General features: G+C 37.3%; 6 protein-coding genes, 1 long non-coding RNA gene and 1 pseudogene across 17 annotated transcripts; 7 read left to right on the forward strand and 1 right to left on the reverse strand.

Annotated features, from left to right (window-relative positions):
- Positions 1–22356: 22356 nt before the first annotated feature.
- CADPS2 (calcium dependent secretion activator 2) lies at positions 22357–670228 on the forward strand. Of its 8 annotated transcripts, XM_037836277.1 has the most exons (30): positions 22358–23054; positions 183223–183336; positions 266426–266758; positions 294788–294868; positions 303096–303332; positions 309141–309262; positions 364795–364906; positions 412099–412238; positions 457538–457604; positions 477094–477202; positions 478236–478436; positions 495386–495522; positions 497791–497978; positions 543217–543318; positions 552429–552492; positions 555551–555674; positions 557574–557594; positions 578158–578261; positions 586102–586258; positions 601005–601146; positions 601272–601391; positions 605771–605926; positions 607378–607525; positions 608229–608243; positions 614164–614238; positions 626824–626907; positions 627014–627046; positions 644027–644134; positions 662582–662686; positions 668741–670228. In XM_037836277.1, exons 1-30 carry the CDS (start codon positions 22707–22709, stop codon positions 668909–668911), a joined length of 3918 nt encoding a protein of 1305 aa, XP_037692205.1. In that variant the 5' UTR covers positions 22358–22706; the 3' UTR covers positions 668912–670228. The 8 variants fall into 8 exon arrangements, with proteins under 8 accessions (XP_037692204.1, XP_037692203.1, XP_037692205.1 ...); XM_037836271.1 differs by lacking the exon at positions 601272–601391 and having other exon boundaries at positions 22359–23054; positions 644027–644125; XM_037836270.1 differs by lacking the exon at positions 601272–601391 and having other exon boundaries at positions 22360–23054.
- On the forward strand, positions 29717–88567 carry LOC119534181. The gene is made up of 4 exons (XR_005216975.1): positions 29717–29752; positions 62674–62728; positions 68069–68155; positions 88230–88567. It is a non-coding gene; the product is annotated as an uncharacterized LOC119534181 (long non-coding RNA).
- Positions 223391–224378, forward strand: RNF148 (ring finger protein 148). The gene has a single exon (XM_037836279.1). The coding sequence runs from the start codon at positions 223400–223402 to the stop codon at positions 224315–224317; it is 918 nt and encodes a 305-aa protein (XP_037692207.1). The 5' UTR covers positions 223391–223399; the 3' UTR covers positions 224318–224378.
- Positions 234808–236034, forward strand: RNF133 (ring finger protein 133). The gene has a single exon (XM_037836278.1). It carries the CDS (start codon positions 234808–234810, stop codon positions 235930–235932), a length of 1125 nt encoding a protein of 374 aa, XP_037692206.1. The 3' UTR covers positions 235933–236034.
- LOC119534178 lies at positions 408962–409976 on the forward strand (annotated as a pseudogene).
- LOC119534180 (activated RNA polymerase II transcriptional coactivator p15) lies at positions 631287–632581 on the reverse strand. The gene has a single exon (XM_037836281.1). It carries the CDS (start codon positions 632530–632532, stop codon positions 632149–632151), a length of 384 nt encoding a protein of 127 aa, XP_037692209.1. The 5' UTR covers positions 632533–632581; the 3' UTR covers positions 631287–632148.
- A 14179-nt stretch (positions 670229–684407) lies between the features above and the next one.
- FEZF1 (FEZ family zinc finger 1) lies at positions 684408–686758 on the forward strand. Of its 2 annotated transcripts, XM_037837616.1 has the most exons (5): positions 684408–684836; positions 684987–685208; positions 685434–685568; positions 685812–685944; positions 686412–686758. In XM_037837616.1, the coding sequence occupies exons 1-5, from the start codon at positions 684408–684410 to the stop codon at positions 686756–686758; spliced, it is 1266 nt and encodes a 421-aa protein (XP_037693544.1). The 2 variants fall into 2 exon arrangements, with proteins under 2 accessions (XP_037693544.1, XP_037693543.1); XM_037837615.1 differs by having other exon boundaries at positions 684408–685208.
- A 184233-nt stretch (positions 686759–870991) lies between these two features.
- On the forward strand, positions 870992–959108 carry AASS (aminoadipate-semialdehyde synthase). 3 transcript variants are annotated; one of them, XM_037836282.1, is made up of 24 exons: positions 870992–871125; positions 884183–884482; positions 891551–891727; positions 894703–894787; positions 899570–899637; positions 899746–899892; positions 900692–900770; positions 900900–901027; positions 902435–902583; positions 903879–904001; positions 904411–904522; positions 921529–921588; positions 921775–921842; positions 924252–924373; positions 924530–924656; positions 930165–930275; positions 930377–930485; positions 931157–931297; positions 945856–946023; positions 951433–951528; positions 953177–953292; positions 953899–953987; positions 954537–954713; positions 956630–959108. In XM_037836282.1, the coding sequence occupies exons 2-24, from the start codon at positions 884273–884275 to the stop codon at positions 956746–956748; spliced, it is 2781 nt and encodes a 926-aa protein (XP_037692210.1). In that variant the 5' UTR covers positions 870992–871125; positions 884183–884272; the 3' UTR covers positions 956749–959108. The 3 variants fall into 3 exon arrangements, with proteins under 3 accessions (XP_037692210.1, XP_037692212.1, XP_037692211.1); XM_037836284.1 differs by having other exon boundaries at positions 870994–871125; positions 884258–884482; XM_037836283.1 differs by having other exon boundaries at positions 870998–871125; positions 884186–884482.
- The last annotated feature ends 14609 nt before the right edge of the window (positions 959109–973717 follow it).

The raw sequence follows: 973717 nt of genomic DNA on the forward strand, positions 1-973717 counted from the left end.
AAAACAAGGAGTCCTTTTTATTTTGACTTTAGCATGAGAGCTCACTGTTCCCATGTTCAATGGCATAGTGCTTTTTGTTTCTGTTTGTTTAAATCAACAACTTTACACAATCAAGTTCTCATTTCTATTTACTCTTTCTATTCTCAATTTTGCATCCCACCTCTTAATATGCTGGCATATCCTTAATCAGAACAGCATGTCCTTAGAATATTAACTTTTCTCCATACTATATATAACCCAAACTATGGATATAACCTCACCTAGCTACATGCAGGCTGGATACCTAATCTGCTTAACAAGAGATTTATCTTCATTTGAAGTTTGGGGTACCTGGTTTAAATTCTAGATTATCCTATTCTTCAGCTTTTCAAATACTGTTTGTATACTTAAAACACTTTTGGTTTTTTTTCAAGCTAGTTCTTGGCTAGCTTGAATTTGGGTTATGACAAATTTGGTGGTGTGCCTGGACTAAATTTTATTGTTCAAACTTGTTATTCATCTCAACCTCATCCAGAAACTGAAAATCTTAATACATATAGTCCCTGGTTACATATTAGTCTTAATCCTAGTTTCCATGCTTTGCAAGAAAAAGGCTACTAACCTCAAAAGCTCACCCCAACTTTCAAAAATGCATAAAAACATACAGTCATTTTCAGTCATATTCATAAAGGATAGAAAAATAACAAATGTAGAAAAAAATGAACATTCAATAACAGGAAGCATCCTATAAGAATAATTAGCTTGCAGACTTTCTTCAAAGATACACACACACACACACACACACACACACACACACACATTTTAATGGGAATTAGGCAGGTAGAAAAGAGAGTAAAAGAGAATATCAAATGTTAAAATTTTATATATATATATATGTTTTAAGAACCAACTAAACAGTACTTCTGAAATAAATCACAACTATATGTATGATTTCTCCTTTTCTAATTCTTCATAATGTTTTATACCTCTCTTATGACTGTAATGTATTCATATTTGAAGTTTGATTCTTGCATTTTTTTCTAAGTTCTGACTAATCTGTTTTTAACATTATAAAACATCCTATTTCTCCTAGGATGAACTATTACATAGTTAGTACTAAGTTGGCTTTTTGCTATAAAAGTTCACCAACCTCATTTAAAATAAAGCATTTAAGTATTCCTATCTCCATTTCCAAATAAACCCTCCTGATATTTAGTTAATCCTTAATTGTAAAAACTTTTACTATTAACCTTAATGATGTATCTTCTGTCTTATCCTTTCCAGTGCTAATCAAACAAATCATCTATGGAGAACATAGCTCTTCTAATCAAAATATGAGCTTTACATTTTTACATCATAAAGAAAGTGTATTTTTCCAAATAAGTGTGCTGGTTTGTATATATTATGTCCCCCAGAAAAGCCATATTCTTTAATGCAATCTTGTGGGGCAAATGTATTAGTGTTGATTAGATTGGAATTCTTTGATTGAGTGTTTCCGTGGAGATGTGACTCAATCAACTGTGAGTGAAATGTTTGATTGGATAATTTCCATGGCAGTGTTACCCCACCCATTCAGCGTGGGTGTTAATTGGATCACTGGAGTTATATAAAGGAGTTCACATACAGAAGGCTCTGAGAACAACTGAGAGTAGTATTTTGAAGAGGAGCTGCAGCTGAGAGACACATTTTGAAGATGGCCATTGTAAGCTGACACTGATATTTTTGGAGAAAGCCATTTTGATATTTTGGAGAAAGCCATTTTGAAACCAGAACTCCAGAGGAGACTCCAGCCATGTGCCTTCCCAGCTAACAGGTTTTCCAGACACCAGTGGCCATCCTCCAGTGAAGGTACCTGATTGTTGATGTCTTACCTTGGATACTTTATGGCCTTAAGACTGTAACTGTATAACCAAATAAACCCCCTTTATAAAAACCAATCCATCTCTGGTGTTTTGCAAACGGCAGCATTAGCAAACCGGAACAGTAAGTAAAATAAAATTTTATGATTTTAATAATTAACTTATATTTATCATCTAAAATGTCATTTAATGTCATGTTATTCTAAAGAGTGTTGAAAAATGCTATACTCAATCATCAAGACAAGAGGATTAATTTGGAATTAATTTGAACTCTAATAAATAGCAAGATTCATTGGCAGTTAGTAGTACCTGAGGTGCCATGAAAAGTAAAAGATCAAATCACTTTCCTGTTTTATGTTAATATACCTGGGGCTTAGTTGCAAAGAATTGAAATAATCATGTCTGATCACTTCAGTTCTTTTCTGTGCTGGCTGAGCAATGTTAGAAAAAGTTCACTGACATAAACTGGAGCATTGATACTTTTCTCAGGGCTGGGGCATACAGTTGCAGATGCCCAGCTCTAGGAGGCACCATTTGCAATCATGGTTGCCCTGGACTCATGTATTCATTATCATAATTTTCTGTTAAGTCTTTATAAGCATCTTGAGGAGAGGAGGTTTCCTCCTTGTCATCACAAAAGCACCAGTCAGGCTTCAGTAGGATTAGACACTCTGTAGATACATACTAAAAGATGGTAATATAATAAGCCAGAATCTCTACCAGATTTGATTACTGCATTGACTAAACTTGTATCCCTTGTGAAATTATGTGGAAATTCAAGTGTAATATTTTCTCAAAAAAAACCAATGACTTTAATGAGAAAACCATATTCTGGAATGAAATAAAAATTAATGATTAGCTTTTACAGTAGAATATAAATAGAAGTCTAATGAACTTACTATTGGTTCTTCCCTGTTGCAGTCAATAGTTATAATTTATTTCAGTTGATATATAGCTAAGAACTTTGGACATCATGAGGGTCAATGGAATACAGTTAGACAAAATACTGAAAATTTCTAAATGAGCTAAAAACAAAAATTCAAAACCAGAAAGAAATGCTACGTTAAAAGTACTTGATGTCACAAAGATTGAGAAAAAAGTAGCTACCTGTTAAGTGTTGCTTAAAAGAATTGTATAAAAAATTGCAATGTACTCAAAAAAACTATATTAATACAAAGCTATGAAGGAAGGCAAGTCCATACATTAAACTTATGATGTGATTTAGAAAATGTAAGGGTAAACATTTCTAATAAAGAGAAAAAACAGGAGAGCAAAAAATAAATATGGAAGAACAGGTATAGGAGCTTATAACAGGCAAAATTGAACTGGTGAGGTAAGAGATCTTGAATAACAAGAGAAGGGAAGCAAGAGAAGAGGAAAACTTGTCCTATGGTCAAGAGATGTTTAGGGGTTTCAGTGCAAGAGGAAAATGATGACGGCATCAGAATAAACCACAGAAGTAAGACAAAAAGAAAGATGATTAAGACTAATATTAAAAGTTCTTACAATGAAAATTAACTAAAAATCAGTTGGGTTTATTTGGAGACGGAGAAGGAATACTTATATGCTTCATTTTAAATGAGATTGATGAACTTTCATAGCAAAGAGCAAAAAGCCAACTTAGTAACCAATTATGTGTAACATAGGATGAAATAGGAGGTTTTTTAATGCTAAAAACTGATTAGTAAGGACTTAGAAAAACATGTAAGAAAAAAAAAGAGTATCCCCCAAGTTGGGGAGGAAAGCAATTCAAGAGGGAGTAGACATACCCCAGAATGAATAAGAGCATGACCTCCAGAGTAGGATGGCAGAGGTTTGCCTCTCAGCTCTGCTCCTCAAACAGCTGTGTGACCAGGCATTGGCCTAATTGCTCTAAAATGAAGGTAAATTCCAGTGATTGGTTCAGGGATTAAGGTCTAAGCCAATAAACATATGGCATGTCTTTGGATACAAAATTCAGCCAGAAATGGGTATGTGATCAAATACTGGTCAATTAGATGGGGTTTACAGAAGGCATCCTCAGTCTTATAAGATGGTTCCCCGAAACCTCTCTCTCTCTGGTGTGGTGATGGGTGATATGCTATAGCATTTTCACCACCATGTGGGGAGCAGCCTGAGGAAAACCCCAACACTCAGAGGGAGGCACAGACAGGAAACTATGGAGAAACAGAACCAGAATTGATGAATTAAATTGGCATAGAGCCTACTGTGCCTCTAGACTTCTAGACACATAAGCCAATACATTTTCTTAATGTTTAAAACAGTTTGATTTGGGTTGTGAGGTACCTGTGTGTTACTTGGACTTATCAAATGAGCTTTGGTTTCTCCTCTGATCAGAAAGCCTTACATCCAGTTTGGTTGATCCTATAAAATATTTTATTTTAGCCAGGGGGATAATTGGTCTAAAATCTTGATGGATCTAGGGTTTAATCAATGTCCTTCCATGGTGGGGCTAGAGAATGGGCCAAAGGATTAAATGCTTCTTAGGGTGTCACTCTCTGGAAATTTTTCCATTTTTGTGCACTAATTTGTCCTTTTCTTCCAAATTAACAAATAGACAGATTTATTTTTCTTATTTTCTTTTGCAGATGTAAGTAGAGCCTGAATGTGACGCAAGTCCTAGAGAGGTTCCCAATGGTTTCCTTGGGTCCTTTTGTCTTCTAGGTTACTGTATTGCTAACAAAGAGTTTCTATACTCAGAACTGTCATTTGTAGAAAGCAAACTTCTGGAAGAGAGATATCAGATGATTCTAACCTAAGAAAGTTGTGCTTAAATTTAAAAATAAACATATTAAAATGAATATATTATGAATTCTATGCTATATTTAAAATAAATAGGTGATACACTTTGTATATTATATTCAATTTTCTGTAAATCTTACCATATTAATAATTCAGAATAATACAAAAATTAAAGAAATATATACAAGAGGAAAAAATAATTCAGAATTAATCTGTCTCTTTTCAAGAGTCGAAGATATTTTTGCGGGGAATTTGATCTTCAAATTACTATCCTTTCAGAATCCATTTGATTTCTGGTTCATGTAAACAGAAACTTATTTAATTTATTTTAGTGTTTTCCTAAAAATTCATTCACCAATATTCAGTTAATTTTCTCTCCAGCAATAAGCTTTAGGAAAGAACATTAAATTTCAGGCTATTAAGCATTTATTTAGTCACCATTCCACTGAACTATGGGCTTGCTATTAGTACCACAGGCCCTGCTACTGGTACTCTTTTGCATCTTATCTCTTGCTCCACAGGTGTCTGGTCACATTTTAAAAATTATTTGCCAAGAAAATTATTCATTGATGAGTGCTGGGCTCAGATATTACTTCCTCTGGGAAGCATGAGTGGATTCTCCTTCCTAAAACCATTCAATTCTCTCCTCTGTGCTTGCCTAGCAATCTCTTCATACCTCTATATTATAGCATTTACATTATTTTTTATATGATTGACACCTTCACCAGTCTATGACATCCTCAACAGTAAACTCCCAATCTTAAAGATTTTTGGACCCCAGTGCCAAGCACAAACCTGTACACAGGGGCAATCAACATATATTTGTTGTACTCCTGGTTAAAGTACCTTCTTCTAAGGAACATGCCTAGTTTCTGCCATTGTTTACCTAAGAGTTAGAGATGGCTACCTTTTACCTCCTCTCTATATTGCAAATATTTGCAATCCATAGTGATTAGGAAACTACATTCTGGAATTAGATGATCCGCATTTATGTTCCAGCTCAGCCACTTATTAGCTGAGAGAACCTGAAGAAGTTACTTCTCCAAGTCTCAATGTCTTCAGCTGTAAAGCTGGTATAATAATAGAACCTACTTTATGGGGGTTTTGGGAGGAGCAAATGAAAAAAAATATGTAAAGCTCCTACTAGAGTGTCTGGTATTCAATTTTACCTTAATGTTCTAGGTTTAACATTAGTTGTTGTTATTACTGCCATTATTATTAGCTTCTGAAATATTTTACTTTTAGTGAAATTAGATACTAAAGTTCAAATAATAATGAAATTTGGTTACAAGAATGAAGGCAGCATGCCAGGAGTGTGCTTTTATTGTGCATAGGCCATCTTGTTGCAGAAAAGCAAGTTTTTATTTCCAGTCAGTCTTCGAACCATCATTTGAATTCATTAGTGGCTCTCTCCAGGGTACTAGCATGTGGGTATCTTATGCTTAAACTCAAGAATTGAAATAAACTGTTGATAGCGACGGGAAAGAATGTTATTAGTATTTTACTGCATATTCAAAATGCTGCAAACATTACCATATTCCCATGCATAATATATCTTTATAGGTAAGACAGGATTTGGAAAGATTTGGATAATGGATCATTGAATATAATGCTGATTACTTTTCTACCAACACCTCTCTCCTCTCCTTTTAGCTCTTGAATTCCAGCTCTTGAAAATTTGTAGATGTGGGCAAATGTGTAAGTATATGTGTATCAGAGGAAAAATTATTTATATATATGGCAGTGCTTCTAGATGAAAAATCCCTAAATGTACAGATTCTATTTGAATCCCAAAGAATCTCACGTGGCTGTGTTTACAGACAGTTTTTTCAATATTAGTCTTTTGAAACAGCCAAGTTGAAAAATTAAATTAGCTGGAGCTAATAGAGACTGTCCTATTAAAAGCATAACTATGACTTTTGGTTGGACTGCAGAAAAATTGTTTATTTCTGAAATGGACCCTTAAATTTCCTTTCTGTTTCTTTGTAAACTTCATGCATAGAGAGAAAAAAAACAGACAAATGTAAAATCAACTTGCAGCTTCAAATGTGCCAATTGTGAGCAGAAAGTAACTAGAAACCAGCAACAACCTCCTCAGAGATGCACTAAAGGAGGTCTGAATTTCATGAGGTTTTGTAAGCACTTATATCATTACTGTGACCTTGGGAGTACATTTTCTGAATTTTGGAGACTGCATGTGAAATGTTTAATTCATTTTTGTCAGTACTTTCAATTGCTTTAATGGGAATACATGCAGTATTTTAATTTTACACCTGAAAATTCATCCCCAAATTAAAAAAAAAATCAATTCTTGCATAATCAGCAGTCTTTTTTCAATGCATAGAGTAAAGAGGGATAAGGAGTGGGGGAAAGGAGGAAGAGAAAGCAAAGTTCATTTATCAGTTTGAGGAAGTGGTGGGAGAGGCAAGACAGGAGTAAGAATTTCATAGAAGAGGGAGTAAAGATGGAGGAACTTTTTTGTATTTGATTATGCTACCCTCCATGTTCTGTACAATGTTGACTTTTAAAAGCACTAACCAAAGTTTGTTGTTTATAAGTGTTTAGCAATAGCTCTTTATTTTTATTCTGCAATATATATCACTACGTGCCTTTTGGGAATCTTTTGTTGTTGTTAAGCCAACTTTATTGAGGTATAATTTCCACAGAGTGAACTGCATTCAGATTCGGTATACAATTAGTTGAGTTTTGAAATACCTGTGAAACTAACACCATAAACAACAGATAGAACTCTCCATAACCCCCAAATATTCCTGAGGGTCTCTTGCAGTCCATCTCTGCCTCTGCCCCTGGCCCCAGGCAAACAACAGTCTGCATTTTCTAACATTTTATATAAATGGAAAAGTTTTTACTTTTGCACTTAAGTCAATCATCATTTTCATGCTAATTTTCATGTATAGTCAAAGCTCAGTTTTTTTGTATGGATATCCAGGACCATTTATTGAAAACACTATCTTTTCACACTATTCTCCATATTCTCTAAATGATGATTTTTTTAGTACTAACCAAAGTTTATTTTTTAAAGTGTTTAGCTATATTATTTTATATTCATTTTATAATAAATATAATTATCTGCCAGTAAAATGTTAATATTCAATAGGGCATTTCATCCCTTGCCTAAAATTCCTAAAGAATGTTTAGAAACTGGAGAGAGGTGATAGCTGACCATCTTTGGCTAGGTTTCATTTCTGTCCTATCCCTAATTCTATCCAATGAATATTATAGATCACCTACCTTGTGCCATGTATTGTGATAGGAAAGAAATGAAAATAAGAAACTATTTGTCAAAAGTTCTCACTCTGAGATCAAGATGTGTCACCTAACAGAAGCTTTGAACAATGAGCAAGAATTGTCAGAAACATCTTTCTCAAAGCCCCAGAAAACAGTTATAGGACTGCAGTAACAGGACATGTGCCAAAGCAAGATAAAGGATACTTAAAATTGGTAAGATCTCATGTATCCCTGACTAGGACTGGCTCAAGGACAGTGCAGAAGATGTGCCTTAAATGAAAAGGGGAAAGAAACCTGTCTGACTTGTCAGAATGACTTTTGCTATAGATGAATCATTTTATTAATATGGTCACTAGATCTAGCCTCATCTAAACATAAACTGTTTATCTTGTGCCAACAAACTTGCTTCTTAGAAAAAAGTAGATGGATATGAGAAAAAAGAGATGGATTTGAGAGACCTGGAGGTGGGATTCCATTAAATGAGAAGAGGCAATAGTACTACTGTCTACCTAGCACTTGGCACATGACAAGCAACCTAAGTGCTTTGCTGAATTCTCACAGCAACTTTATAAAGGTATTACAGAGAAGAGAGGAAACTGAGGCAAGAAATGTTAAGGCTACCATGGTAGATTAGACTATTGTTCAAAAATATTCATTCCTCTCTTCCATTGAGTCTTGGTTTGGTCATATTACTTGCTTTGGCCTCTTGGTGGACAAGGCATACTTCCTTGTCATTTACTACGAAAGACTTTGGGGGTGGCCATGGGATTTACTTTGGCCAATGGAATGTCAGCAGAGATGATAGGAGCAGAGGTTTGACATATGCATGTAGGCATGGGTTCTCCTCTTATGCCTCTGAGTAGCCTGCCTAATGGTCCAATCAGAATGAAAGACACGTGGAGTACATCCAGAGCACACCCCAGCCTGGATCAGGTAACACACAGACTGCTGAGTTTTGGGGTGATTTATTATTCAGCCACCTAATTAAGTGGCAGAAAGGATATGAATGTTTGCAATATGGCTGCAGAATCTGTACCACACCACTACTCATACAGAAGATAATGAGTTATTTTCAGACATCCAGGCAAAGATTATCAGTTGACAGATGGAATTAAAGGTCTAAAATGCAGGAAAAATTATGGGTCTGGTATTAAGAACATACTTTATGAATTATTGCTCTCAACCTTGACAAACCATTTACTCTCTCTGTGCTTTCCTTGTAAGAATATTGTAAAAATAAAATATTAAGTGATAGCTGTCAAAGCACTTTGAAAATATTTAAAGCATTAAAAAATGCAAGTTATTTTTTGTTTGTTTGTTTGTTTTTTTAAGAATGTTTTGTTTCCTGCTGGATCCTCTTTGCCTAGAACATGGTTTAAGAGGTGCCCAGTAAATATACGTTAAATTAAATTGAATTATTTTCAAACAGAATCCTCAGTTGATTGATAATACAAAGTATGTTTGTCCTTAGGGAACTAACTAATTTCTATTTTGACAAGGATGAGGAAAGAATCAGTCACTGCTTCTTAGAGCATTAGACACTTGTATTACATGAAGGAGTGTGTTTGTTTCCAATCTCTTATCACCCAACTAATCCCACCAAAACTAATGCTCTGTAAATCCTAACAGTAAGTGAGAATGTTGTTGCAGTCTTGTATTAGGATACTTGATTGCCCAAAGAGTGGGCAACTATTCAAACTTATTATTTGTTCTGCAGTTAAAGATATTTTTTTGAACTTTATTTATAAAATATAGGTGACTTGATAAAGAGCTAAATGAAAATCTGGATTTGAGAGTTAGTTCACTGTGATGGCAAGAAAATGTCCATTTATGCTTTTTTTCCTTCTCTATTTACCATAAAGAAAGATATACCCAAATGAGATGTCTCACCTTTAAGGTACTTGAATTTCTTTCACTTAAGAGTCAGGTTAGAGCTATGGTTATTGTTTGAGTTGGGTTATGTGGGCAGTTGTTCTTGCCCATCATTCTCCTCTGGGTCCTTATATTAAACCACAGTCAAATTTAAGGGCTAGAGATGTTCAACTTGTTCTGCTTTCTATTATGATATAGGCTATAGGCTGACTTTTTATCCCAATAGTTTATCTGAGGATACCCTGAGAAATATTTTAGTAGAGCAGATAAAGAGTTACTTCAGCTCCAAACTTTCCTGTTAAAATATTCAACAGGAATATTTGAACAGCATTGCATCACTAACTTGAAATTGATGAACAATCTGGAAGCATTAAATTTCACTCAAGCATCTTTCATTGTAGTAAGCACATCATTCTGTGACAGATATTCTCCAGTAAGGACTTTGGGTGAAGCTCCTTCTCTCTCAGCGATAATCTTTTAATACCTACCCCTAATCCTGAACCATTTCTGGCCTCCAATTAATATGCATTAGCAACTTAATTAAGTTTATCAATGTCCTTAGTATACTAAGAATTATAAACTAATCATAGATTTTAAAGGAAGAGGCCGATCTAATTATTTTTGCTATGGGTTTTCATTATAGTGATTTCCTTATTTTATTTCTTGTGTATGTATTATATCTCCAAAGACCATAATTTTGCAAGTCTTGATTTGTGAACTCTGTAGGTAATGTAAGGGAAACACAGAGCAGGAATACACATATAATTAACATCCTGGATTCAGGGTGTCAAAGGTGGTTTTTTCCCTGCTCACCACCCAAACTCCAGAAGATATGAGTTAAATGGGAAGAATTTAGCACCACAATGAGGACTTCTTAAATCTTCTTTTAAAACAGGAATGAAATGTTAAAGATTTCGCAGTATGAAGAAGCATTTAAGACTAATGTGCTATTTTTGAAATCTGGTAAAAACAAAATGTTTTAATTAAAAGGAAAATTTGAAGCCCAAAGTTGCACAAACTTAAAATTTGGGAAAGATTCTTTCTCTCATTGTATCCAGTTCCCATTTCTTCATCAAGTTATTTTGAATGTATCTCCTATGTATCTTTCAAATTATCTCCTTTTCCCCATCACTATTACCTTCACGAACTCTCTTTTCCTGTTCTAATCACCTCAGCACAATTCAGGTATTTTTATTGTAAAAACTGAAGCATATGAGTATAACTAATGCCTAACACCCCAAATTGCTCTTAGGATAAAGGACAAAGCCTTGAATATGGCCAAGGGCTCTACATTATCTGTTTCCAGTTCTCTATGTTCCAGCTATTCTGGCTTCCTTTCAGGAACTTAGGAAAAACCAAGGTTCTTCTTGCATCAGGGCCTTCAAACATGCTCCATCTTCTGCTGAAAATACTTTATTTAAAAAGTATTTATTACTGAAATTCTCATACATGTTCAACAGTGGAAAGAATAACATCCTAGACAAAGTCCTCATCACCTGTCCTCCATATAAACAATGCATGTCCATCCAATATTTCTTCTGTAGCAACATCCTTCTTACCTTACCCCAGGTAATTTCAATGCAAATCCCAGACATTTTATGATACTCCTTCTAACTCACCCCTATCCTTAAAGTTTCTGCTCATGCACTGCTTGCTTTCCTCATTCTCTGCCAGACTAGGTTTCATACTTCCATTATATTCTTGCACTGTATCCAGAGTATCTATTTCATAACTATTATTTCAGTGTAATCATATACTTATTTGTGTGATTCTTGAATTAATGTCTATCTTCACCCCTAAATTTTATGTTCTATGAGGGAGAAACTGTATCTATTTTTCTCATCATTCTATCCCCTCCACCTATCACAGTGTCTGGCTTACAGTGAACTCTTAATAAATGTCAGTTGAATGAAGGCACAAGGATTTTCTGTTTGTTACTGATTTCTTAGAATTCTGTGTGGTCTTTTGACTGATATTGGAAGGTTTCCTGTACACAGCCCCTGCCCTTAGTTTCTCCAACTAGAGACTTTTATTTTCTTTTTGATTTCTTCAGCGCACCTAATAAGGTACTGCTTTCCAAAGAAGCAGTGTGTCCTATTTTCAAAGTGAGTGAACAAACTAAGTAAAGTTTATTTTCTCTATCTCTTTAAATTTTGTTGGCTATTTCTTATATATCATAGAACAATTTTTCCCTCCTGAATCTAGAAGAGCATTGTCATAGAAAGCGTTCTGTGGGATGCTACCATTGATATAAATGTTTATTATGTATCATTGCATAATCAACACAATAATCAAGTGAGTCAGAAAATAATTAGTGGGAAAGTTTGAAGCACTGTCTTCAATGGGTGCCAACAATATTGCTTCATTTTAGTTTCATTTTCATTTTTAAAATTCTAAATCGAACCAATCTTTTACTGTATCATTTTGTTTAAGTAAACCCCAATCTTACTTAGACTTTCTATTTCAGTATAGTAAGAAAATTTACACTATGAAAAATTTAAGAAAGTTAAAATAAATTCTGGGCAACTTTCACAAATCTGGTATCACACGTTTCTTAGAATTATTTCATAGTTATTTTAAGAGATCAGTATATTTTGCTAACAGAAAATTTAGTCTGAACATATAAACTCTTAACAACATTCATTAGGTTTTGCTGTGTTTTAATATAATGCTATACAGGATTCTCCATTCACTTGCACTTCATAAAGACCATTAATTTATTCAGTGTTTTCTGCAAAATTGTGACATCATATCAAATTAAGGGATGTAATGATGGTGTTATTCAGAAAGTGGTACTGTTCAAAGGAGAAAGAATTCTGAGTAATTAAAAGAAAATCAAATCCATAAATTTAAATAGTCCCCCAAATCATAGCAGTAAAAATTTTACTTGAGGTTTTCATGTGGTTATGTGATGGGATTTGGATTCCTGCCTTGGATACACCTATTAAAAATAGGAATTTATTGCTCAGCATGGTTCCAAAGGTTTCCTTTCATGAACACACTTTCCCTTGTCACTTTGTCACCTCACTACAATAGTTTCTATTCCTTTGACATAAAATTGTTCATTTTACAAACAAAGGATCATATAACCCACTTTTAAGCACTGTTTATTAAATCTGTTTATGAGTGATAATTAAAAGGGAAATGAAATATTACTTCTGTGACTGCATTACCCTAAATCAGAAATACATTATGCAATTAGCATATCTTAAAGTACCATTCCCTAACCAGATAAACAATTGCACTAGGCACAGCAAATTATTGAGTTAATTCTGCTACAGTTATTCTTAATTTGAATGGAGTGCTTGCGTGCAATGTCATTTTTAATTTTCATCAAATTGGATGTTTCAAAGGATGTTTAAAGACTGCTATTGACCTTAGTAGAAATTGATATTATATATAATTCAACTGCTTTATTTGTTTAATATGGTGCATGCAAAGTGGGTATTCTTCAGAAAATACCCATTGAAATGAAAATTTCAAGTATCTTTTCACCTATAGTTGGCAACTAAGTCTTGAACAAAGATACATTCACAATTGTATGATATGTTAAAAATAAGTTACTGTAAAGATTCTGATTACTTACACGGCTAGCTATTCATCATAAGACTTATTAAAGATTAATCTCTAACCCACTCTATAAATCACATTTGGAAGACATATATTTTAGTCTTCAAGTATCTGACCAAATTAAAGATATAGCACCATCTTATGGATATTTCTATATTTGTAAAATTTAGAAATACAAAAATCTTTTTGAGTTTGGTAATAGAAAAGTTTTACCAGTAAAACAAATATTGTAGGAAGAGAATATTCTAATATAACAAGGTAAAAATGATATAGTGTTGAATAACTAGATGCATGTGCATGCATGCATGTGTGTGATGGCACGGTAAAAAAAAAAGGCACAGACTGAGAGTTGTAATTCTTTTTTCTTTTCAACATTATAATTCTACTAAGAAGGAAAAGGCACAGCTAGTATTACAGCATAAATTCATAACTTGGTGAAACCAGACATGTGGCTCAAGAAAAAAGTTAAGTCTCTCAAGAACACTGGGACATCACCAAGGATTACCTCGAATGGATGCTTTAAAACTAGAGAACTGCTGAGAAGTGTTCTCAGTGGCTATGAGACATACTTCTTTAAGAGTGCTGAGAAATTTAGATAATAAACCTATGTAACTATCTTCTAAAAGAATATAGTTGGTAATAAAGCTTCCTTATATGTATCTGGAACATAAGTTTTTTCATGTTTTATGTCCTTTATTATTCATAGTTTAGATGTAGATTTTTCAAAAGAAACACTTCCTAATAACCCTTCCTATTATTTCAATATAGATCACATAGAGAGTTTAAGGAAGTGATAAAGAAATTGGTGAAGAAAAATTCCCAATGGATTATGAAGGCATGGTTAAGTATATATGGCTCATATCCTGATTCTTTTGTTTACCTTAGTTATCAAATATGGACCTGAGGAATTACATGATTTACTGATGTCATGTCGTGTTAGAACTACCTCCACTCTAATCAAAACACAGATACAGTGTTCTTAGGTTTTTGATGTTTTGGACACCACTATGAAGTTTGGATCCTCTCTTTAGAAAAAATGTCCATGGATATAGCACATTGTGCATATGATTTTAGGGGTTTCTGGACTACCTGTAGCTCATACATGCTCTATATTTAAATAGTCATTCTCCTTGTTTTAGGATTTATTTCTTTTTAGTCGTAATTTTCACAAGAGTGAAAGCCAGGGGTGTATGTATCACGATATAAACAATCTAATTATGGTGGACTGGATCTGTTATTTTTACACAAACACATAAAAACACATGCACACACACACACATTCCTATTTGGTTTTGACTCATTTCCCCTCACAACTAAGTTATACAAAAGGAGAAGTGTCAACAAAGGGTTTATTTTTACATAGATAACCTTTCCATATTATTTACTTTAGAGTGCAACATAAAAATATATTCACTACAAACACTATAGAATTTTTGACTTATCCTCACAGAACATTACAGATTCTAATAATGTACAGTAAGGAATAATTTTTGATGTAATGTAGACTTGACTATAAATTATATTTCAAATATAAACTTGGCAGTAATTTAATGCAATTTTGTTATTCCTAGATGTCATGCAGTAGTAAGGTTTAAGACATAACCTTGAAGAATAGGTGTTCTTAAAATGTGGACCTCAAACCCTTCCCTGAAACCCCTCCACGGGTTGGGGAAGTATATGTGGTCAAAACTATTTTCATAATAATATTGAGATGTTGTCTTTTTTACTGTATTGACATTTGCATAGGAGGTACAGAAGCAATCACAGTGTGGTATGTTGAATTATGTACCCCCAAAACACATGTTCTTAATTTGCTTTCCTGTGGGTGTGAACCCATTGTAAATAGGACCTCTTGAAAATATTATTTTTAGTTAGGATGTGGCCCAATGGAATGAAGGAGGGCCTTAATGGAATGATTGGAGTCCTTTATAAGCAGAAGGAATTCAGGCATGTTTAGAGAAAGCTACTAGGAAGAGCCAGAAGCTGGAAGTAAACAGAACCTGGGAGAAAAAAAAAAAGGAGAGGACATCCCTAAGTGAAGGGAAAACCAAGGACCCAAGATTGCCAGCCAGCCAGAACTTTACCAACCCCAGAAGGAAGCAAAGCTGTTGGCCTCTGAAACAATGAGACAACAAATTCTCATTGTTTAAGCCAACCCATTGTGTGGTATTTGTCACAGCAGCCTGGGAAACTAAGATGTGGTAATACTGCTGGTGCTTTAGTATGAATCAAGGCAGTGGCACCAAGATGTACTAGTAATTGCTGTGTTCTTCACCACCATGCATTCAGAAATAAAAAAGCCAGGTTCATTTAAGAATATTCCTGTTAGAGTATAAATTAATTTTATTAAATCTTGTCCCTTAGGGATGTGTTTTTTTTTAATGTTCTGTATGACAAAAATGGGAATCATGCATAAAGCATTTCTATGTCTATTGACGTACAGTGATTATCTTGAGGAACACAGCTGAACTACTTGAGAGAACAATTGACAAATTATAATTATTCAGCCTTGGATATTTGGCAGACATTTTCTCAAAAGTGAATGAAGTAAGCTTTTCACTTTAAGAAAAACAACTGATAGTATTTGTTAACAATGATAAAATTCAAGCTTTTAATTGAAAATTAGTGTTTTATAAAATATGCGTCTGCTGCTGTGGGCTCGATAGTTTTTCAGTAATTAAAGATTTTTCTAATGAAATTGGTGGTTATTGACAAATGTTGTTTTCTTGATACAATACAATGAAACTCAGTCAGCATTTGGAAGATCTACATAACTCAATGAACCATTGTTTTCCAAATGAACAGTGAGTGATGTTACACAATCAGGCATGGGTAAATGATCCATGCAAAGGGCAAGCTCAGTTATGGATTTTTTAATATCATAGAGTTAGAAAATTTTATTTTTATGGTTTCAGATTCTGCATTGCCACTAACCTTTTAGAAACTACTACTACTGTCAAGTTTTGGTGTAATATCAAAGAAGAATATCTGCAAATATATGAAAAGGTAATTAAAATACTCCTTTTTTCAACTACGTATCTATATGAGGTTGGATTTTTTTCATTTACTTCAACCTAAACAACACCTTGCAACAGATTGAATACAGAAGCAAATATGAGAATCCAGATGAATTCTATTAAGCCAGACATTAAAGATATGTGTAAAGTGTAAAATAATGCCACTCTTTTCCCCTGTGAAGTTGGAATGGTAAATAGCTTTACTAATACTTAAGCTCGCATTTTACTTAGGAAGCTATAAAGAAGAAACAGAAAGCAAATGAGGCAGGCTGAGGTGCCAAAGATCCCTTGTGGTGCTAATTAAGACCTCTGCCTCTATGGGAAAGGAGGAACTGTGATACACTTGTCATGCTGACACCAGCAAGTCTGCTTACCTTCACCAAATAGGCCCATTCCTACACAAATTCTTCCTGGGCAGCTTTTGCAGATTTATTGTACCCAAGGACACCCAGCCCCAGACAATGCACATAGTTCATGTCCTCCTTGCCTCCCCTCCCCAATCCCCCATACCCTTTCTTTATTCTAAACAGGTATACAAACTGTTTGTATACCTGCCACTTTGCTTTGAGTGGTAACTTTCTTTTAGTTCTGTTCCCACCTGTGCCACTTAGCTCAGTAAACTTATTCCACACCTTGGTTTTCAGAGTCTGTTTTCAACTTAACACTCCCAACTTTTTATTTTGAAAATATAGCTTTTCTTTCCCGTAAAATATGCTGTTTATATTATGTAACAGGTTTATTATTTTATTTTTAAATGGATTAATAGCTAGCTCTAAAGTGCTTAGTTTTATTTTTTCTAATCTGAGAAATACTGATAAATATAAGCCACATCAGCAAGTTATTTGGGTGTCCTCAGTAACTTTTTAGAGTATAAACGAGTCTTGAGATAAAACAGTTTGATAACCATTGATGTAGACTAGAGTGATAGTAGATAGTAAATGAAAATATATCCCTTATTTTTTCCCACTAGATTCTTTTGAGTATCTTTTACAATTTTCTCTAATAAAAACTCTAACTACAGTTTAACTTTCTTGAGCATTATTGTTGAAAAGTTTTTACAGTAGTGGAATTCTCATCTTATGTGAGACATTGGTTGAATTCCCAGTCAATGAATGCAAGTATTTAATGAAGAACAGGCATTCATAAATGTTACTGTCTGGCAGAGAATGTGTTTAACAACAAAGTCAATATAAGTGAGGGGGAGGTGTTTCTGGATATCCATCGCTTTATCATTTATGAGGACAATTCCTAGATTTTATCAATTCCTACAAAAGTCTCACATCATTTGGGTCTCAATTAGAATGACAGTATTAACATTTAAAACACAAACATCTAGGCTAAATATCTGCTTCTCCAGGAGACTACAATAATAATTACATACAAATATATCTTGAATTAATGCAGCACTTTTCCTTGTGAAGCTCTGAGCACATAGTTGACAATGTGCTTCCACCTTTTCCTTCCTCCTATACTTCAAAACCCTTCTCACTTCCATCCTCTTTCCCAAATATCTCACAGCATGGGAAACTAAAGAACAGCAAAACTGTAATCAGTCACTAATAAATGCCCATGGATGGATTAGGAGCAGAAGGATAATAGCTTCTTGTTGCAGGGTCAAATCTTATAAAATTATGAAATCTTAATAAAACACCATAACCCTGATTGGGAGTTCCTTTATTCTGTTTAAAGGCTAATAACTTAGAAATACAAATTCTGAGTTGTTCAAAATCCCATAAATAAAAGCATAAAATCATTCACCACTTTATCTCCACCTTGTTCAATAGTTCTATAGTTAAAAATGAGTTTAAGAATAAAGTGATTCTAACAGTAAAATAACTGGCATTTACCATGAACTTAGTATATGTCAGTCTTTCAAGCATTTTTATGCATTATGTTATTTAATCTTCACAACCCTTTGAGTGTATCTTGTGTGTGTGTGTGTGTGTGTGCGTAAGTGCACACTACTCATTTACTGGTCAATTGTGTTAACCAACTGCATATATTTTCACCCAGTATCTGTAACAAATGTGGTTCCAGAACAGTACTCTGCTAGGACTAAGATTATAACTGGACTAGGGAAAAGAAAAAAAAGATGAGCAAAGAGAGTAAAGGGATTTAAATGAGGTTGCTGGGGGATTGTTGCCCCGTAAGATATAAATACTCATCTTGAAGTTTCAAAAGATTTATTGTTTTTGTCTTATTTTTGTAAATGCATACTCCTCTTATTAGCTGGGTTTGTGAGTTGACAGTTTCTTTGTAGGTATTTGCAGAACTGTCACTTCCATTTGACCTGTAAAAGATTCCTTCTCTCTGTTGTAAAATAATTTTAGATGTAACCTTCCTACAAAAGATAATAGACTGTCCAGTTTCAAAACACATAAGGGATGTTGTGAGAATTTTTTTTTTACCTTCACGAGAGCATATATTATTGTAGTTGTTTATTTCATACTTGTGTCTGTTTCCTATGGGTCCCCTCAGGGACTAAAGTTTATTGTTTTTATCCACTCAGAATAGTTCATTGTCTAGAATGGGTACCCAACGCATATCTGTTTAATGAAAGAATGCCCCTATCAGGGACTTGAAAGAATTAATACTTTCCTTTCAGGTCAAACGCAAAATCAATTCTCACCCAGAAAACACCCACCTATAGGTATTCAGGTCACACACCTGTTTCCTTAACTATCATTGCCCAAAGCACATTTTCTTATATATTTTAATTCTGTGCATCTATCTTTGCTTAGCATTAGAGGTGTTTCATTAGAAAGCAGTATAACTTCAATTTGTTTTATGTTCACCTTGACGAAGTAAAAATGAGTTATTGAACAAGTTCAAGTGTATTCTGTATATTTACGAAATGGTACAAACCAATCATAGTCTCATGTTCAGCATCACTTATTCAACTATCCCATTAAAATCAAAGTTTTAATGGCCTGAAAGAATTAATATTTAAGGTATAAATCTGTAAGAACATTATGTAAACACAAAATTGAAATTTTTAATCAAAAATTATTAAGGCACAATTAGTCTTCAATGATCAGGTATTCTTTTCAGATTCCTTTTCTTCCAGCCATCCTTGATTGGAGGAAAGGTGGGGTTGGTTCCCCAGGGATTCATCATTGGCCTTCCTCTCACCCAGAATACACAATTTCTGGATCACGTCATCCACATCCATAGCTTTAACTACCGCTAGTGTGCCAATGAATTCCTTACCCAGATTTGAGTAACCGCTTTGCATTTCCAACTGCTTCTAGGATCTCTCTGACACGTTCCACAAGCTGCTCAAATCGTGATGTGCCTCCAAACATGCTTCCCTTCTAAAATTCCATATTTCCTCTACACCAGCCATTTCTTTCTAACCTGGGAATCACCCTTGACCCAGTTCCTCAGCCCTTCACATATATTCCATTAATTCTTTTGTCCATTTCTTAAGTTTTCCTCTTCCTTTTGTCTCTTCTCTTAAATTCAAGCCCTCATTGTTTCTCTCTCAAGTTTCTTCATTAATCTCTTTTTTAGTCTCACTGTCTTTACAGTGCTCCAGACTGACACTTAAGATTTACAAATTGTATTACTTTACTCAAAATCCTCTGGGTACTCCCATTTTCTTCAGGATATGACTTAAATTCCGAAGCATGCCATTTATAATGCCATTCCTCAATTGCTCCTGCCTCTTCTCTAGTGCCGTCTTCACATGTGTCCTTCACTTCAGGCATGCCAATTTACTTGCAATTCCCCAAAGTTGGCAACTCATGCTTTAGCAAATGCTGTTCCTGTTGTGTACAGTGTCCTCACTTCAGTAGCCCTGAATCATACTTCAGGATGTAAGTCAAGCATATAGGAAGCTTACCTGTACTCCAACTCTTTCTCTCCCTCAAGTGAGCTGTCTCTTCTCTGTATTACCATAACCTCCTGTGTTATTGAACTGATCTTCAGAGTGCAATACCAATATTGATTTTTTTCAAAAATTGATTTTCTCATTTTTCGTTCCTTAACCTGTAAGCTTCTTCAGGTCAGGGACTATATCTTGTTCTTCTTAATATACCTAGATAGTTTTTCACATATGTTAGTTTCTTAACCATTGTGTATTTAATTAATGAAATCCTTAAACATTCTCTTTGTTGTCTTTTGGACGTTTAAGGCTCTTAAACTATTACCATCTGCATAGATGTGTGTTATCCTGAAAAAATTAGATATTTTCAAGAGGGATCCCCAAGGCTTGAAGCATCTTTGATATTTTAATAGGGAGAGAATAGTAAACTATCACATCAAATAGTAATAAATAATAATTAATAAAAGAAACTGAAAAATGTCCCTTCGGCAAGGAAAGGAAGGGCAATAAAGCTGCTATCTTTAAATTGAACTTTTATGTCTTCAGGAATTAAATTCTCTTATTTTAGTTATCAAATTAATGCAAGCCATAAATTTAGTTTACTGATTTATTATCAAGGTATATTACAGTAGATAAAGCAACTATTTGGAATTAGAAAACTGTCTTGAGTCCTTGTTCCATTAGTTGCTTGTTCTGTATCCTTAGGAAAGAGAATTCTCTAATTCTCAAGTTCCTTATCTGTAAAATGGGGCTAATAACAAATGAGATAATGTATGTTAAGGGCTTAGTGCAATACCTGATACAAATGATGTAAATGGCAATAATGATAATGATGATAATAATATATTACCTGCCCCAGAAGGTAACTGTATTGACTGTATTTGATAAGTACTTCCACAGAGTCTTGCAAAATGTGAAGTGCTATATAAATAAATATTAGATATCATGTCTTAAATGAGTAAGATTGTCATACAATTAAATGTCTTTAAATAATCCATTTTTTGAGATTTAGTATCCGTTGGCAGTTGGCAATCAGCCTGCAGTTATGACCAACATGAACACCTTGCATATACAAGGGATGTCTGCACTGTGGCCACCAAGCAAGGAGTGAGAAAGAGACAAGGCTCTCCAGGTGCAAATGCTTCCTCTATTACCCTATCTAGGGAGAATGCCAGTAAATGCAGAAGAAAAGCTCTGTCTGGTGAACTTAACTGTGCAAATGGCCTGGAAAAGCTGAAACTGTTATTTGGACACGGAGTAGACGAGGCAGGAATTCTGTTTGCCCAATGTTACTTCCACTGAGCTTCATCACCTCCTTGCCATCCTCACCGCTGCACACTCCACCTTGCTTTGAGTGCATTGTTTTGCCTATTTCTCCTTCGGTCAGATCTAAGGACAAGAGACAAATGATCGCAAAAAGGAAACTCCTGGGTGGTTCTTGAATTAGGGCTGAGAAATGTGCGCGGGTAAGGCAGGCTTCGGCTGCAGTCACTAGACACCCATTTGAAGCCGGAACCAACCGGTGACCAAGTGCTGTATGCCCCAGTCCACCGCAGGCTCGACCAAACGCTAACAGTGCCGGACACCGCGCTGGCACTCAAATATTTGCTGAATAAATGTCTACACTACATGACCTGTTTTCAAGCAACCACATCCCAGCCCAGAAGATAATCAAGTTATGTTTGAGCTGAATCAGAGTGCCATTTCGCAAATATAAAACATTCTCACTCATCTTTATGTATAAAATTGTTTTAAAGAAAACCTTGCTTTTTTTTTTTTTAAACATGCCCTTGACTTATAAGGCTTCAGCACGACTTTTTAAAGTCTTCTTCCAGGGTCATTTAGCGTCGAAAGGCTCTGGCCCCACTTCTCCGTGCTCTGGTTCATCCCCTGAAATCAGGTTCGGGTCCGAGGGACCTTCGGCTGCGCCCCTCATCCCTTGCCCTCGCCCCCCTCACCGCCAGGAAGCTTGCGGGAGAGAGGGTGAATGGTGGGTTCACAGCAGTCCAAGTAGCCCCAGATATGTGGTCACGGGTCCACCACCGTCATCCTCTCTTCGCCTTTACAATCTGCGCACCGGGCCCCCCGGATCCCCCGGACCCCCCAGCACCCGGGACCCAGCGGTGGCAGCAGCAGCGCGCGCAGGCGCAGTCCGCGGCCCCGCGCCAGCTCCTCAACATTCCATTCCACGTGTTGCTTGTTGTAAGCGCCACAGGTTCCCCACCTGCTCTCAGGCCGCTCCGCCCCTGCTGGCCGGCGCTGGGGGCACGCTGGGCTGGTGGGTCCCGGACTGGCCGAGCAACTCCTGAGACGCTCAGGCTCACCACAACGCTAACTCCGCCTATTCATTCCTGGAGGCTCCCCCTCTTCCCCTCTCCTCGTCCTCCTCCCGGCTCCTGCCCGCCCCTTTCGTCCTGGTGGTAGGAAACACTCCGGTGTCTAACTCGACGTGTCCGGAAAGCCCTGGCCAGTTTCCCTTTCGGTCTGCGGCTGCTGCTGCCAGCCCCGCGGCTCCCTCGGACCCGAGGGCGCAGCCGCCAGGGGTGAGGCGCTTGGGGGCCGCGAGCCGAGCGGCGGGGCCCCGGGAGCACCATGCTGGACCCATCTTCTAGCGAAGAGGAGTCGGACGAGGGGCTAGAAGAGGAGAGCCGCGATGTGCTGGTGGCAGCCGGAGGCTCGCAGCGAGCGCTGCCGGCCCCGGCTCGGGAAGGGCGGCGGGACGCGCCGGGGCGCGCTGGCGGTGGTGGCGGCGGCAGCGCAGCCAGACCTGGGAGTCCGAGCCCCTCGGTGCTCAGCGAGGGACGAGAGGAGCTCGAGCGGCAACTGGACGAGGAGCAGGATCGCAAGATCCGCTTGCAGCTGTACGTCTTCGTGGTGAGGTGTATCGCGTATCCCTTCAACGCCAAGCAGCCCACCGACATGGCCCGGAGGCAGCAGAAGGTGAGTTACAGGTCCGGGCGCCTCCTGCCGCTACCTGTTCCTCCCCAGGATTTTCTCCAGGGAGAGCTCTGGGGCGCCTGCCCACTGTCCTTCCGAGAAACACAGGACATTGTATTTTTGTTAGTCTTTAAGGATAAAGAAATCCTTGGGTGAAGACGGTGCCTTCGTCCGTCCGTAGCTTGTTGCAGCGGACACATTTCCCCCCCTTGGTTAGCCGGAGCAGTCAGCTCGCCATCCGCGAGCCAGAGACCGACCGAGAGTGCCCGCCCTGCGGTGGTTGCACCCGGCCGGGTCGGCTCTGGCCGTATTAGAATGCAACTGCCAGCAACTTTAATTTCTAATATCAGTGGTGCCCTCCTGTCCACCTAGTCAGGCTTGTTATTGCTGGAGCTGAGCTTTGCCGCGGGTTGGAATGAAGTGTAGCTAGGTGAAACAGGTGTACTCTGAACACTTTCTCTTAACTAGAGAGAAGTCCTCACCAGAGGGGTAGAATAAAAACAAAGTTAAATTGACAAGTTTCTTATGCTGCCATGCAACCAGGACGTCATATCGAAACACTGAAGAGGGTGTGCAGCTTTGTAGAGTTGCTGTGGGTAAGTAATTCCTGGTCCGAGTAGGCCTAGTGACACACAGCTCTAGATGAAAAATAAAAAAATGGTACATAGCCTCTTCATAACAAATGCGTTTGTTTGTTTTTCTCCAAAGAGACAGGGAATTTGTTTCAGCTGAAATGTTTGCCACCTTTAGTTTTAAAACAAGACCCCAGGGGTCCATGTTCTGTAGCACACACCTAAAAATTCGAATTGCTATAATTTGGTAAATGATTACAATGGAGATGGTCTAGAAAATCTTTTCAGTAGAATAATGAACCTGGAGGCTTGTGTAGACATCTTTAATGGTCCCTTCAATTTGCAACAAGACTTGGAGACCCAGAGATATTGTAATTTGCCCCAGGCATACCTAGATGCTCAATGCTCGGACCTTTATTAGTTTTCTGAAATATTATCTTTGGCCTGTGAGCATTTTTTTAGAAAATTGGAGAGCTTTTGAATTGACTTTTGAAATACAGCTTTAGTTATGAGTAAATGCAGTTCTCCCCTACTTCCCTATCCCCTTCTCCCCTAATTAATTAATTAACACAACCATTTAAAGCAGGCCCAAACTGAGCAGCTGTTTTGGAATCATTCATTCTCTGGGAGTGCTTTTGAGATGCTTCCCTTCAGCTGACAGCTTAGGTAACCTAACCCTCCAGATAGGTCATTGAGTCACAGAATGCTAGAGCTGGCAGAGACCTTCAGATCTTCTTGATAGACTTCTCATTTCCGGGGAGAGAAGAAATGTCACGAATAGCATTTTAGATCCCAAACCAGTTGACATGCTTGAAGCCATCATTCTTCAGGTCAGTTGTGAGTTCCCTGTGGAGGTGATGTGAGCCTTCTCCTCCACACTTAGATGAGTGCCATACTTCCTAATCCCCTAGGCAGTTATCAGTTACATCTGTTTAAGCAACTTTCAACCTCAGTAGTCATTCTTAAACTAAATTTAAGTTTTGACATGTATCTTGTGGTATGTGGCCATATGAAATTTATGAATATCATCCAGTCTCCAGTTTAATCATCTAATAGCATTTAAGCTTACTTTTAGTGTATTAAAGTGTAACAATGCACAGTGAAATTAGGTGGTGCTTTCTATTTGGAATGTTATCCTTGAAAATGCTTTTGCAAAAAGCCATTTACTGATAGCTTATTTACGGTGTTGTGACTACTTCTGCATTTTGTTAATGAAACAAACTCTCCCTTGGTTGTTCAAATAGTGCAGGATCTCTGTGACTTTTCCTGTTTAAACAGAGTGTGTGTTTCTCCAGAAATTATTTGAATTGGCAAACAGGTGCCTTCACAATACTCCCTGGGAGACTATTATTATAACCTTTTCTAGGCATTACCGAAAATAATTCCAAACAAAAAGAAGCAAAACAAATCTCATATTATTATATGCAAAAATATTGGAACTGCTGGGAAATTTCTATTTTCTAAAAGTTGCGTGCACTGAGAGCTCGCAGACTAACTTTTGTGAATTATTTTTATTTTTATTTTTTTAACGTGTTGCTTGCTAATGGGAGCTGGAGCAATTCTTGGCAGTTGTTTCCTCGTAACATTAAACGAGATTGGAGTTTAAGCATGTTCACATGAATTTGATGCACAATCCAATAATTAATGCCAAAAAAGCTTACTTTGAATCTTGCATTATACAGTTGGGTTACATAAAAGAAGTAACAGGATAATTACAAAATTACTAATCCATTGTATATTTTTATTCTGTAACTTCAAGTACTCAGACTTCTAGTAAAAGGATTTAATAGCTTAAATTGTTGTCATTGAAATGCATATTACTTCTCCCTCTCACTCACTTCTCTCAACTTTGAGAATTTAGAAACGCAAAAATTTAGATTTGAAAGAGGCCCCAGTGAAGGAAACTAATCACATAGAGAGCCAGGACTCAGGTCTCTCACCAGTTCAAGCCATCTCACTGTCAGAGCTAGCAAGTTCTATGAACCATGAAGCAGCATGTTTATTTTATTTTATTTTTCGCTTGGCTAAAACAGTTCACAAAGCTAGGAAGGGGTGGTGTTCATGAGCTGTTTGATAAAGCTTAACAGCATTAAACTTAACTAAAACAGTATTTCTTTGCTTTTGGCTGGGATGTTTCAACTCAGGCATAACAGTGGTCAGCTATGTCAGTTGGACCCTCTGATTGACTATTGATGGCTTTACAGAAAATTCTGGGGTGACTCTGGATCACGCATCATGACCAAAGCTCTGTGCCAGTTGGTCACACCACCTAAGTAAACATATCCAGGAGTTTGCACATGATATGAGATTGAAGCAACAAACAGCCATCACACAGTGACTTAAGTAATGTATGGTGTTGAGCCTCGAATGCTTACCTTGATTACCTTTGCACCATCACAGCACTATCACAACTTGTATGATTCTAGATCACTGGTTAAAGATGAGGTCAGTGTTGAAGCTAGGAAGGAATAACACAAACAAAGCTAATCAGTTATTACCGAATAAAGCTAATGTGTTTGCCAGATCTGTGGAAAACACTGAGACCCTGAAGGAAAAAGTAGTAATTAGGGTCCTTGGAGATTACAAGGCAGGGAGACTCTGACAAGCGTAATGACCTACATAGAGGAGATAAGTGTATTCACTCATACAATCTGCAGGTCTAAATTCCTAACTATATTTCAGGTGTGTCTCATGTACAGTGCTAATAGTTTGGGTTAGTAAGTTGCTCTGTTCATTATTTTTGTCTTTATTAAATTCATTGGAAGTCAGTTAAGATATTAAGTGACCAACTATTAGTTTTTAACTAGAAATAATGAAATGGGAATTATAGAGATGAAAATGGTATCAATAACTTTCCGTATAGATTCATATATCCACTTTCTTTTGTTTCCATGTGCATTGCCAACTGTAATCACTCTAAATCATGCCTTATTAAGCCTTTTTTATATAATAATGACTCCAGCCACTTTGCATAATTTTTCCCACTAAATCTGTTAGAAAAATTTATGCAGACAATACTGTGGAATTGCAAAAGGTGGGGAAGTGAGCTTCTTAGGAAAAAAAATGATCTGGAGGAGAGCATTGTGGGAAAATAGTATTGGGTAAAATAATATATATGTGCTCTTGCCTGCCACTCTTCCATCTGAATGTTCTACAATAAAGAGGTCACTTTTATCTCTTTTTTTGGAAATGGTAGTCCTTTCTGTGGTAATTTTAATTTTAATTTTTAATTTCTAACTGCTTAGGTAATCCCCAAGCTCAGGAAAAGAGCCAATTTTATAAAAATTGAGCTATAGATTTATAAAGGCAGAGAGTCACCTTTTTTTAGTGCTTGGAGTCACTGTACCTTAATGCTTTGTTGCTCTGTGCCAGGTGACCTGATGTATTCTCAGCACAATTCATGCGATATTAAGAACTTAGTAAAAGTCTGTTGGATATATGGAAGTGTCTGATTTAGTTGGATGTCTCAAAGAATTAGTGAGGGTGGAGGAAAGATAATATGAATGCAAAGTGTGAGAATCTTCTGCTCTGTGGAAACTAGTGTTCCTAAACATGTTTTGAGACGTCCAGGACTTACCCCAGCATTATAAAGAAAGCCATAAAAATGGTAATACCTGTTGGTGTAGAACTAATGACTTTGAAGTGACACCTTCCCAGTGCCATTACCAAACCCAAGAGACAAGTAAGCATCATTAAAAACTCACAGTATGCCTTGCTTTCTTGTCTGCAGGTTTCCAGCAAGCCTGCTGTTAGTCTAAAAGGCTGTCCTCATCCAGTGTTAGGATAATTTATGCCTTGTGCTCCTTGGGCTTTGGTACATTATGGTGCAAATACGGAAGGGATGGGTTATATTATTTGCTGCTTTTAATAATAGGAAATACATTGTCCTGTGGGGAGTGAGTTGGAAACTACACATTACAGTAAAACCTCAGACTGGACTTAAAAAGTATCTCAGAGAAAAATGCATGTTGTTTCAACTGATTCATCTAACCCTCCACAGGGTATCCTGAGACCACAGCACTTTGATGAAATGAGTTGTGCTAATGAGAACTCGAAAGGATTAAGTGATACTGGCGTTTGCGTCTTTCTTTCAAAAATGAAATGAGCTGTAATTTTTATACACAATGATTGCTTTAAAAGTGAAATAAAATATTGTCATTGTGTGTTTTCTCTCTTCAATTTCTTTTTGTTGTTGTTAATGGAAAAACAGCTCCTTTTATCTGCACACTCAACAAGGTAAACATCACAGTTCGTAAGGTCTTTAAAAACCTTCATACCAAAATTAAGAAAGCCAACTGCCAAGTTACCAAGTATGGGAATCCTGAATGGAAAATCCTATGGGTTATCATTAGCTAGAGAGGCAGACCTCTTTTGAGTAATTACTTTACTCAATACTACTTTACAGGTATTTTCAAATAATTTAGCTCTTTCTTATATTGGGAAGGAGGGGATGGGTTGCATAGTCATGTGGTATTTGCACATGACTAGTTCGGTTTCCAGGCTAGGAAAGACCTAGTAATTGTAAGTAGTGGACATATGGGGGGACAAATGACATCTTTCCTTGAGTTTTAAAAGTATTCAAGAATAAAATTATGGAATTTTTATCCAAAATCGACATTCATTTCATTCAGTGACCACTTTATGTTACCTAAGGATTTTGACTATGATTTCTTTAAAAATCAGTAAGTAAGTAAGTAAATAAATAAATAAAGCAAGCCAGCAAACAAGCAAGCGGCGGTTCTTATCCTCGGCTGCACATTTAGCATCACCTGGAGAGATTTTAAAAATCCCATTACCCAGACTGAACTCAGACCAATTAAATCAGTCTCTGGGTGTGTAGTGTTTAAGCTTCCTAGGTGATTCTAACTTACAGCCAAAGTTTAGAACCACTGTTTGGAAAGGAAGCTACAGGGATATGGCCTATTTTCACCTAGGTAAGGTGAAAGTATTTGCAATAATGAGTGACATTACAGAGTAATTAAACCTGTATTCCACATTCAGGAAGAGGCAGTAGGGATGTTCTAAGCAAGTAACAAACACAACTATAAGAAATAAGAAATATTCTCGAGTTTGTTGAGTAAGTTCAGTGGGGAGGCCAGTGCATATTTATTTAGACTTTTAAGTGATCTTTAATTAGGTGATATGCTGAAAGCTTTTAAATTACATTAGCAATTAAGTAATTTATTCATCATAAAATCACAGATAGATCATCAGATTAGCAACAGAAGACAAATACAGGATACTTAGGGCAAGTAGGAATGTTGCTTTCCAGTCCCAAAATGGGGAGGGAGGGAATACAGTGAAATCTTAAAGTTGGAGCTCACACTGGGTTATTCACAATTGATGACTGAATTTCACAAAGGTCTTACAGGATTGCTTCTGGGTGGAATGCTCTCTCTGAATGCAGTTGTAATGCATAAAGGTTTTTTCCAAAGGTAAGCTTGGTATTCTCAAGTTACTGTTTTATTAAATAAACTAATCGTAATTATTTAAACAAGAATTTATCCAAGAGTGTTCTGATATTTTTCTGTCTCCAAAATGCTAACATTAAGTGGACAATACGGTAAATTCTCTGTTTTCCTCGAACTGCGTCAGTTGGTTAAGTTGTTGGTTTGCATTTGGAACCCTTCTACTTTGTAACACATCATTGATGCTCAGCTTTGCTTCTTGAAACTGTCCCGTCACTTCATAAACTTTATGTTTGAGTATTTTTGTTTTATAACCCTTCAAGTTAGTGATGAACTTTTATAATGGAAATGTTACTGGGACACACGGTATGAGCAATTTAAAGTCTGTCTTTGCCATTCTGATAGCTGAGATGATGGCTGATAGATTTAAATTGCTCCTTTTGGATTGCTTGTGAGGGGTGTGTGTGTGTGAGAGAGAGAGAGGTTTAATATCCCATTTTTTCTATTGAGATTTTGGTTTTATTTAATTGAAGTGAATCCCTTATCAATATATTGAAGCTATTGTTCTTTTTGTGGAGGATGTACTATCTATCGTCTGGTAGCCTTTATTTTTTCATTTTATTTTGCTTTTGCACATACTTTTATTCATCTTTTCCTTAATAATTTATTTCTCATTTATGCCCTTAGACAATTAACTTTCCATCTGGAATTGACCTTTGAGGTGAGGACTTGCCTTGTTTTTCTATTTTTTTTTAATATGCTCTACTTTCATTACCGATATTTCATTAGTCATATTCTTCCCTTCATTAATTCATTTGTCAAATATTAATTGAGTTATGTGTATTTAAAACTTACCAATGTTAAATATTCTGGAGATATAATAGAGAATAAAACAAACAGAAGTCTTTTCATGGGCTAAATTTCAATAATTTATATGTATAGATTGCATGCACATATATTTTTCTTTATAGCTGTTTCTGAGTTACCTATTATAATACATTGCTCTAGTTATTTTTTATTATTGTCAGTATCATATAATTTTAACTTACTGTAATATGATTGCATATTTTAATATTTGGTGGGTTTAGTCCCGTCTTTTATGTCAAAAATTCCTTACTTTCATCATCCTCTTCTCCCTCCCTTTTTAAAAAATATTGAACCAATATAGCATATTGGATAGGAAATCACTGTTTGACTTCATAGGGCCTGAGCTTATTCCTTCTGTAGTACTCATTAATTATGTGGGAGTGGTATTTCACCTCTCTGTACGTTGGTTTCCTCATTTTTAAAATGGGGGTAATGACCTTATAGAATTCTTTTTATGATTAAATGAGATGATGCATGTAAAGTTCTTTAGGGAGCCTGCTGCTTGCTAGTGCTCCAAATCAGATGCTGTTATTTTTAATTGGCAATTTAATTAAGGATAGATATTTGGGAAAAAAATTTTTTACTGTATTCAGACTTGTAGGAACATAGAATATATCTTCATTTAGGCAAGCTTGTTTGTGTCTTTGTGATGTTTTGTAGTTTTCATTATATAGATTCCTTACATATATAATCAAGGTCATTGTTAAGTATTTTATACTTATTTTGTAAGTATTTTTTACTTATTGTGACTTATTTTTATTCTATTATCTTCTCATTATTGGTAAATAGGAAAAAAATTTTATTTTTTTAATGTTACCACTGATCATATTGCTGTACACTGTTGATGGTTTTAGTACTCGTTTACCTGATCCTTCTGGATTTTCTAGGTAGATGGTTGAGTCAGCTGCTGCTGCCGATGATTTTTGTCCTATCTAGTAGCTGTACCTCTTTCTCTGATCCCATCTAATAGTAATTGTACCTCTTTTGTTTCACCTGTTACGGAACCTATTAGAAGGTCCAGAAGAGTGTTTGTACTTGTTGCCAGTACCCTTGTCTTGTTCCACATTTTGAAGGGAATGCTTTTGGTACTTCGTCAGTAAATATAATGCTGGTTAATATTTCAGGATAGATATTCTTTATTTAAATAATAATTATATTTTATTACAGTAAGATGAAAATATCAGAAATGAATGTTGAATTTCATTTAAATTCCTTTTTCATGTCAATTGAGCTGATTGGCTAGTTAAACTATTAAGCCAGATTTACATTTCCAGGTAATTCCTACCTGTTCTTGGTAGTGTTTTTTATACCTTCGAATTTGAGTTCCCCATGCTTTTAATTTTTGATTTACGCACGTAAATTCATAAGACAAATCTCTATCATTTTCTGTTTTGAACGGTCATTGTCAAAAGTATTGGTGATAAGGAAAAATAGTGTTATGTGAGAAACGTTTTACTTTTGGGATCTGAAATAGTTTTTGTTGTTAGTATGTGAAGTATCTGATACTCAGACTTTTGAAAGAATTCATTTCTGAAATTATCTACATGTAAAACCTATTTTAGATATTTTTCTTTCTTTGGTTTATATTCCAGATTCAAATATGATAATTACTTGATTTCAGAAAATTGGCCATTTCTAGATTTCCAGATCTATTGTCATGGTGTTGAACGTTTTTTTTTTTGTTTTTTTTTTTTTTTACTTTTTCTCAATATCTTTTATGGTAGTGTTAAATCCTACATTATTTCAGATTTTATCCTCCTTTTAAAAATATTTGTTAGATTTAACAGATAATCTTGTTTTTTTTACAAGTATACACTTTAAATTTATTTATCAGTTATCTTGTTTTGTAAATCAGTAGTTTCTCTTTTTATTTTATTCCTTTCTTCTTGTTTCCCTTAGGGATTTTTAAAGGAGTCTGGGAGGAGGGGAGACATAAGGGAGTAGTTTTACAATCTGGCTTATTGATTGGGTTGCTTATGTTTTTTTCTGCTTTTAATAGATAATGAAAGTGTATAAGTTATAAACTTATTTCTAGGTACAGTTTGGCATAAGTCCGCAATGTTACGTTATGAAACTTATTTTTATTTTCTCCTAAATAATCTATTTCAGATTGTATTCTTTTCCTTCCATTGCTATTTAAATGATTAATCAGAAGAGTAATTTAAAATTTTTCAAGTATTGAAGGAGTTTCTATTTTCTCTTTATTAATAAATTTCTAATTTTATTATTTTGACAGAGAATGTGGTTTACTGAACTATTCTTGGCATTTTTAGTGTATAATTAGATTTGTTACATTTTTCATCACAAATGAGTGCATGTTCTGACTTTGGGATTAAAAGTTTGCTAAATATCTAATAAGTAGCATTGTTATAGTAATTATTCCTATCTTATTTTTGTCTTCTTGATCTGTCACTAAATTATCCTACTGTATAATTTACATATATTTTTATTTTATCTTGTATTTTTAGCAGTATTTGATTCATACGTTGTAATGCCAGATCTTAGGAGTATAAACGTTCATAACTATATACTTATAATCAGTGAAAAGTAATTCTCTTTGATCCAATTAGTATGTGAATGTTGTACAGGATCTCCCCTTTGTGAATTTTAACACGGAAACAACTTGCTTTTGGGAGAATTCATCAGAGATAGTGATAAGTATCCAGAAGACATACATGTACACATTGACAGATATACCTACATATAAAAACGTGTGTGTATGGTATTACACACACACACACACACACACACACACACACACACACACACACACGGTTTTCTGGGTATATTGTATTGAGAAAAACTGTTTAGAACAATCATTTTTTTCACAATCTTTAATAAGAGAGTTTGAAATATTTTATTAGTAATACTGATATGTTTAATCTTTTTCTATCTTGCATTTTATTCAGTGTTTTATGTTTCCTTTGGTTATTTTGTTTTCTGCTTTTACTATATGGATTCTCCTTTTTTTGTTTTTGAATATATCTGGAAAAAAGAGGAACTGCCAGGTATGGTGGGTAAGTTCTGCTTTCTCCAAGATCATTCTTTGTGGGGCATTTCAGCCCTTCCATCCTGGAACCAGGGACAGGGAGAGTGGCATGACATCAATCTTCCTCAGCCTTCCATATGGTTGTGTTTACTGTTTTGATTCAAAGGACATGATTTTTAAGAGGCCATTCCTCATGGATTATGAAGTTAATGGGCATTCCTCTGGAAATCGGGTTACAGTTTTATCTTTAGTCTACAGTGTTGTTACCATTTGTTTTTTTTTTTTTTTTTTGGTATTTTTATGGACCTGCCTGAATATTTTTATTGTACGATGGGAAAAATTAAATTCCACTAACATGCAAACCTGTATTCTTACTGCTTCGAAAAATTTAGGGAAATATATTTCAAATTTTATTTAAAGAGATGAGTGTCATATCTTAATTTGGTTCCCTAGAAAAATACGCTGAATATTATCAGAAACAGTTATGAAATGCAACAGGATGACTCTAGCCTACATTTTTGTGAAGTTCTGGTTTTCTTAGCCAGCAGAATTGCGTATGTTCTGGAGCATTGGTAGGTAGAGATGTTGAGATAGAACCCATTCTCATTCTTCCATTCTTGCTTCAACTGTGTCCACCCTTCTTTTACAAGTTTTATGTAATAGTCTTCTATGGAAGGCTTTCTTTTAAGAAGGAAATGGTTCTTGGCCTATAATAAGTTTGAAGGTCATGGCTTTAGAACAGTACAGCTGAAATGACAGAAGTGGAAGCCAAAATGTCCAAACAATTAGAAGAATTAAAGTTATTCAAGTGTGCAGTAATCAGAGAATTTGCATAGAGGGAGCTGGATCACCAAATCATAGAATCCTGAGCTTTAGACCTTTTTTTCTTTTTTTTCTTTTTTTTTTTTTAACCCTCTAACACATAGTTAAGAGATAAGTGAAGTGGGGGTACACAATTTAAACCAACACAGAACTTGCTATAAGAAGCTGGAATCTAATAGGTGAGAAGTTAAGTTTATGCGCTCCTTCAAATAGGCAGAAAATAGACAATTGTATGGACCTTAGGGGAGAGACTTGGCATAGGAGGTAAAATTGAGAGGTTTTGTATGGATGGTAATTGAAGCCTTGGTCTTGAGTTGAGATGGTCTGAGGAAAGAGAGTATAATATGGCAGAAGAAGTTTTTAATGACTTAGCCTTAATTTCAGGATTTAAAAGACCGGAGAGAAGGCTGAGCTGGCAAAGAAGAAGGAGAAAGAACAGCCAGATGTATAGGAAGAAAACCAAGATGGTTCTGTGTCACAGAAACTAAACTAATAGAAGAGCTGTTTAGCAGAGGAAGTGAAAAACAATGTCAAGTAAGATGAAGATTGAACAACATTAACTAGATTTAGGAATGTGGAGAGGACTCCAACATTGGTGACCCTAGCAACTCATTTTAGGTTTAATTTCATATACTCCACTTATTCATACATTGCCATTCCTAAGCTGTATTTTGTATGCTGGATTCAGCCTTTCTTACATTAGCTGATCAACAGCTTGAATCATTATTTGGTGGCTTTGCCACCCAACAATTAAGTTTCAGCAGCACTGTTCTTTATATATATAGACTTTTTTGGGGGAAACTGTATAAATATATGTGTATGTATGTACATATATATTTATTTTGCTTTTGTTTTATATAAATACAACTTATTCATGATAAGCATAAGTTTCAAATGTGTTGCAATTTAGACATGGGTCACTAAGTGTACTACAAATACTAATCTTTGGCATTAATCAGGTACTTATTATGTTTAACTTGTTTTTCATTTCAATTGTGAATAAAAAAGCAAACTCAAAGAATTTGTGCAAATGCTGGAATAATAAGATTAGCAGAAGGTGAGATGAAACTAGGTGGTTTGTAGTAATTTTGACTCAATGGTGAATTATCTCTTTTTTCCTCCCTTGTCCCCCTTCCCCTCTTTTGTTTGCCTTTCTCACTTTTTTCTGTCTTGTGTATTGGAACCCAATCTGTATAAAAGTAGGGGTTGGCCCTTCCTTGTTTCCTCATCTGTAAAATGGCCAGTACTTCAGAGTTGCTGTGAAGCTTGATAAAAATGATTTCTGTACAGATGAATGGATAAACAAAATATGGTATATATATATATATATATATATATATATATATACACACATACACAGTGGAATATTATTCGGCCATTAAAAGGAATGAAGTTCTGATATATATATGACAGCATGAATGAACCTTGAAGACATCATGCTGAGGAAAATAAGCCAGACACAAAAGAACAAATATTATATGATCTCATTGATATGAATTAATTAGAATAAGCAAATTCATAGAGTCTGAAATTAAAATAACAGGGGCTGAGGTAGAGGAATGAATGAGGTGTTAATGCAAAGTTTCTTTTTTGGATGATGGAAAAGTTTTGGTAATGGCTGATGGTGATGGTAGCACATCATTGTGATTGTAATAAACACTACTGAATTACATATTTGAGTGTGGTTAAAAGGGGGAAATTGTGGGTTGTATATATATTGAATTAAATTTTTTTAAAAATAGGACTGAACAACATGGTGAACCCTAATGTATAAACTATGGACTATAATTAATAGTGTAATTGTAATAATATTGTTTCATCAGCTGTAACAAAGGTACTGCACTAATGCAAACTGTTAATAATGGAGAAGACTGTGCAAAGGAGGATATATGGGAACTCTGTATTTTCTGCATGATATTTCTGTAAAGCTACAACTTAGCTAATTAAAATATATACGAAAAAATAGTTTCTGCACAGCACTTAGCCCACTGCTGGGCATGGAATGGCTTTTTGAAGAGGTCCTTTTATTTATGTTCTCAGAAGTTTAATGAGAGAAGAGAATGTTTCATGCTACAAAGCATATTGCATTTAGTCAACAAATATTTTGAGGCATTATTTGAATTGATTTTGTGTTCCAGGCACTATTTTAGACACTGGGGGTATAGATGTGTACAAAACAGCTCTCATGAGCTTATATGGTAGTAGAGGGAGATGGATGATCATTACACGTATGTATACATGCAGATTAAGGGAAAGTTTGTGACGGTAAGAGGTTTGGTGTGACTAGTTATTTCAGTTATGGTGCTAAGGAAAGCTGTGAGGAACTAGTAGCTGTGGAGCAGGGCTTGAATTAAGTGAAGGATTCAACCTTGTGAAGATGGGGGATGGGGGGGTGTGAAAAAAGCATCTCAGATGGCATTAACAGCAAATGCAAAAAGCCCTGAGGTAGTAAAAAAATAAGCTTTTGTTATGAAAAACAGCAAAGAGGTTTAGGGTGGCTAGACAGGAATGAATAGAGGGGAGTGGGAAGGAATGAGTTTGAGGAGCTGGCAGCCTTGAGAATAAAATGTAGGGGGCAAGAATGGAAGCAGGGAGACCAGTTAGCAGCCTGTGGCAGGAGTTCAGACTTGAGTAGGGTGGCAGCCTAGGAGGGAATATGGAATATAGACAAAAGGTATTTACTGAACATTATGTAACTACATTCATAAATTCATTATGGTAAAACTGCTATTTTGAAACTATAACATGACTGAAAATATTTTAAGCAATTTTATTAAAATACTGCATTATTGTGGCTAAAAGCCAAGCCTTGCAGAACTTGCAATTAGAAAAAAAAGGCCACTGCCCCTTTCTTCCCCATTCCCAATACATTCCCATAGGGAAACCCTTTTAACTCTTAACTATTAATGTTTTTGTTTCTTCTGGCAAATACTTCGTAAATAAAATGTCTGTATTACCTTTTCTGGATTCATCTATTTTAGACTTTAGCCATTACTTTCTGCGAAGATGGGGGCAGTGAGGGGCATTTAGTTCAATCACATAAGTACCCAGCTCCCCTTTCCTAAACTTGGAATGTGGTTATTTGTCATTATTGGTTATTTCTAGTTAATTTCCAATATGTTCTCACCTGCCTACATGGAAATAGAAATTTTGGGCACATGGCTTCCCGGTTGAAGATTACGTTATCCTGCCCCCCCCCCCCCCCGACCCTTTTGTTAACCACAGAACTGACAGTGATTGTTCTTAGAGAGTTTGAACATGAGAACAGGAACACATTCCATGAGACCATCAGTCTTCATGAGGAGTTGCAGTCAGTGCCTCTGTTTTTATGGGACTAAGGAAGACCGGCCAGAGACAGCTGAGATTTCTCCGAGGAGAAGGGAAAGCATGCCAGAATAGTAGCAAGTGTGAGGCTTATAAATTGTCCCGAAGATGTGTCAGTAGGTGTCTGGGGAAGACACAGTATCTGAAATTTGTCCCAGGTTCTCTTGCAGCTGCATATGTAGCCAAAGGATTAAGTTCAGGCTAATGAGGTATGAATGGAAGTACAAAACATATGAATCATGTCCTGAAAGGGGAGGAACATGTCTTCCCTGTTCTCTTTCACCTTCCCACTGGCAGGAATGTCAGTGTCAGTGTGATGGGCTTGGCAGGAGTTAGAGCAGTGGTTTGGACCAGGAGATGGGAGCTGCTTGCCAAGAAAATCAAAGCAACATGTTAGAAGGAAACTGTGGTTCTGACAACTTTGCAGAGGGTGGCCACACCAGCTCAGACTTCTGTGTGAGAGAGAAGTGAATTTTTATTGTGTTTAATCTAATTTGTTTAAGTTAATGAATTAATTTTATATATCCTTGTTATAGCAGTTTTCTGTTAAATGCATATGCTAACTACAATTGGCTCTGTAATTTAAGTAATATACTGACCTCTTTATTTTTTGTTCCTGCGGCTACAGATGTCATGCTGCTGACAGTAACTGCTAACTCAATATTCATTTCCTTTCTTTCTTCCTAAAATGTTCCCAGCCTAGGTGAGATATTTGCTTTCCTAGATTCCCTTACAGCTAGGTGTGGCCACGTGATATAAGTTCTGGTTTAGAGAGAGGAGATGCATTCTTCCTTTCCTTCTTTCTCTCTTCCTCCCCTGTAATGTCTGGAGCTGTAGCAGTCATCTTGTCACTATGAGGAAAATACCAAGAGAATTTCAGAGGTGCTGGCTGGTTCAGACATGATTGACTACAAAACCATTGCCAACAGCACCTACATCCTGATTTTTTATGGTGGGGAAAAATGCCCTCCCAAGGTGGATAATTCATGCTGTCTTCTGTAACCATCATTAAGATCTCTGTGCTTTGTTTAGTTGTAGATTTACAGATTGAAAATTACTTAACAGAATTTACCTAATCAAGACTTTCTAACTACTCTACACTGTAGATCCACATAGTATGCTTTGGTTGCATTTTTTTTTCTTATAAGACTTTCAAATTTTTCTTGGAGTTTTAACTTGGTTTTTCTTCCCTATGCACTTGTCTGTCTTCATGGTCTCCTTAGATTGTTCCAAATTGTAAACCAGTAATTCTCAATTGGCATGGTACTGCTACCTAACCGACATTTTGGACATTTGTGGGAAGTTTTTGGTTTTCTCAATGATTGAGGGTTGCTACTGGTATTTAGTGGGTGGGGTCTAGGCCTTCGAGAAATCCTGAAATGCCTGATGAAGAATTGCCCTTCATCCTACATGACATTTGTGACCCCGTTGGACATTTATGTAGGTAAAAACCTGTATATAATTATTTGAGCCCAGAGAATAATTTTTTTAAGAATGCAAAGTATCTTTTGTATAGTTTTAATGGACAGCGATCTTTCTAGAAATGGAGACAGTTCCTGGGTAAATTGAGGGAAGATTGAACATTGCTTTTGTTCGGAACTTCCCCGAGAATTGCTCACTGTTTTGGAAAATAGTGTCATGAAGAGCAGTGACACTTATGGTATTTGTATCACCATTACAGCATGCTTGTGTCAGTTTCATTTTCAGTTGTCACACCCCCTTGAATATACGAAAACCATTTAACTCTTATTTAAAATGTCAAAAACAAAGAATAGCATTGGCAATATTCAGTTAAATATTGTCTACCTTATCTTAAAATCCAGACTTCTTTCTTATAAGGGGGTACATGTGTCTAGTTCATTTTGTCTTTTAGACCAGTTATACCTAAGCATTTACATGCTGAAATAGCTATTTCAATTATTTTATATTTTATTATTTATTTTATTTTATTGCTTATTTTGATTCTAGTTAGGATATTTTAAATTAATTATTTATTAGTTGAATTTGTAGAGATACAAATTTAGTTATAAATTTCATTTCTGGATAGCAAAAGGGTTATTATTTACCTTTTTTTTTTCTTCTTTTTTTTTTTTAATAAAGGCCTTATCAATTAGGGCCCAGCAGGAAATAGCTGTCCAAGGGACACTTCACAAATTACAGAGGGTTGGGCAGGACTAAAGGAACCCCTGAGGGATGGTGAGTTACTCAGGGATTAGGTGGGGCAGGAAGCCTTTACTGTTCCCAGGCCTGCTTGGGCAAAGGGAGGACTTGTGACCTGAACTGGGCTGGAGCTGTAACCATGGGAGAGGGGCCATCTTACAGAAGCTGTGGTCTCCAGTCGAAGAATCCAGTCACTGTCAAACTGTGAGTGCAGAGAGAGCTGAGGGGGGGAGAAAACTTCCATCTTCTCTCTTTTTCCTCATTCTGATTTTGCTCTGGTGCATCACCAGAGAACCGAAATTGAAGCTGAAGGGGAAGACGACCTGAAGAGGAAGATGACCGGGTTTTGTGGTTCATCCAAATTCACTTCCCAAGGCACAGGACAGGATAGAGGATGGGAGAGAGTGGATTTGGAGGGCAAACGGAATATTCAGCACATAGCTAGTTTTGAGAATCACAATTCTAGAGGACGTTAATCTCTCTGTTCTTGCCTTTTCCTCAGACATGCCTGTCCTGCAGCCTCTCTCTGGCTTGCTCTAATCCGATCTGGTGTTTGAAAAGCAGGCCGAGTCAGCATTCTCTCCTCATTTCTCTTTGGGGTTGGAGCCACTGTTTTCTGACTCCCTCATTTTGTTTGATCCTTTTCACAAGCAACTTGCTAAGAAAGAGTGTGTGTGAACTTTTCTAATTCTCTGTTGGTCTGAAATTTTCTTTCTTTAGATGGAGAATTTGGCAAGGCATAGAATTCTGGGTTGAAATCATCCTCTCTCAGAGCTCCTAAGGCTTGCTCCACGACCTTCTAGCACAGTGCTGCTAATGAAAAATTTGATGCAAGTCTGGTATCAGTCATCTTTAAGTCACCATTTTTTTCCCATCTCAAATGCTTTTAATGTTGTTTTTATCCTTGGAGGTTCTAAAATGTGACAGTAATCCTTTTAGTAGTAATTTTTTTAAAAGTAAATTCTGCTGTGCATCTGTTAGTTACATTCAATCTGGAGATAGAAGCATGTCCCTTAACTCTTGGGAATGCTCTTATTTTTTTGTAAATTTGGAATGGGCAAAGGTTGGAAAATAAAGGGCAGGGTTTGCTGTTCCTTGTGGGGAGAAAGCTCTGTGAAGTCATCCTACTGTCTTTATTTGCACACTTAGAAATTCTAGGAAGTTCTATTTCTATGAATTTTCTCAGCATGCTCTACAGATTAGGTGAGGCTGTTAACAAACCAAATGTTTATCTTCACCTGTCTTTTGGTTTTACTTTAGTACACAGGGTAGTATAAAGTTCTCTTTGGAGAATTAAAGAACATTATTACAGTGTATTCATATTTTATATTTAATTAAAATATTCCCTATTTTTCTTATGTTTCAATTTTCTGTTCCACTTAGTGATTTTATATTTGACTCCCCTGGGTATTAATGGGGCTTTAAACTGGAATAAGGCCCATAGAATCTAAAATAATATTAATTTGAGGAAATACTACATTTGGCTGGAGAAACATCTGATTGGAGAAATTTGAAAGAAACTTGTTGCTCATTCAGAATTATGTGTTTGCCTAGAAACACTAACCAGGTATTGTATACATTAGTTAAGATAAGGATAAAAATAAAAATCTTCACATATAATTAATTATCGAACTATTTTCAGTAGATGTACGTATGGCTCTCATGTTCAGTCAATATTTATGAATTTTAGAGGAATTTTACTTTAAAATGTAAACTTTCAATTAACCAAAACTTTTAAGCAGTTTCAGTAGTAAACCTATAAAGGCAGGGTAGGGAATCAGGAATATATTCTGAAAAGCAGTTTGTGAGGTATGTGCTGGGGTCAAGGAGCGACGTCAGTTCCATTAGATACATTTTGGCAGAAGTTCCTTGGCTCTTTTTATGGTGTGTGGCCCTCAGGCTCTGCTCCCTGACCATATCAATATGTAATGGTTTCAGTTTCCCCAAGAGTGAGGTACGTGACATTGAGATTATTTAAACCTTTTATGAAGCAACTTCTCTTATTCTCATCAAAGACAGCTCTCTTCAGCATTTTTGCTTAAATTCTGCACTTTTTTACTTGGATTTTTCTCACCAGGGACCTCACTAGGCTCTTAATGTTTTGATGAATTTTAGAATTACATATTGCTGCTCAGAGACAGCAAAATATTCTCAATTTTGTCACGAAAATATGTGGTATAAAATGTCAACTATACATAGTATGCTTGAAGTATTAATGTTTACCAGTTTCTGCAGTGTTATTCTTCAGAGCATGAAGGTTAAAAAGCAAGTATAAAACACATATGGCTTTTAAAGATATGAGTAAGGTTTAAGTGAAGTTTTTAAGTCATGGAAGTTTGAGTTCATCTTGTTTCTATTTCTGTACTTGCTCAGAGAAAGTAGGCAGTCTGCCCAAGGTCCTGCAGTTTGTAAGTGATGGTGTTTGAATTTGAACTCAGATCTCTCTCTGCATTCAAGCCTTGGCTCTGTGTCTGAGGTGCTTCCTCAGGGTGGTTTTCTTTTTTCTTGCAAAATGAGAATTACTTCATTCCTGTCATAAGCGCTTTTGTTTAAAATCGTTTTTATTAGATTGCACTGAACTCGGGAGTGATTATATTGCAGGACAAATCATAGGTACCTAAAGCATTTCTACATATGGTTAGAGACCATCATAAGATTACTTGAGTAATTTCCTGATTGTCAGCAGTGGCTTCATAAAGGGAGTTGGTTAGAATTGTAAACTGTTTGCGTAGAAGAATCTAAAGTGCCAGGACCTCGTAATTGAAATGCTGAATTCTCATAAACCGTAATAGAGTCTGTCTAAATGCTAAGGAGATTATTGATCTTTATTGAGTGCCTGTCCTTGGGACATCTGAACTCAGGGCTTCCCATTCCCTTTCCCAAAGCAGCATTGATTCTGGTTATTGAAAGTTGTCATCGTTTAACAAATAATACAACTGGAGGCTCTCTTTATCTTACTATCTTTTCTTTCTTTCTTATCCGTAAATCTCCAGAGTTGTCTTATGTATTTTTTTCTGATTATAGAAATAATATATGCTCATAATAAAAGTATATGGAAAGTACAGAAACATATAGAGAAATAGAGGACAAAACACTAATAATCTGACCCTTGATAGCAACAGGGAATGCCGAGCAACACATACTTACTGTCTGTTTCCATGCCAAGTTTCACTGATCAGGCTGTAAACACAATTTTATATCACTTTTTTCCACTTAGCATTATATCCTGAATATTTTCCTATTCTAAAAAAACTCTTCCTAGTACTTTTTTAATGGTTGCATACTCTTCCCTCTTAGGCATATCATAATTTACTTAAGATTCATGTCATGGTGACCATCTTAGTATACCTAGTGGAGGTTGGTTGGGGGGGGATTTGACAATATTTCTAGACTGGGAATAACCAAGTTAAAGAACGTGCACATTATGAGGCTTGCAATCTGTATTACATAATTCTTCTCTAGAACAAGGAGTACTGATATACTTTTATGACTAGTTTGTAAGTTTATTTTATTTATTAACAAAACCTCTATTGTACTTACTATACTCCATAAAGACTTTGCTAGACGTCTTTGTATATCTAACACAAATGGTACCTTGTTGTTTTACTTGATGTTTGTTTTTCCTGTATCAGTTGAAATGCCCACTTTTCACATATTAGCCATCCTTGGGTCCTCTTATTACGGGGGCTCTGTGAGGTGCGCGGAGAGCTGAGACTTCATGTTAGTGTGTCTGCCAAGGCCCGGAAAGTGGAGAAGGAACCTGTATCCAGGAAGACTGGTCTGTCCTCACTTTGAAGGTTGGTGGCTGGGTGGATTACTGATTATTCTCAGTAATCTAGAGAATAATAGCATGAATGAAGGTAGTAACAGTGAAAATGGAGAAAGCGAGAGGTTGTAGGAGCTGTTTAGGAAACAGAATGAGAAACAAACAGAAACTGATGTGAACAAGAATTTAGAGACTGTTCTTAGGATGTTGCTGGTGCCACTTGTGGAATAGGGATACCATTACCAAGATTTGAAACACAGGAGGAGAAAGATTTGGGGATATTTTAGGGAGAGTTCAGGGAGAGTACCTAAAAGTAGTTTAAACCATTGGGCTTTATTTACCTTACTTTATAAGAACTCATGGGCTGGGAGAGTGGCTCAGTTAGGTCATTGCAAAGCAGATTTCTAATGCTTTCCTGCTTCTCTATTCCTAGGACAAGGCTTTTGCCTTCGTGATTGCAACTACTTGCAGATGGGGTGTCTGTGTTCCAGGTAAAAGGAAAGGGAATGGGCCATGGACTGTATCCTGGAGGGACTTTATTCTGGAAAGAACCCCCCCCCCCCCATACATACACCTCAACTTCATTCTACAAACTTAAATCTGTTAGGAAGTCAAGGAATGTTAGTATTTTGCTTATCAGTTTCTGCACTAGAGTAATCAGAGAAGAGGGGATTTGGAATGGGAGGTAAGCCATTGACAGGATGCCAACAAGGGGGAAGATAAATTCAATTTTGGACATGCTCTTGGAGGATATGCATATGCAATGGAAAATAGTGCATGAGAAGTTATGAGGACTTGAAAGATAGATGTGGATGTGTTCTGCCTTTGCTTCATATTCACTCTTATATTTAAAGGACTTCAAGTCCTTGTTTATGAAGTGAAGCTCTCTAGAGTGTTCGTTATGCTTCCATGACTTCTTTTGGTTCCTAAATTCCATTTATTAGGCTTCATGTCCCTCTGTTGTACCAGGACCACACTCTGAAATGTCCAGCCACAAGATCTGACTACCCATGGCATCCTGTTATTCTCCAAGTTGCAATTATTTCATTAATTGACCTCAGAATTTTCTAGTGTGTGCTAATAGTGTGAAGGAGAGGGTCCTCATGAATGAGAGGCTGGAATTTGAATTCCGTTCTTCAATTTATTAGAAGTTTGACAAAGGCTAAGTTTTTTTATCCACCCCACCCCACCCCATGTATATACCTTTTTGTGTCTGTGGAATGGAATGTTGTGAGGATTATATAAAATAATGTATGTTTAGGAACTCTTAACTCTCCATGATTGTTCCCTTCTTTTCTCCTCTATGATTTGGATATTGGGAAAATTAGCTTCTAGGCAGAGTACTACTAAAGAATACAATTAATATTACTAAGGAAACGATTTCTCCAGGGCCATTTCTCTGGGGTCTTGCTTGTTTCTCCCTATCAGTCTTCCTCTTCTGTTCTGACTACAGTAGATGGGGATCAAAGTCACACTTAAAAAGCTTTCCGAGTCCGTCATAAACTACTTACTCTTCAGAGAGAAAGGCTTTTAAGTAATTTGAAACCTTTTTATGGGTTATTTTTGTATGGGTTACATTTTCATATATAACGAATCAGTACACATTTTTTTTTTAGATGTATGCAAACATAGTGATGTGCCTTTATACTACGATTTTCAAGGATATGATTCCTTTGTGAATTAAACTAAGTGGTCTCTGGCAGCTGAAGTGCTGAAGCAGTGTTTTCAAGTCACTGTCTTCCAGGGGTATCCATCATCAGGGTGGTCAATCCAGTATTCCCTTTATACCGAACACTTATGCAACACAGTATACCCATAAGTGCTTTTGTATAGATCTTCTTGCTCTCTGTTTGTATTTGAAACTAAATTTTCTATCATTGTTTTTGCATACTGTTTATCGGCAACAGTAATAAGCGTTAGCCCCTAGGTTACTCGTGGACTGCTGTCACAGCACACCCTGTTCCAGAACAGGTAAGCAGAATCATGTGTGATGCCTTGTTTGTTGATGTTTATAGTAAAGGTGGCTGGTATCTTTAAAGGTATTGACTCATTAATGGCTGAAGTTTCTCTCTACTGACTTTCCTGTTCATACTCTTCCTCCCCTCTGACTTTTAAATTATAAAGTGCTGTGAGAAGAGGACAGGTGAAAGGGAGGTCCCCATTTTTGGCAACTCTTAGGACATTGCCACAGGAGTTGGCATGGCCTGGAGCCTTATTGGTGTTAAATGATTACAGCAGTTACACAGAAGAGATGGTGCTGGGGTTTTCTACTGGAGTCTCTTGGCTACACCAGGAGCCTCTGGGGTTTTGCTTTGGGCTCCAGATAAGCGAATGTTTGCAAAGTACTGAAACAGTGGCATATAGGACATGTCTCCTCCACCCTCTTCTCTCACCTCCCCTCTCTTCTCCCATCTCTGCTCTTCTCCTGCCTGGTTCCCCTGGAAAGGATTTGATAGGAATATTATGAGTCTTAAAAAAAGATATATGCATACCTTCAAGATTTTCATTTAGCACAATATTTACATGTATATTTATTTGTGAATCTTTTGATGTAGGGGCACATCAGTTAGGAGCTGCTCAGGAAAACAACCTTTGCCAAGTGATTCAGTAGAGGGAATTTAATATAGGAAACTAATAGCAGTTGGAAAAGCTGGAAGAGCAAACAGGGAACTGTGACTCAATGCAGAGACTGCAACAGCAGGAAGCTCCTACCGCCCCTTGGGCTATAGGGACAAAGGCAGGAGTGGGTATTATCAGAGCCAAGGAGGGGAGTTGTTTGGTGGAAACTGAGTGGTAATCAAGGGGCTGCTTGGTGAGAGCAGGATCCAGGATCCAACGCTGCCCAGTGGTAACTGGAACTGTGAAGGGGGCTGCTCACTGGGAGCTGGAGCAATGGAGGAGATGTGGCCACTGCTGGAGATGAAGCAGAGAGAGAGGAGAAGAAATACCTGGACTTGTCCACTGCTCATGTGCTCCAGTCTCTTGCTAGTGTCTCTTATCAGCCTAATGAAACCGGAAGCCAGCTCACTAAGGAAGGCTGCAAAATGTAATTTGCAGGGGTCAGTCATCTGAAGGCAAAGGCCGGGGAGTAGATCAGGGAGCAAACAGGTGATGAACTGGCACAAAGGGCCAAGAGTTTTCCTTAAGTATGTTACTAATGGTTGGAGTCATGCATCCTGTATGCACCTTCCATCATTTCCATTTTCGATTCTTAAAGTTGAGATATGGGAGTGGAGATTGCGAAGGAATCTGTATGCAGGATTTTTCAGTAGACTCCTGAATTTGTTTTCCTGCTTCTACCTTTACCACCCCCAACCCCAAGCTGTTTTCTACATGCAAAGTAATTCCTTTATAACGTGAGACTGCTTCTCTGCTCCAGACCTTCCAGTGGCTTCCATCTCATTCCCAGTAAGAGCTAAAGTCTTCACAGTGGCCTTCAAGCCTATATGATCAGACAAGATGGAATTAACAAAGGATGATGAATACTGAATCTCTATATAATTTTCTTTTTCTTAGTTGCTAGGTGGGCTGGTTTGGATGTATTATGTCCCCCAACACACCATTATCTTTGGTGCAGTCTTGTGTGGGCAGGATACATTTTGGTGTTGATTGGGTTGGAGAATTTTGATTGGATGTTTCTGTGCAGTTGTGATCACTCAACTGTGGGCAAGATCTTTCATTGGATAATTTCCATGGAGGTGTGGCCCTGCCCATTCAGCATGGCCCTTGATTAGTTTACTGGAGCACTGTGTAAGCTCAGACAGAAGGAGCGAGCTTGCTGCAGCCAAGAGGGACACTTTGAAGAATGCACAGAAACTGAGAGAGGAGCTGCAGATGGGAGACAGTTTGAGGATGGCCGTTGAAAGCAGACTTTTGCTCTGGAGAAGCTAAGAGAGAACAAACGCCCCAAGAGCAACTGAGAGAGACATTTTGAAGAGAAGCTGAAGCCTAGAGAGGAATGTCTTGGGAGAAAGCCATTTTGAAACCAGAACTCCAGACAGACACCAGCTATGTTCCTTCCCACATAACAGAGGTTTTCTGGACACCATTAGCCATCCTCCAGAGAAGGTCACCGGTTGTCGATGCATTACCTTGGACACTTTATGGCCTTAAGACTATAACTGTGTAACAAAATAAACCCCTTTATAAAAGCCTATCCATTTCTGGTGTTTTGCATCCTGGCAGCATTAGCAAAGCAGAACACTAGGGTATTAGAATAGCTAGAAGAAAAGAATTGAAATGATGGAACTGTAACCTATGGTATCTTTTAAAATTTGTTCTATAGCTAATTGTTAAATTGTAATTTGAGAGCTATCACCTTTTTGTATATATGTTGTATTTCACAATAAGGAAATAACTGAAACTATGGTACTGTAACTCATAACAACTTTGGAAATTTCCTATATAGCTACTTGTTAAATCATAATTTGAAAGATATTTTTTGTATATATGTTATATTTTACAATAAGAAAATAACTGAAACTCTGGAACTGTAACCCATATTATTATTTGAAATTTGCTCTCTAACTACTTGTTAAAGTGCATTTGGTAAGTTATCACTTCTGTGTATATATGTTATATATTACAATAAAAAATAATTAAAAAACAAAGAAAGCATATTCATATATCCCCCATACCCAGGAGAATATAAGTAGAAAAAATAACTACTTTTTAGCTCAAAATTTTTGAGGTAGTAAAAACATCTGGATTCAGATTACAGCTCTGTCATATACTTACTGTTGATCATGGACAACTACCTGTGCCTCAGTTTCCCTGTCTGTATTATAGGGATAATAATATTATCTACCTCAACATGGTTGACGGAATTAAATAATGCACAAAAAACACTTTAATAGTCTATACATTGTGCTCATAAAACCTCACCTATTATTATTAGTATCAGCTTACATGCTGAAGAGGCCATGAAAATGCGCAGCTCAGATCTCCCCCTGTGGAATGCATAATTGACTGGCAGCCCCAGCCGCTGCCCCTCTGCACTCAACTTCACTCTGAAGCCAAGCTTCCAGGAGCTTGAGCTTCTCCCACCAGGGAATGGGCATGGAAGGGGTGGTAAGGCAGGCCCATCCCGCCGAGTTGCCGGACATCTCTAACAGGTGACTTTGGCTTGAGAACTCCCCATCAGCCTGGTTGAACCTTTCTTGGAATTGTGCTTTAATCCAAGACTCTTCCTGTCTAATCCTCTTCTTTCCCTCTTTCCTTCCATAGGCATCAGACCTGCATTTTGTTTTGAGGACTCCTTGCCTTCTCCTTCTCTCTACCCCAATATGTTTTTCCAAGTTTAATCCTGTTTTGGTGTCTGCTACTTGGTGTACTCAAACCAATGCACAAGCTATTTAAATTGTGATAATTAATTACAATATGAGCAACACTGACATGACTAAGCTGAGAAACAGACATAACTAACTCATTGTAAGCGTGCAACTTAACTGGTCCTGGTAGATGCTAAAGTGCTTGGGCAGCCAGCGAGAAGCCCGCTAGCTGCAGCATGCCTTGGACTGAGTAGGAATGTTGCCAGGGTGAATGGAGATCCTTGACTAAGCTAGTGAGTCTCTTCACTGGACATTGCTGGAGCTTCTAAGAAATATTATTAGATTTTTGAGTTGAAAGCCTCTGGAAGGCAAAGACCCCATCAAATGCTTCTTTTACATCAGCCACACCAGTTACTTACTGGTAAGTAATAAATGTATAAAGGCTTAACAAAAGTTCATTAAATTGACTAGACATTCCTAAATTTACAGATTTTAGTTTACTTTTCTTGGGAAGCACAAGTAGCTGGGAAGACTTTGCTAAAAGCTGGGGAGGGCGGGGACCTGAGGTGCTGTAGAGTTCATGAGATCTGTAACTTAACCAGAGAAATGGCCTTGGAAATTTAAGCAAGTGTCATTTCTGATGCCCTGAGTAGAAATTGCTGCCAGAATCCATCTATGCTGTAAGTACACTTTAAAAGAGGCTTGGAACTGTTGAATTGCCACCCAGTAGCCTTGATTCTTGAAGACGATTGCATAACTATGTAGCTTACATGGTGTGACTGTGTGATTGTGAAAACTTTGTGGCTCGCACTCCCTTTATCCAGTGTATGGACAGATGAGTAGAAAAATGGGGACAAAAACTTAATGAAAAATAAGGGGAGATGGAATGCTTTGGGTGTTCTTTTTTACTTTTATTTTTATTCTTATTTTTGTTCTTTTTGGAGTACAGAAAATGTTCAGAATTTGATTGGGGTGATGAATGCACAACTATATGATAGTACTGTAAACAGTTGATTGTACACCGTGGATTGGATGATTGTATGGTATGTGAATATATTCAATAAAACTGAATTTAAAAAAAAAGAGGCTTGGTAGAATGCAAATTGAAGTTGTTTTTCGATTTTTGTCTAAGCAGATTAAATATAGTGAAATGGTAACAATTTTCCCCAGATATTTTAAAGATAGAGGAGAACTTGAGTAGGCTCTAAAATTATTTGTAAATCTTTTAAAACCTTTGATAAACATGAGTAAATTAGGTATGTGTTTATGAAAAACAGTAGACAACTAACATGTTTATTAAATTAATCACCGGTAGAAATGTAAATGTCTTGTGTTGTCTCCAGATAGTTTAGTAAGGGGGCTATACTTGGACAGTTTCTTTTTTAGGCTTCAAATGAAAGCTGTCTATGCAGAAGGCTGAAAGATTTAGCAATTATTAGTTAACCTCCCGTATGCTTTGGAAAGCAGGTTCCATGCTTTTGCATTGAAATTTCCAATAGGACATGTACAGCTGTTGCAAGATACTTCAGAAGTAATTTTTTTTTCTTTGTAAAGTCTTCAGAAAGAGCTATTATGTGTAAATCTCCATGCCTTGCAGTTGCAATTTCTCTCCCTTTCCTACCATCCACTGCATCTGCTGATTGCCTTGGTGTCTGAAATTCTTGAGGGAGAAATCAGATAGATCTTTGCATTTTACATATAGATGGAAAGTATTAATACCTTCTGCAAACTTGGAAATACTTGTTTTAACCAGCAGTAACCTCTGAATGAGAGAATGAAACAGAATGTAGTGGGGAGAAAAATATGGGCATTGGAGGCCACAGCATCTGTTTGAGTCTCAGCTCTGCCACTTTCTAGAACAAATTATAGCCTTTGTGAGTCCTAGCTCCTCATCTGTGAGGAAAATACTTAGCATAGACCTGGCACTTGGTTCCCTCTTATTTCCATACAAATTGAAAAGAAATTTAGATTCTCTTGCCTTGGTGACGTGGTGTGGAATAGCTCTGTCTCTGAGGAAACACTTATAGCACACAACCTCTGAGCGTATCTTGGTTGTGCTAGTTACTGGGCTTGAGAGTGAGGACATTGTTTTTATCAGCAACATTATAAAACTACAAGAATTGAGTGATAGTAAAGGTGTTGAGTATTCTAATGAGCTCATCTCATTAGATAGCATGTTCAGACCTGTAACAATAGTGATCTTCTTTTCCCACCTAGTAGTCTAGTAGTGCCTCTTTCACTAGGCATGACTTTTTTTTGTTTTGTTTTGTTTTGCTAGGTTGCTTTCAATTGTTTGCATTAACTAGTGCCTTGATACCTTTACCTCTCCTGCCACTATTTCTATTCTGTGCCAGGCAAACTCTCTCCTGCTTTCTTCCCATTTTGTGAAAGAAAATTTGCTTCAAGGAGATTAAAGTCTAAGTAAGTAATAGTTAAGAGTTACAACTAATATGACTATCTGGGTTTGAATTGTAATTTTATTAAAGTTGTGAGCTGAAGCAAATTTACTTTCAAAAAAACCTCAGTTTTCCCATGTATTTAATGGGTACAATAAAAGTAATATCCTTCCCATATTTCTATTGTAATGATTAAATTTAAAAAAAATCTGAGCTAAGTAGTGAAGGTTTAGTATGTGTTAGCTATTTTTATTCAGTAATCAAGAGGAATGATATAAAAGCATTAAAAATAAAATGGATAAGGATACGGAACTGTACACATTGAAGAAGGTAAAAGGGAGTTTATTTCAGAAGACTTTGGATGGGGGTGAGTGTTGAACTAGATTAGAAGTGATGAATGAGGAATAATGGAAAGAAGAGATTTCAAGTTTTGTTTGTTTTCTTTTTAGCTCTTGTTCTAAAAACTATTAGGGATTAAAATCTGCTGGGATGTCATTTAAAATGTATATTCCTGAGCCTGCTGCCATACATTCTGGGTCAGAAGGTATGGGATGGGGCCCAGGAATATGCATTTTAACAAGTATGCCAATTATCGCTACTGGCCATGCTGAGAAACTTTTGTAGAGGTTTACTGCAAGGTTGTATCTGGCACTGCATACTGCTCTAAAGGGAATGAGTGCCAAGCTGAGGGTTGTCTTAGAAAATGAGAGATTTGATTGTCTTGATCACATGATAATCTTTAATATTTTTATATTTTGTTTGCTGGAACCTCATTTTTGACTTTGTGTTCAGCCTATTCACACTTTCTTGCTCCTTATCAGGATGTAAACAACTCATCTACCTCTTCCACAAAATTTTTGGTTTCTATACTTGGAGAATTATCAACATATTCATAGCTTATATCAAAATTATTTTATTTCTGCATCAGCCTCCATACTGAAACTTTGAAAATATGTAGTTCATGAAAAACTTCTATGAAAGCATTTCAAACATATTATTATTGGCATTAGATTTTCTGTTTTATGCCACTTTTGCATCTAACTAGACTCAACCTAAAGTTTACTTTTGAGTTTACAAGGCATATACATCAAGATTCACAACACTTAAAAACATTTACAATGATTTTCTTGGTATTTGCGGAATTTATACCTTTTGCTTTGGGTTGCAATTTAGTATACAATCTTTCTAGCATATTAAGTAATTTCTCTTGCAAAGGGTTTTTGAATCACTTTTTACATCTATTTATTCTTTATAGTAGAGATGAATGAACTTTGCTTATAAGATTTTATAGTACCTTTATCACTTACTGTTTGAAAATCCTGAGCACTTTAATTTTAATATAGCTAAATGGAATATGTAAGATGCAGTGCTTGTCATTTAGTACTTTGCATTACAATCAATGTTTCAAAAATTTGTTACATAAATTTAACTGTGAAATCCCTACAGATGCCCAGCTAGAATTCATCATATTTCTGTATTCCTGAATGCTTAGAATATGTAGATGCTCCAGTTTTCTCTTTCAATACTATTTTAATCATTGTGAAGAATTGAGGGAAACTATTACATTGATGTGCAGTCATAATGCAACTTTGTGTTTTCCTCTTTGTCCCTTCAAACACTTTTTGATGACTTTCTAAACCTTTCTTCTTGAATGGCATCTCAAATAGGTGCCATAATATTTCTTGGATAACTTGGATAAGTTTTCCCATGGCATATAGTCAAAAACTTATCTCAGTGATTAATGTCTAGTCCTGTGTTACAGTCAAGACTTCTAATTTCATTTAAAGTTGAAGATTCTCCCCTCTCCGTGTGGGCCTGCCTGAGATAAGTAGCATGGTAGGCTTCTCTCTCCCAGCTTTGTAGCCTGGGTGTCTGACTCATGATGGGGATTGAGGTGGGGAGAGCCACCTTGTGACAGTGGTATACTCTGGGCTTGGGGAGAGTTTAAAGTTAACTCCCTTGTAAATGTTTATTTGCTTATTTTGAATATTTCCTCTTGGGCGCTTCTATCTTTGGCTCCTGTGTTGCCATCAGAGCTTCTCTTCTGGCTGGTTTTCTCTCCGACATTATACCTCTACCCCTTTCTCTTGAGGTCATCTCGTGTTGGGGAAGAAGCTGCCTTGTGTGAGGTCACTTTTAAAATGAGCCCAGCCCGGCTCTCTCCTTCAAGGTGCACGTCTAGTTCTTAGCAGACACACACTTTTGCTCCACTCTGGGGTGGAAGCAAGCTGTGTCCAGGGCAGCCAACCCTCTGTGCTCTAGCACCAGGTAGCAGCTCCAATCTCAGGTCTTCACCTTTCAGGTTCTCAGACTGGGATCTAACTGTAGTCCTTGGGATTCCCCCTAAATCCATGTGGTACGTGTCAGTCTATTTTAATGGTCCTCTTCAAGTTCTTCTCATTTGTCCTGAGATGGAGGGTGATGGTAGAGGAAAAAAAAAAGCCCGAAGAGTTCGGCAACTTGGTCTCTTCAGCTCGACCATATTGTATCTTCCAGGTGGGTATTTGACTGAAGGCCTCAAATTTTTTGTTGTTGTTTTGTTTTTTTTTTGCCACCTCCTTTTTTTTTTTTTTTTTAATTAAATTCAGTTTTATTGAAATACATTCACACACCATACAATCATCCATGGTATACAGTCCACTGTCCACAGTATGTTAACATAGTTATGCGTTCATCACCACAATCTATCTCTGAACATTTTCCTTACATCAGAAAGAACCAGAGCAAGAATAAAACATAAAAGTGAAAAAAGAACACCCAAATCATCCCCCCATCCCACCCCATTTGTCCTTTAATTTTTATCGCCATTTTTCTACTCATCCATACACTAGCTAAAGGGGGTGTGATCCACAAGGTCTTCACAATCACACTATCACCCCTTGTAATCTACATTATTATATAATTGTCTTCAGGAGTCCAGACTGCTGGGTTGGAGTTTGGTAGTTTCAGGTATTTACTTCTAGCTATTCCAATACATTAAAACCTAAGAGGTATTATCTATATAGTGCATAAGAATGTCCACCAGAGTGACCTCTCGACTCCATTTGTTGCCAGCTCCTTTTAAATCATGTATCTTTCTTTTTTGTCACTGTTCTTTCATCACAGGCCCACCCCCATGCCCTCCTGCTATGTAAGAATTAGACTTGATACCTTTTTCTCTGGACTGAGTGCCAACCCAGGCTCGCAGTGCTCCTGGGGAGTAAAACCTCTATGGATTTCAGCTCCTACTGCTCCTTTTGTTGGGCACCTTTGTGCAAAACATAACCTCCACAGCCCCACATGATGGTGCAGATTGTTTTGGTTTCAGTCTTCTGGTCTTTTGATTAAAATTGGTACACAGAGTGACCCTCTTTTAATATCCTGTAGTTTTATGCTGGGCCAGACGAGCAAAGTTAAAATCAGTCAGTGGTAGCTGAGTGCCTACTATGCTAGCTACTAGGAAAATCCAGACTGCAGTTGGCACTCTCCTTGTCCTGAGGGCCCAGCAGACAACTAGCTAACTTTTGGTTAAGTTGATTTGGATGAGCTTATATCATGATGGAGACAAATTTATATATAAATAAATATAATGTGAGGCATACTAAGCAAAACATGAAAAATAATAAGAAAGCATAGTAGCTACACAAGAGGAATTTGTTTTAAATGGGGCTGTTGGAAAAGACATCAAGGAGATGGAGGTATTTGAAATGGGTCTTGAATAAATAACTTTTAACAAAGGAGATCGGTTCAAAGGAGAATGAAGTAACAGCAGGAGTCAACTTGGACGTAGGAGAGGGACAGGTATGTTGGGAGGACTTTGTATGTCATTTGGAGTATAGTGTATATTGTGGGAAGCATAAAGCAAAGCTGGAAAGGTCAAGTTGTGAATGTCCCTGAGTGCCCTGCAAAGAAGTGTGAAAGTAATTCTTGAGTTATAAGCTAACACAAATCAAACACAGCTACCAGGTTTAAGATCGAGCATGATGATCTTTTAAGATGATGATGATATCTACAGTGGTGTCAAACAGCCACCAATCCAAGAACACATGAGAAAGATGGTTATCAGCTCAAGCCATTTTTGGGGTATTCTACTTCTTAATTGTGGCAGTAACCTCTCTTCTTCCTCATTCCTGGGATTTGTGGTAGAGAATTTAAAACATTTATTTGACTCAGTATGTGGGGGAAGCAGTGATTGAAAATCTTTAAAATTTTAAATCTCTTAGAAGCCCCTACCAAGGGAGGGAAGGAGGGAGACAGGGAGGGTAGGTAGGTTTGGCAATAAATAAACAAGCATTAGAATAAAGTTATTTTGTTACATTGTTTCATTTTGATGTTGCTGCTTTGGATAATGTTTATCTTTATGTCTGAGCTTTGTTGAATCTCTTAAGTGTTGTTATGGGTTAAGATGTGCTGAATTCCCCAGTACCTCAGAATGTGACCTTATTTGGAAATAGGGTCATCGTAGTTGTAATTAGTTAAAATGAGGTCAACGTGGAGTAGAATGAGCCCTTAATCCGGTATGACTGGAGTCCTCTTAAGAAGAGTAAAAGAGGAGAAGAAATACATGCACCCAGGGGAGAAGGCCTCATGAAGGCAGAGAGATGGGAACGATTGCCTAAAATCCCAGGAATACTAGGAGCTACCAGAAGCGGATGACGCAAGGGAGACTCCTCCCCTTCAGGTTTCAGAGGAAGCATAGCCTTGCTGACACCCTGTTTTTAGATGTCTCTGCTCCAGAACTGTGAGAGTAAAGTTCTGTTGTTTCAAGCCACCCACTTTGTGATACTTTGTTACCGCAGTTCTAGAAAAACTGATGAAAACCTTCTGTGAATCCTGCCCCCTTTTGTCTCTTGAACTTGAATATCCGTCTGGTCTTTCTCACTACATCCGACTTCCCAGTTGTTAATCCTTTACCTGATGTGACTTTGGATATACAGCTGATTGCATCCATCATACCTTAGTCCCTGGCCACAAATTATGTAACTTAGGATACATTACCGTAGATATATACAAAAAAAAAATCTTTTCTATATAATTTGTTAATTGATATTGCTTTCCATCTGAATATTTGAGTACCAGTCTTCCAAAATATTTCCTGTGCATTAATGTGATAATACAGGCTATCCAAAGATATTTTTAATCCCTTTTATAGTATTGAGTATGGCCGTGACTGTTTCTGTATTATTATGACATGTTTTTTTAGGAGGAACTTCCTTGAACTAAAGTGATTGAAAGTGTATGTCCTTCTGGAGACTCACCCATTAGAAATAAGGGATTTGTTCAGTTCATAAAGAATCCTGATTTTCAGCATGTCATCGAGTATCCATTTTGGAGACAAGGGCAAGCAGGGTGTTTGTTTTAATTTTAAAACTATGAAAGAAAATGTTTACCACTTATATTAGAGGATGAATTTAAGTGTGACAGTGGAATCCATCTTAGCCATGCCTGTATTGTGTTCCTGCTCCTCTAGTTCTCTGTCTTTTTCATATGTGACACCTACAACTTGGTTCAGCCTCCGAACCAGTCCCTAGTGGAGCCCTTAGGTGGAGCTGGAAGCCGAAGTCCACAGATTCGGCTTTGGGGAGGACTTGTGTTCAGGTTTGTTCTCATCTTGGTGACCTGGTTGTCTGGAAACTGGATTCTTGCCTTTCTCATCTGTGATCACTCCTCTGCTGTGGATCCCAGTTTCCTTTCAGACTCAGTGTACTCATCTTGAATTGCTTGCTTACTTTTTAGTCAGTTCTCTCTGCACATAATACCCGCTAAGTTTGCTGGACCTCTGAGTGGATCCTGTTTTCACTTTGAACTTTTGGTTCCAATGATCCCTCCCTTGCTCTTTCATCATGTGGATTCAGTGTCCTGTTTCAGGTATGATGTTGGACCCAAGGATCTCCTTAGCATCTCTTCATTAATGTGCCAGTTTGGATGTATTGTATCCCCCAAAATACCATGTTCTTTGATACAGTCTTGTGAGGGCAGACGTGTTAGTGTTGATTAGGTTGGAATCTTTGGATTAGGTTGTTTCTATCGAGGTATGACCCACCCAACTGTGGGTAATACCTTTGATTAGATTATTTTCATGGAAGTGTGGCCCCGCCCATTCAGCATGGGTCTTGATTAGTTTACTGGAGCCCTGTAAAAGTTCACAAACAAAAGGACTTCAGAGCAGCTACAGCCAAGAGAGATATTTTGGAGATTGTCATCGAAAGCAGACTTTTGCTGACACTTTGCTCCGGAGAAGGTAAGAGAGGACAGAACACCCCAAGAGCAACATTTTGAAGAACCCAGGAGCTGAGAGAGGAGCTGGAACACAACCTTGGATCAGCAGATGCCAGCCATGTGCCTTCCCAGCTAACAGAGGTTTTCCAGATGCCATTGGCCTTCCTTTGGTGAAGGTATACTTGTGTTGATGCCTTCATTTGGACATTTTCATGGCCTTCAGACTCTAAATTTGTGACCAAATAACCCCCTTTTATAATAGTCGATTCATTTCTGGTATTTTGTATAATGGCAGCATTAGAAAACCGCAATAATTAATGAACTCTTTTTTTCCTTGTTCTTGTGTTCTGGTCCATGTGAATTTCAAGTCACGCCTTCCTTAGACTGTCTTGTCAAACTGCTCAATTTTATAGTAAAATTATCTTTTCTTTGTCAGCTGTCACAGTCTGGCATGATAACAAAATAGTTACCCAAGGAACTGGATTATTTGTTAGACAAATCATGTGTACATTGTTTGTTCATTTAAAAATATTGTCTCTTTTGTTAAAGCACCATTTTAGTGTCTCCTTCATTCTGTTTCCTTCTCCAAAGAGGATCACTTTTTATTGTCTCATGATGTCAGGTTAAGGTGTATATTCACATACCAAGCTTGCAGCTCAAGAATTTAAAGCTTTTACATGTTTCTAACCTAAAAGGACAAATTGGAAAGCCAGGGAAGAAAGCAAGACTCTAAGCCATCTCTCCTGCTAACCTCTGATTCATGTAGCTCTCCCGAGGATGAATTTGAAACAAAAACAAAACCAGATTTTTTTGAAACAACTTCTGGTTATTTGATGCTAGTGGAATAATCCATTAATGTGAAGGGTGGTTAAGCTGACCTTCTTGGTTCCCTGTCCCTTCATCTCTTGCCTTACAGGAAGCTGTAACTGGAGCTGCATAAGCTGTGACTGGATTCTCATGCTAGTTTTTTTCTTTCTAAGGTTGGAAGTGACTTCATTTGCCACTGGGTTGGTATAATTTCTTTCTGAAGGTGTAGGGACCCTGGGATGCAGGGCAATGATGACGAATTCTTCTTGGGCCATGTGAATAGAAGGAAATATATAAATGATTAAAACTTAAATTACCAAGTAAAATAATTATAAAATGTAACATTGAGGAAGTAGTGAGCAAACTTAACTATTTTTTAAATACTTCAACTTACAATCAGATAGTGGTGTCTCTAAATCATTTGTCAATTCTATCAGGACCAATGCTCCCTTCTTTTATCACAAATAATTTATACCAACACTTTTTCTATCTTGAAACTTAATTTATAATTAAATAAATCAATACAATACCCTGTCTGTAACAAAAGAAGTAAAAAAATTTAATATGTATATCAGCATATAAATTCTTGGGCACAACTACATTAGAAGACATAATTTAAGATACTTGCTGCCATATTAATATAAAATCACTGAGTATGACAATCATCAATGCAGAATGATACAAATGTATTCTAGTGGTGATTCAAATATAATGGCCAGCAACATGGTTTTCCAAACTGGCAAATAACCTTGGGTAAACTTCCTAGTAAGGAAACAAAAAACAAAAACAATTTTCCCTCAATTTGCACAGTCATCATATTTTTGAAAGCACATAGAAATACTTTGTGTTTATGTAAACTTGAGTTGCTGTTAGGCTCAAACATTGATAAATGGGGTTTCCACTTTTGTGGATATCCAGCAGGATGTTTGAAACCTCAACACTGTCCTTCATGTAGTATATCATCTAGCTAACGTCTTTGGTTTCTGCTCCCTTAATGCCAACTCTCCCCTCTCAGTTATTGTGACAAACACAAATAACCTCACAGATTTTCAAAAGGCTGCTAAACAAGGGAGGGGTTTGGCCTTCTTCAAGATCCTCTGTTCTAGTCCTCTGGCTGGTGGTAAAGTCCCCAGCTCACCCCTGAGGCAGGAAAGAGAGGAGCCATTCCTTCCTTACTGTTGTGCAGGAAGTGGGGGGAGGGTGGGGGAGGATAGGTATGAGGGTGGGCCCCTAAATCCCACCAGTGAGAGCTTCCCTGAATCGAATGACTCCACCACCTGGCACTAACACAGATTTCTATTTCTCCAAAGGAAGCATGCACATTCTTTGAAATGGTAGCAAATTTTTCTCTCATATATTGAGTTCTATTGTAGAAACTTAAAACTGACCTTTTGTCTTTGACATTTGAGTGAAAATGTAGATAAACTCGGTTATAATTGCTATTTAATTACATTGGAAGTGTTGCTATCTAGGCCTAAACATTTGTGTGGCAAGTTTGTGATTTCTAGAAAAGAGGAAGTGGTTAATATTGTCAGGGCGGTTTTATGTGCATGTGTAAGTATGTGTGTATGTGTGTGTTAGTTCATAGACACAGATTGACTTCTTATGTGTCCATTGTAAACTGTTGTCAAAATGCCCTCAGTAATAACCTCTGTGTACCGGTGTCCTTGGGAAGTTCCCTCTCCAGCTGACTCTGGGCCATGTGATTTGCTTTATTCATTGGGATGTTAGCAAATATGACACAAGCAGAGTCTAAAAAGGTCCTTTTGCATTGGAGGTTATTATTATTATCATTATTATATTATTATTATTATTATTTTGGCTGCTCTTTAGAATCTGAGGCTCTGTGTAAAGAAATTTGGGCGAGTCTATCGAAGAATGATATTTCATTTGGAACATAGATGAGCTATCCCATCTGAGCTTCCCCATACTAAATAGCTTGCCACCTGCCAGAAATGTGAGTGAGCTTCTCTTAGCACATCCATCTCCGACTGAGTTCGTCCAGAACAGAAAACCTGACAAGCTGATCCATAGAAATATGAGAAATAATATATATTTCTAGTTCAAATCCCCTAAGTCTTGAGGTGGTTTGCAATATTGTAAGATCAAACTAACATCAGCCAACCTAGGCAAGATCAGCAGAAGAATCTCTAAGCTGCCCAAATTGCCAATCCACAGAATTATGAACTAATACATGATTTTTGTTTTCAACTATTAAGTTTTGGTGTGATTTATTACACAGCAGAGCTAATTGGTACATGTCTGTGTACAGTAGAAGCGTCATTCTTATTTCTGTTATGTTCCTATTCTCACTGGTTGTCAAAAATATAGCCATCTCCCCAATCGCTGTCCCTTGAGTTCCACAACTTTATTAATTCCTTCTTTCTCTTCTCTTGCTGTGTGTTAAGCTATTAGTAATGTCTTTATTTATCGTTTGTTTGCTTCTTTCAGTCTTCATAAACAGTAGAACCTTGTTAGAATCGTGGCTGGCCAAGGATAATAACTCTTTGCTGCAGCTCACTCTGTGACTCCATAATCATATGTATTAGAATAACTTCACAGTGGGGTTTCACTGTGAAGTAGACAGAGTGAGTATTAAATTTGGAGTCAGAATACTAGAGTATAAACTCTAGCTATGCTATTTATTAGCTGTGTGATCTTAAGAAAGCTTCTTTAACCTCTCCAAAATCAGTTTCTACTGCTGTATTCTTGTCTTTTCACATTTGAACTCATTCTCTATTTCAATCTTCGATTCTATTCTCTTCATTTCCAAAATGCTCCTAAATTTAATAGCCCTGGCTCTTTCTGTTTCTATTTCCGTTTAACTTTCAACCTCGGATTCAGAGTTAGAGTTTGCATTTTAGATTAGGGTACTCCCTAATATGCCCTAGGCTTGTGTCCATTCATAATCGCTCTTTCTCCTTTATTCTGCCAATACTGCCTTTCTCAGATAATCAGTTGGATTAAACATATCCCAGCCAGAGTCTTTCTGTTGTGAGTAATAAAGAGAGTTGAAGAGCAAACAGGATTTTATTACAAGGGAAGCTCTCAAGGGTAGGGCGGGCAGCCAGGCCTCACAAGGGGCTTGACTTGGGAACTGGAAACTCTTAGAAAGAAAGGCAGTAAGACTTAATTTTTCTGTCTGATGCCTCATGGACTCTTCCTTCTGTTTCTTTCTGGCTGTCTCATTCTTGGACCTGTACTTTGGTGTACTGTGCTTTTTCATGCATGTCACTACTCTAAACCTCAGAGTTCTCATGCTGTTATTTTAGCTACCAACAGACTGCCTAAAATTAGTGTTCTCAGTCCTGAGGAGAGAGGGTCTCTGATTGGCCCTCCTTGAGGCAGGTGTACTGAGAGGTGGGAGCAGAGTCATATGCACAAATGGTGTTGCTTCCTCCTGGGAAAGAGAAGTTCTCAGAATGGGCTGTTGTGACTGGGGCAGGACATCTTCCCCGCCCCCCCCAACCATGTGCCTTGATTTTTTTTAATGATTAGCCCTGATTTGGCCTCTCTTGCCCTTAATTTACAAAACCAAAATTAGCAGTGGGTGAGGAGGTTTTCACAGTATCTTCCCTCAGCCTTGGTTTATATCTGACAGCAAACAGTGGAACTCTGTGTTGAATACCTGCACTGTTTCAACTTGTTTTATTGGTCCTGTAGAGCAGCTGGGACTGGGAACGGTGAGATGATGATGGTCATTCTTGTAGCTGAACTGGGAAAAGTGGTATCCAAAGCACTTCTAGTAGGGAAGGGTATGAAATAACCTCCTCTTTTTACGAGCCCTGAGCCCCTTTAGTTTAAGTTGGTACTTGTAGTTTATATCCTGATAGAGTCAAAATACAAAATGGGTGAGAGTGGAGAAGAGACAGTTAGGCTTTTTCTCTTGCCCCATGATTGCACATAAGAATCACTCAGAGAGCCTGTTCTAGTTTGCTAATGCTGCTGCACTGCAAAACACCAGAGACGGATTGGCTTTTATAAAAGGGGGTTTATTTGGTCACACAGTTACAGTCTTAAGGCCATAAAGTATACAAGGTAACACATCAGCAATCAGGTACCTTCACTAGAGGGTGGCCAATGGTGTCCGGAAAACCTCTGTTAGCTGGGAAGGCACGTGGCTGGCGTCAGCTCCAAAGTTCTGTTTCAAAATGGCTTTCTCCCAGGATGTCCCTCTTTAGGCTGCAGTTCTCAAAAATGTCACTCTGAGTTGCACTTGGGATATTTGTCCTCTCTCAGCTTCTCCAGAGCAAGAGTCTGCTTTCAACAGCCATCTTCAAACTCTCATCTGCAGCTCCTGTGCTTTCTTCAAAGTGTTCCTCTTGGCTGTAGCTCCTCTTTGAAAGTTCACTCTCAGTTGCACTGAACTCCTTCTGTTATGTTAGCTCATTTATATGGCTCCACTGATCAACTTAGACCCACCCTGAATGGGTGGAGCAACACCTCCATGGAAATTACCCAATCAGAGTCATCACCTACAGCTGGGTGGGGCGCATTCCAAAGAAACACTCAAAGAATTACAGTCTAATCGACACTGATAACGTCTGCCCACACAAGATTACATCAAAGATAATTTCGTTTGGGGGACACAATATATTCAAACTGGCACAGAGCCCTTAAGAAAAGCCCCATCTCAGACCAAGTGAATCACGGCCCTGAGTATGGAGCCAGGTTGTTGATTTTTATTTTTTCAAAGCTGTCCAAAGATAGGGACCACTGCTCTATCCCTTTATGTTGCACTCACTAGATTGGTTCATTGTCCAGTCTAGGCTTTCATGTTCTGGTAAGTTTTTTGGCCAATCCATGTATCTAAAAATGAGCTGGTTTATAGACAAGGAAGTTTTATTCATTTGTTAAGCAAATACTATGAACCCAGAACATGAGGATTCAAGCCTTGAAAGAGTGAGCTGTCCTGAAGGAGCTAAAGTGCTAAGACTGGAATATAAACAAATGCAATTAAAAGATGACATAGATGTGGATTTTTAGTATATAGGGAATATAGAGGAACACAAGGAAGGGAGTGATCAGTTCTTTGTTCTCTAGGTATCATCAGGAAAGGCTTCATGAAGATAGTGAAACTACAACAACCCCTTGAAAGGTGAGATGATCAATCCTGTAAATAAGTGGTGTGGAATAAGGGATGGGTTGGATTCAAAGGGGAGGGAACCAGATGTGTAAAGTCACTAGGATATGAACTAGTGGGTTTGGGGGCAGGCTTTGGGGAGGGGCGCACAGGAGATGAACCTTGGCTGAGAGGCAGGAGCTGGATGTGTAGACCCTTTGCAGCTTGCCAAGGAGTTTGAGCTTTACTCTGTGGAGTGAAACCTAATGAAGTGTTTTTTAGAGGGAAGTAGCAGGATCAAATGAGTGCTTTTAGAGAGACTGTTTTGGGCAAGGAGGATAAGTTAGAGGAATGCAAGGTGAGTGGCAGGAAAAAGTCCTGGTAAAACATGACAATCCGAACTAAAGTAGTATCTGAGTAGGAGGACAGAGAAATTCTATTTTGGCTTTGAGTGACTGAGTGGATGATGGTGGGTTTGACTTTGGGACAACAGCGTTGAGTTTGAGATGACTATGATCCAGACACTTTGATGGGACTACTCGTTCTGAGGTTTCTGGCTGATTCCGGCTAATCTGCTAGGTAGGGTCAGAGATCTGATAATGTTGCATGCCACAGGTTTTTGTTCAGGATTCCAAAGTCAGTTGATAAAATCGATTTTTCTTGAAGGGGATCCTATCCAGTTAGTTGGAGGACACATCTCACTATGTCTGAATCACCTTGCCTTGCAACCTAAATGTCTTTGGAGGTCTTCACCTCATGGAATCAGACACTGTCATTAGGTATTGATACATATCAAGTTGTGATGTCTCCATTTGTGTCATCACCTATTCCTCATTCCAGAGTTCACATGTAGCATTTTGACATCAGGCAGTGACACGTTGACATTAGGCAAAATCAGAGGAGTAGTAGGATCAGACAAGTTACATTCCTTCTAAACTTATCATGTCTGTGCCATTTGATAGACTTTTCCTCCACTGTGGCAGGTGTGTAACTAAATTCTGTAGCTTTCTTTCTCTCTGTAATTACCCTTATACATTGAGAGGAAATTTCTTCTATGTGCTTGTGGCAGGAAAGAAAAATTACGCATGTAGGAAATGTGTATGTTTTGTCTAATACTCATCAGAAATGAGAGTTACTGGTTTTCACTGAAAACATTGCTCGTTTAATGAAGGTTTCTCTTTTTCCAACTCAGGTACTATTATCTAATTCCTAAAATCAACATAGTCTCTTCAGTACCTTAATCATATGAGATTAAAGCATTGTTTTCTCTTGTGCTTTCTTCCACATTCAAATATGAGAGTTGTGTCTTTGATTTCTTCTCCTAATTATAGTTCCGTTTTTAAATCACTTCCCTAGTACTGGTTCCTGAAAAGCTTAGCAGCCTCTCCAGCTTATTTCCTTTAATTGTTCTCAGAGCAAAAACATGGTTGTTCTTAACCTAAGCATCCCCTGGGTCCTTATTGGATAGTGTGGACTCCTTTTCCTTTCTCACTTTCTTTCCCCTGCTTTATGCTTGTGGTTTAATGATCTTTGAATTTCTACAATATATTAAAATATACCTTCTTTAGCACATCAACTTTCCATTTACCATCTTAATCCTTACATTTTCATATATTCATCATATGCACATGACTTTGTATAAAAAGTGTATGCTTTGTTTTTCACAAACTGTAATGTAAGCACTTTCTACATTGGACCATAATGATCAATTCCGTATTGTCCTGTTGTTGGTCAATTTTATTATTTGGAATTTTCATTTTTTAATATTAAGGATCAGAGTCATGGTTAAAGGGAAGATAGGGGCCGGCTTCAGATTGTCAAGGCCCTTTCTCTTGGTTTCAGGGCAGGTCCTGAAACTGACGAGAACAAATATGCAAACGTGAAGCCCAAGTCTTGAGAATGGCCACACACTGGGCTTCCTCTGCTGTACTGGATTCTTTTGTTTGCTCCTCCGCACCCACTTTCCTTCCATCCTTCTCCATTCTGCTTTATGCCCCCAGAGGCTGACCTCTGTGGTCTCTTGCCCTTTGGCTTCTGGTTGGGTTTGACCATTGGGATATCTGGCAGAAACTAGAGGAAGGGAAGAATGGCAAGTCAGGTTATTCATTCCACCCTTCCCCACCTGCAGCCCAACCATGTTTCCCCTTACAGGGTCATCTGGAGTGGGCTGTGTTTCTTGGCTGAAGTTCACTGCCTCCCACAAAGCTAAGACTCTCCCCCTTGGGGTATCAGCAGCTGCTCCTTGACCTCTTCCTTTCCAGCCTGGATGTGTTAACAGCATAAATGGTACCAGCCCTTACATTCACACCTGATAGATCGTCCTTTTGTAAATACACCGTTTTCATAATATTCCATTCTGAATGTGCCATCTCATTACTCTTGGGACCCTTACTGATATACTAGTCATACTGGATGATTTGTTCAGAGTGGAAAATATATTTTGGATTCTGTACCTCATAGGAATTAGGATCTTAAATGTACTATTATGTTCGGATTATAGCGACTCAGACTGAAGGTCCTTAGTTTTTTCTTCTTAGAATGGTTTTGGAAGGCATAGCTGACAATCTGTAACTGCTTTTCTTTTCTTTGGTTATTTTATGCTGTGCAGAGAAGTTGTGCTTTTTTGCATAGTCACACCTTTGATTTCTTTTTTTCAACCTTGTGTTATCTCCTACTCTTGCAGCAAAGCTTAGGGGAAATTAACATCCATACAGAAACCTAATAAACACTCCATTCACATTTTCATTTCTATTTGATAATTGGTTTTAAAATTCATTTTTTTGAGACTGTAACATTTTATGCTATAACGTACAGATTTAAATTGAATTTTTTCTGTGGTGATAAGTGATGTTATCTGGTTATTTTATCAAGTAATTCTTCCCAGTCTTTTGGTTTGGTGATATCCAGTTTATCATATATTAAATTCTGATACAGATGTGTTATATATTACATACAATTCTGTCTTTTCTGGGACCTCTAATTTTTTTATATTGATCTGCTTTTCTAATTTATTGGTAGTATCATGGTTTTAACAATTGCTACTTTGTAATTAATGTATCAAGTAGGGCTAAACTGCCTTTTCTCTCCATGTTTCTCTTTTAGGGTTTTTACAGCATATTTTATTCTTTCAGATATTTATTTTGTCAATTAATTTCTGTTGATGCTTTTACTAATATTCCAGAAAATACAGGAATTAACTACAAGAGAATTGACATTTTTCCAACAGTTAGCTTTTTTTTTTTGTGAAGGAACATGCTGTCTTATCACCATTTATTTCTTACATTTTCTAGTAATATAACATAATTCTGTTTTATTGGCTACATAGATTTTTGCTCAGTTTGTTCAGTATTTTATGATTATTGTTGGTCTTGGCTTTCTTCTTGTGTCATTTTTTACCTACTTGCTGGTATGTGAGAATGCAATTTTACTTTATTGTATATATGGCTTCTTTATTAAATATTGTTAATTTTAACAGATTTTACTGTTTTCTGTAGATATCATGACTACAAATCATACAGTCATTCAAGTATTTATTCCTCTAATGTCTGTTTCACATGACAGCTTTAGAAATTTCCAAAGGAATATTAATGGTGGTAGTGGTCTTCTTTTTGGTTAAGAGTCTCTGATTTTTCTTAATCAAGCATATGTTGGCTTTTTGTTTAGAATGATATATTTGATCATGCCTATAAAGTTCTTTCTATTCTAATTTTAAAATGTTTTCATTTCGAAAAATAATGGAAAATTGCTTTTCATTTGCAGATTGTTAATACAGTAACAAAACCCTTTTGTAAGTTGAAGGTTGCCACTGTTTGTCTTAATTTGTGGTGTGTGGCTAGTTGGGTAATTCATTTATCTTGGGCAGTCTAGCATTAGGCTCTCAGGCTGGCCGTGTTGTGCATAAATGCTTTCTGTTTACCAGTATCTCCTTTAATGGAATTAGAAGTGACTCTGGCATCCTTGAACCCTCTCTCTGCTCTGATATACAGTGGCACAGAAGAGAGGAGCAAGGAAACCAAAATGAATCTGGAAGTTGGTGAGGGTGGATTTCTTCTGTTCTTTAATCACTATTGTTCTTTTCAGTGCTGTGTTGTAGAATTCCATGCTGCATGTTATATAGAGAAGTACAAGGTCATCATTTAGCTGTCTCTTACCCAAGATAAAAAAATATGAGATTCCTTTTAATGTTTGTGCTGGTGTTATGTTAAACTGGGTTTATTTTTAGTGATGATAGGGCTGTATGTGTGATGGTGGTGATGGTCAGTATTATGATTGGAAAATAGATCTACAGTTATCATATAGTATAAGAAAAATTGTATACTTCATATAACTGTTTATATGAAGTTATAATTCCGAGAACAAGATCAGTGATCATGATGTTGGCATGAGTTTTTATGCACTTGTAATATTAGTAATGCTCCAAGAGAAATTTGATGACATTGAAGTAGGTGTAGTATGAACCAAATATGATTTTTATATTGGAACTTTTTTCTTTCATTAATAAAGTAGAGAGTGATTGCTTTTTAGATTTCATCATCTAGAAACCTTTTTAAATGTCAGTATATATAGATTTTTTAATACGGTTATTGATTTTATACCTTTGTAAAAATATTTTTCTGAATTTATCTGTTACAATTCAGTAACAATTTTAATTGTTTAATTCAATTTTGTGCAAGCTGTTATATTGAGGCATTTTTAGCTTTCATTCATGAATATAGTGTACTCACATGGTAAATTTTTATTTATTCTTGATTACCCTTAGAAACAATGCTCTGGTGATAATTTTTAAATTATAGATTTTCTTGTAAAGTATTTTTATCAAATTGATAATCATTCATTAGATAAACTGTGGCAAAATTGGCTGTAAATTATAATGTTGATTATAATCAAGAACACTACAAACATTGAAATTATTATGGTGATTGAGTTCTATACATCTGCATACACACAAATAAGACATGCATGGTATACAGATATACTATGTATACATGTAATAAATATTTGTAATCTCTTGTCTGACAAAGGTAGTAAAGTGTTATAATCTTTATTATGAAATAATTTATAAAACCAAATATGAGTGCTAATAAATTAAAATTTATTGGTACTGTTACAAGCTGCTGATTGCTTTGAATCATTTTTACCTACAGTTGAATTTAGCATTTGAATAAATTTGAAAATAGAATGACCTACAATATTCCATAGAAACTAAATTGTATTATATAAATATGTATATGTACATATTATCTGTTATATATAAATTTTATATATATAGTTTGTTTTCAGGTATAATATTTACATTTTAAATTTGACTTTACTGGAGGCTAAAATTGTCGAACAGATAAGGAAATAAATGCAACAAGAAATTATCACTTCTTATAGTTACAGATGGAGCTGAATAAAGGGCTGTAGTCTTCTAATTGATTGTCTTCATCTTGACTTCCTGTTTGGCTAAAATGTAAAATAAAGGTAAGCTGAAGCCCAACACAGAGATTTGCTTTTCTATAAACAATCTGATTTATGAAAATGAGATAGTTTCTTTATAAATGTATCAGTTCCTTTTCTTATAGAATTTTAACTACTTTGCTAATACTGTAATTAAGGCTTGTCAACCTATGGAAAAGTGCTTCCTAATATTTTCCATGTCATGGCACACTTAGAGGAATTATGATATTTATTTGGCATTTCGGCATAACCAGAGAGGCTACCCTCATTTGGAGTTGACCATCCAGGTAATTTGTGCTGCCTTGAGCCCAGCCCTGTGGCTGGCTGGTTCTTAGCCCCTGTGCCGTGGAGACTCCAGCATAGAGCTCTGAGAATCTAGCCAGCACAGTTGATACTGGTTCTTCTACCCTGTTTTCAGGTCATTGAATTATGTTCCTCTTTGGTGGCTAAAGACCCTAACCTAGTTGATTTTTCACTCTACTGTACAAAACCTTCCAGTGGCCCCCCATTTCACTCAGCACAAAAACCACAGTACTTCCATTGTCCCACGTGGTTTGTCCTGTCAGCCCTCTGTCTTCATCTCTTACTTCTTCCTGCCTTCCTTGTTCTTTTCCAGCCACCCAGTGACCTCTTTGCTCTTTCTCAGCCATTTCAGGCATGTTCCTCTCAATGTACTGGCAGCTCCTCCTGCTTGGAACTCTTCCCCAGCTATGTGCATGGCTCACTCCTTGACTCCTTGTCTTCATGTTCTGCCTCAGGTGTGACCTCTGTAAGACCCCTAACCTGCAGATCCTGTGAAAATTGACACACTGACACATTGATTTGCAATTTGCCTGTACATTTTCAAGCTAGCTAATAAGGGGAACTGGGTTTGTGCTTTTTTTTTTTTTTTTGAAAAGGTAAACTCAAATTCTGCATGCTATCTCACCCTGTCCTTCCTATTGAAACTGAAGTCTTGAATGTCTTTCCCACCAAATCCATTGGCCTCTTAGTTGATGCTTTCCTGCCCTTATATAGCATGGCTTGTTGAAACTGTTTCCTCATTAAATTTTGATAATCCCACCCTACCCTGTGTGATTTTCTTACTGCTTTGAAGACTCTTTCTGTTTTCTTTTTTAGCTCCTCAAGATTCTTCAATTCGTTATTTAAGATTCTACTCCTTATTTAAGGTATTTTCCCACAATTCAGGTCTTGATTTTTAGTTCTTTTCTATTTAGCCTTTCTACATATAACAATCATTTTACCTGTTACCTCTGCTCTTCCAGGTCTGTCTCTGTCATTATCTTCAAAGGCATACCTTTTTGTACAGTTTATAAGTTTACTTTAGTCAATCCTGTTTGAAAAGCTGTTCTCTGGTTCCTGGACGTCTGTCTGTCTTCCACACCAGTTCAAACCTTACTTGTTTATTAAGTACCAGTTCACATCCATTTTCCCTGCGAAACCTTCCCAGAGCATTCCAATCTGGTATATCTCTTGAATACTTCAAGCAATTGTTTTAATTCATGTCCTGATTAATCAAGGACTTTTATATTGTTGAGATATTCTTTAAAATCCCTTACTGCTGTGGAAATAAATTTTTTAAGGGAACTGGTTTTGCTACAGGTTGAACATTGAGAAATGGAAAGATATTGTTTGGCTTGCTAAAGCTGCCAGAATGCAGTATACCTGAAATGGGTTGCCTTTTTCAATGCGGATTTATTAGATTGCAAATTTACAGTTCTAAGTCCATGAAAATGTCCAAATTAAGGCATCAAGAGTAGATACCTTCTCTGTGGAAAGGCTGAGGGCATCTGGGCTTCCTCTGTCACATGGGAAGGCAATGTCTGCTTGTGATTCTTCTCCTGGGTTCTGGTTTTAAAATGGCTGTCTCCAAAATGTCTCTGAGCTTCTGTCTAAGCATCTCTGAGCCCTCTCAGTTGCATCTGTCTTTTATCCTCTCATAGAGGACTTCAGCAAGGGTATTAAGACTCACCTTGAATGGGCTAGGTTATATCTTCGTGGAAACAGCCTAATCAAAATGTCCCATCCAACAGTAGGCCCCCTCAAGATTTGATTAAAAGGATATGGCTTTTCTGAGGTACATAACAGACTCAGACCAGCACAGATACTTTAATCCGTTAACCTTTAAGAAAACTTTGTTACTTAACTGTTTTTTTTTTTTCTGCTTAGTATTTTACCATAACACATGTTTTATGTGAATTCCTTAATTATTTCTTGAATTGATTCACATTGACATTTTAATTTTAGTATCATCGAAAAATGGTACACTTCAGTAGTAATGCAATGCAAACAACTGTACCATTTTCTTCTATTATATTTGTAAAGATTTAAATCCTGTAGTGACCTATCATGTTGCCAATTAAAATGATCACAGTCATATGATCTCATGATCACAATTAGGTAAAACAAAAATAAACATGTTATGGATAGAACAAAGGCTGTAAGGAAGTATAAAAATACTACTAGTAGTTGTGCATGAATATTGAGGCTATCCCTGCCCCCCCCTCCCAATTTTTTTCCGTAAGAAGTTGGTGTCAAGGCACCATATTGCCATGCTGCAGTTAAAGAAGAGGAATGCATTCACATAGTCTGGGAAGGTACAGAAGTGAAGAGAAGTACATTATTTCATTATCATTGAACTTCCCTTTTTAAAAGTCAGCAGTCTCTTGCTCTATGTCAAAATTGCTTAGTTTCATGGCAAAGGGGAATTTGGGTGGTACCTATGTGACTCTCACTATGTTATGACAGTTTGCATACTGTACTATGATTTCTTGGATACTGTGATTTTTCTAGCTATGCTTTTGAATTAATTCAGTTTATATTTTATACTAGCATTTTAGGATCTGTGATGTTTACTTCTGTTGCCATGATAGAATCTGACAATAACAACTGCTGTCCACTCCCATGGATAGGCTGGTGGATCTCAAGTAACACAGTCATACATATGTTCCATTCCCCCTTTAATGTAGATGTAAGAGCAGAGCCAAGGAAATATGGCTATACGTCTCCAAATGACTACTCGGTAGGTATGGCTAGATAAATTTATGAATGAATGGGCCTTGATAATCAGTGTGTCAACACGTTTTTCTTTCTACATTTTCTTGAACATGATATAGGCAGAGAGCCCCCTACAGGAACAGGTTTATAAATGCTGATGATTCAGAATTATTTTGTAACTCCACACATTTTAGAATTTTTATTTACTACTACATGTGCACACGTGTGTGCATGTGTGATTGTTTTACACACACTTTTTATATTCGTCTATAGTTAGTTTTTTTTCCTAACTCTCTATTTTACTTAAGACATTGATCCTTTAAACCATGACTTTGCTAGTCAGGGTACTTTTAGGAAATTACTGTGCTGATCTTTTTGAGAGAATTACATTATTTGTTTAAATGTCATTTTCCACCACTAGACTTAGAATTTCCTTAAGGACAAAATGATTTTCCACCACTCTTAACAGTGCTTGGCACATAATAGGTACTCAGGTATTTTTGAGGGATTTTAGAGTGATTGAAATAAGCATATGCATATAAACATACATGTACAGGTAAAGCGAGTGTTTTATAGCAGAATTTAGGTTATGTTTACATTATCAAGAATCATTCCCCTCTTCTTTTTTCGGAATATTGGAATACATTGTTCTTTTCACTCAATATTGGCATTTTCTTTTTCTCTAGTTTTTATTAGTTTTTAAAGGCTAAGGGTGTCATAATTTATTACATACTTCAGGCCTTTGTTTTTATATTTGAGAGTAGAATTATGGTGGCAATCACAATGTATGCTTTTCTTCTGTAGGTTACCCTCTTATCACCTTTTTCCTCCAGCACTCACAGTAGAAAGGATCTCTAATCTTCAGCAAAATTGCTTTAGTGTGAGAATGATGAGTTTCTTCACAAGTTTAGCCTTTGCTGAGATGGAAATTTAGGAGTGAGGTTCATGTGATTGAAATTTTTTTGGCAGCAATTCCAGGGACTTAATATAAAACAAATCCTCCTGCTCCCAGCCCTCAAGAACAGTTGTTCAAGTACTTCTCTATTTGGGCATATAACTCCCAGATCTCAAGCCCTTTTCTTTTAAAGACTAGTTTTATCTAAATATCTACCATTGAAAATAAATATGTTCATAAATTCTGGTGGAAATCTCCTTAGTGGAAGATACTGATTGTTTTTTGAAGACTAGAATATTTCTCTTTTCCTGATACAAATGACACGAGATTACTTTTTCATCTGTTAGGAGAGGAAAAAAAAACCCACCACAACCAGTGATGACCGATCACATTTTATCTTTTGAGGTTGTGGTGCAATATAGGTCTGAGTTGCTTAAATGTTAATTAATGTCTGATGTTGAACTCAGTTTACCTTTTGCAATAAGGAGAGGAGCTGAATAATAATAGCCTTAGTTGATCATATTTCAAGGGAATGAAGGAAAAAGAGGTTGCAAACTTTCTAGTAGGTCTTTGAGTTTTACATGGTAGTACTTCATCCAGCACAGATTCTAAATTGTTCTGTGAATAGCCTAATAGTAGGGCCCTTGAATGTTAATCTCCATAAAAACAACAACAAGAAGAACAGAAGAGCCTTCCTGATGTTGGAATTTTTCTTCCCATTTCCACTTAAATCCTCTGGTTTTTCTGTTAATTTTTTCTATTGTAAGTTTTGCTCAGTGAAAGTCCTGATTGCTTTCTTTTAGTGATAACATTTTGTTAGTACCTTCTTTGGAGTTTTGTGGTTTTGTAGGAGGGATTTACAAAAGGAAAGTGCCAAATGAGGTTTTTTAAAAAATTAAATAGAATAAGTTTATTTTAAAGCCCAAGGAAATAATTACTGGATTTGAAACTATCTTCAACCTGCTGTTGCTTTTACATCCTACAGATTGTTTGCTTTATGATGAGTCTGTTTGCTTTTATCATTTGTTTTCTGAATAACCTACTAGTTAGAAAATTGGGTACTGCAGTTTCTGAATGCAATTTTTTTTCAATTGTTACAAATTGAAAATTGCAAATTATTGAAAAATAGATATTGAGATTGTCTTTTCTGTTTATCCTCTACTAATGCACTGTATATGGGAGCAGTTAAATTTCTTTTTAGTTTATTTTGGTAATTTTGCTTATTTTAAAATTGTTGCACATTATTATTCAGAATTGTGGGATTTGAATCCTTTGATTTTAGCAGGATAAGAATAAGAAGGTTTAATTGATTTCATGCTATTTCTGTGGCAGTGTCAATGATTGCAGTCTCATTTATTTGTCCTTATTTCACTTAAGATAGAATCCTTATTTTATGAATTTTACATGTGTCTTCCCTTTTTATCTCACAACAGAAGCATGTTCCTTCAGTGATAATCCTAGGGATCGAGTCTCTCCTCATTGTAGTAAAGGGTCCAGGCTCTGGAGACAGACTGGGTTTGAATGCTGGTTCTGCTTATTAGTTGTGTGACTGTAGTTAGGCAGACTAGGTAACCTCTCTGTGATTTTCTGACCTTGAACTGGGGAGAATAGTTCCACTTGTGCTATCCTTTTTTAATAGTATGATCGTTGCTATGAGGTATAATGGATAGTTGTATAGTTCACCTCATTTTATAAATTTGGAAGTATTCATTTTGTCTGTTCTTTTCTTACTGCATGTCACAGTGTTTGAACAGGTAGGTGCTCTTGTGCTATCTTGAGTGGGCTTGGCCTAAAAGGATTATAAGTATTTGATTGGTAACTTTTGAGATATTAACCACCTTTGAGACCTCATAGAAGAAGACTGTTGGAATTGAAGACTTAAAAGCAAATTTTTAAAAATATGGGTTTCATTCTTTCTGCTAGGCTCATTGTTTTCTTAAATGAATCCTTTCAAGGTATATATTTAAATGATTCTTAAATATATTTTATACCTGAAATGATGGATGCTCTTGGTTTAAGATTACTTAAGAGTGAAGTAGGCTATTTATGTAACTATTGAACTATGTTACAAGCGTTTCCCACAGAACTTTTAGGTAATGCCTCCTTCATATGATATGAAAGGAAGATAACTGAATGTATTACCATTTTTTCTGTTCTGTAAGATAATTTAGAAGTAATTTTGTTAAGAGTGTGGTTTTTGCATGGAAGGATATGAATTTAAGAGATTGGTTGTCTAATGCTGTGTGCAAGATTTTAATTTCTTCATAAAATGCTTTTATTAACAAAGTTGATTTAGTCTGTCTTCCTCTGAAGTGTGAAAGGAAGAAAATCTCTAAATTGTTCTTTTGGATTCTTTGTTTCATCCGTGTTGTGAAGGGAAAATATAGCATGTTAGAATTGATTACTGCAAGTAGTATAAGTTTGAAATACCACTTTAAAACGTGGTAGGTAGAATTGACCAGGGTGTAGTCAGTGGAGGATGGAGCTCTCTGATGACCAGGAGAATACCTAGGTGCTTCTTTTACTGGCGTCAGGCTGAGTACACCCATCTGGGAATAGAGGTTATAGTTCTACTGCAGGATAATGGACCTGGGCCGCCTTGTAGAAGAACAGAATACCACCATCATCATATTTTTGGTGTTTGATGTTATTTTCTGGAACATGGGTTTAGAGATGAAGAGACATGTTTTAATCTGATGTTTGCCTTTTATATCTGCATTCTTTAGGTGCAAACAAGATGGTATAGACCTCTTCTTTCTTGCTTTCTCTCGCTAACCGTACATACCAGCCCTGGAAATGGCATAAGTATTAACCAAAGGAGAATTCTGAAAGGTGGTAAGAAACGGAGCTGGTTTGAGACAGTACAATGGCAAGGTGTCTTTCATCCCTCCAACCAACAGAAGACCACCCAGTTATGGCATTTTCTCAACCCCTGTCCTACCATATTTATCAAGTGGTAAAAGAACAGAACTGTTCAACTGCAAATTTTTGTAACTAGTGAAATTATCATTCTGGAGAGGAGAAATAAAACATTCTCAGGTGAAGGAGAACTAAAATAATTTGTTGCTAGCAGATTTAAGCTCAAAGATTGGCTAAAGGAAGTTCTTTAAGTAGAAAGGAAATGATAGAAGAAATCTTAGAGTATCAGGAAGGATGAAGGAATAAAGGAAAGAGCAGAAATAAGGGTATTGCAATAGAATTCCTTTTCTTCATGACTGTTATAAATCATATTTGATGAGTGAAACAAAAATTATAAGACCGTATAATACTCAAGATAATGATATTTAAAAGTAGTGATGGTAAAGGGAACTAAACAAAAGTGTAGATTTCCACAAGGTGAAGTGTTATCAGTAGACTGTTGTAAGTAACATGCATATATTCTAATAACCAGAGCAAACACTACTAAAAACTATACAAAGACATACATTGAAACTTTAAATAGCTCAAGATGGAATTCTGAAAAATTTTCAAGTAACTGATTGAAGGCCAAGAGAAGAGGAACAGGTATCTTAAAGCTAAAGGAAACAAATGGAAAACACATAATGATGTGACAGAATTAAGCACTAACATATCTATAATTACCTTAAATGAAATGGTCTAAATGCACCAATCAAAAGACAGAAGTTGGCAGAGTAGATAAAAGCAACACCCACCTATATGATGCTTGCAAGCAACTCATTTCAAATTCAATGGCAAAAGTACATTGAAGGTAAAAGGAAGGAAAAAGATGCACCATGCAAACATGAACCAAAAATATTAGGAGTGGCTATATTGATATCTAATAATTTAGACTTCATAGCAAAGATACTAAAGACAAAGAGGGACACTACATAATAATAAAGGAATCACCCCACCAGAAAGATATAATGATCCTAAATGTGTATATACCAAGCAACAGTGGCTCAAAATATATGAAGCAAAAATTGATATAATTGAAAGGAGAAAGAGACTAACCCATAATTATAGCTGGGGACACCCTGCTCTAAGCAGTTGATGGAACTGTTAAACAGAATATCAGCAATTATGTAGACGATCTGAACCATACACTCTCCCATTGAATATTGAACCACTATTATATCCTTGGAATAAACTTCAATTGGTCGTGGTATATGATTGTTTTTATGTATTATTGAAGTCTATATTCATAAGAGATCTTGGTCTATAGTTATTTTTCTGTACTTTCTTCATGTGACTTTCATATTAGGGTAGTACCAATTTCATGGGATGAATTGGGTACGGCTCCCTCCTCTTCTGTTTCTGGAAAAGATTGTGTGGAATTGGTCTTATCTCTTTAGACATTTGGTAAAATTCACCAGTAGAGTGATCTAGGCCTGGAGATTGCTCTTTGGGATGTTTAAAAAAAAAAATACAGATTCAATTGCCTTAACAGTTATAGGGCCACTCAAATCATCTATTTCATTTTGGTAGGTGGTACATTTTTTGGTAAGCAGTTGAATTTAAAACCATAAAATTGTACAGAGTGTTTCATTTTTTAAGTTGCTGCAGGATCTATAGTGAGAATGCCTATTTGATTCCTGATACTAGCAATTTGTGTCTTCTCTCTTTGTATTTTTGCTATCATTCCCAGAGGTTTTTCAATTTTAATTGTTTTTTTCCTCAGTGCTAGCTTTTTGTTTCATTTTTTTCTCCATTGTTTTCTTATTTTCAATTTTATTGATTTCTGATTTTATCTTTAGTATTTCCTTTCTTCCTCATGCTTTGGGTTTAATTTATTCTTTTTCTAGGTTCTTGTTGTGGGAGCTTAGATTATTGATCCAAGACTTCTCTTCTTTTCTAATGCCTGTTTTTCATGCTATAATTTTTCCTGTCAGCAATGCCTTGGCTGTATCCCATCAATTTTGGTATGTTATATATTCATTTTTATTAATATCAATATTTTTATTTCTCTTGAAACTTCCTCTTTAGCTCACTGATTATTTAGAAATGTGTAGCTTAATTTTCAAGAGTTTGACAATTTTCCTGTTATTTTTCTGTGTTTGATTTCTAGATTGATTCCATTGGTTAGAGAAAAAACTCTGTATGATTTCAATTTGTTTAAATTTGTCAACATTTGTTTTAAGGGCTAGGGTGTAGTCTGTCTTCATCTGTGTTCCATGGGCATTTGAAATGAATGTGTATTTCACTGTGGGTGGAGGGTTCTCATTAGATACTGTTGGTTAATAGTGTTGCTGAGTTCTTCTGTCTTGCTGATTTTCTCTTGTTCTATTAATTGTTGAGAGGGATGATCAAGTCTCCAACTATAATTATGTATTTGTATATTTATTTTTTCAGTTCTACAAGTCTTGATTCACATATTTTATAGCTCTGTTATTTAGTGCATACACATTTAGGTTGGCTACATTTTCCTTGTAGGGTGACTCTTTTATCATTTTATAATGTCCCTTTCTGTCTCTGGTAATTTTCTTTGCTCAGAAATCTAATTTATCTGATATTATTATGGTTACTCCTGCTTTCCTTTGATTCATGTTTGTATAAGTTTTTTTTCCTTATATTTACTTTCAACCTGTCTATATTGTTATATTTCAAGTGAGTTTCTTGTAAGCAACATATAATTTTGTCATGGTGTTTAATGAACTCTTCTAATCTGTCTTTTAATTGGTGTATTTAGACAATTTACATTTAATATAATTTTTATATGTTAGGACTTGTATTATTCAAGGTTCTCCAGAGAAACAGAACTGACAGGATACAGATATGTGTGTATGTGTAAGTATTAAGATTATAGGATTTGGTTCTTGGGACCACGAGGATTGGAAAGTCCAAATTCCATAGAGTAGGCCTCAAGTTGGGAACTTGATGATGATGAATTCCCCAGAAGAAGCTGTACATTGGGAACTCTGATTAAAGTGATGATAAATTCCTCAGGAGAAGCTGGCTGACTGAAGTATAGATAGAAATTCTTCTTTCTGACTGCTGAAATCATCAGTTCTTCCTTTAAGACCTCCAACCGATTGGATGAGGTGATTGCTCTCACTGCTGAAGGCAATCTCCTTTGTTGGTTATAAACGTAATCAGCCATAGATCTAATCAACTGATCAATGATTTAAATCCACAAAAGATCTCACAGTAACAGGTGCTTGCTTAACCAAACAACTGGACACCACACCTAGTCAAGTTTATGAAATTAACCATCACAGGGCTTAAGTCTGCATTTCAGCTTTTCTTTTCTGTTTATTTTCTTTTTTTCCTTTTTTTTTTTTTTTTTCCCATTTTTTTTTCTGTCTTCCTATGGGTTACTTTAACATATTTGAGAATTCCATTTTGGTTTGTCTCCATAGTATTTTTGACTGTATCTCTTTGTATAATGTTTTTAGGGGTTGCTTCTAGGTATTACTTTACATATACATAACTTATCATCGTTCCCTGGTACATTTTTTACCAGTTCCAGTGAAGTATAGACATCTCACCTCCCTATAGGTCCCTTATTTATAATGTAATAGTTTAAAATTTTTCCTCTGCATACCTTTACAGCCACATCAGACAGTGTTGTAATTTTTACTTTAACCTTCAAACATAATTTAGAAAACTCAAGGAGAGGATGAAAACCGATTATAGTTATCCATGTTTTTGTTGACTGTGTTATTCCTTCCAGTTGTCCCAGGGTTCCTTTTTGAACCATTTCCTTTCTGTTTAGAAAACTTAACTTTAACTGTTGTTTTAGGTTGGAGCTGCTGACAACAGATTCTCCTAGTTTTTCTGTATGTGAAAATGTCTTGATTTCCCCTTTATTCTTGATAGATAAAGATATAGAATTATGAGTAGATAGTTCCCTTTATTTTAACACTTGAAAAATATTGTGCAGCTGACTTCTGGCCTTCATGGTTTCTGATGAAAATCCACTGTCATTCTAATTATATTTCCTCTAGAGGTAAGGGGTCATTTATTTCTTGGCTTCTTTAGAGATTTTTTTCTTTGACCTTAGATTTCCGAAGTTTAATTGTGATGTGTCTTGGTGTGGAGTTCCTTCAGTTATCCTGTTAGGAGTTCACTCGGCTTCTTTAATCTGTTGGTTTATGTAACTTGAAAAATTTGGGTAGTTTTCAACGAATATTTTTTGAGTAGTTTTTTAGACTCCATCCTGTTTCCATCTTTTTCCATGACTCCAATAACATGAAAGTTGGATCATGTGTTTTAGTCCCACAGTTTCTTGAGCCTGTGTTCATTTTCTCTCTGTTGTTCGGACTGGGTAATTTTTATTGTCCTGTTTTCCAGTTCACTGATTATTTCTTCTTTGCCCTCTATTCTGCTGTTGAACCCATTTATTGAATTTTTTACTTTATTGCATTCATTTCTGAAATTCCATTTGGTTCTTTATATGTTCTATTTTTTTTGCAAACACTTTCTATTTCTTTGAGGCTTTCTATTTTTGTATTTGTTTCAAGCAGGTTCATATTTATTTGTTTAAGCAATTTCATGACGACTGCTTTAAAATCTTTGTCATATAATTCTACTGTCTCTGTCATCTCAGCATTGGCATCTATTGACTGTCTCTTTTCCTGGTTCTTGATTATGATGAATGATTTTCTGTTGAAACCTGAATATTTTTGTATTGTGTTTGAAACTTGGGAGGTTATTTAAAAGGCTGGTTTTCTCTGCACTGCTTCTGCAGGGTAGAGGAACACTGCTTCGTTACTGCTGGGTTGGGTGGGAGTTCTGTCTCCCCCTCCCACTGATGCCATTGTAGGGTTGGCCTTGTTCTGCTTGGTGGTTGTAAAAGTCATTATTTTACACTAGGTGTCCTCTGCCACCACCTTATTAGAGAGGAAAAGGGGTACTGCATTACTGTGTAGGGGTTGAACTACAGGTTCCGATGTTGTCTCCACTGACACAGGATGTGAAGGGAGAATGTATGGGGAAATGAGAGGGCTTATTAATGTCTAGTGGGCATGATAGTTGTGCTGGTTTGAATATATTATGTCCCCCAGAAAAGCCATAAACCCTAATGCAATCTTGTGGGTGCAGACTTATTAGTCTGTTGATTAGGGTGGAGTCTCTGATTGAATTATTTCCATGTGGGTGTGGACCCTGCCCATTTAGAATGGGTCTTAATTAGATCACTGGAGTCCTTTAAAGGGAGCTCACACAGAGAGCAGGGAGGACAAAATGCCCCTAAAGAAGCTGAGAGAGACATTTTGGAGAGAAGCTAAAGTATGCAATCCAGAGTTTTCCCTAGATGAAGCTAAGAGCTGACACAGATGTTGACGATTGCTGATGCTTGGAGATGTTTGGAGATGCTAGCCCAGAGTTTGCTCTGGAGAAGGTATGAGAGGACCCCCAGATGCTTGGATGCACAGGAGCTGAAGAAGCTAAGAGAGACAAACACAGAGTCATTTTGGAGAAAGCCACTTTGAAACCAGAACTCAGGAGCAAAGGATCAGCAGACACCAGCCATGTGCCTTCCCAGCTAACAGAGGTGTTCTGGATGCCATTAGTCTTCCTTCAGTGAAGCTATCGTCTTGTTGATGCCTAAGTTTGGACACTTTTATGGCCACAGAACTGTAAATTTGTAAACTAATAAATGCCATTTATAAAAGCCGGTCCATTTCTGGTATTTTGCTTAACAGCAACATTAGCAAACTGGAATAATAGTCATGGTTCTCTACTTGGTCTTCTCTAGCACCACCTAGGCAGGGGTGTTTGGGGCACCTCATTACAACCTTGAGAGGATAGAATTATAGGCTCCCACTTGGCCTTTGCTGGTGTGGGTGTGGTGGTTGGCTGAAGTAGAGTGGTTACTCTCTAAAATTTTTCTGTCCTGTGAGACTGTCTCTCTCTTGGTTCCTTGGCTAGAGAGTGCAGGCTTTCCTTGGGGCTTTTCATTTGTTCCCATTCATGTTTCCAGATTCCTGACTTCTTCAGCTCAAAATCTGGGATATATAAAATAAAAATAAACCCCAAGTTTATGTATCTTGTCCGTAGTTTTTAGTTGTATTTAATGAGAAGGAAGGGGGAAGTACATCTATTCATTCTTCCCAGAAGTAAAGTTTTATATAACATTTTTGAAATGACAACATTTTAGAAACAGAGGTACAATTTATAGCTGTGGCTGTCAAAATTGAATACAAATTATTACACACACACACACACACATGAATACAGATGAAGCTGCGAAAGTTTTAATAAGATGGGTAGATTGTATTAATGTCAGTATATTGCTGGTAGTGTATCGATATTGTATCCATTGTATGCCCCATTTGGGCAAACTGGCAAAGTACATAGTGCTATTTCATACAACTGCATGGAATTCTACAATTATCTCAGTTAAAATTTTAATTAAAATTAATAAACTGAAGAATTTAAATATAAAATATAAGAAAAAAGATTGTTTCTAAAGTCAAAACCATATAATAAGGTATATTCACAGAAATCTTTTCAACCTTGTCCTCTCTACCTTGTTCCCTCCCTGCTTTTCTAGGTGACTTTAAATTTTAAATGTTTTTTTTTTTTAATTTATCTTTCTATTGTTTTTTATAAATAAAGTTTCTATCCATTTAAATTTTATCCCCAATTGTTCCTACTCACAAAGAAAGTATCATATAGAAACATTACTCTGCACCCTGCTTTTTCATTTAAGTTTTCCAGGTGATTATGGTGATCCTCCTCATTTTATTGTATGGATTAACCACAGTTATTTGCTCTTATGAATAATAATTCAATGTCCTCAATCTTGGGTCACTTTGTATTTTCAACAATGTATTTTGGTTTACACTAGAGCTGGGATTTCTGGACCAAAAGTGAACACATTTGCAATCTTGCCAGAATTTTTAATTGTAGAGACTTTATAACATATATAATACATGTAATATCTGTTAGGGTAGAAAACACTCCCTGCCTTGTAACTTTACTTTTTCTGATTATTAATGCTATTTTTTTTTCCACTTGAACATCTAAACAACTGTTAAAGGACATCTGGATTGTTTACAGTTTTTGGTTATTGGATTATATCTGAATTATTTCTTGTTTAATTGGTCAAAAATTTAGCATGTGGGGAAGAAGATGGTGGAATAGAGAGGAGTGGAAGTTAGTCCCCCTGGAGCAACTAATAAACAACCATGAAAAACTAGTAAATGATCTGGAATAACTGCTGGGGGATAAGTGTGACTGTTCAGACATCGTGCACCAACCTGGATTGGGAGAAATGCCTGAGATCGCAGTGTGGAATCTGTGAGTAGAAACTGTGGATACAAGCTGGGAGCCACCTCTCCCACAGGAACCTGAGCTGCAAAGCCTCGCTGTGATAGAGAGCAGCACTCTCTGAACAAGCGAATATACCTCAGTCAAGCTCCAAATCAATGCAGGTGCAAATCCCCAACAAGCAGACAGAGGCTTTTAGTGATGATTCACTTTGAGGAGCCAGGGGACTTCTCTGTCCTAGGAAGGGGAGCCCAGAGGACCAGGTGCTATCTCTGGCTGACGGGTGAAACTGGGGGCCATGGACTGACCTGAAGGGGGCTTTCTGTCCCTTTTTCTCTCAACCTGAGTGGCTCAGTAGAGAAAGCCTCCGCCGTTTTCAGCTTGCAGCTCTCTGACCCAGACAAGGGTGGAGATAGCAGAGTCAGAGAGACAAAGAACCTATTTATATGCAAATGAAAACTCCCTAGGGGTCATATCTTCCCTAAGAGGAAAGCAGTGGAGCCCAGATCTACTACTTGACTTCCATTCAGAACCAGACCCCAGAGCCTGGGGGAGAACAGCCACGGGCCACACCTCCTTACAGCAGTCAGGAGTGACAGGCTGACAGGCACCACCTGCTGGGCAGAAAAGCACAACAGCTTGAGGCCTCACAGGGTGTGTCAATCCTCTAAGACACATCCTCAGGGAAACCAGATACTGAATATTTCCTCCTTCTGGGACTTGAGCCTGTTCTGGTCTGGGAAAACCTGATTGGAGTAACCAAGGAAACCAGATGCCTAGACAACAGAAAAGTACAACCTACACTAAGAATAGTGAAGTTATGGCCCAAAGGAACAAACTTACACTTCAACTGAGATACAGGAATTGAAACAAGTAATGCTAAATCAATTCAAGAAGTTTAGGGAAGATATGGCAAAAGAGATGAAGGCTATGAAGAAAACACTGGGTGTACATAAGGTAGAAATTGGAAGTTTGAAAAAACAACTGGCAGAATCTATGGAAATGAAAGGCACAATAGAAGAGATGAAAGACACAATGGAAAGATACAACAGCAGATCTCAAGAGGCAGAAAAAAACACTCAGGAACTGGAGAACAAGACACCTGAAAGCCTGTACACACACACACACACACACACACACAACAGGGAAAATAATGGAAAAATATGAGCAATGTCTCAGAGAATTGAATGACAATACAAAACGCATGAATGTGTGTGTCTTGGTGTCCCAGAAGTAGAAGAGAAGGGAAAAGGGGCAGAAGCAATAATAGAGGAAATAATCAAGGAAAATTTCCCATCTCTTATGAAAGACATAAAATTACAGATCCAAGAAATGCAACTTACCCCAAATAGAATAGATCTGGATAGGCCTGCCCCAAGACACTTAGTAATCAGATTATCAAACGTCAAAGACAGAGAGAATCCTGAAAGCAGCAAGAGAAAAGTGATCCATCACATACAAAGGAAGCTTGATAAGACTATGTGTGGATTTCTCAACAGAAACCATGGAGGCAAAAAGGAAGTGGTGTGATACATTTAAGATAACAAAAGAGAAAAACTGCCAACAAAGAATCCTATATCTGGCAAAACTGTCCTTCAAATATGAGGGAGAGTTCAAAATATTCTCTGACAAACAGATAATTACAGAGTTTGTGAACAAGATACCTCTTCTACAGGAAATATTAAAGGGAGCACTGCAGACAGATAGGAAAAGACAGGAGTGAGAGGTTTGGAACACAATTTTGGGTGATGGTAGCACAGCAATGTAAGTACACTGAATAAAGGTAACTGTGAATATGGTTGAAAGAGGAAGGTTAGGAGCATGTGGGACACCAGAAGGAAAGAGGAAAGATAAAGACTGGGATTGTATAACTTAGGAAAACCTAGAGTGTTCAACAATTGTGATAAAATGTACAAATATGTTTTTACATGAGGGAGAAAAATGAATGTCAACCTTGCAAGGTGTTAAAATAGGGAGGTATTGGGGGAAAAGTGTAAACTAAAGACTGTAACATAAACATTGTATCATGGTTCCTTTAATGTAACAAAGGCAATATACCAAGGCTAAATGAATATAAGAGGGGGGCATAAGGGAGGGGTGTGGCACTCTTGGCATTGGTAATGTTGTCTGACTCTTTATTCTGCTTTAGTTTAATGTTATCTTTCCTTTTGTTGCTTCCAGTTGTCATGATTTTTTTTTCCTCTTTCTTTGACTCTTCCTCCTTCTTTGTGGAAGAAATGGAGATGTCCTTATATAGATAGTGGTGAGGGTGGTGAATATATAAATATGTAATTATACAGGGAACCATTGATTGTTTACTTAGGATGGAATGTATGGTGTATGAACAAAACCATCTTTAAAAAAAAGGGTTGATGAAGAAACCTTGAGGGCACTGTATTGAGTGAAATAAGTCAGACACATAAGGACAAATATTGCAGGGTCTCACTGATACGAACTAATTATAATGTGTAAACCCATAGATGTGAAATATAAGTTACCAGGATATAGAATGAGGCTCAAGAATCGGGAGCAGTTGCTTATTATGAGCAGAATGTTCAACTAGGGTGAACTTAAATGTTTGGAAATGAACATAGGTGATGGTAGCACGTTATTGTGAGAATAACAGTGCTGAATGGTGTGTGAAGGTGGTGGAAAGGGGACGCTCAGAGTTACATATGTCACCAGAGGGAAATTTGGAGATTGAAAAATGGGAATGTATAAAACAGTGAACCTCATGGTGGGCATTGTCCATGACTAACTGAACAAATATTAGAAATCTCTCTCATGAACCAGAACAAATGTATGACACTATAGCTAAAAGTTAATAATAGAGGGGCATATAGGGAAAAAATATACCTATTGCAAACTATATACTACAGTTAGTAGTATTTTAACATTTTTTCATCAACAGTAACAAATGTACTATACCAATACTATGAGTTAACAATGGAGGGGTGTAGTTAGGGATATGGGAGGATTAGAGTTTCCTTTTTTTGTCTTTATTTTCTTCTGAAATAATGAAAATGTTCTAAAAATTGAAAAAAAAACTAATTATGGTGATGGATGCACAGCTGTATGATGTTACTGGGGGCAACTGATTGTACACTTTGGATCTTTGGATAATCGTATGGTATGTGAACAATCACAGTAAAAAAAAATTTAGCATTGTCATCTTGAATCAGTGAAGAAAAGATGGACTTTTTAATAAATAGTGTTGGAACAGCTGGATAACCATATGGAAAAAGATTAATTTAGATTTGTTCCTCACATGATATACCAGAACAAATGCCAAATTCAGAATAAAATCTAAATATAAAATAATGAAATAGTACAAGTGTTTCAGAGTGGGGAAAATTTTCCTATATGATTCAAAATCCAGAAGCAATTAAAAGAAGATATCAGTAAATTTGCATGACAAAAAAAATAAAAAATTTAAAATACTCAGACACACTGGGAACATTTTTGTAACCTGTCACAGATTAAGGACTAATAACTGATGTGTAAAGGGATCCCCAAAACTTAAAAGTGAAAGAGTAATAACCCAATAGGACAAAAGGGACAAAAGAGATGAACAAACAGTTCAAAGAAAAATAAATAGAAATGACCCTTAAACAGATGAAATAAGCCCAGTCTTCACTGAAATTAACCTACAATGAGAAATCATTTCTCCCCATCAGTTGACTAAAATCCAAAAGTTTAATACAATTCTTTGCTGGCCAGAGAAACAAGCATTTCCAGATTCATGGTGCCTGTAGGAGTTTTGTCAGAGTGTAATGGTTGAGATCATGAACATTATAATTAGATGTGCCTTAGCTCCTGTTAGCCATGTGACTACTTGCACTGGTTTCTTAACCTTCTAAATTTTAGTCTCATCAGTGAAATGGGGATGATTTTCACTGATGAAATCATTTGCCTTGGTTGATTGTTATGAGAATTAAATGGTATATTACCTGTAAACACTCAGTGGGTTGTATCAATATCATCATTTTTATTATAGTTTTCTAATCTCTAAGTTAAATACCGGGTGTTAAGAAACTCAAGAGTAAGCCATTTAGCTGCTGCTTTTTCCAAGTTCAAGTTATTAGGGCTTGGAAAATCAGAGTGTAGAACTGGGGCTCTCTAATGAGGTTGGGGCAGCAGAACCCCTTAGGAGCTTTGTTAAAGACACATATCCATACCCTCTCCCCCATCTTTGGTCTAATATCTGATACTCACTCACAGGAGTAGATGGTGAGGAACCTGGTCAGAAGAGAGCAAAGAGGATGGAGCAGATGCAGATCAGGAAACAGTGACGCTCAGAAATCCAGCTCAGAGTTAGGCGTGTTCAGGACATGTATTTTCTTAAATTTTCTGAGGAAACTAATTGTAGTCATCACTATCCATAGCTAAAGATAGAGCATTGCTACTCAAAGTCTGGACAGGCAAGGTGGCATCAACGTCTTTGTCACCAGAGCTGGTTAGAAATGATCTGATGGACTGAATTAAAATTTGTGTTTTGGCAAGATCTGCAGGGGATCTGTATGCATATTTAAGTCTCTGAAGCACTGACTGCCTAGAGGATCCCCTTACAGTAAGAAAGAAGGAGGGAGAGATTTTCATTTTCGGTATTGAGACTTTTGGGATATACCTTAAAACTAATTAATTACTTATATGCTAAACTTTTGTTAAACACTACATATACGCATATCTCAAATTTAAGAAGTAGGTTCTAGTCTATCTGTTGTATAGAAGGGGAGACTGAGGCACAGGGAAGTCTGTTTTTTTGTTTTTTTTTTAACTAAAATTGAATGGCACTGTGCAATTAAGAAGTTACTGATGTGACCATCACATGCTTTTCTAAGGATTGGACTTTTTGGAGCCTGCTACTTGATATGAAATAATTTCTTTAAAATTTAAATAATACTTAACCTTTGAGAAAATAGAACTTTATCTTTTCTCTCTGCTAACAGTAACTCAGTTCTTTAGTAAAATGATTTCAATTGGGGCTGCTTTCTGAGAGTAAAAATTAGGAAAATTGCCCTATTTTTCTGTCAGTGACTACTAGTTTAAAGGTAATAATTAATGTGATTTTGTAATCATGTGGTAATTCATAAGGCTTTATTATGTATTAGCCTTGTCAAGGTCAAATGATGCTCCAGAATATGCTATAATTTTGGATTTTTCAGTTAGCCATGGCTGTTCCTTTTTTTTTTTTTTTCCTTGAGGTCTGCTTCTGTTGTTTCTCTGTGCTTCCAGCCTTTTGGAGCACCCCTTTCTTGTAAGCAAAACAAGGGATAACTTTTACAATTACATGTTTTCACTGACTTCTATTTTAGTTTCCTGGGCTGCTCAAGCAAATACCATGAAATGGTTTGGCTTAAACAACAGGAATTTATTCACTCATAGTTTTGAGGCCAGGAAAATGTCCAAATCAAGGTGGTACTTTCTCCTCAAAGTCTGTGGTGTTCTGGGGCTGGCTGCTGGTGATCCCTGGCTCCTCTGTCACATGGCAAGGCACGTGGCGGCATCTTCTGGTCTCTTCCTTCTCTTCTGGGTTCTGTTCAGCTTCTTGCTTCCTGTGGTTTTCTCTCTCTCTTTCAGAATGTCATTCTGTTTATAAAGGGCTCCAATAATAGTATTAAGATCCATCTTGTTTGAGTTCACACCTCAGCTGAAGTAGCCTCATCAAAATGCCCTACTTACAATGGGTCCATACCCATGGGATTGAATTAAAGTTAAGAACGTGTTTTTCTGGGGTACATGCATCTTTAAATCACCACAACTTCTAAATGCGGGTTAATGTTTTGATCTTTTGTTCCAAGTTGTGGATGAACTTTTCTGAGGGTACTTTCTGGGTCTGGGGGGTCAACTTTTTTGAATTTTTTTCTGAATATTTTGTGGAATGAGCTGTTAACTATGTTTCCAGGTGTGGGGGGAAATAATTATTTGAATAAATTTATTAACTCTTGAGCATTGTGTGGGACCCTGAGCACATTTCTTGCCAGAGGCAAATATTTTTGATTAGTTTAGGTTTGAACTTCTAATATAATTGTTGTTTCTATTAACTTTTAGACTTTGTGGACTGCATGCTCTTTGTCTCAACAACTCAACTCGACTGCTGTAAGGTTAATGCGGCCATAGACAGTATACAAACAAATGGGCATGGCTGTGTTCCAATAAAACTTTATTTATTGACACTGAAATTTTAATTTCATATAATTTTCACATGTCACGAATATTATTCTTTTGATTTTTCCTGAACATTTAGACATGTAAAAACCGTTCATAGCTTGCAGGCCATAAAAATGTTTGCTGGCCAGATTTTTTTGGTTTTTACTGACTGAAACTCTTACGGTTATAGTGGTATAATTAAGATGCTGCTTATATTATTGCCACCAAAAATGCTCTCTAATTGTTTTTTCCCCTATTTTTCAAAATTCTTATTAAGGTGTCAGGTGGGAGGCAGAATAGTTGGGTGTAGCTGCAGAATTTGATGTCAGACAGATTCCACATGCCCCTTGTGTGGCCTGGGCCAAGTTACTCACTGTTCATCAGCCGCAGAGTTCTCGACTGTGAAATGGGAACAGCGTGACTAGCTTTCCTCCCAGGCCCTTATATACATATTGATGAAGTCATTAAAAAAAAAAAAAACTAATACAGATAGAAAGCATTACCTTTAAATCTTTCATTCAGACCTCACTTCTGTCTGTTTACATTTTTATAGTAAATATTCGTTTTTATTCAGCGTTAATTTAAGGAAAGATGTTTGAAAATGGGAAGCTAGTATATCCGTAGTTTAAAATAAAACACCTTCTATTCATTGAGAAGTGTTTACCAGTGTTTGTTCTTTTTTCTATGCCAAACTAAAAAGGGTGTTAACAAATAAAGCCTTGAAAGTAATTGTGACAACAGGGCTGTTCTTCAGAATTGTACAGTTTGTATTCAGTGACATTGTCATAATGTCCCTTTGCAGCCTTCTGAGGACTGTTCCTCCTTGCATTTCCAGGCATTTACTGAAGTCCAAATTGATGATAAAGTTCAGTTTTTTAAGAACATTTCTGCACTTGAAATGCTCTTAACATAAATAAGCAAGTTAATTTACAAGTGAAGTGACTGTGTTTTTGAATGATTTTGACTAGGAAACTATAAATACTCCATTTATGGTAATAAACAGTTTGAAATGATGAGCTATATAATTTCACAATAGCATTTTAGCAGAAGACGTAAATGTAATTATTACAAATTAGCATAATTAAGCAATATAATTAGTGAGGGGTTGTTCATATAATTAAATCTAAAAATTGAACTTGCATAGAAAATTAAAAGTGTTTGTTCTTTTTCATGATTTTGCTTTAAGTACTATTTTTTAAAATTGGGAGTGGGAAGAGAAGAAAAAGATACAAATGCAAGGTATTGATTTACATTGGCAGTAAGGGTCAAAAGAGGCTGAGTATTGATAAAGCCATAATTAGCTTGCACTTTTCTCTGAGATAATAACGTTGATTTTTTTTTTTTTTTTTCTTTTTACATTCTCCCTGGCTGTGCTGCTTTAAAATCTGATTGGTTGGAGGAAGAAGAATGGAAAATGATGGGGCCTTGGTCCTTTTATTGTAGTTTTTCTTAATGTGTTCCATATTGGATATAGCACACAAAGAAACAGATTCTTAGCTTTTTCTCAAGGTACAAAAAACTGTTGACAAACAGCACATTGAGAGTCTATCAAAAATGTCCAATATTATTTCAGTGTAAATTAACTAATAATAGTGTTGGTTCTGTATATTAAGTTCATAGTAGAAGACTATACTTGTTGTAAACATGCCTATATCATTAATAATAGGACTAGATTTTATCTCTATCTTCTAGTCTACTGTAATGCCTGGAATATAGTAGGACTAAAATATTTTTGGAATGGACGCTATGTGCTGGACACTATGGAGGGGGTCTGAAGATAAGTAAGACATTGACCCTATCATGACACCTCCCCCCACCCCCATGTGTTTCTGCTGGTTGTAATGCCCATATTAAAGAGTTCTTTTTATACTAGTTCTCTATTTTGTGATCTACAATATTTATTACTTAATAGACTTTTTAGCTTTTAGTATGTTAGGTCAAAGTTTTACAACATCTATATTTAAATCCAAATGCTACATCAGTTTTTGAGTTCTATTTTTAATTAATGTGTAGTTAAAATCCTTTAGAATCATTTTATATCTATACCTGTATCATCTATATCTTATCTATCAACATATGTATTCTCCATGGATAGACTATTATTTCCATCTTTTAGATGGGATTGATCTTTTTCAGAAATCACTGAGCAAAATATTGGTACAGACATAATTTCTAATTCTCTGAGACTTCAGTCCACTAGGTTCCATGAAAGGGAGGAAAAGAAATAAGTGAAATCTCTGTTTAACTGATTACCTGGAATACTGGAATCTTAAAAGTAAAAGAGGAAAAGGTAACAATATACAATTGAGTAGAGAATTAAATGATAGATGAGTTTCTTCAGCTTATAAAATTATCTGTGTAATCATTAGTACTGTTTAGCATAGTGAAATGTTATAAAATGTCCTTGAAAAAAATTGTGATTCTTTTGTCTCCATATATAAAAAGGCACATTAATATGGTGACGATAACAAAAGAAACATAAGGTGACCTTCTTAGATAACTATGACAAAATAGAACCCCATAATTTTATCTAGGGTGCACCAAAAGACATCGTTTGATTTTTAAAAGTAAAAAAAGTAGCAGAGATTTTTTTAACCATTATAAATTTATCTGATACCCCTTTTCTTAATTTCTTATACAATGTTGAGACCTAATTGCTGTGTTATGGATAAGTGGAGTTTCAAAAAAATGAGTGATTGAAATAAACTTTCTTTTGGCCAATTTATTGTCTTAGACTTTAAAGTTAAATCCCAAAATGCAAATAGTTTAATTTCCTTTAAAAATAAATAACATGATATGGAAAAGCATAACAAAAACTTATTTTGGAAGTTCGAAATTATCCAGGTAAACAATTTATTAGTGGTAACTACACTGTTGACTCTAGAAAATCATCATAGATGTGATATTTTTATCAGTATATTCAAAAATGATTTTATAGCCCAGCTATTTGCTGATGAAGAACCAGAAGCAGAAGAGGTTCAGTATCTTGGAAGACAGCAGTATCCTACTTACTAGCTAAATAGTCTTATATGACTTATTTATCCTTTTCCTCATCAGTCAAATGAGAGAAATCTTCACAGTGTTACTGGGAGAATGAATGAAATTATATAGGTAGCATATGGCCTGCATACAGCATGCACCCAGAAGATGGTGGTTCACTTGCCTATCTTGTCAATTAGAAAATGCTTTCATTCCATGTGTTTATCAGAACACGACATAGATTATGGAGTCTTCCTAGTTTACTGCTGGGGCCTTGCTTTCACATGTAATTGATATGGCACATGTACTAATTGCTAACATCTAGTGCATTAAGAGAAGTTAGATGCAAGGTGGAGCAGAAGAGCCAAGTTAGTCTAAAACAGTATTTTCCAAAACATATCCAGTGGACCACCTGTTAACAATCTTCTATAATGCTGTCCCCACCCAAGACCTACTACCTAGTACCGTAACTCTACATACAGATGATTAACTGTTTTAGCTTACTCTCTGTCAAATCAAATACCATGTAGTTGGTTGGCTTAAACAACAGGCAATTATTGGTTCATGGTTCTGAAGTCAGGAGAAGTCCAAAATTGAAGCATCAGTAAGGAGATGCTTTCTCCTGGAAGATTGGCTTCTATCTTCTCTTCTAGGTTCTGTTGACATCAGCTTCTGGCTGCTCTCTGTGACTTTTTGTCTGATGTTCACTCTGCTTATAAAGGACTGTAGTAATACAGATTAAAGCCCAATCTGATTTATTTAGGCCACATTAACTGAAGGAACATCTTGAAGAGATCTTACTTCCAGTGGGTCCTCACCCACAGGAAATGGATTAAGTATAAGAGTAGTTTTTTTTTTTTTCTGGAGTATGTAGCTTCAACCCATCACATTAATTTACTTTGTTATGATTACAGATACTGTTGGGAATCAGCTCCTGTAATCTCCATTTTAAACATATGATTCTTTTTACTTTAAAGTTTGAGAATCCTTAGCTACTGTGATCTTTGAATCTCCTCAGTATTTTAAGAAGAACCAGTTTATCAAGTGTTCCTTAGAGAAAAGACAAACTGCTATGGACAATATGAAAATTATGTATACGTGACTTCCAAGGCATATACCCAGTTCATCTTCTGGTCTGAAATCAGAACAAATGCTGTATGAACTAAAATGCAAATAGATCTTCTCAGAGAGGAGGTAAATGAACAGGAACAGCATGCCTCTCTTTTTCCACTTATTATGGAGTATGAGGAGCTCCTAGACACAGTGAAGGAAATCATTTCACTTCTTCCTAAATTATTTCTAGAAGTGAAGCAAAGTTGTTGGTTAGAACATTTTCCAAACTTAGTTCCATGTAAAGAGGGGTTCCAGTTTTGGGCAAAACTAGACTAAACAAATTTAACCAGGTTTCTCTACTGTGAGGCATCACAAGTGAAATACAGCATGCAATATTTCCAAGCTCATTTGACATAGAACTCATGCATATGTGTGTGTGTATATGGGTGCACGTGTGTTTAATACCTGTTAACATGTGGCATTAGTATGTTTTGACAAGTATAATTTTGGAGATGCTGGCTTAGAGTTTGACAAGTGGAAGAACAAAGCAAAAGCAGAAAATCTGTTGATCTCTAGAGTTGTATTTATGAGTAAAAAGCTCATCCCATGTGAGGGTGAATTTGGACATTTTCATGAAGTATGCATTCCAGGTTCCATAAATCTTAAGAATAATGAGGTAGAGGGAATCTTGTTATTCTCCTCAGAAGGACTTGTTAGGGCCAAGTTTCCTACCATGGTCTTTTTTTGGACCATTATAATTGCCAAATTAAATCAAGATGTTTTGTTGGTGAGTATCAACTTGAACTTCTAATATAAGGCAATCTTTTATGTGATGTTTGTGGATTTTTAGAAATAGATCATATAAAACTTTCAGACTAAGGGGTGAACATGCATATTCTTGTTTGTCTTAGAACCTTGCCATCTTTTTAACTTTGTAATTTTAGTTGTTTTTGAACTTCTTTATTGTATTAAATAATACATATATGATGTGCATACAGAAAACCAGATGAAACAATTATACAGCTTAAAGAGTTATTAAACACTAACACCCTTGTTTTGGTGACAAGGCAATAGAGCCTTGCCAAGTACCCCAAAACTCTGCCAGTTCCCCCTCCCACTATGAAGAAGATAAATAACCCGTAGTCTTACATTTAAATTTGAAGTATTAGTATGAACTTTTAATTTATATTTAATATAAATATATATAATAAAAGATAAATAAGGGCATGTTTTACCTTTTTCCTCTTTTTATTGGAAATATGTAGGCACTATAATGAATCTAGTAATAATGAGTGCCAAGATTGAGGTCTTACAATACTGTTTTCCCTAAATGCATTGAATGTCTTAGATTTATTGAAGCAGAACATTGTTATGGCAAATGTCAGGACTTCAGAAAATGTCAGAGGCGTAATATGCCCATGTTCAGAGCTATTGGGATTTGGTTTGCTTTACATTATAATGATAACTTCAGTTTAGATCTAAGAAGTAGACAGTTTGATGTCTAAACATTTCGTATACCCCAAAGCAATACTTTTAAGTGTCTGCATGGGTCTTCTTTCATATCAAAGTGGTATCTGCATGTGTGTGTGTGTGTATATGTGTATTTATTTACATATTTATTTAGGGTCAGTTTAGCAGTATGTAAAGCTGCTGTTAACCAGTTTCTTAATGTTATACCCACAGGTATTCAGGCCCTTGGTCATTAAAGTTGTTGTGGTTGAGAGTAGTAATGGCAGAGAATTACACAGAGCTGCTATGGTTCTGTAAAATCGTATTTTACTTATAAATCAAACAGGTAAAGGACTGCTGACATTATAAAAACATGAACCTGGAACATGAGGATCCCCAGCACATACAACATGACTGCATCATTGATGTGTGTCAGTAAGGGTCCAGTCAGAAGACAGAAAGCATTTAGTAATTTGAACAGGAAAAGTTTAATTAAAAAATTATTAACTATAACAGGAGATTAACCGTAAAGGAGTAAAACAGAACGAAACTGTAAGCAGTGTAGGCTGAGGAGAGCACCCAAGGAAGAAACAAATGTGGAAGGGAAGCCCCTTCCCCAAGGCCAGAATTCAGACCTCACAGGAGAAGGGGTGGTTGCTGCCCATTGGCTGTCAGAGAGGTTTGCTGAGTTGTCCAGGCCAGAGCTGTGCCACAGTTACACGTAGGACAGTCTCCTCCAGGTTGAACCTGGCAGGTGGGGAACACCCCTTCGTAGGTCAGGTGGATCAGGCTGGTGGATAAGTGCGCAGAGGGATTTGGGCAATGGAACATGCCTGTTGGCCAAGTGGTGTGAAACAGCATCCAGATTGGGAGGGTCATGGAGAGCTGTTCTCTGGGCCGTGGTGGGGCTGCCAGTGCACTGAGGGACCATGCTTGTGGGGCATGCAGGTGGGTGGGGCAGCACTGTACTTCCTCCACATGTGCTTCTTTCAGCTCTGTGGTAGGAGCAAGAAGAAACAAATGCAAGCACACTGGAACCAGGAAAGAACATCCCTACTCCTGCAAAGTCTCTCTAACGTCTTTTACTGATAAAGGTGACATCATTTTCAAGCAAAGGAAAAATTGTTACAGCACTGGACTCCATTATTTAAGAACAGGCAACGAAGTATGAATTTGGCATTGAGAGGCAATAGATTGATACACATTGTTAAATTTTCTCCCTTCCAGTAAGTTATCACAAGCAGTTTTAAGACTTGTTTTGGAATCATCAAAAAAGGGGGTGGGGGGACTCCAGTGGTTTTGGTTGGTTTTAATATCTCCTATCCTTAGATAATAGGCCAAATAACAGATTTCTAGCCTTGAATACAGTTATAGTAGTCACAGAGGAAGTGATTACAGAAGTGATAGTTCTGGCAAAGAAAATCTTAATACTAACCTAAGGAACTCATGCTTTAAATCTATATTATACTGATGACTGAGATTGTTATATTAGAATATTTCATAGACTATGGTAAGCTGGAGAGGGATAAAATGAGGTCTGCTGTTAATAGATGATGGGGACTGCAGATGATCAATTTGTTTATCTAGACACATTAAGATATTTAACTCAGCATTAAAGCCACATTCGTGTTGGAAATCCATAAACTATCCTTGCCAATATATTGAAGTTAAGAGAGAGGGAATTAATTGGGCAATAAATCCCAGATTCTAGTCTTTATTTTCCAGTCAGAACATTTTGTTAGATGTCTTTTCTTTCAGTTTTGCGAGTGCAGTAGTAGGAAAAAAATGACATTGGTCAAATTATTTTTTATTGCCAGTTCTAAGCACTTTTATTTCAGTGTGGAATTGAGATCATCACAAAACTGATTTACTCGTTCAAAAGAGAACAGTAATCTTATACATCCTTAGAAATAAAACATTTATGTGGAATCAATTTTTGTAACCTTAATTGACAATTTTGTAAATTACCTACGTTATGAAAAGCTTGTGAGTGCAAGGTTTCATCCTATCTGGTAGCTGTCACAGTAAGAATATCCAAAAACTTGAAATAATAAATAGGATTAAGAAATTATCATGCAAAAAAAAAAAAAAAAAAAAAAAGACTTGCGCTTTGTTATAAATGTTGATACAGGTGAAAAGGCATGGCTCCTACTTAAAAGAGGAAGTACTATTTCATTGGAGAGTTCAATTTCAAACAAAAGATCTAAAACACCCATAAAGAGCTACTGTTGAATGTCAATGTGCCTCTTTTTTTCCCCACCCTATTTCAGTTTAAATGTGCAGAGGGCAGTAGGGATTTGTAGTATTCATGTGCATTTCTTTTTCTTTTTTTTTTGTTGTGGGGAGCAGTGTCTTTTGTGAGTAATAGGGTACATATTTCTTGGTTATTGGTGCATGAATAATGATACCACTGTCAGTGCTGGCCTTTTACCAGCCCTTTGCAGGTCTGAGACCCCCTGTTGTGGCATCTCCTGATCCCTGGCCTGGCTCTCAGTACAGTTGCTTTAATCACAATTGGGAAAGGTGGTTATGGGAAGATGATTTGTAAGGGCTACATATTGGGTTGTAAGCTAATATGTATGGATTAGTTTTTATCTTTGGTTTCATTATTAAAAATTAGTAAACCATTACTCTTCTGGACCTAAACCATCTAAAATATAATTAGGAAAAAAATAAAGAATCAGAATATTTGAGAATTTTTTCAGCATTGATCCAGGCCCTCTGCTGGGTATTAGCTATGGGAATATAGAGAGGTATCATGTGAGTTTTGCCCTCAAGAAACTGAAACTTAATAAAGGAACTCAACACACATATGCAAATATTATTAAACAGATAACATATTACTAAATAACTGTAAGAAGATCTTTACACTGAAGTACTAAAACATGAGGTTGATAAGAACATTTCCCACCAATCCTTGGGCCTTAGTCATTGTTTCACGTATGGTTCTAACAAACTTATTTATCTGGTTCTCAAGCATATGTTATTAGAAATAGCAATTGGTAGGGATAAGGGTATTTGTAGGCAGGTGTGTGAGACTGAAAAATAATAGCTGGTTTCAAGTCAGGACCCAAAAAAATACTATAAAGCAGATAAGAATTTGAAAAGTATAGCAACCTGGAGTCACTTCATACAGGGAAAATGACTTTTTTTTTGATGCACTGTGGCCTGAGGGCCTCTCTCTATTACAGAGCGATAATTGCCATTCATAATAACAATACAGAGGTTTAAGAAAGGTATAAAAATTTCCTGCTTCCTTGCCTTAATACCACATACTCCAGTTGTAACAAAGTACTTGGCATTTCCTTAAAATGCCATTGAAGAAACATTCTATAAAAGGGTAAATTAAGTGAATTTTTGTCTTTAAACCAAACTATCAGTGATTCTGAAATTATCAGCCATTCATTTCCACAGGATTTCAGAATTGCAGATATTTTATTATATTGAAGTTATTTTCCCAAAAGGAGAAACAGATCACTGTAATGTACAGTTTATACCTGTGGCTGTCAAAATGCAATATGATAGTCTTTAGCAATTGTGAATATTTATATTCTAAACCATGATTTATAGCTGTTCCTTGTTTTGGCTTGTCAGAAGCCATTTTAAAACCAATTCACCTGTTATTCCCTTCTGGAGAAATGCCTGTTATGAATGATGTTTTGGCATTGATGTGGCGAAAGGAAACAACAGGGATCGGGATTAAAGCTTAGTCCACAGACTCCTCCAAACAAACTAGAGTTTAGCTCCAGCCTGCTCCTCAGTCGGGGACCAGAGTGACTGCAGAGCAGGCAGCGAGGAGTGAGTGGCCATGGCAGATGCCGCTCTCCCAGCAATTAGCCAAAGTGTAACGTGCCAGGTACTTTAAGCAGAAGCCTCAGTTCAAGCCTTGTAGTGATCTTTCCATTCAGAAGTGGCTAAAAACTGTAATACAGGTGGGAGGCCAAAACCAGGAATTCTAAGTACAGGAAGTCTCATTTTTTTAAGTAATACATCCCCCAACTCAGATAAATTTTCTAATATATATGTATATAAGAAAAAATGTTTTTTTAAATGTTTTGATGGTTATGTTGTGTTTGAACTGCATGATTAGTCACAAAGTACTTGTTTTCTTAATTAGAACATTAAATTTTTAAGATGAGTTGAGTATGTCTGATTTCTCAACCTTTTTTCAAGGGAGGGAAGAGACCAGTGATCGCAGCGGTATTATCTGCCAAGCCACAATATCACCATCTAGTGGTAAAATGTTACTACGATTTAGATTTGTGTCACATTTTCATACATGATTTGAAAAAAAAAAAATCCCTTAGGAAATGACAAGCTCTATGTCACAGTGATAGCAATCTAACATTCTTTCAGACCCTAAAATGAGGTTCCATAATAACAATACATTCTCTTCCTTGCTCTTTCTCATCTATTACCAGAGCAAGAATTTAAGAGGTTTGGTTGTCCTAATTTGAAAAGGAAGAAATACGTTCTCCTGAATTGTGATTACATGGTATATAGAACAATTACTACCAATATTTACATTTTTTCACCTAAGATTTGCATTTTTTTAGAGCAGCAGGGTATGAGATTGAGTTTCTACAAACAGCACTGAACTGAATTTCCTGAATGTGATTTGCTGAGTTCAATGGTATATTTTTTCTTTTTTTTTTATTGGAGAAATTAAAGGTTTGCAGAAAAAATCATGCATAAAATACGGAGTTCCCACATACCACCCTATTATTAACACCTTGCATTAATGTGTCACATTTGTTACAATTGATGAAAGAACATTATTATAACTGTACTATTAACTAGAGTTCATGGTGTACTGATTAATATCTATACTAGTTACTGGTTTGTTGAGATCTCCTATTTCTTCTTGAGTCAGTTTATATAGTTTGTGTGTTTATAGGAATTTGTCCATTTTAACTAGGTTATCTAATTTGTTGGTGCACAGTTGTTCATAGTATCATCTTATTGTCTTTTCATTTCTGTATGGTTGGTAGGAATGTCCCCCCTTTTCATTTCTGATTCTAGTTATTTGTGTCCTCTTTTTTTCTTTGTCAGTCTAGCTAAATATTTGTCAATTTTATTGATATTTTCAAAGAAACAATTTTTGTTTTTGTTGATTGTATTTTTTTTTTTCTTTTCAGTTTATCTCTGCTCTAATTTTTGTTATTTCCTTCTGCTTACTTTGGTTTTAGTTTACTCTTTTTTTCTTGATCCTCCAGTTTGTCGTTAGGTCTCTGAGTTGAGCCCTTCTTTTTAATGTAAGCTTCAGTACTGCCTTTGTTGCATCCCATAAACGTTAGTGTGTTATGTTTTCATTTTCATTTGCTTAAAGGTATTTCCTCATTTCCGTTCTGATTTCTTTTTTGACCTAATTGTTGCTTGAGAATACATTTAATAGCCAGATATTCATGAATTTTCCATTTTCCCCTCAGTTCTTCATTTCTAGCTTCATTTGAAGAAGATACATTGCATGATTTCAATATTTTTGACTTTTTGAGACTTGTTATGTGATTTACTGTACAATCTGTCCTGGAGAATAATCCATGTGCATTAGAGAAGAAAGTGTCTTCTGCTGTTGTTTGGTGCAGTGTTTTATATATGTCTGTTACATCTAGTTGGTTTAGGGTATTGTTCAAAAGCCTTCTTTTGCTTATCTTGTATCTAGATGTTCTATCCATTATTGAAAGTTGGGCATTACAGTCTCCTACTATTCATGTAGGACCATCTATGTCTCCCTTCAAATCTGTAAATATTTGCTTCATATATTTTTCATCTCTGTGGTTAGGTGATATGTATTTATAATTGTTTTATCTCTTGCTGAATTGACCTCTTTATTGGTATGTGAAGACCGTCTTTATCCCTGGTAACAGTTATTGCCTTAAAGTCTATTTTATCTGATATTTGTATAGCTACCTCAGCTTTCTTTTGGGTACTACTTGTGTGGTGTACTTTTCCGCCCTTTTACTTTCATCATGCTTATATTTTTGAATTTAAGGTGGCCATCTTGTAAACAGCATATAGTCAGGACTTGCTTTTTTATCTATTCTGGCAATCTCTGCCTTTTAACAGAGAGTTTAATCCGTCTATATTTAAAGTAGCTACTAATAATGCAGGACTTTCTTCTGCCATTTTTCTATTTAGTCCTTTTAAGACATAACTTTTTTGACCCTCAGTTCTTCCTGTAATGCATACTATCAAATTTATTTTATCTTTTTGCATTGTACTGTTTTGAGTATCTTGTCATTTATTTCTGGATATATTTTTTTATATATTTTCTTTGTTGTTATCATGGGGTTAAAATTTAAAATCCTAAATATAGAATAGTCATATTTGATTTGATACCAACTGTGCTGGTTTGGATATATTATCTCCTCCCAAAAGCCATATTCTTTAACGCAGTCTTGTGAGGGCAGACATTAATCTTATGATTGAGTATTTCCGTGGAGATGTGACTCAATCAACTGTAGGCTAGACCTTTGATTAAATTATTTCCATGGAGATATGGACCCCACCCATTCAGGGTGGGTCTTGATTAAATCACTGGAGGGTCTGATAAGAGAAAGACTTTTTGGAGAGCAGCTAAGAGAGACATTTTGGAGAAGGCCACTGAAAGCTGATGCTTGGAGATGTGGACAGAAGTATGTTTGGAGATGCTAAGCTAAGAGATGCTAGCCCAGGGTTTGCTCTGGAGAAACTGAGAGAACTCCCAGGTGGTTAGATCCACAGGAGCTGAAGAGGCCAAGAGAGATAAGCCCAGAGACATTTTGGAGAATGCTGTTTTGAAACACAGCCTGGGAACAGCAGATGCCAGCCACTTGCCTTCCCAGCTGACAGAAGTGTTCCAGATGCCATTGGCCATTCTTCAGTGAAGGTATCTTCTTGTTGATGCCTTAGTTTGGATACTTTTATGGCCTTAAGACTGTAAATCTGTAACCAAATAAACCCCCTTTATAAAAGCCAATCCATTTCTGGTATTTTGCATAATGGCAGCGTTAGCAAACTGGAACACCAACTTAATTTTCAATACCCTACATATATACTGTTGCTATACTTCTCTGCCCCCTCACCTCTTTTTGTACTTGTTATAGATCTTTGTATGTTGCATGCCCAAAACCATAGATTTATCATTACATTTTATACGTTTTAAACAACTGAAGGAAATAAGTACTGGAGTAATATAGCAAGGAAATACAATACAATAGTACTGGCATTTATAATCACTGGTAAGGTTAATTTTACCAAAGTTCTTTATTTCTTTATGTCACTTTGAGCTACTGTCTAGTGTCCTTTCCTTTCTGTTTGAAGAACTCTCTTTAGCATTGCCTGTAGGGCAGGTGTAAAGATAATGAACTCCCTCAGCTTTTGTTCATATGAGAATTTCTTATTCTCAACTTCATTTATGAAAGAAAGCCTTGCTGGATATAAAATTTGTGTTTAGCAGTTGTTTTCTCTTAGCTTTTTAAGTACTTCATCCCTCTGCCTGCTTGCCTCCATAACTTCTGATGAGAAATCAGCATTTACTTTAATTAGCACTTCTTTATAGATAACCCATTGCTTTTGTCTTGCAGCTTTCAGAACTCTTTCTTTATCCTTTGCATTTGACAATTTGATCAGTCTGTGATGGGGCAATTTTTTTCTTCAGGTTTGGTGTTCTCTGGGCTTCTTAGATATGTATATTCACTTTTATTTTTTTTGCTAAGTTTAGGAAGTTTTCTGTTATTATTTCTTTGAATATTCCTTCTGCCCCATTTTTTCTTTCTTCTCTTTTTGGGACTTCTATAACATGTATATTGATAGGCTTGATGGTGTCCCACAGTTCAAGGCTTCATTTGCTTTTTCAAATCCTATTTTCTTTCTGTTTCTTAACCTGACTCATTTCCTTTATCTTGTCTTCAAGTTCTCTGATTCTTCTGCCAGCTTCAATTAACTGTTGAAACACCTCTGGGAAAATTTTTGTTTCAGTTATTGTGGTCTTTAACTCCAGTAGTTCTGTTTGCTTCCTTTTAAAAATTTCTCTCTAAAGAGGGTCTCATATTGTGCATCAGTTGTTTTCCTGATATTCTTTAGTTCCTTCTCTGTGTTTTCCTTCATCTCCTTGAACATATTGAATATCATTTATTTAAAGTCATTGGGATATCCACAGTCTGCTCTGTGTGTTTTCTGGATAGTTTCCCTCTTTCTTTAGATGAGCAATATTTCTTAGTTTAATCTTGTTGTTGTTTGTTGCACACAACAAACATTTTAATATTTCAAAATTTAACTCTGGGAAACATTTGAACTGGGTGACCTGGGGCAGAGGGTTATCTGCTTTAAGTCCTTTGGTAGACATGGAAAGAAAGAAGATATGTTTCCTAGGGAATAGAGGAGGAAATAAATTTCTTTAAGGCCACTGGCAAGCACAAGCCCAAGACAAGGCACAGGCTCAGAAAGACAGGGAGGACCCTGCACTTGGCTTTCACCTTAGGCTGACCTACTTAATAGGAGGGCTAAACTCTGAAGGAGAGAACCAACCAATGCAGAGCCAACTTGCAAAGACTGCGAAAGGGGTTTTTTGCATTGATTTGTTGGGTTGTTAGCTCCTGGTGCTCAAGAAAATCGAGGTCATAACATTAGCTGGATGCAAATTCAAGAAATAGCTCAGGGAATAAATCTGAAGCCTTTGTGGGTCCACTCTTAGCTTCTTGGGGGCTTCTCTTAAATTCATCTCTTAGCTTCTGTATGTGTTTTATCCTCTTATAAAGGACTCCAGTAAATGGATTAAGACCCACCTTGAGTGGAGTGGATCACATTTCATTTGAAATAACCTAATCAAAAGGTCTCACCCACAATATATCTACACCCACAGGAATGGATTAAAAGAACATGGTCTTTTCTGGGGTACATAACAGCTTCAAACCACCAAACTTTTTAAATGAGATTATTTTAGTTGTTCATATGTTTATATTTGAATCCTTACTGAAGTCGTCTTATTAATTCTAAAAATTTTTAATTGATTCTCTTGGCTTTTACATTTAGACAGTTATATGATTTCCTGTAAAGGCAGTTTTCAAATTTTTCCATTCTTATGTATACCTCTTTTTGGTTAGCATTTTCTTTTCTCATTGCATTGACTGAAAACTCCTGTATATTGCTACTCAGTGATAATTGGTATCTCTGTCTTCTTTCTGATCTCATGGGAGCACTTCAAATATTTTGATTAACTATTATGTTAATGATGGACCAATTGAATTCTGTTCCTACCTTGCCAATACATTTTATTAGTAAAGAGTGATGAATTATATACGTCATACATTTTCAATCATCTGTTGTGGTGATCACATGGCTTTTGTCTTTTAATCTATAAATATAACAGATATCCTTAGGTTTGAGAATGACTGCTTTAAATCTTGATCAGTTTTTGTAATGGTTAAGCAGGTGTTTGAAAAATTTATAATCTCTGAGGTGAAATTTTCTAGTAATTTATTTTGATAAGGTTCTTGTGCTAGACACTCCATATGTTTATTTGTGAGATTTTTCAGAAAGGTGCATTAAATTCTTCATGCGACTACATTTATCAAAATATTTCTCATCAATAATATATTGTGAATCAATAATTGTTTAGTAGAGATAAAACTAGTATTGCACTAGATATATTTGCTTCTTTATTGAATGATAGTACTGAACTAGACAATAGATAGTGAAATGATCTCTTTTTTAAGTGCCACTTTGTAAATACCATTTACAGAGTGCTGTTTGCACATGGCATTGTTTAATTCCCATGATAACCCTGAGTAGTAAGGGTCACACATCCTGTTTCTGATGAGGAGCCTGAGAGGCAGCCTTTCTAAAATCACATAACTTGTAACTGGCTGAGCCAGGATGTGAATCTGCATCTCTTGACTTGAGGTTCAATGATTTTTCCCCTTAAGCTAATTAACGTGTTTACTGAAAGAAGTACAGATAGGAGGCATAGTACTAAATCCTTGGTAAAAGAATGTGAACAACTGAATATTAAAAAATTATTTTTAATTGTTAAATACATAGAATAATTTGAATAGTGCTAGTGTTGACTTTAGAAAAATACTTTGGCAATATTTTAATCTCCTTGTTTAAGTTCTTTTTGACACATATGTAGATATTAGTCTTACATTTGGTTCCTTTTAAATTCTTTAGTTGAATTATATATTGTATATTAAAAATAGATATTAAAGGGGCGTGGCAAGATGGCCGACTGGTGAGCTGTATGTTTTAGTTACTCCTCCAGGAGAGTAGGTAGAAAGCCAGGAACTGTGTGGACTGAAAACCACAGAGCAATCTGACTTTGGGCATACTTCATACAATACTCATGAAAACGTGGAACTGCTGAGATCAGCGAAATCTGTAAGTTTTTGTGGCCAGGGGACCCGTACCCCTCCCTGCCAGGCTCAGTCCCATGGGAGGAGGGGCTGTCAGCTCCAGGAAGGAGAAGGGAGAACTGCAGTGGCAGCCCTTATCAGAAACTCATTCTACTGATACAAACTCCAACCACAGATAGACTGAGACCAGACACCAGAGAATCTGAGAGCAACCAGCCCAGCAGAAAGGAGACAGGCATAGAAAAAAACAGCACAAAAAACTCCAAAATAAAAGTGGAGGATTTTTGGAGTTCTGGTGAACATAGAAAGGGGAAGGGCAGAGCTCAGGCCCTGAGGCTCATATGCAAATCCCGAAGAAAAGCTGATCTCTCTGCCCTGTGGACCTTCCCTTAATGGCCCTAAATTGCTTTGTCTCTTAGCATTTCAATAACCCATTAGATCTGTGAGGAGGGCCCTTTTTTTTTTTTTTTTTAATCCTTTTTTCTTTTTCTAAAACAATTACTCTAAGAAGCCCAATACAGAAAGCTTCAAAGACTTGCAATTTGGGCAGGTCAAGACAAGAGCAGAACTAAGAGAGCTCTGAGACAAAAGGCAATAATCCAGTGACTGAGAAAATTCACTAAACACCGCAACTTCCCAAGAAAAGGGGGGTGTCCGCTTACAGCCATCATTCTGGTGGACAGGAAACACTCCTGCCCATCGCCAGCCCCATAGCCCAGAGCTGCCCCAGACAACCCAGTGTGACGGAAGTGCTTCAAATAACAGGCACACACCACAAAACTGGGCGTGGTCATTAGCCTTCCCTGCAACCTCAAGTGATTGTCTCAGAGTTGGGAAGGTGGAGCAGTGTGAATTAACAAAGCCCCATTCAGCCATCATTTCAGCAGACTAGGAGCCTCCCTACACAGCCCAGGAGCCCAGAACCGCCCTGGGGGGACGGCACTCACCTGTGACATAGCACAGTCATCCCTCAACAGAGGACCAGGGGGTGCACGGCCTGGAAGAGGGACCCACTCGCAAGTCTCAGGAGCCATACGCCAATACCAAGGACTTGTGGGTCAGTGGCAGAGACAAACTGTGGCAGGACTGAACTGAAGGATTAGACTATTGCAGCAGCTTTAAAACTCCAGGATCACCAGGGAGATTTGATTGTTAGAGCCACTCCCACTCCCTGACCACCCAGAAACACGTCCCATATACAGGGTGGGCAACACCAACTACACACGCAAGCTTGGTACAGCAATTGGACCCCACAAGACCCACTCCCCCACTCACCACAAAGGCAAAGCAGGGGAGAACTGGCTTGTGGAGAACAGGTGGCTCATGGACGCCACCTGCTGGTTAGTTAGAGAAAGTGTACTCCTGAAGCTGTAGATCTGATAAATTAGAGATAAGGACTTCAGTTGGTCTACACATCCTAAAAGAACTCGTTTAACAAGTTCAGCAAATGCCAAGAGGCCAAAAACAACAGAAAATTTTAAAGCATATGAAAAAACCAGACGATATGGATAACCCAAGCCCAAGCACCCAAATGAAAAGATCAGAAGAGACACAGCACCTAGAGCAGCTACTCAAAGAACTAAAGATGAACAATGAGACCATAGTACGGGATACAAAGGATATCAAGAAGACCCTAGAAGAGCATAAAGAAGACATTGCAAGACTAAATAAAAAAATAGATGATCTTATGGAAATTAAAGAAACTGTTGACAAAATTAAAAAGATTCTGGACACTCATAGTACAAGACTAGATGAAGTTGAACAACCAATCAGTGACCTGGAAGATGACAGAATGGAAAATGAAAGCATAAAAGAAAGAATGGGGAAATAATTGAAAAAATCAAAACGGACCTCAGGGATATGATAGATAGAATAAACCGTCCGAATATAAGACTCATTGGTGTTCCAGATGGGGAAGAAAAGGGTAAAGGTCTAGGAAGAGTATTCAAAGAAATTGTTGGGGAAAACTTCCCAAATCTTCTAAACAACATAAATACACAAATCATAAATGCTCAGCGAACTCCAAATAGAATAAATCCAAATAAACCCACCCCGAGACATATTCTGATCACACTGTCAAACACGGAAGAGAAGGAGCAAGTTCTGAAAGCAGCAAGAGAAAAGCAATTCACCACATACAAAGGAAACAGCATAAGACTAAGTAGTGACTACTTAGCAGCCACCATGGAGGAGAGAAGGCAGTGGCACAATATATTTAAAATTCTGAGTGAGAAAAATTTCCAACCAAGGATACTTTATCCAGCAAAGCTCTCCTTCAAATTTGAGGGAGAGCTTAAATTTTTCATAAACAAATGCTGAGAGAATTTGCTAACAAGAGCCCTGCCCTACTGGAGATACTAAAGGGAGCCCTACAGACAGAGAAACAAAGAAAGGACAGAGAGACTTGGAGAAAGGTTCAGTACTAAAGAGATTTTGGTATGGGTACAATAAAGGATATTAATAGAGAGAGGGGAAAAATGTATATGACAAACATAAACCAAAGGAAGATGGCTGATTCAAGAAATGCCTTCACGGTTATAACATTGAACGTAAATGGATTAAACTCCCCAATTAAAAGATACAGATTCGCAGAATGGATCAAAAAAAATGAACCATCAATATGTTGCATACAAGAGACTCATCTTAGACACAGGGACACAAAGAAATTGAAAGTGAAAGGATGGAAAAAAATATTTCATGCAAGCTACAGCCAAAAGAAAGCAGGTGTAGCAATATTAATCTCAGATAAAATAGACTTTAAATGCAGAGATGTTTTGAGAGACAAAGAAAGACACTACATACTAATAAAAGGGGCAATTCAGCAAGAAGAAATAACAATCGTAAATGTCTATGCACCCAATAAAGGTGCCACAAAATACATGAGAGAAACATTGGCAAAACTAAAGGAAGCGATTGATGTTTCCACTATAATTGTGGGAGACTTCAACACATCACTCTCTCCTATAGATAGATCAACCAGACAGAAGACCAGTAAGGAAATTGAAAACCTAAACAATCTGATAATTGAATTAGATTTAACAGACATCTACAGGACATTACATCCCAAATCACCAGGATACACATACTTTTCTAGTGCTCACGGAACTTTCTCCAGCATAGATCATATGCTGGGACATAAAACAAGCCTCAATAAATTTAAAAAGATTGAAATTATTCAAAGTACATTCTCTGACCACAATGGAATACAATTAGAAGTCAATAACCATCAGAGACTTAGAAAATTCACAAATACCTGGAGGTTAAACAACACACTCCTAAACAATCAGTGGGTTAAAGAAATAACAAGAGAAATTGCCAAATATATAGAGATGAATGGAAATGAGAACACAACATACCAAAACCTATGGGATGCAGCAAAAGCAGTACTGAGGGGGAAATTTATAGCATTAAACGCATATATTAAAAAGGAAGAAAGAGCCAAAATCAAAAAACTAATGGACCAACTGAAGAAGCTAGAAAATGAACAGCAAACCAATCCTAAACCAAGTAGAAGAAAAGAAATAACAAGGATTAAAGCAGAAATAAATGACATAGAGAACAAAAAAACAATAGAGAGGATAAATATCACAAAAAATTGGTTCTTTGAGAAGATCAACAAGATTGACAAGCCCCTAGCTAGACTGACAAAATCAAAATGAGAGAAGACCCATATAAACAAATTAATGAATGAAAAAGGTGACATAATTGCAGATCCCGAAGAAATTTAAAAAAATTATAAGAGGATACTATGAACAACTGTATGGCAACAAACTGGATAATGTAGAGGAAATGGACAATTTCCTGGAGACATATGAACAACCTAGACTGACCAGAGAAGAAATAGAAGACCGCAATCAACCCATCACAAGCAAAGAGACCCAATCAGTCATCAGAAATCTTCCCACAAATAAATGCCCAGGGCCACATGGCTTCACAGGGGAATTCTACCAAACTTTCCAGAAAGAACTGACACCAGTCTTACTCAAACTCTTTCAAAACATTGAAGAAAATGGAACACTACCTAACTCATTTTATGAAGCTAACATCAATCTAATACCGAAACCAGGCAAAGATGCTACAAAAAAGGAACACTACCAGCCAATCTCCCTAATGAATATAGATGCAAAAATCCTCCACAAAATACTTGCAAATCAAATCCAAAGACACATTAAAAAAATCTTACACCATGACCAAGTGGGGTTCATTCCAGGCATGAAAGGATGGTTCAACATAAGAAAATCAATCAATGTATTACAACACATTAACAATTCAAAAGGGAAAAATCAAATGATCATCTCAATAGATGCTGAAAAAGCATTTGACAAAATCCAACATCCATTTTTAATAAAAACACTTCAAAAGGTAGGAATTGAAGGAAACCTCCTCAATATGATAAACAGTATAAATGAAAAACCCACAGGCAGCATAGTACTCAATGGTGAGAGACTGAAAGCCTTCCCTCTAAGATCAGGAACAAGACAAGGATGCCCGCTGTCACCACTGTTATTCAACATTGTGCTGGAAGTGCTAGCCAGGGCAATCCGGCAAGACAAAGAAGTAAAAGGCATCCAAATTGGAAAAGAAGAAGTAAAACTGTCATTGTTTGCAGACGATATGATCTTATATCTAGAAAACCCTGAGGAATCGACGATACAGCTACTAGAGCTAATAAACAAATTTAGCAAAGTAGCGGGATACAAGATTAATGCACCTAAGTCAGTAATGTTTCTATATGCTAGAAATGAACAAACTGAAGAGATAATCAAGAAAAAGATACCATTTTCAATAGAAACTAAAAAAATCAAGTACCTAGGAATAAACTTAACCAAAGATGTAAAAGACCTATACATAGAAAACTACATAACTCTACTAAAAGAAATAGAAGGGGACCTTAAAAGATGGAAAATTATTCCATGTTCATGGATAGGAAGGCTAAATGTCATTAAGATGTCAATTCTACCCAAACTCATCTACAGATTCAATGCAATCCCAATCAAAATTCCAACAACCTACTTTGCAGACTTGGAAAAGCTAGTTATCAAATTTATTTGGAAAGGGAAGATGCCTCGAATTGCTAAAGACACTCTGAAAAAGAAAAACGAAGTGGGAGGACTTACACTCCCTGACTTTGAAGCTTATTATAAGGCCACAGTTGTCAAAACAGCATGGTACTGGCACAAAGATAGACATATAGATCAATGGAATCGAATTGAGAATTCGGAGATAGACCCTCAGATCTATGGCCGACTGATCTTTGATAAGGCCCCCAAAGTCACTGAAGTGAGTCATAATGGTCTTTTCAACAAATGGGGCTGGGAGAGTTGGATATCCATATCCAAAAGAATGAAAGAGGACCCCTACCTCACACCCTACACAAAAATTAACTCAAAATGGACCAAAGATCTCAATATGAAAGAAAGTACCATAAAACTCCTAGAAGATAATGTAGGAAAACATCTTCAAGACCTTGTATTAGGTGGCCACTTCCTAGACTTTACACCCAAAGCACAAGCAACAAAAGAAAAAATAGATAAATGGGAACTCCTCAAGCTTAGAAGTTTCTGCACCTCAAAGGAATTTCTCAAAAAGGTAAAGAGGCAGCCAACTCAATGGGAAAAAATTTTTGGAAACCATGTATCTGACAAAAGACTGATATCTTGCATATATAAAGAAATCCTACAACTCAATGACAGTAGTACAGACAGCCCAATTATAAAATGGGCAAAAGATATGAAAAGACAGTTCTCTGAAGAGGAAATACAAATGGCCAAGAAACACATGAAAAAATGTTCAGCTTTACTAGCTGTTAGAGAGATGCAAATTAAGACCACGATGAGATACCATCCAATACCGATTAGAATGGCTGCCATTAAACAAACAGGAAACTACAAATGCTGGAGGGGATGTGGAGAAATTGGAGCTCTTATTCATTGTTGGTGGGACTGTATAATGGTTCAGCCACTCTGGAAGTCAGTCTGGCAGTTCCTTAGAAAACTAGATATAGAGTTACCATTCGATCCAGCAATTGCACTTCTCGGTATATACCCGGAAGATCGGAGAGCAGTGACACGAACAGATATCTGCATGCCAATGTTCATAGCAGCATTATTCACAATTGCCAAGAGATGGAAACAATCCAAATGTCCTTCAACAGATGAGTGGATAAATAAAATGTGGTATATACACACGATGGAATACGTCAGTAAGAAGGAACGATCTCGTGAAACATATGACAATATGGATGAACCTTGAAGACATAATGGTGAGCGAAATAAGCCAGGCACAAAAAGAGAAATATTATATGCTACCACTAATGTGAACTTTGAAAAATGTAAAACAAATGGTTTATAATGTAGAATGTAGGGGAACTAGCAATAGAGAGCAATTAAGGAAGGGGGAACAATAATACCAGAGGAACAGATAAGCTATTTAATGTTCTGGGGATGCCCAGGAATGACTATGGTCTGTTAATTTCTGATGGATATAGTTGGAGGAAGTTCACAGAAATGGTGCTATATTAGGTAACTTTCTTGGGGTAAAGTAGGAACATGTTGGAAGTAAAGCAGTTATCTTAGGTTAGTTGTCTTTTTCTTACTCCCTTGTTATGGTCTCTTTGAAATGTTCTTGTATAGTACTTTTTTTTTAATTTTTTTTTTCATACAGTTGATTTAAAAAAAAAAAAAAAAGGAAAAAATATGTAGAGCCCCCTTGAGGAGCTGGTGGAGAATGCAGGGGTATTGGCCTACCCCACCTTGATGGTTGCTAACATGACCACAGACATAGGGGACTGGTGGTTTTATGGGTTGAGCCCTCTACCATAGGTTTGACCCTTGGGAAGACGGTTGCTGCAAAGGAGAGGCTAGGCCTCCCTATAATTGTGCCTAAGAGCCTCCTCCCGAATGCCTCTTTGTTGCTCAGATGTGGCCCTCTCTCTCTAGCTAAGCCAACTTGAAAGGTGAAATCACTGTCCTCCCCCCTACGTGGGATCAGACACCCAGGGGAGTGAATCTCCCTGGCAACGTGGAATATGATTCCCGGGGAGGAATGTCCGGGGAGGAATGTAGAGCTGGCATCGTGGGACGGAGAACATCTTCTTGACCAAAAGGGGGATGTGAAAGGAAATGAAATAAGCTTCAGTGGCAGAGAGATTCCAAAAGGAGCCGAGAGGTCACTCTGGTGGGCAGTCTTACGCACAATTTAGACAACCCTTTTTAGGTTCTAAAGAATTGAGGTAGGTGGTGGTGGATACCTGAGACTATCAAACTACAACCCAGAACCCATGAATCTTGAAGACAATTGTATAAAAATGTAGCTTATGAGGGGTGACAATGGGATTGGGAAAGCCATAAGGACCACACTCCACTTTGTCTAGTTTATGGATGGATGAGTAGAAAAATAGGGGAAGGAAAGAAACAGACAAAGGCACCCAGTGTTCTTTTTTACTTCAATTCGTCTTTTTCACTCTAATTATTATTCTTGTTATTTTTGTGTGTGTGCTAATGAAGGTGTCAGGAATTGATTTAGGTGATGAATGTACAACTATGTAGTGGTACTGTGAACAATCGAATGTACGATTTGTTTTGTATGACTGTTTGGTATGTGAATATATCTCAATAAAATGAAGGTAAGAAAAAAATAGATATTAAAATGCTTCACTCTTTGCTTAATATGAAATGAAAAGAATAATAATGTGTTTGTGTTCTACTTTTCCTTGCACTATTTAGTCAACATATTTTTAGGCCATATTTTCAAGTAAATTGGCAATATTTTAGAACTGATATTTAAAGGAAATTTCATTGTACGTTTATGGTAGAAAGACTACAAACTTGAATCTATTTAAGATTTTGTTCGTATGTAATTGGGAATTTATTTATTCTGCGACTCTGAAAATGTTAAAACATTTTTAGAATGGGAAGATCATTTTTCTAAATGTGAGGGACATCTGAACAGATCATTGCACTTGTTCTCCTTGCCACAGGGGTAAGGCTGTTGTTTCATTCGGTGGTCACTTAGCTGTCCAAAGTTAACCGTGTTGATAATTGCCTTCTGCAAAGAAGTTCCACCCCTCTTCCCCTACCTTGTCTTGGAAAAGTTAGGCAAGTTTGTGAATTATCTTCTGTGAGCTCAGGGAACCTCAAACAAACATTGCTTTCATAGTGTTGGTCTTTTATTTTCCTACTGGACCAGTACTTTATTAAGTTGAGTTTAGAATGAAGCAGAGGTTTCTCTAGAGCTCCAATATGATTGGGTCCACACACACACACACACACACACACACACACACACAAAACTTGCTATGGAGGCAATGGTAGAATTTTCTATACTGATTTATTTTTATTAGAGAAGTTTTAGGTTTACAGAAAAATCATGCATAAGTACAGAGTTCACATATACTATTCTGTTAGTGTGGTACATTTGTTTCAATTCATGAAAGAATATTTTTATAATTGTGCTATTAATCATAGTCCCTTGTTTACAGTTGGGTTCACTGTGTTGCACAGGCCTATGTTTAGTTTGTTTTCATAAGATTTTTATTGTCCAAGCATATATAACAGAAAATTCCTCATTTAAACAACATTCACATATATAATGTAGGGCAGTTAATTACATTCAGAATGTTGTACTACCATCACCACCATCCATTACCAAAATTTCACAATCAAACCAAATAAAAACTGCATTCAATTAAAGCATTAAATCCCCCTTTCCTACCCTCACTCCATCCCCCTGGTGTCCTATGTTCTAGGTTCTGACTCTGTGAGTTTGCTTATCCTAATTATTTCATATCAGGAGCATCATAGAATATTTGTCCTTTTGTCTCTGGCTTATGTCACTCAACATGATTTCTTCAAGTTTCATTCATTTCGTCACATGTCAAAAATTCATTCCATTTTACTGCTGAATAATATACCACTGAAATGTATGTACAACATTTTGTTTATATTTATGTATCAGTTGATGATGCTTGGGTTGCTTCCACCTTTTGGCACTTGTGAATAATGACACCATGAACATTCATGTGGAAATATCTGTTTGAGTCCATACTTTCAAATTTTGGGTGTATATACCTAGAAGTGAGATTGCTGGATCATATGATAAATTTTATACCTTACTTTCCGAGGAACCATGAAAGTGTCTTCCACCGTGTCTGCGGCATTTTACATTCCAAGCAACAATGAATGAATGTTCCTATTTTTCCACATCCTCTCCAACACTTACAGTTCTCTGGGTTTTTTTTAAAAGCAGCCATTGTAGTGAGTGAGAAGTAGTATCTTCATGTGGTTTTGGTTTCCATTTCCCTGATAGCTAGTGATGTTGAGAATTTTTTCATGTGCTTTTTGTCCATTTGTATATCTTCTTTGGAGAAATGTGTATTCAAGTCTTTTGCCCATATATTTAAACAACCATCTTTTTTTTGTTCAGTTATCAGATTTCAGGATATTAAACTCTTATTGTATATGAGGTTTCCAAATGTTTTTCCCATTGAGCAGTTTGTCTTTTCACTTTCATGATAAAGTCCTTCAATGAATAATTTTTTTTTAATTTTGATATGGTCTCATTTATATATTTTCTCTTTTGTTGCTTGTGCTTTCAGTATAAAATCTAAGAAACCATTGCCTAACACAATGGTTCCCTGTGTTTTCTTCTAGGCATTTCATAGTCCTGCTTCTTATATTTAGGTTTTTTATCCATTTTGAGTTAATTTCTGTATATGGTGTGAGATAGGGGACCCTTTCATTCTTTTGCATATGGAAATCCAGTTCTCCCAAATATCACATATTGAAGAAATTATTCTTTACAAATTGGGTGGATATGGCAGCCTTGTCAAAAATCAATTGGCAATAGATGTGAGGGTCTATTTCTGAATTCTCAATGCAATTCCATTGGTCTATATATCTATTTTTGTGCCATTGCCATGCTATTTTGATCACTGTAGCTTTGTAATAGTCTTTAAAGTCAGGAAATGTGACTCCTTTAACCTCATTCTTTTTCAAGGTGGTTTTGGCTCTTCAGGGCTCCTTACCTCTCCAAATAAATTTGATGATTGGCTTTTCCATCTTGCAGAATGCCGAGATATCCCAGAGCTGCGGGCGCCTCTCTGGTGGGTCCTGCGGAGACAAAGCCTGATCCTCACTGTGGAAGTAGCCCCAGGGTCTGAGGAACTGAACCCCGAGATGTTTCCTGGGTGGTCTGATTCATCATGGGTCACAAAAGAAGGGTCTGGGTGCCCACTGGAGGGTATACCCCTTCATGTCCCTCTGGCTGAGAATTATAGTGATTTTAATAAGAGTCCCTCATTAACTCTTTTCTCAGAAAGATTTTCCGATAATAGTACACATTCAAAATAAAATAAAAGTAAGCCTTATGAAGACTAAACTTTGTTTGACTTTGCAGTATTTGGGATAATATAGGACATTTATTATCATAAACCACTGACATAAACACGGAGGCTATAAATATATATCTTTGGGTAGCAGTGGTTCCAGTTTAATAGAGAGTTTAACAGCGTTTCAGCTAATACTTCACAACTTAGATAACCTCATCTCTGGGGACATTTATACTCGTTATTTTGGCTTTCCATCTGGGGCTGACTGATCTGCATCCCTGGGCAAGCCTTGATGTTTGGGCCAGGAATGAGGCTGGTATGTTTTGGGAGGGACATAGTATCATTTTCTCTCCTGTTTCTTCCTCTTGTTGGGTACAATATAGGGGTTAAGAAAACAAAGAGAAAAAATCATTGGGTTAGGGCTTTGCCGTGCTGTTGCAGGGCTTCTGTAGATATTCTTGAAGGTATTGTGGGTCTGAGCATCAGTTAAAGAATAAGGTTCAGAGGTAGTTGTTGGAGCCATGGGCCAAGGAGTTTTGATGAGCTGAAGTGCAAAGAGAAATGAGGGTAATTTTGTGAAATCATAAAGTAAAGAAGGTCCTGCGTGGTCTTCTCACACATTAGGTGTAAAGAATCAGGTTTCTTTAGGCAGGCGTTCAGAGCATGCGATTCTTCTTTTGCATTCAGTACTTTTTGAACAGAAATCCGAATTAAATGCTGTAGCTTGTACATATACCTGATTTGTGTTGTATTAAATTAGAAGTGTACAAATACTATTCGTGGTGTATTGAATTAAAGTTGACAGAAGCATGGTTAGCAGTTGATCTTGAGACACTAGATGCTTTGCTGCTGCTAGTGGTTTCTTCGCCTGGGGTGAGTCATCTACCTTTATTTGTTGACTTTATTCATGTTCAAAACTGAGCATCCAGCTTTGGTTCCCCATCTCACTAATTGCTTTGCTTTACTTTAAAAAAGAAAATAGGCTGTTTGAATGACTACCAAATCTAATTTACTTGAAATCCATAATTCCATACTACTAAATACTTTATTGATGGACTTTTGCACTTTTTGATAGTTAATGGTAGTTTAAAATGGTTTATTTTCCAGGTGAGTTTTTCTCAAATACAGTATGTTACCAGAATAATGGTGATCCCCTCTGTTCACCAAAGGGTACGCGTTGTAATACATTTTGCTTGGTACAGTGTTGTGGTTTGGTTGGTAGACATTAAGTCTGCCTTTTGTTCTGTAGTTCTTCCTTTTTAGTATTCAGCACCTGAAAGCAAATGTGATATGTAGGAATTGGTCTGTTTACAGACTGAGTTAGCCATTTGATTTCATTCCCTTAAGGCATCAAACATTAACATAAAATGTATTTTCTTTAACAGTGATGATTATGTGAAATAATTAGATGCATATAAATCAAACTAGTTTTAGTGTTTATGTAAATTACACAATTGAGATAAAAATGTATTTGTTTCTGTGATTTAGCCAACCCTTTTGATTAGTAATTTTTAATACTTATGTCTTCAATTCTGAACAAACATTTTAGATTGTGGTTTATAATTAGACTGATTTTTTTTTTTTAATTTTAAAAGTTACTCTGCAATTGAAAAACTTCCAAGATAGGCGTCTGTTTTTGTAAAAATGTTTCATCCTATCTTGCTATGCTTAAAATAATTAAATAGCAGTGACATAAGTATGCTGATAAAGTTGGTAAATCACAATGTACTTGTTAATGTGCCTTGTGTAGTATTTCTCCAGAATGTATTTGAAAAACTGTTGGAAATACTTGGTTTGTTGTTACAGCTTATAATGTGCTTGACTGTCTTATCCTTTGCCCAATTCTGGAAAAACTCAAGAAAAAGTACAGGTTGGTGAGAGACAGATAAAATGACCCAAGGAAGATTAGAATGTTTGAAAGAAGAATGAAGAATTAGCAAGGTTTAAGAATTAATTTTTTCTTTGCTTTTATATCTGAAAAGAACCCCACCTCATCCCATCTCTATTTTCCCCAGTTTTTCTTTCTGTAGTATAACACTATTATTTTATACCTAAGAGGAAAAATAATTTCTTATATGAAACTGATGTTAAAATAGAAACTACAGCATCTGAACCTCATACATTACAAATTGGTCTTTTGTACTCTCTCACCCCCTCAATCTCAAACTATTAATTTTATTTTATTATATTTTCTGCTCATCATCATAGTTTACAGTGTGTAAAAAAAGCTGTTCAGACAGCTTCAGGAATTGATATACCTGGACATACACTATAATTACCTATTGAATTCTGATTTAAAAGTAAATTGTACCTTTACCCTTCCGTTTCCTGTTTGTGCACTCCCATTTCCTTATGTGCCTGTTCATAATTAGTATTCCTAAATCCTTTAATGTTAAGATTTGATGCTAAGAAAAAGTTATAAAGATGAGCTCTTAGGAGAGCTTGGGTCTACAAAATGCTTGCATTTTATGCCTCTGAATTTTCAAGTGGTGGATCAACCAGGCAGAACTAGTCATGCATTGGTGTACCTTTAAGAGCTCTCTTGAAACAAATTTCAGGCTTGGATGGTATTCATGAGCTATAATTTTAGTAATAACTGGGGGATATGAGTACTAGATTTATGTACTTTCTTAAAAACAATTTCATATGGATAAGGTGCATGTTATATATAAGGACAGCTACTTTGATCTTTATAGACCTTGACACTTGTAAGTTCTGTGGTTTCTGTGTTTTGAATTCATTACTATACAGAGTTTTTATTTTCAAAAATTAAATTTCATCTCTTTATATGTCTTAAGCCTATCTTTTGATTTAAGTTCAGTCCTTATATTCTATTAATTTTGGGGGTGGGGGTGGGGAGAGGAGAGTGGGGTGCATTTTCTTGGGTTTGATAAGAACTGTAATAAAATCCAATTTGAGGAAAAAGCTCATATACCGTGAAACTGATTTGTTTTCTATTTTTAGTCTACAACCTTATCTTTGCAAACTTTGGTACATGAACCTGTAGTTTTTCCTGAAAAGCCCTGCCCAATATTTGATTCCTTATTTTCATGTGAACATGTGAAATTTCTTATATTTCTTTCCTTAAACACTCTGCATTTACCTATATTTTAACTAAGAAAATTGATGTCATTTTAATTTCATTTTCCATGAACTGCTTATTCATCACCCTGATTAGTATTTTTGCATGTTAATGATAATTTCCGACTCATATTTTTGCCTTTCTAAATGGTGTTTTATGTTTTGTTTTATGTTTTCATGCACAAATTTTAAAGTTTTATGTTGTCAAATTATCATTATTTTCCTTTGTAGCCTCTGGGTTTTATGTGCATGTGACTTTTGAAAGCATTTGTTAAAAATAGACATTTTATCTGTAAACTTCTTAAAGAATATTGTGATTATTTTGCTATGTTGCTATGTGAAGTGGGAAGAATTTGTTTTGATGTCCTCTAGGTATGGGGACTAAAGATGTTTGGGGTTAGGATATAATGTATATAGTAAATGGTTGAGCTTTATATATTAAAAAGCAGATACCTCCTGTGGCAGATTGAATTATGTACCCAAATTAGACATGTTCATAATATTAATCCACATTCCTGTGGGTGTGAACCCATTGTAAATAGGACCTCTTAGATGTTATTTTTAGTTAAGGGGTGGTGCAGCTGAATGGAGGTGGGTCTTAATCTGGTTTACTGAGGCTTTGTAAAGAGCCAAAAGCAAGAAATCCGGAAGAAACCAGAAGAATAGACATCAGAAAGGACAGGTCATTGCCATGTGACCTGAGGCAGAGATGCAAGTCAGGGAACCCCAAGGGATGCAGCAAGCCAGAACCAGAATGCTACAGTCTTCAGGGAGAAAGCAAGCCTTGCCAGTATCTTAATGTTGGACTTGTGGCCTCTGAAACCATGACACGCCAATATATGTGTGTTGTTTAAGTCAACCCACTGTGTGGTATTTGTGAATAGTAGCTCAGGAAAACTAAGACATCCCCTGAAACTAAGACATCTTTTCCATTTTCGTGCTTTCCAAAGCAAGATAAAGGGGTTGAGGCAATTAAATAGGAGCTTTCACTATTGCTTGCTGTGCTTAGTAGTAAACGAACCAAACAGATTTTGACCCCTCCTTGAAATGTGGCAGCCTTGGGGGAAATGGGATCCTAAAAAGCAGTAAGCCTTTATTTCTGGCAGATCAGAAAGGGGTTATTCAACACTAACAAAGGGCTGGTCCTTGTGGACCCTGCTTTCTGGTGGAGAGAAGGCTTGGGGCTGGGAGGATGGGATCACAAGCAAACAGCTACACCCACCACTGCTTCTGCCAGAGCAGTTCTTTCATTTGTTTTCTTGCATAAGCTTTTATATAATTTCTTTTGTAAGAAAGGGTGGCCAAAGCAAGTTTTGTAGAAAAGCAATAGGAAGTCAGCAAAACCCTCTTGCCCCTTACTTAATTCTTACGGAATAGAGAATGCTCTGAAAATCGTAGTTGCACTTGTCTTAAACATGAAGCTCACAACATTTCCATCTCAAAATTGTCCACAAAAGGTGTGCCATTTCTTTATCTCATACTCACTGGTACCTTATAAATATCAAAATTCTTTATAAATTCTTACAGAATTTTGCAACAGTGAAAATCACTAGCGAGAATAGGTAAAAGAATGTCACTTCCTATTCACCTGCCTTGTTTTGTGAATCTGATAATCCATAAATGTACTACTTACCTCTTTGTCTATACCTCAAAATAATTTTGACTTATTCAGGCATTATCTCATCTGTCCTTTCTCTTAATCTATGGACTGCTTGGTCCTCACCCTTCCCTTTGAAATTTGCTTTTAGCATTGTAATGCTTGTTATTTGCAGACCTACTGTTCTCCCTGGCTTCTCACCCTTCTCCTTGGTGAATTCTAACTTGCCACTTACAGGAGCAAAACTGTAATTAGATGTTGACTACAACATTGAGAAAAAGTAAAGGTTCATAGGATCCTTTCTAAGAGTTATAATTTGAAGATCTATATGTGGTTTCTTTCTCCATTTAGCATCATGCATGTGGCTCACCTGAGCTAGAAAAGCCTATGGTCCTACTGATTCAAGGGGGTCCTTGTGCTCAGTGGAGCTCTGGGAAAGGAAAATGGTGGAGAATTTTCTGTGTGTGGTCTGGCATTCCTGCGAGAACAGTGTGAGAACCCCATGATAAAGAGCTTCAAAGAGGCAGGTCCTGGAAAGAACTTGGTCTTCAGAGACCCTAGGATTCCCAGGGGGAGGGGTATGAGAGTGTGCTGGGTGTCCCTAACCTCCCACCCCCCCAAAATGAAGAGGGAACTGAATGGGTCAACCAGGTCGTCCATACCCCTGAGCCTGGAATAGTGCATGGAGGTCTGAGAGCAGATTTCCCCTGCTGCCTTGGCAGAGGGCTGACAGCCTCCCTTCTTTACATACCTTACAGGGATAGGTACTCCTTTCCCTTCCACTGGTGAAATTCAGAATCTTTATGGCTCTGGTTCTCAACCCTGACATTTGCCAGGGAAATGTACAGAAGCCTGAATACCTCCTCCAGAGATACTCATTTAATTTGTCCCTAGGATAGTCAAAACAAATTCCCCAGGTGAATGTAATACAGAGCCAGATTAGAGAGCCAACATCAGACTGGCACCTACAAAGACATCAGTCCACATAAGAAAGATGACCTGCATCCAGAGAGAAGAAAATCTGATCAGTCAGAACAAATGTGAAATAGAAATGTTAAAAGAGACATGTAAACATATGAAGAAAGAAAAGAGTAAGAATACTTAGAGATATTCTGTTGCAGCATCCAAAAAAACTTAAGCATGGTTCCCAAATGAACAGTCCAGTTCATGAATAAAAGGGAAGACGGGTGGTTACTGTTGAGACCTGATTTAGTGTCCTGGAAGATCAATTGTAAAATATCCCAGTTTGCAGAGAAAAACATGAAAGGATGGACATGAAGGGAAAAATAAGAGATTTGAAGAGTGGATCCTGGAGAACTGAAATGAAAATAATTGGAGTTCAAGGAGGTGAAAAAAGGAACAGCTATAGAAAAGGTGATAATGTTATAGGCAATCTCCCTGTGCTAAAGAAAGAGCTGTGTTTACTAATTGAAACGTCTCAGTAAGGTCTAGGCTCACCTGATGAGGAAAGACCCACATCTAGCAATTTCTGGTAAAATTCTCAAGTCCTCTGAAGAAATAGGTATTTCCAGGAAAAAAAAATTGTTACCTTAAGAAAAAGGTGGAGAGGGTAGGAATCAGCTTGGCATTGGCCTTCTCACCTGCAAATCTGGAAGAGAGAAGATGGGGCCTTCTCATACTGAGAGAAATGGACCACATCCCAAGACTCCTACTTCAGCTTAGATCACTTCCCTGCCTAGGTGAAAGAGAGATGTTTGAGGATTTGGAAGAATTTACCCATATACTCCATCTAAGGAAGGGTGCTAACCAAACAATAAATGAACCAGAACAGGTACTTCAAGATGGGAAAAGATGAAGAGGAAATATTCACAGTAAACCTACCGATTGGTGTGTAGATATTTAAAAATTAAACCTAAATGGATGGAAATAGCTGTCTGAAGATTTGTAACTGAAGTGCTAAGGACACATAAAACTTCTCCAAGAAACCTAAAAGTTGTGGACAGAGTGATGGGCAGAGAAGCAGAAGCATTCCAAAAAGATCTTCCAGAGGGAGAAGGGTGAAAAAGGGGAAGTAAACATATTTCACAGCATCAAATTTATTAGGGTGGTAGAGGGCACTTAATGGGTGAAGAGAGGGTCATGGCAAAAAAAATAAGTTTTTCTTAATAGGCGTATTGTAATCTTGTTTTCAAATATAGGTTAATACCATCTGATTATGTGAACTGGGAAAAGGAAAGTAACTGCTAATGGAATGTCAGAGTACAGCAGAATTTCCAAATTAATGAGAGCAAAAAAGAGAAAAAATAGCAATTTGATCAGACCATCAAAGATAAAGAAAAAGAACAAGAAGAACAATATAAAATGACTAATAAACACAAAGTAACATGGGAGGAATAAAACCAGCCACATTAATCATTGTATATTAAATATGAACAGACTGAATTATGAAATTAAAAGCCAGGTATCAGACTGGGTTAGAAAAGTAAGCCCAGCTATATGTTATTAATTGCTTTGCTTTTACTGTGTTTATAAGAAATTTTGAAATACAGGGCTACATGAAAATACTAGGAAGTACAAAATAAATAAGTCAATAGAGGAACATTAATATTAGAAAGGGAGGATAGGTTAAAGAGAGATAATGGGTAAAAATAAAAGGTAAATTTATTTCGAATGAGTTAAATGTATGGGTGCACCAAACAACATAGAAGCTAAAATGTAAAGAAAAAAATTAAAAGTAAGCTTAGAACTTGATAGGAATACTAGCATATTTCAGTAGACTACTCATAGAACCAGACAGATCTTATACTCAAAAACTAAGTGAAGGTTTGGGAAAGTGAATAATGTAATAAATACAATGATTTTATATGACCTTTTATCTCTTGAATAAAAACAAACATTTGTGTATACCCAAGGATTACTTATAAACATTAATCATATTCTTAGTATCAGTTAGTCCAGAGGTCAGTTGGTGGGCATTCATATGCACTATATAGATAACTCTCTTCAGGTATTAATGTACTGGAATAGCTAGAAGTAAATACCTGAAACTATCAAACTGCAATCCAGTAGCCTTGACTCTTGAAGACGATTGTATAGCATTGTAGTTTACAAGGGGTGAAAGTGTGATTGTGAAAGCCTGTGGATCTCATTCCCTTTATCCAGTGTATGGATGGCTGAGTAGAAAAATGGGGACAAAAACTAAATGAAAAATAGGGTGGGAGGGGGAGGCTGATTTGGGTGTTCTTTTTTACTTTCATTTTTTATTCTCATTTTTACTTTTTCTGGTATAAGGAAAATGTTCAAAAAATAGATTGGGGTGATGAATGCACAAGTATATGATGGTACTGTGAACAGTTGATTGTATACCACGGATGATTGTATGATATATGAATATATCTCAATAAAACTGAATTTAAAAAATAAAAGTAAATCATTTGTATGGCAGAAGAGGTCATAAACAAGGTCAGAATTAAAAAAGATAGACCCCTCCCCAAATGTGGTACAGATGACAAATTGTTTAAAACAATAATATAGGAAAAGCTCTTAACTAACAGTCAAGAAAAAAGAGAATTCAGTAGAATAAAGGATAAAGAAATGAATAGACAGTTCACAGAAGTGAAAATTAAAATAATCAAAACATTTATAAAAAGAAATAAAAGTGGCAATAAAATATTTTATACTCATCAAACGAATAACAATTTTAAATTGACTGCAACACTTTCGCATGGTTAGAGGGGGAAGATATATGTAACTTTTTACAAAATAGTCTGTGAAAATCTATTAAAATTAAATACATCTACTCTTTGAACCCAGTATTTTCATACCTGAGACTATCCCATAGAATAAAAGCACCCTTAATTAAGGACATATAGACAAGGATGGTTTAGGGTACATTATTTGTAGTGGCATAAAACTGAAAACAATATAAATGCCATCAGAAGGGGAATGGCTAGATAAATTGTGTTCCAGCCACACTGTGGACTATTATATGCAGCCCTTGAAAGAATGACTTAGAAACAGATAACTGGGAGGGATTTCTTGGACGTATGGTTGAGTGAAAAATGCAGGTTGCCAAAAACTGTGTAATTTCCCAATTTTGAAAAATAAACAAAATAGCAGTAATTAAAAATTCCTCTATATGTATGTGATTTTGTAGTTATCTGCCTCTTTGTAGCTTTAGAATTAAGGGTATGGAGAAAAAGATTCAAAGTTGCATTATTGGTTGTTAGCACTGGTGGGTGAGGAGGGAGGATTTGTGGGGATATAATTTCTAGTATAGAGGGAGAAGGTCCATGAGGGATAGTGGGGAATCAAGCAGAAAAGTTGGAAAAAAAAAAAAGCACTTTAAAAAATAAGAAATAAATCGTGATTGTGATTATATTTATGTATTTATGTAAAATTGACCAGTAAACACATAAAAATTAGAAAGCTTGGCAACAATGCTAGAAAACATGAAAGGATGCTTTCCATGAAAGGAAAACGTGGAGGAAAAATCAAAGGAATTTGTTAAGAATGGAAGAAAAGAGTCATGATCTAATCCAAAAGTGGGACGAGAAGTCAAGGGAATTCGTTGACATGATGGAGCATGGAAGCAGGTGTTCCAGGTGAGGACTAGCCAGATGCTGCAGGCCTTGTCTCCTAGCAGAGCCCTATGAACAGCCCAACCTGATAAGCCAGCAGCAGAAGCAGCTGTTCCCTGCACCTGCTACTTCAGGTAACATAAGGGCCCCTGTATGTTGCCTGCCACTACCCAAGCTCTTCCAGAATATAGGTATTTCCAATAGGAAAAAAAAAAAAGGAATTTCTCAAAGTTCTGCAGCAGTCAGGATCAGGTACAGAAAAAAGCCCATCATTTCTGGTTGGCGTTGATTTAATACAGGTAATGGATGGACCTAACAAGTACCCTGGGAAGTCAGTAATCGATTTCACCCAAAAGGCTTCAGTAAGACTTTAGACTCAGGCTAGCAGGATGGTGAGGGCCATGGGGTGGTACATAGGTTGAGAAAATGAGGGTCCTTGGGACATGCATCACGGAATTCCTGGCTTTCATCTGTAAAGACTGTTCACAAAATCAAGTAGATTTGCTATAGTGGGCTTTGCTGTGACACTCCAGTCTAGAAGACCTTGAGTGAGTATTTACAGAGTGAAAAACATTATAAACCAAGAACATTGTACTCAATTGTATGTTACAGATGAGCTTGATAGTATGGATTATTGTGCAGCAAATATTCACTCTCCTTTTTTGTCCACTCAGGACAGAGTTTACTTTCTTGCCCCTAAGGTCTAAGAAAGTATTTGCTCATGTAACTTTATTAGAGAAGTAATTTTTTTTTAACTTGAAAAAGTACTCTGGCCAAATGAAAAGTGGATCTATAATAAGGAATATAAGAAAGAAAGAAATGGAATGGAAGAATTAGCAGTGAACTTTGAAATCATAGTAAAATTTAGGTTTATGTTTAAATAATGGTACATAAAATGGTGTGAAGCTTAATGCAACTGTTAGGCAAGGATTTTAAAAATTAAAGCACTGTACTGTTGAAAATATTGAAAATCTTAAGTCAGTAAAATTCAAGAAGTTGGCAGGAAAGGGAAATTAAAACCATATTTGAAGTCATATTTTGTTATGGGAAAAGATCACATAGAGTGTTAATTCTTCATGGTAATAAGTAAATATAGGTTCAAATATGCTAAATTAAAGGTAACTACTAGTAAAAAAGGAAAAAAAAAGATAGTCTCTTCTTCTGGGACAGAGGGCAGATTACTTTCCTAACGAAAGCAAAGATTGGGTAGAGTTATCAGCAGCTCTTTTAAAAGATTGGGATTTCCTAAGCTCAGGGTTGCTCAGCTGCGATGAAAACCCACCATGTATGCCGCATCTCTTGAGCCACTTTGTATTGCCCCTGTGGGACCTGGGGGCAAGGAGAACACAAGCAAACTCAAAACTCATGCTGCTTTTTGTACTACTAATAGCAACATCCTCTGTCTTTGAGGCAAGAGCCTTGAGTCTTAAGCCAGCAACTATGAAACTGTGGAAGGCTAATTCATTACTTGGAAATAGAGTAAAACCTTGGTTTCTTCTTTGACACTCTGCTGTACTGTTGATTAAATATTTTAATATCATCCCTGGAAACAGAACACAGTATACCAAAAACAAGTATAATTGTCATAAACCTTTTATAATACAAAACAACATAACCATGAATATATAAAACTAAAATTACTCCAAGTTCATTATTTCGTATTTAAGAACGTCATACTTGAGAGAGACTTTAACACAGTTCTTTCAGAATTTGACAGATCACATAGGAAAATATAAAAAATTTTAGGAGATTTAAATGTCACCCTCAAAAAGCTTTAGTGGGTATGTACTGAATATTTGTGGATATTTATATACACATGGGCTCATACTGTCTTATTAAAAAATAATATAAATTAAATGCCCATCAAACAGTTTAAAACTTTAATTATATTGTGAGCCACAAGGAAAAGTTCAATAAATACTAAAGAGTAGAAACCATTCAGTCTTTATTTTCTTACCTAAATCCATTTAAACTAGAAATTAACAGAACAACCCAAAATCCTAACCTAACAGAAATTAAACATGTTTCTTAATCATTTGGGGCTCAGAGAGGATATCAAATGTGAAATTGGACTGCAGGATTGATAAGAAACATACTCTATATCAAAACTATGGTAAGAGAATGAACTCATAGTTGGTAGAATATTTATAATCTTATATTTGTATATATAAAAAAAGGTCTGTATATAAATGAACAAAGATTTCAGGCCTAGAAACTAGAGATTCTTAACTAACTTTTCTTTGGAAATGGTTCTGGTTCTTATGACTAAATATAACCAATGTTAACACATTGTTCCAATTTTAGAAAAGAAAAAAATATAACTCTTTACACTTTAAAGGAAATAAATTGGCTGATATAGCTCTTTTTTCAGTTATTATATATTTTCAGAGTCTGTATTTTTTGTAGGAAATATTTAAGTTTTAGAAAATTAAGTTTTTAACTTCAAAAACACCTTTCTATAAATTTAGACCTACTTTTACAGATTAATAAATATGGCAATATGCAGTGCTTGAAATTGAAAACTTATTTTGGTTCTTTTTATTTTAAAATCTAAAATGCTTGTAAGACTTTAATTCCTAATCTCTGAATTATATTGATTTTTCTGACTTTTTTTGATATTTTGCAGCCTGCTAATAACAAATAAATTTGACCTATAATTTACAAGATTTGCACAAGACAGAAAACTAAGCATACATACATTTATAATCTGTCTAGCCAGCAGAAAAAAACAGGGTAAAGGGAACTGTGAATGCCAAACACTGGAGAACAAGACTAACTGTCTTGATTCCTTTAAAATGTGAAAGGTGACTTAAGGAAAGCTTCACAAAAAAAGTGGAATGAGAATTTGAAGTACAATCATGGCAAAGTCGTTTGCTACAAGTAGAAAAGAAGGTTAAAGAAAAGTATTTTGTAGACCAGTCTTTTTCTAATATAGAAGTCAGACTTGCTCATTATACATTTGGCATGTGTGTAAACGTATGAAAATAATCAATACTAATTCTACATTTATTTTAGGATGCCTTTTCTGAACCTCTGGTCTGGGTTGTCTTCCTTCCTTTTATATCCAAGAAACCCTCTTCATTTTTCTTTCAGAGCGTTTAACAAAATACTGAGTCACACCATTCAAATTGTATCTATATTTGTCTTTCCTGTTAACCCAGATACCCTTAAGATTTAAACATTTTTATATTATAAACAATTTCATGCTGATAATTTGGTGCTTTCTCTAATAGCACTCAATAAATGAACATTGACTGTTGAATTGATAATTTTATTAGGACTGATTTATTATAGAAGGAGAATAACTTGTTTAACTATATTAACATTCTTTAGGCTTTAGGCCAATTAGCATTTCAGAAATGATATACCAGTTTTCCGCCTCACCAATGATGTTTGAAAGTTCCTGTATCACTATGTCCTTTCCACCATTCAGCATTAAACTTGTGAATCTTTGTTAATTTAATTGATAAGAATACTGTATTGTTTTAGCGTGCTTTCTTTTCTTTATTAGAAAAATTGGATGTTTAAAAATGTGTAGCTGATATGAATTGTTCAGCTCTTATGCCCTTTGTTTTCTCGAGACTTAATTTTAATAAATTTATTAACTCTTTGCCCATTTCTTATGGTGTAATTTTTTTTTCCAGTTTGTTTTTGCTTTTTAATTTTCCTTGGGATCTATTCTGACATGCAAAATTTCGCATATGTAAAATAATTGATTCTTTGTTCTTTTGCCTAGAAAGTCTTTTGCTGTCAAGAGCCCAGGCCTTTACCTTCATTTTCTTATAATTTGAATGGCTTAAAATCTTGTCCAGGTGTAAAACAGTTCATTGTAGTTACTGGATTTGTATTAACTATGCAGGTGAATTGATAACCCAGAAGAAGTTATATCCAGAAACATATGGTATGTTTGTCCAATTATTTAAACCTTCCTTTAAATCTCTCAGTAAAGATTTGTTTTCCTTATACGGGGTCTTTTAGCCATATTTTTTCATATTTTATTTTGTAGTTGCTTGTGCCATTGGATTTTTCTATTACCTTCAACAATTAATTTTAGTATACAAGAAAGGTCTTGATTTTTGGCAAATTTAGCATTATTCATTAACTTTACTAAACTCCCTTATTAAAACTCTGTTAATTTGGGTTTTTAAAAGAGAAAACAGCATCTAAAAGTAAAGTGCATTCTTGTTTTGTTTAAGCGTTTAATGGATCTGCTGTTAATTCCTTCACCATTAAGGAATGCTGTTTGTTGTTATTTTGAGATATTTGTCATAATGTCAAAGACATATACTTTTATTTCCAGTATTTATTTAATTTTTAAAAATCAAGAATGGGTATTGAATGTTCAGTACCTTTTAAACATGTATTAAGCTCATTATATGGTTTGCAAGAGGTTGACCTGTTAAAGTGAAGTATTAATGGAATTTGTATTTTAAACTAGTCTTGAAGAAATGTAACCTGATCTGATGAATTATTATTTTCATATTACCACTGAATTTGATTCACATTTATTTTCCCAAATATTTGGTATAATCAAATTTTTCAGTTTTCTGGACTGCTCATATCCGTAACTGTAATATAATCCATAACCATAACTGTGGTTGCAGGCTGAATTATGTGTCACAGATAAACATGTTCTTAATCTTAATCTATTACTGTGGGTGTGGAGCCATTGTAAACAGGACCTTTTGGAAATTTTATTTTCAGTTAAATGTGGTTCATTGAATCACGATGGATCTTAATCCTATTACTGGAGGCCTTATAGAGAAGGCCACAGGGAGAAAGCCACTAAGCAGGAGTAGAAGCTGGAAGCCAATAGAACCTGGAAGAGAAAGGTGAAGACATTGCTGTGTGCATCGTTGCCATGTGACAGAAAAGCCAGGGACCCAAGGATCATAGGCAGCCAGCTCCAAAACACCACAGTCTTCAGGGAGAAAGCATTACCTTGCTTATGACTTGATTTGGATTTCTCCTAGCCTCAAAACCATGAGCCAATAAATTCTAATTGTTTAAGCCAATTCATTTTATAGTGTTTGTGATCGTAGCTGGGCAACTAAGACACCCACATTCTTCCTCTGTTCTTATCTTTGTTAGTGATTTCATCTTCTCACCCTAATTTAATTCTAAACTCTCTTCCTTCTTTAGCTCCTCCATATCAAGTGAATCAGCTCAGGAACAGCTCTACAGATACATATATGAATTCTCTTCCCCTATCCATCCCTACCACAGTCCCTCACTATTCTTCACTTGGTTTTTTGGAATGACTTCCTAAGTAATTTCCCTACCTGCCTCTTTTGTCCTTCCTGTGATGCCAGATGACTCTCTCCCCACTCCCTAAACACAAATCTAATCATGTTGGTTCCAATTTTTTAAGTTAATCAGTGGTGTCCCATTGCCTTCACTGTGAAGTTGAAACCCTTTAGGTGAGTTTTTTCCAGTTGACCACCTTTGAGTCCCCATAATTATACTTGTTCCAGCTTATTACATCACTTAAGTTTACAGAAGCAAGACATGAGCTTCTTATAGGCTAGAATGATCTGCTGCCTTGTTTTCCTGGAGACTCCTGTAGCTTCTGTGTCTTCAGCTTAGAATCCTCTTCATCTTGCAAGTGTTTTACTATACCTCATGTGGCTTTCACACTAATTTTAGATATTTTTCCTCTGTCACTCCTATTTTATCATTCAGATGTATATTCTATTGCACAGTATTTTAATTGCTAATTTTCTTGCCTGTCTTCTCCACTGGGAACTTCTTTATGGCAAGTTTTGTGCCTTATTCATTCTGTTCACTATGTCTCCTAAATAATAGGTGTTCAATAAGTATTTATTGGGTAAGTGGATGGATAGAGGGATAAACATAGTATGTCTTGCATAAATGGTAGTAGATTATGGTCTTTTCCTCTTACTCCTTACTGCTACCAGGGTGTTCTTTCTAAAAGATAAATCTAATCCTTTTGCAGGATGGTTGTGAATCCTTTAATGACTCTCAATATCCACATGATAAAGTACTTTAAGCAAGGTTTCCCCAGACCTTCACAGCCCAAGGCTGCAGTTCTCAACCAGGACTGCAAGTTAGAATTCCCTTGGGCAGCTTTGAGTAATGCTGGTGCGTAAGCTCTGCCCAGACCAATTAAGTCAACCCAGTGGTGGTCCTCTGCATGGGTATTTTCAGAAGTTCCCTGGAAATTCTAATGTGCAGCAAGATAAAACCTGCTCCACGCAGAGCTTCAGAATTTCCAGCAGCTTTCAGCTATTCACTGTGTCTGGAAGTCCCTGAATAGAGGCTCATGGGAGCACTGAGGAGTGTACTCAGCTGTTGTCCTCTCTGCAGAGACCTGCTTCATTGCTCTGGGTGAGCTCCTCAACACTTTTGTTGCTCTAATTGTTTCTGATGCAGCACACTTTGGCAGCTCCTGCTGCTCCTGCTGCCTGTTCTGCTTTGTGCTCTCGCTGGGTTACTGCCTGAGACTTCTTGAGCTTTACCCCCACACACCCGCACCCTCAGCATCTTCAGCATTCTCAGCATGCAGAAGATGGGTCATGTGCTACGGAATCCTCCAGGTATTTGATCTTTGCATGTGCTATGCCAAAGCCAAAGTGTTGAGTTGAAGAGGGAAGAGTTATCTTTCTCTTCTCTGTTAAATAGTCACCAAGCAAAATCGTGCTGCCTTATGCCCCAATATGTACTGAGTTTGGGGCAACTGGGCCAGCGACCTCTCTGAGTTGCAGGTACTGTGTTCTGTGTAGAATCACCTCTGAGAAGGTTACACTTTGTCACTAGGCTTTTGTGGTCTGCCTCCCTGACTCTCTTCCTTTAGAGTGAGATTTTTTATTTTTATTTTTTTAAAATCTAGGGGTTCCTCTTGGACCCTCATTTTTTAAACACCCTTTCACTCTAACAGTGTTATATACCTTCCCCACTAATGTTATTAAATGGATTTTTATGACCTACATGAGGTTGGGTCAGAGGAGATGGTGTGGGAAAGAAGGAAAAGAAATTAGCATTTATTTGTGTAGCTGGCACTGGGTAAGCAGGTTCTTTTCACACAATAATCTCATGTATGTGAGGCAGTGCGTCCTGAATTCCAATTCTCATCCCATCAGTTATACCTGGTGTCCTGGGCAGTTGCTTCTCCTCTCTGTGTCTCAGTTTCCTTATATTTAAAATGGAGATACTAGTTCCCATTTCACAGGGTGGTTTGGAGGATTAAACGAGTTAATACAGGTAATGGACATGCCACATAGAACGTGCTCAAAAACGTTAGTTATGATGATGACAATTATAATAATTTAATCCTCACAGCAGCCATTTGGGGTTCATATCACTATCCCCATTTTAGAGGGGAGAAAACTAAGCCTTAGACAAGTTAACATCACTTGCCTAAGGTTACACAGTTAACAGTTGGTGTATTCAAGTCAAGGTCTGTCTCACCCTGAAGCCTAGTCATTTTATGCTATACCATATTATTCCTGAAAAAGAGAGAAGGTATTAAACCACTAATAAATATTTTAAAGCCTATAATTAGAGTTTTTTTTTTTTATTTAATGTGAGAGGCAGTAGAGACTATTGATTTTTGACAAATGGATTAAATGCCATTTCAAGAAAATTATGTTCCGTGCATAGAATGATTTAGAGGAGGGTGAAGAATTTGGGATGGGAGGTGATGAATTTAGAATGAACAAAAAGAGGGGAAATCAGGGAATAGTCCAAATACGTTGGCGTGGAGTTCTCAACGCGTACTCTGGTTTGTACCCATGAGAACTGTGAGACTAAGTGCTGCGTTCCCCAAGGTGGAAATCACTATGACATGCTATGACTTCGGAGTCATCAAAAATGCTGCCAAAATCCCATCCTAAGGGAGGAAATGAGACTTCGACACTAATTTTTTGCTGGGAATTTTAAAAACATGTGCCGGCAGAAGAATAAGAACTAAATGTCTTCTTATCCAACAATCAAAAATCTAAGCTGACTTGTCTTGAAAGCAGCAGTAATTAAAAAGCAGAAAGTCAAATTCGTTATAGTTGTCTCACTCTGTTACTTTTTAGATTCTCTCGAAGCTGTTGTGGTGTGCATCTCACATTAAACATAGAATTTGACAGTGCAATTTAAATGGCCGTCTTGCCGTGATCTAGAAATGTATGCCATGGCAGTTGTGACTCTTTTTGGTGGTGGCACTTGGCAGCATCTGCTGTATTTCAGGTTACCCACATTTTCCATCATAAAAGCTCTGTGCTTTGCAGCTTGATTGCCATTCCTCATTTGGGTTTTCTTTTTTGGAATAAAACATCTTCTGTGCTCTCTTGTGACATTATATGAATGGGATCTTTGGGCTATTCAGGACTGAAATACAAGGCATGAAAGGGAAAATATTTGTATGTGTCTAAACATATGGCTTCTGAAGGAACTGTTATTACTTGTATAATTATGTGCAATATGATTTCCTTCACATCCAAGATGAAACTTTAAAAATAGCATACATTTTATTCCTCTCTAAAAAAGTTGAAAAGAATTTTGTATCCTTTTTGGCCATTTTGTTTTTAAGTATTTTTTCTTAAAATAAGAATCCTCTATTACTGATACTGTTTTAAAGATTGCCATTGAATGAAAAGTGGCTAGGGTAATGTGGCATTTCTAAAACTTTTCAGGTTTCTGTTTACCTTGACAATAGGACTAAGTAGTCATCTATTTGTCTCCAGTCTTTGGTTTAAATGTCTTAATTTATTTTTGGAACAAGGTAGGAATATTTTAAAAATTTGTTTTTCTAACAGGATGATCTGACTTATATTTATATATGACTTTATTATATATTTTTGATATGGGTAACTAAAACTATGTTGTTTCCACTCTTGCTCCTTAAGAACTCTAGAGTATTAAGTAGGCAATGAAGATTATAAACCTGGATTTGCACTTAAAAATAATCAACTATTTTTCTATGATTAATATGTGTCAGGTCCTTATCACACTCAGCCAAGTCAGTGATTACAGAAACTTGAAAATGTCTGCTTTAAACTCTACTTTATTAAGTGACAGGTTCGCCTTTAATTATCATGTTTCTCTTTGTTAATTTGTGATTGACACCTGGCTACAGACTACAATAAAAGCTGTATATAAAACCAAAAACTCATTTTAGCCATCACTGCCACCTGATCTTTACTTACTTTTCTAGAATTGTGAACAAAAAGGAACACAAGCTTTTTGTCTCCCTTGTGAAATAACATGAGAGGCAGCAGGTTACAGCAAGGATTCTGGAATTATAGAAGCTTGATTTTTCAATAGTGTATTATCTAAATTCTAGGAAATGCTTTCTTCACCCTTTTTAAACTACAGTCTAATGAATAGACTGAAAATCTGGGAGTTCTTCACATCAGAGGTAGCTTCCACTATCATATTTTACTAAAGGTACTTGGAGTGAGATTATTTGGAATCTCAGTGAGTGACTAATTTACAGTTACTAAAATTATTTACACACATCTAGGGCTCAGGCAAGGGGAATAAGAGAAAGGCACAGTGGTTATGCCAACTGTGCAGAATTAAAGTCTTTGTTGGTGTAACTGCATGCTTCTGAATCTCTCTCAACTATTGACTTTTCCCTTTAGAAATAATAATACAGTAATCCCTCTCCAACTGGGAAGCTTAACTTAACAGAAAAGCACTGTGGTTGGCATAACCATGGTCTCCTGGAAATAAGGGGTTAGGGTAGCATAATATTTAAAAGCAAGCCGACCTGGGTTTTGAATCCCAGCTCTATCATTTCTCTGTTGTAGTTTCTTTTACTTCTGAGTTTCAGTTTTGTTACCTGTGAAATGGGGATAATAATATCTACTTCACTGAGTTGAGGATTAGATGAGAAAATTATTTTTTTCAGTTTAGTGTCTAACACCCAGAAAATATTGAATAAATAAAGATCTCTTAACTGTCAAAATATAAATTAAAATGACATTAAATATATATTTGAAAACCCATTAAATAAATTTCTAAAAGGATTTTCTTTGAAACAATCTAGATTTGGTTGCACTGAAAATCTGCATTGGTAGGTACCCTTCTCCTGAGTCTTGTCTTAAACTGTTTAGGAAACAGTGATTTCCAATTAAGTATTTAATAAGTGCCAGGCATTTGTGTTTTATTTTGTCTTTTGTTCTTTATATGTATTAGTTCACTTCATTTTTAGATCAGTCATGTGAATTAGATTCTATTATTGTCCCCATTTTATATATAAGAAACCCAGCCATAGAGAGTATGAGTTACCTTTCTAAGGCCACAGCTAGTTGGTGGTAGAGCCGGGATTTCCGCTCTGTCAGCAGGGCCTGAGATGTTACTTGTCATACCTTTTCGTGCAAGCTAGGATGTCGAGATTTGCTGATGCATATTCTTCCACATGTCTGTGTCTGCAAAGTCTGCTTAACAGCCTATAAATACCCCTTACTTATTTGAGATTTATTGCCTCTTGTGTTGGCATATATATACCCTCGCTCATACCTTTTCTTAGGCGTTAGAAAGATGGCTTTTCAAAAGTATCTTGGTGTTTAAAGGCATGCTTTCTGAGCTAAATCTGTCCTTATTTGGAGGGAAGAGAATGAACAGGTCTTCTGTAACGTCCCTACCAGATAGTCCCACGAGCATGGATTTTAGGCCTGGGTAGTGGCAATTATTAGGTTTCTTTGAGGGGAGAGGACTAAATGGCACATTGGTAAAATGATAACAGATGTAAAAATATTCTTAAATAATATAAAATTACCTTGTTTCTAAATTATGGCTGGCTGACAGTCATTCTATATTGAATTCATATGACTGTGGGTCAAATAATGTACAACTTTATGTATGTATGCACTCTCACACACACACACAATCTGTTTACCTTTGCACAAATAGGGCTGTTGAGTCCAGAAATCAAGCAGCCCTGGGATTTGCACCTAGCTTTGCCACCTGCCAGCTATGTGTGACCTGGGAATATCACCTAACTGAAATGTGTCTCCTCAACCCTAAATAATAGGGATAATAGTAATTACCACATAGGTTTATGTTAGTAATTCAATGAGTTTACATGTAAACCAACTAGCATAGCACACAGTAGGCTTTTAATTATTGATAGGTGCTATCTCAAACTATAATTTAATACGTTTCTCCACGCAGGGGTACATGTTATATCCCTAACAGATGGAGTGGATTTTCATTAAAGAAATATTATATGCAACTTTATTTTAAATAGGCATTGCTGGAGTTAGTGAAGTGCATACTGTAGGAAGTTCTGGAGCTCATAAAAAGTTGGTGCAGTGGTCCTTCAGCTGTAGAGAGTTTGGGCACTTGTGATTCAGTGACTCATGATTTCCTAACTGCTCTCTGCCGTTTTCTCTCGATGACTGGTCATTCATCCATGTATTCATCAAACATTTATTTAGATTTCTAAATTCTGGACACTATTCTGAGTGCTGGCTTTCTACTCTTAGTTTCTATGGTTTATTTATTTGCCATTTTTTAAATATAGCTTTGCAGTAAGCCATCTATGTTGGCTGGATATCTCAATTCCCATTTTAATCACTGTCTTCAATTAAGAGAGACTATATAGAATTGTATATACTTTCAGGCTTGAATTTAAAAATCCTTGAATTAGAGATATTGAGGTCCTACTTGATGTAATTGTAATTTGAGCCTTGATTTTTTTTTTTTAGTGGAGTCAAATACAACTGTGAGCCTTCTAATCCTGATCTGGCCAACACGTTGTTTAGAACACCCGAACTCAGTTACATGCCAGAATGTGCAGTTCAAGTAGTATAATCCGTCATAGTGTCAGATAAGTCCCTCTGTTTGGATTAAATCCATGAGAGAGCAAGTCAGGGAGTGACTGTCTACGTCTCCGTGAGTGCAGCCTATTTGGCGAAATATCTGAGTGTGCCGAAGCCCAGTTGTGGTAGGGGGGTGCGGACACAGTGAACCAGATAGTAAGATGCCTGGTTTTTGGATTAATAGACTCCAGGTTTTGTTGATGGGGAAAACGAGGCTTAGAGAAGTGACTTGATTTAGTGGAAATTATTCAACCAGATAGTGGCCTGCCTGCCTGCCTTGAATGCACTCACTATTCCCTTCTCTGCTTTGGCGTTTGGTTGTTTTCTCTACCTGGGATATTCTTCCTGTTGACATTTGCATGACTTATTCTCTCACATCATTAAAGAGTTCTTCCCTCCTTCACCATCCTATCTAAAATAGCACCCCTGCCTGTCCCTCTCTATCCCATTACTTTGCTGTATAATATTCAGCACCATCTCATATTATGTAATATATTGACTTATTTGCTTATGTCCTTCTGTCTCTCCCTCTGGAACGTAAGGAGTGTAAGCTTATGAGGGTAGAACGTTTGTTCTCTTTACAATTCTATTCTTCAGTGCCTAGAAAAATGCCTGGCAGATGGTAGGTGCTTCATAAATATTACATGAAATAATGGATAAATAATTAACTTAGACATTTATATGCCTGTGATTACTGGGAATTATTCTGTTTGTTGAGCATGCTATTATAAAATAGAATGCAGTCACTCTAATCAAGATTATTTTCTAGTGGAAGAGAGACAAGTGAAACAGGAAATTTAGTGTGTGTAATATTCTGTGATGGAAGCATGAATAGAGTGATATCAGAACCCATAGGAGGGTCCCAGCCTTAGGGGTCAGAGAATGTGATGTCTAAGCTGAGTCTTAAAAAGCTGCATCTTAAAAATACAAGAAGAAGCTTTAGTGAAGCACAGGTTTGTGTGTGGCGTGATGGGGGTGGGATGGAGGCAGGGTGGAGTAGATGGAAGGCAAACCAGGCAGAGGGAACTGCCAGATATAAATGCCTAGAGGAGCAAGAGAGCTGGGAGCATTTTAGAATGTAGGACTATGTGCCTGAATGAGAGATCTTAAAAAAGTTTTTTTGGCTAAGGTGAATACGTACACTTTTAGATATGTTAATGGAATAATCAAATATATAAGAATAATATTTAGTTGGCTACACATATTGAAGTATAAAATATATTGAAAATATTGGGGATTTTTGGCTTTAATCAATTTACAAAACATCTTAAAACTTTATGTGTATCTTCCATGTGAGCATTTTGTCATAAATAGAATCTCTTTTGGGTTATCTAACGAAGTTTTACAGAGTTTATATTTACTTTCCTAGGGTCATTTATTCATTCAGAAAGCATTATAGAGTAACTCCTTTTTTCTAGGCAGGGTTAAAGATGGACTAACCCTTGCCCTGAGGGATGGAGCTTACATTTGGAATATTTGTGATACAGTATTTTTGAACATGGAGATGATGGTGTTACAATGTTCTCTCCACATTAGGAAAACCATTTTTGCTATTTTGTCTGTTTCTTCTAACAATTACACATGTGCATATTTCTAAATAATGTTTACATACTGTTGTAATTTAATTTGTTAATTTTAACCTTCATCCACTGGTCTTCTGTTATCTTGGATTAGAATTTAGCACTATCCCCTTTGCTTCCTTTCTTTCATTGGAGTTGTATTAAATATTTTGCTTAAAGTACTAGTCATTGTTTATATTATGCATATGCAAATATTATTTGAAACTGAGAATTGTTGTGCAATATGAATATATTTTCTTCCTTTCTTTTGTTTTCCCTAGAATGACCCTTGTCCATTCATTTGCTTAGTTTCCTTTGTACCATTTGCTAATTTTCCCATCCATCCAAAAGCCTCTCATAAGCTTGGTTGTGTTCAGGAACTTATCTTTTCTGTATTGTTTTGTGTTACATCTCTCTGCATAGCTCCATCTACGATCTGGACTCCTTGATCTCTAGTCCCTTTCTAGGTCTTTCTGGTTCTTCTCTTTGCTGTTATCTTGGGTATTACTTTGCCTTTCCTCTTGAGTAATTTTCCGTTACCTGCCTATCTTTCTTGTTCTTTCTCTTTTCCTTGTTTGGGTGGAGCACATTCTCTAATATCGTCATTGGGTTAAAAAGAAGGTACAGCACCACTGTAATGACACCCTCAACAAATCAGCCTCTTGAGTAACAGTGCTCCAGTCTGGACTATTTGCCTTCTGTGGTTGGTGCATGGCTGTCTTCCTAGGATCCCTGCTATCATCTTGAGAATTCCCTTCCCGTCTCTCCTTGGAGGAAGCTTCTGGTTCCTATGACCTTGTCTTTTTCTTTCTTGGGAGAGTATCTCATCTTGATGAAGCACATCCTCCAATAAATAGCATCCTGAGAAAGAGTGCATGGAAGGAATATTTTTTAAATTCTTGAATTTCTGAAAAATATTTTTATTCAACCACTCAACTGATAGTTTGGTCAGGGATTGAATTTTAAGGTGGAGTCAGTTTCCTTCAAATTCATGAAGCCTTTACTCCATCATCTCAGTTTGCACTGAAGAGTCTGAAGCCATTCTGATTCATGATCTTCTCTGTATTATAATGATGTGAATTGATGTGTGCTTATTTTCATTCTTTGTTTTAGGACCTAAGCCTTTTTAATCTGGAAATTCATGTCATGGAAGGTTTTCTTGAATTATTTCTCAGTGATTGTTTGCAGTTTTCTCTGCTCTCTTTCTAGAATTCTAATTAGCCTTGTGTTGGCCTGGCAGGCTGGTCTTCTAATTTATTTATCTTTACACTTTTATTTTCTATATCTTGTCTTTTTTTTTTTTTTATCTTCTTGAGGATTTCTTAAACCTTATCTTCTGACCCCTCTATTGAGCACTTCATTTCTGCTATCGTTGTTTTAATTTTCAAGAACTTTTTTGGTTCTCTGAATATTCTGTTTGATAACTTCATATTCTTGTTTCATGTTGTATTTTTGTTTTTCAGATGATATTAAAGATAGGTTTTGTTTTCTTCCTGCATAGTCTGTTTTCTTCCAAGTTGCCTTTTTCAGTTTGTTTTGATTGTTTATTTCTGAGGCTTTTTTCACCTCTCTGGCAAGGCTTGGTTGTCTGCATATTTTTAATCAGTAACTGGATCCAAAAACTTTGGAAATTCTCAGCACCATAGGTAATGCTTATTGATGTATCATCTGGCTGAGTTATTTTGAGGGGAACCCCTGGCCATGAGCCATATTTAGGTCTTTTCATCTTATCCTGGTTGGATTGCTCAGAGATGAGTCTTCCGATATCATATGCCCCAGATGTCACTGTTCCAGGAATAAGTGAGGGAAGAAACTTGGTGCTCAACGTTGCTTATGGCAACATTCACTTAATTCTGTTTTCATAATAGCATTCTGCTTTCAGTTGCATCTGGGACTTCCAGGCCAGAGAGTCTCTGTTTCCCAGAGAAGAAATCTTCAGCCTTTTGGTAGAATGGCAAGGGGAAGTTGCCCAGCATTGTAGAGTTGGGCAGGAGATACCAGGATGTTTCCTGAACAACTTTTGACCAGACCTCCTTGTTTTAATAACCACCACCTTCACTCCTGCCGTTACTCACAGTGCCAGAAGTATTTGATACTGACAATTTCTGAAGCTTTCAGGGATCCTTCAGAATAGATCAGGGTTGGTACTTAGTTATTTCAATTATTAGGTTATGATTTGACTTTCTTGGGTTTGCTAATTCACTTAAGAGTTGCTCATCTGTTTCCCAGCTTCCAAAATTTGTTGCTTTTGACTCTTTTCTTATGGCTCTTATTTTTGTAGTTTTTATTAAAAAAAAAATCTGTTTTCTTTTAGTGAGATTTGTTGGGAACAAATGCAATATAATGCCATATATATGGCTACTAAACGTGAAAAATGAGGTAGTAATTGAATATATCTATATATAATTACAAATTTTGTAAATATATATACATATACAAATGTTCACAACTGAAGATTGTGCAGTATGATTATATTTCATTCCTTTCTTTTGTTTTTCCTAAAGCTGATGATTCACTTACTTGTTTACTTAGCTAATTATACAGTGCTTAATTATACATTTTGGATATGCAGTTAATTATACAATTTGTTTAGTAATTATACTGATATATATACCTGTATATGATATGTATATCTATATTCTATATATAATATTTTTCATTGTACATATAAACCTGTATACATATATATCCCATAAATATGTGCATACATATATGTATATATGTATAAATACAAACTTGTTACTGAGATTCCGAATTATGTTTAGTGAAGATTCGTATAGCTGTGATTATCTCTGTTTCATAGGCTCACATAAGGAATTAATCTTATTTAGATATGATTCTTCATTTGCTAGCTAGCTTTAAAAACACTTACCAAAAGATTTGAAGAGAATTAGGCAATGTACTATTAAAATCAAATTTCAAAAATAAGCAACTTTCCTTCAGAAATGGTGGCAATTGGAGTAATAGCAAAAGGTCTGGTTAAGAAGGAATTCTGCATTCTTAACAATCTCATTTCTGAATACTATTCAGTTAATCCATTAAAGTTATGAAGATCCTCTATGAATCAATTTAATGACTGTAGATTAATGAAATTCAGCTCTTCCACATAATTTCAGAAGTTTTCAAAGCCCTTTTCCAGTGAAACTCCAAATAATTTTTGAGAATTAAGAAACATGACCTGTACCATATCCCTTTATTTAGAACATGATTTGTATAATAATATTTACTAAGCGGCTGGTAATGTTTTTCTCTTTGTATTCAAGAAAAATTAGAAAACAAGTGTAACTTTAGTAAAATGGTAACATGATTTCTTCTCTAACCATTGCATTTTAATGTACCTTTTGTTTTGTGTCTTTAATCGGGCTTTTTGTTGACTGCATCTGCCTTATTATTCTTCAAAGGATATACCTTTTTATATAAAATAACTGGTACTCAGGACCATAATTTTTTTTTGTTTTAAATTCAATTTTTTTGAGATTGTTCACATACCATACAGTCATCCAATGTGCATAATCAGTTGCCCATGGTACCATCATACAGCTGTGCATCCATCACCACAATTAATTTTTTTTCAGTTTTTAGAACATTTTCATTACTCCAGAAAAGAAATAAAAACAAAAAGAAAAGTCAAATCCTCCCATTCCCTTAACCATCCCCCCTCCATTATTGACTCAGTATTGGTATAATACATTTGTTACTGTTGATGAAAGAATGTTAAGATACTACTAAATGTAGTACATAGTTTGCAATAGGTGTATTTTTTCCCTATATACCCCTCTATTATTAACTTCTAGTTATAGTGTCATACATTTGTTCATGAAATAAATTTCTAATATTTGTACAGTTAATCACAGACATTGTCTATCACAAGAGTCACAGTTTTATTCATGCCCATATTTTGAACTCCAGCTTTCCTTCTGGTAGCATACGTGACTCTAAGCTTCCCCTTTCCACCACATTTACACACCATTCCTTGCTGTTACTCTCACAATAACATGCTACTGTCACCTCTGTCCATTTCCAAACACTGAAGTTCAACCTAGTTAAACATTCTGCTCATAATAAGCAACCACTCCCCATTCTTTAGTCTCTTTCTATGTCCTGGTAACTTATATTTCATGTCTATGAGTTTACATACTATAATTAGTTCATATCAGTGAGACAAGCAGTATTTGTCCTTTTGTGTCTCACTTATTTCACTCAACATAGTGTCCTCAAGGCTTCTTCATCAACCCGTTATTTTTTTTTTAACAGTTTTGTTCATCTACCATACATTCTGTCCTAAGTGAACAATCGATGGTTCCCTGTATAATCATGTATTTATGCATTCACCACCATCACCACTGTCTATATAAGGACATCTCCATTTCTTCCACATAGAATGAGGGAGAGTCAAAGAAGGTAGAGAGAAAAAAAAAGAAAAAGAAAGAAAAAAATAGCTAAAAAGCAACAAAAGGAAAGAGAAAATTGAACTAAAGTACAGTAAAAAACTCAGACATCACCAATGCCAAGAATCCCCTACCCCTCCCTTATATCCCCCTCTTATAGACATTTACCTTTGGTATATTGCCTTTGTTACATTAAAGGAAGCGTAATACAATGTTTCTGCTAATTATAGTCTCTAGTTTGCATTGATTTTATTTTTTCCACAATACCACCCCATTTTTAACAGCTTGCAAGATTGACATTCATTTGTTCTCCCTCATGTAAAAACATATTTGCACATTTTATCACAATTGTGAGCACTCTAGATTTCACTGAGTTATACAGTCCCAGTCTTTATATTTCCTCTTTCCTTTTGGTATCCCACATGCTCCTAACCTTCCTCTTTCAACAATACTCACAGTCATCTTTGTTCAGTGTACTTACATTGCTGTGCTACCATCACCCAAAATTGTGTTCCAAACCTCTCACTCCTGTCTTTTCCTATCATAGTCTGTAGTGCTCCCTTTAGTATTTCCTGTAGCACAGGTATCTTGTTCACAAACTCTCTCATCTTTTGTTGGAGAATATTTTAAACTCTCCCTCATATTTGAAGGACAGTTTTGCCAGATATAGGATTCTTGGTTGGCGGTTTTTCTCTTTCAGTGTCTTAAATATATCACACCACTTCCTTTTTGCCTCCATGGTTTCTACTGAGAATCTGTTCATAATCTTACCAAGCTTCGTTTGTATGTGATGGATCGCTTTTCTCTTGCTGCCTTCAGGACTCTGATGTTTGATTATCTGATGATTAAGTGTCTTGGCGTAGGCCTATTCAGATATATTCTGTTTGGGGTATGCTGTGCTTCTTGAATCTGTAATTTTATGTCTTTCATAAGAGATGGGGAATTTTCACTGATTATTTCCTCTTATTGCTTCTGCCCCTTTTCCCTTCTCTTCTTCTGGGACACCATGACATGTACATTCATGTGCTTTATGTTGTCATTCAGTTCCCTGAGATGTTGCTCATATTTTTCCATTCTTTCCTATATCTGTTCTTTGGTGTGTAGGATTTCAGGTGTCTTGTTCTCCAGTTCCTGAGTTTTTTTTCTGCCTCTTGATATCTGCTGTTGTATGTCTACATTGTGTTTTTCATCCCTTCTATTGTGCCTTTCATTCCCATAAGTTCTGCCAGTTGTTTTTCCAAACTTTCGATTTCTACCTTATGTTCACCTGGTGTTTTCTTTATAGCCTCCATCTCTTCTGCCATATCTTCACTGAACTTGTTGATTTGGTTTTTAATTGATTTAGCATATTTCTTTGAAATTCTTTAATTGATTGTTTCATTAAAGTGAAACAATATCTCAACTGTATCTTAATGAAGTGTAAGTTTGTTTCTTTGGGCCATATCTTTGTTTTTCTAGTGTAATTTGTAGTTTTCTGTTTTCTAGGCTTCTGGTTTCTTGGTTACCCCAGTCAGCTTTTCCCAGACCAGAACAGGTTCAGGTCTTAGAACAGAGCTATATTCAGTGTCAAGTTTCCCTGAGGGTTTGTCTTAGAAGATTGACAGACTTTCCTGTGAGGTCTCTCGCTGTGCTTTTCCTAACCTGCTGAGTAGGTGGTGCCTGTCAGCCTGTTGCTTTCAGCTGGTGAAAGGAGATGTGACCCCTTTGATTCTCCACTTAGATTGTTTCTGTTTTGACTATTTTCCCCCAGGCCCTGGGGTCTTAATTTTGAAGGGAGGGCCAACACTAGAGCTGGGCCCCACCTCCTTCCTCTTAGGGAAGATACATCTCTAGGGAGCTATCTTCTGCATTTGAATTACTCTTTTGTCTCTCTGACTCTGTTAACTCCACCCCTGTCTGGGTCAGAGCGCTGCAAACTGAAAATGACTGAGGCTCTCTCCATTGAGCCACTCAGGTTGAGAGCGCGAAAAAGAGAAAGAAAACCCCTTTTCAGAGCCAGTCCACGGCCTCCAGTTTTGCCTTTCAGTCAGAGAGAGCACCCAGTCTTCTGGGTTCCCTATCCTGGGGCACAGGCCTTTTCGGCTCTCTAAGGTCAGTCGTCTTTAAAAGTCTCTCTATTTTTCCTTTTTTTTTTTTTAAATTAATTTTGTTCTTCCCCTAAGCCCCACCTCCTCTCCACTGGGAGTGACTTCAGGGTACTTTGCTGTTTGTTAGGGGTTTGTCTGTGTTTGTAGCTTGTGTTCAGCAGTCCATGTTTGTTAATTAAAACCCCAGTTGGAGCTGGGCTGAGCTACATTTGCTTGCTCTGGGGATGCTGCTTTCTCCCACAGCAAGGTCTTGCAGCTCAGACTGCTGTGGGGGGAGGGATTTCCTGGTGCAGTTCCGCAGTTTTTACTTACAGATTTTATGCTGCAATCTCAGCCATTCCACCCAATCCGGGTTGGTGTACAATGTGTGGACAATCACGGTTGCCCCCCAGAAGTTGTTCCAGATTATTTACTAGTTATTCCTGGTTGTTTATTAGTTGCTCCAGGGGACTAACTAAATTTCACATCTCTATGCCGCCATCTTGCCCCTCCCATAATAATTTTGTAACATCACTGGATCCTGATTTTCAGACAGGTGCCTAAGGTATCAGATAGTTAAGCAAATCCAAATAAGTCAAGCTCCAAGTTGGTTTGGGCAGTGGCTCCTGAGATTATAAACCCATGGCTCTCCATTTAGAGTGAAAATAGAGAAATCTTTGTCTTAACTTCATAGAAACTTAATTTCCTGTTCTGCTTCAGAAGTTACCTAAAGATACCTTGGCCTGTTGTTTTTCCTTTAAGGACTGCTAGGTGTTTTGTTTTGTTTTGTTTTTTCTTAAATTGAGAAAGTCCTTGCACACTATTTTTGGCTTGTGATAAGTAAAAATTTCCCTTCTAAACAAATGTAGTTTTTTAGAATGTTAAATACGACCATAGTCCCTTTTTTTCCCCCTTCACTTTTTATTTTCCTGAACTGTGTTGAGAAAGATTGACTTAAGAAACATTGGTGGTTTGCAGCTGTCCAGTTTGTTCTTTAATCCCAAAGCCTTTCTTGGTGGAAAGAGAAACTCAATTCTTTCTAATTTTGAAAGTTTGCATATTATCAGCTCTGAGGATTATTTAGGAAAAGGTCAGTAAACATATGCAAATCACATCCTCATTCTAGTTTAAGAAGCTTTTGCCCCATGTCCTCATGTGTCTAACTTCATAAACTATTTTAAGAGGATTGGATATTATTTGATATGATGTGCTTCTTTACAAACTGACACCAATTTATTTTCATTTTTAAGTAGGAAATCCTCTTTCAGGAGGCACAGATACTCAGGTTTATGTAGTTTACTCCTAAACCAGGTTCTTAATTTCAGTATTTAGATTACATCTCAAAAATAATGATTTATACAAAGATGGTGCTTTCCATCAAGCAGAAGAGGCAGCTGTTACGCTTTCAAAATGTGAGATTGTCTTTGCTTTGCTTCACCTCTGTGGTCATGAGACTGTGTACAAAAATGTTTATAAGACTCATAATATGAATGATTGCAAATAATCTATTATATTTTAGTTCAACTTCTAAACAGTTTGCTTTATTTTCAGCCTGACACATTCCTTATGCTGCCAAGATGGGTCCACAACACCAAAAGAAGTGAAAAATGCATTTATTTGAGAACCTACAGGCAATACAAAAATGAATAAGGCTTGACTCATGTCAGTTAAAAGGAACTTATAATGCTATGGGCAGGGAATGGCAAGGAATTTATATAAATAACTGAAATTATGAGATAGTATCAAAAAATTACAAGGAAGTTATTAACAAAGTATGAAGGGAAGCAAACAACTTCTTTCTATTTGTTTCTAATAATAGATTTGATGTTTCTGTTAGGGAAATATTAGACTGTGAATGTCATTTGGTCAAATGATGTTGATTTTTAATCTTAAATTGAATTTTCTAGATATAAAAAGTAGAATCACATTGGGAAAACGTAGCTCTACTTGTATATTTATCTAGTTCTTCTACCGAACTTAATTTTTTCTCTCTGAGAATCTACTCAGGAAGGCAGCTAGTGTAACTGGGTGAGGTCTGGCCTGGATCAGCCTTTCATTAACCTTCTGTTTATTTCTAAATGGGTTATGTCCTGTGCAAGTGATACTCTTGTGGGTAATGACTACCTACTGTTTTTTTCAATTAACAAAATGAAAATCTCTATTTGCCTAATCTGATAGTTTGTAATAGTTGATTGTCAGTTGTTTAAAATGATTAGAGATTGAATATCTAAACGACAGTACTACTACATTTCATTCCCTAATTTTTCAAGCTTTGACCAATTTTTCAGGATATTTGTGTCAGGTATGCCTAGCATTGTAACACAATCTACTACAAAGCATCTAGACCAGGAACTGGAGTTCTGAATTTGGCCCAGTGAATCTCAACTAGAGAAGGGCATTACCATTCCCTGTGTTGTCACAGAAGTGCTAAACTTACAGTTGCAGAGTATATGTTGAAAATTATGCCTTCTGTTAACAGAAGCTAGTGTTTCAAAACATTGCCTTTTGGCCTGTTTCAGAGCTTTCAAAACTGTGTGCTGGAACACACTTTGAAAATGATAATATAAAGAAGGGGTGACCTTGTAGCACAACTCTGGGAAGAACTATTCACATTTATTAAATGTAAAAAGTGGTCCCTGGAGTTGTGCTGTGTGGCAGCTCTATGCTGTGTTCTGGGGCGTAAACTGGAGGTGATTGGGACATCTTGATGAAAGAATCCATGGCATTTTCTTTATAATATACAGTTATAATACGGAAAAAAAATCAAAGTATTATGGAAATTCAGTTATATCAAGTGTACAAATATTCTTTAAATCTGGTAGCTTTTCCTTTCTTTTAATAATATAACTGGGTTTCAAATCTGGCTGAAATTTTTCCTAAGAATTTCAAAATAATGAATCTATTCTTTAAGCATGCATGGATGTTGCTCTACAGTGTTAGGATATTAGATGACACCAATTAAACAGCACTGGTGACTTGTTTTAACCTCAGTTTTCCTAAGCTGAATTTTGGTTCTGAATTCCTAAACTTTGTCAGTATGCAGTAACATATATTCATGCAGTCCTTGTAGTTTTCAAATAGTTTGTTCTGGATCTCAAAAATGTCTGTTAAGTTAGCCACCTTTGAAGTCAGTAACTATCCTTCAAAAAATCTGCAAAGTGAGAATAAAGTACTTACAGTTTTTTTTTAATTTTTTAATTCACCTTTTTGCTTGTAAACTCTTGACTAAACTCTTTTCCTCACCATCAGTGTGCTATGGTAGGAAATAATAACAAGTGATGTTCCAATCCCATTTCATCACATAAAAGCTGAAAACATATGGGACAGTAGCAGCTTGGGTTTTATTATACTCACTGTTTTGTTAACATAATTTAATATGGAATTCCAGATAAACTTCTACATGGGAAAGCTTTTTTGGAAGAAAACGATATGTTACTTGAATTGCCGTGTTTTCAGGATAAACTCTTGATGTCAAAGCCTTTACATATTCCTGTCAGTGTAGAACATAACCTTTGGCTCTGTTTATATAATGTCTTCTTTGTTTCGTGGTTTTCTTTTACCACTCAGTATTTCATCCCCAGTAGTTTGTTTAGGTATTTCTTGACAAAACAAATACTGTTCTTCCAAGTATTACTTTTTATGGATTTTAATTTTTGTTAAAAATAGAGTACAGTTTTTAATGTCTGAGGATTTCTTAATATGTAAGGGAAATCTTTTGATTTAATAATATTTCAATTAGTGTTGTCTCTGTCATCTGACATCTTTGTCTCTACTAAAATTTTTAACTGACATCTTTTCAATATTCTTTGCTTCGTTGGACTCCCAAACCATATAATGTTGATAATTTCATGCAGCTGATAAAATAAGTGATTTTGCAGTTTGTATGAATAATTTGCCTTTAGTGGTTAAATGTATAACCTTGTAAGTAGTTTCTTGAGTTTAGTCTGATACTCTTTTAACCTATCTCAAAAGAATCTTGAGGATTGTAAACTTAACGGGTTTTTAGGCTTATGATGGATGATGGGTTTGTTATGGGAAGATATCAGCATGGTTTGCTTGGTATCTTTGCTTAACTTGATAAGGTTTACATATAAATAAGACATTTAGATGGCAGAGAAGAATTACTGGAGTGTACAAATCCAAATTTGATATAATCCTCATCACACTAATTAGTGGCAAACTTTTTTGTTTGTGACTATTATCTGAAGATACTCTAGATTTTAAGAAATGTTGACTGTTTTAGTGGAAAAAGAGATTTGTAGGAATTAAATCTATTTTGATATAAAGTTCTGAAAGGGGCTGTGAACCATTATGAATGCAGAAACCTGATTAAAAAAATTTAAGGTTAGTAGTTTAAAAAGTATCCATTAGAGAGGTGGGGCAAGATGGTGGCATAGGGAGGTGTGGAATTTAGTTAGTCCGCTAGAGCAACTAGTAAATAGTCTGGAACAACTGTTTGGGGGACATCCGTGACTGGACACACATCACACACCAGTTCGGGATGGGTGGAATGGCTGAGATCACAGCATAGAACTGTAAGTTAAGCCTCCAAACTAAGGAGCTGGTGCCCCTCTCCACTGGTGCTGCAGGCTGAGTTAGAACACTCCCCTGTGGGTAAAAGAAGTGATCTCTGCTGTGAGCAAAGGAAGGCAGCTCAACCAAGCTCCAGTTGTGATTTTAATTAACAAACTGGACTACTGAATATAAGCTACCAGCAGATAAACACAGAGGAAGCAGGAAAGGAACCCTGAGGGCTCTCCCAGCACAGAGGAGGCAGGGCTGATGGAAAAAATATAATAAATAAATAAGACAGAGGCTTCTGGAGTCACCTGAACTCAGAATACTGGATAAGGGCTGTGTTCCAAGGAAAGGAGCGCATAGAACTCGGTACCAACTCTGGTTAACCAGCAAAACTAGGGGGCTGGGGATTGGCTCTGGAAAGGGGATTTCTTTCTTTCTTTCTTCTTTCTTTTTTTTTTTTTTTAATCTATTCTAAGTAGTTCATTAGAGAAAACTTCGGGCATTTTCAATTGTCAGTGCTGCCCCAGGCAAGGGTGGAGTTATGATAGAGAGACAAAGGAAGAAATCAAGTGAAGAAGATAATTCCCTAAAGGGTATCTCTTTCCTAAGAATTTGGGTTGGGGGTCAGGGCCCAGCTCAAGTGGCTGCCCTCCCTCAGAGAATTCAGATCCCAGGGCCTCAGGAAAAATAAAAGAAAGAAAAAAAAAAAAACCCCAGTAACAGCTTAAGCTTGGCTTCTGACTCACCCGCAGCCCCTGGCAGGCACAGGGACTGCTGACCAGTAAAGGCAGCTCACCTCTTTACACTGGTGGGGAGCTGTGGGCTGACAGGCACCACATGCAGGGCTGGATAGGAAAAGCACAGAGTCTAGAGGCCTCACAGGAAAGTCGGACAATCTTCTGGGTCCTCACCTTCCTCCTGAGACCTGGACCCATCTCTTCTGGGAAAATATGATTGGAATAATCCAGGAAAACAGCTGCCTAGACAACAAAAAATTACAAGTCACACTAAGAAAGAGAAAGATATGGCCCAGTCAAAGGAAGAAACTTATGCTTCAAATGAGGTATAGGAATTGAAACAACTAATTAAAGATGCCCAAACAAATATGCTAAATCAACTAAAAAAATCAAATCAACTACTTGAGGGAAGATATGGCAAAAGAGATAAAGAATATAAAGAACACATTGGGCGAACATAAGGAAGAACTGAAAAGTTTGAAAAGACAATTGGCAGAACTTATAGGAATGAGAGACAAAGTAGAAGAGATGAAAAACACAATAGAGACACATAACAGCAGATATAAAGAGGCAAAAGAAAGGCTTAATGAGCTAGAGTACAGAACATCTGAAATCCTATGAAACAGCAGACGTAGAAGAGAATAGAAAAATATGAGCAGGGTCTCAGGGAATTGAATGACACATGAAGTGCACAAATGTGCATGTCATGAGTGTCCCAGAAGGAGAAGAGAAGAGAAAGGGGACACAAAAAATAATGGAGGCTATAATCACTGAAATTTTCCCATCTCTTATGAAAGACATAAAATTATAGATCCAAGAAGCACAGCATACCCTAAACAGAATAGATCCAAATAAACCTACTCCAACACACTTAATCATCAGATTACCAAATGTAAAAGACAAAGAGAGAATTCTGAAAGCGGCAAGAGAAAAGTGATCCATCACATACAAAGGAAGCTCGATAAGACTACGTGCAGATTTCTCAATAGAAACCATGGAAGCCAGGAGGCAGTGGTATGATATATTCAAGATACTGAAAGAGAGAAACTACCAACCAAGAATTCTATATCCAGCAAAACCATCCTTTGAAAATGAGGGACAGTTTAAAATATTTTCAGACAGACAGACACTGAGAGAGTTTGTTTACAAGATACGTGCTCTACAAGAAATACTAAAGGGAGCACTAGAGACAGATAGGAAAACACAGGAGAGAGATGTTTGGAGAAGAGTATAGAAATGAAGACTATCAGTAAGGGTAAAAAGAAAGCGGAAAAAAATGACATATAAAATCCAAAAGACAAAATGGTAGACAGTAGACATTACATTGGGTGAAATTAGCCAGAAACAAAAGGACAGATACTGTGTGGTCTCACTAATATGAACTAACATTGATGAGCAATCTTTGAAAGTTGAGAAAACAGTTTATGAGGAGACAGAAACAGATTAGAGATTGGGCATTTGGTGCTGATGGCATACAGAAGATTTAACAGGATTGATTGTACAGATCCAGAAATGGATAGCACAATATTGTGTGTTGGTAGCACAATATTATAAGTACTCTGAACAAAGAAGAGTGTAGCATGTTTGAAAGAGGAAGGCTAGGGACATGTATGACACCAGAAGGAAACATAGAAGATAAAGACTGAGACTGTATAACTTAGTGGAACCTAGAGTGGTCACTGATGGTGATTAAATGTACTAATATAATAATGTTTACACTTGAGACAGAACAAATGAATGTCAGCATTGCAAGGTGTTGAAAATACATCAATGCGAACTAGAGTCTATAGTTAGCAGTAACATTGTAATATGCTTCCATTTATTGTAACAAAGGCAATATACCAAAACTAAGTGTCCTTAAGAGTGGGATATAAGGGAGGGGTATAGAATTCTTGGTGGTGGTGGTGTTCTCTGACCTTTTGATTGTATTTTTTTTTTCCTTCTATATTTTTTATTTTTCGTTTTTTTCCTCTGCTTCCTCTTTCTTTGTGGAAGAAATGGAAATATCCTCATATAGATTTTGAAGGTGAATGCATAACTGTGGTTATACTGGGAATCATTGATTGTTTACTTAGGATGGATTGTATGGTGTGTGAATAAAACTGTTTAAAAAATAAATGAGAGATGCAATTGCTGGAGAAAATGTGGAGAGAGGGATGCACCTAATTCCGTGTTGGTGGGGAAGTAGAATGTTGCTACCCATCTGGAAGGCCATTTGGTGGTTCCACAGGAAGCTAAGAATGGGTTCCCATATGATCTTGCAACCCTATTATTGGATATATACTTGGAAGAACTGAGAGCAGGGACATGAGTGGACATTTGTACACTGGTGTTTGTGGCAGCAGTATTCAGGATTTTAAATGCCTGGAGGTGGCCTAAAAATACATGGACTAATAAACAGAATGGTGAACTGTGCTATATACTTACAATGGAATGTTGAGCATTTCAGGGAGTGTAGTTGTGAGGTATGCAACTAGGTGAATGAATCCTGAGGACATTATGTTGAGTGAAATAAGCCAGAATTGAAAAGACAAGCATTATAATGCCTTACTAATATGGACTAACTATAATGTGAAAACTCTGGGAATTGAATTTGAGAGCATAGGTTATCAGGGGAAGGCTAATTGTAAAGGCTCCTAGATTTTAAGCTCTTACAGCAGTCACATCTATTCATGAGTTGTAACAGTTATTTCTAAATTCCAAAATGCTGAACTGTTGTGTACAACTTGGAACTTCCGGTATCTACCTGATACCTGAGACTCAGAGCCAGAGTTCAGCAGCCATAAATGTGTGCATTACCCCATACAGCAAATGTAAAAGAAGCAGAAAAAGAGATAAGACTTCAGTTAAAGATATGAACAAAATGGACTTGGTTGGGACTATGGTAAATCAGACTAAAGGGTAAAGGTTGATATTGACTGTGTTTTAAAACTTCAACTTCTATGTGAGACCAAAGGAAGAGATGTTTATCTGGTGCAAAATCTATAATGTAGCATACTATATAATTTAACTTGTGTGGTCACTTATTCAAACACCATAATTATATGGAACCCTGAATAGGGGTGATATCTGGTTGGTTTGTACAGGTTAGCATTACATACATCCCAGAGTAATTTGGGCAGAGAATAAAACATATTTGCAAAGCTTTTTTGTAGTTGTTAAGAAATCCCTTCAGGGTGCTTCTGGAAGATGGCGGTTAGGAGAGACAGGGCAAAAAAACACCTCCATGAAAAATACTAGATAAAAGCCAGAAAGTGACCTGGAACACCAGTGCCAGTGATGCACCAGCTGGACAAGGTCAGCTAAATCCACAGGGGCTGTGCACTAGGTGAAACTGGGAGTCTGCGTTCTGAAAGGAGTGAGAAAGCCTACTGAATATCCGGCAGCCACGCTGCAGTGTGGGGAAACCATGGGTTGGTGTTTGGAGTTGGACTAACTTGTTTTTTTTTTTTTTTAAACCCAAAAGCATCTGCAGATACAGCAGTGAGAACCACACAGTGATGCATGGCAGGAATGGCGTCCCCACAACCTGTGGGCACACCTCATTACCTGGTGTGGATGGTAGCCTTTTGCACACCTGCTGCTAATTGTCTCAGAGTGAGGGAGGCAGAGGTTAGCCAAAAGGGGAAAGAAACCACGCCCCTTACTCCCATCATCCTGGCAGGCTGGGAATGCTCCTGCCTGGTGCCAGCACCACAGCCGAGACCTGCACCAAACAACCCAGTGTGATGGGAAGTGTTTCCAGCAATGTGCGCATACACTGCAATATCAGGCGTGGACAATAGCCTTTCGCTCACTCGCAGCTAATTGTCCCAGAGCTGGGAAGGTGGAGCTGTGCAAAAAGGGGGAAATTAACACACCCCATACAGCCATCCTTTCAGCAGGCTGCGAATGCACCTACACAGCCCTGCAGCCCAGAACTTCCCTTGAGGGACAGCATGCACTTATGACGTAGCAGTCCTCCCTGAGCAGAGGCCCTAGGAGGGCATTGCTTGCAAGAGGGAACCACTCGGAAATCCCAGGGATCATATGCCAATACCGAGGACTTGTGGGTCAGTGGCAGAGACAAACTGTGGCGAGACAGAACTGAAGGTTTAGACTCTTGCAACAGCCTTAAATCACCAGGTACACTTGGGAGGTTTTATTATTAAAGCCACCCTCCCTCCCTAACCACTCAGCCCCATGCCCCACATTCAGGGCGGACAGCAGCAAATACACATGCAAACTTGTTGCACCAATTGGACCCCCACAACAATCAGCCCCACACACACCACAAAGTTGGGGAGAACTGGCTTGAGGAGAATAGGTGGCTCGTGGACGCCATATGATGGTTAGTTAGAGAAAGTGTATGCCACCAAGTTGTAGATCTGACAAATTAGAGATAAGTTTATGAATTAGCCCACATATCCTAAAAGAACCCTATCAAGTTAAGCAATTGCCAAGAGGCCAAAAACAACAGAAAATTTTAAAGCATATGAACAAAACAGATGATACGGATAACCCAAACCCAAACACCCAAATCAAAAGATCAGAGGAGATGCAGTATTTGGAGCAATTAATTGAAGAACTAAAGAGAAACAACAAGAGCATCGCACAGGATATAAAGGACATAAAGAAGACCCTAGAAGAGAACAAAGAAGAAATTGCGAGAGTAAATAAAAAAATAGATGATCTTATGGAAATAAAAGAAACTGTCGACCAAATTAAAAAGATTATGGATACAATCATAATACAAGACTAGAGGAAGCTGAACAATGAATCAGTGACTTCGAGGATGACAGAATGGAAAAATGAAAGCACAAAAGAAAGAATGGGGAAAAAACTGAAAAAATCGAAATAGACCTCAGGGATATGATATATAATATAAAACGTCCAAATATAAGATTCATTGGTGTTCCAGAAGGAGAAGAGAAGGGTAAAGCTCTAGAAAGAGTATTCAAAGAAATTGTTGGGGAAAACTTCCCGAACCTTCTACACAACATAAATACACAAACCATAAATGCCCAGCAAACTCCAAATAGAATAAATCCAAATAAATTCACTCCGAGATGTATTCTGATCAGACTGTCAAATACTGAAGAAAAGGAGCAAGTTCTGAAAGAAGCAAGAGAAAAGCAGTTCACCACTTAAAAAGGAAACAGCATAAGACTAAGTAGTGATTACTCAGTGGCCACCATGGAGGCAAGAAGGCAGTGGCTTGACATCTTTAAAATTCTGGGAGGGAAAAATTGCTAACCAAGAATTCTTTATCCAGCAAAGTTCTCCAAATTTGAGGAAGAGATTAAATTTTTCGCAGACAAACAAATGCTGGGAGATTTTGCTAACAAGAGACCTGCCCTACTTGAGATACTAAAGGGATCCCTGCCAACAGAGAAACAAAGAAAGGAGAGAGAGATATAGGGAAAGGTCCAGTACTAAAGAGATTCAGTACTGGTTCATTAAAGGACAATAAGAGAGAGAGGAAAAATATATCTGACAAATATAAACCAAAGCATAGGATGGCTGATTCAAGAAATGCCTTCACATTAATAATGTTGAATGTAAATGGATTAAACTCTCCAATTAAAAGATATAGATTGGCAGAATGGATCAAATAATATGAACCATCAAGATGTTGCATAGAAGAGACTCAACTTAGACACAGGGACACAAACAAATTGAAAAAATATTTCATTCAAGCTACAGCCAAAGGAAAGCAGGAGTAGCAATATTAATTTCAGATAAAATAGACTTTAAATGCAAGGATGTAATGAGAGACAAAGAAGGCCACTACATACTAATAAAAGGTGTGCAATTTAACAAGAAGAAATAGCAATCATTAATGTTTATGCATCCAGTCAAGGTGCCACAAAATACATGAGAGAAACACTGGCAAAGCTAAAGGAGGCAGTTGATGTTTCCACAATAATTTTGGGAGACTTCAACAGATCACTCTCTCCTATAGATAGATCAACTAAACAGAAGACCAATAAGGAAATTGAAAACCTAAACAATCTGGTAAATGAATTTGATTTAACAGACATATATAGAACATTACATCCCAAATCACAAGGGTACACATTCTTCTCTAGTGCTCATGGAACTTTCTTGAGAATAGACCATATGCTGGGACATGAAACAAGTCTCAATAAATTTTAAAAAATTCAAATTGTTTAAATCACATTTTCTGACCACAATGCAATACAATTAGAAGTCAGTAACCATTAGAGAATTAGAAAATTCACAATTACCTGGAGGATAAACAACACACTCCTAAACAATCAGTGTGTTAAAGAAGAAATAGCAAGAGAAATTGCTAAATATATAGAAACAAATGAAAATGAGAACAAAACATATCAAAACCTATGGGATGCAGCAAAAGTGGTATTGAGGGGGGAAATTATAGTACTAAAAGCATACATCAAAAAGGAAGAAAGAGCTAAAATCAGAGAACTAATGGAGCAACTGAAGGAGCTAGAAAATGAATAGCAAAGTAGTACTAAACCAAGTAGAAGAAAAGAAATGACAAGGATTAAAGCAGAAGTAAATGACATAGAGAACAAAAAAGAATAGAGAGAATAAATAACACCAAAAGTTGGTTCTTTGAGATGATCAACAAGATTGGCAAGCTCCTTGCTAGACTGACAAAATCAAAGAGAGAGAAGACCCATATAAACAAAATAATGAATGAGAAAGGTAACATTACTGCAGATCCCAAAGAAATTAACAAAATTGTAAGAGGATGCTATGAAAAACTGTATGCCAACAGTTAATGTAGAGGAGAGACAATTTCCTGGAAACATATGAACAACCTAGACTGACCAGAGAAGAAATAGAAGACCTCAGCCAGCCAATCTCAAGCAAAGAGATCCAATCAGTCATCAAAAAGCTTCCCGCAAATAAATGCCCAGGGCCAGATGGCTTCACAGGGGAATTCTGCCAAACTTTCTAAAAAGAAATGACACCAATCTTACTTAAAGTCTTTCAAAACATTGAAGAAAATGGAACACTACCTAACATATTTTATGAAGCGAACATCAGTCTAATACCAAAACCAGGCAAAGATGCCACAAATAAGGAAAACTATAGCCAATCTCCCTAACCAATACAGATGCAAAAAGTCTCAACAAAATACTTGCAAATCGAATCCAAAGACACATTAAAAAAATCAAACACCATGACCAAGTGGGGTTCATTCTAGGCATGCAAGGATGGTTCAACATAAGAAAATCAATAAATCTATTACAACACATTAACAAATCAAAAGAGAAAAATCAAATGATCATCTCAGTAGATGCTGAAAAAGCATTCAACAAAATCCAACATCCTTTTTTGATAAAAAATCTTTAAAAGGCAGGAATTGAAGGAAACTTCCTCAATATGTTAAAGAACAGATGTGAAAAACCCACAGCCAGCATAGTACTCAATGATGAGAGACTGAAAGCCTTCCCCCTAAGATCAGGAACAAGACAAGGATGCCCGCTGTCACCATTGTTATTCACATTGTGCTAGAGGTGCTAGCCAGGGTAGTCCAGCAAGACAAAGAAATAAAAAGCATCCAAATAGGAAAGGAAGAAGTAAAACTATCATTATTTGCAGATGATATGATCTTATATCTGGAAATCCCTGAGAAATCAATGATACAGCTATTAGAGCTAATAAACAAATTGAGCAAAGTAGTGGGATACAAGATTAATGCACATAAGTCAGTAATGTTTCTGTTTCCTACAAATGAATGAAGTGAAGAGACACTCAAGAAAAAGATTCCATTTTCAATAGCAACTAAAAAAATCAAGTATCTAGGAATAAACTTAACCAAAGATGTAAAAGACCTATACAAAGAAAACTACATAATTCTACTAAAAGAAGTAGAAGGGGACCTTAAAAGATGGAAAAATATTCCTTGTTCATGGATAGGAAGGCTAAATGTCATTAAGATGTCAATTCTACCCAAACTCATCTATAGATTCAATGCAATCCCAATCAAAATTCCAACAACCTACTTTTCAGACTTGGAAAAGCTAGTTATCAAATTTATTTGGAAAGGGAAGATGCCTCCAATTGCTAAAAGCACTCTAAAAAAGAAAAATGAAGTGGGGGGCTTACCCTCCCTGACTTTGAAGCTTATTATAAAGCCACAGTAGTCAAAACAGCGTGGTAATGGCACAAAGACAGATATATTGATCAATGGAATCAAATTGAGAATTTGGAGATAGACCCCCAGATCTATGGCTGACTGATCTTTGATAAGGCCCTCAAAACCACTGAACTTGGACATAACAATCTTTTCAACAAATGGGACTGGGAGAGTTGGATATCCATATCCAAAAGAATGAAAGAGGACCCCTACCTCACACCCTACACAAAAATTAACTCAAAGTGGATCAAAGATCTCAATATAAAAGGCAGTACATAAAACTACTTGAAGATAATGTAGGGAGACATCTTCAAGACCTTGTATTAGGTGGCCACTTCCTAGACTTTACACCCAAAGCACAAGCAACAAAGGAAAAAATAGATAAATGGGAACTCCTCAAACTTAGATGTTTCTGTATCTCAAAGGAATTTGTCAAATAGGTGAGGAGGCAGCCAAATCAATGGGAAAACATTTTTGGAAACCATGTATCTGATAAAAAAAATTGGTATCTTGCATGTATAAAGAAATCCTACAACTCAATGACAGTAGTACAGACAGCCCAATTATACAATGGACAAAAGTTATGAAGAGACAGTTCTCTGAAGGGGAGATACAAATGGCCAAGAAACACATGAAAAAATGTTCAGCTTCACTAGGTATTAGAGCAATGCAAATTAAGACCACAACGAGATACCGTCTCACACCAAGGAGAATGGCTACCATTAAACCAACAGGAAACTACAAATACTAGAGAGGATGTGGAGAAATTGAAACTCTAATTTGTTGTTGGTGGGACTGTATAATGGTTTAGTCACTCTGGAAGACAGGCAGTTCCTTAGAAAACTAGATACGGAGTTATCCTTTGATCTAGCAATTGCACTTCTTAGTATATACACAGAAGATCTGAAAGCATTGACATGAACAGATATCTGCACGCCATTGTTCATAGCAGCATTATTCACAATTGCCAAGAGATGGAAACAACCCAAATTTCCTTCAACAGATGAGTGGATAAATAAAATGTGGTATATACACACAATGGAGTACTATACAGCAGTAAGAAGGAACAGTGTCGTGAAACATGACAACCTGGATGAACCTTGAAGACATAATTCTGAGCGAAATAACCAGGCACAAAAACAGAAATATTATATGCTACCACTAATGTGAACAGTGAAAAATGGGAAATAAATGGTTTATAATGTAGGATGTAGGGGACCTAGCGATAGAGAGCAATTAAGGAAGGGGGAATGATAATCCAGTAAGAACCGATAAGCTATCATGGGTAAATTTAACATTCTGGGAATTCCCAGGAATGACTGGTTTGTTAATTTCCGGTGGGTATGGTCGGTACAAGTTCACAGAAATGTTGCTATATTAGGCTACTTTCTTAGGGTAGAATAGGAACATGTAGGAAGTAAAGTAGTTATTTTAGGTTAGTTGTCTTTTTCTTATTCCCTTGTTTTGGTTGTTTGAAATGTTTAATTATTTTTAATTTTTTTTTACATAGTTAAATCGTTAATTTAAAATAAAAACAATGAAAAAACTGTGCAGAGCCCCCTTGAGCTGGTGGAGAATGCAGGGGTGTTGGGCTTCCCTACCTCGATGGTTGCTTATGTGCTCACCAATATTGGGGACTGGTGGTTTGATGGGCTGAGCCCTCAATCACAGGACTGCCCTTGGGAAGACTGTTATTGCAAAGGAGAGGCTAGGCCTGCTTATAATTGTGTCTGTGTCTCCTCCTGAATGCCTCTTTGTTGCTCAGATGTGGCCCTCTCTCTATAGCCAAGCCAACTTGGCATGTGAAATCACTGTCCCCCCCCAACGTGGGAATTGACACCCAGGGGTGTAAATCCCCCTCTCAACGTGGAATATGACTTCCGGGGAGGAATCTAGACCCGGCATTATGGGATGGAGAACATCTTCTTGACGAAAAGGAGGATGTGAAATGAAATGAAATAAGTTTCAATGGCTGAGAGATTCCAAAAAGAGCCGAGAGGTCACTCTGGTGGGCACTCTTACGTACAATATAGACAACACTTTTTAGGTTCTAATGAATTGGAATAGCTAGCAGTAAATACCTGAAACTGTCTAACTACAGCCCAGAACCCTTGAATCTTGAAGACGATTGTATAACAGTGTAGCCTATGAGGGGTGACAGTGTGATTGGGAAAGCCATGTGGATCACACTCCCCTTTGTGTATGGATGGATGAGTAGAAAAACGGGGGCAAAAAAAAAAAAGGCACCCAGTGTTCTTTTTTACTTTGTTCTTTTTCACTTTATTTTTTATTCTTACTACATTTGTGTGTGTGGTAATGAAAATGTTCAAAAATTAATTTTGATGATGAACGCACAACTATATAATGGTACTGTGAACAATTGTACGCTTTGTATGACTGCATGGTATGTGAACATATCTAAATTGAATTTTAAAAAAAGAAGTGTTGAATAAATGCAGATTGAGGAGCATTCTATAAAATGATTCCCCAGTTCTCTTTTCAGTGTATCAAGATCAAGGATAAAATGTATATATTCGGAATAATAAGAGTAAATATACGTGACAACACAGTGCAATATATGATATGAGACTGGACCTGTAATGTTTTTTTTTCTTTTTTCCTTCATTTCTGTCATCATTATTATTATTAAGGTTTTGCTCCTTAGAAAGGACATCATTGTTGTAATTGGTGAGATATGGATAAAGCTTAAAAATGAGATACTAGTAATAAACCAGTTATTTTCCTGAAAAAAAAAAAGGAAATCCCTTCAAGAACCAGAGTTTGGTTAACCAGTGAAACACAAGACAGTAGTCAATATGAAAAAATAACAATTGATAAGAGTCACAAAGTCACTTAAATTCAATTTAGGAATACAAATATGAGAAGCTAACATAACATCATCAACAAGAACATAATAGTGGTAGCCATAATGATAAGCAGCACCACTTTCTTTGTCAGTAGGAAAAACTGAAAACCAAAACCAAATTAAATGGAATCAAAAACACTTTTTTAAAAAAATGCATTTTTATTGAGATATATTCACATACCATATAGTCATCCAGAGTGTACAATCAGTGGTTCATGGTATCATCATATAGTTGTGCATTCACCACCACAATCAATTTTTGAACATTTTCATTACTCAAAAAAAGAAATAAAAATAAAAATGTAAAAGAACACCCTAAACATCCCATACTTCTTATCCCCACCCCCATTATTTATTTATTTATTTATTTTCTTCCTTCCTTCCCTTTCTTCCCTTTCTTCCCTTTCTTCCCTTTCTTCCCTTCCTTCCCTTCCTTCCTTCCTTCCTTCCTTTACACTAGATAGAAGGGAGTGTCAGTAGCAAGGTTTTCATGATTACACAGTCACACCGCAAAAGCTGTATATTTATACAATCATCTTGAAGAATCAAGGCTACTGGGTTACAGTTCATCAGTTTCAGGTATTTCCTTCTAGCTCTTCTAATGCACTCAAAACTAAAAAGGGATGTCTATATAATGCATAAGAATAATCTCCAGATTGACCTCTCAACTCTGTTTGAAATCTCTCAGCCACTGACACTTTATTTTGTTTCAGTTCTCGTCCCCGTTTTGGTACAAGATTGCTTTCTCAATCCCACAAGGCCAGAGAGATTTACAGCCCTGGGTGTCATATCCCACATAGAGGGGAGGGCAGTGAGTTTACTTGCAGAGATGGCTTAGAGAGAGAGGCTACATTTGAGCAACAAATGAAGTTCTCTGGGGGTGATTCTTAGTCATAATTATAATAGGCTTAGCTTTTCCTTTGCAGGAGGAAGTTTCATAAGGGCAAGCCCCAAATCAAGGGTGTGGCCTATGAAACTGGTAGTCCCTAATGCTTGTGAGAGTATCAGGAGCTTCCCAAATAGGGAAGTTTAATATTTCCACATTTTTCCCCAGTCCCTCAAGGGGGCTTTGCAGATACATTTTTATTCTCTGGCCAAATACCTCTGGGACATATTAGGGTATCACACTAACCTGTACAAACCAATAAGCTCTCACTCCCTATTCAAGGTTCCATGTAATTGTGGTATATGAATAAACTGACCATACAAATTAAATTAGATAGTGTGCTATAGAAGATATAAATTTTGCACCAAATAAACATCTCTTCTTTGGTCTTACTCAGAAGTTGAAGTTTTAAAACACCATCAATATCATCCTTTACCCTTTAGTCTGATTTGCCTTAGTCCTAACCAAATCAGCTTCATTCATATGCTAAGTAAAGTCTGATCTCTTTTCCAGCTTTTTTAACAGTTGCTGTATGGAGTAATGCTGACTTGCATAGCTGTAGAATTCTAGTTCTGACACTCAGGTGTTATCAGATACCTGAAGTTCCAGGGACTGACCAGGTTATACACAAAGAGTTCAGCATCTCAGAATTTAGAGATAACCACTACAACTCAGGAATGGATGTGTCTGCTATAAGAGCTTACAATCTAGGGACCTTTGCTATAAGCCTTCCCCTGATAATCTATGCTCTCAAATTCAGTTCTCAATTTACACATTATTTTAGTCCATATTATTGAGACATTATATTTGTCTTTTCGTTTCTGGCTTATTTCACTCAAGATACTGTCCTCAAGGTTCATTCATCTAGTTGCAAAACAAGCCTTTTTGATGATAAATTGTGGCTTAACTAATCCTACTAACTTGATGATTTAGCTGGGAGGTGAATTTATGTAGGACTGTGTAGCCAAGTCTTATTGCATAGTCTTATTTGCCAAAATAGTTGTTTTGGCGGGAGCCATTTAAATAATGTTCAAATATGATTCGATGGTTTAAAATTTTTGAATGGTTGTTAGAAAGGGCAAAAAAATTTTCTGTTAGTTACCTGCAGTATATTGGTTGGAAAGTGCTGCCGTATAACACATGCAGCCCTGGAGTGGGTGGGTAGGGGAGTGTGTCTGCATGTGCAAGCAAGCATTTGTATGTTTGTATATATACAACTGAGCTTGCTTTATATTACTCATCTAATTTTTGGCAGCCCTGGCAGGTAGCTGAAGTATTCTGTTTTACAAACCAAGATCATAGGAAGAGAAAAATTGGCTTTCCTGAATTATAATTGTACTTGAACACTTATTTCAAGGTATCATATTTATTTTTCCCAATGTGTTGTGAAAAAGATGCAAATATCACAAAACTGTTTTCTAAGGTTAGGCTTTTCTCTTTTATATTTCATCAAGTATCACTAAATTTTTATTTGAGGTTAGGCTTATCTTTTTCTCTTGCATCCCTATCACAATAAAGAATTGTTGAATTACTGACTTACTGAATATTTGAATAAATATTGAACAGTAACATAGCTCTGAAATAAAAGTTGAGCAGTTATTGCTTTAAAGTTTAAAGATTCCTGTGTGCATGCATTTAGAAAACCATAGTGTGATGTAGTATTAGAGAAGTCACGTGCAAGGCTTTAGGCTTAGATGACAAATGATGTAAGAATGAATTTTTGTGCTTCATATGTATGTACCATAAAATACATCTCTTTTTTCCAGAAAAATTATCTTTAAATTAATTACATCTTTTCAGATTTTGGTTTAAAAACATGCTATTAAGATGTATTATTAGGAAACTAATCTATATGTACGGGTTACCTTCAGTGATAAGTAATTTTTTTTTATCCCAGGACTGTTGAGTAACTTGATCTACTTCCAGAATATCCTTTGCTCACTTCTTCAGGATATCTCCCTTCGGAGAGTGGAAGCTGCAGCCTTATGCCCTCTCACTCGTCTCCACCCATCCATACCCCCCTTGTTTCTTTCCTGTCCTCGGCAGTCTGCCTGTCCTTTCACCTTGTCATCCTCTTCTGGCTTCCTCAACTCCTGACCAAGGAGGGAAATTATTATTTGATGTGCCCTATTCTTTTAGCAGCAGGTTATCAGCTTAGTGACTCCATTGTTAAGCTGCCGTACCTTTTCAGGGACTAATGGGTTTGCATATTAACCTACTGCAAGAATTTTAACCAGGTGGAGGCCCTGGAAACAATGGCATAACTCAAAGAGTTTCTGTCGTAGAATGCCAGCCAATTTGGTAAGCCGAGGTAGGATGTGTGACTTAAATTTGAGATGTGACTAATCACAAAAGTATCACATGGAAATCTGAAGTGTATAAAATTTTCCCTAAGTTTTGACATTTTAGCTATTTCATGAAATTCCTTATAGTATACAAACTATTTTGGTACTAAATTAATATTTTGTAATTGTTAATTTGTTACTTTGATTTCTGTACAGATGTCATAAATATTTCTCCACCTTAACTTATAGCCACATCTCAGTGATATCCAGGTACATTTCAGGAATTTATAATACTTAGGGCTTCAGAAAGCTCTTTCAGAAAGTACAGGATGCTCTTTATCTATTCTTTGCTCCAAAAATAACTTGAGGCAGTTCTGTAATTTAGAATGTAAACAGGGTAAGCTGGGGTTTACTAGCAAAATTTTACATGAGAGACTAAAAGCTAACATTAGAATAATGCCTTCCAGTATTAAAAAAAAAAAATAAGATTTTCTTCACAAAATATTTAAGTTTTTCAGTTCTGTATATTTACATCCTGGGTTATCTTTCAGTTTTTAGCATCCTGAATCCCTTTTGAGTTTTCTTTGGACATCTGTTTTGTGAATTTAAGTTCTTTCTCCTATAAAATAGAGCTAATAATACTTCCAAATGCCAATGAAGTGTTATAAGGAGTCTCCCCTCTTCAAGGTGACTTGGCTCTGTTTGTCATGGGTGAGCAGCACATGGGGGAGAGCCAGACTCATGCCTTTTACCAACAGGCAGAGGCGGACCAAAATGCATACGCCATCGCACGAGTTACCCAGCAGTTCACTGTTTACCAGCCTTTATATATATGTGTTTAGTGTAGTGTAGGTTGTCTCTTTATACAAATGTATCATCTGTTGGGGTGTAGAATACTTGCTCACCAATGAATGGCAGTGTGCAGTGACCCTTCTACATCCCTGTGGTTTCTATTTTCTTTGGAGGCTTGTCTGTGTTTTGCATTTGCCAAGAGCCATTCCTTGTTTACTTGTATTTCCTTGATTTCTTATGATGGCCCAGTATTCTGTTAAATAGCTTTCCTTGTAAGTTTAATATAAAGATACCATGAAGGTCATTACCTAACTTCTGTAAAGTTCAGCAGGTTAAGGTTAGGTTTTAGGTAGTGTTAATTCCCCTAGATGTGAGGTGAGAGAGGGCACACTTTTAATTTCTACCACACTATGCTCAGATTTCTCTGAAGCATTCAACAGAAGGATGAGGTTCGTGGGCTCCTTATTTTGGTTCCCCATGCCCTGGAAATATAAAGTCCTTTATCATTAGTGCTAATGAAAAATTGTTCTAGATGTAAGCATTTTTTAAGTTGCAGGATACTAAGCAGACAAAATTTAAGACTCGTGTGAAGTCTTTAAACCTTATGTCTTAAAATATGATTCATAATTCTCCAAACCAGAAAATAAATCTGCTTATATTTCTTTGTCATGAGTAAAAGCTTGATTTAAAATTTGGTTTTATTCCCAGCCTGTGCACCATGTGTATCTGTCGTGACATAAAATGTCAATTTTTGCACTATAGCTATACATTATGCTGTGTAAATAAGTCAAAATCTGTTAACTGATCTCTTCCCTACCTTTGATTTAGTTTAGTTACATTTCTTAACTCCTCACTACCATTTGCAGCAAATTCCAAACCTAGCTGAATATCAGACTCCTTCAGGAACTTTAACAATGTGTAGTATTCCAAGACACTGTTCAAAATTTTGAAATAGATCTGGGGTCAGTCTTCAGGATAGGTTTAAAAAGCTTATTGAGGAATCTTATTAGCCAGGTTTGGAAGACTAACCTGTTGTTCGTTCTTTAAAACTTATCATGGATCAGGGAGGCAGAAGATGGTGGCATAGAGAGGAATGGAAGCTAGTTAGTCCCCCTGGAACAACTAATAAACAGCCATGAACAGCTAGTAAATAATCTGGAATAACTGCAGGGGGACTCGTCATACACCAACATGAACTGGGAGGAACATCCAGAATCGCAGCATAAAATCTGTAAGTAAAAACTGCAGATCCACGCCGAGAGCCCCCTCCCCTCACTGGCAGCCCAAACTGTAAAGCCTCACTGTGCTAGAGAGCAGCACTCTCCAAGCAAGCAAATATAGCTCAGCCCAGCTCTAACTGAGGTTTTAATTAATAAACGTGGACTGCTCAATACAAGCTATGAATCCCCAACAAGCAGACAGAGGCTTTTGTTGATGACTGACCTTGGAGAGCCAGAGGACCTCTCTGGGAGGGAGGGGGAGTCCAGAGGATCAGGTGCTATCTCTGATCAATGGGTGAAACTGAGGGTGGCTGTGGACTGGCCCTCAAGGGGGCTTTCTGTCCCTTTTTCAGCTCAGTGGAGAAAACCTCAGCCATTTTCAGTTCCCAGTGTTCTTACCCAGACAAGGGTGGAGATAGCAGAGTCAGAGAGACTATTCAAATGCAAATTATATCTCCCCAGGGTGTATATCTTCCCTAAGAGGAAAGAGGTGGCACCCAGCTCTACTACCTGCCTTCCATTCAGTATCAGACCTCAGAGCCTGGGGGAAAACAGCCATGGGCCACACCTCCTTACACCAGTCTGCAGCTACAGGCTGACCTGCTGGGCAGAAAACCACAGTGACTTGAGTCCTCACAGGGTGTAACAATCTTCTAAGACACCCTCAGGGAAACCAGATACTGTTGCCTCCTTCTAAGACCTGAGTCCGTTCTGGTCTGCGGAAACCTGATTGGGGTAACCAAGGAAACCAGATGTCTAGGCAACAGAAAACTACAACATACACTAAGAAAAACGAAGTTATGGCCCAATCAAAGGAACAAACTTACACTTCAACTGAGATACAGGAATTTAAACAACTAATGCTAAATTCATTCAAAAAGTTTAGGGAAGATGCGGCAAAAGAGATGAAAAAATAATGAAACACTGGGCATACATAAGGTAGAAATCGAAAGTTCGAAAAAACAACAGGCAGAATCTATGGAAATGAAAGGCACAAGACAAGAGGAAAGACTCAGTGGAGACGTACAACAGCGGATCTTGAAAGGCAGAAGAAAATACTCAGGAACTGGAGAACAAGACACCTGAAAGCCTACACACAAAAGAAGAGATAGAGAAAAGAATGGAAAAATATGAGCAACGCCTCCAGGAATTGAATGACAACACGAAACACAGGAATGTGTGTGTCATGGGTTTCCCAGAAGTAGAAGAGAAGGGAAAAGGGGCAGAAGCAATAATAGAGGAAATAGTCCATGAAAATTTCCCATCTCTTACTAAAGACCTAAAATTACGGATCCAAGAAGCACAGCATACCCCAAACAGAATAGATCTGAATAAGCCTATGGCAAGACAATTAATAACCAGATTATCAAACATCAAAGAGAGAATGCTGAAAGCAGCAAGAGAAAAGCAATCCATCACATACAAAGGAAGCTTGATAAGACTGTGTGCACATTTCTCAATAGAAACGATGGAGGCAAGAAGGTAGTGGTGTGATATATTTAAGATACTGGAAGAGGAAAACCACCAACCAAGAATCCTGTATCTGGCAAAATTATCCTTCAAATATGAGGGAAAGCTTAAAATATTCTCTGACGGAATTTGTGAACAAGATACCTGCTCTACAGGAAAAACTAAAGGGAGCACTGCAGACAGATAGGAAAAGACAGAAGTGAGAGGTTTGGAAAACAATTTTGGGAGATAGTAGCACAGCAATGTGAGTACACTGAACAAATATGACTGTGCTTGAGGTTGAAAGAGGAAGGTTAGGAGCATGTGGGACACCAGAAGGAATGAGGAAGGATAAAGACTGGGAATATATAACTCAGTAAAACCGAGGGTGCTCAATGATTGTGATAAAAAGTACAAATATGTTTTTACATGAGGTAGAGCAAATGAATGTCAACATTGCAAGGTGTTAAAAATAGGGTGGGATTGGGGGGAAGATACAATTAGTGCCAACTAGATACTATAATTAACAGAAACATTGTATTATGCTTCCTTTAATATAACAAAGACAATATACCAAAGCTAAATGTATATGGGGGGGGGAGAGTACATAGGGGAAGGTATGGGACTCTTGGCATTGGTGATGTTGTCCTCTTTATTCTACTTTAGTTTAATGCTATCTTTCCTTTTGTTGCTTCCTGGCTGTCATGTTTTGTTTTGTTTTGTTTTGTTTCTTCTCTCTTTCTTTTTTCTTTTTCTTTTGTCTCTCTACCATCTTTGACTCTTCCTCCTGCTTTGTGGAAGAAATGGAAATGTCCTTATATGTAAATGTCCTTATAGTGGTGATGGTACTGAATACATAAATACGTGACTATATAGGGAACCATTGATTGTTTACTTGGGATGGAATGTATGGTGTGTGAACAAAACTGTCTTTAAAAAAATGGGTTGATGAAGAAATCTTGAGGCCACTATATTGAGTGAAATAAGACACATAAGGACAAATATTGCAGGGTCTCACTGATATGAACTAATTATACTATGTAAACTCATAGACATGAAATATAAGTTACCAGGAACTAGAACAAGGCTAAAGAATGGGGAGCAGTTGCTTATTATGAGCAGAATGTTCAACTAGGGTGAATTTAAATATTTGGAAATGGACAGGGGTGATGGTAGCATGTTGTGAGAATAACAGTGCTAAAACATGTGTGCAGATGGTGGAAAGGGTAACCTCAGAGTCACATATGTCACCAGAAGAAAAGTTGGAGGTTAAAAGATGGGAATGTATAAAACATGTGGTGGACAATGTCTGTGATTAACTGTACAAATATTAGAAATCTCTCTCATGAACCAGAACAAATGTAGAAACTATAACTAGAAGTTAATAATAGTGGGGCATACAGGGAAAAAATATACCTATTGCAAACTATATATTGCAGTTAGTAGTATTTTAACATTCTTTCATCAACAGTAACAAATTTACTCTATCAAAACTATGAATCAATAATGGAGAGGGGGTGGTTAGGGTTATGGGAGGATTTGAGTTTCCTTTTTTTTGTCTTTCTTTTCTGGAGTAATGAAAATATTCTAAAAATTGAAAATTAAATTAATTGTGGTAATGGATGCAAAAATAAAATTATCCTGTATGCCTCTAATTGGCATCCTGTTGTTTGTCTGGTTTTAGTCTTGCACTGCATTTTGAGTTCTGCTGTGGAACTATCCTTTGAGCTGGATTAAACAGTACACAGTAGTAAATTGATTGTGGTTAAAATTGAAAGGTGACACTTTCAAGTTCTAAAAGGTACTTGGGAAGAGAAACATAACACAATCCAAAGAACAAAAGGAAGATGTTGGTAAAGGCCTAAAGAGAGTGAGGGCCATAAGGTGAACCGAGAGATGGTTACTTTAATTTACCCGAGTCATACATTAACTTACCTATAATACTGGGATTAAAATAACCAGGTAGAGTTGTCAGATAGAGCAAATAAAAATACGCAATGCACAGTTAAATTTGAATTTCAGATAATAGATAATTTTAGTCTAAGTATATACAAAATATTCCATGGTACGTACTTATATTAAAAATTACTTCATATAAGTACCAATGAAATATGTATATTAACAGTTATCCATTGTTTATCCGAAATTTAGATTACCCTGGGCATCCTGAATTAATTTGGCAACACTACCTGGAAGCCTGCTGTTATACTGCTTAACTCACCCTTGAAGCATAAAACAGCCATTCAGCTAAACTAGCCCTACAAGCAGACTTTATTTTAAAATACCTTATTTTTGGATTGTTTATTGTTTCCTTATTAATTTCTTGAGATTCAGCTTTGTAACTGATAGAATGAACTCTCATTTGCTTTTCTTCTTATTGGGAAAATCATTATATAATGCCTTTTGTCCCCTCTTGATGAATAAAGGTGCTCAGCATTTGCCTTAAGCTATCAGAAATACTCTGGACATAAATTCAGAATTGCTTTTAGAATCATAAAATTTAAAGCGAATATTTATATCACCCTAGACCAGGTGTTCAGTTCTTTTAACGTTAATCTTAAAGGGGGCTTTGGTCTATTGAATCATCACAAATCTTCAAATTTGCTAATATAAATATGTTTGCAGTGAGTTCTTATAGGTAGCTTGGTGTTTTTGCAAGGTTAAATTTTGTAAGGTGAAGAAGGAAATAAATATGAAATAATTTTCATTGTTAAGGGAATAATGTGATCCTTGTATTTTATGCCCCTTACTATATGGATACAAATGCAGTAACTGATCATTGTACTTACATTTATTTAAAATAAAATATATTTTTTAAAGCTCTGTAGCTAAGATTTCTGTTTTAGGTCCAGAACTAGAATTTCATTTTCTGTTAGGGAAATATTAAGTTGGTATTAGAAGATAACAGTCTTGACCCTTTGTATGCAGTTTACCAGTTCAGGCCTCCTTACTGAAAAGGTTAGCTGCTGACCCAGTAGTCATTTTCTAGCTGCCTTTCTTCCTTAACGGATCCTCGATTTTATTCAGGTATCAGGTCCCCATTATTAGGCAAGGATGGCTGGCTTTCTGTAGAGTCCCAGGGGTGAATCATAATTGGTCAATTATGATATTTCATTTTCCTTACCTTGGTGATTGCCTTAGGAGTCAGAACATGAATCAACTAGACAGTGACGTGGTCAGAAATATGCTGGAAAGGGGGCTGATTTGGGGAAGGTTTTCTCTTCACTATACCCCCTTTTCAGAAAAAAAATATTTTCTCCTTCAGTCTTTTGTTACTGCTGCATGAGGATTCTTTGCTTAGTAGTATTGTGGTTTTCTTGTGAGGCAATAGACCTGGGGATAGAAGACAGGACATTAAAAGTATAGACAGATGGACAAAGCCTGGGTCCTTGGTGACTTCACTGAGTCACTTGAATTAACTGACTCTGGACCTCTTTTACTTTTGGACATCTTGATGTATGTGATAATAAATCTCCTTATTGTTGAAGCTATTTTGAGTTGGGGCTTCTGCTACTTTCAGTTCAAAGCACCGTAATAAAAGTATAGGATTAATATCTCTGAGATTCTGCTGCTGATGATATCAGAAAGATGGGTTAACAAAGATGGCAGGCTGAAAGTCCCTTACTTCCCTGTTTCCTGTCTTCCTTCACAGAAAACCATTTTCCACATATGATATATACCTATTTTAGAAAGAAAGCAAAAATTTCAAATCTTTCTGAGGAAAGTAAATGTATGTCATCTTCTTTCAAAAGCAACTATTTCAAATCACTTATTACCTACTGGGAGAGGGCATTTTGTGGCTTTGAGTTGGTCAGCATATTTAAGGTATTACACTGGCATGTGGTTGTCTAAGTCTTTCCAAATACTTTGTGATGAACATGAAATCATTGCTTCTTGTAAACATGGCTTCAGCATACGGAACTTAGTACCAGATGGTACTAAGCCATAAAGTTCTTCCTGCCTGAGAATAATATCATCTGCGAAACAGAACTAGTCACACTGCAATTAGACAAAAATATCCTTTGCTTGTTTCTTCAGGCTGCACAGAGTCTGGCCATAAATTTATTACTTGGACAATTCACAAGCTATCTTGGAATTCTTTTCTAAGAGGGTGTCTACTCCCTGCTTCCTACTCAGTTGTGTCACTGCTAGAGTCTTTCTCAGTGATTATGACAGGATACATGCCTAGCAATAGAGAATGGTGATAGCCTCTATTTTCTTCCACCCCCAATGAATCCAAGTCAGCAAACATTGCACTTAGTGCCTGGAATATGTAGATGACTCACATCCTTGTTTAAAGAATCTGTAGCTTAGTAAGCAGAAAACCACATAAGCAAATGATAGATGTGTGCACAAAGTGCAGAATGTAGCACAGAGAGGGTGGGATGATTTAATTTGGGGGAAGCAGGAAGAGGGATACTTCTTAGAGGTTTCATCTGTTAGGTTCTGAAGGATGAAAGGGCAGTCCAGGCAGAGAGAACAAACTGCGTCAAAGGCATAGTGGTGTGAAAGCATGATGATGGGATGTTGTTTTGAAGGTAAAAGGAAAGAAGAGGTTTTTTTTTGTTTGTTTGTTTGTTTTTTGATATTTAAAAAAATTTTTTCTATTTCCCAACTTTTATTCAGAAAAAGTACAAACCTACAGAAAAATTGAAAGCCTAATAGAATAAGCCCCCATTTACTTTTTTTTTTTTTTTTTTGGTGCCACGTTTTTGTTTTTTTTTTTTAAATTGTCTTTCCCTATAATTTTTTTTTTAATCGAGATTGTTCGGATACCATACAACTATCCAAAGATCAAAGTGTATAATTAATTGCCGACAGCACCACCATATACTATGCATCCATCAACACAATTTTTTTTTTCAATTTTTAGAACAATTTCACTACTACAGAAAAGAAACAAAGACAAAAAAAAAAGGAAACTCACATCCTCCCATACCCCTAACCACGCCCCCCCTCCATTATTGATTCATAGTTTTGGTATAGTACATTTGTTACTGTTGATGAAAGAATGTTAAAATACTACTAACTGTAGTTTATAGTTTGCAATATATATATATTTTTTCTCTATATGCCTATTATTAACCTCTAGTTATAGTGACATACATTTGTTCTAGTTCGTGAGAGAGATTTCTAATATTTGTATAGTTAATCATGGACATTGCCCACCACAAGATTCACTGTTTTATACATTCCCATCTTTTAACCTCCAATTTTCCTTCTGGTGATATGAATGACTCTGAGCTTACCCTTTCCAACACCTTCACACACCTTTTAGCACTGTTAGCTATTCTCATTACATGCTACCATCACCCCTGTCCATTTCCAAATATTTAAGTTCACCCTAGTTGAACATTCTGCTCATAATAAGCAACTGCTCCCCATTCTTTAGCCTCATTCTATATCCTGGTAACTTATATTTCATGTCTATGAGTTTACATATTATAATTAGTTCATATCAGTGAGACCCTGCAATATTTGCCTTTATGTGTCTGTCTTATTTCACTCAGTATAGTGCCCTCAAGATTTCTTCATCAACCCATTTCTTTTAAGATGGTTTTGTTCAACCACTATACATTCCGTCCTAAGTAAACATTGGTTCCCTGTATAGTCATATATTTATGTATTGAGCACCATGGCCACTCTCTATATAAGGACATTTCTTCCACAAAGACAGAGGAAGAGTCAAAGAAGGCAGAGAGGCAAAAGAAAAAGGCAAGAGAAAGAGAGAAAAACAAACAAACAAACAAAGAAACTTGATAGCTAGAAGGTGACAAAAGGAAAGATAGCATTAACCTAAAGTAGAATAAAGAGTCAGACAACATCACCAATGCCAGGAGTCCCATACCCTTCCCCTATTCCCCACCCCCCCCCCATATACATTTAGCTTTGGTATGTTGCTTTTGTTACATTAAAGGAAGCATAATACAATGTTTTTGTTAATTCTAGCCTCTAGTTTGCATTGATTGTATTTTCCCCCCAATCCCACCCTATTTTTAACACGTTGCAATGTTGACATGCATTTGTTCTACGTCATGTGAAAACATATTTGTACCTTTTATTACAATTGTTGAGCACCCGAGGTTTCCCTGAGTTACACAGTCCCAGTCTTTATCGTTTGTCTTTTGTTCTTGTATCCCACATGATCCCAGCCTTCCTCTTTCAATCATATTCACAGTCATCTTTGTTCAGTGTACTTACATTGCTGTGCTATTATCTCCCAAAATTGTTTTCCAAATCTCTCACTCTTGTCTTTTCCTTTCTGTCTGCAGTGCTTCCTTTAGTGTTTCCTGTAGAGCAGGTTTCTTGTTCACAAACTCGGTCATTGTCTGTTTGTCAGAGAATATTTTAAGCTTTCCCTCACATCTGAAGGATAGTTTTGCCGGATATAGGATTCTTCGTTGGTGGCTTTTCTCTTTTAGTATCTTAAATATATCACACCCCTTCCTTCTTGCCTCCATGGTTTCTATTGAGAAATCCACACATAGTCTTATCAAGCTTTCTTTGTATGTGATAGATCGTTTCTCTCCTGCTGCTTTCAGGATTCTCTCTTTATCTTTGATGTTTGATAATCTGATTATTAAGTGTCTTGGCGTAGGCCTGCTCAGATCTATTCTGTTTGGGGTATGCTGCGCTTCTTGGGTCTGTAATTTTATGTCTTTCATAAGAGATGGGAAATTTTCATTGATTATTTCCTCTATTATTGCTTCTGCCCCTTTTCCCTTCTCTTCTCCTTCTGGGACACCAATGACACATAAATTCTTGCTTTTCATTCATCTTTAAGTTCCTGGAGACATTGCTCATATTTTTCCATTCTTTTCTCTATCTGTTCTGTTGTGTGTAGGCTTTCAGGTGCCTTGTTCTCCAGTTCCTGAGTGTTTTCTTCTGTCTCTTGAGGTCTGCTATTGTATGTTTCCAGTGTGTCTTTCATCTCTTGTGTTGTGCCTTTCATTTCCATAGATCCTGCCAGTTGGTTTTTTGAACTTTCAATTTCTACCTTATGTATGTCCTGTGTTTTCATTATACAGTTCAACTGTTTCACCATATCTTCCCTCAACTTTTTGAATTGACTTATTATTAGTTGTTTCAATTCCTGCATCACATTTGAAGTGCAAGTTTATTCCCCTGACCAGGCCATAACCTCATTTTCTTGGTGTAGGTTGTAGTTTTCTGTTGTCTAGGCATGGTTTCTTTGGTTACCCCCAGTCAGGCCTCCCCAGACCAGAATGGGCTAAGGTCCCAGAAGGAAGAAATATTCAGTACCCGGTTTCTCTGAGGGTGTGTCTTAGAAAATTGGTACACCCTCTGATGCCTCCAGTCACTGTGCTTTTCTGCCCAGCAGGTGGCGCCTGTTATCCTATAATTCTTGACTGGTGTTAAGGAGGTGTGGCTCTTTTACCCCAAGTTCTGAATGAAAGGCAGGTTGTAGAGCTGGGCCCCACCCCTTTCCTCTTAGAGAAGATAGACCCCCACCTAGGGGGAGGTCATTACCATTTCAGTGGTCTCTCTCTGCCTGTGGTATACCCTTGTCTGGGTCACAGGACTGGGAACTGAAAATGGCTGAGGCTTTCTCCACTGAGTGGAAAAAGGAACAGAGCTAGTCCAAGGTGACCCTCTGGCTCTCCAAGGTCAGTCGTCACCAAAAGCCTCTGTCTGCTTGTTGGGGATTTGTACCTCCTAGTCAGCAGTTCTCACTCACTAATTAAAACCCCAGTTGGAGCTCAGCTGAGCTGTATTTGCTTGCTGGGAGAAAGCTTCTCTCTGGCACCACGAGGCTTTATAGCTTGGGCTGTGGGGGAGGGGTGTCCTGATGTGGATCCGAGGTTTTTACTTACAGATTTTATGCTGTGGTCTCAGGCATTCCTCCCAATTCAGGTTGGTGTATGATAAGTGGATGGTTGGACGGTCATGTTTGTCCCCCTGCAGTTATTCCGGATTATTTACTAGTTGTTTCTGTTTTTTTTCAGTTGTTCCAGGGGGGACTACTTAACTTCCACTCCTCTCCATGCCACCATCTTAGATCTCCTGGAAAGAAGAGTTTTGACTCACCTTTTCAGGCTGATGAAATCGCATGATTGTTTCTGCTAGGCTCTAGTCTTCCTGTATCTTGACCTGGGTGTGGAGAATGTGATTTGAGATGTTCAACAAGAAACCTCAAAGGTAGCCAGTGGCTAAGAGTATGACCAGTTGGACTATCTGAGGATTTACCTGACTCTGCCCCTTAATTAAGTGAAACTGGCCACTTTCTTATCTTCTCTAGGTCTCAGCTTTCACATCTGTAAAACAAGGAACCTACCTCATAGGGAGTTATGGATGTTAAATAATAAACGTTTTATAAAGAGATTAGAAATGTACTTAGCATGTAGTAAGTGGTCACTAAATGTTAACTGTTATTACTACTTGTTAACTTAACCGGTTACCTATTAAGGATATGCTCATGGGGAAGACATATTATCTCCAAAGGGGAGTCCCTTCATTATCTATTAGATGTAATCCACTTAGTAGATCCTAGAATTATTTTTAGGAAAGCATTGGCTAGAAACTTTAATAGCTAGTGACAGACTTTTCATGTGCTTGACTGCTTCTCATTTCCTGCCTTTTTTTCTCATAGGAAATATCCAGGAAGCTTTGTTTTGGAAGCCTTATTGATATTGTCAGATCTTAACTCTGGTCTGTACTGCTCATTGCGACAAGTTCATTGGATAAAGTGTTTTTTATATGAAATAACATATGTAAAGAATATTTTGTTTTGGAATACATCAGGATAAATCTTAGCAGCAAGAGACATTTTCCCCTGTTTGAGGACCTCATCGGGATTTGTAACAGTTAGCATTTGATTCAGCTACATATTACCAGTGGACCCAAAATAAAAGTGATTTGCATATCAAGGAGTTTATTTCTTCCTCCTATAAAGGAAGTTGGTAGACCAGTTGTCCAGGGTTGCAATGGTTGCTCTATCCTTTGGGGACTCAGATTCCTTTTGTCTTGCTGTTCTACCAGCCTCAGGGTGAAAAATAGCATGTGGTTCCAGCAGGAAAATTCCAGCCATCAGGAAAAGAGGACAGAGAGAAAGGAGCAAAAAGTTTTAAGTAGGTTATGCTTTCTCCTGCTTCATTCTTACTGGCCTTAACTTAGTCACTAACTATGTCCAGTGCCGAGTGAAGCTGGTATTTGTAGTCTTGATGGGCGTATTCATTGTCCCAAATAAAACTGAGTATCTGTGATTATGGAAGAGGGCAAGAAAGGTTATTTGGATGGGAAACTATTAATAGCAACCCCTCCCACATGATTTATAATGTATGAGACGTGGCCAGAGCCCCTGTGTTGTTCTGTTCTGACCTGCAGTTTGTGGAGGTGTGATTTTTCAGAAATGTTTTGCCCCAGTAACTTGTGCAGATCTTTTTTTTTTTTTTGATATAAGACACATTTATTTAATTAAACAAACAAAAAACGTAACATGGCATGTATAATTTCTCACAGGGCATCAGATACTAATATGTATGTATCATCTTACTAAAATAACAAAAATTATATGAAAATCAGCACAATACTTCATTTATTTATTGTATAAGTTTGGCAAACAGCACAAAAATCCAGCGACATTTTAAACGTAAAAAATTCAAATGCCTAACAGTACTTTTTTTTTTTACACAATTAGAAACAATAAGTACACACTTAAGATTTCTGCAAAGCTAGCAAAATAAGAGTGCTTGACTTCTGAACATATACCATGAAAACACACACAAAAAACAATACAATTTATCTTTACAAAATTACAGCCAAGCAATAGAAAAGGTTAATAATGAATATGCTAATACATACTGTTTACTACATATCTCTTATACATTGAAATGCTATATCTCGTACCCTGAAATGCCATGTGTAAAGAGCCAAGCAGAGTAAATTCAGGCTCGTCACTGAGGTTAAGAATTATTTTAGAGGAATTTTAATTCTTATATGTAACATAATCAAAAATTTTTATATAGCAATTCCTAGATCATAACAATGTATTCCACTACATATCTGAGTTGAGTCTTCTTTGTTGGCAGTATAAAATTTTTGACCAGTATCAAAATTCCGGCAAAACACAAATTGAAGGCATTTTCTAGTGTATGTAAATGTTACAGAGGGTATCAATGAATGTGGGAGAAAATCTTAGATTTCACACTAAGTATCTGCTGAGCATTGTCAAACCAAATGGCTCAAGTATAAGGCAAGAAAAAATAACCCTCTATAACAGATTAGTGGGTCTTACCAGGTAAAGACAGGAATTCAATCTTAGGAAAAAACTCCCTGCATTACAGATCTGAAACAGTTGGTGTTGAAAGGAGCATCTAGAAATTACCTAACACCTTGACATTTAGTCATTGGTTCAGAAGCCTGACAATATGTTGGTAAATATTATCAAATTAACTTTTTGGAATCAGCACCAGTCCCCAAAACCTCAATTAGTATATGTAATTGTCACTAAAATATATAATTTTTGTGCTGTATTAACACAACTACAATCAGGTTAAAGAAAGTTGAATTTACTCAATATATTTTTGTGTATACTGGGTAGCAACTTAAATTTCCTTTATTTACTTGTGCTTTTGTTTTGGGGTACTTTGATTGAAGAGAAATTCATTTCACAGGATTACATCTTGCTAAAGCGTTCCTTAGCATTGGTCCAAACTTTAATATCCTTTTTGCACATACTGATCTGCATGACTGCGTAGCTTATGGGGGCCTCTTTTAAATCATGGTTCTTTTGTTTGTGCAGATCTTTTTAACAGAGTGGTGCTAGGTAAGAAGAGAAAATAATACCACCTATCCTTTAGTCTTTTCTTAACTTTTATGATATCTAATTAACAGGCACTGAAGCTATACATGTGTGCTTTTCAGAGGCTCTGTGTGTCTTGAAGTAGCGCCTTTTACCATCTGGAAAAATCTTTGACTTTGTGCCTCTCTTTGAGAGGAAGATGCACATACCATCCCTATTGTGCAATCTTGGCAATACCCGCTGGTCACCCATCACTTTGCTGTGGTACTGAACGTGGCTGCCTTTCCTTGCCCGGGTGTTGCGCAGCCCTCACTGTGAGCATCAAGACTGCTGAAGGTGAGGAGAACAGGTCAGGGCAGGTTCCCCACAGCCGTGGGTAGCTACTGGCTGATCTCCTGATATAGTAACGATCCCAGCATAAGTCCACTCTTCAGCCTGATTTAGAGTGAAGAGGCTAGACTCTAATTTGAACGTATTAAAAGAACAAGAAACAAAACAAAACAAAACTAAAAAAATAAGACATCTCTGAACTATGGAAGCTAAGCATTTTTTCCTGTGGCAACTATTATAATGGATAAATTCTTACAGGCAGCCAAGATTTATACAAGTTAGCTTTTACTGTTCAGTAGTTAAAGTACTCTTTTTATAAGGTGAATCCATAAGTTGTATTTAGATATTTGTAAGGCGATTTAGGTTCTTGCAATTTAGTTTCCTATGAAGAGTTCTTTTTAAATTTCCCTTAGATAATTTCTGGTTGTCAAATTTTTCTTTATATTCAAAGAACATTTTATTCATTCATTGGTAAACATGACTGAAGACAAAATATGGCAAAACTAATATATAGGCTGAAGAATAATAAAAATCAGCCCTCCCCAAAGAATATTAATTGATAGATTGTGTCAAACTGGAGGAGTATATGTAAAGCCATGTTTTAGGATTTTTTCCTTAATACTGAATTAATACATATGTTTATAATGACCTGGATGAAGATTATAGATAAAACTTTTATTACATTAGTGGATATAACAAAGCTAGCAGAGCTATTTGATCATTGGGTGAAGTAATCAGGGTTCTAAAAACATCCTAATTGGCTGGAACAATGGACCAGATTAATCTAGAAAGATGAAACAATACTTAATCAAGAATGTATAAGAATGCTGTATCAATTTTCATTGACTATAAGCACAATATAAGTCAATAATTCAGTGTGACTGACCAAAAGAATTCATTTGATTTTGGATAGATTAATAAATGTAGTGCTTGGAATATGGGAAGTGGTCCTCCTACCTGCCTCCATAGGACACACTAAGAGAATTATGATCAATTAATTCAGTACATTCTAAGAGGGATATTGCTGTTGTGAATTTCATTTGCTTAATCTTAAAGGTTTCAAAAGGGCTTTCACATATTAGTTTTATTTACTATTCTTACTTTATGGACAAACTGGAGAGTATTCTTAAAGAGTACCCAGGATGTTGGGGAACTGGAAAAGTTCATCTTGGAAAAGGAAAGACTTATAAATTACCCGATATCTGTCTTCAAGTTAGTGTACTGTTCTGTTGAAGAAGGAGAGTAATATTTAGTCTGTTTGGTCTTAGAGAACAGCATAGAAGTAGGATTGTGAGAAAGTCATAGGGAAGCAGATTTCAATTCATTGTAAGCTATCCAAAATCAGAATAAGCTCATTGTGAGATAAGAAATGGGCAGGGTATGTGTGTGTATGTGTATATCTCTATGATAAAATAGGCTCCAATGGAGGCTGAGCAAACACTTGATATGGATTTTGTGAAGATCTATGCATTGATTAGAATGTTGAATAGGATGATGACTGTGGTTCTTTTCTAACTCCTTTAGTCTAGGTTTCTTTGAAATCTTCATGCTTAAACTGTTAAAAAAGTTGTACAGTCAGATTCAAATACACCTGGAAGGAGAATTGAAAAGGCAATTGGTCATTGTTCAATCTCCATATAGAATCACATCTAAAGAATGTGTGATGGATCATACTCATTCTGACTTTAAAGATGTGCAAAGTTGCTATTATAATTTTTAAAGTCCAAGTTAGTTAAATATTCTGGATAATAAAGTACTCTGATTTTAAAACCAAAATCAATAAATTGGTGTGCATTGAAAACTCTCCATTTCACCCTTGTTTTCCATCTGCCCCGTTCCCATGGCTATCCTCTTTCCATAGTTTCTGTCTGCATATAAAAGCAAATGCATATACGTATTACTTTGCCCTTTTTCTATAAAAATAGTGGCTATAATTGTTTTACTCCCCAACATATTTTGAAGATTTTTCATATCAGCATATAGAGAACTTTCTCATTCTTTTTTATACAGTTCATAGTATTCCACTTCTTGGATGTAGCATAATTTAATGAGTCCCCCTACTTATGGACATTTGGGTTGTTTCCATTTTTTTGCTATTAAAGACTATGCTATGATAAAGAACCTTGTACACATCTCATTTTGCATGTGTGCAAGTATATCTGTAGTATTTCCAGAGGGAAATTGATTCCAAGGATATAGCCATTTATTACCAAATTGTACTATTTTCGTTGTACCAATTTATATTCTTCCAAATATGAAAAATGGTCTTTGAATGCAGTTTTAATTTGCATTTTTCTTATGAAAGAAGTTAGACATGGTTCCATAAGCTTAAATGTAATTTCCCTGAAAATTTCCATTTGGTCCATTTTTCTATTGACTTATTGGTCGTGTTCTTAGCAATTTCTTGGAGCTCTCTCTATGTTTGGAAATTAGCCCTTTGGAATATAAGTTGCAAGTGTTTTTTCTGGTTAGTCTTTTTTCCCTAATAATTTTACTTATTGTATTTTTGCCATGAAAAATGTATTTTTAATTTTTATGGAGTTAAATTAATCATCTGAGGATTTTGAGTCATGGTTAGAAAAGTCTTTCTCACACACCATTGTTTAAAGGAATTCTCCCATATTTTCTTCTAGTACCTTTATGGTATCATTTTTTACATTTAAATTTTTTATTCATTTTTTTTCCATATGGATACCCAGGTAATCTAACACCATTTATTCAGTTTGCTGTTGTTTACTAATTTGATTGCTATAAAGGCATTTTAGAGTACATTTCTGATTGTGTGTATATTTATTTCTTGTGTCAGTTCCATTAGTGTCTCTGTCTGTTGTATAATAAAGATTAATTTGATAATGCAAATAGCTTTGGGGAAACCTTGCTGTTTGACAGGTATCACCAGTGCTAGATTTTAAGTTTAACTTCCTTTTTTCTATGCAGAAATGTTAGATCTTATCTTTATACTAATATAGTATCCGTTTGTTGATTGTTTGCATATCCCTATATTATTTTCTGTCACTGTATGTCTTAAATGTAACTGTGCTAATTTTAATGCATAAAAAAATTGAAGTCTTATATTTAGCCAGGTGACCCTGCCATGTTTTGTGACAGTTTTGTTGGAGCAAGCCATCTTCTTGCTCAAATCTCCTTTCCTTTATTCACATCCATGACTTTTCTAAACCGTAATTACCAAAAAGTAACTTATTGTTACAACAGCTAAGCTTAAACACTGATGAAGAAGAAATTGAAAAGATGGTATTATAGATGTAATTTTTAAAGAACAAAATGCCTTTGATATAAGAAATTTGAAGAAGTCCATAGGTTCTGGTTTTTCAATGATTATTTATTTTATGCATCAAGTGAAGGAGTTGGGCTAAATGATCTTTAAGGTCCCTTCCAGTTCATTGTCATTCCCACTTACCTTTCCGCTGTCATCTTACCTGGACACTTGGGTTGCAAGTTGAAGCCCTTCTTGGTTATTTGGGGTTGGCAACTAAAGTTCTCTCAAGTGCCTCACTCAGCAATTACTGTCCAATTTTCATCTAGTCCCTTTTGTGAACTGTGCTTGCAGAAATAAAGTCATGCACTTAATTTGCCATGCTAGCACACACATAGTCTCTGCTTTCTTTTTCTTCATATTATGGAAAAAAAGAATGTATGTAATAGTGATGTTCCTGGGTTTCAGGGTGGTTTAACATCTCCTAAAATGAAGGCGATTATGTTGGTAAAGAAATGGTCTTCTCTCTTCACTGCTCAGGGGAAGAGTTTTATTTATTTATTTTTAACCTGGGCATAATAGGGAATTTCTTTATCAGTATGTTACCACCAGTAATAGTTTCTTTTCAAAACTGTCTTGTTTGTTAAATTCCTAAATAAAACCCATTTTTTGAAAGAGCATGTCTGTCTTATGTTTGAATGGCATTTAAATAAGGCTTTTCAACAGATTTAAATGTATTTCACAGTCAGCTTCTTTTTGAAGCAAAATCCTACCAGTTTGTTTAGTCTTTCTAATCCTTTAATCATTTTATCCTCAGTATGTTTCCAAATGCTTCACATCTTTCTACAGAATCCATAAATGTACTGAGTTATTTAATAGAGTCTGATCAGGATAGAATAAAAATGGAAGGATCCACCCCATTGCTATTCCTTATGTATCTCAGGATTTGTTGTTTTATCCCCAAGACTACATGTCCTTTCTCTAGTTAAATATTTTTAAAAAAATGTTTCAGCATAACCTAATATGCACTACCTCTTGTAAAGTTAGGGCTGCCTTCATGGACATAATTGCTTGATTTAATGCTCTACTGTTGTATCTTGCAGGTTTTAATACTTTTTTAACAAGGGGCTCTGCATTTTCATTTTGTACTAGGCCCCACAAATTAAGTAGACAACCCTGCTTGTAGCTGATAACTGGAGGATCTATTGCTGAGCCATAGCCCCCGCCTAACCTACTCTCTCGTATTAATTATGGTAAAAGTAGACTCGGTAAAGAAATCTAGTTGTAAACTTGCACTCCTTTCCCAGGTGCACTACTCTTCCCCCAGTGTGCTTGAAGATGCACTCACTGCCCAGCTCCTGCTTCTTTCTTCTTTGTAGTATCTTTCGTATTTGTCTCCTTATCATATCTTCATTTATCTCAGCTCAGGCACTGAGGTATATTTGTTTGTGGAACCCAAACTTTTGGCATCCAACAGATGTTCTTTCCCAAAGATTCTTTCACAGGGTGTTCTGGTTTGCAAAATACCAGAATTGGATTGGCTTTAATAAAGGGGATTTATTAGTTTACAAATTTACAGTTCTATGTCCTAAAATGTCTCCAAACTGAGGCATCAACAAGAGGATACCTTTACTGAAGAAAGGCCAATGGCATCTGGAACACCTCTGTCAGCTGGAAAGGCATGTGGTTGGTGTCTGCTGGTCCTTTGCTTCCGGGTCTGGTTTCAAAATGGCTTTCTCCAAAATGTCTCTGGGTTTTGGTCCCTCTTAGCTTCTCTCTCTCACCTCCTGTGCATCCTTGCTTGTTCTCCCAGGGCATTCTCTCTAAGCCTCTTGGAGTCCTCTCATAGCTTCTCTGGGGTAAACTCTGGGCTTCTTCCCTTAGCTTAGCATCTCCAAACATCTTTCTCTCTGCTTCTCCAAGAACCTGGTTTTGTATCCTCCCCTGAGCTCTCTTAAGAACTCCAGTAAACTAATCAATGAAATAATCTAATCAAAAGGACCTAATTAACCTAATTAACCTAATCAAAAGATCCCACCCACAATAGGTCTGCCTCCACAAGATTGCATTAAAGAGCATGGTTTTTTCTGGGGCCACATAATAGATTCACACCAGCACACAGGGTCTCTTCTGTTCTTTGTCGTCTTCCTTCCCATGACCTGTTGTCAAAGGCTGACTACCTGCTCATCACCAAGAATGTTTGTCCTCTCTGTTTTCTCTGTTCAGGACGGCTGGCATTTTTGCACAACAGTTAGTTTGTCATCCAAATTTTAAATTTTTTTTCCTGTCCGTGCAAAAAGGCTGGGGTGATAATCACAGAAATTCCATCTGTGGGTAGGAATTTGGATTCTGTTATAATATCAGGATTCCAGAGTACAGTGACTTGGAAACATTTTAACATTGAGTAATAAGTAAAAGTAGTAGGAATTTTTAACTTTTATTTTTCTTTACCATAAGGTTAATTCTAAGTGTCAAATATGATCTACATTATAGAGAATATAACTTTTAAGAATCATTGCATTTTATGAATTATCTAATTTATCAGCTAATTTCCTGTTTTTCTTACAGCTTAACAAGCAACAATTGCAGTTACTGAAAGAACGGTTCCAAGCCTTCCTCAATGGGGAAACCCAAATTGTAGCTGATGAAGCATTTTGTAATGCAGTTCGGAGTTACTATGAGGTAAGTTTAAAGAGTATTGTTTTTGTCATTCTGATGTTTTTTAAAGGTTTTTTTTTTTAAAAATGGCTTTCTCATTTTTAGAAACTCACCAGTATGGTAGGGAAGCTGTGAGTTTGCAACCTTCCTGAGAGAATTGGCAATTCTATTTTGCAATTTAAAACTTTAATTCCACAGCCAGGTTTTGAGAGATAAACAGGACTGGAAATTATTCACATCTTTTGAGAGAAGTAAAGTGTTTAGAAAAAATCTTCTGGGAATGACTGATATAACTGAGTAGTATAGCTATCTTTGGGTTCATATGTCTCAATTATTCGTTTTTAATCAGGATTTCAATAGTAAATTGCTATCTTATGCCATTTGTCCCGTAGCTTTGTAACAATTAAGGCCAATAAGTAATTTCAATAGGATAAATTGAATTCTCTTTTATTCCTAAAGGAATAATGCTACCATTACCACCTTGCTATTCTGATTTTAGCTTGTAACTCATCAGGAATTCTCTGGATTTCCTGTGAGCACCAGTTTTCACACATGGTCATTAACTGCTTCAGTGAGTTGCGAGTAGATGCTAAGTTTAGAGAGTTCCCTTTTATTTTCTAAGCATTTCAGAATCATTTGAGGGAATATATTTCTTCAATTGTGCAGGTACTGTAAACCTGCCAGCTGAAGAACCACAACATGCAAATATATACAACTAGCAAAAAAAAAAAAGGAAAATTTGGAGATGTAGACAATGTCTTTGTATGAAAAATAGAATAACCAAATGTATAGGTAATTGGTTAGATTTGTATTTCATTGATGGTATGTATCAGAGGCTACTTAACGCAACTTGGAGGAGGTTTACATTACCCTAAGCCTTGGCCTGTATAACTAGATGAAATATAGAAGCTCTGCTTACCAAATATGTATATGACATGTATCTAATGGCAATAAAGGTTATGCTGAATAACTAGATCTTAACAAACATAGGACCTTACCTTTCATCTAGTAAGATTCAGGGCTTACATTTCAAAACCTCAGGCTTTGAATCTTAGGGGATAAAATGTAAGGTCCTATGCTTTACATCATGTCATAAAACCAAAGAAAAACCAAAAGTCTGTGTTTGGGATGAATGAAATATGGCTCAGGAAAATAATTTGTGCAAAAAGGTGTAATATTTTAAATAAAAAAGTAGATGTAGTTTTGGTTTTGATAAATGTATCATGGTACTGATAAGATGATAACATTAGGGAAACTGAAACTGGGTGAGGGATATGTAGGAACTCTCTGTCCTATCTTTGCAATTTTTGTGTAAATCTAATCTTATTCCAAAAAGTAAAAAAAAGAAAGCATGTGATGTGGCCACAGTTTAGTAAAGGACACACTTAAGTTGTGTTAATAAAAATATTGTAACTCTAATAATGGAGAGTGTATCCCCATTGTATTCCAAGTGAGCATTGTGTTCTCTTTGGGGCACCATACATAAATTAAAATGTGTGGAAAAACTTAAGGTTATCCAGTTTGAAACATGTCATATGTAGGTTAATTGAAGGAACTGGAAATGATTAGCCTGGAGACAGAATAGGCTTGTGTTGCATGTGGTCCCAAGAGTAACACTAGGATTAAGATGGAAACTGAAGTGGGGAAGATTTCAACCTAATATCTCCAGAATTTGGTTGCACTGCCCAAACAGAAAGAACTGGTTAGTTCAGCATCAGTGGAGGCGAGCTTCTGGCTCTGTATCACAATCACTTGGGAGGCATAGTGCACAAACAGGTCCCAGTATTCTGTCCCAGAATTACTTAATCAAAATGTCAGGATCTATACTTTTAAAAGCTCCTGCAGATGATTCTGCTACAACTGATGAATTGCTAATCAGTGGAATTAGATTTGCTAGCATTGTTGCATAAAAAGATACAAGCTTTGAAGATGTGGTTCGACTAGCTGACCAAGGATTTTCTACTTTTTTGGTAGTATTTCCAGCCAGTTTCGTCACACTATATCCAGATTGTCTTTGTGCAACCCTCAAAGTGGTGTTCAGATTTGTGATACTAAGTAATGTGTCTGTGGAGGCTGCATTCCTGATTTGCATTTGGGGAGTTATTATTTTCCAGGTAACACATAGTTGATTCTAAATAAATTCTTGAATGAATAAATAAATATGTTTTGTGGGAAAAATAAAAAAGTAAAAAAGCCGCTCCTCGTTTTTTTCATGTAAGTCATTTCCATTTTTGTACACTTTGTTATGGTTGACAATGAGTAATACTCTCTACTATTAATTATTTCTTTTGTATAGTATTTTTCATCGCTTCAAGAAAAATATCCACCACTAATTTTTTCTCCAATATTTCTTTGTGGGAGATGGTGTAAGTATTTTTAATCACAAATTTTAATATGAATGTTCTCAATTTCATGGTTTTGTTTTTTTCATAAATGTGCCAGATATATCAGAAGCATGGTTAGGCTTTCATGTTTCTTCTAACTTGAGATTCCGTGATTCTGTGATCATTTTTGGCTTTATAAGTCTTTTGAAATACATTTTTTAAGAGATGTTATATATTGTTTGCTGAGTATGGCTGTTTTCAACTATTGATCTATCAAAGATTTTTTGCTCATTTATTAGGTTTTAGTAACCTTTAGCTGGGATGATCATTCCTGATTGTATATGAAAAATACAAATAAATATGTTTTACAATTTAATTGAAAACGTATCTTCCTATTCTTAGGATACAAGTTCTTCCAAAGTCTGTTTGCTATTAATTTTTTTCTCTCACATCCATAAATGCTATTTTTTGAATGATTTTATGAGTAGCCCTTTTTCATCTTAGTTGCAGGAATATATTTTCTGTGGAAAACTAAGTTTTGTCTATTCTTATATCACATCTTCTGTAATTGGTTTACTTTATTTCTCCTTAATACCTGGGATCTTTGTATGAGACTCAAATATATTTTTTTCGTCTCTGGATTATTTGACCAAAAACATTTCTTCAGAGTATATTCATTTTTTTTAAAGGGAAAATAATTTCTTTCAACTGGATCATGACAGGATTAGATCTTTCTGGATGTTAATATGTGATGCTCTTTTGGGTGTGTATGTCTTTGTGTGCCTCTGTGCCAGTTTTAATGAGGATTTACTGGTCAGTGTGTTACGTAGAAGCATATACTGTGAAGGTTATAATTAATGATTTTTCCCTGATAATGTAATTTCTGTGGTATTCTTTGGATTAAATTCTGACTAATAAAGTAGTAATAAATAATAAAGAAGAAATCCATTTTTGAAATTGTATCACTCTTTTTCCAGTAAAATTGGCATGATTAGAGAAAATAATGGACCCATGTATCTAAACCACTTAACTAGGCAGAAATGATGGATGAGAACAGGGAAAGAAGAAATGGCAGGTGGCATACATAGCTACTTAATAAAAGTTAGCAGGTATAATCATGGTGATTTTATGGTTGCTATTTGTTGTTAGATTCTGTTAGACGTTCATCTTTTTATTTTCAGTTGAATTTTATTATAATTATTTTTCTTCCAAGCACCTCACTGTCTGGAGAGAAGCATAAAATGGATGCTAATTCTACAAGTGTTTGTTTTTTCCTTCAGTCCATATCCTTTTTGTTTGGTTTCAGTTTCTTGTTTTTCAATTCAGAAAACTTTAGCTGACTGGGTTTTTTTGCAACATGTTCTTTCCAACTTGATCTTCCCATTAGGTATTTGCTTCTGTTTCATAGCACTCAGGTGGACTTCATCCTCATAAAACGAACACAGTGTGATTTGTAACTGATCTGTGGGCAAGTAAATAACCTTTCTTTTGAAGATATCCAAAAGATATTACATAACTGCTAACCATCTGCTTTTAGCATAACATACACTTTCAAGTTTTGTTACTGTGCAAAAATTGGATGTTTGAATGTTTTTTCTTTTTGGTGGATTACTTTTGTTCATAACTTCTCAGAAAGACTGTGTAGTTTTCCTAATACTTCTATTTGTTTACAACATCTTCTTGCTTTCAAATAGTGGGTGAGAATTACAGAAGCATTTAATCCTTAAATAAATTACCAAAGAAGCATTGAACTAAATCTTGGCCCCACCATCACCACTACCACCATTTACTGTTTAAATTCCCTACCTGTATAATGAGAAAATAAGAATTCCTTCAATGAATTTTAAATAATTGTTTTCATTGTTTATTTTACAAATTTCATATAGAAAGGAAAATCACTCATTTTCATCTCAAAAGCAGACCTTTCACATTTTTGGCCCTTTTAATTTTGCATACTTTAAAAAACACATCCTTAAATTTTGGGGTTCAGAAGTTTTCTAGTCTGGTATTACTTTAGGAACACTTTTTAGTGGCAATAATATATGTTTAGTTAGAGGAAAAAGAAAGAAAGAAAGGAAAAGAAATAAATAGCACTATAATTCCAACACCTATAGATAGCTCCTTTTAAAAAGTTTGATCTTTCTCTGTTATGTATACAAAAATGGAATAATTTTAATTTTTTTCATAATGTTATGTCATGAATATTCTTTAATATCGAATATTCTCCAAAAACATGGTTTTAATTGGCTGCATAATACACCATTGTGTAGCTATATCTAAATTTTATTTAATTTCTGTCTTATAACAGACTTTGTTTTCTCTATTTTTAACTAATAAAATTAATAAATGTGAATTTCATTCATATCCCTAAATTGGTTCATGTTTGATAAATTTCTGCAAGTGGAATTCCTAGATTACGGGATGTGAGCATTATTCAAGCTCTTTATACAAATTACCAATTTGCCCTCCAGAAAACTAGTAACATACTAATATGAGAGTGCTTTTTTTTTCCTGTACACTTGGAATTATTATAAAATGCATGCCAACTGTTAGGTTCAGTTGCTTTTATTCTACTGTTAGTGAAGTTGAAAGTTTCCATATGGTCATTGATATTTCTTTGCTTGTGTATTATTTATGTCTTTGTCCATTTTTCCATTTCAATGTTCATCTTTTAAATCTTTATTTATAAGTGTTTTTTGTATACTAAGAAGACAAAGAATCTATTAATTCTTTTGTATACTGTAATTAATTTCTTCAATTATATTTTGCCTTTTATATTCTTTTTGTTTGTTTCCTTATCTCTTAAATTCTTGTTTGTTTTGGTAAATGAAAAACATGTTCATATTCCAAGGAGAGACGAAACCCCTTTTAATTTCCTTTGAATTCTGTTTTCTTTTTCATAAATCATTGGTGACAGTGTTTTGCATCACGCTCTTTTCTCCACCTGCTCAGTCCAGCTCCCAGCCATATTAGATTAGTAGTGATGTGACTTACTTTCCATTCAGGAGTGTAATATAATCATGAAACTCATGTCATTGCCGTAGCCACTGTCTCCTCATCTGTGGAAAGGGGAGATGATCTTTAAAGCTTCCTCCAATGGTATGAATCTCCTAGTGTTAATTTTTTATATATTTCCCTGTTCCCTGTCTCTTGTTTCCATGTGCTCCTGCATCCCCAAAATGTAAAGAATAATAAAAGGAGTTTGGCTTGAGACTGTACCTTCAGGAAAAGTCTCCAGACCATGATTTGAGAACCTTTATATGTAATTGTGTTTTAAAAAAATGCATATATTGCTCTTATATTGTAGTTCAGAATACCAAGGAACTTGGCTTGAGGAGTCAGATCTTCCTAGGGAAATTGGAAATATCTGCTCCAGTTTCCCCCACCAGCAATCATTTTGGTATTATTCCTTGTCGTAACTACCTTCTTCCTCTGACATTGGACCCCAACTCTTTTTTTTTAATGCAGTTTTATTGAGATACATTTACACATCATATAATCCATCTAAGTATACAGTCATTGGCTTACAGTATCATCATATAGTTGTGTATTCATTGCCACAATCAATTTTAGAACATTTTCATTATTCTAAAGTAAAGAAAAAAAGAAAAAGAATATCCCAAACATTCCATATCCCTTATCCCTCCTATTATTTATATATATTTTTGTCTTTATTTTATTACTCATCTGCCCATACACTGGATAAAGGGAGTGTCAGTCACAAGATATTCACAATCACACAGTCCCATGATAAAAGCTATATAGTTATATAATCATCATCAAGAATCAATTCTACTGGATTACAGTTCGGCAGATTCAGATATTACCTTCTAGCTACTCTAATACACTAGAAACTAAAAAGGAATATCTATATAATGCGTAAGAATAACCTGCAGAATGACCTCGTGGCTCTATTTGAAATCTCTTAGCCACTGAAGCTATTTTGTTTTATTTATTTTCCCCTTTTTGGTCAAGAAGGCATTCACAATCCCACGATTCCAGGGCCAGGCTCTTTCCTGGGAGTTATGTCCCATGTTGCCAGGGAGACTTACACCCCTGGGAATCATGTCCCACATAGGGGAGAGGGTAGTGAGTTTATTTGCAGAGTTGGTTTAGAGAGCGTGAGAGGCCACATCTGAGCAACAAAAGAGTTTCTCTGGGGGTGACCCTTAGGCAAAATTGTAAGTAGGCTTAGCTTCTCCTTTGCAGGAATAAGTTTCATAAGGGCAAGTCCCAAGATCGAGTGCTTGACTTATTAAATTGGGAGTGCCCAATGCTTGCAAGAATATCAGGAATTCCCCAGGTGGGGAAGTTTAATATTTCCACATTTTTCCCCAGTTCCTCAAGGGGACTTTGCAAATACTTTTTTATTTTCTGCCCAAGATACTCTGGAATGTGTCAGTATATTACATTCAACCTGTACAGAATAACAAGATCTCATTCTCTATTCTAGGTCCCATGTCGTTATGTTGTTTAAATAAGCTTACCATACAGGTTAAATTAGATAGTGTGCTACAGAGAATATAAATTTTGTACCAAATAAACATCTCTTAAATAACAGTTAGGAGAGGCGGGGCAAGATGGCAGACTGGTGAGCTGTATGTTTTAGTTACTCCTCCAGGAAAGTAGGTAAAAAGCCAGGAACTGCGTGGACTGGACACCACAGAGCAATCTGTCTTTGGGCATACTTCATACAACACTCATGAAAACGTGGAACTGCTGAGATCAGCGAAATCTGTAAGTTTTTGCGGCCAGGGGACCCGCGCCCCTCCCTGCCAGGCTCAGTCCCGGGGGAGGAGGGGCTGTCAGCTCCAGGAAGGAGAAGGGAGAATTGCAGTGGCTGCTCTCAACGGAAACTCATTCTACTGATTCAAACTCCAACCATAGATAGACTGAGGCCAGACACCAGAGACTCTGAGAGCAGCCAGCCCAGCAGAGAGGAGACGGGCATAGAAGGAAAACAACACGAGAAGCTCCAAAGTAAAAGCAGAGGATTTTTGGAGTTCTGGTGAACACAGAAAGGGGAAGGGCGGAGATCAGGCCTTGAGGCGCATATGCAAATCCCGAAGCAAGGCTGATCTCTCTGCCCAGGGCACCTTTCCTTAATGGCCCTGGTTGCTTTGTCTATTAGCATTTCAATAACCCATTAGATCTCTGAGGAGGGCCGTTTTTTTTTTTGTTTTTTTTTTTTTTTTTAAATCCTTTTTGCTTTTTCTAAAACAATTACTCTAAGAAGCTCAATACAGAAAGCTTCAAAGAATTGAAATTTGGGCACGTCAAGTCAAGAGCAGAAATAAGAGAGCTCTGAGACAAAAGGCAATAATCCAGTGGCTGAGAAAATTCACTAAACAACACAACTTCCCAAGAAAAGGGGGGTGTCCGCTCACAGCCACCATCCTGGTGGACAGGAAACACTCCTGCCCATCGCCAGCCCCATAGCCCAGAGCTGCCCCAGACAACCCAGTGTGACGGAAGTGCTTCAAATAACAGGCACACACCACAAAACTGGGCGTGGACATTAGCCTTCCCTGCAACCTCAGCTGAATGTCCCAGAGCTGGGAAGGGGGAGCAGTGTGAATTAACAGAGCCCCATTCAGCCATCATTTGAGCAGACTGGGAGCCTCCCAACACAGCCCAGCAGCCCAGAACTGCCCTGGGGGGACGGCACTCACCTGTGACATAGCACAGTCATCCCTCAACAGAGGACCCGGGGTGCACAGCCTGGAAGAGGGGCCCACTTGCAAGTCTCAGGAGCCATACGCCAATACCAAAGACTTGTGGGTCAGTGGCAGAGACAAACTGTGGCAGGACTGAACTGAAGGATTAGACTATTGCAGTAGCTTTAAAACTCTAGGATCATCAGGGAGATTTGATTGTTAGGGCCACCCCCCCTCCCCGACTGCCCAGAAACACGCCCCACATACAGGGCAGGCAACACCAACTACACACGCAAGCTTGGGACACCAATTGGGCCCCACAAGACTCACTCCCCCACTCACCAAAAAGGCTAAGCAGGGGAGATCTGGCTTGTGGAGAACAGGTGGCTCGTGGACGCCACCTGCTGGTTAGTTAGAGAAAGTGTACTCCACGAAGCTGTAGATCTGATAAATTAGAGATAAGGACTTCAACTGGTCTACAAACCCTAAAAGAACCCTATCAAGGACAGCAAATGCCACGAGGCCAAAAACAACAGAAAATTATAAAGCATATGAAAAAACCAGACGATATGGATAACCCAAGCCCAAGCACCCAAATCAAAAGACCAGAAGAGACACACCTAGAGCAGCTACTCAAAGAACTAAAGATGAACAATGAGACCCTAGTACGGGATATGAAGGAAATCAAGAAGACCCTAGAAGAGCATAAAGAAGACATTGCAAGACTAAATAAAAAAATGGATGATCTTATGGAAATTAAAGAAACTGTTGACCAAATTAAAAAGATTCTGGACACTCATAGTACAAGACTAGAGGAAGTTGAACAACGAATCAGTGACCTGGAAGATGACAGAATGGAAAATGAAAGCATAAAAGAAAGAATGGGGAAAAAAATTGAAAAACTCGAAATGGACCTCAGGGATATGATAGATAATATGAAGCGTCCGAATATAAGACTCATTGGTGTCCCAGAAGGGGAAGAAAAGGGTAAAGGTCTAGGAAGAGTATTCAAAGAAATTGTTGGGGAAAACTTCCCAAATCTTCTAAACAACATAAATACACAAATCATAAATGCTCAGCGAACTCCAAATAGAATAAATCCAAAAAAACCCACTCCGAGACATATACTGATCACACTGTCAAACATAGAAGAGAAGGAGCAAGTTCTGAAAGCAGCAAGAGAAAAGCAATTCACCACATACAAAGGAAACAGCATAAGACTAAGTAGTGACTACTCAGCAGCCACCATGGAGGCGAGAAGGCAATGGCACGATATATTTAAAATTCTGAGAGAGAGGAATTTCCAGCCAAGAATACTTTATCCAGCAAAGCTCTCCTTCAAATTTGAGGGAGAGCTTAAATTTTTCACAGACAAAGAAATGCTGAGAGAATTTGCTAACAAGAGACCTGCCCTACTGGAGATACTAAAGGGAGCCCTACAGACAGAGAAACAAAGACAGGACAGAGAGACTTGGAGAAAGGTTCAGTACTAAAGAGATTCGGTATGGGTACAATAAAGGATATTAATAGAGAGAGGGAAAAATATGGCAAACATAATCCAAAGGATAAGATGGCCGATTCAAGAAATGCCTTCACGGTTTTAACGTTGAATGTAAATGGATTAAACTCCCCAATTAAAAGATATAGATTCGCAGAATGGATCAAAAAAAATGAACCATCAATATGTTGCATACAAGAGACTCATCTTAGACACAGGGACACAAAGAATTTGAAAGTGAAAGGATGGAAAAAAATATTTCATGCAAGCTACAGCCAAAAGAAAGCAGGTGTAGCAATATTAATCTCAGATAAAATAGACTTCAAATGCAGGGATGTTTTGAGAGACAAAGAAGGCCACTACATACTAATAAAAGGGGCAATTCAGCAAGAAGAAATAACAATCGTAAATGTCTATGCACCCAATCAAGGTGCCACAAAATACATGAGAGAAACATTGGCAAAACTAAAGGAAGCAATTGATGTTTCCACAATAATTGTGGGAGACTTCAACACATCACTCTCTCCTATAGATAGATCAACCAGACAGAAGACCAATAAGGAAATTGAAAACCTAAACAATCTGATAAATGAATTAGATTTAACAGACATCTACAGGACATTACATCCCAAATCACCCGGATACACATACTTTTCTAGTGCTCACGGAACTTTCTCCAGAATAGATCATATGCTGGGACATAAAACAAGCCTCAATAAATTTAAAAAGATTGAAATTATTCAAAGCACATTCTCTGACCACAATGGAATACAATTAGAAGTCAATAACCATCAGAGACTTAGAAAATTCACAAATACCTGGAGGTTAAACAACACACTCCTAAACAATCAGTGGGTTAAAGAAGAAATAGCAAGAGAAATTGCTAAATATATAGAGACGAATGAAAATGAGAACACAACATACCAAAACCTATGGGATGCAGCAAAAGCAGTGCTAAGGGGGAAATTTATAGCACTAAACGCATATATTAAAAAGGAAGAAAGAGCCAAAATCAAAGAACTAATGGATCAACTGAAGAAGCTAGAAAATGAACAGCAAACCAATCCTAAACCAAGTAGAAGAAAAGAAATAACAAGGATTAAAGCAGAAATAAATGACATAGAGAACAAAAAAACAATAGAAAGGATAAATATCACCAAAAGTTGGTTCTTTGAGAAGATCAACAAGATTGACAAGCCCCTAGCTAGACTGACAAAATCAAAAAGAGAGAAGACCCATATAAACAAAATAATGAATGAAAAAGGTGACATAACTGCAGATCCTGAAGAAATTAAAAAAATTATAAGAGGATATTATGAACAACTGTATGGCAACAAACTGGATAATGTAGAAGAAATGGACAATTTCCTGGAAACATATGAACAACCTAGACTGACCAGAGAAGAAATAGAAGACCTCAACCAACCCATCACAAGCAAAGAGATCCAATCAGTCATCAAAAATCTTCCCACAAATAAATGCCCAGGGCCAGATGGCTTCACAGGGGAATTCTACCAAACTTTCCAGAAAGAACTGACACCAATCTTACTCAAACTCTTTCAAAACATTGAAAAAAATGGAACACTACCTAACTCATTTTATGAAGCTAACATCAATCTAATACCAAAACCAGGCAAAGATGCTACAAAAAAGGAAAACTACCGGCCAATCTCCCTAATGAATATAGATGCAAAAATCCTCAACAAAATACTTGCAAATCGAATCCAAAGACACATTAAAAAAATCATACACCATGACCAAGTGGGGTTCATTCCAGGCATGCAAGGATGGTTCAACATCAGAAAAACAATCAATGTATTACAACACATTAAAAACTCGAAAGGAAAAAATCAATTGATCATCTCAATAGATGCTGAAAAAGCATTTGACAAAATCCAACATCCCTTTTTGATAAAAACACTTCAAAAGGTAGGAATTGAAGGAAACTTCCTCAACATGATAAAGAGCATATATGAAAAACCCACAGCCAGCATAGTACTCAATGGTGAGAGACTGAAAGCCCTCCCTCTAAGATCAGGAACAAGACAAGGATGCCCGCTGTCACCACTGTTATTCAACATTGTGCTGGAAGTGCTAGCCAGGGCAATCCGGCAAGACAAAGAAATAAAAGGCATCCAAATTGGAAAAGAAGAAGTAAAACTGTCATTGTTTGCAGATGATATGATCTTATATCTAGAAAACCCTGAGAAATCAACGATACAGCTACTAGAGCTAATAAACAAATTTAGCAAAGTAGCGGGATACAAGATTAATGCACATAAGTCAGTAATGTTTCTATATGCTAGAAATGAACAAACTGAAGAGACACTCAAGAAAAAGATACCATTTTCAATAGCAACTAAAAAAATCAAGTACCTAGGAATAAACTTAACCAAAGATGTAAAAGACCTATACAAAGAAAACTACATAACTCTACTAAAAGAAATAGAAGGGGACCTTAAAAGATGGAAAAATATTCCATGTTCATGGATAGGAAGGCTAAATGTCATTAAGATGTCAATTCTACCCAAACTCATCTACAGATTCAATGCAATCCCAATCAAAATTCCAACAACCTACTTTGCAGACTTGGAAAAGCTAGTTATCAAATTTATTTGGAAAGGGAAGATGCCTCGAATTGCTAAAGACACTCTAAAAAAGAAAAACGAAGTGGGAGGACTTACACTCCCTGACTTTGAAGCTTATTATAAAGCCACAGTTGCCAAGACAGCATGGTACTGGCACAAAGATAGACATATAGATCAATGGAATCGAATTGAGAATTCAGAGATAGACCCTCAGATCTATGGCCGACTGATCTTTGATAAGGCCCCCAAAGTTACCGAACTGAGCCATAATGGTCTTTTCAACAAATGGGGCTGGGAGAGTTGGATATCCATATCCAAAAGAATGAAAGAGGACCCCTACCTCACCCCCTACACAAAAATTAACTCAAAATGGACCAAAGATCTCAATATAAAAGAAAGTACCATAAAACTCCTAGAAGATAATGTAGGAAAACATCTTCAAGACCTTGTATTAGGAGGCCACTTCCTAGACTTTACACCCAAAGCACAAGCAACAAAAGAGAAAATAGATAAATGGGAACTCCTCAAGCTTAGAAGTTTCTGCACCTCAAAGGAATTTCTCAAAAAGGTAAAGAGGCAGCCAACTCAATGGGAAAAAATTTTTGGAAACCATGTATCTGACAAAAGACTGATATCTTGCATATACAAAGAAATCCTACAACTCAATGACAATAGTACAGACAGCCCAATTATAAAATGGGCAAAAGATATGAAAACACAGTTCTCTGAAGAGGAAATACAAATGACCAAGAAACACATGAAAAAATGTTCAGCTTCACTAGCTATTAGAGAGATGCAAATTAAGACCACAATGAGATACCATCTAACACCGGTTAGAATGGCTGCCATTAAACAAACAGGAAACTACAAATGCTGGAGGGGATGTGGAGAAATTGGAACTCTTATTCATTGTTGGTGGGACTGTATAATGGTTCAGCCACTCTGGAAGTCAGTCTGGCAGTTCCTTAGAAAACTAGATATAGAGCTACCATTCGATCCAGCGATTGCACTCCTCGGTATATACCCGGAAGATCGGAAAGCAGTGACACGAACAGATATCTGCACGCCAATGTTCATAGCAGCATTATTCACAATTGCCAAGAGATGGAAACAACCCAAATGTCCTTCAACAGATGAGTGGATAAATAAAATGTGGTATATACACACGATGGAATACTACGCGGCAGTAAGAAGGAACGATCTGGTGAAACATATGACAACATGGATGAACCTTGAAGACATAATGCTGAGCGAAATAAGCCAGGCACAAAAAGAGAAATATTATATGCTGCCACTAATGTGAACTTTGAAAAATGTAAAACAAATGGTTTATAATGTAGAATGTAGGGGAACTAGCAGTAGAGAGCAATTAAGGAAGGGGGAACAATAATCCAGGAAGAACAGATAAGCTATTTAACGTTCTGGGGATGCCCAGAAATGACTATTGTCTGTTAATTTCTGATGGTTGTAGTAGGAACAAGTTCACTGAAATGTTGCTATATTATGTAACTTTCTTGGGGTAAAGTAGGAACATGTTGGAAGTTAAGCAGTTATCTTAGGTTAGTTGTCTTTTTCTTACTCCCTTGCTATGGTCTCTTTGAAATGCTCTTTTATTGTATGTTTGTTTTCTTTTTAACTTTTTTTTTCATACAGGTGATTTGAAAAAAGAAGGGAAAGTTAAAAAAAAAAAAAAAAAAAAAAAAAGATGTAGTGCCCCCTTGAGGAGCCTGTGGAGAATGCAGGGGTATTCGCCTACCCCACCTCCATGGTTGCTAACATGACCACAGACATGGGGGACTGGTGGTTTGATGGGTTGAGCCCTCTACCATAAGTTTTACCCTTGGGAAGACGGTTGCTGCAAAGGAGAGGCTAGGCCTCCCTGTATTTGTGCCTAAGAGTCTCCTCCTGAATGCCTCTTTGTTGCTCAGATGTGGCCCTCTCTCTCTGGCTAAGCCAACTTGAAAGGTGAAATCACTGCCCTCCCCCCTACGTGGGATCAGACACCCAGGGAAGTGAATCTCCCTGGCAACGTGGAATATGACTCCCAGGGAGGAATGTAGACCTGGCACCGTGGGACGGAGAACATCTTCTTGACCAAAAGGGGGATGTGAAAGGAAATGAAATAAGCTTCAGTGGCAGAGAGATTCCAAAAGGAGCCGAGAGGTCACTCTGGTGGGCACTCTTATGCACACTTTAGACAACCCTTTTTAGGTTCTAAAGAATTGGGGTAGCTGGTGGTGGATACCTGAAACTATCAAACTACAACCCAGAACCCATGAATCTCGAAGACAGTTGTATAAAAATGTAGCTTATGAGGGGTGACAATGGGATTGGGAAAGCCATAAGGACCAAACACCACTTTGTCTAGTTTATGGATGGATGTGTAGAAAAGTAGGGGAAGGAAACAAACAGACAAAGGTACCCAGTGTTCTTTTTTACTTCAATTGCTCTTTTTCACTCTAATTATTATTCTTGTTATTTTTGTGTGTGTGCTAATGAAGGTGTCAGGGATTGATTTAGGTGATGAATGTACAACTATGTAATGGTACTGTAAACAATCGAAACTACAATTTGTTTTGTATGACTGCGTGGTATGTGAATATATCTCAATAAAATGATGATTAAAAAAAAAAAAAAAAAAAATAACAGTTAAACTCAGAATAGATACAACTGCTGTTAAGAGCTTATAATATGGGAACCTTTGTAATAAGCTTTATTGATCATTCTGTACTTCTGCATTGTCGATTGCCTAATCTCTGCCCATGTTCCATCCCCTGATAACCTATGCCCTTGAATTCTCAGCATTTGCTCATTATAGTAATTTTATATTAGTGAGACCCTACAATATTTGTCCTTTCGTTTCTGGCTTATTTCACTCAATATAATGTCCTCAAGTTTCATTCACCTAGTTGCATGCCTCACAATTTCATTCCTTGCAGCTGCTCAATACTCTGTTGTATGCATACACCACTGTTCACCCTTCCGTTCACCCATCGATGTTCTCTGGCCACCTCCATCCATTGCAAATCATGAATATTGCCACCATAAACACCAGTGTGCAAATGCCTGTTCTTGTTCCTGCTTTCAGTTCTTCTAAGTATGTACCAAATAACGGGGTTGCAGGGTGGTATGGCAACACTATATTTAAGTTCCTGTGGATCCACCACACTGCCCTCTAAAGGGGCTGCATCATTCTACTTCCCTACCAACAGTAAATAGTTATCTTTCTCTCCATATACCCCAAATCTTAATATTTATTTTAAAAATTAAGTGCAGTTACTTAAGATTGGTTTATGAAAATCAAGAGCCCTTTATGGCACTTTTTTTTGCTTTATTTAATTACCTTTCTTTTTTAGAATTGGTAAGATACAATGTGAGTGTTACTTAGTCTTGTGTATGCTAGATGATGAAGGGCTGAGAAGATCTCCATTTAAATATTTTGATGAATATTTCTTGGTATCATTTTATTTTGGAATAGAAAGATACTTTTTTTATTCCAAAAGCTGTTTGGCCTGCCAGATCTCTTTTAAAGTTTGAAATAATGTCATGGAAAGGCCTGTTTTTTCACAGTGAATTGATGCTTGCTAAGTAAACCAAGATTGGCAGCCTGTGGTAGGTGGAGAGCAAAAAGGTCAACAATTCGTAGCTGAAATCCAGTAACCAGTAATGAGAAATGAGGTTTAAATTTACACTGTGCTCTGCAGATCACATGGTATTTGTTATTTTTGCTATTAGCCGTTTTAGTTCACATCGTATTTTCTTATATGCTAAGAATGACATTTTAAATTAAGTATACTTATAAGAATCTGGAAAATGTGTTTTCATATCTGGGGTTCCTATTTCTATTTAGAGTAACTTGTTTATACTCCTTGTCCGTGAATTTTGTAGAACCACCTGTATTCTTGACATCACCATTTGTTAAGAATACTGGGTAATCCATAGGTTGTAGAATTTTTTTACATGGTGATAGTTGAGGAAATTGTCTTGTTTGAGAATTTTCCTCCTCTTTCTTTACTTGTTTTCTGAAGAAACTGAGGTTGTAACTTTTTCAAGCCTACTCAGCAACTTGTGGCAGAGGGCAGGACTAGATCTCGAGCTGTTAGTGCTTAATCTTCTCTTTCCTTCTGCTTCTGCATTCTTATAAATGGATATTACATCTTTATAGGAAGGCTGGCAGTGAGTAGACCTAGTGCCAGTTCCTGATTTATTTGACCAACGCTAAGGACATGTAACCGAAGCCAGGTAGCCACACAGAGCAGAACCAGCTGCCTTACCTCAGTGTAGCATTCTCTAGTTCCAGACCCAACCAAGGAGCGCTCAGTTTAGGGTTATCACAGCTTGAGGGTAAGGACCTTGACAGAGCTGAGATGCCTATTTTTCTTCTGTGTCATAGTCTTTTTATACTTAGGCCTGACACCACAATTCAGAAAGGGTCTACACAGATAATATCTGTTTATAATCTTTATTTCTAAGGGAATGTTTATATGTATTAGACTACCAAACACTCTTGGTTAAATTCAGCATCAGCATTGCCATATCCCCCCTAAGGGAAAAAGCCAAGTTAGTGCTTAGAGGATTTCCGAGCAGTAGCACTGCCTGCAGCTTTCTGAGGTCTTGGAAAGCCCATGTGGTCACAGATTACATTTATAAGATTGCTACTTCATTAATCAGGGAGGTGCCGTTTAACTTTAAATGTTTTAGTCCTTAAGAAGTTTTTTAGTTCATTTATTTTACCTTAAATTAATTGTCTTCAGCTTTAGGTTAGGTAGCCTTTCCTTGAACATCTGTAGTTTGTTATCTACCTCATTAGGCAAGCTATACCTTATGTGGATACTTTTTGTACCAGAAAGTTCATCCTAAATTTAGAGTTGAAATTTTTCTTCATTATCTTGATCGTTTTTCATTTCTTAAAGATTTCAGGGGTAAACAATCCCATTTCCCTAACTCTTTTTATGATCTTGAAAGAGTCATGAAATGTTGTGCTTGCTTACATGCCACTTTCCTCGTTCATTTTCTGTCAGATTTGCTCAGTTTCCTTTTATCATTAATCTTCTGTTTTTTAAACTTTCTCTCTTTTCTTTGGCTTCGGGGCTAAGATCTTGAGAGGAAACATATGTACCCTTGTTAGCAGACATTGCAGTGGGTTCTGTCTCACCTTGGAATATTTCAGTCTTTTCTCTCCCATCGTCATAAAAATAAGTAGAAAAAGCTGTTAGAAAGCATAAAGCATTAAACAAATAAATTATTTAAGACTGTGACCAGCTAGGATAGTAATTGGTCATCTGTTTTTCTATTACATTATTGAATTCGCTTATATAATTTAATTACCTTTACATTGATTGTCATTTAAAATAGTTATTGAAAGGCCTGTTTTCATTTGGTACCACATAAACACACTAAAGACATCACCCCTACCATTTAACACTTTTCAATTAAAAAAAAATTTTATTTTTGCCACTGAAATTACTTCTAGAGAATAATTAGAAAATGTCTTCATAAGGATATTGGGAGGAGTATCCTTTTGCATTTGAATCCTGGTTTGTGATGGGGGATTTATTTAAAAGTGGTTAAGCCTGGTGAGTTAAAAAGATTTGGTGTCTTGAAGAAAGATATTCTGGTGGAGCTGTATGTGCCTCAGAAAGAAAAAAAAAGCATGTTCTTAAATGTAATCCTTTTCTGTAGATGTGAACCTGTGGTAAGTAGGACTTTTGATGAGGTTACTTCAGTTCAGGTGTGGCACAGGATGGTCTTAATCCTCTTACTGGAGTCCTTTACAAGTGAAATGAAATTCAGACACAGGCAGAGAAACCCACAGGGAGCAGCCAGAAGCTGAACTTCCACGAAACCGGAAAAGAAGGGTGAGACCAGGAGAAGCCACCATGTGCCTTGTCATTTGACAGGCTAAGGCCAAGGATCACCAGCAGCCAGCCTCAGAATGCCACATTCTTTAGGGAGAAAGCATCGCCTTGATGATGCCTTGATTTGAACTTGCTTTTAGCCTCAAAACTGTGAGCAAATAAATTCCCATTCTTTAAGCCAATCTATTGCATGGTATTTGCTAGAGCAGCCTAGGAAGCTAAAACAGATACCTAATTGAAAACAATTTCAAGCTATTTAGGAAATGCCTATTTATTTTAGGGGCCAAGGGGATAATATCCTATTCCTGTGCATTTATTCCATTAATCTTCAGGTGCCACTCAGTTTGCATGGGTTCTAACATCTTGCTGTCAATGACTGGGTATTCTGGTAAGGGTTAAAGCATGTTCCCAGCCATGGCTGAGGGAGGACTGCGGTGCATGCTAGAAGAGAAAAAGAGAAGGTTTCAGAGAGAAACTGATGAGTTGCCTTTTACTGCTGGGGTTCTTAATCTGCATAGAATTCAGAGAGTTTGTGAACTCAGATGGACAAATATTACATCTTTATTTTCACTGACTTCTCATTGAAATTGCATTCACTTACATGAAGAATGTGGGCCACAAACAAACCGCAGTATGACTGGCAGTACCTGTGACTTAATCACCAATGGGAATACATATACTTTCATATCACATTGCATTTATTAAAGCTATCTCAAAATATTGTTTATGTTCCTGAACTACACTGGAATTATGGTACTTTCAAACCCCTCATTACATCTTGCTATTTAATGAGTTATTAAAGAAGCTCATAAACGACTGTAGCACAAATTTATTTTTAAACGTATTTTATAACCGTATTTCAATATAACTGTTTTCCTTTGTAATCCTATGGATTTGTTTTTGCTTTTTGCATTTAAAAGCATTATCTTGAAAAGGGATTCATAGGCTTCACCAGAATGCGAAAAGATTCATGCTGCAAAATAGTTAGGAATGTCTGACTTAGAAGACCTGTGAAGCCTTCACCAGGAAGAAAATAGGTTTAAGCAGAGGTAAACAAAAATAGAGGGCAAAAATGCACCTTTTGTTTCTATCTGGGTTGCAATTCCAGTTTTAACATCTCTCAGCTATGTGACTCCTAAAAATTACTTAACCTTTCTGTATACTTCAGTTTCTTAATCTTTAAAACAGAGATAATAATGTGCCAGTTTCCCAGGATTGTTGATGATTAAACCAGTTTATGCATTTCAGTTGCTAAGCACCTTGCCTGTACTAAATGCAAGTTGCTGTTATTATTACCTGAAGCATTGCTTCCCCAAAAGTGTCTACTATTGCTTTACACAGTTCAACATTTAATTTAAATTGTCATGTGGACTGCATTCTAGTAATTATAAGCTCTTTCAGGGCAGGCTTCTGTGACTTATGCAGTACTGAATATGTAATAGATACGAAGTTAAGCAAGCAGTTTAATTTATTAATTCGGTGGACATGTATCTAAGTGCCTGGTCAGGTTCTGTATCATATCCTGGAAATATAAAGATGAATAAGGCAAAGTCCCTGCACTCAAAGAGCCCACAGGTTTCTGTGAGAAGCAGATGTATAAACAGTTATTTCTTAAAATTGCCCCGGCCCGCTTTGCCATCCTGGAGTGGGGTACTGACTGAGGCCACAGGCCTCTTTTAAGGTGGAGGTGTGTTGAGCAAACCTAGAAGGCTTGACTCTGCTGGCCCCTCTGTTGGCCCCTGCCCCCTTACCGCACAGCCCTCCTTGTAGAGCCTTAGAGAGCTCTTCTGCCTACTACAGGAGCACCCATTTCCCGGCATGTGAGTCTGAGCAGGTGGCTCCTTCCTTCTCCCCCTCCCAGCTCACACACTCTCTCCCCTGTTCATGTGCCTCGTTCACATCTCTCAGACACAAAAGTCCATGCTTTTTCCATTTGGCTGCTGACCCTAAGAATTCAAAGTAGAGACATTTTATGATAAATTCCTCAGCTGCATCAAGTTAGAGTTGATGTTGCATATAGAGCTAATTTTTCTTATAATAACAATGTAATCTTATTTATAATAAACCACTTGTGTACTGCTGATGTTGCATATAGAGCTAATTTTTCTTATAATAACAATGTAATCTTATTTATAATAAACCACTTGTGTACTGCTTGCTGTGTGGCAGGCCCTGACTTAAATGATTTCCATTTACTTTTCTCAAAACTCCATGGGATGAATCTTATTATTATCCCAATTTCACATATGAAGAAATTTAGGCACTTAAAAATTAAGTGACTTGCTCAGGATCATGTAGCCAGTAAGTGGCAAATCCAAACATAAGCCGTCTGACTTCAGAGCTCAGGCTTTTAACTCCTGTGCTTTCCTACCTCTCACTCTCTATCCTGCTGTCTCAGTATCTTATTCCTTTCAAGAGGTATAATAAGTATGTGAAGAACCAGGTAGCCCCTGAGATACGAGCAGATGTTTTGCCTGTTACAGTTTAATGATTCTTGAAAGGAAACATATATATTATACATTTTTTCTGCAACCATGTTTGAATATGAGGGGTTAAAAAATTTTATTAAAATGTTTAGTAGCTTTAATGTCTTAAAAAGTGTGATTTCGATCTTTTAAGATTACTTTTAATAGCAAGTAATTTAGTCTCGGTTTAAAATACTTGGAAAACACAGAAAAGCATAAGGTTGATCATTTAGAATGCCACCATTCAGGAATAACTACTGTCAGTATGTCATAAATTCTTTGTCCTTTCTTTGTGGTGTTTTTATTTTTGAAATTACTGTTTCCTTTACAGCCTGTTTCTTTCACAAAGACTTAAAACGTCATTTCCCTTTCTCTGTGGTAAACCATTTATAAATATAACACACAGACACAAACATATGAAGTACAGTAGAGCTTTTTAATGCTTTGGAGGTGGAAGAGGACTCCATATTGTTGGATGTAGGTGTAATTATGCATAAATGCATCTAAGTTAGGACAAACTGTTGATGTGCTCATTCAGCAGTCTGCTATTCTGTAGGATCGCACCTTCCTAGCGCAATTTGTTGTACTCATTTCTCTAACCTCTAGAATAAATGGAAGCCATAGCATTGTATCTTGACCAACTAGCAGATCCTTTGCCAAACAATTCCCAGAGAAACTTAAGTAATCTTCATTTCATTGGCTGCTGAAAGAGCAAGGATTTTTATAGCAAAATTTATGTTCACAAGAATTTGAGTTACTTTCCAACAGTACAAGATTGATTTTGTTGGCTCCCTATCTCAAAATGGAAATATTATTTCACATAGACTTTGATATTATGTGGTTCTCTGATGAAGCTTACAAATTAAGTAAGATTAAGCATGTAAATTTGCCACAGTAGCTGGCACACAATAAGTTTCAAATGGTAACTTTTAGGTTGACCCATATGAAAATGCCAATGTTTGACCATTTTTGACCTACCAAAAAGGAAAGCTTTACATGGATAAACTTAATAGCATTCATAACAATAATAATGAATTCTATTTGATATCTCTCATGAGTAGTTTTATGTGTAGGCAGTGATCTTAACATCTAGTTATCACTTAGACTCTGGGCAGTTCACTTTTAGGATCATCCTAGAAGGTGAATTATTTTTAAGATGTGTGCTCGATGACCCCCAAAGTTCTTCATGTATATTCTACTAAGAAGTGTCATCTTATAGACCTTATAATACCTTGGAGTTTATTTACTGTTAAGATATGTTTAAGAATATTCATTTTAATACATTTATAATATTTTTATGTGTTTTTAACTTTGTTTTCAAATGTTAGACGTCCCCTCAAATCAGATTTAGAAATTATAACTAACAGTGTTATTTAATTTAATGATGTTATTATGTTTTCACTATGGTATGCATTTATTGTCTTTAAAACAGTTTACTCTCGAATAATCCATAATGACACTTCCAGTCTGATAGTTGTATTTGTTTTATTTCCACTCAGCACCATTTGATTGCCCACTGATTACGTGCAATTGGGGTAGTCCCAGTATTCCAAAATTAGGAGGAGACACAGATGTTTAATTGAAGGAGAATGTTTAGAAAATGTTATTTTAGTAGTTGGCAGCCTCTGATTGCAAGAACTTTTTCCTTTTTGAGCATGTCCTTTTTTCTTCTGAAGGTTTTATGTGCTTTTATTTTTTTAATTACAACAAATGGTTGCAGGAGGTAAATTTTCTTCCCCCAATGGCCTTTAATTTCTGCAATATTTTGATGAAACAGTAAGTTATGATTTTCTACTTCTATGATTTTTTTCCAATCACCTTGGAATACGTTTAATTCCTTAATAGTGCTGAGATTTTAGCTTGACTACTGAGTTCTCTGTTCTAAAAATGCCTATATGACATAGAGGAATTTAATTCCCATTCTAGCTTAGCTTCCACTTTTCTTGTAAAATTGTATGACCATCTGATGGTGTAGCATAGATAGGTGTTAAACCAGTGATGATTGTAGATCGATATGAAGGATCCTTCAAGAATGAAGGCATTAAATATTCTTAGTCTCTGTGCCATGAATGTTGTGACAAAAAAAAAAAAAAAATGAGACCATCCTTTGCTTTCCCTCTCTGCCCAGCCTATCTTTATTTTCTAAATTGTTCTCATTATATGCCCTAGTGATGCACTATAGTTAGTAGGTGTGATGTGAACTAGCCCCCAACCCACATCCAACTTTCCTTTGCAGAAGGGTAGTCAGAGGAAATAGACTGGGTGAGCTAAGGAGCAGAGAGAAGAGGCTGTGTGTGGGGACTTCCAGCTTCATCTCCTCCTTACAGAGCCCCCTGCATCAGGAAGGCTGGTCCCCAGGCCCACCAAGGTGACTCAGAGGCTGTGGTCTCTCATGCACATCTGCAGACCATGGCCTGCCTATGCTTATGAGCAAGTGCAAAGGGGGTCAATTCCATATAATTAACATAATTTTACTTCTTCAAAATTACAACACTTGTAATGACATAGAATGACAGTCCGTGCATGTTTTATTAATGAAACAATAAGTGGCAAGTGGTTATTATCATAAATGCAGCAGTAGCAGTACAAAAGTGGGGTTGGACGAGAAAGTAATATGGCATCCACCATGATCAAAGATGGTTGGGAAGATTCTTTCTGACTGAGAAACAGGTCATTTCACTGTTTCTTTTACTATCATCCCAAATCAGTGGACAGCTGGGTCCACGGCCCATGCACAGTGGCCTTCCAGAGATGATCAGTAGTCAGTGCTTCAGCTTCTCTGCTTCTCAGGGTTTTGTTCTTCCTTCCTTTAAGTGCTGTGTTGTTATGCTCTGATTACAGTTCCCTGCCAACTTTTATATCTTCATTTCACTAAACTCATACATACTTGACTGTTTAGCAATGGAAAAAAAACTGTGCTTACCTAAATATGCCACCTGCAGCTTTCTTTTCATTATTATGTCCCCTCTTTTGAAGGCTCTGGCCACCTTTATCTCCTCAGAGAACTATGGCTCCTCTTTAGGACTGAGCTCAGGGGTCACATCCCTAGATAACTTGCCCTAACCTCCCTCCTTCCTCCTCATCTCCCTCCATCTTCCCCCATTTCTCTCCCTCCTTCTGCCTTCTCCTATTTTATTCTTCCTCTCTCATCTTCTTAATCTCTGTTCATTCCCCTGATTTTTTCCATGTTAAAAGATTTCCATATATTTAGGGCTATAATAAAAAAGTGTTAAGTTCTTTGTAGTCAGATTAAGATGCAGTGGTTGAATTGTATAATGACCATCAAATAAACTACATATATAACATTTCAACCTTAGTAAACTCTAAAATATTAATATTTTTATGTAAAGAATGTAGGGTATACTGCTATTGTGCTAAGATGATTAAGTAGTATTTCCATATTTTTTGCCTGGTAATTTTACTATAATGGGAAAAATGATTATGCGTTCCCCAAGGTGGAGTCTAAAATTTAGATGACGTTAATTTAAAGATGGAAGGGATGAAAAGATTTGTTACTTAACTGTTTTATAAGAAGATTTTCTACAGTAGAGTGTTATTCGTTCTTCCTAATCTTGAAGCTGCTTTATTTTTACTATTTCCTTTAAATGTGAAAGTTGTTTGTAACCTTTTCAGTTCCAAAGGAACTTCCAGGTAGGAAATCTTAACATTTGCAAGTCATTTGTAGCCAATATTCACTGTGAAAAATGTTTTCATTTTTTAATGCCAGTGTGCCTTACAGTTTTTGTAAATTTTTCTACATAATCCTATCCATTTAATGTTTTTATTTGTTCAAGGTTAAAAAAACACTTAACAAGAATTATTTATAGTCTGTTTTTTATGTCTTCCCACCCTCAATTTACACATTTTTGAGGTTGCCAGACTGTTCAGGCATGGTTACTAATTATCTGTCATCTTTGCTTGTTTGGTGGAACCAAATTGAGAAGAGAAAAAAACTTCTTAATTGGTTTCTGAAACACCTATTTGAGAAATTAACTCAAAATGATAAAAAAATATGAGAGAGAATGCCAAATATGTTGAAAATAAGCTGGAGGATCAGTATCCCCTGAATTCAAAAGCTTAAGTGTACAGAATAGATACATTAGAGAAGATTACATACACACCAAAAAGAGCTGTTGTTTTGCATTTAGTTCATTATAAAGTCACCTTAAGTGGGAGTTTTGATGGTACATTAAAGATTAGCTGTACTTCACATCACATGCAACAGAAATTGTCAACATTTGGAACTTTAAAATAATCTTTGGTATGTAGAGAGAATTTATAACAAACAGTTTTAGAACTGGAAAGCTACTTTAGAGATTATGTAAGCTTGTCCTGCGATCTGCCACCTATCAACCCAACCTTCTAGATGCAGAGACCAAGGCCCTGAGTGGTTAAGGGATATTGTTAAAAGCTACAGTTAATTAGAGGCAGAGTTGAGGGAGGATATACTAAGGAGTATTTCCTGTTTGTCTTTACTTTTATTATAAAACTAGTACATGCTCATTGTAACAAATCCAAACACCAGAATATGACTTAAATAAGAAACTTTCTTTTTTAAAAATTTAAATTTAAAATTAGCCCTCAGTCCTACTTTTTACAAGTATTTAAAGCACCATAGCAGTTTTTTGGTTGGGTTAATATACTGAACAAATGGTTTAAGGAATAAAATATTATGTAAAAATATTATGTAAAGGTGGTTATGAAATTAATGACAAGTATCCAAATCAACTGAACAGTAGTATATTAGGAGTTATAGACACAAATAATTGGATTGGAGCTAACAGCCAAGCATGTATATATAGAATTAACCGTAATTCACAGCCATGGAGGAACAGCCATTAAAACTACTGGGTTTATCAACTGAGGCATCATTGATATCTGGGCCGGATGATTCTTTGTTTAGGGGGCAGGGGTGGGCTGAGGAGGGGTGCTGTCCTGTGCGTTGTTGGACATTTAGCAGCATCTCTGGCTTCCATCTTCTAGATTCCAGTATCATTCCACTAGTTTTGACAACCAAAAATATTTCCTGTTATGGACAAATGCCCACCACATTAGAACAATCCATGCCCCTGAGCCCTTTCTACCTTTGACGCACTCCACCAGTGATTTGTCTGGCAGATGAAACTGGAAGGAGAAACCAGGCATGACTACCTTTCTCTTTGGAGGTCGCTGCCTCCTTGAAGCCCCTTTACCCTGGCTTTTCTGGGCTGTAAGCTTTATAAGGGAGTTTTCTCTGGGAATTGAAAGTGTAGATAGGATTTGCCTACAGTTTTAGAAGTGCTGGTGGGAGAGGGGGCTGGGCTGCCATGTGAAGGGTGGACTGCCCCTTTGTGGGGTGCTCTGCATATTGGGGTGTGTTAGCCAGAACATTGAGGATAAGGAGTACAGGAGTAAGGTTGTCAAGTTGTGTCGGAACTCCAACATTTTCAGATTTTAGGAAAGTAATAGTGTATTAAATGCCATATATTAGGTAATACCCCACAAATGGCAGGTTCTGGTCATAAAACAAATATTTATATAGCAACATGTATGAATAGTCACATTGAATGAATAAATAACCTACAAATAGGCTCATATTGGTTCAGATCTGGTTTTGCCCTCAAGGAGTTTGCTGCAAATTTACGATAAATTTTTTTAAAAAGCTTTATGTATAGGATTGTGAATAGAAGATTATGGATCTTTAGTAAAATCTAGGGCAGCAAGCCAAATATAATGATTAATGTTTCTGTTAAAGTGAGGATAAATGGCTATAAGCTCTGATAGTACCTTACTAAGAGCAGACCATGTTGGGTTTTACTTTTGAGTTTTTCAGTGTACTTGATTTTTATAGTTTTGCGCTTTGCTTTTTTTCTGCTGTGGATTGTATGAGAAATTTTCTGCCTTATGCCACAGATAATTTTTACTATAGCAGATGAGTACAGCTGACTTTGTCCACAGAAAAGCAGCTCTTTCTTCAAAGGCAGGACTAGACACTACAGACCTTTCTCAGAGGAGAAGGAGCCTCTTTTTACATATGATAAAAGGGATCAAAAACCACAAATAAAACCTAAGAGCAAGGGTAGTCACCATTGCAAGGAAGGAAGCAGTGTCTCACATGCCATTCACGAAGAGGAGACTATGTACATAGAAGGAGTGCCACTACCACCCAGATGTGATAACTTCTTAGTGCTAAAGGTAGCCCCATGGTGGGAGTATTTAGGTTCAAAGGACATAGATACAGGATAATTGGCATAGATTGACTAGCATCTTGGCAAGGCCAAAAGCAAGTTTTTGTTTTTCTGTCTACCCTTTTATATTTCTATTTCTGACTCTCTGCATCTCTGCTTTGATCTTTGCTGGGTGTAATTTTATCTGGGATAACTGACGTGATGCTGTGTGAGTCTGGATATTTAATTCTGCAAGTAATAGCCTTATAGACTAAACCTATGAGAAGTGGACAGAAGAGAATGTGATAAAAATAAAAATTAATGAAATAGCAAATTAAAAAGTAGTAAAGAAATAAAATGAAAATCTGCTTATATGAGGCAAATGCTACTAAGACTGATGAGAAAAAAGGCACAAATAAACACAACTAAGAATATAAAAGAGTGAAAAAAATTAAAAATATATAAAAATTCATTGTACAATAAACCAGTATGTTTGGAAACTTAAGTACAATGGATACTTTTGTTGTAAAACAAACAACTCAAGAAGAAATAGAAATCATGAATGAACTGTTGTAATTAAGATATTTAAGTGATAATCAAGTCTCCTCTACGCAAAGAGTCTAGGGTCAAATAGTTTTATAGTGTGTGTTTTTTTTTTTTCCTCCAAAAAATATCTTTTTATGAAAACACTCATCTCTGCTGACAAAATATAAAGCAGTTTTACAAGGATTAATATACATTTCACATATTGCTTTTGTAATACAATAAGGATAAGTTGGTAGTCACCTGATTTATTATGCTGTTTTTTTCTTTAGAGAATAAGAGAAAATATTCTGATTATCATAAAAATATGACAAAATCCTGACATCTGGAGCACTGACAATAAATAAAACACACAAATATCTCTCTGAACCCCACCTCATTATCTTCACCCACTTTTATTGATACTTTCACTAAGATTTAAGTGTTGGTCAGAGTTCAGTTTTTTTCTTTTCCCCAACTTCTTCATTACTGATGAAACTTTCTGGTCTCTTGCATTGTACTTTTTGTAATGGGGCTTCATTGTGCAATTTGTTTTTTTCTTTTTTTGCTTTGAGGATTTCTGGGATCTTTCAACAGGATGAGAAGTCGCAAAGAGATCATGACTGCTCTCTACTATAGTGTGTTTTATCAAATCTTCAAAAAAGAAAGAACTAATTTATAATTGTTTCAGAAATTAGAAAAAGAGGAAAGGTGTGTTTAATGATGCTCATATGTCTGAGCACAAACAAATCAGGAAAATATAGGAATAGAAAACTGAAAACCAGTCTTTTATATAGATGCAGATATCTCTAATAAAATTTTAGCACTTCTCCGATATACATCATAATGAAGTATGGTTTATCCCATGAGTCTGTGAATGATTCAGTATTAGAAAATCAGTTTATATAATCTACCTCATTAAAAGATTAAAGAGAAAAAACATGTTATTATCTTAATGTAGGCAAAAAAAGGCATTCAGTAAAATTCAACATCTATACAGAATAAAAACTCATCAAACTATCACTAGAAAGGAATTTTTTTAATATCCCTCAAAAATTTACAAAAAGTTCAAGGTAAGGATTTGGATATCTTCTGAAGAAAAGCAGGAATAAGAAAAGGTTACTGCCATCACCCCTATTATTCAATGTGTAATAGAGGCCAGTGTAATGAGGGGGGGGGAACCCATTCAGGTTGTAAAGGAAAGGATAAGCTATCCATATTTGCAGATGGTATGGTTTTCTACCTAAACAATTTCAAGAGGATCTTTAGATAAACTATTAATACTAATACAATTTTGGCAAGTTTTCTGGATAAAAGCTAAACATATAAGAATCTATACTTCTGTTAAACAGCAATGACTTGTTAGAAATTGGCAATAGAAATTGGTTGATTCTTCTATAATTAATCTCTAAGTTTTTTGATGGAGCTGAAGAATAAAATAGATATGTTTGTACTTGTCAGAATGAACAGTGCTCCAAATATTACAGATGGAATCATAGCTGGAAAACTGCAACAGTGCAACTCCTGTATTCAGTCAAGGGTTTTAAATCCTACCCCACACCACCATAAAGAGAATTAACTCAGCATTGAAAAGTTTGCTTCTTGTCCAGTTACGGAGAGGATTATATGGACCTAGTTAAAGTGAACAAAGGAAATTGGCTACGAGATATTCAGATAGACATTGTGTTCAAAATCTGGTTCAGCCACTTAACCAACTGTATGATGTTTAACAAATTACTTTCTCGCTTCAGTTTTTTTATAAAATGGAGATTCTAATAATATCTACCACATTGCCTTGTGAAAATTAAATGAGAAAATACATAAAGTGCTAAGTACCAAGCTTGTGGTAAAGATTGAAATTGAATCTGATATTATTGCTATAATTAATAGCTATAGCAGAAGTTACTGTTATTAAAAACAATCAAAAACATTACTATATTATTAATATAGTTGAAATATTAGCTAGTACAGTTTATAAGAACACTATACTAATCACCTTGAATGTAAATAGATTTATTCCTGTGTGTGGTGCTGGGCTTTGTTCTAGTTTGCACTTAATCTGTGCCTCACACTTAGTAAACCAACTTGCAAATATGTGCCTTTGTTGAGATATAAACATAAAAAAGCAAATTTGGGGTAGCTCAGCTTCGGCAGTTTACCAGGGATTCTTTTTTTTTTTTTTTAATCTTCATTTTATTGAGATATATTCACATACCACGCAGTCATACAAAACAAATCGTACTTTCGATTGTTTACAGTACCATTACATAGTGGTACATTCATCACCCAAATCAATCCCTGATACCTTCATTAGCACACACACAAAAATAACAAGAATAATAATTAGAGTGAAAAAGAGCAATTGAAGTAAAAAAGAACACTGGGTACCTTTGTCTGTTTGTTTCCTTCCCCTATTTTTCTACTCATCCATCCATAAACTAGACAAAGTGGAGTGTGGTCCTTATGGCTTTCCCAATCCCATTGTCACTCCTCATAAGCTACATTTTTATACAACTGTCTTCCAGATTCATGGGTTCTGGGTTGTAGTTTGATAGTTTCAGGTATCCACCACCAGCTACCCCAATTCTTTAGAACCTAAAAAGGGTTGTCTAAAGTGTGCGTAAGAGTGCCCACCAGAGTGACCTCTCGGCTCGTTTTGGAATCTCTCTGCCACTGAAGCTTATTTCATTTCCTTTCACATCCCCCTTTTCGTCAAGAAGATGTTCTCCGTCCCACGATGCCAGGTCTACATTCCTCCCCGGGAGTCATATTCCACGTTGCCAGGGAGATTCACTCCCCTGGGTGTCTGATCCCACGTAGGGGGGAGGGCAGTGATTTCACCTTTCAAGTTGGCTTAGCTAGAGAGACAGGGCCACATCTGAGCAACAAAGAGGCATTCGGGAGGAGGCTCTTAGGCACAACCATAGGGAGGCCTAGCCTCTCCTTTGCAGCAACCGTCTTCCCAAGGGTAAAACCTGTGGTGGAGGGCTCAACCCATCAAACCACCAGTCTACCAGGGATTCTTTCTACAGTTATTTCACCTATTGCCCCACTACTTATTTGATGTTATTAAATAATAGATGAGAGTAAAGTATTAGAAGAAAGACGAAAGTTATTAAAGAATTTCAAACTCAGGAGTATGTAAAGGAGATGCAAAAAATCAAGCTAATTTAAATTTTTTAATGGAAGCGATTCAGCATTTGGGGAGAGGTTAGAAACAGTGAATACTGTATCCAGTTTATATACTTTTAGATAAAGAGACTCACATGTCTGTGTATATTTTTGGAATAACCATATCACTTTTTCTCTTGATTTTTATGGAACATCAATCATTGATTTAGTTTTCCCACATTCATAATCTCTATTGGCAGAATCTTTTAAATTAAATAGATAACCAACTAGAACAAGAGTCACTTACCTCTGGGTCTTGGCTCAAAAGTTATATATGTGAATTATACACTTTTTCTTTCTGACCTAACCATAGCATCCCTATTCCCTAAAATTCGAATTAAATGTTGAGTCTTTAATGACATGAATCTTCTTTTTGCAGTTTGACATGGATTGATAATATAACAATTAGTTGGTGAAATAAGGCTCTTTAACATGTTGAAAATTATCATTCCAAAGCTTTTCTTTGTTTTACTCTTGCTTCTTTTTATGGGAAGTCTGTGGATGTAGGAGAATGAAAAAGATCGTTGGTTTGATTTTAGAATATACTCAGGAACAATCACTATAAAATTCATAATAAGCAAGCTTTGTAACTGTGTGTGTATATGCATCCTTTATTTTGTCCCTAACGGGCAATCACATTTTAGCTGTCCATCTGGAGTTGTTAACAAGCAGATATGTATGTAATAGATCACTAGTCTTCAAGATTGAATGTTGATATGTGGAAAAGTGATCCCAAATCTTCTGCCTCAACAGAAACTTCCTTAGAATTATGAGATTAAGAAAGTTCCTTAAAGATCTTGGTGTCAATCTTATCTGGTAAAATAAGGGAGTAAGACTCTGATTTAAAGATAATAAAGATAATGATGGTATTGTTGGCTGTTGCTTATTAGTCTGTGTCTGAGGCAGGCACTGGTGTAAATACCTTAAATGCTGTACATTGTACATTTGATCCTCATAACAACCCTAAGAAACTGTGTTTTACAGGTAGGGAAACTGAAGAATATAGGAATATTAAGCAACCTGCCCAAGGTTGCAGAGCTAGTAAATGGTAGATACATGACTCAAATCTAGGCAGTTTGGCTTCAGAATGAGTTAAATCTGTGAAATTTAACTTTCCTATTCCTGGTAAAACTAAGAAGACTAACTGCACATGAAAAATAATATAAAGCAAAGATTAGTTTTTAAATATCAAATTTAATGGTACCATTGGAGTCTGAATCGAAGCTTTGAGTGTAAATGGATGGGCCGTATGGGCATATTTAAGATATTGTATGAAATATAAAAGGGACAGTGGTGCCTTAGGATGCAAAGTTGTATGTATGAATTATTGCCCCAGCTTGAGGCAAGGTATATTGCTTCACCATCTATACTTTTCTGGAAGGTTTCAGGGGACTATGGGATTTGGAGTGGGAATAGAAGACATTTGAGTTTGGAGAGAAGGTTGGTTTCCATCATAACGTTCTGTTTTAATCATTAGTGCTGATACAAGGCTAGGTCTTTCTTTGGCATATTGAAGTTTACATAATTATTCTAATATTTTCTCTTGATAATGAGCATGTTGGGCTTATATATATATATTATATATAATTTAATATATTGAAGATAATTTAAATAAGGATTTATAGACCAGTGTAGCTTGCTTATATATTAGAAATAGTTATGACTTGATGACTGCATAGTATTCCATTTATCAGATACAGAGATGAAGATGGAATTTGTTCTTGACTTTTGGAGAGAGAATGTAGACAGATGGCCTCTGATCCTGTAATATTAAATAAGCCTTTTTCTGGACAACTGTTGTCAAATTAATTCTTAGCTGAGGGAAGACTTGACAAATCATTGCCTATTCTATTTTTTAAAAAATGAGATCTCTATAAAGTAGAGGTTGCAAAGCTTCTGATGTATCTTAATAATTTGGAGAAGAAGTATATGGAAAATCCAGACATTTATAGGGAACCTGAAGCAAGTTTATTCTGCTAGATAGGGCAAGAGGGAAGAAGTAGGATTAAAAAAAAATGAGTAAGACGAAACCTTACCTCACAAGACCTTCAAAACTGTGAAATATATAGACAAGCATATTAAGTATCTAACTATATATAATGGAAGGCAAAATTAAATGACTGTTAAATAAGAGCAAAAATTACATGTCAGAAAACCAAGTTGTTTTGGTTGGGGACACTATGAAAGGGATCTTGAAATTAGTCTTAAAGGACAAGAACAATTTTAATAGGTGGAAAATGGAAGATAGAAGCTTTACAGAGTTGGGAAGTGAAGGGAAGGCTCATTTATTGAACATCTACCACACTAGCAGTAAGTGTGGTGATTTACAGATATGTCATCTAATACTACCCTGGCTGTGAGAGCTAGGCATTATTACTCCCTTTTCTTCCAGATGAGAAAACTGACACTGGATGGTTAACCTTACACAGCTAGTGGGGTGCAGATCCTGGATTTCATAGCAGGTCTGTCACAAAGTTGGATGCTTCAGTGCACTGTTTCGGCTATTGTGATGACTACCTATTCATGCTTTCCTTCTCTGCAAACTTCCAGGAGGTATTAAGCTACCTAATAAATGAGAAAGGTTTTTGTGATCTGTGAATTGGAAAAAGTTAAGGGATATAGGTGGGTAAATCTCCTTAATCTCCTCTGACCTGTTACTTCTAACTGCTCACTGTGTTCACCGAGATCCATGGGACTGGCCTTAGGAAGACAAAGCACATGCATACCTTCAGTGACTGCTTGTGGCTTAGGAAGATCTAAGATCGATTTAGGTTTTAGTGCAATTTTGAAATGACAAGGCTCTGAAAGTGGCTTCCACATCCGTTTTATCCTTATCCTCGGCTCTTACAAGAGCAGAATAGCATGTTAAGAGAAGTAAACAAGTTCTTGGATTATTCAGAGGATTTTGTATGTATATATTTTTTCTTTATTCTTTTTTGAATATGTTGCCCACTCTTACTTCAAACATAAATGCAGTCTAAATGGTCAGGTTCAATATTAAAATATATTTAATTCTAGGCTCAAACAAAGATAATGATACCACCAAGTACTGTCCATGATCTTGTGTTCGCTTAAGGATGTGTAGCTCCTCATTCTGTCCCTCTTATATTGAAATGGAAAGGCTATAGTGGGATTTTTCTGTTTCTTCACAGGCCGGTAGTAATGAGTTTCTACTCTGTTGATTACCATTCTATCTTTAAACTTAGTAGATTAAATAAAAGGAAGAATTTTTTTTTCAATTTAATGTTCATTTGTATAGACTTTGTCTTGAATTCAGAATGCAGAAGCAAGTATAATTTATGAAGTTTGATTTATACCCATTAAAATTTAAAGACATTTAGTCATGTTACAAATGCTCTTTTATCTTTCCATTCTGGTATGGCTTTAATAAATTAAATTGTATATGTATTAAATCTCTAGAAGAAGTAAAGGTTGGTCTCAACAATGCACTCACTAACTGTTCTATAATCTTATGAAATGATCACCCTTATGAAAACAAAACTAAGTAGGTACATTATTTCATGAGGAATATTACAGGTTAGATTATAGAGAATAATGACATTGTTAATTTAATCAGCATTCATTGAGAACATATGATGTGCCAAATACTGTGCTAGAAACTGGGTATTTAAAAAAATGAGTGATTTAATCCCACCCCTCAGGGAGAATAATGGAGAAAGTAGTTTTGTTGAGGGGCCTTTATCAGCTGCTCTTGCATGATAAAACACCCTAAAACCCAGTGGGTTTTAAGTGATATTATTCAGGTATCTGTGGATCAGCTGAATAGTTCTTCAGGGCCTGACTAGACTCACTTTTGTGTCTGTGGTTACCTTTGTGTGCTGTAGGCAGCTCTTACCTACTTTTACTGGGCTGTCTCACATGTTTGCAGGTTGCCAATCTGTAGGATAGCTGGGCTGTCCCCCAAGTAGTTCCTTCATCCTCTGTCAGGCAAGCCTTGTTCACTTGGTAGTGGCAGGACTCCAAGTGAGTGAGGGAAGAATGCAAGGTAACTGAGACTTAGGCTTGGAATTGGCACACCATCACTTCTTCTGTAGTCTGTTGGCCAATGTAGGTCACCAAGTCATCTAGATTCAAGAGATGTGGAAATAAATTCCACTTCTTTTTGGAAGGAACTGCTAAATCACATTGCAAGGGTGCATAGATAAAGGGAGGGAAGTAGATGGGATCATTTTGCAATCATTGTACCATAGGAACAATTTTGTAGAAGGGACAAAGTCTTTGTTAGTTCGTATGTACTGACTGCTAGAATGGGAGTGCAGGAAACCACATGCTCTTTAAATTAAAGAAGCACACATTTCAGGACTGATAATAGTAGAAAATAAGGCTGGATTGGTGAAAAGACAACCAGACTGGAGAAGTTTATATTCCATTCCTAGGAGCTTGGGTGTTAACATTTATATAGAGGGAGCTATGTAAGGTTGTAAGTAACCAGGAATGCAAGTGTAAAATTCATTAATTTTTTCTGTAGGTTGATGTGGCAACAGAATGAATTTGAGGAGAGCAAAACTGGGGTGGGGAGATGAGATAAAATACTATTGTGAAATTCTAGACACTACAGGAATTATTACGAAGACCAGAACCAAAGCACTGGAAAGTATTCATCCAAGTGTGATAAACCTGACCATGTTAAGCATGCATTCAAGCCAATCCTTTTGATCCAGGCACTTGGTTAGGTGCTTTGAAACATCAATGAGTATTCCCTTTCTTTAGGACCATAAAGGCCTCATGGAGTGTAGAACCTCTTACGCAAGTGTGTAGTGTAGCAAAAATTTCCATAGCAACTGGAATGCAGTAACTTAATCCAATTCTGACTCTGACAACCCAGAGTTAGGCCAGGCTCTGCAGGTTATAGGCAGTCTTCTAGAAGATTACAAGTTTGACAACCCAGGCTACCTGTACTTCTGACCAAGTACCTACAGATTTTGGGCTTTCCACCAGCCCTGCGGATTTGATAATTTGCTAGAATGACCCCCAGAGCTCGCTTAAAGTGCCATACTTATGATTATAGATTTATTATAGTAAAAGAGTACAGATAAAAAGCCCAGAGATGCATTGGGTGAGGACTGAGAGGTTCTCAAACTCAAGCTTCCATGTCTTTTCATAACAGAAATGTATTTTCTCGATCATGGAAGCTCACTGGGACTTCAAGTGTCCCAAGTTTGTATGAAGTCGCAGTACGTGGGCATGATTGACAGAATCAGTATCCACATAGTTGAGCTCAATCTGCAGCTCTCCTCCCTTCCCAGAGGTTGAGGATGTGGACTGATAGGACATGGCTCAAAGCCCCAACTCTGAGGTCTCAAATGGTTGGCCTCTCTGGTGTGGGCAGCCCCCACCCTAAGGCTGCAGGTTTCTCTGCCCTCTCCTTGTCATTCTTAGCATATGAGCCATCAAATGTGATTCTGTGCCCACCATGAGGAGCAAAAGATACTCCTTCCATAGGAAGTTCCAAAGATCCAGAGGTGTTGCTTCCTCAGGCACTGAAAATAAAGACCAGCTGGGGTGGGGAGATTAGATAAGATGCTATTGTAAAATTCTAGACAATGGGAATGATTATGAAGGCCAGAATTAAAGCAGTAGAAAGTATTCCTCCAAGTGTCATAAACCTGACCATGTTGAGCTTCCATTCAGACACTTTTGAGCCAGGCACTGTTACATATTTCCTTTCTTTAACACCAAAAGGCTTCACTGGAGGTTAGAAATTCTTACACAAGTTAAATTTTCCTCATAGGTCCCAGCGTTTCCTAAGGTACCTCGGTGAAAGGATAGGAATAATAATCCTGGTTTATGTAGCTAAGAAATCATGGTCAGTGAGACAGTGATTTAAAATGTACTCTCTCTCTTATGGCTGTTTTGTTACCCCTAATATACTTAATTTCGAGAGTTTTAAATAATTATAAAATTTATTATACTGGATGACATAAATAATAGTAAGTGAAGATCTTGAGTAAATTTCATGATTTTCTGTCTACATAATGGCCTACCTGGAACCCATTCCCATTCTTCCTTCCTATCTTGGCAGCTGAACTGCCTTTCCTGAATCCTAAATTCAGACCCACCTTGGCCTGGTAGCAGAGTCCACACCTAGGCAGGGGAAATATTCAGAAACCTAAAAGCTTCTGGGTTCAGTTATCATCTAGACTTGTCTCTAGTTCTACCTACTCTTTGCCTCAGCTCCCTGTTAGGGAGGTTTCCGCCTTGAAACTCAGGCTTTGTGAGACCCCACACTCCGTAACTGCTGCCTCTGCCTGTGTGAATCTCTCCATGAGCTGCTGGACCTCTAAGGATCTAGACCTCAGTTAAGAGCTTTCTGATGATACCTGATCTGATCGACTTTCTCTTCTCCTATCCCCCATCACCTTCCTCAAGCAGATATTATCTCTTGGTTGGAATATAGTTTAAACACTCTGATTCATTTGTACTTGCTGCCACGTTAACAGGCCTCTTACCATGCTCCTATATTCCCATGTTTTTACTCCCACCTTTGTCAGTCAAATGCACCTGCCTGATTATTTTATGTGACTGTAGAGTTAATTCAGAGGCTATTTTATCTTTAAATTTACTGTAGTCTATGGATTCATAAATACTAAGAGGGAGAAGTGTATTTGTATTAAAAAAAAGGAATTTGTTTTTTCCTGGAATTGTTGCATCTATGTCTGAGAGAATATGTGGGGGCAGTGATTAACTTATTTTGGGAGAAATTACTACATCAATGTTCGTGAGAATTTACCAATTTGTAATCAAAGATAATAAATTTTAAAGTAAAATTTTATTGAGAAATATTCTGCTTCCAAAAAATATTTGTTAGCATTATTTGCTTTTTTGTTGTTCTCAGTAAACCACTAACAGTCAGTATTCTGTTTCCCGCAGATCTCATTATGATATATTTAATTCCTTCCCCAAAATCTATACAATTGTCCTTTCAAGCTCAAATGCAAATTAAGTGTGTTTTGTGTTTTTCCCTAGAGATCTCTCATAATATGATAGACCTGGATACTGTGACTTAGGAGATAATTTATTGATGTTCCTTCAGTATTCCCTGCATCTTAGAGTTGCTATCTCTGTATTGCTTTGTGAATGTATTTAGTTATTTTTCCTGTCAGAGTAGAGATTTCTGGGAATTTTAACATTCTCAACAGTAAAGGTCAGTGGATAGCAGAGGAATAGAGGTCGGTAGTTCTAGTTTTTTCCTCCTAAACTAATGAATATTATAATCTTCTTGAAATTTTCATTTGGAACCTAGGAGTTACAGGATACAGATCTACATCTAATTTGTACATAGGTCTTTTCTCCTAACCTAGATGATGCCCTTCTTAAGGGCCTTGAAATGTCCTCTTTAACATACACTGTGGCTCATACCAGTACCTTGTGTGTAGTGAGTATTACACATTTGTTGTGGTTGCTTATTAAAACATTATTCCTTTGGGTAAGCCTCAGTAATTTAGAGCCTGCAGCTGCCATTTTTGTTTCCCTACTTACCTTCCAGTTCATACCTTTTTCCCTAGGTAGCAGAGAATTATTATCTTCACTTTCCTTCTGACTGTATGCTCAGCCAGGAAAGGAATTCTCTACAACAGAATAAGTATTTTTTAGCCTAAGCCAGTCATGATGTTTTCATTTCAGTTTTCAGGGATTCCATTTAGTGTGAGTTTGTGAGGCAGTTCTAGCCGAAGAGATGCTGAGAGGAGTCAGGTAGGTTTCTGGAAAAAAATTTTTTTTTCTATGTTTTTAGAAAGAGGTTTGGTAGAACAAAAGTCCCTTTCTGCTCTGAATGTTGCTTGCTTATGATATCTGGAACTACAATAACCACCAGGGAACACAGGGAACACGAGGGAACACGAGGGAAGCCAACATAAGAGGACAAACAACACACTAAAGAAACAGAATGAAAGCATGGAAAGAGCAGGGATTTTTGAGTAACTGGGTCAACCAAACCTAGTAGCATGCTTCAGTCTCCTTAGTCTTTTAAAAGTAAATACTAACTAAATTATTATGGGCCAGATAGTATAATAAATGCTTTTGTCAAATGATACTACTTAATTCCCTCAACATGTCTAGGATTTAAATGTTCCTGTCCATTTTGCAAATTAAGAAATAGTGTCTTTCTCCACTTTTTGTGTTCCCAGAGCTCTGCATGGGACCCTGTACATAGACTGTGACCTGTACATAGTAGATAATAAATGTTTGAGTGAGTGTTGCCAATTTTATTGGCTCCCTGAAACAGACTTCAGGTGAAGATTTAAAATAAATGCAAACATACTTTAAAGCATCTCTCAAGCAGTGAAGATACTGTAGTGTGCAGCAATACAGTAATTTAGTGATTCATGATAGTTGTGATCATCCTTTCCTACACCTACTACTATCCTCCCAACTACCAAGGCTGTTAATTCAACTTCTAAAACAATGCTTGATCTTTACATCTTTACCAATAGTTTGAGTCCAAGCCACTGTTTTATTCTAACTTAAGCTCATCTCACCACTTTATTTTTCCCCTCCTCCAATCCATTTTCCACATTAACCAATCAAAGTGCACCTTTTTAAAAGAGGGAACATATTTAACATGTTTAAATCAATACCGCACCCCATCCCACTACTTGGAACTCACTGGTGTGTTTTTCTTGTACTAGGAACATAATCCAAAATACTTAGCCCAACATTTATGATCCTGAATGCTCTGATTTCTGTTTGTCTTTCCTCACTCATCATCCTTAGCTCTCCCTCTGTTTGATATAGCCAAACTCATGTTCTTGACATCTTAGGGTCTTGAAACTGCTGTTTCCTCTGCCTGAAATTTTCTTACCCCATTTTTTGCTTGGATGATCCTGATTTGTCTTTCAAGTGTGAGACTAAATACCACTTTCTCTGAGAGGTGTCTCTGGTTCTGTAATCTAAGTTCAGCCCCTTTTCACATTTATTTTTTCTCTTGGTATTCTGTGCTTTTCCTTCATGGCCCTTTTCATGATTTGCAGTCATATGATGAGGGTGTTTGTTCAATATTTGTTCTCACTGGATAATAAACTTCATAAGAATGAGGTTATGTCTGTTTTTCTCCTCTAATATATGCCCCATGCTTAGCATTTGCCTTTTACATAATGGGTTCCCAGTAGCTGTTTCAGTGAACAACGTTGAATTTACCTTGTAAGATAGCAATATATCAGGGCAAAATGCTTCATTTTCCTTGTGTTGAATTGTTAAGTCTGGGATAAGCATTTAGTGTTTGAAAAGATTAGCATGACTTGCTCCTACTTTCAACAGAATGGCAATTGGGTAGCGTGAAATCTTACAAGAGAGCTGGTGACTCGCTAGGTATATGCACTAATTCATGAATGATTTCTATCTTTGCCTTCCGAATAGGAAAACAAATCATATGAAGTGGTTAGGTGATGCTTTCAATCTGTTGACTACTAGGAAAGAAACTCGTGGCTTTAAAAAAATTCTTTTCTGTTTATTTTTTGCTTTTAGAGTTTATTCAAATTGTTACATACCATGAGTCAGTGCTTAGTAGCTTTTTAGCCAATAGGATTTCAGTATTCAGTGCACTAATATAAACTCTTGGATTGGCTTAACTACCTCTGATGTCACAATTTCCCCATTAGGAAGTCATAATTTTTATGAAATCACATTGTACTAACAACAACTCTTGCTGTTTTGTCTCATTATAAGAAAGATAAACTACCAAAAATAAAAATGCTGGACAGAGCAAGACATCTTTGATCCACGTAGACCTTTTCCATGTATGCGCTTTAATTTTCTGCAGCCAGCAATTGAAGTCAGCTTCTTTACTTTCTTTTACAATTGATGTTGTTTTGTTTTTCATGTTTGTTAGTTAGTAGGCAAATGGAAATGAGCCTACTTACAATTTCTCCTTCAACTCATAGTTCTGTTTCATCTGGACTGTTGAAGCTTAGCATCTTTCTACTACTTAGCCTTCCTGACTCAAAAGGAAAAGCCATTTGGACAGCCCACCTAAATGTAACATTTCAGGTGGGGAATCGGATTATATCAGAATTGGGAGAAAGTGGAGTGTTCGGGAATCATTCTCCTCTGGAAAGGGTGTCTGGTGTGGTGGTACTTCCTGAAGGATGGAATCAGAACGCTTGTAATCCTATGACCAATTTCAGCAGGCCTGAGCAGACAGACTCTTGGCTGGCCCTCATTGAACGGGGAGGCTGTACCTTTACACATAAGATCAATGTGGCCGCAGAGAAGGGAGCAAATGGGGTGATCATCTATAATTATCCAGGTACGGGCAACAAAGTATTTCCCATGTCTCATCAGGGAACAGAAAATATAGTCGCAGTGATGATAGGCAACTTGAAAGGCATGGAACTTTTGCACTTAATTCAGAAAGGAGTCTGTGTAACGATCATAATTGAAGTAGGGAGAATGCACATGCCATGGCTGAGCCATTATGTCATGTCTTTGTTTACCTTCCTGGCTGCCACAGTTGCCTACCTCTTCTTGTACTGTGCCTGGAGACCGAGAGTGCCTAATTCTTCCACCAGGAGACGAAGACTGATAAAGGCAGATGTGAAGAAAGCTATTGGTCAGCTTCAACTGCGAGTACTCAAAGAAGGGGATAAGGAACTAGATCCAAATGAAGACAACTGTGTTGTTTGTTTTGACATATACAAACCCCAAGATGTAGTGCGCATTTTAACTTGCAAACATTTTTTCCATAAGGCTTGCATTGACCCCTGGCTTTTAGCACATAGGACATGCCCCATGTGCAAGTATGACATTCTGAAGACTTAAGAGACTCAGAGAATCTTCTGAAGATGTAACTGAGTCTTTCCAAAGGTTAAAATTAGATGAATTCTTATAGCACTTGATGTAGAGAGAAAATTCAACTTCAGCTTCTCTACCCAAGCAAAGAGGGTGAAATTCATGTGTTTTAAAAATAAAACTCCGTATCATGCCCAGATATTTGAACTTGTTGTTTTTTAATCATTTTTGATTGTTATACATTTTTTGCCCTTATTCAAATAAGAACATTAGTGTATGCTAAAAAGTAAGTCTTTATCTTCAAATTACAATGGTATGCCATTGTTGCTACAAAGAATTAGTCATATTTTATTTTCCTTTATAAAAATACTAATTTTTCTACTTTGCTTCCATATTGTTTAAGTTTTTGATATCTAATAATTTATGTGCTTGATCAATAAACTTTATTCTAGGATTAGATATTGATTTGGTTCTCTGTGGTTAATTAGTTTTATTAATGCCCATAATTTCCAGGAAATATAATTTCCAGAACTAGTGACTAGGTGGGGATAATGTGTCCTAAATAATTATTTTAGATAGTAGCAGTTTGGGTACTTTATTGAAAATATTTTAAAGTATTATGAACCTCATTTAGGTTAACATTGCAAAAATTCACCTTTGTTTGCTGGGGCCCTTTAAATCCTAGTATGGTGAATCAGCTACGGTGGCAGATTTTTTTCTGGAAATGTCTATTGTAAAATCTTCTCAAAGTGGTGGTGAATGTTTTTCTGTGTCATTGTTATAACAGTGAAAGAGCAGAGCTGAAATTTTGTTCAATCACCCTTCCAAATTTTGTCTTTTTTTTTAATTAACAATTTTTACTGCTTTGTCAAGGACATTCTTATGTGAAACTGACTTTTTTTAAAACTTTTTCATTGTGAAATATATGTACAAAAAGTGATAACTTTCAAAGTATGATTTAAGTAGTTATCGAACAAATTTCAAAGAATGTTATGGGTTATTGTTTCACATTTTCCATTATTTCTTTATTGTGAAATATACAGAAAAGTGATAAGTTTCAAAGTACGATTAAACAAGTAGTTATAGACCAAATTTCAAAGAATGTTATGGGTTACAGTTCTACCATTTCAGTTATTTCCTTCTAGCTGTTCTAATACACTAGAGACTATATATATATATATATATTAAGATTCAGTATTTGTAATCCTTTGTTAAATAACCTATTTTGTCTGTTGCTACTCATCCCTCTCATGTGATTACTGTCTCAATCTTCAGGGGTATCTAGGCAGTGACCACCTTAATTTGTTCATATTAAAAGGGGTGTTGACATTATGGGAAAGGGGGATACATTTGTTTGATGTTCTTGAAGAGGCTGTTGCCTCTGGATTTTGGGATTTATCTGGCATAGGAATACTCTGGAGGATTTAAGTTTCTGAGAAATAAACTTAGTGTGTAAAACTTTTATAGAATTTCAGATAGGGACCTGGGTATTCTTTAGGATTTTCAGGACTACTGTTGATTTGTGCTTAGCATACTATGGCCAATTGAAATATCTAGCTGAAGCTTGCACAAGAGTCACCTCCAGGATAGCCTCTCAACTCTATTTTAAATCTCATAGCCACTGAAACCCTTTTTTGTTACCTTTCTTTTCCCCCTTTGGGACAAGAAGGCATTCTCAATCCCTCAATGCCCATGCCAGGCTCATTCCTGGGAGTCGTGTCCCATGTCGCTGGGGAGACTCACTCCCCTAGGGATCATGTCCCATGTAGGGGGGAGGGTAATGAATTTATTTGTGGAGTTGGGTTAGAGAGAGAGAGGCCACATCTGAGCAGCAAAAGAAATTCTCTCTTAGTCATAATTATAGGTAGGCTTAGCCTTCCCTTTACAACCATAAGTTTTCACAAGAGCAAGCCCTGAAATTGAGGACCTGACTTACTAAATTGGGGTTTCCTATTTTCACATAGTATATATTCTGTTCAAGGTAAACAATGAATGTCTCACACCATCTCCACTTAATTGGACAATTACCATCACTCTCAATTTTAAACAATTTTCATAACCCAAAACACCCCAAATTTATCACCCCCTAATTATTTATCCCTAATATTAGTGTGGTACTAGTAAGGTATTCCTCTTAAATATAGTCCATAGTATGCAATAGGTAGTTTTCCCATATACCACTCTGTTGTTAATTCTTTGTACCAGTTTTATACCTTAGAAGTAGATCATACAAGCACTTGTTTATATTTGTAGTGCAAATCTGGGGGATACATGCCTTTAAACAACCCCTTTCAATCATGTTTGCCTTTAATACGGTACTGATATTTATAATACCATTAATGAACCATCATCACCCATGTCCATTCCCATACCCTAAAGTTCAATCTTGTTAACAGGTCTGTACAAATTAGGTAATCATTCCCCATTCTCTACTTTCTGTCTATCTCTAGGTCCCCCTACATTCTATGTTTTAAGATACTGATTTTACATTATTCACAGAGTTCATATTAGTGATAATATACAATATCTCTCCTTTTGTGTTTGACTTATTTTACTCAGCATTATGTCCTCAAGGTTCATCCATTTTGTCATGTGTTTCAAGACCTCATTCATTCTTATTGCTGCATAGTATTCCGTCATATGTATATACTACATTTTGTTTGTCCACTCGTCTGTTGAAAGACACTTGGATTGTTTCCACTTCTTGGCAATTGTGAACAATGCCGCTATGAACTTCAGTGTGCAAATGTCTGTTTGTGTCACTGCCTTCAGATCTTCTGGGTGTATACCAAGTAATGGAATTGCTGGATTGTAGGGTAATTCGATATTTAGTTATCTGAGGAACCACCAAAATGTCTTCCACAATGGCTGTACTATTATACATTCCCACCAGCAATGAATAAGAGTTCGAATTTCTCTACATCCTCTCCGGCATTTGCAGTTCCTATTTGTTTAATGGCAGCCATTTTTATTGGCGTGAGATGATATCTCATTGAGGTTTTGATTTGCATTTCCCTAATAGCTAGTGAAGACGAACATTTTTTCATATGTTTTTTAGCCATTTGTATTTCCTCTTCAGAAAAATGTCTTTCATATCTTTTGTCCATTTTATAATTGGGCTGTTTGTACTATTGTCATTGAGTTGTAGGATTTCTTTATATATGCTGGATATCAGTCTCTTAGCAGATACATGTTTTCCAAATATTTTCTCCCATTGAGTTGGCTGCCTCTTCACCTTTTTCACAGAAGCTTTTGATTTTTGAGGAGTTCCCATTTATCTGTTTTTTCTTTCATTGTTTGTGCTTTGGGTGTAAGGTCTAAGAAGTTACCTTCTATTCCTAAGTCGTGGAGATGTTTCCGTATATTGTCTTCTAGTAGTTTTATGGTACTGGCTGTTATGTTTAGGTCTTTGATCCATTTTGGTTAATTTTTATACAGTATAAGGTGTTAGGTAGGGGTCCTCTTTCATTCTTTTGGATATGGATATCCAGTTCTCCCAGCCCCATTTGTTGAAGAGACTATTCTGTTCCAGTTCAGCATATTTGGGAGCCTTGTCAAAAATCAGTTGACCATAGATCCTGGGGTCTTTTTCCAAACTGTTGATTTGATTCCATTGATCAATATGTCTATCTTTGTGCGAGTACCATGTTGTTTTGACTACTGTGGCTTTAAAGTCTGGAAGTGTAAATCCTCCCACTTTGTTTTTTTTAGAATGTTTTTGGGAATTCGAGGCCTGTTTTCTCCCAAATAAACTTGATAAGTAGCTTTTTCAAGTCTACAAAGTAGGCTGTTGGAATTTTGATTGGAATTGCATTGAATCTGTAGATCAGTTTGGGTAGAATTGACATCTTAATGAGATTTAGCCTTCCTATCCATGAACACAGAGTATCTTTTCACCTATTTAAATCTTCTTTGATTTCTTTTACTAAAGTTTTGTAATTTTCTGTGTGGAGGTCTTTTCCATCCTTGGTTAAGTTTATTCCTGGATACTTGATTCTTTTAGTTGCTATTGTAAATGGAATATTTTTCTTTATTTCCTCTTCAGTTAGGTCATTATAGTGTATGGGACCATTACTGTTGTGCATTAATCTTGTATCCCACCACTTTACTGAATTTGTTTATTTGCTGTAGTAGCTTTGTCATAGATTTGTCAGGATTTTCCAAATACAGGATCATACCATGTGCAGATAATGACAGTTTTACTTCTTCCTTTCCTGTTTGGATGCGTTTTATTCCTTTTTCTTGCCTAATTGCTCTGGCTAAAACTTTTAGCACAATGTTGACTAATAGTGGTGACAGTGGGCATCTTTGTCTTGTTCCCGATCTTAAGTACTGTGGTGGCTGTGGGTTTTTCATATATGCTCTTTATCATGTTGAGGGAGTTTCCTTCAAATTCTACTTTTTGAAGTGTTTTTATCAAAAAAGGATGCTAAATTTTGTACAGTGCTTTTTCAGTGTCTATTGAGATGATCGTTTGATTTTTCCCTTTTTATTTGTTAACGTGTTGTTTTATATTGGTTGATTTTCTTATGTTGAACCTCTGGAATGAACCTCACTTGGTCATGGTGTATGATTCTTTCAATGTGCCTTTGGATTTTATTTGCAGGTATTTTGTTGAGAATTTTTGCATCTGTATTCATTAGAGAGATTGGTCTGTAGTTTTCTTATAGTATCTTTTATCTGGTTTTAGTATTAGAGTGATGTTAGCATCATAAAATGAATTAAGTAGTGTTTCTTTTTCTTCATTTTTTTGAAACTGAGCAGGAATGGTGTGAAAGTTTGGTAAAATTCCCCTGTTAAGCCATCTGGCCATGGGGTTTTCTTTTTAGGAAGATTTTTGAAGACCGAGTGGATCTCTTTACTTGTGATTTGTTTGTTGGGGTCTTCAAGTTTTCTCTCCACTCAGCGTAGGTTGTTCATGTGTTTCCAGGAAATTGTTCATTTCCTCTAAGTTGTCTAGTTAGTTGGTATACATTTGTTCGTAGCATTCTCATGATTTTTTTTAATTTCTTTGGGATCCATAGTAGTGACCCCCCTCTCATTTCTGCTTATTTGCGTCTTCTTTCTTTTTCATTTTGTCTGTCTTGCTAAGGGTTTGTCCATCTTGTTGATCTTCTCAAAGAACCAACTTTTGGTTTTATTTATTCTATTTTTTTTGTTCTCCAGATCATTTATTTCTGCTTTAATCTTTGTTATTTCTTTTTATTCTATTTGCTTTAGGGTTAGTTTGCTGTTCATTCTTCAGCTTCTTCAGTTGTTCAGTTAGAGCTTTGATTTTTGATCTTTCTTCCTTTTTGATGTATGCATTTAGAGCTATACATTTCCTTCTTAGCACCACCTTTGCTGCATCCCATAGGTTTTTTTTAATTCAATTTTATTGAGATATATTCACATACCCTGCTCATCCACAGTGTACAGTCAGTTGTTCACAGTACCATTATATAATTGTGCATTTATCACCAAAATCAATTTTTGAACATTTTCATTACTAAAAAAATAAATAAGTAAAAATAAGAGTAAAAATACAGGTAAAGAAAAACAGCCAAAACCTCCTCTCCCCCTCATCCCCACTATTATTCATTTAATTTTTGTTCCCATTTTTTGGCTCATCTGTCCACGTACTCGCAAAGGGAGTGTGAGCCACAATCCCATAGGTTTTGATAGGTTGTGTTCTCATTTTCTCTCGTCTCTAGATACTTTCCAATTTTTTTTGCAGTTTCTCCTTTGACCCACTGATTGTTTAGAAATGTCTTAATTTCCATATATTTGTGAAAGTTCTAGTTCTTTGGTGGTTATTGATTTCCAGCTGCATTCCATTTTGGCCAAAGAATGTGCTTTCAGTCTTTTTAAATTTGTTGAGGCTTGTTTTGTGCCCCAGCATATGATCTATCCTGGAGACTGTTCCATGAGCACTAGAGAAGCTTATGTATCCTGGTAATTTGGGATGCAATATTCTATATATTTCTGTTAAGTCTAATTCATTTATCATATTGTTTAGGTTCTCAGTTTCCTTATTGGTCCTCTGTCTTCTTGTTTCTATAGAACAGAATGATGTATTGCATTCTCCTGCTGTTATTGTAGAAACATCTATTGCTCCCTTCAGTTTTGCCAGTGTTTGTCTAATGTACTTTGGAGATCCTTGATTGGGTGCATAAACATTTATCGTTGTTATTTCTTCTTGGTGAATTGTCCCTTTAATTAATATATAGTGTCTTTCTTTGTCTCTTATTATATCTTTGCATTTAAAGTCTATTTTGTCTGGTATTAGTATAGGTACCCTTCTTTCTTTTGGTTACAGCTTGCTTGGAATAGTTTTTTCCATCTTTTCACTTTCAATCTCTTTGTGTTGCTGGATCTAAGATGAGTCTCTTGTAAAGAACGTATCAGTGGATCATACTTTTTAATCCAATTGTCCAGTCTGTATCTTTTAATTGGGGAGTTTAATCCATTGACATTCAAAGTTGTTACTGTGTAGGCAGTTCTTGAATCAGCCTTTGGTTTTTAGTTGTCAGATCTATTTTTTTCCCTTGCTCTCTGTCTTTACCTTTAAATTATCCTTACTAATATCTTCAGTTCTGTGCCCTTCTCCAGACCTCTCTCTCCTTTTTTTTTTTTAAGCTGGTAGAACTCCTTTAGTATTTCTTGCAGGACAAGTCTCTTGTTAACAAATTCTCTCAGCATTTGTTTGTCTCAGAAAATTTTAAACTCTCCCTCACTTTTGAAGGAGAACTTTGCTGGATAAAGAACTCTTGACTGGTAATTTTTTTCTTTCAGGATCTTAAATATGTTATACCACTGCCTTCTCACATCTGTGGTATCCATTGAGCAGTCAGTAATTAGTGTTATGTGGTTTCCCTTATATGTGGTGAATTGCTTTTTTCTTGCTGCTCTCAGGACTTTCTCCTCTTTGGCATTTGACAATATAATTAATATATGTCTAAGAATGGGTCTATTTGGGTTTATTCTATCTGATGTTTGTTGGGCTTCTCTGATTTGCATATTTGTGTTTTTTATAAGGGTTGGGAAGTTTTCCCCAACTATTTCTTCAAATACTCTTCTTAGCCCTTTTCTGCCTCCAGGACACCAGTGATTCTTATATTTGCGTGTTTCATGTCACCCACCATTTCCCTGAGCTCCACTTCAAATTTTTTTTTTCCATTTGTTCTTTTTTTCATTTGCATTCAATTGCCTTTTCCTCTAGTTCATGTATTCTTTCTTCTTCCTCTTTGAATTTCCTGTTGTCTGTCTCTAGTATATTTTTAATTTGATCTACAGTCTCTTTTATTTCCATAAGAGCTACTATTTTTCTATTTACTCTTTCAGATTCTTCTTTATGCTCTTCTACAGTCTTCTTGATGTCCTTTATGTCTTTAGCCAACCCATTGAAGTTGTTTAGGAGTTGTGTATATCATTTTTTGATTAAATGCTCCAAGTTCTGTGTCTCTTCCGGCTTTTTTAATTCGGTCATTTCATTTGTCCATATTTTCTTGGATCTTCATATGCTTTGAGATTTTTTGTTGACTTCAGGGCATTTGCTTATCTTGATAAGGTTATTTTGGGAAATGCAGTATTATTTGGATATTTATATAAAATTTAGCAGAACCACAGCTTTCTAGAGTGCACTTTCCCTGTCTTCCCAGCAGATGGTGCTCTTGTACCACCTCTTTCTGTCAAACCTGCTTTTCCCTGACTGCATATCACTGGGTGGGGTCCAAACCAGGTGGAAATCCAATCAAGGCAGCAGTTCTCCATGTGTAACTTGGACTGCCAGCTCTGGGGGTGGTGGTGGGCCCTGTGCCGTTCAGCAGAGAGTCTGCTTAAGGGCACAGTGGGTCTGGTGATTCCCAGGCCTCTGAGTGGACCACTCTCAGGGGTTGTGAGTTTCACCCTTTGCAGCCCTCACCCTGCTCAAAAGTGCCCCACCTCTTAGTTGGCCCCCAGGGTCCCTGCCTACTTTGCACCCATGAGCCCCTGGGGTGGGGGTGGAGCTACCAGTGCTTCTGTATGGCACTCTCACTTATCCCCGCCTCTTGCCCATGCGTCTCTGTGGAGGAAGAGTAAATACACCAAGTTTTCTTTGTGCATTCAACACAGCTCTGCTAGTTCCTGATTTCCCTCATGGGACCTCACAGCCAGGAGACTGAGAAGGGTTATCTTCCCAGCTAATTGCTGAGATGGGTGCAGGGGTGGAGAGTTGCTCCTTCCCCTTGTTGGCCAGCTGGCTTGCTGGTTCCCAGTTGAATAAACTCACCCAGTACTTTCAGACGTAATTTCTCCACTCTTTCAGCCAAGTCCCCCCTATATATTGTAGAGATCCTTCTCTGGCTGCTCATACTCTGGAACTGCTGTCCCAGTCATTTTCTGCCTTTTCTCTAGTTATTCCACAGGGGAGAAGTTTGCTCTGCCTCTCCTATTCCGCCATCTTCCTGGAAGTCTGAAACTGGCATTTTTATCTTTTATTTTGAAATGTGCTTTGGATTCAAAACCATGCTGTCTAGTGATCTGGCTTGCAGTGCCAGCCCAGGTTTGAGACTGCTCTCTGACTTGTAATGTGGTCTGTTCGCGGATGTCTTTTCTCTCAGAGTTGCAATTCACTCCCTCTCTTTGCACCCTAAAGCACCAGATCTGGTACCCCTAAAGTGGTTTTTCCCCTTCTCACCTGCTTTTTACAGAGGAGTTTGCTCCTGAAGCTTTACCCTTGACTTAATTTAAACTTTCCCGAAAACATGTCACCCCTCTTAGTGTGCTCTACTTCCTGGGTCACCTCAAATTTTATCTTTTGCCTTATTTTGTCACATTCTCTTTTCTAGTAGAGGAACAAATGTGTACCAATGAGAAGATGAAAGAACTGGGCTTTGTTGTTTTGTGGAAAATCTTTTTATGGATAATGTGCTAAATGTTGAATTCCAACTTGGATAGCACTTAGTGAGTCTACACACTTATTTATTATACTTTAAAGAAAAAAATAAAAGGGGAATGTATGGGAAAGAAATCAGATTAAAGGCCTTTGGAAGCTCTCTTTGTGAGCTGAAGGTTTCACATAATTGTCTTTTCTTTTTATGCCACTTTGTGTTGGATCCATAAGGTCATTTTCTTCTTTCCCTCCCTCAGTTATCATGCTCTAGCCCTAAAATTGTTGACTCACATTTCATAAGTAGTACCAGCCCTCTTAGCACCCTATACATAAGATGCCAGAGACATTTATGTTCAAAGTCAAACTGCTGGTGAAACAAAAAACACCAAGCTATGCTACCAGGAAAGCATATGGTAGCAGCAACTAGTTAATCACATTTGTTAGGAATTTACAGGTCATTCTTTGGCTTTGAAGTCACATTGTGCTATTGACATCAGCATAGTGAAGATGTATGCAGAGTCAACAGTGTATGTAGGGGTTTTCCCCCCGGGGTTTTTGAGTTTGGTAAAAATTTTGTTAAAAGCATCAATTTGTGACCTTTAACAGTTGGTGCTGTTAATAGTTAACTTTAAGTTGGCCCTTACAGTTTTCCTTTTCAAAAATCAGTAACTGCATTTTTGTTTAGAATTGTGCTAAACTAATATTGCAATATTTAATATTTTCCCCTCTACCCTTCTTCCACTTCCCTCAAAATATTGTTTGATTAGTAACAGATGTCAGGGTCTCCAGAGAAATGAGCTTCTCTGGATAATAGTTTTTTTTTTCCTTTACTTTTGTTACTTGTATATAGTCAATTTAAGAATGAGAAAATGAGGCTGCAGTAAATGAATAGGATACCATACTTTTAAAAATAAAAACAAAGCAAAACAAACAAACTTCTCAGCACATTTGTATTAAATAACTTATTATGATGGATTAAATGATAAATTAAAAACTAGCAGTATGACCAAATGTGAGGTAAAAATGGTGTTACCAAGTTCACCATTTTTAACCACACATTTAGTCATAGTATTAATTTTAATTATCATTTGCTTTAAAAACCTTGCCATTTTGTTGAAAACATTTCTTTCACTCATAGGACGGAAAAAAAAACAAAAAACAATTGTTTGGCTTCCTTGCCTGTTTTCAGGTTTTAAAAAGCATACATTTTTTGATTGTCTATTTAACTTTTAGTTTAGTGTGATATCTGCTAACATGATACGTAGCCTAGTGATTGAATCCATATTAAAACACCATAGAAATCTGCCATAACAACATTTGAAACATTCAAGCCGGTAAACTTACAGCATGCTCTGAGCTCTTATCTAATTGGCTATCTTGTCTTTTATGTCATAATCCTATCACCCAACACTCAGCTGTATCTAGAGATACAGTAGTGAGACAGGGACTTTTTTTCAACCTAAAGTTTTTCTCTTTCTCTCTCTGATAAAACATCTGAAACTGCTAAGCTGTATTTAAGAATTTCTTACCAAAACATGTTGGAGGACAATGGAAATTGTTTTCACCTCGATTTTTTTCTCTATATTATTTTAAATTGATTGTCAACAGATGTGGAAGCCACATCTTTTTGTTGGGTTGGTTCTTAAGTCACTAAGCGAAGAGAGAGATGAATCTACTCAAGATGGGCACTTCAAGAAATAATGCTTCGTCTTTCTGGCTTATGATATTCAGTTTTCTTTGGCTTCTTACTCAGAACTGTTGCAAAGCCAGTGCTGTTTGGACTGCTTACATGAATATATCATTTCATGTTGGGAATCGCATGTTGTCAGAATTGGGAGAGACTGGAGTATTTGGAAGAAGCTCCACTTTGAAGAGGGTGGCAGGAGTTTTAGTGCCACCAGAGGGAAAAACACAAAATGCATGTAATCCCAGCACAAGTTTCAGCCAACTAAAGGACTCAGAGACGTGGCTTGCACTTATTGAACGGGGAGGTTGTACCTTCACACAGAAAATTAAGGTGGCGGCCCAGAAAGGAGCCAGTGGAGTGATCATCTATAACTTTCCAGGAACTGGGAATCAGGTTTTTCCCATGTCTCACCAGGCATTTGAAGACATCGTTGTAGTGATGATTGGCAACCTAAAAGGCACAGAAATCTTGCATTTAATTCAGAAAGGAGTTCACATTACTGTTGTGGTTGATGTGGGAAGAAAACGTATCATCTGGATGAATCACTATTTTGTCTCTCTTGTTATTGTCACCACTGTTACTTTAGCCTATTTCATCTTTTATCATATTCGAAGACTTTGGGTAGCAAGGATTCAGGACAGGAGATGGCAGCAATTAACAACAGATCTCAAGAAAGCATTTGGCCAGCTCCAACTTCGGGTGTTAAAAGAAGGAGATGAGGAAATATCTCCAAATGGTGATAGCTGCGTAGTGTGTTTTGAGCCCTATAAACCTAATGATACAGTTCGTGTTCTGACTTGTAAACATTTTTTCCACAAGAACTGCATTGACCCCTGGATTCTAGCCCATGGGACATGCCCCATGTGCAAATGTGACATTCTTAAAGCTTTGGGGATTCAAGTGGATGTTGAAAACGGAGCAGAATCTTTGCAAGTTCTCATGTCCAGTGAATTGTCTGGAACCCTATCACCTAATGAAGAGGGGACCAATAATGAACTTCCTTCTGCAAGCAGGTCGGATAAAGTGACCCTCGTAGAGGAGCACCCATCTTCTCAGAATGACAGCCAGCCTAATTCAGTAGCAGAATTTCATCCTTCACCTTGACAGCATGATCTTTGAAGAAGTGGATTAAACCTGTTTGTCAAATCAAGCCCTAATACTGACAAGCAGTTTGTCTGTTTGAAATGTGTTTTTTGTGTCTGTTTTAGCTACTTTGGTAATTTTCTAGATTCATTATCAAGTCTTAGAGACAGAAAAAAAAAAAGGCCTAGCAGGAATTTAATTTTTGACTTTTGCTAAATTAATTTTTGACAATGTATATTACACTTGAGTGTATATATGTTTATTTTTATGTATTTTATGTATTTTATGTATTTTTATGTATTTTATTTTTATTTTTACATGTATGTAAAAATCAAGGACAAACTTTTTTCCCTAAATGTTTTTTGTACATACATTGGGCTCTATTTTGGTAAGAATTAATATAGTTGCAGGTTGGCTATGATATATCTAATCATGAATTATGTTTGAAAAACATAAATTATCCTTTATGTGAGCTGAAGAGTAAACTTTATGCTTTGATATTATATTTATAGTACAATATATTAATTGTGAAGTCATTGTCCATTGTTTTCATCACAGCATAAAAATTTTGCTGTAAAGAATTGCATTGCTCTTATTCCTGATAAACAGTTCTAAGCCATTAGTACATTTGATGTGATCTGCATCTGCATAATGATAGCAATTTTAAAAGTAAAATACTAGCATTCTTTAAGAGAACAGCAAATATTTCAATTCTCAGTACTGTTTATCATAATTGTTAAATGTTTATACATAGAAAGATTTAAATGATTAAGGATTCCTATGATATTTAGCACTGGTATATTTACTTCCCATGTATCTGTGTCCCTCCCAAATTTATTTTTTGCCATTAAAAAAATATTTAAAATATGTCAGATTATTTTAGAAATAAGTAACAAAATGTAGAAATTACTATTACAACAGTTTGGGATTATATTTGATATATTCCCTGTATTCCCAGGGCCTAGCACAGCAACCAGCACTCAAATATTTGCTGAATGAAAGAGTGAATGAATGAACTGATGAGTGGATAGTGATACCTTTTACATAATGTGTCATGTGTTGATCTGAAAGACTAGGCAGTTTATCCCAGTCATAAAAAATAATGGAAAATAAGTGCTGAAAAATATCACCCTAAAATAATTGATAAAATATGAAATTATGATTTTAGCCCAGAATTAGTTAATACAGCTTAGCATGCGTAATTTTAATGAGGAGCATTGAACTCTTCAGGGCTGACACCGGCATTTGGATTTTTGGTCAACCCTGGAGAGAGACCCTAGTGAAGAGAAATTTTGTGAGTTGCTCAGGGGAAAAGACGGGAATTTGGAGACAGGTAAAGGCAGTGCTTGGCTAACTGCAACCCCAAGGAAGACTATTTAGAGGAAGATGAACCCTCACCTGAGGCCAGGGAGAGTCAGGGCACAGCAGAAAATAGGCAGATGACCAGGTGGGAGAGATGCTGTGCTTGGTACACACAGGAGAGGTTTTGACTATGTTAATCACAAGAGGTGTTCTTGAAAGAATTGCATAGCATCAAGCCTACTGGAAGATGGAAGATTTAGCTACTATTTTGAATTTTCCTGGGGAAAGTAACTTCCCTGAGAGATGAAGGACCACAATAAAGAGGCAGGACACTGAGGACCATGGGAGGGTCACCTCCTAAGCCAGAATAAGATGCCTATCTTAGACTGGCAACTATCGGCATCTCTGCCACGAAGAGTTAGCTGACAGGGGTGGCTAGAGTGGTTTCCCCTGGTTGTCCAAGGGAATCACTGGAGCCATGGAAACAGATTCACCTGGTAGTGTTGGCAGTCCTAAACCCAGGGTTCTAGGATCATTTCAGCTCTGTGCATTCCTCAAGTTCATGAATGATCAATATTCCATGGTAGAACTGGCACTTGAGGCATCTGTTGGTTGCTCTTTAAACTCAGTCATTGTATTCTCTTTCCTCTGCACCCTCATTGGGTTTCTTCTTTCCTTTCTTTCACTCCTTTTCCTTTCTTTGACTCATCGTTGTCAATTATAGGCCCAGTTTACCAGTCCTGGGTAATAAATCAGCATGGACATACTTTTATAATGAAATGCCTATTGTTAATATGGACATTTAATATTTAACACACTGCACTTGTCTTGATTTGAGAATTTTCAAAGGGCATTCATTAAGGGGATGTTAGAATATATGTTTGAAGTGAGGAAGGAAGGCTTGAGTCAGTGAATTTGGCAACTTTCACTGTTGGGTGCTTGCCATGTGCCAGGCAATGTACTAAATGCTTTTCATAGCTGTTTCTTATATGTCAGAACAAAACAGCAGTTTTAATCCTTGTCTTCGGAGTGTTGTAAACAGATCAATAAACTCTGACTTTAATAAACAGGATCTGGAAGTAGCACTGCTATGTCCCATGTTAAGTAATATTCATTGTAGTGGATTGTTAACTATTCTGTAGGCTACATCATTTTCTCTTTGTACCTAAGGATGAAAATGTATTTTGCCACAATAACATGGGACTGTAATGTGCGTTATTTTGCCCTGATACCAGTTTTTTTTTTTTTTTTTTTAAATCATCATTTTATTGAGATATATTCACATACCACGCAGTCATACAAAACAAATTGTACTTTCGATTGTTTACAGTACCATTACATAGTTGTACATTCATCACCTAAATCAATCCCTGACACCTTCATTAGCACACACACAAAAATAACAAGAATAATAATTAGAGTGAAAAAGAGCAATTGAAGTAAAAAAGAACACTGGGTACCTTTGTCTGTCTGTTTCCCTCCCCTACTTTTCTACACATCCATCCATAAACTAGACAAAGTGGTGTTTGGTCCTTATGGCTTTCCCAATCCCATTGTCACCCCTCATAAGCTACATTTTTATACAACTGTCTTTGAGATTCATGGGTTCTGGGTTGTAGTTTGATAGTTTCAGGTATCCACCACCAGCTACCCCAATTCTTTAGAACCTAAAAAGGGTTGTCTAAAGTGTGCATAAGAGTGCCCACCAGAGTGACCTCTCGGCTCCTTTTGGAATCTCTCTGCCACTGAAGCTTATTTCATTTCCTTTCACATCCCCCTTTTGGTCAAGAAGATGTTCTCCGTCCCACGGTGCCAGGTCTACATTCCTCCCTGGGAGTCATATTCCACGTTGCCAGGGAGATTCACTTCCCTGGGTGTCTGATCCCACGTAGGGGGGAGGGCAGTGATTTCACCTTTCAAGTTGGCTTAGCCAGAGAGAGAGGGCCACATCTGAGCAACAAAGAGGCATTCAGGAGGACACTCTTAGGCACAAATACAGGGAGGCCTAGCCTCTCCTTTGCAGCAACCGTCTTCCCAAGGGTAAAACTTATGGTAGAGGGCTCAACCCATCAAACCACCAGTCCCCTATGTCTGTGGTCATGTTAGCAACCATGGAGGTGGGGTAGGCGAATACCCCTGCATTCTCCACAGGCTCCTCAAGGGGGCACTACATCTTTTTTTTTTTTTTTTTTTTCCCCTTTTTTTTCTTTTTTCTTTTTTTTTTTTTTTTTTTTTTTTTTTTTTTTAACTTTCCCTTCTTTTTTCAAATCACCTGTATGAAAAAAAAAGTTAAAAAGAAAACAAAGATACAATAAAAGAGCATTTCAAAGAGACCATAGCAAGGGAGTAAGAAAAAGACAACTAACCTAAGATAACTGCTTAACTTCCAACATGTTCCTACTTTACCCCAAGAAAGTTACATAATATAGCAACATTTCAGTGAACTTGTTCCTACTACAACCATCAGAAATTAACAGACCATAGTCATTTCTGGGCATCCCCAGAACGTTAAATAGCTTATCTGTTCTTCCTGGATTATTGTTCCCCCTTCCTTAATTGCTCTCTACTGCTAGTTCCCCTACATTCTACATTATAAACCATTTGTTTTACATTTTTCAAAGTTCACATTAGTGGTAGCATATAATATTTATCTTTTTGTGCCTGGCTTATTTCGCTCAGCATTATGTCTTCAAGGTTCATCCATGTTGTCATATGTTTCACCAGATCGTTCCTTCTTACTGCCGCGTAGTATTCCATCGTGTGTATATACCACATTTTATTTATCCACTCATCTGTTGAAGGACATTTGGGTTGTTTCCATCTCTTGGCAATTGTGAATAATGCTGCTATGAACATTGGCGTGCAGATATCTGTTCGTGTCACTGCTTTCCGATCTTCCGGGTATATACCGAGGACTGCAATCGCTGGATCGAATGGTAGCTCTATATCTAGTTTTCTAAGGAACTGCCAGACTGACTTCCAGAGTGGCTGAACCATTATACAGTCCCACCAACAATGAATAAGAGTTCCAATTTCTCCACATCCCCTCCAGCATTTGTAGTTTCCTGTTTGTTTAATGGCAGCCATTCTAACCGGTGTTAGATGGTATCTCATTGTGGTCTTAATTTGCATCTCTCTAATAGCTAGTGAAGCTGAACATTTTTTCATGTGTTTCTTGGTCATTTGTATTTCCTCTTCAGAGAACTGTCTTTTCATATCTTTTGCCCATTTTATAATTGGGCTGTCTGTACTATTGTCATTGAGTTGTAGGATTTCTTTGTATATGCAAGATATCAGTCTTTTGTCAGATACATGGTTTCCAAAAATTTTTTCCCATTGAGTTGGCTGCCTCTTTACCTTTTTGAGAAATTCCTTTGAGGTGCAGAAACTTCTAAGCTTGAGGAGTTCCCATTTATCTATTTTCTCTTTTGTTGCTTGTGCTTTGGGTGTAAAGTCTAGGAAGTGGCCTCCTAATACAAGGTCTTGAAGATGTTTTCCTACATTATCTTCTAGGAGTTTTATGGTACTTTCTTTTATATTGAGATCTTTGGTCCATTTTGAGTTAATTTTTGTGTAGGGGGTGAGGTAGGGGTCCTCTTTCATTCTTTTGGATATGGATATCCAACTCTCCCAGCCCCATTTGTTGAAAAGACCATTATGGCTCAGTTCGGTGACTTTGGGGGCCTTATCAAAGATCAGTCGGCCATAGATCTGAGGGTCTATCTCTGAATTCTCAATTCGATTCCATTGATCTATATGTCTATCTTTGTGCCAGTACCATGCTGTCTTGGCAACTGTGGCTTTATAATAAGCTTCAAAGTCAGGTAGTGTAAGTCCTCCCACTTCGTTTTTCTTTTTTAGAGTGTCTTTAGCAATTCGGGGCATCTTCCCTTTCCAAATAAATTTGATAACTAGCTTTTCCAAGTCTGCAAAGTAGGTTGTTGGAATTTTGATTGGGATTGCATTGAATCTGTAGATGAGTTTGGGTAGAATTGACATCTTAATGACATTTAGCCTTCCTATCCATGAACATGGAATATTTTTCCATCTTTTAAGGTCCCCTTCTATTTCTTTTAGTAGAGTTATGTAGTTTTCTTTGTATAGGTCTTTTACATCTTTGGTTAAGTTGATTCCTAGGTACTTGATTTTTTTAGTTGCTATTGAAAATGGTATCTTTTTCTTGAGTGTCTCTTCAGTTTGTTCATTTCTAGCATATAGAAACATTACTGACTTATGTGCATTAATCTTGTATCCCGCTACTTTGCTAAATTTGTTTATTAGCTCTAGTAGGTGTATCGTTGATTTCTCAGGGTTTTCTAGATATAAGATCATATCATCTGCAAACAATGACAGTTTTACTTCTTCTTTTCCAATTTGGATGCCTTTTATTTCTTTGTCTTGCCGGATTGCCCTGGCTAGCACTTCCAGCACAATGTTGAATAACAGTGGTGACAGCGGGCATCCTTGTCTTGTTCCTGATCTTAGAGGGAAGGCTTTCAGTCTCTCACCATTGAGTACTATGCTGGCTGTGGGTTTTTCATATATGCTCTTTATCATGTTGAGGAAGTTTCCTTCAATTCCTACCTTTTGAAGTGTTTTTATCAAAAAGGGATGTTGGATTTTGTCAAATGCTTTTTCAGCATCTATTGAGATGATCAATTGATTTTTCCCTTTCGAGTTTTTAATGTGTTGTAATACATTGATTGTTTTTCTGATGTTGAACCATCCTTGCATGCCTGGAATGAACCCCACTTGGTCATGGTGTATGATTTTTTTAATGTGTCTTTGGATTCGATTTGCAAGTATTTTGTTGAGGATTTTTGCATCTATATTCATTAGGGAGATTGACCGGTAGTTTTCCTTTTTTGTAGCATCTTTGCCTGGTTTTGGTATTAGATTGATGTTAGCTTCATAAAATGAGTTAGGTAGTGTTCCATTTTTTTCAATGTTTTGAAAGAGTTTGAGTAAGATTGGTGTCAGTTCTTTCTGGAAAGTTTGGTAGAATTCCCCTGTGAAGCCATCTGGCCCTGGGCCTTTATTTGTGGGAAGATTTTTGATGACTGATTGGATCTCTTTGCTTGTGATGGGTTGGTTGAGGTCTTCTATTTCTTCTCTGGTCAGTCTAGGTTGTTCATATGTTTCCAGGAAATTGTCCATTTCTTCTACATTATCCAGTTTGTTGCCATACAGTTGTTCATAATATCCTCTTATAATTTTTTTAATTTCTTCAGGATCTGCAGTTATGTCACCTTTTTCATTCATTATTTTGTTTATATGGGTCTTCTCTCTTTTTGATTTTGTCAGTCTAGCTAGGGGCTTGTCAATCTTGTTGATCTTCTCAAAGAACCAACTTTTGGTGATATTTATCCTTTCTATTGTTTTTTTGTTCTCTATGTCATTTATTTCTGCTTTAATCCTTGTTATTTCTTTTCTTCTACTTGGTTTAGGATTGGTTTGCTGTTCATTTTCTAGCTTCTTCAGTTGATCCATTAGTTCTTTGATTTTGGCTCTTTCTTCCTTTTTAATATATGCGTTTAGTGCTATAAATTTCCCCCTTAGCACTGCTTTTGCTGCATCCCATAGGTTTTGGTATGTTGTGTTCTCATTTTCATTCGTCTCTATATATTTAGCAATTTCTCTTGCTATTTCTTCTTTAACCCACTGATTGTTTAGGAGTGTGTTGTTTAACCTCCAGGTATTTGTGAATTTTCTAAGTCTCTGATGGTTATTGACTTCTAATTCTATTCCATTGTGGTCAGAGAATGTGCTTTGAATGATTTCAATCTTTTTAAATTTATTGAGGCTTGTTTTATGTCCCAGCATATGATCTATTCTGGAGAAAGTTCCGTGAGCACTAGAAAAGTATGTGTATCCTGGTGATTTGGGATGTAATGTCCTGTAGATGTCTGTTAAATCTAATTCATTTATCAGATTGTTTAGGTTTTCAATTTCCTTATTGGTCTTCTGTCTGGTTGATCTATCTATAGGAGAGAGTGATGTGTTGAAGTCTCCCACAATTATTGTGGAAACATCAATTGCTTCCTTTAGTTTTGCCAGTGTTTCTCTCATGTATTTTGTGGCACCTTGATTGGGTGCATAGACATTTACGATTGTTATTTCTTCTTGCTGAATTGCCCCTTTTATTAGTATGTAGTGGCCTTCTTTGTCTCTCAAAACATCCCTGCATTTGAAGTCTATTTTATCTGAGATTAATATTGCTACACCTGCTTTCTTTTGGCTGTAGCTTGCATGAAATATTTTTTTCCATCCTTTCACTTTCAATTTCTTTGTGTCCCTGTGTCTAAGATGAGTCTCTTGTATGCAACATATTGATGGTTCATTTTTTTTGATCCATTCTGCGAATCTATATCTTTTAATTGGGGAGTTTAATCCATTTACATTCAACGTTAAAACCGTGAAGGCATTTCTTGAATCGGCCATCTTATCCTTTGGATTATGTTTGCCATATTTTTCCCTCTCTCTATTAATATCCTTTATTGTACCCATACCGAATCTCTTTAGTACTGAACCTTTCTCCAAGTCTCTCTGTCCTGTCTTTGTTTCTCTGTCTGTACGGCTCCCTTTAGTATCTCCAGTAGGGCAGGTCTCTTGTTAGCAAATTCTCTCAGCATTTCTTTGTCTGTGAAAAATTTAAGCTCTCCCTCAAATTTGAAGGAGAGCTTTGCTGGATAAAGTATTCTTGGCTGGAAATTCCTCTCTCTCAGAATTTTAAATATATCGTGCCATTGCCTTCTCGCCTCCATGGTGGCTGCTGAGTAGTCACTACTTAGTCTTATGCTGTTTCCTTTGTATGTGGTGAATTGCTTTTCTCTTGCTGCTTTCAGAACTTGCTCCTTCTCTTCTATGTTTGACAGTGTGATCAGTATATGTCTCGGAGTGGGTTTTTTTGGATTTATTCTATTTGGAGTTCGCTGAGCATTTATGATTTGTGTATTTATGTTGTTTAGAAGATTTGGGAAGTTTTCCCCAACAATTTCTTTGAATACTCTTCCTAGACCTTTACCCTTTTCTTCCCCTTCTGGGACACCAATGAGTCTTATATTCGGACGCTTCATATTATCTATCATATCCCTGAGGTCCATTTCGAGTTTTTCAATTTTTTTCCCCATTCTTTCTTTTATGCTTTCATTTTCCATTCTGTCATCTTCCAGGTCACTGATTCGTTGTTCAACTTCCTCTAGTCTTGTACTATGAGTGTCCAGAATCTTTTTAATTTGGTCAACAGTTTCTTTAATTTCCATAAGATCATCCATTTTTTTATTTAGTCTTGCAATGTCTTCTTTATGCTCTTCTAGGGTCTTCTTGATTTCCTTCATATCCCGTACTAGGGTCTCATTGTTCATCTTTAGTTCTTTGAGTAGCTGCTCTAGGTGTGTCTCTTCTGGTCTTTTGATTTGGGTGCTTGGGCTTGGGTTATCCATATCGTCTGGTTTTTTCATATGCTTTATAATTTTCTGTTGTTTTTGGCCTCGTGGCATTTGCTGTCCTTGATAGGGTTCTTTTAGGGTTTGTAGACCAGTTGAAGTCCTTATCTCTAATTTATCAGATCTACAGCTTCGTGGAGTACACTTTCTCTAACTAACCAGCAGGTGGCGTCCACGAGCCACCTGTTCTCCACAAGCCAGATCTCCCCTGCTTAGCCTTTTTGGTGAGTGGGGGAGTGAGTCTTGTGGGGCCCAATTGGTGTCCCAAGCTTGCGTGTGTAGTTGGTGTTGCCTGCCCTGTATGTGGGGCGTGTTTCTGGGCAGTCGGGGAGGGGGGGTGGCCCTAACAATCAAATCTCCCTGATGATCCTAGAGTTTTAAAGCTACTGCAATAGTCTAATCCTTCAGTTCAGTCCTGCCACAGTTTGTCTCTGCCACTGACCCACAAGTCTTTGGTATTGGCGTATGGCTCCTGAGACTTGCAAGTGGGCCCCTCTTCCAGGCTGTGCACCCCGGGTCCTCTGTTGAGGGATGACTGTGCTATGTCACAGGTGAGTGCCGTCCCCCCAGGGCAGTTCTGGGCTGCTGGGCTGTGTTGGGAGGCTCCCAGTCTGCTCAAATGATGGCTGAATGGGGCTCTGTTAATTCACACTGCTCCCCCTTCCCAGCTCTGGGACATTCAGCTGAGGTTGCAGGGAAGGCTAATGTCCACGCCCAGTTTTGTGGTGTGTGCCTGTTATTTGAAGCACTTCCGTCACACTGGGTTGTCTGGGGCAGCTCTGGGCTATGGGGCTGGCGATGGGCAGGAGTGTTTCCTGTCCACCAGGATGGTGGCTGTGAGCGGACACCCCCCTTTTCTTGGGAAGTTGTGTTGTTTAGTGAATTTTCTCAGCCACTGGATTATTGCCTTTTGTCTCAGAGCTCTCTTATTTCTGCTCTTGACTTGACGTGCCCAAATTTCAATTCTTTGAAGCTTTCTGTATTGAGCTTCTTAGAGTAATTGTTTTAGAAAAAGCAAAAAGGATTTAAAAAAAAAAAAAAACGGCCCTCCTCAGAGATCTAATGGGTTATTGAAATGCTAATAGACAAAGCAACCAGGGCCATTAAGGAAAGGTGCCCTGGGCAGAGAGATCAGCCTTGCTTCGGGATTTGCATATGCGCCTCAAGGCCTGATCTCCGCCCTTCCCCTTTCTGTGTTCACCAGAAGTCCAAAAATCCTCTGCTTTTACTTTGGAGCTTCTCGTGTTGTTTTCCTTCTATGCCCGTCTCCTCTCTGCTGGGCTGGCTGCTCTCAGAGTCTCTGGTGTCTGGCCTCAGTCTATCTATGGTTGGAGTTTGAATCAGTAGAATGAGTTTCCGATGAGAGCAGCCACTGCAATTCTCCCTTCTCCTTCCTGGAGGTGACAGCCCCTCCTCCCCCGGGACTGAGCCTGGCAGGGAGGGGCGCGGGTCCCCTGGCCGCAAAAACTTACAGATTTCGGTGATCTCAGCAGTTCCACGTTTTCATGAGTGTTGTATGAAGTATGCCCAAAGACAGATTGCTCTGTGGTGTCCAGTCCACGCAGTTCCTGGCTTTTTACCTACTTTCCTGGAGGAGTAACTAAAACATACAGCTCACCAGTCTGCCATCTTGCCCCGCCAGCTGATACCAGTTTTTTAATGGCTTTCCCTTGTATTTCTTTGTTGTGTGTATTTTTGCAATCCCTGGTAATGAAAATTTGATTTTGCCTACCTGTCTTCTCAGTAGGGGTTGATGTTCTTATCAGAATTACTTCTGTTTTCGTTATTACTAGGCTAAATTAGGTTTACTATTTATTGGAGTGAAAGCTATTCTAAAGGACTTTACCACTGATTGAGTGATGCACAGGTGAAATTTTCTACCTTATTTATAAAGTAACTTTTATTACAAGAAACCAACACTGACAGCAATGTCGCTATTATTTGCCATAGAATTATTATAATGCAATTGTCCTATAGAGAGGCATTGGTCAGCCATTATTTGCAGTAGCACTAACACTTCCAAGACTTAGTGACCCAGGGATCTGTTTTTTTCTGATGGGATTTAAGCCTAATATGCACTTTGTGTGGGTTTTCTCTTTCTACACACTTAACTGGTTTTTGAAGCTGCCCACAGGAATGATGTTGGGGAAAGGATCAGAGTTTGGGAAGCATTGAGGCCCAAAGAGGCAGACTTAACGTTAGTACTGTGAAGGGGTCCTTTAGAGTTGTGACTTCATGCTCCCACTCCTTTGTTTACTATGAGCACCTGTTTTTGTATTTTAAAATAAGTGTGTTTGATTTTGCACTAACTGTATTTTCCCTTCAGTTTTAGTGCTTAGTGATGAGAAATAAGGATTACTGGTTTATTAAGATTACCAGTGCAAAATATCTTAAGATACATACCTGCTTTTCTAAAAGGCAAGAACTTTTTTTCAATATGCTTTTTAACTTGGAGGGAAGAGTAAGCAACTCCCTACTCAAAGCGTTTTCTCACGCAATCTTCCACAAAAACTTGCTCTTTTGAAAGCTACACCACTGCTTATGGCACCTCTCTCCACAGTTATGTTGTCATCTTTGCCAGACCTCCAAGATGCTGCGTTCCTTCTTCAGGCTTGCTTTTTGTTCTTATTTCAAGCAGAGTATCTCTTAACTACCCATCTCTTAACAGGCCATTTCTTCTTTTACAGCTTCAGCCTAGAACCAGTTTAAGCCATTTTAGTTTCGCTCTACCAAGTGCCACTGAATTCCCTACTTCACAGACTTTCTACAATACCATTTTTCTACCTGAGTCATGCCCACTATCTGCTTCCAATACTTCCTTTCCAGAGAAGCCACTTATCACTAGAGTTGTAAAACATGATGACTGAGTTAATTGAAAACATTTATTATCCAATTTCAACCAGACCTTTATTTCTGTTTAAAAGTCCTTTATTGGTCTCTGAACTCCCTTTTATATTTCCCATAGAGCAATGGTTTTCAACCTTGGCTGCACACCAGAATCAACTGAAATGCTTTTTTAAAAGCTCTATGCCCAGGCTGCACCCAAGATCTCTGGGGGTAGGACCCAGTCATAAGTATTTTTTAAAGTTGCCCAGGTGATTCCAATGTGCAGACAGGATTAAGAACCACTATTAAAGGTAGTGGAACTGTTCCAAAAGATCATCTACATTAATCGAGTTCCAAGTTTCACCCTCTGCTTCCTTCAATTTAGTTTTCACTTTACTGAATTATTTAGGTCATAGTTGTTCTCTTCTTCTCATGTCTGTTAAATCTTACCACATTGCCTCAATTTATCTTCCAACATTTATTCTTCTTCTGCATTTAAGGAAGTAGAGTACCCTCTATTTTCAGGGTTTTCCATCCTGTTTATCATTCTTGGTATCCTCTAAGACCTTGTTCTCTTATATCCCATTTGCATGCATTTCTGGATTGGTGACAGTAGCAAATATTTATTGCTCACTTGTGTATAAGACAATATTTGATAGAGAATTAGAGTTGAACTACAGCAGCTTATGTTCTTCTGAGTTGAGGTGATACAGATTCTTCCAATGCAAGGTGGAAATTCAAGGAGAGAAATTGATATAGGTTTCTGGGAGAACCAGATTTCGAAAGAAATAGCATTCGAAATGGGTCTACGGCCTTGGGAAGGGCATTCCAGTGGAGGGAACAGTAATGAACAATGGTGTTTTAAAAGATACTTTGAGTATCATGTAGAATTTTGGATAGAGAACTGTTCTTGGTAGGCTGTTGCAGTAATCTAGGCCAAATGAGATGAATATAAGCTGGGCCACTTCCATGATGTTCTTTGATGACTTCATGTGCTGATAGAAAGTTTCTTATTTTGGATGGCCAGGGTAACACTGATTTCAAAACTTCTCTGCACCCATAACCTTCGTCTCCAGTTCATCTTCAATTTGGCAACACATTGTGAATATAGAAAAAGTAAGTTTACATCAGGAGAAGTTGAGGAAGAGGCTGGATCCAATGATGACTCTGCTTTCTGACTTGGGCTTCCTGGGTGATGATGCCTTTCAGTGAGATAGAAAATACAATTAGGAGAAGCAAATTTAATGTAAAAGAGGAATTAAAATTTTGAGTATGCTGAATTTGAGGAATGCATAGAACTTCTAGGTTGATAATGTAGGTCTATACTAGAGAGACACTAGAACTGGAAATAGTGCCTTAGCAATTGTCAGCATTTCCTGTATGCTGAAGGGGCCTTGGCTTGCCTAGAGTAGTGGTTAATTGGATGAACAGATGATTGTCACTTAGTAAGTGTGCAATAAATATTTGTTGAATATATTGAATTTAACTTATAGATGATACCTTGGGAATGTATGATACCTCTTGGGAAGAATTGTATAAGGTGAGAAGAGCAGAAGTTTGAACTACACCTCTGGTAGCAACCATTAAATGCCTGATATCATGTAGATAAGATGGAACCCAAGAAGGACAGTGGAGGAAAACCAAAAGAGAACAGAATATTAGAGGACAAGGGAGGAAAAAGTTGCAAAAATTCCAATAGTAAAAGTTAGGAAAAGTCAAGTTGTATTTATCCGAGATCTATGTGAAATATGCTAGAGCGCTTAATTCGTAACCCTTTATGGACTGCCAGATACAGTGCAGCCATGAGCGCAAGTGTATCTGAATCCCTCTAGTCTCAACCTCTACCTTTACGGAGCACACCATTCTCTGCCTGCAAGGGTTAGGTTCCTGAAGATCCTTATAATAGTTTAAAAAAGCAAATAGACTTTGGGACTCAAGGTTGAAATGGTTCAATCTGTATTAGGCACCTACTATATATTCTTCACTATGTTAGCTATTAGTTAGGGATCTAGTGCTGGGCATTAAAAAATGTGGGATTTCTGACAGAGTTTGCAGTCTAGTTTGGAGGAGAAATAGCGAATTAATTCTTCGTTGTTGGGGATTGAGAATAGGAAATTCAGGGTGCGTGGACTAATTTCATTTCTGGGCCATGAGATGCTCCATGAAGAGGAAAACTCACATATAATTGAATGTCATATAGTTAATTTCGCATGCTCCTTTTCCTGATTTCTTGAGGATGTAATGGTATAACTTCTCAAGAAGACCTTACTTAGGGTCTTAGGTACTTAGGTGAGGTACTTAGTATATTTGGGTAATGAGCATTAGGGCATATTACCTAAATTGTCTCAACTTTACTTTTTATGTTTATGGTTTTTATGGATTAAATGAGATAAATATAAAGTTGTTAGCAAAAGCCTTGATACATAGTAGATAACTCAGTGAGTGGTGATTTACTATTATGTAAATTTTAGTATTGCTATTTGGAGGCCCCTGAATTTGTAGTAAGCCCACTTACGGTGGTGTATGATTTTTTTCTTTTCTAAACAGTACTTAGCTGCCCAAGTAAAGCTTTGAATTGTGATGGAAATTGTGGAGGTGGTAGTGATAATAATAGTTACAATAGGCCTAGGTGCTGGTATATACACTTAACAGGTATAAACTCAATCCTGACAGTAACTTCATGAGGTAGACATTATTAAATGAGGAAACAGACCCAGAGAAGCTAAATAACTTGCCCAAAGTTAAACAAGCAATATGTGGCAGAGCCTGGATTTGAATTTAGTTTCGTTCCACAGCCCATGGTCTTAACCCTACACTACCCCTACTTGAGACACTCGTTTTTAAGTAAAGGAGAAAGCATTAAGATTAATCCCATTTTATGGATTTAAAGGATTGGGCACTGGGTGGAAAATCCCAGTTTATGGCATTTGAATGTGCTAACAAGAGGGAGGTTGAAGTGATACCTCTTGAGATCTCAACATAATTAGGAAAGATAAAGGAGTGTGCATAGGTGTGTGTGGGATGTATCTGACTGAGTGTAAAAGAAAATACAGCTGTAGGAATGGATGCTTCCACTTAGGAAGTACTGATTCTGGAATCGGCAACTCCCTAAAAAGGATTAATGAGGGGTTTTAACGTAGGCTTTCTTTTCCTTCCTCCTGAAGTTTGAAAGGGGTGAAAAGTGATCTCTGTAATTACCCTAATAATTGACATTAGTCTTTTTTTAAGTGTTCAGGCATAAGAAGCACAGTTGCCCTTTGAAAAGAACATGTGCTTTTGTAACAGATTACTTGGATTTGAATCCTGCCTCCTGGGCAAACTTTCTTATGTCTCAGAGTTGTGGTCCTCAAAGTGTGGTCCTTAGGCCAGCACCATGAGCATCAGTTGGGAAACTTGTTAGAAATGCGAATTCTCAGTCCACACTTCAGACCTACTGAGTCAGTAATTCCGGGGCTTTCAGAGATCTGCTTTAAAAAGTCCCCCAGCTGATTCTAATGCACACTTAAGTTTTAAGGACCCTACTGTCTTAGAGGGTCGGTTCATTTTCAGCCAGGGATCTGTCACACAGTTAGAATCAAATAGAATAAATGAAAGTGATTATTACTATTAAAGCTCTACACAAATAATAATTGTGTACAGCTTTAATAGTAATAACTTAGTTATCTCTAACTAAGTTATTAAGAGATACATTCAGGCATATTTGTTGTGTACGACTGATCCCTGATTGATATATGACTATGCATAGGAATCTTGTTCGTCTCCCACAGCTGACTCTTCTATCTACCACCACTATTTTAACTGCCAAGGAAGTTGTAAGAAAACTAATAGATTTCAGACAATTTGTAAGTTCCTGAGAAGGACAGAAAAGAAAAAAAAATCTGTGAAAAGCAAAAACAGCTTAAGGCAGACAGTCCAGTCAAAACTGGAAGAGGATAAATTTTCATTCGACTTATTCACTGTAAGTCTGGTAAGATCCCAACAGGCTGAAAGAGTAGGCCAGAGATGAAATTCAGAAGGGAATCATGTAAATTCTTAGGCTTGGATTCCAAGGGAGATTCAGTTTAACTTCCACACACACACACACACACACACACACACACACACACACACACACACAAAAACTGAAAATAAGTGCATGGTGGACCACTGGGCATGTAAGCAAGCCATCTGAAAGTAAATAGCCTCTTCTGCATTAATAGCAGCATTGCTTCCAGAACTAGAATTAATTTCTGCCCTTCCTCTTGATGGTGAGCCCTTACCCATAAGGTTGATACATTTATTCATTAATTCATTCATTCAGCAAACATTGATTGCCCTGAAAATACAGTGGCAAATCATACAAAACTCCTTGCCTTCATGGAGCTTACTTTCTAGTGGAAGGAAAAGATAATAAACTAAGTAAGTGTAAAGTTTGTTAAATAATGTTAAGTGCTATGGAGAAAAATAAAGGAAATAGGATAAGGAGCTGTGGGAGGAAAGGTTACATTTTCAGTAGAGGAGGCTTTACTATGAGTCATGCCTACTCTAGAACCCATACAAGGGAAGTGGAGTATGTGCACAGGAGAGCCAGCAGAGTAGTAAAGGGATCTGGTCATCTGAGGAATGTCTGGGGAAATGTTAAACCTGAAAGACAGAAGACAGTGTTAGCTGCCATCCAACACTTGAAGAATGGCCTTGAGAAGAATTTAGATTTTCTTTGTTATTGCAGGGATTCAAATGAGGTGGGAGAATAACAGCTCAAGAGAGAGGATTGCCACTTGGACACAAAGAACATTCTAGTAGGTGGCCCTTCTTGTAGACAGATTATAGCCTCAGAGGGCAGAGAGTCTCTCTTACCTGAAAGATGTCATTTTAATGGTGATGGTGGTGAGGAGTTCAAGCTTTGGAAGGATGATTAGATTTATATCTTTGAGGTCCCTCACAATCCTGAAAATCAGATTCTGGGATTAAAAAAATATTGTTATTCCATGCATAGTTGCCATCTGGTGGAAAAGTGAGTAACTACAAGGTATAAACTAAAAAGTGATTCAACAAATATTTATTGAGAGCCACTTTATGGCAAGAAAATTTAGTCAGCAGATTGTGGGTTCATTTTTCTTCAATTTAAAAGAATGTTTGCTTTTAAGTTTGATTTACTTTTCAGGTATTTTCTTTTTTTCTTTTTCATTTTGGGGCCTCATTCCTCTGTTGTAGGGTCTTGGCTTATCAAGAACAAATGACCTGCTCTCCTTAAGACTCATGTTTTATAAACCTAGGATTTGACAGGTAATAGCTCATTCTCTGGTGTCCTGGTAATATTGTGGAAAATAAAATAGTTGGATTTTTTATATGTCTTTTCTTCCATCATCTGTGTCAACCATGGTATCGCATCCATTTATCCAAGGAAGGTTTGTTGAGACTTAATATCTATGGTAAAGGACCAGTATTTATTGTTTTTCAATATATTGTGGAATGATATTGTAATGATTTTGTAAAATATAACATCATGAGTTTGATTCAATCTGAAGTACATAACCAAAACAAGTTGTATTGATGGAGGAGGGTTGGCTAGATATGAGAAAGAACAAATGGAGTGAAGATAGTTGTAGAATCTATGTAGTAGGTATACATGTGTTCACTATGAAATTTTTCAATTTGTATGTTGAAACATTTTCATAGTAAAATATTGTGGAAAAATCATGCTTTTGGATGTCATGCAATGTCAAATAACTTCAAAAGTTTTTGAAAGCTTACTCTCTCTACACTTCACTTGTTGAGGGACATTTAACAGTTTGGGGCCTGGCATTGGTCCACAGCTCATACTTTGAGTAGCAGTGATTTAAAAACTTATTTCACATATATTATCTAGTAGTCAAGAAATTGCATGGAAAAAAAGCGATACTGCCCCTATTCCACAAATGAGGAAACTGACACAGAAAGCTTCAGAGTTGCTCAGCTTATGTCATACGTGGAATTCTCTTTTTCTGATTCCCCTCTGTGCCAGTTTAGATATATTATGTTCCCCACAAAAGCCATGTTTTAATCCAATCTTGTGGGCAATACCTTTGATTAGATTCATTTCCATGGAGGTGTAGACTCTGCCCATTCTGGGTGGTTCTTGATTAGTTCACTGGAGTATGTAAGAGAGAAGCTAAGAGCAGGCACAGACCCAGACCCAGACACTGACACTGACACTGACATTAGGAGACGCTTGGAGATGCAGCCAGAAGGACATTTAGACATTTGGAGATGCTAAGCTAAGAGATGAAGCCCAGAGTTTGTTCTGGAGAAGCTAAGAGAGGACTTGCAGATGTTTAGAGAGAAAGCTGCTGGAATCAGAAGCTGAAAGCAGAGTAACCCGGCAGCAAAGGACCAGCAGGTGCCAGCCACATGCCTCCCCAGCTGACAGAGGTGTTCTGGATGCTATCGGCTGTTCTTCAGTGAAGATATCCTCTTATTGATGCCTTAGTTTAGATGCTTTTATGGCCTTAGGACTGTAAATTTGTAACCAAAGAAACCCCCTTTATAAAAGCCAGTCCATTTCTGGTATTTTGCATAACATCAGCATTAGTAAACCAGAACAACCTCCAATGTTTCTTACATTATTTCCCAGCTGAACTTGTAAGAGCTCAGACTTCACATGTGATAAAAATGAGAAACGATGAGAGAAGGTAGTTAAAGGAAGAGAGTAGCACAGAAGTAAAAGGGAGGGTGATGTGAACAGGATTACACAATTTGAGTTGAAATATTGTAAAGCAGTAAGCCAAAGGGAATATATTTTGTTTGTTGCATATAATAGAAAGAGATCATTTTATGGGTTTATTGAACATTAGATATTTTGAGAGTCCAAAAGTATGCACTAATTTTTTAAAATTTGTTTTCTGTTTCACTACAATGAGGGCAAAGAAAATCTTCATAAAATAGGCAGAAGAAGGTAGCTCAAGTCAGGAACTTTTAGTCTGTCATACCATAAAACATTGAATGAAATAGGGGAAGGGCTGAGGGATGGATTGGGAGAGGTAGTATTTTCTTTGAGTTTGTAAATGCATGTATAGCTTCTCTTTGGAAATTCACACTTAACCGTGTCATCACTTCCTTTCCATTGTGAACAACATTATCTTTCTTCAACTTCAGGATCTTGGTCTCTGTGTTAAACAGTGTTATGCAGATAGGAAGCCCAGCTAACATCCGGTGATCTTGACTTTTCCTTTTTGTGTCCATAGTGAGTGTTTTTATAAATTCTTTGGTTTCAGGCTATGTAGTTACTGGGTTAAAGAGAATTTGCTATGGGCTTTGGGAGATTTAAGCTAATCAGTGAGTTGGAAACACTATGAAGAAGTTTAAAGTATCTGCTGTTAGCTGATGTTAGAACTAAAAAGCCTTAGAACAACTTGATAATATTAATTAGATAATATGTATTTTCAAAGAATAGTTTTATACTTTTAAGATCACATTTATGTTCATTTCGGTATAGATTCATCACAAATCTTACTGCATGGACAAAGTAAGACTGACAGATTGGGATTTTAGATTTTCTCTATAGGCTTTATACTTGATATATGGGATAATTTAGATTAGTTATAAGCAAGGCCTTTTCAGAGCACCTGCTTCAGGTTACAGAAAAGGTCTAGGAGTATCTTTTATTTGCACTTATTTTAAAAATAACAGCAATTGTTTGCTGTCAGTTCACCATTGTGATTTCTTCACATTTGATGAGTCAAGCAATGGAATTGGTTAAATCAGTGGTTTCTGAACCTCTGGAATTCATGGATCATCAGTTTAAAAAAACGGCAAGGAATAGCCTTTTTTACGTTTTGCCAAGAAAGATCATTAAAAACTGCAACAAAGAAAATAAATCCCCCATTTATTATTACTAATATTGTATTACAAATGGAGTGGTTTGTTGCACATATAATTTATAATATTGAAATAGTGAATAAATTTTGCTTTAAGAAAATGTACTTTGTAGTCCTGTATTCTTTTTTCACTTTAAATCAGTGACTAGCCTTTGTATGAAATAACTTGCCAAAATCTATTACTAGTATTTGGATCTAGTGTTTTCCTTTAAAATTTGAGTTTCTAATGGTACCAGACACTACAGAGGCTTTGAAAGTATAGCCGATATTTCCTGGCTCCCCTGAAGTTCACAGTCTCGGCAGAGGGAGATACGACAGTGCTGTACTCTGTATTATGACGTGAGGTCAAGTACGTTTAGCATCTTTGGAGAGTATGGGGAAGTTCTAAGAGTAGCTCATAACAAAATTGAAATGTGATGACTACAACAGGAAATGGTATATGCAAATGGTAAGTCTGCTCAGAGGTACAGTAAGACTTCAAATACACTTTTCCATAGAGGCAGTTAATTTTTTAGAGTTAAAAAAAAAAAGGAAAAAAATGCATCAAGCAGTAGGATGTGTCTCAAAGAAGGTAAAGAATAACAGGAACACATTCTACCTCCTAAAACCTCTCCAACCCATCTACTCATTGTCCTCTCCAGCTCAGTTGAGTGAGCCGTAAGTTGACACATCACCAAATTTGATTACTTGATGGTGCAGAGGGTGGCTCTGGAGCAAGACCTTCTGGGTTTAAATCTCGTCTTCACACACTGTAACCTTAGGTATGGGTCTTTACCTCTCTGTGCTTTTTCTGTTTGTTTTATTTTACTTTTAAAATGAAGATAATAGTAGTATGTACTTGATGTGTTTGTGAGGATTATTGAGTACATGTGAAGTCTCTGGAATACATTTCAGCTATTTTTAAAATGCAATTTTTATCATGTGACTCCCTGACTTAAATGCTTTGATGGCATTCCATACTCCTGGAATAAAGACCAGATTCCTTTCCAGGGCTTACAAAGCCTGCCCCTTTTCTCTAAACAACTCCTGTATCATTAAGCCCTAGGTTCTTTTTCTGTAGCCCAAGGAATCTTGTTCAGGCCCCCTTAGACTGCTCACATTCCCTCTTCCTGCTGTGCCTGCTGCCTTCCCTCATTACCAAGCTAATTCCCTTGGTATTAGCTTCAGATCTCGACTTACCTCCTTAGAGAAACCTCTGTAACCTTCCCAACTAGAATTCAAAACCTCATTACAAATTCTCATGGCACCAGAAATGCTCAGTCGCATTTATCAAGCTGCAGTTTTATCAGTTTGTGTAATTATTTGATTGTCTCCTCCACTCCACGCTCATTGAAGGGAACAAACCCATGTCTTTGCTCAACAGTATATTCACTTCTCTTAGCACTTTGCCCAGCACCTAATTTGCCTTGATATTTTTCAAATGAATGGATGAGGGTTGGGAAAGGAAGCATATGGAGAGTGTTCAGGGCTAAGCAAGTGTTCCCCTTTGGTACAGCAGGTGTGCTCCTGGGAGCAATGGAAGGGAAGGCTGGAAAGGTAGGTTGAGGGAGATTTGGATGGATGAAGAGACTGGCATATTGCAGAGCCATTGATGGGCTTTGGGCATGCAAAATGACTTGATGAGAAAAACTGGGTTAAGGATAGGAAAACTATGAATTATTTTATATCCAGTGAGACCTGCGTCACTGCTATATGACCTCATGAATTGATAACACCTGAAAAATAGTGTTTTTAAAAACACTGTATCATTATTTCTCCAAAGACAGCACAGATTATGGGCATTGTTCGACAGTATTATATTCAACATTATTAAGGAGAAAAATGTGTCTCATAAGTGGAACTCTTGAATTCTCCGAACATTTTCCTGGCTGAACACATGCTGGCAGCCTTCCTGGGAACTATCTCATAGATAGCCACAGTGATTTGGCAAGCAGATAGTTGGTTTCTTTTCCCCCCATCGTTAGAAACTTTTTTGAATCAAAGAGGCACTGCACTTTTTTTCCAGATCAACAGCAATGTGTGAACAGTAACTGCTTCTATGGAAAAGTGTTTTTGAAGTCTTACTGTACCTTTGAGCAGACTTAACCGTTTGCATACACAGTTTCCTGTTGTAGTCATCACATTTCAATTTTGTTATGCGTTACCATGACTTTGTCATGACATTCAGTGACTTCTTTGGTTTATGAATTGGGCAGGCAAATGGAAAAGGTTGCAGTTGGTGGGGCTTAGCTGGAAGGCGCATATTCAGGATAAAACTCCCTGCAATGTGGAGAAATGGAACATACCTAGTATGCTTTTGTTTCCTGATGTTAGCTTACTAACCCTCATGCTGAATCGATTGTGTGCTCAGTGGTATTTTCACAAGAAGGTCACTAATTGGTAACTCTGCAGGTTTTGACCAGCACCGAGCAGGATATTTGGATGCCAGAGATGAATCCTGGGAGGGGGAAATGAGGGATTCAGAAGAGTAAGTGAAGCAGTGTTGCTTTTGGAGTTCAAAGGCCAGGAGTCAAGTCTCTACTCTCCTACCACTCTGTGACCTTGGGCCAGTCACTTAACTTCTCAGCCTACACGACTCGATAAGAAAGAATGATAATTGAGAAGGCACAAGGTAGTTGTGAAGATTAAAGGAGATAACATGTGAGGAATTCTAAACACCGAAGCTCTGGGAGAGTGTGAGGTCCTATTGTGGGGAACAGGATATTGCTCATTGGTGGGTCTGTTGATACACTCATTTCCCATGGCAGTTTCGACAGCAGCAAGACCCCCTATGGGTAATCAATACAGAATTTCAAGGAGGGTCTGGGAACCTGGAGCAGAAAGCTGGTGTGTGTGCTCCCCAGGCCTGGAGACTAGGTCTTGGACCAGTCTGTACATGTGGCCACACTGTCATTACTTTGTAATAAAGGATGCTGGAGTAAGATAGTTGTTATGTAGTGAGACTCAGTTCTTCACTGTTATATAGTTTCATGAACTGATAAGACCTGAAAAAGTTTTTTAAAAACTTCATCATTATTTCTCCAAGGACAATAAAGATTAAGAGAATTAGTGGGCAGTATTATATTTATTAGACAATATTTATTTTATTCTCACAAAAGTGGGTTTATTCTTTCCTCTGTGATCTCACCATTGTGCTTCTTTCCTTCTTGAATATGCTTCTCTGTACCATTCACATAGAGAAGATCCATGTCTTTCTTGTTTAAGCAATAATAGAAAATTATTAAAGTTTATTGGTTATTAAATATTTAAATTGTGCAAATGTGTGGCTGGGCTTTACAACTTTACTGGGAAATTAAGTCATTAGTTTAAATAATCCAAACCATTCATTCATTCCTCCTTCAGCCATTCAGCAGATATTTTCTAAGTGCTTACTATGTTCTTGGCCTGGTGTAGGTACTACACATATGGTGGTGAATGGAACAGTCATTGGCTTCATGGAATTTACTGTCTGAGTAAAACAGACATTAGTCAAATTAGCAATTATTGTAGATACTAAGTGATAAGTACCCTAAAGGAAAAACAAGGACTGCTTCAAATGATTGGAGGCTTTCCTTTCTACTGTACTCCCAGAGCCAGGAAAACTGTTGCTCCTTCCTGTTCTCAGATCACTGCTCTTCTCTCATTGCAAAATCCCTTTTTTACTTCTGGAATTGATGCCTTTCAGCTATACAACTTTCTATATTTTCATTTACTAAGTATTTATCAGTCTCCTGGTTCCTCTCCCACAGTCATCCATATCTTAGGAAATCTGTGAGCTAGATGCCTATCCAATCTTCTTCTTTTAGCCTTGGGAATTTCAGTGACTTTGTATAGCCACTACTTTTTTCAACAAATTACCATGGGCCAGGCTCTATACTGGCACTGGGTTGACTAGCAAACAAAGTCCTGCTCTAGTGGTGCTTATATTCTGTTTTGGGGAAACTGACCACAAATACACGTCACATGGTGATATGGTCTAAAAAGGAAAACAGAGCAAGATAAAAGGGTAAGAACGATGGTATGGGGTTAGGTGGGTGGGATGCAAGACTTCTCTTAACTGTACTGGGACCCAAATGAAATAAGAGAGTTAACTGTTTGGGTATATGAGTATATTTGTTATCTATTGCTATGTAACAAATTATCCCAAAACTTAGCATCTAAAGCAGCAAACATATATTACCTTACAGTTTCTCAGAATTAGTACTTTGGGAGAAACATGGCTGGGTGTTTCTGTCCTAGAGTTCTCGTGAGGTTGCAGTCAAGCTATCTTCTGTGGCAACAGTAATCTCAAAGCTCAACTGGGGCTAAAGAGTTTGCTTTCAAGCTCATTTACAAGGTTCTTGGCAGGCCTCAGATCCTTGAGGCCTATTAGACCAAGGACCTCAGTTTCTCACCTCATGGCAGCTTACTTCTCTCAGGGCAAGTGATGAAAGAGAAAGGGAGGGGGAACAGGAGGGACAGCACCGCAGTCTGTTATAGCCTACTATCAGAAGTGACATACCATCGCTTCTTCCTTATGCTCTTTTTCACGCAGCCAACCTTGGTCCGATAAGGGGACTCTTCAAGGATGTGAATACCAGGAATAGCAGAAATTCAGGACCATCTTGGAGGTGGAGGGGCCAGAAAGTGCACAGGTTTTGATGAGGGTGTTAGCTGGTGTGGTAGAGGAACAATGAAGGAAGATTGTGGTTGGAATAGGGTCTGAGATGCTGGAGGATGGCCAGAAATGATGGAGGACTTAAAGGCCAAGAGAAGACTTTGGGTTCTATTCTATGTGAGGAGGGAAGCTATTGGAGGGTTTTGAGCAAAGTGGTAACTTAGGGTTTAAAGGATCACTCTTAACTGCTATGTAGGGATTAGATTGTAAGAAGATGTTTTAGTTTTTCAGCTACTAAAACAAATACTGTGACTTGGGTTGGCTTAAATAAATTCCCATTGAAATTTATTGACTCACAGTTTCAGACATTAGAAGACTTGCTTCTTCCTGGGGTATCTTTTGGCTGGCCAGCAACCTTTGGGTTCCTTGCCTTTCCATTATATGGCAATGCACATGGCAGTATCTTCTCCTTTCTCTTCCAGGTCCATTGATTTTCAGCTTCTGGTCACTCCCAATGGCATCTCTGCTTGCCTGAATTTCATTCTGTTAATAAAGGACAATCTGTTATAATCCAGATTAAGCCTGACCTGATTCAGTTGTGCTGTACCTTAACTGAAGTAGCATTTTGAAGAGGTCATATTTACAATGGGTCTGTACCCCTAAGAATGCAGACCAAGACCAATAACATGTCCAACTGGGGTATACACTTAAGCCCACTGCAGAAGGAATCAGTAAAAGCAGCGAAACCAGGCTTTTGAGACATTACAGGCAAGAGAAGATGGTAACTTGAACCAGAATAGTGTCAGTGAAGGTAGTGAAAAGATTGGCTTCTGAATACATTCCAAAGGGAATACTGATAGGATTCACTGATGAAATGCATGTAGAATATGAGACCAAAAAAAAAAAAAAAGAGGGGTCAGAGATGACTGCGTAATATTTTATTGAGCAACTGTGTGAATGGAGTTGCCATTTATTGAGCTAGGAAAACTAAAGAAGTAGGTTTAGGAAGGAAATCAAAGTTGTATTTTAGACATGTTAGTGGCTGGGTGTGAGAGGCCTATTATACAATCAGAAATTCTTGCCAAGTAGGCTATTTGATAAACTATCTGGAGCTCAGGGAAGAGTTGAAAGCTATAATTTGGGGAGTTATCAGTTCATAGATGGTATTTAAATCCAAGGTTCTGGGCATGATTACCAAGGGAGTAGTGTAGATAAGAGGCCCAAGGACTGAGTCCTGGTGACTCCACCCTTTAAAGAGAAGAAAAGGAGAACCCAGCAAGAGAGACTTACGCAGCAGCAAATGAGGTAGGAGAAGAAACAAGAACCAGTGGTTTCATGGGGATCGAGTGAAGAAACTATTTGAAGAAGGAAGAATCAATTATGTCAAATACTGCTGATAAGTTGAGAAAGATACTGATAAAGAAGTGAACTTTGGATTTGGTGGTATGGGAGTCATTGGTGACCTTGACAAGCTCTTTCAGTGGAATGGTAGCCTTAATCAGATTGGGTTCCAGGGAAAACTGTAGAAAAAGAAGTGGATATAGGACATAGAGAGTTCTTTGGATCACTTTTTAGTAAGAGAGAGCAGAAACATGGGGTAGTAGCTCAAGGGCAAAGCAGGGATGGGAAGGTTTTTTGTTTGTTTGTTTATGATGGGAAATATTTCAGCAGGTTAGTAGGCAGATATAAATGATAGAGTAGAAAGAGGGAAAATTGATGCTACAGGAGAGAGGGGACAATGTTAGGGGTAAAGTCCATGAAGGTGTGTGACATGATGGATCTGGCACAAAATGGAGGGGTTGATCTTAGAACAGTATAGCCATTTCAGCAGGAGCCACAGCAGTGCGTATGGAAAAAGATGCAGGTATATGGGTAGACTTAGTGATGGCAGCATGTAGAAGTTCTTTAATGGCTTCTCTTTTCTCAGTGGACAAAGATCAAGGTCATCATTCAAGAGTAAGGATGGGACAAGAGGTATTGAAGTTTTTAGGAAAGTAAAAATAGTTGTCTTCATCTAGGAAAATTAAGGAGCAAATTGACTAGGGAAATGCAATAGGATTTCAGGCAGCCCTAGGAACCAACCTGAAGTTTGTGGTTTTGGATTTAAAATGAGGCTGATCATCAGGGATTTGAGTTTCTTCAACTACATTTAGCTTGATAGGTGCAACTCATAGTAGAACTAGGGTTGGGGTATGATCAAGAGAAAAGAATGCATTTCCCTAGTCAAAATGGCTTTCTCCAAAATGTCTTAGCTGCTCTTGGAGTGTTTTGTCCTCTCTTAGCTTCTCTGGAGCAAACTCTGGGCTAGCATCTCAAAGCATTAGCAAGCGTCTGGGCCTGGAGCTCTCTTAATCAGTCCAGTGAACTAATCAAGACCTACCCTGAATGGGCAGGGTCAAATCTCCATGGAAACATTCAGTCACGAGGTCACACCCTAATCAAAAAGATTAATCAATCTGCCCCCACAAGGTTGCATTGAAGAAAATGGCTTTTTCTGGGGGACATAATATATCCAAACTGGCAGAGGGCTGTTACATGTTCACTGTGCCAGATACCATCCACAGCCGTCACAGCACCCACCAGCATATACAAAAACTAGACATAAAAACACACGTTCTTCCACCTATATTCTTTATTTTAGTTAGTTGTGCCCTGGCACCCATTTAAAGACCTGGGAGTCATCATGTTTTTCCCCTGGCTTAATTGCCACATTCTGTAAATCACCAAGATATGTTAATTCTATCTCCCACCTCTCTCTTGACTCTGCCTTTCTCTCTAGCCCCAGTGCTCCTCGCCCTAGTTCAGGCCCTTAGCATTTTGCATCAGTTCTTTCTTCCTTGTCTGATAATTGGTATTCTGGTCTCTGCTCTCATCCCGTGTCATCCACCCTTGATGCTGTTACCAGAGTTGTTTATCTAAATGATGCTTTTCATCTTAGTTCCAGCCCTCAGTCCTCCTCCTCATCGGATAGATCTCGTGTCCTTCCCTTGGCACATGGAGCATTTTCTACTCTGGTCTCTGTTGGTCTGCCTACCACAACTTTTGCTGCCCCCTGTCATATATGTAGTGCTTCTGCAGTGTGCAGATTCTTACTGTTTCCTCAAAAGGCCACGTTTCATACTTCCATTCTTTTTGTCCATGTTCTTTTCCCTACCTGAAATGTCTTTTATTCTCCCTTTTCTCCTTACCTAACCATAGGTCACTCAGAACACAGTTCTCTTATCTCTGAACTGAACTTTCCTCTTCCCTAGCCCTTACCCCTCAGTTTTTCTCAGCTTTCCTTTGCTTTCCCTCCTCCTTGTGTGGGTTTTCATTAGTGCCCTTACCCTATGTTCTGGTTTGCTAATGCTGCCAGAATGCAAAACACCAGAAATGGATTGGTTTTTATAAAGGGGGCTTATTTTGTTACAAAGTTACAGTATGAAGGCCATGAAAATGTCCAAATGAAGGCATTAACAGAAGTATACCTTAACCAAGGAAGGCCAATGGCATCCAGAAAACCTCTGTTAGCTGGGAAGGCACATGGCTGGCATCTTCTGATCCCAGGTTATGTTCCGTCTCCACTCTCAGCTCCTGTGCATTCTTCAAAGTGTCTCTCTTGATTGCAGCAGCGAGCTCCTTCTGTCTGAGCTCTTATAGGGCTCACTAAACTAATCAAGACCACACTGAATGGGTGGGGCCACACTGCCATGGAAATAATCCCATCAACAGGTCATGCCCTAATCAAAGGTGTTACTAGTTATATCTCCATGGAAACAACCTAATTCAAAGATTCCAACCCAGTCAACGCTGATATGTCTGCCCCCACAAAACTGCATTAAAGAACATGGCATTTTTGGGGACATAGCACATCCAAACTGGCACAGGAAGGATCTTTGGCTAATTCAACTTTATGTCCCCAACACTTAGAATGCCTGGTATATTGTTTCCACTTGGTAATGTCAGTTAAATCATGCATGACTGGTCTGAATTAGTATGACTTTAAATGTGGTCTCCTAGGAAATTAAGAGTCCAAAGACATAAATTCATTAGTGTCTTTGCTTCAGAATTGTGGTTTGGTTAGTTGGTGGAATATATCACTGACTATTTAGGCAGAAAAAGTTGAAAAAAAAAAACTCTGCCAATTTAGAGTATTAAAAATCAAATAATTAAAAGTTTTTCTGAAGCTCTTCTTAAAGTGTTTGTAATGCATTTAAAAAAATATCTTGCTATTCCAGCTTTAAACACGGTTACCAAATTTCTAAAAGTTTGTTGCTTCAACTTCAATTATTTTCCTCTGGAAACTCGTCATATACAGTACAGTATTGTTTCAGTATTTCTGTATCAGTCTGGGTGCAATCAGGAGACAGAAATCACCTGATAATTTGAACAGAGAAAGCCAACATAAACAATGAGGGATTGGTTACTAAGGGGTAAAGAAAATTCTAAAGAATTTTAGAGTAGCAAATATGGGGAGCAGCCACTACCCATAGGCCTGTGAAGGGAACACATGCAAGAAAGGAACAAATCTGGGAGAGGGTCCCACCATCCCCCAGGGTGGAGATCCAGGCGTCGTTGGAGAGGGTACAGCTGTATGTGTGCAGCAGTGCCTTACTGGATGGCAGAGAAGTTTGCTGAAGTGTTGCACCAGTGGGACTCATAAGGAATGTGCCATCTGGTGCTGAGGTAAGGTCGGCCAGGAGGTGCTGAGCTGCAGAACGTGCTGGGAATCTACCAGTGCAGATGCTGAGCTGACATGCCACCCTCAGGTCCAGAGAGGAGCTGCCCAGGGGTTGGTGCCATGTGCCTTCAGTTAAGAAGAGAACCAGGAACAAGTGCCCTTCTGTCTCCGGTGTCCCTCTAGCACAGCAGGGCAATGAAAAGGTGGATTTGCAGTTGAAGGCAGTAGGCCCAACCTTTGGCTACTCAGCCTCCATATGTTCCTGCCTAAAAAGTTGGAGCTATCCCAGAAATCAGAAAAACATATAGAGAGAGAGAGAGAAAAGAAAATTGATCTTTGGTGCCAGTGGCCAAGGAGAGTAGTGTAACTAGATGAGGATGAGAAGGGAGATGGAGTCACCCCTATGAGTTCTGAAGTAATTAATGACATTCTTAGCAAAGTATATTGTTAAATATCTTAATTTCACTTTCCTTGTCTAGACATGTATCATCAGAATTATTCTTATAGCTGTTACCCAAGAATTAATTTTGGCTTAAAAACATGAAAAAATGACAGACTTCCCTATAGTAAGTAATTGAACCAAAGCTGATAAAGAGGGAGCAAGGGCTTTGTGTATACATGTTACACATATTTGCTTAATTACAATTTACTAAACCCTAGCTTATTACATTAGTCAGTCAATCAAAATATTTGAGTGTCAGGAATCTTCTTGCTATTGAGCATAAATAGGAAACAAGGAGAATGTGTTCTGTAAGTGACCCTAAAAGGAGAGAAATAAAATGGTGGGTCAGGTAGCTCAGTGTGCTTTCTTTGACTTTATGGAACTTGTGCATCTCCACACACAAAACACACATGACCCTTCCAAAAAGTGTTGTCCTAACTTGGCAGTACTTCAGTATTATTAGTTAGCTCTTACGATAAAAACAAATGTGTATAAATTAAGGGGGCTGCATTTAATAGTCCTATAGGCTTTTCTGGAAGAATCTTTTGCAATTACAGGAAGAAAGCAGGAATAAAAACTGTCTCATATAATTCATTGGAAGTTTTTTATGATATGATGATAGGTGCTTAATAATCTTGACTGACATGTGGAACCATAATTTAGAAGAAAGGAGAGATTTAAGGGCAAGCCTGAAGTCTCTTGGAACATATGACCTTATTACTGATTACACCCGTCTCTTGCCTACCTGTTTCACAAGCATTTCTCTCTATGGTAGTCATTGTTTTTTATTTCACTCCTTGTGTGGTGTTAATGGGTAGGTAGAAGTGTCTTAGAGGTTTTGCTTTTCGAGTATCCATTCTCCCCAACTAGAGCAAATGTATGAGAAGTGGCAGGGGTGGGAAGATGGAAAGGAAGAATAAAATCAGGAATGGGGACAGGTGTACCCAGCACTGGAGCTATTTTGATTAATGGTCATACATGATGGATACTGACTTGGATACTAGACATAACACAGTACTGGTCTTCAGATCTTCACTCAAACAGTAGGGGACCCTGTGCCCACTGGAGAACTAGCCAGAACTCTAAAATACACATAGGAATTTGGATTCACATCTCCTGTCACCTTCTTAACCAACTCCTGAACTATTCAGTTGCAAAAATGCTGAAGATACTCAGGTGATAGGCATGTAGGTCAAAGTGGGATCATCTTACATGTCCCTCAACACTGTATACTGCTTCTCTTTTCTACATTTTAGAGGAGATTTGGAGCTTCCATTATGCCATTGACTAACATGTATTATAAAACATTTTGAATAATTATAGACTATTTGGTGACATTAACTCTGGTTAAAATGCTGAAAGCAAGTGATGTTGGTGCCCATGCTTAATTGCAAATGGCTGTTGTTTTTTTTTTTTTTCTTCCTTTAGGTTTTTCTGAAGAGTGACCGAGTGGCCAGAATGGTTCAGAGTGGAGGATGTTCTGCCAGTGACTTCAGAGAGGTGTTTAAGAAAAACATAGAAAAACGTGTGCGGAGTTTGCCAGAAATTGATGGCTTGAGCAAGGAGACAGTACTGAGCTCATGGATAGCCAAATATGATGCCATTTATAGGGGCGAAGAGGACTTGTGCAAACAGCCCAATAGAATGACCCTCAGTGCTGTGTCTGAACTTATTCTGAGCAAGGAACAACTCTATGAAATGTTTCAGCAGATTCTGGGGATTAAAAAACTAGAACACCAGCTCCTCTATAATGCATGTCAAGTAAGTGGTCCATAAGTTTTCTTATTCCCCCGCCTGACACACAGTACAGACATCAAGTGTTTACCAGTCTCTGAAGGTATACTTTACTTTCTATAACTTTGCTTGAAAAGTTGAGAGAAATTTAATTAGTAAAATAGTAATATTTGAAAAGAACCTTTGAAAGAATTGATAGGAGAATAATATCAGAGCTTTTTCTTCACTAAGTAAGTGTTCCCATATGCCTTATTTTATGACTTCAGATTTGTGCCTTTTGGGTCTTTGAGAGGCATGTCCCAAATAATAAATTGAAAATCATTTGTTATCTGAAGAAGCTTTGCAATTTATAATAAACAGGTATTCCTCAGCACAAAGTAATTTTTCATAAAGATATAATGCTGGTCTCTCAAGTTTTATGGAAATAACTGAAATTTTAAATTTTGTTCTCTAGCCCAGCCAGATAGAAATGAATTAAAGATGACTATTAAACTGTAATTTAAAGAGAGGACAGAGTGAATAAGATATTTTCTCTTCAGTTGTTATTCTAGTCAGGCATATGAAAAATTGAATAAAATCTCATGTTCCATATCTTTCATCTTTAGACACTATGATTTGTTTAGTAATGTATTCTTTCTATATTTACATTTTGTTTACTTATTTTGGAGGCATAAATCATGACATCATATACAATTTAAATTGACAAAGTTCTGGCACTTAAAAATTCTCGTGTTCATTAAGAGTTACAGTTCTATAATGTTCGTACACTTAGTTTTAATCTTTCCACAAATCTGTTTCTCTTTATTTTTATACTCTATCCATATCATTCACTTTGCATTACTAATTTGTGTACCAAACAGTAGCACACTTCTACAATTAAAAGTTGATGAACATAATTTAGTAGTACAATTCAGATTCAGACATTTAATAGATAGTTCCTGAGTGCTTATTTCAAATAAAAAAACCTCACTAGGTGTTGGGAATACCGAACTCAGAAAACTTAAATATCTGTTCTCCATATGCCAAAGTCTTCTAGAGTAGATAGACCTCTAAATTAGTAATTAGACATGCATTGGAGTTTGTTCTGCGTGTTACAAAATCATAAAATTTATTCCTGTGTACCTTTGGGCTTATGTTATTAACTCAAAATGTTTTTAAATTTATTGCTTGCCTGATTTTTAAGATCACTCCTCCAGCCAGGGTGGGCCCCCCTTAATGTCTGTCCTCTGTGTCTCGGAATATACTTCTAATTCAAAGCTCCAACTATAATAAAGAGGATTTATCTATTTTTCCTGTCGTTTCTGTCAGGTTTTGCCTCATGTATTTTGAAGTTCTGTTGTTAGATGCATATACGTTTAGAATTGTTATGTCTTACAGAATTGTCCCTTTTATCATCATGTAATGTCTGTCTTTATACTTGATAATCAGCTTTGTTTTAAATTAATATAACTATTCCAGCTTTCTTTTAATTAGTGTTAGCATGGTGTATCTTTTTCAGTACCTACCTTAGAATTTAGATTTAAAGTTGGTTTCTCATAGAAAGCATATAACTGGTTCTTGTTTTTTTTAAATCCAATTTGACAACCTTTGTCTTTTAACAAGTGTGTTTCAGTCATTCATATTTAAAGTGATTATTCATATAGTTGATTAAATTCTACAATCTTTGTAAATGTTGTCTATTGCTTGTATTTGGTTGTTGTTTCTCCATACCCCCACCCTTTTTCTGCCTTTTCTAGTATTAGTTGAGCATTTTATAGATTCCATCTTATATCTTCTTTTGATGCATCATTTATATTTAGTTTTTTAACTTATTTGGTGGTTGCCTTAAGGCTTACAATATACATTTTAAAATAATCTAAGTCGTCCCACAAGTAACACTATACTGCTTTATGTGTAGTGCAAGTACCATGTAACAGAGTATTCCCAGTTCCTCTCTCCCATCCCTTGTGACATTGTTGTTCATTTTATTTAAAATATGCTGTATTCACCCAATGCAATTACTATTATTGCTTTAAAAAGTTATTTTTAGATCAATTAAGAATAAGAACAAATAGGATTATATTTTAACTTCATTTATTTTTTCTCATATGCTTTTCTCTTACTTTATAAAGATCCATATCATTTTCATTTTCATTTTATATCATTTTTCTTTTACCTGAGTAACTTCTTATAACATTTATTGCAGGGCAGGTCTGTTGGTGACGAATGCCCTCAGTTTTTGTCTGTCTTGAGAAAGTCTACTATGAAGTCCACCGAAGGCATTCTTCATTTTTTTTATAGTGTTTATGATTTCTAGCATTTCCTTTTTGAGTTTCTGTATTTCTGCTTACATTACCCATCTGTTCTAGCATGTTGTCTAATTTTTCCATTAAAGCTCTTAACATAATAATAGTTATTTTAAATTTCTTATTTGATAATTCCAACATCTGTGTCATATCTGAGGCTACTTTTGATGCTTGTTTTGTCTCTTCAGACTGGTTTTGTTTATTTGGTTTCTTTTTGCCTTTTGTAATGACTTGCAGTGTTTGAAAGCTGGACGTGTTGTATCAAGTAATAAGAACTGAGGCATATAGGCCTTTAGTGTGAGGATTTTTGTTACTGTGGCTAGGAGTTGGGCTTTGACTAATGTCTTTTGTAGCTATAGGTGCCAGAGGCTTCAAATTCCTCTTGACTTGGACTTCCCCAGGAACCGTATTCAGAGAGAGTCTGTCTCACAGTTCTTCCGGTTGTAATCCACTGTGATTATACGGGAGCCATGTTGGTATTTCGGTCAATTGTCAGAGAGATGGAGCATTCTATAATCTGATTAAGTCTGTCTTTCAGTGAGCCTATATCTTGGGGCCATAGCCTTCAGAAGTGTTTCTGTCCCTCATCAAAGAGTGTAGCCTTTTATTTACTATGTCCCTTATTCCCTTTCATGGCTGCAGCATTCCCAGTTAGTTTCTTTGCAGTTCTGTCCCCTGTTGACTCTGTTTTTATTTCTTATTTTTTGGTATTATTTTTACCCCTGATGGGTGAGACAGGAAGGTTTCAGTGGGCTGCAGTGAGGTGGAATTTTCTTCCTCCAACTGGGATAAGATTTCATGACTGCCCTCTGGCAAAGTCCTTTGGTAGGGAGAAGAGTCTGGAAGGTTGCAGAATCCTTACTGATAAAAGCCTTTACTTCCCCTCTTCTGACCAGGGCCACTTGGGGATCTTGCTTGGATTCTCACCATGAGAACTTGTTGGAGTTGCTGGAAAGAAAGCCCAGGGAGATATGGGGGCCCTTTATGATTTGCAGTCTCAGGAGTTTCTCACTTTCTGCACTCAGCCTCCAGCAATTTGTTAAGATTTTTAGGTTAGTGAGTGGTCCTACCGTTGAAGACATCCAGCAGCTTCTGCTCTGACTGCTGTATCTGTCTGGATTTGTCTCTCTCCAGATTCCGGGTTAGCAGTTTGCACTTCCAAAAACAAAAAGTCATTGGTTTTCAGTTTGTACAATTTTTTCTTCTTGTAGGGATAGTTCTTTACAGGTCTGAGCTGAAACTGTAATTCCTCTAATTCAATTCTGGGATTTGAAAGAAAGACTTAAGGATTGTTAAAAATTTTGATTGATTTAAAAATGAAAATAAATTACAGAAATACTTCTAAAAATAAGGGAAGAGTTGTCTTTTGAAATAAGCATTTTACAGCCTTCTGAAAAAAAGAAACAGCTGAGATTCTTTGTTTTTTTTTTTGTGCCTTTTTTTTTTTCCTGAAGTGTTTATGTATCTTATTTTGTTCTTTTGTTTCATTCCAACACAGGTTAAAAAAAAAAAAAGGTAATCGAAATCACAGAAAATAACCTGCCCTTTATAGAAAAGGAATAGTCTGAGAATAGTAGAGCAGGGCCCAGGTAAGCATAGAAAGCAACCAAAGCTAGTTGAGCTGTTGGGAACCTGGCTCCAGGTACATATCAATGTAATTTACTCCACCTTCCCTGCCTTTCAAGAAAGTCTTTGCAACCCTAATGTTCTTTCTTCTGTATTTGTTTACCCTTGTCTGGCCCATTGTTTTAGCCAACAGTGGTCCTCTAGGAAATCTCAGACATGTCACTTGCTTGAGGGTCAGGAACTCAGGCTAGAGTGCTGTTCTGGAGATGCGCCGGATGGCAGAAGCTGGGTGGCAGCAGCTAGGCAGTCCCTGGGTATTTGAGAAGGGAAGGACATCCTGCCACAGGGTGCCAGCGGGAGCCTTGTGTTATCATATCCTTTGTCCCAGAGCTGTAGGATTAGCATCTGGAATGGAAAAACAGGAGGCTGTTTTCTGAAGAAGCACAGGTTACTTCTGGTCAAATAACTTACTAGTCATCAAAGCCAGTAACTTATTAATCATCAAAATTAAGGCTTTAAGGAAACTTATAAAACACTAATTTAGATGGTATCATATATCACAATTAAGATATGAAGTCAGGGATGATTGAAAGAAAAATTATTTGTTACCAGAAATCTTTAGAAAAAGGAAAAAAGAAGCATGTAATAGATTAGCTATTGTGCTATTAAAATTACCCATCCAACTTTGGATTCCTTGGTTTGAGAATAATGTGACTGAAGTGGTGTACATTCAGAGAACAAATTATATTTAAAAGATAGAAAAAAAGGTCAAAGTGTACAGTGGAAAATGAGCAGCATAAAATGCAAAATTTTGAAATCTTTAGCAGTAATTTAGTTGAAGTAGAATATTGAAAATGCAGCAAAGAAACGAGTGAAGGAAGAACAGTGGAAAACCCAGTCTCAGAAAAATTTTAAAGTAATGCAGCGATTTCAAGTACTTATAGCTTCACTTTTAGAGGAACAAAGTTAGATGTTAAAGCTATGTATTTTTTAGTCTTAAATAAGTCAAATATATTCACTTCTTAAGTCAAATAAGTTAACAAAATTATTTTTTATGAAAATGCTATCATTTAAGTGGTTTAACTAATAAATCAGCTGCCTTTCCTTGAACAGAAATTAAATATGTTTATCAAAGCTTATTTTTAAACAGGGCAAAGGTGATACAGCATGTTCAAATTGGTTGGTTAACCCATCATCCATTATCATGTAGGGAATCATGTAGGGAATATGGTGCCAAGTACTGTGTTAAATGATAGGAATACAGAGAAAAATGAGGCGTAGTTCTTTGCCTAAAAGAATACTCAATCTGGTACAAGAGCTACTTTTGTTAAAAAAAAAAAAAAGAAAGAAAAAAATTAGTGATGTGGTAAATGCCGCAATGCTATGGGAAGTCCCTGCCTCTACCTTCTTGAAGCTGGGGAGAACACGGTATTGGGGAAGACTGTAATCTTTAGTTGTGTTGTAAAGAAGTTCACCAGAATACAAAATGGGAAGCCATTCTAAGTAGGCAGAGAGATGAGCAGGTGAAGAGTATGGAAACAGCAGAAGTTTTTTTGGGAATTGCAAGTTCTTGGTACTGCTGTAATCTAAGGAGGAGATGGGACTGTGGTTTCAGATGACATTAGCAGAGGTAGTAGGTAAGGGTCTTACAGCCAGTAAGAGACATATAATCCTAAATGAGCACAGAATCTGAATAGTGGAGTCCAAATTACCAAATGTATTCTTACAATTCTCCTCCTTTACTCTGATATTTGTATTTTAAGATTATTAAACAAGTCTGAACTTACAGCTATCTAGGTCCTGATCTTTTCCACCAAAAGCAACCTTCATTAATCTTTCATAATTTCATTCCATTAAGTGAAGAAAGTGACTCATCCAGATTTATCCACCATTCAAAGGAGAGTTAGCTGAAAACTTGCTCTGTTAACATTCCCCACCCCAAACATTTTATATTCTGAAGACAAGGACTGTCTTAAATAATACCATAGAACATTTTGTGTATTTATATGGGACACACAGTAATATTTGTCAGTGATTAGAAAGTAGCATTTGGGTTTATCATCCCCTTTCTTTTGAAGTTTCAGTTTTGGAGATTAAGCACTGTAGGTCTAGGAATTTAAATAAATTAGGAAATAATATTCAGTTCCTGTGTTTCTTGTCCCTGTCACTGTGCAGAGGATTGTGGGGAAGCTTCCTGGGTAAAACTTTCTGGAGGTCCAGAAAGTTCAAGAATTCCAGGCAAGGCATTAACTTTTCTGTACACCTCCATTCAAGATGTGTAAAAGGAAAATAGAGATGGGGAGAAATGTCACCCCTCAGAGGAGATTGTGACCTACCTCCTACCACTGTCTTCTTTCTGCTCATCTAGAGGCATGTGATTGAGAATACATTTTGTTTAACATAAAGTAATTTGTCTACTTTGACAGAAATAAAGGCACATTCTACAGAGAGAGTTACCTTTGATAATAGTGACTTTCAAAACTTAAAAATAAATGCTGTAGAAATGACAGCTAGGCAGGGTATATTTCCATATATATATTATTTTTAAATGTCAAGATACTTGGAGAAAATCTTCAGGTAAATTTTAGTAAATGGAAGTCTTTTTGTTTTGATTAAATTTATAATATCTGATTTGTAAAATTCTGGAATTGATCATTAAAATGACCGTAATATTTACATACATTGCCATTTGTTTGTTTTTTTAAAAAAATATATTGTCATATAAATGGGATATTTGGGTTTCAGTTAAATTAATCTGAATCTTTTTAGCATTGAAAAAATGTCCTATAAAAATTACATTTTTATAATAGTGAATGCAATTTTAATATATTCTCAAAGGTAATTATAATCAGTGCTATTTCATTTGACTGTGCATTAATTTGGTTTTTACCTTTAGCCTGTGTGTGGAAGAACTACGTAAGAATATTCCTAAATGAGATAGTTCTTCTAAAATCATTTGTTGAACTCATTTTAACTTTCTTCCCCTTATCAGATCACTAATAGAAGCTACCCTCAGATGTTCCTTACATTTATTTTTAAATTTTTCTTCTTTGCCCTGATCTAGCCTAAGGACATTATATATTATCAATTTGCTCTCCAACTCTTCCCATCTTTTTTGAAATAAGAGAACACAAACCTATGAAGAGATCAGGTAACTTTATAGTACTAAAAGTCAGAAAAAAAATAATCTTCTTAATGTAATTCATGGCCTGGTCTCAATTACTGATGAATAAAAAGGGATTATATGATAAAACTTTTAACTGTCATAAGCACGTACATCCTTTGTTATTTTTCATGGTGGTTTGTTAGTGAAAATATTCTATCAAAATTAGTATATGCATGTAGACGTATGTGTGTGTATTTCTTTCATTCTTTAATAGGTGTTTGTTTACCTACTAAAAGTATCAGGCACTGAGCCAGGCAATGAAAATACAAAAATGACCGTATTTGGTTCTTTTCCACAAGTCATTTGCATATGGTTAGGAGACACATATATGTAAACAGAATGTAGTGGCAAAGTTAGTTTGTTGAAAATATGTGGATGATATGATCTTTTATTTGGAAAATCCTGAGACATCAACAAAAAAGCTCCAATTCAGTAGAGTAGTGGGATACAAGGTTAATGAATGTAATTCAGTAATATTCCTATACACTAGTAATGATCTAATGGAAGAGGTAATCAAAAGAGAAAATTCCATTCACAATAGCATCTAAAAAAATTAAGTACCCAGGAATAAAATTAACCAAAGATGTAAAAGAGCTGTATATATAAAATTACAAATTGTTGCTAAAAGAAATCAAAGGGGACCTAAAGAAGTAGAAAGATAGTCTGTGTTCATGGATAGGAAGGCTAAATGTCATTAAGTTGTCAGTTCTACCCAAACTGATCTACAGATTCAATACAATTCCAATCAAAATTCCAACAACCTACTTTGTAGACTTGGAAAAGCTACTTATCAAATTTATTTGGAAGGGAAAGGGGCCTCAAATTGCCTAAAACATCCTAAAAAAGAACAAAGTGGGAGGACTTACTCTTCCAGACTTTGGAGCCTATTATGTCACAGTGGTGAAAACAGCATGGTGTTGGGCACAAAGATAGATATATTGATCAGTGGAATCGAACTGAGAGTTCAGAAATAGACCCCCAGATGTATGGTCGACTGATTTTTGATAAGACCCCAAATCCACTGAACTGGAACGGAGCAGTTTCTTCAACAAATGGAGAACTGTATATCCATAACCAAAAGAATAGAAGAGGACCCCTACCTCACACCCTTACAAAAATTAACTCAAAGTGGATCAAAGACCTAAATATAAGAGCCAGTACCATGAAACTGCCAGAAGATAATATAGGGAAACATCTTCAAAACCTAGTAGTAGGAGGTAGTTTCTTAGATCTTACACCCAAAGCACAAGCAGCGAAAGAAAAAATAGATAAAAGGGAACTCCTCAAAATCAAAAGTTTCTGTGCCTGCAAAGACTTTTTCAGAAAGGTGAAGAGGCAGCCAACTCAATGGGAGAAAATATTTGGAAACCATTTATCTGATAAGACACTGATACCCTGCATATATAAAGAAATCCTACAACTCAACAACAGTAGTTCAAAGAGCCCAATTATAAAATGGACAAAGATATGAAAAGACATTTTTCTTTGGAGGAAATACAAATGGCTAAAAATACACATGAAAAAATGTTCTTTTTCACTAGCTGTTAGGGAAATGCAAATCAAAACCACAATGAGTTACCATCTCACACCAATAAGAATGGCTGCCATTAAGCAAACAGGAAACAAGTGCTGGAGAAGATGCAGAGAAATCGGAACTTGCTGTTGGGAACATATAATGGTACAGCTGCTGTGGAAGAAAGTTTGGTGATGTCTCAGAAAACTAGATATTGTATTACCCTACTATTTGGCAATTCCACTTCTCAGTATATACACAGAAGTGCAGAAGATTTGAAAGCAGTGACATGAACAGACATTTGTAAACTGATGCTCATAGAAGCATTGTTCACATTTGCCAAGAAGTGGAAACAATCCACGTGTCCTCCAACAGATAAGTGGATAAACAAAATGTGGTGTATACATACAACAGAATGCTATGCATCTATAAGAAAGAACAAGGTCCTGAAACATATGGCAACATGGATGAACCTTGAAGATACAATGCTGAATGAAATAAGTCAGACACAAAAGGAGAGATACTGTATGTTACCACTACTGTGAACTCCCTGAACAATGTAAAATCAGTATCTTATAATGTAGAGTATTGGGGACCAAGAGATAGACAGAAGCTAGTGAAGGGGGAATGATAACCTAATATGTTCAGATATGTTAATGAGGGTGAATTTAAAGGTATGGTAATAGATAGAGGTGGTGATTGCTAATGGGATTTTAAGTATCAGAGCTGCATTGAAGACAAACAGGATTGAAAGGGGATGTTTAAAGGCATGTATCCCACAGATCAGCACTACAAATAAAGATAGTTGCTTGCATGATACACTTCTAAGGTATAGCAGTGGTACATAGCGTTCACAACGCAGTGGTATATGGGGAAAATCTACCTATTGCATACTAGAGACTATAATTAATAGGATTACCTTACTAGTACCACACAAATACTAGGGACAAATAATTAAGGGCTGAAAAGAGCTATGGGGTATTTTGAGTGATGAGAATTGTTTAAAATGGAGAGTGATGAGGATTGTATAGTTAAGTGATGATAATGTGAGATATTGATTGATTATTGTGGACAGAACATAGGCTGTGTGAAATTAGGAATCCTTTACTTTGTAAGTCAGGGCTTGCTCTTGTGAAACTTATAGTTGTAAAGGGGAGGCTAAGCCCACCTATAATTAGACCTAGGAGTTACCTCCAGAGAACCTATTTTGTTGGCTGAAATGTGGACTTTCTTCAAGCCCAATTCTGCAAATAAATTCATCACTCTCCCCACAACATGGGACAGGACCCACTAGGTGAGTGACTCTCCTTGGTGACGTGGGACATGGATTCTAGAAATGAGCCTGACCCTGGCATCGAGTGGTTGAGAATGCCTTTTGATCAAAGTGGGGGAAAGAAAGGAAACAAAATAAGGTTTTAGTGGCTAAGAGATTTCAAATAAAGTTGAGAGGCTGTCCTGGAGGTTACTCCTATGAAAGCTTCAGCTGGATATCCCAAATGGCCACCGTATGATAGGCCCAAGTCAACAGGAGCCCTGAAAACCCTAAATAATACCTGGGTCCCTATCTGAGACTCTATAAAAGTTTCACTCACTAAGTATATTCTTAGAAACTTAAATCCTCCAGAGAGCTCCTGTGCCAGCTAAGTCCCCAAACCCAGAGGCAACAACCTTTCCAAGAACATAACCAGTTGAGTCCCCTTTTCCCACAGTGTTGACACCCCTTTTCAACATGAACAGTTTAGGATGGTCACTGCCTAGACATCCCTGAAGATCAGGAAAGTGATTAAACTAGAGGAAGAGGTAGCAACAGACAAGATAGAATTTAACGTAGGATTATGAGTACTGAATCTCTATATAATTCTCCTTTTCTTAGTTGCTAGGGTATTAGAATAGCTAGAAGGAAAGAACTGAAATAGTAGAACTGTAACCTAAACATTCTTTGAAATTTGCTATATAAATCCTTGATTGTAATTTGAGAGTTATCACCTTTTTGTATATATGTGATATTTCACAATAAGGAAATAACTGAAACTATGGAAATGTAACCCATAACATTCTTTGAAATTTTCTAAGTACTTGTTAAATTGTTCTTTGAAAGTTATTACATTTCTGTATATACCTTGTGTGCTGATTTGGATGTATTATGTCCCCCAAAACACGATTATCTTTGATGCAGTCTTGTGTAGGGCAGGAAACGTATTGGTGTTGATTGGGCTGGAGACTTTTGATTGGATGTTTCCATGGAGATGTGATCACTCAACTGTGGGCGATATCTTTCATTGGATAATTTCCATGGAAGTGTGGCCACGCCCATTCAGCATTGGTCTTGAGCTCTATAAAAGCTCAGACAGAAGAAGCAAGCTTCCTACAGCCAAGAGGGACACTTTGAAGAATGCACAGAAGCTGAGAGGAGCTGCAGATAAGAGACAGTTTGAAGACAGCTGTTGAAAGCAGACTCTTGCTCTGGAGAAGCTAAGAGAGGACAAACGCCCCAAGAGCAACCGTGAGTGACATTTTGAAGAGGAGCTGCAGCCTAGAGAGGAACGTCCTGGGAGAAAGCCATTTTGGAATCAGAACTTGGAGCAGACGCCAGCCACATGCCTTCACAGCTAACAGAGGTTTTCCGGAAGCCATTGACCATCCTCCAGTGAAGGTACCCTTGGTTGATGGACACTTTATGGCCTTCAGACTGTAACTGTGTAACCAAATAAACCCCCTTTTATAAAAGCCAATCCATTTCTGATGTTTTGCATTCTGGCAGCATTAGCAAACTGGAACACCTTGTATTTCACAATAAGGAAATAACTGAAACTGTGGATCTGTAACCCATAACATTCTTTGAAATTTGCTCTCTACTTGTTAAATTGTACTTAGAAAGTTATCATTTCTATGTAAATATGTTATATTCCACAATTGAAAAAAAAGAAAAAGAATGGATTGCAGCTGGCCTCCTCCTACCTTACCCTACCTCTGAGCATGGCCCATAATTGTTAAAGATTTGGGCCAGGTCCTACATATTAATGTATCAGAGAAGTTCCTTATGATCTGCTCATTGTTCTTCTCTGGATCTTTGGATTGTGGTCCTGTTTTCACTTCTCTGTTGCCCATGAAGTTCCTAGGCTCCGTTATGGGCTTTAATATTGTTGAAGACCCATCCTAAGATGTCACCTAGGAGTCTGTTTTCACATCCCTGTGGTTTCATGCTTTGTCCTGTGCTTCTGAATTCCACTCTGCTCCACTCTCAGAAAGTTTGGCCTGGGTCAGAACACTGAACCACCTGTTTGCCTGGGAAGGGACAAGATGAAAATCCAGGAATCCTAGCAGAAGCTGTAGATCGTCTTGGGTCTTTAGCTTACAGTGAAACATTTTCTAAAAATATGAGTACCATTAACCTGATCTCCCTCAGATTTTATAGGAAGGGAAGTATGCCTAAATGTCCCTCTCTTTAATTTGTCAGTGTTTATCTGGGTGGAGCTTTTATATTAGCCTTGATGTGATGGAGTATCTCTGATTAGGGTGTTCTTTTAACATTATACCTACTCTTTGTCAGACACTGTTCTAAGCTCTTAGAACAAGGCAGTCCCTCTTTTCATAGAGCTATTTCAGGAAGGGAGGCATAGTCAAGAATTCTCTTTTGGACATGCTGAAATTGAAATATTAGATGTGATGGGTTGGCAGTTGTTGGTTGAATATCCAACTCTGAAATTCCAGTCCGCTATCAGGGCTGGAGGGATAGATTTGGGATTCATTTAGATAAAGTTAGTATTGTAAGCCATAGAACGTTATGAACTCACTTCGGGAGTAAGAAGAAAAGGGTCCAGGACAGAGTCCTGCACACACCAGGATTTATAGGCTGCTTGAAGGGGAAAGATCCAGTGAGGTAGGAGGCAAACCAGGGTGTGGTCTCAGGGACATCAAGGGAAGACAGTATTTCAAGGAGGAGGGAGTAGTTGTTTGTGCCATGTGCTGCCTAGAGGTCAGGTAAGAGGACAGTGAAGTGACTCCTGAATTTGTCAATGTAGAAGACACTGTTGACTTTGATAGGGCAGACTCCATGGAATAGAACACTGATTGAAGTGGATTAAGAGAAACCAGGAGTTAGGGAAATAGAATTAAAAGGAAAAGTTTCAGGGATTTAGCCAATAACCAAGAACATTATGTATTCAAGAAATTCCTTCAGTATAAGGACATTGAATCATTTTATTAAAACAAAATATTGGACACTTACTTTTTTCCAGGCTCACAACATCAGACTTTGTGCTTAATTGTTATTTTGGAGTTTTGGAAGTGTATGTCCCACAAAACATAACATCTGTTTCTTCTAGTAGATAGTCAGAACATTTATCTCTCTCTTTCTTTCCTCCCTCCCTCCCTCTTTTCCTCCTTCCCTTCCTTCCTTCCTAGCAGTTTGAAAGAACTATGGAAAAGGGATTGTTGTATACTCAGGAAGAGTACCCAGTAATATTTAATGATTTCAACTGATTATTAAGACCATAATATCCTAAATCCCCTTTGCTTAAGACTAAAAACAAATAATTGGTTACTTTTCTAGTAATATCTTTGGATAGGGCAGGGCCAATTGATCATTATCTTAGTAAGATCTTACGTGTATAATGGATGGCAGTGATTAATTTTAGCTATTTAGTACAAACTGCTGGAAGGCTGCTATTATTTTTAAACATTTAAAATGATGGCATTTTTTATTTGTGAACTGCTTTCATGATTCTGATATGAAGATCTTCGGATGAACAGTGCTCACCTTTAGGTCTGTGGATCATCGCTAGAAACTTGTGAACTAATATATGGTACCAAGAACAGGAGGATTTGAAAAATATAGTTTGCGTACACTGTTTAGATTGAGAAATTCGATACTATTTGGATTGATGCTGGCATTGATTTAGATCCACTGAAAAATACTGTGGTAATGAAAAGACAAACTGCTGTGCTTTCTTTGAATATCACTGCCTCCCCTTTCCAAGTTGGGCTGCTCCTCATCCCATATTGTATCACTATAGCCCATGGTAAACTTCAAATTGATGAATCTGAAACTCCTCAAGTTCAGTAGGTTCAAAATGTCCCTTGCATTAATATCTTGCTCAGTCTTCTGACTCATTTATTGGCTTCATAACCCAAATAATTACCTGGTACTGCTGTTTCTACTGTAATATTGCCTTTTGTATGCATATAAGGCTATCACCATAGCTGGGGAAACTTCATTACCTCGCACAGGGAGCATGGCTGTGGCCTGTTACCTGCTTCCCCCTTTCAATCCTGCTTATTTTTTGTTGTCAGATTAATGTTATTGAAGCACCATCGTAATCTCATCACCCTCTACTTTGAATGGGAAAAAAAAAGACAATGGCTCTTCTTGTCAAAAATAATGTCTACACCTCTTGGATACACTTTCAACAGCTATGGTGTTCACAGTCTGGCCCTACCTCCCTTTCTAATGCTCCTTCCTGTCGTAACAATTCTTTATACACTCTGTGTTCCAGGTAAACTGAGTCACTATTCCTCACTCATACTCGGTGTTTTCTATTTTGAGTTTTAATTTTCCCTCACAGTCTTCTCCTCACCTGGAATTCCTCCTTCTCTATTCTTTAGGACCCAAGAAAAATCACACTTCTTAATCCTGCTCCTACTCATTTTCTTAGATATTGGTTGGGGCGGGGGTGGATTTCTGTGAGGAGTTTTCTATTCCCCATCATAACACAAAAGCCTGTGATATTCTGCTTTATATTATATATGTATTTATATACACCTCTTTCTCCTACTGCACTTTTGCAACTTGTGCATGGGATAATTAATCTTTGTATCTTTAATTTTACAGTATATTTGTGTTTCCTATTGTAGGACTCATATTATGTTGAATGATTGAAAAAATGAAAAGTGGAGTGTGAGGCATTGTCAAGGATGTGAGGTGGTTAATTTGAACCCTAAAATCAGACTGTAGACCCTGGCCCCGCCACTTACTTACTGCATGATTCTGGGAAAGTTACTTAAACCTCTCTGTGCATCATAATTTTTATCACTAAAATGGAATAATGGTAACACTGATCTATAGGGTTCTCTGAGGTTTAAAGGAGATATTGTTAATAAAAGTTAGAAAAGTACCTGGCGTATTTTCAGGGCTGTATAAATTAAGCCCTTATTAGCTCTGATGAGGCTGGGGTCCTAATCTGCTCTGGAAAATTTCTGCAATATAACTTATAGTATCTGTGTTATTTTACTTAGGGCTGTCTTCTCAAACCCAGCATTATTCCATTGTTAATGTGTGTCGCATGCCAGTCCAAAAGCCAAAGAAGACGAGCATTTTCTGATACGTGAACTTTTATTCAGGGCTTACTTACAGGGTGAGAAGCCATGGAGAGATCATGACAGCTCTCTCAGGCCAGGCAGGCATCACATTCGCAGTGAAGACGACTGAGCGATGCAAAAAGGGCAGAAAGCTTTTCATAAGGGTTTAGGACAAAGGCCCTCCCAAGGGTGGGGGGAGCCTAGACGCAGGAACAGGTTACTTTGACCTGGGGGGTGGTGCAGGAAGGACTAGAATAACACTTGAACAATTACATTTTGCTCTTTTTGTGAGAGTAAGAGCCTCTCACTTCCTGCCTGGTTGCATAAAGTTACATTTTAAGGTCAATTTACCCTTTTTTTCTTTACTGGCTTAGAAAGACAATAGGTTAAACATTTAGCTGCCTGGGTCATGCAGACTGCTGTGCACCAAAGATCTGCAGGCCTGTTTTGCTTAGGCCATGGGTTGCCACAATGTGAATATAGATTCAACTGTTTTTTTTCAGATAAATATAATTAGTAAGCAGTTGCCTGAAAATATAAGTTTGTTACTTTTGTCAAAAAGATGAAATGTTAATATTAAATGAAATGCTAAAGCAACTCTCACGATGTGTAAAAATGTGCCAAGTTATGTCTATCATTTTAAGTTTATATATATGTGTATCTCTAGGTTTTTGAAGTCCCATGGATTTTTGCTTTTTAGGTTAAATTTTTTCCATTTCTGCTTTGAACATTTTGATCCATTATTTAATATAGTTTAGTTCAGTTCACAGAGGGTAATTTTGTACCTAATTAACTCGTTCATCTTTTCCCTACATTAAAATATTCAAAGGAAAGTGTGGTTTGGGAAATGCATTTTTAAGATTCTTAGAACTGTTCTACAAGTATCCATGGCAGAACTCTTATTTCTGAGTCAGGTTTTATACATAATTTAAAAAGTAGACATAAGGTAATTCTTTAAAAGCTTTGAATCTAGCAAACAGAATGGTACCCAATTCTTTCATACGTAGTATTTTACCAGCAATGCGCTGCTACGCTTGTGAGTTTGAGAGTAACTTCATTTCCTTATGTTCTTTCTGTGGTATGAAATTACAAAAAGAGCATTAATTACTTTGTAGTTCTTAGCTAATTCTCAATAATCAATAAAAAGAGAGGAAGGGTTTAATTTGGAAGGGGGAGGGTACTTCACAAAATATGGATCAGCTTGAAAGAAAGGTTAGAGTCCAAGAACCTTTCAAATCCAAGTTGAATTATTATTTTGTATTTGCATTAAAATTGTGTCTTGGTTGTTTGAGTCCCACCATTGGATATGGATTTGTTTTACTCTTATTGTTAGGATAGGGTGAGCACAACCAAAGAGCATATTTTGAAGGTGGAAGTCATAAGTATCTGAGATATTCAGCAATAATAAGACAAATATGAAAGATATGTCATCATATAGTACCTGCTTTGATTTTGATAGTATTTTCAGAAGACTTGGAGATTGAATGGGCATTGAAGGCAGGGAAGAAGAGCACCCAGGCAGGAGAACATAAGCAAAATACGTGACTGGGAAATGTAGCATGTTTGGTAAACAGTGAGTAAGCCACTTGTATAGATAATGGTATTACTCAAGAGGTAAGAAAGATAGATTGATGCAAAATATAGAAGGATCTGAATACTGGGCTGAAGTGTTTCCACATCATTCTCGTTCATGTTAATTTACTCTCATTCATTCTTTCATTCATATCTATTCCTCTCTCTTTCCTTCTTCCTCCATTTCCCTCCCTTTCCCTCCAGTTTTCCCACCCTTCTCCCTCCCTCTCCCTCTTTCCATCCCTCTCCAGTTCCCCTTTTCTCAACCAGTTTTTTATATGAACCATGGAACACAGAAAATGAGTAACTATGTTCTCTGTTTTCCCAAGGATAATACATACTTAGAGCCATTCAGGAAGCAGAGGAGAGAAATTAATTGATTATATACAATTAGGTCCTTTTTTTTTTTTTTAATCTTCATTTTATTGAGATATATTCACATACCACGCAGTCATACAAAACAAATCGTACATTCGATTGTTCACAGTACCATTACATAGTTGTACTTTCATCACCTAAATCAATCCCTGACACCTTCATTAGCACACACACAAAAATAAGAAGAATAATAATTAAAGTGAAAAAGAGCAATTGAAGTAAAAAAGAACACTGGGTACCTTTGTCTATTTGTTTGTTTGTTTCCTTCCCCTATTTTTCTATTCATCCATCCATAAACTAGACAAAGTGGAGTGTGGTCCATATGGCTTTCCCAATCCCATTGTCACCCCTCATAAGCTACATTTTTATACAACTGTCTTCAAGATTCATGGGTTCTGGGTTGTAGTTTGATAGTTTCAGGTATCCACCACCAGCTACCCCAATTCTTTAGAACCTAAAAAGGGTTGTCTAAAGTGTGCGTAAGAGTGCCCACCAGAGTGACCTCTCGGCTCCTTTTGGAATCTCTCTGCCACTGAAGCTTATTTCATTTCCTTTCACATCCCCCTTTTGGTCAAGAAGATGTTCTCCGTCCCATGATGCCGGGTCTGCATTCCTCCCCGGGAGTTATATTCCACATTGCCAGGGAGATTCACTCCCCTGGGTGTCTGATCTCACATAGGGGGGAGGGCAGTGATTTCACCTTTCAAGTTGGCTTAGCTAGAGAGAGAGGGCCACATCTGAGCAACAAAGAGGCATTCGGGAGGAGGCTCTTAGGCACAATTATAGGGAGGCCTAGCCTCTCCTTTACAGCAACCGTCTTCCCAAGGGTAAAACCTATGGTAGAGGGCTCAACCCATCAAACCACCAGTCCCCTATGTCTGTGGTCATGTTAGCAACCATGGAGGTGGGGTAGGCCAATACCCCTGCATTCTCCACAGGCTCCTCAAGGGGGCTCTACATATTTTTTTCCTTTTTTTTTTTTTTTTTTTTTAACTTTTTTCCTCCCTTTTAAATCAACTGTATGAAAAAAAAATACAATAAAAGAACATTTCAAAGAGACCATAACAAGGGAGTAAGAAAAAGATAACTAACCTAAGATAACTGCTTTACTTCCAACCTGTTCCTACTTTACCCCAAGAAAGTTACCTAATATAGCAACATTTCTGTGAACTTGTTCCTACTATATCCATCGGAAATTAACAGACCATAGTCATTCCTGGGCATCCCGAGAACGTTAAATAGCTTATCTGTTCTTGGATTACTGTTCCCCCTTCCTTAATTGCTCTCTATTGCTAGTTCCCCTACATTCTACATTATAAACCATTTGTTTTACATTTTTCAAAGTTCACATTAGTGGTAGCATATAATATTTCTCTTTTTGTGCCTGGCTTATTTCGCTCAGCATTATGTCTTCAAGGTTCATCCATGTTGTCATATGTTTCACGAAATCGTTCCTTCTTACTGCCGTGTAGTATTCCATTGTGTGTATATACCACTTTTTATTTATCCACTCATATCCACTCATCTGTTGAAGGGCATTTGGGTTGTTTCCATCTCTTGGCAATTGTGAATAATGCTGCTATGAACATTGGCGTGCAGATATCTGTTCGTGTCACTGCTTTCCGATCTTCTGGGTATATACCGAGAAGTGCAATCACTGGATCGAACGGTAACTCTATATCTAGTTTTCTAAGGAACTGCCAGACTGACTTCCAGAGTGGCTGAACCATTATACAGTCCCACCAACAATGAATAAGAGTTCCAATTTCTCCACATCTCCTCCAGCATTTGTACTTTCCTGTTTGTTTAATGGCAGCCATTCTAATTGGTGTGAGATGGTATCTCATTGTGGTCTTAATTTGCATCTCTCTAATAGCTAGTGAAGCTGAACATTTTTCATGTGTTTCTTGGCCATTTGTACTTCCTCTTCAGAGAACTGTGTTTTCATATCTTTTGCCCATTTTATAATTGGGCTGTCTGTACTATTGTCATTGAGTTGTAGAATTTCTTTATATATGCAAGATATCAGTCTTTTGTCAGATACATGGTTTCCAAAAGTTTTTTCCCATTGAGTTGGCTGCCTCTTTACCTTTTTGAGAAATTCCTTTGAGGTGCAGAAACTTCTAAGCTTGAGTAGTTCCCATTTATCTATTTTTTCTTTTGTTGCTTGTGCTTTGGGTGTAAAGTCTAGGAAGTGTCCGCCTAATACAAGGTCTTGAAGATGTTTTCCTACATTATCTTCTAGGAGTTTTATGGTACTTTCTTTTATATTGAGATCTTTGATCCACTTTGAATTAATTTTTGTGTAGGGTGTGAGGTAGGGGTCCTCTTTCATTCTTTTGGATATGGATATCCAACTCTCCCAGCGCCATTTGTTGAAAAGACCATTATGACACAGTTCAGTGACTTTGGGGGCCTTATCAAAGATCAATCGGCCATAGATCTGGGGGTCTATCTCTGAATTCTCAATCTGATTCCATTGATCTATATGTCTATCTTTGTGCCAGTACCATGCTGTTTTGACAACTGTGGCTTTATAATAAGCTTCAAAGTCAGGGAGTGTAAGTCCTCCCACTTTGTTTTTCTTTTTTAGAGTGTCTTTAGCAATTCGAGGCACCTTCCCTTTCCAAATAAATTTGGTAACTAGCTTTTCCAAGTCTGCAAAGTAGGTTGTTGGAATTTTGATTGGGATTGCATTGAATCTGTAGATGAGTTTGGGTAGAATTGACATCTTAATGACATTTAGCCTTCCTATCCATGAACATGGAATATTTTTCCATTTTTTAAGGTCCCTTTCTATTTCTTTTAGTAGAGTTATGTAGTTTTCTTTGTATAGGTCTTTTACGTCTTTGGTTAAGTTTATTCCTAGGTACTTGATTTTTTTAGTTGCTATTGAAAATGGTATCTTTTTCTTGAGTGTCTCTTCAGTTTGTTCATTTCTAGCATATAGAAACATTACTGACTTATGTGCATTAATCTTGTATCCCGCTACTTTGCTAAATTTGTTTATTAGCTCTGGTAGCTGTATCGTCGATTTCTCAGGGTTTTCCAGATATAAGATCATATCGTCTGCAAACAATGACAGTTTTACTTCTTCTTTTCCAATTTGGATGCCTTTTATTTCTTTGTCTTGCCGGATTGCCCTGGCTAGCACTTCCAGCACAATGTTGAATAACAGTGGTGACAGCGGGCATCCTTGTCTTATTCCTGATCTTAGAGGGAAGGCTTTCAGTCTCTCACCATTGAGTACTGCTGGCTGTGGGTTTTTCATATATGCTATTTATCATATTGAGGAAGTTTCCTTCAATTCCTACCTTTTGAAGTGTTTTTATCAAAAACGGATGTTGGATTTTGTCAAATGCTTTTTCAGCATCTATTGAGATGATCATTTGGTTTTTCCCTTTCGAATTGTTAATGTGTTGTAATACATTGATTGATTTTCTTATGCTGAACCATCCTTGCATGCCTGGAAAGAATCCCACTTGGTCATGGTGTATGATTTTTTTAATGTGTCTTTGGATTTGATTTGCAAGTATTTTGTTGAGGATTTTTGCATCTGTATTCATTAGGGAGATTGGCCAGTAGTTTTCCTTTTTTGTAGCACCTGTGCCTGGTTTTGGTTACAATTAGGTCTTAATTCTGGCCGGCAGTTAGGATCCTTAGGAAATTTGGAGCAAGAAGATAACATGATAAAAAAACATATTGGGGTAAAATGAATAATCTGATGCCAGTATAAGGAAAGAGACAGATTTTGGAGACAGAAAACAAAAAACAAAACAAAAATTAACAGGGTAAAGCAATAACCCAGTAATAAAGTCTCAATTTATAATACAGTTATGAGAAATGGCAATGATAGGCAGTTGCTCAAGATTTTGGAAAGGAAGGGGAGACTTTAGTTGATAACTAGATATGGGAGGTAAAGGAGCTGAAGAAATAATGAAGACTCTTAAGATTATCAGCCTGATCTAGGGTGATGGGATCACAACCATGTTGAGAAGTGGGTGGATCTGTTCAGTTTTAGTTTGAGGTCAGTGCAGGATACCTGAAAGAAGGCCTTGTGTTCCACTGAAGATGGAGAGGTGGAGCTCAGGAGAGAAGCCAGAGCTATGTGCTGACTTGTGGCCTTCCATAGAGAGAGACTACAGGAACTCTGAGGTCTGGAACAGCCAAGGACCGAGCGCATGCATTACTGGGCTGAGAGAATGGACAGCCAGCAAAGAAGACAGAACAGGGAACAGTCAGTCAATCGTGTGTAAGGACTATCTTTATGACAAATAATTTATGATAGTGGAGAATTAACATATTTATCAATGCAATTAATTTTCTAATAATAAAACCTTTGATCAGTGTTTTGAAGTCATGTTGCAAAATTCATGCATATTTGGCACTGTCAAATAAATTGAATGCTGTGTTGCTAGAAAAGTATATGATAAACAATAGCAGGTTTGACAGAATGCATTTTTGTTATCAGTGTTAGGTTGATGCCAATTATTGGCACAATTGTCTAGTGATTTACAGATAATATAGTTAGAAGGGACAAGTATATGAATTAATCTCAGGGGAAACACCAAACTGAAATGACATTGCAAATCCCAATCTACCTGTGTTTTTCATACTAGAGGATAAAGAAAAGTATTAGAAGAAAATACCATAGTGAAATTTCATTTGAAAAGAGTACATGTATTAGTAAGGGTTCTCTAAGGAAACAAAACCAACAGGAGATATATGAGATTCTACAAAAGTGTCTCACGCAACTGTGGGAATGCAAAAGTTCAAAACCTATAGAGCAGGATGCACAAGTCCAAATTCCACAGAATAGGATGTACGAGTCCAAACTCTGCAGGGCAGGCAGCGAGGCAGCAAGCTGGCAACTCCGATGAAGGTGTTCAGTGAACTCCCCAGGAGAGGCTGGCTGGCTGAAGATTAAAAAGGTTCTCTTTCCTCCCTTAAAAGTCTTCAACTGATTGGATTAAAGCCAGCTGATTAAATTATCTCATTGTGGGAGACATGCCCTTTGTTGATGTAATCAGCCACAGATTCAATCAATTGACTGATGATTTAATAAACCAGCCTTCTGGTTTATTAAGCAGTCACAAATGTCCTTGCAGTAATGGTTAGGCCAGTTCTTGCTTGACCAGACACCTGGACACCATCACCTGGCCAAGTTGACACATGAACCCAACCATCACAGTATGCCATGATTAGAGTTGAAGTTTGGGGGGAAAAAGAATTGGTTAGGGTTAGCATGTACAAAGGCATCATTATGGGAAAGCATAGTTACGAATCTCCCTTTTTAGTGATCGACAATATTTATATAAGGGCAAGCACCCTGACTCTATAAAAGAGACTAATCAGAGGGGACACTGATGCTAATAAGTGCTGTGAAGAGCACTTTTTAGATCTTTGTTTAAAAAAAGAAATAATTTTAATGAATTCAGTTATTTTAAGGCTATAGTTTTTAAAGCATTGAAAATGTGATATTGCAAGGCATAAAATAGCGCCATTGGGTAAAACTTAAAGTTATTTTTATACAGTATTTCAAATTTTCTCAACAGTAAGATAGTTGGCCACCAACACAGGCTTCCATGTTCTCACTAGGGCTTCTGAGAAGGGTGATTTGACTCCTTTTTCTACAGCTGCTTTCATGGAATGAGAAAGAAAGAGGGCAAGAGGAGTCCAAAACTTGAGATTTGTGATTCATGACTGATAGATAGCAACATCAGGTCAGCATTTCTCTCCTCAAAGTCCATTTTTTTATATTGTGGTTTTTACAAATCCATCCTGATACCATCAACCCTGAAAAATGTCACTTTTGTCTCTGTTTTCACACAGTACTTGATCAGTACCTTTCTTTTGGCAGTTAGATTCTGTTTTACATACTATTTTTACTACTTCCTATATTAAGTATGAACTCCTTGAGGGCCACCTTTATAGCTACTAAAGAGTCCACAACGCTGCTTGCTGTACAGTAGGTATAGGAAACAAAATGTGTATGGAGTTATTAAATAAATTATGGACCATTCAGTTGACATTGTTAAGGGCTTATATTTTGGTGTGCTTTTACAAAGAATTTGTTAAAGAATTTAACAAATCTCTGTAGGCATAAGGTTGATGATATGTTAGTCTGAGGGGGCCATTTTCCATGGTTTACATTCCAAAAGCCATAGAGCCTTTGTGAGAACAAAAAATAGAAGCTTCAATGCAGGAGAGTCCCCCAGAGTCATGGTTCTTTACCTCTTTTGAGTTACCTTGAGATAAGAGTCTTGGGTAAACTATGAAATTCAAAAAATTCCCTAGGGGAAAAAATGTCCATCTCTACAAAATTTTGCTCACAACTTGAGCCAGATGCACAGAATCCCTAAGGTCCAGGCTAAGAGCTCCCTAGCCTAGGAAATTTTGATATGGAAACAGTAATCCATGTCTAATAAATAAGAGGAAAAGAAAAATACATTTGTCACGACGATGAAATATTTTGATAATTAAAGTAGCAAACACTCGGAGTGATAGAGACTAGAAGCATCCCAGAGAATAAAGATACATTTGGGCATCTGTTATGGTCAGGGTAGAATGACCCTCTTTAAATGACCTGGAAAATATTCTGTGCCAGCAAAGGATATATGTGAGGTGTGTAATATATTGCCACCTAAAATGATGAAATCCAGAATTAAAACTAAAAGAAAATGAAGTTAAAAGAGGAAGCTGTCCTCATGGGGTGAGGACTTGCCCCTGCCTCTTCTCCCACAAACATCAGGGTGGACATATCCCCATTTTCTTTATCTCATGGCCAAATCCGGCCCTAGAGTCAGGTATGACTCCAACATTTTGATGCCTAATGCACCATATCTATAATACATCCATTCAGGCTCTTCATTTTCTTTGTGCAAAACCAGTTAAGCATTATAGAGAGTTCAGAAAAGTAAGAGAATTGTTTTCATGATAACAGTACTTGAACTGTATTGGCAAAATGAGATGCAATTGAAGTGTGTTTAGAAACATTCCACCACAAAAACGTAGAGAGAATCCTTTCGAGGACTCACAGTCCTTGGATTGGTGTGCTCAGCCCTCAGCTACATGATTCTCGGTTATACTATGCATGACTCCGGGTGGGGCTAGATGTGGGCTGTGAGGGAAACAGGGTGGTCAAAGATGACACCTACATTTTGGCCTTGAGCAACTGGCTGAGTAGGGGAATCATTTATATGAAATGGGATTCCTCATGGAAGGAGTGAGTGGAGGTAGGGAGCTGGAAACCAACAGTCTGTTTTGGGTTTGTTAAGTTTGAGGTGCCTTTCCTTCATGAAAGTTGGAATGTAAGTAGGCAGTTGGAAATGTAAGCCTGGAAACTGGTGAACTGTGAGTGAGCAGATGGTGTTTACAGTCACATGCTTGGAAGGGAGTGCCCACGCAGCAATCATATAAATTGGGAAGGAGTCCAAGGCCCCAGTCCTGAATATTTGAATGTTTACAAGTATTTACCTCTCATGAAGTCCATCTCCAGTTTTGTAATGGAAATAGTTCAATTTATCTTATTACAATTTATTTTTAAACATTGCATAAAATGAGAGGCATTGTTAAAAATAGCCAACTGGGAGTGATTGGTCAGGGGAAAAAAAGGGCAGCATGAGGAATCCTTATGGTGTTGGAATTGTTCAGTGTCTTGACTGTGGTGGATACACGGACCTACTTGGGTGAAAAATTGTATAGAACTTTGTGCCGGTTTGAATGTATTATGTCCCCCAAAACGCGATTATGTTTGATGTAATCTTTTGTGGGCAGACGTAAGTGTTAACTAGATTGTAATTCTTTGAGTGTTTGCATGGAGATGCGCCCCACCCAGCTGTGGATGATGACTCTGATTGGATAATTTCCATGGAGGTGTTGGCCTGCCCATTCAGTGTGGGTCTGAGTTAAATTATTGGTACAGTATATAAGATCAGGCAGAAGGAGCAAGTTGCTACAGCCAAGAGGGACGCTTTGAAGAAAGCACAGAAGCTACAGATGAGAGACATTTTGAAGATGGCCGTGGGAAGCAGACTTACTCCGGAGAAGCTAAGAGAGGACAAATACCCCAAGTGCAATTAAGAGTGACATTTTTGAGGAACCGCAGCCTAGAGAGGAACATCCTGGGAGAAAGCCATCTTGAAACCAGAACTCTGGAGCAGATGCCAGCCACATACCTTCCCAGCTAACAGAGGTTTTCCAGACACCATTGCCCATCCTCCAGTTAAGGTACCCGATTGCTAACTTGGACACTTTATGGCCTTAAGACTGTAACTGTGTAACCAAGTAAACCCCCTTTTATAAAAGCCAATCCATTTCTGGTGTTTTGCATTCTGGCAACATTAGCAAAATAGAACAAACTTAATACACAAACACACACACACAAATAAGTACAAGTAAAGCTGGGCAATCTGAGTAAGATTGGTGATTATATCAAAGTCAGTATCCTGGATATGCTATTTACTGTTGTTTTGCAAATTGTATTTGGGGGAAACTAGAAAAAATGTATAATGGATCTCTTGGTATTTCTTAACAACTGCTTGTTTATCTACAGTTATTACAATAAAAAGTCTACCTTTAATAAAATTTTCATAAAAATGAATTCTTTAAACTTTCAATGACGTAAGTTATTTTAAAACAAAAATAATAAATACTGAAAACTCAAAATTCATAAGAAGAAAAAACTTGGCTTATTATGCAAAGAATCTTACCTATTTAAAAAAAATTAACCAACTGATTTACCTCCTTCAGTTTTTTTTAGCAGTACATAAAACAATGGATAAAGAATTAAATATTTATTTGTTTTCTTTGTTGCAATAGCTTTTCCTTCTTTTAAAAAACATGTGTGGAAGTATGCACTTCCAGTTGCAAAAAATGACATCATTAGTCCCTGAAGTTACTAACCTTACAATCTCTAAAAACTTAGCCTTATTAAGAGGAGCCTATTAAAAAACAGTTTAGTAAAGCAATTCTCTGCTGTTCTTTGTCTACATTTTTTCCAGACAAACGCAATTAAGGTATTAATATTTTAGGAACTCATAGGAAACTGTCTCCTACAATGAAAACACTTGCAGAACTCAGAAATGGGACACACAGTCCCACTTAAATTAAGTAAGAGCTGCTAATTTGAAGTTATAAACATTTAAAGATGTCAAGTAGTGTTTTGAGGTGACATTTGAAGGGAGGCTATTGCCTTTTAATATATTTAATGCTATTTCTTGGTGGAGCTGGAAGGGAAACTATGACTCCTTCAGATGCAAATAACCTTTTTTATTATTTTTTCTGTAGAAAAATAAATACCAGAATTTAAGCAAAGATCAGAAGATGTTCTATATACGTTTAAGTTATTGTAGTTACAGTGTTCTAATGCATCCTTTTTGCTTTTAGGAGCTTATACTAAGTGATTTCAGTTACCTTGAATAAGTACTTGTCATATATTCTTTTCCTTCATAGTCTTTATTTTTAATTTAAATCATTTGGCTTTAGAGTCAGTGAAGAGAAACTTGTTCCTGTTTGATTTTGAGCCATATATTTGTTCAATGAAAATAAAAAGTATCTTAGTTTTTTGACATGCCGTAGAAACTCCTTCACAGAAAAGGTTTACTTTAAAAAAAGCTTGCCTACTTTTGTAATTTGTTTTAAAATGAACTTGATTTTTTTTTATTAACTTGGAAAGATATTTTTTTAGAAAGGTAACCAGAAGCTTTTTGTTCCTTTTTTACAAAATGGCTATCTTGTATCCCTCTACCCTGTTGTTTATGCTGGAGACACACTTTCTTTTCTGGAGCTCATATGTGATTCTGTTGTGCCCCAGCTTTAAACCTCTCAGTGAGTTCCCATTGCTGTAGGAACCAACTCCAAATTCCTTAATATGGCTCTGAGGGGGAGGAGCAGCTTATGAAGTAGCCCTGTCTCTCTCTCCAGTCCATCACTGTCCTCCTCTTTTTGCATACCATTTCTCAAAACACTGCCTGTGTCTGTCTCACTGCCAGATCTTTGGTATCCTCTTACGGAAACATCCTCCCTTCTTGACTTTCCACTTAGTCTTCCAGTCCCACCATTTTGTTTACCTGGTTTCCTCCTACTTATCTTTCTTCTGGCCTTTTCTTTTTGAGGCTGCTTTTTAAAATGTAGCATGATCAATATGTAATCCTTCAGCAAGTGGACAAAACTTATCTGTATTCTCCTTGGTGTTTAATGTTGTACTCAGTATTAATCCAATCTTTAGACCTCTACTAAAGAGTATGGTTATATTGTCTTGTCCAGGCTTCATAATCATGGAGTGGGAAGGGGGAAAGAAAGCCAAGAGAAATCTCTGTCTTGTCGTATCTGTATCCCCAGGCAGGACTTAAACTATGTATAGCTCATGGGAAGTCTTCAGTTTTACACTTTTTTTTAAGGAACTCATGAAAGAAGACTGACTAAGTAATTGGGGAAAAAGGAATCATTGAGTTAAAGGAAGTTATAGAAAAAAATTAAAGGATTATTTCAGTGGAGAAGCAAAAGTAATTTTCTGTGTGAATGGAGGATACTAAGAAAAATGATGATAGCATGCTTTTCTTCCTTGCAATCAAACTCAGAACAAGAGAATGGAATTCTAATGTTGTGCTAGTCTGTAAAGAATGACAGGATTTCTTGGCAGTAGGAGTCTTATTTGTACTAGAGTGAGTAGATGAAGACTTAAATGGTAGAGATATATTAACAGATCAATCAAACAGTACTTGCAGTTTAGCATTAATATAAGTAATACTAGGGTAGTTTAGCACTAATATAAACTATTATAAAAAATCACAGAACTATAAAATAAGTACAAAGAAGCAAGCTAAACATTACTCAGTATCTCACCATCCAGAAATGCATGATAAGAATTTGAAAGAATATAAGAGATTCATCCGTCTGGAACTATTTAGGACTGACCTGCATGAAGACAGAAAAAGGGACTAAATGAACTCAGTGCAACTTAATGTAACCTCAAGGAAACAACAACTTCTTGGTTTAAAGTTGTTGTGGACAGGTTGGGGAAAGAATTATTATAAACTTGGTAAACTGAGCTATTGAACCCTAGAGGTTAAGTTTTTCTGAACAAAACCACAATGAATAAGTGCCAAATGAATTTAATTGGGTTTCCAACCCAATTAAACATCTTTCTGCATTCTTTTCCCAATAGGTAGCTGAGAGAACTTATTAAAATCTATTTTTTGAGTCATTAATCCTTGTTAAAATTTATAGACACTGACATTAAGTACTCACATATGTATAATTTTGGTTTTCTTTTTAAGCTGGATAATGCAGATGAACAAGCAGCCCAGATCAGAAGGGAACTTGATGGGCGGCTGCAATTGGCAGAGAAAATGGCAAAGGTAAGTTATTAACTTTGACATACTCCACCTCGTTTCTTTCTACACATCGACTTCTGAGAGCTGAAACTGAAGTAATAGTTTCTTAAAGGTTAAGAAAGCCAGCATAATTTTTTATCATATTTTTAATTATACATGTTTACCTCTTAAACTGAAATATCTAAATTCATGTTTATCCACATAGAGCGTGTTATCCATTTCACGTATCCATCCTTATATTTGATATAGATAAGTAAAATAATAAATTTTGTGGATTTTTCTCAAACTCCAGATTTAGAAGAATTTTAGTTTTGCACTAAGCAAAACAATCAGAGAGAAAACTTGACTATAAAACCACAATGTGCCTCAAAGTTCCCAGCATGACACTTGACACGTAATGGTGTCCAATTAATATCGGATTGAATGATTGAATGAATGAATAAAAATATAATTTGAAATATCTAGTCCAAAGTCTGACAAAGTGTGTTCAATGCAGTTTTGTAGTTATTTTTATTTGTGCAATCACGCTATGTCTATGAATAGAAATTTACTTCAAACAACAACCATGAATTTCTTTTCAATACTTAAGGCTTTTTCGAGAGAATTGAATGTAATTGTCTAAATCATTCTTCAGTGACTTGGTGGATTAATTACTTCAATGGTATAAAATTTTTGTCTTTCCCAATAGAATTGTGGTTATGGTGTTGATCTGGGAATAAGATATTCTCCCTTTCCCTTCTGCCAGGCAAAAATTGAGTATTTGATGGCTAGGCCCTCTCTCCAAAATTGTCCAGATTTTTTTTTTCATTTTTTAATTGAAGTATAATGTATATAATAAAATTCACAAATCTTTAGTTTACAGTAAGCTCAATGAATTTTAACAATTGAATGTTTTGTGTTTCTGCAAAGAAAATATGTATTTATGAATAAATACGATGGAAGTTTTAAGAATGCTAATGTTGCATTTATCTAAATGCTTTTTAAACTAAAAAGCCAAGAAAAAGGGGGTAGCAGGAACACATAAATTGGAAAGCAGGGATGATAGTAATTTGTGAGAACCAAACCAAAGATGTCTGAAGAAGAATTTCCAGACAAGAGGAGACAAGATGATGTGAATTAGGAACGAAAGAGTTGTATTCTCACAAAGGGTAACAGTTGAAGGACAAAATGCCATGTTACTATCCTCTGGATCTCTAGAGAGACACTGCATCATTCTGGAAATTCAAATAGGAATTCACAAGATGGAAATCAGACAGTTTTAAGCAATTGGAAGCTTTAAAGAGAAAAACGCATTACCTGAAACACTATAAACAGTATTGGCACCTGGCTGGAAGGGGATTTATTTTTTCTTAAGGACCTGAGACTAATCCAGTGAGATGTGCATGCACAGTGGAGCAGGGATACTGACCCATGCTCAGAATGTCTGGCGCCCTACTTGTAGATTGCTTCTGAGATAAAATTGTGCACGTTGTTGCAAATTAGACAGGATGTGAGATGCTTTGGGGTAAAGTTTAGCTAATTTGCTGAAGGCTGTGGAACGGGGGAGGGGGGGGGACAAGGTTTGTTCTCAAATTCATGTCTGGGGAGGAGAATGCCTGTTAATAACCTCTTGGCCAAGTCAGAGGAGAGGATCAGTAATGAACACAGGGAGGCATCCCCTTGAGAGGCCCTGATGGCTTCATCAGAAATGTTGATAAAGTGGAGAAGTGAAGCTGATGAAGTTGGAAGGAAAGAAAAAAACCAATAATAAGATACCTTTCAGTAAAAATATTGATGTAACAGAGCAGGTTTTAATTTCCTTCTACTTCAATTTCACCAAATGTAAGCCATTTTAATAAAATATTTAAAAGGCTAGTTATAATTTACTGACCTTGTTCCATTTATCCCTCCAATAATCTTAGGAACCTATAGAGCAGATCGTATTGTGAATTTAATAATTTTGTGGACAAGGAAATTGAGGCTTGGGGAAGATTACTGACTTCACCAAGATCACGTAACTAGTAAGTGGTGGAGGCAGGACTCAAACCCTGGCCTTTGGACTCGAGAGCCTGGTTCTCTCTCTGCAGCCCTGCTGCCTCTTCCACCTCAAGCGCTCAGAAGTGTCGTTTATTAATAGGTAATGGTTGGCAGTCAGGAGCACCCCCTACCACATTTCACAAAACAGCAAGATACAACAATGAAAACCTTGGGACAAAAATTTCTGTTTTACAGACTAGAAATATGACTTTAGCATTTTAGCCAAATGTTAATTAGGAAGTGGTGGAAAGAATGTGGACTAGGCCAAAAAGACCCGCGGTCAGATCCATGATTGCTGTTTCCCATATAGAAAACATTAGGCAAGTTACCTAACCTTTTTTACCCTCAATATTTCTACCCACAAATTCACTGAACAAATTTTTATTGAACACCTACTATGTGCTCGGCATGATTTTAGGCACTTGGAATACATCCTTGAACCAGAAACAGACTAAATTGTTCCTGCCATGTCTGGTGGGGCTTATAGTTGGGAGAGATCCACAGTATTTGCTGTTTAGAAACTTGAACAGAGAAAGTGGGACCAGGAGTGGGAGAGAGGCGGGGAGGTGGTTACAATTTTCAGTCAGGCTGTTAGGGAAGGCTATTTTAAGAAGATGGCATTCAGTGAAGATGAGAACATGGTGTGCTGTTAGTCTTGCAGAGGTCTGCGGGAAGAGTCCCAGGCTGAGGGAAAAGCAAGGGCAAAAGCCCCGAAGCAAAAGCAGCCTGATATGTTCACAGAGCAGCAAGGAGCCATTATGGTTGTAACGGAATAGGCATGGGCAGGTGGAGGCGGTGGCGATTAGATGGGTGGTAGAGGCCAGATTATGAACAGCCTCAAAAGTCTTTGGAAGGACTTGTGGTTTTCCTCTACATGAAATGGAAGGTAGCCTTTGGAGGATTTGGAGCACAGGAGTGAAACAATTAAATTTATGTGTACTTGTCTGGTTGGAGAAAGTCATCCAGATGTGAGATGTTACTGACTTGCTCCAGATGGTAGCAGAGGAGTGGTGAGAAGTGGTCAGATTCTAGACAGAGTTTGAAGGTAGAGAAAGGAAGATGGGACATGGAGTGCAAGAGAGTAATGTCAAGGGTGACTCCAAGGTTTGGGGCCTGAGAGAGCAAGGGGTTGCCATCAACTGAGATGAGAAAGTTAGTGGGAGGAGCAGATTGTGAGAGGAAAGATTCTGAGCCCAGTTTTGGATATGTAAAATTAAAGAGCTCTGACACAGACATCCAGGTGGACATGCTGAGGAGACAATTGGATAAGAGAGATACAACTGTAGTTCAGGAGAAATACCTGGGCCGGAGATAATTTGAAAGTCATCAAGATAGAGAAGGTAACTGAGGTTGTGAGACTGGATGAGATCCCTGAGGGAGTGAGTGCAGGGAGCGAAGACAAGGGGTCCAGGAACTGCAGCCTGGGTACTTCCTTGTGCAGGGCCCTCGGGGTTCGAGTCCTTGAGTCTGAGCCTTTCGGGGAGTCTGATGACAAGGCAGAAAGGACTGGTCAATGTTATTGCAAGACTACGCCGTTGTTTTAATGCCTGTTCCTACAGGACATAACTGCAAATATGTAAACGGAAATGGCATTACCTCACAGCACTGGTATAAAGATCATGTGAAAACAGTGAAGAGACCATACCGAGGGATGCGTCACACTAAAGTTTAGATCCCAGTCCCCGACTCCCAGCTGTGATCTCTTTGGTACAAAAGTACCTGTAATCACTGTTTTTCATTAGGCCCCAGTCTCCCCCTACTTCAGTTCTGGGCAATCCTATCTTTCTGTTTGCTTGGGTGAAGAAACTTGGAGTCATCTATAACTCCTTTCTTTTTCTCATACCTTATCAAAATCTATCAGGAAATCTTTTTGATCTCTACCTTCAGAATATTTCTAGAATCCAGCAGCTGCCACTGTCATACCCCTACCCCTCTGGTGCAGTTAGCATTATCTCTCCCTGAGTAGTTTTTCCTTCCTCCCAGTTAATCTCCCAGCTTCCATGCTGCTCCTCCTACCCCCATCAACGTAGCAACCAGCTATTCTTTGCACAAAATCTTGTGATGGTTCCACCTCTCACTAAGAGTAAAATTGGCAGTTCCTATAATAGCCTTCCAAGTCCTGCATGGCCTGGCCTTGGTTACCTCTCTGACCGTACCGACCACTAAACTCTCTCTTACTCAGTCCACTTCGGCTACAGTGGCTTCCTTGCTGGTCCCGCCACACAGTTCCCCCTGATTGCAGTGGTCTTTCCCCAACATCCACATGGCTTTCTGCCTCATCTCCTTTGGTGCTCAGTGAAGAGCTGACCCTGATCACCCTATTTAAAGTTGCAAGCCCTTCTCACCAGCCATCGCATATCCCCTTCCTGAGTTTTTTTCCATTGCACTTTCTCATATAAAATGAATTCCTTATTTATTTTATCTATCCCCTTACAGTAAAAATGTAGCAGAGGGTTTTGTCCATTGTGTTCACGGATGTGTTCCAAGGGCCTGGAGCAGAATTATAGTGGACATTCAGTGAATGTCTTGTGAATGAAACTGAGTCTTCATGTGCTGACATATTGTCATGGGAAAGCCAGGGTCTTGCAGAATTCCTGAATGGTTTGTAGGACTTGCTCCCTTTTCTCCCTCTCAAAGGGGATATTGGCATTGAACAAAAGAAAACATGTCAGCATCATAAGACTGACCTTGAATCTGCTCTAATTTATAACAAAAAATTCAAACAACTTCGGAATTTTGGTTGGTATTGTGACTGGTGTTAAAACCAGTAGTTCAGTTGGTGCAATGACCCTGAAATTAGAACCTAAAATTAATGTGGGCCTGAGCAACAGGGCAGAGATCAGCATGAAGAAACCCTCCAGTAGAATGAACCCCTGGACTTCATCTAGTGAAAGCATAAGGGCACTCGAGAAAAAGTGACTTAGAAAGTTTCCCATTATTCAAACTTTATATAAGGCAAACATTAGTGGATATATACACACACACTGAAATATGATCAGTAAACTTCAAAGCTATACAACAGAGTTGTGACTTTTTTAGAACGAAAAAAGATACCTGTATATAGGCTATTCCCCAAAAAGTCTGACAATGCTGATAAAAAAGTCTATTTTGGCATTGTCTCCCAGTCTCTTCCTTGACAGATGACAGTGAATGAGGTGTTTTTAGTTGAAGTAAAGTTAAGAATAGGTTGGGGCTCCCCCCCCCCCCCCGCCGCTAATTCTAGGGTTTCTATAAAATAGTACATTGGAAATTTGGAAAAAAAAAAATTTTGATGCCATGGAATTTTCAAAGATGTATATATTTGCTTTCTTATATTTATTTATACTTTCTTTGTTTATGTATTTTTGTTAAAATATTTTCAAAAGGCAAAATCATGACTCATAGAAATATAAAATGAATACACATTAAAGATTTTATTCAATTCATATTAGTGAACGAACCAGTTAGATGTTAAAACTAGTCCAAAGAGCATTTGAGAAACCAGGTGTTTTTAGCAATGTTAAGATAAGATTCCTGGATTTGATACAAAAGTGGTTCATTTCCTAAAAAGCTTTAAACTGTAATCTTTGGGTTATTTTACTCACCAGACACATTGTTTGCATCTTTTCCAGACAAAATTCTACAATGTAACATGCAACTTCACTGTCTGGGGCCTTTAATGGATAGTAAACAATAAATTGAACTAAATACATTTCTCCCAATAATCCTTGGTTAACTTTTGCCTCCATCCCCACCTTCCCCCCCCCCCCACCCATATGACATTGACCGGACCTTTCCCTCTCACCTTTTTACCTTATTTCTAATTTTTGGATGACTTTTCTGACAGGTTTTTAAATTAGCTCACAACTGTAAAAATAAGTTTTAATGGCTTATTTTACTTTTTTTAATTGAAAATCCATTCTAAAACAATGTATATATTAACCAAAGAAAACGAAGGTATTCTGTAGTTGGATAGTTGTGTTTTTTTCCTAAGGTTGCAAAATTACTGTTTTAGAATGTTGATTGCAACTATAAAGGGGTGTTAAAAAGGATAATTGAGAATCCTCCTTGGGAAGGCTAATAACTAATATAGATATCATGTTTAATGTTCCTATGCTAATAAATATGTAATTTTGAGATTATTTTATGTAAATTATATTTAAAGAAACATATAAAAATTATATTGGGGGAAAAGAAAACAGGTGGCCTGGGATTCTGGGACTGATTCATCAAGTGTTGCCAGATGTTCCTTTTTATCCCATGAACAAACTGATGCAACTAGTCAGAGACGAGGTGCAGGTTTGACTGGAGCATTCTGGATGTGTTCCAGTCATGCCAGACAAGTAGATTTCTTAGATTATCTTTTGAGTGATGCAAAGGGAGACAACAGTTGAGGTATTGATTTTCTGGAGCGTTAGGGACTCATTTGAAAGATGGCTGCTGTAGGGTTTTATGGGACACTCAATTTTGTATATAATAGTCATTTTACACTGCCCTTGACAAAGCTATATATTCCCTACCTTAAGAAAAAAACCTAAGTGCCAAGTTGACAGAATTAAAGAAAGAGGCAAGAGTATGAGAAAATTAGTACACTCATTTTCTGTTTGTGGGAATATAAATTGGTTATAATCTTTCTGAGGGCAATTTGGCAATATCTGTCACTGTCTATCTAAATATCAATATTTGGAATATTCTTTTAATTGAGTGAAAGAAACAGAAATCTGATTGTAGACAAGAAGAACTAAGTGACAGTACTCATGTAATTCCAGAAGAAAGAGAATTTTCCAAATTTATATTGTTACACTTTTTCACTTACAGCTTTTATCATAAATTGACCTTAAGCTTTATATTTAAATTTTTCCTAAACCTTTTATAAAAAGCTGAATGAATGGCCATAAAGGATCTTGGCACATTTCTGTGAAGTGAAAATGGACTAATTTAAGAAATATGGCCATATTATTATTATTTAATAATGTGGGGCTTTTAAATTTGAATGCTTGCTTATAAAAAGGTATACTTTCCCGACAATGCATATCTGTAGTAAAAGAGAGTGATATTGTTAAAATGTTTGTTTCCTAACAGTCAAAGAAGTATATCCTGAACATTTTTCTTATAGACCAGTTACCCTAAGCATTTCAAAGCTCACAGTGGCTAGTTAAGAGGCATCTCTATCCCTGTACACTAAAGCATCTTACATGCATGTTTTCAGGGTGTCTTTTTCCTTTAAGCAAATACTTTTTCAAAAATAAAGTTAATGGATATAGAATGAGGCTAAAGAAGCGGGAGTGTTTGATTATTATGAGCAGAATATTCAACTAGGGTGAACTTAAACCTTTGGAAATGGACAGGGGTGATGGTAACACGTTGTGAGAATAGCTAACAGTGCTGAATGGTGTGTGAATGTGGTGGAAAGGGTAAACTCAGAGTCATGCATGTCACCATAAGTAAAGTTGAAGGTTAAAAGATGGGAATGTATGAAACAGTGAATCTTGTGGTGAACAATGTCTGTGATTAACTGCACAAATATTAGAAATCTCTTTCATGAACTAGAACAAATGTTTGACACTATAACTAGAAGTTTATAATAGGCATATAGGAAAAAAATGTATACCTATTGCAAACTATATACTACACTTAGTTGTATGTTAACATTCTTTCATCAACAGTAACAAATGTACTATATCAAAACTATGAATCAATAATGGGGTGGGGGGTGGTTAGGGATATGGGAGGATTTGAGTCTCCTTTTTTTGTCTTTATTTCTTTTCTGGAGTAATGAAAATGTTCTCAAACTTGGAAAAAAAGATTAATTGTGTTGATGGATGCACAGCTGTATGATGGTTTCATGGACAATTGATAGTACATTTTGGATCTTTGGATAGTTGTATCGTATGTGAACAATCTCAATAAAAAATATATATTAAAAAAACAAAACAAAAAAATGAAGAGCATACAGTCTATGACTTTAAAGACTCATATCCTAATAAAAATGTAACAACAGGTAACTATCAGAAAAAAAAAATAAAGTTAATGTGAAAATGTGTATAGTGTTTATTTCATACCACATCAGTCCTCAACAATAATCTAAATTGCCAGAGCCTGAGGCTTTTAAATCCTAGAGACTAAATTATAGAGTAGATACATTATATTGAGAGTGTCACAATTTCTAAGGCAGTCAGGTAAATACATCATATAATATTTTATGATAAAATTGACTTTTGTTAGTAACATTGTTGTTTTTTAAATTATTTTCAAGGAAAGAAAATTCCCTAGGTTTATAGCAAAAGAAATGGAGAGTATGTATATAGAAGAGTTGCGGTCTTCAGTGAATTTGCTAATGGCCAATTTGGAAAGTCTTCCAGTATCGAAAGGTGGTCCAGAATTTAAATTGCAAAAGTTAAAGCGTTCACAGAATTCTGCATTTTTGGACATAGGAGATGAGAATGAGATTCAGCTGTCAAAGTCCGATGTGGTACTGTCATTCACCTTAGAGGTAAGTGGCTTTAGTCTGTGCTCACCTCTGACAGCATAAATGAAGCTGCAAAATCATTTCTGTTGACTTTTGTGCAATATGTATTGAAGAAGTGAAATTATTCATTTGTTAGACAACCAGGTTATTTGTGCAAATGAATGCAAATTGTCCTTTAAACATAACAACAGTATTAGGGTTTAATGATAAAATAAAAGTTTTCAGACAAGTCTTCTTTATACCAACTTGAGTAGTGTTAAGTTCCTTGCTAAAGTAAACATCAAACATATTTGTGGTGTAATATTACGTAAAGACGTAATTGAGTATTTGTCATTTGGGACCTCCTTTAAAGCTTTTTTGTTAACCTTGTTTTCAGTCTATTTCATCTTTCTAGAATCAAATGAATTAAACGAGCTGTAATGCACAATATTGAGTACTGTAGATGATGAAAAGTAGAGTAAAGAATTCTTCCTTTCAAAGACTTCAGGTTTTATTATAGGCTCAGTAAATATTGCAAAGAACAAGAACAAATGTCATGCATTTTAAATTATGCTCCCCCAAACTCCACGGTTTCTTACCTTTATATGCAGCTCAATGGAAATCAAAGATACTGGTGCTGAATCTTGCTATAGCTACCTGTTGATCTTTTTCATGACTGTATTTCTTCATTATTAATCTATGTATATATGTCTTTCGGTTTATACACAACACATATACACAGCACAAACATATTTAATTCCTGGAAGAAAATATTTGAAACAAGAGATAAAAGATTACATCATTATACTTAGGAATGTCCAGACCCCTCTATGCTTTAACTCTAGAATTTTTTCTTTCATAATTTCCATTCTATATGTAAATATTAGCAATTAGACAGTCTAGCTTAACTTCATAGCTTTCTCAGAGATTATTTGAAGCTTGTAGCTCCCTCCTTGCATTCTCGTATTTTGTCTCTCTGCTGGTTCCTGATGCTACTGTTTGAGTTTATTCATTGACAAAGGAAAGTACAGGCAGTCTTAGGAGGTACAGTTTTAAATTTCTTTGTTAATGCTACTTACACTTGATTGGTTTTATTTTATGGCAGAAAAAGCAAATCTCCACTTTTTTTTCTTTTTCCTTCTATCTGTCCAACTCTAAGATAAATTTAAGCATGGGAATTAGATAACCACTTCTCACTTTCTGTTTGTAGATTAATAGATTAAATAATGTGAGAGTAGAAATATGAGGCTTCTTCAGACTCGAGACTGTTCTGCATTTGCCTAATGACTTTGCTCTGGGTTTCTCCTCAATCTCTTCAGTCTCAAAACTTCTTCCAGCCTCAGGTCTCCTACTGACTGAAATGTAAAGCACCAAATATTTTCTTTCTTTCTTTCTTTTTTTTTTTTTTTTTAATTTTAGTACAAAACAAAGTCAGTTGTTTAATTATGTTATAACTTTTTGTGACAAGAGTTTGGCATTTAAATACATTAATTGTAAAAAAAAATTGTAAAGCAAATTATTTTTGTAATGTGTAAATCTGCTATCTATATTTAAACATTCAGAACTAACAACAGTTCAAAATATTTTCTCTTTTCTCTCTTGTTTAGAACTCTTAAACCATTGTAAATAATTAGCTTCTTATGAATTCTGTTTTCTCTTTTAAAAACAAATCATGCTGGTTAGTGTTCAAGTGAAACTATTACTTGTTATTCTGTACTTTATTGTCAGTATTTTAAAGGTGAGCTGTTCAGTTAACAATAAAATAGTCTTAGGAGGAGAATATGAGCTAAAATTTCAGTTTTCATGGTCAGAGGAGCTTGTAAATTTATAAAGTTGTTTTGGCATCCTCTGTTGCTCTGCATATATAAGATATTTTCCCAACATAGTATACTGTGGATCTATTTCCTGGTGCCCAAAGTATTTTAAGTAGGAATTGTGTGTCCAGCAACAAAATTAAATCATGTTAAGTGCAGATTGCACAGTGCTTGTCTGTAGGACACCTGAAAATAGACTAGGTGCCCCTCTAGCACAGGGCGGCTGCATCAGCCTAGCTAAGCTGAGTAATTATCCCAGCCCGTAAACCTAACCTTGCTCCACAGACCTCTGGTTTCAGTGTGGGGAAACCCCAAAAGGCAAGCAGTTACTCTAACCTAAAGCTCACACATTTTATCATTCAGGCTTAGAGTTGGTCCAGTGGAGAAGGAATCTTTTCTCAGAACTGAAGACTCCAACTGAAGAATGAAGTTGAAAACCTTTGCTCAAATTTCATCCTCTTTTTTAAATTACTACACACCTCCACCCCTCCCACCAGACCTCATCCCCTAATCAAACTATTTTTGCCCCAGCATTCATCAACTAACATATAATAAAGGTTTTTATTGTTCATCATTTATTTATCTGCCTTTCTCTACTAGAATATGCACTAAGGAGAGTAGGGTCTTTTTTTTTAATTCCTTCTTTCCCCCTTTTTTTGTTTACTGATGTATCACAAGGGCCTAAAACAGTGCCTGGCACACAGTTGACTCAATATTTATTGAATTAGAAACTTTGATGGCATTGAAAAACAGCTGTTAGTCATACATTACTTTTAGGTCTCCCCACTCATGATGCCTTCAGAAAGGGTAATAAGAGGCAAGCTAATCTGCAATACACTAAACTTTAAAATCATATGTTAGAAAGTAAATATTCAAGTAAAAATAGAAAAACAAATATTCATCTGTGAAGTTATGAGCCTGTGTCCTGTAAGGGGAATGATGTCATTGGTGTGAATTGTTATTTTTCACGCTGAGTTCTTTCATTGACATATGGTCCCCGTTTTCACCATACTGCCCAGCATCATTTTCTCACAGCATACATACACATTATCTAAGTGTTTATAAAAGGAAAACTTGTCATGTAGCTTAGGATCTCACAGCTTTATTAAGGGATTCATGAATCCTGCAGCATCCCGTTCAGAAAGTAGAAGGGAGTTCTGCTGATGGAGTGCAAAAGGAAAGCTCATTTGCGAAAATCTGGAAGCAAGTGGAGAAATGCTCTGATTGGCTGACATTATGTTTCCATCTTACTTAGAGTCTTTCTAGGTGGGGAGCAGATGTACACTGATGAACATGGTAGGCTTGTCCAGTCTGATGATCTATCTCTACTGGACTGAAACTAGTTTTATCACGTGATATTGCTTATCAGAAGCCCTATAGGGTGTGTTTCATTTTCTCAGAAAACCCCTGCAGGTCAATTTTTATCTTCTAGAAAAGCCCTTCTCAGAAAGTAGTCTTCTCCCGACAATGCCCAATACAGGTGGCTGTTTTATTTTACTTAATAGTGTTACAGAACTTTGTGTTCAGTGCTTGGTCAGGACACATATCATCTAGTTTTATATTTTGTACGTCTCCCTTCTTTTTGCTCCTTAGATAATTGTCTATTTTTTCCATTATTACTTCAATAACAAAGAAATCAGGAAAGAAGATGAAACATAAATTAATTTTATTTTCTGTCGTTCCATTAGCATGTTTTGGTGGAAATTGCTTGAAACAGTTACCTGAAATTAATTTGGTTGGTGGGTCATGGAATTCATGGCAGTCTTTATCAATAATGAATGAGACTGGTTGTTTTCTCCTCCTTTTGGAAATCAGATCTGTAAAATTATGTTGTTTTATTTATACATATGGATTCATAACAGAAGTTTCATCTTTTGAAAGTGGCAATTCTGCAGAATAAAACATTCCTGGCACAGATGGGAGTATTGTTTTGAGGAGCAAAATGAGGTTTCACAGGTTGCAGCAGGAGGTCCTGTTGACAGTAGCTATGAGTAGAGGTGACAGGAGTAGTGTGAAGCAGATGCCAGCTTTCTTCTCTCTTGGACTTTGGCACTTAAACATTGCAAAAGAGATGCAGTAGAGTCTCTTCTGAAATAGGAACCAATGGCACCACAATTTCTAGACTTAGACTGTGGTATACAATTCTGTTGTTTCAAGTGACCTTCAAAACTTACATTATCAAATTAAGAAAGAAGTCATCAGAGTCATGGTAGTCAGTTTTACTACTACTAACAACACACTAGATTCATTAAAAATGCCTAAATTCTTTGGCTTATTTTACTTATTCAAGATTTTCTAATTCACCCCAGTTTCCCTAAGTATTAGAGCAGCTGTGAAACGTTATCTTTATCTTTAATTCTCCATTTAATTCCCTTTGTCTCTTTTCGGTTAAGCCCCTATTTTTATTCATATGTTTGTGTTTGCATTTGCATTTCACTGGGACAAAATGACGAAAGCCCTGGTTGAGGAAGAGAAATGGTTCCAAGTTTGACCTTCTCTATTTTGGTGATCAGTTTCCCATATATTTTGATGAGAGAGAGAGAAAAAAAAACTTGCACTCATGTTTACAAACAACCCTACTGTTGTACCATAACAGAAAGGAAGAACAGCTCTTTTAAAACAGTTTGTTTTTTGAGACTTCTTGCCTCAAGATTCATAACATGACTCTATGAAAAGTGTGATGTATTAAATGATCAGTAAGTGATACTGATGCTATTTGTGGTACAGATTTTGATAGCTACATACTGTGGATGCTATTAACCTTGTTTGTACAAATACAGTATGAAATCAGTAAAGAAATTCACGTACATATATAAAAATGCCATCAAATCCATTTTATCAATTAAAGTTTAAGAACTTAAAGAAGTTCACGATATAAGTTTTGATTGGAGAAAAACTTTACAGAAAATAATATTCACACTCAATGAGAATGTTAGGACTTCATGCAATATTAAGATTGGCAGCCTGGTATGCAAACATAAAGAGCACACATTAAAAATGTTTCCCTTTCCCCCAGAAATTACATTTACATAAGACAATATCAGTCTTCCCACTTTTTCTCAGTGTACTGAATTACATTAGACATAACTTTAATGGTTGGAAAAATTATTTTTGATTATCAAGTTAGTATCAAGATGTTTTGTGGCAAATTATATGTTCCATATTATTTTGATAATAAGATATACAGGGGCAAAAGAGTTGTAAAAATCCTCTATAAATAGTAATAATCATCTAAAATAAGTAGAGAAAGTTTCTGATGATATAGCATATTGATAGCAATGAATTGGTGTGATGGTGATAATAGCTACAGTAATAAAAATTGTATCATATTTTATGGAACTCAGTATATGTTCCTCTTATCACATTCACTGAGCTTTCATTTATGGTTCTGACTTACTTCAGGCTTTCAGTCATTTTTTAAGGATTTGAGTTTAAATTTCACTTAATTCACTACCACTTATTTAGTTACTTTAGCCTTAACTTTCATTTAATAGCTGGCAGGAAATATTTGAGAGACCAAACTTCCTCAAAATGTTATCTGCTATATCTTCAATGAATAGAGATGGATTATAAAGAAGATAAAAGAAATCTTTGATGTTACCAGATAATTTTATCAGTTGATTTTCCTTGTTGCAGTTCATGCTGCTACTTCTATATATTGCTAAATATTACTTGACACATCATTTTTTTATTTGAAAAGTTGTAGGTTTACAGAAAAATTTTTCAGAAAATATAGAGTTCCCATAATACCAGCCACCTACACACACACAGTTTTCCCTATTAACACTTTGCGTTAGTGTGATAACTTTGTTGCAATTGATTAAACAATACTCCTTGAATTATACTACTAACTATAGACCATAGTTTACATTAAGGTTCACTGCGTTTACAGTCCTATGTTTATTTTGTTTAGTTTTTTATTCTGATAGCATCTATACAGCCTAAAATTTCAAACTCTTAACTTCATTCAAATATATAATTCAGAGGTGTAAACTGTATTCACAATGTTTACATATTTTTAAAATCATTTTATCTTCAGATTGTCATAATGGAAGTGCAAGGTTTGAAGTCAGTTGCTCCCAATCGAATTGTTTACTGTACAATGGAAGTGGAAGGAGGAGAAAAACTGCAAACGGACCAGGCTGAAGCTTCAAGACCACAGTAAGCCAACGGAAAAAAAAAAATTTTTTTTTACTCCCAAGGAAACATGTTTTGCATATATGTGGAATTGTATAGTTTTACATTCTTCAATTACTGTTTGGCTAGCTTTGTCTCAGCTGTGTCAGTGTATGCCTTTCTGGATAATGATGTTATAATTAGAACCATAGCAGAATCCCTGTTGTAGTCAAACAGCAAGTCCAGCATGCAGATGTGAAGTTCATTATTAGGCAACAAGACGTTTAGAAGTAATATCTAAGAAAAGCTTGTGTTATCATCACAAAGTATTATTTCCAAGATAGTGTATGGTCCGTTTCAATTGTAATTGTTACCCATTCTGGGTCTCATATATTTTTGTTCTGTGATGACGTAGAGTAGATGCCACAATTCTGCATCATGACACAGAATGCTTTAGTGAGTAGGCTGTAGTTAGAGAGCCAGTTAATGACCACAACACAGTAATCAAAATAATAAAGCTGTTTTGCTGGCATTTTTATGTTTCAATTCTGGGAATGAGTTTATTTATTTTGGAAAAGTTTACCTTCAACTGATTCAAAGTTGGGAAACCTCAGTCTCTGGTAGAAAAAACCAGGCTGGCCTGGGGAATTCAAATGAAGCTTGCCTGGCCTTCAGCTGAACCCCCTTAAAAGCATCTTTTTCTACCATTTAAGCTTTATTCAAAATATCTCACAGGTCTTAGGTTTTTTGCCTTACCACAGCATCAAGTATGTGGCCTGTTCATTTGGGAAGCCTCTGTTGCGAGCTCAAGTAGGTACTGGTTAGGAGCAGAGGATAGATGAACAAGACACTGTCATTTTCTTTAGGGCAGGCACAGTCCAGGGGGCTACAATAATGGGACCGAGAGGGTTAAGTGCAATAAGCGTTGAGATTTTCACTGCCAAGGATCCAGCTATACAGAATAAGAGGGGAAAAGAATTCAGTCAGTGGGAAAGCAAGTGCAGCGATAAGGAACTACGTGCAATCCAGGATGGCTGAATAGAAGTGGACCCAGGAAGAGAGGGACAAGATGAGGTCACAGAGGTGGAGAGAGGCTGCTCAGGGGCAGAACTGTAAAGCTTCGTAAGGCAGGGTGAGAAGTTTGGTCTTGATTTTTCTCAATCCCATACCCACAATAATCCCCAAAACATCAATCCTCAGAGCAAATCTTCCCTTTAGATAATCCAATCTAAAGTAGATACTTTTTATCACATCACTTTTAATTTGTAGACTGACGTGTTTCTCATTTGCTTATTTTGTGTTGTGTCTCCCCCTTGAGAAAAGGATGGATATCTTCTCCTATTTATGCTTATAACCAAGTACCTAGAAGGCACTCAATCAGAATTTATTAATTTATTGTTTGAAATTATTTTATGACTTAGTCACAGAGCATATTGAGGATGGAATATTTATTCCTGCAGGCAAATAGAGGTGAGTTAGAGTGTGATGAAAGTGGCACAATGAGGGTAAACAGTTCTTTTAAGAGGTTCCTCTATGAGAGGGAGCAGGACAATGGGGCCATTTCTGGCGGGGCACATGGAGTCTAGAGAGAGGTTTGGTTTGGTTTGTTTGTTTGAAAGATGGGCTGTATTGGAAATGTTTGTATGCTGGTAAAATGCTCCAGTAGAAAGTGAGAGGCAGTGTGACTGGAAGTAACTGCAGAGAGAGGGAATGAGTGATACTGTTCTTGACCTGAGAGAATTAATAGAATACATCGGAGAAATAAGAAATGAACATCAATCAGATATATTTGAAAAATCTTATATTTTCAATTGCTGATTGCTTTTATGTGTTTGCTTCCACAGTCACCAAGAATCAGGAAAATAACACACATTCAGGCAATACAAGCAAAGCAAAGCAGTCTTACCTTCTTTTGAAACACATAAATGGAAATGAAAAATTGCTATACACTTGATATGAAATTCACCTTTGGAAGCAATAGTTGATATTTTGGGGGAGGTACATGCTGACCTATCACAGGTATCCATAGACATTAAATAATAGATATTATCAAATGAATAAACTTAAAATAATTACATAAATCAGAAGTTGATGTTAGTGGTATATTTATACAGGAGGGTGAGGGCATATTCAAGAGAGAGCAAGTTAAGAAAAATAGAGACCACAGAAGCCAATGGTTAGATGGGGGGAGGAAGTTTCAGCCTATTGCTTCTGTTTTATTTTTTGGGGTAACAAATTTACTGAGATATAATTCACATACCATAAAATTCACCCATTTAAATTGGGCAGGGTTTTTAGTATATTCACAGAGTCGTAAAACCATCACCAGATTAAATTTTTTAAAAATTTCATCACCTCATAAAGAAAGTCCTTTAGCTGTCATCCCCAATCCCTTCATCCCCCAGTCCTAGGAAATCACTATAGTTTTGCCTATTTGGGACATTTCATATAAATGGAATCATGCTATATGGTCTATTGTGATTAGATTCTTTCACCTAGCATAATGTTTTCAAGATTCATCCCTGATGTAGCATGTGTCAATACTTAATTCCTTTTTATGGCCAGATAATAGATGTACCACATTTTCTTTATTCATAAGTTGATGGACATCTGAGTTGTTTCCACCTTCTGGGTATTATGAATAATGCTGCCATCAACATGTGTTTACAATTTTTTGTGTGGACATATGTTTTCATTTCTCTTGGGTATGTACCTAGGAGTAGAATTGCTGGGTTTAACTTTTTGAGGAACTGCTAGTCTGTTTCCAGAGTGCTTACACCATTGTACATTGTATGACAGTTCAATCTTCTTCACATCTTTGTCAACACTTACCCAACTTTTTGATTATAGACATAGACTAGATGTGAAGTGGCATCTCATTGTGGTTTTGGTTTATATTTCTCTAACAACTAGTATTATAGAGCATCTTTTCATGTGCTTATTAGCCATCTGTACATCTTCTTTGGAGACTATATCTGTTGCCTATTTTTTAATTGGGTTGTTTGTTTTTATATTATTGCATTGTAAGAATTCTTTATGTAGTCTAGGTACAAGTCCCTTATCAGATATATGATTTGCAAATATTTTCTCCCATTCCACAGGTTATCTTTTTACCTTCTTGATAGTGGTTTCTGAAGCATAAAAGTTTTTAATTTTGATGAAATCCAATTTTTCTTATTTTTTCTTTTCTTGCTTGTGCTTTTGGCGTCATATCTAAGAATGCATGAAGATTTATCCCTATGTTTTCTTCTAAGGGTTTCATAGTTTTAGCTCTTACATCTAGGTCTTTTGGAGTTAATTTTTGTGTATGGTGTCAGGAAAGGTCCAACTTCATTCTTTTACATGTGCTATCCAATTGCCCCAGCAGATTTCACCGAATGGTCTTTGACACTCTTGTCAGAAAGCAATTAATCATAGACGTAGGGTTAATTTCTGGACTCTCAATTCTAATCCATTGATCTAAATGTTGGTCCTTATGCCAGTAGTACACTATCTTTTTACTGTTTTACTTTTTACCTGTTTATTGCTACTTTGTAGTAAGTTTTGAAGTTGGGAAGCATGTATTATCTATCATTATTCTTCTTTTTCAAGATTGTTTTGGATGTTCTGGGTCCCCTGGTCAATTTCTACAGAGAAACCAACCGTGAATAGAGGTTGCATTGAATCTGTGGATCAGTTTGAGGAGTGTTGGCATCCAACAGTATTAAATCCTCTAGTCCATGAACACAGAGTTTTTCCATTTATTTAGATTTTTAATTTCTTTTAACAGTATTTTTTAGTTTTCGGAGTGTAAGTTTTGCACTCCTTTTGTTGATTTTATTCCTAAGTATTATCTTCTTTTCTTGCTATTATAAATGGAATTCTTTCCTGACTTTCATTTTCAAATTGTTCATTGCAGGTACATAGAACTACAATTGATTTTTGTTTATCTTGTATCTTGCAACCTTGCCAGACTTGTTCTAATAGTTTTTAGTGGATTCCTTGGGTTTGTTCAATATAACATCATGCCATCAGTGAATAGAGAGTTTTCCTTGTCCTTTTTCAATCTGGATGCCTTTTATTTCTTTTTCTTGCCTAATTTCTGTGTCTAGCACCTCCAAGACCAATGTTGAATAGAAGTGACAAGAGAGGACATCCTTGTCTTCTTGCTGATACCACAGAGAAAGCATCCAGTCTTTCATCTTAAGTATGATGTTACTTTGGGGTTTTTGTAGATGCCCTTTACCAGGTTGAGGAAATGCCCTTCTATTCCCAGTTTGTTGAGTGTTTTTATCATGAACATATGTTAGATTTTATTGAATGCCTTTTTCTGTGTCCATTGAGATGACCCTGTCAATTTTTTATTTTATTTTATTGACTGGTATATTACATAAATTGATTTTCAGATGTTAAACGAACTCCCACTTGGCCAGGCTGTATAATTCTTTTTACATGTTACTGCATGTCGTTTGCTAACACTTTGTTAAGGATGTTTGCAATTATATTCAGAAAAGGTATTGGCCTGTAATTTCATTTTTTTGTGTAATTTCTTTGTCTGGTTTTGGTATCAGGGTTATACTGGCCTCATAGAATGACTTGAGAAATATTCCCTCTTCTTGTCTTGACTCAGTTCAGTACTTTGTGTCTTTCTAGGAATTTATTTCATCTAAGATATCTAATTTATGGACACGCAATTTTTCATAGTGTTCCTTTATAATTTTTTTATTTCTGTAAGGTTAGTAGTGATATCCCATCTTTCATTTCTGATTCTTGTCACTTGAGTCTTCTTTCTTTTTTTCTTGGCCAGTTTAGCTAAAGTTCTGTCACTTTTGTTGGTACTCTCCAAAATTCTACTTTTGGTTTCATTGATTTTCTCTAGTGTTTTTCTGTTTTTTATTTCCTTAGTTTCCATGTTAATATTCCTTTTGCCCTCCTTCTGTTTGCTTTAGGTCTAGTTTGCTTTTCTTTTTCTAGTGCCTTAAGGTAGAAGCTTAGGTTGATTTGATATCTTATTTTTTTTTTTAATTTGGGTATCTATAGCTATAAATTTCCATCTAACCACTGCTTTCGCTGAATCCCTTAAGCATTGGTATGTTCTGTCTTCATTTTTATTCAAGATGCCTTTAATTCAGTGAAATGTGATGTCTGTATATCAAGTGGGGTCAATGGAAGAAACATCTCGGCTACAGGAAAATACAAGCTCCATTCCTGCCATGCCACTCCAGTGCCTGAGGGAATTGATGTCTTGGCACTCCTGAAACTCAGCGGAGGCACCCCAATATGCCACCACTCACCACCCACTTGTTGGGAAGCTCTTTTATGGAACTGTCTTAGTTTACCAGGGCTGCGGTTACAGTACAACAGACTAATTAATTTAAACAACAGAAATTTATTGTCTTATGGTCCTGGAGGCGAGAAGTCTGAACTCAAGGTATCAGCAGGGCCAGGTTTCAATCTCTGCCTCATCACCTGCCATGTGTCTTTCTTACTGCCAATGTCTAAATTTCCTTTCCTTATGAGAACTGCAATCATATTAGATTAGGGCCCACCCTCATCTTGTTTGGCTTCATTGTAACTAATATTATCTTCTAAGATCCTATTTACAAATAATTTCACATTCATGGGACCAGGGGTGAGGACTTTAACATCTCTTTTTGGGGGGGTGCGATTCAGTCCAAACAGAGGCACATATCAAAGTTTATTTAATCTCCTGTGTTAGTCCATGAGATCTTGAGGGAGTGCAATTGTGCTGAGAATCTCAGTGCTGTGTTATTTAATAACATAATCTTTTTTAGTAGCTTTAAAGAGATACAGTGTACACACCATAAAATTCATCCATTGTAAGTGTATAAGATGATTTTTATCATATTTATACGATTATGCAGCTGTCCTCACAGCTTTTTTTTTTTTTTTTACCACTTCCATTGCACCAAAAGGTTCCTTCATGATCATTGTGGTTTATTCCTGCTCCCACTGCCAGCCCTAGGCAACCACTAATCGGCTTTCTATCTCTGTAGTTTTACTTTAATTGACATTTCATATAAATGGTTTCATACAATATATAATCTTTTGTGTATGGCCTTTTTCAATTGGTATAATTTCTACAAAATTGTGAACTTAGTTGATACATAAATATTTGATCAATGAAATGAATGAACTTTTATCCAAGTATATTGTTTTAACACTACTTTTTTCACAGGTGGTAAACTTTTTCATGAGATGTTACTCATTTAATTTTTTTTTTTGAATCTTGCTAGCAGCTTTATTTGTAATATCCCCAAATTGGAGACAACCCAAACATCCATCAACAGGTGAATACATAAACAAATTGTGGTATATCCATACAATGGAATACTATTCAGCAACAAAAGGCATTACTGATAACACACAAGAGCAAGGATGAATCTCAAAATAATTATGCTGAGTGAAAAAGCCACGCCAAAAAAAAGTACTTTTCATATATTAGAATAACATTTCATATACATTGGAAAATTTAAGTTATAAATTCTGTCTTGTTTTCCCTTCTCAGTCTCTAGTCCATCTCCAAAACACCCCAAGTCTTCTATTCCTCAGTTTAAATAACCTCACCTATTTCTTTTTTTTTTTAATTGAGATTGTTCAGATACCTTACAACTATCCAAAGATCCAAAGTATACAATCATTTGCCCATGGTACCACCATACAGCTGTGCATGCATCAACAATTTTTTTTTTCAATTTTTAGAACATTTTCACTACTCCAGGAAAGAAACAAAGACAAAAAAAGAGGAAACTCACATCCTCCCATACCCCTAACCACACCCCCCCCTCCATTATTGATTCATAATTTTGGTATAGTACATTTATTATTGTTGATGAAACAATGTTAAAATACTACTAACTGTAGTATATAGTTTGCAATAGGTATATATTTTTTCCCTATATGCCTCTCTATTAAAGACCTCTAGTTATAGTGATACACATTTGTTCTAGTTTGTGAGAAAGATTTCTAATATTTGTGTAGGTAATCACGGACATTGTCTACCACAAGATTCACCGTTTTATACATTCCCATCTTTTAACCTCCAACTTTCCTTCTGGTGACATACATGACTCTGAGCTTACCCTTTCCACCACTTTCACACACCTTTTAGCACTGTTAATTATTCTCATTACATGCTACCATAACCCCTGTCCATTTCTAGTTATTTAAGTTCACCCTAGTTGAACATTCTGCTCATAATAAGCAACTGCTCCCCATTCTTTAGCCTTGTTCTATATCCTGGTAACTTATATTTCATGTCTATGAGTTTACATATTATAATTAGTTCATATCAGTGAGACCCTGCAATATTTGCCTTTATGTGTCTGTCTTATTTCACTCAATATAGTGCCCTCAAGATTTCTTCATCAACCCATTTCTTTTAAGATGGTTTTGTTCAAACACTATACATTCCGTCCTAAGTAAACAATCATTGGTTCCCTGTAGAGTCATATATTTATGTATTGAGCACCATGGCCACTCTCTATATAAGGACATTTCTTCCACAAAGACAGAGGAAAGTCAGAGAAGGCAGAGAGCCAAAAGAAAAAGGCAAGAGAAAGAGAGAAAAACAAACAAACAAAAAAACTTGATAGCTAGAAGGTGACAAAAGGAAAGATAGCATTAGCCTAAAGTAGAATAAAGAGTCAGACAACATCACCAATGCCAGGAGTCCCATACCCTTCCCCTATTCCCGACCCCCCCCATATGTATTTAGCTTTGGTGTATTGCTTTTGTTACATTAAAGGAAGCCTAATACAATGTTTCTGTTAATTCTTGCCTCTAGTTTTCATTGATTGTATTTTCCCCCCAATCCCACCCTATTTTTAACACGTTGCAATGTTGACATGCATTTGTTCTACCTCATGTAAAAACATATTTGTACCTTTTATTACAATCATTGAGCATCCTAGGTTTCCCTGAGTTAACACAGTCCCAGTCTTTATCGTTTGTCTTTTGTTCTGGTGTCCCACATAATCCCAGCCTTCCTCTTTCAACCATATTTACAGTCATCTTTGTTCAGTGTACTTACATTGTTGTGCTACTATCTCCCAAAATTGTTTTCCAGACCTCTCACTCCTGTCTTTTCCTTTCTGTTTGCAGTGCTTCCTTTAGTGTTTCCTGTAGAGCAGGTTTCTTGTTGACAAACTCGGTCATTGTCTGTTTGTCAGAAAATATTTTAAGCTTTCCCTCATATCTGAAGGATAGTTTTACCGGATATAAGATTCTTGGTTGGTGGTTTTTCTGTTTCAGTATCTTAAATATATCACCCCACTTCCTTCCTGCCTCCATGGATTTCTATTAAGAAATCCACACATAGTCTTATCAAGCTTCCTTTGTATGTGATGGATCGTTTCTCTCTTGCTGCTTTCAGGATTCTCTCTTTATCTTTGATGTTTGATCTGATTATTAAGTGTCTTGGTGTAGGCCTATTCAGATCTATTCTGTTTGGGGTACACTGCACTTCTTGGATCCGTAATTTTATGTCTTTCATAAGAGATGGGAAATTTTCATTGATTATTTCCTCTATTATTGCTTCTGCCCCTTTTCCCTTCTCTTCTCCTTCTGGGACACCAGTGACACATAAATTCTTGCTTTTCATTTTGTCTTTAAGTTCCCGGAGACGTTGCTCGTATTTTTCCATTCTTTTCTCTATCTGTTCTTTTGTGTGTAGGCTTTCAGGTGCCTTATTCTCCAGTTCCTGAGTGTTTTCTTCTGCCTCTTGAGATCTGCTATTGTATGTTTCCAGTGTGTCTTTCATCTCTTGTGTTGTGCCTTTCATTTCCATAGATTCTGCCAGTTGGTTTTTTGAATTTTCAATTTCTACCTTATGTACACCCAGTGTTTTCATTATATGGTTCATCTCTTTTGCCATATCTTCCCTAAACTTTTTGAATTGACTTATTATTAGTTGTTTCAATTCCTGCATCACAGTTGAAGTGCAAGTTTGAACCCCAGACCAGGCCATAACCTCATTTTTCTTGGTATAGGTTGTAGTTTTCTGAATTTTATTGCTTAAACATGGTTTCCTTGGTTACCCCAATCAGGCCTCCCCAGACCAGAAAGGGCTAAGGTCCCAGAAGGAAGAAATACTCAGTATCTGGTTTCCCTGAGGGTGTGTCTTAGAAAATTGGTACACCCTCTGATGCCTCCAGTCACTGTGCTTTTCTGCCCAGCACGTGGCACCTGTTATCCTGTAATTCTTGACTGGTGTAAGGAGGTGTGGCTCTTTTTCCCCAAGTTCTGAATGAAAGGCAGGTAGTAGATCTGGGCCCCACCCCTTTCCTCTTAGAGAAGATAGAGGCCCTAGGGGGAGGTCATTAGCATTTCAATGGCTCTCTCTGCCTGTGCTATACCCTTGTCTGGGTCACAGAACTGGGAACTGAAAATGGCTGAGGCTTTCTCCACTGAGTCAAAAAAAAAAGGAACAGAGCTAGTCTGCGGTGACCCTCCGGCTCTCCAAGGCCAGTCATCACCCAAAGCCTCTGTCTACTTGTTGGGGATTCGTACCTCCTAGTGAGAAGTTCACACTCGCTAATTAAAACCCCAGTTGGAGCTCAGCTGAGCTATATTTGCTTGCTGGGAGAAAGCTTCTCTCTGGCACCATGAGGCTTTGTAGCTTGGGCTGTGGGGGAGGGGTCTTCCGATTTGGATCTGCAGTTTTTACTTACAGATTTTATGCTGAGATCTCGGGCATTCCTCCCAATTCAGGTTGGTCTGTGGTGAGTGGACAGTCACATTTGTCCCCCTGCAGTTATTCTGGGTTATTTACTAGTTGTTTCTGGTTTTTTTCAGTTGTTCCAGGGGGACTACTTAGCTTCCACTCTTCTCTATGCTGCCATCTTAGTTCCCATCTCCTACTCACTTAATTTTTAGTGTATTGGTAATATAAGAGATTTGGAGAATATGGAGCATGTAAGTGAAAATTTAAATGGATTAAAATACATGGAAGTTTTAGAGAAAATACTAGACATACCTCCAGTAGTGTCAGAAAAATAGCTTATTTCCTTTACCAAAAGGAAATTTGGCTAAAATAGCCTTTCTGTGTTTCCTCATGAACACTTGAGTTAATTCAAATGAAGTAAATGATTTGTATTTATCATTGTATCCAAGGGGCAGACTACTTTTAAAATGTATCTTCTAAAACCTGACCAAGTCCAGGTTTTCATCTCTATAGTTCCTTTCACCTGTAATTCATCCTGCACAACAGGAAAGTGATTCATCTCCTCCATCATCGTAGTGAATTATGCCTCGGGCACGTTTTCTAAATTTTATTGCTTAAACAGTTTGCACTTTGTTGGAGATCATTTTACCCTTCTGTTTGGTACTAATTAAATTGCCTTATTTAGTCCTTATTTCCAATAAACTTAACCAAGATTTCTAGCCATTGCCTAATTCCATTCCTGTAGTTTAGATTTCCTGCCAGCAATTAGGCAGAAACAGCATGAGAGATTGGTGCATAGCTTAGAATATAGGACCTGGGGTCTAATAAAAGTGATGTTTTAGATAAGTTTGATTTATAAAGAGTGGTAACCAGGCAATCTTTATTTGTTAGAGTTTTGTTTTATTTTATTTTGCAATACAGGAGAGGGATTATAGATAAACTGTACTTTTAGTTATGGAGAAAACTCTATTATTCATGGATTTTTAAGTTACACTTTCATAGATTGTCAGTGAACTAGGAAAAGCTTTACCCTCTTTGTATGAGTACTAAAGCATCCTTGCACGTTGCAATCTCGACACATTGCAATATTTCATATTTAGCCTATAGCCTTAATGATACAACCTGAAAGGAAATGAAGATTTAATAAAAGGAATACTAGCTAAAGGGGGAGGAGAGAGGATCCGCCCTGGTCATGTAGTTGTCACAAATGTCCTGACATGTAGTGATATTTAAAACACATTCTCTACAATTGGTAAGTATCGTTTGAGTTCCTAAAGATATGCAAGAGCTAATGATACCCTATGGAGGGTCCAATAGACCTGCGTGCTGAGGAAATAAAAGCAAGCAAGTTGATTGTTAAAACAAACCTGAAAGTAGCGCTGTGTATTTGCCATGCCCTCTGCTCTCCACCCCACTGTGTTCCATGATGCTAATTGACTGAAGGCATTTTAAGGTTAATAGGTCTCTGTCCCTACCCGTTTGAAGTAATAAAGAAGCAATATGCAATAAGAGAAACTGAGAATTTGAATCATTAGAGAAATATATTTACAGATGTTAGGACAAAACATTCTCTGACTCCATGAAAATGCATTAAAATTGTGGCTGCAGTACCTGTTTCTAGAAACTTAAAATTCTGAAACAGAGCTGTAATAATGTCAAACTGTTGAAAGAATATTGCAGCTATAAATGGAAAGCTAATTATAATGACAAGGTGGTGGGACAAGTGCTTGAGAAAGAATAAATACAGGCTGTATATAAACCAAGAGAAGCGAACCATGCATTTTAAAAGCATATTAGTTTTCATTTTAGTTTAGTAATGTCAGAATAGTTTTTGAAGTATAATTCATTGTTCAGCTACTCTTGCAGACTAGAGATAGAATATACTACTTTTTAAGTATGATCTATCAAAAAGTGTGCCTTTTTTAATGAATCAAAAGGAAAACACTCAAACTGCACAAATTTTTGTCTGTCCTCATTTCTGTCCTTAAACACATGACAATTCTCTTCCACTTCTACAAATAAATTCGCTAGAAGAAACATTTCTCTAAAAGCGATACTGCTGGTACAGGCCAAAATGAAACCTAAAAAGACAAACAAACATTGGCCAAATACAGAAATTATATTCATTAAGAATTTATTTTCAAGTAAAGGATTTAAGTTCATTTAGTGGAAGCTAATCTGTGGATCCACGTAATTAGTGGTATCTGAGCTAAAAGGAAAATAGATGGGTCTAGGATTCCAGATGCTAGCTGAAGAGCAGTAGTGAGCTCCATTGAGAAATAGCAGTGACAGGAGGTTGAGAGAAAGCTTATATAATTATGATTTTTAACATCTCTGTTTTAACAGCTTCAGGGCAGTCTTTTGTGGGTGTTTTCATTATTATTCCATTTGATTTATATAGCCAGTTTATTGAAGGGGCTACTTTGACAGGGTATACATAACAAACAACTTAACTCTTACCCACCATTACCCTCTGATACACGCCAGGATATCCCTTCCATACTCTTGAGGAGTACTCAGCAGATACCGTAAGTTTTCTGGTTACTTTCAGGTATTAACATTTTTAGGTATTAAAATTTTCAGTCCAGTTTAAATAAAAACTTACACATTTCAAAATGTTTTCCTTTACTTCAAGCTGATCCAGAAACCTATTGTGGGGAAAAGGGTACTGTAGTCTGTTATTTCCACTCTTCTTGTTTTGCCGTCTCATCTACTCTTTTACCACTTTTGGGTAGAAAGTTGGCAAGAAGGAGGAAGAGATGAGGGGGGAAAATGTCCTTGTATATAGATGCTCTTTGTAGTTCTTTCTTGGTTAGCTAATGTCATTCTATCATGGCAAATATCCAAATATAACTTTTTTCTGGTGTGGTTCCTTGTAGACCCCTTCACTACCAGCAACTTCTGCCATTACACCATCACCTCACTGGATGATGAATTCTTTGGCTGTCCTCTTGCCTCTTCTCCTGAGCTACTGATCTAAAAATGTAACCCATATATTCTCTTTCTGCCTGAATTTCATTGCCCTAGCCTATTGCTTAAGTAAATTGGAAGCTCCTTGAAGATAAGGGCTATATATTATGCCTCACAGTTCTCACTTAGCACCAGCCACAGTAATATGGCTCAGCTGGTGCTCAGCGAGCTAGTTAAAAGTCAATTCTCTACAATTTAGGGAGTGGAAAAAAAAGACCTCTCATTGGGTCTCAAGGTATGAGACTTGAGCTAGCACCTGCCCAGATTAGCAGGATGTCCAGTCTTGGTTTTCCTATCCCAAGCGCCCATTTTTCCAGAAATTCCATGGAAAACACACAAACATTCAAGGGCCAGTTCTTTGCTTGTGCGTGCTTGAGGCCGGAGTTCCACGACCTCTTCCAGATGGTGCCACCCTGACTGGAACATTTTTCAAACTGAGATATGAGACCATATGGGTGAAAAAGACAGCTTTCTAAGGGATACATATACAGAAGTGTAGTTTTAATGAAATCAATATATGAATTCTCACCTTCCATAAGTACTCTTTTCTAAAACTCTTTTGTCTAGGAAAGAACTTGCTACATATGCAATTTCTCTTTCTCCCTTTTCATAGTCATCCATCTCCCACTTTACTAAAGAAAGACACGTATTTCACCTAACTTGAGTCTTACTTTGGTTCTTGTCCCAGAGTAGAAAAACATCCAGGGCGTCATTCAAAAGGAAAATTTATAATATTGGTGTTCAATTTGAGAAACTGATTGATTGGTGATGTAATAAATCCTTCTGCAAATTAGGTGACTTCTACTTCTTTGCTTTCAATAAAGTTGATGAAGAATTTATTCATGTTTTCAACTGCTAAATGATTGAATTATAGCTTTTGCTTATCAATAAATGTATGGTTTGGGGATATTTAAGTAGAAATGAATTTAATAAAGCTCCCATCTTCTTATTTTCTTAGCACTTACAACAGAAAGAAAGAAAGAAAACAACCCTGAATTAGAGTTGAACCTAAACTATGTCTCAGTCTAGCATTAAGTAATATTTACCTTTGAATGCCTGAACTAATTGGAAAAAATAGTGCTATTGGTTTCATTGAGATGCAGGCCCAATAAGCTTTTTAAATTTTATATTTATTAGTATAAATTCATGATATATTTATCTTTTGGATCAGTGGAGTACTAGTAATTATATAAAAACACAGTACAGGAGAAATTTTAGTATTTGTAGACTTATGGTCAGCGGAAATAAAAATTAAATATGTATATAAATTTAGTACAGTTGATTATAATACAGTCATCAATAAAACATGTTCAAGCTTTAAAATATAGTACAGTAGGGTAAAATTCTAAGTTTCTGTGGGATGCATGGAATGGAAGTAGAAATTCAAGGAACAAAGGAATAATGGCAAATTTCCATTAAAGAAGAATTCTACATGTGTTTTTTTTTTTAATGAATAGTGGTGGAATCGTATTGTTATCATATTTAGAGCCCATTTGATCCATTTAAGAGTGACATCACAGATTTACATTCAAAGTCAGTATTTACAGTGCATCAAAAATTATACCCTTTTGTAACTCTTTTATGTTAAAAATTTCCAGATGTTAACATAAAAACATTTGAAGAGAGTCTGGAATTTTAAAAAATTGTTTTAGGAAGTACATGAGAAAAAGTTTGAAGGCCACCTCTCTAGGATATGCTATGTGTGGAGCCAGAACTAAGCCCTGAGGTTGGAAAAACTCTACTAATTTCTCCCTGTGGTAGATTAAATTATGTACCCCTGGAAAAAAAAACATGTTCTTAATCCATTCCTGTGGGTTTCAACCCATTGCAAATAGAACCTTTTGAAGATGTCATTTTTAGTTGAGATATGGCTCAATTGAATGAGGTTGAGCCAGAGACTTTATGAAGAGAATGTGCAGTGGAGGAGAAGCAGCTGGAAGTTAGTGGAACTCAATAGAGAAAGAGAGGACATTGCCATGTTACAGAAAAGCCAAGGAACCTAAGGATTGTCAGCCAACCAGAACTCCACCAACCCCAGGAGGAAGCAAACCTTCTAGCCTGTGAACTATGATAATGAATTCCTGTTTTTAAGCCAACCTATTGTGTGGTACTTGTCATAGCAGCCAAGAAATTAAGACACTTCTGGACCAGTTGCCTGCTTCTGTTGATGCAAATTGCTTAACCCACACAGTCAGAAAAGATGCTTTCATTCTTACTTGCTGCTACCTTTCAGTCTAGAGTTCAGTCTGGTAGTCCAGGAGATATTCCTGTGGCACACCTCTACTGCTGTTCATACAGGTCTTTACCATGCCAGAACGCTTCCTCATGGGGCAGTGAAAGTTGAATCTTCTTTCAGAATCTATTCAGTCATGACCACACTGCACAAAAATGAGCCTGGATGGTTGAAATCATAGCTCTTTAGTTTTATTCAGAAGTACCTCTCTAGAGCACAGAACAATCCCCAGCATGGCTAAGGATCTGCTGCCTCAGAAACCTGAAATATCATTTCTAGATTGATGTAGGAGCCACCCCTTTCTACTCTGATGGAGATTTTATCTCATGAGCTGTGTTGTTCTCCCCTTTGACTTTTATCAGGACAACATTTGTTAACCCTCACAGGTCTTCTTGATGGAGAGAGAATTGAAATCCAATCTAGATCCATACTCCAGACTTCTCCCAATACCAGTCCCATTTCAGCAATCTTCAAATAGCACAAGTAGAAAATAATCAAATTAGCTTTGTGAATATGTAAGGGAAGTTAAGTTCTGCCTCATCAGACACATCCACAGTAACAACTACTTCAGAGTACTGCCATAAAGAAAAAGTGGAGGTAGCACATGTAAAGGACTTGCTAGGATCCTTGGAACAACCAGTGAATGAAGAAGAATGGTGACATCAATAATGGGAAAGACATCTTAAGAAACCTAGTTGAGTAACATTCGATGTGAATTGGTAAATGATTTCGTGTTTTAAAAAAATGACCAGAACCCATAGCATTTAAAAAGAGAAAGCAGTATTTTGGAAGTGAAGATTAAGAAATAGAATTTTTCAACATTTTGAAATGTTAAACTCAGGGTGATTATAGCATATATTTATCTGGATAACATGATTTGAAGAGAAACATTATGAAACAGACAAGAGCATAAATCCCAGCTTTGCCATAGATCAACTGAGTTATCATGGCCAGTTACTTAAATCTCTTTGAATCTCTTTGCTTGTTGGTAAAATGGAGATAGGTAATACCTACTCAAAGGATTATTTTATGAATTAATTGAGATAATGCATATAGGAACACTCAACCATGTTCTGCTTTTACATTTTCCCATATGCTCACAACTTTTCTTTTAGCCTTCACTTGGTGTGCTTGCTTTTTTATTTCATTACTACTGTGTTCATTTATCTACTTTCTTTAAAAAGTTTCTCTAAGCATTGTGTTTTTTTAAGCCTGGAGAATATCTAGGAGGGGACCCATGGTTTGTGAGAGATTGAGTACTATTGACAACTTGAAAGAACATGATTTTATGACATGAAATGTGCTTTTGTCTCTTGAGTCCTGCATAAGATTTTTGGCTTGGGTGTTTGTATTGTCATTTAGTATTTATTTGGTGCATACCCCATAACCATTTTTTAAAGATTTGAGAGTTAGTTTCAATCAAAAGGATGTAGTCTTCAACATGAAAAATGTCCTAGTGTCAATTAAGATGGGAAAGCATTCTTTGGTTGTCATATATTTACTATCAACATTGGTTTGGCTTCTCAGTTCATGTCACTGGTGATTTATATTTGCTTTGGTAAAATGTAGCTGTCAAAGGGTCACAAACACCATTTAGAGCATTCTACAATTGTTGACGTAACTTAGCAGCCGTGTCTTCAGTGTTGGCACCGTATAAATACATTATGTGCTGGGCACTCAGCCATGACCTGTTTTGGGGCTGTGGAATTGCATTGCAGTAGGGACACCCACTAAAATTGACATGTGGATCAGCAGAAGACAGAATATTCCTAAATATAATGCAACCTTATATTGGTGTTCTTTCACATATAGGGAAATCTGAAAGAGTTCATAAAAATATCTTGGAACCCTTTGCAGGTCCTCTGCGGAGAGAACGGAATACAGAAGGTGGTTTCTGTAAATCAGAGTACTCAAATGGCCTTTCTGAATTAGAGTTCCAGTCAGAGTGGGAGCCAAAAATGCCGTACTCTTTCATGCCTCTGTATGTATGCACATGGCACTTCCCCTGCCCTATCTTTGCCCAAGAACTGTAATTAATGATTCAAGACCCAGTTCCTCTTGATGAAGGTTTTGCACTCAAGTTGATGTAAGCACATTCTCTTCTTTACTAGTACTGTTTTACTTAAAGATAGTGCAATATTGCTACATGTATTGTGACATATCTCAATTTTTAGAGTCATTTTAATGAATGGTTAAACAGATTCATAGAAAAAATGTTTACTTGTAGCTATCAAAGGATCACTTACACTCTGCTGCAGAGAATAGTGTAAATATAAAAATATATATTATTATACAAAATTTTTTTCAAATGGGTAACTATGAAATATAATTGTAATGGTTGTGCTAAAATGAAGATTGACATTCTTTGGAGCTAAAATACATTTCCAATGTATGCTACATGCCTCCTAACTAATATATTTAAATGCAGTAATTCCCATTGATAAGAAATGAATTGTCTTTTTTCTTGCTTTGGTCCTTGTGGTGGTTTGGAGATTAAGTACAGAAAAACATGTTCTTAATCTTAATCTATTCCTCTGGGTGGGAACTCATTGTAAATAGAACCTTTTGATGAGGTTACTTCAGTTAAGGTGTGGCTCAGTTCAATCAGGATGGGTCTTAATCCTATTACTGGAGTCCTTTGTAAGTGGAATGAAATTCAGACAGAGAGAGAGAGAAAGCCATGGGAAGGAAGGAGTTGAAGGTCAAGGAACCCAGAAGGGAAGGCAGAGGACAGGAGAGGCTGCTACGTGACAGAGGAGCCAAGGGACAAGAATTGCCGGTAGCCAGCCCCCGAACGCCACAGTCTTCGGGATGACAGCATCGCCTTCATAAAGTCTTGATTTTGTATTACTCCTAACCTCAAGACCATGAGCTAATAAATTCCTAAAGCAGCCATGCTTCTGATTTATATATTGTATAACAATACAGTATCAGTTACAACTCTCTTATTTTAAAATGAACTTTCAACACAAACCACCTAAGTGACATTTTCCCCTACTAAGGCAATTTTAATATATCCGTGACAGTGGCGTTCCTCCTTATATTTTTTTTATAACATTTTCTGTTTGTAGGTTTCTTAGTAAGCCAAATCCCAAGCTGATTGTTTTTAAGTTAATACGGTTTTTTTAAAGTCTTCATTTCTAAGACTTCTTGTTTAGAAAAGAGTGGAGCTGTAAATAAATCTTCTAAAGTATTGACAATTATGAGATTACTTTTGAAGAATGATTCACATTGTTCATAGTAATTTTTCCTTTCTCTATGAGGTTTGAAGAAAGCTCTTTAAAGATTGAAACCCTTTTACATAGAAGATATACTGCAATATTTTTCCTTAAGTTTTGTGTTGTTTTCTTTTAAAGAATAAGTCTTATGTAAACTTCAGGAGTTTTTTTGCATTTAAACATCATCCAAATTAAAACTGTAGGTTCTGGAAATATTACTGCAAAAATATTGGCATAACATTATTTAAAGAATTTTTGAAAGATGGGGAGACAAACCTATTTTTAATTTCTTTTGGTTTTAAAAGGAACTTCATTGACTTAAGACCACCAAAAGAAACCACACTGGTGTTAAGTATGGCAAAAGAAGTAAAAGTGAAGAATTAGTCAATTGTGAGAAAAATAACATATTTGTGTTCCTGGCTCAGATTTCCTTATTACATAAAATGCAAGATGGATTTGGTTGGCAAAGATGTGAAGTCTTTTGGCTTATAAAATAGCACAATTTTACCTGGAGCAAGTTTAGGAAATTCTCACTGTGTTCTAATGTTTAATTTTCCTCTTTTTGCCATAATATAGCTTTGCTGGCAGATGGCAGCTTTTGGATTATATTGAATTTGGCAAAATCTCATAAGAATTTTTAAAATTTTTAATATTTGCTGAGAAAAAAATCACAAAGTTCACATTGCTTTGCCAAAATGGTAAAGACAAAATCTTCTGCATTTTTCTTACTTTTTTTGCCCTGTGTTACTTCACATTTAGGAAGAATAGATGTCTAGGAAAAAAGTGAAACAATATTCACTCACTATTAATATAATTTTAAGAAGGATTTAAAAACTTACCCTATCATCTACCACATTTAAAAACTGTGTTCCTAAAGGAGCATCTTGTGTTTTTGTTGAAATGAAATCAATATATACATGAAAGGTTAACATTTACTTAAACATATGTGGACCGAGAAATAACAAAGTGAACTGCAGAGCAACAAAAAGCATTTATTTGGGTCATAGAATTGCAATTTGGGGAACACAGACTCAGGTCCAAATTGTGTCCTGAATTGGTGGTGGTGGTCACGCAAGGGTATTTAAAGGGAAAAGGAGGAAGGGAAAAAGAGAAGTTAGTTAGGGTGGGGGTCTTTAGAAATAAATTCTGCTTCCCCAGAAAGGGAGGTGTTCTTTAAGTTATTATGTTTCACTTACACTTAAGGGCCCTTCTGTATGCACAGCTCTCCGACTCCATCTTGAGTCTCTTAGCCTGAGTTACTACATTTTTTTTTTTTTTCACACGTCAAACAGCTTTACCTGTTGGTTCTCTCTCAAAACACATACCTTTATTTTTGACATGTTTCACATTGCTGCGTTCTCACATTCTCTCAGCAAAGACAGTATTTAGGTGAAGACCACAGGTCCAATTTCTAGGGGGAGAGGCTCATTAGTTCTTTAATAAATGAGAGCCTTGGTAAATGGGACCAAAATAGACATATATTATTGTAAGTTCAGCTCTGAAAGAATTCATGCCATAGCAAGGTGTTGATGGACTTTGGTATTTATTTAAGCTCCATGCTAAACACTCACCCTACTGACAGTAGGACTAGAATTATCAATGGCTTGGAGTAAGGGTCCCGATTTCTGCTGCAAGCTCATTAAAATTGCAGAAGTAACAGAATTTCTGGAAGGCTCAGAGCAGGTTTGTGGACTTATGTGATTAGACACTTGTGGTGAGATTTAGTGACAGATGGACTTGTTTCTCCCATAATCAGACAGATCGGAGATTACATTAAGAATTCATCATTAATATTTTCTTGGGTTTATCTGTGAATCTTTAATGGTTCAGTTTTTCAGAGAAGGTCCCCAACCTAGCTAGTGACCTTTTCTGTTTTCCCTCAGTTGGTGGGATCTTTAGAAAGAAAAAACGTGTTTACACCAAGCCGAGCTTGGCTTTGTTGCTTTGACTCCATGAGGCTGCTCTTTCTGTTTGTAAAAAGGCTAATTCTTTTACTTAGTTACTGCATGTGTTGTTTTGCTTTGTTGTCTTTCCATCAGTTAGCTTGTGGTGACCCAGATGAAGGTATCTATCCATTTTATAATCATCCTTTTCTTAAAATCAGTCCAAAGATACAATAACCAAACAGCATGTTCTTATAAACTGATAAGAATTGTTCATAACTTTGTAGCATCACTTATGTAAATTAAGATATATTACAAGGAGGGTAATTAATCTGATCAAGGAATATTTATCCATATGGCATGGATGAGCAAGAATTTCACAATAAAACATAATCGCTCCCTTCCATTTGATAGGAGACAGATATAATTTATGCTATATTATTTTAATATGTAATTCATATTATATAGTATTGTCTATGCTAAAAGAAACTTTTACAATGGGCCAATACTTGCAAAAGAATAGAAGGAAATAGTTTTCAGTTTCAAAAGGCTGTTATTAAAAGAAATTCTACAATTGAGTTATCCAGATGGATACCAGACAACATAATATTCTCTGTCTGGATATCTTCATTTGGATATCTTATAGACTCTTCAGATTCAGCACATTCAAATGAGAAATGCTTATTTTTCACATTTAAACAACTCTTTTTCTGTTTACTTTCTCAGTATATGGTGCCTCTCTCCACAGAGTTGTCTAAGCCAGCACCTGGGTACTTGTAATCCCTTTCTGTCTCTGACCCTCCACATCCAATTCCTGTTGATTCTGCCTACATAATACCCAACAAGCTATTTCCTTTTACGGATCTTTGTTGTTGGCACCATAGTTTGGGCCCTTGCTAGGTTTATTTCAGGAGCCATTATATGATCCATCTGCCTCCATTCTTTCCTCCACTTCTGTCCGATTTCCCTCCTTAACTTCAGGATGACTTGAGGATGAATTGCTACATAGAAGTCTGCATTACCTGACCCCCACTTACTTCACCTTACCACTTGCATCTCTCCATCTTAGGTTCTACACCCTACAGTTTTTCCAAGCAGGAGTACCATTGGGGTTTTAGTGAGAGTGGTTTTCATTGGCAGAACTGTCCCTGCATTGCAGGTCATTTAGCTTCCTGGCCTCTTCCCACACACATTTCCAAACACCCCTAGTAGGATGAGGTACCATCCCTAGGGAGAACTGCTGTCTGCCCACCCAAACCTCACATGTGTGGTCTGCCTTCCTTTCATTTTGTACCTAGCTACCCTTTCCTTTTTTTTTGGAGGCTCAGTTTAAGGTGCCCTCCTCTGTCAAGCCTTCACTGAGCCCTACCCCACCTTCTCCCCCAGAGGGCTTCCTGAAGGTCCTGTGTACACTTCTTCCACGGAACTTCTCACTCTGTGTTGACTCTCTCTTTGTCTGCCATCCCCATAGATTGTGAATTCTCTGAAGGTTTGTTCAGCATTGCATCCCAGTACCTGCTGGATCAGTAATTGACCTCTGTTTGAAGGAAGCATTTGACCCCTATTAACTAACAACAGTATTCTCTTGAGTCTGTTAATGAAGCATCAGTAAGAATAATTCATGTAAAGTGAAAATACTGATCACCAAAAACTAGACATGCACAAAAAACTAGATATGCATTGATTAGCCATCTAGTATTCATGCATGAGAAAGTTAAACATGGCCCTGAATGGACTTAATAGCACTGGGAGTAGTTGTCACCCTAATTTCCACCCACCACACAGTTAAATACACTCTGCTAAGTCTCACTGTAGAAATCACTTCTGTGACCCAACTCTTCCTTTACAAATTGAGAATAATACAACACTTATATCTCATCTTACACATCCGGAACTATTTGTGCAGCAACAAAAACATTATATATTATTAAAATCTCCATTGTAAATCATATAGAGTTGCTTGGAGAGAGTGCCAGTTATATTTAAGTTGGTATTTTAATGTTCCTAAAGCTCCTTTAATATTCTAATTTTAAAAGCTTGGGGGATATTTTTTTAAAACATATCTTTGTGGCAAAGGTAAAATATTCTTACTTAACCAAATACTCATCTGTGCTTATTTTCACTTAAATTTTTTCTACCTTCATTGCTTAATTTCTAACTTCGGATATGTAAATAAGGACTAACAAAGCAGTGGTATATGTATATCATACATCATATATATATATGTATGCATATATATATGTAATCTGAGAAACAAAAGTTGTAGTTTTAACATAATTAAATATCTGCCTAAGCAACAAAATTCTGTCCGTTTTATGATTGTTTTAGTTTCCTTGGCTGCTCAAGCAAACACTATGCTTAAAGAATGGGAATTTATTAGCTCACAGTTTTGAGGCTAGGAAAGGTCCCAGTCAAGGTGTCATTAAGGTGATGTTTTCTTCCCAAAGACACATTCTGGGACTGGCTGCCAGTGATCCTTGGTTTGTTTCCTCTGTCTCCTGGCCTCTCCCTTCTCTTCCTGTTTCTGTGACCTTCAGTTTCTTGCTTCCTATGGCTTTCTCTCTAGCTATCTGAATCTCATTCTGCTTACAAAGGACTCCAGTGATAGGATTAAGACCCATCCTGATTGAATCAGGTCACACCTTAACTGACAGAACCTCATCAGAAGGTCCTAACTGCAATGGGTTCACATTCATAGGAATCGGTTGAGTTTTAGAACATGTTTTTCTATGGTGCATAGCTCCAAACTACCACAGTAAATAAATGTGACTTTTGTGGCAAGGACCCAGATTATGTTTCATCTTCTAAAACTGTGTTACTACCTTTTAAAAAAATTTTTTTGAAATGCTTAGTTTACCTTTGTTGCAAGTTTTGTATACTTCTGTTGAATGTGTTTAACCTGATTAAATTGGAATACAAATCCACAGTTACATTTTGTGATTCTTTCCATGTTATACACATTGTCAGACATTATTTTAATTAATAACTTAATGTTTGTGAGACATTAAAAGGGACGTTGGAGGTAAACTGCTGTCTAACCTTTAAAGGTTAACATTTTGATTTTAAACTATAGACTCTCAGTATTTTTTTTTTTTTTTTTTTATTTCAGGAAAGAGGTTTTAGTGAATAGAAGAACTATCAGAGAGTCATTTCCGGATAAAATTATTATTACTACTTAAGAAGCCATGTAGCATTTAATTCTTGTGAAGTATTTTATAATCATTCACTACTTAAGCAAGGTGCAGTTGTAATGACATGTACAGATGATAGGGCAATAAAAGTGCAAAATTATAAGTGGGAAAAAAAAAAAGTGTAAGCACCAAAATACTTAAACAGAAATAAAGTTCTCAAAAAAATTGAAGTCTTTATTGAACCATTTTAAAAAGACACATTGAAGAATCTTGCCTAAAGAATGTTCACTTCTTCACATTAGAACAGAGAAATTGGTAAGAAATTAGCAGTATTCTCAGGTAAACATACTTAAAATAAATGCATGTGTTGTTTATCAGCCGTGAAAATCTGAGAGACAGATATTCACTTGAGTTATAGAATCTTTCTAAATCACTTTAAATATGCTAAAATCACTGATGATATTATTTTAGTTAAATGTAATGTCATATTTTAAAATACAGAAGTGGTTTTTAGCATCAGGTGATTGTAATATAACCTTTGAGTTGGTTATATTATTCCTAAAAACTGTTAGCTGAAACTGTTGAACTACCTGGCATACTTTTTGTATATCATTGGCATTCTGGCCTAGAACTGTCGTGGATACAACTTGTCCATTGTCCAATGTGGTGATCATTTCATGAGCACAGTCCCCAGTCTGTCACAGTTCCCCTCCTATGTTTAATGCAGTAAATATACTGTCAACACTTGGTAATCCACCTATTGTGGCTCTCCTCACAGTCCCTTAAGAAGTAATTAGAATGAAGTATATGACATCATTCATTCATTCATTCATCCATTTATTCAGCAAACACCTATGAGCACTGCTCTGTGCCAAGCACTGCACAGGTGCTAGCGCTGAGCTCAACAGCAGGCATGGCTCTGGCAAATAGGGCTAGAAGTCTAAAGGGGGGAGACAGACATTAACAACTAAACACTCCAGAAGCTTATAACTACAAACTGAGTAACTGCTCTGAAAGAAAGGAATGTGATTCTGTGCAAATATGTAACAAAAAGAAATCTAACTTATTTGAGGAAGCATCCAGTGGAGCAGGTAGAGATGGCTTGGAAGACTTTCTGAGAAAAATAACACTCGAGTTAGCAATAGAAAGAGGAGTTATAGTTAACCAGGCAATGGCAGGGGATGGTGGGGCAGTGGAAAATGAGTATTACTGATGGAGGAACAGGCCATTGCAAATGTCCTGTGGTAGGAGCCTCTTGGATGGGAGTGGATTAGGGGTGGGAATGGTTTGATGACACTTGAAGTGTAGCAAAGGGATAAGGTCAGCCTTGAGGGCCATATAAAGGATATTAATCTTCATCCCATCATCTTGTTCTCTTGTCTTATGTTTTCTCTTTGAACCTTTGCATCTTCTATGGTAGCAACTACAGTGTATGTAGAGTTTTTGCTTTTGTTTATTGACATAGAAATTTTTAGTGCTTCTCAGAGCTATAAAATCTTTCTAGAGAAGAGAAAAAGGAATTGCTTTCATATTCTGGAATTTGGTGGGAAGGAGATGTGTTAGATTGAATTATGTACCCCAATTTAGACACATTCTTATTCTTATTCTACATCCATGTTGGTGTGAACCCATTGTCAGTTGGTGTGAACCTATTGTCAGTAGGATCTCTTGAAGATATTTTAGTTATGCTGTGGCCAAGCTCAATGAGGATGGACCTTAATGCAGAATACTGGAGTTCTTTATAAACAGAAGAAATTCAGGCATAGGGAGAGAAAGCCATAGGGAAAAGCCAGAAGTCACCAAGAATCATAAGTGAAAGGAGAGGAAATCTCCATGTAACAAGAAAGCCAAGGAACCCCAAGGATTGTGGCAAGCCAACATTGTGATGCTGCTGACCCCAGGAGGAAGCAAGCCCTCTAGGCTTGGAAACCATGAGATAAATTCCTGTTGTTTAAGCCAACCATTGTGTCGTATTTGTCATGGCAGCCTGACACACTGAGACAGGAGCATTAATGAAGATGGCTTGTGTATATAACACCAGCCGTGCTCCTCTCCTCCTGTCATTGCAGGAAGCTACTTAATCATTCATCACTGGTTACCCTGGCTCTGTAGCTAGATGAAACATCCTACAGCTTTCTTAATCTTGCTCCTTAGATTACTTTAGTCTTTTCTCCTGTACCTCTTTTTACTGGTTTATCATTTTCTGATCTTACCACCCTGAAATGACTTTTTTTGGATTATACCCAATGTAGATTATCTGCCTGTTTTTTCCAGCACTGCTGCTCTACATACACTATCACATCCCTACTATTAGCCTATTCTTGGCCCTGGTCATTTTAGTCAACTCCATTTGGCAGCTGTTCTTTACATTTCAAGGTAATCTCCACCTTGTTAAAATAATCCTCTGTTGATAATCATGGTAATTTAAGGGCACAGTGAATGAAGGAAAAAGGAATAGTCAACCTCTGCTCTGCATATAACAATCAAAGCAAAGGAAGAGATTTGCAAAACGAGTCTTGAATCTTAAGAGAGCCAAATTTATCTCTAGGATAGCTTTACCGGGAGTCTAAGTTTCTTGACTGACCAAGATAAGCACTAGCTTTGTAGCACTACAAAGTAATATGAGGACTGGGGTTTCAATTTTCTTTAGTTCCAAAATTCCTTTAATGCAGAACCTGTATGGAAATATTAAAACTTCCTCACCTGGGGAATTCCTGATATTCCTCCAAATATTAGGGAATCCCAATTTAGTAAGTCAAGCCCTCAGTCTTGGGACTTGCCCTTATGAAACTTAGTCCTGCAAAGGAGAAGTCAAGACTACTGATAATTATACCTAAGAGTCACCCCCAGAGAACCTCTTTTGTTACTTAGATGTGGCTTCTTTCTCTCAGCCAACTCTGCAAATAAACTCACTACCCTCCCTACTATGTGGAACATGACTCCCAGGGGTGTAAGTCTCCCTAGCAAAGAGGGAGAGAACTCCCAGGGATGAGCCTGGCCCTGGCATCATGGGATTGGGAGTGCTGTCTTGACCAAAAGGGGGAAAAGAAATGAAACAAAAGAAAGCTACAGTGGCTGAGAGAGCTCAAATAAAGTTGAAAGGTTAATCTGGAGGTTATTCTTACGCATTATATAGATACTTCTTTTTAGTTTCCAGTGTATTGGAATACAAGAGGGAAATATCTGAATCTGTTGAATGGTAATCCAGAAGACTTGATTCTTGACGATTGCGTAACTGTATAACTTTTATCGTGTGACTGTGTGATTGTTAAAACCTTGTGACGGGCACTCCCTTTAACCAGTGTATAGGCAGATGAGTAATAAAACAATGATGAAAATATATAAATAGTAGTGGGGAGGGGTATGGGATGGTTTGGGTGTTCTTATTTTTTTTTTTTTTTTAACTTTTTAGTATTTTTTCTTTATTTTGAAATAATGAAAATGTTTGAAAGTTAATTGTAGAGGACTTCTGGAAGATGGTGGTTAGGAGAGACAGGGCAAAAAAATACCTCCATGAAAAATACTAGATAAAAGCCAGAAAGTGACCCAGAACACCAGTTCCAGCAATGCACCAGCTGGACAAGGTCTGCTAAATCCACAGGGGCTGTGCACTTGGTGAAACTGGGAGTCTGCGTTCTGAAACGAGTGAGTAAGCCTGCTGAATATCTGGCAGCCACATTGCGGCGTGGGGAAACCATGGGTTGGCGTTTGGAGTTGGACTAGTTCTTTTAAAAAAAAAACTAAAAGTGGCTACAGATATGGCAGCGAGAATCGCACAGTGAAGCACAGCAAGAATGGGCTGTGGATATGCCTCAGTATCTGGTGTGGACAAGAGCCTTTTGTGCACCCGCTGCTAATGGTCTCAGAGCGAGGAAGGCAAAGGTTAGCCAAAAGGGGAAAAAGCCACGCCCCTTACACCCATCTTCCTGGTGAGCTGGGAACACTCCTGCCTGGCACCAGCACCACAACCCAGAGCTGCCCCAAACAACCCAGTGTGACAGGAAGTGTTTCCAGCAACACACACACACACCACAATATCTGGCATGGACAATAGCCTTTAGTGCACCCACAGCTAATTGTCCCGGAGCTAGGAAGGCGGAGCTTTGGCAAAAGGGGGAAATTAACATGCCCCATACAGCCATCCTTTCAGCAGGCTGGGAACGCCCCTACACGGCCTGGCGGCTCAGAACTTCCCTTGAGAGATGACATGCACTTGTGATGTAGCACAGCCTTCTCTCAGCAGAGTCCCTAGTAGGGCACGGCTCGAAGAGGGACCCACTCGGAAATCTCATGGACCCTACACCAATACCAAGGACTTGTGGGTCAGCAGCAGAGACAATCTGTGGCAAGATTGAACTGAAGGATTAGAGTCTTGTAACAGCCTTAAATCTCCAGGAACACCTGGGAGGTTTGACTGTTAAAAACTGCCCTCCCTCCCTAACCACTCAGACACATGCCCCACATTCAGGGCGGACAGCACCAACAACACACCCAAACTTGGTGTACCAATTGTACCCCCACAAGAATCAAACCCCCACACACCACAAAGACAAAGTTGGGGAGAACTGGCTTGAGGGGAGTAGGTGGCTCACAGATGCCACCTGCTGGTTAGTTTGAGAAAGTATACGCCACCAAGCTATGGATCTGACAAATTAGAGATTAGTCTTTGAATTAGCCTACCTATCCTAAAAGAACACTATCAAGTTAAACAAATGCCAAGAGACCAAAAACAACAGAAAATTTTAAAGCAAATGATAAAACCAGATGATATGGATAACCAAACCCAAACACCCAAATCAGAAAATCAGAGGAGATGCAATACTTGGAGCAATTAATCAAAGACCTAAAGAGAAACAACAAGAGCATGCCACAGGATATAAAGGACATGAAGAAGACCCTAGAAGAGCATTAAGAAGAAATTGCAAGAGTAAATAAAAAAATAGAAGATCTTATGGAAATAAAAGAAACTGTCAACCAAATTAAAAAGATTCTGGATACTCTAGTACAAGACTAGAGGAAGCTGAACAATGTCTCAGTGTCCTAGAAGTCCACAGAACAGAAAATGAAAGAACAGAAGAAAGAATGGAGAAAAAAATTGAAAAAAATCGAAATGGATCTCAGGGATATGATAGATAAAATAAAACGTCCAAACTTAAGACTCACGGGTGTCCCAGAAGGGGAAGAGAAGGGTAAAGGTCTAGAAAGAGTATTCAAAGAAATCTGGGGGGAAAACTTCCCAAACCTTCTACACAATATAAACACACAAAGCATAAATGCCCACCGAACTCCAAATAGAATAAATCCAAATAAACCCACTCCAAGACATATTCTGATCCAACTGAGATACTGAAGAGAAGGAGCAAGTTCTTAAAGCAGCAAGAGAAAGGGAATTCACCACAAAGAAAGGAAACAACATAAGACTAAGTAGTGACTACTCAGTGGCCACCATGGAGATGAGAAGGCAGTGGCATGACATATTTAAAATTCTGAGACAGAAAATTTTCCAACCAAGAATACTTTATCCAGCAAGTCTCTCCTTCAAATTTGAGGGAGAGCTTAAATTTTTCACAGACAAACAAATGTTGAGACATTTTGCTAATAAAAGACCTGCCCTACTTGAGATACTAAAGGGAGCCCTACTGGCAGAGAAACAAAGAAAGGAGAGAGAGATATGGAGACAGGTTCAGTACTAAAGAGATTCAGTATGGATTCATTAAAGGGCACTATGAGAGAGAGGGAAAAAATATATCTGACAAACATAAACCAAAGAATAGGATGGCTGATTCAAGAAATGCCTTCATAGTACTAACATTGAATATAAATGGATTAAGCTCCCCAATTAAAAGATGGAAATTGGCAGAATGGAGCAAACAATATGAACCATCAATATGTTGCATACAAGAGACTCATCTTAGACACAGGGACACAAAGAAATTGAAAGTGAAAGGATGGAAAAAAATATTTCATGTAATCTACATCCAAAAGAAAGCAGGAGTAGCAATATTAATCTCAGATAAAATAGACTTTCAGTGCAAGGATGTTATGAGAGACAAAGAAGGCCACTACATACTAATAAAAGGAACAATTCAACAAGAAGAAATATCAGAAATCTTTATGCACCCAATCATGGTGCCACAAAATATATGAGACAGACACTGGCAAAGCTAAAGGGAGCAACTGATGTTTACACAATAATTGTGGGAGACTTCAACACATCACTCTCTCCTATAGATAGATCAACCAGACAGAAGACCAATAAGGAAATTGAAAACTTAAACAATCTGATAAGTGAATTTGATTTAACAGACATATATAGAACATTACATCCCAAATCACCAGGATACACATTCTTTTCTAGTGCTCACAGAACTTTCTCCAGAATAGACCATATGCTGGGACATAAAACAAGCCTCAATAAATTTTAAAAAATTGAAATTATTCGAAGCACATTCTCTGACCACAATGGAATACAATTAGAAGTCAATAACCATCAAAGACTTAGAAAATTCACAAATACCTGGAGGTTAAACAACACGCTCCTGAACAATCAGTGAGTTAAAGAACAAATAGCAAGAGAAGTTGCTAAATATATAGAAACGAATGAAAATGAGAACACAACATATCAAAACCTATGGGATGCAGCAAAAGTGGTTCTGAGGGGAAAGTTGATAGCACTAAATGCATACATCAAAAAGGAAGAAAGAGCTAAAATCATAGAACTAATGAAGCAACTGAAGAAGCTAGAAAATGAACAGCATACTAATCCTAAATCATTAGAAGAAAAGAGATAACAAGGACTAAAGCAGAAATAAATGACATGAAGAACAACAACAACAAAAAAAAAAAACAATAGAGAGAATAAATAACACCAAGAGTTGGTTCTTTGAGAAGATCAACAAGATTCACAAGCCCCTAGCTGTACTGACAAAACAAAAAAGAGAGAAGACCCACATAAACAAAATAATGAATGAGAAAGATGATGTTACTGCGGATAGATGATGTTACTGCAGATCCTGAAGAAATTTAAAAAATTTTAAGAGGACACTATGAACAGCTGTATGCCAACAAACTAGATAATGTAGAGGAAATGGACAATTTCCTGGAAACATATGAACAACCTAGACTGACCAGAGAAGAAATAGGAAACTTCAACCAAGCAGTCACAAGCAAAGAGATCCAATCAGTCATCAAAAAAATTCCCACAAATAAATGCCCAGGGCCAAATTGCTTCACAGGGGAATTCTACCAAACTTTCCAAAAAGAACTGACACCAATCTTACTTAAACTCTTCCAAAATATTGAAGAAAATGGAACACTGCCTAACACATTTTATGAAGCTAACATCAACCAGGCAAATACGCCACAAAAAAGGAAAACTACAGGCCAATCTCCCTAATGAATATAGACGTAAAAATTCTCAACAAAATACTTGCAAATCGAATCCAAAGACACATTAAAAAAACCATACACCATAACCAAGTGGGGTTCATTCCAGTCATGCAAGGATGGTTCAACATGAGAAAATCAATCAATGTAATACAACACATTAACAAATCAAAAGAGAAAAATCAAGTGATCATCTCAATAGATGCCCGCAGTCATACGATTAACCCAAATTAATACTTACCGGCGTAAAACATGTTTGAGGTAATTAAATGATAAAGTTAAACCAAAGCAGTCAACAAAATCCAACATTGCTGTTTGATAAAAACACTTCGAAAGGTAGGAATTGAAGGAAACTTCCTCAATATGATAAAGAGCATATATGAAAAACCCACAGCCAGCATAGTATTCAATGGTGAGAGGCTGAAAGCCTTCCCTCTAAGATCAGGAACGAGACAAGGGTGTCCGCTGTCACCACCGTTATTCAACATTGTGCTAGAAGTGCTAGCCAGGGCAATGCGACAAGACAAAGAAATAAAAGGCACCCAAATTGGAAAGGAAGAAGTAAAACTGTCATTGTTTGCAGATGTTATGACCTTATATCTGGAAAACCCTGAGAAATTGATGATACAGCTAGTGGAGCTAATAAACAAATTAAGCAAAATAGTGGGATACAAGATTAATGCACAAAAGTCAGTAGTGTTTCTATGCACTAGAAATGAAAGAAGTGAAGAGACACTCAAGAAAAAGATACCATTTTCAATAGCAACTAAAAAAATCAAGTACCTAGGAATAAACTTAACCAAAGATGTAAAAGACCTATACAAAGAAAACTACATAACTCTACTGAAAGAAATAGAAAGGGACCTTAAAAGATGGAAAAATATTCCATGTTCATGGATAGGAAGGCTTAATATTATTAAGATGTCAATTCTACCCAAACTCATCTACAGATTCAATGCAATCCCAATCAAAATTCCAACAACCTACTTTGCAGACTTGGAAAAGCTAGTTATCAAATTTATTTGGAAAGGGAAGATGCCTTGTATTGCTAAAAAGAGTCTAAAAAAGAAAAACGAAGTGGGAGGACTTACACTCCCTGACTTTGACACTTACTATAAAGCCACAGTAGTCAAAATAGCCTGGTACTGGCACAAAGATAGATATATCAATCAATGGAATCAAATTGAGAATTTGGAGATAGACCCCCAGATCTATGGCCAACTGATCTTTGATGAGGCCCCCAAAGCCACTGAACTGGCATATAAGTCTGTTCAACAAATGGGGCTGGGAGAGTTGGATATCCATATCCAAAAGAATGAAAGAGGACCCCTACCTCACACCCTACACAAAAATTAACTCAAAGTAGATTAAATACCTCAGTATAAAAGTACCACAAAACTCCTAGAAGATAATGTAGTGACCTTGTATTAGCAGTTCACTTCCTAGACCTTATACCCAAAGCACAGGCAACAAAGGAAAAAATAGATAAATGGGAACTCCTCAAGCTTAGAAGTTTCTGTACCTCAAAGGAGTTTGTCAGAAAGGTGAAGAGGCAGCGAACTCAATGGGAAAAAAATTTTGGAAACCGTGTATCTGACAAAAGACTAGTATCTTGCATATGTAAAGAAATCCTATAACTCGATGACAATAGTACAGAAGGCCCAATTATAAAATGGGCAAAAGATATGAAAAGACAGTTCTCTGAAGGGGAAATACAAATGGCCAAGAAACACATGAAAAAATGTTCAGATTCACTAGCTATTAGAGAGATGCAAATTAAGACTACAATGAGATACTATCGCACACCAATTAGAATGGCTGCCATTAAGCAAACAGGAAACTACAAATGCTGGAGGGGATATGGAGAAATTGGAGCTCCTATTCATTGTTGGTGGGACTGTATAATGGTTCAGCCACTCTGGGAGACAGTCTTGAAGTTCCTTAGAAAACTAGGTATAGAGTTACCCTTTGATCCAGTGATTGCACTTCTCTGTATATACCCGGAAGATCTGAAGGCAGTGACGCAAACAGGTATCTACAAGCCAATGTTTGTAGCAGCATTATTTACAATTGCCAAGAGATGGAAACAACCCAAGGGTCCTTCAACAGATGATTGGATAAATAAAATATAGTATATACACACAATGGAATACTATGCAGCAGTAAGAAGGAACCATGTCATGAAACATATGACAACTTGGATGAACCTTGAAGACAATGCTGAGCAAAATAAGCCAGGCACAAAAAGAGAAATATTATTTGCTACCACTAGTGAGAACATTGCTGGGGGAGAATGCATGGGGTGTTGGGCTTCCCCACCTCGATGGTTGCTGATGTGCTCACAGATATTGGGGACTGGTGGTTTGATGGGCTGAGCCCTCAGTCACAGGACTTGGCCTTGAAAAGACTGTTATTGCAATGGAGAGGCTAGGACTGCTTTAATTGTGCCTAAGTGTCTCCTCCTGAATGCCTCTTTGTTGCTTGGTTGTGGCCCTCTCTCTCTAGCTAAGCCAACTCGGCAGATGAAATCACTGCCCTCCCTCCTACATGGGATCTGACACCCTGGGGTGTAAATACCCCTGGCAAAGTGGAATATGGCTCCCGGGGAGGAATCTGGACCCGGCATCATGGGATGGAGAACATCTTCTTGACCAGAAGGGGGATGTGAAGTGAAATGAAATAAGTTGCAGTGGCTGAGAGATTCCAAAAAGAGCTGAGAGGTCACTCTGGAGGGCACTCTTACGCACAACATAGATAACCCTTTTTAGGTTCTAATGAATTGGAATAGCTAGCAGTAAATACCTGAAACTATCAAATTTCAACCCAGAACCCTTGAATCGTGAAGATGAGTATATAAAAATGTAGCTTATGAGGGGTGACAATGTGATTGGGAAAGCCATGTGGATCACGCTCCCTTTTGTCCAGTGTATGGATGGATGAGTAGAAAAACGGGAGTTAAAAAGAAGAACCAAAAAAACACCCAGTGGTCTTTTTCACTTTAATTGTTCTTTTTCACCTTAATTTTTATTCTTATTTTTTTGTGTGTGGTAATGAAAATGTTAAAAAATTAACTTTGGTGGTCGACATACAACTATATGGTGGTACTGTGAACAATTGATTGTACACTTTGTGTGACTGCATGGTATGTGAATATAGCTCAATAAAATTGAATATTTTAAGAAAAAGTAAATTGTAGCAATGATTGCACAAACTATACAATGATACTGTGAGCCATTGATTGTATACTTTAGATGGATTATATGTTTGAGTATATCTCAATAAAATTGCATTAAAAAAAAGCAGAACCTGTAAAGATTTAATAAAGATTTTAGAACTTCTGAATTTCTTGAATGATATATTAGCATTGATACATTCCCCCAAATGTTTCCTTCTTCAAGATTGGTTACCATGATTACATGAAAGTAATTGTGCCTTACATGCAAAAATGGGAGAGTACATGAAGCCAAAGCATGCATTAGCCATGTTTTTGGAGCTAATGGACCATGGATGGATTTCCCCCAAACCAAAAAAAACTACAAACAAAAGCTGAATTGCCAACTAATATGGATAAAACCTAGATTGTTTTAGCACGTCTTCTACATTTTCTGCCCCTTTATAACAAAATAAGATGTAGGATCATTCACAGGTCCTCTTTCACTTCTGAGAAGGTGCTGTGTGAATGCAGCGAGGGACTGGCCATTTGTACCTCTTTTAACAACAGAGAATTGGGGAGCTAAGGTGAATTGAGAAAAAGCATTTATTTCATATGCCTTGTAAACTGCCAGACATTGTCAGTTGTTTTACTTATTGGTCTCACTTATTCTTCTGAGTAATTATGTGAGGTAGAACTTATTAGTATTCCAATTTTCTCAATAAAAAAACAGATCTTCAAAAAATTTGACATACCTATAGTAACTCAGTAGTTGAGCAGTGAAAATGGTTTTCTATCCCAGTCCTCTTAGATTCGTAAGTCAGTATTCTTTCTACTACATCATAGTCTTCTCTCTTGACTATTTAATGTGTGCCTGTTATAGTCAAAGCTTACTGGTGGTTGCAACTGTAGTTTTTAAGACAAATCAAAAACGTAGAAAGGTAATGCAATAGCTGTCTGCCTTAATATGAACGCATCGTGTAAGTTTTTTCGGTGCTGTCCTGTTAATTTACATGACTCACTCTTCTGCCTTTGCCACAAGCCTGAGTTCCTAGAGACCAGAGTCTGTATTCCTTCATATTTGTATTCTTAGCATCTAGCCTGTGCTGGGCACATACTAGATGCTTATTAAATATTATTCTAGAGATTCTACAAATTAGAATGGAATTTCAGGAAGTGTTTTTATTTAAATGTTTTCCAGGTGCCAGCTAAGTAAATGTTGGCGCACATAGATCATGCCAGTGATTTCCAGCCCTTTGCAACCTTAAGGGAGCTCCCATTATCTAATGAATATCAAAAAATTTTTCCATATCAAAAAATTTTTCCAAACAATCATTTTAAAGTCCTTAAATTTTAAAAGCATGTCTGTGTAGCATTTATGTTCCAAGGTGATTCATAATTAGCTACTAGCCATTTGAAATCCCTAACAAGTGGGGGTTTCTTTTCTGAATAACATAGGGGTGGGTCCCTAAGAGCCAGGAGTAGTGAGATGCCAGCAGTGACCATCTGGTCTGGGAAGATTACCAGACCCTGCTACCTGACCAGATTTCTTCTGTGGCTGTCTGTGACAGTGGCAGCTCTACGCTGTACACCATGGTGCTAGTACTCCACCAGATCCTCTCAGGGCTGGTTCAAGGTCCCCTGCTATGTTTTGCATATTTTAGTGTTTGCTTGCCTCTGTTCCATGCCTCTTGCCCTTGTCAAATGACTGAATGCTTCACAACCCCTCAGAAATGGTGTCAGGTAACTCTGTCCTCTCTGGCATCCAGGAGGCTTGTGCATTTCATTGACTTCTGTTGCTTCCATACTGTTTCTGTGTGGTTGGAAAGTTTCTTTATTTAGTCTAAAGAAACTGTTATTTTGGAAAGAAAAAAGTTTTATCTGCAAGGAGACCCCAGTAGAACAATTCCCAGGAGAAATGAAAATAAACCTGCCTAGTTTGCATCCTGAAAAATCCCTATGAGAGATCAAGAGTCTTTTTTCCTCTGGAGTAGCCCTGAACAACTGAGGAGCATTTGTTTTTAAGTGTTGCCCATTAAGACCAGGATGCACTGACATTATAGTAAATCAGCAATCCAAGGCCTTCAAATTAAGAAAATAGAAAGCAAAACATTTTCTCATCCATATGACTGGTCCCAAAGAATATTAATCCTCTTAAAGTTCTATTAAAGTAAAGATTAATTGTTGGAAGGTATCTGATAAAGCTAATAGTTATTGATTATCAATATGTACTCCAAATTATTAGTAGTAATATACTGCTCTGTCACATCTGGTAATAATTATAACCTGTATTTTGAATCTTTGTCATACTTTTTATCCTTAAAGGGCAATATATTGTTCTAGTTTCCCTACCTGCTAAAACAAATACCCTATGGTAATTTGATTTAGCAACGGGAATTTATTGGCTTATGGTTTCAAAGACTAGACGGCCTGCTGCCTCCTGGGATCAGTATTTTCTGGCTGGCTGGCAACTTTGTGGTTCCTTGACTTTGCTGTCACGTGGCAATGAACGTGGCAGTGTCTTGTCCTTTCTCTTCTGGGTTCTGTTGACTTCTGGCCTCTGGCAGCTGCCTCTGGCTTCTCCATCTGTGGCCTTCTCTATAAAGCCTCTGTTAATAGAATTAAGATCCGTCTTGTCTCGGTTGGGCCACAATGTAACTAAATTGACCTCATAAAAAGGTCCTTTTTTCAGTGGGTTCACACCCACAGGAATGGTTTAAGATTAAGAACCTGTTTTTCTGGGGTACATAACTTCAAACCACGTTATTACTATTACATTTGAAAGGAGTTTTCCAGTTCATAGAACACATCCAACTGTTATTTTTCTGTCAGAAAATGGGGGCAAATCAGGCTAATGTTGGAACTAATGTATAGAAGTTTCATGACCATCATAACACTTCCCATCATAATAAAAAGTTCCAGTGCAGTGTTTTTGAAAGATCCTCTCAAAAGCCTAAAATGATACCATTTAGTTACTGAAAAGGATATTGTTTAATTCTTCTATTACAGTGTACATCATATCAGCATTTTAGAATGTAAATTATTTAAAAGGAATTTTACGGAGATAACATGCAAAAATACATTAACATTACTCGGTATATAAATCCCTCCATTTATTCCAAGTTGTTCTTTTACTTATCTCTGACTCTCCTGTCTTTCCCCTCTCTCCCTTCTCTCTCCACCCTTTGCCTCCTTCTCCCGCGTTCCCCTTTTCCCTCCCTCTCTCCTTTTTTTTTCCTTTGTCCTGTTTTGCTATTTGTTGATGTCACTCTTTCTTGTTTCTGATGTCTGAATTTTAGGATGGCCATTTTTATGAAACTGAGTAAAGCTTTAGTGTTCGGAACTATCAGCTTTTTTTCAGGTAGGTATCATTTTGCTTAGAAAGTGAAATTAAGGTAATTCTACTATGGATATTAATAATAGCTAACATTTATTGAGCACCTTCTGTGTGACGGGCACTGTGCTCTTATGGGCTTTAACATGACTTGTCTCCATTTATGCCTCAACAGTCTTATGAGGAGAGTATTATTAAATTATGAATGAGTTACTTGTCCAGAGTCCCTTTGCTAGTACATGTTGGAGTTGAGATTCAAGAACAGAAATTCTGTCTCTGGGGTCTGCACTCTAGCCCTATCCTCACTGTAACTGTACCACTGTATGTGAGGTGTGTGCACTAAGAGACTGGTTCTTACTTTTTTTTAATGAATCTGACTTTTTCTACGTATCTATTTAGGACAGTGTTGTGATGCTTGCTTCATTAATTTTATTAATGTTGTCTTTGAAATATAGCCATGCAGAGTAATTCCTTTAGTGGTGTTGAAAGTATTGAGTGCTATAACATGATGTCTCAAATGACAATGTGATTTGTGAGATAAAAAATAATCCTTGTGGCCCAGAAAGTCATGCCATAATTTTATTCACTGCCACAGCTATATTGCTTTTAGTATGTCTTGAACCACTCTGTGGTTCTATTTAAATATCTCAGATTGAAATTTCAAATACAACAACAGTAATGGTGATATGTAAGGCAATTTTTATAAAGACTATTGATTATCCAAGCTAACTGAATAATGCATTTAGGTACCATACACACTCAAGCATATAGATATGTGTATCCGTCTGGACTTGTACAATAAAAGTCCCGAATGTCATCAAGTTTTAATGGGTACCCTTCACAGCCCTTTCATTCTCAAAGCTTCTCCTACGGTCTTTATTTAAATCACTCCCCAAACTGTATCTTCCTCACAGCCTCTTAGCAGTAATGAGTTTCCAGCAGCCTGTTGCAATGAGATACTTGAATATCACAGAATAAGTTCCTTCCCCTCCAGTAGTTTTGGCCATTTTAAATGATGTGTCGCCAGCCACCCACATTCTCATCAAAACTTAGTTATTTCCACCATTCTTCCCTTAACTTTTGACTTAAGTCCATCAGTATTGGATAAAATGTCGATACATTTCAGCCCTGTCAAATAACTTAGAAATGTTGAACTTTTTAAGTAGCGAAAGCTGCTCCTCCAAAAATGTCTTTTCCTTCTTAGAATGAGCTGTCCATGAAACTGTCTTAATTGCTTATATTAATCAGGAATGCTATATTAAAATCATCTTTACAGTGTTTAACATTGTTTTATAAATGCTTTCAGTGTTTTATTTAATTGCTAATAATATAATTTATAATAAGGCTCTGATTCTTTTTAGACGTATCCCAGTTTTCAAAGATTATTAAGTTATTCAATTAAAAAGAGATAGCCCTATATATTTGTAATATCACATATTATAACTACTTGGTATATTTTACAAGTCCTGTTGTTGGCTTTAGAGTACACGTGGCCATCGTGAGCAGGACAAGCACTTATAGAAAGATAACAGATACAAGCAAGGAATATAGGAATTTGGAAGGATGGTTGCATTATAAACAAAAACATTTATTTAGGCAAATATTATTGGATGAATCTGTGATATTTTTGTTTTAAATGTCTTAATTACTAAAATGATAATTTATCTGTAGTTGCATTGTTTAAAAAATTGCAGTGTGAGAAATCTTAAGAGTTATATGCAATTCTTTCTAGACCTTTCATTTTGACCCCTGTATTGGGTCCTTATTTAATGTTTTCTATTATAAAATTAGTGATGGCTTTGGAATTTTATGTGATTATTTTAATGACTCTGTAAGAGAATTAATGGTAATTTAGTAAAGAAGACATCATTTTAAAAAGCAGTAATTAGATTAAAAATGAAAAGACAAAATTATCATTTGAACAAAGAAGAGTGTTTAGTATTGTATTTGGTTACATATTGTTCTAGTTTGCTAATGCTGCCGGAATGCAATAATATCAGAAATGGATTGGCTTTTATAAAGGGGGTTTATTTGGTTACACAGTTACAGTCTTAAGGCCATAAAGTGTCCAGGGTAACACATCAACAATTGGGTACCTTCACTGGAGGATGGCCAATGGCATCCGGAAAACCTGTTAGCTGGGAAGGCATGTGGCTGCTGTCTGCTCCAAGTTCTGGTTTCAAAATGGCTTTCTCCCAGGACATTCCTCTCTAGGCCACAGCTCCTCTTCAAAATGTCACTCTCAGTTGCTCTTGGGGGTTTGTCCTCTCTTAACTTCTCTGGAGCAAAAGTCTGCTTTCAACAGCCATCTTCAAACTGTCTCTCATCTGCAGCTACTGTCTCAGCTTTTGTGCAGTCTTCAAAGTGTCCCTCTTGGCTGTAGCAAGCTTGCTCTTTCTGTGTGAGCTTATATAGTGCTCCAGTAATTTAATTCACACCCACCCTGAATGGGTGGGGCAACACCTCCATGGAAATTATGCAATCGGAGTTATCACCCACAGTTGGGTGGGGCGTGTTTCCATGGAAACAAATAAATCCACACATTCCAACTTAATCCCCACTAATATGTTTGCCCTCACAAGATTATATCAAAGATAGTGTCATTTTGGGAGACATAATATATCAAACTGGCACACATATAAATATACAGAAAGCTTTCTTATATACCAGCAGTAGACAACATAAGAGAAATAGATTCCTTAGGACCCTCAAGTATCAAATATGTCAAAATAAATTTAACAAGAAATGTGGAGCACCTACAAGAAGAAAAAAGGTTTGACTTCAAGCAATATTTCATCAAGAACAGACAGGAATAAATGAATAAACTTTCTATTTTCTTGATTATAAATATAATATATTAAAAAAAAACTCAACACCAATTTGTTCTAAGAAATATAACATTTTATAAAGCCATAGTAATTATTAGAGTATAGCACAGCTTAGGAGACGTATCTGTGGAACAGAAAGTTAAAAACCAAACCCAACTATATATAATAATGCCATAGTGTAATAAAGATGACTTCTTCATCAAATGAGATTGGAACAACTGGAAGATTAAGCAAGACTCCCATTCATAACACTATTAAATTTCACACATCTTGAAAATTTAAACAGTGAAAGCATTAGAAAGAAATATAGGTTAATATTCATATAATATTTTGTTAAGGGGAGACTTTTATATAGAATGTCAAAAATCAGAATCTGTGAATCAATTTTAAAAATTATTTCATCCATCCACCTATCTCTCCATCCTTTCATTCATCCTACTGCAAGAGTGGCACTGGGCAAGGCAGCAGGCATTCAAAAAATCAAGGAAAGACCTTGTACTTAATGAGCTCAGGCTAGTTGAGGAGGCAGACAGAGAAATGGATAAATGTAATAAATAAGTCATACAGAATTCAGCAGGGTTCTAAATTGCATATTTTTTTATTATTTAAGGTGGAGCACTTTTTTGAAATTTTTGGAATTAATGTATACCTTCTTTAATTCTGTAGTGCTGGTCATACATCAGGAGTATAGATTCAGCCTACTTTTAAGTTCTTAGCTTCTCTAATCATGTATATGTTCCTATTGAAAATGTTGATTCAAGGGAAGTGAATGGTTTTAAAATCACACTTAGTTTCATGATTTTTAACATACTTTAAAACATGAATGCTAACATGTAATTTTTGAGTCATAAATCTAGTTCTCTAGCTACTATAAAAGGCCATGTCAGGTCCCCAGCTATTAATATTGCAGGGCATGTGTCAGGAGGAATGTATGTTACAGTATATAGTAATAAAATTTTTATTCTTTTTAATCTATTAGAATATGTTTCAAGAGGGGCACATACAATATGCTCAGTATATTTTTTGAATGACTAAAAGTCTCTCATTCAGTTTTCGTATCCTTTTTTTCCCATTTTACATCACACATGTTCTTATAAACACCACTATAAATAGCAGCAAAATATTTCATTGTATGCCCCATAGTTTACATAACCATCCTTCTAGTCGTAGAGACTTAAGTTGTTGAAATTATTTTTTTTGTTATGATGCATAACACTGTTGTGAATATGTATCTGCTTGTAGTCTTTTCCATAATTATGATTATTTTGTTAGGATTAATGCCTAGAAATTACCTTACTGGATGAGAAGACATGACCATATGTTTTGTCTCCTAATACAAATTTCCAGTGTATTTTATTTGACAGTGAATACATAACTAATCTCAATTATTTCAGCCAGTATATGAACTGCCTTGTGTTTTTATGGCAAGGAAGTCCTGCTGTCCTTGTAAATGTGCTTTGTAGGTATTTTATTCATTTGAAGATTTACGTTAGAAGTCTGAATTCTCATAAATAATACAATCATGGAAGCAGAGGAAGGCATTGTACCTTTTGAGTCAAAGCAAATTAACAGCAAGGGTAATTATTCTTTTATCACATAATACAGAGAAAATAGTAGGGAGATAATGACTGTATTAATTCTTGAAAATGTTTAAACATGTCAATTCAATAGGAAGCAAGGAAACATCTTGATGAATATTGAAGATAGACCTATTATCTTCTTCCTTCCCTTGCCTTTTTTTTTGGCTTAGGTTTTTAAGTTATTCATTATCGAACTCATAAGATTTTCTAATTGTGTATATCTTTTTCACTTTTATTTTTCACCATTTTATGTTTGCATCCTGGAATATTAGGACCATTAAATGGCACCATATTTATATTTATGCATACCTTTTAAATTGTACATTTTTTGCCAGAATATTAATAAAATCTTAGTCCTCTGGCATACAGTCAAGATATGTGAGTACCCTTATGCCTCAGCCTTTCCCTGCCTGCCTGAAAATACATTATTTAAGCCTTCCTCATTTCACAGGAATTGGCCTTTAGGATTCTCTACTCTTGACCCTGAGGTCCCAGATATTCTACATAGATATTTTCTTGTGGACAGCCTCCTGGGCCCTGTAATATTCTACCTACCCTGCCTTTATTGATATATTGGTTTCAGGAGTAGATATCCCAGATTCCATTCCGAGTTCTAGATTATTAATACCATTTAACGTATTTTTAGCTAACTCTTTGTTTTAACAAATAACTGTGTTTGCAGTGTACTGATTAGATACTTTGACTTCTCTAAGCTTGTCTGTTTCATTATCACCATTCCTAGCAAAGTATGTGTTCTCTTAGTTTACCCAAGTTTAATGATTGAACAGTAATCATGATTTGGGGATTGTAAAAGGTAATTAACAGTGCACAGTCAAGGAGTATGGTCAGTACTGAATATTTTTACATTACCAAATGGGAGATTTTAAAACATTTGGAGATAAAAATATTTTATATTGAATAAAAATTGTAAGAAATAATAGTCCGTTTTATTGCTAGTTCTAAAAATTTAATTTCTCTTTTGCTCTACTCTGTCTTGTGTACATTATACACTAGGTAATAAGAGACGAATTTAGGTTGACTTCCTTATTTCCAGCTTTTATGATTGTATATATGGTGACATCATCTGGAGAAATGGAGAATATAGGAAGTAGAACGATTGGTGCTGAGTGATTATTCTAGTTCTGGGCATGGGGAGTTCACGAATATGTGAAATGTTTGGACACATTTCCATCCAGTAGGCAATACAATAAATAACTTTAATCCAATCAGAGAGCTATGGAGTTGATGGAAATCTGAGTCATATGTAGTGGTTGTAATCACGGAGTAGAATGTTTTTGTCAGAGAAAATGCGTAAAGTTAAACCAACCAACAAAAACAACAGAGGGATGAAAGACCCAGGGGAAGAAATTCCGACATTTGCAGGATGAGATAAAGAAGCGGAGCCTATAGAAACCAGATGATCTTCAAGGTTCATCCGTGTTGTCACATGAACCTTGAAGTTATTATGTTGAGTGAAATCAGCCAGACACAAAAGGACAAATACCGTATGGTCTCATTGAAATGCAATAATTAGAATAAGCCAACTCATAGAGTTAGAATCCGGAATATATGTTACAAGGGCCTGGGTTGGGAGTAGGGAATGGGGAGTTAATGCTTAATTTGTAAGAAATTTTTATTTGGGTTGATTACAGAGTTTTGGAAACGGATGCTGGTGATAGTAGCACAACATTGTGAGTATAATTAACAGCACTGATTTATATATGTGAATGTGGTTAAAAGGGGAAATTTTAGGTGGTATATATGTTACTAGAATAAAAAATAAAAGATAAAACATAAGACTGTACAATACAGTGAACCCTATTATAAACGATATAAACGATGGACTATAGTTAATCATACAATTATAAAATTGTTCTTTCAGGAATTATAACAGGTATACCACACTATTGCAAGTTGTTAATAAAAGGGTTGTATATGGGGATAGAATACATAACATAACATAAACTATGGATTATAGTTAGTAGTACAATTATAACATTATTTCAGCAACTGTAACAAAGGTACCACACTAATGCAAAGTGTTAATAATGGGGGTGGAGGGTGGGGAGTAATCTGGGGATGCTATATTTTTTACGTGATTTTTCTGTAAACCTGCAACTTTCCTAATTAAGAAATAAAATAAAATGTATACATGTATTTGAAAAAAGCAAATGACCTTGCCTCACACCATATACAAAAATTAACTTAAAGTGGATCAAAGACCCAAATATAAGAAAAAAACTGTAAAACTCCTAGAAGAAAATATAGGGAAGCATCTTCAGAACCTTGTGTCAGGCATGGGCAACAAAAGAAAAAAATAGATAAATGAACCAAAGCATGGGCAACAAAAGAAAAAAAATAGATAAATGAACTTCATCAAAATAAAAAACTTCTTTGCATTAGAGGGCTTTATCATGAAAGTAAAAAGACAAACTGTAGAATGGGAGAAAATATTTGGAAATAAGAGTTTAATAACCAAAATCTATAAAGAATCCTACAGCTGAACAATAGAGAGAAAAACAACACAATTAAAAGATGGGCAAAAGACTTAAATACACATTTCTCCAGAGAAGCTCTACAAATGGCCAATAAGCACATGGTGCCCTTTAGCTGTTAGGGAAATGCAAATGAAAACCACAGTGAGGTACTGTTTCTCAACCACTGTAATATATACTATTGAAAAGACAGAAAATTGCAGGAGTTGGAGAGGATGCAGAGAAATAGGAACACTCCTTCATGAGAAAAATAGAGTAATGAAAGGGGGGAAAGTGGTGGAAAAATGGAACAACAAAATAGGCACATAAATGGATCAAGAAATAGCAAGCATATAATAAAAGTTAGAAATAAAAAATTTACCAGTAATCACAGTGTATGTTAATAGACGAAGCTCCAGTGAAAAGACAAAGATTCTCTGGATTTTAAAATCCTACTATGTGCTGTTTACAAGAGACACATGCAAGGGCACAAAAACTATGAAAATGAGATGATGGGAAAAGATATTAGCATATTCTAACTCAGAAGAAGTTAATATCAGACTATATAGACTTTAAAGCAAAAAGTGAAGAGTACGTATTTATTCCTCATGAGGATATGTCAATCCTGAACTCATTTGAACCAAATAGCGTGACCTCAAAGTATAATAAGCAAAAAGTTGTCAAAAATAAAGGAGAAACTGATGAAATCTCAGTCATGGTAGAAGATCTTAATACTTCTACCTTTATGGATAAAGGAGACCAAAAATCAATAAGGATAAAACAGATTTAAACAAGCTTTAAATTATGGCAGTATTTAGAACATTATACCCAACAATGGAGAATAGTTTTTCTATTCAAGCAGTCATGGAAAAGTTAAATACATACACATATAGGTATTACAGAATATAAAGCTAGTTCTAATAATTCCAAAGGATTGGTATCATATATGTTATATTATATAATCGAATGCGGTAAGAATAGAACTTAATAAAAAGGAAAAAATTCATACTTTGAGAAATTCTAAAAACACACTCCAAAGAGCTGGATAAAAATAAAAATACAACATAGTTCATGGGATACTGTAAAGTGGTACATATGGGAAATTTATAGCCTTACAGACTTACAACAGGAGAAAGACTTAAAATTAATCAGCTATGCATTCAACTTAAAATTTTAGAAGAACAGCAGAATTAACACAGATAAATTGGAGTGAAATAAAGAGATAATTTAATGAAATAGAAAACAAGTGTGCAATTGGGAGGATCATAAAAGTGAGAAGATGGTAGTTTGAAAAAAATAATAAAAGAGACAAAATTAAGTATACAAAAAAGAAAAACAGTATTTGGAATGAAAAAAAGAGAGATTGCTACAGATGCTGTAGAGATTCAGCAGATAAAGGGATATTTAGAACTTTGTACAAATGTTGAAGAATTTTGTGCCAGTTTGAATGTATTGTGTCCCCCAAATACCATTATCTTTGTGGTCTTTTGGGACAGACGTTTTGGTGCTGGTTAGATTTGCTTGGAATGTGCCCCACCCAGCTGTGGGTGGTGACTTTGGTGGGATACTCCCATGGAGGTGTGGCCCCACCCATTCGGGGTGGGCCTTGATCAGTGGAGCCATATAAAACATGCTGACTCAAAGAGACTGAACGGAGTGCAGCTGGGAGTGATGTTTTGAAGAAGAGCAAGCTTGCTAGAGAGGAATGTCCTGGGAGAAAGCCATTTTGAAACCAGAACTTTGGAGCAGACACCAGCCATGTGCCTTCCCAGCTAAGAGAGGTTTTCCGGACGCCATTGGCCATCTCCAGTGAAGGTACCCGATTACTGATGTGTTACCTTGGACGTTTTGTGGCCTTAAGACTAACTGTGTAGTGAAATAAACCCCCATTTTATAAAAGCCTATCCGAGAGGCGGGGCAAGATGGCAGACTGGTGAGCTGTATGTTTTAGTTACTGCTCCAGGAAAGTAGGTAGAAAGCCAGGAACTGCGTGGACTGGACACCACAGAGCAATCTGACTTTGGGCATACTTCATACAACACTCATGAAAACATGGAACTGCTGAGATCACCGAAATCTGTAAGTTTTTGCGGCCAGGGGACCCGCGCCCCTCCCTGCCAGGCTCAGTCCCGGGGGAGGAGGGGCTGTCAGCTCCGGGAAGGAGAAGGGAGAACTGCAGTGGCTGCTCTTATCGGAAACTCATTCTACTGATTCAAACTCCAACCATAGATAGACTGAGACCAGACACCAGAGAATCTGAGAGCAGCCAGCCCAGCAGAGAGGAGACAGGCATAGAAAAAAAACAACACGAAAAACTCCAAAATAAAAGCAGAGGATTTTTGGAGTTCTGGTGAACACAGAAAGGGGAAAGGCCCTGAGGCGCATATGCAAATCCCGAAGAAAAGCTGATCTCTCTGCCCTGTGGACCTTTCCTTAATGGCCCTGGTTGCTTTGTCTCTTAGCATTTCAATAACCCATTAGATCTCTGAGGAGGGCCCGTTTTTTTGTTTTTTTTTTTTTTTTTTAATCCTTTTTTCTTTTTCTAAAACAATTACTCTAAGAAGCCCAATACAGAAAGCTTCAAAGACTTGCTATTTGGGCAGGTCAAGTCAAGAGCAGAACTAGGAGAGCTCTGAGACAAAAGGCAATAATCCAGTGGCTGAGAAAATTCACTAAACACCACAAATTCCCAAGAAAAGGGGGGTGTCCGCTCACAGCCATCATCCTGGTGGACAGGAAACACTCCTGCCCATCGCCAGCCCCATAGCCCAGAACTGCCCCAGACAACCCAGTGTGACGGAAGTGCTTCAAATAACAGGCACACACCACAAAACTGGGCTTGGACATTAGCCTTCCCTGCAACCTCAGCTGATTGTCCCAGACTTGGGAAGGTAGAGCAGTGTGAATTAACAAAGCCCCATTCAGCCATCATTTGAGCAGACTGGGAGCCTCCCTACACAGCCCAGCAGCCCAGAACTGCCCTGGGGGGACGGCACTCACCTGTGACATAGCACAGTCATCCCTCAACAGAGGACCCGGGGTGCACGGCCTGGAAGAGGGGCCCACTTGCAAGTCTCAGGAGCCATACACCAATACCAAGGACTTGTGGGTCAGTGGCAGAGACAAACTGTGGCAGGACTGAACTGAAGGATTAGACTATTGCAGCAGCTTTAAAACTCTAGGATCACCAGGGAGATTTGATTGTTAGAGCCACCCCCCCCTCCCTGACTGCCCAGAAACACGCCCCATATACAGGGCAGGCAACACCAACTACACACGCAAGCTTGGTACACCAATTGGACCCCACAAGACTCACTCCCCCACTCACCAAAAAGGCTAAGCAGGGGAGAACTGGCTTGTGGAGAACAGGTGGCTCGTGGACGCCACCTGCTGGTTAGTTAGAGAAAGTGTACTCCACGAAGCTGTAGATCTGATAAATTAGAGACAAGGACTTCAATTGGTCTTCAAATCCTAAAAGAACCCTATCAAGTTCAGCAAATGCCACGAGGCCAAAAACAACAGAAAATTATAAAGCATATGAAAAAACCAGACGATATGGATAACCCAAGCCCAAGCACCCAAATCAAAAGATCAGAAGAGACACAGCACCTAGAGCAGCTACTCAAAGAACTAAAGATGAACAATGAGAGCATAGTACAGGAGACAAAGGAAATCAAGAAGACCCTAGAAGAGCATAAAGAAGACATTGCAAGACTAAATAAAAAACTGGATGATCTTATGGAAATTAAAGAAACTGTTGACCAAATTAAAAAGATTCTGGACACTCATAGTACAAGACTAGAGGAAGTTGAACAACGAATCAGTGACCTGGAAGATGACAGAATGGAAAATGAAAGCATAAAAGAAAGAATGGGGAAAAAAATTGAAAAAATTGAAATGGACCTCAGGGATATGATAGATAATATGAAACGTCCAAATATAAGACTCATTGGTGTCCCAGAAGGGGAAGAAAAGGGTAAAGGTCTAGGAAGAGTATTCAAAGAAATTGTTGGGGAAAACTTCCCAAATCTTCTAAACAACATAAATACACAAATCATAAATGCTCAGCGAACTCCAAATAGAATAAATCCAAATAAACCCACTCCGAGACATATACTGATCACACTGTCAAACACAGAAGAGAAGGAGCAAGTTCTGAAAGCAGCAAGAGAAAAGCAATTCACCACATACAAAGGAAACAGCATAAGACTAAGTAGTGACTACTCAGCAGCCACCATGGAGGCAAGAAGGCAGTGGCACGATATATTTAAAATTCTGAGTGAGAAAAATTTCCAGCCGAGAATACTTTATCCAGCAAAGCTCTCCTTCAAATTTGAGGGAGACCTTAAATTTTTCACAGACAAACAAATGCTGAGAGAATTTGCTAACAAGAGACCTGCCCTACTGGAGATACTAAAGGGAGCCCTACAGACAGAGAAACAAAGAAAGGACAGAGAGACTTGGAGAAAGGTTCAGTACTAAAGAGATTCGGTATGGGTACAATAAAGGATATTAATAGACAGAGGGGAAAAATATGACAAACATAAACCAAAGGATAAGATGGCTGATTCAAGAAATGCCTTCACAGTTATAACGTTGCATATAAATGGATTAAACTCCCCAATTAAAAGATATAGATTCGCAGAATGGATCAAAAAAAATGAACCATCAATATGTTGCATACAAGAGACTCATCTTAGACACAGGGACACAAAGAAACTGAAAGTGAAAGGATGGAAAAAAATATTTCATGCAAGCTACAGCCAAAAGAAAGCGGGTGTAGCAATATTAATCTCAGATAAAATAGGCTTCAAATGCAGGGATGTTTTGAGAGACAAGGAAGGCCACTACATACTAATAAAAGGGGCAATTCAGCAAGAAAAAATAACAATCGTAAATGTCTATGCACCCAATCAAGGTGCCACAAAATACATGAGAGAAACACTGGCAAAACTAAAGGAAGCAATTGATGTTTCCACAATAATTGTGGGAGACTTCAACACATCACTCTCTCCTATAGATAGATCAACCAGACAGAAGACCAATAAGGAAATTGAAAACCTAAACAATCTGATAAATGAATTAGATTTAACAGACATATACAGGACATTACATCCCAAATCACCAGGATACACATATTTTCTAGTGCTCATGGAACTTTCTCCAGAATAGATCATATGCTTGGACATAAAACAAGCCTCAATAAATTTAAAAAGATTGAAATCATTCAAAGCACATTCTCTGACCACAATGGAATACAATTAGAAGTCAATAACCATCAGAGACTTAGAAAATTCACAAATACCTGGAGGTTAAACAACACACTCCTAAACAATCAGTGGGTTAAAGAAGAAATAGCAAGAGAAATTGCTAAATATATAGAGACGAATGAAAATGAGAACACAACATACCAAAACCTATGGGATGCAGCAAAAGCAGTGCTAAGGGGGAAATTTATAGCGCTAAACGCATATATTAAAAAGGAAGAAAGAGCCAAAATCAAAGAACTAATGGATCAACTGAAGAAGCTAGAAAATGAACAGCAAACCAATCCTAAACCAAGTACAAGAAAAGAAATAACAAGGATTAAAGCAGAAATAAATGACATAGAGAACAAAAAAACAATAGAGAGGATAAATATCACCAAAAGTTGGTTCTTTGAGAAGATCAACAAGATTGACAAGCCCCTAGCTAGACTGACAAAATCAAAAAGAGAGAAGACCCATATAAACAAAATAATGAATGAAAAAGGTGACATAACTGCAGATCCTGAAGAAATTAAAAAAATTATAAGAGGATACTATGAACAACTGTATGGCAACAAACTGGATAATGTAGAGGAAATGGACAATTTCCTGGAAACATATGAACAACCTAGACTGACCAGAGAAGAAATAGAAGACCTCAACCAACCCATCAGAAGCAAAGAGATCCAATCAGTCATCAAAAATCTTCCCACAAATAAATGCCCAGGGCCAGATGGCTTCACAGGGGAATTCTACCAAACTTTCCAGAAAGAACTGACACCAATCTTACTCAAACTCTTTCAGAACATTGAAGAAAATGGAACACTACCTAACTCATTTTATGAAGCTAACATCAATCTAATACCAAAACCAGGCAAAGATGCTATAAAAAAGGAAAACTACCGGCCAATCTCCCTAATGAATATAGATGCAAAAATCCTCAACAAAATACTTGCAAATCGAATCCAAAGACACGTTAAAAAAATCATACACCATGACCAAGTGGGGTTCATTCCAGGCATGCAAGGATGGTTCAACATAAGAAAATCAATCAATGTATTACAACACATTAACAAGTCAAAAGGGAAAAATCAATTGATCATCTCAATAGATGCTGAAAAAGCATTTGACAAAATCCAACATCCCTTTTTGATAAAAACACTTCAAAAGGTAGGAATTGAAGGAAACTTCCTCAACATGATAAAGAGCATATATGAAAAACCCACAGCCAGCATAGTACTCAATGGTGAGAGACTGAAAGCCTTCCCTCTAAGATCAGGAACAAGACAAGGATGCCCGCTATCACCACTGTTATTCAACATTGTGCTGGAAGTGCTAGCCAGGGCAATCCGGCAAGACAAAGAAATAAAAGGCATCCAAATTGGAAAAGAAGAAGTAAAACTGTCATTGTTTGCAGATGATATGATCTTATATCTAGAAAACCCTGAGAAATCGACGATACAGCTACTAGAGCTAATAAACAAATTTAGCAAAGTAGCGGGATACAAGGTTAATGCACATAAGTCAGTAATGTTTCTATATGCTAGAAATGAACAAAATGAAGAGACACCCAAGAAAAAGATACCATTTTCAATAGCAACTAAAAAAATCAAGTACCTAGGAATAAACTTAACCAAAGATGTGAAAGACCTATGCAAAGAAAACTACATAACTCTACTAAAAGAAATAGAAGGGGACCTTAAAAGATGGAAAAATATTCCATGTTCATGGATAGGAAGACTAAATGTCATTAAGATGTCAATTCTACCCAAACTCATCTACAGATTCAATGCAATCCCAATCAAAATTCCAACAACCTACTTTGCAGACTTGGAAAAGCTAGTTATCAAATTTATTTGGAAAGGGAAGATGCCTCGAATTGCTAAAGACACTCTAAAAAAGAAAAACGAAGTGGGAGGACTTACACTCCCTGACTCTGAAGCTTATTATAAAGCCACAGTTGCCAAAACAGCATGGTACTGGCACAAAGATAGACGTATAGATCAATGGAATCGAATTGAGAATTCGGAGATAGACCCTCAGATCTATGGCCGACTGATCTTTGATAAGGCCCCCAAAGTCACTGAACTGAGTCATAATGGTCTTTTCAACAAATGGGGCTGGGAGAGTTGGATATCCATATCCAAAAGAATGAAAGAGGACCCCTACCTCACCCCCTACACAAAAATTAACTCAAAATGGACCAAAGATCTCAATATAAAAGAAAGTACCATAAAACTCCTAGAAGATAATGTAGGAAAACATCTTCAAGACCTTGTATTAGGCGGCCACTTCCTAGACTTTACACCCAAAGCACAAGCAGCAAAAGAGAAAATAGATAAATGGGAACTCCTCAAGCTTAGAAGTTTCTGCACCTCAAAGGAATTTCTCAAAAAGGTAAAGAGGCAGCCAACTCAATGGGAAAAAAATTTTGGAAACCATGTATCTGACAAAAGACTGATGTCTTGCATATGTGGAGAGGTCCTGCAACTCAGTGACAATAGTACAGTCGGCCCAGTTGTAAGATGGGCAAAAGATATGAAGGGACAGTTCTCTGAGGAGGAAGTACAAATGGCCAAGAAACACATGAAGGAATGTTCAGCTTCACTAGCTATTAGAGAGATGCAAATTAAGACCACAATGAGATATTGTAACTCATTGTGGTTTTTTTTTTTATTTCCATTTCCCTGATGGCTAAGTGATGTTGAACATCTTTTAATGTGCTTTCTGCCCATTTGTATATTTTCTTTGAGGGATGTTTGTTCAGGTCTTTTGCCCATTTTTGAATTTGGTTGTTTGTCTTTTTGTCATTGGGTTGGGGGATTTCTTTATATATTCTAGATATTAAAACCTTATTGGATATATGGTTTCCAAAAAAAAAAAAAAAAAGCCTATCCATCTCTGGTGTTTTGCATTCTGCAGCATTAGCAAACTAGAACAAATTTAGATGAGATAAATATATTTCTAGAAAACCAGTACTCATCAAAATTGGCTCAAGGGGAAAGAGAAAACCTGAATAGTCTTATAACTATTAAAGAAATAGAAGCAGTAGTATGTATCTTTTTGCAAAGAAGCACTAGACCCAAACAGCTTAATAGATGAATTCTAAGAATAGATAATTCCACCCACCCACCTTTTTTTTTTTTTTTTTTTTTTTTACAAATTCTTCCTGAATTAAAATGTAACACTTTCCAACTCATTCAGTAAGGGTGGCATGACCAAAACCAGGGAAGAAAAGTACAAGAAAATAAAATGATAGGCCAGTTTTAAATCATGACCTTTGGTGCAAAACTTTTAAAAAAAATATTTAGCATACTATATCTAGTATTATATGTTTAAAAGAAAAGAAAGGGAAACTTTAGGTTTATCTTTAGAAAGCATGAAAATAGGTTAATGTAATCTATAATAACTGATCATCTGAATAGATGCAGGAAAAAGTTCTTTAAAATAGAGCATCCATTTCTGACTATACATATATGACTTATTTACATACATGCTGGGCTGGTTTGGATGTATTACATCCCCCAAAACGCCATTATCTTTGATGCAGTCTTGTGTGGGCAGAAAACTATTGGTGTTGATTGGGTTGGAGACTTCTGATTGGATATTTCTGTGGAGATGTGATCACTCAACTGTGGGCGAGATCTTTCATTGGATAATTTCCATGGAGCTGTGGCCCACCCATTCAGTGCGGGCCTTGATTATTTTACTGGAGCATTATAGAAACTCAGACAGAAGGAGCAAGCTTGTGACAGCCTAGAGGGACACTTTGAAGAATGCATAGAAGCTGAGAGAGGAGCTGCAGATGAGAGAGAGTTTGAAGACAGCTGTTGAAAGCAGACTTTTGCTCTGGAGAAGTTAAGAGAGGACAAACACCCCAAGAGCGACTAAGAGTGACATTTTTGAGGAACTGCAGCCTAGAGAGGAACGTCCTGAGAGAAAGCCATTTTGAAACCAGAACTCTGGAGCAGACGCCAGCCACATGCCTTCCCAGCTAACAGAGGTTTTCCGGACACCATTGGCCATCCTCCAGTGAAGGTAACCGATTGTTGATGACTTTCCTTGGATACTTTATGGCCTTAGGACTGTAACTATGTAACCAAATAAACCCCCTTTATAAAAGTCAATCCATTTCTGGTGTTTTGCATTCTGGCCGCATTAGCAAACTAGAACACATACTTATAAATATATGTGTGTGTGTGTATCCGATTTATTTACATACATACCTATTTATGTGTATTTATATGTATATATAATAAATTAGGAACAGAAGGGAATTTCCTTTACCTGTTAAAACCATCTACACTTAAGGAACATATTTATTTACTTCAAGAAGAAATTCAAGGAAGTGATTAATATAAAATTTGGGATCCTAGCTGCCTTGGGGCCAGTGTGCGGACGGCAGAGGGGCTGTGGAATGTGACCAAGATGCCAAGGGGCTCTTCTAATCTGCTGGTAACATTCTCCCTCTTAACCTGAGTGGTAAGAATGTAGATTTCATTCCACTATTATTTAAAATGTATCTTATTTTATAGACACTTTTTTGCATTTATGATATCAGTCACAATAAAAACAAATAAATGAAGATGGGCTATAGTGATAAAAATTGCGGAATAGTCTTTGAAGATGCTTGTCTGTGAAGAATCAAAGCTAAAAGGCAGTTTTCCAGAAGTGCTAGGGATCGTAAGTGAGCACATCCGTTTACATATGAAATGACCTTTGTCTTATTCTGTCAAACAAAGTGACATTGGCAACACATTTCCCTTCATGTAGAATGGTAGGAGGGAGAGATTAAAAAGTAAGACCCAGCAGGTCCTTCAGTGATATATTGGAGTAGACTGGAAATTTGAAAAAAACTTAGAAAGAGATAGAAAAAATACTTTTAAAGGATTTTGAAATAAGAGGCGAGAAATATCAATTTAATACAAATATAATTTTTATAAAGATAATTTAGTTTAGATAACCAGGAAATTCCATGGAAACAGGCTATGCATACATGACTACCAGAAACCTATGATTTCAATTATAAAATATGTCTCCAAATTTTACTGCATGATGCCAAATAAAGAAGGGTATGTTGTTTGAATCTACTCTAGAATTTTCAGCCAGATTGCCTGACTGTACTCAAGGCTTAAGCTTCCACACTCTAATTTGAGAATTTTTCACAACTCCCTTATTTTTGATTCTGAATCTATTTTTATTTTTATTCCTATCTTAGGTTTGCTTTATCTCAGAGCATCTTAATTTTATGAAATGACAAAAAAAGATTCTTTGTTAACCCCTATCTAGAAATGTATAATAGAAACTAAGCTGCTTTTCCATCCTAATTGAATCCCTTCCCTCTGGCATATGACTTTAGTTTCAAAACAACAGACTACATCTAGATTCTAGTTTCTTTAGTCATCGAAACGGCCTCTTTGCTCTCATGTACATATGTTATGATATTATAACTGTTGCAACAGAAAAGGAAGATATAATCACAGTTACATGTTCAATTTTTATTATACTTACATTCCTGCTTTCTGTATTTCCCAAGCTTTCTGAATAAGGTTTACAAAATAAAATAAAGGTTTAACAGCCACATGACAATGATGAATTATTTTTTTTAAGAAAAACAACATAAGAAAATTGGTATTTTCTGTTTGGTGGCTTATTTTTAACATAAATTCTAATTTTGTTAAATCTCATATTTTCTTCCTCTTTTGTGGTATTTTGTGCAATAGCATTTTCTTCATGCCACGATGAGACGTGTTGCCTGTGATCTCTCATAGGAGAAATACTGATAAGATTTCTTAATATCATGTGTGTGTCAGTTAACTTTTTAAGTAAGCTACAATGACTTGGTGTGTGGTAAAGACGAGATGCTATTAATTAAAGAATAAGCCAGGAAAACATGTATTTTATTATGATGATTTAAAAAGCCAGATGTCGACGGATTTATTCCATTCCTGAGAGACAGTATTGGGAAATTAACTGCAAAACATTCATATATCAATGTTGCGTATTTCTTTTTTTCAAAGGAATTGTAAAAAATCATACAAAGTAATAGACCTGAAATAATTTCCCCCACTTAAAAAAAAAAAAGAAAGAAAATATCTTATCAAGACTTTCTAAGAGATAGGATAAAGTCTACAACATGCAAAAAATAGTTTTGAGAAACTACCCCTTACATAAGTGTACCCTTCAACAACATTCCCCTGCTGTCTGTAAAAATGTTGTAATTTGACTAAATTCTTGCAGCATCCTCTCTATTTTGTACTCCAACACACTAAATTTTTGAACAGATGAATATTACAAGCTGTGATGAATATGGCTTGTTATTTTCCTCCTTGACTGTGCATCTGTCAGAAACCAAAGCAAAGATAAAAAAATCTCATTGAGCCATAAAAAAATCTGTATTGTTTAATGTACCTTTGATGGAGACACATCTATCAGGAAAAACTTGTGTTTTAAAGGAAATCTTTGCTACTTTATTGTAGATGGGGAACCCAAGGAGATTTCACCACAACTCATCCCCGGCCTGTGGTCAAAGTAAAACTCTTCACGGAAAGCACTGGGGTCCTGGCCCTTGAAGATAAAGAACTGGGAAGGGTGAGTTATGGTTGGCTCTGTGTATCTAAGGTAGCACAATTTTAACTTCTTTGGATTTAGAAGAACTTCTTTGGATCCAGTATGCAACATGTGAACTTTCTGTTCATAATTATATAAAATCATTTATTTGTAATTTCCCATGAATCCAGCTTATAGCTCTCTTATAATAAACATAATTATCCGTAATACAGAAATTATTGTGGTAGTACTCATAATATCATAGTCCCTGACCCAGTCATCCTTCTCACACATGCTCCATTGGTCATTGAGTGTGGAATGACACTGGCCAACTTGTCCTAATTGGTACAAGGTAATTCTCTTTCAGTCACTTCTATCCATGATATCCTTTATCTTTGAAGTCATCCTTCTCTTTATGTTCATTGTGATTAGACTAATTATAGAATATCTCTTAAGTACATTTGTCTCTTACCTCTTCCCATTTCCCTTAGAGATGGTCTTCCTCGCATACGTTTTAACATTGAAAATGTTTTTCGTGTATTCACTTCTTCATACCTAGATTATGTTTCTCCTCTATTCCCAGTATACCCCCACTATACTCAGCCTCTGCTAGCAGTAAAAGTGTTGACATTATTAGCGTCAGTTTGTGATCTTTACACCTCTCTGTGTGAAAAGTTATCTGCAGTCTTTTTATAAAACAGATGTGATCCAAAGAGTAGACATTCATCTGTAATGTGAATCTGAATTACCCAGACCTTCAGACAGCATTCATAGATATTTTTCAGAGAATAAGCTCTTCAAAAATATTACATGAAATTTTGTGGGGAGAAAGATTTATGATGATGGACAACTTGTGCTGTGCTGGATGTTGAAAGATAGAATGAGTTCTTACATTGGATTTTTTCCCCTGAAACTGGGATTTCTAGTCACTTCAAATTATCCTTTTCTTGTGCTTCTTTTACATTATTGGAATTTTTCCATTACTAGGGATTTAGTTTGTCCACACCTACACTCACTCTTGGAGAAGTCAAGGACACACTCAGCACCCATCTCCAAACCCTTGCCTACCCGCCTCCTTTCGCCCTTCGTGCTTGTTTGTGTGAAGGTGTTGGCTATGTTTCTGTTTCTCAGGAGATGCAGGTAGCTGGAGGAAGATGTTAAATCTTAATGAGCCCCAGCTACTTGCCAGGGCACAAAGATTGCTCGTTAGCAGAGCCTCCTCCCCCTGGAGTGTATAAAAGGCCAGTATTCAGTCAGTGCATGTGTCCTTATTTCCATCGGAGCTGCCATCCACTGCCATCCACTACCATCCACTGCCATCCACCAGCACTCACTGGGGCATTGACCAAAGTGGAATCCCTTTCACCTGCTCTTTTGGACCCTTTGTGCTGTGCAGGCAATAAAGTAGTCATTTGCTGGGAGCCTCTGTTGTCCCTTAGCCTGTCTTCCTACAATACACCGTATGGCAACTAGCTCCAGACTCATATTCCAGATTTCCTTTTATGCTTTATTGTACATGTATTTGTTAATGTCTAACAAAGCTAAGCCATACTGTTAATTCATTCAGGTGCTCACATATTTATGCATTTATTCATTCAGCAAAGGTGTACAGATAGTGTAGTCTAACAGAATAGCAGTAGAGACTACATATGGTCTTTATGGATTTACAAGTCAGGTTTCTTTTATTTAGACTAGTATAGAAATTTTACCTTATCTCCTTCTAGAAAGAAATGTCTATATGTAATCACTTTATAAACCAATTTATAATAATTAGTTTAGTTTTTCTTTGTTATAAATATGTTTCAGTATCTAACAGCAACCATTTTAAGTTTAATGCTATTTTGTAATTCTTGAGCTATTTTTAATCCATTTCTCAGTTGGTAAATAATACATGTAAGCAAGTTTTTAATTGGGTACACAAGTGGTATATTTTCCAAGCAATTGTATATCTGAGAAAGGTCTTTTGCTTCCCATTCCCTTCAGACAAGAAAGACAACTTCTCTATCTATACCAGGTATTCTGGTTTATGGTCCTTCTGTCCATAACTCCAAGCATCTCTAAGCATCTCTAAGTGTCAGCAAGCATCTATGTCTGTGTCATCTCTTCGCTTCTTTCTTAAATACTCTAGTAAACTGATCAAGACCCGTCCTAAATGGGTATGGCCACACCTCCATGGAAATAGTCTAATCAAAATTATCACCCACAGTTGGGTGAGTCACATCTCCACGGAAACACTCAATTGAAAGGTTCCACCCTAATCAAAAGACTAGAAACTCTGCCCCCACAAGACTGAATCAAAGAACATGCCTTTTGAGGGATATAATATATCCAAACCAGCACACCAGGGTTTCTCAACTTTGGCACTAATGACATTTTGAGCAGATTAATTATTTGTTGTTGGGAACTGTCCTCTGCCTTTTATGATGTTTAACATACCTGGTCTCCAGCCATAGATGTTATTAGCATGCCTCACACCCCTCTCTACTACATTCCTGACAGTTAAAGCTATCCTCAAACACTGTCAAATTTTCCCTGGAGGGCAAAGTCTCCTGCATTAGGGTTCTCTAGGGAAACAGAATCAACAGGAGATAGCTATAATAAATATGATTCATAAAAGTCTCTCATGCAGCTGTGGGTATGCATGAGTCCAAATTCCATAGGGCAGGCAGCAGACTGGCAACTCCAATGAAGATGTTCAATAAACTCATCAGGAAACACTTCGCTGGGCGGCTGAAGAGGTAGTGAAGATCCTCTATCTGTCTCACTTAAAAGTCTTCAACTGATTGGATTAAATCCAGCTCATTGCCTTCTCTCATTGTGGAAGACATGCGCTTTGTTGATATAATCAGTCACAGCTGCAGCCAACTGACTGATGATTTAATAAACCAACCTTCTGATTTATTAACCAGCCACAAATGTCCTTGCAGTAATGGTTAGGCCAGGGCTTGCTTGACCAGACACCTGGGTACCATCACCTGGCCAAGTTGACACATGAACCTAATCATCATATCACCCCTGGTTGGAACCACTGATCTGTACTAAAAACCTCAGTAGGATCTATGATTATAAATACCATTTATATGCTAATGACTTCCAGATTTTATTTTCCTTCGAGCTTCAGATTTGGATATCCAACTGCATATTTAGTTTTTCCAATAATAAATTAATAGACATCTCAAACAGTATTTTTGAAACAGAAATTTGATTCCCACCCTCAGAGAGGCTTCCATAGAACCCGTTGTTAAGCCAGTGTCTTAGACATCCTCCTTTTTTCTCCCTTCTTTTCCCTTACACTCAATCTATTTACAAGTTTTGAGAGCTTTTCCCTAAATTTATCCTGAATCTCTCCACATTGTAACATCTCCGGAGTTAATACCCTAATTCAGGGCACCATCATTTCTCACATATACTATCGGCTGGTTTCCTGTTTATCATTGTGTCTCTCTCTGATACTTCCTTCATTCCTCAGCCACAATTATCTACTTAAAATTCAAACCAAATCATATCATTCTGTACTTAAAATCCTCCAATGACTTCCCATTTATTTGGAATAAAAACCAGACTCCTCATCATGGTTTAGAATGCCCAGCAGCTGTTCTCTAAGTGTGGGTTCCTGGCCAGTAGCATCAGCAGCACTTGGAAGCTTGTTAGAAATGAAAACACTTAGGCCCTACTCTGTATCTGCTGAATCAGAAACTGGGAGGGTTGGGCCCTTCAATCTGTTTTAACAAACCTTCTTGGGGGCTTCAACCCACTCAAAAGTTGAAGAACCACTGATGTTCATGAACTGGCCTCTTTCTCCCTAAATTTGGCTCCTGTTAGGGTCTTCTTGCTTGCTGTCAACCTTCCTTCACACCTGGCTTGCTTTCTGTTCACCAAACATGTCAGACTTATTCCTACTTTAGACTTTAGGTCTTGACTTATTATAGTCTGAGCACATGTGTGCACATGAACAATTAGTAGAAACTGGTGATCATCTCTGGATGATGTCTCCTTTATGTATTTATCTATTGGTAATGTCTCCTTTGTATATTTATTTACTTTTATAATTAGAAACAATAACAACTTTTTTAAAAAAAAATTGGGGAAACAACCACATATAATCTGAAATCTACAGTCTAAACTTTTGTGAATATGTAACTGGAGAGCTTGGTTTCTAAAGTGATTTTTTAATTAAAAGTTTGTATTTTAGCACAAATGTAGCATTTGAATTTGAACTTCGAGCACCAAAGCACTTAAAACTAGGTTCATACCACAATGAGATACTGCTGTACACTTATTAGAATAAAAAAAAACTAACAGTAACAAATGCTGACAAGACTGCAGTGCAGCAGATTCTCTCATTCATTGCTGATGGGAATGCAAAATGGTACAGCTACTTTGGAAGACACCATGCCAGTTTCTTGTAAAGTTAAACATAGACTAACCATAAGACCCAACAATTGCTCTATGAGGTATTTACCCAAGTGTTTTTAAAGTTTATTTCCACACAGAAACCCATGTGTTTTTAACAGCTTTATTCAGAATCACTAAAAACTAGGAACAACAAAGATCCTCTTCCATAAGGGAATGGGTAAACTGTGGTACATCCCAGCAATGGAATACTCTTCAGTGATAAAAAGGAACATGTTAATTGATTTATGCAACAACATGGATGAAACTTAAATGCAAGTGAAAGAAGTCAGACCCAAAACTACATTTTGTATGATTCTGTTCATTCTAGAAAAAGCAAAGCCATAGGGAAACAATACAGATGAGTATTTTTCCAAGGATTAAGTGGGGGTGGGGTGGGGGGTTGACTACAAAGTTGTGCAAACAGAACTTTTAGGGTGAAGGAACTATTATGTATGATACTGGGGTGGTAGGTACATGACTATATGCATTTGCCAAAACCCATAGAACTGTATGTCACAAAGAGTGAACGTTAATGTATGCAAACTAAAACACACCCACACACATGCATACAACACATATCAACCCGGGTGTCAGGGAATACCAGCATGACCTGCAAACTCTGACAAATGAATCTAACTCAATTACAAATATATGACAAACCTACATTGAAGGGGTTGGTAGGAAAAGGAATAGACCTTTGTAATCTAAGGAAAAGTAGTAACCTGGAAAACACAACTTCAACCAAGACATGAAGGTTGCATTTGTTTTCAAGAGCTGCCATAACCAAGTGCCTCAAATTGGGTGGCTTAAAACTAAGAATATTTATTGTCTCACAATTGTGGAGGCTAGAGGTCTAAAATTCAGGTTGTCAGCTGGGCCAGGTCCATGCTCTCTCTGAAACCTTTAGGGGTGAACTTTCCTTTCCTTTTCTAGCTTCTGGTATTTGCTGACCATCTTTGACATCCCTTGGCTTGTAGGTGTATCACTCCAGTCTTTGCCTTCTTCATGTTCATATTACCTTCTCTCCAGTATCTTGGTCTGTTCCCAAAATTCCCTCTCCTTATAAGTCATACTGGATTAGGGCCCATCTTAATCCAGTTTGGCTCACCTTAATGAATCACATCTTCAAAGACTCAATTTCCAAAGAAGTTCACATTCATGGGACCTGAGATTAGTACTTGAACATGCCTTTTGGGCAGACACAATCCAACCCTTAGTAAAGGTTCACATCATCAGTATTGTCTTGCGGCCCTCATGTACCCCCTAATATGCTATGATGGGAAGGGCACACTTACCCCTCTATGGTAGTCTACAAAAGCTCATAACATAACTCTAGCCTGATCATGAGAAAAACATCAAGCAAACCCAGATTGGGGGGGACCTTCTACAGGGTACTTGGCCAGTATGCTTCAGCCTGTCAGGTCAAGAAAAACAATACTAGAAAAGTGTCACAGACCAAAAGAGACTGGAGAGACATGACACCTAAATGCAAAGTGGTACCCTAGATTGGATCCTGGGGCAGAAAGGGGACATTAATGGAAAAACTAGTGAAATCCAAATAAAACCCAAAGTTTAGTTAATAGTAATGTGCCAGATGTACCATGGTAATTTATGCTGTTAATTATGGGGGAAAATGGATTAGAGGTGTACAGGAACTTTACACTGTCTTAACAACCTTTTCTGTAAATCTTAAATCATTCCAAAATATAAAGTTTATTTTTTGAAAAGGTTTATAATAAACAAGTCATTTAAATAACTTTTTTGCTTTAGTATATAATTTCTAAAAAAAAAGAAAATTTTATATCACTCCAATTTTATTATCCTATCTAGGAATTTAATATTTATTCAATGTCTGATATACAGTTAGTATTCAGAGTTCACTAATTACCCAAAAAATGTCCATGAAAGCTGTTATTTTGGTTTTTTTCCCCAATGCAGATTCCTATCAAAGATCATGCATTGCATTTGACTGTCATCACTCTTTAGCCTTCTTTATTTTAAAATGCCTCCCTTACCTTTTTTTTTTTTTTTTCCTTTAATGATACTGGCATTTTTGAAGAGTGCAGATGAGTTGGTTTGTAGAATGTTAGAATGTTCCTCATTCTAGATTTTTCTTATTTTGTCATGATGGGATTCACGTAAACATTTTCAACAAGAATACCACCTAGGTGATGTTTTATCCTTCCCATTGCATCATATCAGGAGTCATAATATGACAGTTTTCCCAATATTGGTAATATTAATACGATCACTTGCTTAAGGTGACATCTGCCAATTCTCTCCATTGTAAAGATGCTTTTTTTCCTATTGAATTTAATATATAACCTGTGGGGTATTACTTTCGAAATGTTCTCTCATTACCTCTTGATGAGTGGTTTTTCCCTATGGACTCAGATTTTTTTTTTAACTTGATACATTATAGTCAATTTTTATCATTAATCTTTTCTAAGGATCATATTGTCCCAAATGCTCTTGTACATGTATACCTGTATGTCTCCTTTCCCTTCCTTTCCTTTTCCTTTTCCTTTATGAACCCATCACACTTTGGGCTTCCCTTGTTCTCTCCCTGCCCGAGACCTGTAGTCAGCCCTGGCTCCTTTTAGTGTTAATGGAATTTGGAAACCAAGACCCCAGGAATCATCATTTTCTAGTTAAGGAATACATATTCAAAAGGAATTGAGTTTACTTGCTCCCTTACAGCATCAGTGTATTTACTCATTTCTGTCTTATAATATGCACAAAATCATCTCAGAAATACTGTACCAGTACCACTACCTTCAAAAAAAAAAAAAAAAAAAAAAACAAACAAACTTAAAAAGTATTTATTTGCAGTTCTTTTTGCCACTAGAATATATCCCAGTAAGGGTATATGCCTGATTACTGTGTTCAAAAGTAACTCAGTTCAATAGAAGATAAAAGTCCCTTTTATTTTCTAATAGTGCAAATCACTGAAGAAACAAGTTCAGTCATTACAGAGATTTTTGTCAATGACTCTATCAGTTAATAGCTCTCACCTAAGCAACTAACTGAAGGGCTTATTTGATCCCAGTTTTGCCAACTGAGTAAGGTTGACTCCTTTGACTTTTTTCTAAGTGACTGTGTGGTATGGAGATATTTACTTCCTGAATCTCAAAGCTCTTATCTATATATAAATCGACAAGATAAAATAAAAGATCTCTTTCTATTATCTTTTCTAGTTCTGTCATTTTATTGATTTACTAGTTACTGCTACTGTTTACTTCTCAAACATAATCCCATTTAATCCTCATAACTCTTCTATGAAAATCCCAGTAACATTCCATTTTAGATAAGGAAACAGGGTCAGAGAGGTTAAGACCACTCAGCAGGTAGCCAAGTCAAAATTTGAACTCCAGCTTTCTAACCCTGAAGTTCATTCCCTAAACCAAACATTAAATGACTACACTGATAACATGAGGAAATTTGGAAGTATTTTATAGATCATGGTGTTGGCCAATTTAATTTTATGACTTAAAATGTGAACCTAATGTTATTTCGGCTAAAATCATTTTATACATAGTCATTTTAAATATTTTATAATTTTATACAGTGATTTTAATCTTATTAGGGTAAGATTAATTTTCCCTCTGGCTGCCAATTATTCTTTTGGTGTCAATACTTCTCAAACCAGTGTGCACATAAAGACTGCCTAAGGGAGATTTTTAAAAATCTCAAGCTCTGAGCCACACGTTTCTTTTGGCTGGTCTGGAGTGGTCCCAGGAAGGGGTGTTTTTTTAAACACTTCCCAGATGATACTGTTGTGCATATGGGGTTAAGAACCACTAATACAAACAGTATTACTGATACTAATGTTGAGCCTAACGTGCACGTAGGGTTGACAACTACTTATGGATAAGAAACAATATATATCATAGTATATAAATTTGTGGAATGCATAGTGCAAACTTAAGTAGGCATTGGGCAGTTAAAGGTTATATTCTTTGGCAAGTCCTTGGCATATAGTTTTTATTTGTGGATGGCAGGTGCAAATGCCTATTTATGGAAATGGAAGTAGCATATGGAGATTTTTCATCTGAATTGGTGGCCAGCCTTCCACCAGGTGCTAAGGGAATACCTGGAGACAGATCAGGGATTTTTCTCAGGAAACAATTATGGATATGTCCTAGTAGGTGAGTAGCCGACCAGTCAAGACCCAAAATTATAAAGTTCTTCCTAGTCAAGATGATTTTGGTCTTTAAAACCTTAAAACTTTAAAAAAAACAATGCTTACCTAACATAGCCATATGAAAATCTATCATAATAGTCCTAAGGGTCATCTATTTGTGGGCAATGAGGTTTCCATTAGTCTTTCAGAGTGAATTATTGCATATCATACTCCTGCATAGCTAATCTACTTGCTGAATAGAGTTCCTGAATACAAAGTCAATTTGGGAGGCTTTCTACAGAAATATTTTTGGCTGTTTGTTTTACAGGTGTTACCATAAAGACATTCTTTCTTACAGTTGTTAGAATAAGAACCTGTTGTCTGTTCATACACTGAGTTCCTGGCCTTGGCACCACATCATCAATATACGTAAGAGGATGTTGATTCTTCTGCCTCTTTGGGGATAGCAGAAGCATACAAATCAGAGAATCTATTTTCCCTCACCATGCAATAGAGCCAGGACATCTTTTTTTTTTTCTAATTTGATTTAATAATATTTCAAGATATCAAAAAAGGATGAAATTTTGCTTACCCCTTAGATATACATTTTGATAGTGTAGTAGTGATATTTTTGAATTTAAGGTAATCATCTTATTTATGTCTCATTTTTTTCTTCCTGTTTAAATATCGGTACTTCTCTTCTACATTTCTTAATATGGAGATGTTCAAACCTAATACTTCAAAGTTGTTATCATTATGCATGTTTTACGTATGTAAGTACTGCATGGAAACAGCTGGCAGTGGTTAATTTAAGATACATTTTAAATATGAAGATAAACTAGCTCTTTTGAACTGATATTCTATTCAAATGAACTATTATCTTTAAAGCTGCTTGAAATGTAGGAAGTAAAAATTAGCTTGTGTATTTGTCATTTTCATTGAGACAGTTTTCTCTGTTTGCTTTAAGCATCAAAGGTGGCCCATGTTAGGAGTTACCAGAATATGCATAATTTTTATTTGTTTCTGAAATTTGACAAGATATAAGCGATAATAGTGTGTCCAAACAATCATCTTCTTGAGAGAGAAATACTGTCACCTTTAGGAACTAATTCACTCGTCATTCTCACTTTTTCTTTCTTGCCTTTCTTGTTGACCTAAAGTATATCCTTTTTATTCTTTCTCGTTTTTGTAGTTTTAAGTTGAATTCTAAGTTCCTCATTAATGTTAACATTTTTTTGATCTATGTTAATTTGTTTATCCAAAAACAGCATATTTAGCTGTTTTTAGCTGAATAACCCATTATATATGATTCGTTAAGACCCACAAGAGTTTAAAATGTGTCTAAATGCTTAGTTTATAGGCAATTATCATAGAGCTTCTCCTCATTTCACCTTACAAAGTAATCGGTCAGGTCTACAGATGTTTTATTGGATAATTAACTATCCTTATTTTTCCAAACTAATCATCCAGTGAAATTCATAGAAATCACTTCAGGTTTTTTCTTCATAGAAGCAGACAAAGTTTATATTTTAGGATTTAAAAGAATTGCCAGCATTATATGTCCACATATGAATCCAGAAAGCATTGGAGAAGTTGCGGGTGAAATCATAATCATAGGTATTTTTCTTCCGTTTGAAAGCAAAATTTAAAATACAGTTTTACTGAAGTAGCCAGCACTGGATGACTTCTACTTTAGCCAGGGAATTAATATTACTTGATGAAACGCGGAGTAGAAATACAGGTGCATTTCATGAATATCTAATTCAACTCACCACACACAAGTGACTTTTCTTTTTGTTGTTCTAGCAAAAGCGATAGCTTTTCTGAAACTAAAAATCATAGAAACATTCTTCCTCCTTTATTCTTTTCATAGCAGTTTTCTCAGAAGACTGTAATTAAATTTTTATAGCCATGCCAGTGACAAAAAATAGGATCACGCACAGAAATAATTCATATATGATTTAAAAATTCTTTCTAAATGTGTTTCCATCAGACTAATTATAACTGACTTATAAATCACATTCTGTGAAGTGTTAGCAGGAGAGGGTATTTGGAAGCTGACTTCTAAGGGAAAGGAAGCTTGAGGGCACGCATCAGTTGTTGCAGTCAGGGTCCCTTAGACCTTCTCTGGGAGCTGGCTGAAATCCTCACAGTAGAGAGAGAGGAAAGCATTTTCTTGTTTTCTCACCACTAAAAGGGGGAGATCAAGTTATAATTAGCATCCTCTCTAGTGGTTCCATGTGGGTGATGATAGTAGCAGAAGTTAGCATTTCATTGTTTCCTCAGAACCATAGAGGCTTTCCTCTGTTTGGATAGAACAAATATTAGACACTTCCACCATGCTAATCCCTCTCTTCTGGGTGATTGCTTCAAAACTACATTGCAGTTAGAGCAAAATGTTTGTTTTTAGGGCCGACTGAAAAATGTTTGTTTTTAGGGCCGACTGAAAGAATGTAATGGATAGATCTGAGATCTGTTATGTAATTTGAGTTGAAGGCAGACACACAGATTCACCTGACCCCTGTTTCAACAGGTTCACACACCTTAGTTTCTGTACCATACTCCCTCCCACCCTGATGGCTGTCTGAGGATGTTTCTTATTAGTGGCAGAAGAAACTTCAAATGCAAACTTCTTCTGTGGTTTAGAGGGCCCTCGTAACCTGGCCACTGCCTGATTTTCCAGACTCTCCACATAACTATTTCCCCAAATATGACCTGCCTGAAAGCCATATTAAAATATGTCAATTTTCTGTGCCAATCAAGCCTTTTATTGTTCTGTGATTTTGGACATAGTAATTTCCTGAGTCCCAAATCTACTTAATCTGCCTATCAAATTTCTGTTCCCTTTTAAAGATAGTTCAGGGATTTCTTCTGTAAAGTCTCCAAGGTAGAGATTTCACCTCCATTTCACTCTGGTATGATCTTAGCTCATTGAATTTCAATCATTTTATGTGTCTTTTCCTCACCTTTCTGTGAATGTGAATTCCTTGAGGTCAAGACTGCGTCATTCACTTTGTGGATGCCTAGCACAGTATTCAGAGCATAGGAAATGCTTAGTAAACCACATAATCTAAGCAGTAAATTCAGTATTTGCAGTGTGAAGTGCTTAAACCTTGAATCCAGGTCAAGAAGCAAACTCAAAGCAGTGTGGAGCAAAAGATTCGAATGTATGCACTACATGTTTTACCTTGATAAAAAGGTAAAAGTGTGTATGTGTGCGCGTGTATATATGCATTACCTATTTATTGTTCTACTTGTTGGTGATTTTTTTTTTTCACTCCAAAGAGATTACTAACAGGATTTGTTGAGTTTATAGAAACAGGCTCCACTTAAGGCACCATTAAGACTCAGATGGTGACTGTCATTAAAAGTCTTCGCAAAACCAGTGAAGAAGAGAAAGTGTGGGAATTAAGAATGATCATGGACTGTTTCATGGAGGAGAGGATGCACACCTGGGGTGGCGGCCTCATGAAGGGGTACATACTGATGGTATACAATCATCACGTCATTGGATTTCCAGTAGTAAAACGTTTGTTGGAGATATGTCAACCACAGTCTCCTCCCAGTTTGTGTGTTCACATTTACATTGAGTGCTTTACCTTCTGCTTGCCAACAATAGGAAGAGCTTAGTTTACTCCAGTTATAACCACATGCAATTCTTGGTAGTTTAATGACATTTCCCATTTTCTAAAATTATCTTTCTACCTGAAAAGGAGCTTATACACTAAGGCTAAGCTTAATAGCTGTTAAGTCTCATCTTGGCTGTTAAGTCTCATCTTTTTCAAATATCAGACTGGTCTGTTTTCCTTTCTCTTAATCTTTAAGCAGGTGAGAATCCAGATAGCTTTTACATATCAAAGGAAATATATTTGGTTATAAAGAAGAGCTACTGGAAAGAATTATGTTCAACTTGCCAGAAAAAAATCTTGGAAAAAATAGGTAAAGAAGAATCCTGGAACAGTTAAGACTGGTGATTTAATACTTAACCAGTTGGTCCTAAACCTTGTTTTACAAGACTGACCCAGGGAATGTGTTAACAGCACATGTGCCTGATTCCACTTCAGGTCTTGTGAACCAGATCTACCCTGGTTGTGATTGCTCCCTCAGTGATTCTAATGCATACCAAATGTTGCTGCTTTCATTCAGTATTAGGCCTTTGAGATTCATCCATGTTTATAAGCACGTATCAATAATTCATTCCTTTTTATCTCTGAGTAGCATTGTGTGGATATACCAGTTATCCATTCACCTATTGATGGGTTCTTTCCAATTTTTGGCTATCACACATAAAGTTGTCATGTACAGGTCTTTGTAGGGACATGGATTTTCATTTCATCTTAGGAGGAAATGACCAGATTAAGTGTATATTAAGAAAGTGCCTAACTGCTTTCCAACATGGTTTTACCACTTTACATTCCCACTCTAGCAGTGTATGGAAGTTCCATTTGTTCAACTTTCTCACCATCACTTGGTTTGGACAGTCCTTGTGATTTTAGACAATCTAATATGTGTGTAGTGGTATCTCATTATGTTTTAATTTGCATTTCTCTAATGACTAATGATGTTGAGGGTTATCGTGTGTGCTTACTTGCCATCTGTCTGCATTCTTTGGTAAAAAATCTGTTCAAGACTTTTCCCCATTTTTAATGGAGTTGCTTGTTTTCCAATTATTGAATTTGGGGAGATGATATATTGTTTATTCATCCTTTAGCAGATATATGATTTGTAAATATTTTCCCAGTTCGTGACTTGTATTTTCATTTTCTTAATAGTGTCTTTCAAAGAGCAAAAGTTTTTAATTTTGATGAACTCCAGTGTATCATTTTTTTCTTTTTGGTTCATGTATTTGATATAGTATCTAAGGAATCTTTGCCAAACCCAGGGTCAGAATTTATCCTGCTTTCTTCTAGAAATTTTGTAGTTTTAGGCTTTTTACACTTAGCTCTATTATCCATTTTTAGTTAAATTTTGTATCTAGGACTAGACTTAGATCAAACTTCATTTTTTTGCACATTGATATCCAATTGTTCTAGTACCATTTGTTGAAAAGTATATCGTTTGTCCTCTGAATTGCCTTAGCACCTTTGTGGAAAATAAATTGTCCATATATTTGTGGGACTGCATTCAGACTTGCTATTCTATCCCATTGATCTGTTTTTCTCTCTTGTTGCCAGTACTACACTGTCATTATTATTTTAGCTTTAAAATCAGGTAGTGATAGTCCTCCAACTTTTTCAAAATTATTTTGGTTATTCTTGGTCCGCTGTATTGCCCTTTGAATTTCTGAATCAGTTTTTCAGTTCCTACCAAGAAGAAAAAATCTGAGTGGGATTTTGATTGAGATTGCATTGAATCTGTAGATCAATTTGGGGTGGATAGACATCTCAAAAATATTGTGTCCTCTGACCCATTAGCATAGTATAGCTCTTCATTTATCTGGGTCTTATTTCATTTCTCTCAGGAGTATCTTACAATTTTTAGTGTACAGATCTTGCTCTACTTTTGTCAGATTTATCTCTGTTTCATATTTGATGCTATTTTAAATGGTATTATTTTGTTAATTTTAAATTTTTAACTTATGCATTGCTAATATAGAAATACTGTATAGAAATACAGTTGATTTTTGAGTATTGTCCTTCTGTCCTGAAACCTTGCTAAGCTCAATAATGCTAGCTGCCTTTTTATAGATTCCGTCACATTTTTCTCTATAGACAATCCTGTTGACTGCAAATAAAGTCAATTTTGCTTTTTCCTTTCCAGTCTAGATAACTTTTATTTCTTTTTGTCACCTTTTTGCACTGGCTAGACTCTCTAGTACAACATTGAATAGAAGTGGTGACAGTGAACATCTTTGTCTTTTCTTTAGGAATAACATTTAGCCTTTCATTATTAGTATGATGTTAGCTGTGGGGTTTTGGTAGATGCTTTTCATCAGGTTCATGAAGTTCACTTCTGATTTCTGTTTAATTAATTTTGGCACTGATCTTCATTATTTCCTTTATTCTACTTACTTTGGGTTTAATTTGCAATTCTTTTTCTATTTCCTTCAGGTAGAAGATTAAGTCATTGATTTTAGTGCTTTCTTCCTCCCTGAAATACTGCCTTAGTGGCATCCCATATATTTTGATACCTTTGTTCTCATTTTCATTCCATTCAAAGTACTTTCTTTTATTTTGATTTCTTCTTTGCCCCATAGAAATGTGTGATTAGTTTCCAGTTATTGGGGAATTACCAGAGTGCCTTGTGTTTTTTTATTTCCAATGGAATTCTATTGCAGTTAGAGAACACACTTTATATAACTTGAATCTTCTTTAAATTTACTGAGACTAGCTTTATAGCCCAAAATATGGTCAGTTTTGATAAATGTTCCATGTGCTCCTGAAAAGGCTGTATTCCTCTGTTATTGGATACAGTGTAAATGTCAAATACTTCACGTTGATTGATAGTGCTCAAATCTTCTATATTCTTAATGATTTTCTGTCTATTTCTTCTGTAAGTTATTGAGAGAATGGTAATGGAATCCCTGACTATAACTGTGAATTTGTTCTATCAGTTTTTTTTAAAGTAGTTTTTTTGACATATGTTCACATACCATGCAGTTAATCCATAGTGTACAATCTGTGGCTTTTAGTATAATCACAGATTTGGGCATTCATCACCACAGTCAATTTTAGAGCATTTTCATTGCTCCAAAGAGAAAAACCCTCTTACCCCTTAGCAATCACCTCTCAATCTATCTATCCTTCCCCAGCACTACCACCAATCTAATTGTGTCTCTATAAATTTATTTATATTTGCATTCTGTATAAATGGAAACATACGCTATGTAGTACTTCCTGTCTGATTTATTTCACTTAGCATAATTTTTTTAAAAATTATTATTTTTTTAATTAGAGAAGTTGTAGGTCTACAGAAAGGTTGTAAAAAATACAACATTCCCATATACACCCCTATTGTTGACACTTTGCATTAGTGTGGTTGGTGAAAGAATATTAACATATTACTGTTAACTACAGTTGTATTAGTAAGGGTTCTCTAGGGCAACAGAATCAATGAGAGGTGTCTCTGCCTATCAAATTTGTAAAAGTGACTCACGCAACTGTGGGTATGCACGAGTCCAAATTCTGTAGAGCAGTCAGCAAACTGTCAACTCCAAAAAAGATGTCCGATGAACTCCTCAGGAAACGAACCAGCAACTTCGATGAACTCCTCAGGAAATGAACTGGGATCTTCGATGAACATGTTCGATGAACTCCTCAGGAAATGAACCGGCAACTTCGACGAACTCCTCAGGAAACGCTTCACTGGGCAGCCGAAGAAGAAGTGACGGTCCTCGTCTGTCTCACTTATAAGTCTTCAACTGATTAATTGGATTAAATCCAGCCAGTTGCATTCTCTCATTGTAGAAGACACGCCCTTTGGTGAGTCATCAGTCACAGCTGCAGTCAATTGACTGATGATTTAATAAACCAGCCTGTTGGTTTATTAACCAGCCACAAACATCCTCACAGCAATTGTTAGGCCAGTGTTTGCTTGACCAGACAGCTGGGTACTATCACCTGGCCAAGTTGATACATGAACCTAACCATCACAACAGTCCACAGTATACAACTGTTTTTTTTTCCCAGATAACGCCCTGTTATTAACACCTTGTAATAGTGTTGTACATTTGTTATAATTCATAAAAGAACATTCTTACATTTTTTACTGCATTCTATCATCCGCAACAAGGTTCACTATATTATATAGTCCCATGTTTTATCTTCTAACTTTCCATCTAATAACACAGACAACCCAAACTTCTGCTTTCAACCACATTCACAAACATTTCAGTGCTGTATATTACACTCACATTAATAACACTCACTATCCATTTCCAAATATTTATGATCAATCTAAATAGAAATTCTGCACAAAATAATCATCAGCTCCCCATTCTCTACCCTCATTCTATCCCCTGGTAATCTATTTCTAGCTTCTGAGTAAATGAATTTGCTTATTCTAATTATTTCATGTCAGTGAGATCATACACTATTTGTCCTTTTGTGTGTGTGTGTCTGGCTTATTTCACTCAACATGATGTCTTCAAGGTTCATCCATGTTGGTGCATGCATCAGGACTTCATTCCTTCTAACAGCTGAGTAATAGTCCATTATATGTATTTTGTTTATTTATTCATTGGTTGGGTCAACTTGGTTTGCTTGCATCTTTTGGCAATTGTGAATAATGCTGCTATGAAAATGGGTGGGCAAGTGTCTCCTCGAGTCCCTGCTTTCAGTTCTTTTGAGTATAAACCTAGTAGCTGGATAGCCGGATCATTTGGTGTTTCTATACTCAGCTTCCTGAGGAACTGCCAAACTGTCTTCCACAGGGACTGCACCATTTTACATTCCACCAGCAGTGAATGAGTGTTCCTATTTCTCCATATCCTCTCCAAAACTTGTTGTTTTCTGTTTTTAAATAGTGGCCATTCTAGTAGGTATAGAATTATATCTCATTGTGGTTTTTATTTGCATTTTCCTAATAGCTAGTGATATTGACCATCCTTTCATGTGCTTTTTAGCCATTCGTATTTCCTCTTTGGAGAAATTCCTATTCAAGTGTTTTGCCCATTTTTTAATTGGGTTGTTTGCCTTTTTATTGTTGAGTTGTAGGATTTCTTTATATATTCTGGATATTAAACCCTTATTGGGTATGTGGTTTCCAAATATTTTCTCCCAGTAGGTTATCTTTTCTCTTTCTTGACAAAGTCCTTGAGGCACAAAAGTTTTTAATTTTTAGGAAGTCCCATTCATCTATTTTTTTTCCTTCATTGCTTGTGTTTTGGGTGTAAAGTCTAAGAAACCATTGCCTACCACAATTTCTTGAAGATGCTTCCCTACATCTCCTACCAGGAGTTTTATGGTCCTAGATCTTGTATTTAGTTATTTTATCTATTTTGAGTTAATTTTTGTATAAGATGTGAGATAGGGTTCCTCTTTAATTCTTCTGTGTATGGATAGCGAGTTCCCTCAGCATCACTTATTGAAGAGACTCTTCTGTCCCAGTTAAGTAGACTTGGCAGCCTTGTCAAGTATCAGTTAGCCATAGATGCAAGGGTCTTTTTCGGAGCTCTCAATAAAATTCCATTGGTGAATATATCTGTCTTTATGCCACTACAATGCTGTTTTGAATGCTGTATCTTTGTAATATACTTTAAATTCCGAAAGTGTGAGTACTCCAACTTCGTTCTTGTTTTTCAAGATGTTTTTGTCTGTTAAGGGCCCCTTACCCTTCCAAATAATTTAATAATTGGTTTTTCCATTTCTGCTAAGTAGGCTGTTGGAATTTTGATTGGGATTGCCTTGAAAATAAATTTGGGTAGAATTGACATCTAAATAATATTTAGTCTTCTAAATCCATGAACATGGAATGTCCTTCCTCTTATTTAGGTTTTCTTTTATTTCTTTTAGCAATGTTTTACAGTTTTCTGTGTACAAGTCCTTTACATCTTGATTAAATTTATTCCTAGGTATTTGATTTTTTTATTTGCTGTCATAGATGGAATTTTTTCTTGATTACCTCCTCAGATTGCTCATTACTATTATATAAAAACACTATTGAATTTTTGTGTGTTTATTTTTTATCCCACCACTTAGCTTTAGTAGTTTTGTTATTAATTTTTCAGGACTTTCTGTACATAGGATCATGTCATCTTCAAATACTGAACATTTTACTTCTTCCTTTCCAATTTGGATGCTGTTCTGGTTTGCTAGCTGCCATCATGCAAAATACCAGAAATGGATTGGTTTTTATAAAGGGGATATATTGGGTTACAAATTTTCAGTTCTAAGGCCATAAAAGTGTCCAAACCAAGGCATCAACAAAAGTTTGCCTTCACAAAAGGAAGGCCAGTGGCATCCAGAACACCTCTGTCAGCTGGAAAGGCTTGTGGCTGGCATCTGCTGGTCCTTTGCTCCTGGATTGTGTTTTCAAAATGCCTTTCTCCAAAATGTCTCTGGGCTTCTGTCTCTCTTATCTTCTCTCAGCTCTCTGCTTGTTTCTCCTGGGGTGTTTCTCTCTAAGCATCTGCAAGTCCTTTCTTAGATTCTCTGGGGCAAACTCTGGGATTCATCTCTTAACTCAGCATCTCCAAATGTCTTTCTGTCTGCATCTCCAAGTGTCTGGGTCTGTGTCAGCTCTTAGCTTCTCCTGGGGCAAACTCTGGATTACATATCCTAGCTTCTCTCCAAAATGTCTCTCTCAGCTTCTCTGAGCTCCTTCTGTCCCTGAGCTCTCTTAAAGAACTCCAGTGATCTAATTAAGACCCACCTGGATTGGGCAGGGTCACATCTCCATGGAAATAATTTAATCAAAAGTCTCACCAACAGTTGGTGAGTCACATCTCCAGATTGTGACTCCATCAATCTTCTGAGTTACAAGATTGGATTAAAAGATCATGGCTCTTCTGGGGTCCGTAACAGTTTCAAACTGACACAGATGCCTTTTTTTTCTTGCCTAACTGCTCTACCTAGAACTTCTAGCACAATGCTTAATAACAGTAGTGACAGTGGGCTTCCTTGTCTTGTTCCAGATCTCAGAAGGAAAGCTTTCTGTCTTTCACCATTGAGTGCAATATTAGCTCTGGATTTTTTAAAAAATGCACTTTATCATGTTGAGGAACTTTCCTTCTATTCCTATCTTTCGAAGTGTTTTTATCAAGAAAGGATGCTGAATTTGGCATGTGCCTTTTCTTTGTCAATTGAAATGTTCATGTGTTTTTTTCCCTTTGATTTGTTAATGTGTTATATTACATTAACTGATTTTCTTGTTTTGAACCACTCTTGCATCCTGGAATAAACCCACTTGATCATGGTGTTAACAAGTCTCTTAATGTGCTGTTGAATTCGATCTGCAAGTATTTTTTGAGGATTTTTGCATCTGTTTTCATTTGAAAATTTGGTCTGTAATTTTCTTTTCTTGTAGTACCTTGATCTGGCTTTGGTATTAAGGTGATGTTGGCCTCATAGAATGATTTAGGTACTGTTCCCTCCTCTTCAATTTTCTGGAAGAGTTTGAGCAGGATTGGTATTAATTCTTCTTGGAATGATTAGTAGAATTTACCTGTAAAGCCATCTGGTCCTGGGCATTTCTTGGGAGGTTTTTGTTGACTGATTGAATCTCTTTACTTATATTTGGTCTGTTGAGGTCTTCTATTTCTCCTAGAGTCAGTGTAGGTTGTTCACGTGTTTCCAGTTTTCCATCTGTTACTGATTTCCAGCTTCATTCCATTATAATCGGAGAAAGTGCTTTGTATAATTTCAGTCTTTTAAAATTTACTGTTTTGTGACCCCACATGTGGTCTATCCTGGAGAATGATCAGTGAGCACTTAAGAAGAATGTATTTCTTGCTGTTTGGGGGTAAAATGTTCTGTCTGTTAGGTCGAATTAATTTATCATATTATTCAAGTTCCATGTTTCCTTATTGATCCTGTCTAGATGTTCTGTCTATTGATGAGAGTGGTATATTGATGTCTCCAACTATTATTGTAGATATGTCTATTTCTCCCTTTATTTTTGCCAGTGTTTGCCTCATGTATTTTGGCACACTATTGTTAGGTGCAGAAATATTTATGATTGTTATTTCTTCTGGGTGGATTGCCCATTTTATTAATATATAGTGTCCTTCTTTGTCTCATATATCAGTTTTGCATTTAAAGACTATTTTATCTAATATTAGTATAGGTACCCCAGCTCTTTTTTTGGTTACTGTGTACATGGAATATCTTTTTCAACCTATTTGTGTCTGGGTCTAGGTTGAATCTCTTGTAAGTAGCATATAGTTGGATTATATTTTTTATCCATTCTGCCAATGTGTGTCTTTTGATTGAGGAGTTTAATCCATTAACATTCAGTGTTTTTACTGTAAAGGCAGTACTTACTTCAGCCATTTTGTCCCTTGGTTTTTATATGTCACATCTTATTTTTGTTTCTCTTTTTACCCTCTTTGTTACCTTTAATAATAGTCTTCATTTCTACACTCTACTCCAAGTCTCTTTCTCCTGCCTGTCCCTTTAGCCTGTAGAACTTCTGTTAGTGTGTTTGCATGGCAGGTGTCTTACTGACAAACTCTCAGTTTCTGTTTATTTGTGAATATTTTAAACTCAGCCTCATTTTTGAAGGACAGTTTCACTGGATAAAGACTTTTTGGTTGGTGTTTTTCCTCTTGTAGTACCTTAAATATATCATATCACTGCCTTCTCACCTCAATGATTTCTGCTGAGAAATTGGAACTTAATCTTACTGTGGTTCCCTTGTATGTGACAAATTGCTTTTCTCTTGCTGCTTTCAGGATTCTTTCTTTATTTTTAGCATTTAATATTCTGGTTAGGATGTGTCTTGGAGTAGGTCTGTTAGGATTTATTCTGTTTTGAATACATTGCACTTCTTGAACATGTATATTTATGTCTTTCGTAAGAGTTGGGAAATTTGGGGCCATTGTTTCCTCAAATAGTCTTTCTGCTCCTTTTTTCTTCTCTTCTCCTTCTGAGATACCCATGATGCATGTTTGTGCACTTCATGTTGTTGTTCATATTTCTGAGACCCTGCACAATGTTTTCCATTATTTCTTCTATCTGTTCTCCTATCTGTAAGATTTCAATTATCCTGTCTTCTAGTTCACTGATTCCTTCTTATCCCTATTCAAATATGCTGTTGACTGCCCTTAGTGTATTTTACTCTCTTCTAATGTACCTTTTATTCCCATAATTTCTATTTTGTTTCTTTTTATACTTTTAATTTTGGTTTTATGCTCACCCATTGTTTCTAATATACTTTATCTCTTTAGCCACATTTTCCTTCATCTTGTTAGATTGTTTTAGGAGATTTATTTGAACATCTTTTATTAGTTGTCCCAAATTCTGTGTCTCCTCCAAAATTTTATTTTTTTCCTTTAACTGGGCCTTTTCTTCCTGTTTCTTAGTATGGCTTGTAATTTTTGCTGATGTCTATGCATCTGATTATCTTGACGAGTTTACTCTGAAAATCAGTTTGTCTCTCTTGCCCAGGGTTTTATCATTGATTGGGTTTGTGTTAATGGTTGTCTTTGTCACTTGGTTATACTTTTTCTAAACCTTTAGAATTGCCCATGTTTAACTAGTCAGATTTTTTTTTCAACTCTTCTTTATCTGATTCTTGCCTTGTATATGCAGACAGTTTGTAAGATTGGATTATTTGTGCAATTTTTTCACCCCCAGGAGAAAGCTTCCTTTCCTCTGTTCCTTCTCCAAGAATCTTGATCTAGTCTGTTGTTTTTGTTTTGCCTCTGTAGCTTTTTGTACACTCCTTTCATTGCCTTTAGCTGTTTTTGCCTGGAGGGCAAATTCTGGGAGGAGGGTCCCCACAGAGAGGACTTTTCCAAGTCAGTATTTCCCATTGCAAACAGTGCCAGGAACCCACAGATGAGCCACAGACCAGCTCTAAAAAGCCCTGAGGAGAGGGTCAGGAGAGATACCAAAAGCCTTTTTGATGACTCCCTGAAGCTCTGCTTTCCTGGCCTGCCCAGCAGATGGCACCCTTCAACCTCCACCTCCTCCACCCCTGTCAGGGGCCTGGTTGAAACAGTGGCTGTACCCATGTCTGACCAGGGAGGGACAGCTCAGAAGTGGGGCCCTGCAATCTGAATTTGCCAATCAAAAGCTGTGATCAGTGGGAAAGAGGACTTCCATGTCCCTCTCCTTCTGCAGCAGCCAGCCAGGGATCAGATGCCTTGAGAGTGGGGGGTGGGCACCAGCAGCCACCATGGAGCAAGCTACTCATAGTTCTTTACTGCAGTTTCTCAGCCTCTTTCTCCCGCTCTTCCCTGGATATTGCATAGTACTACCCTGGCCCTGAGCAGTTGTTTTCAGACAGTTCCTGCCTTTCCACTACCTGTTTGGGAGGAGGAATGAGTCCTAGAGCTCCCTACTCTGCCATCTTCCCAGAAGTTCCTCCTGTTCCATTAGTTTTTATTACTGATATTTTGAAGATCTCTTATTAGGTGGATAAGTATTACAATCACTATGTCCTCTTCATGATTTGACTACTTTATCATTGTGAAATGACTTTTTTTTACTAGTGGTAATATTCTTTGCTTTAAAACTATTTCGTTTTATGGCTTCTTGATCAAAAGTGGAATAAGAAATGAAAAAATAAAGAGATTTCAAATAGAGTTGAGATGTCATTCTGGAGGTTATTCCTGTACATTATATGGATGGTCTTTTTTGATTTCTGGTATATTAGAATACCTAGAAGGATGTACCTGAATCTGTTGAACTATAATACAGTAGACTTGATTCTTTTTCTTTTTAATTTTTAAATTTAATTTCATTGAGATTGTTCACATACCATACAATCATCCAAAGATCCAAAGTGCACAGTCAGTTGCCCATGGTACCATCATACAGCTATGCATCCATCACCACAATTTTTTTTTTCAATTTTTAGAACATTTTAATTACTCCAGAAAATAAATAAAGACAAAAAAAGAAAACTCAAATCCTCCCATACCCCAAACCACCCCCCCTCCATTATTGACTCTTGGTATTGGTATAGTAAATTTGTTACCACTGATGAAAGAATGTTAAAATACCACTAATTGTAGTACATAGTTTGCAATAGGTATATTTTTCCCTATATATCCTATATAACTTCTAGTTATAGTGTCATACATTTATCCTAGTTCATGAAAGAGATTTCTAATATTTGTTCAGTTAATCACAGACATTGTCCACCGCAAGATTCACTGTTTTATATATTCCCATCTTTTAACCTCTATCTTTCCTTCTTGTAACATATGTGACTCTAAGCTTCCCCTTTCCACCACATTCACATACCATTCAGCACTGTTAGTTGTTCTCACAATAACATGCTACCATAACCTCTGTCCAATTCCAAACACTTAAGTTCAACCTAGTTGAACATTCTGCTCATCAAAAGCAACTGCTCCCCATTCTTTAACCTCATTCTATATCCTGGTAACTTATATTTCATGTCTGTGAGTTTACATATTATAATTAGTTCATATCAGTAAGACCATGCAATATTTGTCCTTATGTGTTGGATTTATTTCACTCAGTGTAGTGCCCTCAAGGTTTCTTCATCAGTCCGTTTTTTTTTAAAGATGGTTTTGTTCACCCACCATACTTTCTAACCTAAATAAACAACTGATGGTTCCCTGTATAATCATATATTTATGTATTCACCACCATCACTACTATCTATATAAGGACATCTCCATTTCTTCCACAAAGAAGGAGGAAGAGTCAAAAATGGCAGAGAGACAAAAGAAAAAGAAAGAAAAGAAGAACATGACAGTTAAAAGCAACAAAAGGAAAGATAGAGTTAACTTAAAGTAGAATAAAAGTCAGAAAATATCACCAATTCCAAGAGTCCCATACTGCTCCCTTATGTCCCCCTCTTAAAGGCATTTGGCTTTGGTATATTGCCTTCATTACATTAAAGGAAGCATAATACAATGTTTCTGTTAACTATAGTCTCTAGTTTGCTTTGACTGTATTTTTTTCCCAGTACCACCCTATTTTTAACACCTTGCAATATTGACATTCATTTGTTCTACCTCATGTAAAAACATACATATTTGTACGTTTTATCACAGTTGTTGAGCACTCTAGATTTCACTGAGTTATACAGTCCCAGTCTTTATCTTTCCTCTTTCCTTCTGGTGTCCCATATGCTCCTAACCTTCCTCTTTCAACCATACTCACAGTCATCTTTGTTCAGTGTACATTGCTGTGCTACCATCACCCAAAACTGTGTTCCAAACCTCTCACTCCTGTCTTGCTATCTGTCTATAGTGCTCCCTTTAGTATTTCCTGTAGCGCAGGTATCTTGTTCACAAACTCTCTCCTTGTCTGTTTGTCTGAGAATATTTTAAGCTCCCCCTCATATTTGAAGGACAATTTTGCCAGGTATAGTATTCTTGGTTGGCAGTTTTTCTCTTTCAGTATCTTATATATATGACACCACTTCTTTATTGCCTCCATGGTTTCTACTGAGAAATCCTCACATAGTCTTATCAAGCTTCCTTTGTATGTGATGGATCACTTTTCTCTTGCTGCTTTCAAGATTTTCTCCTTGTCTTTGACATTTGGTAATTGATTATTATGTGTCCTGGCATAGGTCTATTCAGATCTGTTCTGTTTGGTGTACGCTGTGCTTCTTGGATCTGTAACATTATGTCTTTCATAAGAGATGGGAAATTTTCATTGATTATTTCCTCTAGTATTGCTTCTGCCCCTTTTCCTTTCTCTTCTCCTTCTAGGACACCCATGATGTGTACATTCATGTGTTTCATGTTGTCATTCAATTCCCTGAGACATTGCTCATGTTTTTCCATTCTTTTTCCTATCTGTTCTTTTGTGTGTAGGATTTCAGGTGTCTTGTTCTCCAGTTCCTTAATGTTTTCTTCTGCCTCTTGAGATCTGCTGTTGTATGTCTCCATTGTGTTTTTCATCTCTTGTGTTGTGCATTTCATTTCCATAGAGTCTGCCAGTTGTTTTTTCAAACTTTCGATTTCTATCTTATGTTTTCCCAGTGCTTCTTTATAGCCTTCATCTCTTTTGTTATATATTCCCTGAACTCATTGATTTGGTTTTTCATTTGATTTAGCCTATTGCTTTGAAAATCTTGAGTACATTGTTTCATTGAACTGAAACAATATCTTAACTGTATCTTGATTGAGGTGTAAGTTTATTCCTTTGACTGGGCCATATCTTTGTTTTTCCTAGTATAGATTGTAGTTTTCTGTTCTCTAGGCCTCTGGTTTCTTTGGTTACCCCAGTCAGGTTTTCTCAGAGCAGAACGGGTTCAGGTCTCAGAATGAGTTTATGTTCAGGGTGTATCTTAGAGGAATGAGAGGCTTTCCTTTGAGTTCTCCAGTTGTTGTGTTTTTCCTAACCTGCCCAGCAGGTGGCACCTGTCATTCCCCAATGGTATTTTGCCCCTTCAGTTTCTGTGTTGGCTGTTTTCCTCTGGGCTCTGGTTCTGAAGGGAAAGCTGGGCCCCACCTCCTTACTCTTAAGGAAGATACACCCCCTAGGGAGTTATCTGCATTTAAATTGACTCTCTGACTCTGTTATCTCCACCTGTCTGGATCACAGGGCTGTGAACTGAAAATGGCTGTGGCTCTCCCCTCTGAGTCCCTCAGGTTGAGAGAGAGAAAAAGGGACAGAGAGCCCCCTTTTATAGCAAGTACATGACCCCCTAGCTTCACTCATTGGCCAAAGGTAGCATCTGGTCTTCTGGGCTCCCCCTACCAGGACAGATGAGTCTTCTGGTTCTTTAAGGTCAGACATCACTAAAAGCCTCTATCTGGTTGGTGGGGGGGTTGTAGCTTGTATTCAGCAGGCCACGTATGTTAATTAAAACCCCAGTTGGAGATCTAAGATGGCAGCATAGAGAGCAGTCGAAGCTAGTTATTCCCCCTGGAACAACTAATGTACAACCAGGAACAACTAGTAAATAACCCAAATAACTGTGGAGGAACAAATGTGACCGTCCACTCATCATACATCAACCTGAATTGGGAGGAATGCCCAAAATCACAGCATAAAATCTGTAAGTAAAAACTGGATCCAAGCTGGGAGTCCCCTTCCCCCACAGCCCAAGCAGAAAAGCCTCGTGTTGCTAGAGAGAAGCTCTCTCCCAGCAAGTGAATATAGCTCAGCTGAGCTCCAATTGGGGTTTTAATTAACAAGTGTGGACTGCTCAATACAAGCTATGAATCCCCAACAAGTAGACAGAGGCTTTGGGTGACAACTGACCTTGGAGAGCCGGAGGGTGGCCACAGACTGGCCCTGAAGGGGGCTTTCTGTCCCTGTTTTCGGCTCATTGGAGAAAGCCTCAGCCATTTTCAGTTCCCAGTGCTCTGACCCAGACAAGGGTGGAAATAGTACAGGCAGAGAGAAACAATTGAAATGCTAATGACCTCTCCCTAGGGGGTCTATCTTCCCTAAGAGGAAAGAGGTGGGGCCCAGCTCTAGTACCCACCTTCCATTCAGAACCAGACCCCAGAGCCTGGGGGAAAACAGCCATGGGCCACACCTCCTTACACCAGTCTGGAGTTACAGGCTGACAGGCACCGCCTGCTGGGCATAAAAGCACAGTGACCTGAGGCATTACAGGGTGTTCCAATTTTCTAAGACACACCCTCAGGGAAACTGGATATTGAATAGTGCTTCCTTCTGGGACCAGAGGCTGTTTTGGTCTGGGAAAACCTGATTGGGATAACCAAGGAAACCATGCCTAGACAACAGAAAACTACAACCTACACTAAGAAAAATGAATTTATGGCCCAGTCAGAGGAACAAACTTACACTTCAACTGAGATACAGGAATTTAAACAATTAATACTAAATTAAATCAAAAAGTTTAGGGAATATATGGCAAAAGAGATGAACCATATAATGAAAAGACTGGGAGGACATAAGGTAGAAATTGAAGGTTTGAAGAAATGACTGGCAGAATCTATGGAAATGAAAGGCACAACATAAGAGATGAAAGACACAATGGAAACATACAACAGCAGATGTCAAGAGGGAGAAGAAAACAGTCAGAAACTGGAGAACAAAGTACCTGAAAGCCTACACACAAAAGAAAAGATAGAGAAAAGAATGGAAAAATCTGAACAACATTTCCAGGAACTTAAGGACAAAATGGAAAGCAGGAATGTATGTGTCTTGGGTGTCCCAGAAGGAGAAGAGAAGGCAAAAGAGGCAGAAGTAATAATAGAGGAAATAATCAATGAAAATTTCCCATCTCTTATGAAAGATATAAAATTACGGATCCAAGAACTGCAGGGACCCCAAACAGATCTGAATTGACCTGCACCAAGACACTTAATAATCAGATTATCAAATTTCAAAGATAAAGAGAGAATCCTGAAAGCAGCAAGAGAAAAGCGATCCATCACATACAAAGGAAGCTTGATAAGACTATGTGCGGATTTCTCAATGGAAACCATGGAGACAAGAAGGAAGTGGGGTGATATATTTAAGATATTGGAAGAGAAAAACTGCCAACCAAGAATCCTATATCTGGCAAAACTGTCCTTCAAATCTGAGGGAGAGCTTAAAATATTCTCAGACAAACGGACAATGACAACATTTGTGAACAAGATAACTGCTCTACAGAAAACACTAAAGGAAGCACTGCAGACAGAAAGGAAAAGACAGGAGTGAGAGATTTGGAACACCGTTTTGGGAGATAGTAGCACAGCAATATACGTATACTGTACAAAGGTGACTGTGAGTATGGTTGAAAGAGGAAGGTTGGAACCATGTGGGACACCAGAACAAAAGATGAAGGATAAAGACTGGGATTGTGTAACTCAGGGAAACCTAGGGTGCTCAGTGATTGTAATAAAAGGTACAAATATGTTTTCACGTGAGGTAGAACAAATGAATGTCAGCATTGCAAGGTGTTAAAAATAGGGTGGGATTGGGGGGAAAATACAATGCAAACTAGAGACTATAATTAATGGAAACATTGTATTATGCTTCCTTTAATATAGCAAAGGCAGTGTACCAAAGCTAAATGCATATGGGGGGTGGAGGTGGATAGGGGAAGGGTATGGGACTCCTGGTATTGGTGATGTTGTCTGACTCTTTATTCTACTTTAGGTTCATGCTATCTTTCCTTTTGTTGCTTTGTAACTGTCATAATTTTTTTTCTCTCTCTCTCCCTCTCACTCTCTCTCTCACTTTCTCTGGCTCTCTTTCTCTTTTCTTTTTCTTTTGTCTCTCTGCCATCTTTGACTCTTCCTCCTTCTTTGTGGAAGAAATGGAGATGTACTTATATAGATAGTGGCAGTAGTGCTGAATACATAAATACATGACTGTACAGGGAATCAATGATTGTTTACTTAGGACTGAATGTATGGTGTGTGAACAAAACCATCTTAAAAGAAATGGGTTGATGAAGAAAGCTTGAGGGCACTATATTGAGTGAAATAAGACAGACACGTAAAGGCAAATATTGCAGGGCCTCACTGATATGAACTAACTATAATATGTAAACTCATAAATATGAAATGTAAGTTACCAGGATATAAAATGAGGCTAAAAAATGGGAAGCGGTTGCTTATTATGAGCAGAATGTTCAACTAGGGTTAACTTAAACCTTTGGAAATGGACAGGGGTGATGGTAGCATGTTGTGAGAATAACTAACAGTGCTGAAAGGTGTCTGAAGGTGGTGGAAAGGGTAAGCTCAGGGTCACGTATTTCACCAGAAGGAAAGTTAGAGGTTAAAAGATGGAAATGTATAAAATGGTGAATCTTGTGGTAGACAATGTCCATGTTAACTATACAAGTATTAGAAATATCTCTTACAAACTCAAACAAATGTATGATGCTATAACTAGAAGTTAATAATAGAGAGGCATATAGGAAAAAAATATATACCTATTGAAAATTATATAATACACTTAGTAGTATTTTAACATTCTTTCATCAGTAGTAACAAATGTACTATACCAAAACTATGAATCAGTAATGGAGGGAGACGGTGGTTTGGGGTATGGGAGGATTTGAGTTTCCTTTTTTTGTCTTTATTTCTTTTCTGGAGTAGTGAAAATGTTCTAAAAATTGAAAAAATAATTAATTGTGGTGATGGATGCACAGCTGTATGATGGCACCATGGGCAGTTGATTGTACATTTTGGATCTTTGGATAGTTGTAGGGTTTGTGAACAATCTCAATAATGTATATATATATTTTAAAAAATCCCAGTTGGAGGTCAGCTGAGTATATTCGCTCACTTGGGGAGTGCTGGTATTTTCTACCACAGGAATGTTTTGCATCTAAGTCTGCCATTGGGGAGGGGACTCCTGGCACAGGTCGGCAGTTTTTACTTACAGATTTTATGCTGCAATCTCAGGCATTCCTCCCAATCTAGGTTGGTGTACGATGTGTGGAGAGTCACGATTGTCCCCCAGCAGTTATTCCAAATTATTTGCTAGTTGTTCCTGGTTGTTCGTTACTTGTTCCAGGGGACTAACTAAATTCCACTCCTCTCTATGCTGCCATCTTGCCCCCTCCTCCAACAGACTTGATTTTTGATGCTGATTGTTTAACCATATAGCTTTTATCATGTGACCATGTGATAGTGAAAACTTTATGACTGACATTTCCTTTATCCATTGTATAGGCAGATAAGTAATACAATAAAGACAAAAATATATAAATAAGAGTGGGGAATAAGGACTATAGGATGTTTTAGATGTTCTTTTCTATTTTTATTTTTATTTTTTTCTTTATTTTGGACTAATGAAAGTGTTGTAAAATTGATTGTGTCAATGAATGCACAACTATATGATGAAACTATGAGCCATTGATTGTATACTTTGGTTAGATTATATGATGTGTGAATATATCTCAATAAAATTGCATTTTGAAAAATGATAATAGGAATAATAGGGTGTATATATGTTACCAGAATAAAAATTTTAAAGCATAGGACTGTACAAAAATAATGAACCCTATTGTAAACAATGGACTATAGTTGATAGTATAATTATAAAAACATTCTTTCGTGAATTGTAACAGAAGTGCCACACTAATACAAGGTGTTAATAGTAGGGGGTTATATGGGAACTCTGTGTTTTACGCATGATTTTTCTGTAAGCCTATAATTTCTGTAATTAAAAAAAATAATCAAAAGGATTAACACAATTTTCATTTTTTTCATGATTATTTATAAAATATTTTATTTTATAATATAAAATTATATCAAAAATATTATTTATAATTCAGTATAATTAATATTATTTTTACAAAATAAATTATATGAATGATTACTTTTTTATGAAAAAGACTATTTCCTCATAGCAGCTCCATCCTTTTAATTAGTTTTAGATTATTATATCTTTTTTCCATCCTTTTACTTTAACCTATTTGTTTCTTTATATTTAAAATGTGTTTCTTAAAGCAGTATTTAATTGGGTCTTTCTTTTTTATCCAATAGGACAATTTCTGTCTTTTAATTAGGGTATTTAGACTATTTACATTTAACATGGTTATTGATATGATTAAGATTAAATTTGTCATTTATTTTTGTCTTTGTCCCATCTATTCTTTATTCCCTTTTTCCTCTTTTTCTGCTTTCTTTTCAATTAATTGAATATCTTCATGAATCCATTTTTTTCTTTGGTGTTTTATCCTCAATTAATCTCTTATTATATGTGTTGGTTTAATCAAGTCTATCTTCAAGTCATATTATAATACTTCAAGTATAAGTAACGTATATCATACCCCCATTTCTTCCCTACTGACATTTGTGTTATTGTTATCTAACCTTTTACTTTTACCTATGCTATAAATCCACACTCTAGTATTTGGTATTTGTTTAAGCAAATCTTTTTTTTAAAAGATTGACATATCTTAAACCATGAAGTTAATATTTCCTATGTTCTTCATTCCCTTATACACGTGTCTGTTCCCATCAATTATTGTTTTCCTTCCGATTTTAACATTTCTTTTTCTTCAGATCTGTTAAAGTGGAATTCTTTCAGCTTTTGTATGTCTGAAAAACATCTTTATTTCACTCATTTTTGAAAGATATTTTCACTGGGTAAAGAATTATAGGTGTACAATATTTGTATTTTTAGTGTTATAAAGATGTCCCACAAATGTGTCTTTTTTTCCTGTCTTCTCTTTAGATGTTCTTTTTATCACTGGTTTTGAGAATTTCATTATGATGGATATCTTTGTAGTTTTATTCAATTACCTTGTACTTGTATTTCACTGAGCATCATGAATATGTATTCATGGATGGGTGGAATTTTGGAAAATTCCAGCCATTACTTTTTAAAATTTTTTGCCTCCCTCCTCAAACCTTACCTCCTTCAGAACTCTGATTAGATACACATTAGACCACTTGAAGTTGTCCCATAACTCACCAGTGCTCTACCTATTTATTTTTAGTGTCACTTCTGTGTTTCATTTTGAATAGTTTTTCTTGCTCTGTGTTCAAGTTCACAGATCTTCTCTTCTACAGATGTCTCATCTGCCAGTAATCCCATCCAGATAATTTTTATCTCACATGTTATAGTTTTCATCTCTGAAAGTTCAGTTAGGGTCAATTTTATAGGTACCACAGCTCTTTATCACTTTTTAAACATGAAATACTGTTATAATAACTGTCTTGAATGTCCTCATCTGCTAATTCTAACATCTGTTTTACTTCTGGGTTGGTTTCAATTGGTTGATCTGTCTCCTCATTATGGTTCATATTTTCATACTTTTTGGCTTGCCTGATAATTTTTTATTGGATGCCAGATGTAATTTTACATACATATGTGATCTAATTTTCATTTTGCAACTGTTCCAGTTTATCACTTGATTAGGGAACTCAGACATTCAAACAAACAATTCATTGTACTTTCTACTACAACTTTACACAGGAGAAATGAAACTGAATCAGGCAGGCATGAGCAGATTTGTTCTTTTGTTCCTCATCCTTTGGACATTAATTGGACATCTGCTGTGAGTCAGAAATGGCTAGATGCTGTTACTAAAATGATAATGTGACCTGGGCCTTACCCTCAAAGAGATAGCAATGCAGTAGATGACACTATGAATTACAAGAATTTACTTTCCCTCGTTGTGCATCCCACAGTTTCTTTACCTGGAAATGAAGAGATTGAACTAAGTGAGCTCTAAAATTCTTCATAATACCAAATTTCAATAACCAGCAAACCAGGAATGGCCTGAAGCAACAACTGGTTCTTTTACTTAATTAACTATAGGTGAAATGGCTTATCAGTTATATCAAAACTAAAGTAAGGCACTTGGTAGATTTTCCAGCTCTCTCTGCCTTGGTTTCCCTGCATTCTCATTTCTGTTTTCTCAACTCAAGAGAGACTGTCCTCCATGCTCTGCCTTGGTTTCCTCACCTGGATCATGCCTTGGAAAATCTCTCATAGATGTAAATGGGCATAGAGCACACCTAGTGTTTTTCCTGTTTCTTGGGGATGAGGTGTCTTTCATTGTCTGAAATCTAATGTCTTGAAAATTGTCATTTCATACATTTTGTCCGTTATTTGGTTGCTCAAGTGGGAGGTAAACCCAGTCCCTGTTTCTCTACACTGGCTGGAATTGGCAGTCTCAAGACTTATTGAATGTCTTTGTCTAACAATGGAGAAGGAATATCACTGGCCTTAACAGTGTCACATGGTCATCTCCAAATGCAGGAAAGGCTAAGGAAAGCTAGTATCTTATTTTATATCATTGTTGCTTTGAACAAAATCAGGGTTCTGTTAGGAAGGAAAAGGGAAATGGATATTGAGTAAGCATGTTGGAATGTCTTCTATATGTAAATAAGAGCAAGGTCAGTGCTTTCTTAACCTTTAAGACCACGAATAAAACTAATAATCTAGCCAAAATAGACGATGGCTTTCTTCATGGATATATCAGAAGCCAAGATGTTAGAAGTGGGATAGTAGACAATGTGAGATTATTTACCTCTCAGCGTACTTATGAGCCTAAATTAGCTACAAATTGTTCTTCCTAAGTAAGTGAAACTCGGAATTTGTTTGCCAGCTAAATTTTGAAGAAAATCTAATAGAAGGAGGTCAGAGTATCCTCAAGTATATTATTAAGCTCTTCTGTTAGTTACTGCTTTAAAAAAAAAAATTCCCCGTGCTTTGGAACTACCAAAGACACTGAGAATATCCAGTTCTTACATCTGTAGCCTCAGTGCTGCAAATGTAAATATTTTTTATCCTCTCATTAAATACATTGTATAAATAATAAAAAGAAAGCCCCTAAGTAAAAGCTGTAGGCATCAAAATATTTGGCTGTTCAGCATGATAAACTGAAAAAATTGAAATCTGCTTTCAGGAAACATCTATTCTGGTATTGGCTCTGCCGTAGTAGCCATGAGGTTATGAACAAGTTATTTAATCTCTCCTCCTCTGCCCACAAGTCTCTCTCCTACCCTGAACTTTTTCTCCTTCACCCTCCCATGTATCACATACTTTCCAGAATTCATTCAGTTCTTTGGAGTATATAAAAATGTATCACAAGGATTTCTCAACCTCATAATCCCCGATCTTCCTTTCCTGCTAAAGTGTCTTCTGACTGGTTTATATACATTTAAAATGACAATTTCGGAAGGTTTTCAACAGTGTTATGATTTTGGCAAATAGTAGACTGTGATTGGTTAGACCTTGCTTAGATTTCTTACTCAAATAAAATAAAAAGAATTCACCTCAGCTCTGCAGAGTGGAGTTGTTTTTTAATATAAATAGCAGCAGTTACCTGTAATCTATAAATCAGCTAGTCAGTCCCCAAACATTTTGCTATAATTGTATGTTCCATTCCCTTCAATTTAAGGATACAGCTGAAGTTATCTAAGTTTAGACATTATCTGTAACTCCTTACTTTCCATTCTAACATCATGTTATAGATTGACAGGAATAAAATTAACTTGGCATTTAAGGATTCTTATAGTACTTAATCAAAAGCTAAATTAGTTATTTTAATGTTTGTAAAATAATTAAGGGAATAATGTGTTGGATTGAGGGAGAGGGGTGTAAAGTTCAAAGTGTTCAAAGTTATCTTGAAGTCATTTTCCTTAGATATTCATTTAACTTCAGGGTCAAGTTATTTACATAACAAGAATAATGCCTACCTTTTAAAGGTGGTGTGAGAATTAATTTAAATTTCACAAAGGCTTTGAGATGCTCCCTTGAAAGGTTCTCCGTAAATGCCAGGCATTATTATAACCAGACTAGTAAAAAGAAATGCAAAAAAGCTACTCATGCAGTGTCCTCTAATAGAAACTGTATTCATAAAGAAATATAAAGGTTACTGCTATTCATTATTTATGGTGGAGGGAAGTAGATCAAAATAATAATGATGCCTTCTTGTTATAGGTCAAAGTCTAAAAAACATAGATATAGCTATGATGGATTATATTGCTCCATCCAAGGAAAAGTATGGTATCAATGCCTTACGAATACTACAAGTGATATACAAAGATGAATAAAGGCTAATATCTTAAATTGAACCATGAAGAATGTAGTGACAAAAAAACAGGTTTTTCAAAACCTTCATGAAAAGCTTTGAAATAGAATCATTGATAATTTGAGTATATGGGACTTGAAATTGGTTAGAAATATATATATATATATATATATATATATATGAGATAGTCTTTTTCTTGTAACCGAAATAATCGGCTTCAGTATCAACCTTTTTAACAAAAATTTTGAAAAGAAAATCAAAACTTTCTACTATTTGTTTTAAATAAGTGAATTAGCACAGAGAGAGAGACAATTATATATTTCCAAAAAATTGCACACAAGAGAATGCTTCAGGAATCCGAGGGAAATGATAAGCACAACTAAAAATACTTGTTAAAACAATCAGACAGAGCTTAGTGATAGAAATCTGAATGGAAAGATGCCTTTGGATCACACACTTAGCAGAAGACATTTAAAGGTAAATCTGTATTTTATGGTCAAATCTCAGGTTTTATTTTCTATGTATTAGTTTCCTACTAGTGCTGTAATAAATTACAAAAAAACGTAGTGGCTTAAAACAACACAGATTTAACACGTTACAGTTCTGGAGTCCTGAAGTGCAAAATGGATCTCAGTGGGCTAGTGTCTGGGCATCAGCAAGGTTGCCTGCCTTTCCAGAGATTTTAGGGGAGAGTTGGGTTGATATGGGCTCTTTTTGTTTTGTGGTGTTTTGGCTTTGGTTTTGGTTTTGGTTTTGGTCTTGGTCTTTCCAGCTTCTAGAGACAGCTCGCATTCCTTGGCTCATTGCCCACTCCCATCTTCACAGAGAGCAATGGCTAGTAGAATCTTTCTTCCATCGCATACTCTAACACCGACTCTTTTGACTGCCTTTTCCACATTGAAGGATCCTTGTGATTCTCTTAGGCCTATGTGGATAATCCATGATGATCTCCCTATTTTAAGGTCAGCTGATTAGCAACGTTAATTCCCCTTTGCCATGTAACTTATCATTTTCACAGGTTCTGGGGATTAGTAATGTGGGCATCTTTGAGAGGCCACTATTCTGCCTACTACAGTCTAGAAATGGAAAGATGCAAGTCTCATAGATTTTTGGAGCCTGGCAAGTAAATGGCATACAAATTCTAGCATTTACTACTCTCATTTTTCTGTTTTCAAATTTTGGCAATATTTCAGTTGATGAGCTTTATTCTCTTTTCACGTCAATAGGTTTTTGGTTTGTAGGTCCATTTCTAGTTTCTCTAAGCATCCATTCATCCAACCAAAAACTGCTTACTTAGTGTGACCTATAGGATGTCATGGGAATCCTGATTAAGAATGGCTCAGTTAAATTGCCCTATGTACAAAAGATGGCTAAGATGCAAGAGCTCCTGCCCTCAAGGAGCATACTCTTAAGTGCATTCCACATGCCCCTTTGTATGCTGGCTTATTAAGAATAACTCATACACTTTGCCTTTCTTTTCCTCTCCCTCTTCCCAATCCCCCATGATGCCAAAATAACAAAGTTTTAATCTTGATCTTTAACAAGCTCATGTCAGGAAAAACTATACAATTAAGCAATCCTTTGCTGCTATTATTCATTTACTCTCTTTTTTTTTTTTTTTTTCAAAAAAAAAAAGGGCCTTCCTTATCAAGAATGTATGGTATAGAAGGAAGTAAAAGCATGACTCGCTGTCAAGCCAAGTACAGATTTGGTAAAAGTTGGGAGTTTTATCATTTCAATATTGTAAATTCCAGAGGTTTTTTTAGCTTTGAAAATAAAGGAAATTGGATTTAGCCTACGAACAATAAGGTTGACTGACGATTTAATGCTAATCTTTCAGTATACAAAAGAGCTTTCTGTTAGTGAGAGTGAGCAGGTGTTCTCTGTTTTGACTAAGAAAGGACAGGAGCAGTGATATTAAATCAAAGGAAAAATAATTTAGACTAAGCAACCTCAAATGTATTAAAACACTGGAAAATGTTACTAAGAAAGGATGTAGATTTGTCTTAGAAAAATGAAAATCATCAGCTTCATCTATTCCTCACAGTGGAAATTCAGGGACTCATATTTTGGAGGAATTGTGTTCTAGTTCTTACCATGTGCTAAAGAAGTATTTATTGTAATGAAGTAAATTCAATTAGTCCTTTCATGGTACATACTACCTCAAGGTCCTAAGCTCTCAAGAAGGAACTTGAAAGGTTTATGTATGAACCATGAATCTTTGCTACTCTATAAAATCTCTGTCACTTGAATGAGAAAGAGAGAGAAGATGTCAGCTGAACCCCAAAAGTCAAGGTTTCTCTTAGAGATAGGCTCTACTTATCTGGAGAGATGTTCCCTCAGACATTTGCTTTAAAATACCACGTCTGAAGGGCATCTGTTTGTCGGCATAAGGGAATTATAATTAAAAATTGAAACATGATTCCAACTAATAGCATCTTCAAATCTATTCTTACACTGCTTTAAAGATGTGTTTTAAAGGCCAGTTCATCTCATAGTGGGATGTAAGGACAAAGACTCCTCCTGTGTCTCCTCTGCAGGGTGTATTCAGCTGGAGAGAAGGGGATTATTCTTTATTCAAGATTATGAAAATTTGATTATGTCATTGCCTGCCATAAAACATCTTTTGACTACATTACCTGTAGGATAAAATACAGACTCCTTAGCAAGACAGCCATCTTTTACAGTCTATCCCTGGTCTTCATATCTGATCTGGTCCCTTAGCACCCTGACCTTCCTCTTTCTTTGCCTTCTTCACCTTCTGATGATAGCCTCAGCCTTCCTGCTTTTTGTCCATTGTCCTTTCCAGCTGAAGTTTTCTTCCCGAACATTCCTAGTCTTGCTCATTTAAGGCTTAAATGAAGTCTTCCACATTCCTCAAGCAGAATTTGTCCCTGAAACCATTGTGGTCTGGCCTCAGCTAAACTTCTCTTGCCAGGGTCTCTGGTGACCTCCCAATGGTTAAGCCATGTGATAACCTTTCAGTCTTTACCATGATAGGCTTCTCTAATCAGCATTTGGCCCTGCTGGCCACTTCCTACTCCCTGAAGCACGCCCCTGTCCTTGGTTTTAGCACATCACACTTGGAAGGTTTTTCTTCTACCTGTCTAGCGTCTGGTCACAATTACAACTTGCTCATTCTTTATCTAACTCTTAAAAGCCAGTGTTCCACAGGGCTCTGTCCTTAGCTTTTGAGAAGATAAAGAGAATTGACAGGGAAGAAAATATAATGAGCCTTGGTATGATGAAATTCTTTTTGTGGCAAGCAATAAAAACCGACTAAGGGTTGGTGCAAGAGACAAAGAAAGAGTTGAACACCCGAACCTAGGAAAGGATGAAAACCTGGGGCAGCGGTAAAAACGTCAGCATCAGAATCGTATGCTCCTGTCGAGAGTGCTGCTGTGAAAAGTAGTTTAGTACTAACAGCTGCCATGTATTTATCTCTCCATTCCTTCCCTGTGTGTTTTGCCTTGTAAATCTTGCATGTTGTTTTCCTCTCTGAAAGCTGCCCTTATTCCTTCAAGAATTGCACCCATTTTTGAGCTAGCATTGTTCCAATTATTTTACCACCAAACTACAGTGTAATTATTGTGACCATATATGTTTGGTAATTTTTTTTCCCTTCATCTAGGCAAAGAAGTCTTTATGGGGAAAGGTTGTGAATTGTTTATCTAACCCTAGGGCCTATTTATATATGGTACCTCTCAGTTTTCTAGCTCATAGTAGGAATCCAAGTATTCGTTGAAATAGAGTTTAGAAAGTCATGGATTGACAGGTCACAAGGTTCAATTAATGTGAAGTTAACACAAGTGCACATGCCTTGACTTTAATCAAGGCATCTCAATAGAGAGAAAGCAGTATAGAGATACCAACTTATACCAGTATATTTCAAGAGAAAGATCCTGAACCTCATATTACTCTAAACATAAGTGTGTGTGTATATATATATTTTTATTTCATTTTTGTTTTATTTCTTCTTCAGTATGTTAAATTCGAGAGTTTTAAACAAAGTCTAAAAAGTCATTTTGTGTTTTTATTACACCTTACCAAAATTAACAAGTGATATTGACATTTTATCATGAAGAAAATGTATTAGAATTATTTGTAAGATAAGAAAATATGGGATTTGTTGAGTGTTATATTAAATGGCGAGATTTAAAATATTGGGGGCAAAAATAAACTAGAAGCAGCAAAAATGAGTATAGAAAGGTTACAAGAAATGAAGAGCAAAAACAAAATACTGAATAATATGAGAATGATACTAAATAATATAAGAAGCTGGCTATTTTGTACAGAGCTGTAATTTAATTGATATGAGTCTAAAATACAAAAGGATCCTTTGTAAATTTTTATTTTTGTAAAATATTTTAATTGTGACCATCAATATCAGGCATACTTCTCTGAACATAAAGTAAATCCTATTGAAGTGGAACTGCTTATCATGAAAATATTTTTCTTTAAGCACGTATTTGCTTGTGATATATTTGTGAAACAAAACACTGTATTAATCTATTAGTTACAGTACTATTAAATGCTGTAACAAACAAGTCACAGCTTTTCAGTAGTTTAACACAGTAGCACCCATGTAACAGTTTACCATGGATGTTCCTGAGAGACAGGTGGCTTTCTTCCAGGTGGTGATTACATTTTATGGGTCTGATAATATCACTTCTTCCTATTGTCATTCTAACCCTTGGGTATGCAGCAGTTTCCTGCTTTTGTTAACTCTGGGTTTCTGATAATTTCTTCCATGTTATGATTCTATGATTTCCTTAAGCATTGGGCTTCTCTGCATTCAACTGACAGATGGGGGAAGAGAGGGTAGAAAAGGCATACCTCTTTTTTAAATAATCTTTGCCCAAAGTGTCATGCATCACTTTTCTTCACATTCCATTGGCTGCTTCCTAGCAGCAGTTCCATTCTGGTGGAAGTATGAATCCTTGTGGACAGTTCAATGAGCTGTCATAGTTCACCCCTATAGCTACCAAGTAATCATGTTACCCTTCTTCCTACATATAGAACATATTCACTTCTTAAGGGAAACAACCCAAAGTCCAGTCATTCAAAGTCCATCATCTCCATCTGGTCCAGCTGTGGCTCTCTGTGGTCTGGTGACTTTGTAACTAAAATGCATGTTAATGGCCATCCATTCTAGCCCCTCTCCCCACTCTGCCCAGCACAAACCCAATATATAGCAGTAGATTAGGGACAAGCAAGCAACATTAAATTTCCCATTTGAAAGAAGGAAAAATGGGAAACATACAGTACTAACAGGCCAATATTATTATGACGACACCTGCCCTGTCAGTGTTCACGGTCTTTTTATTCTGTCTATGAAAAGAACTTTTTCCATTATTCTCCATGATTTTTCTATATCACCATTTAGTGCTCTATACATAGGGAGCATCATCCTTATGTATTATCATCCTTGGCTAAATCACTAAGGAGTATTACCATTTCCTGTTTTTGCACTTTGGAAGCCTAAAATCTGTGTGTGTGTGTGTGTGTGTGTGTGTGTGTGTGTGTCTATGTTTGTATGTATATCTATTACAGTTCATTTGAATCAGAATCCCAATAAGCTCTATACATTGAAATTGATTTTTCTCAAGTCTTTTTAATCCTCAGGTTTATTTCCATCTCTCTGTCTCTCTCCTTCCCTTCCTCTCTCATCCCTCCATTTCTTCCTATCTCTCTCACTCTATCACTGTCTCTCATTCTCTCTCACTTTCTCTTTTCCCTGGAAATTTATTTGTTGAAGATATTTGTTCATTTGCCTTGTAGAGTTTCCCATAAACTATATTTTGCTGATAACTTTCCCATGGGGTTAATTAATATGTTCCTCTGTTCATTGTGTTTCCTGTTAGTAGGTAGATTGATCAAAAGGCTTGTCCAGAGTGTTTTGGGAAGGCTCCTATGGTGATTTGGAGCTATGTACTCCAAAAAAACATGCTCTTACACTTACTACATTCCTGTGGATGTGAACCCGTTGTAGGTAGGGTCTTTTGATGATATTATTTCAGTTAAGATATGGCCCAACTCAATCAGGATAGGTCGTAATCGTATTACTGGAGACCTGTATAAGCAGAATAAAATTCAGAAAGACAAAAAGCCATAGAGTGAGCAACCAGAAGCTGAACAAACCCAAAGGAGAAGGGAGAGACCAGGACAGACCACCATGTGCATTGCCATGTGACAGAAGTGCCAAGGATCACCAGCAGCCAGCCTCAGAATGCCAGTCTTCAGAACTAAAGCATCACCTTGATGATGCCTTGATTTGGACTTCTCCGAGCCTCAAACCCATGAGCCAATAAATCCCCATTGTTTATGCCAAACTATTGCATGGTATTTGCTTTAGCAACAAGGAAGCTAAAACAGTTTTTGTACCAGGAGTGGGGTGCTGCTATTGCAAAAAACAAAAATGTGGAAACTATTTGGAATTGGGTAATGAGTAGATGCTGGAAGATTGTGGGGTGTTTGTTTAAAACAAACCAAAATTTCTTTGAGGTGCTTGTTTAAGACAAACCCAAATTCTGTCCTGTTGGTAGAAATATGGATGCTAAAGGTATTTCCAATGAGGCCTTAGAAGGAAATGATGTATGTATTATTGAAGACTGGAGGAAAGGCAAACCATATTATAAAGTGGCAGAAGACTTGGCAAAATTCGGTATTGCTGTTATATGGAAGACAGAACTTAAAAGTGATGAGCTTGGATTTTTAACTGAAGAGATTCCCAAGCTAAGTGTGAAAGGTACAGCTTGGTTTCTCCTTGCATCTTAGAGTAAAATGCAAGAGGAAAGGAATAAGCTGAAAAATGAGCTCTTAAACACATAGAAACCAAAAATTGGTTGTTTGGAAAATTCTGAGCTTCTCGAGATACAAATTCTCTTAGACACATACTACACCTCAGACCTCTGAATTTCCATTTGTTGTATGTGTGCATGTTCATACCTTTATCAGTAAATCTCTGAACAGGAAAACAGAAACAATTCCAGATCTTTCAGATGGAGGGAATTTAGTACAGGAATTAGCTACTCGAGTAATAGGAGAGGCCAAACATGATGAAAAAACCTAGCCCAGGTATGGATCAAAGATACCTCCTCAAGCCAAGAGAGCAGACCCACCCATGTGTGTGGAAAGTGTGGGTCTACCTTAGGGCTTGGAAAGGACAGGTCATCATCCAGTACAATGTTGAATAACAGTGGTGACAGTGGGCATCCTTGCCTTTTTCCTGATCTTAGAAAGCTTTCAGTCTTTTGCCATTGAATATGATGTTAGCAGTGGGTTTTTCATATATGCATTTTATGCTGTTGAGGAAGTTACCCTCCATTCCTAGTTTTCCAGGTGTTTTCATCAAGAAGGGATGCCTTTTCTGCTTTAATTGATATGATCATGTTTTTTTTTTTCCCCCTTCATTCTGTTAATGTGGTATAGTACATTAATTGATTTTCTTATGTTGAACCACCCTTGCATACCTGGGTCAATTCCCACTTGATCCTGGTATAAAATTCTTTTAATGTGCTGTTGGATTCAGTTTGCTAGTATTTTCTTGAGGATTTTTGCATCTGTATTCATAAGGGATGTTAGTGTGTAATTTTCTGTTCTTATGGTATCTTCATTTGGTATTGGTATGAGGGTGATATTGGCCTCATAGAATGAGTCAGGATGTGTTCTCTCTTTTCAGTTTTTGGTGAAGTTTGAGCAGGTGTGCTGTTAATTCTTCTTGGAAAGTTTGGTACAATTAACCTGTGAAGCCATCTGGCCCTGGGCTTTTCTTTATTGGGAGTTTTTTAATTTACTAGTTATTGGTCTGTTGAGAAGTTCTATTTCTTCTTGACTCAGTGTAGGTAGTTGTGTGTTTCTAGGAATTCGTCCTTTTCGTCTAGGTTATCTAATTTGTTGGTGTAAACAGGCTGTTTTTAAAACTACATTGAGAGTCTCTTTGCCAATATAAATTCTCTTAGAAACGTACTAGACCTCAGACCTCTGAATTTCCATTTGTTGTATGTGTGCATGTTCACACCTTTATCAGTCATACTCTGAACAGAAAAACAGAAACAATTCCAGATCTTTCAGATGGAGGGAATTTAGTACAGAAATTAGGTACTCAAGTGATAGGAGAGGCTAAACAGATGATAATGGAAAATCCTAAAGATCAGCAAAACCTGGAAACTGCTGCACACTCAAGGGATAGAATGACAGTAGGAAGGGTTGATACTATCAGAGCTCTGATAATAAGAGACTGTGAACTCTTTGAGAGGTCCAGACTATCCATATTCTTTCATCTTTATATGTCTTGTAATTGTCACATGGTGAATGCTCAAATATTTATTTAATTGGACAGATCTAAAGAGTAAATCTATCCACTGACCTCAGTTAGAAATACCCATGAGGAAAATAAAATGTGGCAGAAATAGTGACATTCAAAACTTGGATGAACCTTAATTTTCCAGTCCCCTGCAATTAGTTATTTTAGTATGTCATTTAGTAACCCAGCATTGACATTTAGACAATGAGAAATTGTTAGAGGTTTTTATTTAAATATTCTCTTCCTCTGTGAGAATTTTAAACATTAGAAATATGCCAATTTTTATAGAAATATGGAAGATTTAAAGAGGAATAAAGTCTGTAGGTGGCTCCTGCAAAAAAAAAAAAAAAAAAAAAAAAAAAAGGAGGGGTTGGAGAAAGAGGGAGAAAAAGATTTCCAGACTTGCTAGGAAAATAGCAGCTATAACTACAGAGAATATGTAGCTCTTAGTTTTCGATTCTTTTTTTGGAATTACCTTGTAAATAGATAATGACATTTCTTTTCCTATGGTGTGAGCCAAAAACTATCAAATTATTTTTCTTTACTGTCATTTAGGAAAGAATCTGTAAAATACTCTGCTGGATGTTTTTTTCAAAGGGAAGTAACTCTAGAGTATGATATATTTCAAAATATCACAAATGCCATTTAATCTGTTCTCGATTGTGCCTTTATGTGCTTGAGTATATAGATATGCTGGATTTAACATAGCTATGACTCTTAGGGTAGGCTTGAGAAAAGTCTCAAAATAACAGCTACATTTAGTAACTTGCAAGATGAGAATTGTTGGAGAATCTTTTTTGACTATGCTGTCCTTCCTAGAGAGAAAGAGAACCTTGCTTGAAGAAAATTTTTCCATGAACGTTTTCACTCCTACATAAAAATGAAGATTTGCAGAGGAGTGGGGGTGGGGTGGATCAGAGCATGCCAGATTTAATTACCATATATGCTTTCAAAACATTTTAGCTCACCTGAGCATGTTTATACTTCTTCCAATTACAACTTCAGGCTTACTTACTTTTCATGTTGGTTTAAAATAAGAGCAGCTTAGAATTTAGTGCATGACATTTCCCATCTTTCTTTGTTTTGCCCTTCTTATGATAGTATATCTCATTTTAAAATATCCATTAAGGTGCAGAGGCAGTAAGTAGTAGGCGGAAGACCGGGGTGGGGTGGGCAGGTGTGCATTTCGATGGCCCAAAAGGGACCCTGTGTGTGGAGGTGACCCAGGACCGAGCATTTCAGATCTGCTTGGTAAACCTGGTGCAACATCATGCTGGCTGCAAGGCTGGTGTGTCTTCAGACACTGCCTTCCAGGATCTTCCATCCAGCTTTCACCAGGACTCCTCTGGTCTGAGGAATTCCATCACAAAAAATCAGTGCTCTTAACACCCAGTAGGGAATTTGCCAGCAAGACAAGAATTGGGATCTGGCATGGGAAAACTGGCCAGGAACTCAAAGATGCAGCATTGGAGCCATCGATAGAAAAAACATTTCAGATGGGAAGATGGTTTGTGGCTGGAGGAGCTGCTATTGGTCTTGGAGCCTTGTGCTACTATGGCTTGGGAATGTCTAATGAGATTGGAGCTATTGAAAAGGCTGTAATTTGGGCTCAGTATGTGAAGGATAGAATTCATTCTACCTATATGTACTTAGCAGGAACTATTGGTTTAACAGCTTTGTCTGCCTTGGTGGTAAGCATTCTCATGAACTTCATGATGAGAGGTTCTTGGGTGACAACTGTTGCAACCTTTGTAGCCATGATTGGAGCTGGAATGGTGGTACGATTGATACCCATGACCAGAGTCCTGGCCCAAAGCATCTGGCTTGGTTGCTGCCTTCTAGTGTGATGGGTGCAGTGGTGGTTCCTCTGGCAATTCTCGGGGGCCCTCTTCTCGTCTGAGCTGCTTGGTACACAGCCAGCATTGTGGGCAGTCTCTCCACTGTGGCCATGTGTGCACCCAGCAAGAAGTTTATGAACATGGGCACACCCCTGGGAGTGGGCCTGGGTCTTGTCTTTGTGTCCTCTGGGATCTATGTTTCTTCCACCTACCACAGTGGCTAGTGCCACCCTGTACTCAGTGGCGATTTATAGTGGATTGGTTCTTTTCAGCATGTTCCTCCTATATGACACCCAGAAAGTAGTCAGGCATGCCAAAATAGCACCGTTACATGGAGGTCACAAATACGATCCCAGCAATTGGATGATGGCAATCTACATGGATACGTTGAATATATTTATGCGAGTTGCCAGTATGCTAGCGACTGGAGGCAACAGAAGGAAATGAAGGGACTTCACTTCTGGCTTCTCTAATACATCAGATATCTTGCTTGTTTAATAGAGGCAGATATTCATTAAATAGTTTGTTCAAGCAGCATACGTTGAAGTTTAGAAGATAAGAGCATGTCAACATGTTTAAAATGTTCCAGTATAATGTGAAGCTTTAGGTCTTTTTTTTTTTCTGGAGAATAAATTCGGTAGTTCTCTTCCAAGTAAGCACACATATTTCCAGTTCTCATGTTTGAGTTATTAAAAATGTTTCAATGAATATGAAAACTAAAGTTGTGTTATCAAAATTCAAGTATTTTATCTATTTTTAAATTTATTTGGCTAAGTAAAAATTAGCAAACTTGTGTTAACCTGCCTATTTTGGGATTACAGAATAATATAAGTAATGTCATAAGTGACATAGAGGTTTGGTAAAGGGATAAGAAGGGAAGGGTCACCGCAGTTTCTCTTTGAATACTTAGGACTTAGAACTTGTGAAAATGGTGGCAAGCCAGTGAGAGATGTCTGGCTCTTTGGAAACAAACAAGTGACCACTGTTTATCATCTGCTGGACTTGGCAGAAGGAGAGAGCATAAGACAGAGAAGGGTGTTGCAGTCTCCCCCACTCCTCAGCGCCCTCTTTACAAGGGAGAAGTGGTCATGTCTGGCCTCTTAATTATTGTTACAGGAATCCAGAATGTTAATCATGGAGAGCCCCTAATATATATGTAAATTTTTACTTTTGGACTTCTAGAATAAAATATTCTTAAAATTATCAAGATCATACATGCAAAGCATGAAGTTTGTTGCATATTCAGGTATACCGTAATGTGTTCATAACTGTTGATTTTTTTTGCCTGTTTATTGAAATGTGTGATAGAATACATGCTTACCTTTCTCATCTCTTCAAGACTGATCACAAAACATTTATTACAAGCCTTCATTACAAAAGCCTGTTTGTGGGCTTACGCTTGCAAACATGGAAGCAGTTTTTCTCCTAAGACTATTGATTTCCTGGTTTCCTTTCCGATTAAGCACTAAAAAGCAAGGCAAAACTAGTTCCGTCTTTCTGAACTCTATCAGTAAAAAGTCAAAAGGGGAAACTGCTTCCTTAGGGTTTCTCCTAGCAACAGTTTCCTTCTGCATAGACCATTATTTAACTCTCTTGTGACATTAGTAAATTTTTTGATACAGAGGAGTTATTTTTGGAAGTCTTTAATGAGTGAAATAAGTCTGTGTGATTATTGAGATGATTCCTATTTTTGACAAATATTTATTACAGTAATCCAGAAATAACTATTCTAACCATGTCAAATTATATAGGATGCTTATTTTTGAAATAAAGTTCTAGCCAGATGGTGAAAAAAAAATATCCATTAAGGTTTAGAAATGGGATATGTCTAAATGGTGTCATGACTGACTGAAAAGAGGAAAATTCATTGTTTTATCTAAATGGAACCTAACATCCAAAGAGTAGCCCTTTCTTTCCTATATTGCCTTGTGGAGCTTTAGCGTTGTAATCACTTGGTAATTTGACAGTTTTATTTAAAATAATTACTTTGTTTCAGTTGTTATAATATAATCTTTATTGTTTTGAAAACATGTAGTCAGGAAGAAAAAATCCTTCTGTGGTATTGATCTAGAGCAGAAAATGTGCTATGATCAATCCTTTCCATCTCTGATTTGATTTCCATTGGTACTATTATATATTTTACAGTGAAAATATTAAAATACAAGGCATTTTTGTGCTGTTTTCAAATAATCGGTTCTGCTTTTTAAGCATGTTATCTATAAGTTCAAGGAATATTTCTTTCTGAACTTTTTTGCCCTGAGGAGTTAAGAATATTCTTATTATAGGTACCTCTTAAGTATTTTTCAACTGTCAATTCAACTGTAGCTTGTCATGCTATTAATTCATTATGAAGTCACACAGGAAGAAAATTTATTATGCAATAATATGAAAACAAATATTTGTCCAAAAGTAAATGGGTCTGTATTGAAAACCCATCTGCTGTGGTGGGAGGGAGTTAAATGGTTTATTAGACACATTTGGGCATTGGCATTTTCTTTTCAAACAGCTCAGTCACAATCCATGAATACTGTATTGTGCCCTGAGATGTTTTCTTCTTTGTCCCTTTCAGGTGGTACTATACCCAACTTCTAATAGCTCCAAGTCAGCTGAATTGCACCGAATGATAGTTCCAAAAAGTAGTCAGGACTCTGACTTAAAAATAAAACTGGCGGTACGAATGGATAAACCACCACATATGAAACATAGTGGGTAAGTGTGTGCTTAAGGATGTTTTCTGCTGAATTATGGGGTTTCATTTCAATGTAGTACTCTTGTCAATACAGTAGAGAGCCAGTTTATCAGAATTTCACTTTTTAGAGTCTTCTCTAAAAAGAAATTACATAGGTTGCTTTCATTAATTTTTTTAAACCTATATGTGTCTTTATAGCTAAATATATGTGCATTTAGTTCATATAACTATCTGCATGCTAACAAAATATCTGTAGTTGGTTCCACTGGTACTACAGATTACTTGTATTGATTAAGAATAGTGATATATCAGGATAACTTCTAAGAAACATTCTTCAGTGTACAGTAACAGTTCAAAGAAGCCTAACATTCAAGTCACCAGAAATAAGCATACCTAAAATATAAAAAAGCTAAAAGGCAGTTCAGATATAATGCAGAAAGCTGTGTGAGTTTTGACAGGAAGGGTATAAATGTTCATCCAACGTGTGAGTGAAAATTCAATCAATACTGGACTAAACTGATGCTGACAGATAAGCCAGAAGTGCATGGACCATCCTTTGGGGATTACCACGGGTCAGTCTACTTTCATCTCCTCCAAGCTTCTTTTTTTTCTTATAGCAAGTGAGAAAAGGAAAGAGTCTAAACTCTTGAACACAATAAAATGAGTTTTCAAAAATCCAGGCCTGTCTCAGATTAATAGTTAAGGACTGGCTGCTGCCAAATTCCAGAATAGAGGTGCTTGCTAGTAGAAAAAAATGTGACCATTTTTTGTTACTGTGGAGAGAAGCACCTGCTAGAGAAGTGCTACCCGCTCTGAGTTTAGCATAACAAACATGACAATCCAAGACAGTATGTTCTTGTACAGAAAGGAGTCTTCTGGCTTTGGGGCAAATCAGTAACATTGGGATAGAGTTAAGTGATGATTCAGCCATTTGGGAAGATTCTCGGAGGATCATTGGGGAAAACAAAATTAGGCTCTGACCAGGGGTCAGCCAAAATGTATCTACTACAGTTGGGATGGGTCTAAGGACCATATCACTTCCTTCATTTGAGTGGTAGGATGTGCAACTACCTACCTCTTACCCCGAGCCTGCCAGGACAAACATCAATGAAATACCATCACAAGCCTTAAGTAACTGGTTATAGGGGAGTCAGACATAAATGCAAATAAGTATATTGAGTGGTAAGTGCAGCAATAGAGGAATTGGAGCTGGTGAAATAACATCTGCTTCTAACTGGAGATAGTCAATGAAAGCCTCACAAGACACATGACTTTTCAGATGAAACTTGAAGGTTGAACTCAGCGGAAGGGCAGTGGGGAAGAAAGGAATTTTGGTCCCATAACATAGCATTTATAAAGGCATAAGTCCTGGAAGGGCTGCTAACCAGTGATGGGAAGTTCAATGCAGCTGATGTTAAGGTGGTTTGATACTAAAGAGGTATGTTAGAATTAGGTACAACAGAGCATGGTATGTTCCAGGAAATGCAGTTATTTCTCTTTTTCTTTTGATGAATGTTAGAATAAGAAATGGGAGTCTATAGATGAAGATATAAGATGGCTCCAATGTACCCATGGCCAGCACCATGGTGAACACCCTGGAGCCTTCAGCCTGCCCAGGAATGAAGACTGAGCATGAAGTTGGATACAGGGCAAGTTCTACAGTCTTTAGTATCTGTCCAAACAAACAAACAAACAAACAAAAAAGCCTTGCCCTAATCCTTGGCATCTCCTTGGTTCAGAATATTCCAGGGCAAGTGAGACAGTCCAGTCCCCTTCCAAGACTTGAAAGTTTTGTTTTGTCATTACCCCTTTGGACTTAAGGAGAATTGGTTTTTATCACATCTCAGAGACTTTCAACTAAATCAGAACACCCAGAATAGCTCTGGAATTGACTTCTGCCCAAGACTACAGGCACAGGGCAAGACTATGGAGGATAAATCATGTTCTCTCAATCTAATCCATAAAACTCAGGAACTTACCTTGGATTCAGATTAGAAAGGCTTAATATCCCATCCACATCAATTATTATCTGCTGTTGCTAAGAGATATAATGGGTACTTCTAGTCTTGCAGATATTTTTAAAATTTAAGGTATAGAAAGTAAAGGAATTCTAGAACTGAAAATATCTGATACTCTTCTGCTGAGTTTGTGTATTATGAAGCATAATTAAATTAAGAATATCATAGTTGATATTCAGTGGTTCACTGTTTTGCCACCAGTACTGGAGGTAATAAATAAAAATCTGCCAGAATTAAAAGTTATCAACATTGCTTTAAGAGCAATTTATTCCTATGGGTAGGGGCTGAGCAGGTGCTTTACAACAGCATCTAGTCTGGTTTCTCAGTGCCTGTTTTAGTATCAGTTAAATATTTTGGATATCACCCCTGTATGTAGATATATATATTGGAAAACATGATTTGGCACAGTATAACTATATTGAACTTTTACCAAGTTGCTTCATAAATGGATTTTACTATACTTAGTTACATTTAAGAAAAGAATAAAAGTCAACTTACCTATTTCTTTTAGGTAGTCTGTCACACACCCAAGTAGTAATATAACAGGAATAGTAGATTAATAGCATTTTGATTTGGGGCTAGATTGTATTCTGTCAATAATTCATCCTATAATGAACAATTAATAGATGAATAGTGAATAATTGAAAGAGACAAGCCATGTTTTAAAAAGATTAATTTATCTTTAAAATATGACAAATCCCTGACAGAGTTGCTAAGTGGATTAAACAATAAATTTGTAAGGTTATGGATTTTTATCTTGAGAATACTTTTCAGAAATAGACTTAGAAATGCTTTGGGGCTTTAGTTATAAAATCTATTCTCTGTTTTAATAAATTAGACAACAGATATCTCTTTTATGTGAAATATTTTAATATGTTTTTGTTTTATTTATTTATCACTTATGTATGGCCCTTGTATTGCCCCTAAATATAAATATTTTTATCAATCTTATTTATATTTTTGTATCTGTTCCCCTACCACCCTGTAAGTCTCTTAGACTTACTTGAATCATCAGTGCCTACCGCAGTGTATAATCAAGGATAGATAGTAATATGAACAATGGTGATAAAAATGATAATCTCAGGGTTTTAAGGAACAATAATAAAAATGAGAACAAGGTGCATTCATAAGGTGCAAACACAATTTGTAGGGGATAGAGTGTAATTTTTGTGTAAAAAAATTCCTAAAATAAATGAAATAAATGTTTGCCTCTCAATTGTTGCATTTTAAAATGATCTTTTTTTTAAGTAAAAAGTAAAATATATCTGATCTAAAGCTTATTTTTCTGATGAACTTATCAGTCTATGACTACACATCACAATGTATTTAACAGGACTAACTACATGCAAATGAAAATTAGATATTTGATTTGGAGAAAATAAGCATAATGATTATTTAATCCTTTTAAATCAGAATTGGTTATCACTGTATGACATGTTGTTGGCAAAAAACTGAGTACATTTATGCTTTGGGGTGTGTCATGTAAGCTAATTATATAAACTAACCTTTAGATAAATCTGTTAAATGAATTAACAGCTAAATTTTAAGTAGTTAAATGATTCACATCCAGTTTTCAAATTTATTTTCCCATTTTTTGAGGGGTAGCTTGAAGACAAACGTATTCTTGAACAAATGGATTATCCTTTAGCATAGCCTAGTGGCTGAGTAATAGTATTGACCTAGAGCTCAAAAATACTATCCCAGTTTTTATTAAACATTATTCTCCTAATTCAAAGTTTATTTTTTCAACCAAAAGAAAGGCAAAATAAGATGGAACTAACAAAACAAACAACTATTGCTACAATTAAAACAATGACTGAAAAAGAGAAAGAAGAAAATTCAGTTGGTTGCCACAAATATGTGGGAGCATTATGACCAGGCTCTATAAAGAGTCTGATTATTTATTGTTTATAGTGAAAAATGAATAAAATCCCCAAAAATATATAACTAAAGAAGGGTTTTATCATAATTAAGAATTGGTAAGGTACAAACTTGGCAAAATCACTTCCACATAAATCTCATATATCTTTTTGTGCAGTCATGCTTGGCTGTTTAAATATTTTGTTGAACAAATGGGTATATGTAAGTATTTTGGATTTGTCACAGATAAAACTCTCCAGCCTTATTTACATTAATGAAGATAGGAAAGGCTCTGGGTCCACTTCTTGCTGCTGGTTGGAGACAACAGTTTAACCTCTAGCAGGATGAACAGGCCTTAGTCCACGTCGGCTGCAGGGCTGCACTGCTGCCTTGTCACGTTGGCCCCTGCTCCCCAGAGGGGACCAGCTGGGTATGCGGGGTCTGGGCTCTCATGCCTATGGATCCTTACAGTCCTACACTTAAAATTCAGAGTATTTTCTCCTAAAGTGAAGCTATCCCATGCTAATAAAGTTGTGTTATTTTGCTTATAATGTAAGGCATATGATCTTCAACTATTTTAGGGGACAGTCTGATGTCATGTCCAAAGTTAGGAAGATCTTATGTCAAGATGGCATTTGCTGGGAGGGTCGAGGCCTTACATACAAAAGGGGCAAGAAGCTTCTTTCCCAGGGGAAAAAAAATCGAACTCTCATTTTACACCCACCTTTTAGAATCACTTCTCCCTGTGTGATCCCCTTTCTGAAATAATCATGCTTTGTTATCTGACCTTCACCTGTGTCTATATATAGATTTATTCACACTCCCGATTTGAACTCTCCTCAGTCTGGCATAAGCTGATATTTTTGAAATCACATTTCTTATAGCCCCACCAAACATTTGGCAAAGTATTTACCAGGTTCTTAATAAATGACTTATCCTTTTTCCAAACGCAGCTTTCAGAAGCCTATCTGTGGTAGTTTATAGACAGTTAATATACAGAGTTTTATAATAGAACAGTTTCACTTTATTAACTGAAGCCTTACTATAAAATCTTTGTACTATGTGCAGGCTCAGTAGTTTTTATTCCTTTGCATACATCCAAAAGTTTTGAAATCTTAATACAAAGTTAATAAGGCAAAACTCTTGAGTTTGTTTAAGGCCTGAGCTTTGAGGGAGGTCAAGGAAAGTTTGTGACATTAGTTTAAAATGTCTTCATTTAGACCCTTTCTCTGATATATGTGGTTGAATTGTAGGGGCAAATGGAAGAAAATTCAATAGTAGTAAAATAAGCATTAGCTGGAGAGCCAAGAGACTTGTGTTTTTGTTCCCAGTTCTGATACTCACTTGGGCAAGTCACTGCATCTTTCTTGCCCTCAGTTTCATAGTTGCAAAAGAAAATCATGGACTAGAAAATTTGAAAGTTGTCCTTAGATCCCCAAGAATTTATGTTTCAGTGAATCATTTCCTCCTCCTGCCTCTCTAGTCACCTCCTCCACACATTCCATAGCCAAACCATTCATAGAGAGGATGTACAGAGTTTGGGAAAATAGAAGTGGTATGAGAAGAATCTGATGGCAGCATGGAGAGAGATGAAAGATACAAGAGTTTATTTGCATCCTCTCCAGGCAAGGAAAGGAGTTTAGAAGACTAAAACTTCAGGCTAAAAAAGTCTTCTATATAAGATTATTTTGAAAAGTGCAGGCTATAGGATTGTGTTTACTATGAGTTTGAGTATTAAAAAATGTGTGCATACAAATATTTGAAAAAGAAATATGCTAAACATGTACAATAGAATAATGATACTATGGGTGAAATTTTCTTTCCTTTCTCTGTTTTTCTTATTTTTTGAGATGTTATACCACTTTATGATGAAAAAATGCAGTTATCATGCTTAAAAGCAAATAGATTTTCTTTTTAATTAAAAAACGGAAAATTTCCTTTATAATAACAAAAAAAAATGATTATTAGAGAAATTCATTAGAGAGGATTCCTTAAGGTGAGTTTGATGGACACCTGTCCCTCCAATATTTGACCAGGCATCATGGATTGAGAGTATGAATTCTGGAGCCAGAGTGTCTCCAACACTTGTAGCTCTGGAATCTTGAGTACATTATGGAACCTCTCTGTGCCTCAGTTTTCTCATCCACAAAATAAAAATCTTAGTAGAACCTACTCATTGAATTGTTTGGAGGAGTAATATTTTAATACATGTAATGTGCTCAGGAGAGTGGCTGGCTGACTCTCGGTAGCATTCAGTATGTTTTAGCTCTTCGGAAAAACCGTAAAGAAATATTTTTGGGTTGACATACTAGTAAAAGAAGGAAAATAAACATTACAAAATTAAACTGAAACAGAACCAAAAAAAAATCACCATTTCCATCACACACCCCACCTTTCATACACTCCCACCCACTCCTCCTTCATGTCCCCCTTCTCAGGCACCTGTTATGGATGCTGCTGAGCACTGGGGGGACACCTGGATCTGGAGACCTGGGCTCCAACCAGCTCTGCCTTCAGGTTGCTCTGGGTCTTCAGTCTTAAAAGAAACTCTTAGTTTCTTCATCTGTAAAGCAATGTATTGGGCTTACTAGTTGATCTTTAAGTTCACTTCTAGCTCTAAAATCTATTTCAGAGCTAAATTAGGTCTAAGACTAAATTTAGACCTATCTTAAGGAAAATTAGATGGAAATATTAATACTCTTGGGCAGAATGGGAAGAGTTAAGTGATTTTCAAGCCATGTTGTTCTCTTTAAGGACATCTCCATAAATAGGAAGCAGAGGACAGAGTGATTAAGAACATAGGCTTTGGAGTTAGACATAGGTTTAAATTCTAGCCCTGTCACTTATTGTGTAAACATGGTCAAGTTATTTACTTCTCATAGCCTCGCTTTTCTCATCTGTAAAATTGTCTAGTTCTGAGCACGGAATGAGATATACCCAAAAATTATGACTCAATTAACTAGTAACAATCATTATTAAAATAAATTTTTCTTTTTTAAAATTGTTATCCCTTGAACTATAATAAAATATTCCTCTAGTTTTAACATCATTTGACTTTGTTCAGAAGGAAATGGCCAACGACAGATGGGAAAACAGACATATACAAATCATCACTAATTCCTTGAAAGTATAAAAGTTATATCCCCCATTTGGGCCCTCTGGTTAATTGTTAGGCTTTAATTTATGTTTTTATTAAGACAGAAATTATGGGTGTCTGTTTCTCATTGTTTGTTTTTCTTCTGTGTCCAAAGAGAGATACACGAAAATCTGACATAAAAGCTTTCAACTGTATTTGAGCAATTGACTTGCATGATTTAGCTAAAAAGTAAACTCAGGATCTAAAAAAGAACACTTGGAAATTATCTCATGGCAAATTAGAGGAATAAGATACTCTGTTTCAGTCCAATGCAATCTAACATTTTTAAATTTTGAAACACCTCCAAAGCACAATTTTTAAAATAACTACTGGTGTCTTTTGTAGGTCTTAGTGCCATTATTATTTTTATTTTTATTTTCTTGCTTAAATCATTAAACAGCTATTGTTTGATCCACACAATTCTAAATATGTCTATCAGGTCTTGCTAGTTGTGTTATTAACATGTATCCAGTTTTATGATAAGTTGTTGACCCCAATAATTTTTACATACCAAATAAGTTACTTTCAATTTCATCTTGGGTATTTTCTGTGTATTTTAAATTAGTGTATGTGCTTCATTTAAGAGGGATTATGTAAGCCTGAACAGCCTACTCAGTACTTGCTGCCTAAATGACTTTCAGCTTGTAGTTACCTGAGCACCCATGATATTTCATGTAGTTGAATAATTGGTCTAATTATGTATGTTAATGTCTTATGAAAATACTCTTTGGGAGAGATTGGTGTCATTGAGGTTGGAGTTCTGAAGCTGCTTCTTGAACATTCTCAGCTGGTTCCTGGTATAGGACTTTGCAGTTGCCAACTCTACTGCCTGAATACCCTTTCCCCCACATCTTTGAAAGCTTTACTCCCCTCACTTCTACCAGTTTCTCATCAGATGTTGTGATGGTTAGGTTCATGTGTCAACTTGGACAGATAATGGTGCTCATTTGTCTGGTCAGGCAAGCACTGGCCTAACTGCTTCTGCAAGGACATTTCATAGACTTAATTCATCAGTAACTTGATGGTATCTGTAACTGATTACATCTACAATCAACTAAGGAGAGAGTGCTCAGCACTGAGAGACATTTAATCCAACCATTTGAAGGTCTTAAAAGGAGAAGTGCTGACTTCAGCCATCCAAAGAGAGAATTTTCATCTCTGCTTCAGCCAGCCAGCTTCTCCTGGGGAGTTCATTGAAAACATTCATCAGGGTTGCCAGCTTGCAGCTTTCCTCTGGAATTTGAATTTGTGTATCCCCAAGTTGCATGTATCTTATATTTACAGATATCTCCTGGTGGTTCTGTTTCCCTAGAGAACCCTGATTAATACAGCCTTGCTACTGAGAATAGGGTGGTTCTTGAGAAACAGAATCTTTAAACTCAGTATTTGCAATTGGTTTTCTACTCTGATTAGATTCAAAGGCACTAATGACCTTACTTCTAATAATCAAGATGGCATTGACAGTCCATGGCATCGGTTGGCAATAGAGATACACAAAATATCACCAATGGCTACTGCTACTCATATGCTTATATGAGGCAAGGCTCTGGGTGAGAGTGTTTTTAATACTGTAACAGAGTTTTGTGGAATTAAAAGGTATAATGATGTTGGCTGGATACGCTGGATACAGTTATAAAAGAAAGGGATGAACTGAAGGGTTCAAATTTGAAACTTAAGTGCCACATGAAAGACATGAAAGTTTCTATATGTGCTCTGAAAGAAAATCTTATTTCCTGTGGCCACAGACTTGAGATCTCTGAAAACCAGACCCAGAGTCTCATTGTGCCAGTAGCAGAGTTATAACATAAACTAAATTCTCAACCTTGCAAGGTGTCTGCTGTTAATGTGAGGGCATTGATTGGAAAGGAATGGGATCCTGAAAATTGTAATGAGGACAATGGGTTAATAATGATGGCACTGGGAACACTGAAGTCCTAGATTCTACTGAGTCTGCTAGATAACCTTTAATGGTCTGCCTTGAGGAAACACCTTCCAGACCTCCAGTATGCCATCCTACTACCTCCACCTGAAGAGATTAACACAACAGTGTCTACTAAACCTGTAACTGTGTTCCCTGAGGAAACAGCCCTCACTTCTCTGCCTGGAGAGATAAATCCTGTTCAACAGATGAAACTGCAGTGGCTTGCCAAACACTTCTGATTATTCTCATGACCTACTCCCCCCACCCCTCTTTTCGTCCACACCTATATAACTAGACTAAGTCCCAACAGGCCCTGAAAGGTGAGGTACAAAGTGTCATGCATGAGGAGGTAGGCTATATTCCAAAAGAACTGCATGAATTTTCCAATTTATATAGACAGAAATCAGGGGAATGCTTGTGGGAATGAATATTAAGGGTGGGGAATAATGGTGGAAGTAATATAAAGTTGGATCAAGCTGAATTTATTGATATGGGCTCACTAAGGAGAGATTCTGGATTCAGTGTTGTAACTCGAGGGTTAGAAAGGATGTTAACAGTTTGGTTGGTTGGCTAAAACGTGGATCAAAAGGTGGCTGACATTACCTGAGGTCAAAGTACCAGAACTACCATGGTATAATGTAGAAGGAGGGGATCCAAAGGCTTAGAGAGATTGGAATTTTAAAGAGGGTTTATCCTGGAGGACATTCTCACCCACCCCAGGAATGTCCAGAGGATACACCTTTAACCAGGACTGTAAGGAATAAATTTGTGAGACTAGCTCTGTCATCTCTGAAGAGCTCTGTAGTCACCCTTCTCTGTAGGTCAGATACTACTGTGGGACCTGCTGTCACTGAGCTGGATTCCCTAATCACATGGGGAATGGTTGGATCCCGAGTTGGCAGAAGCCACATGGCAGCAGTTAATCACCAAAGACAAGGTGGGTGTGGCTAACATGATGAACAGCAGGCTCAAAGCAGCAGTCAAAATAATCTGACTCATAGAGACTTAACGGCATTGGCTAGTAGATCAAGAGGTATCTAGAAGTAAGAGAGATGGGCAGCCTACAAATTCCTAGTTGATCTGTACAAGCAGAATAGTTTTAGGTCAAGTGAAAAAAGTCTAACTTGAATTACAAAAACAGAGAGTCACGGCTCCTTAATCAATTCCCAGACTTGAGACAGTTTACAGACCCAGAGTCCCTTGAATAAGGGGACGGCTGGATCCCCTTGGGGAAGGGCCCTGTTACACTGCCAAAAATTTACACTGTTAATCTTCCTTCCACCCTTCCCCAAAGAGACTTATGGCCTTTTACCAGGGTAACTGTACGTTGGGGAATAGGAAATGATCAGATAATTTGGGGGATTATTAGACACTAGCTCAGAAGTGACATTAATTCCAGGAAACCCAAAATATCACTCTGGTCCACCAGTCAAAGTAGGGGCCATGGAGTTCAGGTAATCAATGGAGTTTTAGCTCTGGTCCATCTCACAGTAGGTCTAGTGGGTCCCCGGACCCATTCTGTGGTTATTTCCCCTGTTCTGGAATGCATAATTGGAATAGACATACTCTGCAACTGGCAGAATCCTCATGTTGGTTCCCTGACTTGTGGAGTGAGGCTTATTATGGTAGGAAAGGCCAAGTGGAAGCCTTGTGAAAGGTCAAGGAACTGCCCCTGCCTAGCAAAATAGTAAATCAGAAGCAATACCAGATTCCAACAAGGACTTGAGGGATGCAGGGATGGTGATTCCCACCACATCCCCATTCAACTGTCCCATTTGGCCTGTGCAGAAAACAGATGGGTCTTGGAGGATGACAGTGGATTATCTGTAAACTTAACCAGGTGGTGTCTCCAATTGCAGCTGCTGTTCCAGATGTGGTAACATTCCTTGAGCAAATCAACACATCCTCTGGTACCTGCCATGCAGCTATTGATCTGGCAAATGCTTTTTTCTCAATTGCTGTTGGTAAGGACCTCCAGAAACAGTTTGTATTCAGCTCACAAGGCCAGCAGTATTCCTTCACTATCCTACCTCAGAGTTGTAACAACTCTCCAGCCCTATGTCATAATATTGTCTGCAGGGACCATGATTGTTTCTCCCTCCCAGAAGACATTACACTGGTTCATTATATTGATGATATCATGTTGATAGGACCTACTGAGCAAGAAGTAGCAACTACTCTAGACTTATTGGTGAGACATTTGTGTGATGGGAGATAAATCCAACAAAAATACAGTGGCCTTTCACCTCAGTAAAATTTCTAGGTGCCCAGTGGTATGGAGCATGTCAAGATATCCCTTCTAAGGTGAAGGATAGGCTGTTGCACCTGGCCCCTCCTATGACCGAAAAAGAGGCACAATGCCTGGTTGACCTCTTTTGCATGTGCTACGCCAGCCCATTTACTGAGTGACTAGAAAAACTAGTAGTTTTGAGTGGGGACTGGAACAAGAAGAGGCTTTGCAACAGGTCCAGGCTGCTGTGCAAACTGCTCTGTCACTTGGACCGTGTGATCCAGCAGATCCAATGATGCTGGAAGTGACAGTGTCAAATAGAGATGCTGTCTGGAGCCTTTTGCAGGCCCCTGTAGTAGAATCATAATGAAGGCCCTGGGGATTTTGGAGTAAAGTCTTGCCATCCTCTGCAGATACCTACTCTCCTTTTGAGAAGTAGCTTTTGACCTGCTACTGGGCCTTAGCAGAGACTGAATGCTTAACCATGTGCCACCAAGTCACCATGAGACCGGAGTTGCCTATCATGAGCTGGGTGTTGTCTGACCCACCAAGCCATAAAGTTGGGCGTGCGCAGCAGCACTCCATCATAAAATGGAAATGATATATACGAGATCGGGTTTGAGCAGGTCCTGAAGGCACAAGTTAGTTACACGAGGAAACGGCGCAAATGCCCATGGCCCCCACCCCTGCCACATTACCTTCTCTTTCCCAGCCCAGAGCTATGGCCTCTTGAGGAGTTCCTTAAAATCAGTTGATGAGGAAGAGAAAACTAGGGCCTCTTTTACATATGGTTCTGCACAGCGTGCAGGTACCACCCCAAAGTGGACAGTTGCAACACTGTAGTCCCTTTCTGAGATGTCCCTGAAGGACCATGATGAGGGGAAATCCTCCAGTGGGCAGAACTTTAAGCAGTGCACCTTGTTGTTCATTTCGCTTGGAAGGAGAATGAGCCGGAGATGCATTTGTGTACTGATTCATGTGCTGTTGCTAATGGTTGCCTTGATGGTCAGGGACTTAGAAGGAGCATGATTGGAAAATTGGCAACAAAGAGGTCAGGGGAAGAGGTATGTGGATTGATCTTTCTTAGTGGGCAAAAAAATGAAGATATTTGTGTCCCATGTGAATGCTCACCAGAGGGTGACTTCAGAAGAAGGAGGTTTTAATAATCAAGTGGTTAAGATGACTCGTTCTGTGGATACCAGTCACCTTCCTTCCCAGGTCACTCCTGTCATTGCCCAATGGGCTCATGAACAAAGTGGTCATGGCAGTAGGGGTGGAGGTTATGCATGGGCTCAGCAACATGGACTTCCACTTATCAAGGCAGACTTAGCCACAGCCACTGCTGAGTGCCCAATCTCTCAGCAGCAGAGACCCACACTCAGTCCTGGATATGGCTCCATTCCCCGGAATGATCAGCCTGTTACTTGGTGGCAGGTTAATTACATTGGACCACTTCCATCATGGAAGGGGCAGCAATTTGTTCTAACTGGAATAGACACATACTCCAGATATGGGTTTGCCTTCCCTGCATGAAATGCTTCTGCCGAAACTACTATCCGTGCATGAACTTAGAGAATGCCTTATCCACTGTAATGGTATTCCACCCAGTATTGCTTCAAATGAAGGAACCACTTCACAGCAAATGAAATGTGGGAATAGGAGCATGCTCATGGAATTCTCTGGTCTTAACGATGTTCTCCATCATCCTGAAGCAGCTGGATTGATAGAACAGTGGAATGGCCTTTAGAAGACTCAATTACAGCACCAACTAGGTGGTAATACATTGCAGGGCTGGAGCAGTGTTCTCCAGGAGGCTGTTTGTGTCCTGAATCAGCATCCACTCTGTGGTACTATTTCTCTCATAGCCAAGATTCACGGGTCCAGGAATCAAGGGGTGGGAATAAGAATGGATCTACTAGAAAAATTTTTGTTTCCTGTTCCTGCACCCTTAAGCTCTGCTAGTCTATGGGTCTTAGTTCCAAAAGGGGGAGTGATTCCACCAGGAGACACAACAAAGATTCAGTTGAATGGAAATTAAGACTACCACCTGGCACTTTGGGCTTCTCATGCCTGTGAATCAACTGGCAAAGAAGGGGGTTACTGTATTAGTTGGGGTGATTGATCCTGACTATCAAGGGGAAATAGGACTGCAACTACACAGTAGAGGTAAAAAAAAAAAGTTTTCCTGGAATACAGGAGATCCCCTAGGGCATCTCTTAGTACTACCATGCCCTGTGATTAAAGTCAATGGAAATTGCAACAACCCAATCCAGGCAGGACTATCAATGGCCCAGAAACTTCAGGAATGAAGGTTTGGGTCACCCCATCAGGGAAAGAACCACAGCTAGCGGAGGTGCCTGCTGAGAGTAAAGGGAACATGGAATGAGTATTGGAAGAAGGTAGTGATAAATATTGACTACGACCACATGACCAGTTACAAAAGTGAAGACTGTAATGGTATAAATATTTCTTCCTTGTTTTGTTATAAGTATTTTTGTATTTGGACATAAAGCAAATATCTTTGTTTTTTATTCTCTCTTATTCCTCTATCATATGACATAAGTTGTGTTCATGTTGTTAAGTTATAGGATATCAACTTTAAGAGTGACTGTTACCCAAGCACTTGCACCCTATTCTGGAGAGATTTAGTGCATTTCCAGTTGTATGCAGGACAGTTGAGTATTGTTAGGCAAAAAAATGTCTGTTGTTTTTTTTTATTTAGAGTATGTTTTCCTAGAGAACCCTGACTGATACAGATGTCATCTCTACAGAGAGGCCCATCTTGACTACCATACATGGAGAAGTACCCTTCTCTCCTTGCTGCCACCTCTCTCTACTTTTAACTGGCTTCATTCCTTTTTTAAGCTCTTAATATTAGCTGTTATTGTATTTATTGACTATCATTTATTGACTCTTTCCACAATAGAATGTCATCTACCTTGGATGATTTGCTTATTGACCAGCTCCCTCCGTAAATGTAATCTCCGTAGGGTAGGATCCTTGTCTTATTCATTGCTGCATTTTAAACCCAATTTTTAGAATACTGCCTAGCACTGAGTAAAAGCTAAAAATACTTGTTGAGTGAATTAATGAATATGTTCTTTTCCCAAGAAAGGATAGAATGCAGAACTTATGTTCACAAGCTTTTATATTCAAATAAAGTGTTGGATTGATTGATTGGATATAACCTTCAAATTATGGTATTATATGTCTAATTGGTGTCACTGTAATGTAAATTTTTGGAGTGTGTTTGAAAATATTAGTGCCCTAGAATTCCAGAAAGTTTTATTATTCCACAAATTTCTGTATGAATAGATATTTAATGACCATATTATGAAAAAATATTTGCTTTCCCCGAAAATAATTGCAAAGTTTTCATTATTCTCTACAGTGAGGGTTGCTTTTTTTTTTTTAATGGCTTATTGCCTAACTATGATGCAGAAAGTACATTTCTAATATTATCCATTATCTGTCAGCATTTATATCTAGACCATTCCTGTGATATGTGTTTGGACTGTGAAAGGAAGTTTTAGTGACATTTCCTGTGGGTAGGAGTGTACTCCATGGTCCATAAAAAATACTTGTCAAAGTTTAAATAAAAACCCAGATGCAAGCTTTGTTCATACTATTTTTGTGAAATTAATATGAGTTGTTTGTTACCTTTCTACTACAGTGAGTCCCTGAATTTGAAAAAATCACACTGTATATTTTGGAATTTATTCTGTCAATTCTATTTGGTGAACAATTTTATTCCATTTAAAGATAGGCTCAAAAATACTTAACAAAATAATTCTCCCCAGCAATTGACAAAAAAAAAAAAAAAAAGTATAATGAAGAGAAATAAAAAGGAGCCAGTGCCTGGATCACCAGTCAGAGACAGGTGGAGGCATTGAGCTACAAATGAGAGAGGAGTGGAGGGAGCAAGCAAGAGAATACACTGACTGCCATGAAGATTTGCAAGTTTCGAAGGATCAGCATGGCAGTGGGTCATAATAAGGAAGAAATTTAAGATCCCAAAGGTTACATAAACTGTAAAGCAGGATGAAGCAGAGGTATTTAGTGAAGAGCAGCGAAAGAATTTGATCAACATATATTGCAACAAAGCTGACCTTATTTGAAAGCCCCTGACAATAAAAGGGAGCAAAATAGCTTAGGTGGGTATATGACAAGTCAAAAGGGAAGAAAATGAGGGTTAGCAGGAAGCAGTGATAGATAGCATGGTCTCTGATAATATGGAAATGATTAAAAGAAATCCTTCCAGAAGTGTCCCACTTGTCTAATAATGTATTTAATTCTGGCATTCTTTCCATCAATGATAACATATGGTCATAAGAAATACCTTCTATTCCTCTCTATACAACTAGCACTAGAGTTTAGCAGATTGGGGCATTGGAAATAGGATATAACATGGCCACTGTTCCATATGTAGCCCATGCTTGAAATGCCTGACAATCTAAGTTATAATAAATGAATTTGTTTTAGCCAGATGCATATGTGTTCTGATTATGAAAAGAAATGCCACCATAATTTTAATACTAATTGATACCAGTGTTAATATGAGCAAAGAGAATCAAGTTTTTGCAAATATTAAAATTTCTAATCATTTATCCTGGAATCCTTAAGGATAGTACATTAATATTCAAATCAGAGTGGAAAAACACATCGTCCATTCATGGTTTTAAAAAAGAAACTGTTATTTTAAAAAAAATATGAATATATTATTAACTTTTCATATTTCATATATCTGTGGCTTACCTTCCCTATCTTTGTCTCTCTTTTTACTATAGTCTCCAGGACCCCCCACCCTACTTCTTTGTGTAGGACGTTCCTTATGTAAAACTCTTTAATCAAGTCTGCCAAACCTGCCCTTGGCTACAGTGAAGGAGGAAATAACTGAAATTAGTTTTTCTTGGTACATAGAGAAGGTTGATTGCTTAAAGGGACCATATAAATGGCCCTATATTAGTCCAGATTCTTTAGGGAAACAGAACTGACAGGAGATATCTGTAAATATTATGAGATTTTATAAAAATGTCTCATGCAACCGTAGAGATGCACAAGTCCAAATTCCATAAGAAAGCCTGCAAGCTGGGAACTCCCATGAAGGTTTTCGACGAATTTCCCAGGAGAATCTGGCTGGCTGAGTAGAGATGAAAATTCTCTCTTCTCACTGCTGAAGTCATCACTTCTTTTAAAGCCTTCAACTGATGGAATTGAACATATCTTGTCTGAAGGCAGTCTTCTCAGTTGATGGTATCTGTAATCAACTATAAATGCAATCAACTTACTGATGATTTAATTCCACGAAATGTCCTCACGGTAGCAGGCCAGTTCTTACGTGACCAGACAACTGGGTACCATTAACTGGCCAAGTTGACACAAGATCCTAACCATCACTGGTCCAGTGAATCCATGTCCTTTCCCTTATCTTTGTGTTCTTCCCTCCTGCTTTGGACTTGACCATGTGACTTGCTTTGGACCCTGGATTGGTAGCAAACATGGCACAAGCAGAGGCTTAATAAAGCACTTGTGCATTTCTACTTCCTGTCTTGCTCTCTGCCTTTGCCATGAGGACACATCTGGGTTAGCTTACTAGAGAATCTTACATTTGGACCAGAGTTGAATCAGCCCACTTGTCCTGGCCACAGTCCCAGACAAGATCAGAGAGCTAAGACAAGATGAACAAAGCCATCTAACCCACCTGTAGCAGGCCACAGATCCATGAGAGAAGTCATGCTTGGCCCAGCTCAGATTATTAGAACTGCTCGTCCAAAGTTAGGCTCATAAAAAATAAAAAACGATTGTTGTTTTAAGCCACTAAGTTTTAGAGTGGTTTGTTACATACACAACAAAGGCTATCTGATACAATGCACTATTGTTTTGCTGCAGAATCTAAGTCACTTTTTTCCCTCTTGTGTAATATAGCAGATGTACAGAATTCAGTTAAGCATAATCCTTGGCCCATAGTATATTGTCATGTTGATCTATACATCAAATTATTTTTATAATCTTTGCTATAGAATATGCTTTGTATAAGTATACTATTAATTTAATTATCCATTTTTCTCTTGATGGATATTTGGATCATGGCCATTTTTTTTTTTTTTTTTTTTTGCTATTTCAGACAGTTCCACTATGAACAGTTTTGTACATGTCTCCTGGTATATATGTGCAGAATTTCTCATGAGTGGATATCTAGGAGTGTAACTGCTGAGTTAGTGGGGATGTAAATATTTATCTTTACAACATTTATCTTTATTCAGCATTTATCTTTACAATGTCATGCTAAACTTTTTCAAAGCAATTATACTAATATACATTTCCTCCAGCTATGCATGAGAGATCCTTTTGTAATTTCCCCCTTTTTGGCTCTTACCATATACTCTTTTGTTTGAATATTTGAATTTTCACAGGTTTATATCTTATATCTATAGCTATATTGTTGTCTCTTGAGGGCAAGGAACCTGACTCTTCTTTACTTTGTCCACAGGCTTCAGAACATAGTGGTACAAATTAAATATTGGTTAATTTGTTGATTTTTGTGTACTTTCAAATTAAGAGAATATATGAAACATTTCTTTATCGCCTCAACTCTCAACTTCAGGCTCATTCAGGTATCCAAATATGTGCTCCAAGATACCCATTACAGTCTCTATTATGGCCCTATCATCTCAAATTATAAGTATCCACATTCTTGTCTGTCTTCCCAACTAAAACTAAACTCCTTATAGACTGGGGCTCATTGTTCACCTTTGTTTGCTCTAACACTGAATGCATGTCTGGTTTCAACAAATCAATCATCTACTATATGCTTATTGATTACTATGTGTCAGGTACAAAGTATGGATGGGCGACTGAATGGATGGATGCATGCTATTTGTGATAAAGATAGTGATACTTAAAAAGAGACATTCAACAGCAAAAGAAATCTGTTAGATACAGAAGAGCTAATTACTTCCCCCACTGAAATGTAACAGCTGTTAACCTAGGAGCATAGGTTAGAAAATGAAGAAAACTGTAAAATGTAAAACAATTTAGGCTGGCAAAACGTAATCCATACAGAGAATATAATGGACTTTCAGGTATCTATTGCTTCTTCCATGATAAAAAAAAAAAAAAAAAAAAAAAAAGCCCTTAGACCAGAATTGACAGCTATTAAAAGAAAAATAGTAATTTCTTTGATTTACTTTATTGTGCTTTGATTGAAAGTGTTAATACACCCACACACAAGGGTCTGTGCCTAAGTCAGCTAGTATATTTCCATTGGTCACTCTGATCAGTAAAATAACTAGATACAGTGATTATTTAAAAATAGCATCTGCTAAGTGAAAAATAGTGTTCCTGTAGGCAGTGATTGTGAGAACTGTATATGTTTGAGTGTTTATTAAACTAAACAAATATGGAAAATGTTTAAGAAGAAGAAAAAGGACTCCACCTCTCACAAATTATGACAAACTATAGAGGGAAAGCTGATCAAAGCTGAGTGATCAGGTAGATTTCTAGACTGAAATAGCCGATGAGGGCAAAGGCAGAAGAAACCACTGAATAAAGTGAATAAAGATTGGACCTGGGATGAGTAAAAATCTGTAGTACGAATCAAACAGCTACAATAAGTGTTGTTATAGTTGCAAATACTGCAGGGAATCTGGATAAGGTGATCATGTCAGGTTCCCATGTGTTTAGCCTGTGTCATGACTACAGGCACAGCTTAGTTATGGACATTCAACAGAATCAGCTCGCATGTCCCACAGCATGCATTTAGTTATAGATGTTGTCCATGCGAAGGTTTAACCATTAGACTTAGGAATTATAAATCTTGAAAAAATGAGAGTGTTACGTGTGTTTTAGTGCAATATGTGAATAACTGATAAAATGTGTTAAGGCACAGTTAAAATTTATTAAAGGACATTGTAATACTATAGCAGTAGAACTTATTGGAGTGGCTGGAGTTCCTGTCACTGTGTGATCTTGACGCAAGTTATTTAAACTCCTGTACCTCCATAGTTCATCTGTAAAATGGGATAATGATACCTGCCTACTGCAAAAGGTTGCTCTGAGGGTGAAATGAGTTAATTTAGCTGAAGTGCCTAGAATTTTGCCTGGCACATAATTAGCATTCAGTACATTTTAGCTATTATCAATATATAATAAATAGTTAAAACTATGATTTACAAAGAAATGATAGTATAATATGATATATATTATATATTATATGTAATTTTTGAGGTATTTTCCTATTACAGTAGTAGTATATATTCATTGTAGAGAAACTGGAATCATAAGAGAAGCATCAAAATGAGCATAAAAATCACCTCATAATACTACTCTTTAAAAGTTTTGAAGCATATAGAAGTTAAACATAAAAGAGCTTTGCTTTCTTCTCTCAACCCAATCCACAGTATTAACAATTTGGTGCATATGCTTCTGATCCTTGCTTCCTGGCATATATCTTTCTTATATTAATATATTTAATTATAGTAATTTTAGACATCTCCTATTTCCAGTATTGATATTTTCTGCCAGCCTTAAGTAAGTCTGTGTATTTAAAGTTGTAGAATGAATAAAAGGGTTAAAAATTTATTTCTTAATTAAATTTTTTGTTAATTAAAATTATCCCTACAAGTTGCATTTATGCAAAGGCAATTGGTTGTAATAAATTATATAAAATGAAAATTGGACTTGGTGATACAAAGCTTTAATATGATTAATGCATTAATGATTGATAGGTAATATGAGTGAAATGGAAAATTACTAGATAAGAAGGAAAATGTGTTTATCCTGCTACCAAATATTCAGTGAATGGATTATATCTACTATCTTGCCTTTAATGTTTCTTGTGGTAATCATCAGGAAGAGGTATGAAGAAATCATGGGACTTTAATAATCTGCCTTGCCTCTCTACTTGCTGGGAGAAGCAAGAGAATCTTAATTTCCAGGAGATGCAGTACTAATTAAAGTGTCATTCTACATTCATTCTGAAATAATTAGTTTGAATATTTGTAGGAGCTAAGATATAAATTTAGTTCCAAATTCAGGTGTATACCCACAACAGACTTTGTTAAAATGATCTATAGTTTAAAAAGGTTAACAATCAAAAAATTTTAAATTGTTTCTTTAATTTGGTACAATTTAATTTTTTATTGGATTATTGAACTTGAAAGAATTGAGTTCATATATTTTAAAACTTAGTATGATTTTTAAATAGCTGTAACACTAAGTTGAATTCCTAAATTTCTTTCAGATTTGTGAGGTATTGCATTTATTGCAATTTAGGGGAAATATACTTCTTATAAATAATGATGTAAACATGGTTACAGTATGCTATACAAATTCTAAGTTCCGTTGACAACATGGCCACTTGTAAATGTAGTCATGCTTAATGGACTTTTAAAATTCTACGTTGTACCTCAAAAATATGTTTTTGAAAGGAATTTAAACAATAATTTTATGATCACAAAAATTAAAGATATCAAATATCAAATGTGTCTTTAAACCTTTTGGACGCATAGTTACCTAACTCATCATTTGAAGTCAAACCAAAATTAAGGCTATGCTAGGAAGTTTTTAAAATGAAAAAAAAAAAGTTCCTATAAAAAAGTTACAAAAATTAAAAACACTCATGTTTTTCTCCTTTGTGATTTGTACACAATTGTACTTGTAACAGAGGCTACTGATAGATTTAGCTGGACTGCCTTATTTGTTTCTTTGGGATGTGGGGGTACAGAAAATTGAGTTCTTGTATTCCTCATTTCATGGCATAACACCTGAACAACTCCTTTGTTTGACTTTTTAACCCTTTCACCCAGATCCTATCTTTTATTCTGCTCCTGCCCACATAGATATCCACTCTGTGTTTGCTAATGTAACCTTGAATATTATGTATTTTTGTAAAATATGTAGGGTTTTATCTGCATATGTGTTTTAAGTTTAGATAAATAGATATTCTATTTCTTAATATTTTACCATAAGAATTAAGTATTTAAGACCAGTGTACATTGTTATATGTTATATGTCATTGCTTCTTGGTACTGTATGGAATACCATAGTATCTACCACATTTTACCTGTCCAGTCCTCTAATGATGCCTGCATTTTCAACCATAAATGGTGCTCAGTAATCATCCTTATTCGTGTCTGCTCATGGACCTCTGTAAGAATTTCTCTACCATTAATAACCAGGAATCGGGCATACACATACTTAATATCACTAAGCATTTCCAGACTGCTTTCCAGATTAGCTCTTCCTGCTTAGAATTCTAATTCCCTATATTCTTTTTCGAAGTTAATCTTTCTTACCTTTCTAAGTTTGGGTTTTCTGATGAGTGGGAAGTAAAATGTTTCATTTTGTTTAATAATATCAATTATTTATTCCTGTGCTTTTTAGCTAGTTAGGCTGCTTCTGTGAGTCCTGTATTCATATCTTCTGCCAATTTTGCTTATTTGTTTTCTACCTTTTTTCATTGTTTTGGAGCTCTTCCTTCTTCTAGATCAGCACTGTTCAATAGAACTGTGATGATGGAAATGTTCTACATCTGGGCTGTCCATTAGGGTAGCCACAGCCACATGTGGCTTGTGAGCACATAAAGTGTGGTTAGTGTGACTAAGGAACCAGATTTTTAATTCTGTTTCATTTTAACTAATTTAAATTTAAATAACCACATAATTTAAATGTAGCTACCGTGTTGAATAGAGAAGTCCTAGACAGAAATCCTTTTGTTAGTTTCATCTGTTACAAGTATCCTCTCAATCTGTTAATCTGCCAGATAACCTTATTGAACAGAAGTGCTTAATTAGCAGTCAGCCCATCACTCTCTTGATTTGTATTTGTGCTTTTGGACTCATGTCATTTTAAAAGCTACTTCCATTGCTAAATCATAAAGATACTCTCCTTCATTTTCTTTTTTTTTAGTTTTATAATTTTACCTTCCACTTTTAGGTGTTTAACCCATCTAAGCTTACTTTTGTATGTGGTATAAGGAAGGTATCCAACTTTATATTCTTTGACAAACCAGATGTCTATAGTGCAGGCAACAGTCCCAATTTTTACCTTTGCTTTGTGGTGTGTAAGCACAGTATTGATTTTCCGAAGCCGACTTACTCAATTCCTTATTCTAATAGTGTTTTTTTTTTTAGTTTTGTTGTATATTTTATGTGGGTGATCATATATGCAAATAATGGCAGTTTTTTTCTCTTCTTTACTATCCTTACCATTCCTAGTTCTTTTTCTTAATGTTAATCAACGGGTCAGGACCTCTAGTGCTATGTTATTTACAAATGATAACAGACTTGCCTTTTCCCAGTCTTAGAAGAACTGTATCTAAAGTTCCTTATGTAGCATAATATTTGCCTTATGTTTGCGGTACACAGCTTTACTAAATAAATTGTTTTAAACCATAAATTGTTGAATTTTATCAAATGCTTTCTCTGCATTTATTAAGGTAATAATATTATTTTCCTCTGTAAAACCATCAATATAGTAAATTGCATTGTTGAGTTTTCTGATGTTAAACCAACCTTACATTCCTGGGATAAACCCTATTTGAACACAGTGTCTATGATTTTAAATATTCTCTTCAGTTTATCCGATGGCTAATAAATTTGCGTAAATTTTTATTTGCTAATTAAATAATTGGGCAACTTCTGTTATTCAGTAGTCATTACTACTACCAACTTTTGCATCTCTGTGAAATTAGCCTACATTTTTTTCCTTTCAATGTTCTTATCCAGCTTTCAGTTTGGGAATCAAGGTTATATTATATTAGTCTCATTAAACAAGTTGGGCAGTTTTGTCTCATTTTTTGGTTTCTTTTTTGCTAAAAAACTTGTATACAAAGTATGTTCTGCCATTGGAAGTTTGTTAAAAGCTTATCTATAATGTTATCTGGTATGGAAGCTTGGGTTGGAGGTGTGGGAGACCCTTGATTACCATTTGATATATTTTAGTGATTATTGATCTATTACTTTTATCATTCAGTATCATTTTTTTCAAACATCTTAGATATCACTATTAATATTTTAGTTTTAAAATTCTCTATTGCATTTATAGCTCTCTTTTATTCTTTTTATTTCATTTGTTTCATTTCATATATTTTTACATATTTCTCTCCTTAATTTTCATTATTCCTGGTGAAGTTTGTATGTCTTACCAATATTTTCAAAAGACCAAACCAATACTTAATTGTATTAATATTCTCTATTTTTATCTCTATTACACTGTTATCTGCCCAAATCTTTATTTATTATTTCCTTTCTTCTTGTTTCTCTAGATTAGCCGAGTTGTGCTTTTTCCAACTTCTTGAGTTCAGTGCTTCAGCTCATTTTTCCTGTATTTCTTCCACTCCATGAAACTTGACTTTTTAATGTGTAATTTTTGTTTGTTTGTTTTGGCTTTACATGCTTTCTTTTGTTATGTTACTTAAGTAAAAGTTTTTTTCTTATTTCTTCAGGAGATTGTTTCACATCAGAGGAGCTTTTTTTATATTGGTCCTTTAATTTTCCACCTAGTTTTATATTTATTTCCTTTCTGTATTGGCATAAATCTGAATATTCTTTGTCATAGCACTGCACTTTACTATCTTTTTTTTTTTTTTTTTTTGGAATTTTTCCTCTATGTGGTACTTCTTTACTCTTAAAAGCATCACTTTTCATTTTCCTTTCTTTTACTACCATTTTTAGATACTTATCTAAACTATCTAGAACAAATAGTTGGATATATACTTCTTAGTAAAATAGTCATATACAAACTTCTTTAAAGTTTTCTCAGATATTCAGTTACCCTTACTGTCTCATCCATTTCAACTTTTCATTACTCTTATAGATGAATTACTTGGTCTAAACAGTACTGACCAACTCTGACCCAGGGGTAGCTTGGGATGCTTGGGACCCCTTTCCCTTAATCCAGGTGAGCACCCCTTCCACAAACCCCCAGCACCATTCCAGTTGTCTGTGATGTGACAATTGAATCTTAAAATGCTGTGCAAACTCAGCTAATAAAAAAGTCCTCTAGGTCTCCTCCTCTCCCTACCACCTCATTCGTCTAGTAAGATTGACCCATAAGACCTACATGAGTAGAAAGTTCAGGCTATCATTTCTGACTCTTATCAGTAAATTGTCTCATCTGATAAAGTAGGTTTATTTTCTCTCCCAGCAATCTTCTAATTCAGAAATGTGATGAATTGGGTACTTTTTCATTTTATTGCTTCTCACAGATGTAATTTCTACTTAAACTAGGAAGTAACCTTTTTTCCTTGATTTTTGACACGCTCAATGGATGGAGGACATTAAGTTTTCATCCTCAAGATCCTATAGCACTTTCTGCTGTTTATTTTAATTATTTCTGAAGATGGATTAACACTCATACTTGTAAGTTCCCCATAGACATGGTCTGTGTCCATTTAAACTTTAATTCCTCAACTTTAATCCCTCTAGCACATTGTTTTACAAAGGATAGGTATCTAATTAACCATTAAAATAAGTAACCACAAATATTTCTGTGTTCATTATTCTGTAACTATAATCTCTAACTTTTCTATAAATATATATTATTTTTAAATGCACAAGGATATCATATGTCTCATGATTATTTCTGCCATATGCTATTAAGATTAATTTATATTATGGTAAAAATTGGGTTTGGAGAAATGCAATTACAGAGATGATTTCTGTGACAATGCTTTGTCCTGCTACAGGATCTATCCCTTTTCCCCAATAGTGAGATCTAATGTAGGGTTTCCTCTAAAGTCTTGTTATCCTTCTTTATCCTCTAGTGTGATTAGAAAAGTGAGAGAAAGACTTACAATTGAATTTTTTTAAATAAGTTCCGAGAGGCTCCAAGAAGCATGGAAGTCTTGTCCACTGATATTGGACACAATATTGCGTTTCATTTACCTGCAAGTCTTATCACTAGATTTTAAAATAAGTTCTGTTTGCCAGTCTTCTTTTCAGGGTTTCAAATACATGTAAGTGTTTTCATCAGTGATATTCTCCATCAGTCCTTAGTATGTGAATGTACTAAAAAGAGGCCTTAATAATAAACAATTTTGAAATAAATGGTTGTATCCATACTCTGGTAGACTGTTATCCTTTCAGAGTACTCATCTATTAAACTAAGAACTAACAAGCTGAAGCTATGCAGGATTTATTATACCTGTGGCATCAAAATAAAGCAGCTAGCATTCACTGAGTGATTACTTTAAATGTATTTAAAGTACTTAGCACTTTAAATACATATTTTTATTTAGTTCTCATAGTCTATGTGGTATTATTATATAAATTTACAGGTGAGATTATTGAGGCATAAAGAAGTTAAGGAATTTGCCCAAAGTCATACAGCTAGTAAGTAGCCAGGATTTATAACCATGTTTGTCTGATTCCAGAGCTCATTCTCTGAGTAGTCAATGCTGCTTAATAACAAGTGATACTTTTCTCAAGCAACCACAGTAGGAGTTCACAAAATTCTAATGCCACCAAAGGCCAGGCAAGCCTAATAAATGTATGAAGTGATTAGGTATAAGGTCATGGGAGTGGAATGGTCAGGATTATGGAATTCAAGGGAACATGCTCTGCAAAAGGAAATCCAAAATTAAAACAAAAAAGAAAGTCATGCTTTCAGGACACATCTGTAGGCCAGGCCATATTTTGCATCTGCTGGTTTACAGAAACTACAACCTCTCCCCAGCCCCACATTGTTACCTTTGAATACTTTTTACGCTCTGCTAGTTGTCACATACACAGAAATAGCATTTATTTATTTTCTTAATGAATAAAGGATCTTAGTCATACATTTTGAAATTCATTTCACTGAAATAAGGGAATGTAAGGAATTAAAATTTAAAGTAACTTGTCTTTAAAAATAAAATAAAACCTGCTTGTGTGTGTTCTTGTAAAATAAAGAAATCCCCATTGATGTGCACTGCTGTTAATTACTCTGCCAACAATCAAGTGACCCTTTTTATAGTCTCCTCCAAGGTTATCTGACACTGAAGTTTTACAGGCAATAACTAATTTGCAAACTCTAAATATTAGGATCTTTATTTGGGACATATGATTTGGCATCAGTCTGATATTTATATATCCTCTTGGAATTGTAAGTGTCTCCAGGCTTAGTGTGGTGAATATCTTAATTCCTATGTTTTATGCCTGTGCCTTGGTAGTAAATTATATAAAAATCAAATCTGCATAGTATTTTAGCCAAGTGAATTCACTTGACCTCTCTGTGTAGTTACTGTGCCAAAATAATATTTAAATACTATATTGGGTGGCATTGTTGAAGTAGGTTTTATATGTTAAAAGTTAAGAATATCTTGACGTAACTGGTTCAAGGAATTTACCTAACTACAAAAGCAAAAGTAAATTGTTTCTATTCTTTAAACGTAAGATTAGGAAACAAATTTAAATTATTAAAGTGTTCCAGAGTTTAGATAAAAATCAAAATCGTCCTTTTGAAAGATTCAGGTACAAGGAATAGAATTTGGACCACCAAATATTCAAACTCCTAAATCACTGGCAAATTAGGTGACACAGGGCTGAAGATGTGAATATTATATAATGAGGATAATAAAGGAGTTGAATGTGCTGTGCCTTGGGTGCATGTTAGTAGCTAATTCCAACGTGAATGCTTTGCACTCATTTGTCGGTTAAGATGAATGTGTTCAGCTAAATGGAAATCTTGGACTTTCTCTCATACACCCCATTATTTGTAATTGAACACCTGATTTCTATCATGCAACAAATTAACATCTGCACTGGATCTGTCTTTTATGCATATGGATACACTTATTAGAATTTTTCAGATAGGCAGATACTTGAAAACAAAAAGACAACATTGTGAAACACTTCCAGCCATAATTTTTGATTACATATTGAGAATCGTTTAATTATCTTACTCCATTTAATTAATCCTTCTACTTAGGTCAATTGCTTTTTTTATTAACATGACATGTTAGCAATTTGTTAATTGGCATGAAATAACTTGAGACTTTTCTGGGTATTTTGTATGAGGAATACATATGCTTAAAGAATCTAAGGAAAACACAAAGAGGTAAATTTATTCATTAGCCCCTTTACAGCATTTACCAGTGCCATTCCTTGGTGCCACTGAAACATGTTTCTGCCCTTTGAATTCTGTTCCATTGCACACAGTGAGTTTGTCGATTTGAATGGTTACAAAAATTTGAGATCTTGGGTATACTTTTGAAATAAAAGATGTTTTTTAAATTTCAAGAGAATGATGAAAAGTGAAGGAGAATTGAATGTGTATAAATGTTAGTGAGTGGGAGAGAGATAACTACATGCAGATGAGAAAATAATAATTAAGAAAATGATTTAGTCAATATCAAGCCTTTAAGCTCCAAGCCGATTTACCAATAGTATGTATTACATGTAATTTTTCCATATTAGTAGAATCCCTTTAGTGGCATTGCCTAAGGCCCCCTTAGTTTATTGATTCCTTATACACAGGTCGAAGTACAAAATATATTCAGCTGATACGTCTCTTAAATGAACTCTAATACTACAAAATAATACACACATTTCTATGGAGTGTATTGTAAAGACATTGACTATACCTAGAAAGAAAAAATTATTTTCCTCCAATAGAATTCCTCTAGTATCTGGCACAAATAGATAACCACCAGTACCCTACATCAAAGGGAAGGATGTTTACCAAGAGCATATTTAATCATTGGGCGTTGTATTCATTCATTTAAGTAAGAATCATTTTCTTTTTAAACTGTACATGAATTATTAGTACAACACCATCACAGTTTTGAGGAACTGTTGATTTGTTGTTTATTTCTTTGTATTCCATTTTATTCTAAGAAGGATTTGTGGTTACTTCATACTAGCATAGAATTTAAAAGTTAGAAGACATTGTGGGATTACTTGGTCCAACATTAGTGTTTGATAGATTAAACATTGAATGCATCAGTGGTATGTGTTTGTATTTATTTATCTTACCTGTCCTAAATATATCCTGGACGAAGCACCACGTTGGGCATTCTGGCAAATAAAGTAAAATTTTGCATAACCCTATCCCAGTGAGAATTGTTGTTTTCTTTCTTGATAGTAATGTTTTCATCCACTTGGGGGCACTATAATCAAGTTTAAGGAGATAAAAGGAAAGTAATGTTTTAGTTTATTTCAGTAGAAAAATTGTTTGCTCATTGTACTTTGGGGAAGCTAACTAATTATGTACTTTTAGATGAAATGCCTTTTAAAATATATAGATATGCTGGTTTGGGTTTGTTTTTATTTGTTTTTTAAGTTTCAAAATAGGTATAGTTTAAAACAGTGGTTCTCAAAATGTGGTCCCAGGAATAGGAGCATCAACATCACAGGAGAAATTGTTAAAAATTCAAATTCTCAGGCCCGACCTACTGAATCAGAAACTCTGAGAGTGGAGCCCAGTCCATCTCCATGTGATTCTGATGCTTACTAAAGTTTGAGAACCACCAGATTAAAATAAGTGAATTTTGAAATAATTATGTTTTGTATTTCCAACTGTTAAAAAATTATTAGTGTAGCAATTAGCTTATCAAAACAATTTAATCAAGTGAAAATTTGAGATAAATCATTTGTTTTGTGTTGTATAGATAAATCAGCCAGTTAATAGAATTTCTCAAGTATAACTCCTTGTAATTATGTCAGAAACAGGCCTCAATTTCTAGATAATGCTGATAATATTTCTTCACATCGTCATGGTATCTTTACACTTGTTAAAAAGGCTATCATATATATTGGGTCATTTGATTCTCAGGGTAATCCTATGAGTTAGAAAAACCCGAGACTTGAGACCACGTTTAGAATTCTTACCTAAGTGCAATGTAAATAAGGGACTATCTTTAGAATATTTTCTTTTTAATAAGTACTGGATTTTGCCCCTCTGTTCCTGAGAGTTAGTGGAAACTACTAGAAGAGAATACTGCTGCCCTTAAGGAAAGACCTTGAAACCTGAAATGTTTAGTTGGGAAGGAGAATCTCCTGGAGATGCAGGTGACAGAACGGTGAGGCTGGAACTTGATTTCCTGAGTTTTCCCTTCCTGGAGGGATTCTCTCACATCCTTCCCTAGTGCTGGGCTGGACTTCAGGTGTGTCCTGCCTCCACCTCATTTTTTTCTCTTCCACTGTGCATAGACTCTCTTTCCCTTGATTCTCTTTTGGTAGTAAAGGTAGTGTAGAACTTCTGAAAGTTATTATGCTGAGGTAAGACAAATAAGAAGGTAACTACAGAAGGTATAAGTAACTGCCAATAAAGCTTGCTGTCATTCTGGTGGATTCTGACCTGTTTTTCCACTGTCGTGTGATTGATACATTGTGCTCTACTGCAGTTGCTCGACCTGATTTAGAGGCATCTCGTGAGGGCGCCCTCCTACTTTCCGCTTAGTCTTTTCTCCAAGTGAAGACTCCAACATTAAACCCCACCTGGGAAAGGCCCCATTCAAACAGAGAACCCTTTCCCATTCAAACCTAGAAAGATGTTTTTATCCAGCATCTCATACAGGATGCAACTCATTCCAATATACAAGGAGTGTTTTGACCCCACATTAGTTCCCATTGTGAAATCAACTCCGTATGTAAGAGGTAAAAGCTTACATAAGTGTTATATGTTTTTATATGTACACAATAGCTGGAGACCATTTCTTCACAATTAACTATAACACTAAATTGAATGTAGCAAAGCCAGAAAATATAAGTATTCAGTGAATATTGCTAATCAATATTTAAAGGTAGTTCTTAACATAGTTTTGTAGTATTAAAAGTATCATGTATTAAAAGTATGTTAATTTTAAAAGTATGTATACTCTGTGGCAATAATCATACCTGCATTATAGGATTGTTCTCCATATTAACTGAGATAATAGGTGTTAAGTACTAAGCACTTAACTTAATAAATCTCAAAAATAAACGTGGGGGGAGCTGTTACAAGGAAAATGATGATGAAATGCATTTGGAATAGTTATTCTAAGAATATTGTTGTATACTACTTATGCTATGACACAGAATATATCATAATGTAACAGTGTAGTCTCTCATTTTCTTCAGAATTTAAAAAAAAATTTCAGATAGAGTAAAAAGTTCAACCTGAATGCTAAGGAAATAGAAGAAAATAGAATTAACTTAAATCTAGCCAGAAACCTGTTTTTACTTCAAACCTTTGTTGAACAGTCTCTTAAAATTTATTAGAATTCTGTATTGCTTTTTAGAGTATTTGATCATTTAGGATCATTTACTCACCTATGGCTGGACACCTGTCTGAAACATTCTGCCTAATACATGGTAGTTTATCTATACTATTTTAAATATTTCTACCTTACGTTTTCTTCTGTCCTAAAGTGCATATTGTAAATACTAATGATTTGCTCATGAATATTAAATGAGTCACTTGCCACTAGAGTACTAACTCCAGGATATGTCTTGCAGTCTCTGAAATAAGCTTGTTTTCTTGCCTTCTTTTCCTCTAACTTTAGAGCAAAGAAAAAATAAACTCTGATGAGTTGCAGATTATTTGGTTCCAGTCAATTAGGATTATAGTGGAATTCAGGGTAACTTTCATAATTCATACATCCCACTGAAAAGCAGGTAATAATGTGCCAGCAACCTAATCAAATGCCACACCCATGCTATTATGATATGGAACCTTGAGCAAGATTCCTGTTTTATTGTCCATGAAAAAAATAATAATTTCAAATGTTCTTTCAAAAAGAACAGATTTCAGATTGCTTTTCAGTTCTTAGATGGTGCCAACATGAACAGGGTGCAACATAATCTGGAGGTCATTGTCTTCCTTGCACTGATTTTTATTGCACCCTATTTTATCATTGTTATATATATTAAGAAAATTCCAGAGATACCTTCAGTTTGGGTTTAATTCTTTAATTATTTTCTATGAAACAATCATGATAATTTACAAATTCATTTAACAGAGTTCTATCTATATTCCTATCTTTATGATGAAATAGGGGTGGACCTTTACTTATTTTTGATTTAAAATTAGGGACTGGTATCCTTTTTTTAATAAACCTCCTTTTCCCTATCTACCTCTTTCATACCTACTTTAGCTTGTGAATGTATGATTCTGTCAAATGATTTCATTGAGGTGGGAATATTGATTTGTTTGAACTGATGTAGATTAGTGTTGCTTTGGAGAAGAGGTGCTGATTTTCTGTACTGACAAGTTTCAACAACAACAAAAAGAAAAAGAAAGAAAGAAAGAAAGCAAAGGGCCGAATTTGTTCCCAAATGGCATTTTAAAGGGAATTACTTCTCAAGTATCTTTGGAAGTGTTGTTGTTTGACAAAAGTAGTACTGTATTTTTCCAGTAGATGGTGCTAGCATTCCCCCCAAAATAGAAAATAATCTATTGAACAAAGTAGAGAACATAGTAATAAAGGTGGCACTATTTAAGTAGTACTAAATAAACTTCAAGACATTTTCTTTAAAAAAGAAAGGGTTAAAATAAGATGAAGTGGTAGTTCATTTTGGACATGTCAAACTTGTCAAGATACTTTATCAAATTAATATAGAAAAACTTTAATGTTGAATAGTATATGAATTATCAAAGATATCACTGAGGTCAATTTTAATCAGAAATATCTGAAACTTGAAATTCTGAATATGTTGTGTAAATGTCAAAGGTTTTATCTCTTGACTATCATTTTTCTTTGTATCCTGCATTCATAGGACAGAAGCAACTACACAGTTGTGTAGGCAAATAAATAAGTTAATTAAAAGAGTAAGAGGAGAAAGTGTAGCATCATACACACCCAGCCCAATGAATCTCATCCTTTTTGTGCATGGAATTATTATTACTATTGACTATATTCTGTGATACTTTCCTCTCTAAATAAATGTTTGGGAGTAAGAAATTACACATTATACTTTTCTGTAGTGGTCTAGAATTTTTAGTTGGTTGGTAAGTAGCAATTTCCCTAAGAACCTAAAGAATTTAGTAGCTGGGAAACATAATACAGGTGCTACATAGATATACTGCTTTTACCTAACAAATATGATGAGCTCGTTGTTTTTGTCTTTGACATTGTTAACTTGAGTGATGTCACAGATAATGCTTCATTTTAGAAAAAGTATACCTTTTTCTGTTCCACTATTTGAAAGCTGTTTTTCCTAAAACAGAAAAAGTTGAGAAGTTCATTGCTTGCACTACCCCATCCCCATCCCCATCCCCAATTCCCAAAGATTCCTTGAAAATAGTCAAGTTGAAGTATTTTTCTGGGTATTATACTGTTATTACTATTTCTAATGATAATGCCTTCAATTATATTGTGCTTTATGATTACAAAGGCCCTTTTACACACATCACTTCACTAGATATTATAATGACTGTCTAGTATAGTCAGGGCAAATATTACTATTCCTGTTTTATAGATCAGAAAAGTAAAATTCATACCTGAGACACAATAGTTGAAAGTTAAAGGGACAGGAAACAAGGGAGTCATTCCCTTGTGCCCTCCCTCCCTTCCTTCTTCTCTCTCTCTGACTCCCTCTCCCATCATTTTAACTCTGTTGGAGGGAACACTTATTTTGCACCCCTGATATCTACTGGCACAGGGAGGGACATACACTACAGTAATACTCCTGGCCATTTTGCATCCCCTTTTTCGACTTATCTGATTGGTTAGTTTGAGAGTAGAAACTGGGCATGCCCAGACCAGACCTTTCCACTCTGCCTCCCTTGATGGTGAGTTGTCCAGAGGGAGTACCTGTTCTCTGCTTCCCCCTGCATAAGTCTTCCCAGACAAGAGCTCCCCATGGAGAGGCATTTCCTGTCCAGCACTGTCTGTACTGGATTGGACTAAGTATATCTGATAATAATAAGGTATAATAAGCCCACTTCTTACAGAAGGAAGCCACGTCCTTAAGTATTATCTTTAATACTCTGTCTGTCAACTATTTTGTGTCAAGTAAACTTGTTCAGAACTCAGGTGAATAAAAGGGGCACTAAGTTATTGGGCCTCCCTCCTCAAAGACTTCAGCAGTTCTCATGTATGAAAAGGTTAAAAAAAAAGGCATATGAATGGGAGTTAGAAAACCAGTGGCATTTTGAGACATTTAGATATAGAACCTATTCTATTCCATTTTGTTTAAAAGGCGCTGGTGATACTGTGATGTTTCAAACTGTTTCCCCTAAATCTCTGAGAGTTCCTTATGGGATAAATGAGTATTAGGTGGACTGAATTCCTAAGCCTCAGACCTACTTTCACAGCAGCTAATTCATGTTTTCTTTTGCTTTTTATATTTTAATCATCCATGTCAATTTAAACCTTTAACATTCTGCTGCTAAAGCAATTTGAATACTCTTGATCCAAATAAATGTAAGAATGCAAATTTTTTGCAAAATCCAAAGGCTTAGACAATTTTTTTACTTTGAGATTTATTATATAAATTTTTGCTAGAGATTTACTTCCTTCGTTATGTTTTTATTGTAATCATCCTGACACAACTAGCTACAGCCATTCAGTCATTCCAAAAACGTTTATGGAGTGTCTGGTGTCTGCCATATGAAGGCTGGGCAGTGGGTGTGGAGTGGCGAGTCATAACTGACATGGTCCTTGCTCCATGGAGCATGCATCTTGTGCTGGAATTAGACAATCATATAATCCTAAAACAGTGACAGGGCTATGAAAGGAATGTCCATGTCTGATACATGTAACAAGGGAATATGACATTATAAGAGATGTCAGGGAAGACTTTTCTGAGAAAGTGACAGTTGGGCTGAGGGGATGGGAAGAAATAGGAAGTGTGAGACTCAAGAAGTAAATTAATTTATTAAAGGTTTTGGGAATGGATAAAATCGTAAGATGGGTGGGACTGATGGGAGTGGCAGACAACATACAGACAATTGGAAGAGATCAAATTGGGCATAAGAGAGTATTTGTGCAAAGGAGTACCTGGTGTCAAAGTGAGCCAAGGAAGGTATCAAAGGATCTCGGCCTAGGCAGTGTTTAGAGAAGACAGCCATCTCAGAGGAGCCTGTGACCAACTAATATGCACAGAATTCAAGACCAGGATACCAAAGAAAAGTTAATCAGAGCAAAAGCAAAGCTGGTCCTCAGCCTTGGGTATCTGGAAGTTTATCAGAACACTTAAGTACAGGGGAACAGAGCAGGGATTGAGATCCAACGCCAAGGTATAGCCTCCGAACTGGAATAGTTAGCAAGAGTATCTTACTGCTTAGTCCCTTGAATTGTGAACCAGAACTTTAAAGTCCTCTTTGACTACAGATCAGATGGGTCACAAAGCATAAAACTGAAGTTCAACTGACATAGTTAAGACAGAACAAGGCTGTTCAGGCAGAGAAACAGGCAAGTCCTGAGGAAAGGAATCTGTGAAACGTGAGTGTCAGGAGGAATTTAAATACCTTTGTAATTAAGTCACAAGAAAATAATTTCCTCTAAGTTGGAAGTAGACGGTTTGCTTCCTGAATTTCAGAGCCCTCCAAAGATGTTCTGGTTAGCTAAGACCAGAAAGCAACATTACTGGACAAGAGACTTTGGAAACAAACATAGTCCATGGAGAATGTGATCCAAATTTTAAAGAAAATTGTCTTTTTTCAAACATAAATCTTTATATAGATGCCTAGTAGCATTAAGTTAGAAGTGAAAATGTTATTTTAATTATAACTAGGATAGTAGGTAATTCCTAAAAGATGGTAAAAACTCACGTAATTTTATTACTTAAAGATTCTTTAGCAATATCTAATTTCCTGAAGTGTGTGTTGGAGAGCATTATTGCTACAAGACATTCTCTAAAAATGTTCTCTAATTTTGGAGTCACTATGTGCTCCATCTTCCCCTAATCTTTCCCACCCTTCAACATCTCATTGCCTGTGTCTGTTACAGGCTCTTAGAAGTCTTGACATACAGAACATGTTTAACTTTGTTTAGCTCATTTTTTTCTCTCTTTTATTTGCCCAAACCCATTTTTTCCTATATAGTATCTCTTGTATCCAAGTGTCACAGGACACACACCATGGAAAACAGAGTCCCACACTTAAATCATTTGCCTTTAGAGTATATACAGTTTACACAGTGGGCATTTCAAGTGCATATTTCTCTTGAATTTATCATAAATATGAGGAAGGTAGAACAGATATCACCATTTACAGAAGAGAAAACTGATGTCTAAAATATTTGTATTAAATCAGGATTGCCTATATTGTGTATAAAATCTGATCTTTTAACTTTGCCTTGGCAATATTGTGCCCAAATAGAGAGGCTATTTTCAATAGTCAATAAGATATAGTTTGCTAGAACTTTGTTTCATTATTGCCAAGCTATTTGCATTTTCAGGCAGAGCTGAACTTAATGGAGTATCTCACAAAACTATCTAGGATGGCATGCATTGAGTTAATTGTCAGGTGCCCTGGAGCTTTTTTGCCAGGTGGTGCACAGTGCCTGACTCCCAGGGATCCAGATCTTTCCAGCCCCTACCTTTTTCCTAGGGGACCAAGACAAAGACTTGAACTCTCTGCAAGTTTTCTTGAGTGAGAATAGGGGAGGCTGCTCAGAACATTCTTTGAATTATTTTTCCTTCTCTTCCTGTTCTGAGACATTTTATAATCATCTTGAAAAACCAACTAATTTTCCTTAAGTTTTAACAAAGCAGTGAAACTTCAGCAGATGCAGAAAAGTGTTACTATATTTTGAAGGATGTTTGACTTGAGGAAAAACAAGAGATCACTTTACAAAGTTTGCTCATTCTGGTAGATGTTAGAATGCGACCTTATCATATCTATAAAATTTTATAAATATCAACATTGGGGAGATCAAGAACCATTTAAAAACAAATATTAGGGCACTTTTTTTCCCTGCTAATTGATAGGCTGATGACTATCTAAAGATCAACATAGGAAGAACTGCCTTTTTAATAGAAGGTTTCCCCATATGACTTGATTTAGTTGGGTTGTTTGGCTTATATTTAGATTTTAAAATTTCTTTTCATATAACTACTGGTATGTTTCCCCAATTCACTTATCTAGTTCTAAGATGACAGTGCATTTGTTTTGGAACACTCTCTTTAAGAAGGTAGTTCTTGATGTCTTATCTCAGGGCAGAATGGGGTTTTATGGTTTTTCTCATCTTGGCAGTCTTCCTCTATTCATAGTCTAGATTGTGCTAGGGCAAGCCATTTTTTAAAGATAGTTTTATTCTTTAGATGGCTATACCTATCTAATAATACTAATATGAACTCAGCTTTAACTCCAGTTTAACTGAGATTTAACTTAGCAGAAGGTGGAACTTCTCAGTAAAGGGAGGAGACAATTTTTATGTTCCCTATTCTAGAAAATGTGACACAGAAAATAAGTGTAGAACTCTACCTTTTACTCATATTGTGTTTTTTTAACTCTCTTTTTTATAGGAGTTGATCTATTTGGATTTTCATCAGTCAAATATTACTCTGAAAATTTTATGTAATTTTGGTCAGAGTCCTTTCCTTGCTTCTCCACTTCCTGTACTCTTTTCCCTAAGAATTCAGGAAGTATAAAAACCAACTGGATAGTATTTACTTGTAGATTTCTTAATGACCAGGTCACACTGCTGTCTTGAGTCAGTTTCTTTTCTCTTCTTGAGCTAAAAACAAAACTGAAAAAAAAAAAAAAAGACTTGTGGGGTTAAATAAAAGAAAGAATGTAGTGAAAGAAAGATTCTTTTATGCAAGCAGCAGAGAACATGCAGGGATGACTGAAAATGCCTGAGGGCATTTGTTCTCTATTGGTTTTCACATCAAATGCAGTGGTACCCACAGATAGCCTGTATTGTTGTCAGTTAAATGGGATCATGAGTGTCTGAAAGGTGTTTGAGAATGAACCGAAAATCATTTTCACAAGTGGATGATTACTTCTGCCACATGTTAACCGAACTCTATCAGAATGGCCCAGATTTTTGAGCCTGTATTAATTGCTCTTTCAACCTTGACTGGGGTTTCTCTTTAAGAAAGCCCTTTCCAGGACTAAACTATTCTATATATTGATTTTTTTCCCCTGTATTTTTCTTTGAAAAATGAACGCTTGCAGAAAAAAGCAGCTTTCCTCATTCAACATGTGGATTGTTTAATTTCTTAGCATAAAAAGCTAAATTCATAGGTGATCTGCCAAAAGTAATAGCCCTTTCTTTCAAGCACTGAATAATTCCCATATTCTGTATACAATTATGTTTTTCAAATATTCATTAGTGGTGATTTTTTATCATAAAGTAAAACCATGAACTCTCACAGCATGGACTCAGTACAAATAAATTGTCATATTCTCCTTTCCATTAGAACTGTATGCAGCCACTCTAATTGAAACTAAACTACAATATTTAGTAACCTGTTTGGAGAATTTCTGTATGTTGAAGTATTCAAAGTACTTAAAGTAATCTTTAAATTAAAAAGGTTTTATCAAGTACTTTCAAAGTGTTTGAATGAATGAGTTCTTTATTTCTTGTTACCATTTTCTATTTCAGATATAGTAATTTCTTTCCATTTGTGAAGCTTAGCTAATTAGTCCTTGAAATGTCAATAACATTTGTGGCTATATATATATTGGCAAAGAATGTGTCGAATCTATAAGAAAAAAATGACTTGATTCATTTGTCAAACTCATTTCTGAGGTTTTTTGACTTAAAAGGGAAACAAATCACAGAACTTTGTCATCTATTTTTAAAAAACAAATATTCAAAAGGATACTTTGTAGAAGCAAGCATGTAAAATAATTTTATTCTATAAGCATTGAAATGTTAGCATGATGAAATGTGATCATCTTTATTTGAAAATTCAACAAAATAAGCATAGTAATTATGCTTACTTTTGTTCTATTTGAAGTTTTCTTTCTACCAAACTTCATTTTTCTCAAGAAATTCTATTATGGAGCACCACTTTATTGGTACTAGAATGATACATATTGCTAGTGATCATATATACTTAAAGAAAAGTTTTTCTTCCTTTTGTCACAGAACATTCTGATGGATTTCATTACTCTATGGGCTTTTTATTTCTGCCCAGAAATGAAAACTTTTAGAAATGTCTGTGGTATATCTTGTAGTCAACAGATAACTCTTTTAAATTTCTTGTTGATTCCACAGAGGTTGTACATTTTTTAGTGTAAGTGTTGAGAAACTCTAATGACGTCATAATAACTATTGATACAAAAGATGAAAAAAGAAATCCCCAACTTGTATTTTGCTTTTTTTTCCCTAATAGAATAGTACACATTCTACACATCCACCTCATATTTTAAATATATAATCAAAAATCTTAAAATATAGTTTCTTATCTCTCTGATATTTGAGGATATAACATGACCTAAGAATAGTTAAACTTAACCTAAAAAATGAATCGGCACAGGCAAATGAAACATTGATACACTTTTAGTTGGTGTTGTGTCTTTCTTCCTAGCAATGATTTGTATGCTTCTTCGAAACAAATAATGCTATCCATTATAAACAACTCTAGAAGAGGGCTTAATACCTTAAGATTATTGCTATGTTTATACTGATTTATAAAACCAAATGCTTCAAGGCTTTACTCATATGTATTAAATCCGAGCTTTGTGTCAAGGCTGCTAATTTCTTTGTTATCTAATCCCATGTAAGAAGAGAAGATTTTAAAGTTAAGCAGGCAATTTTTGGTTCAAAGGAAATAGCTTCTTAATACCTTACTCCATTGCATGTATTGACAGAAGCAAACACTTTTAAATAGTATCTAAGAAGTTATTTTTAAATAATGTAAAATACTCTAGTTAAATGAGTATTGTGGTACATTGGAAATATTTCAATGGAGTGTTATATTTAGAGTAAATCAGCATTGGAAATGTGTGCTTGTGAAATATGTTATGCACAATAGAGTATCTTTTTATCTTCATTGAAATAATAATTATTGGATCAAACTTAACTTTGCTTAGTGAATTTTTTTTCCTAGAGCCAAACACTACTAGAATGTTGGAACATGTTGGATGGCCATGAACTCTGCTCATATTTCTGTTCCTTATTTTCTGTCCATCTGTGACTGAACTGAAAAAAATTTAACAAGAATAAGAATATAAGTTTTATGTAAAACCAAATTTTGTAGGTTCATGAAAATGAATATTGTTGAAAGTCCCACCAAAAAAAATTCCAGCTTTTCTCTTTAAAATATGCTGAAAAAAAATTTACAGTACCCAATAGAGAATGTTTCTCTCATGCTGTGGTAAATACCATTTAAAATTGTCACATAAAACCCAGTTAAATATATGTTCCCGGTTTGACTAGTACTTGGCAGGTCTGATTTAAATATCCTTAATTTTTTTTATTTTTGAGTTAATTATACAATCACAAAGAAGCTAGTAATGACTTAGCAGGTTACAAATATTCAGGGAGAATTCATCTATAGAGCAGACCCACCAATGGATCCATAGTGCATTAGCCAAGATACTCCCTCTCCATGATGACAGACACATTTCTTAGATGATATTCTTATGTACCTTTATTTGGTAGAATCAGATTTCATAAAATAGTAAAAAACCCAAATTGTCCAGAATTCAAATAAGAAAGCATTAAAACTAGGTTTTTTAGTATTCTAGATTGTTTCATAAATGAAACAGAAATAAGTGACAAGCAAATAGTGAGGATCAGTTTAATTAATGTTATTGCCATTGTATGTCATATAGTTAGATGTATCCCTATTGGCTGCACCTTCTCCTTTTACAGAATTATGCAATTATAATTGATGTTGCTAATGATGAACCCAAGATGCCATAGAGTCCTTTCTAAATCATTAAAGAAAAATCAAATTATATTTTATGACTGTTTGGAGTCAAGGCAATCTGTCATACACAAATTCTTTGAAAATTGGTTATAGATAGATATAGATACAGTCTGGTAATAGAGTAACTCATTTCTCAGTAATTAAGGATATTCAAACATCGCTATGAACAGAATCTAATGTCCAGTAGAAAATAATAACAGATTAAATACAGTGTGTTTATATTTTTCTGAAATCAAAAAAATCTTCTTGGGGCTTATCTACCATAATAAAGATCATTTATAGCCTAGCACTGAACAGTATTTAAAAAAAAAAAAAAAAAAAAACAGCGATTCAACAGCTATGCATGCTAGGCATAAATATGCGTTAGGAGAGAATGTATTTTGATTTTTATAGATACTTTATAAATAAAGGGATTATCTGATGGTGACCAAATATTCAAATTATTTTGGCTCCTTTTTCCTTATTCCCTCCCCAACCCAAACCTCCCTAAGTTCATAGGACTGCCCACCCACAGGGAATTCAAACTGCCTAAAATTCCAAAATGTGAGAGTAGCCTTGAAAACTGGAAAACTCTTTTAAGCATGAAACCTCATGCAAGTTCTCCACTGTAGTCAGAATAAAGAGACAAGGGTCCTTACTTTTGTCTCCAGGTATATCCTTAGTGATGCCAGAGAATATTATTTCTCAAGTCTTCAGGATCACATTCTGAAAATCTATAGCAATAGTATTTTTGCATTACAAAACATAAGATGTACTCTCATACATTGCCGGTGGTAATGCAAAATGGCACAGCCACTGTGGAAAACAGTTTGGCAGGTTCTTAAAAAGTTAAACACACACTTTCCATATGACCCAGCAATCCCACTCCTAGATATTTACCCAGGAGAAAGGAAAACATATACCCACACGAAAACTTGTACACAAATGCTTAATAGCAGCTTTATTCATATTAGGCAGAAGTGGAAACAACCCAAGTGCCCTTCAGTTGTTGAATGGATAAAAACACTGAGGTAGATTTATTCAATGAAAAATATTACTCAGTGATAAAAAGGAATGAATTCCTGAAATATACAACAGCATGGATGAAAGAAGCCAGACACAAAAGGCTATATACTATATAATTCTACTTACATTCTGGATAACAAACAAACAAACAAAACTATAAGGTCAGAAATCAGGTCAGTGGTTGCCTTGATTTTGGTGTGAGGAAGGCAATTTTGATCCTAAAAGAGCATAAGGGAACTTTTAAGGTGACTGAAATATTCTATAAGTTGACTGTGCTGGTGATTACATGACTGAATATGTTAAAAATCGTCAAACTGTACACCAAAAACGGGTGAATTTTCTTGACTTAAATCATACCAATAAATCATTTTTTTGAAAAGGAAGACATGCTCATATAAAAATTGTGGAAATGCAGAACAGCCTAAAGAAGAATTTAAAACTCATCTTTACTCTCACCAGCCAGAGATTAGCTACACGTTTAACATTTTGATGTATGTCTTTCTGGTTTTTTTTCTATGCATATAATATGGGCTCATATAATTACTGCTTTTTTAACTTAACATTATATTGTAAGGATTTTTCCATAGCATTACTCAATCTTTTCAGGCGTTACTTTTAGTTGCAACCTTATTACATCTTACTTTTTGATTCTTAGATTATTTTTGAGTTTTCACTATTATAAACAATATTGAGTTTTTACTATTATAAACACTATTGAGGAACTTCTTTTTCATCAGTCTTCCCTCATTTTTAAATGTGTCTCTTATGCCAAGAATCTGCTTTTACACTAGTAAAAAAAAAAAAAAAAGCTAGATAATGATAGCTAATACTTAATCCCAGAACTCATCCTTATGGTGAAAAAACTCAAATGTTGAAGTTAATTTTAATTCTTATTTTATAATAGTTAACTTTTCTGATGTATTTTGCACGTCTTTTTTTTTTTTTTGCATCAGATTTTTGTCCAGCTAATATGAAATTTTTAGGATGACAGAAACTATCATGCTTTTTCTGCCTAGCATTTGTAACATTTTCTTGTAGGTAGTAAATCTTGTTGAAATTTCAATTTCTTTTTCTTATTCGGATTCTTAATAAAACTCTTATGACTAGTTTCTTTCTAGATGTTTGGTCAGTTGTCATTTCTTTTGCATGTGTATGGCTGAATCCTTTCTTACGGTGCAACAGCGCAAATACCTTAGAGGCCCAACATTCAAACCCTTGTCTTTGTTCTAGTTCCAAATTCTACTTTGTTCTCTTACGCCATTTTCTACCAATCCCGAGTTATACACATGTATCCACCCACACGCCCCTCTGCTTTCTGTCTTCAGAGAAACTGTAATTTTCATTCCCAATTTGTTGACTCATCATTTTGAATGACATTGCAGCAGACAGTATTATTCCTTATGCAGGACTTTTCACTTGTCAGCAGATTGACTCTTGACTTGTTTCTGGTGTTGCTGGTTTGCATATCACTATTTACTTTTATTTGCATGGGACCCAGTTGCTTAGCCGTCTGCAGAGTGAGACACTGTGAAGGAGCTGAAAAACAGGCAAAGACTACTCCAATTTCCCCATCGTGGCTCCTGGCCACCTTTTATAGAAGGCATGGGTCATGTCCACAGAATCTAGCTCCTGTGTTCATTGTTGCTAACCCTGTAATAGGAGCTTGGGTGTGTGCATTTCAAGAGAGGGAAATTACACAGGAAAGATAGAGAATAACTACACACCTACTACTAGAACCACAGAAGAGAAAGTAGATGCTAGAACAAAGGTCGGATAAGGTTCCATTTAACCTTGAGAAGAGACAGTGAACAAGTGATAACCGTAGCAATAGATGCCTCTGTCAGTCATTAAATGAATTCACCATTACATCCACAAGCACAGATGGTATCACATCAAGGTTATCATGAGGGCAGAATAGAATTTACCAAACACTTCTGCTAGCTGATGAGTCTGGAAGAAATTAAATAATTGATTTGGACAGTTTGGGTGATACTTGCCGACCCAAGAGCCTACTAGTTTTTATTTTACTAACTTCATGGGTTTTTTTTTATTTCTGATTCTGAAAATGTGGAATATTACAGGGAAAAAAGGAAACAAATCTGCCATAATCACACCCCTCAAAGAGCCTATGATTAATATTTTGCAATATTTATTTCATGAATTTTTACAAATTTCAAATGAGTATCTGGTTTTGAATCCTGCTCCTTTTTAAAAAAATAAAATAAACCTTATTTCTAGAGCAATTTAGGTTTACAGAAAAATTGTGCAGAAAGTTTAGAATTTCCCTTCCCCTGCCTTTCCCTGCCTCCCCCCCCCCCCACAGTTTCCCCTACTATTAACATCCTGCATTAGTGCAGTGCATTTGTTAAAATCGAAGAACCAGTGTTGGTATATTATTAGTAACTGAAGTCTGTAGTTTACATTAGAGTTCACTCTGTATGGACAATTCCATGGGTTTTTACAAATGCATATTGTCGTATATCCACCATTACGGTATCATACAGATTAGTTTCCCCGCCCTAAAAATGCCTTGTGCTCCACCTATTCATCCCCCCTTCTCACCCCACCCTTCCTGAAACCCATCGCAGTTACAGATCTTTTTACCATCTCTATAATTTTTCCTTTTCCATCATGTCATATAGTTGGAATAATAAAGTATTGCAGCCTTTTCAGACTTACTTCTTTCAATTAGCATATCTTTTTAAGGTTCTCCTATGTCCTTTCATGGCTTGAAAGTTCATTTCTTTTTATCTCTTAATATTCCACTGTGTGGATGTGCCACCGTTTGTTTCTCCACACACCTGTGGAAGGCCATCTTGATTCCTTCCAATTTGGGGCAGTTATAAATAAGGCTGCTGTAAATATTCATGTGCAGGTTTTTGTGTGGACATAAGTTTTCTACTCCTTTGGGTAAATTCTTAGGAGCAAGATTGCTGGATAGTATGGTAAGTCTATGTTTGCTTTGTCAGAAGCTGCCAAACTGTCTTTCAAAGTGGCTGTATATTTTGCATACCCACCAGCAATGAATGACAGTTTCTAATGATCCGTATCCTTGCCAGCATTTGGTATAAATTCATGATAACAAGATAGAACTCTTTCTATGAATTGCCAAGTCATCCTACAGAAAGGTAGCCTCATGTTACACTCCCACCAGTAGTGAATAAAAGTACCCATTTATTTCACTGTCCCTTAGCTAACATCCTATATTACTTTTTTTAAAAAGGAGGCAAAACGTATGGTTCTGGATTTTTTTGCAAAAGAGATTGATTTTAAGAAAACTGAAACTAAAAATTCAAGCTAAAATTTTGGTTTTAAAAATTGTGAGAGATATCTAGAGATTTAAACCCCTAAGTTAACCATACTAGCTATTAATTCTCTTCTTTATCACTGAGAATTGTACATAAATTGTTAGTTTGACTAGCCTATACGATGTTAAACCTTCATTTCAGAAAACTGGTAACTTAAAATATTGGAAAATCATTAACTTTAAAATTAAGCTTCTACTTTGTATATTTTAAACTTCTAACAATGTATTCCACTTTTGTAGGAAGGTGTGTGTATGTATAGTTTCCTGGCATAATTTTAAAATATCTCTTCATGACAAGCTCGCAGTTAATTACGTTTTAATTTCTTCTTTTTCCTTTCTGATTTTTAAGGCTATCATCTGTATATTCAGTAAGAATAAAAGTTCTAGTCTCAAATGATTGACTACCTTAATCGTTTCAATTCAGGTTACTAATGGCAATGCAAAGTTAAACAAAAACCGTGGTTGAAACTATGTTAAGTTACATAATGTCATCTTCATTATTATCTGAATTTCATAGTCAGAAAAGTTTACAGCAAGATGCTTCCACAAGTCAAGTGAATTATAGAGCCAGGAGGAACCTTAGAAATCAGGAAATTCAGTCCTTTTGTTTGATAGTTAAGAAAATGGAAACTGAGACTGGTACAGGCACATCTTGGGGTCACCCTGCTGGACAGTGACCCTTTACTCTGGGTTCTTGACTCTAAAGCAGCTCCGTTTCAGGCCACACTACCCTGCCCTGGTCATCTGAGAACCGAAGCTGTCACTACTATATCCTCAATTCATAGCCTTTGTCTCTCCCAAGGAGTGTATGTAAGAATAAAATTCCTACTGCTTCCTTGATTATTCTTTCTAACTCCAGCTTCGCTCAATTTGTGGTTAGAACTGACAAATTGATAAACCACATAAATCAATTTCCTTTCAGAAACCTAGAATAAGCTCAGTCACTTTGTAACAAAGAAGCTGCGTGTTGTATCCAGATTCCAGATGAACTAAATTTTGCCTTTAGCAGGCTAGTCTCAAAAATAAATACCTATGGAAGAAATATGTTTACCTAGAACCATAACACTATTCATGTAAAGTATTTGTTTGTTTGTTTTTCTTACCAGATATCTGTATGCCCTTGGTCAGAAGGTTTGGAAAAGATGGAAAAAACGTTACTTTGTTCTTGTTCAGGTTAGTAATTTTTTTCCTATTAAATAATTACCCTAGGACTTTTTGGTCTTAGGACCCCTTTATTCTCTTGATAATTATTGAGGACCTGAAAGAGCTTTTGTTTATATGGGTTATATCTATCAATATTTACCATATTATAAATTAAAATTTAGAATTTTAAAGATATTTAATTCTTTGAAAAATAAAAATAGTTAATGCGTTATGTTAACATAAATAATGTTTTTATATAAAATAACTATTTCCATAACCAAACAATTTAAGGAAGTACATGGCATTATTTTATACTTTTGTACATCTCTTTAATGTCTGGATTAATGCAGTGTAGCTGGATACTCATATCTGCTTATACATTCAATCTGTTGCTATATCACATGAAATATAGCCTCTGAAAAACTCCACTGTACACTCGTGAGCTAATAAGGGTGGAAAAGGCAAAGGATGCTAAGTATTGTTATGAAAATAGTTTTGACTTTGCTGACCCTTTGAAAGGGTCTTGAAGACCTCTGAGGTCCCCAGACCAAACTTAGAGAACTGCTGCATCATTCTGATGTTTCATAGACATGTCGTAATATATATAATCACATACATATATAAATATTCCATATGTATTATTCTCATAAATATATCATCAAATCACCCAAATTGTTAGATTTATTTCCAATAAGATTCTGAACATTGATAGAATATTGGACTATGCAGTTTGGCTGATTTTCCTTTGCTTTCTTAATTTTTTTTTTTTTTTTTTTGAATTGTGGATCACCTTTGCTCATAGATTGCACTCATTAAGTTAAATTTACAAAGGAAAACTTTCAAAGTAATACTCATTCCATCCTATGATAAATCAAAACAGTTTTGTTCCCAAAGGAAATACATAAAATGAGAATTACTCCTGAAATTCTTAACATAAGGCAATCTGTAAAATCTCATTGATTCCTACCACACATTAGTCAAGCTTAAGTCGACTAGATCAGAATGACTTGGTGAAATGTTGAGGAAGGAAAATTGTCACTTGCTGTCTCCAGCAGCAAGTTTAGCCATCTGTCAATTGCTGGGTAAGATTACTTTATTGATGTCCCATGAAGGCATGGTAACTTCATGAAAAGTGTAAAAATTCAGTCAAAAATAGTTTTATCTTCATGGTAAACAGCCAGAATATTTTTTTTTCCTGGCTACAATATAACCTTATCTTATATAATTAGAACCAATATTTTGTCAACTAATTTAAAAAAAGATGCATATGCATACCCGAAACATTTATGTCTCAACTAAAATATATAAGGATGCATCTGTTTTACAGTCTTTTGATGTAGAGCCCATATATTTGCCCCCATTTGGATTTCTGGGCAATCTGTCCCTCCAAAAAAATATACGCCTATTAAGGCACCTTTTCCAGTTTCCAAGGTTTAGTTCTTTAGAGTGAAGAAAGAATTTAACAATATTTACTAAGAAATTTGTATATATGTCTTTCTAGACATTTTGGTTTTATTCCCATCTTTTATAGATGTGTCACCCACATCTAATAAGACAAATGTTTGTTTATGATTTGCCTCTATCAAGTCTTTCCAAAGTATTCAATTAATTTTTCATAAATATGACAGCCTTTTTTTCAGTCATATTTTATGTATTTATAGAGAATCCAACATAATTCCATAATTTCAATAACTGGTGTTATTTGTATAAACTAGTTTGGAAACAGACCCAGCTGAATCTTGGTAAGCATAAAGTTTAACCAGTGAAAACACATGGGAACACATGAGAGTGTAACCCTGTAACCACAAATGTTCAACAAGTCGTATGTATTAGTCATTGTGTTTTAAAAAATGAATGGAAAATGTTAGCTAATCAGGAGACCTGGTTAAGTGATAGTTGGCTAAAAGAGCTTCTAATATATTTATTATTTTAATGTAAAATTAAGCTTTGTTAGATAAGTCTTGAGGAGTCAAATGACCACCTCATGCTTTTGGCCAGTCCGGGTTCGAGGTAATCCCTTGCCCTTTACCTTATTTTCTACTGTATGATCACAAGGTCAGAAATTATAGGACAAACATGCATATTTTGGTTGTCACTCCATGAGAGGGTTTAGAAATCAAAGAAATAATTGGAATACTTTGAGATTGTTAATTGGTTTGGCTTTGGGGCAGATTAATCATGTTTGGGGTAAGCTAGAACATTCTCCCAACAAACAAAATATAAGTTTAATGTTTTAAAAGGCAAAATCCAATTTAACCTAAAGTAGATAAACCCATATACTCCATAATTGAAATGTATTAAAAATACCACTAAACTATAATGAATCAGATTTATTATACCTGAGGTATCATAGCTTAAAATTGAGTCATGTTTAAGCATTACATCTTTACACACACACATATACATAGTCATGTTTAAGCATTACATCTTTACACACACACATATACATATACACATGCACTCACACACAAAGTATGGATAATACCAGTACTCTGACAACTTTTTGAAGCTTTATTCACAATTGACTCTTCTTTCATTTCGAAATGTAATAAGAAGACGAATTGAATGCACACAATTCAAAATCAAGATGGATATGTATGGAGATTCAATGAGACTGACCCATTGGGAGGAACTGGGTAGTTTTTATTAGTATCTTTAAAGACAGCTCTCATTCTGTCTGCACACAGCTGGTAGGTGCATACCTGCAGGCTGCATTATTGAAAGGTGAAGGAGTCGGTTTTCTTAGAGAGGACAGTGTACCCCTGCTGTGTCTGCTGCTGCCATCGGCAGGATGGTGCTCTGGTGATAATGTGAATCTCATCACCACTTGTGAGTGTGTATTATATGAGTGATATAGCTGGAGATTTAGCCCATCAGCCCCAGAATTTGTACTCATAAAAATTGATTGAGAGTCAGGCTTGGGCAGCTGCAAAGTCATTGTTCAAAGTGAAAAGTTGAGGAGCCGCTGAGGTGAAAAGCCTTTTCAAAGACTTGTTTATGTAAACATATAAAGCAGAACCAGAAATGTGAATTTAAATTTATTTGTTAATGTGGGCTGTTTTTTTTAGCTTCTGAGTAAGAATAGTTTGGTTCCAGTTTAGATTCTGAAGCTGATACAGTGGTAGTATTAAATAAATTTTAATATTTTCCAGGAATCTGAATTTTTTTTTTTAAATGAAGAAGGTAAACTTTGGTTCAAGCCTAATTGAAAGAACAGTGATTTCGAAGATAACACTTGAAATCTTACCAATATGAAATTTATGTTGGCTTGTTCGTTTTCATTTTTTTGTGCTTGTTCAGTACTGTAATATTAGATTTGGAGGATATCATTGGTGTAAAATACTTATGACAACTTTAATATATTTTAGTTCATTATAATAAAACCACTAAATAGCCTTAAAACTCGCTCTTTGTATTTGTCATTTAACCAAACTGAATTATTTCTTAATTCTATATTCTGCTAACACCTATTCAAATAACCATATGCTCACAGTTGTTACATATTCTGTGGAAAATCTAAAAGTTCCTGAATCACTTACCTATTAACATAATTATCACTATATTGCTATATTTAACCTAATATTTATTAAGCACTTATTTGGGGGCAGACATAAGCACTTTTTTAAAATGAGCTTTATTTTTTAGAGCAGTTTTAGCTTTACAGAAAAAATGTGTATAAAGTACAGAGTTTTCATTTAGCCCTTCTTCCCCCTTTGTTAAGCATTTTTAATGTATTATCTTATTTACTTCTCAGAATTAGCATATGAGGGTGGTAGGTATTATTGTTACCCCCATTGTACAGATAAAATATTGATAAACATTAGGGTGATATAATTTACCCAGGACTAATGCAGTTTGTGGTAGCCTCAAGAAATCAAATCCTGTTTTGTCAGATTCTAGAGACTAAGCTTGCATTTCCTCTGCCATACTACTATGATTAAATTGATGCACACAACTACAGTTTACCTGTAGACAAACAGATGTATGAGTCATCACTGTGGATCATAAATGTCATGAGGTACAAAAGGGTGTTACTACATGAAAGGGCTGGCCAGTTAGTGATGGTCTAAAGAGTCCTGAGCTCACTGAGGCCACTTACTGAGTGGCACCTCTGGAAACTGAAGTAGACATCTATGTTGTTTTGGCCCTGTATCAAAGTGTTCCCTGCTTGTTGTCGATGTGTCAACATCATGACTTGAAGTTGTTGCAAACAACAGCAGGCTATCAAGACATAATGTTAATTAAATATCAGCTGACTTGGCACAGGATGTAAACACTCAGCCATGCCACTGAGTGATCCATACATGCTGCAAACAAATGAGAAGCACTCTGTTGGTGAGATGCCATCAAAATCTGCTTTAAACTTAAAGAAATGAGTCCTCCAAACGTATGGATTTCCGAAATACTCAGCACACATGGAGATCCGCTGCAGCAGATTCCTCTCACATATTTGAGAATGCTGCAGCCTAGAATTCAGGTACCTGGTCTAGGTCTACCCTAGGACATCAGCTTATGTTTGCTTATAGTACTAAGATAATGTGAAGTGGACAAACATACTACTGTCAGACCAAGAAAGCCATGGGTAGAGACTCTCTCACTTTACTTTTTAAATTGGTTTAAAATTTACACACTCGGGACATGCTCAGTGTAGGATAAAATCAAACCGTACAGAAGTATTTATGTTAGAAAAGGAGAGGCCTCTATGAACACCACTTATACCTTATTCTATTCTCCTTCCTAATTTAGCCAAGTAACCATTGTTAACAGTTTGTGCTGCCTTCTAAACGTGTATCTGTGTGGAAATGTGTGTGTACATGCACATCCATTCATAATGGAATTATTCAATATATTTGTGTTCTCAGATTTGTTTTTGCCCTTTAAAAATATATCGGAGACAAGTTACTATGTCAGTATATAAAGGTCCGCTTTACTCTTTTAAATGGCTGATTAGATTCCATAATATAGATTAACAATTTATGTGAAGTATCCTGTATTTTGGACATTTAAGTTGTTTCTTCTTTTAATCAAACATTCCTGGAATCAGTATATGTACAATACTTGTACATTAATTGTTGTATATGTGTTGAAGTATCCCTATAGAAATGAAATTGCTGGGTCAAAGGGCACAGATACCTGTAATACGGAGTAAGATTATAAATCTTCAGATGAATCATGAGTACTTAAGTATTCACCAAAACTTTGGCTCTTTTTGTTTTTACTTAAGTCACTTTTACATAGTGAATAAATACTCATTATGCCCCATGTTGCATGCATTATTTTATCTTACCTTTCAAAAGGCACATCTTCATTAGGAAAGAAAATTGAAAATTCTTTTGGTTGTGAGGTTCGTTTGGATGTAGAGTTTATTTGGAAAATGTCAGAGGGGTAAAATCCTTATTTTTAAGTTTCATTTTTAAGATAACTTTTGCTTTGTGGTAATTGGATTTCCATAGTGAAAAAAAGATGACAATATTAATTTTTATGATTTACCCTTAGAAAATTAACAATTTAATGTGTTTGCTCTTCAAAATAGCTCTAAAACATTGTTAAATACACACTTACATGTATTTCAAGAGCTTAGATTGTAAAACAGACAGAGAAAGTAGAGTGAGAATAGGATCATATTTGGTAAGTAGAATCTCATATGGATCAGGCAGTGATCCCAATGCAAAACTTCCTCTTTTTATATATATATCTTGTATTGCCTATAAAATTTTTTGGGTGGTGTTATTTTCATGTTTAGATTCCAGAAAATATCTGATTTGTATTATTTTATAGCTTATAGCTGCATGAAAGAGCAGAGGACCTATGAATAAGAATTGTACAATATTATGAAGTTTGAATAAAATTGTTCTAAGATTAAGGTTTTTTTGGAAATTGTTTTATAAGACTCCTTTTTAATAATGCTATAGTAAAAATATGTATGTATATATTTATATGTGTGTACATGTATATATACCTCTCTTCAGGTATAAGTATGGACTCATATGCATATGTCTTTATACATATATATTTTATACATATGTATGTATAGAACCCTCAGCGTGGATAATGTGTCTGCTACATAATGTAGACTCAGTACATATATATTAAACAAATGAATATCGCTCCTTTAATTTGAGTTCCTTCTCAAACTCTACATGGAACATAAAATTGACTTCTATTTGAGCATTCTTGAGCCAATATCTAGTTGTCATCTTTGATCCCTCTCTTTTCCTTATCCCATGACAATCAGAAAATATAATTTGTTCTACAGCCAAAACAGTATCCCAAATTCATCCAGATCTTTCCATCTTCTCTGCTGCTAAACTAGTTGAACCACCATCATCTTCTCCTGCATTCCTATAATACCATCCTAGCTCTTCTCTCTGTTTCTGCTGTCTCCATTCTCCCTACAATCTACTCTTCAGATGGTCAGAATAATCTGAAGCATATTGGCTTCCCATTGCACTTAAGACCCAAACCCCTGACCATGACCTAGGGAAGGTCCTACATGTTCTAACCGTTGCCTTCCTATTCAATCAGTCCTTTCCTCACTGAGCAGCACCTTAACTTCTAATACTTCTAATTATCTATAGTGCCAAGACTAGGAGTTTAGCACTTCCCCAAAGATATTGCAAATGAATTTATAATATGGCATTTTTTACATGTGATTTCTATGCAAATTCATATTTGCATAGATAATTCCACCTGGATTGTTATTGGCCATTCCAATGCCTTTATTGTCCCCATGGCTACCTCGTTCTACCTACTTGTGTAGGTATCAGTTCACTTGTCACATTCTCAAATAGTCCTTTTCTGTCCTCCCAATCTAAAGTACCCCACAACTCACTCTCTCACACATTATCTGGTTTTATATTTTTCAGAGCATTTATCTCTAACTAAACTTACCTTGCTTATTTATATGTTTAATTTTGTATCTCTTTACCTCTTCTACAATATAGGGGTCCATGAAAATAAAGACCTTTCTTTTACTCTTTCTTTTAATCTACTGTAGCCATGGAACCTTAAACACTGCTTGTTACATTGAGTAGAAACAATAAATATTTGTTGAATAAATGAGTATATGCAGATCACTCTCAGCATTGTTATTAAAAGGCTGTCTTTTCTTTCTCTGATTTACACACTGATTGTTAAATCTTTTTTTATGCTATTTGGTGCGGACAGTTAATAAATATATATTCCCCTCAAATCTATCATGAACTTGAAGACATATCCATTTTCCTTGATTAAATTAAGCTCTGGGATTTTTTTTAAAAAAAATAATACCTCTAACACCACCTTTGGCCTTCGTCAAGAACGTTTCCAGCTAAGGATTTGTTTTAAGCCTTAATCTTTGCTGAAATTAGATGGTGGCAGTTGCTAAGCTGCCAGCTGTTAACATGATCCCTACAGTAGGAATACAACATACAAACCTGAATGCTGTAGTCTTTAAAAACTCATCGTTAGCGCTTACAAGTATGGACACAGACAGGTGCTGAACAGGTTGACAATTGAGAACAAAATGGGAGGTTTCCCATACCAGATGCAGATACCTCATGAGACCACAGCAACCTAAGTTAAGGTGCCAGTCAAGAATAGTGATAGCCGAAACTGGATTTAATGTTTTCATACAGATTAAAATCTAGTTACATCTCTCAGTTCTCCACAAATCCATTCTTTATGGAGTTTTAAATTAAGAGTATATTTGGTTATAGATATTGAATATTTATCATTGCCATATCTTTCCACTGAAGAGATTTTCAATTGCAGTATAGTAAATTATTTAAGCTTTGCTCAATAGTGCATGGGTAAGCTTGTAGGTAAAAACAAAGCCAGAGTTTTCAGAGTAGGTCATACCAACTCTTTCTATCTAATTCTAGTCCCAAGAATCGGGCACACGGTAGTGTGGCCAAGTGGAGGCTGCAGGATTGCCTCAGGCTGGGAGCACAGGGAGCCGGGTGATACCCTGACCCCTGAGCTGGTCCACAGTATATTTTAATTGTGAGCACTGGCTGATGTGACAGTTCTTTCAGAGTGCAACTTCTCCAGGTTACCCTTAATCTCGTTACTGGCTAGCAAACCTGTAGCTACAAGGTTTTTAACACTGCTCAGAAGGATTCATCTGAATTTACACTACAAATTCGTTGTAGGATTGGCCTCGGGAATGTGATTTAGGATGACCTTACAAGAAAAATGGGTAAATGGAAGAGCTGTGGTGGGTGTTAGAGGAATCTGGAAAAAAAATAATAATAATAATGAAATGTGGCATCATTTTATGAAAACAGAACCAGGAATCGGTGAGTCAAAAGGATAATATTAAATAGTTGTTTCTGGAACCAATGTATGCCAAATTGCACTTTTTTCAGTTGTCACCTGGGTCAGATTTCCTAATTGTCAGAGACAGCTTAGTCGTTGGTATTTTGTTACTCTCCATCTGTACTCTTCCTTACATCTCTCTGCTCAATTATCTGTGACAGATTCTGAGTCTGTTGGGTGATTTTTGAGATATTAGAATAAACAAAATACTAAAATAGGTCCAAAATAAAATTCAACGAGTCTTTTTAATACTTTATTATTTATATAGCCATGACTCTGGAATGCCTCTAAAGCTTGAGTTTTTTTTTTAAAGAACTTTTAAATTTGTACTTAAAATTTTATATACTCAGCATGTTGAAAAATAATCTTATCTTTTAAAGCTAGCTAGAAATAACTTTAAAAATAAAGCACAAAACAGGAACTTGCACCAAACTTCAAGTTTTATAAAGAAAAAAGCAATATTAGTGTAAGCAGTTGGTATGCATGTAAAAAAACATATACCCTTTTGACAGGTAATTTCTAAGGCTAGATCTTAAATTGCAGGTAAACTTTTAGCATTTTATGTGGGTTACACATATGAAGTATTTTTAACACGACACCACAAATGTATACTAATAATTTATGTAAAGGTCTTTAGAGAAAATTTTATTTCTTGTTTTGAAGAGAAAATTTTTGAAATTTTACACTGAAATAAATTTGTAAGATAATTTTCGTAATAAAGACAGGACAGTTTCTAAAACTGCATTTCAAGACCACTCTGCTTTTTCTTCACTTCCTCAGTTTCTTGTTCATGTATGTGTTCATGCAACAGATACCATCAACAGCACAGTCGTTTTTTGCCAATAAAATATGGAAAAGACACAGCCCATGAGAGAGGGAGAAAGGGGGCGGGGGGTAGGGAGGAAGCCACATGAACCTAGGAGAAAGAGGATAGAGACATGGAGAGTCAAGAGTCCTCAGTTCATTTGCTGCTTATCACCATATGGTTGTTCCAAGAGCAGTTCTATCCCAGAGTCAGCCAGGTACTGCACTTGTTGCAGTCACAAACTGCATCTCTAACCCTAAATGAAATGACTCTTCTAAGACACATAAAAGAGAGTGAGAGAAGCATGACGATTTCCTGTCAACCAGGTTAGATTTATTGGGAGACTACTCCACTACAGGCAGGAATTGTGCTAGGTGCTCTACATCAATTATCTCTAATTCTCTCAAAACCCTGTTAGGCACATTATTATTGTTTGTATTTTAAAGAAAATCGAATTGGTCATAAAAAGGTTAAAGTGATTTGCCCAAGGCCTTGTCAAAGTGGAAAGAATAAGGATAAGTAAGTAATTGGGGGGGGGGGGTGAAAGTGTGACTTACATTTGAAATGGTGGGTTCATTTATGGAGGCTGACCTACCCTCTCTTTTCTTTTTCCAACTGAAATACCTCAGTATGATTGTCTTTAGAGGGTCCTTTTCTGACCACTCTATGCAAAAGAGACTCCGTTCTATATTCTCTTTACTCTGATTTGTTTTCCTTCAAAACAATTCACCACCCAAAATTACTTGAGATAGATCTTCTGTTTATTTGCAATTTATCTCTCTCCACTTTCTCATTCTATGAAATGGATCTTGTTTTTTTCTTATTTATTTTTCTATCCCCAAAGCCTATAAAGTTCACTGTAGATGCCCAATAAATATTTGTTGAATGAATGAGAAGAGGGTTAGAAAATACCCATAAGAGCACAGAGGAAGATGCAAAAGTTATAAATGCGCCTGACCAAGGTCAGTAATTTTACCAACCTGACTAATAAGCAATAAAAGATTAGTTCCGAGGTCTCTAAAAGACATCAAGAAGATCAGATAGGGAGGCATGCTCACATTAGTCTTAAAACTATTTTGCTAATATATCCCTTAAAATAATTTTGTACAATTATTAATCCCCCGAGATTTTCATCAAACTTAAATAACTGCAAGGGATGCAATTTCTAAAATAAGACCTTTAAGTCACTTGTAAATTTATCCAATACAATCTAAATACTGTTGTGATTTTTTATCCACCTGTAACCATTTTTGCAAATTCTATATAATTTCATTTTTCTCCCTGAACTCTTATTTCCATTACTCTTCCCCAGTAGAATTTTATCCTTATGAAATAAATGTTATGCTTCAAAGACTTCTCGATCACTCCAGCAAGTGTCTCTGCAATTTAAAAAATCTACAAAACTGGAGTTAAAAAATAATTCCCTGTAATCAGAAGGCTTTGAGTATTAAAATGTTCTTTTAAATTGAAGTATAATTGCAATTATGAGTAATGCACAACTGATAAAAATACAAATATATGACAGATTTTAACAAATAATTATTAAACTTAAAAGTTAAAAATTTTATTGGAAATACCTTTCTTAATGGGCTGAATAGGGCTTCCTTAATCCTCCCAATTTATCTGTGAATGAATATTATTTATTCTAGAAAGATAAATAGTTTCACATTAATTCTTCTCTTGTTTGTTTGCCTTATTTTTTTGTAATCTTATTTTTTATTTAATTTTATTGAGATATATTCACATATCGTGCAGTCATGCAAAGTGTACAATCATTTGTTCACAGGACCATTATATAGTTGTGGATTTATCACCACAGTTGATTTTTGAACATTTTCATTACCACACACAAAAAAATAAGAATAAGAATAAAAATTAAAGTAAAAAAGAACACCCAAAGCATCCTGTCCCCTCCATCCCTCCCTGTTATTCATTTACTTTTTGTCCCCATTTTTCTACTCACCTGTCCATACACTGTATAAAGGGAATGTGAGCCACAGGTTTTCACATTCACACAGTCATACAGTGTAAGCTATATAGTCATACAATCATCTTTAAGAATTAAGGCTACTGCGTTGCAGTTCAACAGTTTCAGGTATTTCTTCTAGCTATTCCAATGCACTAAAAACTAAAAAGGGATATCTATATAATGTACAAGAATAACCTCCAGATTGACCTCTCAACTCCATTTGAGGTCTCTCAGCCACAGAAACTTTATTTTGTTTCATTTTGCTTCCCCCTTTTGGGGGAATTAGATATTTCCCAAGATAGTTTTGGTTCATTGTTTTGGTTCATTGTTTTGTTTTTCCTGAATTTCCATGGCCCATCATATAGCGAGTGCTCAAGACACAGTAGCTGGTTGAAGGAATGAGTTCAACCTCGTGTTTATTGTTTTCTGAACATCTGAAGTAGAGTATTTGGTAATAGAAAAGTTAAATATGACTTGTTAAGGCCAATGGAAGAGTTTTAATTAACAGAAGTTTGGTGTATTTGAGCTGTGAAGTTAGTGTGATTTGGGGGGAACCATGTAAGTATGTAGTTTGTACTTCCCAAAATAATAAATTTTCAAACATGGGAGAATATTTATTGAGTTGAAATAAAAGTGAATTTCATTGAAAAATAGAGAGGGAACTATGTGCTATGCACTGTGTGCAACAATTTAAATGTATTATGGAGAAACTGAATTTACAAAAGAAAAAAGAAATGTGTTATGGAAAAAACTAAATAGTTAGCAGCTGATGAGAGCTCTGTGATGTCTTATGTTGTGATAATTGTTTAACATTGAGAGTGATGATGATTGTACAACTAAGTGAAGATAATGTAAGAAACTGACCATTTTAAGTGTGATTAGGAACCCACTACTTAATAAATCAAGTCCTCAATTTGAGGCTTGCTCTGGTGAAAATTAGGGTTGTAAATGGGAGGCTGGGAGGCACCTCCTGGGAACCTCTTTTGTTGCTCAGATGTTGCCTTTCTCTCTCTAAGCCCAACTGGGCAAATAAATTATTTAACCTTCCGCCTGTGAGGGACATGACTCCAGGGGAATGAATCTCTCTGGTGACATGGGACATGAGCCTGACCCTGGCAGCGAGGGATTTAAAATGCATACTTGACCAAAAGGGGTAAAAATGAAAGGTAACAAGCTGAGGTCACAGTGGCTGAGAGATCACAAATAGAGTTGAGAGGTTACCCTGGAGGTTTTTCTTATACAAGGTCCAGCTAGACATCCCAAATGGCCGCATTATGCCATGCCCTTATCAAAAGTAGTCCCCAAATACCTAGGTCCCTACCTGAGAGTCTAAATACCTAGGTCCCTACCTGAGAGTCTATAAAAGATTCACTCACTTGAGTTTTATCTTTCAGAAACATAAATCCACCAGACTGTTCCTATGCCAGACTAATCCGAAAACCCAAAGGCAACAGCTTCTTTATAAACAACAATCAGATGCAGCCTCCTTCCCCTACTGTCGACAGCCCCTTTTCATGTGAATGAGTTAGGGTGCTCACTGCCTAGACCCCCCTGAAGATGGAGAACGATATTGAGAGGAAAGGGTAGCAACAAACAAGATAAGATTTAACAAAGGTCAATGAATACTGAAACTTTATATAAGTATATATATTTATATGTTTACATTTAGATGCTGGGGTGTTGGAATAGCTGGAAGGAGGTAGATGACATGGTGGAACTGTAGCCTGCAGCATCCTTTGAAGTTTGCTCTGTGCTTACTCATTGAATTGTGCTTTGAAAGTCTTCACCTTTCTGTGTATACCATATATTGCATAATGAAAGAACTGAAACTGTGGAACTGTAACCCATAAAAATTTTTGAAATTGCCTGTATAACTGCTTATTGAGCTGTACATTGAAAGTTAACACCTTTCTGTGTGTATGTTATATTTTACAATAATGGAAATAGCTGAAGTTGTGGAACTGTGATCTGTGACATTCTTTAAAGTTTGTTCTCTAGCTACTTGTTAAATTGTACCTTAAAGTTGTCACTGTTATGTATATATGTTAAAGTTCACAATTAAAAAATCATTAAAAAAAAGAAAGATCAAACAAGGACTCACAGCTGAAAGGGTAAAGAGGACAAGTTTGTAATGATCGTGGAAGAAAGGTGGGGTTTCACTAGATTAAGAAATAGGTCGAAAAAAATGAATTTTAAAGATGAAAGTGGTATTTTCATGCTTGGGGTTTTAGAAGAAGAAATGAATAAAAGTGGGTGAGCCTTGCAGGCTTATAGACTACCTAATGCAATAGTAGTTATATGGAGCTATATATTCCTACTGATAATCTCTGGAAACTTCTGCAACCCGTGCAGAGAAGGGAGACCTTCTCATGCTCTTCATCTCTCTCTCAGCGGATTCCAGATTGTTCATGTGGTGATGTGTCAGGAGACTGCCTTTCAGTTTTTAAGACTCTTCCAAATGAAAGAAGTAGATATAAAACTTATGAATTATTTCTCCGGTATATTTTCTGTTTTACTGATAACAGAAGTATTACTTTGTAACAGTCCCCTCATGTCTAATAATTGTAATTTAATTAACATAAGACATATTTGACACGTATTTGGTTTTATATACTAACCCCATCAAGCACAAGTGTTTTTTCTGTAATATACTGAAATGGACATGTACAGTCTCTCTAATACATATAAAAGTTGGAGCTATTGTTTAAGAAGTCTATAAAACAAAATTAAAATTGAAGAATTGACCAAAGGATTTAAATTAGTAGGCTTGTCCACTCCTAAAGGTAATACTGAGAATTCTTTTAGGCAAACACCTATAAATGCTGGATAAAATATAATAAAATATAATACACATCTTATTAAATGCATAGCTGAACTGCATGCGAGGGAAACCTCAAGGATGAAGCAAACCAGAAAATATTTCTGATAGAATTTTGAGAAAGATTAAAGGAAAAGGGGGGAAAAGGCAACATTTGAAAAGATAATGACAGGCATAATTCTAAAATTAGTAAAAGTTAGGAATTTTTAGATATAATAAATAGGACACATATAAAATGGGATAAATGTAAAACTCCTAGGAACTTCTCAATGAAGGTACAGGAAAACCAAGATAAAGAGAACATCTTAAGAGCAACCAGAGAAAAGGCAGATTAATTACAGGGAACCACAATTGGATTCTTATCAGACTGCTCAATATGATTACATCAACCTTATGACAACTGTATGATATCTTCAAAGTGCTGATAGGGTTGCCATCCTAAAATACTATGACCAACTTATCTCTAATTCTGAGTAAGAGCAAATTAAAGGCATATTTTCTAAAGACTACTATAGGAAGAAAGAAATCGAACTCAGAATGAAGGGTTGTAATTCAAGAAACAGTGGTCAGCAAAAAATGGGTAAACACAGGGCAAATATAAATAAACATTGACTTTATAAAATAAAATTTTAATTATTAATTTATATTACTAAATGTTATTATACTAAAGGGTATTAAAATATGGTAGAGCTACTGTAATGAGCACCAATTTATAAGATGGAAGTGGGTTATGGGGGTAAAGCATTAAAAATGTTCCTGTATTCAGTAGTAGACAGTTTCCACACTAAAGAGGAATGAGGGAATTTTGTTAATATTCAATTCAATAGAGACAGGGAATGAGAGAAAAAAAGGCATGATAAGCAGAAATACAAAAGATAATAGAAATAAGTCCAAATCTATCAGCAAAAATAATAAATATAAATGATTGTTATTTGCCCATTAAATGATTAGATTTTCAGAACTTTAAAGAATCCAATTACATGTTGTTTATAGAGATCTAAAATAAAACATATAGTGTTTGGGACTGAAGGGGTGGAAAAACTTCTGCCAGGCAGATGCTAACCAAAAGGAAGGTTATATAGCTATGTAAATATCTAACAAGATGGACTTCAGGGCAAAAAGCTGTATGAGGAAAAAGGAAGGCCACTATATAAATATAAAAGGAAATATTTACCGGAAAGATAGAACATCCTAGAGAGTTATAACAATCCCATTCATATGTATGTGCGATTATGTATCTTCAAATTACATAAAGTAACAGTTGAGAGAATTGCATGGAGAATTCACAAAGGGACAATCGTGGTGGGAAATTTTAACATACTTCTCAATAAATGGCACATCAGAAGAAATACTAGAAAGATGTAGAATATTTTACTGTACAGTTAGAATCTTTGATCTAATGGATGTAAATAATCACTGAACAATAACTGCAAGAGATAGTCTTTCTAAGCATTAAAGGAAATTGGTCATGGCCCTGGGCAACAGAGTAGGTCTCAAAAAATACCAAGATTCAGAATCATTCTGATCACAGTACAGTTCATTTAGAACTCAATAACAAAAATATAACTGCAAATCCAATTTTAAAAGCATATTTCTAATTAGGTCATGTATAAAAGAGAAATAATGAAAATTTGATACATTAGAACTAAACTAATAAAATGATCCAGATGAAAATTTGAGATTAAGCTAATTGAACATAGAAGGAACTTAGGCACTTATATTAGAAATGAATAAAAACTGTAAATGAATTAGCCTAGAAAAATAAAAAATTTCATGAAAAAATAGTTACCACCACCCCCCTCCCAAAATGAAGAGGAAAATAATAAAGATAGGGGAAATTAACACAATAGAAAACAGAGACAGTAAAGAGTATCAGCAAAATGAAAAGATGTTCCTTGAAAGCACTGAAAAAGTGAAAAAACCTTTGGCAAAATTGATTATGAAAAAAGGTATGAATGATTAAACAATACATTGGAACATGAGCACACTATTTTATCAGGAAATTCACAAAAGAGGAAGTTCCAAGGGCTAGCAAATCTAAGGGGAAATGCTCAGCCCTATGGGTAATGAGAATCGTAAGCTACAATGACAGATAACATTTCCCACCCATCAAATTGGCAAAAATAGAAAGGTTCAAAATACCAAGCTTGGCAAAGATGTATAATATCAGGAACCCTCATATACCACAGGTATGTGTGTAACTGGAAAGCAGTTTGGCAGTATCTAGTAAAGATGATAAGTACTCCCTACAACTGAGCAATTCCACTCGTAGGGATAGTGCTACAGTAGCTCTCAAACACAAGGGCAGGAAGACACACACAAGAATGTCCATTGTGACCTTGTTAAAAGCCATCAAGTGAAAGAAACTGAAGGCCATCACTTAAGACATTGGGATAATGTGATAATTCAAGTAATGGAATTCATATCAAGGTGGTTAAACATCAGAAACACTGAACATTTAGGAAAAAAAAAGTTGCAGAAGAATGTTTATGGTCCATTTATATAAAATTATAAAACGTGTAAAAAATACTTTTTCATTTATTCATTTACTTATTGTAATAAAAATTTAAATCATGCATAGAAATAATAAACGCAAAATTCAGCATGACGTTGTCTCCTGGGGAGAAAAGAAAGGAAATGGGTTTGGGTAGGTATACATAGGCATCAACTATATCTGTCCTTAAAAAAAAAAAAAAAAAAAAAAACTTAAAAGTGTGTGTATATATATATTTAAAAATATATGTATATGAATTTTTATATGTGTAAAAAAAAAAAAAAAAACTTAAAAGTGTGTGTATATATATATTTAAAAATATATGTATATGAATTTTTATATGTGTATATACATATATATATACATGCACACACACACAATTTGACAACGCTAGGTTGTAGGGTATATACATGTGTTTCAGTTTATAAAGCTGCTGGAATGCAGTATACCGGGAATGAGTTGGCCATTTCAAATAGGGATTTATTAGGTTACAAATTTACGGTTCTAAGGCCATGGAAATGTCCAAATTAAGGCATCAAGAGGAACATGCCTTCTCTGAGGAAAGGTTGCTGGCATCCAGGTTTCCTCTGTCATGTGGGAAGGCACATGGCAACATCTGCTGGTCCTTCTCTCCTGGTTCTGGTTTCAATGGCTGTCTCCAAATGTCTCTGGACATTTCTCTGTATCCTCTCCTGCTTTGCCTGCCTTTTATCCTCTCATAAAGGACTCCAGTGAAGGTTAAGACTTACCTTGAATGGGTTGGGTCACATCTCAATTGAAGTAGCCAAAAAGTCCCACCGACAATAGGTCTGCTTCCACAAGAATGGGCTAAAAGAACGTGTTCTTTTCTAGGGTACATAGATTCAAACCAGCACAACATATTATTCTACTTTTCTTTATGTTTGAAATATTTTATAATACTTTACAAATAACACTATGTTAAATAGCTTTATAGAAGATTAGTGGGATTTGGACTAAGTTATTGTCTTTAAGTAAGTGAATGGGCTTCTTTTTAGAGCACTTAGTAGAAGAGTACTGTTATTGTTTACCACTCACCACCCTTCACCTCCCCCTCCCCGCCCAAAATAAAGTTTTTACACAAGAAAACTGAAGCCGCCTTTAAATGGTAATTGACAAACATGTATGGGCGTCACTCAGTTGCATCTGTTGGCCTTAGGCACAGGCAGTTGTAAAATTAAATTCATTGATGGTCTGTAAGATGAGGAAAGAGGAAAATGGAAAACTTAAGTGTAGCAGGAACAACAAGTATCACAAGATGTTGGCCCCAACCTACCCAAACAAGGCTTAACTTTTTTTTCAAAATGGAAATAGCTGCATTATTTTTTCTTATCAAAAAGTAATTCATATACTGTGAAAACAGTTCAAAGAATACAACTAAATGAAATAGCCTATCATTGCACCCCTGCAATAATAATCACTGTAAATATTTTAAATGTATCCTTCTGTTCATATGTATATGTAATATTTATCCCCCAAAAATCATACTCTACCATTTATTTTTAACCTGCTTTTTAATGATATATTTCATAAGTATTCCATATCAGGAAAAATAAATCTCTCACGTCTCTTTAATGACTGCATAGTAATTTTGTATAGCTGCGCCATAATGTATTTAACCATACCACACTGCAGTGAATGCACGTACGTCTTTGAGTACTTGAGCATTTGTTTCCTTGGGATAAGTTCCTAGAAAGAGATTTGCCTGATCAAAGGGAGTACACAGGATAGTAAGACTTTTGGTACCTATTGCTGGATGGCCTTCCAAAAATCACCAGTTTCCATGCTCACCACAAGTCTACAAGAATGTGTATTTCTCCACCAACACTATGTATTAGCAGCCATTTTTATTTTTGCCAATCTAATAAGTAAAAATGGTATTTTATTGTCATGTTAATCTTATTTTTTTAGTTAATACTGAGATTTTTGTTTATTGGTCATCTGTTACTTGAGTAGGCTTACATGTAGAGATTTTACATGTTGTTCTCTCTCATATATATGCATTCTTTTCCAATGAGTTATTCTTCATGAGTCTATATGGAATCATTCTACCTCTATTCTTAAAAATAATGAAATTAGAGTATCCTGTAATCACCAAAGATTAGTAATTCCAAAACAAAGATTCTTTAAAGAAGTAAGCTAGACACGTTGATCCTTGGAATAAGTTTCTTTCTTTGTTTTTAACTTAGTTAACTTAGGGAAACTAAGAGAGGGGAGTGGTAAGTGGCAATGTGTGTATTTTGAGATACCTCTGTATGAGCCATAGCTGGTGGCAGTGGACTGATAGGAAGCTGAAGTGCATTCTTTTATTCTAAACAACTGTTATGAGTAATTGGTAGGTCAAGTTACTAAGCTCAAGAATCAGGTGGTAAAAAGGGATCAAAGGTGACTAAATGCAGTAAAACTCTGGTAGTATCCAAAAGCTGTTGTGCAGTTCAGTAGGCTCTTACGTAGTAATTTTCACGAAAATCTGTGCCTTTTACTTTGTAGAAGAGTAGGGCCAGCCACTTGCTTCTAGAAGCGGAGCATATGTTTCTTCATTTTAACTGTAATAATAATGATGTCTACACCTTTTACACAACACTACCCCAACCTCTCTTTCTGTCCTGGGGTACAGCAAGTGGATATGAAAGATACACAAGTGAACAGGACGTCTTTTGCCCATTTTTCTAATGGGTTTTCCCTTATTGCATAGGTCTTTATAGATTCCAGATACGAGTCCTTTGTAGAAAATACATATTACATAATATACATGTTAGCATAGAATAGGCCATAAGAAACCCTGCAGTAAAAGAAACCTGTTTCTCTTTCTTTAACCCAATGATGCCCAAACCTGTTTTTAATGAGAATACGTTTTCATGGTGCTTCCATTAATATCTCATAGAATATTGGGCAACGGATTATTGATTTGAGAAATGCTGAATTTTAGGCTTAGAAAACCTACCAGCTGACAAATGAAAGGTGCTTTAAACTGAGCAAGGTTTTGAAAAAGGTGAAAGATGCTAAAATATAAATGTTTTGGGGGGCTCAGGGGAGAGGTTTTCTTAAAAAGAAAAAGCCAAAAGCTAAATTTGATAAATTTAATGCCAACAATCTGCATACTTTTTTCTTGAGCAGGTTAGCCAGTACACCTTTGCTATGTGCAGTTATAGAGAAAAAAAGTCTGAGCCACAAGAATTAATGCAGCTTGAAGGATACACTGTGGATTATACAGATCCCCACCCAGGTAATTCTAAATTGAAGCATTTTCCCTGCCATGCATGTTTACATGTAATTCTTATAATTATCCTGTGTCTCTTCTGCATTCCACTAAATGAATAGAGTGCATATTTCACTTACATAGCTGGACAAGAATTCATGAGATTCACATTCTGTCCCTTTGAATGCTGTTTAATTTTAGCCATAACTCATTATTTCTGTTATCTTAGTATAAGAAATAAATATATGAGAGTTATTCTATTAGAAAAGTTATATGAGAATTATTATCAATGCTTACAGATGCTTCATCACGGAAAAGCAAAAAGTACAATAGTCAGAAATAAGGAAAGAAATAGCAATTATATTTATATTGTACTAATTTTCTCCACCACCAGTACATTGTATTCCTCTCTTTCCCTCCACCTTAATATTCAGTATAGTACTTACTGGGCACCTGGTAGCTAAAAATAGTGTGAATGAATTATGGATAGATAGAGATTAATGCAATTACTATAAAGTTATTAAGAAATATATAAAGATCAAGAATTATGGAGATTAAGAAATTAATATAGAGAGATTAAGAATAGAAATCTTTGACCACATTCACTAAGTGATCACTTAAAGATGCAAAATTTTATCCTTTCTGTGAAAGAATTTTGCAAAAGATAAATCCCATGCACTATAAGGTACCATTTTTACCTTACCTGTATCTTTTTCAGCTAAACTCAGTTATATGGTTCTCCTGAGAATAGAATGGGAAATGTGCTAACAGAAAAGGCCTCCTTCTCTGGCATGAAATATCAGATCATAATATACATTTCTGTGGGGTGTGTTTGTGTCTTTCCTGAAGTTATTTTTAATTTCTAAAGTGATGTGCAAGCTTAAACCTTTTTGTTCTTGTTTCTCTTCACATCTTGGATTGTGGATTTGATCCTCAACTAAAAAATTCTTTAAAGGGTTGAATTCTTAATACCAAGTCCATTCTTTTCCATGAGCTTAGTGAATGAGTTTAAAACCTGTCAGTTGTACAAGTTTTTAATGATATCTTTCTTCTTCTACAGGCCTTCAAGGTGGTCAGATGTTCTTTAATGCTGTTAAAGAAGGAGACACTGTAATATTTGCCAGTGATGATGAGCAGGATAGAATATTATGGGTTCAAGCCATGTATAGAGCCACAGGTCAATCATATAAACCCATTCCTGCTGTTCAAACCCAGAAGTTGAATCCTAAAGGAGGAACTCTCCATGCAGATACTCAGCTTTGTAAGTTTTGTTAAAAAATAATTTGATTATCAGTTAATAGCTTTAATAAGATATGAAATTATCTGAAGCAGATGTATTTAGTATTATAGTTTACATCATTAGCTGATTCCTAATTGAATAAAAATAGTTCATATTAATAGTTATATAAAGGTATCTAATTTTTTCACACAAATCTGAGGTGAGTGGTGCTTGTGGTTTCCAGTCACGGATTTGCCAAGTGTTGGAGTATCCCTGGGAATCTCAAGAGCATCTAAGAATAGGCGCCAAAACTTTTCAAAAGAAAATTCATTTTAACTTATGTGTCCTATAGAAATGGGAAAAATATTGCAAAATCAAATTGGCTTTGATAGGATTCCAGAATACGAAAATGATGGAGCATCACTTTATGGAACAGTTCTTAATACCCCACAAGGGTAATAGAGATTTTTTTCTCTTGGTGAATAATATAAAGAATAAATCATAAAATCAAGTTTCTTTTTCAGAATACCTTAATATTCATTTTCTATATGCTAATTTAAATCAATAAGAACTATGATTTTCATTTTAATTCATTAGTCATTAATAATGAAATTTTATACAGAGGGTAGAAACATTTCCAAACATAGCTTTAATAATCATCAAATAAAATGTTTTAACACATCCTACTCCTCTGCAAACTTTTCTGGTTTCTCCTGTAATAAAGTAGTTTGTCCTTAACTTTAAACTCAAATTGCAGCTTTTCATTTAACATCCTTTGCTCTCAAGATTCTTCTTCAGCGGTCTGACACTTTGACATGCATTATTTTCTTCTACTTTTTATGCATCAAGTAACTGCTTTCCTTTCTTTTTAGACACCGTTTGGTATCATATCTGGGCACCTTAAGTTAGGGTACTTTAGGCCAAGTAAGTAAAGGTAGAATATGAGCTCATCTCTTTTCTCTGTTTTCTTTTAGAAACCACAGGCCATATTTATAGGGTATCTTAATTAATTTTAGACACCTTTTTAAAATATAATGAAAATTATTTAGGAATACCATATCTTAAAAGAATTGCTTTAAATTTTTCTCATTTATTTTACTGTAAAGTAGTAGCATATCGTCTTGAAATTTAAAAAGCAATTTATGGCATGTATTTTTTCTTTATCTGAGATTTTAATTCCTTTCCTCTGCCTTTTCCCTTCCACCCACATATACATGCAGAGTTTTGTACAGCAGATATGAATTTTCCATCAGAACTCACATGTGCAAAAATGTAACTCCCTTTCTCTACAACTGTACATATCTTGAACTCCCATTTCTAATATTGCCAAATAACTTAAACTCACAGAATCAAGTAACTCAGTCACTTATAGATTTAAATTCAGTCCATTCAAGACTCTTCCCCATATCTTCCAGAAGAATTACATGTATCTGTGACATCATTTAACATCTGGTCCAACAGTGTTCTCTGTCCAATGGCTTGAGCTTAACTCATCCCATGGGTCCCCTTCATTGTGTGCTAGTGTACATGACTCTTAACCATGGACCTGCATGACATCTGGTAATGAGTTCCATATACTCTCTGTCATCTTTGTCTTAACTCTAGATACCTTTGAATCCCTCTTACCACATGTGGCCAGTTCTTGTCACAGTCTGGCCATAGGAACTTATTGGATATTCTCCTACAATATACTGGGGTGCCAGAAACTCTAGGAGACCATTTCTGTCTTGGGCCTTCTGTCTTGGTACAACCCATATGCATTGCTTCTCTGCTGCTAAAGTCCCTTGTTGGATGTGGCCCTATCTCCCTCCCCCCACCTCCCACCACCACGTCCTTGATGGTATATCCAGACATACGTCCCCGTTGTGTATGCCCCCAGAGGCTTTTATTGTCCACCCCCATCACAGGATAACTCTAATCAGACCTCTTCCCAGTGCCCATTTCCTCCCCCTGGCTGACCTATACTTTTTCCTTATGATTTGGGCTCTTGATTGCAAAACCAAGTTTTTAGAACTTTGTTTCCTTTTGCCTCCATGGGCCAGTCTCTGTCCCACCCATTCTGCAGCATTTATTGTGAGCCTCTTTTGTTTGGTTTCTTACAAAATTGTATTTTGCATGTGTGCATTTAGTTTCCATCTATATAAATGGTATTATCTTACTCAGTTTTACTTTTTTTACCTAGCTCTGTGTTTTTTAAAATCATCCATGTTTTCTGGGCATACATCTAATCTCATTCTTCATATTGCTGCATAACAGGTTATGGAGTATATGTGCCTAATTTTCCCTAGTCACTGTCATCTTGTGTCTCTTCCTGGTCACTCTGCCAGTGATGTAAACGTAAAATGCCTCCAGCTCCCTGTCTACGTAATGTTTAGGTGATCCAACTATGAGTATGAAATGTCTCTCCATTTTTTCAAATCTTCTAAGTCCTTTATATTTTAATCTTTTTTCCATGGGGTTCTTTTGTTTTTAGTTAATTTCTAAACATTTCATAGTTTTGTCGCTATTGTATCTTAGTTTTTATTATATTTTCTAACTGACTGTTACTCATATAGAGAAATGCAATTTTCATATGCCAATTTTCTACCCATACATCTTCTTTGGTTAGGTGTCCATTCAGTACTTTGCCTATTTTTAATTGGATGATTATCTAATTATTGAGCTTTGAGAGTTCTTTATATGTTCTGGATACAAGTCATTTTATCAAACATGAGATATGCAAGTATTTTCTCCCAGTCTGGCTTATCTTTTCATATCTTTTAATTGTGTCTTTCAAAGAGCAAAAATCCTTAATTTTGATGAAATCCATTTTATCAATTACGTTCTTTTATGGATTGTGCTTTATTTTATCTAATTTGCCTAACACAAGGCCATAAAAATTTTTCTACTTTGTTTTCTTCTAGAAATTTTAGTTTTGGCTCTTTCATTTTGCATTTGCATGCATTTTGAGGTGATTTTTGTATTTGCTCTTAGATATACATCAGTGTTGATAGATATCATATGGATATCAAGTTGAGCTGAAAAGACTATCCCCATGAATTATTTTTGTACCTTTGACAAAAGTCATTTAACTTTATATGTATGAGTTATTTCTTGGCTGGCTTTTTTTTCTTTTGATCAATTTGTCTGTACTGGTGTTACTGTTACACTGTCTTAATACTATAGCTTTATAAGTCTTGCAGTAGGGTAGTGTAAGTCCTCCAAATTGGTTCCTCATTTTTTAAATATATTTTAGGTTTGTATATCTTTTGCGTATTCTTACAAATTTTAGAGTCATCTGCTAGGATTTTGATAGGAATTGCTTTGATTCTGTAGACAAGTTTGTAAAAAATTAACATCTTAACAATATTTAATCTTCCAATCCATGAATACAACATATCTTTCCACTTATTGAGGTTGTTTATAATTTCTCTTGGGAGTGTTTACAGTTCTCAGTATACAGGTCTTATTCCTGTTTTGTTAGATTCATCCTTAGTATTTCATATTCTCCTGTTCTTGAGTGAAGTGTTCTGTATATGTCTGTCGGGTTTAGTTGGTTTAGGGTATCATTCGGGTCTTCTATTTATCTTATGTCTGGATGTTCTATCCATTATCAAAAGAGATATATTGAAGTCTCCTACTATTATTGTAGAATTATCTATTACTCCCTTCAAATCTGTCAATATCTGCTTTATATATATTTGGGCTCTGCCATCAGGTGCATATATATTTATAATTGTTATGTCTTCTTGTTGATTTGACCCCTTTATCAGTATACAGCTACCTTCTTTGTCCTTGTAACGTTTTTTTTTTTTTTTTTTTTTTTTTAATCATCATTTTATTGAGATATATTCACATACCACGCAGTCATACAAAACAAATTGTACTTTCGATTGTTTACAGTACCATTACATAGTTGTACATTCATCACCTAAATCAATCCCTGACACCTTCATTAGCACACACACAAAAATAACAAGAATAATAATTAGAGTGAAAAAGAGCAATTGAAGTAAAAAAGAACACTGGGTACCTTTGTCTGTTTGTTTCCTTCCCCTACTTTTCTACACATCCATCCATAAACTAGACAAAGTGGTGTTTGGTCCTTATGGCTTTCCCAATCCCATTGTCACCCCTCATAAGCTACATTTTTATACAACTGTCTTCGAGATTCATGGGTTCTGGGTTGTAGTTTGATAGTTTCAGGTATCCACCACCAGCTACCCCAATTCTTTAGAACCTAAAAAGGGTTGTCTAAAGTGTGCATAAGAGTGCCCACCAGAGTGACCTCTCGGCTCCTTTTGGAATCTCTCTGCCACTGAAGCTTATTTCATTTCCTTTCACATCCCCCTTTTGGTCAAGAAGATGTTCTCCGTCCCACGGTGCCAGGTCTACATTCCTCCCTGGGAGTCATATTCCACGTTGCCAGGGAGATTCACTTCCCTGGGTGTCTGATCCCACGTAGGGGGGAGGGCAGTGATTTCACCTTTCAAGTTGGCTTAGCCAGAGAGAGAGGGCCACATCTGAGCAACAAAGAGGCATTCAGGAGGAGACTCTTAGGCACAAATACAGGGAGGCCTAGCCTCTCCTTTGCAGCAACCGTCTTCCCAAGGGTAAAACTTATGGTAGAGGGCTCAACCCATCAAACCACCAGTCCCCTATGTCTGTGGTCATGTTAGCAACCATGGAGGTGGGGTAGGCGAATACCCCTGCATTCTCCACAGGCTCCTCAAGGGGGCACTACATCTTTTTTTTTTTTTTTTTTTCCCCTTGTTTGTCTTTTTTCTTTTTTTTTTTTTTTTTTTTTTTAACTTTCCCTTCTTTTTTCAAATCACCTGTATGAAAAAAAAAGTTAAAAAGAAAACAAACATACAATAAAAGAGCATTTCAAAGAGACCATAGCAAGGGGGTAAGAAAAAGACAACTAACCTAAGATAACTGCTTAACTTCCAACATGTTCCTACTTTACCCCAAGAAAGTTACATAATATAGCAACATTTCAGTGAACTTGTTCCTACTACAACCATCAGAAATTAACAGACCATAGTCATTTCTGGGCATCCCCAGAACGTTAAATAGCTTATCTGTTCTTCCTGGATTATTGTTCCCCCTTCCTTAATTGCTCTCTACTGCTAGTTCCCCTACATTCTACATTATAAACCATTTGTTTTACATTTTTCAAAGTTCACATTAGTGGTAGCATATAATATTTCTCTTTTTGTGCCTGGCTTATTTCGCTCAGCATTATGTCTTCAAGGTTCATCCATGTTGTCATATGTTTCACCAGATCGTTCCTTCTTACTGCCGCGTAGTATTCCATCGTGTGTATATACCACATTTTATTTATCCACTCATCTGTTGAAGGACATTTGGGTTGTTTCCATCTCTTGGCAATTGTGAATAATGCTGCTATGAACATTGGCGTGCAGATATCTGTTCGTGTCACTGCTTTCCGATCTTCCGGGTATATACCGAGGAGTGCAATCGCTGGATCGAATGGTAGCTCTATATCTAGTTTTCTAAGGAACTGCCAGACTGACTTCCAGAGTGGCTGAACCATTATACAGTCCCACCAACAATGAATAAGAGTTCCAATTTCTCCACATCCCCTCCAGCATTTATAGTTTCCTGTTTGTTTAATGGCAGCTATTCTAACCGGTGTTAGATGGTATCTCATTGTGGTCTTAATTTGCATCTCTCTAATAGCTAGTGAAGCTGAACATTTTTTCATGTGTTTCTTGGTCATTTGTATTTCCTCTTCAGAGAACTGTCTTTTCATATCTTTTGCCCATTTTATAATTGGGCTGTCTGTACTATTGTCATTGAGTTGTAGGATTTCTTTGTATATGCAAGATATCAGTCTTTTGTCAGATACATGGTTTCCAAAAATTTTTTCCCATTGAGTTGGCTGCCTCTTTACCTTTTTGAGAAATTCCTTTGAGGTGCAGAAACTTCTAAGCTTGAGGAGTTCCCATTTATCTATTTTCTCTTTTGTTGCTTGTGCTTTGGGTGTAAAGTCTAGGAAGTGGCCTCCTAATACAAGGTCTTGAAGATGTTTTCCTACATTATCTTCTAGGAGTTTTATGGTACTTTCTTTTATATTGAGATCTTTGGTCCATTTTGAGTTAATTTTTGTGTAGGGGGTGAGGTAGGGGTCCTCTTTCATTCTTTTGGATATGGATATCCAACTCTCCCAGCCCCATTTGTTGAAAAGACCATTATGGCTCAGTTCGGTGACTTTGGGGGCCTTATCAAAGATCAGTCGGCCATAGATCTGAGGGTCTATCTCTGAATTCTCCATTCGATTCCATTGATCTATATGTCTATCTTTGTGCCAGTACCATGCTGTCTTGGCAACTGTGGCTTTATAATAAGCTTCAAAGTCAGGGAGTGTAAGTCCTCCCACTTCGTTTTTCTTTTTTAGAGTGTCTTTAGCAATTCGAGGCATCTTCCCTTTCCAAATAAATTTGATAACTAGCTTTTCCAAGTCTGCAAAGTAGGTTGTTGGAATTTTGATTGGGATTGCATTGAATCTGTAGATGAGTTTGGGTAGAATTGACATCTTAATGACATTTAGCCTTCCTATCCATGAACATGGAATATTTTTCCATCTTTTAAGGTCCCCTTCTATTTCTTTTAGTAGAGTTATGTAGTTTTCTTTGTATAGGTCTTTTACATCTTTGGTTAAGTTTATTCCTAGGTACTTGATTTTTTTAGTTGCTATTGAAAATGGTATCTTTTTCTTGAGTGTCTCTTCAGTTTGTTCATTTCTAGCATATAGAAACATTACTGACTTATGTGCATTAATCTTGTATCCCGCTACTTTGCTAAATTTGTTTATTAGCTCTAGTAGCTGTATCGTTGATTTCTCAGGGTTTTCTAGATATAAGATCATATCATCTGCAAACAATGACAGTTTTACTTCTTCTTTTCCAATTTGGATGCCTTTTATTTCTTTGTCTTGCCGGATTGCCCTGGCTAGCACTTCCAGCACAATGTTGAATAACAGTGGTGACAGCGGGCATCCTTGTCTTGTTCCTGATCTTAGAGGGAAGGCTTTCAGTCTCTCACCATTGAGTACTATGCTGGCTGTGGGTTTTTCATATATGCTCTTTATCATGTTGAGGAAGTTTCCTTCAATTCCTACCTTTTGAAGTGTTTTTATCAAAAAGGGATGTTGGATTTTGTCAAATGCTTTTTCAGCATCTATTGAGATGATCAATTGATTTTTCCCTTTCGAGTTTTTAATGTGTTGTAATACATTGATTGTTTTTCTGATGTTGAACCATCCTTGCATGCCTGGAATGAACCCCACTTGGTCATGGTGTATGATTTTTTTAATGTGTCTTTGGATTCGATTTGCAAGTATTTTGTTGAGGATTTTTGCATCTATATTCATTAGGGAGATTGGCCGGTAGTTTTCCTTTTTTGTAGCATCTTTGCCTGGTTTTGGTATTAGATTGATGTTAGCTTCATAAAATGAGTTAGGTAGTGTTCCATTTTTTTCAATGTTTTGAAAGAGTTTGAGTAAGATTGGTGTCAGTTCTTTCTGGAAAGTTTGGTAGAATTCCCCTGTGAAGCCATCTGGCCCTGGGCATTTATTTGTGGGAAGATTTTTGATGACTGATTGGATCTCTTTGCTTGTGATGGGTTGGTTGAGGTCTTCTATTTCTTCTCTGGTCAGTCTAGGTTGTTCATATGTTTCCAGGAAATTGTCCATTTCTTCTACATTATCCAGTTTGTTGCCATACAGTTGTTCATAATATCCTCTTATAATTTTTTTAATTTCTTCAGGATCTGCAGTTATGTCACCTTTTTCATTCATTATTTTGTTTATATGGGTCTTCTCTCTTTTTGATTTTGTCAGTCTAGCTAGGGGCTTGTCAATCTTGTTGATCTTCTCAAAGAACCAACTTTTGGTGATATTTATCCTTTCTATTGTTTTTTGTTCTCTATGTCATTTATTTCTGCTTTAATCCTTGTTATTTCTTTTCTTCTACTTGGTTTAGGATTGGTTTGCTGTTCATTTTCTAGCTTCTTCAGTTGATCCATTAGTTCTTTGATTTTGGCTCTTTCTTCCTTTTTAATATATGCGTTTAGTGCTATAAATTTCCCCCTTAGCACTGCTTTTGCTGCATCCCATAGGTTTTGGTATGTTGTGTTCTCATTTTCATTCGTCTCTATATATTTAGCAATTTCTCTTGCTATTTCTTCTTTAACCCACTGATTGTTTAGGAGTGTGTTGTTTAACCTCCAGGTATTTGTGAATTTTCTAAGTCTCTGATGGTTATTGACTTCTAATTGTATTCCATTGTGGTCAGAGAATGTGCTTTGAATAATTTCAATCTTTTTAAATTTATTGAGGCTTGTTTTATGTCCCAGCATATGATCTATTCTGGAGAAAGTTCCGTGAGCACTAGAAAAGTATGTGTATCCTGGTGATTTGGGATGTAATGTCCTGTAGATGTCTGTTAAATCTAATTCATTTATCAGATTGTTTAGGTTTTCAATTTCCTTATTGGTCTTCTGTCTGGTTGATCTATCTATAGGAGAGAGTGATGTGTTGAAGTCTCCCACAATTATTGTGGAAACATCAATTGCTTCCTTTAGTTTTGCCAATGTTTCTCTCATGTATTTTGTGGCACCTTGATTGGGTGCATAGACATTTACGATTGTTATTTCTTCTTGCTGAATTGCCCCTTTTATTAGTATGTAGTGGCCTTCTTTGTCTCTCAAAACATCCCTGCATTTGAAGTCTATTTTATCTGAGATTAATATTGCTACACCTGCTTTCTTTTGGCTGTAGCTTGCATGAAATATTTTTTTCCATCCTTTCACTTTCAATTTCTTTGTGTCCCTGTGTCTAAGATGAGTCTCTTGTATGCAACATATTGATGGTTCATTTTTTTTGATCCATTCTGCGAATCTATATCTTTTAATTGGGGAGTTTAATCCATTTCCATTCAACGTTAAAACCGTGAAGGCATTTCTTGAATCGGCCATCTTATCCTTTGGATTATGTTTGCCATATTTTTCCCTCTCTCTATTAATATCCTTTATTGTACCCATACCGAATCTCTTTAGTACTGAACCTTTCTCCAAGTCTCTCTGTCCTGTCTTTGTTTCTCTGTCTGTAGGGCTCCCTTTAGTATCTCCAGTAGGGCAGGTCTCTTGTTAGCAAATTCTCTCAGCATTTCTTTGTCTGTGAAAAATTTAAGCTCTCCCTCAAATTTGAAGGAGAGCTTTGCTGGATAAAGTATTCTTGGCTGGAAATTCCTCTCTCTCAGAATTTTAAATATATCGTGCCATTGCCTTCTCGCCTCCATGGTGGCTGCTGAGTAGTCACTACTTAGTCTTATGCTGTTTCCTTTGTATGTGGTGAATTGCTTTTCTCTTGCTGCTTTCAGAACTTGCTCCTTCTCTTCTATGTTTGACAGTGTGATCAGTATATGTCTCGGAGTGGGTTTTTTTTGGATTTATTCTATTTGGAGTTCGCTGAGCATTTATGATTTGTGTATTTATGTTGTTTAGAAGATTTGGGAAGTTTTCCCCAACAATTTCTTTGAATACTCTTCCTAGACCTTTACCCTTTTCTTCCCCTTCTGGGACACCAATGAGTCTTATATTCGGACGCTTCATATTATCTATCATATTCCTGAGGTCCATTTCGAGTTTTTCAATTTTTTTCCCCATTCTTTCTTTTATGCTTTCATTTTCCATTCTGTCATCTTCCAGGTCACTGATTCGTTGTTCAACTTCCTCTAGTCTTGTACTATGAGTGTCCAGAATCTTTTTAATTTGGTCAACAGTTTCTTTAATTTCCATAAGATCATCCATTTTTTTATTTAGTCTTGCAATGTCTTCTTTATGCTCTTCTAGGGTCTTCTTGATTTCCTTCATATCCCGTACTAGGGTCTCATTGTTCATCTTTAGTTCTTTGAGTAGCTGCTCTAGGTGTGTCTCTTCTGGTCTTTTGATTTGGGTGCTTGGGCTTGGGTTATCCATATCGTCTGGTTTTTTCATATGCTTTATAATTTTCTGTTGTTTTTGGCCTCGTGGCATTTGCTGTCCTTGATAGGGTTCTTTTAGGGTTTGTAGACCAGTTGAAGTCCTTATCTCTAATTTATCAGATCTACAGCTTCGTGGAGTACACTTTCTCTAACTAACCAGCAGGTGGCGTCCACGAGCCACCTGTTCTCCACAAGCCAGATCTCCCCTGCTTAGCCTTTTTGGTGAGTGGGGGAGTGAGTCTTGTGGGGCCCAATTGGTGTCCCAAGCTTGCGTGTGTAGTTGGTGTTGCCTGCCCTGTATGTGGGGCGTGTTTCTGGGCAGTCGGGGAGGGGGGGTGGCCCCAACAATCAAATCTCCCTGATGATCCTAGAGTTTTAAAGCTACTGCAATAGTCTAATCCTTCAGTTCAGTCCTGCCACAGTTTGTCTCTGCCACTGACCCACAAGTCTTTGGTATTGGCGTATGGCTCCTGAGACTTGCAAGTGGGCCCCTCTTCCAGGCTGTGCACCCCGGGTCCTCTGTTGAGGGATGACTGTGCTATGTCACAGGTGAGTGCCGTCCCCCCAGGGCAGTTCTGGGCTGCTGGGCTGTGTTGGGAGGCTCCCAGTCTGCTCAAATGATGGCTGAATGGGGCTCTGTTAATTCACACTGCTCCCCCTTCCCAGCTCTGGGACATTCAGCTGAGGTTGCAGGGAAGGCTAATGTCCACGCCCAGTTTTGTGGTGTGTGCCTGTTATTTGAAGCACTTCCGTCACACTGGGTTGTCTGGGGCAGCTCTGGGCTATGGGGCTGGCGATGGGCAGGAGTGTTTCCTGTCCACCAGGATGGTGGCTGTGAGCGGACACCCCCCTTTTCTTGGGAAGTTGTGTTGTTTAGTGAATTTTCTCAGCCACTGGATTATTGCCTTTTGTCTCAGAGCTCTCTTATTTCTGCTCTTGACTTGACGTGCCCAAATTTCAATTCTTTGAAGCTTTCTGTATTGAGCTTCTTAGAGTAATTGTTTTAGAAAAAGCAAAAAGGATTTAAAAAAAAAAAAAAACAAAAAAAACGGCCCTCCTCAGAGATCTAATGGGTTATTGAAATGCTAATAGACAAAGCAACCAGGGCCATTAAGGAAAGGTGCCCTGGGCAGAGAGATCAGCCTTGCTTCGGGATTTGCATATGCGCCTCAAGGCCTGATCTCCGCCCTTCCCCTTTCTGTGTTCACCAGAACTCCAAAAATCCTCTGCTTTTACTTTGGAGCTTCTCGTGTTGTTTTCCTTCTATGCCCGTCTCCTCTCTGCTGGGCTGGCTGCTCTCAGAGTCTCTGGTGTCTGGCCTCAGTCTATCTATGGTTGGAGTTTGAATCAGTAGAATGAGTTTCCGATGAGAGCAGCCACTGCAATTCTCCCTTCTCCTTCCTGGAGCTGACAGCCCCTCCTCCCCCGGGACTGAGCCTGGCAGGGAGGGGCGCGGGTCCCCTGGCCGCAAAAACTTACAGATTTCGCTGATCTCAGCAGTTCCACGTTTTCATGAGTGTTGTATGAAGTATGCCCAAAGACAGATTGCTCTGTGGTGTCCAGTCCACGCAGTTCCTGGCTTTTTATCTACTTTCCTGGAGGAGTAACTAAAACATACAGCTCACCAGTCTGCCATCTTGCCCCGCCTCCTCCCAATATCCCTTGTAACGTTTTTGATTTCGACTCTATTTTATCTGATATTAGTATAGCCACCCCAGCCTTCTTTAGGTTACTATTTTCATGGTATATTTTTTCATCCTTTCAATTTCAACATATTTGTGTCTATGAATTTAGGGTTCATCTTGTGTAAACAGCATATAGTTGATCATGTTTTTTTATCCATTCTTTCTTTTTCTGCCATTTGATATTAGAGTTTAATCCATTTACATTTAAAGAAAATACTGATAATGCAGGACATTTCTTTGCAATTTTGCTATTTGGTCTTTGTAAGTCTTATACCCTTTTTTTCCCTCAATTTTTCCTTTAATGCCTACTTTCATATTTATTTGATATTTTTGTAGGGTACCATTTTCAGTCCCTTCTCATTTCTTTGAGTATATTTTACATGTTTTCTTTGTGGTTACCATGGTGCTTAAATTTAACATCCTAAATCTATGTCGTGTTTGATTTGATACCAACTGAACTTCAATAGATATACATACACTATTCCCGTACCCTTTTGTCCCCCTACCTTTTTGTTGTACTTGTTACAAATCATATCTTGATACATTGTATGTTCCAAACCATAGACTTAGTGTTACTTTCTATGCATATGAATTTTAGAACCTGTGAAGAGTAAGAAGTAGAATTACATACAAAAAAACACAATACAGTAGTACTGGCATTTATAATTACCCATATAGTTACCATAAGGGTTACTCTGCTCCCTCCGGCACAGGGCTAGGGACCCACAAAGAGAGTGCAGGCTGCCTGCATGCCACCTTTGGGAAGGGTTCGGGGAATGGCCAGCACAGGGCCATGAGCCTCTTTTACTGTTTTAAAGCAACATTTTCTTGATCTGGTCCTCACCAATCTACTGCAGCCCTTTAACTGTTTTCTGGAGTTTCCAAGAAGGTGGTTCTGCCAGTTTTTGTGAGTTGTTCGAAGGTTCTGCGGGGTATGTCACCCCGTAGCATTATACACTGCCCTCTTGACAGTCTTCTCCTCCTATTCAATTTTAGGCCAAATATTTAAAAATCCTTTAAGCAGGGTATTAACTTAAATTTCATTTTATAAAGTAATTTTACTAATCAAGCTAATAAATTAAATGTTTCACACTTCAAAGAGAAAGTATTTGTCTTATTTTACAATAAAATAATTTTGATAAAATTTGAAGATTGGTTTACTCTAGTTCGTCGTGAATCTCAGTCCCTATGTGTTGACTAAAATTGGCATCATGTGAATATATTACTTACATTTTATTATTTCTGCATAAAGCAAGATGTATAAATCCATACATCTGTTTTTAATAAATTTAACAAATACTTGCAAAGAGGTTATTTGGATCAATAATATAGGTGGAACAAACTCCTAATTAATATTTCTATGAAATATTACTCTTTGTTCTTCAGCATAAAACATGAGTATATAAAATATGAATATACCAACCTGGTTGATTTACACAAAATTTTTAAACATTTAACTCCTGTTAAAGACTACATGGGTGGTATAAAAAGAAAGATGGTAAGTACTTTTCTGTGGCAATTTTTAACTTTCTGTAAGTTTTCATTTCAGTAAGAATTTGAGCTAGAAGCAAAGTATCGTTAGATGTGGTAGTGGTAAATGCAGCTACAGGCAAACTTTTAAACACAAGCAGTTTTAAATCAAATTATTTTATTTCAAAAGGTTCGTTTGCTGCTTAGTTCAGCTTAGTGCTTTGCAGAGGAGGAAACAGGCTTTTAGGTAGCAGCACCCCCTTCTTACCCTTTGATGTTTGAGTCACAGGGTTACACACCTCAGTGGTCTGAGCACCAATAAATGGCTTCATCTTCTCATTGTCCTCCCTGCCCGTTCCTGCCTCTTCTCCCCACCCCCCCTTTCCCTCTTGTGTCCCCACTCTCTCACAACACCCAGGGCAGCAAAAGAGCAGCAAAGTTAGATTTCCTTGCAAAGGAAGGAGAGGCTTTTCAGTTGAGTTTTTCCCCCATTTCACATTCTGAAATCTCTCGTAAATGCCTTTCTTGGAACTTGGACTCTTGAGCACCTGTGGGCTGGCCATGGTCAGTGCCCACCAAATAGCTCCCTACCCCAGCAGAGCCCACTAGCTTACTAATAGCCCTCACAGTGTTCTCAGCGTTAGTTATTTTCAAGTCGGTGGTAACTATTAAAATTGATGCTGTCAGCCCACTTACTCTTTTGTCTACCAATACCTGTTACCGTAATGAAAAATTGGAATTTTCAGGTTCCATTTGAATAAATCCTCTATAACTTCTTAAATCTATAGGCAAATAATAATCTTTCTCAATTTGCGTTTTATTCTGTCCACTGTCACCATACCTGGTGACAGTTCCACCTAAAGATGCTGGAACATTTATCCAACCGTTACCATAGAAACGCCATCAGAATTCTCAATTACTGTTTCCCACATATGTAGTCAGTCCATAGGTTAATCATCACAATTTATGACGGTTTTACAGTACATTGTTTAAGTGAATATCTTGTTGATTTGTTTTGATAGTATCCTTATATCATTTTTTAAGACAAGCTGAACTGAAAATTGCCATATCAGTGAATTTTTGAAGATTACCATGAATAATTTTCCATTTAAAAATAGTCACAAAAATTTTGTGTTGCAATAAACGTTAATTGAAGGTAACCCAGTGTAACCCAATTTTAAAACGATTCTGCAGGCCTTGGATTTGGTTATGCTTTTAATTTAAAGCTTTTTTTCGTATTTGATCCAGATGATTCTCTCTCTGTCCCCTAAGAATTAAACATAGATATGTATGTCAAGAGGAATCTATAAGAAAATAAGAAATGAGACAATATTTTAATGATAGCTGATTTCTTATTTTACTTTATTTCACGAGAGAATTTAAAATGAAAGTTTTCTCACAAATGGAGCTCAAACCTGTTGTTTCTTTGGTTTATTTTCATTTCTTCATAAATTCATGAAATCTAATGACCTACTGACACATGATGAAGTATTTTTGCATAAAATATTTTTAATTTCTATCTGAAATGATTAGTCTTTACAGTCTATATTTTTAAAGAGAAGGTTAATACCTCAGAGTACATATCCCCTTCTGTAGGATTAGAGCTCTGGAGGGATTGCAGCTTGTTTATTTTTTATAAACTTTGTAGTGGGTTGTTTTTTTTTTACAGTGTCAATGTAGAATCTGTATTTTGTGACTTAAACTGCTATCAGGACTATTATTTTTATCATTAATAGCAATTGTTAGAAAAGTAATTTTCCATTCATGTGTGTGAATTGAAAAGGCTTGCCACATTAGTAAATATAATTATTTGGAGTTATATTTCATAAAGAAAATACTTCATAAAGTAAATTCATTTTTGACAATATTATTTAAATATAAGTCAACTATATGCATTTTTAAGGGGCTCATATACTTTATTTTTAAAGATACATGAGTACATTATTTTTAATGAAAAATTTGCTTCTAGAAGCCTTTATAGTAAAAATGGAAGTATGTATTTTTTCTATGAATTTTATTATATATCCTTTTCTCCACAGATAAGCCATTAACAGGCATTATTTTTAACTTCTTGTATGACCTTCTCTGGTGAAAGAAATAATGAATAAAATTCAGCAGACAGTTTATAAAACTAGTAATTTACTCTCACAAAGGTGATACTAAAAGATTTTTTTTACTCAGATAAGTGGAGGAAGGATGATTCTAAGGTAAATTCTTTAAAATCCAAAATAATATTCAGATTTTATAATGTATTTGCATTTTTCAGTACTTTGCCTCATACTCGTTTGTGATTATACTACATTTTCATGTATCTAACTTTGTATTAAATGACTGTCAGGCAAAAGAATAAAATGCAAGAGAACTCAAGTTGTCTCATTTCTTAATTCAGGAAAAGCAGTTTAGTTTTGTGTTCATGCAATTAATATTAATTTACCACATGTATTTAACCATTCGGATAAGTAATTATTAAATGTAAAGGAATATATGTGCTACTTTTTACAAAGATTATTATCTTATACCTTACACCATCAGTGAACTGCCATTCATTGCTTACTTGCTACCTTCACCTTTTGATATTTGCCATCAACGTGAGATATAAATTAGTTCGTGATCCCTTTTAAAAATGTGATACTGAGGACCCTTCAACTTGAATTATATGGTTCTTCCATTCTCAGATATGGCTGAAAGTTGAATTTGACATGGATCAATATGATCTGAGGCTAAATATCTAAATGTGACTGATTATGTTAGCATCATGTCCACAGATCAATATTGAGTTTTATTATGAGCCTGACTCTATAATTGGGTTTAATCAATAAACTTTTGTCTCTTTTCCTTTACAATTTTAAAATTGTGCCATGTAGGTTTTAAAAACTATATTTAGCTTACATTTAGGACTCTGCTTTTCTTGTCATGATCAGAAAGAGGTCTATCTGTGAATTTAAAGGAACAATGGAGCCTCAGCTCCACCATTGTCAGGAGAAACCACTTTTATCTTGATAACTGATTGCTTGTCCCAATATGCGCTATATTCCTAGCAGAGCTAATGTAGTAACACCCCAGCAGTCTTTTGGGGGTACTGCATGGCTTTTTCTGTCTATACTTAGTAAATAACTCACTTTGAAGACTTTGACAAAGCATACCATTAATGAAAGCCATCGTAAAAGCTTGTCTTTTGATAAACCCGCAGGGTCTATAGGCGTTGAAAGATGCAATCTATAAAAGAACAATAAATTTGGGCCTTTGATTGAAGTGCCATTTGGGACGTTAGGCTTTGTCTGTGTATTTGCACAAACATGATGCTCCCTTTTTCAATTCTCTTAAACTTGAAGCTTGAGAGCGTTCAATGCCATTTCTACATTAATGTTGGTCCCATTAAAAGCTCCGTACAAAAAGAAGACTGGAAATGATTCAGCTGAAGCTTGTGTGTTCATTTGTGCCCTAGTTTGCCATTTGGAAAGCAGGCTTCTAGCCATCGTTGCTGTTTTTTATGAATAGACCTGGATTCTTTTCCAGTCAGTTCCTTCTGAAAATACTTACTTAAAATGCATCGACTTTCCTTAAGATTGGAAAATAAGATTATTTCTTTGATGGATATTTGAAGTAACTTTGAGTGAAATATAATTTCTTCATTCCAAATGATCTGTGGCTTTTTTCCCTATCTGTTTTTAGGCTTCAAAATTTTGCAATTTATATTAATCTGCTGAATTCTTGGCATCATATTCCATGTAATAGAATGTAGTCCTCTGTTACCATGAGACGTGAATTTTGTATTCTACAGAAATTGTATTTTTTCATCATTAATCCAGAAAAAATATATAATATACATACTTTTCTGAATTTACAGATGCAGATCGTTTTCAGAAACATGGTATGGATGAGTTTATTTCTGCTAATCCGTGCAAGCTTGACCATGCCTTCCTTTTTAGAATACTCCAGAGGCAGACTTTGGATCACAGACTAAATGATTCCTATTCTTGCTTGGTGAGTACAAGTCTATCTATCTAGTCCCCAGTAGGTTGGAATAAAAGATTTTTTTTAAAAGTGAGAAATGCTTGTTATGAAGTGGCATTTTATTCTTGACTCATTTAATAACTGTAGTTGGAGTTAGGGATAAAGGTTTCCAATCGATAGCTTCCCAATTTGAAAATTATACACTTGAAGACCACTGCTGTGCCACTCAATAAACAGGAGAATAGACTCAGATGCTGAACTGTGGTTTATCAATGCTTCGAGAGAAGGCTGAATGAAAACAGAAGGCTTTAATGAAGATTAAAAAAAATGAAAAAAAGCCTCTGTGAAAGGATTTACTAACACCTGTACAGACATTTTAAGGTTTAAATTCTGCTCACCAGATGTTACCTTGCATTTCTCTCTTTTGTTCATAGAAGGACAACTTAAATGACAGGGGAAAGGAACAGTGGGGAAAACAATATGGCAGGGGCTGTATGTAACAGAGGCAAGCTTTAGTTTCATCTAGCCCTTAGAAGATAATTTAAATTCCTTAAAAAAAAAAAAAGAATTAAATAGAGTTGCTGAACTGCAATCTGGTATGAAACTGTAGCCAAATCTTGGCATAAAAGTATAACATATTAGAAGAAATGCTTGACACCTCAGTCTGTGGTGATTAAACTTCATAGCCAAGGAATTTTGTATGTCTTTCCAAGGTCTTATACTGCCAAGGGCAGTTCCTCTGTAAAATTTCCGGCCAGGATATGCCTATTTCTATCACCAGTTTAGTCTCTCTGCCACTGAGCATGCTAGGGAGTGCAATAGTTGCATTTTCTTTAAAGTAAGATTATGGGCAGGATGTTATCCCAAATCATCAGAAATATTTCTATGGAAGGAAGAAATGAAACAACTTAGAACACCTTTACCACACTAATGATTAATAAATTCACTTGTAAATTATTTCCTAAGTACCTTATTCTAAATGTAATTGAATACTTTGAACTATACAGTCTAGCTCAAACTTTACAATTACATAGAGAGTAAATCAACTGATCACAAAACCTTATGATACCTTTTCATGGACAGGCACACGTAGAGTGAGCATCAGTAAAGGGACAGTTTCCTCTGGGATTCCACTCAGTGGGATTAGTTACTAAATAATCAAAAAAAAGTTATTTTGACTTTGTGGATGTCCCCACATGTAATATAGAGTCTGAGGAGAACACTGCACTGTATCTTCACCTGCTTAGAGGAGAGTGAGCTTGGTGTAATTAGAGAGAGTATTTGGGGGCAGGATGGCCTTAGATGTAAATCATGGCTCACAGCTGATTTGCAGTGTGGGTTTTGGTAAGTCACTTAGCATTTTTGAACTTCAGCTTCTCTCTCTGTAAAATGGAAGTCATAATAACTACTTTGCATGATGGTTCTAAATATTAAGATAATGTATGTGATGTATCTAGTACCACCACCATAGTAAGTAAGCTAGTGTTCTTTTTTTACTTCTTCCTTTCTTTTTCTTTCTTCTTTCCTTCTTATTCTACCTTTCTTACCATTCTTTTCCTTCTGTTGCATGATTATCCTGTTCGTTTTTAAGACTCTCGATTCTCCTTTCTCTATTATCTTAAATTGATAGGTAATTCCATATAATCCATCTAAATATTTTATAGGACCTAATCCTGTCCTCCAGTGTTTAGCCAGCTAGTCTCCCCACTATTTCAATTGGGCATGCCCACATACACTTCATAACATCTCATTTCAGAAAGACCAGAAACTGCTACTGTAAAATATTAACTCTTTTAAACCGGTCATAGAAAGACAAATGAAATGAGAAAAATATCCCCAATATTTAAGGATCCAACTAGTACATCTATACTACTGCTAGACTTACTGAAATTTTCTTTTAGTTTACTTTATAAAATTCTTTCAGTAACTAGGCAATTTCAATTGTAGTGTCTGCTTTACCATTCACTTTTTAATTGATTCATAATTTGAAATGCCACTCTATATCACTGACAATTTAGGTAATGTGAAAGTTGGACTAATTTTGAGTGACAAGGGAAGAATAAGTTGCCCATGCCTTGGTGGCAATAAAAAGAGAATAGCATTAAATTGCCAGGGTCCCAAATCAGTTCCAAAATTCATGACATGAGCTTTTCTGAAAATAACATGGAACATAGCACTAATAAAATAAATGTCAAAAGACACTTTCACGTAACCTACGCTTGCACTACCTAAAAGTGGCTACAGATAAGAAAATCTTAATACAGAAAGAAAAAACCTTTTTTTTTTTCCCTTTTGCAGGGGTGGTTTAGCCCTGGCCAAGTCTTTGTGTTAGATGAGTACTGTGCCCGTTATGGTGTGAGAGGCTGTCACAGACATCTCTGCTACCTTACAGAACTGATGGAACATTCAGAAAATGGTGCTGTCATTGATCCAACCCTGCTCCATTACAGCTTTGCATTCTGTGCCTCTCATGTGCATGGCAACAGGTATTTTTACTTGCAAACACAGTGAAATTTGTAGAGTTGAGTTGGAAAGGGAGAGAAAAATGTGCTTTGCCATTATCACCTAGTAACAAATTTTAAATAGCAAACACTTCTCACAAGAAAGAAAAATTCCACAAAGGAAAAATGTACATCAATGTGCTGTTGATTTATGTCACTTACACTTTAGGTTCTTTTTGCCATTAAAGACACTTGAAAGGGAGAAAGAGAGGTAGACAATATGTATGTAGAAGCTGCCTTTTAGTTCACATGTACTGCTTATTACTGGGATCTTTACAGCTTAAGGGTCAATATGTATTACTGTTGTGAATCGTGTATGCCCGATGCGGTTTGTTGATAGGTTTGCATATACCTAATAATTCTTGCTTTTCCACTGTGGAATAAACTTTCATTGATAATGCAAGATCAGTAGTGGGATTTATGTCATCTCCACCCAACCCCTTCCATAATCTACACTTTCAGAACACCTATCCCCTTTTCTCAAACCCTGCTCTGGCATTCTCAGCTAGTGACCTCACCTCCTGCTTTACCAAGATGGCAAAATATCATCTGATGTAGGCTCCCACAACCAAGTACCTTTGAACTGAAAACTTCTTGCCATTCTCCCTCTCTTCTCGTAATCATGTCTCCAAGGAACCTTTGCTATGGCTCCTCCCATATAAAGGAGATACCCCTGATTCCATATCTTTTTGACCTGGATTCAACCATTACTCCATCTCACCCTCCTTGTGCTACCTTTCTTTCTTCCCACAAACCTATCTGAGCTTCACTTAGCCTTAAAATGTAGCATAGTGGTCAAGGGATTCTGAAGTCAGACCACCTACTTTCAAATTATTCTTGTGTGACATTGGGCAATTTTCTTAATCTATTGTGTGTCAACTTCCTCATCTATAATGAAGATGTAAAATTGCATCTCTATCATAAATCATAAATCATAAATTATGGTGGGGATTAAATGGGTTAATATGTGTCAAGCATTTAGAACAGTGCCTGGCATATGAGTGTTCAAAATAATGTTAGTTAGCTTATATTTTCTTCAGTATTGTTTCTTCAGCACCCAGTATTGTTAATAATTGTTCAGCAATTATAAAATTGCTAGCATTTTATCATTCTCTTTATCTTCCCAACCAAACTTCTCTACTATTTCTCCAATCTGGCTTCTAGCTCCTCACTTGCTGATGGGCCTTCTTGAGATGAATTTTCTAATGACCTAATCTAGTAGCCTTTTTTCAGGCTTCACTCTCCTCACTCTGAAAAATTAATGGTATGGAATAGCCAAGACCTGGTACTTGTTAAAGTGCTGCTTATCTTCCCAGAACCAGCACTACCTAGACTCTCCTGTTTTCTTTGACTATCTCTTTGCTTCTAGTTCCATTAAGTCCTAGCTCCTGAGTACAGTATAGTGCTTTTCCCACATCCATTCTTGAATTTATCTTTTCTTTCTGGGTATTTTTCTACTTTAGTGATCTTCCACAGCTTCAATTTAACCTCTCTATTTACAAATAATTCCAACGTAGTTTTCTCCTCAGCTGCAAATCTGTATTTACAATTGGCATCTTGATTGTTCTGCTGGCACTTTAAACTCTGCACTTATGCAGTCTTCTGCATGTGTAAAATCAAATTCATCATCTCAGTAAACCAGATCCTATACCTCTTTTAGCATCTAGCAGAGTGCCTGGAACAAAGTAATAATCCTGTCACAAAGCAAGTATTCAATAAGTTCATTATGAATGAGTGGATTACTTCGTTATTCCTGTTACTATCACTTCCATTGTTGCCCTGTTCATTTTTTTCTTTGTTAGAGAAATTCTGGCTTAACAGAGCAATCATGCATAAAATACCATAGTCCCATATATCACCCTATTACTAACAACTTGCATTGGTGTGGAATATTTGCTACAATCAATGAAAGTACATTTTCAAAATTGTACTATTAATTATAGTCCAGATATAACTTAGGGTTCATGCTTTGTATAGTGCAGTTACATGGATTTCCTTTAAATTTTTATTGTTACCATAAATGCAACCTAACATTTCCCTTTTTGAACAGATTCAGATATGTATTTTAGTGCTGTTAATTGCATTCAAAATGTTGTGCTACTATCACCAACATCCTTTAACAAAACATTTCCGTTATTCCAAAAAGGAATGTTGTACATTTTAAGCCTTAAATTCCCATTCTTCATCCCCACCCTGTGCCTAGATTCTGACTCTATGGATTTGCTTATTCTAATTATTGCATATCAGTGAGATTATACAATATTTACCCTTTTTTGTCTGGCTTATTTCACTCAACATGATGTCTTCAAGGTTCATCCATGTTTTCACATGGATCAGAACTTCATTCCTTTTTATTGCTGAATAGTATTTCATTCTATTTATATACCACATTTGTTTATCTCTTGATCAGTTGATGGATACTTGGGTCCTTCCAATGTTGGCAATTGTGAAAATGCCTGGTTTTAGGATCTTAGGCTGCTCAAAGCAAATACCATGAAATGTTTCAGATTTAACAATGGGAATGGTTTCTAGGCTGGGGAAAATATCCAAATCAAGACTTCATCAAGGTGGTACTTTCAAAGACTGTCTACCACTGATCCTTGGATCTTCTGTCACATGGCAAGGCAGATGGCAGTGTCTCCTGGTCTCTCCTTTCTCTTTCAGTTTCATTGAATTCAGTCCTTCTTTGGCTTTTTCTTTCTTTGTCTAGATTTAATTCTCTTATACAGGACTCCAGTAATAAGATTTAGACCCATCCTGATAGAGGTGGGTCATACCTTAACTGAAGTAGTCTCACCAGAAGGTCATACTTACAATGGGTTCACACCCATAGGAATGGATTAACTTTAAGAACATGTTTTTTGGGGGTACATATAGTTCCAAACCATCATATGCCTCTATGAGCATTCATTTGCAAATACCTCTTCCAGTCTCTTCTTTCAACTCTTTTCAGTACATATTTAGTAGTCAGATTGCTGGGTCATTTGGTAATTCTATACTTAACTTTCTGAGGAACTGCCAAACTGTATTTCATAGCAGCTGTACCATTTTACATTCCCACCAGCAATGAATGAGTGTTCCTATTTCTCCAACTCCTCTCCAGCCCTTATAATTTTCCATTTTTTAATAGCAGCCATGCAGATGGGTATGAAATGGTATCTTGTGGTTTTGATTTGTATTACCCTGATTACCAGTGATGTTGAGAATCACCCAGTTTTTAGAGAGGGTGGAGCATATTCCTTAGGGGTTGTGAAGAGTCTGGCCACCACCCCACTCTTCCAAGGGGGTTGAGTCTGTGTCCGGAGATTGCAGAGTGTAAGGACACCAACCCAGTTTTCTCAGAAGGTGGTGTCAGGACACCAACCTAGTATTCCCCACAGATTGCAGAGAGTCAGGCTATGCTTGAAGAGGGTAGCAACTTCACCTCAGTGTTCAGAGAAAGCAGGGCTGCTATGCAAGCACTTGGAAGCATTGGGGTTCCCATTCCATCAGGCCTGGAGAACAAAATATCATTCTATAGATGACTCTCAGACCTTGAAATCTAATGGGGCATGTCCTGCAGAGTTTTGGAATTGTTTGGGACTTGTGACCCTGTTTTCCTTCCAATACATTCCCTATGGGAATAGGAATGTTTATCCTGTGACTGCCCCTCTAATGTATATTGGAAGCAGGTACCTTTTCTAGGTTTCACAGATCCACAGATGGAGGGAAATTGTGCCCCAACATTGATGAGACTTTGTACTAAACATTGTTTCTGAAATGATTTAAGGCTTTTAAGATATTATGATGGAATTAATGAATTTTGCATATGAAAGAATATGTCTTTTGGCAGTCCAGAGGGTGGAGTATAGTGGTATGGAAGTGTATATACCTCAGAACATCATGTTCTTAAAGATAATCCATTTCTGTGGTGTGGACCCATTGTAAGTAGGACTTTTGACAAAGCCACTTCAGGATGGGTCTTAATCCTCTCATTGGAGTCTTTTATAAATGGAATGAATGCAAAGAGAGAGAGATGAGGGGGAGGGGAGCCATGGAAGCAAGAAGCAGAAATCAGTGAAACCCAGAAAGAAGGAAAAGACAATGTGCCTTGCCATGTAGCAGAGGAGCCAAGGATCACTGGCAGCTGGTCTTCAGGAAGAAAGCATTGCCTCGATGATGCCTTGATTTGGACATTTTCTCAGCCTCGAACTATAAGCTGATAAATTCCCATTGTTTAAGCTAATGCATTTCATGGTATCTCCTTTTTAAGCAGTCTAGGAAACGAAAACAGGTGATAAACTGAAAAACTGAGCTAGAAAGTACATCTTGGACTCACCCTTCCAGAACTTGCCCTGGAGGCAGAAGCAGCTCACAGACAGCTAAAGCAATATAAAAAACAATGAAATCAAAGCAGCCTAAGGCAAAGGATTACCTACTTTAAGACATACAATAGAACACCCAGGAAGGGCATAAAGTCTATTTCATAGGCAGTAAAGGAAGCATTCAAATTCCTGTAAATAGGGGAATTCCTAAGGCAATAAGCAAGCCTAAGCCCAGATCAAGATGCAAACTCATTCACCTTTGTCTGATTTTCTTGTTTGGAGGGCTAAACTCTGAAACAGAGCACCAGCCAATGCAGAGCCAATTTCCAAAGACTGAAAAAGGTGTTTTATGTATTGGTTAGTTTGTTTTTATTAGCCCCTGACACTTAAGGAAATTCTTGACATATCACTAGATAGATACAAACCTAAGCAACAGACTACTCAGAGACTAAATCCCCAAATATTAAATGTACAGTGTGCAACAAAAGATTACAAGAGAAACAATAAACAGATGGCCCTTCCAAGGAAACAGAATAAAATCTAGAAACAGTCCACAATTAAGACCACACATTGGACATACCAGACCAAGACTTAGAAAAGGATCCTCATTATTCTCAAGAAGATAAAGGAAAACACAGAGAAAGAACAAAATGGAATAATGAAAAATAATGAAAGAACAATATGAGTATCCCAATAGATAGAAATTTTTAAAAGAAATTATTTTGGTTTGTTAATGCTGCCATTAAGCAAAATACCAGAAATGAATTGGCTTTTATAAAGGGGGCTTATTTGGTTACAAAGTTACAGTCTTAAGGCCATAAAGTGTCTAAGATAAGGCATCAACAATAGGGTACCTTCACGAAGGATGGCCAGTGGCATCCAGAAAACCTCTGTTAGCTCAGAAGGCACGTGGCTGGCATCCTTTTGCTCCCAGGTTGCATTTCAAAATGGCATTCTCCAAAGTGCTGCTGTTGGGGCGTTTTGTCCTCTCTTAGCTGCAGCTGCCCTTCAAAATGTCACTCTCAGTTGCTCTCAGATTATGTTTCAAAATGGCATTCTCTAAAATGTCTCTGCGTCAGCTTCTCAGGGCAAACTCTGGGCTAGTACCTCCAAATGTCAGCAAAACTCTGCTTTCAGTGGCCATCTTCAAAATGTCTCTGTTAATTTGCAGCTAACATCAGGGGTCCACAACTCCAACCATGTCTAAGCATCAGTGGCAGCGAGTTCCTTCTGTCTGAGCTTATATAGGGTGCTGGTAAACTAATCAAGGCCCATGCTGAATGGGCAGGGCCACACCTCCATGGAAATTATCTAATCGCAGTTATCACCTACAGTTGGGTGGATCACATCTCCATGGAAACAACCTAATCCAAATGTTCCAACCTAATCAACGCTAATACAATCTGCCTTCACAAGATTGCATCAAAGATAATGGTGTTTTGAGGGCCATAATACATCCAAACCAGCACAGGTACCAAGCATAAAAAATGGAGTAGAAGATGATGATAACTGAAATGAAGAATTCCCTGGAGGGTTTCAAAAGCAGATAGGAGTTGATAGAAAAAGGATCAATGAACTCAAAGACAAGGCAGTTGACGTGATTTAGGCTGCGGGAGAGAAAGAAAAAGAATTACGAAAAAAAAGCTATCAGAGCCTAAAAAATCTATGGAAGACCCTCAAGCATACGAATATGTGCATTACTGGAGCCCAAGAAGGAGAAGAGAGAAAAAGGCAGAAGGAATATTCAAAGATATAATGGCAGAAACTTCCCAAATTTAACAAAAGGCATGGACATAAACACTCAAGGAGACCAAACCCCGGGATAAACTTGAAGAGACCCACTCCCAGACACACAGTTGTCAAACCGTTGAATGCCAATGACAAAGAGAGAGTTCTGAAACTTGCATGAGAAAAATATATTATTTAAAAAGGGGTCCCAATAAGATGAATTATAAATTTCTCATGAGAAACCACAATGGTAAAAAGGAAATGGGACAAAATGTTTAATGTGCTAAACAAAAGCAATTGCCTCCTAGGAATGTTGTCTTCTGCAAGACTGTCTTTCAAAAATAAGAGAGATTAAGATATTTCCAATAAGCAAAAGCTGAGGGAGTTCTTCACACTAGACTTCCCCTATAAACAATGCTAAAAAGAGTTCTTCAGACTGAAAGGAAAGGGTACTGTTATAGTTTGTTAAAGCTGACAGAGTGCAGTATACCAGAAATGGGTTGGCTTTTACCATGAGGATTTATTACCTTATCCATGAAAAATGTCCGAATTAAGGCATCAGCAGGCAGTACTTTCTGCCCAAAGACCAGCTACAGGCAGTCCTCAGCAACTTTGTCACATGGCCGGGCACCTGGTGACGTCTGCTGGTCTCTCCCTTCTCTCCCAGGTTTCATTGCTTCCAGCTTCTGGCTTTAATGGCTTCCCCTCTGACTCCTGTGTGTCCTCTCTCAGCTTCCCTGAGGCTTTTTTGGCTGTGTCTTTTATACTTTTATAAAGGACTCCAGTAAGAGGATTAAGACCCACCTGAAGCACTCCCCAACTGAAATAACTTAATCAAAATTCCCACCCACAAAAGGTCTGTACCCACAGGAATAGATTAAAAGAATGTGATCTTTTCTGGGGTACATACATCTTCAAACCACCACAGGCACTGACAGTGGATCAAAGTGGCATAAAGAAATAAAGCATAGGGAAATTGGAGGAGTAGGAAGCTCCAGGAATTAGTCCCTCCACCAAAACAACTATTAAACTAGCAGGAAATGTCTGAATCAACTGTTTTGAAACTCCAGAATCTAGTGGAACACTGTGCAGCATCAAGAGTAGAGCAGAGGAAGAAACTGGTAAATTTTGAGTTTCACCCTTCCTACAGCAGCTACCATTCCCCTTCCCCCAGCCTCTTGGCAGGCAGCAGTGGGGACTGAAGCTCAGGCTCCTAGTACAGCTTACTCATGTTAGGTGTGTTCTAGTTTGCTAATGCTGCTGGGATGCAAAACACCAGAAATGGACTGTCTTTTATTAAAAGGGGTTTATTTGGTCACACAGTTACAGTCTTAAGACCATAAAGTGTCCGAGGTAATGCATCAATAATTGGGTACCTTCACTGGAGGATGGCCTAAGTTGTCCGGAAAACCTCTGTTAGCTGGGAAGGCACATGGCTGGCATCTGCTCCGTTCCTCTCTAGGCTGCAGTTCCTCAAAAATGTCATTCTTAGTTGCTCTTGGGTTGTTTGTCCTCTCCAGAGCAAGAGTCAGCTTTCAGTGGCCGTCTTCAAACTGTCTCTTATCTGCAGCTCCTGTGCTTTCTTCAAAGTGTCCCTCTTGGCTGTACCTTCTGGGGATCCACCCCCTGGAAGCCTGGAATTTTCCAAATCATCAGTTTCTGGTTTCTTTGAAGCCAAGAGTTCAGTTTTAAGTTTATCTCTCTCCACTCGCATTTTACTATAAGCTGCAAGGAGAAGCCAGGCTACATCCTCCACATGTAGTCTGGAGATCTCCTCAGCTAAGTATTGAAGGTTGTCGCTTTCAAATTCTTCCTTCCATCTGACACCAGGACTCAATTTTGCCAAATTCTCTGACACTTTAAAACAAGGATTGCCTTTCTTCCAGTTTGCAACAACACATTCATCGTTTCTGTTCAAGACCTCATCAGAAGTATCTTTAGAGTCCATATTTCCACAAACAGTCTTTTCAAAGCAGTTTAGGCCTTTTCTATCAAGCTCTTCACAGTTCTTCCATAATCTTCCCCTTGTCCATTTAAAAAGCCATTCCAGCATGTTTGGTATTTGCAAACTCAGCAGCAAGAGCACCCCACTTCCGGTACCAAAATCTGTTCTAGTTTGCTAATGCTGCTGGAATGCAAAACACCAGAGATGGATTGGCTTTTATAAAGTAGGTTTATTTGGTTACACAGTTACAGTCTTAAGGCCATAAAGTGTCCAAGGTAACACATCAGCAATCAGGTACCTTCACTGGAGGATGGCCAAAGGTGTCCGGAAAACCTCTGTCAGCTGGCAAGGCACGTGGCTGGCATCTGCTCCAAAGTTCTGGTTTCAAAATGGCTTTCTCCCAGGATGTTCCTCTCTAGGCTGCAGTTCCTCAAAAATGTCACTCTTAGTTGCACTTGGGGTATTTGTCCTCTTTTAGCTTCTCCAGAGCAAGAGTCTGCTTTCAGTGGCCGTCTTCAAACTGTCTCTCATCTGCAGCTCCTGTGCTTTCTTCAAAGTGTCCCTCTTGACTGTAGCAGCTTGCTCCTTCTGTCTGATCTTATATAGTGCTCCAGTAATTTAATTCAGACCCATGCTGAATGGGCGGGCCAACACCTCCATGGAAATTATCCAATCAGAGTCATAACCCACAGTTGGGTGGGGCACATCTGCATGGAAACACTCAAAGAATTACAGTCTAATTAACACTGATAGGTCTGCCCACACAAGATTACATCAAAGATAATGGTGTTTGGGAGGATGCAACACATCCCAACTGGCACAGGGTGGGACATAAAGACCTAGTCCTCATAACACTGCTTTTGATCAGTTATTTCAGATCACTGGGGGCCAGCTCTGAGGGTAGCTTTTGTTCCAACTCCTCTTGAGTAAAGGTGGCAGAGGATTCTGAAAGACAGTAACCTTCTGCAATACTACAGAAAACAGTTCATTAAAGGGCATGTGCTAAATCAAGAAAGTACAGCTTCAGAAGCTATAAAAGAAGCTTCTGGTATCCCTGCTGGCCCCTCTCACACCCTGTCCCCAATACTGGGTGTAGCCAGCTTGCACTCTAACTGTGGGTCCCTGTCCCAGAACCAGAGGGAGCAGAAGAGCCCCTGTATGCATACTGGAGTGCGTATATGTGAGTGCCAGTCAATGTGGTGGAAGTCTGAGAGACTGAGCCAAGGAACTTGTACTCGTCCTCTGAGAGTTGGTCCTGAGGGCAAAGAAGCTGCATGCAGACAGCTTGGACAATGTGAGAAGCAATTAAGGTGAAGTGGCTAGGAGAAAAGGACTATTGAATTGGGTGATTTAAGAGAACACCCAGAAGGGAGTGAAAGTCTATTTCAAAGGGAGTATAGTGGGCATTGACTCACACTCCCATAAACTGTAAATGAGGAATTACTAAGGTCTCGACAAAGCATAAGCCCAGGAAAAGAAGCAGACCATGATTCCATGGATGCTCAGATAAGACAGGGAAGACCCTGTACTTTGAATTTGCCTTGATAGGAGGACTAAACTCTGACGGAGACCACCAGCCAAAGCAGAGCTGATCTTCAGACAGTGAAAGGTATTCTTTGCTTTGGATTGTTTGTTTTAATTAGCTCCTGGCAAGAAAATCTCTCATATCATTAGCTAGAAACAAATGTAAGGAACAGAAGCTCAAGGACTCATCACTTTCAGTGACACTGTCCGATATTAAATTGTACAGTGTGCAGCAAAAGATTACAAGACAAAAAAAGAGGAAACGATGGCCCATCCAAAGGAACAAGATAAAAATCCAAAACCATCAAGGAAGAAGACCAGACTTTGGACTTGCCTGGGAGATTTTAAAAAAATGATCCTCAACACGCTCAGGGAGATAAAGGAAAACACAGAGAAAGAACTAAAGGATATGAGAAAAACAATGGATGAGTAATATGGGAATCTCTTAGAATCTCAATAGAAACCAAACAGAAATACCAGACTTGAAACAAAATAACTGATATGAAAAATTATCTAGATGGTTTCAACAACAGATAGGAGGGGGGAAAGAAAGAATTAGTGCTATCAAAGACAACACAGTTGAAACGATTCTGACTGAGGAGCAGAAAGAAAAGAAAAATAAAAAGAACAAACAGAGCCTAACAGAGCTGTTGGATACCATCAAGGGCAACAATATTCACATTATGGGAGTCCCAGAAGGAGAAGAAAGAAAGAAAGAGGCAGAAGGAATATTCAAAAAAATAATGGCAAGAAAACGTCCCAAATTTAATGAAGGATGTGAATATGCATATTCAAGTAGCCCAGCAAACCCCAAACAGGATAAATGCAAAAAGAAAATCACATCCAGACAAGTAGTACTCAAATTGTGTAGCGCCAAGGACAGGGAGAGAATTCTGAAAATTGCAAGAGAAAAGCAGTGAGTTGCAAACAAGGGACTCCCAATAATATTGAGGGCCTATTTCTCATCAGAAACCATGGAGTCCAGAAGGCCATGGGATGAAACGTTTAAGGTGCTGAAAGAAAACAGCTGCCAACCAAATATCTATAACTGGCAAGACTTTCTTTCAAAAACAAGGAAGAGATTAAGTCATTCCCAGATAAACAGAAGCTTAGGGAGTTCATTACCACTAGACCTACCTGACAAGCAATGCTAAAGGGATTTCTTCAGACTGAAAGGAAAGGACACTACACAGAGGTTCAAAGCAGCGTAAGGAAATAAAGATTCTGGTCAAGGTTACCATATGCGTTATTATAAATGTCAGTACTATTGTATTGTATTTTTTGGTATGTAACTCCACTTCTTACTTCTTAGAGGTGACAAAGGCATGACAAGTCGTGATAAATCTATGGTTTTGGATAGACAACATAAAGGATATAATTTGTAACAAGTACAAAACAAAAGTTTGAGGCGGGGGTATGGGAACAGTGTATGTTTATGCTATTGAAGCTCAGCCAGTATCAAATCAAACACGATTGTTATAGATTAAGAAAACTAAAATTTAACCCTATGGTCACCACAAAGAAAATACATGGGAAATATATTCAGAAAAAAAATGAGAAGAGACTCAAAATGGTACAATACAAAAAATCAAATAGATACATATTAATATATTAATGGAAGAATTGGCTGTCAATAAAGGTATATTATTTTTATGTTATTTTTAATATTCATTTTAAATGTCTGTTTAAAAGTTTAATTTTATTAAGTAAAGTTTAGTTTATTAACCAAAGTCTCAATAATAGGGAAAACTGCATGTGTGAGAGAGGATATATGCAAACTTTATATTTTTTGCATGATTTTTCTGTAAACACACAGCTTCTCTATTAAAATCACCTAGAATGCATTTTAACAAAATACTTCATAATAATATTTGTAAACGTAGTAGTATTTAATGGAAAATTCATAGCCTCAAATGCTTATATTATTATATTAGAAAAGAAGAAAGGTTGATTAACAATGAGTTAAACATCTAACTTCCAAGTTAGAAAAAAAAAAATAACAAACCGAAGAAAGTAGAAGGAAGGAATTAAAGACAAAAATTAATAATGTGGTTGACTTTAAAGAAGGCACATGGGAACTTGAGGATGATAAAACTGTTTTGTATGCTAGTAGGTGGTGGATATATTACTCTACAAATTTGTCAAAGCTCTAGAACTGTATATCCAAATAAATGAACTTAACTGCGTGAAAGTTTTAAAAAGAAAAAATAAAGCAATACAAAATCTTTCAACCAGGGGCTTCCTAGGAGGGAATGCAGATTGTGACAAATGACTCTTACTGTACTATATGACATAACCTCATTGAAGTGGATGGGCAAATAAAAAAGAAGTTGACCTATTCAACTTTGTATAACTGTTTTGTTTGGAAACTGTAAACCTAAAAACTAAAGGAACTATACACAAATGCTGTACTCTAGTTGGCAAATTCTGGAACTGCTTTACATGTATATTGGGGTTGAACAAATAAGTAAATGGATGGTAGAAGTTGGGGCCAGGTTTCTCACTACTGAAAAAAAGGAAGTTATAAATAAGCAAAAAAGGAAGACTAAAATGAAATATACTGTACTGGAATAGAGTCAGAGATGTCAGTGTGAACTCATGGGTTATTATCTACACATATATTACCTAGTTATGTCCACTGAGAGCCCTAGAAGCAATCACTCCCCAGAGCAATATGCATATCCATTGTCTGTATCTTGGTTTCAAATTCTATTCATTCTCTAGCCAGGGCACCTCAGAGAACTGACTGATTCTAGGTCTAGGACTGGGAAAACACAAGATGAGCCTGGAGCGTCTTGTAGTGACAAAAAGTGACAGTTTGAAGCTGTATATACTGCAGAAAAACATGTTCTTAAATCTGATCCATTCCTGTGGGTGCAAACCCATTTTAAGTGGGATATTTTGATGAGGCTACTTCTGTTAAGGTGTGACCCACCTCATTCAGGATGGGTCTTAATCCTATTACTGGAGTACTTTATAAATGGAATGAATATGGAGAGAGAGAGAGAAAGCCACAAAAACAAGAAGCTAAAATCAACGAAACCCAGAAGAGAAGGCAGAGATAACAGATGCTGCCTTGTGGCAGAGGAGCCAAGGATCGCCAACAGCTGGTCTTCAGGAAGAAAGCATTGCCTTGATGACACCTTGGTTTGGACATTGTCTCAGCCTCAGATGTAAGCTAATAAATTCCAATTGTTTAAGCCAACCCATTTCATGGTATCTGATTTAAGCAGCCTAGGAAACTAAAACTCTAAGGAAGTACTAAAAAAAAAAAAATCCACAATCATTTTGTGTATATGAAAAGGAAATAGAAATGAACTGAAAGAGCTCCCAATGCTCAAAACTAGAACAATTTTGAGCAAAAAAAATAAATAAGGTAGTACTGGATTCTAACCCAAAGTATAAAATAACTATTCATCACTCCATACTAATATAAATGAATGGTTGAATGAATAGATAAACCAACTAAATAAATAAGGGAGAAGAAACCAAACTTCCTTACAGAAGAATTCCAAATAATATATGTGGATAGTCCTCCCTACAGGAGGTGGACCTTAACCCATCCTTCCCCTTGAGCGGACTTAGTTACCCACTTCATCTAAAGAATAAAGTATGGAAAAGAAAAATGTCTTTATAATGGAGAAACCTGTCAAGTACTACCTTAACTAAGTGGTCAAGGTTTACATGGCCAGGGATGTCATGTGGATATCATACTCTCTGATATGATGTGATGGAAAAGGCACTTCAACTCTTTAAAAACCCATAACCCCAGTCTAATCATGAAGACGTCAAACAAACCCAAATAGAGGGCTATCTGACGAAACACCTGACTCGTACTCCTCAAAACTGTCAAAGTCATAGGAAAGACTAAGAAATTGCGATGGATCAGAGGAAACAGAGACATGACAACTAAATGTAATATGCTCTCCTGACTTGGATCTTAGAACAGACAAGGGACATTGGTGGAAAAATTTGTGAAATCCAAATAAAGATGGAAAAGTAGTTAATACCAATTTGCCAATGTTGGTTTCTTAGTTTAATAAATGTACTATGGTAACATATCATGGGAACATTAAAGGAAACCGAAACAGGGTAAGAGATATATGAAAACTTATACTACTTATAAATCTAAAAATATTCTAAAACAAAAAGTTTATTTTAAAAATTAATGAAATGTAAAACAAAGAAACAGTAGAGGAATTAAGCATAGCCAAAAGTTATTTCTTTGAAAAGACCAACAAGGTTGATAAATTTCTAGTTGGATAGATTGAGAGAAGGCTGAAATAAAAAAAATTTCAATAAAAAAGGGGAGATATTTGCAGATAAAAGCAAGAAATATGTAAATGGAATGACTTGGATGGCTTAACATCAGTACATTTGAAAATTGAGATGAAATGCCCCAATTCCTAGAAAATTATAACTAAAAAATTCACTCAAGAATAAACAGGAAGTCTGAATAGCTATCTAAATACAAAATAAATTTTTGTAATACTTAAAAAATCTTTCCACAAAGAAATCTCCAAGCCCAGATGCTTTTAAACGAAAGAAAAAGGAAAGCTCCCCCACTCATTTTACATTGCTAGAAAAACCTGGATATGAAATCCTGACAAGCACTGTGTGCTAGAAAGTTTGAAGAAAGTCTGATTAAGGCAGATTTGGGTTGTTCTGTAGTTTCTTATAGAATCAAAAAAGATCTCTCAGGGCATGTTTAAAACACACCTACTGATACTCGCCCCCTTCTGTCTTTGCACACGTAGTATGTGGGATGAAATCTGTCAGATCAGTCACATTATATGAGGATAACCTTGCTTAAGACATTTCACGTGATTGCCAATTTGCCCCCAGTAATGAGTCTCTAAACTTACAATTTGTTTGGTATTTATATACTTAATTTCTCTGGTTCGCATATTCAAGACTAGAATTACGTGGTAGTGCAGTATTTTGATGATCCTATTTGATATGTTATCTATGATTTCACTCAAAAATGCATCCTCGTCTCTAAAAACTAGAGGAAGGATGCTGAGGCATAATTTCTGACATGACAGGCAAGGGGAAATGCTAGCAGCTGTGAAGACAGAGGTATCGTGATATGACCATTTGACTGATGCCCATTAAGATTGCCTACCACTCTCATGTGATCTGGAAACCAAAGAAAATAAGGATTATCTTATATATAAACTGCAATCATGTCTGTACTCCTGTACCCTGCACTTGAAAGCTAGCACATCTGAGCTGGCCTTTGTCAATGTGTAGCAGCTCTAAGATGGCCCTACTAAACCATAGAAGAGTCGGTGAAATACTGTGTATTTTACATTAAATTGGGACATAAAAGGCATTCTGTGTTGCTGCTTTAGTTTTCTGCCCTCAGCCTGACTTACAAAACCAGGATGTATAACCGCGCATATCAGCCTAGAACTTTGCCCTATAATGCATTGTCTGTGAAAGTCTCTTTTCTCCTTCCTGTCAGTCCTTAGCAGCACAGTTGTTGAGTGAGTGGCTGTGTTATTCAGGGATGTGTGTGGCGATCATCCTGTATGAGTGTGTCTGTTTCTGTCCTTGACTTACTTTTTTTCTGCTTGCTTTCTTTTTCTATTCCTCATTCTTAATACCAGCTAGATATTTTCTCTGTAACCCTAATCTTTTATTCCTGAAACATTCAAAGTACTATTCAGAGAAGATGTATCTGTACAGAAAGAACACATCTAGAGAGCTCAACATTGTGCAATAGGATGTGCTCCCTGAAAAATTTCCCATCCAGACAGCACTGTTGTCCTTCACTTAAGTCAGTAACAAAGCACAATCTTTTTTTTTTTCCTTTTGAATTTCTGACAGAGGTAGCTCAGTTAATGAGCAAAACCACTCTCTGAATGTGTGTCTTGACAGATGTAAAAAATGATCACAATAAAAGACTATGGAAAACCCTGTAAAAAGCCAGACTTGACATTGACAGTATTTTTAACTAGTCTATAAATATCAGATGCCACAGAAATGGATAAGAGAAGCACGTTTTCCACAAGGAGAAGTTATAAAAACCTGAATATGCTATTAACAAGAAATTAAGAGTGTAATTGTATACATATTGAAATATTTCTACTTAACATGAGGTATTTTAGCCCTAATTCTCTTTCCTACTTTTTCCCGTCTCCCAATTTATATCCTTGTGGTGTGAGACAAAGGAAAGAACATTAGAATTATAATGTTAATCAATACTGATACAGTAGTTTGTAATCACCTAGTACCTTTACATTAATATTTCCCCATTTTACAGATAAGGACTCTGAGTTTCAGAAAGGGTAAGTGATTTGTCCAACATGGTTCAGTTACCAAATCTCACAGCTGGGATTCAAGTAGAAATCTTCTGCCTCTCTCTAATCTCTCATCATGACAGCATAATATTTCTGAGTAACATCTGTTAAACTCTAAACATTACAAGAACCATCATCATTTTCAGCTTATCTTCAATAATTTTCTACCCTAAACTGGGGCTCAAATTTCTGTAAAAACCTGCACATTTCCTTTCTTCTTCTTAAGCTGCATGTGACCTAAATGTTGAATCACAAACTGACTCAAATTTCCACTCTAAACACCACCCAGAGATACCTGAATAGGAACATATTTTAACCTTCTGGAAAATGGATTTAATGTGTAATGTTAATAATATATGCATGAACATATAAACATATCTTAAATTACACTTTACAGCGTACCATTATAGAGAAAACAATAGTGTTACAGAATAAAAGTAACTATGGCAACCTATAGATTCAAATCAAGCTGTCTACCAGATGGTGGCAGGAGCTCCCAGTTGCCTCAGTAACTTTCCATTAAAACATATCTTAAACACATAATTTTGTGGGGTGCATTTGCTGAATTTCCTACTTAATGTTCTCAATTTAATTTTACCTTTCTGTGATGATGACTAAAATAATCTGATCATACAGTATTCTTTGGGTTTGTCTGTTTCACTGCAGCCTTCTTGCCCATTTCAGAGTACTACCTCACATAGGGATGCTATCTTTTGATATCCATTGATCAGGAGGAATTAAGACAGAAGCAGAAAATATGAGACAGTTTTAATAAAACAGCCCCTGAAATTGTCTATCAAAAATTAGTCATCCTAACCATGCCCTTCCCCCCACCACAATTGCTAAAAGCAAAGGATTTCATTTGGGAAAATGGGAAAAACTTCTATAATCTGCACCATTCACCTAATTTCCAAGCAAGGCTGCTCTCCATAAAGAGGTGAAAACTTAATAGATCCTGAAACTGTCATCTAGTCTTTTTTTAATTGTGAGCTGGAAAATGGCAGCATTGAGGACTTCAACAAATATTTATTGTATACCTACAATATGCAAAGCACTACATTAAGGTCTGCAGAGAATACTGGGTGAATGAAAACTAGTTTTTGACTTGCAACTTGTAATCTAGTATAAAATAGATGTGTGTGTGGGTGTATGTGGTGACCCTCGCATACAACTGTACATGACAAAGGTCATGAGGTGACTACGGATAAAATGACTTTAGTATATGAATTAGTTAACAGTATTCTTGAGGGAGTTTTGGGATATTTGATTGATAAAAGGTGGGGAAGAGAGAAACATCCCAAAGAGAATGAGCAGATTGCCTTGGGTAAAGATTATGTGAGGAGAATTTTGGGGGGTAAGACTGGTTAGATAGACAAGGATGATATTAGGGAAACTCAGGTACTATAGCTTGGAATATATATTTTCAATACTTTTTTATTACAGAAGTAGTAGTTTTATAGAAAAAAATCATGCAGAAAATAGAGTTCCCATAAACTCCCCTTTTATTAACACTTTGCATTAGTGTGGTACCTTTGTTACAACTGATAAAAGAATATTATGATAATTGTACTATTTACTATAGTTTATTGTTTGCATTAGGGTTCACGGTGTTGTACAGTCCTATTTTTTTATTTTTATTCTAATAATATATGTACTTCATTCCTTTTTACACAACTAATATTCTACTGTATGCATATTCCACATTTTTCTTATCCATTCGTCTATTGGTGGACATTTGGGTTGCTTTAATCTTTTGGCAATTACAAATAATGCCACAGTGAACTTCAGTGTGCAAATATCTGTTCAGGCCCCTGCTTTTAATTCTTCTGTGTATATACCTAGAAGTGGAATTGCAGGGTCATACAGTAATTCTGTGTTTAACTTTTTGAGAAACTGCCAAACTGCTTTGTACAGTGGCTGCAATATTTCACATTCTTACCAACAATGAACCAGTGTTCCTATTTCTCCACATCCTTTCTAACACTTATAATTTTCTGCTTTTTAATAGAAGCCATTCCAGTGGATGTGGAATGGCACAACATTAGCCATTAGGCAAAAGCCATTAAAAAAAAAAAAAAAAAGTGAGATAACATTCCACATCCACTGGAATGGCTTTTTGGCAATTTGTATCAGTTCCTTGGAGAAATGTCTCGTCAAGCCTTTTGCTCATTTTTAAACAGGTTGTTTATCTTTTTGTTGTTGGGCTGGGCTGTAGGATTTCTTTAAATATCCTTGGTATTAATCGTTTATCGGTTATGAGGTTTCCAAATATTTTCTCCCATTCTGTAAGGTTGTCTTTTTACTTCGATGATGAAGTCCTTTGAAGCACAAAAGCTTTTAATTTTGATGATGTCCCATTTATCTATCTTTTCTTTCATTGCTTGTGCATTTGGTGTAAAATCTAAGAAACCACTGGCTAACAACAAGATCCTGAAGATGCTTCCTTTTGTTTTCAGCTAGTGGTTTTATGGTTAAAATTATTATATTTAAGTCCTTGATTTATTTGGAGTTAATTTTTGTGAATAGTGTGAGATAGAGGTCCACCTTCAATATTTTACATACGAATATCCAGTTTTCCTAGCACCATTTGTTGAAGAGACTATTTTTTCCCATTTAAGGGACTTGGCACCTTTGTCAAGAATCCATTGGCCATAGAAGTGAGGATGTATTCTTGTACTCTCAGTTCTATTCCATTGATCTATATGTTTGTCTTTGAGCCAGAACCATGCTGTTTTGATTACTGTAGCTTTGTAATAAGTTTTTTAATCATATTTTTTATTGTAGAATATAACATGTATACATAGAATTAATAACTTTCCAATGCAATTTAACAAGTAGAGAGCAGATTTCAAAGAATATTAGGGGTTACAGTTCCACAGATTCAGTTATTTCCTTATTGTAAAATCTAGCATATGCAAAAAGTTAATATCTTTCAAAGTACGATTTAACAAGTAGTTATATAGTAAATTTCCAAAAATGTTATGAGTTACAATACCATAGTTTCAGTTATTTCCTTATTGTGAAATATAACATATATACAAAAAAAGATAACTTTCAAATTACAATTTAACAAGTAGCTATTGAACAAATTTCAAAGGATTCTATAGGTTACAGTTCCACCATTTCTCTTCTTTCCTTCTAGCTATTCTAATACTCTAGCACCTAAGAAGAAGAATATTATATAGAGATTCAGTATTCATAATCCTTTGTTAAATTCCATTTTGAGTGTTGCTACCCCTTCCTCTAGTTTCATCACTTTTCCAATCTTCAGGGATGTCTAGACAGTGAGTACCCTAACTTGTTCATGTTGAAAAGGTGTGTCAACATTATGGGAAAAGGGGACACATCTGATTGATGTTCTTATAAAGGCTTTTGCCTCTGGGTTTGGGGACTTAGCTGGCATAGGAGTTCTATGAAGGATTTAAGTTTCTGAAGAATAAACTCAGTGAGTGAAACTTTTATAGAGTTTCAGATAGGGATCCGGTTATTCTTTAGCATTTTTGGGACTATTGTTGACTTGAGCTTGTCGTACTGTGGACATTTGGCGTATCTAGCTAAAGCTTGCAGAGTAAACCTCCAGGACAGCCTCTCGACTCCATTTGAAATCTCTTAGCCACTGAAACCTTATTTTATTGCCTTTCTTTTCTACCTTTTGATCAAAAGGCATTCTCAACCCCTCAATGCCAGGGTCAGGCCCATTTCTGGAATCCATTCCCCACATCACCAGGGAGACTCACTCACCTGGGGGTTCCTGTACCACCTTTGAGGGACGGTGATGAATTTATTTGCAGAGTTGGGTTTAGAGAGAGAAAGTCCACATTTGAGCAACGGAAGAGGTTCTCTGGGGGTAACTCCTAGGCATAGTATAGGTGGGCTTAGACTCTCCTTTACAACCATAAGTTTCACAAGAGCAAGCCTCAAGATCAAGGGCTTGACTTATAAAGTAAGAGGTTCCTAATTTTACATAGCATATGTTCTGTCCATGATAATCAGTATCTCACATTATCATCACTTAGTTGTACAATCCTCATCACTCTCCATTTTAACCAATTCTCATGACCCAACATACCGTGTAGCTCTTTTCAGCCCTTAAATATTTGTCCCTAGTATTTGTGTGATACTAGTATGATACTCCTATTAATTACCGTCCCTAGTATACAGTAGGTAGATTTTCCCCATACACCGCTCTGTTGTCAACTCTCTGTACTAATGTCATACCTTAGAAGTATATCATGCAAGCACCTATCTATGTTTGTAGTGCTGATCTGTGGGATGCATGCATTTAAACAACCCCTTTCAATCCTATTTGCCTTCAGTACAGCTCTGATACTTATAATCCCATTAACAATCATCACCCCTATCCATTCCATATCTTTGATTTCACTATCATTAACATATCTGAACATATCAGATTATCATTCCCTGTCACTATCTTCTGTCTATCATTAGGTCCCCAATATTCTACATTATAAAACATTGATTTTACATTGTTCAAGGCGTTCATAGAAATGGTAACGTACAATATCTCTCCTTTTGTATATCTTCAAGGTTCATCCTTGTTGCCATATGTTTCAGGACCTTGTTCCTTCTCATTGCACAGTATTCCATCGTATGTATATACCACATTTTGTTTATCCACTACTCTGTTGAAGGACATTTGGATTGTTTCCATCTCTTGGCAATTGTGAACAGCGCTGCTGTGAACATCAGTGTACAAATGTCTGTTTGTGTCACTGCTTTCAAATCTTCTGGGTATATACCAAGAAGTGGAATTGCTGGATCGTAGGGTAAATCAATATCTAGTTTTTGGGGAAACTGCCAAACTATCTTCCACAGCGGCTATACCATTATACATTCCCACCAGTAAAGAATAAGAATTCCAGTTTCTCCACATCCTCTCTAGCATTTATTGTTTCCTGTTTATTTAATAGCAGCCATTCTTATTGGTTTGAGATGGTATTTCATTGTGGTTTTGATTTGCATTTTGCTAATAGCTAGTGAAGATGAGCATTTTTTCATGTGTTTTTTGGCCATTTGTATTTCCTCTTCAGAAAAACGCCTTTTGGTATCTTTTGCCCATTTTATAATTGGGCTATTTCTACTATTGTTGAGTTGTAGGATTTCTTTATGTATGCAGGATATCAATGTCTTATCAGATATATGGTTTCCACATATTTTCTCCCATTGAGTTGGTTGCTTCTTCACCTTTCTGACAAAGTCTTTGAGGCACAGAAGCTTTTGATTTTGAGGATTTCCCATTTATCTTTTTTTTTTTCTTTTGTTGCCTGTGTTTGAGGTGTAAGGTCTAAGAAGCTATCTCCTATTACTAGGTCCTGAAGATATTTCCCTACATTATCTTCTAAGAGTTTTATTGTGCTGTCTCTTATATTGAGATCTCTGATCCACTTTGAGTTCATTTTTGTATAGCGAGTGAGGTGTAGGGGTCCTTGTTCATTGTTTTGGTTATGGATATCCAGTAGTCCCAGCCCCATTTGTTGAAGAGACTGTTCTGTACTAGTTCTGTGGACTTGGGGGCCTTATCAAAAATCAGTCAACCATAGATCTAAGGATCTATTTCTGAACTCCCAATTCAATTCCATTGATCAATATGGAATCTTTGTACCAATAACATGCTGTTTTGACCACTGTGGCTTTATAGCAGGTTTCAAAGCCTAGAAGTATAAATACTCCCCACTTTCTTCTTCTTTTTTAGGATGTTTTTGGCAATTTGAGTCCCCTTTCCCTTCCAAATAAACTTGATAACTAGTTTTTCCAAGTCTGCAAAGTAGGTTGTTGGAATTTTGATTGAATTGTGTTGAATCTGTAAATCAGTTTGGGTAGAATTGACATGTTAACAACATTTGGTCTTCCTATCCATGAGCATGGAATATTTTGCCACCTATTTAGGTCCTTTTTTATTTCTTTTAGTAAAGTTTTGTAATTTTCTGTGTAGAGGTCTTTTACGTCCTTGGTTAAGTTTATTCCTAGGTACTTGATTTTTTTAGTTGCTATTGTGAATGGAATTTTTTTTATTGAGTCTTCAGTTAGGTCATTACTAGTGTGTTGTAACATTACTGACTTATATTCATTAATCTTATATCACACTATTCTGTTGTATTTTTTTTATTAGCTCAAGTAGCTTTGTCATTGAACTTTCAGGATTTTCTAAATATAAGATCATATCATCTTGAGAGAGGAAGATGGCTGATTGGAAAAGACAGGGTTAAAAACAACATCCCCGTGAAAAACCAGATAAAAGACAAAAAGTGCTCCAGAATACAAGTTCCATCGATGCACCGGCTAGACAATGTCTGCTAAATCCACCGGGACCGTGTACTTGGTGAAACCGAGAGTCTGCATTCTGAAACAAGTGAGCCTGCTGGAAAATCAGCAGCCATGCTGCAGTCAGGAGAAACCGGGGATGGTGTTTGGAAGCGGATTAGTTTAAAAAACCAAAAGCAGCTGCAGATCGGGCAGCAAGAGCTGTGCAGTACAGTGCAGCAGGAAGGGCTTTCCATAACCCATGCACACGCCTGAGTATCTGGCGTGGGCAATAGCCTTTTGCACTCCTGCAGCTAATTGTCCAGGAGCTAGGAATGTGGAGGTCTGCAAAAAGGGGGAAATTACCACACCCCATACAGCTGTCTTTTCAGCGGGCTGGGAACACCCGAGTGAGGCAGCGGGCCAGAGCTTCCGCTGGGAACTATACTCACGTGTGACATAGGGCAGTCTTCCCTCAGTGAAGGCCCTAGGAGGGCAAGGCTTGGAAGAGGGACCCACCCGGAAGTCCCAGGGACCATCCGCCAATACCAGGGACTTGTGGGTCAGCAGCAGAGACAGACTATGGGGAGACTGAACCAAAGGTTTGGACCCCTACAACAGCTTTCAGTCTCCAAGAATACATGGGAAATTTGATTATTAAAGCCACCCTCCCTTCCTTACCGCTCAGACACACCCCCTACATTCAGGGTGGGCAGCACAAAATACACACAGTAATTTGGTGCCCCAGTTGGACACCCACAAGATTCAGATCCCCACTCACCACAAAGACAAAGTTGAGGAGAACTGGCTTGAGGGGAATAGGTGGCTCGTGGGCGCCACCTGCTGGTTAGTCAGAGAAAGTGCACTCCACCAAGTTGCAACTCTGACAGATTAGAGGTAATTGTACAAATAAGTCTGCATATCCTAAAAGAACACTAACAAGATAAGCAGATGCCAAGAGGCCAATAACAACAAAATTTGAAGAAACCAGAAGATATCGGTAACCCAAACCGAAACACCCACATCAGAAGATCAGAGGAGATACAGTACTTGGAGCAATTAATCAAAGAACTAATGATAAACAATGAGATCATGGCACAGGATATAAAGGACATGAATAAGTCCCTAAAAGATCATAAAGAAGAATTCTCAAGAGTAAATTAAAGAAATAGATGGTATTATGGAAATCAAAGAAACTGTCAATCAAATTCAAAAGATTCTGGATACTCACCGTACTAGATTAGAGGAAGCTAAGCAGCGAATTAGGAAGCTTGAATTGGACAGAATGGAAAGTGAAAGAACAAAAGAAAGAATGGGGAAAAAATCAAAAAATGGAAATAGATCTCAGGGATATTATGGACAACATAAAACGCACAATATAAGAATAATTGGTGTTCCAGAACGGGAAGAGAAAGGTAAAGGTCTAGGAAGGGTACTCAAAGAAATTGTTGGGGAAAACTTCCCAAACCTTCTACACAATATAAATACACAAAGCATAAATGCTCAGCGAACTCCAAATAGAATAAATCCAAATAAACCCACTCCAAGACATATTCTGATCAGACTGTCAAATACTGAAGAGAAGGAACAAGTACTGAAAGCAGCAAGAGAAAAGCAATTCACCACATACAAAGGAAACAACATAAGACTAAGTAGTGACTACTCAGAAGCCACCATGGAAGCGAGAAGGCAGTGGCATGACATATTTAAAATTCTGAGAGAGGAAATTTCCAACCAAGAATATTTTATCCAGCAAAACTCTCCTTCAAATTTGAGGGGGAGCCTAAATTTTTCACAGACAAACAAATGCTGAGAGATTTTGCTAATAAAACACCTGCTCTACTTGAGATACTAAAGGGAGCCCTACCGACAGAGAAACAAAGAAAGGAGAGAGAGAAGTGGAGAAATTTAACAGACATATATATAACATTACATCCCAGATCACCAGGATACACATTCTTCTCTAGTGATCACAGAACTTTCTCCAGAATAGACCATAGGCGGGGACATAAAACAAGCCTCGATGAATTTTTAAAAAATTGAAATTATTCAAAGCACATTCTCTGATGACAATGGAATACAAATAGACGTCCATAACCATCAGAGACTTAGAAAATTCAGAAACACCTGGAGGTTAAAAATAAGGGGGAGATGAAAACATTCCCAGATAATTGAAAGCTAAGGGACTTCATCACCAGTAAATCAGTCTTATAAGAAATGCTAAAGGGAATTTTGCGGGCTGAAAGGAGGGGACACTAAATAATTGACTGAAACCACATGAAGACATAAAGATTTCCAGTAAAGATCACATGGTAAATAAAAATACCAATACTACTGTGTTTTTTATTTGTAACTCCACTATTTACTTCCTACAAAATCTAAAATATGTAAAGTGTAATGACAAATCAGTGGTTTTGGACTCAATGTAAAATATGTAATTTTTGGCAAGAACTACATAAAGGTGGGGGAATGGAGGAGTATAGGAACATAGTTTATGTGTCCTATTGAAGTTAAGTTGGTATCAAAGAAGACAAGATTGTTATAGACCTAAGATGTTAAATTTAAGTTCCACATAAACACAAAGAAAGTATCAGAGAATATGATCATAGAGATGAAAAGTAGAGTATGGGTTACGAGAAGTGGGGGAAGGGGCAATTTGGAGTTAATAAGAAATGAGTGTAGGGTTTCTGTTTGGGGTGAAGTGACATTTCTCATAATGGATGGTGGGAAGGTGATGGCATTGCAACATTGTGAATGTGATTAATCCCACTAAATGGAATGCTTGGGAGGGGTTGGAATGGGAAGATTTATGCTGTATATATGTTTCCACAATTGAAAAAAAAGACAGTCTAAATAGATAATGACAATTAAATGCCATAGATGATCCTAGATGAGATCCAGGAATAGAGGAGAAAAGGCTCAAAAGGACACAATTGGGACATAAGTAAAAATGAAATGTAGAATGTAAGCTTTATATCAATGTTAAATTTATTGAACTTCTTAACTACACTTAATGTGATTACATAAATGAATATTCTTATTCATAGGAAATGTATATGTGAATTATAGTATTTGTTCAAGGATGTTTGGAACTTGCTCTCATATGTTTAGAAGACAGAGCAGTAGATGACGGATGATAGACAGGGAGGGACGGAAAGAAAGAAATGGTACAGTGACAAAATATTAAAGTTGGTAGATTGGGGTATCAGTGGAGGGTGGTTGGGGTATGCTGGAATTCTGTGTATGGGGTTTGTATTATTTTTGCAACTGTTACTGTAAGTTTGAATTTATTGCAAATTAAAAAAATTAATAAATAAATAAAATGGGCAAAAGATATGAAAAGACAGTTCTCTGAAGAGGAAATACAAATGGCCAAAAAACACATGAAAAAATGTTCAGCCTCACTAGCTATTAGGGAGATGCAAATTAAGACCACAATGAGAAACCATCTCACACCAATTAGAGTGGCTGCCATTAAACAAACAGAAAACTACAAATGTGGAGAGGATATGGAGAAATTGGAACTCTTATTCATTGTCGGTGGGACTGCATAATGGTTCAGACACTCTGGAAGTCAGTCTGGCAGTTCCTTAGAAAACTAGATATAGAGTTACCATTCGATCCAGCAATCACACTTCTTGGTATATACCAGTAAGATCTGAAAACAGACATGAACAGATATCTGCATGCCAGTGTTCATAGCAGCATTATTCACAATTGCCAAGAGATGGAAACAATCCAAATGTCCTTCAACAGATGTGTGGATAAACAAAATGTGTTATATACACACTATGGAATACTACGCGGCAGTAAGAAAGAACAATGTCGTTAAACATACGGCAACATGGATGAACCTTGAAGACATAATGCTGAGCAAAATAAGCCAGGCACAAAAAGAGAAATATTATATGTTACCACTAATGTGAACACTGAAAAATGTAAAATCAATGGATTATAATGTAGAATGTAAGGGACCTACTGACAGATAGCAATAGTGAAGGGGGAAAGATAATCTAATAACAGATAAGTTATCATGGGTAAATTTAAACTTCTGGGAATGCTCAGGAATGACTAATGTTTGTTAATTTCTGGTGAGTATGGTAGAAACAAGTTCACAGAAATGTAGTTATCTTAGGGTTATCTGTTTGTCTTATTCCCTTACTGGGTTATAGTCTGTGTATTTTTCTTGGAGTAGAGTAGGAACATCTTGGAAGTAATGTAGTTGTTTTAGGTTGTTTTTTCTTATTCCTTTGTTTTGGTTTTGTTTGAAGTGGGTTTTTTTTTTTTGTCTGGTTTTTTTTCAATTTTTTGATAAAGTTAATTAAAAAGAGAAAAAAGATCATATCATCTGCAAATAATGACAGTTTTACTTCTTCCTTTCCAATTTGGATACCTTTTATTTCTTTGTCTTGGCAAATTGCTCTGGCCAGAACTTTCAGCACAATGTTGAATAATAGAGGTGACAGTCGGCATCCTTGTCTTGTTTCCAATCTTAGGGGGAAGGTTTTCACCTCTCACCGTTGACTACTATGCTGGCTGTGGGTTTTTCATATTTGCCCTTTATCATATTGAGGAAGTTTTCCTCAATTCCTACCTTTGGAAGTGTTTTTTATCAAAAAGGCATGTTCACTTTTGTCAGATGCTTTTTCAGCATCTATTGAGATGATCATTTGATTTTTCCCTTTCAATTTGTTAATCTGTTGAATTACATTAATTGATTTTCTTATGTTGAACCACCCTTGCATGCCAGGAATTAACCCCTGTTGGGTGTGGTGTATAATTCTTTTAATGTGCCTTTTGATTCAGTTTTCAAGTATTTTGTTTAGGATTTTTGCATCTGTATTCATTAGGGAGATTGGCCTATAATTTTCCTTTTTTGTGGTATCTTTATCTGATCTTGGTATCAGAGTGATATTAGCTTCATAAAATGAGTTATGTAGTGTTCCTTTTTTTTTTTCAATTTTTTTAAAAGACTTTGAGCAGAAATGGTGTCAATTCTTTTTGGAAAGTTTGGTAAAATTCCCCCGTGAAGCCATCTGGCCCTGGGCTTTTATTTGTAAGTAGATTATTGATGACTGATTGGATTCCTTTACTTGTGATGGGTTTGTTGAGGTCTTCTGTTTCTTCTCGGGTCCATCTAGGTTGTGCATGTGTTTCCAGGAAACTGTCCATTTCCTGTAAATTAGGTAGCTTGTTGGCATACGGTTGTTCATATTATTCTCTTATGATTTTTTTATTTCTTCACAATTCATAGTAATTATCCCCTTCTCATTTCTGATTCTGTTTATTTGGGTCATCTGTGTTTTTTGACTTTGTTAGTCTAGCTAAGGATCTGTCAATCTTGTTGATCTTCTCAAAGAACCAACTTTTGGTTATATTTATTATCTCTATTACTTTTTTGTTCTCCAGATCATTTATTTCTCCTTTAATCTTTGTTATCTCTTTTCTTCTACTTGCTTTAGGGTTATTTTGCTGATCATTCTCTAGACTCTTCAGTTGTTCAGTTAGGTCTTTTGTTTTAGCTCGTTCTTGCTTTTTGATAAATGCATTTAGATCTATAAATTTTTCTCTCAGCACTGCCTTCACTGCATCCCCAAAATTTTGATATGTTGTGTTCTTGTTTACATTCATCTCTAGATGTTTACCTATTTCACTTGCAATTTCTTCTTTGACCCAATGGTTTTTTATGAGTTTGATGTTTAACCTTCATATATTTGTGAAACATCTGGTTCTTTCGTGGCTATTGATTTCTAGTTGCCTACAATTATGATCAGAGAATGTGCTTTGAATAATTTCAATCTTTTTAAATTTATTAAGAATTGTTTTGTGCTCCAGCATATGATCTATCCTGGAGAATATTCCATGGGCCCTAGAGAAGAATGCGTATCTTGGTACTTTGGGATGTAATGATCTATACATGTCTGTTAAGTCTAATTCATTTATCATATGTTTAGGTTCTCAATTTCCTTATTGGTCCTCTTTCCAGTTGTTCTATTTATAGAAGAGAGTGGTGTATTGAAGTTTCCCACTATTATTGTAGATGTCTTTGTTGTTCCCATTATTTTAGCCAATGTTTTGTCTCTTGTATTTTGGAGCTCCTTGATTGGTTGCATAAACAATCTTTATTCTTATTTCTTCTTGGTGAATTGTCCCTTTTATTAATATTTAGTGTCCTTCTTTGTCTCTTATGACATCTTTGTTTAATCTAGGTTATCTAATTTTTTGAGTACACAAGCAAAGTATCTTCTTATAATGTTTTTTATTTCTGTGGGGTTGATAGTATTGTTCCTGCTTTCATTTTTAATTTTAGTTATTCACATCCTCTTTTTTTTTTTTTTTCCTTTGTTAGTCTAGCTAAAGGATTGTCAATTTTATTGATCTTTTCAGAGAACCAACTTTTGGTTTTGTCGATCCTCTCTTTTTTTTAATTCTCTGTTTTATTTATCTCTGCTGTAATCTTTGTTATTTTCTTCCTTCACTTGCTTTGGGTTAGTTTATTCTTACTTTTCTAGATCCTCCAGTTGTGAGGTTAGGTCTCTGATTTCAGATCTTTCTTCTTTTAAATGGAAGCATTTACAGCTATACCTTTCCCTCCCAGCATTGCCTTTACTGCATTCCAAAAGTTTTGATATGTTATATTTTTGTTTTCATTTGCCTCAAGATATTTCCTAATTTCCTTTGTGATTTCTTCTTTATCCATTGGTTGTTTAAGATTGTGTTGTTTAATTTCCACATATTTGTGAATTTTCCAGTTCTCCCTCTGTTGTTGATCTGGCTTCATTCCATTGTCATCAGAGACGATACATTTTATGACTTCAGTAGTTTTAAATATATCGTGACTTGTTTTGTGACCTAACATATGGTCTTTCCTGGAGAAAGATCCATTTGCACTAGAAAAGAATATTCTTCTGCTGTTGGGTGAAGTGTTTAAATTTACATATATATATATTTAGAAATAATTGGTTTTTAGTATCGTTCAAGTCTTCTATATTGTTGAGCTTTGTGATGGTTTGAAGATGTATGTACCCCAGGAAAGATCGTGTTCTTTTAATCCATTCCTGTGGGCACAGACCTATTGTAGATGGGACTTTTGGGTTAGGTTTTTTTCAATTGAGATGTGACCTACCTCATTCAAAGTGGGTCCATATCCTCTTACTGGAGTCCTTTATAAGAGGATAAAAGACAGAATAAAAGCCCCAGAGAAGCTGAGAGAGGAAGCCACTGAAGCCAGAAGCAAAACCCAGGAGACAAGGACCAGCAGATGCCAGTCATGTGCATTACCATGTAACAGAGGAGCCCAGATATTATCTGATGATATCTTGAGTTGGATATTTTTCATGGCCTTAGAACTGTAAACTTGTAAGTTAATAAATCCGCATTGTAAAAGCCAGTCCATTTCTGGTATATTGCATTCCATCAACTTTACCAAACCAAAACAATCTTCTGTCTAGATGTTCTATCCATTAGTGAAGATGGTGTATTGAAATCTCCTACTATTAATATAGAACTTTCTGTTACTCCCTTCAAATCTGTCAATATTTGCTTCTTATATTTTCAGACTCTGCCATTAAGGTATATTTATATTGTTATGTTTTCTTGTTGAATTGAAACCTTTATCAGTATATAATGACCTTCTTTGTCCCTTGTAACAGTTTTTTACTTAAAGTGTGTTTTATCTGATACTAGTGTAGCTACCCTGCTTTCTTTTGGTTACTATTTTCATGATAAATTTTTTTCCATCCTCCTTCTTTCATCATACTTACATGGTTAAATTTAAGGTGAGTCTCTCTTAAACAGCATATGATTGAGTCGTGCTTTTCTATCCGTTCTTCTAATCTTTGCCTTTGACTGGTAAGTTTAATCCATTTACATTTAAAATTACTCAAAATTACCATTTTGAGTCCTGTCTTATGTCTTTCTGTTTATATTTTTCATTTATTTTTTTGTGGTGACCAAATCTTAAATCTATAACAATCACATTTGATTTGATACCAACTTAATTGCAATACCCCTCCATCTCCCTACCTTTTTGTTGTAGTTGGTACAATTGTATCTTTATACATTATATGTCCCAAGTCATAAATTTATCATTACATTTTATGCATCTTCATTCTAGAATATTTAAGGAAAAAAAAATGAAGTTACATACAAAAAACACCATATAATAGTACTGGCATTTATAATTACCCAAATGATTACTTTTACCAGAGGCCTTTATTCTTTTTTGCTGGTTTGATTCACTGTCTAGTTTCCTTTCCTTTTAATCTGTTGAACTACCATTAGCATTGCTTATAAGGCAGGTCTAGTGGTGATGAACTCCCTCAGCTTTTGTTTATATAGGAATGTCTTAATCTCTCTCTCAGTTTTGAAAGACATTCTCACCAGATATAGAATTCTTGGTTGGCAGTTGTTTTCTTTCAGCACTTTAAATATTCCACCCTTCTGCCTTCTTGCCTCCATAGTTTTTGATTAGAAATTTGCCCTTAAGATTATTGGTACTCTGTTGTACATAACACATTGCTTTTCTCTTGCAGCTTTCAGAGCTCTCTCCTTGTCCTTGGCATTCAGCGGTTTAACTACTGTGTCTGTGCATGGTTCTCTTCAAGTTTAGCCTGTCTGGGGTTTGTTTGGCTTCTTGAATGTGAATATTCATGTCCATCATTAAACTTGGGAAGTTTTGTGCCATTATTTTTTTAATATTCCTTCTACCCCTTTCTCTTTTCCTTCTGGAATTCCCATAATGCATATATCCTAGACTCTGTCTTTTTCATTCCTTTCTCTTTTTGCTCCTCAGCCTGAATCATTTCAGTTTTCTTGTCATCTTGAGTTCACTGATTCTTCCTTCTGCCAGCTCCAATATGCTGTTGAAACCCTCCAGAAAATTTTTCATTTCAGTTATTATGGTCTTTAACGCCAATATTTCTGTTTGGTTCCTTTCTGAAATTTCTGTCTCTTTATTGGGATTCTCATATTGTTCATTCATTGTTTTCCTGATATACTTAAGTTCTTTCTTTGTGTTTCCCTTTATCTTCTTAAGTATATTAAGGGTCATTTTTTAGTTTTTTTCTGGTATATACAAAGTTTGCCCTTCTGTGTTGATGGTTTCTGGATTTTTATCTTGTTCTTTGAATGGACCATCGTTCCCTGTTTCTTTGTTTGTCTGGTAATCTTTTGTTACAGAGTTTATGTATTAATATTTTTAAGTGTTAACTCTGGTTACTCTCCTCATTCCAGAAAAGGGCTAGGGACCCATAGTGGAAGCCAGATTGGCTCCACACTGCACTGCAGAGGGGGTGAGGAAGGGCCAGCAAGGGCAACAGGAGCTTCTTCATTGATTTTTTTTTTAATTCTATTTTATTGAGATATATTTACATATCATACAGTCGTCCAAAGTGGACAATTACTTGTTCACAGTACCATTATATAGTTGTGCATTCATCACGACAATTAAATTTTGAACATTTTAACTACCACAAAAAAAAATAGGAATAAAAATTAATTTGAAAAAAGAACACCCAAAAACATCCAATATCCTGCACCCCCCCCCATTATTCATTTACTTTTTGTCCCTGTTTTTCTTCTCATCTGTCCATACGCTGGATAAAGGAATGGTGAGCAACAAGGTTTTCACAATCACATGGTCACACAGTGTAAGCTATATAGTTATACAATCATCTTCAAGAATCAGGGCTACTGGGTTGCAGTTCATCAGTTTCATGTTTCCTGCTAGCTATTCCAATACACTAAAAACTCAAAAGGGATATCTATATAACACATAAGAATAACCTCCAGAATGTCCTCTCAACTCCATTTGAAATCTCTCAGCCACTAAAACTTTATTTTGTTTCATTTCTCTTCCCCCTTTTGATCAAGAAGCCTTTCTCAGTCCCTCGCTGCTGGGTCCAGGTCCATCCGTGGGAGTCATGTCCCACATAGGGGAGAGGGCAATGAGTTTACCTGCAGAGTTAGCTTAGAGAGAGAGGCTACATCTGAGCAACAAAAGAGGTTCTCTGGGGGTGACTCTTAGGCACAATTATAAGTAGGCATAGCTTCTCCTTTGTAGTAACAAATTTCATAAGGGCAAGTCCCAAGATTGAGGGCTTGGCCTTCTAAATTGGTAGCCCCAATGCTTGTGAGAATATCAGTAATTCCCCAAGTGGGGAAATTTAGTATTTCTACATTTTTCCCCAGTCCCTCAAAGGGGCTTTGCAAATATGTTTTTATTCTCTGGCCAAATTACTCTGGGATGTATCAGGGCTTCACACTAACCTGTACAAGTCCCTCAGATCTCACTCCCTATTCAAAGTTCTAAGTAATTATGGTATTTGACTAAACTGACCATACAAGTTCAGTTATATAGTCTGCTACAAAAAATAGAGATTTTGCACAAAATAAACATATCTTCCTTTGGTCTCACTCAGAAGTTGAATTTTTAAAACACCGTTCCCGGTATAATCACAGTTATGCATTCACCACCGCAATCTACATGAGGACATTTCTATTTCTTCTGCAACGATAGAGGAAGTGGAGAAAAAGCAAAATAGAAAAAGAATGATGACAAAAAGAAATAGGAGAAAAAATAAATGAAAATGAAATACAATAGAACGTTCAGACAACAACACCAGCACTGCGAGTCCCATACATCTCGCTTATATCCCCCTTTTATAGACATTAGTGTTGGTATATTGCCTTTGTTACAATTGATGGAAGCATATTACAATGTTGCTGTTAACTGTAGGCTGTGGTTTGCATTGATTGTATTCTTCCCCAATACCATCCCATTTTCAATACCTAGCAAAGTTGACATTCATTTGTTCTCTCTCATGTAAAAACATTCTTATATTTTTACGTTTAATCACTTCACTGACCACTCTAGGTTTCACTAAGTTATACAGTTCCAGTCTTTATCTTCTATCTTTCCTTCTGGTGTCATGCCTACTCCTAACCTTCCACTTTCAACCATATTCACAGTCATTTTTGTTCAGTGTACTTACAATATTGTGCTACCATCACACAGTGTTGTACTATCCATTTCTGGATCTATACAATCAGTTCTCTTGAATATTCTATACTTCTTCAGCATTAAATGCCCAATCTCTACCCTCTTTCTGTCTCCTGATATCTTCATTTCTACACTCTTCTCCAAACCTCTCTCTCATGTCTTTTCATATCTCTCTGTAGCACTCCCTTTAGTATTTCTTGCAGGTAGGTCTCCTGTTCACAGATTCTCTCAGTGTCTGTTTATCTGTATTTTAAACTCTCCCTCATTTTTGAAGGACAGTTTTGCCAGTTATAACATTCTTGGTTGGCAGTTTTTGTCTTTCATTATGTTGAATATATCATACCAGTGCCTTCTTGTCTCCATGGTTTCTGCTGAGAGATCCGCACTTAACTTATCAAGCTACCTTTGTATGTGGTGGATTGCTTTTCTCTTGCTGCTTTCAGAATTCTCCATTTGTCTTTGGTATTTGAAAATCTGGTTAATAAGTGTCTTGGAGTAGGTCTGTTTGGATCAGTTGTGTTTGGGGTATGGTGAACTTCTTGAACCTGTAATTTTATGTCTTTCATAAAAGTTGGGAAATTTTCAGTGATTATTTCCTCTATTATTCTTTCCGCCCCTTTTCCCTTCTCTTCTCCTTTTGGGACACCTATCACATGTATATTTGTGCACTTTATGTTGTCATTCAGGTCCCTGAGACCCTGCTCATATTTTTCCCTTCTTTTCCCTGTCTGTTCTTTTATGTGTAGGATTTCAGATGTCCTTTCTTCTTGTTCACTGATCCTTTCTTCTGCCTCTCCAAGTCTGCTGTTTTATGTCTCCATTGTGTTTTTCATCTCTTCTGTTGTGCCTTTCATTCCCATAAGTTCCACCATTTGTTTTTTTCAAGTTTATGAATTCTTCCTTATGGTCACCCAGTGTCTTCTTTATATCTTTCATCTCTTTTGTCACATTTTCTTTCAACTCATTGATTTGGTTTAGATTTGTTTGAACACCTTTAATTATTTTTTTCAACTCTGGAATCTCAGCTGAGGTGTTAGTTTATTCCTTTAACTGGGCCATATCTTCGTGTTTCCTGGTGTGTCTCATCATTTTTTCCTGTCTAGAAATCTGATTTTCTTGATTAGTTTATTCTGGAGGTTTTTTTTCTCTCTTTTACTAGGGGTTTCTTGTTGGTTTTCTTTGATCTCTGCCTTTTCTTTGTTTCTCTTCCTGGCCAGTTGTCACATTGGCTCTGTCCCCCAGTCTTCCCCACAGAATCAGGCACAGGGATGGGAGGTAGGCACTGGACACCCCAGCAAGTTCACTGTGTGTGGTAATACAGATCTACAGATCTGCTGGTTTTCAGTGGTGTGCTCCTTTCCACTGGCCAGCAAGATCTGAGTTTGTTTTAGAGCCTGGATTTAACAGTTGGTTCTTCCATATTTCTCAGCCAAAACAGGGCCGGGTTTCCATACAGGACACATAGGCCAGCACCTAGGAAAGAATCTGAAGCATCTTTTTAAAAGTTTTTCAAGTCCTTTGCTCCTTCTGTACTGTCTAGCAGATGGCAATATTCAATGACTTAGCTGACCTCAAAAGCAGCGTTGTCTGAGCACAGGCTGTGTCTACACAGGTTAGCTGAAACTGTGGAATTCCTATGCCCTCACTTTGCTGGCCAAAATCTGGCTTGATGGGGGCCTCCACCTGTGGCAAAGCTCCACCTCAGCTGACCCACTACTCCAACTGTCCCCAGACAAGGAAATGACTGCTAGCTGCCCCTTCCTTTAAGCTTTCAGACCCAGGGCTGGATACACAGTCTCTGTCCACATTTGCTCAATCGCTTTGTCCCTCACTGACTTTGGACTTGAAATGTCCTCCTGTGTTCCCTGGTCTTCAAATAGTGGGGATATGTCTCACTGCTGTGAGAGATTTTGTAGTCTGTGTCCATGGTGGGAGGCGTCCCATTTGCTGGTTCTGTGCCTTTCCCAGACTGAGTGAGGGGGAGGGGAGAGGACTGGCTGGTCCAGGACAGAAGATTCCTACATGATATTCTTCTCTTTCTTCAATTTGGCATTTGCAGGGTCCTTCTCCAGTCTATGTCCTCTTCCAGAGTTTCAGACAATTCAAAATTGTCCTCTTTGTCATTGAATCTCTGGAGAGAACTTTTCAGTACCTGTTTACTTCGCCATGTTGATGACGTCACAAGAGGCCATTCATTTTTTTAAAACTGCATTTTCTTGATTCGGCACTCACCCAGTTACAGCAACCCTTTAACTGTTTTCCAGAGTTCTGAGGAAGATGGCTCTGCCAGTTTTTACTAGTTTTTCAGAGATTCTGTGGAGGAATGACATCCTGGAGCTTTTTAGTACATCATCATGTTCATTAACTAGAAGTTATAATTTTACATTTTGATGCAGTAATTATTTAGAACTACATCTTAAAATTCCCACACGTGAGGCTTTTTGGGGTTTTTTTTTGTGTTTTTTTTTCCCCCTTGAAAACTGATTTCAAACCTAATTTCATTGTGTTCAGAGAATGTGATCTGTATGATACTGATTATTTGTAACTTGTCAAAACTTTCTTTTTAGCAAAGAATGTGTCAAATTTTGTAAACATTTTATGTTGCTTGGAAAAGGGTATATTCTGCAGCTTGTTAATGCAAGCACAATTTGTATGATTCAAATTTTCTAAAGTCTTACTGTGTATTTTTTGTCTGTTTGATCTGTGATGCTATGACAAAGGACAGTGGGAAACTGCTAAATGTCCCAGGTGAATGGAAGTTTTTATCATCGTTTAGTGACTCTTGATAACTGAAAATGCTTTTTTCATTGAAGCTTATTTAGTTTGTTATTAAGTTCTTTTGACAATTTGTTTTACATACTTTTATTCTTTCTGTATTATTGTATTTTAGTGTGTCTTATAAATAACAAAATAAATTTGTATTTAATTGTCCAACCTGATCAATTCTGTTGGTAATTAATTTAGGCTATTTACATTTATCACAGTATTCATTTAAGTAGATTTATTTCTCCAATCTTATTTTGGGGTTTCTTTCAGCTCATATCTTGTAAAAGCTTTTTGTTTTCTCCTTTCTTGCCTCCTTTTTGTTTTCTTGAGATTATTTTTTCTTTAATTTTTTCCTTAACAGTTTACATTCTCCAACAGTTACATTTGAGAATTTATATCTTGCATATTGCTGAAATTTTAAAGTCTTTTGCTAGCTAGCAAGCTTCTCCTCTTTCTACGTAATGCAAAGAGCTTAGAACATTTCACTCAGCCACCCCTCTCCTGGCTTACATGCTTGTATTATTTGGTATTGTTTACATGTCTAAAAGGCCTAGGTTGAGAATGCTTTCTTCAAAAGAGGCTTCATACTTACTTGCTTTTACTTAGCACTAAGGGGTGCTGTGGAAGCTATTTTATTTTCTCATCTTGGAGGTTCCTTGATTTCACAGCTGGTATGCAGCTTCCTGAGAATAGCCTATAGTCCCTTTCTTTGGACACAGCTGTAAAGCTTCCCTGGTATCAACATTTGCCCCAGGGCAGCCCTAGAATTCACATTCACCTACAGATTGGTTTCATCTCCTGATTCATTTTTCATTTTGCTCCCCTAAGGGGAATTTTCTTACTTTCTTCTAGGCACAGCAGAATATTCAAAAGTAAGTTTGTTGTATTTTATGCAGCCTTTAGGTGTTTTGTAGCGGAGGACTTTTTGGAGCATTGAGTCAGTCCACTTTACTGCTGGAAGCAGAAGTACATTTATCAGTTTGCATTTGGGGAAAAAACTATTTGGGCATCTCTAAGGAGAATGAATTGAAGGCTCATTAAAAGTCCAAGTGATACATCACATCCTGAATCAAGGCAGTAGGGATGAAGAAGAGGGAACAGATAAAGGAGATACTTAAGATATAGAGTAAAAAAGATTTGGTGAATTATGGGGTGTAGGAGTAATTGAGAGGGAAAAGAGTAAAGGGATTTTGGCATTCTGCAATACAAGAAACGTAAGCAGAAGAACATATCTGAGACAGAAGCAAGGTTGCAAGATGATTAGTTCAATTCAGTTTTAGATGTGTTGTCTTTAAGCTCCTTGCAGAAGACTTCTGGAAGTTGGGTACACAGACCTGCAGCTTGGGAAGTGGATTCAGCCATGTAGGGAGGGAGAGAATGTAGCGTGAGATGAATAAGATACTGGGGAGCATTAACATTTCATGGATGAGCAGAGCAAAATAAACACTAAAACAGGACTCAGATAGAAGAGCAAGAGAAATAAACAAAAACCAGAGGAGTGGCTCTTGGCAAGATAAGAGAGTTTTTGGGCACAAAGGAACGGTCAGAAATGGCTCAGTGATGAGAAAGCCAGCTTAGCTAAGACTGGCAAGTGTCCACTAGCTTTAGCAGTTTAGAGGTAAGAGCAGGTGGGTTAGTTGAGAAACTAGATTACTGTGAGTGAAGAAGAGGATGGTGAGGATGTGGCAATTCTCTGGTATTAACCCGTTTCAGGTGGTTAGAGCATTGATTGTGAAAGGAGGACAGGAGGCAGAGTGATAACTAGAAGGGAGGGTAAAGGCTTGGGGGAGCCTTTTTGTTTATAAGTTGAGAGAGAGTTGAGCATTCTCAGATGTGAGGAGGTCGTGCAGGTAGAGAGGGAAAGGCCAAAGGTGTGAACAGTTTGAAGGAAGGGAGGTCCCTGTGGACAGTACAAGACGGAAATGTGCTTTAAATTGCTCCTTGGAACATACTAAAGTGTAATGACATTCAGCCTGGCTCCCAGGAGGCATGTACTTAGAAATCCTCCTGTTACCTTAAACTATACAAATTGGAAGATGTCGGGATGAATTTTCTCTCCTACATTTAGTTTGAGAGTCCATATGGATCACTGGTCTCATCAACCCCTGCCCTTCTCCCTCATAACCTAAGCCCAGGACGTAATTAGTAATTTTACCAGCAGTCATTGCTCAGAAATTTTATTTTCACAAAAATGAATTCATGATCTTGTGGAAAAGGCAGTTATGAAAGCAGATTGTAAGAGTATAATGAAAGAAATCCAATAAGATCCATTATCAGTTCTGTGAAGGTGCAAAGGAAGGAGGGAATATCAATTGCTGTTATTACTGTTAGCTAGCAAGCGTTCTGTCTAAACCTTTTTTATCCTTTAAGGTTATAAGGATTTTCATCTGATTTTGTTGGAAACATCGCATCTTCTTACTTCTCCAGCCTGTCTTATGCCATTGCCTTTGTCATAATCTCTGTTCCAGCCAACTGGTCTGCTTCTCAGTTCCTTAGGTGTCCCCCAGGGTTCCCTCTGCCTCAGTGTCTTTGTACATTGGGTGCTTTTCCTGGAACCTTCTCCCTCCCTTCCCTTTGCTTCAGGTTCCACCTAATTACCTCCTGCTCATCCATCTCAGTATTATTCCCCAACTGAATTTTTCACTGACATGTCGAACTAAGTCAGATTCTTGTACTTTTTCCCTTCTTAGAGCTTATTGCTGTAATTGTGCACTTGTCTGATTTTTCTTTTTTATACCTTTCCCTGTTGTAGCCTCTATTAGGGCAGGCACAATTTTTGTTTTGCTTACATTGTATCCCCAGGACCTGGCCAGGTGCTCAATAAATATCTGTTCAGTAAGTGATTGAATGGCATTAGACCATTGGTTTACTAATTTAAGTGGATTTCACAATTAAACATTCTTAATGAATCAAATGCAATGATTTTCATGGCCCATAGGAAGGCCCTGCCTAACCAGCATCATTATACAGCATAGAAATTAACATATTAAAACAATGAGATACCATTTTTATGTTTAAAATTGAAATTATTGTAACAAGTGATAAAGATCACAGTTGATGAGGTTGCAAGAAAATTAATAATTTCATGCACCACAGGTTGGAATGTAAATTAAGTGCTTGCTAAAAAAGCAATTTTGCATTATGTATTAGATTCCTGAAAATATCATACCATGTAATGTAGCAATTCCACTTTCAGGAATTTGACCTAAGGAAACAATCAAAGACAGTTTAACAATATATAGTACAAGATTAGTTATTGCAGCACCATTTATGGTAAGAAAAAATAGAGAAAAAAGTCTTCATTTCTACCAGTGAATAAATTATAGAATGTCCATTAAAAAGCATATATTAGACTATTTAAATAATGTGAGAAAATGTTTATACTTCAATGAATGAAAAAAGAAAATTATGAATTGGAATGTACAGTGTGTCTATAAATTTATAAAAAGAAGGCTAAAATGATATATGCAAAACGGTATTACCAGTTATTTCTGGATGAGACATTTATAGCAAATTTTTTTTTATCTTTGTGTTTTCTGAATTCTCCCTCCTAGATTATGATGTATATATACATTTTCTTTTTATTACACTGTATGTGTTTTTTTAAATAATAACATTAAATATGGGACCGAGGATGTTCTACACCAACCTTAATGCTCTTTATTTTTATTTTGAATTCTTCTTGGTGTTTTGTTTCTCTTAAATTCTAGAGTTGTGCGCAACAGTGATTTTAGTTTGTATTTGTCCAAGAAAGTTTTTTTGTTTGTTTGACCCCAGAAGCCAGTTATCAACACCACTTTTGTCCTTGACCCACTGTTCTTCCCTACTATGATACGAAAACTAAGTCACCAAGATCTTGTGTCTTCAGTGTTAGATTGCTGTTTTCTCTGTAAAAGTATCTACTCTTTTTAAAAACCTCCAAAGTTAAATAGAATCTAGTAAGAAATTCAAATAAGGAAAGGATTAGGAGGTAGGAGTATTTGGGAAAGGAGAAGAATATGATTTTAAAATTTCATGTTCAAAATATTTTCTCATAGAAAATCTGTTTCTTCCATCTTGATGAAATTATGAGGATAGAATTAATTTCTTCTTCTAAGTATTTAAAATTTCAGAGGAAGTTAAAGGGTACTCTTCTGTAACCTGTGACTGTCCAAACAGTGTATCTTTTTGATTGAAACAATAGAGGAGGTATTATAGGTTGGGAAACAAAAATAAGAAGGGAGTATTGTTTTCTCCCTCATTTCTTATTCTCATGCTGTGACTTCCTCTCCTTTCCATTCTGTTCACAAATGGATATTGGTGGGAAATGCATGAAGTGCAAAGTGACTTTTACCTGCTGTGCTACAGGCAGAATAGACAATTCAGAAATACCACCCTCTAGGTGTCTTTCCCCTTCACACTCTCCAGAGAAAGCTACATTCCTCATAGGAAATAACAGGTGAAAAGAAGCCTTTAAGAAACTCAAAAGCACCATGAACTTTGTCATTTGCCCATTTATTGCTTGCAAAATATCTTTAAAACAGCCCACCAAACGCCAAGACAAACAAATTTGCCTGATGAGTTGAAAGAAAAAGAAAAAAGAAAAAAAAAAACTGATTTTTTTTTTTGATAAGAAAGAAATCTATCTTATCATCTTAGCCAGAGCCAAATTTTTCTACACAATGTTAACCCCTGGTGTATTTAGTCAATCCACAAGCTTCCTGAGCACTGTGTACCGGGCAGTATGCTGCTCCTAGAAATTATAAAGCTGAGGACATATTTATCTCTCAAGTATCTAGAAGCTGTCCAGCTGATGAAAGTGGTTGAGAAAATAGTCATAGATGATGTTATAGTTTTCTTTAAAGGAATAGAGAAAAAAATTCAGTATGTATAATTCTTAAGATTTTAGATATAGTGATTATTCTAGATCAATGGAGTACTGCTTTTTCTAGTGTTCACAGGGGATGCTCAGCAGCTCTAAATGCTGCTATGGAAATGGGAATGTTGGGGAGATTCCATGACTAAATAATTTTGGGAAATACTGGTTAAACAAAGTTAAACTGATTCTTTACTCCTGGACTTCTCAGAGTCCTTAAAGTGTCATGAGTGCCCAATAAAATTCCAGGAGAGTCACATGTTTCTTATTGAATACAAAAAAAAAACAAAACAAAAACAAAACTGGACTGTGTGACCCTTTTTCTTGGAGCCTATCACAGGATCACTGTTTCTCAAAACATATTTTGGAAAATGTTGACAGCTAGTAAGTCTTCTTGACTCAAATTTTTTCAGATATAATTTATAGTAAACTTGCCAAAATTCATTTTTATTGGTTTTATAGGACATTGAAATTTTGGATCACACTGGGAAAAAAAGAATGTAAAATGCATGAACTGCAAGCAGTTCATACAAGAGAAGTGAAGCAACCAGAATGGCCCATAGCTGAACATTTAGTCAATTCCCTCACAGATAATTATTTTCTCTCTTACTCACATGCCTGATTCTGCAACCCATTTATGACCCTTTTTCCCTTAGATTTTTCTTGATAAACTATAGTGTAATTGCCATTTACTTTCATAGAAACTAATTTCTGGTCTGACCTATCCCAAAACCATAAGAAATGATAGAAAATGGATTAGTAATGCTGTTTATCCATCTTTTTCTTGTCTTGTCTTTAAAAAACATCTTTCTCAATTTAGAGCTTTTGTCATGCTTGTTACATAAGGAATTGGTAATCATAAGATATCCAGTAGATATAAAGGATTTTGTTTGTTTATTTTTAAATGCCTTAATCTGATGCATAGCCCAGATTATAAAATCTCTTAGTCCATGGAGAAATATAATGAAATTAACATGTACAGGTTGCATGAACTATTTTTGGGATGAATCTGCTATTCAGAAAAGGTATTGTCTGTGTGTGCATGTGAGGGCTTCCCTGAGAACAGAATGTGACCCATCAGCAGATGTGAGTTCAGGCTATTAAGCATCAGCGGCAGAAGGTTCTTTTGTATGAATTCAATTTTTTAAGAATCTTTGAAGAATAACTAACAAAGACACAACTGCACTTGGTGTTCAATTGCCTTTTATTTAATACCAGAAGGAATTTCCATGTCATAACTTGTTTGATTGTATCTATAATTAAAAGAATTATATCTACTCTTAAACCGTGTTTTACAATTTGTCCATATCTTAAACTTCTTAAACAGAGCACTCTAATTTTAATAAGATCATGTAACCTCAGCAACCATAAGCCCAAGGAAAATATTAAACCTTGGTACATGAAAACACCTTCTCTTCTCATTAGAACCACTTTAATATTTAATTATCAGTCATAGAGTCTAAACCCCAACTAATATTCGAATAAGAAAATTGGTCTTTTATGTTAGTTTTAAATAACTGCATTTTAACATTATCTTTTTACCAATGTCAAAGATGCCTATTCTTTTTATTTGTAGTATCTCAGGAAAAAATTCTAGATATATCATTTAAATTGCAAAATTATTCTAATAATAAATTTATTTTAAATTACTTAAAATTAGTTATTTCACTAATTTAAATAAATGGTAGCTAAACACTAAAAATTTTCTGCTAAGCATAAATACATGCTAACTTTTGTCAGTTTTTAATATAGACTATTTAACTACAATTCCTGCTTCTCTTTGCTTTTCACAAAATTTCCTATTTTTCCTACTGTCAGATGATACTTTGCAATGTAAGAGACTTGGGTTCAAGTCCAGACTATTGCACTTACCAGCTGTGTGACCTTGGGGAAGTAACTTAACGTCCCCTAAGCCTCAGTAGTCTTCTCTCTGGACAATGATGATAGAATTGCTGTGAGCATTCTCTGTTAGTTTGCATATTACACAGCTAGCAGAATGCTAGGTGCATATTTAGAATTCAGTAATTGATAGCTGCTATTTTTGTTTTAATGACAAGGAAGATGGTGATGACACAGGAAGTATTTACATTTATTGGAAAGAATTATTGCAGAGGTACCTGTTGCCTTTAGGCTTGACTGCAGTTTCCAATAATTTAAATATAGAAGGCCATTTTATATATCTAATATTCATATACACTAAAATAAGGGCAAATCCAAAATGTTAAATGTTTTATGTAACCTATCAGATTTGTACCTAATATAGTAATTAATGCAGTAAAATGACAGCCCTTCACTATGTATGACAGTTTTTATCTTAGTGAGGGTTGATATGAGTGAAGTTCCCCTGACTTATCTTTCTCACTTGTCTTTACCTAAAACCCTGGCTCCATTCTGTCAGATATGTGATGTGCCCCAGTGAAATTTACTATGATGGAACTACTTAACTGTATTACTATGGATCATGATTTTGAATCAAACATTAGGATTCACTCAAATATAACCATGTGGCATCCGTCAGAGAGCTAAGCCAAAGGATCATGCCAATCAATAGAACAATAAAGAAAAGTTATTTACTCTTTGTCAGGTTTGCATAAGCATACTTAGTGAAGTATTGACTGAAACTTTAAGGTATGAGTTTTTATTTTAATCTCTATAATAAAATAATTTAGGTATGCACTTCGTCTGACTGCCCAAATTCCCAAATTAATGACTAATACAGAAATCCTTAAACTTTTGTGGTTACTGTTAGTGCTTGTCCGTATTATTTATATGAGGTAGCAGTCTGGGTTTTATGCTAGCATTTGCTCAATTGCAATTGACTCTGAAGCAATATGTAAAAGATTCATTGCTAAGTTATTACAAACTATTGGGATTAGCTCATAGTTCCTGGCTCTATCATCTATAGGTCTTGTTTTCTTTCCTCTTTCCTAACAAAATTTGGAAGGCCAATATTTTGCCCTTTGTTTTTCTGTAGTTAATATTCCACATTCATTCCAATGGAATAAATGTGATTGATGTTTTATTCTGAATATGAAGTTAAATAAGCAGTGTTTCCCAATTTTGGAATGTAATATAATCATGGGAAATATTTTCAAGGCATTAATTCTAGAAGCTTGTATGCTGTAACAAATTATTTACTGTGCATTGTTAAAACTCCTCAGACTCAAATGATGCTTTGATATGAAAAAAAGGTATTTATGTCAGTGTGATTCAGGTATACCTTTAAAATTAATTGCTTCGATTCTAATTGACAAGTTTACAAGCATTAAGGATATATGCATACACATGCACACATACAAACATATATATATATATATATATATATATATATATATATATATATATGAACAGTGGGAGAATCAAATAAAAATCCTGTTGGCAAAGTTATTTTAATCATTAATTTTTTTTGTCATAATACCTGTTGCTACCTGTTTTGTACATAAACATCAAAAATTACTAAGTTGGAATAAAAAATACATGAGTCTTTGGGAATTAAAATGTAATATTAGAGAAATAAGCTAAGAAGGGAAGAAATGATTGTTATTAAGTATCATCCAGTGCAAAAAGACCCATTTTGTGGTTGAAATATATAAGCAGGTTTTGAAATGAATGAAGATTAATGTCTTTTTTCCTGTGTTAACTGAGGTAGTTTAAAATTCATATGTTCAAAATTTTAGATGCTTGCTATACAACCCAGTACTTTAAGTGGTACAGCATAAATTCTCAGTCCCTGCTATTAATATCATTTATATTTTTTATTCTAATCTTAGTAAAAGAAGATTTCTGTTCAGGCTTCATAACTACTTTTTAAAATCCTCATGGAAACTTGCACTGATTCCATGGAATATTTGGTTAAGCATAAAAATCTTAACTAGTTAAGAAAAAATAGTCTTTCTTCTCTTTATGTATTTTTATTCAAATATTTATTTTGATTTATATATCCACATAGTTAAACAAATAAGGCAAACAAATAAGCTCAATAAACCTACAAGTTTATCCAAAATTTCTGTTTCTTGCAACAATTAAAGTTGTCTCAAATTTGTGTTAGCTTTATTTTTATTTGGAAGAGAAAAGGGTAAGATCTTTTAGCTTGCATTCAATATATTTTTATAATATTTCTCTTCAGAGGATATTCATTTAATTGGTTAAATGTTGGTGCCACTATAAAACACTTTTTCACAGCCATTTTCAAGGACTAGCCATTGTTTTCTGTAGATCTGGAACATATTTATTGTAAGCCTTTACCTTGAAGGCTGTCTAAAAGAGAATAATTCCATTCCATTCATTCCAGGTCAAAATACAAAGTAAATGGCTACAAACAGCTCCAATAAACTTCCACTATTCTGGACCAATATCCTTTTTAATTAATTGGGTTTTTCAGGGTGAAGCAGATCTGATTCTGATTAATATGTATTATTGTAGCTGCATAAACTTGCCATTAAATAGTTTAAAATTTTGCCATCATTGTGCTCCATGGTATAGAAAAGTAAATGTTTTATCAATATAAATTACCAATTCTGACTTTTTTTTCAGGCCCGATGGAATCGGAACTGTTTCAATGGAAGAAAAAGAGAGATTTGAGGAGATAAAAGAGAGACTCTCTTCCCTTTTAGAAAATCAGATAAGTCATTTCAGGTATATACTCTATGCCTTAATACTAGTGTTTTGCTACTTCACTCAACTCTCCAATTGCCCTACAAATTATTCATGATGTCTTTCTGCTACTACTCAACAACTATCATTAGCTTCCCCATTGCTGCCGAGCAGGGTTCAAATTCCTGATGCTTACATTCAAGGTTTTCTGCGGTCTACTTTTCAATTTCTACCACTCATTTGGGTAAACTTCTCCCCCTACAATATCCATTCCACAGTACTTCTTTGCTTGCCTTTTGCATTTCTCATCCTTACTTAGCCTCTTCCCCATACCTCTGGTGACTGTTCTCCCCGCTCTGTATATCTAAATCCTACCCCCCAGGCAAGGAGACTCTCAGATCCCACCCCACAGTAGAACCTTTCTTAATTATTCCAGCAAAGAGTAGTCTGAAGTATTTTAGCATTTATTGCCTGTACTCTTCACTTGTCACTTGTGACATATGATATACATTGCTTAAGTCATGACTTATTGGTCTGTTTACATTCTGGAAGAACAAGGTCGCAGTGCCCAGCAGAGTTCCCAGTTCAATGAATTTTGACTGATGGCCCTAAGAAACATTTGCACAGTGAAAAATAAAGATCTTGATATTTCTTTTGTGGTTATGAGTCAACAGATTATAATGGTTAAAAACAGAAATATCATAATACATTTTCTTTTTCTATCACTCTTACTAGATCTTATAAAATGTCTCCATGTTAGTGTGTCTTGTCGTACATCTCTGCTATGTGGTTTGTATGCAATTTGGAATCATATTTATATGAATGTGAACTTATTGAAAAAATAAACTCAGTAAATCCCCTCCCCCCATAAAAGCTGTTATTTAACTGTTTGAGCACTGTATAGATTCTCTGAGCCTTGGTTTCCTTATCTGTAATATGAAGGGCTTAGACTCTGATTTTAAAATTATATTGTAGGAATAAATTCTCAGAGAATATACTATTCAAATATTCCCCTGCATTACTGATTTTCAAATAGGGCTCGTATCATCATCTTAGGGTAAGTGAATGAGGGAGAGTTTCGTTGTCACAGTGACTGGTGGTGGGGTCATTTTATGCTGGGTTTAGACATGCAATACATGGGACAATAGAGAATTGTTCACACACAAGACTGATAGCGCTCGCATGAGGAAGCCCTACTCTAGATAGTTAAGCAGAATTCAGTTTACAGAGTTAAGATTGAATTCTCTGTCTAAAATTTTTCTGAAAGTTTATGAACAAAATGAAGCCACAGAAGTGGCTTTTGCATTTACAGAGACATGTTTTGCACTTGTGGTTGTCGCAAGTATTGTCTTTTAGATTGTTTAGAGCCCCTTAAATTTATTTTATATGTCTCTCAATAAAGACCCATATGATTTTTCCCTTTTTGTCATTATTAAGGTGAAGCTAACCATTAAATTTAATATATCACTAATTGTGTAAGTCTCCGTGGTTTTTGTATCAGTGCTTTCAGTGACAAGTAACAGAAATTCTACCTCAAGCTGGGTTAAACAATAAATTAATTCATATGCTCACTTACCTGCATAAGACAGGATTAGTGCAGTAGCCCTAGCTCTATTTTTTTGTGATTCTTACATCACTATCCTCTTTTATGGGATGGCTTCGTACCAGCTGGCAGCAAGACCACCACAGAATTTCTGGGCTTCACATCCATACCTGACAGACAGAAAGTAGAGGCTTGTCACCTTCTGTGACTGCTCTGTTAAGATCATGAAAAATTTCCTTAGAAGATCCCGTCAAACTGTCCCTCTTATCTCATTGGCCCTAACTAGTCCATGTACCCCTTATGAAACAGTGGCCAGGGGAAACCCATGCACTGGGTTCTTTAATCAGTCACTGACGAGGAGGTTGATTGAGTTAGACCAGTCAGATCCATCTCACCAGGGGAGGTTAGTCCTCACACTGCCTGGAAGCTGTGCAGTGGTAGGCAGGGAAGGACAGGGGTCCACAACAGTTATTCTTTAAGTTTCCTATTTTTCTTTTATGTTTTATGTTTTTTTTTCCTCTATTTTTCTTTTATGCATATCGTCTTTGGATAATTTCTCTAAGTATGTACTTTACAATCCTTTCTAGCTTTTATCTCTTTGATGTACTGAGGAAAATAATTGAAATTCATTGGTCTGAATGTTTGGGTCAAATTTGATATTCCCTTTTGACGTTGGTAGACTTTATATATATTGTATTAGTTTTGTTTTTCCCGAGTCTATAGAAGAATGGATAAAATAAAATGGGCTTATGTATTAGGGTTCTCTAGGGAAACAGAACCAACAGGAGATAGCTGTAATATGAGATTTTATAAAAGTGTCTCATGCAACTGGGGGGGATGCACAAGTCCAGATTCTGTAGGGCAAGCTGCAAGCTAACAACTCCGATGAAGGTTTTCGATGAAATCCCCAGGGGAGGCTGGCTGGCTGAAGTAAAGATAAAAATTCTCTCTTCTGACTGCTGAAGTCATCACAAACCCTTTTAAAGCCTTCAACTGATTGGATTCAACATCTCTGATTGCAGAAGACATTCCCATTAGTTGATGTAGATGTAATCAGCCACAGATGAATTCAACTTACTGATGATTTAAGTCCACAAAATGTCCTCACAGTAGCAGTTAGGACAGTGCTTGCTTGACTGGACAACTGGGCACCATTACCTGGCCACGTTGACACATGAACCTAACCATCACAGCTTAAAATGAAATACAAGAAATTTCTGGTGGCCATAAGGATAAATTTAAAAAGCTAAGATATTAAAATTGTCATCAAGTCTCTCCTAAGTCTCCTCTAGCAAATCATTCTTAGAAAGAACATAAATTGCTCTCAGGTAACACTAAAGAAGTAAAAACAGTGCTATGAATAACTCTTCTCGAGGAATAAATTTATTTATGCCCCACTGTATTCCAGAAATGGATTTCAAAATGACCAACAGTATAATAAATTAAAATAAATGAAATATAAATTATTTATATTATTTATAATATAATTTATATTTAATTTATTTATATTATTTATAAATATAAATAAACTAAATTAAACATAAATGCGGAAGTTGTGGTTAAAGATGGTAGATTGAGTACATGTCCTTGACCCAGCCTCCTCCCTGAACCTAACTAAAACAACAGAAAAGTGTTTTTAAGAAGGCATAATCCCACAAGGATAAACAGAGCAAGAGAGGGAAAAAAAAAGGCAAAAAATTTTTGGAATAAAGTTTTGAAAGTCAATTTTTGGAAGCCATCCTGGGAAAACTAAATATTAATCTGGCAGTCGGGAAAGCAGAGAAATGATCTGATATACATCATATAATCCCCCAAACGTTTAGGAATTACCAGTGTCAAGTACTTTTAGAAATTGAGAATGAAGAAGGGTTGCTTTAAAATAAATTTAAGAAACAGATAGATTCCTAGATCTCTTTTCCAACTCAGCATCCAGGCTGCTGCTCCTCCCCAGTTCTGGCAGGAGATTGCAGATGTATTCCCTAGAGAAGATAAAATAAGGTGGTGTCCAGACTGGGTTGGACAAGGTTAGAAACATCAAGTACAATTGAATGAGAGGTTATATGCAGAAACTGGGAGATTAAACAAATGTTCATTCTGAAATTTGAGCATCACAGACTTCCCCCAACACACACACGTGATCCCCAAAATGCTGGTAACCAGGCTTATACCTTATATAAGCTTATATAACTTGTTATATAAGTTATACTTATATAACAAGTGTCTTTCCCTGGGATTCTGACTCTCCTTAGAGAAGAGACCTAAAGAACTGGACGATAAGGACTTCCCACTGAAATATTCCAGCCATATTCTCCTTCAGAGAAGACCATAGTCTATAAATACCATACATCTGCACATAACTTCCATTCGGCTTTTAAATGCACCAGTTTTGAATATGATCAGACAGCCAATTATTATCACAGACATTTAAGGGAAGCATTTAATATGAAAGAGCCCAAAACAAGTACAAAAAAAAAAAAAGTGGAAGAAACCAAGATTACACAGGGAGAAGAAAACGGGGGAGAAAAGTATATCACTGATATCCTTAAAAGGTTAGAGAAGATACTACATGTATAAAATAAAAACAAGATTTTATATAAAAAAGCAACATACAAAAAACAAAGAACTCCTAGCAATTTATATATATATAAATATATTTTAAAGAAATATATTATTTTAATTATTAATTATATTTATATTTGTTAATTATAATTAGTTAACATTTGTTATTAATTTATTAATAATTGACTTATTGATTATATTTATAATTAATGTATTAATTATAAATATATTGTATTATATATATTAATATATATATTAAAGAAATTTATTGTGTAGTTAAAACCAAATCTACATGAATTCTTCCAGAAAATCGGAGGTGAGTGAATTCTTCCCAACTCATTCTATGAAGCCAGCATTACCCCAATACCAAAACCAGACATACACATTACAAAAAAAGAAACCTAAATAACAAAATCCCTCTAGAACATAATTGTAAAAATCTATAACAAATATTTAGCAAATTGAGTCAAAAAAATATAGAAAATGATATATCATGACCAATGGGGTATAGACCATGAGAGGGCAAAGTTAAACATTTAAAAATCAATAATGTAATTCACCATGTTAACAAAATAAAATATAAAACTATACAGTCATCTTAATAGATAAAGAAAAGCACATGACAATATCCAACACTCTTCTTGATTGAAAAAACAAACAAGGAGTAGAGGAGAACTTCCTCAACCTGTTAAAGGTATCTATAGAAAATGTACAGCTAACATCACCCTCATGGTAAAAGATTGAATGTTTTCCATCTAAGATCAGGCATAAGGCATAGATATCTGTTCTCACTACTTCTATTCAAAATTGTACTGGATGTTCTAGCCGATGCAGTAAGACAGGAAAACGAAATCAAAGGCATACAGATTGAAAAGGAAGAAGTGAAACTGTCTTTATTCACAGATGACATGATCTTCCTGTAGAAAATCCCATGGGATCTGAAAAAAAAAGAAAAGCTATTATAATTAATCAATTTAGGAAAGTTGCAAGATACTAAATCAATATGCAAAAATCAATTTATTTGTATATTCTAGCAATAAACAATCAGAAATTGAAATTAAAAGACAATACCATCTACAATAGCAAAAATAATTACGAAATACTTCGGGATAAATCTGACCAAAGATGTCCAAAACTTGTACACTGAAAAGTATAAAGCATTGCTGAGACATATTAAAGAAAGTATAAATAAAGGAAAAGATATGCTATATTCATGGGTCAGAAGACTCAATATTGTTAAGATGTCAATTGCCCCAAAATTGAATTATAGATCCAATTTAATCTCAATCAAATCCCAGTAGAATTTTGTAATCGATGAGCTGGTTCTAAAATTCACGTGGAAAATGCAAAGGATTTGCCATAACAAAAATAACTTTTAGAAAGAAGAACAACACTGAAAATCTAGGACTACCTAAATGCAAGACGTGCTATAAAGCTATAGTAATCAAGACAGTGTGGTATTGAGAACCCAGAGATAAACCCATGCACATATAGTCAACCAATTTTCAACAAATGTGCGAAAGCAACTTGCAGAGTATATTTGTTTCGACACATGGTGCTAGAACTATTGGATATCCAAATGCAAAAAATTAACCTCAATCCATTTCTCACACCTGATACAAAAAATTAACTCAAAATGCATCATAAACCTCAAAAACATAGGAGAAAAACTCTCTGTCCTTGGGTTAGGCAAAGATTATTAGAACACCAAAATCATTATTTATGAAAGAAAAATTAACTTGAACTCCATCATAATTCAGAGCTTTTGATCTTTGAAAGACATTATTAAGGAAATAAAAAAATAGTCACAGAGTGCGAGAAAATATTTACACAACATACAAATTGCAAAGGAATTTTATCCTGAGTATATAAAGAACTCTCAAAAGGAATGAAACAACCCAATAAAAAATGGGCAACAAATTTTAACAGACTTTTTACCAAAGTTCATTTTGATGGCAAAATGCCTATGAAAACATGCTCATTAGTCATTAGGAAAATGCAAATTAAAACCACAATACCACTACACACCTATTAGTATGGCTACATTTAAAAGAACCCGAACATACCAAATATTGGCAAAATATAGAGAAACTGGGAATCTCATATTCTATGGCTAAGAATGTAAAAATTATTTCCCAATTTGGAAAATAATGTGGCGCTTTCTTAAATATTTAAATGACAACCATATTAATTAGGCATTCCACTCCTAGAGTTCCCCAAGATAAATGAAAGTGTTTGTCTGCACAAAGGAATGTACATAACATCCTTCTTCTTCATAGCCAAAATCTGAAAACAGAACAATGCTAATCAACAAGGCAATGGATAAATAATTTATTCCATACCATGGAATACTACTCAGCAATAGAAATGAATGAACTGGTAAATGCAATAGCATAAATGAATATAAAGATAATTACGTGGAGTGAAAAAAATCAGACAGAAAAAGTATGTACTGTATGAGCCCACTTTTATATAAAAATCTAGAAAATATATTCTGTATGACAAAAAGTAAATCAGTGGTTGCTCTGGGCCCTGGAGATGAGGGATACAGAGGAAACATTTGGGGGTCATGAGTATGTACATTACCTTGTGATGATGGTTTCACACGTGTAGACCTAAGTCAAAAGTTATCAAATTGTATACTTTAAATATGTGTAGTTTGTTGTATGTCACTTAATCTCTCAATAAATTTTTTTCTTTAAAAAAAGAAAAAGAAAAAAAAAGCTAAATGCTTCTCTTCCATAGTGGGAAGTTAGTAGGATAGTATCTAAAACTGAAAAATCAAGAAGTAGAAATATTAACATGCAATTTAGAGATATGAGGTTTAAATACCAAAAGATTCAGCTAAAAATTGAAACCATTTTTTCTGGAAAGCAGCAAATTACTTGGGGTGGGGAAGTGGGGGCATGGAACTGGCATAGGGGCCTTTTGTTTTTCATAAAAAGCGTTTTAGAAAAGTTTTTCTTTTTAGACTATGTGCATGCATAACTGATTAAAAATTAAAACTAAAAATGGGTGAGGAAAAGGAAGAGCTTACTCTCAGCATTGGTCTTTACAGGCTCCTGTATCTGTGTGATTAATTTTTCAAAGTGGGAATAAGGCTGACTTCATTTATTCAGATTAGGTATTAAACTTGGCTCAATTTTATTTGATAATTGAGTGTTTTCCACTTAGCTTTGCTATTGTAGTGCTGTCAAAGTTGTAAAAATCCAAAATATTTATCCTGAAAGACAGAACAAAATGATTCCATTCTTGTAAAACTTGTTTTGTAAAGATTAATTAAGGTTCTATGTAGTTACTTTCTGTACTTTATTGATTCAGGATTACTTGCACTCTGTAAATGTGCTGAATTATTTACACATCATGGGCAGTTAATGCTAATTCAGAACATACCCGGTGGGACCTCAGAGCCCTGAAATGCTAAATGTAATCGGGGGATCAGTAACATTCCATTCATAAAATGTTTCACCCACAGGTTAATGGAAATAAACAATAGGAAAGACAATGGGCGGATTATGCAAATACACTGAAAAGATTTGAGCAGGGGGAGAGGGCTACAAGAACCGAATTTGTGTTTTATTTAAACATGAATTAAGGTTAATGGTATACAAGATGATGAAAGCTACTTTGCTAATTTGTTAATTCTCTAAAAGCACCATTGCACAGGAAAAACTCTAGCAAAATAAATTGATTGTGAATTTTTTTAGGGGGTGGGGAAGTGATGGAGTGCATGGTGGCAAGATTAAGTGAAGGAAATTATGAACTATAAATAAAATGATAAACTGTATTCTGAAAAAAATTTTGAGTGACTAGATTTATGACACTTATTTGGCATTCATCGGAGACTAAAGTTGCATGAACCTAAATCCCACTCCTAATTCAAATTCAACTACTACTTTGTTTTAAAAGGAGGTGAGAAATCAATCTTTTTTTTTTTCTGTAAAACTTGATCCTATAAAACAAGTTGAACTTAAAATATATGTTGTTTTAAGGGAAACCTGTTCAAATTACCATGTGAAAAAAGTAATTTACTTTCAATTAAGTCTGAGAAAGTATATCTACTAAATCCCTGAATAATGGAGAAGGACATGGAGATAAGGATACTTCTTTCCAAGTTATTGTTTTGAAGATGTGTAAGTCAGAGCAAGATGGCACTGTAAGGACAGCCCAGCTGCCTGTAGCATTTGTTCATGGAGTGGGGGAGGCAGGATGGGGAATGGAGGAAGTATGGGGGTGGGGAGGAGGGGAAACCAGTTCAACATAGCAAGGAGCTCCAGTAAGAAGAAATGGCCCTGACAGTTCTGTGCAATTTAAGTGGAAAGTAACCCAAAGAGTAATCCCCTTGTAAAAGAAACGAACCTGTTACCACCATGTAGCAACTGACTTATGAGGCACCCACTCACTTCCAGCCTCATCTGACCCTGATATCAGAACATCTGTGTAACCTACCCTCCAGTTATTGGTGTATTTAGGAATACATGGGATTAGAAAAATACTTGGGATAAAGGACTCTATGGATAAAGAACTGCAGAGAGTTATTGTGTGTTTTGTGGGATGCTGAATAGCTTGACACCAGAGTAGATGGGCAAATGTCAGGAAGGGGTAGCTGGAAACGTGTGTCCTACAAGTTATGTTTGTAGCATGTGTTTCCACCTTAAACCACACATAAATATAGGAGGAAATGGAGAAAATCATTTCATTTTATTTTAGAGCTTAAATAACAACAAACAGCAAATTATTAGGCAAGGCATTTTAATTACCTTTTTACTGATGCACCACCTTGAGGCTCTTTTTTGTTTACTGTATTCTTTTAACATATGTATCTTCAAAACATTCGAACATTTTTCATCACAGTTTACACCTTTATGCTTAGGACAGTTTTATCACAGGGCTAGGTAAACTTCAGCAGTTAAAATTTTCCCAGTTGAGCTGATGCTATTTTAACCTCTTCTCTGTTCTCGAATAATGCCAAGCAATAATAAGAGGGAATTAGTTAGCAGTTTTGGATATTAAATGTTTGACCTTTTTGTTCCTTCTTTTGTTTTTAAAGATATTGTTTTCCCTTTGGACGACCTGAAGGTGCTCTAAAAGCTACACTTTCATTACTTGAAAGGGTATGTTTGAACATTACTTTATAAAAACTATTTGTGTTCTCAATTGCTGTGTATTTGTTTTTGAACTAGGCAGACAGTCCCATTCCTCACAATTAGTGTGTACTCTTTACGGACTCCATTGCCCTTCTTTAATTTCTCACCTTTTCTTACTATATTCAAACTTTCCCTAAATCTTGCTTCCTCCTCCCCATTTTCCAAAGCCTACCACTGCCTTCCAACCCTGGGAATATGGGATCTTTTGAGTGGTATCCATCTTTCCCACATCTTTTTTTTTTTTTTCCTCTCATGAAATGTCTTCTTTTTTTTTTCAGTAAAATCTCTGTTTTTCAGACTTCCTAGTGGGTTGTGGTTTTTTTTTTATCACCCCCTGACTTCATTTCTTGCTGTCATCATACTCCTCATGCCTACAAGAGTTTATCATTTAATATTCATAGACATATAATTCCTTTCATTGAAATTTATCTCAGAATTTATTTCAGTTCCTCTAATTTGTGTTACCTTAAATTAATTGAGTTGTAGAAATTATACACCCCCCAACAAAAAAATTAGAAAACAAGATCTTATGTTCATGCTTAAAGTCTTTTTGTGATGAAAGTATATTCTTCACTTCTGTTTTTGTGACAGGTAAGGTTTGAAAGAGAAATATCTATTTCATCTATCTATAAAACAATTTGTATGCTAGATGAATGCTAATGGTTAAGTAATTTGGCAAGTCCTATTCCTTACCAGAATTTAAAAGAATTTCTGGGGATCATCTATAGTTAATGATTTTGATTATCCTGATTTATTGATTTAAAGCATTTGTTCTTGTCCTTTGTTCTGCCAAATAGATTTTAGATACCACATTGTTTACTAGACTTCTATTAAAAGCAAAAAGAAAAAAGATTATTCAACCTTACATATCTGTTTCAGTGATTTGAGTATTTGGGAGATGAGAGCAAGAGCTGATGACTAAAATGAGATCCTTGGATTATATGTGGATTCCATCTATATCTATCCCTGTTGATCCCCAATTACTGTGCGTCATGTGATAGAAATATTATTGTAGTGATTATGTTTTATTAGAATTTTATAATATTAAAAGTTGCATGGGACACAAGCTTTTCAAGATATACATTTTGTCCTATTCATTAAGGTCCTATGGATAAAATAAAATCCTTAAAGATCGCTTTACTTTTTGGGACCACATCCCATTGTGGCTACCTAGTGCAACCTCTCTGAGCTCTGGTTTCCATTGTAGAACCTCCTTCCCACCGCAGGGAAGAGTTAGTAATAGCAGAGACGCCCTCTTGCCCTGCACTGACCTTTATTAGTGACCTTTATTCCAGTTATAGTTAGTAATCATATTTCTTGCCGAACTGAGAGACAAATGTTAAGTAATATTTTCTTCATTTTTATGTCTCTTCACTTACTGACATCTTAGAAAAATAACAAAATAAAATCTACCATTCTTGATACCTATAATGCCTTGGAAGAATGTTTTGTCTCCCTCTTTGCACTTGCCAGCCCTTTATCGGCCCTTTGCCAGAAAAGAGAGTCTAATTCCCCCCAACACCAGCATAAGTGCCCAGCTCCTAGATAATTGTAATATTGTCTGATTTAAGCACTGGACTCACCTCTATGGCAAATACATACATTCTAATTTTAACAGCTCTTTCTATTATTTAAAAGTTTGTCACCAAGAGAAGGCCTATTATTAAGTACATGCTTCTGCATATGGAATAGAATTAACCTTAAATTTAAATTTCGGTGATAATCAAATTTAAAACAATAGTACACATCTAATGCTTGTATGTATTTTACTCTGAATAAAAGTATTTTTCTGGCAACAAAGAGTCTAATGCGCAATTCTAATTAAGGTGCCAAATATATGTCAAAGTGTTAAAGTTTTTTTTTTAATTGAATATGAAGAATAATTGAATTTTATAGGGGAGGAAGTTTTTTAAATGATAAATTTTGCTGTTTTCAAAAATGGAAACCTTGCTTAACAAAAATTGAAATATGTTGTTAAGGATCACAAATGCTTGGGTGATTAAATAAATTAGAGATTATAAAATCCTTAGTGCTGAGGCTAACCATAAATAGAAAGAAATGATAAAGCATGAGATAAAATAAAAGACTCGTAGAATAGTAAAAGTACTTAACAAAAGCAATGTCTTCTCTATATTAATTTTGTGCCATATATATTATAATTTGAATGTAAGCAAGGCAAGAAAAACTGTGTTAAATATATGGAAAAATGGAGTTTGTTTTGTAGTATAATCAAAACTTATTGTGAGCAGTTTTATCACTAAGGAAGTTTTAAGAAAAATTACCACTAAGTCATTATAAAAGTATTTAGATAAATTATATTTTGAATTCTGGATATAACTGTATTTCCTCTTGCCAGTAGTAAAAATTTATAAAGAAAAATCCAAAAACTCATTTTAGGAACCCAACAAAGAAAAATCAGTAATTTTTTTTTTTATTTTCAGAACATTTCATGTATGATAATATTTGATATTCCATAAGCATTAATTTCTCTGAGACAAAGAAGGTTTCCTTCTTTTTATAGCTTGCTGCAGTATTTTCAGCAGATCACAATAAAGTTTAATTAGGGAGAGTAGGGGTCTTGATTTTTTTAAAGCTTAAAATGATGCTTCTTCTTAATGGGATTTTTGTCATTGTTTTCAAATATATTGCTCAAAAGATTTAAGGCTTTTAAATTAGGGATGTGCAAGACAAACTTTGTTTATTACTTTTCCCATGGACTGTAATCCTCATCTGAAACAGCTGCTCGAATGGTGTCGTGGGTCCCTGGAGGAAAAGTGACAGTCACACTGAATGGTGGCTTGGCCTATGGGAGGTTTTGATGTGCATAAATGAGGTTTAGACTGGAGGAGCCAAGACTTGAGGATTACATTCCCGGTTGTGAAGTGCCGACTTATTACTTCCCCCTGATGTTACCCAGGACCCCTTACTAATGGCAGTAAGGTCCAGGACTATTTGTCTAATTTGCTAATTTGTAGTCTTCATTTTATGCTATTTCTTTCTCTCTCTCTATTTATTTTTTTGGTAGGTTTTAATGAAAGATATTGCCACCCCCATACCAGCTGAAGAGGTGAAGAAGGTGGTCAGAAAATGTCTCGAGAAAGCTGCCTTGATCAATTACACTAGACTCACAGAATATGCCAAAATAGAAGGTCAGTGCAGTGAGCAATTGCCAAAGTGGCAGTGAGAGCCAACAATGCCCATTAACTGCATTTTCTGTGAGAGTCCTTTCCTTTCCTGAACAAACCTGTACCGTGGCAAAGGGAAATGTCTCATTAAAATCTCAGCTGGTGAACTGAAGAGCTTTTTCCTATTCATTGCTTTAATATGCCTCCTGGGACTCTGCTTGAATGAAAGACCCAGGATTCGTGCTTAAGTTGTCCTTTGTTCTTATTCTGAGTTTTCAAGAAACCAAAAGGTGTTTTCATGGGTTGTATTTTTTGACATTACTCTAAGTATGTCTAACATTTAAACTATGGGCGTTGTATTCTTTCCTGGTTAGTAACAGTGTAGTATTATGTAATTTTATTTTCTGTTCTCCAGTGTCTCCCAAAGAAGGAGGGAACTTGTTGATTATCGTGAGGGCTGAAATAAACTGATAGAACTTCCTGAAGCTTTTAATTGCTTGCAATATATTGATGCATTTGAAAGACTGGATCTCTTGAGAGAACTGTGCATTTTTTCCTCTTTCTTCAGGTTTTATTCATTTAGGATAACAATATTTAAGATGCTTAGAAATAAGTAGATTGAAATTTTTGACAAAGCCACAAAACCGGCTTTTATCCAACAATACTTTGATTTGAAAAGGGTTCAAATGCTGTACTCTTGATATCATAAAACCAGCTTATGCAATACATGTGGCATTAACTTAGGGAGGGAAAAAGTTTGCAGTTCCTCTTAAATACATTTAAAATTAAATCATCAATGAAAAAGGATTGATTATAATTGGCTGTGTTATCATTCCCTTTTTTTTCCTACAAATCTAGTCAAGCTCTCTAACAAGCATGCGATAACCAACCTCCTGAGTGATTAACAAAAAAGCCATCTCATCACTATAGCAACCAATATTATATCACGAGAGTAACAACATGAAACCTCCTTAGTTACCAGTTTAACATCATTAATTATGATATCACGTTGTGTTAAAGCAAAAGCAATGAATATTAGATCATCTGGGTAAAGTAGATGATAAACAGCTTTGTTTTCATGTTTCAAATACTCATTCAGATAATGTTCATGTTTTGGGAATATTGGATGTTCTGAACACAGATAGAAAGAATTGATAAAAAGAGATACTAAAACCTTTCAAACCCGGCCAAAGGAAAAAAAAAAAAGTTTCTGGAAACAATAAACATAGTATTGTTTTATACAAATGTTATGAGCCCTATCCAAAAAACTGTAAGAACCTTTTTTGTTCTTAACTGTCTATTTTAGTTCGTATTTTCAATCATTATCTTCTCAAAGAATTACTGAAAAAACATGTAAGTACACTTCTTTGGAAACTGATCTTTGTACTTGCTAATCACAGAGTCCATTTTAATATGGAGACATAGAGAACCTACTTTTATTTGTGTACAGCCTTGGGGCTCCTTTCATTAATTAGCTAGACAAACATGTTAACACTAGTGATTAAAAAGGTAGAGTCATTCCTCTGTATCATGTAAAAACAAACCTGTGTAGAAGAGAAATCTGTAGTAGGGCCAACTCTACTCTCCCTCCCTCTCCCTTTCTGGAGTCACCCATCTTTTATCTCCAGTCTAGAGTAGGAATGTTCTGGAAGACGGCTCCTAGAATCACAGTCTGGTAGTAGTGCTGAGCAGTCCCTTTTCAGAAAAACAAGATTCTTGCCCATTAGGTGAGAAGAGCTTCTATGCTTTTCATAATCTCCCTTCCTTTTTTATATTGTTTTATGCCCAGGTCAAACCCAAGAACAAAATCAAATTTAAGTTAGCAATAGGAAGTGGTTACTTTGATTGATTGGCCTTCTACATTATATGAGCAACATGAGTAGTGTTTGGTTTTCTCCTAAACCCTTTTTTCTTGTGTTTTAGGACCAGCAGAAAAGGAAACAGGTAATTAATGTTTGTGCATGCACGTGCCATAATTTCTTTAATGTGGTGGTGTGATGTGTTAATACTGATGAATAGCCTTCTCCTTTTCCAGGCTCCTATTGGTTACAGAATTTTGACTGTGATCCTGAAAATACTTTTTTTAGTCAAAAAACTATTACTAATGCTTTGTGGGGAAAACATAGGCCATTTATCTCTGCAAAAATTCAGCAATATTTGTTTGATATGAATTCAAAGCTAATAACCTAAGGCTATATTAATGTTATACATTATGTTTTAAGCATGGACACTAATCTTATATGGAAGCTGTTGCCAATATCTGAAGGGCTCTTACACCTAAGAGGGCTGTCTTCCTTTATCACTCCTGAAAAATAACATGAGAGTAAAAAGCATAAATGTTATCAAATAAAAACGTAAGCAGTTCTTAACTTTGAACATTGTTAATCCCAGGAATGAGCAGAGGTTAGGAAATCCCATTCCCAAGAAATTGCTGGAAAACAGTTCTCCTTAGGGTCTCTGAATTTTTAAAGACTGTATTACTTTTTCTTGTACCGTTTGTCACAGTTGTATTAATTAAACTGCATGTGCCATTATCTATTTATCCTGTCTGTCTCCGCCCTTATCCCCTTGCATTCAGAGTCTTACTGACTTGTTCACCATTGCATCCCAGGCACCCAGTCCTGAGCCTGCTGACACAAGGTAGATAATCAGTAGTTTGGAGAGAAGGAACAGGTTGGTTGCTTGCTTAGTTAGTTCTGAAAAACAATAGGGCAAGAGACAAATGAAGATCCTTTCTAATGCTAGTTTTCTCATGTGAGTCAAATTTTGCATGTAATTATATAGACAGGTTTGCTTGGGTTTTCTTTAACTGAGGTCTTCTGTTACAAGTTCTATTTCTTTCTTTTTTTTCTAATTATTTTCCAGTATTTGACCCCAAAATTGTCAGGAACAAAAACACTCAGAGCCAGGAAAAGGGGAGAGATGATTGCTAAGTACACTTTAGAAAAAACGAATTAAGAAAAAATATGAGACTATTACCATCCCCTCTTATGACAGCCCAATATAATAGTAATAGTCCCATGCACTTTAACAAAATTTACAAGTGTCTCATGGCATTTTTATCCCTGTAATATTCTGTTGTGAAAATGTTTTTTATCCTAGTTTACAGACAAGAAGTCCAAGGTTTTTAGTGGCTTTCCCACTGTCTTAGGGTAAATAAATAAGTCAGCCAGCTGGGACTAGAATCAGGTGTCCTGATCCCTAACCCATAGAGAGTTTGCTTCTTCCCTTGTGCAAAGGGGTCACACTGTGCTTTCAGGAGGCATGGATCGACCTGCTGTGCAGTGTTGTCCCGTTTCCATTAGAGAAGGGGAGAGGAAAGGAGTTGTCCCAGATACCTGGCTTCCACCAGGCAGAAGCCTTCCCTTCACATATATGTAGCATCCATACATATATGTGTTGGATGCTACATATATCCATATGCATACATATATCCATACATATATGTGTTGCTGCTCAACACCAAAGGCCAGCAACTCTAGGAAAAATGCTTTTATTAAAATTAAGTGCTTGTGTAGAAAAGAGAAAAATCAGTGTCATCTCAGCAATTTAGGTAGATTGAAGGGAAAACTAATCTCAACCGAAGAGTGTTCTGAAGTAACAGAAGAGGGATTTTTAAGAAATGTAGTGGTAATCCATTAGTTGCATTTAGTAACTAGTTAATTGGTTAACAAAGTAATGGAACCAGTGTTCTTGGGGGTGCTTTTAAAAGTGGGTAAAAATGAGAATATCAGTTGTATGTGTAAGAGCTCAAATACTTGATAATACTTTCAGTAGTAGTCTATTGTGCATTATCATTTTCCTCATTTTGTATGTTCCATCCAGGAAAGAGTAAAATTCTGCCTAACACTTGTCTAGATAATGTAGTCTATTGACTTCTTATGTGCCCAAGGGTTTTTTAGAGGCGTTTTGGTTTTTTGTTTTGTGTTTATTTACACTGCTTCATTGGTTTCTTAAACAACTCTCCAAAATACATATTTTACAGAAGAGGTAACTGAGACTTCAGAAAAAAATCAGTAACTTGCACAAGTTGTGCTGTTGCCGTTAAAATTCGGCGGAGCTGGGATCTGCTCCCAGGTATCTCAGACACCAGAGCCCCCTTCGTGCACATTCCCCTGGCTGCCCTGCCTCCAATCATGTTCAGTTAAAGTAATGGCATCTTATGAAAAAATCTCAGCCATATCACAAAAGACAAGAGTTAATATTTATAGTCTACTTTTTCCAAAAATAATGCTGGCGATAGTGATAGTAAACACTTATGTGCCCGACACGATTCTAAGCACTATACAAATATCAACTCATTCATTCCTCACAAGCCTTTGTAATAAATACTATTATTATTATTCCTTTTTCAGGAAACTGAAGTAGAAAGGTTATGCAACTTGTCTGTGGTCACATAGCTAGTGAGTGGGAGACTAGAACCCACCATCTACCGTTCTACCTTCTTACCTTCCTCTGTCTTCCTCCCTTTTGTGGGCAAGCTTGAATAGTAAAATTTGCACTCATTTAAAATGCACAGGATCCAACTCCACTGCAGTCATATATAGGCAGTGCGTTATGCCACTGTCCGTAGAAACAAGCAAGTCACAAAAACAAGGCATAAATGTAATTTTTAATTTTCTGGTAGCCATATTAAAGAGATAAAAAGAAATAGGTGAAGTTAATTTTAATAATACATTTTGTTTTATCTAATGTATCCAAAATATGATTGTTTTAACATGTAATCAGTATTCAAAATTAGTAATGAAATATTTTACATTCTTTTTTCATACTATATCATTGAAATATGGTTGTATTTTGCTCTCAAAGTACATCCCTATTAAGAGAAGTCACTGTCAAAATATATAGTAACCACTTGTAGCTAGTGACTACTGTCAGGCAGCACAGATCTAATAAAGGGCAGATATTTGGTAATCAATAATTATTTATCAAACACATGAATAAGTTTATGTTACTGGCACAGAGTTATCAGGCTATTAATAGCAGAGGGACCCTCTATAAACTGGTAAGCGGACTTTGCAAACGGTCATTCAAATCAATCACTGAATAATTAACAATATAGGGTTAAAAATAACAATATGGGGATAAAAATAACAAGATTGGAAGAATTAAACCAGAACCTCATGATTATCACAGGGAGAAGTTGAGGGCACTGCACTAGCTCTGTATCAGAGAAGCCTGAGGTGTTATAGATAGCAATTGCCTTAACAATGTCTAATCGAAAGTGTTTTAGTTGCTTCTGTAATTCAGCATACTGCCCAGTTTTGACTTATAGTTCTTTTCATGAGAATTCTTGGGAATTCTTCAAATTCTCTATTGGCAGAACAAATTTGCTAAATAGAGATTTAAAAAAATTTTAATAGATGAAATAAAACAAAATACCTCTCTCTAAATGTCTTCTTTTCTGCTTGGGAATTAACTTGCAGGGGTTTCATGAGAACAGGTAGCTCATTTAGAGAACTTGAAATTTCTAGAAAGCCATTTGGGGGGAAGGGGTGTTATAAAATGCCACAATTTGGTTGAATTCACTTGTTTTCTTCTGAGCTCTAATTAAGAAATGTTTGATTTACACAGTTGCAAAATCAACTAGTTTTCTCCTCATTTAATTTCATCACTAATTATATTATTTATGTAACAGTGAGGTCCTCTGTATTTAGAATCTAGGATCTAAAATGACACTAAAATCTCTTTTCTTAAAAATAACTTAATCTTATAGATGCAAATCAACAATTTAAAGAAGAAACTATTTGTTCTTTAATTCAAAGAATTTCTTACCAACAAGAAGGGCAATAATACATCTAGTAACATTCCCTACTTTCCCCTGAAAACTACAGATCATATTGGGACTTTAAGATAAAAGGAGGGGGACTGCTCCTTATGGCTTGCCATTGACCTGTGCTCTGATGCAAGGATTTGGTACATAGGCTTATTGTGAATCTACAATTGTGAAGGTACCCTAGACAAAAGGTAGCGTGGAATGAACAGGCAAAGTCTTTGTGCAATGAGGATCTTCCTCAGCCCTCTGGTTGCCAGGTTCCCAGGTCTAACCCCCAGTGCTCTCATTTTCACAGCCTCAGTTGAACGGAGTACAGATGCTTTCCCAGCGGACCACAGTGCTTACTTTCTTTAAGGGGAGAAGTTGCACTGTGACCCTCCTTACGTCATTAGGATGTGTTTGCCATCTGGGTGGCATTTTAATTTAGCACTTCATTGTCAGTGTTGCAATAAATAATAAAGGAATAAAATCTGTTCTGCCTAAAGAGTCTGTATATTAGCAAACACGGAAATGCATATATAAAAAACTGCATTAACTATGAAAATGATTTTTGTTAGTGAATAATTTACCAATATTTCTAAGATAACATAATTTTCTATCATAAAAACTTTGTTTCCTTATAAATTTGATTTAATTTTTTTAAGAATTACGTTACCACATATTGAGTTTTTTCTAAAATCTAATTAATAGACCTTAAATTTTGCATTCCCATAAATACTGACACTTTACAGAAGGTAATTTATGTGTTAAAAGAAACAGAATCCTCACCCTGAAAAGAATCCAACAAGTAATTAAGGAATTTCCTTCTGGTTTTTGGGGGCAGTATAGCTTGAATGATGGGAACTTGGCCTGAAAATATTACCTCTGACCAATTCTGCTTCTGAGTCATCTGATGTTTAGGGACAAATCAGTAGATACAATTTCTGGCTTGAAAACAAAGAAAATGACTTACTGTCTTTTCTTTAGAATAGTTGAGAAAATTGTATAAACCCGTTAGAGTTTTTAGTCCATAGGGTATGTGTATGTGTAGTAAAAGTCCATTGTTTGAACTATACCAATTTAGTATTTGTGTTCATCTGGTTAAGGACTAGATTGAAATTTATTTTGTACTATATTTAAAGAAAAACTTTGAATATTGAGTATTTTTTAGATGGTCAGTGGACTGTTTAAATTACCTAAGGAGACAATTTTTTTCTGTTAGCCATAAATTACTTTGATTCCACCATCTAATATAATACAGTTGACATGTTAATTTTTAAGTATTCGTATATCAATATGTTCTTATCCATATACTGAATTTTCTATCTTTAAGGCACTTTTTGGCCACACAATTAGCCTAATTCTATTTAATGTATGCGCAAGAAAGTATTAAGTATACACAATAAAGTGTACAAAAGAAAGTATTTCTTCTTAAGTACTATGTAAATAATATAATTCACTTGGCCTTTTCTGCATATAATCTGGAATGAGTGAGAATTTCTAAAATGTTTGAGTCCATCTTTCTCCCTCCACTTTGGCTAGCCACACAAGAAAACAACCTGATACAATATAATGTGGGTTCACACTGCTTATGACACTGTTGAAATCAATCCCTATGTATATCAAGAGATATTTAGGGGCATAATAAAAAGGTCACAAAAGATTATTGACTAGGATAGGCAAATGAAGGCATTATTTGCTAATATCTAATGAGATGTTCCATATGTTTGAAAGCTTTGTGTGTACCTTCATTTCGTGTAATAAAGAAGAAAAGTCTGTTGTGCACTTACACGGTAGCCCCTTGTATATTCAGGCAGCTAAGCAAGTGAAAAGTCAAATGAGGACACAAAAAGCACCCTGTACACCGTTAACAGCATGATGACAATGCTTGCAACACTCAGCACCTCTGCACTCACTACCCACAGCTGTACTGACCAATAGAAAGGGCTGGGTCTCTGCCAACCCTACACAAATCATGGAGACATTGAAGGGTGTGTGCTCTATCCTGTAAAATTGGTTCTGAATTTGCATTCCTTGACCATACTCCCTGATTTATGTGAGTTCAACTCTAGGAAATCAATTGTTACCCCATTTAAAACAGTTGTTGACTAAGCACTGTTCTGCTGCCCTTGGCCTTTGGTTTTCCACCTCTTAAACTGAAATTAATCTCGCCAGCACTGGGTGATTTGTCAAGCCTCTGCTGAGGTGTTCTGTGACGAAATGAGTAGCATATTTCCTTGATCCACAGACTCTGTGTCAGTGAGTCATCCATCCTTCCTCTCCCTCCCTCCCTCTCTCTCTCTCTCTCTCTCTCTCTCTCTCTCTCTCTCTCTCTCTCTCTGTGTGTGTGCATATGTTAGTAGTAAAAGCGTTAAATCTCAGTGAGGATGGTTAGTAGTAAAAGGAGTAAAATCTCAATCAGTATGGTTAAAGCTAATCCCATATATGAAAATTTAAACTTTATCTGATCTTGAACAGTGTTCGCTTTTCAAGTCAGGTTGTCATAGGAACTTAAGTTTAAATGATACATGTGTTAGGGTATTTGAAGCCAGTCACTTTTTTTCAACCTTGTAAGCAAGCCAGGCCTCAGCTTTCAAGCTCTGTTCCTACAAGCTTACCTACATCCACACCTACCCATATCTCCAGTTCTCCAGTATCAAGTTATGAAGATTTCTTCCTTTTCAAGGCCAACTCTCCCACCTGTGATATTGATCCCAATTCCACCCACCTCTTCCTGGACAGATCTTGCTTCCTTATGTATCATTTCTTTTTCCTGTGACTTGTACCTCGTTCTCCTTTCTAGATACACTATGGTATCACCTTTAAAAATGTTTTTCCCTGAACTGTATACCTCCTTCCGGCTGCCATCCAAAGAATAGTGAATAAACTCACCTTCACCTTCACAATCCCCTGAAGTTTGGCTTCTAATCCTACTAATCTATCTGTTGGGGGGTTATAGTAGCCTGAGGTATGGCACAGCGAGAGGAAAAGTGGAAGGAAACTTTTTTTTTGAAGATATAACTTCTTTATAGTCAGGTACAAAATAAGCATAACCAAAATAATATTAAAACATATTAGCAATAATCAGAAGAAAATATTTAAGAAATTTATGGTGCATGATAATTTTTTTAATTTTAAACAGCAGGATAGCAGAGGCAAATAACATCATAGTTCACTATTTAGTCTTAAAAAAGAAAAGAATTTGGGAAGAGGCTGCAGTGTTTAAAATTTGAATTAAATATGCTTAACATATAAAAGGATGTTTCAAAGTGATAAGAAAAACTACCTCTATAGATAAGTAGATAAAAGACATGAACAAACTGTTTACATTATGATAAGCAAATACATGAAAAAAAAATGTTTAGCTTCACTTACAAAGATGCAAACTCATATTCCACAGGACAACTGGCCTACTTTTCTTCAATAAGTCATTGTTATGAGAAAAAAAATATTAAGAATGGGTTCTGTTCTAGATGAAAAGAAATTTTGGGGACATAACAATTAAATGCAATATTTGGTCTTTGGATGCTAGTTTGACAAACTTGCAATAAAAGACCTTGTGGGAGCATTTGAGGGTATATGAATATGTATAGGGTATTAGATGATTCGGGGGGATTTTTATTTATTAGGTTGTAATGGTATCGTAGTTATGACAAAAAAATCCTTATTTAAAAAAAATCATGCTGCAATATTTATGGATGAAATGTGAAATCTGGAATACTCTTTAAAATATTTAGCCAAAATAATCAGATGAAGCAAATATGGCAAAATACAATATGGCCTATTGTATTCCTCTCTCTCCTTTCTGTATGCTTTAAATTATCATAATAAAAGGAAAAAAATAAGGAAAATGATAAATTCCAAAGAACCGGGTGATCTTACTGATTGTAAGGTGATCTTTCCAAAATCTATTTAAATTTTAAATGTTACCTGCAGTCTAGATCAACATATCATAATGACAGAACAATGAATTAATCAAGCTAAAGGTAAAAAGGACATAACTTCTGGAAAAGTCTACATGTCTCATAAGTAAACTCTATGTGAACAGCAAGGATTTATAGACTCAAAAGTAGGCTTTTAAAATAGGCTAATGGGGTTTTGACAAATGTGTAATTTCATATATCCACAATTACAGTATCATACAAAATAGTTGCACTGCCCTAAAAATCCCGTTCCACCTATTCTTCCCTCTCTCCCTACCCCTCCCCTGTACCCTCTATACCCCCTATACTGAACCTCTGGCAACTAGTGATTTTTTTTGCTGCCTCTAAACTTTTGCCTTTTTTCTGGAATGGCATACAGTTGGAATCAAACAGAATGTAGCCTTTTCAGACTGGCCTCTTCTGCTGGGAGGAAACTTGTTAAATTCAGCTCTTGCCTTTCCCTTGCCTTGCCTTGCCTTGGGAAAATCAATTCCTTACCTTCTGCCATTGGAATTGATAGCAGCAGTATTTGGGATTATATGAGGACAGGCCCCACCTCTGCTACGGTGAGTTGAAAACAGCAGTGGGCTCTGCCATACTCCAGCTGTCACTCCTTCACCCCTCTGTATGCAAAGACCAGGCCTAGTGGATTTCAGACCAGAGAGGCTGTTGTCCCAGTGCTGCTACTTTAAATCCAACAGGTGAAAGGTGAATTCCTATCCAAAGGAGTTGCTTAACAGACTCGTAGTAAAAGGAAATTTTCAGTGTTGGTTCTGTATTGCCTGGGGCCCTCAGCCCTGAAGCTTAAGTTCCTGTCCCCTCAAACTCCCTGCAAGGTACATAGACAAGGGCCTGCCCATTATCCCTTTCTCAGTATTTAATTCCAAGCAAGATAACTGATACCTCCAAAAGATCATGAGCTTACAAGCCAAGGTAACTAGACAGCCGGAGAGTACAACCCCTATAAAAGACAACAAACGAAATAGTAGGTAGCATCTGAAACCGATGGAGCAAACATTTAAGTTGGGCATAATAAATTTCTCAAGAAGATATAGGAAGTTACTAAGGGTATGATACAGAAACAAGTCATAAAAACCAAGTGGAAATATTGGGTTTGAATATAAGATGGTGGGTAATACATTAGAAGGAATCCAGGGTGAATAGAGGTGAGGAAATTTTCAGAGACCTGGGTGATCAGAATAAGAACAGCAGAGGAAGAGTAATAAGTAGATAATATAAAAGGAAAGCTAAGTGATATGGAAAATAGAAATAGAATTGAATAAAAATAAAGTAAGAGACTTCTGTCAGACTGATTAAGGAAAAATGCAAATAGAGTATGAAAGAGAAAAATAACTAGAGACATGACATAAGAAAGAGGCGTGTCATCAACAAGTATACATAAAATTGAAAACCAAGATGAAATTGCTAACATCTAGAAAAAAAAAAAATCAATGCATCTAGAAAAACCATGTATGGAGACTTGCTTTACCAGATACTAAGACAAATTACATAGCCATCACCAAAGCCCATGATCAGTCTGAAGAGAAATTCAGAGACAAACCCATGTATATATGGAAACCTGATGTGCTTCATACATAGTAAAGGAAAGACCACAGATCAGTGGAGAAAGGAGAGGCTCTTTGGGAGGTGATGTTTAAAGGATAAGCTTACTAAACGGTTAAGAACAAAACCAGATTAGAAAACATGGTCTCTGGAAAGATTAGAGACCTTAATGCAATGAAGAAAACATATTTGTGACATAGAGGAGAGCAGTAGCTCTTGAACAAAATTTGAAAACACAAAACATGAGGCAAAAATTTAATAAATTTCATTACCACAGAATTAATTATTTCTAGCTGATGAAGGCCAGTGTCAACAAAGTTAGCAGATAGATTCATTGGGAGTTGATATTCTTAATATCTAAAATGAACCAAAATTAATATCAAGGAACTTGTACATATTTATGGAAAAGATAGAGCCTTCAGTAGAAAAACGGGCAAGGGATCTGAACAGGCCATTAACAAGTATATGAAAATATGCTCAGACTTAATAATTATATTGAGAGAAATGAAAATTTAAACAAGGAGATAATCACTTTTGATCCATGAGATTGTGAAATATCAAGTATTGGTGAGATATAGGTGGCTTCATGTGCTCCTCATAGGAATGGAGACAGGTGCTTCCCTTCTGAAGAACAACCTGGCAGTATTTAGTCAAAATAAGTATATAGTACACCCTATGACCCTGCAACTTCGCTCCTTGTTATATATTCTCAGGACCATAAATAAGTACATTCATCACAGAATTAGTGATGATAGGGAATTGGAGGCCATCTGAATGTCCCTCACTATACAGGAGTAGGTAGGTAATGTGGTGCCTACATCCTGTCATGTATAGTGCAGTTGTTAGAAACAGTACATTAAGTGTACAAATAGCAACAGTGCTAAGTGAAAGAAATAGAATGAGATCTGTATTACAGTGCCATTTGTGCATAATACATTTGTGTAAAAATACATCTACACAAGCATACATCTTATCAGGAATGTATACAAAATGAAAGATGTACATGAAATACATTAGATGATTGCCTGCCGAAGAGAGGGCAAGTAAAAGTAAGAGAAGGAACTTCCATGAACAAAATAATAATAGTGTGCTTACCTAAGGAGTATGATTAACTCAGTTCTCTGCATTTGAATTCTTAACACACACACCTTAGTCCTCAGTCTTACAGAACCATTCTGCTTTTGACACAATTGATCGTTCCCTCTGTGAAATGCTCTACTCCTTTGGATTCCATTGCACCTCTTTCACCTAGTTTTTCTCCCTTTTCTTTGACTATCCTTTTCAGTCTCTTCTGCTGCCTCCTCTTGTACTCTGTACAGTCTCTGAGTGATTTCCTCCACTTCATCATCATTTCAGCTCTGACCTCCGATCGTTATTGGCTCAGTCCTGTGTCTTAGACATCAGACTCATGTCTAGTTTCTTACTTTCCATCTGGACATTTCATGGCCAGTGACCCAAGAGGAAATCATCTTCCTCCTTCCCATCACCATCTACCATTTTACCCATTTTAGAAATCTCCAAATCATTGTAGACTCCTCTTTCACCCTCTTCTGCATCCAGTCAGCCATCCAAACCTGCCAGTACTGCCACTTGTCTTTTTTAAAAATTTCTCACCTCCTGCCCTTTCCTACTGCTATTGTCCCTCATCACCTCTTGTCTGAACTATATCAATAGCTTCCTAACTGGTCTCCCTGTCTCCACTCTTATCCCCTCCCAATCCATCCAGCACACTGCGATCAGATTGCTATCTAACATACTATTTAGTCCAAGGCTAATTCTGAGGGCACCTCAGTAGCTCTCTACCTCCCATGCTGGGTATGTCCGAACTCTTTCTACTTATCCTCCCATCCTTATCTCTTGAAAAGTCCTCAGATCGGCTTTTTACCAATACCGAACTGCGTGTTTTACTCTACAAACTTCATTCCATTCCTGCTTCCTGGGTTTCTCCCCAGTTGCTGATGTCTCCTTATCTTAGACTTAATTCAGTGTCACCACTTCCAGGTGACCATACCTGATAGTACTATTTTACAGCCATCAGTTAATTTCTATGTCCCATATGCTGATGTTAGCTTCTTGCAGAAAATCACTCTTACTCTTCTTTTTATCCCTGATACCTTGTATGGAGACTTACACTTGACTGTCATTCCTAAATATTTGTTAAATGAATGAAAATATCAGTGTTTACAAAATACCCAAAAGAGTGATATCATTTAATTTTTCATGGCATATGTTCTCTCAGAAAACAAATTTTAACATTTTATCTAAATGTATACCACTATAAATTTATCATTTCTCTTTATCTCCAACTGATATTTTTACCTTCTCACTTCCTAGATTATCTTCCAAGTTCGTCTAAGTTGAGTTGAATTATAATTTTTAATTTTCTTATAAAAATAGCATGTTCCATTTAGTTACTTCATTGTCTACCTAGAATTGTCAGCCAAAAATTTATACATGGAAAAAATACTTCACTCACTCTGAAGCAATGCCTTGAAAGTTCCATGCATAATCTTGATTCACAAGGCATGTTTCAAAAGAGAGGAAAAGATTCATAAAATAATAACATGAGGTAACTGCACAAGGTAATGCAGGAAGAATACTTAAATTGAATATGTCCCAGGGTTCTTAGGATCTTGAAAAATGATCCTGCATTCTTCAGAAATCTTCTCTCTGGTGAATATGTGTCTTCTGAACAAATTCTTCATATGTGGAGATTTAGAGAGAACATAAGAATCTCCTGAGAAAGCAAAACGTTTGTATAATGCCTCCTTCATTGTGCACCATGCCAGGGACTATTCCCTAGGCCATGATCTGTAGCACTCTGAACTGCTCTTGCTGTAATCTTACCTCCTTCCTCTGAAGATGCACGGAAATCTCGTTACAGGTGTTCAACACTTATTCCCTACAAGGTCTCAAACAAGATGTCGGTTTGCTCAGCTCACTTGACAGTGTATCTTGTTGTTTTTTGTTTTGTTTTTTTTTAACTTTCATATGGAATGTGATTCACAGATAAATTCAGTTTTGAGATAACAAGGTTTCTTCCTTTCCTGAGCAATTTTGTAGAATCTGTCATTCTTCAAAGCCAGTTTGAAAGCAACTGATTGGTGACCCCCTCGTTTATTTACTAACATGTGTCAACAGGTAAACCAAGTGACATATAGCAGTGTGTCTCCTGCATCACCTTGTTAATCTGAGTAGTTGAGATGTATTAAAAAGTCTTTTCCAATAGGACAAAACCAGAGTAATGCAAACTGACAGATTCCCACCTCTTTATTTCTCAACAGGGATTGTGAACAGTCGAAGCCTGCACTGTTGAAATAGTTTTGGAAATTAGGGAGGGTTCATTACTTGTAGGCCATAGGTAAGTGGCCATACAGCGTCAAACACTAAATTTAAAAGCCTAATTGCAGCTTTTGGAATGCCTGATTTTTTTATTTCAAAGGGGAAACCTATACATACACATTTGGTGTAGCTGGTAGACCCAGGACACAAAAGCTATAGAAAGATTCAGATGGCACTAAGCCCACCATTACTCTCTACACCTGGGCTTTATACATATCTGACAAGGAGACTCCCTCCAAATCTTAGCATCAAATCTATTATCACTACTAATGCATGACTTGGCTGCCTCAGCAGATCTTAATTATGTGCCAAATCAAACACTGACTGCATACACACATCAAGATCTTTTGGCTAATTTTTTTTTAGCACCCAAGGCTGCAAATCTTTTCGAACACTATCTTTCATATTGTGGTCACTGTTTCCAGGAAACGTCTCTCTACTTCTCCCTCAGCTTGCCACCCCACAAACTTCTAGAGTTCCTTTCACATTTCCCATTGCCCACTCCTGAACACACCAGCTTCACCCCACTGCCTTATGGGACCCTGCTTTGCCTGTATCCCCCATTGCTGATAGGCATGTTTTCTCCTTGAAAATGGGAAAAGTTAAAGGGCAGGGAGGATATGATTGTGTAGGCATGATGGTGCTGCTTTTCTGCATGAATGTTAATAGAAAACTGACATTGGAAAGGCTGTTTTAGTTAATAGTAATTAGGAGACAAAAAAGAATAGGCATGAAATTGATGGTAGCGTACATAATTGAGTATTGGCATGGTAGTCACTATTATTGAAACTATTCTGATGGTTCAGAATCCATATTATTCTGAGGAGAAATGAATAGGATGTAAACATAAAGAACAACAAAACCTGGAAGAGGAATATCAGTTTCAGCTATTGAATATGTTTGTGTATGTGTGTGTATGTGTGTATGTGTGTTTACATGCATATATACATATATACATGGCATGGCTAAATGCCCGTCTTTAGAAGAACCCCTATTATACAATTAGCTGGAAAAATTACCAGTGGCAAAATGTTTGCTGTCCTTAGAAACCTACAACATAGTTCTACCCAGAGTTACCCAAAACAGTCTAAGCGTGCATTATAGAAAACCTCTCAAGCCTTCATAGTCCTTTCAGTTAGCAACACTATGGAGACAGTTTCTTCCCCCTCAGACCTCAGTTTTCCCTGTTTCCCAAACTTGGGGAGAGCCAGGGTCTCAGAACTTAAAAAACAACTTTAATAAAACTCAAATTGGAGTATGTGTTTCTCAGCTATTGTAAGCCACATAACTATAAAAGTGACAAGTGGTAAAACAAATACTAAATTTTGTATGGCTCCTGGTAATTTTTCTTTGTAATTCCATCACAGTCATCCCTTATTTTAAGAGGAAAACGTGCATCCATTATCCTCCTAAAGAAAGTCTCACCGGCACTGCCATTTATCTCACATACGTATTTGACTTTTTGGCCCACCACTTAGAGGTCATCACTTACTTTTGGCTTATGGAGATTGCTCAGTTTGGATCCAATCCAGCTGCCACAGAACTGTACTCCAGTGGCCAATTCTTCTTTGTTCTACAGCTGGCCATTGGCTTAAAAATGAAATTTATTGATGTGAAAGATAATCCAGGTAAAGTAGCTAATGTGACTGTGACCACAGGACAATTACTCCAAAACACTATATCATTAGCATGATTAATTCCAAGGAGGTATTAACTGGAACTGTTGCTTTAAATGACAGGGTCATTAAATGTGTTGGTCCCAAAGGGAGTCAGGGAATTAGAAGGCCACAGACCTATTGTTTTCAAACAAGAGTGCATTAGTATTCTTAGGGATTCTAAACAATTGTAGTGAGGCCATGCCATCCTAAATTATTTTCATTTACATACAGAATTGTCCAAATGTGTATACTATCCTATATGGGATGACATTACAAAAATGTAAAATGCGTTCAGATGCTATAGAAAAATTCATATCACAGATGTGGTTTATATAAATATATAGCTTGATTTCAGGTAAAGGAGGAGATAATCAACATTTACACAGATCTCATTTGTTTTTAACTCTGTTTTTCATATATTGATAGTTCTCAAAGTGCATTCCCCAGATCACGGGTATCACCATTTCCTGGGAACTTGTTAGAAATGCAGATTCTTGGGCCCTGCCATGGACCTACTGAATCAGAATCTCTACTAGTGTTGCCAGGCAATCTATGTTTTAACAAGCCCTCCAGCTGATTCTGATGCATACTGAAGTTGAACTCCACTGAAGATACTCCATGCATTAATGAAAGAAATATATATTCCAGCACTCATAGAACTGTCATATCATTTTGACTGCAGTCAGATGATGAATCTGGAGATAGACAATGATGCATCATTCTCTTGCATTAGTTGACAGTGCCAGGTCTTGGGAATGTCACAGATATTAAATGGGCAAGTGTAAGATCTCGGTTGACCCTAAAGGAGTTGGGAAAGTGAGGTTGAATTTTAGAAACTACCTCTTCCCAGATTCTGAGACAGTCTTTTTAGTCAGAAAGTTATTTACTATTCCCTCTAGGCTACTATGCCCAGAGAGTTACCCAGAATCATCTAACATAGTCACAAGTTCTAAAGAAAGTGGCAGGTTTGGGGGGAGGATTGTTTTGTTTAATAGGGGAGCAGGTATCTAATTTGCCATCCCCCCTTCCCTCCTGGGATGAGAATGCCCATGAGTATTAAGATCTGGCTAGAATTAAGACTACTTGGGGCCTACTTGTCCAAGGCTCCAGCAACATGTCACTTACCATAGTTTGCTATGTCTGGAACTGGAGGATGGATCAGAAAATCTGTAAAAATTTAGACTCTCCTACCAAGTCGTCAGTCTGAATGGGTTATGCAGAGGGAGAACACTGACACCTGACCAGAGTTAAAGTTCAAATTAGGACAGACTAGGGGTCCAGTAGAAATTCCCTGAGTTAACTGTGGTGGCTTAAAGAGTTTATGAGTGGACAGAAGGCATCTAACACTTTTCATGGGGGAGGTAGATCAGATGGAGCCTTTCTGACCAGCCTAATTAGAACAAATCGTTTATGTGCCCCCATAGCATTGTGTGTTTGTGTGTGTGTGTATAAGTGATGTAGTTTTGCCTTACATTTCTTGGGTGTGGAGGGGGTCACGACCTAATTTGGGGAGGGGGAAGGGAGATGGAAAGATTAATTCCATCATTTCTTCAACCAGGTCTGAGCATAGATAACTTTTGACAGTCAGCAGTCTACATAGAGAAGGATAACAGTCCTTACTGCTGGATAACCTTTGGGGTTTCCAGAGCTAAAAATCAGATATTGTGTCCTTGACCTAACTTCCAACTTTCTTGTTCTTTTAAACCTTGCAAGGTGACTCCTCATTGCTTCCTCCTCCAGAGAGTGGCCCCATGTGAATGTTTCCATGTTGCTAATTTCCCTCCTCCTTCCATACAGTAGTTCTTTTAATTTCTTTCCCTAGACAGGGCTGTTTTTCCCATTCTCTCCCCCTTTTTCCACATATTTTTCCCAGAACCTGCAGTTATCCCTCCAGTTCCTTCTTAAATCTTTCAGATTTCTCACCTCACTTATCTCCTGAGTGTCATGGCTTTCTGCTCATCTATCTCATTTATGTACTTTAGAGGGAGGGAGAAGCAACAGAAGAAAGAGTGAGTTATTTTCTCTTTGGATGAAAGGAGGAAAAGGTGGGAGACTTCCATGTTAATCTGCTGCTAGCTTTCTCCAAACTAAAGTTTCTAAACTCAAACACACACTAACAAAAAGAATTATTCCATTATGAAGAAACACATATGATATATATGAACAATTTAAAGCCTTCCATCTTTGATCCTCCTTCTTGCAAGCTATTAACCCCATTCATGCATGCTGATTGCATTTCATTTACTCCCTCTCCTGGCTTTATTACAGAACTTCCTCATATTGAACAAAAATGGATAGCATGTGGCCATACCCTACTTTATAATTTGGTTGGGGAGAGAGATACATAAATTATTTAAAGGATGAAATATTATCTTGCCCATCATTGTATCCCTTCAGTCACTAATGTGGTGCTTTACATGCAATAATGGTTTGCTGAATCAAATTCAGGGCCACAAAATCTGGGGTTGTTGAATAATGAAGCAGGAAACCTGAGTGCACATGCAGGAATTACTTTCGATGCACCCTTACACTCATCATGGCCTAGTTGCAAGGGAAGGAAGAAGACAAGGCATTGGTACGGAATTACTGCCATAGTCCTTCATCCAACACCATCTTGAACTCTGTTTCTTGTTTCACTGCAAGTATAGATATGATCAGACCACGTATAGATATGATCAGTTAAGGTCAAATGTGTCTTCTACATATTGTATATGGAGAAAAGGGAACTGACATGATCATACTGGCCTTCTCCTCATGTCCCCTTACAACTGTCACCATCAGCATCATTGTGCATTCACCACTAGATGCTGACAGCAAATGGCAAGAGAAACAGCAGAGGAGGGTGTGCTGGGAATAGGCATCCTCTCTAAAGTGGCAGGGTGGGGGGCAAAAGAGCAGAATTAAAGCCTGCCAAAGCAAAACAGCCATGCAGCCTTCTTAGATCTTCCCACCTTCCTACCCTCTCCCCTGTGGGATCTCTTCCTATGTGTACAGAAGCGTAAGTAAGTAGAGTTGCTTTGGGGAGCCAAAGATTGTTTTCATAGAAAAGGAGAAATGTTCCAAACTGAAGAAGGATCATAGCCAAGAGAAACACATTGAAATTCTCGAAGAAACCTTGCTACTTTTGGCATATTTGTTTTAAATGTCACTGTTTGAAATGTATTGCAACAATCAGCAACTTGGTGTGAAGCTTGAAGAATGTAGAGACATCTGTAATGCAGTGGAAATGTTATCCCAAAAAAAGAGAGTGAATTAAAAGGTTCTAAGGAAGAATTCTCAAATTTTTAGTATTTAAATTTCCAATGAGCTATTGATAACCTTGTTATGTAATCGAATTTTGACTACAGAATGCATTAAACTTCTTGGCTGCAGTCAAATGGGTGACAACCAGAGATGGCATACACAGTGTACTTGATAAAAATGCTATTTATTTAAAGTATTAGAGTGGTCATTATGTTCAAGTACAGTACAAAATTTCAGTCCTCTAAGTAGATTTAATCTAGGAAGAATAAAATGTTTTAGACTGTTCATAAGTTTCAGTGACACACAGTTCTCTCTCAGAACTTTCACATAAGATAGTATCAAAATGTAAAAGCTGGTTTTAACACATTCACACTTAAACAGAAATAAGTTCTGGTAGCATTAAAGTTGGGCCTTCAGTGATGAGTAGGGATTTGCCAGGCAGAAGATCCAGGTATCTTGGGAACCTAACTTTGTGTGCAAGCAGATTTTACAATACACAATTATGATCTTTTTAAGTTTAGAATAATTAACTTTAAATTATGCTTATATGGTAATTAATCCTAAAAGATATGGGATGGCCCATCAAAGTCTCATTCCTAGTTTCATCAACTATGCATCGTCATCCTCTGATCTGTGCAGCCTCCAAACCTCAGGCCCTCCTCCTCTCTGGCCTGCCATGTCCAATCACTCACAGAGGCTTGCAGATTCTTCCTTCAAAGTATCTCAAGCACCTTTCTATTTCCTATTCCCACCACCATCTTCCCATAATTCATACCACTAGACTAAGACTTAGAGATCCATGTCACACCTACACTAATCCTTATTGCACACAACCACCAAATATATTTGCCTAAACTTAATTTATTCCGAGCCCCTTCTAAGAAACATTAGCCCCAAGTTGTCTTTGGAAGATGCTGATCTAGTCTACTTATTATCTCACTTAAAGCCTGCCATGATCTGACCTTGGTATCACCATCATTCCCCAGCATGATCATGCTCCAGCCAAGCAAGGACTTGCTGTTGCAAAAAGTGAAATGTGAAGAACACGTGTTAAGTTTAAGTCTCACCTTCACCACTTAGCTGTTTCATATCATCTTTCTGAGCTTTTTTCCTTATTTACAAGTTACAGGACTAACAAAACTGAACAACCTGAAGTTGTTACCAAAAGTAGTGTAACACATGCGAGATGCCTAGGGTTGTGCCTGAAACATAATTGGCCCTCAAGTCATAACATTTGTAACCATAATTATCATCTCCCTCTGCAAATGCACAGTACATCCCTGCAGCAGCCACTCTGCCATGCAATTCCTCTTCTCTAGAAACCCATTCTCCTTTTACCTGGGTAATTTACTATTCTTTAAGAATGATTTCTTCAGGCTTACTTTCCCCCTGATTCTCCCCTAAACCTGCTGCTTTCCACAGTTTCTCCTTAGACTGTTTGCATCACTGTTATATGTCCTTTACATTGTTTCCAAACTTTTCTTAAGGGTCTTGGCTTTCTGACTAGACTGTAGTAGATAGAACTGCCCCCAAATGGAATGGGCTGTGTGCAAAATCAAGGGCCACCTTGAATTTACCCTGTTTGAGGATGTTGAAGGGATTCATGAAACAAATGGAAAATTTGACAGTTGATATCTAAGGATCCTTTTGGTAGTGATTTTTGGATTCTGAGTTGTTTGAGATCAGGGGCATGTCCTATACTTCTTCCTACTTCCCACAGCTAAGAACTTGGTAGGCACCCTCAACTATTTGGTGTTCGATAGGCTGATTTTCCTAAGAACCATTTGTACTCTTTGATCCCTGTCACAGATGAGCAAGGACTTCCTATCTGGCGGAGGGAGTTTAATAGGATATATATTTGGTTGGTGGCTGGGAGATGTAAACCCCCACTTTCATCACACTGTATCTTATCTTTAGTAAACATTTAATAAATGTTTGGTGAGCCAGCACCTACCATAAGCAGAGTGTTTCACTGCCTCGTTGCATGTCCCTTGGGAACAAATTAGGACAGGGCAAATGAAGGAAGCTCCTGCCAATTTAAGACAGATTTCAGAGAGAAGTAAGTTGAAGGAAAAGATCTGTTGCAGAAAAAAAAAAAAAAAAAAAGGTTCCTTAGAACATCTTTTTCTGAAAATGTTATTTCCCTTCCTTACAGCCTCCTTACAGAGAGAGAACAAGACCATGAATCTAAGGCAATATTTATCTTTAATTTCCTTATTGGAAATTCTTTTCTTCAAATTCAGTTTTGAAAGTTTTGTTACAAAGGCCATCTCTAATTTCTAGCCAGTTTATTGTCTTGGAAATCAACTGCTTTGCCTCTTGTGTTGCATTTCAGGTAGCTGCATTTGTTTTTATTGTGGCCTGGCCTTCTTACACCAGTTTAGCCTAATGCTCAAAGAACCTTCAGCTTCAAAGAGTTCTGTGTTATTTTGTATTTCCTTTTGGGAGGAGTGAGGTGGTGGTAGGCAGGGAAGGTGGGGAGGAAATCAGTTAATTGCAGACTGTTAGAGTTGTTTTAGGTGACTTTCTACTTTTTGAATTTAAGATCTACATGAACTATAGACATTTCAGACTAGGAATTTAAATAACAACAAAAAAGCAAGGGTTTTGCTAATGTCAGGTATGACTCATCTGGTGAGAATGGTATTCTATTGATAGTACAATACAGGGAGAATGAAATGGCTGTGGTGTCTGCTCTCTTTGTGTTTTTGACCTTGAGGAGAATTATAACTTGTTTGTTGCCGAAGTTGAGCATCTAATGTACTGATGCACCTGTTAGTTCTTATCTATTAAATAGCAAAGCACTTGCAGTTGCCTGTATTGCATTATGGGTGAAATATTTTCTGCAATCTGGTGAACTTTTTTTTTTTAATAATGTATTCATTTGTATTTCTTTATCTCTAATTTCCAAAAAATATGCTTTCTCATTCTATTTCAACACCCTGGTTTCATCATTACATCTTAGAATATGTTTGCCTTTTTATTTCCAAGGTAACATTTTCATGACTTTTTTTTTAATATAGAGACCATGAGCCAAGCAACTCCTGCTAGAAAGCTGGAAGAGGTCCTTCATCTAGCAGAGCTTTGCATTGAAGTCTTACAGCAGAATGAAGAACATCATGCAGAGGTGATGACTTGTTTTAACCGTGGGATAAAGCTATATATAATGCTTTGTTATAGTGGGAGCAATACTGAAGAAGTGGCTGCCCATATTCTTTGATATACATCTGGCCATTAACCCAGGGAAAACTGAGAACATATGTGTATTTCCTAGAAATCTAGCTCACATATATTACAAAGCAGTCATATAGATATTAAATATACATATTTAATATTTTTTCCTAATAATGGTCATCTTGTAAGGAACATACAAGAGCTGATTGGGTCTGCCAAGGATATACAACTAGTAAGAAGCTAAGCTGAAACACAGACCCCCACTTTGTGATTCTGAATCCCTTGCTTTCTCCCCTGTGCCATACTGACTTAGTTTAGAAGTGTTTAATCCACATGAAAAAGGGAAATCAGTGATAAAACCATAAGATAACAAAATTGAAAATAAGGCATTTGTAACTGTACAGTTGAAAACTCTAGTCTTCCATTTTTACCTTCATACCTCCTTTCTTTAAATTGTCACTGAACTTGCACTGTTTATAATTTAAAAGTTCCTAAAGATTTGGAATGTTTTTTCCCCAGGAAAATTGCTTATTCTAATACCTGAAAGTCTCATTCTTTCAAATAGCCATGCATTTATTTACAAAAACAAAAGAGCTTTTGTACTTTCAATTGGGTAAGGGTAATGTATAGAATTAAATAAATATGATAAATTTCAATGCCTTAACAGCACTTTTATTCTCAAGGAAGCACATGAAATAATGAAAAATAAAAAAGACCAGATACATATGAATTTTTAGAATATTTATACTTAATGAAGACTAGTTCTCAAAAATACAAGAAACCACAAGCAGTACATTTTAAACAAATTCTTGGAAAAGAGTATTCATGAAACCTTACTATAGGTAACTAAGATTTATTGTATCTGGTTGTAAATATGATCATTCAAAACATCTGCTTTTAGCTCACACTGTGGAATCTAGTTTTTACCTTACATCTGTCATGTGTGAACTTGTTATGGATATTTTATTTTAAACTGAAGAAACAGCTGCTTCAATAATCTGAAATGAATTCCCATGAGGTTCTTTTCTAGGCCAGTACCACTGCTGTGTTACAATGAAAATGATTATATGATAAAATATATGTATATTTTGTCTTTGTCTTTTGTTAAAAGGCATTATCATCAGAAAATTAGTCCTTTTTCAATTAAAAAATGGATTGGATATTAAATTGAAGTATATATTTCTGCTAAACAGATACATCCAATATTCCCATACATTTTAAAAAATAGCATTTCAGTTTCCTGCATTAATAAAGAAAATAGTATCTCCTGTCTTTAAAGTGTAATTAAGTGTTAGATGCTCCATGCAGCCACTAAAATGCTTGTTAAAATATAGTGTATCCAAAAATAATAATAATGTAAACATTATTTCTTATCCAGAAAAATAGTTGATTTTTTTGAACAGAGACAACCATAACTCATAAAAATCACTTGATGCTTAAATATATAACTATTATAATGACCTCTTTTTAAAATACTTTGTAACAGTATGGCATTTTTCCACTCCACAATGCTTCCAAATTCTTGGAATTCCTCAGGGAAGAGAGGTAGGTAAAATTGTTTCCATTATTCTTCTAGGATGGGTAACTTGTATGTGATGATAAGATAATACCCACCCTGATTATAGTTAATTTTAAAGCCAGTTTAGTTCCTCTCCTTGGACTTAATGACTAGCAGTATTTCTTTGGATGAGCTAGTCTTTGTTACAGTGTTTAGGCAAAAGTGTCTTCTTAAACATTACATTCATAATTACTGGCCATCTAAGTAAAGCCCAACTGAGGGATTATAGTATTGGGTTTGATGTGTGTCTTTATTCTTTGCTTTTTTTTTTTTTTTTAACAACAACAAAAAAGAATAGAAGATCAAACTTTTTCTCTGAGCAGTACTGGAAAGTGAATTGTTCAGATTGCGATGTCATTTCCACATTTCCAGAATAAATTGGTGGGCTGAACTCTACACTGATACTTATGCAGCTGGATTCAAGCTCGAGCTTCTTTACTCCATGAAACAGCGCCTGGCTTAGCTCCCTCGTTGGAGGTGAATGTATCTGCTCGTGTGTCAGCTCCTTTTATTTTCATTCTGCTTCTCTCCAGTAGCAGTTTAGTTTACAGGGCTGCAAGGTTGTTTCTATCCTTCAGCAGTTCCTCAGTTAAGCAGGTTTATGTCTTTCAGATCTTGGAGAGTAACTTACTTAGAAGACAGTCCTCGCTTCTCTCAGAGGCCTCTTGACCTCTCTGCTCAGGCTGTTCTTTAGAATTCCTACATTTTCTCCCTCAAAAGATAATTGAAGCTCCTTTCCAGAAAATCTTTCAGGCTGTCTCCACAGTTAGTGATGTGATTGTGCCTTCCTAGAAATTTTAGGCAAATTTTGGATAGATCTGACAACTGTCCATCCAAAGACCACTCGCTTGGCGGAAGCTGGGGAGCAACAGTTCTGCCTGACGGAAAGCCACAGGCTCTCCACAGCACACCTCCCACACACTCACTCACCGTTTTACTAATAAGATCTGTAATGTACAGATTTACAAAGGTGAAGCAACTTGCCAATGATGCACAGCTAGTTAGTAACTGAGTGAAGACTCAGGCTAGACTCCAGAACAGGGCACTTTCCAGTCAACCACAGTGTTATACTGTTTAAGTAAGGAGTGGCTGGAATGGTTCTCCTACCCTAGTTCTGCTGCCAGGTTCACCACTTAGCAGAGCTGTAAATGGGGGTGGGAGGTGGAGGAGGGATCATAACGCAAGCATGGAGATGTCCCTTTGCATCCTATCATTCTTTTCCTTTCCTTGCACTCTGGCATATCCTAGGACTCTGCCTAAGGAGATGTAGTACTGAGAATATCAGTAGAGGAGCTGAGGCAGGGAATAAGATGGATATGATCACTATGTAAGTCGTTACTTTGTTTCTTATTATTACAGCAAAGTCTTGACTTAAGGTCCCTAAAATATTTTAAATATGAGGTTGTTCACCATATCAATGACACTATAGGCCAGAAAGATGTTTGGCACTAATTTGGTATTTGTGGTGTAGACAGCTGTCAATTCACTACAGATGTTTGACTCATCCTGCACTTCAGCTGGCTCCCTCGCAGGCTGCCCCTACCACAGAATAGTTCAGCATGGACACACATACTTGTGCATGTGCATGTACACACAGGCATCAGTATTTGAACCAGATTATGGTTCTGGATGGATTCTAATGTAAAGAGAGAGGGTATTTGATTTTTCCCCATTGTTTTTGCTTTGTGCCCTTATTTTCTCCACTGGCATGCATATCTAAGAAGCATCTTAATGGGTGCTTTTACAAAAGAATTGTCCATGAACAAGTTCTTTTTACTATCTACCGCTAATTAAATTGTAATAATCTCAACAGTTGAACCACTTTCGATTTAATTATTTATATCTGGTTAACCAGATAAATAAAGCTACAGTTTTTGGCCTTTAAATAACATGGGTTTAGAATTGGGGTTAGGTTAGCCTCTGGGCCAATAAGTGCCCCTCATTTTAGAGAAGGATGACTAGCCAGTGGCTTCCATATGACCAAGTAATCAAGGTGGAAGTGCAGCAGTGACTCAGAGAAACTGCATGGCTATAAGTTCCCTTCCTAGAATGTCTGTTAATCATTTACTAATTTTTAAATATTTAAGAAGAGTAGTAGTACTTTACACTGACATGTTCTCAAGCCATCTCATGAACCTGATTCAGGAGAGATTTTGGTTAATCAAGAGTCATAAAATAAACTTATGGTTAGTTTGACAGTGGAGCAGAGTTGTCACCATGAAGATTCTAGTCTATTCTACTGGCCTCTCAAAGGAGCTTAAATATTCCTCAAATATGGCCCTTTAGCATTGATTGCTGTATACGTGAGTACATGTGTGTGTTTGTGGTTGGGTGGGGGCAGAGGATACTCTAAACACTAGCCTGTCTCCAGATCATCTATAAATTACAGCATTGCAAACTAGTCTTGTCTTGGGGGAAAAAATAAGCACATAACACATTCCTAAGTCAGGATCACCGTTTTTGCTCGTTTATGCAGTCACTTCCATTCTTTGTTGAAATTTTTACTACTATATCTTGAGGGTAAAAGTAACCAAAAGCCTAAGGCCCCAACACAATTAGCAAAGACATAAAGAAAAACACCACGATGGGTGCTTCTAGCAAGAACTCAAAGGATATTAATAGTGGTTTAAGTCTGCAAAGCAATAGCAAGATAGATTAGTTAGCTAATTAGCTAGGGAAGGCAGGGAAGGCAGGAAGGAAGGAAGGAAGGCAGGAAAGAAGGCAGGAAGGCAGGAAGGAAGGCAGGAAGGAAGGAAGGAAGGAAGGAAGGAAGGAAGGAAGGAAGGTTGGTTACACGTGCAGTCCTGTAAGAGCCAGATCTCTAGACTCCAGCTGACCTGAATTCAAATTATTGTTCTGTTACCTGCTTCTGTAAGACTTTGGGCAATTTATTTAAACTGAGTTTGCTGATGTGTAAAATAAGGAAAATAATACCATCTACTTCAAAGAGTTATTTGTAGGGTTAAGTAAGCCTTCATAAAAGTACTTAGCACACAGAAACTATTCAGTTCACATTGGACATTATTATTTTTAAAACCTGCAAACTCAATCTGTAGGACCTGTGCGAATTTCAGCGTATCTTTGTAATTACTGATGTTAGTTGATTACATCTTTACAACAAGAAATTTTCATATTCACTTCATTCTCCCAGCAACCCTGGGGGAGGTTAGAGCAAATATTATTGCTAATTTGCAGATGAGGAAGTGAAAATTCACCGAGGGAACTGATTTGCCCATGGTTACCCAAGTCTCACCACTAAGAACAAAAGCTCAGTACTCTGCTCCAGGTCCGATATTCTTTCTTATCTGCTTCTGTTTCCAGCTACACTCAGTAAACAACCCAGACTTTCAAAGTATTGTCAGCCTGCCACATACATTATTTTTACTGTACAAGATTTATTTACAGTGAGACTTTTGATACAAATGGGATGGCTGAAGGACTTACAATCAAGGTTTGTTTTGTATTGCCCTTTTCAGCAAATTAAACATTGCCTTCTGCCTCTGCAGTCTCACTTACACTAATTAGAGCAAAGATAACTTTAACCCAATAATCATGACTTTTGATTGCTACCCTACAGATGGATGTATTTCTGAGAAGGGTTTTCTCCTTGTTACTGTTGAACCCCAGCTATCTCCCATAAAGTGGTACCCTAGGGAGGAAATTATACAGCCCTTCTTCTAACTACCAAGCCAGGAAAGAAGGAGGAAGAGATAGGTGGTAGAATTGACCCTGTGTTGTCAAGATAATGGGCTGGGACCCCTTACTTGCATTTTCAAAGACAGTAATTGCCTAAAGTTTTCTCTAGCCGGCATTAAAACAAGACTGTCATCACAGATTGGCTTACACTTATCAGGAATTATTTCATCAGGAGGGCAATTTCACACATAAATATGTACTTCTGCGAAAAGTATTGAAAATTTAGAGTTTATGGCAATATCTTGCCAAACTGAAAATTATTATTATTGTTATTATTATATTCCATTTTATTTCTTTCTCCACCATGGCTTTGTCTTCCAAGGTAACTTTAAAAAGAGCTTTAGGACTTTCTCACAGTGTCCTGAGACAATCCTGACCTGACATGACTGTTACATTCTTAATTTTAACCTTTGCAAGGGTATTGACTGTGTACTGGAAGTGAGACTTTAAAAATGTTTCTTTTTGCAGTACCGTATTCTAACTTGGATTTCTATCCTCCTCTGCTCAGAGTGGGAAATCTCAGATTCTTCTTATCTTTATCACCACTACAGCTCCAAAGACAGTAGCAAAAATACATCTAAGGAAATCATGTATTTCTTTATTTTTATATTATTTGTTCGATACTCACTCTAGTAGATATTTGACCAAGAAGTATTCGTTAATAATAATATTGATGAAGGGGAATATGCTCAGTTTATACAGAGCATACCATTTCCAACAGGTTTTCACATTCATGTAATTGCCACAGAAAACCTGAGGTTATAACCATTGAACCCAAGCCTCAAAATGTCCCCAACTCTCAACTCTATTATTTGTACTACACCACTGTTCCTTCTATATTTTTTTTTGCTTCTATTTACTATCTGCTAATTACATGGTAATGCTTTTTATTAATATATCAATCTTAATTCTTTTGATTATCCATTTTTTACTCTATGTTTTTAAGAAAATACTCAGTGTCAGAATTTTACAATCTACTTTTTTTGTTGTGTGATTTGACTGTCCTATTATAATCTAATTCATATGTGAAGAAATCAAATGAAGCTTTACAAAATAAGTCTCATATACTCTTAGAAAGTTCTTGAAAGTAGATGCAAACTTCTCTGCTATAGTGTAATCAGTCTTTTTGTTAAACTAATAGTTTTAATTGGAAGAATAACAAAAATAACCATAAGCACAGAAATGTGTATATTATGTAGTCGTTTGTTTATAGACTGTTACACTACCAAAAACTCCATAGCAAAAAGGGAAAAAGGCATGGAAGACAATTTACCAAAACAGTATAAAAAGGACCCTTATGCATGTGAAAAAATGTTCAAACTCATTTGTAATCAGAGAAATGCAAATTAAAACAAAAATAAGTATTGTAGCCAGAGATGTCCACATTGCTTTCAAGAACTTTCTATGAAGTAAATATTATTTTCACCAAGTAAAACAGAGATTTCTAAAAGTGATTATTTCCTTACCTGAAAGACATTTTAAAGTGTCTAGCTGAGTATAAAGTAATAAACAGAACATACCCAGACTTGTCCTTGGGGTGTTTACAGTCTAATTTAAGAGGCAGTCATTAAAATAGTCATATATATAACCATGTAAACAATGCTAAGTCCTGTGAAATTTAACAAAAACAAAAAAACCGTACCAGAGAGACTCTCCAGGGGGACCTAATTTACCCAAAGGGTCAGGAATTGCCTCTCTATGGAAGTATATTTTAGCTTGAGACCTGGAGCAGGGAGATGATACAGGGCTTTGCAACCTATTTAAGGGTTTTGGGTTTTATCGTAAGTACACTGGTAAGCTGCAGAAAAATTAGTTTAAGCAGGGAAATGGTGTGAACAATTTTTGCTTGAAAATGATCACCAGTTGCTAGATGGAGAATGGATGGGAGCAAATATTTTTTCCGGAGAGCGTTTTGAAATTTGTAAAGAGTAATTTCTAGCTGTTTATCCTGAGCAAATAATGAGTATTGTGTTCAAAGATGTATGTGTAAATATATTTATCACATTATCATTGGGAGTAGCAAAAATATGGAAACAGCCATTTTAACACAGGAATGTTTAAATAAATAATTTTATATCCATAGGAATACTATGCAGTCATTAAAAGTAAAGTCTTAGGAGAATTTTTTGCTTAATGTTTTAATGTTTTCACAGAAAAATACATATTGGAAATAAATACACCAAAATATTCAAAGTAGTTACCTGTAGATTTCAAGACACAAGTAAATTTTCTTTTTCTTTTATTTTATGTATATCCCAAATGTTCAAGGATTAAATATGTATTTCTTTTATAAAACAATAAATGCTGTTTTGCATTTAGTTATATTTTAGATTTTGTATTTTATTCTTCAACCCCAAATTTTTTTGATTTAACTTGGCATATCTGTAAGATTTTTTCTTATCATCTAAAAATACAACCTTTTATTTGTAGTACTTTTTTAGTACTTACAACATGTTATAAAATGTTTGAATATAGAACAAGATTTGTGTATGTTTCTAAAAAGTAATTTATTTCTACTCTATTTCTTATCCTTCTGCAGGCATTTGCCTGGTGGCCTGACTTACTGGCTGAACACGCAGAGAAATTTTGGGCTTTATTCACAGTGGATATGGACACTGCACTGGAGGCACAACCACAAGACTCCTGGGATAGTTTTCCTCTTTTCCAGCTGCTTAATAATTTCCTCAGAAATGACTGTGAGCACTTGCCTTTGCTTTAGTATGTGAAATGGAGAGGTGGGTGGAGTTGTGTGTGGACGAGTATTTACAGAACCATAGCACTGGCCCAACAAGAGTCAACATGTGACACAAATGTTTGGTGTCGTCTCAAACAGACCAAATTGCCTGAGTAAGCTCAGCCTCCTTGATTCTATCCAGCCAGGGTCTGGGACACCACCCTTGCTCCTGTATTGATCCACTGGCATCTGCAGTTCCTCTTATTCCGACCCTCCCACCTTCATTGATAACATGGGCACTTTTCTCATTGTACTGCAACATCCTTGAATCAGAAAATCCTCAAAGGTTAGCCTTTCTAGAGTACTTCAGAATACTTACCTCTGGAAGATTCCTTAGAAATGTATCATCATTCCAGAAATCATGCTAAGACTATGACTATTATGCATTGTAGGGATATTGTTTCCCTTGGAGGAGGTTCATTTTTTCAGAGGAACATAGTAAAATAGTGTTACACAGTATCTAGAAATTAAAGGAAATATAAAATTACCTATTGTGACATTTGTCCAATAATACCTTTCATAACTATTCTAGTAGATAGTTTTCTAGCAGCTAGTACATACCTAGTTTTTCATCAGGATTATAAGAGGGCTTTCTTTCTTTTTTTTTTTTTTTAATTTCTTTAACATTATCAAAAAACTAAAAAACAAACAATAAAACATTTCAAATGAAACCAAAACAAAGGAGTAAGAAAAAACAATTAACCTAAAATAACTACATTGCTTCCTACCATACTCCAAGAAAATTAACAAACCATAACCGAACAAAGGAGTAAGAAAAACAACTAACCTAAAAAAACTACTTTGCTTCCGACATGTTCCTATAAATAAACAAACCATAATCAAGAAAATAAACAAACCATAATCAAACAAAGGAAAAAGAAGAACAATTAGCCTAAAATAACTACATTGCTACCAACTTGTTCCTACCATACCCCCCAAAAGTTAACAAACCATAGTCATTCATGAGCATTCTAAGGGGTCTTTCTTTTTTTGTTTGTTTGTTTGTTTTGTTTGTTTGTTTTTTTGTTTTTTTATTAAATTCAGTTTTAGTGAAATACATTCACACACCATACAATCATCCATGGTATACAATCCACTGTCCACAGTATGATAACACAGTTATGCGTTCATCACCACAATCTATCTCTGAACATTTTCCTTACATCAGAAAGAACCAGAACAAGAATAAAAAATAAAAGTGAAAAAAGAACACCCAAATCATCCCCCCATCCCACCCCATTTGTCCTTTCGTTTTTATCCCCATTTTTCTACTCATCCATACACTAGATAAAGAGGGTGTGATCCACAAGGTCTTCACAATCACACTGTCACCCCTTCTAATCTACATTATTATATAATTGTCTTCAGGAGTCCGGACTGCTGGGTTGGAGTTTGGTAGTTTCAGGTATTTACTTCTAGCTATTCCAATACATTAAAACCTAAGAGGTGTTATCTATATAGTGCATAAGAATGTCCACCAGAGTGACCTCTCGACTCCATTTGAAATCTCTCAGCCACTGAAACTATTTCGTCTCATTTTGCATCCCCCTTTTGGTCAAGAAGATACTCTCAGTCCCACAATGCCAGGTCCACATTCATCCCCGGGAGTCATATTCTGCATTGCCAGGGAGATTTACAACCCTGGGAATCGGGTCCCACGTAGGGGGGAGGGCAGCGAGTTCACCTGTCAAGATGGCTCAGTTAGAGAGAGAGAGGGCCACATCTGAGCAACAAAGAGGTACTCAGGGGGAGACTCTTAGGCACCATTACATACAAGTTTGGACTCTCCTTTGTGGTAATGAGCTTCATAAGGGCAAGTCCCATGCTCGAGGGCTCAATACATCAAACCGCCGGTCCCAATGTTTGTGACAACATCAACACCAGTCCAGGTGAGGATGTCCAACACATCCGCACCTTCCCCCAGATCCTCGGGGCTGGGGAGGGGGAGGCTGTAAATATATTTTTTATTATCTGCCCAAATTACTCTGGGATGTGTCACTGTTTCACTCCAGCCTATACTAACCTACCTTATCTCACTTCCTATTCAGAGTTCCATGCAATTGTGGTGTTTGAACAAGTTGACTGTAGAGTTGTACCATTTAGAAAATTTAGATCCTGTACCAAATAGATATCTCTTCCCTTGGTCTCATATGGAAGTTGAAGTTTTAAAACAATCAGTTTCAACCTTTACCCTTTGGCCCGGCTTGCCCTGGTCTTAACCAGACCTGCTTCATTCATATCACTAATTGAAGTCTGGGCTCTTTTTCAGCTTTTTTTTTTTTTTTTTTTTTGACAGTGGCTGTATGTACTAATACTGACATTCATATCTGCCGAGCTCTAGCTCTGAGTTTCAGGTGTCTCAGAGATATGCATTGTTCCAGAGACCAATCAGGTTATACGCTAGAGGATCAGCATCTCAAAGTTTAGAGATAGGCATTACAATTCAGGGATAGAGTTAACTGCTGTAAGAGCTTACAATCTAGGGACTATTACAATTATTATGTCCACGTTAGGCTATGTTCTAGGATTCAATTCTGAGTTTACACATTGTAGTTAGTCCATATTGATGAGGCATCATCCCTCTCACCATGTTTTCTCCAACACTTTTACTCTTATATATATATTTTTCTACAATTTTATGGTTATATTCACATACCATAACTTTATCCACAGTGTACAATCAGTTGTTCATGGTATCATCATAAAGTTGTACATTTATCACCACAATCAGCATCTGAACATACTGATTACTGCAAGAAAAATTGTTTTTTTTTTTAGCAATAAGAAAAAATGATAAAAAGAAAAATAACATGTCATACAATACAATATACTACTAAGGACAGCAAATAACACCACTACCAAGAATCCCATATTCCTCCCCTATATCCCCCTCTCATATACATCTAGCATTGGCATATTGCCTTTGTTACATTTAATGGAGGTATATTACAATGTTACTGTTGACTGTAGACTCCAGTTTGCTTTGATTATGTTTTTTCCTGAATACCATCTAAGGGGTCTTTCTTAACATACAGATTCCTAGACCTTTCCTGTGATGATTCTTTCTAACGTTTCCCTTAGACCCAAGTTTGTTTACCATTTTTAGCCTTTGCTTCAATACTTGCAGTCATCATAGGGTCATTAATTACCTCTTCTATAAAATTCTTCCTGTAATAGAGCAAGTTGAACTCGGCCTCCTCCTAAACTCTGATTCTAACTCTCCTTGATCAATGCAACAGGCTTCTTCTGTCTTGTATTTTCTTCTCCAGCCCATTATTCCCGGATCTTTCAACTCTTCCTCATATGGTAGGGTTTTCATGCGCAGTAGCTTTCTTACCACGTTCCTCTGAAGACTTCCCTCCATGTCTCAGTGTTGCTCTGGACATGTGGTGCTGAGAACGCAGAGCTCCAGGTGTGACCTGACTCACCTGGAGCCCAAGGAGAGGAGCTTTCCTTCTGCCTTGTCTTCCTGCAGCCCGAGGCTGCTCTGGCTCTCCAAGGAAATTCCTCACACTCTTGATACATTTCAAACTGGCTCTGTGTTAAAACTCCAAATCTCTTTGCTCCTTTCTTTGCAAGATGCCGCTACTTTTGTCTTTCCAGTTTTAAACCTAAGTCCATATTTTTGCTATTCATCTTTGTTTAAAGAATCAGTTACTGTATTGGTTTTGATCCACTATGTATTAACTTTGATTGTTCTTCCCTTTGAGTCTCTGATAAAAAGTACAGCCATTTTACTAGAAAAACCACATAAATATGAAATTCTGTGTAATATTGGTACTCCTTGTGACTGTTCCATGAACATCCCAGAATTAGGACACTAGGTTAAGAATCTCTGTTCTAGTGAGAGAGGCATTATGTTATAGTAATTAATGACATGGATTTGGGTGCCAGACAGATTTATATTCATGTTTGCCACTGACTGCTTGACCTTTGACAAACAGCTTAACCTCTCTATACTTTAGGTTCTTCATCTACAAAAGAAGGAAAATGATATTACCCACAGTTTTTTTTGGCAGTGAGGATTAACAAGATAACTCTTCGCAAACAATAGGTGCTAAATAAATATTTCCAGTATTATTAGTATGTTGAGATTTTCATCTTGATTCTTTTAGCCACCTTATTCATTCTCCCATCCAATTTCACTTCATTCCAAAAGATGCTGTTATAAAGCCAAAGAAATAAGCTATATAATTTGTACATCCAGTTCAACCACCATGTTGCTCTCAGGGTTGCTAACCCAACATTCAGCTATTCATATGTGAATCACTTATTCTGCAAATTGTCGTCAGCCAGATTTAGATGTCCAATCAACTCCCTACTGCCAGACTTTGAATGACTCTCTTCCTTTCCCAGTTTCCTATTATCACTGATATTCTGGCTATGAAATTACAAATCAGTTTTAATATTATCTTAGGAAAAATGTAGAATAATAAACCTGCCTTCAAAAATAAATTTATATCTTATGCATTTTCTCCAAATAAAACTAAGTCAGTGGAGGATTATTTCTTAACACTGCTTTCTCTCTTTGCATGAAAACTCAATAATTGGCCCTATTTAGATTTATTTGGGGGGTTATCCAAAAATGAGGCATTTATTAATGTTCATAGTCAAGCAGTTAGTAAAGATGCATCATTTAACTTATGTTAAATAACTTAACTTATATTAGCATTTACTTTATAGAAATTTAACTTACGTTAGAATTTACAGAATACAAAATCGTTTTATAGATTTCTTAGAAATTTTCTTGGAGAGCCTCTATTACACCTCCAATGAATTAATACCTTTTTATATTTACTTTTTAAGAAGAGTTCTTGCATTTTAAATGTAACTTTGAAAGTTATAGCTAAAAAATACTTTTCGATGTTAGAACAGCATAAATTTAATTTTCAAAGTTGCAAATACTTAATTCAAAAGTTTCATATATTCCTCTCCTGTTTTATGCCATTTTTTTAAACACTGACTACTATTAAATGTGTAAAGTATTGTTTTATGCTGTTTTGTTATGCAGCACTGAAAAACACAGAAGCATTTATTACTAATCTCTTTTGAGTGCTGTCAATTTGGGGGCTAAGTCTAGATTTGAGCTTTAACTTTGCAGTGATTAACAGATTTTAGAAAACATCAATTATTTCAGAGAAAAACAGCTCCTCCATATAGTGAGGTAAATAGAAAAGTTCCCCAGTGCCACAATTTTCTTTTGGTGTTGGGAGTTCGGTGTGGTCTGGGGATTTGAAAGAGAATGCAGAGACTAGCCCAAACTCACAAGTTGCTACCCAAAGCCAAGACCATTGAGTATTATCTCGGTAGTTGGTAAAACAATTTTTTCCCAGTTATTAATATCACCCTTGATGATAATGAAGAATATTGTTAACAGTTATATGTTTGTTTTATTAAATTCCTTAAATATTCAGATGGTGATTTGGTGAATTCAGTTCAAATGTTAAATGTCAACCTGTAGTTGCCCCCAATTTTTTTTCTTTTGGAAAGCTTATGGGTAAAAACAGAATTGCTACCATAAGCTCCCCTTAAAAGAAACATCTTAAATCATTGCAAAGTAGGCATGGCAATTTTTATGGTATTGACCCAAATATAGTTATAGTTCAAATTCCAATTAAGTACAACTTTAACTGACCAGGGGTAGGAGAAACAGAGAGCTCTGAAATGTCCACTCTTGGAAAAGGAGATAATTTGCTAAATAAAAGTGCTTATTTACATCAGTACATACATAGTGTACTACTAATAATATACAGATTTTAAATGGTTGTAATTTGTAGAGAATAATGTTGCAAACTTATGTTTGCTTTTCCAAAATTTAAATTTCATACCTCTCGAACTAATAGAGATATTAGAATTTGTTCTTTGTCTGTGACTGAATTTTTTTAATGTTCCCACTGGTTGTTTACCATCTCTGTAAGTGTTAAAACTTTTATGTTTTAAATTTTAAAATAGGTATTTATCTTTTGGATGGTGGAAGTTACCTTAGACAAACCTCTTAATCTTCCAGCTGAGGAAGCTAAGTCCCTGAGAGGTTATGAGCCTGGTCAGAAGCTTGCCTACGGAGACTTAGTGACAGAGGTGAACTGGAACCTGGCTGCTTGGCTTCCAGTTCAGTCTTGTTCCACAGTAACAGAAGCAGATTCTGGGACCATTTGTCAGCTAATACAATCTTTTTAAGGAAGATATGAGAGTTCCTGAACTTTTCATTTTATGTCAGAGAAAGAAGGGCATCGTGTTTTGGGGACAGAGGAAGAGAACTGGTTAAAGCATTCAGAAAAGACCAGCTAAAGACATATGTTGTCTTGGTGTGTATGTTACGAAATGTCCATGGCAAGACTTCCAGGTTCTGAACTAATTAGTGGGGAAAGGGATTCAAGGTATTTGGTTTCTATTTTAAAAGAAAAAAAAATACTCAGTCTGAGGTGTGTGTCTTTGCTTGTAGTTAGCCATGATTAGGAAAAGTCTTAGCATTAAGAGCCCTTGGAGATGAAATGTGGTTTTCCTCAAGGGAAAAGTACCAGCTGCACCACAATTTTAGCAACTGTCCCCATTCTCCCGCCCCTCACAGACTCACCCACTGATTCCCAGAGCAAGACTGATGATGAAAACAAACTCTGGCTCCTTCATTTCTGTCCAAAAAAGACTGCCGTTGAACTCTTGCTTGCCTCTCCACCCTGCTTCCTTCAATGCGACCCACTCCCCCCAACTAAGGAGGTCATCAGATAGGCAGTCATTTTAAATGGTATCTAAGGAAACCTTTTTGAAAAGGGGATGTATTAAAATTAAGGGGAAATAAATGTTTTCATAATGAAGCAATTTGCATGATGGTTAAATGGTACCAAAAGACTCTAAAGCTAGGACAAATAGATCGTACCCTTGCATGCTATTTTGCACGACTGTCCTATCAATAATAGATACTGCAAGTGACCGCATCTGACAAATGAAAGACATCTGCAAATGGCACAAATCATTTCTTTCAGCACCATTGAAAGGCAAACCCTTGGAGCTAGTCACCTTTTAATCTGTGGATATGCTAGCAAGTGGCAAATGACCATTCTATTGGGAACAGATTCCCAAGTGAAAAATACCACGGTGCTTCTTCTTTAATTAACAGCCTTTTCACATTGCTAGCACATTAAAGCCATCCCAAAGAACACCCATGCTTGTATAATCAATGTCACAGCATCTCTGCCTAAACAAATAATAAATGTTCAGGCTCTACACTAAGTGAAAACCTATTCTCCAAGACTTTCACCTTCATAAAGATGGGCTCATAAAAATCGAAAAAGGAAAAAATTGGAATGTGGTCTCGTGAGGATAAAAAGGCTAGTGTTAATAATTAACAAGGAGAGTGAAGTGGAGTCAAATTAGCCATAATAGAGCCCGGAGTGACTGGCAAAGTCACCTCTCATTATCAAAAAACTCATTAAGAAATGAAGAGGTGGAAATCCCGCTGGGTTATTCTCACACTTAGGCTGTATCAGAGATTATTTTTCAGATTTCTTTCAAATGAAGAACTGTTAGGTCACCATATTGTATATTAGGTTAATCTTCAAGCTTTGAAATACGGAGGGCTGACACCTGCGTGTTATTCTACCTCAAGTGCTTAAATGAGCCGTGCATCGGAAATCCACGAATTGGTGTTTATAGATATATCTGTATATATGTCTACTAGGAACAATGTAGAAAAGATATAGTTTCCAGATTATAGTAAGGCTGTGTGCCAGGTATAGATCGGCATTTAGCAAATGATGAAATGACCACTAAAATGGGAAAATCTATTTAACTCTATTCCCTTGAGTTGATTAAATTTAAAATTGCATGTCAGAATTTGTTTCACAGACCAGTGTGGTAAAAGATATTTAAAAGCAGGGTGTCATCAGCCTTTATTCTCAACTGAATTCCACAGTGCTGCTCTAATTTCTTTTCTCCATAAAGGCATTTTTAAAATTTTAATCTCCTTTTTTATATTTTCTTAGGATTTAGTGACTTAAAGAAAATAATCTGCTCCAAAATACCTATGTGTCCTTCACAGCAGATTTGCAGAAATACCTGCAGGGCCTGAAGGCCTTGAGCAACAGGGGCCCCCCACCAAAGGGCTGTTGATCACGTTGCTGCCACGCTCAATTGTTCCCACTAATGTGGGCAAATTTTGCGACACATAACCCCAAAGAGAAGGATGTGTGTAACTGGAGTAAAATTACAATCCTTTCCGTTTGGCTTTAGTATCAGATAATCTCATAAAGACTCCTGGACCACAGCTTTCTTTGTTTATCCTTGCCCTAAACCTTGGTTATGTTTATATTGATTTTTTTCCTGAATAAATTCCACAAGAAACAGGTGTTGAATGCCTATAATTTACAAATCCCAGACACCTTGCAGATACATGGATAAATGAGAAACAATTCCTGCCCTTGAAAAGCATATATTCTAATAGAGGATAAAGAGATACATATACACACACACATACATATATTACTAATGATAATGCAATTGATTGTAGAAGTATAAATCAATTATGTGTACTATACTATGAAGTTTTTAGTTATAGTTTTAAATTTAGACTTGTTGGTTTGGGATTTGTTGCCTAAAAAGTAAGGAACATTATAACATCAGTGCTCTCTCACTCCTTCTCACTTTCTCTCTATGTAGATATACAGATATATATATGTATATATGTGTATATACCTAACAAGTTCCCCCAGTGGAAAGGGAGAGCTTGATGAGGTTTTAGAAGGTTATTATGCTGATGAAGGAATAATTTGAATATTACCAAGCTACATAAAATTATAAATTTTTTAATTAAAAGGAAAATAATATCCAATGAGTTTTCTATTCTACTTAAATGTCAGTGGGATACTTTCAGAGTTTCCATTAAAGGATGGGTTTTTACTGATACTCATTCAATAAGCAGACATTTATTGAGTGCCTACCTAATGTGCCAGATTCTTGGCTGGGTGCTATTCTTTGATCTCCAGGGTTTTGTTTTTTTTTTAATTGGTTGGTTAGTTATGTTTTTTTGTTTTTTTGTTTTTTTCCTTTTACCTAAAGCTGTTCGAAGCTGCAGTCCTCCTGACTTTTCTCCTGAAGCCCATATCCATGTTTCCTTGTGATGACAAGCCTCATTGTATGCACTGGTCAACATGAGAAGTGACCTATTAATTTTGTAACTTACTGTGTTTGCATTGTTCGGGATTAATACAATTTGTAATCCCTTGTTTAATTGTTGTTGTATGGCAAAGTCTGGTGTTTTTTATTGTTACTGTTGTTGGTTTTGTTTGTTTTGCTGGTCATGAGTTACTCATTTTCTTCTAAAATGCCTCATTGGAATTTTAGGGAGAAAAATCATTCTTCCTAGTAAGCCACTAATGCTTACTAATTGGAAGGGGCAGGACAGTATAAAATTTGATTACAGGGGCTCAGGAGTCAGCACCATATTTTTATCCTAAAAACAATAGATGACCTCTTTATTTTCTGCTGCTTCTCATTTTACCCCATGATTATTGTCTCTATAATTGTTATTAATTGGATAATAGTTTAATTCTCAGTTGAAATCATACTGTTAAAAGCCTATGACGAGTACTTTGTAAATGTAAGAATCTTTTTGGTATGTAAATAATCAACCCTAATTTATTAATTATTGGAATGCTCAAAATAATTGGGCACATCTGCATTGCTAGTTTAGCTTTTATTTAAGTCTTTTGCTTTCTTTTCCAGTTCTGATTGTATCAAAGGACTTGATATCATTGATGCTACATTATTTTCTGACAAACTGATATTTGGAAACATGGAATCTTTAGGGAAAGACTATTATTTTTATGAGCAAAGTAGGAGCTGGTCCTCCACTTATGTTCTTGTAAACCACTTTTGAGACTCATTCTGAGCAGTCCTTCTTATTTCTACACCAAGTAAAGTATCAGAAGCATTTTTGGATGAGGCCACATTGAGAGCTTGCCTCTTCCAATAAGCCATTGAAATGGGTGCCTTGTAAAGGCTTGATTTGGACAGGTGGCAGCCCCAAATCATAACCTATCCTTGTTAAACCATATGGAGAAAACAGAAGCACTCATTCTGATGCCTGCAGCTACATTTGAAGAGAGTTTTTGATGGTATCTTATAAGAATAGGATGCAAACTGGCATATGGGCAACTGAGAAAAGGAGCATACATTTACATAGACAAGTATAGTAAAGCATGCTTTTCTGTAGTCTTGCCTTTTGACACCAAATGTTCTCTTTCCTTTCTTACCCCCTCTCTGTGTATTTTCCCTTCCTTTCTCCTCTTCATATTTTTCTTTCTTGCTAATCCATTTTTCCTTCCTCTCTCCTCCCTTTCTCTCTTCTTGTCTCAAATTACCAAATAAATAATACTGTCAATTTTCTAAAACTGGACACTGTGTTTATAATTTGATTTTTAAAATAAAAAGAAACTCTTCGCTGAAATATGAGGAAACTTTTGGCCAGAACTCAAGATTTGGGGCAGCTGTCAGGAAGTATAGGAAATTACAATTTTCTCTAAATTCTGCAGGTTGAGGTGTTTTCTATCAAGAGTAATGACCGACCAGAGAAAATCCTCATTTTTTCGCATTCATTAAATTAAGAGAAATAAAATATACAATCTTTATATCCAATAGAATGCTTAGCAGTCTGATCTTGGTCATAGATGTCAAAAATAGGGTTTCTTATAACAATATTATTTAATAGAATTTATTTAAATAAAGTATGAGGGTATATGCAAGCCTCAATAGTTATATAGCTGCCATTTAATATAGTCTCCTGAGTAATAATGTAATAATCTTAGTACTGTATCCAAATATGCCTTCATTCATTCACTCTTTCATTCATTCAACACACATATGAACACCTGCTCTGAACTTCACTGTATACTCAGAATACATACCTGATCTCTGCCTCAAGAAACTTGCATCCCCATAAGGACAGGGAGAAAGCTATGTCAACAAGTGCAGTAGAATGTAACAAAGATTATGGTGGAAGCTTGTATAGGGGTAGAGAATAAAGGGCAATCAGCAACTGAGCAAGAGGACAGCAGAAAGAAGCATTTCAGGAAAGGATCTGAAGAGTAAGTGCATCCTTGAACTGAATCATGGCTGGACCATAGGAAATAAAGGAGTCAGGCAACAGAAATGAGCCCGAGAAGTAATTTTAAGAGTAATGAATGGCTTTCATGTCATGCTAAGGCAATTGGAGTTTGTTGTGATATTCACTAAAAGACCATACACTCTAGGAGTGACATTTTGTTAATTTTATAGTTTAGCAAGCCCCTGTACTTGCAGTTTTGAGAAGACTGATTGGTAGAGGGTGAATTAGGGGCCTAAAAGCTGGTTAGGAGATTATAGCAATTATTGAGGAACACAGTGAGAGGACTGGAACTCAGGCATCAGCAGTGGTGAGGAAGAGGACATATTAGAAACATATTAAGGATAAATAATTTGCAAGTCTTGGTTACTAATTGGATATGGGAAATGAGAGAAAGGCCTGTGGTTCTTACAGGTTGCTAGTGTAATGTTCAGGTGGACAATTTCTATTTTCAATATGAGATGGGACTACAAGAAGAGAACAGGTTCATTTAATAGGATCAAGAATTTGCTACTTAGCAAATGTGTCAAAAAAGTTTTTGTTAGCAAAACATATAAGTCAACTGCTGTTTTATCTTAGAATCATTATAACATGTAATAACAAAATTGAATGATTCTCCTTATATACCTCTTGATTTTAACAAACTAAGTATGATTTAATAGCCAACACATTCGTTCTCTAAATTTATAATAAAAGTAGCATCTGAATTGATGAGGTAGATTGCTCATTTGTAGATGTAATAATTTGTTACACTGGCATTTGTTTTGGTCTTGGTGAACCTAAAAATAAGGGCAATGCTTAACAACATCTATTAAGATGAAGAAACTAAGGTTCTATATATATTTTATTAATAGGATGTATAAAAGCTTAGGCATACAGTCTAGATACATAGCAATGTTGAAACTGTCCATCTTTCAATAGAGGTTGCATTTAATAAGCACTCTGAATATTTTCACAGTATTAATTCATTTTTCCATTCTTTGCATGTAATAGTTTTTCTCAACCTCTTGACTTTTTCATATTCCTAGTTTACCAAATTTCTGCTTCTGAAAACATAATTTATCTAAGATATGGTGTAATGCATTCGTCTTTTGCAAGATTTGTTTTCACATAAAACAAACTACTCCATTTCTTAGGTCTTAAAATATGCTAATGTGCTAATGATAGGATAGATGGATGGATTGATGGATGGATGGCTAGATGGATAGGTGGATTGTTGGTTATGGTAACCTAAATTGAGGGATGCTAAATTGAGGGTCATAACTATGGAAGTTAAGACAGGGCCCTGATATGAGACTGCCTGATATCAAACTTGGTTCGACTACCTAATGACTAAATGACCTTAGGCAACTGTCCTAAATTCTCTGTGCCTCAGTTTTCTTATTGGCAAAATTGATAAAATAATAGTAAATAGAGTTATTGTGATGATTAAACGCAGGAATGCATATAAAGGAATTAGCACAGTGCTTGATGCTCCAAAAATGCTAATGATGAGAAAGAGGAGAAAAAGAAGTGTTCTTAAAAGAGACCCAATAAATTTAGATTTTGGTATATATTTTTGAATTTACCTACCACAATCATTTAGATGGTTTGAGTGAGAATATTTCATCCTTAATGTTTAGCATCCTTATTTAGATGGCATTTGGTAAAAAGAACTGAATTACATGACCTATTGTACCTTCTAACTCAATGATCGAGTCTCCGGGAATAAATAAAGCTCCTTTCAGTGCACTAATGAAAATATCATTAAGATAACATTAGTCTTTTAAATAAGATATTTCTCTTTAAACATGATTATCATTCTCAATTTAATAGGAAATCCTTTAGCATTTAGACAAGCCAGAAAAGATTATTTAACCACAAAAAATACTAAAGCACATCAGAGATAGAAAAAATCAGTACCGTATTTCCTTATGTATTTAGAATTACTTCCTACACCATTTTCATTTGTCTATAATTGTCCAGCCTTTGAAAAATTTTGGAATCATTATTAAAGTTATGAGTCATGGACATCTTCATATACACACCACTGTGGTAAGCATTGCATACTTTACCCAAGTATTAAGACAGTAGGTTTTTGCCTAAATTCTTTTGTCCTAAAGAAGATAAAGTGGAAATTTAGCATATTTAAGTATCTGAATATTTTATGAAACAATACTACTGGAGTTGCTATAAATTAGCTTTAGAAACTATAAGCATGTAGGGCTATTAAAATCCACAAAACTGAATGAGATTCCTAAGAGACTGTTCTCCATCTTCACCTCTTCCATCCAAGTCCAAGTCACCATCATCCTTTACCTGGTCTATTGCAGTAAAGGCCACAACTAACTGAGCACTAATTTTCCTCTCTGCTTCTACCCTGGGCCACACACTCCATTTTCCACACAGCAGCCAGAGCGATCATTTCATGTCATTTGTCTACTTAAAAATAATAAATTTAGTAACGCCCCCCTATAGCTCCCAATAAAGCGGACACTCCTCACCATGTCCTCACCTTGGACTGCTCTTTCCCTTCCCTCACTCTATTCCAGCCACGCTGGCCTCCTCTTACTTCTTCATGCACGCAGGATTATCCCTCCCTGGAGTCTTAGTGCTAACTGTTCCCTCCAAATCTTCCATGGATGGCCCTTCTGTCGTTTAAGTTCAACTGAAATACCAGCTCTTCAGAAATACCTTCCCTGACCATGTTTTCATTTTGGGGTCTACAAAAGGTCAGAAGTAGGTTCAGGATATGATCCCTTGAGAAATATTTACAAGTTAAAGAACTACCATCCAAAAAACTTTACTTACAAATTCTTTATTGAATATTACTTTGCATCCACTTACTATTTTCCTGCACACTCTGTATTCTTTCATGGTGCAACTTAGGCACATGGTCACCTATGTGCTGATGAAATTGTTTCCTGTGCATGGAAAGCATCCCTCTCCTGGTGAGACTAGTGCAACCTACCTAGCAGTCCTGTCCCAGTAGCACACAAATTCTCAGACACTGCTTTGAGTAGGATGTTCAATACTAGAATTCATTAAGGACATTTGGAAAACTGAAAAACACGTGAGATATGCTGGCTGTTTTTAATACAGATCTGGAAAACTGGATGACTAAAGAGAAAATCTGCAACTAACTGAAGAGCTGATGAATCAGACATTCCTAAAGCCATAGTCACCATCTTGGTAAATTAGATAAGAGTAGCTCTTAGAAGTAATCCAGCTTAGCTCTTAGAATTTAATAGGTCTAGCGCTTACGTGATTCCTAGCATAGCACAAAGATTATAACTGTGCTTAATTGTTGCATTTGCATTTGTTGGGACCTTCAGGGTAACTGGCAGCTCCCTTAAATCTCCTTTTATGTTATACCTCAGAAAGTGAAAGCATACTACCTGCGAGGAACATTTCACAGAGATGTCATCTATTTGTGTTTCTGACAGCCACATATAGAGGGCCAATTATTTTTTAGATCAGTTTCCATATGATATTCAATATGGGAAGCAAGATCCATTCTCATCTATATTTTATCCGTTCTATGAATTTTTCAGGAAACGTTTTTTTCACCCGTGTTTTCCAAATGCCTGCTATTATCCCTCTGACACACACTGTTTCTGCTTGGCTATTTCAGCACTTTTGTGTAATGGAAAATTTCACAAACACTTGCAAGAAACCTTTGTGCCCTTGGTTGTCCGCTACGTGGATCTCATGGAGTCCTCCATCGCCCAGTCAATTCACAGAGGTTTTGAGCAAGAGACGTGGCAGCCCGTCAAGTAGGTATCTTGCCTAGTGTCCATAGAGCATCTACCTCTTCAATCCTGACCTTATAACTTTACACATGGCCATCTTTAGTTATTGCTTATGGTGGTCCCTTCCCTCGTTGTTTGTTTCTTTACAGGAATATCGCCAACAGTCTTCCTAATGTAGCTCTTCCAAAAGTTCCAAGTCTGCCTCTTAATCTTCCACAGATTCCTAGCTTTTCTACTCCTTCATGGATGGCTTCTTTATATGAGTCCACGTGTGTATCCCTCACTTATTTCCTGGTGCTGTGTTAGCTAGTGCATGGCCTGGGCTGTGTTCTGTGCAGATGTGTTTAGATTGCATGGCATTTATCATCATTGGTTGAGGAATACTATGTTTTGGTTTTATTTGTTTGAGTTTTTTATGCAATTAAGCTAAGCTTAGCATATTGGTAATGAAATATGTAGCTTTAAAAACAAAAGGCAGTGTTATGATGTGGTTCGTATGCAATCAGAAGGGCAGGGATCACTTTTTGACTCATGTTGTAGACTTTACCATAAGTAGCATGACAAGAGTTCTCTATATTTAGCCAGTAAGTGTGGAAAACAATATTTCTAGGCTTCATAGGCCCCTTAGGCTTTGTTACTTCCACAAGACTAATCTTGTGCGTGTAGAACACCATTGTAAGAACAGTTTGAACAATATAATTTTTTCTGTTTTTATGGTAGTGATAGTCTCAGCTTTCAAGAAATATTACAGCTTGTGAGGAAGGGGTTTTTGTTTATTTGACAACATTAGGAGTTTCTTTTGTTCCTTTCATATATCAGTTGTCATACCTTATTATTTTTATATAATCTTTATCATTAAAAGCCTCAGTTATTAACTCCAGATCAGCCTGCCTATTGCAGATTGAGTAAATAACAGTTATTAAAGTGAGAAAAAAATGGTCTTTGGAGTTGATCAGATGTGAATTTAGATCCTAGCTTATTAAAGATCAGTATCCCTTAGCCTCAGTTTCCTCAATTCTAAAATAGTTAATGGTTATAATACTTAATTTCATGTCTTTTTTGGGGGGGGGGGGTGGTTAAAAGTAACACTATAGAAAGTTCCTGGCACATCCTAGGTTCTCAGCAAATGATTATTGCTACTACTCTCTATATTACTATTATTATTATTACTGTTGTCATCATCATCATTTATAACTGTATAGTTTCCAAAACTATGAGCCCCACAGTAATCAAATAAACTCAGTAATAATCCTAATTTACAAATGAGAGAACTCAGACAGGCAGTTGCATACTTTTCCCATACAAAGTCAGCTAAAAAGAATGATAATTAGGAAAAGAAGAAAAACAGTAACCATTTATTAAGAATTTACTATAGTGCAAGCATAGTGCCAAGTCCTTTATCTCATTTAATCCTTTTAACAATCCTGTGAGGTAAATGTCCTTATCCCCATTTTACAGTTAAGGAAACTAAGGCACAAAGAATGTTTGAAACTTGTCCATTGTCTCACAGCAAGTAAGTGAAAGGGTTTAGATTTTACCCCAGATTCGCTTGACTACAAAGCCCTCGCTCCCATCACTGATTTCTTCTTCAAGAAGAATATACTGGTTAAGAACTTGTCCAGCACTCTTTCTGCCTATCCTTCCACCAACTGTCAAATCTAATCCTGGTCATGGATGCAGACAATTGAGAAAAGAGAGGAAGGAAAAGATCAAGAAAGAGAACGATACCTTGCGAAATAGTTGGCAATATTTGCCCAAGTTGCACATGATTTGTACTCATAATGATTACTAAGATGTTATGCTACATGTGAATCTTATTTCTTAGAAGTGAATGCTTTGGGCCATCATGGTATGTAGAGTGGGGTTTGTGTATGTGCAGAAATCACCTAGGAAGTATAATGAACCTTTCTAAGTTTATGATTTTTATTTGTACTTCTTTACACGGTTTTACAATTTAATCCTCTTCTTCCTCATTCCTCATCTATTTACTTGCTTGATTTTAACCAAAAACACTACTGTGAACGTTATTCTGTGAAATTTAGTTTTTTGTCACTGCTGTTTCATTAGCCTTGGGCTATGTGTGAGCCCTGAATCCCTTATTATCCTGGGCCCCTTTTTAAAATGATCTGTATCTCAGAACAGGAGTCATGACAAATTGTGGCTTGGTAAATAAAGTGCTTGTACTTTTACTATTCTGGGATTTAAAAAAAAAAATGTTTTACAAGTTAGTCACTATTATCTTTCCATGCCAGGCTCTTTGTCGCATGCCCAGATTCACTCATTGCTACAATGTTACTGCAATTTTTTTTTTTTTGAAGGAAGTTTTGTTACAAAACATTCAATAGCAAGTATTTTTTCCATTTCATGTATAAGGAATTAAAAGTACAACTACTGATTAAGTAAAAAAGAAGTAATATCAAAGTACCCATGGGTTTGAAGATACATCCCTGCCTCCTAACATGTAAATTATGTTACAAGGCACTCCTCCCTGTGTGTAGGATCTTCATTCTGTGATTTTCAGCTCTAAAAATGAATGGCAGTAGTGTAAATTTCCCGCTGGCATTTTTAGGGAATTATCCCAGAGTCCACTAATCACATTGGAATTCTTTGATCTGTTAATAATGTCTTTAGAAATAAGTCACTGATTAGAAATAATTTTTAAATGAAAAGGTTGTAAATAAATTTCAGGTTATATGCACTGGCTCCAGAGAAAACCTCTTTACATTTTCTCACCTATTTAATTATAGCAAACACTTATTATCTTAATTATATTCCCAATAAGTACATTTATTCTTCAGAATCTTACCATAGCATCAAAAAAAAGGAAGAAAAATATATCCAAATTCTATATAAAGGTTTAACTGCCACATATTTTGAGAAAGTCCATTTTTACTAGAATTCTACCTTTACAATGTGGGATTTTGTTTTCATGAGGGTTTTTGTTGTTGCTGTTTTGTTGTGTTGTTAAAGACTATATGTGTGATTCAAAAGTTACCTAACTTCTGAAGTAAAAAATTGTAATAAGTAGTAGATATACTTCTCTGCCAATTATATTCAACTACTCTTAAAACATATGTCCTCTAATCTACCTATACACTATAGATGTAGAGGGGGATTTTGCTTGGCATTTTTTCTCTTTTATTTATCATACGTATGGCAAAAAGGAGAAGTAAACATAGTATTTTTTCAAACATTTTCCACAGGAACGTCAGCATGGTGTTGTCTGTTTCTTTTGTTTAATGGTACATTTGGGGCATTGACTATTAGGGTTGGGAAATATTAAGTGAGTAACATGCTATATGTAGTGTTCAGTGCTTTGCTGTGATTGGTCCCTTGAGAGCTTAACTCTAAGGACAACTTGGCTAGACAAGGAGATCACGAGGAATTGTTGGCAGAATGGGAGGAGGAAAGCAAGTTGGTGATAGAGCTGAGATGCTGAGGCAGGGTGGGAGGTGGAAATAAGCTTTTAATTAGCCAGAGCAAGAGGTGACTTTTTTTGGCTACCTAACAAAGACATGTTTTGCTAAACAATTTTATTTTTTATAAATTTTCAACCATGCCTTTGTGATAAATTTGAGTTCATTTGATTTTTTTAATTTTCTTTTGGAGACTAAAACTATAAATTTTAAGTTAGTAGTGTTAAATAATTATTGGAAAGCTGAGGGCAAATAAATCTTATAGCAGCTTTTTGTTTGTTTGCTGTTACTTTTTTTGTTCACTTTTACAACTAAATTTCAATATGTTTTAATGGAATATTTTACTTTCAAAACTTCTGTTTCCAAATTTGATTGTATACTTGCAGAATGGAAAATAATAACAGTATCCTTTTGCCCAAATATTATGTGTTGTTGTACAAATTACCTTCATCGATGGTGTGAAAATGCAGTCCCCTAGAGTAAGTTTACCATGGTAGTGAATGCAAGGCAAACCTTGGTCCCACAGTTAGATGTAAGGACCAGAAATGCATGATTTTGCTCCAGCTTCAGAATACCGAGTGTCATTTTTATGTTAGGCCATACCTTGTAATAAATTGGGTTTTAATTATGAGCGAGAACAGACAAAGCATTTCAAAATAGAAATTAGATTTGCTTCCCTACCCAGCCTCTGTTATTACATTTCTCTCCATTACCTATTTCATCTTTACCTATTATAGAGAAGTTTAAAGGCCCTATAAGCTACATACCTGTAGACAGACAGAAAACATCTTGGTGACAGAGGCACGTATGCATGAGTAGAACAATAAAACTACTAGTTGTTTTCATATGGATTATCTTGCATAAGACATACTATCTGAATTGAATTTTAAGGAGGAAATATCTATGTGTTTATCTTTATCCTGGAGATTAGTAAGGAACATTTAAAATATTTGCTCTTACATACAGAATTTGATTTTTTTTTCCTCAGTAAAGAGCCTTTATCCATTTCCTCCTTTTTTAAAGCCTGTTTTGTTCTCCTTGTCTTGCCTTATTACTTAAGAAGAAGTAAAAAGGAAGAATTAGCAGGCTGAACAAAGTAACTATTGGATCATTAGGGATTTTATGTGGTATTTTTTTATCGATGGCAATTGATATGGAAAAAAACAATGCATTGGTGACCCCCATAGGTAACAGTGGAAGTTCATGATATTCTTCGTTTCCTTTTTTTCTAGCAATGGCTCAGCAACATCAGAAGACCTTTTTTGGAAACTTGATGCGCTTCAAATGTTTGTCTTTGATCTACACTGGCCAGAACAAGAATTTGCCCACCACTTAGAGCAAAGACTTAAGCTAATGGCCAGTGATATGATAGAGGCCTGTGTCAAAAGGTAGACATGTATTTTCCAGTTGCTGCTTAATATGCCAGCACCCAAAATACCACTTTTCACCAAGTACCTATTGTATAATTGTCCCAGGACAGATTTCAATATATAAAACTATTCCAAAATTTAATGGGCAGTAGGTTCCCGGATGTAACTTCTAGGGACTCATGTAGTTGATTAAATGTTCAGAAATGGCTTGATGCTTTTTTCAGGTCCCCCAACCCCTGCCCTCATCAGTAGCACCCATACCATATTAATCATTCCTGTTGTGCTTATTATCTCTCTGGGAATTCTATGCTCTAAATTCCCAAGGTAATACTCCTGAGGCATATGGAAGAGGTCTGTTAAGTTCTTTATGCATTATGTACTGTGTCTGTGTGCTGTGAAATGGCATGGCAAATTCAAAATATATGATCAGTACCATCAATTGTTCAGGGACTACTCACTGTTTTCTGGTATTTTCTATCCAACGTCAGATGAGTTTCAAGTACCCATCTGCACTTTTTTTAGAACTTAACCAGAAAGACATCATGAGACTTTGGGTCCTTCCAAATGTGCTTTCTTTTTTTTTTTTTCAATAGTTCTTACACATCAGTGTTCCATTCTAATTGGATAATCATTGTTTTTTCCATTGGCTGTGCTTATATGTCAAGAGCAATGTGGGGCCACATATTGGAATAACAGTCAAATACTGGTTGGAGCAATAGAATAAATCCCAAATTCTTTAAACCAAGAAAAATCCTATCTCTAGAAAAATATTTAATTGTCCTGTAAGGTGAAGCTATAAATTAGATTCTTTATTGTTAAAAAAAAATGATGCTGACTGAAATTCTGATGTCTCAAGTTTGTAGATATTCTTTGACTATGTTAGCAAAAATTATTTCCAAATTGGCTGTCATGCAATTTTTTTTTTTTTTTTTTTTTTTTTTTTTTTTTTTTTTTTTTTTTCCCAAAAGCCAAACTGCAACTTTGGGTATCTGAAAGAGAACCTAAGTGACATAAAAAAATTACACATTCTCTATTGCACATTAATTATGATGCTTTGGAGTTTCCATACTCCTATTTTTTTTTATTATTATTTGTTCTGCTTTAATGCAGAAAAGCATGTTATTTTTCTGTTTGAAAATTAATTCTGACAGTTATATAAAATTATGAGGTTTTCCATTAAATGTGATACACTGGTTAAACAATTAACTTATTTGTGTAGAGCTATGGTCTCAGTGACAATGTAAAGCTATGTTTAATATTAAAATATCACAATCTGGTCTTTCATATGATACATCTGAAGAGAAGAGCATCACACACACACACACACACACCGATCCCAAGCACTGCCACACAGCTCACTCCTTATTTGCATGTTTTAAATTAGCATGTGTAGTGTTGTTTTCACTTTTACAAATCAGGTGGGACATATGTCATAATGTCTTACTCAGAATTCATGTTTTAATGAATAGAACAAGAACTGCATTTGAACTCAAGCTGCAAAAGGCAAACAAAACAACTGACTTGCGCATTCCAGCTTCAGTGTGTACTATGTTTAATGTGTTAGTCGATGCCAAAAAGCAAAGCACCAAACTCTGTGCCCTGGATGGAGGACAAGAGGTAAGTGAAGTGTCATGGGTTGAAATGAAGTACAGGGTACCCTGGCAGAGGAGGATGCTATTTCCAGAAGGCACCCACTTGACTGGATTAAAAAAGATCAAGTTCTCCAACACCAAGTGTTTGTTTTTTCTTTTCTAGAACAATTTAGTGTCCACTATACTTTGCTCATGTCAGTTTCATCTTTTTTATTATGAAGACTGCCTAAAATTTTACATGCAGCCAGTGAATTTCAGATTTACCTTTAGCAGCTGAGGTGTTGTGTATTTACATAAACCTTGCTTTTTACAAGCAAATTAGAAAGCTAGAAAGCTACCCGCTTTGTTTATACAAATCTGAAGTATCCAGAGTTTGCATCCATAAAAGCAGGTCACAAAAACTACCATATGAAATACAAGTTTTCCATCTCTTAAAGATCAAGTAGAAATACACCTGAAAACTAGGCCTAGTTCTAATCAACAAATATCCCATTATTTTAATTTGATTTATGTTTTGTTTGGTTTTAAATCCAGAAACACAATTCTATTTTATTCCATGTTTTATTTTTGTAAAGAGTGGTGGATGGGCGAAAATTGATCCATTTTTCTCAGATTATCTGTTTAAGTTGACACTGTGTTGCATTTTTACCATCGTAATTACTTTTTCATCATTTCTTTGTTTTTCCCTTATGTTTCATTGTCTATTTTCACTCCATGGCATGATCCAGTTTGATAGTCAATGGGTAAGTCTCATTTTTTTGTAAAAGCACATTTTCATTGGAATTACTTTTGCAAATATACATCTTTATTTTCATCTGTTCAAACTAAAATTATATAGGTAATTCCATTTTCTGTTTGTGTATATAAGGCTAACAGCTTACCATAGCATAACAGTAGACCAAAGAAGCAATAAACATATGTAAATACCATACTTAACACCTTAAATAATGTCAAGGGGAATGTTTCTTCCCTGTTAGGCTACACAATCTGAAAACTACCCTTACATTTTTAAAGATAAAGCTATTAAAAATCAAATTAATTCAGCTTCCTTTAAATTAAATTCTAAATAAATTTAGAAGCAACGTAATTATTAGCATTTTCTAGATGTTCCTGTGTATAGTATTATATGCTTTAATATCAGAAGAATTTAGTTTGCCACTTTAGGTGACATATTTCAGAGTACTCCTAAATACTTGGACCAGGAGGCCCCACTCAAAGTTGCTTCACACAGAAGAACCCAGTTCTGGATTTCAGTGAGATATAAGCCCCAGTGATGCAGTCTTTCCTCCCACAAGTAGCCTGTGAATAACCATCATCCGAGACAACAAACAGCCTGGGTCAGGAGCTCTTCTTCCTCTCCCCACATCATCCTGGGACCTCCAAGGAGCAGAGTTTGAAAACCTTTATGCATAACAGATTGGCTAGATTATCCTCTTGTTTTTGTAAGTCAAAATGACTTTGTGCTCTACAGTTCCTACAAGTCTTGCAGTTGACACCTGGAAGTCAAACTCAGGGCAACTCTGCCAGGCTAACAATTCTCATTCTAGCACAAGAACTTGGAGAACTGTGAACATGGACAAAGAGGTCCAGAATGTGTGAATTCCATAAGTATGAATGGATCATAGTGGTATGATCCAGATATAGCCACTAGATAGTTCTCTCTGTTTATGTGCATCTATACTTAGATAATTCTTTGAGCATTTCAGAGAAAATATGTATTTCTAGTACCATGGCAAATATCCTCACAAATACATTAAGTAACTGATATGCAAGTGTTGTAGAATGTTCAGTAATTACTATTCTCTGATCGCTTACAACATGATTTATTATCTCTAATTATCTGAGTAGGCAGCAGGCTTGGATACCAATGACTTCTATCCACCTCCTCATGTTTCTCAGTACCCAGATGTAAGCCTTTAATTGTCTGCTTGAGAATATTATCTTAAATCCCTTCATAAGCCCATCCATTTTTCATCTGGTTTATAGAATCATCTTGCCTCCTCTCATTAATACTGGGTTTATCCATTTGTTCTCATTTTAACATACATTGAGATACCTGACACAATAGGCACTTATGTTAAATATTTGTTGAATGAATGTATGTAAAATATTTGTTGAATGGTTTATTGTCACTGCTTTAAAAATCCTCCCCTGTAAGAAACATCTTTGTCTAGAACTTCTAAAGAAAAACAGCCACACACACAAGTGACAAAACATTGTTACATTTTCAAATTATTCTTTACTTTAATAGGTGGATGGTTTTGAAGAGAAATCTTCTGTGTTCATTATGGCTGCACCTGTACCTTCTCACTAGAGACAATTAGTTCCCCACAACTTTCACACAATTAATGTAGTTCAAAATGTGCAGGTGTAAAACCTATTAGCAACCCTGAAAAGTGATAAACAAGAATTTCAATGCAAAAGAAAGATTTTATACATTGCTTTTTTTCTGTAGTAAACATATCCACATAGCTGCACAGGCTTTTCCTATCTTTCCCTCTCACTATGTATATAAGTTAAGTTTTAAAATTGTTCCAAATTAACAAATAGCATTAAATGCACAGATGACCTAGTGGACCCCAGTATATAGAAAGCAACAGATAAAGTTGTTGAGAGGACTGGATCCTTAGACAATTTGGAACCATGGAAGATATACATACTTAATAGGTATATCTAGCAGGGCTTTTTCCTAAAATACATAGAAATGACCTTTCAGGAATCTCTTAATAAATTTGTTTTATTGTCATTGCTGTAATTGAACCTTTCCAATTCCTTATCCACAACAATACCACCCCGATGCGCTCCTAAATTATGATTTTGTTTCCTTACGTGGCCATGATGATGCAAACACATTCTGCTACAGCCCACAATAGTGTCTAACAGAGTGACTAGGGAGCAAATGACCTGTTCATGAGACAGATGTGTGTAATGAGTCAGCAATCTCAGGCCAGTTCCTCAGGGACAGATGCTGAGATCACAAAATCAACATAGTGTTTAGAATCCTCATCCATCGCCACAGAAAAGCAGATGACACAGGAGCATTCATCTGCCCTCAAAGGCACCTTGTCCTGTGGTCCTGTACATGGAGGATTAAAGCACACTGACAGGGCAACTCAGGAGCCCGTACTTGTGCAGGGTTTGTTCTCAAAGTAAAATGCCTCCATTTCCAGAACATTCTAATATCTTTAAAATTCTTCCCAATAAAGCGACTGAGAATGTAGAACTGTAATCCAAAACAGTTTTTGAAATTACCTATATTACTGCTTGTTGAGCTGTGCATTGAGAGTTGACACCTTTCTGTACATATGTTATATTTTACAATAATGGAAATGGCTGAAGTTTTGGAATCTGACCCATGATATTCTTTGACAGTTGCTCTCTACTTATGAAATCGTACTTTGCAAGTTATCACTATTATGTATATATGTTAAAGTTCACAATTAAAAACAAAAATCCCAACAAAAGGACCAAAGTTTTTAAGAATGCTGGATTGTGCTGGCATTTTATTAGACTTCATTTCTTGCATGTTTGCCTGAGAACAGTGAGGTGAAATGATCATGTTAACCTGGGTGTAGAAAACCAGGGCTTCACACCTGTGTCTGATCTCTGACTTCCCTGGTCCCTGTGAAGTAAGGAAGTACAATTCCTGAAGGGTTATCTGAATGTAAGCTCAGAGCCATGGGCTAGAGAAGCAGTGTAAAAAGAGTTTGCTTTTGAGGGCAGATGTGGAGAGAATTAGCCTCAAGCACTGGTGTGTAGGATTATAGGCCCAACTTGAAACTATTCTGATAAGAATTTTATACATGTTTATTGGTGAGAACAAAATAAACTTCCCAAACTTTTATCAAAAATGCAGTCTCAGTCTAAAAGAGAAGAATCTACCAACTTTGGTTTAGGTAATGTAAACATGTATTCAGATCAAGTCTGTTCTTACCTGGTTGTGATCTCTTTGTGTGTATTTGTGTTTGTGTTTGAAAGCTATCTGGATCCCCTGATTAATATCTTTTTTCTAGCAAACTTTCTGTTACTCATATGTAGCAAACGTGATTATTGTCTTTGAGAATATATGTAAAATGAATTCTCAGGCCACCTTCCCACTCCTACCTACAATGTTCCCAGCTCCCCACCTGTGCAACTAGCGCAGATTTTAGAAGTTCCTGACAGTTCTAATATTGGCATTAGATCTAATCAGATAAATTTATAATAGCAGAATCCCATGTTATAAAAACATAATAAATCTCAAAGTGTTTGGGTTTGCCCCCTGGGTGATACATTTAAAATATGTACTTGTCTTTCTGTATCTCTTCCTTTTTAACTTTTTTGTTGTTGTTTTCTTCATTTCTTCATCCCTCACCCTCTTATCTTCCATCCCTCTCTCCCTTTCTTTCTCTCCTCATGGCGAGGTCAGGTATCAAAGAAGACAGTGGTCTAAGGGTTTTGTACTATGGGAGAATTTGATGGCTTCTAGAGTCCATTGGCTTTCTCTTTCAATAAAATGGTATAAAGGACTTCTTTAGTCATTTTAGTCATCACTTGATTTCAAGAATTGCCAGAATCGATCCAACCCAAAAGTTGAAAATGTAAATATGCTACTATTTTATCTTCAGTAGTCTTCTGAGAACATCTGAATGCTTTTGAGTTAAAAAAGAAAATTTATGACAAATGGAGATCAACATTGAGAATAAGACACATTTATTAAAACCTTGGAACCATTTGGAGTTCTGAGCACCTCAGTCCCTAGATATTCTGGAGCACCTTCCACTTATATATAAGAAGGAGGTGAGAAGTTTGAAGCTCATCTCCTGAATCCCTTTCCTGATCTACCTCAGACAGGAGCCTCAGTCTGCTATTTAATTTCCTCTTCTGCATAGACATCAAGTCTGGCCAGAGGAGGGTATGAAAAGGGAATAACAAAGCTCAAGTACCACATCAGAGCTCATTTGCATAAGCTCTTCCACCACCCAGTCAGCTGTACAGCTTTCAGCCAGAGCTGGGGGTGGGGTGGGGAAAGGGCTTTTTTTTTTTTTTTTAAGTGTGTCTGTGGGGTACTTACCCAGCAGACCAGTCTATGTGCCGAACTCTTCAGTTGGCCTCAGAGACATGTTCGTTTGAGGGTCTGCCTGGCCCAGAAAGTTACTGATAATTTAGACTGTATCAGAAACTCAACTACCAGCCAGCTTTTTCAGGCTCTTTTTCTTTATTTTTCCCCCTTTTCTTTTTCTTCAAGCTATTGCAAAAGCAAAAGTGTCAACACTGCAGCAATAGAAACCTTACCCTCTGTGTTTTCTTTCTACTTGTCCTTTGGGGAGCACAAGTTGGGAATTGGTAATATTTCAAGTGAGACACACAAACGTCACTGGGTGAAATGTGCCCGGAAAGCTTCGCGTATATGTTTGGTTAATTTCAGACCACTTATCATTTCACACACAGACAGAGACCAAAGAAAGAAAAAAAAAATTCACATGCCCCCAAATTTTGCTTCCTTTCTTTATTATTTATGCAGGTAGATGATGACCACTTGTAACTGTTAGAGACCACGGGGCGGCGGGTTGGAATCAGCCCTCTGATCCAAAGCACATCTAAGCTTATGTTTTTGTTCTGTGTGAAAACTTTGAGACATGTTTTCAAAAGAAGGAAAAAATAGCTTTCAAAAACTTACATCTTAGGAAACTATTCAGCCAGCAGCTGTTAAGTTGGTCTAATGTTTATACTGACCCGAGTACTTTTACTCTCTGCATTATGTTAGCTATTCCAAGAAGCCTTGAACCATCAAGATAGGGTTAGTCTTTACAAGTTACATTTTCTGTGAAGTGGTTATTGGGGACAATCTGCTGTCAGATAAATGCTTCTAAAGGAAGAATTACTGTTTAAATGGATGTGCCTTCACACTCTGTAGAAGCCCAAGCTCCTGCTAATTTAAGAATGGAACACTCTAGGATTCTCTAAAGAAAGCAAAAAGAGAGTCTTTCACGTTTATTTTAAATACATCTTTTTTGTGTTTATTTAAAGGCGCCTTTTTCATGAGGAAGCAGGAATAAAACTATGGGGAGTGAGTGCCGTTTCATTATACCTTTTATGGCCTATTAATTTGTTACCATCTATTCACCTTTGTTGATGAAATTTTAATTTTGCCCTTGCTTGAGCATATTGTAAGAATTGTATAAACTGCTGCTCCCTGTGCTGACAAAAAGGTCCTTTTAGAATGAACAATTGGGAGCTCATTTTATTTCTAGAGCACATTTAAAATAACTTATGAATGAGAGTTGTCAGACATGAAATGCTGTATTAATTAAATCTTTTTCTAGTCTTTTTGCTTCTCCAGCTAAACCAACCCTTTAGAAAAATACACGGCCACCTTAATTATAGAGAAGACAAAAAGTATCCTTCACATTCCTCTGCCTGAATAAGAATAAGAACTCAATTCATCTAAATAATAACCCCATTAGCTGCTTAACTCAACAGTGTACATGGGAAAATTTTCAAATCACAATGTAAAAAGTGTTGATTGGTGGATTGTTTTCAAGGTTTTGTTTTTCTAATGTTCAAAATAACTATTTTGAGTTAATCTGATATGTCATAACTAGCAGCTTTAAAGCATTTATGAGTTGAGACAAAAGTTTTGTGTCCATATCAACTAATGCATCTTTGTCTTTTAATGTCTAGCAACAGTACCATTCAAAAATAGATGATTTGATTGACAATACTGTAAAAGAAATCATTTCACAGCTAGTTTCAAAGGTAATGTATGATATTTTCACCTTTTAAAGTCAAATTTTAAAATTTTTAAATAATTTTTACTTGAGAATTTTTGGAAACATGTCTGTTATATTTCTAAATATCTACTTGAGAAAGTAGTTTTGAAAATAAATGCAAGAAAATCTGAGATTTTAAGAAAAGTTGTGAGCAAAATGGAATATGAGCACTCTTTGTCAATAACTTTTGATTTGTGGTTTGTAATGAATTTTAGCTTTTCTTGTAATTGTTGCCCTTTTAAAAATAACTCTATCTTCCAGTAATGCCTTATTAGTTCATATCCGCATTGTTTATTTGTTTTAATTCCAAGGCTGATTTCAGTAGTCGTCGGTCCTTTAAGTTAGCCCACTTGTTGGGGAGACAGGACTGGGCCTCAGAACTGGTCTCATAGGCAGACAGGGAAAGCTGACAGGTTCTGAGGTTCTCCACGCCCAGGAGTCTCCCACCATCTCCCATGTGATGCTTGGAATATATTTCACAAAAGCTATGGTCTTTAATTCTGCAAATAGAGATGAAGCTGAAATCGGTGTGCCCTTTGGGAGGGTTAATATAATTAGGATCCCAAGAAGGTGTAACTGGCTATGATGGGTGGTATTTGAGATCAAGAATTGAGGGGAGAAGGAGAGAGGCCTTTAGAACACCAGGAGCTTTAACTGGAGTGAGGAGAGAGAATGTATGTGCTCTAAGGGGCGCTTTCATATGAGCAGATATATCCCTTCCTCTCACATGCTTGCTCAAAGAACCCCAAGTCAGACTTCAAAAAACAACTGGAAGAATGTGTAAGAAGCAAAGAAAAAACCACCCCAATTTGATAAACAAAGAATTTGAATGAATTGCTTAGAAAAATCAGAGATGGCCAGTAAACATAAAAATAAAGTTAAATGTCATTAATAATTTAAGGAATGCAAAGTAAAACTACAGTAATATATCATTTTGTCTGTCAAATTAGCATGCCTGTTTTTAAGCTAACACTCTGTTTCTGTAAAGGTGAGTGAGATGCATATTTTCCATATATGGGAGGATAAATTGTGACACCCTTTCTGGAAGATAAGTTTGGTAATATATTGAGGACATTAATACCCTTTTGTCTAATAATTCTTTTTTTGCATTTCTCTTACTACTTAGAGAGATGTGCAAAATACATTGGTATTTGTCACATTATTTCTAATAATGAGAAATCGGAAACAACTTTAATCTAATAGGAGGGAAATGATAAAGTAAATTATGGGACATCTATTGTTTAAAACCATGCTTTCAAAGATTTTTCATGGTATAGGAAAGATTTCAAAATATAGTATAAAAAGAAAAAAGCTGAGTATTTAAAAGTGTAAAGTATGATATGAATTTGCAATGCAGAGAGAAAATTCTATTAGAATAAATACCAAAATATTAACAGAGCTTTTCTCTAGATGGCAGGATTATAAGTGGTTTTTGTTTTATTCTTCAGTTTTGTGTGTATGTGTGTGTTTTCCACATTCTCTGGTGACTGGTCAAAGTGGAAAACAACCACCAAAAAAAAGATGACTTTGGAGTAGCACCTCCTTCCTTACCAGCCTGTGCTTGTTCTGGTAATGGCCTCCACCACCACCCAAAAACCCCACCCACACATACAAGAGCACATTCACAAACACATGGAAAGGAAAAGGGATAGTAAGAGCATTATCTAGGAGATGGGGTAAAAGGTAAACCACCGGATCCTTCATTCCTTAAAGAAGAATGGTGAGATTTCAGCCCTCTGAGGAGCTCAGAGCATCAGCCTGCAGCACAACATGGTCAACCTACCAAAGTAAAATCAAGTCCAACGCTGCACCTTCCTTCTCAGTGAGGCAACTGGGGACATTTTATCCAGACTGTAACTTTCCCATAAGCACAATTCTGCCATCGAAGTTGCCTTTTGTATGACGTTTGCCTAATGGAATCACTTGGGCCACAAAGGAAAAAGTCTATCTGGTTTTTCGCAGGTGAAGGGTACAAAGGAGGCAGGCAGGGCTGCATGTCATCTCTGCATTCGTTTCTGGCAAAATAAGAAATTTGAATTTTTCTATATCAAATGTATCTGGTGAATTGGAGAAAAAAATGTGTATCTGAGTTAAGTAAGGAAAAGATGGTCTCAAGATCAGCTCTATCCAGTAGAACTGCCTGTGATAATGGAATGTTCCTTCTGCAGTGACCAATGCAGTAGCTAGTAGCCATGTGTGGCTGTGAAGCCCTTGAAATGTGACTAGTGTAACTGGGCAATTGGGTTTTTCATTTTATTTCATTTTAATTAATCTTCCTTTAAATAGCCACACATAGTTATTATATTTGGAGCACAGGTCTAGATTATAGTTTTTCTGTATGGATACATTTCTCCTGCTATCAAAGAGCTCTTACGTAAAAGCTTTAATTCTTTGGTTGAAAAGCATAAATTAATTTAACAAGTTGAGCCATCCATCTTAAGCTTCCACAGAAGATGACAGTAAATGATGATTTTTATTTTCCTTAAAAAAGCATCCTGTAATACAATGATTCTTTAATTTTAATAAGCCTAAAAGATGACCTAGGGCTTCTTAAAATGCAGATTCCTGAGTCCCACTGCCCAGAGATTCTGAATCAGACATTTGGAGAAGAGAAAGGGCAGAGAGATGCATGTTTAACCAGCCATCAGGATGATGTTGATGTAGTCATCCATGAGCCCCACTTTGTGGAACACTACTGCGATGAATCTCCATCCAGGCTGACCTTTAATCTTCAGGCCATTTCAAACAAACAACCTAGAAAATAGCTTTTTTCACATTTGTTTAGAAAAGAAATTATTTTTTTAAAAGGGGGTATATTTACGAAGTACCTGCTGTGAAACAGCCATGTGCCTGTTTTCTTTCATTTAAACCTCACAATGCCTGTGAAATGGATGGCCGTATCCCTGTTTTACAGATAGGAAGATAAACTTCAAAGTAGTTCAGTAAAATGACCAGGGTCACACACCTAAATAGTGAGAGAGTCAGGATTCAAACTTCTGAGCTTTGGATTCCTGTAAAACACTTACTGACTCCAGATCACCAGAAATCAGTAATAAGGTTGAATAAATTAAAAATATGCCACTTCCATGATAAGTGTCTTAACCCTGTCAAATTCCAAGAGTGATGTCCCAGACATTTCTATAGCACAGCAATTAACTTTTTATAACATAGATAAATAGAATAGGGAATTTCTTGTGTTGTATCTCAACAGTTTCTTCCTATATTTTAATTGTTCGGTGTGTTTTGATAAACATGTTTGCTACATTTAGATAAATAAGAAGCTAAACTTCCTTCTTTTTACCTCTTCTCTTCAATTCCACTTCAGATCCTCTCCTTATCCTCCTGCTTTTCTTCTCAAATAATATGAGAGTGGCCCAGGCTCTCCGTCTCCCACTGCATTTAACAGCATCTGCCCCTACTATACACACATTTTGCATGCCTAGAAAAGGTCTTGGCCTTCCTTCCCTGTGTTTTTCTCTCTTCACCTAGCAGCTAAATGCTAGTGTTCCTTGGGCTTCCACCTTCAGTCTTCTTTTGCTCTCATTCTACAAATTTTTGTGACTTTTATGCTTCCAGCTTGAACTATTTGCTGATGATTCCCAATTCTATACCTAACAGGCAGTGTGAAATCATGGTTCAAAGCCCCACTGAAGACCACATTCCCTGGGTCCAAATCCTGACTCCACCACTTATGGCTGACCTGTGGCAAATTACTGTCTGTGCCTCAGTTTCCTCACCTATAAAATAGGGGTAATAGTATATTTACTAGTCTTAGTAAGTTAATATTGTTAAGGTGCTTAGAACAGTGGCCAGCACATTGTAAGTACTACTTAGGTTTTAGCTAATGTTTGTTATTATTGTTGGTCTGGTTTTCATTGTTTTCACCTACAACCCCATATTTCCAGTGGCCTCCTCCACATCTCCATGTGCTCAGTGTCTGTAAAGATGCCCCCATCACTTCCACCCTAAGCCCGCTTTTTGTTTTGTATTTACTGTTTCCATTAGCAGTACTGCTTTCCCAGCTGTGAATCCTCTTTATCCTGGGATTGCCATCATCCTAAAGTCCACTCAAGTTTTACACACAAGAGGCCACTAGGACTTACTAAGTCAATCATCTACATACGGCCTTCTAGCTCCCACTCGATTCTCACTAGCACCTCTTTCAGGCCCTGGTCGCTTTTCCAGTTTTTGGGGATTGAATCATGACCCCCACAAAAGACATACTCAAGTCTTCATCCACATTCTGTGGGTGCAAGCCCATTTGTGCACAGGACCTTTGAAGTTGTTACTAGTTAAGGTGTGGACTCATTTGTGGATGGGAACTTCAAAGATCCAGTTTAGATGAAGCTAAATTGAATCAGGGTCGTCCTTAATCCATGACTGGAGTCCTTAGAAGGCAGAGAACATTCTGATGTACTCAGTAGAAGCCAGAAGTCAGAAGAAACCACAGTTAGAAGCCAGAGACAGAGATCACATGGGACAGAGAATACCAGAAAGCTATCCCCAGAACATTTTGGAGAAAGCATGGCCTTGCTGACTCCTTGATTTTGGGCTTCTAGCCTTCAAAACCATGAGACAATAAATTCCAGTTGTTTAAGCCACCCATTCTGTGATACTTGTTACAGCAGCCCTGGCAAACTAAGACATCTGTTTAAATTCTTGTCCTATTGGTCTCCACCATATCCCCCACTTCCTCCAGTCAGCTGTCCACATACCTGCCAGAGGGACCTTTCCAAAATGCAAATTTGGTCATGTCTTGCCATTGCTTTCTACTTTACAGAAGTTTCCTACTGCCTGTGCCATCGTTTCCTAAATTGTGCCTTCAATGACCCTTGCCCCTTGCCTCCTGAATGTGGTTGATGTCCCACAAGAAGAAGCTGCTGATGCATTTGGGGAATGCTGGGTTCCTTAAGTTACATGGGTGTTTAAGAATGCAGTGTCCCCATATATAGCCCACCCTGGGACCCTAGAATTCCTAATAATAACTTGCAAGAGATTATTGTTCCTTAGAAGTATCTGCGAAAGGTTGGCCCAGAAAGAAAAACATTTTAGCAGCACCTCCCAGTCCCTTCACAGTCTAATTACTCTTGTCTCTCCAGTGCACTCACCCTATGCTCTGCCTCTTCCAGAATTCTAGTGGTTTCACGAAGAGTCACACTTCTGTGCCTTTTCACAAACCTGCCCCTGCCTGGAGAGCCCTTTCCTCTATTCCTTTTATCATTCACCTGGAAAACTCTTGTTATCCTCTCCTTCAGCTCTCTCCATGCCCAGAGCCTTGTGTGTGCGTTTCCCCTGGCATTCCCATGTAGTTACATGTCTGTCTCTCCTCCTATACCCTGAACCTCTTGAGAACAGGAGTCTTACTCTATTTACCCCTTGTGCTTAGTTCAAGGCTCATCATATAACAAATACTTGGCAAGTGCTTTCTGAATGAGTGGTATTAAGAAAAGAAGGAAGCACATCAGGAAAATGTTAAAGAAACTTGCTTTGGCCTCAGTACTCTGGTTCTGTTCTAACCATAACTTGGAACATAGAATAAAATATTTTGCACAAGATTATATTCTGCAACTGGGTCCTTAATGATAAAAGACAATAATCATATTTAAGAAAGGATGGACATTCATGGCTGTGAGGCACTGTAGAGTTGTAGAATGCAGTTGTGTGCCAGAAACTGTGCCAACCAACACAGACAAGGTCCCTGCCCGCAGGGGGCCTGTTGACCCCTGGGAGAGTTGCACTAACAAATGCATAATGACTCTGACAAATTTGCTATGTAGGAGAGCCTAAAAAAAAGTGGTTGGTCTAGTCAAGGACAGCAGGGAAAGCTTTCTACAGCAGTGAATCTTGAGCAGAGTTCCAAAGGGTGAAAAGTTAACTATGAGAAGAGGGGCAAGGGTGATTAGGTAGGAGAAGCTGAAAGATTTGATGCAAGAGGAGGTTGCAGATGTGAGCAGGGGCTTGTAAGGCCCTGTTAGAGAGTTTAAAGTCTTCATCCTGAGGGCAATGGGAAGTCACTGAATGGTTGGGGGCTGTGGAGTAGAAAGGCTGGAAATTAATCCAATCTGTGGCAAGCAGATTGGAGGGAAGCCCAAGGTCGATGCAGAGAAATGAGTTAGGAGACTGTTACATTGGTCTCTTTGAGAGATGATGCTATTTTAATGGACTAATTCAAGGCATTTAAGATGTTCAGTGGATGGGGTTAGCAATGGGAAGGGAAAGGCACGATATTAAGGATTACTTCTACATCTATGGCTTGAGGCACAGGATGGATATTGGTGCCATTCACTGATGTAGGGAACTCGGGAACAGGAGCAGATTTGGAGGGAATTACTGTGATGTCTGTACTGGAGATGTTGAGTTTGTGACATCCAAGGGAAGAGATGTCAAGGAGGCATTCAGTTATTTGGGTCTAGGGTTCAGAGGAGGGATATGGGCTCAAAATATTAATGTAATTATAAGGCTTCAACAATTAAAATGATTGTATTTCAGTGGCTGTTCTCAGGCGGATATACCGTAACTGGAATCCCTATGGAAGAAATGGAAAGCAACCTTAAAGGAAGGATTAAAAAGAATAATAATAATGATGATGCTTCTGGCCTGAAAGGGACTTAGTTCATTTCTGCTGAGAGGAAAAAAAAAATTGATGAGAGGAACTTTAAGTTTTGCCAGGAAAGCATACAGGAAATATCAGATTTATTGCCATCTTATATGAAAAATAATTAAATTGGCCAAACTGTGAGACAGTCAGAAAAGCTGGGCTCTTCTCATTAAATGCTAGGTCCCCTTGCACAACTCAATTTCCTCATCACAAAAGCAGGGGTATTGGATAAAAAAAAAAAAAAATCCACAGCCTTTCCCCAGTCTGAAACTAAAATCCTGGCATGTATTTCTGTATGGAGCTTGCTGGGAGTTAGCATCTTTTGTCCCCAGGTTCTAAAGTCCCATTGCACACAGAATGCTAGAGCTGGAAGAGGACCCTGAAGTCATCAAACAGGGGCTTTTCAAATATTTTTAGAATTTCAACAAATATATCTCAGGTGACACCCCAAATGAAACACCAGTCACAGAAAAGCTGCTGTGACTGAGGAGGGTTAGGAGACTTAAAGCCCTACCTGCATCTCCCAGGGCAGGCCTAATGGCCAGAATCCACCCCAGGACCCAGTCCTCTTGTGCACAGAGGAGGAAACAGAGGCCCAAAGTCACACAGCAGAGAGCAACAGGACCAAGATTTGGAATCCTGTGAATCTGTGATCTTTCCACTACACCACACAGAACTCAGAAAGATCAGAGAGGAAGAGAGTGGCAGCTTCAGCCTCCAGTCTTCCCGCATCCCAGTTGTATCCAGGTTTTACTCCCCAGCCTTGCGTCCCACCTTTGATATCTGTTCCATGCGCCTGTACACACTGTGGGACCAGCTGGGGCAGGCAGGCAGGTACAGCACCTGGTAAGTCAGATAGATGAGAATGGAATTCATTGTATGTTGTGATGAGGATGCTGAAGAAAAACTAGGAGGACTGAGAGAGTAAGAACCGGTCAGGGGAAAGGGTCAGCAGAGCAAAGAATGAGGAAAATGTCAACTCTCATAATGAAGGCACTCTTATAACAGGGGCTCAGAGTAAAGGTCATAGCAATAATAATCAACTTCTTAGGTCCTCAGTTATTGCAAAAGGAATTTCAGAAGAATGCACACTTTCTCTCTGATATACACTCACATTCATTTTGATGACCTGGAATATTTTTCCCTGAATCTCTCTTAAGAATAAGATGGACAGAGCCTACATGTATCTGTCTGCTTATATGATGTCATTAGAATGTCTCCACAGTCAGCCTGGTGAAATTAATGTGATAAAATTTATTTAGTAAGATCAAGACCATATATTCACATAGAATCAGAAGGCCCTTGTTCAAATCCAAGTACATGCTCAAAAGAAATCACACAGACTGTCAGAGAAGAAATATAAAATAAGGTCAGTTTATTTGTGAGATCAAGGGGGAAAGGAAAATGAGATAAGAAAGCATGGAGAATTCCCCATCACCTGGGCTAGGTGTGCTGTTTTGGAAGTTATCTCAAATGCCTTGTAAAACAAGATATGGTATGAATAAATATGTGCTGTCAAATACTATCCATCTTTTGCTATAGATGTGTACAATCTGGAAGGACCTTTTAGGAATCAGTTGGAACAAAGCTTCAAAGAAGACATGGATTCATAGTTTGGGAACAGAGGCTGGAAGACGAGACAACTGCACTTTATCATAACATTAATATTATGATTCAGGGAAGGAAATCTATTTTCTTCCAGTCCATGACATTCTGGTTCTGTGTGGATTGTTAGCAATACTAATTAGTCCTGATGTTACCTAACAAAAATAAAATATCTGCTAATAGATATCCTCACTCCACCCCCCATCCACCCTACCCCCCCACCCCCCCACACACACAAACCCTACTTTTTTCAGTGGACTTTGTTTTAAACAAAAAAACAGGTCCCTAAACACACTTTCGTGATCAGTCTTACTTATGGATGAAATCTGTTCTGTGCCGTCTTACTTGTGGATGAAATGTTTTCTGTGGAAGTTGAAAATCTATAATATAAATGATGCAAATATCCCTTGTTTATTTCATGAAATGTCACAGCCAAAAAAGTAAGAACCGTGTAGTTTGGCCCTATTATTCAACAGCTGGAACACTCCCCATCACTTCTTAGAATTTGTGCTTCTATCTCCCATATGTGTAGGAAAATGCATCTTATATCCTATTAAAATTCAGCAGGAAACTTAAACCCAACATGCCTTGTGGCATCACTTCATATTTCAGTCTACGAGTCATTTTAAAGTGCTTTCATCTTTAATTTCCTTGAGAGTAGGCATCGTGAGGTAAAGTCGGTAATTACCCAAACAGACATTAGGTGTTAAATATTATTCAAACAAACGCAGTAAATGGCATCTGCGATAAAGACCAGGGAAACAAAGAAATTACAGTGTTCATTCCAACTTGACACCCTCAGGAGAACAGAGAGCACAAGGCAAACCCATAAGTATTTATGTACTCCCTGAGCTGTACAGAGAAAGTTCACAGGAAGCAGTTAAAGACACAACTAAACACAGCATTTAACTGGATTTCTGTGGAATCTTGCTGTTTTGTGCAATTACAACCAAATGGAAAGTATATTATTAGTAGTCAGTCTTGGTGTTAATTGAGTTTGGTTTTTAATGTAGCTCTTCTACTACATGTGCTTCAACAAAAACCTTAAAAAGAAAATCTTCTTGTAGGAACCGTGTGGCTCGGCTGGTTGATCCCAGAGATGTGGCCGTTGTTCGCTGTAAGCAGTTAGAGTCCCTGCTGTATTGTACCACCCCAGAGACCATCTGGGTTAGGAAGGAACACAAGCAGCTCTCCACTCTTGTTAAAATGGAAGCGAAGAATGCTGTGATATGGTTGCAGTAAGCACAGGCCCATGCATAGCACTTATTCTATGTAATTCAATGCTGCATCATATTTTCAAGAGAAGATGAGGCTGCCAGGCCAGACATGATGGTAGGGAAACTACTGACTGGAATTCACTGGCCAATAGGCTTCCCCAAATGCCATTTTATCCACTCCAGTTCTGCTATCCTGTGGCTCAGCTCACGTGCCACCTCGTAAATGAAACTTACCCAGCATTACGGGTTGGATTGTAACCCCAAAAAAGGTATGTTGAAATCCTAACCTCCAGTACCCACATATGTGACCTTCATTTAGGCACAGGGTATTTGCAGACATACTCAAGTTAAGAAAAGGTGGCTGATGGCCTTATAAGAAAAGCAGGAGACCCAAGGAGAGAAGGACCATGTGAAAACAGGGGCAGACACTGGCAACATGCAGCTATAAGCCATGGTACACCAAGGATGGCCAGCCACCCCCAGAAGCCAGGAAGAAGCAAAGACAGAGTCTCCTCTAGAGTCTTGATTTTAGACTTCTGGCCTCCAGAACTATGAGAAAATAAATCTCTGTTGTTTTAAGCCCCTGGTTTGTAGAACTTTGTTATGGCAGCCTGGGAAGCTACTGTAATACACCCAGTCTCCTCCAACCAAAGTTGTTAATTCCTCCTGCAGTTCCAGTTACCTTGTTTGCCCATCTACACTTGTCCTTAACACATTCTGCCTTGTTCCATGTCATTTTTATATATGTCTGTCTCTCCCACTAGTTTGTATGTTCCTTGAGGGAAGAGTCTAAGAAAGACACTTGTATTTTTGTATTTCCCATAGTAGGCCCCTGATAATAATAATTATTTTTTAAATGGTGTTTATTGAGCATTTATTATATGCTGTGTATATTACATATATCCTCTCATTTCATCCTTACAACAACTCTGTAGCATAGTAGAGAAGAACAGGGGCTCTGGGGCCAGATCACCTGTGTTCAAATCCTTCCACGATTCCAACACTGGTCTTCTAACTTACAGCCTGAACTCTGTTCTAACTCAGTAAATATTACTTGATTAAAATAGACCCCTGTGTTAACCAAATGCACTATTATTCCTTTATCACTAAAAAATCCTAAGGGTACCACCCATTAACTTCTGACTTAAGGTATTTAGGTTTTTAGGCTTATATAATAGAGACTGGATCTAGCAAATCATACCAATAATATTCATTCTTTACATTTCTTGAGTATATTGCCATTTTCAAAGGCCATTCACATAAAACAGCTCCAGGGATGGTCACACTCTCCTTGTAAGGTGAGAAGGACAGCTGTCATTTTCCCCATTTTACTGTTGTCTCACAACCAGGAAGTAACAGAGCCATGAGTTCCAACTCAGGTGTTCTAAGTCCACCTGCCGAGTTCTTGCTTCAACCCTGCCTTGACCCTCGGCATCACTTCTCTGGGTGCACATATACTCACCAGACAGCACCAAGAACTGGGTGCTGTGCTAAGCCTTGTATGGTTGAGGTTGTCTGGTAACCATAGAGATTGTCGCTCTCCTCCTAGCAAATGAGATCACCCAGCACACACTTGCTCTCAAGATTTGAGTTACAAGAGAGGAGGCATTTTCCACAGAGGGCCATTAAGTTTGGAATTCCCTTCCCCGGTCCAGCATTGCCCTCGGGTATTGGTCTTCTGAGTCTTGGCAAACCACATCGAGTCAAGTTAGCCAGCTGTGATCAGCAAGAAATCCTAATGGGCAGGAAGAAAGTGTTAAATTGACTTTCAGCTGTGAGCGATTTGTATTTTGTGGTTTTTTGCTGTTTGTATCCCTTAGGATAACTACACAAGTCGCACATTATCCTCATTCTTTAAAAATAAAATTTTAGTCAGCAGTTTGCAGGACTTTGTTTCTCTGTTCTTACATCATGTCGCAAATGATGTGATGAAGAAACCTATAGGGAAGTTTTTGTTTCTTTGGCATAAACTATTTTGCAGTAATTGATCAGCCATAGAGAACAGATTATCTCCTGTGCACTTGCAGTGAGTTCTGTGGTCACCAGAGACCAATAAGCTGTGTCCCTAGAACTATTATCACTTTGTTGAAGAAGCTGCTATGTGAACAAAAACCAGCCTTCGTTAATTTCCCTTTTTGTATTTAAAAAACCTGTCAGTATTTTCCCTTTGGGAGTGTATAATTTGTCAATAAAGTGCATATTATTTTAGTTCTAAAGAGGAAAGATACAGGGCGGTATGTCTTTATTAACAGCTCTTATTCATTTAACCTCATGCCAGACCTTAGTTCGCTTCTACTCCATGAACTAAAATTCTCCATATTTTTGTATTATATTATAGTGTGCTTGTCTTTCATTTCATAGAAATATAGAATTTTAGAAATGAGAAACACTTTTGAGACTAATTTGAGTTCCCTTGCTTCCCCCACTTCCCCACCCCACCCCCTGATTTAGCCCATGGTGGAACTGAGGCCTTTGAGGTGCAGTGGTCTGTCTGAGCCCACACACTAGTGACAGACAGAGTCAGGATATATATTCTCAGTCTGGTGCTCTTTCCATTGTACCATGTGGTGTGTGTATCTTTTTGAGCTCCTCAACTACTTTGTGAGCTTCTGAAAACAGTGCCTCCATCTTTATATGTCCCAGTTAGAAAGGCTTGGTAAATGCTGGTTAACTAAGGTAGGACTTTGTTTCAATGTTAGAAGAACTTGGAATTTTACATCTCCCTTCTATTATCTCTTCATTTTTATTCAGCATCCTGTGTAGATGTAGGAAAAAATTGGGGACAAACTACCATTATATGACAGAAAGGAATTTGATTAAGCTTGACGATTATTGTTTCTATACATGTATATTGAAGTTGAAAATTATTTTGAGAAATAGTCTCTTGAACTGAAAGCTGTTTATTAATGGTTTAAATTATCTCACATGTATAGTGACTAGACTTCTACTACACATTATTTTTTATTTTAAAATTCTTGTGTATTGTTTATAGGAGTAAGAGGGACCTAAAAGTTCATCTTAAAAATGAAATAGTAAGTCATTACTGGTGAACCCCTCAGCTGTCAGTTTAATCGTTGTGGATTGTTTGCCCTGTTATTAGTTTACATGCACAGTAATACTCTAAATTCTCACTATCAATTGTGTTATATAGTTTATTTCAGTGTTGGAAGGGGTGCTGTCTAAGCTGTCACGATATGATGAAGGCACTTTCTTTTCTTCCATTCTGTCATTCACTGTAAGTATTTGAATGAGTTCTCTTCTGCTGTATTTTAACTGTTGTCATAGTACTTATGTAACAGTTAAATAATTCTTATAATTATCTCTTTCTTTCCCACATAAAGGTGAAAGCAGCTGCAAAATATGTTGATGTGCCAGTAAGTATTTTTTTATCTGCTTTTTAAAAGTATATATAATTCTTTTTTTAATAATTACAGTTCACCACAGGTTTATTTGAAATCTTTAAACCAGTGCCATTCCCTGAGGGAGAAGTTTATTTTCCTTAAGCAAACACTAACCCTCATAACAAGGCTTGGCAAGGTTATTTCAGTGTACTTTTTCAGTCGTAACTTGCGAACTTTCCTTCATGGAGGTCATTTTATCATGAGAACATGTCAGTTGCAGAGGATAGTTGTGGTACTCTAGGACAGAGTAGAAAATGCCTCATACTGTTTATAAAAAAATACTCACCCTCTCTTCTCTTTATATGAGAGCTGTAAAAGGTTTCTTATGGGCATTAAAATAACAATAAAGATGAACAAGTTAAATCAAAGAATAATTTTCTAAATGCAAAAATGTTATAAATCAATGCTCTTCACTTATTTTATCGTTTGGTTTTCACAGAATTCTTTGAAAACAATTCATAATTTGTATATTTGTTCAAAAATTAAGAAACCATGAGAGGAAATTATGAAACTTACTTAGCTACAATTGTTTAACTTCACATGGTAAATATGATCAATGAGTTAGTGTGGCATTTTTTTAGCTAATCACTTTAGCAAATTAGTTTTTGCCATAAATTCTACTGTCACATATATAATCAAGGCATAATAAGTAAGGTGTTCTGTTTAATCATATATTCTGACATGTGTATCAGTTGTCAAAGCATGGAAGCACAATGAAAAAGATCTTAAAATTTAAAAATGAAATATTGCCTACCTTGTCTTTGGTTATGAACACACTTGAGGAGTGTTAACAGCTCCAAATCACCATTATGTAAATTAGTTACTTCAGTACTGGCAAGTTTTTTGTATCAGTTGTAGATGGCTGTTGTGTTTAAATTACATAACCACATTCTGGACTAGTTGGCCTTCAAATTTATTGCTGCTGTAGTTAGAAATGGGCATTTAAAATGAAAAGGTTGTAGACTTTCTGCCGGTTCATAGGGTTTCTATGGAACAGGTTTTTAATTTTACAGTCGACTCTCAAAGAAGTCTTGGCATGCTTCTTGTCTTGTACCTAGACTCTGAGAATCAGTGCTTGGCAATAGGCAGAACTTCTCACAAATGTAGACTCCTGCAAAGCAGCAGCACAAAAGAGAAAGAGAAGATTTTATATTTGATATTTTCAAAAGAAAGAGACAAGTAGTCAGGTGGACATCTGAACTTTGTTGGACCTCATAACACTTATTTTATATTATAGTTTTTTCTTTATTTCAAATAACAAATGAACTGGGACACATAATTACACCTCTTTTTAGGTTTTTAAGGATTTTAATTTTACCCTGTACTAGATCTGAGACTCATAAATTTCGAAGTTAAAAGAGACAGAGAGTGGTCTGTGTGCTCTCCTTCTCAGCAGAAAATCCCCTCCTCTGACAATCTTCAGAAAGATTTATTCGGGCTCTGTTTAGTTTTTTCAGTGATTACAGACTCACCATAGGGCAACCCCCTCTTAAGTAAAGTGAGTTGAAAATCTGTATCTCTCTGAATTCTACCATTAATCCTGGTTCTAATTCTTCTTTTCCATGATATCCCTTCAAATGTTTGATAATAATTATCATGCCTCCTCTTTCCAGAGTTTTGATGGCTACTCACAGGGGTATATCTTCTGAATAATTCTTTTTTTCTAGATTAAACATCTTTAGTTTATTCACTAAACCCACTTATGAAGTATTTTTAACACATCCTCCATGCTAGACAGAGCATACATGATGAAAATGTACAATTTCTGCCTTCAAGCGATTCACATAGTAGGGATGAAAGAGATAAATAGGTGTCATCATGAAAAGTGCTGTAGTAAAGATATGAACAAAGTGAAATGGGAACATAAAAGAAAGTGTTGTAAGTCATATCCAGACATGTCAACATTGCCAGTCACTCTCCTAGATGAATTCCAGTTAATCAGTGCCACTATTAGATAAAGATGCCCCCCAGAGTGGAGGACACTATAGCAAAGATGTGGTCTGGCCATAGCAGGTTACTAAGAGACAAGTTCCTCCCTTGGAACTGAACACTACCCTGCTATTATTGAAGCCTGTGAATTTTAGCTTCAAAAGGTATAAGGTGCTGTTGGCTTTTTTTTTTTTTTTTTTTTTTTTTTTTTTTTCAGATTCCTTATTTTTATTTCAACATTTAAAATATTCACAGATGGGAGTATTATATTCATCGACATCTCCATGGAAGATGTACTAAACAGAGCATACAGGCATTCCACAATTACAGAATTACATTTTGTGACTATGTAAATGTTTATCCCTAGAATTTATCTGGAAAAACACCACTTAAAAAAAAAAACAAAAAAAAAAAAAAAACTTAGCTTTTCACTGCATTGATTTCCATAGAAAGTGAGCTGCAAAGAATTTCAGGAGAAATACCTAAGTTTATTCAGCACTTTTTAAAAATTTCCATCTTTTATAGTACTCTAACACCATACCTCTGTCAGAAACACTTAATTCTTTCTCTTTTCCCCCCAATAGCCAAGCCAGGATGTACTTTCTTTTGGTTTTTTTCCTAACTCTTTTTCTAAACAAATTTTTGTAGAATAGGTTTATCATCACAGCACCTTGCCTAGCTAATGAGGTAGGAGGTATTCTTCAAGTTCTTAGTCATTTTATGAAGCAGAGCAACAAGACAATAATCAATTTTTAAAGAGCTTTTCTTTTTTAGTGGTTGTTCTTTAAACAAAATTCAAGAGAAATAGAAATTGGTCAAATGTTGCTCATACTTTAAAAGACAAAGAAGGAAAACCCATTAGAAACCCCTGCTACTGAGTATATATATATCTGTAAGGACAAAACCTGAGTAGTGGCATAATTAAATTCATTCAGGCAATACAAGGTAAGTATGATACCGATTTCAAAATGCTGAGCTTTCCTTCTGGGAGAAATCTTACCAACAAGATAAAGTTTAAACAGAAAACAAAAGTGCCTCATACTTTCTTTTCAGTACAAGTTCATTCATTTTTTCTTTTAACCCAGTTCTCATATCCTTTCCTACACTCAAAAAAGACTAACAATTTTCCAAATCTACCAGAGAAACACTCCATATATGAAGGTTTCACTGGTACAATGCTAAACAGAAAATGCCTACGTAATAAACTCCAGCATCACCTCTGAATTAGCAGATTGTTTTAAAATGCATACATCCCTGAATTTATATAAACCTAGGAAATATACTCATTATTTCCTCTTCATCTACACCAAACTCAAATTTCTATGTTCTAACTGCCATTCCTATACGACTAAAATAGGGAATGCTTAACAAATCTACCCAATTAAGTCAACAGAACACACATATATTCCCAAGTAAGGGAAAGAAGGTAATCGAGCTGGAGTTGTCTAAAATACTTATTTTCAACACTTTGGTACCTATTATTTGAAGAAGGCTAAAATACCAGAAAAAAGGATTTATTTCCCTAATTAGGCACCTATTAGGGGGACTGCTAAAAATACTAAAAAGTCATCTAAAACATATAAAACATCATATTTAAACAGAATAGCTGCCAGAAAAAACTGGTAATTACATGTGGTCTGGCAGATGCTTTTGAAATCAAGTCCCTGACAAGCCTACTACAAAATGTTTTAGACACAGGAATCAAATTTGGTAGCAGAATAGTGCAACTCTCTCATATGGCAGCCTTTAACAGCAGTAACCTTTTGAGACTTGCTATCAAAACTACTTTATCGACAAGAATTTTTTACGTCTTTAAAATTTTCTTTCTGCTATTCTATCTAGAATTGTGTCCTAACAATAGGATCAAAATTTCAAAATATTTATAAAGTATCACTTTGTGTATATCATTTAGTTTGAAGAGAACTCTTTTCACTGCCACCTTCTTTAAATTATAGTTTCCTTTACATTCTTTCCCAAAGGCATACCACGCCCTATTTATTGCTTCAAAGCCCCTGAAATCTGTGCATCAATCTGTGTCTGCTTCATCACTATGAAAAATCATTTAAGAATGTATGCTAAAACTTAGTAACATTAAATCTAGAATGCCATGGTCCAGTAGATTAACTGCAAAATAACCAAGTCTACTGAAGGAAAGGCCAAAAAAACACAAGTATATGCTCCTTCCCCTAAAAACTGGCATTCCCTACTGTATCAGTAAAGCTCAGTGATATCTCTGGCTATATATAATCCATACTCAATGCTATAAAATAAAATGTTAGGCCAGTAAAGCTTTCACAATTTTTATTAAATCCTAGTCTAATTTAACAATATCTGATTTTATAGACATCATCCCATGGTGAACATATTTAGTAAGTGAAAGCAAATCAGACATCTAAGCCATTATTTTCTGCAGACTAAACAATAAGGTAACAACTACACAGAACACTATACACTTGCTCAGTTTTCATACAAGCCATATTGTTAATCAAACTATATCTCCTAATATTTAATACAGTAAAATTAGTGATTGTAGTTCCCATATAATATTTTAATTACAAGTGCTTTACTAAGATAACTAACATTCTGACAGTTTCACTGATGTTTCTAAATTAGCATAACATATTCAAGGAAAAGAGTGAAAACTGAACATGAAAAGATAAGTTAATAAGGGAAACTGAAGAAAAAAGGGCAAGTGAAATATCATTGGGGTGGAAAAGTCAAACAAGTCTAGACATTTGGTTGGAAGACAACAGATCAACTATTGATTTTCACAAATCAAGAATAAATTCAGTGCTATGCAAATCCTTCTTAATGTTGAAACTGAAAGGTCTATAAACTGTTCTTTTTGGCCTCAAACAGTTATCACCTCTTCTGATCAAAAAAGGCCACAACCATTAAGATTGTATTACTTGATTTTATTTTACACTAGGTGGTGGGCACGAAGCAATCCTCCTTAATAAAGCTGACAATTAGCTTCACTCAGAACATTTTTAATAATGCACATTAAAAAAAAAGTATTCACCTTACAAATTGTTCTGCAATCCAAATATACATTAGCTTGGAAAACAACGTTTAGAAAACAAAAGCCAATGTAAAAAGACAGATTAAAACAACTAGAACAGTACAGGTTTTATATGGCTCTGACTTTACAGTTTTCTTACTGCATCATCAATATCAGAAATCTGTTCCTTCAGCTGGCTCCACTGCTCGGGATTTAAGGAAATACCTTTTCTTCCTGGTTTCATTTCACCTTCTGGATCCATCCAATATTCTCTAATGTCAATTAGGACTTTCCCTTTAAAGTCCCGAACACTGACATACCTCATTTTTCCAATCTGAAACATGTTATCATCTCTGCTGCTGCTGCTCTGCTTGGAAGATGATAGTGCTCTTGAGGTTTCCCCAGTCTTTTGCTTCTTTACAGGTTTTTCTGGAGTAACTTGCTTTTTCCTCTTTAACTTTTTGTCAACTTCACTATCAGAATCACTGCCAGATGAGCTTGAAGAAACAAGTTCCTTTGATTTAGGCATTGCTCCGCTCCTGCAGCCAAGCTGCCGCCTGCTAGCTCGCTCTCTCGAGACTCGGCTTTATTGTTTTTTATACCCAAACCCCAGCAAATAAGCCTGTCTGAAGCAGTCTGAGTCCTCCAATCTCAGAGGAAAAGAGAGCACTGACTCACTTTTCACAAAAATGAGCTCGGAATGGATCATAGACCTACTGTAAAATGTAAAATTAAAATATCTGGAAGAAAACATAAGAGAAGACCTATGTGACCTTGGGTTTGGTGATGAGTATTTAGATAGGACACCAAAAGCATGGTCCATTAAAGAAAAATATGATGTTGGACTTCATTAAAATTAGATTCCTTTTCTGCAAAAACTGTTGTTAAAAGTGTGAAAAGACAAGCCACAAACTGGAAGAAAATATTTGCAAAGCACAAATCTGATAAAGAATTTCTATCCAAAATATACAAAGAACTCTTTAGCAAGAAAGCAAACAACCCAGTTTAAAAATGGACAAAAGATCTAAACAGATACCACACCAAAGAAGAGGCAAAGATGTAAAATAAGTATATGAAAAGATGCTCGACATCATTTATAATCGGGGACATGCAAATTAAAACAGTAAGATACCACCATGTAGCTACTAGAATGGCTAAAATCCAAAAATGGCTATAACAAAATGCTGACAAGGATGCAGAGCAATAGGAACTCTCATTCATTGAGGGTACAAAATGGTACAGCCTCTTTAGAAGACAGTTTGGCAAATCTTACCACAACCCAGCAACCATGCTCCAAGATATTTATCTAACTGATTTGAAAACACACAAATGTTAATAGCAACTTGTTCATAATCACGAAAAAATAGAAACCTATATTTCAGTAGGTGAATGAATAAACAAAAGAGTGTAATATCCGTACAACAGAGTATTAGTCAGGAAAAAAAAAGAATCTTAAATGCATATTGCTAAGTGAAAGAAGCCAGTCTGAAAAGACTACATACTGTATGATTCCATTTATATCACATTCTGGAAAAGGTAAAACTATAGAGGTGGTTAGCGGATTAGTGTTGCCAGCTTAAGGTCGGGGTGAGTTGAATAGGTGAAGCACAGGGGATCATGAAACTAATTATAGCACATGACACTAAAAACCCATAGAACTTTACATCACAAAGGGGTGAACTTTAGTGTATGCAAAATTTTAAAAATCAATGATAGGGTCATGGAACTCAAAGGTGAAAAGGAGACAGTGAGAAAAGAATCTAAGTCTATTGCAAATATTTGAAATAACCTCGCTGAAGGGAGTGAAGGGAAACAGTGTTCATCTAAGTAACTTTGGAAGTGGCATCTGTTAGACTAAAGCAAATGGAACTGTAAATAAGTACTGCATTCTAGTTTGTAAACGTCTTTCCCATGGATTAACATTTCTGAAACTGCTATACATGTGTACTAGAATTGAACAGTTGAGTAAAGGGGTGGTGGCTTGTTGGAGTGGGAGGTTAGAGATAAGCAAGGGGAGGAGGCTAGATTAATGGATTAGACTTGGATATATCAGGGTGAACTCACCTTTAGCTTAATATTGATGGAGATGGTGACATATGGAAATACACACACACACACACACACACACACACATACACACAGGTTAGTATAACACATACTGCCTTGCTCTTTTAGCAGAGAGGGCCTAGAAGCAACAACATCCCAGTGGCAACAAGCACAGCTACCACCCAGATCTTGGTTTCCAATCTCCAATAAAAGGAACCAGAGGTCTGGGAGAAATGGTTAATTCTGGGACTGGGGCAGGAAATATACAAGATGAGCCTGGAATATCTTGTAGTGACAGAAAGTTAGGAAGCGCTCATAAAACCTACATTGAAGGGGGTGGGGGGAGTCAAAGGGACATAGGAGTCAACTGAAAGTTCTCAATGGCCAAAGCTGGAACATTTAAAGTACAATTGGATCATAACTCAGTATAAAATAAATATCCTTGAGTCCATACTGATTTAAATAATTGAGTAAATAGATAAATGGGGAAGAAGAGACAAATCTCCCATAGAAAAGTATTACAATAAATTTATGTAGATAATTCACCCTTAAGGAGGTGGAACATAACTACCTACTCCATAAGGGTGGGCTGCACATAGTGATTTCCTTCCAAAGAGTACAGTATGAAGGGGAGGGTAGCTTTACAGTGGAGAAATCTGACAAACACAGCCAGTTATCACAATCAACATCAACAGTGACATGTCATGTTGATAGTATCTACCCTTGATATGATGTAATGAGTATGGTACTTTATCTCTATGGTCTTCCTGAAGAAAACCCATAACTTCAGTCTAATCATAACAGAAATATCAGGCACATCCTAATAGAGGGGCAAAATATCTGCCCAGTCAATGTCATCAAAAACAGGAAAATCTGAGAAACTGTCACAGCCAATAGGAGCCTAAGGAGACACAACTAAATGTACTGTGCTATCCTGGATGGGATTCTGGGACAGAAAGAAGACATTGGGTAAAGACAAAGAAAATCTAAATAAAGCATGGACTTTCATTAATAATAATGTACCATTATATGTTCATTAATTGTAACAAACATACCACAGTAATATAAGACATTAATAAGGGAGACTGAGTGTAGGGCATATGGATATGGGTGCTTTCTGTACAATCTTCACAGTTTTTCTGCAAATCTAAAACTATCTTTAAATAACACATTTGTTTTAAAAATGGCTCAAAACTTATAATACTTTAGTTTTAATTCATCTATGCCACTGTATGAACTTGGGCTAATTGTATGACCTTGAACATCACTTTATTTAAGTGGCCTCAGTTTAGACATCTGCAAAATGTGTCAAGAAGCTGTGTGAACTGTTAAGTCCTTATAACTGTAGAATTCCATCATTCTGTTAGTTCTAATATCTATCTGGTTCCATGCAAGAGACTAGAAACCCAAAAATGTCATCCAAAAATGAAGAGAAGATGAGAAGATAGAAAAAGAATTCTGTGGAGAAAGGATTGATACCTTCTAGCAGTACTCTCAGTCCTTGGAATATAATAAAAGTGAAAAAAATAGAAAACATTGTTTCTTTAATGTGAAGCATTAGAAAATAAAGTTGTCTATGAAATTGACATCCCAAATGCAGAAAAGAAGAAGGAATCCATGTTCCTAGAACATACTAGATTGTCAGACATTACTTATAAGTATAGCACAGTTGAAGATGTGTAAAAGTTAATAATAGAAAATAGCTTATGTATCAAGCCATTTAAATACAGTGCATTATGAACATAGTGTTATGTGTCTTTGTAATATATAGTTTCCATGACACTTCTTTATAGAAGAAAAAACATCATACATAATATTTAAAATATCAACATATTCCTGAACAGAAATGAATTCCAATGTCTCATGCATCTTAGCAAAGAAGCTTGTAGGATCGTCTATGATATCTTTCTGATCAAGGTGATGAATTGTGACCCTCAGGATGGTTTGTTAGATTTGCTCTTTAAAGTTACACAGTTTGTGGCCTCATTATAAAACCTTGGAATGTTCACTTTGGCGAAAAATGTTAGACATATGACAAAAGCAAGACCTAGAAGGGGTGAGTCTGTCCTGTTCAACAGTAACATAGAGTAAGGTAATTCAGACCTGAGTGGGCAGCTGGTATATCAAGTGCAAGACCAGGATGAAAATATTCACATTAGCTTTATACATAGCAACACTAGACCACACACACAAAAAATGTAGCTGGGTTAAAATCTTAAAGCTAACAACAACCAAAAAAATCTATTGGCTACCTATGAGATAGGAAAGATACAACTGATGAACAAGATATCTTGAAAAATTGTGTGAAAATCATGTGAGAGGATAGTGTGTGGTAGCTGTGGAAAATATAAATAAAAATAAGGCAGTGTGGACTTGTGGAATCAGCACAACACACAGAATGCCTGTGTTTAAACCCTTGTTCCATCATTTCATTTAATATCTTTGTGACCTTGGCCATCAGTTTCTTCAGCTATAAAAATGGAGATATAATTATACTTCTTATTTTGAATATGTTAAGCACTTTTATACACAATGGAATTAGTGTACAATAGATGTTAGGTATCATATATTATTAATAATAATATTAAAATCTAATGTCCAGATTCTAGAAAATATTCAACTCTCTACTGTATTGAGCACATCTGTATCATTGTGGACAAATCAAATCTGTATTCTTTTAAGAACAACACATTCGGTTTACTTGACTTCCTCCTGTAAAAAACAGTCAGGATAGTTAAGGGGATCTGGAAATATTAACTTAACAAAGGAAAAAAGGAAATGGGAACATTATCCTGAAAAAGAGGAAAAATCTAAGACAAAAGCTAGCCGTCTTCAATATGTAAAGAGTTCCCATTTAGAAGAAGGAGCTACCACAATCTACCAGTCAAGAAGGAGCTACCACAATCTACCACTGGGAGACAGAACTGAAATCAATGAGAGGAAAAAACTTTTGTTTACAGAGTTGATATATTATAGCAGAGACTACACCATTGTTTGGCAGATGTGATCCTGGAGATTTCTGCCTTGTGCAGGAAATATAACCAGATTGCATTTAAGGTCCTTTCCAACTCAGATTTTGGAATTTTGTTCTATTCTGTTCTATAGATCATATTAGTTATTGAGTTTTTTGGAGTGTGTGTGTGTGTGTGTGTGTGTGTGTGTGTGTGTAAAATGCCTATTAAAACTACTCTTGATAACATCACCACACACGCTGCATATGATCTCTGTGCTGGACACAGATAACACAGCTAAGGAGACCTGTAGGACATGACGAGGATATAACTATGACCAAAAAAGACAAGGAAGCCAGGGAGACACTGTCCCCATTGAAGGGCTTCATAGTCCTGATGCCTGATCCTGGTTTTCTGCCCTAAGAGGAAGTGGAGATGGCTTATCTTCCTCGTGTCTTCATTAGTAATTCCCTCAAATGCTCTCTCTTTAAAATGATAACTTGCCAAAAATTTCTAGTCCTCCAACTCTCCAAATGTGGCTTGAACGAAGCTCTGTACTCTACAGACTTGATCTGGTGTCCAAGATCTGAGTAAAAGTTCCACCTTTGCCCCTTACTAGCTGTCTGGCCTGTGGACTTCTGTTTTCCCACCTGTGTAATGAGGATGACAATAAAATCCCTGTGATGTTCCCCTCATGAGGTTCTTTAGAGGATTCAATGAGCATATTAATGTGAAAGTGCTTTGCACAACATAAATGAGATTGTTAATGCTTCTAACTGTAATGATCCTTCTTGCTTCCATACATTCCTCTGCAATTTCCACCCCTGCTTCAGAATGTCACCATTTCCAAAAGAAAAACCACTTGCTTTCTACAGAGCGAAAATTGTTAATATATTTTTTCATTAATTTTCCTTTTTATTTTAGAATATTAAGCAATATTAATGGTTGCTTTAAAAGGCACAATCAGCTACATGACAGTGGTATTTTCCCTCCTTGTTTCTCTGCTTACTTGCTTCTGATATTGTTTGTTACTTAGATCAAGTCACCTGAATGCTCAGCGCTTTACTTCAGGAGAGCCAGGCAGAACGTGGGGAATGGAGCACGTGCCCATGGGGACACGCTCACCTGGAGACAGGGAGATGCACACCACGTCCAGATTAAGAATCTAACTGGTGTAGGGGCAGTGGGGTTGGGCATTGTGCTTCTCAGATGAGTGATTTGCTTCTTTGTCTATTCCATTGCTTTTTCCCTGTCTGGCTCTTTTCTCTTGTATAAGACAAAGCCATGGACTGCCTCCAGGAATTGACATTCTAGCATCCTTGGGCCTCCTTAAGTCAATTCTGAAAGCCTCTAAATTCAGATAAGTAAATCAGTTGCAAACTGACCTTAATTTTTAAAGCTAAATGAAATAATTGCTCACAGCATTTTAATTTCATTTATTCACATTCTCGTACTCTACCCGTACTCTACATCATTACCACTGTACGTAGATTAGGAAAGGGTTAGTGAACATTGTTGTAAACTGAGAGATTTATTACCTGCATCATTTTAATCATTACTCATGAAATTAATAATGTAAATCTCATGTGAAACCCATGTTAACACAGATCTTGTTCAGTACTACTGTAGCAGCAGCTATTCCTCTAAACTCAGAGATGCTGGTGAACCTTATTATAGATTAGAAATAGCAAGAAAAGATACTAGATGCTCGTCGTCTCAAGTGGTCAAAGCATAGTAAATCAAAATTGAGCCTGCCTCTTTTCCTTGAATATTTCAGGCAAATATCTTAAACTATCATTCAGTATTCCTTTTAATATTTAAAATAACCTCCCCTTTAGAAGGATTTTTCCCAGTGATACAACAATGCTTAAACATATTAAAGCTTTAATCAACTGTTTCTAGACATTTGAATACAGAGTTCTGTCACGACTTATAGGAAATAGTATGAAACATTCATGTAAATTTTAAGAATGAAAAAATGTGACTAACTTACAGGAGCATTAATCATAGCAGATTCTGATATCAGATGGTCGTATAGGATTATAGTAGGAAACAGCCCTTTACCAACTATATTCATGGGAAGCAGATAGAAGACCCTCAGCCAGGGCGAGACCTCTGGAGTGATGGGTACTCTCCCTTAAAAATGTGGACTGAACAGAACATGCACACTTAAGGCCATTATCTTTAATTTAGAATTCTCCACTTCCCAATTTGGGGTCAAAATATGTAATAATGTTAACTAATAGAATTTTGAATACTGTTAAACTTGACAAAGATGACTCCATGGCCATTTCACTGCTTGAAATAATACTTTGGAATTTTTCTAAAGAACAATGAGAATTTCCTCATTCATTGCTTTAAAAAATTAGATTATTACATAATCTTGAAAATTCATATTCTTGATAACTGTTTTTCTGTTGTTTGTATTTCTTTCCCCTTTTTTATGAATTACGCCTCTTCCTGTCAGGCTTGTATAGTATTTAGATTAGCATAAATATAGTTTGAGGCTTCAGTCTATGTATTTCCCTGGTTTTCTGTGTAAATACAATATAATTTTTCTGTTTTGCAGAAAACCTTGTAAACTAATTTTTTTTGTACAACATACCAAATAGATGAACTGAAAGGCAACATAATCATCATAGGTAAACTCAAAACTTCTATTTTTTAAGGATTTGAGAGTATTTGGTTTAAACATCAAAGCTTTTGAAACGTTTAAGAACATTTTTACCCAAATATAAAACCTTACAAATAGATTCATGAAGATATTAAACAGTGAAAGAAATAAATTGTTTTAACAGTACCTGGGATAAATTATTTGTAGGACTATGTCTTATGTTCCCTGATTATCAGTTGTAAACTATTATGGAATCATAAATGCTAGAGATAAGATATAAATTGTTTCTACTACAATTTCAAGTGCAGAAGATAGGCTATTATTTTAAATCTTACAAGATCCACTTTTTTTCCTCAAATGGTAACGAATGACTAGATTCAGGTATTTCATTCACAAAGCATGTAGATGATCGTAAATCAGGATATCACATTTCCACTCGTGATTGTTTTCTTCAAGGCAAGCTTTTCTGTTTTTCTAGGTTATAAGAAGTGCACTTTTAAATTAAGTCAGTTATGTTGTAGCTTCTAGTTAATCTTTGAGACTGGAACAGTATATTTGAAAATCTGTCCCCTTGTTAAATAGGCACTATGACAGTGTTTTCCTGGTATATTGTTAACCTCCCGTGGAAGGTTAAGCGGCTTCTTCTGTATCTAAATCTGTTGCTGTGAAAAATGACTGCAGCGTTGCACCCACCTATCCATGAATGGTGAAAGGGAAGACTTGCACCTGTGGGATTAGGTGTAGCAGCAGGAAGTAAGAGCATTTACAGCATATAATTAACAAGGAATTTTTTTTCTTTTTTTAAACAGCATGTTCATCTCACTAGGTTAACTAGTGATTAACCCTTGAAAAAATTTGTTGGGGTTTGCACTGTTACTTAAACTCATTCATTCACTGATGTATTTGATTACTTATGCATCAAATACCAGAATTTCATTTCCTGGTGTATTTATTGATTTCTTCATGCTCATGAGGAAAGTTTACAGATTTTTTTGTGTGTTTTTACTATGACTTTGGCAGTCAAATTCTGTTATTTTCTGAATCAAATTAGAAATCATTCAAGAACTCCTATTTTGTTTTAGGGTTTGCTACGTTAATAAACAAAATGGAAAAGTTAGTGAACTGAAGATCTCAGAGGTTTTAATGGATGTATGAAAAAAAATCAGTTTAGTCTCTCTAAATGCTATTTAATATATAGTGTGGTTGCAATGTGATTTTTTATGGCTATTTTCTTATACTCATTAAGAAAACTATAATTTAATCACCAATTGTAAAAATATTTCTAAATATAGCTCTCTAGATGCCATATTCCTGATAAAAAAAAAACTCATCAAAATCCACAGCTGTTTAAGTTGCACAGGCCACTCCTTTGATAAGGTTGATAAGAACCTACTTGCACCAGAAATTGTAGCAATATTCTCTGTGTAATGCAATTACCTGCATTCTTTTCATTTACATGCAAAAAACACAAAAACCTAACAGAGCTTACTTAGTTTTTTTTTAAACTAAACTTCATTTCCTAATAAGATAACGTTTAATAATGGAATTAGATGCAGTGACTTTCTGAGTGTATAAATTTTACTGCCTTAAGACAGCCTTCGTACAAAGGAGCACTGAACCAGCGATAATGTCTTCTATCCAAACACATTCATACTGGAAGTAGAAACTGTTTAAAAGGAAAATTACATCTTTTTCAGCAATTTATCTGAGATAATTACCCTTCATACACTAAAGGAAGAATAAATTGTTTTAAAAAACTATAATTCTAATTGGTAAATGTCACCAGCTGTTGCAGTTACTCTTACTTGTGTATATTCTTTTAATGATTATAGTCTCATGCCACAAGCTACATGAAAATATATTCACTAGGTGTGAAATTCCCATATGTCACAGTTTCAAGAATAGGTAAACAGCTCAAAGATAAAGGAAGAAATAATGCTAATGAGGAATGTAAGAATTCTAGGTTTTGTTTTCCAGGCAAGTGGGCCTTAATTTGCCAAAAGGGGAGAAAATGTATTTTTCACAAAAAAAGAGAGGAGAAAATGACAGGAAGAAAGAGAAAGAGAAAAGGACTTAATTTATTTAAAAAAAAAAACAAAAAAACAAAAAAAACAAAAACTTTTAAACGAATTTTACCTCTTACCCCCATCCAGAGATTCTTAATTCCTTAGAAAGTTATAGAACTGTCTCAGCTTACAAATTTCAGTACTAAATCCCTTAAGTAGCCAATAGGGAACAGCATTTTGTTTTCTTTTAGGCTTAAACTGAAAAGTGTTTGTTAGCCCTGGACAATGTTTCATGATGTTTAATGTTATCTTGAAAGTGATCAATGAAACAGAAAAGAAATTACCTAACCATCTATGACAAATATGTAAAGTCATTATTTGCCAGTCCTCCTGGCCAAAATTTAGTTTCCACTGAGTCTGATGGGTTAAGGGATTGGATTAAACCTCTAAGCGTAGTTTTCCTTTGAAAGATGGAAATAAAAATGGGGTTGGGTTGGAAAAAGTGATGGAGAAGGCAAGCTTCTCCTCTGTCTAGTCTACCCAACTGCCTTGGTTTCATGTATATCAGAGCGTCTTGTTCCAGCACCTGACTGAAACTCAGATGCTGAGCTAACTAGTTGTTATGCATAGAAAATTGTTCTCGTGTCATTTTCATTCCATGGCAGAGTGTTTTCTGAATGTTCTCATTTTCATTGTTTTGACAAAGTTTGAGAAGCATGGAGAGAAATACTTATCCTATGGGATAGTTATCAAGTATTAATCCTTGTGCAATTTACCATGGCTCTTCACTGGAAAACAGATGTATAAACCCCTCCCCCAAAAAAGGACACAACCTAGATTTCTATTGAATAAATGCAAGGATTAACTTTGAATTAACTTTCAAATACTGCTTATGAGAATTGTGCAGAAAAATAATGAAGAAATGAGTTTAGTAAGGTGCCTCCATTAAGTTTGGAATATATTACCTGTATTGTGTATGGATACTCTTGGAGGGAAGACCAGTGAATATAAACAAAATTTACATAAATAGTTGTTTCAAAGTATAACTAATTCTTGTTATATCAGGGTTATGTTTGAAAGGATCTTTGAATTTATAGTATACAGTAATGCACTGAGATATACATAATTTCATTATGGTATACAAAATATGCCCGCAACAACAACAAAATAGTGGCAACAACTTTCTGTCCTTCATTTAAAGAAAACATTCTACCACTTCCAGCATCACTCAGATGTGTGCCTTCTTTTTCTAGCAGTAGTAAAAGTTAAATGATCCATATCCTTTTTCACCTAATTTTCTTGCAATATTTGCTTTTGCAAAATGAGTCTACTGGCCAAGACTATGAGTGCAGTCTATGGATATGTAATAATGCAAGTATAATTTGGCTTCTTTGGGCATCGCTTCTACCATTTTGTTCTTATTAATGCCAAACTCTAATTAAATTAGTATCTCAGTACACATTATGAAACAAACCCAGGTGTAGATAATGTAGGTAAGTATTTTCATTGACTAGTACAGGTATATGAAATTCAAGAAAGAGCTTAAGATAAGTCTAGAAGAAAAGCTATTTAGGAGCCATTCAGTGAAAGGTTGTTTCCCTTCCTAGTACTGATTTTGTAGAGTCTATAGCAAGAAGATTTACAATATTAACTATCCTATCTCTAACATTAGAAAACACTAAGTGCTAGATAACTTTTGAAAGTTATCTAATCCATACCTTTGGCTCTTCATAGGAGAATAGTAAAATGATATTCGTATGTTTCTAAAATAAAATAAATCCTTGAGATAATATTGATGAATACTAATAAGTAGAATCAATGGATAATCCATAAAATATTTCCATTTTACTTAAAATACATTAAATGTTTTATGCCTAATATTTTCCTAATGATGTTTTATTCAGGTTAATGTGAAAATTAGTTTGTATTCCTTAAGTACCCATAGTGCTAGAGAGAGACAAACCAGGGAAAACTAACATTGTCTGTTTGTTTTTAATATTACGGATAAACCAGCCAGAGATGATAAAAAATAAATTTTATTTGCAATTAGGAAGTAATAATGGCATGTAGGGAAATTTTGAAAAAATCCATTCACTTATTCTGCTTGGCATAATGATCTTTCAAGATAGGCTTTTAAAAAAAAGATAGCCATTGATTTATATCCACCTGTTTCTGGTAATTTTAATAATGATGAATTACTATGACCTCAAGTTATTGACAATAATAAACTTATTTTTTAACTATGAAATTTACTGAAGGTAGTCATTAATCGATTTGGTCTTAAGCATGTTTTGCTAGTATAATTTTGAAAATGATATAGTGAATAATTTTCCAGAGTCATGATTAAATAATACTTTCACAAACAAGGCCTGATATTTTATTCCCAATGCTTCTCTCTCACCATAGAAACCAGGAATGGATCTGGCAGATACCTACATTATGTTTGTTCGACAAAACCAGGATATTCTTCGAGAAAAAGTCAATGAGGAAATGTATATAGAAAAGGTATTTGATGTAAGTAACTACCCTTGCAAGGCATGATGGCATTACAGATATACCGCAAAAGGAGAAGTGGCATTTTGATGGCAAGGCAGACCTTTTTTTTTTTTTTATCGTATTTGTTGTATGCAGCCTCTAATATAGATCATATATCTTTGACTGATGAGGGAAACTTTATTTGGCTTCCTTTTCTACATGAAAAGTGTCACTGTTAGAATAAGAGTCTCAAAACCCTCTAAGGTTAATTTTAACAAGCAAGATAATAATCATTTTCCCGTCATGTACAGAATCATTTCTCTTGCTTTTGCAGTATTATGTAAACAGCATCATATTGCAATGGATTTGGCCCCTGCTATAAAAGTTTTCTTTTTAAGAATATCAATATACTAGTCTTCACTTAAGCAAATAAATAAGCTGTAATAGAGCCAAATATCTGCCACTCTGCTGTTCTTGAACATTTTTATCTTGATTTATAGTACTGTTGTATGGTAAGAGATAAAATATGACAGTTTTATCAGTACTGAAGTCTTCACATAAGCATGGCGACTCCTAAACATGGAGGGTTGTGGTTTTTGGTACCGTGATTATGAAGTTTCATTTATTGAATATCTGTAAAGGAGATTAAGAGAGCAGTCAATTTAAATATCAGTGTGTCATTCATTTGTAATTATTAAACAGTCAGTTCAAAGGAAATGGTACTTTGCTAATGACATAACTTTGCATAATTCAGCCCAATGCTGATTCTGAAATGTAATATTTGCTTTGAAGCATATTTATTTGTGTACATCTTCTCTGCATTTTAGAAATGCTTTTCTGGCAGTTTCATTTAATTATGCGAGTTACTGCAAATGTTTTCATAACAGCAATTCACGGGCTTCATGGTGACACTTCAGCTGTGGCAGTTACAGAAGGTCCCACTACGTCATCTCCGCCATGGTCTGTGTCAGTGTTCACCGTTTGTCAGACTGGGTGCTCAAAACGAGTCTTACTTTCATACTTTATGTTTCTAGCCTCCATCCAGGCTCTTCTACAATAAAAGTATCATCTGTTTTAATAAGCTAAGTGTTAATATGTGTGAAAAGAATGATTTCCTAAAAGCTTTGATGCCCTGCAGGGGTAAAAAAATTATCATCCATCCAGCTGGCTCTCCTACAAAATACTGAAACCGTATTAGCAACTTCTGCTTCCATTTGGTATTGCTCTGAGTTTACAAGCATATGTTTCATTTCCAAGTTCGCTTCTACTGTTTTTGCTTATGTGGTGATTTTCAAAAACGTTGAACAGAAAAAGAAAGTTGTTGATCTTATTCTCATTATAATTCTTCTTAGTATAGCTAAGCACATATTCTGTGGTTAAAAACAAACAAACAAAAAAAACAGTAGAGCCATTCCGGAAATAGAAATTTGTAGCCAAATTTGTTGGGGTGTTTGTGTGTGTTTGTGTGAATTTTCTTAATATCTGTTTTTTTTTTCCTCTTGGTGACCCATTCGCTGTAAAGCTTAACCATTCTTGCCATCAGTTCATAACAAAGCTGGAATTTATTCTTCTCACAGGTATTCCACATTTGAACTCCTCCCCTTCATTCGTAAAACTTTCCTTTGAAGACTTTTGTATGTGGCAACAGTAGCAAATGAAGTAACTAAAGCGATCCAAGGAGGCCAACATTAAAATGATGCGCTAGTTTAATTGTCCTAGCTATGCATACTTTCCGTTTGGTAACTGTCAGCCATGGCTATGGGTTTCCTTCTAAAAGGAGCCCTTGACAAGGCCCCATTCTGTTTTGGTCATATCCACACTCACACTAGACTTCTTATTTGTAAAATAGTTTTAATGCCCTTAAACATTCTAATTTTTAAAGTTGCATGTTATTACTATAATTAAAAATAAAGAGTAGACCCTAATCCTATGGATATGTCATGAAGATTAACATGTATAAGGGGGTACTAAGAGTCCCTAATTAGTCAAGACTCAATTTGCCTCAATTATAGTAAGTAAATGAGAGGTTATCAAAAAAGTACATGTGTCTTAAGCAACAGATCATTACTGAGAAACATTATATAATTATTGGAAATCCACTTGACTAGAGCTTAAAATAATATTGTTAGGTGTCAAGAAACAGTTGAAAATAGTGAACCTATAAATATTGTTAGTGTGTTGTAGATAACAGATTGAAGAGAATGATTTTATTCATGCATCATGACAAACTTTTGCTATGCCAATTAGAGTATTTCTTGAGTAAGTGAATAAATGGATGCTTCTAACTTCAAATGCAGAAGAGGATACAAATACACACACATACACACACAGACATATTACAGTGAGTTAACCCTTAGTGGTTCTCACCAACCCAGATAAGGGGAAAGGAGCTACAGCTTCTGGTCATGTAATATGAGGGTTCAGCTACTTAAGAATTAATATGCTTTTTACCCAGGCAGAAGTCACTTAATTTTGGAAATACAACATATCACAATACCTGTACATAAAACAATTAGACCACAAGACAGATATTCATCCTACCAACACTTTGGAGAAAAAAAGCCTACGTATTTTACTAAATAATCCTCTTTCAGAATGATGTCCTACCCATGGGAAAGGTTATTGAGGAGTCCGTGGAACTTTCCCAGAGAGAAGTATCCAAGTACCTGTGGTGTCCCTGGCCTCTAAAACTTTTTGAACAGTTAAACATCTTAATGGTTCCTGATTTTTGTGGTGAAATACCCTATAGTTCAGTTTAAATAATTGTACAAATGACTCAGGCAAAAGAAATGACCATTGCCCTGGAGCAGTGCCCACTGTTTTGGGGTGCATCTGGGAGTGAGAATTGTCTTCCCTAGAGTTGTCAGTGTCCAGCCTACATAGCCGCGTGCCATGACCCTGCTTCCTGAGATTCTGGCACTGCTGCTATTGTTGTTCCACCCTCCACAGAGAAGTTATTTTGTTTTTTAACCTCAAAGTCTTAGAAGAGGATGATTCAAATCTGTATTATCTTAAAGGATATAAATAGGATCACCTTTGACTTTTGTACCAAATCTTAAAATATTAAAATCAAAAGTAATTTTTGAAAATCAAAGAAGTTAGTATTAGGACAAATACCATGACTTTCTACTTCACTTCGTAAGTGGATAAACTTATGAAGTATTTTACCCCAAGGGACATTATTGACTGAAAACAGAAACAATTTCAAAAAAGTATAAATTAATGAATGGAAGGTCCATGCTCTTAACAGAGGGAACTGAATGGTTTAAGGCACATCCCTAATCTAAAATTGTAATAATAATAATAATAATGGTGATAATCATGATAATGATGGTATAATATTTAATAGCCACAGTTGCCACTACTACCATTCCATGCCCCCTCCACATGCCAGGAACTATGGTGGATACATCATTTTCAGCCTTCTGGGATAGATGCATTATCCCCATTTTGTCCTTATTTTCCAAAAAAGGAATCTCCATTCAGACAAGATAAGTGACTTGTTAAGTGTCAAATCCAACTTTGAAACTGTGTCTCTCTAGTTTGAAAGTCCATACCATGGGTTTAACAAAACTTGAAATCGTAATCTGAAATCTCTTCCAGATTTAAAACCAATGATCTTTTAGTTTTACTTTTAGCAGTGAAGACAGAAATGACTGGGTTTGTTGCAAGGTGAATCTTGCACCCCCAAATACCAATTCTTCAATTCTTTTGTGATGACCAGGTAAAAGCAGGGTGTCCCACCCAAGAAGCAATAGCAAGTGCAGTAGATAAGAAAGTTAAAAAGAATAGCTGTGCCATATGACATTCTGTGCATCTACCACCAAGGTTCTGAACCCCACATTTAGAAAAACAGTTGGAATTCCTATATTCCTATATTCTGAATTACTGTTAAGGGTTTCCAGGAGACCAGAGGATATTTTAAACAGACTATTCCTGTCTCTTCAGTGATCACTGGATACTTTCTGAGTGTATCACCTACCTGTTACATTTACTTGCTCTCTAAGAAAATAGTGTCTTAAATGGGTTAGAAGAATTTAAAGGAAGTTCTCCTATAGTAGGAGAGATCATGGATTCGCCAAAAGGATTTTTGGCTTTGTAGACAATCTCTCTTTTCTCAGTGTCCTTTTTCTTACAAATATAACATCATTGCTAGCAGCCTTTTAAAGTTTGCTATCAAACAAAAACCGTCTTCAACTTGCTTAGTCCCAATATTAAAAGTCCCAAAGATTTGCTAATTCTTAAGTTCCGTTTTTAATACTTACACTGATGTTCCTTCCCAGGGAGAGTGGCTGTCCACACTTCCAGGTTTCACGACAGGGTACGTAGTGTGGAGCCCAGGTTCAAAAGAGAGGCTGGGCACATTCCTGCAGAGCTTGGATCTCTGGACTGGAAAATGGTGATGTTTCAGAAGTCAGAACTGACAGCCACATAATTGTTATAAGAGCACCTTCTGCAGTAATAACCTAATGTCCAAGAATGTTACAATGCTGAGGAAATGGTGTTGACTGAATCACATCTTAAACTCTGGGGTGGACCCTAAACCTACCTAACTCTCTAAGCCTTTGTACATTTATTGGGCATTGCCCATCTTGTGTCCCTTTGAAAACATCTCATTTTAGCTCTGATGTTGCCAAAGACACATCAGGTGCAGTATTTAATTGGTAAATCATACAGATTAAACATTCTCTTGCGTTAAAACTGATTAAATATTTAATTGTTGAAGAGTTTCATCTCAGCGAGATTTTTTTTAAATATTGTTATGATGTCTTGTGAAATTAAAAGTAATTCTTTAAGTGATAGTTAATCAGTTATATTCATCCAAACAGTGCTTTATAAAGGATTAATTTCTCAGGGCTTTCAATGAAAAGAATTCTTTCTTTCCAGTAAAGAAACTCTAAATTAAACATATTAAGTAAAATTGACCTAGAACTATCTAAATGGGTTCAGTAGCCATTTAAAGATATGCTAAGATAAAAAGAAAAAAAATGAAAATATTGCAAGTGAACATGCTTCTCAAAATGAAACTTATTTTACACTTACATGCTCTTCTTTGTCTTTGAACTCTCAATTAAGGAAGGAGGGAGGTGCTCAACATTTTAAAGTTTGGTGTTTCATACCAATACCAAACTTTTTGATGCAAGAGTTTATTCAACCTTGGTAAGATCAACACTACCATTCTTAACTTATTTGACTATTCAGTTTATCATGTTGGTTTCCCAAAAATATTTGGAATTAACAAAATATGAATAAGAATGACTGCTAGAGAAAACTTTCCTTGCATGTTATGAACTTTATAAAGTTAAATGAATAAATACTTGCTTGATGATAATGTTCAATCTAAATAATTTGAGACAACATTTAAAATGTAATTGGAGAAAAATACATGACTCAGGAAGAGTCACCAATAGGTCTGTCACAGAGGCCTTCTAAGAAATAGGAAGGTTTTCAAACTTTTCATCTCCTAGGCAGAAGCCCTTTTCCTCCCAAGTCTGCTTCGGAAGTCTTCACTCTTCTTTCACAGTTGATATATGAATACCCATTCATCAAATAGGGCTTTTTCATAAGATCCTGGAATGTCACTAGAGTCTTTGGGATTTGTTTTTTATTCCCAAAGTTGAAGTTCTTTAATGTTTCTTCATCCAGTGTACAATTTGTTATGTGGAATAGCTCTAATAACTATAATTAGTAGCAACATTTAACACTGAAAATTTCCACCAAGATTTCTGTTCTTCTTTCTTTTTTTTTTTAAATAGTAAATTATTTCCCTGTACAGATACTTCAAATGACATTGCTCTGGCAGGTTGAATGTAGCTTACTATATATGTCTGTTGTGTCTATTTAGAGCTGACCATCTACTTTTTCAGTCATATTCTTTGGGTGAGTTTCTTTGTGTATATAATCAGCCTTCTTATTATTAGGAATATACACTGGAACCCATTAAGATGGAAACTGCACAGACTGTCTTTGCCTTTTTGCATCTCTTATAAATGATATTATAGGTATATTCCCTTGTATGTGGATGTCATTTTAAAAATAGCAACTTTCCTCTTTTCATTGATTTCACTTTCAAATGACTGGAAAGTTGTTTATAGACCACATAAATTATTGTACATTCCCATTTCAAAGTATTTTCTGTCTTTTTGGTTTTGCTTCTATAGAAAAAGTATTCAAATATAAAACATTTACTGTTGGCCCATTATACTCAAGTATGATTTTCCTGTCAACACTCAAAATTAAATGCTAATATCATCCCCATGCCATTACCATCATTTTCCTCTTCCATTGATTGAAAAGGATGGATGATATAAGTTCAATGATATATTTGAGCCTGTTTGAGGTCATTTATTTCTAAACATTGTTACTTTGTATACCCTGGTACCTCATTGTATACTAAAGGCAGATAAAAAGTTTGACTAATCTGTTGGTTGTATGTGTTATAGAAGCAGCTTTCGTTCATCTCACATGTTTTAACACTGTTCTTTAGCGGCATTAACACGGTGTTTTCTCAGATATCTTTTTTTAATTGTATATATTCCTGATTAGTAAATAGAAAACACTTTGTTTTATCTACGGTGTTTGTACTCACGTTGAAGTTGTTCGACCTCTTTATTCATAGGCAAGCCTGTTCTCTATATTGTCTTGTCTGTCTCAGTAAATACAATACAGAGCTTGCTCTTTAGTTATTTTTTTCCTCAGACTTTAATGTTTCTCTTTAAAATCTCTGCTCTCAAATTACAGCTGTCTGGTTCATTTTGGTTAATCCTTATTTTAATGTTAAGTTATTATTTGTAAGTATAAGAATTTACAAAAGGATCTACTTTTGATGTATGGTGTGTGCCAAAATAGCTCTGGCAAGTCAAGACGTGGTTCGGAGAGGCCAAAGGCCCTCATTTGAATCTAAGCTGTTGGTGAATTAAAACCTGGGAAACTTGAGATAAGCGTGCCTAATTACCTAAAAGAAATTCAACAAGAAAGTGTATTGTAGCTTGTTGATCTTATTTCTTTGATAATTCAAAAGAATCTTCAAGAAATATGTGAACTTCTTACTTAGATTTTTGAAATGTGATCATGCAACACAATTGTCATTTGGCACATTCCCAGAAATACACATCTTTGCATGAGGCACCTGGACATATGTGGCAGGTCTGGTAGAATCAGCTAATTAACAACACAGGCTTAAACAGGCACCTCATCTGGCAGTGCAGTTAGTTGCCTGATGGTGCTCAGCAGGATTTGGTAGTGCTTTTTATTTTTCTATCCTAATGGTCTGCTGCCCACCTAATTTTGCCTTATTGTCAGTCACTACTTACCGCAGCTTGGGGCCCTCCCAGGAGGCTAAATTATTATCAAAGGATTAGGGAGATGTAGCCTTACAGCTCTGACATTTCTGATTACTTGTCTATGCCAGAACACTAATTAGCTGTGACTAATTAAGAAAAATGTTCCTGCCATAGAAAACCATTTAAAAGAACTGAGAAGTAGAAAAGCAATTCAAAAGCTGAGCAGTGCTCAGATTTGCTGATGCTCTTTAGATTTCCACCAGAGCCTTAACTCACCTTTAATTGTGCTCAGAATTAAAAAAAAAAAAAAAAAAAAAAAAAAAAAAAAAATCCCACATGCAAAATGATCTGAAGTTTTTGCTTGAATAGGAAAAAAAATTGTTGGCCACCTAAGCTCAGTTAGCAATGGTAGAATTGTCTTTCATGAATCGAGGGTAACAAAACCTTAATGAAAAGTGAGAAATTTTTCTAAACACCAGATGCATAAGTGAGCATTTGCATTTCGTCCACCCAAGTTAGTAACGATGACATGATAGTCACTGAAAAAATTAGAACACTCTCTCTGGTGAAGGCTATGTAAAAGAGAGTTACAATTATTATAAGCAACATGTTGAGCATTTCAAAAGTTAGTTAGTATTGATTCCATGCCTCTGTCACTTTTAAGATGGTTTGGAAATTCTGACTCCTCTGTGCAGAGCCTGAGGTTTCCACAGTGAATTTGCATGCCTGCACTGCAACTGGCCACTAGTGACTGATTAATGGAAAAGCCCCAGAGAAAGGGAGGACGGCCTCCCCTGAGAGCAGCATCTCTGACTATCAACTGACCAATGCAATGTTGTCTTAGATCTGATAGCTACTGTTCTCCTCCTGTTCAACCCTACCTTCATAAACGAATGGCACACACAGATTTAAAACCGTTTTCTGTGTTGGTTTTGTGTACTCCCCCTTTGCAAGGCTCCCCCTCTGCAAACCTTCCCCGCAGTCCCCTTTATATCATCAGCAGCATTCACAAGTGAGTACAGCAGTGGCAGCCATGTCACCACAATTGACAAAGTCCAACTAAAAAAAAAGATAATCTGTGCAAGGAAGCAGCTATTGTGGCAAAACCATCATTAGATGCATTTATTAAGTGCATTGGGAAATAAGTTTATAAAAGAGCTCTTTTCAAAGCTACTTAACTAAAACCTAGACTCTAGAGAGGACCCTCAAATTCCTGATTTCAAACCAACCTTAGGTAAGAGACCATCTAAATATTGCTGTTTTAATATAGGCAAAATATTTTATTTGAAAGAGTTCTAACCCCTACCTCACCTAAATTCTTCCTGCTGTTTTTTAAAGCCATTTCCTCTTTTCCACTCAGTGGAGAACAAAAAACAGGTAGTCAGCATCCTCTAAGGAATAATCCTTCCTATATATGAAGACTGTTATTAAGGCACCTGTCATACTTGTCTACCCCAGGATAAATAATCCCTATTTGTTTAACTTTCTCTTCATGGGCCTCTCTTCTAGCCCTGTAATCATCTTCGTGGCTGTCCTTTGAAACTTCTCAAAGTGTACTTCGTCATGCTTAGGGTTTAGAGTCAGGAATAGGATGCAGCATTTGAATGTGGCTGAACAAGATTCTTTCAAATCATGTTCCTGTTTATGCATTCTAATACATCATTTTCCCATACTTTTGCTCTACTGATCCCCATAAATTTGGTTCCACATATCCTGAGGAATATATTTCTTTTCCTTGAATTTCCTCTCAGTTACTGTCTATCTTACACTCATACAATATGTATGTTTTATTGATGCAGACTGTCCAATTCAAGTGATGTTTTGGATACACAATATTTTGAAAACAAATCCAATTCACCATTCAGTTGCTATGTGTAAGGAATGATGGTGCATGTTAGGGTTAAAAGGTTGGACATTGGTTTTGTCCCACACAGATATGTCTGTCATGATGACTCAGTAGGATTCTAATTAGAATAGGAAATTGAAACTCCTCTTATTAATCATATATTCATCCAATCAATAGTTACTGAACATTTTCTGAAGGCCATGAACTGTGCTTAGAGGTTGGGAATACAGTGTTAAACAAAGTAGACAAAGTCCCTGCCCTCAGGGAGCTTACCTTCTGACAGCTGAATGGGTGTCTTTGAGAAAGTTGTTGATTTCCACATAAAGTGTCTCATTTCTTTCATCTGCAGCATGGCTATCAACAGACTTTTTTTCAAGTGGAAACACTGGAAAATTAAAATTCAATACCCTCTCAAAATATGACATTTGTTGTTTTATTTATCCCTCCTTTGTTTCAAATGGATGATTAGAAACTTGCCAAAAGTTGCAGCCAATGCCAAGTGTGCAACTAGCTCTAGAGCTTGTGATGTCAAATGCTATGACTGGGAGATAAGAGCACACTCTCCCTCTCCACCCTTCCTGGGTTCTTGGCTCAAAAGCTGGGCTTATATCAGCTTCCAGGAGAGCTCCCATGTTCCAGGATAAAAGTCAACATTGTTGAAACAGTATGTTGCTGCTTTTCTTTAAAAACAAGTCAAAAGCTCACAAGAGCCAGCAAGTATAGAAGGTACCCAAGACATGGTGCTTAGTGGTAAAAATGCACAGGCAGCACTGCCCAGACATACCTCCACATATGCCACAAAGCCTCAGAAAACTCCCAGGGATGGATCCCCTTCCACCTGAGGATTTGCTGGTGAGGCAGTTTACTGTTTGGGTGACAGCCCATGGAGAACTAATCCAATTGCTGAGCGAATCAGAATCTGAATACAGTTTTATCACATCTTTGTGTGTGAATGTATCTGTGGACATTCCTATATGTACATAGACATGGGGGTTTGTTTTACAGTACTTTCTTCTTTATTTCATTCATCACCTAAGTGAAATTAGACTGTCACTATTTTTGTATTTTAACATAACTATTTTATTGCACTTTTTATGTAATTTTAACCCACACAGGACTCAGAACAACTTAGAGACTATCATCTTTTAAGCTCCATTTTAGTCCTGTGCTAAATTTCTTTAGCCAAATGCATTGTTTATTTTTTTATGATTCCTGTAACTTTAACACCTGTTAAAGTATTTTTCTACAAATGAAATATGTGATTCAAGTCAACAATTAATCTGGTTTCTGCTCTTCATCTATTCCTTTTCTGTTAAAAATCTGTCCTGCTACTATTATTGTATTTCCAAATATTTAAAAGCACTCAGTCCTTAATCATGTTATGTGCCAGGCATTCTGCTAAGAACTGGATTGTCAAAAAATAAAAATAAGACTCGGTTACTGCCTTTTGGCACTGCCTATTAAGGCAGACACCTAGTCTAGTTTGCAATATTTTTATAGTCACTGTAAAAGGTCTCTTGAGTAGAGAATATGGGAGTACCTAATTCTACCTAGTTGGATATAGTATTGGCTTCATAATAGATGTAAGCTGAGTTTATTCTTAAACACTGATGTGAATCTGGCCAGGGAGACGAAGCTGGGAATCAAAGTCTGGACAGAGGAACGGGCATGCCCAGAAACCAAAGGTATAGAGAAACCCAACACCTGGTGGAACTGCAGGTCAATTTAGTTTGCTGAAAATGGTTCCTAAAGTAGCTACTTATTCCAGTCCTTGCAGTACTGTCAAGAAGTAAGTCTCTAATTTTCCATGAGGAAACTGAAGCAAAAAGACCTGCTAATAGCTAATTCCCGGGCCTAGATTTTATCTCGAAAATAACTTGTGCCATTCCATAGCAGTTTCATGAGTCCTTAAAATTCCATTTATTTTTATCCAGATCCTAGATTATTGATTTAGAATGCAGTGTTGACCAGAGATTTTATATATGATATTCAAAATGAATCATCTGACCAGGTAAGTAGGTCATACTGCCCAAATAAAACATTCTCAGGCTATGTATGTCTGTGCCCCAAACAAGAACATATACCATTGTAACTGGATTGACCACTGAGTGCAGCCAAACCATTGATTGATTATTTAAAGTCAAAAGATTAGTCAAACCAAGTGGCATCCCATTGTTTGTCATTGATTAGGGGAGGAGGAACAACTGATTACCTGAGATTTTCACTTTGTAATCACTAGTGTTTTTAGCACCAGAAATAGAGTCACAGAATAAACTTAAAGTAGAGTCACAGAATAAACTTAACAAATGCACTGGAATACTTGATAATAATGAATAATAGAGAACAGTATTGATTTTAATGCCCTCTGTGTAGTGTGAAGGAAGATAGGCTAGTTTAAAATTACTTTCAAGACGTTTGTGGAATGAAAGAAGTTTGGGATCAATGAAACAGCAGTGAACAGAAAAGAGCTTGTGCAGTTCCCAGTTAACATGTAGCTTTTCCTGTTAGGTAGCTTATTCTGATGTACAATAGAAGAGGACGTAATTATCTGGAAAGCTCTTGGTTATTATGTTCATATATTTTTTTAAAAAGAAAAAATATTCAAATCCAAAGAATAGGAAAGTTCTTCAGCATTCAGAAAGCATTTATTAGATATCTACTATATACTAACTCTCCCATGTTACAACTTTTTATTTTTTTCTCTACTTACCAAACACTATGGTGCCCATGAACTGTCATTTGTGGATTTCCTGATAGAGTTAAAAAATGAAAATTGACCCTGAATATGAGTTTGTTTAACATGCAAAGAAATAGCATGCCTCAAATGCTTCTCTTTTTAATGTGTGTGTTTTTTTTTTAATTGTGAAGAAAGCTGTGTATGTAGATTGAATTCCCATATGGGATGAAATAGGGATCTTTTTTCCACATTATATTGTTTTGCTTCAGTGACCTCCTTTCCAATATTCCTACACATTAGGGTGCAAGGCTCTGTAAAACAAGTCTTAAAAAAGGAGACCAAGGAGATACATGGCACAGTAGCTGTTTGTCTGGTTATCCTAACAGGAGTGGTTTTCTTCAAAGAACTTATCCATGAGTTAAAAAATATATTTGGTCTTTGGAAATGTGGGTTGCTTCAACTGGCAAGAAAATTTGATGGTCTTCTTTGAAAGAATGAATAGACATCTCCTGTATTACTGACAACCGAGTGCTACAATGACTCATAACCACCAGGAATGGTAGAGGTAGCTGACAGCTGGACATATCAAACTACCCTCAGAGAACCAGAGGTGTTATTAAGGGAATAGAAACCCAAGCTCTGTTTTGTAAAGAGAAATGAAATAACCTAATAATTTTGAGCGCACACACTGGAGCTCAGATATAAGATATGTATCTCACCCCTGCCACTTATATTTGTTGTGTAAACTGGAGTATATAAATGGCTTAATCTAAACTCACTTTTCAGCATATATAAACTCAACTTCCACATTTACAAAATGGGAATAATAATACCCACCTCAGCAAGGTTGTAAAAATCAAACAAACTTTTCACTGACACATTCTAACCTCCCAAGGAGGAAAAAGAAATTATCAGATACCTTTATAAACAATTCATAAGAAGGAGGAAAAGGATAGTACTTCACAAATGTCATTTATTCATTTTTATAATGTGAGTACTTTATTAAGAGGCCAGAATGAATCAGTTAATGGCAAAACAGACAAAAAAAAAGCTCTAGAACTCTAGACTTGCATTTTTCCTTATTTTGGAAGAATAAAGCTGTGTTTAAGCAACACATAAAAAGGAAAAGAGTGATAATTTGGCCCTTCAGTTCATTTTTATAAAAATCACGAGCTATATTGTTTCTAGTCATTCCCTTTCCTCCAACAGTCAAATTGAACACACAGTATTTCTGTAGAGTACAAGATTCTTACTCTTTTAAAGCTGGACTTATATAATCTGTCCCTCATATTACAGATGAGAAGACTGAGGTATAGAGAAAACAAGTGACAGGCTCAATGAGAATTAAGTAATATGAGAGGGGCTAATCCCACCTACCCTTTACCTCCTCCTTTATGTTCTTCTCAGGTGTATTGACAGCCAGCCCCCAGCAGCCATGTCCAGTAGCAAGTCTCGTTCCCCATGAACATCGGTTGGTCTAGCTAGGAAAGTTGATGGGTGTAGGATGCATTGATTACTTCCTGTAGTTTTAACCCTAGAAGACTGTTTTCAGAATATCCTCAAATATAGAGCCCTTAATGCTGTTCCAGGCCAACAAAAAATTCACATTTAAGTCTTTTTAAAATGTGTGGTTTGGAGATCTATTTTTGGAACCAGGTATTATGGTTTCTGTGGAATTCTTTGAAAAGAGGGGCAAAAAGATTGATTTTATTAAATCAAATTTAAAGTTAGTATAAAATTTTGGAGTTTAAAAAATGGGAAATGAGTGCAATAGATGCTTTGTATTTGATTATATTAAATAGATGTACTGTCAACAAAAGGAACAAAAGATACAAAGAAGCATTTATATTTACTTTTTAATATAATGGCAAAATTGTAGGGCGATATTTCTAAATAGTTCCTCTCCAAAGCTATTAAACAGTCCTAAAGGATGGCTTTGGTTTATCAAACTTATCAAAACACTCTGCATGTCAAAAATATTACTTGTTCTTTTATTTATTCCAACTTAATGTTTAAAAGGCACATATGACCTCAGGTGAAATTTTCTATAAGTTATTTCAACACAGTGACTCAGTGTTTGTAAGATAGATGGCATCTATTGAAAGTAATGAAGAAATAAGTTACCACACATACTGTAGAAATTCAGCCATTCCATGTCTTTAGTGCACTAAAAAGTGTTGGGGTGTTTTCCTGTTAACCTACTGAGGCAACCCTAGCTGGAAAAGAATGAAAATATACCACTAGTTCTATCAATTCATAATCAATAAAAGCTGAACACTTAAGCAGAAAATATATCACAGATTTGTTCCCTAGCAAAGCAGTTATTTTACCTTGCCATCATCATCAGAAGCCACATTCTGACAGAAATCATTTGCTTGAAGCAGCCACGATGTATAAACCCTATGTGGTCCTGTGATTCAGATGTAGGAGTATCAACCATACGGTGTCTAGAGGCATTGTGCATTAGTATGTATTGAGACCTCATTCCAGGTGGCAAGCAGCTGGACTTTTTTTTAAATAAAACTTCCAGAATAAACGTGAAGTGCTTGTTTTCAGGTGATAAGTGTTATATTTAATTGAATCATCTTCAAAATGTTATAAATTAGGCAAAAACCGGAACTGTGAATATTTGATTTATGTGTTTTGTATTTCCACTATTCCAAAACAGAATAATGGAATTCCTTAACTATTTCTCTTTAACTTGCATGAAGAAAGCTCTCGGTATGTTGCTAAATCTCTTTTCACCAGCACTGTGGAGAAACAACTTTAATCCTTGTTAGAAAATTGCTGAGTCTGGGACTGACAAAGAGCTCATGCTTGTTCTATTGTTAGTGCTCCCCAGTCCCAAGAGCAGAGCCCTTTACAGCTGCGCGGATCCCGCCCGGCTCAGCTGCACTATTTAGGAGAGGAGGTTTGTCAATTTCTATTGACAATGGAGAGAGTTTTTCAGGGCCTGTAGCAGTGCTGACACAGTTGGGGATCAATGCTAGCCATTCAGACTGCACCCTTTTTCGTTGCTTTGGTTTGTTAATTCAAGACTAAAGGTCCGCTGAGGGGGTTCGGGGTGTTTAAGAAAGCTGATGAACTGTTTAAGAAAGCTGATGAACTGCAAGCGTTTATAGCCCTGGTGTGGCAATTTCCATAGTCAGTGGCAACTCCTGGCACTGAGGGAGCTGTGTCCTTGTTGACCCTCTTGTTATTAAAAATGCACAAGTGCTGCGCTTCTCAATATTTCAACACTCTTTCATTGTCAATACCACCTTCTGAGCCCTTCAGCTTGTTGCTTGCTCTAAAGATCTTCTTAGATTGGGTTTGAAAACTTCACCTTAAACACTAGATTAGACTGATGTTCTGTTTTCCGTGCTCCTGTTGATTTGTTGAACCTTCCCAGGGCTGGAAAGCAAGTAGCAGCTTGATGGGGAGACGGGCTGCTAATATGATTTACCAGTCTACAGTCATGCACAATAAGTGTGAATAAATACAGGGGTCTCACAGAGTCAACCCTAGCCTTTCCTTTTCTTTTCTTTTTGCTTTAAAAGAGATATCTCAAGAAAATGAAGTGAGTAATGCATGCCCTTACAGGAGTTGAATGAACCACAAAAAGAAAAAAAAAACATTTTTTGCTCAAGTACTAGGCTGCTGTCATGGATTGATGTAGAAAAAAATGTATATAATATGTACTTACTGCTTTATTCCTATGTAGACCAGAGCAAAAAATAAGGCAGTAATTCCATACCCTTGACTTCAGTGCAAGCTACAGTGCCCCTTCCTCATCATCCCCTCAAGGGAAAAGTGTACAGTCAACCAAACTGTTTCATCAAATGAACTTTGCCAAAATGAAAAGACATTTGCTGAACATTCAGACTTTAATTCACATTCACCCTTTCCAAATGTTTTTTTTTTTTCCTTTGTTTTGGGGTTTGGTTTGGTTTGGGGGGTGGGGGTTGAAGCTAGCCTACCTGTGACTTTTTCTCATAATGAAAACATGAGACCTTTACCATACTCCCCTGCCAAAAGTGGTACATATCAATTCCAACACCAGAAATAGGAAAGGGCTGGGCTTCTGTTTGGTGGTTTTATTTGTTTGGAGTGTGTGTGCATGTGTATGTGTGTGTGTATTTCACCATATACAAGAAAAAAGCAGTCCTAGCAGGGTTAGTTTTTTCTGTTGTTTTTTGTTGTTGTTGTTAGCCCCTTCTTGGTGGCAGCTTAAACTGAGCTAAACTGCTGCGTTACCTAATTAATTGCTTGATGTAGCTGAGATTCTTTTTTAAAATGCTAAGGTTTGAAAACCTAAACATATACATTCTTATCTTATAGAATAATTTTTCTTTTAGAACTTTTCTTACAGAATAATTTGTTTGCATTCAAAGTAAGATAATGGTAATGTTGCTTAAGCATTTTACTTAACGACAGTTGTGTTTCTTCTCTATTTTTATAGTTGACTTTAGATTTTATTCCCAAATCATTTTTCTCTAAAATTGTAATTTTGTTATTGTGTTAAAGAAGTTACCATATTAATGATTTCTGTGTTACTTTAGATGTCCTTTTGATTATTATTTAATCATAAGTATCATATATAATAGAAAAATGAAGTTAAATTAATTTAAAATTGTCTAAGAATTTTTTTAAAACATGAAGATGAATATGGAGTAATTTTATAAAAGTATTATAATTTCCCTCAAATTCATACAACTTACTGTATTTAGAGAGTAACTGTACAATCGAACAAACTGATTAATATGTTATGCTAGACTTCATACAATATATAGTATTTTATCCACCACCACCCCAACTCCCCCTCCCAAAATAAGAAAAATCCATTATTCCCTGCAAAAGGACTATAATTTTCAAGAAGCACAGCCATTATGATTACATTTTGGCTTTCAAATTATCTGGGGAGCAGTATGGTGTATGGGTCTTGATTCACTGTTTTCATATTTAATATCACCAATGCCTATGAGTTTTTTTACCTGCATTAAAATAGAAGTCAAGAAGCTGAGCTATAAATAATTTGAAATAAGGAAGTATAGAATTTAAATGAGGTCAGAAACCAAAATGAGTATAAAGGATTTTGATACTTAACATGTCAGCTGAAGTGCTGAATTCACTAGCAGTTTGTTTTTTTAAGGATTTAAGAATACGGTTGCCTCATTTTATGACTTGTTATTTCTGATATTTTCACATGTCTTGAAAATTAAGAAAGTAATCATTATAATCATAAAACCTAAGCAGGTTTAGGTACATGAATAACATTTTTTTAAAATCATGGTCTTTTTTTAAAAGCCTGGAATTTTCATTCATCCATTTGATATCATAATATTTAGTAAATCAGCTATTCATTTTAATTATTTTATTCATGTATGTTCAGTATACTAATAAATTAATAGAAATACATGTGATAAAATGTGAAACTAAATTTTAAACATACTTAAAATTACTGTTTCTTATCTTAAATTTTATTAGAACATTAATAAGTACAAGTCAAAATGAATTTCAGACTTGTATCACTGGAGTTTTCTCTTAGAAGTTGAATTTACTGTTTTATTATGTGGAGAAAGGTGTTTTTAAAATTTTTTTTCTGTGGTCCAGTACCTAAGAAGATACACATACACACGTGATCTGTAGTGTTACTATGCCTATGTAAACAAACAAGATACAAAATCCCTTCTCTTTCAAAAACTCTTTTGTCATTTCCTAAGGGCTGCCTGGACTTTGATATTTCTCGCTGTTACCTAAACAAGTAACATTATTCTTACAGTATTTCCTAAGTACGGATCAGGCACATAGTCACTGAATCCCTGAAATGTCTCCATTCATGACAGATTGCCTTTTTTGAATATAGAAACAGTTTCTTCTTTTACTATGTTCAGAGATATAATAGAGAAAAGATTTCCGTTGTTCCCTCATTAGAGTTGTATAAACAGAGCAAAACTATGAACCCTCTGAAAACACTTGCAAAATCAAACATATCCTTTCCTTTCGTAATTTGGTCAACTGACATGTTTTGTGATTCTTATAAGACACAAGAATTCCATCTTGATAATGTTCCTTCCTAAGATTTCAATAAATATTTTAGATTGTTTTAAAACACCTTGGCAAATACTTAACAACTTATATAGTAGATAAAGGTGCAATTGAGGATTACTCTTTTGTGAACCATGTGTATATTTTGACATGGCTCTTTTAAAACGTTACTTCTGGGTATTGACTATACACCTGATGGCATAAAGCATCTACTCTTTGATTTTTATATAATTGGAAATTTTCCTTTGAAAATGATTTACTGTTTGTTCCTGATGTTTGGCAGTCTATTCAGTATCATAAACATGTATTTAGTACCTATTGTTACCTACAAATTACAAAGCAGGCCACTAGGCTTTCAGAGTGCAAAAACACTATTTCCTATTAATATGTTACAGCTGAAAGACTGTAATGTTAATTCATGTAAAGAACAGTCTAGGTCAATTTAGCAGATTTTCTAACAAAACATACAATTTTGTTAACAGGAAATTATAGCATTATTGACTTCAAGTGCTGATCTGTGGTCATTTCTGAGTGTTTCATTACCCTATCATTACTGAATCTGTTAAATGAATACTGCAGAGGATGTTTTCTCTTTTTTTTTTTTTTTGTTCTGTTTTTGTTCTCCTCCCCTCTGTCCCCATCCTTCTTTCCAGCAATGGTACAGCAGTTCCATGAAAGTCATTTGCGTGTGGTTGGCTGATAGATTAGACCTTCAGCTTCATATTTACCAACTGAAGACGCTCATCAAGATTGTGAAGGTAAATAAAATGTGTTTAGATGTGAATTGCCCACCAAGCTCTAAAGAATAATTGAAAAATAGTAAGATACAAGAAAAATGTATTTGCTATAACTGAGTGAATACTTAAAAAGCATCACTTATTAGCAATGGTTAACTGCTGTTTATTTCTAATTTTAGTTAGATCACTAAATAACCATACATTTATCTTTTCTGCACTAATAAAAAGTATTTTGTTAGAAAATAATATTTTGAGATAATGTACATGCAGTCCTGAGCACATTTACATACATATAGTAGGCCTACAATGATTTTGTGTTAATTTTTTTAAGTGTAAAAAGGGCTTTTCAAACTGTTTTTGCTGATAGAATAAGGAAAGTCTCAGTTATTTTATTATATCCTGAATCCTTTGGAAGCAAGTCCCCTCTTATAAATAGTAGATTATCAGTTTGAGTGTTGGAGACCATCTGAAACTACTCACAGAGGTGACAAAGCAGTTCAGCAAGTCCGTTTTGACTTTTGCTCTTCAAGAGAAAAGGCAATAACCTACATGTTATATTTAGTGAGTAGGGGCCTTAAAATAATATATAATATATTGAGAGAGATTTTTCACACTTTGTAAATTCTCGTGAGAGCACAAATTTACCGTAAGAATAACATTTTCTTAAAATTAAAGAGAGAAATCCCACATTATGGCTCTAAGCTATTGAGAATCAACTGTTCTTTTTAACAAAATGACGTTTATTTCCATTTCAGTATTATTTGCCAAGTAACAGTATGTATGTGTGTGTGTGTGTATGTATGTATGTGTGCATATGTATACATGCATATATGTATGTGTATGTATGTGTGTATGTAGACACACAAATTGTTTCTCAAAGCGTCATTCCTGGCCTAGTATTATCTATGTGTGGAAACTTGTTAGAAATGAAAATTTCAGGGCCCCTCTCCAGATCTACTACATCAGAAACTCTAAAGATGGGGCCCAGCAATCTACATATTCACAAGCCCTCTAGACGATTCTGATACATGCTAAAGTTTAAGAAGAGCCACTGTATTCTGTCACTATAAGATTGATTCTCTTTACATTAAAATATTTTCCTGCCATCAAACTAGCATACAAGTTATTCTGTGCCATAGACACACAGGTTAGAAAGACCCACAAATTGGAAAGTTCTGTCCTAAATTCAGAAATTAGCAAATTTACCGGAGTGTAGAACTAGACCTATAATGTCACAATAATAGCGATCATGATTAGTCATAAATAACAAGTAAAATTAGAGTCACCCACTAATTTTTAATACTATAACTACACATAACATTTCAATGAGCAAAATACCTTTGATCCAGGACACTTCAGTGTTAATTATTTCACAAAGAAACTGAAACCACACATCTGACACTTTCATATTTGGCTTAGTTTCTCCGATGTTTCTTCCTTGTTTCCATAAATATTACTTGGAGAGCTGTCAGAGTAAGTTTGTGTTTCATAAAAGAGAATCAGCATAATCTGTGTTTATCTTCCAAATACATATGCATGTTAAGTTTGCAGTCTATACTGTGACTAATATTGGGATTAACTGGCAATCCTAAGAGTTGGCCATTATTTTCAAGCTAATTTCCACTGTTGAGAATGTCAGAAGCTATATATTCAGTCAACTAGTATTACTTGATAGATTAAGTTCTTTACTTAGCTTTTAGAATAAAAATCTCCAGTGTTTAAAATATTGGTCCATTATTTGTTTCTTTTCAAAGTTACTCCTTTTCTCATATTCACGTTACTAATAGTAAATACCAAGTACCAATGACTGTTTTAGCAGAAAAGAACAATTCATAATTTCATGAATTATACAGTGACATTTCCATTGTACTCTAATTCCAATCCGTCTTTCTTATTTTAATGAGTTCTTCATTATGGCTATCTACCAAAACTGATAAATATGAAATTAAGTTTCATAAATATTTTTGTCTTTCCATGTTTTGCTTTTCACAAACAGGTCCCCAGGCTCAGCCAATGCTTTCTTGGACTGACATAATTAATCAAGTCATAGGGCTTTTTTAATAATTAAAAATTATTAAAATTATTTTTACAATGAAAAATCTAGGTAAATTAATAATTTAGTGTTCTAATTGTTTCTTCCTACTTTGAATATAAAGACTTTAACCAGTTTCATACTTTCACTCATCATTTTCTGAACCTATATGGTTTTGTTCACAATGATCATTTTCCAAGGAATTTAAGAAGGTATTAAATAATAACTTTATAGAATTGTAAAGGCTCCTAAATAGGCTTTCCTTCCATCCAAATCATTTATGCTTTGCCTGCATGTCTCCAGCAGATTAGTACATCCTACTCCGGAGCCAGGTTACTCAACTCTAACAGTCCAATCCTTACTACCCACAAGGCATTGTCATTCTTCTATGCCTGTGGAGATACAGACACCATCAAGATTTATATGATTGCCAACTTTGTCCCACAGAGATACCAGTTGGTTCATTCATATTGCTCATTAAGGAAAAAAACATTCCAGTAAGAGTGCCACAAAATATTTAGGAGTATGAAATTACGAAATTTTAACATCAGAATGATTAATTTGAGGATAAGAAATTAGAATTTTCAAATAATCAAATGGCTGATGGATTTGTGTTTCCCCTGCTGGCTATATGACTTTAAAAGCAGTAAACATAAATCAGTTGCCTCTAGGAAACAGGGAAGGCAAGTGAGCAGCACCCGGTAGCAGGCACTTGGATTAAATAAGAGCCAAAACAGAATTACCATTTGACCTGGCTATTTCACTCCTAGGTGTATACTCAAAAGGAATGAAAACAGGGAGTCAAACAGATACTTTTACGCCAATGTCCATAGCAGCATCATTCACAATAGCTAAAACATGGAAACAATCCAAGTGTTCATTAACAGATGAATGGATAAACAAAATGTGGTATAAACATACAAAGAAATATTATTCAGATGTAAAAGGAGTGAAATTCTGGTACTTGCGACAGTGTGGATGAACCTTGAAAACTTTATGCTGAATGAAATAAACCAGACAAAAAAAGAACTCGTATGATTCCACTTACATGAAATATCTAGAATAAGCAAATTCATAGAGACAAAAAGTATATCGGAGGTTAACAAGGACTGGGGAAGTGGGGAGTTGTTGCTTAAAGGGTACAGAGTTTCTATTTGGGATGGTGGTAGCACAACCTTGTAATTGTAGTTAATGCCACTGCATTGTACACTTAAAAATGTACAATGAAATTTTAAAAGAAAAAAGAGCCAAGCAGACCTTTCTAGCAGTCACAGAGGTGTCCAAGTGTCAATAACATTTTTTGAATTCTATCAGAAAAAGATTACAAGGATACCTGTCCTGTAGCTTACCTAATTATTGAAAATAAGTTATTGCAAATAAATTAGAAAGCCTTCAGGACTGAAAAGCCACCTCTGCCCTGGTGGACTTACTGATAATTAAGCTAACAAAGTATGACTCACAAACTCAGTATATAATTGTAAATGGGCCAGTAATACTTTAAATCAGATATGTATCTGTAATCATCTGTAGGTAAATATTTTGTGTGCTTGATATATTTTTAATCTAAATTCAAACTGTTATAAGATTGAACACAAATTTCTATGGTAATAACACCATGTATATCAGTTAACAGATTCTCTAAACAAAATTCACCTTTCAGAGTTATTTCACAGGTTCTGATGCAAATGGTGTAAGAATGTACCACCTTTATCAAAATAAGCTTAACGGTTTAGAAAGAGAATGTGAGGGTGATGGGTTGTACATGTTGTACATATGTGCCTTAAACTATTAAAATTTAAGTGAAATCTAGATTTGATCATTTGTTAAGGAAAGAAACACTCTCTGAATCTGAATTTTACTTGCAGTTGAGATACTCACAGCAGCTATTTTCCATCATTCCTCAGAGTTGAGTTGATTTGGGGGCATGTGTTGGGCAAAACCCTTAATATTATAGCTTTTTAAATATGAATTTATTACATGAAATGATATTTCAAGTGGAAAATTATTACCCATCCTCCATCCTTATTACTGACATATTACGTCTGACACTTGGAGTGGAACCGTGGTTCCACTACCTTGTAATGTTTCTACTCCTTCTCAACAGGCTCTTAGTAGAAACCAGGTGTGTATATTGAGGGGATTAAGATGCTGTCTGTTAGCCCTTCCTGCTTCATGTGAATAGCACCTTCAGCTCAAATGTCTGAATGTGATAATGTTTTTCTTCTACTGTGTTCAGTGTTCATTCTTTAATGTTGATTTCCAGTTATTGGAATTATGATATTGGGCCATGAAGTACAATATTCCTTTCTTCTTCTTTGACTTTTTTTTTTTATGTATTAAGTGCAAACCAAAGAAAAGCATGGTTAGTAGCAATAATTTAGAACAGAACCATGGCACATTGGTATGTACTGATGCTTTGGGGCCAATCCATTGAAACCAGGTTGCTTAATATACTGAATCTAGCATAAGACCACAGAAAAATCTTGAAAGGTATTTAGCATTTAACATGGCTTTAGAAGTGCCTCCATAGAATAGGATATCTTCTTTTGTTCTTTGTTTCCAAATTTAACTAATTCTGGATTTTTTCTCCAAGTTTAAATATCAAATGTAAAAGTATCAGTCTTGTCAGTCATGGAAAATTGTGTATAAAGAATATTGCACTTTAAAGAGTGAGCATAAAGTAATTTATAGGTTATATATCAAGTTCCATGGAACTCTGGAATTTTGTGGGTTTTTTTTCAAAGAAACGATATAGTAAACATGGTATTCTACTTTTGACATAATAATACATAATTGTTTTTTTCTGTCTCACAAATACAAATACATGTTGCATTATCCCATCTATGGAAACTTTATGCCAGAGTTTGGCAATTCTCATTACAAGGAATTTTCAAAAGGAAAAGGTAAAATTCATATAGACTTTAAGTGTGCACGGATTTTACCCAAGATACATGTAAATAAATTTTAGAATTCACAAATGCTGAAACTGTGAACTTCTGTTATTGATAATAGGATTAATCCTCTCTCCCCCGTACACCTCCCCCAAAAAACTAATACATTTTATAAAATGTAATGTATTTTTCAGTATTAAAGGAAAGTTTCCTGAGTTGAAAATCTGAGAATTCCTTCATATTGAAAATGTACCTAAGCACATTTCGTTTTATCTTTACTACAGGTTATTCAAATTTCATGCAATTAGTAATACTTGGGGGAAAAGCTCATTTGCCAGCTGATATAATCACAATGTTTTGATCTATTAATAGTGATTGTGGTTTGAATAGCACTATCAGAATTTCTTGGCCCATTTTATCCCTATTAAATACACTATCAATATGACTGACATGTAGGATTTAGAAAGCCTCCTGGACCAAAAGGAGGAAGAGAAGTGAAACAAAATAAAGGTTCAGTGGCTGAGAGATTTCAAATGGAGTTGAGAGGTCACTCTGGAGGTTACTCTTATGCATTAGATAAATATCCCTTTTTAGTTTTCAGTTTATTGGAATAGCTAGAAGGAAATACCTGAAACTGTTGAACTGCAATCCAGTATCCTTGATTTGAGTATATAACTATATAGCTTACACAGTGTGACTGTGTGATTGTGAAAACCTATGGCTCACACTCCCTTTTTCCAGTGTATGGACAGATGAGTAGAAAAATGGGAACAGAAATTAATACTAGGTGGGGAAGAGGGATATGAGATGTTTGGGGTGTTCTTTTTTACTTTCATTTTTATTATTTTTACTTTTTTTGGAGTAATTAAAATGTTCAAAAATTGATTGTGGTGATGAATGCACAACTATATGATGATACTGTGAACAAATACACACTTTGGATGATTGTATGATATGTAAATATATTTCAGTAAAATCACATTTAAAAAAAAATAAGATGATTGGCATGGGCAGCCACAGTGTGAATCCATTAGTGGATTATCTCAGTAAATATACCAAGGTCATTTTTGAAATGCACATATATGTGTACATGCATACAATCTAAGTAATATAAGCAACTCCTTCCTTCTTCCTCTCTCTTCTTTCCTCCAGAAAACCTATAGGGATTTCCGATTACAGGGTGTGTTGGAAGGAACACTGAACAGTAAGACGTATGATACTCTGCACAGGCGTTTAACAGTAGAGGAGGCCACAGCCTCTGTTTCGGAAGGAGGAGGACTTCAGGGCATTACTATGAAAGACAGTGATGAAGAAGAAGGCTGATAACACGCAGCTTGTAGGAGGACCTTGATGTCGTTTATTTTGTATCTTGTCCTTGTAATTACATTTATTGTTTTGACCAAATATAAACGCTTGTATTCCACTCCATTCTTTAAAAAGTAACCTGGGAGTAGAGGTAAAGGGCAAAATGCCAAGCATTTTTTTGAACAACATCAACCTCTTTTGTGTAGCTTGACCTAAAATGAGTTTGGCTATGTTTGTGATCAGAACATGAAGGGGTTTTTGTTTGTTTGTTTGGGGAAGATTTGAAATTTTTTTTCTGTAATCACATCAAAGAAATGTCCATGTGTATTTCTCATAATACAACATTATGAGAAGAAGTCACTTTGGAACACTGTGCCAATTGTATTGTACCCTTGTTAAAATGGTGTGTACCTTCTGGTTTATATTTTATGTACAAGCTTTGTTTTGTAGTTAATTTGCCACTGTTGTGATGTGCATCAAGACTTTAACCTTGGTTCTTATACTCTGAATTAGTCTACAGGTGTATTCCTGGGCAAAAACAACTGCCAAAACCCAATTATAGACTAGAATATCCAGTGGACTTGTGTCTTATTCCAGTCAGAACATTTCTTCTCTCAAGTGTAAATCTCAAGGTGTAGTGGTAGTAAGTATGCTGCCATCAACATACCACATTCTCCTACTTCTAAGTGTAAAACAGCTTGCAGGCAATAAAAGTCCATGTAGTTATAACCATTTCTGTATTTACTAGACTTGTATAGATTAAATGCAGTAAAAGATGTTTGCTGTATTTCAGACATTCCAACTATCTGGCTCTTTGTTTTTGTTTGTTACATTTTATTTTCCATCAAGTGAAGAGAATATATTAACACCACATTTTGTATCTAGTATGCACACACATTTGTTAAAAGAATTAGACAGTATGACAGCATATCTTCATAGCAATGGAAATAATGACTACATACTCATATATTGTATATTTGTAGTTAATATTAGTAATTAATGTTACCACACAATCAGTAATGTTAGTTTCTTTTCCCAAAGTATTTTCTGGTAGAATTTTGCAAGATAAACAGTAGTATTATGCTTTGTAATTTCTCTATGAATTTTTATTTTTGTATTTTTTCCTAAACTATGCTGGCATATTGTACTACTACATTCATTCAGAAGTAATTTTTAAATGAAGTAAGTTAATGCAAAGTAAGTGGAGCTATCCCTGAATTTATGGAACTTATGTTCTGAAAGTTTAGAAGTGAAACGTCTTGGACCTCCACATTCATTTCCCTGTGGTGTGACTAAGTAACCAGGCTAGCCAATAAAAATCTGTTTAATCCACAATTATTATATAGTATTAATTTTGAATAGGTTAATTTCTATGACCCCTAGGTCATAGGAGACTTGTGGTACAAGATAAAGAAGGAAGATCTCTTCCCCTTTCCTGGACTAAGGACTGACTACCAACTCAGTATTTTTGAAAGACAGTTTGTCTCAGAATAATCTCCCTCCCTTTCGTTTCCAGTCTCACATCCAGTACCCCTTTTGTTAATCCCTTAAGTGTCCAGTCATGCCACCCTAAACTCCCCGGTGGCACCCTCCCCAAGCCTGCTGCTCCACAGCTTAAATTGCTCTGTACTTAGAAATTACCCACCCTTCTTTTCCTTTTCAATAAGCTGTCCATTTCCTTGATACAGCTCATTTCCACATAATTGGCCCAATTTATTCTAAAATGTGAGTGACTGATGAAACACACTCCCTTCCTTAACCCTTCTGGAACTCTGTCACAGACACACACACACACACACACACACACACACACACACACACACACACACGGAGATATGGAGGGAGAAGGGGGAGGGAGGAAGGGAAAGGAAGAATGCTTATTTACTCAAAGAAATGTCTAGTTGATGGAATTCAGGAAAAAAGGGGGGAAAGCAGGTGGTGCAGCGGAAAGTATTTGGGGCATGGAAGGTCTTGCTGCTGGCCTAGCGTGTTAACCTGCTTAGTGACCCTTTGCTGCCTCTTGCAGCTTCTTTCCAGATTTTGGTGTTCTCTACCTTCCAAACCCAGGAGATTTCTATAAACTCCATCCTAACCCCCAACCCTCAGTGGCTTCCACAGCAAGGACAGTGATAGTTAAAGGTAGGTAGTGGAGATGATCACATTTTTATGACGACTACCTGGACAAACCTTTGAGCCACAGAAATGTGTGAAGAAAAATTTATGAAGCAACTCTGAAAAAGGATGAAAAATAGTTTTGGGGTTTTGACCAGAAGTTCTCTTCAACCTAATTGTAAACTGCCTGAATAATTTAATAATTGCTCATTGCTGTGTGTAACTGTTAAGGATGAATGCCCGAGCATCTTAATATAAGCATCTATTAAAGGAAGCCAGATTTTAGGTTGAGAGTCTTTAGAAGTATTACCTTTAAAATAATGAATAAAATTGAAAACCAAAACATTTTTGCAAAATTTATGAAGTGGAAATCGTTTTTAACTCAATAGAAAACAGCTCTGTCCTCCTAAATGGTTTTAAGTAAGGGCAAACACACACACACACAACATTCTTTGGACAGTTTTTTGAGTGTTGCAGAAGAAACTAACTAATACCGTTTAATATCAAATTGAAACGGGTTTACAACGACCAAAATGGTAACCCACTTTTTGGAGAAAAATAATAAGGCCTTTTCCCGGAAAGAGAAAGAACCACACAGAGCTTAATGTAAACCGCTCGGCTCCAGCTGTGGGTCGTTTTTTGCTTTCACGGATTTTTCCACTTGAATTCCCTTTAGTTCGTGTTCATTGTCCCTCGCTCAAGAGAAGGGATTTCCTGCTATTTTTGCAATAAACTCCAGTTCAACGTGTCTCGGGGCTCCCAACCCCCCCCCCCCCCCCCAGGGTCAGAGCCTGGCCTAGCCCCGACCACTGCCGAAGTTCAGCTCCGCCTTTCTTCTCCCCCGGTGACTGCGGGCAAAAGGATCCGCGAGCTTCTGGAAGGTGCCCGTGAGTGAGAAGGAGGTGACGGCCGTCGCAGCTCAGGGAGCCCCGAAACTCCTTCCCGCTGCCGTGGCCCGAGCAGAACGCACCTCCCGCGGAAAGGCTGGGGTAACCGGCCGAGTCGGGGACATCGAGTGCGGAAGACCCAGCGCGCCTGGCGTTCGCCGGGTCCCCGCACTCCCACACTCAGGCCAGGCCTTCCGAGCCCCGCTGCCCGGCGTTTGGCAGAAGGACCCGGGGGAGGCGATTCGAACAAGAGCTTGATCGTTTTATTTCTTACTCCCAAAACAGAAAATGGAAATTTCCCGGTCCGGGTCCCTAAAGGGAGGTGATAGATCCATGTTTCTGAGAGATGTTCACGCACGGTTGGCGACCGGGCATCTAGGCGCAGAGAGTGGAACCAAAGAGGCCCCCGCGCGCTCTGCGCCGCTCCCGTCACAGCAGTCCCAAGCCCCCACCGACAGTCCTCCACCCATCCCACCCCTTTTGGTTTGTGCGAAATTTGTGCGAATTTGGTTTGTGGGGTTTCGGGAGGATTGTGTTCATCCTCTTTTCACCTTGAGTCCCTCCTTGCCCCGCGCACCAGTGCTCTGAAGGGAGACAAGGTGGGGAGAGAGACTCCTTTTCCCTTCAAATCCTGCTCCCTGGACAGGCAGGAACCGCCGGTACTTTACTGCACTGGAGTCGAACCCACAGGCCTGGGCGGCGAGGGCGATGGCAAAGCGAGGCCGGGATTCGCGAGCAGCGACGGCCTCGGAGCGCACGACTGGTGTCCCCGCGGGGAGCTCCGGGCAAAGGCTTTCCCTAGGCTAACGAACAGGCTAACTGGAAGATAGGGCGCAGAGCTGCCTTAAACTGCTCTCCTGTATGACGTTCAGTAAGATATTTGAGAACACAGGCGAATACACGCTGTGAGCTCAAAGTCCGGTTCCAGAAGTCACACGAGGCAATCAATCAGGGACTTGACCCACGTCCAGTATGTGTTCGTTTTCCAGAAGTAAACCCTAGAGTATGAGCGTGTACCACCGAGAGAAAAGGAGATGAGAGCAGAAGGATTCGGTTTAAAGGACTACCCAGACCCCGTGCGCCTGATGGCAGCCTGGGGGACCGCAAAGAGCAACGGCCTTGGAATCGGAAAAACCTGGGTCCAACTGCCACGCCTCTTCCTCACTTAGGAGCTTTATGGCCTTGGGCAAGTTACGTAACCTCTCTGTAAAATGGGCATTTAATAAGGAAGGTTTTCCTAAGGATTAGAGACAATATGTAATAATGGCCGTTAGTAGCTTTTTCTTTGCGGATTCAAAAGAAATAGTGGGCAGCTTCCCTCTGTCAACATGCACCCCTACTCTCACCGGCTATTCTCCTTGGGGTTGGCACTGGATCCATCTAGACCACAGTGATCTCCGCGGATCCTCAGCCCTGACCCTAGCCTAGCGCTCCGGGGACTGGCTAGAAATGTCCAGTTGTAGGGTTATATATACGGCCTGCCTGGTGGGAGGAGAGGAGGAGACGGGGAGGGACAAGCCGTCTCCAGAAAGAGCCACCCCCTGGAGTTGTAGCTGGGAGGGGAGGCAGCTGGAGAAGTATCATTGGGTCCACCCGGGGATGAGGTTGACCAGAGGCTCTGAAAAGTGTCTGGGTTGATCGAAGGGGCGCCAGACCACAAGCGAGGAATCCCAGGCCTCAGCCTGCGGCCAGTGGGCTGAGTTTAAGGCAACATTATTGACGTGTTCATTAATATTTTCCAAATTTTAAGGGGACCTAGGACGGCATTTTGAGTCCCAGACAAGGGACGGACACTCACAAAAAGGCACTTGGAAAACGAGAAGCGTAACCCACGGAAAGGCAGAAGAGGCCACAGCCTCCCCCAGCTTGCCCCAAGGTGGCCCCTGATGCGACCGCGAACCAAAAACGGGTAGCAGGAGCTCAGGACGACAGCTAAACTGAGCCCTGCCGCCCCCGGGGTGCTGAGCTGGGAGCACTTCCAGGCTGCCAGGGAACCTCAAGCATCGCGGAGACCCAGCGTGGGGCCACGTTCACCGTGAGGGAGACATGCGCCCTGGCTGTGCCTAGGTCCCGCTCGGTGTGGCCTTGGGGAGGCAGCAACTGAGCACCTGCGAAAGGGGAAGATACTGCTCCCCACATTTGACTGGAACTGGGCCACTTTTTTTTTAACCTGAGTCATTCCTTTAAAATAGCCGGCGGTAAGGCTCTAGGCCCCAGGTGCAGAGAATAGGACGCCTTTAATTTCGCTGTATTTTTGAACTTTATAATGAGGATGGTCGTTTCTTGTTAATTTATGTATTTGTGATTTATTTGTCAGGCGATAGAGAAAAAATCAACAAATAAATATATTCTAGAAGTGTCTCCAGTCTCCTTCCACATTATCTTTCCTTAGGACCAGTGGTTCTTACATCTGAAACAAAATGAAGAGTTGATTTCAAACTCAAGAACTATCAGACACGGCGTCATTCCTTTTGGAGGACTGGCCCAGGCCTGTTTCCAGAGCCCCTACGCAAAGATGGCATCAGTATTTTCCTGCGCAAAAATTGAAGGTGGTGTGTCAAATCATTATTTTGGCTTCTAATACTACCCCCCTCCCCTCACCCTACAAGTGATATCTCTCTTGGGTGTGACTGAAAGAAGGAAACCTTGATTAAATGCTGGAGCTTTTTCTTTAGGGCATTTCCTTAAAATGCCAAGGAAGTAAAACTAATTACAACTTAGGAAGGAAATTTTGGTAGGGAGGCAGAAAAGTTTAATTTTAAAGGGGAAGTCACATAGTAAAGGGTCAGAATCCAACAGGATTGGGTCCCCAACAGTGGAAAGTGAAACATGGAAAGGCCAGCTGAGAGCAGATCGAGAAAAGGCAATGTTTTGTTAGGTCCTTTGGCCAACCAGGCAATAATTTTTTAAAATGCACTTCAAAGTTGCAGGATAGAAGCTGATTCATTGTCATTCATTCAACGCCACAGGTTTTTGTTACATTGTGATTGCTTGGTGTGTTTTTTCATAAAATTAGAATAGTCAATCAAAAAGCTGATTAATTTTAGAAATGTATAACTGCTTCTTAGAGATGAAATCTGCTTTAACCAAACTGGGAGTTTTGAAAAGCTTTTGTAAAAGGTTAATTCGTGAGTCTGCAGAAGAAAGTGTCCCCTGGGGAACTCAGGACTGAATGTGGGAGAGCAATTCCCCAAGGACAAAGAAAGTCCTCGAGGTTGTGAAAAATAATTTAGCAAATGTGATTCCTATGTGTATTTTAATATTCCATGTTTAAATCTGAACTCGAGCAAAGGGGTTGTTTTAAATACAGTTGTCTGTATTTAAATATTTTGGAAAAGTTGATAGCTAACTTTTTAACAAGATGATTGTTTTTCTTAAGTGAAGGGATTTATTTTAAATTTTCATTTCAATTTCAAGGCCTCCCAATAAGGAAAAGAGCTTTGATGTAGTCCCATTTTGCTGAAAAACAATTCAAGGCAAAGGGGGACTGCCATTATCCATCCGTGTTAACAAGTAGGCCCTGGGTAGTCTTCCCAAAGCCGAGGAACTTGAGCTGGCAGGCCAAAGCAGAACGGGAACTGGCATCGTTTATTCCGGCCTTAAAATGCCCAGGACAAATCGGTCATGGAAATATTTATGAAGAACTTTCTGAGAAAGGAGGAAAGATTGTTCTTGATTCCAGAAGAAAATGGAAGGATCCAGCTTTAAAAGGATAGTGAGACACAGGGAGGAGAAAGGGGAATTATATTTTACCTTTTATGGGGTAGCCGTTCACAGTGAGGTGGCAGCAGAATTCATTGCTTAAGTTTGAAAAAGTGGTGTTTTAGGTTCCCGCTTATATGGTCTAGAAATTAATGTAAAATACTACAAACTACAAACTACTGATGCATTGGACCGAATGTTAGAGAACAGGGACAACTCCGCAGGGATTTTGCAGAGAAAAGGGAAGAGAGTAAAATGCAGAAGACAGAGGGTAAGAAAAGCCTTTCCCATTTCCGATCTCCAGTGACCACCATCGTCCCCATCTAAACCATAAGTGGGGAAGAGGAAGGGTCCTTGCGTACCCACCGACTTTCCAGGCGACTGTGGACGCAAGCGGCATTTGGCGGGAGGCGCTGCACGCGACCAAAGGGCACCTGCGCCTCTGCTGCCCTCTCTGCTGAAATAAGGGGGTGCTGAGGTTCCACAAGCCCTGTCCCTGGCTTTCCAACTGCCCTACGTGCCACAGGGAATCATTAAGAAAGCAAGACGGGTGGAGATCCAGAATTTGAGTTTAATCATAGCATCTGAGTTCAATAAATAAATAAATAAATAAATCTAATTCGAAAGGCAAGGACAGCAATCATGTGTATTTTATAGCTGCCACGTTTCACTTTTCCATCTTATATTTGACTTGGCAAATTGGACCCCGGTTGACAGCGGGGTCTCTCTTTAAGTTGATGTTGTGGCCTTCACTTATTTAAGGAAATAATAAGTTGGAATTTTCTATTAATATTAAAGGATAATGACTGCTTTTAAAAGAAAACGTTGATATCAGTCAAATAAAAGAGGGAACAGATCTTTTGGAAGATGAGGGACTCCAATCATTGGCATGTCTGCTGCCATTTGAACACAGCATATGCTCTTAGTTTTTCAAAATCTTTAAATCAGTATCATTAAAGCTAATTTCTCTTTCCCTTTTTTCTCCTCTTTCCCTGTCCTTTCACCAGTGGTGTGAAAGTTCAAACGTTTTCTGTCATGAATAAAAAGCTCTGGAAATCAGATAATGTGCCAACACCGGGAACAAATCCAGCCCCACGGTGCGAAAATGGAATATGTGCTGTTGAGTTATTATTTTTGTCCTTTAGGTTTACCTTTACGCTCTTATATTATGTAAATTTCGGAGAAGCTGTGAATCACAAGGTTAGACAGAGGAGGGTTTTTCCCCTTCACAAGCACCGGGGACTGACCCCATTCAGTCTTTGAGTGATTCCCAGCTTCACCTGTTCTACCGGCTTTCCCCCCAGACCCAGCTTCTCTCCTCACCCTGGACCTTGAGAGCCGACGGGGGCGCCGGGTGGTCGCCGCGGGCCGCGTTCGTGACGTCAGCCGACCCCTTGAGGTCCACGCGGGCCGCGGGATGCTTTTCCCCTGAAGTCAGCTTCAACACCGACGCGGGGCGCTTAACGCATACCGGCGTTCCAGTACCCTCTTCCTTTGTGGGATTAATGGGAAACTACAAGGATAGACCCACTGCTGGTGAAATTCAAAGAATTAACCGAATTTGAATAAAGCGGAGAGAGAGTGAATTGAGTTCCAAATCAATTCAAAGAAGGGAATAATTTAACTTATTTTAAAGTTAGATTCCTTAACAAGAAATCAAGCGTCTTTCTTCTCGGGATTTTCCGAGTGGATGTTGTAGCTCAACTCTTGAAACATTTCCAAAGCGTGTAGATCTTGGTCTGGGAGAGGCCTAAAGGTGTAAGGGTAGCGTCGCAGAAGAGCATCCACCCGCACCAAGAAAAGGGGACCGGCCAGAGGCTGAAGGTTTCCTCCCTTTCCGGACTGTGGAAGTCAGCTGGAGGTGGCCGGTTTCGGGAGTGGGGGGTGTTGAAGGCGGTGATTGTCCTCTCTGGACCTCCATCCCATTTCTTCTTTTAGAAGGGAAGCAGGGCTTCACCGGGATTGCTCAAGAGCCGGAATGAAAGGTCAATTTGGACGGTGGGGTCAAGAGGGGGAGGAAGGTGAAGGAAAGGGTCGTAAGCAGAAGCATCTAGTTAGGAAATTGTCTCATTTTCCCCCCAGACGGTCAGTAGACACCAACTACTTCTAAGCACAGGCCAAAAGGGCTTCTAAGGAAGGATTCCTGGAGGGCTCAAGAAAACATTATGTGACAATGGGTATAAAAGGTTTTAGGAGAAGATACTCAGGGCACCCTCCCTCCCCCCACCCCCGGGTTTAAATCGACGTAAGAAGCTGTTTTCCGGAAAATTAAAAAAGGCAAAACTAATACAAAGATGCGCTAGTTCATTTTAGGCCCTCCACAGCAACAGGTCTGGTTTTATTCACCTGATATCTAGATTAAATGGTCCTTAAATTACACCCTGAGTAGTCAAAGCAAATCTACTAGTGAATATTCTGTTCAAAAAACTTTTCAAACACGAGCTCTTCGCCATCTCTTACTAGGGCCCTTAAAACCCGATCCGGCGCCCCCTCTCGAAACTCTTTGGATCTCCCCCATTCTACTAACCTTGGGGGGATGGAGTCCCTCCAGGACCCAAGGGGGTGCAATGGGGTGGGGGTGACGGAGCGCGATCTCACCACCAGAGGGGCGGCGGGGCTCGCGTGGGACGGTGGCAGCCCTGAGGTCCGAGGTCAAGAGACCTGGTCGCTACTGCGCCGCGCTGGCCGACCCCGGGCGTCAGGACGCCCAGGCAGCCCCGCCAGGGCCACAGAGTCCAGCTTGCAGCGCACGGCGCAACCGGCGGGCGGGGAGTTCAGAGGGGCGGCTCGCCGGCGGAGACGCGCGGGGTCTCCCCAGCCCTCTCCAAGTCTCTCTAGCTACCGCCCCCGTCCCCTCCAAGGCAGTCTCTCGGATTCCCGCCGTCTTCGGCCTTGCCAAAGTCATTTTAAACTGTTTGGGACTCGTGAGCAGGAACCAAGAAGTGACGAGCCCATCCGGAGAGTTACCAGCTTTTCCGTCTCACTTCGGGCTTCGGTTAAATGGCTCTGCTTGAACAGCCGAATTGCGAGTAAGGCGGGCGCCTCTGCTCCTAAGCCAGCAATAGGAACGCAGTTCAGCTCCAAGGCCAGGGCCCCCGCGCCCGGGCCGCGCGGTAATGGAGGCTCGGGCCGCCGAGGGCAGCGAGTCTGCGCCGGGCGCTCCCGGGCGAGAGCCGCCGACAGCTGGTGATCAGGAGGTAACTGAATTTATAAACGTCTCAAGGATTTTGATTTAGCTTTTGCTTTTCCATTTCTCTACGCTAATTCTTTGTGTTATTTGAATTTGTACTATCGACTTTGATTTCATGTTATCACTTAAGGAATAAAGTTTGAAAATAGCGTCAAAATTGCCTTAAACTTTGCAGCTAGTGCCAAAAGAAAGAGTCGCGTTGTGTGTTGTTGAATATGGTTTTTATTTTGACCACAAAATGACTTTTAAAAATTTTCCGGAGACTGATGCAAAAAACGCTAATCGGTCAATTGCACTAACCTGCTTCTATCATTGCAGAGTTGGCGGGGGGCAAGAGACGGTACTTGGGGTATAGTCTTCTAGTTGTCTGCCTCCCAGTTTTCAATGCCACCGTTGAGAATTGCAAGCAAAACTTTGCTGGGTTTTGTTATGTGACTTCGAAGCAGCTGCACGAGTAATTTGGAGAAATTTGGTTGGTTGTTTATAAACTTTTCCACCAAGTCCAGCCCTGAGTCGTAGTCTCGCAGTCTGAAGGTGACACACTTCACAGGCCGGTGGGAACGCGTGAGAAAATCCCAGCGTTAGTATACTGTCAGAAACAAACGGTGCCCAGGTGATCGGTATCTGTAATGCCTGCCGGCTCATTTACAGCTCTCACGTTTGGGCCCTTCATTTTCTTTCACCAATTGATTTAATATGTAAATGCTGTTTTGAGAGGAATAATTTCACTGGGTTCAAACGAAACCCTAACATAAAAGAAACGGTAACAAGAAAGGTCTCTAGAAAAACAAACTGCCCTCCCATCCTTCCTCCCCACAAAATAGAGGGCTCTGTGAGTTAATGGACCCCTCCCATACTCCTAACTTGTGATATTGTCCTTCATATGCTATGCAAAATTGCAAGAATTCTTTATTTGCTACCAAGTCCCAAATTAACTAAAAACACACTACTAGTAGCTTTTAATCTGAACTTGTCACCCATACATTTGTTAATATGCTGGAAAGTTAGTTCCCACTGTGTATTCATTAACTAATCTGAAGTACTCAATGAGATTCTCTCCTTGAACCTTGCCGGCCCTTCCTATTTGTGCCCTATTCCAGCATCCCGCCTCCATCACACATCAAAAGAAATAACAAAAGGCCAGTCAGAGATAAAGACTATAAGCAAAACTGTAGAGGAATTTAGGAATGTTTTTTCTCCTCTAGAAGAAAAGTGCATTGCCTTTGGTGCTATTAAACAGGAAAAAGTGTGGATGAACTGGAATGCTCTGGGGTAGGGTGGGGTGGTCAGAATAATAATGCTTTCTTCTCCTTCTTTAGCTCCACAGCAGCTAAAAAGAAGCAAAGAGAAAGCAGACTGTTGTTCTTGATGAAAGGGCTGGGGTCAGGGATGTTGGAAAGGCCTGAAAACCCTAAAAACACAACCAGGGATGAAGTAATACACTAGACAGAAGGTTGGATGTTATGTTTCTCAATCCATTTTTTTTATGTTTAAAAAATTTAACAGTATTTTGCTTTTCTTAGGAAAGAAAAGATTAAATGTTATGAATTATGTGGTAATGTATGGTTATGTAACTTTGCCTTTTATTTCAGACTGCAGTAAGCTTGACCTGAAACTGAATTTGTGTGTAATTTTTGGAAACTCTTGTTTCTATTTTGCCCTTAATAACAAATCAAGCAAGGTTCCCTTACATTAAATTAAAAGCCTTTGAAATTTTTGCAAGTTCTTAGTATTGTCAAGAACACAGTTGTTTAGGATGCACTGAAATGAAAATTAGATTCCATCCAAAAAGAGAATAGAAATTTTCCTGAAAGAATTTTAAAGTATTTTTAAATTATTTTAGAAGAAAAGAACTTTTTTCTTATTTCTTCATTAGGTCTTAAACCAGAGACCTGGTCTCTTAATAAAAAGGGCTGCTCTGGTTTCCTCAGAATGTTTTGTGCATGAGAAACTACACACTTAAAACTCATCTTCCATTACGATTTAAACTGGGAGGTTAGGGCAAATAAACACTGCTTTTCCATGGTTGGGAAGGGGAAGAGAAGGGGAGGGAAATAACCATAAGTTCTGACCAAAAAAATAAGGGCGGGGGGGGCGGGGGGTGGGGAGGATTATTGGATTCTCCAAGAGAACACTAGGAAACTGAGTTTCTATTTTGCCCTTAACAAATAAAACAAGGTTCCTTTGCATTCTTTTTTAGCAAATGAAACTATTTTTAAGTGTTGAGCATTTTAGAAGCTTCTAAATTGCTCTGCTTTTACTGTTTTTATTTTTCAAATGTCTTTGGAGAAAAAGCACTTATCTGACAATAAGCTGGAAACCCTAAATACATTTTGAGTTCTGTTAAAGATAATCCTTACCTAATGGAGATTTTTTTAATCAATACGTTTTTGGTAAGGGTCTGTATGGTACATATTCATTAAAAATGTAATGAGACCTGGATTTATAAAGCACCTCTTCAGTCTTTAGGATTAGGGAGCTCCGGGCTATCTTAATGGAAGGGGCATAATTGCTGCTTTGCTATATTTGTGTTTCTCAAATGACACTATACTTTCAAACATTTGCCAAAAAGGCAAACCCTGAAAAGACCAGTGAAAAGCAAGCTGTTGAGATGTACAGAGCAAATGCAACCCCTTAGAATATTTTCTTTTTTAGTTTAGTGTCCGCCGAAGGAGAAATTTACCAGGGTCAAATAAAGGCTCTTTTGCCGTTAAGGAAGAGGAGTGGGAGTGGGGGGGGGGGACAAGGAGAGGGAGGGACACGCGACAAACGTGAGACAAACTGGTGGCATTCAGTCAAGAAGGTAGGTAATGCTCCGGAGGCGGGTGAGTCGTGCAAGTCAGCTGGGCGTTCCAAAGCTTTCCAGAGCCGGGGTGTGTGGTGCTTCTTTGCTTTTCCCTATAAGCCTGGCCCTTGTGTCGGAGGAGTCCCTCAGGAAAGGGATTTTTCGATACTGGGAAGCGGCAGGTAGGAAAGAGAACCTGATCCTCCCCCAAAAGGCAGCAATTAAAGTCTTAACCGCGACCCATCTGTCGTGGGACCGGGATCCCCCTTCCCCCAGCAAAGCCCGTCCTTTGTCTGAGCAAGGAAGAAGAGGAGACAGGTTCTGCGGCTCCAGCAGCAAAAGGAAAGAAAATTTCCAGCCTGGGCGAGCCCCGAGTGGCTGCACCGGGCCAAGGACTGCTCCGAAGCGCCGCCCGGGGCTGTGGCGCCTTCTTTCCGGATCGGCCTCTGTGGCCTCTGTGCTCTGCGCTCACCTTCGGCCCTTCTCCACAGCTGCACTCTGTCCTTCCCGTCCGAAGCCACCCCCAGACCTGAAACGAAGCACTCCCAGGCCTGGCTACTTTGTTGGTCGCATCCAGACTTTTCTCCCACCTGGCACTTGGCCCGCCCTCAACTTCCAGCAGGACTCACGCCCCCTCCCCCATTTCCTCAGCAAGTGGGTTCCACGCCATCCACCCAGCTGCCCGCTTCGCCGTTGGGCATCAAGCGCGCTCCCAGCCCAGCTCGCTCAATTTCCACCTCTTTGGCTCGCGGTGAGAGGGCGGGGCGGACGCCTCGCTGCTTTTCCACCTCTCTTGTGGGGCTGAGGGGCCGGAGTCCCTGAGCAGGAATGTGCCGGGCTATGGGGGTAGGCTGGAGGGAATACTTTGGGGCCAATTTCTTCGCTTGGGGTCAAAGTTTGCCTCGTTGGGTACATTTTGTCAGGCGCGCAACAATCCCAGGATTTCCAGTCCGTGTGCATCCCGCTTCTCACTGCCGACCCTTCCTAGGGCCCTTGCAGAACAGGACACCGCCTAGCACCCCGCCACCTCCTCCTCCAAACGCAGCCACTCTGGGTAACTCACCAGGCAGATGACACCCTGGGATGTTGCGACGGCCACCCACCCGAAGGGGTAGGCCGTAGGGAACTCGGCTAACAGCTACGCGCACTCCCTTGGCCTCCCGGCAGGAGCTCGCGGCCTCCAACCCGCGCAGTCTTTCGTGCGCCCCGGGGCTCAGTTCCGCGCTATTGTAGCCTAGCACAGGCTACGCCGCGGAAGGTGCAATCTGCCTCTCCCTGCGATCTCCCCGCCGCATCCGTCCAAGCGGCGGGAACCCGCGCAATCCCATCCGCTGCCACTGGCCTGTTCCCGGAACACTCGGTGCGCCGGACAGCTCCGCCTGGGGTGGGGGGTGGGGGTTGTCTAAGATTGAGGTACCGCGCCTTGAGGGTGCCAGGATGTCGGGCGCAGCAGGATCACCGACTCCGCGCGCTCTTTCGGAGGCGGAACTGCGGCTGTGGCTACCATTCCCGAGCCGCGGGTTAGCGGTGCTCGCCGCCCTGCTGCGCACGGGCACTGTGGCCACCCCGGCGCTGCTCAGCCGGCGCGCGGACACCTGCAGCCAAGGGGTGGGGGTGGAATCAAGTTCTGTTTCCCGTCTCAATTCAACATTCGGTGTTTAAAATACTCGGAGAGAGCGCTAGCTGAGCGCACATTCTTAAGAAATACTTTCTTGCGGGGCTCTGGATGGAAATGCATAGAAGCGCGCGCGCGCCTGTGTCTTGGGGCTGGGGTCCCGTCGGAGGCGAGGTTTCTCTTATTCCTTGCAACTCCTCCTCAGTTTTGTGGACAGGAGTGCGTCTTTCCCGGGCCTATTGCGACGGGCACTGAAGTTACAAAACCACAAACACATAACAAGCCTCCCAAGGCCTTTAATTCTCAGGGGCGTTTTGGGAGGCCAGTTACCTGCTGGCGTCTTCCAGAGAATCCACATTCTATTCAGGCCATGGAGCCTCCGGGACCAGTGGAGCGCGCAGCCCCGGGCCCTGGAGGAAGGAGGAGTACTGTGGAGGCGGCACAACACGGACTTGGGCCGGGAGGAACCATGTAGAGAAACCTCAGATTCCGCTACCGGAGGCTCCCCGGCCGTGGGCTTCGGGAGCCTTGGCGTTTGATAAATATAGCCTGTCGTTTGCCCTGAATTAGGCTCCGTTTCCTTATTTAGCCCTTGCACAATGATTTTAGATGATGTCACTTAAAGCTAAACAAGAAAATTGATCTCAGATTTGCTTGGCCTCTAAAGCCCGGTTAAGCAGATTGCGGATTAAAAAGACAGAGGAAAAAGAGGGGGGGAGGGAGGAGGAGGCTGTAGGGTAAGCGAGATGTGCACCGGGAAGTGTGCGCGGGTGGGAGGGCGCTCAGCGCTGGAGAGAGCGCCTCCGCCTCTTCTGGGCGGGGGATGTTCACTCACCAATGAAAAGTAGTCACTAACTGCCGAGGGAAAAAAAAGTTTTCTTGTTGATTGTTGGAAGCGAATTGAGCAATTATCTAGTTTACCTTCTCCTCTTGGAAGTTAACGATTGGCGAGATCTTGGCTGCGTTATTGACACAACACTTTCTATTGATAGAAATAAGTAGTGATTGTCCCCGAGTCATTGGTGCGCCAAGAACTCTGCGATGGGCTGGCAGGAGTCCATTGGGCTGGGCAGGCAGGTTCGGCTGGTGATGTTGGGGAGGAGGAGGAGGAGGCTGCTGGTGGTGATGGTGCCCGTTCCTCTCTCCGCAGGTCTGTGACAAGCAGGGAACTAGGCAACTGCGGCGCAGCCCGGCCCCGGCTGACGGAAGCTAGCGATTCAGACATGGACAGTAGCTGCCACAACGCGACCACCAAAATGTTAGCGACTGCTCCGACCCGAGGCAACATGATGAGCACCTCCAAACCCTTGGCTTTCTCCATCGAACGAATTATGGCGCGCACCCCCGAGCCAAAGGCCCTGCCCGCCCCCCACTTCCTACAGGGAGCCGTGCCCAAGGGGGACCCCAAGCACTCTCTGCAACTCAACTCGTCGATTCCCTGCATGATCCCCTTCGTGCCTGTGGCGTACGACACAAGCCCCAAGGCGGAAGTCACCGGCGCTGAGCCGCGAAAGGCAAGTCTGGAGGCCCCCACCGCGCCAGCGGCGGCGCCCTCGGCTCCAGCGTTCAGCTGCAGCGACCTGCTCAACTGCGCGCTGAGTCTCAAGGGCGACCTGACCCGCGATGCGCTGCCACTGCAGCAGTACAAGCTGGTAAGACCGCGTGTGGTCAACCACTCTTCCTTCCATGCCATGGGTGCTCTGTGCTACTTGAATCGAGGTGACGGACCGTGCCACCCGGCAGCCGGCGTCAACATCCACCCGGTGGCCTCCTACTTCCTCAGTTCCCCTTTGCACCCGCAGCCAAAAACGTATTTAGCCGAAAGGAATAAACTAGTGGTGCCGGCGGTGGAGAAGTATCCCTCAGGAGTAGCTTTCAAAGACCTGTCCCAGGCTCAACTGCAGCATTACATGAAAGAAAGCGCCCAGCTTCTGTCGGAAAAAATCGCATTTAAAACCTCGGAATTCAGCAGAGGCTCTCCTAATGCCAAGCCCAAAGTTTTCACTTGCGAAGTGTGTGGAAAGGCAAGTACTATGTAGAGGGGGCCCTTCCTGTCATCTCCCCTTCTTTCCTTCCTTCCTTCTTTCCTTGCTTTCTTCCTCCGGTCCATCCGTCTTTTATATTTTATTTTTTTCCTAATTATTTGTCCACACTAGGTATACGTGTATCTCTCCCCTCCCATCTTTTTGCCCCGTTTGATTTCGAAGTGCTTATTCAGCTAACCTACTCTACGTGTGTTTAACTTTAAGGTCTTTAACGCGCACTATAATTTAACCCGTCACATGCCGGTGCACACAGGAGCCAGACCCTTCGTTTGCAAAGTGTGTGGAAAGGGCTTCCGGCAGGCTAGCACTCTGTGCAGGCACAAGATCATTCACACCCAGGTGTGTTCGTCTGTCTCAGTTTCACCTAGTTCACTTCGGGACTGTTTGTATAAAAGTGGCTGATTAATCCCTGCTTTTTAGAATGAAGTTTGCATAAAATGTGCTAGCTGTACAGAGGTAAATGTCGTATATTATTTGCCTTTGTTCTGCTTTAAAGTCCAAGAGTGTTACTGTGTGTTTGAGTTTGTGGGACTCCACTTAAAAACCAAATACCCTAACTTCTCTGCTTTCCCCTCTGCTTAGGAAAAACCTCACAAATGTAACCAGTGTGGCAAAGCATTTAACAGAAGTTCCACTTTAAACACGCATACCCGAATACACGCAGGCTACAAACCGTTTGTGTGTGAATTCTGTGGCAAAGGATTTCATCAAAAAGGTATCGAACCCAAGCGTCGCGTTGTCTCTCACCGTGGTCTTACCGAAAACTCTAGTCAATTTTTTTTTGGGGGAGGGGAGATAGGGTAGGAGGGAAAAGATATTTTAGAAAACTATTTTTTTTAAATACAGCTGTAACATGAAGTGCATGTTGTCATTGTAAGTCCTTACTCGCAAGTCAGCTTAATATTAGAGAAACGCATGCTTCAGATACCGACGGGATATTTCTTTTTTTACTCTTACGTTCTCGTTTTATATAACTGGATTAATAAATGTTTTAAACGTGTAGGTAAGAATAGCCTCGTTGGTATTTTAAAACAAACTTGGAGAGAGAAGTGCAAGTGCAGAGCGCATTCCTGCCCTCGCTGCCCAAGTGGCCGCTCTCTCTCTTGCCTCGCAGTTCCTCCACCCACCCGTTCCTCCCTTTTCAAGCTCTCTTTTCAGAACTCTGTCCTTTGTTTGTTTCAGGGAATTACAAAAACCACAAGTTGACCCACAGCGGGGAGAAGCAGTTCAAGTGCAATATTTGCAACAAGGCTTTCCACCAGGTTTACAATCTCACCTTCCACATGCACACCCATAATGACAAGAAGCCCTTCACCTGCCCCACATGTGGCAAGGGCTTCTGCAGGAACTTTGACCTCAAAAAGCACGTCCGCAAACTGCACGACAGCGGCCTGGGGCTGACCCGCTCGCCCGCCGGGGAGCCAGGCACAAACCCGTCGTCCGCGTTACAGCAGCCGCAGCCCGCAACGCTGCCTTCTCTGCCGCCCCCGGGGCCCCTGCAACCAGGGCTCCACCAGGGCCACCAGTGATAGAGGCCAAGGCATTCCTTCCCTGCCCCAGCTGGAGCCCCCACTGCGGAGGCCGCGGCGGGCTAGAGCTCGACCTTCTGGTCCAAGCTCATCTGCCGAACCCAGGGCATGCTGGCCCCTCACTTTAAGGACCACCGGAAGTCTGCAGCCCCCGGCCTTTTGCCTCTTTGCATGCACCTGCTGAATGGTTTTGTGTATTATATTCTATATAGGCGCTAACAATTATGAGAAAATTTGGGGGTTTTGTTTTCTGGTCTTTTAAATTTTAATTTGGAAAGACTTTCATCTCGGGTGTAGAGATGATGTTTTGTTTTGTTTTGTTTTTTAAAAAACAAATTTACTGTATTTATTGAGATCTCTATTATCCTATCCGGGAATGCTGCACCATTTTAATTTTATTGTTGTATATATTTTCATTGTGTTGAATCTGGGGTCTCAAGATGCCTGCTGATTGTTTATTATCATTTCCTCTTTCCCCTAGGCAAACAAACAAACAAACAAAACAGTGCGTATGTTATACATACACACACATACAGAAGTGTGTGCCTGTAAAAGTGCATTCCACATTCGTGAGCACACACGCACACATTCATATTGCATAGGGGTGGTTTGTTATGGATGAATTTGAATTTTGGCTTCGATTCTTGCACGTGGAAATTGATTCCTTGACTATTGGAAATAAATACTTGGAACATGCTTATTTAATCAACAAACTTCAGGGCTTTTTTTCATGTTCAGCCAGAGATTACTGATTTTGACCCCCTTGCTCCTCTTCCTTTTAAAAACTTCAATCCTGGAATAATAATAGCTAATGCTTTGATCTGAATATTCGCCAAGAGCATTGATCTGAAAATTCACCAAGAAAAACATTAGTTTCTCCAAATAATTATGGCTTTTAGTAAAGTTGTGAAATTTGATAAAGTTTAGAGATCTAAGATAAGTCTTAACAGAAATATGTCTTTGGCCTTGGCCGTCTGGTACGTATGTAGCGCACACTTAAGTGGGAACAACATATCTAGGCAATGTGTGTAATACACATCCCCACAGACTCATTCCAACAATACCATGTAAACGGGTATCTTTTGTGCGCATCCGGAAGGCACCTACTGGCTTGTACACAGCTGGCAAAGAGAGCCTCTGTGTTTTTATGTGTATATATGTTTGTATACGAATATACTTCCATTCAAGGAGGAAACATGGATGAAAACCAAACTGTGGCGGGTGCCAGGTCCTTGAAATGCTTCAAGTGTTAATCAGCAGCTCTGCTGTGAGCTCAGGCTCTGGTGTTTTCTAAATGCAAGTCTCTCCTCTTTTCTTGCCAAAACAGTGAAACAACTGCTAAAGACTTTAATTAAGAGGGGTAATTAGTTCAGATTTATCAAAGCCGGGTTGTTATACTATTAGCTGCTCAGTAGAAGCTGCCAGACAAAGCGCACAGCCCAGCACTGCCGTCCAGCTGCAGCGGGGCCACATCCGGGGAGTGAAGCTGGGAGAAGAGGGTCTCAGGGGTCCCCGCCGGCCCCATGGGTCCGTCTCTGCCCCTCGCGCTCCGCCGGGATCCGGCACTGCGGAGAGTCCGCCGCGGTTCCACACTGCGGGCCCTACGGCTCCAGGGGGCTGAAGGATTTTCTCCGCGCGCCGGGAGCCGCGTGGCCCGGGAAAGCGGGGAAGGAATTTAAACTTGCAGTCCCGCCTCACTTTTGTCTTTCTTGCGGCGCCCAAGGAAGGTCTGGGCAAGGAAAGGCCGGACGGAGGACTGAGATGGGCAGGAGCAACGCAGGGCGCCGCGGCATCTGCCTTGGCAACCGAATCCGCATTTCAGGGCGGGAAGGTTGAGGGCTCCGGAAGCCTGGATTGGGTGACCCGACGGGCTCCTCGGTGGCCCAGGAGACAGACAGATGGCCAGAGGTCCTGGGTGGGGAGCGGGCCCCGTGGGGACCCCAAGCCCAGCACAACCTTTCGGGTTGGGGAGAGGTTGGGGGAGGCCGAGACACCGGGTTCAGGATCAGATGAGAGGGTCCCCAGGAAAACAGAAGTCCTGACATCGTGTGTAGGAATCGGGTCTAGACTTTCCCGGAACTTGCCCCAGGACACACGCCCTTCACCATCTCGTGGCCCTCGGGAAGTAGCACTTTTAAGCTCCAGATCAGCAACCATGACATCGAATCCCCGCTTTTCACTTTCCAGTCCCCCCTATACCGCACCTACTCCTTTGTTGAGGCCAGATCCTTGTTAGACTTGGCTTCGAAAAGCAATGGAGTGTTTTGGAATCCATACTTGGATGGCTTCTGAATCCGCGTGTCCTACAGAAACGCCATTTCTCCCTGAATGGGGCGGCCGATTCGATAATCTTGTCCCAGGCACTGGTCACAGCCCCTCACAGCTGCCGCAGAAGGAAGTTTCGGAGAATGAGCGCGGAGTTCGGGGGTAGTCACCTGTTCCAGGTGTCTCGATTGGATTTGTTCTCTTTGAATAAGAAAAGTGAGCTCAGGCATAAATATCTAATTTACAACCTATATATTTAAGTCAAAGAACAGACAATGATTTTTGCTTCTTCAATTTGTATTTGAACTGATTCTCAAAACCCTGGGATGTAATTTTTCTAGACTTTCAAAGTGACATGATGTTACCAGTGGGAAGCATTGTGGTGGAAAATTACGAAGCCAAAAAATCCAGTTAAGAAGTATTTATGTGTGGCCTTTTCCACCTTCTAACCTGTAGCCAGTGGGCTTTGACATATATTGAAAAAAGAAGTCTTCTATGGAAGGATAGAATAGGTCATAGGTCTATGGTAACTTTCCAGAGGATCAAGAAGGAAGGAAGAAGGAAGGAAGGAAGGAAGGAAGGAAGGAAGGAAGAAAGGAAGGAAGGAAGATTTAAAAATGAGATGTTATATGGGATGATTGTGTATAAAGTCTGATTTTTTTTTTTTTTTTTTTTTTTGGCTTGGTGCAATAGTTCCCATGGAGGCAGGCTCAGGGAGCTGGTTATCTGCTCACAGTTAGAGTAGCCTGGAGTGTTGGCAGTTAAGTAGGGGAAGCCAAAAGAAATTATCTAAAACTAAAGACTCAGGAGAACTACTTGTCACAAGGCAAACTGTGATGACCTTTGATTTATGACAAAGTTTTTAGAGCTTACTAAACATCAAGGAGAATCTCTAAACATTTAGAGCATGAGCTTAGGGATTCAGTTTACATAAAAAAAAAAATTGATGGGAGTACTTAACTAACAGTCAGTGGAAGATCTTACAATTCTCCCCTGTCCCACACACATTGAAAGGTGCCCCCCCCATAAATTTCTAACCTCTGTGTGTGCATGTTTGTGTGTGCTTACATAAATATTTATGCTCATTGATGAAACAGGTACCCTAAAAGTATGAATAGCAACTTAGCTTTGTCCCAGTCTACTTTCTTTTTACTGAGGTTAGCCAACAAATTCCCTCATGATTGGCAAGGAAGAGTGGCATATATCCAGATGATCTGTAGAGGGAGATGGCTTATCTTCAATTCTATCTATTGGAATTATCTTTTAGTAAAGAGGAAGATGGCTCCTAGGGCTGCAGGGATAAATTTTAGCAAGTTACTGACCCACTGGGACCTTTTGTTTTGCTCTGTTTTGGAAATCAGAATATAGAACAGAATGAATAATGTAAGTAGTTAATTCCTATTTTATTTTACTTTATAACTCAAGTCCTGATTTCCAATAATCTCTTCCCAAAGGTTGTATTTTGTTCAGACTTTCAAAATTTTAGCTTGAGAACAAATTATTGTAATAAGCAAAATTTGGACTACCATGTCAATTTTTAGTAAAGGAAAGGTTTACTTAGGGGCATCATTAAAGCTGTTACCTGTAAAAGGTTTGAAGCTTGGTTAATTTCTTACAGAACTTTGCTCTTTTCCAAATGTGGAAGAAATTAATTCACAAAGTGCAATGGGGTCATAATTCCCAGAATCTGTGCATCCCGTTACCCTGATTTTAGTGGCAGTTATCAATGTCAGAATTCATAATTTTGCTAGAGCTGGTGGCATCTCAAAGCATTGACTAAGTTATAGCCATAATGGATATGTTTTGTCTTGTATCCATCCCAAAATATACAATATAAAATGTAAGTTATCTCAAATTCAAAACTGAGTCAAAACTAAAATGATTTCTTTGTCAATTTATAAACCCTGTAATGATTTATAAATCTTTATTCTCATGAGGTTTATGACTTTAAGAGAATATGACTTAATCTGTTACTAAAGAGTAGATTTTTTAAATTGTGAAAAGTAAAGATATACCTAAATTTTAATGAGTAAGAATATGAAGTTGTTGGGTGGTCTAGAGAAAAAGTAATTTTGAACTAGATAAAACATTGCCTTTGGCTACATTTTTGCCAAAACAATAGACTTCATTCACACAAGTACTATGTTTTCCTTTGGTCAGTTAAAAACAAAAAGAAAAAAAAAACTTTAGTATTTTGAAACTGCCTTCATAAGTAGAAGATGCCTTGTTAAGAATCTCACTGTTTTTAGGAATTAATGCACGCGTGCATTTCAGTTCCAGGAAAGACCAACTGAAAAAATAAAGACTATTAACCAATACAATGATAATTTGTGTACTCTTGGTGTTAAAGGAATCAACATTTCAAGCCAGCATAAGTTATCTCACTCCCTTCAATAGAGGGAAAAAAAAAAAAAAAGAGGAAGCTCCGTGTTTAAATGATCTTGATAGAAAAATTACCTCTGTTATTACATATTTCATCTTGTATTGTGACAGGTTGCCCATAATGAACTTGAGGAAAAGTCAAAATTCATTATGCACTTGAATAGGCACAAAGTTATTGCAAACAACCATGTAAATTTTCTGTTCAAATTTGCGGTGACACTGGTGTCAAATGAAATCATATTGCTATTGGTCTTATGGAGGTAAAGTTACTAAGTAAAGATGAAATAAAATTCTGCCAATGCAAGTATCCAAGGTTAACATTTTGCAGTCAAACAAACAAATGTTGCTCATGGGTATAAAGGAGTGGGAGTGGGGAAAGAAAGCATCACATATCAGACCCTAACTGGAGCTAGAAATCTATCACAAAATGAACAGAAGAACTGCAGTTTGATATAACTTCATTCTTTAGCACAGCAATAATATAGACTTCATGTGTGTGTGTGTCTGTGTGTGTGTCTGTGTGAAATCTGAAAGTTCAGACCAATACATGATCACCTGGTCACAATAACAAATGTGGTGATGTCTTTTGACAACCTAACATAGAGACATAATTTATCAGTTAAATGTCAACCAAGGGGGGCGGGGCAAGATGGCGGACTGGTGAGATGTATGTTTTAGTTACTCCTTCAGTAAAGTAGGTAGAAAGCCAGGAACTGCGTGGACTGGATACCAAAGAGCAATCTGACTTTGGGCATAATTCATACAACACTCATGAAAATGTGGAACTGCTGAGATCAGTGAAATCTGTAAGTTTTTGTGGCCAGGGGACCTGCACCCCTCCCTGCCAGGCTCAGTCTGGTGGGAGGAGGAGCTGTCAGCTCCGGGAAGGAGAAGGGAGAACTGCAGTGGCAGCCCTTATCGGAAACTCATTCTTCTGATCCAAACTCCAACCATAGATAGACTGAGACCAGACACTAGAGAATCTGAGAGCAGCCAGCCCAGCAGAGAGGAGACAGGCACAGAAAAAAAAACAACACGAAAAACTCCAAAATAAAAGCGGAGGATTTTTGGAGTTCTGGTGAACATAGAAAGGGGAAGGGCAGAGCTCAGGCCCGAGCTCAGGCCCTGAGGTGCATATGCAAATTCCGAAGAAAAGCTGATCTCTCTGCCCTGTGGACCTTTCCTTAATGGCCCTGGTTGCTTTGTCTCTTAGCATTTCAATAACCCATTAGATCTCTGAGGAGGGCCCTTTTTTTTTTTTTTTAATCCTTTTTTCTTTTTCTAAAACAATTACTCTAAGAAGCCCAATACAGAAATCTTCAAAGACTTGCAATTTGGGCAGGTCAAGTCAAGAGCAGAACTAAGAGAGCTCTGAGACAAAACGCAATAATCCAGTGGCTGAGAAAATTCACTAAACACCACAACTTCCCAAGAAAAGGGGGGTGTCCGCTCACAGCTATCATCCTGGTGGACAGGAAACACTCCTGCCCATCGCCAGCCCCATAGCCCAGAGCTGTCCCAGACAACCCTGTGTGATGGAAGTGCTTCAAATAACAGGCACACACCACAAAACTGGGCATGGACATTAGCCTTCCCTGCAACCTCAGCTGATTGTCCCAGAGTTGGGAAGGTAGAGCAGTGTGAATTAACAAAGCCCCATTCAGCCATCATTTCAGCAGACTGGGAGCCTCCCTACACAGCCCAGCAGCCCAGAACTGCCCTGGGGGGATGGCACTCACCTGTGACATATCACAGTCATCCCTCAACAGAGGACCCGGGGTGCACGGCCTGGAAGCAGGGCCCACTTGCAAGTCTCAGGAGCCATACGCCAATACCAAGGACTTGTGGGTCAGTGGCAGAGACAAACTGTGGCAGGACTGAACTGAAGGATTAGACTATTGCAGCAGCTTTAAAACTCTAGGATCACCAGGGAGATTTGATTGTTAGAGCCACCCCCCCTCCCTAATTGCCCAGAAACACGTCCCATATACAGGGCAGGCAACACCAACTACACACGCAAGATTGGTACACCAATTGGACCCCACAAGACTCACTCCCCCACTCACCAAAAAGGCTAAACAGGGGAGAACTGGCTTGTGGAGAACAGGTGGCTCGTGGATGCCACCTGCTGGTTAGTTAGAGAAAGTGTACTCCACGAAGCTGTAGATCTGATAAATTAGAGATAAGGACTTCAATTGGTCTACAAATCCTAAAAGAACCTTATCAAGTTCAGCAAATGCCAAGAGGCCAAAAACAACCGAAAATTATAAAGCATATGAAAAAACCAGACGATATGGATAACCCAAGCCCAAACACCCAAATCAAAAGATCAGAAGAGACACAGCACCTAGAGCAGCTACTCAAAGAACTAAAGATGAACAATGAGACCATAGTACGGGATACAAATGAAATCAAGAAGACCCTAGAAGAGCATAAAGAAGACATTGCAAGACTAAATAAAAAAATGGATGATCTTATAGAAATTAAAGAAACTGTTGACCAAATTAACAAGATTCTGGACACTCATAGTACAAGACTAGAGGAAGTTGAACAACGAATCAGTGACCTCGAAGATGACAGAATGGAAAATGAAAGCATAAAAGAAAGAATGGGGAAAAAAATTGAAAAAATCGAAATGGACCTCAGGGATATGATAGATAATATGAAACGTCCAAATATAAGACTCATTGGTGTCCCAGAAGGGGAAGAAAAGGGTAAAGGTCTAGGAAGAGTATTCAAACAAATTGTTGGGGAAAACGTCCCAAATCTTCTAAACAACATAAATACACAAATCATAAATGCTCAGCGAACTCCAAATAGAATAAATCCAAATAAACCCACTCCGAGACATATACTGATCACACTGTCAAACACAGAAGAGAAGGAGCAAGTTCTGAAAGCAGCAAGAGAAAAGCAATTCACCACATACAAAGGAAACAGCATAAGACTAAGTAGTGACTACTCAGCAGCCACCATGGAGGCGAGAAGGCAGTGGCACGATATATTTAAAATTCTGAGTGAGAAAAATTTCCAGCCAAGAATACTTTATCCAGCAAAGCTCTCCTTCAAATTTGAGGGAGAGCTTAAATTTTTCACAGACAAACAAATGCTGAGAGAATTTGCTAACAAGAGACTTGCCCTACTGGAGATACTCAAGGGAGCCCTACAGACAGAGAAACAAAGAAAGGACAGAGAGACTTGGAGAAAGGTTCAGTACTAAAGAGATTCGGTATAGGTACAATAAAGGATACTAATAGACAGAGGGGAAAAATATGACAAACATATACCAAAGGATAAGATGGCTGATTCAAGAAATGCCTTCACGGTTATAATGTTGAATGTAAATGGATTAAACTCCCCAATTAAAAGATATAGATTCGCAGAATGGATCAAAAAAAAATGAACCATCAATATGTTGCATACAAGAGACTCATCTTAGACACAGGGACACAAAGAAACTGAAAGTGAAAGGATGGAAAAAATATTTCATGCAAGCTACAGCCAAAAGAAAGCAGGTGTAGCAATATTAATCTCAGATAAAATAGACTTCAAATGCAGGGATGTTTTGAGAGACAAAGAAGGCCACTACATACTAATAAAAGGGGCAATTCAGCAAGAAGAAATAACAATCATAAATGTCTACGCACCCAATCAAGATGCCACAAAATACATGAGAGAAACACTGGCAAAACTAAAGGAAGCAATTGATGTTTCCATAAAAATTGTGGGAGACTTCAACACATCACTCTCTCCTATAGATAGATCAACAAGACAGAAGACCAATAAGGAAATTGAAAACCTAAACAATCTGATAAATGAATTAGATTTAACAGACATATACAGAGCATTACATCCCAAATCACCAGGATACACATACTTTTCTAGTGCTCATGGAACTTTCTCCAGAATAGATCATATGCTGGGACATAAAACAAGCCTCAATAAATTTAAAAAGATTGAAATTATTCAAAGCACATTCTCTGACCACAATGGAATACAATTAGAAGTCAATAACCATCAGAGACTTAGAAAATTCACAAATACCTGGAGGTTAAACAACACACTCCTAAACAATCAGTGGGTTAACGAAGAAATAGCAAGAGAAATTGCTAAATATATAGAGACGAATGAAAATGAGAACACAACATACCAAAACCTATGGGATGCAGCAAAAGCAGTGCTGAGGGGGAAATTTATAGCACTAAACGCATATATTAAAAAGGAAGAAAGAGCCAAAATCAAAGAACTAATGGATCAACTGAAGAAGCTAGAAAATGAACAGCAAACCAATCCTAAACCAAGTACAAGAAAAGAAATAACAAGGATTAAAGCTGAAATAAATGACATAGAGAACAAAAAAACAATAGAGAGGATAAATATCACCAAAAGTTGGTTCTTTGAGAAGATCAACAAGATTGACAAGCCTCTAGCTAGACTGACAAAATCAAAAAGAGAGAAGACCCATATAAACAAAATAATGAATGGAAAAGGTGACATAACTGCAGATCCTGAAGAAATTAAAAAAATTATAAGAGGATACTATGAACAACTGTATGGCAACAAACTGGATAATGTAGAAGAAATGGACAATTTCCTGGAAACATATGAACAACCTAGACTGACCAGAGAAGAAATAGATGACCTCAACCAACCCATCACAAGCAAAGAGATCCAATCAGTCATCAAAAATCTTCCCACAAATATATGCCCAGGGTCAGATGGCTTCACAGGGGAATTCTACCAAACTTTCCAGAAAGAACTGACACCAATGTTACTCAAACTCTTTCAAAACATTGAAGAAAATGGAACACTACCTAACTCATTTTATGAAGCTAACATCAATCTAATACCAAAACCAGGCAAAGATGCTACAAAAAAGGAAAACTACCAGCCAATCTCCCTAATGAATATAGATGCAAAAATCCTCCACAAAATACTTGCAAATCGAATCCAAAGACACATTAAAAAAATCATACACTATGACCAAGTGGGGTTCATTCCAGGCATGCAAGGATGGTTCAACATAAGAAAATCAATCAATGTATTATAACACATTAACAAGTCAAAAGGGAAAAATCAATTGATCATCTCAATAGATGCTGAAAAAGCATTTGACAAAATCCAACATCCGTTTTTGATAAAAACACTTCAAAAGGTAGGAATTGAAGGAAACTTCCTCAACATGATAAAGAGCATATATGAAAAACCCACAGCCAGCATAGTACTCAATGGTGAGAGACTGAAAGCCTTCCCTCTAAGATCAGGAACAAGACAAGGATGCCCACTGTCACCACTGTTATTCAACATTGTGCTGGAAGTGCTAGCCAGGGCAATCCGGCAAGACAAAGAAATAAAAGGCATCCAAATTGGAAAAGAAGAAGGAAAACTGTCGTTGTTTGCAGATGATATGATCTTATATCTAGAAAACCCTGAGAAATCGATGATACAGCTACTAGAGCTAATAAACAAATTTAGCAAAGTAGCGGGATACAAGGTTAATGCACATAAGTCAGTAATGTTTCTGTATGCTAGAAATGAACAAACTGAAGAGACACTCAAGAAAACGTTACCATTTTCAATAGCAACTAAAAAATCAAGTACCTAGGAATAAACTTAACCAAAGATGTAAAAGACCTATACAAAGAAAACTACATAACTCTACTAAAAGAAATAGAAGGGGACCTTAAAAGATGGAAAAATATTCCATGTTCATGGATAGGAAGACTAAATGTCATTAAGATGTCAATTCTACCCAAACTCATCTACAGATTCAATGCAATCCCAATCAAAATTCCAACAACCTACTTTGCAGACTTGGAAAAGCTAGTTATCAAATTTATTTGGAAAGGGAAGATGCCTCGAATTGCTAAAGACACTCTAAAAAAGAAAAACGAAATGGGAGGACTTACACTCCCTGACTTTGAAGCTTATTATAAAGCCACAGTTGCCAAAACAGCATGGTACTGGCACGAAGATAGACATATAGATCAATGGAATCGAATTGAGAATTCAGAGATGGACCCTCAGATCTGTGGCCGACTGATCTTTGATAAGGCCCCGAAAGTCACTGAACTGAGTCATAATGGTCTTTTCAACAAATGGGGCTGGGAGAGTTGGATATCCATATCCAAAAGAATGAAAGAAGACCCCTACCTCACCCCCTACACAAAAATTAACTCAAAATGGACGAAAGATCTCAATATAAAAGAAAGTACCATAAAACTCCTAGAAGATAATGTAGGAAAGCATCTTCAGGACCTTGTATTAGATGGGCACTTCCTAGACTTTACACCCAAAGCACAAGCAACAAAAGACAAAATAGATAAATGGGAACTCCTCAAGCTTAGAAGTTTCTGCACCTCAAAGGAATTTCTCAAAAAGGTAAAGAGGCAGCCAACTCAATGGGAAAAAATTTTTGGAAACCATGTATCTGACAAAAGACTGATATCTTCCATATGTAAAGAAATCCTACAAATCAATGACAATAGTACAGACAGCCCAATTATAAAATGGGCAAAAGATATGAAAAGAGAGTTCTCTGAAGAGGAAATACAAATGGCCAAGAAACACATGAAAAAATGTTCAGCTTCACTAGCTATTAGAGAGATGCAAATTAAGACCACAATGAGATACCATCTAACACCTATTAGAGTGGCTGCCATTAAACAAACAGGAAACTACAAATGCTGGAGGGGATGTGGAGAAATTGGAACTCTTATTCATTGTTGGTGGGACTGTATAATGGTTCAGCCACTCTGAAAGTCAGTCTGGCATTTCCTTAGAAAACTAGATATAGAGTTACCATTCGATCCAGCGATTGCACTTCTTGGTATATACCCAGAGGATCGGAGAGCAGTGACACGAACAGATATCTGCACGCCAATGTTCATAGCAGCATTATTCACAATTGCCAAGAGATGGAAACAACCCAAATGTCCTTCAACAGATGAGTGGATAAATAAAATGTGGTATATACACACGATGGAATACTACACGGCAGTAAGAAGGAACGATCTCATGAAACATATGACAACATGGATGAACCTTGAAGACATAATGCTGAGCGAAATAAGCCAGGCATAAAAAGAGAAATATTATATGCTACCACTAATGTGAACTTTGAAAAATGTAAAACAAATGGTTTATAATGTAGAATGTAGGGGAACTAGCAATAGAGAGCAGTTAAGGAAGGGGGAACAATAATCCAAGAAGAACAGATAAGCTATTTAACGTTCTGGGGATGCCCAGGAATGACTATGGTCTGTTAATTTCTGATGGATATAGTAGGAACAAGTTCACAGAAATGTTGTTATATTAGGTAACTTTCTTGGGGTAAAGTAGGAACAGGTTGGAAGTAAAGCAATTATCTTAGGTTAGTTGTCTTTTTCTTACTCCCTTGTTATGGTCTCTTTGAAATGTTCTTTTATTGTATTTTTCTTTGTTCATACAGTTCATTTAAAAAAAGAAAAAAATTAAAAAAAAAAGAAGAAAAAAAAATATGTAGTGCCCCCTTGAGGAGCCTGTGGAGAATGCAGGGGTAGTGGCCTACCCCACTTCGATGGTTGCTAACATGACCACAGACATAGGGGACTGGTGGTTTGATGGGTTGAGCCCTCTACCATAGGTTTTACCCTTGGGAAGATGGTTGCTGTAAAGGAGAGGCTAGGCCTCCCTATATTTGTGCCTAAGAGCCTCCTCCCGAGTGCCTCTTTGTTGCTCAGATGTGGCCCTCTCTCTCTACCTAAGCCAACTTGAAAGGTGAAATCATTGCCCTTCCCCCTACGTGGGATCAGACACCCAGGGGAGTGAATCTCCCCGGCAACGTGGAATATGCCTCCCAGGGAGGAATGTAGACCTGGCATCGTGGGATGGAGAACATCTTCTTGACCAAAAGGGGGATGTGAAAGGAAATGAAATAAGCTTCAGTGGCAGAGAGATTCCAAAAGGAGCCGAGAGGTCACTCTGGTGGGCACTCTTACGCACAATTTAGACAACCCTTTTTAGGTTCTCATATATTGGGGTAGCTGGTGGTGGATACCTGAAACTATCAAACTACAACCCAGAAGCCATGAATCTCGAAAACAGTTGTATAAAAATGTAGCTTATGAGGGGTGACAATGGGATTGGGAAAGCCATAAGGACCACACTCCACTTTGTCTAGTTTATGGATGGATGAGTAGAAAAATAGGGGAAGGAAACAAACAAACAGACAAAGGTACCCAGTGTTCTTTTTTACTTTAATTGTTTTCATATTAATTATTATTCGTGTTATTTTTGTGTGTGTGCTAATGAAGGTGTCAGGGATTGATTTAGGTGATGAATGTACAACTATGTAATGGTACTGTGAACAATCGAATGTACGATTTGTTTTGTATGACTGCGTGGTATGTGAATGTATCTCAATAAAATGAAGATTAAAAAAAAAATGTAAACTGAATCTGGAGAGGGTGAAACATTCCACAAGTGTACTTTGTTTACAAGAGAGTTTTGCATTTTTAAAATTTCAGCAAAAACCAGACTTTGGGTATCTCCACAGGACAAACAACTCAGTTTCTTCAACAAATAAATTGTAAGGAAAGGATAAAGAGTGGGAGCAAGAGCAAGAGTGAGAGAGAGAAAGAAAACTTATCAGTTAAAAGAGATTTTAAAAAATAGAATAACAAATTGCCATGTGTGGATTTTATTTCTATCCTGATTCAATCAAATAAACTGTTAAAAGAAAGATCATTTATGACATCTGAGACAACTGGAAATTTGAACAATGACTAGGTATTTAATAAAATTAAGGAATTATGTTTACTTTTTAAGCTATGAAAAAGGTATTTTGGTTTTGTTAAACAGTAGTTCTTATCTTTTAGATCTACATATGGAAATATTTAGGGATGAAATGATACTATGGGATTTGCCAAAAGATAATGCGGGAGAAGTGGGTACAGATCAAACATGATCAGCCATGAACTGATCATTGTTGAAGCTGTATAATGGTAACACAAAAGTTTATTACATTATGCATTCTGAATACTTTTGATTAAGTTTAAGGTTTCCTATAACAAAAAGTTTTAAAAAATATTTTACAGTAAATTGTGTCATGTCACAAAAATGTTTTATTCTTAAACACACATAATCCTATCATTGTACACATCAATTGTATTTATTTTTACATCATCCTTTCTAGTCTGATTCCAGGAGCAATACCATTACAAGATAGAGTTTTAAATATTTGATCTACTATAATGTGGGAAGGATGTGACGTGGGGAAGGGTATGGGGTTTTTAAGAGATATAAAAGATGTCTCTCAATAATTCCATTTTGTGATGTAAAGAAAGAGAAGATGGCAGTAGAAAACACATATGGGTTGGGCTCTTTCAAGTAGTGAAGACGGTGAAGGTTTATCAAAAGGCAATCCGTAAAAGGAAAACTACATCAGCATTGTGCAATCACCCTGAGTCCCAAGCCTCTGGTATATGACAGGCATTCCAGAAAACCAGAACCAAAACTCAGCATTCATTCATTCATTCATTCATTTATTCATCAACAATGCAAAGCACCAACTTAGGTGCCAGGTACACAATAGGGAACAAGACCAATATTATTTTTATCTTCCTGGATTTACATTCTAGCAGGGAAAACACAAATCAAACAGTGATTTATAGTTATTTATAAAGTGTGTACAGAGTGCTGTGTGTTCACATAGCAAGCGTATCTTCAGGTTAGCCTGAAATCCAGTGATCCATTTTCTCTTTATTCACTTAAGGCAGTAGTTTTCTACTGGGGGCCAGTTTTCTCCCCAGGGGGCATCTGGCAATGTCTGGAGACATTCTGGTTGTCACAGTTTGGAAGAGGATGCTACTAGCATTTAGTAGGTAGAGGCCAAGGGCTAAATATCCTAAAATGTACCGAACAACCCCCACAACAAAGAATCATCTGGCCCAAGGTGCCAACAGTGACAAGGTTGAGAAACCCTAACCTAGGGGTTCTTGTTCCTGAAAGAAGTTCTTATAGGACCAATTTAACCTCTTCATCTGATTTAGCCATTTGCATACTGATCCATGGTCCACTCAACCAGGATCAGAGTATTAATTATTTAAACGATTTTTTTTTACCTGTCTTAACATTCAATGAATTTTTCTTCTGTTGTGGCCAATGTGCTATTAAGCCCATCCAGTGAAATTTTTATTTTAGATATTGTGTTTTTCAGTTCTAGAATTTTCATCTATTGCTCCTTTAGGGTTTCCACTTTTTTCTGCTGGCATTCCCCTTCTGATTACTCATTGTGTCCTATTTTTTCCTTTGAATAATTGAACATTTTTATAATAGCAGTTCTAAAGTCCTTTTCTGCTACTTCCAACATATGTCATCTTGGGATCTATTTCTACAGTCGATATGTTCTCCAGCTTATGTGTCACATTTGCTTGTTTCTTTACATGTCTACTAATTTTTGATAGTATGCTAGACATATGGATGCTATCTTGTTGAGAATTTTTTACATTATGGATTTTGTTATGTATTTTTATGTCTTCCCTTAAATAGCATTGAATTTCATTAAAGTATGCAGATAACTTGTAGATGCTTGATCTTGTTGAGACTTGGGTTTAGGTTTTGTTAGGTTTTATTTTATTGTAGTAGCTCTAGTAAGATATAGCTTTCCTGGGGTCTCAAAGGAATGCTTGTGATCTTCAGGAAGTTCTCTCTACTTTTGCAGGTCAGATCTCCAACATCTCCCAGCATTGTGTAAAATCTAGTCTGTTTAGCTCAGAGTCCACCAGTAATTATTTTCTACCATTTTATGGAATCTTAATACTTGACCAAAGACAAAGGAACTCCATGCATATTTCTGGAGCCCCTTTCCCTGCAGAGCTCAGTCCCCTACAGTACACTGTTATACAATTTCTAGTCATTTTATCAGCCCAATAGTCTGGTATTTGTTTCTTCCATCCAGGGAGGTAGTTGTTTTGTTTGGGCTCACTTCCCTGTGCCTTGTTTTGTAAAATGCCTCTAGGCAGAAAGTGTAGTTGAATGTGGCGCTTACTTCATATGCGTCTGTTTTCTCAAGAACTACAGCCCTACATTTTTTTTTAAGTTTTCCATGTTTATTAACTCATCTTAGTTAATTCACACAAGTATACCTTCTCTGCTATTGAATAAAGTATGAATGCTGTCTGAAAGCCACTATTATCATTCAGTGAGAATGTCTCCATTAAGAATCTTTGTGGGTTAATGAAGCAAGCTTTTTGGCTTGAGTACCCTTTGGGGTCCTGAGATAGCTTATAGAAGAGGCAGTTCTGTTGACATAGCATTAGGATATTTTATTGACCTATAATTTCTGGGATAAATGATAGACTAAGGCAATAGACATCTCTCCAGCCTAGATCCCAAAAGAGTAATTTAAAACTTGGGAATTTTGAAGAATACATATATGTTAATACAACCACCACATCCATAGGTTAACAATACCATAAACAACACATTGCAGTCAATAACTCTGTCCCAGTGCTAGTACCCATACTGTACCAGGACAGCCAAGGATATTATCAGGGGTGGATTAACCAGCTGTCTCTTTGGTCCTTGCCATTCAAAGATTTCAGTCTTTACAGGTATTCTCCTATATTCTCATGAGCTTCTGGTTTCTTGTGGCCTTCCTATAAGGACTGAAAGTTTGAATTCTATGAAATATCAACTATAAAGGTATTTCTTGGCTCCTCCCTAATGTCTACTTCATCAATAGATCAGTTGAACATAAATATGATATAAACTTCTTGTAACATCTGGGGAAAGGTGAGTGTAATGGCTATCGGAAAAATGGATACCATAAAAATGATATCACAAAGACATATAAGACATAAGCTGGTTGTTTCAGGTGGCATCAAAGTAGCCATCATTGTTGAGAGAGAGGCATGGGGAACAAAGATGCAAATAAATTCATCAGTTGTAAAAGCTATATTGGAAAGAACTTTGGATATGTTTACAAGGTCAAATAAATTTCTGGAAACAAACAGACAAAATGCCTATTAGGTTTTGAAGAATTGTATATAGCCAAAGAACAAATGAACCTGGTTTGCTGGTTTGGAAGTATTATGTCCCCCAAAACGCCATTATCTTTGATGCAGTCTTGTGTGGGCAGGAAACATATTGGTGTTGATTGGGTTGGAGACTCTTGATTGGATGTTTCCGTGGAGATGTGATCACTCAACTGTGGGCAAGATCTTTCATTGGATAATTTCCATGGAGGTGTGGCCCCATCCATCTAGTGATTAATTTACTGGAGCGCTATATAAGCTCAGGCAGAAGGAGGGAGCTTGCTACAGCCAAGAGGGACACTTTGAAGAATACACAGGAGCCAAGAGAGGAGCTGCAGATGAGAGACAGTTTGAAGATGGCTGTTGAAAGCAGATTTTTGCTCCAGAGAAGCTAAGAGAGGAAAAACACCCCAAGAGCAACTAAGAGTGACATTTTTGAGGAACTGCAGTCTAGAGAGGAACATTCTGGGAGAAAGCCATTTTGAAACCAGAACTCTGGAGCAGATGCCAGCCATGTGCCTTCCCAGCTAAACAGAGATTTTCCAAGCACCATTGGCCATCCTCCAGTGAAGGCACCCGATTGTTGATGACTTACCTTGGACACTTCATGGCCTTAAGACTGTAACTGTGTAACCAAATAAACCCTGTTTATAAAAGCCAATCCATTTCTGGTGTTTTACGAAAAGGCAGCATTAGCAAACTAGAACACTTGGCCTACAAAAATAATGACTATTTTTAGTCTCAAAAATAATCCTTGGATAGCTAGAAGGTAATACCAGAAATTGCTGAGCTGTAATCCAGTAGCCTGATCTTTGATAATGATTGTATAGTTATATAGAAAAAAATATCCTTGGATTCCCAATCTTTATGACCAATATGTTGATGGAGAAAGCTGTCTCTCTCAAGGAGGGCATATTCTAACACATCCATCTCACATATCACATGAAATGTAAGGATCAGAAAGAACCTCCAGAGGTCATTTCTAGGGGCAAAAGAAAACAGTGGACAGGGTAGTTCTTTGCAGAGTGCAGATCAGGGTCTAATATAGGAACTTTCTCCACTGCAAGAGCAGGGCTCTTCACAATGACTTCCCAGTAGACTCTGTCACTATTGTGTATTTGTCATTCTTCCTTTCTTTCAATGGGGGTTTTAATTTATGGTTACCCAGTCCTTGCTTTAGTTGTATACTGGGTGTGTGTGTGGCATGGATGGAGTAGCTGTGATTGAATTAATAGCATTTGTTTTAATTTATATATTTCTAAACCATGAGAACTCCCATCAGATATGCTGTAAAAGATGGAACATCACTGTTCTAGTTTGGCATCTGCTCCAAAGTTCTGGTTTCAAAATGGCCTTCTCCCAGGACATTCCATGCTAGGCTGCAGTTCCTCAAAAATGTCACTCTTAGTAGCATTTGGGGTGTTTGTCCTCTCTTAGCTTCTCCGGAGCAAGAGTCTGCTTTCAATGGCTGTCTTCAAACTGTCTCTCATCTGCAGCTCCTGTGCTTTCTTCAAAGTGTCCCTCTTGGCTGTAGATCCTCTTCAAAATGTCACTCTCAGCTGCACTGAGTTCCTTCTGTTTGTCAGCTCATTTATGTAGCTCCAGTGATTTAATTCAGACCCACCCTGCATGGGTGAGCCAACACCTCCATGAAAATTATCCAATCAGAGTCATCACCCACATTTGGGTGGGGCACATCTCCATGGAAACACTCAGAGAATTACAAACTAATTAACACTGATAGGTCTGTCCACACAAGATTACATCGAAGATAATTGCATTTGTGGGGACATAATACATTCAAACTGGCACAATCACCAAGACACCTGGGCTTTGAAACAGATGCTGAAAATGGATATAGCTCTGAGTTGTTTCCCTTGGGGAGGATGTTGTTTGTGTTCTGTGTTTGGGAAGAGAGCTACAAGTAGATACTTGGTGACCAGAAGGTTAGCCTGTAACAGACCCTACTAGATGTATTAAATTCATGTTCTCTTCATCCTGGTCACACAGAGAGACCTTCAAACATGAAGGTAAAGACATTTTTATACTTAGAAAAAGTGAATTCACCAGTAAGAGACACGCAGTAAAGAAAATACTAAGAGCATTTTTTGGGCAGAAGGAAAATGGTCTCAGATAGGAACTTGGATATGCAGAAAGGAATGAAAAAAAAAAACAAATATGTGGGTAACTCTAAATGAATATTTTATGTATGAAATAATATTAATAATAATCTCTTTGGGTTCAAAATACATTTAGAATTAAAATTTTAAGATACACATGTGTACTGGTTTAGATGTATTATTACCCTAAAACTCCATGTTCTTTGATGCAGTCTTTGGTGGGCAGATGTATTAGCATTGATTAGCTTGGAAACTTCTGATTGAGTGTTTCCATGGAGATGTGACCCACCCAACTGTGAGTGACACCTTTGACTAGGATGTGACCTCTTGATTGTTTCCATGGAAATGTGGCTCTGCCCATTCAGGGTGGGTCTTGATTAGTTCACTGGAGTCCTATAAAGGAGTTCACAGACAGAAGAACCAGGAAGCAAATGAGAGTGACATTCTGGAGAGAAGTCACAGCCTAGAGAGGAACATCCTGGGAGAAGCCATTTTGAAACCAGAACTCCAGAGCAGATGCCACCCCTGTGCCTTCCCAGCTAACAGAGGTTTTCCAGATGCCACTGGCCATCCTCCAGTGAAGGTACTCAATTGTTGATGCCCTGACCTTGGACACTTTATGGCATTAAGACTGTAACTGTGTAACCAAATAAACCCTCTTTTATAAAAGCCAATCCATTTCTGGTGTTTTGCATTCTGGCAGCATTGGCAAACTGGAACAGATTTTGGTACCGGAGAAGTGGGGTGCTGGGTGCTGCTGAGTTTGCAAATACCAAACACATTGGAATGGCTTTTTAAATAGATACAGGGAAGATTCTGGAAGAACTGTGAGGAGCTTGATAGAAATGGCCTAGACCACTTTGAAGAGACTGTTTGTGGAAATATGGACTCTAAAGATACTTCTGATGAGGCCTTGAGCGGAAATGATGGATGTGCCATTGCAAACTGGAAGAAAAGCGATCCTTGTTTTAAAGTGGCAGAGAATTTGACAAAGTTGTGTCCTAGTATTGGATGAGGCAGAATTTGAAGGTGATGAGCTGGAATACTCAGCTAAGGAGATCTCCAAGCTAAATATAGCAAATGCAGCATGGCTTCTCCTTGCAGCTTATAGTAAAATGTGACAGGACAGAGATAAGCTGAGAAATGAACTCTTGGGTACAAAGAAACCAGAAACTGATAGTTTGGAAAATTCCAGGCTTCCAGAAAGTGAGACCCCAGAGGCTACAGCCACATGTGAGGATTTAGCCAAACGTTGAACCCAATTGCCATTTTGGTACAAGCCAAGATTGGAGATGGAGTTATCCAGAAAGGATTTGTGGAAAGTCCTATTATCTAATGATTTTGACCCCTGTAAACTGCATGCCAAGCCTACAGAATTTTTGCGACATTTGTATAGACGGAGCCACTGCTGGTCTGGACTGGAAGGGATGGAAAGGAACAAATTGAAGGAAAAATTTCTTCAAAGGCAGAACCATGGAGACTGAGATCTGGAGTCAAGAGTTCTCTGGCAGAGAGAACAGAGTAGCCCATGCACATGGAAAGGGTGAGTTTGCCCAGGAGGCAGAGCACAGGCCTTCTGCCTCCATGCTTAGGAAGAGTGCTGCCACCCCAGGCCCCAGAGAGGGTGGAGCACATTCCCCGGGGATTGGGAAGAGCCTAGCTGCCACCCCAGTGTTTGGAGATGGGAGAGCCTTTGCCCCAGAGAGGCAGAGTCTGGGTGGCACCCTGATGTTTGAGGAGGGTGGGGCCAAGAAGAAGGTGGTCTCCTCAATGTGTGGATATGTTGGACCCCTCACCCCAGCATTTGGAGAGAAAAGGGTTACTGCATAAGCCTTTGGAAAGTGTGGGACTGCTGCTCTCTCAAGCCTCAAGGATAAAACATCATTCTACAAATGACTCTCACACTTTGAAATCTAATGGAGTTTGCCCTGTGGGTTTTAGGAATTGTTTTGGTCCCTTAAACCTGTTTTCCTTACTGTTTCTTCTTATGGCAATGGGTATGTTTACCCTATAACTGTCCCTTCTTTGTATATTGGAAGCAGATAACTTGTTCTAAGTTTCACAGGTCCACAGCTAGAGGGAAATTTTGCCTTAGGACAGACCATGCCTGTGACTGATTTTGATGGGATTTTGTACTTAACTATTGTTACTGAAAGAATTTATGTTTCTGTGATATTGTGATGGGATGAATGTATTTTGTATATGGAAAGATCATGTCATTTTGGGGTCCAGGAGGTGGAATGTGTTGGTTTGGATATATTATGTCTCTCAAAACTCCGTGTTCTTTGATGCAATCTTGCAGATGTATTAGTGTTGATTATGTTGGAACTTTCTGATTGAGTGTTTCCATGGAGATGTGACCCACCCAACTGTGAGTGACACCTTTGGTTAGAGTGTGACCTCTTGATTGAATGTTTCCATGGAAATGTGGCCCAACCCAATCAGGGTGGGTCTTGATTAGTTCACTGGAATCCTGTAAAGAAGTTCACAGACAGAAGGACCAGAGATCAACTAAGAGTGACATTCTGGAGAGAAGTCACAGCCTAGAGAGAAACATCCTGTGTTTCAGTTTGCTAGTGCTGCTTGTTATACAAAATGCCAGAAATGGATTGGATTTTATAAAGGGGGTTTATTTGGTTACAAAGTTACAGTCTTAAGGTCATAAAAGTGTTCAAGCTATGGTGCCAACAAGTATAACTTCACCAAAGGAAGGCCAATGGAGTCCAGAAAATGTCTGTTAGCTGGGAAGGCATGTGGCTGGTGTCTGCTGATACCAGGTTGCATTCTAGCTCCTCTCTCAGCTCCTGTGCATTCTTCAAAGTGTCCCTCTTGACTGTAGCACTGAGTTCCTTTTGTTTGTCAGCTGTTTTATATGGCTCCAGTGGTTTAATTAAGACACACCCTGAATGTGTGGGGTAACACCTCCATGGAAATTATCCAATCAAAAGTCTTGCCCACTGTTGATTGAGTCACATCTCCATGAAAACACTCAATCAATAGGTTCCAATCTAATCAACACTAATCTGTCTGCCCCCAGAAGATTGCATTAAAGAATATGGCTTTTTCTGGGGGACATAATCTATACAAACTGGCACATCCTGGGAGAAAGCCATTTTAAAACCAGAACTCCAGAGCAGATGCCAGCCACATGCCTTCCCAGCTAACAGAGCTTTTCCAGACACCATTGACCATCCTCCAGTGAAGGTACCAAATTGTTGATGCCTTACCTTGGACACTTCATGGCCTTAAGACTGTAACTGGGTAACCAAATAAACCCCCCTTTATAAAAGCCAATCTGTTTCCGGTGTTTTGCATTCTGGCAGCATTGGCAAACAAGAACACCATGGAATATGAATTCAGGGGTGGGGTTAAAGTATTCTGAAGGGTTATAAGAGAATCAAGTAATATTAGACTTTCATAAGATTAGATATTGTAACCTCTAGTTAATAATATAGCTAACAAGGTAATAGAGGGAAAGATGGAAATATGAAAATTAGTCAATACAAAAGAAGTTTATCTCTCTGGTTTTTAAAAGGGAGAGAAAATACATATAGAACAGGTGGAAAACATGGAAAGTAAACAAAATGTGAAATAGAATTCTTAAATACTATTCAACTAGTAACTATATTCAATATAAATGAAATAAATAATCCAATTTAAAGATAAAGTTTACTATACTGAGTTACAAACAAATAACACTACTCTGCTTCAAAAATATACAGAAGGGTTGGAAGTAAAAAGATGAAAAAAGATATACTATGCAAGCACTAATCAAAGAAAAACTGGTATAGGTATGCTAATATTAGGTAAACCATATAAAAATGAAAAGCCGGGAGGCAGGGCAAGATGGCGGATTGGTGAGCTGTATGTTTTAGTTACTTCTCCAGGAAAGTAGGTAGAAAGCCAGGAACTGCGTGGACCGGACACCACAGAGCAATCGGACTTTGGGCATACTTCATACAACACTCATGAAAACGTGGAACTGCTGAGATCAGCAAAATCTGTAAGTTTTTGTGGCCAGGGGACCCGCACCCCTCCCTGCCAGGCTCAGTCCGGTGGGAGGAGGGGCTGACAGCTCCAGGAAGGAGAAGGGAGAACTGCAGTGGCAACCCTTATCGGAAACTCATTCTACTGATCCAAATTCCAACCATAGATAGACTGAGACCAGACACCAGAGAATCTGAGAGCAGCCAGCCCAGCAGAGAGGAGACAGGCATAGAAAAAAACAACACGAAAAACTCCAAAATACAAGTGGAGGATTTTTGGAGTTCAGGGTAACATAGAAAGGGGAAGGGCAGAGCTCAGGCCCTGAGGCTCATATGCAAATCTCAAAGAAAAGCTGATCTCTCTGCCCTGTGGACCTTTCCTTAAGGGCCCTAATTGCTTTGTCTCTTAGCATTTCAATAGCCCATTAGATCTCTGAGGAGGGCCCTTTTTGTAATCCTTTTTTCTTTTTCTAAAACAATTACTCTAAGAAGCCCAATACAGAAAGCTTCAAAGACTTGCAATTTGGGTAGGTCAAGACAAGAGCAGAACTAAGAGAGCTCTGAGACAAAAGGCAATAATCCAGTGGCTGAGAAAATTCACTAAACACCACAACTTCCCAAGAAAAGGGGGGTGTCCGCTCACAGCCATCATCCTGGTGGACAGGAAACACTCCTGCCCATCGCCAGCCCCATAGCCCAGAGCTGCCCCAGACAACACAGTGTGATGGAAGCGCTTCAAATAACAGGCACACACCGCAAAACTGGGCGTGGACATTAGCCTTCCCTGCAACCTCAGCTGAATGTCCCAGAGTTGGGAAGGTGGAGCAGTGTGAATTAACAAAGCCCCATTCAGCCATCATTTCAGCACACTGGGAGCCTCCCTACACAGCCCAGCAGCCCAGAACCACCCTGGGGGGACAGCACTCACCTGTGACATATCATAGTCATCCCTCAACAGAGGACCCAGGGTGCACAGCCTGGAAGAGGGGCCCACTTGCAAGTCTCAGGAGCCATATGCCAATACCAAGGACTTGTGGGTCAGTGGCAGAGACAAACTGTGGCAGGACTGAACTGAAGGATTAGACTATTGCAGCAGCTTTAAAACTCTAGGATCACCAGGGAGATTTGATTGTTAGAGCCACCCCCCCTCCCTAACTGCCCAGAAACACGCCCCATATACAGGGCGGGCAACATCAACTACACACGCAAGCTTCGTACACCAATTGGATCCCACAAGACTCACTCCCCCACTCACCAAAAAGGCTAAGCAGGGGAGAACTGGCTTGTGGAGAACAGGTGGCTCGTGGATGCCACCTGCTGGTTAGTTAGAGAAAGTGTACTCCACGAAGCTGTAGATCTGATAAATTAGAGATAAGGACTTCAATTGGTCTACAAATCCTAAAAGAACCCTATCAAGTTCAGCAAATGCCAAGAGGCCAAAAACAACAGAAAATTATAAAGCATATGAAAAAACCAGACGATATGGATAACCCAAGCCCAAGCACCCAAATCAAAAGATCAGAAGAGCACAGCACCTAGAGCAGCTACTCAAAGAACTAAAGATGAACAATGAGACCATAGTACTAGATACAAAGGATATCAAGAAGACCCTAGAAGAGCATAAAGAAGACATTGCAAGACTAAATAAAAAAATGGATGATCTTATGGAAATTAAAGAAACTGTTGACCAAATTAACAAGATTCTGGACACTCATAGTACAAGACTAGAGGAAGTTGAACAATGAATCAGTGACCTCGAAGATGACAGAATGGAAAATGAAAGCATAAAAGAAAGAATGGGAAAAAAAATTGAAAAAATCGAAATGCACCTCAGGGATATGATAGATAATATGAAACGTCCTAATATAAGACTCATTGGTGTTCCAGAAGGGGAAGAAAAGGGTAAAGATCTAGGAAGAGTATTCAAAGAAATGCTTGGGGAAAACGTCCCAAATCTTCTAAAAAACATAAATACACAAATCATAAATGCTCAGCGAACCCCAAATAGAATAAATCCAAATAACCCCACTCCGAGACATATTCTGATCACACTGTCAAACACAGAAGAGAAGGAGCAAGTTCTGAAAGCAGCAAGAGAAAAGCAATTCACCACATACAAAGGAAACAGCATAAGACTAATTAGTGACTACTCAGCAGCCACCATGGAGGCTAGAAGGCAGTGGCACGATATATTTAAAATTCTGAGTGAGAAAAGTTTCCAGCCAAGAATACTTTATCCAGCAAAGCTCTCCTTCAAATTTGAGGGAGAGCTTAAATTTTTCACAGACAAACAAATGCTGAGAGAATTTGCTAACAAGAGACCTGCCCTACTGGAGATACTCAAGGGAGCCCTACAGACAGAGAAACAAAGAAAGGACAGAGAGACTTGGAGAAAGGTTCAGTACTAAAGAGATTCGGTATGGGTACAATAAAGGATATTAATAGAGAGAGGGGAAAAATGTGACAAACATAAACCAAAGGATAAGATGGCTGATTCAAGAAATGCCTTCACGGTTATAATGTTGAATGTAAATGGATTAAACTCCCCAATTAAAAGATATAGATTCGCAGAATGGATCAAAAAAAATGAACCATCAATATGTTGCATACAAGAGACTCATCTTAGACACAGGGACACAAAGAAACTGAAAGTGAAAGGATGGAAAAAAAATATTTCATGCAAGCTACAGCGAAAAGAAAGCAGGTGTAGCAATATTAATCTCAGATAAAATAGACTTTAAATGCAGGGATGTTTTGAGAGACAAAGAAGGCCACTACATACTACTAAAAGGGGCAATTCAACAAGAAGAAATAACAATCGTAAATGTCTATGCACCCAATCAAGGTGCCACAAATTACATGAGAGAAACACTGGCAAAACTAAAGGAAGCGGAGGAGGCGGGGCAAGATGGCAGACTGGTGAGCTGTATGTTTTAGTTACTCCTCCAGGAAAGTAGGTAGAAAGCCAGGAACTGTGTGGACTGGACACCACAGAGCAATCTGACTTTGGGCATACTTCATACAACACTCATGAAAACATAGAACTGCTGAGATCAGCGAAATCTGTAAGTTTTTGCGGCCAGGGGACCTGTGCCCCTCCCTGCCAGGCTCAGTCCCGGGGGAGGAGGGGCTGTCAGCTCCGGGAAGGAGAAGGGAGAACTGCAGTGGCAGCCCTTATCGGAAACTCATTCTACTGATCCAAACTCCAAACATAGATAGACTGAGACCAGACACCAGAGAATCTGAGAGCAGCCAGCCCAGCAGAGAGGAGACAGACATAGAAAAAAAAACAACACAAAAAACTCCAAAATAAAAGCGGAGGATTTTTGGAGTTCTGGTGAACATAGAAAGGGGAAGGGCCCTGAGGCGCATATGCAAGTCCCGAAGAAAAGCTGATCTCTCTGCCCTGTGGACCTTTCCTTAATGGCCCTGGTTGCTTTGTCTCTTAGCATTTCAATAACCCATTAGATCTCTGAGGAGGGCCCGTTTTTTTTTTTTTTTTTCTTTTTTAATCCTTTTTTCTTTTTCTAAAACAATTACTCTAAGAAGCCCAATACAGAAAGCTTCAAAGACTTACTATTTGGGCAGGTCAAGTCAAGAGCAGAACTAGGAGACCTCTGAGACAAAACGCAATAATCCAGTGGCTGAGAAAATTCACTAAACACCACAACTTCCCAAGAAAAGCGGGGTGTCCGCTCACAGCCATCATCCTGGTGGACAGGAAACACTGCTGCCCATCGCCAGCCCCATAGCCCAGAACTGCCCCAGACAACCCAGTGTGACGGAAGTGCTTCAAATAACAGGCACACACCACAAAACTGGGCGTGGACATTAGCCTTCCCTGCAACCTCAGCTGATTGTCCCAGAGTTGGGAAGGTAAAGCAGTGTGAATTAACAAAGCCCCATTCAGCCATCATTTCAGCAGACTGGGAGCCTCCCTACACAGCCCAGCAGCCCAGAACTGCCCTGGGGGGACGGCACTCACCTGTGACATAGCACAGTCATCCCTCAACAGAGGACCCGGGGTGCACGGCCTGGAAGAGGGGCCCACTTGCAAGTCTCAGGAGCCATACGCCAATACCAAGGACTTGTGGGTCAGTGGCAGAGACAAACTGTGGCAGGACTGAACTGAAGGATTAGACTATTGCAGCAGCTTTAAAACTCTAGGATCACCAGGGAGATTTGTTTGATAGAGCCACCCTCCCCTCCCTGACTGCCCAGAAACACGCCCCATATACAGGGCAGGCAACACCAACTACACACGCAAGCTTGGTACACCAATTGGACCCCAGAAGACTCACTCCCCCACTCACCAAAAAGGCTAAGCAGGGGAGAACTGGCTTGTGGTGAACAGGTGGCTCGTGGACGCCACCTGCTTGCTAGTTAGAGAAAGTGTACTCCACGAAGCTGTAGATCTGATAAATAAGAGATAAGATAAATTCAATTGGTCTACAAATCCTAAAAGAACCCCATCAAGTTCAGCAAATGCCAAGAGGCCAAAAACAACAGAAAATTATAAAGCATATGAAAAAACCAGGTGATATGGATAACCCAAGCCCAAGCACCCAAATCAAAAGACCAGAAGAGACACAGCACCTAGAGCAGCTACTCAAAGAACTAAAGATGAACAATGAGACCATAGTACGGGAGATAAAGGAAATCAAGAAGACCCTAGAAGAGCATAAAGAAGACATTGCAAGACTAAATTAAAAAATGGATGATCTTATGGAAATTAAAGAAACTGTTGACCAAATTAAAAAGATTCTGGACACTCATAGCACAAGACTAGAGGAAGCTGAACACGAATCAGTGACCTCGAAGATGACAGAATGGAAAACGAAAGCATAAAAGAAAGAATGGGGAAAATAATTGAAAAAATCGAAATGGACCTCAGGGATATGATAGATAATATGAAACGTCCAAATATAAGACTCATTGGTGTCCCAGAAGGGGAGGAAAAGGGTAAAGGTCTAGGAAGAGTATTCAAAGAAATTGTTGGGGAAAACTTCCCAAATCTTCTAAACAACATAAATACACAAATCATAAATGCTCAGTGAACTCCAAATAGAATAAATCCAAATAAACCCACTCCGAGACATATACTGATCACACTATCAAACACAGAAGAGAAGGAGCAAGTTCTGAAAGCAGCAAGAGAAAAGCAATTCACCACATACAAAGGAAACAGCATAAGACTAAGTAGTGACTACTCAGCAGCCACCATGGAGGCAAGAAGGCAGTGGCACGATATATTTAAAATTCTGAGTGAGAAAAATGTCTAGCTAAGAATACTTTATCCAGCAAAGCTCTCCTTCAAATTTGACGGAGAGCTTAAATTTTTCACAGACAAATGCTGAGAGAATTTGCTAACAAGAGACCTGCCCTACTGGAGATACTCAAGGGAGCCCTACAGACAGAGAAACAAAGAAAGGACAGAGAGACTTGGAGAAAGGTTCAGTACTAAAGAGATTCAGTATGGGTGCAATAAAGGATACTAATAGAGAGAGGGGAAAAATATGACAAACATAAACCAAAGGATAAGATGGCTGATTCAAGAAATGCCTTCACGTTTATAACGTTGAATGTAAATGGATTAAACTCCCCAATTAAAAGATATAGATTCACAGAATGGATCAAAAAAAATGAACCATCAATATGTTGCATACAAGAGACTCATCTTAGACACAGGGACACAAAGAAACTGAAAGTGAAAGGATGGAAAAAATATTTCATGCAAGCTACAGCCAAAAGAAAGCAGGTGTAGCAATATTAATCTCAGATAAAATAGACTTCAAATGCAGGGATGTTTTGAGAGACAAAGAAGGCCACTACATACTAATAAAAGGGGCAATTCAGCAAGAAGAAATAACAATCGTAAATGTCTATGCACCCAACCAAGGTGCCACAAAATACATGAGAGAAACACTGGCAAAACTAAAGGAAGCAATTGATGTTTCCACAATAATTGTGGGAGACTTCAACACATCACTCTCTCTTATAGATAGATCAACCAGACAGAAGACCAATAAGGAAATTGAAAACCTAAACAATCTGATAAATGAATTAGATTTAACAGACATATACAGGACATTACATCCCAAATCACCAGGATACACATACTTTTCTAGTGCTCATGGAACTTTCTCCAGAATAGATCATATGCTGGGACATAAAACAAGCCTCAATAAATTTAAAAAGACTGAAATTATTCAAAGCACATTCTCTGACCACAATGGAATACAATTAGAAGTCAATAACCATCAGAGACTTAGAAAATTCACAAATACCTGGAGGTTAAACAACACACTCCTAAACAATCAGTGGGTTAACGAAGAAATAGCAAGAGAAATTGCTAAATATATAGAGACGAATGAAAATGAGAACACAACATACCAAAACCTATGGGATGCAGCAAAAGTAGTGCTGAGGGGGAATTTTATAGCACTAAACGCATATATTAAAAAGGAAGAAAGAGCCAAAATCAAAGAACTAATGGATCAACTGAAGAAGCTAGAAAATGAACAGCAAACCAATCCTAAACCAAGTAGAAGAAAAGAAATAACAAGGATTAAAGCAGAAATAAATGACATAGAGAACAAAAAAACAATAGAGAGGATAAATATCACCAAAAGTTGGTTCTTTGAGAAGATCAACAAGATTGACAAGCCCCTAGCTAGACTGACAAAATCAAAAAGAGAGAAGACCCATATAAACAAAATAATGAATGAAAAAGGTGACATAACTGCAGATCCTGAAGAAATTAAAAAAATTATAAGAGGATACTATCAACAACTGTATGGCAACAAACTGGATAATGTAGAGGAAATGGACAATTTCCTGGAAACATATGAACAACCTAGACTGACCAGAGAAGAAATAGAAGACCTCAACCAACCCATCACAAGCAAAGAGATCCAATCAGTCATCAAAAATCTTCCCACAAATAAACGCCCAGGGCCAGATGGCTTCACAGGGGAATTCTACCAAACTTTCCAGAAAGAACTGACACCAATGTTACTCAAACTCTTTCAAAACATTGAAGAAAATGGAACACTACCTAACTCATTTTATGAAGCTAACATCAATCTAATACCAAAACCAGGCAAAGATGTTACAAAAAAGGAAAACTACCGGCCAATCTCCCTAATGAATATGGATGCAAAAATTCTCAACAAAATACTTGCAAATCGAATCCAAAGACACATTAAAAAAATCATACACCATGACCAAGTGGGGTTTATTCCAGGCATGCAAGGATGGTTCAACATAAGAAAATCAATCAATGTATTACAACACATTAACAAGTCAAAAGGGAAAAATCAATTGATCATCTCAATAGATGCTGAAAAAGCATTTGACAAAATCCAACATCCCTTTTTGATAAAAGCACTTCAAAAGGTAGGAATTGAAGGAAACTTCCTCAACATGATAAAGAGCATATATGAAAAACCCACAGCCAGCATAGTACTCAATGGTGAGAGACTGAAAGCCTTCCCTCTAAGATCAGGAACAAGACAAGGATGCCCGCTATCACCAGTGTTATTCAACATTGTGCTGGAAGTGCTAGCCAGGGCAATCCGGCAAGACAAAGAAATAAAAGGCATCCAAATTGGAAAAGAAGAAGTAAAACTGTCATTGTTTGCAGATGATATGATCTTATATCTAGAAAACCCTGAGAAATCGACGATACAGCTACTAGAGCTAATAAACAAATTTAGCAATGTAGCGGGATACAAGGTTAATGCACATAAGTCAGTAATGTTTCTATATGCTAGAAATGAACAAACTGAAGAGACACTCAAGAAAAAGATACCATTTTCAATAGCAACTAAAAAAATCAAGTACCTAGGAATAAACTTAACCAAAGATGTAAAAGACCTATACAAAGAAAACTACATAACTCTACTAAAAGAAATAGAAGGGGACCTTAAAAGATGGAAAAATATTCCATGTTCATGGATAGGAAGACTAAATGTCATTAAGATGTCAATTCTACCCAAACTCATCTACAGATTCAATGCAATCCCAATCAAAATTCCAATAACCTACTTTGCAGACTTGGAAAAGCTAGTTATCAAATTTATTTGGAAAGGGAAGATGCCTCGAATTGCTAAAGACACTCTAAAAAAGAAAAACAAAGTGTGAGGACTTACACTCCCTGACTTTGAAGCTTATTATAAAGCCACAGTTGCCAAAACAGCATGGTACTGGCACAAAGATAGACATATAGATCAATGGAATCGAATTGAGAATTCGGAGATAGACCCTCAGATCTATGGCCGACTGATCTTTGATAAGGCCCCGAAAGTCACTGAACTGAGTCATAATGGTCTTTTCAACAAATGGGGCTGGGAGAGTTGGATATCCATATTCAAAAGAATGAAAGAGGACCCCTACCTCACCCCCTACACAAAAATTAACTCAAAATGGACCAAAGATCTCAATATAAAAGAAAGTACCATAAAACTCCTAGATGATAATGTAGGAAAACATCTTCAAGACCTTGTATTAGGCGGCCACTTCCTAGACTTTACACCCAAAGCACAAGCAACAAAAGACAAAATAGATAAATGGGAACTCCTCAAGCTTAGAAGTTTCTGCACCTCAAAGGAATTTCTCAAAAAGATAAAGAGGCAGCCAACTCAATGGGAAAAAATTTTTGGAAACCATGTATCTGACAAAAGACTGATATCTTGCATATATAAAGAAATCCTACAACTCAATGACAATAGCACAGTCGGCCCAATTATAAAATGGGCAAAAGATATGAAAAGACAGTTCTCTGAAGAGGAAATACAAATGGCCAAGAAACACATGAAAAAATGTTCAGCTTCACTAGCTATTAGAGAGATGCAAATTAAGACCACAATGAGATACCATCTAACACCGATTAGAATGGCTGCCATTAAACAAACAGGAAACTACAAATGCTGGAGGGGATGTGGAGAAATTGGAACTCTTATTCACTGTTGGTGGGACTGTATAATGGTTCAGCCACTCTGGAAGTCAGTCTGGCATTTCCTTAGAAAACTAGATATAGAGTTACCATTCGATCTAGCGATTGCACTTCTCGGTATATACCCGGAAGATCGGAAAGCAGTGACACGAACAGATATCTGCACGCCAATGTTCATAGCAGCATTATTCACAATTGCCAAAAGATGCAAACAACCCAAATGTCCTTCAACAGATGAGTGGATAAATAAAATGTGGTATATACACACGATGGAATACTACACGGCAGTAAGAAGGAACGATCTCGTGAAACATATCACAACATGGATGAACCTTGAAGACATAATGCTGAGCGAAATAAGCCAGGTACAAAAAGAGAAATATTAAATGCTACCACTAATGTGAACTTTGAAAAATGTAAAACAAATGGTTTATAATGTAGAATGTAGGGGAACTAGCAGTAGAGAGCAATTAAGGAAGGGGGAACAATAATCCAAGAAGAACAGATAAGCTATTTAACGTTCTGGGGATGCCCAGGAATGACTGTGGTCTGTTAATTTCTGATGGATATAGTAGGAGCAAGTTCACAGAAATGTTGCTGTATTAGGTAACTTTCTTGGGGTAAAGTAGGAACATGTTGGAAGTTAAGCAGTTATCTTAGGTTAGTTGTCTTTTTCTTACTCCCTTGTTATGGTCTCTTTGAAATGTTCTTTTATTGTATGTTTGTTTTCTTTTTAACTTTTTTTTTCATACAGTTGATTTAAAAAAGAAGGGAAAGTTAAAAAAAAAAAAAAAAAAGAAAAACAATGAAAAAAAAAAAGATGTAGTGCTTCCTTGAGGAGCCTGTGGAGAATGCAGGGGTATTGGCCTACCCCACCTTGATGGTTGCTAACATGACCACAGACATAGGGGACTGGTGGTTTGATGGGTTGAGCCCTCTACCATAGGTTTTACCCTTGGGAAGACAGTTGCTGCAAAGGAGAGGCTAGGCCTCCCTATGGTTGTGCCTAAGAGCCTCCTCCCGAATGCCTCTTTGTTGCTCAGATGTGGCCCTCTCTCTCTGGCTAAGCCAACTTGAAAGGTGAAATCACTGCCCTCCCCCTACGTGGGATCAGACACCCAGGGGAGTGAATCTCCCCGGCAACGTGGAATATGACTCCCGGGGAGGAATGTAGACCTGGCATCGTGGGATGGAGAACATCTTCTTGACCAAAAGGGGGATGTGAAAGGAAATGAAATAAGCTTCAGTGGCAGAGAGATTCCAAAACGAGCCGAGAGGTCACTCTGGTGGGCACTCTTACGCACACTTTAGACAACCCTTTTTAGGTTCTCAAAAATTGGGGTAGCTGGTGGTGGATACCTGAAACTATCAAACTACAACCCAGAAGCCATGAATCTCGAAAACAGTCGTATAAAAATGTAGCTTATGAGGGGTGACAATGGGATTGGGAAAGCCATAAGGACCACACTCCACTTTGTCTAGTTTATGGATGGATGAGTAGAAAAATAGGGGAAGGAAACAAACATACAAAGGTACCCAGTGTTCTTTTTTACTTCAATTGCTCTTTTTCACTCTAATTATTATTCTTGTTAGTTTTGTGTGTGTGCTAATGAAGGTGTCAGGGATTGATTTAGGTGTTGAATGTACAACTATGTAATGGTACTGTGAACAATCGAAAGTCCGATTTGTTTTGTATGACTGCATGGTATGTGAATATATCTCAATAAAATGAAGATAAAAAAACAATGAAAAGCCACTACTAGACATAAAGAAGCAAACTTCATAATGATGAAAGTTTGAATCCAACAGAAAGAAATAGTGGTTCTAAATTTCTAAGCACCTAGTAACATAGTCTTAAAACTTCTAAGACAACAATCTCCTCTATGTAGCACATGACTCCCAGGGGTGTAAGGCTCCCTGACAACGTGGGACATGACTCCCAGGGATGAGCCTGGCCCTGGCATCATGGGATTGAGAATGCCTTCTTGACCAAAAAGGGGAAAAGAAATGAAACAAAATGAAGTTGCCGTGGCTAAGAGATTTCAACTACAGTTGAGAGGTCATTCTGGAGGTTATTCTTATGCATTATAAAGATATTCCTTTTTAGTTTCTAGTGTATTAGAATAGCTAGAAGGAAATACCTGAATTTGTTGAACTGGAATCCAGTTGACTTGAATCTTGATGATGATTGTATAACTACATAGTTTTTATCATGGGACTGTGTGATTGCAAAAAAAACTTTTGACAGATACCCCCTTTATTCAGAATATGGGCAGATGAGTAATAAGATAAACACACAAAATATATAAACAATAGGGAGGGATAAGGGGCATGGGATGTTTTGGGTGTTCTTTTTTATTTTTATGTTTTTCTTTATTTTGGAGTGATGAAAATATTCCAAAATTGATTGTGAAGATGAATACACAACCATATGATGATACTGTGAGCCATTGATTGTATACTTTGGATGGATTATATGGTTAGTGAATATATCTTAATAAAATAGCATTTTTAAAAATTGAAGACAAAATTTATAAAACTATATTAGACAAATTCAACATTCATTGTTGGAGATTTTAACACATCTCTTAGAAATTGATCCAGTTTGTTAAAGCTGCCTTTATGCAAAATACTAGAAATGGATTGGCTTTTTTAAAGGGGATTTATTAGGTCACACATTTACAGTTCTAAGGCCATAAAAGGGTCCAAACTAAGGCATCAACAAGAGGACACCTTCATTGAAGAAAGGCTGATGACATCTGGAACACCTCTGTCAGCTGGGAAAGCATGTGGCTGGCATCTGCTGGTCCTTTGCTCCTTGGTTCTGGGTTCAAAATGGCTTTTTCCAAAATATCTGAGCTTCTGTCTCTCTTAACTTCTCTCTCTCAACTCCTGCTTGTTCTCTGAGGGCATTTCTCTCTATGCATCTTGGGGTCCTCTTTTAGCTTCTTCAGGGCAAACTCTGGGCTCCATCTTTTAGCTTAGCATCTCCAAACAACTTTCTGTCTGCATCTCCAACCATCTGGATCTGTGTTGGCTCTTAGCTTCTCCCAGGGGCAAACTCTGGATTTCATATCTTAGCTTCTCTACAAAATGTCTCTCTCAATTTCTCTGAGCTTCTTCTCTCTGTGAGCTCTTAAAGAACTCCAGTAAACTAACCAAGACCCACCCTGAATGGGTGGGGTCACACCTCCATGGAAATAATTTAATCAAAGGTCTCACCCACAATTGGGTGGGTCATATCTCTATGGAAAAAATCTAATCAAAAGGTCCCACCCAGCAAGATTGGGTTAAAAGATCATGGCTCTTCTGGGTCCATAACAGTTTCAAATTGGCACATTCCACCCTCTGGACCTCAGAAAGACATGTTCCTTCCAAATGCAAAATACACTCATTCCCTCACTATATATATATATCAAAGCCTTTAATAGTTTCAGTAACAATACAAATACAATACCAAATAAAAAAAAAAACAGTACAAAATCTCATCCAAATCAGCTACAGGCATGGTCTGTCCTAAGGCAAAATTCCCCTCTGGCTGTGAACCTGTGAAACTTAGAGCAAGTGATCTGCTTCCAATATACAAAGGAGGGACAGTCATAGGTTAAACATTCCCATTACCATAGGGAGAAATAGAAAGGAAAACAGAGGTCACTGGACCTAAACAGTTCTGAAAACCCACAGGGCATACTTCATTAGATTTCAATTATAGAATGATGTTACACACTTGGGGCTTGAGAGAGTGAGAGTCCCACCCTTTCCAAGGGCCTTCGTGATGGCCCTGTTCTCTACAAATTCTGGAGTGATTGCTCCAACATATCCATTCATTGGGGAGACCACCTTGTTCTTGGCCCCACCCTCCTCATACAGTAATACAGCATAGTAATTGATTGAACAAGCAAAGAATATATATGTATTATATAAATGTGTGTGTGTGTGTGTGTGTATAATATGTAGATAGAGACATAGAAGAATGGAAAAATGATTAACCCAACTCCAAAACCATGATTGAAATAATGAAACATCACTACCAAACCAAGATTGGAATATGTCCTTTGAAATATATCAATTTGTGGATCTATTTCTGCATCTCTGTTTTTGTTCCATTGGTCTAATTTTACTGTCATTTTGTCCTTGCACCATTAGTACACTACTTTAAGTACTATAGCTTTACAATTGGTCTAAATATCTGGTAGTATAAGTCCCCCAACTTTGATCTTTCTGGAAAATTGCCTAGAAAACTGGAATTGTGTTAAATTTATAGATTAATTTGGAGAAAATTGACATGTTTACAATACTGACTTTCCAATTAATGAATATATATCCATGTATTTAGATCTTCTTTAATTTCTTTCAATAGGTTTTAGTTTTCTGTGCTGTTTTCTAGTGTGTGTAAATTGGATTTAAGTTCATGATTTTTTGGATGCTATTGCTAATGGAATCATTACAAAAATTCATTTTTTAATTGCTTGTTAGTGGCATATAGAAATAAAATTGATTTTTGTATATTGAGCTCATATCTAGCATCCATGCTAAATTCATTCATTAATTTAAATAGTTTATGTAGATTATTTTGAATTTTCTATGTATACTATCATATACTCTGAATAATGACCATTTTGGTTGTTTTTTCCTAATTCTTTTTCTGGCTTCACTGGATTGACTAGGGCATCCAGTACAATGTTGAATAGAAATGGTGATAAAAGGCATATTTTTTTTCCTCACTGTCCCAAAAGGAAAGCTTTCAGTCTTTAACCACAAAGCATGATATTAGCCATTGGTTTCTGGTAGATATTCTTTACCACATTAAGCAAGTTCCTTACCAGTCCTAGTTTTCTACAAGGCTTTTTTATTAAAAAAAAAAAACAACAAACTCAAGAATAAATGTCTAATTTTATCAAATATGTTTTTGGAATCTATAGGGCCAATCATATAATTTTTATTTAAATTTTTAATGTAGTAAAGTAGATTGGTTCAGTTTTTAATGTTCAGTCATCTTTGCCTGCCTGGAATAAGACCAGCTTGGTTGTGAGGTATTATTCTTCTTTATATTTTACTGAATTCATATTATTATTGCTGTTAGAGAAGTTGTGGGTTTATAGATCAATAATGTATAAAATATCAGATTCCTATATACCACTCTATTATTAATAATTTGCACTGGTGTAGTGTACATTTGTTACAATTAATGAAAGCACATTTTTATAATTGTACTTTTAATTATAGTCCATGGTTTAAATTAGGGTTCACTTTTTGTGTTGTGCAGTTCCATGGATTAAAAATTTTTTTTATTCTAGCACCATATACACAACCTAACATTTCCTCTTTTAACCACATTCAAATATGCAATTCAGTGCTGTTAATTACATTCACACTGTTGTGCCACGATCACCACCATCCATTACCAAAACTTTTCCATCATCCCAAATAGAAACTCGGTACATTTTCAGACTTAACTCCTCATTCCCTACCCTACCCTGTCCCCTGGTAACCTGTATTACGGATTTTAATTCTATGAGTTTGCTAATTATAATTATTTCATATCAATGAGATCATACAATATTTGTCCTTTTGTGTCTGGCTTATTTCACTTAACATGATGTTTTCAAGGTTTATTCATGTTGCATGTATCAGAACTTCATTCCTTTTTTATGACTAAATAATATTTTATTGTGTATATATACCACATTTTGCTTATCTATTCATTGGTTGATGGACATTTGGGTTGCTGCTATCCTTTAGCAATCATGAATAATGTCACTATGAACATCTATTTGCAAATATCTGTTCAAATCCTTGCTTTCAATTCTTTTGGGTACATACCTAGAAGTGGTATTGCCAGGTCATATGGTAATGCCAAACTGTACTTTCTGAAAAACCATCAAACTGTTTCTCAATGGCTGTACCATTACTTTCCCACCAGCAATGAATAAGTGCTTTTTCTCCACATCCTCTAGAATGCTTTCAATTTTTGATTTTTTTTTTTTTTTTGGTTTATTTTTAGTAGTAGCTATTCTTGTGGATAAGAAATGGTATCTCATTGTGGTTTCAATTTGCATTTCCCTAATAGTTAATGATGCTAAGCATATTTTCATATGCATTTTGGCCATTTATCTATCTTCTTTGGAGAAATATCTATTCAAGTCTTTTGACCATTTTTAAATTTGGTTGTTTGTGTTTTTTTGCTGTTGTTGAGTTGAAAGGATCTTATTATTTTGCTTATTTTTTATTTATGTTCAGTTATAAGATTGGCTCATGATTTTCCTTGTTTTGAATGCATGTATCAGATTTTGGTTTAAGGTTTTACAGGCCCCATAAGAAGTGGTCTCTCTTTTCTATCTTTGGAAGAGTTTGGGTAAGATCGACAACATTTTTTCCTCAAATATTTGGTAGAATTCACCAGTGAAGCCACTTGTGATTAGGGTTTTCTTTGTAGGAAGGTTTACGATTATGGATTTGATTGTGTTAATAATAATAAATGAATTAGATTTTCTATTTCTTCTTGTGTTTGTAAGTTGTGTTTTCCTAGGAATTACCCATTTTATCTAATTTTTCAAATTTATAAGTATAAGGTTGTTCATACAATTCACTTAAGATTTTTTTTTTTTTTTAATTTTGGAAGGATCTATTTATACATTTTTTTCATTCTTGATATTGGCCTTTGTGCATTTCCTTTTTTTCTTATCAGGATTTCTTGCTGGGATTTTATCAATTTAATTAAAATTTCCAAAGAAGCAACTTTTGACTTAAAATTTTCTCCATGAGGTATTTACATCAAATATCATTGTTTTTTCTCATATCCATATTTTCTTTGAGGTTACTTTGCTTCTCTTTTCCTAGATTCTTGAAAGGTAACTTAGATCTTTGATTTTCAGCCCTTCTTGGTTTCTAAGTTATGATTTAAGTGCTACAAATTTGTCTCTAAGTACATATTACACTGTATTTAACAAGTTTTCATGTGTTCTGTTTATTATTTAGTTTAGAATACTTTTAAATATTCATTGCATTGTTTTGTAATTTTTTTTGACCCATGCATTATTTAGATTTTTATTTCTTTGTTTTTAAGATTTTCTTGTTATTAATGTTACTGATTTTTTCACATAACTCCACTGATTACTTAATTCTGTCATTAATTTGAAATGTATTGATATATTCCAGCATATTTTGTTTTATGTATGTCTATCTGGTAGAGTTTTTAAATAGTATTGCTTAAATTTCCTTATTTTTATCCTTTTTTTTCCCTTCTTTACCTATCAATTAATTACTGTGGTAGTTTGAATCTGTTACGTACTCCAGAAAAGACCATGTTCTTTTAATCCCTACTTGTGGAAGCAGACCTATTGTGGGTGATAGATTTTGGTTAAGCTATTTCAATTGAGATGTGACCCAGCCCATTCAAGGTGGGTCTTAATCCTTCATTGGAATCCTCTATGAGAGGATAAAAGACTGGTAATCCAGGATAGCATAGAAAGAAACACCAAGAGACATTTGGAGAGAGCCATTGAAACCAAAACCAGGAGAGAAGGACCAGCATATGTCACCATGTGCCTTCCCATGTGACAGAGGAACCCCCGAGAAGGCCAGCAGCCTTTCCTCAGAGAATGTATCTTCCTCTTGCCTTAATTTTGGACATTTTCACCTTAGAATTATAACTTGTAACTTAATAAATCCCCATTGTTAAAAGCTAACCCACTTCTGGTATATTGCATTCCAATAGCTTTAGCAAACTGAAACAATTACTGAGACAGATATGTTAAAATCTCCTACCATGCTTTTGGTTTATCTTTTTCTTCTTGTTGTTCTGTCAATTTCTAATGTATATATTTTGTGGCTATTTAATATTATCCTGGTGAATTGACACTTTTTCATTTACAGATATCTCTATTCTATCAGCATGACTAGAATAAAGTTGGTTATTTAAAATCTACTTCTGATATTGCTATATCAACTTTCTCATGTTTGGGGTTTGCATGGTAGATTTTTATCTTTTTGCCGTCAACATTTCCAAGTTTTTAATTTGAGAGGTGTCAGGCAAGGTAGAGTTTTTCTTTTGAAATCCAAACCAAGAATCTTCACCTTTTAATTGAAATATTTCTTTACATTTAATACAATCACTGAAACGTCACCATTTAAAATTTTTCACTCTACTCTTTGTTTTCTGTCTACCTCTCCCATGTTCCTTTTTCTTTCCTTTCTTGCCTTTTTATGGATTAAGTTTTTAAAAATTGTACTGCCTTCCCATATATTAGCTTGCTAGCTACACTATTCATTTAGTATTTACCCTAGAGATTATAAGCTGATTTTTTTTTTGTTTTGAAAGATAAGTTAGTACTTTTATCACTTTTCAGATAATAGTGGGATTTCAGTGCTTTTTAACTTCATTTGCTCCTCTCTTCTGTGTATTAGGTGCTATTGTTGTATATATGTTAATTCTCTCTATATTTTAAACCACATGATACACTGTTGTTATTGTTTTTTATGATCAATATTCATTTAGGTTACCCATATATTCCCCTACCTTCCTCTTTTGCTCTATATTCTTTCATGAATATCCAGGCTTCTATCTGGGATGGTTTTCTTCTCCCTGAAAAACTACTTTCAGCATTTCCTTTAGTGTGTGTTTGCTAGTGGTGATTTCTCTTTGTTTCTGTTTTTTTTCTGATAATGTCTTTATTTTTATTTTCTGAAGGATATTGTTTGATGTATATGACATACATTTTATTTCATCTCTGTGAAGCTATATTTCTATCCTCTCCTGGGTTCTAATGCTTCTACTAAAAGACAACTTCTGGCAGTGTTGTTGTTGTTTCTGTTCAGGTAATCTTCCTTTTCTATTTGACTGCTTTCAAGTTTTCCCTTGTTTTGGTTATCAGTAATTTTGGTATCATATTATCATATTCATAGTGAAGGTTTGTTTGTTTATGTTTTTGTGAATATGTATCCTGATTGTGATTCAGAGTTATTCTGTCAGTGCTGGAAAATTCTCAGTCATTATCTTTCAAATATTGCTACTATCACTTTTTCTTGCTCTCCTTCTGAGACTACAAATGCAACTATGGGGTATATATGTGTGTGTGTGTGTGTGTGTGTGTGTATTCATATAATAAAATGGTATATATAGTAGTGCCCATTTCCCATGTATTTCTGTATTCCTTTTTTATATTTCCATCCTATTTTTCTCTCATGCACCATTGTATTTACTTCTGAATGTTATGATAGATCACTAATTCTTTCTTCAGCTGTGTCTTATCTGTTACTAACCCCTCTTTTGAGTTCTTCATTTCAGTTTCTTTATTTTTCACTTCTTGCCCGTTTAATTTTTTGTTTCTACTTCTGTGCTGAAATTCTCCATTTTGCATTGTGGCCTGCCTTTCCCCTAGAAAGGACCCCTACACCACTGCACTGGAACTGAAGACATGGACCTGGTTTTCCTGGGGTAGCAATCCTGCTGTATGAACTGGGACTTGGGGGTTGGTCTTTGATTTTCTCAGCTTGCCCCTCTGGCATGGAATCTCTACCCTACAAATGAGCTGGAATGGGGAGCCAACAAGGCCCCAGTATTCTTGGCCTGCTGCACCAGGGGTAGAGCTTTGGGCCTATGAGTAGGGCCCACATGGAGGATGGTAGACCTTGTCTTCTTGTCCATGGGATAGAGCTTCTGCCACATGGGGTTGGGGAAGGGGATGAGAAACACTGGAAGCTTGTGCCTCTCAGAATGAAACTGTAGCTCCAGAAATGGAATGGGGAATAGAAGGAGCCCTGTCTTCTTCGCTGCACCTGCCTGGAGTAGAGCATTCAAGATACAGCTTCTGTAACACGGAAATGAGGGTGGTTGGTTAGGGAGTTGGTCATGGTTCAAATGCCACAGAGTCTCACTATTATTACCAAGATTAATTAAGCATGATGGCAAATATGATAACACACTATGTCATTTGTTAACACTAGGACAATCATTTCTCCTTGCAGGTACTCTCTCCATCTTCACCTTCTTATGTTCTGTTTGAATCTCAGATTAAGTATCAACTCTTTGCAGAATGAAATTTTTCTTACTCACTGAAGACTGTATCAGCAACTCTTTTATGGTTTCATAACTTCTTATCAGTTTTTTTCATAGCATAGAGTACAATGATAATTTCTGTGATGATTTGTTTAACCTCTCTCTATCCCATTTCCCTATATGCTTCTGATGGCAAGGATAATGTCTATTTTAACACCTATCACTGGGCATACAATAAAAACTTGCGGAATTAGCAAGAGAATAAATTCATTCTATGTTAGTTATTTTAGCCTATATCATATGGTTACATACAGCTGAACTGCTTTTTGGAAATGTTTCCACTTATACCCTTACCAGCACTATGTGTAAAAATCCCTGCATCCTATCTAGAATCATATATCATCCTCATAAATGTTGGGACTAATTTGATAGATGAAAAAGTGCTTTAATGTGCTTTTATTTGGCAACTAGTGAACTTGAATAGTTTTTTGCATGTCTCTTGGCCATTTATGTATTTACCTTGTCTGTGTATTGTCCAAATATTTTTTGAAGTCTTATTTTCAATAGAAGTTCCAGCTTTTAGCTGCTTCTTGTCACTTGCTGGCCCTTCCTAAATTTCTGAGGACTGCCTCTGCTGGAGGGCATGACTCCTGCCTCTGACCTCTTTCTCCAGCCAGCTGTGATCTGCAATCTTCCGCAACAGCCCTCCTAACCAGTCTTGTTAGTGAGGAATCAAGTCAGTAGCTGCACATTCTTCCCTGTCAGGATCTTTTCTGTGTTCATGCCCCTCTCTGTTTGCCTGTCTCCAACTGGTTTCCTGCAAATTTCAGTTCCTGTCAGTCTCCTGCTTTCTGGATATTTGCATGGCTTTGGGGTTTGCCATTTGGTTTCAGTTGGTGCCTCTGGCTTCTGGTGCATCTCCTTCCCTGACCTCCAGCCTCTTGTGAATTCTGCCTTTCTTTCTCCAGTCTTCTTGCTTCCTGTCCCCTGACAGGCTGCTGCTGACAACCCACTTGTCAATAGCATTAGGAGTTCATCTGGTGGCATTCAGCCTTAGTACAGGAGCAGAGAAAACAACAATATACCATTTTTCCTTGCTTCTACGAAGAACCTGATGCAGAGCTCCCATCAAAGAAACTCAGATTCCAAAGTGGCAAGGAACCAAGGCAGAGGAGGAATAGACTGAAAACGCTTTAGAAGATGTGGCTTGAATTGTATTTAGCTGAGCACTGTTAATTTCTTCAGAGGGTGAGATTTCCTACATTTGCTACTTCAACCTGTGTCTTCTTTGGGGCTTGGATGCTCCTTGCTCTTGAAGGAGAAAGACACAGCTTCCTAGTCAATGCTGGACATCACCAATTATTTTGAGAAATAACCAGCTTCCCAGAGGTGGGTGAGAAATGGGCAGTCTCTAATCTCAGCCCCTCAAAAGCATCCAAGTAGTTTCTCACATTCTTTGATTTGTGACACAATTGTTGAGGAGCCAGGGTAGGGAGATCATAGTAGCTGATCTCCTCTAAGGCCTCCAGCAAGCCTGCCAAAAATCTCAGACTTGGTGTTATTCAATTTTACTGTTCTCTCACCCCTCAATCCCCTGCCACCACTCAAAATGCAAGTGCCCCTGGTCAACCCTGCCCTTACACAAAGTCTTCCTCTTCTCTCAGCCACCCCTCAATTCCATTGCCAACCTTCAGCCCATTTCTCAGAGCCCTCAGCATCCTTCTGTTCATTCAGGTCACTGCCATTCTCATGACCACACTTCCTTCCCTAGTTGGCCTACACTTACAGAGTACGATGTTAGTCACTCATTTACCACCATTTTCAGTATCCCAATTTTCTTCTATTTCTACTGTGCCCTCATCTCAAACCTCAATCAAGTCATACACCTGCTTTCTCTCTTTCTCTCTTCTCACTGAAGAAAACCACAGAACTTAGTGGGTTTATGCCACTGTATATATACCTGGTCTGCAACCTCAGCTGGGACTTAAAATCTCTTATTTGCCCCAGATCGCGACAAATGAACCAACCTATTGCTCAGTCCAAGAAATGCTATCCAGTTCATGGAAGTAAGTTCCATCTCTTATTCTACTATTATTTTTTCACCACATCCTCACTTTCATTTCTTTCATTGCATAGGCCCCATTTTAATATGTAGTCTTGTTCAAACAACAAATTCCCATTCCTTCTCTGTCTTCTTGGTTTAATAGAAATATTTTTTAAAGAATCATAAAAATAATTTCAATCAATTTAAATATTTCCTGTACCCCCAACACTCCTCTGATGCTGCCTTTCCCTAAGTGACCATTTATTGCTATATCTGGTGGATATTTTTCATAGCTCAACTTGTTTTCTCTGCAGCATTTTATTCGGGTGGCCACACACACCTGCTTGAAATGCCTTATTTTGGTTTCCATGACACAATTCTATTCACCCTAGTTTTCTCCATTTCTGGCTTTACCTTTTCAATCTCCTTGGCACCCCTCAAACCACAGCCCTCTTTAATTCCCATCTCAATGCTCTCTATGAGTGTTACCATAAACCCCCAAAATTTTAACTTCCTTTATATACTCATAAACTGATAGAGCTCTCTTCTGCCTCACCATTGTTCAGTTACATATTGGGCACTTGCACTTAAAAGACAAACCTTTGATTCTTCAAAACTATATAGCAGCTTATTTCCTCTCCCTCCATATCTATATATATGATACACTTACAGTATCTCCATCTTGATGAATGGCACCATTGTTCTCTGAGTTATGCATGACATCTCAATCTTCTCCTCTCTGAACAGCCAGTCTGTCACCAATTCTATTGGTTAACATCTTTTAAATATTGCTTCCTATTGATATGTGTACTGGCATGGCTTTAGGAGACTCTTTCTTTCCTGAAACATACAAGAAATAGGATTAGACTAGAGGATCTATCTGAGATGTCTTCCAGATCAAAATAAGGGAATTAGGAAGATGGAATTAAGCATTCTAATGGTACAAAATGGAAACAACATGGATTTATTCTAGGCCAGAAAGTGTAACTTCTTAGGTTGTTTCACCACTGTCAATACAGGATAGTTCAGGTTCATCTAGTATATTTCCTACCCAGTCCTAGAATCAAGCATTTCTCCAAGGAGTCCTGATTCCTCAAGATTTGTATGCTAGGAGTGCTTGTTGCTACTGGATGTCATTGTTTCCAGGCCCTCTCAGCTGACAAAGCAGGGACACACACACACACACACACACACACATATCCAATTTTACCTATATTAAACTAAACATGAGTTCATACTGATGCCTCTAACTCTACTCAAGTACCACATGGATCATTCTGGTCCTCCCCTCTTTCTTTTCTATAGCCTCTCACTCAAACAGTGAGAAACCAAGAAACCTGATACCCATCATCCACCATTTATTTATTTATTTGCTCCTGTATAGTGGCTTAAGAATTGTTAACCCATAACTTCACCAATTAGAGTACAATTTTTGTATGCAGTTCCCTTTATCTTTAGTCTTATGGATTCCATTCATTTCCAGAGTTACTTAGGTCTGCACCTTTTCCTCACCTCCTTCAGTGTATGTAATACAGTTAGATTCTCTTGTCATAGTCTGCATTCCTTCCTGGAATCCCAAGACGTCCTAATTGATTTTTTTAAATTTTGCACACATTAAGGTTTATTCCTTGTGCTGTAAAGTTCTATGGGTTGACAAATGCACAGTGTCATGTATCCACCATTACAATATCATATGTACATCATACATAATACAGAATTATTTAACTATCTTTAAAAACTCCCTGTGCCTCATCTATTCAACCCTTCCCCCTCTTTGAACTCCTGGCAACCACTGATGTGTTTCCAGTCCATGATCACAAACTATCTCTCCATTTATTTAGATATTCTTTGATTTCATTCAGCAGTGTTTTGCAATTTCAACAAACAGACTCTATAAATAGTTTGTTATATTTGTAACTAAGTATTTCATTTTTTGGGTGCTGTTTTAGTTCCTAGGCTGCTCAAAGCAAATATCAGGAAAAGGGTCAGGTTAAACAATGGGATTTCATTCACTTATGTGTTTGAGGTCAGGGAAATGTCAAAATCAAGACATCGTCAAGGCGATGTTTTCTTACCGAAGACCAACTGCCAACAATCCTTGGCTCCTCTGTCACATTGCATGTAACTTCTTAGTTATATGGCATTGTCTGTTGGTTTCTCCCTTCGCTTCCAAGTTCCTTGAGTTCAGCTTCTTCCTTCTGTGGCTTTCTCTCTGTATGCCTGAATTTCATTCTCTTATAAAAAAATTCAGTAAAGGGATAAGACCCAACTCATTGAGGTGAGTCACACCTAATTGAAGTAACGTCATCAAAAGTTCCTACTTAAATGGGTTTACACCCATGGAATTGGACTACAATTAAGACCAAGTTTTTCTGGGGTATAAACAGCTTCAAATCACCACAGATACTATTTTAAATGGTATTTTAAAAAAATTTTCAAATTACATTGTTCATTGTTGGTATGTAGAAGAGCAATTAACTTTTATACATTGACCTTTTATCCTGCAATTTTGCTTTACTTTGCTTATTCCAGGAATTTTTTGGAGATTCTTCAGGCTTCTCTATGTACACAATTATGTCATCTGTGAATAAAGACACTTCTTCCTTTCCAATTTAAATACCTTTTATTTCTGTTTCTTGTTTCATTGTACTAGCTAGGACTTCCAGTGCCCTGTTGAATAGGAGATGTGAGAGAAGGCATCTTTGCCTTGTTCCTGATCTTAAGAGGAAAGCATCTAGTCTCTCCCTATTAAGCATGGTATTAGCTGTAGAGTTTTTGTAGATGCATACATATCAAATTAAGGAAGTTCTCTTTTAGTTCTAGTTTGCTGAGAGTTTTTATCATTACTGGGTGTTGGATAATATCAGACGCTTTTTCTGCATTAATTGATATGATCATGTGAATTTTCTTTTTGAGCCTGTTGATATGATGGATAACTAGAATAATTTTTGAATTTTGAACCAGTCTTGCAAACTTCAGTAATTCTTGTTTTATAATGTTGAATTAGAATATACTGGTAAATGATTTACACTGGAAAAATGATACACATTACTAATTTAAAATATCTCCTACCTTAAGGAAACTTACAGTCAATTAGAGGAAAATTGAGAGCTACACAGTTTATTATAATCCAAGGTAGAGCATAGCAAATGTTTTAGAACACTTTAGGAGATGGAAAACTCCTACAGGTTTTTAATAGAGGAAAAGGTCAGACCTGGTTTGGAGGACTTGGGAGACCCTAATATGTAAAGTGTGGCTAATATAGAATCAGAGTTTGACCTGGAAGAAACCTCTTATGAATGAGTTAGCTCAAATTCTACCACTCACTAAATAAAGAGTTGGGATTAGATCTCAGCTACCCCATCCAGTAGGCTTTCCTCTGCCTCACACAGCCATTCACTTAAATAGGTAACATAAATCTGTTTTCCTTGACTTTTAAGTAGCTTATTTAGAAAATGAGCATGCCTTTTCCTTTGAATTTCCTCATTCCTTTAATAAAAAGAAAACTGGAGGCACTAGGTGGGTATGAAATTGCCTAACTCTGCAATTGAGTAACGCCATCCTGTTCTCGTGCCTCAGACTCATAAAGCCAAACAAAGAAAACATAATCCCCATCTGCTACAATCTGTAGCTACCCTGCTCCTCCCCAAGGGAGGTGATTCCCGGCTGATGCAGCCATTACTGTATGTTCTCTGCGTGGACTTGCCTTTAAGATGTGAGTTAGCTTTCCTTTCTAGACTTGAGCCAGTTTTTTTTTTTTCCTTGAGAAAATGTACAGGGAAACTTAAGTTGAAGTTCACCTGTATTTGTCCTTTGCAATTTCAAGAGGTAAAGTTCACTTTGCCCTACTGATATTTTAAATAAGGAATTTGCAATGGCTTATTTCAAGAAAGGTACATTTTTTATGGTTGTTCAAAATGAAAGCATCACATATCCTAGTTGTTTTATATTATTGCTGATTATTGGGTTCTTTATATCATAGCCCTGTACAATCATGGATGGATATTTCTACTCAACTCATATAGAGAATTAATTTTTCTTGAAATAATCATTATAATGATAATGATGATGATGATAGTGGCTAACATTTGTACTTAATCTTACAATGTGTCAGGTATAACTTTATACAGCTTATTTTATTTAATTCTCTCAACCACTCCAATGAATTGTTAATATCACCCCATTTTAGAGGGGAGGTAACTTTGTCTTAGATAAGGTAAGTGACTTGCTCAAGGTTCTGCACAGTTAGTAAATAGCAGAGCCAATATTTAGCTGCGTCCTTCAGTTTTAATTGTACTGCTTTAATGTTCTATTGCCTTTTACATGTTACCCTAAGCTCTTGGGCAAAGCCAAACCTCATTCACACACACACACACACACACACACACACTCACACTCACACTCCCCCCAGTGGCCTCTGTGGCTAACAATTATCCTGACATTCAAATTCCTCCATGATCAGCCTCTTCCTCAGTAACTACTTCCCCACATGAACATTTCGGTCTAGACAAATTTGCTTGTCCCTTTCCACAAAGTCTCACCTTTGCTCAAGCAGCTCCCTTCAGCTGCAATGCCCACCCCCACTTCCTTATCGCCTGTCTACATTCTAGCTGGGTCAACTCAAAAGAAAAAATCCCAAGGATGGAAAGAAAAAGGCAGTGGGTGGCTGAGCCCAAGGTGAAATAAAATGATGTTTTCTTTTATTGATTTACCAATGTTTGTCTTTTAATTTCTGAAGAGCTTCCATTGCATTCAAAAATGTTAATAGGAGTTGAAGGTCTCTTATTCATACAGTTCCAATCAATTCTGCAAATAAAAAGCAGTGGAAATGATTCATACATGAATTATTCCCCCAAACCTTTGCTTATTGAAATGGATCAGAGATAATTACTAGGTTGGAGAATTTGCATCCACACAATTTTCTGGTCTCACAAACATAATTTTCTTTAAAATGAATAGAAAATATTTGCTCTTTTAAAAGCTGTTGTGAAGGTGGTACTGTGTTTTTCCGTATCTGCCGAAATGGGGCTGTACCATCCACAGCCACTGTTCCTCATAGTTGGGGATTTCTCTCTCCCTCCCAGCCTCTCCACCACTGTGGGACTCTGCTAGTGTGTTTCAAACTCCCATCTGTATTTATCTCAGTGTGAAGATCTGTGTGTTCTGTCGGTTATTACATTCACCGAGAAGTCTATATAATCTTAATGTTTGGGTGTTTAAAATTCCTTTCGATCAAAATAATGTCACATTCACATACAAGTTGGGTGTATAAGGATAACCTGTCATATTTCAGGAGTTTATTAAACCACTTAGTTTTTAGTATGTAGCTGAGAGTCTGAGGAAATTTTAATCAGATGTAATAAGAAGGGGGTGGGGAGGAACGCTTTTTGTCTGTGATCCTTCCGAACCATCTGGAATACACATGAGATTCGTTTTCTGCCATTGTCTCTCCAAAGCATTAGGCTGTTGTTCCAGGTGTGTGAAGTGCCTGCATGGCTTAGGTTTAATACTTGATTTTCATTATGCCCAACAGCTTGGTCCTTTATTCTCTGAGGGATGTGTTTTCAATACCACAGAAGATTTCTTTATGCCCAACCAAATGAATCTTTACAAACAGCTCAACTGGTGTAAGGCCTCAGGTGGGCTTAAGGGACCCACAAGAACAAGGTTTATGTGTGGGCCCAGGGGGTGTTCAAATGTGGCATTATATTAAAGCCATTTCGAATTTTTCTGTCCAGGTTTTCTTGAAAAACAAGCACCCCTCTCCCTGAGACTAAACAAGAGATTACAGGGTTCCTTGAAAAGGTATTGGAGAAAGAAAAAGAAAGGCATGTGTAAAGATACAGAGTAAAGTAAATGAGGATATTGTGGAATAAAAGAGAGGAAATTTAAAAATTAAAATTTCTTAAGGAATAGATAAGATAAAAAAGCTGATGTCTGTAGATGAATTTCCAAAAATGGATAAGATTCTTGCATTGCTCTCAGTTAATACATTACCTTTAAATTAGCAAAAAAAAAAAAAAAAAAAGTCTGTAATTAGAATGAATGAACACAGCTGCATTTGACAATATGGGTGAAACTTTGGAGTAAAATTTTAAATGAAAAAGTCCCCAAAGATTACATTCTGCATGATACCTTTAAATAGTTATTTTTCTATTGGGAATTTCAACATACTAAAGTGGATAAAAATATCATTTTATAACCTTAAAACAATGAAAACAGAAATAGATACTGTTAATGAATACATGTAAGTATAATAAAACTTTATCAAAAGGAAGGCAAGGCAATGATGAACACAAGTTTCAAGGTGGGAGATAGCGTGATGGGATGGGCAAGAATCACACAGGTGGATGTGAGTTATTGTCATTGTTCTAGTTTTCTGTTGGGTAGTGGTTTCACAGCTGTTTATTATATTATGAAAGCCAACATACTAACAGGCCAACAAATGAACAACAAATAAATATGAGAGCATTTTATGAGCAGATGATGAAAACCTGTTATGAATTTAGTATTACGATCAATGCAGATCTGTGCACCTGAGGGCAAATTTTTAAAATCTGGCAAAGAAAAGGGGGAAAGAAATGTTTGCCTTTTGATTAACACACTCCAATCATAGCTGTGCCTATACTTCATGCATCTTTTCCCCCATTATTGGACATTAATTACCCTCCTTGCCTTTAAATACGTATGTATGTAATAAGTGGATCTCTAGAGAACCACCAGCAAACATTAGCCTTTTGGGAACTACCCTCCACTTGCTGCAGAAAAATAGTGAGAAAGTAATTTTCTGCACAAGTTCCAGGCTAAAGCGCCCTCTGCTTTCAGGATGTGGTATAGCAGTCTCACACAGACGTTGACAAAGGCTACACTAAAGCTCAAAGGGTATGTCTTCATTGTCATAAAGAAGAGAACTTAAAAAGAAGTATAAAATATGGATAACTTGCATTTCCAGGCAGGGCTAACATTTCTCCCTGCTGCTCACAAACTTTCCAAACTGTAGACCCTTTAATCTTGACTTATTACATCGATTATTTTTAATAATTGTTCAGGTTGGGTTTCCTGGGAAGCCAATGGAAGTGGAGATTTGCGTTCAGGTTGCTTATTGGAATGTATTCTTGGCAACAATGTCTATATGGATGTGAGGGAAGCAGGACTGGGCAGAGGGAGAAGCTGGACTGTAATGCAGTTGCAACAGAGGTCTCAACCGATCCCTCAGTGTACTATGGAGCTGGAGTACATCTTCAGAGATATCTTGAATAGAGGCAAGGGGGGCGGACCTTTGAATACCCCCTTCTAAGGGGCAGCCCAAATATAAGGCTGCTTTTTGGTATGATTTCTCCATCATCACTTTCTCTCAGATCCCCCACCTGAGTGAGGATGTAGTACAAGAGCAGCCAATTTTTGGCTTGCATTCACATACTGAGCCATCTGTGAACTAGGTTTGGCCTTTTCACCTCTCTCCTCTGGGCATAAGGTACTACTGTAGGTGTAAGCTGAGAGAGGGGCACCACTGCACTATTTATGTATGTCACAGGAGTCCGGGTCATTTGCTCATGCAGCTTATTTGTGCCCTCTGAACATGTTCATGACTGATCTCAGATGTTCCACTTCCTTCTTACAATGGCTAATTCTCTGCTGCAGATATCATGGCCTTACTCCAGGACCCTAGGTGCCTAATGTTGTAATTATCTTACTGGAAATTACCATAAAATCCACATAACATCTTTTCTCATCACAGATTCCTCCACTACACCATAGAGTTTGCTGGGTTATTGGGCCCAAGTGGCAAGGTTGCTTGTACTACAGCCTGCACCTGCTGCAGACCCCTTTCCTTCTCTGGTCCTCATTAAAAGTTGTCAGCCTTCCATTTCTCTTAGTAAATGGTTGGAGCAATATTCACAAGTGTGAAATATGCTGTTTCCAGAACCTGAAGTGTGAAATGTACTGATTTGTTGTTTGCTTTGTAGAGGATAATCCTGGCATATCCCAGATCATTGACATCATACAAAACTTTACTATGTGGTGGACCTCAGAGACTTCATAAGGTTTATCTTAAACCTGGTAGAATACTTATGTTTTACCAACACTTCCAACATACTAGCTACTTTGGTCATCAGGTCCAATTATCATTATATCATTGATATGTGGAATGTCCAGATGGGCCCTTTTGGACTCTATTATGACAGAGAGGAGAGTTAATCTGGTTTTGGGGAAAGACCATGAATGTACACCGTTGTCCTTCTCACACAGATGTGAATTGTTTGGCGTCCTCCTTGAGAGGGATGGAAAAAAAATGTGTTTGCTAGATTGATGAACTACAAATCATGTGTCTAAAACCCTGTCAGTTTGCTCTAGAAAATATTTCACATCTGGCATCACAATTGCACTTGGGACTACTACTGGAATGAGTTTGAAGATATCCCCTCTTATCCTCAGGATCCATCTGTTTATAGGGGACGTGTTAGTGGATTGAATAGGAGTATATCAGTGATATAATCCCACCAACATGTAGATTTTTAAGAGTCGTACAAATCTCTGCCATTTCCCCAATAATTATATATATATTTTAATTAATTAATTAATTAGGGTGATGGGTTTTCATTTGAGAATAATTCACATGCAATAAAATGCACAGATCTTAAGTGTATAGTTCAATGAATTTTGACAATTGTATACAATTATACAATCAACCATAATCAAGTTGTAGAACATTTCCACACCCCCCAAAAATCCCATGTGTCCTTTCCAAGTTAATTCTGACCCCTGAACTCTGATTATGGCAATCATTTTTCTACTTTCTGCTCATATATTAGATTTGTCTTTTCTAGAGTTTCATATAAATGGAATCATACAGTAAATATATTTTGTCTGTTCAGCTTTTTCTCTCACCATAATGTTTTGAGGTTTCTCCATATTGTTGCTAGCATCCAGTTGTTTCTCATTATTACTACTGAGTAGTATTCTAATGCACAGATATGTAATAATTTGTTTTTCCATTTTCCTGTTTATGTACACTTAAATTGTCTCCAAGTTTTGGTTATTATGAGTAATACTGCTATTATTTTTGGACAATTGTTTTCCTTTCTCTTGGGTAAATACTTAGAAGTAGAATTGCTGGGTCATGGAGTAGATGTACATTTAACTTTATAAGAAATTTGCAAACAGTTCTTCAAAGAGGTTATAACACTTTTTCACTCCTACTAGCAATATATGAGAGTATCAGTTGCTCCACATCCTTACCAATATTTGGTGTTGTCAAACTTTTCAACTTTAGTCACTGTCTGCTGGATGTACCTCTAGCTATTTCACTGGGTGAAATGGTACCTCAGTGTTGTTTTAGTTTGCATTTCCCTGATGACTGATGATTTTGAGAACTTTTCACTAATTATTGGTTATTCCTAAATCTTCTTTTGTTAAATGTCTTTTTAAGTCTTTTGCACATTAAAAAAAAATGAGATTTCTTTCTTTTTACTGTTGGTTTGTTGTAGTTCTTTACAAATCATGGCCATGAGTTCTTTGTTAAACATACAGTATAAATATTTTTCCTAGTCTGTAATTTGACTATTCTTTTTAAAGATTCTTTGATGAGCAGAAATTTTTCTTTAATGAAATCCAAAATTATCAATTTTTTATTTTATGGTTAATGTTTTTTTGTGGTCTAAGAAAGCTTTGATTATCTTAAAGTCATATAGATATGCTCCTATATTTTCCTCTATAAGCTTTATGAATCTAACTTTTACATTTAGGTCTATCATCCATTTCAAATTAATTTTTGCATATGGTTGTATAGAGTGGAGATTCATTTATTCCATATGTTTATCGAGTTCTAGAATCATTTGTTAAAAAGACTTTCCTTACTCCACTGAATTAATGTGGAAACATGGTTTAAAAATCTGACCATATATGTATTCATCTATTTCCAGTCTCTCTATTCTGTTCCACTGAGCTCTTTGTCCATGTTTAAGGCCAAAATGATATTGTCTTAATTACTATAGTGATAAAGTCATCGTCAGGTAGTATACATTTCCTCCTTTATTCTTCCTTTTCAATAACACTTTGAGTATTCTAGGTCCTTTGCATTTTCATATAAATTTTAGAATCAGCTTATACATTTTTTTAAAATTGCCTGCTGGAATTTTGATTGGGATTGCATCAAATCTATAGATCAATTAGGAGAGAATGGAAATCCTTACAATGTTCAGTCTTTTAATCTATGAACAGGGTTTATCTTCTCATTTAGTTAGGTCTTCTCTAGTTTCTTTCAGCATTACTTTGCAATTTTCAATATTTCTTGCCTTATTACATTGGTTAGATCTTTTTTTTTTATTAAATTCAGTTTTATTGAAATACATTCACACACCATACAATCATCCATGATATACAATCCACTGTCCACAGTATGATAACAGTTATGCGTTCATCACCACAATCTATCTCTGAACATTTTCCTTACATCAGAAAGAACCAGAACAAGAACAAAAAACAAAAGTGAAAAAAGAACACCCAAATCATCCCCCCATCCCACCCCATTTGTCCTTTAGTTTTTATCCCCATTCCTCTACTCATCCATACACTAGCTAAAGGGGGTGTGATCCACAAGGTCTTCACAATCACACTGTCACCCCTTGTAATCTACATTATTATATAATTGTCTTCAGGAGTCCAGACTGCTGGGTTGGAGTTTGGTAGTTTCAGGTATTTACTTCTAGCTATTCCAATACATTAAAGCCTGAGGTGTTATCTATATAGTGCATAAGACTGTCCACCAGAGTGACCTCTCGACTCCATTTGGAACCTCTCAGCCACTGAAACTATTTCGTCTCATTTTGCATCCCCCTTTTGGTCAAGAAGATACTCTCAGTCCCACGATGCCGGGTCCACATTCATCCCCGGGAGTCATACTCCGCGTTGCCAGGGAGATTTACACCCCTGGGAGTCGGGTCCCACATAGAGGGGGAGGGCAGCGAGTTCACCTGTCGAGATGGCTCAGTTAGAGAGAGAGAGGGCCACATCTGAGCAACAAAGAGGTACTCAGGGGGAGACTCTTAGGCACAATTACATACAAGTTTGGACTCTCCTTTGTGGTAATGAGCTTCATAAGGGCAAGTCCCATGCTCGAGGGCTCAGCACATCAAACCGCCGGTCCCAATGTTTGTGACAACATCAACACCATTCCAGGTGAGGATGTCCAACACATCCGTACCTTCCCTCAGATCCTCGGGGCTGGGGAGGGGGAGGCTGTAAATATGTTTTTTATTATCTGCCCAAATTACTCTAGGATGTGTCACTATTTCACTCCAGCCCATACTAACCTACCATATCTCACTTCCTATTCAAATTTCCATGCAATTGTGGTGTTTGAACAAATCGACTGTAGAGTTGTACTGTTTAGAAAATTTAGATCCTGTACCAAATAGATATCTATTCCCTTGGTCTCATATGAAAGTTGAAGTTTTAAAACACAATCAGTTTCAACTTTTATCCTTTGGCCTGGCTTGCCCTGGTCTTAACCAGACCTGCTTCATTCATATCACTAATTGAAGTCTGGGCTCTTTTTCAGCTTTTTTTTTTGTTTTTTTTTGACAGTGGCTGTATGCACTAATACTGACATTCATATCTGCCGAGCTCTAGCTCTGAGTTTCAGGTGTCTCAGAGATATGCATTGTTCCAGAGACCAATCAGGTTATATGCTAGGGGATCAGCATCTCAAAGTTTAGAGATAGGCCTTACAATTCAGGGATAGAGTTAACTGCTGTAAGAGCTTACAATCTAGGGACTATTACAATTATTGTGTCCACGTTAGGCTATGTTCTAAGATTCAATTCTGAGTTTACACATTGTAGTTAGTCCATATTGATGAGGCATCATCCCTCTCACCATGTTTTCTCCAACACTTTTACTCCTATATATATATTTTCCTACAATTTTATAGAGTTGTATTCACATACCATACATTTATCCACAGTGTACAATCAGTTGTTCATGGTATCATCATAAAGTTGTACATTTATCACCACAATCAGCATTTAAACATACTGATTACTACAAGAAATTTTTTTTTTTTTTTTTTTTTTTTAGCAATAAGAAAAAATGATAAAAAGAAAAATAACATGTCATACAATACAATATACTACTAAGGACAGCAAATAACACTGCTACCAAGAATCCCATATTACTCCCCTATATCCCCCTCTCATATACATTTAGCATTGGCATATTCATTGGTTAGATCTTATAATATTGGGTATAAATAGTGGCATCCTTGCATTGTTCCCAATATTGGTGAAAAAGAGTTCAATGCTCACCATTACATATAAAGTTAGCTCTAGCTCTAGGTTTTTCAAAGATGTCCTTTGTCAAAAGAAAGTGTCCTTCTGTTCCTAGTTTCCTAAAAAAAATTTTTATCATGAATTTATCAAATACTTTTTCTGCATCTATTGAAATTATATGATTTTCTACTTTATTCTGTTAATAAGGTGAGTGACATTTATTGATGTAAAAATGTTAAACTGACCGTTTTTTTTTTTTTTTTTTTTTGGATTAAACCCCAATTGGCCATAGGTATTGCTGTATTTGATTTGTGAATATTTTGTTAAGAATATTTTGTGTCTATGTTCGTGAGGGATAGTTTTCTGTACTTTTCATTTCTTTTAATGTCTTCTCAGGTCTAATCTCTTAAATTGATTTGGGAGGTATTCCCTCTTCTTCTATGTTCTGAAAGAGTTTGCATGAGATTAGAATTATTTCCTCCTTTAATGTTTCAGAATTCACTGGTGAAACCATTTGGGCCTGCAATTAACTTTGTTGCAAGCTTTTGGTTGCACTCACTTTCTTAATAAACAGAAGGCTATTTGATTTGATTTTTTAATATTTCTTGCGTTTATTTTGATAAATTATATTATTTTAGGAATTTGTATGTCTTTTATGTTGTCAAATTTATTGGCATGAATTTGTTTATAATACCCACTTATTATCTTTTTAATATATATCATATCTTCAGTGATGTCCCCTTTTATTCTGACACAGGTGTTTTAGTTTCCTAGTCTGCTTAAAGCAGATACCATGAAATGAGTTGGCTTTTAATAGTGGGAGTTTATTAGCTTACAAGCTTACAGTTTTGAGCCATGAAAACTGTCCAAATCAAGGCATCATCAAGACAATGCTTTCTTTCTGAAGACTGGCTGCTGGAGATCCTGGACTCCTCTGTCACGTGGCAAGGCACAAGGTGGCATGTACTGGTCTCTCCTTTCTCTTCTGGGTTTCATTGATTTCATCTTCTTGTTTCTGTGGCTTTTTTTCTCTCTCTGTATTCATTTCATTTATAAAGGACTCCAGTAAGAGAATTAAAACCCTTCCTGAATGAGAGAGGTCACACCTTAACTGAAGTAGCCTCATCAAAAGATCCTCCTCACAGGAATGGATTAACTTTAAGAACATGCTTTTCTGGGGTACATAAAATTTCAAACCACCACAACAGGTAATTTGTTTTTTTCTCTTTTTTTGGATCAGTTTTGCTAGGATAGTAACAATTTTATTAAACTTTTTAAAGAATTGACTTTTGATTTTGTTAATTTTTTTTTCTGTCGGTCTATTTGCTATTATGTTGTTCTACATTCTTTTTATTATTTTCTTTCTTTCCTTATTTTGGGTTTAATTTGCTTTGCTTAAAAAACAACTTCTTTAGCTGGAAGCTTAGATCATTAATTTTACATTCTTTTCCTATTTTATTTATAAACAGGCATTTAGACAAGTACATTTCCCTTAAGCACTACTTTAGCTATATCCCACAAATTTTGCTATGATCATATCTCACATCTTCATGTTTCTTGTAGTGTTTTCTTTGACTCATGGGTTTAGAGTATGCTGCTTAATTTCCAAATTTAGGGCTTTTCTAGATGTCTCATTTTTACTGATTTATACTCTAAAGCCATTGTTTAGAGAACATAGTCTTTTTTATTTTTATCTTTTTAAAGTTATTGAGACTTGTTTTATGGTCCAGCATATGGTTTACCTTGGCAAATGTTCCTTGTGCACTTGAAAAAGACTGTGCAGTGTGCAGTTTGGGTTGTGGTTTTCTGCAAATGCCAATTAGATCAAATTGGTGGATAGTGTCATTCAAATTTTCTATTTCCTGAATGATATTTTTTGGTCTGCTTACACAGAGAAGGCTGTTAAAATCTCCAGGCATAACTGTGGATTTGTCTACTTCTCTTTTCTCATTTTAATCATCCATATTTTATTCCTTTTTTCCTCTTTACTCCCTTATTTTGGGTGAATTGAATGATTTTTTTAGTATCCCATTTGTCTTACTTTTCTAGGGTCACTATAACAAGTACCCAAATTGGATGTCTTTAAACAACAGAAATTTATTCTCTCACAGTTCTGAAAGCTAGAGGTCCAAAATCAGGGTGTCGGCATTGCGGTGCCCTCTCTGAAGTCTGCAGGGGAGAATCGTCCTTTGGTTCTTCATAGTTTCTGGGGGTAACTGACAATTCTTGGCATTTCATGGCTTGTGGATGCACCACTACAATATCTGTCTCCTCCATCTTTGCATGGCCTTCTCCTCAACGTCTGTCTGTGCCTATGTCCCAATTTTTTCTTCTTATAATGACACAAATGTTATAGGATTAGGGACCATCCTAATCCAATGTTTCTGAGCATCTCCCATAACATCTAAGTTAGTAGCAAATTGGGACCAAAATCCAAGTAGTAGAATCCTCCCTCCTATGCTTTCTCCATTAGGTGACACTGTTATAGGGGCTCATAAGGAAGTAACCAAAGCACTGTATCAAGCACTGTGGTGTAGCTGTGAACTGTTGGCAAACAGGAATGGCAAACAAATTAGCCTAACAAGTCCTTATTGATTGCCTACTGTTCAGAGAAGATCACCAGTCCCCAGAGCATCTCAGAGAAATACACACTGGATTTCCTGCCTCCAAGAAGCTAACGGGGGTAGGAGTAGGCGTGGGAGTACAGCACAAGCAAATAGAGCAGATAGCTTGAGAATATAATCTGAACAGTGCAGATGCAGAACTACAACCAGGGGTGCTCTTAGGACAGGATCTTTTGCCAGAATCTAAATGACAGTCTTCACAGGCTTGCTGAGTGAAAGAGAATTCTGTTCACTCACTTTCTTTTCAGCCTTGCCTGTACACGTGGATTATCATACTGTCAACAGCATAATCTAATAAGAAGGTTGGCAATATATTGTCTTTTGCTAGCTGGCTGAGACCCAAGGACTGTGGCTGTTGAGTACAGAAGGGCAGACAGATGGAAGTTTCATGCTGTCCTGTAATGGCAAAGTAGCCTTACATTTAAGAGTCCTTCACAGAACTGCATCTATTACCTGTGGAGAGGTTCAGATGCACATTTTCAAACAATACGAATACACCTACTGGTGAAATTTAATTGTTATCAATTAGATCTATCAGAGGGAGAACTTATACCAGTTACTGTGACTTACCTAATTGGATAGCAGAAATAAGGCTGTCATTATATTCAAGAGAACAAATGCTTGCTTTAGATGTTAGCTTTTACACTGCATAAAAAATAGTGGCTAGAAACCAGGCATTATATTGCCTCTGTGTGTGCTGTGTATCATGATGCCAGAAGTAATAAACAGGCAATTCAAAAGGTGTTAAAAGTAGTTACAGCAAAAAGTGGAAACATTCAGAAAGTCTAAGATATATCTATGTTGAAGCAAACCACATTGTCCATTTGATCAAATAAGTCCAATAAGGAGCTACTCAGCTAAACCAGCTATTTGTTCTTGTATCATCATAAAAACTTAAAATATAATTACTATGAACAGCTATGTGACTTTGATTCCTTGAAAAGGACTCAATCACAGCCTTTTTACATATTTTTATTGCTTTGACTTTACTTTTCACCCTCAGCTCTAAAGTATATATATATTTGGCAACAAAGTTCCAGGTTTTATTGCACATTTAAACATTTCTCATTTCATCATGTTTCCAATTTAAAAAGAATTATGAAAAGCAAAAGAGTGATGGCTATATTATAGATTACTTGAAGCATTTGCTGGAAGGTAGCAAGACCTAATATTTGAGGAATTAGTGCAGTTCTATACTTGATTTCTACATAGCTTTTCAATTAACATAAAATGAACCTTCATGGGCCATCCTGCATAGACACACATGTTTTTCCCCACATCATGCATTTTTTAATTGTGGGAAATTTGTGGTCTACTAGGTTCTTTATCATTAAAATTTTATTATTAACAAGGAAAATAGATGAAAATTATATCCAAATAGAAGTGAGAAGTCACTCAATATGGTACAACCCCAAAAAAGCAAATAAATACAAAAATAGGCTTTAAAGAAAGTAAAAGACAAAACAGGTATAAGAATTACAAAGGCTAAATAGCAAAAGGGCAGGAGAAAGTCCTGTACTATCAGTAGTGGCTTTAAATGTAAATGGATTAAACTCTCTGGTCAAAAGGCAGAGACTGGCAGAATGGATAAAAAAGCATGGCCCAATCATATACTATGTGCAAGAGACTCCTCATAATGTCAAAGATACAAGTAGGATGAAGGTGAAAGGATGTTAAAAAAAATATACCATGCAAGTAGTAACAAAAAGAGAGCTGGGGTAGGTATCCTAATATCAGATAAAATAGACTTTAAGTAAAAAACAGTTACAAGGGAAAAAGACGGTAATTATATACTGGTAAAGGAGACAATTCTTTCTTGTAATATAGTGTATTATATATTAGAGCTAAATTCATAATAAATGCATTTTGAAGTTTGGAAAAGTACTGTAATAAAGTTGACTTTAACATAAGAACTCTGTTGTTTTGTTTGTTAGTTAAAAAAAAGAAAAAGAAGAAAGACTCCAAATCAGAGACCTAATTTCACAACTGGAAGAACTAGAAAAAGAAGAGCAAATGAAACCCAAAGTGAGCAGAAGGAAGGAAATAAAAAACATTGGCACTGAGATAAATGAAATAGAAAACAAACAAACAAAAACAATAAAGAGGATCAGCAAAATGAAAAGTTGGTTATTTGGAAAGATCAATGAAATCAACTAACAAAGAGAGAGAGGAAACAACAAAAACAGAAACGAAAATGAGACATTAGTAATGACCCCACTGAAATAAAAAGGACTATAATAAGATACTATGAACAACTGTGTGCCATATCTGGGTGAAATAGACAAATTCTTAGAAACACACAAGCTGCCTACATTGGCTCAAGAAGAAATAGACGATCTCAACACACCAATTACTAGTAAAGAGATTGAATCAGTAATCAAAAACTGCCCAACAAAGCAAAGCCCATGACCCAATGGCTTCATAGGGGAATTCTACCAAACATTCCAGGAAGACTAAACTCCAATTCTGCTCAAATTCATCCAAAAAACTGAAGAGGGGTATCACTCCTTAACTCATTTTTTGAGGCCAACATCACCCTCATGCCAAACCTAGAGAAAGGTATCACAAAAAAAGAGAACTACAGACCCATATCTCCTAGGAATACAGATGCAAAAATCCTCAAAAAAATACTAGCAAACCATATCCAATAGCATATTAAAAGAATTATACAGCGTGATCAAGTGGGATTTATCCCTGGAAAGCAGGGTTGGTACAAGAGAAGAAAATCAATTAATCTAATATACCACATTAGCAAAATGAAGGGAAAAAAAGCCAAATGATCATCTCAATTGATGCAGAAAAGGCATTTGACAAAACACAGTACCCTTTCTAGATTAAAAAAAAAAAAACAAAACACTTAGAACACTAGGAATAGAAGGAAACTTCTCAACATGATAAAGGGCATATATGAAAAGCCCACAGCTAACATCCTACTTGATGGTGAAAGACTAGAAGCTTTCCCTTGAGATCAGGAACAGGACAAGGACACCCACTGTCACCAATGTTAGTCAACATTGTACTGGAAGTTCTAGACAGAACAAGTAGGGAAAAAAAAAAGAAAAGAAAAAGAAAAAGAAAGAAAGAAAAGCATCTGAATGGGAAAGAAGTAAAACTTTCCCTATTTGCAGATGATCCTATATACAGAAAATCCTGAAAAATCCACAACAAAGCTAATACATGAATTCATCATTGTGGAGGGGTACAAGATGAACACCCTCAAAATCAATAATGCTTCTATACACAAGCAATGAACAATTGGAAGAAGAAATCAAGAAATAAATTCCATTCACAATAACAAGTAGAGGAACCAAATATCTAGGAATAAATCTAATCAAGGATTAAAGGACTTGTACACAGAGAACTTCAAAGTATTGCCAAAAGAAATTTAAAAAGATCTAAATAAATGGAAGGATATTCTGTGAAATGGATTGAAAGACTAAATATTGTTAAAATGTCAATGCTACCCAAAGCAATTTATAGATTCAATGCAATCCCAATCAAAATTCCAACAACCTTCTTTGCAGAAATGGAAATGCCAATCCTCAAATTTATATGGAAGGGTAAGGGGATCTGAATAATTAAAGCCATCTTGGAAAAGAAGAATGAAGTTGGAGGACACACACTTTCTAATCTTAAAACCTATTCAAAACCACAGTAATCAAAACAGTATGATAATGCCACAAGGACAGACATATAGACCAATGGGATAGAATTGATAGCTCAGAAATCAACCCTTGCATCTATGGCCAACTGATTTTTGACAAGGTGGCAAAGACCACTCAATTTGGAAAAAATATTCTCTTCAACAAATGGTGCTGGGAAAACTGGATTTCCATTTGCAAAAAAAAAAAAAAAAGAAGGAGAACCCCTATCTTATACCATATACAAAAATCAACTAAAAAAAAGGATCAAAGAGCTTACTATAGGAGCTAGAACTACCAAACTCCTACAAGAAAACATAGGGATGCATCTTCAGGATCTTGTGTTAGGCAATGGTTTCTTAGTCTTTTTACTTGAAGCACAAGCAACAAAATAAAAAACAAACAAACAGATAAATGGGATCTCATCAAAATTAAAAACTTGTTCCTCAAAGGACTTCATCATGAAAGTAAAATGACAACCTACATATTGGGAGAAAATATTTGGAAACCATACATCCCATTAAGGTTTTAATTTCTAGATTATATAAAGAAATCCTTCAACTCAACAACAAAGAGACAAATAACCCTATTAAAAAATGGGAAAAGACTTGAACAGACATCTCTCAAAGAAGATATACAAATGGACAGAAAGAACATGAAAAGATGCTCAACATCATTAGCTATCAGGGAAATGCAAATCAAAACTACAAGGAGATGCCATTTCACATCTGTTAGAATTTCTGCTATTACAAAACAGAAAATAACAAGTGTTGGAGGGGATGCAGAGAAATAGGAACACTCATTCATTGCTGGTGGTAATGTAAAATGGTACAACCACTGTGGAAGACCGTTTGGTGTTTCCTCAGAAAGCTAAGTATAGAACTATCATATGACCAGCAATCCCACTACTATGTATATACCCAAAAAAATTGAAAGCAGGGACTTGAACAGATATTTGCACACCAATGTTCATAGTGGCATTATTCACCATTGGCAAAAGATGGAAGCAACCTAGGTGTCCATTGACCAATGAATGGATAAACCAAATGTGGTATATAAATGCTATGAAATATTTTTCAGCTGTAAAAAAGAATGAAGTTCTGATACATGAGAGAACATTGATGAACCTTGACAATATAATGTTGAGTTAAATAAGCCAGACACAAAAGGACAAATTTTGTATGACCTCACTGATTTGAAACAATTAGAATAAGCAAACTCATAGAGCCAGAATCTAGAGTATAGGTTACCAGGAATGGGGTGGGGATAGGGAATGCAAAGTTAAGGCTTCAAATGTACAGGGCTCCTACTTGGAATGGTGGAAATGCTTTGGTAATGAATGGTGGTGATGGCAGCACAACCATTGTGAATGTAATTAACAGCACTGAAATATGTATCTGAATATGATTAAAAGGGGAAATGGTATTTTGTATATATGGTAAAAAATAAAAGTTAAAAAAAATCCATGGAACTACATTACAAAAACAGTGAACCCTACATTAAACCATGGACTTTAATTAATTGTATAATTATAAAAATGTGCTATCATCAAATGTTCCACACCAATGCAAGTTGTTCTTGTTGGGCTGGCATATGGGAATACTGTATTTTATGAAGAATTGTTCAGTAAATGCACAACTTCTCTAACAAAGAAAAAAAAAGAAGCAGGGACTGCTGTACATTCAGGTATTTTGAGGATGGTAAATGATAGAATGGATTTGATGCAGTCAAATTCATAGATCTTAAATCTAGTGATCTGCAATTCACACAGCTCAATTTTTCTTTACTGGTCTGTCTTTCCACCCATTATAAACCAGTTTCCCTTGCTTATCACTGTTTATGTTCCCCTGTATTTTGTCTTATGTTCTCCATTGTACTGTGTCTTTCCACTCCATCCAGCTCTTAATGCTGAGAAATTCTATTCATGTTTCTTAGTTCAAAATCTTGGAAACAAGACTGATTGGTTTGTCTAATATTTCCTCATTAAGTAACCAACGATGGCTACTGCCCCCAGGCATAATTTATGGAAAGGATATTGTTATCTTAGAAAAGGGTTTGGGTGGGGCAGGGCAGATCTCTGACATTTTAAACTTCCCTCTCCCTTTTCTTGTTGCCTAACCTCAGACCTTAGACCATAAATAAGTTTGTCAAAGATCCATTTGGAAGTATTTATGGTTGTTAGGAAACTTATTTTTATACCCTTAATTTAAAAAGCCAAGCCAACTCTTTTATATTTTATTCCTCAAATAATAAATAGCTGCTGATTTTCTTAGGTGGACTTATTTGTTTGGTTTTCCTTTTTTGTCTTGTACTATATTGCCTTTACAGAACCGTAAGAGTACTTCCTTAGTGCTACATGGGGACCTGAGGTGCAGGGGAGGAAGAGAAGGAACTGGAAGGTTTTTCTTCAGCCCCCATTCATCCTAACTTCCTTTACGTTCGGATTCAGAAGGAGAAGAGGAGAGAGAAACAACACAGAGGAATAAGGATGAGGGTGTGGCCAAATAATATACCAGGACAGTATGCACATGCCCAGAAGAAGGAAAACAAGTAGGGCACCACCAAAATGCAATGGCCTTCACTCTCTCACCTGATAGAGGACATTCCCTTCTCAGTTATCTATTTGTGGTGTAGGCATTAGGGTCAGCTGCTTTGGAAAATGGTGAGATTTAAAAACAAACAAACAAAACCCCTGAAAGCTAACCAGCAAAGATAAACACTTAAAAAACAATTAGCAATGTTGTTTACAGACAATTTGGTTTTGCAAAATATCTTGCCTGTAGAAATTTCAAGTATCCATTTAGCAAGTATTTATTGAGTATATATGTCAGGCACTGTCTACACAATGAGGAATAAGTAATGACCAAAACAGAAAAAAATCCCTCATGGAACTTACGTTATATGGAGGAGAATAAACAGGCTATAAGTAACATATGTAGCAAGTTAGAAAGGGAATGTAGTAAAGGGAACAATTAAAATAGGGAAGGGGTAAAAGCCATTGCAAAACAAGGCTTAGAGAGGTGGAAAGACAATTGAAATTTTTAAAAAGTGATCTGGGAAGGCCTCAAAAGAAAGTGGGTTTGGTGAGAGCACCAGTCATGTGTGTTTCTGAGGGATGAGCATCCCAAGCAGAGGGGAAAACAAGTGAGAAGGCCCTGAGGGAGGAGCAAAACCAATGTGTTCAGGGAGCAGAGTGAGCTGGGGGAAATGAGGACAGAGAGGAAATGAGGGTCCATGGGGCATGTAAATCATAGTAAGGGTCTTGTTTTTCACTCTGCGGAATCAGTGGAGAGTTTTTAGTAGAGGAATGACTTGTTCTGATTTTTTATTTAAATGGTTAAGAATAGACTTAACAGACTAGGTGTCAAGAGGAAGTATAGGTTGCCATGTATTCAACCCAATCTTCTTACACACCTACCATCTATTTATATATATATATATGTGCGTATATATATATATATATATATATATATATATATATATATATATATATATATGGCTTTTAAAAATGTGCCAGTCACTATAATTACTAAGATTTGTACCTGTTGGATTACTTTTAATTGCACAACATCCCCAAGAATTAGGTGTTTATCCTTAATTTCTAGATGCAAAAACTGAGACTGAAGAGGTTAAAAAACTTACCCAAGTCTCACTGCTAGTGAGTGGAGGTGCTGGGACTTGAACCTGGGCAGCCCGTACCTCTCTTGATTGTTACACTGTGCTGCGGCAGCTTCGTCTCAGCCCTCTGTCATCTGGAGCTCCCTTATCTAGTAAATGTCTGCTGTCCCTTTAATCTTCAGATATTTGGCTTTCAGCTTTTTCACTATGAAATATCAGAGTAATTTTAATAGTCTGCTCTCTTGATTCTGAATACCATGGGATGTGAGCAATTTACAGGGGTGAGGGAACCAAAACACTAAGATGCCTAAGAAAGACTTCAAGACGCCTTCAAGACTGGACTCCAAGCAGAGAGCGACATGGAGTGGAGAGCTCACAAGGGCATGAAGAGGGCAAGTTAGGAGGAGGCCTCCTAACAAAAGCAAGTCCCAGGTAGAGGCAAAACAGTCAGCAGTAAGAGGGGAAACGTGGTTTTCACTCTCTTATATAATTATTTGTTTAGCATGTCCATTCTGGAGCTACGTTAAGAATATTTATACCCTCGTTCACATTGACATCAGTAATATGGCTCAGATTCTGCAAGCCAAGCCAGCTTCAGGCTTCCTTTTAAGTTATCTGAGCTCTCAGATTTCATGGCTACTTAAAATGGAGTCTCCGTACTGGTAACAGCATGCATTTTGTGAACCAAAGAAGAGAAACTCAGGGCATCACAAACAGCAAAAGGAGAGAGTACATACAACAAGAGATTCCTTGTTCTCAGTTTTTGATCATAACACTGATAAAAATAATCCCTAAAATTATATGTGAAGGAGCTGTACTAAATTTTTATTGAAATTCTCCTTCAGTTGTTTCCTATATTAATCTATTCTGAATTGGTATTCCAGAGATAGTAGTATCTTTTATTAAAAGCTTATATAGAAGCATAAACATTATTCATGGTATATGCATGGTAAGATGATAAATGACTTCCCCAGAAGTGCATGCAAATTAAATTAACATTAGGAGTGAAGTTCTTCTTTTTCAAAAGAATCCCACACAATCTACTACTTTCCCCCTGCTGAGAGTGCTAATTTATTTTTTCTTAACTAGGAAACTATGAGAAGATCTCTCTTAAGATTGGGTTTTCTATTTACTATTTGTTTCACTGATTCTAAGATACTTTAACAACAACCACGCATCAATGGTTATAGTATTTTCAAGCTATTTAATGTAATGTCATTCAATATGTTTCAAAGTAGAAAGAGAATCCTTTTGGAGTGTTAGGCAGTTTGCCCTCCGGTGTAAAGCGTCAAAAGACATACAGTAGCAAGTATTCATCACAGTATTAGAAGTCCATGGATTGAATGGAATTCTTTGGTCAACAAGAGATATAGACAGAATAATGTTCATGTGATGGTTGGGTTCATGTATCAACTTGGCTAGGTGGCCTAGCTCTCTGGTCAAGCGGGCACTGGCCTGACGATTGCTTGTGAGGATATTTGAGGCTAGTTAATAAACCAACAGGCTGGTTTGTTGGATCATCAGTCAATTGACTGCAGCTAACTGATGACTCATCAAGGGAAGTGCCTTCCACAATGAGAGAATGCAATTGGCTGGATTTGGTCCGGGTGATCAGTTGGAGGCTTATAAGCCGGACGGTTAGAGAACCTTCACTTCTTCTTCGGCTGCTCAGTGAAGCATTTCCTGGGGAGCTCGTTGAAGTTGCCGGTTCGTTTCCTGAGGAGTTCGTCAAGGTTGTCGGTTCGTTTCCTGAGGAGTTCGTTGGACGTCTTCCTTGGAGTTGACAGTTTGTTGACGGCTCTGCAGAATTTGGACTCGTGCGTGCCCGCAGTTGTGTGAGTCACTTTTACAATTTGATAATCAGAGACATCTCTCATTGATTCTGTTTCCAAGGAGAACCCTAACTAATACAGTTCATTTTCTAAGCATTTAATTACAATGCAATTCTGGTGAACTTGATCAAGTAAATTATTTAGTATTAATGGTGGCTGTTTTATGACGTTCCTCTCCTGTATAGGAGCTCAAAAACTCAGAAAAACAACACTCCTGCCTGCCAGAGGTTTTTTATGTTATAGCCAGTAAGTAAGGACACCCGGATTCAGTGACTTTTCTGTCTCCATGCCCCTCAAATTGTGATTGGTCAATTGGTCATTCATATTCTCTTTTTTTCCAAATAGTCACAAGGCAAAACTCTGATTTGCAAACTGCTTCTGTTCTAAAATTAACTTGTAGCTTACATATGTCGGGACAGGATAGCAAAGCTATACTACTAGTTATGGGATCTTGTGCAAATAACTTCGTTTTCCTGAGTTTAATTCTTCATGTACAAAATGGACCTAATTTTTAACTTACAGGATTATTGAAAATAATAAGTGAATGCAAAATATTTAGTATACTACCTAGTGAACAGTAAATCTTAGATGGAATACATTTTTCAAATTAATAATTAGGTTCCTAGTGTAGCCCACAAAGACCAATTTGAACCATTAAAGAAACTGAAAAAAAGAAAAATTAATGTGTTAATAACAAACTAGAGAATCAAGGACATATAGAAAGCTGTTTATCAAAGTATAAATACATATAGAAAAGTCCACAAGTCATAAGTGTATGTCTCAATAAACTTCTAAAATATAAACACACTCATGTAACCAGTTCAAGAAATAGAACATTACCAGCATTCCAGAAGACCACTTCCCTGTTCTTTCCCCAGGTCACTACACCCTTCTCAAAGGTAATCAATGTTCTAACACCACAGATTACTCTATATAATGGAATATACATTATGTATTTTTGTGACTGACTTCTTTCCCTTCAATATTGTCTTAAGCATAATCCATATTGTTGTGTGCCACAGTTCATTTTCACTCCTGTGTAATTTTCCATCGTATAAATATATCACAATTTATTTTTCCATCCTAATGTTTATTTTTCCTAATCTAATAAGAATTGGATAATGCTACTATGAAGATTCCTATACATAGGGCTAGTAAAGGAGGACCTAACCGAATATTCCCTGTGCATGCTCTTTAGTACACACCTCTATGCTTTTCTGTTGAGTGCATACTTAGGAGTGAAATTTCTGGATCAAAGGGTATGCAAATGTTTAGCTTCAGCAGATATTGCCAAACTATTTTCCAAGTGGTTGTACTGATTCACACTCCCAGCAGACAGGGATTCCACATGCTTGCTCTGTCTGTCCTTTTAATTGGTATATTTAGACCACTCACATTTAAAATGATTATTGATATGGTTGAATTAATATCTACCATATTAATAACTGTTTTCTATTTGTTGCCCTTGTTCTTTGTTTCTTTTATTGTCTTCTACTCTTTTTCTGCCTTCTTTGGTCTTAATTGAGCATTTTATGTGATTCTATTTTCTCTTCTCTCTTAGCATATAAATTATATTTCTTTTTTAAAAGATTTTTAGTTGTTACCCTGGAGTTCACAATATGTATGCACAACTAATTCAAGTCCACTTGCAAATAACAATATACTTCTTTGCGGGTACTACAAGTACCTTATAGCAGAGTAGTTCCAATTCTTCCCTTCCTTTCCTTATAATGTTGCTGCCATTCACTTCACATATCCATAAGCTACAAGCATCCAGTATAGTATCTGTGGCAGATTAAATTCTATACCCCAGTTTGGACATGTTCTTCGTCTGGTGGGTGCGGACCTATTGTAAGTACGATCTCTTCAAGATGTTACTTCAGTTAAGGTATGAGCCAACTGAATCAGGTTGGTCTTTAATCCAGATTACTAGAGTTCTTTATAAGCAGAATGAAAGTCTGATGGCGAGAGAAACCACAGGGAGCAGCCAGAAGTCAGAAGTCAATGGAACTAGGAAGAGAAAGGAAAATATATCGCCATGTGTTTTGCTATGTGAAGGAAAAGTGAAGGAACCCCTAAGATTGCCAACCAGCCAGAAGATACTCACCTGAGGAGGAAGCAAGCCTTCTAGTCTCTGAAACCATGAGCCAAAAAATTTCTTTTGTTAAGCCAGTCCATTGTATGGTATTTGTTTTAGCAGCTAGGAAACTAAAATATTTTGGCTATTATTATTTTGAACAAACTATTGTCTGTCAGATCAACTCAGAATAGGAAAAATAAAAGATTTTATTTTACCTTAATTTGTTCCTTCTTGAACACTATTCCTTTCATTATATAGATCCAAGATTTGACCTACACAATTTTCCTTTTCTCAAACAACTTCTTATAACATTTCTTGCAATCTGGTTTAATGGAAACAAATTCCCTCAATTTTTGTCTGTGAGAGTCATTATCTCTCCTTCAAATCAAAGGATAATTTCAGTAGATACAGAATATTAGGGTGATGGTTATTTTTCTTTCAACATTTTAAATACTTTGCTCCACTCTATTCTAGCTTACATGGTTTCTGAAGAGAAGTCCAATGTAATTTTTTATTATTATTTCTCTATAGGGAATAAATTTTTAAACCAAAAAAGAAATTTTAAACTGTAATCCTAAATATCTTGTGGGTCAAATATTTTGTCATAAGCACTGAATCTATTCAAATACAGAACTAAGACCAAAAATTATGGGTAATATGATTGCAGAAAATGAAGGCTTTAAATTCTGGCACTTTAAAAATAATATAGCAAGCAAAAAGAGGTAAGATGGGACTAAGTATAAATTCTGTAATTGCAGTATCTTACTTGGTGAAGAAAAATGTACCTATTTTGATAAATGAAGATTTAATTATATAAAGACATAAAATAAACTACCAGGAGAGGCTTAAATATGGTTATAACTAACAACATTTGCAAGACAGGGGATAGAGAAAGAGCTAAGAGAATATGTGAATTACTGATTTTCTTATTTTCTTCTGCAAGTAGTAGTACTGTTTATAGAGCAGCTAAATTAAGAAATAGAAGACTAAGGATAATATTTAAAGTTTGTAAAGGTAAGGAGAAGCTGTAAAGTAGACAAAAATATTTCAAATTACATGCACACATAAAAACAAACAAAAAATTCCATGTAGCAGAAAAAACACTATGAGGAAAGCATTGACAACTTAGCACAAAATAAGAGAAAGAATTAAGACCCAGTATAGGAGAACCTAAGATGGTGGCTAGGAGAGACAGGGCAAAAAAGCATTTTTGTGAAAAAGACTAGATAAAAGCCAGAAAGTGACCCAGAACACCAGTTCCAGCGACGAACCTGCGGGACAAGGTCTGCTAAATCCACAGGGACCATGAACTTGGTGAAACCAGGAGTCTGCATTCTGAAACGAGAGAGTAAGCCGTTGAATATCTGGCAGCCTTGCTACGGTGTGGCAAAACTGAGGGTTGGCATTTGGAGGTGGACTAGTTCTTTTTTAAAGAAACCCAAAAGCAGCTGCAGATATGGCAGCGAGAATCACACAGTTGAAGCGTGGCAGGAACGGGCTGTGCAAACACCTCAATATCTGGCATGGAAGATAGCCTTTTGTGCACCTGCTGCTAACTGTCTTGGAGCAAGGCAGGCAAAGGAAAGCCCAAAGGGGAAAAAACCATGCCCCTTGCAGCCATCTTCCCAGTGGGCTGGGAACACTCTTGCCCAGTGCCGGGGCCACAGCCCAGAGTCACGTCAAGAAACCCAGTGTGACGGGGGGATGGTTCCAGTGGCACGCGCACACACCACAGTGTCGGGTGAGGATAGTAGCCTTTTGCGTTATTCCCAAACCTTCTACACAATATAAATACACAAAGCATAAATGCCCAGCGAACTCCAAATAGAATAAATCCAAAGAAACCCACTCCGAGACATATTCTGATCAGACTGTCAAATACTGAAGAGAAGGAGCAAGTACTGAAAGCAGCAAGAGAAAAGCAATTCACCACATACAAAGGAAACAACATAAGACTAAGTAGTGACTACTCAGTGGCCACCATGGAGGTGAGAAGGCAGTGGCATGACATATTTAAAATTCTGAGAGACAAAAATTTCCAACCAACAATATTTTATCCAGCAAAACTCTTCTTCAAATTTGAGGGAGAGCTTAAATTTTTCACGGACAAACAAATGCTGAGAGATTTTGCTAATAAAAGACCTACCCTACTTGAGATACTAAAGGGAGCCCCACTGACAGAGAAACAAAGAAAGGAGAGAGAGATACAGAGAAAATTTAACAGACATATATAGAACATTACATCCCAAATCACCACAATACACATTCTTCTCTAGTGATCACAGAACTTTTTCCAGAATAGACCATATGCTGGGACATAAAACAAGCCTCAATAAATTTAAAAAAATTGAAATTATTCAAAGCACATTCTCTGACCACAATGGAATACAATTAAAAGTCAGTAACCATCAGAGACAGAAAATTCACAAACACCTGGAGGTTAAACAACACACCTCCTAAATAAATGGTTCCATAATGTAGAATGTAGGGGAACTAGCGATAGAGAGCAATTAATGAAGGGGGAACGATAACCCAATAAGAACAGATAAGCTATTGTGGGTAAATTTAACGTTCTGGGAATGCCCAGGAATGACTATGGTTTGTTAATTTCTGATGGGTATGGTAGGAACAAGTTCACAGAAATGTTGCTATATTAGGTTATTTTCTTGGGGTAGAGTAGGAACACATTGGAAGTAAAGGTTAGGTGTCTTTTTCTTACTCTCTTGTTATGGTTTGTTTGAAATGTTTTTTTATTGTATATCTTTAAAAATTTTTTTATATAGTTAATTTAAAAAAAATTAATTAAGAGTTAATAGCAATCAATGCAATATATGATACTGGAGTGGATCTAAGAATGGAGGAGAAAAGCTCAAAGGGGGCATAAGGAAAAATTGGAATATAGAATTTAAGCGTTATATCCATATCAAATTTCTTGAATTAACTGCAATTAAGTTAATGACATAAGTTAATATCCTTGTTTGTAGGAAATGTACATGGAAGTATTATGAGTTCAAGGAGTATGATATATGCAACCTGCTCTCAAATATTCAGAAGATGATAAATGGGTAGATAGATAATTGATAGAAAGATAATAGATATAGTTGAAAGAAAGGGGGGGAGGGATGGAGGGAAGGAAGGAAAAGGGAAGGAAGGAAGGAAAGAAGGAAGGAAAGAGAAAGAAAGGTACTGCAAAGGTAGCAAAATGTAAAATTGGTAAATACAGACATCTGGGGGTGGGGGGTGTTGGAGTTTTCTGTATGGGGTTTTTATTGTATTTGCAACTGTCTTATATGTTTGAAATGATTTCAAAATAAAAATTAAAAGACAAAAAAGGACCCAATATATCTGTTTTAGGAGTGAATATAAATGGCATGAATTTTCCTACTAAAAGGAAAACATTCATATTAGGCAATTTTAAAAATTATATATTACATATAAGAGAAACATCTAAAACCAATGTGGTGCAGAAAAGGTTAAAAAATGAGAATATACAAAGATGGATACACAAAGCTAACTAAAACAAAGCAGGAGTTGAATTATAATCTCATTTGTATAAATGAAAATTAAATATTGAATGCTTTATGCCAGGAGTGTGCTTTATGTACATAATACATTTAATCCTAAAAATAATCATTACTAGCCCCATTTTACAGATGAAGAAACTGAAGCACAGAGAAGTTAAATAACTTATTCAGTCACATAATTAGTAATTGGAGGAGACAGGATTCAAACCCAGGTTTTTTTATCTGTAGAGCCTGATTGCCCAACAGCTCCTATTCTTTCTTTTACAGTCAAAAAAAGGAAGATTTAAAATACATACTTTAATATGCATAGGACATTTTTTCTGAAAGGATATACTAGAAATTACCAAAATAGTGGTTACTTTTAAGAGAGGGCCTGAGGTGGAAAGCCTTTAACTTTTTATTTCAACCTCTTTTTTATTGCTTTATTTATTTTCTTTTGGGGAGCTAAAGATTTTTATTCATGTAATGCTAGATACATACAACAATATACATACATGTAACATCCATGAATATTTTGAAGCCTAACAATAAAGTGAATCCCTAAAAAACAAACATTACCAATATTATACATCGAGAGGGCTCTATTTTAACTTTCTAACCATGTGAATGTCAGTATTTTACTTTTTTTAATTAAAAATTCAGATGGAGGTATTTGGATGGTACAACTATACCATTTTTCTCTTCTTTATACATTTCTAAATATTTTTGAAAGAATCAAAAATTAAAGTGTGGAGGTGGATAGGGATGCTATGTTCTCAAAAGTGTAGTGGCTGTGGATCCCTGTCACTCACAGGGTGAAAGCCCAGGAGATGCAGTCATGCCTTTGATTAAACCCATTATGTACCTCATTCGAAACAATGTGAGACATTATTGAAAGATCCATTGTAAGTTTATGTAACAGGCTATTTTACAGCCTCTCAAAGGGTTAAGTGAATTCCAAGGGGAGAAAAAGTGATTATATGCAAGTACTTAGTTTAAAAATAGTAAGTGTATAAAAAATTATCTATGTCTAGAGATTCATCTCTATTAAGGATAACATGAGATATTAAGGATAACATGAGAATTTGTGTCCGCAGTTACCATCAGCATTTGTCACTTTACTCTTTGTCTTTTCCAATGTCACTTTTGATTTAAAAAAAGAAACAAACAAAAAAGCACCTAAAAACCTTGAAACCTGACAATGTTTCCTACCTGATGCTGGGACGAACAAACAAGTATTATTCAGTGCTTCATAATAAGGCAAAGGACTTTTAATGATAATTTCAGCGCATTGACAATGCTGTTAAAAGCTTTATTCTAAGTCTGAACACAGGTAGAATAAGCTGTGTTGCCAGTGCTTTAAGGTGTTCTTTTATCTTTTTCAATAATCTGTTACCGTATGAAATCTCTAGAACTTAATGGAGATGTTTCAATTCTTGAGACAACTACTTGTATGAGATAATGTTTTCCACCAGCAAATTGAGTTCTTACAAAAAATAGTTTTAATAAATTCAAGTTTTAGAAATATATTTTATATAATGCATTTTTTTCAAGTGAAAGTTTACATCTTCTGCAAACTGTTGAAGTGACAATTCAGGAAATTGGATGTGAAGAAGCTGTTTGAAATACTGCAGAAAAATCTTTGATCCTTCAGCATAATCCTAGCACTGCTGATATCAGATATGATTTTGGCAGAAGAATCTTAAAAGTATGAGAACACATGCCTTGTTCCCAGAGTAATCCATACATTGGTACTTTAGAATATATTTTAAATACATAGAGGAGCTCCTTGAAATAATTTATCATTGTGTTTCCAAGTAGTTATTGTTATTATCATTATATTGTTATCATTATTATATAAATACAATTTATTAAAGGTCTGTGATGAGCCAAGTCTCTGCTAGTTTCCTTATATACATTTTCTTTAATCTGCACAATAGTTCTACAATTCTCTGATGAAATGAAAGGTCAGAGAAATTAGGTAACCTGCCCAAAGTCCCACTGCTGGTAAATGACAGTGCTCATCTTTGAACCCAGGTGTCCCTCTGTCTTTTATTTAGTTAAAGAAGTTGTAGGTTTCCAGGTCTCTTTTTAATGACCTATGCATCTTCCATGCCTGTAAAGCTTAGTTTTTTTAATCTGGATTGGAAATCAGTGTAAAATGTAATTTTTATAGCAATTTAAAGAGAAAATCATGGTTTTATCTCACTAGTTTTAAAAATGGGAGCAGCCGATCAATTTGCAACACACTGGCATTTCTATTCCTTACTGCCATGCTTTCTAGCAGTCTGTGTTCCCTTTCCTCATAATGTATTATCCACACACCTTTATGATTAAACCAAATGCTATGAGGTGCATCAGGGATGATCAAGAAAGCAGGATAATTCAGCAATCAACAGTGGAAACTAACTGGAAAGGTGATAGAGAAAATTTCCTGTGGCCTAAGCCAGCTTTATACCTATGCTCAGAAAATGGCTAATGAGCCAGTGACCTTGAAATTATAGGAGATTTTTTTTTTTTTTTTTTTTTTTTTTACCATGCATAACAGATTGGAAGCCAGCTCTGAGATGGTGATTAGACTGCAGGATGTTTCTTAGGATCAACACCTGTGGGAAGGAAGAGATTGTAGTGAGGTGAGGGATGGGGAGGAGGTAGCTGTGGTGCAGGGAGCTCTGGAGCTGGGCTGGCTCTTCAGAGTTGCCCCAGGTGGGGGCAAATGTGCCGGGACTTTATACCCCCTGGTTGGTCAATCACCACAAACAGGTTGCCCTGGAAAGAGGCAAAATCTTGGACAAGGCAGTTTTTGTGGGCTGAGGCAATCCCAGAATGACCTGACAGCTGAGCACCATCTTCCAGCAGTACTCCTAGCAGCTGAAAATGTTGTGAGCAGCAGGACACATGCTCACCACACCTAACTTGGAATGGAGTGCACTATTTGTACACGATGATGAAAGAGCCTCCCTTCCTTTTTTAAAATTTACATGTGGAAAATGGTGACATGGTATAGCAATGGAAATAAAAAGATATGGTTGTATGAAAACTCTTGTACCTGAAGGTAGAATCCTGAGAAAGCATACGGATTAGGATAAAAGGTAAAGAGAAAGTATATCACCATGGGAAAAGTCTGTAGAAACCCCCACCAATCACAGTTGAAAGTTATATAAGTAGGGTATAGATACAAACTGAATTAGACAACAATGCACTCTCTAGAGATATGCTATCCAATATGGTAGCTTCTAGACACATGCAGCTATTGAGCACTTGAAATGAGGCTGGTCTGAATTGAGATGTGCTATAGGTATAAAATATACAAGAGATTTCAAAGATTTAGTATAAAAAATGGAAAATATTTTGTTAATGTTTATATTGATTACCCATTAAGATAACACTTTAGCTATTGGGAATAAATAAAATATATTAATAAAATTAGTTTTCACTTTTGCTTTTACAAATGTGTCTATTAGAAAATTCAAATTATGTACATGGGTTATATTTGTGACTTGCATCATATGTCTATTGGGGAGTGCCATTCTAGGGATTCTCTATAGATTTGGGGAAAATAAAAACCTCCTTAACCATCTCAGAATGTTTGGGGATGCTGAAAAGAGGTCTATATATATATCTTTTGATTTGCCTGGGGTCAAAGAGTCCTGCTTGCAAATGAAGTTGAACCTCATCAACACTGGAATTCAGACAAAGGCTGCCATGTATGATACATTTGAGTGAAGTCTAGTGGAAACCAGGCTGCATTCCTGGGAAACCAGTAAGGGGAAGTAAGAGCTCTGTACGTGTATTTGGAGCGGGGCAATGGGGGGCTGTGCTTGGATCCACCCAGGCCCAACAACGTTTCCTCCCCCCCAACCTTTGAGAAGAAGGTTTAGGGTGTCAAAATGTGAAGTTCTTTGTCACTATTGCTGAGGGAAGCTGTCCTACAGGATTCCTGAAGGGGAGTGTGAAAAGCAGGCGGCCACAGGCAAAGTTGGCAGAGACATTCTTTATTATTGCTGCTAAGAGGGTCAATGTCCAGGGTCATCTGAGGCTGGGCACGGTCGTAAGGCAGCCCAGTGGCATCCTCAGGGATCAAAGTGCTGGGGTCCCGGACAGCAAAGGAGAGAGAGACCTGCTCTCCATATCTGTTTTGGTTTGCTAAAGCTGCCAAAATGCAATATACCAGCTTTTACAATGGGGTTTACAATGTAAACTCACAATTTACAGTTCTTAGACAATGAAAATATCCAACTCAAGGCATCAACAGGACAATACCCAGATTCTGAAGACAGGCTGCTTGCATCTGGGGACACCTCTTTCATGTGGGAAGGCACTTGGCTGGTGTCTGCTGGTCCTTTGCTCCTGGGTTTCATTGCTTTCAGTTTCTGGCTTCAGTGGCCTCCTCTCTGAGCTTCTGTGGGTCCTCTCTTAGCTTCTCCAAGGACTTTCTCTATGAGCTCTTCATTTCATTTCTCAGCTTCTCTGGGCTTCTCCGAGCTCTCTGGAATTCTTCTGTGTGTCCTTTATCCTCATAAAGAATTCCAGTAATGGGATTAAGACCCACTTGAATGGGCTGGGTCACATCTCAATTGAAATAAGTTAATCAAATGGTCCCACCTGTAATAGTTCTTCACCCACAGGAATGGATTAAAAGAACACAGGATTTTCTGGGGGTACATAACAGCTTCAAACCAGCACAATATCCCCTTTAGAAAACTCACAGAGTCAAGAAAATTGAAGGCCAGAGCACCACCATTTTGGCAGGTTGGGATTATTAATCCAGAGGCCCTAAGGGACAAACTGCTGACCAGAACTCACTAAGAACCCAAAAGCCCACATACAGCTCAGTGATTCACTCCAGAGTCAGATCCATACACACATGCAGACAAGAGAGAAAAGTCACATAGACCTGGCATCGTGGGATGGAGAACATCTTCTTGACCAAAAGGGGGATGTGAAATGAAATGAAATAAAGTTTCAGTGGCTGAGAGATTCCAAAAGGAGCCAAGAGGTCACTCTGGTGGGCACTCTTATGCACAATATAGATAACTCTTTTTAGGCTTTAATGAATTGGAATAGCTAGTAGTAAATACCTGAAACTATCAAACTACAACCCAGTAGCTTTGAATCTTGAAGATGATTGTATAACAATGGAACTTACAAGGGGTGACAATTTGATTGTTAAAGCCATGTGGATCTCACTCCCCTAATAAAGAGAGAGAGAGAGAGAAAAGCCACAGGCATCTTTTCAGACAGCTGCCAGGATTCTTTTTAGCTAGTAGTCAGTTTTACCAATTGCCATAATTTATAGAGAGCTTCCTCTTTCAGAAGATACAAGGAAAACTGTTCTGATGAATGGTCCCTACAGTCATGCCACAAGACTTTCACCTACTCTTTCAGCATTTGTTTTAACGTTAATGTCATGTTGATCAAATCTTTGAATATAACTGAGTTTGGAGGGATGATTATTTTTGTTTGATGGAACCAACATCCAAGACAGACCAAACAACAGGCTAAACCTAAATGATGAAATTTAAGACACAGAAATGTTATGTCATACCCTTGGTTAAAAGCAAGTTTAAATATAGGATGAGAAATACAATGGCTCAAAATGACTCACGGCTTTTCATTGACTAGAAGTTCACTGAGTCAACCGTATAAAGGGGCTGTCGGAGTTTCATTAATGAAATCCAAGTGAAAAGAGGTGATTGTCTCACTCTACTCCGTGCTGGTCAAGCCACACCTGTTGTATCAAATTCAATTCAGGCACCACATTCCCCAGGGCTTCTGCCAAACTAGAGACTGCTCTGAAGAAAATTACCAGGATGATAAAAATGAACTTAAATAATTTCACTGAAAAAATTGGGAAAAATTCAGCAGGAAAATAAAACAGAAGATTTAACGGGCTACTCTATATAAAAGGGATTTGGCATGTTCTGAATGATCGTGAGGGTAGAGGTGACACAGACACTGATCACTCTTAAAATCAAAGAGAAAATTAGTAAGCATTGGAGCTATGCAAAGATACAAGAATGGGTCCTAGTGTTGCAAAGAGTTCTCTCTGAAGTTGTTAGTATTAACAGGGTCTATTAACCCTTTGCCAGGGATGGTAGAGAAAAGATTCCTGTATTACATAGAGACTATGCCTTCTGTGAATTTAAATTCTGTGATCCACCCATTCCTAACTTAAAGTTTTGCCTGATACCTCCAACCTCCAATGTATACTTCTCACCCACTTCATCAGCCCCTTTTCACTTCATTTTGCATCCTTCTATCTTCCTGGCCAAATAATAGGGTCACAGAAACTTGAACTCAGAAAGGTCCTGGAAGGCCCTGTGTTGCAATTTGTCACCCTTTCCAGAAATCTTCTATGTGACTTCCCCAAGAGACAGGTGCACATCCCACCCTTGGTGGGCCCCTTTCTGTCACATACCATATTGCCTTCCTCCTAGTATATATCCACTGCCTTAACCCTCTTACGCCACAGCTGTATTTGCTGCTTTGTAGAAGTGTGGTGTAGTGGATAAGAGCTTGGATTTTGGAAGCAGACTTCCTGGCTTCTAATCCTGAATCTTCCACTGACTGGCTATACGACTGTGGACAAATTGTTTAACCTCTCTGTGACTGTTTCGTTGGGTGGAAAATGGGGATTACAATTGGTACCTAAGTTATAGTGCTATTACAAGGATTAAATGTGTTGGTATGTAAAACACTTTGAACATTGCCTGGGATATAATAAGTGCTCAATAAATGTTAGCAATTATTACCTCTTTGTTAACCTTTTTTTCCTTCTATATCCTAGGTCTCTAATCTTTTCCATAACTCTTGTTTGCTTTTTACTTCTTTCTCTTACCTCAACAATATACCCACCCATAAGCCTAATCCAGATGCTGCTGAGGGTGGGTCTGAGTTTGGGAGGGAGACTCACAATATGTTTAAAATGGTACTCTGTTGTTCTTCCATCTGGACAGTTTCTCTTGTTGCATGTTACAAATGATCAAAGTAAAGATGGTTTTCAAAGACCCATTTCTTGAATTAAACAATATTCTGCAAGAAAATAAGTGATGAAAAACATGTGCAGGTCTTTCGCTCTGCAAATGCCAACTTTTCACTCCTGCTGCTGGTGACAATACTTCCTCCCCAGTGGCTCAGTGTGTCTGCGACCTTCTATCACTACCACATAAAGGGTTCCACAAGTCTCCAAATTAATTACCTTCCTGGAATAGTTACTTTGCTGGCATTTATACACCCTTTCCTGTCTCCACCTTCACCCTGCCAACATTCCTACAAATATCATAATATGGGATTGGAAGCACTTGCCAAATTTTCTTATCACCATTATCACAAATTTAACAGGAAAGCAAATAACAGATTCTTTCACAGAATATAAAATAACAACCTTAAGTTATCAACATCAGAAACTAAGACTTTTCTTGCTGCCAAGTCTCACTTTCCTGGATATTTTTCGTATCGGTCCTGTAGACAGTGAATCGGCTCCTCCAGCTCATCTCTAGGCCCACCTGCATTTCCTCCAGGCAGCTGTAGCACCATTTTTTTCAAAACCTTGGCTGTGTGCTGGATGACATTGGAACCCACATATTATTCTCCAGAGCCTTAATAAAGGGGAAGGGAGGAATAAAAAATGGTTCCTTCTTTGCTGTGAAGGCATAGTCACTTATCCTAAACCCACCCCATCTTCCCTTTCTAGGTATTGTGGGGGGAAGGGGAAGTTGCTAGGCACTCACTTTAGGCATTAATTTTTTTCCAGTTTACTTTTATTTATTCATTTATTATACACAGTTTTCCATTACTAACATTTTGCATTAATGTGGTAGCTTTGTTACAATTGTTGATGCAATGTTACTGTAATTATATTATTAATTATACTCCATAATTTACATTAGGTTTCACTCTTTGTGTTGTGCAGTTATGTGATTAAAAATTTTTTTTTATTCTGGTAACATCTATTCAACATAAAATTTTCCATTTTAACCACTTTCAAGTATACAATTCAGTGATGCTAATTACATTTGCAGTGTTTTGCTACCATCACCTCCATCTATGATCAAAAGTTTTCTATCACCCCAAACAGAAACTCTGAACCAATTCAACATTAACTCTCCATTCCCCACCCTGCCCCTGTTCCTGGTAACATGTATTCTAGTTTCTGACTCCATTAATTTACACATTCTAATTATTTCATATAAGTGCAATCATGCAATATTTGTCCTTTTATGTCTGGTTTAATTCATCCAGCATGGTGTCTGCAAAGTTCACCCTTGTTGTAGCAGGAATCAGAATTTCATTCCTTTTTACAGATGAATAATATTCCATTATGTGTATTACCTCATTTTGTTTGTTCAACCTTTGAAGGACACTTTGGGAGACTTCTACCTTTTGGAAATTGTTAACAATGCTGCTATGAACATAGATGTGCAAATATCTGTTTAAGTCCTTGCTTTCAAGTCTTTTGGGAATAAACTTAGAAGTGGGATTGACAGGTCATATGGTAATTCTATATTTAGCTTTCTGAGGAACAGCCAGACTGTTTTCCACAGCAGCTCCACCACTTTATATTTCCACCAACAATGTATAAGTGTTCATTTTCCTCACATCCTCACTAATACTTGTTATTTTCCATTTTTAAAAAAAATAATAGCCATTCTAATGGTTGTAAAATAGTATCTTATTGTGGTTTTGATTTGTGTTTCCCTAATGGTTAATGACATTGATTTTCCTTTTGTGTGTTTATCGGGTTTGGCATTAATTTTAAAATTTCCTAATCACATCAAACATTTGGCACTACCACCATATTGAAGAGTTTTTGCAATGCACACCATGTACTCAACTGGCACTAAGCTACATCTAAGTTTGTTAATTGTAACTTGTTGATTACAACACAGCAAATTCTAACCAGCCCCTGGCTTCCTGAGCAAGCCACCTCTCTCTACTCACTCAGCAGAGAGAGTGAATGACCCAGGGGAAGAGGCCAAAAGAATCTTTTATTCCAATTCATGGTGGTTCATTAAAAAGTCCTAAGGAGGAGTGATGTCATCAAGGATACATAAACGGCTACTGAAAACTCCTCTCCAGAGAGTCAACTAAATGAAAGACAATTCTGAATTGTTTGAAACTCTAGAGGAGGATAGAGATTTGAGAAGGACCCTGCAGATGCCAAATTGAAGAAAGAGAAGAAATATAAGGTAAGAATCTTCTGTTGCAGGCCAGCTGGTCTTCTCCCCTCCTAGTCACTTGGGCTCAGGGTGGGAAAAGCACAGAATCAGCAGATGGAACCCTCCCACGAGGGACACAGATTTTAAAATCTCTCAAAGAAGTGAGACAGATCACCACTGTTTGAAGACGTGGGGGACAGGGGAGGACATTTCAAGGTCCAGGTCAGTGAGGGACAAAGAGACTGAGAAAACTTGAACAGAGATTGCATTTCCAGCCCTGGTCTGAAAAACCCTTCCCCCACCCTTGAAGGAAGCAGCAGCCAGCAGCCATTTTTTTGCCTTGGGGATGGTTGGACTACTGGGTGACTTAGGGAATACTCTGACACAGGTGTAGCCCCACATCAAGCCAGATTTTGGCCAGCAAAGTGAAGGCATAGGAATCCCACAGTTTCAGCCCCCCTCCCATGTAGACTAAGCCTGTGCTTAGAGGCAAAACATCCTCTGAGGATGATTATGTTACTGAACAGCACCATCTGCTGAACAGTCTGGAAAGTGCAAGTGAATAGAACCCTTTTTAAAAGATGCTTCAGACCCTTTATTAGCACCACAAGAGCTAGTCTACATGCCCTGCACAGAAACCCAGTTTTGGCTGAGAAATACAGACAATCCAACTGTCAAAGCAGAGCTCTAAAACAAACCCATGTCTTGCTGACTAACAAAAAACAGAGTACCACTGGAAGCCAGCAGGTTTGTATTACCACACACAGTGAACCTGCTGAGGTGCCCAGTGCCTACCTACCATCCTGTGGCAGGCCATGGTGGGTGCCTGATGTGGTGGGAAGGCAGGGAGCAGAGCCAATCTAACAACTTGCCAGTAAGAGAAAAAAGGAAGTGTAGAGGTCAAAGAAAACCAACAAGAAAACCCAAGGCAAAAGAGAGAAATCAACCTCCAGAATCAACTAATCAAGAAGGTTAAATGCCTAGACAGCAAAAAATCATAAGACATACCAGGAAACATGAAGATATGGCCCCATCAAAGGAACAAACTGACACCTCAACTGAGATTCAGGAGTTGAAACAACTGATTAAGGATGTTCAAACAAATCTTCTAAATCAAATAAACAAGTTGAAAGAAAATGTGAAGAAGAGATAAAGAATATAGAGAAAACACTGGGTGACCAAAAGAATGAATTTGTAAGCTTGAAAAAACAAGTGGCAGAACCTATGGGAATTAAAGGCACAATAGAAAAGATGGAAAACACAATGGAGACATACAATAGCAGACTTGGAGAGGCAGAAGAAAGGATTAGTTAATTATAGGACAGGACATTTGAAATCCTACATACAAAAGAACAGATAGAGAAAAAAATGAAAAAATATGAGCAAGGTCCAGGGACTTGAATGACAACATGAAGCACATGAATATACATGTTATAGGTGTCCCAGAGGAGAGGAGAAGGGAAAGGGGGCAGAAAGAATAATAGAGGAAATAATCAATGGAAATTCCCCAACTCTTATGAAAGACATAACATTACAAGTCCAAGAAGAGCAACATACCCCAAACAGAATTGATCCAAATAGACATACTCCAAGACACTTATTAATCAGATTTTCAAATGTCAAAGACAGAAAGAGAATTCTGAAAGCAGCAAGAGAAAAGCCATCCATCGTATACAAGGGAAGCTCAATAACACTAAGTGTGGATGTCTCAGTAGAAACCATGGAGGTGAGAAGACAGTGGTATGATATATTCAAGGTATTGAAAGAGAAAAACTGCTAACCAGGAATCCTATATCCAGCAAAATGGTCCTTCTAAAATGAGGAAGAGTTTAAAATATTTTCAGATAAATAGACACTGGAAGAGTTTGTGAACAGTAGACCTCCTCTACAAGAAATACCAAAGGGAGTGCTACAGGCATCTAGGAAAAGATAGGAGAGAGAGGTTTGGAGAAGAGTGTAGAAATGAAGATATCAGGAGCTAGAGAGAGGGCAAAGATTGGGCATTTAATGCTGAGGGAGTATAGAATATTCAACAGGATTGATTGTATAGATCCAGAAATGGATAGCACAATATTGTGTGAGGGTAGAACAATATTGTAAGTACACTGAAAAAAGAAAACTGTAGGTATGGTTGAAAGAGGAAGGTTAGGATCATGTAGGGCAACAGAAGGAAAGATAGAAGATAAGGACTGGGAGTGTATAATTTAGTGAAACCTAGAGTAGTCAATGATTGTGATTAAATGTACAAATGTAAGAATGGTTTTACATGAGGAAGAACAAATGAATGTCAACTTTGTAGTGTTAAAAATGGGATGGTGTTGGGGAAAATATAATCAATGCAAACTAGAGTCTATAGTTAACAGTAACACTGTAGTATGATTCCATTAATTGTAACAAAGGCAATATACCAAAGCTAAATGTCTCTATGAGGGAGATATAAGGGAGGGGTATTGGGATTCTTGGTGTTGGTGTTGTTGTCTGACTTTTTTATTGTATTGTATTTTAATTTTATTTTTTCTTTTGTTGCTTTTTAGTTGTGATTTTTTCTTTCTTTTTCTTTTTTCTTTCTTTCTTTTTCTTCGCCTCCTCTTCTTTCTTTGTAGAAGAAATGGAAATGTCCTCATATAGATAGTTTTGGTGAATGCATAACTGTGATTATATGGGGAACAATTAATTGTTTACTTCAGATGGAATATATAATGTGTGAATAAAACCATCTAAAAATAAATAGAGGGATACAAGTGCTGGAGAAAATGTGGAGAAAGGGATGTACCTAATCACCATTGGTGGAGAAGTAGAATGGTGCAGCCTATCTTGGGGACAGTATGTTGGTTCCACGGGAAGCTAAGCATGGGGTTTCCATATGGTCCTGCAACCCTGTTGTTGGGTATATACTGGAAAGAACTGAAAGGAGGGAAATGGACATTTGCACAGTGTGGTTTATGGTGACAGTATTCACAATTTGCAGTGGATGGAAGTGGCCTAAGGGTACATTGATGAATGGAATGGTGAACTGTGGTGTATACATAAAATGGAATATTGAGTTGCTACAAGAAGGAATGAAGTTGTGAGTTATGCAACTAGATGAATGGACCTTGAGGACAGTATGTTGAGTGAAATAAACCAGAAATGTAAAGAAAAACATTATGATTCCTCACTAGTATGGACTAACTATACTGTACAGACTCTGAGAATTGAATCTGAGAGCATTGGTTATCAGGGGAAGGATTGTTGGAAAGGTTCCTATGTTGTAAGCTCTTACAGCAGTTACATCTATTCCTGAGTTGTAACTGGCTATTTCTAAATTCTGAGAAGCTGAGCTCTTTGTGGATAACCTGGTATGTCCCTGGAAATTTGGGTATCTGTGTGACACCTGAGACTCAGAGCCAGAGTCCAGAAGCTATGAATGACAGCATCACCCCATACATTGACTGTTAAAAAAGCTGAAAAATAGATCAGACTTCAATTAGAGATGAGAAAGTTATGGACTTGGCTGGAACTAAAGTAAATCAGACTAAAGGGTAAAGGACAATATTGATGGTGTTTTAAAACTTCAACTTCTGTGTGAGAACAAAGGAAGAGCTGTTTATTAGGTGCAAAATCTGTATTTTTTTTTGTAACACATTATATAATTTAATTTGTATGGTCAGTTTATTTACACTCCATAATTACATGGAACTTTGAATAGGGAGTGCAATCTGGTTAGTTTTTACAGGTTAGTGTGAAGCCCCATTACATCCCAGAGTAATTTGGACAGAGAATAAAAATGTATTTGCAAAGCCCCCTTGAGGAACTGGGGGAAAATGTGGAAATATTAAACTTCCCTACCTGGGGAATTAATGATATTCTCACAAGCAGTCAGGTCTATCAATTTAGAAGGCTGATCCCTCAATCTTGGGGCTTGCCCTTATGAAGTTTGTTATGCAAAGGAGAGGCTAAGCCTACTTAAAATTGTTCCTAAGAATCACCCCTAGAGAACCTCTTCTGATGCACAGATGTGGCCTCTCTCTCTAAGTCAACTGTGCAGGTAAACTCACTGCCCAGCCCCTTACATAGGGAATGATTCTCAAGGGTGTAAATCTCCCTGGCAACATGGGACATGACTCGTGGAGATGAGCTTGGCCCTGGCATCATGGGATTGAGAAAGCCTTCTTGGACCAACAGGTGGAAGAGAAATGAAACAAAATAAAGTTTCAGTGACTGAGAGATTTCAAATATTCAAGAGGTCAGTCTGGAGGTTATTCTTATGCATTATATAATTACATTACGTATCTTATGCATTATATATCTCTTTTTCAGTTTTTAATGTATTGGAATAGCTAGAAGGAAATACTGAAATTGTGAAACTGCAACCCAGTAGCCTTTCTTTTTGAAGATGATTGTATAACTATATAGCTTACACTGTGTGACCATGTGACTGTGAAAATCTTGTGGCTCCTACTCTCTTTATCCAGTGTATGGCCAGATGAGTAGAAAAATGAGGACAAAAAGTAAATGAATAATAGGGATGGGATGTTTTGGGTGTTCTTTTTTACTTTAATTTTTATTCTTATTCTTTTTTTAATGTGGTAATGAAAATGTTCAAAAATTGTACCGATGAATGCACAACTATATAGTGGTACTGTGAACAATTGATTGCATACTGTGGATGATTGTATGGTTTGTGAATATATCTCAATAACACTGAATAAAAAAAAAAAAGAAGTCCTAAGGAATGATGGACCTGGCCTCATCTTAATAACCTACCAGTTCTAAGCCTACAGAGAATTAGTATAAAATGAATCATTTGATGGTGCCTGATTCCATGAAGTATAAATGAGCTCTTTTCACAGAGGAATCAGACCTGAATGAAGTCAGAAGTTTTAGATTACCTTGAAACTATTTAAATAAAGTTTCTAATAGAAGTACCACAATTCTATACCTAATTTTCACAGTTCTAGAAATTTAGAAGACTTGAAAATATTAAGTAGTTAATTAACTCAAACTCCAAAAGAGGCAGATATTTTAATAGTAACATTTTTTATTATGGAAGTTGTGGGATTACAGAACAATCATGCATAAAATACAGGACTCTCGAATACTACCCACCAACAATGACTTGCACTGATGTGGAACATCTGCCACAATTGGTGACAGCCCATTTTTATAATTGTATTATTAATTGAAGTCCATGGTTTAACCTAGGATTCACTGTCTCTGCAGTGCAGTTCCATGGATTATATAAAAATTTTTATTCTTTTACCATATATATAAACTAACGCTTCCCCTTCTAAGCATATTCACAATATATAGTTCAGTGCTGTTAATTGCATTCACAATGTTGTGTTACTATCATCATCATCCAATACTAAACATTTCCATCGTTCCATATAGGAACTCTGGACATTTTAAGCCTTAACTTCTCTTTCCCTATCCCCATCCCATCCCCTGGTAACCTGTGTTCTAGATTCTGACTCTATGAGTTTGCTGATTCTAATGGTATCAAATCAGTGAGATCATACAAAATTTGTCCTTTTGTGTCTGGCTCATTTCAGTCAACATGATGTCTTCCAGGTTCATCCATGTTCCTCTGTCACGTGGGAAGGCACATGGTGACATCTGCTGGTCCTTCTCATATGGTTCTGTTTTCAATGGCTGTCTCCAAATATCTCTGGGTATTTCTCTCTCTGCCTGGGCATTTACTATGTTTTTTGCTCTTCACAAAGGACTCCAATAAAGGATTAAGACTGACCTTGAATAGCCTGGTCACATCTCAATTGAAATAGCCTAACCAAAAGGTCCCACCCACAATAGGTCTACCCCGCACAAGAATGGATTAAAAGAACATGGCATTTTCTGGTGTACATAACAGCTCCAAACCAGTACACTGGGTCACATGGTAGTTCTATACTTAGATTTCTAAGGAACCACCAAACTGTCTTCCACAGTCACTGCACCATTTTACAGTGCCACCAGCAAAAAATGTGTTCTTATTTCTCTGCATCCTCTCCAAACTTGTTATTTTCTGTTTTTTTTTTTTAATAGCAAGCATTACAATGGGTGTGAAATGGTATCTCATTGTGGTTTTGATTTGCATTTATTTTCCTGATGGCTAATGATGCAACTTTTCATATTCTTTCTTCCTATTTGTATATCTTCTTTGGCAAGAAGTCTGTTCAAGTATTTTGCCCATTTTTAAATTGAGTTGTTTTTCCTTTTATTGTTGACTTGAAGGATTTCTTTATATATTCCAGATAGTAAACCTTTATCAGATTGTGGTTTCCAAATATTTCCTCCCATTGTGTAGGTTATCATTTTATACATGATAAAGTCCTTTGAGGAACAAAAGTTTTTATTTTGATAAGGTCCCATTTGCCTATTTTTTCCTTTATCTTTTTTTACTCATGCTTTGGAGATAAACCATTGCCTAATACAATATCCTGAAGATGCTTCTGTATGTTTTCTTCTAGGCTATTGATATTTCTAGCTCTTATGTTAAGCAATTTCATCCATTTCAGGAGATTTTTGAAAATTATGTTAGGTAGGGGCCCTTGTTCTAGTTTGCTAATGCTGCCAGAATGCAAAACACCAGAAATGGATTGGCTTTTATAAAAAGGGTTTTATTTGGTTACACAGTTACAGTCTTAAGGCCATAAAGTGTCCAAGGTAATGCATCAACAATCAAGTACCTTCACTGGAGGATGGCCAATGGTGTCCAGAAAACCTCTGTTAGATGGGAAGGCACGTGGCTGGCGTCTGCTCCAAAGTTCTGGTTTCAAAATGGCTTTCTCTCAGGACATTCCTCTCTAGGCTTCAGCTTCTCTCCAAAATGTCACTCTCTGTTGCTCTTGGGTTGTTTGTCCTCTCTTAGCTTCTCTGGAGCAAAAGTCTGCTTTCAAAGGCTGTCTCCAAAATGTCTCTGTAAGCTGAAGCGCCTCTCTCAGCTTCTGTGCATTCTTCAAAGTGTCTCTCTTGGCTGTAGCTCCTCTTCAAAAGTTCACTCTCAGCTGCACTGAGTTCCTTCTGTTATGTCAGCTCATTTATATGGTTCCACTGATCAACTTAGACCTACCCCAAAAGGGCGGAGCAACACCTCCATGGAAATAATCCAATCAGAGTCATCACCCACAGCTGGGTGGGGCACATTCCAAAGAAACACTCAAAGAATTACAATCTAATCAACACTGATAATGTCTGCCCACACAAGATTACATCAATGATAATGGTGTTTGGGGGACACAATATATTCAAACTGGCACAGTCCTCCTCCTTTTTTTTTTTTTGCAAATGGAAATCTAGTTTTCCCAGCACCATTTGTTGATGAAACTATTCTTTCCCAGTTGAGTGGTCTTTGCCACATTGTCACAAATCCATTGGCCATAAATATGAAGATTGATTTCTGAGCTCTCAATTCTATCCCATTAGGCTATAAGTTTGTCCTAGTGCCACTACCATGCTGTTTTGATTACTGTGGATTTGAATAACTTTTAAGATCTGGAAGTATGAGTCCTTCAGCTTCAGCCTTCTTTTTCAATATGGTTTTAGCTATTCAGAGTGCCTTACCCTTCCATATACATTTTAGGGTTGACTTTTCCATTTTTGCAAAGAAGGTTGCTGGAATTTTGATTGGGATTGCATTGAATCTGTAAATTACTCTTGATAGAATTTACATCTTAATGATATTTAGTCTTCCCATTCATTAACACAGAATATCCTTCCATTTATTTGGGTCTTCTTTAATTTCTTTTAGCAATGCTTTGCTGTTTTCTGTGTACAACTCCTTTACATCCTTGGTTAGATTTCTTCCTAGATATCTGATTCTTTTAGTTGTTATTGTGAATGGAATTTTTTTCTTGATTTCTTCTTCCAATTGTTCATTTTCTGTGTATAGAAATACTACTGATTTGTGGGTATTGTTCTTGTACCCTGCCACTATGCTGAATTCATATATTAGTTCTAGGTGCTTTGTTGGGGATTTTTCTGTATATGGGATCATGTCATCTATGAATAGGGAAAGTTTTACTTCCTCCTTTCCTTTTTGAGTGTCTTTCATTTCTTTTTCTTGCCTAATGGCCCTGGCAAGAACTTCCAGTCCAATGTTGAATAATTGTGGTGACAATGTGCATCCTTGTCTTGTTTCTGATCTCAGAGGGAAAGTTTTCAGTCTTGCATGATTAAGTAGAATGTTAGCACTGGGCTTTTCATACATGCTCTTTTATGTTGAGGAGGTTTTCTTCTATTTCCAGTGTTCTAAGTGTTTTGATCATGAAAACAAGCTGTATTTTGTCAAATGCATTTTCTGCATCAATTGAGGTGATAATGTTTTTTGCCTCTATTCTGTTAATGTGGTGTACTACATTAATTGATTTTCCTGTGTTGAACCAAACTTGCATACCAGGGATAAATCCCACTTGATCATGATGTATAATTCTTCAAATATGCTATTGGATATGGTTTGCTAGTATTTTGTTGAGGATTTTTGCATTTGTATTCATAAGAAATATTGGTCTATAGCATTCTTTCCTTGTAGTGTCTTTACTTGGCTTTGGTATGAGGGTAATGTGGACTTGTAGAGTGAGTTTGTGAGCGTTTTAGCACAATAGGAGTTAAATCTTGGAATGTTTGTTAGAATTATCCTGTGAAGACATCTGATCTTGGACTTTTCTTTGTCAGGAGGTTTATGATGACTGATTCAATCTCTTTACTAGTAATTTGCTTTTTGCGTTCTTCTATTCCTTCTTGAACCAGTGAAGGTAGTTTGTATGTTTCTAAGAATTTGTCCACTTCATCTAGGTTATCTAATATATTGGCATACAGTTGTTCATAGTATCCTGTTATAGCCCTTTTTATTTCAGTGGAGTTATTAGTAATGTCACCCTTTTATTTCTGATTTTTGTTATTTGTATCTGCTCTTTTATTTTTCTTTGTCAGTCTAGCTAAAGTTTAGTCTATTGTATTGGTCTTTCCAAATAACCAACATTTGGTTTTGTTGATTCTCTCTATTGTTTTTTGTTTGTTTGCTTTGTTTTGATGCACTTGATGGTGTTACATGGCTGTCTTAGGTTATTTTCACTTTTAATATTTCTTTTTTTTATTCTGTTCCTCAACCTGACTCATTTCAAGTGTCTTGTCTTCATGTTCACTGATTCTTTCTTCTGCAAGCTCCACTCTGCTCCTGAAACCCCCCTGGACATTTTTCATTTCAGTTATTGTGGTCTTCAATGCCAATTATTCTTTTTGTTTCCTTTTTAAAATTTCTATCTCTTTACTTAAACTTCATCTTGCTCATTCTTTGCTTTCCTGATATCCTTTAGTTCTTTTTCTGTACATTCCTTCATCTCCTTGAGCATTTTTAAGATTATTTTTTAAAGGCTTTTTTTTTTTTGTATGTCCACATTCTCATCTTCATTGGTGTTTTGTGTATTTTTATCCTCTTCCTTTGGATGTGTCATCATTTCCTGTTTCATTGTTTGTCTTGTACTATTTTGTTACACACTGCACATTTAACATTTTAAAATGTTAACTCAGGAATTGGTTACCTGGGATGTCTGTTTCTTGGTTTTGTAACCAGCTCATGATAAGATATAGATTTTCTTAAACTTCAGCCCTTCTATCATGAAGGTCTGCCCAAGGTGAATGCAGCATGCAGGGTTTTCCCTATCTTTCTGGGCCTCTGTCTTGTTCTAGGCTTTTGTTTGTTAGTTGTTTTGGCATTCCCCTGTTTTCAGTAGTTTTGTTGTCCTGTGTGTCTCCCAGGAGACAGACTTCCCTCTCCTGAGTATCTGAAGCCAGCAGGCCTTTGTCCCAGACTGTCTGTCTCTAGTTTTTATACTCCTTTTGTTGTGTAGCTGCTTTTGCCTGAAGGGCAAATTCAAAGGAAGTTTACCTGGGGAATTTCTTTCCCAAGTCCATATTTCCCAACCAAATCAGGGCCAGGGACCCATGAATGGGTGCAGTCTGGCTTCAAAGTGCCCTGGAGATGGAATCAGGAAGGGTGCAGAAAGCTCCAATGGCTTCCCGAAGATGAATTTTCCTGGCCTGCCCAGCAAATGCAGCCCTTCAGCTTAGTGTCCCCTGCAGCTCTGAGGAAGCTCTGCATCTTTTTTTAATTAAATTCAGTTTTATTGAGATATATTCACATACCATACAATCATCCAAGGTGTATAATCAACTGTCCACAGTACCATCATATAGTCATGCAATCATCACCCCAATCTATTTTTGAACATTTTCCTTACACCAGAAAGAATTAGAATAAAAAATAAAAGTAAAAAAGAACACCCAAATCATCCCCCCATCCCACCCTATTTTTCATTTAGTTTTTGTCCCCATTTTTCTACTCATCCATCCATACACTGGATAAAGGGGGGAAGCACTGCATCTTTAAGTCTCCACTGCCTCTGCCCCTGTCCAGGGAGGTTGGAAATAATGGCTGTTGCTGCTTTTGTCCGGGGTGGATTGAAACAACAGCTGCCTTCATTGCAGGGCCAGGTGAGCTGAATTCACTAAGAAAAAGCCAAAATCAGTGATCAGCATGCCCACCTCTCTTCTGGAAGAAGAGGATTTTTAATGTCTCTTTCTGTCTCTAGTGAGCCAGCCAGGGACTGGACCACATGGCAGGCAGCAGTGAGAATGTGGAATGGGCACTTGTAGCTGCCCCTCAGAGTGAGCAATTTACTGTTCTTTTCCATTGTTTATCAGCCTGTTCCTTCTACTCGTCCCTGGATGCTGTACAGTGTTCTTCTGGCTTCTGGAGTTTCAAAATAATTGTTTCAGACAGTTCCTGCCTATTTAATAGTTGTTTTGGTGGAAGGACTGAGTCCTGGAGCTTCCTACTCTGCCATCTTCCCTGCCTTGCTTCATTTTTTAAAGGTATGAAAAAGCATTGCCTTCATTTTTATTCTCAGGTGCACCCTTACAGTGGCCACTTGAAATAGGGGGGAAAGCAAAGATAAGGATAAAGAGGGAAAAGCAATGAGGATATTTGATTGGTAGATAAGCACACACAAACAGGAGGCTGGGAAACAATGTGGAAGAGAGAAAAGCATGGAAAAAGGCAAAAATGAGGTGAAGAAGAGGTAAAACAGAGGGGGAGGTGGGGTGAGGAGCAGAGGTCATTAATAATGGTGTCAGAGGGCATGTCATTCCTAGTGCATAAGGTTTGTGGCCACTCACAACTTTTCAGTTATTCCAATCTGTAAACCCTATGAGATTGGCTCTGACAAAGTATAGTGATCATACTTGTTCTTTTGGATAGGAATAGCCCCAACTCTATTTCTGGGAAATATCTCTTCATACTAGGTGGTTTCTGCAAATGTTGAACCCTCGTCCCAGGCCACAGACCTGGATCTGAGACCCCAGTTGGGCCAGCCATTTTATCCAGAATTGGCTCAGGCATGAGCATATGACTCAAGTCAAATCAACTATATTCCTTCCCCAGAATCTTTCAAACATGAGCTGGGGAAAGAGTGCCTTCGTCTCTAGACACAACACTGCAAAGCGTGAATTTGAGTTATAGTGGCCACATCTTCCTCCATATTGGAGACAATGAACGGGAGAAAGTCCCCTCATAGAGTGAAATGGAAGTGAGAGGTGGCCTGAGGGATACTCCTGTGACATTTGAATTCAGGTTTCTCTATTTTAACTCTTTTGGGCTGTATGGTCCCATATAGTTATTGCTTTATTTCTTAAGCTGGCTTGAGTAAGAGATCTGTCACACAAACAGAAACTAATTGACTAATATGAATAGATAATAGGGTAGCACATATCCAGGGATATTGCTGGGTGAAATCATGCCAAGGGCCAGATTTGCATCTGTATTAAAACCATAATGTTCAGTCAGTTTGGGCAGTGCAGACTGCAGTTGACAATGCTTTCTTTGGAATTATAACAACTTTCATGCATTTGGTAAATCTCAAATGCAGGAATTCTGGGATAAGTAATAGCAGAGATAAGATGTTGCAAATTCTTCCCTTTATTGGAAAACAGCTGCCCCACCCCAATGCTCCTTTTGCAGGCCACAGGTCTCACATCGAAGTGTCTTCTTTGATACATCATAGCATTCATCATTTTTGTTAAAGTTCCCTGGGGTTTCTAACTGAAGCTTTTAAAATCTGACCTCACAATTAACAAAAATATATTGCTTGGCAATTCCTTAATTTAAAATCTTGTTAATTTTTTTTTTGCCTGATGAACTGATTGACTTACATGAAGAATTTTAAACCTCCTGAATTTTCTTAACTTGCACCTTTACCCAATGATGATTACCTTAATCTAATTTTAGTGTTCTGCCCTTGGTTCTGAAAACAATGGTTCCAGTTGATAATGAGATGGTCAGACACATTTAACAATTATGACTTTGTCCTTTATATAGTTTTCTGTTTCAGGCATACTGTGTGGTTTCATTGCATTCCAATATCTGGTACATTCATGTTTTTTTTTCTCTCCAGGGCAGAAAATTGCCTGTATTAGAAAATACTGTAAGTAGTAGTGGACTCTGGGCTCCTAGCTGCCAATTGAGTAAATAATGCTTTTTTAATAAAAAAAAAATTCTGCAATTTCAAGGTCACAGTATAATGACTCACTTTTGTCTTTATTATGACCAGCTATCAGAGGTGGAGTTGGCAGTGAGATTTGGATAAGAAAGATCCACAGTTCTGATTTTCATCTGTTCTCCTTGGCAACAATTCCTGAGAACAGTGTGAAGGAAATTCCAAGACTAATAGTTAATAGCATAATACATTTTCCAGCATGCTGAGAGATAGTGAGTGAAGAAAATTAAAGCCCAAATTGTTTCCCATGGAAGATTTCTTAAATTATTTTCTAGTACAAAATGAAGTTGAAAATAGCTCTCAAAATTTTGCTTTTACCAGGTTTAGAACTATGACAAAAATCCAAAATTGTGGGAGTATTGATACTTACTGTATTTAAATAAGAATGAATATAATTTTAATTCTAGCTAATATGTATTGAATACTATTTGCTCGGCACTGGGCTGAGTTCTTTATAAGAGTTAGCTCACTGAAACCTCACAATAGCCAAATGCGGTAGGTATTATGTGCTCCATTTTACAGATGAGAAACTGAGGCTTACAGAGGTTAAGGAACTCACCTAGGTCTACCCAGTATAGAAGCCAGGATTTCAGTGCAGTTCTGCTGACTCCAGAGCCTGGGCTTTACTTGACAATGCTGTTTGATGGAAATTTTGTATTTGTTTATTTGCTTTTTCTCTACAGATATCCATTATGTTGGTTTGGAGCTATGTAACCCAGAAAAACATGGTCTTAAACTTAATCCATTTCTGCAGGTGTGAAATCATTCAAGTTCTTTTGATGCAGTTACTTCAGTTAAGGTGTGGCCCACCTCAATCAGGATGGGTCTTAACCCTATTACTGGAGTCCTTTATAAGCAAAATGAAATTCAGACAGATATCAGGATAGTCACAGGAAGCAAGAAGCTGAAGGTCAGTAGAACCCAGAAGAGAAGGGAGAGGCCAGGAGAGACTGACAGTGCATTGCCATGTGACAGAGGAGCCAAGGATCGAGGATCATCAGTAGTCAGCCCCAGATGCCAGTCTTTGGGAAGAAAGCTTCACCTTGAAGGTGCCTTGATTTGTACTTCTCCTAGACTCAAAACCATGAGCCGATAAATCCCATTGTTTAAGACAACCTATTGCACACTATTTGTTTGAGCAGCCAAAGAAATGAAAACACGCACATACATATCCCTTCCCACAAATCATTACAAGGTTTAAAAAGAGTTGTTCAGTGCACACACACATATTTATTTTTATTTTTTAGCTTTTTACTTTGAAATAAATTTATATCCACAGGAAGTTGCAGAAAGACAAACTATATAACCTTGCCCAATGGTAACATGTGGATAACTTCTTGATAGTATACTATCAAAACCAGGAAATTGATGTTGGTGCATTCTACACAACTTATTTAGATTTGACAAATTTTACAAGTGTGCGTGTGTGTGTGTGTGTGTGTGTGTGTGTGTGTGTCTCTATCCAATTTTTTCATGTGTAGCTTTGGGTAACCACCACCACAATCAAGATACAGAACAGTACCATCACCCCAAGGCTCCCTGGTGCTACAAATACAGTGGTTTTTAAAGTTTTATTTTTTATTTTAGAAGTAATGCATGTTTATTGTAGGAAAAATCAAGCAATATGGAAAAATCCTGAATAAAATGTGAACGTTCTCCTGCACAATGCTCATCTCTGCTATTTGGATCCCTTCACCAGAGATAACCTTTGTTAACTAACAGTTTGGAGTGTAACTTATTGCAAGGATAATTATACATAACTGTGTGGAAGGCTTTTGCTTGCTTGCTTGTTTATTTTATTTTATGATTGCACATTTTTCAATCAACTATCTATCATGGTCTTCTTTCCTTATAGGGCAGTGTAGATTTAGATCATTTAAAAGGAATGGCTGCATAATATCCTCTATACATACAGTACAGTAATTTAAGTATTTAATTAATCATCATAATAATACTATAGTGAACATTTGTGAAAATATATTTTTGTATAAATGTTTATACAGGATAGACTGCTAGAGGTAAAATTGCTAGATCCAAGATAAGGGCATTCAGATTTCAAAATAAATTGCCAAATTGCCCTCCCCAAGTTATAAACCAATGTTCATTTCCCTCAATAATACATAAGAGGTAGGGGATGTTTTGAGTGTACTTTTTAATTTTTTATTATTTTTATTATTTTTTGGAGGGAGCAATGAGGATGTTCTAAGATTGATTTGGTGATGAGTCCACAACTATCTGATGACACTGTTAGCTGCTGATTGTGTACTTGAGATGGATTATAAGGTGTGCGAATATATCTCAATAAAATTGTATTAAAATAATATATGATAGTGTCCATTCCCCACACCATTACCAACACTGAATAGTGTCAAGCTTTCAAAATTTTGCATCTAAGAGATTTTAAAAATCCATTTATTTCTGTTTTCATTTCTTGGATTTTTAGTGAAGTTGAGCATTTTAAGTATATTTTGGAATATTTCCTTTGTTGTTAGTCATGTTCTTGTGATTTATCCCCATTTTTGTTTGGTTTCTCTTTTATTGATTTGTAGGAACTCTTTTTATTTGATACTTCATGACAGAATATTTTTATAATTGAATTATTAACTATAGTCCATTGTTTACAATAGGGTTCACTGTGTTGTACAATCCTACATTTTATCTTTTAATTTTTACTTTAGTAACATATATATGACCTAAAAATTCCCCTTTTAATTACATTCATATTTATACTTCAAGGCTGTTAATTATACTCACAATGTTGTGCCACCATCACCACCACCCATTTCCAAAACTTTATAATCAACTTGAATAGAAATTCTGTATAAATTAAGATTAACTTCCCATTCCCCAACCCAGACCCTGGTAACCTTTCTAATATATTCTAACTCTATGAGTTTGCTTATTCTAATTATTTCAGGTCAGTGAGATCATACATCTGTCCTTTTGTGTCTGGATTATTTTCCACAACGTGTCTTCAAGTTTCATCCATGTTGTTGCATGAAACAGAACTTCATTCCTTCTTAATGCTGAACAATATCCTATATTATGTATGTACCATATTTTGTTTATCCATTCATTGGATGATGGACAATTGTGTTGCTTCCATCTTTTGGTAATTGTGAATAATGCTGCTATGAACATCAGTGTGCAAATGTCTGTTTGAGTTCCTGCTTTCAATTCTTTTGGGTATATAAATAGAAGAGGAATTGCCCCATAAAGTAATTCTATACTTGGCTTTCCACATCTGCTGCACCTTTTTACATTGCCACCAGGATTGAATGAGTGTTCCTATTTCTCCACCTCTTCTCCAACACTTGCAATTTTCTATTTGTTTTTTTTTTTTTTTAATAGTAGCCATTCTAGTGGGTGTGAAATGGTATCTCATTGTGGTTTTGATTTGCATTTCTTTGATGGCTGCAAATGTTGAGCATTTTTCATGTGAGGTTTAGCCATTTGTATATCCTCTTTAGAGAAATGTCTATTCAAATCTTTTGCCCATTTTTCAATTGGGTTGTTTGTCTTTTTATTGTTGAATTGTAGGATTTCTTTATATATTCCGGAGATGAAAACTACGTGATATGTGATTCCCAAATATTTTCTCTCATTGAATAGGTTTTCTTTTCAATTTTGTGATAAAGTCCTTTGATGCACAAAAGTTTTTAATTTTGATGAGGCTCCATTTATCTTTTTTCTTTTGTTCCTTGTGCATTGGGTGTAAAGTCTAAGAAACCATTGCCTAACACACTGATTCCCTACATTTTTTTCTAGGAGTTTTATAGCACTGATTCTTATATTTGGATCTTTGATGCATTTTGAGTTAATTTTTGTATATGGTGTGGTATAGGGGTCTTCCTTCATTCTTTGGCATATGGATATCCAGTTCCCCTCCTACCATTTGTTGAAGAGGCTTTACTTTCCCAATTGAGTGGACTTTGCAGCCTTGTCAAAATTCAATTGGCCATAGATATAAGGGTCAATTTCTAAACTCTCAATTCAATTCCATTGGTATATGGAATATATATATATGATACCACTCCAATCCATATGATATATATGGATACCAGTCCATTGGTATATGGACAGATATATATCCTGTGCCAGTACCATGCTGTTTTAACCACTGTAGCTTTATAATAAGCTTTAAAGTCAGGATGTGTGAGTCTTCCAACTATTTTATTCTTTTCCAAGATGATTTTGGCTATTTTGGGACCCTCACCCTTCCAAAGAAATTTCATAATTGGCTTTTCCATTTCTGCTAAGTATGCTGTTGGACTTTTGAATGGGAATACATTGAATCTGTAAATCAATTTTGGTAGAATTGACATCTTCACAGTATTTAGTCTTTGAATCCATGAGCATGGAATGTCCTTTCATTTATTTAGATGTTCTTTGATTTATTTTTTATTTTCATTTTTAAAACAACATTATTCACACACCATACATTCCTTCCTAAGTAAATAATCAATGGCACCTGGTATAAGCAAATAGTTATGTATTCACCACCACAATCTATATGAGGACATTTCCATTTCTTCTGCAAAGAAAGAGGAAGAGGAGAAAAAAGACAAAAGTAAAAAATAAAAATAAAAAAAAATGATGACAAAAAAAGAAAAAAGAAAAGAAAATACAATAAAAAAGAGCTAACAGCACCAATGTCAAGTATCCCATAACCTTCCCTTATATCCCCTTCTTGTAGACATTAAGCTTTGGTAAATTGCCTTTGTTACAACTAATGGAAGCATATTACAATGTTACTGTTAACTATAGACTCTAGTTTGCATTGATTGTATTTTTCCCCAATACCATCTCATTTCAACACTTTGCAAAGTTGACATTCATTTGTTCTCCCTCATATAGAAACATTCTTATGTTTGTACATTTAATCAAAATCATGGACCACTCTAGGTTTCACTAAGTTATACACTCCCAGTCTATATCTTCCATCTTTTCTTATAGTGTCACACATACCCCTAACCTTCCTCTTTCAACTGTACTCACAGTCATCTCTGTTCAGTGTACTTACAATATTGCGCTACCATCAAAAAGTATTGTGCTATCCATTTCTGGATCTATACAATCAGTCCTGTTGAACATTCTATACTCCCTCAGCATCAAATGCCCTATCTTTACCCTCTTTCTAGCTCCTTATATCTTCATTTCTACACTCTTCTCCAAACCTCTCTCTCCTGTATTTTCCTATCTGTCTGTAGCACTCCCATTAGTATTTCCTGTAAGAGGAGGTCTCCTGTTCACGAACCCCTCAGTGTCTATCTGTAAATATTTTAAACTCTCCCTCATTTTTGAAGGACAGTTTTGCTGAATATAGGATTCTTGGTTGGCAGTTTTTCTCTTTCAGTATCTTGAATACATCATACTGCTGCCTTCTCACCTCCATGGTTTCTGCTGAGAGAGCCACACTTATTCTTATTGAGCTTCCCTTGTATGTGAGGAATCATTTTTCTCTTTCTGCTTTCAGAATTCTCTCTTTGCCTTTGATATTTGAAAATCTGATTAGTAAGTGTTTTGGAGTATATCTATTTGGATCAATTCTGCTTGGGGTATGCTGCACTTCTTGGACCTGCAATTTTCTTTCATAAAAGTTGGGAAAATTTTCATTGATTATTTCCTCCATTATTCTTTCTGCCCCTTTTCCCTTCTCTTCTTCTTCTGGGACACATATAACATGTATATTCATGCACTTCACATTGTCATTCAGTTCCCTGAGACTCTGCTCATATTTTTTCATTCTTTTCCCTATCTGTTCTTTTGTGTGTAGGATTTCAGATATCCTGTCCTCTAGTTCAATAATCCTTTATTCTGCTTCTCCAAGTCTGCTGTTTTATGTCTTCACTGTTTTTTTTTTTAATCATTACACTATGCATTTTAGATCCTGTAGGAAGTAAATAGTGGGGTTACAAATAAAAAATACAGTAGTATTGGTATTTATATTTACCATGTGTTCTTTACTGGAAATCTTTATTTCTTTATGTGGTTTCAGTCAATTGTTTATTGTCCCTTCCTTTCAGCCTGCACAATTCCCTTTAGCATTTCTTATAGGACTGAGCTACTGGTTGAAGTCCCTCAGCTTTTGATTATCTTGGAATGTTTTCATCTCCTCCTCATTTTTGACCTCCAGGTATTTGTGAATTTTCTATGTCTCTGATGGTTATTGACTTCTAATTGTATTCCACTGTGGTCAGAGAATGTACTTTGAATAATTTCAATTTTTTAAAAATTTATTGAGGCTTGTTTTATATCCAAGCGTATGGTCAATTCTGGAGAAATTTCTGTGATCACAAGAGAAGAATATGTATCCTGGTGATTTGGGATGTAATGTTCTATATATGTCTGTTAAATCAATTTCCTTTATCAGATTGTTTAGGTTTTCAATTTCCTTATTGGTCTTCTGTCTGGTTGATCTATCTATAGAAGAGAGTGATGTATTGAAGTCTCCCACTAAAGGCAAGTCTCCTTTAGTTTTGCCAATGTTTTTCTCATGTATTTTGGGGCACCTTGATTGGGTGCATAAACATTTATGATTGTTATTTCTTCTTGTTGAATTGCCCCTTTTGTTAGTATGTAGTGGCCTTCTTTGTCTTTTATAACATCCTTGCATGTAAAATCTATTTTATCTGAGATTAATATTGCTACTACTGCTTTCTTTAGGCTGTAGATTGCACAAAATATTTTTTCCATTCTTCCACTTTCAATTTCTTTGTGTCCCTGTGTCTATGATGAGCCTCTTGCATGCAACATATTGATGGTTCATATTTTTTTTAATCCATTCTGCCAATCTATAACTTTTAATTGGGGGAGTTTAATTCATTTAGATTCAACATTATTACTGTGAAGACATTGCTTGAATCAGCCATCCTATCCTTTTGTTTATGTTTGTCAGATATATTTTCTCTCTCTCTTAATGTCCTTTAATGAACCGATATTTAATCTCTTTAGTACTGAACCTTTCTCCATATCTCTCTCTCCTTTCTTTGTTTCTCTGTCGGTAGGGCTCCCTTTAGTCTCTGAAGTAGGGCAGGTCTTTTATTAGCAAAATCTCTCAGCATTCACTTGTCTGTGAAAAATTTAAGCTCTCCTTCAAATTTGAAGGAGAACTTTTCTGGATAAAGCATTCTTGGTTGGAAAATTTTCTCTCTCAGAATTTTAAATATGTCATGCCACTGCCTTCTTGCCTCCATGGTGGCCACTGAGTAGTCACAACTTAGTCTTATGTTGTTTCCTTTGTATGTTGTGAATTGCTTTTCTCTTGCTGCTTTCAGTATTTGCTCCTTCTCTTCAGTATTTGACAGTCTGATCAGAATATGTCTCAGAGTGGGTTTATTTGGATTTATTCTATTTGGAGTTCACTGGGCATTTATGCTTTGTGTATTTATATTTTGTAGAAGGTTTGGGAAGTTTTCCCCAACAATTTCTTTGAATACTCTTTCTAGACCTTTACCCTTCTCTTCCCCTTCTGGGACACGAATGAGTCTTATATTTGGATGTTTTTTTTTTATCTATCATATCCCTGAGGTCCATTTTGATTTTTTTTGATTTTTTCCCCATTCTTTCTTTTGTTCTTTCATTTTCCATTCTGTGGCCCTCGAGGTAACTGATTTGTTGTTCAGCTTCCTCTAGTCTTGTACTATGAGTATCCAGAATCTTTTTAATTTGGTCAACAGTTTCTTTTATTTCCATAAGATCATCTATTTTTTTATTTACTCTTGAAATTTCTTCTTTATGCTCTTCTAGGTTCTTCTTCATGTCCTTTATATCCTATGCCATGTTCTCTTTGTTTGTCTTTAGTTCTTTGATTAATTTCTCCAAGTACTGTGTCTCTGATCTTCTGATTTGGGTGTTTGGGTTTGGGTTATCCATATCATCTGGTTTTTTCATATGCTTTAAAATTTTCTGTTGTTTTTGGCCTCTTGGTGTTTGCTTTACTTGATAGGGTTCTTTTAGGATATGTAGGAATATTCAAAGACTAATCTGTAATTTATCATATCTACAGCTTGGTGGCATACACTTTCTCTAACTAACCAGCAGATGGCATCCACAAGTCACCTATTCCCCTCAAGTCAGTTCTCCCCAACTTTTTCTTTGTGGTGTGTGTGGGTCTGATTCTTGTGAGGTCCAACTGGTGCACCAAGTTTGGGTGTGTCATTGGTGCTGTCTGCCCTGAATGTGGGGCATGTGTCTGAGTGGTTAGGGAGGGAGGGCAGCTTTAATAATCAAAGTCCCATGGTGTTCCTGGAGATTTAAGGCTGTTGCAAGAGTCTAAACCTTCATTTCAGTCTCACTGAATTGTCTGTGCCGCTGACCCACAAGTCCTTGGTATTGGCATATGGTCCCTGGGATTTCCGAGTGGGTCCCTCTTCCAAGCCGTGCCCTTCTAGGGCCTTTGCTGAGGGAAGGTTGTGCTACATTACAAGTGTGCGCCATCCCTCAAGGGAAGTTCTGGGCCACCAAGCCGTGTAGAGGCATTCCCAGCCTGCTGTAAGGATGGCTGTATGGGGCTTGTTAATTTCCCCCTTTTTGCACAGCTCCACCTTCCCAGCTCTGGGACAATTAGCTGTGGGTGTGCAAAAGGCTACTGTCCATGCCCAATATTGTGGCATGTGTGTGTGTTGCTGGAAACTCTTCCTGTCACACTGGGTTTTTTGGCATGGCTGTGGGCTGTGGTGCCTATGCCAGGCAGGAGTGTTCCCAGCCTGCTGGGAAGATGGCTGCAAAGGGTGTGGTTATTTTCCCCTTTTGGCTCACCTCTGCCTTCCTCTCTCTGAGACAATTAGCAGCGGGTGTGTGAAAGGCTATCATCCATGCCCAATATTGAAGCATTTGCACAGCCCATTCCTGCCATGCTTCACTGTGTGGTTCTCACTGCTGTATCTGCAGCCACTTTTGGGTTTTTTAAAAAAGAACTAGACTGCCTCCAAATGCCAACCCACTGTTTCCCCACACTGCAGTGTGGCTGCCGGATATTCAGCAGGCTCACTCACTTGTTTCAGAAAGCAGACTCCTGGTTTCACCAAGTGCACAGTCCCTGTGGATTCAGCAGACCTTGTCCAGCTGCTGCATCGCTGGAACTGGTGTTCTGGGTCACTTTCTGGCTTTTATCTAGTATTTTTCATGGAGGTAGTTTTTGCCCTTTCTCTCCTAGCCACCATCTTATTTTCTCCCTCCACCATTTTTCATCTCTTCTATTGTACCTTTCATTCCCATAAGTTCCAATATTTGTTTTTTCAAGTTTATGAATTCTTCCTTATGGTCACCCAGTGTCTTCTTTACATCTTCATCTCTTTTGTCACATTTTCTTTCAACTTGTTGATTTGATTTGGATTTGTTTGAACATCTTTAATTAGTTGTTTCAACTCCTGAATTCCAGTTAAGTTGTTAGTTTGTTCCTTTGACTGGACCATATCTTCATGTTTCCTGGTGTGTCTCATGATTTTTTTGCTGTCTAGGCATCTGACTTTCTAGATTAGTTTATTCTGGACTTTGTTATCTCTCTTTTTCCTAGGGTTTTCTTGTTGGTTGTCTTTGATCTCTATATTTTCTTTGTTTCTTTCACTGGCCAGCTGTCAGATTGGCTTTGCCCCCAGTATTCCCCCTACATGAAGCACCCACTGTGGCCTGCCACAGGGATGGGAAGTAGGCACTGGGCACCCCAGTAAGTTCACTGTGTGTGGTAATACAAATCTGCTGGTTTCCAGTGGTACTCTGTTTTCCACTGGCCAACAAGACCTGGGTTTGTTTTACAGCCTTGCTTTAACAGTGGTCTTCTGAATTTCTTAGCCAAAACAGGGCCAGGTTTCCACACAGGACATGTACACCAGCTCCTGTGGTCCTAAGAAAGGGTCTGGACTCCCCCCTACGTGGGATCAGACACCCAGGGAAGTGAATCTCCCTGGCAACGTGGAATATGACTCCCGGGGAGGAATGTAGACCTGGCATCGTGGGATGGAGAACATCTTCTTGACCAAAAGGGGGATGTGAAAGGAAATGAAATAAGCTTCAGTGGCAGAGAGATTCCAAAATGAGCCGAGAGATCACTCTAGTGGGCACTCTTATGCACACTTTAGACAACCTTTTTTAGGTTCTAAAGAATTGGGGTAGCTGGTGGTGGATACCTGAAACTATTAAACTACAACCCAGAACCCATGAATCTCGAAGACAGTTGTATAAAAATGTAGCTTATGAGGAGTGACAATGGGATTGGGAAAGCCATAAGGACCAAACTCCACTTTGTCTAGTTTATGGATGGATGTGTAGAAAAGTAGGGGAAGGAAACAAACAGACAAAGGTACCCAGTGTTCTTTTTTACTTCAATTGCTCTTTTTCACTCTAATTATTATTCTTGTTATTTTTGTGTGTGTGCTAATGAAGGTGTCAGGGATTGATTTAGGTGATGAATGTACAACTATGTAATGGTACTGTAAACAATCGAAAGTACAATTTGTTTTGTATGACTGCGTGGTATGTGAATATATCTCAATAAAATGATGATAAAAAAAAAAAAAAAGAAAGGGTCTGGAGCATCTTTTTAAGTGTTTAATTCTCTTGCACCTTCTTGACTGTCCAGCAGATGGCACTTTTCAGTAACTTAATCATCTTCAGAGACTGCTTTACCTCTGAGCACAGGCTGCATCTACACAGGTGAGCTGAAACTGTGGGATTCCTATGCCCTCACTTTGCTGGCCAAAATCTGACTAGATGTGGGGTTCCACCTGTGGCAAAGTACTCCCTCACTGACCCAGTGCTCCAGCTATTCCCAAGGCAAGGAAATGGCCCCCAGCTGCTGCTTCCTTCAGGGGTGGGGGAAGGACTTTTGGACCCAGGGCTGGAAACACAGTCTCTGTCCATGTTTTCTCAGTCTCTTTGTCTTTTACTGACCTGGGCCTTGAAATGTCCTCCCCTGTTCCCTGGGTCTTCAAATTGTGGGGGTATGTCTCACTGCTTTGAGAAATTTTATAGACTGCGTCCCTGGTGGGGAGAGTCCTGTCTGTTGATTCTTTGCCTTTCCCACACTGAGACTGAATGGGGGGGGTGTAGAGGACTGGCTGGTCTGGAACAGAAGATTCCTACCTGATATTTCTTCTCTTTCTTCAATTTGGCATTTGCAGGGTCCTTCTCCAGTCTATATCCTCCTCCAGTGTTTCAAACAATTAATAATTGTCCTTTTTATCATTGAATCTCTGGAGAGAAGTTTTCAGTAGCTGTTTACTTTGCCATGTTGATGACATCACTCTTCTTTGATTTCTTTTAATAAAGTTTTGTAGTCTTTTGTGTCCTTTACAACTTTTGTTAAATTTATTCCTAGATATTTGATTCTTTAGTTGCTATTGTAAATGGAATTTTTTTCTTGACTTCCTCCCCAGATTACTCATTGTGTATAGAAACACTACTGATTTTTGCATGTTGATTTTGTACCCCACCACTTTGCTGAATTCCTTTATTAGCTTTAGTAGCTTTATTTTTTTGGGTGAACATTCTATATATAGGATCATGTTATCCTCAAATAGTGAAAGTTTGCTTCCTTCATTCCATTTGGATGGCTTTTATTTCTTTTTTTTCCTTTTATTTCTTTTTTTTTTTAATTTGCTTAACTGCTCTGTCTAGAACTTCCAGTACAATATTGAATAATAGTAATGACAGTGGGCATTTTTTTTCTTGTTCCAGATTTTAGAGGGAAATCTTTCAGTCTTTCACCATTAAATATGGTGTGGCTTGGGTTTTTCATATATGCCCTTTATCATGTTGAGGAAGTTTCCTTTTATTCCTATTTTTCTAAGTGTTTTTATCAAAAAAGGATGCTGGGTTTTGCAAATGCCTTTTCTGCATCAGTTGAGATTATCATGTAGTTTTTTCCCCTTCATTCTGTTAACATGGTTTATTATATTAATTGTTTTTCTTATGTTGAGCTACACTTGCAAAATTGGGGTAAAACCACTGGATCATGGTTTATAATTCATTGGTATTAATTCTTCTTGGAATATTTGGTAGAATTCTCCGTGAAGCCCTCTGGCCCTGGACTTTTCTTAGTTGAGAGGTTTTTGATGACTTTCCTTGTAAATGGTCTATTGAGATCTTCTATTTCTTCAAAAGTCAGTGTTGAGTGTGTGTTTCTAGGAAATTGTTCATTTCATCAAAGTTGTCTAATTTGTTGGCATACAGTTGTTCACAGTATCTTCTTATGATCTTTTTATTTCTGTGGGGTCAGTAGTAATGTCCCTCCTCTCATTCCTGATTTTATTTATTTGTATCTTTTGTCTTTTTTCTTTGTCAGTCTAGCTAAGGGTTTGTCAATTTTATTGATCATCTTGAAGAATCAACTTTTGGTTTTGTTAATGCTCTCTATTTTTAATTCTCAATTTAATTTATTTCTGCTCTAATCTGTTATTTCTTTCCTTCTGCTTGCTTTGGGTTTAGTTTCCTGTTCATTTTCTAGTTCCTCAAAGTGTGCTGTTAGATCTTTGATTTTAGCTCTTTCTTCTTCTTTAATGTAAGCATTTAAGGCTAAAAATTTCCCTCTCAGCACTGCCTTTGCTGAATCCCATAAGTTTTGATATGTTGTGCTCTCATTTTCATTCATCTCAAAAAATTTACTGATTTTCTTCTCAATTTCTTCTTTGACCCACTGATTGTTTAAGAGTGTGTCATTTAACTTCCATGTATTTGTGGATTTTTCCAGTTCTCTGACAGTTATTTATTTCCAGCTTCATCCATTATAATCCGAGAAGGTGCTTTGTATAATTTCAATCTTTTTAAACTTAGTGAGACTTGTTTTCAGACCCAACAAGTGGCCTATCCTGGAGAGTGATCCATGTGCACTTGAGAAGAATATATTCCCTTCTGTTCTTGGATGCAATATTTTGTATATTTCAGTTAGGTCTAGTTTATTTATCATATTGTTCAACACCTCGGTTTCCTTATTGATCTTCCATCTAGATGTTCTATTTATTGATGAGAGTGGTGTATTGAAGTCTGCAACTATACTATAGAAGTGTTTATTTTTCCCTTCAGTTTGCCAGTATTTGCTGCATGTATTTTTGGACAGCATGGTTAGGTTCACAAATAGTTATGATTGTTATTTCTTCTTCATGGATTGATCCTTTTTATTAATATACAGTACGTATCTCTTATAACAGCTTTTGATTTAAAGTATATTTCATCTGATATTAGTATACTACCCCAGCTCTTTATTGGCTTCTATTTGCATGGCATATCTTCCATCCTTTCACTTTCAACCTATTTGTGTTTTTGGTTCTAAGGTGAGTCTTTTGAAATAACATATATTTGGATCATGCTTTTTTATCCATTCTGCCATTCTGTGTCTTTTGATTGGGGAGTTTAATCCACTAACATTCAGTGTTATTACTGCAAATGCAGTATTTACTTCAGCCATTTTGTCCTTTGGTTTTTATATGTCATATCTTTTTTTTGCCTCTATTTTCCTTTACTGCAATCTCCTTTTCTGTATAGTTGATCTTTTGTGATTATCAGACTGATTTCTTTCTCATTTCTGTTTCTGTATATTTTTAAAATACTTTCTTTGTGGTTGCCCTGAGGTTTGTATTACACAGCCTGCAGCTATTACCTAATAATCTGGAAAGATTGCAATTAGCTTCAATAGCATACACATTCTCTGCTCCCATATCCCTGTTTCACCTCTTTATGATGTTTTTGTCCCACTTTACTTCTTTAAATTTTTCAAGTGCATTATCAGGAAATACTCCCTTTTTTTGTTCAGTTGTATTGTGACTCTTATAGGAATTAATGAGTAGAGTTGTATTTTGAGAATGCAGTACTATTGGGTTTTGCATTTACTCTTTCAGTTATCATTCCAGAAGTTCTTCATTTCTTCACACTACTCCAAGCCACTCTTTCCTGTTTCCCGAGCTTCTTGCTTTTGACCCTGGGTCTTTGTGGACTTGGGTCCCTGTGCCTGGATATGTGTGGGGTTTTAGCTTGCTATTGTGGGTGACTCTATAATATGCACCTGTGTCAGGAGGTACCCAGGCCATGCTGCCTCTGCATGACTCTCAAGCTGTGGGTGAGGGCGAGGAGTCCAGGCTCGGGATGGAAATCTCCTACCTGATGTTGGAAATTCTTTTACTTTTTTTTCTATTTAGCAATTGTGGATTCCTTCTCCAGTCTCTATCATCCTCCAACATTCCATGCACGTGCAATTTCTCCTTTTATTAGCTGCTTCTGAGGGGAGACTTTTCCAGAGGATGTCTTATGTCACCATGTTGATGATGTCATTCTGGTAAAGGGTAGGTACTCTTTATACAGTGTTATATTAACCCATTGTCTTCCATATATGTTGCAAGTATTTTCTCTCAAGTTGCTACTTTTCTTTTAGGTTTGGAATTGGCAAGCTTTTTCTTATAGGGACAAATATAAAATATTTGGGGCTTTGTGGGCCATGTAATCTCTTCTGCATCTGCTCAATTCTGTAATGGTAGTGTGTTCTGGTCTGCTAATGCTGCCCATTATGCAAAATACCAGAGATGGATTGGCTTCTATAAAGGGGGTTTATTTGGTTACAAAGTTACAGTCTTAAAGCCATAAAGTGTCCCAGGTAAGGCATCAACACAGGGCACCTTCACCGAAGGATGGCCAATGGCATCCAGAAACCTCTGTTAGCTGGGAAGGCACATGGCTGGCATCTGCTTGCTTCCAAGTTGCATTTCAAAATGGCAGTCTCCAAAATATCAATGTCATCTTCCAACGGCTGTCTTCAAAATGTGTCTCTCAGCTGTAGCTAGCAGAGTTCCTTCTGTCTGAGCTTTTATAGGGCTCCAGTGAACTAATCAAGGCCCATGCTGAATGTGTGGGGCCATGCCTTCATGGAAATTATCTAATCAGAGTTATCACCTACAGTTGGGTGGGCCACATCTCCATGGAAACAACCTAGTCCAAAAGTTCTAACCTAATCAACACTAATACATCTGTCCCTACAAGATTGCATTAAAGAATATGGCTTTTTCTAGGGGACATAATATATACAAACTGGCACATAGTATAAAAGCAGTAATAGACAATATGTAAATAAATGGATGTGGTTATATTCCAATAAAACTTTATTTATAACAGGCAATAGGCTGGATTTAGCCTGCAGGACAGGAATGGTTTAGGTTTCAAATGCCATTCATTAAATGGAAGTTCTACATTTTATCTAGTCAAATATATCTGTCCTTTCTTTTTAATGATTTCTGACTCTCATGACTAGCTTACAAAAACTTTCTCCACTCCCAAATTATAAAAATATATTTTTAATATTTTCTTTAAACACCTTATTTCTCTGGAACTTACTTTTGTACACAGTGTGAAGCAGAGTCTAATTTAGTTTTTTCCTAAATATACAGCCAGTTGTGACAACACCATTTACTGAATACTGAATCCTTTCCCACTGATTAGAATAACACTCTTATCATATACATTAGTCAGTGTTTGTACTCTCTATTTTGTTATATTTTATTTTATTCTATTAATACACCAATACTGTATAATTTAGAGGTAATTTTTAAAAGCCTAAATATCAAACTTTTAATAAGGAAGTAACACTGATGCAAATCTACAGTGCATGAATGGTTTCTCCTTTCTCTAAGTCTGGAATAAGGCCCTAATTCAAATGGTCTAGAGTCCAGGCAGGTGTTGTTAATGTGTGATGAGGTCAGCAGGAAGTGAATATGGATTGTTTTATTCCATATACAGGAGATTACATGTACCCCCTGAAAGCACTCTCTTTCAATTTTTTCACACACCATTCTGTCCAAAAATATCTACAGTCTCTAATTATCTACCTCTGGTTTAGTGGGAATAATTCTGAATTTGAAGTTAAAAAACTTCCCCAGCCTTCACCATTTATTAACTGTGAGACTGCACAATTACTTAACCTCTCTGAACCTTGGTTTCCTCATTCTAAACAAGAAATAGCAATACTTATTCCATAGGGTTGGACTAATTATTACATGAGATAATATGCATAAAATACCATATATAGTACCTAGCACATGATCTTTGCTTAATAAATGCCAGTGAAATTTAAACAATGATTTATTAAGAGAGAGAAATATTATGTCCTTTGACTTAGAGGTCCCTTTTAACCCATGAAATCCAGGCAGCTGGAAAATTTATAACTAATTTATTGTGCTTTCACTATAAAGCATTGGTTTAGGCACTACTGGGAAAATAAATATAATGATCAGATTGCAGTCCCTGGTCCTGAAGAGTTTATAGACTCATGAAGACATGGATGTTGTAGAGTAGAGGACTTCCCCCACCCCACCCCATCCAGCATGGTCCATTCTCTAGCTATTGGGGTTGCTTCAAATCTGAGGATGGGACCCAAGTCAACTAAATAAATTCTCAGACATTTGTTGGAGTCATTAGGGGAGAGAATCTTTTCACAGAATTTTTATGCTAAAAAAATGTAAATCTGAAGCTACTCATGAATCATGTCATCAAAAAACATGCCTAAAAATGAAGCCGACCTAGAATATGGCAGATTTGGGAGATGGAGAGAGAGACCAAGGCTGATGGCAGCATTGGGGCCCCCTGGATTCAGTAGCGTTGGGTTGTCTGTCCTTTGAACTTCCGAGTTACTTTTCGGTTGAAGCTAGCTTGAGCTGTGTTTCTGTCATTTACAACTGAAAGATTCCTGCCCAATATGGAAATTCAATACAGATATGAAACTTTACACGAGGAAGCTAACAAAGCAATATAAACAATCCTTGAAAAATCTGGAAGTTCCTTTCTCTTTCTAGCTGGGCTGTTCCAAACCTGGTTTACACAAACTGAGGTGTCTGGGGGCAGGGGGTTCGACAGAGTTGACATATCAATTTTAAAAATATATCCTGATATGACTCCTGGGGATGAATCTGGACCTGGCATCGTGGGATTGAGAACATCTTCTTGACCAAAAGGGGGATGCGAAATGAAAGGAAATAAAGCTTCAGTGGCTGAGAGATTTCAAATGGAGTCGAGAGGTCACTCTGGTGGACATTCTTATGCACTACATAGATAACATGTTTTAAGTTTTAATGTATTGGAATAGCTAGAAGTAAATACCTGAAACTACCAAACTCCAATCCAGTAGCCTTGACTTTTGAAGACGATTGTATAACAATGTAGATTACAAGGGGTGACAGTGTGATTGTGAAAACCTTGTGGATCACACTCCCTTTATCCAGCATATGGATGGATGAGTAGAAAAATGGGGTGAAAAACTAAATGAAAAATAGGGTGGGATAGGGGGATGATTTGGGTGTCCTTTTTTATTTTTATTTTTTATTCTTATTCTGATTCTCTCTGGTATAAGGAAAATGTTCAGAAATAGATTGGGGTGATGAATGCACAACTGTACGATGGTACTGTGAACAGTTGATTGTACACCATGGATGATTGTATGGTATGTGAATATATCTCAATAAAACCAAATTAAAAATATATATATATATCCTGAGAAATTGAGGTTCCATTGACTCTCAAAAAGATAATGGAACCCCAGATTTAGTATATGACTTTCCTTCTTATGATTAGCCTGTATTATGTGCTCTTCAGTTTCAGCATATTTCCAGCATTTTTTCCTTGAGGGGAAATACAAAAATAGAATGAACAAAAATATGAATGAATGAATTAATTTTGGTGTAAGGATAAAGATTTAGTGGGGCAGTGCTTAAACGTGGCAGGAATAGTCCTGGGCTGGGAGAAACCTGCAGGGGTGCTTTTTTCTGCTGTCCCTGCTGCTTCCTACCTTCTCACTGTGACTATCTTGTGAGCACTGAAAATCTCTGCCTGCCCAACGGATCTCCTTGTCACAGAGCTAAAATTCCCAGCACCAGTGCTCTTCTTTTGCTTTGAGGCATTGTAATTTTGTTTAAAAGGGATATTAATACCATTAAATAGAGTACTATTTTGACCCTGAGATCAGTTAATAAAACTTCCCAGCCCAGAGCTAAGACACATAACTGGCACGTTTTGACATGAGCTAAATGGAGGGGGTGGTGGATTGTGAAACATGGAGAACAAGTTATTGTGGCCTCTGGCGTTCCTGAGTCAACACAAGAGGGCATTGTGGTGAGAACAAGAGCATTAAAAATCAGGCTGATCTAGATTTGAATCATGCCCTTTTGCTTGCTAGCTGTGTGGTCTTGGCAGTTTCTAGTAGTTCAGTGTCCTGTTCTGTAAAATGGGGGTAACGATAACACCTGTCTCACGTAAAGTGGGGGACATTTAATAAGGTAATGGCTACAGACCACGGTGCCTGGGCAGATAAAGATGCTCCAGTGTACGTTAGCTGTTATTATTACCACCATCTTTGTGATCATCGTTGTTGTCGCTGCTGTTTTTATTATAATAGGAAAGATGGATGATTTCAATAAGGGGTGTGCTGAAGGCTACTTGATTCACTTTACAGGTTTGCTTCAGGCCAGTATATTCTGCTAGAGCAACACTGTCTGCATGAGAACCCGATGGGGCTGGGTGAGGAAGGAAAAAGGCATGTATACTCTGTACCTTTCTAATTTTAGAAAATAGTAAAAAAAGGAAGAGAGAATCCTACCATAGGGAAACAAATGTCTGCTCTTGAAACATGTTCCATGCAATGCAAGGAAATTAACAGCCTTGTTTTTTTCCTGTTGCTGCAATCATATAATATAATAGATTCTAAATATCAATAGCTGAGTGCTCTATCTGGCCTCAATACATGTATGTTTCTATTGCTGTTAGTTTCCATCCTTTCTTGAATTACAGATGCTGCAATTAACAGAAGCATCTCACTGTGAACACTGTGTGTGTCATCACAGTCTGTTGGACTCCACAGTCACCACGCACCTTGACAAAACAGAAAACAATCATGCCACGGTTTCCTACAAAAAAAAAAAAAAAGTTTTCAGCTATGTGGAAACATTGACTGTGTGTTACTGTGAAGCCAGAGCATTTAGATGCCAGGGTGGGGATTTTTCTCTTGTTGTACAGAAAACAGTACAAATACAACTGGAGTCCTCCTGAGTCCCAGAGAAGGCAAACAGCTTCCACATTCAGATGGTTTCAACAGTATTATTTATAATTGCATCCAGGTGGGGCATAGGAGAATGAATGCAACTTTTGGGGTCAGATGGACTTGGGTTTGACTTTCATTTCTTACATTTATATGACACATGAAATCCATCAAGTCACCATATCTGTAAAAAGATATTGTCATATCTGTAAAATGGGGATGATCATCTGTGGTGTGGCCAGGGAAGGGAAGGATCATCAAAGCACCGTGATTTCATGCAGAACCCAAGGAGAACTGGGGAGAGGAGGGGCTTTTCCTTAAGGAGGGCGTAGAGATTCTCCTGGTCCCTTGGAGAACCCAGGCAGCCTCCCCAAGTTATGTCTCTTATGTCTCTTATAGTCTATGGCCCAGCAATTCTAATTCCAGGACTACATCCTACAGACATACACTCATGGGAGTGCAAGTGTCTGTACAGTGATGATTACTGCAGCATTAATAGCAATAAAAAAATTTCTGAAAAAACTCCAAAGTGCATATATAAGGTATTGGTTAAATAAATCACATCAAGTCATTCAATATACCACTGTGGTGCAGCACTTAAAAGGAATGATTGTGTACTTGAAAGTGGTTTTATTGGGAAATTTTATGTTGCACATATGTTACCAGAATTAAAAGAAAACACCCATTGAAATGTACAAAACAAAGAGTGAACCCCAATGTGAACTATGGACTCTAGTTAATAATACAATAATATTGGTTCATCAATTGTAACAAAGTTGCCACAATAATGCCAAGTGTTAATAATAGGGAAAACTGTGTGTGTGTGTGTGTGTGTGTGTGTGTGTGAGTAATATGGGAACTCTGTACTTTCTGAATGGTTTTTCTATAAACCTACAACTACTCTAATAAAAAAATAAATGTCAAAAATGATATGAATAAATGTTAATTAATCTATATGGACTGATGAGGAAAAATGTCCAAAGATAAACGGTTAATGAATAAAGCAATTTGTACAATTATATTATATTATGATCCCATTTGTTTTAAAAACATATCTACATCAAATTGTCAACAGTAGTTTTTACTAGGAAGAAGAATTTCACTCCTTGGGAATTGTGTTATCTGTATTACTTATTTTTGACATTTACTGCAATGAGCATAGATAATTTTTGTTATAAGGAAATATAAAGATTCACCTGAAAAATCAGGAACTTTGCAATCAATGATGAAAAAGCCATTGGAGGATTTTGAGCTGCAGAGTGATATAGTTAACAGGATCCCTGTGGCTGCCGAGGGGTGGGGGCAGATAGCAGCAGGGAGGCTGGTAGCTGTCCCAGTAGGTAGCAAGGAGACCAGAAGACCAATAGGAGGCTGCTGAAATAATTGAGGCAATAGTGCTGGTGTCTCAGACCAAGGTTGTAGCAGAAGAGATGGTGTAAAGCGACCAGGTACCATATATGTTTTGAAAGTAAAGTTGATGGGTTCTCCCCATGTTTAGATCTAGGGTGTGAGTAAAAGAGAGAAGTTAAGGATAATCACAAGTATTTTTTGCCTGAACAACTGGAAGGAAAGAGGTGTCTACCAGACTCTTTTCCTTTGTCTTCCATGCACTGCACTCTCTTGGTTTTCCTCTTCCTCCTGGCTGCGCCTTTTCTGGATTGGCTGTGCAGCATACTATTCCTCCATAGGGCTCAACTCCAGACTCGTTTTTTTTGTCTCCACCCCCCACCCCGCTTTCTTTTTTAAAAAGTATTCTCATGGCATTAGATACATTTATATGCAGATGATACTTCAATTTAATTCATTCAAACCACTCTGCACTCTAGACTTTTAAACCCAGCTGACCCTGTAAAAGTTTCACTTGAATGTCTCACAGGCATCTAAAACTGAATAGGTCTAACACTGAACTCTAGATTTTTTTTCTCCCAAACTGGGCTATTTTCAAACATCCCCAGCTCAGTAATTGGTACTCTCCTGCCCCAAGTTGTTAGGGAAGTTATAGGCATCTGTAAAGTGGCCAATGCCCACACCTCATCTACCCCCACCTCCTTCTCTGGGCAAGTCGTGAACACACACACACACAAACACTAAGCAGCATCTTCTGGCCTTCCCCTACCCCTCCCTCCTTTTCTGCTGTGTGCTATTCCACAGTCTGGGGGAGACGTTAAGTCTAATGAAAAGACCTGGTCAGACCTTCAACCCAGAAACTGGGAACAAGCAGTCCCAGATGTTAACAAAACAGTAATCCTTAGTGGCAGAGACCCTCCCCTCCCCAAGCCTGCTCCCCACTCCCCCAGGTGGAAAAAAAAAACCAGTACAGATTTATCTCTCTCCTCTGGCAAAAAGTGAGATGTGCAGAGCTGCCATCTATGGACATGAACCCAGAGAAGTTTTCGGCCACCTCAGGAGACTGTCTACCCCTGCTCTTTTGTACTCTGTGCTGTGTAGGTGACAAGAGGTTTTTTGCCCTTTCTGGACTCTTTATTCTGTGCAAATAATAAAGGGATCATTTGCTGAAAGTTTCTGTGGTACCCTGAACCTGTGTTCTCATGATGCTCTGTTCTAGCAACTCGTTCCACACCAATTACTCATGCCAAAAATCTAGGAACTATCCTTGATTCTTCCCTCATCCAATCAATCAAGTCTGGTAGACTATCCTCCAAATAAACTTGATATTTTTCTGCTTTGTCCATCTCCTGTGCCATCATCTAGCCTAAGCAATGACTAATCTTTCTGTTTCAGCTCATTCTCCACCTCCGATGAATCCATTTTCTACACACATGGAATCACCTCTTCCTGCTTCAGAGGAAGAAGATTCAGATCCCTTACAATGGTTTATACAAAGCCTGCATGATCTGGCTCCTTCACCCATCTTATCTCAAGTCCTTCCCCCTTTCTCCCACTGCCTTTGACCTCTCTAGCCTCCTTTTAATTCCTCCAAAACACTTGTGGGAGTTGCCCATGAGGTTCCCTCTGCTTGAAATGCTCAGCCTTCACTTCTTTCTGTGGCTCACTCCTCATCCCTCAAGCATCCAGTTGAATCCTTCTTCCTGAGGAAGGCCTTCTTTAACTGTCTAAGTAGGTCTTTCCTAACCTGTACTTTTTTTTTCTTTAAACCACAGCACCCTGTTTATTGCCATCACTTTTCTTAATTTGTAATTGTATGTTTTAACTGTTTGCCTGTGTGCATGCTCCTTGAGGGGAGGGGTCATGACTGTGTTGCTTGTCTCTATGTACATAGTTCATAGCTCAGAGCAGCCCTTAGAAGTCATGGGTAAATACTTGTTGATTGAATGAATAAGGGACAAATAGATGAAATGCAGGACAGAAAGAATGCAAAGAGATGTAAACAAGGAGTAGGTCTTACAGCCACCTTCTTTCCACACTCAGGTAGCACAGAATCCTGTCCAGGTCTCATCTTTACCAGTCTCAAAGTAAGTTATTAGGATCAAATCCTGCTGAAGAGATTTGTTCAGTACATAAGGTTTCTTAGCTCATCGTTTAACAAGAATGAAGGTTTGCATTACAAGGGGAGGGAAGTTTAGGCAGCAATCCAAGATATATCAGACCCGGTTGCCATTGAAATGCCATGAGTGATGCAGAGTGAGCTTCTAGCGCCACAACCCCCCCCCAAACAAGCTACCATAGGAAAGGGATAAGGAAAATACCTCCATAGCATTGTTAAATTATTAAAAATGGTTTATTGAAGTGACAGACATTCTTCTATATGCTGGGGGTGAAGTGGTGAACTATTAAGTAAGACAATTACTTGCACTGAATAAATTAATAACATGGGTTAAAACATGTGAAACCCTTGGAATAATGCCTCGCAAATAAAATGTACAATAAATACTATTTTTTTATTACAAAAATGAGGACAATCCCAGCAGTCATCTGAGGCATATATTCCACTGGTCTCAATGGGTGTGGGTAAGTGTGGCATTAAATCCATCCCATTCATCCTTGTACTGAAAGACCACTGGATCTTAATTCCATTTAATTACAACAATTTTCAATTCATTAGTAGAACCCAAACTTCCATAGTTCTTACTAAGTTGAAGGTATAGATAAGGTTGTATTAATAGCAATAATTCAGATTCTACCAGTCAGTCTTAACATGCAAAACCCGCACATTCAATACTCCTTCAGTGTTCCGCAGTTACATCTGGGCAACCCGCAGGAATTTCTCGTTTCCTCATGAATGTCCTTGTGTTAAACCTCTTCACTCCTTTGTTGGTTTCTGCTGCTTATGAATCTCCTTCAAGACAGTGTCTCATCCCTGCTCCATGCTGGTGACTTCCATGGGAAAGTTCCTTCCCTAGCCAGAGCATTCTCTCCGGAACTGCCAAAGCCTCAAGCTACCAACGTTCTCAAGTAGTTTGTCAGTCCTTTTAACATCATCACCTTAGGGACCTGTGCTGGCTTGGATGTATTATGTCCTCCAAAACTTCCTGTTTTTCAATGCAATCTTGTGGGGGCAGATATATTAGTGTTGATTAGGTTGGAATATTAGCTTAAATTGTTTCCATGGAGATGTGACCCACCCAACTGCAGGTGATAACTGATTAGATAATTTCCATGGTGGCGTGGCCCTGCCCATTTAGCATGAGCCTTGATTAGTTAACTGGAGCCCTATAAAAGCTCAGACAGAAGGAGCTCGCTTGCTGCAGCTTACAGAGACATTTTGAAAACAGATGTTGAAAGCTGACATTTTGGAGAATGCCATTTTGAAATGCAACCTAACAGCAAGCAGATGGCAGCCACATGCCTTCCCAGCTAACAGAAGTTTCCTGGATGCCAGTGGCCTTTCTCCAGTGAAGATACCCTATTGTTGATGCCTTAACTTGGACACTTTTATGGCCTTAAGAGTGTAACTTTGTAACCAAATAAACCTCCTTTATAAAAGCCAATCCATCTCTGGTATCTTGCATTCTGGCAGCATTAGCAAACCAGAACAGGACCCTTCCCTCCTCTTGTGGTACGCTGTCACTCAGGACCCTCTCAAATTCTGTACTTTTACTTACCTCTTGAAAATAACATTTATAGTCTCTCCTTTCAGCCTCCTTTGAGCCTTAGGTTCCATATTCTTTAGAATTAGAATCCTTGGGGGTGGTGGTTAGGAATCCAGATTTTTATCAAGTGCTCAGGTATTGAGGACCCCTGATCATTTCATATGCATGATAATTTCAGAATCCATTGCTTGTATACTCTTAGGTATGAATTTGAAGGACAAATAAAGTCTTCTCCCTTTGCTTGAGAATTTTCATCTTTGTTTTACACCTGGGGTGCAGAGGGCCTCCTTTTCCTTCTTCCCCATTCTTGGAGAGGCCTGGTTGCAATGAACGACCAACCAAGGTATTACAGTATGATCTTGGCTTGAACATGTAAATTACCATGCTACCAATTAGAAGGAAGATGAAAGACAAAGTTTGAAGTGAGTACAACTTCATCTTGGGGCTCATCGTCTTCAAGGAAGGCCACGATGGAAATTAAAACAGGCCACAGCACGACTGAGAAAACCCACTAATGCCTGAAACAATGGTATGGATTCTTAGAGCAGATTGTCAAAGAAAATAGGTGATTCCTGTAAGCAACAGATATTCTCTGACCTGAATTCATGTGGCTGGGGCATATGTAAATACATTTCTGTATTGAGACATTCTTAGAGTGTATCATGACTCATGTATTTGAACAGTTCTCCTTTGGGTTAATCTAATTTAGAGTTTAAACATCCATTTGTATCTTTACATAAAATTTACTTTGACTCAGCACTTTTGAAATGTAGTGTTCATTTATACACATATTTTGTTTCTTTGGTTGCAAACATACAGTGCTAGAATGTTGATTTTTAGCATTGACTTGGGGAATAGGATGATTTTTACCTGATTAAAGGACTTTATTCTTGACTAACTTCTGTAACTTGAATATTTACCCTACTGCTGTGTACCAGTCTCAGTCAATGGAAAATTGACTTTAAAACATAAAATTTGGTGCCATCTGGTGGCCATATTTTGAATTGCAACACAAGCAGAATTGTGAGGAAAAGTTTCAAATTAGAACTGCAACTAGGTCTTTCTTATACCCAGTAACTCACAGATATACCCATAATTATAAAAGAGAAAATAGTACAAGTTTGGAGTTTTACATTAACTGAAACCTGAGATAATACACTACAGAAAAAAAAAAATCATGGAATTAAGACAGAATGGACACCAATGTCCTGGAGTTGATTCATTTATGAAATGGAGATGTATTGCCTATGAGCTGGCCAGGAGCTGGGGAATTTAGATTTTTAATTCTAATCCCAAATACATACCTACTTGTGTATCACCTACATGATAAAAAAAAACCATGTTTAAGTTACATTATGTTAAATAATGTCTTTATATAGTTATGCATTTGGAATTTTAAAAAAACATTTTGTTCAACTTAAAGGGCCTTGCAAAAGTCTGACTCCCTAGGAGTCAAAATTAACAGTAAAATCTCCATTGAGTAGGAGATGCTCTCCCTGCTCACAGTTACATTTGTTTAAATATGAAGGTTTTGGTCATCCAGGTAGGTATATTGAAAACCTTGTGTATCCATTCCAAAGTAACTTGGGTGGAGAATAAAAATATATATGCAGGGGCCCCCTGAGGAGCTGGGGGAGGATGCAGAGGTGTTGGACTTCCTCACCTGGATTGTTGCTGATGTTCTCACAAACACTGGGGACTGATGGCTTGACATGCTGAGCCCTCTGTCTTGGAGCTTGCCCCATATGAAGCTTGTTACTGCAAAGGAGAGGCTAAACCTGCTTATAATTGTGCCTAAGAGTCTCCCCCGAGTGCCTCTTTGTTGCTCAGATGTGGCACTCTCTCTCTAGCTAAGCCAACTTGAAAGGTGAAATCACTGCCTTCCCCCCTAAGTGGGACCTGACTCCCAGAGGTGTAAATCTCCCTGGCAATGCAGGATATGACTCCCAGGGATGAGTTTGAACCCGGCATCATGGGATTGAGAATATCTTCTTGACCAAAAAGGGGATGCAAAATGAAACAAAATAAAGTTTCGATGGCTGAGAGATTTCAAATGGAGTTGAGAGGTCACTCTGGTGGACATTCTTACGCACTATATAGATAATACTTTTTAGGTTTTAATGTATTGGAATAGCTAGAAGTAAATATCTGAAACTAACAAACTCCAACCCAGTAGCCTTGACTCTTGAAGACGATTGTATAACAATGTAGATTACAAGGGGTGACAGTGTGATTGTGAAAACCTTGTGGATAGCACTCCCTTTATCCAGTGTGTGGATGGATGAGTAGATAAGTGGGGACAAAAACTAAATGAAAAATAGGGCAGGATGGGGGGATGATTCAGGTGTTCTTTTTTATTTTTATTTTTCATTCTGATTCTGATTCTTTCTGGTATAAGGAAAATGTCCAAAAATAGATTGGGGTGATGAATGCACAACTATATGATGGTAACGTGAACAGTTGATTGTACACCATGGATGACTGTATGGTGAGTGTATCTCAGTAAAACTGAATTAAAAAAAAATATGATCAATTAAAAAAAAAGCTTGTCTATTAAAAACACTTCTTTGAGTAAGAGATACTCCTTCAGCAAACTCTAGTGAAGACTTGTATTAGTTAGGATAGGAGTTTGGCTGCTGAAATGGACCCAGTAATAACAGTGGTTTAAACTAGACAGAGGTTTATTTCTCTCTCATGTCAAAGTCTGCATAGATGATTTAAGATTTGTGTTGTGGCTCCACAATAACTGGAGATCCAGGCTCCTTCTATATCCAGCTCTCTGGACTTCAACAAGCAGCTTCCACCTCGTGGTCCATGATGGCTGCTCTGTTCCTCTTCTCATCCACAGCTCTCTCTACACTTTCCCACCTTAAAATCCATAAGGGGCAAATGCACAGAGGAGGATGCTCAAAGCTGGAGGTATGATTCAAATCTTACTCTGCCCCATAAATTCATGCCTCTTTTCCATAGAAGGTTCTGCTACTATCGGATAGACTATCTGGTACAATAAACATTAATATGAACAAGCTACTCTCCATGCGATGACATGAATGGACCTTGAAGACATCATGTTGAGTGAAATAAGCCAGACACAAAAGGATAACTGTATCACTGATATCAATGCATGATATCACTGATATGAAATAATTAGGATATGCAATTCACAGAATTAGAAATTAGAATGAAGTTCACCCAGGGCCAGGTATGAGAGTGGGGAATGGGAATTTAATACTTGATTGGTGCAGAATATCTGTTTGGGGTGATGGAAATGTTCTGGTAATGGATGGTGGTGCTGGTAGCAAAACATTGTGAATGTTATTAACACCACTGAATTGTATGCTTGAAAGGGGCTAAAATGTGAAATTTTATGCTGTATGTATGTTGTCAGGATAAAAATTAAAATAAAATATGAATATAATTAAAATATAGTTATAGCAATATTAAGAAGGGAAGTAAACCAGTGCAATAGGTCCAATTCCACCAGTGGTTCTAAAGCAGTGGTTCTGAATCTTGGCTACACATTGCAATCAGTTGGGGAGATTTAAAAATATTGCTGCCTAGATTCAATACTCAGAGATTCTGATTTAATTGGTCTGAGGTATGCTTTTTGCCTTTTTTTTTTTTTTTTTCCCCTTGGCTGCAAGATTGAGAAACACTATCCCAGATCCTGGTGCACATTATTATCACCTGCCAAGCTTCTAAAAGCGTATCTGTGCCTGCCCGCCTCACTATGCTGCAATTAGTCAGGTGTCCATAGGCTTTAAAAGCTCCCCATGTGATTCTAATTGTAGTCAGTGTTGAGAATCACCCCTCTAGATGAAACTAAGTTTTTTTCATGATTGTTTTTGGTCACTCTGTGTACTAACCCCCGTACTTGAGTTTACATAGTCATTTTGTTGGATTAAATGGACAATTTCTGGTAGGAAAATTGCAATTATTTTGTAATTTTAGCCCTTCTCATAAGAGCACCTCTTTGAAATCTCAAATCTCCCCCATGTTTAACTGGTTTACTAAGGTAATGTTTACTGGGAGTTATTGCTTAATGGGTGCAGAGTTTCTTTTTAAGGTGATGAAAACGTTTGGGTAATTGATGTTGATGATGGTAGCACAATAGTGTGAATGTAATTAATACAATTGAATTATATGTTTGAAAGTGGTGGAAATGGGAAACTTTGAGTTGTTTATGTTCTACTATAATAAAATTTTTTTTTTCTGAATGTCAGCAATAAAATTAACCACCATTTTACATACACCTGTGTTTTGATAGAATTACTAACATTTTCAGTCATTAGGTAATTTTAAACAACTTAATTCCATTTAAATGGCAAAAACTTTGCTTTCATCATTTAAAGATCTCAGAGACAGACAATTTTATTGTTGGAAGGACTCTTAAAAGACCATTACCTTCTTCATTGTTGTCAACTTCTAGGATATTCTGGGCTGCATTGGGAGGGCTCCTTCCCAAGTAATTGTTTTTTTTTTATCACTACCGTTTCTTATACACCAGGTAAACTGGGTACATTGTCACCCAACTGTTGCAAAGTTGTACTGGGAACCTTCAGAATCTTAACACTACCAGGAATTTGGCCACAAAATCATCAACTGGTATCATCCTTGAACTCCACACAGGATCTACTTGTGGAGTCATGCTTCCCAATCTTACAAGCAAATTGACTCATGGATTACTTGGAGCATTTTCATCTTCTGAGCTTTCAATCATAGGCTTGTCTATCCAAGTCCCCTTTAACTAGACTCTTGCTCTATATTATAAGCTAATGTAGAGGAAATGTGTGAGGGCAGGGCTCCACAAACTGAAGTGACTAACAAGGATGGGCTTACTGTTAGTGATTTATGAGTCAGATAACTGGGTGAGCCAAAAAAAAAAAAAAAACAAAAACCCAAACAAACATGGATTTATAAATGTTTTTAGAAAATACCTGCTAGATGCTATAATTTCTTTGTGCTCAGATTTCTATATTTGAGGTCAAAGTGTTTTTTTCTGTTACATTTGAATAAAATTGGTCAGAAAGTACAGTGTATGAAATGTGTATCCCAATACAGTATTAGTAAATGACACCTCATGTTAGAGTAACACTTACCCCCCAACTTCTCATGTTTTCTTAGAGGGGAGGGAATTTCCATTCCACATCCAAGAAAGGAAACACTAGGAAAGGGACACTTCCAGCTCCTCTTTCCTCTTTGGACTTCTCATGCAAGAGGATTGACTTAACTGACTGCTGAGCTTTAGAAGAGGAATTAAACATACTTGGCTCTATCCCTTCAGCTTCTCTTCTTTTCCAACCTGCCTGTACAAAAAGGAGGTGTGTTGTGGCCTTCTCTCCAATATGTAAAATATTGCAACAGACTCTGACCTTAAAAGCATGTCTACAAACAAGTGCTTTCTGGTGATTCTATCACATCTCCAGTCCTACTCCCCTAGATGAATATATTTTTCCTTCTCTTCTTTCCTCAAATTTCCAACTTTTCTCTCCCCAAATGCCATTATCAACTGATGACCTTGCCTTTTTCTTCACTGAGAAAATAGAAGTAATCAACAAAGAAATTACACAGGCTCCCACTACCTAATCTACTAATCCACTTGTACCTAAATCCACATAATTGCCTTCTCTCTGCTTAAAGATGAATAGCCTATGTTCTGATCTAAGGCCAATCTCTCCACTAGCTCCCTGGATCCCTTTTCCTCTCACCTTCCCAAGGCTTTAGGAAGTATCCCCCTTTCCCTTCAGCCATTAGTTTTTATTGATCTTCTTGATCATTTGTTGAGCATATAAATATACCATAATACTTCTTATCTTAATATAAATGGCTTCCTTTGATCCCATATCTCCCACCAACTTCCACTTCTTTTTTATGCTCCCTTTGACAGCAAAATATCTCAAGAATTGACAGCCTTTTCACTGTCCCCTTCTTCTCTGCCCATTCTCTCATGAATCTTCTTTAGTCAGGCTTTCATTTCCATCACTCTACTCAAAGTAGTTACAAAGTTAGAATGACCTTCCCATTGCTAAACCAACAGTATATTTTAAGTATCATTTATCTCAACCTATCAGAAACATTTGATACAGTTGGACACGATTTTCTCTAACTTATTTATTGCTCCTTCTCAGTCCCCTTTGATGAATCCTCTTCATTTTTCCAGCCTCTATTCTCTCAGACCATTTCCCTTCTCCATCTACTTTCACTCCCTAGATTTCCTCATCCAGCTTCAGGGATTTAAATAGTATTTATCATATTTGGAGTGACTCCCAAATTTCTATATTCAGTCAAGCCCTCTTATGTGGACTCCAGACTTGTAACTCCAGCTGCTTTCTTGGCTCCTCCATCTAGATGTCTATACGAACTTCAAATTACAGTCATTAAAAAAATGCATTCTTGACCTCCTTCCTCAGATTTGCTCAATCCCAGCTTTCTCCTTCACTGTACATGGCAGCTCCATTCTTCTAGTTGCTCAGGTCAAAAACCTTGGTCATTCTTGACCACTTTCTTTCTCTTGTACCCTAACTCCAATACATTAGCAAATTCTGTTGGTTCCATCTGTAAGATATGTTGTATCAGAGTCCATTAGAGAAGCAGAACCACTAGGAGATCTATGTCTATATCTTAAAGCTTGTGTTGCAGGGATTTGACGTAACACAGCAATTGTGGGAGTTGGTTAAGCAGTCTCTGTAAGATTTCCGTCATTGCATATGATGCTTGAGCTTTCAGTCCACAGCCCAGGCAGTCAGGAAGGAAAGACGGATATAAATGGCTAATGCCTTCATTCTGCCCCTACTCATTCACAAAAATTTCTTCTGACCCACCTTAACCAGAAACAAAAATGAAAGGGAATTCGAGAACATGTAGTTCAACCTAGTCATGTTGATATATTGCAAAGCCACTGAAGTCCAACCTTTGTTAAGTTGGCACCCATACACATCTCCTTAAATCATATCTAATCTCAAATTATGACAGTAACAAAGCTGTACATCCACCCAATATGTACAACTATATCATGTACAACTGAAAAATATACTAACCCTTTCTCCCATCACCCCATAATCTTTTCCCATTTTGTCTTTGAGTGATGTTCATTCTTCTTCTAGGTGATTCACACTTCCTCTTTGATATCCTGTGTTCTGGTTTACTAATGCTGCTGTTTTGCGAAACACAAGAAATGGATTGGTTTTTATAAAAGGGGTTTATTTGGTTAAAAAGTTATAGTCTTAAAGCCATAAAGTGTCCAAGGGAAGGCATCAACAACAGGGTACCTTCACTGAAGAATGGCCGATGGCATCCGAAAACCTGTTAGCTGGGAAGGCACGTGACTGGCATCTGCTTGCTCCCAGGTCACGTTTCAAAATGGCGTGCTCCAAAATGCCATTGTCAGTGTCCAATGGCCATCTTCAAAATGTGTCTCTCAGCTGCAGCTCCTCTTCAAAATGTCACTCTTAGTTGCTCTGAGCTCCTTCTGTCTGTGAACTCTTTGTATGGCTCCAGTGATTTAATTCAGACCCACCCTGAATGGGTGGGGTAATACTCCATGGAAATTATCCTATCAAAGTCTTGCCCACAGTTGGTTGAGTCAAATTTCCATGGAAACACTCAGTCAATAGTTTCCAAATTAATCAACACTAATACATTTGCCCCCATAAGATTGCATCAAAGAACATGGCCTTTTCTGGGGGACATAATATATATAAACTGGTATATCCCATAACTTAAATACCAAGTTAACCACTATTAACACATCTTCTGTTAGACAATAAGAAGATGAAAGTGGCAAGAAACCAAAAATATTCATATAAAAATAAGGGGAAAATACTTACACTATTACAGTCCTTATTTCTGTAACTGGTTGCATGGTCATAGCTGGCATCTATAACTACCTTCTTTCACTACCCCCTCCATATTCCCTTTGCCCTGTGTAATAACCTCAACTGGTCATGATGGGGTGACCACCCAACTGCCTGATGGGGTGGCCCTAAATTTCATTCTTTAGGGGTCTGAGCCATTTGCCATCCTGCTTGAATTGGGTTGTTGCATTTTTTCATTTACTCACAGGATATGATAATATTAACAGGAATCCTAGATGATCTCCTGTATTCCATACAAACTCCTCATTTCTTTTGCTGTGTAGTAGCAACCCCAATTCCCCCTTTATACTCAGCATCAATTGCCTCCTCCCTCAATAGCACAGTAACCCCCTCCTTTGTCTGTTGATCTGGGTTTATGAGGAGCTCAAAGTGGCTGGGTGGCAGTCTCAACTCCCGGTTCAGAGGATTCATGGTCATGTCCTCTAGTGGAAGCATTACTCCCATTTGGAACTAAGACCTTGAGTCCTGCAGAATGTAAAGTCACAGACAGAGGAAATGAAAATTTTGCAGCTACATCACTAGGAGGAGTGGTGAGAGGATTCACTCCCATGTTCACCTGTTGATTCCTGAACCTGTGATTACTATCTATGAGAGAAGCAGCACCATATATTGGATGCTGGTTTAGGGCATTACTGAATCCTGGAAGACAATGCCCCAGTCTGCACAAGAAGATTCCACTACTCTAATTAGCCAACTGCTTCAGGATAAAGGGGTGCATGGTAAGGCCAGTGAATTCCATAAACATAGCCCCATTGCTACACTTAAAGTGCTGTGAAATGAGTTTCTTGGTCTGAAATGAAGTTGGTGGTTTCATGCAATGCTGTGTAAATACTTTATGGTTGGTAGTTCTGGCAGAAACACTGCAGGCAATGAAGGAAAATCATATCCAGAGTAAGTGTCTATCTCAGTGGGAACAAAGGGGAAAAGTAGTCATCGTATAGCTCAGACATGTTGTGACTTCATTAGTGGCTGGGCCTGCAACTGCTCTATCTTCCCTTGAATCTTCCTTCCAGGAGTTTTTGACTCCTGGGTGACATGTATGTTTGCAACTCTGAATATCCCTGGCTTCTGCAGGATATCCATACCACCATGGTCAGAGACAACAAGAAATGTCATGAGTTTCAGCTTGTCCTCATGAGCATGTTCATGGGTTCCTGATTGATTTTGTTATCCCCCAGTTTACATCCACCATCTCTTCCTAACTGCCTGCCCTGTGGGCTTCAAACTCTAGCATCAGACATGAACAACAAAAGCCTTATAGATGCTGGTTAACCAGCTCTCATAAATGTGTAAGTTCAAATCCCTACAAGTTCCTTAATAGGTAGATAAATAGACAGACAGACATAGATATAGATAAGTATTTCCTAGTGGTTCTGCTTCTCTGATTAAAACCTGAATGATACAGAATTTCTTACTGAAAGTGGTTCCCAAGAAAAAGAATCTTAAGGATGAGTTTTCTGAACTGGCTTTGGGTTTTCTAGAATTGGTTCTCAGATCTAATTAGATTTAAAAGCATTAATACCTATATTTCCAGTGGAATAAGGGACACTGGTAGTTCATGCCGTGCAATGAAAAAAGAGTTACTTAAATTATCACCATTAGATACCTGTAATCAAGTGGTTTGGGAGTCCAGGCTCTATGTGTTTAAGTATTTGCTGCCAATGAAATATGTGCCGATTTGAATGTATTATGTCCCCCAGAAAAAGCCATATTCTTTGATGCAGTCTTGTGGGGCAGACATTTTGGTGCTGATTAGATTTGCATGGAAATGCGCCCCACCAAACTGTAGGTGATAACTCTGATGAGATATTTACATGGAGGCATGGCCCCACCCATTCAGGGTGGGCCTTGATCAGTGTAGCCATATAAATGAGCTGACGGGCAGAGGGAACTCAGAGCAGCTGAGAGTGATGTTCTGAAGAGGAGCTACAGCCAAGAGGGACACTTTGAAGAAAGCACAGGCAATGCAGATGAGAGACATTTTGAAAATGGCCGTTGAAAGCAGACTCTTGCTCTGGAGAAGCTGAAAGAGGACAAATATCCCAAGTGCAACTAAGAGTGACGTTTTTGAGGAACTGCAGCCTAGAGAGGAACATCTGGGAGAAAGCCATTTTGAAACCAGAACTTTGGAGCAGACACCAGCCACATGCCTTCCCAGCTAACAGAGGTTTTCCGGACACCATTGGCCATCCTCCAGTGAGGGTACCTGATTGCTGATGTGTTACCTTGGACACTTTATGGCCTTAAGACTGTAACTGTGTAGCCAAATAAACCCCCTTTATAAAAGCCAATCCATTTCTGGTGTTTTGCATTCCGGCAGCATTAGCAAACTAGAACAAAATATTTTAGTGAAAGTAAACCTGATGGTGTTGTTTGGTTGCTTCTAACTTCACCTGAGAACTTAGGGAAAGAAAATGATAAGCTCAGAGCTTTAAATTAGCTCAGCTCTCACACAGGAACCTGAAATCTTCTATGATTACCCTGAAGTAAACTATTATTTCCTGTAGCCACAAGGTTGAGGTTTCTGAAAACCAAACACAACATCTAATCCTGTGGGTGGCTGAATTATAATGTCAATTGAATTCCCATCCTCACAGGGTTCCTTTGTTAAAACTAGGGCATTTGTTGGGAAGGAATGGGTAGTAGTTTGAATGATGTACCCCAATTTAGACATGTTCTTAATCTTCATCCATATTCCTGTGGGTGTGAACCCTTTGTAAATAAGACTTCTGGAAGATGTTGTTTTTAGTTCTGGTGTGGCCCAACTGAATGAAAGTGGATCTTAATCCAGGTTACTGGAGACCTTATAAAGAGAAAGCCACAAGAAGAAGCTGGAAGCCAGTCAGTGGTGGGAACCTGGAAGGAAAGGAGGGAACATTGCTGTGTGATAGGAAGCAGAGATATAAGCCAAGGAAACCCAAGGATTGCTGGAAGCCAGCACCAGAGTACCATGATTCCCAGGCAAAAACAGCCTTGCTGACACATTGACTTTGGACTTCTAGATTTTGAAGCTGTGAGACAATAAATGCTTGTTGTTTAAGTCAAAGCCAGTTTGCGGTATTTGCAATATCAGCTCAGACAAACCATGACAGATTGGATCCTAAAAATGGAGATCAAGATATATGGAAAAATTTAGATAAAGCTGGGGATCCTGAAACTCTTAAATTCCGCTTAGCCTTCATTGCCCATAGAAGCAACCCTTCTACCCCTGCCTCCAGAGGTTAGTGTTCCATTGTCTGACAAATCTGTAATGATCTTCCCTGAGGTGGTTATCTTACAAGATATTACAAGATTCCAAGGTCCTCCTCGGGACCTACCCCACCACCTCCTGTTGCTTCTAGACCCATATCCAGGCTCAAATCCTAGCTGGCCCAAAGAGAGAGGTACACATTGCAACCTGTAAGGCGGAGTAGTAAACCTCCCCACCCCCAGGTTGCATGACTCTGCCAATCTTGTAAGGGCTTGACAGCGTCTCCAGATAGAACATGGGCATTTGCAAGACATAGCTGCTGTTGAATGGGAGACTTGAACTCTCAAAACTGCCAGAACCCAAGTTCCTTGGGGCTGATAGGTATCATCTTTCCTTAATTTTAATTCATTATAAAGTATTTTCTTGTTTCACACAACAGGAGGAAGGTTATTCCCAAAGTACTTTTTGCATTGAAAAAAGGTGATTTTTATAAAAAGATATAGCAACAGCAGTCCTTTGAATTCTAAAGCATTTATTATATCTGAAATAGTTTGTACTTTTTTTCAGTTATGGACATATTTTCTGCTTTCAGAACACATTGGCACGTTAAGCAGAGACGTAATGGATGGAAGTTTTTAAATAAAATTATATTTATAAATCATTGTATTAGACCATAATAAATCTCCACCAAAGTCACTTATTACCTGTGTTGTTCAAAAGCAGCTGCATATTTTAATTGCTAAAGCAAATTATATGACCAAAAAATTTATCTAAACTTATACAAATTCCTTTCAGGAGACTCAATCAATGATGCTGCTAAGAAAATGGAATTGAAAAACTGTTCACCTTGTAGCCATTATTGCATATTCAGTGCTGAGACTTCTGGTTTGGTTTCCATTGAGGAGTTTTTCTTTGAAAATGTGAAAATCAAGGTAACGGTTTATTTTCAGACTTTTGTTGCTATGGAAGTATTCATTAACTTGGAACACCTAATGCAAAGGAAATAAATAGAATTATTGGAGACATAAATGGAATATGAACTCGTGACCCCTTACACTGCAGCTAGAGCAAATCACTTTCTTTACCTAACTTAAAAGATTGTCTGAAACTGATCTTAGAGACTATGGAATGTTAATTAGAGAAAAGTCTGCATGAGCTAAACCAGGTCTGTACTGTCTGTTAATGGTCACATAGGGTTACAGTCTAGGGAGTGGGAGGCAGAGACGTAAGACAGGTGAAAAGTTTGGGTGTTTGGTTTGGCAATGTCTATGCAAATAGATCCTAGCCCTTGTTTCTTTAGGAATATCAGGTGAATGAACCAAACCTAGTTCCTAGGTCCTTTAAGTGGATCTAAGCAACAAGCATGACATGCCACAAAGATCACAGGAAAGCCCTGGTTGCTTTCCTTAGTGACTGTCTCCAGAATAATTCAACTGGCATTTCATTCACTCATTCTAACTCACCATGTCCTTGGTATTATCTTATGTGACCCTTGGTCCTTGGCTCATAATACCAATTTCAATTCAAATCTTAGGTGTCACCTTCTGATTCTGAAAAGCTGTTTTGGACATGCTTTTGGCTCCCTCTACTGAGCAATATTTTGGGACTTAACTTCCAGCTGGTGCAACTTCAGAATTTCCATAGGGTGGCAAAAGAGTGGAAAGCAAGGGCTGGGGAACCTAAAAAGAAGTTGCATTTACATGGTAAATACATTGTTTTTATTTATCTTGTTTGTTGTAGAGCAGTTAAAATACAAAGTTTTCAAAAGGTACTTTAAGCCATAGCAAGAATAAAATTGAGAAAATACCCTTGTCAAAGGATATTGGTCTTTCTTAAAATTTTGTGATGGCTTAGAGAAGGACATTTAATGGATACTACATGGGGGAAGGGAATAATGCCCTGGCATAGCACCAGACTTCCCGTTTCAAGCATCACGGCTTTCAGTGACTTGTTCTCCTGCCTAATGCTCTTGACCTCTTATCATGGGAGAGGTATCTAACATTGTCAACTCCCAGCTGCACCCAGAAGTGGCAGGATATATTGCCTATACCATAAAACCTTCTACGATATATCAGTCAGAAATTTTACAGCTATAGATGACAGAAAACCCAACCCAAATTGGCTTAAATTAAGAGGATTTGTCATTAAAAGAGAAACATGCATGGATAGTGCTAGCTTTAGGTCTACTTGACTTCAGGGGCTGGACATTAATTGTCTTTGCCCCTGGCATTACTCTACAGCACACATTAATGTCATTTTCATATAGGGTCTCACTTTGCAGAGGCAACATGGCTGTAGCAGCTCCAGCTTCACATTTTCACTCTTAAGAGGTGAAGAACATCTCTTCCTGGCAACTTCTGTGTAATTCTATGAATTCATCATGAATGGACAAATTTGGGTCACATACCCATCCCTGAAACAATGTTCATGGCTACTGAGATGAAATTGTACTAATTGGGTTTATGCTAAGCCTGAACCAATCACTAAGGCAAAAGGAGTTTGGTATTCTGATGGATTTTGTCTAAGTCACATATTCAGTCCCTGGTGCTTGAAGTGGAGCCCCGTCTTATGCTCCTGGACTGGGGATGGAAGATAGTAGGCTCCCCAAATACAACTGAAGTGATATTACCTGGTGATGTTGGTGATGTTACCTGAAAGAATGGGGGGATGGCTGTTTGAGGCAAAACTACAAATGGTCATCTCACATAACTAATAGAAGTTTAGACATTGACTATTTTTCTACCTTATATTTTTACCTTGGCCTTAATTAACAAGTCTTGCTTTTCATCATTTTTCTCCCTTCCCCTAAATTACAATGAACGAAACAGGATATGTATTGGATTTTATGCAGGAGTCTGAATGATACCTATGTTTTAGCCTGTCATTTTTTAAATCCAATTTTATTGAGATATATTCACATACCATACAATCATCCAAAGTGTACAATCAATTGTTCACAGTGCCATCATATAGTTGTGCATTCATCACCCCAATCTATTTTTTGAAATTTTCCTTGTACCAGAAAAAGTGAGAATAAGAATAAAAAATGTAAAAGTAAAAAATAACACCCAAATCATCCCCCACATCCTATTTTTCATTTAGTTTTTTGTCACCATTTTTCTACTCATCCATCCATACACTTGATACAAGGTATGCAATCCACAAGTCTTTCACAATCTCACTGTCATCCCTTGTAAATTGCATTACTATACAATCGTCTTCAAGAGTCAAGGCTACTGGGTTGTAGTTTGGTAGTTTCAGGTATTTATTTCTAGCTATTCCAATGCATTAAAACCTAAAAAGGGTTATCTACATAGTGCATAAGAATGCCCACCAGAGTGACCTCTGGGCTCCATTTGGAATCTTTCAGCACTGAAACTTTGTTTCGTTTCATTTCACCTCCCCCATTTGGTCAAGAAGATGCTCTCAATCCCACGGTGTTCAGTCCTGATTCATCCCTGGGAATCATATCCTGCATTGCCAGGGAGATTTACACCCCTGGGAGTCAGGTCCCACGTAAGGGGGGGAGGGCAGTGAGTTCACCTGCCGATTTGGCTTAGCTAGAGAGAGAGAGGGCCACATCTGAGTGACAAAGAGGTACTCAGGGAGAGACTTTAAGGCACAATGATAAGCAGATTTAGCCTCTCCTTTGCAGTATCCGGCCTCATAAGGAAAGTCCCGTGATAGAGGGCTCAGCACATCAAACCGTCAGTCCTCAATGTTTGTGAGCACATCAGCAACAATCTAGATGAGGAAGCCCAACGCCTCTGCATTTTCCCCCAGCTTCTCAGGGGGGACCTGCATATATATTTTTATTCTCTGTCCAAATTACTTTGGGAAGTGTCCCTATCTCACACTAACCTATGCAAACCTACCAGGTCTCACTTCCTATTAAAAGTTCCATGTAATTATGGTATTTGAACAAACTGTACAAGTTAAATTATTTAGGAAATTTAGATCTTGCACCAACTAAATATATCTTTCCTTGGTCTTACATCGAATTTGAAGTTTTAATGCAGTCAGTATTGTCCTTTACCCTTCGGCCTGATTTGCCCTAGTCCTAACCACATCTGCTTCATTCATATCTCTAGTTGAAGTGTGGACTCTTTTTCAGCTTTTTAAATAGTTGCTATATGTCCTAATACTGACATTAATATCTGCCAAGTTCTAGCTCTGAGTTTCAGGTATTGCACAGATACCCAAAGTTCCAGGGATTGATCAGGTTATACATAAAGGGATCAGCATCTCAGAATTTGGAGATAGCCATTACAATTCAGGAATAGATTTGACTGCTGTAAGAGCTTACAATCCAGGGACCATTACAATAAGTGTTCCGCTGATAAGCTGTGCGCTAAGGTTCAATTCTGAGTTTATACATTGTAGTTAGTCCATATTGGTGAGGCATTATAGTGTTTGCCTTTGTTTCTGGCGTACTTCACTCCGCATGCTGTCTACAGGATCCAATCATCTCGTTACATTTCTCACAGCTTCACTCCTTCTCGCAGTTGCTCAATATTCCATTGTATGCACTCAAAACAATTCACCATTCTGTTCCTCAGTCAACGTACTCTTAGGCCACCTCCACCCATTGCAAATCATGCATACTCTCCATAAACATCAGTGTGCAAATGTCCATTCATGTCTCTGCTCTCAGATCCTCCAAGTAAATGCCTCCTAATAAGCCTGTCATTTTTAATTCAGTAAATTTGTATTAGATGCTCTTATATGAGTAGGGCACTCTATAATTAATGCTTGACTGCCAAACAAGAAGACCCAGAAATGTATACAGTAGGCACTAAAATAAATACCAAAAAATATATTGGTAACAATAGTTTGGAGAGGATGTTCCAAATTGGCTTTCACCCAAGCAGAGAATCACGAGTCCAGACTCCTTCCATCTTGTTGCCTCATCATCCCTAGAGCCTTGTAGACATGTGACTCTAGCTGGTGGAAGGGGAAAGATACAATAGAGAAGGCACTCCTGCTTGGCTTTGAAGAAAGACTCTCTACGTTTGCTCACATTGCACTGGTGAGAACTGGGCATGTAGAAGCCTCTGGCCTAAACAAAAGGGCCTGGTGGGGGGGGGGGGTCTTGTGCACAGCAGCCTATGTGACCTGGGTCCACTAATGTTTAACCTACCATTTTTGTAAACTAGCAGAAATGTGCTGCTGGACAAGGTACATGCAGAAACCAGACCTCTTGCGTCAAACATTAGTCTATAGCTTACCTCTTTCCTGAGTTCCCTAGAGACGCTATCACTCTTGTTGTTATAATTCCCCTCTCCTTCCTGCACAACATAATCAATCACCCTTATGTCACAAGACCCCAGTTCTCACGCTTATGCTCTTGTACTGTTAGGAATGTCTTTGTCTAGAAACCCTTATAACCAGCTTGACCAGTTAGTTTAATTGCTTGGTCCCCTTCCCTGCTGAATGCTGTACCCACCCGGTGAGAGAAAAGTCATTTTGATTTCTGTTGATTTTCTGCTCAGTGTAAATAAGCCCTGAATAAAAGTTCATGTCTCAGAAAATGCCCAGTGTCTTCTTCGGTCTTTCGACTGGCAAGGACCCCACGGGCTGTGACAAGTCACATGGCCACACATAGATGCCAGGAGGGTTGGTGGAACATCGTTCCTAGCCATCCCTGCCATTGGCACTGTGCAAGACACAATAGGTAGAAATGTGATCAAGATACAGTTTCTGTTCTTCCTGAAGAGGAAGTTAATTTCTATAAACACAACTAGAGTTCAGAGCAGATAATGAAAAATATAAGACTTTCAAACATTCTGGAAACTCAGAGGAAGGAGAGAGATTTCCTTCTGAAAACCTGGGCATCCTAGTATTGTTTCAGATTTTAATCTCCTGGACACTTGGTATCAAGTGAGTTGAGCTTCCTTGGCTTACTTGGCGTCCTGTGCACATACTGAAGTTTAGTAAATGCTGTTGAAGATGTTGTGGTTCCTCTTCCTAAGGGCAGATTCTGCTTCCTTTGCAAGTCCCCAGGTCCCGGGAACAAAGGCCTGCTTGCAGCAAGTGTATCGGAACAGTTGGCAGGCGCACCTGGAGCTTCTCTGCCACCACAATCTTAACATCTTAAAATCTCCTTGCTGACCTTTCCCTTTTTCCCCCTCTTGGAGCCATTCCTGTTCTCATAATGAGACTTGCACCTCCTTATTCCCTACCTTGTCATTCCTACTCTGGCTTTACTTTCCTTCTGCTCAGAGCATCCATTTAATGATGCACATAGTACCACATTCAGATCTGTCACTCTCTTGGTTAAACCTTAGTAGCAAGACAATATTGCCCAAATATAATTTAAATGAGAGTCCTAAGCTGTTGTTAGATTATCTATGCCATCATATAAAACAGATCAAACTTGTTCAGTACCATAGTACCATAATACCATAGTCTGTTAACTATTTCACTATATTTACTAGGATCATACTTTAAAAAAAGAAAGAAGCATTTATTTTTAAGTGGGGCCTCAACTGCAATTTGAATACTTTTGTGCTTTTCTCTACAGATGCCATTTATCCAAAGCAAATTAATTCTTAGAAAAATCTTATGACTTTGAAATAAGGGCAGATTTCTATAACCTAGTATCAGCTATTTTGTACTGTTATGTTAACATAACATGCATTAATGTATATTTAGCTTTAAGCTCAAGCTATTTTATAGTCTCTAGCAAAGGAGAGAACCTTGAGGGAATGCATATTAGAATAAAACACAGACTTGTAATTGTAGAAATCTCAAGGTTGGAAAATCCTTTCATGTCAAGTCCGAACACCTCTTTCAGTGTTTGATCACCTGATTTCAGAGTTCTTTCTCATCACTGTCTTCTTTCTGCAAATCAAGTCCTGTAGCTTTTGTTGCCAAGAAATTTTCAACAATGGCCTGAATAGTGTCAACTCCTTCTTGTTTGCAAAAGAAAGGGGAAATTGGAATTAGGGAGCTGAGAGCATGCTCTTAGTGGGAAGCTCTGAGTAGTATAATGGCATGGAGAAAATGTGAGGGACACCAAAACAAACAAACAAATGGGTGTGTCAGACAGATCCTGATTTTGTGAGTTCTGAAGCTTATACAATTTGAGGTGTCTTTTTTAAGAAAAAGAAGAGAAGGCTATAAATGCAAAATCAAGTATGAAAATGAATATTTATTTAGAATAAGAAAGGAAATCACAACAGGTTACAAATTTTATAAAAGTGGTAAATACAGCAAATATCACAAAATTAAGAACAATAGCACTGTTAATTGATGCATACATTTTGTCTACTGTTTTTCACTGTGTATCATTTGCTTCTTTATATGCCAATGATTTCACAGTACATTAGTATAAAGGGCATAGAAAAAAATTTTATAGCTTCTCTAGCATGGCTACTTGAAATTTTATGTTTTATTATTGATTGTTGATATTCATAAAGCATGTAATGTCAGGATTTACAGTGCTGTGCTCTGTAATCATAGAGATTATGATAAATTTTATTTCACATAATTCCCATCATAAAAGTAAACTTGTATGGAGCGTTTATGAGTGTATGCTGTGTATTTTTAATTATGTTCTTCCATTTCTACTAGGTGATGATGAGAATCTTCTCCTTTGTTTAAAATTTAAATGCTGGACAACCGGAAGACTTTTCCACAGACTATTTTTTTGGCTCCATTCATTTCAACTTTTTAAAATAGCCACTATCTACATATATCAGGACACACATGTTGTATGATATTCATATAGTGATATGACCTCTGGCCCAGCACTTCATGTCAGATTCCAGGAGTGTTTGCACAGTGGCAGTAGGAATATTTTAGATGGTGATCCTATACTGAGAGAGCTAGAAATAACCCAACCGTTCATGGAAGAGACTGTGAACCACCAATGTATTCTAATAAACTCAAACCAAATTAATCTCCAACTCAACTTCCCCTTAGATGGATCCCTAAAATGCCTGTGGCTACTGCAGAGCTGCTTTAGAAGTGTAGCAGAGGGCAAGTCAAAGTGGAAGAGTTAGTTGTTTTAATTAATTGTTATCAAAATATCTTACTTCTGCAAACTAACAAAAAAAAAAGATAAATGAACATATTGTTAGGGCCTGTACCAGGCAGGGTTCAACCATAGCAACAGAAGAAGTAGGAAATATATCTATATCTGTAGCTATCTATCTAAAGAGACTTCTTGCAAGGACTTGGCTTATGCAATTGTGGGGCTGGCTAGGGAGTCCAAAATATGTAGGGTTGGCCATCAGGAAGGACTGACTGGAAATTTTAGGCAAAGGATGGTGAGAGGCAGAATGTCTTCTTTTTCATGGAAGTCTCAGTTTTGCTCTTAAGGCCTTTCAACTGATTGGATAAGGCCCACCAAGATTATTTAGGATAATCTTCCTTACTTAAAGTCAATTTATTAAGGAGCTTAATCACAGCTAGAAAACACCATCACTGCAACATCAGAATTGGAATTTGATTGAATACCTGGGGATTATAGCTTAGCCACATTGACACATAAAACCTGCAACGATCTCAGGGTTCTTCTAGGCTTTGAAAGTGATCCGTGTAAGAGAGTGCTCCTAAAACTAAAGCTTCACTGGCTTTAGATAAATCTGCATTTGGAAAGGACACAGAGAAAGAAATAGAAAGGGGAAGAAGACAATCCAGACTGCTTCACAATTGTAGCTCAGGTAAGTCTCACAGTTCCATTTACCTATCCTGGGCTATTTATTTAATAAACTTCTAAAAGTCTTCAGGGATTTTTAGTTTGAATGTACAGAAGGGACTACTCTGGATTCCACAGTGCAATCTAGTATTTGGCCCCTGTGCTGGTTTGAGGCTGTTATGTACCTTAGAAAAGGCCATGTTTTTTAAATCCATCCCCTTCGGGACAGACATTTGTGGATGGGAAATTTTGATTAGGTTTTTTCAATTGAGACGTGACCCAGTCCATTCAAGGTGGGTCTTAATCCTTTACTGGAGGCCTTTATGAGAGAATAAAAGGCAGAGACATTTGAAGAAAGAGAGAAATGCCCAGGAAATGCTAAGAGAGATTCCACAGATGCTCAGAGAGAAAGGCACTGTAATCAGAAGTTGAAAGTAATGAAACCTAGGAGCAAAGGGCCAACAGGTGCCAGCCATGTGCCTTGACATCTGACAGAGGAAACCTGGATGCCAGCACCTTTCTTCAGAGAATGTATACTCTCGTTGATGCCTTGATTTAGACATTTTCATGTCCTTAGAATTGCAGCTTGTAACTTAATAAATCCACATTGCTAAAAGCCAACTGTTCCAGTTTGCTAAAACTGCTGTTATGCAAAATATCAAGAATGGACTAGCTTTTATAAAGGGGATTTATTAGGTTACAAATTTGTAGTTCTAAGGCCATAAAAGTGTCCAAACTAAGGCATCAACAAGAGGATATCTTCATTGAATAAAGGCTAATGGCAACCAGAACAACCCTGTCAGCTAAGAAGGCACGTGGCTGGTGTCTGCTGGTCCTTTGCTCTCAGGTTGCATTTCAAAATGGCTTTCTCCAAAATATCTCTGGGCTTCTGTCTCTTTTAGCTTCTCTCAGCTCTCTGCTTGGTTCTCCTGGGGCATTTCTCTCTAAGCATCTGGGAGTTCTCTCTTAACTTCTCTGTGGCCAACTCTGGGCTTCATCTCCTATCTGTCCCCAAATGTCTTTCTGTCTGCATCTCCCAGCATTTTCAAGCATCTGGGTCAGCTCTTAGCTTCTCTCCAAAATGTCTCTCTCACTTCTCTGAGCTCCTTCTTTCCATCTGCATGAGCTAAACCAGGACTCCAGTGATCTTATTAACACCAACCCTGAATGGGTGGGGCCACACCTTTATGGAAATAATTTAATCAAATTTCTCACCTACAGTTGGGTAGGTCACATCTCCATGGAAACATTTAATCAAAGGTTCCACCCAACAAGATTGGATTGAAAGATCATGGCTCTTCTGGGGGCCATAACAGTTTCAAACCTGTACACCAACCCATTTCTGGTATATCACATTCTGGCAGCTTTAGCAAACCAAAACAGCCTCTGAGAGATGGAAAAGTCATGGTCATACTAAGTAGCATATCACAAAATAGGAGTGTAGAATTATTGGCTTCTATTACTATATACCTGAGAATAATGAGGGTTAATACCTATGAGTATCTTTTGAGAAATTTTGTTAGTTCCAAATGCTCACAAAATGATCTACCTGAATCTAGTTTTTTGAAAGGATAAAGGCTTCTGCGTATCAAGAAAGCAATAACAATTACCAGGTTTTGAAATGAATGCTTTTTCAAAATCAATCTATTTCTCTGCATTTTCTCATTGAGTTGAGAAAAAAGATTCTTTTAAAATAAATACCAGAGGCATGAATAATGCTTTTAAATCATTGGACATTGGGGCTGAGGCACTTAATAATGGTAGTTTTTGTAGATAGGGTTTTTTTTGTCTAGTCTGAGTGATGTTTTATAAGAGCTACAGGAATACTTATAAGTGGCAGTGTTCAAGAATATTTGGATGTTTGGCTTTGAAATGTTGGTAAAAGTGCTTGAAGATTTAATTTTTGTGCATTCTGTTCAAGGGTAAACCGGCTCCGAGGCTGCTGCTTCATAGCAGGGAAGAGCCTCTCTGTTTTCCAGAGCATGTCAGAGAATCTTTTGTAAAAGTATCAATTCTTTTAGGATACAACAGTTTGCCAGGGTTTATTTAGCTTTTACTTTGAGTTCCCTTAACCTTGTTTTCAACTTAAAAGTACAATTACTCAGTAATTAACTCCATTTTCTTTTTGTTTAAAGTGAACCTATGATTCAATTCATACCACGTGCTCTGCCTATGCCAATGCTCCCGTTGAAATCTCTTTGGATTGATTAGTTACTGTGAAAGAAAGGAAGCATATTTCCACTGCCCTGTGTGTCTCCTTCTGTTCTGAGGCAAGAATTGTCTGTCACCCCACCCTCCCACTTAAGGGAAATTTGGGAGGAAGCCCTCTGACCTTTTTAATTTTTTGTTTTTTTTTTCACCCCTATGCTTAGTTCCTCCCCTTACAAAGAGGAATTGCAAATCACTGGAGAATGTGCTACTTAAGAGCAGTGCCCTTGGGTGGCACAGTTTCTTAACTGCTTATGTGCTTCGGGGTTTAAATGATAATCATGTCAAATGGGCAGCATTCTCACAAAACGCAGAAGTCTGGGTAGGTAAGGCAGGCCACCACTTCTCATTCATGTGGCTGGTTGGGTAAGTGGATTCTGGGTGGACTTTGTGTGCCATGCCTTCCTCCAATTGTTCTTCTCTCCTTTCCAGTTCTCTTAAAGGAATAGGAGAGCCCATTTCCCTTTGGACCTGAACTGTATTTTCTAATCTATAGTTTACCACTGAGATGTAGAGAATGTGCCCTAATGGTAGTAAAATTAGCATTTAGTTTTTCTTCCAAATCATGCTTCTCCTAAAACCACAAATATAATACCAGGGAAGCAGTAACTTAAAAAGTTTTCCCCAAGTTCCAGTTCTGTGTAAAATGGAGTAAGGGCATTCCACCCTGTCTATCCCACTGGTTGCAGCTTTAAATATGGAAAGAATGCATACACTATCTATCTGAAGATTCTGAAAACTAAATAGTAGAAAGGGAATTGAGGAAATCTAGAACACCAGAATTTTAGGTACTGCTGAACTATCATGGGTTTGTCTGTTTTTTTTCCCCCACTTCTGGTACCACTTGCCTGGACTCAAGGCAAATTGAAACCTGTAAGTGGACATCCACATGTACAGAGAAACCTATATGAGAAGCCTTCTATTTCAGGCTTGAGAAACATGAAAAAGGACCTTTTGTAGGGACAGCAGCAGGGACAGGGACCTGCAAATATATAAAACTCTGAGGGAGAGGAAACTTCTGTAATTGGAACAGCTGTGATCCTAAGAGAGTGGGGCTAACCCATTTTGTTTTTGTTTTTGTTTTCCTTTTTCTGTCCCCTCAGTGTTTGGTGCTGTTTGCAGGCGCAGACACAGGGAGCATGTGGCAGAACAGGTAACTAAAGCTCCAGCTCCAGCTAATGACTGAAAAGGGGAATCCCAGGGAACTGGAAAGTACTGGGGATATTGCAGAGACAGAGGAATTTGGTGGAGTCATCCCATTAAGTAGCTTATGAACTTCTGGGCTCATGCCTTAGCTGCATATATGCAGATCTGATCCTAAAGAGCCTGCCAGTGACTTCTGGAAGATGGCAGTTAGGAGAGACAGGGCAAAAAAACACCTCCATGAAAAATACTAGATAAAAGACATAAAGTGACCCAGAACACCAGTTCCAGCGATGCACCAGCTGGATGAGGTCTGCTAAATCCACAGGGACTGTGCACTTGGTGAAACCCGGAGTCTTCATTCTGAAATGAGTGAGTGAGCCAGCTGAATGTCCGGCAGCCACACTGCGGTGTGGGGAAACCATGGGTTGGCATTTGGAGTCAGACTAGTTCTCTTTTAAAAACACAAAAGTGGCTGCAGATAAGGCAGTGAGAACCGCAGTGAAGCGCAGCAGGAATGGTGTCTCCACAACCTGTGAGTACGGCTCAATATCTGGCATGGTTTCATGCACCTGATGCTAATTGTCTCAGAGCTAGGAAGACAGAGGTTAGGCAAAAGGGAGAAAAAACCATGCCCTTAAAGCTATCTTCCTGGCGGGCTGGGAACACTCCTGCCCGGCACTGGCACCACAGCCCATAGCTGCGCCAAAAAACCCAGTGCGAAGGGAAGTGTTTCCAGCAACGGGTGCATACGCCACAATATTGGATGTGGACAATAGCCTTTCATGCACCTGCAGCTAATTTTCCTGGAGCTAGGAAGGCAGAGTGGTGCTAAAAGGGGGAAATTAACACGCCCCATTCAGCCATCCTTTCGCAGGCTGTGAATGCCCCTATACGGCTTGGCAGCCCATAGCTTCCCTTGGGGGTTGGCACGTACTTATGATGTAGCACAGCCTTCCCTCAGCAGAGGCCCTAGAAGGTCATGGCTTGGAAGAGGGACCCACTCGGAAATCCCAGGGACCGTATGCCAATACCAAGGACTTGTGGGTCAGCAGCAGAAACAATCCATGGTGAGACTGAACTGAAGGTTCAGACTCTTGGAATAGCCTTAAATCTCCAGTAGCACCTGGGAGGTTTGACTATTTAAGCCACCCTCACTCCCTAACTGCGCAGACACAACCCACATTTGGGGTGGACAGCACTAACTACATATGCAAACTTGGTGCACCAATTGGACCCCCACAAGAATCAGACCCCCATACACCACAAAAACAAAGTTGGAGAGAACTGGCTTGAGGGAAATAGGTGGCTCACAGATGCCACCTGCTGGTTAGTTAGAGAAAGTGTACACCACCAAGCTGTAGATCTGACAAATTAGAGATAAGTCTTTGAATTAGCATACATATCCTAAAATAACCCTGTCAAGTTAAGCAAATGCCAAGAGGCCAAAAACAACAGAAAATTTTAAAGCATGTGAAAAAACCAGATGATATGGATAACCCAAACCCAAACACCCAAATCAAAAGATCAGAGGAGGGAGGCAGGGCAAGATGGCGGACTGGTGAGCTGTATGTTTTAGTTACTCCTCCAGGAAAGTAGGTAGAAAGCCAGGAACTGCGTGGACTGGACACCACAGAGCAATCTGACTTTGGGCATACTTCATACAACACTCATGAAAACGTGGAACTGCTGAGATCAGCGAAATCTGTCAGTTTTTGTGGCCAGGTGTTTTAGTTTGCTAACGCTGCGGAATGCAAAACACCAGAGATGGATTGGCTTTTATAAAAAGGGGGTTTATTTGGCTATACAGTTACAGTCTTAAGGCCACAAAGTGTCCAAGGTAACACATCAGTAATCGGGTACCTTCACTGGAGGATGGCCAATGGTGTCCGGAAAACCTCTGTTAGCTGGGAAGGCATGTGGCTGGCGTCTGCTCCAAAGTTCTGGTTTCAAAATGGCTTTCTCCCAGGACATTCCTCTCTAGCAAGCTTGCTCTTCTTCAGAATGTCACTCACAACTACACTCTGTTCAGTCTCTTTGAGTCAGCACATTTATATGGCTCCACTGATCAAGGCTCACCCTGAATGGGCGGGGCCACACCTCCGTGGAAATATCCCATCAGTTATCATCTACAGTTGGGTGGGGCGTATCTCCGAATCCAAATATTCCAACTTAATCCCCACTATTATGTCTGCCCCACAAGATTGCATCAAAGAATATGGCTTTTTCTGGGGGACATAATACATTCAAACCGGCACATTCCACCCCCTGGACCCCAGAAAAACATATTCTTTCCAAATACAAAATACATTCATTTCATCACAATATCACAAAAACTTAAACCATTTCAGTAGCAAAAGTTAAGTACAAAATCCCATCAAAATCAAATACAGGCGTGGTCAGTCCTAAGGCATACTTTTCCTTTAGCTTTGGATCTGTGGACTTAGAACAAGTTATATGCTTCCAATATACAAAGGAGGGACATTCATAGGATAAACATTTCCATTGCCATAAGGAGAAACAGTAAGGAAAACAGGCTTAACAGGAGCAAAACAGTTCCTAAAATCCACAGGACAAACTCCATTAGATTTCAAAGTCTGAGAGTCACTAACAAAACAACGTTGCATCCTTGGGGCTTGAGAGAGCGGGAGCCTAACCCTTCCTAAGGTCCTTTTCGGCAGCCCTTTCCTCTCCAAACGCTTGGGTGAGTGCTCCAACACTTCCACACACTGGGGAGACCACCTTCTCGGCTCCACCCTCCTCAAACCTCGGGGCAGCTCCCAGATTCCCTTCCATCTCCGGGGCACACACTCAACCCCTTCAGAACAGTGGGTGGCAGCCAGGCTCTCCTCAATTCCCTGGAAATGTGCTCCACCCTCTCTGGGACCTGAGGTGGCAAAACTCTTCCAGAGCATCGAGGTGGAATGCCCGCCCTCGACCTCCAGGGCAAACTCACCCTTTCCATGCATGTGGGCTGCTCCGCTCTCCCAGCCCGAGACCTCCTGACTCCAGACCTCAACCTCCATGGTTCTGTCTTTGAAGAGATTTTTCCTTTAATTTTTCCCTTGTCTGTCTCCTCCAGTCCAGACCGGCAATGGCTCTGTCTATAAAGATCTCGCAAAAATTCTGTTGGCTTTGCATGAAGCACGCGGGGGTCAAACCCATCAGACAATAGGACTTTCCACAAATCCTTTCTGCTTAACTCCTTTTCCAATCTTGGCTTGTACTGAAATGGCGGCTGGGTTCCATGTTTGGTTACATCCTCATGTTGGGCTGTAGCTTCTGGGATTCCACCCCCTGGAAGCCTGTAATTTTCCAAGCCATCAACTTCTGGTTTCTTTGAACCCAAGAGTTCAGTTCTAAGTTCATCTCTCTCTGCTCGCATTTTACTATAAGCTGCAAGGAGAAGCCAGGATATGTCCTCCACACGTAGTCTGGAGATCTCCTCAGCTAAATATTCCAGGTTGTTGCTTCCAGATTCTTCCTTCCATCTGACACCAGGACTCAATTTTGCCAAATTTTGTGCCACTTTAAAACAAGGATCACCTTTCTTCCAGTTTGCAACAACACATTCATCATTTCTGCTCAAGTCCTCATCAGAAGTATCTTTAGAGTCCATATTTCCACAAACAGTCTCTTTAAAGCAGTTTTGGCCTTTTCTATCAAGCTCCTCACAACTCTTCCAGAATATTCCCCTTATCCATTTAAAAAGCTGTTCCAACATGTTTGGTATTTGCAAACTCAGCAGCAAAAGCACCCCACTCTCGGTACCAAAATCTGTTTTAGTTTGCTAATGCTGCGGAATGCAAAACACCAGAGATGGATTGGCTTTTATAAAAAGGGGGTTTATTTGGCTATACAGTTACAGTCTTAAGGCCACAAAGTGTCCAAGGTAACACATCAGTAATCGGGTACCTTCACTGGAGGATGGCCAATGGTGTCTGGAAAACCTCTGTTAGCTGGGAAGGCATGTGGCTGGCGTCTGCTCCAAAGTTCTGGTTTCAAAATGGCTTTCTCCCAGGACATTCCTCTCTAGCAAGCTTGCTCTTCTTCAAAATGTCACTCACAACTACACTCTGTTCAGTCTCTTTGAGTCAGCACATTTATATGGCTCCACTGATCAAGGCCCACCCCGAATGGGCGGGGCCACACCTCCGTGGAAATATCCCATCAGTTATCATCTACAGTTGGGTGGGGCGTATCTCCGAATCCAAATATTCCAACTTAATCCCCACTATTATGTCTGCCCCACAAGATTGCATCAAAGAATATGGCTTTTTCTGGGGGACATAATACATTCAAACCGGCACACCAGGGGACCCGCACCCCTCCCTGCCAGGCTCAGTCCCGTGGGAGGAGGGGCTGTCAGCTCCGGGAAGGAGAAGGGAGAACTGCAGTGGCAGCCCTTATCGGAAACTCATTCTACTGATCCAAACTCCAACCATAGATAGACTGAGACCAGACACCAGAGAATCTGAGAGCAGCCAGCCCAGCAGAGAGGAGACAGGCATAGAAAAAACAACACGAAAAACTCCAAAATAAAAGCGGAGGATTTTTGGAGTTCTGGTGAACATAGAAAGGGGAAGGGCAGAGCTCAGGCCCTGAGGCTCATATGCAAATCCCGAAGAAAAGCTGATCTCTCTGCCCTGTGGACCTTTCCTTAATGGCCCTAATTGCTTTGTCTCTTAGCATTTCAATAGCCCATTAGATCTCTGAGGAGGGCCCTTTTTTTTTTTTTTTAATCCTTTTTTCTTTTTCTAAAACAATTATTCTGAGAAGCCCAATACAGAAAGCTACAAAGACTTGCAATTTGGGCAGGTCAAGACAAGAGCAGAACTAAGAGAGCTCTGAGACAAAACGCAATAATCCAGTGGCTGAGAAAATTCACTAAACACCACAACTTCCCAAGAAAAGGGGGGTGTCCGCTCACAGCCATCATCCTGGTGGACAGGAAACACTCCTGCCCATTGCCAGCCCCATAGCCCAGAGCTGCCCCAGACAACCCAGTGTGACGGAAGTGCTTCAAATAACAGGCACACACCACAAAACTGGGTGTGGACATTAGCCTTCCCTGCAACCTCAGCTGATTGTCCCAGAGTTGGGAAGGTGGAGCAGTGTGAATTAACAAAGCCCCATTCAGCAGACTGGGAGCCTCCCTACACAGCCCAGCAGCCCAGAACTGCCCTGGGAGGAAGGCACTCACCTGTGACATAGCACAGCCATTCCTCAACAGAGGACCAGGGGGTGCACGGCCTGGAAGAGGGGCCCACTTGCAAGTCTCAGGAGCCATACACCACTACCAAGGACTTGTGGGTCAGTGGCAGAGACAAACTGTGGCAGGACTGAACTGAAGGCAGTGGCATGATATATTTAAAATTCTGAGTGAGAAAAATTTCCAACCAAAAATACTTTATCCAGCAAAGCTCTCCTTCAATTTTGAGGGAGAGCTTACATTTTTCACAGACAAACAAATGGTGAGAGAGTTTGCTAACAAGAGACCTGCCCTACTGCAGATACTAAAGGGAGCCCTACAGACAGAGAAACAAAGAAAGGACAGAGAGACTTGGAGAAAGGTTCAGTACTAAAGAGATTTGGTATGGGTACAATAAAGGTTATTAATAGAGAGAGGGGAAAAATATGACAAACATAAACCAAAGGATAAGATGACTGATTCAAGAAATGCCTTCACAGTTATAACATTGAATGTAAATGGATTAAACTCCCCAATTAAAAGATATAGATTCGCAGAATGGATCAAAAAAAATGAACCATCAATATGTGGCATACAAGAGACTCATCTTAGACACAGGGACACAAAGAAACTGAAAGTGAAAGGATGGAAAAAAATATTTCATGCAAGCTACAGCCAAAAGAAAGCAGGTGTAGCAATATTAATCTCAGATAAAATAGACTTTAAATGCAGGGATGTTTTGAGAGGCAAAGAAGGCCACTACATACTAATAAAAGGGGCAATTCAGCAAGAAGAAATAACAATCGTAAATGTCCATGCAGCCAATCAAGGTGCCACAAAATACATGAGAGAAACACTGGCAAAACTAAAGGAAGCAATTGATGTTTCCACAATAATTGTGGGAGACTTCAACACATCACTCTCTCCCGTAGATAGATCAACCAGACAGAAGACCAATAAGGAAACTGAAAACCTAAACAGTCTCATAAATGAATTAGATTTAACAGACATATACAGGACATTACATCCCAAATCACCAGGATACACATACTTTTCTAGTGCTCACGGAACTTTCTCCAGAATAGATCATATGCTGGGACATAAAACAAGCCTCAATAAATTTAAAAAGATTGAAATTATTCAAAGCACATTCTCTGACCACAATGGAATACAATTAGAAGTCAATAACCATCAGAGTCTTAGAAAATTCACAAATACCTGGAGGTTAAACAACACACTCCTAAACAATCAGTGGGTTAAAGAAGAAATAGCAAGAGAAATTGCTAAATATATAGAGACAAATGAAAATGAGAACACAACATACCAAAACCTATGGGATGCAGTAAAAGCAGTGCTAAGGGGGAAATTTATAGCACTAAACGCATATATTAAAAAGGAAGAAAGAGAGAAAATCAAAGAACTAATGGATCAACTGAAGAAGCTAGAAAATGAACAGCAAAGCAATCCTAAACCAAGTAGAAGAAAAGAAATAACAAGGATTAAAGCAGAAATAAATGACAGAGAGAACAAAAAAACAATAGAGAGGAAAAATATCACCCAAAGTTGGTTCTTTGAGAAGATCAACAAGATTGACAAGCCCCTAGCTAGACTGACAAAATCAAAAAGAGAGAAGACCCATATAAACAAAATAATGAATGAAAAAGGTGACATAACTGCAGATCCTGAAGAAATTAAAAAAATTATAAGAGGATACTATGAACAACTGTATGGCAACAAACTGGATAATGTAGAGGAAATGGACAATTTCCTGGAAACATATGAACAACCTAGACTGACCAGAGAAGAAATAGAAGACCCCAACCAACCCATCACAAGCAAAGAGATCCAATCAGTCATCAAAAATCTTCCCACAAATAAATGCCCAGGGTCAGATGGCTTCACAGGGGAATTCTACCAAACTTTCCAGAAAGAACTGACACCAATCTTACTCAAACTCTTTCAAAGCACTGAAGAAAATGGAACACTACCTAACTCATTTTATGAAGCTAACATCAATCTAATACCAAAACCAGGCAAAGATGCTACAAGAAAGGAAAACTACCGGCCAATCTCCCTAATGAATATAGATGCAAAAATCCTCAACAAAATACTTGCAAATCGAATCCAAAGACACATTAAAAAAATCATACACCATGACCAAGTGGGGTTCATTCCAGGCATTCAAGGATGGTTCAACATAAGAAAATCAATCAATGTATTACAACACATTAACAATTCGAAAGGGAAAAATCAATTGATCATCTCAATAGATACTGAAAAAGCATCTGACAAAATCCAACATCCCTTTTTGATAAAAACACTTCAAAAGGTAGGAATTGAAGGAAACTTCCTCAATATGATAAAGAGCATATATGAAAAACCCACAGCCAGCATAGTACTCAATGGTGAGAGACTGAAAGCCTTCCCTCTAAGATCAGGAACAAGACAAGGATGCCCGCTGTCACCACTGTTATTCAACATTGTGCTGGAAGTGCTAGCCAGGGCAATCCGGTAAGACAAAGAAATAAAAGGCATCCAAATTGGAAAAGAAGAAGTAAAACTGTCATTGTTTGCAGATGATATGATCTTATATCTAGAAAACCCTGAGAAATCGACGATATAGCTACTAGAGCTAATAAACAAATTTAGCAAAGTAGCGGGATGCAAGATTAGTGCACCTAAGTCACTAATGTTTCTATATGCTAGAAATGAACAAACTGAAGAGACACTCAAGAAAAAGATACCATTTTCAATAGCAACTAAAAAAATCAAGTACCTAGGAATAAACTTAACCAAAGATGTAAAAGACCTATACAAAGAAAACTACATAACTCTACTAAAAGAAACAGAAGGGGACCTTAAAAGATGGAAAAATATTCCATGTTCATGGATAGGAAGGCTAAATGTCATTAAGATGTCAATTCTACCCAAACTCATCTACAGATTCAATGCAATCCCAATCAAAATTCCAACAACCTACTTTGCAGACTTGGAAAAGCTAGTTATCAAATTTATTTGGAAAGGGAAGATGCCTCGAATTGCTAAAGACACTCTAAAAAAGAAAAACGAAGTGGGAGGACTTACACTCCCTGACTTTAAAGCTTATTATAAAGCCACAGTTGTCAAAACAGCATGTTACTGGCACAAAGATAGACATATAGATCAATGGAATCGAATTGAGAATTCAGAGATAGACCCTCTGATCTATGGCCGACTGATCTTTGATAAGGCCCCCAAAGTCACCGAACTGAGCCATAATGGTCTTTTCAACAAATGGGGCTGGGAGAGTTGGATATCTATATCCAAAAGAATGAAAGAGGACCGCTACCTCACACCCTACACTAAAATTAACTCAAAATGGATGAAAGATCTCAATATAAAAGAAAGTACCATAAAACTCCTAGAATATAATGTAGGAAAACATCTTCAAGACCTTGTATTAGGCGGCCACTTCCTAGACTTTACACCCAAAGCACAAGCAACAAAAGAGAAAATAGACAAATGGGAACTCCTCAAGCTTAGAAGTTTCTGCACCTCAAAGAAATTTCTCAAAAAGGTAAAGAGGCAGCCAACTCAATGAGAAAAAATTTTTGGAAACCATGTATCTGACAAAAGACTGATATCTTGCATATGTAAAGAAATCCTACAACTCAATGACAGTAGTACAGACAGCCCAATTATAAAATGGGCAAAAGATATGAAAAGACAGTTCTCTGAAGAGGAAATACAAATGGCCAAGAAACACATGAAAAATTGTTCAGCTTCACTAGCTATTAGAGAGATGCAAATTAAGACCACAATGAGATACCATCTAACACTGATTAGAATGGCTGCCATTAAACAAACAGGAAACTACAAATGTTGGAGCGGATGTGGAGAAATTGGAACTCTTATTCATTGTTGGTGGGACTGTATAATGGTTCAGCCAGTCTGGAAGTCAGTCTGGCAGTTTCTTAGAAAACTAGATATAGTGTTACCATTCGATCCAGCCATTGCACTTCTCGGTATATACCCGGAAGATCGGAAAGCAGTGACACGAACAGATATCTGCACGCCAATGTTCATAGCAGCATTATTCACAATTGCCAAGAGATGGAAACAACCCAAATGTCCTTCAACAGATGAGTGGATAAAGAAAATGTGGTATATACACACGATGGAATACTACACAGCAGTAAGAAGGAACGATCTCGTGAAGCATATGACAACATGGATGAACCTTGAAGACATAATGCTGAGCAAAATAAGCCAGGCACAAAAAGAGAAATATTATATGTTACCACTAATGTGAACTTTGAAAAATGTAAAACAAATGGTTTATAATGTAGAATGTAGGGGAACTAGCAGTAGAGAGCAATTAAGGAAGGGGGAACAATAATTCAAGAAGAACAGATAAGCTATTTAATGTTCTCGGGATGCCCAGGAATGACTATGGTCTGTTAATTTCTGATGGATATAGTAGGAACAAGTTCACAGAAATGTTGCTATATTAGGTGACTTTCTTGGGGTAAAGTAGGAACAGGTTGGAAGTTAAGCAGTTATCTTAGGTTAGTTGTCTTTTTCTTACTCCCTTGTTATGGTCTCTTTGAAATGTTTTTTTATTGTATGTTTGTTTTTTTTTAACTTTTTTTTTCATATAGTTAATTTAAAAAAGAAGGGAAAGTTAAAAAAAAAAGATAAACAAGGAAAAAAATATGTAGTGCCCCCTTGAGGAGCCTGTGGAGAATGCAGGGGTATTGGCCTACCCCACCTCGATGGTTGCTAACATGCCCACAGACATAGGGGACTGGTGGATTGATGGGTTGAGCCCTCCACCATAGGTTTTACCCTTGGGAAGACAGTTGCTGCAAAGGAGAGGCTAGGCCTCCCTATAATTGTGCCTAAAAGCCTCCTCCCGAATGCCTCTTTGTTGCTCAGATATGGCCCTCTCTCTCTAGCTAAGCCAACTCGAAAGGTGAAATCACTGCCCTCCCCCCTACGTGGGATCAGACACCCAGGGGAGTGAATCTCCCTGGCAAGGTGGAATATGACTCCCGGGGAGGAATGTAGACCTGGCATCGTGGGACGGAGAACATCTTCTTGACCGAAAGGGGGATGTGAAAGAAAATGAAATAAGCTTCAGTGGCAGAGAGATTCCAAAAGGAGCCGAGAGGTCACTCTGGTGGGCACTCTTACACACACTTTAGACAACCCTTTTTAGGTTCTAAAGAATTGGGGTGGCTGGTGGTGGATACCTGAAACTATCAAACTACAACCCAGAACCCATGAATCTCGAAGACAGTTGTATAAAAATGTAGCTTATGAGAGGCGGGGCAAGATGGCGGAGTGGTGAGGAGCAGAATTTCATCTCTCCCCTAGAGCAGCTGGCAATTACCCAAGAACCATATGAAACAGTGTTTTCGGGGTCTCCAGTAACCAGTCACACATTGGACGCAAGTTTGGAATTGGAGGAAAAGCTGAGATCGCAGCGAACCTTGTAAGTTCCCCGGACTGGGGGTCTGGCGCCCCTCCCCACCCAGACCTCACAGACTGTCTTGCTGCTGGCTCCCTGAAAGGGGGGGGGGGGGAACCAAAAAACAGCAATCTGCTGACGGCAAGAAGGGAGGCTCAACCCAGCCTCAACTGCAGAATTAATTAACAAATTATTTAACTAACTTTGGGAGCTGGGGTGGTAAAGAAGGGCTGGGCTCCAAGAAGTGGGGGCACGTAAAAGCGAGCACCCATTCCCAGACTCCAAAAAAGCCATTTTTTTTCCCTTACATTTTGTCCCTTCTGGCGTCTCACTGATCCCTCGTCTTTTTGCATTTCAATAGCCCCCCCACCCCCCAGCAGGGGTGGAACTGAAGGGGTTGGAGAGTAATTATCAGACAATAGCCCAAAGCATATCTTTAAATGCTCTATTCTGACACTGACAAAACTTCCAGGCTGGGGAAAGACCTTTAAAAGAGACTCTTTTTTTTTTTTTTTCCTTTTTTCTTTTTCTTGATTTCTTTTCTACTTTTTTTTTTTTTTTTTTTAAATCTAAAAGTAATTTATGTGGTTATTTTCTATCGGAAACCCCAGGTTGAGGGACTAGGCTGGGCTTGAGGGGAGACAGAGTACCCACAGTGTCTTTGAATTCCGTATTCACTATTGAAGGCCTCCAGCCCCGTCTTTAATTGGCAACTCAGGCTGACCAAGGAATCTACCTGGAGAGGCCCCAAAGAGGAGAGAGGAGAAGGGAATAGTGCCCCTGAGAGACAACTGGAGTTCTGAGGATTGGGAGAGTGGAGGGAGGCCCAGCTCAACTGGCAGTCCTCCTTCTGGGAATTCAGACCCCAGGGGCTGGAATTCAGATTCCAGCTTCAGGCAGCCATGCCCCTGACAGGATCAGAGTCACCAGGAGAACTAAAGGCTCCATACCTCCTTACACTGGTGGGGGAGCTGCGGGCTGGCCAGCGCCACCTGCTGGACAGGAGAGGAAAAGCACCAATTCTAAAGGCCTCATAGGAGGGTCTCATTCTCAGGAAAACTCCATACCCTCCCAATGAGACCTGGGCCTCACTAGACTGGGAAAATCTGACTAGGGTCGACCATATCTGAGGAGACCCACTCACAAAAAGGTTACATAGAGGCAGAGCAAGAAACAGAAAAAACAAGAGGGGAAAAATTCTGATCAACTAAATACAACCTAAGTTAGAGGTCTAGAATAAGTTGAACTGAGTAACAGAGGCCAGAGAACAAAGCCAACCAACAAGAAAACCACTAGGTAAAAGACAGAAAACAAGCTCCAAAATAAACTAATCAAGAGAATCCGATGCCTAGACAACTTAAAAATGTAGCTTATGAGGGGTGACAATGGGATTGGGAAAGCCATAAGGACCACACTCCACTTTGTCTAGTTTATGGATGGATGAGTAGAAAAATAGGGGAAGGAAACAAACAGACAAAGGTACCCAGTGTTCTTTTTTACTTCAATTGCTCTTTTTCACTTTAATTATTATTCTTGTTATTTTTGTGTGTGTGCTAATGAAGGTGTCAGGGATTGATTTAGGTGATGAATGTACAACTATGTAATGGTACTGTGAACAGTTGAATGTACGATTTTTTTTGTATGACTGTGTGGTATGTGAATATATCTCAATAAAATGAAGATAAAAAAAGATCAGAGGAGACACAGTACTTGGAGAAATTAATCAAAGAACTAAAAGTAAACAATTAGAGCATGGTACAGGATATAAAGGACATGAAGAAGACCCTAGAAGAGCATAAAGAAGAAATTGCAAGAGTAAATAAAAAAACAGATGATCTTATGGAAATAAAAGAAACTGTTGAGCAAATTAAAAAGATTCTGGATACTCATAGTACAAGACTAGAGGAAGCTGAACAATGAATCAGTGACCTGGAGGATGACAAAACAGAAAATGAAAGAACAAAAGAAAGAGTGGGGAAAAAAATCAAAAAAATCAAAATGGACCTCAGGGATATGATAGATAAAATAAAACATCCAAATATAAGACTCATTGGTGTCCCAGAAGGGGAAGAGAAGGGTAAAGGTCTAGAAAGAGTATTCAAAGAAATTGTTGGGGAAAACTTCCCCAACCTTCTACACAATATAAATACACAAAGCATAAATGCCCGGCGAACTCCAAATAGAATAAATCCAAATAAACCCACTCCAAGACATATTCTGATCAGACTGTCAAATACTGAAGAGAAGGAGCAAGTTCTGAAAGCAGCAAGAGAAGAGCAATTCACCACATACAAAGGAAACAGCATAAAACTGAGTAGTGACTACTCAGCAGCCACCATGGAGGCTCTATTTCAAATGGATAACTTGGGTTTATGGTATGGCATTCTTTCTGAAACACTACAAATCAGTGGCATGACATATTTAAAATTCTGAGAGAGAAAAATTTCCAACCAAGAATACTTTATCTAGCAAAGCTCTCCTTCAAATTTGAGGGAGAGCTTAAATTTTTCACAGACAAGCAAATGCTGAAAGATTTTGCTAATAAAACACCTGCCCTTCTTGAGATACTATAGGGAGCCCTACCAACAGAGAAACAAAGGAGAGAGAGATATGGAAAAAGGTTCAGTAATATTATATGAAGATGCATTTTTAAGCCATATAGTGACCATTGAATATAAATTTGGTTTTGTTATCATCATAGTCATCATAAGACACAATCCTATATTAAGAGGAATAAATAGACATTACAGAATGGTGACATTATGAAGGAGAAAACATACTTGGTGTCACATCCTATTCCATGCTACCATTTCTTTCACTCTATTTCAAATGGACAACTTGGGTTTATGGTATGGCATTCTTTCTGAAACACTAAAAGTCAGAAGATGAAGATACTTGCATCAGTTTTCTGACTTGCTGATTGTAAATGTGGTCATCTCACTTAACTTGCAAGATGACTCTTAGTTTCCTAATTGATAAAACAGGAATTAGACTAAGAATAATTATTAACTATTAAATTTAAGTCTGAAAATATAGACTTGAAAATCCAAAGGAATTCTCTTATACTTTTTGAGAACATTGAAAAATGTGTATTCTCAGTTGTTTTATTAGTTGGGTAGATTAGATGCCATTGTCTGGAGTTAGGCATGAGATACATAGAGCAAAGGCATATAGGGAGCAGTGTTGGTGAAAATGTCTATTTATATGTGGAGAGACATCTGTTATTGTAGTCATTGAACCACTAAATTTAAGTGACAGCTATTAACTTCTATTTCATACACCGAAACAAAAGAACATTAATTGTGGACCCAAGGTTTGCTATTTATTTAATGGTTAATGGAAAATATTGAACCATTTGCTTCTGAGTTCAGATAGAGGGTTTGGCAAAAAAAATCTATTTACTCTCTTATCCCTAAACTTGTATAGTTTACAGTGAGAAGTCCTATAAATGAAGCAAAATTATCTCAATGCATTTAGTTCCTTGGTTCAGATAAAAATAATTTGAATAGCAAGGGTTATGTGTAGGCATGTTTGTACATATACAAAGGAAGAAGAAGGAGAAGTATTGATCTGTATTCAGATTTATTCTGCTACCTATGTATGGTGAGAATAGTGCAATAATATCTTCATCTGTAAAATTTATAACATGGCCACTATTTTGTGATATCAAATAAGATGACTGTAAATATCTGAAAATTAAATACTATCTGAAACTTTAAAAAAAATAGAGGGGCATATAGGGAAAAAATATACCTATTGCAAACTAACTAAAGTTAGTAGTATTTTAGCATTCCTTCTTCAACAGTAACAAATGTACTATACCAACACTATGAGTCAACAATGGAGGGGGGTAGTTAGGGGTATGGGAGGATTTGAGTTTCCTTTTTTTGTCTTTATTTCTTTTCTGGATTAATGAAAATGTTCTAAAAATTGAAAAAAAAATTGTGGTGATGGATGCAGAGCTGTATGATGGTACCAGGGGCAACTGATTGTACACTTTGGATCTTGGGATAATTGTATGATATGCGAACAATCTCAATAAATAAAAAATTAAAAAAAAGAGCCTGCCAGTGACTTTGAAAACTGGGCTAAGTGATAAAACACTGCCTAAGTCCCAGATTGGCCACTGGGTCATCCACATGTAACTTTGAAAATAGAACTGACATTGAAACCACAACCCACAGGTGACTGATCTGAATTTGCAGCCTGAGCCCAACCAGGTCAACTGCCTGATGAAATAAAAATCTCAACATTCTCAACAGAGTTTATATAAACCCAGAGTTTTATAACTTAGTATTCAAAATGTCCAGGATACAGTCCAATATTACTTGGTAAACAAAGATCTAGAATAATGTTAAATTACATGGGAGAAGAAAAACGGTTGATGCTGGTGCTAAAATGACACAGATGTTTGAATTATCTGACAAAAACTTTAAAGTAGCCATTACAAAAATGCTCCAAGAAGTAAGGGTGAACACTTTGAAAAGAATGGGGAGATAGAAAGTCTCAGCAAAGAATAGAAGATATAAATAAGAACCAAATGAAAAATTTAGAATAAAAATACAATGACAAAGAAACCCCACAACAATCCCACAATCAAACAACTCAATGGATGGGATCAACAGCAGTGAAAATAAGAGAGAGGAAAGGGTCTGTGAATTTGATGAAAGATCAATAGCAATCACCCAATCTGAAAAACAGAGATAAACAAGATTGAATTTAAAAAAAGAACAGAATTCCAGGAACCTGTGTGTAGGAGTCTCTGGACTAAACAAAAGGGCCTGTGGGGGTTTTGTGCACAGCAACCTGCATGACCTGGGTCCACTAATGTTTAACCTACCATCTTTGTAAACTAGCAGAAATGTGCAGCTGGTACATATAGAAACCAGACCTCTTCAATCAGATATTAATCTATAGCTTACCTCCTTTCTGAGTTCCCTAGAGATGCTATCACTCTTGTTATAATTCCCCTCTCCTTCCTGCACAACGTAATCACTCACCCTTATGTCACAAGACCACGTTCCCATGCTTATGCTCTCATATTCTTAGGAATGTCTTTGCCTAGAAACCCTTATAACCAGCTTGACCAGTTAGTTTAATTGCATGGTCTACATCCCTGCTGAATGCTGTACCCACTTGGCAAGAGAAAATCCATTTTGATTTCTGCTGATTTTCTGCTCTGTGTAAATAAGCCCTGAATAAAAGTTCATGTCTCAGAAAATCCTGGTGTCTTCTTTGGTCTTTTGACTGGCAAGGCCCCCACAGGCTACAACACTATGGAACGATATCCAAATGTCTAACATTTGCACCATCAAATTCACAGAAAGAAAGGAGAAAGAAAAGTGTGAAATGAGGAAAAATATTTGAAGAACTAATGGCTGAAAAATCCCCAAATTCAACTAGCTAACTAACTAACTAACTAACTAACTAACTAACTAATTAAATAAATAAATTAATAAATAAACCTACAGATTCAAGATGCTCAGTGAACTCAAACAGGACAAACTCAAAGTAATTCATGCTCTGACACATAATCAAGCTGCTGAAAACTAAAATAAAAAAAATCTTTAAAGAAGCCAGAGAAAAATGACATATTACTTATGGGAGAACAATTATTCCAGGGATGTGGCTTTCTCATCAGAAATCATGGAAGTGAGAAGGAAGTGACACCTTTTTAAAGTGCTGAAAGAAAATAATTGTTTACCCAGAATTCTATGTCTACTAAAAATATGCTTTGGGAATGAATGAAGGTGAAAATAAAACATTGTCAGATGAAGGAACACGAATAGACTTTGTTGCCAGCAGATCTGCTCTAAGATAACTGCTAAAATTAAGTTTTTCAAACAGAAAGAAAATGATGCAGAAAGAAAGGTGAAATATCAGGAATGAAGGAAGAGCTACAGAAATAGTAAGTATTTGGGTAAATATAATATATTACTCATATAATCTTGATTTATTTAAAATAATATTTTTTAAAATATTAAAGGAAGATACAAGGTCAACACACAAAAATCAATCATTTTTCTCTATACTATCAATAAACAATTGAAGAGACACCCAGGGAAGATGGCAGAGTAGGGAGCTCCATTACTCACTCCTTCCAGATAGTAAGCAGGCAGGAACTGTCTGAAACAGTGGTTCTGGGGCTCTGAAGGCCAGAAGATTAATGTACAGCATCCAGGGAAGAATGGGAGGAAGAGGCTGATAAACCACGGTAAAGAACTGTGAGTAGTTGTCCCCATGCAGTGGCTGTAGGTGTCCATCCCCCACTCACACAGCAAGCCACCTTGGATCCAGTCCCAGGCTAAAGGCATGCAACAGGAGATTTGAACAAACAGAAGAAAGAATCAGCAAACTAGAAAACAGGACAATTGAAATCTTACAAACAGAAGAGCAGATAGAGAAAAGAATGGAAAAAATTGTGCAGGGGACATCTGTGAAGATGGCAGAATAGGGAGTTGCAGGGTTCACCCCTCTTCCAAAAACAGCTACTGGACAGGCAGAAACTGTCTGAAACAACTGTCTGGGGCTCTGGAGACCAGGGGAGTACTACACAGAATCCAGGGAAGAGTGGGAGAAAAAGACATAGATAGACATACTGATCAATGGAACTGAATTGAGAGTTCAGAAATAGACCCACACATTTATGATCAATTGATATATATATATATATATTTTAATTGAGATTGTTCACATACCATACAACTATCCAAAGATCCAAAGTGCACAATCAGTTGCCCATGGTACCATCATACAGCTGAGCACCCATCAACACAATTAATTTTTTTTTTAATTTTTAGAACATTTTCATTACTCCAGAAAAGAAATAAAGACAAAAAAAGGAACCTCAAATCTCCCATTCCCCTAACCATGCCCCCCCTCCATTATTGATTCATAGTTTTGGTATAGTACATTTGTTACTGTTGATGAAAGAATGTTAAAGTACTATTAACTGTTAGTATATAGTTTGCAATAGGTATATATTTTTTCCTATATGCCTCTCTATTATTAACTTCTGGTTATAGTGTCATACATTTGTTCTAGTTCATGAGAGAGATTTCTAATATTTGTATAGTTAATCACAGACATTGTCCACCACAAGATTCACTGTTTTATACATTCCCATCTTTTAACCTCCAACTTTCCTTCTGGTGATGTACGTGACTCTGAGCTTTCCACCACCTTCCCATACCTTTCTGAACTGTTAGTTATTCTCACAGCATGCTACCATCACCTCTGTCCATTTCCAACTGTTTAAGTTCAACCTAGTTGAACATTCTGCTCATACTAATCAACCGCTCCCCATTGTTTAGCCTCATTCTATATCCTGGTAACTTATATTTCATGTCTATGAGTTTACATAATTAGTTCATATCAGTGAGACCCTGCAATATTTGCCTTTATGTGCCTGTCTTATTTCACTCAATAGTGCCCTCAAGTTTTCTTCATCAACCCATTTCTTTTAAGACGGTTTTGTTCACACACAATACATTCCATCCTAAGTAAACAATTATAAAGAGGGTTTATTTGGTTACACAGTTACAGTCTTAAGGCCATAAAGTGTCCAAGATAAGTAATCAACAATCAGGTGCCTTCACTGGAGGATGGCCAATGGTGTCCAGAAAATCTCTGTTAGCTGGGAAGGCATGTGGCTGGCATCTGCTCTGGAGTTCTGGTTTCAAAATGGCTTTCTCCCAGGACGTTCTTCTCTAGGCTTCAGCATCTCTCCAAAATGTCATTCTCAGTTGCTCTTGGGGCATTTGTCCTCTCTTAGCTTCTCTGAAGCAAAAGTCTGATTTCAAAAGCCATCTCCAAAATGTCTCTGTAAGCTGAAGCTCCTCTCTCATTTCCAGTGTGTCCCTCTTGGCTGTAGCTCCTCTTCAAAATGTCACTCACAGCTTCACTGAGTTCCTTCTGTTTGTCAGCTCATTTATATGGCTCCAGTGATTTAATTTAGACCCACCCTGAATGGGTGGGGCAACACCTCCATGGAAACCATCCAATCAGAGTCATCACTCACAGCTGGGTGGGGTACATCTCCATGGAAACACTCACAGAATTACAATCTAATCAACACTGATAGGTCTGCCCACACAAGATTACATCAAAGATAATGGCGTTTGGGGGGACATAATACATTCAAACCAGCACAGGTACCATTTCTTGGATTTCTCCCTTATTTTCCATGTATCTTCAAATATTCTACCTCTGTGCTATTTTTCTCACAGTATGGTTCCTACTTTTCATGTCTTTGCACTCTTCTGCCTCTGAAGTGCTCTAGGAAAATCCATTCTAGTGGTCATGAGAACTCAATAAAAGGTCTCTTCAGCTCTGCAGGCTTTGGTTTGGAAACTTCTTCAGGCACACTCTTATTCTTACTTTAGATTTCCCCTTGCATTGGCTCCCCTTAGTTTAGGATCATACTCCCTTTTTACCCTTCCTTTTATTTACCACTCCAGCATGTGCTGCTGCATCCTTACTATCTACCTGGTCAAACTCCAGACCCTTATTAGTATTGCTCTGACTAGGTAATTCCTGATAGCTGTCCATATACCCCAAGAGAGTGCCAGAAAATTACTTATTGTCACTTGGCTACTTCATCACATGTTTTATCAATAAGAACTGTATGACAAAAATGCTACAAAGAGTATCAACTCCAAGGCCTGATCCTTGGAAGTCACAGAGACATCCTCAGAGGCCTTCTCCCAGTTCTTTCCTACTCCTTGCCTCCTATTCTATTGTCCTATGATGTTTCAGTATGTTTCCATCCCACAACCCCAGGGGAGATGTTAGTTCTAAAGAAAAGTCAAGCCTTAAACCCAGAAAGTGGGAACAAGCAGCTTACCAGGGCAGGAAACTCTGTGGCAGGGCCCCTTCCCCCTGGGGTGGATAAATACCCCCACTGGGCAGCACAAATTTGTCTCTCATCTTTGATGCAAATGGGGCATATGGAGCTGTCATCCAACAACCCTCACCCAACCGTGACCTTCCTGGGAGACCAACCACTATGGAATCTCTTCCCCTGCTCTTTTGAAGACTTTGTGCTATGTGAGCAATAAAGCAATCATTTGCTGAAAGTTTTGGTGGGGCTTGAGCCTGTGTCCCACAATTCGCCATACAGCAATTTGCTCCGCTCTACTACTACAAGGATAAGACTTGAGTGATAGTAGATAAAAAAGTGTCCGCATATGCACCGGTAATTTTGTTTGCTCCAAATGACATTAGCAGACATGTATAGTATTATTGAAGAATGTTTAGGTTATAAATATACCAAACATAATTTATAATAAATTATTTTATAAAATTGATAAATTCATTTTAACAAAGTTGCCTAAGCAAATTATTAACTTATTAACCCCCTAAAGGAAAATACTGTCAAAGTAAAATAATTATAAGGCACATTGGCATTTTCCAAGTAATCTTTCCGTTTAGAAGTGGATTCAGATAGTGGGTTCCCACTTACAACAGAGAAAACCTTATATGCTCATGTTTATATAGTCTTTTATATTAATTGACTCAAAGGGACAAATACTGCTATTTTTATTCTGTAAGGAAGATTTAAAAGTCTCAACCTTGGATTTTATATTTCGGGAGTTATTTAATATTTGTATGGTTTAAAAAACAAGTTAAGTTGTTTCTTTAATGTCATTGTGACCTAGTATGCTGATTATTCTCCAAGCATTCCATGAGATCCATTCTCCAGGCTTCTCTGCCCTGTTCTATGCCCCAGGAGGCTGATCCCTAGAGATTGCACCCCCAGAGTTTGCCCTAGAATTTCCCAGTGAGTTGGGTCACTGAGATTAACTTAGTTTGCCGGAGCTGCTATGACAAATACCACAGGCTGCTTGGCATAAACAACAGATATTTACTGGCTCACAGTTTGGAGGCTAGAAGTCCAAAATTCAGGTATCAGCAGGACTTGCTTTCTTCCAGAATCTATAGTGTTCTGGTGCTGACTTACTAGCAACTGTTGGTGTTCTTTGGCATCTGAGTCTCTGTCACATGTTGATCTCTCTCTTTTTTGTTTTTTTTCTGAACTCATTGTCTGAATTTCCTTTGCTTATAAGGACTTCAAGCTTATTGGAGTAAGGATCACCCTGATTCAATCTGGCCTCATCCAAATAGAATCTACAAAGATCCTATTTACAAATGAGTTCACACCCACTATACTGGGGGTTAGGACTTGAACCTGTCTTGGTGGAGAGGCATGATTAAATTTATCACAGATACTCTGGCCCAAGTTTGGAGTATGGGAGGAAACAGATGGCAGTGGACTTTTTGAGAGCGCTATCTTTCTTCCTGCTGAAACCTTGATTGATATTGGTACCAGAAGTGGTCCCAAGAGGCAAACCTTCAAAATGTAATTCTAGGAAAGGGATGCTCACATATTTGAGTGCATATATAACATCCTTGCTGGGGCCCAGTGATATCACATTACCCAAATTGAAAATGGCCTGTGATGGAATGCAGGTAGAGGACAAAGTGATAAGAATCATATGGCTGTGGCACTTAATTGCTGTAGCAAATGTGTAGTGGGTGACTAGACATTTTGGTTGCTCTAGAGAGTGTACAAAATGAAAAAAAATGAACTTAGTTTAGAATTCTCAACTTAGAGCCTTGTTCAATGGAAAATGCAATAGATCAATACATTCAGAACAACCAAGGACTCAGATTTTATAGGAAAAAGGGTTTGAGTAACTCCACCAGATAAAGAACACTGTTCAGCCAAGGTGCTGATAGGGCGTAAGGGGATGGGTAGAGAAAGAAGGAAGCCATTGTTATCAATTTAGGCCTCATGACCAGTTCGGAGGACTGTAACAGCTAGTTTAAATTAATTGTTTTCCCTCTTACATTTTGTGAAGAGTACTAATGGTACCTAACATTAGAATATAGGTTCCAGTGGGAAATATGACCGAACTGACATGACTCCACAGTGAAATCATGACTGCTGGGATGTGTTTCCCTGGTATTGGACTCACAAGTTCTTCACACAGGCAAAGGCCAGAAGTGGAGGCTGAGTGGCATAAGGGTTGGACTGTACTGGTTATTCCTATTTGCTCTGCTCCTTACCCCCATGCCTTGATCCATACCCTGCCCTTTACCCTGTGTGCCCCAGGACACTGATGTCTATGGATTCCATTAGCAGGGTTGGTTTTCTTGCCCTCTGCTTCTAGTTGGGTCTGGCAAGACAGAAGCAGCAGCAGGGCTTTGGAAGGTTGGAAGAGAAAGAGGTCATGGTATTTATTTCCTGCTCTCCCATCTTTGCTTGACTACAGTTTTGGCAGTGCTGCATTTTATGGTTACCACTTCTCTCAAGAAGTTCCTTTTCTATGCCTCCGAACCATCTCCAGGGTGTTGAAACACTATTCTCCATCCTTGCCCCTTCAGCCCTTGGGTGGCAATGATTTCCCACTATTGCTGGTTTCTGGGTGTTTCACCAACCCTTTTTGGGTCCCTTAACTATACCCATATCTCTGTAGATAATATTTTCATTATACTCTCTAATTTATACACTTTGTGTTTGACATTTATTTCCTGCTAGAACTTTGACTGATACACCATGGAAGGAAGGACAAATTGGAGGGTCCAGGTAAGGTCGGTCATGGGGATTGGGATGCAACTACAAGTGGTGGGGAAGATGCAGCTGGGTAGGCAAAACACAGTATCCAGAGAATATGAATACAGAGAACAGTTGGTGTTCTGATGAGCAATCATCATTAGAAATTAACAAGAAGGAAATTGGAAATTGATAGGCAGATGAAGCAAGGGAGCCGAGAATTCAGGAGAAGGTAGTCTTTGGGAAATCCTGGCAGCCAGGTAGACAGAATGAGGAAGTTAAGGTGCCAGTTGTCAGGGCTTCAGGCACAAAAATTCTTGTTTTTGTTTGGGATTTGGTAAGTACATGGAAAGGTTTCAGTCTAGGTGATTAAATCTCTGAACTGATTATCAAACCCTGGGTCATTCATTCAATGTACTTGTTGGTTTGTTCACACATTCATCAAATATTTACTGAGCCCCTTCTGTATTATAGGCCTTGGGCTGAGCATTAAGGATTTAAAGATGAATAAGAATATATTCTGTGACTTCATTGGACCCACAACCTACTAGGAGGTGAAGGCAGGTATATAAGTAATTGCAATATGTGGTTACTAGGCATATTTAACTGGATGCATTCCTCAGATACCTCAAATTAAATATGCATGAAACTGAACTCATTATCTTCTTCTAAAAAGCTCATATTCTCCACCATTCTCCATCTCAATGAATAATATAACACTGCCATGACCTTCTCTCAGGGAAAAATGATGTGGCTCTTTTGTAACTGAGGCACTGGTTTGTCCCTTGACCTGACATAGTAATCTTTTATCTACTTTGTGTATATCCTTATTAGACCATTTTACTGTGATTCTGATGCACATCAAGATGTAGAACTACTGCTTTAGATATAAATCCATCCTAAACTGAGATCAAATCTGGCCTTTAGAGTCCTGGGTGCACTGTATCTTGAATGCACATAAGTGTGCATGCATATGTGTGTGTCTGGGAAGGGGAAGAGTCAAGTATCTCTTGCTAAGTGCCTGTATGGACTTGCAGCCAGGTGATCCTTGTTAAAAATGTCAAAGATAGTATGTGGTTGACTGTTCAACCAGGGCTTCTCAGGATGGCATTATTTGCTGAGGTTCCCACATTTCAGTTCCCTCATTGTTTTCAGTACTTTTGGTTCTCAGGGTCTGACACTTGCATATTGGATTCAAAAGAGCTGACAAGCCAAAATGTGAATTTATTATTAATCTGCAATAAGAAATGCCTATGACTGCTTGTCACCACATTCTTTCTTGTGGAGAGAAGTCTCTGTTAAAACCTGATGCAACCCTCTCTACATAGGCAGGTAGTGAAGTGATAAAGGCAGGTAGTAAAGTGATAAAGCTTCAGCTTTGGCCCCTCCCTTGCATGTGAGTGTTGGGAGTGGCTGGGAGCTGGAGAGTTCTAGGTGGAGAAGGGAAGCCAGAATGGGAACTCGGAAGCATTTCTATGTAAGCATTTTTGGTAAATTGCATAACGAGATCTCAGAGAAAAGGGACCTGAATTTCCAAGCCTCCAATAATGCATCGTGATTTATTTTCTTCCTCTAAATCAGTATTTGTTTTTGCCCATAATTTCTTATTCATAATTCTGCATTTTTTAATTAGAAAGTAACACCCACCCCCTGGATTGTACTCCAGGACTCAAAAGATCTGGATCTGCCCCTGTGTAGGTATTTGGACACTCCTGCTGGCCTGGCCAAAGGGCCCTCTTTCCTGGACAGGACCCCCATTTACATTTTATTAGACTCCATGCATTCCATCACTCCTCTGTACCGTGTCAGTGCTTCAGACAGAAACCAACATTTAAGTTATAATTTCTTTACATTACTGATTGCATTCCATAGAATAAAACTGAAAGGGCAATGGAGTCTCTTGATGGTAACCTGGGAAATTGCTTATTATCTTCAATAATTCATCTAAAAAATATTTCTAAAGTTGACTGCTTGTCCCTCAATTTCATTGCTGTTCCTTTGTTTCATTTGAGTGTGATACTTTTTGACTTTTAATTACAATCTAGGGGTTAATGGGCTTAGTATACCCTGTGTAATAATAGTAGTGATGCTGTTTTCAGAATAGTATGAGCCAATTATCTGCTATTTCTACCTGAGGAAGCACCATGAATTATAGACTTACCAGGGATCAAGTGATTAAAAACAAGTTTTTTTCCACCATTTTCTTTTCCTATGTATTTTTAAAGTGAGATACTATTGCTAAATGGGTGTGTAGAAATTGCAGGTAAAAGGCTGTTTCTCCAAAACCCAGAGGCATTCTCACAAGATGCCACAGCTCAGCATGATGGTCTTTTGAAAGCAAAATCTCATGGCTACAGTGTACCTGTATTTGAAACAGATTTCAGAGCTTGCAGTGAAGCTGTAGCTTAGCTTCAGTTTCTGTAGACATTTAGATCAAACAATCATTCAAAGATCAATCCGGCAAAGTGATGTTGACTTTAAATTGCTGCCTATGTGGTTATTGTACTTTTCCTCACCTTCTTTTATTTTTAGAGTACGGAGCAGAAAATTTATTTGGTATGCATGTGAGAGAAACATACTGCATGCAGGCAATGTTGCAAAGACAGAGGCCCTCACCTTTATTCATTGTCGGTATTATTTTTTGTGTGACTTCAGGCAGTGATTCATAAATTATCACCCCTGTCTTGGAGGACAACTTAGATTTTTGGTGATTTAAGGCCATTTTCATCATCCCTCAAAGAAAACCCTGTACCCAGCATTATCACTCCCCATTTCCTCATCCCCTCAGTCCCTGACAACCATCAGTCTACTTCCTGTGTATATAGATTTGCCTATTCTGAACATTTCACTTAAATGGTGTCATATAATATGCAGTCTCTTTTGTCTGGCATCTCTCAATTAGCATAATTTTTTCAAGGTTCGTCTGTGTTGTAGCATGTATCAGTATGTTGTTCCTTTTTATTGCCAAATAATGTTGTATTGAGTGGGTATAACACATTTTGTTCATCCATCCAGCAGTTGACGGACATTTAGGTTGTTTCTACTTATTGGCTACCAAGAATAAGCTGCTATGAACATTTGTATACAAGTTCCTCTGTGGGCATATTTTCATTTCTCATTTATATACCTGGAATTGGCTAATCATATGGTAACTCCATGTTTTAAAGTTTGGGGAACTGTCAGACTTTTTCCAAAGTGGCTGAACCATTTTGCATTCCCACCAGCAATACATGAGGATTCCAATCTCTAAACACTTACCCCAACACTTGATATTATCTATTTTTAAAATTATAGCCATCCTAGTGTGTGTGAAGTGCTGTCTAATAGTGATTTTTTTCCTTTGTAACAACTTCATTCTAAGGCTTCTGTGCTCTGCACACCTAACAAGTCAGTCTATGCTTTTTAAAAAACATAAATATATATATTAGGAAAACTGTAGAGTTATAGAAAAATCATGCAGAAAATACAGAGTTCTCATTGTCCCTTTTCTCACAGGCACAGGTTCCTTATTATTATTTTGCATTAGTATGTTACTGTTGCTACAATTGATGAAAAATAGTTTTATTATTGTACTATGACTATACTCCATAGTTTACCTTAGGAGTTACTCTTTGTGTTGTACAGACCTATGGTTTAAAATTTTTTTTTATCCTCGTGACATATATACAACCTATAATTATCCCTTTTAACCATATTCAAATATGCAATTCAGTGGTGTTAATTACATTCACAATGCTGTGCCACCATCACCACCATCCATCACCAAAACTTTTATATCACCCCAAACAGAAAGTCTATACCAATTAAGCATTAACTCCCCATTTTATACCCTCACCCTGTCCTCTGGTAACATGTATTCTAGTTTCTGACTCTAAGAATTTGCTTATTCCAGTTATTTCATACAAGTAAAATTGTATAGTATTTGTCCTTTTGTATCTGGCTTGTTTCATGTAATTTCACGTATCTGGCTTATTTAGGTTCATCCATGTTTTCACCTGTATCAGAACTTCTTTCCATTTTATGGCTGAATAATATTCCATTGTATATATCTACCACATTTTGTTTATCCATTCATCGGTTGATGGACACTTGGGTGACTTCGATCTTTTGGCAATTGTGAACAACACCGCCATAAACATCGGTGTACAAATAATCTGCTCAAGTTCTTACCTTCAATTCTTTTGGTGTATATCTAGAAGTGGGATGGCTGGGTTATATGGTAATTCTTAGCTTTCTGAAGAACCACCAAACTGCTTTCTACAGTGGCTGCAGAATTCTGCATTCCCCAAAACAATGAATGAATGTTACAATTTCTCCATATCTTTTTCAACACCTGTCATTTTCCATTTTTTAAAATGGTAGCCTTTCTAGTGGATGTGAACTGGAATCTCATTGTAGTTTTGATTTGCATTTCTCTAATAGCTAATGATGATGTACATCTTTTCATGTGCTTATTTGCCATTTGTATATCTTCTTTGGAGAAGCGTCTATTCAAGTCTTTTGCCCATTTATTAATTGAGTTGCCTTTTTGTGTTGAGCTATAGGGTTTCTTTATATAATCTGGATATTAAGCCCTTACTGGATATGTGGTTTTCAAATATTTTCTTCCATTCTCTAAGTTGTCATTTCTCTTTTATAGTAAAGTCCTTTGATGCACTAAAGTTTTTAGTTTTGATGAGGTCTCATTTATCTGTTTTTTCTTTTGTTGTATGAGTTTTTGTGGTAAGGTCTAAAAAACCATTACCTAACACCAGGTTCTGAAGATGATTCCCTATGTTTTCTTCTAAGATTCTTATAGTTCTGGCTTGTATATTTAAGTCTTCGAGCCATTTTGAGTTGATTTTTTAATACAGTGTAACGGAGGGGTCCACCTATATCCTTTTGCACATGGACTACCAGTTTTTCCAGAACCATTTGTTGAAGAGACTATTCTTTCCCCCATTGAATGGACTTGGCAAACTTGTCAAAAATCAATTGGCCATAGATGTGAAGGTTTATTTCTGAACTCTCATTTCAATTCCATTAGTCTATTTGTCTGTCCTTTTGCCAGTACCATGCTGTCTGGATTACTATAGCTTTGTATTAAGATTTAAAATCAGCAAGTATGAGTCCTCCAACTTTGTTCTTCTCTTTTACGATGGCTTTGGCTGCTTGGGACCCCTTACTTTTCCACATAAATCAGAAGATTGGCTTTTCCATTTTGCCAAGAATGCTGAGGAATTTTGATAGGGATTGCATTGAATCTGTAAATTTCTTTGGGTAAAATCGACATTAACAATATTGAGTCTTCCAAGCCATGAACACAGAATGTCCTTCCCTTTATTTGGTCTTCTTTGTTCTCTTTTAGGAATGTTTTGTAGTTTTTGTATTCAAGTCCTTTACATCCTTGGTTAAAGCTATTTTTATAAATTTGATTATTTTAGTTGCTATTGTAAATGGAATTTATTTCTTGATTTCCTCTTCAGATTATTAATTGTTATTGTACAGAAACACTGATTTTTGTGCATTGATCTTGAATCCTACTACTTTTCTGAATTCATCTATCAGATCTAATAGCTTTGTTGTGGATTTTTCAGCATTTTTCCAAATATACAATCGGTCACCTGCTAAGAGGGAAAGTTTTACTTCTTTTCCAATTTGAATGCTTTTTAGTTTTTCCTTCCCTAACTGCTCTGGCTAGAACTTCTGGTACAACATTGAATAACAGTGGTGACAGTGGGCATCCTTGTCTTGTTCCTGAACTCAGACGGAAAGCTTTCAAGTCTTTTGCCACTGAGTATTGTGATGGTTAGTTTCATGTGTCAAATTGGCCAGGTGATGGTGCCCAGGTGTCTGGTCAAGCAAACACTGGCCTAACTGTTACTGCAAGGACTTTTTGTGGCAGGTTAACGAACCAGAAGGCTGGTTTATTAAATCATCAGTCAGTTGATTGCATCTGGGCTGATTCCATGTATGATAAACTAAGGAAGTGTATTCCACGATGAGAGGATCTAATCAGTTTGATTTAATTCAATCAGTTGAAGATTTTTAAGGGAGAAGAGAGAGCTTTCATTTCTTCCTCAGTCAGCCAGCCTCTTCTGAGGAGTTCATCAAAGACCTTCATTGGAGTTGCCAGTTTGCAACCTGCCCTATGGAATTTGGACTCATGCATCTCCACAGTTGCATGAGACATTTTTATAAATCTCGTATTTACAGATCTCTCCTGTTGGTTCTTTTTTTTCTAGAGAACCCTGACTAATACAAGTATGATGTTAACTGTGGGTTTTTCATATGTGATCTTTATCATTTGAAGGGAGTTTCCTTCAATGTGAGCAGCCACCTTCCGGATTTGGCCTAGTAGACAAGCTGCAGCCTGCCCTTGAGTTCCCCCCGCCCATCGAGTGGTGCCAAGATGGCGCCCACATCCTGCTTCCGGCTTCTGATGTATGTAACCACCCGCTGTATTCACCAATCATGCTTGTGTGCGTGGCGTTAGCCCATTGGATACACGCAAGGTTTATAAGAAAGTTCCCGGGCAAAGCTCGGGGAGACAGCCCACAAGGAGCCGTACCTGACGGCCGCATCGAGGTTGTTCTCCCCCGAGGTGTCTCGCCCCGGGTGGAACCTGTAAAGATGATGATTGCCTAGTCCCATTAAAAGTTTATCTGCTTTACCACCGCGAGTCCTGAGTGATCACAAGTGCTCCGGGTAAGACGTTGTCCGCACCCTCTCTCCCCTTATCTCTCTGGTCCCCATCGCCGGCCGACCGAGGACTCGAGGCGGGGCGGAGAAGCGCCGGACACTTCAACTCCTAGTTTTCTAAATATTTTTATCAAGGAGGGGTGCCAGATTTTGTCAAATGCCTTTTCTGTATCAAGATGATCATGTGTTTTTCCCTTTGTTCTGTTAATGTGATGTATTACATAAATTGATTTTCTTATGTTGAATCACCTTTGCATATCTGGCATAAATCCTACTTGATCATGGTGTTTAATGGTGTGCTGTTGGATTGAGTTTGCTAGTATTTTATTGAAGATTTTTCCCTCCATATTAATAAAGGACATTGGTCTGCAATTTTCTTTTCTTGTGGTATTAGGATGATGCTGGCTTCATAGAATGAGTTAGAGAGTGAGACCTCCTCTTCAATTTATTGGAAGAGTTTGAACAAGACTGGTGTTAATTCACCTTGGAATATTTGGCAAAATTCTCTAGTGAAGCCATCTGGTCTTGGGATTTTTTTTTTTTTTTTTGGAGGTTTTTGATTACTGATCCAATCTCTTTACTTATTATTAATCTGTTGAGACCTATTTCTTTTTGAGTAAGTGTAGGTAGTTTGTGTTTTTAGGAATTGGTCCATTTTATCTGGGTTATCTAATTTGTTGGTATAAATTGTTCATAGTATCCACTCACAAGACTTTATTTTTGTGGGGTTGGTAGTAAAGTCCCCTTTTCACATCTGATTTTAGTATTTGTGTCTTCTCTCTTTTTTCCTTTGTGGTCTTGCTAAAGGTTTGTTCACTTTATTGATCTATTCAAAGAACACACTTTTGGTTTCATTGATTCTATTGATTTTTATTCTCTATTTCATTAATCTCTGCTCTAATGTTTATTATTCCCTTGCTGCTTCTTGCTTTGGGTTTAGTTTGCTCTTCTTTTTCTAGTTTCTCCAGTTCTGAGGTTATGTCTCTGACTTGCAATCTTTTATCTTTTTTAATATAAGCATTTAGAACTATATTTCCTTTCAGTAGTCTTGGTTACTGTTGCAGTTTGCTAATGCTGCAGAATGCAAAACACCAGAGATGGATAGGCTTTTATAAAACAGGGGTTTATTTCGCTACACAGTTACAGTCTTAAGGCCACAAGCGTCCAAGATAACACCTCAGCAATCGGGTATCTTCACTGGAGGATGGCCAATGGCGTCTGGAAAACCTCTGCTAGCTAGGAAGGCAGCTGGCGTCTGCTCCAAAGCTCTGGCCTCAAAATGGCTTTCTCCCAGGATGTTCCTCTCTAGCAAGCTTGCTCCTCTTCAAAACATCACTCACAGCTGCACTGAGTTCCATCTCTTTCAGTCAGCACATTTATATGTCTCCACTGATCAAGGCCTACCTTGAATGGGTGGGGCCACGCCTCCATGGAAATATCCCATCAATTATCATCCGCAGTTGGGTGGGGCGCATCTCCATGCAAACAACCTAATTCAAACGTTCCAACTTAATCCGCACTATTCTGTCTGCCCCACAAGATTGCATCAAAGAATATGGCTTTTTCTGGGGGACATAATACATTCAAACCGGCACATTCCACCCCCTGGACCCCAGAAAAACATATTCTTTCCAAATACAAAATACATTCATCCCACAATACCACAGAAACTTAAATCATTTCAGTAACAATAGTTAAGTACAAGATCCCATCAAAACCAAACATAGGCGTGGTCAGTCCTAGGCATACTTTTCCTTTAGCTTTGGATCTGTGGACTTAGAACAAGTTATATGCTTCCAATATACAAAGGAGGGACATTCACAGGATAAATATTCCCATTGCCACAAGGAGAAAGAGTAAGGAAAATAAGGTTAACAGGACCAAAACAGTTCCTAAAACCTGCAGGAAAAACTCCATTAGATTTCAAAGTCAGAGTCATTTACAGAACAACGTTGCATCCCTGGGGCTTGAGAGAGCGGAAGCCTAACCCTTCCTAAGGGCCTTTGTGGCAGCCCTTTCCTCTCCAAACACTTGGGTGAGTGCTCCAACATATCCACACATTGGGGAGACCACCTTCTCGGCCCCACCCTCCTCAAACATTGGGGCAGCTCCCGGATTCCTTTCCATCTCCGGGGCACATGCTCAACCCCTTCAGAACAGTGTGGTGGCAGCCAGGCTCTCCCCAATTCCCTGGAAATGTGCTCCACCCTCTTTGGGACCTGAGATGGCAAAACTCTTCCAGAGCATCGAGGCGGAAAGCCCGCCCTTGACCTCCAGGGCAAACTCACCCTTTCCATGCATGTGGGCTGCTCCGTTCTCCCAGCCCGAGACCTCTTGACTCCAGACCTCAACCTCCATGGCTCTATCTTTGAAGAAATTTTTCCTTTAATTTTTTCCTTGTCTGTCTCCTCCAGTCCAGACTGGCAATGGCTCTGTCTATAAAGATCTCGCAAAAATTCTGTTGGCTTTGAATGAAGCATGCAGGGGTCAAAGCCATTAGACAATAGGACTTTCTACAAATCCTTTCTGGATAATTCCATCTCCAATCTTGGCTTGTACTGAAATGGTGGCTGGGTTCCATGTTTGGTTACATCCTCAAGTTGGGCTGTAGCTTCAGGGATTCCACCCCCTGGAAGCTTGTAATTTTCCAAGCGATCAGCTTCTGGTCTCTTTGAACCCAAGAGTTCAGTTCTAAGTTTATCTCTTTCCGCTTGCATTTTACTATAAGCTGCAAGGAGAAGCCAGGGTACCTCCTCCACATGTTGTCTGGAGATCTCCTCAGCTAAGTATTTCAGGTTGTCGCTTTCAAATTCTTCCTTCCATCTGACACCAGGACTCAATTTTGCCAAATTCTCTGCCACTTTAAAACAAGGATCGCCTTTCTTCCAGTTTGCAACAACACATTCATCATTTCTGCTCAAGTCCTCATCAGAAGTATCTTTAGAGTCCATATTTCCATAAACAGTCTCTTTAAAGCAGTTTTGGCCTTTTCTATCAAGCTCCTCACAATTCTTTCAGAATCTTCCCCTTATCCATTTGAAAAGCCATTCCAACATGTTTCGTGTTTGCAAACTCAGCAGCAAAAGCACCCCACTCCTGGTACCAAAATCTGTTGCAGTTTGCTAATGCTGCAGAATGCAAAACACCAGAGATGGATAGGCTTTTATAAAATGGGGGTTTATTTTGCTACACAGTTACAGTCTTAAGGCCACAAGCGTCCAAGATAACACCTCAGCAATCGGGTACCTTCACCAGAGGATGGCCAATGGCGTCCGGAAAACCTCTGCTAGCTAGGAAGGCAGCTGGTGTCTGCTCCAAAGCTCTGGCCTCAAAATGGCTTTCTCCCAGGACGTTCCTCTCTAGCAAGCTTGCTCCTCTTCAAAAGATCACTCACAGCTGCACTGAGTTCCATCTCTTTGAGTCAGCACGTTTATATGTCTCCACTGATCAAGGCCCACCCTGAATGGGTGGGGCCACGCCTCCATGGAAATATCCCATCAATTATCATCTACAGTTGGGTGGGGCGCATCTCTATGCAAACAACCTAATTCAAACGTTCCAACTTAATCCCCACTATTCTGTCTGCCCCACAAGATTGCATCAAAGAGTATGGCTTTTTCTAGGGGACATAATACATTCAAACCGGCACAGTTACATCCCACAAATGTTGGTATGTTGTGTTTTAATTTGCATTTGCCTCTAGGTATTTCCTAATTTCCTTGTGATTTCTTCTTTGTCCCATTGTTTGTTTAACAGTGCAGTGTTTAATTTCCACATATTTGTGACTTTTCCAGTTTTCCCTATATAATTGATTTTTAGCTTCTTTCTATTGTGGTTGAAGATGATTCACTGTATGATTTCAATATTTTTTAACTTATTGAGACTTGTCTTGTGACCCAAAATGTGGTCTATCCTGGAGAATGATCTATGTCTGTCAGAGAAGAATGTGTACTCTGCTGCTGTTGGATGACATCTATATATGTCTGATAGGTTTAGTAGGTTTATAGTAACATTCAAGTCTTGTATTTCCTTATTGCTTTCTGGTCTAGATGCTCTATCCATTGAATGACTTAAAGCAGGTAATCCTTTGTTCCAAGACACTTTGACTTAATTGTTTCTTACACTGCTTAACTATCTTCAAGCTGCTTCTGCCTGCAGGGCAAGTTCTGGGATGGTGCGCCCAAGTTGAGTTTACTTATTCAGTCTATCAGGCTGCCATATAATAGATTGGCACCAACATTCAGGCACCCAAGTATATGCATAGGGGTTACTCTACTTTCTCCAGAAATCCAGGGACCTACAATGGGAGCTCAGTGTGGCTCTACACTGTATGGGGGTAGGGTTAGTGGCCAGCAAGGGCACTAAAAGCTTCTCCTACCATTTTTAAAGCTGTGCTTTTTGGATTTAGCACCTGTCCAGTTGCTGCAATCCTTTAACAGTTTTTCAGAGTTTTGAGGAAGATGTCTGCAAGTTTTTGCTAGTTGTTCAGAGACTCTGTGGAGGAATGGCACCCTGGAGCATGCCGTACCACCATCTTGGACCCAGCCCATTCATAGTGATTTTGATTAGCATTTCACCAATGGCTATTGATGTTGAGCACCTTTTACGTGCTTTTTTGGCCAATTCAATGTGTTCTTTGGAGAACTGTCCATTTAGATCTTTTGCCCACTTTTCATTGATTTATTAGTCTTTTTATTATTTAGTTGTAGGAGTTCTTTATATATTCTAGATACAAGTCCCTTATCAGATATATTATTTGCAATATTTTTCTTGCAATGCTTGGGTTATTTTTCATTTTTTTGATGATGCCCTTTGAAGCTCAAAAGATTTTATTTTTTATGAAGTCCAGTTTATTATCATTATTATTATTATTATTATTATTTGTTTGTGCTCTGGTGTCATATTTAAGAAACCATCATCTCATCTAATTTCACAAAGAATTATGCCTGTTTTCTTATAAGAATTTTGTAGTTTTAACTCTTACCCCTTTGGTCTTTTATGCATTTTAAGTTAATAATTACATATGGTGTGAAGGAGAGGTCCAAATGTTCTTTGCATGAGGATATCAAGTTATCATTGAATCATTTTCTGTTTTATTGGGACACAGTCACACTCATTTGTTTACCTGTTGTTTATGACTGCCTTCACACTGCAACTGCAGACTTGTGTAATTGCTACTGAGATTGTGTGGCCTGCAAAGCAATATTTACTATCTGCTGCTTTGCAGAAAAAGTTTTCTAATCCCTGTCCTAGATGATGATTTCCTATTTTCTTCTTTCCTCATATCCTCAAAACCTGCTCCCCCACCTCACTCATAGCTGAAGAACTTGCTGCCAACCCTGTGAAATTTGAAAAAAATTAGAAGAACACTTCCATAAGTTCCCACCCCTATATCTGTCAACATCTGACCTTGTTTTCCTTGACTTCTTCCTTAGCAGTATGGATAAAGTGTCCATGATTCTAGTTAAGGCCAACCATCCACTTACGTATTCAGTCATATCCTATCAATTTTCTGTCCTCTATCCGATTGTTACTATCACCACACAAACATACTATTAATCATCTTTGTGAATAACCTTTGTTGATCCCACTTTCCTCTCCAGTGTCTCTCCTTCATTTCTCTCCCTTTGCAATAAAACTCCTTAAAAAAGTTGTCACCATTTACTGTCTCTAATTTTTTCTCTTCCTATTTCTTCTTGAAACTTCTCCAAGTAAGTTTTGTTCCTTCACCACTCCAGTGAAACTACTTATATCAGGTTCAATGGCTTCTAGTGGTCAATTCTCTGTCCTCATCTTTCTTGGTCTAAGAGAAGTTGACCATTCTTTTCTCCTTGAAATACTTTGTTCATTTGACTTCCAGAAAACTCTATTTTCCAGGTCTTCCTGCTACCCCTCTGGCCACGTCTTCTCAGACTTTTTTGCTGGCTCTTCCTCATATCCCTGACCTCCAAATGTTGGTGTGCCATTTGACCACTTCTCTTTTCTGTGCTCCCTCATTTATTCAGTGCTTTCATCCAGTCTCATGGCTTTAAATACCATCTGTATTACTGATGACTCCCAAATGTTAATCTTCAGTGTGATTATCCCTCCTGAATTCCAGATTAAGATACCCAACTCTATACTCAACATCCACACTTGAATATCTAATAAGAATCTCAAAATTGACATGTCCAAAACTTAACTCCTCATCTTTCCTCAAGAATCTCTCTTAAATTAAAGACAAATTCTTTCTTCCAATTGCTAGGTTGTCATCTTGCCCACATCTGAAGGTTGGCCAGGACATTTCACTTCCTTCAGAGAAGACATTTAAAATTTGCTGCCTGGAGAGCAAAGGCACAGCTACAGGCATTCTGGGAGCAAAGGAAGATTGGAGGCCTCACCACTCAGTTTGTAAACTTTCCCTTAATCCTTCTGCTTTTAGCCCTCTGTACAACCCTACTCTCCCCTCACCTCATTCTTTATTCTTATTTTCTCCAATCCTTATTTTGTTCTTTTTTCATTGTCCCTGTTTTCTTCATGGTACAAACTTATTTCTTTGATATAACTGCATAGGTTCCTCAGATCCCAGTGTATGTAAAGCAGGTAGTAGCCATCCTGGTGGATTCCAAAGCCAGAGAGCACAAATGCCTAACTACTTGGAGTTTATAAATAGATATTTATCTTGAAACAGCTTCCACATTTTAGCTTTCAGCTTCTTAGGGTGGGAAGTGTTTCTGTTAAATATGTTTACAAAGCAATTAACAAACATTTTGGAATTACCCTGTGTGTATAGGAAATATTCTGTTTATTTAGGAAATTCTTGCTTTTTGTGGATTTTGCCTCTGTTTTTGGTTAGGGGCCTGAGACTGCTCAATAATATTAAATGATAATGACAGAGGGCCAGTGCCTATCATGGGTAATGTTATTATACCATCCAAGGGGGACTTCCTTTTTGAAGTTCTTTTTCTGTTCCTTGCAAATTCTAGTGCATTTGTTCCTAATGAGCTATACAGATGGCAATTATCATGAAAGTCAGTTCAACGTCAAGGATACTTCCTCCACCTTATTTTCTGCTTTTTGCTTGGAACTTGTTCCATGAGGAGATTGTTTTTCCTAGCTGCTACTTCTTCCACTGCAAAAAACAAACAAACAAAAACCACAACTTTTTCTTTTATTTTCCCCTCTATTCTAGTTTGCTAAAGCTGCCATTATGAAAAACATCAGAAATGGATTGGCTTTTATAAAGAGGGTTTATTTGGCTACAAAGTGATAGTCCTAAGGCTATAAAAGTGTCCAAACAAAGGCATCAACAATAGGGTAACTTCACTTCAGTTTGGAAGGCACGTGGCTGGTGTCTGCTTATTCCCAGGTTGCGTTTCAAAATGGCATTCTCCAAAGTGTCAGCACCAGCTTTCAATGGCCATCTTCAAAATGTCTCTCTAAGCTGCAGCACTCCAAAATGTCACTCACAGCTGCTCTAAGTTCCTTCTGTTTGTGAGCTCTTTTAAAGGACTCTAGCAATTAAATCAAGACCCACACTGAATGGGCGGGGTGACACCTCCATGGAAACAATCCCATCAAAGGTCACACCCGAATCAAAGGTGTTACTACTCACATCTCCATGGAAACACTCAATCAAAAGGTTCCAACCGAATCAACACAAATACGTCTGCCCCTATAAGGTTGCATTAAAGAACATGGCATTTTGGGGGACATAATGTATCCAAACTGGCACAAGGGGATTTATTAGTTTAAAAATTTTCAGTTCTAAGGCCATAAAAGTGTCCAAACTAAGGCATCAATAAGAGGATACCTTCACTAAAGAAAGGTCAGTGGCATCCGGAACACCTGTGTCAGCTGGGAATGCACATAGCTTGTATCTGCTTGTCCTCTGCTGTCAGGTTTTTGTTTCAAAATGGCTTTTTCCAAAATGTCTCTGGGCTTCTGTCTCTCTTAGCTTCTTTAGCTCCTGTGTTTCTAAGCTTGTGGGGGTCCTCTCTTAGCTTCTCCAGGGCAAACTCTGGGCTTCATCTCTTAGCTTAGCATCTCCAAATGTCTTTCTGTCTGTATCTCCAAGTGTCTCCAAGTGTCTGTCAGCTGTGAGCTTCTTCCAGGGGCAAACTCTGGATTACATACCTTAGCTTCTCTCCACAATGTCTCTCTCAGCTTCTCTGAACTCCTTGTTTCTATGAAGTCTCTTACAGGACTCCAGTGATCTAATTAAGACCCACCTGGAATGGGCAGGGTTGCATCTCTGTGGAAATAATTCAATCAAAGATCTCACCCACAGCTGGGTGAGTCATGTCTCCATGGAAACAATCAAAAGTTTCCACCCAACAAGACTGGATTAAAAGGTCATGGCTTTTCTGGTGTCCATAACAGTTTCAAACTGGCACATTCAACAATCTTTAAAGTGAAATGTCTACTATACAAGACTGATTGGGTTCAGTACCTGATCCAGACTGGGACTAGAAAGAAAAGTCCTGACTCTCTTGTTATCTCCCAGACCTAACCTGTTAGTTGTCTCCAAATCAAACCACCACCCACCCACCCCCTCAAATTACACATGTGTTTTATTTTTGCTTTAATTACTTCCTTCAATTTTTTTTTTTTCAGTCCTTCAAGGCATCAGCTCTTCTTATCATTGTGAAGCAGAATTCAACAAATGTTGGATTGTTGATCCACTAATGGGGAACGTGAGCTGGGTTTAGACCTTCATGAGACAGATTAGTTTTACCCTACTGATGATGTGTTGTTGCCATGGTAATCCTGCTCAGTATGAGAGGAACTGCAGGTACAGACATTTTGGTGTATGTGCTTGACTGAGGAGCCAATGGAGCAAAGCTACCGTCTGTGGGATTATGACTGAGTGCCTCTAAATTAGAATCCTGCCCAGGCAGAACAATACAGTAGCACCTTAGCGCCTCAGTTGTTTCATTCAGGAGAGGCTGGGTGGTAGGAGTACTGAATTTTCTTCCTTGATTTGAATACATTAGACCCATCATCTTTCAGTGAAGTATATCCCAAAATTTGCATTCCCCAAATTTGCTTATATTAATATAGCATAGAATTCTCACCCAACCCATAAAATAGAAACTTAATAATACTTGGTAAGTGTTATGCTTATTAGGCTCTGGGCCCTCACCCCACCCCCAGCCACCACCTCTGCCCTTAGGAATCCTGAAGGCTTAAAACTTCAAACTTTCCTGCTCCCAAGCCCCTCTCCCTCCTGCTTTCAAACCAGCCAATGGAAATCTGCCAACTACCCCCTTTCCCCAAAGTAGCCGCTGAAAGACTGCAAACCTAAACTTGCCAGCCTCCCCTTCCCTGGACAAAGAACTTCCTGCCAACCATCCTTTATAAGTCCTATGTTCCCTTGGTTCGGGGCTGTCGCCATTTTCTTAGGCTTCAGCCCGCCTGCACACTGTCGGACAATAAAACTCCTTTTGATTGACTGTTCATCTCTTCTCGATTGAAAAACCTAACAGTAAGCAGGAGGTGATGGGTAGCAAAATCCCCAGTGAGTTACATTTCCACACGCTTCTTTCAGGGATGTCATAGAACTTTGGGGAGTTTGGAATCTTAGAAACCAACAATGATCGACATGGAAATGCTCAAGGGCATATATTTTCTTGAATTTTTCTTAAGAAGGATCCCTAAGTGCTGTTAATCAGAGAGGTGAACTAGGCATTAGTTTTCTCTGCTTCTTTCATCTAAAGTTGGTGAAGAAACAACCCTCCAGGACATCACTATCTTCAAGTGGAACTTAATTTAAGTAATTGTTATTTAGAATTATCTGTGGGTGGTTTCTGCTCTTGTTTTATCTGATTGGATTTTTAAATTCCTTGAGGATAAGGAAGGTGTGTTTTATTCCCCAAATAATGTGGGAGTTAAGTAACAATAGTAATTATCATTTAAAACTTTTCTTTCCTAAACTTTTCTAATTTCATATAACATTTGATTTTGTACTTTCTGTCTATAAGAAACTTCTATTTCTAGTAAATAGAATAATTTATTTAAGGGGCCAGATTATAGGTGATATTTTAAAAGAACTGCTGTTCATGAAAGAAACATAAAGTTTTAAGAAATAAATAGAACAAATTTAGGAGCCCACTTGATTTCTTCCTCCTCCTCCTCTTCCTCTTCAGGAATTGATCATAAGATGGATTCATTTCAACAGGCATTTGCTAAACACTTTTTGTGCTGGAAATTTTCCTTTGAACTTTGCAGAACCTCTGCCCCTTTCTCCACTTGCTCTGTCCTTGGAGGTAAAAATCTATGGACTTTACCAATCAATTAGTGGAAAGCAGGGGACAAAAGGGCAGAAGAGTGAAGGAGGGTTATTCATTCCTTAGGCCAGCGGTCTGCAAATTATGGCTCACAGACCATATCTGGCCTGCAGTTTGTTTTTGTAAATAAAATTTCATTAGAATGCTCTTTCTGAGTTGTGGTAACCTTTCTTCCCTTTGCGCCTTTTAGGCCTAGGGACAATTCCTACTGTTGCTATCCCTGGGATGTGTCACCACATTTTTCTGCTGTCTTTAGCCCTGAGCTCACTTAATCCCTTCAAGGCTTCTAATTTACTCAGTTGGATTATGCTATCTGATTCCTGCTGAGACTCTGATTGGCACATTTAGTATATGCATAGAATTATGCTGGAGGCAGTGAAATAATCAAATGAGCAAAGGTGCAAAAGCAAGTATACTTGCTTTTATTAAGGGTCTTATGATATATATATATTTTTTAACAGTTTTATTCACACACCATAAAATCCATCCAAAGTGCATAATCAGTGGTTCTTGGTATATTCATAGAGTTGTACATTCATTACCACGATCAATTTGAGAACATTCTTATTACTCCAAAAAGAAAAGTCCTACACTCCCTCATAACCCACCTGTTACTGACACTTAGCATTAGTATAGTACCTTTGTTACAATTGATGAGTGACTATTATATTACTGAACTGATGACAGGGGAAGGGTAGAGATAAGACAAATAGAATAAATATAATAAAATAAAGACTGATAGGTACAATAAGAGAGGCAGATGCACACATGTGCTGTAGCCAAACATAGAGGGGAGAAACCACATCTAGCTGAAATATACAGGGAAGGTTTCATTGAGGAAATGGCATTTGTGCTGATCCTTAAAGGATAGGTTAGTTTTAAAGATGTGTACAGTTTCAGAAATGAGAATTACAGATAAGTGAAGAACATGAGATTTTGGAGGGAAATAAGTAATAATCACCAATTTCTTTAGCTAGACACTTGGCAAAGCACTCTGGCTATTATCTCATTTTATTCTCATAATGACCTCCTGGCGCAGTTATTGTTATTACCTTAATAGCTGATAAGGGAATCAAAGTTTTTAAAAAAGTTAAGTAACTTGCCCATAATTTATGGCTTGAGGGGGAAAAGTAAGGATTCTGACCCAGACTCTTAATCCTTAGGGAGGTAGTGAAGCATAGATTGTATTTTAGTGTTGGTCTTGAGCTGGTTTTGCTACAGTGTAATGTGTATGAAGATAAGGAGCAGAAACAATGCAGAAAATGTTGGTTTTGACTGCATCTTGAACTCCAACACTGTCTGAAGAGCTTTCAGCTATATTCTACGAGTACAGGGTAGCCACTGAGAACTTTTGTGCAGGCAGACAAAATGATCAGCATTGTGTCCTTAAGGTAGAACTGAGGCAAATTTGGTATTTCAGTGTTGGCTAGGTGGTAACTGAAAGTTTGGGAACAGAGGAAAAAGGGAAAGTTTCAGAGGAAAGATAACAAATCTGATTTCAAATATGTGAGGCTAGAGATATAATGGAAAATTCCAACTTCCAGTGCAATTTCTAATTTTTTTCCCTGTAACTGGAGATGGGAGTGAGGTTAGAATGTTCTGGGCTTTAGACTATTGATAAGAGAGTTCAGTAGCTAAACTTATCTGTGGCAGGTATTACAAAGATGTAAGTGATGGGGAAAGTTGAAGAAAGCTGACCACGGCCCTGAAAAAGTTAAGAATCTTTCATTTAAGGGTGAATGGAGGAAGAGGCATCAGCCATTGAAGTTCATCATAAAAGCCAAAGGAGGCCAGTTCCAAGAAGGAAGGAAAGAGAGGCTGTCAGCAGTATTGATTATGGCAGACATGTTGAGAAGTAGCTGTTGAATTTGAAAACTCAGTACTGGCCTTTAAGAAAGGAATGTCAGTATGGTGGTTGGGGTGGAAGTCCTGGTGCAAGGCAGAGTGGAAGTTTCTTTCCTGTCTCCCCTTCCATTTACACTAGCCCCAAACCTAATAATCTTTCATTATGCTTCTATTTTTCTGTTTGCCCCCTCCCCAAGTCCCATCGAGTCAAGCTTGATAATTTTCATGAGACATATCCAGGTTCTGATATAGTCTTGAAAATTATTTGCTTCCAGGATGCTGCCAGATATGGTAGGTTAAATTTGGGAAGTATCCTACTCTCAGGAACACATTGACAAGTCCTTTCTCATGGTGTATTAATTCTGTTAATCTTATCCTTACTATTTCGAGTTTCAAAACATGAATTCTGTGGTACCTAAATCCTGAGGCTCATAGGATGTATTTTAATCTCTTTAAGCACTAACTAATTTAAACATATGTATAAGCGTATATGTGCTTGTATCTACTGTTCTTTAATGCCCCCCCTTCAACAGGAAAAATCAGGATGGGGTATGGAGTGTGTGTGCGCCAAACATATTTCTCTTTGTGTTATGATGCTAGGGCTAGTTTTTATGAAATATGTTTATCCATGTCCCTTTAGGGCTACGTGGTCAGTAATTTCCAAGAACACTGGACTTTGTCTTGTACACATGGACTCTTACTATTCACTGGATGTGGATACGTTACACTTAATCTCTTAATGTCTCAGTGTGCCAGGATTTAAAACTTCTAAGAATTGTCATTGGCTAGTTATGAGACCGTGAAAACACTTTGAAAAGTGCACAAGGCTACAAAAATGTGAGACGTGTGCGCTAGCAACTTTCTTCCAGGAAATATGCACATCTATTTAGCATGTAATGCCCAGATCGATTTTCATCCTTCTCCGGGACGTCCCGCCTTTCCTTTGCCGCGGGAAAACCTGGTCAATAACTATCCGAGGACGTAACGCACTTGGCGGAAGACGCAGGTCAGAGATCTCAAAAGCTTTTTGGGGAGGAGCAGGGGTAGGGCATGACCTGGCAGCGCCGCCGATTGGCTGCGGAGGAGGTTGTTCCCTCAGGGCGGCAGCCGATTCGCTGCGGGAGGGAGCGGCATGACGTCCTCAGAAGTTGAGCAAACTCTTCCTCCTTTCCAGCCCGGTATCCCAATTTTTTTTCGGAATTTGGAACCTACCCGTCCCTGACCCCGAAGCTCAGAGGAGAAGGGGGTCCAGTCCGCGGCCCAGAGGGGAAGAGGTGAGCAGGGGAGCCGGGCGGGGACTGAGCAGATGGGCGGATGGACTGAGCCAGCGGGATGCGCTTGGAGATCGCTGGCCGGACCCGGGCTGCCCCGCCGGGAGGGCGAACCAGTCGGCTTCTTCTCTCCCCGCGCCGCCCGGCGGCCCGGGGGGCTCGGCTGACTCCGGCTTTGGCAGGGCGGGGCGTGGGGGAGAGGGTGGCGTGCGTTTGGGCCTCCCTGCCAGTCCTCGGCTCCGAGTGCTTCCAGGCGAGCTAGCGAGGAAGGGCCGTCGGCGCTGCTTCGGAATTTCTGAATAGTTAGGGCAAAGGAATGGCAATTCGGATTTTTTTTTTTTTTTTTTTTTTTACTCTTTTCGATGGAAAGAGACAGTTTCTCGGAAGTAGGGGATTGGTGTTGAAGCTGCAGAACGGACACCCTGTTTATTCTTGCATAGTATGCCTAGTTGGGCGGGCTGGCTGCGGAGAGTGGTTGATGGAGACTGGGGGGACTAACACTCCCACCCTAATAGGCACCGTTACTGATTTACCTGTCCCTTAAAATGACCTTTTTAACTCCTGCCTGCTTAGTCCGACTCTGACGCAAAACTTCTCACCTGGCCATAGTTAAGAGCACAGTTAGAGTAATATTCTCTCATCTCTTGTAGCAAAGGTACCACATTAATGCAAAATGTTAAAAATGGGAAGGGCATATGGGAACTTATGTTTTGCATGATCCTTCTGTAAACCTACAACTTCTCTAATAAAACACAAAACAAGACAAAACAAAACAAAAAACTTCTCACCCTGGCGATCTTGGCCTCGCCATTCTCTCTGAGGCCCTCTAGCAGTTGCTGCTTCTTGTCCAGACTCACAGAAAATAGAGATGAGAAAGCTGGGGCCTTGGATGCAGCCTCCTGAGCTAGTGCTGGTGGGAGCCCCCAGGGGCTGTGTAGGCCAGTGTGAGCCCTCCTAGGGTGGGGTGGGGTGGGAGGTGCAGGGGGAGGGGAGGAGAGAGGGGAGTAGGAGCAGTGTATTACCTACCCTGCTTGATCTGATGGGGTGAATGTCCTGACAATTTCCAGAAGAGATGTGCTTTTCAGACATTGACTTCAGGAGAGAGAGAGATTGAGAGAGAGAAAGAGAGATTGAGAGAGAGAGAGAAAGGAAGAGAGAGGGTGAGAGAGAAGAGAGAGAGAGTTACTTTAGTAATCTGAATAAAGTTTAACACTTTTGGTGTTGTGGATCATTCAGTTATTGGAATGTGGGGGAAGGTGCAACTATGATTATTCTGATGTAGCTATACTTTCTGACTCAGGCAGTGTGGCTTTGGAATGTTCTATAAAAAAAGTTCACTCTTGGCACTTGTGTGCACACACACTTGTAGATAATCGTATTTCTTATCAGTCTCACTTGTGTGACCAGAAATATACTTTGGTTTATTTGTAGCTAAAATTTTCTCTTCTCACTGTTTCTTTATTTAAGCATTAATAGACCTGCTTTCAGAATTTTGGAATATGATCTTTGGTGTGTAAGCAGTCACCATTTAACAAAAAAGTTTTTTTTTTTTCAAAACTCTTCTTTTACTCTTTTTTTTCCATAGAAATGACATTACAAACAGTCATAAGTGTCCTAGATTATCTCACAGAAAATTTTGTGCATTTCACGGAATTATAGAAATACTGAGTATTTGCAATAGAGAATAATTAAAAACATTTTTACTATATTCATTGAATCTAAGATTCAATCAGTTGTAAGACACATCCCTATTTCAGAGATGCTAAAATATAATAAAAAAGTCTTAAATTTGATGAAATACAATATTAAAATGGTAATTTATCTTGAACACCCATGCCTAAAGGGTGAAGTTTAAGACAGGGTTCATTGGGCTCCAGTTTTTTCAGGAAAATGTTCAGGGTGGAATTGATGTAAGGCCACATTGTAGTGTGACAAAGAGGAATTAAAGGTAGTGTCTTCTGTTAGCAGCTGTGGTTGTGCTCAGCTTGGAGAAGTGGACAGGCATAGAGCCTTTTTCTTTTCTTAATATTTACTGAATACTTAATGTGATGCAGACAGTATTCTCAGTACTTTCCAATCTCACAACAGCCCTGAGAGGTAGATAATGACCTACCATTTTGCAGGTAAGGCATAGAGAGGTTAAGATACGGGCCAACAAGCCAAAGGGTAAAGGTTGAAACTGATTGTGTTTTAAAACTTCAACTTCCGTGTGAGACCAAGGGAAGAGATATCTATTTGGTACAGGATCTAAATTTTCTAAATGGTACAACTCTACAGTCGATTTGTTCAAACACCACAATTGCATGGAACTTTGAATAGGAAGTGAGATACAGTAGGTTAGTATAGGCTGGAGTGAAATAGTGACACATCCCAGAGTAATTTGGGCAGATAATAAAAAATATATTTACAGCCTCCCCCTCCCCAGCCCCGAGGATCTGGGGGAAGGTGTGGACGTGTTGGACATCCTCACCTGGACGGGTGTTGATGTTGTCACAAACATTGGGACTGGTGGTTTGATGTGCTGAGCCCTTGATCATGGGACTTGCCCTTATGAAGCTCGTTACCACAAAGGAGAGTCTAAACTTGCATGTAGTTGTGCCTAAGAGTCTCCCCCTGAGTACCTCTTTGTTGCTCAGATGTGGCCCTCTCTCTCTCTAACTGAGCCATCTCGACAGGTGAACTCGCTGCCCTCCCCACTACGTGGGACCCGACTCCCAGGGTTGTAAATCTCCCTGGCAATGCAGAATATGACTCCCGGGGATGAATGTGGACCTGGCATCGTGGGACTGAGAGCATCTTCTTGACCAAAAGGGGGATGCAAAATGAGACGAAATAGTTTCAGTGGCTGAGAGATTTCAAATGGAGTCGAGAGGTCACTCTGGTGGACGTTCTTATGCACTATATAGATAACACCTCTTAGGTTTTAATGTATTGGAATAGCTAGAAGTAAATACCTGAAACTACCAAACTCCAGCCCAGCAGTCTGGACTCCTGAAGACAATTATATAATGATGTAGATTACAAGGGGTGACAGTGTGATTGTGAAGACCTTGTGGATCACACCCCCTTTATCTAGTGTATGGATGAGCAGAAAAATGGGGATAAAAACTAAAGGACAAATGGTGTGGGATGGGGGGATGATTTGGGTGTTCTTTTTTCACTTTTATTTTTTATTCTTGTTCTGGTTCTTTCTGATGTAAGGAAAATGTTCAGAGATAGATTGTGATGATGAACGCATAACTATGTTATCATACTGTGGACAGTAGATTGTATACCATGGATGATTGTATGGTGTATGAATGTATTTCAATAAAACTGAATTTAATTAAAAAAAAAAAAAAAGATACGGGCCAAGGTCACATAGTAAGTTGGGGAGCTGAGGTATGAACCCAGGTCATTTGTGGAGGAGAGGAGCCAGTATGCTTTTGAGGTATTCATTTCCTGTTGTAAGTCTTCCTCCTCATAGTGGTTTTTAGTGTTTTGTTTCTCTGTTTATTGTACTTTAGCTGGATGTTCATAAGTCAGAGTACCTATATATGTTCTAAAACTCTAATGTTCTTTTGTAATCCACGTTGCCCAGGTTACTACGATGCTTACTAGAATCAGAATATTAGATCTGAAAGGGACTAGTCCATCTTGATGAGGAAACTGAGGTCCAGAGAAGGAATCCCACAGCTAGTTATATGGCTCAGCTCTTAGCTCTGGGTTTTCTTACCACTTGATGCTACATTTCATAACATTCAGTGGACTATGAGGTCTTTGCAGACAATAGTCCCTGACCTTCATGTGTCTATTTTTGTTTTCTCTGCTTCATAGGTCTTTATGATCATTTAAATTTGCCCACTTGTTCATTCTTTCTTAACACGTTAATTGAGGTTCTACTATGTGCAGTCACTGAGAATACAAAGACGAATAAAATACAGTTCCTACCAATAAGTAAGCAGATTAGTATTTTTGATTAGACTTCAAATTCAGCACTAACTTTGCATTCCATCTTGGTGAGACTAAATTTGTGGGCCAGAGACCACTGAAGTAATGGGTCCTATGTCTTTGGATAACTTTGAGTAGGTGAGGTGGGTTTGGGAAAATAAGAATATTTTTAGATCAGTTTACTTAATGGTAATAGTTTGCTCAAAGTTTACTTTTTTTTTTTTTTTTTTCCTTTTTCTTTTTCTTTCTGGTAAATATTTCTTAAAGTGGAAGCATTAAGAAAAATGTACTCAAGCAACAGGAAGAGAAGGTGTGGTGGCCAGTGTTGCTGCATGCCCAGGCCCTGTTCTAGCAAGCTTTGGAGTTGAGAAGGATTTGCATTTGTTCTAGGCTATCACCGGGTACTCTGTCCATTCTGGAACTCTTTGGAGCTTCCCTGGCATATTATAGCCTAGATACTAAGTATGTAATGTGGGCCAAGACTCACAGCCAGTGAGCTGCCCACACTTATTTATAGACACTGTGGCTCCCTAGGGAATCATGGCTTTTTAAATATATTTGCACTTTAGAATGAACTGGAAAGGTGGATAGAAATCACTTGCCTTTTGCATCCATTAAGTTATGTACTTTATTGTGAATTCAAATCAAGGTTATTTTACCTATTCTTAGTCTCTGATAAATAAATATTTATTTAATCAGGATGTATGCCTGATTATTACAAATAATTTGGCATCAAGGAATCTTCCCATGTGATTTGATAGTTTTGGGTTGGAGTCACTGAATTGTGGTGTAGTAGAATTATTTTAAAGATCTAAACTATAAGGACAAGGAACAGATTCCTGACTACGGAGGCTAGAAATGGAACATTTGGCCTTGATCTCTTTGGTAATGAATTTGTAATCCTTTATATATGTTCCAGTGAAAGTAACAGAAATTAGGAAAAGCTATACCTAATTATTTTGTACTTAAACTCTTGTTTTCTTGTGCATTGTTCTGGTGGATAGGTGGTTTGTGAGTTTAAAAAGTTCTCTGGCTATGTCAGTTCCCTGGGAAGGTTAAAAGAGTTAAAGGATTTTTATTATTTGATGGAGAAACAATAGTTATGATGTCAGGTCTCTTCATCCACCCCACCCCCTCATGAAAACTATGCAAATCAAATAAATCATTTGATAGTCTAAGTATTTGTCTTAGTCTCCCAGGGCTACTGTACCAAAGTCCCAGAGACTAGTTGGCTTAAACAACAGAAATTTATTGTCTCACAGTTCTTGGAGGCTAGAAGTCAGGTGTGGCAAGGCCTTGCTTCCTCCGAAGTCTAGGGTTCTGGAGGTGGCTGGCATTCCATGGTGTCCTTGGCTTGTGGCATAATTCAATATCTGCCTCCATCACCTGTCTGTCTGTTTGTCTCTCTCTCTCTCTGTCTCTGTCTCTGTCTCTCTTTCTCATCTGTGTCCAGTTTCCTCTACTTGTAAGGACACCAGTCCTCTTATATTAGGGTCCACCCTAATCCAGTTTCGTCTAATCTTAACTAATAATTTCTTCAAAGATCTTATTACCAAACAGGATCACATTCATAGGACCCGGGGTTAGGACTTGAATATATCATTTTGGGGTACACAATTCAATGAATAGTAGTAGTAGTACATAAAGAGTGGCAGAGAAGAGTTTAATTGCGTTGCAATGAATTTTTTTTTTTAAATTAATTTATTTTTTATTGGGATTGTTCACATACCATACAATTATCCAAAGATCCAAAGTGTACAGTTAGTTGCCCCTGGTACCATCATAAGGCTGTGCATCCATCACTACAGTTAACTTTTGTTCAATTTTTAGAACATTTTCATTACTCCAAAGAAGAAATAAAGAAAAAGGAAACTCAAATCCTCCCATATCTCTAACCACCCCCCATCCATTGTTGACTGGTAGTATTGGTATAGTACATTTGTTACTTCTGATGAAAGAATGTTAAAATACTACTAATTGTAGTATATAATTTGCAATAGGTATATGCTTTTTCCCTATATGCCCCTCTATTATTAACTTCTAGTTGTAGTGTCATACATTTGTTCTGTTTCATGAAGGTGATTTCTAATATTTGCACAGTTAATCTTGGACATTGGCTAACACAGGGTTTACTGTTTTATACATTCCCATCTTTTAACCTCCAGCTTTCCTTCTGGTGACATACATGACTCTGACCTTCCCCTTTCCACCACATTCATGCACCATTCAGCACTTAGTTATTCTCACAACGTCATTTCCAAACATTTAAATTCATCCTAGTTGAACATTCTGCTCATACTAAGCAACTGCTCCCCATTCTTGAGCCTCATTCTATGTCTTGGCAACTTTATATTTCATGTCTATGTTATATGTTATAATCAGTTCCTATCAGTGAGACCCTGCAATATTTGTCCTTATGTGTCTGGTTTATTTCACTCAGTATATTGCCCTCAAGTTTTCGTCATCAACCCATTTTTTTTTTAAGATGGTTTGTTCATACGCCATACATTCCATCCTAAGTAAACAATCGATGGTTCCCTGTATAGTCACATATTTATGTGTTCACCACCCTCACCACTATCTATATAAGGACAATACATTTCTTCCACAAAGGAGGAGGAAGAGTCAAAGAAGGTAGAGAGGCAAAAGAAAAAGAAAAAAGAAAGAGAGAGAGAGAGAAAAAAAAACATGACAGCTAGGAAGCAGCAAAAGGAAAGATAACCTTAGATCAAAGTGGCATAAAGAGTCAGACACCACCACCAATGCCAAGAGTCTCACACCCCTCCACTATGCCCCCCTCTTATCTGCATTTACCTTGGTATATTGCCTTTGTTACATTAAAGGAAGCAGAATACAATGTTTCTGTTAATTATAGTCTCTAGTTTACGTTGATTGTATTTTCCCCCAATACCTCCCTATTTTTAACACCTTTCAAGGTTGACATTCGTTTGTTCTCCCTTGTGAAAAAACATATTTGTACATTTTATCGCAATTGTTGAACACTCTAGGTTTCACTGAGTTATACAGTCCCAGTCTTTATCTTTCCTCTTTTCTTCTGGTGTCCCACATGCTCCTAACCTTCCTCTTTCAACCATATTCATAGTTATCTTTGTTTGGAGTACTTACATGGCTGTACTACCATTATCCAAAATTGTGTTCCAAACCTCTCACTCCTGTCTTTTCCTATCAGTCTGTAGTGCTCCCTTTAGTATTTCCTGTAGGGCAGGTATCTTGCTTACAAACTCTCTCATTGTCTGTTTGTCAGAGGATATTTTAAGCTCTCCCTCATATTTGAAGGACAGTTTTGCCGGATATAGGATTCTTGGTTGGCGGTTTTTCTCTTTCAGTATCTTAAATATATCACACCACTTCCTTCTTGCCTCCATGGTTTCTGCTGAGAAATCGGCACATAGTCTTGTTAAGCTTCCTTTGTATGTGATGGATCACTTTTCTCTTGCTGCTTTCAGGATTCTCTCTGTCTTTGACATTTGATAATCTGATTATTAAGTGTCCCGGCGTAGGCCTATTCAGATCTATTCTGTTTGGAGTATGCTGCGCTTCTTGGATCTGTAATTTTATGTCTTTCATAAGAGATGGGAAATTTTCCTTGATTATTTCCTCTATTATTGCTTCTGCCTGCCCCTTTTCCCTTCTTCTCCTTCTGGGACACCAATGATATGTACATTCTTGTATTTCATTTTGTCCTTAAGTTTCCGGAGACCTTGCTCATATTTTTCCATTCTTTTCTCTATCTGTTCTTTTGTGTGTAGGCTTTCAGGTGCCTTGTTCTCCAGTTCCTGGGTGTTTTCTTCTGCCTCTTGAGATCTGCTGTTGTATGTTTCTATCGTGTCTTTCATCTCTTGTGTTGTGCCTTTCATTTCCATAGATTTCTGCCAGTTGTTTTTTCGAACTTTCGATTTCTACCTTATGTGCACCCAGTGTTTTCTTTATAGCCTTTATCTCTTTTGCCATATCTTCTCTAAACTTTTGGAATTAATTTAGCATTAGCTGTATAAATTCCTGTATCTCAGTTGAAGTGTAAGTTTGTTCCTTTGACTGGGCCATAACTTTGTTTTTCTTAGTGTAGGTTGTAGTTTTCTGTTGTCTAGACATCTGACCTCCTTGGCCACCCCAATCAGGTTTTCCCAGATGAGAACAGGCTCAGGTCCCAGAAGGAGGAAATATTCAGTATCTGGTTTCCCTGATGGTGTGTCTTAGAGGATTGACACACCCTGTGCTTTTCTGCCCAACAGATGGCGCCGGTTAGCCTGTCACTCCAGACTGGTGTATGGAGGTGTGGCCCGTGGCTGTTCTCCCCCAGGCTCTGAGGTCTGGTTCTGAATGGAAGGCGGGTAGTAGAGCTGGGCCCTGGCTCTTTCCTCTTGGGAAGATAAGCCCCTTAGAGAGAGGTAATTTGCATATAAATATGTTCTTTGTTTCTCTGACTCTGCTATCTTCACCCTTGTCTGGGTCAGAGTGCTGCGAATTTAAAATGGCTGAGGCTTTCTCTACTGCAGAGCACTGGGAGCCCAAAACAGTTGAGGCTTTCTCCACTGAGCCACCCAGGTTGAGAGAGAAAGGGACAGAAAGCTTCATTTTAGGGTCAGTCTATGGCCCTCAGATTCACCCGCCAGCCAGAGATAGCACCTGATCCTTTGGGCTCCCTGTCCCAAGACAGATAATGTCCCCTGGCTCTCCAAGGTCAGTCATCACCAAAAGCCTCTGTCTGCTTGTTGGGGATTCGCAGTCTCTATTGAGCGGTTAACATTAAAACCCCAGTTGGAGCTGGGCTGAGGTATATTCACTTGTTCAGAGAGTGTTGCTCTCTATCACAGTGAGGCTTTGCAGTTCAGGCTGCCCTGAGGGAGGGAATCTTGGCTGAGGTCCATGGTTTTTACTCATAGATTTTGTGCTGCGACCTCGGGCGTTCCTCCCAATTCAGGTTGGTGTATGATGAGTGGACAGTCATGTTTGTCTCCCTGCAGTTATTCTAGGCTATTTACTAGTTGTTACTGTTTATTAGTTGTTCCAGGGGAACTAACTAGCTTCCACTCTTCTCTATGCTGCTATCTTTGCTCCCTCACATTACAATGAAAAGTTTTTTTGATCAGAACAGCAGTCTATATTATTATGGCTCATCCATAGGGGCTTGGAAAATGTTTTTTATGAATCATGGAAAATCCCTTATCTCTCTGGGCCTCACTATCTTCATTTGTAATATTAGGTTTCAGATTATGGTCTCTCAGGTCCATTCTGACTCTAATACGCAGTTATAATCTATAATTGATAATTTGCCATTAGATTTTGATTGTGATGCTTATATTAGATAAAACTCCCCTGTCCTGCCCCTGTTTGACCTCATAAAAATGAGCAGGAACTGTATTGCTGCTTCTTTATGTCTTTACTACATATCTAACATCATGCTATGCATACCTAAAGTGCCCCCAGAGTATTTTTATGGGGGCACCGCTCCCATAATTAGTGGGTGGAAAATTCCAATTTGATAAATCTATCAAGAATTTTTCTAGCATTTATTATATTTTTATTTAAATGTTAGAAAATATTTATGCTGGAAACAAATGACTGGTTACTATTATATAAATATATGCAATTGGAAAAAAGACTATCTGAAAGGAACTTCCCAACCGTACATGAGATCCTCTGGCCTGTGGATGATTTTTCCTCAGATATAATCTGTTATGAATATATCTCTCAAAATCTGCTTTGGTTCTTTCATGTGATTTAGGGTGACGATGTGCTCAGTGACCTTGAGGTATCTCCTGGTCACCAAAAGAAAATTGTAGGATATGTCTGGAATGCCGAGCTCTGTTTTTATCTAATTTTCTCTTGGAAAAGATAGAAAATATTGATAACATTTAAACATGTTTCCAAACCTGTTTCTCATATGTACATTGCAAAAATAGATTATTAGTAAAGTAAAAGAAATTATTCCCCACCTTGAGAGACGACCGAAATAACTTTGTATCTTGACACTCTCCTGTGGCTATTCTCCGATTGTCTTCCTGTCTCATTAAATCTGTGTGCAATTCACTCTAATGATCCTATTAATTTTAGAGACATTTCAAATCAAACCATGTACCTTAGTGCTATTCTTGTTTTACAAAACCATAGAAAAGAAATACTTTTAATTTCATTTTTATAATATTTGAAACATTGATCCTTCATGTGTTGAAGGGAAAACTGATTCAGATTTGGTAGGGGAAGGGTCCTGTGCCCCACACCTGCCTACTTGACACTTCTCTTCTGGTTGTCTTTTTTTAATTTTCCTCCTCCTTATCCTCCCTAGTGCTTTCTTTTTCTTTGCATCTCCTTCACTTGCTTTTCCACATCCTCCTTGCTGCGCTGCAGGCTGTCATTAGCACCCAGCATGTCAGGTAACCTCAGGAGAGCTGGTGGGTGAGCAAGGAGTCTCCCTGCCCTGCTTCACTGAAGGCATTGTCAGAAATACACATTGAGTTTACTTCCTGCTAGTCTTGGAAAAGACCACAAAATCCAGGACAGGGAAATCTAGGATTTCACAGGATGTCCAGCCCCACCTGAGCTAGGCAGCTGCAGTGCCTTATCTAAGAGCAATTCAGCAATCCTCACTTTTAGGTATTCCTTGATGACCTCACAATCAAATGAATGGTGGATCTGGAGAGTTTTATGTTGAGACCAAGTTTCAAGGTCGAAGCTGTTATTAATACAGTAATACCTCTTGCAATCAAATCCACACACTTAGAAATCTAGAGTTTACCTTGGCAGAGACTCAAAAGCAATTTTCAGTGGGAACACAGGAAAGGGTTGAGAGAGGCATCCCACGCTTGGGAAGAACAGATCATATACTATAACTATTACTGTTAATGCCTTATCGATCTGATTTCTTTCTGAAGCAGGAGCTGGTGGGAGTTGCAGCATGTGTCAGATCTACATGGTGTGGATTTGTAGGCTTTGGCAAAGAAGAGAAAATCCACGTTTTAAACATTATCCTAGTAATCCTGCTTCTACTTAAAAACAACAGCTCCCAATTACAGACTCCAGTTCAGTTTCTTCATGTAAAACGGGGATAATAATATTAAGATTGTTGCAAGGAGGAAATGAAATATCTGTGAAGTGCTCAGCATAGGGCTTCACATATAATGGTGAATCAATAGTAATTACTGTTATACCATATTTGTTTAAAAACAAAGTTACAGGAATTATGATTTAAGAATTCCCTACCAAAAAGTGAAAGTGAAAGTAGTGTGGCTTCCAAATGAGCCTCCAGAAGTTCTGTTCTGGCTCTTTCTCTCTTTCCTAGTCCCCATAGAAAGGCTGCCTTTGCAAATACATACCATGTGTATGTTTGTGTGTCGTGAGTGTCTCCTGTGCTCCCCATGTCCCCCACAAAGGAGGTGGGGAGGAAGAGAAGTTTTTGTCGCTTAGTGAGCAGAGGCTGTGTTATAAATCAAGTTTGAGCTGAGGAGAGGAATTGTACAGGAATGAGCAAGATTAAATTATCTGAACATGTTCCCTAGGGTTAAGGGCCAAGAATTGCGACTCCAAGGATATAGGGTTGCTCTGTCACCTGTGAATACATGCAGTATGGCCCTACTGTTAAGACACAGCCATTTCTGGACATATGTGGTTGCTCGAAAGAATTGCTGCCTTTGGGAATTGGTTATATTTAAACGCCTAGAGATTCAAGTTCTATGGGGCATTGCAGTTTTTCTCTTGTCCAGGGGAGACTGAATGTTAGGGACTTGGGCTTAGGTTTAATGTCATCCCTTTTAAAAACAAAATTTATAAATAAACAAAAACTAGATGCAGTATAGAGCAGTCTTTTATGGAAATGTTGATCATCTATATTTTCACCGAAGTAAAGTCAGCCTGGACTCCTAATACTCAGCAAGTTCTCTCGCTGTGTGCAGTTGTTTTCTCCTCTTGCCCCTCTTCCTAAAGCCTTTGTAGCTGGACTCCTTGCTGTGTGCCCTGTTCTCTGAGTCTTTTGAGACAGCCTATAAATTTATTTTCCGGGTGCTAAATAATTGCCCCCAAGAAATGTAAATGTATGCTTAACTGTTTGATCCCCGTGTATAGTCTCTGAGGTGGGTCAGATTTAGAGATTAGTAGTTTGATGTAATAGAAATTGTTTCATAGAAGTTGTGCTATACACTAGCAGTAATTGACTATGAAAGCGTGTAACTGTTTGAAGAGGGAGGAAATACTATTGGTCTTAGATATTTGTGCTTTTAAAATTCATATAAAATTTACTATGCACTGGCCACATAGTAAACACTTCATAAATATTTCTTGGTTGAATGAACAAATGGAATTATGCAATCTGGAATAGCAGTTACAAAACTGGTTGAGGCAGGTTGGGTCTTAATATAACGGTGAACGATGTGATATGGAGAGGAAACCCAGGGATGGGGTCAACACCAAGGAACTGCGAGCGTGAGAAGGCTCAGGGGTCTCAGGTGAGGGCAGGGTGGTTTAGGGCAGGGTTTGTCAAACTTCTAACACCTGTCATGAAGGAGTAGATTTGTTTATTTTGCTTGCTTAAATTTCCCATCTTTTGGGGACCGATACTTTTGTAAAATTCAATAGCAATGAATTACTAGAAAAATGGTCATGTGCTGTAAAGGTTTCTAAATGCTTTCTATTTCTGTACATAGTTCATTTTGGACCAGTGAAAAGCAGTTCACTGACCGACACTGGGTTATGGACCAATACTCAGTAACACTGGTTTAGGGAATGTTGTAGGTGAAACTGGAAGTAGTTTGCAGCTGGATTGTGAAGAATCTTTCTTGTCCACCATTCTAAGGATTTTGAACTTTTTGCCATCAAAATTGGAACCAGTTTGAAAGACCTGCTTTCTGTTATCTTCCTGGATTTGCAGTTTAGATTAACTTGTTGAAAACTTTTGTAGTGAATAGAAATTTGATAAAAACGCATAATAAACATCATTTCAGCTTACTCGTTATTGGTTGGCATTGCCTTAAGGTGCCCTGTGCTTCCTTATTTTGGAATTAAATACCTCTGTTTTGGAAACTTGGGTTTGTTTGGCTAAAGAAATGCTTTTCTAACTTTGTCCTCCCCTCTTCTCTATCTTGAATCCATTATCATTTGAATTGGTTGTATTTTACAGCAGATTTCTAAGAGACCAGAACTGATTTGTAAGCCTGCCTGCCTGTTGCTCTGCTCTTCTACATTGTCTCTACAGTCACCAGGTTTCAAGATGCTGCGACTCCTTAGGACCAAACTGGGCAGGCTGGTGGTCAGCCTTTCCAAAGGATTTCACCACAAAGCTGTGATGGCCCTCCGGCGGGAGGATGTGAACGCCTGGGAGAGAAGGGCGCCCCTAGCTCCCAGGCACATCAAAGGCATCACTAATCTGGGATATAAGGTCTTAATACAGCCTTCAAATCGGAGGGCCATTCATGATAAGGTAAGTGTTTCTAATTTTTAACATATGTGGGAATAAAATGAATCTGTGTATGAAAATTAAGGAGCATCTGGAGTGAGAGAAAAAAATAAAATGTTTGCAAGTGTCACTAATAATGCCCCATGGCAGTTTTCCCTTACCTTGGTTATAACTGGATTTTTGACTTATATCCAGAGTTCAGCCATAAAGCGTTATTTTTCACCCAAGTCCATGCTTTTTTCAGCTGAGGAGTAAAGGGGCTGCTTTTAGAAGGAGATGATATCCTAGTCGTTCTCTCCTCCTGACAGCTCTGATTCTGGGCACTGGGAAGACAAAGGTAATAAGATACCATCCCTGCCCCCAGGGAACGCTTAGTTTAGTTGAATTTATTCCTTAGAGTTTTCTTGCCAGTCACAGTGTGAAGGCCTATATGTTCATCATTCTGTTTATGCTTCAGAATAGTCTTATGAGATATGTTCGACTTATTCTCATTTTAGAGATACATACCTATACACATGCTTTTTTTTTTCCTGAACTGTTTGCAGGTAGGTTGCAAACAGCCTGGCACTTTACTCTTATTTGCTTCTGCATGCATCTCCTAAGAATAAGTCGTTTTCCTACATAACCACCATATCATTTTCATATCTAAGGAATTAACAATTCCATAATATCATCTCATATAGTCCATATTCAAATTTTCTAATTGTCTCCAAAATGTCTGTTGTAATCTCTTATTTTAACTAAGGCTTAATTAAGGTTCCTTGCATTTCATTCTTATGTCTCCTTAGTTCTCTTAATTTAGGACAGCACCCTACCTTTCTGTTTTTGTTTGTTTTAATGACATTGACTTTTTTTGAAGAGTCCAGATCAGTTGACTAATAGAAAGTTCTGATTCCTAATTTCTCTGGTTGTTTTTTAATTACTAGATTCTGGTTAAAAACTTTTGGCATGAATATTACAAAAGTGTTGTTATGTCCTTCCATTGCGTTATCTCAAGAGGCACAAAATAGCAGGTTGTCCCTTGGTTAGGGTGTTTGCTCACTTTGTTGAGGTGGTGACTACCAGATCTCAATTGTCAAATACTGTTACCGTTTTGTAATTACTGAGTCATCTGAGGGATGATGTGTTGACACTTTATTTTTTTTTACTGAAATTGTTCACATACCATACAATTATCCAAAGATCCAAAGTGTACAATCAGTTGCCCATGGTACCATTGTACAGCTGTGCATCCATCATCACAATTAAATTTTTTCAATTTTTTTGAACATTTTCATTACTCCAGAAAAGAAATAAAGACAAAAAAGGAAACTCAAATCCTCCCATACCCCTAACCATCCCCCCTCCATTATTGATTCATAGTTTTGGTATAGTACATTTGTTACTGTTAATGAAAGAATGTTAAAATACTAATAATTGTAGTATATAGTTTGCAATAGGTATATTTATTTTCCTATATGCCCCTCTATTATTAACTTGTAGTTATAGTGTCCTACATTTGTTCTAGCTCATGAGAGAGATTTCTAATATTTGTACAGTTAATCATGGACATTGTCCACCACAAGATTCACTGTTTTATACATTCCTATCTTTTAACCTCCAGCTTTCTTTTTGGTGATATATGTGACTCTGAGCTTCCCCTTTCCACCACATTCACACACCATTTAACACTGTTAGTTATTCTCACAACGTACTACCATCACCTCTGTCCATTTCCAGATGTTTAAGTTCACCCTAGTTGAACATTCTGCTCATAATAAGCAACTGCTACACATTTTTTAGCCTTGTTCTATATCTTGGTAACTTACATTTCATGTCTATGAGTTTACATATTATAATTAGTTCATATCAGTGAGACCCTGCAGTATTTGTCCTTATTTGTGTGTCTGATTTCACTCAATATAGTGCCCTCAAGGTTTTTTCATCAACCGATTTTTTTTTAAGATGGTTTTGTTCACATACGATACATTCCATCCTAAGTAAACAATCAATGGTTCCCTGCATAGTCACATATTTATGTATTCACCATCATCGCCTCCGTCTATATAAGGACATCTCCATTTCTTCCACAAAGAAGGAGGAAGAGTCAAGAAGGTAGAGAGACAAAAGAAAAAAAAAAAAAGAAACAAACAAAAAAAAAACAGCAAAACAACACATAACAGCTAGGAAGCAACAAAAGGAAAGATAGCATTAAACCAAAGTAGAATCAGACAACATCACCAATGCCAAGAGTCCCATACCCCTCCCCTATGCCCTCACCCCATATGCATTTAGCTTTGGTATATTGCCTTTGTTACATTAAAGGAAGCATAATACAATGTTTCTGTTAATTATAGTCTCTAGTTTGCATTGATTGTATTTTTCCCTCAATCCCACCCTATTTTTAACACTTTGCAATGTTGACATTCGTTTTCTCTCATGTGAAAACATATTTGTACCTTTTAACACAATTGTTGAGCACCCTAGGCTTCACTGAGTTATGCAGTCCCAGTCTTTATCTTTTGTCTTTTGTTCTGGTGTCCCACATGCTCCTAACCTTCCTCTTTCAACCACACTCACAGGCATCTTTGTTCAGTGTACATACATTGCTGTGCTACTATCTCCCAAAATTGTGTTCCAAATCTCTCATTCCTGTCTTTTCCTTTCTGTCTGTAGTGCTCCCTTTAGTGTTTCCTGTAGAGCAGGTATCTTGTTCACAAACTCTGTCATTGTCTGTTTGTCAGAGAATATTTTAAGCTCTCCCTCATATTTGAAGGACAGTTTTGGCGGATATAGGATTCTCAGTTGGTGTTTTTTCTCTTTCAGTATCTTAAATAAATCACCCCACCTCCTTGTTACCTCCATGGTTTCAATTGAAAAATCTGCACATAGTCTTATCAAGCTTCCTTTGTATGTGATGGATTGCTTTTCTCTTGCTGCTTTCAGCAAGAGACATTTGATAATCTGATTATTAAGCGTAGGCCTATTCAAATCTATTCTGTTTGGGGTACACTGTGCTTCTTGGATAATTTTATGCCTTTCATAAGAGATGGGAAATTTTCATTGATTATTTCCTCTATTATTGCTTCTGCACCTTTTCCCTTCTCTCCTCCTTCTGGGACACGCATGACACGTACATTCCTGCATTTCTTGTAATCATTCAATTCCCAGAGACATTGCTCATATTTTTTCTGTTCTTTTCTCTGTATGTTCTTTTGTGTGTAGGCTTTCAGGTGCCTTGTTCTCCAGTTCCTGAGTGTTTTCTTCTGCCTCTTGAGATCTGGTGTTGTATGTCTCCATTGTGTCTTTCATCTCTTGTGTTGTGCTTCTCATTTCCATAGCTTCTGCCCATTGTTTTTTCAAAGTTTTGATGTCTACCTTATGTACACTCAGTGTTTTTGTTATATGCTTCATCTCCTTTGCCATATCTTCCTTAAACTTTTTGAATTGATTTAACATTAGTTTAAATTCCTGTGTCTCAGCTGAAGTATAAGTTTGTTCCTCTGACTGGGCCGTAACTTCATTTTTCTTAGTGTAGGTTGTAGTTTTCTGTTGTCTAGGCATCTGGTTTCTTTGGTTACCCCAATCAGTTTTTCCCAGACCAGATGGGCTCAGTTCTTGGAAGGAGGCAATTGTATCCAGTTTCCTTGAGGGTGTCTTAGAAGATTGATACACTCTGTGAGGTCTCAATTACTGTGCTTTTCTGCCCAGCAGGTGGTGCCTGTCAGCCTGTCACTCCAGACTGGTGTAAGGAGGTGTGGCCCATGGCTGTTTTCCCCCAGGCTCTGGGGCCTGGTTCTGAATGGAAGGCCAGTAGTTGAGCTGAGCTCCACCTCTTTCCTCTTAGGGAAGATACACCTCTCAGGGAGATATCATTTGCATTTGAATACTCTCTGTGACTCTGCTATCTCCACCCTTGTCTGGCTCAGAGCGCTGGGAACTGAAAATGGCTGAGGCTTTCTCCACTGAGCTGAAAAAGGGACAGAAAGCCCCCCTTCAGGTCCAGTCCGTGGCCACCCTCAGTTTCACCCATCGGCCAGAGATAGCATCTGGTCCTCTGGGCTCCCCCTCCCTCCCAGAGAGGTCTTCTGGCTCTCCAAGGTCAGTCATCACCAAAAGCCTCTGTCTGCTTGTTGGGGATTCATAGCTTGAATTGAGCAGTCCATGCTTGTTAATTAAAACCTCAGTTGGAGCTGGGCTGAGCTATATTCGCTTGCTCGGAGAGTGTTGCTGTTTATCACAGCGAGGCTTTGCAGTTTGGGCTGCTGGTGGGGGGAGGGAGCTCCCAGCTCATATCCTCAGTTTTTAATTACAGATTTTATGCTGCAATCCCGGGCATTCCTCACAGTTCAGGTTGGTGCATGAGGAGTGGACAATCACGTTTGATGTACTAGTTGTTCCTGGTTGTTTATTAGTTGTTCCAGGGGGACTAACTAGCTTCCACTCCTCTCTTTGCCACCATCTTCTCCCCTCTGTATTAAGACTTTTGAATTAATTGTTCCTCAACAGCTTATCAACTGATGATATCCATTGATAATCTTTGCCTGAGTCAAATTTTTATATCAATGTTTGCAAAGTGACAATTTTCTGATTTTATCATTCACTTTAAAAGTTTATTTGCTGACATTCTTCTGTAGAAAAGAGATTTTCCTTTGTTTCTTCCTTCTCTTTTGCTCTTTTGGTATCAATATGGACACACAGGACTTCTTTATTCAATGTGTGATTATCCATTAGCATTGTTATTCTTTCTAATTATCCTAATATCCAAAATTTGTCCTGTGGGAGTTCCTTCAGTGGGGCTCCTATGTCCTTTGGACATGAATCCATTTATCTTTGAGCTTTCTTGTTTCCTGGAATAATAAATCATCCTAGACTCACCTTGTGATAGTAAATTTTCCTACCCCAGTCCTGGAATTAGTCATTTCACCAAGAAGCTCTGATTTCTTTCAGTATATAGAAACCAAGACTTGGTATTTGATGTTAGATGTGCTTATTTTACTGAGATATTGTTGCTCTTTGCGTTTTTTAGTGGACAGAACTAAGAAACACACATACATACACACACACAAATGTGCATATTTTTAATCATGAATTAATGTTATTTCCAATTAAACTTTAACATTGCAGATTTTTCTTACCTTTAAAATTTTATATTTGCATCTCTTTTCTCCTACAGTGAAAACCTTGATTCTTCATAACATTAATGCATATATCCTACAATATATACAAAAGAGTTTCAGAATGATAATACTAATATTACAACTAACCATAAACCTGTTACATGAAGTTCTGTATTTATTTGAAGTTTTTTTTGTGTGTGTGTGTTTCTGTTTTGCCTTAAGAATTTATCTCACAAAGTATATTCAGAGCACTGTGTTCAAGTTATTTGAATTATTTTTTTCTGTGTGGTTACATTATCAATGTGATATTGAATTCGGTTCATTTATTTTTGTTTCTATTTAATTTTGACATTTACTTTAAATCCTTTTAAATTGAACTCTGTTTTTCAAGTAAGTATGACATTTACAGGTTTCAAAGGTTAAAACCATTTAAAAAGGTGTGACTCAGAGAAGTCTTGCTCTCATCCTAATCACCTCCATCCCATTCCTGCTTACCCAATAGGATACTATTTTCATTAGTTTCTGATATATCATTCATATGTTTCTTTCTGCAAAAATAAGCAAGTGTTCCTATTTCCCCGTCTTCCTTATAGATTATATATTATATATACACTTTTACACCTTGTTTGTTTTTAATCCCACCTATTCTAGAAATCACTCCATTTCAGTTCATGGAGATCTGCTTCATTCTATTTAATGATGGTAAAATGCACCCTATGGTATGGACATACCATGGTTTATTTAACCAGTCTACTATAAATGAGCAAATGGACTGTTTTCAGAGAAACTGGGAAGAATCTATAAGTTTGTTCTTTTACTGTCTTTCCTACCCATTTTTACTTTTCTTTCAGGTGGATTCCTACTACATTTATTTTCATTTTATTCAACTATTGATTCTCTTTTAATTCTGTCCGGATCATGCCACCCCTTCATTTAAAAATCTGAAACGACTGTCTGTCGCCTCCAAATACTAGTTGTGCAATCTTGGGCAAATCTGTCTCAGGTTTTCCTTTGATAAAATGGGGATAATAATAGTATCTACCACTTGAGTTTTATGCGAAATAAATAATTCATTTGAAGACCTTAGCAAAGCCCATAGTAATTTATTAATATCATTTTTGTCATTTATTATCCAATAAAGCTCATATTAGCTTTGAATTCCATGATGATACTCAGTCTGCTTTTCCAAATTGATTAATTCATTATGATCTAAAGATCTCTTTGCTTTCCTGACTACGTATTTCTCTATAAGCCTTCAATGTCTCTCATGGAAGCTTGTATTTCTCATTTCTGTCTCTCTAAATCCTACCCAGCTTTTTTAATTTAAATTTCCACATTTTCTTGATCCACCCACCTGGGAATTATCGCAATATCCATTAAACTGGTGACCATAATATGCTTTCAAATTCTGTTTTGTTTTACTGTGCTTTTCAATTCTTTGAATTATTTTGTGAGCTCCTTTACAGGAGGGATCTTGTCTATCTTTCTTTGTGTCTTATCTTCTCATTTTTAGCACAGCACATTGCACAGTGTAGGACAGTAATAAATACTAATTGAACCAACATAAATGAAAAGTAAATGTTACAGATAATTTAAAATATATTTTAAATATAATTTAAAAGTATGACTGAGTAGTGAATCACTATTTAACATTTGATGTTTCAGTACATTATTGGCACAAAGTATGTATTTCACAAATAAATTTAAATTGCATGTGCTAGGGTTATGACTAAATTATAAGCTGTTCTTAAATATGAGTGTGTGCTTAATTCTCAATTTATTTATTTATTTTTTTGCTATAAAAATCAAACATGATAGATTTACCTTTAGCCAGAAAGTAAAAATTTTAGAAGTAGTTGTTTTATTATTTGTGCTGAACAGTACAGATTTTTATTCCTTCAGAAGGATATGCCTTTGTTTGCCATCCCAATTTATATGGTTTGTGAATGCAAGAAATCAGAGAAATAATCTTTAATCAAAATTACATTTCCAGGAATATGTCAAAGCTGGTGGCATTCTTCAGGAGGATATATCTGAAGCTTGTCTAATTTTGGGAGTTAAGAGAGCCCCAGAGGAAAAATTAATGTCCAAGAAGACTTATGCATTTTTTTCCCACACAATAAAAGCTCAAGAGGCCAATATGGGCTTGTTGGATGAGATTCTAAAACAGGTAATTGGTGACCAATATTTATAAATGTTAATATAGAAAATAATACATTTTACTTTGAACTCTCAAATGAAGTTTTCATTTTCTTTCAGCATCTAGGAAATATCACATTATTCTTATCAATGAGAAAAGTTGCAAATTAGTGCTCAAGAACAGTTCATCTGCTCTTTAGGCCTCTTCTGCTGTGCAAGTTTGAAGTTTGCAGTAAAAGGGACCAAAGATATTTCATTCCTTTTATATTCTGAAATGGAAAGGGTGATAAAAGCTCTTTTCCCCAAATGACCATAAATTCCAAGGCCAATTTGTCAGATACTCTCAATTGGAATTTGAGAGCTGGAAAGAACCCCAGGATCTTATAATCCATCCCCCTAAGTTTTCACCAGAGAGGTGAAGTGACTTGGCTGAGGTTACAGAACTCTATGGTACCAGAAGTGGACTGGAAACCCTTTTTTTTTTTTTTTTTTTTTAATATATCTTCATTTTATTGAGATATATTCACATACCACGCAGTCATACAAAACAAATCATACTTTCGATTGTTTACAGTACCATTACATAGCTGTACATTCATCACCTAAATCAATCCCTGACACCTTCATTAGCACACACACAACAATAACAAGAATAATAATTAGAGTGAAAAAGAGCAATTGAAGTAAAAAAGAACACTGGGTACCTTTGTCTGTTTGGGAAACCATTTTTATATTTATTAACATTCACAAAGAAAAAAAAAATCATTACTTGGGATATAAATACTATGGAAAAGCTAGTGGCTGTTTAAAATATAAAGTATTCACTCAATAGGAATTTACTTACTACCTACAATGTGTCTGAGCCTGTTCACTGCTATGAAAGAGGAAAAAGGTAAACTATCCCAGTCTTCAAAGAGCTTACATTCTAGGGGGAGGAGACAGATGATAAATAAGACATCTCATTTGTCACTTAGCACTGAGGGTAATGGAGATAAATATAACACAGCAGTAGAAAATGTGTGCTGGGCACTGGAGGAGGTGGGGATACCAGTTTAACAGGGTGGTTGGGGAGGGCCTCACTGAGAAGTTGGCATTTGAGCAAAGATTTGAAGGAGGTAAGAGACCAAGCTATATCCATCTGGGGAAGAGTGTTCCAAGCAGAAAAAATAGTAGTTCAAAGGCCTGAGGGTCATTTGAGTGGAAAATTAGAGTAGATCATGCTCTAAAAAGCTTATTCTGCCTGCTGGTAAAGAGACTGTTAGTCTAAGCTAATCTAGACTCGACACAAATGCTGGTGGCTTACACTAGGCTGGTAGAATGGAGGTTGTGATAAATGATCAAATCCTGGGTGTATTTTAGAGATTTGATCTTGTAGGATTCATGGATGAAAAGAATGTGGCATATGAGAAAAAGAGAGGAATCAGGGATGACTCCAAGGTTTTGGCTTGAGCGACTGGAAAGAAGGAGTTGCTGTAGATTGAGATGAGAGGACTGCGAGAGGAGGATGCTTGGATGGGAAGATCAGGAGTGCTGTTTGAGGGGAGATTGAGATGTCCATTAGACATTCAAGTGGAGATGCTAAGTAGTCTGTTGGTTATGAGTCTGAAGTTCAGGGAGGCAGCCTGAGCTAGTGATACATATTTTGTAATTGTCAGAGACACAATGTATTTAAAGTCATTAGAATGGATGAGTGCAGGGAATGAACATAGATATAGAGGAAGTTCAAGGTCAAGCGTTGGGGTAAAGATGTTAGAATGTTAAAAATTAGACCAGAAACAGAAAATACATTGATAGGGGAGTTCACGAACAGTAAAATCAGTGGAGGAAAATATATTTTATATAGGAATACAGAATACCTTACTGTTAAATTCAAATGTGTCAGCCTAGGGATATTGTTAATTTGCAGTATTTCTGATGAACAGATTCAAAAAAGTAATTAAAGGAAATAATGTTATAAGAAGTATGTTTCACCTTAAGCAAATACACTCTTTAAAAAGTACTTTAGAACCATTTTTTGTTATATGAACTTTTGTTCATTACAGGAAAATTAATAAAAACAGAGCCAGCAGGATTGCTTTTTGGCAGTATCTTGTTACCAATTACTTGGATGAATAGTAAACAACATTCTTAAATTCATGCATGTGGTAAAAATTGTATGATCTTGGAGGAAATAAGATGACTGTGTAAAACATTCTATAATTACAGTTTCAATAGCCTTTAAGTGTGAATTAAGGCTTTCCAGAGAGTGGAGGAGAGGGGGGAAGAAGGTTTCTAAGGAAAGAGGAAGAATAAGGTTTTAGTGTAAGTGAGGCAGCATGTACTACTTACCTGTGAAAGGATGGAGAGTGAGAGAGAAAGAGTGAGAGAGAGGGAGGGAGAGGAGGGGAGGAGAAAGGAGAAGGGGAAGGAAGGTAAGGGTAGAGGAAAGGAGAGTGCTTTATATATGGGCTTGAGAGGAAGTGGTGTTGGTTTTGTTTTTAAGATGGAAGGGACCTTGGTGTCTTTGGGTTGAGGGGAAGGAGCCAGTGTAAAGAGGGACAATGCAGGAAAGAGGTAATAGTTGAAGGAAAGCATTCTTGGAGGACATGGAGAAAAGCTAGGATCTTGCTTACAAGTAGTCTCAGGTAGGAGGAAGGGCCCATTTCCTTTGGACAGGAATGAAGGATGTGAGGATGAGTGGGGATATAAATTTATTTTAGCTGGAGGTAGCAGAAAGTTCAAAGAAATCATTCATTTATTGTTTCATGACTCCCATCAAGAGGCATTTAGCACCCTGTATAACCATTCTTTTATATCTATATTGACTTAGTGATTCTTGTAATTGATTTGTGACCTGGGATTTTCTAAATAGTTCCTAGAGCACCTGATGATAACTTATGTTAGCAAATTAAGATATATTTAATAAGAGGAAAAAAATGTGAAGCAATTACGTGCTCACATATGTGCTTTACTTATTGAATTTAAACTTAATGGGTCTGATTGAGAAACTTTTGATCCTTTCATCAGGAAATCCGACTTATTGATTATGAGAAGATGGTGGATCATAGAGGAATACGGGTAGTAGCATTTGGACAGTGGGCAGGTGTGGCAGGTAGGTATGTCGGGCTTTTATATCACCCACTTTCTAAATTTGCCTGGGGAATAACTGTGTGTTCTCTTTTCTGTGGTGGGGGAGGGGGGGTGGGAGTGTTCATTCCCACTACTAAAAAGAAACATGAGACTATGATTAAGGGTGATAAATATCAGAGGAATAGAATATGAAGATAAATCATTGAAAATATTATTTATTACAAAAATTTAAAAGAAAACAGAGCAGGGACAGGCTCTGACATTTTAGGTAGTCCAGTTTAGAAGGAGAGATTACTTTGATGATAAGATATTGGAGAGCAGGAGAAAGGAAAAAGGAGAATGGGAAAAAGGGCAAATGAGCCAGAACAAACAGAGCTGGAGTTTGATTTTTGTTCCATTTATTACTTTGAATGCTTCTAGTTGAGAAATACTGCTAAATGCTATGGTTCTCTATTAGATCAGACTACTTTAAGGTCAGAAAAAGGAAGATCGTTATTTGTTTGATCTTATGTGAAAGTGGAAGATTCTTCATTGTTGTTTGTGTCATTGCTGTTTCATCTTGACAGGTTTACCTTTTGCCTCCTTAGGATTAAACTCTTATTCAATTGCACTTCTAAAAAAATATGCTTGATAGTATCATAGTTAATTATACACAAAATACAATTAATTGGAATCTTAAGGTACTTAAAAAATAGTACCATACTATTCACTCAAGTAAAAAAAATTCACTCGCATATACTGGGAAAGGTTTAAACTGATGTTTGCTTTTAAAAATGTATACTCTCAGAAAATCCATAAAGTTATATTGTATTCAGTCCATTTGCTTTTGAAATTGTAAAGAAATCTAAGCAAACTTTTGAAACTCACAGAATTCTTTTCACTTAAAACCAATTAATTGTTTCTCATTTTAACCCCCACCTCATAATTTTCCTCATCCAACACACAAATCAGCTGTATAAAAGCATGTGAAAATTGAATTTCTTAATATGACAGGAGTAATAGGGTGACCTTTGATGACTACTCTTCTCAGGGCCTTCTAGAACTCACCCAAATAAGGGTCTTTTTTTTTTTCTTTTGTTTAATTTGAAGAGAATTATCAGGAATTAGTTGATTCCTTCGTAAGTCAACACATGCAGAAGAGGAACCACATCTGTGAACAGGATGTAGTTCTTCTTGTTAGAGAGGTAGGAGTCTAGTGTAGTAAATAGGTAAGCAAACAGGCAATTATATATTAGTACTGAATGCTATGAGAGGGGTACTTAACTAGTCTTGGCTCTTGGGGAAACTTCCTTAAGAAAGCACCTTCTAAGTTGAGAGCTTGAAGGATTAAAAACTATGAATGGAAGGGGGTGGGAGAGGGAAAGTAGAAGTCTGAGAAGCCCAGAGGAAAGAGGGTAGAAAGAGAGGTTTTAACGTACAGAAATAAGTTCAATGTAATAAGAGTATAGATGAAGGGAGGATATGTGGATTTTAGAAATATTTAGAAGGTGGAATCAACAGGACCTTGTGGTTGTGAAAAACCTATGGCTCACACTCCGTTTACCCAGTGTATGGACAAATGAGTAGAAAAATGGGGACAAAAAGTAAATTAATAATATGGGAGAGGAGGGGCATGGGATGTTTTGGATGTTTTTACTTTTATTTTTATTCTTATTTTTATTTTTTGAGTAATGAAAATGTCAACCTAGAGTTCTATGCACAGTGACAATATCCTTTAAAAACGAAGATGAAACAAGACTCTTTTGGTCAAATGAAAGCTGAGAAAATTCTTTGCCATCAAAGAAGTATTAAAGTTCTTCAGGCAGAAGGAAAATGAAACCAGATGAAAACATGGATCTAATCAAAGGAATAAAAAAGACTAGAAATAGTAAAATGTTGATAAATATAAAAAAAACATTATGTCATTAAATTTTTAAAAAAATATAATTGATTGTTTAAAAGAAAATTATAGCGATGTATTGTTACATTATAACATATGTAGAGGTAAAATGTATGCCACAAAGGATAGGAGAAGGTAAGTGAAAGCATACTTTTATAAGGTCCTTATATTATAGTGAAGTGGTATATTATTTGCTCTAGACTGTGGTAAATTAAAGATGCATGTTGTAACCTAGAATGACCACTAAAACAAAACCGGAACCTATGGCTAATAAGTCAATGGTGAAGATAAAGTGTAATGCTGAAAACTGTGCAATTAATGCAAAAAAATGCAGGAAAAGGGGGGAAAGAGAGAACAAAGAACAGATAATACAAAAAGAACACAAATAGCAAGATGGTAGCTTTAAATCCAACCATACTGATAATTATATTAATGGCATAAGCACATCAGTTAAAAGGCATCGATTAAAAGTAAGACAACTATATTCTGTCAATAAAGAACTCACCTTAAAGACACAGCCAAATTAAGAAAAAATGATGTAAAAAGATGTGCTATATTAACATCAGTCAATGTAGAGTTCAGAACAACAAATATTACCAAAGATAAAGGGATATTTCCAAAAGATAAGGGATGTCTCCAGGAAGAAACAATCCTAAAGGTACATGCACCTTATAACAGAGTTTCGAAATATATGAACCAGAAACTGACAAACTTGAAAAAAGAAATAAACAAACCCACAAGTGTATTTAGAAATTTAAATATTCCTCTCTCCATAATTGTCAGAATAAGTAGGCAGAAAATCAATAGACATTAGTATTAGCCACCCTAACTAGTTGACATTTATTGAGCACTGCACCCAACAACTGCAGTATACACATTCTTTTCAAGTCACATGGAACATTCACCTAGATAGTTCATAAGTTGTCATAAAACAATTTTCAATACATTTATTTTTTAATTAAATGACAGTATAGAAAAACTTATCAAAATTTATGGGATGCAGGTAAAGCAGTGTTTAAAGGGAATTTATAACACTTAATGCTTTCATTAGAAAATAAGAAGTAATGATCTGAGCTTCAGTCTTAAGAAGATAGAAATGTAGAGGAAATTAATCCCAAAGCAAGTAGGTTAAAGGAAATCATAGAGGTAAGAGGGGAAAATCAATGAAATCGAAACAGGCAATCAGAAAGAGAATCAATGAGACCAAAAGCTGGATCTTAGAAAAAAATTCAATGAAATTCATAAACCTTTAGGTAGAATGATCAAGAGAAAAGAGAAGCAAATACTTACCAATATTGGAAGTAAAAGAGGGACACTGATATAGATCCTGCAGACATTAAAAGAATAAGGGTATAACCATAGACCATTAAATTTGACAACCTATATGAAATGGATAAATACTTGAAAAAATACAAATTACCAAAACCATCTCAATATCAGTGTACAAAATTAATTCTACTCTTAGGCATTTGTCAAGAATTAATGAAAAATTTCAAAATAAGACTTGTATATAAATGTTTATAGGAGCTTCATTCATAATAACCTGGAAACTACATATGCTCATCAACGAAGAAATGGGTTAATGAATTGTGATACTTCTATAAAATGGAAAATCCTCAGCAATAAAAAGGAACAAACTACTGAGGCACACAAAATATGTATGCATCTTGAAAACGTTGTGCTACTTGAAAGAAACCACACACAAAAAGAGTATGCTGTATCATTCCATTGATATGAGCTATAGAAGGGACTGATCTATACTGATAGAAATGAGATAAGTAGTTGTCTGGAGCCAGAGGTTGGGGAGGATTGTTTGGGAAAACATGCAAAGGAGACTTTTGGAGTGATGGAAATATTCTTTATCTTGATTGTGTGATGGTAACATGGGTATGTACATTTGTCCAAAATTATCAGACTGTACACTTTTAACTGGTACATTTTATTGCATATAAATTATCCCTTTAAAAGTTAATTTAAGAAAAAAAAAAAAAGCTTGATAGTGTTGTAGAGATATTCAGGTTCTGTTCCTGAAAGGAGGAAGGGGAGAATGGACGCTGAAGTCTTTGCTACAGGCATGCTGAGTATAAGCAGTCTGAAGGACATCTATTTTGAGATGTCTCTAGTTCTTCAAATCAGTAGACAAATTTATGTTGGAGATACAGATTTGTGGTCATCATCACATGTACCTGAACCTTAGAACTAGATGAGATTTCCTAGGGAAGAATGCAAAGATTGAAGAGAATAGGGCCCAGAACAAAATCTTGAGGTGACTAATGTAAAAGGAAAGGGCAAAGAACACCAATATTGAAGGAAAGAACAGAGGAAGAGGAGGCTATAGAAATGTAGGATGAAAAATTTCAAGCCAGGGATGCTGGGGGAAGAGAGTGTTTTTAGAAAGACGGAGGAGTCTGCATTGCCAAATGTTTCTGAAAAGTCATATTCTGAAAACTGTCCACTGAGTTTAGATATTTAAGTTACTAAACAGCTGGTGGAGGTCTTAGGGACAATGGCGACTTTGTTTTTGTTTGTTCATTGTTTTAGATATGGGAGAGACGAGCATGTTTAAATGCTGATGAGAATAGAGAAGGGACACTGAAAGGAATAATTCAAGAGTAAATTCCTTGGGAGGCAGGAAGGGATGGGAAATGGAGCAAAGGTGGAGAGATTAAATTTAGGTAAGAGGAAGGACTCTGCTTCCATTTTAGCAGGATTGAAAATGGAAATGATGGGTGAGAATGCAGCTGGGTTAGTGATTTCATGGCAGAAAGCTGTGGGAATGGGTATGATGACTACTGAAGCCCTGTCCAAATCTGAGATACTGTGGTCTGTGATTCCCCAGGGCACCGGGCGGGTTGGAGAATGGGCAGAGAACAGCTTCAACTCTTGTCAACTAATGGTCTTTCTGTTGGTCTGATTCTGCAATAGGGATGATCAACATTTTACATGGAATGGGTTTAAGGCTCCTTGCTCTAGGACATCACACACCTTTTATGGTGAGATGCTTCCATTGTTTATTTTTAAAAAAATACATATCACACTTTAAGAACAGAAAAATATCTCAGCTTGTAGACTGACCTGAGTCAATGTGTGCTTGCTTTCAGCACATTGGTATGGCCCATAACTACAGGAATAGCAGTCAGGCTGTGCAAGCTGTCCGTGATGCTGGCTATGAAATATCTCTGGGTTTGATGCCGAAGTCGATAGGGCCTTTAACATTTGTGTTCACAGGGACTGGGAACGTATCCAAGGTAAATTGTCTTCTTTCCTTCTTTCTGTAAAGCATCCTGAGACTCTGAAACCACCCCAAAAGATGTGGGCATTATGTGGGCATTTCAGAGCCCTGCTTTTCCATGAGTCGGCATTCTATTTTTTCTACTTTTCTTACATAATCACTTTTCTGTTAGTGAAGAGCAGTAACAGTCCAAACTTTTTTTCTTTGATTTTAGTTGATTGGGATTTTTTTTTTTTTTAAAGGATAAAAGGTCTGTTCTTAGGGTATCTGTTCTACCTCCACCACTGAGATGTTCAAAAGATTGGAATTAGCACTTTCTTCTTTCTGGGGTGGTTTTGAGAATGCATTTTTGAAACCCTGGAGAAACTTGGTGACCAACTTGTAATTCTCAAATATATCTTTCATTGAAGAAAAAATCTTTTACAAATAGAACATCATCATTTGTATTATATTGTGCTTTAGGCATCTGATTTTTCCTTTTGTAGTAAATATAGTTTCCCCACTAGAAATAATTTCTTCAATGGAGCAAAAAGTAAATAGAAGTACTTTATTGTAACTTCATTTCTAAACACTCTTGTCACTACTCAGAGTAACTTAAGTTAAAAAAAAAAGTCCTTTTCAATGTATGTTGTTCATATTAGAATAAAAGCTGTCTTGCAGGCTGCATGCGAGCAGCTCATTTGTGCTTCCATATTGCAGTCCTGGGTGCAGAGTAGGGCAAGTGGAGCACTGTAATTATGGGGAGAATGAATTGGAATCTTTGAAGGAAATAGTGTTGCCTCTTCTGAAAAGTTTTACTCATGCGTTATTTATAGGGAGCCCAAGAAATCTTCAGCGAATTACCTTGTGAATATGTGGAGCCTCATGAATTAAAAGAAGTTTCCCAATCTGGAGGTAGGGCTGGGGGGTGGGGGAAGCGAATGTATATTTTACTGTTTTAACAGTCCCTGTGTTATAATATTTTATCACCATAAAGCTTTATCGTTTGTCACCCACTTTACTAATTTCTTTCTCCTCTGCAAGACCTCAGAAAAGTGTATGGGACGGTGTTAAGTCGCCATCATCATCTTGTCAGGAAAACAGATGGTGTATATGATCCTGTGGAGTATGACAAATATCCTGAGCGCTACATAAGTCGTTTTAATACTGATGTGAGTATCATACTGAGCTTTTGAGTTCCTTGCTCAGGATACAATATATTAGGCTGTTAGGAGAGAAATTACGAATGTGTGTATTTGTTTTCAGTTCCTCATGTTGACTTGCTGCAAGTCCTTAGGTATCACCAGATGGCCTGAGGAGTTATTGGCTGTTATTGGTGTTGGAGTGGGCTTTGCTTATTGATTTTGGTGGTTGCTGTGGGTATGCCCTTTGCTTCACTCGCTCTGTTTCTACTTCAGGTCTGCCTGTGTCCCATGCCTCTAAACCATTTCCTGTGGATTAGTGCTTTCTTTACTTGTCCTGGTCTAGTTAGCACTGTTGGCAAAGCACAATGTCTTTGAGGTTGTATCTTAACATAGGTTTATCTCTTCTGTGGCTATAAATTGCAATCATAACCGTGCACAGCCACCTTGAAATTCATGCTATTGATTACAGGGGGCTCAGTGAAATGGTGTGGCTATGTAACACATCCCTGTCCTCACTGTACAAAAAACCTGTTAATTCAAGTCTTTTGCTGAGGACACAGTGGCACTATCTTACAATAAATACGGTATATTTGTGTGTTCTGTGATCATTGGTCATGAAACAGTCCTCCCCCAAATAAACCAGCAAACATAAAACAAACACAAAGATGCATGAATTTACCGTGAAAAGGAATGCTGGAAATAGTTTTAAATATGTGTATTCAACATAGCATTTTTTGGATTCTGGTATGAAATTATCTGTTATAGCATATAAAGCATGTTATAGAGAGGGACTCTGTCTGTGATTTGAGAATGTGAGATGCTTGAGGAATAAAAATTATGAAACTAGTTTCAAACTGAAAAAAATTTGAATCTAGTAATTTTCCATCCCTTCTTGTTTCCCCAATCACAGAAGTATTGGTGATTGGATGCATCCTAAAACTTACTAATGACATAGTTATCATGTAAAAGTGTATGTAGCATATTTCTCCATGAAGCTTATAGATGTTATCTGATTTAATCTTCACAGCATTCCTTTGAGGAATGGGGTACATATTATCCCTATCTGTCAGGTAAGGAAAACAGAGCCCAGAGAAGTTGAGGTAGCAAGATTTAGATCACGCCCTACTGGTGGTGGAGCTAGAAATAGATTGCTAAGTCTCTTGACTCTTTGTCCTTTCCTCTCTCTTTGCTTTGCAATACATTAAAGAATGAAAATATTAATATATTTATGTTCATTATTGGATAACTCAACACTGAAATCAGGGTGGGTATTTGTTGTCTTTGCGCTAAAAGATGGCCACTGGCTTGGCAAACAAGAGTCAGTAAGAAGTAACCTTAAGCTATTTCTCATGGTCTTTACTGATAGCTCTTTTTCAGCACACTGCATTGAAACAGGCTATTCCTTTCTCGTTGAACTTGGAACTTGCTTTCCAGATTGCACCTTATACAACTTGTTTAATTAATGGAATTTACTGGGAACAAAACAGCCCTCGCCTGCTAACCCGACAAGATGCTCAGAGTCTCCTGGTTCCAGTCAAGTCCTCAGTTGCTGGGGTTGAAGGCTGCCCTGCATTGCCTCACAAGTAAGGATGTTAGCAGCTATGGCTGTTTCCAACAGCAGCAGCGATATTAGGGAATCAAAGAATATAATGCTCTCATATATCACAAGACTTGATTGTTAGTGACTGGTTGTCTGTTCTTATCTTATTCAGCCTCTCGGCAGCATTTGAGATACTTAACCACCCTCCTCCCTGATACTCTCTTGACATCTGAGATCCACATGCAGCTCATATGTAACCTCAGTGAAGTCTTGCCTTGCTTCCTCATTCCCATTCCCATATCTCTTTAGTCCATTACTCTGGTATTGTTTTGTTTTTCCTGAAGTTCATGATCATTTTCCATTGTTAATGATTTTTCTCCCTTCCTACTTACTAGATCTAAATCTTCTTCAAGTTGGGGGCCCCATATTTCTTGGTCTCAAGTACTCAGTACACTGACTGACGTATAATAGACATTCAAATATTTATTAAATACTGAGTTAATAATCAGTAAATATTTGTGGAAAACCTGGTTACATGGTACTCTGCTAAGCTGAAGGACAGAGAAGAGTAAAAGATGTGCTTCTGTTGCCCTAAGGGTGTAGCTGGAGGAACTCAACATATTCACATAAAAGATAAGCCAGTACCACAAAGCAGCATATGGTTGCCAAGGGGGTGCTATGAACAATCTGTATCACAGTATTTTAGAAGATAGTGGAAGTACTGAGCTCAGCAAAGGTTTAAAAGGGAGGAATTAGGATTTAGGTGGGTGTCGAGGAGGAGAATGTGAATTTCAGGTGTTCAGATTGGTTCTTGCTAAAGAGTAGAGCCACAAAAGCACCATTTAAGACAGTGAGAGGACAGTTTAGCTCTAGGTTTTGTATAGGCAGGTGGTAATTGGAGATCGGGCAGGAAAATTATGGTCAACCTCTAAAGGCTTTAGAATGCTGGGCTGAGAATTTTTTCAAAATTCTAGAGATTTTAGTGCAAAAACATAAAATTATGTACTACTCATCATGGTGGAGGTGATTTAATCGAACCTTCATTAAGTTATTTAGAGATGGCTAACCATAACTAGTCTGTTGTTAATGATTTCTGTAAAGGAGTATTCCACTTTTGCTTCATTTTGCTTTTTTTTTTTACTTGTGGAAACTAAAAACTCATATTGGGAAGGTTCTCTGTATTCCAGAAGACAGTGTTCTGAACAATGAGTTGTAGGAAAAAGGATCCTGGGAAATATTTGGCTTCCACATTGAAAATTGTTTCAAGTACCTTTCATTTTTACTTGTTGGAGACTTCAGAGTTCCATGCTCTCATCTAAGTATTGATATTATTTTCAGACTTGTGGCCATATGTGACATTTCAGCTGACACGGGAGGATCTATAGAGTTTATGACTGAGTGTACAACTATAGAACGTCCCTTTTGCATGTATGATGCAGATCAGCATATTATTCATGACAGGTGAGTTTGCTAAAGCTGTTAGATAAAGAAAGATACTTAATAATACATCATTTACTTCTCTTGCAATACTAGTCTAAAATACCCAGTATTCTACATCTTTATGAAGCCTATGCAAATTTAGAAAAAATTTTAAAATTAATTAATTAAAATTTAATTTTAAAGAAAATTTTTCCTCTAAAAATTTTCATAGAAAAACCACATATGAATTTGAACACTAAATACATATATGCTATATTTAAATGGGAGAGGGGTTGCTGAAGAATGGGGTTTTATTTGAAAAGTCTTGCCTCACGTACTTTTGTGCAGAATCACAAATTATAGTGAAGCAAATGTAATGGAGTAGACATTGGGAGAAGTTAGAGCTTGCAAATATATTATACATCTGAATAAAGCATGTTGCTTTTCCTAGTGTTGAAGGCTCTGGGATTCTGATGTGTTCCATTGATAATTTGCCGGCACAGCTTCCAATTGAAGCTACGGAATACTTTGGAGACATGCTTTACCCTTATGTTGAAGAAATGGTGAGCAGACTGATAACATTAACAACACTTCTGTGGCTTTAAATAGAATTGTGGCATTATCTTAGGGTTGTTCTGGTCTTCGGTATCTAAGAAATCTGTTGTAAAATGAAATACCAGCCCTTCCTTGAAATACTTACTGATACTCTTTTATTGTACATATTCTGCTTATTGCCTCATGGGGAATATGATTATATCACTGCCTTCATATTTAATTGCAGTTACATTTGTTTCTCATTATGCATATTTTATTCAGAATGTTCATGACATGTAGGATGGGATTTGCTCTATTTTCAGTTCTCTCTGCTGTCTCGGTAAATTCATATTGGGACATTCCTACTGTGTTGTGATGAACAAAGTTGAAAATCAGAAATATGGAAAGTTGTATTGGATTTTAGTCGCTAGTACTTAAGTGATGGTTTATGTTGTGATCCTGTATTTTTCTTCTGTGATCAATGATTAACTACTGAATTACTGTTTTATCTCAATTCTCTTTTCTTTGTCAATGAAAATCTTATTTCAGTATTTATCCTAAGTGCTCATATTCTCTCTAATTTAGTTCTATTGCCAATGATCGTTTCTGGCAATGAATCCAAAAGGAAGAATGGTGGCTTTTGTCTATTTCTACTGTAGATTCTCTCACCAATTGTGCTGGTTGCTTCCTTCAAACTGTGATATTTCTTCCAAATCTGCCTGTTTTTCTTCACTTTCTGAAGACTTCTTATAGTTAGTTGTTTATATTTTGCCCAGAATTTATAGTTGCTATCTATAGGAGGGATGGTCTATTAGGAGCTTAGTCTCCTATACCTGTAGTGGAACACCACAGTTGTAATACAATGATTGAAGCAACATGATTCCAGCAGAGTTTTAGAGTAGTTTTAGAGCTTTCAATGAACCCTTGTCTATAATTCATCTTTTCAATGCTAAAATTATGTATGCCAGTGCAATTTTGGCCTTAATAGGTTTTGGAAAATTTTGAATACTGATGCACCTTGTGGATGGATTTGACTTAGTTTCTTGAAAATGTCTTTTTGTTTGGTTGCTTCAACATCATTTACTACTCAAATAAGTTGTTATCAAGCCATTTTCAACTCAAAACTTATTATGTCTCAAAAATTCAATTATTATAGGGTATTTCTTTTGGATCTTAGAACATAAGTTTTTCATTCCCATTTGTCCTTAACAAAAATTACTATTCACTCAGTCTGGTTGATCTCATATAAATGTTAGAAAAGCAAGTAGGTTCAAGGACTTCATAGAAAGGTGTGACTGAGTGTTAGTCTATGTAACTTTTTAAGGATAAATGCATTTCTTAAATAAATTATTTATGAAGGAGCAAAATATAAATATAAATTTTATACATTATATGTAAAATATAAACACAAAATAGTAAAGTATCACAGAAAATTGGACAAAACCATAAGTGGTATATAACGTCTTATCACAAAGTGAAGACGCCTATTTGAACACCGCAAATATCAAAACATACTATCCTCACCCACTTTCCCAAATGTACCATTGTCCTGAATTTTAACAATGGGTTATGTGCCAGTTTGAATGTATTGTGTCCCCCAAATGCCATTATCTTTGATGTAGTCTTGTGGGGCAGATGTTTTGGTGCTGATTAGATTTCCTTGGAATTTGCCCCACCCAGATATGGGTGATGACTCTGATGAGATACTCCCATGGAAACATGGCCTCACCCATTCAGGGTGGGCCTTGATCAGTGGAGCCATATAAATGAGCTGACTGAAAGAGAAGGAACTCAGTGCAGCTGTGAGTGATGTTTTGAAGAGGAGCAAGCTTATTAGAGAGGAATGTCCTGGGAGAAAGCCATTTTGAAACCAGAACTTTGGAGTAGATGCCAGCCACGTGCCTTCCCAGCTAACAGAGATTTTCCGGACACCACTGTCCATCCTCCAGTGATGGTACCTGATTACTGATGTGTTACCTTGGACACTTTATGGCCTTAAGACTGTAACTGTGTAGCCAAATAAACCCCCTTTTTATAAAAGCCAATCCGTCTCTGGTGTTTTGCATTCCACAGCATTAGCAAGCTAGAACAGATTTTGGTACCAGAGAAGTGGGGTGCTTTTGCTGCTGAGTCTGCAAATACCAAAAATGTTGGAATGGCTTTTCAAATGGATAAGGGGAAGATTCTGGAAGAATTGTGAGGAGCTTGATAGAAAAGGCCAAAACTGCTTTAAAGAAACTGTTTATGGAAATATGGACTCTAAAGATACTTCTGATGAGGACTTGAGCAGAAATGATGAATGTGTTGTTGCAAACTGGAAGAAAGGCGATCCTTGTTTTAAAGTGGCAGAGAATTTGGCAAAATTGAGTCCTGGTGTCAGATGGAAGGAAGAATTTGAAAGTGACAACCTGGAATACTTAGCTGAGGAGATCTCCAGACTACATGTGGAGGATGTACCCTGGCTTCTCCTTGCAGCTTATAGTAAAATGCTAGCAGAGAGAGATAAACTTAAAACTGAACTCTTGGATTCAAAGAAACCAGAAGCTGATGGCTTGGAAAATTACAGGCTTCTAGGGGGTGGAATCCCGGAAGCTACAGCCCAATGTGAGGATGTAACCAAATATGGAACCCAGCCACCATTTCAGTACAAGCCAAGATTGGAGATGGAATTATCCAGAAAGGATTTGTGGAAAGTCTTATTGTCTGATGGCTTTGACCCCTGCATCCTTCATGCGAAGCCAACAGAATTTTTGCGAGATCTTTACAGATAGAGCCGTTGCCAGTCTGAACTAGAGAAGACAGACAAGGAGCAAACTGAAGGAAAAATTTCTTCAAAGACAGAGCCATGGAGGTTGAGGTCTGGAATCAAGAGGTCTCGGGTTGGGAGGGAGAGCGGAGCAGCCCACACACATGGAAAGGGTGAGTTTGCCCTGGAGGTCGAGGGTGGGCTTTCCACCTTGATGCTCTGGAAGAGTTTTGCCATCTCAGGTCCCAAAGAGGGTGGAGCACATTCCCAGGGAATTGGGGAGAGCCTGGCTGCCACCACACTGTTCTGAAGGGGTTGAGCATGTGCCCCGGAGATGGAAGGGAATCCGGGAGCTGCCCTGATGTTTGAGGAGGGTGGGGCTGAGAAGGTGGTCTCCCCAATGTGTGGATATGTTGGAGCACTCACCTAAGCATTTGGAGAGGAAAGGGCTGCCAGAAAGGCCCTTAGGAAGGGTTAGGCTCCCTCTCTCTCAAGCCCCAAGGATGCAACATCATTCTGTAAATGACTCTCAGACTTTGAAATCTAATGGAGTTTGTCCTGCAGGTTTTAGGAACTGTTTTGGTCCTGTTAACCCTGTTTTCCTTACTCTTTCTCCTTATGGCAATGGGAATGTTTATCCTATGAATGTCCCTCCTTTGTATATTGGAAGCACATAACTTGTTCTAAGTTCGCAGATCCAAAGCTAAAGGAGAATTATGCCTTAGGACCCACCATGCCTGTAATTGATTTTGATAGGATCTTGTACTTAACTTTTGTTACTGAAATGATTTAAGTTTTGTGATACTGTGATGGGATGAATGTATTTTGTATTTGGAAAGATAATGCCATTTTTGGGTCCAGGGTGTGGAATGTGCCAGTTTGAATGTATTGTGTCCCCCAAACGCCATTATCTTTGATGTAGTCTTGTGGGGCAGATGTTTTGGTGCTGATTAGATTTGCTTGGAATTTGCCCCACCCAGCTGTGGGTGATGACTCTGATGAGATACTCCCATGGAGACATGGCCCCACCCATTCAGGGTGAGCCTTGATCAGTGGAGCCATATAAATGAGCTGACTGAAAGAGAAGGAACTCAGTGCAGCTGTGAGTGACGTTTTGAAGAGGAGCAAGCTTGCTAGAGAGGAATGTCCTGGGAGAAAGCCATTTTGAAACCAGAACTTTGGAGCAGACGCCAGCCATGTGCCTTCCCAGCTAACAGAGGTTTTCTGGACACCACTGGCCATCCTCCAGTGAAGGTACCCAATTACTGATGTGTTACCTTGGACACTTTATGGCCTTAAGACTGTAACTGTGTAGCCAAATAACCCCCCTTTTTATAAAAGCCAATCCATCGGGAGGGGGCAAGATGGAGGCATAGAGAGGAGTGGAAGCTAAGTAGTCCCCCTGGAACAACTATAAAAAACCAGAAACAACTAGTAAATAATCCAGAATAACTGTAGGGGGACAAACGAGACCATCCACTCATCGTACACCAACCTGAATTGGGAGGAATGCCTGAGAACACAGCATAAAATCTGTAAGTAAAACCTGCGGATCCAAGTCATGAGACCCCTTCCCCATAGCCCGAGCTGCAAAGCCTCGTGGTGTCAGAGAGAAGCTCTCTCCCAGCAAGCGAATATAGCTCAGCTGAGCTCCAACTGGGGTTTTAAGTAGCGAGTGTGAACTGCTCACTACAGGTACGCATCCCCAAAAAAAACAGACAGAGGCTTTGGGTAACGACTGACATGGGAGAGCCAGAGGGTTGCCTTGGACTGGGTCTGAAAGGGACTGTCTGTTTCTTTTTTGGCTCAGTGGAGAAAGCCCCAGTCATATTCAGTTTCCAGAGCTGTGACTTGGGGAAGGGTGGAGACAGCACAAGCAGAGAGCAAGACCATTGAAATGCTAATGACCTCCACCTGAGGGGTCTGTCTTCTCTAGGAGGAAAGGGGTGGGGCCCTTTCCATTCAGAACCAGACCCCAGAGCCTGGGGGAACACGGCCACACCTCCTCACACCAGTCAAGAATTATAGGCTAACAGGCATCACCTGCTGGGCAGAAAAGCACAGTGACCTGAGGCATCAAAGGGTAGAGCAATTTTCTAAGACACACCTGCAGGGAAACCAGATACTGAATATTTCTTCCCTCTGGGACCTGAGCCTGTTCTGGTCTGGGAAAACCTGATTTGTATAACCAAGGAAACCATGCCTAGACAACAGAAAATTACAACCTACACTAAGAAAAACAAAGTTATGGCCCAGTCAAAGGAACAAACGTACACTTCAACTGAGATATAGGAATTTAAACAACTAATGTTAAATCAATTCAAAAAGTTTAGAGATGATATTGCAAAAGAGATAGAGGCTGTAAAGGAAGCTCTGGGCATGTATACGGCAGAAATCAAAAGTTCAAAAAAACAGCTAGTAGAATCTATGGAAATGAAAGGCACAACACAAGAGATGAAAGACGCAATGGAAACATACAACAGCAGATCTCAAGAGCAGAAGAAAACACTCAGGAACTGTAGAACAAAACACCTGAAAGCCTACATGCAAAGGAGCAGATGGAGAAAAGAATGAAAAAATATGAGCAACGTCTCCGGGAACTCAAGGATGTAACAAAGTACAATAATGTACGTATCATTGGTGTCCCAGAAGGAAAAGAGAAGGGAAAGGGGGCAGAAGCAATAATAGAGGAAATAATCAAGGAAAATTTTCCATCTCTTATGAAAGACATAAAATTACAGATTCAAGAAGCGCAGCGTACTCCAAACAGAAGAGATATGAATAGGCTTACGCCAAGACACTTAATAATCAGATTATCAAATGTCAAAGACAGAGAGAGAATCCTGAAAGCAGCAAGAGAAAAGCGATCCATTACCTACAAAGGAAGCTTAATAAGACTATGTGTGGATCTCTCAGCAGAAACCATGGAGGCAAGAAGGAAGTGGTGTGATATATTTAAGATACTGAAAGAGAAAAACCGCCAACCAAGAATCCTGTATCCAGCAAAGCTGTCCTTCAAATATGAGGGAGAGCTCAAAATATTTTCTGACAAACAGACAATGAGGGACTTTGTGAACAAGACACCTGCCCTACAGGAAATACTAAAGGGAGCACTACAGGGCGATAGAAGACAAGAATGCGTGGTTTGGAACACAATTTTGGGAGATGCTAGCACAACAATGTAAGTACACTGAACAAAGGTAACTATGAATACGGTTGAGAGAGGAAGGTGGGGAGCATGTGAGACACCACAAGAAAGGAGGAAAGATAACAACTGGGACTGTGTAACTTGGTGAAATCTAGAGTATTCAACAATTGTGATAAAATGTACGAATATGTTCTTTTACGAGGGAGAGCAAGCAAATGTCAACCTTGCAAGGTGTTAAAAATGGGGAGGCGTTGGGGGAGGGATGCAATCAGCATAAACTAGAGACTGTAATAGAATCATTGTATTATGCTTCCTTTAATGTAACAAAGGTGATATACCAAGGTGAATGCAGATAAGAGGGGGGGACAAGGGAGGCATGTTAGACACTTGACATTGGTGTTATTGTCTGATTCTTTATTCTACTTTGATTTAAGGTTATTTTTCCTTTTGCTGCTTCCTAGCTGTCATTTTTTTTCCTCTTTCTTTTGCCTCTCTACCTTCTTTGACTCTCCTTCCTTCCTTGTGGAAGAAATGTAGATGCTCTTATATAGATAGTGGTGAAGGTGGTGAACACATAAATGTAAGACCATGCAGAAAACCATCGATTATTTACTTGGGATGGAATGTATGGTGAGTGAACAAAACCATATTAAAAAAAAATGGGTTGATGACAAAACCTCGAGGGCAATATACTGAGTGAAATAAGCCAGACACATTAGGACAATTATTGCAGGGTCTCACTGATAGGAACTAATTATAATATGTAAACTCATAGACATGAAATATAAGGTACCAAGATACAGGACGAGGCTTAAGAATGGGGAGTGGTTGCTTAGTATGAGCAGAATGTTCAGTTAGGATGAACTTAAATGTTTGGAAATGAACAGGAGTGTTGGTAGCAAGATGTGAGAATAACTAACAGCGCCGAATGGTGTGTGAATGAGCTCAGAGTCATATATGTCACCAGAAGGAAAGTTGGAGGTCAAAAGATGGGAATGTATAAAACTGAATCCTATGGTGGGCAATGTCCATGATCAACTGTACAAATACTAGAAATCACTTCCATGAACCAGAACAAATGTATGACAATACAATTAGAAGTTAATAATAGAGGGGCATATAGGGAAGAACTATATACCTATTACAAACTATATACTACAGTTAGTAGTATGTCAACATTTTTTCATAAACAGTAACAAATGTACTATATCAATACTACGAGTCAACAATTGAGGGGGGTTGGTTAGGGATAGGGGAGGATTAGAGTTTCCTTTTCTTTTTTTCTTTTTTCATCTTTCACTTTATTTCTTGTCTGGAGTAATGAAAAGTTTCTAAAAATTGAACAAAAATTAAGTGTGATGGATGCACAGCTGTATGAGGGTACCCAGGGGCAAGTGATTGTACACTTTGGATCTTTGGATAATTGTACGGTATGTGAACAATGTCAATAAAAATGGAGAAAAAAAAAAAGCACTGGAGGTGCTACATTTGCTACATCCTGGAAAAAAAAAAAAAAGCCAATCCATCTCTGGTGTTTTGCATTCCACAGCATTAACAAACTAGAACAGGTTATTTTTACCCTTTTTTGGGAAAATTATGGAGATGGAATTATACAATGTTTTTGCTACTGTGTCTAAATTCTTTCACTCAATATTATCTTAATGAAATTCATCCATGTTGTTCAGGATATCAGCTATTTATTTTCATTGCTGTATAGTATTCCATTGTATGAATATACCAAGATTTTGTCTTCAGTTTGGGATTATAATTAATAATTCTACCAGAAACTTTTTTTAACATGTCTTTTGGTATACATATGTACACATTTCTTTTATTGAGTTAATATCTACTGTGGAATTGCTGGATTATATGGTATGTTTAATTTTATTAGATACTGCCAAAGAGTTTTCCAAAGTGCTCAAGCCTGTTTACTCCCATCAACTGTGTATGAAAATTTCATTTGTTCTATATCTTCACCATTATTTTGTGTTATTCTTCTAATTTAGCTATATTTGCGTGTGTATAGAGGCAACTCATATCTCTTTATATGCATGTCCTTGATGACTAACAATTGGGCAGCTTTTCATATGTTTATTGGCATTTGGATTTTCTCTTTTGTGCCGTTTTTTGGTACAGTTTTTTTGTTCATTTTTTTTTGGTGCATTTTTCTGTTCACTTCTCTGTTTTCTCTTACTGATTTATAAGAGTTTTTTATATTGTCTGAATTATATATGGTTTTATGTTACAAATTTCTTCTTACTCTCCATGATTCTTCTATTTATTTCACTCTTCTTTTTTTCTGCCTTCTTCCACTAGAAGGCAAATAAATAGAAGTGATACAGGGCATCTTTGTTTCAACCTTGATCTTAAGAGGAAAGTTTTCAATATCTCATCAAGTATATTTGCTGAGTGTTTTTCATAGATATTCTTTATCAAATTAAGTAGGTTTTAATTTTTTATTATAAACGGTTGTATTTTATGAAATGCTCTGATAATATGGTGAATTTTGTTGATTGATTTTCAAATATTAAACCAGCTTTACATTCTTAGAATAAACCCAACTTGGTTGTGATGTATTAAGTTTTTAATTATGACTAGATTCAGGTTGCTAATGAATATATCAATATTTATTTATCTCTCCTGCCATTAGTGGACTTCTGGGTCTGTTGCCTGTTGTTTGGAGCTATTACTAATAATTCTATTATGAACATGTTTGTATATTACTTTTGTTATAAATATATACACATTCTTTTGTTGGGTTTAAAACTAGATTTACCTTGTTTAGGATTTTTATATCTATGTTCATGATAGAGCTTAATTTATAAGTTTCTTTTCTTGTAATGTTGTTGTCAGGTTTGGGTGTTCAGGTTTTGCTAGCTCTAAAAACAAGTTGGGAAGTATTTGTGTTTTTTTTTTTTTGTTATTCTTTGGAATAATTTAATTGGCATGAAATTAATGTTATTTCTACTTGATAGAATTAATTGTTGAAACTATATGGATCTGGAGGATTTTTATTTTGTTTGATTATTGCTTTGTTTTGTTTTAAGGGCAGGTTTTAAAACTACAGATTAAATTTTACTGATAGATATGACTGTTCACAGATTTTCATTTTTCTTGTGTAAATTTTGGTGTTTTTCTAGAAATTTGTCCATTTCATCTAAGTTTTAAAATTTATTGTCAGAATATTTTTCATAATATCCTCTGATTATCCCTTTAATGTCTGCAGACTCTGTAGTGATTTCCCTGTTTTTGAAATTGTTATTGGTTATCTGTGTCTTATTTTTTCTCCTTCATCTATTTTACCTAGAGTTTTTCAATTTTATTAGCCTTTTCAATGAGTCAACTTTAACTTTTTCCTCTCTATTTTACATCATTTTCTCTGTCATTGATTTCTACTGTTATCTTTTTGCATCCTAAAAATTTTAATGGTGAGCTTAGTTTGCCATTCTTTTCCTAACTTCTTAAAATGATTGCTTAGATAATTTTCAGTGTTTCTTCCTTAGTAATATGTGCATTTTAAACTTAGAAATTTCACTCTAAGCACAGCTTTAGTTGCCTCCCCTGAGTTTTGATAAATTTTATTTTTGTTATCATGCAGTTCAGAAAATTTTCTAATTTCTATTGTGATTTCATCTTGGGTTATTCCCAAGCATTTGGGAATTTTCTGATCATATTTTTATTATTGGCAGATCACTCACTGTACTGTAGTCAGGGAATATGTTCTGTATGATATCAGTCCTTTGAAATTTGTTGAGATTTGCTTTATGACCCCAGCACATGGTCAGTTTTGGAAAAATGTTTCATGTGCACTTGAGAAGAATGCATATTCTGCTATTGTTGGACATGGTGCTCTATATACATCAACGAAGTCAAAGTTTTTAATCATAGTTTTACTTAAATCTTCTTATATTTTAATGACCTTTTTGTTCTATTATTTACTAAAAGGAGGTGGATTAAAATTTCCAAATAGGAATTTGAATACAGATTTAGATTCTGTTAATGTTTTGCTCTTATTTATTTATTTATTTATTTTAACATTTTATTTTGGAATAAATTCAAAGTTATGAGAACAGTTCCAAAATCCATACAAACCCCATATACAGAACTCCAGCATTCCCTGACCCCCCTGATACCTCCCGATCCACAAACTTTAACATGTTGTCCCACCACTATTTCTTTCCCTCCCTCCCTCCCTCCCTCCCTCCCTATTTATCATCCATCATCTATTGCTCTGTCTTCTGAACATATGAGAGCAAGCTGCACACATCCTTGAACAAACACTATAATATACAATTCCCATGAACAAGAACATTCTTTTATTCAATCCCATTTAAGTGCAGCTAAGAAGTACAAGAGATTCAACAATGAAACAAAGGTTACATCCTATATTTCCTTTTCCTTATGTCTCAACTATGTCCCTTTGAGCCTCCTGTCCTCCATCGTCTGATCCTATCCAGGGTCATCCTGGCATTCAATTGTTGTCTATTTAGACTGTCTTTTTCTTTTTTTGTTTTTTTTCAATTGTGGAAACATATATACAGCCTAAATCTTCCCATTTCATCCCCTCCCTAGCATTCCATTAGAGGGATTAATCACATTTAGAATGTTGTAATGCTATCACCTTCCCACCCTCCATTGCTAGAAATTTCCCTTCACCTCAGATAGCAACCCTACACTCATTTCTTAACTCCCCACTGCCCCTTTCCCCATTTCTCTTTGATACCAGCTTAACTTCTATAGGACACATAAACTATGTTCCTATACTCTTCCATTCCCCCACCTTTATATAGTTCTTGTCAAAAATTACATATTTTACATTGAGTTGAAAACCACTGATTTGTCCTTAGAGTTTGTGTATTTTATATCATGTAGGAAGTAAATAGTGGAGCTACAATTCAAAAAATTATTGACTTCTATTTGTATTCCATTGTGGTTGGAGTATGTGCTTTGAATATATTCAATTTTCTTTTTTCTTCTAAAATTTATTGAGGCTTATTTTATGTCCCGGCCTGTAGTCCCTTCTGGAGAAAGATCCATGATCCCTAGAGAAAAATGGAGAAAAATGAGTGTCCTGGTGATTTGGGATGTAAGGTTCTATATATGTCTGTTAAAATTCTCTATATCTCTTTCTACTTTCTTTGTTTCTCTGTCGGTAGGGCTGTCTTTAGTATCTGGAGTAGGGCAGGTCTTTTATTGGCAAACTCTCTCAGCATTTGTTTGTGAAAAATTTAAGCTCTCCCTCAAATTTGAAGGAGAGTTTTGCTGGATAAAGTATTCTTGGTTGGAAATTTTTCTCTCTCAGGATTTTAAATATGTCATGCCACTGCCTTCTCGCCTCCATGGTGGCTGCTGAGTAGTCACAACTTAGTCTTATGTTGTTTCCTTTGTATGTGGTAAATTGCTTTCCTCTTGCTGCTTTCAGAACTTGCTCCTTCTCTTCAGTATTTGAGAGTCTGATCAGAATATGTCTTGGAGTGGGTTTATTTGGATTTATTCTGTTTGGAGTTTGCTGGGCATTTATGCTTTGTGTATTTATATTGTGTAGAAGGTTGGGGAAGTTTTCCCCAGCAATTTCTTTGAATACTGTTTCTAGACCTTTACCCTTCTCTTCCCCTTCTAGGACACCAATGAGTCTTAAGTTTGGACGTTTTATTTTGTCTATCGTATCCCTGAGATCCATTTCAATTTTTTCGATTTTTTTCTCCTTTCTTTTGTTTTTTCATTTTCTGTTCTGCGGACTTCTAGGACTTTGAGTCTTTGTTCAACTTCCTCTAATCTTGTATTGTGAATATCCAGAATCTTTTTAATTTGGCCAACAGTTTCTTTTATTTCCATAAGATCTTCTATTTTTTTATTTACTGTTGCAATGTCTTCTTTATGCTCTTCTAGGGTCTTCTTTATGTTGCTTATATCCTGGGCCATGGTCTTCTTCATGTCCTTTAAATCCTTTGCCATGTTTTCATTCCTTGATTGTAGTTCTTTGATTAACTGAGCCAAGTACTGTGTGTCTTCTGGTATTTTGATATGGATGTTTGGACTTGGGTTCTCCATATAGTCTGGTTTTATCATATACATTGAGATTTTCTGTTGTTTCTGGCCTCCTGGCATCTGCTTTGCTTGACAGGGCTCTTTAAAGTTGTAAAAAAAAAAAAAAAAATGCCAGTCTAATTTTTCAGAAACATAAGTTGGTGGCGTACACTTTCTCTAACTAACCAGCAGGTGGTATCTGTGAGTCACCTATACCCCTCACGTCATTTCTCCCCAACCTTGTCCCTGTGGTGTGTAGGGAAATGATTCTTGTGGGGTTCAGTTGGTGAACTCAGTTTGGGTGTGTTGCTAGAGCCGTCTGCCCTGAATGTGGGGCGTGTGTCCGGGTGGCCAGGGAGGAAGGACAGTTTTAATATTCAAATCCCCCAGGTTCCCAGAGATTCAGGGCCGCTGCAAGAGTCTAAGGCTTCATTTCAGATCTGTCCTAGACCCTCTCTCTTGCTGACCCACAAACCACCGGACTTGGCACAGCATCCCTGGGTTTTCTGAGTGGGCCCTCTTTCTCAGCTGTGATCTTCCAGGACCTCTGCTGAGGGAATGCTGTGCTACGTCACAACTGTGCGCCATCCCTCAAGGGAAGTCCCGGGCTGCCGTGCCGTGGCACTTTCAGCCCTATGCAATAATGGTTGAACAGGGTGTCTCAGCCCCCGCTTCACACAGTTCCTCCTTCCCAGCTCTGGGGCAACTGGCGCAGCTCTGGGCTGAGGGCAGGAGTTTATCCAGCCCTCCAGGGAGTCAGTTACAAGCCGCGGGGCTTCTCCCTCCCTCCGGCTCTCCCCTGCACTCCCCTGGTCCCGAGGGTATCTGCCGTGAGCTATCCTCCATGGCCGACACCGAGAGGCCTGCTCAGCTCGCTCCTGTCGTGTTTCGCTGCGCGGTTTCCACCATCGCAACTGCAGCCACTCCTGGGTTTTTCCCTTTTTTTTTTTCTTTTTAAAAGAACCAGTCTGTCTCCAACCACCAACCCCCCGGCTTCCCACAGCTCAGCATGGCTGCGGGTCTTCCAGCCAGCCTACTCACTCGTTTCAGAATGCAGACTCCTGGTTTCACCAAGTATACAGCCCCTATGGTACAAGGAGTCCTCATCCAACTGGCGCATCGCTGAAACTGGTGCTCTGGGTCACCTTCTGGTTTTTATCTAGTATTTTTCATGGAGTTGTTTTTTTGTCCTGTCTCACCTAGCCGCCGTCTTAGGTTCCTCCTGCTCTTATTTTTCTCTTTCTTCAATTACATGTACATTAGACCATTTTACTGTCTTACATATAGGTCTTATTTTCTTTTCTCAGTTTTCCATTTTTTTGCTTTAGTCTGAATATTTTCTTCTAATCTATCTTCCAGTTCATTAATATTTTCTTCAATTGGGGCCTTCATTCACTGAATTATTACTTCCAATATTTTAAATTTATCAAAATCTCTGATGTCTCCAGTAATCTCCTTGTGTCTTTTTCTGTTTTGTTTTTCCTTGGTTTACTTCCATTCTTATCATTTAATATGCCTTTTGTTTAATATTGGACATTGTGTATGTAAAATTTTAGAGCTGTCTCAGGACTCTAGATTTCATGATTTTCCTCCAGAGAAAATTTACTTTTGTTTCCAGCAGGGAGATAGGCTAGTGGAAAATAACTTCAACTCAACTAGAAATGGAAGCTGGGCTTCAGTCCTTTGGAGAACTGGTCTTTGTTAAGCTTACTCTCTCCTTTGGGTATAGTCTTTCAGAATCCCACGTGAAAATCTGGATTTTCTTATGCTCCAGTTCAGTAGTCCTTAAATTCCAATTTTTGTTCTCCCACTGTTGAGACAGCCAAAATCTCTTCTCAGCCTCTCTGTTTTCTTCTCAACCTCTCAGCAGCTTGGCTACTGCTTCCACATTGGCAAATACTTTGAGGACAAAAGTGAGGCCAAATGTTGCATTTGTCATTTTTGGTTTCAAGTCCTTGTTCTGTTTTGTTAGTCTAAAAACAGGGGCTTTTTTTTTTTTTTTCCCTAGTTTTACTTATTGGGAAAGTTGGTCTGAAACCAGCGAATTCACCATTGCTGAATCAGAAATATGCATTTAAAAAGGTAATATGTTTTTAAATACATAAATTAGTAGTTGATACAGTTTCAGGTAGTGAAGTGTTATAAATGTTAGACAGTGAGTTGTGAAAGACTTGGTTAGCACTGAGGCAAGTGGTATTTCCTGTGTCTGCTGAGTAAACCAGCTTCCAAAACTGTTCATGTTTTTTTTTTAACATTACAGGCAGTAGTGGTGGGATTGATCTTATCACTGTCTTGATCACTGTTTTAACATTACCTTTAAGTACTGAACATCTGTGAAAATTAATGACTATTTCATAGTTGATATATGTGTATCTGCTTACTGCTAAAAAGTTGTGAATGTAGTCTGTGGTATTTTCTAATAACTGGATGGAATTTGTATTTAGAACATATACACTATTCTTTTTTGCAGATTTATATTTTTTGACTTATTATCCATACAACCTGTAACATTCCAGTGCATAGGCTACTACTTTGCAACCAATATATCAGGTTTCTTTGAAGTTGAATTCAAGCTGCTTATTGAGAGGCTGTTGGAACAAGGTACAGCTAGGGATAGGATGAGGAGAATAGGACACAGCCCCTGGCCCATAGAAACATGGGATCCAAGGAAGGATAAGTCTGCAACTCCTCCATAACATGGGACGTGATAGCCATTAGAAAGATGCAAGTGAAGTTGTGGAGGGAGAAGTATTGTCCTGTGGTGTAAAATCCAGAAAGACTGTGTGAGGTGACATTTGAGCTGGCTTGTGATAGATGAGTAGCATTTGTATATTTGCATGAGAGTGAGAGACATACTATGTGATGGCAAGAGTAGGACAAAGGTGGGACTTAACTAACCTAAGATGGGATTTCTGTGAGCTATCAAGTCTGATTGAGTAATGGTAATTGTGTTGGGTCCATACTGTAAAGGGCCTTAATGCTAGGATGAATAGTTTCAAATTAATTTGAAAAGCAGTGATGAGCTATCAAAGATATATGTTATGCTTCAGGACCCTTATGTTGGCAGTTTTGCAATGATTAATTCTAGTGGAAGAGACAGTTAAGAATCAGCAATTGGGCAGCTCTTGGTTGTCTTTTACGTTTGCCATTCTTTAGGTGGAATCATGACAGTTATTTAGTTTTCTTGGGGAAAAATCCATTTAATGTAATGTATCCCTTCATTCATTTATTGAATATTTACAGTCATAGCATGTGGTAGGAATATTGTAAGATGCCAAGCACAGTTCCTACTTGGGGACAGATTTTGGTAAAGGCTTTACAGAGGAGGCAAGTATCTTATTGTATCTTGAAGGACAAGGAAGAATTCTTTGGGTGATCAACAAGGGAGAAAGAGTTCCAAGTAGAAGGAAAAGAATGTGAAGTATCCTTATGGTATAGCACAGAGGTGTGTGAAAGCATTGTGTGGGTAGGGAGCTCCAAGCTGTTACTAGGACTGAACTGTTGAGTATGAAGTGGAAGAGAGTTGAAGTTGGAGAGGCAGAGCCAGATTGTAGAGGGCTCTGTAGGACAGGTAGGGAGTTAAAGACTTTATTATTTTTAAAAAAGTTTTATTGATATATAATTCTTTTGCCATACAATTCACCCAGGTAAAGTGTATACTCAGTGGTGTTTAGTATATTCACAGATGTGTGCACCCATCAGCACAATTTTAGAACATTTTAGTAAAAAAGAAACACCCTGACATTCAGCTAGCATTCCCTTATACCCCCTTACTACCTTCCCCAGACCTAATCAACAACTAACCTATTTTCTCTTTCTATAGATTTCCTTGTTCTGGACTTTCATATTAATGAACTCTTATGAAATGTGGTTTTTATTGTCACACTTCTTTCACTTAGCATGTTTTCAAAGTTCATCCATGTTGTATCACATATCACTACTTTATTCCTTTTTATTTCCAAATAAAATTTCATTGTATGGATATGCCACATTTTGGTTATCTATTTATTAGTTGATGGGCATTTGGATTGTTTCTACTTTTTAGCTGTAATGAATAATGCTGATATGATCATTTGTCCCTTCATTTATGCAGTTTTTGCTTCATGAATTTTGTTGTGTATATATATACATATGATTGTTTATCTGCCTGTTGGATCTACACTTTCATCATTGTAAAATGTCCTGTTTATCTCTAAATGTTTTTTTGTTTGTTTTAAGCTGTATTTTGTCTGATATCAGTAAAGCCATCCAGCTTTCTTGTGGTTGCTGCTTGCACAATATATCTTTTTCTATCCTTTTACTTTCATTCTATTTGTGTCTTTGAATCTAAAGTGTGTCTCTAGTAGACAGCATATAGCTGGGTCATGTTTTTTATCCAGCCTGACAAAAATCTGCCTTTTGATTGAATTATTAATCCATTCACATTTAATGAGTTGGATGAGTGCTCTAGACCGTACCCTATGATTAGGGAGGAAGGAAGGCCTCATTGGCTCTTCCCTGCCCATCAGAGACAATAATATTGACTTATCTGAACTTTACCCCATTGTAGTCTTTTCAAGAGTTGGAGACTCTGGAAGAAATGAGAAGATCTAGAAGGATGCTGGGATGTTAATACGACTGATTTAGCTTTGTTGTTGGCCTTCTGATTATTCTTATGAGATGAGAAGAGAGTGTGGATGATGTTTGGGGCTCTTCTTAGTCAAACCACTTTTGAATTGCTGATGTGCCTATACATAGAGCTGTTATTGACCTGAGGGAGATCCCCAAACTGTAGGATTGGTGGCCCTGATGTCTGGAAGACACATTCTCTACTTCTAATAGAACAGCCTGAACCTTTAGAACAGGATAGAGACCCTCAGAGGGAGGTCCATGCATATAAAGCTTGTGGTATTTGCTGGCCTGCTCAACATGGCATATCTAATTTGTGGGGGAAAAAAGGAGGATAAACTTTTTTGTGTTACCAGCAAACAAGATATATTACTCGTGTTCAGTGATCTTTAGAAAACTCTTCAAATTCCTGTTTTCCTTTGAGTAATACTTTCATATGGAGACAAACACAGAGAAGCCTTTTTTAGAATGCCATTTACCTCTTACTAGTGCCATTTTTCTTTCAGTTATTATCGGATGCGACACAGCCTCTTGAAAGTCAGAATTTTTCTCCTGTGGTGCGAGATGTAAGTTATGAAAAAATTTCATGAATGAATGATTTTTTTCTACCAACATCCTCACTGTCCCACTTCCTTCCCCCTTTTCTCTCCCTATTTCTATTTGTCACTGTTTCTCCTCTATCAGTTCATGATCCCATGTTTGTTGGACTAAAATGTGGATAATAAAGTAATGCTTATGTTGTGTGCATTTAGGCAGTGATCACATCCAACGGTGCGTTATCTGATAAGTATAAATATATTCAGAAACTCCGGGAGAGCAGGTAAGTATTATTCAAATTCTCTTGTTTTATATATTTATTCTTATCTTGGACTGGAAGGATTTGTTTAGTTGGAAGATCAGTTCTTGATATTAGGTTTACACAAAATGAAAATTTTGATAATTTGGGGATATTGTAAATCTAGGGAAAAGCAAACTAAGTGACTGGTTGAAACCAGTGGATGGTGTTTTCTGAACAGTATTGTAGCATCATTTTAGCTCTCTTCTATCATTTGTAGACTTTTATGTGTGAACAAGTCCTTTGGTTAGCTGCTTGTTCTTTCTCTACCATTTTGCATATTTTTGTGCCTCGATTGTGGTTTCCCAAAGGAAGATGCGCACACTCACCATTCTTGTGGTATTTCAGTTTGGTTTTTATGTGAGAGCTGGAACTTGCTTTTGTTTACTGCAATGTTTAGGAAAGAGGGATCATGGATAGAAATTAAGAGAAGTAGTGAAGAAAGAAAATGGTGAGAGGCCAGCTTTCCCTGGGAGTTTTTATTAGAAGGAAGATGTCAAAAAAGTAATGTGGCAAATCTACCCAAGATAGTGGTTCTGTTAGAAAGATATACTTAGCTAAGACCCTTGTCTCCTCAATTGATTTTGCTACTCAAAGTTTGAAAACCTCAACATTTCTTTGGAATTTCTGGTCTCCAGCTGGTTGCATTCAATTTGTGTTTATGTCTTCTCCACTGGTCTTTTCACACTTAACAAAATAACTCATGCACTGAAGTTTTAGGAGAAACCAGGATTGGAAAATTAAAAACAAAGCAAAACAACTCTCTTATCTTCTTTTCCAGTTCTGTCTTCAAGAAGTAAATGAAGGCATCAGCCCAAATCAGTTAGACTACAGTTATGCCTCTTACATGTGGTGCTAATTTGCCTTGTTATTTTCTGTGCTTCAGTGAAATATCCTGCCATATGTCAGCGAGTATTTATTTATTTTTTTTAAAGCATCTAACACTATAATACCATAAGAGGGTTTCTTATAGGAGAAGCTTCACAGCTATTGGCTTTTCATAATTCTCTTATTCTTTGATCCTCATCATCCAAGGACAGAATGTCCCTTATATCAATAACATATTTAAAATGCCTGTCATGGTGATATCTCCACTCTTATGCACCATATTTCCAGAAGCAAGAGGTCTAATGTGGCTCCAATTGCTAGGACTTGCCTTTCTCTTTCCATTGTGGAATTTTGTGCTTAGAGGATAATAATGATGATTGTATTTGGAAAGGATATTTACTTTGTCTTGAACCCTGCTTATTCGCATGATCTCTTTTTTACTTAGCACAGTGATGATTAATCTGGAATGTGAGGTTTGGGGGGTACTGTGGAGTAGACAGTATTTAGTTTTTTTTAAAATGTATATTCATTTTATATTTGGTCATCAAAATAATGTTTTTTCATGATACAAACAACAGAAGCCATCATTACAAAGGATATATGATAGCCAAGTAATTGTGGTTCTTTCTGGGAGGTAAAATGGGATAGGGGTGGTAGTAAAAAGAGACATAGTATCGTTAGTACTATGCCTGTGTTGGGGTTGGAATGAAGGCATGAATATTTTACATTTATGTTCATTCATTTATAATTAATGAAGAGTCTTGGGTTAACAAAAGTTTGTGGGACACCCTGGACTAAAGATGCCAACAACAGAGCTTGGTTGTTAAGTCCCTTGCACCAGACCAATTCCATAGTTACACATTGTTAAGATAACTGGGAATTTAGTTCAAAAGGCTAATGAGTAACTTCTTTGTTCAAGACAAAATGTTCTGAGGATTGATGGGTCTATAAAAATAGGCATGACTTTAGTGACTGCCTCTGATCATTGTGGGAAAGACAGGTAAAAATTCTTACAGAATAGCTGGTCAAGGATTAAAATTCTGCCTCATAATAGTCTTGGATTTATGTATTTAACCTATGGCATCTATTATTTCAAAGTTATGGTTACAAATATTCTCTAGTGACCCTAAAGAAATATGATGAGATAATTTCTAGTATGGATAATAATAATCTCCTTGTCCATTGGTTATGAGGGCTAAATAAATTTTCAGATATAAAGCCCATGGCATGTTTGTGAACCATGGCCCCTAGATGGACAAGGTATGAGACCAAGTTACTCAATTGTGAGTGAGCCAAGCATTTGTTCAGTCTCTGCACCTCACTAGTGATATTGGGAATTCATGAAAGTCTATGGACATATATCTCCGAGACATTGATGGTTTATTGTTTGTCCTCATACAAAATCTAAAATGATGTTGGCATAGGGAACTTCCATTGAGGTTCTTATTGTCAGCAATGTGAAAAGAAACGTGGCTTTATAGTTTGGGATTTAGTTGGGTTTTGTGACAGCAAAATTCTGTTATATAAGAAAAATAAATTTTTAATTATTTTCTCCTTTTTTTATAGGGAACTTGCTCAGTCACTTTCAATGGACACCAAAAAAAAGGTCTTGGTTCTTGGATCTGGCTATGTATCTGAGCCAGTATTGGAATATTTGTCGAGAGATGGCAATATAGAAATAACAGTAGGTAAGTAAGCTCTGATTTTGGGGGAAGAAGAAGAAAATACACTGATTTCATAGGGCAATTATCTCTGTGAAATTTAAATGACTATTTTGTTTCTAAAGTTTGCAAAATTAATTTTGGAGATGTTACAATGTATTGTACTTTTTATTCTTGAAATAGGTTCTGACATGAAGAACCAAATTGAACATTTAGGCAAGAAATATGTTATTAATCCTGTTCACCTGGAGATTGGTAAACAAGAAGAGAAGTTGGGCTCCTTGGTGGCAACGCAAGATCTTGTCATCAGGTCAGTATCCGGCAAGAAATGAATTCAATCCTGTTTGTTTGTTTTAATTTCCCCTCCCCTTCTCTCCCCTCCCCTCTTTGAGTAAGCTTTAATTGAAATATGCATGCAGAAAAGTGAACAAATCATAAAGTGTATAGATTGATGAATTTTCACAAAGTGAACATGGCATGCAACCAGCATCCAGATCATTGATGGTATCAGAGAAGCTCTCCCCAATTCCAGTCACTAACTCTCTTCCCCCAAGGAAAAGCACTGTCCTAGCTTCTAACACACAGATTAGTTTTTGCCTGCTTTTAAAGTTTATATAATTGGAATCATTCAGTATATCCTCATTTGTGTCTGCTTTCTTTCATTCAACATTGTGATCTTGAGTATCATCTGTATTGTTGTCTGTAATTATGGTTCATTTTTGTTGTTAGATAGTACTATATTATACAAATATCCCACAGTTTGTTCATCATTTGACTGTTGATGGATGTTTAGATTATTTCTGATTTGTAATCATGCTGCTATGCACATTTTACTATTTGTGTTTGGTAGACATATATACATATTTCTGTTGGGTATATACCTAGATGTGGAATTGCTGGATCATGAGGTATTTGTGTTTCCTACATTTTGGTAGCTACTTTATTCTTTTGGACTTAGAAAGCTTAAATGAAAATGATCAACCCTTATGGCCTTTTTAAGTCTTATTATAGGAACAGATCTTAAAATATAGTGTTAATTATTATCTAGTAAACATTTGTATCCAACTTCTAGATACTGAGCTACGTGAGGTTCAGTGTATAATTAAATTTTGTTTTGAAATATCAAACCATGAAAGATGGTTTTTTGTCTTGTTTTGGGTGAAATAGAGAAAATCTGAATTTTGCAGGATGAATTTGACAAGTAAAGTGATATAATGTGATATTTACTTGTATTTATATTTTCATTGGTTCTATGTCAATTATTAAATGGGCAGTAAGCTAATAGAATTTAAATACTGCTGAACAGTTCACAGGGTGTTTCATTATTCCTCAGATAGAATATGGATGTACTCATGTCAATATTTATAGAAATTTAATTTTTTAATACCTTGTAATCCCAGCACCAAATTAAAATACTGAAGACAGGTTTATATAAAATCCAATTAAAGTTCATTTTTATTTGAGGTTAGCTTCATTTTTTGCTACCGCATCAATTTTTAGCCATTTGACAGCTTCTACACTGTGGTCAGTGCCTTTAAAGCCTCTCCCCTCCGCTTGCCCTTCCTAGATCCCACTCTCTAATGTAACACATGGGTCATGTTGACTTAGTTTGGCCTCTCCTGATGGCCACTGGGGAAACCCAAGACAGATAACCATAGAAATACAAGAAAAGAATGGAATAAGTTCCATGAAATGTTGTTAAGGAATGGCTGGGTGCATGTGGAAGAAGGAGAGCTGGCTTTGGGGGAATCTGGAAAAGCTTTTTAAGAGGACATGACTTTTCAGACATTTCTTTTTTTTTTTTTAATTTAATAAATTTTATTTTGAAATAAATTCAAACTTACAGGAACAGTTGTAAAAACAGGACAAACCCCATACATAGAACTCCAGCTTACCCCGACCCCCCTCCCCCGATACCCTGGTCCACCACCTTTAACATCCTGTCACACCACCATTTCTTTCTTTCCCTCCCTCTCTCCCTCCCTCCCTCTCTCCCTATCTATCATCCATCATCTATTGCTCTGTCCTCTGAACATATGTGAGCAAGCTGCACATACCTTTGAACAAACAATATAATTCACATATACCTTTCCCATGGACAAGAACATTCTTTTATGTAATCCCATTAAGTGCAGCTAAGATGTTCAAGAAATTCAACCTTGATACAAAGCTTACATTCTATATTTCCATTTTTTTTTTTTCTTATGTCCCATCTGTGTCCCTTTGAGCCTTTTCTCCTCCATCCTCAGATCCCATCCAGGATCATCCTTGGCATTTAGTTGTCATCTATTTAGACTGTCTTTTTTTTTCAATTGTGGAAGCATATATATAGCCTAAATCTTCCCATTCTACCCCCCCACCCCCCAGCATTCCATTAGTGGGATTAATCACATTTAGAATGTTGCAATGCTATCACCGTCCCACCCTCCCTTTCTAGAAGTTTCCCTTCACCCCAAACAGAAACCCTACACTCATTTCTTAACTCCCCATTGCCCCTTCCCCCACTTCTCAGAACACCTACTCTACTTTTCATCTCTATGGTCATATTCTCTGATACTTTCTTTGTGTTTACCATGGGGCTTAAATTTAACATCTTAAATCTATAACAATCTTGTTTTTCTTTGATACCAACTTAACTTCAACATGGCACATAAACTATGTTCCTATACTCCATCATTCCCCCACCTTTATGTAGTTCTTGTCAAAAATTACATATTTTACATTGAGTCCAAAACCACTGATTTATCATTTACAGTTTATGTATTTTAGATCCTGTAGGAAGTAAATAGTGGAGTTACAAATAAAAAATGTAGTAGTATTGGTATTTATAGTTACCATGTGATCTTTACTGGAAATCTTTATTTCTTCATGTAGTTTCAGTCAATTGTTTAGTGTCCCTTCCTTTCAGCCTGCTCAACTGCCTTTAAGCGTTTCTTTTAGAACTGATCTACTGGTGCTGAAGTCCCTCAGCTTTTGATTATCCGGGAATGTTTTCATCTCCCCCTCATTTTTACCCTCCAGGTGTTTGTGAATTCTCAAAGTCTCTGATGGTTATTGACTTCTATTTGTATTCCATGGTGGTCAGAGAATGTGCTTTGAACAAATTCATTTTGTTTTTTTTTTTTAGTTTATTGAGGCTTGTTTTTATGTCTCAGCATACAGTCCATTCTGGAGAAAGATGCTGTGATCACTAGAGAAGAATGTGTGTCCTGGTGACCTGGGATGTAATAGTCTATATACATCTGTTAAAATTCTCTATATCTCTCTCTCTTTTCTTTGTTTCTCTGTCAGTAGGGCTCCCTTTAGTATCTGAAGTAGGGCAGGTCTTTTATTAGCAAAATCTCTCAGCATTTGTTTGTCTGTGAAAAATTTAAGCTCTCCCTCAAATTTGAAGGAGAGCCTTGCTGGATAAAGTATTCTTGGTTGGAAATTTTTCTCTCTCAGAATTTTAAATATGTCATGCCACTGCCTTCTCGCCTCCATGGTGGCTGCTGAGTAGTCACAACTTAGTCTTATGTTGTTTCCTTTGTATGTGGTGAATTGCTTTTCTCTTGCTGCTTTCAGAACTTGCTCTTTCTCTTCAGCATTTGACAGTCTGATCAGAGTATGTCTTGGAGTGGGTTTATTTGGATTTATTCTATTTGGAGTTCGCTGGACATTTTTGCTTTGTGTATTTATATTGTGTAGGTTTGGGAAGTTTTCCCCAACAATTTCTTTGAATACTCTTTCTAGACCTTTACCCTTCTCTTCCCCTTCTGGAACACCAATGAGTCCTAAATTTGGAAGTTTTATTTTATCTGTCATATCCTTGAGATCCATTTCAATTTTTTCTCCATTCTTTCTTTTGTTCTTTCATTTTCTGTACTGTGGTCCTCGAGGAGGCTGAGTTGTTGTTCAACTTCCTCTAATCTTGTATTATGAGTATCCAGAGTCTTTTTAATTTGGCCTACAGTTTCTTTAATTTCCATAAGATCTTCTATTTTTTTTATTTACTCTTGCAATTTCTTCTTTATGCTCTTCTAGGGTCTTCTTCATGTCCTTTATATCCTGTGCCATGCTCTTGTTGCCTGTCTGTAGTTCTTTGATTAATTGTGCCAAGTACTGTGTGTCTTCTGATCTTTTGATTTGGGTGTTTGGGTTTGGGTTCTCCATGTCATCTGGTTTTATCATATGCTTTAAGATTTTCTGTTGTTTTTGGCCTCTTGACATTTGCTTTACTTGATCTGTAATTTGTCAGAACTGCAGCTTGGTGGCATACACTTTCTCTAACTAACCAGCAGATGGCGTCCGTGAGTCACCTATTCCCCTCAAGTCAGTTTTCCCCAACCTTGTCCCTGCGGTGCGCGGGGATCCGATTCCCGTGGGTTTGAACTGGTGCACTAAATTTGGGTGTGTTGGTGCTGTCTGCCCTGAATGAGGGCTGTGTGTCTGAGCTGTTAGGGAGGGGGAGCAGCTTTAATAATCAAACCTCCCAGGTGTTCCCAGGGATTCAAGGCTGTTGCAAGAGTCTGAGCCCTCATTTCATTCTTGCCACAGACCATCTCTGCCACTGACCCACAAGTCCTTGGTATTGGCATAGGTTCCCTGGGATTTCCGAACAGGTTCCCCTTCCCTGCTGTGCTCTTCCAGGACGTCTGCTGAGGGAGGGCTGCGTCACGTCACAAGTGTACGCCGGTCTCCAGGGAAGCCCTGGGCCGCTGGGCCATGCAGGGGCGTTCCCAGCCCGCTTCAGAGATGGTTGAATGGGACTCATTAACTTCCCCCTTTTCCCACAGCTCCACCCTCCCAGCTCCTGGACAGTCAGCTGTGGGTGTATTAAAGGCCACTGTCCACGGCCGATATTGTGGCGTGTGCACAGTGCTGCAGGAAAGACTCCTTGTCACACTGGGTTTCCCTGTGCGGCTCTGGGCTGTGGGCCTGGGCCTGGGCAGGAGTGTCCCCCGCCTGCCGGGGAGATGGCTGCAAGTTGTGCATTTTCTTCTCCTTTTGACTACCCTTTGCTCCCCTGGCCCTGAGACAACCAGTAGCGGGTGTGGGAAGGGATATCCTCCATGCCAGACACTGAGGCGTTAGCCCGCCCTGCTCCCGCTGTGCTTCATTGCGTGGCTCTCCCAGTCATATCTGCAGCTGCTCCCTGGCTTTTTTTTTTTTTTTTAAAGAAGTAGTTCATTTCCAAATGCCAACCCACCGTTCCCCACACCTCAGCGCAGCTGAGGGACTTTCAGCCTATCACTCACTCGTTTCAGAATGCAAACTCCTGGTTTCACCAAATGCACAGTCCCTGTGGATTCAGCAGACCTTGTCTGGCTGGTGCATCGCTGGGACTGGTATTCTGGGCAACTTTTTGGTTTTTATCTGGTATTTTTCACGGGAGTGTCTTTTTGCCCTGTCTCACCTAGCCACCATCTTAGGTTCTCCTCAGGCATTTCTTAAAGGAGGGTGCGACTTAGATGGGGGTGGGGTGGGTGTAATGAGCATTCCAAATAGAAGGCACACTGAGAGTAAAGGCATAGAACTGGAAAAGTAAAGACTGTGAGTGGGGACTTACAGTAGTTGCTTTGGATCAATGTATGGTTTATGAAGGACATTGGGGGAGAAAAATGGAAAGGTTAGGTGAGGGTCATGTTGTGGAGTGTTTAAAATGTGGTAACAAGGTGAATTTATTCAGTAGTGCACAGGAGGACACTGGTCATTTCTGGGAGACTAATTTCATCAGAGCAGCAGTGCCCTAAAACCTAGCTTTGCTACAATTCAGAGTACACCAGAAGGGAGGGTTGGAAGATAAGGTTTCTGATTAGTTTCTCCCTCTGTTTTTAAGCTTGTTGCCTTATGTATTGCATCCTCTTGTGGCTAAGGCATGCATCACAAACAAGGTTAACATGATCACTGCAAGCTACATCACACCAGCGCTAAAAGAATTGGAAAAGAGGTAAGGTTTGGCCATTTTCAACAAAACATTTGGCTCCATGGCATTGTTTTTGTTTTTTTTTTAATCCTACTTTTCCTTCTTTCTCTTTCTGTCTGTTGCAGTGTAGAAGATGCCGGCATCACAGTCATTGGAGAATTGGGACTGGACCCTGGCCTTGATCATATGTTGGCGATGGACACAATAAATAAGGCCAAAGAAGTGGGAGCCATGGTGAGTCAAAACTCCATTTAGGAAAATATTCAGTTGTCCAAGTTCTTGTGTATATTAAATAATTGTTTTGTAATTTTGATTAAAGATGTTTCTATAATTCAATTCATTCTTTGACTAGAAATTTCAGGTAAAATTCTGTAACTACAGAATATCTGTATAGTAAAATGATAGCCAAATTTTATGTAGCAAGCAATTTTTAGAGAAATCAATGTTACAATGATAATTTGATTTGACAAAAGATTTTAGGCTTCCTTGGAGATTCTGTAATAAGATTTGACTATTGAAAGTGAGAAACATTCTTTGGACTCTCATCAATCTGTTAGTGTGTGAAGTATCTTTTACATATAAGAAGAATTGGATATGTAAATGTGATGACTCAGATTAAGTATTTTAAGTTCTTTGAAATTCTATAATTTAAGTGCAGAAGTTAGTTGAAAACGACAAAGTAAAATTGACCTAAACTGAACAAAATGTTAGTCATAATCCTGGGAGGATTTTATTAAATACGTGTAAAATATAACCATGACAATCAAATGGTGTTTGGCCTCAGGGAAGTATTTCTGAAAGCCCTGGTAACTGTGAGAAAGGGAAACCTTCATTCATGTTATTGTACTTGTTATTAATTACTAGGTACATTATTCTCCCTAACTTATTGATTCTTTAATTTACAGATTGAATCTTATACTTCCTATTGTGGTGGACTTCCAGCCCCTGAATATTCAGACAATCCCTTGAGATACAAATTTAGCTGGAGTCCATTGGGAGTTCTGATGAACATAATGCAGCCTGCTACCTACCTGCTCAATGGAAAGGTGACGGAATATTATCAAAGCTCGAGACACACAACCTGCAATAACTGCCTAAGAAAAGCCAAACTCTTTCTCCCTGATACAGAGGCCCTTTAATGATGGTTATGCTACCTGTCCCACATGATCTCCTCCTCTGGTATTTCTTATTGTTTATTTTCTCTTCATTTAGAGTGGTCTCCTTCACCATTCCCAGCAAAGCCTGTCCTCATTCTTAACCTTTTTGTCTTCTTGCAAGTCGTTTCTCCAACTTGAAATTCCCTTGTCATCTTTCCATTTATTTCAGCTTGACTGACTATGTACTGTGTTGTGGACTTCAGGCAAGGCACTAACGTCTGCAGTGCTGAATGAAGTTCCTGACTTTAGGGAACTTACAGCTGGATGGTGGATGGCTCTCTAAAAGGAGGGTTTGGTGGGGCAGGGGAGGAAATGTAACTTTCTTTCCTAGCTACTGTGTCACAGAACATAAGAGTTCTCTGAGTTTATTATTATTTTTATAAACTTTACAATAAGGAAATTGTGGCTCGGGGAGAATGACCAAGGCTTTTTGGCTGGGATTTAAAGTCAGGTCAAACTAACTCCAAAGCTTTTTTTCTTCTCTTGCTATATTGCTTCATGGCAGAAAAAACAAAGACTGAAATTACTGCTTATAATATAATGTTATAGTTCTACTCTATGCTAAAGTGCTACAGGCATGCAGATGAGAGGGCAATTGATTTGGCCCTGGTGAGAGAGTGGGAGCAAAGAGAATCACCAGAGAAGAGGAGATGGCTGGTGGTACCTGAAGGATGAGGAAGTGGCAGGCAGGCAGGGACGCTGCCATTCATGAGCTGGGCATGCCACTGAGGACTGGGCCAGGCAGTGATTTCATTTAAATCTTATAGCAACTCTGTGAGGCTTGTAAGAGATCAAAATGCTTAGGAAGCTGAAATAATTCACCCACAGTTAAAAAGATAGCAAATGGCAGAGCCAATATTCAAATCATATCTTCTGACTTCATAGCTTATGCTCTTAATGATATGGTGTTTTTGTTTCCTCGTTGCAAAAGCAAAAGCCATGCGATGGGTTGGCTTAAACAATGGAAATTTGAGGCCAGGAAAAGTCCAAATCAAGGCATCATCAAGGTGATGCTTTCTTCCTGAAGACTGTGGCACTCTGGGGCTGGCTACCTGTGATCCTTGGTCCTTGGCTCCCCTGCCACATAGCAATGCATATGGTGGCCTCTCCTAACCTCTCCCTTCTCTTCCAAGTTCCACTGACTTTCACCTTCTTGCTTCCAGTGATTTTCTCTCTCTCTTTCTGAATTTCATTGAGCTTATAGAGGACTCCAGTAATGGGTTTAAGACCCACCCTGATTTGTATTGGGAATGGGTTCACACTTGCATAATGGATTATGTTTATGAATTATGAATGGATAATGTTTTTCTGGGGTACATAGCTCCAAACCACCACATGAAGGAAGACTCATTTGGGAAACAGCATGGCCAGACTGAGTACTGATAATACTTGAGAAGGTTAGAATGGAGGGGAGGATGGCGATGTGGCAGGGAAGGAAAGCTGTGGTCAGACCATATTATTTACCAAACAAATATGGTAGGTAATGGGAGCTGTCAGGGGGACAGGTCTGGGCCTAAGTGAGGTGAGTGAGGCATCTAGAGTACAAAATTTCAGAGCTGTTCGCTGTCAGGTTGCCTTTCTAAATTTTGTGCCCTAGGTACCTTGCTCACCTCATTCTAGTCCTAGCCTGGCAGGAAGTGATGCGACTGGATCCGAGTCTTAAAAAGATTATTCTGGTAGTGGCATTAGAATTCTCAGTGTATTTAAATATATTTCATGCACAATTGAAGGAGCAAGTTGAGAGAATTTCTTAAGAAACAAGCTCAGTGTTTTTATCAGGCGATCTCTTTAGTGCCTAAGATGCGGAGTAATATCTTTGGCTCCCTCGTGGAATCACCAGAAGAATTAGGGGGATTTAAAAAACAGTCATGGGTGCTTTCTTTGGAGATTCTGATTTGATTAACCTGGGGGTGTAACCTGGGCTTTGGAATTAAGAAAAAAACTCCTCAAGTGATTCTAATGTGCATGAGAAGGACCTAAGCTGCACTTAAAATGCTACTGAATAAGCGGAGCCTTTTTGGCTCTTGCTGGGAAGATGCACTCCCATGTGTCAGGATCTGAAACAGGACCCTTGAGTTCTGGTCCAAGCTCTGGCCTCCCTCACGGTGTCACTGAAGGCCAGGCAATCGAAAAGGCCCACAGGGCTTCGTCTCCTTGTGTGTAATGTGAGCACTGACATTCCATCCAGTTCTCCAGTTCTAGGCATCATGAAGGCTTGGAGCAGAAACTCAGTCTGCTGTTCTGCCAAGCACACATCTGTTACATGACGCAGCCTGGCTCCCGCTGCATTTCCACAGCTTCTCCTGCCTTCCGCGGTCTTGGAAAGAGACAGGCTTATGTTTGGTGTAAACTGATTTGTGAAATGCAGGACAAATTCTTGCTTCAATTTGGACAAAACTCTCATTTTCAGGAGGCTGTAAAAATGATAATGATGATAGTGGTGAAAGCATCAGCAGAGTGCAGCCTGTGTAAGAAAGGGCAGGGGTTTGATGTGAGTGGGACTGGCTTCATGTTCTACTCTGCTGTCACTGGCTGGTGGCACTAGAAAAGTCATGTAGCCTGTCTTGCTTTTGAGTTCCTTGTTTGAAGATGTGGAAAATAATATCAGCCTTGCAGACTTTTAGCAGCATAGTTGAATGAGGTCATATATATTTTAACCTCCCTAACAGCATGCTGGGCACATAGTAAGCTACCAGCAAATATTAGCTACATAAATTAATGGTGCTGAGAGTTCAGGAAAAGCAAAGGGTTATTTTCGGGGGGGGGGGGGGGCAGAAATTGTATTTGTTGAATCTGAAATTTTTTCCTTTCATCCTGAATTCCTTTTGTTAAAAAGGAGTACATTTTGCAACTCCCTGACACTATGGAGGACACTGAGAAAAAGCAGGATGCTTTCTTTGCTTTGCTAAAATCACACTGTTTTTCAAGGTCCTGCTTGAATTTCCTCATGTGAATGGAGCTTTTCCTGACCCCTGCAGCCCCTGTTCATGATTCTTTTCTCTGAACCCCACACTTTGTCTGTGTCTGAGAATTTTCTGGGGACTGTATTATTCACTCAGTGATTCAAGTGTACCTGTCTGACTCCCAAGCCAGATTGTTAAACTTCTTAAAACCTCTCTTTTATTCTTGTCCTTCCATCCCTTCTGCCACCATCACTCTCCACCACAGAATAAACCTTAGATAATTCACAGAACCATGAGTGGGGAGCCAGGTGACCGCGCTGTCCTCTGGTCAAAGTTGAAGTATTAAACTTTTCCAGCAATTAGGCAGTGGCCTCTGAATTAGGACATATCTCATTGCCCTATATTCTTGTAGTAATTTCTGGCCACTGGTACTGTTTCTAACTTCTAACTTCAAATAGTTTTTCTAAAAAGTCTGATTTCTCTTCCATAAATTTGGAGACAGTGATGTCATGTTCTCTTAGATAGATATGTTACCTCTGTAGATTGTTTTTTTTTTTTATGTAACTTTATTGAGACATATTCACATACCAGCTAATCATCCAAAGTGTACAATCAGTGGTTCACAGCATCATCATATATGTGCATTCATCACCACAATCACTTTTGATCATTTTCATTACCCCCCCCCCCAAAATGAATAAAAATTAAAAAGAACACCCAAAACATCCCATACCCCTTCTTCCCCCTGTTATTTATTTTTTGTCTTGTTTTCTTACTCATCTGTCCATACACTGGGAGTGTCAGTCGCAAAGTTTTTATGAGTCATGGTTTACCTCCCAGCATTGGTGGCATCTGGGAAAAACTTGGCCACCCCTTCTCCATCATCTCCTTCAGTCTCTTCCCCCAAGCTACCCCAGCTAAACATATCATCTAAGTAAGAACCGTGCATGCTCTGCAAAGGTGGCTTCATGACAAGTATTGCCTTGCCATAACTGATTGCAGCATCCAGGCCCCAACCCACCCCACTTTTTTAGGGAAACCAAGAGCAGCCACTGCTCTCTCAGTTCTTACAACCATTCTTAATGCAATTTTCAGAGGTATCACTGCCCTGGTGGCCTAGTCTAGATATGCTGTACTTTGTCTATATCCCTCTCAAGATATTGATCCAGAAATAAGCACAATAATGGAGATATTATGGTATAGTAGAAAGAACATGGGCGTTAGAGTCAGACCTGGGTTCACATCTCCCTCTGAGTCTCAGTTTCTGTCTCTGTAAAATGGGTTATTGCATGGGTTAAAGACAATGTATATAAGGCATGTGGCACTCAGTGGTTTTTGAGTAAATGGTTGTCTTGTCTATTTCCCATAATAAGTTTCTTCCTGTTAGTTTAGCAGTCAAGATTATTGGGATTATACATCTTGGTTCTAAACCATGTGACAGTGATTGTCAACTGTTGGGAGACATGGATGTGTGTGTGAGGGAGGGGGCAGGGAGTGAGGAAAAAAGCACTTTGACCTGTAGAAGCAGTGAATAATGAGCCACTGTTTCTGCTGGAAGTGGATCTTGGTTATGAGCGTTCTTTGGGGCAGGAAAAACTGCATATTCTCTACAAAATAGACAAATGTCTTTCTGTCTTTATCCAAGTCATTATAAAATGTTAAACAGGATAGGACCTATTATTGAACCTTGTGGTATACTACTAGAAATACTACTCTGATACGATACCAAATGATAATTTTTACCCAATGCCAGAACAACGGTGTTGATGGAAAATTATAATGATAATACCAGTACAACTCTGTGTTGACAGCAAATGATAATGATCACCCAATAACAGTACTACTCTGTTGATATCAAATAATGATTACCTAGTAATTTTTGGGCCTGGTGGTTTGGCAGCTGTAACGCTCCCTAAATGAGTCATCACCGTTCAACTCACATTTCCATATCTTCTTCACAAGGATCTCATGATAGATTTCTGAACCAGCTGATTTATTGATGATTGGTAAAAAGCCAGAATTTCATGCTATTTATTGAATTTTTCTTTAAAAAAATTCCTGGTCTTAAGTAAGCAAATAAAACTTTGGAATTTCCATTGGCTATAGAAGAGGTTGAGGGGGAAACCAACACAGCCAACATTTGCCTTCTTATTAGATTTTCTAAAAATGTAGAATCCTGATCGAAGCAATTTGCTTTATTTTTTTTTTTGATTTTTTTTAATCATCATTTTATTGAGATATATTCACATACCACGCAGTCATACAAAACAAATTGTACTTTCGATTGTTTACAGTACCATTACATAGTTGTGCATTCATCACCTAAATCAATCCCTGACACCTTCATTAGCACACACACAAAAATAACAAGAATAATAATTAGAGTGAAAAAGAGCAATTGAAGTAAAAAAGAACACTGGGTGCCTTTGTCTGTTTGTTTCCTTCCCCTACTTTTCTACACATCCATCCATAAACTAGACAAAGTGGAGTTTGGTCCTTATGGCATTCCCAATCCCATTGTCACCCCTCATAAGCTACATTTTTATACAACTGTCTTCGAGATTCATGGGTTCTGGGTTGTAGTTTAATAGTTTCAGGTATCCACCACCAGCTACCCCAATTCTTTAGAACCTAAAAAAGGCTGTCCAAAGTGTGCGTAAGAGTGCCCACCAGAGTGATCTCTCGGCTCGTCCTGGAATCTCTCTGCCACTGAAGCTTACCTCACTTCCCTTCACATCCCCCTTCTGGTCAAGAAGATGCTCTCCATCCCACGACGCCAGGTCCACATTCCTCCCCGGGAGTCACACTCCACGTTGCCAGGGAGATTCACTTCCCTGGGTGTCTGATCCCACGTAGGGGGGAGGGCAGTGATTTCACCTTTCAAGTTGGCTTAGCCAGAGAGAGAGGGCCACATCTGAGCAACAAAGAGGCATTCAGGAGGAGACTCTTAGGCACAAATACAGGGAGGCCTAGCCTCTCCTTTGCAGCAACCGTCTTCCCAAGGGTAAAACTTATGGTAGAGGGCTCAACCCATCAAACCACCAGTCCCCTATGTCTGTGGTCATGTTAGCAACCATGGAGGTGGGGTAGGCGAATACCCCTGCATTCTCCACAGGCTCCTCAAGGGGGCACTACATCTTTTTTTTTTTTTCCTTGTTTGTCTTTTTTCTTTTTTTTTTTTTTTTTAACTTTCCCTTCTTTTTTAAATCAACTGTATGAAAAAAAAAGTTAAAAAGAAAACAAACATACAATAAAAGAACATTTCAAAGAGACCATAACAAGGGAGTAAGAAAAAGACAACTAACCTAAGATAACTGCTTAACTTCCAACATGTTCCTACTTTACCCCAAGAAAGTTACGTAATATAGCAACATTTCAGTGAACTTGTTCCTACTACATCCATCAGAAATTAACAGACCATAGTCATTTCTGGGCATCCCCAGAAGGTTAAATAGCTTATCTGTTCTTCTTGGATTATTGTTCCCCCTTCCTTAATTGCTCTCTACTGCTAGTTCCCCTACATTCTACATTATAAACCATTTGTTTTACATTTTTCAAAGTTCACATTAGTGGTAGCATATAATATTTCTCTTTTTGTGCCTGGCTTATTTCGCTCAGCATTATGTCTTCAAGGTTCATCCATGTTGTCATATGTTTCACCAGATCGTTCCTTCTTACTGCCGCGTAGTATTCCATTGTGTGTATATACCACATTTTATTTATCCACTCATCTGTTGAAGGACATTTGGGTTGTTTCCATCTCTTGGCAATTGTGAATAATGCTGCTATGAACATTGGCGTGCAGATATCTGTTCGTGTCACTGCTTTCCGATCTTCCGGGTATATACCGAGAAGTGCAATCGCTGGATCGAATGGTAGCTCTATATCTAGTTTTCTAAGGAACCGCCAGACTGACTTCCAGAGTGGCTGAACCATTATACAGTCCCACCAACAATGAATAAGAGTTCCAATTTCTCCACATCCCCTCCAGCATTTGTAGTTTCCTGTTTGTTTAATGGCAGCCATTCTAACCGGTGTTAGATGGTATCTCATTGTGGTCTTAATTTGCATCTCTCTAATAGCTAGTGAAGCTGAACATTTTTTCATGTGTTTCTTGGCCATTTGTATTTCCTCTTCAGAGAACTGTCTTTTCATATCTTTTGCCCATTTTATAATTGGGCTGTCTGTACTATTGTCATTGAGTTGTAGGATTTCTTTGTATATGCAAGATATCAGTCTTTTGTCAGATACATGGTTTCCAAAAATTTTTTCCCATTGAGTTGGCTGCCTCTTTACCTTTTTGAGAAATTCCTTTGAGGTGCAGAAACTTCTAAGCTTGAGGAGTTCCCATTTATCTATTTTGTCTTTTGTTGCTTGTGGTTTGGGTGTAAAGTCTAGGAAGTGGCCTCCTAATACAAGGTCTTGAAAATGTTTTCCTACATTATCTTCTAGGAGTTTTATGGTGCTTTCTTTTATATTGAGATCTTTGGTCCATTTTGAGTTAATTTTTGTGTAGGGGGTGAGGTAGGGGTCCTCTTTCATTCTTTTGGATATGGATATCCAACTCTCCCAGCCCCATTTGTTGAAAAGACCATTATGGCTCAGTTCGGTGACTTTGGGGGCCTTATCAAAGATCAGTCGGCCATAGATCTGAGGGTCTATCTCTGAATTCTCAATTCGATTCCATTGATCTATATGTCTATCTTTGTGCCAGTACCATGCTGTTTTGGCAACTGTGGCTTTATAATAAGCTTCAAAGTCAGGGAGTGTAAGTCCTCCCACTTCGTTTTTCTTTTTTAGAGTGTCTTTAGCAATTCGAGGCATCTTCCCTTTCCAAATAAATTTGATAACTAGCTTTTCCAAGTCTGCAAAGTAGGTTGTTGGAATTTTGATTGGGATTGCATTGAATCTGTAGATGAGTTTGGGTAGAATTGACATCTTAATGACATTTAGCCTTCCTATCCATGAACATGGAATATTTTTCCATCTTTTAAGGTCCCCTTCTATTTCTTTTAGTAGAGTTATGTAGTTTTCTTTGTATAGGTCTTTTACATCTTTGGTTAAGTTTATTCCTAGGTACTTGATTTTTTTAGTTGCTATTGAAAATGGTATCTTTTTCTTGAGTGTCTCTTCAGTTTGTTCATTTCTAGCATATAGAAACATTACTGACTTATGTGCATTAATCTTGTATCCCGCTACTTTGCTAAATTTGTTTATTAGCTCTAGTAGGTGTATTGTTGATTTCTCAGGGTTTTCTAGATATAAGATCATATCATCTGCAAACAATGACAGTTTTACTTCTTCTTTTCCAATTTGGATGCCTTTTATTTCTTTGTCTTGCCGGATTGCCCTGGCTAGCACTTCCAGCACAATGTTGAATAACAGTGGTGACAGTGGGCATCCTTGTCTTGTTCCTGATCTTAGAGGGAAGGCTTTCAGTCTCTCACCATTGAGTACTATGCTGGCTGTGGGTTTTTCATATATGTTCTTTATCATGTTGAGGAAGTTTCCTTCAATTCCTACCTTTTGAAGTGTTTTTATCAAAAAGGGATGTTGGATTTTGTCAAATGCTTTTTCAGCATCTATTGAGATGATCAATTGATTTTTCCCTTTCGAGTTTTTAATGTGTTGTAATACATTGATTGTTTTTCTTATGTTGAACCATCCTTGCATGCCTGGAATGAACCCCACTTGGTCATGGTGTATGATTTTTTTAATGTGTCTTTGGATTCGATTTGCAAGTATTTTGTTGAGGATTTTTGCATCTATATTCATTAGGAAGATTGGCCGGTAGTTTTCCTTTTTTGTAGCATCTTTGCCTGGTTTTGGTATTAGATTGATGTTAGCTTCATAAAATGAGTTAGGTAGTGTTCCATTTTCTTCAATGTTCTGAAAGAGTTTGAGTAAGATTGGTGTCAGTTCTTTCTGGAAAGTTTGGTAGAATTCCCCTGTGAAGCCTTCTGGCCCTGGGCATTTATTTGTGGGAAGATTTTTGATGACTGATTGGATCTCTTTGCTTGTGATGGGTTGGTTGAGGTCTTCTATTTCTTCTCTGGTCAGTCTAGGTTGTTCATATGTTTCCAGGAAATTGTCCATTTCTTCTACATTATCCAGTTTGTTGCCATACAGTTGTTCATAATATCCTCTTTTTTTTATTTTTTTAATTTCTTCAGGATCTGCAGTTATGTCACCTTTTTCATTCATTATTTTGTTTATATGGGTCTTCTCTCTTTTTGATTTTGTCAGTCTAGCTAGGGGCTTGTCAATCTTGTTGATCTTCTCAAAGAACCAACTTTTGGTGATATTTATCCTCTCTATTGTTTTTTTGCTCTCTATGTCATTTATTTCTGCTTTAATCCTTGTTATTTCTTTTCTTGTACTTGGTTTAGGATTGGTTTGCTGTTCATTTTCTAGCTTCTTCAGTTGATCCATTAGTTCTTTGATTCTGGCCCTTTCTTCCTTTTTAATATATGCGTTTAGTGCTATAAATTTCCCCCTTAGCACTGCTTTTGCTGCATCCCATAGGTTTTGGTATGTTGTGTTCTCATTTTCATTCGTCTCTATATATTTAGCAATTTCTCTTGCTATTTCTTCGTTAACCCACTGATTGTTTAGGAGTGTGTTGTTTAACCTCCAGGTATTTGTGAATTTTCTAAGTCTCTGATGGTTATTGACTTCTAATTGTATTCCATTGTGGTCAGAGAATGTGCTTTGAATAATTTCAATCTTTTTAAATTTATTGAGGCTTGTTTTATGTCCCAGCATATGATCTATTCTGGAGAAAGTTCCGTGAGCACTAGAAAAGTATGTGTATCCTGGTGATTTGGGATGTAATGTCCTGTAGATGTCTGTTAAATCTAATTCATTTATCAGATTGTTTAGGTTTTCAATTTCCTTATTGGTCTTCTGTCTGGTTGATCTATCTATAGGAGAGAGTGATGTGTTGAAGTCTCCCACAATTATTGTGGAAACATCAATTGCTTCCTTTAGTTTTGCCAGTGTTTCTCTCATGTATTTTGTGGCACCTTGATTGGGTGCATAGACATTTACGATTGTTATTTCTTCTTGCTGAATTGCCCCTTTTATTAGTATGTAGTGGCCTTCTTTGTCTCTCAAAACATCCCTGCATTTGAAGTCTATTTTATCTGAGATTAATATTGCTACACCTGCTTTCTTTTGGCTGTAGCTTGCATGAAATATTTTTTTCCATCCTTTCACTTTCAGTTTCTTTGTGTCCCTGTGTCTAAGATGAGTCTCTTGTATGCAACATATTGATGGTTCATTTTTTTTGATCCATTCTGCGAATCTATATCTTTTAATTGGGGAGTTTAATCCATTTACATTCAACGTTAAAACCGTGAAGGCATTTCTTGAATCGGCCATCTTATCCTTTGGATTATGTTTGCCATATTTTTCCCTCTCTCTATTAATATCCTTTATTGTACCCATACCGAATCTCTTTAGTACTGAACCTTTCTCCAAGTCTCTCTGTCCTGTCTTTGTTTCTCTGTCTGTAGGGCTCCCTTTAGTATCTCCAGTAGGGCAGGTCTCTTGTTAGCAAATTCTCTCAGCATTTCTTTGTCTGTGAAAAATTTAAGCTCTCCCTCAAATTTGAAGGAGAGCTTTGCTGGATAAAGTATTCTTGGCTGGAAATTCCTCTCACTCAGAATTTTAAATATATCGTGCCACTGCCTTCTTGCCTCCATGGTGGCTGCTGAGTAGTCACTACTTAGTCTTATGCTGGTTCCTTTGTATGTGGTGAATTGCTTTTCTCTTGCTGCTTTCAGAACTTGCTCCTTCTCTTCTGTGTTTGACAGTGTGATCAGTATATGTCTCGGAGTGGGTTTTTTTGGATTTATTCTATTTGGAGTTCGCTGAGCATTTATGATTTGTGTATTTATGTTGTTTAGAAGATTTGGGAAGTTTTCCCCAACAATTTCTTTGAATACTCTTCCTAGACCTTTACCCTTTTCTTCCCCTTCTGGGACACCAATGAGTCTTATATTTGGACGTTTCATATTATGTATCATATCCCTGAGGTCCATTTCGAGTTTTTCAATTTTTTTCCCCATTCTTTCTTTTATGCTTTCATTTTCCATTCTGTCATCTTCCAGGTCACTGATTCGTTGTTCAACTTCCTCTAGTCTTGTACTATGAGTGTCCAGAATCTTTTTAATTTGGTCAACAGTTTCTTTAATTTCCATAAGATCATCCATTTTTTTATTTAGTCTTGCAATGTCTTCTTTATGCTCTTCTAGGGTCTTCTTGATTTCCTTCATATCCCGTACTATGGTCTCATTGTTCATCTTTAGTTCTTTGAGTAGCTGCTCTAGGTGCTGTGTCTCTTCTGGTCTTTTGATTTGGGTGCTTGGGCTTGGGTTATCCATATCGTCTGGTTTTCTCATATGCTTTATAATTTTCTGTTGTTTTTGGCCTCGTGGCATTTGCTGAACTTGATAGGGTTCTTTTAGGGTTTGTAGACCTATTGAAGTCCTTATCTCTAATTTATCAGATCTACAGCTTTGTGGAGTACACTTTCTCTAACTAACCAGCAGGTGGCGTCCACGAGCCACCTGTTCTCCACAAGCCAGTTCTCCCCTGCTTAGCCTTTTTGGTGAGTGGGGGGAGTGAGTCTTGTGGGGCCCAATTGGTGTACCAAGCTTGCGTGTGTAGTTGGTGTTGCCTGCCCTGTATGTGGGGCGTGTTTCTGGGCAGTCGGGGAGGAGGGGTGGCCCTAACAATCAAATCTCCCTGATGATCCTGGAGTTTTAAAGCTGCTGCAATAGTCTAATCCTTCAGTTCAGTCCTGCCACAGTTTGTCTCTGCCACTGACCCACAAGTCTTTGGTATTGGCGTATGGCTCCTGAGACTTGCAAGTGGGCCCCTCTTCCAGGCTGTGCACCCCGGGTCCTCTGTTGAGGGATGACTGTGCTATGTCACAGGTGAGTGCCGTCCCCCCAGGGCAGTTCTGGGCTGCTGGGCTGTGTAGGGAGGCTCCCAGTCTGCTCAAATGATGGCTGAATGGGGCTTTGTTAATTCACACTGCTCCACCTTCCCAGCTCTGGGACATTCAGCTGAGGTTGCAGGGAAGGCTAATGTCCACGCCCAGTTTTGTGGTGTGTGCCTGTTATTTGAAGCACTTCCATCACACTGGGTTGTCTGGGGCAGCTCTGGGCTATGGGGCTGGCGATGGGCAGGAGTGTTTCCTGTCCACCAGGATGGTGGCTGTGAGCGGACACCCCCCTTTTCTTGGGAAGTTGTGTTGTTTAGTGAATTTTCTCAGCCACTGGATTATTTCCTTTTGTCTCAGACCTCTCTTAGTTCTGCTCTTGACTTGACGTGCCCAAATTGCAATTCTTTGAAGCTTTCTGTATTGGGCTTCTTAGAGTAATTGTTTTAGAAAAAGAAAAAAGGATTTAAAAAAAAACAAAAAAAACAAAAACGGCCCTCCTCAGAGATCTAATGGGTTATTGAAATGCTAATAGACAAAGCAACCAGGGCCATTAAGGAAAGGTCCACAGGGCAGAGAGATCAGCTTTGCTTCGGGATTTGCATATGCACCTCAAGGCCTGAGCTCCGCCCTTCCCCTTTCTGTGTTCACCAGAACTCCAAAAATCCTCTGCTTTTATTTTGGAGTTTTTCGTGTTGTTTTTTTTCTATGCCTGTCTCCTCTCTGCTGGGCTGGCTGCTCTCAGAGTCTCTGGTGTCTGGTCTCAGTCTATCTATGGTTGGAGTTTGAATCAGTAGAATGAGTTTCCGATAAGAGTAGCCACTGCAGTTCTCCCTTCTCCTTCCCGGAGCTGACAGCCCCTCCTCCCCCGGGACTGAGCCTGGCAGGGAGGGGCGCGGGTCCCCTGGCCACAAAAACTTACAGATTTCGCTGATCTCAGCAGTTCCACGTTTTCATGAGTGTTGTATGAAGTATGCCCAAAGACAGATTGCTCTGTGGTGTCCAGTCCACGCAGTTCCTGGCTTTTTACCTACTTTCCTGGAGGAGTAACTAAAACTTACAGCTCACCAGTCTGCCATCTTGCCCCACCCCTCCGAAATGACACCTTTTAAAAGCGCAATTTGCTTTAAAGAAAGAGTGCAGAACTTGTCCCTCTGGAGACGTTTACTGTGCAATCTAGAAGAGTTTTACAAGAGAATTAAGTGAAAAGCATTCCTCCCTTCTTTCATATTCTCACTATTGGTGTTTTAGATAGTGCTTGGTGCTCTGCAAAGTGGGTCTTTAAGCTGAAGAGACCCCGTCGGGCCTGACTTTGCAGTCATTGTAGCCCTGTCCCTTTTGGGGCTTCAGCTATATAGAAATAAATTTCATTTTCCTCTCTCATCTCAAGGCACATGCAGAAAGCCATCTGCAAGTGAACTTTGGGGCTCATTAAGTTTAGCCAAAGACTCTTGAGTGAATTCCTCTGCATCTATTGTAAGGCACATTGGCAGCTTCCTGTGCAGTCTGTTTTGTGCAGCTTTAGAGATGTGGTTGGAAACTGTTTCCAGTGGTGCTGCCAGGGCAAAATCCAGGTCAACCAGCATCCCCAACTAGGACTCTTAGCCTTGATTTATGACTCCAGGATGCTTTGCATCATCTCAAAGACTATCCCAAACCTTAGACACACACACACACACACACACACAAATTTAGTCCTTCAAGGATAAAGGAAAAAAAATGCTTCACTGTGTTTTGTGTGTGTATGATGGAGAAAGGGATGCAGTTAAGATAAATCAGAAGAACTTGGGAATCAGGGGTTTAACTTCTCACCAGCAGTAATTTCAGGGGACAAGATTTATTTGCATTCTAACTGTATGCATGGCAGTGTCCTTGTTGTGGGGGAAGGGTCCCATCCCTAACGTATCTGTCCCCTGTCCCTAGTACAAAAGCATGCTAGTCTAGGCTCTGAGCTCCTTACAGTTGATCTTGCACAGTTCCTGGTCCTTAGTCGACATTCAGTAATTGCTTGTTTAGTGGATGAGGGAATGGAGACAGGAATTGTATCTTTTCATTGATCTCCTTCCTATCTCCACAATTAGTGTGATCCCTGACACATAGTAGATGCTCAGTAGATACTAGATGTGTGAATGAAATGTGTGAACGAAAGACTGGTGCCAGATGTGGCATTCAGAAAGGGTGAGAGAGTAAAGAAAATGGAGAGAGTGAGAATATTAAAGGAATATCTGTTGCTTTTAGTTTACTGGTTATTGTAAAACAAACAAACAAACTCTAATGAAACATACTTCAGTGCCATTTGATAACAAGACCTTAATAAAGAATGAAATGCTTTAAGTCAGATTTATGATACGATATTAGTGTCAAAAATGTGATATTTTTGTCTCTTTAGCTGGAACCAATCCTTGAGGTGAGTGGGATAGCAGTTTGAATGTGGGGTGGTGATTATGGTGGTTTCATTTTTAATTTTTTTTTCAGATCCGCTACTGCTTTCTTTGAAAACTTATTTCTTTATTGTCCAAGTAATGCAGATAAGCCAAAAGTGGAACAAATCATCATTTAAATAACCCCACCCACGCTTTTTCAATGTTTCCCAGGTTGTGAATGTTCCAGGGGGAGTCTCCTTTCTTGATGCTGTTTCTTCCATGGATTATTTCCCAGGATTAAATTTGGAAGGCTATCCTAACAGAGACAGTACAAAATACGCCAAGATTTATGGCATTCCATCTGCTCACACTTTGTTGCGGGGGACACTGAGATTTAAGGTAAGCAGCTGGACTTCAGGTTAAATATATTACCTGTTTTGATGCAAGTGATGTGTACACTTCATTTTTCTTAGTAATCAAAATAATTAAGATGACAAACCAGTTTGGAGCCTATTTTCTCAGGACTCTTGATTGAATGTTTTAGGAGACTCAACTTAAGATGGCTTAAGCAAAGGGGATTTTATTGGCTCATAGGGAGTAGGGAGCAGGTGGAGGGCCACCTTCAGGCCTGGTGAGATTTGGGGGTCAAGTGATCTCCCAGGGGCTCGGTTTCTCTTCCCCTCTCAGCTCTGCCTTCCAGTATTGCCTGCAGTCTCAGGCTCCACACATGGTGGGAAGGTGGGAGCAACATCCCTGGCCCCCTGTAGCCTCTTAGGTTCAAATTCAGTAGGAATGAAAAAGTACATCTTCCTAATAGCTAAAAATGTAATTTTTGCTTTGTTAGCTGGTACTAATCCTTGAGGTGAATGGGATAACACATGCTGATTGGCCTTGGCTTACGTTAAGTGTCCCTAGAGCTGAAGATGGCATCAGCATCACTGGAAACACAAGGGCTTTAGGGGAAGAGGGATGGAGCGGGAAGGACTTCCCCAAAGCAAATTTAAAACATTGTGCCACAAAACAGGGAGAATCTTCTAGGAGCATAAATATACATGTCTACTACACATTTATTAGTCACAGAAGAGCAGTTGCAAATATGACCAGATCAAGATAGCCAGCATACCCAAAATGGTGATTTTAGGTAATTTTAGGCCTCCCTGGCTTGTGAGAGAGGATTTGTCTTATGTGTGTTCAACATTAGCCACTGTGTATATATATATTTTTTCTTCTTCTTTTTTTCTTTTCTGTAAGATGTAAGGCATGTGAGCCTGTATGTGATAACTCATCAGCTCTTCTGTGTGCTTTCCCATTGCTTTTTTTACTGGTTGTTTCCTCTCCCTGGAATTTTCTTTCTCCAGAAATCTGCACTCTTCTTCACTCCTTCAGCCTTTGTTCTCAGTGAGATCCTGCCATGTCTTGTTATTTAAAATCACCACTTCCTCAACTCTGATGCTTTCTAACCCCTTTCCCTATAGGACATCAATATCTGGAATCAGTGCATACTGGTGGTGTTACTCACATGTGAAAAGGATACCAAAAACCTTAATGTATGAGTAGAGTTCATTTTCACAGTTTTGGCATGTGAAGACTGGCCTCTGGTTTGCTTCATTTCTCCATGTTTAACCCTTATTTATTCTTAAAGAAAAGACAGCCACTGCATTTCTTACTCTGGAGAACTTACATTGTGTTTATTGGGACTGGTATTTACTTCTTAGCATTTTCAGTTAGAGTTTTGTGTATATTTTTCTTGTCTCCCAAAAGAGATTGTAAGCTTCTGGAGGGCAGGTACCTGTGAGCTCATCCATGTGATGTCCTCACTGTACAGGAATCAAATTGGTGATAGTGTCCTAAAGGAATCTAGGAACTGTGGCTATAGGGCACAGTGAAAACTAGTCTGAGTTGATGCCATACCACCCCCGGCTCTAGCAGATTTCTTTATTCTTAATTGGTTCTAAGAACGTAAGTAGTGATTTTTGCTTTTCTTTCTTTTTTTTTTTTGGTTCTAGAATATTATGACAGCATTCAGTTTAGTACCTTGTCAAACATGTAGTCCCAGGAGTAGAGGATTTTACTAGGTTCAAGAATTGAATAAAGCTCTCAAGAATGTGCATGGCTGAGAGCCCCATTAATGACCACCATCCTGGGCAATGCCAGCAACCCCTCAGCAGCCCAAATGCGTATTAGAGATGAGACATTATCACCCAGGTGTGACAGCGAGGCTTGGGCTACTCTTTGTCTCTCCCTGCATGTCACTTGCTTGCCCTTTCAGGCACAACTCTGTATCATCTTCCTATGGGATCTTCTCTAACTCCTCCCCCTTGACCCTGCCCAGCCATCTCTGGAAGTTTACCTCCTTTGTGTGTAACCTCTGTCACATACCTGTAATAGTCTACTATAGTTAAATCATCTGCGATCATGCGTATTTTGCCTATGATGTGCCAAGCACTATTTGTTTGACTCAACTGTGACCATTAGGTTAGACTGCCACTTCTTCATGGGTGGGGACTGCATTTTTCATCTTTGTGGTCTCAGCCGCTGGATGTCTGACATATGGCAGGAGCTTGCTAAATGCTTATTAACAAATGGCTACATAAACTAAATTCATCTAGAGATCATGATAAAAATACTTTTCTGAGATTTAGAAATAGCTCACATATGTCTCCATGTTATAGATGTTGGCTGAAGAGAATCCCTGGAACCTGTCAGATATACAGACAATCTGGGAATATCATTTTTTGTTTCTCCTCCTTTTTGAAATATATTTCCATTGGGTTAGAGCAAATTAATGTGACATCTTTAATTAGTAACCTTTGAGCAGTTTGAACAATGCAGCCTCTATAAATGTGAAAATTGCTAGCTGACCACGCATTCAATGGTGAAATATCAGATAGCTACAAGAACTATTTCATACATAACTTTGTGGGTTTAGTAAAATTATTTCTCATACTTTTTCTTCTCTCGATTGGTCTTGCTTGGGCAGTAATTTTAACAGCTACAAAGCTCCTTATTTTATTCCTCCCAGTTCTCTACCCCTGATTTGCTCACGGGAGAGCATACCATTCTGGTCTTTCTTCATTTCATCCATCTTTCAGAATCTGTTCATTCAGCCATTTGGTCTCTTTCAGCAGATGGGAATGCTGGGTAAGGGGATAAGGGTGGTGTGGGAATGAAAGAGATTTCTAAAAATATATGGATATATATCTATATAACTATATATATAGATATATATACCTCTGCTTTCTATACTACAGTCCAACAGCTGAATAGACAAATAATTAACAATTTAAGTGCTATGATAGAGGTATGTATAAAAGGTAATGGGAATACAGAGAGGAAGGGAGTCACTGCTCACCTAGGGGGCTCAGAAGGTTTACTGAGCCAGGATTTAAAGGAGGAGTAAACATTTCATAGTTGAGGAAGGGTGGCCAGCACGTTCCAGCATGTATAAAGGTGTAGGTCCCTGAAAGAGCATATCATGTGTGGGAGACGGTAAGTGATAGAGGTGATGATTGGTGAGCCAGGCTGAAGGGGAATTTTGTGATGGATTTTATATAATATGCCATGGACCTCAAACTTGTCCTGTAAATAATGAAGGACACATGAGGAATTTTCATCAGAGCGATGATGTATCACATTTAGACTCTGATTCCTACCTCTTTTCCTGCTCGCTATATGAATTGGAGTAGTGATGTCTTTACCAGTAGAGTGGATTATCTACTTTTGGGGGATTTTCTTATATCACCTTCTTTTATTATAGGAAAGAGGACAACCAACTGTACTATTGAATAATCTGGCAGCATAGAGCATATGATGAAATTTGCCCTTATGCTGCTGGGAAATCCTATTCACATGTTACCTGGAAACAAGGAATGATTGAGGTTTTTTTTGTTTTTGTTTTTTTAATTTTTAAATTCAATTTTATTGAGATATATTCACATACCATACAATCATCCAAAGTGTACTATCAGTTTTTCACAGTACCATTATATAGTTGTGCATTCATCACCCCAATCTATTTTTTGAACATTTTCCTTGTACCAGAAAAAGTGAAAATAAGAATAAAAAATGAAAGGAAAGAAGAACACCCAAACCACCCCCCCACCCTGTTTTTCATTTAGTTTTTGTCCCCATTTTTCTACTCATCCATCCATACACTGGATAAAAAGAGTGTGATCCACAAGGTTTTCACAATCACACTGTCATCCCTTATAAGCTACATTGCTATATAATCATCTTCAAGAGTCCAGGCTACTGTGTTGCAGTTTGATAGTTTCAGGTATTTACTTCTAGCTATTCCAATGCATTAAAACCTAAAAAGGGTTATCTATATAGTGCATAAGAATGCCCACCAGAGTGACCTCTCAACTCCATTTTGAATCTCTCAGCTACTGAAACTTCATTTCATTTCATTTCATTTCACATCCCCTTTTTGGTCAAGAAGATGTTCTCAGTCCCACGATATCAAGTCCATATTCATCCCCGGGAGTCATATCCTGTGTTGCCAGGGAGATTTACACCCCTGGGAGTCGGATCCCATGTAGGGGGGAGGGCAGTGGGTTCAACCACTGAGTTGGCTTAGCTAGAGAGAGAGGGCCACATCTGAGCAACAAAAAGATACTCAGGGTGAGACTCTTTTTTTTTTTTTTTTTAATACATTTTTTATTGTGAAATGTAACATATATACAGAACAGTGATAACTTTCAGAGTACTGTCAGTACATAACCTTTTTTTTTTTATTATGGTTTATTCACATACCATGCAATCATCCAAACTATATGATCTATTGATCATGTTACCATCATATAGTTGTTCATTCATCACCCTGATCTATTTTTTTTAACGTTTTCCTTGTACAAGAAAAAGTGAAAGTAAGAATAAAAAGTTAAGAGTAAAAACAGAACACCCAAATTGTCCCCCCTCCCTGCCCAATTTTTCCTTTAGTTTTTTTTTTGTCCCCATTTTTTTACTCATCCATCCCATTCACTGGATAAAGGGGAGTGTGATCCACATGGCTTTCACAATCACATTATTACCTCTTGTAAGCTCCATTGTTACACAATCATCTTCAAGATTCAAGGCTACTGGATTGTACTTTGATAGTTTCAGGTATTTACTACTAGCTACTCCAATTCATTAAAACCTAGAAAGAGTTATCTATATTGTGCATAAGAGTGCCCACCAGAGTGACCTCTCAGCTTGTTTTGGAATCTCTCAGCCACTGAAACTTTATTTCATTTCATATCACACCCCCCTTTTGCTCAAGAAGATGTTCTCCATCCCACGATGCCGGGTCTAGATTCCTCCCCGGTAGTCATATTCCACGTTGCCAGGGAGATTTACACTCCTGGGTGTCAGATCCCACATAGCGGGGAGGGCAGTGATTTCACCTGCCAAGTTGGCTTAGCTAGAGAGAGAGGGCCACATCTGAGCAACAAAGAAGTACTCCGGGGGAGACTCTTAGGCACAATTATAAGTAGGCTTAGCCTCTCCTTTGTAGTAATGAGCTTCATAAGGGCAAGCACCAAGATAGAGGGCTCGGCACATCAAACCACCAGTCCTCAATGTTTGTGAGAACAAGGAATGATTGAGTTTTGCGAAGTCTGTTATATAAACAGTGGAATTGTTGTGGCACCACTAATTTTGATTTGAGTCTGAAGATGGTTGCATTCATACCGACAATATAAATGAGTATCTTAAGCCTTTCTAAATTAGTGCTGAAGAGAGATCCCTCTTTTTGAACACAGCTTTTAAAATTTTTTTCTCTGAAAGGGAAAATTTTCATTTACCTCTTATTCATTCTTGTTTTAGGGATATGCCAAAGCTTTAAACGGATTTGTAAAATTGGGTCTTATAAACAGAGATCCATTTCCTGCCCTTCAACATGAGGCTAACCCTCTCACCTGGGTGAGTGACTCCAGAATTGTGTGTTGTCTGCTGCTCTTCAGATATGCCTTCTGAAATGTGTAGATTTGAACTCCTCTTTGGAGTAGCAAAAGAACACATTCTGTAGCTTATCTGCAGGACCCAAAGTCTCCTTTCCCTTCACTATTATGGGAAAATAGAGAGAGCATGGGGGTGGACTCATCATGCCTGTTTCCTGCAGCAACTTTTACTATTTAGTTGGTCTTTCAGTCCTGGAAATAGATGGACTGCTCTCTGCATTGAGCTCTAGGCTCCATCAATTGTCTAAGTGGAGACCCAGTGACAGGAGTTAAACTTGGGTCTCCTGAAACTGATAATCCAATTAGTTCTCTCATTTGGCCATTTGTAACCACAAGAAATTTGAGTTTTCCTTTATAAGTAATAAGTTCATGCTCTTATCTGTTATACCAGTTATGTTTATGTCCATATCTGTATGATACCAAAATCTTAGAGTTTCAGAGTTGGAGGGGCATTGGAGGCCTGGAACTGAATGTAAAGTTATACTTTCACTGATTGGCTAGGAATTAACATGTTACCAGCTGTTCTTTCAAATTAAACCAATGTTTCTATATTCTAATAGAAATGCCAATTAATATTGAATTTGCTAATCCCCATTAAATCTCTAAAAGAAACATTGGTATTCTTGCTAACCAATTGCTTTTAAATTCAATTTTCTGTGTATTTGAAAGCCTTTCCAATCTAAGTATTCCTTTTCACAAATTCACTTGTTGCATAGGAGTGAATCAATATTTATAGGGTGAATCTGGGGTTGAGGTAGCTTGATTGGGTAGGATGGGGAGGCTTTCTTGGGGTGGACCCAGAATCTTTGAAGCTACAGTCTAGAATAAGGGTCATCAAAGTTTGTTTTACGAGTGACCAGATTGTAAATATTTTAGGCTTTATGGACCATGCAGTCTCGGTTACAACTACTTAGCTCTGCCATTGTTAAAAAAAAGCAGCCATAGACAGTACATAAACAAATGAGCATGACTGTGTTCCAATAAAAGTTTACTTGTAAAAACAGTCAGTGGGCTGGATTTGTCCTGTGGAACATAGTTGTGGACTCTTGGTCTAGAACCTAACTTTTCCCATTGGAGCCTGGAAAAAGTTTTGTTTGGAAAGTAGAAAAACTCTGACCATTGTTTAAGCGTTCTTCCTTTGAGATTTTATATCTGCAAGGTCATTCTCATCTCTTGAACCTACAAAAGAGCTCTGGTTGCTACTAGCAACCACAGCAGTAAGCATCTTCTGCTTTATCCTGATCAAAATCAACTACTGGAGGGTGGGTAGAATGAGAAAAATGATGGTGATGATATACAAGGGAGGAAACGTGCTGGAAAATATGGAAATATGCTAGTAAATGTGGTACCGTTCTGTTTAGTATTGAGTTGATGTTATGACCCATTTTTATTTTATTCCATCATTCTCTAATACCATCCTTTTATTGGCATGTGTGTGCAAGCACACATCTGTGTAATCATGCATATGTATATGTGCTATAATTTTCTATTTATAACTTGAAAAATTTGAGATGCCTTTGAGATCCAATGCCTTAATAGGATAGTTTCTCAATTTGTTTTTTAATTTTATTTTAGGAATTTAGAATTTCCATTTTTGTTTTTCTAACTAGAAAGAACTCCTTTGTGACCTAGTTGGGATTTCACCCTCCTCCAAGTGCGATGTGCTTAAGGAAGCTGTCTATAAGAAACTAGGAGGAGACAGTACCCAGCTGGAGGCTGCTGAATGGTAGGCACCCACCATTCAACTTTGAGCAAAATATATCAGATCAATGATTATTCAGTCCTTTCAACTCAAGAATAAGGTCAAGAACCACACATTTATATTTGCCTTTGAATTTGCTGCTCTTAAGTTGGCCTGTTGTAGAGAGATTACCATGTACCTTGTTTATTTGGGGATAAAAAGAAGTAAAGAGAGGGATTCAATGGTAATTATAATTTGGGAAATGATTATTTTGAAACATTTTACCACTCCATGTCTTCCCCTAACTACTTTAAAACATTCATTCATGTGGCACCACAAGACTGTGGAACAGTGTTTCCATCCACAATGTGAGACAACTAACCTATAAGTTAATCTCACAAAAATTTGCAACAACACCAACTTACAATGCTTCAGCCCTGCTGTAGGCAGGCAGCACTGCCTAGGGGAGATCTGGGATGATTCTAAAGGTTAAAATATTATTGTTAATTTGATTTAGGGGAGTCCTCTAATTTGAACTATTATCTTGTGATTCTGTTCTTTCAAGATAAAATCTAAGTTGCTCCCTCTTGCTTTCCAATTGAGAACACATACAAGACTTGAACTAATGGAGCCATCTTTTATGCTTCTCAGGTTGGGATTACTTGGGGATGAACAAGTCCCTCGGGCAGAGTCCATTGTGGATGCACTTTCCAAGCATTTGGCCATGAAGCTCTCCTATGGTAGGCCATGGGGTATTAGCTAAACATCCCTGAAGAAGAATTGTAAGATGCAGTCAGTGAAACCAGATAATTAGATTGGAAGGCTGAAACCAAGTGGTAGGAATGGGGACATATGATATGAGCGAAAGTGCAATTAGGTTATTTTTCCAGAGGGAAGAACAAGTGAACTGACAAGCAGGAATGAGCTTGGTTAATATGAGAAGGGGGGAAAATAAACCATTAGTTTTACTTTTAATTTTTAATGCATTAGGGAAAGGCTAAAGAAGTGTTTTGGTGGGGGAAGTGTGTGGCCTGTAGCAGTGTCCTCATGTCTGTAGCCAGGCTATAATGATACCAACCTGGACAAAGAAGAATGTGACCAGTGTTATAATTTACTTGGGTATTTCACTTGACCTTTGGGCTAAGAAGCAGTATAGATAATTGTCAAAGGACCGTATCTAATGGGAAGGGAGACTTGTGAGAGCAGAAGGGCAGCAGGAGGAGATGAAATACAGTATTTGAATTGTAATGATAGTGGCATTTAAAAGTGCCTTTTTTACTTATTTTAAGGCCCTGGAGAGAGAGATATGATTGTGATGAGAGACAGCTTTGGAATCAGACATCCTTCTGGACATTTAGAAAATAAAACTGTTGATCTCGTGGTTTATGGGGATGTCAATGGCTTTTCGGCCATGGCTAAAACCGTGGGTTTACCCACTGCCATGGCAGCCAAGATGTTGCTTGATGGTAAGTTCCATTCATTTGAGGACTGAATCTTTCTCCATATCACCTTCCAGGAATTTGGGGCCTGGACATCAAATAATTACTCTTGAGAATAATACTGAATTCACTGAAAGGAATGAGCCACCTCAGAAGATCCAAGTGCTGGCAGACTGAGAGGTCACCTTGTGGTGAATAGAGAGCATGGGCTATGGAGTTAGACCTTAGTTTGATCCCAGCCCAGTCACCAACTGGCTGAGTGATGGGGCACAAGTTACTCAGCTTCTCTGATCCACTGTTTCCTCATCTTCAAAGTGGGGATTGTCATCCCTAATTCATTGGGTTGTTGTGAAGCTTAGTGAAATAACACATAAAGTATCCTGCCATATACCATTCCTCCCAGGAATGTTAACTTCCTTCCTTCCTTTAATTGATTTTTGCTATTGTAGGCATGTTAATAATACTGAAATAGCAAAATGTATTCACTGCTGGGTCCACAGGAATGTCAACCACATTGTATTAATATTCAGAATCTCAGCATATTTTCAGTACTCAAAGATTTTGGTCTAAATGAGTTCAAATTTCAATTCTCTGTTCTCCCTTTAAGATAATTTATACATTCAGTAGGCATTACCTATGAATATAATACCCCATTTGGCCCTTGTAAAAGCATGAGTGAAATATAAAACATCAAAGCATATATATGTGAAATAATGAGAAATAATACCTACAATAGTATGTCAGCCAATATATGTCAAATTAAACAACCTATTCGGTTATTGAGAAAATAGTTAAGAAGTGATATTCTCTGATTGTCTTGACAATAGTTAATGCAGTTAAGTGTACACATTTTATCACTGTCCCTAATTCAGGCTATGCTTTCCATCTAAAATTATCCCCTTTTCCTTATATATAGATTGCTGATTACACATTTAGCAGGAGACATTTAAGCAGCTATTTTTTTTTTGTTATGGAATATAACATATTTTTATAAAAGTGATAACTTTCCAAGTGCAATTCAACAAGTAGTTAGAGAACAAATTCAAAGAATGTTGTGGGTTACAGTTCAACAGCCTCAGCTATTTCCTTACTGTGAGATGTAACATATATGCAAAAAGGTGATAACTTTCACAGTACTATTTAACAAGTAGTTATGTAGGAAATTTCCAAGAATGTTATGGGTTACTGTACCACAGTTTCAGTTATTTCCTTATTGTGAAAAATAACATATATACAAAAAGGTGATACCTTTCAAATTACAATTTAACAAGTAGCTATATAGCAAATTTCAAACAAAGCAGCTATTTTTAAAATGCCTAGGCTTCCTGCAGCTCATTGACTTTGAGTTTACTGCTGGGGTGATACCTTCTATCTGGAGACATTTGCTGTGGAAATTAACTTTTTTTTTTTTTTTCCTCCCTACGTTTTTAAAAAAATGTTTATTTTTTTTTTTTAAGAACCAACTTTTGGTTTTGTTGATCCTCTTATTTTTTTCACTATTTATTTATTTATTAAAAAATTTTTTTGAAATTAGAGAAGTTTTAGGTTTACAGGAAAACTCATGTAGAAAATACAGTGTTCCCATACTCCCCCCCCACTATTAACACTTTGTGTTAGTACGGTACCTTTGTGACAATTGATGGAAGAATATTGTAATTGTACTATTAACTGTAGCCCATAGTTTACCTTAGGGTGTATTTTTTCCCCATATACCACCATATTATTAACACCTTGTATTTGTGTGTTACATTTGTTATATACGTTACTAGAACAAAAATTAAAAGATAAAACATAGGACTGTATGACACGGTGAACCGTATTGTAAACAATAGACTATATGTAATAGTACAATTATAAAAATGGTCTTTTATGAACTATAACAAATGGAAATTAACTTTTAATACTGCCTTTCAAATGGTAATTACAAATTTATTTTCTTCCAGGTGAAATTCAAGCCAAAGGCATGATGGGGCCCTTTTCAAAGGAGATCTATGGACCAATATTGGAGCGAATTAAAGCAGAAGGCATTGTATGTAACACACAGAGCATAGTCAAACCATGATTGGAAATTGCATTTTATTTATCTCTCCAGGCAACAAAGCTCTGAACTTTGTGTGACAAACTTGTGTGCTGTTTAAAGTTTAAAACGTGATATATTTTGATTAAGTCAAGCAGTGGTATTTTTGAGATTTCTATTTTGATATGAAAACATTTGGAATAAGAGATGCTAGTCATTACCAGGAACTTTAATGGTTCTAACCTGTTTTTTTTCACGTGTACATAAAACTGGTAATGATTGTGCTATTTGTTAATTTATTGTGTCACTTTTTTCTTGTAAGAAAATATTTTCCTATAATCAGCAGATGAAGTTTTACTTTTTTATTTGTAAAAAATTTCTTCTTGCAGCTGTATTTTTGTACTTTACAAATTGAACCCCTAAGATACTCTTAGATTCCCTATCTACACACCTTTGCAGTCATGTTATTTCATGGTTTTTTTGTAAAGATATGATTTATTTAGTAAATGTCATTCTTTGTGGTTTTCTCTTGAGTGCTTGGAAAACACAAGATTAAATTACAAATCACATGATCATCTCAATACATGCAGCAAAACCATTGGACGGGATTCAACATCCCTACGTGATATGAGCACTAAACAAACTAGGAATAGAAGGGAATTTCCTCAGACTGAGAAAAGGCACCTACCAAAAATGCACAGTTGGCATTACGTTTAATAGTGAAAGACTGAATGCTTTCACCTAAGATCATGAACAAAACAAGCATGCCCACTCTCACCACTTCTATTCAACATGTACTGGAAGTTCTAGCCAGGACAATTAAGCAAGAAAATGAAATAAAAGACATCCAGATTGGAAGGAAAGAAGTAAAGTCATCTCTCTTCACAGATGACATAATCTTAAATATAGAAAATCCTAAGGAACTCACTTAAAAAAACATTATAACAAATGAGTTCAGCAATGCAATGAGTTCAAAACACAGGGCCAACATATAAGAATCAATTGTTTTTCTATACAATAGCAATGAGTGAACTAAAGATGAAAAAAAAATTCCGTTTACAGTGGCATAAAAAAGAATAAAGTGATAAAGTGAGAATAGAATTGAGAGTCCGGAAATAATCATCACATTTTTGATCAATCTATTTTTTAAAAAAGGGTGCCAAAGCAATTCAATGGGAAAAAATTTAGTCTTTCCAGTAAATGGTGCTGGAACAACTTGATATTCACATGCAAAGAATGAAGTCAGACCCCTACTTCGCAACATATACAAAAATTAGCTCAAAATGGATTACAGCCCTAAATGTAAGAGCTAAAACTATAAAACTCTCAGAAGAAAACGTAGGCCTAAATCTTAGTGACCTTGAATTAGGCAGTGATTTCTTAGCTATAACATCAAAAGCACAAGCAACAATAATAGAAAACGTAAATTGGACTTCATAAAAACTAACTTTTGTGTTACAAATGACACCAAGAAAGTGAAAAGACAACCCAAAGAATGGGAGAAACTTTGCAAAGTATGTATCTGATAGGGGACTTATAGCTAGAATATATAAAGAACCTTATAACTCAGTAAAATATATAAATAACCCAATTAAAAAATTGACAAATTATCTGAATAGACATTTCTTCACAGAAGATATACAAATGGCCAAAAAGCACATGAAAAGATGCTTGGCATCATTAGTCATCTGGGAAATGCAAATCCAAATCATGAGATACCACATGGTTGAGGATGGTTATACTCAAAAAAGACAGTAATTGGTGTTTGGGTGAAATGTGGAGAAATCTGAACACTCATACACTACCCATGAGAATGTAAGATGATGCAGCCACTTTGGAATAGTCTGGATGTTCCTCAAAGAGTTAAACATAGGGTTACCATTTGATCCAGCCATTCTACTCCTAGCTATGTATCTAAGAGTAGCAAAAGCATGTGTCCATGCAAACCTGTAGACAGGTTTTTGCATTCATGGCAGCATTATTCATAATAGCCAAAGAGTTGGGGAAAAAAATGGATTAACAAAATGTGTATCTGTACAATGGACTATTAACTTGGCCATAAAAAGAAGCCCTGATACACGCTACAATATGGATGAACCTTAAATATTATGCTGAATGAAAGAAGTCAGTCACAAAAGACCATATATTGTATGATTTTATTTATATGACATGCCCAAAATAGGCAAATCTGTAGAGACATGATGTAGATTTGTAGTTGCTTAGGGCTGGGAATGTTGTGGTTAAATGGGAGGTGACTGCTAATGAGCATGGGGTTTCTTTTTGGGGTTGAAAGTGTTCTAGAGTTGACTGTGGTAATGGTGGCACAACTCTGAATCTAATAAAAACCATTGAATTGATACACTTAAAATGTGTGAATTATATCTCAATAAATTATTATTTATTAATTATTTTAATAAATAATTATTAAAATAGAATAAAATACAAATAAGAATTTTTTTTTGCTCCATGGGGAAAAAACTCTGCCCTTGAGAGACATAAATAAATCAAACACTTGTTTGACTTTCGTGGATTATGCTTGTATCCTAGTATATGAAACTCATTTTGCCCTTTAAATAAGCAGGTACTATACATGGGATATATTACAAGTGCGAAAACATCTCCAGTGAAGTTTGAAAAGGATCAAAATTGATTAAGGCTTGGTTCCACCTGTCACAATTAACATCCAGAGATCAGTAATTTATTAAAGGTAAAGACATTTCTCTTGGCGCAGGTTTTTTTTTTTTTTTAACCATAACATTGAGTTCAACCAATCAATTAAGAAATATAGCTTGTGTCACGTTGATTCCACCCCCAATGGGAATAGCAACTAGATTGGGTTGGGAACTAGGCAATTAGCCTTGGGTGCGTTTGTGGGAAACCTGTTAATTAACTGGTTTGGGTTTTATGAAAACAATGAGCGATAAAAGGGATGTTTAAAGAGGTATTCTTATTTCAGAGCTGGTGGTGATAGAAAAGGAAATGTCAGAATGCTTGAGTATAGATGTAATCAAGCAGTGCATTGGCTCTCAAAAATTGGTTTTCCTGGAGAAATTTCAATAATGAAGGTGGAAGAGATAGGGTCTGGGGATTGAGGTGGATTATGGCTATAAGCATATGGTTCTACCCGGGATCAGCAAACTTTTAATGTAAAAGGCCAGATAATAAATATTTTAGGCTTTGCAAACCAACAGGTCTGTTGCAACTACTCATGTCTGCTGGTATAGTGTGAAAGCAGCCATAGACAATTCATAAATGAATGTGCATGGCTGTGTTCCAAATAAAACTTTATTTACAAAAACAAATGGAGGCAGACATGACCTTAAAGATGCAGTTTTTGTGGACCCTGGTTTAACCGTTCTGATGTACTTAATGCTCAGTTCTGCCAGAACTTGCTACCTCTTTTGGCCTATTTCTGGTAACACCAATATTTGCATTTTTAAGTTATTCTTGTTCTAGACTCATGAGACACTAGAATTTTCTTCTCTGTGAGTCTGTGTGTTCAGTTCTACAACATGTTAGATAAGAGTTACATCCCCCCCTCTCCCCAGTTTAAATTATTGGTGCAGTAAAATAGGTTTCTAGTGTTTTCCAGTTTTATGTTGGTTGACAGCATGTACCACACCACTAGATAAATTCACAAACCCTGGGAATCCCACTCCCAGCCTGAGAGCCTGATGAAGCTAAATTGATATTCCTTTCATCTTCATTGATTAAAGATGTTTCTGGGTTGTTGCCAGGTACAACTAAAGCAGCAGCCTAGCACTTGGCTCCAATAATTTGAGTTCATTTTTTCTGAACCAGGTTCTCAGAGAAGCTGGCACAGGGTGAAAAAACAAGCCCCCAAACTTGATGAGAAACTTGATAACTCCACTAGAGAAAATTCATGCTTGCCTTATTAGCAATCTATTCATTAAAGGAGATTTCTTCTCCTTTAGTTGAGAGAAATATTTTAAAGAGGTAGAAGTCAAATGGGAATTGGTGGAATAAAGAAACTGGAATGGAGCTGTAAAACATGGGGAAGACCAAGAGAAAAGATGAGGGAAATGCAACTCACAGAGAAGTCAAATGGGAAAATACTTTTAACAATGTTAAATTAAATTTTTTGGCCTGCACAGTGGTCCAATTTAGTGCCTAGACTAGGAACTTTGAGATTTAGCAATGGCTGAGCTTGTGCAAGTGGCCCAATGTGTAAGATGCTAAATTAAGATGCAATTCCTTTGCAGCTTCTTCTTCATCTGTCAATATATTAAATGTTGATGCTTGCCAGAGTTCACTTTTGGTCTCTACTTTCTTTTTATATGTTCTCTCTGGGCACATGCATTCTACCCCTTGACTTCAATTATCATCTTTGTCTCTAATGAATCCCAGACTTTCTCACCTGAGCTTCAGACTATGTATCCAAATTCCTACTGCACATCTCTGGATATTTCCTAGACTTCTTAAACTCAATGTGGGTTTAAGAATTTATAATATAAGCCAATACTTCTCAATGGGGCCACAGTACACATTTTCCTCCAAAGTAGTTCCTCCATCTCATTGCCCATCTCAGGAAATGGCAACCACTATCCTCTTATTTGCTCTGGATGAATCTTCCAATGCTTTCTTTTCTCTCACTCCCACATTTAACAAATCAGGACTTCTTCCTTTTCTCAGTTAAATCCCTTGACTCCATCTATGTCTCTTTACCCATATGCAGTTAGCCCAGTTTGGACCAATATCATCTTTCACGTGGCTCACTGCAACAGCCTCTGACCTGGCCCCCCTGCCTCCCGAGTTGCTCTACAAATGTCCATTCTCCTCAAAGCATGCACATTACTCATTCAAAACCAAAAATGTGGTTATGTGATTTCCCTGCTTAAAACCCTTCAGTTGGCTCTCATTCCTTCCAGGTGAAACTCAGACTCCTCATTTGGCCTCCAGGGCCCTGCATAAATTCTACCCCGCATACCTTTTCAGTCTCACCTCATGACCGCCCTGCAAAATATTTTAGTTAACTAGAATTTCTTTTGCTTTCTTCAACAGGCTTGTACTTTCTTGCCTTTGTGGCATTTTCTAATGATGTTTCTTTTACTTGAGACATAACCAACCCCTTTATCTGGTTAATTCCTACTCCTCCCCAGCTTGTCACTTTGCAGTCACTTCCTCCGAGGAGTTCCCAGTCTGGGTTAGATATTTCTAGAGGACTGTGCCAGTTTGAATGTATCATGTCCCCCCAAATGCCATTATCTTTGATGTAATCTTGTGTGGGCAGACCTATCAGTGTTAATTAGAGTGTAATTCTTTGCGCCCCACCCAACTGTGGGTGATGACTCTGATTGGATAATTTCCATGGAGGTGTTGGCCCGCCCATTGGGTGGGTCTGAATTAAATTACTGATGCACTATATAAAATCAGACAGAAGGAATGAGCTTGCTACAGCCAAGAGGGACACTTTGAAGAAAGCACAGGACCTGCAGATGAGAGACAGTTTGAAGACTGCTGTTGAAAGCAGACTCTTGCTCCAGAGAAGCTGAGAGAGGACAAATATCCCAGGTGCAACTAAGAGTGACATTTTGAGGAATGGCAGCCTAGAGAGGAACGTCCTGGGAGAAAGCCATTTTGAAACCAGAACTGTGGAGTGGATGGCAGCCACGTGCCTTCCCAGCTAACAGAGGTCTTCCAGACACCATTGGCCATCCTCCAGTGAAGGTACCCGATTGCTGATGACTTACCTTGGACACTTTATGGCCTTAAGACTGTAACTGTGTAACCAAATAAACCCGCTTTTATAAAAGCTGATCCACCTCTGGTGTTTTGCATTCCGGCAGCATTAGCAAACTAGAACAAGGACCCTGTTGCCACTCTTAGTTGCTCTTGGGTGTTTCTCAGGAGCAAAAGACTGTTTTCAAAGGCCGTCTCCAAAATGTCTCTGTAAGCTGCTGCTCCTCTCTCAGCTCCTGTACGTTCTTCAAAGTATCTCTCTTGGCTGTAGCAAGCTCTCTCCTTCTGTCTGAGCTTATATAACACTCCAGTAAACTAATCAAGGCCCACGCTGAATGGGTAGGGCCACACCTCCATGAAAATTATTTAATCAGAGTTATCACCTACAGTTGGGTGGGTCGCATTTCCATGGAAACAATCAAAGAATTACAATCTAATCAACACTAATGCATCTGCCCATGCGAGATTGCATCAAAGATAATGGCATTTTGGGGGGACATAATACATTCAAACTGGCACAGACCCAATAGTTTTTGTTTTTTTCTCCTCCATAACACAAATCACTCTGTGATCTAATTGACCAGAGGCTTTTGAAAATGTGTGGAGGATTTTTAGTCATCAGAAAGACAGGGGGTAGAAAGCTACTGGTGTCTGGTCTGTGAGAGCCAAAGAAAATAAATCCCCATTTAGAAGAACTCCACAATGGCAAGACTGAGTCATTCTTCTGCATTGGTTGTACCCTTACTCTCTTGACCTTACTATCTGTCTTAGTTTGCCAGGCTGCTACCACACAATGGTGCTTAAGCATCAGGAGGTTTTAGCTCATGGTTTCAAAGGCCCACTGTCCAAAATCAAAGAATTGGCAAGACATGCTTTCTCGCTGAACTCTGTAGCTGACTTGCTGAAATCCTTATGGTTTTTTGGCTTGTATATCTGCCTCCCATCAGTGGGGATCCTCACTCCTTGTGTCTTCTCTTCTGGTTTCTGCTAACTTCCTGCTTCCTCTGGCTGTGTCCAAATTTCCTCTCTTAATAAAACCTCCAGTCTTAAGGATCAAGGCCCCCCCTCATTCAGTTTGACCACACCTAAATAAGATTTTAGAAGCTCCTATTCACAAATGAGTCCTAACCTTAGCTGCTAATACTTCTTCAAAGGGTCCTGTTTGCAAATGAGTTCACACCCACAGGAAAGCAGGTGAAGATGAAGAACATGTCTTTTTGTTGGGGTACATAATGCAATCTACCACACCATCATAATGCTTACCACCTGGCTTCCAGCTGCCACCTTCTCTTTGCCCAAGGGCTTTCTCTGGCAGTGAGAGCCCTCTTAGGCCATGTTTACAACAGCCCAGAAATGCCAGGGAATGTGAGTCCCATGCTCCTCCTACTGCCCCCAGCCAACCAATGACTGATGGGAGTTGGTGGATAAGAGCCTAGCTCCCAAGATAGTTGGATGGGATAACTTGGAGGTGTATATGCCTTAAACTGGTTCCCAGACTTCCCTACTGGAATTATGTTCTAATTATCCAACTGAGTAACTTGCTTGATAATGCATCCTTCATCAGTTGTCTTCTCTGACTCATTTCTGTACTTATTACAGGTATTTTCTGGAATTAGCTACCAAATAAATTATTTGCACTTAAATCCTTGTCTCTGGGTCTGTTTCTATGGTAAACCAAACTAAGACTCCAATGTATCTTTAACACCAACCACAGTGCCTGGCACGTAGTAGAAATTTGTAATATAATACAATATACATAATATGTGTGTGTATGTATATATGTATATGTAATCTCCTATTGTAAATATAAAATTACAGAATAGTTTTAACACATTTAAAAGCCAAAGTGGTAAGGTGTGGTGAAGATGGAGATAAGGGAAGTTTGTTATAGGCCCTGTTTGTATGTAGAGTATCTTTAGGTATTTCTTAGCATTTGCTGGTAGAGGCATCTTTTCTTGTGTCATTTGTTGCCTTTTAGCTTTCTTGTTGAAATTTCCCCAGAGCTTGAGGGTGGGCCAAAAGCATCAGTTTGTGATATCTGAATCATTCTTGACTATCAAAATCACAGCGTCACAATAGATTGAAATGATTTCATGATGGACAACACAGGGGACTGATGTGATCAGCTTTGTGTTTCAAAGATTGCTTTGGTTGCAATATTGAGAATGAGTTGGGGAAGGACAAGAGGGAGACATAATCAAAGGCCACTATAGTAGTTGATGAAAGAAGATACTTAAAAATGAGTGGTCTGTCACAGTATCATTTAGATACTTCTCCCGGCTGTTGAATTAGTGTTTTGAGGATAAAACAGAAACAACTCTAAATATTTTAAAGAGAAGGGCATGCAAGTCATTAAGACCAATATCTTACACCCAGAGCTGGGGTCCATGGACTGAGAAGCTGGAGTCAGAAGCTGCTGCTCTTACTGCCCAGGCTTCTACTGGCTCTCACCACTAGAAACTAGAACTGTTCTGCAGAAAACCTACATTTCTACAATCTTGTTCACCAGCAGAGGCAAAGAGGGCAGGAAGATGGCCTCTGTCTTATTTCTGTCTTCAAAATCTTGTGAGGGGAGGGACATAGACGATGGCAGCATAGAGAGGAGTGGAAGCTAGTTACTCCCCCTGGAACAATTCATAAACGATAGAAAAATTAGTAAATAACCTGGAATAACTGTGGGGAGACAAACGTAACTGTCCACTCATCATACACCAACCTGAATTGGGAGGAATGCCCAAGATCGCAGCATAAAATCTGTAAGTAAAAACTGCGGACCTGAGCCGAGAGCCGAGAGCCCCTCCCTCACGGAAGCCTCGCAGTGCTTGAGAGCAGAACTCTCCAAACAGTGAGTGTACCTCAGCCCAGCTCCAATTGGGGTTTTAATATTAACCACTCAATACAGACTGCGAATCCCCAACAAGTAGACAGAGGCTTTTGGTGACTACTGACCTTGGGAGAGTCAGGGGACATATCTGTCTCAGGACGGGGAGCCCAGAGGATCAGGTGCTATCTGTGGCCAACAGGTGAGTTTGGGAGCTTTCTGTCCCTTTCTCTCTCTGTCAACCCGGGTGGCTCAGCTGTTTTCAGCTCACAGTGCTTTGCAGTAAAGAAAGCCTCAGCCATTTAAAAATAGCAGCACTCTGACCCAGACAAGGGTGGAGGTGGCAGAGCCAGAGAAACAAAGAATCTATTTATATGCAAATGATCTCTCTCTAGGGAGCCTAGCTTCCCAAGAGGAAAGAGGAGGGGCCCAGCTCTGCTACCCACCTTCCATTCAGGGCCAGACCTCAGAGCCTGGGGGAGGAGAGCCGCGGGCCACACCAGCCCATGACAGACTGACTGATGCCACCTGCTGGGCAGAAAAGCACAGGATGTGTCAATCCTCTAAGACACACCAACAGGGACACTGGATACTGAATATTTCCTCCTTCTGGGATCTGAACCTGCTGTCATCTGGGAAAACCTGATTGGGGTGGTCAAGGAGGCCAGATGCCTGAATAACAGACAAATACAACCTACATTAAGAAAAATTAAGTTATGGCCCAGTCAAAGGACCAAACTTATACTTCAACTGAGATACAGGAATTTAAACAACTAATGCTAAATCAAAAAGTTTAGAGAAGATATGGCAAAAGAGATAAAGGCTATAAAGAAAACACCAGGCATACATAAGGCAGAAATCGAAAGTTCAAAAAAACTGGCAGAATCTTTGGAAATGGAAGGCACAACGAGAAATGAAAGACACAATGAAAACATACAACAGCAGATCTCAAGAGGCAGAAGAAAACACTCAGGAACTGGAGAACAAAACACCTGAAAGCCTACGTGCAGAGGAGCAGATGGAGAAAAGAATGGAAAAATGTGAGCAACGTCTCCAGAAACTTAAGGACAAAACAAAATCTAAGAATGTACATATCATTCGTGTCCCAGAAGGAGAAGAGAAGGGAAAAGGGGCAGAAGCAATAATAGAGGAAATAATCAATGAAAATTTCCCATCTCTTATGAAAGACATAAAAGTACAGATCCAAGAAGCGAAGCGTACTCCAAACAGAATAGATCTGAATAGGCCTACGTCAAGACACTTAATAATCAGATTATCAAACGTCAAAGACAAAGAGAGAATCCTGAAAGCAGCAAGAGAAAAGCGATCCATTACATACAAAGGAAGCTTAAAAAGACTATGTGCAGATGTTTCAGCAGAAACCATGGAGGCAAGAAGGAAGTGGTGTGATATATTTAAGATACTGAAAAAAAAAAACAGTAACCAAGAATCCTATATCCGGCAAAACTGTCCTTCAAATATGAGGGAGAGCTCAAAATATTTTCCGACAAACAGACAATGAGAGACTTTATGAACGAGACACCCGCCCTACAGGAAATACTAAAGGGAGCACTACAGAGTGACAGGAGAAGACAGGAGTGAGAGGTTTGGAAGACAATTTTGGGAGATGGTGGCACAGCAATGTAAGTACACTGAACAAAGATAACTATGAATACAGTTGAGAGAGGAAGGTTGGGAGCATGTGGGAACACCAGAAGAAAGGAGGAAAGATAAAGACTGGGACTGTGTAACTCAGTGAAACCTAGAGTGTTCAACAATTGTGATAAAATGTACCAATATGTTCCTTCTTGAGGGAGAACAAGTGAATGTCAACCTTGCAAGGTGTTAAAAATGGGGAGGCATTGGGGGAGGGATGCAATCAAGATAAACTACAGACTATAATTAACAGAATCATTATGCTCCCTCTAACGTAACAAAGGCAATATACCAAGGTAAATGCAGATAAGAGGGGGGCATAGGGGAGGGGTGTGAGACCCTTGGCATTGGTGATGTTGTCTAACTCTTTATTACACTTTGATTTAACGTTATCTTTCCTTTTGCTGCTTCCTAGCTGTCATGTTTTTGTTTCATTTTCTTTTCTTTTTTTCCCCTCTTTTTCTTTTTCTTGCCTCTGTACCTTCTTTGACTCTTCCTCCTGCTTTGTGGAAGAAATGTAGATGCCCTTATAATGGTGGTGAGGGTGGTGAACACATAAATATGTGACTATACAGGGAACCATCAATTGTTTACTTACAATGGAATGTATGGCATGTGAACAAAACCACCAAAAAAAATGGGTTAACTGTACAAATATTAGAAATCTCTTCCATGAACCAGAACAAATGTATGAAAATACAACTAGAAGTTAATAATAGAGGGACGTATAGGGAAAAAATATATACCTATTGCAAACTATATACTACTGTCAGTAATATTTCATCATTCTTCCATAAACAGTAACAAATGTACTATATCAATACTACAAGTCAACAATGGGGGTGGTGGTGGTTAGGGTATGGGAGGATTTGAGTTTCCTTTTCTTTCTTTCTTTCATTTTTTTTTTTTTTTTTTTTTGCTTCTTTGCCTTTATTTCTTGTCTGGAGTAATGAAAAGTTTCTAAAATTTGAACAAAAATTAATTGTGATGGATGCATAGCTGTATGAGGGTACCAGGGGCAATTGATTGTACACTTTGGATCTTCGGATAATTGTATGGTATGTGAACAATCTCAATAAAAATTAAAATTAAAAAAAAAAAATCTTGTGAGGGTATCTGCAGGGTGATCAGCACGGCAGGTAGCATAATCAAAATTCATATTACATTGTGAGAAGGAAGAAGCTGGCAGCATAGGGAGGAGTGGAAGCTAGTCAGTCCTCCTGGAACAACTAATAAACAATCAGGAACAACTAGTAAATAATCTGGAATAACTGCGGGTGGGACAAATGTGACCATCCACTCACCATACACCAGCCAGAATTGGGAGGAATGCCCGAGATCGCAGCATAAAATCTGTAAGTAAAAATTGCGGATCTGAGCCAGGAGCCCCCTCTCTCCACGGCCTGAACTGCATAGCCTGAGAGCCCCCTCCCCGACAGCAAACTGCAAAGCCTCACTGTGCTAGAAAGCAAGTAAATATAGCTCAGCTGAGCTCCGACTGGGGTTTTAATTAATATGTGGACTGCTCGTGACAAGTTACAAATCCCCAACAAGCAGACAGAGGCTTTTGGTGATGACTGACCTTGGAGAGCCAGAGGATCTCTCTGGGAGGGAGTGGAAGCCCAGAGGATGGGGTGCTGTCTCTGGCCGATGGGTGAAACTGAGGGGGCCACAGACTGACCCTGAAGGGGGATATTCTGTCCCTTTTTTGGCTCAGTGGAGAAAGCCTCAGCCATTTTGAATTCCCAGCACTCAGACCCAGACAAGGGCAGATATAACAGTCAGAGACTATTCAAATGCTAATGACCTCTCCCCAGGGGTTGTATCTTCTCTAAGAGGAAAGAGGTGGTGCCAAGCTCTACCACTCGCCTTCCACTCAGAACCAGACCCCAGAGCCTGGGGGAAAACAGCCATGCACCACACCTCCTTACACCAGTCTGGAGCTACAAGCTGACAAGCACTATCTGCTGGGCAGAAAAGCACAGTGATTCGAGGTCTCACAGGGTGTATCAATCTAAGACACCCTCAGGGAGATGTGATACTACTGCCTCTTACCAAACCTGAGCCTGTTCTGGTCTGGGAAAACCTGATTGGGGGTAACCAAAGAAACCAGATGCCTAGACAACAGAAATCTACAACCTACACTAAGGAAAATATAGTTATGGCCCAGTCAAAGGAACAAACTTACACTTCAACTGAGATATAGGAATTTAAACAACTAATACCAAATCAATTCAAAAAGTTTAGGGAAGATATGGCAAAAGAGATGAAGCGTATAATGAAAACACTGGGTGTACATAAGGTAGAAATTGAAAGTTTGAAAAAACAACTGTCAGAATCTATGGAAATGAAAGGCAAAACACAAGAGATGAAAGATGCAATGGAGACATACAACAGCAGATCTCAAGAGGCAGAAGAAAACACTCAGGAACTGGAGAACAAGACACCTGAAAGCCTACACACAAAAGAACAGATAGAGAAAAGAATGGAAAAATATGAGCAACATCTCCAGGAACTTAAGGACAAAACAAAAGGCAAGAAAGTATGTGTCATGGGTGTCCCAGAAGGAGAAGAGAAGGGAAAAGGGGCAGAAGCAATAATAGAGGAAATAATCAATGAAAATTTCCCATTTCTTATGAAAGACATAAAATTACAGATCCAAGAAGCGCAGTGTACCCCAAACAGAATAGATCTGAATAGACCTATGCCAAGACACTTAATAATCAGATTATCAAACATCAAAGATAAAAAGAGAATCCTGAAAGCAACAAGAGAAAAGTGATCCATCACATACAAAGGAAGCTTGATAAGACTGCAGATTTCTCTATAGAACCATGGAGGTAAGAAGGAAGTGGGGTGATATATTCATGAAACTGAGAGAGAAAAATCCAGCAAAACTGACCTTCAAATATGAGGGAGAGCTTGAAATATTCTCTGACAGACAATGACAGAGTTTGTGAACAAAATACCTGCTCTACAGGAAACACTAAAGGGAGCACTGCAGATAGAAAGGAAGAAACAGGAGTGAGAGGTTTGGAACACAATTTTGGGAGACAGTAGCACAACAATGTAAGTACACTGAATAAAGATGACTTGAGTATGGTTGAAAGAGGAAGGTTATGAGAATGTGGGATACCAGAAGGAGAGAGGAAAGATAAAGACTGGGACTGCATAACTTAGTGAAACCTAGGGTGCTCAATGACTGTGATAAAAGGTACAAATATGTTTTTACATGAGGGAGAATAAATGAATGTCAACATTGCAAGGTGTTAAAAATGGGGTGGGATTAGGGGGAAAATACAATCAGTGCAAACTAGAGACTATAGTTAATGGAAACAGTGTTTTATGCTTCCCTTAATATAACATAAGCAATATACCAAAGCTAAATGCATATGGGGTGGGCAGGGAGACATAGGGGAAGGTTATGGGACTCTTGGCATTGGTGATGGTGTCTGACTCTTTATTCTACTTGAGTTTAATGCTATCTTTCCTTTTGTTGCTTCCTAGCTGTCATGTTTTGTTTTGTTTTGTCTTCTCTTTATTTTTCTCTTGTCTCTCTACCTTCTTTGACTCTCTCCCCTCCTCTGTTGAAGAACGCAGATGTCCTTATACAGATAGTGGTGATGGTGGTGAACACAAAAATTCATGACTATATAGGGAAACATCAATTATTTACTTAGGATGGAATGTATGGTGTGTGAACACAGCCATCTTTAAAAAATGGGTTGATGAAGAAAACTTGAGAGCACTATATTGAGTGAAATAAGACAGACACATAAGGGCAAATATTGCAGTGTCTCACCGATATGAACTAATTATGATATGTAAACTCATAGACATGAAATATAAGTTACCAGGATATAGAATGAGGCTAAAGAATGGGGAGTGGCTGCTTATTATGAGCAGAATGTTCAACTAAGGTGAACTTAAGACGTTTGGAAATGGACAGAGGTGATGGTAGCACTTTGTGAGAATAACTAACAGTGCTGAATGGTGTGTGAATGTGGTGGAAAGGGTAAGCTCAAAGTCACGCATGTCACCAGAAGGAAAGTTGGAGGTTAAAAGATGGGAATGTATAAAACAGTGACTCTTGTGGTGGACAATGTCTGTGATTAACTGTACAAATATCAGAAATCTTTCTCATGAACTAGAACAAATGTATGACAATATAACTAGAAGTTAATGGTGGGTATATGGGAAAAAATATACCTATTGCAAACTATATACTACAATTAGTAGTATTTTAACATTCTTTCATCAAAAGTAACAAATGTACTATATTCATACTATGAATCAATAATGGAGGGGGGTTTGTTAAGGGTATGGGAGGATTTGAGTTTCCTTTTTTTGTGTGTCTTTTCTGGAATAATGAAAATGTTCTAAAAATTGAAAAAAAAAATTAATTGTGGTGATGGATGCACAGCTGTATGATGGTACCATGGGCAACTGATTGTACATTTGGATCTTTGGATAATTGTATGGTATGTGAACAATCTCAATTAAAAAAATTCATATTACACTGTAATTCATGCTAAAATATCATCTATGTTTCCAGAATTTATGGACTCTTGTATTTGGTGCTACATAATCACATACAGAACCCTAGCTGCAAAGGAGTCTGGGAAATGTAGTTTACAGCTTTTCAGGGTTTGAGGTGTAGAAAAGTGTTCCAATTACTATTGCTGTGTAACAAACCACCTCAAAATTTTGTGATTTTAAAACAATAGTGACTTATTTTGCTCATCGGTCTGTCATTTGGGCAGGGTTTAGTGGGAACAGCTTGTCTCTGCTCTACACAATGTTATCTGGAGTGTGTTGACTGGGAGTGGCCAAGATGGTTTGCTCATTTCATTGGCAAGTTGGTGCTGGCTGTCAGCTGGAAGCTCAGGTGGAATGATGGAACAAGACCTTGATTTCTTTCCGCCTGGTTCTTTCCCAGGTTATGTGTGCTTTACCACAACACGGTGGCACTGTTCATAAAAAGAGCATTGCAAGAGAACCAGGCAAAAGCTGTACTGCTTTTTATGACTCAGCTTTGGAAGTTACATAGCATCACTTTTGCTGTAGTCTCAAGTCCACCCAGATTCAAAGGGTGACACTCACACCATTTCTCAATGGTGTGAGTCTCAGAGAGTTGCATGTGGGATAAAATATATTGTTGGACTACTTTTGGAAAATACAATCTGCTACAGGAAGGCACTCTAGAAGGAGACTGGCATGTAGGTGGGTCTGTGAATACACAGTAATGACCACAGTTATCCATCTTTCTTATTGGCATTATGTTCAAATCATTTTCATTTTTTTCTCTGAATTTTCTTATGTATACCCTTGAGCTTAGAAATGGATATATCATATAGACAAAATGTAGAATATTTTTCATTTACTTTCTAAAAAGCCCAGGTTATGCATAGCTTTAACTTCTTGAGTCCATTAAAGCACTTACTTGAATAAAGCTAATAGAGACTTTGCTATTTTAACATTTTTCATTAAGAACTTGAATCCTGATACTTTCCAGTACACTGTCTCATTAAATAAGTTAGCAACAAGGATAAAAATTACTTGCCTCAATGGATCTCTCTGTGTGGGTAATTCAGAATTGAGGAAACTCCCCTAGGACTGAAGCAATATAATAGGAATCTGAGAGCTGTGGTGAATGGCATGTCTAAAATTGCAGAAAAAAATAATGCAAATTAACATATTTGGGAAATTTCTCCAAGGTCAGTCTTGTGGCTTGCTTAGAATGTGTCTCAGCTGACAGACTGATTAGAAGTTATTGTTGTGTATGTAATGAGAAGTTTCCATTTCACACCCACAGTTTGTCTTACCCCCACTTCCAAATCTTGTTTTTCTTTTAAAAAGCAGGGTTATCTTTAAAAACAATAACACTTGCTAACTATAATTTAATGCCAAGGACATCTAGATTCTTAAAACTGGTGTGGTGTATTTCATTTATATACCTTAACATTTAATGCCATTCTACTTTAACACATCACACACCAATATTGTACTAATGAGGAAGGGCCCTCTAACGTGAGAAAATATTTAGCAGTTTGCAATTAAGTGAATAATAATCAACCATAGTTTATAAACTATAATAAAAGTGTGTGTAGATTATCTCACTTTCCCTAAAAAGTTAATTTAATCCAATAAATTAACTTTAGTTCAGTTTTAAGGATTTGGTGAAAATTTCCTGATACTGCTTGAAGAAACTATAGGCTCTCTGAAGTGTTTCCATAGAGCAGAGGTTCTCAAACATTAGCATGCATTGAATTGCTGAGCTCTAACCCAAGTTTCTGATCTAGTAGATCTCTGACGGAAACCCAGGATTTGCATTTCTAGCAAATTCTCAGGTTTTGCTGATGCTGTGGTCTGGGCAACACACTTTGAAAACCACTGGTTTAAACAAAACGTCTCCTTGCCTCCTCTTCTGAGCTTTGAGTTGGACACTCTCGGGGATCAGTTCCCTCCTCATCAGGCAGTGTTATAAAACACTCCTTGCTGAGGCAGGGGGTTGTTTCAAGTACCACACTCCTACTTGTTACCCACGATTCCCCTTGGTTCTCTTGTGCTTCAGCCCCACACAGCTCTTGGTTTCTGACAATTGGCCTTAACATAGGACCTCTCACCTTGTTCCATTCTCTGGGATTTATGTCCTCCTGGTTCTTGTTTATTCACCTACTTCCAACGCCATGCTTAGCTTGACCTTTTCTTCTACTGGCATTCCTGACTGGCAAATCTATCTACTTCTAACTCTTGGTTGGATTCTAAACCAAAGTTTCCCAACCATTCTTGGTTCATGGTGCCCTTGATATCTCAGTAACATTTTGATAGCTCCCC

This window comes from Choloepus didactylus, chromosome 5 (genome assembly GCF_015220235.1).
Source record: "Choloepus didactylus isolate mChoDid1 chromosome 5, mChoDid1.pri, whole genome shotgun sequence".
NCBI classification, from domain to species: Eukaryota; Metazoa; Chordata; class Mammalia; order Pilosa; family Megalonychidae; genus Choloepus; species Choloepus didactylus.

Coding starts and splice junctions, on each gene's coding strand:
- CADPS2 (XM_037836277.1), top strand. CDS start 22,707: ATGCTGGACCCATCTTCTAGCGAAGAGGAGTCGGACGAGGGGCTAGAA. Junction 543,319..552,428: donor AATCAGATAAGTCATTTCAG/GTATATACTCTA, acceptor TTGTTTTTAAAG/ATATTGTTTTCCCTTTGGAC. Junction 605,927..607,377: donor ATAGAGGCCTGTGTCAAAAG/GTAGACATGTAT, acceptor TTTAATGAATAG/AACAAGAACTGCATTTGAAC.
- RNF148 (XM_037836279.1), top strand. CDS start 223,400: ATGGAAATGAGCCTACTTACAATTTCTCCTTCAACTCATAGTTCTGTT.
- RNF133 (XM_037836278.1), top strand. CDS start 234,808: ATGAATCTACTCAAGATGGGCACTTCAAGAAATAATGCTTCGTCTTTC.
- LOC119534180 (XM_037836281.1), bottom strand. CDS start 632,532: ATGCCTAAATCAAAGGAACTTGTTTCTTCAAGCTCATCTGGCAGTGAT.
- FEZF1 (XM_037837615.1), top strand. CDS start 684,408: ATGGACAGTAGCTGCCACAACGCGACCACCAAAATGTTAGCGACTGCT. Junction 685,209..685,433: donor CTTGCGAAGTGTGTGGAAAG/GCAAGTACTATG, acceptor TTTAACTTTAAG/GTCTTTAACGCGCACTATAA. Junction 685,945..686,411: donor CAAAGGATTTCATCAAAAAG/GTATCGAACCCA, acceptor TGTTTGTTTCAG/GGAATTACAAAAACCACAAG.
- AASS (XM_037836282.1), top strand. CDS start 884,273: ATGCTGCGACTCCTTAGGACCAAACTGGGCAGGCTGGTGGTCAGCCTT. Junction 921,843..924,251: donor CAGAAACTCCGGGAGAGCAG/GTAAGTATTATT, acceptor CTTTTTTTATAG/GGAACTTGCTCAGTCACTTT. Junction 951,529..953,176: donor AGGCTAACCCTCTCACCTGG/GTGAGTGACTCC, acceptor TTTTCTAACTAG/AAAGAACTCCTTTGTGACCT.